Source organism: Ambystoma mexicanum, chromosome 2q (genome assembly GCF_040938575.1).
Source record: "Ambystoma mexicanum isolate Mex_15411 chromosome 2q, UKY_AmexF1_1, whole genome shotgun sequence".
NCBI classification, from domain to species: domain Eukaryota; kingdom Metazoa; phylum Chordata; class Amphibia; order Caudata; family Ambystomatidae; genus Ambystoma; species Ambystoma mexicanum.
In genome coordinates, this window is record NC_090924.1 from 997882685 (window position 1) to 999036117 (window position 1153433).

At 45.9% G+C, this 1153433-nt stretch overlaps 2 protein-coding genes across 5 annotated transcripts; one reads left to right on the forward strand and one right to left on the reverse strand.

The window, feature by feature from the left end:
• Window positions 1-109171: 109171 nt before the first annotated feature.
• On the reverse strand, window positions 109172-370347 carry EXOSC7 (exosome component 7). 3 transcript variants are annotated; one of them, XM_069648313.1, is made up of 8 exons: window positions 370172-370347; window positions 307526-307627; window positions 282942-283036; window positions 271843-272008; window positions 222338-222408; window positions 200423-200546; window positions 173490-173645; window positions 121302-121504 (listed from the first exon to the last, which is right to left on the reverse strand). In XM_069648313.1, the coding sequence occupies exons 1-8, from the start codon at window positions 370226-370228 to the stop codon at window positions 121400-121402; spliced, it is 876 nt and encodes a 291-aa protein (XP_069504414.1). In that variant the 5' UTR covers window positions 370229-370347; the 3' UTR covers window positions 121302-121399. The 3 variants fall into 3 exon arrangements, with proteins under 3 accessions (XP_069504413.1, XP_069504414.1, XP_069504415.1); XM_069648314.1 differs by lacking the exon at window positions 173490-173645 and having other exon boundaries at window positions 370172-370325; XM_069648312.1 differs by lacking the exons at window positions 173490-173645; window positions 200423-200546; window positions 222338-222408; ... (2 more) ...; window positions 307526-307627; window positions 370172-370347 and adding an exon at window positions 139471-139925 and having other exon boundaries at window positions 109172-121504.
• A 410-nt stretch (window positions 370348-370757) lies between these two features.
• Window positions 370758-773643, forward strand: ZDHHC3 (zinc finger DHHC-type palmitoyltransferase 3). Of its 2 annotated transcripts, none has more exons than XM_069648316.1 (7): window positions 370758-371077; window positions 488752-489081; window positions 535363-535487; window positions 624959-625055; window positions 691506-691587; window positions 755668-755798; window positions 769715-773643. In XM_069648316.1, exons 2-7 carry the CDS (start codon window positions 488776-488778, stop codon window positions 769871-769873), a joined length of 900 nt encoding a protein of 299 aa, XP_069504417.1. In that variant the 5' UTR covers window positions 370758-371077; window positions 488752-488775; the 3' UTR covers window positions 769874-773643. The 2 variants fall into 2 exon arrangements, with proteins under 2 accessions (XP_069504417.1, XP_069504418.1); XM_069648317.1 differs by lacking the exon at window positions 769715-773643 and adding an exon at window positions 762260-762620 and having other exon boundaries at window positions 370781-371077.
• The last annotated feature ends 379790 nt before the right edge of the window (window positions 773644-1153433 follow it).

Genomic DNA, 1153433 nt, shown 5'->3' on the forward strand with positions numbered 1-1153433 from the left:
TCGTATTCTGGTTCTCCTTATATGATGTCGGGCTGGGGTGGTGCCTCAATCCGAGTATCTGGTTTCATTGGTTTCAAGAGAGAAACATGGAACACCGGATGGTTCCGCATTTTAGATGGTAAATCCAATTTCATGTCAGCAGGGTTAATGATGGCATAAGGTCCCGGGTACCTGGGACGGAAGGCTTGTGGTCCTTTCAAAGGAATGTTCTTGGACGCCAACCAAACCTTATCCCCAACTTGATAATGCGGAGCCTCTCTTCGGTGTTGATCTGCACATTTTTTCTGTTGTTCTTTGGCTCTCGTTAGGTTTTCAGCTGCTTCTTTAAGGGTTCGAGTGATAGTTTTGTGCAAGGTTGTAACTGCTGGCATTTCCAATTCATCAAGTGAATCAAAAGTGGATGTTCGAGTATGCCGACCATGCACTGTGTAGAATGGGGTCTGTTCGGTGCTAGTGTGGATGGAATTATTGTAGGCGAATTCGGTCAACCAGAGGATGTTTTTCCAGAACTCTTCAGTTTGTTGTAACATACACCTCAGGTATTGCTCCAAGGTCTGCTTGGTCTGTTCGGTTTGGCCATCGGTCTGGGGATGATGACTCGTGGATAACTGCAGGTCAATTTTGACTATTTTGCAACACCTCCTCCAGAGTGCTGAGACTAATTGTGTTCCGCGATCTGAGATCAATACCAATGGGAAACCGTGTAACTTGACAATTTGCTCCAAAAACACGGTGGCAAGGGCGGAGCAGTGGGAAGCCCCTTCAATTGAATAAAATGAGCCATCTTAGAGAATAAGTCTACAATAACCAAGATCGTGTTAAACCCATTGCATGGAGGAAGATCAGTGATAAAGTCCATAGACAGCATATGCCATGTTACTGGCGGTACAGTCAAGGGATGTAGTAACCCTGCAGGACTTAACTTCTGAGATTTGTGTGGCGCACAGACACCACACTTTTCGCAATGAATTGGGCAATGTCTTTTCTCCAGGTTGGCCACCAATAGCCCTTTTGTAATTTAGCTTGAGTCTTGGCAATCCCTGGTTGTCCTTCCTCTAATGATTCATGGTAGTTTGCTATTATCTGGTCTTGCAATTTCTTGTCCTGAATATATAGTCTCCCTTGAAAATAGGGTAGATCATTTTTGATGATGTATTGGTCTGCTCTAGCTAGCCACTCCTGTTGTGCTGTTTGGTTCATCCGGGATCGGAGATCGATTTTCAAGTCATCCAAACAGACAGTTGCAACGATTTGGTTTTGGATCTGCTCTTCGGGAATGATGGCCACAGGCTCAGATGTGGTGAAAGCTCCTTTGTCCTTACCCATGCGTGACAGAGCGTCTGCTTTCCCATTACGATCTCCTGGTCTGTAAGTAATGACAAAATCGTATTCTGCAAAGAAGAGAGCCCAGCAAAGCTGGCGTGAGGATTGGGCCCTGGCAGTCTTCAAGTATTGTAGATTACAATGATCTGTGATAACTGTGACCGCGTGCCTTGTTCCCAGAAGATAGTGTCTCCATGTTTTGAAGGCTCCTTTGATCGCTAGCAGTTCCTGGTCAGTGATTGCATAGTTCAATTCAAGCGCAGAAAACCTACAGGACCAAAATGCTATGGGATGTAATTGCCCTGTGTCCGGGTCCTTTTGTGATAATACTGCTCCCATGGCTACGTTGGATGCATCTGTTTTGACCACGTATGGCAGGTCCGGTCGAGGGTGTCGAAGAACTGGTGCTGTGGTGAAAGCAAGTTTCAGCTCCTGGAAGGCGTTTTCTGCTTCGGGAGACCAGAAGAATTTCTTCTTTTTTCTCAGTAGGGAGATAATTGGATGAACTATTTGTGAAAACCTTGGAATAAACGGACAATAAAAATTGACAAAACTGATCACACATTGTACGCCTTTTGTGGATGTTGGTGATGGCCATTGAAGGATAGCATCCACCTTGCACGTGTCCATGTGTACTCCTCGTTGTGTGAGCATGAAGTCTAAAAATTCAACTTCCGTAACATGGAAGAAACACAGCTGATGCTGTCAAAGCTTTTCCAGAACTGCTCTTACATGGCTGACATGATCCTCCTTGGACGTTGAGTAAATAAGAATGTCATCTATGTAGACGAGTGCGCAAACGTCCAATAATTCATGAAGCACATCGTTCATAAAGAATTGGAACGCCGCCGGGGCATTACATAATCCAAAAGGCACGACCTGTTACTCGTAGGTCCAGTTTCGTGTAAATTTGAACATTCTTCACCTGATCTAGAAGCTCTGGGATGAGTGTCAGGGGGTATCTGTTCTTTACCGCGATTTGCTTCAGCGCTCTATAATCTATACAAGTTCTTAACTCGCCCTCTTTCTTTGGTACGAAAAAGAGAGCCGAGGAGGCAGGGGACTTAGACAGGCAGATGAAGCCGTTAGCTAGGTACTGATCCAGGTAAGATTTCAGATGCTGGTTTTCTTGATCCGTTAGAGTGTAAATTCGACTGCAGGGAATTTGTGCTCCAGACACCAGATCGATCTGGCAGCCGTAAGGTCTGTGTGGCGGAAGAGTGTTCGCTTGCTCCATCTGGAACACATCCTGGTAATCCAGATATTCAGGGGGTAGGGAACCAGAAAGCCCCAGGATAGATTTTGCCTTGAGTTCCCGGCTCTTCACATTTTTGTGATAGCAGATGTTAGCACATTCTTGAGGGAATGTCAGCACTCGTTTTCGCCAGTCGATCCTAGGGTTGTGGGTTTCCAGCCAAGGCATTCCTAAGGTCATCTGAAACTGGAGAGCTCCAATAAGATCGAAAGAGATGTCTTCCCGAAGACCATCCTGACACATCAGCATGACTTTTTCGGTATGTTGCATCACTGGGCCGGATGACAAGTGAGAACTATCCACTGCTGTGACATTTTCCGATTTTAGCTTTTGCTGGAGAGGAAGGACTATTTGTGCAGCCAGATCTTGATCAATATAATTTCCCACCGCTCCGCTATCAATATATGCCTCCATGGCATGTACCTTTGACGGTTGTTGGTGGTTGACCAAAAGTACCGGGATTACCAGATGTGAGGTCTGTACAGATTCCTTCTTTTCGCTCGACAAGTGGACCCCTACGCTTGTCGGGCATTGGAGTTTTCCAGGTTTTGTTCGTTTTCATCGTTGCCACTGTCCGTTGCACCAACGATCTTAGGGGGTTTTACTGGGTTTTCCCAGAGGAAATGTCCTGCTCTTCTGCAGTATAAACAGAGTTGTTGTCTTCTCTTTTCTCTCTCAGCCTTGGAGATCGGAGCCCGTAATCCCCCGATCTGCATAGGCTCGGTTTGTTCATGGACCGACCTCCCTTCAGTCCTTGTGGGATCCTTTTTCTAATTCTGCAACTTGGGGTCAAGCTGCACCGTCCGATTGATGTATTCCGCACAACCTTCAGGAGGATTGACCACTTGGGCTAGAACATCCTTTCGTTCCCCATGCAATCCCTGAAAAGAGTGTGGTTCCTCTTCTCTTCTGGCCAATTTGTCTGTGCTATGAGACAATTAAAAGTAGCGATATAGGTCAGCAGATCTTGGTTTCCCTGCCTGAGTGACAATAGTTCATTATCCAGGGCTAGAAAACAATCGTCGTCTAGCAAACAATTTTTCCATCTCCCGTTGGAATTCCCCAAAGTTTCGGAGTAGAGGATCATCCTGGTTTACTAATGGTATCAACCAGTCCGCTGGGCTGCCTCCTAAATATGAAAGAACAAAGGCGACTCTTGCGCTATCGTTAGGAAAAGCCCCAGGCCGGCACAAAAAGTGGAGGCGACATTGGTTCATGAATATAGCCTACTTATTGGGATCGCCGGTAAAGTGTTTAGGCGTGGCCAGTGGCACTGCACGTGGAAGCACCACTTGAACTGGTGGCGATGGCTGCGGCATAGGAGCATGTGCAAGCCCAGGTAATGGGACCTGACCTGCGTGGGTCTGAAGCATCTGTCTTGCCAAGTCGTTAGTTTGTTCTCGAGCTACAATAAGGTCCCTTCTTTTTTTTTGATAACATATTTTATTGGTTTTGAGATAAACAAACAAACAATACTTAATAGTCTAGACATAAAGGCATACAAACATTCTCAATGCACTGCTTTTTCAGTCACCTTTTGAAGGGAACTTTATATATTAGGTCCGTGGGCTTCCATTATACACTTAGTTCAGGTGGAACTCAGCAGTTCCTCGGGTCCTGCACTCTGCTTCTCGGCATTGCTAGGTGTCTTCCCACCTCTGCCAGATTTTATGTGCCATCCCTGGGCATCCTCTATTGGTGTATACTCATGATCCCATTGACACACACATATCTACATCTGTTATCCATTGTTCGTATTGTGGGGGCGAGGGAGAGACCCATTATCGTGCCAGATTCTTTTTTCCGAGGCCTGTAGTCGTTGCGACCATAAGCTTTTCAAAACGGGGTATCTCTATGTCTTCATCTATCCCCAGTAACAGTAGTTTGGGGTCCATTGGTATTGTTTGACCTATGACCATCGATAGCCTGTCACAGCACTTCTGCCAAAAGTACTGAATATGTGGACATTCCCATATGATTTGGAAGAATGTTCCTCTCGTTTGTTGGCACCTTAAACAGTTGGGATCTGTTGCTCTCCGCCATTGGTATAAGGCCTCTCTTGGATAACATATCCTATGTAGAATTTTCAATTGGATCAGTCGAATTCTGGCTGATATAGCTGTTTCTCTGGGATACATGAGGGCTATGGTCCAGTCCTCCAGTTGTAGTGGCCCCATATCTCTTTCCCACTTTGTTTTCAGGTTCGTAAGTTCCTTTGTAGCGAATGAGGTGATTGCATTGTACATTGTGGAGGTTATTTTGTTGTCTATGGGCTCCATCACAATATTCCTCTCAATTTGTGTGCACTCCGGCACGTTGGGAAGGTCGATCTCACATGTGGTAAGTGTATGTCGTATCGGTCTGTAGTGAAAGTGTTCTGTGGGGGGTAGGGGTAGCTTGAACTTGTCTCTCATAGTCTGGAATGATACTATTTCCCCATCTTGCATCATGTCTTCTAGCTTTGTTATCCCAGCTGCTTCCCAGTTTGCCCATTTCAGAATTTTGCTGAGCTCTGGTAGATGCCCGTTTCACCACAGGGGCTGCTTCAGTATGATCTTCCCTTCCCAGCCTAGATGCCTGTGTGCATCTTTCCATATCTGTGTTCTATGGGCTATTGTTGTGTTGGGTGTCGGGCGTGTTGTGTTTCGGTAGAGGGTCTCTAATGGGGTGAGCCCTTGTTCCACCTGACTATCTACTCGAATGTGTGGTAGTTGCTGGTTATTGTGTAGGATGTCGTTTATTATTGGCATCTGGGCTGCCCAGTAATATGTTTGAAGGTGGGGTAGTCCTATGCCTCCTTCCCATACGGAGCGCTGTAGGGTTTTCAGAGCGATTCGGGGGTGGCCTCCTCCCCACAGCAGTTTCCTGAGTATTGCGTCTATTTTGGGGAATTCTATTTTGGGTATATATAATGGTGCGTTCTGCAGAATGTAAAGAAACTGTGGTAGAGCCTGCATCTTAAATAGAGCCGCTCTCCTCAATAAGGTGAGGAGTAGGGTCATCTAGTGTTTTACATCGTTCGCAAATCTATCCCTGATTGGATGTAGGTTTTGGGGTGTGTATTGTGTGAGATCAGTCGTAATTTGTACTCCGAGATACCGGAAGTGCTTGTTTTCTATTTTATATGGGCAGTTATTCAGGGCTGTTGCATTGATCCCTTTAATCGGGAATAGAATAGATTTATTATAATTAACCCATAGTCCACTAAAGGCTCCGTATCTATTTAATATGTGGGTGACCACCGGACATGACACTGATGGATCGCTTAGATAGATCAATAGATTGTCAGCGTAAAGGGAGACTTTATCTTCCCAATCATGGGTCCAGCGGAATCCTTTCCATAGCTGCGATTCCCTCAGCATTATTGCAAGGGGTTCAATTGCTAAAGCGAATTACAACGCAGAGAGCGGGCAGCCCTGTCTAGTTCCTTTGCCCAAGTTGATGGTGCGTGATGTCCATCCATTCACCCTGATCTCGGCTGTCGGGGCGTTGTATAAGAGCTTGACCCAGCCTATGAATTGGTCACCAAATCCCATTCTACCCATTATGTTCCACAGGGCGTTCCAGTGGACCGAATCAAAGGCTTTCCCAAAATCAATAGTGAGGAGTGCTAGTGAATCTTGTAATGCTGGTATCTTTTCAATGGCAACGTGGAGCCTGTGAATATTCATTCATGTGGATCTCTGTGGCATAAAGCCACACTGGTCTGGGTGAATGAGAGAGGTTATTACGGTTTGTAATCTATTGGCCAGTATCTTCGCTAGTGTTTTTGCTTCTATGTTTATAAGTGAGATCAGTCTGTAGGAGCTACATGCGTCTGGCGGTTTGCCTCCCTTATGTATCACTACTATGCTGACCTTTCTTGGATCCGGGGGAAGAATTCCTTTTTCTTTGGAGTGTAGGAACATTTTAAGCATGTGGGGTGCTATATCACCGCTGCCAATCTTTCTCCACGTTTCCACTGGGAAGCCATTGGGTCCCAGGGTTTTCCCATTTTGAAGTTGGGACAGGGCTGCTGTCAGTAGTTCCTTCGTGATATCCATTTCTAGACTCATTCTTTGTGTATCATTCAGGGACGGGATGGTGACTTTGTCCAATATACTGGGATCCATCGGGGTTGTTGGAGAGGCATATAACGTCTTATAAGTTGCTGCGAAGCTCTCCGCAATACCTGGGTCAGTTGAAAATCATTCTGCATTTGTGGCATTTATGCATCTTACCTGGAGGTGGCCCTCCTCTCTCTTCTCCAACCACGCTAACATCCTGCTAGCTTTGTCTCCAGTTTCGTATATTCTAGCTCTCATGGTTCTGTGTGCCTGTCTTGCGAAGGTCAGTGTAATGTTATGTAGCTTCTGTTGTGCCACTTGTAGTGTTCTGTTGTCTTCGGGGTCACTTGTGTTTATATACTGCGCCTCAGCATTTTGCACCTCTATCTCTGCTTCTTCGACCTCCTTCCTGTGTGCTGCTGTCCAGCTCAATATCTCATCTCTCAGAGTTGCATTGTATACTTCCCATATTATTCCTTCATCATTTATCGAGTTTTGATTTAGTTCAAAATGATGCAGTAGCTTCCTGGATCTTCTCTATCAGATCTGCAAATCCTAAATAGTAGGTGTTTAGCCTCCAGGTCGGCGGGGGCTGGGGCCTTTCTATTTCGAGTAGCATCATGAGCGGTGAATGGTCTGATATCCCTCTGGGATGCAGAGTTGCTTCCATTACTTTGTAGATAAGAGGGTTATAGCCCTGGTTAGCACTTTTGCCACTTTTAAATAAAGAAATCTATTACCACAATGTGTTTTGATTCAACATAAATTTTAATATATTATTTCTTCAATAAGTCAGAAAGTGCTGATCAAGTCACAATATTTTTGCTGTTTGATGTCGTCATGCTTGATTTAGCCTGATAGTTTCAATTGTCCAATGATTGGTTCATAAGTGACTTGTAGGTAAATTGTTCCTTCCTTTTAGAGAGAGCTTTTTGTTCCAGTCTGAGTTTAGAGTTAAATGTTCAAAGCAGTTTGGTTGTTAATTTTCAAAAGTAATTCCGTTGAAGACTAATTGTGTTTCCGTTATGTTTTACTAGGCGATAGCATGATGCTTGGTAGTTACTGTTGTGAAGGTCCCAGTTGACTCACTGGGATATTTGCGAGAAACATGGTGCTTGGTAGTTGCAGTTTTGTCAATCCCAGTTTCCTCACTGGGATAATAGCAATTATGTTGCCAGTTGCCTCACTGGTATACATGCGAATAGCAGAATGCTAGGTAGTTTCAGTTATGTTGGTCCCAGTTGCCTCACTGGGATATTTTGCTTCCCGACACGTGTTTCCCCGTCCTTTTGAGGACGGTTCTTCAGGGGAGGGGATTGAGTATCCCTTTTGGATTGATGCTAGGTGCTTATTTTTGCTTCAGTTGATGTTATAATATCCTTACAGTTGTTGTGCTCATTTGGTATTTAAGGTACTGATGGTCTGATATGATGCTTTAAATAGGTGTTCTATTCATAGAAGAAATTGCTGTGGACTGGAGTTATCCTTGATGTTTCTTGTGTAATGTTCGCTCGCTGTCAGCTTTGAATGGGATCCATGGTGAGATTCGCGAATAGAACACCTACTTAAAGCCTCATATCAGACCATCAGTACCTTAAATACCAAATGACAGCTGCCCTTACATCAATAGCTTTAAAATGAGATTTCGCTTGATAGCAGATGATTCTTGCTGATACTGTATTTGTGTGGATTTTTGCAGTAAATGATGTGGAACACCCAACAAGAAGTTGGATCCTTTTGGTGGTTTTGTGCCCATGATCTTAGCAATTTTTGACATTAATAAAAACAGATTTTGAACAGAACCATCTTTCTTTGCACTGGTTTTTGCTCTGTGTGTAGCCCATCACGCTCGCACTGGTTGGTGGCAGGTCAGGCAACCATTTTGGTGTGCGCAAAACTGCACGGTTTTCCTGGATTATGGCGCAAATGTGGGCTTTTCCGCCATCTTGGATTTTCTAAGCCCACAGCACCAAATGTTGTAGCATAATAGTTCAAACGTGGGTCAAGACACCCGACAAGCCCCCCCCGCCCGAATGCACTTTGATTTCGAGTCAAGGGGGAGTCGGGTGCAAAGGATGTTTTGATCCACGCGCTGGGATGTCCGCATCATCTTCTTCTGATTCTGCAGACGGCACAGTTCAGCATCTTTTCCTCCATCAGGGTGGATCGATCGGTTCTCCTCGCTGGTCCTGATGGGAGTTTCGGGCGCTACCCCGGGCCCCTCAGATCTTTGCTCTCAGTCCCCGGGTCGTCCCCCTTGGTCAGTCTCCATGGTTTCATCTCTCCTAGGATGACAAAGCAAAGCGGCAGAAACATATTCGTAGACATTTCCCCCCCACTATTAATTGTGGGGTGAACATATACATTTTATACATCAGGAAACATTTGCATTCAAGAATCATGGAATTTTATAGGCTATATGTGGGATATTTTAGGGTTGGACTTGTATTATTCTGGATCGGCCCCCTCTGGGATTGCAGAGGACTCCTCCAGTTGTTAGAGTGTGCCTGGGATGGCAACACTTTAGCTGATTAATATGGACCCATGTGTCTTCCCCTTCCGCCAAACTACCCTTGGGGATGCGGATCTTCTAGGCGACTGGGGAGATCTGGTCTACAATTTCAAAAGGTCCCTTCCATGTAGGCAGAAACTTTCGTTGTTTGGCCTGGTTCCTTTGGAAATTGTATAGATAGACCCAGTCTCCCACATTGTATTCTTTCCTGGTAGTCTTCAGGTCATAGTGAGTTTTCATACTCTCGGCTGATCTTTCTAGATTCCGCTGAGCTTAGGCAAAAGCATGTTGGAGGTGTTTCCTTAAATTCTCAACGTATTCGTGAGTTGTGGAGGCATTTATTAATGTCTGATCTTGGGTCCTGTAGAGCAAATGCTGGGGAAGCACCATCTTGCGTCCAGCCATCAGCTCAAATGGTGACATTTTAGTTGCAGAGGAAGGGGTAGATCTGATGGCCATTAGGACCAGAGGTAATCGGATATCCCAACTTGGCCCAGAATCTGCCACAAACTTTTTTAATATGCTCACAATGGTTCGGTTGGAACATTCTACTGCACCAGAAGAGGCTGGCCGGTAAGCAATGTGTAGCTTCCTTTTAACCCCTAGTATCTCCCACATCTTAGTCATTACTTCGCTGGTAAAATGGCTACCTCTGTCTGACTCAAACCTTTGGGGTAGACCAAAACGCGAAACGATGTGGTTGATCATCAGGGCAGCTGCTGTTTCTGCCTTGCAGTTTGGGGCCGGGAGACATTCCACCCATTTAGTAAATAAGCATGTCACCGTCAACATGTACTTATTTCCCCTAAAGGAGCGAATCACGGGAACTATGAAGTCAACTTGAAAATCTGACCATGGCAGTGTCATCCCCCTCTTTTGGAGAGGCGCACGGTGTGTGAGGGATGTTGGCTGAAATTGTGCACACACAAGACACCCCTTCAAGTATTGGTCGAGGTCCTGCCCCATGTGTGGCCAGTATGCAACCTCTCAAGATCTCAAGTGTTGTATGAAACCCCCTATGACCGGCGGTGGCCGCATCATGGGCGTGACTTAATATCAGGCTTCTGAATGAGGTAGGGACCACCCACTGATCATGGCCCGCTTGGGATTTCCTTACCAACAAACCGTCTTGGATTCAGAACATTTTTGGACATTTCATCAACACTCTAAGGTCCTCTTTCCCACTGTAATCGGTATCCATCGGGAAAGTTCTCAGGGTCCTCAATGTGTTGGTAAAACATCCCAATTATTGGATCCCCCTTTCTGAGCCGTAATCAAATCAGCATCTGGGGTCTCCTTACTCCATTGTGCAGTTGAGAGATCATTGTGAGCATTTGTCTGGGACCTAGTGATAGCAGTGACCTGGATTTCCCCCAACAGGGACTCAATCTCTACTAGATCCCCTTGGATGGCCCCGGTTTTGGCCAGCTGATCAGCTAAGTCATTTCCAGTTTTGTCTGGTCCATCTACTTTGGAATGAGCCTTGATCTTCTTCAAGTAGATGGTCATCCCATTCACGGTGACCAGATCATCAATGTTTTGAATTAACTTCCCATGTTTCAAGGGTTTATTAGCACATAGCATGCATCTGGTTTTCCAATTAACCAGGTGCTCCACGAACCCGTTCTGTACATAATCTGAATCTGTGATTATGATGAGTTCGTGGAGTTTATGTTGGACAGCAGCGAGGATGGCTTGATACACACCCATCAACTCTGCCACCTGACTACTTCGGGGACCAATTTTGTATCCAGCAGAGGGTTCTGGGGACTCATTCACCCATGCATTCCCTACTCCGGCCACAAGTTCTTTTTCCCCGTTGTTGTCAACATGGTAAGAGCATCCATCCACATAGACAGTGGGCATTCCCTCACACTTGTCTTCTTCAAAGACTTTGTGTGGGGAATTAAGGTATGCCTCCATGTTGTCCTTGATTTTTAGACTTTCGTCCTCTAGACAGTTTTCTCTGGCACAATCATGCAAATCAGCCAGACCTTGCGCGAGGGGACTCTTCTTGTTTTGGCCATATCAGACCTCCACAGGAAAGCCTTGCATTGACTGAATCCAGGAAGTAATTCGGGAATTACTCACATTTCCGGCCCGAATTCTGTCACTTTGGAGATATTGCAGAGGCTGGTGTGGAGTCTCCACTATGATGTGTTCCCCCTGGATATACGGGCGGTAATTCTTCAATGCCCACACCATTGCCAGGAGTGCCTTCTCACAGTCGTTGAATTCTTCCTCCATAGAGGATAAAGTTTTGCTCGCATAGGAGATTACTTTATTGACCTTGTCATGCTTTTGATATAATACGGTAGTCAAGCATGTATTAGAGAACCCTGTCTCCAAGAAAAACTCCTTGTTTCTGACAGGGTAAACTAGGCAAGGCACTTGTGAGAGGCTTCTTTTAAGCTGTCTAACTGCCTCGGATTGTTCTGGACCCCATTCCCACTTGACCCCCCCCTTCAAGAGATGAATCAGGGGTCTAGTGATCTCTGCGTAGCCCTCAATGAACTTTCTGCTGTAATTAGTCAGTGCAAGGAGGCTCCTTAGTTCCCGCAGAGTTGTGGGGTCTTTCAGTTTCTGAAGTGCTTACACTTTCTTTTCCTGGGGACAGAGACCCTGAGGAGTAATCTCATGCCCCAAGAAATTAACACGGGTTCTACACCACTGTGCTTTCTGAAAGGAAATTTTTGCTCCGGCGGCCCTCAACTGTGTCAGAACATAACGGATCTCCGCTATATGTTCCTCCACAGATGAACTTTTGATGAGGACGTCATCTACATAAGCCAGGTTACCCCTCGCACCCATGTCGGGGATGGCCTAATGTAGGAAAATGTTGAATTCATTGCCGGAGTTGAGGTATCCGAAGGGAGTCCGTGTCCATGTGTACTGCTAGCCCCCAAAGGTAAAAGCCAGCTTGTATTGGTCCTCCCTACTGACAGGCACAGTCCAGTATCCATTGGTCAGGTCTATTGCGGTGAATACCTGTGACCCCTGGATCTGGGCCAGTCCTTGGTCAATGTAGAGGAAGAGGCCATCGGGAAATATGGACCCGTTTGTTGAGCTCCCTAAGGTCGGCACAGAGTCTCCACTGGCCGTTTGGCTTCAATATTCCCAGCACCAGATTATTGAAGGTGCTTGTGTACTGGACGGATTATCCCCCGGAACTCCAGGTTCTTAATTATTTCAGTAAGGGACTCCATGGATGCGAGAGGCAAGCGATATTGCTTCACAAACACTGGAGTCATGCCAGGGTCCGTGGGAATTGTTGTTGTGTGGATGTCGGTGCAACCAGTCATATGAGTCCACCGCAAAGAGATCTTGGAAATCCAAGAAAACTTGTTTCAACTTTTGCTTCTGCTCCAGAGTAACACAGGAATCAGCAAGGTTGACTCTCTCTTCCACCATCTGCCTGAAGCCTGGAAAGACTTCTGGTTTTGCTATCTCAGCAGCCTCCTTCAGCTGGGTGGAGAAGTCCCTGGTCAGAGTGCTGATTTGGACTGGAGGCTTCAGGTGGGAAAGGCAGCCAACATGGACCTGGAAAATCACCTCATCCCTTCTGAAGTCACAAGTCACATCTTCCTTACCAAAAGGGCAGGAAGTGTACACCAGGAAGTCCGCCCCCCATGCCGGGTAAAGATCCTGTCTGGTGTTGTATTGTCATCACTGTCACTGTCAAAACAGTCCTTGGGGATTGGTCCTAACAGTTCATTTCCTAAACCAATGGAGAAATGTCGGTCATCAACCGCCATTCCAATAATGGTGCCTGTGGCTAGAGTAATACTCTTTAAGTCGCTGTTATACACCTCTATTGGAATGGTGTCATGTTCTGTGTTGACTAATGGTGTTGGGTTTACCCCCAACCCTTGCCGTTCGAGAGAAGCATTTAGATGAATATAAGCATCAGGGTTTTCAATTTTTGTCCTCTTAACTTTCACTTCCAGGGAGAATTGTCGGGTCCTTTCTGGGATGGTGACTTCCTTTTTAACCTGAATTTCAACTGCATAAGGCAGCAATTGACCTGACCTAAATGCTTTTTCTGGATCATCAAAGCCCATGGGAATATCCGCTAATCGGGACCAAGCTTTGAAGTTTGTTAGGTCCAAACTAATGGCAAAGCGATTGAGAATGTCACTGCCCAAGTAAAAGGCGGCAGTGACGTCTCGCACGACCCAACAATTATGGACTATGCTCTTGTTGCCAATTGAGATTTTGAGCATACACCTGCTTAGCAGGAGATGTTTGGAATTGGGTGCTTCCAGGTCCATTTCCCATTTGTCTATCAGTTTAAATGTGGGAATGGCTGGATGTTTTGGGAGTTGGCGGAACAGGGCTTCGCTGATGAAGCACTTACCGTTGTTCACACACACTCGGGCGAGAACAGAGTCCTTCCCATCATTTAACTGAACAGGGATGAACAACTGCTCTCCAATTTGCTGAATATCAGCCAGGCTCTGAGCTGATTTCACATCTTTCTTGACAATCGGAGTGGGAATGTCTGATTGTGGATTAGTAAAGAATTACAGGAAGGTTGATTTTCAGAAATAGAGAGGACCCCCCCACATCATCAGTCTGTTGTCCTACTGCTATTACTGTCACGTCTGGAGTTTGGTTATTCTGGAAGTGAAATTCTACTAGGTCCGATTTTTGTTCAACCATGTGGCAGGTGCCGTTTCAACTGAAATGGTTGACACTCTGTTTTAATTTTATTGGTCGGCTAGTCTGGGTCTAGAGGACCTTGTTTACGCAATCTATTAGGGGTGACAACCTTCTCAGGAGGTCATTCCCTAATAAACAAGGGGTGCTCTCTGGAGTCACTACTATGACCGGGTGTTTCACCTTGTGTCGCCCAATTTTGATGTCCAAATCTGCAGTCCCCTCGACAGGAATTTCCTTCCCGTCAAAGTTCTGAAGTTGTCCAGGAAGAGAGGTGAGAGGAATTCGGTAATTCTGCCCCCTTCCTGCATTTAGTTCATCAAAGGCCCTTTTGGACAGAAGGGTAGCTTGGGATCCAGTGTCCACCAGTGCCAAAATTGTACCCTGCCCCTGTACTTGTACCGGGGCATAGTATTTTCCCTCCTTCTCCTCAAGGGGGCACAGATAATGCACATTTTTGGACAACTGGTGGGCTAATTTTCTGGTTTTGGACATTGAGAGAGAAGAGATTTGGGCAGAGTTCGGCAGGGAGTTTTGGGAATCTGAAAGGAAAAGTTGGCAATTGGATATTGATGCAGTTTTGGGTTCCCGTGGTTTCCGGGCCGCCCCCCCTTTTTGGAGGCAGTCACCAGGACGGGTTTGAACCAGGGGTTTTCGGTATTGTTGGTTCTGGGATAGAATGAGGGGCGGCGACAGCTCAACCCATTTGTTTCTCCTACCTCCTCTCTGCTCCTTGGGTGGCAGACTCTCAGGGGTAGGAGATTTTGTTTCCAGTTCCTGGGTTTCCAGAGGCTGTTTACAAGTGGGGAAGGAAGCTTCCTCCAAGGCTTTACACCCCCCTTCCCCTTGTGCCTCCTCCCTGGGAACTGGTGGGTTATCGGGGTGCTGCCCTCGTCATTGTTCTGGAGCACCAGGCCCAGAGTTTGGGGCATTCTGCGCCGGCATGCTCGTCTGAGGGTTCTGTTGGGCCCTCAGCATGTGACCCAGATCCTGTGCCATATTTTGGACCTGGCGCTCTAACTGGGAAACCCGCTCAGGCTGATACGGGGTTCTATTTTCTCCCCTGGGCTGATCCCGGGAAGGGTAGCTATCCCTTCTATGGTAGTACCCCGGGATGGGAAGATTTGGGTACCCCCTCCACCCTTGGCCTCCCCTCTCACGGATTAGGTTGTCTGGGCTCAGGGAATTGGGGAAAGAAGGATGGATGATTTTGGGGCTGGAAATTGGGTGGATACCTGGGAAAAAAGTTCTGCCCAGGGTTTGGTGAATTTCTGCCCTCCTGGGGAAGTTAGGAGGGAAGTTCCCTGGGTTGGGTGCCTGGTTGGATCCCCCCCTTGGGCTGGAGGAGTCCACACATACCCGAGGATGGGTCGGTTTCCCTTGTAGCGGGGATTTACATAGTCAGGGGAGCTAGGGACCCCATTTGTGGGACTACCTCCTTGAGAATTATTCGGTGCAGGCAGGTTTTTAGGCCCCCCCATCTCCAAATCTAAAATGGGGGCAACCTTTACCTCTGCCACCTTGGCACAAGCAGGGGTGCTGGTCGGTTTGGGACTTTTCTGGGCGTTGTTTTTATTTTCTACGGGGTTCTGCACCTCATAGATTCGGGTGGCCTGTTCAATGACCCAGTCTAGTGACCTTTTCTCATGAAAATCTCTCACTAGCTGAGTCATGATGTATTTGGGCAAGGCATGGAAAAACGTATTTACAAACTCTTTACTGTCCGTGCGCACCCTTCTGGTAGTCTGGGCAAAGGCACGCTTCAATTCCTGCACAAATTCTTGTGGGGCCTGATCCTCCCCACATTGCAAATTGTAGGCTGCCTTGCGAGCCTCTTGGGGATTTCTGTGAACAGAAAAATGTTTCAAGATGGCCGCCCTATATGTGGACCATCTTGAATGGTTTTGGTCCTCCAGCCCCACAAAGAAACTGGAGTATTCTGGGGAGAATGTCCATTTGACATACTGAATGCAGCTACTGCTGTCCTTCAAATGGAAGGTCTCCATCATTTGCTCATAAAGCTCTAAGTGTTCCCAGACAGAATACTTGGCGTTCTTGTGATAAGGGGTGATGACACTCCTTATTGCCTTAATCTGTTTTAAAGGGTCCTTAAGCAAGGCCCTTTTTGTCTTATTGGCCTTTTTGGTTCGGGTAACCCTGGTCCATTCATCCTCTGACTCAGAAGCACTGCTCCCAGAGGTGCCCGTCTGATCTTCCAGGTTTTCCCGGATTCTGCGAGCCTGGGAATGGCTGGCAGAATGTGGGGACCTGGTCTCCTGTGTCCTGCGACGCTCAGAGGAGTCTTCAGATCCCTCCTTGCTGCCAGGATTTGATGGGTATTCCCCCCCCCCACTGACCTAACTGGGCAGAGGTTTTCAGGATGCCCTTAGTGGGCCTACTCTCCTGGGGTTCCCCACTAAATTGCACTGTACTTAGGTGCCCATACCTGGATGTCCGCCCATCCATTCCTGGGTGGTACTGGCCTATGAGCCCTATACCTTTGGCTGGATAGTAATCTGCCATCACCGTGGCCCTGTGCTCATGTGCGCCAGGGGACACGGGGGAGGCAGAGTCCAGGGACTGGGAGAGGTGAAGGCCTCTGGTACTAGGGCTCCTGAGGTTATGCTCAGGCGTTTCCCTTTCCCAGCGAACCTCATCTCTATCAGCCCCTGCTCCCTGTTGCCATGCAAGAGCCTGTGCTTTCAGTTCCTCAGTTAAGGCCTTACTAGACTCTAGCAGTCTCTCCTGCATGGCTACCTGTTGCAGGAGCCTATCATGGTGCTGACAGAGAGCCTCATTCTCCCTCTGTGCTTCCTGGTTGGTCCTGGAGTACTGGGCCAGTCTTTGCTGCAGGAGGGTTACCTCGTGAGTCCCATCCCTACTGGCCTGCTCCTTTCTTGCCAGAGCATCTTCCACCCTCCTGGTGTGCTCTAACAAGTTCTGATGCTCTTTTTGGAGGTCACTCAGTCCCTGGAGGTCCAAGTGATTTTCTTCAATTTTTCTTCAATTTTTTCTTTTAATCGGCAGACTTCCTGGCATAAGGTGTCCCTTTCCTGACTAAGAGCCTGCATCTGTGCCGCCAGGTCATCCCTCTGCCTTTGAAAGGCACCAGCTTTCTGGCGTTCTTGCTCAAATTCTGTCTGGGTATCCAGGTCTTTCAGGATCAGTTTGTTGCTCTCTGCCTTCACTCTATCTAGATGACTTTGCAGGGTGGCTACCTGCTCTGTGCATGGCCTGTTGAGTTCTAGTTGTTGCTCCAGCTTTTTCTGGCTTTGCAGTAGTCCAGACCTTCTTGGTACTCCTTCTGCAAGGCCAGAAATCTGGTATCCTGGTCTGTCTTTTCCTGTTGCAGTATATCCATGTCCTCTTTTATTTTAATGATAAACTGTCTACTACCATTTTCTGACTCCTGGCTCCTCTGCAGCCTCTGCTCGGAAGAGACCAGGTCAGATTGGGCCTTCTCTAATGCCATCAGTTGCCTATTTGCCAGATCTTGGCCTTCAGCACATTTGTCCTGTATGGCTCCCATATATAAATATGCTGCTAACCTGGCAATCTTGTTGTGCTCATCCTTGGCCTTCGGGGCCATATATAGTTCACTCAGGGCCACATGTAAGGGACCCTGATCTCTTCAAATATCTGACCCAGTTACAGTGACCTGTTGCGCGATTGCCTGCAACCACACATTCTGGTCCTGTTCCGTCCATTCCCCTCTCACAAATAGCTTGTGTAAGAGGTGCTCTCTGGCTATTTTGATATCTACCAAGGTCCTCATTCTGGAAATTAATTTCCTTCCGGACTTACAGAAGTTAGTATTTTATTTTGCAAAACAGACCGTCTCCTTAGAGCGTCCTTCTTTTGAGGGGTGCTTTTACAATGTAACATGGCGTGGCGATCCAACAGGATTTATTTATCCTGTCAGTTAGTACACTTTTTAAATTGCACAAGTGGTAGATCTAATCCAGTAGTCCCGGCTCCAGCCCCCACTCTGTTGAGTGACCTCAATTCAGCACTCCAACTAAGTCAATGCCAAGTCTGGGATGCCCAAGGGAAGCCCTTATTTATATATTTATATGACTAGTTCATGGATCTGGATGATAAACACTTGTATAACGCCCCTCTCTTTGAATCCCCCCTGACCTCACTGAGCCAAGAAGTAGGTTTGTTTTTGCAAATTAAAAGATTTATTTTACAAATAAATATATATCACACTTTTATAATAAATTAATATTTGATAGCACTCTTATGAGCAACGGATATGCGTGCCTCGGCCTCACCCGTGCGGGATGATAGCTTCTGCAGATCATAAAGCAGTAGGGAGACTTCCATGGAGGTTCGCGAGTTGGAGATGGCGTTCATCACATCTCTTAAGGATAGGTTTTCATCAGGGTCATGTGATTCACCAGATTAATTTTGGTCTGCTGGGGGAGCTGGAGGAGGTGTCGTATATTGTTCCATTGTATTTTGGGTGCCTGCCTTCTTTGCCTTTTCTTTGCCCATTTCGGAGGCTGTGCGTCCTACCACCCCGTGGTCTTACGGAGTGTGGGTTTCAGTTCAGGGTGAGGGTCCTTGTGTTCTCTGGGCAAGTCAGTAGTTCAGCCGTGCCACGGGTTAATACAGTATTATTGTTATCTGTATGGAGTTTCTATTGTTGTGTGCGTTGTGTTGGTATTTGTTCAGTATATCCCAAGGTTGGGTGCACTCTTCTGTTGAGATCAGATCAGGTTGCAACATTTACCCTAGTGCTCTTGCGAGATCCGTCGAGTTGTGTGTCCTGGTGTGGGGCAACACGGGGTGCTGTCACGTGCAGTCATGCAACTGTTAAATGGCTTGGGCATGCAGCCCGCCACCATCTGACTGATCCTATGCCTCTGGCCCCCCGTTCCCTCATCTGTTTCCAGTACTGGAGTGAGTATTTGCATGTGGGTTCAGATCAGGCGTTTAACATTTATTGGCTTTCCTCTCCCACTGCCCCCAGTCGGAGATCTTGTGCTGTTGGGCCCTGGTGCAGTTGGGTGCCTGTGGCCTTGGACCAGTTTTGAATTGACTGAGGGCAGGTCAGGGGAATCTTCTCCGATTTCGCCGAGCTGCCCGTCGGTCTATCTCCCATCCGTTCTTGTTTGGCTTGCAGTTCTTGCCTTCCCAACCTTTTGTCTATCTGTATGCTCCCCACGTTGCGGTCCGTGTATTCTAGTCTAGGGCCTTTAACTCCACGATGTCGCCTGCTTGCACGGTGGTTTCATGCTGAGTGTTTGAGTGCTGTCTTGGGAGCTTTATGCTGCTTAGTGTTTATTATATGCTTGCAGCTGCACCCCCTTTCTCTCCTTGGGTTGGCCAGTTCTTATCGCTCCCGTAATTCTGGGGGTAGCAGGGCCCAGCCAGGCCAGGCAGGCAGGGGGGGGATCCCTCCCTCCCGCTGCTTCACCGGTGGGATTCGGTGCCCGCTCCCCACCTCTCCCTCTCCTTACTGCATTGTATGCTCATCTGCCGTCTGGGGCTCTGCTTCGGTTGGTGTGTGCGGGTCAGCTCGGTGCTGAACAGGAACTGAGGCCAGGGGCCATGGCGCAGACCGCCGTGCGGGGCAGCCCTCCCCTCCTGGTGTCACCTTCGGTCTGCAGCTGTAGAACTCCGTGCAGGGATCAGGAGACACTCGCCGCTTTCAGCCTCTAGGGTGTGTGTCTTGATGTCGGAGCTCAGGATTTCTCTTGCGGTCTGCATGCAGCTCTGCTTCAGAGGATGCCAGGATTCAGAGCGTTTCTTCGTTTGTGCTCGGCGGCTATCTTAGGTTTTCTGCAATGCCGGTTCCTCTGTCTTTCCTCAGCAGATTCCTCTAATTTTAGCCGTCGGTTCTGCTCCAAATTTCAGCGATTCATAGAGGCAGGTTTCCGCTTCTGGAAAATGTCTTTTTTCTTACACTTGCACCTGTTTATTAAGGATTTTGCAGGATCGCGGCCCCGGGAGCACCGAAAGATAACATCTCCATGCTGCGCTCGCTGGCCACTCCCCCATAAGGTCCCTTCTTAAGGCATTGGTTTCTTGTCTGGAGGCATGAACTTCTGCCCGCAGTTCCCCCAGTAGTTGGCCCAACTGGTCTGTTTCCGAGGTTTCCATAATGCCCAGGCAGAGATTCGGAGAGGCTTTGCGGTCTGTTACGCTCACCTGGTCTCTGCAGCGACGTTGGGGCACGATTGCAGCCCTCCCTGGAACTGGCTTCCCTTGGTCAGGCTTCTTCCCCTGCTCTTGTGTTCTGGACTGCGCTGGTTTCTGGTCCTGCCCCAGCGAGAATACAAGAGGCCGTGAGAATGCTGCGATATGGCTGTGGTCTCCCTCGAACCCTTCTTCCCAGAATGTGGTGCGCATGCGCCTACCCATATAGTCTATCCTGTTTAATTATGATGGCAAGCTCTCTGTCCTGCTTCTCACTGCAGGGGCGCTTTTGATAGACCAAGTTTCTTCACTGGTCCATGTGCATGGCAGCCCAGACCGGCTGTGGCTGAACCACTTCAAAAGTATCCTTCGATGATGTTGATTGTTCGTATCCTTCTATAATGTCTTTTTCCTTGATTATTGTCTATCTGTTGTAATGTCTTTCCTTCTCCCCCAATAGGTGGTATGAGGCCCAGCGGTATTGTGGTGCAAGAAGCGAGCCCCAATGAAGAAAAAGGGAGTTCACAGAGTCCCAATAGGTGGTAATTTTGGTTCTTGGGTCAAGCGCGAGGATTGGTTTGAGCGCAACCTTAGCGTAATGTCTTTATAGTTTTTCTAACCTTATTTGTCCTTTTCTCTTGCAGGGATGGCCTGGTGAAGTCAGACTGGAATGCTGTTATCTGAAGATCTGCTGGCGGTTGAAGGATGCCTGGATCCGCGATGATGCTGGCCGAAGATGGACTCCCAAGTAAGTGTTGGGGCTGGGAGCCGGGATCAGGTAAGGATGTGCTCTGACTGCGGTTGCTGCTGGAATTAGGTAAGGATGCGCTCCAACTGCGGTGGCTGCTGGAATCAGGAAATGATGCGCTTCAGGCGGCAGTGAGCGTTACGCTGCTATAAGCATACTAACGCAAAGCGCTTGCATGTGGGCGGGGCAGGCTTAAATAGCCTGGTCCCAGCCACGTCCATTTGTTCTGACTTGTGGCCCCACCCTGCCACTCCCAGAAGATGCTGCATGTGCAGCCCAATGTACTCCTATGGCCACGTCCGACCAGGAGGCACGTGGAGGCCCTGCAGAGGAGAAAATAGCATGTGCACCAGAATAAAAGTGTGCAGAGCACACTTTCCCATGAGCCTGGCGCCAAAGGCGCCAGGACTGGGTCCAACTGGACCCTTTATGTAGTGGAGCTTGTGGTTCTTTACTTGTGGCCATGACAAAGGGATATGGAGTATTAAAGTTTGGATCCTAGAATACCCAAGGATTCAGTCATCTGTTTGACACACAGAACTCATAATTACCCAAATTAGACATTGTTTGTCTCTAGGAGCCTTGGCTCAGAGAGATTCCATTATCAGACGGTTACACAAGCTATCTAAACCCAGCAATAAAAGGGATTAAAGGAAGGCCTAATTGGGGCTATTAACATTGGTTAGCAACAGATAAGGGGTAAGGTGCTCTGGGTTATACATCCAAACCCCCACATTCAAATAATATGCATGCCTGCCTGCAGCCGACGACTATATGGAAACCCATGGTCCTCTAGTAATCTTTAATTCATAGTGGAACCCAGAGGCCAAGTGTTGCAATAGTTTCATTACATGCATTATGAAGTGGGTTGAATGGATTCATGTTGAGATGCAAGGTGCTTGGATCATCATGTGTGGAGACCTAAACATAAGTGTGTCCGCTACTTGCGAAAAGGCAAGAATGGATCCGGAAAACTGAACCAAAGAAGACAGCCAGATGCCGAGCCTGGGTGAAAGAAACTAGTTTTCAGACCTCAGAATGGTTAATGGCCAAGTAAATGGGGATCAAAAGGCAGTGGCAACCTTCATTTGATTTTTTCCAGGGCAACTCTGGATCATTTCCTTGTCTCAGGCCAGGTCTTCCCTTATGTTCTATACCTGAGGGTAACTGCAACCAAATACAGTGACCATAACCTCCTGGTGCTGTCTTGCAAAAATCCTTCGCAGAAGATAGAATCTGACTTAAATACAAAGTGCTAGAAACAGAAATTAACTGTAACCCGGAGAGGAAATCGGCTCTGTATTAGCCCAAAACCTTGCCCCACCTTATGACAAGCATAACAGCCTGGCAGGCTAGGATCCCAGAAGAGTTCGACTATGTCTCCACACTAGCATTGTTTAAGGAAGCTCAAGCAAAAGGATCAAAACACAGAGCTAAACCCAAGCACAAATGTAATGCCATAGTGGCAATAAGGAAAGGCCGGTTATCCCGAGACTTAAGATCACTAAAAACCCTCTCTCCTCGACATAGAGACCAGCAAATTAGAAGAAAACAACAATATAGGAATTGGATGCTATCCTACAAGGCTTCTCTATACCAGAACGATGCTGAAGGCATGATGCAGGCTATCAATTAAAAAAACTTGAGGAATATATGGAAATTATTAAATGATAAAGAGAGCATCCAGGATTCATTACAACTTAATCCAATCCCAGAGTGTGTATGGGTCAATCATTTTAAAAGTTTATTTCAGTGGAGATCCAAGGCTCACAGAAGACTTCCAGCCTTCGAAAAAAGGCTCCTAGCAAATCCATTTTTGACAAAGATGAAATGTGTGCATCATATCAAAGGCAAGCAACTCGACGGCACCTGGTCCAGACGGGCTGACAAATGCCATTCTCAAAAAGGCCCCAGAGGAGTGGGCATCCTTTTGTTTGACACGGTTTTAAAGGATTGCAAGTGGCGGTAAAATCCTGGATTTGTGGAAACGAGCAGTGGTAATCCCCATTTTTAAAAATGGTGATCGAGGGAACCCAAAGAACTACTGACCAATTGCGCTATTATATGTCCTGGGAAAGGTCTCTACGTGTGTCCTGCTCAAGCGCCTAAAATAATGGGTATCTAAATCAAAATCCTACGACCCAAGGCAAACTGGCTTTGTCAGCAATGTAGGCTGCGATTTGAACCTCTTCCTTATTAGACTACTTAAGATGAAGACCAAGAAGGAGAAGGGACATTTATATATCACCTGCATTCATATGGAAGCTGCGTTTCACTGCATTGACAGAAATCGTTTATGGACCAAAATGTCATCAATGGGATGCCCGATAGACCTACTGGCTGCAATTAAAGCACTGTATACCAGAACAGTGATGCAGATCAAGCTTGACCAGGATGGCAATCTTAGTAGAGATTTAAAAAAAAACTGTAAAAGGATTGAAACAGGGTTGCCCCCCGGCACCTATTCTCTACTATATATGTATCTCAGACATGAAAGATCTTAGACCTGCCTAGATCTTGTCCACCAAAGATCAAAGGAAGCTTGGCCGGTTGGCTCCAATACACCGATGATCTGGTCCCTTTAGACAAGACTGTCATTTGGCTTCAGAGAAAGCTGCAAGCTCTACAGAAGTATGTAGACCAGAACGGCATGAAAATCAATGTGAGAAAAACAGAAATCCTGACGATGGAAAACTCAAAACCAAGAAACAAGACCAACTTCCGAGGCACAGGGTTTAAACAAAATACCTGCCTAAAATAAAATACCTGGTGATAACAATCAGCTCAAACTGCTGGGAGAAACCCTGCCTGCTAAACCTACAGGTTAAAATTAAACAACTGACATCCCAATACACAATAAGGAGAAAATACAGGAAATTCTCCTTACTCCCAGTTATTGTCTTCTACAACCAGAAGGTAGCTCCTACACGGACATATGCAGCAGAGGCTGGTTTTGGGCTGCCTAGTGAACCTTGGGAGAAGCTGGAGGGTAGTTTCTGGAAGCAGATCCTAAGACTGCCAAAGGCGATCCTGAGACATGAGCTGGGCCTCCTGTCTCTGGATGTACGCATCGTCCGGAGAGCCCGGTCTACTTTTGTCAAACTGAACTCCTTGGATGTCCACCACAGCTGCTTATCATAAAAATGAAAGATGGAATGACAGGCTGGGTGCTAAACCTTTGGAGAGACAGATGCCTAGACATTCTAAAAGATCTAGGCATGTCAGTCGATATCCTTTGCAGAAACCAGCTACTGGTTAAAAGAGCACTTTGTGCTGCAGACTGGTCTGCAACAGAAGCAAGAAGAGCAAACTCAAAGACACATATACCCTATCTAGACTACTTACGGGACAATTGAACAACACCCCTCAGTATTTGAAGAAGTTTCCACACCCAGAATATAGGCACATGTGGAGATTTCGACTGAATATCTTACACACCAAGGTCATTGTTCAGATATGGTGGCTTGGTTGAAAATGACAGATGCTGACTAGGTAAATTACAGCAAGAATCCCTCAGGCACTTGATCCTTTTTTGCCCTGAACTAACAGCTGAGAGAACTCTCTTCTTGCATGAGCATATGGTGAAATCTTTTGGAATTGATGCAGAAGGCTGGTGGGAGTGTCTTCATGGAGGAACAAACCCGACCCGGACGAGACCTGTTCATTTTCGACCAAAAATTCAAAGGGAAATCTACATAATAAAAGTTAAAATGGGAATCTTGGTGGACCCTGCATGAGGGCAGACTGCTCCTTGCTAGGCAGAATTATATGCAGTACCCTTTGGGAACACTACACACAATTAAGACTACGGGTGTAAGCACAATCTCACCTTTGGTACAAGCCTGTACTACACAGTTATGTGGTAGCAGTGGCTGAGCAGCCAGACTTATCTCAAGAGGGATGTGAGCAGTACAAGATGTTACACAAAGGACTTGCAATCAAAGTAGCTCAAACAAACACTCAAGGTTTCTTTGTAAAAGAATACACATTTATTTACACATTCCACTAGCAAGAAGCAGCTCAATATCATACTATAATACACTACAGTACACAACCAATACGTTTCTGAACAAGTTAGGCTCCCCTGGAGTGGGAGCAAAATGGCACTTCAATAACTTTCAAAAGGCGTAAAAAGACAAAAGGTTATAAGAATCACACACAATTACTTTCAGTCAGGGCAAATAGTTTCAGTTCAGTACAAGAGGCAATTGAATTCAATAGGCCTGGGCCAAAGTCAATGGTTCAGTGTCTTGGTAGTAAACGGGTAAGTCTTTGCCAATGTTCTTAAAAGTAGTTTGCCAGAAAAAGAGTTGTATGTCAGATTAGGAGCGAACAAGACTCCAAAGTTGGGACAGTTTCACGCACATTCACCGCAGCAGAAAGGATTTCCACACCGCGTTTGCCCAGTACCTTATTGTGCAAGAAAAGCTGTAGCTGAGGCAGTTGTTCCTGGCAGTTCCTGCAGATCTCGCTGTTCCTAAGCTTCAGTCGTGGGGACAAGAAGGACGACGTTGGGAGGTTCCTGCACTGCCCAGGGAAGAAGCCACAAGCTTGGCTAAACATCGGTTTTAAGGTGTGAGTGCCTTAAAGTCCACAAACTGGTATCCTTCTCACTGGCTATCTGGTTTTCAACAGCACTCTGATGAAAATTCGATTAGTATGGAGACAGTGTCCAGGTGACTTGCGAGTTGGTTGTTCCCACCAGCTCAAGGCAAGAAGTCGTCCGTGAAGGTCTTTTCTGTCGAGAGAGTTTCAGACAATTCGGACCTGCAACAGGGCTTCACCGGGCAAACCAACGGTCCAGGAGTTGCAGTAGTCTTTCTTCAGCTCGTCTACGGTTCTTTCGTTCCAGTGGTCGACTGCCCAGAGACCTGCTTTTAAACAATGTTCTCCCATTCATTCCAGCTTAGCTGTCACTCACCGAGCAGGGTGGCTGCCCTTGCCGGACAGTCAGCCAGCCAATCACGCCAGAGTACATTCAGGTCTCATAGGAGACTAAGCACAGGGAGTTTCGGGCACCTGCCTCACATTCTGTCCACCCCAGACACTCAGGCGGCAGAGGAGGGCTTCAGCACTGAAGCCTGCCAAAGGGCATCGAACAAAGGGACCAAACCTGGTTTGGCGCACAGAGTTACAAGAAGGACCTTTCCTAAACGAAACAGCAAAGAAAGATGACCAGAGTCTGTTTTTACAGAGAGGTCTTGGGTGCCATATTGAAAAACATGGCTGCCCCGATTTTTAGCTACTGGTGTTCGCGGTGGGGAAAAATCATGGTAGTTTGTTCTAAAACCACTACCACCGGCCATTTCAAGAGGAAAGGGTAACATGTGACTGTTACATGAGTGCGTAGACATATGGGATGCTAGGCAACCCCTCCAGCACTGCATAGGAAGATAGTGTGTGCTGGGTCTATGAATTAAAAAAAAAGACTAGCAAAGTCAATTTAACTTTACATGCACTGGGAGACTGTAGTCTGTCCCAGAGAAGGTATTTAAACCTTGGGAAGTCTGAAAGACATCCCTGTTCCACTGCACTGAAGGTGCTGTGTTACACACAAGAAAAAGAGGATGCCTATGGAGTTTGTCTAAAAACTCCATATCCACAGAACACAAAAGTAAAACACACATCAAAATACATGAAAGAGTGGGAAAAAAGGCTCACACTCTTTCCAGGTAAAAATTTTAATCCTAGAAATCCAGCAAAGTTGCTTGGAGTCTGAAAAGGTAAGGGAAATTAGCACATTCGTGAAAATTCTTCCTAACACTCCTGGATAAGACTTATTACATAACATGGAAAGAAATTAAATAAACCAAAATACGAAGCGTAGATCCTGGCCAGAGACCATAAGATTACTTCCGAACTGCTTAAATGACATTTTACTTTAAGGGCACCACCTCTATGCTTGTCTTGTCTCCTCATTTCCTTGATTGAAGCTTTTGGATATGTTCTGAGCGGGGAAAGGTGTTCAATTGGGTTGATTTTTAACGTTATGGATGGAATGGCATAGCATAGCAAAAGTTTGCAATAAACTAAATGCTAATAAAAAAAATTGGTTGAAAGTTTATACTGGGCAGCGTTGCATCTCTGCTAAAGTTGGGTTGGAAGAAGTGGAAGTTTGCTGGTATGGAGTTTGTCGGGTAAATTGGGCGGCTTTATTATTCCTCAGTGAGAATATGGCTCGGTTTAATCGTTCAGTCATTTTTGCACATTGTGGAGGCAACAGTTTGGGGTATGTGAGTGCAGTGTCCTTGCAGTTTGCCATGAAGGATATGTTGAAAAGGCTAATGTAACCGTTTCAAGCTTCCAAGATAATTATTTTTACAAATGAATGAAAGGAAAATGTGGAAATGTTTAAACTTGCTTTGTCCAGAAATGGAAACTGCCAGGCAGTATTAGTAAAGCTGTATGTGCTTTTTTGCGAGGTATAAGAATGGCATCTTTTGACAATGAGAACGTTTGATGGTGTGAATATTTTTCATAGAGATAGAGTTGATTTGATAGATTTTGGAAATTAGATTTTTCTTTCCAATATTCAGAATGCCTTGAAACAGTTTTTGTGAAAAAAAATGCAAAGGGAACACATGGAGTATATAGTAAAGCATCTGTTAGTAGGTGTGGCACATACAAATGAAAATCAAAGTTTGAAGCAGTTTTTGCTAAAGTTATAGAAAAACAGTGCAGTATTTGTAAGTACAGTACATAAACGAAAAAGCACAAAAAGGGTCTTTTAAAACAAACCCAACCCCCCAAAAAGCCACCATTGTAGAATAAAAATGTTTAATTGAGATTAAACCCCACCCCATTAGATTGCCCAGTTCACAGACATTAACAGTGCCCACAAGTGCCATTCAGGTCTATTAAAGATGCCCTGCATGGAAAGAGGACTGCGGAGAACGCGGTCACTCACAAACTTCTGCAGACATCAGGGGATTTGCCAATCAGGTGTCGTAGACGAGGAGTTAAAAATGTACAGGAGCAGAGGGTAGCAAGTGTTTTCTTACTTGTGCGAAGTGAAGTGCAGCTATAGCTGTGAAGAAGCACAGTGTGTGGATGGTGGGAGATTCATGAATCCATTGGTTGAAGGTTTACACTGAGCAGTGTGGAGTCTCTTTGAATCATGGATTCGAAGAATTAGAAGTCTCCTGATATGGAGTTTGAGTAATAAAATTGGCAGAATTGTTATCTTTGTGCGAGAATATGGTTCAGTTGAAACATCCAGATATCATTATAGTACATTTTGGAGGCAACAGTTTGTTCCATGTGACTGGAATATCCTTAGAGTTGGCCATGAAGGAGACATTCAAAAGGCTAATGGAACAGTTTCCAGCTTCAAAGATAATTTTTTCATGGATAACTCAAGGGCAAATGTGGAAACACAAATTGAAAAAGGCAGCCAGAATGTAAGTAAATCATTATATGCTTTTTATTTTATTTTTTACAGAATATAGGAATGGCATCTTTTCCCCAATGAGAATGTAACGTTTGATGGGGTGAATATTTTTTGAAGAGATGAAGTACATTTAACAGATGTTGGAAATATGAGATTTTTCTCTGTAATGTTCTGAATGCGTTGAAAGTTTTTGTTAAAAAAAAAGCTGTAATACATAAAAAGCAAAACCAGAAAAAAGGTTTGAAGCAGTTTTTGTAAAAGTTATAAAAAAAACAACTAAGTACAGTAGAGCATTTGTTAGTACAGCATGTAGTTAGTACAGTATGTAAAACCCCCAAAAAGCAAAAAAAGGTTCTTTTAAGAGCCACCATTGTGGAACAAAAAAAAAAAAATTGACTCATAATCCCCCTGTAATTTTCTGGGGAGTCCACAGACTATTATACTGTTTGCAGATTAAATAGGGATAGAAATGGTCCTTAGGAAGTTATGGTAGTTATTGTATGATAGAGAAAAGTATTTTGGACAGAAAATTGTCATGTTTTCTTTATCTCTAGTATACAAAGCTCCATTATTTCTATTAGCATATAATGCTAAAGAAAATGTTGGAGAATCTTATTTACTGAAAATGTAAATTAGATGGAGTCTGTAATATTACTATTTTCTATTTTTTAACTGTGAAAGGCGGCTCGCAACGGAACTTTTTTTGTTATTTATTGTTCTTTTGTTTTCTTTTGGTTTTCCTGGGGGGAGAGGCAAGGAGGTAAGGTGGGGGAGGGAAGGGGCACCAACCACTGATAAGGAAGGACAGGTGGACAGAGGAAGATGTTGGGCCTGACATTAAATCTAAGGTAGGGCGCAGTGCTTTTCATCGCTCCTTGACAGCAGCCTCGGTGGTCCTTCAAAGCTGCTCCCCCGCTGCAGAGGACTGCACCACACTACATACAAAGAACTGTTGTCCTAGAAAGGAAAGGAGCAACAGCCTCTTATATGGCCTGGAGGCAGCAGGAGGAATCCTCTGCCCCATGCAGTAGATTGTGTGATGGCAGGAGCAGCTAAGGGAGATTGGGTAGGTGAGATCAGCCTATTCCCTGAGAAAGGAACAACCTTTCTTAGAGCACCTGGGTGGAATGTGCAGGTGTGGCGGTGCATAGTTAATACCAAAGTGTCATGGCCACAGGCCCCAGAACACAAAAACCACACCATCTAGTGATGGGGGCTGTCATGGGCGCTACTCCCGAGGGGCCAGGACTGGCCCAGCACCCTCGGAAGCAGACCCGTCTTCCACTACTCCGGACCCATCAGACCCCTACAGGGGCCCTTTGGACCGTGGCCTGGCGCCTTTGGCGCCAGGCTCATGAAGGGTTTCAGTCCCGGCGCCAACAACAGTGTAATAATGCTTGGGTGGACTTACCTGAGGCAGACCATGCTGCATATTTACCCAGAACAATCCAGTCTGGTTGAAGTCACCAGCCATCAGGGCTGGGAGGAACTATTCCCTCCATTCAGGAACTCTTTTCTTACCTGGGTTGAACCGGTGGAAGAACACACACTGGAAGCACTTCTCTGCTATTTAAACCACGCCAGATGGAAAACACGTGCTTCGCGTTACTCTGCAGCAGCAGCAGGACGCTCACCGAGTCGGCTCCTGCATTCCAGGTCCAGAGTCATCTTCAGCTTCCGCGCAGCAACCTGTGGATGAAGAAAGACACAGAACAATACTTACCAGATCCCGGAATCCAGTCACCGGCAAAACCTGCAAAGAATAAACATAAGGTTAGAAAAGTGCAACTCGCTCGCAGCCGCGCCCGCTTACCTGATCCATCCGTGATTGCAACGGAGCTAACCGCGGCCTTCTCTTTGGCAGCTTCTCTGCACCTGAAAGGCAAAGGACATAATTAAAAAGGGGTTTCGGGTGAAGGCAGTCGCATTCATCTTAACTTACCAGATTTTGCACGCGCAGAAGCGGCCGCATCAACCGCAGCATCCCGGCACCTGAAAACTAGAAAAAGGACATTATTGGAGGTGCCATTAAAAGCGGCCAACGAACATTATTACTTATGTGCATCGGCACGTGCAGCGGCAACGGAAAACTACACCCACAGCATCCCGAGGCCTGAAACAAAGGAAAAGGGACATTATTGAGGTGCCCATCTTTTAAAGCCTAAAGACCACAGTATACTTACAGGCATCCGCTCGTGCAGTAACGGCGGCATCGCTCTTCGTCATCCCAGCACCAGTGCCACAACTAAGGCCGCAAAAGACTTGAGCCTCAACACTGAACTCATCCAGTGACGTAACTGGAATCCACGCACCCCTGCACCAGACGCAGGATGGAGAGCTCAGCATTTATACGCCTAAGGTGAGAGCTCGCCGAGACAAGTAGAAAGCTAGGCTGTGGGAGAAACTGGCGATTGGTGGGAGAAGGAATCCCATCAAACGGTGATTAACCCTTTTTCTTCCACCTGCAGAAAACTTACCCTGCAAGTCAGACATTCGATAAGAGGAAGCCCAGTCCTGAGAGTCGTCCGAGCTCTACGCTTCTCAATTGAAGAAACGATAGCAGCCCAGCCGGGATCAGCGCCTCCGTGGGAATCAGGTGAGCGTTACAGGGGCAATGTGTCATTTGACTCACGTATGTCCCTTTGGGACCCATAAACACCCTTTGGGCCCTGGCTAGACTCAGTCCTGGCACCTTTGGCGCCAGGCTCATATAGAGATGTGAGCAGGAACACTTTGTTTCAGTGCAGGAGTGCTTTTATTTTACATGAAATTTCCAGGAGCTGATACATCCTCATGTGCTGACTCATCGGGTGTGGCTCCCTAGGCCTGGTCTTCATGTGCTGATTCATCAGTGTGGCAGGCAGGCTAAACCTAGCGGGCGTGGCTTCAGAAGTTCAGCTATATAAGCTGCTCCATCCTTCGGGCTGGTGCTTCGCGTTACTGTGCACTCACGTGCAACGTGACTCTTACCGCTGCTTGGACCAGTTTACTTACCTTTACCAGGTGTTCTCCTGCATACTCACCTCCAGGAAACCAGTGCTTCATCGCTTCATCTGCAGACTCATCTCCTGACATCCAGTGATCTTGATCCCGACGCTGCAGCACTGCGCTCCGCATCCACGAACTCGGACCCTGTGAAGAAGAAAGACAAGGTTAGAACATCAGTCCTAAGGCGGCGCTGCATTTGAACCCAGCATGTCCCCTAATTAACAATTTACCAGCTACTGTACCGCTGCAGCTTCGTTCCTCATTCCCTCCGGCTGCTGCCTCGAGTTCCCCAGCTTCTGCCTGGCCGGCAACTTTACCTGCAAGGGAAGAAAGCAAAAGAAGTGGAACGGACAGCAATACAAGACAACAAACTTTATAATGCAACAAAAACAGACGAGGAAAGACAAAGGCAAACATGAACACTTAGTGGCTTAGTCGCAGCAGGACTGGACTACCACGTGCAAAGGACCAGTGAAGGAACTCAGTCCAGATCATTCAAGCGCCCCTGCCAGAAGCAGCAGGATGAAGTGCTCACCAATACTAATTAAGGGACAGCGCATCCCACAGGTACCACGGTTTGGGAGAAGGGGTCTGGAAGGGGATCAGGCGCACAAGCTGGCATACTCACGCCCCCTATTTTCCACGCAGTAGCAGTCCCGGGCAGCATCACCTATTACCATCAGTCACCACATAAGTGCAGAGGGTGAAGTCAGACCCAAGCGACCTCACCCCCGGGAGAGCTGTAACCGTGCCCCAACGCCTCTGCAGAGACCAGGTGAGCATAACAAAAGGAGTATTGTTCATGTTGTCCATGACTGAGTGTGACTCCAGACTCCGGGCTTTTGACACAGGCAGCCTGAGCCTTTAGGTAACCGTCCTATGGTGGTAAAAAAACAAACCACGCCCAGGCTTGCTTACGGGTGTTTATGGTAGGTACCTCTTCTATGATCTCCCTCTGATTCAGTGCCCCTGTTCCTATGTCCAGGTCCTCCAGGTGGTGGTGGTGGTGGTGGTGGTGTTGGACGACCCTGGGGAGGAGGGATGGCCATGAAAGATGCCACTTCTTCCTGTAGAAAAAAAGATGCTTTCTCTTGGTGTGCCAGATTGAGAATTATTAAAAGCAATAGGTGGGTCCCTTCAGAGGAACCGTCCACAGACCTTCCTCCTGTCCAGACTCGGGAGTTTAATATAGGACTTGGAATGGTGTGATAAGTTGAGAGATCAACTAAGAATGACACTAGAATCTCTGGAAGGGTAAACTTTAAACTTCCTAGATCAGCCAATAATCCGGTTTCAAAATATCTTGGAATCACAGACAGCGATCGCAGACACGTCATCACCCTGCATGGTGCGAACACGTGGTAACATTCACAGGTGTCCATGATGTCGTCAGATGTTAGCGAATGTCGAAGATGAAAAAAGGGCTCAAACAGATGTAGAACGCTGACAGAAGTGTTAAGATTGTTGCTAGGAGGTGGGGAATGGCAAGGTTCTAATTTGAAACCTCCTGGATTGGTTAAGAATACAGTTTCTAAATGTCAGTGAAGTCCAGACACGCTGCACGTGCGCCGTCACATGACGTCCACGATGCAGGTGCAACGGCCATGGACCACAGTGCTGAAAGCCGACGGGCGCATGCGCAGTACATCCGCAATCGGGTAGTACATTCACAGACTAATTAAAAGTGCATCACGCGAGACTGGACATGTTCGGACTAAGCGTGACATCTGCGAACGTAGGCCAGACATGAACAATGATATATAGTCTGTTAACTATTAATTGAAGTTTTACAAAAATATATTTTTTTTACAATACTATACAAAATATTCATACTATAAACAACTTAATTTAAGAAGGGGATTGGGAACAAAATGGAAGTATTTGGAGGTTCTATAAAGTCATCAGGGGAGGGACGGAGAAAAGTTTCATCAAATTGTCTGTCATTTATGTTTTATGGATTTGATTGAGGTGGTTGCTCATTAATTGTGTTCAATTGTATAAAGATGTATATGTGGGTGCAGTAAATATTATAATGTTGGTTTGGACTGTTTGAGCTTAATGCAGCTGGGACCCAGAGTAGCGCCCCTGCCACCCTTCCTTTTGTTTGTATATCTATAACTTGAGATTGGGGCTCCACAGGGGCTACATTGAGCTACTCATGCCTGACTTTGGAGTGCCATACCGATAGTAACTCCCCCCTCCAGCCCCCACTGAGGGCTAATATTGAAAAATGGGGGAGAGTTGGATCATGGCTAGCTCTACCTTACAGTTACCAAAATAACATGCAGCTACATCCTGGTACTTACCAGAGGGAGTCAACCCTGAACACCTGAATTCAATCAGCCTCCCTGAAGATTGCTGAGGCATAAAAGCATGCTAGAACATCTTTGGACTGCTCGCGCTTACTGCAGCTGGGACCTCGAGTAGCACTCCTGCCCCCCTTCCTTTTGTTTGCCTATCTAACTGGAGCTCCAGAGGGGCTGCACCGGGGCTACACATGCCTGACTTTGGAGTGCCATACTGCTGGAATCCCCGCCCGCCGCCCCACTGAGGGCTAATATTGAAAAATGTGAGCGAGTTGGATCCTGGCTGGCTCTACACTGAAGTTACCAGAATTCCCTGCTGCCACATCCTGGTACTTACCAGCGGGCGTCAACCCTGAACACCTAAATCCAATCAGCCTCGCCGAGGCATGAAAGCGCGCTAGGAGAACGTCTTTGGACCCTCAGCTTACTGCAGCTGGGACCCAGAATAGCTCCGCTGCCACCCTTCCTTTTGTTTGCATAATGTCGGTTTATGTATATGTTTTTTGTTATAAGAAGGGTACACAATGTTCTGTTGTCCCTTGTGTTTCTGGGTTTTGTTGATGCCGCTGCTGTGGCAGACTCTTCTACCATGTGCATACTTTAGAGCTACTATATTGGAGGCAAGTGTGATTTTTAGGTGTAATCATTAAACAAAGTTATAAGGAAGTTGTAGGAAATGACGGTGCACTGGTGAAAACCTATGAAATTCAGTGTAAGAAGGTTAAAAAGGGACATTATGGTTACAGGTAAAATCGAAAAATCCAAATATTCACCAGTTATGGTAAGGTATGCACCCATAACTCACACTACCACTGTGTACTGCTAAAACTAACACCCATTGGTAAAAGATAAATTGGCAAAAGATATCAGCAACTTTAAAATAGAACAAGTCTACCCGTATCTCTCAGCTGAGTACAAAGACAATAAGGAAAAGGAAAGACTGACTCATCAAACATCTGCTACCAGAAGCAGACGCAAATGGGTCTCATTCTCAGATACCTCGAGCTCTGACTCATCATCAGGAGACCCCAACCCAACCAAAAATAAAAACAGACAACAAGGGCAATACCAGCCACCACATCAGATGCCTTTTATAGGGCAAAAGGCCCCCAGAGGAGCATACTGGGGGCCACCTCTGAATCCACAGGCAATGCAGTTTTTCAACTACCCCCCAGTGGGGACAACGCAACCAGAGGAGGAGGACCAACTGCAGGTTCTAACCGAAATCCCAATATTCAACCTATCGGGATTCACAATCTCCAATGAAGAAATTTCCATACTTACCAAAGGACTATCCTTTGTACCCACCAAGCATACAGACTGGTTCAAACTGGACACAGAACTATTCAATTTATTTAGGAGTATCAGAAGAAAAGTATACTTCAAAGACAAAGACTTCCGCCCAGAACTAGATGACACAGGCCTAAGAGTCAAATCCACATTCAATCCCATGGAAAATGAGGTACCGGGATCCCTGATAACATTCGAAAAATGCATTACCAAAGAAATCAAAAAACTCCAAACTAAACCTCAACATATGAGACACAACCTTACCACAGGTGAACGCAAGGCATGGACAACTCTAGCTGAGAATAAACAACTGATCATCAAAGCAGCCGACAACGGCGGAGGTATTGTTATCCAGAACATCACACAATACAAAGACATGGTAATGGAACTACTCAATGAAGAAGGAAACTATAAAAAACTTAGGAAAGACCTCACAGCAGATATCGAGCACAAAATCCAGGAAGTAACAAGATATGCACTAGAACAGGACTGGATCACAGACCGAGAAGAAACCTTCCTCAATACTTCAGAAAACAGGACTCCTGCATTCTATGCTCTTCCAAAACTTCACAAAAACAGACAAACACCTCCAGGAAGACCCATTGTGTCAGGCTGTGGATGAATCCTTGAACCCATCTGTAAGTTAATAGACCATTTCCTTAAGCCACTAAGCCAGCAAACACCCACCTATCTGAGAGATACGATGTCTACCATCACTAAGTTTGAAGGACTCATTCAATAACGACAAAGAACTCCTAGTCACCATGGACATAGTACGTTTATATACAAGTATTCCACAAGAAGCAGCGGTGGAATGCATAAGACATCACCTAACCCATTGTATGATCCAGAGAAGAGTCCCCACTAACTTTATAGTGGAACTCCTAGAACTTGCTCTGACGAACAACTTCTTCACATTTGACGACAACTTCTATCTTCAAACAAGCGGAACGGCCATGGGAGCACCATCCAAGTTTGGCAAGAATATTCATGGCGGAATTTGAACGTCTGCATGTCCTCAACACCTCCAACCCCTTTCAAGACAAAATTACCTCATGGTATAGATATATCGATGATGTCATTCTAACATGGAAAGGGGACAGAAATAGTCTAGCCGAGTTATTCAACTGGCTCAACACCAAGACACAAGAAATAAAATTTACCATGCAAAGCAGCAGCACTGCCATCAATTTCTTGGACCTTACCATCTCAGCCAAGAACGGGACCTTGATGTGTAACCTCTTCACTAAGGAGACGGGTAGGAACACCTTGCTCCACTACAACAGCCACCACCCAAGGAGTCTACGGGACAATCTTCCATATGGCCAATTTTTGAGGCTAAGATGAAACTGCACAGAAGTGGACCAATATAACAAACATGTCATGGTTCTACAAAGTAAACTGGAAGAAAGAGGGTACCCCAAAAAACTCATCAGGAAAACTACAAAGAGAGCAAAATACATGCCTAGAGAAAGCCTGCCAACACCAAAAATGGCTAGCTCCGACCAGGATGACACCCTCACATTCGTCTCTACATTTGGACCCGACACAGCTAAACTGAAAGGGATATTGAAAAAAATTCTGGCCCTTGGTGCAATTGAGCCTGCCGGATGAAAAAGTACCCAGAATGGTGCTCAAAAGATCCAAAAACATCAGGGATATGTTATCACACGCCAGAATATAGAACAAGACGCAAAGGTCAACGATTTGGAACATGCGTGAAATAAAGGGCCATCACCCCTGTGGGACATGTACAGTGTGCTGGCTCACCAAGAAAATGAACTCATTCAGGATTGGGGACAAAGACTGGCAACTCAGAAAGTTCACAAATTGCAAAACAGTAAACGTGATATAAATAATTGAATTCCCAAGTGGCCTCCGTTATGTAGGACAAACCACCCGCCAAATCCACAAAAGAATAGGAGAAGATAGATCTCGGATTAGATGTAAATCCTTAACAGCTTCCATGATCCAATACTGAAAATCACCATGGACCAGATGACATCTTTTGGTGGATAGCAGACTCAGTACCCAACACCAGCAATGCCATCAACTCACTTAATCATAAAGAGGCCTGGTGGATCTTCAAATTGAAAAGCACTACCAATGGACTTAACGAGGCAGAACCTACAGGGTACTGTAGATCAGCACGCCACCTGCTTTTCCATTCTCCTGCTACCCAGTCAGCCCACTGACCACTCATTGGACCCTAGCTGACTTTGATCACCCTGCACAGACTAGGGACCCCCTCTAAGGGTGCCCCCCACATTGCTCTGGCATCCTAGTGGCCTTATACCATGCTTCAGGCTACACCTACACCCTGCAGCTTTCACGTCCTTCAATACATCCTTGCACTGCACCAGTCTACACCCTTCTGACTGGAATTATCACCTTTGCTATAGCCTTTACATTCTATTAGAGCAAGTACAACCTCTGGCTCTCTTTTGTACAGGACCTTTGTACCCTATTCACCTATTTCATACAGGCATGCTAATGCTACAGAGAAGTTTTATCTCTGTCTCAGTCTCGCTTCTGTGACTGACACGGACACATTAGTTCCCATGGCCATATATCACCACCAGAACAATATTACACACACATCACTTGTCGACACATGCGCAGTAGTGTATCTTTCCCAACACTACTCCCCACGCGCACTCAGAAGCATCATTGCATCTCCCGTCCACACACGCGCAGCTAAACACCTCAACGAACACTAATCTCCATTCCCCGCCGTATACAGCACAGCACTTCTTTTTATGCACGGCGCTGCAGCCGCAATTCGTAATCACGGCTCCTCAGGAGAACCAAATACCTGCTCTGGACTTTAATTCCAGGTAACCCCATACCCAGCCTTACCCATCTGGTCACTACAGGGCCACTTCCTGCCACAAGACTAATTTCGAACGTGCCAGTCTTCTTTACTCCATAGGATAGCAGTCATTGGGGAACCATTTTGGGATACCAAGCTCCCACTACATCCTTGGCCCCCCACACTTCAAACAGATGCCACACAGCCATGCATCCACCTCCAGTGACTCCCCACCATGAGGACAGAGTAAGGTGAGCACCGGACATTTTTCATCCTCTACTACCTGATTATCCAGTTAACGTATGCTTTATACTGGCATCATCAGGCGCATTAAGTGAAACTACTAGTTTGTGTTTTCTTATCTTCATAGCTGACCACAGCCTGCTGATACACCTAAGAAGCAAAGACCAATTAATACCTTGCCTCACACCCGAGAAACAGCAATTCTAAGACCTAACCAGCATTGCTGCCCCCCAGGTCAGTCCTGTGCTTCCCTTGATTTTATCCCAATCTTACTAGTGGTGTACCACAATTTAGGATTTTGTTATGTCATGTTCTTTAGTTTTTTAACCCATACTTCAGGCACTAATAGAGCCCCCCCATCTCTCTTCCAGGGAGACCTACTCCAGGCTCAAGCTGAAGGCACCTTGCCGAAGCGTCTAAGGACCACCACTCCATACTCTACCTGGTCCCCCCAATCTCTTGATTCAGATCTAGACGTCGACCAGTGATATTTCTGATGTCATCTATGATGTCCTGGATGTTAGTCTTAGCAGTGCACGGTGGTGGCGCAAGTAATGGTTGCTTAGCTGACCATAACTGGCGAATTTCAAGGGTTTTTCAGTTGTACTTGGAACCATAATGTCCCTTTAACAAAGTTGTTTTACTGAATTTCACAGGTTTTTAGTAGCGCAACTGAACCATAACGTCCCTTTAACAACGTTTTTTTTTACTGAATATACACTTTCATCATGTCAATTTAGGAGATGTTTACTAGGATTCCCTTACTTTACATACATGTAACATAGAACATACTGAACCTCCCCGCTAATGATATTTGAAGGCCACGGACTGTGCGTATGTCCGCGGACGACATCAACACTACCCAAACACTCAGCGGGTATCTGAAATTGTTCTATCATACCATATAAAAACTGCACAAGTTTAAAAACCAGCACATAAACACATTATAAGTAATAATAAATAAGCAGTGGAACCTACACGTCTAACCCATCACCCATCCATTTAAATACCACATATAATGAAATGGATTATACCATAACAAAAAAAGATATTCCTCTGACGTAATTACCTCACAGAAACTGCACAGCTAGGAGAGACAGTAGACGAACAAAACACAACGAATACAAATTACAAGAAAGTAGTAAGTGAACTTTATTTTTCTTAGATGTTGCTTACTTTTGTATGAGTGGCTGGAGGAGAATTTTCTGCATGACGAATTGTCAGAAGATAGCAATAATAATGGTACACACTTTTCTGCATAAGCAAATTAATAGTCAGTACTTTATGTGTACTTAACATATATATTTATTTTTAACAGATCATCCAAAAATTGAAGAAATTCCACCAAATGACAGTGCAAGACACCTTGAAATGCATAGAAGAGAAAGTGGACATGCTGAAAGATAATTTCAATGGTTTAAGGCAATTTGTGTAGGACCACGTCAAAGGAAAAATTAAATACCACTGTACTACCTGTACCTGTCCCCCTTCTCCATTTCTCAGTGAACTATCCCCAAACCCTCAAGAACAACAAACGTTTCGACGAAACTTCCATCCCTTCATCCCCTCACAACCAGCCTGTGCAAATCCCTAATTCCCCTATATTTGCTTCAGTCTGCTTCCCCCCCTCTCTTTCTTAATTGCTGTATATGTGTGTAATAAAAAAAAATTGTTATGTTAGTTTTAATGGAATTGTTTGGTCTAATTGTTTTTTATTTTTTAAAACAGTTAAAATGTCTGCGATCCGCACGCCTGTCCGGCATGTACTTAATCAACAAAATATGGATGTCCTAAGGACAATACACCCACCCATACCATTCGCAACCAAGATGGAACTGTTCTTAGAACACACCAGGTCTCCGGGATGTCCGTAAATGAACAAAATGGGAGTGTCCTAAGGACACTGTACCTGTCCGTACCGTTCGCAGCCAAAATGGAACCGTCCGTAGAACAGGCGCGGTGTCCGGGATGTCCGTAGTCAATCAAAATGGAGGTGTCCTAAGGACACTATACCTGGATGTACAGTCAGCACATGCGCACCACACCCGTAAATCCTGCAAACATTGTGCCTGTCCGTAACTGTCCGTCTCACTTGTGTTGCACTTTTAATTAGTTTCAGGACCCGAACACTGTCCGTAGAATACCAGGCCGCATGCGCACGACCGTTCCTGTGCATGTGGTGTCCTGCGGGCACCCATTTCCTTCGCGGATGTGTTCACGACGTCATCATGTGACCGCACCCAGGCTGAGCGTGTGTCCTAATTTGCGCACTTTGTCTGCTTCCCCAACATTTTTAAAGAACTTATGCAGACAAGCCAAATTATTTTACAGTAAAAAAAAAAAATAAAAAAAATTAAAAAATCACCATTTCACATGTCCCATACAATGGCCCTAGCTTTCCACATTTTTTTGGAACTTTTTTAACACTTTTCAGTGATCGATATGGTCACGAGGTGCACCCCTCCACCCCTATAAAAGGCACCACCCCAGAGCTCATCTTCATTGTACTTCTGCCGAATTGCAGATTGACTTTTGCTGCCTTTAGTGCTCTAGTGGAGATTACCTCACCAACCCTGATGGCATCCATGGCTGTTGTTGCTACATCAGCCTCAGCACCACCCCCAAACCCTCCACCCCCACCACCTCCCCAAGGGCCTGCAGAGGGGGAATACGTGTGAGGAGCTAGAGAGCGAGGATGAAGAGAATGAGGTCGCCGGGAGTCGTGGGTGTGGCGGTTGTTTACCGTTTATGGTAACGTACCAAAAGCATGTGCGAACCAGTTCACCTCTAAGCAGTGCAAGTTGGTGCCGAGTCGTGGGAGACCTGGTTCGTACAGCTTTGGTACGACATCCATGAAGCGACACCTAACTTCGTTCCACGGTGCGGACATTCGCAAAGTTGTACCATGTAAAGTACATAGTAGGTCGAGTTCCTCCTCAGCATCCTCTGTTTCCGATCCTTTCACCACAAGAAACACTCCTGTGGGAGAGCGCAACCCTCGAGCTGCTTCACAGGCCATTTGCGATGCGGTTGACCCTTACCTTTCGAGGGTCACAATGTTGTGTATGTACTGCGACGCAGTACTCTGCAGGGGGGATTGCAGGAGGGAGAGTCTTCGAAGTGCTTTCGAGACTATGGTCACAGAGCACCAGAAGAGCTGCTACCTACCTAAATAAGGACCACCCTACATCTTTCTCTCTCCACCTGCCCTTTCTTATCCTCGTGGTTGTGTCCCTTCCTTACCCTCCTTTCCCCTGCTCTCCTAGTGTGTCGGGTGTAGAAAAAGCCCAAAATATATATAAAACAACGAAAAGGAAAAAAAAAAAGGCTCTTTTCAGAGGCGTCTTTCTCAGTTTAAAAATAAAAGTATCAAGTAAACGGTGCAGGTTCCAGCGCATTTTTTTAAAAGTCCGCAGACAGTCTTGGGACAGAAATTTATTTGGGGTGCAACCCTAGCAAATCCAATGCTCTTTTCTCTGAGTGTAAGTGGTGGCTCTGAAAAGAGCCTTTTGGTGGTGTTCTGTGGGTCTGAAAAACTGGGAATCGTCAACACGTAATGCAAAATTGATAACTATATTTCCAAAAAAAGGTCGCAACGCATTTTGTACATTTCGAATAAAAAATCTGATAGCCAGCATATGTAAGATCGACTCAATCTCTGCGAAAAATGAATGTGCTATGAAACATCATATTTTCATTGTGGAAAGAGGACATGCCAATATCTCTTAGAAAGGCACAAATAGCGTTATTGACATTGCGGACCAAATGAAGAAGAACTGAGCCACATTTGTCTTTGCACAATACGAGAAAAAATTACTTGCCAATTTGGAAACATGTCCATGACCTTCTCAAGTCCTTCCTTCATTGCAAATTGCAAAGAAATTCCCGACACATGCCCTAAACAGTTTCCTCCACAACGAATGATAATATATCAGGATGACGCTCTGTCTGTAAAGTAACACAGAGAGGTACCAAGTCCAGCCACTTCATTCCACGCACTCCATGCCAGTACACTTCTACATGAGGTAATCCAAGATCTGCAGATATACCACAACGTTCTGCATGCACCTTCAACCAATGTACCCATGAGTCTCCCAAAATCCAGATAATCTGTTTTTGAGCACACACAGCCATAGCTGTCTGTTCTCCTTTCACTAAATCGCTCCCTTCACAACACACCGACTGAACTTTACTGACCAATCCTTAGCTCCGCTCATTCTCATTTGCATGCCTCTCCACCCCAGAATCCCCGTATGTAATACGCACTGCCCGCAACTACTGCCATGTCCGCAGACATGTAGAGGATCTGAGCGTGACGACAGTACATTTAAATAATGTTCCCCATTTCCCCTTTAAGGTGGGCTCTGAAAAGAGCCTTTTTTTTTGTTTTTTTGCAGATGCCTGACAGACACCTGTTATTTTGTATTTTTTGGGGGTTCTTTTTCTTAGTTTACTCCTAAAATCATCAAATAACCTGCTCCAAAGCAAGCCTTACATTCCAAAAGAAAATGGCATTTCCCAAAAAAAAATAAAGAAACACCATCTGCTTCAAATAAACCGCATTACTGGAAACAATGTTCTCGTGGCTACAGAAAAACATACCAGATCTTAACATGAAAGCACACATGCCGGGATTGATTGCACACCTACCAATACTTTGATCAGGACAAAAAACAGAACTGTTGTCCCATTTTGCTCTAGGAAGTAATCCATAAAAAATTACTATCGCATTTGGAAGGATGTTGATGACTGCTTGAACCAACTGGTCCAAATCTCCCAACAAAGTAGGGGAACTCGCGTAGCCCAAATGGAAAGCACCATAGTGCAAAACTACCACATGGGGACTGTTCATCCTAAGCAAATCTCTGCAAACTTGGAGAATTGCCTCTACATTGCAGTCAGTTGCAGCGCTCCACACCACCTCCACTCCTCTTACATCGAAATTGTTTTCCACATGCCTGCATTGAGAATAGTGCTGTAAACCATGGACAAAAATATCTCCGAGCACCAACACCCTAACTGTCTCCACCTCTGCCATCTTCACTACACACACTCTCTTTCTACACAAATCAACAATGTCAACATCTGATTGGCTTATCCCTACAGTCCTCTTTCCATGCTGGATGTGCTGTAAAACCCCGTATGTGGCACGCCCTACCCGTGGACAGGCGCGGTGTCGGCGCAGCAAATAACTCTTAGCCAGCTCTTCTACCCTTTCCACATCACTCGCAAATCCATTCCCTCATTGGACACAGCTAAGCAGTCACACAAACATCTACCAATCACATCCAAGACCTCTACATCTAACTCCATCATCCCAGTTCTGCACTTTAAATGTACTGTTGATCACACTGAATAAAAGTCGCATTTCATTGGAAATCACCTACTACAAAAACTACTGTGCAAGTCTCGAAGATTTCTACTTACAGCTCCATGCATATCCACATGCATGATTACAAAGTACAGGTATGCATAGTTTTTTCAGAGTACATGTACAACTCTTATTATTCCATATAAACAAAGGAATGCCACTAAATCTGCATAGGCAATACATACATGCCAACGCTCCCACTAAGCGTGAGACTCCCGATTTTTCATTGAAAAATCGCACTACTTTTTACTATCTCCCCCATAACCTATACATACATGTCAACCCTCCCGATTTACGCGCAACACTCAATTTTTCATTAAAAAATGTCATCATTTTTTTTACCGTCTCCCGCCTAAATTAATGCTAATCCCAATGTGATTGTATAAGAAAAATAAACACTCCCGATTGCTGTGGTGATCTCCCTCTCAGGTGCTCCTGATTGTTTGCATGTCTAGTTATAATATCAAATTATTCAAATTTTTCCCATCTACTATAATGAACTAACATTTCCAAATCTCTCTGCTATCTACAACACAGCTGCAAAAAAACAAGGGAATTTCATGAATTAAAAATTATACTCATTTACGAAGCAGGTTGAAGTAACATATTGCAAATAAGATATTAGGGCTGCACATAGTCAAATGAAATGCATGCATGCACTATGTTCAGATATCAAACGAGTACTACCACAAAAGTATAAAAATCAACGTGTACATTAACATCATTGCTGTAAACACACAAAATTACTAACTTCTTCCTTTTACAATTGCAGTGAAGACCACTCTCCGGAAAATCAACAGCATCTAAACTACAAACATATCCGAAGAAACCTGCTCATTCCACAAAAAAAAGTAAGTACAATATTACCTTTATATTTTTACTGTTCCTCACAGAGACTGTGTGGTTAATTCGTGTAATTTGCGCAGCAAAAAAAACAGTTTTCTGAACCATTCTGCCCACAAATCCCCATTTATTAAACAAAGATTAACAGCCAGAATGGCACACAAATCCCCATTTTTGTTGGAACACATATAACATACTCAAGGCATAGAATGTTAGTGCTACAAACAAATAACTTTTAATTTTATACCATTACATTTACTATTAATGCTTCTCCTCACCATTAGCGCACTTTCTACTTTCATCTGAAGCACAGTGTAGTAACATACAAACAGAAAAATAGCCTTCCCAACTCATTGTAACTGCCCAATGCACATTCACACACCACCACAAACATCTTCCTCATTAAACTCATACACGCATGCACACAGCACACATATTGTAAAAAACAGACCAACCCATACCTTCTTTATTTTTTAAACAGACCCCAAAGAATGCCTACCAAAAAGCAAGTCCGTAGGAAGCAACGCAGAAATAGAGCAAATGAAAAAAGAAGTGTCCAAAATGAGCATTCATCTTTACCAGAGTTTGTACAAAATGTTCAAACAAAAAGAGGTAATGCAGTCATTTAGCAAAACAAAAGAAGCTTCAACTACAGAAACGTTGCCTCCTATCAAAATGTGCCACGAAACAGAAAATGCTTAACAAGAATTCAGCTACCACTACTGCTAACACTGCTCCTATAAATCCTCATACTAGCAAGAAACCATAGTAAAAAAAAAGTATTTTAGCAAAAATGTCCTGCCACAGAGTCCTACAGAAGCGGATAACAGGAGCGAAATCATCCACAGCCCTTAAAACCTACCGTAGAAAATTAATCCTAGAAGCTCTCGTAGACAGTGCAATCCTTCTCAAAAGGAAGTTATTTATTATAGTTTTAAACAGGATGAAACCACTAACAAAACAAAGTACTAAACTACAAAACAAACTTCTCAAACGGAATGTCAACAAAAATAACTTCTTAAGTATCTGTGGAGGTCAATGGAGTCACACGACGACCACATAACCATATTTTAATGAAGAAGCATACAAACAAAATTTCCATCCATAGCAGTGGGCGAAGATATGAACAAATTAATACCTTCATGAAACAAGAAACACTGCTCAAAAAGTATCCCCAGAACACTCAGAATTACCTCTCCATTCGACTGAACCAGAACGTCCAGTATACAAATGGCCGTGCACGTCAATGTGTAACATTGCCAACAAAGCTTTCAAATCTTTACGTCAGTCCCTCAATCAGTATGTGAAAGGGACAGACAAAATCAAAATGAAAGTGCTGCAAAACATGGATACCTGTCCAGTGCGCAAATACACAGGAATACAAGGACATTCATTAGCCTACATTTCAGGACCTATTTGCAAAAGCACCTTCCATGACATCAAAATGATATCAACACATCATTCAAATGTCAGAAATCTAGTGTATAAACTGTACTATGCTAAAAGTCCTGCTTTAGAACTAGCCAATTTAAATAACACTCTTCTGCATGGTACACCCAAATACCTATAAGAAGAAATCGACCGTATCCAGAGAAAATATTTTGGAAGTGAAAGCCACTTACAAAATGCAATAGCTTTAGAACACATGGCAACCTTCTATTACACACATACAAAAAAGAAATATTAAAATTTAAAAGTACATCCGCTGAAGTACCAAACCATGTGTGTGTGTTGGCGCAGAACTTTTTACAAAAGTAACAAAAACTATAGACGTAACATACAAAATAGAAGACAATGAAGAATCCAAGTGGTTTGAATTAGCTCTCCACCTTTTAGCAGAAAACAAATACAAAATAAGTGAACCCTTAATATGTTGCAGTTACTGCACTACAAAACTTGACAACAACCAAACGCCTTCATGTGCTATCACAAATAACTTGTAATTATTCCCACTACCAAAACCCCTGCTACAACTCAATTTTTATGAGAACATCATAATTCAAACAGTACACCCATTTCAAGCAATAATACACCTTCAAACAAAAACAGCAAAATTACCTCCCTCTGAATTGGTGAAAGGCATTCGTGGCAAAGTAGTTTATTTACCATTAGATCTGACAGAAAATGTGCACGCTCTAGGAGTGCAACGTCCAATAGACCAATCTTTAATTGTCTTAGTAAATGGTGTACCAACAAAAGACAAAAATTGGCAAAAGATAGACAAGCCTTGCAATATCTGAAAGACAATAATGAATACTATGAAGAAATAAATATTGAAGAAAGCTTAAGGGAAACAACTGAAATAATTCAAGAGTCATCAGAAACTGGTCAATTTGAACTTCTGGATCCTGCTGCAGTATCCACTCTTTTGGGCCATTATACAATTCATCCACTGCACTCTAATGACAGTATAGATGATGCACTAGAAACTTACCAAATGCGACAAACCAAAGGTGCCCCAATGAGTATATGGGAAAAAAGTATAGAAGAACATGCTATTTCATACTGGCAAAGGAGGAAGATACGATGATAGACCCACTCAGATAACAGCATCAGAATACCGCTCATTACGAATGTATTCTGAAGATCCCAGATTTAGACAAAATGTGGAGTACATATTCCACCTACTCTTTGAAAGTGAACTACCAACCCTATGTTACGGAGTTGCACACATGTTGAAATCGGGAACTCGCTTTCAAATTATGTCAGCTATGCAATTAATACAAAAAGTGCAAGAAAAAGATGACGTTTTATAATCAACCATAACAAATTTGTTTGCAAACATGCGTGGTGCGAAAGAATACTGGTTCCGCCGTCTCGGAGATGTACGTTGTATGATCAGAAACCTTGGACCACCCACTTTGTTTCTTACATTAAGTTGTGCAGAATATGCATGGGAAGATTTACATAATTTCCTACGCATAGCAAACAAAAACAAAACCAATATAGATATACTAACACCTGGAGAACTTTGCTCTCTAGCTCCTGTTAAAGTTTCAAGATATTTTCACCATCGTTTCATTGCTACACTTTCTTTGTAATAAAACTGTTCCTCCGCTCAGAGAAGTGCAACACTTCTTTTGGATAAAAGAATACCAAGCCAGAGGAGCACCACATATCCACATGCTTTTATGGATTAAAGGTGCACCTAAATTTGGTCAGGACAGTGATGACACTGTTGTGCAGTTCATCCAAAAATATGTCACTTGTGAAACCCCTTCACAAACGAGACATAGTGACCTTCATAGACAAATTGTACAATTTCAAAGACCCAAATGTGGCAAATATTGTCGTTGCAAATACAAAAACAAAGGGAAATACTACACCAAATGCCGCTTTGGTTTCCCTAGACCAGTTACAGAAACAGGTGAAGTGAACAACTTCATGTCTTCAGTTCGACATAGTGTTAAAGGTAAATCACCTAAGAACATGTATCACATAAAAAGAACAGAAGAATCAAAATATATCAATGATTACAATGCAATCATTGCCCTCTTATGGAATGCAAACATAGATGTGCAGTACATTGCAGACAATTCCAATGCAGTTGCACAATATGTTACAGCCTACTTAACAAAAGCAGAAAAAACAGAGCTGCAAGACCTCTGGAATGACCCATCAGACAAAACACCATCTCAGAAATTGTACAGCATAGGCATAAAAATGCTCTGTCAGAGAATGTGGCACCTATGAAGCTGCAGATCGTTTAACCGGTACAGCTTTGTATGGAAAATCTGAAAATATAGTATGGCTAAGTCTTGGTCCTGCTAAATCTAGAAAAAGAGTTCTCAAATCATATGAGGACATAGAAACAATAGCCAAAAATTATCCCAACAGCCAAGACATTTTGAAAAACAATTTGCTAGACACATACTATCCGAAAAGGAGTACCACTTTGGAAACCATGTGTCTATACCACATAACCCAAAACTTTGCATACAAAAATAATATAAAACCTGATGAAAGCAAAGGTAGATATAGAGTGACAGATCGTGAAGACAGCTCAGTTGTCAAGACTTGATGGTCGCGAGGAACAAGAATACCTCCGTCCCTAAGCAGCCAACAGCGAGATATGGAATTACTCGCTGTTCGAAGATTAGGGCCACAGGTGGTAGAAACAGGATACCCAGGGCTTCTGGATGGCTGCTGAAAGGAAAAAGGGTAGGTTAGGTAATGACAGCGGGTACTTTAGTTCTATTACGCAGAAGACAGAAAGGACACCTACCAGAAGCCGAGAAATGTTGGGCAATAGATGGGTAGGGCAATACCCGTTTCCTCAGTGGGTCAAACAACATATGAAAGCACTGGAATGAACGAGGAGTGCCTTATACCACACTGGAATGCATGTCCTGATGAAATGGACCTGTGGCTCATGATCAGCAAATGATGGTAAATCCAGGTCTGTCAATCAAGTGATAATCCGAGAGGCAGTCCGAAAACAATCCAAGGTCAAAAAGCAGATGCAAGAATCCAGAGGCGTGGAAATGAATGGGCGGTCCGTGAGGCAGTCCGTAAAAAAAATCCAAGATCAAAAAGCAGGAAAGCAGTTCAAGGGCGTCGTACCAGAAGGATGAAGCAAAAGAGTGGTCTGTAGAACGAAGTCCAAAGGTCTATGTAACACGAGAATCAAAACATCCAAGTCGGAATGCCAAACGCCGTAAACAAACAGCTGAGAAGTGTGGTCTTGATGGCTAGCGTTTGTTTTATACTGAGACTTCCGCTACGCGAGCCTATGGTTCACGTGATGCATCACGTGATCCTGCAGCTGAACTTGTGCAATGAGTGTGTGTGGTCCTTGTAGTCGTATGCGTGGCTCGCGTCTGGATACCAGAGTTCCCGGAAGCAAGGTACTCTTTAGGCTCCGTGTAACGGTTTTCTGTTTTGCACATAGGCACCACGGAAGACGCCACCTCAGGTACAAACGGTGGCTCCTCCCTCGGCAACCTCTCCAGTAATATGGCAATGCTTTCCCCACTGAGAGAACAAAACCCTGATGCAGGCAAAGGGAGGAGACAGGAGTGTCGGATCCAGGCTCTGGGCATTTCCTTGAGCGAGATCTGGGGTGGGAATCGTGTTTCTGCTGAGGGTGTGTAGAGGTGCGGAGACACGTGGGCATGACAGAACCTCCCCCCAAGGGCCCACAACCTTGTGGGCATGACGGGTGCTGCCGATGAAACCGGGATAACATGGGTGCATGGACGTCCGATGCCAATTCCCACAACCTCTCCTCAGGGGCATATCCTACCCAATCCACTAGGTAACACAGACGCCCCCTGGAATAATGGGAAACCAAGATGGCATTGACCTTGTATTCCACAGAGCCATCACACACTACCGGGGAAGGAGGCATAGGTAATCTGGAAGCAGACGGGCAGGGTTTAAGTAGAGAGGAGTGGAAGACAGGGTGTATCCTCCAAGTAGGAGGCAGAGACAGCTGAAAGGCTACCGGATTCACTACACTCTGAATCTTATATGGACCCACAAAACGGGGCATGAGCTTGCGAGAGCCGGGCAATTGCAGGTGTCTAGGGGAGAGCCATACTCTGTCCCCCAGGGCATAGGATGGCGTAGGAGTCCTTTTTTTATTGGCTGCTACCCTCAAACTTTCCTGTGCTTATAGAAGGTGCGTGAGTGTTTGTGCGTGGACCATGGACATATTACGGACACAAGCAGAGGCTGCAGGCACGGTAGGGCCAGACAGGTCAGGTATTGGGAGGGTGAGAGGATTTTGTCCATACAATGCATAGAACGGGGAAGTACCTAGAGGAGTGTGGTGCATTGTTAGAAGTGAATTCTGCTAGATGGATAAGCTGATACCAGGACTGTTGGTTCTGTAGGGAGAGGCAACGTAAGTATTGCTCCATAACCTGGTTTACTCTCAGTCTGCCCATCTGTCTCTGGATGGAATGCAGAGAAGTAACGGGCATCGATCCCTAACAAACCAGTGAGAGCCTTCCAGAATTTTGACGTGAACTGGGTACCCCATCCGGAATAAGGACCGTGGGCAACCCAAAGAAACAAAATATCTCCCAGAAGAACAACTCTGCCAACCTTGGAGCTGAGGGTATGCCAGCACATGGGACAAAGCGAGCCATCTTCGTAAACAAATCGACTACCACCCACACAGTGGCAAACCCCTTAACCCAGGGAAGGTCTGTGACAAAGTCAATGGTAAGGGTGTGCCATGGCCTCGGGGGCACGGGTAGTGGTTGGAGCAAACCAAGAGGATGTCCCTTCCTATTTTTGCACTGCGCACAAATAAAACAGGTGTTAACACAAGTGTCCACGTCTGCTCTCATCGAATGCCACCAGCACCAACGTTGAAGTAAACTCAGAGTACGCCTTTGCCCAGGGTGACCATTAATGGGGGCATCGTGGGACCATTCCAGGGCCAGGTTGCGTGATTCCGTGACTGGTAAGAAAAGCAAGTCTTGATAGTATGGAAGACCGTCACGTACCACCAACCCCCAGTCCGATATTTGTTCACGATGTGATTTAGTCCATGGACGTATTGTATGTAATAGATTCAAGGGCGGGGTGCATAAACACATGTTTCTTGTCCAGAATGGAACCGGGGTAAATCGGGAGAGAACCGCCCCCTGGGGAACGGGAAAGAGCATCAGCTTTTCGATGCATATTCCCAGGCCTGTGTTTGATGATGAAATCATAGGCGGCAAAAAACAGGTGCCACCGGACTGGTCTGCTGTTGGCACATTTCAAGGAGGCTAGGTCGTGCAAGTTTCTGTGGTCGGAGTAGACTATTGTTTGATGGAAAGCCCCAAACAGGTAGTGTCTCCAGACTTGGAATGCTTCTTTTATAGCCATTAGTTCTTTTTCTGTTACTGTGTAGTGTGTCTCTTTGTGGTTAAATTTACGGGAGTGGGCCACTGGATGTAGTCGACCTGTGTTGGGGCATGTTTGGGATAGGATAGCCTCCATAGCAAAGGACGAAGCATAGACTTCGACTATAAAAGGAAGATCGGGGTTTGGGTGTTGGAGAACCAGGGCTGAGGTGAAGGCCGCCTTTAGTTTGGTAAAAGCTTCTTGCTGCTTTGTGGTCCACAAAAACGGTACCCAGGGACTGGTGAGAGAGGTAAGAGGGTCCGCAATGTCAGAGAATCCAGATATTAACCTCCCAGAAAAGTTAGCAAAGCCTAGGAATGACTGCAAGGTCTTGAGAGAGTTGGGAACAGGCCAGTCTAATACTGCACGGACCTTGGATTTGTTCATGGACAGGCCCGCTGGTGAGATATGAAAACCCAGGAAGTCTACGCTGTCTACATGGAATAAGCACTTCTCGGGTTTGGCATAGAGTAAGTGGAACTGTAACCGGGAGAGCACTTCACAGACATGGTTCACATGCTCCTGTAGAGTGGATGAAAACAATAAGATGTCATCTAGATAAACAACAATGTATATATCAATGATATCACTAAAGATATCGTTCATAAATGGTTGCAACATAGCAGGTGCATTACATAGACCAAACGGCATGACAGTGTACTCGAAGAGCCCATAACGTGTACAGAATGGCGTTTTCCATTCGTCACCTTGGCGTATCCGGACTAGATTGTACGCCCCTCGGAGATCTAACTTTGTATATATCGTGGCGTGTGTTAACCGGTCCAGTAGAGGACCAATAAGAGGAATGGGGTATCGATTCTTAATGGTTATGGCATTCAAGCGTCGATAGTCTACACAGGGACACAGGTCTCCTTCTCGTTTTGGTACAAAAAATATCGGGCTGGCAGCGGGTGAAGTTGACTGTCGTATCGTATATGACCAAACTTGACGGCCGTTTGTATGTATTTCTTAAGTGTTTGTTCTTCCCCTGGTGACAATGAATACACTCTCCCCTTGGGTATGTCTGCGTCAGGTATCAAATCAATAGGACAGACATAAGACCTTTGTGGTGGTAAGGCCTCTGTGCACCCTTTACCGAATACGTCAAGGAAATCATGATATTTAGTAGGGATCCCAAGGACTATTGTCCCCACCATGTGTTGGGTGGTTCTGTATCCATCGGGGGCGATTCACTGAGTGCAAGCCTGGCTACTGCCCCTAACAAATTTGAGGGCATCAGCGACTCTCCAATTGGGTAAGGACTCAAAGTGCAGCCGGCCAGAAGCCCAGTCAATCACTGGGTTATGGTGACGCAACCAAGGTATCCCAAGGATTAAGCCATAATGTGGGGTGGTAATAAGATCGAAGGTAATAGTTTCTTTATGGGTTTCTTGGATAACCAGTGACAAGGGAGCAGTCTGTTGCCTGATGGGGCCTGAAACGAGTGCCGTGCCGTCCACTGCATGCACTGGTTCAGGTCGTGGTTTGGACTGCAAAGGCAAATTGAGAGAGATAGCCAATGAATTGTCAATATAGTTTCCTGTGGCACCGGAGTCGAGGACAAGGTGGACTGAGTGCATGGTGTCAGGAGTAAAGAATAAAGTAGCCTGTATTACTATGGGCTTCAAACCTGCATGTTGCGACATGGGTGGTATGGAGGTTTGGTCGTGGCTCATCTGTGCCTCCATCTTTAGGGACGAGCCTTCTGAAAACCCGGGGTTTTGAGGTGAGTGCGCCTCGGACATTCCTTAACGTAGTGTCCGTTAAGACTGCAGTAGAAACAGGCATTTGCTGTCCTCCTGCGTTCTCATTCTGTGGGCGTGATAGGGATGCGGACCCCCCAATTTGCATGGGTTCCCCTTGTGATTCTGTTGATGTTGGGGCAGAAGAATAACTGGCCTCCGACCTTCTTTTGGCCCGTCTAGCATCCACCTGTAGAGCAAGGTCAACAAGCTCATGATATTGAACTGGCAAAGATGGGACGACGGCCAAGGCATCTTTCATAACATCATTCAGGCCCTTGTAGAAGACTACTACCTTTTTGTCTTCAGGCCAAGCCGTCTCTACTGCCAACTGGTTATATTGGGTGATATAGTCAATAAGCAATGACTTGCCTTGTGCTAAAATTAAGTAGTTCTAAATCCCTAGATTGAGCTTTGAGTTGATGTCAAATATTTGTATTTGTATTTGTTTATTTATAACGCGCAAACCATCAGGCCCGGGGGCATCAGGGCGCAATTTGTACAGGGTTGCAAGAAAAGAACATACAGGGAGATAAATTACAAAAAAGTATAACAATACAGCGTAATAAACAATACAGCGTAATAAACAGACTTAATAATTACATATCTTACACATGGTACAGTGGTACAGTGTCCCAAGGCTCTGCAGAGGAAGTATCCCTGCGGTAGTTGGGAAAGGAAGTAGACCGGAAATCGTGCAGGGAAAGGCGGGTTGGGTAAGTAGGAACGATGTCTGACACAGCTATTGCTGGTCAAAGAGCCAAGATTTAGTTTTCTTCTTGAAGGCGTTGGAGTCTTCAGCTCTGATGGCAGCGGGGAGGGTGTTCCAAAGTTTGGAGGCTAGGACAGGGAAGCTAGTGCCTCCTGCTTTTTGGAGCTTAAACCTAGGGATAGTCAGGCAGTGAGTCTGAGCAATTCTTAGTGGTCGGGCAGTGGAGTGGCGCGTAAGCCGACTGCAGAGATAGATCGGAGCCTTGTTGGCTAGGCATTTGTGCATGAGGGCAAGCGTTTTTAGGGAAATTCTCTGCTTCACGGGTAACCACCTAAGGCTAGCTCTGGCTTCTGAGATGTGGTGGTTACGAGGTATGTTCAGAGCCGCTCGAATAGCATTGTTCTGGGTGGTTTGGAGTTTGGACAGATTTTCTTGGCTGGTGCCTAGATATAGGGCACTGCAGTAATCTATTTTTCCATGATAAGTGTTCTCGCTAGTGTGACGCTATTGTGGGTGGTGAGGAATGGTCTACAGGCTGAAATGAGTTTGCACGAGTAGGGGGAGGTGGATCTGACTGCATTAGTTTGACGTGACAAGGAAAAGGTGGAATCCAGGTAAAAGCCTAGTGTTTTGGTGTCTTTCGAGACTTGTATGGAGTTGCCGTCTATGATGAATGACTGATAGGATGGCTCCAGTTTGCTCAGGCGTTGTGAAGTACCTAGAATAAGTAGCTCCAGCTTATCGTCGTTCAGACATAGTTGGTGCTGGGCCATCCAGGCTTGGATGACCAGGTAGACGTCATTGAGGGCCTTGGTGTCAGCAAGATAGTCACCCGAGATGGGAATGAGTATCTGGGTGTCGTCCGCATAGTTGGTGTAGGAGACACCCAGATAATCGAGCACATCGAAGAGTGGTTTCGTAAAGATATTGTAAAGGGTAGGAGACACGCAAGAGCCCTGAGGAACACCGCAATGAATAGGGGAGGGAGCTGCGGCAGCGGAGGGTGCAAAGACCCTCATAGATCTGTTGCTCAGGAAGGATTTGATCCAGGCCGCTGCGGAGGGAGAGAAGTTGGCAGCAGAGTGGAGGTGCCTGCAAAGGATCTGGTGGTTAACCAAATCAAATGCGGCGGAAAGGTCGAGGAGTAATAGCATTGCTAATTTGCCCTTGTCCTTCAGGACTTCGATCTGGGTTTTTAGGTCTAATAGAGCCGTTTCGGTCCCGTGTCTGGGCCGAAATCCGGATTGTCGTAGACCTAGCAGATTGTTTGATTCAAGGTAGTTTTGGATCTGCAGGTAAGCTGCACGGTCCAGTACTTTGGTCATTTCTGTTATCAGGAGATCAAAATAATATAGTGCAGGGCTATTGCTTTCTAACAGGGGATTGGCCCATGTGGCCGCAATTCCTCCTAAATGAGAGCGTGAACGCCACCTTGGTTGTTGAATCAGGGAAGGATTGTGGTTTGCACAGGAAGTGTAGCTTGCACCGATTAAGAAAGGTGCAGAACCTTCTAGGATCCCCCTGGAATTTTTCTGGCGCTGCCAAAGGGAAAGGGGTGGGTACAATGAACTGGGTAGTGACCGGCGGGGTAGCCTGAGGAGCGATAGAAGGTGGTGTGGGGTCTCCGAATTCTGGGTCAGCCAACAATGCATGGCGCTCGCTTTGAATAGTGTCTAGGCGTTGATGGATTGCTGCAGTAGCAGCAGCCATATCGGAGCGTAGGACGGAGATGGCCTGAACTAAAGCAGCCACCAGGTCACCCGCGGAGGGATCCATGTTCCGGGCGATATAAGGCTTCTCAGTCTGTCAAGACTTGGTCGGGAGGAACACGAATACCTGCGTCCCTAAGCAGCCAACAGCGAGATATGGAATTACTCTCTGTTCGAAGATTAGGGACACAGGTGGTAGAAATAGGATACCCAGGGCTTCCGGATGGCTGCTGAAAGGAAAAAGGGCAGGTTAGGTAATGACAGCGGGTACTTTAGTTCTATTATGCAGAAGACAGAAAGGACACCCACCAGAAGCCGAGAAATGTTGGGCAATAGATGGGTAGGGCAATACCTGTTTCCTCAGTGGGTCAAACAACATATGAAAGCACTAGAATGAATGAGCTGTGCCTTATACCACACTGGAATGCCTGTAGCCTGATGAAATGGACTTGTGGCTGATGATCGGCAAATTATGCTAAGTCCAGGTCTGTCAATGAAGGGATAATCCGAGAGGAGTCCGATAACAATCCAAGGTCGAAAAGCAGATGCAAGAATCCAAAGGCGTGGAAATGAATGGCCGGTCCGTGAGGCAGTCCGTGAACAATCCGAGATCAAAAACCAGGAAAGCAGTTCAAGGGCGTCATACCAGAAGGATGAAGCAAAAGAGTGGTCCGTAGAACGAAGTCCAAAGTTCTATGTAACACGAGAATCAAAACATCCAAGTCGGAACGCCAAATGCCGTAAACAAACAGCTGAGAAGCGCGGTCTTGATGGATAGCGTTCGTTTTATACTGAGACTTCTGCTACGCGAGCCTATGGTTCACGTGATGCATCACGTGATCTTGGAGCTGATCTCGCGCAATGAGTGTGTGGTCCTTGTAGTCGTATGTGTGGCTTGCGTCTGGATACCAGAGTTCCCGGAAGCAAGGTACTCTTTAGGCTCCGTGTACCAGTTTTCTGTTTTGCACGCAGGCGCCACGGAAGACACCACCTCAGGTACAAACGGTGGCTCCTCCCTCGGCAACCTCTACAGTGATATGGCAATGCTTTCCCCACTGAGGGAACAAAACCATTATGCGGGCGAATGGAGGCGACAGGAGTGTCAGACCCAGGCTCCGGGCATTTCCTTGAGCGAGATCTGGGGTGGAAATCGTGTTTCTACTGAGGGTGTGTAGGGGTGCGGAGACACGTGAGCATGACATTAGTGAAACTTACCAAACAAAGCATAATTAATCATGTCAAATTGTCATTAAAACCTCCTCAACAGAAAGAACTATATTACATGTCCCTGCTACAACTTTTTAAACCATGGAGAAAACAAGAAGAGATACTAGATAACTATGACTGCTATGAAGACGGTTTCAAAGCAAATCAAAACACAATCACGGATGTGAACTTTACACAGTACAAAACAATGTTGCAATCAACAGCAACACAAAGAAGAACTCCAGGCCCAACTAGATAAGGACACTTCCGACAGTAGTCAACCTTCTGTAACAGGAAGCCAAGAACCACTAGGACAGCCACTAATAGCAAATGAGGCAGAATTAGCTATGACAGAAGTAGAAAACACCATGTGTCACTATGAAGAAGATACAGAAGACTTAACTGTACTACAATCATAACTTAAAGACCAGCACACCATTTTTGAAGAAGTAACAAAAGAAATTGCACATGGTGTACAACACGAAAATAAAGAATGCACCTGCCAAAATTACAAACCTATACTGCTGTACGTCCGTGGTGAAGCTGGTTCAGGCAAAACATTCTTAATCAAAATCATCAGCAAGTTCCTTCAACAATTGACAAACAACAAACTGTCAGCTGTTGTAACTACCTCCACAGGTTTAAGCCGCCTACAACATAGGCAGTGTCACTTTACACCGATTACTACTCCTTCCAGTAGAACACCAAAACAAATTAGACTATTACAAACTTTCTACAGAAGCTGCAATGGAACTACGCAGAGTATTAAAACAAATGAAAATGCTACTAATAGATGAAGTGAGCATGGTCTCCAACCTAATGTTGGCTTTGATTCACCTCAGATTGCAAGAAGTACTTAAAACAAACTGGGAAGAACTGTTTGGAGGAAAACACATTGTTTTCAGAGATCTTCTGCAATTGACACCAGTGAAAGGTGAACCTATTTTTAAAACCTTAGGACACAAACTCTGCCGTAAAACTGTTGGCAGCATAGGAAATGTCAACCTTTGGCAACATTTCCAATACAGAGAATTAACAGAAAACATGCGTCAATCTGCAGACCTCACTTAGGCCAACATTTTAAAAACGTATTAGAGTTGGTGTACTATCTCAAGAAGCACAAGCAATATTGAAAACCCGGCACATCCATTCACTTTATGGTGATAACGCATGTGCGACTAATGTTATGGAACAATTAGCGCACAAAAATGTCAATTTTATGGCCTTAATACCAACTCTTGCAAGCTGTTCCAAATTCAATGAAACAATGTTAAAAAAAGAAATGCAACCAATAATTGAAATTTGATCCACAGACAAACTGGACGTACATGGTATGACACTACCCATGTGTCAACAAGCCACAACAGTTGTTGGCTTTCAAACATACCCATGTGACAACATTCAGTTTGTCAATATTCTCTTTGACAAATGTTCAGAAGTAAAAAGGATAGGGCGCTCAACAGCTCGGTTCCTTCTCTTCAAAGACATGTACGAACGTAGAGAACAATTTTCTCTACCTCTTGCATATGCAGTCACCATTCATAAATCCCATGGTCTTACCCTAGACAAAGCATTGATAGATATTGGAAACACAGTCTTTAAAGAAGGCATGAGCTACGTAGCACTATCATGCTAACGTACACTTGACGGTCTATTTCTAATCAACTTTGATGCAAGTAAACTAAACGCCGATATTCCTTGCATTTTAGAATACAATGGACTACGTTCAATGTACACCCCCCATCTGAAATCATATCCTGTTCCACAAAAAGGAAAACGTAAAAGAAAAGTAATTCAAACAGAAATGCAACAGGCTCAGACTGCAAATCCTTCAAAGAGAGTAAAAGAAGCTAATACTTCATCAATTACCACAACCAAAGAACAAACTATTATTGAAAGTAATGCAGGTACTTCTTCAGAGAAGCAACACAACCTCCGAAAAAATGACTGACACAGAACTATCTGGTCCATTCAAATTTTCAAATGTAACTTGTATAAATCGCTATGCAAATGTAGCAATGAATATTCTATTTCAATTGCCACCAATTGTTAACAACATTTACTTACACAGTACAGACCAATTGTGTTTGCAAATGTTAGTCCTTCATAGAAACGCAACAAACAATCCTGACAACACGTATAGTGTTCACGGAAGAAGACAAGAATTGCACTACTGTGCTGGAATGGTGAGGTTCACTATAAACTCACAAGAAGATCCACAAGAATTTCTAATGTACTTACTACAAGAACTGGAAAACAAAATCATACCTATAAATGAAATCTTCTAGATTTCATACATGTGGAAACATACATGCATTCTCTGCAACAATGTGACACAGGAACAAATCCCTAATGAGCGCTTTTGTGTATGTATCCATACCTAATTTTGAATCCATTCCATTTCAACAACTTGTACAAAATGCAAACCATGGCAGATTATGTACTATCTGCAATTCAGATAATCATTCCACCTTACTAATACAAACACATAGTAACTACGTAATACTAATGCTTCTACGTTACAATGCAGATGGTACCAACAACAACTGCAAGCTGACTAGATTCACACACGGTCAAGTGTCAGTTGGTAAGAAAACCTTCGCAACAATAGGTATAATCTACCACGCAGGAGCCACAACCAATGCAGGTCACTACACTGCATATATTAAAAAGAAATGTGGATGGTTTGAATGTAATGATAGTACCATTACTCTAAAGCAGAGATTACCAGCAAATCTTACAAACGCTTATTTAATCTTCTTAAAGCCAAAATTTAATAACTAATCTGTACTTCAACATTTACAAAAATGCAATTGAAAGACTATAAACAGTTAGAATATGCCAACAGGTATCTAACTGCCCAAGATTGTATAACAACCACACAGATAAATGTAGAGCACTGAATTGTAACAATACACAGTTAGAATACGCCAACAGGTATCTAACTGCTTCGAAAATCTGCAACAAGCCAACAGATAGGACATTAACCAGAAACAACAAGTGAACACTGAAAGGAAACAAATAGTTTGTAGCATAACAAAAAAAGGTTTTTTTTAATCCGACAAGGATTTTTTTTCCCCCAGACCCAATGATTTGAAAAACAAACTGCACAGTACACTGGTTGAGAACTTAATATGAGGGTAAAAAAAAAAAGCTAAAATGTCAATTATGCAATGTAATAAGTCTTTATAAAATACATACACTAACATGCTCTTTTCTTTTATCACAGAAATTGAAAAAGAATATTTCCTCCAAGTACTAAAGTCGTGTAAAGAAATATATCAAATCTCAACAAATGAAACAGTAAGTTATTCAAATCTATACGTGTGATCTATGGCTGTAATATGGTGCGGTGGTTGTGGCCAGGGCCTAGAGTCTTGGGTGTATGGCCTACGGCCATGTACCCAACACTCTAGGCCCTGGCCACAACCACTGCAGCATATCACACCCATGGCGGCTTATATCTCAGTACCACACCCATAGAAGAACAAGTTACTCTTACCTGGTAACGTTCTTTCGATGGGATCGTCCGACGACGTATTCCATATCTATGACATGTAATCACCACAGCTGTGCTGCTCCAGAAAATCTTCAGCGTCTGCGTCCATGACGTCGACACGCCCCCTTCGAGGTCCACCTACGATGGCCGACATCACCCACACGACGCCCATAGCCTCAGTTGTAGTTTTTTCCCAGAACGTGTGGCACCAGTCTTCTGCCAGTCTGACAGACAAAGCCTTGCAGAAACGTAAGCTGCAATCGCATAAGAAATTCTGAGTAGGGGAAGGCAGGGAGGGAGCGATATGGAATACGTCGTCAGACCATTCCATCGAAAGAACGTTACCAGGTAAGAGTAACTTGTTCTTCGAGGGGATTGAGTCCTCCGACGTATTCCATATCTATGACAGACTCTCAAAGCAGTACCAATGCAAGGAGGTGGGAAACGAATTTAGAAAACAAAAATTTAGAATGCCCAATCAAATTGCGTAGTAAAGGACCGCCTTGCCAAAGGCCAGATCCTGCCCACGGATGGAATCGAGGGAGTAGTGACGTACAAAGGTTTGTACCGAAGGCCAGGTGGCTGCATCACAGATGTTACGAATAGGAACACCGCTCTGTAGGGCAGTAGAGCCAGCCATACCCCTGGGAGAATGGGCCCGCAAGCCAACCGGTGGGTCCTTACCCGCCAAGCGGTAACACTCAGAGATAGCCAAAATAATCCAGCGAGACAAAGTCTGTTTCGTCACAGCTTGTCCCAAACGCTTTCCAGCGTAACCAATGAAGAGTTGATCGTCCACTCTGACCCGGGACAAGCGTGAAATATAAAAGCTAAACGCTCTCCTAGGATCAAGCCTATGGAGCCTCTCCTCTTCCTTACCAGGATGTGGAGGAGGATAAAACGCCGGAAGAACCACCTTCTGGCCTAAATGAAATTCCGACACCACCTTCGGAAGAAAGGAAGGACGAACTCTAAGGACAACCCTGTCCTTGTGAAACACAGTGAAGGGTGGCTTAACTGAAAGTGCCTGTAACTCACTCACTCTGCGAGCGGAAGTGACTGCAACCAAAAATACAGTTTTACAGTCTCAAAGGGCATGAATGCAAAGGCTCAAACGGAGCACCCATCAGAAACTTGAGAACAAGGTTCAAATCCCAACCGGGCACCTGGAAAGGTGACGGAGGGAACACATTAGTGAGCCCTTTCAGAAACTGAGAAATTAAAGGAATTTTAAAATAAGAACACTCTTCACATGAGCGCTTAAATATGGACAGCGCCGCCAGGTAACCTTTAACGGTACCCACTTGCAAGCCCCTGTGGGCCAAAGAAAACAAAAAAGAGAACCATGGGAACGTCACATGAAAAAGGATCCACATTCTTAACCCTGCACCAGTCGCAGAACCTACGCCAACAGCAACGGTACAGGGACTTTGTTGCGGGCCGTCTGGCCGAGAGCAACACCTCCATCACATCTTCAGGGAGGTCCCAATCCTTATACCTCAACCTTTCAGAAATCAAGCGTGAAGGTTGAGGGATCTGACCTCTGGATGGAGAACCTGACCCCCCCCCCCTCCCGTGAAAGCAGATCATCTCGGTAGGGAAGACGACATGGAGGGCAGATGGACAAGTCGAGAAGGTCCGGGTACCACGTCCTCCGAGCCCACGCCGGAGCAATGAGGATCATCCGGGAACCGAACCTCCGTAACCTCTGCAGTACTTGCGGAATGACGGGGACTGGAGGAAACGTGTACAGCAGTGGGAATGACCACTCCACCACAAACGCGTCTCCTAAGGCTCCTTTTGGAGGAAATTCCCGCGAGCAGAACCTCTTGCACTTCCGGTTGACACTGGAGGCGAAGAGATCCACTTGAGGGGTCCCCCAAAAAGCGAAGATCTCCAGGAGAATCTCCTGAGCCAACTCCCACTCGTGAGAGATTGTGCTCTGCCTGCTCAGAGCGTCCGCCGTCTCGTTTTCATCTCCGGCCAGATGAACTGCCGAGACCGAAACTTCCTGCTGGATTGCCCAGAACCAGAACTGCATCACCTCCCTACATAGAGGAAGTGACACTGCCCCCCCCCCTTTTTGTTGAGGTAGTGCATGGGCACCGTGTTGTCCGTCAGGAGCAGGACATTCTTCCCTCGCACAGTCAGCAGAAAAGCCTTCAGGGCTAGCCTGACGGCCCTCAGCTCCAACAGATTGATATGGAGTCTCGACTCCAACGGAGACCAACCACCGCTGACTGTCAACTCGTTGGCATGAGCTCCCCATCCCGTGAGGCATGCATCCGTCACGATCGTCACCTCCAGCCTGGGTAGCCAAAATGGAGCCCCCCTTCATCAGATTGTCTTCGACGGCCCACCACAGAAGGTCCTGGGCGACTCAGGACGGCACCTGAACAGGGTCCGACAAACGGCCAGAGGACTGAGACCACTGGAGCTTGAGTGCCCATTGCAAAGATATCATCCGCAACCTGGCCTCTGGCACCAGAAGAATGCAGGATGCCATGAGGCCGAGCAATCTCTAGAGCTCGAACGCTGGGAGACTCTGGGCAAGCTGAAACTTGTGCACCATCTGCTGAATGTGATGAGCCCTCACCTGAGGAGGAAAACACTGCCCCAGGGACGTGTCGAGCACAGCTCCGATGTACTGGAGCCTCTGAGTTGGTGTCAAATGGGACTTCTTGAAGTTGAGGGAGAAGCCCAGCTTGTGGTGGGAGTGGCAGGTGACTCACAGATGATCCAGGACTTGCTGGGGAGAGCACGCCCTGATCAACCAATCGTCCAGGTAGGGGTAGACGTGAATCCCCCCTTTCCTGAGGTGCGCTGCCACCACTACCATGAGCTTGGTGAAGACACTCGCGGCGGAGGTCAATCCGAATGGCAGGACCCGAAACTGAAAGTGCGAGTCGCCAACCGCGAACCTCAGGTACTTCTTGTGCTTTGGATGTCTCGGCACATGAAAATAAGCGTCCTTGAGGTCGAGAGACACCAACCAGCCCTGAAGTTGAAGGGCCTGGAAGACGAGAGAGTAACCATCTTGAACTTGTCCTTCCTGAGGAGTTTGTTCAAACCGCGCAAGTCCATGATGGGTCTCAATCCCCAGTCTTTCTTGGAAATCAAAAAATAAGGGGAATACCATCCCTTGTTCCTCTCTGCTACAGGCACCAGTTCTATGGCGCCTTTCTCCAGCAGGGATTGAATTTCCTGCGCAAGGAGCGGATCCGGACTCTTCAAAGAGATTCCCCGGTGGATTGTCTTGAGGTCTCTGCCGGAAAGGAAGACAGTAGCCGGGGGTTATGATCTCCAGAACCCACACATCTGAAGTAATGGCACGCCAGTCTGCAAGATGCTGCACCAGCCTTCCCCCAACCGCGATCCATGGGACATGGCCTCATGACTGAGCTGAAGCGGCTGTGGCGTTGCCTGAGGGCAAAGAGGCAACTGCCCGAGTGGCCTTGGCACCTCGAGTACCTTGTTTTCCACCTCTGGCACTCCTACGGTGGCCCCTTTGACTGGCAGCTACCCTCGCTTTACCAAAGGATGAGTAATAACGAAAGGAACCTCCCCCCTCCATTGCTGTCCCCTAGGACGGAAAGGCGGAGGTTGGCGAACTGCAGCGCCCAACGACTTCGCTGCAGCTTTGGAGGTCTGCAACCTCTCAACGCTCTCGTCAGCCTTGCTGCCAAAAAGATGTTCCCCGTCAAAGGGCATGTTGAGGAGCCGGGCCTGCACATCAGGAGCAAACCCTGACTTCCGCAACCACGCAAACCTGCATATCACGGTGCTCGCCGCCATGGACCGGCTGACGCAATCTGCCATGTCCAAACCCGACTGAACGGTCTCGCACATGGCACCCTTGCCATCCTGAACCATAGCAAGGAAACCATCCCGTTCGTCCCCTTCGGGAATAGGTTCAGCCACTAAGGAAACAGTTTCACAGAGTGTGCGTGAAACGTGACGAGGCACATACGGAGTTGGCCACCTGAAGCGCCATACCCCCTGAAGAAAACACCTTCGCCCAGCCGTCAAAACGCTTGTCGTCCCTATCAGGAGGGATGGTAGGATACAACGTCTGCTTTGCCGGGGCCATAGCCGCCTGCACCACCAAACTCTCCGGAGTGGGGTGCTTGGTCAAGTAGCAGGGGTTGCTACTGGCTGGGCGGTATTTTCGTGCCACTCAGCCTATGCCCCAGGCTCTGTGCTGTACAAAGTACGGCACGATGGAGGGCCTGGGGGGTTAGGCGTGGGGTGGGGGAAACAAACGGCATGAAAGACAAGGGGAGGGGCAGCCAAGCGGCGCCCCCATCCTCGGTGTTGCCAAAGGAAGCACAACCCAAACAGGGAAAAGGTGTGAGGAAAAAGCAACAAGAGGTACAACAAAGGGGCTGGGGGGTATAAGTACCCCAACGAAAAGCAGGAAAGGCACAACCAGGTAAGGAGCTCACCTCATTCGGGTAAGCTCCCAGGGCCTGGAAAAGGGGGAGAAGGAAACGTTTTGCCACCCAACCCACCCAGCAAAATAAGGCAAGGAGAGGAGAAAGAACAAGGAACAGGAACACTGAGTACTTTCTTCGGTACACAGTAGAAGAAAGTCGTAGGCAGCGGCACGTGTCCAGGAACGGATGCCCCAGGGTAACTAAGACTAGCCGAGGAGAAGGCTGGGCATCTACAACCCCTGGACACTAAGTGCCCAAAAGCGAGTTGAGACTCTCCGGAGCAGTCCAAGCTGCCGCCCCCTCCTCTGTAGAACCATATGGAACAGCAGTACCGGGTTAGTTGGTGGACCTTGGTCGAGGATATCCGTAAGGTCATCCTGAAGAAAATCCCCTGGGGAGCAGACCATCCCAAGTACTCAGTGACCCTAGACATAAGGTGCCGGTACGAGGAGTCGGCATGAGTGCCAGGCTCAGGCCTACAAAACTCCCTGCGGAGAGGTGTCCAGCCCACTGGCATCGTGCAGGGACTGCCGCAGGTCCTCAATCTGGCTATGGCCCGACAGAATCTCGTCAGGCACCGTATCAGGAACCATGCCATCATCAGAGCCCTCAACCAACTCTGAAATAAACTCAAGATGGCGGTAAGAAGGCACAGAATGTAGAACAAAGCCATGCTTGACCTTGGCCAGAGCCTTTCTAGGGGGTTCCATCGAGCCCCGGGGTACCCCCGTCGAAACAGCCTCGAAAGGCGTCGAGTGAATCGACATCGACGCTGACAGCATTGATGGCGTCGACACAGGCCTCGAGGCCGGAGCCCGAGCGTGTCCCTTGACAGCCTGGACGCCGATGACTTCTTCAGGGGCAGGGCCTCGAAAGAGTCCGTCGACGACCTTGGCGCCACCGGCGTCGACGTCTTCCTCGAAGACACCACAGGTGCACACGGTCTCGAGCACGTCAAGGACCGGGAATGACGAGAACGATTCCCCTTGTCCGAGCGGGACCTCTCCCGCGAATCGTGCCGACCACCCGAGCCCGAAGGTGTGCGAGCAGTGTCTCTCAACCGATCACGACCGACCCCACTCGGAGGCGCGGACGGACCAGTGCCCTGCGATTCGAGAATCACTAACATTTTCTTCCCGAAGGAAGCCCATTCCTCTGGCGTCGCATGCATGGTGGGATAAGCGACCCGCCAACGGGCGGAGTCCTCGGATGAGGACGGGGAAGGCAACCGATGACGGTGCTTCCGGGAGTGCCTCGAAGAGGCAGAGGAGTGGCGGGACCGACTCCGGGACCGAGACCCACTGGACTTCCGACGACGATGCATAGAGTCGCCCCTCGAATCGTCCGTCGAAAGCCCCGCAGACATCGACTTCCGTGGCTTGGACACCTTACCTACCAACAACTTCTTGCGCTCCCGCAAGGCTTTGGATGTGAGCGACTGGCAGTCGACACAGTCATCCGTGTCATGGGCCTCCCAGAGGCACCAGAGGCAGGCGTCGTGCGAGTCCGTCACCGACATCTTGGACCCACAGTCCCCGCAGTTCTTAAAGCCCAGACGCGGGGTGGAAGACTAGGTAGACCTCTTCATGAAGACTATACTACACAATACGAACAGGTTTGAAGAACCGAGAAAGAACAGAAACTCCAAAGAGTCGAGGCGCACCAATAACGGAACTGAGGCTACGGGCGTCGTGCTTCCTACTTATGGCATCCGGTGACGTCGGCCGTCGGAGGAGGTCCTCGAGGAGGGCGCGTCGACATCATCGATGCAGGACGCAGACGCTGAAGATTTTCTGAAGCAGCACAGCTGTGGTGATTACATGTCATAGATATGGAATACGTCGGAGGACCCAATCTCCTCGAATCAAAAATGTTAACTGCGGCATGTACTCAAATTTAATGTCCGCTTACACCCATCGTTTCCTTAGAACAGTTTCAACTTGCCTGCGCACAGCACGGACAGAAATACTATCCTTATGAAAGCCCTCATTTTCAGTAATTACAAACATCCCAGACAGCGTGGGCATGGCGAATACATCATTAGCACCTGCCGCCTAAACAAATACTGTAATTCACCCATCCCTTACTCCCTAAACCCCCCCCCCCCAAGCACTCCGACACATCAAAACACTCCCCAAAACTGCATTTCGCCTGTTTGCCGCCGCGCTGTCGGCGGATCGAAGATTTCGGGCTCATCAACCACCGCAGCATAGCACACCCATAGTGGCTTATAACTTCAATACTTATAACTTTGGTTTTGGGTGCATGGCCTTTGGCCATGCACCCAAGACTACAGGTCCTGGCCACAACCACCGCAGTATAGGAAACCCATGGTGGCTTATAACTTCACTACTTATAAATGTGGTCTCGGGTGCATGGCCTTTGGCCATGCACCCAAGACTCTAGGCCCTCACCACAACCACATAATAGATATTCAATACTATGGGTGTATCTATTGCTGCATTGGTTGCGGCCAGGACCTAGAGTCTTGGGTGTATGACCTACGGCCATGTACCCAAGACTCTAGGCCCTGGCCACAACCACCGCAGCATATCACACCCATGGTGGCTTATAACTCAGTACCACACCCATAGAATCAAAAATTTTAACCATCATGTACTCAATTTTAATGTCCGCTGACGCCACGCGCGTCCTTAGAACAGTTTGAAGTTGCCTGCGCATAGCATGGACGGAAACACTATCCTTATGAGACCCCCTCATTTTCAGTAATTACAAACATCCTGGAAAGCGTGGGCATGGCAAATACATCATTAGCTCCTGTCGACTAAACAAATACAGTATTTCACCCATCTCTTACTCCCTAAACCTCCCCAAGCACTCTAACACACCAAAACACTCCCCAAAACTGCATTTCGCCTCTGTTCGCCGCTGTGCTGTCGGCGGATCCAAGATGTCGGGCGCATCCGAACAATCTGACGCACATCACTCCTCACTCCAGCCAATCGGCAGACATGTTGCATTTCCACGTTCATGACGCAAGCCCATTAGCCAATCGTTATCTTGTCCGCGAATAATTTGTTGACATACTTTTTGGTCGTTTTACAGAAAACTACTGGATGGATTGGCACCAAATTTACAAAAGCACACTTTCGGGACCAAACTCCTGCCGCAAATTTGGTGAAAATCCGTCCAGCGGTTTGGGCTGTAGGCGTGCGCAAAGTTTTTCCCCCATTCAGTCTATGGGGGGAAAAAAAGACGTTTTGGGACCCCCCTATAACTTCCCCCCCTCGACCAAACATCACCAAACTTTGCAAACAAATTCAGAGTGGGCCATATACTTTTTTTTGCAAAGTTTGGTGAGGATTCGTCCAGGGGGAGCGGAGTTATAAGCCGCCCAAAAAGTGTTCTTCCTATGGAAACAGCAACTTAACCGTAACTACACAGCCACTACCGTGGCTGTATAATATAAAGACATCAGAAATGGCACAGACCGTGCCGGGATCGCACTCAGCTTTAATGTGCAATTAAACACAGGGCTAAATATTTAAAAGTCCATATAAAGTTTATTAAAAGACATTTCCAGCTGCCAAAAAATGGAGAGCAACAGAGAAGGCGACGCACTTTGCACTCCAACTGGGTACTTGCACACACAAATCATGCATCAAACACCAATTCATTTATGTTCGAGTACAAACTCTATGGTTCCACCTATTGGTCACGACTCCAACACTCTCAATGAAATAAGTGGCACAACTTGGCAGCCATCTTTAAATGAGTAATGTACACAGTTATAAACAAAATGTAGAAATTAACCAGCCGGAGTAATGGTATAAGTGAGAGAAGACACCAAAGTAACAACAAGAGTTTAATAAATCAAGGAAGAACAAACATAAAATCACAACCTTGCAATAATCCAAAACATGCAAACTATTCTGAAACATTTACCAATTCATCAAAAACCAAAAATTGACAAGTATGATTAAAAGTTTCACAGAAATATTGCACAAAATAAGCATGATGATAGCTCAACGCTCAGACAAAGTACATAGAGACAGAACCGTCAAAGACCAACATTAAAACCAGAAACTCCACCCTTACTAAAATCACTAACATATAGCAATGGTCCCAAATTACATGAGCTGCCAAAAAACATGCTGTAAAAGTAATACGTGAACAAATTCTGCACTACTATGGCAGCTCACCCACTGTCCCGGGTGGAATCCACACAAGTAAAGCACACAATACAATAAAAATGGAAAATCACAAACAATAAAGCATTGCATATATATGATATGATATTTTATTTGTATCGCAGCGCAACGAGGGAAGGGAGGGGAACAAGGGAGGACAAAACAACTATCTTACTAGGCCCTGTGACATCGAGAACGTGCAAGTGCAGGGGATGCGGAAAGGGAAAAGTGCAAGGGAGAGGGGAGGAGTGGAAAGTGCTGAGCAAGGATAAACCAATAACTGGTAGTGCAGCCAGCAAGTTGGCTAGTGCAAGGTTAAAGCGCAGACAGGCGGTGTCTGGTAAGTGCAGGTAAGGAAACTGTATGGTTACAGATACAGACCCAAGTGCAAGGGTTGCCAAGAGGCAGTGCAGGTGTGTGGCTGGCTGGGCAGGGAATGGGGCCCGAAAATAAGAGGGTAACCAGGTGCCGGAGCAAACAGATCAGCATGGGAGAGGAAGAGCGAAGGCAGAAGCAAAGCGGAAGGTCATATACAGAAAGGAATAACATATCAAACACCAATGAATGCATAGAGTTCCTCATCAACAATGTGGCTGAAAGGAACTTCAGTTTGTAAGTCCAGAATTGTTCTGGGGCCAAGCTGTCCCAACCTTAGGGTCTTGTCACCACCGAGGGTGTTTGATGGCACGATTCACGCAAAGAAATTGAAAAACCACCAAATGACTCATTGTTATGTTCATGGAAATATTTTGCAATAGTAGAGTAAAAGCCAGTATGCGTAATTGCTCTAAAGTACGACAACATTCTTATCTTCAATTTGCAAGTAGTACTGCCGACATAACATTTGCCACAAGGGCAACAAAACAAATACATTCCGTGTTGCAATTGATGTTGAAATGTATGCTATAGTTAGTCCCAACGACGGGATGTTTAAATGTAGATCCAAGAGCAGCATACTGACGTACTGTACATTTAAGGCATTTAGCAAAACCCTTTTGGTGTGGAGAACACCAAAACAGGTTAAACAGTGGGCAAAAAACTAAAAACAAGCTTGTCCCCAAGTGAGGAAGCTCTTCGGAAAGTAAGACAAGGGTGACCAGGCAATTTTGATGACAGATCCTCATCTGCTTTAATCGCATGCCAATGTTTATAAACTATGTCTCATATCAAGCATAAGTATGGACAAGTCTGAAGTCCTGCTCAACTTCCATGGTGGATTTATTAGGTTTACTGAGTAATGTATCTCGATTAAGGTCACAACAATTCATGAAAGCTCTTTCAATGACTTTTTGGTAATAACATTGATCTAAAACTAGTGGCGGCCACCGTGCATTCCTTATCAAAATTCTCCAAATCATAACAACTGCGACATAACGGCACAAATTAATCATAACGAATGTTATTAATACAGGTGGCCCGGTGATTGCTAGTGGCATGCAAAGGTCGATTCAAACTGGTAGGTTTACGATAAACAGTAGTTTGCAAACCTCTAGAACTAATATGAACTTGAACATCGAAAAATTACTAATTCTGTGTGGCTGTGAGATTCAGTAAAGCATAAATTATAGTCATTAGAATTTAGGACTTTCACAAAATCCATAGTGTCACTTTCGCTTCCCTACCAAATAATAAATCAAGAACATAACGCCAAAAATAAATCTCGTCAGTAAAGATGTCACAATCAGAAGACCAAATAGAAATATGCTTTCAATACCCCATTGAGAGATTAGCATACACGGGGGCTATATATATATATTTTAAACGGCCTGCAGTAGCGGCCGTGTAGTTATGGTTAAGTTGCTCAACTCGTAGGAAGAGCACTTTTTGGGCGGCTTTTATCTTTTCCCCCCCTGGACAAATTCCTTACAAAACATTGCAAAAAAAGTATGTGGCCTGATCTGGATTCTTTTGGCAAGTTTGGTGAGGTTACATCAAGGGGGGGCAAGTTATATGGGGGGCCCCAATGGGGGCGTGGCTTGAACACACAATGTGAGGACGTGTGGAGACTGAGCTCCCGTCTCGATCCTCGGAAGATCCTTGAAAGACTGCGGTGCGAAGTTAGCAATAAGGCTAACCAGCGAACGTTTCTGCAGCGGAACCGACACAACATGCTTTGTGCGAAGAACTCGGCGAATCAGAGCACGTAAGGCTACCTATTCAGCGACTAAACCTGAGCCTCGGAGACAGCCAAGATGGCGGACAGAGCAGAGGCCTGAAACCGACAACGTGAGGGTCGCACCTGGCAAGAGAACCACTGACGGCTCGAGAACGGGTGCCTCAGAGTTACCAAGCCAGGAGCCAGCACGATCCGCAGGGGCAACTCGAGACCCAGGAGAGCAGGGATCGAATATCAGACTACTGGAGAGCCGCGGTGGGGACGGAGCGATCGGAGGCAGTCAGAGCAGCCACGGAGGCCGCTGCGGAGGTGCCCTGGGAGCCGGAGCTCAGACAGAGGACCACACTGAAGACCGGGAGGGACCTGTAGACCTGCGGCCTGGGTGAAAACAAGGTGAAGAGAAGGCGAGGCAGTGTGACCCGAACTAAGACGCAAACAACTTGGAGATACAGCGAAGCCCAGCAGGCGCAGAGTGGCGAGATCCAAGAGAGGTGAGGTGGGAACCAGCGGAGACTGGGGGAAGGTGGAGGCAGTACCCCTCACTCCAAGCAGTGCTGGTAGTCAAACGAGGACCCCCTGGGTGGGACGACCAGAACCCACAGCGCCTTTGGCTGCATGCTACTATACATTAGGGCCCGCCGCCCCCACCAGTGACGCATTAACAGCGCCTCAGGCGCGGACCCACACGGAGAGGCAACACCAGAAGGGGTAAATCCCAAACTGCAACCGTAGCGGAAGCTACACTGAGACAGCAGGCAACATGCATGGGGGCCACCCTGCAGATTAGCTGGGGTGCACGATAGCCCTACTCAGCCCAGAACGATCGCCGAAAGGTCAGGGGTAACACTCACGCAAGACGAAGTGAGACACATAAGAAGTCACAAAGCACTGGGTCGGACCGCACCCGCAAAATCTCTCGAAACAAGCAAAAAAAACACACCAAACTAACCGCCACTGCACCATACGCGTGGCTGAGCCGGGCAGTGAACGCAAATATACCTTGAAGGCATGACTACACAGACTGGGGGCGCTACTGGCCTCGGAGCAACCATTGAACGACAAAGTGAACCAGAGCACCTGCCCACCCTCACCAACCCCCCCCACTAAGGAGGCACTGCCCTAAAGAGTGATCAACAACACCACAAACGGCCTGAACCAAGTTCGCATCAAGTGGAACTCAGAGGCACACGTACACGCTGACCCAAAACAAAGGCAGCCCAGCCTTGATTGGTGGCCCGTCACAGCCCTAACCTGCAGTGCACTGGACATGTCTCCTCCTAAAGGGAAAAGCAAAACCAGCATTATGGAATCCTTTGCAGTAGTCGGACCAAAAGAACAAAGGCAGGAAACCAAAGGGTCCGAACCAACTCAACAAGCTCCCGCTGAGCACATTAAGGACAAGCAAATACTGGAAGCAATATCAGGGCTCTGCTCTTCCATTGACACCAAGATTGAGGAAGTGAAATCAGATATGCAACTAATGCGCCAGGACATGCGCAATCTTGTGGAACGAGTAACAACCACAGAATCAGAACAACGCGAGATGTCCACAGCGCTGAAAGATGTGCAGGTCAGAGTAGAAGAACTTGAAAGACGCAACAAGATACTGGAAGAAAGGGCCGAAGACACGGAAGGAAGGTCCAGAAGCAACAACATACGTTTGCTCGGGGTACTGGAAGGTCTTGAAGATCCCAACCCTACGCTCTTCATAGAAACACTACTACAACAGGAAAGAGAGGCTGGCCAACTTTCGCAAGGGTTTGCAGTCAAAAGAGTGCATAGAGCCCTCCAGAAAAAAACGCCACCCGGCTCATACCCTCACCCAATAATAGCCAGGATCCTCAACTTCCAAGACAGGGAAATCATACTACGCTACTCGCGCGATGGGGGAGCAATAAGCAGAGAACGCCAAGATCACAATATACCCAAACTACAGCCCAATGGTCCAAAGAGCGAGAAACTCCTTTGTCCCAGTTAAAGCGAGACTTCGCCAGTGGAACCCCAAGTACATGCTGCTCTACTCGTCCAGGCTCAAGGTCATACAAAGGACGGGCCATCTTCATAGAGACATCAGCTGCGGCAAACATGTGGCTCAAGCACAATAATATGGCAACCGGCTGAGAAACTACAGCGTGACCAAACACTGACCCAGAGGAACCCTGCCAAGTACAATCTGTCTGCAATGTTCGATAAATTTCGCCACTGCCTTTATAAAAGAGGGGGTGCCGTCACACCACCTGACCTGAGCAAGGTGGCACGACTCCGCGAAAAGACTGATGCAGGCCTGTTGCCATTGCATCACAACCTGCCAAAGACACCTCAGAGAGGTCACAAAGTGGCAGGGGCACCTGAGCGTCACCCCAAAGGTGTAACTGCTAGGTGCTGTTTGTTGAGTTCAGCAAGTTGTTGTCTGAAATGTTCTACAGTCTTTGCCACGACACACACACTGGAACAATGGAACTGCTAACCCGGACACCACAACGCATGGATGGCGGCTGACATTAAGGTATTGACATGGAACGTCAGGGGGATGGGTTCCTACATGCGCAGGAACAGGATCAGATCCTATTTGAAAAGAAAGCATGTCTCCATCGCATTCCTACAAGAGACACACCTAACACCTGAAGGCATTCCCGAGATGTCAGAATGGTGGGGGTAGGTGAGGGGCAGGGCTTTTGCGCGGCCTACTCCAAATACGCACATGGAGTATATACTTGGATAGATGGCACAATACCATTCAAGCTGCTGTAAAAGGAGGTGGACGAAGAGGGGAGGTACTTGATACTGAGAGGCAGCATCGAACAAATAGAAATGTGTATCGTCGTACCCGATTAAGCTAAGTGCCAAGTTAACACCTTACCAAGACTGTTTATTCATATGGGGGGGGACTTTAGTAGCATACGGGACCACACGCTGGACAGATCTAACCCGCCCCCGCCCCTGGCATCTACCCACTAAACAAGGTAATAAGAGTCCCTGAACCTTGCAGAGGTCTGGCGGGAACTACACCCACACGATAGAGAATATTCATACTTCTCATCCCCCCACACACTCTACACCAGGATTGATTACTTATTGGTAGACAAACAATACCTACACTAGGTGGATTCAGTATCTTACCTAGGGAGAACAATATCAGACCACTCCCCACTCCTTATGGAATGGACAATGCAGGGCCCTAAACCACCCATACCAACGTGGCAAATGCCAACAGAAACCCTCACAGATTGTACCTTCAGGGAAGACCTCTGAGACAAAATACAGGAATACTTAGGCATTAATGTGGGGAGCATAAAGGGATGGGACATAATATGGGAAGCACTAAAAGTGGTGGTCAGAGGGGAAGTCATTACCAGTGCTGGGGGCATCAGGAAAACCCTGAGGAATGAACTAGAGGCGGATCACCCAGCTTGAAACCAACGTACCCAGGACGAGGGAAGCGGAGGAAAGATTTTCCGCAGCCAGGAATGACTGCCAGAGAGCATGGGCTAGATTAGCGAAGTTTGATTACATAACCAAGACTGGAAATACAAAGTGGGTGATCGTCAAAAAACTGTGCGCTAGTTATCACTCTTGGTTTATCTACCCTTATTATTAGTATAATGAAAAAAGGAAAAGAGAAAGACGGGTGGCTGCGGGCAATTTCACTCCCACAAAAGTTCCCACAGAGTTCTGTAAATGGTAAATGTCAAACAGAAAAAGGGTTGATGCCTCGCGCTCAAACCCAAATGAAATACGAAGTCCAGCGTTTAAGGCGCCTGAATAATAACTCCAAAAAGTTCCAAAGGCTCAAAGTTTCTTTAATTTCTTGTATAGTGGACAGCTGACACGTGTTTCGACCATGGGTCGTTTTCAAGGCAGAAAACGATTTGCTGATTCTCACATTGATCTTATTTATCAAATTGGTATTGTTCATCAAACTGTTAGTTTGATCATCAACATGTAGCAGGTGCCAGAAATGGTTTCAGAATTAGCAATGCACTTCTCCGAACTCAACTGAATTATAGCTTCCAATTGCCCCAAACTGAAATAATCAGCTTCCAATAGCCTCAAACACCTATTCAAATCGCCATGATTCCCGGGATCAATTCTGTGCATCTCGCGTCTCCCTACATAACCAAGACCACTAGAGCGCATGCAGAGGGCGATAAGCCAAGTAGACTCTTGTCATGGCTGTGCAAAAAGGAACACCCGAAACTCCCGATCACTGAAATTAAAGACCCCACTGGCGAGACCCATACATCGCAACTAGAAATAAACACGGCTTTTAGGCAGTTTTACTCCCAACTATACAGCCATGTAACAGTGGTGCCACAGGGGGACATCCTAGACAAGATAGAGGAGATAGGCCTCCCAACACTAAACGAAGCCCAGAGGGCCACCCTAAATGGGGACCTGTCCATAGAGGACATAACCGAATCGATCAAGTCGCTGTCCACGAGTCAGACCCCGGGCAGCGATGGATTAACCCCCCCCTACCCCCCCCACCCGAGTTTTATAAGGTGTATGATGCAACCTTGGCCCCCACTCTCCTGGAGGTATTCAGTGAAGCATACCAGAGAGGGACACTACCGAAAAGCATGAGGGAGACACTGATAGTGCCGATTCCCAAACCTGGGAAACCCAGAGACGAATGTGGCTCCTACAGGCCACTAGGCATGCTCAACAATGATATAAAAATATTAACAACCATATTGGCCAAAAGGCTAACAAGGGTAATAGGTACTTTGGTGCATGAAGACCAAAATGGATTCATACCAGGACGAAACACAACAGTGAACCTAGGGAGATTGCAACACAACGGCACAAACAAAAGACTTGCACGAACCATATGCAGTGGTATCCCTAGACGCCACAAGAGCCTTTGACTCCATATATTGGGAGTGGTTGCTAGAGGTCTTAAGACTATTCGGGTTGGGGGAACCCTTTATTCGATGGATAAAAATACTGTACCAATCACCGGTGGCCAGAGACAAGACTGGGAGCACAGTGTCAGGAACATGCGACATCCAAAGAGGCACTAGACAGGGCTGCCCACTATCCCCAATGCTTTACATCCTGTGCCTAGAACCATTAGCTATATACATGAGAAAACAGTTCTTTGATGCTGGCATCAGAATAGGGGGGTTGGGGGATACCACATAATCTCACTATATGCAGACGATGTGCTGCTGTATCTGAGAGACCCCCGCCTTAATCTACCAACAATCCTAGAGGTCCTGGAGAACTTGGCCTGGGTGTCAGGGATCGCCTTCAACAGGGAGAAATCTTGTGCATTCCCACTAGCTGGCCTGATTGGGGGGGGGGAGCCAACCTTCCGACAGTGGAAATACAATGGAAACTGCACACTTTCAGATACCTAGGGGTCAACATCTGGAACACAACCGAACAGACGCATGGGGGCAACACCCAGGTTGCGGTACACGGGATAAGAAAATCAACCAAGTTTTGGTCCAAACTAAGATTATCGGTGATACTGCCTTATCCCAGCCTTCTTCTTCCGACTAATAGAAAAACTATTGAGAGAACTACTATGGGGCAACACCAGACACAAAATATCCCTTAACACACAGACTACCATAAATGATAGGCGGAATCCAACTCCCAGATCTCGAGAGGTACTTCCTGGCCGCCCAACTGAGTCACATGGCCAAATGGCTAGCGGACGAATACACCTCCGAAACTAGACTACTCAGGGAGACGGTGACAACAGCGAACCTGAAGGAAATACTATGGGTCCCGGTGGGATGTCTAGGGGAAACACCAATGCTAGTGGAGCTGGGCAGGAAAGTCTGGAACAGAACCCTCAAACTCATAGAAGGGACACACTCCTATTCCGCAGACATTCCGATTGCAGCAGGGGTGTGCAAGGGGAGAGAAGATCTAGCTCTAATGAAAAAATGGGAGGGTTAAGGCATCTACACTTGGGGTGACACGTACGAAGAAGGGATATTCAGAGAATTTGAGTCCATGGTTAGGAAAGAAGGCCTACCTTAAGGCCAATTCCTGTGGTACAGGAGAGTCAGGGAAGGGGCCAAGTCACAATGGAAAGAATGGCCTGGCGAACCAGAATCGGACCAATTACTAAATCTTCTATACAACCTGGGGGACGGATGGAAACCAGTGTCCAGGCTCTACGCCCAACTGGCGGACAGACCCGACCCCAAAAGTGAGGCCCTGAAAATGAAGTGGGAGGGGGACCTGGGTGAAGGCATAAATGAAAGGGAATTGGAGAGAATCCTAGCATACCCCGCGAGGTGTCCAGAAACGCCTAGTTCAGACTAATCGAATTACAGGTCCTAAATAGAACATACATGACACCAGAGAGGATAGCTAAATTCGGCAAGAATACCAACTCCTTGTGTCCTTGATGCAATTCAGAAAGAGCGGGGAAGACACACATGTTCTGGGGATGCCCGAAGATTCAAAACTTCTGGTCAAAATAGAGCAGACCTGCAGAAGGGCAGGGATGGTACGATACACATGGTCCCCGAAAGAATGCCTCTTGGGAGCATACCCAAGAATAAGTAAGATGAGACACGTAGTGAAACTCATGGACATGGCGTGTGTGCTAGCCAAAAGATCCATAGCCATGGCATGGAAATCTGTCAGGGGCCCACAATTTGACAAGTGGTACAAAGAGCTGGAACACTGGACCAGAGCCAAAACAACAGTATGTGGAGAAGGAGTGGACAAAGCAGGAGGGGAGGCTAGCCCAGCATATGAAGACTGGAAAACCGTAGTATGAGACTTGTTCCACCCATCCAACGACAAACCCTCCTGAGCTATCCCTGCCCGCCGAAATGTCAACAAACCAATGATGCAACCCGAGACCCAGCAAGGGTACAACTAGACTCGACATTCTCAGCCAACTCGAGCTTCCAAGGTCCGGAAAAATCAAATAAGCTGGACCATTAGCCCCAGCACGCTCATGTGGCATAGAAGACTGGTTGTTTAGTTTGTTTACTGTTTTTTATTCTTCTTTTATGTTAATCATAATTATTTAAATGTTCACCTTGTATATGTTGACAGATGCCAATAAATGTACACTGCACTGGTGACGTTTAATACAAATGCCAATAAAAAACATTTAAAAATAAAATAAATAGTGGTCCCCAATTTTCTTTTTCATTGACGCAATGGAAAGAAAATTTAGCTCACGCCTACAGCCCAAACCTCTGGATGGATTATCACTAAATTTGCGGCAGGAGCGCCGGCTTGGTACCAAAAGCGTGGTTTTGTAAATTTGGTGTAAATCTGTCCAGTAGATTTTTTTTTTTTTTAAACAGACAAAATGTAGGTTCCAAAAAATTACTGATATCTGAGTCCGCTCCGCTGACTCATTTCCTTGTTCATTCCGCGAACAGGACTCGATTGGTCCGGGGGGCTGTGTGATGTCAGCGGACACCCAAAGTGCCCGCTGATTGGCTAGTGAAAAGCGTGATGTGCATAATTTTTTCCCGAAACGCCTGCCATGTTCTATCCGCAGACAGTTGCAGCTGTCCGTGGATAGCGCGGTGGGGGACAGGGCTGGGAAACACATTTTTGGACATCTGGTGTTGGGAAGACAGTTGTAACGCTCACCTGATTCCCGTAGAGGCGCTGGTCTTGACTGGGCGTATACCGTATCTTCAAAGGTGATGTGTAACACACGGCTGGCTCTTTGGGCTGGACCTCTGTGCACTGTATGTCTGACTTGAAGGGTAAGATGTCTGCAGCTAGAAAATATGGGATATGGGATTAAGGAACTGGGTTATTGAATGTCTCTCTCTTCTTCCCTTTCTCTTCTCCTGTAGAACCCCAAAGGTTAACGCTCTCACCTTAGGTAAGTGAACGCCGTGCTCTCCATCTGCCTCGGGGCAGGGTGCTGTAACCAGTTTCTTCACTGGATAAGGGGAGCAGGCCTCTTGACTTCAGAGGACTGCTGTCCGTCGTTTACTGCACGAACGGTAAGTTTCGAGTAATTCTAATGTCTTTAAAGTCTTTAGTAATGATGTTTCTTGTTTTGCAGGGTTCCGGCGATGGCGGATGACGGGCTGAAGTGAGTTGAAGATGGAGCCCGTGTGATGAATAGAAGCGCCTGGAAGCACGTAAGTAAGCGCTTGTTGCCTGCTTCACGATGCGCTCTAACTGTCTTTTTATTTTGCAGGTACAAGTTCGGAGCGGCTGCAGGGTGCCGGAATACCCACTGGGTTAGATGGGGAAAGGAGTAATGGCACGTGAGTATTAAAGTTCCCCAATGTCTTTAAACGCACCTTGTCTTTCAGATGCGGGAATGCAGCGCGAGGCGTTGGTGACAGCCGATGGACCAGGTAAGTGAAGAGCTGTCACTGAAGCCCGTAATGCTAACCTGTTCTTTCTTGTCTTTATAGGTGTTGCTGAAGACTGGATTCAGGATGGTAAGCCTTTTTCCTTAGGCCCAGGATCAGATGCAGAAGACACGATGAGCGTTCTGCTGCAGAGGATGCAGAATAACGCAAAGCAAGATTCATCCATCGGGTGTGGTTTAAATAGCCTCCTGTAGTGCTTAGGTGTCTCCTTCCACAGCCACGCCTAGGTAAGAAAAGAGTTCCTGCTTTCCAGAAGAGTTCCAGTGTTCTGAATCTAGGGAGTGGCTCCTGCCCCACCCAACAGGAAAAGTAGTTCCAAACAGAAGAGGATCAGAGGCTCAACTGGCAGGCAAGTAAGCAGCATGGTCTGCTGCAGGTAAGTCAACCCAAGCATTATGAGCCCGGCGCTTCCAGCGCTGGGACTGGGCATATTTATGAGCCTGGTGCCACTGGCGCCAGGACTGGGTCCAAAAGGTCCCAATTGGGACTGGTTGGCACTCGGAACCTGGGTTATGGATCTGCTTCCAAGGGAGTTGGGAAAACCCTGACCTTTTGGAAGCAGAGATCATGACAACAGTCTGGTAAGGGTGGGGGAGTGAAAGATGGTTCATATCATGTTTTTTTTTTAGGTGAAAGAGCGTGCAGAACGCAGTAGTCCCTGGACAGGGCCTTGGGGGAGCAGTTTATCTCGTGAACGCAGGTAGGCTTCATTAGGTTAGGGGATTGGAATGTACATATGAGGATTTTTGTATAGGTTAAAAATAGGCTATGACTCTGGCAAAACTACTGCAATACCATACGACCATGCAACCAACAATTTGCCTACAACTATTGCAGTAGGTAGTGTTTGGTGGCCAGTTGGAACATGTTTGGGGTTATTTAGTGACTACATAACGGCTTGTTGGAGTAGGGGAGTGCAATCTAGATAATATGGTGAGATTGCCGTTGGTAAAAAAAGTGCAAAGTCATATGTTGGTTGAGGCCAGATTCTTGGGTGCATGGCCGTATGATACTGCAGTAGTTGTACCAGAGCCGTGGGCTGTAGCCATGCACCCAAGTGTCTAGGGACTGGCCGAAACCACCACAGCATAATACAGCCATGCATCCAAGAAGTTGGCCATTGCCTGCAAGTATTGTAATAATATGTGTACAGAAATGAAGTTTGGCCATCAGAAAAAAACATTACAATAATATGTGTATAGTAGTCCACAGAACAGGCCTTGGCCAGATGGTTTATGTGGCGAGTGCGGGCAGGCTTTGTTAGGGTAGGGGAGTGGAATGTAGATGATAGGAAGATGTTTGCATAGACTAAAAATAGGCCACACACCCAAGAATCTAGGCACTGGCACAACTACTGCAGTATCATACAGCCATGCAACTAAGAATTTACCCACAACTATTGCAGTAGGTAGTGTTTGGTGGGCAGTTGGAGAAACAAGATTGGGCTCATTTGGTGACTGCATGAGGGCGTCTTACAGTAGGGGAGTGGAGTCTGGATGATATGGTGATATTGCAATTGGGGAAAAATAGGGTTGGCGGTCTACTTTAATATTTGCAGATGGTGTTTACATTGGGAAGGTAAAGGCAAATTGTGTGTGGGTTGTGGCCACTGGCCAGATTCTTGGGTGCATGGCCGTATTATGCTGTTGTGGTCAGTCCTTAGACTCTTGGGTGCATGGCCAGAGGCCATGCACCCAGGAATCTAGGGACTGGCCACAACCATCACAGTATAATACAGCCATGCACCCAAGAATGTGCCCACTGGCACAAGCATTGCACTAATATGTGAACAGGAATGCAATTTGGGCATTGGAAAGAAGCATGACACTAATAAGTGGATACTCATTATACATACTGTCTAGGCACTATACTTTTTGGAACACAGTGGCAAAATACTATTGAAGTGGAAATGGTACTTTTCATTGATGTACCATTGTGGGCACACACATGTTTCTTGCACATGGTAATGCAGGAGAAATCTTTGCTTCTTTCTCTATGAAAAAAAACAGCATAATATGTTCAGTAAGGTACTTCACAATGTTGCATTGTACACAATGTCACATTTTCATGTACTTTGCAGACCATCATAATTAGTAATTTACAAGTACTATACTTCAAACAACATTACTGTGCAATGTGCACAGTTGTTGTGTTTGGTTGCATAATCATTGGGTCTGTGGGAAAAAAACAATCCACGCACGATAAAAACAAAAAAACCTAGTACATTTATTTGACGTTACGTGTCACACTATGTTTGATTGAAGTGTGCAGTACTTTCAGGAATGTTTAAGGTGCACAAATATGTGCCTCTGCTGTTACAAGCACTGTTGCAGTAGGAGGAATTGAAATGGTGTATGCGTTTTGCTTTTCGGAAGGGGTGGTGGTATGGCTGCAGTTAGATACCAGTTGGTGTATTCTAACTATTTATCGTTTTTCAATTTGTAAGACTATCCTTTGATGCAGTTTGATTCTTGCTGGCGCATTCAAAGTACTTTACTATTGAAAACTAATATTGTAGTACTCTGGGGGCAGTTCGATACCAGTTGTCGTTTTCCAACTATTGCTAGTTTTACAGTTCTCAAGGGTATGTTTTGAAGCACTTTCATTCCTGAAGGTGGATTTTAGCAGTTTCACTACTGGAAGTAATATTGCAGTACTATGGGTGTACTCCGATAGCAGTTGGTGTATTCTGACTCTTGATAGTTTAAGAGTCTTGAAGGGTATGTTCTGAAGCACTTTCATTCTTGCTGATGGATTTTAACTTTCAAAGTATTGGAAAGTAATATTGCAGTATTATGGGTGCAGTTAGATACCAGTTGGCGTATTCTAACTGTTTACAGTTTCAGTTTTGCAGGGTATGTTTCAAAGCACTTTCATTCCTGTTGGTGGATTTCAAGTCTTTCACTAGTGGCAAGTTATATTGCAGTATTATGGGTGCAGTTACATGCCAGTTGGCGTATTCATTGCAGTGGTATGGGTGCAGTTAGACAGCAGTTGGCATATTCTAACAGTTGATAGTTTTACAGTTAAGTGACTAGTTTGTAGACCCTCATAATCAGTAAATTTTAATTAACAATTGGATGAAACAATATCATTGCTTGCTTTGCCCAGTTGTTTCTGTGTGTATAATCATTGAGTCATTGGTGGGAAAAGCTGTATAGCATTATCAAAAATGTACAGCATGCACATCTTTTTCCATATTGAAACGGTTTTCCATTTCACAAACAGGATTGTAGCGCTATCGATGTACTCAAGTACCAGTTGGTGTGTGCTAAGTTGATATACTTTTGCAGGTCAGAGGGTATTTTTCTTTTGCACTTACATACCTGTTGGCATCTATCGGGCAGTAGCTTATGCTACTTTTACAGGTCCAAAGTGAATTAAATTTAGGTTTCAGGAATATTAAGTGGGCATTTGTTAGATTGGCTGGTAATCTCTGTTTTAGAGTAACAGAAGTATCATTGCATTCAAACCACCCACATTTTTTTTTAAATGTATACAGTATAGTGACCTGCACTGGTTGTGTCGCCCGTGTGGTAGACAATGCCTACTGTTGTGAAGGTTTTCATGCCAAGCGATACTTGCCCATGTGTGAAGCTAGTAAGCTTGTAGTTGTGTTTGGTACCATCTTGTCATGATCACTGGGTTTCCCTTCAGAGATTTTCTTTGGTTCCAGTGCAGCAGGGTATTTGTGGGGTAATGCTGAAATAGTCCTTGGTAGTTACTTGTAGAACACTTATTGGATTTCAACATGGCTGCCAACGAAATTCCTCTAAATAGAATTCGCAGTCTAGTTGCGATCACTCTCACCTCACTGGGTATTTAAGCCCCTCCCCTTTTTCGTTCCGCGTCTGATTTTTCTTCAGAGACGCTTACCGCGGTTCGGAATTCCTGCAGCGTTCCCTCAGCATTTTTCCCTTCTTTGCCCGTAATTCCTTTCCCTCCCTTGTCCGCCCTTTGTTCTAGCCACGTCATTGTTTTTTCCTGGTATTTTCCTGTTCGAGTTTTCACAGAGAGCAAGTTAGTCATTCTGTCGAATCCGGAGTACGGAGGGTTACACAATCTCTGCAAGTATTGTTTCCCTTATTGGAAGTTGTTAAAATTAAGTTTTCTTGCTATTCGATCACTGAATTTCAAGGTAACCTAAGTTTTGAGTAGTTTTGGAATTTGTGGTGCACCTGTGAATCTTATGCGTTCGTCATGAATTGTGCCATTATGGTTAAGTTATGACAAGTTGTTGAGTTTCTCAGTGAATTCGCTCTCCTCAGCAGGCACTCGAATTCTAGTATTTAGTTACTCGTCACTGGCTAGAGTTCATTCAGCACCATATGAACATGTTTGTTTTTCTCCTCAGCAGAAACACGTATTCTAGGAATTAGTCACGTGTCGCAGGCTAGAGTTCCTTCAGCACCATACGCACACGTTTTTATGACTAGTTTAGGCGCAGAATTATTTTCCTGCTGTACATTAGGCACGCATTTTTCTGTTAAGAAATCTTGAAACATTATGTTGCAGTTCCCCGCAGTGGTTTGTCACTAATGTGAATTGAAAACATTCATTGCCCACACAGCATCTCAGCAGAATTAATGGTGAGAGTCCTTCTGGCTGTCTGTGTTCTCTCAGACCCCTGTCAGTTTTTCTAGTCAGAATTTTCCAGTCAGCGATATCATTAGCCTCTCGTTCCCTCAGTCTTCAGAACAAGCGCCCCTGCCAGTTGCAGGATGGAGAGCTCACCAAAAAAGAACATAAGGTAATATAAAGAACAGTGGGAATGAATGGTTACATTTAGTTATAGGAATAGGTTTTCTAATAGTTGTCCCTGGTTCTCTCACTAGACAAAAGGTTCTAGAAGAAGAGTAGCGACATAGAGATAGTTGAACACAACGCACCCAGAGAAGGTTGTCCGCATTTTAGTGGTGTCCCCGCAGAGTCTAAGGTAAGCGTTACACATCTGCATTGTATCTTAAAAGAATTACTATTACATATTGGCTATGTGAGTTTATGTGTAAGGTGGAACGATCGTCTGAATTGCAAACAGTACATAATATGGCATGATTTGCATTTTGCACTAGCTGTTGAAATTGAATTGATTCACAATTAGGTATAGATACATACACAAAGTGCTCATTACGGACTTGCTCCTGCGAAACATGGTTGCAAGAGTGCATGTATGTTTCCACATATATGAAATCTGGATGATTTCATATATAGGTATATTTCTTCTTTCTAGCACTTGCAGTAAGTGCATTAGACATTCTTGTGGATCTTCTTGTGTGTTTATGGTGAATCCTACCATTCACACACAGTAGTTCAATTCCTGAGACACTAAAATATGTCAGGATTGTTTGTTGCATTTCTATGAAGGAGGAGCATTTGCAAACACCACTGGTTTGTGCAGTTCAAGTAAATGTTTTGAACAATTGGAACAGAACATTGATTGCTACCTTTGCATAGCAATTTACACCAGTTGTGTTGGAAAATGTAAATGGATCTGAGAGTTCTGTGTGTCATTTGCTGGAGCTCCACTTGTTTTTTTAGAAGACATTTCTCTTTGTTTGTGCTGTTGGATGTGCACTTGCGTTTGCACTTCATACCTTTGTGGTTGTGCAACTTGGAGTAGCAGCTGCTTTAACTTTCTTTGGTGGTATTATTGGGAGATCTCTTATAAGTTCCGTTTGCATCACTTTTTCTTTTAACAAGTTTTCCTTTTTGAGGAACAGGGTACATATCAAGATGGGGTCTGTAGAGTGCACATAGTCTGTTGTACTCCAGGATGCAAGGAATGTCAGCCTTGACGTTGTATCAAAATTGACTAGAAATAGTCTTTCGAGTGTACATAGACGTGACAGTGCTATGTAACTCATACCTTCTTTAAAGACTGCTGCCAATGTCAATCAATGCCTCATCTAGGGATAGACCTGGCGATTTATGAATAGTGACTGCATATGCAAGAGACCGAGAACTGTTCTGTGTTTACATACACATCTTTGAAAAGAAGGAATCATGCTGTTGAGCATCCTATCCTTTTAACTTCTGAAAGTTTGTCAAAGTGGATGTTGGCAAACTGAAAGTTGTCACGTGGATACGTTTGGAAGCCAACAACTGTACCAAGTGCTCCATTAACTAAGCCTTGCTCCACATCAAGGTTACGTTTCAGAATTACTCTACAGTTTAAACACCATGTTAACATTTTCTCCAAACCAGCTGTGTTGAAGATAGTTTTCTAAGCCATTCAGTCGTGCTGTTGCTTGTTGATACATAGGGAGTGGGAGTGCCGTAGCGTGCACTTCGTTTGTCTATGGAGTTAATTTGCACTATTGGTTGCATTTTTTAACATTGTCTCATTGAATTGCGTACAGCTTGCTAGGGTTGCATTAAGGACACACATTTTACATTTTTGTGTGCTAATTGTTCCATGACATCAGAAGCAGATGTGTCATGCCCATATAGCTCATGGATGAGTCTATCATTTAAGATAGATTGTGCATCTATCTTAAATGATATATTATCATATATAATGATAATTATATCATTATATATAATGATATATTATTAGAAAGATAATTAGAAAGAAGACAAATTCGAATGCTTTTTAAAATGTTAGCATAGGTGAGATCGGCAGACTGACATGTTTTGAGTTAGTTCTCTGTATTGGAAATGTTGGCATATATTTACATTTCCTATGCTGCCAAGTGTGTTACGGCACAGTTTGTGTCCTAAGGTTTTAAAAATAGGTTCACCTTTGACTGGTGTTAATTGTAGGAGCGGTCCGAAAACAATAACGTGTTTTTCTCCAAAAAATCTTTGTAGTTTGTTTTAAAAGGACCTCTTGCAATCCGAGGTGAATCAAAGCCAACATTAGGTTGGAGAACATGCTCACCTCATCTATTAGGCACATTTTCATTTGTTTCAGAACTCTGCACAGCCCCATAACAGCTTCTGTTTAAAGTTTTCAGTACTCTAATTTGTTTTGGTGTTCTACTGGAAGGAGCAGTAGTTGGTGTAAAGTAACACCTCCTATGTTGTAGGGAGCTACACCTTGGGGCTGTTACAACAGCTGAAAGCTTGTTTGTAAATTTTTGGAGGAATTTGCTGATGATTTTTATTAAGAATGTTTTGCCTCACTTTCTTGCTGCAAACCATGTCCAACTTCTTTACTTGTAGGAAAATGCTACGTTGCTCATCATTGAGCTGTGATTTCAGCAGAACAAAGTTTTCTTCAGATTTTTCATTTTCACGTGGCGTTTTCTACTTCATTCATGGCTAATTCTGCTTCATTTACTATGAGTGGCTGTCAAAGTGGTTCTTGGCTTCTTGTAAGAGAAGGTTGACTTCCCTCAGGAGTGTCTTTAATTAGTTGTGTTTAAGTTCTTCCTCTTGTTGGCGTTCATCGTCCAACATGTTTGTGTACTGCTTGACATTGATATTTGTTATACTGCTTTCATTTGCAGTGAAAGCATCTACAAATGAGTCATGGGTGCCTAATAAATCATCTTTTCTCCATGGTTTAAAAAGTTGGAGTAGGCACATATAGTAAAGTTCATATGTTGAGGAGTTTTAAATGATAGCTTTATATGATTAATTAGCTGGGTTTGGTAAGTTAAACGAGACTGCCTTCATATGTTTTGAGTATGAATTTACTTTTTAATCATCTGGTTTAATATTATTCTTGTATGAGAAAGTTTGGGCTATGCGGTATAGGCCCATTTTCCAAAGCACTACTTCTGTTTGGGTAGTATGTGTCCAATAAATTGTTTTTCAAAATGTCCTAGCTGTTGGGATCGTTTTCGGCTATTGTTTCTATGTCTTCGTACGATTTCAACACTCTTTTTCAGGATGCAGCAGAAACAAGGCTTAGCCAGACTAGGTTTTCAGATTTGTCATACAAGGCTGTGCCTGTTAAACGGTCTGCGGCTTCGTAGCATCCACATTCTCTATGGGAGAGCATTTTGATGCCAAAGCTGTACAGTTTTTGCGACAGTGTGTCAGATGATGTTTCCCAGAGGTCTTTCGTGCAACAGCAGTGGAATTGTCGGCAATGTACTATTTGTCGATGTCTGCATTCAACAAGAGGGCAATGATTGCATTGTAATCATTGATGTACTTTGAAGGTTTGTTTCTTTTAATGCAGTATGTGTTTTTAGGCGATTTGCCTTTCACACTGTGTCGAACAGTAGACCTGAAGCTGTTTACTGGTCCGTTTGCTGAAACTGGACTAGGGAAACAAAAGTGGCATTTGGTGTAGTATGTGCCTTTGTTTTTATATCACCGTTGATAATATTTGCCACATTTAGGTCTTTGGAAGCGTAAAATGTGTGTATGTAGCTCACAATGTGTGCTTTCTGAAGGGATGTTGCAGGTTACATATTTGTGAATGAATGCAAAACAGTGGCATCACTGTCGTGACCAAATGTAGGAGCATCTATTATCCACAAATGCATGTGGGTGTGTGGTGCTCCTCTGGATTGATATTCTTTTCTCCAAACGAAGTGCTGCACTTCTCCGAGGAGAGGAATTGTTTTATTACAGATGAAGCGCAGCATGGCAATAAAGAGGTGGTGACAATATCTTGATACATTTACAGGGTAAAGAGAGCAGAGTTCTCCAGGAGCTTTTAGGTCTATCCCTTCTTTGTTTTGGTTTGCTATGTGTGGGAAGTCATGCAAGTCCTCCCATGCATATTCTGCACAACTCTGTGACAAACCATGTCGGTGGACCTAGGTTCCGTACCATACACCGTACATCAGTGTGAAGTCGGAACCAGTACTCTTTTGTACCATCATGTTTGCCAAGAGTTGACTGCAACACTTCATCTTTGTCTTTTTACCTTTTGAAGTAGTTCGGAAGCAACCATGTCTAAAAAATTGGAACCTGTTTTCAATGTGTGTGCAACTACGTAACAAGAGTTGCTAAATCACTTTCAAAACAGGAGGTGGAATATGTATTCAACTTTTTGTCTGAATCAAAGGGTCTTCAGAATACATTCGTAAAGAGCAGTGTTCAAATGCTGTTATTTGTGTGCATCTTTCATCATACCTTCCCCCTTTTCAAGTAGGAAAGAGTAGAGGACAGGCCCGTGCTTCTACACTTTTTCCCAATATGCTGATTGGAGAACCTTTTGCTAGCCGCACTTGATATGTTTCTAGTGCATCATCTATGGGGTCTTTGGAGTGCAGTGGGTGAATTGTATACTGGTCTAAAATATTGGATACCGTAATAGGATCTACAAGTTGAAATTGGCCAGTTGCTGAGGAATCCTGAATTATTTTGGTGGTTTCCCTTAGGTTTTGTTCAATGTTTATTTCTTTGCAGTGCTCATTGTTCTCTTTTAAGATATTTTAGGGCTTCTCTATCTTTAAGTCTACTAGTTGTTGCTCATCTTTCGTAGGTACACCATTCACTAGGATAATCATAGATTGATCTATTGGCCGTTGCACTCCTAGAGTCTACATTTTCTTTAAGATCTAATGGCAAATAAACTACTTTGTCACAAATGCCTTTCAGTAATTCAGAAAGAGGCAACTTGGCTGTTTTAGGTTGAAGGTGTATTATAGCTTGAAATGGGTGTACTGTTTAGATTACAATTCTCACATATAAATTAGGCTGTTAGAGAGGTTTCAGAAATGGGAATATTTCCAAGTTATTAGTGATAGCCTGTGAAGACATTTGGTTGTTACCAAACTTTGTATTGCAGTATGTGCAAAGAATTGGAGGGGTTAGTCATTTCATATTTGTTTTCTGCTATAAACTAGAGAGCTAATTGGGACCATTGGGATTCCTCATGGTCTTCTATTTTGTACGGTATATCTACAGTTTTGGTGCTCTTTGTATAAAAAGTTCTGTGACAACACACATACTTAGGTTGGTACTTCAGCAGATCTGCTTTTGAACTTTGCTATTTCTTTTTTGTATGTGTGTTCTAGAAGTTTGGCATTTAGGTTTTCGCTACTGTCATCTAAAGTTACTCAATTTTCTAAGTGAGCTTCACTTCCAAAATATTTGCTTTGGGTGTGGTCTATTTCTTCAAGGAGTTCTTTGGCTGTGCCATGTAAGAAAATGTTATTGAAATGTTCCAGTTCTAAAGCAGGACTTTATGCATAGTTCAGTCTCTGGGCAAGATTCCATATGGTGGAATGGTGTGTCGCTAACATTTTGATGTGGTGAAAGATGCTTATGAAAGTAGGTCCGGAAATGCCGGCTAATGAATGTCCTCGAAGGCCTGTGTAATTGCGCAGTGGACAGGCGTCCATGGTTTGCAAAGTTTTTATTCTTATTTTCTCTTTCACATAGTGATTGAGGAATTGCCGTAAAGATTTGAAGGACTGTTTCCATACGTTACACATTGAGGTACAGGGCCATTTGTAGACGGGACGGATTGGTTCAGTGGAATGGAGAGTTGATTGTAAGTTTGTTGGGGACATTCTTTCAATGAGGATTTCTTCTGCCATAATGGTGTTGTCTACCATTTCATACCCTCGGTCACTGCCATGTATGGCAATTGGGTTTGTCTGCCTCTTCATTGAAATATGGCTCTGTGCTGGTTGTGTGAATCCACTCACCTGCACAGAAGTTTGCAAAGGTATCTATGTTGATATTGCGCATGCTGCAAAGTACTTTTTGTAGTTTGGCGATTCATTTTGTTGGTGGTTTTAAAATTAATAAACAATTTTCTTTTGAGGAGGATTGCACTGTCAATGAGAGCTTCCAGGATTAGTTTTCTGCGGTAAGTTTTAAGGGTTGAGTGCGATTTCTCGTGCTGTTTTTTATAAGATTCTGAAGTACTCTACGGTGGAACATTTTTTGTAAAAAAAAATTTTGGAATGCTTAACTGTGGCTAGGTTAACATTGGTAGATGCAGTGCTACCGCTACTGGTAGTTTTATTCTTCTTAATACATTTTTTTTACTTTTGGGAAGAGGGGCTACACTTTTTTTCCTGCTACCTGGTTGTTTTGTTCAGGGACTATATTCGCTGTTTTGTTTGAACATTTGCTACAAACTCTGCTAGAGGTGGATGACTATTTTGCATGGTTTTAGTTTTATCTGCTCTATTTTTGCGTTGTTTTCTACAGCGTTGCTTTTTGGTAGGCATTCTCTTCTGTCGGAGAAAAAAGGAAAGTGTGGGTTTGCTAGTTGTGTAATGTATTTGCGTGCACCCTGCACGCATGTCTGAATGTCAGGGTACGCATAAATAGAAGGGTGTGTGAATGGGCTGTTCTGGTTGGGAAGTTTACAATAGTAGCGATGTGTGTTGATGTGTGAAGGGTTTGCTTCAGTGTGTATGACAGTACTGTGCATGAATAAGTAGGACATTACAATGTTTTCAAGATACTAGTGGGTGTTACAATACTGGTGTTCAGATGAGAATACAAAGTGTAGCTGCTGAGGGGGAAGGAGTGAAGCAAATGCTGTTGGATTGGATAGGATTTTGTAGGCTATTATACGACAACACTGCACTGTATGAGTAACAGAAATAATACTACTGCACTTTGTTGGATATGAAGAGCAGTTTTCTTCTGGGATTTATCTTCTAGTAGAGACAATTCTGATTTTCAAAAGGCTGTTCTTTGCTGCAATTGCGAAAGAAGACAATTAGTAGGTATGTGTGTTAATGGCAAAATAGTTTTACTAGGAGAACACTTTATTTTACACTGTGGGAGGATTTGTTGGCAAGAAGAATTAGTAACATTGCACATGATTACGAGTATGGTTGTACCACTGCTGTTGGTGCAGACGGGTTGCCACCAGAATCCGAATACTTTTTTGGCAGAAAGCTTTGCAGTGTTTCTGGGATATTACAGGCCACGTTGGCCTGGAAAGTCAGGTGTTGGAAAATGTTAGTCTCTATGTGTGTGCAAGTGTCCAGCATTGTATAGGAATGGGGACTTGGGAGCACCAGCATTGTTGGTATTGGAGCAGGTGGTTCTGTGATAAGTATGTCCTACAGGGCTGCAGTTTTCCAAGTATGAGAGTTGCTGTTGCACTATTTGTATTGGAAATGAAGTGCAAGTCCTAGTAGGCTGAAAACAAAGGCAGAATCCAAGAAAGATGTACAGATTAGAAAGAAGAATGTTAGTGTGTGCAATTGTATTAACTTTCACACACATGGATTCTTGCTACATGAGTCCTATTGCAGTAGGTTGGAGATATCCTTTCCTGTTCCTTTCATTCATTTATTAAAATTTACAGACAGTACTGTTGTACATGTAGACAAGTATTTATTTGGTTTCCTTCAAATGGTGCTGAAATGAGCAGTTGTAAATGCAGTGCAGTTTGTTAATTTTGGGATCCACGTCCCTGGCATGCTTTGGTAACATACATGCATGTTTTCTATGTGCATTGTGGGTGTTTTACTGCAAGTGTGTTAGTGGGATAAGTGGTTTTAAAAGTGACAGAATGAAAGAAGAATATAAGTGTGCATATTCGAAATGGGTGATATGGGCAAGCATCCATGCATGTCGTGGTAATATACTGAAGTTTCACATAGGATCTGGCACTTGAGCATGCTGTGGAAATGTTCCAAATGTGGTTTTCTTGTTTTATTTACAAAAAATTAATCATAGATTGCTGCTAAAATTGAAATATGTGGTTTGAAACTGATATGAAAGTGGGCATTAAAAGAAAACTTTGAAAGCACACCACATTGTAAGTAGCTGCCACTTGAGGTCAGGAGAGGGGATAAAAGAGTATGATTGAGTAGGTTATGCAGGGTAAGTGGCAGAGGAACCCTGTTCATATGCATTTGTAAAAGTTGGAAATGTACTGTACAAAATATATGCATAACTAGTTTGTGTTGATGGATGCAGATGTGGCTGATTCTGGAAGTAGAAATCTTGGAGAGTTTTACAGCAGTTTTTGATGGAGGTGCTTTGTAATGACAGCAGACCTGTACTCAGTGGTGCACTGTGATGACAGAGTTGGATGTAGAGTTCTTGGATGAGATGGTTGTGTGACCGCTTAACAGTAGCCAATGAGGGTGTACTGCAAAGAGTGACGTGGAAAGGAACGAAGGGCTGCCCCTGTGTTAAGGGGTCCGCGGACACCGCGGTAGTCTGCAGACAGGGCGTGCCACATCCAGGTCTTCTCAGCATGCCTGGCATGGAAATGGGACTGTGGGGTTAGCCAATCAGGTGTTCAGGTTGTGCTTTACAGGAAGAGAGGGTAATACTTTTTTTATTGCTGTGTGTAGTGAAGATGGCTGTTGTTGGAGAGATGGAGAGAGTAAGTGTGTGGATGGTGGGAGATTCCTTTATGAGTGATCTGCAGAGGGAAGTGGAATTTCTGTCAATCTTGGAATTCAGGGACTGGAGGCTTTGTGGTGCAGTGTGCCTGGCTGCAATTTGCAAGGAGTGTTTGCACTTTACAGAGATATGGCCACTTTCAGTACTCCTGATGTGCTAGTGGTGCACTGTGGAGGAGTGTATTTGGGTTATGTCAGTGCTGCAAGTTTGCTTAGTACACCGAAGGACTTGGTGAAGGCACTGATTCCGCTTTTTTCCCAGTGCAAAGTTGGTTTTCTCACACATACCACCTAAAGCAGTATGGAACTCCCCCCAATGGCTTCCGTCCTCAGCAAGATGCAGGAAGGTGTCTTGTAAACAGAGGCATGTCTTCATTTTTGTATAGTACTGGGATGTTATCTTTCCACAATGAGAACATTAATTCTCTGAGTGTGAACGTTTTCACTGCAGATGGCATTTCTTTGTCCAAAATTGGAAATGCCATTTTCCTTTACATTGTAAGGAATGCTTTGAAGAGGTTCATGTAAGCCTGTCAGGAAAAAAAGGAAGAGAAAAGGTTAAAAAACAAGTACCTTTAAAAAAATATTTTAAAAAAGGCTCTTTTCAGAGCCACCACTAACTAGGAAATGTCCTACCCTGGGTTAAAAATCTTTCCCCTGCCCCTTCAATTGGACAATATATCTGCGGACACCACGGATTGGACGTGCCACATCCAGGGCTTTTGAGGATGGCAGGCATGGAAATGGGACTGTGGAGGCAAGGGGAGGTCAATAAGGTTGACCAATCCCCAGTAACCTTAACTGATTTACAATATATCATAACTTATCACAATAAAAAAAGTAATTGTACAAAATGTAAAATCATTCAACAGTACATTAAATGCAGACCTAAATGTATACCATCTGTAAAAAATGAATACATAAAACGTACAAAATATAACGAGCCTTATTCCTGCAAAAAAACTGCAATAAAAAATACTGATTTTAAAAAATATATCTATGATAAAATACACATAAGCATTCAAGTGTCATACTTTACAAACAGCAGCATCAATTAACAAGGTACATGTCATCATTGTAAATACATGTAATTTACTAAACATAAAAAGAAAACTCTAAACTAAAAAAGTATTAAAATATTGTATACACTAAAAGCTTAGTAACATTGACTTCTAGAAATATATACACATTTATAGTCATTCCACTGTGCATAAAAAATGCAAACATGTAATGCGTGCTAAATTAAATGTAGTACATAATGCAAACTGTAAATACTAACAAAAGCAGCACAAATGTTATACTTAGTTTATGTGTAAATTGTTATTAAAAGCAAATATTCACACAGCACATTACTTATTTATTAAGTATTTTAGAGCAGAAACAAGATTGCAAAACAAAAACAGGGTGAGTTAAGGTTACCATGATATTTGATTTTAATATATTTTTTAATTTTAAAGTTATATTATTTCTGATACTTGTTGGTTTAACCTTAACTGTTGTGAAATAGGTTTTTCAATATAAAAAAATATATTATATATGATACATCACTCACTGTAATCATATTTCTGATGCTTGTATCTGCTTAGATTCACATGCTGTGCATAGGCCTGAAAGGGGCCCCTAGCGTTATGGAAACAAGGCAAGTCACCACACACGATAGATACGCCAGACACAAGGTTGTATTACCAAAGCTAGGGTTTATTGCAAAGCAAATAGTCTCAGTTGGCCAACTCTGTCTCACGCCCCGCGACGTGCATCTCTAGACCTCGAGGGACGCAAGAGAGCGAATTAAGTACATCAGTTACATATATACAAAATGCATATCATACAATCAGCTGTGACATGTTTAACACCCCCCTTTATTGGGTTTCTTTGAACTTGGTTTGATGATGGACACTTTCGACGAATATGACACCTTCAAATATCTATTCTAGTAACAATATGCAACCTTGCAAAATCGGAGACATGCTTTCTTTGTTGATCAGAACACAGTGCTTCTGTTCTTGTAAGCAAGCTACATACGGGGGAAGAGTCACATTCCAGACCTTGCCATCTATGAGGTGCTATTCGGGTCCTGGGAGCCGACACGCTCTACAGGGCTCGGAAAAGGGGGGCCGTAAGAAGAGCATAATTCAAGCCTTTAGCTGCTTTATTGTAACATCCTACCATATAACGAGACTGGCTGGCAGCTGTGAAATGATTAAATGCCCTGCGGCTCTGCTTCAAGGCTACATTCGGGAGGGAGCCAGGCATTCCTCCCCGGAGCTGCCTACGTTGTGTTTCAACAAACTCTTATTAGCCTCGCGGCCCTGCGGCCTTGTCCTTTCACATTCAGACAACAATGTCAACAGTCGAGCAGTGTAAGCAGAAAATATGCTGCGAAGCAATTTGAACAGAAAGCAATGAGCAATTGTTAGAAAACAAAATGGCGATCCTTGTTACATCAAAATGGCCGTTCATTGGTTAAACTTGGAAACCTGTATTTCTATCGTTTCGTACATGAGATGGTTGGCCTTTGGCCACCAAAATACATTTGCCGTCAATCATGAGAGGTATCCATTTTTCTAGACTGACAGGCCGACATCTAGTGGAAGCTGCAAAGTATAACAGTTGTTGTTTTCAAAATTCGAAAAGGGACGTCAACAGGGCGTGCCAGTAATACTATCCCTAGTGTGACGTCCACTGTACCCATGGTCCATCACGCATCGTGGTCCCTCAGATTGTTATTTTTCTGACATGAGGTAGCATGAAGAAATACTGAGAACCCTAAATTCAATGAAACCTACCACATGTGCAGAAAGTGCCATTCCCCCAAAACTTATCTTGGAAAATGCCAACATCTTCTCTCCACTCCTATCTAAAATGGTGAACGCATCCTTCCGTGATGGACATGTCCCAGAAAGCATTACATTTGTCACTGTCACGCCTTTAGCAAAGAAACCAGACTCAGATCAAAGAGACCCCGGCAATCTGAGACTGATGACAAATTGCAACTTCTTGCTAAAAGTACTTGACAGGATAGCAACTGTCCAACTTCAAGCGTACGTGTAATCGAATAATGTACTACATGGTCAACAATCCGGTTTACGCACAGCTCATAGTACTGAGTCCGCAATGTTGGACCTGCAGTCACACATGCCAAGCATCGTGGAAAAGGGGGAACACTGGTCGCTTCATGCTGCTTGACCTTAGCGCAGCCTTAGAGCTCTTAGACCATAATCAACTCAAATCAGTTTTAGCGAAGGTGGCCAATTGCTCCCCTAAAGCAATTATCTGGCTAGACTCCTTCCTGTCGCACAGAAAATCCAGGGTTCATTGGGGTAGCAACTTTTCATTCAGGGAGACAGTTGGCTGCAGAGTGCCTCAAGGAGTCATCCTGTCTCCACTACTTTTTAATTTGTACATAAGATTCTTATGTCTGGTCCTTGACAAATTTGGTGCCTTTTTTCACCAATTACGCCGACGACACTCATCTGGTGGTGGAATTGAGTGGGGACTATGAACAGGATAGCACAAGTGTGGAAGTAGTCAACAAATCCATTGAGAACTAGATAACAACTGGCTATGTCTAAATGCAAATAAGACAGAGCTAATGGTCTTCGGTCCAAGCCATGTCAGAGTCAAACTTAACAGCTCATCTCAATCCTTCTGCATAAACAACATCCAAATCAAGGTGGAAGACAGAGTAAAAACATTAGGTATGTACATCGATTTGTCGATGAGTGCTGAAGCCCATGTTCTTCAATTAAATAAGAACTGTGCATACCACCTTCGTCTCCTTAGGTCAATCCGCCCTTACCTGAGCGAAGACAATTGTTCAACAATAGCCAGAGCCACCATCCTATGAAGGCTTGATTATGGCAATGCCCTCATGCAAGGAGCAAATAAGGGTCATATCGCCAAATGCCAAACTATCCAAAATAATGCAGTTCGAATTATAAAAAAGAAGCCCAAAAAGGAGCACATAAGCGAGGATAGAAGGAATCTACACTGGTTAGCCTTTGAGGAAAGAATTGCTTTTAAGGCTATGACACTGACACACAGATGCATCCACGGGACTGCCCCGTTCTACCTGAAAAGCAAACTGGTCACGATCGTTCCAAAACGGGCACTCAGATCGGACTCAAAAGGTCAAATCGAAATTTCCAGATTCAAAAAGGTTGAAGGACTCGGGAAAGCCTTCCATATTAAAGCAGCCATGATGTGGAACAACCTACCCATCTCTCTAAGACTAGAACAGAAATACACAAGTTTCCGTAGAAAACTCAAGACACATTTGTTCAAATGACAAACCAGTCCTTGGAAACTGATGCCCCCAATGACTTACTGAACGCCTTGTCCTGTGATTATAGGTGTTTTTGTACCTCCGTCTTCATGTCAGCGCACTGATGCTTGCGAGCGGCTGGTGCTATATAAACAAATAAATGAATTGTAGCACGAGTACAGATGTATCCAAGCAGATATGTATCAGACAAGCTCAGAAGGATCCATGCGCCTTCTCTCCGAGGGGAGGAAGGGCGGGGCGCATGTGAATCTAAGCAGATACAAGCATCAGAAATACGATTAAAGTGAGTAATGTATCCCTTCTGAGGCTTGTGTAATCTGCTTAGATCACCTGCTGTGCATAGATTAATGAGCAGTTTTAGGAGAAGGTGATGGGTTGTGAGAAGGTTCATGGACGAGCAGATGTCTTGGAACCGCTTGTCCCGCCTTTGTATCTGTCTTGGAATGTGTGTTGATGCAGTAGTGCCGAGTGAAAGTGTGTACTGAGCTCCATGTAGCTGCTTTGCAAATGCCGTCTAGGGGGACATATGCAATACATTCCAGAGTAGCTCCCATGCTCCTTGTGGCGTGAGCTCTTGGCGTGAAAGGCAGTTACTTGTCGGACAGGGAATAGCACAGTTGTATGCACCTGACTATCCATCTGGAGATGGCTTTCTTGGAACTGCAATCCCCTTCTCTGCCTGGGGCTACTGAGACAAACAGTTGGTCTGTTTTCCTTAAAGGACCGCCCTCCTTACAGCTAGTGTAAAGTGTTACCTCAGCTGAGCTTTTTGGGGTTCTTGAAGAAAGTCGGAAGCTCAATGGACTGGTTCACATGAAATTTAGAGATGAACTTAGGAGAGAACCTAGGATGAGTATGTAAAACCAGTTTGTCTTTGTGTAGGACAAAGAAAGGATCCTGCACTGACAATGCTTGTAATTCACTAATTCTTCTTATGGAAGTAATAGCCACTAAGATGGCAGTCTTGCAAGTCAGGTGTTTAAGACTGGACTTGTGCATCGGCTCGAAAAGGGGGTCCCAGGAGCTTAGCGAGTACTACATTGAGATCCCATCCTGCGGGCGGGTTTGAAACCAGAGGGTGAAGTCTCTTTACCCCCTCCATGAATGCTTTGATGGCCGGCACCTTCCACCATGATACTTTATTGTGGGAGGTGGTGTAGGCTGACAAGGTAAACCAGGTGGCCCTTCAAAGTGTTGAATACTAAATGCACCCAACCCCATTCATTGGGGGTTCATTTGTTTAGACGGGGCACCAAATTACAAATCTCCTCCACTTGTCAAAATAACAGTGTCTAGTGTTAGGCTTTCGTGCTTCCTTCAAGATATCCATACAGCTCTGTGGTAGGTTAAGATGTCCGAACTCTGACTGCAGGAGCCATGCTGCCAAGTTCATTGAGTGAGGTTGAGTGTGCACTGTTAATCCCCTGTGCTGAGTGAGCAGATTGTCAGTAACGGGAGCTTGATGGGATTGCGCAGATGTGGATACCAAGGTTGCCTTGCCCACATAGGAGCAACTAGGATGAGCATCACTTGACCAGTTCATCCATAGGGCGTTCCCCTGGGGGCCTGGCTGGGGGACCCTGCACGCAAAGTCTGGGCATTGACCGTTTTCGCTTGTAGCAAACAAGTCTATCGTCTCAAAGGAAATAAAAACACTGGGGGTCTATCACGACTCAACACTGTCCCTCAAGAAACAAGTCAGATCGGTGGCAGTCTCCACAGCCTACACCAATAAATTAATCTACAGCTGCAAATCCTATCAGTCCACCAGTAGTTGCCCAACGCTAGCCAGAGCATTAGCACAGTCAAAGATTGACTATTGCAACACACTCGTTCTAGGCTCCTCTGAACTTTTCCTAAACAGGCTCCAGGTCCTGCAAAATAATTCATTGAGAGCAGCACTTAATCTACCCAGATACAGCCACATTTCATCTCTTAGAGGCAATGCAAATTGGCTGTCAGTTCGTGACAGAATCACCATCCGTACCCTTGTAATCACGTTCAAGTGCCTTGCGAACACAGCACCCAAATACCTGTCTGACAAAATTTGTAAACACCACTCTGCCCGTACCACTAGATATGCCTTACAGTACCTAGGTTCCACCTAAAAACCGAGGGAGGAGCCAGCTTCCCAGTCCAAGCAGCCAAAATGCTGGACTTCCATACCCATTGCTTACTGACCAAGAGCCCTCCTTCCTGACATTCAAATCTGAAATCAAAAACTGGCTGTGCAACAAGCCTTTCCAATAAGGACTCGTGTCTGCATCTTGCTACCACCCCCAACCTGTTCTGTGTTCGCCCGTTTGCATGTTTTGCCCATGTCATGTTATAACTGCTTCTTGATTCCTGACCTATCTGTAACCATGGGTCCTGCCAACTTCAACTATGTATCTATTGCTGTCCATGTATGTAACTCAAGTCTTTTTCAGCACCCAGTTTCCTCAGGGTACGATGCGTAATATAAATAAACAAATACAAATATGAGAGAAGAGGTGATCTACGACCCTGGTGTCTAGTTGCCATTCGTGTTCCTCTGGTAGGGAATCTCAGTGAGTCTGCCAGAGAGTTGAGTTCTCCTGGAATGTGCTGTGACGATAGGAATATTTTCCATCCGAGTGCCCATTTCCAAATTTGTTGCACTATCTTGGACAGATTTGGAGAATGTGTGCCCCCCTGTTTGTTGATGTAAAACATTGCTGTAGTGCTGTCGGTGAGGACTTGCACTTACTGGTTCGCTAGGTGTATCTCAAACGCCTGAAGGGCCTTGAACGCCGCCAGTAGTGCCAGCAGATTGATGTGGTTCTGCGCCGTAGCAGGAGTCCACAGATCTTGTGCTGTGTGATGAAGGTAATGAGTCCCCCTCCCACCCGGCGAGTGAGCCGTCTGTTGTGACAATCACTTGCACTTCCGGGTTGTGGAAGGGGATTCCCCTTCAACAGATTTTCACTTGTCCACCAGCAAAGGTTTTGTACTAGTGTTGGCGAAACAACCACTAGATCGTCCCACTGACCACTTGCCTGAGACCACTGTTTCGCCAACCACTCCTGCATGGATGGCATGTGCAGGCATGTGTGCGGTACCAAGTAAATGCAAGAATCCATCATGCTTAGCAAATGCATAGCTTTGCGTATGCATATCCGGTGGCCGGCTTGATAATAAGGAATTTGTAGTAACATGTTTTGGACTCTTTCTTCCGATGGAAAGACCAGCCTCTCTTCTGCGTTTATTACAGCTCCTAGGAACTGTTTGGTTGTGCTCGATTCTTTCCCGTTTATTGAGAAGTCCAATTGAAAGGGAAGGTGGATAGCTCTTTGAATGTTTTGCCTGCAAACTTGGGGAGTCTCCCCTGTAATCAGCCAGTCGTCCAGGTAAGGGTACACTGGGATTGCCTCCCTGCGCAGGTGCGCTGCCACCACAGCCAGTCTCTTTGTGAATACCCTTGGTGCGGATGCTATTCAGAAGGGTAGCACTTTTTATTGGTAGTGCTGTTTTGCTATCTTGAACCGCAAGAATCTTCTGTGCACTGGGAACATTGGATAGGAAAGATGCTTATTTTCATATTTCAATGTTGCCATGTAATACCCCGCTTTAGAGGGATTACTTCTTGTAGCGTAGTCATGCAGCACTTCTGTGGCTTGAAATATTTATTTGCAGGGCATAAGTCTAATACTGGGCGCATTGTTAGATCTTTTGGCACAAGGAAGTAGTTTGAATAAATACCCTTGTTTACCTGGTTGGCCGGAACGATTTATATGGCGTCCTTTTGGATCAGCGTTGCGATTTCATCGAGGAGTTTGCGTTGGTCTTCCCTTGAGCGAGTCTTCTGGCGCGGGGGATGGTTCCAGGGTTGCTGGATGAGCTCCACACAATAACCGCCCGCTGCGGTGGATAGCACCCATTTGTCTGAGGTGATTCCCTCCCATGCTTGGGTGAAGTTTGAAATACGCCCTCCTACTGGAGAGGCATGGGAGAGCACCTGAAGCGGGTAGCCACTGTTTTGGAGGTGTGGTACCACCTCTAGACGAGGAGGACCTCCCCCGGCCGCGCGGTCCGCGTTCCCCCCCTCTGATAACCTTGTGACGCTTGGCCTCAATTGTTACCCCAGGAAGTTCCCCGATTCAGATTGTAGCCTGAACCACTCTGAATTTTGTCCACGTAGGCGACAAAAATTACTATTGCCTCTCTGGCCAGTGGGTTTAGTGGTTAGCTGGCCCAACGACTTTAGTGTATCGTATTCCTTTTTAGCAGTTTAAGGTGTCTTCAACGGCCTTTCCAAAGAGTACGTTGGGCTCAATGGGCATATTAAGAAGACGGACTGGCGTAGCCAAGTAGGACGCTTAATAATTGTTCCCCCTCTGCAATAATCCTTCTCGCATTGTCAGCGGCGTCCAGATTACTCTTCAACAGCCAGCTTGAAACTGCCCTGCCTTTTGCTGCCAGAAGGGCCAAAAGTGTCTTAAGGGGTACAGGGGCTGATGACAAAGCTGAAACCTCATCCCATTTATGGCAGTTATAACTCGCCAAAAGAGTGGAGTTATTAGCTATCCTCGCCTAAAAAGCAGCCGAAGAGGCCACTTTCCTCCCCATCTTGTATAGCTTCTTACTCTCCTTGTCCGGAGGTGCTTCGGAAGAGACCAAGGGTGTTCCTGCATTCTTCTTTGTTGTTGTAACTGTTGTTGTAACTACAAGAGAGTCAGGTTTGAGCGGTCCCCTGATATAGAGATAGTCTGATGGAGCAGGTCGGAAGAGCTTCTCGATGCAGGGATTAACTGCCCGCATCTGGTTAGGCGTTTCCAGAGAGGGTTGCATCTTCCGCTGAATAGACAGCAGGAGGGGAATGAACCGAGTGACAGCCTTTTTATCCCCCAAAATGTCGTCGTCAAAGTCTTTGCCTTGTTGAGTTTCCTGTGTTCTGATCTGGAAGTGCACCGCTGCCTTGATGAGCATGTCGTTTAGTAGTGGCTGGTTATCTATGGGTGAATCTGCCACAGGAGGATCCTGGTTGACAGGAGAGAGTATGTTCTACATGTCTGGCTCTTCAACATCATCACCATAGTAAGGGTCTGCGGCCTCTTGGGTTACAGAGAGGTCCTCAGTGTCAGTGTCATACATGTCAATGACTGGGGTGGGCCTTGCTGCTATGGAATAGTTAGGGTATCGGGGCGAGACCTCTTTGAAGGGGGTTGAGAAGCAGTGGCCGATACAGGGATCTGAGAACTAGAGGGCGCTGTTGTGGGTGGGGTGGATTGAAGACTCTGGAAGTAATTAGGGTCTTCTTCAAAAAAGTTTGCCATGAAGGTCATCCTTCTCATGACCAATAGCCCCACATGTCCATTGGGCAGAGCTAGAAATGGACATAGGATCCAATGGAAGCCCCTGATCCTGAGGAGTGATGGGACTTGTGTTGAAGGCTGGCCCATTTTTCTTTAGGGCTGCAGACAAGGAATCCTGTTCCTGCGAGTCCTTACCTTGTGTGGGGACCTACCTTTATGGGACCTTTCCCTGTGAGAGGTCTTAGAAGACTTCTTCTTGGACTCTTTCCCCTTCATTAGGCCTTCTGGGATGTGTTTTTTCACCAAATGGGTAAGCGCGCCTGAATAGGATTTTTTACCATTTGACAAAACGTCGAACTTTGGCTACAGAATGATCCTAAGTCTCGTCTACTGACGTGCAACGTTGGGAATGGATTTAGTCACGTCTAGTCCGTCTTTCGACAGTCTGGGCCCATCATGTGGCGATCAGGACCTCCAGTGCCCAGAGGACATTGATTCTACGGACCACTCCCTAGACGTCATGCGTGGGCCTTTGTTTGATGAACGTGTCGAGTCTCAGCCGTAGGTTCTGTGCTTAGTGGAAAAAGGCCATGAGAGCGCCACTGCCGCCGGTTGTCATCCCAGTAACAAGGCCGCCAGCCTGTCTGATAGGGGTCAGGGGGCTGCACTTGGAAACTGAAGTATCCCCCATCGCCTTGGAATAACGCAGCGTTGCTGCCGTCGCTGAAAGTTCCCTCCACGTCCATGGTGGCCTCTACCTGCATGGCGTGGTGGGCCCAGCGCTTGGTTAAACGGTCCTTTAACGTCTTGGGTTTAAAGAGCTTGCTCGACAGGTCCCTTCTACGTGATCCGGAGAGAGACAAAGGTTGCACACCAGGTCCTTGTCGACCCAAGGGAATTCTTTGTTGCACTTAGGGCAGAATTTGAAAGGAGTTCCATCCATAATGGAATGGCATGGCAACTAGGCAAGTATAATGTATGTGTGGATCGAAGCGGCCTTCCAAGGCCGGACGGATCCGTTGATGGGATTCTTCGACGGTCGTTTCTTCACCGCTGTCGGATGTTCTCGATAGTCGATTATGTAGAATATGAAGGATGGGAAGAGAAGCTCTCTAATTTGTATGAATCAATGGTTGGTATGCCAGAAGAAAAACTCTGCAAAATAGCGTCCGTCTACGATGGTGAGGGATCTGAGGGACCTCAACGCGTGAAGGACCATGGGTACAGTGGACGTCACACTAGGGTTAGAATTACTGGCACGCCCTGTCGACGTCCCTTTTCAAATTTCGAAGATAACAAATACTACGCAGCTTCCACTAGATGTCGCCCTATGCACAATATGTGATCTAAGCAGATTCCACAAGCCTCAGATATATATGAAAATGCATTACTTACCGTAAAAGCATTTCTGATGGTTGTATCTGCTTAGATTCACATGCTGTGCATAGGTCCGACATCCAGAGGTCACTGCGGAGTATTGCATTTTGTTTTTCGTAGTCGAAAAGGGGACGTCGACAAGGCGTGTCTGTAACACTATCCCTATAGTGACGTGCGTTGTACCCACAATCCCTCACGCGTCGAGGTCCCTCTGTTTGTATTTTTCTGCCCTGAGGGAGCCTTCTAGACGTGAGTGAGTACAGAAAAGAGAGAAATATAGTAGAGGATGTCTATGTTCCTTCCATCTGAGCGGGGAGGAAGGGCGGGCGCATGTGAATCTAAGCAGATACAACCATCAGAAATGCTTTTACGGTAAGTAATGCATTGTCTTCTGATGTTTGTTAATCTGCTTAGAATCACATGCTGTGCATAGACTAGCGAGCAGTACCCGGAGTTGGCGGTGGGTTATGAGAAGGAACAGTAGAGAAAAGATGTCTTAATACTGCCTGTCCCACCTGGGAGTCAGATCTAGAGTGTGCATCTAGACAGTAGTGTTTTGTAAAGGTGTGCACCGAACTCCAGGTAGCCGCTTTGCAGATGGACTCAAGGGGAACATTTGCAATGAATGCTATGGAAGCCCCCGTGCCTCGAGTGGAATGTGCTCTTGGCTTGAAGGGTAGTTCTCTCTTAGCAAGAGTGTAACAGAGAGTGATGCATTGTACAATCCATCTAGATATAGTGGACTTAGAGACTGCATCTCCTTCTCTTCCTGCTGCCACCGAGACAAAGAACTGATTAGTCTTTCTCAGTGATCTGGTTCTTTCCATGTAGAACATGACAGCTCTGCGTACATCTAGTGTATGCAGACTTTTTTCTCCCAAGCTGGAAGGGTTTTGAAAGAACGTTGGTAGTTCTATAGATTGGTTTACATGAAATTTCGAGATGAATTTTGGTGCAAACCTTGGGTGTGTGCGAAGAACCACCTTGTCCTTGTGAACTGATACGAAGGGGTCTAGTACAGAAAGAGCCTGTAGTTCACTTACTCTCCTAATGGAGGGGATAGCTATTAGGAAAGCAGTCTTAAGAGTGAGGTATTTAAGAGTTGCCTTGTGCATGGGTTCGAAAGGAGTGCCCATGAGTCTAGAAAGTACCACGTTTAAGTCCCATCCGGGAGCTGGGTTAGCTATCGGGGGGTGTATTCTCTTTACCCCTTCCATAAAGGCCTTGATAACTGGTATCTTCCACCACGACACTTTAAGTTGGGAAGTGGTGTATGCAGAAAGTGCCGCTAGGTGGACTTTAATGGAATTAAACACTAGACCTGAATCCAGTAAATGGGTCAAGTACAGAATAATGTTAGTGGCAGAGCAGTCAACCGGGTTGATGTTCTTACTTCTACACCAGATGACAAATCTTTTCCACTTGCTAGAATAGCAGTGGCGAGTATTAGGTTTTCTGGCTTCCCTGAGGATGTCCATACATCTCTGAGGGAGATGTAAATGTCCAAATTCTATGATCTCAGGAGCCAGGCTGCTAAGTTCATGGTCTGAGGGCATGGATGCAGTGTCCTGCCCTTGTCTTGTGACAGCATGTTGTACGGGCAGGGAAGTTTCATTGGGGGAGATAGGGACATCTCCATCAAGTGAGCGAACCATGTCTGCCGGGCCCACATTGGGGCCACTAGTATCATGGTAACCTGCTCTTGGTGCATCTTGTGCACCACTTTGTTGAGGAGGGGAGTCGGGGGAAAGGCGTAAACAAATTTCCCTGACCATTGAATCGACAGACCGTTCCCCTTGGACTGGTTCTGGGGGTACCTGGAGGCGTAACTTTGGCATTGTGAGTTCTCCAGGGTTGCGAACAGGTCTATTTCCGGGAAACCCCATTGCGTGAAGACGTCTAAGACGATGTCTTCGTGTAATTGCCATTCGTACTCTTTGGGTAGGGGGAAGTCTCTGCTGAGTTTGTCTGCTAGCAGATTGAGTTCCCCTGGTACATGTTGTGATAGTAGGAACATGTTGTGTTTGAGAGCCCACTTCCATATATTCTGGGACAGCTTGGACAGTCCTGGAGAGTGAGTGCCCCCTTGCTTGTTGAGATAGTGCATGGCTGTGGTGCTGTCTGTGAGGACCATCACTGTCTTTCCTTGTAAGTGTTCCTGAAAGGCTTTCAGTGCTTTGAACACTGCTAATAGTTCCAGTAGGTTTATATGCTTGGATGCTAAGCTCGGAGCCCACACTCCGTGAGCAGTCTGATGGGATAAGTGAGCCCCCCCATCCTGTAAGGGATGCGTCTGTGGTTAGAGTGGCTTCCACTGCGGGTGTGGCAAAAGTTTTCCCTAATAACAGGTTTTCCTTTGTCCACCACCGTAGCGAGAGAACCAAGGCCTGCGAGACCACCACCAGATCGTCCCATTGTCCGCTGGCCTGACACCACTGGCTGTAGAGCCACTCTTGCATTGGGCGCATGCGCAGGCGCGCGTGAGGTACCAAATAAATACATGACGCCATCATCCCTAGCAAGCGCATTGCTTTGCGTACCGTCACCTCTCGACCTGCCACATATTGGGGGATCTGAAACAGCATGTTTTGGACCCTCTCGTTGGAGGGGAAGACGAGGCCGTCCTTTGTTCGAATTAGAGCCCCTAGGAATTGTTTGATTTGGCTGGGGTCTAAGCTGGACTTCTTTTCGTTGATGGAGAAGCCCAGTTGGGACAAAAGGTCTATGGTCCTTTGGGTATTGGAGAAGCATGTTTCGTAAGAATCCCCTGTTATGAGCCAGTCGTCGAGGTACGGGTAAACCGGGATGGATAATCTGCGCAGGTGGGCCGCTGCCACTGCCAGTACTTTCGTAAATACCCTTGGTGCAGATGCTATCCCGAAGGGTAGTACTCTGAACTGATAGTGTTTGTTCTCTATCTTGAACCTGAGGTATTTTCTGTGCGCTGGCAACATTAAAATATGAAAGTATGCATCTTTCATGTCTAGTGTTGTCATGTAATCCCCCTGTGATAACAGTGGGATTACTTCCTGCAAGGTCACCATACGAAACTTTTGGGGTTTGACAAAGTTGTTCGCTGGCCGCAGATCTAATACAGGGCGCATGGTTAAGTCCTTTTTGGGTACAAGGAAGTACACTGAATAAATACCTTCTGTTACCTGAGATAGGGGGGACAGCCTCTATAGCTTCTTTTTTCAGTAGCTCTTCTACTTCTTGAAGAAGAATAGTGAGGTGTTCCGGTGTCATGCGTCGGTTCCGTGGGGGTCTGTATTTCGGGGAACCGTTGAATTCGATGCAGTTTCCGTGGGCTATGGTGGATAATACCCAGCGGTCTGACGTTATTCCCTCCCATGCTGAAAGGAACGATGTTAGCCGGCCCCCGACCGGTGATGCATGGGAGGGGACCCGAATCTTTGGGTCATTTGTTGGTATTGGGCGTGGGGCCTTTTGGACTGGAGCCGCGCCCTCTTCCTTTGCCACGACGTTGGCCACTTTGACTGAGCTGGGTGCTTTGGTTAGAGGGCCAGTTGGTAGCAGAGTAAAATTGTTGTTGGCTTTGCTGCTGGCGTTGGCCACGAAAGGAGCGTCTATTGCCATAGCTGCGTCTGTTAGGTGGCCTAGAAATTTGGTCAAGAGTCTTGATGGTATCAAACTCCTTCTTCGCATGTTCTAGGGCCTCATCAACTGCTTTCCCAAACAGATGTGTTTGCTCTATGGGCTTATTTATTAGGGAAGCCTGAGTTTCTGGCTTAAATCCCGAATTGCGCAGCCAGACATGGCGTTTGAGAAGTATTCCCTGAACCAGGGAACGGGCAGCTGTCTCTGCGGCATCCAAGGAGTTCTTTACGATGCCCTGGTTTACAAGAGTTCCCTCTGATATAGTAGCCAACAGGCGTGAACGCAGGGGTTCTGGTGCATCCTCTGCTTCGCTGCGCAGCTTGCTCCACTGTGCATCTGCGTAGCTAGCTAGTAGGGAATTGTTATTCGCGATCCTGGTTGAGAAGGCGGCGGAGGTCGTGATTCTCTTCCCAAGTGCGTAGAGCTTCTTGCCCTCTTTGTCAGGTGGTGCCTCACTAGTAGATAGTGGTACCCCCGCTCTCTTTCTTGTGTTTGTCACTACCAGAGAGTCCGGAATAGAATGTCCCCTGATGTACAAAGGGTCAGAAGACGAAGCGCTGAAGAGCTTTTCTATCCGAGGGTTGACCCCTCTGACTAAGGCTGGATTGGAAAGGGAAGGAGTTATTCTTCTCTTTATAGAAGCCAGGAGCGGAATGGACTGGCTGACCGGGGCTTTTTCTTTAATAACTTTTTCTACAAAGTCTATGTCCAGAAGAGTCTCCACTGTGTCTATTTCAAAATGCGCTGCTGCCTTGCGCAATAGTGCATTAAGTGAAGGCTGGTCATCTATGGGGGAGGTGTTCCCAATAGGCGAGTCCTTGGGAGGAGAAGGATGAAAGACATCAGGGTCTGAGTGCACTGATGGGGATTGCCAAGGCTGCACTGATGGGGAGTGCCAGGGCTGTGAGGTAGCTGTATCTTCCTCAAAAGCTCCTGCGCTAGTGTAAGGGTCTTCCTCAAACCTCTCCTCCTCATGTTCTCCCTCTCCACCTAAACACTCCTCATCTTCCTGGAGGTATTGCTCCTCTTCAGTGAGGTCATATGCATCTGTAGAAGGGGGAAACAGCCTAGGAATCTTGACCCTAGGGTCATCCTGGGTCCATTCTCTTGGTCTTTTGGGTGTGGGTGGGTTTTGGCTACCCAAAAACCTCTCCATCTTTTCCATACAAGAATGGAGTCTTTCCATGGTCTCATGGGGAACCCCTGAATAGTCGAGGGGGGAAATCAGTGTTATCACCTTCAAAACGCTTCAAACGCTCCCACAACGTCGACGAAAGGTTTCCGTCGCCCTCAGAAAAGCCTTCCGGTAGTTCAGAAGTGCCTTTAGATGGATGGGGCAGTTCCTGGCTACTCTTGTGCTTTTTCGGCGTTTCTATTTCCTTGGATGCGGTATTCGACGTCTGTTTCGTCGTCCGCTTACGTTTGTCCTCGGAAACAATTCTCGCCAGACTCTCGACGACGAGTTCGTCAGTCGAGGGTTCAAGAGTCGGCGTTGCCTGCGTTGCGCGTTGTTTTTCGACGGCCGCTCTATGGAGCGTTACGTCGGATGTTTTTGAGGTAGCGCCCATATTAGATGAAAGCCCAATCGCTGGTCGCGGCTGCGTTTTTGAGGGTGGGGCTTGAGACCCTTGCGGTCTGAGGTCGACGCCGGAGTGCCCTGCGTCCCCTTCGGCGCTGGTGGATCCTTCGTCCTGGACGAAGAAGAGCCGTGGGTTGTGTGCTTAGGCCTATGGGGTCTGTGTGCGTCCTTGTCGCCGGGGTGTTCATCCCCATAAGCAGGGCGTGAGCCGAGCCCGTCGGGCCCGGGGACGGACGTCGAGGAGCGCGAGCGCTCCTTCTGGGGGTTAATGACTTCCGTAACGGACGTCGAGTTATCACCCTCCTCGTCACTTTCTGTAACAGCGGCGGCGGGTGAGGAAACTGACTTCGACATAGCGTAGTCTGCCCACCTCTTAACTTTCCGTTCTTTAAAAGTTCTTGGTTTCAAGAGCTTACAGGCCGCGCAGCTGTCCTCTTTATGATCGAGGGGCAAGCAACGATTACAGAGCTTGTGTTTGTCCTTCCAAGTGTATTTGCCCCTACAGCGTGGGCAAAACTTAAAAGGTGTCCTCTCCATAGCTGAGGCAATAAAAACTGGTGATAACAACCCCAAGGGAAAGATAGGGGAGAAAGAAAGACATTCTCGACGAGAAGGTAAAAGTTCGAAACCCCCACTCTCCCTACTGTATGTTGGCCGGCGAGGCCTGGCCACGTGTTCGGCAGCGCCGAAGGATCCCCTCCGTCTCTTCTCCTCCGTCGAAAACTTGCTCGTCGAGGGGAGGGATCTTTTAACAGTAAGTATATATTAAGGACCGAGGTCCGTAGTAATTGTTTAGTAATGTCTCTCTAGGAGCTCCGGTAAGGCGACCATAAGCTGGGCGGAAAAAAACAATCTGAGGGACCTCGACGCGTGAGGGATTGTGGGTACAACGCACGTCACTATAGGGATAGTGTTACAGACACGCCTTGTCGACGTCCCCTTTTCGACTACGAAAAACAAAATGCAATACTCCGCAGTGACCACTGGATGTCGGACCTATGCACAGCATGTGATTCTAAGCAGATTAACAAACATCAGAAATATATATATATGATACACTACTCACCGTAATCGTATTTCTGATGCTTGTATCAGCTTAGATTCACATGCTGTGCATAGGCCGACATCTAGTGGAAGCTGCAGAGTATTACATTTTCTTTTTCGAAACTCAAAAATGGGCGTCGACACAGGGCGTGCCAGTAATACTTGGCCACAGCCTTCTGTGGACAGCGCTCTTAGTGCCCAGCAGGGCAAGGTGCAAGTGCTTACTTAACCAATGCTTTTAGTTGTTCTATTAACTTAGCTCTGCAAAAGGTGTCTGTTCATGTGAAGCACTCAAAAATGGAGTAATACATCTACATAGTACCATCATATAGAGACTGCAGGCCTTGAAGCAATGGTTAACCTTGCACATTGAACAAGGACCGATCAAACTCGCATTACAAATCCCTTTGGTAGTGAGAATTAAAAAATGTGCCGTTACTTCTTTAGAGGGAGACTGTCACTGAACAGAAACCATGCAACAATCAATGTTGCTTGCAACCTACATATATACCAGTTTTCAAATAAATTACAGTGCTTTGTTAATAAGAACAATCCGGAAGCACCTCAAAACCTTCCTCTTTGCTTCTGCTTTCTCTCCCCTGATGGATTCCTGACAGAAACTGCACTGGTTACCTGGCCACCCTTTCTGATCTCGGGGCCCAGGCCCCGTCAGTTGCCCACCTGCACTGGCAACCCCTGCACCTGGGGACTGTTCTCTGTATCCCTACAGTCCCCCCTATCAGCACTTATCTTGCACTTGCCACCAGCTGGCTGTTGTGATCATCTTATTATTCTAATATCCCATTTACTGCACTTTTCCCTCTCCCCACACACTTTACCCTTTCCCCATTCCCATGCACTTGCGTGTTCTGATGACACCTTGCCTAGTAGGATCGTTGTCTGTCTTCCCTTGTTCCCCCTCCCATGCTTGAAACACCTATGTATAGGCGCGTTATAAATGCCACATCATAACAATCAGATTCATGTCTTACTGTGCATCAGAGATAAATCATGTAACTGTACGTAAACTAAAATTGGGTTGTCATGCACAAGATCCAATTGCTAAGAGCGTCCGCCGGGTGTCTACCTTATTCATTTAGCAAACTCAAAGTTAAATTGACCACAGTGAAAAAGTGATTTTCACAGTGCTCTCATAAACTCAGTTTAAAGTGGACAAAGGAAAAGCAAAGCATTAGTTGGTGTATTGTGTCCAGCCAATTTGCTTAATTTCGTGTTATGTGATGATTCACAAGGTGCCATTACTTCCTCCCAAGGGGGGGGGGGCCCTTTCCCATTAGGCTAGCAAGGTGGGGCCGCTACACAATAGTTCCCCTAGGGGTGGTTAAATGTGGGCTCATGGGGAGGGACTCACCCTCTGGGGACAAGCAAGATAGCCTGGGGTATATGACAGGGCCAGTGTTTAGGTCCCATCAGAGGGGAGTCCACCCTCTGAGGAATTCGACCATCCGCACGGGGAGTGAGCGCTCCCCTGGGCTTTTTTGAAATTTCGTTATGAAATTGGATGGGAGATCAACCTTTGGAAAATGAGTGGGGCTATTCCGCACACATTTTCCTATGCTCGCCGCACAACAAACGCATTCATGTGTACTCTGGGTGGACACAGCCCAGGCGCAGTCCGCCTGTCATGTTCAGCTAGAATGTGATAGCCACGGGTACATTAAAGCATTTCAAGAAGGGGGTAGGCAAAACCTTCCTCCTGTCATGGCCAGCCTCATTAATTGACAAAGGCTCCATGGATCCGCCCTGTCCTTTGTCCGCCTGCTGGTGGCAGCACATACTGATGAGAAGTTAATTGAAGCAGGCCTGCGGGACGTCTGGTCGCAGGACTGCCAAAGGACAGGATACCCAACACCCCTTTTGATATGCATCTGTGTCAACTTGCAGTCAGCTCCTGCTTCTTAGTTTTAAGGGCAGTGAAATGTAATGTCTGGGACAACCGTTTACAGTGGTCATCCCCGGAGGGGGACCCCCATTCAGGAAGGTACGAGTATGTGGTTTGGCAGCAACCATACGTTTGGGCAGAATGCTGTTTCAAGGGAGACCTTCCACTTTTGATCAGGAACCACAGAGAGCTCAATTAACCAGGGAGACCCTTTGATCCACAACAGACAGGACGATGGGGGGAATTTAGTAATGCTTGTTGTCCCCCTTTTACCTTTCCTGTTATAAAGCACTCTGGTTATGACCTCACGCATAACAGAAGATTGTTGGTGTGGACCCAGGATTGGTTAATTAAAGTAGGCTTAGCCTGCACCAATCACTGGAGCCCATTTGGCCTTAAAAGGTGGTGTTTGCCCTCTTTTGGCACATCATCCGCCAACTTTGAAGGAAGTAAGGACTCATTTGGACCCTGGCTGAAGGTACAGTTTCGCCTTACAGCTTGTGCCAGTGAAGGAAGGTCTGGATTTCCAAGAGGTAAGGAAGATCCCTCCCCTAAACATCTCCAAGCGAACAGAGGGAGATACTGAACTCAGAGGACCCGTCCAGCAGCTCCAGAACCCGTACCCAGCCAGCACACAGCAGCATGCCCTGCTAGGTTCTGCCAGCAAGCTTCCTAGGTGGGAAGTGCCAGAGAGTCTCTGAACAAAGGAAAAGGCTGTAGCCTGCCAGCACTCGGCAGATTTGGCCTGTCCACCTTAAAGGACGACAAGCCCAGTGAAGAAGCTAGGAGGAGTGCCACAACAAGGATCAACTGGTGTCCATCTTTTGACAAAATTTTCGAGGCAGTGGAGCCCTCAAACCGCGACCGGCTGAACCACTGACTTGTCATGCTGCAGTCACTGAAGCCGTCTGAAACCTGAGCTGCCGTGTAGGCCAGCCTGCAGCCGTTCGTCCAGCCTTGCATCCCGAACTGCCTGCCGCCTGATATCCGCAATGGTCTCCCGTATTGAAATCTGTTGCAGGAGCTGCAAAGCATCCTGGAGCTGACTCGACCCTATCGAGCATCAAGAACATCCCAAAGCACGAGGTACATTGTGGTTCTGTCCTCCTGGTCCTTCTCCGAAGGCCCCTAGTGACATTTATGGCCGATTGCTCACATGGTGCTGAAACCAAATAACCTTAAACAGTTACGACTGATTGCTTTACCGGCTAGCCTCCTATCAGTATCAAGAGTGCATCACTTTCCTTTGTGAAACGGTCTTCTGGGTTGCATTTTTTGGAGTGTGCTAGAACTGTATGTTGTGATAACAAATTACATATTTTTATACAACCTTGACTGTACAGTCCCTTTTATCATTGGGTAATAATTGTATTTTCACTGAGTGCAACTAACCAACGATCCACGGCCTTGCAGAGATAAGCCTGCCGCTCCGCCCAGGTTACCAAAAATGGACAAGGAGGTTTATAATTGACTTGTTTCCAATCTGTTTGGATCCATTCTGGTGTAACAGAGGTGTGGGGCTGATTGATTAGAAACTGGATTTGTCACACCACAAGCTAAAAAGGGCACCCGAGTGTCAGAAGCCCCATTCCCCACCCCTCCTTACCTGCTTCAATGCCGGCATAGAGGAAGACGCCGGCAGCAGCAGTACAACACAGCCGTCGGTCGGAAAACCTAGGAGGTACTGTGAGTGGCACAACTTAGTCAGCCTTACGTCAGAGGACGCCGAGAAGGGTTGCCATGAACAAGAGAGCACAGCAACTCCCACGAAACCGGCCGGCAAGAGACGTGACCCAGTAACCTTGCAGAACAGGGAACAGAGAAGAGAACATGTGCTGCTGCAAGAGGAACATGAAACTCCACTACCCCACCACAGATTTTTCCTAAAGGGGAGAGGCCCTCTGAATCAGGGACCCACCAAACCACCATGGAATTTTTGTTAGAGTGGAAGACCGCTAGAAGAACTTGAAAACAGATGGTCTTCAAGAAATGCAGCACAAGAGTGGCACAGCCCTTTTAAGCCTTCCCCGGGCCTCCACTGTCACACCCCGAGAGCCAGGTAAGGGATTGGACAGGGTGAGAATCCAATCCTGGGGACGGAGGGGGAGGATAAGGAATTGTGTATGAATGTGTAAGTGTGGGTTAGTTGGGTGAGGACAAGAGGTGGTGGAAGACATCCAAGAGAGCAGAGAAGGCAAAGCGTTTGGAGTGCAGAGGTTATTGTTAAGAGGGGCTCTGTGAAGTGTTTGTGTAAGAAAGAGGAGAGCATGAGTGAAACAGGTAGAGTGAGAGTAGAATAGCAATCGAGTTATAAGTGGTACTAGGGAGTGAGGCAGCCGAACCAACGGGTCAAAGAAATTAGTAGTAGATTGGCAGTCAGTACTAGAGGGGTGAGCAGGGCACAATATCCCTGGGAGTTTAGAGAAAAGAATAGAGAGAGTGGGAGAGTGAAGGTGAGTGGGAGTACAGGAGTAGCTGTTAGAATAAAGTAATACAGAGCTTGACACACGAGGAACAGGTAGAAGTGGGGACGGAAGTAAGATCAAAAGTTGGAGAAGGAAAGGCAGAGTGAGAGATTGGAGGGTCAGTAAGGGAGTGGGAGGAAGAAGATTAATAAGGGAGCAGGGACAGATCAGAGTGTATGCATGGAGCGAGTGTGACATAGGGAGAATGAAGGCTCTGCTCATTACTCCATGAGAATACTAAGCGGGAATAGGCAAGGGAGAGTTAGAAGTTCCCTAGGAAGTCAGATAGCCGGCGACTTAGGTTAAACACTGTTATGTACAAAGGGAGGCTTTCACATAACCAGTAGTTTAAAGGTAAATAACCTTTTATTTGCAAGTTGATGACATAAGACGACCCCCAGCAGGAGGAGTACAATCTTCCCACTAAGGCCCTGCTTCTTCACTGGCTCTCCTTGGAACCCTGCTACATAAGATGCAGTTCTATGTTCTATAGTATCTAAGTGACAATAGACATAGTGAAGGAAATATTATACACTCATGGTTTAACAGGTAAACATTGGAAACACTGCACATCCTAACACCTCTCCTCCTTAAACATAACAAGTAACTGTGTGGGTGAGGACCCACTAAAATTGAAACCTGTAAAACACATATAGAACAACTGAAATTGAAACCTGTAAAATAAATACTATACACTCGTGGTTTAACAGGTAAAACATTGGATGCGCTGCAAGTCCTGGCACAAATCAAGAGCATAGGTATATGACATCTAGTGGTTGATTAGGTAGAGTCACAAGAAAGTCCCTGTCTCCAACTAACTGAAGACAAATTAACATTGAAACGGAAAAGCCACCCTTTCCTTATTCCAAATAGCTCCTCCTTTGACCAACACTGACGAACCCAAGTCTTTCACAACTTGCTTGGGTTCAGAAAACAACGAGGCTCCTTTACGAACTTTGGTGGGGAGCTTGACTTTAATCCAATCACCCTCTTTGACCTTGAGTTCCCTACAACAATTCTTCTGATCATACCTCTCCTTGGATCTAACTCCAGCTTCAAAAATTCTCCTTTTTACACTCTCTAGATCCACATCCACCATTTTTGATTTGCCCATCCAACCTGGACATAAATGAGTATTTGGTTTTCTTCCTCTCAAGATCTCAAATGGACTCACGCCTGTGACACTATGGGTAGTTAGCCTATACTGGATTTGCGTTCCATCACTGTTCTCACCCAATCTCCTCCAGTAGCCACCGCTATCCTAATAGCCTCCATCAGAGTCCTATTAAATCGTTCCACACACCCATTACTCTGGGGATGATATAAAGAAGTATTCACCTGCTCAATCCCATGATTCTCTAAGAATTCTTTAAACTCTCTGGAAACAAGTTGGGTCCCATTGTCAGACAAACACTTTCTTGGAAACCCTTCTCTCCAAAACAGTTGTTCCAAAAATCTGATTATACTACTACTGGATATGTCCTTGAGTACACATACCTCCGGCCATTTTGATAATAAATCCATGACTACTAATAGGTAGCTATCTCTGCCACCACCAATATTAAATGGACCGAGGAGATCCAACGCAATTTCGTCCCAAGGGACACGCGGGGACTCCCTCACTACCATGGGAACTTTTTGCACTTTCAAGCCTTTGTTTCCCTCAATACATTCCACACAGTCTTTGACTTGTTCCTCTATGTCCTTGTCGATACCAGGCCACCAAAATTCAGACCTCACAAGTCCCTTCGTCCTGGCCAGACCTAAATGCCCAACATGGGCCAACTCCAAGACAGACTTCCTCATACCGACTGGCACAACCATCTGGTGACCCTTGTATAAATAACCATCCTGAATCCATAGCTCCTCCCTCACTTTGGCAAAACCATTCATCTCGCCCCTGTGGCTCTTAATTTTACCTTCTGCAACCAGAGTAAGTACTCCTTGATATACAACATCCTCCGTGCAAGACACATCCCACTCACTTTTCTTTAATGTTTCATGCACCTGGAATATTTCTGCACTCTCCTCTGAAATTGTAAAGTCACTATCGTCAGAAATTTCCCTCTGGACAGATCTAGACAAGGCGTCTGCAACCACATTAACCTCCCCCTTTACGTGGAGCATGGTATACTGTAACCCTTGCAATGCCGTGACCCATTTCATAATGCGTCTTGACACTCCCTCCAAACCACCTTTCGTAAAAATTCCAACCAAGGGTTTATGGTCAGTGCAAATGGTGAAACTCCTCCCCCACAAGAATCTTTTAAATTTATCGACACCCCAAACGCATGCTAGAGCCTCCTTCTCAATAACTGAATATCTAGATTCTGGGCCCTTCAAAGACCTGGACGCAAAAGCCACAGTCTGTAAACCTGTCTGATCCTCCTGCATCAGAACAGCCCCAACACCATAATCACTGGCATCAACAAAAAGCAATGTGGGTTTACTTTCATCAAATATTTTCAAAATGGGAGCATTGACAATAGCCTCTTTTATCATCAAAAATTCTTTCTTGCACCGGTCACACCATTTAAAAACGACTCCCTTGCGAGTGAGAAATCTCATATTCCTCGACATTTCTGCTAACCCCTTGACAAATTTGCCGTAAAACTCCACCAGTCCCAAAAATGATAGTACGTCCCCTTTAGACTTAGGCTCCTCCATTCTTTTTATGGCCTCAATAGCCTCCTCCTTGGGTCTAACCCCTTCCCCAGTGATCTCATGACCCAGGTACACCACTTTGTTGGCTTTAAAAGTACATTTTTCCAAGGCAACGGTGAGGCCTGCCTCCTTCAAAATATCCAAAACTCTTTTCAAACGAACATCATGCTCCTTCTCATCGCTCCCACATACAAGAACATCATCCTGATAACACATCACCCCTTTTTCACCCCCAAGTAATTTATGCATAATACTCTGAAACACACTTGCGGCTGAGACCAAACCAAATGGCATGCGAACACACCTGAACAATCCAATCGGGGTGATGAAGGCGGTGAGATCCCTGGAATTAGGGTGCAATTCAACCTGATGGTAGGCCGATTTAAGATCTAGTATGGAGAACACTTTTGACCCAGCTACTCCCACCATCAAATCATCTATTCGGGGAAGAGGAAACCTGTCTGCCACAACCATGCTGTTTAGATGTCTAAGATCTATACAGAGCCTCAAAGACCCATTGCCTTTTCTGACTACAACTATAGGACTGACCCATTCAGATGCTTCTATCTTTTCAATGACACCATCTCTTTCCATTCTCTTGAGTTCTTCCTCTACATCTCCTCTAAGAGCAAGAGGAATAGTTCGCAGTTTTGCAATCTTAGGGACAGCTCCTTTCTTTAGGCGAATTACATGTACAAAGCCCTTAAGACACCCCAATTTCCCAGATAACGTGGTTTGTATCTCTGTGGGCTCTCCTCCCGCAACAGACATTACCTGCTCGGGATGACTTGCCTCAAGCCTTATCTTCAATTCAGCTTGATCACTCCATGACAACAATTCACCCCCTCTGTTGGTAACATACACACAACCTTTGGCCTTCCTGTCCTTAAACTGTAATTCAGCATCAAAGCAACCTATAATATCTATGGGAACATCTCCATAAGCATTTGCTTTAACAGTATTTTCCCACAGAGTACAACTATCGAATTTGTTCCTCCACACTTCCACACTTATCAAGGTGTAGTCAGCACCACTATCCATTAGCATGCGTACGGGTACACCTCGAATTACAACCTCAGCATAAGGTTTCTGCATTTTCACTCTGCCATTGACAGCATTCACTGTAAATACCACTTCTCTGCCATCCTCACAATATGACTCATCTTCATAACTTGCGCTTATTTCATGCACTTGATTTGACCCAGCATTAAAATTTCTACAACATCGGGCAATGTGCCCTCTCACACCACACTCATTGCATATGATATGAATAGCAAAGCAATCCTTATCCGAGGCTATATGCGACAAGCTTCCACATCTAAAGCATCTTCTCCCTGGAAAACCTCTGGATTGTCCTGAATCCCTAACCATCTTGAAAGAATTCATGTCTTTGGGAATCCCTCTGCTATCTTTTGCAGGAACCCGTTGACGCCATCCTCTGCCAGTTGCCGGTCTGTTCTCTTCGCTCCTTTTAGCATTCTGCGAGGCGCGTCTTGGATTCCACGTACTCTGCCTCTGAACAACCTTTGACACCTTCAGCACTGAACCCTGACTCTCATCCAACTTGGGTTTACCATTGTTCACAGTATCCAATTGAAGAACTTCAATGCACTTATCTGTGTGTTCCACCATTTTCGCTATCTCAATTGCTCGATCCAAAGTGGAGTTCCTCTCTTTCCATAGTTCTTTCCTAATACTGTCATTGGAACATTTAATCATTAGCTGGTCTCTCAAGTGCTCATCCTGACAGTGAGTGAATTTGCATTTCACTGCTAAGCCCCTTAAAGCCGTGACAAAATCCTCGATACTTTCCCCATTCTTCTGCTCTCTCGTGGCAAATTTATATCTTTCCAATATAATGTTCTCCTCCACTCTAAAATGCCTGTCCAGTTTGGCTAATGTCCTTTCATATGGACCAGCATCCAAAATGTCAGAAGGCTCCGGCAATCTCTTTAAGACTTCTTGGCCTGCAGTTCCCAAACAGTGAAATAGGAATGCCTCCTTGCGCTCATTGGAGTAGTTGGCACCAAACACTGCTAAGGCATATTTGCTGAATCCTTCCTTCCAGTCTTCCCATCTAACCCTGGATTCACCTGGCACTGCCAGAAAAAACACAGGAGCAGGCACATTTGCCATGTCTCAAAGTTGCAGAAAGAATAACAAGCTTGCAATTCTGGTTTAACCAATAGAGCTCCCACCCAAACAGGTAGGTGACACTAATTAAAAAATAGCTGCTTGGTTATGTACTCACCCTGGAGCGCCTCACCAGGGTCATCGGCGGCGACTCCTTTCTCAACCTTGCTCAGTGTGGGGCCAGGGTGTCCAATGGCCGCTCGGAAAACACACAACCCAAAATCCAATTATAAAAGTGCCAAAGCCGTGTCTTTGCCAGCCCGGTCTCCACAAGTTCAACAAAATTGCAGGGGTCCAATTCCAGCTCCCACAGACCACGGAGCCTCCAGGGGTTTTCCTCTGGCGCTAGCAATGTCCCTCCGGTGGATGCCACACACTGGATGTCAGGCCGTCAATAATCCACTGAAAAAGGCCCTCCCTCAGGCAAGTCAGGCTGGCTCCGCTCCACAGCCAGCACACTAGATCTGTAGAAAAGGCGCTGGGGGTCGTCCTCCGGGTCCCAGTCAAAATCCTCGTCGCCAAATGTTATGTACAAAGGGAGGCTTTCACATAACCAGTAGTTTAAAGGTAAATAACCTTTTATTTGCAAGTTGATGACATAAGACGACCCCCAGCAGGAGGAGTACAATCTTCCCACTAAGGCCCTGCTTCTTCACTGGCTCTCCTTGGAACCCTGCTACATAAGATGCAGTTCTATGTTCTATAATATCTAAGTGACAATAGACATAGTGAAGGAAATATTATACACTCATGGTTTAACAGGTAAACATTGGAAACACTGCACATCCTAACAAACACCTGCACTGAGAAAGTAAAACAGACAGTAGGACTGGCATCAGTAACCTCCAACGTCCAGATATGGACGTCCGAGTTAGGAAGTTGGGAACCAAGAACAGGGCAGAGCAAGGAGAGAGAGGGCCCGCCCTAGCGCAAATTCCACCAAAATCCCAATACCCACAAAGAACTTTGAGATTAACAGCCATTCTGATCACTTGTATTTCAATAAACACCCTTGGACTTTCTGTAAGAGTCAGCGTGATTCTTTGTGATGGGACCACCCTGTCACAGGTACAGCCGACTCAATGTTGTCACTCCCAGAAATTCCCTAACCCTCCCCAATGTTCAGAGCAGCTACATTGAATGCAAACCTATGTATTACTGCGACCTAGAACATAACACCAAAAGTACCAGGACTAGGAACACAGGAGACAAAGACCATTGACTGTATTTATGGTGGTACAAGGTGGCCACATGGAGGCAGGAAGATCCAGTCATCAACAGAGTTGAAGGACTCTTGTGAACCGCATGGGAGGAAATGGATACAAATATTGAAGAGGACTAAAGGACAATCAGACCAGGCAAGTCTGGCCACGGAGACTAGTGCAGTCATAAGAGGACATAGGTGCAGGCAATCTCCAGTGCAGGATCGTATCCTGCTGGCGGTCCAGCAGGAGAGGGACTTTAAGCCGGTGAGCATCTGTGGGAAATCTCGGTTAGGTCTGCCTGTAGAGACCCAAGCTCACAACTGAGGGAAGAAAGAAATTGGAGCTGTGCAGGGAGACGCCATGTTGCGGATCCTGACACAGAGCGAAGCCAAAGAGCCGACAAGGTTGATCCTGGTTTCAGAAAGCCCTGGTGATGTACCTAGAGCCTCGAGGATGTACATGAGACACAGAGGGAACATGAGAGACACTCAAGCAGTTTTAAGTCGTCCCAGTGAGACTAAAGCAGTTATTGGGCATTTGAAACAATTCTTGCTGTATAAGCGCCTTACAAATGCCCAATAAAAATAAATAAATTGGGCCTAGCCACTGTCAGTCATCCCCCCAGCACCGTCATCCTTGTGTCAGTGTCAGACGGACCATCAGTCAAGGGTCGGGGACTCTACCACTAGTCTGAGAAGGGTCTGGGACCCAAGAGTGGATACTGAAAGCATCAGAGGAAATATTCCCCATCACAGTGGCAGAGAAAACCACTGTCCCCCAGAGAAGATTGTGGGACCCCAACAAGCCTTGAGACTCTGCTAATAATAGATTTCAGTGGCCAAGTGTGCATCAAAACTGAAAGCAGTGAGAAAGAAATTCATCCAGCAATACCAGGAGAAGGGAGTCATTCTCCTGGTATCGAACCAGGAGTGGTATTAAAGACGCCAGGGAGAGAGTCATTCCCCTTAGCAATGTTGAGAACTCTGCAAAGTCATACCAAGAGAAGGGAGGCATTATCTTGGTCCAGCACAGAGAAACACCAAGGGAAGGGAGTCATTTCCCCTGGTTTTACTGGAAGTTGTACAGATTCATACCAGGAGAAGGGAGTCATTCTCCTGGACTTCACATTGTATAAAGACTGGCTGAAACCCACAAGCCAGGGGAAGGGAGTCATTCCCCCTGATATTTTTGCTGTGAGAACATTCTTTCTGAACACCATCAAAGACGCAGGATAAGGGCGCTATTATCCTTAAAGGTTTACTATTAAGTTCAAGGATCTACTGTACACGGTAGGATTATAAACTGCCTTTAAGGTATATCCTCATCAGCCCCAGATCATTACCCATCACCACAACAGTCCCCTTTTAAACACAAACATTCTCCACAGAACATCGTGTTGTCATCAGCCCAGTTGTGTTCTACAGCTTCCAGAACAATGCAAATAACAGCAATTGCATTTTTTACATTGGATTAACATCATGAAGAATAACATGAGTCTTGTAACTGTGGCTAACATAGGTCTTAGAACTATGTACAACACTATAATATTTACCTTTTAGATGTAGTGTGTGGGATACAAGTAGGTTGTGAAACCAGACGGTGGAAATTACTTTGATGGACACTCTGGCAGGACTCTTTAGTATTTGTTTTGAGTAGAAGTTAGCTACAATGAGGATCTTTGCTTATATAAAATAAGTCTTTAACCAAAACCATGTCACCTTTGTGTAAGCTTCCTTCTTCGACAAACAGATTTACGGATATTATGTACAGCATTGGACTTTAGGTATGCAGTTTTAAAAATGTACCATGTTAGTCTGAGAAAGAGACACTGACCAGCATAAAGACCAAAAATAGAGTTTTATAAGAAATTTCAAACCAGTTCAGTATCGCTTATCCAAAAAATACAAACATTCTTTATCCTTTTTTCCTATTAATAGCTCATCTCAGAAATCCAACTTTAAGTCGTTTTTTTCCCAAACTTTCTTCTTTGTTCAAAACATCTTGAAGTGACACATGTAAGGACTTTCCAACTCGTTTTCCAGTCTGCGGAGGAGAAACAAAACAAACAAAAGAATGAAAATGTGCAAAGCAAGGAGAAACTGATGAGATACTGCAACAAATAGCTAAAAAAATACAAAAAAAAAACGCATTAACAGTATTGCAGAAAAAGAACCACCTCGATTCAACCAGACTAGCTAATGAGACCATTAAAACCAAGAGATCTTTGGGTGTGACTCGCTTTAGGTATACAAATCAGATACAAAAGTCAGAAAGATGAAGGATCCAATGACAATATGGCACAGATGGAATTGTACCCCTGATTGGCATCAATCAATCAATTGGTCCAATATGATCTAAATGGAAAGACTGGATACAATAAAGGATCTGTGGTGGTTAAAAATGAAGTCTTTGGCCTGGAGAATGACCATAGAAAAGTAGAGTTTGTGATGATTGAGAAGATGGTTTGAGAGGCTGCTGGCAATCCAGAGCCGAGAGATGTGGGTGAAAACAGAACTGGTTGATGAAAACCTCAGGAGGGCAGGAAACCTAAGTCAAGTCAGCAGAAAAATGGGTGAATGCATGCACAACCTGGATGACAGTTTAGCATATGGCAAAATAAAGACTGATACGGTTCCAACACAGCAGATTACATAAGCAATCAAAATGCTGCCTAAAACAAAAGCAAAATGCTGCCTAAAATCAGCGGGAACTACAATACATACACAAAAATGAATACAATTCTATTACTGCCCAAAAAAAGGAGGTAAAAAAACAAAATCACACATATTTGAAGCAATAATAAGCACAGTATGTGCCCATAATTGACTGTTATGAAGCAGGTAGGGTCCCTTCTAAAAATCAAAAACATCAAGAGACATGGTAACACAAAGCTTCCTGGATTTTCCTCGAGAGCAGATTTTGTGTGGGTAAGAGTTGGCAGGCAGAGCTTAACCACAGAGCAAAATAGGACTTCTGGCTGGCTATGGTAAGAAGCAGCAGCAGCTATTCAAATCAAACATTTAGCAGAGCAGAGTAAATACACTTTGTGCTTAGAAATTGGCACAATTTTGTCAGGTTTCCAAGTTATGCTTGCTTCTTTATTTTCAGGCTGAACAACGCATTTTCTTTTGTACCCTTTCTAAATAACATTTTTCTTTCCATGTCTTGGATAACCAGTAGGGATCAGGGTGTATTGTTCTGCTAGCTTCCAAATATTCTTGTGTGTGGCGACTCACTCGGACAGAGTGTGCAGCAAGTCTGGACAAAAGAAATTTGAAAGCCTCTCTTCATCCTTGACGTTCCCCAGGCCAGGATAAAGCGACTTGCATATGCTCTAGTGGAGAGAAGGGAAGATCCCCCAGCAGGGGGATTTTATCCGTTTTACCAATCACGGCTTTATTTTTTTGTATTTTGTTATTTATATAGCGCCTTACGCCAAGGCGCTGTACATATGCCAAGTTACAGTACAATAGTTATGAATACCGAGTGAAATGGTCCATAAGAGAGGAAATGGGAATAGTTGACCTTGAAAGAGGAAAACTAATATAATGCACAATTAAGATTGAAGGAGATAACTCTTCAAGGAGAAGCAAAATAGAGAATGGGAAAGAATAGATAGAAGAGAAAAAGGAAGAGCATTCCAGTGAAGCGGAGCAAGCAAAGAAAAAGAACAAAAACACGATTGAGCACGGGGGTGGGGTGGGAGATGAGGAAGACGAGAATAGAAATTGAGATTTTGAACGAAGAACACGAGAAGGAACATAAAAAGAAAGGGATGCAAGATTAATTCGAACCAAACCATGAAGAGATTTAAACACAATACAAAGTAAGTAAAATTTAAGCCGAGAATGAAAAAATAACCATCCAAGATAGGATAAAGAGGTAGAAAGCAAATACAAAAGTCGTATTAAAAACAGACTTTAAGGGAGCAAGACAAGAAACAGGAAGACGAAGAAGGAAAAAATAAAGCAACAAAAAAAGAACTGAAAAAATAAACTAGGAGAACAGAAGTTTGGTGACACCAAAAGTAAGAAAAGACCCAACTATACGAATGTTACAAGGATAACCACAGGAGCGAGAAATAATAGAAATACAAGTAAAATATAAATCAGTGTCAAGATAGAGACCAAGATAATGAGCTGTAGAGGCCACGATAACAAGCAGTAGAAGAAATATCTGTATCGGAACAAGACTGGGTTAAGTTCTTTGGGAAACTCTGAGTATGAGTTTGGTAATGTGGGTGGGGAAAAGCCTGTGCACCACGATAATTGGTATCTTCCGATTGACTTAGACTCCATAGTCGTATTCATAAAGGCCTGCAGTAATTCTAGAGCAGCGGGCCGAATGGCCTAACCAACAGCATCTTCAAGGAGGACCCTGATATGTGGGGGAAGATCTGAACCATACAATTTGCAGGCATGGTTAGTACGGGTGTGTTGCCTTACTCTTGGGAATTGGCGACAGTAGTGCCCATATATAAGCGAGGGCCTCAAAATGAGCCATTGAACTATAGACCTATCTTGTTGATGGACGCAGACTGCAAATTATTTTCGTCTATACTGCTGGATCATTTAAACCAATGGGTTGAGTCGACGCACCAGTTGTCAGCGCTTCAAACAGGCTTTAGAAAAGGTCACTCAACATCTTTGAACGGTATGGTCATTTGCTTTCTCAAACAAGTTTGGGTGGAAAATGAGGGGACGGTCTTCAATTGATCTCTCCAATGCTTTTCACAGGGTAGACCATAGGAGGTTGTGGGCGAAACGGGGCTTGTTGAAAATATTGATGGGTCTTCATACTAGGTTCGCTATACAGGTTAGATTCAATAAAGATGGTGACTTTTCTTGCCGCATGGAGGTACTAAAGGGCACAAGACAGGGGTGCGTATTGGCCCTCTGTCTTTTTAACTTCTATGTAGCTGACATCAAGGACCTTCTGGATCGGTCAGCTTTTGTATCTCCGAAAATAGGGTCATTTAAGGTTCCAGGTCTATTATATGCCCACGACTTCCTCTTTTTTGACTTTACCAAAAAAGGCCTCCAGAGGCTCCTGAAATCCTTTGTTGAATATGCTGATCTGAACGGGTTGAAATGAATCCAGACAAGACAAAAATAATGCAGCTCACCAAGGGAAAACTGCAAAACAAATTGGTCTGGTCTTTGCGAGAGTAGGTTGAGTGTACAGACTACATGCTTTACCTGGTTTCCTGATTTTTGCACAGTCTTCATGTGGAAGGATCTGGTAGTGTCTAAAGTCAAAGGCGGCTGCCCTTGCTGTCTAACTCACTAAGCTGGATACTAGGTTTGATAGATATTCTATTAAGCCGGAGGGCCTGATTTACAAGGGGAAGAACATTACTAAACTTGTGTAAGATGCTGAGGGGTTAAGTGAGTCAGCTGTGGGCATTCTTGACACTATTGAGGCGGTGGTGTGAAGGCACTGCTTAAAGGTTCCCAACACGATACCAATGGCAGCACATGAATATTGGAAAAAGTTATCACTGTTTAATAAGATTATACTCCAAATTGGCGACACCCTGTACAAAGTGTGGATTCATCTGGCAAGGAATACCACTCTGGGAAAACACAACAATGCTCTGGGGTGGTTTGCTATGGAGTGTGATAAGATTTTGGGGGACCTTGCCTTAGATGGAGAAATGCTCGTCAAACCAGGACAAAGCGAATAAAACACTTTGATAAAGATTGGGTAGAAACCATAGATCGGTTTCACGAGTATTCCTCTATGAAACATCTTTCTACAGAACACAAGAGGAACTAATGCATTAATTATATTTCAATTTCTAAACAAATACTACCGTCACCTCTTGCTAAATTTGAGATGGAACTTATTGGCGTCAAAGGAAGTAAGGCAAGGCCTAGTACAAGCAGATGACTCCCTATGTAGGTTCCGTGGGACACACCTGGAAAAGTTGAAACAAGGCACATCATACTGGACTGTAGTGCATTGGAAGCCAAACGGAGGTCACCTTTAGCTTGTTGCCACAGGATGATCTGTGGCATCGCTGTACTTGTGTTAATATTATTTAAGATGGTTTGGAAATTGCGCCTTTAGTGAAATGTTTAAATGTATCTAAAGCCCAATTAGTAGAATGATTAGGATATTGAATTGGTGGACTGTGATAAGTTTTATAAGAAAGAATTTAACACCATGAACTTGGAATAAGTGACATGGATTTCTAATGAGGATTGCGTTGTCCTATATTTTACCATATATGGTTTTCTGTGTTTGTTCGAGGTTTTTCTTTTTTTGTTCTTCTTTCCTTTTTTTCTTGATTCGTTTTCGATTTTGATATTGTGCGTGAGAGAATTGGAAAGGTTTGAATAAACCAAAACAATAAAAAGAAGAAATAGGAAGACGAGATGGGGGACACAGGACAAAGGATGAAGGAGAAGGAGGAGGAATAGTGCAAGCTGGGAAAAAGAGAACTTTGGTTTCTGAAGCATTAAGAACAAGAAAATGAGCAGGCATCCAGCTCTTAATAGCGCAAAGACAGGACAAAGGATTCTCGTGAATAAGAGGTGTGAAGGGAGAAAGACAAAAAGAGCTGGGCATCGCCAGCATAAAAATGCTAACCCAAAGGAGGAAATAATGGCAGCAAGAAGGTACGTGTAAAGAGAAAAAAGGAAAGAACCAAGAACAGAACCTTAGACACCATGAGAAAGAGAAAAAGAATCAGAACAGGTCCCAGCCACGAAACAGATTAATAGTGGTTAGGCAAATAGGAGTGAAACCAGGAAAGCACAGCTCTAGAGAACACAAGAATAAAGAGACTGTAAGAGTAACGCATGATTCACTGTCGCAAGCAGCAGACAGATTCAGAAGTATGAAAATAGGAGTGTTACAATAGCAAGCAGAGAGCAACGAATTACAGACAGAAAGAAGCAGTTTCAGTAGAGGGAAGAGGACAGAACCCAGAATGAAAACAAGGAGGAATAGAGTAAACTGTAACAAAGGAAGAAACCTGAGCATTAACGAGCCATTTCAGAAGCTAGAGAAATAGAAAACAAGTAAAATAGGGTGAAGAAAAATAGGGTGAACATTTGAGGGAGAGGACAGATCTAAAGGAGGTTTTTTCAGGATAGGAAGAATATTAGCATGCTAGAATGAAAGTGGAAAAGTAGAAGTACAAACAGAAATGTTAAAAAGACTAGTAAGATAAGAATTAACAGAAGGATAGATTTTAAGAATAAGAAGAGGGAATAGGATCATGGAGAGCAGCAGTGGGATTGGCCTGTGAGAGGAGCAGAGAAATATCAGATAAAAAGGAGGTAATAACCATAGATAATGAAGAGAGTGAGAAGAAAGAAATGAAGATGGTGAAATCACTGTGGGAAAAGTGGCCACTTTAGCAGTAAACCAAGTAGTGAAATCAGGTACAGTTTGAGTCTACTTGAGAGAGTAATCAGTAGGAGGAGAAAAGACGAGAGTGGTTGAAAAAGATGTCAAGGATGAGAAGACAGATGGCAAGAGATCGGAGTAACAGAAATTCTGAGAGGAGAAGAGCACCTTATCATAGCAGGTAAGAAGAGAATAATGCACAATCAGTTTCAGTGGGACTTACCAGCGCAGCTCAAGGCTACAGAGCTCTTCGTACAGAGGGAAGTTGTGAAGAAAGCCAAGATTGAGGAGGCTTTCGAGTGGGAGAGAATGAAGAAGAAACAAGTTACCTACCTGTAACTGTTCTGCAGCATGGGTCTGGCATGGATTCACATGCTCATGAATATTCTCCGTCGTCAGGCGGGGAATCCTCAGTAAAAGAAAAATCTGTTAGTTTCATTTCTGAACCGTCTTCCCCCTCCACCCCCCCCCAACAACCAATGACTTCCCCTAGCCAATGACTGCCCTCTACCTAAGCCCCTTCCTCTGGCAGCCATCTTCAGATTTGGTAGCATGTAAAGTGGCAGTAGGGCCAAGACAAGAGCTGCAGAGGGGTAGGCAGGAGGTTTCGCATGTGAATCCATGCCAGACCCATGCTGGAGAAGAACAAGTTACTTCTTACCTTGTAACGTTCTTTCGATGGGATGTTCCTCCGACGTATTCCTCATCTTTGATAGATCATCTCCCTGCTTGCTGGCCTCGGAAAATAATTCAGTAGAGGGCGCTGCGTGTCGACGTCCCTCGTGCCGATGTCCCTCGACCGCCTCTGTATCGGCGCCGACGTCATCAAGCGTATAAATAGACTCGCGCAGCGTCCGTTGCTCAGTTCCGTTTTGACGTTAACAGTTGTTTTACATGAATTGGTTATTGACCTTGAAGGAGCGTACGCTGCAACCACAAGGGAAGTATTACTACGGGGATGGATGGGAGGGGCGATAAGGAATATGTCTGAGGAACATCCCATCGAAAGAACATTACAAGGTAAGAAGTAACTTGTTCTTCGAAGGGATTGTGTCCTCCGACGTATTCCTTATCTTTGATAGACTCCCATAGCAGTGGTGTGTAATTGGAGGTGGGAGTAAAACACCATGTTTCCTTTTAGGAATGAACCGAATGTAATATGGCTTTGCCAAACCTAGTCTCTTGACTAGAGGAGGAATCCAGGTTGTAAAATCTTGTGACGGTATTTGCGGACGACCATGTGGCAGCCGCACATATGTCTCGAACCGGAACCCCTCTTTGGAGGGCCGAGGAGGCTGCGATACCCCTTGTTGAATGAGCCCTAAGATTTTGAGGAGGCTCTTTCCCTGCTAGTTTGTAACATTCCAGGATGGCCAAAATAATCCATCTGGAAATGGTTTGTTTTGTTATCGGTAGTCCTAATTTGTGCCCTGAGTAACCTACGAACAGCTGTAGGACAACTTTGTCTTTATGAAAAATTGTATGAGGGGGTTTACAAGATAGAGCTTGTAATTCGCTCGCCCTTCTAGCAGATGCTAAAGTCACTAATAAGACAGTTTTAAGAGTGAGAAATCTTAGCGAACAAGAGTGGAGTGGTTCGAAAGGAGTACCCATCAGGAAATTTAAGACTAAATTTAAGTCCCATAAAGGAACCTGGAAAGGTCTTGGAGGGTAGACATTAGTTAATCCCTTTAGAAATTGTATTACTAAGGGTAATTTGAAATACGAAGGCTCCTCTGCAGTGCGCTTGAAGATCGATAGCGCTGTGAGATAGCCCTTGATAGTGCCAACTTGAAGGCCTGAATTTGCTAAGTAGAGTAGAAAGGATAACACTGTTGGTGTACCACATGAAAAGGGGTCGATATTCTCTACTCTACACCAGCTGCAAAATTTGTTCCAACGGCAGCGGTATAAAGACTTAGTTGCTGGCCCCTTCTGGCCGAAAGCAACACTTCCATGACGTCATCAGGGAGATCCCAATCCTTGTGTCTCAACCTTTCAGAAGCCAGGCGTGAAGGTTGAGGGTTCTGATGTCTGGATGGAGAACTGGACCTCCCTTCTGTGAGAGAAGATTCTCCTTGAGTGGAAGACGAATTGGAGGGCAGATGGACATGTCCAGAAGGTCCGGGTACCACGTTCTCCTGGCCCAGTCTGGGGCAATTAGGATCATGGTCCTCTGGAATCTTCTCAACCTCTTGATCATTTGAGGAATAACAGGGACTGGTGGAAACGCGTACAGGAGTGGAAACTCCCAGTCCACTACGAACGCGTCCCCTAGAGCTCCTCTCGGGGGAAATTCCCTTGAACAAAACAGATTGCACTTTCTGTTGGTACTGGTGGCAAACAGATCCACTTGAGGGGTTCCCCAAAGGGCGAAGATCTCCTGAAGGACTTCCTGAGCTAGTTCCCCCTCGTGGGAGACTGTGCCCTTACTGCTCAGAGCGTCCGCCGTCAAGTTCTTCTCTCTTGCTAGGTGAACTGCCGATAGAGAGATTCCTTCTTGAATTGCCCAAAACCAGAGCTGCATTGCCTCTCTGCACAGTGGCAGTGATCCTACGCCGCCTCTTTTGTTGAGGTAGTACATGGCCACTGTGTTGTCTGTCATTATCAGGATATTTTTCCCCTGTACAGATGGCAGAAAAGCTTTCAGCGCTAATCTGATTGCTCTCAGCTCTAACAGGTTGATATGTAGTCTGGACTCCGATGGATACCAACGACCACTGATGGTCAAGTCGTTGGTATGGGCTCCCCACCACGTGAGTGAGGCATCTGTGACTACTTTTATCTCCAGCCATGGTTGCCAAAACAGTTCCCCCTTCAAGATGTTTTTCTGGCAGGCCTACCACTGAAGGTCTCGAGCCACCTTGTCCGGAACCTGAAGGAGGTCTGTCATTCTCCCTGAGAATTGCGACCACTGAGTTCTCAGTGCCCACTGAAGAGATCTCATTCTCAGGCGAGCCTCTGGCACAAGGGAGATGCAGGATGCCATGAGGCCTTGCAACCTCAAAAAGTCAAAGGCTGGGAGACGTTGGGCATTTTGAAACTTGGTGACCATCTGCAGAATACCTTGAGCCCTCACCTCTGGTGGCGAGGCTTTTCCCAGGGAAGTGTCCAGGAGCGCTCCAATGAACTGGAGTCTGTCTCTGTGATGGTATCATCTGTGACTTCTTTAAATTGAGGGAGAAGCCCAGTTTGTGAAGGAAGTGGCAGACGTGGATCCCTTCCCTCCTTAGACTTGCAGCCACTACCGACATTAGCTTGGTGAAGACCCTCGGGGTGGAGGTCAGCCCAAATGGCAGAACTCGAAATTGATAATGAGAGCCGCCAATTGCGAACCTCAGGTATTTCCTGTGTTTGAGATGGATTGGCACATGGAAATAAGCATCCTGGAGGTCCAGAGATACCAGCCAGCCCTGGAGCTGGAGGGCCTGAAGGATCTGAGAGAGAGTTACCATCTTGAACTTGTCCTTCCTGAGGAACTGGTTCAATTCTCGTAAGTCCAAGATAGGTCTCAGTCCCCCGTCTTTCTTCGGTATGACAAAGTAGGGGGGAGTACCAGCCCTTGTTCCTCTCCGCTACAGGTACCGGTTCTATGGCACCTTTCTCTAGCAGGTCTAAAATTTCCTGCAAGAGGAGCGGATCTTGAACTTTCAGAGAGCTGTTCCCCGGTGGATGACTCTGAGGGATGCGTAGAAAAGGCAGGCAGTAACCTTGGGCAACTGTCTCCAATGCCCAAGCATCTGACGTAATAGCCTGCCATTCCATCAGATGTTGAGTTAACCTGCCCCCTACTGGTGTTTTGTGAAGAGAGTCCTCAGAGCGGTTTGGAGGCGGCTGATGCAGATGCCGAGGGTAAAGAGGCATCTGCTGCTGCTTTTGTATTTTTACCCCGTCCACCTCAGGTGAATTTTTTCGGACCCCTTTGAACCGGCTGTCCTCTGCCTTTTGTGAATGCGGAATATAAGCGAAAGGACTTACCTCTCCAAGAGGCTGCTGAGGGACGATATGGTGTCTGACGGATTGGGATTTTGCGGCTGCCTTTGATGTTTGTAGTTTTTCTAAACTGTCATCCGCCTTCTTACCAAACAAAGAAGAGCCGTCAAAGGGCATATTGAAGAGTCTGCTTTGCACATCTGGAGCAAAACCAGACTTTCGCAACCAAGCAAATCTCCGGGTTGTTGTACTTGCCGCCATGGCCCTGCTGATGCTGTCAGCAGAATCGATGCCAGTTTGAAGGGATTCGCACATAGCGTCTTTACCATCCTTGATGATGTTTAGGAACGCTTCCCTTTCTTCTCCCTCTGGGAACTCCTGCAGTGGGCGCATCCGTAACTTGCAGAGTCGGATGAGATAAATGCATGACGACATCATGCCGAGCAGAGACTTGATGTCCCTCACCATGGCAATCTTCAGAGCGAGCAGCCATTGCACATTGCCCAGGATGGCCGCTACCCTCTCCTCCGACGGCGACGCCAGGCATGACGGGATCCCAGGAACAGTGCGCCCAGCGATGGAGTCAAGCAGGACTTTGCATAATTCACCGAGAACCCCCAGATCAGTCAGTAGGCGGACGGTCCTCGCTGTGTGGTCGACGGCAATGTCTCTTGACCTGGCCTGGATGAGCCAGTCATCCAAGTAAGGATAGATGTGGATCCCTTGTAGTCGCAGATGGGCAGGCGCCAGGCACTTGGTGAAGACTCTGGGCGCCGACTTCAGCCCGAAAGGAAGGGCCTTGAATTCGTAATGCTTCCCCTGAACGACGAAGCACAGAAACTTGCGGTGTCCCTTGTAAATGGGGATGTGGAAGTAGGCATCCTCCAGATCCAACGACGACGGAAAGTCTCCCTCTTCTAGCTGTCCAAGCAAGTGTTGAAGAGTGACCATTCGGAACTTCTGGGCCTTTATGCATTGGTTTAGTCGTGTCGTGGGTCGAGAATGGGCCTCCAGCCCCCGGTCTTCTTTCGCATGAGGAAGTACCTTGAATAAACTCTGGAGCTTTGGAACCAACTCATCGCCCCTTTCTTTAGCATGGCCTGAACCTCCAGCAGCAGCTGGTTTTCCTGCAGGGCCAGCTGTGGTATTTGGGGTCACTTCCGTTGGAACTCTAGAGTGTCTGTGGGAGAGAGCGTCCAGCACCCAGCGGTCGCCAGCTGGCCTCCCACCGGGGTGCACGGGTGGGGACCAGACGTCCCGGCCAGTTCATTCTTGCTTGGAGGTCGACTGGCCACCTTGGGGACCCAGGCGGCGGCGACGTCCTCCTCCGAAGGCCTTGGAGCGGCCGCTGTTGGTCTTTTGGGCCAAGGAGCGGGAGGCTTGGCGGTAAGAAGAGGAAGCCCCCGCCATAACCCTTCAAAGAATGGGAGACTTGCCTCCTGAGGACCGAAAGGACAGCCGTCGCCGCTGTAACGTGCACAGGGCACGTGCCGTCTCCGTGTCCCCCTTGATGGCCTGTAGAGACTCATCCACAACTTCCCCGAAAAGATTTTCTCCGTCAAAGGGCATGTCCAGAACCCTTGTCTGGACCTCCTGTCGAAAGTTGGTGGCCTTGAGCCAGCCAAAGCGGCGAAGGCAAACGCCATTGCCCATCTGGTGGAAACCTGTGTCCGCGATGTCCGTGGCCACCGTGATGGCATGGTCCAACGCCACCTCGCCCTGTTGTAGAATCTCCAACACCTCTGACCAGTTATCGTCAGGGAGGAAGTCCAGCAGAGGTGCAAGCTCCAACCACAATTTCTGGTCATAGCATGCTACAATAGCCAGGGAGTTGGCGGTCGCTGCATAGTAGATAACTCGCCTTCCCATGGTATCCAACTTCTTCCCCTTGTTGTCAGGAGGGGTGGACGCTACTGAGTCCGTACTACTTCTCCAAATGGTCCCTCTTCGCATGGGCCGTAGAAGGGTTTTTCATGAGTGCCACCCCTTCATCCCAAATGTCATCCAAGAGCGGGACTAAACGTATCATCTTCCTCTTTGCCTCACGGCGCTGTTATACAAAGCCTTCCTTCTCCTCTGGAGTGCTGGAAGAGTTCCGATGCTCTGGAGATCATTGCATGGAACGATTCTATCTCGTCCAGCGCAGAGGATCTGGGCGGAGGTGACGGGAGGTCCCCCATCCCGCCGTTGTCATCCGTGCCAGTAGTCGTCGCTGTGTCCAACTCCATTTCACCTGTGGGAAGCAGCAGAGGAGGCGGCGACGGGTGGCAAGGAGGCAGGGGATACCTCTTCCTTTTCTTGGATGGCAGTTCCACGGTCATCAGCGGGGCGGACAGCAACGGGACCTCAGGGAGAGCAGGCGGAGGCGTCGCCAGCATCCTCTTCTGTATCTCAGATACAAGAGTATGAAGGGTGGAGAGAATTTCAATTGAAAGGTCTCTAGGTGGCTGTTGTGGTCTTCTCAATGGGCTGGAACGCAGTCTCCCTCCTGGGAGGGAGGGACACAATTGCCTTCGGAAGGGGGCAGTGGGTCCGCCCCGCAGCCTTCGAAAAAGGGACGCTACCACCATCTTGATGTAGGGAGCTGCCTTCGTCTGGTGCACCTGGCCTTTCACAGTCAGGCCAGGCCCTTGTCCTGCTTGGCCTTCGTGGCTGCACAAGACGCCTTGTCCCGTCTAGCCTTCTCCTTAGGGGTCAGGTCAGGGGCCCAGTCCCCTTTGGCCTTCTCCGCAGAGGGCAAGCCGGACGCCGTACCCTGTTTAGCATTCTCCTTGGTTGTCTCTGGGGCCACCTTCAGTTTGCCTGGGTGGTCAGACTTCCTCTTGGATGAAGATCCGGAGAGTTGACTGGAGACCGATGCAGCTGGGGATGTCGAACGCGCCCTGACCGCTGAGGAGCCCGCCGCAACAGAGCTCCCGACAGTAGCGGACTCGCGGTGCTAGGCCTTTTGTTGGAACCCAGTAGGAGGGGTGCCCTCAAAGGACTTAGAAGCCTGCTCAGTTTTCACGGATCCGGAAGAGTTATGGCTCCTGGGAACCACGCAGTGCAGAGGCCTTGGCCTGCAGCCACTCTTCCAGACGTTTACGGCTATCCTTCAATGTGTGTTTCGAGAGTTCACGGCAAAACGCACAATTGTCCTCCTTATGCGCTGGGTACAGGCAGTACAGGCACTGGGAAGGTTTGTCGTCCATGTAAACATTCCACAAACCACAGTGGGAGCAAAGCTTGAAAAGGGAAGGGGAATCCTCCTTCTCGTCCGACCTGATCCACGCGGTGTAGGCTTTGAAGAATTTTCTGGAAGCGTCCACGAAGAAACTCAACGAAATCCGCCCTTGAGGGGTGCTGAAGAAATCAGAAAAACAGGTCCCCGTTAATCGGAAGGATGATCGATGGAGCCCGAGGCTCCAATGACCGAAAAATAGAGTGAAACTCTTCCAAAAAGCGAAAAACGCAGTAAACGCTTGAGAGCTAAGCACGAGGACTCCCACACTTGAACGTGCTGACAGAGGAGGGGCTTAGGTAGAGGCCAGTCATTGGCTGGGGGCAGCATGACCCAGAGCTCAGTGATTGGTTGTTATAAGAAAGACAGTTCAGAAATGAAACCGATAAAGATTTTTCTTTTACCCAGGATTCCCAGCCTGACAGGAAATATTCATGAGCATGTGAATCCATGCCAGAGCCCATGCTGGAGAAACAGGATATAGTGCATCAAGAGAAGAATAGCGAAGTAGAAAGAACAGAGGCTGCCTCATCCACCAAAAGAAAAAGAGCAGCAAAATCTGGGCGAGATGGAAGACTAGAAATACAGGAAGAAGCAAAGGAGTCCTGAGTGCACGACGATCATGACAAAAATAAGCAGTAGTGGGTGCAGGGAAGGAAGAAAGAGGGATAGAGGTCTTTAAATACGGCACCCTTTCTTGCACCATCTTAGCTTGATGTAGTAATTTAATTATTTCCATACATTGTGCTCTTGTTTCTATTTGCTTATCAAAAGTTACTTTGGCTTCAAAGACATTCCACATACACTCTAGCTTATCGCAACATTTAAAAACCCAAAAATTATTATTTTTTTTGCAAAAACTGAACTTTAAGAAAAAAAAAGGGGGGGCAGGTTCTCAAAACCTTTTTGGGCCCCAAGTGTTACGCGAAAGAAAGGAGCAGCCCAATCCACAAAGCCCTTTTTCACTTAATCTTAAATGGGCAGTAATGCCCTCGGATTTGTTCAACAAACAGGATGCACGTTTAAATGCACAGAAAATGAAGGCAACCCCATGGGCCTGCTTGGAATATGCCCTGGGGGCGTGTATGGCATGACATGGTCTTTCCCGTCCATGTCATGCATTCTTTTTGTTTTGTGACAGCAGAGGTACCTAAAGGTAAGCTAGTATTTTTCCAATTTATTTATGGTGTAAGGATGGTCTCAGGAACTAAGATTACTCATTGTTAAATTTAGTAAATAAAAAATAAATAAAAAAGACATGAAAAAAAACAGTACTCATTATTTTCAAGTGTACATCAACTTGTATTTACAATTTTGATAATGCTCACCTGGGCTTTACAAAAATGTATACATACATCACCATATAGCTAGTTTTTATGCATGAATCCTCTAGTCAGCCCTGGTCTTTCCCATTGAATGCGTGGACGTCTGGTTTTGCTTTTTTCATTATACAGATGGGCTTTTAAGTCCCTGCATACAATGCGAAAACCAAAGGTGGCGAGGTGTCACGCATGACACAGGTCAAGTTGATGGCTACTAAATAGTCACAAGTGGCATGTTGGGGCAAGGCAAGGTTCTGTGGGCTCATTTCTATTTTTATTATATAATTTTCTTCGACAGATACTGTCTGCAGACTTCTGCCATGGTCTCAATATACCGCTCGTTGGGTTCTTCCCTAAACCCCACTGCTGGTAGTGATGAAGATGGAGAAACGAACACCGGCTGGCCTGCACGTAGGTTACCATTATATACAGCAGCGCGATACCAAGTGTGCTGCGACATGCAGATTAAGAATTGGGCATCGTTGTAAGACACAAATTGAAAAATTGCGCACAACCGCGCAGAGTTGCCATACTAAAGAATGATTATTTGTTCACGACCCTCGGTTTTAAAGATAACCTAATTTTGATACTGATTTGAAATGCCATGATACATAGAAACCATGACTGGTATATGTACTATAACACAACTTTCTCAGTCTGAGACATTGTCACCAACACAAAAGACATTTTTCAACTAGACTTGGCTATTCAAAGCAACGTGGTTGGACACTAGAAAAGATGGTATATGAACGTTCTCTTTTTTTTCATATGAAGATCGAGTATTGTTCGTACAGATTAATAACAGTGGTGCATTTCTGCAATGATACCTTAATAAAAAATACTTGAAAATAATGTTGACATGCTTTATTAGATAATACTTATGGGGTCACCGTCACTTGATTGCGCATATGCATTAACAGTATGCGTTTCTCCTGTGGTCGTAGGTGTCAACACAAGGGGCGTTTCCTCCGGTGTGTGCTGCCACCGAAGCCTCCGGTGTGTGCTGCCACCGAAGACGATGTTAACGAGCCAGTTTGTAAGCCTGTTACCGCAAGATGGCTCTGGCGAATAAGAGTGGGACGCAGTGAAAAGTGCATCAAAATGTAAGCGATGTACCATAGAGACAATACTTGGAATACATCGCCATGTTGTGCAGTGTGTGCATTGAGGATTCATAGAGAAAAAGTGTGTTGGCGGAGGAGGTGACCATTACTTTAACAAGCTGGGAAGGGCATTTGCGAGTTATGAGCTTGGGAGGCACAGAAAAGGGGAATGGCACAGTTGAGAAGCTGCTCAGGTACCTTCAAAGGGCAATTTAAAAAGATCCAGACCACTTTACAATGCAAGTCCATTCAAGGTGGAGAATGTGCAGGAACACATATCCTTACCACAAGGACAAGATACGCAAACTGTGCCACTTGTTACAACCCCGAGGCATTAAATCATCATTAATGTCCAACCTGACAGAAAATTAACTTTATCCAGTTTGCACAATCTACTGGGTGTGTCAGGTGGCAACATATCATTGCAATATATAGAAATAAGAGAAACCGGAAGGCAGGAGCACCACAAATGTATACCAATGTATATGTAGGGCCGGAAGGATGGCTCTGGGGCTAGGCGTTTGTCTCGGAAGCAAGACAACGCAGAGCAACACAGGTTCGAATTCCAGTCTAGCGCCTAGAGACTGGTCTCTGGTATTTAGCTCGATATAAAAGATTAAACGCGTTTTTTATGGTAAAGGAACTGTGGGTAAATCGTGTGAAAGCATTTACTTAAGGTGGCTGATTTTTAAAACGAATGTATTAGGAGAATATGTTGAACGCTTTATAAAAAGCATATGTGGCTATATAAATCACACGTAGCTGATAAACATACTCACAATTAGCATAGGCCCTAACATAAGAGCAAAGCACACAACTTTGTTACTGCCTCCATTTGTCCCCGAGCATAAGCAGTGATAAATATCTTCTTAAGTAATCCTTCAGGGTGCCTCCCCCCCAACCCTCCGCCACAAAAAAAAAACCACAAAAAAACACTTCAAACCAAGATTGTCAGTGCCCAAAACAGGAAAGGGAAGCAGTGGAGGAGTCCTTTTATTATTTCGATGGCAGCCATTTTGCTGCACAAACAAAAGAGTAACAGAAGGACAGAAGTCACTGGAGTGGGGGAAGAGACGTACAGAGGGATAGCCACTGGAGCAAAGGGAGTTTGTGTGGGGGTGGTGCAGGTTTTATGTGGGAAGAGTACAGGGGACAAAGGGGAGGTGAAGAGGAAAAAAGTCAAGATGTTTGCTAAAGAGACATTTCATTTCTTAAAGTTAGCAAGAGGATATTCCTTATCTTGGGGGCGAGAACAGAAAAAGCAAGACCTCCTATTTTTGCACTTCTATAATTCGAAGTTAACAGAGCAAGAGAGTGGGAGCGCAGCTATCTCACCTGATGTTAGCAATAAAGTATGAGACAGAGAGTGCGTCTCTTTTCTTCACAACCAGATGATTGCAACAAGATGTGGACTTAAAAAAAGACTTGTTGCTACCAGCGTAAATCCGGACCTGTTAAAATATGGTAACATTTATTTCATGCAAGCAGAAGTCTTAATCCTGCATTTTGAGCAATATATTAGAGGTGAGACGCACGCAAATGCGGTTTCTGAAATTGATGAATCAAAAGTATTCACGATTGTATTGTTCTGTGGAAAAGTGGGAACCACCTAGAACTTTCTCAATGGGAAAAAACAGGATAAAACTACTAAAGAAAACTGCTGTTTTACGCATTAATTCCGAATCCATACCAACGCCCAGATTTCTCACAGAAGGTGACAGTTCTGGGTAGGCTTAGAATGTTTCAGGCAAAATGTTGGACTGATTTTGTGGAGAACATCCTAGACTTCACTTTGGTTGGGACCGATCTTTAAATAGTTGGAATCCATCCAACCTTTGAGGGAGACTAAATCTTTTATTGTCAGGACTGATGGGTTTCAAACTAGCTGTATGTACATCTTTGTATCAGTAGCATAGTTTACAAAATATAAACCATGAAACCATGCTGACAGATCAGAGTTAAAATGACCGCTCTATAAGACGAACGACAGAGGAGACGGTTCCAAACCCTGCAGCACTCCCAAGGATAATGGTCTTGTGGTGAATATAAATCTGACAGTCGGGACCTACTTGTCTCTCACCAGATAGAAAACACTTAATCCATCGGTGACCTGTTCTCCTAAAGTCCTCCTGTTCAAAAGGAGTCGGGAGAATGTGGTTGTCGACTGTGCCAAGCTCCAGATGATGACTGCACCTGCATCACCACAGACAACCTCTTCCCTCAGTTTATCAAACACAGAGGTTGTAACCTTTGTGTGCTAAAATTGGGTCTAAAGCCTGATTGAGCTGCGAGATCCTGCTCAGATTCCTACATGTTTGTTTTTGGGAAAACACTATCAGCCCACTCTGCTTGCTTTAGGGCAGTTTTTCTCTCATGGTACGACTTTATTAAACTATCCTCTTGGTTACAAAGCCCCAACTTCTAGTAGAAGTCTCTACTACTCAAGGATTTGGTAGTATGGCAGAGCAGCCAGGCTTATCTGAGGAGGGAGATGTGAGCTGTAGGTCAGAACATAGGCACAAAGAAACACACACTTGGAGTTATATCAAAATAGTTATTTATTTTATATATAGAGAAGGCAAAGATACAATTTCAAAGCTAATTAACACAATAGAAAACCAATGCAATAATTCAGGTAAGTGAATCAGTGTAAAACGTATGAAAGCAATTCAAAGGTAAGTAAAACCACTGTTCTAGTAACTAAAAATATTATGTTGCAGGAATAAAATGAATGAACACCACCAACAATAGCAGGCAAGCACTTCAAGACTTCTAATACTTTTCGGAGGCCTTAAGGTTTTAGCAGTCCAGCCATATCTAGGTAGGAGTTCTTCAAAGTCACGTTGGTGGGAAAGCAGGTAAGGCAGAGTTACAGAAAAGACAACGTACCAAAGGATTTTCAGAAGTATCAACCTTTTGTTGGTCAAAAAGGTTCAGGGACTTTGAGGAAAGCTCCCTCAATGTGCAGAAGCGTTAGGCCTGGGCGAACACTCAAACACCGGAATCAGGACTATAGCAACAAAAGAGCGACAGAAAGACTCTAGGTAGGTATAACCCAGAGTCCCACAGTACCTTAGGAGAAATGAAGTTGCAGCTGGACGCCTTCACGATGCAGCAGCGATAGACCCGGTCTCCTGTTCCTTGGTCGTGGTGAAAAACGGAGGGCCTCTGAAGGGATTTTGCAGCAGCAGTTGGGAGAGGAGGCTTCTAGCCAAGGATTCTTCATGCTCCAAGGTGGATCTGTGGTTTTGGTGCTTTTTCAGAAACACAAATGCAGAACGGTTCTCGTCCATCGATTTTCCTCGCTTGCTCGGGGGTCCTGGGTAAATGAAATACTGGAGGAAAAAAAAAAAGACAAAAATGTCACTTCAGGAGCGGCGCCAGCTCCAATCCACGTAAGTGAAGGGAATTGGCGTCGCAGTGAGAAGGGGACTCAGCGGCACACAGCGAAGTGTGCCACCAAAAGTTAAGTAAGGGGGAGGGCGGGGGAGTAGGTTATAAAAGTGGCATTTGCTGTGGGGGTGATGTCCGTGATTATTGCAATTTCGAAAATTTCTACTTCGGAATTTTCAGATTCAAAATGTTCGTAATTGAAATAATCACGGACATCCTCAGTCCTGAACTCTGGTGAGGGGACTTCGAGGATGGGGATCTTGCCTCTGGGAGGTTCGGAAGGAGTCCACCAATGTTACAGGAGGATTTGCTTGTGGCAAGACTATGCACTACATGATGGCTGCAGTTACAGGGTATTGGTGGTTTGCAGCCCAGGAAGGTCGCCGGCCGTCGTGAAATGGCCCAAATTGCAGGTCGTTTTAGGACTGATTATACCCGCGAGTCCAAGGGAGGAAGCCATCCCAGTCATTTTGAAAACGGGTTCAAGACAGCAGCAGTCACCTCAGCAGGCTTCACCGGTTGCTGGAAGGGGCTTGCAGGCCTCGCTGGTCATCTTCAGTTCATGTGGTCGACTTGTCTTCAGCCTCAGGATCCTCGCCTTTTACCCAGGAACCCACTTATGCTACATTCAAACTTTTGGGGCGACAGCCAACCTCCTAGATGGAACTAGTTAGAGGAGGCATGCCAGAAGACAAAGAACAGCAGAGTTTCAGACTCCTCTCCTGCTTCCAGTCCACAGACACACTGGTGCCACTGCAGGTTTCTCAAAGGATTCCAGCCGAAGACAAACCAGGACCTCACCCAACCAGCACAGCAGAAGAAGGACCAAGAAAGGACAAGCACACAAGAAATGGCGAACAAAAGAATACAGACACCATTTTGGCCAATGGTGACCCTTCTGTGCATTACCGCGGCTGTGAACACAGCCAGGGCAGGAAAAATACACAAAAGTCGGTACATGTCCATTGCAACCAGGTATGCTTGTCACCAACTAAAATGTTACAGGAGCAGCAAGAAAGGGGATACAGTGTTACCCAGTGTAAGCTACCAGTATTGCTATTTAAGTAAATGTTGGTTGATGAATGATTTGCAAACCTGAAGCTAATCTGTACTTCTCGTTTCTCATCTAAAAGGTCTACAATTGAATTGAGTATTGCAACAGCAAATATCTACTCAATATATCTGTGTGAACTATTTTTACCTACCTGAATTGCCTCAATTTTAACATTGCCTTACTCTATAAAATAACCATATTTTTATATAACTGCGTGTTAAGTGTCCCTTGATTATAAGTGTGGTCTAGTGCTCACCTATAGCCCTTCACCCTCCTAGACTAAGCCTGACTGCTCGACCATAGTTACCAAACCTTTTGGGTAGTTCAGGCCAAACCTACGAGTTGGAACCATGTACTCCTAAAAGAGTCTTCTAAAGCCCCATCACAGGTGGACTTTAGTAAAAACTCTCAGAAACCATCAAACTGGAACCCACAAAGCGATTTATCCAGAGTAAGAACCAATTAAAAAGCTGTTACACATTTTACTTTATTTCAGACTGTATTTGATTGTGTCATTGACAGTTCTGATTTGGCTGCAACAAGCCCTTTAAAGCATAACAATTTACTCACGGGGACTGAATGATATAGTTAATGTTTTAATCTTGATAGTTTCATTGGGCAAATACTTCGTGGAAGAATTAGAAGCTGTAGTAAAAGTGGCAGCGTCTGCAGAATTAAGACTTGTTTGGCCACAGACCGATGTGCTTGCCTTCAATGTACTTACATGGAGGGCTTTTATTAGTCTTTTCAGTGGTGAACGGGGCCTACAGCTCAGCACCAACATAAGGCAAAGGACTCAAATGAAAGCAGAGACCTAAATGCAGTGCAACAAGGTCAGCTTTCATCAAGCTGAGCTAAAGTGTCTGTTTGCAAAGTGTGTGTGAAATTAACAAAGCAAGGCACAAATCTCAGCCACAGTTACAAAACACACAATTAAGAAATGTACTTAAAACGATGGCCAAATATCAGGCTAACATAAGTGGGTCTACAAATTGGCATAGAGAACTTACAAATAGAAAGTGCATCCCTTGCACTCTAACATTGAGTGCTTTCTGGTATTTTTCCCAGATGTAAAAGTAGAGGTCCACTTCATTTCCAGGTGCAAATTATTAATTTTAGCATTACAAAATATATTATATATCCTAAGCCAACTACCCTAACTGAAGATTGTTAGCAGACTTCCAATGCTTTTCTGGCACAGTCACAAGTCGCTTCTAAGCTCATTGGATCTGTTCGGGTTAAATTCGAGCTTTAAACAAATTACCTTAAAATAGTCCATTTTGTTTCTCAATACACTATTTTTCTGCAGCGAACTAAATATATATGTTCCTCCAACATTTCCAAAAGAAACCTGAAATTTCAATTCCATTTGTTAAAATAGCATATTCTTGTTTTGGACGTGCATGCCTCCTGGAGCATTTCCAATGCAAATCTCCCTGACGAGTTCATATGGAGGGCATTCCCCATGGATCCTTTCTGGGGAAACCTGAACGCGTTATCTTGACATTGCACATTTTCCAGGGTTGCGAAAAGGTAAATCTCTGGGAACCACCAGTTTGAGAATACGTTGTTTAGCAGGTCTGTGTTTAGTTGCCATTTGTGCTGTGAGGGCAGCATTGCACTCCTGCTTAGTAAGTCTGTTAGGGAGAACTTTCAGAAATGTGCTAATTCCCTTCTATCTTAAGAAAACCCTGGCTCTTTTTGCTGGACTGTATGACTTTTAATTTCAATCCTGGACAGAGTGAGACCTTCCCACTCTCTCATGTACTGTTCATTAATTTGAACACCGTTTCTTTTGGTTTTGGAGTCTGAGAAACTCCATAGGCATCATCTTTTTACATTGTGACACACAGCACCTTCAGTGCAGTAGCACTGGGAAGTCTTTCAGATTTCCCAAAGGTTTAAATACCTTCTCTTGGTTAAACTACTGTTTTCAAGATCAGTGAAGTGAAATTGACTTTACTTACATTTGTAACTTTCTAGACCTCGCACACACTAACTTACAATAGGGTGCTGGAGGGTTTAGTTAGTATCCCCCTTGTCTAGGTTTGCATGAAACATTTTTATGTTACCCTTTCTACAGTTAATGGCTGGTGGCAGTGCTTTAACTTCTCCTACCATTGTGTTTTTCTACCGCGGGCTGCAATTGCAGTAAAGCACCCACTGGTGCCCATTTTGCCAAAATGGCCCAGGTCGTCTTTTTTGCATTTCTTGTTGGAAAGGTCCTTCTTGAGATTTACTCTGCGTGCCAAACCAGGTTTGGTACCTTTGTTTGTTTTTTCTTTGGTGGGTTTCACTGCTGAAGCCGCCTCTGGCTCCAGTGTGTCTGACACGGCAGGAAGTGAGGGAGGTGCCCGAAACGCCTTGTGCTTAATCCCCTTGGTTACAGGAATGCACCCTAAGGTGATTAGCTGGCAGGGACAGCCACCCTGCTGTGTGAGTGACAGCTAGGCTGCAAATGTATGGGAGAAATCTGGATAAAAGGCAAGGTCTTTTGCTTGGAAGGCAGAGTCGACCACTGGACGAAGGAATCCGAAGAAGAACTTTGAAGAGACGCCTGTTGCAACTCCGACCGTTGGTTTGCCCGGTGAAGCCCTGCTGCAGTGCTGAAGCTCCAAATTCGCCTCGACTAGAGAAGCCCTGCGAAGGACGACTGCTCCCCTTAGGTTGGTGGGACTTATCGACCCCAAGACGAACTCATCTGGACATCCTCTCGAAGCTGGCTGTACTTCCACTGCTGCTGCAGGAACAGATTGCCAGGGAGAGGAACACCAAAATCTAGTGTGTCGTCTTTAAGTCGGACCCGAGCTCCAGGAAGATCCTCCGGTCTCCCATGAAGCAGGACTGACCAAGCCTGAGTCACCTCAGCGTGCTGGACCCCAGATGCGAGTAAAGTCCATAAGGTATCCGAGAACCGCAGTGGGGCCATTTGCAAGAAGCTGAAACCGCAAAGTGCCGCTGATCTGAAGTTTGCCCTTTGCTGCCGCCGACATTCAAACCGTAGTGCAGGAGTCCCCAGACGTCATCCCTCTTGTCCCCACGACTGAGGCCCAGGAACAACAGGATCTGCCATACTACAACTGGAAGCCGGTTGGAACCAATTTCTTCAGACCTAATGTACTGTAAACTAAGGGGTACTTACCTCTTGTCGTGCAGCCTTGCTAGCTCTCAGTTGAGACTTGTCTTGGTGGCCTTTTGCAGAGTTGCTTGCAACTTTGCCCCTCCCAAGCCTCCCAGCTTGTGGCCCAACAGTGATTTCATTTTCTACAAAAGACTTCTAAAACATTGCTCAAGACTTTTTACTTACCTGCAAGAAGTGCTTCACCTCACCTAGACTTTTACTCAATTAACATTGGCTTTCCTGGTTCCCTGAAAGACTCTAACCTCTGACTTTGTGCTTTAACTATCCCTCAACAAAAGTCACATTCTATAACTTGTGTAGCTGGGAAAGGATTAATTTACTTTGCATGGTGGGGGGGTTATGAGGATGGGGGGGTTTAAATTACTTACCTGCTTAAGAATATTTGTTAACCATTGTTTTATTCCCTCATCTTTTCGTTTTGACACTACCCTCATTATTGTTCTAAATGTGCCAGTGATATATCAATGTCCACAGTGTCCTAGTATTTAAGTCACCTATGAGTGTAGGAAGTGTCTGTGTGCCATCCCAAATGGGTGTCGACCGATTTAAAGATAGTGTGTATTTTGAAGTATATTTTTGTGTTACATATATTTGCTCCCTTTCTAAAGAAGTCTTCGTCAACTGACTGTTAAAATTAATAAATACTTGTTTAATCAAGAAACCTTGAGTGCAAGTGTGTATTTGAATACCTGTCACTGAATCTCCATGTTACAACCTTACAGCTCACATTGACCCCTAAATATGGCTGCTCAGTCACTCTACCAACTTGTGTAGTACATACTTATACCAAAGGTTGGGTTAACTATTGCCAAGAGGACAAGGCTGGTGCAGTCTCCCACAGGGTACTGCACACAATCTTGCATAACAGTCTTCCAGAGAATTGAGTTCCCCTGGAACATGTGCCACTAGGAACACGTTTTGATGCAGTGCCCACCTGGAGAATGTGTAACCCCCCCGTTTGTTTACTTAAAACATGGGCGTGGTACTATCAGGAAGGACTAGGACTGTTTTGTGTGCTAGCTGAGTCTTGAAGGCTTGAAGCGCTTTGAGAATCGATAGTAGTTCCAGAAGGTTGATGTGCTTCCTATTTAGCGCCTGTGTCCACAGGCCATGAGCAGTGTGATGCAGGAAGTGAGCGCCCCACCCAGTCATAGATGAGTCTGTCGTGAGAGTGGCCTTGATCGCTGGTGTGTGGAAAGGTGGACCCTTTAGCAGATTCTCTCTGCTCCACCACTGTAGCGATTCAACCAGAGGCTCTGAAACCACCACTAGATTGTCACACAACCCGCTTGCTTGCAACCACGGTTTTGCTAGCCACTCATGCATTGGGCGCATACGCAGCCTGACGCGAGGCACTATGTAGATGCAGAAGGCCATCATTCGTACCGTCGCCTGACAACCGGCTACATAATGAGGTGTTTGAACAGCATGGTTTGGACCCTCTCTTTGGAGGGGTAGACTAGAACAATATGTTTTCATTAGCCTCTAGAGGCTGCAGCTCTGCCTCGTCCTTTCTCGCAGCGAAACCCACGCTGCTGCTACAGGTAGAACGCCTGAACATGCAGGCTGTTAAAGGGGGCTCCAGGCATGCTTTCCCTGGCTTTGCCTGGTTTCCCAGAGCCTCGCGCCTGAAAGTTTCTGCGTGTGTTGAACGCTCCCCTCGGAATGAAGGGCTTGTTGGAAATCTGACCATGGGTCTTGTTTCATGTTCCTTTTCTGCCGTCTCCAGCTGATCATTGACAGCTTTGCCAAAGAAGAGACCCTCCTCAATGGGCATGTTAATCAAGGCCGACTGTGTCTGGCATAAAATCCAAGCCAGGCAGGTCTTTTCAGGAGAGTACCCTCTGAATTGACCCTCTGAGGTGCCTGCGGAATACAAGACATGGTTTACCTCTGTGGTGATTTTAAGAAGGTGGGAGCATGCTGGTTCCAGTATTGAGCCCAGATGCCGTCAGACCTCATCCCAATGGGTGCTGTTGTAGCTGGCAAGCAAGGTGGTGTGCTTTTCTGGTGAGGTACAAAGCAGAGGTCATGATACGCTTACCTAGCGTATGAAGTCTCTTGCACTCCTTGTTGGGAGGTTACTCAGAGGTTGGGAGTGGAACATCGGCTCTCTTTCCGGTAGTGGTCACCACCAGAGTATCTGGCTTGACCTCACCTCTAATGTAGATGGGACCTGAAGGAGACGGCATGAAAGATATTACCACATGTGGGTTAACTGCCCTAGTAAGAGAGGGGGTAGACCGGGACACAGACCTTTTTCTCGATGGACTCTTGGAGTGGAATAGCCTGGCTAACCGGCTTTTTCTCGTTACGAATATCTTCAACAATGTCGGTCCCTGCGGGAATGGATTCCTCAGTGTTGATTCCAAAATGGTGAGCAGCCTTTTGCAGCAGCTCATTGTAGAGAAGTTGGTCTGCAATAGGAGAAGTGTGACTGTACTTAACTATGGAGAGGTCAAAAGGGTGGACAAAGAGGAGGCCTGGGTCGTCCTGGCTGCGAAAGTAGGTGTCCTCGTCCTCTTGGCCGGGGTCACAGTGAATATCCACCCACATGTCCTGGTCAGCTTGTGTGGACTGCATGTCCCCATAAACAGATCCTTGTGAAGGCTCCCCATGTAGCAAAGCTGGGGCAGGGACAGAGGGTGTTGCTGACACTGTGGGAGGTACAGGAGGCTGCTCAGCAGGCCTTGAGGGAGTGGGCTGCTTACTCAAAGTCCACAAAGAATGACATTTTACCCATGGTGTCCTCAAACTGATTAGGTCCAGGGGGCAGAAGTGGATCTTGGGGGCTCCAAAGTGACCTTCGGGGCCACAGGAGGCATTACTACAAGGCAATCCGCTCCAGGGGCGTCTTCGGGGCACTCCCGAGGGCACTTTTTGTTGAGTGCGGAAGACAGAAGTGAGGATCCACCCTTAGGGTCAAGAGGCTTGTTTAACCTGAGCAGAAGGCTCCTTGGGGTGATTTTCTGGCGAGAATGTGATTTATGCTTCTTCAGCAGCCGTTTCAGCATCTCCGCCGTCGAGCAGTGTTTATGCACGCCCTTTGGTGGAGTATCTGCATGATCACCTTGCGATAAGCTCATAGGCGGAACCACAGCGGGCGTGGTCGGCATAAATCGGTGGGCCGTGAGGCGCCAACTAACAGTGTGCGGCCCTCTGTCGACTGACCAGTCGAGGGACAGCTAGGGAGTGTATGTGTTTATGGGAGGAAGTGTGCATGTACGCTGACGTCGCCAGGGGCCTTCCTCATCTCAGCACGCTGCGACTGCCTTTCAAGCCTGGGGACAGGCATGCAGCAACTAGTGTTCTCGAGCTCCGAATCAGAGTCTCGGCTGCCTCGGCCTTTGCTGTCCGACTAATATCCTGGCAGCTGTTTCCGACCCCACCGACATGGCGCATGACACACCGCTTGGTCCGGCGCTCCTTTAGGGTTTTGGGACTGTTAAGCAAGATTGTATGCAGTATCCTGTGGGAGACTGCACCAGCCTTGTCCTCATGGCAATAGGGAACCCAACCTTTGGTATAAGTCTGTACTTCACAGGTTGTTAGTGTGGCTGAGCAGCAAGGCTTATCTCGAGAGGGGTCAATGTGAGCTTTAAGGTTGTAACACAGTTTCACAATGACAATTATTCAAATAAACGCTTAAAATCAAGGTTTCTTGATAAAACAATTATTAATTTATTTCAGTCAGTTATATAAGCCTTCTTCAGAAGGCAGCAAAACCTGTAACACTTAAAATATACTTCAAACATACTGTTTCTCTAAATCATACGATACCCACTGGGGATGGCACACAGACACTTCCTACACCCTCAGGTGACTTAAATAGCTAGGACACTGTGGACATTGATTTATCACTGGTACACTTAGAGCAATACTGAGTTTGGTGCAAAGGATTAGATATGGGAATAAAACAAAAGTTAACAAAAAAAATCAAACTGATAACTTACTTTGCATTGGAGGGTTAAAAAGTACTTATCAGTTTCCTGGGGGAAAGGCAAAAGCACAAAGTCAGAGGTAGGAAGAGTCTCTCAGGGAGCCTGGACAGCCAATGTTATTTGAGCAAAGTCTAGGGGCACTGATGATCTTCTTGCAGGTAAGTAAAAGTCTTGAACAATGTTTTTAGAAAGGTTTGTAGAAATAAGATTCACTTGAAGGGCCACAAGCTGGGAGGCTTGTGAGGGGCAAAGCTGCAAGCAACGCTGCACTGGCAACCAAGACAAGTCTCAACTGAGAACAAGTAAGGCTACACAACAAGAGGTAAGTCCTCCTAACTTTACAGTACCTTTGGTTAGAAAACATGGTTCCAGCTGGCTTATGTTCCTGTGTAGCTCTGCAAATCCTGTTGTTCCTGGGCCTCAGTCGTGGGGACAAGAGGGACGTCGTATGGGGACTCCTGCACTACAATTTGAAGGTCGGGGGAAGCAATGGACAAACTTCAATTCAGCGGCATATCACGGTTTCAGCTCCTCGAGTCTATAGCAAATAGCACCTCCACGGTCTCTTAGATACCACTCTGGACTTTCCTTGCATCTGGGGTCCAGCACTGTTGAGGTGGCTCCAGCTTGGTCAGTCCTGCTTCAAGGGAGTCTGGGGATCTTCCTGAAGCTCAGGCCCGACTTAAAAGCGATGCACTCGGTTTGGTGTTTCTCTCCCTGGCACTTGGTTCCTGCAGCAGCAATCTAAGTACAGACAGCTCAGAGAGGATGTCCGAGTTCACTGTGGGATTGATTGGTCCCACCAAACCAAGGGGCGAAGTCGTCCTTGCAGGGCTCCTCTAGTCGAGGCGAATTCGGAGCTTCAGCACTGCAGCAGTTCTTCAGATTCCTTCGTCCAGTGGTGCGCTCCATAATGGAAGGAAGACACAGAGGTAGCAGGACAAAAGGTAGTAGTGGCAGGAAATGGGGGTATGCATTCTTTAACAAAGGATCGGCCCCACCGCCAGTCTGCCTACTGGTTAGGCCGAAGCCTGATGTAGTCTGAACAGAACGTCTACTTTGGAAGCTGGGATCAGCAGTCGAGATGTTCCAGGGAAACAGCAGTCGAATTAGTGCGAACGCAAACAGAAGAGGTTTGGATTAGTTAGACTAACCAAGATAGGGGGGAGGGGAAGGGGGGGGGCGGACAGCTTCCAGGTCAAAGCAGCCCAACTTTGAAACTCCCTACCACACCATCTCAGGGCAGATCAATCCTACCCAAGGTTTAGACTTGGTTATATCAACTGGCTCAAGGCAAATGATCACTAAACAAGTACATACCTGTGTATATTCTTTGTATATTTTTTCTGTATATATTTGCCATGTCCTTCTACTCTTGTAGTGCATACCAATTTATTAGTTATGCTTTTTCTATGTACTACCTTGTAATTATATGTCCTGTGTATAACTATGTATGTAACTTGTAAATTAAGCTTCACATTGTCTGTACTGCTTGCGCCCCGATACCCCTGGGTCCGGTGCGCATCATATAAATGAATAAACTAAAGTAGCTCAAGCTACAGACTCTGCGAAACAACAACTTGCCACAATAGCGGAAAAGAATAATCTGCAGGACCTTTACACGTGAGGGTAAAGAGGGTACATCATACTAGGGATAGTATCAGCCCTGTCGACGTCCCTCATTGAATTTCAAAACCTTCCATGTTCAATACTCTGCAGCTTTCACTAGATGTTGGCCTATGCAGAAGAGTTAATTCTAAGAAGATCCACAAGCCTCAGAAATGCATTTGTAGAGATAAGGGATTGCCAGAGAAATTAAATTCAGTAAGGCGTTCTTGGGAGGATTTTCACCATCAATCGGACTAAGATTTTGATTGGGCAACTGAACAATTATTTTTAATGTAATTTTTTTTTTACGTTTATTGGTTAGACTTGGGTGAGAAGATTTTTAACCATTTACATTGAGCCACATCAATTATCTTTGCATCACAGATGTTGAAACACATCCCTGAAGGTCATTGCATGAAAACAATGTTGCAACAGTCATGACATTTATGTTATTGTTCATTAATTCATAGAGCATTGAAGGTCTAAAATTATTCTTAAGGTTTGTATGCCAATACCGAGCAGTCGCGTCCGGACTTGACTTTTGGGTCTCCAAAAGGATGTCCCCTTTGCCATTTAATTTTTATAATGTTTAATGATTAAGGCTAGCTAATCCTTTGGTCAGCGATCTTTTTGAAACATTTGCAGTATTGCATCAATGAATTGCAATATCGCCAAGTTTAGCTTAAAAGACTCTCCCATAAGCATCCATAAAATCTAGGGTTATGGTTGAGAAATTCAGATGGGATTGTAAGAAATTAGCATGCAAAGTAAAAAGGGCAGGACAGGAAGTCACTAGGTGGAAAAAAGTTTTGTCACCCCAAGCGATTTGCAAAATCTACAGTGTGAAAGATCCCTAGTTATTAGTTTTCCACTTAACTCAACCTCTCTGGTCATTAGAATGTTCAGTTTCACTCCAAGTAATAGATTGCTGTAGTACGGCGAAGAAAATTTTAGAAGAAAGCGTGGGGTATGGTTTAGTCCTCTTTTCGTTTCCAGATATAGTCTTAGAGTATCAAAGTTTCTCAGTTGGATGGTTTCTACCCAGTCTCGTTCTTTGAGTCTCTTTGATTTTCATTGGATTTGAGAGCAATTCATCTTTGTCCAGGTCACAGTCAATGAGAATTGCCTCAATGTTTTCCCACCATTTAAATAAGGGTTAATCTTTTGATGTGTTCATCGAGTTAAATATTTCGAAAGGAGATCCTTTTTCTGCTATTCTACATTTCCTGTAGAGGGCTGTTGACTTGCAGAGAGCTATAGATGCTAATGACTGCAATCTCAGTTCATGCTCGATGATGGCAATTCCTAATGAGTTTGGAAGTTTCAAGATTTGCTCCAGAATAATCCCTCTAATATAGCCCACACTTACAATGACATGTTTACAATACCTCCTGACCCATATGTGAGGATCGCAGTGACCTTTTGTCGATAAAATGTCAGAAGTGGGGCTATGAAAAATGTGAAATATTTGCCGAGAATTTTCATTCCTTGGGCCGTGAGCCATTTGGTTTTATTATGGAGGGAGAGAAAGTGTGCTCCATCATCGAGATTTCGGTACACCATGGACGATACAACTTCTATCCGCTCATTGTGCAGAAGAACAAGTTACTCTTACCTGGTAACGTTCTTTCGATGGGATGGTCCGACGACGTATTCTATATCTATGACAGTAATCACCAAAGCTGTGCTGCTTCAGAAAATCTTCGGCATCTGCGTCCTGCGTCGATGACATCGATGACGTCGATACGCCGCCCTTGAGGACCTCCTCCGACGGCCGACGTCACTGGATGTTATAAGTGGGACGCACGACACCCGTAGCCTCAGTTGCAGTTTTTTCCCCAGAACGTGTGGCACCAGTCTTCTGCCAGTCTGACACACACAGCCTTGCAGAAACGTAAGCTGCAATCGCATAAGAAATTCTGTGGCGAGGGAGGGAGCGATATGGAATATGTCGTCGGACCATCCCATCGAAAGAACGTTACCAGGTAAGAGAGTAACTTGTTCTTCGAGGGGATTGGGTCCTCCGACGTATTCCATATCTATGACAGACTCCCAAAGCAGTACCAATGCGAGGAGGTGGGAAAAGAATTTAGAAAACAGAAATTTAGAATGCCCAATCCAATTGCGGAGTAAAGGACCGCCTTGCCAAAGGCCAGATCCTGCCCCCGGATGGAATCGAGGGAGTAGTGACGTACAAAAGTATATACTGAACCCCAGGTGGCTGCATCACAGATGTTACGAATAGGAACACCCAACTGTAGGGCAGTAGAGGCAGCCATACCCCTGGTAGAATGGGCCCGTAAGCCTACTGGTGGGTCCTTACCCGCCAAGCGGTAACACTCAGATAGCCAAAATAATCCAGCGAGACAAAGTCTGACTTGTCACAGCTTGTCCCAAACGCTTTCCAGCGTAACCAATGAAGAGTTGATCGCCCACTCTGACCCGGGACATGCGTGAAATATAAAAGCTATGGAGCCTCTCCTCTTCCTTACCAGGATGTGGAGGAGGATAAATGAAATGAATGGCCTAAATGAAATTCCGACACCACCTTCGGAAGAAAGGAAGGACGAACTCTAAGGACAACCCTGCAACCCTGTCCTTATGAAACACAGTGAATGGTGGCTTAACTGAAAGTGCCTGTAACTCACTCACTCTGCGAGTGGAAGTAACCGCAACCAAAAATACAGTTTTAAGAGTTAACAGTCTCAAAGGGCATGAATGCAAAGGCTCAAACAGAGCACCCATCAGAAACTTGAGAACAAGGTTCAAATCCCAACCGGGCACCTGGAAAGGTGACGGAGGGAACACATTAGTGAGCCCTTTCAGAAACTGAGAAATTAAAGGAATTTTAAAATAGGAACACTCTTCAGACGAGCGCTTAAATATGGACAGCGCCACCAGGTAACCTTTAACGGTACCCACTTGCAAGCCCCCGTGGGCCAAAGAAAGCAAAAAAGACAGAACCATGGGAATGTCACATGCAAAAGGATCCACATTCTTAACCCTGCACCAGTCGCAGAACTTACGCCAACGGTACAGGGACTTTGTTGCTGGCCGTCTGGCCGAGAGCAACACCTCCATCACGTCTTCAGGGAGGTCCCAATCCTTATACCTCAACCTTTCAGAAACCAAGCGTGAAGGTTGAGGGATCTGACCTCTGGATGGAGAACCCAACCCCCCCCCCTCCCGTGAGAGCAGATCGTCTCGGTAGGGAAGACGACGTGGAGGGCAGATGGACAAGTCGAGAAGGTCCGGGTACCACATCCTCCGGGCCCAGGCCGGAGCAATGAGGATCATCTGGAAACCAAACCTCCGTAACCTCTGCAGTACTTGCGGGATGACGGGGACTGGAGGGAACGCGTACAGCAGGGGGAATGACCACTCCACCACGAACGCGTCTCCTAAGGCTCCTTTTGGAGTAAATTCCCGCAAGCAGAACCTCTCGCACTTCCGGTTGACACTGGAGGCGAAGAGATCCACTTGAGGGGTCCCCCAAATGGCAAAGATCTCCAGGAGAATCTCTGTGTTAGGGAGAATTCTCCGTTAAGGCAAATTTCCCAAACCTAGTGAGTCCCCCAGCAGCTTTGCTGGATTTTTGGGGTTTATTTGTTTCTCCTGCTAAGAGTGAGACTCTTTTTCCCCCACTCTTAGGCATGATTTGAGAATGTCCTTTGACTATGTATGTGTTTTATGGGCTATGGGGTCTTTTACTCCATAGGGCTTCATGTGTTTTTGGTATGTGTGTTACACAGCACCCTCAGCACAGTAACACAGGGGTGTCATAGTGACCCCCCCAAACATAGGCTCCATACCCTGGGACTGACTACTGTCTCCCAGGGCATGTAAAGTCACCAATGGCTTTACTAGTCTTAAATTGTGAACAGAACCAGTACAAACCATCATATTGTGGAAGTATTAGTAGGGGTAATTCGATTGCCCCTGGGTCTGTTTTCCAAGGGAGCACTGTCCAGTCCCCCCCCTTGTCGAGTTTCTGGCTGGTGGCAGTGGATACCACGCAAAATATTCCACCGGAATATTTCCTATGGGATTTTCCCATGCATTTTAAAACGCACCACTTTTTGGTGCAATGTTAAAGATACCGCCGGGTTATTTAATATTTATTCCCCGGTTGGGTCTTTTTGCCAGGACTCGGTTTTAAAATGGCATTTGTGTTCGCCTCTGAAACCCTAACCCAAGTCGAGCACTTTGTTCCACTTTTGGTGGGCTTCTGCACAGAAGCCTCCAAAAGTGGTGCCACTCTGTCTGGGTCTACAGGATGTGTGGGAGGGGGGAATGGGCACCCTGAACTGAGTTGCCTTGGCAACTCAAGTCGCACTCGTGTGATTGGCCCGGTGGTGAGTTAGCATGTTTGATTGACAGCTAGGCTGATGAATGGGGGTTTTCTGCATAAAAGTAGGGCTTTGGGGACTGGAACTTCAGAAGTCGCTACAGGACCTAAAGAATCGGAAGAGGGGAGAAGCTGAGCCATCTACAACGACGACACCACTGGTGGAGCCCTGCTGTACAAACCTCACCACTTTCCCGACGACAGAGAAGATCTTCTTCCAGGAGAGTCTTCTTCCCTTTGAGCTGGTGGGACCAACCAGTTCGCCTTTTTTGCCTTCCTGCATCGTCTCGTGGTCGAATCACCCGTGCCAAGCACCCCGGCGGCCGGATAGCCACGCTTCACCACTACAGCGAATAAAAGGGTAGTACCTTTTAACCGGGAAACTCCGCGGCAGGTTTCTTCCCTGGCAGTGCAACGACCTCCAGCTTTCCTCCACGTTGAGATCTTCTCTTCCCCTGGACGAAGCCCCGACTTGCACCCGCTGCCAGGAACAACTGCCCCCGCTGGAGCTTTCTCACCATTTCAGGTACTGTGTCTCGCCTTGTCTCCCTTGCAATAGACTGTCCAAGGTGTCCCGTAAATCCTTGACTCTCTATCCTGGGGTGACCTTGGACCTGTTAACATTACCTTTCTAACTTGATCCAACCTCTTTTTGACTTTCCTGCAAAGACTTTGAGTGCATTTCCACTGTGTGATCTTGGGTACATTCCGCCTTGCTCTCTCCAAGAGTGGGCCTGGCCTATCAACGTTTTGTTCTACAGTAGACCCTTCCTTTCTTGACTTGGTGTGGGTTCTTAAAAGTGTTGGTACTGTGTGATTTTCCTATTCTGCCTTTTCTCTCCCCTTTTTAAACAAATGATTGGAGTGCCATCTATGGTTACGCACTCAACTCTGTTTCGCTAAATAAGTGGTGTCTTAAACTAGACTTGTCAAATAATTAATTAGGGAGGTGTATGTATTTGTAGTGACTGTGTTTGAACTTGCTTGACATATTAGTGCCAGTGTATTTTTTACAAGTGTGTTTTTAAATAAATAATTATACACTTTTATACCAAAGGTCTGGTCAGTGTTTGCTTGTGCTACTGTTTTTACACCCTATTGTGTATCCTCTATATACTGCCTAACTCTTCTTGAGAGAAGTCTGACTGCTCAGCCACAGCTAGCAGGTACATCTGGGTGGTACAGACTGCTACCAATTGGGTTTACTGCTAACTCCTGTAGTCTTAAACTTTTTGCAGTGGTCCCCAAGGGAACTGCACAGGTTTCTGCCTAACACTCCTGAGCCAACTCCCACCTCGTGAGAGATCGCGCTCTGCCTGCTCAGAGCGTCCGCCGTCTCGTTTTCGTCTCCGACCAGATGAACTGCCGAGATCGAAACTTCCTGCTGGATTGCCCAGAACCAGAGCTGCATTGCCTCCCTGCACAGAGGAAGTGACCCTGCCCCCCTTTTTGTTGAGGTAGTGCATGGCCACCGTATTGTCCGTCAGGATCAGGACATTCTTCCCTCGCGCAGTCGGCAGAAAAGCCTTCAGGGCTAGCCTGACGGCCCTCGGTTCCAACAGATTGATATGGAGTCTGGACTCCGACGGAGACCAACAACCGCTGACTGTCAACTCGTTGGCATGAGCTCCCCATCCCGTGAGGGATGCGTCCGTCACGATCGTCACCTCCGGCCAGGGTAGCCAAAATGGAGCCCCCTTCATCAGATTGTCTTCAACGGCCCACCACAAAAGGTCCTGGCCGACTGAGGACGGCACCTGAACAGGGTCCGACATCCTGCCGGAGGACTGAGACCACTGGAGCTTGAGTGCCCATTGCAAAGATCTCATGCGCAACCTGGCCTCTGGCACCAGAAGAATGCAGGATGCCATTAGGCCGAGCAATCTAAAGAACTCGAACGCTGAGAGACTCTGGGCAAGCTGAAACTTGTGCACCATCTGCTGAATGTGATGAGCCCTCACCTGGGGAGGAAAACACTGCCCCAGGGACGTGTCGAGCACTGCTCCGATGGACTGGAGCCTCCGAGTTGGTGTCAAATGGGAATTCTTTAAACTTGAGGGGGAAGCCGAGCTTGTGGAGGGAGTGGCAGGTAACTGACAGATGATCCAGGACTTGGTCGGGAGAGTGCGCCCTGATCAACCAATCGTCCAGGTAGGGGTAGACGTGAATCCCCCCTTTCCTGAGGTGTGCTGCCACCACTACCATGAGCTTGGTGAAGACTCTCGGGCGGAGGTCAATCTGAACGGCAGGACCTGAAACTGAAAGTGCGAGTCGCCAACCGCGAACCTCAGGTACTTCTTGTGCTTTGGATGTATCGGCACATGAAAATAAGTGTCCTTGAGGTCGAGAGACACCAACCAGCCCTGAAGTTGAAGGGCCTGGAAGATGAGAGAGTAACCCATCTTGAACCTGTCCTTCCTGAGGAGTTTGTTCAAACCGCGCAAGTCCATGATGGGTCTCAATCCCCCGTCTTTCTTGGAAATCAAAAAATAAGTGGAATACCATCCCTTGTTCCTCTCCGCTAAAGGCACCAGTTCTATGGCGCCTTTCTCCAGCAGGGATTGAATTTCGTGCGCAAGGAGCGGATCCGGACTCTTCAAAGAGAGATTCCCCAGTGGATTGTCTTGAGGCCTCTCAGGGAAAGGAAGACAGTAGCCGTGGGTTATGATCTCCAGAACCCACACATCTGAAGTAATGGCACGCCAGTCTGCAAGATGCTGCGCCAGCCTTCCCCCAACCGCGAACCATGGGGCATGGCCTCATGACTGAGCTGAAGCGGCGTTGCCTGAGGGCAAAGAGGCAACTGCCGAGTGGCCTTGGCACCTCGAGTACCTTGTTTTCCACCTCTGGCACTCCTACGGTGGCCCCTTTGACTGGCAGCTCCTCTCGCTTTACCAAAGGATGAGTAATAACAAAAAGGAACCTCCCCTCCATTGCGGTCCCCTAGGACGAAAAGGCGGAGGTTGGTGAACTGCAGCGCCCAACGACTTCGCTGCAGCTTTGGAGGTCTGCAACCTCTCAAGGCTCTCGTCAGCCTTGCTGCCAAAAAGATGTTCCCCGTCAAATGGCATGTTGAGGAGCTGGGCCTGCACATCAGGAGCAAACCCCGACTTCAGCAACCACGCAAATCTGCCTATCATGGTGCTCGCCGCCATGGACCGGCTGACGCAATCTGCCATGTCCAAACCCGACTGAACGGCCTCACACATGGCATCCTTGCCATCCTGAACCATGGCAAGGACACCATCCCGTTCGTCCCCTTCGGGAATATGTTCAGCCGCTAAGGAAACAGTTCCACAGAGTATGCGTGAAACGCGACAAGGCACAAACGGAGTTGGCCGCCTGAAGCGCCATACCCTCTGAAGAAAACACTTTCTTCGCCCAGCCGTCAAAACGCTTGTCGTCCCTATCAGAAGGGATGGTAGGATACGACGCCTGCTTTGCTGGGGCCGTAGCCGCCTGCACCACCAAACTCTCCGGAGTGGGGTGCTTGGTCAAGTAGCAGGGGTCGCTACTGGCTGGGCGGTATTTTCGCGGCAAAGACTTGCCCACTGCCGGGAGACTCTCCAGAGCAGTCCAAGCCGCCGCCACCCTCCTCTGTAGAGCCATATGTAACGGCAGTACCGGGTCAGTTGGTGGACCTTGGTCGAGGATATCCGTAAGGTCATCCTGAAGAAAATTCCCTGGGGGAGCAGACCATCCCAAGTACTCGGTGACCCTGGACGTAAGGTGCCGGTACGAGGAGTCGGCATGAGTGGCAGGCTAGGACTACAAAACACCACCTCCGGAGAGGTGTCCAGCCCACTGGCATTGTGCAGGGACTGCCGCAGGTCCTCAATTTGGCTATGGCCCGAGAGAATCTCGTGCGGCACCATATCCGGAACCATGTCATCATCAGAGCCCTCATCCACCTCTGAAATAAACTCAAGCTGGTGGTAAGAAGGCACAGAATGTGGAACAAAGCCATGCTTGACCTTTGCCAGAGCCTTTCTAGGTGGTTCCACCGAGCCCTGGGGAACCCCCGTCGAAACAGCCTCGAAAGGCATCAAATGAATCAGCGGCGACGCCTAACACGGCGCCGACAGCATCAATGGCGTCGACAGTCCTCGAGGCTGAAGCCCCGAGCGTGTCCCTCGACAGCCTGGGCGCCGATGGCGTCGACGACTTCTTCGGAGGCAGGGCCTCGAAAGAGTCCGTCGATGACCTCGGCACCACTGCGTCGACGTCTTCCTCGAAGACACCACAGGTGCACACGGTCTCGAGCGCGTCGAGGACCGGGACCTGGAACGGGCATGATGAGAACGATTCCCCTTGCCTCTCCCGCAAATCGTGCCGAACACCCGAGCCCGAAGGCGTGCGAGCGGTGTCTCGACCGATCACGACCGACCCCAGTCAGAGGCACGGACGGACCAGTGCCCTGCGATTCGAGAATCGCCAACATTTTCTTCCCGAAGGAAGCCCATTCCTCCAGCGTTGCATGTTTGGTGGGGTAAACGACCCGTCGACGGGCAGAGTCCTTGAATGAGGACGGGGAAGGCGACCGATGACGGTGCTTCCGGGAGTGCCTCAAAGAGGCAGAGGAGTGGCGGGACCGACTCCGAGACCGAGACCCACTGGACTTCCGAAGACGACGCGGAGAGTCGCCCCTCGAATCGTCCGTTGAAAGCCCCGCAGGCCTCGACTTCCGTGGCTTGGACACCTTACCTACCGATAACTTCTTGCGCTCCCGCAAGGCTTTGGACGTGAGCGACTGGCAGTCGGACTGTGTCATGGGCCTCCCCGAGGCACCAGAGGCAGGCGTCGTGCGAGTCCGTTACTGACATCTTGGACCCACAGTCCCCACACTTCTTAAAGTCTGGACGCGGTGTGGAAGATGAGGTAACATCATCACGAAGAAAGACTTCACAATACGAACAGGTTCGAAGAACCGAGAAAGAACAGAAACTCCAAAGAGTCGAGGCACGCCGAGATCTCCGAAGCGAACATGTTCGCGGAAAACACGGAACTGAGGCTATGGGCGTCGTGCGTCCTACTTATAACATCCATACGACGTTGGCCGTCGGAGGAGGTCCTCGAGGGTGGCGTAGCGACATCATCGATGCAGGAGCCAAAGATTTTCCGAAGCAGCACAGCTGTGGTGATTACGGTCATAGATATGGAATACGTCGGAGGACCCAATCCCCTCGAATCATCATTACAGGGTTGCAGATTAAACTTGTGTTTAATGTGAGATCTAAAAGTCAAGCGTAACCGTATAACTGTTTACTAAACCAACAGCTGAAATGGGTAAAAACAAATGAGGAACAAGTTACATATCTGTAACTCCTGTTCTCCAGCATGGGTCTGGCATGGATTCACATGCTTATGAATATTCGCCATCGTCACGCTGGGAATCCTCTGTAAAAAGAAAAGCAGTTTCACTTCAGCCTGAAAACTGCATTTCTCCCCTATAATCAATCACTGTCCTTTGGGTCATACTTCCCCCAATCCAATGACAGTCATCTCCCCAAGCTCCACTCCTGATGGCCATCTTCAGTTTTGGTAGAGCACTTAAAGTGCAGTATGAACCAAGAAAAGCTGCAGAGGGGAATGAGGGAGGGTTCGCAAGTGCATCCATGCCAGACCCATGCTGGAGAACAGGAGTTACAGGTAAGTAACTTGTTCCTTCTCCAGCTTGGGGTCTGGCATGGATTCACCTGCTCATGAATACGGTTACACAGCAGTACATATACACAACCACGGGAGGTAGCTAAGCTCAACAGAAGCAATACAGTTACTCATGGAACAGACTCACATCAAGCAAACAGGTTGCATAGCACTGCTTGGCTGACTCGGGACCCCTTCCTGGAATCCTTGTTGGCGCAGTAGAACTCGTGAAGGTGTGGGTGGACCTCCACGTAGCAGCCTTGCAGATGTCGCGCAGGGGAACACCAGAGAGAAACGCCATTGTTGCTGCAATGGCTCTGGTGGAATGGTCTCTTGGCCGGCCTGAAAGAGGTCTGTTGGCCAGACGATGATGGTGCATGATGCAGCCAGAGAGCCGCCTGGATATGAACGCCTTCGACAGGACCTTACCGTGATACACAGGTACATAATTCTGAAAGAGTTTAGATGACTTCCAAAAGTCCTTTGTGCGTGCCACATAAAACATCAAGGCCCGAGCAACGTCCGTTCCGCCGGTGTAGAACGATTCTGGAAGGAGACTGGCAGAACCAAAGGCTTGCTGAGGTGGAATTCTGAAGGTACCTTCGGCCTAAAGGCAGGGTGGATCCACAACACCACCCTCATAGCTTGGAAGGACAAGTATGGCTGCTTGCAGGAGAGGGCCTGGATCTCCCGGACTGGCCTGGCCGAGGTGATGGTCACTATGAAAAGCAGTCTTCCACAAGAGAAACTTCAGAGGGACTTGATGCATCACTTCAAAAGGGCACTCCCCCAACCCCCCATGAGCTTAGCCAAAACCAGTTAAGCTCCCAAGCTGGAGCAGGAGCCTTCACTTGTGGAAAAATCCTGAAGAGGCCTTTAAAGAACTTCTTAATGAGCCTGTGCGATCACAGGTGGGCTTGCCAGCCTTGGCCAGGGAAAGCAGATATTGAACAAGCTGCATAGTTATGATTTGCTGCGGCGTGATCTTCCAAGTCCTGCACCACTGTAAAGAGTTTCCATTTGTGGCTATAGTACAACGTAGAAGAAGCTCTAGTCTTGGCCAGGATCTTCTTGAACTCCAGCAGCATGTAATAAGGCCCACATTCCAGGGCTGCAGGAGCTAGGCCGTGAGGCCCAGCGAAACCAGGTCGTGGTGCAGTATTGTCCAGTCTTCTCTGGAGAGCAGGTCGGGAAGTGAAGGCAGCAGGATAGATGGGGCCACCGATAGAGCGATGAGTATCATCCTGCAATGACATTGTCCGAATGCGTTGATCACGCATAGCAGGAGCAGAATCGGCAGGAAGGCGAAGAGCCCCTCCCACAGGAACGAGAAGGCACCCCCCCACCCTCCAGGCTCCTCCGGTGAGGAAACCTACTGGCAAACCTCTGGTACTTGAGTTGGCCACCGTCACAAAAAGGTTGATCCGTGGTTACCTCCACTTGTGGAAGAGAAAGGATACTTGATCCTGATGAAGCTCCCACTCCTGGCAGGAGTCTGCAATGGTGTTCTCGGTGCCCGCCAGTTAAATGGGGTGAAGAACATGTCCTGAAGAAAGACCCAGTGCCACAGGGACTGTGTGCCTGTCCAGTGTGGGTCTAGGGAGGAGTCTGTGGCGACTGTGGCCTGGTAAGGTGAGATCTGAAAAGGAGCTCCTTGCGTGAGATGGGGCACACCCCCCACCATCGTAGAGCTTCCTGGAACTCCTGGTTGAGGGCAATCTTGTCTGTTACAGAGCCCGTGACCTGCAGCCATCGAGCATCCAGGAACTCTTGAAAAGGCCTCATCAGGAGCATGCAGAATGTAACGAGGTGGATGCATGAGGACATCATGCCCAAAAGTGACTTGATGGCCCACACTGTCTCAGATTGTGCCGACAACGCGCTGTGTACCTTCCCCAGGATGGCTGTCACACTCTGCTCCATGGGGGTCACCAGGCATGTGACTGTGTTGAGATGGGCACCCAGGAACGGAGCGATCTGCAAAGGCTCCATGCAGGACTTTGGATAGTTGGACAATCCGAGCTCCATCAGAAGGCGAATGGTTTCCGCATTGTGCTGGATTGCCAGCTAGCAGGAGCAGATGAGCCAGTCGTCCGGATAAGGATAGACGTGGATGTTCGAGAGGAGTAGATGCAGCGCCACTGGAGCCAAGCACTTCATGAACATCCTTGCTGCTGATTTCAGGCCGAAGGGCAGTGCCTTGAACTGATAGTGCCGTCCTTGCACCAAACACGCAGGAACTTTCAATGTTTTGGATGAATGGGGATGCGAAAGTAGGGGTCCTCTGGGTCCAGGGTCTCCAGGAAATCTTTCTTCCTGCTAGTCAAGCACGTGCTGTAGCATGACCATCCAGAACTTCTAGGACTTCATTGAGGCACCTTAAGTCTATGATTGGCTGCCACCCCCCTGACTTTTTCTGTACCAGAAAGTATCTGGAATACACTCCAGCGCCCCGGAGGCGCTGCGGGATGAGCTCTATGGCGCACTTTGTTTTAACATGGCATGAACCTCCCGTAGCATATGTGCCATGCACAGTTCCAGACGCTCTACAGGAGGAATGCAAGTACACCCATGTTGGAATTCCAAGGTGTGCCCCTGATGAAGAACATCCACCACACATTTGTCCGTGGTGATGGTCTTCCACTGGTCAACTAAGTGCGCTAGCAGGCTGCCCACTGGGGTGCGAAAGTGGGGGCACCAATCCACAGCTGATTCAGGCCTGCTTGGGCGTCTGCATCTTGGACTCAGGGCGACAACGATGCTGTCCCTCTGCTGCTGTACGCTTGCGAGGGGCCCCTGTAAGCTTCCTGGGTGGAGGAGCAGGAGGGTTGACAGTATGGTGTGGTGAACCGAAGGGACAGCATCCTCCTCTGCTGTAGTATCCTAGCGAGCATGAGGTCTCCGCCTTAACGGCTTGGAGCGTCTCATCCACCGCCTTGCCAAATAAATTGTCCCCATCAAAGGGCATGTCCACCACCTTGTACCGCACATCTGCCTTGACATTTGTGGCCTCCAACCAACCTTGGCCACCCCATTGCCCATCTGGCAGAAACCAGAATCTGCAATATTCAACGCCACCGTGATGGAGTGGTCAGAGGCCACTTCGCCCTCTTGGAACAGGGCCAGGGAGTCGGCCTTTTCGTCTGCTAGGAAGTCCAAGATTGGGCCAAGTGTATACAAGAGTTACGCGTCGTAGCGGGACAGGATGGCCAGGGCACTGGCAGCCTCGACAGTGGAGGCTTCGGTGTAAATGATGCACTTCCCCACTGCATCAAGCTTCTTCCCCTCCTGGTCCGGAGGCACCATGGATGAGGACAATGGGTTTGATCAGAGCTTCCTGGCGGCGGCGAACACCACAGTTTGGAGAAGGCTTCAATCTCAAGCACCGAGGGGGCCGAGTCCAGGACCCTGTACTTCTTCTCCAGCTGGTCTCTTTTGGAGGGAGCGGTACTTGGAAACTTCATCAGGGCCAGACTTTCCTTCCAGACATCATCAAGCAAAGGGACCAACATGACTGTCCTCAGTGAGGACTCCAGGCATTGAAAAAGAAAGCCTTCTTTCTCCTATGGAACCAAAATGAAGAGAGCGGAGGTCCTCGAAATCATGGCAGGGATAAGAACCAACCGTCCAGTGGAGACGCCCTGGTGGGCTCATAGGCACCCAGTGGGTCCCTGCCAGCTGGTACATAGTCATCATACTCATCCGTAAATGTTGATGTAGTGTCCGTGTCAGCGCCTGTGTCAAGTGTGCAGTGGCACCTCCACCACATCGAAGTTGTAGACCTCTGCGGCGGTGCTGGCTGGCATTTCGTCCCTGAAGGGCTAGGCTGCCGCTTCGGCCTGGCAGGACTAGGTAGGCGGCTTGGTCTTGGAGGACTTGGCCTGGAAGGACTTCTAGCCAGGGGCCAAGGAGGGCTGCGGACTGTGCCAGACATCAGGGCACTTGGTAGTCTCTGCTGTATTTCCGACACCAAGTTGTGGAGGGTAGAGAGAATGCCAAACGACATGTCCCTGGGCCCTAGCAGAGGTGAGAAAGGAAGAACTGGCAACGGCTCTAGGATTGAAAGCCTTGACGGGCCAAACGGTAGATCAGGCTCCTGGGACACAGGGCCAAGGCCTCCTTTGTTGTCCAAATAGTAGCCTTCGGGCAAGTGGTTATCAGAGCTCGTATAGATGTGTGGGGATTTTCTTGGAGGCCCATCAACCCTGCTTGGGACAGCCTCACTGGTCTGGGGACAAAATCCTTAGGAGGAAGCAGTTCCTTGGTCCTGCCCGAATCCCTTGGGAATGAGGAGACGATGGGTATCTGTCCACTGACAGGCGCATCCTCTGTGGTTGTGGACGGAGCAGCCGATGCCAGAGGAGGTCGTGGAGGCAGAGCCACTCATCAGGTTTAGGGTTGGTAGAAGTGTTCAGGGATTTCGTAGAAGGCTCCCTAGATGTGTTCCAGTGTTAGGACTGGGCGAATGGTATGGGTGAACTCCCAACTACATGAATCACCACGCTAGCCACACAGGAGCGACACAAACACTTTAGGTAAGTATTACCTCAAGCCACACAGTACCTCAGCAGTGAAGAAGAGCTTGCAGCCGGAAGCCTTCACGATGCAGGAGCACAGGACCCGGTCTGCGGATTCTTGGTCGGGGGAAGAGGGGTGAAAGAAAGGACACAATGGGAAATTGCAGCAACAGTCGAGAGGAAAGGCTCCAGCAAAGGATTGTTTGGTGCCTGTTGCAGCTCTGTTGATTTGGTACCAGATGAAGAATGGTTATCTGATTCACCTTGCTATCTCAGTACAGCACTCTGGTGAGGGGACTTCAAGGAGTGCAATCTTGCCCTGCAGGTCCAGCAGGAGTCCCCAGCAGTTTCAGCAAGATTCAGTCAGACGAAGACGTTGCACAGCACTCAGCCTTGAAGTCCCAGGGTATTGGCGATTTGCAGCCCAGAAGATCACAGCTCGGCGTAGGATGGCTCGGAATGCAGATCGTCTTAAGACCGATTGGTCCCACTAGTCTAAAGGTTGGAGGAGTCTCCTTCGGGACACCGTTGCATGGAAGAAGGGGTCACACAGGCAGCGGTTACACAGCAGGCATCTCTGGTCGCTGGAATCCGCTACAGCCAATTCAGCTCCAGTGGTCGACTTATCTTCAGCTTCCAGATGCAGGAAATGTATCCAGGAAACCAGGCAAATCAGCACACATGCTGCATTCAACTTTGGTGGGGCGGGTATCCTTTTAGGACTGGTTCAAGGCAGGCATGCCAGAAGACCAAGGACTGAAAGGTTTCAGACTCACCTGGCATTGGAGTAGTTGAGGTGGAAGTTGAAGAAGTGCTAGAAAGTGGGCCTGAGACTATTTATGTGCTTGTATTTCTGAAGACAGATGTGCAAAGCTCAAAGAGGTTGTATTTCTTTAGAACACATCAGTGGTGGCAAATCATCCTCACCAAGACGATCATTTTTGTTATTGATGAATTGAGAAGTTGTACTTTGCCTAAAGAGGATAAATCGGACAAGGAGAAGAAACGTCTTCTGCTTTCATTGTTGTATAAGTGGAGTGTTGGAACGTTCTATAGACCAATTGAAGGTGCAAAGAACTGTGTTGGAACCTTGTTGCAAACCAGGATTTCCTTACTTTCTTTTCTTGAACTGTGAAGCAGAAATCTGGGGAAAGGGGAATTCACCCAGGTTCTAAGAGACTGTAACAATACAAATTCAATCATTGTTTTGAACTGCCATGCATTTCCTTATTTATTTGTTATATGTACGAGTGTGAGGGACAGTTATCCTTTATTGACTATTTCCTTTAGTTCATTTTAGGCAGGGAAATCCTCGTCAGGGTATGGATATTGAGGCGTTTTTTCCAAACCTTTAAAAAAACAATTGCATTTGTTAAGAAAAACCTTACAAACTTGTCCACTTCACATTTCTGAGACCTTCCATATAGCTCGTACCATTCAGCGCTTCCTAGACTTTCTCTGCAATGAGTTCACAAAAAAGAATCTTGTTCAAATAAGATGTTCCATATAAGATTTTCTGTGGCTTCTTTGAGCATCGCGGTGGATCACGTGATGCACTTGTCCACCAGAAAACCTCCAGTGATCTCTTCAGTTGCCAGGTGTTTAGATCTCAACATGAAAGAAAGGTCTTTGTTCACTTCACAACTTCAAATGCCTGCTTTCCTCGAGTCTCTGGTATACTTTTTCACCCATGTGTTCAGCAAAGTAAGTAAGTTTGTTTCTGTAACTTTAGTAGACCCCATGGTATACTTGACTACCAGGAATCCCTAGTAGGTTCTTAAGATCCCCTGGTGTACTCTCCTGCCAGGTATCTAGCTACAATATCCTAATCTTCCATATGCTTTGAATGGATTAATTGGTATACTCCCCTGCCAGTAAACCCTTTTTGGGGGCTTGTAGATACCCTGGTATACTTCTCTGCCAGGTATCTCTCCCTTAAGTGCTCACTGCCGGATGCATTTTTTCACGGATCTGAGAGATCACTGCGCCCCTCGCAATTGCGACGACGGAAAATGCCGACTTTTTAAAAAAAAAATATATACGGGATACATTACTCACCGTAATCGTATTTCTGATGCTTGTATCTGCTTAGATTCACATGCTGTGCATAGGCCGACATCTAGTGGAAGCTGCTGAGTATTACAGTTTGTTTTTCGAAACTCGAAAATGGGCGTTGACACAGGGCGTGCCAGTAATACTATCCCTAGTGTGACGTCCACTGTACCCATGATCCCTCACGCCTCAGAGTGTATTTTTCCTGGCATGAGGAGTAGCGCAAGTACAGATTATCCAAGCAGATAGATAGTAAGCTAAGACAACAAGCATCCATGCGCCTTCTCTCAGAGGGGAGGAAGGGTGTGTCGCATGTGAACCTAAGCAGATACAAGCATCAGAAATATGATTACGGTGAGTAATGTATCCCTTCTGAGGCTTGTGGAATCTGCTTAGATCACATGCTGTGCATAGATTAGCGAGCAGTGTTAGAAGGAGGTGGGATGTGAGAAGGGTCATGAGCAAATAAATGTCTTAGAACCGCTTGTCCCACTTGAATATCTGTCTTGGAATGAGTGTCAATGCAGTAGTGCTGAGTAAACGCGTGAATAGAGCTCTAAGTAGCTGCTTTGCAAATGGTCTCTAGGGGTACTTTTGCAATGAAAGCCAGAGTGGCCCCAATGCCTCTTGTAGAGTGGGCTCTTGGCGTGAAAGGCAGAGTTTTATCAGAAAGGGAGTAACACAGCTGGATAAAATTTATAATCCACTTAGAGATGGCACCTTTAGAGACGTGATCCCCCTCTCTGCCTGTAGCTACGGAGACAAACAGTTGGTCTGTTTTTCTTAGCGGTCTGGTCTAGTCTACATAGTATAGGACCGCCCTACGCACATCTAGGGTGTGTAGTTTCACCTCAGCAGAGCTTTGGGGTTCTTGGAAGAAAGCCGGAAGCTCAATGGACTGGTTAACGTGGAATTTAGCAATAAACTTAGGTGAAAACCTAGGGTGTGTTCGTAAAACCAGTTTATCTTTATGGACAGTAAAGAAGGGATCCTGCACTGAGAGAGCCTGAATTTCACGGACCCTTCTTATCGATGTAAAGGCAGTTTTATACGTCAGGTGTTTGAGACTGCTTTTATGCATTGGCTCAAAAGGGGGGGCCCCATGAGTTTAGCAAGCACCACATTAAGGTCCCATCCTGGTGGTGGGTTTGAAATTGGAGGGTTGAGTCTCTTTACCCCTTCCATGAAGGCTTTAACCACTGGTACTTTCCACCACGACACCTTGTTAGGGGAGGTGGTGTATGCTGACAGAGCCGCCAGGTGTACTTTCAGGGAGTTACATGCTCCACCTGCTGGATGCAGGGTTGGTATTTATGTGACAATAGTGGAAGGAGTGCAATCAACAGGGGTGATTTGTTTATTCTGGCACCAGATAACAAATCTCTTCCATTTGTCAAAGCAGCAGTGCCTCGTGTTTGGCTTCCTAGGTTCTTTTAGGATGTCCACGCACCTCTGTGGTAAGTTGACGTGTCCAAACTCTATGACTTCAGGAGCCATGCTGCCAGGTTCATTGAGTTGGGTTGAGGATGCACTGTTTGACATTGGTGCTGGGATAGTAGGTTGTACCAGCACAGGAGTCCAATGGGTTCTCACGATGCTAGTCTGCGCAGGTGTGGGAACCACGGTTGTCTTGCCCACATGGGAGCAACTAGGATGAGCGTCAGATTCCCTGTGCATCTTGTTGACCACTTTCCTCATTAGAGGAGTTGGTGGAAAAGCGTAAGCAAACATCCCTGACCAGTTCGTCCACAGGGCGTTCCCTTTGGAGCCTGGTTGGGGAAACCTGGATGCGAAGTCTGGGCATTGTCTGTTTTCGCTTGTGGCAAATAGGTCTATAGTGGGGAAACCCCACTGTGAGAAGATGTCTTCTACGACTTCTGTGTAGACACCATTTGTGTTCTCTTGGGAGGGGATCTCTGCTCAAAGCGTCCGCTAGTGAATTGAGATCCCCTGGAACATGTTAAGATGATAGGTGGATGTTCCGTCTGAGTGCCCATATCCAAAGTTTCTGGGCAAACTTGGACAGATTTGGCGAACAAGTCCCTCCCTGCTTGTTTAGGTAAAACATTGCTGTTGTGCTGTCTGTCAAGATCTGCACTGACGGGTTCAACAGGTGGGGCTCAAACACTTGAAGCGCTCTGAATACTGCCAGAAGCTCTAGCAGATTGATATGATTCTTGGCCATTGTGTGAGACCAGAGACCCTGCGCTGTGTGGTCCCCACCCTGACAGGGATGAGTCTGTTGTGACTACAGCCTGTACCTAGGGATCGTAAAAGGGTTTCCCCTTTGACAGGTTCTCTTGACCACTAGTGAATACTTTGTACAAGTGTTGGCCAAACGACCACTAGATCGTCCCACTGACCACTTGCCTGAGACTACTGTTTCGCCAACCAATCTTGCATGGGACGCAGGCGCGCGTTGGGTACCAGGTAAATACATGACGCCATCATGCCTAGCAAACGCATTGCTTTGCTCACCGTTATCTGGCAAACGGCCTGATCTAGAGGAATTTGCAGCAGTAGATTCCGAATTCTTTCCTCTGATGGAAAGGCCAATCCCTCTTGCGTGTTTAGAACAGCTCCTAGGAACTGTTCGGAGGTGCTTGGCACCAGACTTGATTTTTTTCTCGTTTATGGAGAAACCCAATTCCGAAGAGGAGGTCGATCGTTCTCTGAATGTTTGCACTGCAAATTACTGGTGTTTCCCCCATGATGAGCCAGTCGTCCAGGTAAGGGTACACTGGGATTGCCTCCCCAAGTAGGTGTGCTGTCACCACCGCCAGAACCTTGGTGAATACCCTTGGAGTCAAGGCTATACTGAAGGGCAGCACCCTGAACTGGTAGTGCCGACTGTTCAACTTGAAGCGCAAGAATCTTCTGTGCGCTGGGAACATGGAAATATGAAAATAGGCATCTTTCATGTCCAATGTTGCCATCTAATCCCCTTTTTTAGGAGGGGGATTACCTCTTGGAGAATAGTCATGCGAAATTTTGGGGCTTGACATACTTGTTTGCAGGGCTAAGTCTAAAACTGGGCACATTGTCAAATCTTTTTTTGGCACAAGGAAGTATGTTGAATAAATACCCTTGTTTACCCGTGACGAGTTCGACTGCGTCCTTTTCTAGAAGACTATCTCCTCGAGGAGGATCTTCTCGTGGTCTATGGAATAATGTACCTTTTGTCGTGGAGGTTGGTTTCGGGGACGCTCAAGCAGCTCTATGCAGTATCCTGCGGACACTGTGGACAGCACCCATCTGTCTAATGTCATCCCTTCCCAAGCTTGGGTGAAGTTGGTAATGCGTCTCCCTACTGGAGATGCGTGGGAAGGGACCCTGATCTCGGCGTCACTGTTTTGCGGGAGGCGTGCCGCCTCTGCTGGGGCTGCCTCTACCCTTACCCCGACCCTTCTCGTTTCCCCTGTTGTAATTTTGGGTAGACTGCTGGTTGTTACCCCATGGAGTACCCTGCCCCTGAGAATAGTTGGAGCCTCTTTGTGAATTTTGGCCGCATGGGCGACGAAAATTGCCATTCCCTCTTTGATTAGGGGGCTTGTTGGTCAACTGTCCGAGGGATTTCAGAGTCTCGTACTCATCCTTGGCATTTTTTAATGCGTCCTCTAGTGCCTTGCCAAACAGTAGCTCAGGCTCCACCGGCTTGTCTATTAAGGAAGCTTGTGTCACGGGTTTAAACCCCAACTGTCTCAACTAAGCCTGCCTCTTAATAACAGTGCTCTCTGCAATCAGCCTGCCGGCGTTATCCGCGGCATCAAAGGTTGCCTTAAGGATGCAACCGGAAACGGCTCTCCCCTCAGACGCAACCTGTGCCAACTGGCTTTTTAAAGGTTCCGGTGCGGAGTCGATTAGTGCAGCAACTTGTTCCCACTGGTGGCAGATGTAACAAGCCAGCAGAGTGGTGGAGTTGGCAATCATTGCCTGGTAGGCGGAAGTGGAGGCTACCTTCCTTCCCAACCCGTAAATATTCTTGCTCTCCTTGTCGGGGGGAGCCTCAGACGATGATAGGGGCGTTCCCGCCCTCTTTCGGGTATTAGTCACTACCAGGGAGTCAGGTTTCAGTTGCCCCCTTATGTACAGCGGGTCTGACTGGGCTGCCCTGAACAACTTTTCGATCCTGGGGTTTACTGCCCTGGTGAGGTTCGGATTGAGAAGAGAAGGATCAATTCTCCTCTGTACAGACTTGAGAATGGGGATGGCCTAGGCAATGGGTCTCTTTTCTCCCACTAGTTCCTCGGCAAAGTCCCTCTCCTCCTGTTCTCCCCGAGTATCTATGCGTAAGTGTTCTGCCGCTCTAGACAAAACCTCATTTAGGAGAGGTTGGTTGTCGACTGGAGAGTCGGTAACCGGAGGTTCCTTGCCTACTGGGGAGTCTACTCTGTAGACTTCTGGGTCATCTTCGTCCTCCTCTTGGTCCTCGTCATCCCCATAGTAGTCTACCCCAGATTGGTCGTCCAACGTTGCCAAATCTGGATCCTCATGCAGTATTGGATCCTCATTATACTGAGTATGGCTGTACGTAGAAAGGGTCAGAAGACCAACTTTGCGTTGGTGCCTCAACTCTAGGTTTCTTACCAGGGGGTTGCGGGATCGTTGACCCCTGAGGGAGTAGCCCCGTCAGGGGTATAGGAGAGGAAGTGATCTGGATCACTGTCATAGAAGTCTGCTAGGGATGACATTCTAGACATGACTGTCTATATCCTCACTGGACCATTCTTTAGAGCTGGGGATTACCCTTTCCTGGGAGGGTTTCCCTGCAATATCTTGACTGGAGCTATGGGCTTGTGCAGGGGTCTTGGTTAGTCTAACAGAAGACTGTGAACTCTATGTTTCTGGGGTGCAGAAGGAGGCTGAGAATGTCTTCTGCTGTTTTCCCCTCTCCCCGTGAGTGGAAGAGTGCTTCCCTGGTGTTTTCACCTTCTCAGAGCTTTTCGACGCCTGGTATCGAGATTCGGGGGTAGTGTGTCCCTTTCCTTAGAGTGAGGAAATCTGGACCCGGGAGCAGCCGTCTCGCGGTCTGCTGACGCCGACTCCTGGAGTGCGGACTGGAGATGGTGGTCGGCTTAGTCTTCCGACGATCGTACCTCCATTAATTTAGTGAGTGAGGCACTCTTGGCAACAGTGGATGGTTGCCTGGTGTCATGCGACAATCTTGACCGAGAACGCCCAAAGGACACCGATTCGGTGGAAGGTTCTCTTTGTGGCTCTTTCCGAGAACTCTACACGCGCGTCGAGTCTCGGTTGGACTTCGAGTGTTTAGTGGAAGTGGTGTGGGTAGCGCTCGTGTCGCCGGGTGTCTTCCCCATAGCTGCCCTGCCGGACAACCTTCCGAGGTCGGGCACTTGCGCTTGTATATAGTAGTACAGCGTCGCTGCCATCACTGAAGGCACCCTCTGCTTCCATGGCCTCTCGTTGCCTGGCGTGGTGGGCCCAACGTTTGGTCGAATGGTCCTTTCGAGTCTTAGCCTTGAACCGGCTACACGCTCTGCAGAACGCCTCGGGTGGTCCCTCGGCAAGCAGAGGTTACACGTGGCATGTGTCAACCCAAGGGTACTTGCGGTTGCACTTGGGGCAAATTGGAAAGGGGTACCCTCCATAAGCACCCTGTGGCAGCGGGCTAGTGTGTAGGAATATATCTATATATAAATATAAGTGAGTGAAGAGTATGTACCACCCCCCACTCTCCCTACTTGTACAGGGCCGAGGCCAGAGGCCTTCCGAGGCCCAAAGTCTGTCGTGCAGCTCTCAACAGTAGTTTTCTTCTGCGGGCCGGCGTCGAGCTTCTCGACGTGGGTTTGGAAGAAACAGGGAAATATTATAATTTTTAGCAAAATTATGGATAAATCCAGGGAACTCCGCGGAATGCTTCCGACCAGTATCGTGGAAAAAAACAATCTGAGGGTCCTAGACGCGTGAGGGATCATGGGTACAGTTGACGTCACACTAGGGATAGTATTACTGGCACGCCCTGTGTCGACGCCCATTTTCGAGTTTCGAAAAACAAACTAATACTCCGCAGCTTCCACTAGATGTCGGCCTATGCACAGCATGTGATCTAAGCAGATTCCACAAGCCTCAGATTGAGAATGAATATATATATATATATATCTCTCCCCCATGTCACCCCAGGGCCCCCAATGGTTCTTGGCGGACTCACTGGTGTCTTGCAGCGTTCCTGACCCATGGCAGGTTGCTGTGACGAAGCTTCCCCTCTGGGACTGCATCCCTCGCACTGCAGACCCTACACCAGGGCTCCGGACCGGACCGGCAGGACGGCTGGTTCTTGGCACAACCGTGGCTCCAGTAGCTCTGCTGCTGCTGCCGGTCCTCCAGCGGTGCACGCTGCATCTCTCTTGGCCTGGTGCCATGCTGGTAAGTCTTTGTGAGCGTCAGCCTGGAAATGCCTGCTTTCTCCAGCACAGTCCTTCCCCATGCTGCCCGCTTCTCAGATCTGCCTTCCTCTTTGGCTCTCCTGCTTTCCCAAGCAAGGACACCATTTTTAAATGTCCTGCGCACTCGGTCTGCATCATAACAAGTTTGCATTGTTCTTTCTGAGTTTCTTTCAGTCTGTATGGACTCCTTCCTCCTCCTGCGCCTCGTCGTCTCAGTACTTGGGGCTTCTTGGGAATTGGAGTGCATAGGATTTCTAGGACTCCCTAAGTGATATTGGTTAGGGTTTTTATTTGAAAAAAAAACAGAGGCAGTGGATGGTATATATGTGTGTGTGTGAGGTATTTTGCCTAGAGTAATTTTCAGAATGGGGTTTCTGGACTTTACAATGGGAAGGATTTGTATACTAACAACAGGCCATCAAGAACTTAGGAATGAGTGTGTCTTCCCCAGAAATGGAAGAATACTGCGTCTCTCCTGATTGAGTCGCACACCCCCCCCCCCACTCCCCTCCCTCCGACAGCTGTCCCTTCCCACATGATCCACCCCCCCCCCCCCCCAATAGTACCACCCCAGGGTCAGAGTCAGGTAGTGGCTGCCATCTCCTGGCCATGTGGGAGGAAACCCTGGACGGGGAATCGGTGATGAATCCACAGGATTCCTCACACAACACACTGGCCATCAAATGAGAAAGGATAGAACAAGCAATTCAATCTAGCTACAAAGAGCCTACAGCAGGCCTAATCCTTTAGGCAGCAATTACCATCCATAGGAGACAATCTTGCTAAAATGATTGGACTGAGTTTCGCAAGACTGAAAATGAACTACTGTTATGATAAATAACAGTAAAAGTCAGACAAGCCCTCAAACGATAACCGATAAACTTGCGAAGACAGGCTGACGTGCACAATGATTGTTTTGGGGGCAGTGAGGGAGACTGGGGAGGGAGCATGCAAGAAAAACAAACAAAATGCCACAATTGTTGTACCTCAATCATTTCAAAAATGCTTTCTGGATCCAGACTGCCTTTTCCTACTTTCCTTATGCAAGTTAGCACACCTTTACTCGTCACAGATATTAAAAGACTTGCCAAGGAACAGGCCTCTTCTTGTAAGGTCGCGTCCACCACATGCCTATGACCAATCTGGAAGAATAATCATACATTTGTTAAATACGTTTTTAATCAAAACTAACTTGTTCAAAATGCAGTAACGTGACAAAGCAGATAACCCCGTCAGATAATAATGGCAGCATGCTTCCTCCTCATATCACTACACACAGGCTCCTGCTTCAGAGCAGAACCATTAGGACACTTTCTTTCAAACCATTAAGAGGCAAAACGAACCACTGAAAATGTGTACCCATCCGTGGGGTTTTATTTTTTAAAGAGCTTTCAGAATGCAGGGCACAAAACTAGTATCACTTGGCTACCTTATTTCCCATCAAAGAGAATGTTAAAACCAACCTCAAAGTATAACCATTTGGGTGCCTAAACACGACTGTTGTTCACAATTATCAAAACTGTGTTGCAATACCGAAGGCACTTAGCACAACAGCCCAGCAAGTAAGCGCACATCCATGTAACTGCGACATAAAGACTCACATTTTCAAAGACTGGAAAAACAAAGATTTCACAGTGCATGAATCTCTCCTACTACAGAAAATGTCACCATCTTGCAGGTGGCATCGAGAGCCCTTATCTTTAGATGTTTTAATTTTACAACTCATGAATGTGTGAGGGAGGGTAAGTAGGGGCAGCATGAATGCATGCATATCAGCCGAATGATACATTCTTGAACTGTTTGAGCCATAGAGGGATAACGGAAAAATATGCTTACCCTCATAAATCAGTCCATATCTTACAGATCTTCATTGGTTGATCTGTGAATGTGAGAGACTGAGAATCTGGCATGTGACATTTTTTTGCCCAAATGAGGCTGGACTCAACTATGCAACAATACTCTGCAGTTTGGTGCTTTTTAATTAAGACGTGTTTCATTTTTTAAAGATTTTAATTGGTAATTTATAATGCGCTTGAAACTCAGAGGTTTCCAAGCGCCGACACAGGGATCAAACCTGTGTTGCTCTGCATCATATTGCGTCCAAGGCGAGCGCGATGCCCCTGAGCTATCCTCCCAGCCCTCCAGGTTAAACCAAAGTAACAGACAGACTCATTCAACTGTTAAATGCTCAATCAAGAGGCACAACCCTGATTCCATCTGCAGATTAATTGCAGTGAGCTACTGTATATTTGAAATTGAAGTGTGCAGAAAGGGTCTGGTCAAACCGTCTTAGTCATGCTGATAGGAATACTGCTGTTCGAAATAGAGTGGGATCTTGAGCGGAGGAAGGCTAGGAAACATTGCATGTAGGGTAGAAAGCAGGCGAGAGATTCTGACAGCGCAGCTGTGGCACATCAGAATCAGGAGACAAACATGAAGGCTTGTTTGTGGATTCTAAGCCCTATTCTAATCTGAAACAGAATGCTTGTCAGGATGTCTCAACACAAATACAGTCCCCTGTCTGGAAATTCTATCCGAACTTAGTTTCTTTCCCCATCTCTAGAAAGGAAAACCCCAAACTAATACAGATTTTGGTGAATTTCCCAATGAAAGGGATGGACGGTGGTTTCCGACACCCAACCCTTTTAGACTAGGTATCTTAGGCCCTTGCCTAAGGTCAAAGTTCCAGTTTGTATAGTGCAAGTACTGCTGAAACAATACACAAGACACCAACCAGGTCTCTCCCGTCTTTGTCACTAAAAAAAAAACGTTTCACAGTCTTTCTCCTCAGGTGGTGGGAACTGTCGCCCGTTTCCTCAGTCTGTATTTCTCGCAGTCTCTTCCTCCCCCACTCAAGGGTTTTGCTCCTTCTTGTTCCCCCCTCTTTCCCCCCCACTCTGGGGTTCGGCTTCCCACTACACAATTTGTTTTCTTCCTTCTCTTCCAACTCTGGGGCTGGTTTATTTCTCTCTCCACTGCATAATGATATGAGTAAATTATATTTTGTGTGTATCGCGCTCATACACAAGTGTGAGAGCACCAGGCATAGGGAGGGGGACAAAAAAAAAAAGGCTTACTAGGCCCAGTGACAATAAACATACAAGTGCATGGATAAGGGGGAAAGTGCATGGAGGGGGGGGGGGGGGGAAGAGGTGGCAAGTGCGGAACAGAGGAGAGGACAGAATAAATCATAAGTAAAATAAATAAAGGCGGTAAGAAGTGGTAGTGCAGCCAGCAAGTGGCAAGTGCTAGATTAGTCAGATAGGGTATATCTGTTAAGTGCAAAAGTGGGAGGAGGACTGTATGGGTACAGATACAGACCCTAGTGCAAACAGTGGCCTGGAGGCAGTGCAGGAGGGTGGCAACGTGAGCAGGTTCCTGGCCCGAATGAAAACGGGGTGGCCAAGTGCACGGTGCCGAAGGAGAAAACAGATGAGCAAGGGAGAAGAGAGGCAAAGGCGGAAGGAAGCGAAGAGGAAGGTCTTGAGGTGCTTCCGGGACCACAGATAATTCTCAAGTTTCAAGATGGCCGGGAGGCTGTTCCAAAGGGAGGGCCCTAGCCAAAGACAGATCTACCCCGAGGTCGTTTCTTTGAAAAACGACTGACCCTGAGGGAGTTTGAAGGAGTGAAGGGCTCGGCAGGGGAGGTATTTACAGGGCTTTTTAGTGATTTCCCCACCTTGGGGCTTCTCTGTGCTCTCCCCCACCCCCATCTTGGGGGTTTCTCTGTGCTCCAGACTGTCCCTCGCACACAGAATGGTTGCCTGGAGCCACCACGTACCTTCTTCTGCCATGTGGTGCAACCCGTGAGGTGTAGCGAGTCGGACAGAGCGGGGTATGCAAAATGGCAACTGGGTTCTGTGTCGGCTGCTATCGCTTCTAGTCTCCTGGTTGCTTTGCACAGGGATGAAACTGCAGCTTCCCCTTGAGCCTCTGCGCTCCATGGTATGTCACTCGCTTCCACATCGCCAGCCCTTCCGGCTACTCCTCTGGTATGCGCTGCTGCCTTCTCGCAGCGCAGACATGGGGTTGAGATGCAGTTTGGCATGCTCTCTGTGCTCGGTCCAACCTCGTCTGGGCTTCCGGCACAATTTAACTCCACTGGGTTCTTCAGACTATGCTTCTGACTGGTTCTTTAATGGCCACTCCTCCAGGGGCCTGGTCCACTTGCTCCTCCACTGTCTCCCAGGAGGACTGGGCATAGCTGGTGTCAAACCAAACCATCAATGACAAAAGGGGGTTTAGGATTATCGTACATCGTAGCTCCACCAAAGGTCTCAGTGGTTGGGGCAAATGGGGAGAGGTAATCCCCTTTTTTTATTAAACTGTTAATAGTTTCAAATATAATCTTATAACACCATTACACATAGTACATTTAAGAAACACTTAATAGCAAAATAGCATCATACATGGTTACATTTCATACATACTATTATAAAACCGTATTATAATAAATAAGATTATAAAACAGTATTATAAAAACACTAAATTCATAAAAAACCATTAGTAATATATCTTACACATTTCATTATTTATTCGTATAACGAAATAAAAGTACAATAATATATCTTAAAATTCGATCAATCCTACCTCAAGGAAATAAGAGCAAAGATGCTCAGTCATACTCAAACTCCATAGAGTTGTTTTTTTCATCTGGCAGAAATGAATTAAAGTGGCAAGGTTCAGTTTAAGGCATTCACCTGAAAATATAAATACCCATGCCCGATCACCTGCCAAGTAGTACAAATTAGGAAAACCATCATAACCTTTCCTATATAGATCAAGGAGCATAACACAATCAGTACAAAGATGCTGAGGTGTTTCTAGCTGTCTTATCGATACACAACAAACATTCCTGCCGAGGAATAGAAAACCAGGCTCCAACGCGATCAAGAGTAGTAAATTGTGCCAAACAGTATGAAAAAAATCCTCCAACCTTAGTGTCATTGATCATTATGATATATTTAAAAGGTGCGTTAATAGGTAAGCCTTGATTTACATAACTAAAATAGACAGATTTCACAGATAACGATGTGCTATTGTTTCTATCCCAAATGAGGACCTTCTGTTTAGTTTCCTTTAACAGCAGACCTACATTTATGGGATCTGTAACAAAAAAGGAAATGACCTCCAAGTTCAATGCATTTAGAACCTTTAAAGGAGATTCAGTTTTCACCATAGCAGAGAAGTCCATGTGGCATTGTCACTCTTACATGGAAAGTTTAGATATAAATTGCAACTAGCAATTCTCTGCAGTATTAAAGGAAACCATTCTTGCAGAGTTTCTGAAGTTTTATACTCTATTTTATCTTCGTCTTAGTTTTCTTTTAACTTTTTCTAGTGTTTCCTTGCTTCTTAAAAAAAACTTTTTTTTCTCTATTATCTCTCCTCTATTTCATTTTTTTTTTTTTTTAACACGGTCATTTTGTAATAAACTAAAGGTTTTCAAATGTAAAGCCAAAGCTTAAAAAAAAAAAGAAATAAAAAGAAAACTGAAACCAAGCCCAATTCACTACAAATTGTTTCAATTGGTGTAGAGTTAGACAAGCCCAGCGTAGATCTCCATATTTTAGCTTCAATTTTGGTGAGCCACAAGGTTTTTTTATCAGTATATATCTCCATAATGTACAATGCACAGGGAGCGATGTTTGTTCGATAGATTTGTACAGGGCTCTCTAATGAATAACCCCCTCGGTTAAATACACATTTCTTGACAACATTTAATCTCCTACAACCCTAACCCATAAACATCACTTGCCAACAAGTTCGTATTTAGATGATCAGTTATTGGCACTCCCAAGTAGATATACTTTTTTACTACTTCTACAGTCTCATTTATATTCCATACAAAATTCGACTGCTTCCTCTAGCAGCCTTAATCATAATTTTTGTTTTCTTAAAACTGATTATAAGATAAAAATTGGTGTGTTGATTTAAAGCAGATCGACTATGCTGGCGCCCAATTAACATTCAATCAAAAAGGATAGCATAATGCGGCTAGGACAGCCAAGAAATAGGATGCCGACCCACACAAGGAGGAAAGTTGTTACATTTACTCAACACATCCTTAAGTTCGACGTATAAAGTTAAATGCGCAACTTGGGACTAATGTGCAACTTGTGTCAGGCCATGGTTGGCATTTATAGTATTACTGAGTAGCCCTTCCTGATTTAGCCTAAATTGTACCATGGGATCAGAAAAGAGATTTAATGAAATGTAATGCCAGAGGTTGCAAGTCCCATGACCTTAATTTAGCTCAAACATGATCCCGATTTACAGCATCAAAATCGCCAGCATGGTCTACAAAGCATATATATAGTGCACTATCTATGGTAATAAATATCCTGCATGAGAAAGATCAAGACCCATAAGTTAGCAACTAAGAATTTTATTCTCCATCCATTTATTTAGCTTATCCAATCAAAAAAGCACACCAGATACAGGAGGAATCTAAGATGGCAAGAAGCCGATAATTCCCTGGCACTTCTCTGGAGGCCTTATTATGAATCAGGTTCATTATCGATTTCCTCCAGCTAGTAGGAATAATTCCTGTTTCCAAGATGGTCTCAAAATATTTTTGTAATATAGGGGCCCAAATAGTGGGTTTTTCCTTAATTATAATGTTTGCAACACCATCTAGGCCAGGAGCCCTGGAGGGTTTAAGTTCATTTATGGCCATTAATATGTCATCCACAGTAATAATAATTACACCTTGTTCCGTGATATTCGCATCATCACTGAAAAGGACATTAGCACATTTTCTTCGATATAATTCCAATAGATGCATGATCCATTTGGACTCAGATTAGAATAATGTTCAACAATAGACCATAACTTTCTGGCATCAGAGGAGTGTAGAGAGTTATACATAATCTGCCATTGGGCAGTAGATGTCCAACCTTTGTGAATTCTTATCCAGTTCGTGTATCTGGTTAGTTGTGAAACTAAACATTTCCTTTCAGTTGGTAAAATCAGATCTTTTAATCCCTTTAATTTTATTCGCGAGTAGTTTCTTCTGAGCAGCAATTAATGTATCATGTTTCCCAAACCCATCAATCTTCGGATAACCAATTTTTTTCTACATAGCTGCAATATTAACAAAGGCTAATTTCAGCACTCTCTCATATAACTCGATCTTATCACGGTTTAATGAATTGATCTTAATAAAATTATCGTTAATGAGGTTATTGAAAGTGGTTATATTGTTCTCTGCCCGATGAATGCGGTTAACCGATGTATTAGTGCAATAGCTGCCATGTAATGTAGCATACGATCCATTGTTTCCAACTTTCACTTATTCCCAGTTGCTTGCTTGCTGGGATCACTTATTCCCAGTTGCTGGCTGCTAAAATCTTGTCATACGGTCAAATAAATTTGTCTGAGATCAAGTCATCGTCAAAGATTTTAATCTACTACTAAACCATGTGTATGGGGTTCATGAATTACAGTTTGCAGTAGTAATAGGATAAACTAAATAAAAAGTCACTATAAAATTGTCCAAGGGTCCACATTATAGGTTTATTCATCTTACAATACAGTAACTGAAATAACACCATGGCTGTTATTAAATGGGCAAGCTCAAAGAGAGCCGTCAGTGGTTGGCAGTTGAAATCACCCACTATTACAATCTGACCCAGTGGATCTGTATACAACCATTCATCCAAAAGGCCCTCCACATAGGTAATAATAGTGTGAGAATGAGAATTTGCAGGAGGAATATATTTTTACCAACAATAGCCATTGCCGTCCCGAGTTTACACCAAAATTAAGCACCACAGCAATCACATTTTCATTTGGATTCAAGAGTTTCTGTTCCTCCACAAGCATGTGGCTCTTAGCACCTATAATTAATCCACCATACAGTCGTCCCACATTACCTTTTTTAGCTAGTGTCTGGAAGATCTGATACTCATCCAACAAATAAGATTTTGTTTCTTGGAGACAAAAATAAATACATTTTAAAAAAAAACAACACTTGCCAATACCTAGTTTAGGCCCTCTATATTACGAGTTAAGGAATCAAAGCCCCTCGGGTATTCCAAGATAATAGCCGTTTACTCATATTTTCGATTTGGTTAAATCATGCACCAGCATCATAGCAACTATTCTGTATTTGGTTGTAGCCTGGCTCTTATCTCTTAGCATATCCTAATGGCAAGTGGATCTATTGTGGTAACATTCTTGCTGTTAAGTTCACAAGAATGGGTCAACCAGTTCAGCTATGATGCAGGACACAACATTTACAACAGGCCAATTAATCTCATTAGTGGATTGGGGGATTTCCACCCACACTATGCCATTAGATGTAATCATTTGGAGAGGTGTACAGCAATGCAATAGTGACAAAATATTATGCCGATTCATAAGCAGACTTAAGTAGTTGAGATTCTGTGGTTTTCACTGACTTTGTTAAATATTTAGTACCCTATTGATCTTCAAGACTTCTATGCAATGAGTTGAGCAAAGCAGTCTGTGGTCTATAGGACAGTTTTCCTGAAGTCCAACTAGGGGCTTTATAAAACCATATCCGAGGCAGTACTCCATTCTTAGTACAAGGCTGTGCCACCCGAGAACAGTTGGTAACAGACAGAGCAGCCAAGCTTACCTTGAGAGGGAGAGGGCTGTAGGCAGGTACAAAGAAATTGTAGCATACATATGGTAGAAAGAAACACTAACACTGTGTATTGTAAAAATAATGGGTTTATTATGAATACATGCAGGCAAAGTTTAATCTTTGGTAAAACAACTACTGTTGCATATTATATAAGCACAATCATAAAAACCAACTTGATAAATATGGTATACTAACCAAAGTAAATAGAGGAGCATTAAGCAAATCAAGGCGAGTCAAAACCACCGTTGTACATTCAGAATAGCACTCTGCTATTCTTGGGGAATAAAACCAGGTAAGTTAGGAACAAGTTACTTACCTGTAACTGTTGTTCTCCAGCATGGGTCTGGCATGGATGCACATGCTCATGAATATTCCCTGTCAGGCTGGGAATCCTCGGTAAAGAAAAAATCAGTATCAGTTTCGTTTCTGATCTGTCTTTCTTAGTAGTAACCAATCACTGATCTCTGGGTCATACTGCCCCCAGCCAATGACTGCCCTCTCCCTAAGCCCCACCTCTGGCAGCCATCCTCAGATTTGGTCGCACGCCAAGTGGCAGTATGACCAAGTGAAGAGCCGCAGAGGGGTAGGCGGGAGGGTTTGCATGTGAATCCATGCCAGACCCATGCTGGAGAACAACAGTTACAGGTAAGTAACTTGTTCCTTCTCCAGCATGGGGTTTGGCATGGATTCACATGCTCATGAATAAAAGAATACATAGCAGTATACACATGCACAACCACGGGAGGTGGCAACAGGCTCAACATTAAGCAATACAACAACTCAACATTAAGCATCTCTTACCTCCTCACCAGGCTCACCTTAAGCGAACAGGTTGCGCAGCACTGTTTGGCCGACCCTGGACTCCTCCCTGGAGTCCCGATCGACGCAGTAGAATCTTGTGAAGGTGTGCGTCGACCTCCACGTAGCAAACCTGCAGTTGTCCAGCAGGGGCACACCAGACAGGAACGCCGTGGTAGCAGCGATCGCTCTGGTCGAATGGGCTCTCGGACGGCCGGTTTGCCAACCGGTGACAATGCATGATGCAGCCGGAGAGCCATCTGGAAATCGAAGTCTTCGAGAGAGCCTTCCCTTGATTCACAGACCCAAAGTTCACAAACAGTTGTGACGTCTTCCGAAAACTTTGTGCGGTCCACGTAGAACTTCAGCGCTCTAGCTACATCCAGCGAGTGCAAAGTCCTCTGACGGGAAGAAAACTGGTAACACCAAGGGCTCGTTGAGGTGGAAGTCCGACGGCACCTTGGGCATGAAGGAGGGGTGCGTCCTCAGCACCACCCTTGTGTCATGAAAAGTTAAGTATAGAGGTTTGCAAGATAAGGCCCGATTCTCTCCCACTCGTCGTGTAGAGGTGATGGCCACGAGGAACGCTGTCTTCCATGACAGGAACTTCAAAGGCGCCGAATGCATAGGCTCCCTAAGGCACCACATTAAGCTCCCACGCCGGGGCAGGAGCCTTTACCGGAGGGAACGATCGGAATAGTCCCTTCATAAATTCCTTCACCAGGCGATGAGACCACAAGGACGCCCGTCCCGTAGTCCTGGTATATCGGGCGATGGCAGCCAGATGTATTTTTATGGAGGCGTGAGCCAGTCCAGCTTTGGCCAGCGACAGTAGGTACGGCAGCATAAATGGAAGAGGTTCTCTGTCTGGTGCCGTGCACAGAAGATTAACCCTCCGCGGATTACGGCACCAGACAGAGAACCTCTTCCATTTATGACCGTAACACTTGAGAGCTGAGGACGCCCTGGCCTTTGCAAGAACCTCTCTGCAATCAGCCAGGATATTGTACCCTCCAGACTCTAGTGCTGCAGGAGCCAGGCCTGCAAGTTCAGTGACTCTGGGACGTGATGGAGAATGGCGCCTCCTTCTCTGGAGAGAAGATCCGCGTCCACCGGCAGCCTGACTGGCGGGGACGCTGACAAGTCCAGAAGGTCCGGGAACCAGATCTGCCTCGGCCACGCCGGTGCGACGAGGACCATCCTGCACCTGGACTTCTTGAGCTGGTTGATGAGGAGGAGCAGCAACGGCAATGGAGGGAACGCGTATAGAAACAGGCCGTCCCAAGGAAATGAGAAAGCACCGCCCATGCTCCTCGGCTGTGGGAACCTGCTGGCAAACCTCCAGCACTTGGAGTTTGTCGCCGTCGCAAACAGGTCGATCTGGGGTTTGCCCCATCGTTGGAAGAGTCGATCCACTTGATCCTGGCGCAGTTCCCACTCGTGGCACGAGAGCAGCTCCCTGCTGAGTGAGTCGGCGATGGTGTTTTTTATTCCTGCCAGGTGGAAGGGAACCAGAAACATCCCCTGGGCGACAGCCCAGTGCCACACTTCCTGGGCCTCCTTGGATAGGGCTGGGGATCTGGTGCCTCCTTGCTTCCATATATAGAACATCGTGGTGGTGTTGTCGGTGAAGATCCTCACCACCTTGCCCTTGAGGGACGGAAGGAACGACTTGAGAGCCCAGAACACTGCTCTGAGCTCCAGAATGTTGATGTGGAGAGACCTCTCCTCCGGGAGCCAAAGGCCTCTTGCGTGGAGGTCTCCGGTGTGGGCCCCCCCCCAACCCTCCAGGGAGGCGTCCGTCGTCACCGTCTCCTGAAACGCCGGGATTTGAAATTCCGTGCCTGTCGTGAGGTGAGCACGGATGCCCCACCATAAGATCCCCCGACGGAACTCCTCGTCGAGAGGGATCCTATCCTCGAAACAGCCCGTCGCCTGAAAACAGCGGGCGTCGAGGAACTCCTGTAGCGGACGCATCCGAAGTCTGCAAAGGGTTACAAGATAGATGCATGAGGACATCATCCCAAGGAGGGACTTGATGGACCTCACCCTGGCCACATCCGTGGCTAGCAGGTGCCGCACCTTGCCCAGGATGGTCTTGGTCCTCTCCTCTGAAGGGGAGGCCAATTGCCCCACTGTATCGAGCTTCGCTCCCAGAAACAGTGCTATCTGCGATGGAACTAGGTGGGATTTGGGGTAGTTGACGGCGAACCCCAGCTCCGTGAGCAACTGGAGCGTCCTCGCCGTGTGTTCGACGGGAAGTTCCCTTGTCCTTGCCCGGATTAGCCAGTCGTCCAGGTAGGGGTAAACGTGGATCCTCTGCAGGCGCATCTGCGCCGCCACTGGTGCCAGGCACTTGGTGCAAACCCTGGGTGCCGACTTTAATCTGAACGGTAGGGCTCTGAATTGGTAGTGGCGTCCCTGAACCATGAACCTGAGGAACTTTGTGCCTTTTTAGAATAGGGATGTGGAAGCAAGCATCCTCCAGGTCCAAAGAAGACAGGAAGTCGCTTTCCTCCAGCTGTCCCAGCACGTGCTGGAGGGTGACCATCCTGAATTTCTGCGCCTTGATGTACTTGTTTAAACGACGCAGGTCCAGCATGGGGCACCAACCGCCTGTCTTCTTCCTGGAAGTGTACCTTAAGTACACTCCGGAGCCCCGGAGCCTTCTGGGGACGAGCTCGATGGCACCTTTCTTGAGCATCGCCCGCAACGCCAACAGCTGTTGAGGGACGTGATTTTCATTCCTGGCCACGGGAGGAATGCGAGGGCACTTCTTTAGGAATTCCAGCGAGTGCTTGTTGGCCAGGGTGTCCAACACCCAACGGTCGGTGGAGATGGACTCCCACACGCTGATGAACTTCGCCAGCCGGCCTCCCACTTGGGTGCTTCGGTGGGGGCCCGACAACACGGCCGGGTCAGTCTTGCTTGGAAGCGGCCTTGCCACCTTGGCCTCCTTGGCGACGACGGCGGGATCCCCCTTGCTTGCCGCAACCTCTGTAGGCCTCCTGGGAAGAGGAGCGGGCCGCTGGCGGTTATTAGAGGAGCCACCGCTGGAACCTTTGGAGGCACCCTGTCTGCCTCTTGAGCTCCGAAAGGGCCGTCGCTGTTGAAGCACCCCTAAGGTCCGGGCCGTCTCCGAGTCAGTCTTGATGGCCTGTAGAGACTCGTCCACCGCCTTACAAAAGAGGTTGTTGCCGTCGAACGGCATGTCCAACAATCTGGTCTGGACGTCCTGGCGAAAGTCTGTCGCCTCGAGCCATCCTCGTCGTCGGAGGCAAACTCTGTTGCCCAGTTGGCGAAATCCGGTATCGGCAATGTCCGTTGCCACCGTTATGGCATGATCCGACGCCACCTCGCCTTCCTGCAGAATTTCTAGGGCCTCCGCCCTCTTGTTGTCAGGTAGGAAGTCTAGCAGGGGAGCTATCTTGAACCAGAGCTCCCTGTCGTAGCGGGCCACGATCGCTAAGGCACTGGCCGCCTTAATCGTCGCTGCCGACGAGATGACTCGTCGTCCCATGGAGTCCAACTTCTTGCGCTCGCTGTCTGGCGGGGAAGTGGAAGTTGAAGCCTCCGCACCCACTGCCGCCTTCTTAGTCGCTGCCGAGACGACAGAGTCCGGCGTGGGCTGGGCCCTGAGGCACAAGGAGGCAGCATCGGGGACTCAGTACTTCTTCTCGTACCTGTCCCTCTTGGCGGGAGCCGTGGAAGGGTTCTTGAGGACAGCAAGCCCCTCGTTTCAGATGTCGTTGAGCAAAGGCACCGCGAGGGCCGTCTTCCTCTTGGCCTCTCGTCGTTGGTACAGAAACCCTTCCTTTTTTTGTTCTTCAGGGCAGAGCTGGAAGAGCTCGGATGCCCTGGTTATCATGGCGTGGAAAGAGCCAATTTCATCGGTTGAGGAAGCCCGGGGAGGGGGGGGGGGTGATGACGGGATGTCTGCTGTGTCATCGCCACCGTCATCGTCCGTGTCCGTCACTGTGTCCGTCGCCGTATCCTCTCTAGGGTCGGGCGAGGACGAGGGGTCCACAGGTCTCGCAGGCACGAAGGGCAGAGCGGGGTGGACTCTCCTCCGCTTGTTCGGAGGGCTTCCTGACGTGGCCGGTTCTGGATCCTCCGTCGGGTACATAAGGATTGGATTGCCAACAAAATGGCCGCCGAGCTATCCTGGGGCTCGGGTAATGGCTGCGACGGACGCGATGGGCGTTCCACTGGGCCCTCTACGTCGCCATCATCGCTATCTTCGATCACGTCAGCGGGGACCGTCCCCTGGGATTGAACCTTCTCGAACCTCTCATTGAGGCCTATGAACCTCTCGTTGAGGCCTATGAACCTCTCGTTGAGGCCCTTCTCGGCTTCCACCAGCTCCTCCTCAGAGGCCGATTTCGAGTCTGTAATTGTCACCGCCCCCCCCCTCTTTTTCCACTGGGGGCTTCACGGGGGTCTTAACGATGGGCTGGAAAGAGGACTCCCTCCGCGGTGGCAGGGATACTCTGGGACCAGAGGCCGTTTCCACTGGCGTAGTCTCAGCCGGCTTCGCCAGGGTCGCAGCGACCACATCGACAGAGGCCTTTGCCGGATGGATCAGAGCCCTCACCACCTTAGGTGCGTCCTGGGCCTTTGCCTTGGGGGGAGGGTCAGCGCCTCGCTCCCCCTTCGAGATCGACCGGGTCCACTCCAGCGGCTTACCCGGGTTCTCGGACTTCCTATTCCCCGAACCAGAGCGCTGACTCTTGGTGGAACGTGCCAGGGAAGTAGCGCCCTGCCTGGCAGCCGAAGAGCCCGACCTTTCGGCACTCGCGGTGCTTGGCCTTCTGTTGGGCCCCCGTCGCCGGGGCGCCTTCACAGGACTTAGAAGCCCGCTCAGACTTTCTTCGCCTTGTCACCCGCTGTGCCCTTCTCCAGCCAGGCGGCGAGGCGGGAACGACAATCTTGTTTGGTCCGTTCCAAATGGTTCTTGCAGAACGCACAGTCCTTCTCCACATGCGTCTTGTCCTCATGAAGACAGAGACAACGCGAGTGCTCATCTTCCTTGAAAACGTTCTGCAATCCGCATCCAGGGCAGCACCTGAACAGCTTGGATCCGGGCGTCGAGCTTCCCTTGTCATGGCCATGTCCGTTGAGGTAGGCCGCAGATCTTCCGGAATCCTCCAAGAAGTGTAAACTCGACAAAAACTTCACCCTTGAGGGGCGTAGAAGTATTCCGAAACCGGTCCCCGATATCGGAAGTAGAAACGGTGGAGCTTGAGGCTCGATTAAACCGGAAAAATGAGAAAATCTCCTGAAAAAGCGTGAAAACGCAGCAAAAACTCGAGGGCTAAAGCACAAGGACTCCCAACATGTGAGCGTGCAGTAAAAATCTGAGGATGGCTGCCAGAGGCGGGGCTTAGGGGAGAGGGCAGTCATTGGCTGGGGGCAGTATGACCCAGAGATCAGTGATTGGTTACTACTAAGAAACACAGATCAGAAACGAAACGGATAGTGATTTTTTCTTTACCGAGGATTCCCAGCCCGACGACGGGGAATATTCATAAGCATGTGAATCCATGCTAGACCCCATGCTGGAGAACTTTCATATTACAATAAGTAATGAAAAAGGGTACCAGACCCCATTAGTCATAAAAGTGTTGCTCACTTTCAGAATCATTTAGTTCGACCAACACTTTTTCCAAGCATCGTGCAACATATGCAATAATGTTCTATTTTGAATGGATACAGTTACAACACACCAATGTTACTTTTTAGAACACAGTTCAGAGGGAGTAACTTAACTTGTATACGTTCTAGAGGGGCCTTACGCTACTCATGGAAAAGTAAGAACCTAGTGAAACTATTTTAGAAGTGCACTAAAGCAATTCAGGGAAAGCACAACCCAACATAATAGGTTAAGAGCAGCAGCTATTCAAGGCCAGTATGACCTATTGGTATACAAACATATTACAGGGTTTGAAATTGAGGGGAGCTACGAGCATTTTCGCTCCTGCTTGGAGCCTAGAAGAGCCTGGCTTTGCTTGAACCCAACAGCTACCAGCAGATACTTTTTGGTACCAGGCCCAACTGATGCTGAACAAACAAACTTATGTGAATTTAATTCTGTGCTTTTGGGACAATCTATAAATAAACTTTAGTACACAGATGAACAACATTTAAATAATGTAAAAAATATGTTAGCATCTTACATGAAAGTTAGATTTTTGGAACGCTATGTGCTAGCTCCTCGTTCCCCAGTCTTGTTGCTCCTGGTCTCTGTTTAATGCTGGATACCCAGGAGCTGCCTTTAGCTGATGCTTATCCAATCTTAATTTCGATCCCCGTTATTACACTATTTCTATTATAGGAATACACAGTTTAACCAAATGATACTTTTAAGAAGTGTAGAATACAGCTCTAAGATGGAACTCTTTGCAGACCTAAGAAAGGCAATAAGCAGTTCAGGGTAAGCAATGAGCCATATACTTTTCAGAGGGGCTACAAGCAACTCAGACAAGTGTTAGCTCCAAGACTGTTTTAGAAATGCATTGAAGCAGATCAGGAAAAGCAACACCCAATAATCCATATACAGTTCATTCAAGGTAGGTAAACCCTTCTGGTAAGCTTTTACGCTCATTCAATTAAGCATAATAAAACAGTACCAACACTATTACTTTTAAGAAGTGTGCAACACTATTCAAAGTAAGTAAAACAACATACTTTTTAAGGAACAATCAGCAACTTAATGGTAAGTAATAACTTTGTAAACACTTTGTAACCTATTCTATTTCAGAGATACATTTACAAGACTTACTCATTTACAAGTAAGTACTTTTACACACACTCTATTTTCAAGACATAAGCCTCATATTTTATTAGATTCCTTCCCTAGTATATAGCACAAGAGGGACCCTGGTGGTCCAGGAGCCAGCTGTAGGCAGGTCAGGATAAGGTTCAGGTACAGGTACAGGACGCCAGAGTCGAGAGGCTAACAAGTATTAGCTTCAGAGTTAGTTCATAGTGTCCAGGGACTTCATAGAAGACTCCCTATATATGCTTTAAACCTGGGCGAGTGGTATGGGCAAACTCCCAAACATTCAAATCACACACTTAGCCCAAGGATTCACACAACACTTAAGGTAAGTATTACCATAGCCAACACTGTACCCCAGCAGAAAAGAAGTGCTTCTGCGTGGATGACTTCAGGATGCAGCAACACAGGACCCGGTCCATGGATTCTTGGTCTGGAGACTAAACAGACACTGGATGGGAACTTGCAGCAGCAGTCGCCAGAGTAGGCTTCCAACAAAGTATTCTTCACAGCTTGTCGCAGCTCGGTGGATTTGGTGCCCTTTTACAGGAACCAGATGGAATATCACTGGTCAGATTCTCTTCACTCTCTCGGTCCTGGATGCTGGTGAGAGGACTTCAGAGATTCAAATTGTGTCCCTGGAGGTCCAGCAGGAATCCAAAGTTTCATCAGGAATTGGACTTCGGAAGACCTTGCACTGCACTTGGGCTCAAGGTCCCCGGCTATTGGCGGTTTGCAGCCCAGCAAGGTCACAGCACGTCGATGGATGGCTTGTTTTTCAGGTCTCCTTAAGACTAGTGAATCTCACCAGCCTCTGGGTAGCAGTAGTCGTAATCTGGACACCCAGGTCGATTGGAAGAAGAGTTACATCAGGATCCGGTTACACAGCACGCTCTCCAGTCACTGGAAATCTCTACAGCCGCCTTTTCTTCATCTTCCCTTTCGGATTAAGCTCCAGTGGTCGACTTGTCAGCAACTTCCAGGATCTAACCTTTATACAGGAACCACAGCCAAACTTCTGCAAACTCTCCCTGCAGTTTACCTAAAGGGGCGGCTGGCGGTCCAATCAGGACAGTCAGACCCCTAGTGGGAACTGGTTTCTTTCAGACAAGGTGAAACACAAAGGACTGCAGAATTTTGTACTCCACCCTCACGTCCTGCCTTCACAGACACTCTGGAGCCTCGACAGGGAATACAAAGCATTACCGCCGAAAACAACATTTTAATCAGAATCTTTCCCACCTATGACGGCAGAAGATGACCCAACAAGCAAGCAATAGAGAAATGGCAAAAAAACAAAGTTACTTACCTGTAACTGTTGTTCTCCAGCATGGGTCTGGCATGGATTCACATGCTCAGGAATATTCCCCATCGGCAAGTCGGGATTCCTCAGTAAAAGAAAAAAACAGTTTCACTTTCACTTATAAACTGTCTTTCTCCTATAAACCAATCACTGAGGTCTGGGTCATACTGCCCCCAGCCAATAACTGCCCTCTCCCTCAGCCCCTCCTCTGGCAGCCATCTTCAGATGTAGTAGCACATAAAGTGGCAGTATGACCAAGAAGAGCCGCAGAGGGGCAGGAGGGAGAGCTTGCATGGGAATCCATACCAGACCCATGCTGGAGAACAACAGTTACAGGTAAGTAACTTGTTCCTTCTCCAGCATGGGGTCTGGCATGGATTCACATGCTCATGAATAAAGACTACATAGGAGTACATCATTACACAACCAAAAGGCTCAACAGATGCAATTATTCTTACCTCCGGAACAGGCTCACCTTCAAGCAAACAGCTTGCGCAGCACTGCTCGTCTGACTCTGGACTCTCTGGAATCCCTGTCGACTCAGAATCTTATGAAGGTGTGCGTAGACCTCCATGTAGCAGCCCTGCAGATGCCCAGCAGGGGCACACCAGACAGGAATGCTGTCATTGCATCGATCGCTCTGGTGGAATGGGCTCGCGGACGGCCAGGCAACTGCCGGTTTGCCAACCGGTGACAGAGTGTAATACAGCCAGAGAGCCACCTGGAAATGGAAGTCTTGAAAAAAGCTTTCCCATGGTTCACAGGCCCAAAGTTCACATAAGGTTGGGACATCTTCTGGAAACTTTTCAGAGCACGCGCCACATCTAGCAAGTGCAAAGCCCTTTCAGCCATCGACAAAGGTGTCAGAAAAAAACAGAGGCAACACCAAAGGTTCATTGAGGTGGAATTCTGACAGAACTTTTGGCATGAAGGAGGGGTGCGTCCGCAGCACCACCCTCGTCTTGTGGAAAGTCAGATAAGGCTGCTTGCAGGACAGGGCCTGGATCTCACCTACCCTTCTGGCAGAGGTGATGGCCACGAGGAAAGCTGTTTCCACTAAAGGAACTTGAGAGGAGCTTGATGCACAGGTTCTAAGGGGGCCCGCCCATGAGCCTCGTCAGTACCATGTTGAGTTCCTACGCCGGTGCAGGCGCCTTCGCCGGCAGGAATTATCAAAGGATGGTTTTGATCAACTCCTTGACTAGAAGGTGTGACCAAAGAGAAGACCGCCCCGGAGACCTGATGTAGAGGGAGAAAGTCGCCTGATGCACTTTGATGGAGGCTTGTGCCAGCCCCGCCCTGGCCAAAGACAATAAGTACGGAAGGACCTGAGGGGCCGTGAACCTCAGGGGGTTGATCTTCTGTGCCCAGCATCAAGTCGCGAAACGCTTCCACTTGTGCCCGTAGCACTTGAGTCAACGGCGCTCTGGCAAGGACCACCCCGAATTCCGCTGGTAGCACATACCCCCCTCCCGGCCTCCGAACTGAAGGCTGCAGGAGCCATGCCTTCAGGTTCAGCGATCCTGCGTCGTGGTGGAGGATTTCGCCTCCTTTTCTGGCAAGTAGATCCGCCACCACGGGCAGCTTGACTGGAGGTGACGGCGACAGGCTGAGATGGTCCGGGTACCAAATCTGCCTCAGCCATGCCGGGGCGACGAGGGTCATCCTGCATCGGCACTGTTTGAGCTGATTGATGACTCGCAGCAGGAGAGGCAATGGCGGGAAGCCTACAGGAACAGGCTTTCGCATGGGAAGGAGAACGCGTTCCCCATGCTCCCCGACTAGTGGAACCTGCTGGCGAATCTCTGGCATTTGGAGTTTGTCACCGTCGCAAACAGATCGATCTGGGGTCTGCCCCACCGGAGGAAGAGGCTGCTCACTTGATCCTGCCAAAGCTCCCACTCGTGGCAAGAGCGCAGCTCCCTGCTGAGGGAGTCGGTGATGGTGTTTTTGACTCCCGCCTGGTGAAAAGGAATGAGAAACATCCCCTGGGCAACAGCCCAGTGCCACAAGTCCTGTGCCTCTCTGGAGAGCATTGGGAATCTGGAGGCCCCCCTGCTTCCTGATGTAGAACATTGTGGTGGTATTGTCCATGAAGACTCTCACCACCTTGCCCTTGAGGGACAGGAGGTACGACTTGAGGAACAGAACACTGCTTGCAGTTCCAGGACATTGATGTGGAGATCCCTCTCCTCCGGTAGCCACAAGCCTGTGGAGACGTCCGGTGTGGGCTTCCCAGCCCTCCAGGGAAGCATCCGTGGTGACTGTCTCTTGGTATTGGGGACTCTGGAAATCCGTGCCCCCGGTGATGTTGGAGTGTATGCCCCACCACCTTATTGCTCAACGCCTCGTCGAGCACAATCCTGTCTGTGAAGCTTCCAGACACCTGGACCCATCGAGCGTCCAGGAATTCCTGAAGGGGCCGCATATGCAACCTGCAGAGCCTGATCAGGTAGATACACAACAACATCATGACGAGCAGCGACTTGATGGTCCGTAACGTGGCGATCTTCAGTGCCAACAGCCGCTGCACCTTGCCCAAAATGGCAGCTATTCTCTCCTCTGAGGAGGCCACCAGGCAGGAGACAGTGTTGAGCCTGGACCCCAGGAACAGCACATTCTGCAATGGAATCAAGCAGGACTTTGGATAGTTCACTGAGAATCCCAGACAGTCCTGTGTGTGTGTGTTCGACAGCGATCTCCCTTGACTTGGTCCGGATGAGCCAGTCGTCGAGGTGCAGGTACACATGTATCCCTTGCAGACGTTAATGGGCCACCACTGGTGCCAGGCAACAACCTAGGCACTGACTTCAGTCCGAAGCAGAGGGCCTTGAATTGGCAGTGCTTTCCTTGAACGATGCAGCGCAGGAACTTCCAATGCTTCTCGGGAATGGGGACGTGGAAGTAAGCGTCCTCTAGATCCAGTGATGTTAGGAAGTCCCCTTACTCCAGTTTGCCGAGCACGAGTTGCAACGTGGCCATCCTGAATTTTTGGGACTTGGGGAACTTTAGACGCTGCAGGTCGAGAATGGGCCGCCAGCCCCCAGTCTTCTTATTTACTAAGAAGTATCTGGAGTAGACTCCGGAGCCCCGCAGTCGCTTTGGAACTAGCTACATCACCCCTTTCCTTAGCATGGCCCGTACTTCCTGCAGGAGCTGAGGATGGGCTGCTCCTGCCGGGCTGCCAGTGGTATCCATGGACACTTCTGCTGGAACTTGTGTGTCCGTGGGCGAGAGCGTCCAGCACCCATCCGTTGGTGGAGATCTTTTCCCACTCGCGGACGAAGCCCGCCAGCCGGCCTCCCACTGCAGTGAAAGTGTGGGCAGACATCCTGGTTGGTTCAGTCCTGCTTTGGGGCCTGCGTGCCGCCTTGGGAGCGACAGCCACCTCCGAATGCCTTGGAATGACCCCTGTTAGCCTCCTGGGTCGCAGGTACAGGAGGGTTTGCTGTACGAGGATGATCCCCCCGCCGAAACCCTTAGAAGATCTTCCGGATTTGCCTCCTGAGTGTGGGGTAGATTTATCCGCCCAGCAGAACTCCCCAACATCACCAAACCGCATCTCAGCAGTCCCCAGCAGAATGGCTGCGCTGGCTCTGTTGAGCACTATCGAGTTGCATTAAAACTGCGCTTTGTAGTAACCAAAATGATGGCTGCGCTGTTTTACCAGCCACACATGGGGCAAGATGAAACTCAGAGAATTGCTGCCAGTATTTTCTTAAATTACACCAAAGAAAAGAATTCAAAGGCAGAGTTGCTGTGCTGCCAGCTCAAAACTTTTCACTGAAAAAGAAAACATTCTGCCTTTTAAAATGACTTTGCCCTGATCTGGTCAACAGTACACAGTTTTGTTCCAGTGACACCCAGCTATGTCCCTCCATATTTGGGTTGTGCTCCAGAAAGGGGGCAAAACGCTTTCCTTTTTGCAACAAAATAGCACAGATAAACCCTTCAAAAGAATATAAGTCTCTCTCTCTCTGGGGCATATGAATAGGCAAGGGTGCAGCATCTTGCACCCTCATCAGACATTGCGACAGTGCTCCAGCCTTGGACAAAGGATTTCTGGGACACATAGGTGTGACCTTCTGGTAGCACCTCCCCTCCACTCAAATTGGAGAGCTTCAAAGACAAATCCATGGCAACACAGGTCTAGTGCCTGACAGTTGGCTGCAGGTTTGAAAAAAATGCCCTTATTTGGAAGACAAAGCCAGCCCATCTGGGGCAAAAGACTGTTCTTATTTGATACACTTTTAGACTCTTTTCTGCAACCGGAAAATGCAGGAATGCAAATGTTTAACAGTTTACATGTAATTTTTGTGGTATTAAAACAAGATATTGTGGCCTTCCCTAGCGTGTATGGGATGCAAACGGAAGAAAATGTAAATCATGGTAAAAGTATACATGGTATAACTTTGAAATTTAATGCAAACATGCTCTGCGATAATAGGTACACATTTATAAAAATGTAGAAATTTAAGTGAAATATTTCCCACCAAAACTTGTGAAAGATTAGAACGAATTACCAACATTGTACAGATGTTGGAGTTGTAATAACAGGCTAAGTGTAAAATATGGAATCTGCTTATGTAATTTTCAAAAGTGCTACAACTGTAAAAATGTGCAATTGATGTCATAACTGATTTGGCTAAAATAACTAAGGGCCATGGGCATTATAAGCACACACCTTAAAACTGATGTCATCTCCCTGAAGTCCAACCAGCTAACAGGAAGGCAGTAACAGTCCCCTCTGACCAATCCAGTAGTTAGAGGCATGTCAAGCCAAAGGTCTGCCCCCATAGTAAATCCTGTGATATCATGATCCCTACATCAAGGGGAGGCATGGGGAGCTCTGGACACTTCTGAATTTTCCAGCTTCTGCGTATCCAGCATTCCATATTCATCCTGCAAGGTTCCAATTTCCAGTGCCAAGCCAGAGCATAGCTGACCCTATCCAGGCAGGACCACTGATCCAGAAAAACACCACTAAAATCCCAAACACTCAGGGAGAAAGGGGAAAGGTGGCTGAACCCTCATTGGGATTATCCAGTGCTACCTGCTTGCCCTGCTACACGCTTTATCTAGCTGAGGTGCCACTGTACCGTGACCAGACCTTTGCTCAGTTGCTTTCTTCTAGGAGAGTCCGCCGCTGTGACTAGATATTGCCTCGCTGTCCAGAAACTCGGTCCGCTGTCCAAAATACCCCTTTCAAGTGCCTGTTGCATTTCCCTTCCCCAACAACCACAAACTGCATCCTTTGCTCTGTTACCTTGTAATAGGTCCTATCCCATAGAAACCCCCTAACTGCCTTAGCAGGAATCCTTAAAACTATCAGAACCCTCTGTGTATCCTATTCATTGACTTCCATGTGTTAGTGCCATTCTTCCACTCATTTCCGTCCTTGTGCAAGTCCTTAGTACTATTTTGATTAATTAAGTATTCCCTAAAAGAGGCACAAAGCGTGAAGGGGTTACAACTGCAGCTTAACCTTATTTACAGGTGGCGTTTCTCTTTTTTTTCTAGCCACTAAAATCTAGTTTAAGTGAAACTTATTTCCTTTCCAAACCGATTTTCTCTGTCAACTGCTTTTATTTTTAAAACCAAAATTCCTTTCCTTTTAAGAATCTCATCCAGTCATTCATTTAGAGTTCCCTTTTCACTTTCATATTATGTTATGTTACTTGCCATTTATATAGCGCCTTACGTATCATTGGTATGACCTCAAAGCGCAGGTAGGTTGAATGCCCTCGGGAACCGCAGTTCAAGTCAGTGGAGAGAGAGAGCTGTATGGTGCGTGGGTGCACCGGATATGTGTGCAGCTGGTGTGGTTGATGCATGATAGCGCTAGGTGTTGTGCTGAAGAAATCAGTTGGATGTGTTCAGTCTGGAGGGTGGACACCCAGGCTGAGTTCTGGATGCGTTAGGCCTGAGGAGACGTCTAAGCTAGCTGGTATGTGCTCAGCTAGCTGTGTTTTAATAGGATGAGGAGGTGTGTGGGGTCAGGTTAGTATGAGAACAGCGAGGCCGAATGTGTCATAGTATTGCTGTGTTCTAGTTGAATGATGTTGCATAGGAGAGAGTAGGATAGTAGTGTGATATGGTGGTCATCAGTAAAGCGCTTGCGATCAAGCACGAGAGCAGGACAGAGGGCGTACATAGCGGCATACGTATATAAAGTGACAGGATGGATAGGGTAAACATGTGATACAGATAACATGGGGATACAGGTACATAGCATAAATAAGAGATAAAGGGATATTCAGCGTTCCTTCCTCATCCGTTCAATCCTTTTTTCATCCGTTGCATCCTTTGTCCTTTCCATTCCCGTTCAATCCTTTGTCCTTTCCCTTCCCGTTACTATCCGTTCCATCCTCTCCTTTCCCTTCCCATTCCTATCCGTTCCATCCTGTCCTTTCCCTTCCCGTTCCTATCTGTTCCACCCACTCCTATCCGTTCCACCCACTCCTATCCGTTCCACCCACTTCTGTTCATCTATTTCATCCGTCCCATTCTCTTAATTTACTCCGTCCGTTTCATTCACTTCATCGTTCCATCCACTCTATCCATGCATTTGTCCCGCAGCATAAAAACCGCATTCAGCTTTTGTCCGTTTCACCCGTTTTTAAAGCTGTTTTGACATTTAGGCCCGTGAAAATTCGCAAATGTAATTTCTCCACGTGTGATTTGTTGCACTGTATGTTCCTTCCAAAGTTGATTTTCTGAATCATATGCTCATTGCTACATTGCCTTTTAGTTTAGTAAGTGTTCTGACATCTTTGAGACAGCCATACTCATTTCAACCTTATTCATTCAACCACACATGTAAAACAAATATTTAGTAATTCAGAATGCTATTTTGTGCAATTGCAAAGGTTTTTAAATCAGATTTTGCCTCCCATTTCGTGGGGGACGGTTGGATTTTAATTCTGTTTGCTGTCTAGTATACCACACTCCTTGCTACTCCTTTCTATCTTAATCAGGGTTTCAGGGAGCGTTGCAGGGGGAAATCTTAACTGGGGAGCTATCTACCTGAAAAGTAATATTACTCCCATTCATTTGTGCTTAGTTAATGTTAGAAGGTCAAACTAAGTGTATTCTATCATTTTAGTGTAATTATCACCCCACTGGTGATTGCTGCCCAATATTAAATGTGTGTGGTTTTGATGGAAATTTTAAAATAAATAAATATTGTATTACCACCCACCGGCCTGGTTCATGGTCCATTGTGGCCCGGGGTATTTGTAAAAAGAGGGTGTGAGACGGGTTGGGTGCCATCTCAATCTGAATTCTTAGGAAATAAAGTATAAGTGTTTCGATTGTGCGCTGCAGCCTAGGCCAGTATCAAGAGTCCTGGTCTGGTGTGGGACACCCCATTCGAATCCTTAACATATTGGGGGTTCATCCGGGATATGAGAAAGTGTTGCCACCCGTGACAGCTTAACACAGCAGGCTAACCTTCAAGATACCGATACTTTGTGGGGTTAGAACACTGCTACACTGTAGAAGCGCCTTTCCAAAACATATACCCCCAAGTATCAGGCCTGTGTGTAAAGATATATTAAAATCAACCCCGAACTAGACAAAAAGCAGCAAAATATAAATAAATGAATAAAGAAAGAACACTTTCCATAATGACTACAGTAGAGATAAACATGGCTAGGCAGCACCTTCTGCACAAATTATTTGTCAGAGGGGAATGGGCACAGCAAGATTAGGTCTGGCTAGAAGAAATTATGCAACAGGTCACCGCCATGGACATGTGGCAAAATGGTGGCCTATTACATCAAGCCTTGAGCGAGTTGTATATGACTCCAAAAATGTAAGAGGAGCAGGTTAAAATGTTCAGAATCACAGCCTACACATAGCTCCATATGGGAGGTCTGGAGGCAAAACATGAAGAAATCAGAACCCTTGCGCAAAACCAGTCTGAACTCAAATCCAGACTGATCTGAAACTAGTGCAAGGGAAATTGCAAAAGAGCCAAGATTCTGAGGACCAAGTTGAGAACTACATCAAACAGCTAAAAGAGGACTTGGCTCTACTACAGCAAAATAATTCAAACCAAGAGGCCAAATTAAATACATTAAGAGCGGAAAAGGTTGACTCTTTGGAAGAGAGTCAACTGAAATTAAAACAAGTGAGATACAATAACAAACTCAAAAGGAAGAAGTCGTCCTTGCGGGGCTTCTCTAGTTGAGACAAATTCTGAGCTTCAGCACAGCAGCAGGGCTTCACCGGGCAAACTAGCGGTCCAAGAGTTGCAGCAGGCGTCTCTTCAAGTTCTTCGGATTCCTTTGTCCAGTGGTTGACTCTGCCTTACAAACCAAAAAGCCTTGCCTGTAATGCTGGATTCTCCAATTCATTCCAGCCTAGCTGCCAATCACACAGCAGGGTGGCTGTCTTTGCCGAAGAGCCAGCCGGCCAATCACCTTTGTGCGCATTCTTGTAACCAAGGGGATTTAGTACAGGGAGTCATACTAGTGCCAGAGGTGGGCTTCACTTGTGAATCCCGGCAAAGACAAAATGAACAAAGAGCCCAAAAATGGTTTGCCACGCAAAGTAAATCTCAAGAAGGACCTTCCTGACAAGAAATGGCGAAAAAAGAAGACTGGGGACATTTTGACGAAATGGGCACCGATGGGTGCTTTACCGTGGCTGTGAACGCAGCCCGCGGTAAAAACACAGAACGGTAGTAAAAAGCAAACCACTGCCACCAGCCATTAAATATAGGAAGGGTAACATAACAAATGTTACCTGAGAAACCAAACAAAGGGGATACTAAGTAACCCCTCCAGCACCCTATGGTAGGATAGTTAAGTCAAGTCAATTTCACTTCACTGCTCTTGGAAACAGTTTCACCAAGAGAAGGTATTTAAACCTTTGGGAAATCTGAGAGACTTCCCTGTGCCACTGCACTGAAGGTGCTGTGTGACAATGTAAAGATGATGCCTCTAGAGTTTGTCAGACTCCAAAGTTTAAAAAGAACACAGAAATTAAATCACATGAGATATAAAGTCCTAAAGTCCAGCACAAGAGCTGGGGATCTCTAATGTAGAAGGGAATTGACACATTTCTGAGAATTCTGCCTAACAATGGAGCTATCCAAATGACAAGTGCAATACAATGTGTGCTCTATACTTTTTAGCAGTAACACTGGAAAGTGAGGCCTATTTAGCAGAGCTCACATTTAGAGAGAAAACCATTTTACAAATCAAAAAAGCTCAGGATTGCTCACTCTCTCAGATGACATTCCGTTACAGGGAGAGTGAAACAAAAATGTCTGCATCTGGCCATCAGACACACGCATCCCTTACGTTCTGAGTCTGGAATGTGACCCGTGGGTAGAACCAAAAATAATAGCACGGTTCCCTTTGAATTGCAAGTGGCCAGACATCTGATAGCAGAGGTAAGTAAGCATTAGCAGGATAATCGAGAGAAAAAAGAAGAAAAGAAAAAAGATATTGAAAACAGGATGCTGTGACCAACAACTCTGACAGAAAGCTTCAGCAGCAAACCCAAAAATGGGCCACAATGAAAGTCAAGATGCAGGTTTAAACAGCACCAGGCCAAATACACTTCCAAGCTAAATTGGTGCAAAGGATGTTAGCGGCAAGATACTGGGATTCAATTATTGGGCACCAACATAGGTGTACCCCTTGGTGGAAGTTTGAGGCCATCATGCTGAGGCTGAGAGAAGACCAGCTAATCCCAATTCTTCTTTGCAATGAGACTCACCATATGGCCGCCTCTGGACTCGACCAAGGCAATACAATCAGATTAATGGAAGCGCATGGTTGAAGCTCTGCAGTGGGAATGTAGTGACTATTAGAAGCCACCTAAACCAGTCGGCTTTTCCCCAATTAAAGTAATAATAAAGAGTAAAGACTACAGCAAAAGAAACAGCAGGTACTTTTTCCTCAGGTCTTTTGCCAAATCTGAATCTTGAAATCGAATCCCTGCCAGTTCTAGGCGAATGCCACGGTGCAAGACAATCGAGTGGCCCAAGGAAAATGAATATGTTCCTGAACACACAGAGGCTTTCCCATCTGAAGCAATAATGTATTTAAATGCACACAACATTTAATACAACACAAAAACGCATGGGTCACGATTCTCTAGCACTTCTTTTCATGAACTAAGACGAGAAAAGCTGGCTTTCAAAGCAGGTTTCTACCCATGCCATCAAGGAATTCTAAATGCAGGTCATAGGGGCACAGCACTCCAAGAACCAAAATTGTCGATACCGAGCCATTGATCTCAAAATAAATCTACCATATTCCTCGCAATTAATCAAACAACGGTATTGGATGAAGCACACGGTCGAGTACAGCTTTTTTCTTAAAGCAAGCCCAAGAACAACAAACATTGTGTAAAAGTGAAAAAACGTATTTTGGTAACAACAAGCATGGTTTACAGAAATTTGGCTTACTTTGCTTAAGGTAATAATGCATGGCACATTCTCCACGCCGAGTCGAATACAGTCAAAAGGGTCATCAGAGAGTTCAATCTCCCTGGAACCTTCTTCATTTTCGAGAACCCTTACTTTGGGAATTCTGTAGAAAGAGAAATATTTCACAAATACAAAAATCAAAAATATAAAACTTAATTAGCAGGAGCATTCATACATACATACATACTACCATTGCTGAAAATAGTCATGTTTGCTTCATTATTAACAGAGTTAATCGTCCATTAGCCTCACAGAATTGTTTGTACCACTAGGCAAGGAAACCGGAGAACGGTCTGCAAAGCACATACAAACATTGGCAATGCTAACAGCTTGGGCTTTTGTGTAGGCATGGGACAAGTACTTGCCAGCCATTACCATCTTTGTATTTACTGGCCATTGAGGATAGCAGGGGCATAATGGTGCGAGTACCTGTTAATCTAATAGCAGTGCCTGGCAAATGCCCAAAGTAAAAAATGCTGGCTTTGCCAATGCTTGCTTTTAAAAGGGCTTCCGTGAAGGACACGCAAAGCGCTTATAAATCGAGTGGATGAAGTTAGACCTGGTTTAAACATCTTTATTACACCAGTAGCGTATTTACAGCTCCAATTAAGCAGACTGCTTTGTAAAAACACAAGCAAGCACTCGAGTGTAAAGTTTGATTATAAGACTTAGTTAAAGCTATATGATAGGGTTCCCATAAGCAGGTGTTTTGGAATAGGATCGGCAGGAACTGCGTGAAAACGGCCATAGGTATTAGCATGGCCAAGAGCAGCCAAAAGGTGGGCAAATAACCAAACACCTTCAAGCTTTATGTCCCTCCTTATATGCCATGTCTCCCTATCTGTACTCTAATGCAACAGTCTCGGTTTACAGCCATCTCTGCCAGTAATAACCCAAACTAAAAAGTGCATTCAAAGTTCAGAGGTGCACATTGTTAGGACAGTTTTTCTCATGTCCTACCAATTACTTTATAAAATGATGCCTTAAGCAATACAGAAACTCCTCTTAGTGCAAGGCTGTACCACGGAGCTACTTGGTAGCAATGACAGAGCCGCCAGGCCCATCTTGGGACAGAGAGCGGGCTGAATATAGTTACAAAAAAAATTGTAGCATACATATGGTCCAAAGAAACACTGATGCATTGTAAAAATAATGGTTTATTTTATATATACACACACACAGGCAAAGAGACTTCTTTAGAAAGCCAAGTACTATTATCATTCATAAGAACAATTATAAAAAGCCAACACAATACTTACGGTATGGAAACCAAAGTATAAAATGTATTTAGAAGAGCAGTGTGCAGTTCAAGGCAAGTAAAATAGAAAACATTTAGAATGGCCACATGCTATTCAGGGGGAGTAAAACCACAGACTTTTAGAATGACATGTAATTCAAGGGAAGCAGACCCTAATGGCAATAACCTATAGTGTTATTCCGTTTCAGAAACATATGCAATTTATTATTCTTTCAGAATGGATACAGTTACACTTTTCAGAACAAAGTTCAAAGATCAGTAAATAACCTATATACTTTTCAGAGGGGCAGCCAGCTACTCATGGATAAGTAACTCAGGATACACGTTTAGAATGGCACCAAGCTATTCAAGGTAAGCAAAACCTTATTGGTCATAAACTTAATACTATTTCTATTACAGGAATAGTCAGTTATACCAATGATACTTTTCAGAACCGTGGAAAACAATTCTAAAGGACAGTAGATAACTTTGCATACTTTTCAGAGGGGCCTTAAGCAACAATAAAATAAGTGAGAACACTGTCAGTGGAGGAACTGAAGTGGTGGGGCGTAATTGGCTCAGTTTCTCGTACCGAGATTTTGTTTGAATTATGCAGGCTGGACTTTGGGAGCGATTTTCGCAGATGCAGTCTGCACAAAAAAAAAAAGTCTCCCTGAAACTCGCATCTGGGAAAAATTAAACTGCAGTTTTCAATTCGTTAATTGTTTTAGGGGTTTCAGACTTTAAACAGCGGTGAAGCAGGGATTCAATTCGAAGCCAGGTTGTTGGGACCGGGGGAGAGACAGTTAATACACAAGGCCACTCGAATCTCCAATTAAGAATCCGGTGAAATAGATTTTTAGGATTTTTTTTATGCTTAAAAAAGGTGTGATCCTTTTATACCTTGCCAGCAACAGTGAAGCAAACACTCCTCTCAGAATATGTTTCTAGGTACTCATGATTAATCTTCTGAGACACAAACGTTCATTGGGGTGGGTGGATATCGAGGCCAAATCCCTCCCTCATCATTATCCCCACATTGCTATTTGGATATCGCAGTAAATTATTTCCATTTTTAGCACTGAAATCAAGGGTGAAAACCGGTGCATTTTACTGCACAAAAAATCTCAGGAAAATCAAATCTATTTTCTATGTTCAAAACAGACTCATTCTAAAAATAATGAAAATCAGTGAATTATTTGTTTGTAAGCACCCCGGTCTACGGGTCATACAAAAATGGGAATGCTTCGGCATCATTCGCCCGATATAGGATATGATATTTTATTTATATCGCGCTCATACACAGGTGTTTCAGAGCACGACCAGGCAAAGGGAGGGGGAGCAGGGGAGAAAACAAAAACAAACGATCTTACTAGGCTCAGTGACATTGAGAACATGCAAGTGAAAGGGAAAGGGGGAAAGTGCAAGGAAGGGGGGAATGAGAAGTGCAAGGCATAGGGAAATAAGATAAATAATAAGTTAGTGGATAAATAAATGAATAAATAAAGGTGATCAAGAGCAGTGAGTGCAGCCAGTGAAGGGTAAAGTGCAGGGCAAGTCAGATAGGGTAACATCTGATAAGTGCAAAAGAGGAGTGGGGGGGGGGAACTGCAAGGGTACAGATAACAGGCCCCAGTGCAGGGATGGCTGGGAGGCAGTGCCGGAGGGTGTCCGGGTGGGCAGGTAACAGCCCAAAAGGGCCCCGTTGGCAGGTGAGGCAGTACCGAGAAGAGAAAGCAGATTAACAGGGGAGGAGAGTGGCAAAGGCAGATGCGAAGAGGAAGGTCTTAAGGAGCTTCCGGAACCGTAGATGGTTTTCCTCAAGTTTCAGGGTGGCAGTGAGAGGCCATTCCAAAGGGAGGCCCCGGCCGAAGACAGATCTGCCCCCTGCACGTTTCTTAGAAAAACAGCTGACCCTGAGGGAGTTCGAGGTAGAGGAGCGAAGGGCTCGAGAAAGGAGGTATTTACGAAGGGATAGTTGAAGGTATTTTGGACCCAGGATCCAGAAAGCCTTGTGGACAATGCAAAGGGTTTTAAATTTAATCCTTGCATCCACCGGGAGCCAATGGAGGGATTTCAGTGCTGGAGAGATACGATCCCAGGGCCTGAGGCCAAGGACAAGTCTTGCAGTCCTGTTATGGATTAGCTGTACAGGACGGAGGGTGGAGGCAGGTAGCTTTAGAAAGAGGCTGTTACAGTAGTCCAGCCTAGAGAGAATCAGAGCTTGAGAGACAGTGAGCTTCTGTGGGAAGGAGAGGAAGGGAAAGGTACCTCTGAGCAGTTGTAGTAAGAAGTTCGATTTTTTTGAGACTTCAGATGTGTGAGGAGGCGGATAGTGTGGAGTCAAAGATGACCCTGAGGATTTTTTGCTTCGCAGGTAGGGGCAGGAGGAGGGCGAAGGGAGGCAGGCCAGAGAGTAAGGGGAAAGGATGGAGAGGGTGTGCCGATGAGGAGGATCTCAGTGTTATTACCATTTAAACAGAGATCATTGGCGGCACACCAATTTTGAATGGCTATTAGACGGTTAGAGATGAGAGAGGGAGAGGAGGTGGCAGAGGGACGCTTGAAAATGAGTTGGTTGTCGTCAGCGTAGCATTGGAAGTTGGAGCAGAAGACGGAAATGCAGTAGGCAAGAATTGCCAAGTATTGGTTGAAAAGCCAGGGCAAGAGGTTAGACCCCTGAGGAACACCACAGGTAGAGAGGGAGATAGAGGAGCGGAAGGACCCAAGTTGTACCTGGGAAGGTTGATCAGAGAGAAAGGAGGTAAGCCAAGCCAGAGCCTGATCAATGATACCAAGGTTGTCACAGAGACGATTGAGCAGGATGGTACGGTTGACTGTATCGAAGGCGGAGGAGAGATCAAGTAGAATAAGGACAGAGGGAATGTTAGAGTCAAGGTTGGAGAGCAGGTCCGGATGTTCAGGAGAGCAGTTTCCGTACTTCTGGCAGCTTTAAAGCCAGATTGGTGGTCATGGAGTGAGCCGACAGTCAGCATGAAGGTTAAGATGAGATGGCAAGCTTTTCCAGGAGCTTACCCAGAAAGGGGTATGGAAATGGTGCGATAGTTAGCTGGACAGAAGGGATCAGCTGAGGGTTTCTTGAGGAGAGGATGCACAAGGGAGTGTTTCAGGGGGAAGGGGAAAGAACCAGAAGCAAAGGAGAGGTTGCAGAAATCTGCAAGGGCAGGTGCAAGGGTGTCAATGTGGTCCTTAATGGTTTTAGAGGAACAGGGATGAACCTGTGTTGATGAAGCTTTCATAGATCGGACTTGTCTAGCAACCTCATCGGGGGAGAAAAGAGGAAAGGCAGAGAAAGAGGAAGGAGGGGAAACTGAGGGAGGATCAACAAGCAGAGGAGGGAAGGGGAGAGGGTGGACAGGATGTCCTTAGTGTGAGGCAAGGTCATTGCAAAGGGCCCGAGAGGCGAGGAGAGGTGGATACTGCAGAAGGGTTGACCTGCTCCTTGCAGATTTTTAAGAGTTCGGCCGAGTTGTAAAAGCCTGCAAAATAAACTAAGCAAGGAGATCATTGGCTTGATTTCAGCTGAAATGTCAATATGGCATAAAGCTGTGAAAGTATCTGAGACAGTTGAGCTATTGTTGCAGAGCTCAGTGTGTGACATTTTGAATTGTTTAAAAGTTGGAGGGCTAAGTCAATAGGCACAGCGCCATAACGGTAACAGCAGCTTGGATGGCTGCGGCTGTGATCCATGTGCTCAGAACTACCCTTCAATCTAATGCTTTGGCCCTTATTTCGTCTGAAAAAAATGTACTTTCATATGCACAGCCGCTTGCTTATATTTGGGTCAAGGTGATGGAAATAAACAAAGGACTCCCTTTCCATTCTTTGCAGAGTGCCCAGGGAACTTGCTATAATTTGCCTTAACACTGCTATGCGGCAGCCATTTGTGGAGGTTTACTTTGTGTTTTACTTGCATAGCAAATTGTCCAGTGTCCAAATGACAGATTACAGACTGCCAAGCTTCACACCACCCCATGTTTGGATGATGTTGGATCTATGGACCTGCCAACGGCAACATACTATGCTTATGGACATAGTTGCAAACAGCTCTGCCCATAGGCGTGCGGACAGCTTGGCTTGTAATCTACGTGAGAACAGTGCTTTTGCCTTAAATTACATACAGTGTTTGCTTCTCTTGGTAACTGAACATACATCTAGGAAATGCGAGTGCCAGTGGGTATATATGCCTTTTGTGGACCTCAGTACTCTGCTAAAGCGTACATAGAAGAAATTTGATTTTTAAAAAAAAGATGTTTTGAGTGTTACGATTGATTCAGCAGGCGGCATCCACAGTATCGCGCTGTGGCGTGACAATTATGGTGTACACATTTGATCACTTTCCTTCCTACCTGTTCTGCTTGCTATTGGGAACCGACTCATGGCACACATTGGGTATGTGAACTTTTATTTTTCCCTCATCGTTACATTTTTGTAACATTATGCACTGTGCAAGAGACTCAATCAGGTATACGTTTCTCTGGCCCATGGATGGAATCCAACATATTTTATGGTACTTGCCCTTCCAGATCACCAGGCTAAGCCCAAGAAACCTGTTATCACTTTTTCAAGCTTACACATGTTCTGGCGTTGGAAGAGCAGCTGGGGTCTTTCACTGGCCTTGCTCTCCAATCACATTGATAATGATGGTAAGCCTCATTTGTTTAAAAGCTTTAAAAGCAAATTGCAAGAGAAAAGTCTTTTGTAAAGACTTCTCTCTTACACAATTAAGAAAGTGGTTAGCAAATCAGCTTAAACTAAGGTAAGCTAGTGGGTATTACAATTTCCTGGAAGCAGCAGCAAATGGGGAAAAATGTTTGGACGGAGCTGCCATGCAGTTTGGATGTTCCCATGATACATGGAGGCCGACTCCATCCGTCCAAAGTCATGTGTAATGGGGGGATGTTTTACTGAATATGAATGAAGTGCCCTGCCTGTGGAGTGTGGCTCATGGTGCAGGAGAGAGGTTTGGGGAGAAACAGGAAAAGGCCAGGGCAAATTATTGCTTACCAGCACATTTCTCGTCTCTTGTAATTCTTTCGACTCTGCACTTTCCACAAGGTTTTCCTGTCCCTGGCCTTCTGGAACGTTTCCATCCAAGTCAGTCCCTCACGAGGTGAAGAGAGGTTGGCTTCTCCTACAGCTGACGTAGTGGAGGGAGGGAGGGTCCAGGCGAGACCAGAGAGCCAGATCCCACCTCGTCCCTCCCTGATCGTTAGACATCATCTTGACCCCACCCCACTATTGTTTCCCTGCAAATGCTGAGGGCGGGGTCAAACTGACACCGCCCCACGCCAGCCTGTTGGAAAGGCAGCATAAGGGGTGAAATTAACTTGGCGGCGTTCCGATTTTAGCCCAGAGGGCAGGAAGGTCAGTTCCAGAGGTTATCTCAAACAAGTAAGTGCAGACTTCAACGTTAGTAGAAAGAGTTCAGGGACTTCGTAGAAGGCTCCCTAAATGCATTACAGCATTAGGCCAGGGTGAATGGGATGGGTTAACTCCCAAACGCACAAATCACCAATGCAGCTACACAGGAACGACAAGAGTATAGGTAAGTACAACCAAAGCCAACACAGTACCGCCGCAGTGAAGAAGTTTGCAGATGGACGCATTCATGATGCAGCAGCACAGAACCCGGTCTCTGGATTCTTGGTCGTGGTGACGAAAGAACGGACACTGATGGGAACTTGCAGCAGCAGTGACAGAAAAGGCTTCCAACAAAGGAATCTTCAGCGCTTCTCGCGGCTCTGTGGATTTGACGCCCTTTTACAGGTACCAGATGAAGGACGGTTGTCGCTGGTCAGATTCTCTTCACTCTTTCAGTCCAGCACTCTGGTAAGCGGACATTTGGGATTCGAATAGTGTGTCTGGCGGTCCAGGAGGATTCCAAAGTTTCAGAGAGAATCAGACTTTGGAACACGATGCACAGCACTCCGGTTCAAGATCCCACGGTATTGGCGGTTTGCATCCCATTTTAAAATCAACATGATTTATACATGCAAGTAGGATGGAATGGAGGCCCTTAAAAATGAGCTAAAAAAAGGAGTACAGATCTGCTTGCTGCCCCAAAAATCAAAACTCAGGTTTTGCCAATTTTTAGAATGTTCACCCATCCGCTTGTCAATTGCTGACACTCTGAAGTTGTTAACCCAATGACACACACTAGCTACTGAATAGCTAAAACGATTTGTGTGCCTTCCGAAATAATAGTAGAACTCAAGAAGAAAGTGAATGAGTGAGACACATGATGAAAATAAAGTTTACAAACTGTCAGGTGGAGCAAAGGGCCCTAGAAGAGACAAGGTAGGGGGAGACAAGCCAACACAAAAAAAGGAATGACCAGGACCGATTGTGATCAGGACGAGAGAAACAAGTGAAACCACGCAAGGTCAGAGCTGCCCACCGCCGAGCACCTGCAGCAGCAGATGGTCAACTAGATGGTGTCCAGTCAAATGGTCGAATATATTTGATCGAATGACAAATTGGTCGAATCAATTTGGTCGAAAAAAAAAAGGTCGAATTTTTTTTTAAAAGTATATATTTTTTTTGCTCTAGTATAGGTAAAAAAAAGTTGTTTTAACACCAAAAACGGGGCGGGGGGGGGGGGGGGGGGACCCCCCCAAAAAAAAAAAAAAAAAAAAAAAAAATTCGACCAAATTGATTCGACCATATTGTAATTCGATCAAATGCATTCGACCAAATGTCTGGTAACCCAACTAGATCAAGTAGGGCTGAATGTTCCAAGATGACCAGGGCTGTAACACTTCTGTCAAGGGGGCCATCCAACATGGGACAACCTCAATGATAAAGTTGTCCAGCTGGCAAAAATCCCACCTGCCGGTAGATTGCACATGGGTTTTAGGGTAGCCTGAAGACCACAAACTGTTACTTTATGTGCTAGAACTATCCGGAAAAGGTAGATGAATTGGGTGGCGGTGGCAGGCGGTAATGCTGGAAATGTGCAAGACTGGATGGAAAAGGGGACGGTTTCTTAAGCTTACAAATGAACAGTTAACCATATTAGCAATGAGTGTGTTGACAAATTAAGACTAATGAAGAAAGGTTACATTTTTCCGAAACGAGGAGTCGGTTCAGATACACCTCCATTTTTTTGTCTACAACAAAACAGGGTGCCAATGTGGGAAAATTCTAAGCAAAATGCCAGGAGGGGGAACAATTACGTGTTACATCTCTGTGACGAATCACTGCATGTCGTCACTTCTCCCCGAGAGGCAGAACTTTCCCACGAGGCCATGTAGGTGAGGCCACTACCCAGACTTCCTGCGGATGGTATAATGCAGAAGGATCTCATGGGGAGGGACTACCTCTGCTGACCTCCCAAGGGAGAAGGACAAGCATTTATGGTAAAGTCCTTATGAGAACATCACACACTCACATACTCAAATACTCTAGCCTCTCCTCCTTCTGCTAACCTCTTTGTGGACAGTAGACCTAAGTAATGTTATGAAGCAGACTACTTAAAGGTTCTGGAAAGTACTGAGACTAAGAACATCATCAGGCACATCAGGAATATAGGTAATCCAAATACTAGGAAGAGTTGGCCCCGCAGAGTAATGAGATAAAACATGTGAAAGAGACAAAGGACTAAGCACTGTCTCATGGAGTTGCGGAGGATGGCAGGAGATCCAAACCTGCGTCGCTGATCTGGATAGGGAGAAGTCCTGGGACGCTGCCAGTCCGCCGAGTGTGATGATCAGGAGGTCTGGAGGAGCGGACCGGTGCCCAGCAGCATCGAGAAGAGTAGGAAGGAAAGCAGAAGGTAACCGAGAACACCGTTGAACAGCCAGAGGGAAGGCAAGACCCAGGAGAAGCCAAAGGAAGCATCCCAGGAAGCCCCAGCGACGTGTGAAAAAGCACTCAACAAGGTAAAGGTTGGTATGGGAGACCTGAAGGGGATGCGGATCGGCTTATCTGGAGGGGGCATGCAATTGTCCACAGGCCCTTTTGCCACCCAACCATAACGCTTGGGTGGCAAGGCAGGGGCAGAAATCTACAAACCGCCTCCTCCTAATTTCAAGAGTGAAACAAAGCCAGTTGATCACCAGGGAAGGATTCAAGACCCCAAAGAGAACTTGAGAGGGAGAGTCCCTCAGAACAGAGGCAGGGATAAACCCACTAAGAGAGAAACCAGGGTTGAGTACCCAAACCAAGAGAGTAATAAGGGTCATCTTCCTTGTGGTAATATTTGGCAGGGAAGTGTACCAAGTGAGACAAATCAAAGGATAGAAAGCAGGGTCGCAGATCTCTGAACACTCGGAGTTGGGTGCTAAGACTAACAACCCACAACATCAAAGATGACATCACAAATGTCATTGATGACATCACATATGCAATTAGTTTTCATGAAATGTCTGTACAAGGGATTCTTATTATAATGGTGAGAAAAAAAGTGTCAAAGATCATTGGAATAAATATCAAGAGCTAATTAGTGCATTAAACAATGCATTGATATAAATAGCATTCTATTGTGAAGTTCTATCCAGTATACTAAGCTACTCATGCAGAAACATAGGCATTGTGTGCAGCATAAAGGTATAATATTCATATTGTTATGTTGAATAATGAAATGATAACTGTTTTCTTATTAAAGTTGTGTACTGTAAAATACGTAATAAGTAGCTAATAAAACCCACGTATTACATAATTGAACTATTACAGACAAAACACAAAGACAACACATGCAAATATGAGTATATACAGGGAAAGTGAAGTAAGCAAAAAAGCAGAAGTAGTAGCAGAAACGGTTGATAACCTAACTGATTATATTTATGCAGAGAAATGATTGCTCCGTTTCAAAGCTGCTATTTACCCCATGTATATTTATCACATGATGTGACTGGACCCTAAGGAAAGTAGTGTGAGTACAATGTGTACAAATATGAGCATATACAGGGAAAGTACAGTAATAAAAAAAACAGAACTATCAGAAAGTGCTGATAACTCTGATTATGTTCATGCACAGAAAGGATTGCTGTCTTTCAAGCTTGTGTCTTCCCTTATGTATATGTTTCATATATGACTGGACCCTAATAGAATTTCTGTAAAAACATACTTGAGGGATAACTCTACAAATATAGTACCTTTTCAATTGTTATTTCCTGCCTGCTACTGAATAAAACCATGTGACCTAGATTTGTCAGTTAAGGAATAAAGAGTGAGCCAGACATTTGATGTCATCAGTGATGTCATCAATGACATTTGTGATGTCATCTTTGATGTTGTGGGTGTTAGTCTTAGCAGTGCACGGTGGTGGCGCGAGTTATGGTTGCTTAGCTTACCATAACTGGCGAATTTCAAGGGTTTTTCGGTTTTACTTGGAACCATAACGTCCCATTAACAAAGTTTTTTCATTGAATATATATATGGGATACATTACTCACCGTAATCGTATTTCTGATGCTTGTATCTGCTTAGATTCACATGCTGTGCATAGGCCGACATCTAGTGGAAGCTGCAGAGTATTACAGTTTGTTTTTCGAAACTCGAAAATGGGTGTCGACACAGGCGTGCCAGTAATACTATCCCTAGTGTGACGTCTACTATACCCAAGATCCCTCACGCGTCTAGGATCCTCAGATTGTATTTTTTCTGACATGAGGAAGCATGAGGAGTAGCGCGAGTACAGATAATCCAAGCAGATAGACAGAAAGGTAAGACTACCAGCAATCATGCGCCTTCTCTCGGAGGGGAGGAAGGGTGGGTCGCATGTGAATCTAAGCAGATACAAGCATCAGAAATACGATTACGGTGAGTAATGTATCCCTTCTGAGGCTTGTGGAATCTGCTTAGATCACATGCTGTGCATAGATTAGCGAGCAGTACCAGAAGAAGGAGGTGGGATGTGAGAAGAGTCATGAGCAAACAGGTGTCTCAGAACCGCTTGTCCCACTTGTGTATCTGTCTTGGAATGAGTGTCAATGCAGTAATGCTGAGTAAAAGTGTGAATAGAGCTCCAGGTAGCTGCTTTGCAAATGGTGTCGAGGGGAACATTTGCAATGAAAGCCAGAGTGGCCCCAATGCCTCTAGTAGAGTGGGCTCTTGGCGTAAAAGGCAGAGTTTTTTCAGAAAGAGAGTAACACAGCTGTATACAGTTGATAATCCACTTCGAGATAGCGCCCTTAGAGACGCGATCTCTCTCTCTGCCTGTAGCTACGGAGACAAACAGTTGATCTGTTTTCCTTAGCGGTCTGGTTTTGTTTACATAGTAGAGGACCGCCCTACGCACATCTAGGGTGTGTAGTTTCACCTCAGCCGAGCTTTGCGGGTTCTGGAAGAAAGCCGGAAGCTCGATGGACTGGTTTACATGGAATTTAGATATAAAATTAGGTGAGAACCTAGGGTGTGTGCGTAAAACCAGTTTGTCTTTGTGGATAGTAAAGAAAGGATCCTGCACTGACAGAGCCTGAATTTCACTGACCCTTCTTATAGAGGTAATGGCTACTAAGAAGGCAGTTTTATAAGTCAGGTGTTTGAGACTACTTTTATGCATGGGTTCGAAAGGGGGGCCCATGAGCTTAGCTAGCACCACATTAAGGTCCCACCCTGGCGGTGGGTTAGAAATAGGAGGGTGAAGTCTCTTTACTCCTTCCATGAAGGCTTTAACAACTGGTACTTTCCACCACGACACCTTGTTATGGGATGTGGTGTAAGCCGAGAGGGCAGCCAGGTGTACTTTCTTAAAAACCAATCCTGCATCCAGCAGGTGGAGCATGTATGTCACAATGTTGGAAGGAGTGCAATCAACCGGGTTGCTTTGTTTATTCTGGCACCAAATAACAAATCTCTTCCACTTGTCAAAGTAACAGTGCCTTGTGTTTGGTTTCCTGGATTCTTATAGGGTGTCCATACACCTCTGTGGTAAATTGAGATGTCCAAACTCTATGACCTCAGGAGCCATGCTGCCAGGTTCATTGAATTGGGTTGCTGGTGCACTGTTTGACCTTGTTGCTGGGACAGTAGGTTGTACCAGGCTGGGAGTTTGATGGGCTCGCACACCGCCATCCTGCGTAGGTGTGGAAACCATGGTTGTCTCGCCCACATGGGAGCAACTAGGATGAGCGTCATCGATTCCTTGTTCATCTTGTACACTACCTTCCTGATGAGAGGAGTTGGTGGAAAAGCGTACGCAAACATCCCTGACCAGTTCATCCACAGGGCGGTCCCTTGGGAGTCTGGCTGGGGGAACCTGGATGCAAATCCTGGGCATTGTTTGTTTTCGCTTGTGGCGAATAAGTCTATAGTGGGGAAACCCCACTGAGAGAAGAGATCTTCTACGATCTCTCTGTGAAGGACCCATTCGTGTTCTTCTGGGAGGGAGTCTCTGCTTAGAGCATCCGCTAGGGAATTGAGCTCCCCTGGAACATGTTGCGATGACAGGAAGATGTTCCGTCTGAGTGCCCATATCCAGATTTTCTGGGCAAGCTTGGACAGATTTGGCGAACGAGTCCCTCCTTGCTTGTTCAGATAGAACATGGCTGTCGTGCTGTCCGTCCGGATCTGCACCGACAAGTTTATTAGATGGGGCTCGAACGCCCGAAGCGCTCTGAATACTGCCTGAAGCTCTAGCAGGTTGATGTGGTTCTTGGCTACTGAGTGAGACCAGAGACCCTGAGCTGTGTGGTGGAGATGGTGAGCTCCCCACCCAGTCAGGCATGCATCTGTAGTCACCACTGCCTGCACTTCGGGATCGTAAAAGGGTTTTCCCCTTGCGAGATTCTCTCTTGTCCACCAGTGTAGGCTCTGTACAAGTGTTGGCGAAACGACCACTAGATCGTCCCACTGACCACTTGCCTGAGACCACTGTTTCGCCAACCATTCCTGCATAGGACGCATGCGCAGTCGCGCGTGGGGGACCAGGTAAATGCATGACGCCATCATGCCCAGTAACCGCATTGCTTTGCGTACCGTTTTTTGTTGACCGGACTGATAATGTGGAATTTGCAGTAGTATATTCCGAATTCTCTCTTCCGAAGGGAAGGTCGACCCTTTCTGAGTATCTAAGATTGCTCCCAGGAACTGTTTTGAGGTGCTTGGCACTAGGCTTGACTTCTTCTCGTTGATTGAGAAGCCTAATTCGTGGAGGAGGTCGATAGTCCTTTGAATGTTTGTCCTGCAAATTCCTGGGGTTTCCCCCCGTTATGAGCCAGTCGTCCAGATAAGGGTACACTGGGATTGCCTCCCTGCGTAGGTGTGCAGCTGCCACCGCCAGTACCTTGGTGAATACCCTGGGTGCTGAAGCTATCCCGAAGGGCAGTACCTTGAATTGGTAGTGGCGACTGTCCACCTTGAAGCGCAAGTACTTTCTGTGCGCCGGGAGCATGGAAATATGAAAATAAGCATCTTTCATATCCAAGGTTTCCATGTAATCCCCCTTTTTTAGGAGGGGGATTACCTCTTATAGCGTGGTCATACGGAATTTTTGGGGCTTGACATACTTGTTGGCAGGCCGTAAGTCCAGTACTGGGCGCATTGTCAAATCTTTCTTTGGCACAAGGAAGTAAGTTGAATAGATACCCTTGTTTACCTGGTGTCCTGGGACGAGTTCTATCGCGTCCTTTTCTAGCAGAATGGCAATCTCCTCGAGAAGGATCTTCTGATGTTCTAAGGAGTGTACTCTTTGTCGTGGAGGATGGTTCCGGGGACGCTGCAGTAATTCTATACAATATCCTGTGGACACTGTTGACAGCACCCATCTGTCTGAGGTGATCCCTTCCCAAGCCTGGGTGAAGTTGGAAATGCGTCCCCCTACTGGGGTTGCGTGAGAAGGGACCCTGAACTGAGCGTCACTGCTTTGGTGGGGGCGTGCCACCTCCCTTGTTGGGGCTGCCTCTGCCTCTTCCACGCCCTCTCTTGTTACCCCTGCCGTAACTTTGGGTAGACTGCTGGCTGTTGTTCCACTGTGTACCCTGTACCTGGGCATAGTTGCCTCTTTGTGAATTTTGGCCGCGTGGGCGACGAAAATTACTATTCCCCCTCTGGTTAGGGGGTTTGTTGGTTAGTTGGCCAAGGGATTTCAGTGTCTCGTATTCGTCCTTGGCGTTTTTAAGTGCGTCTTCGACCGCTTTCCCAAACAATAGATCGGGTTCCACCGGCTTGTCTATTAATGAAGCCTGAGTTTCTGTTTTGAACCCCGACTGCCGTAACCACGCATGTCTTTTGATAACAGTACCTTCTGCTATCAATCTTCCTGCGTTGTCCGCGGCGTCGAAAGTTGCTTTTAATATGCAACCAGACACGGCTCTCCCTTCTGCCGAGATCCGAGCCAATTGGCCCTTTAACGGTTCAGGAGCAGAGGCTATGAGCGCCGCGACCTCTTCCCATTGATGGCAGTTGTAGCTGGCCAACAGGGTGGTGGAGTTAGCAATCCTTGCTTGGTAGGCGGACGTTGAGGCTACCTTCCTGCCAAACCCGTAAAGTTTCTTGCTCTCCTTGTCGGGAGGAGCTTCTGATGAAGATAAGGGTGTTCCAGCCCTCTTCCGAGTGTTGGTAACAACTAGGGAGTCTGGTTTAAGATGTCCTCTTATATAGAGAGGGTCAGACTGGGCTGCCCGGAAAAGCTTTTCGACCCTGGGGTTGACTGCTCTGGTGAGGTTTGGGTTCACCAGGGACGGATCTATTCTTCGTTGGATGGATTTAAGGATAGGGATGGTCTGAGCGACCGGCCTCCTCTCTCCCACCAACTCTTCTGCGAAGTCCCTTTCCTCCTGTACACCGTGGGTGTCGATGTGAAAATGTTCTGCCGCGCGAGAGAGAACCTCATTAAGGAGGGGCTGGTTATTGACTGGCGAGTCGGTAACTGGGGCTTCGTTCTCTACCGGGGAATCTACTCTGTAAATTTCCTGCTCATCTTCTCCCTCCTCCTGATCCTCATCATCCGCATAGTATTCCGTCCCGGCTTGTTCCTCCATAATTTCAAACTCCTGGTCCCCCTCAGGGAATGGAGTAGAGTAAGGCTGCACCTCGAAGGGTTCAGGTCTTTCGAACCGGGCCTTTTTACTTAGGGGGATAGGATCAGTGGAACCTGAGGGTGTGGCCCCGTGAGGGTCATACGAGAGGAAATGCTCTGGATTCTTGTCGTAGAAATCAGCCAAGGAAGACATCCTTGACATGACCATTCTTTGGAACAGGGTATGACTTTAGTAGGCAATTTAGGGGACTTATCAAGGGTACCCTTGCTGGAAGTTGATCTCTCAGTAGACTTGTATTTATCTGTTTGCTTAGGGGGGAAGGATGGTCGTACAGGAGTGGAAGAATGTGCTTTCCGCTGTTTCCCCCCCTCCCCGTGCGTGGAAAAATGTTTTCCCTGTCCCTTGGAGGCCCCGGAGACTTTCAACGCCTGGCGTCGAGGATCGGGAGAGGTATCGGTGTTTTTCGAGCGTGGGGCCTCGCTGGTGTTAACTACGGGCTCCGTCTCTTGGAGCGCGGCCTGGGGGTGGAAGTCGTCTTCGTCCTCCGACGATCGAACTTCCGTTAGTCTAGGGAGCGAGGCACTCTTGGCAAGAGTGGATGATTGCCTTGCGTCATGAGGCGATCTCGATCGAGAGCGCCCAGAGGACACCGAGTCGGACCGTTCTATCTGTGCCTCTTTCCGAGAAGTCGACGAGGTTCGGTTGGACTTAGTGTGCTTAGTGTGTGTAGGGTGTGTAGCGCTTGCGTCGCCGGGGGTCTTCCCCATAGCCGCCCTGCCGGACGACCTTCCGAGGTCGGGGACCTGCGCTCGGCTGTCTTTCGACGCCGTAATGCCCTCGCCGTCCGAAAGTACGGCGTCGCTGCCATCGCTGAAGGCGCCCTCCGCTGCCATGGCCGCCTGCCTGGCGTGGTGGGCCCAACGCTTAGTCGAACGGTCCTTAAGTGTCTTAGGTTTAAACCTACTACACGCTCTGCAGTTCGCTTCGGGGTGGTCCCTCGGCAAGCAGAGATTGCACGTGGCGTGCCTGTCGACCCAAGGGTATTTGCGGTTGCACTTGGGGCAGAATTGGAAAGGGGTACCCTCCATACGCACCTAAAGGCAGCGGGCTGGTAAGTGTATGAAATATATAAGATAAGGTGTACTTATATACCAAGAGTGAAGAGTATGTACCACCCCCCACTCTCCCTACTTGCAGGGCCGAGGCCAGCGGCCTACCAGGCCCGGGCCGAGGCCAGCGGCCTTCCGAGGCCAAGCTCCGTCGTGCGGCAGCCGACGGTCGATGTCTTCTCCAGCTGTCGTCGAGTGTCGAGTGTCGACGTTGGGGTGGGGAAGGATGTCAATAAAGAATTATTAGCAAAAGTATGGCTAAGGCCAGGGTACTCCGCAAGATGCTTCCGACTAGTATGGCGGAAAAAAACAATCTGAGGATCCTAGACGCGTGAGGGATCTTGGGTACAGTGGACGTCACACTAGGGATAGTATTACTGGCACGCCTGTGTCGACGCCCATTTTCGAGTTTCGAAAAACAAACTAATACTCCGCAGCTTCCACTAGATGTTGGCCTATGCACAGCATGTGATCTAAGCAGATTCCACAAGCCTCAGAAATATATATATATACATACATACATACATACATACATACATACATACACATACACAAAGAATTCTTCAGAAAGGCAAGTACTATTCAAAATTAGCAAACATAATAGAAAACTGTGGAATAGTTCTGGTAAGTAATACAGTGTAAAAGTCTTCTAGAATGCAATTCACAGCAAGTAAAAACCATGTTGTAGTAAACTTTGTAAATATTCTGTTTCATGAAAAGAAATTAAGTTTTAAGACCAACATAAGCAGCTAAACACTTTTGAACGCCAATACTTTATTTAGAGAGGCCTTAGTCTTTAGCAGTCCTTCCCTATCTAGGTATGGTAGGTTGATGCGCAGTTAATTTGCCTCACTTTCTCGCACCAGCACTCTAGTGAGGGGACTTGAAGGAGTGGAATCTTGACTCTGCAGGGCCGGAAGGAGACCACCAAAATTCAGGTGGATTCGATCTTCTGAAGACGATGCACTGCACAATGGACGCAGGACCCAGGGAATTGGCGGTTTGCAGCCCAGGAAGGACGCAGATGGCTCAAATTGCAGGTCGTCTCAAGGCCGATTGTTCCCACCAGCCCAAAGGAAGGAGTCGTCCCTCTTCGGAGCTCCTCTGTTGCAAAAGGGTCAGCAAATCAGTTGTCCCTCAGCAGACATCTCCGGTTGCTGGAAGTAGCTGTAGACATTTTCTCTTTGAATATAGTTTGAGTGGTGGACTCTGTGCACCACCAATCCAGCCTCTTATTCAGGAACCCAGCCAATCAGGATTCATGCCACATTCAAACTCTGGGGGGTGGCTTCCTGAAAGGACAGTCAGCATCCCAGTTGGAACCGTTTCCAGGCCATCATGCTAGAAAGACCAGCAGAGTTTCGGGATCCTCCTTGCTTCCTGTCCTCACACTCTGGAGCCTTGACGGGCTTCACAAAGGATTCCCGCCGAAGACAAGTCAAACCAGCACCTTCCCCACCCTGCATGGCAGAAGAAGGACCAAGAAAGAACAAGCTATCTTGAACTGGTGAAAAAAGAACACTCACCATTTTGAGTCAATGATATGATATGATAGGTTATTTATAATGCGCTTAATACCCAGAGGTTTCTAAGAGCGGACCCGGGGATCGAACCTGTGGTGCTCCGTGTCATCTTGCTTCCAAGGTGAGCATGTTGCCCCTGAGCTATCCTCCCGAGACACGAATGGTGACCCTTCTGTGCACTACCTCGGCTGTGAGTAAAGCCTGGGAGTAAATATTGCACAAAAGGTAGGTAGGATAAAATCACTGCCACCAGCCATTCAGATTACCTTGTCGGTGTAACCAAACAGTTAGAGGGGCAGTGAGAAAGGGGATACTCCTCAACACTCCACATAGGCTGGGGTATGCTGATTGTTAGGGAGAATTCTCAAAAATGTGCCAAGTAGACGTCACACTAGGGATAATATTACAAACACGCCAAGTTGACACCCCTTTTCGAACTTCAAAAACGATCATGTGCAAAACTCTGCTCCTACCACTAGATGTAAGCCTATGCAAAGCATGTGATTCTAAGCAGATCCACAAGCCTCAAATATATATATGCCATCAGTTTGTTACTTACACAAATCCCAAATATTAAACAAAAACATACCCAATACAGACACCCCTGTACCCTTACTCAACACTCCCTTCACCTCATACATTCACACCTCCCTTTCACATCAATCGCCCTTCAATGGCCTTCTCCTCAGGCCCACCCACTTATTATTATCAAACTTAATGTCCCTCTCCACAGGCCCACACAATTCTCTACTCTATTGTTAATCTCCTCTTCCTCCTCCTCCTCCTCCGGCCACTTAGCTACTTCAACAATCCACTAAGCACTACTATTTACAGCAACACTCTTGCGCCAGCTCTTCCACCTCGGCCAACACAATATACCACAACATTTCTAATCTACTGCACGCGTTCCATACCAATACATCAGCGCTTACCTTCTCTCAATCCCCATAAAGAATAATAACTATACATTTGCCTGCAATACACACCACTCCCATCTAATGAAAGTCTGCCACGGCTACACAATCCTCTGTTCTACTACAGATGTGCCTGCCACACACGGTCTCCCTATGCGAGGGGTGGAACCAATATCTACAACTACTACTGCCGATCGTCCCCTCGCCCCTGTAGAATGCATCCGATACAACATAAAACCCTGCTCCAAGTGCGCCCACGCACGGCGCTGCATGTTCATGCAAGGGTACACTCACGTGCTTTAGAGATCCTGGAGTACTCTCAGCGCTGAGTTTTCCCCACGGCCTGCACCTCCACCTGAGCGCGGGTGTCGCTGGGGACCAGGCAGATCTTTGCGAACTCAGGGTCTGCTGGGTCTCCTCCTTAGTGCACTTCAAACTGGTCTCACCCTGCCTGCCCCACACTCCCAGGAGTGCGGCTAGAAAACACTCTGCTTGCCAAGGGAACTGAGGATCTAGGTGGGGCCTCCACAATGTACCAGGGTACCTCTGGCAAAAGTCACATGAACTAAACAAAAACAATCCTAAAAAGGAGCGTACACCAAGCAAAAAGTAATGCAAATGTATTGGCCCCAAACAGCTGGACAGCATGGTTTATACAGTACTGTGGCACTGTACTGAATTAAATTAGCTGCCCACTGTGGCTGAACATTTTATACATAATGTGCCATATTACCATACAACATTTTAGTTACATCTTTAAGGCAGGTCACAGGAGCGGATGGGTGGGAGTACGCCAATCTCCTATATATAAAATACATGTTGCATGAGCCTAATTGGACAATACACCTTTTGGCCACACTTACATTAACACCCCCTCGTGATGTCACAAACCTTCCAACAATGCCCCTCAATTACGTGATTGCGCTGATCAGTCAAAAGTACTCATTTGCCATTGGTTGGCAATGTCCAATATACAAAATGGCAAGGGGCGAGACATTTAAACTGCTTCAGACCAATGGTGTGCCCCGCGGACCAATGTCGCACCCTAGGGACACCAAAACCTCTCCCCGCTGAGTGGCTCCTTGTCCCGCGCCCACTAACCCCAACCACAACACTCTGGCCCCCCAGCTCTCCTCTCACGCCTTGCTGCCAAGTGTAGTTTGAAAAATAATTCAACACAGTGGCTGGAGTTTGTTTAACCATATTTAAAGGAATGGTGCGCTCAGAAATGATAATTGATAAAATGATTGGCAATATTCTAAAACATAGTTTAGACATATTTTGAATGGAAGTTCCTATGTAAACACTGAGAAAACGAGGCTCAAAGTGTTTACACGGGAGCATCCATTTTGCGATTTCAGGCAGCCTCCTCAGCTCTGCCCTTGTGGCACTAAACAAGCAGCAAAAGCCCCCTACTGGGAGCTTTTGCTTACTGCAGCCTGAGCAGAGCTGAGGGGGCTGCCGTCACTTTCATTTTATGTTTTCTTTGCTCCCCAAGCCCAGGGAAGAACAGAAAACGTAAAATGAAGGCAAAAAACTGAGGCGCACCAATTAAAAATAGAAAGTTGTTGTATTTGTGATTGCTGTGGTTGGAAAACCATGGCAATCACAAATACAACAACGTTGTTATTCTGACAGCGGCAGCTTTCGCGTGGAGTCTCCTGGGCTCCCCCAACCCTGAGGGAGTCCAGCAGACTCTCAGCGGAAGCTGCGCATTAAGATTAACAACGTTTTTGGATTTGTAAATACTGCGGCATTTACAAATCCAAAAACTTATTTCTCACTGCGGCAGCTTTCGCTTGGAGTCTCCTGGACTCCCTCAGGGTTGGGGGAGCCCAGGAGACTCCATGCGAAAGCTGCCGCAGTGAGAAGCACTGCAGCATTTCTAAACACTCGCGTTGTGTTTCTGCCTACAGCAGCTTTCACTTTGGGACTCTCGGACTCCCGAGAGCCCCAAAGTGAACGCCGCTGTCGGCAGAAACACTGCGGCATGGAAACAACCACGTCGTGTTTCTGCCTGCCTTGTCTTTCACTTTGGGTCTCTGGGGGGGGGGAGCACCGGAGACCCAAAGTGATAGCCATGGCAGGCAGAAACAACGCGGTTGTGTTTAAAAAATGCTGCAGTTTTTTCTTTCTAAATTTCTCGGGCTTCTTCCAGCTCGGAGGAGCACGAGAAACTTAGAAAGAAAAATCGCAGCGTTTTTAAACACAAAGTTGTATTTAAGTTTGCAGTAGCTTCAGCTTGGAGCCCAAAGGGCTCCAAGCTGAAGCTACCACAAACATAAATACGTTTTAAAAGCTGCAGTTTTATTTCTAAGTTTTCCGGGCTCCTCCAGCCCGGAAAACTTAGAAAAATAAATAAATAAATAAAACACAGCTAGTGCTCATTTTAAAAAATAAGTTAGCACTTACCGAGATGCAGCTGGAGCTTTCCTGCCTGTAGACTCTGGTCTCCGTCCTCCGAGTCCGGCACCAATGAAGCAAAAGCCACTCAGTGGAAGCTTTTGTTTACTACAGCTGGCTGGCTTTTGCTTCATTAGTGCTGCAAAGGCAAGCACAGGCGGCATCCATTTCACAAAATGGATGCCCCCTAGTGCTACCCATTGAGCTTCATTTGCTCAATACTTTACATAGGGACTTTTCTGCTGAATGGTCATAAAATACATACTGCTCGTCACACAAGGCCTGCAGCTCTATTACTATGGGCTGTCTGCAAGGTATGCTTTCTTAATGTCGGCCTATAAACTAGATGGATCTCCATCGCTCAAAATCCCCCCCCCCTAGCATACAACCCCCTACAACATCTTGCACCTCACCCAGTGCCCGTTCCATACAACTACCCCATGCTATACCCAAAGCACCCACCCCTCATTGTGTTCCTCCATGTGACGTCTCGTTCTGCGCCTTCTTCTGTCACCTTATGCAAGCAGCATTGCATTCAATGACGTCTCTACCCCCGATGTCAACCGCCACACCACTCTCGACATCACGTTATTTCGCAAACGGTAAATGCACCCCCCACCCCATGTTTGCGTTCAATCTGGATCTTTAAAACAACCAACGTGACGTGACCATAGGACTCAAAGCCTTTCATAATTAACTACCACTTTGATACAATTGTTGGTATGCTAAAAATGAAATAAATTGTTGAGATACTGGTCTTACCTTGTATTAAACAAAGCTGCTTTTGCGGCAATGGAGATTGCGTCAAAGAGGTTTCCATCACACTCCAACAACTAGTTAAAAAACAAAGTGAACAAAAGTGTCAAACACACAATTGTTTTTAAGTCTAAAGAAGGAGATTATCAGAATATGTGCAGGAGATCTTGTAATCAACCTAAATAAATAACTATAAGGAACACATTCTTGCAAGATTGTTGGTTGCCCAGTCATGGTGGAAAGTCTTGAATTGTCGATTTACTATCGTTTTAAAGATCTGCAGCGTGGGATGTACCAGGCAATAGTGTTCAAAACAGACTTACAGACCTGAGCACAGGAGGATCTTGAACAAGATTTGAACTAATAGACCATTCCACCCTGCAAGGACAGTTTTTCTAAGGTCCGCCCAAACGATCTAGTTGGCAATACAGAGCTCCAACTTCTAGTATACGTCTGTACCACTCAAGGTAAGTAGCAATGGCAGGGCAGGCAGGCGTATGTTAGAAGGGAGAGAGGAAGGTATAACAAACTTGCAGCATACAAAAATGCCCAAAGAAACCCTCATACACTTGTATACATGTAAGCATAATGGTTTATTTTATATACACACGCAGATAATTCTTTAGAAGGTAAGTACTATCATAAGCAAATAACAATATAAACAACATAATACTGCTGGTAGGTAAACCACAGTATAAATGACTATTAGAACGGCAGTATGCAATTTCATAAATTTCATGCAAGTAAAACCACTTTGTAGTAAACTTTGTATATGCCTTCTAGAATGGCAATATGCACCTCAAAAGGTGAGTAATAACGTTGTAGCACTTTTAACTTATTCAGTTTCAGGAACAATACAGTTACATATTGAGGGGTGCTGGGAGCTATTTAGCTCTTGCTTCTAGCATAGTAGAGGGTGGTTAGCTTGAAACCAACAGCTACCTTTGACTACTAGGGCCAACAGGTGCCTTCCAAACATGTAAATGTGACATTAACTTTGAATATTTGAGAATGTTGATAAAGAAGAAGATTTTCCATAATAACTTTCTAGAAAGTCTTAATTCTATTAAAGAGATGGAGGCGAGCATTATGCTTTTCTTCCATTATTTCATATAAGGAAAAGCTCAGCAGCAAGATATTTTGTGCACCTCACATATTAACATACTTGTAATGAAAGTGCTACAAACATAATAAACAGGACATTAAACCACTACAAAATGAATCCCAAGTCCATAATAGTTCCTTAAAGGTTGAAAAAAACTGCATTTCCCATGATTCTCCCAAAGGTCATATAGTATCCATGGCCATGTGTCCCTAGTCCCGCAATGGGCGTGCATGTAACCCCATAAACAGTCTTGAACAAGAAGCAACTTCCTCTTTCGAGGCTGCAAACTTAGCTGTCCGTTTATAACAAGTAGAAACACAACTGCGGTCAACCAGAAGATGAGGCGTCTAACAGTTAATTAGCCGGACTAGTCTTTAGATGCTGTCAAGAAAAAATACAGAACTATAATTACTTCATGCGTATGGTAACCCTAGTTCCCTTGCGGGGTGGGAAGGAAAAGATTATTGCATTAGAATATGACTATGCATGAAAACTCATTAAACAATAGTCTGTTGCAATACTTAATAAATACTGTAGAGCGATGCGTGACTTTTCCTTCGGTGGGTGGGATAATGCTTGCCTCCGTGTCTTTAATAGAATTAAGACTTTCTAGTAAGTTATTATGGAAAATCTTTATTCTATGTCAAGACCGGAGGCTCACATTCTGCTAGTTCAAAGCTTACTTACCACAATCGAAGCAGGCTGTTCTACTGGTTTCAGGTAGAATTCTTTGAATATTGACTCTCCTGCCCAAACTGCCATCCTCAAGATGTCCGCTAAGCGAACACCAACCTGGAAGGCTTTGGAAGCCATGGCTCCTCTAACGGAATGGGCACCGAATTGAAGAGTATCTATCCCTGCTTGAGCTAGGGTCCAGCGCAACCAGCGTGCTAAAGAAGGGGCTGATACTGCTTTGTGGGGTTTGCGAATGGCTGTACGAAGCTGACCATTAGGCGAGGTTCTGAGTGAAGCGGTCACTTTTTCGTAGGTTTTCAGACATTGTACCAAACAAAGTTTGAGCTGTTCCCTGAAAGCTGGGTAGGAAATCACTTTTAGTCGCACTTGGTTCTTCTTCGTATGTGAAAAACAATACCGTCTGGGGAAAAAGACATGCCCGCTAGGTCTAGAGCTCTAACGTCCGAAACTCTCCTACAAGAAACCAGACAAAGCAAGGTAGTAAGCTTGCCTGAGAGAGATGTACCCGATAGCTTCTCGTTAGACGGCCAAGAAAGAAAAAGATTAAGCACTTCGTTGACGTCCCAAAGTTTATCATAACGGGACGGAGGCGGGACTGTAAGCCGGACACCTTTAAGCAAACTGCAAACAAGGTGATGCTCTCCAGCTGGCGCCCCTTGTATAGGTTCGTGACCCGCGGAAATTGCAGAGCGATATGCGTTAAAACCCCGGTCCTGACACCAGATCTCCCAAGCATTCCAGGAATTGGAATATCTGGTTGCAGGGGCCCAGCTCTCGTTAATGAGGTGGATTGCCTTGAGGGACATGCCCGGAGTTCTCCATCGCGCCCTGAAATCCTCCAAACCGCTAGAGTCAACGACCCGGAGAGGAGCAGGGGGTGAGGTTGGTTCAACGGATTCAATAGAAGATAGAAGTGGGGTAGAAGGATTGGAGAATCCATAGAAAGTTCCAGAAGAACTGGATACCAAGTCTGAGAAGTCCAGACTGGGGCTATGAGGACCAGCTCTGTTTGGTCCTGACGGGCCTTCGCCAGGGTCCTCGCTATCATTGAAAAGGGGGGAAAAGCGTAGTGGACCCCTTGCGTCCACGGTTGTAGGAACGCATCTGTCGCTGAGGCTGCTGGGTCGGGTCTCCAGCTGTATAACACTGGAAGCTGCGTGTTGAGACGAGAGGCAAAGATCTTTGGACATTGGACCCCAGATGTGTTGCAGGCGGAGAAAAACTTCTGAGTGTCCAGTTGCTGGAATCGGCGTAATGGCGGGAATGCCAGTCCGCTATCATGTTCGGGAGACCCGGAAGATATTCCGCTGTGACAGAAAATCGATGGTCCAGGCAGAAATGCCAAAAATCCTTGGCTAGTTCTGCTAGGGGACGTGATCTGGTACTGCCCAGATGATGGATGCATCTCACAGCGGATATGTTGTCCATCTTCAGCAAGATACTGCAGCTCACTTTGTTCCTGGCAAAAGAGTGAACTGCGAAAGAGCCTGCAAGAAGTTCTAGGCAGTTTATGTGCATTCCCAACTCCTGTGGAGAACAGGTCCCCCCCCTGTGGCTACTGAACCACATTTCGCTCCACAACCAGAACGACTGGCGTCTGATTTGATGATGATATCCGGGGTGGAACCGAAGATGGCTCTGCCGTTCCAGGCCTCCATGTGCGTGAGCCACAAACTGAGTTCTGTCCTCGCCTGAGGGGATAGAGTCAGGCGTTGAGAATAAGAAAGACTGCGTCTCAGGTGTTGGCCCTTCAGTCTTTGTAGTTCCCGGTAATGAAGGGGACCGGGAAATATCACTTGGATAGACGAGGATAGAAGTCCCATCACCCTTGCTAGTTCCCGAAGAGAGATCAGATCCCTCTGTAAGAGCCAGCGAATCTCCCGCTTGGTAGAATGTATTTTGGCAGCTGAGAGACGGAGTTGTGCATCTTGAGTGTCCATCAGAATCTCAAAAACTCTAGGTTCTTGGAAGGACAAAGAACTGACTCCTCCCAATTGATGAGAAAGCCAAGACTGTGCAGCAGATCTATAGTTAGCCTGCCTGTTCTTGCAATAACTCCTGAGATAGCGCCATAAGTATAAAGTCGTCCAGGTAGACTATTAGACGGACGCCCTGTTCTCTGAGACGAGCCATCACTGGTCTTAACAGCTTGGTAAAGGCCCATGGTGCTGAAGAGAGCCCGAAGAGAAGGCTTGTGAACTCCCAATCTTGAAGATCCCACGAGAACCTTAGGTAACTAGCGTGCACTTGATGAATGGGCACTGAGATTGGCTCATGCGTCTAGACTTAAAGGATGCCTATCGTTTGGCCTCAGGATGTCTGAGCATGTGAATGCTTTCCATCTTGAAATGACGGTAGACTAAACTAGTTGAGCGCTCTCAGGTTTATTACGTGCCCTATTTTCTCTTTTCTGCGCACCAGAAAAATTGGGCTGAAGAAACCACCCGGAGTCGAGCAGGGGCGAATTGCGTTCTTCCGATATAGGCTATGATTCTCGCCGTCTAGCGATCTCCGATCTATTTCGGACATAATTATGGGGGCGGGTTGATGGACTTGAAAGGGCTGCGCAAAAAATTCTAGGTGAAGACCGCACGCTTTGTCCCTGATCCAGACGTCCCCATCTCAAGCATGTGTAAAGAACATTAGCCTTCCCCCAATGGGTGTATGTGACACTGGCAAGTGCAGACTGACCTGTTGGTTGATGTTGGGTTGTATTCTTAGGCGCTCTCTTCCAAGAGCCCCCTCTGCCTCGTCCTCTAGACAGTAAGAAGGTATCAGTGCGCTCTTGCCAAGCATAGTGTTGCTCCCTTTGGTGTTGAGGTTTTCTGTCAAAGGCATAGCGGCCGGAAGAGCGACCTCGACCGGCCCTGGAAAAAAATCTTTGACGCAAAGACCATCTTGATGGAGGCTTGGGCTTTGTCTAAAGCGGTAAAAGTACCGACAAACTTAGCCATTTCCTTGATAAAAAAGGATCTCCAAAGAGTAATCCTTGAGCGGCTGCACCAGACTGTTTGCCAGCTCAGTTAGTTTCGAGTCGATATTGAAGAGGATGCCCTTCCGACGTTCCGTGGAAATAGCACAGCTTGCGTTACCGAGTAGACAGATTGCTCTTTGGACCCAACCAGAGAGGATCACTGGATCAATAGGTTTGGAAGAGTTAGAGGCTTCTTTCGCCAGGTCTAGGATTTCTGCCAGAGGACCTGTGATATCTAGACGTTTATCCTGGCAAGACTTCCAGGCTCGGTCAATGCCTTTTCTGGGATCCTTCACGTGCTTGCCCAAGAACGTGATCATTTTCGAATCAAGTTCTGGAGTCACAGCTACTTTATCTGGTATTTCAGGGCGTGGGCATTCTGCCCGTAGCCTTGCCCTGATCTCTTTGTCAAGCGGCTTGCGCAGTCTATGAAAGATATAATCCGTTGTTCTGGCTGATGGCTCTGAGTCGGAGGATCTGGGGTGTACCAAGTCTTCAGAAGCGAACATCCGCTTCTCAGGAGGTTGCTCCCCGGAGCCTCTGGGGATGGGGGCTGGCGCAATCCCCAAGGTTGAGGGTTTGGAATCCCATATTTGGGTATCCTTGTCTGAGGAAGAGAGCGATAGCTCTTCATATACTCTTGGTCTTTGATTGTCTTCCATGCCCTGTTCATATCCCTCTGGGCTTGAGGGTCTTGTACCCCTGTTTTCCTCCTCTGGGTTAGAGGGTCCTTCAAAGGAAGGGGTTACCTTCCGACTCAAAGGCTTTTTTCAGCCTGGAGAAGGCATCAAACGGCAGGAATCAATTGGCTCGGGGGGGGGGGTCAGAGAGCTTCTGCTCTTGCGAGCCGGACTACATCCCCCTTGTGTAAGGTGCTTCCTCTTCCGAGTCTTCTTTCCCCTTGACGGAGATGTGCCTTGAATATGCTCCTCCATGTCATGTAGGCGCTGTTGCATTGGCAGGAGCATGCCAGATACAGCTTTTTTAATACTGTTTTCAACAGTAAATCCCAATGCCTTTTGAAGGCTTCTTTCCATAGCCACCTCATCAAGAAAACTTAACCTCTTCACCTTCTGACAAGCCTGATCTGACTGAGGGGAATACTGCGCTGCCATGATAGTTATAAGCACCTTACGCATTCGCTTTTTTTTCTCTCACTGGGCTCACTGATGCCTCCTCTCAAAGCCCAGTGTTTATGATGAATTCATCAATATATTCGTGTCTCCTTTGTGTATTATTTTTTTTTTTATACAGGAGTACTCAATTGTACTCCTGTCTCAAGTCTTGTGCTCCTGAACTTGTCTGTCGGGCTGGAGCAGCAGAAGTCAGGAGTATCCCTTCTCCTTCCTGACTTTCTCCTTTTTTTTAATGCTGAATTGGTGTTGGAAGGACTCAAAGACTCCGGCGCTCGCGTTCAGCAACCGTTACTCTGAACGGAAGTGCTCACACGAGCGCCGGAGCCCCAAGGAAAGGAGCTTGCCGTGGTAATCCGCGGGCGGCGCCACGCACCATGAGGGGCTGCGCTGCTTTCCCCGCAGCCCATGCTAAATAATTTCGGGCTTGGAAAGCAGCGTGGCTTCAGCAGTACCCGCTGCAGCGTTCGGAGAAGAACGCTGCAAGCGGGTACACGCGAACGAAGAACGTTTGCATGGAATGAAGTCTCCGACGCCAGCAGGAAGCAGCTGGCGTCGGTAGGAACAAAAGAAAAGTACTGCTTTCAAAAAAAAAAAAGCAGTAAACAGTAATATGCTACGCGTTAGCAAACATTCATTAATAACAAGGAAATCAGTTAAACGCTCACACAGATAAATCTGATCAAAATAATCACAAACAGAATTGAATAACTTATCTCTTGCTGTGAGCAGCAAAAAAAGAGGAAGTTACTTCTTGTTCAAGACCGTTTATGGGGATACATGCACGCCCATTGGAGGACTAGGGACACATGGCCATGGATACTTTGGGAGCATCATGGGAAATGCAGTTTTTTTCAACCTTAAAAAGGAACTATTATGGACTTCGGATTCATTTTGTAGTGGTTTAATGTCATGTTTATTATATGTTTGTAGCACCTTCATTACGAGTATGTTAATATGTGAGGTGCACAAAATATCTTGCTGCTGAGCTTTTCCTTATATGAAATAATAAAGCAAGAGAAGCATAATGTGAGCCTCCGGTCTTGACATAGAATTACAACACATCTAATATACATTTAAACACAATGGTTCGTACAAAATGGACACAAATTCAAAGGAGCATCTCTGGTAGCTCCAGGTTCCCTTGCATGTAGCTCCTGCCTACAGGGTGATGTCTAACACCTAGGAGCTGGTTTTAGCTCCTGTTCATTGAATCTGAATTTCGAACCCTGTAGTGGATACCATTCAAAAGCACCCACCCCTCATTGAGTAAGAACTTGACCATTACTTTTCAGAATGACATTATGTAATTCAAAGATGAGTAACAACTTTGTAACCTATTCCGTTTCAGAAATAATGCAGTAACTTGCAATAAATAGACAATTCAAGGGCAAGTTTCAGATTCTTATGACAGAAACAACGCCAATACAAGGTAAGTTACTTACCCTTTTCAAAGAGCCAAGGCTTTATGAGTCCTTCCCCATCTAGTTCGGTCTCCTTTAGGGTCATATTGGAGGCAAAAAAAGGCAGGCACAAGCTGTAGAAATTATAAGTTACTCACTGTAATGAATACCCACCCTAGTCCATAGACCCCTTTCCTCCATACTGTATGGGCATCCCTCGGTAAAGGAGGGAACAGAAACCGTTTTCACCACAAAAAATAAAAACGGTCTTTCCCCTTTAAATTAAGATGCGCGTGGCGGCATGGCCCCGGAAGCATGGGATCCCCCGACTCCATCCACCGGAACCACACCTCAGTCCCCTTGGACTGTTAAGGATTTCAATCAGGCGACACACACCTTGGTCTCAGCCTAGGATGTAGCGCTCAATTTATATGCCTTTCTCTTTATTTTATGCGAATTCAATTTGAGATGGTACACAACTTATAATACCCCGGGTCACAATGGACCATGAACCAAGCCGGTTGGTGAAAATACAATATTTATTTTTAAAATTCAAAATAAAATCATACCATTTTTAATATGGGGCAACAATCACCAATGGGGTGATATTTACAATGAAAATGGAAGCAATGCACTTGCTAACCTTCTCCTAGAACATATTCAAAGCACACTGAATAGGAGCACAGAATAAAAATCTGACCTTCCCTCACAGAATAAGAGGCAAAAATGGACTTTAAACCCTTAGCAAAGGCCTAAAATAACACTCTGAAATGGCAAATATATAATTAATATGCGGTTAAAACCTTGAAGTAAATATCATTTCTCCCTGAGGCAACAATGCATAGACACAATCACAATGCAATGGTTCAACAAGGAGCATACAATTCGAAAATGAGTGTAAAGTTAAAACAGCTGCAGCCAAATGACACGTGGAAAAAATTGCAATTTACCAATTCCCGTTTAAAATGTCAAAAGCTGTTTCTTTGAAATACAGGTGAAATACTCTGATTTGGAGTGCGGTTTCTTGGCTGTGGAAGAGATGTATATCACACTGACAAAATAGAGGTGAAAATAGGTCTCTACCTTCCAAATCTCTCTCATTTCACCAGCTAGAGTGAGGTTCGTTTTTAGGAAAATAGAGCAGTTAAAATGAAAACTTCGGTTTTGCAAGAAAGGAAAACGTTACTTACACTAAATTATCTAGGCTACATTGTTAAAGAGGAACACAGTAAGCTCAAAGGTTTATTCGCGAGGTCAACCATGCCACCGCAGTGCTCAACCCCAACAATAAAATGTATGGAAATTAGTTTGATTACTCCAAATATAACTAAGGGCTTATAATTTACACCAGACAAAATTGAAAAGAGATGGTGTTAGCACTTAAGCAATAAGGATTGGATACAAGGCTAATTCTAACAGTTTCAACAAGTTACCAGGGTATAAATATGACTACTCCAAGCGTGGGATAAGGACAAAGGCAAGACAAGATAGGCTATGTGTTTCTATGGGGTGGGGATTATACTCCGTCCACTTTTTGGTTTGGGGATTTTTGGCAAGTCAACAGGGTCTGGTCACCACACGGCAGCGCGCCTGGCAAAAGTCCGCTGGGCAAGGTCTGGCCACCGGGTAGCGAGCAGCTGGCCAATTCGTGTCACTGGATGGCACAGGTACTGCTGGATGCAGATAGTGGGCAAGCAGTTCTGATTTCAGGGTGCAAAAAGGTACCACAGCTTTCCCCTTTTTAATGGGAGATTAGTGGGTTGATTCTGGATCAGCGGCCTTGCTGGGAATAGGAATCAGCTATGCTTGGGTTTTGCAGTGGGGTCTGGAGTAGGGTCAGCACTGGTTTGGCCTTGTAGTTGGAAATCAGCAAGATGAATGGAGCAGATCAGGAACGCAGCGCAGGAACTTCAGGAAGACTGTGTAGTTCTGTCAGCTACTCTTTATAAAGAGCATGGTGACATCACAGAATTATTAGTGGGCAGAACTGAGCTAGGCCTACCTCCAAGAAGCGGAGAGGACAATCAATGTTGGTTGCCTCCTCGGGGAGGAGTCCCAGTTTATGAGGTTGCATTTTTTGAGGTAAAAGCATCCCACAGTCCTTTTTGCCCAAAATCAGTCATTACCTAATTAACACATTTATACATTTGTGGCATTTTAACATATCACATGGGCAGATTACATATTGTATGTAGAGCATAGCAGTCCAATCCTCACGATTGTGGAACCTTGTTTCACCCTTCTACCGTTTTTTCACGCTTTTCAGGGAGAATTATATTACTTAAAATTCTATAACTTTACACATGTGTATAGATTATTATTAGGCATATCCGTGTTAAAATTCGCAATGGCATCATGGATACTTTCTTTATAATACCCAATTCTCTGCCATTTCTATTCCCAAGGGGTCAGTGAATGCTACAATGTCTTAAACTATAAACCACAAAATCACATTTAAACTGACATTTTCACATTTTTGCAGAGTCCTGCTGCAAAGATAAGCCTTTAACATTTTTATTAATAGTCAGTCTTTGGAAACAAATGTCACTATTGTTCTCCATGTATGGGCATGCCTTTCCAAGGCTACCCCCTCGCCCCAGGTTGTCACAGAGATTTCCTTTGAAGCTTCTGGTGGAAATCACGAGGTGTGAATTTTCACTTCACACTTTAGTGTCCTAGAAATCTATTGTACGAGGCTGGAGCACAGACAACAGTCTGTCCAACCTAGCAATCATCACTTGTGTGTTCAATGAGTTTACTGTGGGGGTCCTTATGTTGCTAGCATCCTCCCAGCAGAGCCGTTTGGCTGGTTCTCCCCACCCCCTCCCCCCCTCGTGTAGCCACTGCAGAAACCTATTTTTGGGCAGCCATTGCAGTTTGATTCAATTGTATTTATTTTGCTCCGAATTCAAAGAAAACCTGCTGAATAGAACCATCTCATACATGTATTTTCACATCGCACTCCCCTTCCCATTGCTAGATAAGGGCAGGGCCTTATCCAACATGGCCTTTTAAAACAGTGTTTTTCCCTTTATTTTGCAAAAGTGCATTTCACATGTGGAGACTGAAAGTTGTATTTTTCTTGCAAATCCGTTTTTTTCTATCTAGATTCAAACATTGTTTTGCAGCTAGTTTCTTGTACACAACAGTCTGTACAAGGCAAAGGTCTCCTGGAATTGACAAGTGCACAGAAAGCTCTGATTTTCTTTTCAAGCAGTGATTGTTGCATTTTGTAGCACAATTTAAGTGTTTCTGTGTAGCTGAAGGAACGCTTTTGTTGATTTTCTCAAGTTTGGCTAGCACAGCCTGTCATTCAGGAATAAGGCTCTTTTCTGATGGAGCACAATGTGAATATGGCTGGGCGTGACCGTGTCTTTGAGAAAAGCAGTTTGGTGAAAACAAGGAAAAATAACATCAGAGCGGCATCATTTTAGAGGGGACATTCCCTTTTTCAATGGGAATTTTGGTCTTGCAGCAACGCAGCGCTGCTTTTTCACTCCCTTTCTTAAGATAAACAAGAACACACCCTAGTAGCCTTTCTCAGGGTGCTTCCTGTTCCATCTTGCCCAATGGCGCTTGGTAAAACAGTGCAGCCATCTTTTTGTTGCTGCAAAACGCAGTTTTGGTGCAATGGTGCTTACTGAAGCCAGCGCAACCATTTTGCTGTTTCTGCTGAAGCGCAGCTTGGTTATGGAGAAATCAGTGGGTCAATGTAGCCCACAGGACACATCTATATACAATTGATTAATAACATTTTTAAAGGGGGAGGCTGGTGGAAAGTTTTGGGAGGAAAGGGGACTATGGACTAGTAGTACATTAGTCCCTACAAGGAGTAATTTATAATTACTCATACCTCCCGTCCCCTTTCCTACATACTGTATGGGCGATTACGACTGTTCGAAGCCCCGGGGAGGAGAGACGTTGCAATTTCCAAGAACGCGTTTTTCAGGACTAATTGGCCAAATGCAGCATCTGATCTGGCGTCCAAGCAAAAATGTTGTCAGAAGGCTGAGGGGGAAGCCCATGTGGCCGCCCTGCTGATTGTCTGCATTGGCACGTGTCTTTGGAATGCCACTGATGTTGCTTTGTTGGTTTAAGGACAGATCTAGGAATACTCACAGACCTGCCTGGTTCTTCTGTATTGCGAAGATACGAGGGGGAGGACTTACTCTACTGCCTCGCTCTCGACAAGAGAACGGATCTCCGCAAGGAGAGATGGTGCCTCAATCTGAGGGGGCGGGGGCAATTTGATGTATGAGAAGGCGGAGGCGCCGAGATACCACAGATAGTATCCAAGGGTCCATGAACAGAGCCCGCAAGGACTGAGCGTGGAGTGCAAGCCTGACCCCACCCAAGAACTGTGGATCCTGATCCCGTCATTGCTTCTTTCGCTTTGAGGCTGGTGCCTGGGAGGGGGACTGGAAGAAGCCCTGCTGTGAGGTCTTAGGCTGTTTTCGCCGGCTGGTGGGCCTGTCTGGCTGCTTAGACCGGCAGTCCTGGAAACCCCTGAACCCACCAAAGGTACTTCCTCCGTCAGCTCGCGGCTGAATCAAACTAAAGCTCTTTGGGGCCTGGCTTTGTGAACTATAGCCAGAGAATTGGCAGTCTGAGAGCTGTTCTTTTTCTTGTCCAGCTCTTTGTCAGTGGATGAGTGGAACAGGTCTCCTCCTTCAAATGGGAGCAAGAGGATGCAGTCTTGCACGTCCGGCTTGTACCTGGTGGCTTGGAGCCATGCCGTACGCCTCATGTCCGTAACCACACAGATGGCCTTACCGGCTGTATCTATATGCGTCATTGAGGACTCCATTAGTTCCGTTGCCACCAATTTGGCCTCTGCTATTCCTGCCTTGAAACATGCCTGCCCGAGAGTTGGCAAGTCCATGAGGAATTCGGCTATCTCCCGCCAGAGCCTGTTTTTTTCCGGCAGATAACATAGCATCTGCGTTGGTTTGCCGCAAATTAAGTGTGGCATTAGAGTAAATCTTTTATCCATATGCCTATAGTACCTTTTCCTCTAGGACTAGGAGAGCCGAAGGGCTGCTGGATGCTTGATGCTTCACGTACATGGACATCGCCGCAATCACAGACCAATGCAGCTGCGGTTGCAAAGACAGGAGTAGAGAATCACATTATGCTTGTCTATACTTCGCTTTCAGCCACTTGCTGGTGGGTTGTGGGAATGCGGTTTGGACCAACCCTTTTTTGCCAGGGCATCCACATCCTTTTGCAGAGGAATGCCCGATCTGGTGGATGCCCGGATAGTCAACACTTCTGCCAGGACCCCTGCTTCCAGTTGTGCCTTCTGTGGCTGAGAAATGCCCAGGTCGCTATCACGAAAGACTTTTGCCGAGGACGGGGTGTCAACCTGGTAGGCGGTTTGCCCTCAGACATGGCGAGAGTGCTTTTATCACTGTGTTTAGGTGCCCCCTCGAGCAAAGCCACTCGGCTCCTGGCCCATTATTAGAGTTGCCTGACCCCTCAGCGGAGAGACCAGGAGGATCCTTAAACCCCTCGGCTGCAAGGCCGGTAGCTACTTGAGCCTCGGAACCCTTGCGGGTAGGAGAGCCCAATAGGCCCCTCCCGCTAGGGTGCTTCCCAGGAAAGGTGTCACCTTTGCTGGGTGCTCTTGAGAACAAAATACTTACCTTTTTTATCCTCCTTACGTACGACTCGATTTGTTCCGGTGGGGAACTGTTGAAGAACTCTCTCCACCTCGCCAGCCAATCCTCCAGGGACCGGGGTGTAAGGGCATTGCACGCCGAACAACATTCCCAGCCGTGGTTGTCGCCTTGGTACCGGAGGCATAGCGTGTGCGGGTCAGACGTAGGGAAAAGAACCGTTGCAGGCCGGATACCAACTGAAACCTGTCGCGGCCGACATGCGCCGGGGAATGGTGAGGCACCAGAGGATGGTGGAAGGCATAATCCTAAATAAGATTTGACAAAATATTTAATAAAACATATCGACAGCCCCCGGGGAAGACTTTGTACGTGTGGAATTACTGGAACCAAAGAGGCCCAACCACAGCATTGGTCAAGCCGGTCCGCTCCCATCGTCGGGGAAAAGAGGACTGGGGTGTGGCACAGGGGGCAGAGTCAAGTGAGCGCACAAATAAAATTAAAAGGGGAAAGACCGTTTTTTCTGGTGAAAAAGGTTCTGTTCCCATCCCTAGCAAGGGACACCCATACAGTATGGAGGAAAGGGGACAGGACGTAGGAGTAGGGCAAGAATTCCTGTGGAAATCTTCTGTAGCAGTTAAATAACAGTTCTTGTGGGGTGAAAGGGTTCAGAGACTCCGTAGAAGGCTTCCTGAATGCATTCCAGTGCTAGGCCTGGGTGAACATGGATGGGGGAACTCCTAACTACACAAATGAACCCACTAGCTACACAGGAGCGACAGAACAACTCTAGATAAGTACCTCAGCAATGAAGATGTTGATGCTGCAGGACCCAGTCAATGGATTCTTGGTCTTCAGAAAAGGACACTGGTCGGTATTTCTCTGCAGCAGTTGAGTGGAAAGGCTTGCAGCAAAGGATTCTTCCTTATCAGCTTCTCGAAGTTCTGTGGATTTGGCGGCATTTTCAAGACACCAGATGAAGAACGGTTGTCTAATCGATGACTCAAGTATGGAGAGACATTAAAAAAAAAAAAGAAAAAAAAGGAGGTCCCCCGTAGCCAGAGTAAAAGAAAAGAGTGGGGGAGGGCAGGTGAATTCCCACTCACCCAGGAACATAGAAAAGAAATCCACAAGTCCTCCAAAGAGTGCTGAGGCTCTCATAACTGAGGAAGATTTGGCATAAATTGAAAAAACTAACCTAACACACCGGACAAGTATACAATGATCTGAAGGAAAGACAAGGAGAAACATTGCAAGGTTGGGGCGCTAGAGAGCCCACGACCAAGATGGTTGCACTCTCGTGAAGCTCCCGGAGAGCCTGATGAAGGAGGAGGCCAATGCCCAATCCATCGGGGCCAAGACTTGCTAAAACCTGGGTGGAGGACATCGGAGCAGCTGCAGGAGTGGAGAGCCAAGTTTGGCGGGGATCGGATCCCCCAGAAGCGCCACTGCAGTGAAGTGCATTGCTGGTGAAGAAAGGCCAAGAGCGCGGCTCGGTGCACACCGCAACAGAGTGCCTGTGCGCGGCTTGGCGAGTAAAAACCCAGGTGCCTACCATCGGCTCCCGCCAACCGTGGTTCGCAGCCCGGGACAACTTGAGGGGCAGTGTCCTGAAGAGAACCCGACCCAGGGTGGCAGGGGGCGGCCAAGGTTGGATCCCCACAGCCCGGGCGGGCAGCCAAGCACCATGGCCGGGAAACCTGGTGAGCGCAGCTAAACTTGGAGACTTGCCAGGGCGAACGGAGGCGGAAAGGAGGAGTGAGGCGGGAGGGGTTTGATCCCGCCCCATCCCCTGGATGGACTTGATCCCGCCCCCATCCCCTGGATGGACTGCGTGCAGCTGATCGGACAGAACCCCCCCCCCCCGCGCAAACCGCCACCCCTCCCCGGGGGTGACGGAGTGATCGGACCGAGTCGCTGAAGCTGGAGGGGGAAGATCCAGGAGACACAGCTTGTGGGGTCATCCTCGTTGCAAGAAGGGGAGCGGAGACGGCGTAGGACCGGTAACGGTCCGACCAGCGCCACCCAGTGACACGAGCGGTACAAGTAAGTGGCTGGGTCAGCCGTAGCCCCCGGGAGCCCGGCAATCCTTGCCGCTGCAGCGGTACAAGTGCTCAGAGGGAGGCAAGGGGACATACACCAGATGTGCCACCTGGACCCAGTACAGGGGTCGCCCTGATGGCCCTTAGGCACGAGTCGGCAGCGAGGCCTCGCCGGAGGGGTTTAGGGCCGGCAAAGGCACGGGCGCACAAGCGAGCGGGAGTCCGCTATGGAAGGACTCACAACAAAAGGGATCAAACAGGCCTCCCCCACAACGGGCCATGGCTTGGAACGAAGCGCGTAGACCCTGCATTATTGTCAGTCTATAACAGGCTCAGACAAAGAGTGCAGTGCAACCTCTATTGAATAACAGCAATCAGCAAGGACTGCACACAGTGGCACAGAGACAAGAGGGCAGCAGAGGGGCTACAGAACAGCAGAGGGGGGGGGGGGGGTTAGAAGGCTTGCTGAGGATCCTGAATCCCAACAGGAGTGGAGGGGTGTGGGGGGAATACCAACACCAATGAAGGACAAAATGTACCAAATTAGCGGCGGAGTGACTGGGCGAGATCCAGTAAATGGGAGAGCAAGCCAAAGGAAGCCCTGCCAAAAAGGGAGCATACTATCCCCTCACATCGCCCAACAGGGTAGCGGGTAGTAGCGTGGCAGAAGCACAGGCGCCCATACCAACAAGGCCAACACTAGGGAGCAGGAGCAGTGAAGAAAGGCAGAGAGTGGCAAGTGAAAATAAGACGGACGGGGGCCGGTCACTGACGAAAGACCCAGTTATAGACCCCCGTGCCAGGCGACGGGTCGGGGCCTGAGAGGACTGTGGTAGGCGGAGGCTTGATGGTGAAGGGTGGTAAAAGACAGACCCGCCTACCATTACCTAGAAAGAAGGGCAATGGAAAAACGACAATCAGGAGGTCACACCTGGATCCACAACAATGACGGCTACTTCTTCCCCTGCGGGAGCTGTGGCGGGGCCGAGAGGACACCCTCCGGCCTCGGAGCGGAGCCTGGTTTTCGCAGAAATGCCCCATCAACACGAAACTGGACGGCCTGACGTACAAAATAGACAGGATGCAGGAGCACATAGATCGAGAGCAGTAGAACCTCTGAGGTGGAAACAAGAGTCAGCGTACTGGAGGACACCAGCAATGAAGCTGTGCAAGCAGTGCAGGACCTACTAAGAGAAGGAATGGCCATAAGGGATAAGAATGAAGATCTCGAAGCAAGATCACAAAGAAACATTAGGGTGGTGGGAATCCCAGAAACTGTCCCGCAACAGAACATGGAAGTATCCATGGAAACCTTTATCAAAGATGTGCTGCAGGGACCATTACTGACCTCCCGATTCCTGGTTGAGAGCACACACAGGATATCACAGCTTGCCCACAGACCTGGCCAAAACCCACGCACAGTGATCGCGAAAGTACTAAATTACCGTGACCGAGATACTAGAGCGAGGGAACTTGGCGACCTTGTGTTTGAGAACAGTAAAGTGTCCTATCCGGATTTCACTCCAGCCGTCCAGAAGGCTTGCATGTCCTTTGCAGCCGCTAAGAGGGCATTACGTGAGCGGGAGCTGCAATATTCTATGCAATACCCTTGCAAACTGAGGGTCCAGTAAAACGGAAGGGCGCATTTCTTCACTGAACCGGCAGCAGTACACAAATTCATTGAAACCTTACAGAAATGACCAGCTAGGCACTGCAAAATGAGGGCGCAATATCCCACCGCTCGAATTGAGCAGAGGTGCGATACTCTGGCAAGCGCATAGATAATAGACAGCCCTAGCAGGTTGCGATAAGGGCAAGAGCCCCGATGGGTTATGTTAAACCAGGGCTAGAAATTTAATGATTCATTCCAGTGGCATATGAGAAATCTTATATGACGTTATTCCTCCTCCGAGGTACAGGAGTTGGAGGCCACTTGGATGTGAGGGTGTCCGTTGCCCCTGGGCTGTCTCCCATTTTGATTACTGTGTTGGTTGCTATGTGGTAGGGGGGCTATCGAGGTTCAAGTCAACGGCACTACTAGACATAGTGTTTAAGAGTGAAATACACAGTTTGATCAAACACTACTTTCGGGAAAATCTAGGATAAGTGCAGGGAAAGGGAACTGTGTGAGGCATTTAAGGTGGTGCTGAGGGAGGGGGGGAAATGCATGTCCACCGAAATGGGAGTCTTAAAACGGATCTGTACATAGCACCACAAAGTCTAACTCTAAGTAAAACAAAGGGAAGAGAAGCAGACAGGTTGAACATGCTGAACTCACTTGCCAAACTAAAGGAAGAACTGGACCGATTCGAAGAACTAGCAGACCGGGAGATAAAATACTTCGCTCAACCTGCAGTGGCCCGCAGATATGGGGAGGAAGGGAGACCGGGTAGGCAAATGGCGGCATTGGTTAAACACGAATGTGGCTACAGGGAAATAACCGCAGTGAGAAAACCGAAAGGGGTAGTGGTAATGAAACCGTGTGAGATCGATGAAGTATTCAGCAGATATTACGAATCTCTGTATGCCACGAGAGGTACCTACCTTACCTGTGGACGAGCTCACGGAATACATTGGGGCTGCAGCACTTCCTAGACTAGGCGCTGAAGCTGTGGAGGACCTAGCGAAACCCCTCACGGTTGAGGATCTGCTAGGGGCGGTCTGGGCCCTCCCATCGAGAGAGGCTTCGGGCACAGACGGTAGAACGGCTGAGTTTTACAAGGAATGGGGGCCAGAAGTAACAACACATGCTGGGGGCTTGGGAGGAAGAATCGGCAATGGGAACACTCCCCTCCTCGATGCGGGAAGCAGTGATCACTTTAATTCTTAAAGCAGGGAAGGATCCATTGGACTGCTCCTCGTACCACCCGATTTCCCTGTTAAATCTAGACACAAAAATCTTTGCCAAAGTATCGGCGGACAGCCTGCTCCCTTTTATCACACATAATTCCCTGTGACCGGTCAGGTTTATCCCTGGGAGGTCGACCTCAATGAACCTTAGGCGCCGGTTTGCAATTCTGGCACAAATAAATCCCTCTGTGCAGGCAGTTGCGGCACTTCTGGACATGGAAAAGTCATTTGATTCAGTTGAGTGGAATTACGTATTCCAAGTATTGACCCCTGTGGGTGTCCCTGCATATTTTTTTAAAGCAGTGCGGTTACTGTACGCAGGCTCCAGCGCTCAGATAAACAAAGGTGGCACACGGTCGGACCGGTTTGTGCTGGGGAAGGGGACCAGACAGGGGTGCCCACTAGCAAGCAGGCTTAGGAGATTTCACGGGCATAGGGGCTTGTCCATGGGAGGGCCAAGCGAATTAATTTCCCTGTATGCAGACAATGCCATCATTAACATCAAGCACCCGGGATTTAATCTAGCACCACTAATACGGGAAATAGCTGCATTTGGCAGAGCTTCTGGACTCAGATTAAACCACACCAAGTCCTCCTTGTTCCCCCTAAATACGGCAACAACCCGCCCTCAGAATACAAGGGTTCAACTAGGAACAGACCGTGGTTACTTATTTGGGAGTAAAAGCTATTAGGGAAGCCCAATCCATGTTAGTCAATAACTATAAGTGCTACTTACAGGCCCTACAAACCAATGTGGAAAGATGGTGTAGACTCCACCCACACCCCTCCTCTCCCCTCCCCATCTGTGCTTGCCGACTCTCCTTTAGCCACCCCCCCCCACCATCCTTCTCGTCCTTTCCTTTTCTCTCCCCGTGACGAGGTCGCTATACAAGTCCGATCTATGAAAGCCTCATCAAAACAGGTTCGTCCATGTTCCTCTAAAACCATCAAGGACCACATCGACACCCTCGCTCCGGCCCTTGCTGATTTTTGCAACCACTCCTTCGCCTCTGGATCCTTCCCCTCCCCTCTGAAGCACTCCTTTGTGCATCCTCTTCTCAAGAAACCCACAGCGGATCCTTCTTGTCCAGCTAACTATCGCCCAATTTCCATTACTTTGTTTCTTGGCAAACTCCTGGAAAAGTTGGCCATCTCTCAGCTTAACCTTCATTCCAATTCTGTTGGCTGTCTCCATGACCACCAGTCTGGCTTCAGAGCTGCCAGAAGCACGGAAACTGCTCTCCTGAACATCCGTGAAGATCTTCTCTCCAACCTTGACTCCAACATTCCCTCTGTCCTCGTCCTCCTCAATCCCTCTTCTGCCTTCGACACGGTCAACCATACCATCCTGCTCAACAGTCTGAAAACCTGGGCATCACTGATCAGGCGCTGGTCTGGCTGACCTCTTTCCTCTCAGATCAACACTCCCAGGTCCAACTTGGGTCCTTCCTTTCATCCATCTTCCTCTCTACCTGTGGTGTTCCCCAGGGGTCTAAGCTCTCGCCCTGGCTTTTCAACCAATACCTGGCAACTCTCGCCCACTGCATTGCCACTTTCTGCTCAAATTTCCAGTGCTACGCTGACGACACAACTCATTTTCAGGATGCCCTCTGCCACCTCCTCTCCCTCTCTGATTGCCTAACTGCCATTCAAGATTGGTGTGCCACCAATGATCTATGTCTGAATGCCAGCAAGACGGAGATCCTCCTCATCGGCACACGTTCACCATCCTTTCCCCTCACTTTCTGGACGGCCGGCCTCCCTTGGCCCTCCTCCTACCCCCACCTGCGAGGCTAAGAACCTCTGGGTCATCTTTGACTCCACCCTTTCCTTCTCCGCCCACATCTTTGAGGTCTCTAAAAAGTCAAATTTCCAACTGCACCTCCGCAGAGGTACTCTGCCTTTCCTCTCCTTCCCCCAGAAGCTCATGGTATCCCAAGCTCTGGTTCTCTCTAGCTTAGACTATTGTAACAGCCTCTTTCTAAATCTACCTGCCTCTACTCTCCGGTCATGATCTCTGCTTCCAAAAGGTCAGGGTTTTCCCAACTCCCTTGGAAGCAGATCCATAACCCAGGTTCCGAGTGCCAACCAGTCCCAATTGGGACCTTTTGGACCCAGTCCTGGCGCCAGTGGCACCAGGCTCATAAATATGCCCAGTCCCAGCGCTGGAAGCGCCGGGCTCATAATGCTTGGGTGGACTTACCTGCAGCAGACCATGCTGCTTACTTGCCTGCCAGTTGAGCCTCTGATCCTCTTCTGTTTGGAACTACTTTTCCTGTTGGTTGGGGCAGGAGCCACTCCCTAGATTCAGAACACTGGAACTCTTCTGGAAAGCAGGAACTCTTTTCTTACCTAGGCGTGGCTGTGGAAGGAGACACCTAAGCACTACAGGAGGCTATTTAAACCACACCCGATGGATGAATCTTGCTTTGCGTTATTCTGCATCCTCTGCAGCAGAACGCTCATCATGTCTTCTGCATCTGATCCTGGGCCTAAGGAAAAAGGCTTACCATCCTGAATCCAGTCTTCAGCAACACCTATAAAGACAAGAAAGAACAGGTTAGCATTACGGTCTTCAGTGACAGCTCTTCACTTACCTGGTCCATCGGCTGTCACCAACGCCTCGCGCTGCATTCCGGCATCTGAAAGACAAAGGCTTACCTACTCTTCGTGCGCTCCGGTGGTCTTCACACTGCATTCCGGCATCTGAAAGACAAAACAAGGTGCGTTTAAAGACATTGGGGAACTTTAATACTCCCGTGCCATTACTCCTTTCCACATCTAACCCAGTGGGTATTCCGGCACCCTGCAGCCGCTCCGAACTTGTACCTGCAAAATAAAAAGACAGTTAGAGCGCATCGTGAAGCAGGCAACAAGCGCTTACTTATGTGCTTCCAGGCGCTTCTATTCATCACACGGGCTCCATCTTCAACTCACTTCAGCCCGTCATCCGCCATCGCCGGAACCCTGCAAAACAAGAAACATCATTACTAAAGACTTTAAAGACATTAGAATTACTCGAAACTTACCGTTCGTGCAGTAAACGACGGACAGCAGTCCTCTGAAGTCAAGAGGCCTGCTCCCCTTATCCAGTGAAGAAACTGGTTACAGCACCCTGCCCCGAGGCAGATGGAGAGCACGGCGTTCACTTACCTAAGGTGAGAACGTTAACCTTTGGGGTTCTACAGGAGAAGAGAAAGGGAAGAAGAGAGACACATTCAATAACCCAGTTCATTATTCCCATATTTTCTATCTGCAGACATCTTACCCTTCGAGTCAGACATACAGTGCACAGAGGTCCAGCCCAAAGAGCCAGCCGTGTGTTACACATCACCTTTGAAGATACGGTATACGCCCAGTCAAGACCGGCGCCTCTACGGGAATCAGGTGAGCGTTACATCTCCACCCTCTGCAACTAATCCAGAACAGGACTGCGACACTTGTTCTTGGCCTCAAGCCCTGGGATCGTATCTCTCCGGCTCTGAAATCTTTCCATTGGCTCCCAGTGGATGCAAGGATTACATTAAAAAAACTCTCTGCATTGTCCACAAGGCTTTCTGGGGACTGGGTCCAATATACCTTCAGCTATCCCTCCGCAAATACCTCCCCTCTCGAGCTCTTCGCTCCTCTAGCTCCAACTCCCTCAAGGTCAGGCGTTTTACAAAGAAACAAGCTTGGGGTAGATCTCTGTCTTTGGCTGGGGCCTCCCTCTGGAACAGCCTCCCTGCCACTCTAAAACTTGAGGAGACCCATCTCCGGTTCCGGAAGCACCTCAAGACCTTCCTCTTTTCTTCTGCCTTCGCTCCCCCTCTCCCCTGCTGATCGGTTCTCTCTTGGCACTGTGCACCTGGTCACCCTCTGTCCTCTGGGCCAAGGTACCTGCTCACCCTGCCACCCTCTTGCACTGCCTCCGGGCCACCCCTTGCCCTGCGTCTGTATCTGTATCCATACAGCCCCCACCCCTTTTTCTTCCTGCACTCATCAGACCTACCCTGCCTGCTGCCTTAAACCTAGCACTTGCAAATTGCTGGCTGCACTAAAACTTTTTGTTGCCTGTATTCTTTGTTATTTATCCGTTTCTCCTCTGCTTCGCACTTTCCACTTCTCCCCCCTTCCATGCGCTTGCGCTTTCTCAATGTCACTGGGCCTAGTAAGATCGCGGTTTTGTTCTCCCCTGTTCCCCTCCCTTGCCTTGTCGTGCTCTGAAACACTTGTGTACGAGCGCGATAGAAGTAAAATATCAATATCCCACTCTCACTTATGAGCAGGTGGTGGCTAAAATGGTGGCGGTCCCCAAACTCCACTACATGTTTCAAAATGTAGCGGTATGGCCGGGATTTAGCTATTTTCGCGATGTGCGATCCCAGTTGATAAAGCTGGCGTGGCACCCGAAAGCCCCACGTACAGGGTGGGAGGCGCTAACACAACCGTGGGAAAGGGGGGGTGGGATAGGTGCACCTGATGTTGAGGCGTACTTCTTGCCAGCCCAATTGTCCTTTGCAAGGTATTGGATGCCGGGAGCACCGTTGACACCCCACGTACGATTAGAGCAGAGTTCGGTATACCCCCACACATTACAGGGAGCGCTAATCAAAGGCAAGGTTTCAGACAAGTTCAAAGTGGTCCAGGTGGCATGCACAGTGCACGCCTGGAGGAGGGCAATGAAAAGGCTTGGATGGAGCACAGTTTGATCCCGGCATCTCACTATGGGAGATAGAGGCCCTGGTGATCAAATGCGATGTGTCCTTGGTGCGTGATTGCGAGTGAGCAGGAATAGCAAGACATGTACCCGAATGGCGTGTTTGTATCTCAGGAAGAGTTTGTTGATAAGATGGGTAGTGTGTTCCAGCGCAGATTGCAGTATTTCAGGATGAAGGCAGCCTTTAGGCAGTGGTTCCCGGTATTCCCAGACATCCCACAAACAACACCGTTATTGCAATATATCAGAAACTCTCCTGGGTGCAGAGGGGTGATATCAGCTATATACAAGATCATCCAGGCAGACCCACACCACGACCCCCTCGGCTGTAAAAGCAAGTGGGAGAAAGACTTGTGGGAGTACTTTGGTGACAAACTGCGGGCGATAATATGTGGCATCACACACACAGGAGCCTTCAGCTCCAGACTGCAACTGATCCAATTTAAGACCCTCCACAGGGCTTACATTTCACCAGCGCGAGTACACAAGTATGACAAAACTAAACAAGCTAAATGCCCAAGGTGTAATAGACCCTGCGGACACTGTACACATGCTGTGGTCATGTGTTAAGTTGCAACCCTACTGGGAGGCAGTGTTCGAGGTCATGACAGAGGTGCTGGTACAGACTATTCCATGTACAATGTTGGGTGGCATGTTTGGGTGGTCACCAGAGGTTCCAAAGCAATATCGCAAACTGTTAGCGACCTGCATGATAGCAGCCAGGAGATGCATTCTGATGAAGTGGAGTAACACTGCCCCGCCCGGGGTGAATAAATGGTTGAGTGAGCTGATTTGGCTGAGTGATACAGACAGACTAAGCTGCCCTATGCGGGCAACAAAATAGGCCTAAATGTATATGGGTCCACTAACGGCATATCTGCTAACAGGCGATGAAGCTTCAGTGTAAGAGGGGATATAAATGGGGGTGGTACTGGATTGTAATGTATAGAGAATCGAATGACATGGTATGAGAATGCCAAGGCCGGCCGGACCTATATCCGTGCCCCAACTGATGTTGCCATTTTATACAGTAAAATTGACAGTGAACTATTGTAATAATATGTGATGTCAATGTGGTCTGAAGATGTAATGATGCGAACCGATTAACAAAGACATGTTTAAAAAAGAAAAAAATAAATTGCAAGGTTGGAAAAAGAAGACCTACCAGCCATTTGCACTGTGGGGGCATTAGCCAATCAGGGATTCAGAACACAGACTGTATCCTCTGGTATAAGTCAGCGTTCCGAGATCCCCCACCACCCCTTGACCCTCGACCTGTGATTCTGCACCTTTGGCACCCGTGAGCATAACGCTCCGGGTGTAAAGGGAACTATAATTTTTTTTAAAAAAGGAAACTTAAATGCCTTCAATTAGTCAACGCCATCTGTGTCAACACTGAAAACTGACTTCCTCGGCCACAGACGGCGTCGCAGTACAGACCAAAGTATGTTTTTAATTTTTTTTTTTAACAATTCCATTTAGCACACACAAGTGTTACTCGCGGGTGCTAATAGGCATACAGACCACAGCGTTGGGGCAACCCTACCCATAACTGCATTGCCGCCCCCATTAAGGGACCCTCACGCCATTACATGCAGTCGGCTCACCGGTTCATTATTGCTCTTTGCCACTGCACTTGTTCAATGAAACTGCCAACACTCCAATGTTCCAATTAAAACTTTATGCACCCTCCCCACACGCCCACCAAGTGCTATACCTGCACATTAAGGCTCAGAAGCCCAAATCCCCTCAGGCATTAATGCAGGCTCAGGGACATGAAGACCCAGAGAAGCTGATGGGGGCACAGGGAAGATAAAATTATTACAGGATTGCAGTGTGCTGAACAACCTGCGAGCTATACTGGTTTGTATTTACTGCATATTGACAAATCAGAAGACAGCACACCAGATTCCAGGGTAATAATGTCTTATGTTAAATGCCACCTATAAAGCACTCTAACAATGCCTAAGCAGTTTTCTGGTGGTAGAACCCACAAGGGAGAACATAGCGGTTAGGGTAGAATTCCATTTTAGGGGGATGGGGTGACCCATTTTATGGGATGACAAATGTTACCCTTGGTCTCCTAGAATCATAGCTATTTTTGGGCCACAGGGCTTTCTACTAAAATGTGCCTGCCACTCCACCGCTGCAAACCTTTTACCTAGATTATCGTACGGTAGCCCATTAGGCTCCTAGAACAGGGATGCTTTTTAAGCACCCATTTTCGCTCTAGCGCGATTATAATTCCCCTACACTAGTTGTGTGAGGTCTGCTGGTGGCAGCTTTAATAGAGTTTTGAATTCACCATAGGAGCAGCCGGTTTTGACACATCACTAGCCCAATGTATGTTTATGGCAACCATTGTGGTATGAATGTATTTTTAAACCCTGCCCCCTGCCATTTTGTTTTTGGCCCTCCCTTTTTCTGGAAACCATGAGACAGGCGCAAGATGGCTGTTGTGCAAACATGGGCTCAGTTTGAGCTCAGCCCTGCAAGCTTTCTAGTGGGGTGAACTAGTTTAGATTGTGTTTTGACTTATATGGGGAAGGGCTCAAAGTGTGTGGGCAAGCCCAAGTGTTCGATGTGCAAGGCCAGTGTGACTGGTTGCCCGCACAAACCTGTGTGTTTGTCTTTTGAGAGATTGGAAGGCTGCTATAAGCCAGCCCATGCATGAATGTGTAGATCTAGTGGAGACACTAGGCATTCTTCAAGTCTGCTGAGATGGTTATCTACATTGCTGGAGTATTAGCCACAAAGCTGGACTGTTGAATTTTAGGACAAGGTTTGGCCAAACTGGCCAAGCCCAAAGTCCTTTATTCCTTGCTCTGGTTGAATCTTTTGGCTTCTGGACACCATTACTGGGCTGTTGCTCATCCTCCTAAAGGGCCTCCTCACTGGATGGGCTGGATGCCCCATGCTGGGACCGTTTCCGGATAGTTTTTCTGCTGACGTGAAATTTCATCCTCCTAAGCACCTTCAGGTATGTAGTCTCCAACCCCCATAAGCATGAGGGGACACTACCTTAACATTTGCTCTTTTTCTGGGCCGTCTTGGTGATTTTCACTACGGTCCCCATCGTGCCACCATTTTCTACTAACTGGCTGCTCAGTTTTGCCCTTCAGACTGTCTGGATCTGCTTGGTTGGGCTCCTACCCCTTCCCAGTGTTACCTCAGTCCTTGCTTCAGTAATCCCAAGTTTGTTGGGATGAATCCTATTTAGCCGCATTTTGTTTTTACAGTAAAAAGAAAGTTATATATATATATAAAAAAAAGCAAGAGGGACGGTGCTAGGAGTCTCCCTCAGCTACTGTATTTTTGTCATCAGGCATTGGAATTCCACAAAGCACAAGTGTGAGAGAGTAGGAGGATAAGGCAGCAGAGTGGAAGAAAGGTGAGTAAACAGCTAGGGACTAATGCTGCATGTTGGGAAATGTGGTCATAGCCAAAGCTTTTACAAGACACTTATAGTGAAGGGTTTGGATGAAAAGACATTACATGTAGTAATAATTAATAATAATAATTTAGCATTTATATAGCGCTACGAACCCTCAGGTATACGAGCGCTGCTTATTATTACCCACGGTGTGTGGTGCTCATTATCGACCTCGGAAGGATGAAAGGCCGAGTTTGGCCCCACCGGGATTCGAACCTGCGTTAGCAGGCTCTGCACGGATGTCAAAGCGAGTGCTCTACTCTACTGAATGGAAATGATGGGAATTTCACAAAGACTAAAGGAGTGACAAGAAGCACTCTTTTGGTAAATATGGATATAACAATCTTTTGTGACAATGGATGGACCTACACCAGCCGCTAGAGCACTGCATACACTGTTGGATGATTTGGGGTTTGTGGATGTATGGAGGTCACATCACCCCCGGGAGAGGCAATATTCGCACTACTCCGCTCCACAAAACCTGCATACTAGATTGGACTATATGTTTTCCACACAGGAGCTAATGACTGAGATAAAACAGACGGAATATAAAGCGAGGGTCCTCTCAGACCATTTGCCACTAATCCCGAGGTGGCAATCCCGACCCCCGAGAGCAAAGATCCCGACATGGCGCCTTAGAGCAGAGGCGCTGAAAGACACCATCTTCAGGGAGGACATGAGGGAAGAAATAATAAACTACTTTGAGATCAATACTGGCAGTGTAGAGACAGGGGGTATGCTTTGGGAGGCCTTTAAAGTGGTAATGAGGGGGGTAGCTATAGCTAAGTCCAGAGGGCTACAAGGAGGGATCCAGGCTGAACTGCAAGATATGAAGAGGGAACTAGAAAGAGCGTTAAGTGAGGGAGGTAACACCAAGGAAGATAATGAAGTAATACTTAAGCTGCAGCAGAAATGTGTGGGGCACTGGGAGAGACTGTGCAATCTTAACTATAAGAAGTATATAGAGAGACAGCATGCAGGGGGCGGGGGGATAAACCAGGGAGGGTCCTGGCATGGCTATACAAGAGTGAGACCCTCGGGCCAGGCCCACAATCAGAACAATAACGAGGGAGGATGGGTGCATAGTGGACACCCATGAAGGAGTTAACCAGGAATTTGTGGAGTACAATCAGTAGAAGGAGCATGTACCTTCCATCAAACTCAAAAGGGGTGTGGCTTGCATAATGTGACAGGTGGCCACACCCCTTTTACCCAGAAGTCCCACCCTACCGGAAAGTCCCGTCCCGGAAGTGACATTGTGGGGATTGGCAGGAAATCCCACCCCAAAAGTGACATGGGGGTTGTCTGGAAGTCCTGCCCTTGCAGAAGGTCCGTGCTAGCGGAATTCCCGCCCTAGGGGATTTCCTGATGCGGAAGTGACGTCATGTGGGGTTTTCCGGAAGTGCCGCCCTAGGAAAGGCCCATACCCACAACTGACGCAGTGGGGGTGAGCCATTATTTTGGGCCTAGGGTTAGCGCTGCAGAGGGTGAGACATAACAGACATAACAGCTGTGTTCCGGAAGTCCGCTTTAACACCTACCCTAGTGGTGACATCATTGGGATCCCCCAGAAGTTGTTGGGGTTGGAAGGCATAGCCCGGATGGGGGCAAGAGGTGTAACTGGAAGGACCACCCTGTAGGTTGTGGGTGATCTGTGTTACTGGACGCGGTAGTAATCTGTGTGAAGCCCTGTTGACACCGGTGTATGCTGTGTGAGGAGAAGGCGGCAAGGGTGTAGAGGGGTGTATTGCACTCTCCCCTGGTAAGTGCAAGACCCAGGAAGTGGAGGTAAGGCACAGGGCGCTGAATGATGATGCAGGTATTAACCTGTAATGTTAGGGGCGGTGTGGGGCAGGCCGGGGAGGCACTGTGGGGATAATGTAGTGATGCGCCCTCCCATAGGAGCTCTGGAGAGAGGTAAACTGTGCTCCTTGAGATTAGCTGTACTATTTGTGTAACTCTAGCAATACCCTGAATCATGAAGCGTTACAGCTACTACTCTAAGAATACCTTCGGGAACAATGATTGCAACACTATTGAAAAGTAAGATTGTCCGAGAAGCCCCAAAACAACAATTTCTGTAGCTGTTGAGGAATTGCGACGCCCTGACGTAGTCCAATGGAGTACGAGGATGAGTTGAGACAGGGCGTTTAATGAATCTTGGTGATATGTCGCCTCTCGATTCCAACCCTTTCAAAGCTGTTGGTGAATGCTGCGATGGTGTAGAGGCGGGTAGAACGGATGCAGACTACACAGAGGCAGATCTGAAGGCTATGGACGAGTCTATGAAGACTCCTGAAGCACCCTTGTACGCAGACCTGGGCGTCCTGGAGGAGCCGTTTCCAGAGGCAGCCATGACACCAGAGTTGGAAGCAAGTTCCGCTGAAGATAGGCTGTTTATGGATTCCAATGATGTTGTGGAGGCCGGGTTGTTTATGGATGTCGCTAATGCTATGGAGGCAGAAACTGAAGGGCCTGCTCTGTGCAATCTGGTATGTAGGAGAAGTGTGCGTCTGTGTGAACCATCTGTAAAAATACATATTTTAGTGTTCAACTTCTTTCTTTTTTGAATTGTCGAAAAACGGCAGATAAGGTGACGGCGCTGAAAGTCAGCGGTCTTCATTCAATACCGTCAATTTTTACTGTGTGTGCTGTTAAAAAATGATCTAAAGACGAGCAGCCCAAGCCAGTAATAAGTAAGAATTGGGCCTGCTTAAAACGCTTTGAAAGTTCTGATGAAGGAGGAAACCATGATCTTTTTGGAAACCTCAATTGTTTAGGCTTTTGCGGTCCGTGTAGTGAAAATATACTTGAAGCGTGATTATTACCCATGGTGGTATGGGCATAATTGCGATGACCCGCAACATGATGTTCACAACTGTTTACTTATGAATTATCACGCTAGAGCAATATGACGGATATGTTTTATGTTGAATTCATATAAATCTTTTCAGTTGCTTAAAGCGGTCTATAAAGGCATGGGCATGTGCATACATGTTAATGTGGAGAATGTTTTATCAAAAACATTCATAGAAATATATAATTGCTGAAATCCCGAGAAAAAAATTAGATCTTTACAAATTGCTGGTCCCGTGGTTTTTAGAAACAGGGTAGCCCGGTTAATGGGAAAAGATTTTTGTGACCTATACACTTTTGGGAGACCGACAAGCCTTATCCAGCACACCGGAAGCTGTTTTAAAGAGAAAATAAATACCAAGAGTTTGCTCCTTACATGTGTAGATTTATTTCTAGGATAACATTTCTGAAGGTCCAGCAATGCGTGTGGATCGTAAACTGAAACCTGGGCGTGTATGTGTGGAAAAACTGTTATACGTCATGCTGAAAGAGCGGATATCTGAAATCGCCCCAGATACCCTGCAGGGATAGCTGACCCATCGCCTTTGTTATTTTACAGGTGAGGTAAAGTAATGTGTCATTTAGATCCAGGTACATCTCCGTGGAGCCCGATTTGTAAAACTCTATAGGCGCTAGTGGAGATAGTGTATTGAGGGGCGCCAATTCCATGAAAAAGTTGTTTTCAATGCTCGTTTGTGTCGGGGTACGGCAAACGGAATTCAGATTCGACACATTCCTCAGACGCACAATGAATAAACGCCATCTTTTAGAAATATTGATGCCGGAGCTGGTTTTATTTTTCTTGGTCGATCTGTTCTTGCAAATTCGTTTTCTGATCTGAGAAGTTTTCGCTGCTGATCCTGTTTTTTATGTGGACTTGGAAGCCCCCACCTGTGAACCCTCTTGTGGTGGCTGGTTAAAACGATTTGCGATGGAGGTTGTTGCCGTAGACATCACATCCTTAGTGATATTTGCAGCTGCTGTTTTGACATGTGGTTTGGCCAATTCAAACCATTTTCGTAGAAATGGCATAGCCCTTCGAAAGAGACTTCTAAAAATACTTCCTAAACCCGCTCCATACATAACTGATGCCCCTTGAAAGTAAGGTTGATCGCCATAACCGGCTTGCCAATGGTAACAATCCCTATAAACGTACGGCTCCCCATAGTTCTTCATGAATACCATAATTTAAGTCTCTTTCCCTCCAAGGACGCACGTGTAGTTTCACTTGGGCCTTCCCGTATTTAAATGAGACCAGTTCCCCCTGATCATCCCTTATCTGTATATTGATGGTGTCAAAATGACTCTTAGAAACCGGTATATAATCATGCTTAATATACTGTATATTAACAATGCTGTTATTTTCACCTTTAACCTGGCCTGTTCTCATTAGGGAAGCATAGGAGTCACCGACCCTTTGAGATTCTACTAGATCACTGTAGATCATGAGGCTGTAAAATCCCCCCCCCCCCATCAATATCAGCACGTGTTCTGTCCAAAGCTTTAGTACTTTTTACATGTTGAACGGATCCCAACACCCTAAAAAGTTTCCCAGTACATATAAACTCAGTGGTAAGATCAGTTGATTTTAGAAATACTTTTCTCTGCGCCTTATCCAGAAACAACTGTATATCCGAATAGCGTTCAATGTTTGCGAGAGCCTTGTTGATCGCCTCTAGCAAGGTTTGTATACTGCCATAAAATCCAGAAGGAAACCCGGCATGTAACAGTTCAATAGGACCTTCACGCTTGATGGTAAATTTGGCCTCTCTTCTATCCACCGTGTCTCATGTACGGGGGTATTGAATCTCCATTAGACCCGCTTCCCACAATCCTTGTAAATCAATGGGTTTGGACATTTTAACACAATAATTTGATATTTCGTTGTATGGGAATGTATCTAAGGAAGTGTTGCTGGGTAAGGTGATATAAAAGCCACTGCTCTCCATCTTCTCAGGGAGCGCCTTTGGTTTCTAGATCCTTTAGAGATGAAAGGCTGACCCAACTGTTAAATTTCTCAGGCCATCCTGCCCATTTTACCAGGCTTTGTTCCTTAATTCCTTTACCTTTACTCTGAAGAATGTTCACAACCCTATAGAAACGCTGGGCTTCATTTGTGACCTTCTGTAACGCTTTGGTGTAAAAATTACCGCTCACACCATCACCATCATAATCAACCAGCTGGTAAATGAAGACCCCATCTTTCGCAGACACTTGGGAAACTATAAAAATGTCATCGGTAAAGGATTGCCGATACCCCTTTTAGCTTGGAAACTCTGATGTGGTCTCCTACTCCAAATAAGGGTTTCTTGACCTTCTTTGATAACATATCAGCATACAAGTTTCTCCACACGGTTAGTGAATTTTCAGGCGTTACAGAAATTGGAGTCATTTTTATAGACCAGTGATAGCTATCATTGTACACCTCTATAAAATGTTGTAATACGTCCTCATAACGATGTGTATTTGCTGTAAAAAATCTCCAAAGCTTAGACTTTAAGGTTCCATTAAAGCGTTCAACAATAGTAGCCTTAACCTCATTCTACGTTATAAAATGATGCACGTTATGTTTTAGAAGATTTTGGAGGGGCCTATTTAAGAATTCCTTGCCGGCATCCGTTTATAATTTTACAGGCACCCGTCCTTTGCTGAAAACATGTTTGAAAGCGGCCGTCACTCTTGATCTGGTCTTATCCCTCAAAACTTCGGCAAAAGTGTATTTTGATAAAATATCAATGACCGTCAGGATGTACCGCACCCCATCGGTCTGCTTTCAATAGGGGCGCATATCCAGTAAATCAGCCTGCCACTATGGTCTCTATGAGCTACCACGGTTCTTCGTCTTTTAAAACGTTTTCTAGCATTTTTATGAAGGCAATATGCCTCTTGACCAGATAGCCATTCCTTAACAGCTCTGCGTGTGACGGGTTGCTTGTCAAGTATTAGTTTTTTATAAAGAGCCCAATGACCCCATAATTGCCAATTCCGCTTTCATCAGAATAACTTTTGTGCATGCTTCAATGAGAGCTATTCAACGTTGAAGCACTTCAGAAAATAAACCAAGGCATAATGGGTGAAAGACGATTTTATTACAGCTATTATACATATAGGGTCTGACACAAGGTTACCATTTGTGATATTTATTCTGGAGCAATATAAATGGCATTATACAAAATCTTCAGTTCCCCCCACATATAACTCTGTATGCATAAAAGACTCGAAGCATTTAAAAGTTCATACAATTCACGGTCCTGTAAAACGCATCCTTTAATGCTAAAGTAATGTTCATACAATTGCTCCAGAAGCTGCTGTATTACCGCTCTAGGGTGTACGTATTGAGACCCCATATCATATTTGTACAAATTCCAGTAATCATCCAATACTGGTAGCCAGGTGTTGGTACATATGTTACCTATACACAACACACTTTTACAAAACTGTTCGGGGTGTAGGTATCTGTAGATATTTCAGGGTATCTGGGGCGATTTCAGATATCCGCTCTTTCAGCATAGCGTATATCAGTTTATCCACACATACACGCCCAGGTTTCAGTTTACGATCCACACGCATTGCTGGACCTTCAGAAATGTTATCCTAGAAACAAATATACACATTTAAGGAGCAAACTCTTTGTATTTATTTTCTCTTTAAAACAGTTTCCGGCGTGCTGGATAAGGCTTGTCGGTCTTCCCAAAAGTGTATAGGTCACAAAAATCTTTTCCCATTAACCGGGCTACCCCGTTTCTAAAAACCACGGGACCAGCAATTTGTAAATATCTAATTTTTTCTCTGGATTTCAGCAATTATATATTTCTATGAATATTTTTGATAAAACATTCTCCACATTAACATGTATGCGCATGCCCATGCCTTTATAGACAGCTTTAAGCAACTGAAAAGATTTAGATGAATTCAACATAAAACATATACGTCATATTGCTCTAGCGTGATAATTCATAAGTAAACAGTTGTGAGCATCATGTTGCGGGTCATCGCAATTATGCCCATAGCACCATCGGTAATAATCACGCTTCAAGTATATTTTCACTACACAGACCGCAAAAGCCTAAACAATTGAGGTTTCCAAAAAAGGTCATGGTTTCCTCTTCATCAGAACTTTCAAAACGTTTTAAGCAGACCCAATTCTTACACTTATTACTGGCTTGGGCTGCTCGTCTTGCGATAATTTTTTAACAGCACACACAGTAAAAATTGACGGTATTGAATGAAGACCGCTGACTTTCAGCGCTGTCACCTTTATCTGCCATTTTCTGCAATTCAAAAAAGAAAGAAGTTGAACACTAAAATATGTATTTTTACATAGTTCACACAGACGCACACACCTCCTACATACCAGATTGCACAGAGCAGGCCCCTCGTTTCCGCCTCCATAGCATTAGTGGCATCCATAAACAACCCGGCCTCCACAACATCATCTGAATCCATAAACGGACCATCTTCAGCAGAACTTGCTTCCAACTCAGGTGTCATGGCTGCCTCTGGAAACAGCTCCTCCAGGACGCCCAGGTCTGCGTACAAGGACGCTTCAGGATTCTTCATAGACTCATCCATAGCCTTCAGATCTGCCTCTGTGTATTCTGCATCCGTTATACCCGCCACTACACCATCACAGCATTCACCAACAGCTTTGAAAGGGTGGGAATCAGGAGGTGACATATCACCAAGATTCATTAAACGCCCTGGCTCAACTCATCCGCATATTCCATTCGACTACGGCGGGGCGTCGCAATTCCTTATCAGCAACAGAAGTTGTTGTTTTCGGGCTTCTTGGACAATCATACTTTTCAGTAGTGTTGCAATCATCGTTCCCTAAGGTATTCTTAGAGTAGTAACACTTCATGATTCAGGGTATTGCTAGCGTTAAACAAATAGTACCGCCAGTCTCTAGGAAATATATATATATGACAATGCATTACTTACCGTAAAAGCATTTCTGATGGTTGTATCTGCTTAGATTCACATGCTGTGCATAGGTCCGACATCCAGTGGTCACTGCGGAGTATTGCATTTTGTTTTTCGTAGTCGAAAAGGGGACGTCGACAAGGCGTGTCTGTAACACTATCCCTATAGTGACGTGCGTTGTACCCACAATCCCTCACGCGTCGAGGTCCCTCTGTTTGTATTTTTCTGCCCTGAGGGAGCCTTCTAGACGTGAGTGAGTACAGAAAAGAGAGAAATAAGGAAAGGATGTCTATGTTCCTTCCATCCGAGTGGGGAGGAAGGGCGGGCGCATGTGAATCTAAGCAGATACAACCATCAGAAATGCTTTTACGGTAAGTAATGCATTGTCTTCTGATGTTTGTTAATCTGCTTAGAATCACATGCTGTGCATAGACTAGCGAGCAGTACCCGGAGTTGGCGGTGGGTTATGAGAAGGAACAGTAGAGAAAAGAAGTCTTAATACTGCCTGTCCCACCTGGGAGTCAGATCTAGAGTGTGCATCTAGACAGTAGTGTTTTGTAAAGGTGTGCACAGAACTCCAGGTAGCCGCTTTGCAGATGGACTCAAGGGGAACATTTGCAATGAATGCTATGGAAGCCCCAGTGCCTCGAGTGGAATGTGCTCTTGGCTTGAAGGGTAGTTCTCTCTTAGCAAGAGTGTACAATCCATCTGGATATAGTGGACTTAGAAACTGCATCTCCTTCTCTTTCTGCTGCCACCGAGACAAAGAACTGATTAGTCTTTCTCAGTGTTCTGGTTCTTTCCATGTAGAACATGACAGCTCTGCGTACATCTAATGTATGCAGACTTACGAGACAAAGAACTGATTAGTCTTTCTCAGTGTTCTGGTTCTTTCCATGTAGAACATGACAGCTCTGCGTACATCTAATGTATGCAGACTTTTTTCTCCCAAGCTGGAAGGGTTTTGAAAGAACGTTGGTAGTTCTATAGACTGGTTTACATGAAATTTCGAGATGAATTTTGGTGCAAACCTTGGGTGTGTGCGTAGAACCACCTTATCCTTGTGAACCGTTACGAAGGGGTCTAGTACAGAAATAGCCTGTAGTTCACTTACTCTCCTAATGGAGGTGATAGCTATTAGGAAAGCAGTCTTAAGAGTGAGGTATTTAAGAGTTGCCTTGTGCATGGGTTCGAAAGGAGTGCCCATGAGTCTAGAAAGTACCACGTTTAAGTCCCATCCGGGAGCTGGGTTAGCTATCGGAGGGTGTATTCTCTTTACCACCTCCATGAAGGCCTTGATAACTGGTATTTTCCACCACGACACTTTAAGTTGGGAAGTGGTGTATGCAGACAGTGCCGCTAGGTGGACTTTAATGGAATTAAACACTAGACCTGAATCCAGTAAATGGGTCAAGTACAGAATAATGTTAGTGGCAGAGCAGTCAACCGGGTTGATGTTCTTACCTCTACACCAGATGACAAATCTTTTCCACTTGCTAGAATAGCAGTGGCGAGTAGTAGGTTTTCTGGCTTCCCCGAGGATGTCCATACATCTCTGTGGGAGATGTAAATGTCCAAATTCTATGATCTCAGGAGCCAGGCTGCTAAGTTCATGGTCTGAGGGCATGGATGCAGTGTCCTGCCCTTGTCTTGTGACAGCATGTTGTACGGGCAGGGAAGTTTCATTGGGGGAGATAGGGACATCTCCATCAAGTGAGCGAACCATGGCTGCCGGGCCCACATTGGGGCCACTAGTATCATGGTAACCTGCTCCTGGTGCATCTTGTGCACCACTTTGTTGAGGAGGGGAGTCGGGGGAAAGGTGTAAACAAATTTCCCTGACCATTGAATCGACAGACCGTTCCCCTTGGACTGGTTCTGGGGGTACCTGGAGGCGTAACTTTGGCATTGCGAGTTCTCCAGGGTTGCGAACAGGTCTATTTCCGGGAATCCCCATTGCGTGAAGACGTCTAAGACGATGTCTTCGTGCAATTGCCATTCGTACTCTTTGGGCAGGGGGAAGTCTCTGCTGAGTTTGTCTGCTAGCAGATTGAGTTCCCCTGGTACATGTTGTGATAGTAGGAACATGTTGTGTTTGAGAGCCCACTTCCATATATTCTGGGACAGCTTGGACAGTCCTGGAGAGTGAGTGCCCCCTTGCTTGTTGAGGTAGTACATGGCTGTGGTGCTGTCTGTGAGGACCATCACTGTCTTTCCTTGCAAGTGTTCCTGAAAGGCTTTCAGTGCTTTGAACACCGCTAGTAGTTCCAGCAGGTTTATATGCTTGGATGCTAAGCTCGGAGTCCACACTCCGTGAGCAGTCTGATGGGATAGGTGAGCCCCCCATCCTGTAAGGGATGCGTCTGTGGTTAGAGTGGCTTCCACTGCGGGTGTGGCAAAAGTCTTCCCTAATAACAGGTTTTCCTTTGTCCACCACCGTAGCGAGAGAACCAAGGCCTGCGAGACCACCACTAGATCGTCCCATTGTCCGCTGGCCTGACACCACTGGCTGTAAAGCCACTCTTGCATTGGGCGCAAGCGCGCGTGAGGTACCAAATAAATACATGACGCCATCATCCCTAGCAAGCGCATTGCTTTGCGTACCGTCACCTCTCGACCTGCCACATAATAGGGGATCTGAAACAGCATGTTTTGGACCCTCTCGTTGGAGGGGAAGACGAGGCCGTCCTTTGTTCGAATTAGAGCCCCTAGGAATTGTTTGATTTGGCTGGGGTCTAAGCTGGACTTCTTTTCGTTGATGGAAAAGCCCAGGTCTACGGTCTTTTGGGTATTGGAGAAGCATGTTTCGTAAGAATCCCCTGTTAAGAGCCAGTCGTGAAGGTAAGGGTATACCGGGATGGATAACCTGCGCAGGTGGGCCGTTGCCACTGCCAGTACTTTCGTGAATACCCTTGGTGCAGATGCTATCCCGAAGGGTAGTACTCTGAACTGGTAGTGTTTGTTCTCTATCTTGAACCTGAGGTATTTTCTGTGCGCTGGCAACATTAAAATATGAAAGTATGCATCTTTCATGTCTAGTGTTGTCATGTAATCCCCCTGTGATAACAGTGTGATTACTTCCTGCAAGGTCACCATACGAAACTTTTGGGGTTTGACAAACTTGTTTGCTGGGCGTAGATCTAATACAGGGCGCATGGTTAAATCCTTTTTGGGTACAAGGAAGTACACTGAATAAATACCTTCTGTTACCTGAGATAGGGGGACAGCCTCTATAGCTTCTTTTTTCAGTAGCTCTTCTACTTCTTGAAGAAGAATAGTGAGGTGTATATAGCGCACTGGCGCAAAATCTCATTACAAAGTTTTTATATATACTGTTCTCTCAATGGGACATGTCTGACTACCCCTGCCTTTGTCATTCACGCGCGCTAGTCTGAATTTAAATTTATAAAGGATTCCTGAGTATTTTACCTCCCTACATCTACACTCAAGGTCCATTAGCCCTGAGCCATTCCAAGATGGCGGATTCTCTGTCATGTAGAACCATAGAGTTCTTTTTTAGCCAGATTGTAGTAGTGCATCACGTGACGCGTGAAGTAGCAGGTGGGGGAAGCACATGACATAGCCCATGAGTCATTATAAAAACAAGAATACACATGTTGGGAACAACTACAAGCCTGAGGAAGCTCGCGAGTCGAGCGGAACGCGTGGCGTCTTTCCACCCGTTGGGGTGAGTGGTGCCTTGTGCCTGGTCTGACCAGGTATTGCCATGTATGCTTTTTATAACATTTTGCACAAATTTTTGATTAAAGAATTTTTTTTTTAAACTTAGTAAATGGTTGTGAGTGCTTGGGCAAGTTTGGTATTAAGTTGGAGGTGTTGTTTATCTGCCTACCTGTATCTTTTTGCTGACATTCTTCTGCACATTTTAGAGCCCTGTCCGCTCTAGCCCAATAGCACCAGCTCAATAATGAGGCAGAGCGCAGTTTAGGGGCAGACAAATGTTTTCCATAATATATATCAATGCATTACTTACTGTAAAAGCATTTCTGATGGTTGTATCTGCTTAGATTCACATGCTGTGCATAGTCCGACATCCAGTGGTCACTGCGGAGTAATGCATTTTGTTTTTCGTAGTCGAAAAGGGGACGTCGACAAGGCGTGTCTGTAACACTATCCCTATAGTGACGTGCAGTGTACCCACAATCCCTCACGTGTCGAGGTCCCTCCATTTGTATTTTTTCTGCCCTGAGGGAGCCTATTAGACGTGAGTGAGTACAGTATAGAAGAAAGTTTGTTTGTTTTATTTCTAATGCGCTCCAGACCCATAGGTAGAAGGGCGCAGCAGGTAGGATAATGCGAAGCTTACATCGTTACAGATTATACAGGATACAGTAAAGGTTAGACATATTATACAAGATACAGTAATGGTATACAAATGTGCAGGACCATCATCGTGCAGGTCGATGAGTTACATAGAAGATGGTACGCATAACATATCGTGAGACAGAGGAGAGGGACCAGTGTCAGGTCTGGGAATACTATAAACCTATATCTAGTGGTCGTTGGAGATCAGATATTGGATAGCATTCCTTCTGAATAGTGGGTACGGCTGATCTGCTCTTAAGATTGTTGGGTAATAGATTCCAGGTTTTAGCCGCCTTCACAGGGAAACTATTCCCACCGACCGTGGTTAGTTTAAATCTAGGTACTACCAGACAGTTAGTGTTGGTAGCTCTAATAGGTCTGATTCAGGTTTTTTTTTGTATTTTGTTCGTGAGGTAGCTTGGGGCGGCGTTGTTAAGAGCTTTATGTGTCAAGGAGATCATTTTTAATTGAATTTTGTGGTTTGTAGATAGCCATTTGTGTTGACGTCTAATGGTGGAAATGTGTGCTCTTTTATTTATGCCAAGCGCTGCTCGCAAAGCATTGTTTTGGAGCGTTTGAAGTTTCTGGATGGTAGATTTGTTGGCATTACAGTAGTCGATCCTGGAGAGGATAAGTGCTCTAGCCAAGATCATGCAACTGTCATTAGAGAGGAAAGGCTTGCCTGCTCTCATCAGTTTGCAGGTGTAGGCGGTGGTGGAGGCCAAGGATTTTAGTTGTTTGTCGAATGATAGTGTGGAATCCAAGTAGAAACTGAGGGTTTTTACTTCCTTGGAGACCCTGATAGGATTTCCATCAATGTTGAAGGAGGAGAATTCCTGACCTAATTCTTTGGTGTTCATATGTGTTCCCAGGATTATCAACTCCGTCTTGTCGTCATTCAAGCACAGGCCATGTGTGGCCATCCATGCTTGAACAATGAGATATACCCTGTTCACCAATTCCGAGTCCTTCCTATGATCCCCAGAAAGCGGGAGGAGAATCTGTGTATCATCTGCATAGTTAGTGTAGGTGATACCTAGAAGGTCCAGATCATCGAACAAGGGTTTGGTGAAGATATTGTATAGGGTAGGTGAGACACAGGAACCCTGGGGAACGCCACATAATATAGGGGTAGGGTCAGCTGCGGCCGAAGGGGAAAAAATTCTCATTGTTCTTTCGCTGAGGAAAGATTCTAGCCACTTGATGGCCTCAGGAGAGAAATGGGCAGCAGAGTCCAGGTGTTTGCAGAGTACCTTGTGATCGACCAAGTCGAATGCTGCTGAGAAATCAAGTAGGAGCAAGAGTGCTGTTCCTCCTCCATCCCTCAGCTCGTCGACCTGCGTCTTTAAATCAATTAAGGCGGTTTCCGTTCCATGAAGTGGACGGAAACCCGATTGCCTTGCTCCTAGGAACTTATACAAGTCAAGGTGTTTTTGTATCTGAATATAGGCGGCTTTGTCCAATATTTTGAGGAGGAATGGCACAGTGGTAATGGGGCGGTAGTTGGTTGGGATAAGTGGGTCTAAGGTCTGTTTTTTGAGAAGTGGGAGCACCCAGGAATGTTTTAAATTGGCTGGGATAGTGCCTGATGTGAAGGAGGCATTGATTAATTTAGAAATAAATGGTGAGAGGTCTCTGGCAGCGTCTTTTATTAACTGTGCTGGGCAAGTATCGCCCTTGCAGTTAGATGGTTTGAGTGAAAGAATGATTTTTTCTACTTCTAGTGGGGATGTTTTAGAGAAGTGAAATTTGTTGTTTGCCTCTGGTGGGATACTATGTGTAGAGGTGTTAGGGGAGTGCTGAAGGTTGAGGATATCTTTTTTTTGTTGTATTTTGGTTTGAAGTGTATTGATTTTATTTGCTATCGCATTTTGAATATCTGTGCACCAAGTCTTATCCTTGGTAACTAAGTCTGGTGTGGCTATTGGTGACTAATTCCTTCAGTATGGCGAAGAGTTCTCTCATGCTAGAGATAGAGTTAGTGATACGTTTGTCATAGGAGTTCTTTTTGGCAAGGTTCACTTCTTTTTTAAAGTGAGAGGAGATAGAGGATAGTTTTGCTTTATTTTCGATCGAGGGACATAGTCTCCAAGAATTTTCACTTTTTCTTTTTAGGAGTCGTAAATCTCTCAATTGGGGAGTGAACCATTTGTTAAGGTGTGCTTTAGGTTTGCTTTTTCTAAGTTTGAGCGGGGCGATTTTGTCCAGTGTGTTGAGCATAATCTTGTTATATTCTTCAACTAGAGTACTAGGGTCTAGATTGTCAGATAGAGCGTTTAACATGGGTAGGATGGCGGGGATGACTTTTTCCGCTGTAATACTCTTTTTGTTTCTGGTTAGACAAGGAGGTGCTAACAATGGGACCGTTGGAGAGGGTCTGGCTGTAGATAGGTTAAAGGTTACGAGAGAGTGATCTGTCCATGATTGGGGAGAGATGGAAGTGATAGAGGCTGTGCAGTTGTAATCTGCTATGGAGTCTAGTGTTCTCCCTTTGGAGTGAGAGGGTCTGTTGACTTTCTGAGACAGGCCTGATGCATTGATGGTATTGGCTATGTCTGAGGCTTGTTTGTCCATAGGGTCATTAAAGCCAAGGTTAAAATCTCCTAATAGAAGCTGGGAGGTAGGTTTAAGGTTGTTGGTGATTAGGCTATGCAAGTCCTCGTCGAAGGTACCGAGAGGACCTGGGGGTCTATAAATTAAGTGGATGGTGAGGGTTTGTATGTTATTTATCTGGAATTTAACCAAGATATTTTCACAGGATTGTAGGATTTGAGGAGGGGATGTTCTGAGAGAGAGGCTCAATTTGGAGATGATGGCAATTCCACCACCTCGTGTGCAATCCCTATCTTGTCTTGTTATGGTGTAGCCTTCTGGAATGGCTTGCATTAGCGATGGTCCAGCTGTCTAAGTTCCTTCCATCCGAGCGGGGAGGAAGGGTGGGTGCATGTGAATATAAGCAGATACAACCATCAGAAATGCTTTTACGGTAAGTAATGCATTGCCTTCTGATGTTTGTTAATCTGCTTAGAATCACATGCTGTGCATAGAGTAGCGAGCAGTACCCGGAGTTGGAGGTGGGTTGTGAGAAGGAACAGTAGAAAAAAGATGTCTTAATAATGCTTGTCCCACCTGGGAATCAGATCTAGAGTGGGCATCTAGACAGTAGTGTTTTGTAAAGGTGTGAACAGAACTCCAGGTTACCGCTTTGCAAATGGACTCAAGAGGGACATTTGCAATGAAAGCTATGGAAGCCCCGGTGCGAGTGGTGTGTGCTCTTGGCTTGAAGGGTAGTTCTCTCTTAGCAAGAGAGAAACAGAGAGTGATGCATTGTACAATCCATCTAGAAATAGTGGATTTTGAAACTGCATCTCCTTCTCTTCCTGCTGCCACCGAGACAAAAAACCGATTAGTCTCTCTCAGTGGTCTAGTTCTTTCCATATAAAACATCACAGCTCTGCGAACATCCAGTGTATGCAGGCTCTTCTCACCTAAGTTTGAAGGATTTTGAAAGAACGTTGGTACTTCTATATACTGGTTGACATGGAATTTAGAGATACATTTTGGTGCAAACCTAGGATGTGTGCGTAGAACTACCTTATCCTTGTGAACTGTTACAAAAGGGGTCAAATACAGAGAACGCTTGAAGTTCACTTACTCTCCTAATGTATGTGATAGCTATTAGAAAAGCAGTCTTAAGAGTGAGGTCTGGAAGTGTTGCTTTGTGCATGGGTTCAAAGGGAGACCCCATGAGCCTGGTTAGTACCACATTTAGGTCCCATCCGGGAGCGGGATTAGCTATGTGAGGGTGGATCCTCTTCACTCCTTCCATGAAGGCTTTAATAACTGGGACTTTCCACGATGACACTTTAAGTTGGGAAGTGGTGTATGCGGAAAGTGCAGCTAAAAGGACTTTAATAGAGTTAAACACCAGGCCTGAGTCTAGTAGGTGAGTCAGGTACAGAACAATTTGTGTGGGAGAGCAGTCAACCGGGTTGATGCTCCTTCCCCTACACCAGATGACAAATCTTTTCCATTTGCTAGAATAACAGTGACGAGTGTTAGGCTTTCTAGCCTCCCTGAGAATGTCCATGCATCTCTGCGGGAGTTGTAAATGTCCAAATTCTATGATCTCAGGAGCCAGGCTGCTAAGTTCATGGTCTGAGGGCATGGATGTAGTGTCCTGCCCTTGTCCTGTGACAGCATGTTGTACGGGCAGGGAAGTTTCACTGGAGGAGATAGGGACATCTCCATCAAGTGAGCGAACCAAGGCTGTCTGGCCCACATAGGGGCCACCATTATCGTTTTAACTTGTTCCTGGTGCATCTTGTTGAGAAGGGGAGTCGGGGGGGGGGGGGGGAAGCGTAAACAAATTTCCCTGACCATGGTATCGATAGACCGTTCCCTTTGGATTGGTTCTGGGGGTACCTGGAGGCGTAATCTTGGCATTGGGAGTTCTCCAGAGTTGCGAACAGATCTATTTCTGGGAATCCCGATTGTGTGAAGACGTCGAAGACGATGTCTTCATGTAACCGCCATTCGTACTCTGAGGGCAGAGGGAATTCTCTGCGGAGTTCGTCTGCTAGCAGATTGAGTTCCCCTGGTACATGTTGTGACAGTAGGAACATGTGTTTGGGAGCCCACTTCTAGATGTTCTGGGACAGCTTGGACAGTCCTGGAGAGTGAGTGCCCACTTGCTTGTTGAGGTAGTACATGGCCGTGGTGCTGTCCGCGAGGACCATCACTGTCTTCCCTTGCATGTGTGCCTGGAAGGCTTTCAGTGCCTTGAACACAGCTAGTAGCTCCAGTAAGTTTATGCGCTTGGATGCTACGCTCGGAGTCCAAACTCCGTGAGCAGTCTGATGGGATAGGTGAGCCCCCCGCCATCCTGTGAGGGATGCGTCTGTGGTTAGAGTGGCTTCCACTGCGGGGGTGGCGAATGGTTTCCCCATTACCAGGTTTTCCTTCGACCACCACCATAGCGAGCGAACCAAGGCCTGCGAGACCACCACTAGATCGTCCCATTGTCAGCTGGCCTGACACCACTGGCTGTTGAGCCACTCTTGCATTGGGCGCAGGCGCGCGTGAGGTACCAAATAAATACATGAGGCCATCATACCTAGTAAGCGCATCGCTTTGTGTACCGTCGCCTCTCGACCGGCCACATATTGAGGGATTTGAAACAGCATGTTTTGGACCCTCTTGTTGGAGGGGAAGACGAGGCCGTCCTTTGTTCGAATTAGAGCCCCTAGGAATTGTTTGATCTGGCTGGGGTCTAAACTGGACTTCTTCTCGATGGAGAAGTCCAGTTAAAACAAAAGGTCTACAGTCTTTTGGGTATTTGAGAAGCATGTTTCGTAAGAATACCCTGTTATGAGCCAATCGTGGAGGTAAGGGTATACTGGATGGACAACCTGCGCAGGTGGGCCGCTGCCACTGCCAGTACCTTCGTGAATACTCTCGGCGCTGATGCTACGCCGAAGGGTAGCACTCTGAACTGGTAGCGTTTGCCCTCTATCATGAACCCGAGGTATTTCCTGTGCGCTGGCAACATTAAAATATGAAAGCATCCATCTTTCATGTCCAGTGTTGTCATGTAATCTCCCTGTGAAAGCAGGGGGGATTACCTCCTGTAGAGTCACCATATGAAACTTTTGAGGTTTGACAAATTTGTTCGCTGCGCGCAGATCTAGTACAGGGTGCATGGTTAAGTCCTTTTTGGGTACAAGGAAGTACACTGAATAAATACCTTCCGTTACCTGTGATAGAGGCACGACCTCTATAGCTCCTTTTTCTAGTAGTTGGTCCACTTCTTGAAGGATGGCGAGGTGTTCTGGTGACATGCGTCGTCCCCTTGGGGGTCTGTACGTAGGGGACCTGTTGAATTCTATACAATAACCGCGGGCTATGGTTGATAGTACCCAGCGGTCTGATGTTATACCCTCCCATGCTGAAAGAAAGGATGTTAACCGGCCCCCGACCGGCGATGCATGGGAGGGGACCAAATATTTGAGTCATTTGGTGTTGGTGGCTTGGGAACCTCTAGGGGTGGAACCTCTAGGGGTGGGACCCCTACCTCTTCCCTTGCCACGACATTGTCCTCTTTGGTTGCATTGTCCACTGGTGCCTTGGTTAGAGGACCAGTTACCTGCAGAGTATTGCTGCTGCTGTTGCTGCTGGCGTTGGCCTCGAAAAAAGCGTTTGTTGCCATAACCACGTTTGTTGGGAGGCCTTGAAATTTGGTCTAGGGTTTTGATGGTGTCAAATTCCTTCTTTGCGGTCTCTAGTGCCTCATCCACCGCCTTACCAAAGAGGCTTGCATCTTCTATAGGTTTGTTAATTAGAGATGCTTGCGTTTCAGGTTTAGAGCCTGAATTACATAGCCATACATGGCGTTTGAGGAGGATTCCTTGGACTAGGGAACGGCCAGCCGTTTCTGCAGCATCCAGAGTATTTTTAATGATGCTTTGGGTGACTAAGGTCCCTTCAGTCACTGTGGCTAGAAGCCGAGTACGTAGGGGTTCCGGTACCTCCTCAATGTCCTTACGTAATTTGCTCCATTCTTGCCAGCAGAGAGGAGTTGTTGGCAATTCTTGCGGAAAAGGCAGCTGAGGCTGTAATCCTCTTTCCTAGGGCATACAATTTTTTACCCTCTATCTGGTGGTGCCTCGCTAGTTGACAGCGGGACCCCTGCTCTCTTCCTAGTATTTGTCACCACTAAGGAGTCTGGTACAGAGTGGCCCCTGATGTATAACGGGTCCGATGGAGAAGGACTAAATAATTTTTCTATCCTCGGGTTGACCTCTCTGATCAACGCGGGAGTGGATAGTGAAGGAATAATTTGTCTCTTTACTGAGGCGAGAAGGGGAATGGTTTGGCTGACAGGGGGTTTCTCCTTAATGATCTTTTCTACAAAGTCGATGTCAGGAGAAGTTTCCCCGGTCTCAATCTCGAAATGCGCTGCTGCCTTGCGTAGTAGTGCATTAAAAGGTAGGTTGATAGTCTATAGGTGACTTATTCCTAATTGGTGAGTCTTTGGGTGGGGACAGGTTTATGGCGTCAGGGTCTGAAAACGCTGATGGGACTGCCAGGGCTGTGAAGCGCCTTCTTCTGGGTCTTCTCCGAAACCACCACAACACCCCCCCCCCCACATCACCAATATCCGGGTTGTCTTTTAAACCTTCCATCTCCAAGGTTTTGTTCCCCTACATTGCTCAAGAATTCATCCTCCTCCTGAAATATAAATCTACATCCTCTGGGGGGGGGTGGGGGAATCAGTACTTGGCCCTGGGATCCTCCTGAGATCCCTCTCTTGATCTCTTGGGTGTTGAAAGGTTCCGAGTCTCCATAACGTCGAAGAAAGGTTCCCCTCGCCTTCTGAAAAGCCTTCTGGCAGGCTAGGAGTCCCTCTCGACGGAGGGGGCGGTTCCTGCCTTCCTTCTGACCTTTTCGGCGTCTCCCGGGCCTTACGAGCGGTGATCGACGTTTCTTTCGCCGTCCGTCTCTGGCTATCGGTGGAAATAATCCGTGCCAGGCTCTCGACAACTAAACTGTCTGTCGAGGGTACCTCCGGCGTCGACGTTACAGGCGTCGCTTGCTCTACGCCGACGGGCGCTCTGACGGTGCGCGTCGTCTGGCGGTTTAGTGATAGCACCCTTATCTGGGGGTAGCCCAGTCGCTAGTTGCGTTTGCGAGGGGGGCTTAAGACTCTTACGGTCTGAGGAGGCCGCCGGTAGCACCTGCCTCTCCGTTGGCGCTAATGCTCTCTTCGTCTTCGACGAGGAAGAGCCGTGGGTCGTGTGTTTATGGGAATGTTTTCTGTGTGCGTCCTTTTCGCCGGAGTGTTCATCTCAATAAGCAGGGCGTGAGCCGAGCTTGTCGGGGCCGGGGGCAGACGAGGAGCGTGAATGCTCCCTAGAGAGGTCTACGACTTCCGAAACGGACGTCGGGTTGTCACATTCCTCGCCACTTCCGGCGGCGGCGGGTGACGAATCAGACCTAGACATGGCATAGGCTGCCCACCTTTTGACCCTGCAGTCTTTTAAAGTCTCCCGCTTAAGGAGCTGACCAGCCGCACAGCTGTCTTCCTTGTGGTCGAGGGGCAAGCAACGGTTACACTCTCGCCCCATACACTGGTGCCAACTGGGCTTCACACAGATTACTACTGGGTCCAGTCACACCCTTCACCCACAACGTACAGGGTGGGCCTTCCAGTTACAACACCTCTTGCCCCCATCCGGGCTATGCCTTCCAAACCCCACATAACTTCTGGGGGATCCCCATGAGGTCACTACTAGGCTAGGAGTTAAAGGGCACTTCCGGAACACAGCTAGCTGTTATGTCTCATCCACTGCAGCGCTACCCCTAGGCCCAAAATAATAGCTCACCCCCACTGTGTCAGTTCCGGGTATGGGCCTTTCCTAGGGCGGCACTTCCGGAAAACCCCACAACGTCCCTTCCGCATTGGGACATCCCCTAGGGCAGGAATTCCGCTAGCCCGGACCTTCTGCAAAGGCAGGACTTTGGGCAACCCCCGTGTCACTTCCAGGGTGGGATTTCCTGGCAATCCCCACAATGTCACTTCTGGGACGGGACTTTCCAAAAGGGGGGGACTTCTGGGTAAAAGGGGTGTGGGCATCTGTCACATCATGCAAGCCACGCCCCCTTTTGAGTTTGATGGAAGGTGCATGCTCCTACTACCATCGACTCCTGTACGGAGATGAGGATAGTGATTGTACAGAAGTAGTAGAAACACTGGAGGATATAGGACTGCCACAGATCAGTGCCCAAGAGCAGGAGGAGCTGGATGCTCCGATTACCGTAGAGGAATTGGAAGAAGTAGTGAGACAGTTGCCCACCAGCAAGACCCCGGGGACTGACGGACTTCCAAGTGAATTTTATAAAACATAATGATGAGGTGCTTCCCCCGCTTTTAGAAATGCTGAACGAGGCGTATGAAGTGAGAAGGCTGCCAGAGTCCCTTGGAGAAGTGACAATTACTGCCACCCAAACCCAATAAGCCCGGTCGTGACTGCGGCTCATACAGACCCTTGTCAATGCTCAATCAAGACAGTAAAATATTGACAGCTGTCCTGGCAAACAGAATGAGGAGGGTCATCACCAAAGTAATACATCCCGACCAGACTGGCTATGTTCCAAACAGGAACATATCCAACAATCTTAGGCGACTCCATCGAGTCGTTGAGCATGCAAATAAGGACGAGGGCGAACTGGCAATTGTATCGCTAGATGCAATAAAGGCCTTTGATTCGGTCAAATGGCCGTGGCTGATGGCGGCCCTGGCTGGCTATGGGATAGGGCCTGGGTACCTACAGTGGGCTAAAATGTTATAGCGGGCTGTTGGCCAGATTTAAAACAGGAGAGGTGATATCAGAGAGGTGGCAACTTCCTAGAGGCACTAGGCAGGGATGCCCGTGGTCTCCTATGCTGTATATTCTTGTATATTCTTGCCCTGGAACCCTTGGCCATATACCTGAGGCAACAGTACAACCCGATAGGCATCGCTGTAGGAGGGGAACCACATCCAATCTCTTTGTATGCGGACGACATGTTGTATTTAAGGCACCCAGAAAAAAACCTCCAGTAATTTCTGGAAGTGATGGAGAGATATGCAAGGTTGTCTGGCAAAGCTGTGAACCCCCAAAAATCTAGTACATTTCCACTGGGCAGGTACAAAGGGATCCTGCTTGAACAGCTACCGGTGCTACAGATACCATGGGAGGTGCGCACGTTCCAATATCTTGGAATAGATATATACCACACGGTGGAAAAGGAACACCAGTATAACACAGAGGAGGCTATCAGGAAAATTGGAAGTAGCATGAAGTTTTGGGTGAAACTACCCCTGGCGATGATGGGGTGAGGGGCAATGTTGAAAATGGTGGTCCTACCGAGACTCTTGCATCATTTTGGAAATATCCCATATCTTATAACAAGGCTGACCTTTGCTAAAATAGAAAGCATGTGCAGGGATTTCCCCTGGCATGAGACGAGGAATAGAGTAGCCCTTTGGAAGCTATAAAACTCATGAGAAAGGGGGCATAAAACTGCAAAACTATGAAATTTATTACATAGCAAGCCAGCTGCAATATGTAGCTAAATGGTTCTCTGAAGAGTCAACCTCGGAGTCCAGGCTGTTCCGACGGGACTGTGCCCCGTACTTCCTGAAGGAAATGATGTGGCTGCCTAAGCCAGACATGGAAGGGCGTCCCAAGATAATGATACTTGGGTGGAAGATATGGGGCAGGGCCTGCCAGCTGATGGTGAATTCATTCCCGTGCTCCCCGCAGGTACCACTGGTGGCGCTGGCAGGCAAAGACAAGCTACTAAGGATGATGATTAGGAAACACTGGGAACCGGTGGGGATAGCAACCATGAGTGATATATGGCAGGAGGAGAATATAAGGGACTTTGCTGTGTTGGAGGAGGAAACTGGGTTACCCACGGGCCAGTATATCACATACCATGGGATAGTGCGGAGAATCAAGGAGACATGGTCCGAACTAATGCTAGAAGAAGAACCGGACACTGCCGTGGACAATATATGACATTGCAGAGTGGGGACACGACATATCCAGAATATATGAGCTGATGATGTCTAAGGTGGGGAAGGAAGTGGCACAACTGAGAAGGGACTGGGAAGAGGAAGTGGGAGCCCCAATGAGTGATGGGATGTGGGAAAGAGCCCAAGGGTACCACAAAAAAGTGTAGTTATGCAAGACTGCAACAGATACAACTGTACGTAACCCATAGGGCGTATATGACGCCCCAGAGAATAGCCAATTCCACGTAAACTCAAGCATGTGAGTAAATTAAAGGATCTAGCGTATGCACTTGCAAAGAGGAGAATTGTCATGGGGTGGAAGGCATACCAGAAACCACGAATAGAAGTATGGTGGAAAGACCTACAGAAATGGGCCGAAAGCGGAAACTGCGGTATGGCAAGATACAAGTAATGTCGGGGGGGGGGGGGGGAAGAGAGGCTGAGACCCCGATAGCCTGGAAACATTTAATAGAGTTATTTGGGTTAATATGAGACCCAACGGAAATCATGGAGGAGGTATCCTTATTACAAGATTCAGACACAGAACACGAAAGGGAGTAGGCACGAAAGGGGAGGGAGGGAAGGGGAGAAGCAGTGGACATATTGAACCGATGTATGTTTATAATGTTACTGTATGCACTGCAAGTTTGTATTGTTTGTTGAAATAAAATTAATAAAATTATTTAAAAAAATATATATATCTTTTGTGACCGCGTTTTGCCAGTTACCCACACTGCAGGTCAAGTTGACTAATTCCATGGAGGAAAAACAGCATAAATCTGTGTATAGGCAGGTTCACATTGTTCAAATTCTGCTGGGTTCGCAGTGTATAATTTGCTTTCTGAATAGGAAGGGGTTTATAGTGGGATGGTGATAAAACAGGGTTACTTACCAAAACATCAACATAGAGAACCCAGCAATGTTCCCTTGGATAAATACAGAGAGATTTCAGATCAACACTGTTATTGCTGTTAAATATTCTGAATAAGGTATTTGATATCTCTGTGCCAAGTTCTTCTCCTCCCCGACCTTCAAATTCAGGTGTGGCATTTGCAGAGCTGCAGGAAGGCAAAATTGGTACAGCATCAACAGTGATTGTAATGTGTTGAAATGTCCTCTATATACGCGAATTAGACTATATCAGCCTCAACAAAAGTATCAAAGGCTCCTTTTTATTTTATTTTTTACAAGTATAAGAATTACAAAACAAGGTTGTGGTTTAGTATACCCATTTGAATAAAAAAAAAAAAAAAAAGACAACATTTCCCATGTATCCCAGTTTCTTGGATGTGTAACCCGATATGTATCGGAGTGCACAAAATAAACTAAATGCACTCCTCGCAAGAGTGATTCCCAACAAGTATGACGTACATAATTGAGGAAATGCAAAAGTCTTTCGGCCCTCAACTGTGGATTACAGTTTAAGAAGAAGAGCAGCAACTATTCAGGGTCAGTATCACGTATTGGTACACAACGTTTACACTATTACTAAACAGGAATAGACAGTTGAACCAATGATAATTTTCAGAAGTGTAGAATACAACTGTTGGGTAAGTAAGATCTCTTAACAGGCTTCTAAGAAAGGCAATACGCAGTTCAGGGTAATGTGAGGGGTCAGAAATGTGCGACGGACAAGTAGATGGAGTTCTCACAAGAAGCCATTTTATTGAACAATAAGGGCGAGACAAACAGCTATCTTTCCCTAACCTAACAAGGGTTTCCCTACCTATCAAACTAAGGATAAAGGACAATTACCCAATGTCCAAAATGCTCTGCCCCTCACACTTCTACATACAACAAAAACATACAGGTTGTATCTGGTTGTTCAAAATCATAAAATACCATTTATATTCACACATAGAAAATATAAACATAAATCCTTGTAACCATGGTTGAATCCCCTTCCCCTGGACCAATTCAGGATGTTTCCAACCAAAGTACAAAATCAAGCAGCCAAGTACCACTTTAATATATATAGCACACAGTTCTGTTCATTCCATGACCTTCACTGTGGCAATAAGCCGCCAAGGGTCTTACAGCCATTAGTACCCTAGCCCGTTAGACAGGGGTACTAATGGCATTTTTTTCTGTTTGAAGAAAAGAAAAAGTGAAAAAAAATGGCTGCCGGGAAAGGGAAAACAGTCTGTTTTCCCTTTCATGGCGGCCATCGGGAGTGGACGCGCTGGGAACAGAAGTGTTTCCAGCGTGTTCGCTCCCAAGAAAAAAGAAGGTAAGTGGGGTCGGGGATAGTTTGCGGGGGAGGAGAAAAAATAATAAACTTACCCGAGTCCACGGCAGGGGACTAAGGCAGCCTCCAGCCATTGGGTGGCTCTGAGCGTGTAATGCCCCGTTTCGAGCCTCCTCATTGGCTAAGGGGCTGCCATGCCCCTCGCCAGGAACAGAGTACCCGGCACGTGCGGGACGCACTAACGTACACGCGCGCTGGGTACTAATTGGCAATATAATGGTCTTATTTTCAAGTAACACTTCTCACTCTTCAACTGCTGTTTGACGGACCAAAAAGAAGTTTGCATGCAATTTTCTCTGAATCATTTTTCATTAAATCACAGTTCTTCATAAGCAACACAGTTTTGTCAGGATGATTCCACAATAGTTAATTAGTACACATCAGTGGATATACCACTGTCTTCCACCACAATCTCCTACTGTTAGGCAGAATTGCAGGCAGTACCCTCTGGGACCACTACACACAATGAGGACTACAGATGTTAGCCAAACCAACCTTTGGTAGAAGTCTGTGCCACACAGTTTTTGGTAGCGAGCTGAGCAGACAGGCTTATCTCAAGAGTGAATGTGAGCAGTACAAGTAGTTACACAGAGGACTTTCAATCACAGTAGTTCAAGTAAACATTTCTACTCAAGGTTTCTAGGTAAAAACACTTATTAATTTATTACACAATCATTTTGAAAACATTTCACTAGAAGAAGGCAACTGAATATTATTAACCAATACACTTCAATACAAAATTCTAAGGTTTTGAGACAGTTTGAGCTCCCCTGAAAAATAGGAGACAAATGGCAGTTCAGTTACTTGGAAAGGAGCAAAAGGCACAAGGTAAGTAAAATAGATGATATATACTTTTTAGATAGTGCACATAGTTTCAGTTCACGAGAAGAGTTCAATTCAAGTCAACAGGCCAGGCCAAAGTCAATGGGATAGTGTTCTGGATAGGAAAGAGCAGTTCTGGTATCAAGCGGTAAAGTCTGCGAAAGCTCTTAGAAGTAGTTAAGGTGAAAAAAAAAATCATATGTCGGGTCACAAGCTAATTAGGCCTGCAAGTTGGGAAAGTCTCACGTTTCACTGCGAGAGTGGCATTCTCCCAAATCGGGTTGCCACAGTACCTTAGTATGAAGAACAAAACGCAGCTGAATATTTTGGTTCCTGGCAGGTCCTGCAGATCTCACTGTTCCTGAGCCACAGTCGTAGGGACAAGAGGGAGGACGACAGGGGACTCCTGCACTGTACGGGATCGTCGAAAAAGGAAACAAGATGGAGTCACTTCAGTTCCAGTAGCTGCAGATTAAAGCACACAAGCTGGTATCCCTCTCCCTGGTTAATCTGAACCAGCCTTGAGAATGGTATCCAGGTGGCTTACGAGTCGATTGGTCCCACCAACTCAAAAGGAAGAAGTCGTCCTTCAAGGGGCTTCTCTGTCAAGATGAACTTTTGAATTCGGACCTGCAGCAGGGATTCACCGGGAAAACCAACAGTCCAGGAGTTGCAGCAGCCGTCCTCTTCCATCTCTTCAGTTCTTTCGTTCCAGTGGTCGACTGCTTTCCAGTCCTCGAGACTCGCCTTTTAAACAGTTTTCTCCCTTTCATTCCAGCCTAGCTTTCACTCACCCAGCAGGGTGGCTGTCCTTGCCAGACAGTCAGCCAGCCAGCCAATCACGCCAGAGTGCATTTGGGTCTCCTAGGAGATTAAGCAAAGGGAGTTCGGCACCTCCCTCACTTCCTGCCCACCCCAGACACTCAGACGCTAGAGGCCGTCTTCAGTCCCGAGGCTCGCCAAAGGCACACGAACAAAGGGACCAAACCTGGTTTGGCGCGCAGAGACAAACACTAGAAGGACCTTTCCAAAAAGAACGTGAAAAAGACCGGGACCTGTTTAAACAAAGGCGGCTTAAGGCGCCATCTTGAAAAACATGACTCCTCGGGAAAAAACATGGTAGTTCGTTGTAAAACCACTGCCACCAGCCTTTTCAATAGGAAAGGGTAATATTTGACTGCTCTATGAGTATTTAGACACAGGGGATACTATGTGACCTTCCATCACTCCATTGTAAGATGGTGTGTGCTGGGTCTAGGAATTTGGAAAGACTAGTAAAGTCAATTTCACTTTACATTCTCTGGGAAACAGAGGTTTAACCCAGAGAAGGTATTTAAACATGTGGGAAGTCTAAAAGACATCCCTCTGTCACTGCACTGAGGGTTCTGTGTGACACACATGAAAAGATGAGGCCTATGGAGTTATCTAAAACTCCATAATCAAGGAACACAAATTTAAAACACACATCAAAATACATGAAAGAGTGGGGAAAAAAGGCCCACACTCTTTCCAGGTAAGAAAATCAAGTACTCAAAAATCCAGCAATGTTGCTGGGGGATCTCTAAGGTGAAGGGAATTGGCAGATTCATGCGAACTCTCCTTACCACCTACCACATTGTAGTACTTTATTTTCTTCTTCCTGGTCTACTCGCCTGCCAGGACTGACCACTAAATGTCCCTTTCCTGGTTTAATCGCCTGCCAGAATGAAAACTGCTTCTACTACCAGTACTTTGTGGTGAGGATTGCTTCAAGCTTTCCACATTCACATCTTCAATGGGGAAAGTTATATCAAAAACTGCTTCATAAATGATTCTTTTGGCTTCCAACAACCCTAAAAAGGGTTATTACTTCTTTGACAAAGTCTCTCACATTAATTTGTTTGCCGCTGGCAATGCAGATTAGATTTCTCTCCCCCTTGATAATCTTTTCAAAGAGGGCTTCTATTCTGCAATCAAACTTTCCACAGTTAGATCCTCAATGGGCAAGGTAAAACACAACAACTACTTCATAGAGGATTCTTTTGAATTTCAACCAAAAGAAGGTTATAACTTCTTCTACAAAGATACAGTACACAAGGCAATTTATCTGGCACCGATTTGTTTGCCCCAGGCAATGCAGATTACATTTCTCTCCCCCTTTGAGGATTGTTACAAGGGGGGGGCTTCTATTCTGCCATCTTTGGTTTTCTTTAATCGCCTTACTTTGGCTTTGGCCATACTTGTCAAAATCTTCTTTTATGAATGATTTTACTTTCTGTGCATCCTAGTCATTTTGTTTAAATATTCTCCTCTTTGGGCTTTGGTAATGGTGGTTACAATATTTGGTTTCACTCTGGTCAAAAATTGGCCTTTTGCTTTGACAACGTTGGTTACAAAATTCTGCTTCACTCTAATAAAAAAAAATTCAAAAAAAAAATAAAAAGGAGTTGCCTCGGTATTCAAAACTTCCTTTTAGAGCCAGTGGTCTGTTTCGGAGCACCCAAGGGTCACCTAACGAAGGCCAACTCACCCAGTTTCCTCAAGCCTCTGCTGGAACCGCTGCTCCAGTTTCTTCTTTCGTCGGGGGAACACAGCGTCCAACAGCTCCGGTAACGTTTCCATTGCTCACACCTCCTGTAGTTGGAGTGGTCTCAGCTCCACTCGCACTCCAATGAATGCCCCCCACACACACACACACACACACACACCACCAGGAGAGCTTCACTCCCCCACGGGACAACTAGATTTCATACTGCTGAGTGCTGTCTGCATCCAACAGGGCTCTTGACCTCTGCCACAACTTCAACATGGAGTCCCACTTCCAAAACAGCGGTGCCTCCGTCTCCTACTACTTCCTCATACTTCTGCTGCATCCACAGCTTCTCTCTCTTAATGGCCCGCACCTGAAGAGCCTTTAAATGTTTAAAGGTCACACGAGGTGTGGGTCATCACAACCACTAGACTGCACCCTACAGTTCTGTAACTAAGCTCCTCCTTCCTCTTCTCAGTCCGTAAAGCATTGTGGGACTTTGAGTCAATGATTTTCATATTCCTTTTAGGGTTGTTCAATTTACATTGGTTTATAAGATCTATATTTAGGGGATGTTCTCAAAGGAATTAATGGCCGTTTCTTGCTTTCACAATTCAAATATATACTCTGTAGAATAATCAGAAGTAGTTGCATTCCCTGACTTTCACATATTTCAACTTCCTGTTTACCACAGGGTATTTTTCATGCCTTGCAGAAATCTCATATAGGAAGCCTTACTAGGATAATAATTCATTAGATAGTTAGGCATTAGGGAACCTTGATCCACAGAAGAGAATAAATCATGGATTTCTCCTGACGGAGTCCTCACATTCCCTTCATGGCCTTCTCCTCCCATCTGATCCACCCGGCTAATACCACCCCCAGAGTCAGGATTAGGTAGCAGCTGCCTTCCCCTGGCCACATGGGAAGAGACTTTAGGTTGGGATTCTTTGAGGATTCATTACAGTAAGTAAGGACCTGTTGTAATGTAGTCTTGTCATGTTATGTCACTGGGCAGGAGTGCATGCTTGTAGAATGGTGATGTATGAGTGCTGCAGCTCAGAAGAATGTTGAGTGGATCTGTAAGTGAATGTTCTGAGTGTGTCAGTTGGGGGCCTGAGCTGGAGTGTGAAGGATGGCCGGTGGGTCTACTCTGTAACTATGTCCTGTCTACTGTGCCACTGTAAATACCCATAAGAGAAACTGGATTGATGTACATTTGTACATCTGTAAATAAAGCTACCTGGAACAAACCCAATGACTCCACAGCAGGTCTGTGTCTCGAGTCTTAGCTTTATTACACCAACCAGACTTTATAACAATGGCGACGAGGTTAAAAGAACCATGTATCAAAAGGAAGAGGGAATAAAGAAATAAAGAAGCAGATATAAAGGACAAAGACTGCAGGAGGAGCTTCTGCAATGCTAATGACAGTAAGGAGAGCTGGGGGGGGGGGGGAGCTGTAGTGACCCACCGTTCCCCCTGGGCTGTGATGTTATGAGAATCCATCCTGCTCAGCTATAAACATTAAAATGACATTTGGGCTCTGGGAGGGAGGCCCCAATAACAGGAAATTCCCCAGAGACCTAGTGGGCAAGGCTATGCCAGGAATAAGTATAAAAATGACACTTGGGGCGGCTGTGATTATCTCAAGCCCAGCTTAAGTATAAATGAATAGGAACTGGAAATACTAATAGACTTGTCATGACTTTGGGCGTAGATCCTGCAACGATCCAGCAGGTGGCACTGGTGCTACATGTTTTCATTCATGAAAAGAAAAAAAGGCGAAACGAATTAGTGGAAAGAACAATGGCATGAATGGCTGGTGCGTTTTTGAAAAATAAGGGCAGTGAATATAAAATGACTTCTTGCCGGTGAAGATTGCAAAATTGTGAATGAATCTCGGTGGCATAGCGTATATTAACATTCTTTGAAGGATACATGTCGCTGGTGTTTGATAAATGGACTTTTACATGAGTTGAACTTGCCTATTTTAAATAATGCTCCATGAAGAGGCCGTTGGTATCTGTGACCCAGCAAAGTCCGACCTGCACGGCTGATAAAGAGAATGATGACGTATAGTGGAACGTTTTTAGTGTTGGCGAAGCATAGAATGCAGCACTGCTAGTCCTTGGAATGAGATGTTTTGTTTTCATGTTGGTAAGCGAAGATCAGTCAAGAAGGCGACCTGCGCAGCGTGATCAGCCGATTGCGAGATCAGGAAGAGGTTTCACGTTAGACTGGAGCAATGAGCAACAGAGATTTTTTTTACACGCGTGGGATCAATGCAATAAAAAATGCTGTTCATACAGTGACACAGAAATGAGCGCCGTGAATGGTGAAGGAGATTTACAAAGATGGAACGGTGCGACAGCTGCATGGTTTATATATTTTTTTTAAAACAGGAAAGAGGAGCAATGACGATTATGTCTTTGTGACTGTAATAACGAGGGATTTCTTTACAGTCAATTAGAAACGGGTTTTGTTATAGATTTCTTTTTTTTTTTTTTTTAGCAGTATGAAGACTGCAATGGGACAAGAACAGTAAGTGAGCCAACAGTGAAGGTAAATGCAAATGGCGCAACACCATGTAGCAAAGTAAACAAATATTTTAATATTGGTGGAAACATATACTCTACAGTATATTGTGATATGGCTTTGTGTTTGGAAAATTGGGTGCGTGGCCTTATCAAGCCACTACAAATTTTAGAATTAATTATGACATTAGGTAAAATGCAGCGTTTGTGCTTTGACATTTATAAAATGCTTGTGTTGTGGAATTACATAGTAGCAAAGTCAATGTAGAGAATACTGAACAACAATACAAATGTTTAGTTTAAATTAAGGAAAAATATGTATAAGCCAAAGTGAAAATTACAAAACTGTAATAGTGTATTAAAAATGTTATATATGATTGATTATGGTGGATCGCAAGAAGACGGTTTGAGGCAATTGAATTTGTATACCCTGAAATAGCATGCGGGCCGTTGTCGCGTGAAATGTCTTAGGTGTTGTGGCCCAAGTGTCATCATCATTCAACTATACCGCATGTGTTGTAGGTTGGTTGTTGTGCAGGGTATCTTGTATATTGTTGTGATATAGATTGGACCCATGAGCTCAATCACCTGATTGCCAGCAGTTAGTTGTGCAGTCAGCCAAGCAAAGGGTTATACATTGGAATCTAGGTAAGTGATTCCAAAATAAATGATTTAAGAGTGTGCAAAAGCAGTTAGATAGTTGTGCACCAAGTACGCTCAAAAAGGAGGTACATTGTGGAAACTTAACAACCAAGAATGGTTGGGTTTTGGAATACGAGTATACTAAACAAAAAATAAAAAGAAAAGTTAACGTTGGAAAAAAGTATAAAGTTTACATGTGTATACAAGGGACGTTATATACCCAAGAGAAATGTGAAATCGGCTAGCGTATTGAGCAATGTGAATTAGGACTGTGCACAGAAATGCTTATGGTACCTTTTGTTAAAATTTAATTTATTTTAGTTAAGAGATGCTTAGGTTAGAATTGCAGTGCTACCAGGAGCACAAAATATGTAAAAATGTTGTTTAATTGTGAGAGAGAGTCTGGTAGTGTTGTGGTTTGGTTGACGCATGCATGAGTATACTGGTTAAGGATGTACGTGGCGCGGATGAGATGAAGGTGCTCGTCTGTTGTTGAGAGGTTGCACTTGTATGTGTGTGCTGCGTTCCACCATCCCTGTATACGCATGTCTGCACTGCGTGTATGAGGCAGTGTGCATGTGTCTGAGGCTGGATTGGTTGGATGTTGGTTGCATTTTATATTGGTTGTGATCTGTGGGATGTGTGTTTGGGAAGCAAGTGGGAGCTGGTTGAATTTGATTGTGTTTTGGTTGTGAGAGGGAAAGAAGTGCGGTTTACGTACACCTTCTGTAATTGTTGTTCCTGGCATGGGTAACACCGCTCTCCCTGCGTGTTAGTTTGTTTGGACTCATACGGATGGGTTCCGGATGGCTCTGATGCTTTGTATGCGCAGCATCCGGGTCCGCTGTGCGTCAACCTGTGACCCCCCCCCTCCTTTTCCCCACCTGTGCGTATGATTGATGTTCCTTTATTGGTTTGGTTTGTGACTGAGTGTGGCAGGCTCGGTGTCTGGATGTGGCGGGTCTGGACGGAAGGAGTTTTTGTGTTAGAAGGTTTCTGTTGTGAGAAAGGAAGATGTTGCAGTTGAGTCTGGTATGAAAGGGAGATGTTGTGATGTAGTCTTGGCATGTTACGTCACTGGCCAGGAGTGCAAGCTTGTAGAATGTTGATTTATGAATGCCGCAGCTCAGGAGAATGTTGAGTGGATCTGTGAGTGAATGTCCTGAGTGTGTCAGTTGGGGGCCTGAGCTGGAGTGTGAAGGATGGCCAGTGGGTCTACTCTGTAACTATGTCCTGTCTACTGTACCACTGTAAATACCCATAAGAGAAACTGGATTGATGTACATTTGTACTCATGTAAATAAAGCTACCTGGAACAAACCCAATGACTCCACAGCAGGTCTGTGTCTCGAGTCCCAGCTTTATTACACCAAACAGACTTTATAACAGGACCCATATACTTTTCAGATGGGCTACAAGCAACTCAAAGACAAGTATTAACTCCAAGACCGTTTTAGAAATGCACTGAAGCAGATCAGGGAAAGCAATACCCAATGATGCACTTTAAGAAGAACACAGTTATTCATTCAAGGTAGGTAAACCCCATTGGTAAGCTTTTACACTAATTCAGTTAAGAAGAATAAAACAGTACCACCACTATTACTTTTAGAAGAGTGGAATACTATTCAAAGTAAGTGAACACATTTCTATACTTTTTTAGGAGCAACCAGCAACTTAATGGTAAATAATAACTTGTGTTACACTTATATTTCAGAGATACAGTTACAACACTAACACATTTACAAGTAAGTACTGTTATATTTTCAGGAAAGAAGCCCCATCTTTTGGAGTCCTTCCTTAGTCTAAAGCATGGGTTTTCTCAGAGGAAAAAGAGGGACCCTACTGGTCTAGGAGCCAGCTGTAGGCAGGTCAGGATAGGGTTCAGGAAAGTCAAGAGTTCCAGAGGATATTTTCTTAAAACAAGAAAGTATTAGATTCAGAGTTAGTTTAAAGTGTTCAGGGACTTCACTCCAGCATAAGGCCTGGTCGAATGGTATGGCCAAACTCCCAAACACTCTAATCACTCACTCAGACTCACAGGATTCACACATGCCTTAAGGTAAGTATAACCCAAGCCAACACAGTACCTTAGCAGAACAGAAGAGCTCCTGGGTGGAGGTCTTCACGCTGCAGCAGGACAGGACTCAGCCCCTGGAATCTGTCTGGTGATGAAACATACCTTGGATGGGCACTTGCAGCAGCAGCAGTCAGAAAAGGCTTCCAACAAAGAATTACTTAAGGCTTATTGAGGTTCTGCGGTTTTGGTGCCCTTTTACAAGACCCAGATGAAGAACGAATATCGCTGGTCGGCTTCTCTTCACTCTCACTCTCACTTCACTCTCACTCTCACTCTCACGGTCCTGCACTCTGGGGTGAGAGGACTTCAGGGATTCAAATCGCATTTCTGAAGGTCCTGCAGGAGTCCAAAGTTTCAGCAAAGAGCAGACTTCGGAAGACCACGCACTACACACTGGCTCGAGGAACCTGGGTATTGGCTTTTTTCAGCCCAGCAAGACCATAGCTCGTCGAGGGATGGCTCAAAAATGCAGGTCTTCTTGAGACTAGTGGGTCTCACCATCCTCTTGGTAGGAGTCATCGTTTGCGGGACCACCAGGTCGGACGGAGGGTTCCTCAGGCTGCGGTTACACAGCATGCTCTCTGGTCGCTGGAAATAGTTACAGCTGTTTCTTCATCTTCTGCTTCAGATTCAGCTCCTGTGGTCGACTTGTCAGCAGCTTCCAGAATCGGAGTTTTATCAGGAACTACAGCACAACCTCTGCAAACTCAATCTGCAGCTTTCAGACAGGGGGGCTGGCTGTCCAACCAGCAGAGCCAGCCCCAAAGTGGGAACTGGTTCCTTTCAGGTAAGGTAGAAGACAAAGGGCTGCAGAGTTCGACTCTTCCCTCACTTTCTGCCTTCACAGATAATCTGGAGCCTCGGCGGAAATGAACGCCAACCAAGGTCTTTCCTGGCTAGGACGGCAGAAGACCACCTAAAAAACAACAAGCAAACGAGAAATGGCGGGAAAAAGGAGCCTACCATTCTAGCAGACTGGTGGCCATCCTGTGCATTAACGCAGCTGATTCGACAGCCTGCGAGCAATATGGCTGAAAAGTCATTAAGGTAAAACTACTGTCACCAGCCAACTTGTAATTGTAACGGTTTATTTTATGCATTGCCATCGTGCATTTTTAAAGTTACAGCAATATTTTGGTCTTGCGTCAGTACTAACCAGTCAACAAAAAACTCCAAATAACCTTCATAGGGCCTCTCATATTTAGGAACTCCAATCTCCGCTTTAACACCAACCAAAATATCTGTGTGGCCCTGTAAAAAAAGAAATGAAACTTTGAAAATAATGTTTTAAAGTCATAAATGTTATGCTGAACATGTCATTCTAATTTTTGGGATACAACATGAATTTATAATAACCTAGCAACAAGCTTAACAAAAGGTTAATTGGTTTTGTACAAAAAACGAAAATGACAAATTTGATCTGTCATTTACAGTTAACCGTAACAAATGCTTGCGTTGACAAACATACATGGCTGTTGGTGTAAAGTAGGTAAAAGAGTCAATACATGATAATAAATACAAGGAGATCTGTAATATGAAGATTAAGCCAACCCTAGACATACTGTGACAGTTACTACCACAGGGTTCTTCCCATGACAAAAGGTTGTCCGAAGGTTGGCACACTGCCCCAGCCTGTGGCATTCAGACCGGAACATGAGAAGAGGAGAGCAGAAGGTAGGCTGGAAGTTCAAAGTGGTAGCAGATATCGGTAGTGAACAGAAATTGATGAAGCATGAGCTGAAAGGCAAGAACGTAGACGAGTTCTGGATCATGCTTGGATGCATGCTGACTGGAATATGTAAGCAATGCTTGGTACAGAAGTGTAAATCAATAATTGGGTGCAAAACACAAGTGGCCTCATTACAAGTTTGGTGGTAAATCTGCAGAGATACCACCAAACCGATTTATTGTTACCGCTACTTGGTCCGGCAACATTTTTGATGGATTAGGAGTGGCGGTATGGTAGTGTTATTCCCCATTTATGGAGTCGATAGTAGTCCATGACAAAATGGCAGCATTTTGCCATTAAGCTGGCGAAATTACTTCCAGCATTTTGCTCGGTGTTTTCCTCCACGTTACCTCCAAACCCATAGTTTTAATGGTGCAGTAATACAGCAGTAACACTGTTACCACTACATGCCCACTGCGTTTGGCCACACTGCCATACTCATAAGGAGACCTAAGATGCTGAATTGAGCTCGGTGGCAGAACACTGGTACTCAAACAGGTAGTACCTGTACAGGGTTTACACTCCATTTGAAGGGAAAAACAAAGTGTGCACCTGAAATAGTCAAAGCAAGGATGTATGCAGGGTTGAGAATTGCTCAGGTATGAGAGCCATTTACCTTTTTTTTTTTGCCAAGTTTCTCAACAAAAGGTGATACTTTTGACGCCTGTGAATCTTATAAATGACACACACACAAGTCATTTTCCAATTGTTGAATCAAGATGTCGGAAGGGTAGAAGTGTTTTGTTCAGTTCTCCTTCACACAGTACAGAACAGTTTCACCTTTATATAACGGCACAATCAAAAACGGCGCTAAGGCACAACTAAACGGTGCAAACAAAAAAGGTACCAGGGCGCAGTTATGTGGTGGCATAAAATACATTCATGTTTTGACCTGCCACCATGTAGGTTATGAACAGACATAAGTCAGTGTAAATTACAAACAGACATAAGCAGGTACAGTACAGTGTGAGGCCATCTTTGTTGGCAGAGGAAAGCAATCAAGGGAAGTGGTGAGACTCAGGCATATTTGTGTTTAGAATGTGGCAGGACCCAGGCACTGTGCAATGTATCAAGGAATATAGGATGCGACTAGATACAGATGGAATGTTTGAACTAGGGAGGATGCTTAAGCAAAAAGCAAGGCAAGTTTCGGTGCAAGACGTAGGCAGCTGTCAGTAATAAGAGTTCTGTAAATGAGGTCACTGGCATGCAGTAATAAAATGTTATTTGTTAATAAGTACACTTGAAATGTATAAACGGGCCTAAACCTTTGGGATTTAGTCAGACAGGGATACTCTTGGTACATTTTCTTGGAATAAATATTACAATGACAGCGTCATGTTGCAGTCCAGAGTTAGTTTACTTCGACAGCCTCTACCATGAACGTAAATGGGCCTCAACCAAAAAGACTGAGGCTTACACGCCTCAGTTCAGGGATCCTTCTCAATCTCAATCTTTCACTCCACAGTCTCCCATTTTGACTCCTCTAACACCACCTTGGCTTCTCATTCGCATCCTTTGGGAGACCCCTTAACCTGGGCCTTGGGTCCCACATGTGCTTACACAGTATTCCTTACTAGTAGCAGGTATAGGCTGAAACAACATCCTGTGATCAATATGCTAATATTTGGGTTGCTCTTCTAGTAGGCACCCAGATTTCATGCCCCTGGATTTAAAGTCCCACCCCACAAATCTCAGCTAGAAACAGGCACTTTGCTCAAAACTCAAATTTATTACAGAAAATAAAAGGTGGTCCCCAGACTAAGTCTCCACAATGTTACATAATAACAGGCAGCAAGTCTGTTTCTTCTCGCAGCATCGTGCACCTGGCCACCCTCTGTCATTTGGGCCCAGGTACCTGCTCACCCTGCCACCCTCCTGCACTGCTTTCAGGCCACCCTCTGCACTAGGGTTCTCTATCTGTACCCATCAGTCCCCTTACCCCCTTTTGTTCTGCACTTATCAGATATACCTTATCTGACTAACTTTCACCTGCCACTTGCTGGCGGCACTACCACGGTTTATCGCCCTTATTATTTATTATATTTAATATTTCTATATTTTCTTTCATCTGCGACGCACTTTCCACTTCCCGCCCCCTCCATGTTTTCCCCAGTTTCCCTTTCCATGCACTTGCGTTTGCGCTTTTTTAAATGTCACTGGGCCTAGTAAGATTGCCGTTTTCTTTTTTGTTCCCCTCCCATTTTACCTGGTCACGCTCTAAAACACTTGTGTACGAGCACAATATAAATAAAATATCATTTCATCATTACAGAAAGTGAAATGAACCCACTTGCTTAAAATCTCACTATTTATCACACACAAGCATTACTTTTCATGATCAATTCTGTATACATCTTAATTTCTGAATAAGATTAACATTCTAGTTGTACTTTTACCTGTTGTCGGTCAGTATATCAAAATCCTTGACTTCAGAAAGTTACATTTACAAATGAATCAAATAATTTTGCTTTCCCCAATAATGCAACAAACCTTTTTAGAGACTGGAAGGGATATTTATAAACTGACCTTTCCAAACAGTCCCTCCTTTAAAATTACTGTACAGTTAAGGGTCTGGACGGTCCTTTGTCGTTACAGGTTTACACTTCTTTCAACTCTTACATGATTGTATTCATATTTCAATGAGTGTTCTTTTTCCCCCCTTCAGATATCTCTTCTATATATTTAGGGACACTCATTATTTTACACAAGTATCATATCAGTCTTCTTTTTATTTTTCTTTAAGAAAATACCTGTACCATATATTACTATACATTTACAAAATGGGATTGATTGTTAGTTTAACAGTGCTGCTATTATTCACAAAGTTAAACATTCTTATTTTTTGTTTTTCTAATTCCGAGAGAACAATTTGGCAATACAAATATTTATCATACATTGGTTTATGCTTCACTCATACTATCTCACTTGTTTCATCATTCATTCCATTCGACCCAACATGTTTCTTTCCACTTGAACACTTTATCAAGCTCTTAATATGAGAAATTCATCAGGGGTATTCACTGTTACCAACAGTCATTTAACATTGCTGTTTGAAATACAGCAGGCTATTTGTGCTCCATGTCTTGTCTCGTGGGCTAGTGTTTGCCTTGAACGACAAAAACAAGCTCCTTTTATTATTAACCTGTGCTTCTACATCTCAATTGTGTCAAAAAACTTCAAATGTTTCATAGGAGATTAATTCCCTAATTTTGTCAAGCTTTGTGCATGTATGCATCATTACTTACATCCATCAACTTTCTTTTCGTGGTCTTTTCCCTCTTTAAGTATTCAGATGTTTCAGGTCATTGTCCGTGTCATTTATTCGATATGACAGGAATCAGGTGCTGTTCTATATTTTCCATCACCTTATGTCTTTCTGTTAAACAGAATTAAAACAGACAAGGCATAATCTAAGTGACTTCGATTTAAAGTTCATGCTGTTCTTACTTATCGTGTAATATTAATTAGTCGAGCTGTACTGATTAATATCAAATGCTCACCGTGTTGTAGGTGTGCCTGGAGACTGAAATTTCGTAGTCTCCTATTTTTATTCAGGGCAGTGCTTGAACTATCTTCTCTGACATTAAATCTGGTGCTGTCAGCTGAAGTAGAAAAGGAAGCGAAAGTCTGTTATAGTAATTCATTTTGGCACTTATCGTGATCTCTTAGTCTCACATATTTTTCTCTCATTTGAATTGGGGCTGCGTGCAATTGTTTGCTTACCTTCCTACTGGGGACGCATGCTCCATGTCCGTGCAAGCATTCATGCCGTGTCTTCAGATTTCTTACCGGGTCGCGCTCTCTATCGATCCGGTTGTCTGCCGTACTTGCAGCATTTACTTTAAACCACTACTTGAGCATTTCCGGCAAGTATTATAACTTCTGTTCTTGCGGTGATGGTATCCATGGATACCGCGTGTCTTAATATGTTTTTATTAGGTACTTTCCTCTGATTTTTCATCAGTCCCATACTTCAACAACTCAGCTGTAACGTGTGACGGCATCCTGTGGAAAATATTGCCATGGTTACTATGTTTAACTTCTGAGGTTTACCAATTTGAGTCGCTATGGTGATGTTTCTAGTGATGAGCTATGATAATCATTCTCAAGATGGTCTCTCTCAAACTGGGGTAACTTTTTGTCTCTTGCAATTATAATTAACCTTTCAACATGAAATTATCATGAGTATCAGGTTCTCGATTTGGGGTCTACCGATATCTTTCAGTGTTTACTGTATTTTGGACTATATGGATTATTATTTGTTCCTTCTTGTTTTATTCCGCCGTACATCAAGCCCAGTTTCCATGCTTTTGGTAATGAAAATCAATTATTTTTCTTTCTGTGTTAGTCTTCTCCTATCAATGTTGATATCATTGCTTTGTTTTACTTAAATCACTGTTCATTTCAATTCATCCGTTTGGTGGTTATGTTCCAAAGAGGCTTACCAGCGGGCAGAGTTCATTCTGTTTTTAATGCAGCTTTTATGCCTTATAATTCGTGTTTGAATTTTTTATTCTGTTTTCCCCATGTACATTTTTTTGCACCGGCACCATGTCGCATAGATAACCATTTTCGAATTTGTTAAGGTTTCCTGTATCTATGGATTTTTGAGACCATGATCGAATTCCTTGCTTTTGTTGGTCCGATTACAGCACATGCAGTTTCCACAGGGGTAATGTGCTTTTCAGACGTTGTAGTCCCCAGCGTTCTATCAGTTTGTTGTTTCTGTACTGGTTGTGCTTTAATATCATTCTGCATTATTTGGTCTTTAATGTTTTTACTTCTTTTGTAGGCAATTAGTGGTCTCTTTAAGGGATGTTTTCCTTTCTCCATTATTTTCCAATTTTTATTAATGATATTTTTAATTTGATTTGACAAATTGCTATATGTATTAACAAAGACTATATGTCTTGGGAGGATAGCTCAGCAGCAACGTGCTCGCCATGGAAGCAAGACAACACGGAGCAACACAGGTTCAAACCCTGGGTCCGCGCTTAGAAACCTCTGGGTATTAATCACATTGTCTTTATTCCCCTTCTTTCTCTTTATGCTCCGGTAGGGCTCCTCGATTATTATCGGGTAAATACTCGTAAGTAATTTTTCAAGGCACAAAATTACATCCATTAAGTCTTTAAGAGGAAGACCCACAGGTGGCCACCACTCATGGTACATGCTCCCAACTGACTCAGTGGCATCTTAGCTAAGACATTCTAGTATTCATAGACATCCACATTCTAACATATCACACACACACACACACACACACACACACACACACTCCGACATCACTTTACCTCCGTATTCACCCACATAGACAAACAAATTGGACGCAACCCGCTCTAGTCTCCCCTTCCTCATTAAATGGATATGGCTTTCACAGAATGCCTTTGAACATAGTCATTAGGCTCTGCTGTGGACGTCGTGATATCACAGCCCTATGTAACCATTTGAGAGAAAATACTTTGGGTACAATCTAATGAGATGCTTTTTAAAGAGCAGATCGCCAAAATGCACAGAAATACTATCTATACCAGCGTACCCACGACTCGGAAAGGTATTTTATGTTGGACTGAAATGACATCTCACTTAATTTTACATACGATGAGATGGCACAGTGCATTTCCCATTTATATAAATGTATTTTGACCACTCGCTTTCCGGGGCTTATATTAAGGAGCATATATCATTTCTTTTTAGGAGAGGATTATACATTACTATACTAGCGATATAGAAATAGTGGGGGCCAAAATTACCTAAAAACTTTGCATGTTAAACAGTTTTTCTAATGTAAAGTACGGTAGAACATGCGAACTCAATGGAACCAAGACCACTGGGCACCTGTGCTTTCAGACAACCGCTTAGATTGAGACTTTTTTTTTTAGCATATTGCTTCATAGAATTATGAGGTTTTTTTCATTCGATTATTTTAAATCAGCTTTGCGGCACACTCTTCGGTTTTTCTCCATATGGTTACAGAATTATGAGTTAGTTTCTCTTTTAACAGGACATATTTGAATAACGCCCTATAATTCAACTGGACTCTCCTGGGCAGCACACTAGTTATATAAACAGCCTTGATTTATGTGAGATAATAGACCAGGCTTTTTTGCTCTGCTTGCATGTACAGTAACAAGGATTGAAATAAGGATTTATAAAGCAAGAGCCAGAAGCAGCTCCAGGGTATCAGACACCCCCCCCCGTAGGCAGGATACATAGAACTGTGTGCATGGCATAAGTTGGCATGAAGAGTCAAAAGCAGGGTTTGAAATGTAGGGGAGCTGGACTCTTTAGCTCCTGCTTATAGTCTAGAGGAACATGGTTACCTCGACACTAACAGCTACCAGGGCTACTTTGGGCTCCACATGCCAACAAACACACCTATGTGAATTTAACTGTGCATTAGGAAAAATCTATAAACATTAGGACACACCTGTATGACATATAAAGCATAAGGGATTCATAAATAATGGGCACAATTATATTTTTGTATCTTATTTGGAAGTTATATTTGCGGAACGCTATGCACTAACTCCTTGCCCCGCCATTGCAGCTCTTGGTCACTGGTTAATGTTGGCTACACAGGAGCTTCTTTTAGCTTCTGCTAATCTAATCTTAATTTTGATCCCTGCCAACGTATCCCCTTGTGGCTGTAGATGTGAAGCTAACCAGGCTCTACTATACTAGAAGTAGGAGCTAATTAGCTCCCAGCAATTTCGAACCCTGAAATAAGAAAAGCAGGAGCACACCATTTCACAAAACTTGACAACATCCCATTAATGGACTTCATTTTAAAACAAAGACCATGCTCTCCAGTTATCAGGGTTATATTTTAGTCAGATGGAGGCTTTTTCGCACTTTTAGAAATTGAGTACCATTTGTAACTGGTGCATTCTGCATAACGCGTTTCTTTCAAATTGATAATCAGTAAACACCCAGTCATTTGGGGGAATGTACTCAAAAGGCACAACTTCTCCGTTCTACCTCAGGTGCACGGGTGACTGCCTGCATCCCACAGGCGCAGCCTTATTGTGGTAGGGAGTAACAGGCGGAAATCGTAACCAACATTTTCCTGGCACCTCCCTCACTTAACTTTAAACAGAGGTAGAAAATCGACAGCCCCGGAGGTGGTTGAAATGAGTAATCCAATATATCAAAATATAATTTTACTGTCATAAATTAAAAAAAGAAAAAAAAAAAAGAATCAAATAAGATTAAATACAAACACTCAATGGACAGAGTTTACCATACATATACCAAAAAAAGGGAAAGAAAAACATATGACACAAACTATGTAGTGCCTAAGAAATGTGCTTCAGCAAAATAGTGACTCTAGGCCTCTCCAAGGGGGCATACTCCAAATAGATTGTTATAAATGATAGAATGTAAAATCATTACAGTCACCTTAGGGTATCAATAACTCTTCCTAGCGCGAATATTAGCACAGAAATGTCTATGCTATTTAGCGTTGGATTGATCTCAACATGTTTTTGTTCTTATTCCTATTAGTGGTGAACATTCATCAGCAGTATAAAAGTGGGTCACTAGTAGAGCTTGGACTCTCAGTTTGAGAGATATTACATTCACAATTAAGTTAGTGTTCCATGGGCCACATCCATATCAACATCTCACCACATCCTGGACTGTCAATAGCAAACAAAAATAGCTATTAATGCTATAGTCAAAATATATGATCTAGTTCAAATCCCTAAACCAAGACGAAGGGTTTGTGGGTGTAACCAGAAACTGCAAAGGACGGTTTGGAGGTGGGGGGGGCGGTCTTTTAACTAGATTCAAACTCTGTACATAATCTGAAAAATCACACGATTGGGCTTTAGTGCTACCTTTAACCAGAACTCATTCCTCCCTCAGTCAAACCCCTGCTGTATTTGAGAGATCTCAAACTCTCAAGTTTAAATATTACTGACATCATACGGTTAAGTGTATCTCCTCAGATCGCTGCTTCAGGTGGGTAGTTATCTTCCGTGTAAATCAGAAACAAACTGTATATAAAGGGCCATCAGTCTTTCAATGTAAGGTTTAAATATACAGTACTAATTACCTGCTATTGCAGTGAACTCACCCTTAGATGGTGCATCGTTTCGCGCATAAGAGCTGGTAACTCGATATCTGTATGATATTTCGTTCACTATGGACTTTCAAATGGCATCCTAGAGGGAAACGAATAAACAGATAACCTCATAGGGCTCCAGAGTAGAGTGTAGATGAGTTTTAAAATTAACTGGCTTTAGCCGTATTGAGCCAATGTTATGGAAAAGTTTGTAGTAAATCAGTCTCTTCCTATCCCTAAATGTGGAATACTCGCATTTCTAAAGTGGTTGTAGATTATCTAAAATAATCACATCTGCCAGAGAGAATCCTACCTGTGAACGCCGGATTGTAGCCGTGGCGTTTGCCGCAGCGTTTGTTCTATATATTCAACAGTTACCTAGGTCACCGTAACTATAGCAGTTATGGGGGTCCCAAAAATCTAGCAGCCATCTTTGAATATGCCGATAATCGCCTTTTACTAAGGCCATGTATATGGCAAATGGCTGTACAGTACTCTAGTTAGATTAATTGACCATCAGGTAAGGTACATTACTGAATAACTCTGTAGTTAACATCTTATTTTCAGTAACCTGCTCTGTTTATATTGTTTAAGCAGTAGAGCACTCTTGTAAATTATAAGTTTAGTGTGTTGACCCTCTACGGATCATCCTAGTAGCACATGTTCTGTTGTAGTGTTCATAAAAAAGCTGATCACTTTCTATGTTGAAGCGCCTATTGCTGTTCAAACTGGCTTTTTTTTTCATCCAGTTCAGATGTGGATCTCTAAAATTAAGCCGCTTTAGCTGCCGGCTACACAGTTTATCTGTAGCTACACAAGAGGGGCGACTGCTCTATCGATAGCTTAGCATAGTGAAAGGCCTATTGCCATTAGAACAGGCATGGTTTTCCGCTTTAGATCCTGGCTACATAAGGTAACCCGTGACTACAAAAGAGGTAGGACTGCACTCTTTACGGGTAGCTCACTAATGATCTGTAATAGTCTAAGGAGGTTTTTAGTATGAAGGTAGGAGTAGATCTATCCGATTAGTGAGGCATATTGAAAGGAAAACCCAGTTAGCTCTCTCCCTCTGAATAATGATACATAGTAATGAGAGCAGTCTCTGGGCGTTCTCACCTTTAAATTAGCCTTTAATTTTATGCCATTCCACTGCATTATTGAGTCCTCCACTTTTCATTAGGGAAATAAGATCTTCTTCAAACTATTTCTATTATCTGATCTGTTGGTTTTGTCCTTTGATTACTTTTAAGTCTGTCCATTCAAACTCAGTGTTTGACCAACGAGGCTGGCTCAATACTATTCTTAAGGCAGCTCCTGTGTTCAATAATTTGTGTTTTAACTTTCCTATTGGTTTTACCAATATAGGTTAGTCCACATGGGCATCCAATTAGATAGATGACGTGGTCCGTATTGCAGTTGGAAAAGCAGTTCCGTTTCCATGGTTTATTTGTTCCAATGTCTAACTCCTTGGATATTTTTTTTTTTTATGAGCTTGCATATATAGCGCATCCTCCACAGGGGTAGTGACCCACAATTGGGTTTAGTCCCCACGTGGATGTAATACTAATGGTGGTGTCACTCTTAGTCCCTTAGGAGACACCAATGATTTTACTTCGTATTATTTATAAAACTGAATCTATTTAGAAGAGTATGTCTACCTAGAGAGGTCTACAGTCACTATTTTTCATTAGGCACAATTCTTAGGCACTAAATAGCTGCTGTGTCACATACATTTATGTTTTCCCTTTTTTATATATATGTACGGTAAACTGCTCATTGAGAGATTACATTTAAATAATCTTATTAGATTTTTTTAATTTATGACAATAAAATTATGTTTTGTTATATTGGATTAATTACTTATGTCTACCACCTTAAGAGCTGTCGATTTTCTAACTAGGTTTAAAGTTATAGTTTCAAACCGGGAAGAGGAAGAAACTGCACGTTTAGACTAATAAACCCATGAAACTCAGTGCACATTAACTGCAAAGGGGCAGCTCGGAGATAAGGTGGCATAGCTTTCAACACCTGCTAAATTTCAGGGATTTGGTTGCAGGACACTGGCACCTTGACGTCAGTTAAACAATGTTTTTTTCACATATCATGTACATAATGCACACTCTTCCCTGCACATATGGTGGCCCTACTTCTGATGTTCTTCATTTATGTTCCTAAAAGATGGACTATGACCTTTTAAGTTGACTACTTTAGTTTCTGTGGATCTTAAGATAAACTGTAAAAGGGGTGCATATAGGCTGCCTTCTGCACAAACAGGATTATCAACTCACCATAATCAATAGACACTAATAATTGTAGATAACCAGCACACAACCGTTATCTCCAAGGTTACTGTGATGGAAGGGCTCATGCGAGATGGAAGGACTCCTGCATGAATGGCATTCTCAAGCATTTTTTTTTAAACACAAACGTATGCTGGTAATTCTGCTTCAAAATGGGGTCTGCTAATCAGGCTCACTTTCGTAATGCTCCATGCTGAACAGCATAGTGCAAACATCTACCTCTACTCGGATTGAATACCGACACCTCCATTTTTTGCATTCCTGAACACGGCCTGCTGGAACAGAAAGTTCCTGGTACTGCCCTTAATCATGGGCAACTCTGGTCCAATTTATATAATTGCACATTCAACAACTCCAGTTGGTAGATTAACAAATAAACCAGATTTGGTTTGATATAGTGGTCTATGAGAATGCTATTAAACTGGACAAAACCCTTTTGATGCAAATACATTTTCAGCATGTTTTTGTGCAACTCATTCAGAGTTGTGAACCACTTTTTGGGGCTCGGTTTTGCCTAAAGCAAGCCCTCGATTCTCCATTATTTTCTCTGGAAAGGCTTGTCGCCTTCCACAAGAAGCCAGAATGTATAGCCAAGGCGATAGCTGGGGACCATTCTTCAAAAGGAAAGCCCTGCCTAGACAATGGAGAGATCACGCTTGAGTGCTAATTACTGGAGTTTGAAAGAACTCAGGGTAGAGGGAGGTGTTAGAGTAGACAAGGAGAGAAATTACAGTCAGGATAATGTTCCAACCAGCTTGACTATTAGGCCATTCTCACTTCCCGTGCCCCCTACCCATTTCCTGCAGACAATGCACTTTGGGACAGACATCTCCAGGACAAGAATTGTTACAGCAGTCCACATTGGATCCTTACAGAAGGCATGAAATGGCTAATCTGCAGTGGCTTAACGAGTATGTAAACGGATGAGACACCAGGAGCGGTCTAGGACACACAATGCTTTGAGCCACTGACTTGGCTGTCACCTGCCTGTGCGCCAGTAGTCTTTGAGGTGATCATTGCAATGCTGCATCGAACAAACTCAACATTCTGGACGCTGACTCAACCAATTGGAAAGCACTAAGCAGTCTAGCACGACTATAGGATGATAATGGTATTCAGAGTGGTTTTGTCCCTCTGCCCTAGTTCAAGGGGCCCTAGTGACAATCTAAGATGCAATTAAATTCCTTTTTGAAGAATATCCTTGAACTTGCACATTGCTGCAGAAACTATTGCCCATCAAACCTCCATTCAGACCCAGAGTGCCACTTTGATGCTAGTCATATTCAGGGTCATTTAAAGGAGTTACTAACATTTGTATTAGTGTGTTTGTATTTTTAAATCAATTAAAGATTCCTATTATTCATAACATCTTGATTAGACATTTGCTTTATTTTGGTATGAAAGTACTATTGTTGTTTGGACGCTTCTGTTAGCTCACAACCCCCTTGAAGTACAGCCAGCCTACAGTCCATACTACTAACAGAATATGAAGACTAGCATTAAAGTGGCACTCTGGGTCTGAATGGAGGTTTGATGGGCACTAGTTTTTGCAGCAATATGCAAGTGCAAGGATATTCTTCAAAAAGGAATTTAGTTGCGTCTTAGAGGCATTAATGTTGTGTCTGTTTCACCCAAAGGTGTACTTGGAAGCAAAAGTGTCCCTGCATTTATTTTTGAAAGTAGGCCCCTAATCACGCGGTGCAAGAAACTACATTAATGAGCCCAGCACTGGCAAGGAGGGATGGGAGATTTCTCCCTGCAAGGAAAGAAAAATAAAATAGCCCACAGAGTTGCAAAGCACCTTTGTCCATAAATCGAGAAGAAAAAGTAGCATAACAAAGATTTTACGGGAGCGTGGCTTGGCGGCAATGCAAGCTTGAGCCGATTCAGAGGAGCTCCCACTCGATCCGACAACTGATCCTGATATAAGGCTGAAATAATCTTTGGTAGGCCGAATAAACACTGGGAAGAGGCACCGGAGAGCCCAGAGCATGTACGGGGGAAGACCCGGAAAAAATCGGAAGCCGGAAGGGCGAAAACGGAGAAAGTGTAGTGCGCGAGACTCGCGGCGCCGTCAACAAAATGGCGGGCGCGTCTTACTGAAGCCGCCGCCCGCACCCTGCGATGCGAAGAAGCGCTGACGGCGGAAGGCAGAGCTTGGAGGGACTGACGACCAGCATCCAGCCCAGGCAAGGCTAGGAAACCACCCTGGAGGCGGAGGTGTGGGGTGCCGGCCCCAGCGGAAGAGGACAGAAGCCCGCGATAGCATTACACGCCGCCGCGCTGAGCCAGGGCGCTGAGCCGAGACGAGCAACGACGTGGTGACCCGCGGCCGTGAGGAACAGGAGGACCGGAGAGGGGCCCGCGGGAGTCCGGGAGCCCCCCTCCCACTAGCGCGATCGAGAGTAGCTGCACCGGAGTGGAGGCCAACGACCAGAGCATCACGAGGACGCAGCGGAGCAGCGGGGGAGGCCCCAGACCCGGAGGCAAAGCGGAGGATTACCGAGCTCGGGAGGTGAGACACAATCCAACCAGGGCTGCGCCCGGACGGCCAGCGCCGACCGCCAAGCAAGGGAAGCGGGAATCCACGGACTGCACCGCGGGGGGTGACACTGCCCCAAGGGTGGCCAGCCTCCTCCTTGAAAACACTGAGACGGGTGGCGGCCATCAACAGAGCGGCTGAAGAGGGGGCCAGTGGAGGCATACACGGAGACTGACCCCAGCCCAGTCAGCTACTCCGGGGATCAAAGGACAATCAATGGGAGAATATAATCCACTCAAACAGCACCCAGGTCGTTAGTAAAAGGCCTCCCATAGACGCCACGAACCACACAACCAGGCTGTAACACGATCGAGGAAAGGGCTCCCGTGGGCGGCTGGCCCCCTCCTACAACATCAAGGCAGGAGCAATAGCCAGAGTGAATATTACCCCACGGTGAGACAGGCAGCAACGCACCCACGGGTACGTGTGATAGCAGTACCGCAGAGACACGGCGGTTGAACAACGCTGAGAGAGGACGGGGAGAGGCCGCCCATCAGAGGCCAGCACAAGCAGGAAACCGTGAGAGGGAGCACGACCAAAAGGGAAAACCTGCGAACAAACCCATTGCAGCGCAAAGTAGACCCGGAACGAGCAAGATCCACATGCAGGCACGGAGCAGCCGGCGTCGATATGCCAGACAAGCAAAAAGGTGGCAGGGGGAGGCAGACAGTCATGGATTCATTCGCCCGCAAATGTGATGATCAGCAGCCTGGAGCAGACGAGAAGGATGCGCCAGAGCCATACGCCACGCAGGGAGAGATCAGACAGGTGGAAGGCAGTATACTAGAGGCCATAGAAGCACTGAAGACGTCAATTGAAGGCAAGCTGGAGGACGCAGTGATCGTGGATGTGGGGCTCCTCAGACAGGACACGAGGAACTTGGCGGAGAGGATAACAACGGTGGAACAACAAGTACAGAGCAATACAGCGGACATGACCACCTCCCGATCGCTAATGTCAGAGGCGCTGGAGAGAATCAGTACACTAGAACGCAGAGCCGAGGACGCGGAAGGCAGGGCTCGGCGCAACAATGTATGCATAGTGGGGCAGCCGGAAGGGGAGGAAGGCAGAGACCCCACGAACTATGTAGAGAACCTCCTGATCCAAGAGGTCGGAGCAGGGACCCTGTCTCAGGGTTTCACAGTAGAGAGGGCACACCGAGCGCTAAGAAGCCCCGCCCGGGGGCACCACCGAGACCAATGATCGCAAAGATCATGAACTTTAAAGACAGGGAAAAAATCCTGACGTTTTCAAGAGAAGGTGGAAACATAACGCGAAATGGGGCCAGGATAACAATATACCCAGACTACACGGCACTGGTGCAAAGACAGAGAGCCCAGTTCTGGCAGACCAAAGAGCACCTTCGGGCTGCAGGTGTGAAATTTATGCTGCTGTACCCAGCCAAACTTAAAGTCCTGCAAGACGGGAGGACACAGATCTTTGAGACAACGACTGATGCCCAAGAGTGGATGGACCAACGGGGGATCCCGCAGCTGAGGGAGGGGAATGAGCGGAACAGGAACGCCCACCGGCGTGGTAGTGAGTGAGACTAAGCACGATACGCATGCCCTAAACCGCAGCAAGAAGACAACAGAGACACCCTGCTGAGACGAGACAGAGCAGGATAATCAACAGCCGAAAAGTTCAAAGGCCTAAACTAGAGACTTGAAATGGGAGCACAGACTTTGGGAAGCGGAACCGCCAAGACCCACAGTAGAAACCCCAGTAGAGACAATGTTTGCAGTGTCAGTTTTGAGACACTACGCCGCGACAAGTACGCCGGAGGAGAGGAAGGCGGTACCTGGAATGCGGCGGGGCCCGAGCGGGGGGAGGGAGGCTGGGCGTTTGTAGTTGTTGTGGTTAACAGTTGAAGCAGTTCGAAGGTTAAGGTTAAGCTTGCAGGAAGAAGGCACAGGAGGAAGCGGACATAACAGTTGGCGTAAACAGGGAAATGACACGACAGATAATCACATGGGGCAGTTCCCAAACGCAGGGGACTGGCGGAGAGCACGGGGAAAGACTGTCAACAGCGAAATGAAGCCAATAGCAGCAGGAGCAACTTGGGAAGGAGGACAAACTAATCATCTAAAATCCGGCAAACAGGGGACGGGATATAAATCCCCGACAGCGATATACCAGGAGAATAGGACAGTAAGCGAGCCCATGGGAAAGAGCAGGCCGCTAGCACTAACCCCCACAAAGACCGACATGACCCGAGGATCGTCACGTGGAATGTAAGAGGGCTGAACGCATATGTCAAGAGGCTGAGGATTTATACCTGGTTGAACAAAGCGAGAACCCACATTGCAATGTTACAAGAGACACACCTAACGGCTGAAAAACAAGCCAAGGTAACAAAAAAATGAGGAGGTCAGATGTATAGTTCAACATACTCCAATTACGCAAGAGGGGTGACGACCTGGATTGCCCCTGGCATCCCATTCCAACTCATCAATCAAGAAAAGGACGCCGAGGGTCGGGTCCTGATTGTTCATGGGATGTTGGAGAACCGGGAGGTGTCCCTGGTGAACACCTACACCCCCAACCATGACGCAACGGCCTTCTTTAGGTCGCTCCCACCCCGGCTGGCCCCGTACAGGAACGCTACGATAATCTGGGCCGGATATCACAATTGCACATTGGACCCTCGGCTGAACAGGTCGGACGACAAGCATAAAAGAGCAGCGCCACCAGCGAGGGCTCTACGGCAGTTGCTGGACCAGCTCGAGGACATCTGGAGAAAGGTACATGGGGATGAAAGGGGATACACGCATTACAGTGCTCCACACAAGACATTCACACGGATAGATTACTTTCTTACGGGCAAAGAAACACTGGGAGAGTTCACTGAGGCACATATACACGCACAAACTCTATCTGACCACGCCCCCTTGAGAGTTACATGGGCACATACACACAGGGGAGCCCCCATACCCACATGGAGGCTAAGGGCAGAAGCACTACTTGACGGGGACTTCCAGGAACACATTCAAAACACAATAGATGATTACTTCGAGCATAACATGGGTAGTGTGGATAGCACGGGGACGGTCTGGGAGGCCTTCAAGGTGGTGGTCAGGGGAGAGGCAATGGGGAAGATGGGAGGACTCAGGCGGGAATCCCTAGCACAACTGGACGAGCTAGAAAGGAAAATTGAAAAGGCTGAGGGGCAGGCGGGGGAGAGAGGGGCAGAACAAAGAAACTTTACCACTCTGCGACAACGATGTGCAGCGACCTGGGATAGACTAGGGCGTTTTGACTACGGGAAATACATACAGAAGCTGCATGCAGAAGGGGATAAGGCTAGTAGACTCCTGGCCTGGCTAACCAAACAGGAGACCAAGCGGGAACCGATCACCGCGATTCAGAACAGTGAAGGGGAGGTGATAAGGACCCAGGAGGGTATAAATGAGGTGTTCTCGCAATTTTACGAGGACTTATTCTCCAGAGTCCAGGAAGCGGAGGAGGGGGACCTGGAGGATGCCCTTGCGGAAATTAGGCTCCCACAACTAACGGAGGAGCAGGCCCGAATGCTGGACGCTCCCCTTACTGTGGAGGAATTGGCGGAAGTGATCACCCAACTGCCGACAGGGAAGTCCCCGGGGCCCGACGGGTTGCCGGGGGAATTTTATAAACAGTACAGGGATGTCCTGGCCCCGAGGCTGCTGGAAAAATTGGAGGAGGCATATGAGACGGGAAGGCTCCCGAACAGTATGTCGGAATCTATAATAGTCCCGATCCTTAAACCAGGTAAACCACCTCTCGAATGTGGGTCTTATAGACCGATCTCCCTGATAAATCAGGACTCCAAGATCCTGACAGCGGCGTTAGCTAACCGCCTTAAGAGGGCGATACCCACCCTGATCCATACGGACCAGACAGGGTACGTACCGGAACAAAACACGTCATGGAACCTTCGAAGACTCCACTATGTCATCGATAGGACGAACCAGGAGAAGGGGGAGTGCGCTGTAGCTTCACTAGATGCAATTAAAGCGTTCGATTCGGTGGGTTGGGAATGGCTCCTGGGGGCGCTCGCCCATTTTGGGATAGGTCAGGGGTTTCTACGATGGATAAAGATACTTTACAAAGACCCGCGAGCAAGGGTCAAGACAGGTAGACATGTTTCCAGGGAATGGGGCATAGAGAGAGGTACGAAGCAGGGGTGCCCCCTGTCCCCAATGCTATATATTTTGGCTCTGGAGCCATTCGAGGCCTTCCTAAGAATGGACTACAAAGACACGGGCATAGAGATAGACGGGGTAACACACCAGATATCGATATACGCGGACGATATATTGCTTTACGTTAATAACCCACGCTCCCACCTGCAGGACCTGCTAGAGGTGCCGAGTGCATTCGGTAGGTTATCAGGAATTGTGGTTAACAGAAAAATCCTCACTGTTCCCCCTGGCCGGCCTTCGCACAATGCCGGCAGACCAATTGCCACGCCTGAGCATCAAATGGACCCCGACCACCTTCAAATACCTGGGAGTGGATATTTATCACGACACCACGGAAACACACATAGGCAACACGCAAGCAGCCCTAGACAAAATCGGGAACGCCATAAAATTCTGGCAGACTTTTCCGTTGGGTATGATAGGCCGAGCAGCCTTATTAAAGATGACGGTCCTGCCCCGACTCCTACATTACTTCACAAACATACCTTACAACATACCAGGGGCCTTCTTTAAACACCTGCACACCATGGTGAGAACCTTCTTGTGGGGAGGAGGGTGTCAGGAAAGGAAGAAGGCGATGGATATGGCAGGGGAAATGTGCACAAAATACACAGTAAACAACCTTGAATCTAACAACGTGCATTCAATACCCAAGACTCGTGTATACCACTATATGAAAAGGAATGTAGGGTAAGCACTTAGAACCTCCTTATGACTGAAAGGAAAGTCGGCAAACTCCTTACCCACTATGCTATTACAGATACTGACAGCGCTAAGCCCACGTAGAGGGCAAGCAGGGACAGAATCTGTGAGCTGACACTCTAGACGGTACTGAATAAAGAATTTGGAAACAGTACTCACGAGGACCGGAATGACCACATGAATGCCAGTACTCACGAAGACCGGAAAGACCACTTGGATGTCCGTACTCACGAGGACCGGAAAGACCACTCAAAAGTCAGTACTAAACCCACAACCCTGTAAATCAAACAAGAACCCAGAAGGCAGTAAAGGCAAAGTGAGGATAACTAAATACCTAAACCCAAGTCAAGAGGCAAGAAGGAATAGTACAGTGTGGAAAACAAAAGATAATCACACAGGAGCTAGTTACAACAGCTTCCCACACCTAATAATAAAATAGGAAATAAATGCAAAAGTGTATAGGAAAACATGGCATGGATCCCAATAGAAGGTAAGGATCAGGAGCAGTGAAAACGATATCAAAAGGGAAACCTTCCCACCCATCCAAGGTGAAAAGGCAGGAAACTAAACCTGTAAAGGAAAGATTAATGCATCAAGTCTTTCAGTAGCAAAGGACAATTTCTAGGAAACAGTGAACACAGGCAATTGGGCTGCAGCAAAAGGAAAGCTCAGAGAAAGGCTGCCTGCAGACAGAGAAAGAGAGAAAGGGATTTCCAGAAGGCAGAAATCAATTAAGCATACAAATACGAATTCCAGGACAAGGAACAAGAAACACTAACTAGAAACTGGGCACAAAAACTAGGAACCAGGAACAAGGGACCAGTCACGACAGGAACGCTGCAACAATGACCAGCGCTGGACTGAAGCAAACTGAGGCTTTTAAAGCTGCTTAACAAGCACACCTCTCAGGTGTGCCGCCTGCTGCACCTGCAGCCACAGGTGTTGCCTATCCTCCACCCAACCTTGTCCTGCAAGGGAGGAGGTGAAGGAGTGAACCAGGCATTCTGGGAAGCATAGTCATTCCGGAAAGCATAGTCATTAGATTAAAGTAGCATGCTGGCTGCCAAAAACCTGGAATGGATCCGGAAGGGAAGTAACTTGGAAAATAGGGTTTTAGTGCTCCTAATTCATCACAGTACTGTAGAGTAAGGTTCGGAGGAAATGTCCAGTAGGGAATAAACCCCAAACTATGCTCCCAAGTGGCGGGAACGGGAGCGAAGGGAGCGAGCCGTGACAGAGGGAGAAACAGGGTGGCACTAAACACACTACAAAGGGGCTACGAGTGGGGGGGGGGATCAAGGTCCCGGACTTTGAGTACTATTACTTAGCAGCACAGCTCCAATTTGTGGTACGATGGCTGGGGGAAGAGATTTCCATAGATGCAATACTTTTCCAGCCAGCACTGCAGCAATATTACCTGAGAGAACCTCTATGGTTAAAAGCCACCCGAGCCAAAGACCTTCCCAACATGGCCCAGTTAGCCTGAACATTGTGGAAAAGAGCCTGGAAGACACAAGGCATGCAGGACCCTTGCTCAAGACAGATCCCCCTGGCGGGATTAGTTGATACCCGAGTGGCGAGCCTGACCACGTATAGGACGCAATGGGAAGACAAAGGAGTAGCCCAAATAGGGGACTTGTGGCATGAAGGACAATGGGTCGAATTCCAGTCCCTGGTGGACGAACAGGATGTACACAAAGGCCAATTCATCCTGCACAATAGCCTAGTGCAAGCAATAAAGAAAAGGTGGGACACCATGCCAGAGACAGAGGACACCGAAGGAGCGTTGGATGCATGGTACGATGTTTCTGAAGGGGGACACACCGTGTCCAGACTCTATGAGCAACTACTGGGAACCACCAACAAAAAGACACTGAAAGCACGAGCGAAATGGGAGGAGGAACTTAGACAACCCTTCAAAGATGGGGAATGGAACAGGATCCTCCAGGACACGAAAAAAGTCTCCAGGAACGCCAGGTTCAGGCAACTGCAAATCTATATAGTACATAGAGCATATCTAACTCCCAAGAGAATGTCGAGGATGGGAGATGGACAGACCCGGTGCTGCCCGCGCTGCAAAGAAGAACAAGCCGACATGCTGCACATGTTCTGGTCGTGCCAGAAGATAATAGACTTCTGGAACATGGTAAAGGAAAGGGCGATGACAGCAGAAATTCACATGCCAGCTGGGTCGCCGGCGTTTTATATTCTGGGCCTGTTCCCGAGGGGAGACCGGCAGATGTCGCACGTGGCAAAAATGAAAGACTTGACTATATTAGCGAAGCGCCGCATAGCGATGGCATGGAACAGGAGCGAAGGCCCCTCGAAGGAGGGCTGGTGGGCCAACCTGCAAAAATGGGCGATAGCAGAAACAGCAGTCTGGACGAGAGCCACGCAGAGGGGAGAAGGCAACAGCGGGGCCAGACTATTGGCATGGAACACCCTGGTGCAAGACCTGTTCCGAAACAGAGACGAAGACAGCACGAGCAGCCCAGACGACTCAGGAAAAGAAGGAGTTGACCCGCTCGCGCCTGGGGGCAATATATAGACCAGAGAAAGGCAAACAACCGGAAAGGAGAAGGCCTGGCCGTGACCAGTGCGGACAATGGACAACGCAGATTTCACTTGGAAGTGCCAGCACATATACTCATGGACAAAGGAGAAGACACCCCCAGGGAAGAGAAGGGGGTAGCTGGGAGGGCTGTCTCTCCACCATAAACTTGACAACTGTTGTGAACCGGTCCGAGGAGGTGATGGACCACGGACATACTGCTGCAGCCTTCGAGGGAGGGGGGGGGGGGGGGGTGGGGGGGGGGGGGAGGTGTTGGGTAATGGTTCTTTTCCTTTTTTTTGCCTTTTCTTTTTTGGTTCTTCTTTCTCTTTGTTGTAAAACCAATAAAAAGAAGTTTAAAAAAAAATAAACAAAGATTTTACATAGATCATCTGTTCCGAGAGGAAAAATATACCGGACACTTTATTAAAAAAGCTTTACTCCAAAGGGCTCTAGGTGATGAGAAGAGAGAGAAAGGAGGGCAGGATGATTGGGCAAGAGGAGCATAAAAGCAGGCCTCATTCAGTGACCCCATTGGCTCTTAACTCTACCCACGGTTGCAATAGGTGACACTTCGACACAGCAGCCCAATTCACCCCAAAAGCCATCAACTGGATCAGATCATTCCTATCCAATCGATCTACGAGAGTCTTTTCAGAATCTGCAGCAGCCCCTCCAATCCCGGTAACATGCAGGGTCCCACAAGGCTCTTGTGTCTCACCCACTCTTTATAACGCATTTACCAAAATTCTTTTTGACAAACTTGACAATATGGGTATCTCGTCTACCAATTATGCAGACGATACCCAGATTCTAATACCTATTACGGGATGTTATGATACAGACAAAAAACAAACAAAATATACCTCGCCATCCAGGCCTGGATGGCTAGCAATGAACTGTGCCTTAATGATGAAAAGATAGAGCTCATCATTGGAAACAAAACTAAACTTAACCTCACCCAGCAGTACAAATCATTCATCATAGATGGGAATACGATCCCTGTAGCCAGTGAAATAAAAACCCTCCGAGTCTCCATTGACTCTGCCCTCATGCTAAACAGACAAGTCAATGCAGTAGTATCCTCGGCCACGTACACGGCTAAACTAATTAGAGCTAGTCGACCTTTCCTCTCTCCTGAAAATACAATCACATTGGTCAGAGCATTAATACTATCAAGGAAAGATTATTGCAACTCCCTCTTTGCTGGAACTAGCGCTAGAAATAAGAAAGTTACAAATAGTGCAAAACACCACCATTAGAGCAGCTCTAAACATCCCTAGACACAACCATATCTCTGCCACTAGAAAGAACATTCTTTGGCTTCCTGTCCAAGACAGAATCAAATTTAAAATTCTAACCATGACGCATAAATGTATGGCTAAGAAGGTGCCCAAATATCTCAGTAATCTCATTAAGTTAACTCTAACAGACCAAAACGGAGTGCATACTGCAATAAAAATCAGCATACCTAGATTCAAGAGATCAAAAGCAGGAGGTTCCAGCTTCCCAGTAATAGCGCCTAAACTATGGAACGCTCTTCCGCACCAACGCAGAAATGACCAATCATATTGGTCATTCAGAAAAAAAAAAAAACTTACATTTCTCTTCAGTTCTGACCTCCAGTAATAACCTACTGTATCTTTTATTATGGGGAGGTTATGTATTGATGAAGTCAAATGCAAATACTATAATGTCTTATGTAGTCCCTCATTGGGGCCCACTGAACATGATTTAATCACAATGTTTATTGTAATATCTGTAACAATGTATGCTTTCTAAGATATGTCAAAATGGAACCATTTTTGTTAAGAATCCAATTTAGCGCCCAGATGCCTGTGGGCTCCGTGCGCTGTACAAATACAAAAATAAATAAAATAAAGCGGGGTTCCCTTCCCCTAGATTTCCTCTGGCCATGGGTCAGAGACTTCGATTGTATAAGGGATTTGACGACCCTTATAGGACCACTCTGACACCTCACGCCACCCCTTCCTAAGGCTTCTGGTTCTTCTAGTTTCAAAGAATAGGTCCCGGTCAGTCTCTTTCAAATGAGCACCCACGTGGCGCCAGACCCCTCTGCATCTGGACCTCAGCTGGGTTTTCTCTAAAGCTCAAATACATATACAAGGTCTTTGTCTTTCGGATTCCTTGCATTCAAAAATGTTGCCACTTGCAACATTGGGTTCAACACAGTTCGGTTTACTATCAGCCTCTTCCGACTCACCGGCTGCGCTGAACCCGTTGGCTTCTTTGTCCTCTGGAGTCAAGGATAGTACCACGGTAGCTAGCTTGCCCCTCCGCCTGCATTATCTAAGCGGGAGGCCGCCCGTCCCTCGTGTACCATTGACATCTGCAGCTTCGCACGCCAGCTGTAGCTCCCGGTCTTATGCTTTCCCTTTCGGAATCTTCGCAGGTCTGAGGTGAAAAGGGCAAGGGCAATTCTCCCTTCGTCATCCTTCCAGGTCTCACCGCCTTTCTTCTCCTTTTTGAACTGCTGGTTTGGTGTAGCAGTCTCCTTGTGCGTTCGGCTTTGCTCGAAGTGTGCTTTTGTGCTCTGCTTTTTATCACTGTGTGGCATATAAAGGGCCTTCAGGTGTGCTGGATTATTGTCAAATGCCCGATTTTGCTTGATCCTTGTGTTGGGACATGTCAGGTAAACTGTTTTGGTTCGCTGTCTGTATTGGTGTGAGAAAATATTGGTATAAAAAAAAAAAAAAAAAAAAAAAAAAAAGGAGGGGTGGTAGACCTTCCAGATACCCTACGGGGTAGGGTGAAACAAGCGGGAATGACCGGGATTATCAACTTGCAATAAACAGGGGGGGATTGTGGGAACGGTAATGTTTGGTTAAAGCAGGCTGGGAGTTTGGGAAATAATCATAGGGACGGTTAGAAGAATGACTGGGAGTGCTCGGGTAGATAACAGGGTGACATGGATTCTGGGAGATGTAGTTTCCCACGGTCACAGGATTTGGGTAACTAATAGGTTTACCAGATGTGGAGCATTTGCTGGATTTGATGAAGGGAGATTCAGTGGGTGGAAGGGAGGTTGATCTAGAGTGGCCTATAAAAACCTCAGACTTGGTCCTCCTCGTTTTCTTCCCCTGTGTCATACCGCGTCTGACCTAGGCCGTTTTCCCTGAGCATGACCCTGGGTTCCCCTACACAGGTGATGCCGCGCCCCCCCCCCCCAACCCCCCAACTTCCCCAGGTCTGCTCCCAGGAACTGGATCCAACAGCGATGGCCGTGTCCTGGCCACCTGCATAAGGGACTCCTGGGTCCTACTCAGGAGAGCAGCCTTAGGTTTCTCACAGCTGGTGTTCCTCCCCTGCACCCATAATCTATTAAACAAGTTACTTTGCTGTTGATATTCTAAAGATTGATAAGGTGTGCACTGATGTTTGAGATTGGTTTATTTTATAGAACACAATATATAGGAGTTCGAGAACAAGAATGTAAGAAGGGGTTAAGAGAGAGGCAGTTGGAGGAATAGACTGATCGAGGATGTGGAGCTCCATTTAACTACTTATAATTAAATAAATGTATTAAAGTTACCTTGCATCTGTGCATCATTAGACTAACGTTTATAAAGAGTGTCAAACGAATTGATGGCCCCAGATCTTAAACCCATTAACCACGTATTTCAAGGGTCTTTATACTTACAAGTTTCACTCTTGCTGACCCACTTGTGTTTGAAACTACATCGGTTTCCACCTCAATGTACCTATAGTCTTCACAGCCCCGACCATCCACACGCAGATCCTCCTAAAAAACAAACACGAGTATGTCAAACCTGAAAACATTTACAAACCATTTGACAACAAAAAGTAACCATTTCAGATTGTGGACTTTCTATTTAGCAATGACCTTTTCAAAGGTTCTGTCAAGAGAAGCACACCTTTTATTTTAAAAACAGATTAAAAGAAAAAAACAATATAATGCTGATTAACTGTTTACCATGGATTGCTTCCTCTTTGCATCGAAAATTAATTTAATAACCACAGAGAGGGAAGCAAAATAACAGAAGGATTCGCTCCTTTCCCCCCCTAAAATAGTGGTAAAAGAAAGGGATCCAAAAAAGAAATAAATAAGGCGGTGGTATGCGTCATCTATTCACCGGTATAGTCAGTTAACCTTCCTCAATTTTATCTGCTTTTCATGTCTTGTCTTAGTCCCATCACCTATGCTCAGACACTGGGTCCACGATTGGAGCCTGGGGCACATAGAAAGCAATACACCCCTAGTACTCTATGGTTAGATAAGCCTTGGATTCGGCATTGGGTCCAAGCCTTAGTTGCCCTATTTTGTTTATTTGGCTTCAGTCCTCAAGAGCCTGATCTCTGCCATAATCTTTCTCCCAGAAGTAGAACAACCTGATGCAGAATGCCTGCCCTCCCTTAACGGTACCTTGTCTCCAGGCAACATACATACTATCAACTGTACTGGAGTTACTACTGGAAAACCAGCTAATAACTTCCCATTAAAGTAATTGCAAAACATGCATATTTACTCTAATTAAAAGTTCTATTGTGTCAACCACCTTTAATGTATTGAGCAACTACAAATGAAAATTGGTGTGCTGAATCTAACTTGAGCCTAAATCTCCCTGCCAACACTGCCCGGCTATTCCCACAAACCTTATCCCATCATACCCCAGCAAACCTGATAATTTTCAACTTTCTTTTCACTGACATGAATGCATTCCCCCTGCTTTTGATTTGAGGCGAGTTAGGCCCTTTTACCTCAGTCAAACTCTTCTCTTTTTGTTTGGGGCGCACTAGCCAGTCTCTATGGCAACTGAAGGCGAGGAGTCTCACATTGTTTTTAAACTGTACTTTTACAGTGTAGCACAATCCATTTTAGTGGAGTGCCGTTTCCCTTTAATTTTCTTTAATTAACTGTTATAGTGCTTGGGATGAATGCAGAAGCTGGTGGTACAAGATAGAATGTTGGGTGTGACTGAGAGAGTGTTTATGTGCAAGTAAGAGAATGTGTGGTGAGAAGGTTCTAGAGGCAGGCAGTTAGTGAGTCCCTGCCTGTGTGATGGGAGCCAGTGGTTATCTCGGAGTAACTCTGCAACATCATGATGTAAGTAAAGGACTTATGCTGGAACCTTACCTGTGTGCCTAAGTAACATACTTTATTTCAGTAACATCACATTTACTTTTGTGATGCGTATTTATTCATAATGAACAGGTTGGTGGCAGTGAACTATATTTTACCTGATGCATAGCTGTGCACCAGATTGAATTGTTTTAATAAGACTGCCTTTTTGAGAACCATATACTCAAAATTACTTACTCTTGATGGTGCAAGCCCTGATCATTGTGCCATCTTTGTTAGCCATCTTTCTTCCTCTTCAGGTCAGAGGTGGACCATATAAGGGAAAGCAATTTCACCAGAGCCCATCTCTGGGCTCCCAATCTGTGTTGTCTGTATATACACCATGACTGAACCTGGATTTTGGGACGGTCTGGTTCCAATCCACACATCCGCCAGGACCAGGGTTTATCTTGTTGCTAGGCCAACTGCAAGGTGGCAGGCTGTCCCCGATTGGACACCCTACACTTGTTTGAATTTTTCAGGCCCCTTCCATAGGTGGGCTGGGGCAGCATCGGAAGTTGAAGGACCACCAGAGACCTTGCAGAGGACTGCTATGACGAGCACTGGTCAAACAACTGTGTTTCAGACATCTGCCCTCAAATTGATGCAGGGATTGCAATAAGGATTTGTTGAGAAGGAGCCAAAAGCAGCTCCTAGAAATCCCACATCAGTAAGCAGGAGCTACAATTGGGTAGCAAGGAGTTGTTTCATAGCAAGTCATAAATGTAACTTCCACATGTGATGCACATTCCGGTTTGTCCTCTATATAGGTCTCATTATGCTTTAAATGCTGTCTGCGTGTCCTGACACAATTTCCAAACATGCAGATTTAACATCACATGTATGTGTGTATGGAACTGGCTGACCTGTGGAGTCAAAGGTAACTCCCGGCAGTTGTTGGTGTGAAGACAACCAGACTCTTCGAAGCAGGAGCTAAATAGCTCCCAGCTCCTGGCAATTACGATCCCTGGATTGGGAAGACCTGAAATCGGTTGCCTTCCTCCTCTGACTGATGGGACCAATCTATGGCCTGCACCTGCTTGGACTGCCGCTTTTTCAGGGATCCTCCAGCCTCGTCACTGGAAACTTTGCTGGGATCATGCCAATCTTCTGCTGCCTTCACTCACTATGAAGGCGGCCCTGCGGGCACCTTAAGTCTGGCCATGCTTCTCTTGAGGGCCAGTCAACCCTGCTCCAGTGCTGCTGGAACCAGAACCAAGCAGACAACTTTGGTCTCTTCAAGGTTAGTATGAAGCCATTGGGGGAAGCTTTGAACCAGAATTGTATTCTGAATAAGCCCTTAAAAAGCAGCTAACTTATAAGATCAAGAGTCCTCTCTTCGGTTATCTATTAGTTGGGCACTGGTAGTCCACCGCATCCATAGCTGTAAGATTAACTGGGACCCTTCTACAGTAATGGTTTACAGAAACATGCTTAATAAGATCACCCGACTAACACACCGATCTCAGGAAAGATTAGAGATTGACTTCCTAAGCATTGATCATATGGATGTTAGCCTTTTTGGACTTCTGTAACTACTTCACCTAATAGTCCCGCCTGTTCTAGCTATTTATAGTTTAGATTTTCAGGACCAACTGTATTGTAATCTAAAGTAGTGTAACTAAACTGTGGTTGTAGGTGTTTTATAGTGCTATTACTAACCAGTACTGTGTTTAATGTAATGTTGGCTTGTGCTTAATAAAACAAAAACAGTATATTGTTGTACCTGTGTGGACCTCGCTTCTTAACAGAAAATGTTGTAATGGTACGCCACATCATGCCCATCTCTTCCTGCATCTTTGCCAAGAGGCAAAAATTTAAGTTGCAAGCAATTAGCCAGCCATAAAAACGTTACTCACCACCTCAATTCTATACACAAAGCACACCATTTCTTACTCGCCAAGAGTCAAAATCATAAGTCAATGGCAGGCACAAAATGTGCACCCTGGTTTAAGCAGAACTGCTAAACCATTATGCCATTGAGAATGGTCAAAAACTTTAGTGGGAAACTGGCTGCACCTTTAGATTGCCTTCTTATAACCCATCACTAGACTAGGTTCTGGAAAACCTGAACTTGGCTAGTGCCCACTTCCCAATAGACTACCCCCCCCCCACACACCCACCCCACTATCCAATATCCCAGTAAATTTAGCTGGGCATACTGTGAGTGCTATATAGGATGATTGCTCAGTCTGGCAAATAATCCCAAGAGCCTATATTTGAAGTGACAATGTGCAAACTATGCTTGGTGGTCCCTAATTATTGGCCTTGGACAAGTCAACACCAACATAAAGTCCTCAAATAAGTGGTTGACATTCAGTGTGGGTGAAAAAAGTATAACCAGTTACTGCTAGAAATATAAGTGTAAAATCCAAACAAGCCCAATGGTTCTCAGTAGATCTGAGAAATGGTACAAGACGTGTGGCTGTTCTAGAAAAATCGTGTTGCACTATTCCAGAGGCCTAGCCTGGATTGTCTGACAAGTGGGGACTGAACCTAATGTAGTTGTGCCCACTGCAGTGACAATTTATAAATGCCCCCCGCCTTGGGTGGTTGAATGGGCATTTGCAGATTTTGGGTGGGCCTGGCCGCTCAGGCCCTATCCTACACCTCTGCTCAATTCGGAAGTTAAACATTGGGTCAAATTCTTGGCAACAAGATTGTAGGGAGTGGTTTCAGATTTAATTCTCCATGACCAAACTGGGTTTGTTAGGGATTGTTACAAAATTAATCCATATCACCAAAGATACAGAATGATCATATAGATGCCGAAAAGGCCTTCATTAGGGTGCGATGGGGATTCCTTTTTGCATTTTTGGATGAGCAAAAACTGGTTGGTCATTTTCAAATCAAAGCACTTTACAGATCTCCTTCAGCAATGATTGACACCAATGGAAGACTCTCCCCTCTTCCCCTCCATCTATATTCAAGCACGAGACAGAGTTGCCCTTTGTCAACCTTAGTATATGCTCTGACAATTGAACCATTGACTGCTATGGTTAGGTCCAGACTTGTAAAGAGCATCTTCCTGGGTGGCATCGAACAGGAAATGCACTAAAATGTCGACCACGTAACAGACTACGCAGTTACAGCGACTTGGAGCATTTCTTTTTACTGACTCCCATTACTGCGACCAAGCACAGTGGAGGTTGCAGGGGTCACCCCTGCTCTCCTTGGGCATAGTAACGGAAGCCAGGGGTTTCCCCCCCGCTTACCATCGTGGTAAGCGGGGGACAAGAAAGTAAAAAAAAATACTAAAAAAGGACCCTGCGGCATCAGCGCCGACCCACATAAGTGGGAGGAACTGACGCTGCAGGGATAGCGGGGAGTCGGCGGCACACACAGAAGTGGTTAAGGTAGGTGCGGTGGTCAGGTAGGGGAATGCAGGCCAGGGGGTCGAAGGCAAAGTGATACATCCGATCACTGTGCCGCGCCGTAATTGGCGTCGACATTTTCATCTGCGCAGTTACAGGTGGCGTAGAGATCAGATAGATTCCATCAAACATAGAACCTCACTCTGGGCAGATGTCCCAATTTACATCTCACAACCAGCACAATCCACTCCTATCTTTCTGGATATTCTCAACCTAAATGGCAGCTAGCTCTGTCGGATATAAAAGTATGGAAAATCGGAGTAGCTATAAGCACACAACAAAACGAAAACTTTTAAGAGACAGTTAAAGTGAATAAATGCAGTACAACAAAACCTGCCAAATTCCGGAAGTTGTTGGAAGCTGCGCCACCTTAATTACGAGACCCCCACTGCACAGACCTTAAGCACACTGAGGACATCCCAAATTACATCACTTATGAGAGTTTATTTCTATAGTGCCTATACACAATATGTTTCAAAGCGCTTCAAGGCAAGGGAGGGAACACGGGAAAAATACAAACCGTGAACATTCTTACAAGGCATTGAACATTAAGAATGTGAAATTTACTATCGTACTCGGCCTGGCAACATTTCAGATAGTGCAAGAGGTAAAACACAGATAAGGGATGGAGGAGGTGGGTGAGAAGGGATAGTGAACAGACAGACGTTTAACGTACTAGGCTTGCCGACATTTCTGATAGAGCCAGAGGATTACAAGAGGAGTGTGTGAGGGGGGAGGAGAAGGAAGGAGAGGAACAAAACAAGCGACTATCTTACTAGGCCTGACGAAATTTCAAATAGTGCTGGAGAAGAAGGGGGAGGAAGAGAAATGAGAAGGGGGAGTGCGAGACAAACAAAACAATGTAGCTATTATACTATGTCCGAGGACAATTCTGATACAGTAAGTGCATAGAGTAAAAAAGGGAAAGGGGGAGAGGATGGAGGGAAAAGGAAGAAGGGGAGAACAGGAGAGAACAGAGTGAGCAGTGAGAAAGAGTGGAGAGGCACGTGGGGAGAGACTAATGCAGTTGCAGAGTCAGTGATAACACATAATGTTGCAGGAAACAGCAAATGCAGGACAGGATTCGGGATGAAAATGGCACAGCATGATACAAGAGTCAAGAGACCACAAAGTCAAAACCAAGCATTTGCAACAGGAATGCAAATGCATCATTATGGCATCATCAACATCATCACTGGTACAACAGTGCACGTGTGCAAGAGATGAAACATTTAAAAAGTGTGCGTGTGTGCATAAAAGGTCGGATAATAACTCACAGGGGTGCCGCTCTGATAATTTTTAAAAATAAAAAAAAATGATTTACACCAAACCAATAAAGCATTTCCTTAGAGCGCTTTGTGCCCAACTTGTTTCTTATTTGGCGCAAATCAGTCCAGAGGTTTGGTCTGTGCGTTTCAGAAAGAAAATGTGACATTTTCCCTATGGGAAAAAAATAAGAAATCATGGAAAAATGTAAAAATAAATACACCCTTTATATCTTTTCAACTGTAACAAGGGTTTGCATGAAAAGTTCCGGTTTTGGGGGCCCTGGGCCTCAAATTACATTTGTAAAATCTCTTGCTGATCCGTACTACGGCTCAAAAGTTACTGGACATAGACTTTTCACATTTCCTACAGTATTCACCTTAACTTTAGGGCAACTAGAGACACTACTTATTATATTCAATACCGGAATGCTTGTCTTTCCAATAACGGGCCCTTTGAAACACAATGTTATACCAATTGTACAGCACATTGAGCCAGATCTGCAGAGATGAGACTTCATGCATTACTAGTAGGATTATGACACAAATCAATTCCAACGTGGATTTATTTATCATAAACTCACCCTAGATATCGAGCCATAGTCCATCACAATTTGGATAGGTGCTCTAATAAATGTATAATGAAGCGCAAAAGCCACACTGAAAAATGTCACTATTGCAAGCAAACGGTTTTTGGAGTGGGAGAGCTGTGATTTAGGATGTCTGAAATGGAGCATGTACAATAGATCAGCTAAATTAGTGATTGCCAAAGTGTGGGTGAACCCATTGAATAACAGGCTGGAAAATGATTTAATCAGCATACCGTTTGAAGTAATTGTTATTTCTTCTGTCCTAAATGGTTTAAATGTCACCCCAACGGTATGGGTACATATGAAGTCAGAGACTTACTTTGCGCTCTTGGAGTATCTGAACAGCCATCTCTTTTACCATGTTTGGAACATGGGTCAATTAACTGGTGAACTGCTGGCAACTGCTGCCCGAGTATACCCAAATCCTTCGACAGATCAGCCATAAACATCACTTTGAGGCTTGACCACCACTTCGTTTTGAATATGGGCTGAAACAATTAGATTGGCCTACACAGAGGGGTAGAGGGTGACATGCTACGGTGTCTTATCTAAGAAATTGATTTTGCTTGTACAAGACCCAGATAATCAGTATCCACACAAAACCATTCCATTCAAAAGCTCGCCCCGACAACTTCTATAGATCCTTAGAAGCAGTGCCCCAGGACAGGTGTCGCTGGAGTGCCACGCCACGATCAACATCGCCCCCCCTACCCCACCCCACCTCTCCACCACCTTCACCCATTAACCTGCACACTTTTTGGCTCACATCTTTGTCCTGGAAATAGTTATTTCCAATTACGGACATATATGTAATTTCTTTTTAAGGGAAACGGGAATTGCACAAAGCCTGGTTCCCTTAAATACAAAAAATTACCCGCACACCAGATGGGGCACAGAGTGCTAATAGCGATAAATACTGCTTTGATGGGTGCAGAGGGCTGGAAATCTACTATGCCTACCTTGCTCAGGCTTAAGGGCCTTTATAGGCCCTGTCCTCCCTCAAAACTGGTATTTAATGCTATATTGAAAACAGTTGACATCAGTGGCAGGCAAGGGCCATCCTGCCCACTTGAAGTTGACAAATACCCTGCCTGCCACAACACCATACTACAAGGAACTCATGGTGGCAACAGTAAAGGGAGACAAGTTATCACAGTTCAACTGGGTTTATTGAACTTTATAATGGGTGAGGATAAACACCCAAATGTAAGATTGGAGCAAGCTAAGACCATCAAATAATAATAATCATAATAATGTAGTGCTAGTGGCGTCAAGGGCCTATACTAAAATAAATAAATAATAAAAAAAAAAACACTAAAAACTATTGCCAATTCCTTACTGCTAAATTACCAAAAAGAGTGTGGGATAATGTTTACCAAGAAACGAAAGTCCGGATAGTATGGCTGGGTCTCCCTTCCCCACGTTTGAAGCATGGGACAAGGCGGGACTCGAGCACAGCACACTCCTTATCCTCATCAGCACGAGGTTCACAAATCAGTTCAACTAAACCTCCAGAGGCTAAGTCTCCTTCATGTAAAAGTCTTTTGCCTTCGAAGCCTGGCTGATTCAAAGAAGCAAACAGATTAACAAAAAAAAAAAAGTTACTAGTAGTCTCGTACCTAGGGCGATTGCTCTTCGCCACTTGGATCTCCCTCCGCCTGGCTCGGATCCTCCTTGCAGTTTGGGCCTCCCTCTGTCGGGTTCACTATGGCCTTTCTTGAAAAACAGTTCATGTATTGCTCATTTTCATCAGAAAGCTGAGTTTTCATTTTGCTAGCTTTCTTTCGGGCATCCTTTTGTCGGGTTCATACTTGCCTTATACCACAGATCACAATCTTTTTGGAAAACGGGGTTCCCTCTGGCCATGGGTCAGAGACTTCGATTTTATAAGGGATTTGACGCAACCCTTGTAGGACCACTCCGATGCCTCACGCAACCGCTTTCAAGGGCTTCTGGTTCTTGTAATTTCAAATAATAGGTCCCGGTCAGAGTCTTTCAATGAGCACCCACGTGGCGCCGGACCCCTCTGCACCTGGACCTCAGCTGGGCTTTCTCTAAAGTTCAAACACATACACAAGTTCTTTGTCTTTCAGATTCCTTGCATTCAGAAATGTTGCCAGTTGCAACCTTGGGCTCAATACAGTCCGGTTTACTATCAGATCCCTCCGACTAACCGGCTGTGCTGAACCCGGTCGCTTCTTTGTTCTCTGGAGTCAAGCATAGTATCACGATAGCCAGCTTGCCTCTGCGACTGCATTATCAAAGCAGGAGGCACCCGTGTAGCATTGACGTCTGCTGCTTCGCACGCCAGCTGTAGCTCCCGCTCTTATGCTTCCCGGGTCTGAGGTGAAAAGGGCAATTCCCCTTTTGTCGTCCTTCCAGGTCTCACCGCCTTTCTTCTCCTTTTCAACTGCCGGTTTGGTGGAGCTGTCTCCATGTGCATTCGGGCCTTGCTCGAAGTGTGCTTTCATGCTCCGATTTTTATCCCTGTGGGGAAGGTAAAGGGCAGTCAGGTGTGCGTGGTTATTGTCAATTGCCTGACTCTGCATGACTCTGCATGACCCGGGTGTTGGGACATGTCAGGTAAACGGCTATGGTGTTAGTCCGTTGTCTCGTCTAAGAAAGTGTTCGTGTGGAAAAGAGTGGGGGGTAGAGCTAAATATCCTACAGAGTAAGATGGGGAAAAGGTGTTACACGAAATGGGGAACCGCGTCGCAACCCTTGCTATCCCACTTCCACTCTCCACCCTCGGGTTTCTCACAATACTTAGTCTATGATTCTCCTTTAACGGGGCGTGGCTAACTGGCCATGGAATAGGACGTGCTGCGTGAGGAGCTCCCGATGATCCGACTCTATTTTTGCCAAAGTTACCTGCTGAAACTGCAACAAGCGCCTAGAACTTTGAGGATCAGGCCTCGGAAGCCGCACACCAAGTGAAGTTCGCTGGAGAAGTTCATAGTCCCCGAGAATCGTGAGATATACATGGTTTTGTCAGTGCGACTGTGTGGCCGCTTCGACACCAAGATGGCGGCTAACAAAGGAGAGGCCTCCGAGGAGAAACTAAACTGATTCCCCGGATCTGCGGGACACGGCTGCGGTAAATTGCCTGGAGAAATAATACAATAGGGTGATATGGCGGAGTGGTCGAACCCATGAGAGCGCCCAGCCTGACATACGCTAATGGAGCCTCGGCGATCTGACCGCAGGAGGAGAGGACATTGGATGGTTGGGTGACGAGGCCTACGGAAGTTGAATGGGGAGTGTGAGGCCATAGCCCATCCATAAGACAATTCGAAGTGCCATCTCGAATGTGAGTTAGGTGTCCTGGAAGGCGGACTATTGTCGGACCGAGGACAGTGCGACAGCAGCACTAAGGCGGAGGCGGAGGCGTACAGGAGTAGAGGGAAGCGCCATGTCGGCGAAAGGGTTGAGAGTCAAGACCAAGCAACCCACGATGGAGACTTTCACGAGAACGCAACGGACCCCCTCAACATCGGTACAGAGCACGATCGAGACCCCTGCGGAGGACGCCCCCGAAGGGGATAAGCACCAGATCCTAGAGGCTATGGCGGATCTACGCACAGCTCTGGAGAATAAGATCGATGCTGTGGGTACAGAACTCACCCTGCTACGTCAAGATGTTAGGGCACTTGCAGAAAGGACCAGCGGTCTGCAAAGTGGGGTGAAGATTAACACCGATGTTAGCACGAGCAATGCGAAGGAGATTCATGTCTTAAAACAATAGGTCGCTAACTTGGAAAATCGTGTGGAAGAGGCGGAAGGAAGGGCGAGGAGAAACATTCGCGTGGTTGGCCTTCCGGAGGGAGAAGAAGGCCAAGATCCCACAAACTATGTTGAAAACATGATCCTACAAGGGATCGGAGCCGGTAATCTTTCGCAGGGATTCACGGTGGAGAGGGCGCACCGTGCCCTGATGAGGAAACCCCAGCCGGGGGCCCCGCCAAGACAGATCATCGCGAGGATCCTGAATTACAGGGATAGATAAAAGATCCTCGAATATTTTCGTAAGGGCGGCACGATGGAGAGCATCCACCAACATCACAGCATATCCGGACTACACGATACTGGTGCAGAGGGAGAGGTACAGTTACGTAGCCGTCAAAAGGAGGCTGAGGGCAGCAGGAATCAAATATATGCTTCTGTATCCGGCACGATTGAAAGTGCTACATAAGAACAAAGCGCTATTTTTCGATACCCCTGAGGATGTTGTCACATGGCTGGACCTGCAGGGCTGCCTGGAACAAGAAGCGGATCGGGATCGGCAGGATCATACCGAATGAAGATTTAGTAAGGAGAAGGACCCTGATTGTATAGAGAAACTGTAACTAACTGAACCTTGTACACAATCTGAGCCTGGTGCTCGATTTGGACTGGAATATAGTGAGTGTAACTGTAATTGGTAACGGTTTGACAATTGAATGCGTAATGTTTTTTGAAAGGAGCAACAGAACGCGGACGACCTACCCCAATAGACTATTAGTTTCAGCAGCCATTTGGGCGGCTTTATCCTACTGAGCCCTGAGTAGAAGCTTGCGCTAGGCAGGGCTAGATGTGGGGGTGCCTGAGATCCAGGAATGGAGCTGGGCAACGGTTGGGGAGGGTATTGTTGGGGGAGGGGTGGGTGGTAAGAAGGTTGGGGGATGGGAAGTTGAGTGTGTGTGGGGTTATGGGGAGTTTAAGTTTTGTTTTGAGCCTATTTGGAGGAATCAGTTTGTTGTACTTGCGGTGCATGAAGGGGCGTAATCGACGGAGGATCGGGAGAGTGCTTATTAACGACCTATGGGGGACCTCAGGATAATAACGTGGAACGTCAGGGGCCTTAACAGCTACCTGAAAAGAAACAAAATCATGATGTATTTGAAAAGGCAGAAAATAGACATCGCATTACTACAGGAAACGTACTTGACGCGGGAGAAGTTGGACCTAGTTAAGAGAAAGTGGAAAGGGACCGTAGTGGGTTCGCCATACTCCACATATGCCCGGGGGGTGTTAATCTGGGTGGCACCGCATGTCCCGTTCAAATCGATACAAGAGGTGGTTGAAACTGATGGAAGGATGTCTATATTGCGGGGGCTGGTGGAGAGCAGGGAGCTATGCATAGTAAACACGTATGCCCCCCAACCAAAACACAGCAGCATATTTCAGAGCCCTGTGTACCAACCTTAGTACGTGTATAGGGAGCGCGGTGATCTGGGGCGGGGACTTTAATTGTGTGTTGGATCCTGTGGTGGACAGGTCAGATGACAGGGTGGGTAAGCCTAGCCCAGCGGCGAGAGCGTTGCGGATGCTGCTAACTGATTTTGGCTTTACAGATGCGTGGAGGTTGAAACATCCCACTGAGAGGCAATACTCGCACTATTCAGCCCCGCACCAACTGCACACTAGGCTCGATTACGTCTTTGCCACAGCAGATGTGATGTCTGAGATTACTCAAATCGAATATAAGGCCAGGGTCCTCTCGGATCATTCGCCCCTGATCCTCGGATGGCAATATAGCCCCCAGAGGGCGAAGATCCCTACATGGCGCCTCCGAGCGGAGGCGCTCAAAGATCCAATCTTTAGAGAAGATAAAAGGGAAGAGATTACTAACTTCTTTGAGGAAAATACTGGAAGTGTTGACTCTGCGAGCACATTATGGGAAGCTTTTAAGGTGGTGATGCGAGGGCGGCCATTGCTAAGTCAAGAGGGCTACAGGGTGGGGTCTTGGCTGACCTACAGAGGGCGGAAACTGAGCTAGAAACAACGTTGAAGAGCGATGACTTAGACATAGAGCTGGTACTCCAACTACAGCAACAATGTGCAGGGCATTGGGAAAGACTCTGCAATCTCAATTATAAGAAATATGTTGAGAGGCAGCACGCGGGGGGAAACAAGACAGGCCGCCTTTTGGCCTGGCTATACAAAAGCGAGACCCCTAGGCCTCCGATTAGGACTATTAGGGAGGACGGAGATGAGGTGGCCACGCAAGAGGGGGTTAACAAAGAATTTGTGGAATATTACAGAGTGCTGTATGGAGATAATGAGATAGGCGACCAGCGCAAGATAACCGAAACGTTAGAAGACATAGGGCTGCCCAAGATAAGCGACGAAGAGAGGGAGGAGCTAGATGAGCCAATCACGTTGGAGGAGTTAGAAGAGGTAGTGAAGCAGTTGCCTACCTGTAAGGCCCAAGGGGCAGATGGGTTCCCCAGCGAATTTTATAAAGTGTACAGAGAGGAAATCCTCCCCCCAATGCTGGACATGCTGAATGAAGCGTTTGAGATAGGACGGTTGCCCGAGTCACTCAGAGAGGCGATCATAACACTGCTGCCCAAGCCCAATAAACCGGAGCATAGATGTGGTTCCTACAGGCCTCTGTCGGTGCTAAATCAGGACAGCAAGATTCTCACGGCTGTCCTAGCAAATCGATTGCGGAAAGTGATTGGTAGACTCATACATCCTGATCAAACGGGTTATTCCCGAGCAGGAACATAACACACAACCATAAGCGACTTCATCGAGTGGTCGAATGGGGTAGTAAGAATGGGGGTGAGATGGCGATAGTGTCCCTAGATGCAGTCAAGGCTTTTGATTCGGTCAAGTGGTCATGGCTATTGGCTGCTTTGGAAGGGTATGGAATGGGGCCGTGCTATATCAGGTGGGCCAAGATGTTGTATAGTGAGCCGCTTGCCAGGGTCCGAACTGGAGCGGTGATACCCGAAAGATGGCAACTTGGCAGAGGCACCAGACAAGGGTGCCCCTGGTCCCCGATGCTTTACATCTTGGCCCTGGAGCCTCTGGCAATATGCCTTAGGGCACAGTATGAGGCGATTGGCATTGAGGTAGGAGGGGACCGACACTTGATATCCTTGTACGCGGACGATTTGTTGCTATACTTGCAATACCCAGAAGAAAATCTCTTATACATACTTGAAGTGATGGAAAGGTATGCAGAGTTGTCGGGCATCTCGGTGAACCCCCAAAAGTCTGTCATATTCCCATTAGGTAGCTATAAGGGGATCCCTGTAGAAGGACTACCGGTGCTACAGGTAACGTGGGCAACAAGCTCTTTTCGCTATTTGGGTGTAGATATATATCACACAGTGCAAGATGAACACAGACACAATACAGAAGTAGCCGTCGAGAAAATTAGAAACAGTATGCAGTTCTGGGCAAGATTGCCCTTGGCGATGATGAGGCGGGGGGCTATGCTCAAGATGGTAGTTCTGCCCAGGCTCCTGCATTACTTTAGTAATATCCCATACATAATACCCAAGAAGTTTCAGTAAATTGAACAGCATGTGTAGGGATTCCTTGTGGCACGGTACCCGAAATAGAGTGGCGTGGCGTTTTGGAAACTGCAGAACTTATGAAAAAGGAGGTATCAGACTGCCCCATTTTGAGGTTTATTATTTGGCGGGACAGTTACAATATGTGGCTAAGTGGCTTTCTGATGAAGTGACCCCCTGAACACAGGGTGCTTGGACAGGACTGCGCCCAGTTTTCTTTGAAGGAAATGATTTGGCTGTCCGAAACTGAAATGAGGAGGCGTCCTGCGATGTTGAGGCTTGGATGGAAAATTTGGTGTAGGGCTTGTCGCCTAATGGAAGTCCCATACCTGTGCCTCCCGCAGATACCGCTGGTTGCTTTGACAGGAGAGGATGATCAGCTGAGGGCGATTGTTAGGACCTACTGGGAATCGGTGGGGCTGGCAACGCTGGCGATGTTTGGCAAGAGGGATCCATTAAGGAATTTACAGAACTCAACGAAGAGGTGGGGCTACACACGGGTCAATATGTCACATACATTAGATTGGTGCGGATGATTAAGAACACCTGGCCAGAAACAGTTTTGATAGAAGAACCAGATGCAGTTTGGAAGCAATGTATGATATATCTGAAGGGGGTCATGAGATCTCGAGACTGTATGAAATGGTGATGGCTAAGGTGGGGAAAGATTTGACGCATCTGAGACTGGACTGGGAGATGGAAGTGGGGGCCCTGATGGAGGACGGGATGTGGGAGCGTGCCCTGGGTTACCACAAAAAAGTGTCTAGAAATGCCAGATTAAAACAAATTCAGCTGTATGTAACGCATAGGGCATACATGACCCCCTTGAGGATATCTAAGTTCCGAAACGCTGGAGTACAAGTGTGTCCTAAATGTAACCTGGAAAACGCTGACATGACACATGTTTTGGTCGTGCCCCATTATTAGGTGCTACTGGGGTGAATTGGCGCAGAAACTGGCCGATAAAGGGGTTACTCTTGTCACAGACACGGCTTGGGCCTGCTTACTGGGCGGGTTCCCTAGGCCACGGAAACTCAAACATATTGAGAAACTGAGAAATCTGGCGTATGTGCTTGCGAAACGTAGGATCGCCATGGGGTGGAAGAAATGCCACAAACCTAAGGTGGATGTATGGTGGAAGGACTTACAGAAATGGGCGGAGGCTGAAACGGTGGCATGGCAAGATGCGAGTAGCCGGGCTGATGAGGGGGAGGTGGGCACCCTATCGGCCTGTAAAACGCTAATAACAGAATTGTTTCGAGTAATATTAAATCCAACGGACTCCGAAGAGAACGAAACCCGGCCGCATGTGCCAAACATTGAAAGAGATTGACAAATAGGCTCACGTGGGGAGGGAGGGATAATGGGAGCAGTGACTACGATAACTTGATGTGTAATTGAACTATTATGAGTATGCTGCTTGTTTGGTTTTCGTTGTTTTGTTTGCATAAAATCAATAAAATAAATTTTTAAAAAAAAGAAATGATTCTCCTTTAACATTGTGAACTTTTTAATTTATGAAAACTTCTGAACTTGTCATTACAAAGCAAATGATAGGTCTAGCATGTAATATGTGGGACCCTGCCCTGTGCAACACCGACTGCAGCAGAGAAATTGTCTGGAATCCATACGTCCTGTATATGGGACTGTCTCTCAGCAGTCTGAGGGACAATGAAGAAAACATTGAAATTGGCCAGCTGGAATACTCGTAGCCATTCGCACATATCGTACACGACATTTGACAACTTTGGTGATGAGGGGGCTCAAATAATATGTTTTTAAGAGACATGGCTCAATCGAGCTCCAATTATAGATGGCTTCACCATCTATGTATCCACTGCCAAAAAAAAAGGTTCCAAGGCTCTTCCTTTTGGTGGCCCGTTATGTGCTATTCAGCTATTCGAAATAATCTGGGCATCTCGTCCGAGAGATTAGAGTCAGCATGTCCGGATATACTGGCAGTGAAGATGACCTATCCTGGAGACAGTTTTAAAGTTTCTAACACTGTTGTTTTTAATTGGAGAAGGAAACTGTTGGAACATCTATGACATTTCAGAAAGTTTTTCTTATTGGTCAGCTGAATGTAATGCTCATTGTATTCTATTGGGGGATTTTAATAGTGAACGACTCTGTATGGTAGGCCAAAGCTCTGCAAATCACAAAAGAAGTGTCCCAGTGAGAGCGTGGTCGGGCAATTTGTGAAGAGCTGAATTCATCTTATATACATATTTTAAACGGAACACTTGATGACCAGCCCTCAAATATTACACTGAAAAGTCAATTTTAAATCAACAATTGATTAGATTTTCGTATCTAGAGAAACGTATCATCACTATAACAAACCGATTATATCAACCCCTGATACAAGTGATCATAACTTGCTTTTACTGCAAATTGTATACATCACTTTAAGTTTAATTCTAACATTAATTCACTCATCGTTGAAGTAGCGCTCTTGCATGGCGTCCAAGCTATGGCTTGCGTTTCCACTCACAAATGAGTCTCGAGTCTTTTATTGGCAAATAATGATCCTGCTGTTACCCAAGACAGGTTTGGTACTTGCAATCTTGCATTATTGAGAAACCAGATGATCCTACTAAGGATTTATTTATGAAAAAGCACGCCAAGGCCTTCAATTCTGAGGTGCAGGCCAAAAAGAGGGAACTATGGGTTAATTTTTAAAAGAATTGTTATTAATAACAAGGATGACTTTTCATCAATAGCCCTAAAGTTTTAAAACAAGGCTTTAAGAATTGGCTTGAGTCCAAAAGAGTACAAATTACACTACAAGCAGTTACTATTGATGAGTCGTTTAGACTAAATAATGTTGTCCCCATTTACAGCATGGAAGGCCCGCAAGCAGCCCTAGAGTTCAGCCACTTTTACTCCCTAAAAATATGCAAATACTCCCCAAAAATAAAAATAAGGAGTAAAATTACTCCCAACCAAAATTTGGAACTGGACACATCGAACTTTGTGCCCCTGCTTTCAACCACACAGCTCCATGGATATGTTAGGACCAGTAGTACGCGTCGTACCACAGGATGAAACTACTATAACGGCCTGATCAGAAGAAGTAAACATGTATCTTTTAATGTGCATGAATATCTAGGTGCAAAGAAATAATTACAAAAATAATAATCATTTTACTCCCAAATTTAACTAAAGAGTTTTCAGTAGCAGTAGTGCTACCGATACTTGGTATCTAAATTTAGAGCTGGATGACATTGAGCAATTTATCCTAGATGTAAACCAGGATGGGTTATCGAACTGGACATTTAAAATCAGATCTGCGCTTATGGGCTGGCATGCTGTACAGATTATTTTATAACATACTAATGACATGTTGCACACCTCCATCGTGAGGTGTGCACATAGTGGTCATATGTAAAAAAGGTGACCATGCAAATACAAGAAACTACCGACCAATCTAAATATTAGATGCTGGGAGTAAAATCTTTTCTACCATTTGTTAAGGGAGTTTGAGCGAGCAATGGGCTACTTCGGAAAGGTGTATTTGATAAATTCCGAGCAGGTTTTAAAAAGGTGATGGGCACTTCTCAAAGCAGTTTCGTTTAACAACTTTTAATTACCCAGGCCAAACTCCAAAACAAAACAGGTAGGTTCAACTTTCTTGGACATCACTCAGGCCTCGACTGCGTCGACAGAAACCAGCTTTGGGATAAAATGCAAAGAAGAAATTGCCCGGCTCAATTGTTAAATATTTTACGGACTCTCCATCAAGACACACAGATACGTATTGGGTTGGAGAATAAGGGTTCCTTTAGTAAGTGGATCAGTAGTAGCCGCGGTCTGAGGGAAGGCTGTCTTCTTGAGCCATCTCTTTTTAATTTTTATATTGAATCAGTTTTTAAACCATTGTAATACATACTCGTCCCCTTTACGGATTTCACACCTTCAGTATCAGGTCTACGTAGGTGACCTTGTGATCTGTTACCAAACAGCAATTGGGCTACAAAGAAGTCTTGCGGAAGCAAGCAATTTAAGAGAGTTAGATATGTCAATCAATCCCACAAAGACAAAAGTGAGGATTGCAAGAGCCTATTAAAAAATAAAATAAATGGCAAATTTAAGTTTCATATTCCCTGAACAGTCTTTAATTGGGATCAGTAGATGGTAAGTATTTGGGTGCCATGCTTTATGCAGTTAGGAACAGATGTAAGGAGTTCAGTAGCCCGATGAGTCAGGTGAGAATTGCAGCAGCCCAAATGTGATCCCTTGATAAGAAATTCTGAAAATGTTCAATTAGGCCATGGCTTTAAAAAAAAAAAAAAAAAAAAAAAGAAATAGTTGTTTCTTTTCACAAAAGAACATACCAAGAATCACCTACAGTGCTCAGACTGTAGTCTGACTTGGAGTGGGACAAAACTGAGGCAGCCATTTGGATGTCTTCATTTCTTTAGGTGCCCATGTGAACTGGCAAAAAAAGTGTCCTGTTGCCAACATTCTTATGCCAACAAATGAATAGGTTTAAAGTGTTAATGAATTGGGTTACGGAATGTAAAAGTTTAACAATGAAACTGGAGAGGTCTAATGAGGATTTATCTTTAACCCGTACTAAGGTGAACGCATGCTTTTTGAACTCCATTTGTTGGAAAATCATTCGAAATTGTTGCGTTATCGGGTGTCAGAATTAGGGGTTTTAATAAGTTGCCGGCGTATATTTAAACCACCATTCTTGTTTTTTTAGAGCAGACTTTGAGATTACGATTTAACCTGTTTCGAACTAAAGAGGTTGTTGGGGCCAGGTCTGAGGTACCCAGGTCTGAGAGACTTTGCAGATATTGCAACGTCAGCATCGAAAGTCTGAAGCATTTAATAATTGAGCGTACCTCTTTAGCACCACTGAGACATGATTTAGTTTCTAAACATTTTTTTTAAACATTTTTATTGCATTTTATAACATTAAGCATGAACAACAACACAACAAACACTAAAACATATAAAGGCACTGCTTGTGGGGAGTCTCTCACAATCACAATCTTGGCGCTTGCACGTCTCACTGTACACTGTTCTCGGGTCTTCGTTCTTGCTGCATGTCCCTACACCCAATCCCATGAACTAATGCTCGGATGACACCCACGGCTGGTTATACGTTTGTGTTGGGGCTTTCCTCTAGATCTTTCTGGTTTGCACCCACGCTTTCCGACCCATCCGCGAGCTCAAGATCACTGCTTTCTTTGGATCCCAGCATATCTTGCAGGAGTGTGTTCCAAGCTAAAAGTTGGTCGCTGCTTTCTCCGGGCCTGCTCTGCACTGCGATGTTCCATGCTACGGTCTCTGCCAAAGCCCAACGATTCAGGACAGCCCACCATGCCTCCATTCCGGATCCCGTGTCAGTCTTCCATGCCATGGCGATCTGACGTTTCGTCAAAATGCACATCAAATCCTTCATCCTGGCTATGTTTGTTACCCCTTGGAAATAAGCCTAACAAGTAGCTTTCCAGTGTCTACTGCTGCATGTGCACCCCCGCCTGTGGCTGCCCTTGCTTTAATGTGTTCCCAAAATGTTTGTATTACTGAGCACCCCCAGAACATGCAAGCATGTCTGCATTTTCTGTGGCACACCTGGGGCAGGTTTCAGTGACTTGGATAGTCTTTTGGGGTGAGGTACGCTCTGTGGGTAACTGAGCTGCGTCTGCTTAAATCTTGCATTCCTCAAGACAGTTTTCGTGTACCTTAGGACCCTCAACCATTCCTGATCCATTAAGGGCTTCTGGAGTTGCGACTACCTTTGGTCTCGCACCTACAGTTTCTTGGCGTTAGATTTCATGAGCTGTTCATACAGTCTGAATGTCGTGTGTCCACCTTCGGAGAGGTCATACCACTCGTCTAGGTAGAGTTGTAGTTACTCCTCCCTGGTGAGGTCCGGCCACCTTTTCTTAATGGTTTGGACCATGCTATTGTGCAGCATGAACTGTCCTTTGGGAATTTCGTTTTGTTGTATGAGGGTGGTAAACTTAAACCATTATCTGTGCCACTCCTTTAGCTTCCCAGTGTGTCCTGTATAAAGACAGAGCAGGTCTGGTGTCTGCAAGCCCTTCCAAAGGGATCTGCAGGGAACCTGTGTCTGGGGTTCCTTGAATCTTCCACGCCCTCTTCCATAGTATCAGCTCTAAAGTGAGCAGGGCAGACAGGCCTTTGGCCCATGATTTTCCCATCCAAAGGAGTTCTCGCAAGTAGCAGTTCTGGAGTGCCGGCTGGAGTAACAGCGAGTCTATGGATTCTTCATCCCCTAACCATCAGACCCCAAATTGCAGTTGCCCTGCTAAATAGTATCGGTCATAGTCCGGCACCTTGATACCCCCGGACAGGTAGCCCCTTTGTAGAGCGTGGAGAGCCAGTCTGTTCCGCCCTTCCCCCACACCAGAATTTGCGTACTATTGTGTTCAGTTTCTTAAAGAATGCAGCAGGTATATTGTAAGGTATGTTGGTAAAACAATATAGCAGGCGTCATTTTCAGCAGGGCTGCTCTTCCCATCATCCCCAAAGGCATTGTTTGCCAGAACTCCATGAACTTCCTTGTCTTTTCTGGGGATAGATATAGATATATATATATATCTATCATGATGTATGTCTATACTAAAATATCAGCAAGTTTGTGGTGCCCACATAAGACCCAGGCGTGGTAACTGCTCTATAGGAACGTGCGAGTTCTGCAAGGGGGTATATGATGGATTTTGCTTTGTTGATGGATACCAGATAGTTTGGCGTAAGCGCCTATTGCTTCTAGCAGGTCAGGGAGGTATGCGTACCCCAGTGTCTGCATATGCCAAACGCAGGAACCGCCAGGGGCTCCAATGCCAATATATAGAGCATTGGAGATAGCAGGAAGCCCCGTTTCGTGTCCCTGTACATCCTCCACGCTTCCGAGATATGCTTTCCTGTTTTAACTCTGGCCTTAGAGTCTTTGTACAGTAGCCTAATCCAGCTAAGAAAGACTTCGCCCATACCGAAGTGGGCCAACACTCTAAGCAGCCAATTCTAATTCACAGAGTCGATGGCCTGAACCGCATCTAAAGATCCTATTACGCATTCGCTGCCTTTGTCAATGGTTTGGTCCACCACATGGTGGAGCCTCCGCAGGTTGCACGTGGCGTTACACCCCGGGACATAGCCAGTTTGATCCGGATGGACCAGCTCGTGTATATATTGAGTCTATTGGCTAGGGCTGCCATTAGTATTTTGCACTCCTGGTTTATCAATGAGATGGGCCTGTACGAACCGGAGTCTAAGGGTGTGGGGGGTTGTTTGCCTGGTTTCATGATGGGTATTATGAGGGTTTCTTGGATGCTGTCCGGCAGTTGGCCCACCTCAAACGCTTCCTGATATACCTCCAGTAATTGGACAGCTAGAGTGGTCTTATACGCCTTGTAGAACTTTCTGGGTAGTCCATCGAGTTCCAGGGTCTTAGACGTCGGGAGGCTGCCCATTACTGCTTCTAATTCTTCCACCGTTAGGAGGGTTCCAAGCACCTGTACTTGCTCTTCATCTAACTTTGGGAGGTCGATTTGTTCTAGGGCATCTGCTATATCTGAGGTTTTTGCCTCCCGAGTATAGGGTCTCATAGAATTTAGAGTGGTTTATACCCTCCTGGGTCCTCACCACTTCCCCCACGTTATTTTTGATCGCATGGATCATGACTGAAGCCAGGCCAAGAGCCTCCCCAGTTTATCTCCTTTACCATATAATCTTTGCGTATACTTCGATAATAGTTCAGACTCTCCAGTTTCTCCCAGATTGCCTTGCACTGTATCCTGAGTGATACCAGTTTGGGTGGCTCCTCTCCTAGTGTCCCCGCTTGCGATTCAACCCTCTCCATTTCCCCCTAGTGTCTCCCTGCCAGTAAATAGGTAATCTATGTGTGTGAATGTACCGTGCAGTGCGCTATAATAGGAGTATCCCCTCTTGTCTGCGTGCAGGTTCCTCCAGACGTCCGCCGTCTTTAGCTGCTCCAAGATTTTCCCGAGTGCTTTTGCCAGTGGGGCTGGTTTCTTGTACTATGTGGGCTATACATGCTAGCACCCCTCTGGCACAGGTGGAATAGGTTAAGCTGAACATTTGTCTGCCCCACTTGGCCGCTATCTTGCACAACACTGTCTTCTCCTCAACGCCAGGAGCGCTGCAGTTATCACAGGTGGCGTCTGAAGGCGCCCCCACTGAATGTCCGGTGGCAATTGTGATCCCTTTGTATTTAGCTGGGTCCTTCAGTGGCCTGCGTCACCCTCCTCAGCCGTTCCGTGAGCAGTGTTCTCTAGGATGTGCGCGTTAAGGATACCCTTGTCTTTTACCTGGTGTGCCAGGCGGTGCAGGTGCACTTCAGTTGACCTCCGGGGGCAAGGGATTGCGCCTGCCCACGTATCAAGTTTCCTATATTGTTGCTTGTTGGGAGGTGCTTATTCCAACTGTAGTTCGGAGGTTAGCTTCCCCCTTGTCCCCAGCCAGCTTCCCCTGTGGTCCAGGCTGCGTGCACCTTGCTCGTGTAGATCAACTTTGTATGGGCATTCGTTCCCATTGTTGTACCTTCTATTTTTTTTTTTTAGAGACAGCCAACTTCTCTCTTTCTTGGCCAGGTCGTCTGATGGCTATATGTGGTATGCCTTTCTGTGCTATGGCCTTTAACATAGTTTTCATATTGTGCGGATTACCCACTCTATGTTGCCTTATATTGCAGTGGGGGTCAGCTCTTGTCCCGGCTGCTCTGGGGCCCCTGGGCGCTCGGCGTAGTGTGCCATGCTGCGGGCTGGCGGTAGTGTTGGTGCCCCCAGGCGGAGTCCTGTGCGGGCCCAGGGGCACTGTACTGCCCTAGCGGTCTGCTGAGGGCCCAACCCGGTGAGCCTTGAACAGTGTGAGTCGGGGTGATGCAGGAGTGGACTGCAGCCTCGTACGTAACAATATGCACCTGGAGTTTAGCAATTGCTGTGTCCCTCCCAGCTGGACTGGCTGGTAGTAGTGTCCGGTGCCCCCGGGGGGGGGGAGCTTTGCAGTCCCTATGCGGGCAGGGGGGACACTTAACCGCCCTAGCACTCTGCTGTGGGCTCAACTCGGTGGGCCTTGATCAAAGTCTGAAACGCGGTAATGCTGGAGTGGACTGCGGCCTCCCACGGAGCAATATGCACCTGGCGTTTACTTATTGCTGTGTGTCCACCTTCGGCTGGGCTCAGACCTCTGTCCCCCTCGTTTGCCCTCTGCCAGACGTTCGCTCACCATCACAATGGTCTGTGCGGTCCTCCTGGGTCTCTCTGGTCCACGTCCACCCTCTCGGTGTTGCGGCCCTTGTGCTTGGTTCTTCCTTCCCTCTCGCGGGTGCCAGCACTGTTGTGTTTTTGGACGACAGGGGTGAAGCTCCCCAGTCCCGCTGTGGGGAGTAGTCGTAGTCCCGCTACTTAGCGTGACCCAGGAGGACACCACTGCCATCGTTTGCTGGTGGTGCTTCGGTGCCTCGTTATCTCCCAACGGGGGGGCGGGTAGGTCCGCTGTGTCCTGGTGACACCCACCTCAGTACTACCCCAGGGAGGCACCCCAAGGGGCTATCAGCACCTGCGAGGGGTATTCCGCTTCTGCAGCACACACGTGGTCGGTGTCTGGCCACTGTGCCGGGTCCGGCCCCGGTCCCAGATGCTGTTGGGGCCGATGCGCTTCCCTGGTCAGGCCCTCTTGGGCGCTCTGCACCACCCACGACCACTGGGCAGGCCGGCTTTCCTCGAGGTCCTGTCACTGCTTCGATCACGCTATTTAGGAACAGCCTGCAGTGTGGCTGCCCTGACTAGCAAGCACTTTGTTTAGTGTGCGTCTGGCCACCCTCAGAGCCCGATCAGCACAGGCGTCCGCTAGCGGACCACGTTGTGTGCGTCCACCATTTTGGCATTCGCGGCGGGGATCTTCTCCGGTCTTCTCGTACTCGATTCCCGCTCTGATTTTCCTCGAGACTCTTCCCAGCCTTACTCTGGACCTTTAAACACCCTTCTGTTGTGTTTTCACAATGTCTAACATGTATATCTCGCCAGTTTGTTGGAGTTGCAATCATGATCTACAGGGAGCTCCGAAACCCGGTCTACTGCATGGCCAAGCCACGCCCCCGTTTCTAAACATATTAATTACAAAATGAATAGGGACTTCGATTACTTTTGCACTGCATTTTAAACTCCCACAGTGTCACTTTGCATTTAATTTTTTTCATTTGCATTAGGTTTGCACAAAACACATTTAAATTACTCTTAGATTACACTAAAATTTGACCTCTAAATATAAAACATTTACATAAAAAAAACATTTAGTATATCAAAGTATTATGATAATACAGATACAATGCACACAAGCAACAACAATCTCTAAAAATACATTAACCCAGGTGAAAAAAAAAATACCTAAAATTAATAAATAGGTACACATAAATAGAAACCGAAACTCAAACGATTAATACAATAGATTAATTTAAAAGTGCAAAGCTTATAGAATCACACCAGGTTATATTCCAAGAGTTAAGATCTGGTTCCTGACGACAGCTCTCCATCCCTCAATTTATTTAAACTATTTATCACAAAGCCTGAAACAGCAAGACCAATGGAGGTAGTATATTAAGCTTTATTTTATTAAGTGAACACCCATAGTCAACATCAATAGCATACCAGCAATAGTACCGCTTTTAGGTTCATAATGTTTTAACTGCATGCCCCCCCCTCCCACTACCTCCCCGCCAACAACATACAACAAACTTTTGGTGGTGGTCCTGAACATTTGTGTTTGCACTCAAGGTCCAGGCTCCATCCGTTAGTTGGCCATGTGAGGCTTCCGCACCCCACGTTCAGGTCGGTTAACTTTAATTCACAGTACAGAGATGTGAAGGAGCAGGGCAGGTTTGTGATAAAGATTGACCTCTCTCCGAAACAAATTCGTGAAACGGGAGCCATCCAATTTCTGATATTAACCCGTTGCCAATGCCCCACATACTGACCCACCACATTGCTATTATCGGGCCTCATACAGATTTCCAGTTATGTGCCAAAGTAATTCTTGCTGTAGTAAGCATGTGGGTGATTTGTGTAACTCTGAAGCCGCTTGCTTCATATACACCCTCTGCCACCACTCCCAATACAATCACCTTTGGGCACAGAGGAAGCTGTATCTCCCAATTCTCATGTATACGACTCTGAATTTCTTTCCAGTAGATCTTTGCCCTTGGACACGTCCACCACATATGCCCCATGTCCCCCACCTGAACACACACGGAACCTCAGGGTTCATCGCATGTAGTCTGTGTGGTATCCTAGACCACCACATGTAAATCTTATATGCAGACTCCATCATGAAGCATCGGGAGCGCCTCTGCGCCCGCGACCAGACCTGCCCCAATTATTCTTCTTTGACCGTGACTCCCAGATCCTGCTCCCATTTACCCAAGTATTGTAATGTTTCCCCTGGCTCAGCCCTATCTCATAAGCAGTACAGTCGCAAAATGCCCTTCCTCCGGGATCCTTCTTTCATGGTAAGTTCCAGACCCACTAGTCTCTATTGGCTGCCTCCCTGCACTCCATGTTCGTAACCCAGTGTCTAGCCTGTGCATAGTGGAACCTCTCTCGTTCGGGTAAGGAGAATTTTGTTCTACACTCTTCAAATTGTAAGGGCGCATCATTTTGAAAAAAGTCACTCAATGTTAGTGTGGATTGCCCAACCCAATTTGTCCAAAAGCCCCAAGCACTCCCCGTTGAGAAGTCCAGGTTATATCCCATCGGGGTAAGGTGGCCCATCCCTGGCTTAAGTCTCTTTGCCATAGTGACTTTTTCCCAGTAGCGGAGTGTGTTAATTGTTGACCGCCATCATGGGTCCACCTGCCTCCCGTGCCCTTGTTTTCAGAAACTCCAAGCACCCCAGGGAATGTCAGCAGCATGCTGCTCAAGCTCGCACCACCCCGCCTCCGTATCTTGTGAGGCCCAGAACAGCATTGGGGCGGGTTGCGCTGCCAGGACATCTCTGGGACCCCCAGACCACCCATGCCTGGGACTTTAGGCACCATTGGCTTCCTACAGCCCCAGATGAAATGGGTTATCCCTTTCTGTAATCGTAGGATCATCTGTGGTGGAATCCATATCGGGAGGGAACTCATGACATAGGAATCTATGTAGAAGTGTCATTTTGATAGCTGTAATAGGAGCTAAACATGAAAGGGCCTGCATTTCCCATCTCTTGAGATCCACATGCAAGTTCCCCAGGAGGTCCGGGATGTTGGCCGCAGAGAGCCCCTCAAATGTGGAAGTCAGTTTCAGCCCCAAATATTCCAGGGCATCCAGTTCCCTAAGTACAGGGTGAGACTTATGCCAGTGCGCTACCATGGCCGGGTGCTCTGTGATATTAAGCGCATTGGATTTTGCATAGTTAATGCGCAAATTCATCCAGCAGGACTATCACTCTCTGGAGCGAGCACCCCGTATCCCGCAGGAATAACAGTACATCGTCTGTGTACAGCACTATTTTACGCTCTGTCCCCTTGACATCTATTCCCCTTATTGCTGGTTCTGCCCTGATTTCTTGCACCAGAGGCTCCACTGCCATGGCAAAGACCAGTGGTGAGAGAGGGCACCCCCGCCTTGTGCCCCTCTGTAAAAGGATGGGTTCTGGGAGATTCCCATTAACCCGCAGTTTCAAAGAAAGGATTCGTAAATTGGCCAAAATCATTAGTGTGATGGTTTCCCCACACCCAAATCACTCCAGCGTAAACCGGAGATAGTTCCAGTCCATACTGTCGAACGCCCTTGTGGCATCCAGTGCTAGCAAAGAACGTCTGGTCCGTCCTCCGGCTCCATGTTGTCAAATTCAGTGCCCTCCAATCCTTGGGTGTGCCTTCCCATAATAAAACCCTGCCTGGTCTGAGCGTATACTTTTTGGCAGAACCGTCATCAAGCGGACGGATAGAACCTTTGCATACAGTTTAGCATCCTCATTAAGTAGGAAAATGGGTCAGTAACAAGAGTAGGATGCGTGACCCTTCCCCGGTTTCAATAATAATGTGGTCGGGGATGGGCCCATATCCCTGGAGACTACCCCAGTATCTTGCACGTGATTAAAGAGTTTAGTTAGGGGGGCTGTCAGGATACTTTGGAATTCTTTAGAATATTCATTCCTGAACCCATCTGGCCCAGGAGCCTTATTCTCTACTAATGAGTGTATTAGCCGGCTAATCTGTGTCTCGGTAAAGGGAGCTTCTAACGCCTTCTTATCCTCCGTCGCGATACTTTGCAACTCATGCCCCTCCCCCCAGGCAGTTGGGTCATTCCAGTGGGTCATTCCAGTTAAGCCCTCCTAACACCCTGGAATAATAGTCATACATAATTTCCATCTTTTCGGGCTCCCCTCTTTCGAGATTACCATTCCTCAGTTGTGTGATCTAATTCTTTGCCCACGGTTTCCTGAGTTTTCGCTGCCAAAATTCTATTTGCCTTGTCCCCCTTCACATAGTGCGTGTTTCGTTTGGATAATTCATTGCGCTGATCTGTCTGCTAGGTGAGTTTCTTGTTTCGATATGGCCTTCATTCAAGGTCCGCCACGCTTTCTTGGACCCAGTGGCTTTGTGCAGACCCTCCGCTTCCGCTGCCACCCACATAATTTCCTTTTCTCTCATGAAGGCTGATGTTTTAGTTATAAATTCCCCCCTTCATGACCGCTTTGCTCGCATCCCACACTATGTCCCAGTCCGCTCCCGCTATCGTTTTTCCCGCAAATAATTTATCAGGGTGTCCTCCATAGGAGTCCACAATGGCAAGTCCCTTAGTATTAAGGCATTCAGGCCCCACAGTTTACGGCCCCTTGGGTGCACCATCAAGGTCTCCACATGATTAAGGGGGGGTGGGGTTGAGGGGGGGGGGGGGGGGGGGTCGCTCACCGGGGCATGGTCTGATAGATATCTTGTTCCAATTTCAAGGTCCGTCACTTGGGGAAGGAGACTAACACCATGTCTATGCAGGAGAATCTCATATGTACCGCCGAGTAGAGATTATATACCCAAGATTAAAGGTGAAGAAAAAAAAAAAAAAGCACACGCCAGGCCTCTATGAGATGTAGTTCCCTGAGGAATTGCGCCAATGCCACCCTAGGCATCCCATCCACCAGGGTGGGAGGGAGAGTCTTGTCCAGGAGAGGGTCCAACACACAGTTATAGTCCCCCCCCCTACCATTACCTTCCCCATACACCACCCCGACAGTTTCCCCCACAGATTTCCAATAGGGACCATAGACCACCACAAGAGTCACCAGTTGTCCCTGTAGGAACCCCCCCCCACTCCCCAACCAACATATATATCTACCCTCCGGATCTCTGTGGGAGAATTGTTTAGTGAATTCAGCCTCCTTAGCGATCAAGATCGCCACTCCCCTCTTCTTTGTGTCACTGGAGGCAAAATACTGTTTTGGGAATGTTTTATGCCCGAGAACTCGGTCAGACGCCTCAATATGGAGCACCTCTTGACTGGGGAGTTTCAGGCCAGAAAGTTTAGGGAAACCATGTCAGTCATCAGTCAATCCCAAGTCGAACCCCTCCAATGAATCCCCTCGCTGGCTCTATTCCCCCCCCCCCAGGTCCATCTCTCCTCTCCTCACCCTCCCCAAGACCCCCATTTGTTTCAGGGAATTCTCCCAAAGAATATAAGAGTGTCGAAAAAGTAAAGGCCCCGGTACCCTCTGTTATTTGTTCCCTGGTAAGCTCCTTTTATCAAATTAGCTGCCCTACATCAGTCCGTTTCAATCGGTTAGAGACGCTTCTCTTGCTCCTTGTTCCTTCCTTTGGGCTGCAGGCGCGCAGATTTCCATCGTCCTTTCTTTTCGGATGGTAGAGCTCCTTCCTTATCCTCGAGACCCTCCTTCAGTCTTGAGAGGAGCCCCTCTTCACCCCTTTCCATCAAGTCAGCCATCTCCTCTTCTTTGGAGATCGAGGTCCACATGCTGTGCTACAGCTGTTGGGAGGGCCGGGGGGAGTCACAGCTCCGGCGGCCCAGAAATGTCCACTCCTCCTCCTGCCGCTTGCGGGAAGCTCTGCCACACAGGGCCACACATAACCGCACCTCCGGATCGGGTCCGTCTGCCATTTTGGCGGCTTGCCGCGACCGCTTTCAGAAGGTTCGCGCCCACCGTTCTGGTGCCGGGTTCAGCTTCATATTTACATAAGGGTGTCGCCAGGGCATGGAGGCGCCCTCCCTTTATTTTGGGGCCGCAACCTGTTTGGTTCGGGGGTGGGGTTTGGGTGGTAGTGCAGGATCAGGATAGGGGTGTCACGGTATTAGTTTTAGGACGGTACAATAACCTTCTTGCCAAATGACGGTATAGCAGGTGGAGTTAACTAATCTTAAATATTTTCTAAAAGGTCATAAATTGTCAGATTTATCATCACAAACAAAACCAGGAACCCAGGGCCAGAATTGGCCTTTTCAACATACTTTCCACTGAAATGCCACCCCTTGCTTCCACCAAACACAAAAACACGTGTGGAGAGGAGGAGGGGCAGGGGGGGAGCCCTGCTGCGACTGGCAAAGCAAACTGAATAGCTTTTCTTAAGTGGTCATTTCGGCTTTTATCCCCCCCACTGGCTACTGGTGAAGATGAACATGTTGCCATCTTGATAACCTGCATGCCACTGATCAATGGAATCTGATGGTAGTATACGCTTGTGCGCATACACACGCACTCTCTCTTTACGTTACAGCCTTTAGTTTACTTGTGGGCCAAAAGGTGTTCAGTAATCACTGACATGTTACACTTTGGTATGGCAGCAGGGAATACCGACAGAGATGAGTAAATTTCGCACTGTGACTTATTATATGTAAATTCAATGATGGAACCAGGGAAATCCCCCATTGTCATAGGTTTAGAAAACATCCATTATAAATATATAAACCCCAAACCGCCAACCCAAAGTAAACCCTTTTCCTTCTTGGCACTGTATTTATTCTTCCTATTGCTAACATATTGATTTTGTGTCAGGCACGTGTGGTTTATGGAATGGCATTAAAAACTGCTCCAACTGAAACTACTTGGCAGACGGCACATCCAACAGTGCAAGACCAAGACTGCGCAGCACTTGCTTACTGCAGCCTTTCCAAATCAGATTGAAAAGCACACTTAACGGTATGAACGGTATATCGGTATAAACAATGTGACGGTTATTATTGTTCAATTAAGTGGTTCACGGTATTGTTAACGGTATACCGTAATACCGTTACATCCCTAGATCAGGACTGGGATCACAGCGGAGAGACATCTGCTGGCGTCTGCGGCTAGCCACGCCACAGCTTTGAACTTTTTAAGATGATGCATTTTTTTTAAAACTTTATTTATTTGACTTGACAATACACAACAACAGCAAGAGATGCACACAGTGAGACAGTGAGATACAATCTACATAATGAATACAGTACCAATGCATGGTGGTTATTTCATATAAACTGATTGGTCACCACAAAAGAGGATTAAAGAGTCACTGCACATTGGGCGGCGTCAGGGGAGGGGGGTGGATTCAATGTCCGAGTCAGAGTACACAGAGGACATGTACCTGCAAGATTTCCGCCATATATCCCTTGACGTCGAGTGTGGATGTTGCATTGCACCCCAGGACTCCTCGGTGTCCGACGCCCAAGTAACTGCCCTGAGCCATTGTGTATAAGTGGGTGCTCTAGGTTGGAGCCAGATCATCAAAATGCAGCGGACAGCCAACAGCATGCAAAGCCCAGCAAGTTTCCTAGAGTGTCGCCCCAGTTGGGGGAAGTCGTGAAACAGGCATCGTAAAGGAGAGGGGTCTATTGTATGGTCCAGTATAATAGACAATGTCAAACATATTTCTGACCAAAATTGTGATAGGTGGGAACAAGACCAGATCATATGAATGTATGTCGCCTGCTCGGAGCCACATCTAGGGCAGTTGGAGGGGAGGTCACTGAACATATGGTGCAGCCTGCTTGGGGTATGATGATATCTGTGCAACACCTTGAATTGTATTAATTGGAATTGAAGGATACGTTATGGGTGCATGCACACATCCAGGTCCAGTGAGAATCTGTTATCTCCTCCCACCTGTGTCTCAGCTTAGTGAATGAGGGAGCAGCTCTGGTCTGTAGTAGAGTATAGAGCCTATACACCTTCCCCTCGAAGAGTCGAAGGAGCATAGCTCAGCTATTATGGGCTCGTCAGGTGGTACTGTGGGGAAAATGGGATATTTAGTTTTGAGATTTTTCCGGTGAGAGGAGTACTGTAACCAAGCTGATGGTTTCCGTTTAAGGGAAGGCGGTAGATCGGACCATTCAAGAAAGTTACCCTGTACATACACATCTCGTAGTGCCAAGAAGCCCGCATCGGCCCATCTGGATACGATGGATTGTGAGACGCGTGGAACCTCCGGGAGGAAATTCCAGAGTGGAAGATCCCCGTGAAAGGGGTGGGGTGTGTCTAACAGCTTCCAGAGTTTAGTGAGGGCTAGAGATGTGCTAGCTAATGGATCTGCTGAACCAGGGTCCGCCGGGGTGGGTTTCAGAATGAGGGAGCAGATTTCGCAGTCACTGACCGGCAGTTTCTCAAGCCGAACATGGGGGGATGGGGGGGTCCGCAGTGTTGAACCAGTGGGACGCGAATTGGGATTGTGCAACCAGCCAGTATCTGAGGAAGTCCGGAGTGCCGAAGCCTCCGCATTCCATAGGGGTGGTTAATGTTGTTAATTTGAGTCGGACTGCCCCGGATTGCCACAGAAAGGTATTGATTGTGCGGCGTAGCGTTCGGAAGAAGTAATCCCCTGGCCATATAGGAAGATTTATGAAGCGATAAAGGAGCTGGAGTAAAACCACCATTTTAAGTATTCCTATTCGGCCTGCTAAGGAGATAGGCCCAGCTTGTAGTTTTAGTGGCTAGGTTTGTGAGATAGTTGCCCTCACGTAGCATCTCGGACGTCGGGAGACCACCACCCCGAGGTAAGTGAACTTAGATTGGGCCCATGTGAATCCCATTAGGTCAGAGGGGGGTTGTGTGCACTCGGTGAGCGGGAACAGGACAGATTCGAGCAGTTCACCTCGAGTCAGGATATGTGTCCGAAGCGGGCCACGTCCTCTAGGATCGGGGCAAGGTTGGCATCTGGAGAACGGATATACAGGAGGGCGTCGTCGGCGTATAGGGAGACTATATCGGACTGGCCCGCCGTTCACAGACCTCCATGGACATCCGACTGGCGCATCATGTCCGCAAATGGTTCCATGGCTATAGCGAATATTAGTGGGGAGAAGGGGTAGCCCCGTCGCGTTCCTCTGGCTATTTGGAAGGGGGAGGAGTACCTGTCCTCTGTGCGGACTCTAGCTGATGGGTTCGTGTAGAGTAGTTTAATTCCCACGAAACAGTCGAAAGCTTTCTGCATATATAGGGAGGCCACCACTGCCTGCACTTCGGGCCGATCTTACTGATCACATTGAATAGGCATCTAAATTAAGGGAGGTGGAGCGGTCTGGGACAAACCCCGCTTGATTCGGGTGGATGATTCAAGGGAGATACTGGTGTCAGTGGAGAGGGCAGAAAGAGGAAGGCTATCTACATAGTGTCCAGATATCAGAGATCGACTCCTATCTGCTTTCGAGTATAGGGAGCTATAGCTATATAATGTTAGGAATTCCGAATTAATGTATTGTGGTGATGTAGCCAGTGTGCCATCGGGTCTCTCTATAGCAGGTATATTGGGGGCTCCGAATTCTCGGCCTATCAGTCTGGCCAACATTCGGCCTGGTCGCTCTCCCTCTTCATACTTCCTTACAAGATGGGGGCGGTCTAGAAATTTAACCTCACGCACGGCCGGACTACGGCATCTGTCCAGCACTGAGCCCAACAGCGCTAGAATCTCAGGGGATTGATCCATGGCATATTGATCCATGGCATATTGAGCCTCGAGAGCAGAGGGCCGACTTGGTTCTCGCGAGTCAGTGCAGATCTCTTTCAGGATTCCAGTTCCCTTGGAAATGGCGACACCTCCGACATATGCCTTGAAGGATTCCCAGAGAGTGGCATGTGATGACACGGAATTAGTATTAATTTGAAAGAATTCCTCAATGGAAGATTCCAGTTCAGAACTAAAGACCGGGTCAAGTAGGGAATGAGGGCTCATTTTCCACTGCCAGGGATTGTCATAGTCTGGACCCCAGTTCAAGGAGAGGACCACTGGTGAGTGATCGGAAAGAGTGCGGGGGAGAATTGAGAGGTGTGATATGGATCTAATCAAAATATCTGATATAAGCCACCTGTCTATTCTGGAATGGGAGTCATGTACAGAGGTATGCACGTGAATCGGGGTGCATGAGACGCCATGCATCCACAATCGATAAGCGGGGGAGCGTTATCAAAATGGAGTGGGCTGCTCTGGAGAGCTGGCGGGGTCTGGAGCCCGATCAAGGTTGACATTCAGTATGGTATTAAAATCTCCCCCCCCAGATCCCGCCTCGAACATTTTCGCTGAGGTTAACATGGGATCATCCTACACTGAAAGAAGGAAATGGGTAACCCGAACATTTGCACTACCCGGGGCTGGGGTAGAGTCCTTGGTGGTTCGTTGATCGACCCCGACGCGAGTCGGGCGACGTGGACGAACGCCTTAAAATGGAGGGGAGGGAGGGGGAGGAGACAGGGGGGCGGAGGGAGGGGGAGGGGATGGGACAGGGGGGCGGAGGGAGGGGGAGGGGATGGGACAGGGGGGAATGACCAACACAAATGATAAAACGGAGACACCAAGAAGGGTTAATGGGGGGGGGGGTAAATCAGCCTGATCGAACCAGAGTTCTTAATTTTCCAGCGGGCCTCACATCAGCACTACACCAAGGAGCAGAAAGAGAAAGACTCCGAAGATGACAATGGTTGAAGGCAGGATAGGCACACTACATGTCAAGGGCTTAAACTCCCAAAACAAAAGATCACTGACTAGTAATATGTTCCGCAAACAACAACTAATGGTGCTCTTTCTACAGGAAACCCACTATAAACAGGGCAAAGAATCACCCATTAGAGTAAAGGAAATCGAGTCCAACTTCTGGCCTCCCATAGAGGCTCAAAGAAGGAAGGAGTGGGTATCCTTTTGAGTAAAACATTCCATCTCTCAAACATTGAAACCAAGAGAAGCTTCGGGGAGAGGTTCCTGGGGGTCAAGGGCACCTGTGAAGGCGAACGCATCACTCTAGCCACCCTATACGCACCCAACTCAGGCCAGATAAGGTTTCTGACCTAAATCATGGTGGTAATGGACGAATGGGCAGAGGGAGCCACGATACTGGGTGGCGACTTCAACCTCATCATGGATCCCAAATTAGATTGGTGGACGGCAAGAGGGGTGGAGCCAAAGGCGCTCTCCACAGACAATTTAGCACTGCAGACCCTCCTAAAGGATCACTACTGGGAGGACGTCTGGCGTACGGCACATCCGGGCCCGGGGGGATATACCTTCTTCTCCCCTCCGCACTACACAAGAATCGGCCTGGTCTTAACCTCAAAGGAGGTGGGGGGGGGGGGGTTGAAGCAATAACATGGTCCGACCACGAGCTGCTCATGGCAAGTTGGTTGCTGCCGCTGTCCCCCAGATCATCCCGCTGGCGGTGCAACGACACACTCCTGAGGGACCCAGTCTTAAGAGACTTCCTAAAAAGTGAAATGGTGGCTTACTTCGAAACAAATGACAACAGAGAAACAGATATGGTGACAGTGTGGGAGGCAGCAAAGGCCACCTTTCGTGGTCTTCTCATAGCTGAGGGTGCCAGGCGTAAACGGGAAAGAGGGCTCATTGAAACCAAAATATGAGCAGAACTGAAGGCCTTACGGGCCAGGCTCGCCCAGGATGGGGTAGACAGGGAGTCCCTTTTGGCAGAAATGAGAGAAGCGACAAGCCTTACACACAGTCCTCATAGGGGAGGTGGTCAAGAATGAGGTATACGCAGCAGAGGTACTACGAAAGGGGAGACAGGGTGGGGACACTATTGGCGTGTAGAGCCAGGGGATGTAGACTGGAGAGGAGGGTGGGGGGGGGGGGGGGGGGGAAATAAATAAATAAAATAAGTGGAGGAGATTCGGGCATACCTAGGGGAACATCCGCTACCCCGCTTGACTGAGGCTGAACTGCAGCAGGAACGGGAGGGGGACATAGCAGTAGAGGAGGTGGAGGCATCCATCAAGAGACTAAAAGTGGGAAAGGCCCCGGGGGGAGATGGATACACGGCTGACTTTTACAAACAATTCCACCCCACACTAATGGAACCCCTAGCCAAACTGTTCAATCAAATCCGAAACAAAGACATGATCCCGCCCACTTTCCTGACTTTCCTGCAGGCCCTTATCACGGTAATCCCTAAGCCGGCTAGAGATCTGGCAGAGTGTGGCTCGTACAGACCCATTTCCCTCCTGAACCTTGATGCCAAGATCTTTGCCAGAGTTCTGGCAACCTGCCTAGAGAAATGCCTACCCCGTCTGGTCCACCCGGATCAGGAGGGCTTCATACTTAACAGGCAAGCCTCAGACAGCATGCGTAAAACCCTACATGTGCTAAACTAAAGGGTGACCCAAGACGAAGGGGCTCTACTGTTGGCCTTGGACGCAGAGAAGGCCTTCGATAGGGTTAGCCTCCCCCATGAATGCCCAGCTAACCCCATCGGCAGTAGGGATGGGCCAGAGATGGTTGGGATGGATGGCGGCACTATACTCCGCCCCCCTGGCCGAGGTAGTAGCCAACAGGATGGAATCGGAGGCCTTCCCCGTAGGGAGAGGACCAAGACAGGGTTGCCCACTATCCCCCCTAATATAAGCCCTTGTTATGGAACCCTGGGCGATTTCTGTGTGCAACGATGAGGCTATTAGTGGTGTTCGGATAGGTGACTCTCACTGCAAGATAAGTTTATTTGCCGATGACGCTCTCCTTTACGTCACCAAACCGTCTCAAAAGATCCCTCACGTGTTACGGGGCTTGGCGCACTACAGGGACCTCTCGGGGTACAAGGTTAATCTATGCAAGTCTTGTTGCTTTCATAGGGGGTCAAAATACGTGGAGGATCTTCCCTTCCAGTTCCAGAGAGACGGGTTCCGACACCTGGGAGTCCAGATCACAGCCAACGCGACGGACCTCTTCTCTAGTAACTTCACCCCACTGTGGACAGATGTTAAGAGAGATAGAGAGGTGGGCGGGCTCAGGGTTTTCTTGGATGGGACGACTCAATCTGATCAAAATGGTAGTACTCCCCAAATTCCTGTTTCTCCTCCAGATGCTCCCCACCCAGGTGCCCAAGACCTTCTTAAACTCAATAAAGCGCACCTCGCTCAGGTTTCTCTGGGCGGGCAAGAAACATAGGATCTCCTATGATGTACTAACGAGACCCCAGAGGAAGACGGCGTGGTGGGGTTCCCAGACCTTGACACATACTACAGGGCAGCCCAGTTGAGGATCCTTGTTGAACACTTTAACCCTGAGACAGAAAAGCAATGGGTGGCCTTGGACAATAGGTTGCTTGCCCCGGTCACGCTCGATGAGTGGCTATGGGTCCCAAGAGCACGGGTCCCCAGACGGGTTCTGGACCACCTGATACTGGGAGTCCTGTGGTCCGTCTGGAAGGAAGGAGGTTACTATAGATGGCTCACAACCAGGCCCTCCCCGCTGATTTGGGCCCCGCCGTTCATAGACAAAGTGGCGGAACCAGCCACCTATCAGCAGTGGTACGAGGTGGGCCTCATCAGAGCATGCCACCTGTGGGTGGGGGGGGGGGTCCTTCATGCCCCTTCTAGACCTTGAGGAAGCCCTGGGGTTGTGCAAACTATCACTGTTCCGTTACCTCCAACTCAAGGGAGTTCTCTCTGAGCCCTCATGGGGTGACACCCTCAGGAGGGACCTAATGGACTTTGAGAAAATGATCACCTCCACCCGTGGTTCCAAGGGGGTCAATTCCTGTCTATACAAACTTCTCTTGTTCTCGATACCGAGAGACCCCCCCACCAGCACGGACACAATGGGAGAAAGCTCTGGGAGAGGCGAAAGACGACAAAAGGTGGACGAAGATGTGCATCCGAGTCCACCGCTGAACAACCTCCCCTCAGTATAGACACCAAGCTTTACAGGTTTTACACAGGTGGCACTACACCCCACAGAGGATATCCAGGATGAGCCCGGGCTACAACCCTCACTGCTGGAAATGCCACAAAACAAAAAGGCAACTACATACATATGTGGTGGACTTGTCCTAGGGTGCAGATCAAGGGGGTTGACGGAGTTAGCAGACCCCTGTGCCCCCGGTTGCTCCTCTTTAGGATCGAGGTAGGAGACGATCATGAGGACACCCAGGGCCACATGCTACAGGTTATGCTGGTGGCGGCCAGGTGCTGCTTGGCCCAAAGATGGAAGAACCCTCACATGCCTGAGGATAAGGAATGGGTCACCAAGGTTCGGGCGATATATGACATGGAGTTTCTAACACACGTCCTCGACGAAGATAGGTCCAATATTGAAGAACTCTGGCTCCCCTTTTTGAAAAGTACGAGCGCCCAGCCTGAAGGGAGAAACCTAAGCCCGCGGACCTGCCCAAGCATCAGGGCATGAGTATGGAACCCCACAGACACTAATCAAACACTTGATCTCCCTATTGGGGTACCATCAAGAGGAGCCCAAGACAAGTGTGTACAAGACCACTCGACAGTCCGAGTCTGAAAACGTTCCTAGTGGGCCTGAAATGATATGATATATGATAGGTTATTTATAACGCGCTTAATACCCAGAGGTTTCTAAGCGCAGACCCAGGGATCGAACCTGTGTTGCTCCGTGTCGTCCAAGTCGAGCACGCTGCCGCTGAGCTATCCTCCTGGGACAATGTTCGATCATTGGCGATGGGGGTGTGGGGGAAATGGTTATCGCTAAATTGTTTTTCTAGGAAATGCATATGGTTAAAATGGCATGTTTGATGTAATAACCTAAAAATGACAAAAATGTATTTAAAAAAAAATTCTCCCCCCCATAGGATGGGGATAAGGGGGAACCCTTCGAATATAGAGGCCGGGTGTAGGTAAAAGTCAGGGTCATCAATGTTTGGCCCGTAGATGTTTAATACGGCCACCTCTTGATTTTGTAGTGTGCCTAGGGTTAGTACATACCTACCCTGTGGGTCTACCCATGAGTGGGTGCACTTAAACTTCAGACTTTTGTGTATTAGAGTCAGGACACCACTGCTCTTGGTGGAATAGTTGGTGTAATACCTCTGGGGTCCCCATTGTTTAGCAGATTTCTCAATTTGTTCAGAGCGGGCATGGTCTCCTGTAAGCATAAGATTTTAACGCTGTGGCGTTCCGCATAGAGCTGTATCTGTCGCATCTTTTTATGGTTACCCAGACTCCTTACATTCCAGCTCATGAACGTTAGATTATTATCTGACCTTTGTATGGAGATGTTGGTTGACATCTAATCTGCGGCGGGGTGGCGGCCAGTTCCGACCCAACCAGGGTGACTCAGCGCTTCGCCAGTATAAGCGCACCCTGATATCGCAGCATATGTGGTATCTCTCGTAGTTGTCAAGCCTTTAACATAACTCCCCTTCCCCCCTCCCCCCACCCACATCCCTCTCCCAAACAGAGGAATGATAACCCAGCATTACCACAACAACAACGAGATTAACGGCATCAACGCCTGGGGGCCTGAGAGCTGGCCTGGCGGTACTACTTCGGACTGGGGGTTATAAGGATATTGGTACTTCCAAAGCACAGTAAACCAGTGTGCCCCATGAGGACCACATGGATCAAGGATCATCTGCACAAAGAAAGAACAAAACCGACTACTAATGCATTCTTGTGAGGCATAGCCACAACAATGCTCGCAGCAGTATATGGGCCTATAAGTAATAGGGGCTTAATTGGAGACAACAGAGCAAAATACATTCCTCACCATTGCAGTGACAAATCATCCAGGAAAATGTTCATCTATACATTTTGAAGCCTCTTCCGGGATTGTGAAAAAGAAAGTTTGATTAGAGTGTTCAATTCTTAGCTTTGCAGGAAATAGCATAGAGTATTTAACCCCCAAGTCTCAGTCTCTTTTTCACTGCCATGAAGGTTTTGCGCTCCTGCTGCACAGCAACGGAAAAATCCAGGTAAAGATGGATCCTTGCCGCCCCAAGAAGCAGCTCCCCCTTGGCCCTGGCTGCCCTCAGGCTATGATGGGACGTGGAGGTGCGCCTGGTCTGGCATTCGCGGTTAGGGAGCGGTGGGCTCTTTCAATTGCGAACTGCGGGGAGAGTTTGGGCGTATCCAAAAGTGTTATAAGAATGTGTTCCACAAAGTCCTCCATGGGCTCTTTAAAATGGTCTTCCGGTACTCCGACTATACGTAGATTATTACGTCTTGAACGAGATTCGAGATAATTCTTCCTTTCCACTGCTAGCACTCGACTGGAGAGTGTGGAAACCACAGCTCGCAGGGAGCCCAAGTCATCTTCGGTGGCCCCCACCCTTGTTTATATGTCGGCCACACGGCCATCGGTCTTCTCAATAAGGGCTTTTATGGAGGAGATGGTGCAATTCATATCGTCAAGTTTGGTGTGCAATGTAGTGAACCCCTCGCAGATATACTCCAACATCTTCTGCGAGTCGTCCGGGGCCGGTGGGCCCGAGGTGGTGGGTACCTCCTCTAGGGTTTCAACGGCCAGTCTAGACGGCGTTTTGGCAAACATGTTCAGTGAACTCTGTTTTTTCCCTGCACCAGCTCCCTTGGTCATGGTGTCCACAAAGGAGGGTTCCAGGGATATGGGTAAGCGTGAGTGATCAGAGGTCTTGGAGTAATATTGTGACGATTGTTGCAGTGGGGGTATCTGGACAACTGTTAGCACGGATCTTTGGGCTGAGCCGTGCCGGATTCTGCTGATTAAATTATGGCGTCGGCCCTTTTTCGAGGCTTGTCAGTGTGTCCAGTAACAGTTGTTTCTTAGCACTGGAGCCCCACGGGCACACTCCAGATGACAGTTTTACAGGTTCAGTTGATCTGCGGCAGTGGTGGCTGGGACCACTCAGAGGGTGTGTAGCAAGTAGCCCGATCGTCTGCGGTGGCAGCCCAGGGGGCCAAACGTGTGCAGGATGGGTGCCGGTGGTCAGTGCTGGATGATGCGAATGGATGGGGCCCCGTGGAGTGATTAAAGTATCTTCACGCTATTTGAGCCTAATGAAGTTGTCCCAGCAGAGTTCATATCCCTGTTTCGTCCGCTTATAGACGCGCCTCGAGTTCTGGCATTCCCAGCTCCACTAATGCATTGCTGAGGCAACAGTAGCAGGGGGGGGGCTATTCAGAGGGGGTTACGTTATGAATTAGCCTGTCTCAGGCAGCATCCAGGAGCCAGCCGCATGCCGCCTGGGTGCCGGTGGTATAAACAGGCCAGTACTCCGGATTGGGCCCAAGCTGCAATCGCTGCATTCCAAATATCAGGACACGGATGGGCTGCGTGTGATGGGGGCCTTGTGCAATATCGCCCGGGGAGGCCAGCCTCGAGTGTTTATGTATGTCTGCGGGGGGAGACTCCTTACAGTTCAATGAGAGGCCAGTCTTCGGGGAGCGGGCGTCACCCCCAGCTGAGCGCTAGAGCCGAGGATATCCCTCGGTGCCTCTGGTCCGAGTCTGCGGTCCGACATCAGCTGCCCTTCTGGAGGGGGAGTGGGGGGGGAAGAGAGACAAGGGAGCCCCCAAGGCCACAGGGGCAGGCAGCACCGTAGTGCAGGCGCTACCCACCAGGGCCCCACTCCTCCCCCCCAGGGATCTTACCGTGCCAATGTCCCTCAGAGCGTGGAATCAAGGAGGGGGGGTGGCAGCCAGGGGGGCCAGGCAACCAGCACACCCGAGTGGGCCCCAACGGCAGCACCGCAGTCTCTCCCGCACCTCAGCCCACGAAGCTGGGGGATCCACGGCGTCCGGATTTTATTTTCAGGCTGGCCCCACAGCAGACCTTGGGTCGATACGCTCCGCAGCTTCCGGCTTCTCAACCGATACAACACAGGGGAGTGCACAGTGTTCTTGGTCCAAATATGGCCGCCTGGCGCGTTCCCAGGGCCGGGGCGCCCCTCCCCCACGAAGGCCAGCTGCGCCGTGGTGTGCAGTAGATGAGGCCGTGGCTGCCGGAGCCGCCGCACGGGGCGAGTCAGGCACGCACAGCGCTGGCTCCTGCGTCGGTCGTTTCTCTGCCCCCTGGGGATCCTCCGTCCTGTGAGTCGGCGAGGATGTGGTGTAGGGGTTCCCTCAGAGGCCAATGCAAGTAGGAGAGGATTTGCTGCATGAATGAGGTTATTTTTTTAAATTTTAAGTATTTCCCCAATCCAGATCTCGGCACTCAGGCTGCCATCTCTATTCGCCATCTCTATTCAGCGCAACAGCACCCCTCTGTGATGATACATTTAAATGATTTGCTGATGTTGATGAGTTTGTATTCAATGTTTAATGTGTAAAAGGCTTAAGTTGAGCCATATTGCACAAAATAAACTTGCTAGTCTATCTGGACACAACTGCTTCCATGAGTCAATAAGAGAGCCTGTTCATTACCTTTGGGGGTACAAATCCAGATAGGAAGGTTTCTGTTCCGCATCAGTCGCTGAAAAGGATTTGGCCTGGCCCTTCCTAAGGGGTTTTGTTAGGCAATGTTTGCATGCAGTACCATCTGGGACCACTACACACAACTATGACTACAGGTGTAAGCAAAACCAACCTTTGGTATAAGTCTGTACCACACAGTTTTGGGTAGCGAGCTGAGCAGCCAGGCTTATCTCAAGAGGGAATGTGAGCTTGTAATTACATAGAGGTCTACAATCACAAGTATTCAAATAGACTCTTATACTCAATGTTTCTTGGTAAAACACTTTATTACACAGTCAGTTAGAAAACATTCACTAAAAGGAGGCAATCAATATCATACAAAAATATACTACAGTACTTCATACTATCAGGCTCTGAGGAATTTAAACTATTTTGAAGGAGGAGCAAAATGGCATTCAGGGCATTTGAAGTAGGAGCAAAAAGGCATAAGTTAATAAAACGAATATTAGAATTATTCTCAAACAGTGCAAATAGTTTGAGTTCACCAGATGAGTTGATTCAATGCAATAGTTAGGCCAAAGTAAATGGGATAGAGTATTGCATCAGTAAAAACAGTTCTGGTAGTTAAACAGAAAAGTCTTTGCCACGGGTCTCAGAAGCAGTTCATAGAAGAAAGATTCATATGTCGGGTCACAAGCTGACTAGGCCTGCAAGTTGCCAAAGTTTCACGCACTTTCGCAGTGAGAGGTAAATTCTCTTGGTCGGGTTTTCACAGTACCTTAGATTGAAGAAAAAGATGCAGCTGAGGACTTCTGTTCCTGGCAGTTCCTGCGCCTCAGTCGTGGGTACAAGAGGGAGGATATCAGGGGTGGGGGGACTCCTGCACTGCACTGCACTGGTCACAAAGCTGGCAAATCTTCGATTCCGGTAGCTCTCTTCAAGCACACAAACTGGTGTCCTTATCCCTGGCTATTCGGTTTCCTGCAGCACTCTGAGGAAAATACAAGCAGCTCCGACAATGGTATCCAGGTGGCTTACGAGTTGATTGGTCTCACCAACTCAAAGGGAGAAGTCGTCCTTGAAGGGCTTCTCGGTCGAGATGAACTTGGCAATTCAGACCTGCAGCAGGGCTTCACCGGGCAAACCACAGTCCAGGAGTTGCAGCAGCCGTCCTCTTCCAGCTCGTCTTCGGTTCTTTCGCTCCAGTGGTCGACTCTGCCTTCCAAGCCAAGAGACTTGCCTTTTAAACAGTTTTCCCCCCATTCATTCCAACCTAGCTGCCACTCACCCAGCAGGTTGGCTGTCCTTGCTGGATAGTCAGCCAGCCAATCACGTCACAGTGCATTTGGGTCTCCTAGGAGACTAAGCAAAGGGAGTTCCCTCACTTCCAGCCCACCCCAGACACTCAGGCACCAGAGGCGGTCTTTAGTCCTGAAGCCCGCCAAAGGCGTAGGAACAAAGGGACCTAACATATTTGGCGCGCAGAGAAACTCTAGAAGGACCTTTCCAAAATAATGGCGAAAAAAGAAGACTGGGACCCGTTTAAACAAAGGAGGCTAAGGCGCCATCTTGTAAAACATGGCTCCCACGATTTAATGCTACCGGTGTTCGCGGTCGGGAAAAATCATGGTAGTTCGTTGTAAAACCACTGCCACCAGCCATTTCGAGAAAGGGTAGCATTTGACTGCTACATGAGTTTCTAGACATAGGGGATACTAGGTAACACCTCCACCACTCTATTGTAAGATAGGGTGTGCTGGGTCTGGGTGTGCTGGGTCTAGGAATTTAAAAAGACTTTACTAGTCAATTTAACTTTACTTTCTCTGGGAAACAGTAGTTTATCCCAGACAAGGTATTTAAACCTAAATAGGTTAAATACCCATTTAGGTTTTTAGCCTAAAAGGCTTCCCTGTGTCACTGCACGACACACATGAAAAGATGAGGCCTATGGAGTTATCTAAAACTCCATAATCAAAGAACACAAAAGTAAAACGCATCAAAATACGTGAGAGTGGGAAAAAAGGCTCACACTCTCCAGGTAAAAAAATCAAGTCCTCAAAATCCAGCGAAGTTGCTGGGGGTCTCTAAGGTGAAGGGAATTAGCACATTTATGAGAACTCTCCCTAACAGGGTTCAGTGGAGTTCTAGAAGAGGAATGGCAGCCTCCTGGGCAGAAGCCGGGGCTGCGGATTGGCAGGACATTTGTAGGGCTGCTACCTGGGCTGATCCCAACACTTTCACAAGACATTATTGTTTGAATATAAACACAGAAGGAGCATCCTAGATTGGTAGTTGATATGATAGGGTATTTATAATGCGCCTGTGCACAAGTGTTTCTAGGTGCCACAAGACAAACTATCCTACTAGGCCTTGTGACATGTGGATTGTGCAAGTGAGACAACAAGAAGTGCAGGGGGAAGTGCGATCAGGGCTGCATGGCTCTGTAAGTGCAGCCAGGGCAGTGTGCTCTGGGTAAGTGCCAGGAAGGAGGCAGGGTGTATGAAACTTACGTACAAATATTGTAGGTATTCTTTGGACATAGATTTTCTAATTAACAGACTGTACACATGTTTGAAAACTGCTTTCAGTGCAAGAAAAAGGAAAGCGCTTTTTTGGGTTGCTAGCACACACATATTCTAAGAACAGGCTTCAAGGGTAGGAAATTGTAACTTGACAGCTGCACCAACGAAAGCCGAGACTCTGGCCCGTGTTCAAATGTAACCTGCGAGTTAACGACCCGTCATTGAGCTATGTGTACCAATGCATATAAAAAGATGTGTGTTTTGAGAAGAACTTCAGAGGTTGAACAAAGCTCACAGTTGCCGTTTACTCCCGCTGGCAGCGCTTTAAAATAAACTAAATATACGCCTATTAAAAAATATTCTGTGCTAGCGATTCATTTAAAGGAAATATTATTGGCACAGGTACGAGGGGTTATAGTTACAGGCTCTAAGTGCGCGGTAGGCCTGCAGGCAGTGCAAGGAAGACTGGTCATGGAGGAGCCTGGTACCCAGTGAGACTCTGAGGGTACCAGGCACGAGTCGGCGAAGCACACAGGTAGGTTAGCAAGGAAGCGGGAGAGAGAAGGCAGAGCAGAAAAGGAGGGTCTTGAGCCACTTCCAGAACTTCAGGTGTTCCGGCTCAGGTTTGAGAGGGGCAGGGAGGCCGTTCCCGAGGGAGGGACAAGCTGAGGAGAGAGATCTACCCCTCAAAGAGTTAGAGGTAGCCGAGCGAAGGGCTCTAGAAGGAAGGTATTTAGGCAGAGAGTTTGATATAGTGAGGGAACCGGCCCCAGAAAGCATTGTGGATGATGCAGAGGGTCTTGAACTTTATCCTTGCCGCCACCAGGAGCCAGCAGAGAGATTTCCGGCCAGGAGAGATGCAGTCCCTGGGCTTGATGCCAAGGATAAGTCCCGCAGTCCTGTTCTCGATTAGTTGCAGGGGTCGAAGAGTAGAGTTAGGAAGATTGAGAAAGCGGCTATTGCAATAGTCCAGCCTGGAGAGAACTAGGACTCTGGAGACAGTGAGCTTCTGGGGGAAGGTGAGAGTAGAATACCTCCGAGTTGGTGCAGCTGAAGTGGGCCTTCTTGGCAAGGTCTTGATGTGAGGAGAGAGTGGAATCGAAGATGACACCAAGGTTTTTTGCCTCACAGGACAGGGAGGGAAGAGGGCCCAAGGTGGGCAGCCAAAGTGAGAGAGGGAAAGCAGGAGTAGGGGTTACAATTTTCTGTATTTGTATAGCGCGCCAAGCCCTTAGGCATCTGGGCGCATTTCTTACAGTTACATAGCATAGTTAATTTACAGTTGCATATAATAAGTATTTACAAGTGACATATGGTAAGTATTTACATGCTGAGAATACAATTAACAGGTCTAAAGTAAGATAGTAGGCTTGGGATTCAGTAAGGCATAGTATACAACAGAATACAATAACATTTGCAAATAAGGAGAGTGTGCAGGTTTATATCACAGGTGGTTAGAGGTAGTAGCTCTAGTACACATTTTTAGGATTCATTCAATGAGAGCCAGGTTTTTACATCATTTCTGAATATATGGAAGCAAGGTTCGGCTCTGATGGTTGCAGGTATGGAGTTCCACATTTTGGCTGCTAAGACCAGGAAGCTGCCACCACCTGCCTTTTAGAGCTTCAACCTAGGGATAATAAAGCAGTTGGAATGTGAGGATCTGACAGGTCGATCTGAGGATTTACGTGTGAATATCGCACAGGTACTTGGGTGCTAGATTGCTTAGGCATTTGAAGGTAAGTTTTGAGTCCGATTCTTTGGTTAACTGAAAGACAATGAACGCTACGTCTCAGCGCTGATCTAAGCGCGTTATTCTGAAAGGTTTGGAGCTTTTTTTATATGTTGTATTGGTTAGTGCCTAGATAGAGGGCGTTGCAATAGTCTATCTATGATAGGACTAAAGACCTAGCTAAGGTAAAGTAGTTGCCTGTAATCGGAAATGGTCTGCAAGCGTTAATTAGCTTGCACGTGTAAGCAGTGGTAGAGGTGGTCGCGTTAATTTGTCTTGTCAGAGAGATGGAGGACCAATGTACATGCCCAAGGTTTTTACATCTTTGGAAATGACGATATTGTTGCTGTCAATATTGAAAGCATTGGATTGTTTGTCCAGTCTGTTGAGTCTGGCTTGGGTGCCTACAAGGTATAGACCAAATTGTTTGTTTGCAATTGTTCGAATGAACAATTGACCGAGGGTTGGGCGGGGGTTTGCGGGGGGTTTCCCACTGCATATGATACAATTGACCTTCACAATTCAGTCAATAGTGAAAAGGTCAATTGTAATTCAAACAGTTGTAATACAAACAATTCGTATACAACCTCCTACAAGGAGCAACTTTGTCTTGTCGTACTTGAGTCATAGTCCATGTTTAACCATCCAAGCTTGGATGATGAGGTAAATGGTCGTTAAGGGGTTTGGAGTCTATGTTGTAGTCGCCAGAAATCAGGATAAGGATTTGGGTGTCGTCCGCGTAGTTTCTGTAGGAGACACCCAAAACCTCCAAGTCATCAAAGAGGGGCTTGGTGAAAATGTTGTAGAGAGTAGGGGAGACGCATGAACCCTGGGGGTCTCCGCAGATGACAGGGACTGGTACGGCAGACGCAGTAGGAGCAAATACTCTGGTGGTTCTATTGTTTAAAGGCATGGTCCAGTAAAAAAAATGTTATTGTCCCTACGGGTCGGCCATGTTTTTTTTAAGCCTAAGTGGCTCGATTTTAGAAAACTTTCCTATGGACCTTACCAGAGTTTTCGTCCATTAAACGCACGCGAAAACAGGCACCAGGGAGCTGCCATTTTGTGATGATCCTATCACTTGCCGCATCGCCCTGGCTGACCTGCTTCTGCGGCACTAAATCAAACCCCCGCCCCTGAGCCTGTCATCAGCAGACTCGTACCGCCCATTTCCCAACGCCAAAGCACGTCTCGTGTCAACAATCACTGCGCCTCAGCTAATGACGTGTTGCCATGGAAATGGCAGGACGCCTCTTTCCTCAATAAGTATAAACAGACCGTTTCCCAACACACAGCAGCAGATTTTCGATTCCATTCCTCTCTCTGTGTTACTTTGAGTATTCTGTGACTCGTTTCTGTGCTCTTCGCCGCTTGTAGCCCGTGTGAACACCTGTACCATCTCTGTAAATTATTTTACTTTGTTTACCACACAATGGCTACAATAATGCCCTACATGTACGAGCCCGAGTATACCGAGGAGGAACTACTGGAAAGGGAAGCACGCGAAAACGATGGGGATTTGGACGGCAGTTGGGAGGACGATTCAACAGATCAAGAGCCTGGGCCTAGTCGCATGGACGGCGTCTCCACCTGGTGCACATGCAATCGGTGCAAGCTAATGCCAACCGAGGACGAGAACTGCTGCTGCCGAGAAAACTCGGGATGCCTGGCCTACATTTCGGAAGGCGAGCCACGACCGCAATGCATCACCGAGCTGCCAGACTTCAGGGCAGCCTGCCTCACACGGGCCGTGTTGAGAATAATGATGGTGCTTATGCACGAACTTCGCGCAACTGTTCGTCCTCGTAATCCGAGTAACGAGTAAGTATACTCTGCTTGTCATGCCACTCCTATTTCATGTTCTACTATATCCAAAATTATATATTCATATCATAGTAACGCATGAAAGTCGTTCAATAGTGTGCATTGTCTAGATAGCATTTGTCCGAGCAGAATGCCATTAGTTACAAGAATTGTCATTGACAACAAACGTTTATTAAACTTATCTTGGTCATTTAAAAACAGTTTTTCATTCCTTTTCACAGGTGTTACAGGCTGGTGGCCTATCGTTCCTTTACATGGTGGCTCCACGGGAGGCTTGGACACAGCGTTCGAAGAGTGATAACCGCCTGTGCCGTTCGTGCCATAAGAGAAACGTTCCCGAGTGACAGCAGCCAGTACAGGGGATTTTCTCTCGCTGGGCTGCAACCTGACCTGTATAATCTTTAAAGTCTTGTATTTTTGTGTCATGAAAATAAGATACAAAATAAAACACCACATTTATTTTAACAACGGTTGTTTCGATTTTTTAAATGAATCAAGTGCGTCTCCATTCAAGGATGGACGTCAGACATCTGTGCTCCGAATGGGTGAAGGTCTGGTCGCTGTGAAGCAGGGTGGTCACTATCTATCCAAGCTAACATAAAATATTCTCGATAATGCATGCACTAAATAACACTTGTTCAAAGTCTTTCAGTAGGTTATGTCTCTATAAAAGTCACACATATCTATACTAACAATTACCATTGGATTATACAGGCCTTAGGTTAAGGGTCCTGACCACTATAATACACCGGTTGACGTGTGGGTCTGTGCTCACAAGAATCTCCGGTATGTGGCATTTGTTATTGATAAGCAACGATATACTATCAAAAGCAGTTTGCACCCGTGGATGAGCGTTGGCATGTGGGGCTGTCTGGGGCGCGAACGGACAAGGTGCCAAACAACATGTACACTTCAAAAGGTATCCCACGCCAAGGGGCCATCGGTCACATGGCCTCCTCAGACCCCGTGTCTCCAGCCAGGCCTCCCCTTCAAGCAGGCCGCCCCCCTAAGACCACGACATACATACGTCATTCATTCACAAACACACCCCTGTTCCTAATACTTTATAAACCACTTGATACGTCTCATGAGAACATCTTTGTGCTTTGCAAGTCAACTCCTGAACGTGCTACCAGGCAACCACTGAGATCTACACTAATCTGCTCCTCGTCGTGCTATCCGTGAACTTCTGTGACCGCCTAGAGCAAACCCATCAGTGTGCTACCTGTGGCCACCCACCTATTCTCCTGCAACATACTGCTCTGCTTGCTGAATCCAATTGTTTGTTGGTCAAGGTAAGGCCATGTATCCTAGTCATATTTTGCAGATTTTTAAATTTCTATCTATTTGCGAGTAGAGTACACAATAGTGCTATGTCCATTGGTCTCATTGCTATTGACTTGAGTTTCCATTGCTATGCTATCAATAGATCTATTTATTTTCATCTTTGTCTATTGTCATCGAATTGCATCCTTCGGGGGTCCAGTCTATAATGTAAGCATGTTTCCTTCTCGTGCAAGACAGAACATCCAAGGGACGAGTCACATGTTTAAGATTTTAGTCACATCATTTATACATTTCTGCAACTTCTGCAAATACTAAGCCGCACATAATGAACTGGTATAGTTCCTGCGACCAAAACAAACCTTGCATTGATCATTGTATGTTTCATTTACTTTTGTATCAAATCTTTATTCATGAAGATTGTATAATAATGTCGATATTTACTTTTCAGATTTATCAACAATGCCTGCCTGTTCGATTAGCGGTTGCCCTTCGAAGACCCATGCTAAATCTGAAGGCACTACAATGCATGTATTCCCGAAAACTGTTGATCGAATAAGAGAATGGGTCAGACATTGCGGATATCCACTGGATGAGCTGGAAAGTAGAGTCCAACAAGTTTTACAGGACAAGAGGGGTGATCGATACGGCATCAACAGCCGGCACTTTTCCTTGGACATGTACACAACATCTTGGGTAACAAAGAAGAATAAACGGCGAATGACACGGAAATTGCTCGAAAACGCTATTCCCACTCTATTCGTCCACATTCCGCCACCGGTGAGTCCAGTGTCCGGATTTAGCTTTAGGCCTTGCGGTAGTGTGTAGGTAGCCGAATGGATTACTTGATATTGTAGGTGTTCTATCCCTTGTAATATTTTCGATATTGATGTGTATAGCTTTTTGAATAATGACATTTATCAATATATTCTTTTTCGATTTCATAACCCACAAACGAAATGTATATATATGGGAACAGGGAACTGTGCTGTATTGAGCATTTTTCAAGTATTCTCGCCTTACATGGCTATTTTTAATATTGGCATTTCATTATCAATCATTAATTTACCTTTACAACTTCTTGACTATCCCTTGAATCTGAAGCAAGAACATTCTACATCCTTGACGTGGTCGCAGTTATCAACCACTTCTAGCGCGTAGCAGGTACTCTTACTAGGCTAATCCGCTACAGACTTGTTTTATGCATGTCAAGTAATAGTTTTATTCTATTGTGTAATTATTTTACCGAATGTTTGGTTAGTGCTTTCCAATTGATATACACCTTAGTTATCGTCCACTGGTGTTTGTTTTCAGTTATAATTAGTGTTATCCATACTAATGCAAGTACTGTCTTTCAGGGAGATGCTGAAGCGTCCGCCACATCTACAACATTTCTAGATGTTCTTCACCAGCAGGAGGTATGGATACTGACAGCTCTATCGAGCGACATCATCAGAGCTGGAAATCTTGTTGTTTGATTGTTCTACACAATGTTTCATTCATGGTTAGCCGTTGATATGTACCTGTGCTGTCGACCCCAGGTGTGTGTTATGTTTTCACTATTGTAATCCTCACTAATGCAAGTACTATGTTTCAGGCAGTTGATGGAGCGTCAACCCCTGCACTTGATGCGGAGCCTGACATTCAAGTAATTCTAGGGGAAGTGGAAGCGGGACCATGCGTATACGAATCGGCGCAACAGCTTTCGGAAGTGCGCACTACATTTGCAACATCCATAGATATTCTTCAGCAGCACGAGGTATGGATACTGACAGCTCCATCATGCGTGATCATATAAAGTGATTCCATTTGCTATACTCTTCCCTATTAACGCAAGTGCTGTGTTTCAGGGAGACGACGGAGCTTCCACTACAATTACAACATCCCATTTAGATGATGCAGATGTAAATAAATCGGAGAAATAAGATCATATTTAGATTTTCCTTGATTCTTTTACACAATGCATCATTTGTGGTTATCTCTTTATATGTACCTGTGCAGTCGACCCCAAGTGTGTGTTATGTTTCCAATATTGAAAACCATACTAATGCAAGTACTGTGTTTCAGGGAGACGACGGAGCTTCCACTACAATCACAACATCCCATTTTGATGATGCAGATGTAAAGGAATCAGAGAAATAAGTCGATGAAATCTGCATATTTATATTTTCCTTGATTGTTTTAGACAATGCATCATTTGTGGTTATCTCTTTATATGTACCTGTGCCGTCGACCCCAAGTGTGTGTTATGTTTCCAATATTGAAAACCATACTAATGCAAGTACTGTGTTTCAGGGAGATGCTGATGCCTCCTCTCCAATACAACCATTCATGGCAGTCCATGAAGAGCCAGAGGTATGGATACTGACAGTTCCATCGAAATAGATCATCACAGGTCGAATACTTGTCGTGCGATTGTTGCACACAATGTTTAAATCGCGTTTGGCTATTGAGATGTACCTGTGTGTTCGTCCTCACGTGTGTTTTATGCTAACAATATTTTGATACATAGTAATGAAAGTACTATGTTTCAGGGAGACGATGGAGCCTCATTCCGTGCGTCTATGCGGATACAGAAAATATAGTCGTTGCAGCGCAAGAGGAAGGGAGGACATGCGGAAACGAATCGGAGCTACAGCGTGCAGATGTTGAAGGTCGAGTCAAAAAAGTTGCAAAGAAAAAAGAAAAAAAAAAAAGGTTACAAACAGTTCAACTTTAAAACAAAATTTGTGCTGGGGACTATTTTATGTTTTTTTCCAGTCAATTGGGCTACACTTTATCTTGTGTTTAAACTGAACATCCCTTTTCCAATCTCTCCTCTAGTTACCCGTGGGCGTCAGAACTATACATACACAGACAGTGAAGCGAATGAGAGATGTTGCTTGCCAGACCATGTACACTATGGAGGAACTATTAATTGAGGCGAGGCGTGTTCAAGCTCGAGATGCTCATGTCCAATGGCCAGAACATGAATTAACTGTGTTTGGAGAATACAGCAAAGTTGCATTGGACCATTGCTACAGTGCGACCGCACCACCACAAGAAGATGATATTGAATGTATTGAAGATAGCTCAGAAGTAGTTGCAGATCAATTCACACAATCTACACCCACCAAAAAATTGCCACCCAAAAACATGTCAACATTGTTGTGTTCTCCCATCAATGATGAAGTAGCAGATGTCGAAATGACAGAGAATGAACCAGCCGCAGCATCCATAGACGCATCAGAACTTGATAGCAGCGATATTACTTTCCAATGTGTTGAAATCTCTGCAACGTCACAGGCCGAAACAACGTTGACGCAGGATGACAGTCTAATGAAAGAGAGCAAATACATTGTATTCGACAGTTGTTTGATGGACATTATAAGTATGGTGAAATGTGGGCATTCAGTTAGAGGGAAAGTATGTGGGAAGCCATTGATTAATGTGACTCGTCAAATAAAGGCAGTAACGTCTAAATAAATGCTGCCTGTCGATTAAATCATAGGTTCTCATGGTCTGCACAAACGATGCTGGGGAAAATGTCAGCAGGCAATCTACTGTGTGCAGCTGCATCACTTTTTAGTGGCTCCAGTTTTAGAAAGTTAGAGGCTTTCTTTCAGTTTGTGAGACTCCATTTCATTTCTAAATCGCTGTACTACATATACCAACGTGATTATCTGTTTCCGGCCATTAGTGATGCTTGGAAAATTGAACAATTGTCTCTAGCAAGTACATTCGAAGGGAAACGTTTCAGGTTAGCCGGCGATGGACAGTGCGACAGCCCTGGATTTTCTGCCAAGTACTGCACCTACCACTTTCAGGACATGGATAGTAAGAAAATTGTGAGTTCGGTGGTCGTGCAGGTAACCCAATGTACATCCTCAGTGGCCATCTCAGTGGAATATCTACAATCAAGGGGAATGCACATCAACCACATAGCCATGGACAGACACGTTTCAATTGCCAAGACAATGAGAGAGCAGTTCCCACTTATTAATCATCAATTTGACGTATGGCATCTTGCTAAATCAATCAGTAAGAAAATCTCGGCTGCAGGAAAAAAAAAAAAAAAAAAAGGTTTTGAAAGTATTTTCCAGTGGTCCCAGTCTATCACCAACCATCTTTGTTGGAGCTCAAAAACTCGTGAAGGGTCAGTGGAAATACTACTTGAAAAAATGGCGGTCACTGATGCACCACTGTACCAACGTTCACCGCTGGTCAGAAAACCTACATTTCCACCAATGTGAACATGACCCTTTGTCCCCAGAGGAGGCAAGGAAGAAGAAGTGGTTGCTCCATCTTCACCGACACACAAAGCCATTGAGAAGATTGTTTTCGACAAAACTCTCAAGAGATTTGAGAGGACTGACAGAATTCTGTCACACAGGAGATTTGGAGGTGTTCCACAATATGTGCCTAAAGTACAGGCCAAAGCACTTGCATTTTAGCTTTCGGAGCATGAAACATCGCACTCTACTAGCGGTCTTGGCCCATAACAGCAATGTCGGACGTGAACAATCTAGGACTAGGGGTAAAGTAAGGATGCCTCGCTACACTACGGTGTTTTCAAAACGAAGTAAGCAATGGGTGATCAAACTAGTCTATGATGAAATGCAGTTCAACTTTGTGAAAGGCCTTATTGTTGCTGTGTTAGAGAAGCACAGATATGGAATTTTGGACGTTTCTGTGCAGAGCAGTGATCCATTGCCACCGAACATTGCAACTGTGCCACGTCCACCCGAAGCACAGCTGGTTGTGAAGTACAAATCCCGGTTTAAATAATTGCAATACGATTTATTTACAAAAAGACAATGTTATTGTACAGTGTACCTGCAACCCTAACCCCTACCTTCACCATCATGGGTGGCGAACAAGCTCGGTGTCATCTTTGAATTCTCTCCATTCACCTCATATATGTGTATGTATATATTTTTCTCATGTCTCATCTCATGTAAATGTAAATGCTGCGCACTGTTAACGGAGGGGAGGCTTGCGTATTGCAAATAATAAAACAAACAAACAATAAATCTCACTTGTAACTCAACTCCTGTGGTACTTTATACTTTCCCTGACCTTCTGCCAAAAATTAAAATGTCTCCATAGTTATGATTCTTTGGGGCTGCAAAGCTCGCAGACAACAGGGACAAAATTGGGGCCCTTAGAACGCGCCAAGCGGGCCGTGGCATTTGGGAGAGTCGCCAATTCGCATTTGCACATTGTGGTGCACTACATAGAGGGATTCTAAACTTCAAGTTCTCACAGATGCCTTTACTACGGAATGTTGCAAATAAAGAATGCGAAGGACAGCGGCTTTGATTTTCAGCTCGCGCCCAGAAGAGGCCCACAAGTCACACTGGAAGTATAAGGGTCTATTGTTTTTTGACCTTGAGACAGGGACCATGCCAAAAGAACTTCATTTGAAGGGGGTGCACAATAACATAAGACGATGAGGCAGAAAATTCAGAAACTAGACCGAGTTTCATTTTAGTTCAGTATACAACAAATCGTTGTCAAGAGCACGGTCGGATTTACAGACTGCATTACGCAGAGACACAATGGAAATTTCAAATATAATGTGAGTAAATCTTTAGACGCTTTTATATCGGAATGAAGAATTAATGAATGGATGCATGAATAAATGAATTAATGAAGAGCTAGGAAAAGCAAGGAAAACATGTTCGTAATGGGCACATGGGCATGCAGGTCCACAGGCCTCACCGATCTCGGTCCTTGGCCCAGCCACTTTTCCCCTGCACTGCCTACCTGCACTACGGGACTGTCTCTGTATCCTTCAGCCCCTTCTCCCGGCATTTACCTTGCACTTGCCACCAGCTGGCCCTATTATTTATCTTGTATTCTATCAACCATGTACAGCACTTTTACCCCCCTCTCCCCTTCCCCTTGCGCGATCTGAAAGACACCTGGCCTAGTAGGATCGTTGTCTGTCTGCCCTTGTTCCCCCCCCTGCCTCGTCGCGCCTTGAAACACTTGTGTATAGGCGCGGTACAAATGCCATATCATATATCATATCATTCCACACGCATGTAGACAAACTGTCGTTTCTCATTGTGTGTTGGCCTCGATTTATTTCGTTACTTTTCGCATTGATTTTAGAGCCGAACATACTCCATTGAACTATCCTTGCAAGCAAATAGTTTCTGATCGGCCGTAATAAATAAAATAATTTTTTTTGTTTTCATAACAGGTATTTGATCCCGTTCTGCTACTGTCATCGGTTTGAGACACCGGCAGATGGTTTTTTCAACAGACACCTGCAGCTTCGTGTGAACAACTGGAGCACACTGACAATTTTATGGGACGATCGCCAAGGGCCCACATGACCTTACGCTGTACTAGTGGCTAGAAGCAACATATCAACCTTTACAATGGACTAGTGCCTAGTTGATGGAACAGCCTTGCAGTTCACTGTGCTTCCAAAGTGCTTCTTTTAACGAAAACCAACACCCTGTGTACCATAAAGGAACAGCGCATGACTCAATATAAACTTATACGGATTTGCGTATACAGATAAAAGAAAATAAATGGGTTCGGAGTTCATATGGCAATTGCTGAATATTCTCTAAACATTTAATGTCAAATAAATGTACTTTACCAAATGTACCGTGTTGCTGTTTGATTTTAAAGTACAGTTTCTTATTCCGAATTGTGGCGCGCTGTGTTGTGAGATGGTCTGTGTTGGTTTCCGGGATCTGTGTGGAGTCGCGTAGACGACGACTGGGCGCGTTTGCCTACGCAGCACAGTAACGTCACAGAGAGAGGCGGGGAATATGAATGTTTTGATAATGTCAGGCTCAGGGGCGGGGGATTTGATTTAGTGCCGCAGAAGCAGGTCAGCCAGGGCAATGCGGCAAGTGATAGGATTATCACAAAATGGCAGCTCCCTGGTGCCTGATTTCGCGTGCGTTTAATGGACGAAAACTCGGGCAAGGTCCATAGGAAAGTTTTCTAAAATCGAGCCACTTAGGCTTAAAAAAACATGGCCGACCTGTAGGGACAATAAACATTTTTACTGGACCATGCCTTTAAGAAAGACTGAATCCAGGTGGTGGCTTCGTCAGAGAAGTGGGCTACGGATGAGAGGTGGTTGTATAGGACTTTGTGGTCCACCAAGTCGAAGACAGCTGATAGACCTAGTAATAAGGAGGAGTGGTAAGCTATCTTTGTCTTTTATGATCTCAATTTGTGTTACTATGTCTAACAGGGCTGTTTCTGTGCCATATTTGGGACGGAAACCTGATTGACGGAGACCAAGTAAGTTTTTGCTTTCCAGGTGATGCTGAATCTGTAGGAAAGCAGCTCTGTCCAGAATTTTAACGAGGAAGGGCACAGTGGTGATGGATCTATAATTTGTCGGGATGTTGGGGTTGAGGGAAGGCTTCTTTAGGAGTGGCAAGACCCAAGCGTCCTTCAAGTTAGTTGGTAATCTACTAGTAGCAAAGGATGCATTGATTAGTGATAAAAGGCACAAGATCCTTTGCTGCCTCTTTAATGAATTGTTGCTGTGCAGTCATCGCCCAAGCATCTAGATGCTATCAGGGTCATAATTATGTTCTCGACACCCTGGCGAGAGGGCAGAATTTGAACAGGTCATCTTTGTCGGGTAAGGGTACTTGAGTTACGAGAGGAGGTGTGTTGGTGTCCAGATTTGTTTTTTAAATCTCCATTTTAGATTGTAGGAGCTCAATTTTGTGAGCAAGAGCTTTCTGGATATTGGTGCACCCTGTGAAGTCTTTAGTGCAGGTTACAGGTGGGTTGGTAGGGGATTCAAGCTCTCTGAGGATGCTGAATATTTCTTTCGTTATTAGATTTAGCTTTAGTGATCCGGTCACTGTAGGAGTCCCTTTTGGCTTTCACGATTGCAGTTTTATAGTTGGAGGAGGCTATTAGGAAATTAGTATTATTAGATGTTGAGGGGAGGCTTTTCCATGAGGCTTCTGCAGCTCTTTTGTCCTTGCGCAATGTTCTCAGGTGTGGAGCGAACCAAGTGTTCAAATGCGAGCGCGGTTTGGCTTTCCGCATTTTTAACGGAGCGATCTTGTTAATGGAATTAAGTATAGCGGTGTTGTAAACATCCACTAGAGAAGTTGTGTTAATATTTAAGGTGGTAGACTTAATGAGGGGTTGAAGAAGCAGGAGTAACTTTTGGGCAGTTATGTTGCACATGTCTAGAGTGTAGTGGGTGGTGTCCTGTAAGGTAAAGAGTATGGTGTGATGGTCGGACCAGGCACATGGGTGGTTGGAAAGGATGTTAATGCCGCAGTTGATGTCAGTGATCCAATCCAATAAAGAGTCTGCCTTTATTGTGGGTGAGTTTGGAAATACGTTGAGTAAAGCCTAACTCGTCATGCTGTTGGCAATAGTTGATGAGTTGGCATCTTTAGGTTCGTGTAGACATAGGTTGAGGTCTCCCAAAAATATCACTGGAGATCCTGGTTTAGAGGAGGCTGTGAGGAGCAAGATTGTATCTTCCTCAAATGGGGACAGAGGACCTGGTGGCCTGTACATAAGGTGAGTAGTTATGGTTTGTGTAGGTGACATAGGTATCCTGATAGAAAGGAGTTCTCCAGAGGGGAATGTTTGGTTAGAGATGGGTCTCAGACCTAACGCTGTTTTAGTGATGAAGGCGATGCCTCCACCTTTTGCGGACGTCCCATCTTGCCTGATAATGGTGCAATTGTCCGGGATAGCAAGCGAGAGCAGGGGGCCAGAAGTAGTCTGGAGCCCGATTTCTGTAATGGCTAAGAAGTCAAAGTCATTTGAAGTTATGAGGTCGCAGATGTCATGGGCATGGGCTGTTAGGGATCTGGCATTAATGAGTCCTCCTTTGATGGAAATAATGCCCTTAAGAGCAGGTTTAGTTGTCAGGATATTGTTGCACGGTGAAGCAGTCTTGTTAGACATATTTGCTTGCTTTGGGCAAGTGGGTGTAGTTTTAGAGAGAGTTTTGTTGGTGCTCTTAGATGGTTGACTCTGGGGAGTCTATATCCAAGCCTAGAGTTTCTAATTTTAGTGGGACAAGGTTGGTTAGACAAGGGTCTGGAGGCATATAGTTTGATCAATTGGATGGCCGCTAGTAGCGGGTGGTAGGAGGGTGTGGATGAAGTAGCGTTGTAGAGTTTGGGGGCTGTTCGGTCAAGTTGTGGTAAGAAAGTAGTAAGCGGGACGCTGACCGATGAAGGCAGTCTAGTGGCCATGGCTAAATTAAGAACATGTCTCCATGGTGAGGTTTGGGCATTAGGTTGTAAATGGTTGGATGCAGTGGTGCCAGCAATAGGAGCAGCCATTCTGCATAGAGTAGGTGCGGTAAGGCTGAGAAGTATTCTCGTGAGACTTAACATGAGCTTGTACATTGCTTAGTTCTGGTTGCTGGAGCAGGTTGAGGTGTGATGTAGAGAGCCGGTTGGCAGGCGCGGAAGATGCAAATTAGGCGCATGCTCGATGGGAGAGTCACAGGGCCGTAATGAAGTAGTCACAGGCTAGATACAGTAATCACGTAGGCACAGGCTAGAAGTGAGAGTCACAAGGCAGTAATCAGGAGGGCACAGTAATCAGACAGGCAACACACGATAGTGGCAGTAATCACATGGGCATTGGCTAGATGCAAGGGTCATTGGGCAGTAGCCAGTAGGTAGAGGCTAGATGCGGTAATCGCATGGGAAGCACAGGCTAGTATCAATAATCACGTGGCAACAGACTAGATGCGAGAGTCACAAGGCAGTAATCAGGATGGCACAGTAAACAGAAGGGCAGCACAGGCTAGTAGCAATAATCAAGTGATCACAGGCTAGATACGGTAATCGCACAGGCAGCATAGGCTAGTAGTAATAATCACGTGAGAACAGGCTAGATGCGATGGTCACAAGGAAGTAATCAAGAGGGCACAGTAAACATATGGGTAGCATGGGCTAGTGTCAATAATTCAATGGTTACAATGCCTGATATAGTGATCACAAGTGTAGCGCAGGCTCATGGCAATTTTCACATGGTTACATGCTAGATGCGGTAGTTGCATGGGTAACACAGGCTGGTAGCAATAATGCAAAGGTTACAATGTTAGATATGGTGATCACATGGGCAGCACAGCTTAGTGGCAGTTATCACGAAGGCGCGGTCTAGATGGTGAACACAAAGGCGTCGTCAGGTTGCAGGAAACATGTACGGACTGGGTGCAAGAGTCTCAAGGGCACAAGCAGGTAGAGGTAATTGCCTTTGCAGAGTTACGGTGCGAATATTAGAATGGAGGAAGGTCTCGTGCTGGTGAGCACTCGGGGTCAGCTGGCGTGCTGGCAATGTGCACGTTGTGCTGTTTGGGTAGGTAGTAGGATGTGAATGGGCGGCATGTGATAAGGCATGTATAGTTAGGTGAGAAAATGCAAGGAATAGGCGTAGCATGTGTCGGCGGGAGTAGTGCAATATGAGCAGACAGGATAGTTTACATGCAATAGTCTTATGGCAGACAGGGGCCGTAGTGGTGGTGTGTCCGGGATGCAAGATAGCGATGGAGCAGCAATGCTATTGTTAAGGGGGGGGCACCACCGGACGGTTTAATGGGTGCAGGGCTTACCGCCTTGGTGGCACAGATGCAGAAAGAGGGGCACCGAGTCTGCTTTGACGCGAACAGGGCCTTCTCCACGGGCCTTACCCAGTGGGCCTGCAGCTTCAGCCTGCCGGCGGAGCCAATTAGGCTATAAGGATGACCGGTGCCATGCAATGGTTCAACAGGCTCGGTCTGGGCTGGTTTAGGGAAATGCGCTGACCATTTTGCAATCAGGCTAGCTGGCATGAACGGCGTGCAGATTCCGTTGGCAATCAGCCTCAGATATCGCCAGATTGCACTATCAGCAGCCAACACCTCCGATGTAACTGCACAAATGATTTCTTGGTAGGTGGAGGTAGGCGAGAAGGATCTCAGTCTTACTGGTATTAAGACAGAGATCGTTGGAGGCGCACCAATCTTGAATCGTGGATAGACAATCAGGAAGGAGAAGAGGCGGAGGGAAGCCTGAAAGAGAGCCAAGTGTCATCCGCATAACACCGAAAGTTAGAAGAGAATGTGGCGATCAGGTGGGCCAAATAGACATGGGTGAGAGGATAGAGCCCTCAGGAACACCACATGTGGAGAGAGAGGCGGTGGAGAGAAAGGAACCAAGTTGGGCCTGGAAGGGTCGGTCCAAGAGGAAGGAGGTCAGCCACGCCAGAGCATGATCCGTGATGCCTAGGTTCTCACAGAGTCAATTGATCAGGGTGGCATGATTGACCGTATCAAAAGCAGAGGAAAGGTCAAGGAGGAGGACAGAGGGAGAGCTGGAATCGAGATCAGATCTTTACAGGTGTTCAAGAGAGTAGTTTCCGTGCCTCTGGCTGCTCTGAAGCCAGACTGATGTTCATGGAGACCACCAATAGATTCAGTGTGAAGGGTAAGCTGGGAAGATGACCAGCTTTTCCAGGAGTGTGCCCAGGAAAGGAGTGATGGAAATCAGGCGATAGTTTGCTGGACAGGTAGGAGGCAGACAGCTTTTTTAGGAGGGGGTGCACAAGTGAGTACTCGAGGAGGGAGGGGAAAGATCCAGTGACGAAAGAATTATTACAGAAATCGGCCAAGGGTGGAAACAGGGTCCCAATAGTTCTGGAGGAGCAGGGGGCACTTGTTTATAGAACACCTCGTCAAGTGTTGTCAGAAAGGAGGAGGAGAAAGGAATAGGAGAGGGGGAGGTTGCCAAAGGGGGGCCTGGGAGGGAGAGAGGGAGAGAGGGAGAGAGGGAGAGAGGGAGAGAGGGAGAGAGGGAGAGAAGAGGAAGAAAGCAAGGACAGGATGTCCTGGATTTTAGTGGTGAAGTGAGACACCAGGGCCGTACAGAGGGCCTGGGAGGGAACAGGAGAGGTGGAGACTGCAGCAGGATGTTCCAGCTCCTTGCAGATTTTAAAGATTTCGGCCGTTTTGTTTGAGGCTGCCGAGACACAGGCTTGGATATGGACCCTCTTCTTGGAGAGTCTGTATTGCCTTTGGAGCAGATGGCAGGCCAGTTATCAGTTACTGGTACTTTGAAACAGACTTTTTGACTAAGCCTTTATAATAGGTGATGGGGTACACACACAGCATTACTTCTGGTCGTAGTCTGATTTCTCAACCCATTCCATAGGGGCTTTTATTAATCCTCATACGCAAGTACTGGACAAAGAAGAGGGACGTGGAGGTAATGATCCGATTACTTACCAGCAGTAATCTTTGTTATTGCTAGTCCTGCTCATGCTCGTCTCAGAACATGACCCACTTCTCCCTCCCGTTTCGGATGGGCCCGACATCTTGTCTGAAATTAAGAAAACGAATGCATGCTAGGATAAGGGGATATTATATGTGCAGGAAAAGGGAGGGGCATGGGTAAAGAAATAGAATGGGTTCCTGTCAGGGAGGGTGATATCCACATATGTAAACAATGAGAAGCGCAGGACAGAGAGTAATAAAGGATTACGGATAAGCAGCGCTGGTCAATGGGCCAGTTCTTGTCGGGTCCGATATCTGGCATCAGATGTCGGACCGGATCTCGGACCCGGCCTGCCTCAGCCCTGACAATGCTTTACCAAGCCCCCAGCTTCGCTGAGGGAAGCTAGGGGCTCGATCTAATTTGCTCTGTCCTCTTTTCCCCGGGTGTCATTCACGCGTTTGCAGGATCCATTTGCTCAGCCAGTTTTTCTTCTTCTGGCCTGAAAAGGGACACCACAAGAATGAATGTGCCTTGAATATCACTGCTGTGGGGGCAAGCACTGTTAAATGCAGGCTTGCTACATGCTGGGTACAATATTTTTTTCTCCAAATGTGCCTCACGTTTCCATTTGCAAACTGCTTAAACTTGAATTCACTCGTTTTATTTGAAATGGGTTTCTTTTTGTTGTCAGACTACCACACAAATACCCTCTTGTGTCCCTTCCTTTGTGATTTATCTGAGGAGATATATATATATATATATATATATATATATATATATGTGAGTGAAACTACTTATTGACAAATAAATGTTTCTGTTGTTCTCACAGCAGTTATTAAGAAATAAAACTGTGGGTTCATGGGTGCCAGCTTTTGACGTTCACTACAGGGGCAGAAATACCCCTACTTTCGCCTTGAATATAAGAAAGCGACCAGTCCAAACGATGCTCTGGCCAAACACATTTAATAGCACTTTTTTAAATAAGGAATTGCAAAAAGTCATACAATTAAACAAGTTTTTAAAACATAACATCTCAGCAACAGTCTCTCAACCGGCTGGGCTATCCTGGTAGCCTTCTACTGTAGAGCGAGTCTATGGATCCCTTAATGTAAAATCACTGCGTTGCCAACAGTATTTTGGGTGCACCACTGCAATGGAAGTGATTTAAAGTGAAATTGATATACAGAGTGAAGTTCGGAAAGAATCAGCATGAAAGAAATTGCACCATTTAAAAACTATTATTTTGAACATTTCCTTTGAGGGGAATTCAACTGCCATCTCCGCCCCCTCCTCCAAACCCAGCCCCACCACATCCCTTGTGGGATCCCCCTTTAATTTTTTTCCATTTCAACCACTGCCGGAGGCATCTTATTCAATAAAGGGATGCGCAAACTACTAAGAATCACCATGACGTCTGTTCCCCAAGCAGAAGCACTGATCTTAACCTGGGATCCTATCGGTACTGGATGGCACCTACGTCTGTATAAACAAGAGGGGTCCTGAACGACATGGACACTCGTCTCGAAAACACAAAGACAGGAATACCTTAAAATATATTAATTACAGGGCGTTACCTGAATTCCGTGTGCTATGTACACCTTCTCCGCCTCACTTAATGTCACCGAGGCCATCGTCTAATTAAATTAAGTCAAACAACCACCCCGCGCGTGTTTCGTCTGACATATGCGACGTCATCAACTCGAGACACATTATTTCACCCAATGAACAAGCTCCCAAGCGGAGCTGTCATTTAACAGATGATACGAGCCTCGTAAAACCACCATTGAAACCTGAGAAACGACCCACCCCAGCTCCAATGTCTCCTTGGAACTGCGTGAATATGTCGGACATTTTGAAAAAAAAAGGCACAGCAGTTATTCCTATTAATGGAGTAATTTCACAAAGTATTTCTTCCATAACATCGGCCTTTACTGCAGTTCGCATTTTTAAAAAATATTTGAACATGTGAGCAGTATGTTTATGCTCTAATAAAATCTTAATCTTGTATAAAAAATATGTATTTTATTATTGTTTCAGTAAGCTTAATTTAGTAATTCAAAGTTAGCTCATTTCTATGTCGATGGCCATCAAGGTATTGCTTGCGTGAAAGATGATTTGTGTTCTGTATACTATAAAATAGTCTTATTGCAATATGGCGGTATGCTTTTGTTCCGCTTCCGACTGGGTGCTTTTGTTAAATAAACTGGACTGCCCTGCATCTCTTTCTGTGTAAGCTCAAAGCTCTGTACGAGCTCTCGGTAGTCGGTAATAACCGCATTACTACAAAACACGCGTGGCTCATGATGTATTTTGGTCAAGGTGGTCATATGGCAAAATGCATGTTCCAGGCAACCAGCTGTAATCGGAAATGAATCTTTGCTGGTGATGGATTTCAGCACTCACCTATAAATCGGACTTCATGCTTCATATAATATCGAACAAATTACACCGCGTTTGAGCGCGGTTGCTCGAAAAGTCAAGTAAGTGTATGTATTTTGAAATGTAGATTACTTTGAAAAATTAATAATTTGAATCGTCCAGACGCGAAGAAGTATATAAACTACAAGGCCGGCGCATTCAAGGAAGTAGCCTTGACATGTCCGGGTTCTATCCACGCCCTGGTGTTTGCATGTGAAGGGTTGGTCGAATTCCGTATTCTCAATGATTCTAATGGAGAAAAAAAACGTCAAACCTTTAAAGTAGAGCCTGGAAACGAACCACTTCTTTTTAGTGTGTGTGCTTGGGTTGTTGTTTCCTTGTGTGCTGCATCAGGATTAATCTTAAACCGACAATTCGTCCCAATTGTCCCCAATACATGCCCCCATCATTTTGGAAGGCTGTATTTTCTTGTCGGTTTGTGTATATGCTATATTTTAAGGCATTGCTGCTACATAGTTGCTTAAGGTGTATTAATCTATTCAGTCTAATTGTATTGTAGAGTGGCACCATTTTTTTGGTATTAAAAATTAATGCATTCTGGGAGAAAATCAAGCGAATTTCAATTTAACAAATTGTACATAAACACCTGATAACTATTTCTAAATGGAATGCCCCAGACTGGACACATAATGTGCAGGTAACATGATGTTACCTACAGCATTGTCTCCACCTCCCTCTTCCTTGTCCCAGTACTTAGTATTGAGGCACCAGCTAACCTTTCGCTGCTGTGCTTTGACGGGCTACATTGGTTCCATTGTGAGTACCTTCCCACGCACGTTTGCAAGGGAAAAGCCAGGAAGACAGTACTCCTGGGCTTCCTGCAGTGCAAGAGGGCTCAGTTGAGGAAGGGAATATACAGCGCAGCCCTTGATGAATGCAGGCACTACACAGTGACATATTTGTTCGCCTTGACCAGGAGCAGGTGACGTCCTGAGAAAAGGGCAGGAACGGCTAACTGGCACTGCCCATTGTTCTATAATTTATGTGCTTTGTTGCTGTGTGTGGTGTTTGTTAGGAAAGATTCCTCTTTTGCCACCTTCCCTCCATAGTTTGTATGGACCCCCAATCTTTTTGCTTTTGAACCTGTACTGACTTTTTACAGGGAATTGACGACTTTAACTCCCCTGGCCTTTTGCTCATTTTTCTTATGTAGTAAATGATCAGTCTGTCAGTCAGTACTGGGAAACTATGTTTCTCTTAACTTTTAGACTTTTGTAGCTTTTTAACATCGCACACAGCATATTACAGTGCAGTGGGGATACTTTTGAATCACGCTAGCTTTTTACTCTTGGAATTTGCCGGCTTTAACTAAACTGCCTTGATCCAACTGGAGCTTATCCATGTGATTTGCCTGCTTTAAAGACCTTGTTCACCAGCAAGCTCCCGTCATCGTCTTGACCAAGGTGTAATGGGAGGGCAGGAAATACTAGCCCTTAAGCAGAACAGGTAGGCCGGGTAATCCTGGACCCAATAAACGGAAGAGTCAACGTAATGACAAAGGCCTATTTTATTTATCAGTTATATAAAACCGGGACAGGCATAAGAAACAGTCCTCAGTGCTCTCAATCCGTTCAGTGCAGGTAACAGATTATAAACGTCAACCGTGTCATCCGCGTGGTATGACAAACTTAAACTTAAGTAACAAAACGCTGCGAGGTAAGGGGCAAGGGTATTGGTGATGGGAATATGTTAAATATAAAATATATAGGGGTTACTGCTCTCATCGTTATACCGTATCTGATGGTCCCACCCGGAACCACCTCTAAATTGATAATGTTGACTAGATGTCATTATTTTACCTCTGGATTGGTTGGTGTGTTAATTATGAGACATTGTGAATTGATGCTAGGGATTGGTTGGCGTGGACTTCACCAACCTTGATTATTTGGCGGACCATCAACACATGAGTAACTGTACCGGTAGGGGGAGAGACATTGGGAGGCAGCTTTTGCAATTAAAACTTACAATCTCTAATTCTCTAGGCCATGAGCCAGGGCCCCGAGCTTTGAACTTAACCTTGTCCTGTATCATAGTTCTAAGAACATCTAAGGAGTTGCTGGCAGCTGCATTTCTGTATCTCGCCCCATAATAAAAAGACACTGTCTTCAACCCTAGGTCTCGTAGGGCGAGACCACGTTTTGAATCATTCTACTCGCCATTTACTGTCATTTTTGTCTATTTGGATATGGGTGTCTTTACCCTTCAAGTCCCCTAGAGACTTGGTCGAGCTACTTTCCTTCATTATTTTCTTCTTTTTAGTCAGCATTTGGTCTTCGATGAGTTGTTTTTCCGGCACTTAATATAAGAGGAAGGCTTTCGCCCTTGGCCATTATCTTCCGTATTCCTCGGTGCAAGCCCAGGACTGTCCTTTCTAATGTTACCATGGCAGGGGTTGAGCAGCTGGCTTCAGTGTTGCTCGGTCCAGTGATTTTCAGCAGGTCTGTACTACTTGCGGGCTCTGCGTCTCCCCTGGTGCCTTCCATTCACTTGACTGTAGCCTCACTGTCCATCTTGTTTTACATGGCTACTCATTCTTGTTCCTTTTGCATTTTAAGCAGCCTTTTATGTGTTTTTTTCTTGTGCGTCTTGCGTTTCAGCGTATAGAGCGTATATGTTTTCTAACCTATGTTATGTATGTTCTTCAAGTCATTAGTGCAGTTTGACCTATTGTTTGCGTAGCTTCATGGTGAATGTATATCTGCTTTGTCTGTAATGCGTTGGCTTGTGTCAGCTCCAACAGTGATGTCCTTTGCTTTGACACCCTGGTCACACCAGGTTCAGTTGTTCTTGAGTCTGCACGTTCACCTCCGTTCCGATTAATTCAGGATAAGGCTGGTACGGTTGTCTGAGCAAATATTGCATTTTACTTCCATGATACGGCAGTGGGAAGGGGATTGGTTCCATGAATAATGCTCTCCTGTCGTTCTTTCGATATGGAGGTGGGGGAGGGACCGATGCTGCAGATGACATATTCATCTGTCTCTCGACCAAGGCACAGGTGGCAACAGAGGGAGTTGGTGGACTGCAATCCTTCCAAGTTCCGTCCTTTACAAGAAGGGCAGAATTCCTGATGGGTGGTGGAGGCCTGTGGCTGAGTCAGGATGTTTGCGGTCAACTGTGCTATTTCTTCGAGTGGGAACGCTGGACGTCTGAATCCTGGGATCCGCGATAAAGTTCATAGTTTCTCTGCCTAACAGCACTCCTTGGCCCTAGGGCAGGCTCGTGAGATTAGCACCACACAGCTTTGGGGTTGGAGGGTGTCCAAATGCTGTTGGACAAGAGGCTGTCGTAAAGTGCTTAAAATTGTGTGCATCAGTGGTTCTATTCGATTCCCTTTCTTGTCCCCAGTGTGATGGACAAATTCTGACTAATGGTTGATTTTAAGGAATCGCAGCCGGTATGTAGCCAGATTTCCTTTTAAGGCAGAGACACTGCAGATAATTATTCCTATTAGGAGGAAAGGAGATTTCTTGGCTTGTCATAAACCTTCAGGATGTATACTTTTGCATCCCAATCGGAGGGTTTCCTCTACAGTTCTTGTGGTTCACAATGGGGAGACACCACTTCCAGTTGCAGGATTCCCCGTTTGGATTACGGGTGAGATTGTTAACAAATGTTTTGGCTCTTGGGGTGGCATCTCTTCACCTGGAAGTGGGCCGGTCTTGCCTTACTTGTATGATTGGCTAGTGAAGGGAGTCCTCAAGGATTCGTCGCTCCTGCGTTTCTTAGTGAATCAGTGGAATGGTTGTCATGTGCCCTCTCAACATCTGACGTTTCTTGAGGCCCTATTTCAGACTGACCTGGAAAGGCACTTTCTCTCGATAGATCAGGCTGTCTGTCTTCAGGACTTCTTGCAGTGGGTGGACAGGATGGAGGTGGATTCAGCTAGGATGCTGCGCCAGGCACAGGGGCATGTGGCATCTTGTGTGTTTATGGTGTTGTGGCCACAGTTTTATCTGGGTCTGCTGGTGTCTCACTCTGACAAATGTACTTCTGCCCTGCAAGAGTACACAGAGGAGTGGGTGTTAATGTGCCTACTCAGCCCCACGCTTCCACAAACCAAGAGTGAACCCATTCATAAAGGTAAAACAGGAACAGATAAGAGATATATCTCCTTTTGCATTTTATGGTAACGTGGGCTGAGGAAAGCCTATGCTCTCAACAGAGGTGTGAATATGATTCAGTAACAACCAAAGAGCTAAGTTTAACAGTCCAAAATAAAGGAATGTCCAATCAAGGTTCTATAAAAACATATATAATGTAACACCATGTACAGTAATATCTAAATAAAAAACACTACAAAAACCTAACCCTGTAGAAAGAACACAAGAGTAAGAGAGATAGTAAGATGCAGCACTCTGGGTAATGAGACCTGGGAGGAAAGGCAATACAAACTATAATGTTCAAAACATATGTGCTTTAGTTGCAAAAAGGGATTAATTTGGCCTCACCAGTCTCTCAGGCCCAAACTGGACCAGGGGGGCACATTATAAGCCAATAATAACTTTTACAATGTCTCAGTGGTTCGGCAGCGGCAAACCAGGCTTCTCGGTGCAGTTCAGTGGTTCAAAAGGCAAGAGTCGCGGTGGTCCAGCAGCAAGCAGATATCAAAGCCGGGTCGAAATGAAGAAGGCTGCGGTTTGAAGCGTTACTCAACCGGTGTGGATCATGGGTTTGGCTCTGTTGTTGTGGTTTGAAAGTGGATGTACTGGTGACTGGATGCGCAGGCCAGTCGGTTTGATGCGGGGGCTCGAATGGCGCAGTTTGGTAAGAACACCAGGTCAGTTCGATTGACAACACAATCGGCAATCACGTAGCTGGAGGTGTGAACAGTGGTCACAGTGCATAGGCAGTGATGATACTTTGTTCGAGCCAAGGCAGCGATGCACTTTGGATGGCGTGGTGAAGCAGCGAACGGGTTCAAACATGCTGGACAGCGGTTTGAGGATCCAGCTCCCGTGGTTCCTTGGTGTTCCATCTGTGTCAAACGCGCTTGAACCACGCTTTCAGCCGTTCAATGGCAAAATTGCAGGAATCCTAGCTGTCTTGGCTCTCAGGAGCTATGAGTCCTACTCCAGGGTCTCATGGGGCAAGATGAGTCCTCTTCCTGGGCACTCAACAACAGAGGAGGACCGTGAGGTTCTGGGCAGAGGTGCAGGTCTTCTTCTAGCTGCAGTAAACCCCCAATGGTCTCAGTTGATGGTGACAGGGCTTGCCTCTGCCAATGGAACACCAGCATTCACCTCTCCACTGGAGGACTTAGGAAAGGACAGCTCGCCCAACAGGCTCCAACTACATTTTCTTGGAAGGTTTAAAGTCCAATGATTGTTTGTGGGAGACCCCATCTTTTGATGGCAAAAACCCTCAGGTGATTGGACTTAAGATAGCCTGCTATATGGGTAAAATCCTTGTCGTTGGAACAAGTGAATTTGCTTTCTGACTTCAGACCCAAAGTGCTTTGTGCTACACGAAGTAGAGGGGACAGGTGTCGGGAGTGCACAGGGAGAAAGATGCATGTCTGAGTACAAACTGTATTTTGGGGTGACTTGGGAGGCATCACTTAGCATATAACAGAAACCGGGTACATACCAGGCTGATCTTTGTGGAGGCATGTAGTCACAGGAACTGTAGGGGCAGGAGCTGGTTGAAAGCAAATTGACACAGAAAAAAAAGAAGGTAGGCAAATATACTGGGTAAATTGGGTTGATCAGAATTAAGGGTGTACTGGAATATAACAGGTCTTCAGGGAGATTAAGGAAAGCCATTGGGACTGGTACCAGCAGATTACTCTTAACAAGAATTATGCAGCGATGTCATGGATAGGTCGTGCTGATAAGATAGTTGTGCTTAGTGTAAGGGTAACGCTGGAGACCATATACTGAGACAGGTGACACGCCAGTGAACTAGATTAAGGCAGCAGACGTCTTTCCCTTATCTGATCTTAATGGAGGCCAACCCAAGGGTCCCACTGTATACGTATATAGATCTGAGACACAACAGTGGATCAATTTGTAATGACGGAAAAGCAGAGTGAATAGAAATGACCAAGTATAGGATGGACAGCGATAGGAAGAAAAGAGCAGATACTGTAGACCGAGGCTGTAGGCAGAAGCTATACAGGCACTACTTAGAAGGCACACATGAATGTTGGCATAGGCAAAATCATGGACTAAAAGTCAGAACAGCAATCATGGGTTTAGGCAAGGAAAGTTGCCACACATAAACCTGGAATCCTAGCGTTCTAGGATTGTCATGAAACATAAAACATTAGTCACAGGAAAGGCAGCCCTTCACTGCCAACTCAGTGAATACATGGATTAGGAAACTCAGTGCACTAGTCTTAGGCAAGAAAAGAAGTTGCTGCCAACTTGGCGAACATGTGGTTCATGAAATACAGTGCACTAGTCATAGCCAAGTCAAGAAGTCGGTGCAACTCGGTGAATATGTGGTACAGAAAACGTAAGTACACTAAAGAGCAGGTAATTAAACTATGGACAAAAAAGTAAAGCATGAAACATGGATTGCAGAGCGATATGGGGGGAGGCAGCTTTGCCGAGCGACATGGGGGGGGGGGGGGCAGGGGGTGACAGCTTTGCCAGAAACAAGGTGAGTCTGCGAGCTGTGGGGCAGGGGGTGGGGGTTTCACAGCAAAACGTTTGAAGAAAGGCAGCATAAATTCCTTCAGAAAAAGGATTTGCTTTAACAACAAACAGGACATAAGCTGGAAACCAGCTACAGCAAGTAGGAATCAGTAGCCAAAGGCAAGATAGCATGAAAAGGTTCATAAACCATATAAAACAGTAACTCCAGGTAAAGGCAGTTGATAGAACACTTGCAACTCTTCAAATTGAGCTTATGAAGCCCTCCCAGCCCATAGCCCAACAGGGTGGAGATGATTGCAGCCTGAGGCAGCTGGGTCCAATTATGCCCAGTAAAGGCTTCAATAGCTTGCAGCAGTGGGTTGTAATTAATGCCTCTCCCTCTCTTGGTAGCTTAGCCTGTAGGAGCTTGTAACGGGTGAACGCAATCATGATCTCTCCAGCTTGTAGCAATGTGTTGCAAGAAAATGTATGTATTTATGCCTCCCCCAGCCCCTTGCCACTTGGACAGCATACATCTACCAGAATGCAACGGCTGGTTAGTAAAACAGGTAAATGAATGCCATGGCCATTTGTGGGTTTTAACATGATAGTTATGCTATGAATAAAGTCTATGAATGGGTGCATACAGTGGGGCTGGGAAGATGGGTAGGTTCCTAACACTAAGGAAGGGTAGAGGCACAGAGAAACAAAATGGTGAAACCTTCCTCTAGCTGTAAAGATATTTCTCTCTCTCTCTCTCTCTCTCTCTCTCCCCTCTCTTTCCCCTCTCTTTCCCTGCCCCCTTCACTTCTCAATAGAATCAAAGGCCTTTTGATATGCAGCACCCTGGTGTGAAGCTACCCCTTTTGAGGATGGGTTTGCCCTTTGATTTATTTTCCCAGGACAGCCTCTTAGGAGTGGCTGTCTCCCTAGGGAGGGGGTTACAAACCCTCACCAAGAAATGGAATTCCCAAAGGCTACAGTCCTGCTAGCAGGAGCAAGGACAACCTGGCTGGGGAGAATACACATATCCCTTCCACATCTGAACTGCCCTCACAGGTCTGACACAAAATTAACAAAATGAATGTTGCTTGGATAGATGCACGACATGTTGGCCATCATACCCTAAACGTAGCTATAGCTTATATTTAAACTTGTGCTTGCCACCAGGACAACATACTGAGTTATGTAGTTGTTGAAACAGAGGTGCAGATCCTAAATGCAGCCCCTGTGTTGCAGAGACTTGGCGGTCACTGCTGTCATGCTACACCCTTGGAAACATTGGGACAGCTGAAAACTCCATTAGGATGTCCGTTACATTCTCCCTCTTTTGCCCGGCAGCCGTCCAGTGTTTTCCAAGATGGCTACTGCCAGTATTTACTCAGCGACAGAGTGCAGCACGGAGCGTTGCAACCTTCCTTGTTTGTTGGTGAGACGTTCGTTTTTTCTGGAGCGTCTTGCTCCCGTTCTTTTTTTTTTTTCCCACTGCTGCTTCCCTTCCTTTTGGCTTTCAGCCTTCTTCGCCAACACCTCTCACTCACTGTAGCCTTCTCACCAGTGCCTTCCAGGGCGTTTGCTGGTTCTCTCCTTCCCACTGCCCTCTCTCCCTCTCCTGGATCTCGCCCCGTTTCGCCCTGGTTTCCCCCTCCTTTCGGTTCTCAGTCCTTGTGGCTTTCACCTACCTGGAACTTGTTCTACGCTTCGCTCCATCTTGCCTGCATTTTCCAGAGTTACATCCTCTACATCCTTGTGTTCCCGTATCCTGGCATTCCTTACCTTAAAACCTCTCTAAGCTCTCTCCCTTTTGGGAAGGCGCTATACTGTACCAACAGTACTCATCTGTTTGTCAAGGATTCACTTGGGACCAGGATTCGACAACAAGCGTCACCCATTCCAGCACCCTTCTTCCCCCTGCACCTGAGGATTTGATCTTCTCCAGGGTGTTTTGCCGCAAGGCCTTTTCCCTAACTGGTGTCGGCTCCCTGGGGATCCCCGTTGTTTGGTGTATATTACCCTGGCAACATGGCCTTCGGAGGAGCTTGCCCTTATCTCCACGAGAAGGACCGAAAGGGAGAAGAGACCAGAAAGACCAGAAGGAAGAAGACTGACGCACAGGACAGTGCAACCGAAGACCCAGATGAGGACTGGAGGGAGGAGTCATCAGTGAATGAAACTGCAGCTGTCACATGGTGTAAGGGGGTTGAAGAAGGAAGCTGACACAGGTGGCATGGTTTTGGTTAGAAGCCTTTATTTCTCGAATAGAAAACCTAACTGTCCCTATCTCTGAGCAGGGTTTCCCTGCCTCGAACTAAAACTAAAGGAATTGTCAGAATGTCCATCAAATCAAAGTTGCACCATCCTGTGTCAAATCCTACTCTAACCTTTACCCTATAACTAAATGATAAACGAATGGATAGTTCCTTCTTCAGGAGAATAGCCCCCTTCTCATGCTTCTTGAACAGTGTCCAAAGAATGTTCTCTTTCAGCAGAAATGCCGGGGGAATGTTCTCCTTCCCCCGGTTTACCGGGCTTCACCCGGACTTTATGCAATCCCCAGGAGAATGACTCCCTTCTTTTGGTGTAAACTTATGTTCCCAATAAAACTAGGGGGAATGACTCCCTACCCTTGATGTTTCTAGTACAACTCTTAGCCCAGTACCAAGAGAATACCTCCCTTCTCCTGTTGTTACTTTGTAGAGTTCACCACAAGGCCAGGGGGAATTACTCGCTTCCCCTGACTTCAACACAAATCCTGGGCCTGTACCAGGAGAATTGACTCCCTTCTTCTGGAATTGCTTGGCACAGTTCTTTCTCACTGTTGGTGTTCCAGACCCTTCTCGATTGGCCAGTGAATTTCTCATTACCACTGCCCCAAAGAAGATTTTCTGTGATGCTCTCTTTCTCACTGTTGGGGTCCCAGACCTTTATCTGGTAGCCAGTCCACAGCGAGGGAAACATCCTCTGTGGACCACCAGCCAGCCTCCATCCACTGGCCCCATTAATTGTTTGGAAATTGGTAATGGCTGCAAGATGGACACCGCCATCTCCACCGCTCTGAATGGCACTCAACATGCTCTGTGCGTGAAGTGACCCAATTGGGTAAACTGCATCGCAATCGGGCTGCATTTCGCCGGCCTGTTTCAAAGGCTGTTGCCTAAGGCCAGAGGATCTTGTTGTTGCCGTTCTCCATCAGGCAAGCCAGCAAGCTGGCTCATTTTCTTGACCTAATCCGCCTTTACCTGCACAACTGATGTAGACCCCAGTTCACACTGGGTGCAGCTTTCCCAGCTTGTGCTGTTTTCCTTGCAGACTTTGTGACTTTCCTCCATTGAATAATTTCCAACATCTTGTACTTTTGACTACCAAAACGTTAATCACTGCTTGCTGTTCCCCTGCCAGCTGGTTATGATCTTGCACGCCATAACTGCATTGATATGTACCGAGCATGAGGGGTTTGTCTGGCTCGCCATATCGATAACCTGATCATACCGCAACATGACGAGTATCTTTTACAAGCAACACCACCAAAGCACTTCTGTTTTGTATTCCTCACAACTGCAAATGTTTCTCTGTAACCACTGCAGTCCACTGTACGCCAGACCTGCCTTGTGTGAATAATCGTGCATATCCATCACTAAAACCCTCCAAGGTGGCCAGGAGAGGGCAGACGCTTCCTGATTCCAACCCTGGGGGGCGGTATACTGCGACAGGATCACTTGGGTGGAGACGGGCACAGGGTAATGAGGAGATTCCGTGGGATGAGACGTGGTAATTTTCCTCAATGCCAGAAGAGGTTATGACTTATTTTCATTTTAATATCTCTTAACCACCTGCTAAAACTAAGGTGGTAAAACCTATGGTTGTAACACCTAAACCCATTGTACTAAAAGAATACTTTTGGTCCCTAAAAGCAAAGGTCTTCCTCAATATCAAGGGTACACTACGAGGAATAGTGAAATTGTTGCCTTCTCTACCACATCTTCCTCGAATAGAGTTAAAACCTATAGCCCCTCTGTTAAAAATACTAAGAGAATTAAATCTACCCTTAAAACGTTACAAGAAGTGGAAAAACCTAACTTTGATAAAGTGAAATGCATGTCCCAGAATCCCATAGAGACTGACAAAGAAGACGGCTGAAGGGGAATGTAGTGAAGGGGCATGTAGAAGTGGAGGCCAGGCAATTGGGCCTAACGGCCTTTGCTAGTGTCAGGCAATTAACATTAATGGCCTCCACCTGAAATCAATTGCCCCACCTAAGAGGCGTAAAAGACTACAGCCGGAGGGGGAAGAAGAAAGGAGCTGGTAGAGGAGCTGGAGCAGAAGCTGGCAGTAGTAGTAGTAGAAGAGGAGCACGAGGCTGGCAGTTCATGAAGAAAAGTGATCACTTAATGGGCGCCGGGATGTGGAGAGAACAGATTGTCACCTGCAAGTTCTGAGAGCGTCCTGTGTTCACAAACACTGCCTTGCCCTGGCTGCGCTGAGTGACTTGCTGAGAGTGAAGTTCTTCCCAGGTGTGCCTAGTAGCTGTAATTGCAGAGCCGTGACTGTGCTGAAGTCTAGGCCAGTAGCAAGAAGCCAGTCGAGGGACGTAGGAGTGCAGGAGACTCCCAGGTGGCGTGACCGGACCAGAGACACCTGTGCTGCAGAGGGGTGTGGGTCCCAAGTGTGCCTAAAGCCGGAGTAGTAGGAGAAGTAGTCGGGGAAGTTGAAGCAGCCCGCAAACCGCAGTGTTTCTGGAGCCGGTGATTGAAGCATGGCATTTAGGTTCACCCCTAAACCCATGCCGGTAACTGTTACCAGCTAAAGTGGCTTGCGTAAGAGTAGAAGCGAGTGTAACCGGTTTGTCATTGTGAAAGCTATTCTTTACAAATGAAATGTATCTCACACACTTCTAGTAAAAGCTACAGTGCTTGCTTGTGAAGAAAAGCCTTTAATTTCCCATTGTCGAACATTTAAATGTTACCGGAGGGAGTGGTTGCGTGTCTCCAATAAAAAGGGGGAACGCCTTCTAAAGTACTCGGCAAACTCTGAAGCTGGCTTTCACATTTGTTACAAGATCTTACGGCATCAAAGGAAGGTCGAGTGTGACCAATTGTGAGTCCCGACCGGAGTAAAAAGTGTCTTTGTATTAATACATGGGAATACAAACCATTACAGACACTTAAAGTTGAAGATCTACAAAGAGTGCTCACATATACCTATAATTGGTTTTCCTTTTTAAGGCTGAACCTTGTAACCCTAACAACAAATGTTCTTTAAATGCAGAAGTTGTATTATTAAGAACAGGCATTACCCAAGCCACGAGGCAACCCTTTCTATAGTGAAGAACCCCCTGTTTAAATCAATACACCTAACTGGTGAAGTTGTTAAAGGTCCAGTGTCCTCTGATTCAAGTGAGACCTTGTTATCTGAAGTTGGTAGTGTGGCAATACATCTTAAAGGAAGCTACTGGAACCAAGAAGGTGTGTATAAAGTTGGGGAAGGGAGCTGGGTGCTTGTAAGAAGATTGAGCAAATAACCTTTAATGCTGAGACTGTTTAAGTTGGGAGGAAATCAGTCTGGAAGTAGAGGCAGGTTTATCCTTGTGGCAGTAAGGCAGACTGAAGAGGCAAAAGGCTGCCCTTTTCTTGGAACATGGGTAAGAATAGTGCCTTGCTAACCCATAGAGGTCGAAATGTCTTGTCTTTAAAATGCCTAACCATTCTAATATATAAAGTTGAAGCAAAAATACCAGAACTGTGGTTGTGTGTAAAACTGTCAGTAGATGTTTTAATTGAAGTTGGTTGAAGTAGTGGCATACTGTGGAACACAGGAGTCTGTTTCCAGAGTAATAGTAGTAGAAGGGTGGTTGTCCAGAGGAGAACACCAACCCAAGAAGAAGCAACCTGACAATTATACCAAAGGTACTGCTGAGGTTTTGAACACTTGTAGAAGAAGTGGCTAATCTATTCTTGGAAGTGTGGCAAAGCAATCATGGAAGGAAGACATCCAGGATTACCATTGGTGCTGTTTCCTTGGCTGGGATTGGAGAGGGATCTTTTCACCTGAAAGCTGAATAACTTTTTTAGCAGTGGATCTTTGTTTAGTGAACTTTTAATTCATTTGGTACTCACAAGAACTGGTTCAAGACTTTATTCTTCTGTTTGAACATTTAGAGAAATTTAATTTGAAAAATCCCGGTAAACCAAATTACTGGTTGTTTGTTATTTGTTCATTTATTTTGTTTATAATTTACTTTACATGTTTTGTTGTTCAGTTTGAGGGACCGTTTTTCTGTAAGGAGTGATTCCCTTAGCTCTTAGACTAGGTAGGCGAGGATTTATTTTAATCTTTTTTTTTTTAAATAAAATGTTTAATTGTGAGAAAAATACAAGCAGTTGTCTGCCTCGCATTACTGACCCTTCACACTTGCCACGATCCTGCATGCAGACGGTGCTCTACCATAGATCCGGCAAGTGGTGTTTATCCTGTTGTTCATTATATTCACTTCTGGTGTCTGTAACTAGCATTTCTATTGTAGTGATGTAACCCTGCAACTTGCAGACACATCTATTTATAATTGTAACTTCCTTATATGACAAATGATGAACATTCCCGTAATTAGCCGATGTGTCCCTACTCTACCACTCCTGCTACTTCGCTCTCTAACCTCTCTTCACAATGCTGTATACGGGACACACTACTTGTATATTTAGCCTTTCAAGCAGCGATATGGGCCTGACAAACTTACCATCAACGGCAGCCCTATCTTATGAAATCCCATCACCCGCCTACAAGGGCAGGCACTCTCTTTGCAGCTCATGCGCTGTGTCACTGCATCTGAAATGCACAATGTAACTAGCCACCTGCATTTTGGCGTGAGGCTTTTCCAGTATGCTGGGAAAATCACTGCTTCTTATTCCCCTTCTGGCTGGATTAATTTGGTCCTGGCCAGCGGGTATGGCACATAGGGTGTTTACCTTCAGTCTTATGTCTGTCACCTGTTTCTATAGTTCATTGTAAAAACCCACCTTTATCACTTTTAATCAACTTAACTGGATAACCTGTAACTGCTTTGTTTACCATGCAACTGAATTACCTGTAACTGCCTAGTTATTATTCATCCTCTCTGCTTCGCCCAACAGGACTGGATACTGCTGTACCTTCCACCACTGTGGTTCTCGTTACAGCTGCGTTAAGCTCTGTGGCCGAGCTTGACAAATCTATCCCCCAGAGAGTAGGGGATAGATCTCTCTCCTCTGCAGGTGCCTCCCACTGGAATGGCCTCCCTGCCCCTCTCAAACTTGAGCCGGATCATCTGAAGTTCCGGAAGCAGCTCAAAACCTTCATATTCTCCTCTGCTCTCTCTCTCTCTCCCTCACCTGCTGACCTACCTGTCTGCTGTACCGACTGATTGCTTGGCTACCCTCAGAGTCTCACTGGGTTGTTCTCCTTGCACTACCCAGAGCCACGCTGCCCTGGCTGCACTTGCTCAGAGCATTGCTGCCCTGTTTTCCCCTCCTCTCCCCTTGCACTTCTCGTTCCGGCACTTGCAGTCTGAATGACACAAGGGCTAGTAAGATCATTTGTCTTATCTTCCCTCCCTTGTATTGTCGTGCCTAGAAACACTCGTGTACAGGTGAATTATACATGACCTATCATATCATAATAGTCCTTTTGTTCCTCTTTATACATTGTATCCTGTTTCTCCCATGTGGCTTGCACAAGTCCTTCTTCATTGTTACTGACCTAATCTTCATGCCTCTGCTGGGCCACCTCGTACCAGTGTTATTACAGTCCATGATCTTTACGGCTCCTGTGTTCTTCCTCGTTTTAGTACTTTTGGCATAATGCCCAATGTTACAACAATACATGGATTTTGTAGTGGCTCTGGACATTAGGTAGGGCTCACGAATGTCTGGGAGTAACAACATTCAATGAGCTGTACCACCAGGTGATCGTCCCTCCCCATGAGGTCCTCACACATTATACCACCTCTAGGGGGACTATTGGGTAGCGGCCGCACCTCCCTGGCCTCACGGAAAGGGTCTCCCCTGTGGGGAGAAGTGAAGACAACATGTGAATCGTCACCTATCCCCCCCCCCCCTCCACCCCCCTAATGCTGCTGGCTTTTCCATCTTCCTCTAAGAAAAATTGGGAATGGACATTTCCCTGTTCTTTGCCTTTCATGTGTTCCACGTGAAAACAGAAAGGCTGGAGATCATGGAACCAGCGTGTTATCTTTGGGTTTGCTTATTTCCTCAGACTGAGCCATGTGAGTGGTTGGTTATTAAGGTGAATTTTTCTACCTGCCCGGTAGTATTTTAAATAACCCACCACCCATTTGATTGCTAAAGCCTCCAGTTTGATGGTGACATAATGTTTCCCCTAAGAGCTTCTGGCTAATGTATAAGACTGGATGCTCTATCCCGTCTTACTCCTGGGATAAAACGGACCCTCTCCCTACCTTGAATGCGTCCATCTGGAGGATGAACTCTTTATTGAAATTGAGAACTTTCAGAACAGGCTCACTGCATAAGATGTGTTTCAGGGTATTAAAAAACTTGGCTTATCTTTCAGAGTTTTTTTGTGACTCAGCATTTTTCAATTTAACAGAGAGGCAGGATGTTATAGTCCCAAAAGGGCCTTGGGTCCCTTTTGGTCTTTTCAGGAGGTGTTTCTTGTACAGCCCTGACTTTTTCCAGTTGGGGTTTAGGGATGTAACGGTATAACGGTATACCGTTAAAGATACCGTGAACCACTTAATTGAACAATAATAACCGTCAACTTGTTTATACCGGTATACCGTTCATACCGTTAAGTGTGCTTTTAAATCTGATTTGGAAAGGCTGCAGTAAGCAAGTGCTGCGCAGTCTTGGTCTTGCACTGTTGGATGTGCCGTCTGCCAAGTAGTTTCAGTTGGAGCAGTTTTTAAGGCCATTCCATAAACCACACGTGCCTGACACAAAATCAATATGTTAGCAATAGGAAGAATAGATACAGTGCTATGAAGGAAAAGGGTTTACTTTGGGGTGGCGGCTTTGGGGTTTATATATTTATAATGGATAATGTTCTCTAAACATATGGCAATGGGGGATTTCCCTGGTTCTATCATTGAATTTACATATAATAAGTCACACTGCGAAATTCACTCATCTGTCGGTATTCCCTGCTGCCATACCAAAGGGTAACATGTCCGTGATTACTGAACACCTTTTGGCCCGCAAGTAAACTAAAGGCTGTAACGTAAAGAGAGTGCGTCTGTGTGTGTGTGTGTGTGTGTGTGTGTCTGTATATGCGCAAAAGCGTATACTACCATCAGCCTCCATTGATCTGTGGCATGCAGGTTATCAAGATGGCAGCATGTTCATCTTCACCAGTAGCCAGTGGGGGAGCAAAAAGCCTAAATGATCACTTAAGAAAAGCTATTCAGTTTGCTTTGCCAGTTGCAGCAGGCCACCTGACCCTCTCTCCACACGTGCGTTTGTGTTTGGTGGAAGCAAGGCATTTCAGTGGAAAGTATGTTGAAAAGCCCAATTCTGGCCCTGGGTGCCTGGTTTTGTTTGTGATGATAAATCTGTCAATTTATGACCTTTTTAGAAAATATTTGTTAAGATTAGTTACCTCCACCTGCTATACCGCGATAACCATGATATACCGTCATTTGGCAATAGGGTTATCGTACCGTCATAAAACTAATACCGTGACACCCCTATTGGGGTTAGACTAGTCCATTATCCATGAAAAAGCCTTGACATTTTACTGCCGACTGGGCTAATGACACTTTTTGGGATTAGCAGTAAGGCCAGCTTGCCTCAAGGCACAGGTGATCTTGTACAAATGGAACGTGTGCTCATCACAGGTTTTGTTGTGGATCACAATATTGTCCAAATACTGCAACATTTTTCCCTCTTGTTTGGCATAACAGATTTATCAGCAACTGAAAGGTCACTGGGACCCCCATAAAGTGCGGGGAAGGACTTTAAAAAGAAATAAATTGGATACGCCGTTTTCTCTTTATGTTAATGGTTCAGTGGAACGTGCCAATAGCACTTGGTTAGATCAATAGTAGAGATATAGACAGCCCTCCCCAGTCGATCAATCTGAGGCATCAGATAATTGTCAAACTGGGACACAGCATTCAACTTCTGCAAGTCTAGACAATACCTGCACGACTGATCAGGTTTGGGCACAAGGACTATTGGAGATGACCATGGACTCTGAGATGGCTCAATTATGCCTGCGGCTAACATTTTCTCCACCTTCTATCCCCTTTCTTGCCTCCGCAATTCTACAAGGCCTTAAATTAATTGAATTGCCTGGAGGTATGCAAATGTAGTTTGACATCATTCACTCGCCCGGGTTCATTACTGAAGACATCAGGAAACTGTGAGACATGCATGGTATCAAGAGAGACACAGACTCAAAGATGTTAGTTTCAAAACCTTTACTTACTAAGGTTCCTGGGTTGGTGTAATGCCTAACTGGCCCTAACTCAAAGGGATGGTTCCCTTAACTGATGTTTCTAAGGGCTCTCGATGTCCAAACCTATGCTTGCCGTCACTCTTATGTGTTAGGAAGTCTTTAAAAAGGATAAATAGCTGGTGTCAGAAAGTCTTATCAATGGGTGTACTTCTGCCAGTGCAAGATAGTTCAATTCAAAAGGGGAGCACTTAGAACCTTCCATGCAGGGCTGTTGCAGGTCTCTTGGGGTTCCCTTGCCCAAGATCGGACTCTTCCAGTTCCAAACAAGAACAAAAATATACAGTTCTGATCAGGCCTCCCGGGGGTCCCTTCCCCAAGCTTAGGCCCCTTCTGTCTTTTAACAAACAAAGTTCTTTTGGTCAGTCTGTACCTTTTTTATTTCTTACACAATTCTTCTTACATTGAGTAGTATCGGAGTCTTTCGGGAACGCTCGTCTCTTTACTACTCCCAAGGGCGACCACTCTCCCTGCTCTCTGTACTTTTCTTCTGGCACCTTTTCTCTTCTGTAACTCTTTCACTCTTTTCTTTTCCACTTCACTGTGCCTCCTGCACGCCTTATTTTCTACCATGCACACTTGCACCCTTCTCTTGCCTTCATCGTGCCCCTGGCACCCTCTATTCCTTTGGTTGTGCACTCTTGCACCTTCTTGTCACTTTCTCGTGCTGCTCGCACTTTCTTGTTTTCACCTTTGGGTCCCTCATACCCTAATTTCACTTCCTCTCGCTTTGACTTTCCCTTTTCATATCTGTCGGGTCACTCGCACCCTTCTTTCTCTTATATTTTCTTACAGTTCACTTTCCTCTTATTTCAACGCCCCTAGCTCATTTTCCTTCAAGCTTTCTTTTCCGACTTTCTCTCTTGCTTTCGGCTTTCTTTCTTTCTTTCTGGCTGCTTTACACTCTTTCTAATTGCTTGCTTGATTTAAGCCTTTTCACAATCTGTCACTTGCCTTTCGCTCCATGCCGCTTTACTTCGGTGCCTTCCTGCTGCTCTGCTGCAGTCACACGCAAACTCTGGAGTTTCTCTCTCATTAACTTTCACAAAACTCACTGGGCAGCTTTCGTGTTGACAGGCGTCCATTCAGGATATGCAGGGTTCCGGTTAGGGTCTCACCACCTGCCCATCAGATACCTTTTGGAGCCGGAACAAGGGAACGTGCACTCCACTGAACGCCACCAGCAGAATGCAGGCAGCCTCACTCCGGCTCCTTGGAGACGCAGCTCCCTCGACATGCTTTAGCCCCTCACAGATACCGGGTCAGCGTATTGGCACCGCATTATCCTCCAGCCTTCAGCTCCTGCCCCTATCTGCTCCTTAGCTTCTCTGGTCCAGAAGACATCCCCAGTTCACTCACTCCCTTGTGAAAAATCACGCCTTCAAGTGGAGTCGGGTGTGAGTGATAATTAGTAAATGCCTGATATCTGTGGGACAGTTTGAGTTCTTTCTATAGCCGGATTCCCTTGCATTCCCCATGTTGTTTCTCTGGGAACTGTTCACTACTCCCAGTTGCCTCTTCCTCGTCCCAATATTGGTTGGAAATGGGGAGGGGGAGATGGTTTGGGATTGAAAACCATTTCTAAACATTGAAATATTATTAGGTGATTGACAGGGAAAACAAGGGGATTCCCTAGTTCTGTTTTTATACAATGGGTTACTTTCCTTTTGGGTAGATCAGCACCTACCCCTGACATTCTATCATCCTTTCATAAAGGCACTGATCTTGATGCCCTCCCATTCCCCCCCTTGGGTCCGAAATGTGAGGAGATAATTGGGTGTTGGGTTTAAAGTCATATTGTTGTATCCTCTGACCCCTCTCCCTGTTTGCTTTTGTTCTGATATGGTATTCCCGCCTCTCTCTTGTCTCAGGGACAATGGGGCCTGCATATCCGATGAAGGCTCCAGGGACTTCTTCCTCCTCTCATATGGTCCCGTTGGGATACCGCGTCTCACCTGGGCTATCCCCATGAATACAACCCCGGATTCCCCCACCGAGGTGATTCTCCCTCGCTCGTCCACCCTTCAGGGTTGGCATCCAAGAGCAATGGCTCTAACCTGGCCACCTGAATAGAGGATCCTAGGGGGTTGCATGTGAGAATACCTCTAGGTTTCTCACAAAACTGTTCGAGTAAGTCCTGGATATCTTGTTGTTGCTTAGGGAGATTAGAGGGGATCAAACTACATTCAGCCGTTTCGCCAGATAACAAGGTAGATATTAGGACAGAAGAAGATTCTACCGGGATCATCTTTCCACTCCTAGAGTTTGATGTAGTAGATTTGCGTTTTAAGTCTTCTGTGTGACTGAGCAACCTTATAGTTATATGGACCTGTCCTTTCTAAGATTTCGTATGGTCCATACCATCGTGAAATCATTTTGTGCTCTGAGGTGGGTAAGAGGACTAACACTTTCTGCCGGATGCAAAAGGACCATGAAACCACCTTCTTGTCATAATTACTATTTGGGCTTTCTCGGGCCTGTCCTAGATGTTTTTGGACTAGCTCTCGCACTATGGGCATATGTTAATTGAGCCTCTGAGCTGTTTGGTACATAGGTAACACGGCATCTACCCGTGTGTGTGTGTGTGTGTGTGTGTGTGTGTGTGTGTGTGTGTGTGTGTGTGTGTGTGTATTTCTGGCCAGGATTAGGACTTAGGAGGACTGCTAGGCTCTTGTGAGCAACCCAAGAGGTCAGGCATGTGGGTGGGTGCTGTGGGAGGTTGAGACAGAGCGCTAGTGCATGAGACTCAATGTGTATCCAGCTTAACCGAATGTTGTCGTAGGTTGTTGCGTATTCTAATGGCAGAGGTGTTGTGGCAAGTCTAGTGTTTCAGTGCGAAACCGTTATAGGACCAGCTTTCTGAATTGGATATAGTCGTAGTGGCATTCTAGAGTGCGTGGATGGATAGTCGTGCCTGCGGCAAATGTCCACCGAAGTGATGCGTTTACACATACCTTAAGCTCAGATGGAGCTGATCTTCGATGCTGCTGTGTTATCTGGTCTTCCGTGGTGGGGTGGGGGCAACTACCCTTGTCGACTTTTTACACGCTATGGGCAGCCTACCCTTCTAGTCTACCAAATGCAATAGACTGGGTGATGTAGAATATCTTGTGTCGGAAGTTGGGGGGGGACAGACAAGTTATCTATCTAATATTGCGCCAAAGGCCTCTGGTGCACACAAGACAGACATTTAGACATAAAGGGCAGAGCAAAGAACAGTGGATCACAGGGGGAAGGGAAGAGGAGGATCAGAGGCTTAATCTAACCCCTGTCAAAAAGAAGTGTCTTAAGTTGCTTCCTAAACCTAGTTATTGAATCACTTGTAATTCCATAGGTAGTGAATTCCAGATGGTGGGTGCCCAGGCATTGAAGCCTGCACCACCAAACATTTTCAGAGTGACACGAAGTTGAAAGAGGAGCAGATCATTGTTTGACCATAGAGTGCATCTAAACGGGAGCTTTGTGAATTCTTGAGGAAAGATATACAGGTTCCTGATATGAGAGGCATTTAAAAATCATAACGGCGCTATTGAAGAGTATCCGCTGCTCAACAGGAAGCCATTCTCGCTTCCTACAAGACTCTGAGACCCTAGACCTTCGGTCAAGCCCACATACTGCACGAACAGCTCCATTTTGAGAGACCTGCATCTTCATGACATTGCATCTAGAAGTGCTTACCAAAATACTATTACAGTAGTCTAATTTAGAGTTAACAATAGCTGCGGTGATCAGTGCAGTTGGCCTAAGTCAAGTAGGGGCGGATCTGCCATAAGAGACTGGTGAAGAAGGCACAGGAGGATTTTAGAAATTAGACCTATATTTCTCAAACGTAAGGTGAGAATCAAAATAGACACCCATAGTATTAACAGTTTCAGAAACATCAATGACCGTCCCATTTATTGGGAAAGACTTTTATAGAATATTAAGATTTTTCAGTTTATGTTTGGTGCCAATGATAAGTAGCTCCGTTTTGGAGTCATTCAAGGCCATGGAGTTCAGAGCCATCCCAGTTTGTATGGCCTTGGAAAACTTCATTAACTCTTATGGAATCTGCAGTATTGACCCAAGATAGTTCAAAGACAATCTCGGTGTCATTTGCAAAATAGACTCCAAGAGAGACCAGATTGCACAAGGGGTTGGAGTAGATATTGAAAAGCAAAGGCAAGAAACAGGATCCCTGAGGGACTCCGCAGGTTAGAAGGGTTTTTTGAGATTGGGCATTTCCCTTCACCCCGTTGGCTGTCCTTGGACCAAGAAAAGATCTAAACGAACAGGCAGCCTGCTTCGTACATTTGCCAACCTTAATCGGTCTTTCCTCTAAGAGAGCATGATTGACCAAGTCGAAAGCTGAGGAAAGATCCAGTAAAAGGAGTATAGCAGCTTTTCCTTTATCAATAGTTTCCGCTGTATTAGATTTTGTCTCCAATAAAGCGGTCTCTGTTCCAACATTAGTACAGAATACAGATTGTTCATTGGCTAGGACTAAATTCTATGACGAGACCGGAGGCGAGCATTTTGCTTATTCTCCTTTATTGCATAACCACAGCCTTTTAAATCTTTCATTTATCCTTTTTTTTCCCTTCTTTTTTTTCTTTTTGTTTCTGCCAACGTGGCATAAAAAATAAACTTAACAAGAAAATCTGATGAGAAGGGGTGACCAAACTACAGACCCCATGAACACTAGCAGCTTGGTAGTCCACAGCCTCAGTCTTGCTGCCCAATGAGGGATCCCCTGATGACATAAATCCCTGCTGCACTAGGTGCTTTCCTCTTCTTTTTTGCTGCTATCACAGCTAAGTACCCCTTTTCTTACTCTAGTGCAATTTAGGATTTATAACGTTTTTATGTGGTGCGTGCAGTGCTGCTATCACAGCAAAGTACCCCTTTTCTTACTCTAGTGCAATTTAGGATTTATAACGTTTTTATATGTGGTGCGTGCAGTGTTTTTCATGTAAGAATAATATCAGTACATATCACGCTGCGCGCATTATTTGTTTTCAACGCGAGGCGCGTAGTGTTATTTTCAGGTTTAATGCAAGTTGCCTCTGCGGCGTCCAGGTTATTTCCTTTAATTGACACTTAATCACACAAGCGACCGAGCCGCGAATGATTGGCTTGCATTTAGGCTCCAGTCGCATTCATTGTGATTTACGAGATTCGTTTGTGCGAGCAACAGCTCCTCAGGTCTGTGACGCACCAATTATCAATGCGCGCAGTCGCAAGAGTCTCCAGTCAGCCAACGTTCCGAATTCGGACGGCAGAGACCCCACAACGCACCAGTGAATACAAAGGTGTTCACAGAGCGATATTCACAGTGATTTTATAGTGTTTCACCAATTAATCAGAGGCATTAAAAGGATTATGAAAAAAAAGAGATGGATTTTGAAATGCTCGGCCTGGGCTGCAGGGTACTGGTCAGCCAGGCAGAATCAATAGACTAGTAAAGTCTACAGCAGTGATTTCCTCTACGCATTGCACAATTATGGCCTGTGACAGGGGAGGAGCAGACTGGAGTGAGTATAATGATCAGGAACAGGAGCTGCAGGAAGAAGAGATTGACCTTTCACAAAGTGTTAAGAGAGTATTAAGAAACTCTCTGGTGAAGGCTGCAGCTCAAGGAGTGCAACCACTGCAAGACAGACTTCTAGCACTCGAAAACATATTGGGCACCCGAGCTGGCATACATGACGGCCCAGGTGAGGGTACCTCCTCTAATAAGCTTCTGGAGAACACCACAAGGGGTTGTAAGGTCGCCCAGAAGAGAAAACACTCTTCTACCTCCTTGGGCTCATCGATGGGGAATAGAGAAAAGCCCCAGGAGGCGTCTGATGCCACTTTTCTATCAAAATCAGCCGTGCCCAGCCTCGTACCCCCTACCCCAGGGGCAAAAAACATAGGGGGCGCTCTTTTTCATCCTCAGAGGAGTTTGACAAGGAGGAGGATCAAGAGGATGACGACAGAAGTCTAGGTAAAGAGCATTACATCGCAGAGCAAGTTAAACTGCGAGAATAAAGCCAGCCTAGTGGAGAGTACCCCAGAGGATGAAGATCTATCTGACATGTTTGAGCCGGACACTATTAGGCACCCGAGGTCCACAGAGTGGACCCCATCTCCAAGGGTGGCTATGTACATGTCGCAAAAAATACGAAAGCCACTCGAAAAGGAGACCAGGTTCCACCTTGGAGCCGAGTGCCCTGGACCAGAGCTTACTGGCAAAGTAACTGATACACCGGAGCTGGACCCTAAAATGATGACCTTTGTTACTAAGGCAGGGAAGGATGCCAGGAAAGGTATGGACCGTGCCTGGAAGTCATGCCAGGACAAGGTCCTGATGGGACCCATCCTGGCGGAGAGGTCCAAGGACACGGGGGAACCCATAGATCCAGCTACTTTAGCAGGCTTGGCCCAAAGGGCCATATGCTTGCTTGGGATTGCAAACGGCACAATTTCAGCTGAGAGATGTAGATCAATGCTACTAAAAATAGACCATAAACTTGGTGATCTAGCCTCCTATGAAGCTGGTGAGGGTGCTCCATGTCTGCTCTTTGGAGACACATTCGTAAAAGAAATGAACAAATTTGTGGGAACTTATACTGCGCTAAAAAAAGCTCAGGCATCGATGAGGAAAGTTTTCCCTGGACGGGTTTTTGCAGGGGCCAGTCGATATAGAGGGCGCTCGTCTGGCCGGTACAACTCAAACAGAAGGCCCCAAGGTCTGAGAGCCCAATACTGGGAGATGCGCAAACAGGACGCTTTCTTTCCCAATAAAAGTAGAGTATTCGGGGGCAGCAGAGGCAGAGCTTACTCCAGGCATTGGAACAGCACCACAGGTGAGAGAGCGCATAGCGATCTACCCCCCCAGTAGGAGGGAGAACCTTGCATTTCATACACAATTGGCATGAGCTATCAGCAGACGCATGGGTCTTACAGACTGCGCAAGGCTTTCATCTAGAGTTCTTAGAAACCCCAGCAAAGCCCCCCTCCGCGCATACACAGTTCACAAGCGGAAAATATGTTATTCGACACAGAAATTCAGGAGCTAGAAAACAAACCGGCCATAGAGAGAGAGCAACTGCAAACAGCGGGCTTCCTGAGCAACATGTTTCGGGTGCACCGCAAAGGCAAGGTACGACCAGTAATTAATTTAAAGGAGTTTAACAGTTGGCTAGTTTACAGACATTTCAAGATGGAGCGAATCCATCTGTTAGCGGATCTTCTCAGAAAAGACGATTGGCTAGCGCACCTAGACCTAAAGGACGCGTACCTGACGGTGCCCATAGCACCTCAGTTCTGACCATTCCTAAAATTTATATGGAAGGAGGAGTAATGGCAATTCAAGACCCTGCCATTCGGGCTAGCATCAGCGCATTGGGCCTTCACCAAGCTTTTGAGACCACTGGCGATCGCGTTGCGAGATCAAGGAATTCGGATGATCATCTATCTGGACGACATCCTCCTTATGGCAGAAGACGAGGAGAGGTTTCAGAAGCAAGTGCAATGGGCAACATCCTTCATTGCGGGGGCTAGGTTTTCTAGTCTGTATGGAGAAATCGGTTTTGAGGCCGTGCAAGAGGATAGACTTTCTAGGATACGTGATAGATACGAGGAAAGCTACCCTAGAGCTTGCGCTGCCCAAGATAAGGTCCATAAAGAAGGATCGGAGGACAGCTCTGAAGAGACCGGCTATATCGCTTCGGAATCTAGCCAGGATAGTCGGACTGCTCACAGCCTCTATCCATGCAATATTTCCCGGCCCATTACACTATCGAGCTCTTCAGAGGCTCAAGATCAAGTTCTTGCAGAGAGGATGGAGGTACCATCACCAGGTTTCCCTAGACGCAGACAGCAAGACAGAGCTTCTCTGGTGGCTCCACAACATGGAGGCGTGGAACGGCCGCGCTATATTTGGTGACATACTAGAACTCGGAGTCAGACGCTAGCAGATCAGGATGGGGAGCCAGATGCGGCCACACGGAAATGGGGGGGGGGATGGTCTCCGGAGGAGCTGGCGCTCCCTTTCAATTGCCTGAAGCTCCTAGCCGGATCCTTCGCAGTCAAAGCCTTTACCAAGAACAGATTGCAATGTTGCATCATCCTGCGGATGGACAACGTATCAGCAGTGAGATATGTTAACAAGTTGGGGGGCACAAAATACAAGATGCTAGCAGAGATAGCGAGGGATTTCTGGCACTAAAGATATCGATCAAGACCGAATACCTTTCGGCAGCAAAGAATGCAGTAGCAGACTGGACCACCCGGTACTTAATAGACTCGAGTGACTGGCGACTTCACAGATCAGTCTTCTCAAATTACAGCAGATGGGGACCATTGCATACGGACCTATTTGCCTCGAGGCTAAATGCTCATCTGCCGATATATCTCAGCTGGGAATTGGATCCAGACGCGATAGGGACAGATGCGTTCCTGCGCAGCTGGAAGGGTCACACCCATTATGCCTTTCCCCCCTTCGTGATGCTGGCAAGGGCACTAGCAGAAGTGTGCAGGGACAAGGCAGATCTGGTCATTGTGACACCAGAATGGAAATTGCAAGCTTGGTTTCCAGTTCTGATGGAACTTTCTATGGATTTCCCCCAGAGGATTTCGCACAGAGCGGATCTCCTATCCGATCCAACAGGAGCCCCACATCCTCTAATTCAGAACCAGATGCTAACCCTCCTGGCCTGCAAAATTTCAGGCAAAGATAGTGCCTGCCGGGACTTTCAGAGGAAGCTACGGAGCTTATCAGAGTTGCATGGGCCCCTTCCACAGTGCAGTGCTATAATACCGCTTGGCAGGCCTGGGAACTATGGTGCAGGGGCGGGGTATTCCTCCCATTTCAGCTCCTATAGTGCACGTCATAAATTATCTTGCGTCCCTACCCGCTGGTGGCAAAGCTTTTAGGACGGTGGGGGGTCTACAGATCAGCTATCTCAGCTGGACACGAACTAGTAGATGGGCTACCTAGATACTCATCTCTTTGGGATGTTAACAAGATCCTGCAGTTTTTTTCGAGCAATGGCCAAGGAATGACCTATCAGGGAAACAGCTATCGGGGAAGTTGACCACATTACTCTGCCTAGTTTCATGCAGAAGAGTCTCAGATGTCAAAGCCTTAGAAGTAGACAGAAAGATCTTTTATACAGAGGGAGTGGCGTTTAATATCATGCAGCGTAATAAGACCAACTGGAAGGTTATCACATACCCATATTTCCCTGACAACTGCAAGCTCTGCGAAGCACAGTGCATTAAATGCTATGAGGCGGCAAAAGCAGCGATAAGGCCACGGAATGTGACTCAGTTATTGATGGCGCGCAGAAAGCCTTATAAAGCAGTGGCTCCAGCTACTATAATGAGATGGGTAAAAGAGGTCATGGAGCTAGCAGGAATAGACACGTCTGTCTTTGGAGCGCACTCGACCAGAGGAGCTATGGCTTGAAGAGCTTTTGCAGCCAGAGTTCCGCTGTAGAAAATCATGAAGGCAGGAGACTGGTCCAGTGACTCTATTTCTAGCCAGTCTTCAACATTGCTTCAGCAGTAGTGCAAAGCTTTGAACAAGAATAATGCTCGCCTCCGGTCTTGTCAAAGAATAAAGATTGCCCAAGCGCTCAGCGCAGGAAGTCTTGATTCTATTAAAGACACGGAGGCGAGCATTATCCCTCCCAATGGGTATTCGCGTTGATTGAACCAATTACAGTATATGTTATGTTAATGTAGATTTGAGCGAGTACCACTCCCTAACAATTTTAATCTCCTTTCACTTAGGAGATGAGCAAAAGAATGCTCGAGAGTGATTACATAATCTCAGCAGAGAGGTTATGAAGTAGGAATTCAAGTCGAGTGGAGGAGTGCAGAACATCACAGAATAGCAAGAATAATTCAAGTTATCTAAGACTGTTGACTTAGACTGTTGCATGAGTTGAAGCAGCTTTAGAAAAAAAAAAGAAGAGGAAAGGGCCTAGTGCAGCAGGGATTTATGTCATCAGGGGATCCCTCATTGGGCAGCAGGACTGAGGCTGTGGACTACCAAGCTGCTAGGGTTCATGGGGTCTGTAGTTTGGTCACCCCTTCTCATCAGATTTTCTTAAGTTTATTATTTAGGCCACGTTGGCACTGTTAAAAAAAAAAAAAAAAAAAAAAAAAAGATAAATGATGAAAGATTTAAAAGGCTGTGGTTATGCAGTAATAAAGGAGAATAAGCATAATGCTTGCCTCCATGTCTTTGCGCTGAGCGCTTGGACAATCTTGTGCTCCTTAAACAGCTGGTACTGTATGCAAGCTATCTTGTCAATTATTTTTTAACAAAAAACGGTACATTCGTTATAGGTCTGTAATTACCATCATTGGGGTCTAGACTCTCCTTTTTTAGGAAGGGAGTTATCCATGCTTCCTTAATATTAGTTGGAATAAAGGCTTCTTGGAATGTACGGATTAAAAACTTTGTAACCCAAGGGGCTAGCATGGTGGCAAATTCCTTCAAAAGTGTAGCCGGAAAAGCATCTCCTTACAGGATGTGGGTTTGAGCTTCTGAATGACCTCTAAGAGGTCTTCTGATACTTGTTTGAAGGAGAAAAAGGTATCGTCAGTTAAAGGAACATCACAAGGCAATACAAGGGTCAACTAAGGTAACTTGAGCTAGTTTAATTTGATCCAGAATATGATTTTGGTGTTTTGGAGTAAAGCTATCATGTATGCTTTGACATCAGTTATTGTCCATGGTGATGCAGGCTGAGTTATGAACCCCTTCAGTTCCTGGAGAACAGAGAAAAGCTCTTTCGATTTTGATTTGGCTTTATCTATTCTTTCGTTCAGTCTTTTCTTTGGCTTTAAAAATGTCCTTCTTAAAATTTCTAGTTGCAATTTTGTATTCAGTCATGGAAGCATCAGACAGGTTTTTGCGCCAATATCGTTTGGCCTTAGAGAACCACTGATTAGGGTCAGTTGCATTGTTCCTTTTTATGTATCTCACAGGAGCGAATAAGTCATCAAGAGATAAACTACCATCCATGGGCGGAAAGAGGGGGTAATACTCCAGATGTAAAGGATTCAAAGGAGACTTTTTTGCAATTACACCTCGCGTACAAAATTTAATTGCTTTAAGTGATTTGACAGGAGACAACATAATAGGAGTCTCAAAAAGTCAAACAAAAAAAATTGTCCAACCAAATACATTGTTCCACTGATCTAATCATCAGGATTCGATTTTTTTAAAGGATCCAGTCCAAGGTTTTACCCCCCAGAATGTGTCGGGTTATGAACAAGCTGGGAGAACCCAATGGTTTGAAGGGATAACAATAGCGAGAGAGCCTCGTGATCAGAATAGTTATCGGCCCATAATATCACCAAGAATAATAAAAGGTATACTGCCTTTGGAGGTGTGAGCAATAAAAGATAGCAGCTGTTCCTTATATGATCCCTAGGAAGTTTTTTGCTAAATTACACAGCCTGTGCAGGGACTTTTTGTGGCATGGCACCCGACACAGAGTTGCATTATGGAAACTGCAGAACTTTTATGAGAAAGGCGGTATCAAACTGCCCAACTTTGAGGCGTATTATGTAGCGGCACAACTGCAGTACGTAGCCAGGTGGCTCTCTGATGAGGAGACCCCGGAACACAGATTGCTCGCGAGAGATTGTGCTCCTTTTTACTTGCGGGAAATAATTTGGGTGGCTAGCTCTGAGGTGAGGGGGCGCCCTAGGATGCTGTGGTTGGGATGGAGCATGTGGCGCCGAGCCTGCCGAATGATGGGGGACCCTTTCCCTTGTGTCCCGCAGGTGCCGCTGGTTGCACTGACGAAGGGAGATGGGCAATTGAGGGTAATCATTAGGACTTATTGGGAGTCGGTGGGACTAGTCACCTTGGGAGACATCTGGCAGGAAGGGGCTATCGTGGAGTTGGGGGAGCTTGGGATGATGTCGGGACTGCATAGTGGGCAGTATGTAACTTACCACAGGATAGTACAGGAGATCCTGAGTAGGTGGCCCGAAGCCAGGTTGGCGGAGGAACCGAACACCACCGTTGAGGTGATATACGACACTGCAGAGGGGGGACATGAAGTGTCCAGGTTGTACGAGATGCTGATGATTGGTATCGGGAAGGACCTGGGACACTTGAGAACAGAATGGGAAATAGAGATGGGAGCCCCGATGGAGGATGGGATGTGGAAACGGGCTATGGGATATCATAAGAAGGTGTCGAGAAATGCCAGGTTCAAGCAACTACAGCTGTACATGACGCACAGGGCCTACATGACCCCTCGGAGAATATCAAGGTTTAGAAATGTTGGGCGCCAGGCTTGCCCTAAGTGCGACGAGGAGGATGCAGACATGATACATATGTTCTGGGCATGCCCGGTAATTGGAGCCTATTGGGGGGAAGTGGCTCTGAAGCTAGCGGGAAAAGGGATCACACTAGCAATAGACTCGGCCTGGGCCTGCCTGTTGGGGGGGTATCCCAGAACGCGGAAGTACAGACATATTGAAAAATTAAAAGACCTAGCATACGTGCTTGCGAAACGCAGGATCGCCATGGGGTGGAAGAAGTGTCACGGGCCGCGAGTGGAGGTATGGTGGAAAGACCTGCAAAAATGGGCGGAGGCAGAAACAATTGTGTGGCAAGAAGCCAGTGGCGCTGGGGGTGCAGAGGAAACGGGTTCTCTAATGGCATGGAAACTGCTGATAGCCGAAATGTTTGGAGCCGCAGTGGCCCCAGCAGGATCTGAAAGCAGTGAAACCCTGACACATGAAACAGATATCGAAAGCAAGGAATAAACCGGCTCATATGGGGGGAGGCGGGGGGGAGTGCAGTGTTTGTTGTTTCTGGTTTTATGTTTATTTGCTGTTTAATGTATTGTTTGATTAAAAAATAATAAAATTATTTAAAAAAAAAAAAAAAGATAGCAGCTGTTCTTCAAACAGTAGTGTTTGTTTAGGAGGTCTATACAAAAGTAAAAAGCTAAGAGAGTTCATGGGGCTAGTGTTAATTCTTACAAACAGGGCATCACATGCACCAAAAGAGGGGTGAATGGAAGTATGTACATTTCACTCCTATTTATATATAATAGCGACTCCACTTCCTCTCGTGCCAATTCGGTTGTTGTAAACGCACAAGTTTCCAATTGGAGTGGCAGGGGATACAGTGAGTTGGGCTTGTGATGTCATTTGACATTATCTGGTCAGGAATAAATTGGCAGGCGACATCATTTGAGGTTCTAGGTGAGGTAAAATCACACAGACTTACAGATCATTTGTTGGCCCGGGAGGCAGACATATTATTTTAAGTAGGCGATTCCAATGCATTGTCTTCTTGACTTGCCCTAAGGCACACCTGGTGGTTCTTTTGAATTGCTGCAACAAGACTGTATTTGGATGACATAGTTTACAAAAAGTAGAAGTAATAGGGAAAAGCCTATGCGAGGGGCAGAACCACTCACCTCGCACACCCTGCACTAAACTGCAGAAACCAGTTTGCCGGTACTGACGCCTCTAGCTACGTCAATTTGAGTGCAATAGAACTGCACAGGAGTGTGGGAGGTGTAGTTCTATGCACAGCGTCGGCAACAGCAAAGAAAACAGCTGGGATGTGCGCGAAGGCGCAAATCAAGTAAGAACAGTTAATAAAAGCAGTACACAGGAATTCAACAGTGCACATGGTCAGTAAATCAAATAAATCTAGACTAAGATTATTTTTTTAAACTTTGCTACTAACAATCAGAATAAGTTAAAAATATAAAATGCAGCAACATTAATAACAGATACGAGCTACCATAGAAACTAGGCCAATGGGATTATCTGAGTGCAATAGACAGGGTACCTTTTATAGTCTGACTACATATCCTATATATATGCCATGTTCTACAAACTCGAACCAAAGCAGTCTCATAAGCACGTTGTGAAGGATATCTGCTTGTATCCACTGTGTGATATAATGGCTAAATTGAGTAGTTCTAGATGCAAATGAGGGTTACCAACATATATCTTTGGGTATCCTGGGCAGGCTAAACGAGGTAGGCGTAAATGCTCTAAGTGTACCACATGTGGTAACCTGCATGTGCTTTCTTCTATTTCCAATGCTACACTATCTGCGTATCTAGGTATATCCCCCATGGCTGTACCCCAGGTATTGTAAGCAGGGTAATATCATACTATCAGGTCCAGTCCCAAAGCCCTGTAGCAGTGGCACGCTATACTGACGGATCTATAAGCACAGAATGGGCAATCCTAACACATCTTCTAACACAGGTCCTGCCCCCAAAATCCATCTTTGTGCGATACACAGATAATTCCCAAGACATCTAGCTGACTATCATATGGACTGTAATGAAAGAGTGGTGGAACAATGCATCTAGATTGAAAGTACACAGCAGTGGGCGCAAACACAGACTCAAAGTACACGTGCACAGAAAGATACCCACTAGTGGAGAGGAAATGTAACTTTTGATTGAAGAAACACAGCAGTGGGGAAAGTGAGCCTTGAATTTAAAGCTAAATGGATTCAACAGTATGATGTAGAACACTTAACTACAACCTGAGTAGTGCAAATGAAACAAATTACACACTAGGCTAGATGCGGGTATGTATGTATGTATGTATGATATGATATGATAGTTTATTTATATAGACCCTATACACAATGTGTTTCAAAGCGCTTCAAGGCAAGGGAGGGAACACAGGAAAATACGACGACATTCTTACAGGCCATGAACAGTAAGGATGTGAAATTAACTATCGTACTCGGCCTGACAATATTTCTATTTCTAGTAGAGCCGGAGAAAAACAAGAGGTGAGGGAGAGGGGTGCAGAAAGGTAGGGGAGGAATAAAACAAGCGGCTATCATACTAGGCCTGACAACATTTCAGATAGTGCTGGAGGAGGGGTGGGGAGGAGACGGACGAGGTTGCTATCATACTAGGTCCAGGGACAATTCTGATAAGAGTAAGTGCATAGAAGAAAGTAAGGGGAGGAGATAGGAAAAGGGAGAAGGGAGAAGGGAAAGAAGGAGAGAACCGAGGCTTAGCAGTCAAGAGTTGAGAAGCAAGAGGGGAGAGTGAATACAATTGCAGAAGTCAGTAGTAACACATAATGTTGCAAGCCAGGATACAAGAAGAAGATGGAACAGCATGATTCAGAGCCACCATGAGTACAAGATACAAAGGAAGTCCAGCATGAGAGTTGAGAATGGGTGACGCGCCGTGAATGAATGAAGTCCATAAAAGTCAAATCCAGCATTGGCCACAAGACGGTGATGGTGAAACCAGAATTTATCAGGACAGACTCGTGCAGAAGTAGGCTGTACGGGGGAGGGGGAGCAGGGTGGAAGAATCAAGCAAACCGGGCAACACCTGAGTGCGAGAAGGTGGGGGCACAAGGGAACATCACAGGGGGACGGGTGGGGTGGGGATGGCCTGTGGGGACAGAGGGAGTAACACATGTTGGTGCATGCTTACCTGCTGTTTTAGCAGGGGGTCGGACCCTGGATCCTCCTGGTCTGAACAGGTCCAAACAGGAGTTTGTCTTTTCTTTGACTGCCCTTCACTTAGGACGCCCAGGCGAGATACGCCCTTGATCTAAGAGTTAAGAGCAGGAAGGAAGAGGCACAGTTGAGAAGGTGGGAAGGCACTAGGTGGGTGGGGCTTAGGCCAGGTGACCTAGATCCACTTGCACCTGCTCCCCATCTGCAAAGGAAAAGAGGCTGGAGGGCTCCTTAAGTAGGGAAAAAGAGCAGCAGGCAGGAAGGCACCAGGTGGGCGGGACTTGCTAAGCAGTGAAAAAGAGTGGCAAGCAGGAAGGCACCAGGTGGGCGGGGCGTAGGCCAGGTGACCTAGATCCACTTGCACCTGTTCCCCATCTGCCTGTATAAGGTAGTTTGGTAATGAGAGTAGTGGGGTGTAATTGGAGTACACTAATTGCTGTACTCGCCTCCCAGATTGAGCAGGAATAATGTACCTAGGATTAAGAGAGCGCAATAGAGGAGGTGCACCTAATGGGAAAAGCACATTGATTTGAGACCCTGCAGTAATGGAAGAAACGCTGACATTTGAGATATACCAGTAATAGGAGAAACACTTAGAAATCGAAACGCAGCAGTAGTGCCAGAAATGCCTACAAGTAGAAACACAGCAGTAGTGGGAAATACCTAGATTTGGGACACAGCAGTAAATGGAGAAACACTTGAATTTGAGACAGAGCAGTGATTGGAAAACTCATTACTAGCTGACTAACATGGGTGGACTATATTATAGTAGGTAATGATAGTGGCAGGGCTTTACTGGAGTACAGTAATGGCTGTACTCTCTGCGCATACCACACTTGCCTTATCAGTCGCTGCTGATTGACTGCAGCAGGCTTCCAGGTGAACACAGGCAAATACTGGGCTGAGCTGCTTCTTCGTGATATGTCCTTTGTCTGCTGGCCCTTAGCCAGTGTCCAGCCGGCCAGAGTCTGCCCAGCTTGGGTGTCTGTTTTAAGAGGGCCTCACAGGCCAATTGGAGGGTGGTGGGTGGAATGGGGTGTGGGGTGTGTGATCACTCGCACAGAAGCAGTCAGGGAAGGGAGCAGGCAGCGAGACGGATGAGCGCCAAAAATGCAAATTTACATAGATGCGTGGGGGTGGCAGAGGCTAGAGGAGACTTATCCCTATGCAGGAGCCGGCAGAAGTGTCTCGGGGGCTACCAGGAGGGTGCAAGACACTCGTGGAGATAACATTGTGCCTCACAGACCAATCAAATGGTGGTGGGCGGGATGGGAGCAGGGGGAACACTGAAATGGAAGCAGACAGGGAAGGGTGCAGGGAGAGAGGCTGATGCGCACCGGAGCGCCACAAAAGCAAAATTACATTTACATAGATGCATGGGGGTGGCAGAGGCTTGAGGATACTTAACCTCAGCAGAAGCCGGCAGAAGGTGCTATGGGTTTTTATCTGTACTAGCTCCTTTACCTTTGCCTTTAACTTTGACATAAAGGTACTCCCTTGATCAGTCAATATTTCTCTTAGGAAACCTACCTGTCATCAAAAGGGATTAGGTGTATCTGTTGAGGTATTATTTTTCAACGGGAAGGCTTCCATGTACCAGGTCGCATAATCTAGTATGACTAGAATATACTTATTCCGTGGTTTAGACTGCTCTAATGGACCCACTAAGTCCATAGCAATTCTAAAGAACTGTACCTCCTATTATAGGGAGGGGTTGTAGTGGTGTAGGTGGAGGGAGTGTGATGCTGTTTTCTGGCATAGGGGGCGCGTGGCTATAAAGTTCTTACTGTCAGCATAAACCCCAGGCCAGAGAAATCTGTTGATAATCTGCCCCTGTGTTTTTGCTGTTACCAAGTGTCCCAAAGTCAGATGGGCAGGAGCCATTTCGAGGACAATTCTCCTATGGCTTCGAAGGGGTATCCAGGACCCAGCTTGTTGTCCCTAGGCTATAAACTCTCCACAGGCTGTAAATTCTCCCATATATAGAAGGGCTTGTTTTAAAAAAAAGAATGCCCTATCCTTAGACCTTACTTTCTCTTAGGGCACTATTCTTAAGAAAGCTTCCGATGGGAAAGGATGATTGCATTGAGTGAAAGCTAGGTCAGGAATGATCCCTGCCTCTTCCCCAGTGGTCTTCTGGGTTACTGGGCAGGGGGTTCTTCATCAACCTCTTCAACACCCTTGTGTGCCTCTTTGTGTGAGTTCTTGTTCCTGACCCTCTATGGGTTTTGGGGGAAAAGGGCTGCTTCTAATGTTCCCATTATTCTCTATCAATATCTTTGTCACCCCTATAGTCTGGGTCTATTACTCCAGACATTAGGTCCAGACCATATTTCCAGGTTAAACTGGATTTGGACACTAGGCGGATGTAGGTACCCTTAGGAGGTATGGTATGATATGATATGGCATTTATAACGCACCTATACACAAGGCGTGACGAGGCAAGGGAGGGGAACAGAGGGAAGGCAGAGATAGCGATCCTACTAGGCCAGGTGACCTTGAGATCGTGCAAGTGCAGGGGAGGGGGAAGGGGAATAGTGTGGGGGAAAGGGAGGGGCAGTGCAGTAGGATAACAGTAAAATAAATAATAGATAAAACTGCGGCCAGCTGGTGGCAAGTGCAGGGGTAAGTGCAGACATCAGGTGTCGAGTGCTAGTAGGGGCTATAGGGATACAGAACAGTCCCCATGTGCAAGGGTAGCCAGGGGGGCAGTGCAGGTGTGCAACTGGAGGGTAGGGGACCTGGGCCCGAGATCAGAGGGTAGTCGGGTAACCAGTGCAGTTTCGGTTTCAGCCAGGAGATCAGCAGGGGAGAGGAGGCGAGAACGCAGAAGCGAAGGGGAAGGTCTTGAGATGCTTCCGGAACCGGAGATGGTTTTAGTGAGGCAGCAAGGCTGTTCCAGAGGGAGGCCCCAGCAGAAGAAAGAGATCTAGCACCAACTCGCCGCTTGGAGAATCGACTAACCCTGAGGGAGTTGGAGGCGGATGAGCGAAGAGCTTGAGAAGGAAGATATTTAGGAAGAGAGAGTAGAAGGTATAGAGGCTCCAGGCCCCAGGAGGCCTTGTGGGCAATGCAGAGGGGTTTTGAACTTAATCGTCGCAGCCACTGGGAGCCAGGGCAGAGATTTTAGCCCTGAGAGATATGATCCCTGGGCTTGTGGCCAAGGACAAGTCTTGCAGTCCTATTTTGGATGAGTTACAGAGGGCGGAGAATAGAGGCAGGCAGATTTAGAAAGAGGCTGTTGAAGTAGTCCAACCTAGAGAGAACCAGAGCTCTGGAGACAGTGAGCTTCTGGGAGGAGAGGAATGGAGGGATACCTCTGAAGAGGTGCAGCTGGTAGTGTAGTGTGACTTATTAGAGACGTCGGAGATATGAGGAGAGAAGGAAATGGTGGAATCCAAGATTGACCCCAAGGTTTTTAGCCACACAAGTGGGAGCAGGAAGAGGGCTAATAGAGGCCGGCCAGAGAGTGACAGGAAAGGAGGGAGCAGGTGTGCCAATGAGGAGAATCTCGGTTTTACTGCATTAAGGCAGAGATCATTGGCGGCACACCACTCCTGGATGGCGGACAGTCAGTCAGAGATGAGAGAAGAAGAGGTGGCCCAAGGAGGTGGCACAAGGGAGCCTGAAAATGAATTCAGTGTCATCCGCATACCACTGAAAGGTGGGGTAGAGAGCTGCAATGCAGTGGGCAAGAAGTGCCAGGTTTTAGTTGAACAGCCAGGGAGAGAGGTTGGAACCCTGGGGAACACCACAGGTAGAGATAGAGATGGAGTAGAGGAAGGACCTAAGTTTGACCGTGGAAGGTTGATCTGAGAGGAAGGAGGTCAGCCAGGCCAGGGCCTGATCGGTGATACCCAGGTTACCACAGAGACGGACCGTGTCAAAGGCAGAAGAGAGATCAAGTAAGATGAGGACACAGGAGGTGTTGGAATCAAGGTTGGAGAGCAGGTCTTCACAGATTTTCAGGAGAGCAGTTTCCGTGCTTCTGGCACCTCTGAAGCCAGACTGATGGTCTTGAAGACAACCAACAGCTTTCGTGTGAAGATTAAGCTGGGAGATGGCCAGCTTTTCCAGGAGTTTACTCAGGAAAGGAGTGATGGATATTGGACAACAGTTAGCGGGCAGGCAGGGTCAGCAGAGGGTTTCTTAAGAAGAGGGTGCACAAGGGAGTGCTTTAGGGGAGAGGGGGAAGATTCCAGTGGCAAATGAGTGGTAGCAGAAGTCAGCCAGAGCAGGAACCAGGGTGTCAATGTGGTCCTTCATGGTTTTGGAGGAACAGAGGTGAACCTGTTTTGACGAGACTTTCATAGATCGGACTTGTCTAGAAACCTTTTTTGAGGAGAACAGGGGAAAAGCAGAGAAGGAGGGAGGAGCGGTGACCTAAGAAGGGCCAGAGGAAGAGCAGAGAGTAGAGGGAAAAGAGGAGGAAGAGGACAGGATGTTCTGAGTTTTAGAGATGAAATGAGAAGCCAGGGCCGTGCAGAGGGCCTGGGAGGGGATAGGCGAGGTAGAGACTGCGGCAGGATTGGCTATCTCCTTTCAGATTTTAAAGAGTTCGGCCGAGTTGTTAGATGCCACAGAGATCCGGGCTTGGATGTGGGCTCTCTTCTTGGAGCTGGTATTGCCTTTGGAGCAGGCGGCAGGCCAGTTTGTCAGAGGATGTACCGGAAGCACGCCATTTCCTCTCAGCCACCCTGTACTTGCGTTTAAGAGTGACGAAGTCCGAGTTGTACCAAGAGCTGCACTTGGCTTTCCGCTTCAAGCGGTTCCTCTTGACAGGGGCAAGAACATCGAGAGTATCAGATATAGCAGAGTGGAGCATGGAAAGGGCTGTGTCAGCCAAGGGAGGGATGAGGGGGGGGAGAAAGTGGCTGCAAACGCCTCCTCTGGCACACGCTTCATGGGTCGGATAACCGAGAAGATAGGTGGCAGTGCTGGAGTTAGCTTGATTGATGACTCCACGAGAGAGGAGTGGTGAGAGGGATCAAAAGGGGAAGGTCTGAAGAGATCAGAGCATCCAGAGTGTACCCTGCGGAGAGAGTCAGGCCAGAGGGGAGAATAGAGTGTGAGAGTCACAGAGGTCATGAAAGAGTCCAGTGGAAGGACAGGAATCGTCCAGGTGGATGCTGAAGTCTCCATCAAGGAGGAGTTGAGTGGTTGAGACCAGGAGGGAAGAGGAGAGGTCCACCCACACAGAGGAAGGAGGAGATCTGACCAGGTGTCTGATAGATGGTAGCCACAGTGAGGGAATGGCTAGGGGCGAGAGGGAGAGAGCCTGCAGACTAGGCATTTGAAAGAGGAGTAGGTATGCGTAGGAATAATAGTCAGGAATCCACTCGGGGAAGATCAGGGCTACACCCCCACCAGAGCTGTTGGATCCGGGTGCGGAGAGTATCTTGTAGCCATCAGGGAGGAAAGTGTCAAAGCTCATGACAGAGCTGGCCGTGAACCATGTCTCGGTGAGACCGAGGACATCGAGGTCAAGTTCCTCCGGGAGGCGGCAGATGTCAGAGAAGTGTTTGACAGCTAAGCAAGAGTTTAGAGTGGCAATATGGAGAAGGTTGCCGTCCTAAAAAGACTTCCGGGGAGGGGTACAAATCGGAGGTATTCTCTGCAGAGGTGTAGAAGAAGTCCGAGTGGGGGCAGAAGAGGAAGAAGGAGAGGGCGAGGTAGCCAAGGAGGAGACAGCAGGGGTAGGCAAGGAAGCCGTGGAGGGGATAGGGGGGGACAGCAAGAGATGAAAGGAATTTGAAGAGATGCGGGAAGCATGCATCAAAGAGGAGAAGGTTGGCTTGAGGGTCTTGGACCAAGACGGTACCATTCAAGTAAACATTAATGATGACTTTAGAGGAGTGAAGAGGGCCTCCCACCGGGTGCCACCATTAATGGGAGAGAGGAGAAGGGAGAGGGCACAGAGACCATATGTAGGGTCCATAGGTCTGGTGAGGGAATGACAAAGAGGATGTCGGTGAAAGTTTGCCTGGAGGATGCACTGATATAGTTGTCAGCGATAGGGAGGCCTGGGTTGGAGACCATGATGTCATTTTTAAACTTCTTCCTACCAGCTTTAGTGAGGAGAGCAGGATAGTCCACAGAGAAGCAGTTAGAAAAGATGGGAGACAGAGAGGACCATAGAGAGGGTCCTGTAGAGGATCAGAATTAGTGCTGTAGAGGAACAACTAGCGTTCTCCTCCTTCTATAGAGCCATTGTGACCGCTGTCTAAGCCAAAACATATTGATTCACTAGAAGCTACAGTGGGACCAGTGGCAGGGTTGCTCAATTGGAAGTATTACAGGGTACCTCCATTTATATCAATTGAGTCAGATCCCATTTCCTGACACCAGACGTATCAAAAAAGGAAGCAGTCCCAAAGGTGGCATGGTTTTGGTCATAAACCTTTTTTTCTCGCATCAAAAACCTTACTGTACCTATCTGCAAGAGGTGTTTCCAGGCCTCAAAATAAAACTAAAGGAATTGTTAGAATGTCCATCAAATGAAAGTTCTGCCGTCCTGTGTGAAATGCTACTCTAACCTTTACACATAAACTAAAAGAATGTTCTTCTTCAGGAGAATTGCTCCCTTCTCCCCCATGAACAGTGTCCAAAGAATGTTTTGTTCAACAAATGCCAAGGGGAATGGCTCTCAGCCTCCGGCTTACGGGCTTCTCCCAGTCTTTATGCAATACACAAGAGAATTACTCCCTTTTCCTGGTGTAATATGCCATTCCTCCGGTGTCTCCATTACAACTCTCAGCCCGGTACCAAGAGAATACCTCCCTTCTCCTGGTGTTACTTTGTAAGATTCACCACAAGGCTAAGGGGAATTAACCCTTCCCCTCGCGTCTTTATCACAGTTCTTTGTTTGATACCAGGAGAATGTCTCCCATCTCCTGGTATTGCTTGCACAGTTCTTTCTCACTGTTAGGGTTCCAGAACCTTCTCAGTTAACCAGTGATTTCCTCATTACCATCGCCAAGGAACATTTCCTCTGATGCTCTCTCTCTCGCTGTTGGGGTCCCAGCCAATTCTCTGGTGGCAAGGTGTTTCCTTGTTACCACTGTGCCGAGGAAGATTTCCTCTGATGCTGGCTTTCTCACTTTTGGGTTCCCAAACCCTTCTCTTATGCCCATTAACATACTTGCCTCAGGTTCTCATGTACCTCCCCTTACCTCTTATGGGGCTCTGGTACGTTCCCGGGACTTCCTGGGACCGGGTCACACTTCTCTGTGGGCTTCTTTCCTCTCCACTCATGGCTTTGCAGTGTCTTCCTGGCTTTGAGATTCGATCTGCCTCCAGTCGATTGGCAGAGTACTTCTTCGGTGTCATCTTGCTGCTCTCCACTTTTCCACAGCTGTCGGTCAGCGTTTGAATATCCAGTGCTGGAAATTTACGGCTGCGTTTGGCTCTGCGACCATGCTTGACACTTCTAATAGTCCTTTGTACCTTTTGTATACATTGTATCCAGTTCCTCCCATGCAGATTGCACTAGTCCTTCTTCATTGTTACTGATTTAATCCTCGTGCCTCTGTGGGGCCACCTTGTACCAGTGTTATTACAGTCAATGATCTTTGTCTCCTGTGTTCTTCCTCGTCCTAGTAATTTTGGCTTCAGGCTCTATTTTACACCAATTCATGGGTTTGTTTTAAATGTGGAAGAGCCAGGAATGTTTGGGAGTAAAAACATTTAATGGGCTGTACTACAGGTGATCGTCCTTCTCCCCAGCAGAGTCCCTCCCATGAGGTCCTCCCGCATTAAACCACCCCTAGGGGGGACTATTGGGTAGTGGCCGCATCTCCCTAGCCTCCTAGAAAGAGCCCCCCCTGGAGAGAAGTGACGACACATTGTGAATCATCACAGTGGGCACCTGTAAACTCTGAAACTGCTCTATGCCACTTGAGTGTGGCACTGCAGTTCAGGCTACTGATGCAGCAGGGCACACGTGTGTTATGCTTTTAGTACAGAGATCAGGATACAGTAATCTGACTAGCAGATCACCCCTTCGGCGGAGGAATTACTCTCATTTTATTACTAATCAAAATTTAAAAAGCCAGGGTGTCTACATCCTTGCCAGATGGCAATTCCTCACTCACTTGCATCCCATTGTTCTACAGCCACACAGGAATTCGAGGCTCTGTTTCCAGTCACCCTGGTGCTGAGAAAAACTTTTGTTGGTGACTGGATTTAGGAAACACTAATGGAGTGGTTTCTAGCAGCTGCTATCTGTGCTGATCAATTTTATTTCTTTTATTTATTGAGCATTGTATGGTGCCTATGCATCAAAAAGTGTTTCCAGGCGCCACTGATGCTAGTGGCAAACAGTGGGGAGCAACTTTAGGGGAGTTCACACATCAGGAGGAGAAGCATTCTTCCTGTTATTGGCCACGATTACCAGGACTCTAGTGGTATTTTTGAAGTGGTTGCAAGGACACTCAGTCGTGATCCAGGTTGACAGTACAAAAGCACTAGCCTATACCATATCATATCGTATTACCTACAACTTCAGTGAGTGTGGGGGTGCTACAGCTTGAGAGTATCTGAACGTGCGATACAGCCGTCTGGGAGGTCCTGAGGATCAATGGAAAATCAAGGTTTTAATGCGTTTCCTAAAAGTGAGGAGATCCTTGGCACAGGCCTTTTGTTCCGGCCACCCAATGCTCAAGGGCTGTGAAAGCGTGCAACAGTCCTTGTGTATGGGAGGATATCTCGGGGACAAAGTGTTTGTCTTGGAAGCAAGACAATGAATAGCAACACAGGTTCGAATCCCGGTCTTGCGCTTAGAAACTAGTCTCCGGTATCAAGCGCGTTTTATAAAGGAACAATTATTATAAAGGGACAGTTCTTATTATGGGCGTCTAGGAAGGCGGTGGCCGGGAAGTGTGATTTTAGATGTTGCTTTGAATAAATTGGAGCATTGTCAAATTATTGCTTATGCGCGATGGTTGATAGCGTAAGTGATTCTTGCCTTAATAGGGAGTCAGTGCAACGAATAAAAATTGGCAAAATATGGGCCCTTTTCAGCAAGTCCTTTTCAATGTGCACCAAAGTTTTATGAAAGGTCTGCAAGCCGTCGATTGTAGCTACTGTAGCACCAGCAAATGGAGTGTTCCAGTAGTCCATCCCTGAGGCAACAATAGCCTTGGCTACTGTGGCACTGTGCGGCTGTGCCAAAAATTGTCTAATCTGACAAAGAAGCATCAGTTGAAAATTGGATGATCTCAGGGTGTAAGGGAGGTGAGAAGACCTGGAGAGGGTAGAGTAAAGGAAAACCCCAAGCATCTTACTGCATGTTAACGTTTAATCACATGGCCTGCCAGAGAAAATTCTGTGTCAATGTTTAAAACTTTAGGATAAAGGGTAGATGGACTGACGATTAGAATCTCGGTTCTCTCTTTATTTAATGCCAATCCTGTTTGATGACAGCCAGGATTCTATAGATGGAAAAAACGTTTGGATATTACTATAGTTGGACAATGTCAAGACTTGATGGTCGTGTAGCCGATGAAACCTCCGTCCCCAAGTACCACTCGAGCAAACAAGAAATCACTGCCCGAGCGGTCTTTGAGGCCACAGGTGGTGGATTTTCGTCAGCCGGAACCAGGAATGCCGGAAGATGCCCCCTATGACCACTGTAAGGCAAACACGAAGTTAGGTCATAAACACAAAGCCCCAGACTTGTATATGAATATGTAATAAGTCTACAATAGGGCTTACCCTTAGGAGTTGGTCGGGACTTAATAATGGTGTAAGGATGTTTGTCGGAGGCAGCCGGCAAGGGTGACGACCAGATGACAGTTTGGTAAAGCACTTAGTAGAAATGAAATCACCACCTTACGTAGAAGCCAGAAAACATAAGTCAATCAGTTGAAAAGTGCGTAATCCAAGAACAAAGTTCATAACAAAAGGGCAATCCAAATAGCAATCCAGGGACGGAAATGTGGTCGAATCCAGGAGAAAATAGTTCCAAACAAAGGTACCGTGAAGGAAGAAGCCAAATCAGAGTCCAAGATCAATCCAAGGTCAGTTGTAGTAGTCTGTAATCCGTAATCCGCCCAACAGGATCAGCTGTGAAGCGCTGGAGGGCAGTCAGCGCGTCCCTTTTGAACGCTGACTAATGATCACGTGACTCTCATCATCCGTCACGTGATCGAACGTGCTGAAGGAGGAGCTCTCAGGTGCCGGCAACAGAGACGTTGTAGAATGCCCGTGGCGCATCTCCATGGCAACTGCCAACGCTGAGATGGCAAGAACCGGCGTCGCTGACCTTGTCCCATTCCTTGCCGGTAGGCCTGCAGGGGAGAGTGTGTCCTGGCATGTATTTTGGTGGTGATAGTAGGGGCTGGATTATGAGATGTGTCCATGGAACGCGTGGATGAAGGTGGGGGCGTGACAGAGCCCCCCCCTCAAAGGCCCACGACCCCGTGGGCTAGAAGGGTTCTCCCGATGGAACCTGGCCACCAACAACGGGGCATGTACATCAGAAGATGGGACCCAGGACCTCTCCTCAGGACCATAACCCAACCAGTCCACCAAGTATTGTAACCTCCCTCTAACAACCCGGGATCCCAGAATAGCGCTAACCTCATATTCCTCTTGGGAAATCACAGGGACAGGACCAGGAGCGGGAGCAATGCGTGTATCAGGACAAGGCTTGAGGAGAGATGTGTGAAAAACGGGGTGTAATTTCCATGAAGCGGGGACGTCGAGTCTATAGACCACCGGGTTCAGGACCTTGGAAACCCTATACGGGCCGACAAAACGGGGCAGCAGTTTACGACAACCCGGTATATGGAGGTGCCGTGTAGACAACCATACCCGGTCGCCTTGCTTATATGACGGGGCCTCTTTCCTTTTTTTGTTAGCGGCGGTACTCATAGACACCTGGGCCTCCTGGAGATGGACAAGGGTTTGAGCATGGACGGATGCGAGATCTCTGACACAATAATTTGCCGCAGGGGTACTCGTACACAATACAGGGGCATTGGCAGGATTCGAATCAGAAAAGGGTAAAGTACGTGGATGTTGGCCATAGAGCGAAAAAAACGAGGGAAACCCAGTGGACAAGTGCAGGGCGTGGTTATATGCAAATTCCGCAAAATGAAGAGACTCAAGCTAGGTATTCTGGAATTGCAAAGTTAAGCACCTAAAGTACTGTTCCAAGACCTGGTTTACTCTCTCAGTTTGGCCGTCGCTTTCTGGATGGTAAGCTGAAGAGAAGCGGGCATCTATACCTAGTAGTTTGGTAAGCGCCAACCAGAAACGTGAGGTGAACTGAGACCCCCTGTCTGACACAATGACACTCGGCAAACCGAACAGACAGAAAACAGATTCAAAGAACATTCGAGCCAATGAGGGAGCAGTAGGAATGCCTTTACATGGTAAAAAACGGGCCATTTTTGTGTATGAGTCTACTACCACCCAAATCGTGTCGTAGCCTTGTATTCGTGGTAGATCAGTTATCAGGTCCATGGACACCGTATGCCATGGTTTCGGGGGTATGGGCAATGGTTGTAGCAGTCCCAGTGGACGACCCTTCCGAGTCTTGCATTGTGCGCATATAGAGCAGGTGTTAACATATGTCTCCACGTCTCGCCGCATCGATGGCCACCAGCACCAGCGTTTCAACAACTCCAGAGTACGTCGCTGACCTGGCTGGCCATTGATAGGAGCATTGTGGGACCACTCTAAGGCCTGGTTGCGAGAGTTACTCGTGGGGAGGAACAGTTTTCCTTGAACAAAAGGCAACCCATCCTGCATAACGGTATCCCAATCATCCAATACTTGGGGATGTTGTATAACCCATTGGCGTATAGCCGTTATCATAGGCGGAGATGGAGTACAGGTACAGACAACATGGCCTTTACCTAAGAGAGTTTCGGGATATGAAGGGAGAGGTATCCCCCCAGGTGAACGGGACAGAGCATCCGCTTTACCATGTGACAAACCCGGTCTGTGTTTGACAAGGAAGTCGTATGCAGCAAAAAAGAGGTGCCAACGAACTTGTCTACTATTGGCGCATTTCAGAGACGCGAGGTCCTGTAAGTTTTTATGGTCTGTGTAGACGATGGTCTGATGTTTTGCCCCCAGAAGATGGTGTCTCCAGACCAAAAAGGCGTCTCTGATGGCCAGGAGCTCCTTTTCAGTGACCGTATAGTGAGTTTCGGTCGGTGTGAATTTCCTGGAATGGTAGGCCACCGGGTGTAGTGCTCCGGTGGTAGGACAAGGCTGAGATAGGACGGCCCCTAAGGCAAAGGAAGAAACATCTGCTTCTACGATATACGGAAGCTCTGGGTCAGGATGCTGCAGGACTGGGGCCGTGGTGAACGAGGTTTTAAGGGAGTCGAAGGCTGCTTGATGTGCATCTGTCCATATAAATGGTACTCCAGGACTGGTCAATGCGGTTAATGGTGCCACAATGGAGGAAAAATTCGCAATGAACCTCTGGTAAAAATTTGCGAACCCTAGAAAGGATTGTAATTGTTTCAATGTAACAGGTACTGGCCAATTTGTGATAGCCTGGACTTTGGATCGGTTCATTGTTAGCCCCCCAGGTGAAATATGGAAACCCAGGAATTCACCTTCAGCTGTATGAAACAGACATTTCTCAGGTTTAGCGTATAGCGAGTTCTTCCTGAGTCTTGTGAGTACCTCTCTGACATGAAGGACGTGTTCGGCCAATGTTTGGGAGAATATCAGTATGTCGTCCAGATACACCACGACATAAACATCCAGAATATCACTAAATATATCGTTTACCAATCGTTGGAAAATGGCAGGGGCATTACAGAGGCCAAAAGGCATCACCATGTATTCATACAATCCTTGGCGAGAGCAGAAAGCAGTCTTCCACTCATCACCAGGTCGCATGCGGACTAAATTGTATGCCCCCCGGAGATCTAGTTTGGTATAGATGGAAGCATTGGTCAACTTGTCTAACAGGGTAGAGATGAGTGGGATAGGGTAACGGTTCTTTGTGGTGATCGCATTCAGGCGTCTGTAATCTACACACAGGGGCGGAGATCGCCTTCTTTTTTCGGGACAAAAAAAATGAGACTGGCCACGGGTGATGAAGGCCTGATATGACCTAAATGTAGGGCGTGGCGGATGTATTCTTTAAGGGACGTTTCTTCAGATGGTGATAGTGAATATATGCGTCCTTTGGGAAGCGATGCCCCATCAATTAGGTCAATAGAACAATCATACGGTCTGTGAGGGGGCAGTATCTCGGCAGATGTTTTATCAAAAACCGAATGGAAATCATGGTATTCTGGGGGTACTCCTGACAAAGTGGCTCCCACCGTGTGGGTTGTTTCGGGTGGGTCGTTCTCCCCTACAGGGGCTAAGTGTAGGCCCCCAAGTGCCCTCGCAGGGTTGTTGAAATCTTCTTCCAGCAAACAAAAGTGTTGGCAAATGTCTGATTCAAAAGAAACCTGCCCCGTACCCCAGTCGATGAGTGGGTTATGCTTTTTTAACCAGGGAAGGTTTATCCCGAACTGTGGTGTGGATATCAGATCAAAGGAGAATTGTTCTTTATGGTTACCCTGAATAATCACGTCCATCTGGGCGGTCTGTTGTTTAATCGGACCAGAAATGAGAGAGGACCCGTCCACAGTTTGGACTGGTTCGGGCTGTGTCTTGGTCACTAGTGGAAGGTTCAATGTTTTGGCCAGAGGTATATCAATAAAGCAACCAGTAGCCCCTGAATCAATAACTATATGTACTGTGTGTGAACACTCCCTATCGGGATGAAGCACTGCCTGAACGACCACTGGTCTTACTGGGCCGAAGGTAGGAACCCTGGGGTTGTGAATCGAGCTCGTCTTGTCCCCCATACTCAAGGACAAGCTTTCTGAAAACCCGAGGACTTGTTCTTCGGGCGTCTTGGGCACTCTTTGACGAAATGACTACTGAGTCCACAGTAGAAGCATGCGTTGTCGGTTCTCCGACGCTCCCTTTCGGTCTGAGTGATGGGACTTCGTAGACCACCTATTTGCATGGGTTCACTTGCACCATCCGGCGAAGAGGGCAAGGGTTTACCTGAAAAACCAGATTCCGCCCGACGTTCGGTCTTCTGAGTGTCTACCTGAAGAGTTAGGTCTACTAGTTCGGGATATGCATCAGGAAGGGAAGGGATGACAGAAAGAGCGTCCTTCATAGCGTTACACAGACCTTTGTAAAATACCACAGCTTTCTTGTTTTCAGGCCATGAAGTCTCAGCTGACAATTGGTTGAAGCGTGTGATGTATTCTATTAAGGTTTGTCTGCCTTGGGATGGTTCTAGGAGCTCTAGATCCCCGGACTGGCTTTGTACCTGGTATCGAATACTTTGGCCAACTCGCTCACCAGGAGATCAAAATCGTAAAGGGCTGGGTGGTTGTTCTCAAGAAAAGGATTAGCCCAGGTAGCTGCAACCCCGGTCAAATGGGATAGCAAAAAGGCAGCTTTTGTGGTGGAATCATGGAACACCAGTGGTCAGCAAAGAAAGTGAAGTTTACACTGATTAATAAAAGTGCGATATTTTCTAGGGTCTCCCTGGAACTTCTCAGGAGGTGCCAATGGAAACTGAGTAGGTAACACCACGGGAGTAGGTGGTGTAGGAGGTACAGAGGGACCCGGTGTTGGTGTTGCCTGATCGCCAAACTCGGCATCTGCCGGTAAAGGGTTGCGGGTACTTTGGATATTATCTAAGCGATGATGTATCGCGGTTGTGGCAGCCGCAACTTCGGTTCTAAGGGATGCAACAGCTTGCATTAGAGCAGCCACAGGGTCCCCGGCAGCGGGTTCCATCGTCTGGACGACCAAAAAAAATGGCTTCACAGTCTGTCAAGACTTGATGGTCGTGTAGCTGATGAAACCTCCGTCCCCAAGTACCACTCGAGCAAACAAGAAATGACTGCCCGAGCGGTCCTTGAGGCCACAGGTGGTGGATTTTCGTCAGCCGGAACCAGGAATGCCGGAAAGATGCCCCCTATGACCACTGTAAGGCAAACACGAAGTTAGGTCATAAACACAGAACCCCAGACTTGTATATGAATATGTAATAAGTCTACAATAGGGCTTACCCTTAGGAGTTGGTCGGGACTTAATAATGGTGTAAGGATGTTTGTCGGAGGCAGCCGGCAAGGGTGACGACCAGATGACAGTTTGGTAAAGCACTTAGTAGGAATGAAATCACCACCTTACGTAGAAGCCAGAAAACGTAAGTCAATCAGTTGAAAAGTGCGTAATCCAAGAACAAAGTTCATAAGAAAAGGGCAATCCTAATAGCAATCCAGTGACGGAAATGTGGTCGAATCCAGGAGAAAATAGTTCCAAACAAAGGTACCGTGAAGGAAGAAGCCAAATCAGAGTCCAAGATCAATCCGAGGTCAGTGGTAGTAGTATGTAATCCGTAATGCGCCCAACAGGATCAGCTGTGAAGCGCTAGAGGGCAGTCAGCGCATCCCTTTTGAACGCGGACTAATGATCACGTGACTCATCATCCGTCACGTGATCGAACGTGCTGAAGGAGGAGCTCTCGGGTGCCGGCAACAGAGACGTTGTAGACTGCCCATGGCGCGTCTCCATGGCAACTGCCAACGCCGGAATGGAAACCAACGCTGAGATGGCAAGAACCGACGTCGCTGACCTTGTCCCATTCCTTGCCGGTAGGCCTGCAGGGGAGAGTGTGTCCTGGCATGTATTTTGGTAGTGGGGGCTGGATTATGAGATGTGTCCATGGAACGCGTGGATGAAGGTGGGGGCGTGACAGACAATTTACAAAGAGTCTGCCTATCAGTTGCATAGTTTTGTAATTCTAGACCATGGCTAAGTCATGCACAGGTTTCACATATAGTTTGAATAAAATCTTAGAGATACGCGCTCCTTGTGGGACTCCAAGCTTAATTACAGCTGGATCTGATAACCTGATTGCCCATTTTTACCTGAGAGTTCCTGTTGTTAAGTAAAGATGCTAGCTTAGATGTGGCTTTCTTCGAGGCACCTATAGTTTGTTGAAATCGTTGAAGGATTGCATGTCCAAGGTGACAAAACTAATCGCATCAAAAGACTTGGGACAGCGTTGGTCCATAATGCACAGCAGGGAATCCTTGACATCAAAGAGAGCCAACTCTGGCGGATCAGAAAAAGGGCGAGGACTCTTGCAAGACATTTCAAATGTATCTTTATTAAATGTATGGGGTTTTCCCTACCTAACAAAACTAGCTACGGTGCTCATCAGTGAATGTCTTAATAGAATCTGTCCACCATCCAAACAAACCCTAACTGACCCTACCACTATTTTAACAACTAAAGGCAAGGTAATGACTCCCATCTCTTGCATTTTGCCTTTAGCAAACGTTTGTTCAATATCTGATTTTTTAAAAATAGTTTCTCGTGACTTCTTTGATCAGTTCATACAGTTCTGTCAAGACTTCCTTAACCCTTGGTTTCTTCTGACATTGGAATTTCGTTGACTCTGTATTGATATATTCTCCCTTGACAGAGGGGTTTCTCTTGCTTAACACTCCCTTGACAGAGGGTTTCTCTTGCTTAACACTCCCCTCTTTTATTTTGTTACAAAGATTTCTTTTCCTTTTCCCGGAGTATGGTATCGACCCTTTCAGATGTTCTCTCTTAAAGCTTTGTTCCTTATTCAGTTCAGACCCTTTTCCCTCTGTATTATCTCTCTTTGAAGGTATGTCAGTTTATCCTTCAAGTTTTCTCTTATAATCTCCTCCTCTTTCTTAATGGCATTCTCTTTACTTGGACTGTGATGAATGTAAATGCTCTTATAGTGATTCTTATTTCCTTCTGTTTTCTTACTCTTATTTCTTTATTTTGACTGGGCCGAGTATGGATATTCTCATAATGATCCTCAATCGCGTCTCTTCCACTGGGATTGTCTCTTTTATATTGACTGAGATGAGCATGAATACTCTTGTAATGGTTCTCCTTCACTTCCCTCCAGGGTCTCCTGCTTTCCCAGTTACCTTTCAACCTCAGGGAACACGTCACCCGGACGTCTCTTCATTCAGGTCTTACTCTCGCCTTTGCCTGCCCGAACTTGTTTCCTCCTTCCGTTTATACTTTTTTCTTTTTTCTTTTAAAATGAGGATATTGTGGTCAGGTTTCTCTTCCATTTTATGCTCTAAATTGTGCACTTTATTACTTTTGTTTAGAAAGGGAATATGTGTACCACAAGGCATAAATTAGTTTTAAAAAATTGATTAGCAGAATGTACTGTTTAAAATGTTCTTGACTAAAAAACAAACTTATTTGATTAGCAATGTTGTACTCCTATTTTAAATGTCACCAGAAGTTATTTGTACACAAGACAAAATATTTGCAACAATACAATATTTTTGTGTACCACTAAATTAAGACATTAGTGAGAGGAGCGTCTGTAAAATGTAAAAACGTAGGTGCATGAATGGACACAGATAAATGCATATGATACAAAAGGCTCTGAAATAATTTGCAGTGCGAATCTCTGAGCAGCTGAGTGCAGTCAGTGTTTCACAGGGTAGGGCACTGCATACTGTCTGCTTGACCCATCATTTGCTGTGTAAGGATAAATTGAGAAGTCCTTTGTAACTGTTACTGTGATGGATTATAGTGCACCGTGTGCTTCAACATCTTCCAGAATGTTTTGTTTGTTCATGATTTATGGTTAGGGTTTTCGCATTGTTGTTTTAACTTATGTGACTGGCTCGCTGTGGCTTGTTGCAATTTGTTCCATGCTCGGCGAGCCTCCTTGCTGACTCCTGGCTGCTGTGCTCTCAGCTGTAGGTTTAACTTTCTGTGCTGAAAAGTTGTCACTTATCAGCTGATTGTGGCGCTGTAGCTGTGGCCCAGGGGGTGTGGTGACTGGCATGGAAGCATGCGTCTTGGGAGGGGGGGAAGCAGGGAGTGACGGAGGGCAGCCAGGAGTAAGGGGTTGTGAGTTCTGGATGAGGTGCACTTCATTGCATTTGGCGTGGGTTTACTATCGATCTTGCCACCTTCCATTCACATGGATGGGTCAGATGAGTGATGCGAACTAGGTGGGCCTCTTTTGGGTGGGGGGACACATCTGTAATTTTGTAATGCTGGGGAAGGCAGTGGCAACCTGCTTCTATGCATTTACAAGAAGAATCCAATGCTCCTTTGCCATTCCTTATGGTGTCAAGAGACCTCCCTTTGGATCAGTTTGGGTTGTTGGAAGTTAGTGCTTCTCGCAGACGAAATACAGCCATCTAGAGTTAGTGGTGTGCAATTTTTCGCTTTAATATTTTTGCTTCATGAACACACATCATTGTTGGGCAATGTTACAGGTGCTGCTGTCACTTTAAAGATTGTTATAAACACGTCCCATGGCGCGGAGCGCCGGCGACGAGTTCAGTCGCACGTCAGTCGGCCTGCGGAAAGGCAAAGGTGAAGGTGAAGGAGATGGAAGATGGACGAAACCTGGGAAGCATGAAGTGGTGTGGAGATGACGACCTGTTGGCTCTGCAACAAATAAGTTGAAAAGCTGTCTTGAAATATGGTAAGCGAACCAGGAAAGTGGCTTCATTCAACATCTCGTTCACATCTAACTCTGACACAGCGAGACACCCCCACGCTAAACACCTCTACCAAGGGTGAGTCATGATCCCCTAAATCAAAAGCCCTCCACTCATAAGAGCCATCTAAAGGATTCGATCTCCCTGTTGACTTCCATCTCTATTCTCAAGACTGCTACAATGTTTGTAAAGACGTATCTAAACAAGCCCCTCCGCAACCTAACTGGTCCTTGGATGAAACTGACCCAGCTTTCACAAAGATATGTGGGGAACTTAAGATCGGGTATTGGCATGGATCTAGGCATGCTGACTTTGGCGCACCAAACCCGGGTGGTGGATAAAGGAGGGACAGAAGAGCTGCAGGTCCCATTACACCCATACCCAGCAGCTACTTCGAATGTAGGGCTTATCGGTGGTGACTCAGTAAGCGAAGAATCCCTGGCCAAAGGCTTTGGATTTGATCAAGTGAGTGGTCTGCCCTTAAGACGACCAGTAAAGTTGGCGGACCAAGGGGACCCATTTTGCGGTAGAAGTCTTAAAAATCGAACACATCCCTTATTGCCGGTCCGACAGCACATCGAGTAGAGCACTCGCTTTCGCATCTGTGCAGAGCCTGCTGACACAGGTTCGAATCCTGGCAGGGCCAAACTCAGCCTTTCATCCTTCCGAGGTCGATAAATGAGCACCACACCCCGTGGGTAATTATAAGCAGCGCTCAGATTCCTGAGGGATCGTAGTGCTATATAAATGCTAAATTATTATCGTCCCCCTCTTTGTGGATACAGGCCTCCGTTCAGGTCCATAATCCAGCCAGTGGAAACCAGCATTTTCTTACGAATGGCTGACACATGCTGTTACCACAAAGGCCCCAGTTAGCCGTGCCAGACACGTCAAAAAACAGACCGGTAATTACTTGAATCCAGGGGAAGGGTGGCTACCATTGAATCTCCCCCTGAAGTAGGCCCATTACAAAAAAACAAGGTGCTGGCCTCACTGGTGGAAAGTCAACATAGTCAAAACATGTTGGGCGTCATGCCCATACAACCATTAATGACCTTGCAAAGAAACCAAGCAGCGGGGGAAGGAGTTGCTGAAAACAACAACCTCTGATTATATGATATATGGCATTTATAATGCGCTTATACACAAGTGTTTCCAGGTGCAACGAGGTAAATGAGGGGGAACAGAGGGAAGACTGGGACAAATGATCCTACTAGGCCAGGTGACATTGAGATCGCGCAAGTGCAGGGGGAGGGGGGAAGAGCAAAGGGGAGGGGGCAGTGCAGTACGTAGGAAACAAATAAATAAGACCATAAATAAAAGTGCGGCCAGCTGGTGGCAAGTGCAAGGGTTATCGCAGACATCCGGTGTCAAGAGCTGGTAGGAGCTGTAGAGATACAGAAACAGTCCCCACGTGCAAGGGTTGCCAGGGAGGGCAGTGTAGGTGTGCAACTGGTGGGGAGGGGACCTGGGCCCGAGATCAGAGGGTAGCCATGTAACCAGTACAGATTCAGTTTCAGCCAGGGGAGAGGAGGAGAGAAAGCGGAAGCAAAGAGGAAGGTCTTGAGGGGGGCTGTGGCTACGAGGGCCATGTAGGAAGACATGTTCCGGAGGAGCTCCTGCGATCCTGCAATGATCCTTACAGATAGTGCATTCATAGATGCCTATGACTACTGAAAACCTATACGCTTGTTTATGAAGGTGGCAGACTTGCCCGCTGAACTTTTGGAGCCCACGGGAGGTACCGTGACAGAGTTCTATATATTACAAGATTGCGAGAGTCGGAGAAGGAGAATGATACAAAATGGGCGACTGATGGCGAGAACAGAGGAATCGGTCGGCTATGAGATGGCAAGGCGACAATAGCGAAGTGCAGGCAACGTTGCATGGCGCAGCGAACTGGGACACCCTGTGACAAAGAGATGGGCCCGAATGCTTGAAGTGACAGTGGATGGAAGCGTGCGCGGAGCCCGACACACATGTGAAAGATTCCCTGGACAGATCGTCGCTGAGGCCTGCAGGCAGCTGGGAACAGCTGAGCACCAGAGCTGCAGAGGACGCGCACATGAGCAGGACGGTGGCGGGAGTTGCCTGGATGCGAAACTACAGCCACAGTATCTAGGAAGAGCCGGACGGGTAATAATGTTTCCAACGGACGCGTAGTCTAGAGGAAACAAAACTTGGCAAGATCGTGGTACGGGCTGGCAGCAGGTACTGGGATAGTGTGGACACAAGATAGTAATAGGCGGCCTGAACCGAGGAAACGGAGCGGGGCCGCGGTTTAGGATATGAGCCCGCTGGATGCACATGAAGGATGGCCGTGAAGGGTAGCAACGAAGACAGCTACACAACGGCAGCGCAGGAAGTGGGCGCAAGGAGATAAGCTGGGAAACTGAGCCCCCAGAAAGTGCATGCTGAAGCAGAGGCAATCTGAGGAGCATGGGCGGCCTAAACGAAGACGGGGCACGAGATCCGTGGGGCAAACCCATGCGAGAGGCGAGCAGAAGGTGTCTGCACATAGGGCTGCCATACGTGGGGACAGAGAGTGAACAGCGGACGTGGAGCTGCCCCAAGATACAGGCAAGTGAGAGTACAGGCACCGCGGGGAGATGTGCCTATGAGACGGCACAGAACGCTCTGTGTGCAGGTCAAGCGACCCGCACAAGACACAAACTACGGTCGGAGAAGGGGGTGTACCCCGCGCACCATAAACTACCTGGTGGAAACACTATGCAGCGGTTGCACACCCGAGGGCACGGCAAGGGAGGGGCATTGGCCCATTCACTTACGAACGACCGGCAGGAACAGTTGCTGCCAGTAGAGGTGCCGGGAAGTGATACGGACGATGTTGGTCCGTATACTTGGCAATAAGGAGAGTTCTCCATGACAAAGGTGCTAAGACCAAGGTGGACAAATGTAAACCAGCACACACAACTGGCGAACCAGGCATGAATCTCTGGGCATCCCCTTGGATGCACAGCAATCTGTGGACAATAACAAGCTGAGCCAGAGGAGGGGTGTGAGTGCACTCAGTGGAAGATTGCAGAGTGCCAGCCGGGAGGCCTGACCGGCGAAGTGTCTGGGACTGCGCTCGATCAAATAACAGTGGAAGCAAGGCGCACAACCCGTGTGAGAACAGAAGGCTATCAAGCTCTGGAGTGCTGGCGGCATAAATCACATACAGACCCAGCCAATGCACCCGCTGCCCTGAGGCCGCTAGCAGAGTCAGAGAGGGGAACTGCATGGGCACATGGGAGGGCACAATCAATTCCTGCGGCTAAGGGGTAGTTGAGGGGGAGAAGCTACTGAGGCGGCCCCCTTGGCTCAGGCGCTGACAGAAGTCTGCCCCTGCTGGGGCTGAAAACCACAAGGGGTGGGGCCCACCTACGAACTCCAGCCACAGCGCCATGTCCAACAAACCTCCAAGACTGAAGGGCAAGCAGCCTACGCTAGACGAATATACCAGGACACCGCCCGGCCCGGAAGGAGCTAGGAGCAAAGACAAAGCCACTGTTGGGAGCGCGGCTGCCATGGGTACGAACCAGGAGGTCCTTGCAGCGATTACCGATCTTAAGGTGGCTTGGGAGATCAAGCTTGAACTGGCCGTGACCGAATTGAAAACAGCGCTGGAGCTCAAAGTTGGGGCGGTGCAGGAGGAATGAACCTTCTCCGGCAAGATGTTGGGTCACTAGAACCTTGAGACAGAGGTGGGTCCGAACACAGCGGATTGTGCTTCAGTCAAATTGGAGCTTCACGCCCTGGTGCAACGTGTGGGCAACCTAGAAAGCAGGGCGGAGGAGGCGGAAGGACGTGCCCGGAGGAATAATATCCACATCGTTGGTCTGCCGGTAGGAGCAGAGGGTCTCAATCCCACAGAGTTTATTGAGACTATGTTGATGCAGGAGATAACAGGGGTCGTCTTGTCCCAGGGGTTTGCGGTGGAAAGGGCGCATGGGTCCCTAACGAGGAAGCCGCCGCCGGGCAACCTAGGCCAGTGATTGCCAAGATCCTTAATTATCGGGATCGAGAAAGAATCCTTGAACACTTCCGTAAGGGCGGAACAATTCAAAGAGGGACAGCGAACATAACTGCCTACCCGGATTATACCCTGATGGAGCAACAGAGCCATATGAACTTTGGGACTGTCCAAAAGGAGATTGCGAAAAGTGGGCCACAAGTACATGTTGCTCTACTCGGCGAAGCTGAAAGTTTTCCATAAAAATAGAGCCTTGTTTTTCGAATCTCCGGAAGACGCCATGGGGTGGCTCGACATACAAAGCTGCCCCCAGGAATCGGGCATCCAGACAGGAGAAGGAAGAGATAAGTAATGCACAGGGGGAGCATCTGAAGGTGTTGTGGCTTAAGACTATGGGACTTGATTATAGTCACTGACGTAGCTTATGGCGGGTATGCATAGGTTGGAAGAGAACATGATCCGTGAGCACTGAGGCTATTGCTTGGTTAGGGAGCCTCTTGGGGCTAGTCTTTATACCCTCATCTAGAGTTTAGTTAGGTCACTGCGGTGACACCCTGCTGGGATCCTAGCCTAGGTGCTCCAAGGCAGGACCAAACGCGGGGGAGCCTGATATCCAGGGATGGAGCTGGGCAGTTGTTGGGGTAGGGAAGGTAGGGGGAAGGGAAGGGGTTGTGTGCAGTAGTTTGTTGTAGTTGGTGGTGGGGGGTTCAGTTGGCGGGGGAGCCTACGCCCCGGAAAAAACAAGATGATCCATGGGAGACCTTAAGATAGTCACTTGGAATGTCGGGGGCTCAACAGTTATTTGAAGAGAAACAAGGTTATGATGTACCTGCGTAGACAGAAAGTGGACATAGCCTTCTTGCAAGAAAATAATTTAACGCAAGAAAAATTGGAAGTGGTACGGAAGCAGTGGAAAGGGACGGTAGTAGGGGCAGCATACTCAGTTTACGCAAGAGGGGTAATCACATGGGTGGCCGGCCCCACATGTCCCGTTCCAGCTGTTGCACTCTGCAGTGGAGTCGGACAGCAGGATGGTGGTTATGAAAGGGCTGGTGGAAAATAGATCTGTATTGTAAATATGTATGCCCCGAATCGGGATACGGCTTCTTACTTTACAACCCTGTATGGTAAACTCAGTGGTAGTGTGGGGGGTGGGGGGGTTGTGCTGTGGGAGGGTGATTTTAACTGCGTGCTAAACCCCAACATGGATAGATCAGACACTAAGGTAGACGGACCCACTCCGGCTGCAAGGGCATTGCAGTCATTGTTGGCAGATTTTGGGCTGGTTGACGCATGGAGGTCACGCCATCCGCAGGATAGACAATATTCACATTATGCAGCCCCACAGTGCTTATATACTAGACTGTGTTTGTCACACATGAAGTAATGACCGGAATAACGCAGGTGGAATACAGGGCAAGAGTCCTCTCAGACCACTCACCACTGATGTTAGGGTGGCAGTAGTACTGACCCCCAAGGGGAAGGATACCCACGTGGCCCATGCGTGCAGAGGCATTGAAAGACACTGTATTTAGGGAGGATATGCGGGCACACTCTGGGAAGCCTTCAAGGTGGTGGTGAGGGGGATTGCAATAGCCAAGTCAAGGGGGCTGCAGAATGGGATCCTGGCCGAGCTGCAGGACGCTGAAAAGGAGCTAGAAAGGGTACTGGAACGGGGTAGTAACACTAAGGAAGACGCGGAAATGGCACTAGGCCTGCAACAGAAATGTATAGTATACTGGGAAAGATTATGCAACCTCAAAAGTATATAGAGAGACCACACGCAGAAGGTGACAAACCAGGGAGAGTCCTGGCATTACTCTATATAAATGAGACTCCTAGGCCCCCAATTAGAACGATAGTGAAAGAAGATGATCACCCTAGAGGAACTAGAAGAGGTAGTGAGGTAGCTGCCCACGTGTAAAACCCCGGGAACCGATGGACTCCCAAGTGAATTTTATAAGACATACAAAACAGAGGTACTCCCCCCCCCCCCCCCCCACCCCACCCCGATTTCCCCCCCCCCCGCTGCAGGATTTGCTTAACGAAGCATATGAAGCTGGGAAATTACTGGAATCCTTACGTGAAGCGGTCATCATACCACTTCCCAAGCCCAATAAGCTTGGGAGTGACTGTGGCTCTTACAGGCCCTTGTTGATGTTAAACCAAGACAGCAAGATTCTAACAGCGGTCTTGGCAAATAGACTGAAGAAGGTCATTAATAAGTTAATACACCCTGATCAGACAGGATATGTCCCGAATGGAAACCTCTCGAATAACCTCAGGCGAACATACTAACGGAGATGCAGGTGAGATGGCGATAGTATCATTAGATGCGATCAAGGCATTTGACTCGGTCAAATGGCCCTGGTTATCGGCGGCCCTAGCCAACTATGGTATGGGACCGGGATATCTTAAATGGGTTGAACTGTTATACAGCGCGCCACTAGCTAGAGTGAAGACAGGAGCTGTAGTTTCTGAAAGGGGGCAACTCTGCAGAGGTACCAGACAGGGATGCCCATGGACCCCCATGCTGTACATCTTAGCCTTGGAACCTCTGGCGATTTATTTAAGGCAGCAGTATGATGCAATAGGTAGAGTAGTCGGGGAGACACCACATCTAATTTCATTATATGCAGATGACATGTTACTGTATTTGCGCTACCCAGAAGAGAACCTCCAGTATATATTGGAAGTGATGAAGAGATTCGCAGACCTATCAGGTATAGCTGTGAACCCCAGTAAGTCCTGTGTGTTCCCGTTGGGTAGATACAGAGGGCTCCCGTTAGAGCATTTGCCGATCCTACAGATACCGTGGGAGGTTACCACATTCAGATATCTTGGGGTAGACATATACCATAAGGTAGAAGCCGAACATAGGTACAACACGGAGAAAACAGTTAAGAAACTGGAGAGTAGCATTAAGTTTTGGGTGAAACTCCCCTTGGCAATGATGGGACGAGGGGCGATGCTCAAAATGGTGGTACTGCCCAGATTGTTGCACTGCTTCGCGAACATCCCGTACTCCATACCCAGGAAATTCTTTGCTAGGCTGGATGGCGTGTGCAGGGAATTTTTGTGGCACGGGATGAGAAACCGGGTCGCCCTGTGGAAATTACAGAATCCATACGATAAAGGAGGCATCAAACTACCAAACTGGGAAGCTTATTATGTAGCGAGCCAACTACAATACGTTGCCAAATGGCTCTCTGAGGAGCCTACCTTAGAACATGGGCTGTTCCAGAGGGACTGCTCCCCATACTTTCTACGAGAAATCATATGGCTGCCCAAATCGGAGTTGGGAGGTCGCCCGAGGGTGCTGGGACTTGGGTGGGGGATGTGGCAAAGGGCATGCCGATTAATGGACAAGCCATCCCGTGCTCCCCACAGATCCCATTGGTCACAGTGGCGGGAAGAGACGAGCAATTGAGGTTGATGATCAGGAAACACTGGAAACAGGTTGGGATAGCAACGATGGGGGATGTGTGGCAGGAGGGGAAGATACTGGAATTTGGGGAGCTGGTGGAACTAAGGGTTGAGTTTTGGGCAATATATTACGTATCACGGGGTGGTGCAACTAATTAAAGATACCTGGTCGGAGGTGGAACTGGCGGAGGAACCAGACGCTACTATGGATATGATAAATGACATAGCAGAAGGGGGACACGAAACGTCTAGAGTGTATGAGATGAAAATGTCCCAAGTGGGCAAGGAGGTGGTGCAACTTAGACTGGACTGGGAAGAAGTGGGGGCCCCGATGAGTGATGGGATGTGGGAGAGAGCACAAGGATATCATAAAAAGTATCGAGAAATGCCAGGCTGCAGCAGATACAGTTGTATATAACCCACAGGGCATACCTGACGCCACTAAAGATAGCTAAATTTAAAAATGCCGGACGCCAAGTGTGCCCAAAAGGTAATGAGGAAAATGTGGGGATGATGCATATGTTTTGCGCGTGCCCATTGATAGAGAGATACTGGGGAGAAATAGCACAGAAACTGGAAGACAAGGGGATCCACATGAATGTGGATTCCCTGTGGGCTTGTTTGTTAGGAGGGTTCCCAGACCGCGTAAACTTAAACATGTGAGCAAATTGAAAGATCTTGCGTATGTCCTGGCAAAAAGGATTGTGATGGGTTGGAAGGCATGTCATAGGCCCAAAATGGAAACGTGGTGGAGGGATTTGCAGAAGTGGGTGGAGGCGGAAACAATGGTATGGCAGGAAGCGTGTAAAGGGGAGATAGGGCTCCGGCTTCTTCTATCGGGTTGGAGGCAACTGATAGCTGAACTATTTGGGAATTCGTATGATGGACCAAGTGATGGAGACTCAATGAGTTCTGCCGAAGAGGAATCTCCACCGCAAGAGGTAGAGACTGGAAATGTGGGGGAGTAGGCTTGGAAGGGGGGAGGAAAGGGGAGATACAGTGGGCCGGAATACAACAATTTGTGTATTTGTGATTGACATTATGTATCCACTGTAAGTTTGGTTTGAGTTGTTATTTTTTTGAATAAGATCAATAAAATCTTTTTTTTTTTTTTAAAAAGGAAGGTCTTGAGGTGCTTCCGGAACCGAAGATGGTTCTCCTCAAGTTTGAGAGGCAGGGAGGCTGTTCCAGAGGGAGGCCCAAGCCGAAGAAAGAGATCTACCACCAACTCGTTGCTTGAAAAAGCGATTGCCCCTGAGGGAGTTGGAGGCGGATGAGCGGAGAGCTTGAAAAGGAAGATATTTCGGAAGAGAGAATTGAAGGTATTGAGGCCCCAGGCCCCAGAAGGCCTTGTGGACAATGCAGAGGGTTTTGAACTTAATCCTCGCCGCCACTGGAAGCCAGTGCAGAGATTTCAGTCCTGGAGAGATACGATCCCCGGGCTTGAGGCCAAGGACAAGTCAGTGAGATAGTGAGCTTCTGGGGGAAGGAGACGAAAAGAGGTTTGTGTAAAAACAAAAAAATCAGCAAAATCACTGCCAATGAAGGAAGTAAGATATTTTGCTAAACTCAGATATTAAGAAAAAACGTGGCCAAGGGAATCCTCCCAGACTCAAAACTAACCACATGTTTTCAACTTAAGTCAAAAGCCACAAGGAATAACCCTTTCGACATACTGTGAGAACTATCCGACGTGGACATTTTGGAAGGAGCAGGAGAGGCCCAGTCCGCACCCTCGACTTCAAAATCTCTCTCTTTACCAAAAAAGGTTGCAAGAACGATTTAGCAGTGATTTAACAAGGGCGGTATTGAAACATTGGGACCTGGGTTATAACCAGCCCAACCAGGTCAAGCCTAACCAGAAGAATGACACCCAGCAGCCACAAAGAGTGATGATCCAGTCGCAGATCCAAAACACAGTCGTACAAGACAGAAGAAGGAAGACCAACAACAACTACCAGCGAGGGAAAGTCTCCCAAATAATCTATGACAATAAGTGAGGCCCAAACGGAGCAGGTTTCTGACAAAAAGGGGAACTGGGTGGGCACAAGTGCCAACCCTTGTTCAATCAAGGAGTCTTGTGGGAATGGGGGTGAGCTAGCCGATGTTGAGATGCAGTATACCCCCCTTTTTTGTTCATCTACCCCATCCTATTCTTTAGGTTTTTATGAAGTCTCAGCTCCCCTCGCCCCCTTTTTACAGAAACATTGGGCCGAGGAAGAGGGTGACTGAGAGTAACCAAACTAACTCTGAGTCAGGCCCTTTTGCCTTTATCTGGGACAAAGGCAGGCCTACAGAGCAACCGACTAAGGGAGAAGAGTAGCGGGGTAGCGGGCCGAAAAAAAACCTAAGACTACCCTATTGGAGGTTGTTGCCTCTGACAGGCCGTGAAAGACGCGTGGAGAAGGCCAGATCTTACAAGTGAAGATTGCATTGTGTTTCAAGGACACCAGCGACCGTCCCGGGTGAACGGCAGAGTTGGGGAGGCGAGATCAAGCCTGTGGTACTAACATTGACTCGAAAATCGGAAAACGCCAAACGAGAGACTCTCACACAGCCGGTGACTTGGCAATCAACCTGAGAGACCAGTGTGTGTTAACGTGAATGAAGTAGCAACCCCATATCAAAAGTGAAGGCTGCACGCGTGTGTATTGAACGTGAAGAAAGGCAGACCTGTGAATGAACTTCAAAGTGAAATACAGCTGCAAGATAAGCAATGCTAAGTAACAGAGTGGTCTGATGAAAGGAAGTAGCCCATTCGAAAGTCTCTGTTTGCCCTTTAGCTTCAAACAATATACCTTTCACAAACAGCGAGAGTCTAAGTAAATGGTGAACATTGAATCGAAGTGGTCCTGCGGTGGTCTATCAAGAAAGCCACACACATTCGAAAGATTTTGACACTCGAAAGCGGTTAGAGCCTGATTGAGGGAGACCCTATATGTGTTGAGCTTTGGGAAGGGAGCCCCCTTTCAACTTTGTGTGAACTGTATCGTGGAAGGTCTGAGCCCGGCAGAGGGGGGCACTTTGTGAACGTTTTGGTTGAAACATTATTTTGTAAGCCAGAGAAAGGAATTTTAAATGTGGAAGACCAGGCGGGCCTCGATCCATGGCTGTTGCAAGCTGATCCATAGTGTGCCATCCTGCCTTCAAGGATCGCATTACCGCATGAGGCCCAACGTGGGGAGGAGAGCTGGTTCAGCCACATTATCATTTGAACACTGACTTTTCCTTTTGCATACGTTTTCTCCTTTTTACACTTTTTGTACAAGAGATTGGCCAGGCATTAGGTTTTTGTTGGTATAGGCCATTTTGATTTGACAGACTCCACTAGGACTGTTTTGTTTACCGTTTGATGGTCGAGAATACTCCCATCTTGGTTTTAAGGCAGAATAGGAGTTTCTCCAACCCCAACATTATCAATAAAGGTTTTACAAATTGTATCCATTGTGTCAGTGTCAATACTTGTTATACTATGCCTTCCCTACAGTATAGATCTCGCAAAATGTTTACAGTGTATCAAAAATGTAAATTTGGATAGTCTATACAGTGATGCATGCATCAATAAAATAGCTTTCTTTTTCAAAAACAAGTAGTGTGCGTAATTATACATACTAAATAATATAACATAATAAAGAACCAGTCAGTTTTATGAATTGAAAACATTAATTTAAAAAAAAGAGGCCTTTACTACAGAAAAAAAATGCAGCCATCTCAATGCAAATAGAAAATTAAACGTATACATTCCACAATAGGGGCCCCTACATTATTCAGTTAACCTTTTAGGCTTGTCTCTTATTAGGCGTGGCTTAGACGTTTCAGAGTCATGCATAATTGGGGTGGGTAAAGTCCTTATGCCAGCTGGAATTCCATTCCTTTTTGGGGCTGGGTTAGCCGGGGCTGCTTATAGGGGTGACTAAAGGGCTGTGTTCTTGGCGAAGAGTTGCGGAAGCCCCAGTTTCTAGCCGCACCAGATGGCATCGTTGGGCGACATTACCCACGACCGAAGTTGGAATATTTAAATCGGCGACCACTTGCATAACCTCGTTCCAGCCGATGGGGGCATTTTTTGTAGCAGTGGGGTGTCGGTTTGTAAAACTCCGTACTAGATTGTGCAAGTTCGAGCCGCAGGGAACCCTGCCTTTGTAAATAAACTCTCCCCTATCGCTCCGCGCGGCCACATTCTGTGCAAGTTTCATCTTATGTAACAATAGTTCCACGTTTGGTTTATAGCGTTGGATAAGAGTGTTCTCTGCCTCTGGTGGAGCCTTCACACTGCTAGATTCTTCGGGCGCCATGTATAAAGTTAGTTTGTTTTTCTCTGCATCGCTTTCTCGGGCTTTGCTTAAGTGTTTATGCAAAGTATTTGAATATAAAGGCGCTTTCTCATGCACTGCTAAATTAGATCTGTTTAAAACATCCTGCATTTCTGAGTCGAGACGCATGGGAACAACTTTTTCACCATGTCAACATGCATACGAAGAAATATTGTGCTGCTGAAAATGCTTGTTTTTGCCACCCTTCAACACGAATGGCCATTCTAGCTGCGGCCTCCAACGATTTTGGTATTTCGCTATTTCAGAGATTGCTAGGAACACTTTAAAGGCACACGTCCCCCTAACACCGTCAAATAAGTGTGTTGAAAAAGAACATCATCAAGAAACTGAGAAATAAGCAAATATCGCTTAGGGCTAAAAGAAAAGTGGTCTCGCAGGATGGCGGGCTCATTGGATCGCTCATAGGCATAGCCCTACCGCTATGAGGTAGAAGGGCCAGCCAGCACACACACACAAAGGGGTGTTGTAGCCTGGTATCCATAATGAAAAATACGTGAGCATTAACAACATATGTACAGATATCTAAGTGCAAGCTTCTCGGGTGAGGTTAAATCACAGCGGGTGGTTACCTTTCAATCAATAAAACAAACACTGCTATATTTATGCATCTCTATTTGACGTTTAAGCACTACGTAAAAACATACAAATGAAATGCATGGCCTCCTCCAGATAGCAAGACACTGCAAATAAAAAACATGATACAATGCACCCCTAAAACTGTATAAAACCCATGCAATGTATATCACACACAACATATCTTTAGAAGTTATGATAAATCATTCAGCATAGTGACCCATCCCATCACACCTGTAAAAAAAAAAAAAAATTTAAAAAAAAAACAATGGGTTGCCGTTTGACTGACACCTGTTCTCGAGAACCATTGAAAAATCAAAAGAACTCCACCCGTTGAGGCCCCCCAGACATGACAGCTGGTGTTGCAAAAGACTCCAGAGCCAGCTGGTCCCATTGATGAATTTACAAAAGATCTCTGTGGCATTGGACCCTCCCGAAAATCCACCGGGCCTTATTTATGCAACAAAAACATTGGACCCCATCATTGAGTCGTTAAAACATTCAGGATTTGTTGATCGAAGAAAAACAGGCTGCCCCTTTCCGTTTCCCTTGAGACATCCAAGATTTGATTAATCCGCTGTAAAAATATTCATAAATGCATTGAGCGCCCGTTACTGTGCTGCACAATACGCCGCCATAGAGCCTAGCGGTTGTGCCACTATCCAGTTGTTGAAAGAGATTTCTATAAAAAACATTAAAAATATACAATCAGTATACAACACCTTTTACACATTTAACATCAGCATATCTCAATAGTCAACATCTTAAACACAAATAACAACCAAGCACACAATGAGCCCATGAAACACACTGATACGTGTCTCCCTTTTTTCAAACACTTTGTACAACACTTCATCATGTATGATCTGTGACAAAATGACAGAACTGCCATTATTCTATAAAATACAGTAAAGGTTGAAAACCTATTTTAAATTCATGCCACACAATTAAGAAAGGACACTACACATGAATCCCAAGAGCCCAAAATCTAACTTGATATAATGTAATTATTACAGCAACATAGGATGCAACAGTGCCAATAAAGGAGCTAAAGGATCATTATAAAATGCACTTTCCATCCAAGCCTAGAATCTTTTATACATCAAATTTGGAGAGCTTGCATTAAATATATTTTCTGCACACTCTATATTCAAATACAGATTGCTCCAGCGGGGTCACCTATTCTCCAAAAACACTAAATTAGCTATAAAATAAAGCCCTGGTTGTAACATTTTCCATGCAAGTATGGTTGCTTTAAGCAAACTTCACCATACCTATATAAAAGACAGGGTTATTCATTTTGTCAATGCCTTTTTCTTCTAAAATTTAAAAACCTATTTTAAATTCATGGCACACAATAAAGAAAGTACCCAGCACATGTGTTAAACGTAGCGTTTGGTCCAGAATTTGTTTCACAGTGTGTCACTTTGCGCATACTGAACAAAAAGCTTTCCAACTAGGCCCAGAGTCTTTAATACAGTCTATAACAATCCTTCCTCTGCACCCCTATATTCAAACTCAGATCGCTCACATGCGACACACTATTCTCCAAAAACACTTAATTAACTACTGCTCGCTTTAAGCAAACTTCACTATGCCTATATAAAAGACCAGGGCTATCAACTTTGTCATTCTCTGTTCCTTCTAAAATGTATTCATACAAGGCCCTATCCTGAATACACTTGTAGCATTGTTTAAAGCAACAGTTTCATTTGCTTGTGTGACAAAAGAAAACTGGCTGCACCAGCCTTTTTTTCCCATAACATGTATGCCGTTTCAGAAAGAGTCATATTCTTTGTGTGCTATTGGCCAAACTGGGGCTTCACAATATCCCTGTATCTTGTGCGAAGCGAAGTGCACAGCCAGTCCTGCGCATTTAAAAAAAAAAAGGTTTCAATAATTGCATAAAATGGACAGATTGGCACACATTTACAGAAACTTGCAATTTAAAGCTGCAGCATTGTATGTGCAGCCCTCTAAATACACAATGGTTATCTAATGATGCGTGCTAAAACACCAATACAGTTTATAAGCGTCAAAATAAGGGCTCGCACTGAGTTTTCACTGCACAATCTACGATATAAACTTAAAAGAAGCCGTCTTTCACAGCTCTTTTAAAAATACTGACAAACACTATTCCAACGTGCACTTTTTGGCAAAAACTCAGATTCATCCTTGCACAACTTGCCAGACCGGGAGCCTCACAATGCAGCTATATGTTGTTTACACGGCAGCCCCCATGATGCATATCACAGACGTCAAAAAGGTTATTCGATGCCGTCTATTCCGTGGTTGTTATACATCTCAGAAATGGAGAACATCTCTATACAGCACACACTAACGCCCTAACTGGCAGTGGTGAAAACCACTACGGACAATATTGGTTGGACGGCTATGCAGTGGTTCATGGAGTGGAAACAGCCTATGAATTTAATGGCTGCTTTTATCATGGCTGTCCTAATCGTTTCCCCTCCAGGGGTTTCAATACTTTGACAGTTACTACTTATGAACCATTGTATAGACACACTCTGTGGAAACAAACTTTTTTTAGCCAGTCGGGGTGTTCGCATCATCACTATCTGGGAACACGAGTGCGCACAATGGTAAAAAACAATTGAGATGTGGGCAGTTTTCTTAAAAAGATTAATCTGCCCAAGCCCCAAAACCCCTGAGACTCGCAATACGGTGGCTGCACAAATGCTTTAAAGTTACATCGCTGCATCTCAGAGGGTGAGCACATACACAACCTAGATTTTATCAGTCTACACCCCTCTGTGAATAATGACAACCCCTACTCTGTGGGACATCCCAAGATCAACTGTAACAATTTTGGCGATTTAGACCAGTATTGGTCTAATCCGATGTGAGGTCTCTACATACCCGTGTTAAACCTATAAATGCGATGGTAAACTAATATTTCTGCACATGCGTTGAGATAAAACAGTCCCTTTGCAAGCACACGGATAAGGAGCGACACCTGACATCTGACCGGGACTTGATGTACAATCGAGCTACAAGCGGCTATGAATCGGAGATATCGCCTTGGGTGCATAAGCAAAATGTGGCATTTTAAAACCATCTTCCTTGAACTCTTCTGTGATTATGTTCGAATGTTCCAACAACAGAAGCATGAGGCCTCTAGCTTTTATGTCGGCTGTGTGGGTGATGCTGCTAAAAAGCTTACATTGATGATTATTATAAACATCAAGACATAAGCTTGTGTATGGAACACATTGAGGACAGCCCCGCTCGGTGACTGTCGGCAAAATTATGCTTTCATTCTTTGTGGGGTAAGTTTGCACAAAGAGTTAATTTGCCCATCACATCCATCATCACACACCCTGTGCTTCACGCCCATCTCTTTGATAATTCTTATGACATGAGCAGTTGCGTGTTCATAGATGAGCAAACATCTTGTATGTGCCGGCGCTACTCTGTGTAATATCCCACGGTGTCCGGTTAAAGGATTGAATACAAAAGGATCGAATGCAGAAGGTGAGAGTCAATAGGATCGAAAAACAAAAGGTTCACATTTTTTTACAAATATTATTTATTTTTTGAGGTTTTAGGTTTTAAAAAAAGTGGTTTTTACCACAAAAACAGGTGTGGGGGGGGGGGAAAATGTAAAAAAAGAAAATATATTTTTTTCGAACCTTTTTGTTTTCGGTTCTTTTGATTCTACCCTTTTGTCATTCGATCCTTTTGATTCAATACTTTGACCTATAACCATATCCCACAACTACAGACAACACAAACCTATTCATAGCAGCGTTCACAACCACTCACACATGCTTAAACTGTTTGGTGTTATGGAACAATTACAAGAGCCTGTTCTGTATCATGATACCGATAGCATTACTTTTGTCAGCCGCCCTGGAGATGCTAACCCGCCCACCGACCATTATCTAGGGGATCTAACTCTGAACTAGCGCCTGAAGAATACATTATGGAGTTTGTATCTGCTGGTCCCCAAAACATACGCCTATCGCACACATCACCGTCAGCATGAAAGTAAAAGGCGTAACATTAAATGTTAAAACAACACGGCTACAATACATTTTGACAGTTTAAAAGTGCTGGTGCGATACTTTATACAAAAAGATGTGTGTAACACCCCACAGTCTGTCATAGTTGCACATCCGGATATAGTGCGCAATAAAAAACAGTGGTATATTAGCACTGTCACTCTCCAAAAGATGCTCAGTGTACTGTTTGATAAAAGAACACTGGCACCAGGCGGATTGACGCACCCCTATGGCTATTAAATATTTTAATGGTAATCTTTACCAGCCCCTTCACTATTCCTTAGCGCCTCTGCCATCTATAAATCATCTATGTCACAAGTGACATGTCCTTCTAGTTGTTTGTCTGAGAATTTGTTATTTGAATCTGCATGTTTATTTTTTTCAATTACATTAAATGTTTTTCTCTGTGTATTAAATGTCTTTTTTATATATGTAGAAGAAGGGTTGATTATTGGAGCACACCTCGAAATTAATGGTAATAAAAAGTACATTCAATAAATGTTAGAAGTAAATTTTAGGTGCGGGGGAGGAACAGGGGCCATGGCACAAGACCCCAACAAATAAGAGACAAATAGGATGAGGATTCAACATGGGAACCCTCCCGTCCCCTGCACACTTTCAGGTGTTTGGACTAAGTCCACTACTGTGATTTAATATTAATACAAAGAACATACAAACCAGGAAATCCAGTTTTATGTTTTTATAGTAAGATTTATGTCTTGGGTATCAAATACATATTATCAAAAGAAGAAACATTTACAAATTCAAGAAGCAAAAACAGTGCAAGAATAGGTCACAACAAATTTAAGGAGACAGTGGAATCCAATTCATGTGGCGACGCGTTTCGAGGATACTCTCCTCTTCTTCATATGGCCAAAATTGAATTCTTAATACAAAAGGGAAAAAGAAGGAAAAACATTTGTTCAAGTTTTTGTTACTCATGTTATACATTTCAATGTCATTTGTTTGGCAGAACAAACATTATTGCTAGAGTAGATGTAATCCACCCTGTACCCCTAGGGCACATTCATTCCTGTTTGAATTCAGGTTGAGGGGAGGGAGGAAGGTTCAGAACGACGATTCTAGACCAGTGCGGGAAAGGTAGTCACTCAAGGAGTTTAAGAAGAATAAAGTTGGAAGAAAACCATATAAGACACAATATAGAGGGGTAAATCTTGAGTAAAAATGAATTACCGGTGAGAAATGTATTCGGGAACACCGGGTACAGCTTTAGATCTTAGGTAATGAATCAGACAATATGTAGACCCTCCACAGGTAAGTTAAGCCACTGTAGTCAAAGAGAACACAGACTAAAAATAAGAGAGCATGTAAGTCTAAAGAAAACTGTATTTAGGAGAAAATTCAACAATAGGAACTTGTTAAAATATTGTACCTGTGAAGTGTGCAGGAAAAAGGTAACAAATGCGGAAAAAAACAAATATTCAAACGACGTGAAAGTCAAAAAGACTCAGGGTCATTCACGTGTACCACCATGTAACTTCTGTTCAACGATTGACATAGGTCAGTAGAATACTCTAGAAAATATAATAACAGACATCGGAAAAATAATTGAAAGGCATGTGCTTATTCAGTACTATCCGAAACTAGGATGAACGCTGGTAAGTGGAATACCTTTAAGTATTAGCTTTGAAGTTACAATGCGCAGGCTGCCAGGCACAACGGGCTGGTGCATCCTCGAATCAAGTTCACCATGGAAGTCGGTAACCCGTACCTTCACTTCTTGGATGTTAATCTGAGCATTAGTAACAACGTAATTGCAACCTCCATATACCATAAACCAACGGATGCAAACAACCTGCTACATTACTCTAGTTTCCACCCCAGAGCTATGCTTCAAAGTTTACCGTATTGCCAAATCTTAATACTCAAGAGGATTATTTCCGATCCAGAAATTGTAACATAGGAATGTAATAACCTTGTGAATACATTTCAGAATAGAGGCTATCCTCAAGATGTTTTGGAAGTCGCTAAAAGCAGAGCGTCAGAGATCACACGCACCGATTTGCTAAAAACAAAACCCAGTGGAAAGGACACACCGTTGTTATTCATATCGAAATTCTCAAGACCGAGTTTTCAGATCTCAAGGAGCATTAAGAAACATTGGAACATTCTTCATAATGACCAGACTTTGCTAGAACTATTTCCGACCCCACCGATGATGTGTTACAAAAGGGGCAGAAACATCAGAGATAAATTAGTAAGGGCAGAGAAAATACCCAAGGACGAGCAACTCTTTCTAACTACTAAAAAAATTGGGTACTTTCCCCTGTTTGGGATGCACACACTGTAACAACGTCATCAATGGTGATGTGGTAACTCACCCGAGAACTGGACAGAAAATTAAACTTAGAGACTACGCCACCTGCTTGTCATCAGGTGTAATATACTTGCTGAAATGTCCCTGCGGAAAGGTGTATATTGGCCAGACAAAAAGATGCATAAAATTAAGATTAACAGAACATAAATCGAACATACGATGTAAGAATCAATACTCACCAGTAGCCCGACACTTCAATTCCGAGAAACATTCTATTGCCCAAATCAAATTTCAGATACTTGAAGTTGTCAAACACCCAACAAGGGGCGGTGACTTTCAATCCCTTCTACTACAGAAAGAGGCCTATTGGATCGACAGACTGGGCTCCCTACAACCTTGGGGCCTTAATGAAGACTTTACCCTTAATTGTTTCCTGTGAACAGGGACCATTTGACCCTCAGCACTAGCATCATGATTTTTGTAATGACCAAACCATGTTGAGTTTATCTCTTTTGGAAATTTCAACTTCTAATAAGTAATATTCGATTGAATCTTTTAATGATCTGTATGATTTTCTTGATATCCTTTTGATATATGCTCCACCGAAGGTTGAAATGTATGCATATATGCATATATACAATGAATTATTGTTCTATATGTTGTATGATAACTCATGTATCAAAATTATGTTTATTTTTGTTTTATCTTCAAGCTATATATTATGTAAATGAGCCTTGTAAATGACTAAAATACCCTTTTCATTTGGGTTCTGGTGGATGGAGTTAGTTTCATTCTGACGTTTCTGGATTTCAGTGCAACTTCTTCACTTCTCTATATCCTTATTGGATAGTCTCTTTTATTTGACTCTGTAGATTTGTCTATATCGTTGCCCGAATTCCACTTAGGTTACATTTCTGTGAATCTTTCTCTGATATCCCTTCTAGTCTTCTTTTAGTTTGTTTCTACACTACATTTCTCCTTTTACCTTTACACAATTCCACTTCTTTACACATTGTAGTGAACCATTGTTGGTTCACCCAATGGTCACATAGTCCATTCTAAGATGGCCGACCTTTGAGGTGAGTTTTCTAGTCTCTCTTTTATCTTCATACCCGTAAACTAGATCCTTTAGAACTTGCGCCGTTTCCATAGCTGCTAGGACGCGTTGACCGGCGGCAGCAGTCGTTTTGAACTGTCTCCCCCCGTGCAGGTAAGCGCGTACAGCTGTCTATACTCTTTCCAACTGAGATATTTATCTGAACTATTCACTCACCCTTGAGCCGGGCTAACTCCCCGCCTCACTTTCCACAGATTTCCACTCGTATACTTGGACCTGCAGTCTACAAGAACATCGAGCCATTTAGCCCGAACATCGTCTCATTCAGATCGACATTTTCTCGAGCCGCATGGCCTAGAAATCGCATCACCAGCCCGTTGTGCCTGGCAGCCTGCGCAATGTAACTTCAAAGCTAATACTTAAAGGTATTCCACTTACCAGCGTTCATCCTAGTTTCGGATAGTACTGAATAAGCACATGCCTTTCAATTATTTTTCCGATGTCTGTTATTATATTTTCTAGAGTATTCTACCGACCTATGTCAATCGTTGAACAGAAGTTACATAGTGGTACACGTGAATGACCCTGAGTCTTTTTGACTTTCACGTCGTTTGAATATTAGTTTTTTTCCGCATTTGTTACCTTTTTCCTGCACACTTCACGGGTACAATATTTTAACAAGTTCCTATTGTTGAATTTTCTCCTAAATACAGTTTTCTTTAGACTTACATGCTCTCTTATTTTTCGTCTGTGTTCTCTTTGACTACAGTGGCTTAACTTACCTGTGGAGGGTCTACATATTGTCTGATTCATTACCTATGATCTAAAGCTGTACCCGGTGTTCCCGAATACATTTCTCACCGGTAATTCATTTTTAATCAAGATTTACCTCTTTATATTGTGTCTTATATGGTTTTCTTCCAAACTTTATTCTTCTTAAACTCCTTGAGTGACTACCTTTCCCGCACTGGTCTAGAATCGTCGTTCTTAACCTTCCTCCCTCCCCTCACCCTGAATTGAAACAGGAATGAATGTGCCCTAGGGGTACAGGGTGGATTACATCTACTCTAGCAATGTTTGTTCTGCCAAACAAATGACATTGAAATGTATAACATGAGTAACAAAAACTTGAACAAATGTTTTTCCTTCTTTTTCCCTTTTGTATTAAGAATTCAATTTTGGCCATATGAAGAAGAGGATGGTATCCTCGAAACGCGTCGCAACATGAATTGGATACCACTCTCTCCTTAAATTTGTTGTGACCTATTCTTGCACTGTTTTTGCTTCTTGAATTTGTAAATGTTTCTTCTTTTGATAATATGTATTTGATACCCAAGACATAAATCTTACTATAAAAACATAAAACTGGATTTCCTGGTTTGTATGTTCTTTGTATTAATATTAAATCACAGTAGTGGACTTAATCCAAACACCTGAAAGTCTGCAGGGGACGTGAGGGTTCCCATGTTGAATCCTCATCCTATGTGTCTTTTTTATATATATATATATATATATATATATATATATATATATATATATATATATATATATATATATACACAAATATCTTTACAATTAATAAAACGGTCTGGCTCTTTACAATGTGGTCCTATTTATTTAATACAGATAATTTTGTCATTTTTAAAGTTTATTTCATTCATGCGTATAATGCTATTTATTTTTTAATTTATATATTACATTTATATAGCGCGCAGGCAGCCCAGGGGCATTGTGGCGCTGTTACTTGTAAGGAGACTTAGTTACAATGGGTACAGGTTGTGCCTTGGGTTACAGTAAGGCAGGATCCTGTGTTGAGCGATAGGGAGTATCATACAACATAATACATCATACATGTTTGTCATGAGAGCTTGAACATATGGGGTTGGGTAGGTGAACAAGGTAGTTTTCATGGCTTTGCGGAAAGCAGTCAGTGAAGGTTTAGCTCGCAGAGAGGTGGGAAGGGTGTTCCAATGTAAGGCAGCAAGGTAAGGGAAGCTGGCGCCGCCTGCTCTAGCTCTTTTTACCCTAGGTACGGAGAGCATATTGGCATAGGGTGTCCTGGTGGGTCTTGTGGAGGAGACGGGGTGGATTCTCTGGGATAGGTACGCTGGGGTGAGAGGTGGACGCATTTGTGGGTGATGCTTAGCACTTTGAATATAAACCTTTCCTTTATGGGGAGCCAATAGGACGCTTTTCTGGCAGCAGTGATGTGCTCTCTCTTGGCAATGCCATGTGCAGCACGCAGGGCGCTATTCTGGATTACTTGCAGCTTCTCGAGGTTTTTTGTTGGAGGTCCCTAGGAAGAGAACCTTACAGTAGTCTAGCCTGGAACCAGTTAGGGCTCTGGCTATGTTGGTGCATGTGTCTTTTGACAGGAAAGGCCTGATTGCGTTGAGGAGTTTTGCATGGTAAGCAGCAGAGGAGGCGATTGCGTTTACTTGTCTGGTCATAGATAAGTCTAGATAGACGCCTAGCGTTTTTACCGTGACCAGTACTGGGATTCTGAATGAGTCAAAGGTAAAGTGGCTAAACTGGGCGTCAAGTTTCTTGAGGGTGTCGGGATCCTACGAGTAGGAGCTCAGTTTTGTCGGAGTTAAGGCAAAGGCTGTTTATGGCCATCCACATTTGGATTGTGTTCTATATGTTGTTGAGAGTCGCGCAGTCAGTGTCATAGTCACCTGTTAATGTGAGAAGGATCTGAGTATCGTCGGCGTAGTTGGTGTAAGAGATGCCCATGGCGTCAAGGATAAGGAAGAGGGGGCGGATAAAGATGTTATAGGGTAGGGGAGAGGCAAGAGCCTTGGGGCACACCACATAGCATGACGGTGGGTGACTCAGTGGCTAGAGAAGACCTGCATGGTCCTGCCTTGGAGGAAGGAGGTGATCCATGTGGTGGCTTCTTGAGAGAAGTTGGCTGTGGAGGTGAGGTGATGGCAGAGGATGTCGTGATCTACAAGATCAAAAGCTGCAGAGAGATCGAGGAGAAGGAGCAGGACAGGTTTGCCTTGATCCCTTGCATCATCTATTTGGTTTTTGAGGTCGAGTAGGGCGGTCTCTGTCCCGTGCCGAGGGCGAAAGCCGGATTGTCTCAGTCCTAGGAGGTTGTGCTCTTCGAGGAAGTGCTGGACCTGCAGGTAGGCTGCTTTGTCTAGAATCTTAAGGAGGAATGGGACTATGGTGATGGGGCGGTAGTTGTTGGGGGAGGTGGGGTCAAGTGTAGGTTTTTTTACCAGAGGTCGAACCCATGCTTCCTTGAGGCTGGAAGGGACTCTCCCTGTTGTGTAGGAGGCATTGACGAATGCTGTTAGGAAAGGAGCCAGGGTGTCTGCGCAGTCTCTGATGATGGAAGCGGGGCAGGGATCACCTTTGCAATTGGAGGGTTTGATGTTTTTCATGATGTTGATCATGTCTTTCTCCTGGATGGTTTTGAATGAGAAGGTAGGGGGAGCCTCTGTGGGTGAGGAGAGGGGGGAGTTGGGGAGGGGGTAGGGGCGTGGTCGGGAGCACTAGTTTGGTGTTCAGAATTTTGGCTTGGAGAGAGCTAATCTTGTTGCGCATGGCTGTTTGGATGTCATCACACCATGCTTTTGTCTTTGGTGAAGTTTTGGGGGGTGGGTGTAGGGGTCTCAAGTTCCCTGAATATGGCGAACATTTCCTTGGTGTTTGATTTGGCCTCAGAGATTCTATCTTCAAATGATTTGGCTTTGGCTTTGATGATGGCTTTCTTATATTCATTTGCGAGGGATTTGAAGTTAAGTTTGTCTTTATCATCACAAGATGTTTGCCATTGAGCTAGTGCTGCTCGTTTGTCTGTGCGCAGTTTGCGAAGGTCTTGAGTGAACCAAGCATTGGTGTGGCTAGTGGGTTTGGTTTTGCGCGGTTTAAGTGGGGCGATAGAATTGATTGCTGCCGTGATAGCAGTGTCGTAGTTCTTGGCAAGGGTTTCTGGGTCGTTGGAGAAGGGGGGGGGGTCTAAAGGCAGGTCCCTGTAGGAAGGGTATGAGTCTTTCTTTGGTCAGTTGGTGGGCACTTCTTGTGAGGGCTGGTGGTAAGGGTTGGGGGGGTGGGGAGGGGTTGTGGTGGTGGGGATGTTGAAGGCGATGGTGTGGTGGTCGGACCGCGGGGTGGGGGTATTACCTGTGACTGTGAGGGGGCAATCCAGTCTAATGATCTGCCTAAGGTGTGAGTGGGGTCTGTAATGGTGTTAGCAAGTCCTAGAGTGGCTAAGGCTGTCTCAAGTGATTTGGCAGCAAGGTCTTTGGTGTCATTCAGGCCTAAGTTGATGTCACCGAGGAGAATGGCTTTGGATGACTTTTTTAGGTTGTCAGCCAGGAGGTGGGTGAGGGAGGCCTGGAAGTATCCTAGGGGGCCTGGTGGCCGATAGATGAGGTGTAGGGTGATGGTGCAGTGGTGTGAGATAGTGAGTTTCAATTGAAGGTAGTCATGGTATTGTTGATAGTTTTGTCAACCTTTCTGATGGTGGTCGAATCTTTGGCTATGAGAGCCACACCGCCCCCTGTAGTCAGGCAATCTTGTCTAGTGATGGCATAGCCTAATGGGAGTGCGAAGGATAGAGCGGGGCCTGAGGCTTCGTGTAGCCGGGTCTCCGTGACCGTTAGAAGATCTAGATCTAGGGTGGTGATGAGGTCGTGAATGTCTAGGGCGTGAGCATTGATGGATCGAGCGTTGATGAGGGCACATTTGAGGTGGGGTTCGGGGGCGGCATTAATAGTAGTAGATTGCATGGCTGTGGTAGAAGAATTGCGCATTGCGGTAATCGCATTCAAAATAGTGGGGGGCACATTTTCTAGGGTCCTAGACATAGACAAAGTAGCATTTACAGAAGTGTGCTCAGGGCAGTGCTTACTGTGTGGGCTCAGGTCCATTGTGTGGCGTAGCCTTTGGGGTTTATAGACTGCTAAGGATGGTACATTTAGGCTAATGGATGATTTCAAGGTTCTGGTCTGCAGGCGTGCATTGCGTACGTTTGTGGGCGTAGGTATTGAGAGTGCGTAGGTATTGAGGCGCGCATCCGGAAGTGCTTGGAAGTGCGGCTTTTGGGCTGCTTTTGCTGCTGGAGCTGGAATTGGAAGTTGACTTATTTTCGGCAGGCGTCGTCGGCAAGAGGAAGCGCAGCCTTCTCGTCAACGCGGGAAACGCGCTACACTGGGGATGCTTACTGTGAACTTGAGGGTATTTATGCTCCCTACTCCCTCTTTTTTCTAACTTTGACCGCGGGTTTACCGCGGGTCTCGCCAGTTGTGGAGCGTTACTCATTCTGGTTTCTCCTTCCCTCTAGCCACGCCCATAGAACCTGCCCATTGCCCGCCTACCTGCCCACAGCCACCGCCACTTCCTTAAAAGCACAGGTGCACGCGCATCTCGCGCGCGCATCCGGAAGTGCTTGGAAGTGCGGCTGTTGGGCTGTTCGGCTGGCGGAGGGTGGAGGGGGTAAGAGGTAACTTTGTCTAATATATTCTTGACTAGAGGTCAGTGTGTGCTGTTTCACGGGGTGTGACTGTGCTTATAACAGTATATGGTGTATTTCTGCCTGGTATAATCTGTAGTAAGCGAGAAATGGCGAAAGTCAAACTTCCGCTCTGCAAAGATGCGAGGGCAGATTTCTTTATTGCGGTAAGCACTAGAAGGGCAAGCTTGGCTTGCGCAGCAGCCTTACCGATGCCGTAGGCCAACGAGGAGGAGGTAGAATTACTTCAATGTGCACAACAATGTTCTCAGTTGGAAAAACAGACAGAGGTCAATATTGATCCCTCGCAAGAGGCCGAATTTTTAAAATATGCTCAAGAACGTTCTCTTCTCGAGAAACAGAGTGAGGACAATAGTGATCATTCTCAACCGCTGTTTGGAGACGATGATATATTGAACACTGTTCAGCCTATTGGGATGGTAATTAATACAAATTACGAGTATGACAATACACACAAATTGAATGACAGTGATGTACAGGACAGTCTGAATTATGATAAGCTGTTAGATTTCTCCAATGGCACTACATTCGGAAAGGAGAATTCCACAAAGACCAGTCCAGATTCTTCTCCCTCAGAATTTACAGTAATGATGACAATTTTTAATCGCCTTATCTTGTCTGAATTACGTAAGCAAACAGAGTTTCTGACCAATATAACCTCTGATTTTAGAGCGTTACCAGATATACTATCAGACGCATTGTTAAAGTCTTTGATGAAAAAAAAGGAGTGGGAAGGGGAGGTCAGGCCGGTGGATCTTACTAAAGCTCGTCTCACTGAAGAGATAATTCTGGTAGATGCCTCACAAGAACAGGCGCAAGACTCAGTAGGGGTGGGGGCCAGAGGAACCAATGACAGAATTTAAATTGTCCAAAAGACAGGTAAAAAAAATGGCAAAACAAAAAAGAAAAATATTACTAAAAATGGAGGAATAGGCAAAACATCTAGAAAATTTTTGAGAAGGGTTAACCTGGGGGAAGAGAATGAGGAATCTCCACCTAGAGTAAACTCACAACAGCAGAACGAAACCCTATTAAAGGAGGACGGTTTGACTGTCAATAAGGTGAAGGATCAAGCTACTCAAAGTGTATATGTAGAAGGGGGAAAAACAACTATGTGAAGTAACGAAAAACAAAAACCAAAGGGATGATGTATATGAAATCTTTAATGCGGCCCCTCCGCAGGAATCTACGGCTGATTTAGGAAGGCCGGCAAAGGCTAAAGAGTTAAACCATTCTACACGAAGGGACAGACCCATGATTAAAAGTAACACTAAGGGGACCAATGAAATACTCACTGCAAAGGGCCCTGTAAGGAATATGATTCCCATTGCAGATAACAAGGGCTTGGGTAGTAGGGACTGGAAAATTCCCCAGGGAAACGATCTCAAAACTAATTCGAATTTGACCATGGGTAAAACAAATCCTTGTACTCAAGACCAGGGAGTGGATAGGGAGGTGTACAGAGTGGGTGTGATTGCCAACAGTGAACTCTCCGCTCCGGTTAGGCATATATGGTCACAGCTGGGGACGGGGGCCAATGTTGGGTACGGGAACCCTATGGAACAAATGAGAACGAATGGTTACCCTAATGACAACCTGTGTGAACCGAACCTGGAAGGTAATGGTGAGGTACAGAGGGGAAATTTGTTTCAACAGGATAACCAGAAATCTGAAGGGAAAACTCATGAGGACTTCAATGATGAGGCTCTATACCAAAACATCCTTAGAGTGTTAAGGGATAAACAGCAGCAGGAGGGGCCCAAAAGTGGGATTGAACTGCGACAGAGTAACTTGATGGAGGGTACATATGAAGAATACTGCTCAGGAAGGAGGGGAGAGGTTTATGGAAGGGAAAAGGAGATGAATGAGAAGGACCAGTTCCAGCCATTTCAGATACTAGACCTAAAAGACCCGGTGAGACTGGATCTACCAGGCCTAGTTCTGACAACCCTATTCTTAGACCAGAATAACATCTCCCTCAATCGACCCTACATTTTGTCTCTATTAGGTCAGATCCCAAACTTAAGTCTGATTGAATCAACTGACATATATCTGGTTGATTATATACACAGGCAGAGGCTGAATTATGTCCGTCTAGTGATACCTTCCCCACTGGTCAGAAACCTTAAGATGAACGAAGCTGAAGAACTTTATCGTAGGGGCTTCGATATTTTTGAATACGTTCATACTCAATCCCATCCAACAGTGACATCACGAAATACCGGCAGATTGCAGAAGGAAGATCTTTCCAATAAGGAGGAAGGGGAAAGGGGGGTGGAGAGGGCAAATGAGGAGAAACAGGACTGGAGATGGCTTGCCTTGACCTTGAGAGAGTCCATCGACAGTCTAAAAAAATTAGGGAAGCCACTTTAGTAAAGGTAAATGATACACTGAAATTGTTAACCTGGAACTCGAGAGGTTCGGTTAATCTCCTACATAATTTGCCCTTAATGGGGGAATTAGCACAATACGATCTACTCTTCTTTCAAGAAACTTGGTCAAAGGTCCCCTTATGTTGGGAGGGTTTTACGGTATGTTCTCTATGTGCACAAGGGGGAGTCAGAGGTTGTCCCAAAGGAGGCCTCTTAATTGCAGCAAAAAAACATTTGAATCCCAAAAACATGGGAGAATGGGCATTTGCTCATTTTTTGGTTGTGGGCTTCTCACTGCTGTTCAATAACAGGGACACTCCCTTTCTGTTAGTCAATATATATTGGAATCCGGCTGAATTCTCGGACAGACAATTATGGTTGGAACTATGTAATTTAGGGTCTTTATTGCAGAACTGGTTGTTAATAAACACAGGGGGCCAGATAGTGATTGCAGGTGATCTCAATGTAGTCATTCAAGAGGATTCTTTTAACGGGGATGTTCTGATTAGTAAGTTGGGGGAACTATCCCAAACCGGTGATAACTCAATGTGCAGGGGGAGAATGTGGTCCCACTTCGCAGAGATGTGGGGCTTGGAAATTTTGGTAAATCTTCTTCCTACCTGGAAAGATAGAGGTTGCCATTTGATAATTGATTACATCATATGCTCAGGGGACCTGTTCAATCGTTTAGGGAAACTCGACATCATTGAGACCACCTTTAGTGATCATTGTATCTTGTCCTTGGAAATATGTATTACTGTACCCATCGAGCCAAAAACTGTGTTTAATTATCTAAATGTCAGTCATACAGGGAACCGAATTTCATGGACGGGGAAAAAAAAGTAGTCAATTTACCGCTTCCATGGTGGCAGATCTTGAGAACTTTTCTGAGCAGCAGAGGAAAAAGACATATTCGGCCAGTAACTTAACAGAATATATCTGTAGTGCTTTGGTAAAACTGGGTGATACTACTATTAGGGAAAACTTACCTAGGAAAGATAGATCCCATAATTTTGATATGGAAATTGGAGATAAAAAGCGGAATATGAGGAAAGAGATCTGATTGATCAACAAATCGGGATTTACCTTATTAAATATGGTGGATATGATTAAAAAAAACAAACAAAGTTACAAACATTTGTCCATACAACACAGAATAAACAGAGGTCAGATTGAGGGGGGAAAAAATGTTGATTTCCCTAAGGGGCGCTAATTCAAGTAATTTCTGGCATCTAATTAATAATTGGGATAGACCCCAGAAAGAGTTACTTTTGAATCCCATTAATGAATCAATGTGGAGGGGTCATTTTTCCAATATGTACCGTCTGAATAATGAAGGGGCCGAGGTTTCATGGAAACATGAACCAAAGTGGCTCTTGAACTTTACCATGGGACATAAAAAATTTGATTGTGAAATCTAAAAATTCTTGGGCACCAGGCCCTAATAACTTGTCTAATAAAATCCTTAAGTCTGATCCCGAATTATGGGCAAAAATACTTTCCATTTTGTTTTCCGACATATTATCCATCAAGTCTTTCCCATTGTCTTGGAGGGTATCTATTATTATACCTATATTCAAAAAGGGCTCTCGATTATGTCCCATGAGCTACAGGCCAATAGCCATTGCCGACTCGGAATCCAAATTATTCTCATCACTTGTTCTAAGAGACATCCAGAAATGGATAGCTGATAAACAGATTTTGGATATCGGACATTTCGGCGTTAGGAAAAACATGGGTACGGAATGTGGGGGGCTAATCTTGCACTGTTTGAGAGCAGAAGAAAATGAAAAAGGCGGATACCTTGGTATTTGTTGCGTCAATGGACCTGAGTTCCGCTTTCAATCTGGTGGATAGGAATATTTTGTGGATAAGACTAAGAACGTTAAACATGCCGCCAATCTTGTTAGATATAGTAAGGGCAATCTACTCTCAGACGGCTGTGAAAGTTAGACTGGATTCAGCGGGTACTCTTTCGGATCAATTTACCATTCATAATGGATTGCGCCAAGGTTGTAGATTGGCCCCCATCTTCAACCTATATGTTAGCGGCGCAAACCTGGTTCTACTAAATAGGGGCCTAGTTCCACCTAGACTCTCGAATACACGAATTGCCTGGTTAGCATACGCGGACGATTTTCTCCTTATTGACACCACTAAGGTGGAACTCCAACATATGCTTAGAGCCTTTGAGGGCTTCATTGCCTCAATAGCACTAAAGATTAATCCGGACAAAACAGTGATAGTTCGACTAGGTAGGAAGAATAAGAAATCAAATATGCTATCATGGATATCTGGGAACATCCGACTGAAAGCAAAATCGGAATTTAAATACCTGGGTTTTACAATAGCAGGTGCACACTCTAGACCCCTACTCCGGACACAACTAAAACTCAAGGCGACATTGCTATTTCTCAAATGCGTGCCTTAGATGCCAAATTTGGGAAATTTTCAATGACCCCTTTGAGAGAATATTACATGAAAAAAGTAATTCCCCGTATAATATATGGGGCAGAATTTCAACCCTCAAGTTGTGAAAGAGAGTGGTCTTTGATAGAAAGTTACATTTGGAAATCTGTAATGTACTACTTACCGAAATGTGTTCCATATCATCTAATCGAGTATGAAATGGGTCTAAATTCGCTCCAGGCGTTGGTGACCTGGAAAAGAATGATGCTATGGAGGAAATGCAATTCTGTAGAGACCATCACTTTGTATTCGTATGCAGGTCGGGATACCGGTAATCCATTCATAGTGGAATTGAATGAAGACATTTTAAAAAGTTTGAAGCTCATGGGTATCTCAGTTACCTCTCTTAGTAACAACCCTGGAAGGGTGAAAGAAAGTGTGTTGGGTTTCGATTGGATGTATACAAAAAATGCGATACTGAATACAAAACTGTATCAACATGTGTGTGCTATAAATAAATGGCTCCCAGGGATGGAAAGTTACTTAATCAAGTACCCAAATAAAACAATCCAAAATGACTTTATGCGTTTTAGATTCAACGTATTGCCTACTAACCAAATAAATTCAATCAGATCAACTGTTCAACTACCATGGCCGTGGTGTAGGTTTTGTTGTATAGAAGGTATGGTGGAGGACCTGAAACATATACTTTTGGTATGCTCAGCGCTGAGGGAAAAAAGACTCCTATATTTTGCTCAATATGTTCATAACACTGCGGAAGTGGATAGAGAATTCATTTGGTACACAATGCTACATAACAGTAAAGGCAATTTGAATATCAGGGTTGCAACATTTCTGAGAAATATTTGTGCTCTGTTTTAAATTTCATAGAATATTTTCAATTTGTTAAATTTTTCTTATTTATGTTTGGTTTTCTTTTTACCATGTAAGAGTTTTGAGGATGAATTTGGATTGTGATTAGGTGACTTCCTGAATTTTTTGTTATGAAAACTAACTGTATGAATTTGGTATAAGATTTAATTCTGTAATATTGAGCTTTCTGACAATGTTATTACGTTTCTTTTTTTGTAATTATGTAATGAAAATTAATTTTGTAAAGGGTTTTCGAAACCAAAACAAATAAAGATGATAATAATTGAGAGCAGTGCACCTGTGAGAGTACGGGCACGTAGACGCTGTAGTCTAGAAGCAAGCGTGTTGTGCTGCTCAGGAGTGCGGGACTCCTTACCTTGTAGTGCATGCAGAGTTCCACGGTGGACGGCAGGCTGCGAGCAGCGAAGAGCTGCTAAGAGGAGCGCTGGCCTTTTTCTGCGACCTTCTTCTCCCGGCTTCGCCTCACGGCACTCTCCACCTCCATTTAAAGCAGGAGGGGAGGGGTAGGCAGGTCGGGGGAGCAAATCAGGATCCGGGCCTGCGGCGGTGATGGTCACGGGCTGAGTCATGTCGTGGTTGTGGTCAGTCAACAACTTTTTTAAAGACACTGTTATTATTCCCCCCCCATTGTAAGTTAGGAACTTTTTCCTTGTTTCAAATGTTGGCTTTTTTTTATTCTCACAGATGATGCTGTAAGCTCTCAACACCCATTTGTCACAATATCTCTTTGCCAGTTTTATGCAGAGCATGTTCGCCCCTGTAACTTTTGAACATAAACACAAACCCAGGTTTTATAAAACAGATTTTTTATTGATATTAGAAACATGTAATGTATTTTCTATTCATATTTTATTCGCATTAAATCGCTTGTACAAAGATTTTTTCCGATACAAAGACTCTACAGTCTCAATCCTCATAGGTCAGTTTACAGGGTTCCATGCACATTGCTCTACCATATTCTACTTTATCCCCCCACTTGCAAACTGTTTCCTCAATGATGCTTCTAACACACATCGGACCCCCCTGTCTAACTTGCTTCATTTTCAAAAAAGGGGCTTTTAAAATGGGCTGCTCCCGTTGGTGGCATTACTTGACTGATTTGCATATGGTTGGACCCTTTTGCAATGGGGCAGGCAGGCTAAAATAACTGTTTATTTTTTTATTTAGTTTTTTTTACATTTGTAGAGCGCACTACAGCCCAAAGGCATTGAGGCGCTTTTTACATGAAGGTGTACGTAGCCAAGATTACAGTTACAGCATGCGGTTACTTGGTTACATAGTAGGTGCTAGGTTTACAAAGCATAGTTGGGAATATTTCATGGTTTGGTTTCATGGTATACAGAGAAAGAGATAGGATTTAACAGTTCAGACAAATGTCCTAGTTTTGACGGCTTTGCGGAACTCTTGGTGAGAGTCGATTCCCCTGATGTGCGTAGGTAGGGTGTTCCAGTGTGTGGCAGCAATGGCTGGGAAGCTGGAGCCCCCTGCACGCACTCTGCATGTTTTGGGCAAGGCGATCATGTTTGTATAGGCTAGTCTGGATGGCCTAGCGGATGTTGGCATGGCTATGCGCTTGGCCAGGTAGGGGGGTGCCAGATCATGGAGGCATTTGTGGGTGAAGGAGAGGATTTTTTAAATGATTCTCTGTTTAACGGGAAGCCAGTGGACCTGTCTTCTCAGGTCAGATATGTGATCCTTTTTAGAAAATCCTGTGGTGGCCCTGAGGGCGTTGTTCTGGACAATTTGGAGTTTGGCAATGTGTTTGCTGGATGTCCCTCTGAGAAGAGCATTGCAGTAATCAAGTCTTGAGCCGATTGTAGCCCTAGCAATGGTAAGGCAGTGATGTGGAAGGTTGGCCAGAGGTAGACCAGTGGTTCAGATTAATTCAAAACCATCCACCACCTTTTTGGTTTTTGTCATCATTATCCATTAAACAATATGGGATATAACTATCTTCAGAACCCCCCCACGCTTTTTGGGGGAGTTTTTTTCCCCTCGTCGTAACTGTAGCTGTTCATTATTGTAGTTTCTAGAAAAGCACACGTGTTCTCCAACCAACTGCAAAAGCTATATATCCGGGTTCTAAAGCCCACCCCCTACGCCATCACTGCCTTAAGCCGGCCCTTTCCTTCAAAATGTAGATCCAACATTCTTGAAGTTACTAAAATCAATCCAATTTATATAAAATGTATTAAAGGTTGTATCAAATGCACCCCTACTTTATATAAAAATAATATAACGTTTATATAAACATTATTCAAAGTTTTATCAAATGTCCACAATTTTATATAAAAATATAAAACATAACGTTTATATACATATTTTAAAGTTCTTATCAAATATATGGCAACTTTACATAAAATCAGTTATAATAGTGTTAAAGTCAATAACATTAATATCAAATAAAAGATCTTTTCAATATAAAATTCATAACCGAACCCTATCGCCTTAAAGACCAAACCCAGTCCTGTGTCAACACGTCACCACAACACACACATTCACAGTCTCGCACTTCGCAACTCACTTTGCCCTCAACTAGCTAGCGGCGCATATGCGCTGATCCCAGCCACATGTTTATAGGCATTTTATATTAAAATTATATAATTTAAATTCATCACTTTACATCCTTTTTTTCATATCAAAGTATAAAAACACTTTATATCAAGAAATCTACATTTGATACAAAATGGATATCATTTTTTATATCTATTTTATATTACATTTATATCAAGTTTGTATCAAAACCATAACAAAAGGGGACGGGACTAAGGCCGGAAGCAGGGGCCTGTCAAAATTTGCTTGACATAGAAAGGGGCCCCCTATAACTACTACTCCTGATGACATGCTAAATCTGACCCACCACATGCCCCTCTACGCCCAAAACACATCCTTCTGGTATCTCTTCTGCTAGCTCCATCAAACAGTAACCTCAAACTTCGGCCTACAAATGTTAATTCTAAAAAGTCTACTGCGAGTTAATGGCTTAATTGTCGCTGTAAATCTACTACTGGGGTAGTACAATGTCTTCTCCTACTATGCCATCAATCATTTCATTTATACATTTTCTTGCACTGAAGTCCTGTAAAAAGTAAGCATTGCCAAAGCCAAAAGTGTTGGCCGGTGTATAGTATTAGATGGGCATTTGCAAGGCACTGTTCTTTTATACCCATGTGATCACACCATTTCCCGTCTGTTTCTACTTCATGGCCAAATATTACCGTTATGGCAGTGCCTGACAAATGCCTATCCACTGCCTACACATAAGTCACAACTGTTGGCTTTTTTTAAACTTTGCAATATGTTGGAATGTTTCCAAATTTCTGAAAACGCATGTTAGCACTTTTCAAAACACAGAGCAAACAAAAATATAATTTCAAAATCGAGCCCCGTGTACAATGCATGGCTTAAATATGCAGCACGCTATTTTGTAATCCAACGCAGATTGATCAAGACCGATTATTCAGAGAAGGGGTGGGAGGGAATGGATATGCATCTCATTCTAAACATTATTCTACTATTGGCCTCAAGCATAAGGGCTTTAGTGCCAGCATATATGCTGACAAATGTTGTAAGTCTGTAAATGCATCTTAAAAACCTCAGTAATCTCATGCCATCACAAAGAAAATGAAAAAGAGATGCTGACAAGCTACAACATGACCACATTGTTTGTGCTTTTTGGTTCCCTTTGAATTGATGCGCTTTTAACAAAATGCATCTGAACTTTTTTATTTTTTTTTAATTTTTTTATTATTAATAGAATTTCCACATTCAAGTCCTTAATACAGATTTAACCGAAAGGGGTTAAAAATGGTGCTGCCCCTTTTAATTAACATATATAATTTTGCAAAAAAAAGCACACACCAAACAAATAGCCAATTGATTAATCCAAAGAAATGTATCTAGGGGATAAAAGTTGACTGAATATAATTCATTAGTCAGTTGGTTTGATCAATTTCCTAAAAAAGAGAAATACTGACCGATAAGAGAAGGAAGCGTGAAGTCTCAGGATTTGTTTTTTGTTTTTTTTTAAACGTGTTTATTTTAAACAGGCAGGTTATGGCAATACAAAGCTTAATCACTTGCGACATGTAGCATACAGTAATCCCATTTGACTCTCCTCCCCCCCACCCCTCGAGCTCAAGTTCCTTCTTCATTTCCCTGTAGGGGGTCTCCATCCCGAATAGTTCTCCTGGCCAGTTGGGGCTTGAAAGTCAGGGCTGGGAACCTTTGGTCAAACTCCAATACCGGACCCCAGATGTTGCGAAAGCGATGCAAGAGAGACCAGGAGAGAAGGTTGGGTTCATGAACACTGGGGAGAGGGGGCCGAGCCCCGTCGGGATCTTCTTCTGTTTCAACGCCTTGTCCCACACCGAAATGGTGTGTTTGGTGGATGCCGGGAGATTCCGCCACTGTCGCCGTTCCGGAGGGGGGACATGTGGGAGAAAGCGTAGTGGGAGGGGCAGCTGCGCTTGTTCGAGGTCTACCCATCTAGGGCGGTTGGTAAGGACTTGCCATGATTGGATACAAGACAGATGAGCCGCCATTTGGTATTTCTGCAAGTCAGGGACCCCGAGCCCACCCAGCTTCGCGTTGCCCAGCATCGTGGATTTAGGGATCCTGAGTTTTTCCCCCTCCAAATAAACTGCAGCATTTTCTTCTGTAAGCGTTGAAGGGCTGGCGCCGGGACCGGCACCGGGAGTGTGGAGCATGCATACAGAAATCTCATCAGTAAGTTCATCTTACAAGCTGTAATACGGCCCATCAGCGATATCTCCTGTGTTGCCCAGTGTCTCAAATCTGCCTCCAAGTTCGTAAATAATGGGGGAAAATTAGCCCGATAGGTTTCGCTAAGTTCTTTGGTCGACCAGTGTATCGGGCACAGCGGAACTAGGGCTTTTCGGGTCAAGCCCACTCCCATGGCGACTGATTTCCAGTAGTTAACTGTCAGGACTTGAGGGAGGGAGGACGGAGCAGTGTTTCGTGATAGTCAGGAGGACATCATCTGCATAGAGGGCCAGCTTGTGGTGCGCCGAGCCTGATTGAAAGCCTCCGACTGCAGGATTCAACCTGATCCGCTGGGCAAACGGTTCCATAATTAAAGCGAAGAGAAGTGGCGACGGCGGGCATCCCTGTCGGGTTCCGCAAGTTAGGTTGATGGGTGAGGAGAGGGTGCCGTGAACTCTAAGAAGGGTTTTGGGTGCTTTGTAATTTGCCAGCGTCATGGTACAGAACTCCGGGCCAAATCCAAAAGCCTCCAGGGTAAGCCTCATGAAAGTCCAATCCACTTTGTCAACTGCCTTGGTCGCGTCCAGGGCCAGGAGCACCAACTCTCGGGAAGAGAGTTCCACCAGATCCAAGGCTCTGCGAATGTTGTCGGCCGTGGAGCGGTGTCTGAGGAAGCCACTCTGATCTGCACCGATTATCTCCGGCAAGAATCGAGACAGACGAGACGCCAGGATTTTAGAGTAAATGCTGGCATCTATATTGAGCAGGGCAATGGGTCTATATGATGCAGGGTTCTTCGGATCGCCCCCCCGGTTTAGGTAGTAAGACCGTAATTGACTCCTGCATTGACGGGGTTACAGTGCCCGTGGTCCTGAACGAGTGAAACAACTGTACCAAAGGAGCTAATAGCTGGGGTTTAAAAATCTTGTAGAACCTGGTTGTATAGCCATCGGGGCCAGGGGCTCGGGATTTGAGAGCTTTTATTGCCTCGTCTACTTCGTCGTCAGTGATCGGTGCCTTCAGAGAGTCACAAGCTGTTCTTTTTAGCCGGGGAAGTGCCGCACCCCGCAAGTATTCCTTCTGTTCCTCCGTGTCCCGCGCTGGAGCGGTCATCACCTGAGTTAGGTGGGCCGCAGCGAGCCGCAGTTTGTCCTGGTCAGCGTAATGGACCTTGCCTCGTTGGTCCCGCAGGCCCACAACTGTATTGTTCCTCTTCGCTTTGGCAAGTTTGGCCACTAGTAGCGTGTTTGCTTTGTTGTTTTTAGCATAATGAAACTGTTTTGCTTTTGCCATTTGGTGGGCAGTGTGTTCAGCATAGTGGGCCTCAATCTTTTTCTGTGCTATCCGGATGGCTCGCTGGGTTTTAGGGGTCCAGCCCTTCTCCTTATGGGTCTTTTCTGCATTTTTAAGATCTTCCTCAAGGCTCTGGCGAGTTTGACGCTTGTGTCTATGATGGGCCGCTCCTTGCGCGATCAGTTCACCCCGCACTACTGCCTTCATTGTGTCCCAAGTGTTGGCGGTAGAGGTGTCTTCACTGGGGTTTTCCTTAAAGAAGTTGGAGATCGTGGTTGCGATTGCGTCCCTGAGTGGCATCTCGTTGAGAATCGGATCATATAGGGTCCATCTGCGCTGTTGGGGGTTAGCTGGATCCTGCACTCAGATCTCCAGGGTCACCGGAGCATGATCAGACAAGATTCTGGAGCCAATCGTCACATCGTTTGTAAACGTAAAGATTTGTGGGGACACTAGGAGAAGATCTATCCTGGAGAAGGTCCGGTGGACATAGGAATAAAAGGAAAAGTCTCTTTCGGATGGGTGGAGAACTCTCCATGAATCCACCACCCCCCAAGGTTCTAAATAGTTGTAAGAGAGCCAGGGCTATGGCGAGGTCTCCAGCGCTGGGTGGGTGTGACTTGTCTTTCGAGGGGTCCGCGACCCCATTGAAGTCCCCTCCGATCACTATCTGGCCTTCCAAAAACGGGGAGAGGGTTGTACACAGGGATTCATAGAACGGCGCCTGCCCTGAGTTGGGTGCGTATACAGAGATTATAGAGTACAGTTGTCCTAGTAATAGGCATTTCACTGCCATGTATCGCCCCTCCGGGCAGCTTATAGAGTCAAGAATCTGAGGGTTCAGGCCCCTCCCGAATAGGATAGCTGTGCCACCCCTCTTGGAGTTCCCAGACGCGAAAAGTTGCTTCTGAAAGTCTCGGGAGCGCAGGCGGCTGTGGTCTGCCGGCAGCAGATGGGTTTCTTGTAGCATAGCCACAGCTGCACCGCCGTTCTGAAGCTTCTGTAGGATAGACTTGCGTTTGGCGGGTGAATTTAGTCCCTGGACATTCAGGGAGACGAACCTTAAAGTTCGCTGTTCCAGGACCGGAGAGGTTGAGGAGTCTTGGGGGAGAGAGGGAGGTATAGAGGAATCGGCCATCATGTCGCGGAGTGTGTAGTCATTCCCCAACCTACCTGTGGGGTTTTTTTCTCGGGCCGCCAACGGGGGACCGAGTTTTAACTGAGGGTGGCTGACCTTTTGCGGGTCTAATGCCTCCCTTGGCCAACGGGGCCATCGAACAGTGTGTAGCCAACATGGCTAACTTTATGAGCAATCGTAGTGGTTTGTTCCAAGGACTCGTAGATGGATTGTGCCTTGGAACCGGGCATGGGCCGTGGAATAATGCCCGAAGCTTAAAGAATAAAGCTTATCTGTGTTCCTGAGGGTGTAGATCGGATCATGGTGCCGGACTGTAAGCTGGGATCGAGGTGGAAGCTCCACCATGGGGTCGCATCTGGCTATTTCCTCTTCTGGAATCTGGGAACCCTCGACCAAGAGTTTTGTGTGGGATTAGGGGAGGCCACCAGGATTGAATCAGCCGCTGCTTCGAAGGGCAGGAGAGATGAGGGGTTGGAAGCATCTGGAAGTAGGATGTCGGTAGCATCTTCCAGATGGCTAATTTTCCTGAGCGAGCCCTTGTAGGAAAATTGCAAAGCTGTGGGAAAGAGCCATCTGTAGCTAAATTTTTTTTAGCCTGAAGAAGGGAGGTTAAAGGGCGAAGGGCTCGCCTCTTTTGAAGAGTAAGCGGAGAAAGGTCCTGGAAGATCTGGAGAGAAGTCCCTTGAAATGTAATGGCTTCCTTCGTAGTAAAGAAGTGCACCCTAGTAATGACGTCGGGGGGGCCATCCGATTCCACTCCGCGTCGGGGGTTCAGCCTGTGAGTGCGATCCAGGAGAATCAGTGAATCTTCGAAGTCGGGGAGAAGAGATTGGAAAAAGAGGCCCACTTATTCAGCTAACCCTTGTCTGGGATTGAGGTGGGAACCCCCCGAATGCGGAGGTTGTTGCGCCGGGCCCTATTTTCGAGGTCTTCCTTGTATTCCAGGATGTCGCACCTGTCCTGCAGTAGTCCGATTGAGCGTTGGACCCTTGTTATCTAGGGATTCCCGTGGGATAGAGGTGCCGGAATCTTGTTTTTTAGCTTTGTCAGAAGCGGTCAGCAGAGTTTCTATGTCCGAAGACTTGGTGGTCTTTTGTTGCTTGGACATTGCGCTAGTTATTAGAGGCAGGACAATGGCCGCCGGGAGCGATGTAATGGTGAGGAGGAGCCGGACTGTGGGCCGGGGCGCCCCAGGAAGCGCTCAGGGAGAAGCGCATGTGAGCTAGGCCTACCTTAAATCGGCCTACCTTAAATCATCTCTCAGGGGGCTCCCGCTGAAGGCTCCCGCCGCCAACCGTTAGGGTGAGGGTTTCTCATCTTCGCTCCAGGAATTGAATCGCTTCTTAGTGCCGATATCTGTGTCCATGAGCCGGAAAGTAGACCCCACCGAGCATCCAGGTGGGCCACTAACGCAGCCGCGTAGATCTCCGTCCGCTGGAAGTGTTTAGGCGGCGTGGGCCGGGGTGCCCTAGGAAGAAAAGGGAGAGGGTGCGCAAAACGGGGCCGATGTATGTGGGGCTCCCTACCGGTTCCAGGGGGGGGCCCTCGCCGGCCGATGGAAATAGTCCCCGTTTGTCTGGATATCCGGATGTCCGACCGTCCCCTCCGGCTCAAGTGTTACGGGGAGGATCGCCCTCGACTCGTGACTGCGGCCGCCATCATACGTGCGCCCGCCATCTTGGATTCTCTGAGCCGCAGAGGGGGGGGACCAGGATTCAGGCGACGAGTACGGACATAGTGCTTCCTCTCCCAGCTTTCATCTTTGAGCCGCTAGTGCTCCATCGGTTCCGATCCACCTAGCTGGCGTCGCTGGATCATATAGGCCACAGGAACTGCGCAATTTTGGCTAAAGCAACGGGCCGTCCACGGGCGGCTTTAGAGGAGTGACTGCATCGCGTCGGCTCCAAGCCACGGCCCCCAGGATTTGTTTTTAAAAGAAAAGTTGGTGCGCTATGTGTGAACTCATCAGGGCAGGGCAATATACTTGCAAGGCCTTGCGTTGCACAATAATCAAAGGGACTTTATTGCCAGCAGATAGCCCTGTGGCTAGGGACTACGAGCAGCATAAGTAACTTTCATAAGGTCCGCAACAATTCTTGCACCGGCCCTGTCCCTCAGCTATTATTTTTGTTTAAATATTTATCTGATTTAAATGGCTGCCTCTTCAATATTCACTCTGTGCTTTACTGATGTGAAACAAGCCATGCACAATACTGTGGTCCTACCTACATTCACAAACTGTGGCAGCCTGGCACTCCTTATGTTGAACCGTGCACCTGGTAATTAGTTATGCATTGGCTTCCAACACCCATGTGGATACAGAGATGGGATTCTGTTGATGGCCGGTTCCTAGTCCTGCACAAATGTGTATTCTGTAGGACATTTCTCTCCTTCTAGAGGGGTAGAAAAGAAAATGTTTACAGTAATGTCCACGCACTATCTGGACTATGGTGTTGGGGCAATTGTCAGGCAAATAAGAATGAAAAACTAGGGTATCAATTCATTTTATTGCAAACATTACAGAGTGGTACACAACATAGCAGACATTAACCCAGAAAAACACAGAAAAGATTAAATATATAAAGGGAAGTGGGGTAAGGGGTTAAAATGGGTCAGGATGGGTCAGGGGCAGAGTTATAAGATTAGAAAATCAGGGGGAATTGTGTTGGTGGAACCCCTCCACCCCCTAAAAATGAATTAAAAAGGTTGGTGTTTTGCCCATGATGAAATGTACCACTCCGGATGTGGTCAGTAAAATCACATATAACCAAAACTAGCATTGCCAAAGCCAACAGTTTTGGCTTTTGTGCAGGGATGAGATAGACATTTTCCAGACATCCGCACCTGCACCCTCCCACCCCCCATAAATGTACTGTCTGGTCAGAAGATGAGAACTGCTGGAAAATGGAGTTTGTACCTGGCATATAATGAGTGGTTGGAAAATATTATGTAATACCTATACCCAAGCCAAAATGGTTGACCTTGCCAATGTGTGTTTCAATATGCAAGATGTTCTGGCAGCTCTGAAACGGGTGGGGCATTCAAGGACCATCTTCCAACTACTACGGACAAATGGAAAGTAGAACCTACACACAATTTAGGAAATCTGCACATTTACCTCCTGTTTTGCAGTCCCAACTTTGAGGTGGTTTTATGAAATTGTACCATCCATATACATTAAACACGGTATGCTGGTGGTATAGTGGGTGGAAATAAACCTTCATAAATTGCGCTGGGAGATTTATATCTCCAGAAAGAAAAATATTTAGTAAAAAAAAGGGTGGACTATCGCACCCCTTGGAGTAGCCCAGTATTCTAGTTCCCAAATGGGTGCCTACCTAATTATCGGTATGAAATCCCCAAAAGGAGGGGCTTCCCCCAGGAGAATTCTTTTTGTTTTGTTTTGTTTTTCTTTCCTTTTCCACAGATGCAAACCTGTTTTATTAATATTGCAGCCCAGGCTGATGCTGCATAAAGGTTGGTAGAACATCACTTCAGCACTGACATGACCCAGATGATACAAGTAAGAATTGACAGTTTTCAGCCAGTTCCAAAACTGGTGGTTTTCAATCACCAAAGCCAGCCTCCCACTCACCCCAGGAGGACAAATATTTTTTTTAAAAGAGAACACATTTGTATTTTTTAAAAAAAAATGTTTTTGAAATAGTAAATAAGATCTCTCTATCATAAGACTACATTTCTTTTGCAGTGACACTATTGCCTCAAGTGGAAACAAAAACAACCTCCCATTATGGTTTGCACACAAAAAATGCAGAACAATGTAGTCAAATTCAGAACTAATATCTGTTACACTATTTCATGTTGCACTCAGTGGATTATTGTGACTAATTGGTGGCTTTGTCATACCAGACCAGTTTCCGTCCATAAATAAGTGTTTGATAATTACCTTAACGAAATGGGTATCTCTAGCTGATTACAAATCTAAATGATGCGTCATACTAAGCAAAGGGGGGCAAAGGGAGGGAGGAGGCGTCCATGCAAAAATTCCACTCTGCGATTTCAAATTTCATGGCAATGCAAGGAAACAACCTGGCAGCGTATCCCTGTCAGAAAAAGTGACCCCAGAACAAGTGAAATCCATTATTTTTTTGTTTAAACGCTGGGACCTCGCTTGAGAGCAGCTTACTGTTTTCCATTGGTCGAACACACAAAAGATCCTTAATTACATCAGCGAATTGCCATTCTCTTGACCATGCATATGTAACTTTTTATAAAGAGTGAAATACCTCCCACTGAATATCTTCACTTCGTTTGGCTCGCGTGCAAATTCTCTTACACATACTCGCTCATCTAGTCACATGATCTACATCACTTTATACTCACTCTGCACTGCTGGGTTCGACATTGGTGGTACCTGGGGGGGCTATTTAGCTCCTGCATGTGGCTCTAGGAAGCCTGGGTAGCTTGACACCAATAGCTACCAGGATCTACGTTTGACTCCCCAGGTAACCTTGTGCCATACCAACATAAGTATTTGATATCTCTGTGTTTTGGTAATGTGTATAAAGGGGCATTAGGAGATATTTAACTTGCAATGTTCCCTATAGAATGGACATAAGGTTAAAGTTTGTATCACCTGAACGTTAGATTCGCAGCACGCAGTGTACTTGTCCCTCAACGCCCACAGGTAGCTAGTGTGTACTGTCTGACGCCTCATACCCAGGAGTTCCTTTTGGGTCCTGCTCAACACATCTTCATTTTGATCTCTGTATGCCTTATGGGCCCTGCTGCTTTCTAATCACAATGCTCTGTGATCTTTGCTGCTTCCCTGCACCAGTATACATAGCAACCCTTCTAATTAAGAAATGTTCGCATGACGTTCCAGGGTATGAAATTGGTGGGAGCAGGGAATTATTTCGCTCCAGCTTGAAGTCTACTAGAGCCTGGTTAGCCAGACATTAGCAACTCCCATGAGCTACATTTGGCTGCCAAGGCCAGCTGGTGCCATACCAACGTATCTGACATTAACTCTGTGTGTTTGGGAATGTGCATAAAGAAGTGTTGGGACTCGTGCAGAAGATATTTGAAGCATTGTGGGTCATATTTAATGAACGCAAGGTGCAGTGTGCATCTCATGTGGAAGTGAGATTTGCGGCATGCTACCTGCTAACTGCTCGCTCTTTAGGGAGATCTCCTGGTACCTGGGTGATGTCTGATAACCAGGAGCTGCTATTTACATCTGCTTATCAAATCTTTGTTTCGATCCCTGCCTGCATTTTGCTTCTTTATTTCTCCCTTTTGTGCTTTCTGAACAACCATTCACCAAACACATTTGCTGTCTTTATTTTAATTGTGTTACAGAAATGTTTTTTCTATCACTATCCGGATGTCAGGATCTCTGGGGCTAGAGAAAAGGCAGAAGTGGAGCTTGCCACAAAGGGCAGTGAGCACTGTTGTGAGATCTACCCTAGAAGGAGGTTTGGAGGAAACGATGTGAGGTGGACAAAATACCCCTTTTCATTTGTCCTGTCATGCTCAAAGATATACGGCCAAAAGTTGCCCTCTCTTATACTTGCCAAAATGGTATTCGGGACTGCTATTTAGAATTACCAACCTTATTTGATGTTTTATGGCCAAATTCAGGAGCAGTTTGGCTGTAGTGAATGTTTGGAGTATGTCTGTTGCGCCATAGATCTTCTGTTTTTTTTTATCTAGCTTGTGAACCTGCTGTTCTAGACTAGTGATTTGGACTTTGGAAATCGCAGACAAGAGTTATACCCCAGGGAATTTGAAACCGATGGTTGCACTTCATTCTGTAACCTGGGTTACCCTTAGGCTGGGGCATACTCTCATGAGATTGAAATGCATACTGGTCCTAAGCGGCGGTGCATGCTTGCTCCAGGGTTTGCAGTTGCTGGGAGCCATTTACCTCCTGCTTTTAGCCTTGTACATCCTGGTTAGCTTGATGCCAACAGCCCCCAGGAACAACGTTTAACTCCTCAGACCAACTGGTCCTATAGAAACATACGTATTTAATTCTAAATCTTGGTGTTTGGGAATTTGTCTGAAGGTGCGTTATTACACATCTAGAAGACATTTAAACTATAATGGGCCATATATAATGGGCATGGGTTTATAGTTTGGCACATGTGGAAGTAAGATTTCCAACCCGCTATGTACTAGCTCCTAGTTCCCCAGGTTGGCTCCTACTTACTGGATGATGACGGATACCCAGGAGCCCCTGCTTCACGAATCCTTATTTCGACCCCTGCTGCTCCATTCCTTTTCAGGATATTATTCATCGCCCTCTCTAGAGCCACTGTCTCCAGACAGTAGATGTGATTTTCTGTGGAATCTTTGTTCTAAACAACTAGCAGTGCTTACATTTGCTCAGAAGATTGTCTTTAGAGTATGTAATAAGATTCAATTCAACACTACAGCTAAGTCAATGCCTAGTCTGGGATACTGAATGGAAACCCTTATTGATATATCTTTATGTCCAGTTCATGAGTTCTGGATGACTACCCCTATATAGCACCCCTCTCTTAGAATCCCCCTGACCCCAATGAGCCAAGAAGTAGTTCTGTTTTGCAAGTTTAAAAGGTTTATTTGAGAAATAAGACAAAATAAAGATACCACGCTTTTATAACAAATTAATAATCGATATCGCCCTTATGAATATAGTGTTAATCAACAATGGGTAATCTGACACTAGCACACTTCTTTATAATCAATGAGGAGTTAGTATAGGATGGATCAAGTAGCAAAAATACTTTTATGATTTCAAGGGAAAAGCAATGAGGAATAAAAGGCAGAACAGAAATACTTGAGATGATTTTAGCAAAAGATAATATAATCACTTTTTCTCTGGCAATTCACCCCCCTCCCCTATGCAATGTAAGACATGGAAGTAGATGAAAAGAGGAGCGCACAGTTCTCAGGAATGCAATCAAATACAATACGAAATTCAGTCCCGTCCCCCCAGCAAGCTTAGAGAAAACCGGTATGAGTTTTAAAACACAGGCCCAAGTGCTTTGAATGTGGTGGCAATGAAGTGAGAAATATGCTGAAAATGCTTTTAATTCCCTTTAGGAGGTTCAGGGTGAGTGAGAGATACTTGGGATGAGTTCAGGCTCACTTTAGCAATGATTCAGAGATGGTGATTAAGAGGCAAACGAATTTTTAGCAAGGAAAGAAATGACTGCTGATGGTTACACGTGGCTGGATTTTTAACAAAATCGCTAATCGCGGTAAAATTCGCGAGTGCGTGAATAGTGATTGCAGAAAAAGTATAAGGAAGTAGGAAGTCCAAACGGTTCCAGAGAGATGAACGATTTTGTAAAGGTTGTTTTTCGGATTTAAAGTAAACTCAAAATGACAGGTGACAGCTTTGCAGCTGCAGAATTGACAAATGACAGTGGTGCAGCTTTACAAATGACAGGTGACAGTTAGGAGGCAGTTCTACTTAGGTTAAATAGATTGAATTATATTACTTTAAACTAAGAGATTTGGTTTTGCCCCGTCCTAGCTGTACTCGCTGTATTTGGAAGGACTGGGTCTCGTCACGGATCTGATCAATCAGGCTAGCGGCACTTCACAGCGATCTGGTCTCTGGGTCTGCGGTTCTGCACGGTCTGGTCGGGTCTGGCACTGGTCTGGTCTGTCCGGATACAGCGGCCTCTGCACGGCTCCTGGATCTCTGCACTGGTCCTGGCAAAAGTTCTTGGCAAAGGATTCAAGCAGCTCACCCGGCTGTGAGTAGCTTGCAGTGATTTGAGGCCTGCTGCAGAGAACTCAGCTTGTGGTTTTAGGCCTCTGATTTAGGTTCTAAAGTATAAGTTCTAGGTTCTGGAGTCTGTAGCTGGAGTCAGTCTGGAACTGGTATCTTCTGGATGTTGTGTGGTCTGGCAAAACGCTCCGCAGCAACTGGATTTGAATCTCCTCTCTAGCTTCCAGTGGCTCTTTTTATGTCTTTTGAAAGTGGGTGTGTGCGCAGCATCACTAAGCCAGCCCCTCTCTCAACTGATCATTGGTCAAGCTTTTCTCTCTTCCTTGATAGGGGAAAGGAAATGTGAGTCATGGTGATGCTGTTTTATGGCCTGCAGAAAGGACACTCCCCTGTCAAATTGCACATAAATCTATATTTGACCCAAATACATATTCCACAGATACACAGTTGTTTGTCATTGCATACACACATCATGCATTACTGATGGGAGGCACTGTTCCGACCCTGGCGTTTCTAGGAGCTTGGGTAAAGAAATGGTAACTTTTTGCGCTTTTTAGTAGCTTTCCCCATATCGGATTTTTCTCCAAATTTATACAATTGTGTGCAAGGCATGGGGGCATTTAGATCAGGAAGTGTCAGATTTTTAACCTGCATTCATTTAGAGTAACAATCTCTTTTCCGCTCGTAAACCCCCAGATCATACCACCGGGTCCTAAAACCTCTTAAAATGTGGGCAGAAAAATCACAAGAATTATGGTATCATTTAGATAATTTTGACAAGTCCGCACCATGAGTTATACATCTTTCTTAAAATCATATTCTGGCCAACAGGGGTGTGTCTTCCCAGGTCACATGGTTGAGAAACCAGTTTGCCCACTTTCTTTAAGCTCAGCCTGTTCTCAGAGGGGGCTGCCCCTCCCCGTTTCTGCCAAGAGGAAGCCACTTTTACGACGCCCCCAATATAACATTTGCCTGAGTCAAGGAAGGGCTTTGTTCAAAAGGAAGCCATTTACGACCCCCCTAATAAACCATCTGCCTGGGCCCTTTGTTTAGTTTCTTACAGTCCCCTGGTAATTCAATCGGAGTGTGTGTGACCTCCTTTTGGCAGGGGCAACAGAATGCAGCCATGCCTGGGAACCTGTCAGGCAGAATTGCAATCTCTTTAAGCCAGTTTTCAGCTAAAATGTCACTTTTTGTTCCCCAGTTTAAGTCAATAAAATTTTTACATATGCAGCTAGAATGCTGATTCTAAGTTCAAAACTATGACATTTTAACAGTTACAAACTATGTGACACTCAAAAGTAGGTCACTCAGTTAATTTAAACATTTCAATTTTGGTGGTTTTAATCCAGTTTCATTTAGGCTGCTGACATGCATAGCTCAGCCAGTTTTGTTATGAACATTGTTTTGGGCTCTTCATCTTCCCAGATTTTGTATGCACACATACTTCATTCTGCCAGATGTCCGCTGGTGTTCAGTGAGATTTTTGGATGTGTTGCAATGTTTGAGCATTTTGAGCTGGCATTCAGAGAAACCAAAGGTAATTTTAAAGCGTTTTTGAGCTAACAGGCGCTGCTGTTTTACCTTTGGCACCCATTCCACTCATGGCACCCTGGCCCATCATGCTCGCACTGGTGGGTGGCGAGTTAGGCAGCCATTTTGGTGTACGCGCAAACTGCGTGGTTCTCCTGGATTCTGGCGCACATGTGGGCTTTTTGGCCGTCTTGGATTTTCTAAGCCCACAGCACCAAGTGTTGCAGCATGATAGCTCAAACGTGGGTCAGGACACCCAACAAGTAAATAGTTTTAGGCCTTCGAAAGGTCAATTTAATGTCTTGAAAATTACCTCGGTAGCAAACTTCAATGAGTAGAACTTGAATTTTCTTTGGTGGCCAAAAGAAAAAAACTGAGCGGTGGTTGAATGAACAAAAACTTGAAAATACATATTGGCGAGCCATTTTTATTCACAATTTGAGTGCCTGTATTTCCAATTTTTGAGTTCTAAAATCCAACTCCGACATATTCACTGCCTTTTCTGAAGTGGGGCCTCATTGGGTCCTTTTTAATTACTGCATACAACTCAGAGATTGTCTCTCATTACATTTTTGGAGCTTGTTCATGTCGATAGAAGCCCAGCATTGTTTTGTAAGCAGTTTTTGATGAAACTGGGAGGAAAATATTAGGTTTATGGCACACGTCTCCACATTTCATTTATAACCGTTCTTCCATGTACTTTCCTTTTTACTTTTATCCAGTGCACACCAATACAATTCTCTAATTGCACTCTTTAATTTTAAGAGTTTAACTTTTGTCCTGTGAGAAACCTGACGGTGTATCACCCGCTAGTCCCCGGGATCTGTCATCCGGGTGGCCAGGATGGGAGGATCACCTGGATGAGGGGTCTTCGGGGAGTGGAAATGCGACACTGGAAGGTGATAAACGCTATTCCCTTCCCTGTAACACCCTCTCCCCATCCTACCAGCGAGGATACCCAGGCACTCAACCCTCCCCTCCAACGTTCCCAACACACACTTTCTCAACGACACCTCAACGTGAGCAAAAACGGACTAACACCAGAGCCGTGTCCCTGACATGTACCAATACAATGATCAGACAACGTCAGGAAATTACTTATCATTACAGACATCTGACTGCCATCACACTTCCCCCACATGGATGAAAGGCGAGCACGAAAGCACACTCTGAGCGAGGCAAAGCGTGCGAGGAAACAACGGTTCCAAGATGGCAGTTTAGTATGAGGAGAAAGACGGCGAAATCGGAGAGGGTTGCAAGGAGGGAAGTGCCCCTGACCTTTTCCGACCGTTACTTTTGCGAACCTTGGAAAGCAAGAAACCTAAGACCAGGAACTAAAGCTGAAGAAACCTGCATTGTGTGTCAGAGGTACTATCCTGCATCGATAACGAAGGCGTGGAGGAGCAGCTGTCACCGTGGTACTGTCCTTGGCTCCTACAACAAATCAGCGCCAGCAAAGACCGCACAGCCGGTGAGACGGAGAGACTGATACCAAACCAGCCTATGTTAGAACCAAGGTTGCAAGCGACAACATTGTTTGGAGAAATGTAAAGAAAATGCTGTGTAAAACGTATGTGATGAATGACACAAATATAATTGAAAACTAGAGGAGGGATCGAACTTTCGGAGGCCAAATAAGATACCATAGACAGAGTGGTTCAGCGCCATGTGGGTGCTCACTCGAAGGTCTCTGGCAGGTGTCCAATTAATTGCCAAATATTGAAACGGGAAATTTGAGATCGGAGTGATCCTGCAACAGGTCAAGCTAAATCCCATGCACATTCGAAAGTCTTCAATAGTTGAATGCAAACCCCTCTCTCACCTTTTTTGTTTTTCTCCGGCTCTACCAGAAATGTCATCGGGTCTAGTATGGTAGTCGTCTGTCTGTTTCCATTTCCTCCCCACTCTCCCCCTCCCTTCCTTTCTTGCACTATCTGAAACGTCATCAGGCCGAGTACGATAGTTCGTTTCACATCCTTACTGTTCATGGCCTGTAAGAATGTCGTCGTATTTTCCCTTGTTCCCTCCCTTGCCTTGAAGCACTTTATTTTGACGAGACTCCGCTAGCTTGCTCCTGTTTGTAGATTTAGGTTTATATAGGCTTTTATCACACCATTGTAAGTTCAATAAACACCCTTGAATTGTGGTCACTTGTATCTGTCTTACAGTTGGTGCCATGCCTTCCTTACAGTCCAGACAGGCAGCCACTTTCCCTCCTTGTAGGGTAATAGTTTTAAGACCATTTTATACTTCTGCTCAACTAACAAGGGCCATCTCAAAGGCACAATTTAAATGAATGCTCAAAGGGTGAATTATGACGTAGACCTGAATTATCTCTCTAAATCAATAAACATTCTGTGATCGTTATGCTCACTACTGTACCCAAGAAAGTCCCAAGCGCCAGCCTTTTACCTTCAGGGAATAAAATAAAAAACCTTATGCCACTCAGTTTCTCACAGCTTTCTTTCTTGTGGGGAGGTATACATTTAGTATTAAAAATAGACTATGTTGTTCTGGGGTATGTAGGAAGTCTGAGCAATGACACAGGGTCATCCGTCTGAGTTTAAGGTTTTTTATTCTGCATTTGCAGGGTTCGAAATTAGGATTGTATGAGCAGGAGCTAAAAGCAGGTCCTGGTGTAAGGCATCATCCAGTAGGTAGGACCTGAAGCTGAGGAACAAGTAGAGGGTATGCAACTCACTGCAAATTTAATTACTGCATAAGATGCACACTTTAACAATGTGCCCATTATGTATGTTGTATTATATTTAAATGTGCCATAGAGTTGTCCTAATTTTTGTTTATTTACATTCTCAAACACACAAAATTAATATCACCTATGCATGTTTGTAAGGCACCAGCTGGCTTCGAGAGCAAAACAGAGCTCCTGGTAACTGTTGGTTTTAAGCTAACCAGGTTCTCCTAGGTTAGAAGCAGGAGCTAGATAGCTCCCAGCAATTTCCCCGATTTGTGCTTCAGGTTGAAAAACAGATACAAGGTTTAGGGGAATGAGCTATTCATCAAAAGGATAGCTCAGTAAAACCGAATCAAGGCTGGGACAACACAAAGTGGGGTTCTCCAGGTCCTCCCTGCTGCTCAGGGAGTTGTGTTCCACGTCTTATCCGTAATCTTACAAGTCTCTGACCCTCCAGGGAAGCCCTACTCTATAAAGCAAAATTGAAAAGTGGATGACTGAAAAGTCTAAACGTATACTCAGCAAGTTCTTTAGCCTCCTCGCTTCCTAAGAAATGTTCTCCAATATGGCCAACAAAATGAACTCTTCTGTATGAATGTCTAGCCCTAGTGTACAACAAAGCACACAGAATGCTCCCTCAAGGCCCCCTTCAGGGGGTATCCACAATATGGACCTCTCCACTTTCACATCCTCTTATCAGCATAAGATTCTGTCAAACTGCTGCACGTTCTTTCAGTTTCTTCCCAGCACATATTTCTTTCAGAGCTTTCCACTGCATCTTCTTTTTAGCACATAGTGCTCTTTGGCCTCTCTACAGTTTCTTGTCTTGGCACACAATCTCCTTTAACTGTAAAGAGTATTCGCCCCACTTCCCCCTCAGTCAGGATTCTCTAAAGGCAGACAATTTTGTAACCCTTCTGCCAATGGTCTCTCCTTTTTAGATTCCTTCCGCTCAGGGTATTTGGAGAAGAGCCCAGTCCTCAGGTCCTCAATTTCTCTTCATTCATCAGTGGAGCAACCTTGCTCTGGGTTGTAATTCATGCCCTGCAATGGTGCAGGTGCTGTGGTCCCTGCCAGACCTTCAATTGCAGCACTAACCGGAGATCTGCTAACAGGAGATCTGCTAACAGTCCAGGTAGCAATCTCCCAGTGTATTCAGGCAGCAGTGTGTAACATGTTTGCTTCCTCCCGGCTTCCGGCCCTTAGTGGTTTTCTCCGCCCATCTTATATTTTTAAAAATAAATATGTTTTTTTTAAGCAAGCCTTGGATGATCTTTCCAATTAGTGATCAGTCTCCGGTTTGCTGATTGATCCTTTCATTGGTGATTTATTAATTGGGTTGTTATAAAAATCCTGTTATAAATATCCTTGTTACTCTCTTGGTATTGGTTAGGATCTCAATTACCCTTATAGCAGGAAACCTGTCATATCCATACTCCTTTGCAAAGGCCTACATGGCTCACTGCTGGATTCCCCAACATGGTAATGAGAGTAGATGGTATGTCACCCGTTTAGAAATTGCTGATGAAATAATTAAGCTCATAAATATATTTTCTCTTAAAGCAGATTTGCCTAAATTCTGGCATAATGTGGGAACTAGTTTCACAAAACCTTAATATAATTGTCAAAGTAGACTTCAACCTCCCTACTGCTCCAAATCCAAGGGTACGGGTAGTATAGCTTGGTAGTATAGTCTTGGAAGCTACATGACGCAGAGCAGCACAGTTTCGGTATTAAGCACTTTATAAATAACCAATTATAATTACAAAAAATCTGGATAAGAAATCTAAGGTATTACTTGTTAAAGCATGTAGTCAAAAGGCTATGGTGGGCGTGATCGCTTTGGTAGATAGTGGTCGTGTTCTCCAATTCACTGAAGTGGACTTTACCTCCCACTCTAACACATCGGACTCTCACTCAAGATTCGATGATGTTTATGTAAATAAGCAAATGGCAAAGGCTGATATTGACCCCATTACGATTTTGGACCATTTAATTACGTGGGCAGTATATGATATATACAGTCGTAACATGAGTGAGTAGGCATTGGAGCTTGTATGAAGCACGAATAAGGAAACCAGTCTTCAAACAACGCATCACAAATTGTATAGAGTTTTTCGCTCGCAACAAGCTGGAGGAGTTGACATGTGGCATCACATAGGATACGTACAACGCTGCATGAGTGGGCACGCAAATGCATATTCTGAACAGCCTTACTCGAGAAACAATAAAACAGAGGAGCTTTCTTTTTATTTATTTTTTTTATAAAGCTTATCTGACTAAAATGGATCTGGGTATTGTCTTCCCACAACAGAAATGTATTGAAAATTGACATCAAACAGATTTTGGCCAATACATCAAGTTAGACAATCTGTATCCCCAAAGAGCTTTCTGCTTTCTTTTTTTTTCAGTTCCTTTTTATGAATTAGGAAGCATACACTGCCCTGCTGTTTATCACAAGTACAATAAGACTGGGCAAACGGTGCGTCCACAACTCTGATTCCTGGCAGCTTTGCCACAGAAGAAACAGGTGGCCGACAATCTTTCTCACATAAGTGCTGCGAATGTCGGCTGGATTTTTTTGGGAACACCAGAGACAAGTAAAGTGAGCGAAGCGCTGTGGCGACTCCGGAGCAGGCTGCCGCCCTAAGAATGTGGGTGAGCAGAGGCACACAGTTTGCTGTGTTCAGGTGCTACTGCGGCTGCCCAGTTGTGCAGTGGGGCGGGTACAGTTATGTGGCGGGGCCAGTGTGCATGCAGTGGCCCACCACTATAGGGATCAACTATTGATTAATTGCAACATTATTCTCATGGTTGCATGATACATTGGAATGAAGCTCGTTCATTTATTGGAAACAACCCAGTAATAGCTCCTGGTGTAGTACCACCATCAGTCTTAAGAGCTGCCCACAGCCCCCATAAAATTGGAGGAACTGCGAGGCAGCCATATGAACGTTTCCCACTGCCACCTAATTTAACAGGCCCTGGTAATACTTATAGCTGCAGTAACAAAATAGAGAAAATCTGAAGTGAGTGTGGAACTTTGGGATCTGCACAGCATCAGGCACTCTGTTCAATCTTGGAAATGAAAGTCTTGAACAATGGACACGTTATTAATGGTTTAAGTAGCAGTCACCCATAGCGTGTGCGAATGACTGTGCAGTGCTTCTTGATTGGATATCTTCACTGAATTGACCTGAAGTCATCTCTAGTGGGGCATCAATATTTAAAGTGCATTGAATATCCTGGCCTCATAAAAGGAGGTGACAAACAAGAAGAACGTTTTTAGGAACTCCTTGGAGAGTCAGATGAGATCAATTGTCAAGAGCTTTGCTAAAGGAACTGTTATCCCATTGTTTCCACAAAGTAAATGTACTTTGTTGTAACTTACTTCATGGGTATTACTTCAAATTTCTTAGAACTTTTAAATGCATTTGTTCGGTAGAGGGTAAAAGGGAGGTGAGGTTGGGTTTAGGTTGGGGGGGGGTTAGTGAAGAGGGGAGTATTAGGTAGGACCACCCAAAAAAGGAACTTGATGTATAACTTCGAAGTAATGCCCACAAAGTAAATTACAACAAAGTAATTTAATTTGTTGAAATTACATGGTGAGTTGATCCTGGATTGTAATAACCAAATCGCAGAGAAAATAGCCACTTTGGCCATATCTGCACAGATTTGCCAAGATATGCAGTTGAACGATGGAGGTTGAGCAGCACATTTCATCTGTGGATGTCACATTTCTTAGTATTGCAGCCATGATAACCGATCTACAGGCAACTGCCAAGTAGTTTGCAGCAAATCTTGGAAATATGGATGATCGCTCAATGTACAATAGCGCATGCCTGCTGGGGTTGCCAGGGGTGCGAGAACAGGGCTCCATGGAGATGTTTCTGGAAAGATTAATCGCTACACAGTTTCAGGATAAGAGGCACTTCAAGACCTACAAGTGGACAGTGCATTGCAAACCATTATAGGGGCTGGGTTTGCTTTCTCGTATTGTGATGATTCGAATGCTAAGGTACCTTGTTAAACTTGGGCTGTTATTATATGCTGGGCAGACACGGTGAGGAATCACATATGATAACAAAATTGCATTCTATCCGAGCTTCAGTATGGAGACATTAAAGTTCAGGAAAAGATTTGATGAAGCCAACATTTTTTTTTTTTTTTTTTTTTTATCAAAAGGAATATTTTGTGCACTTTTGCCACCTGCAAAGCTGCGAATAAGGGCAAAAGAGGCATCTTTGAATGTCCCAAGGAAGTGATCTATTACAAAGAGACGTTGACTTAAATTATGGGAGTAGATTATTTTGTTTCTTTCTGGGATGTGAGGCGAGGCCAGAGGAAGACAAAGACTCTCAGATGACATTGTTGGAATCATTTAGTATTAATACCTAACTTTTCCTAGCACTATGGGCGTTACCTACCCAACAAAATAACTAAAGTGCTGGTCAATCTCTTGTGGAAGTCCAAAAATAAAGAAGTCCTCTGTCAAGCTATCCTAACTGACCCTAACTCTATTTAAACTAACTTAGGGTTGGGGAATGACTCTATTCCCCTTAGATACTGGTACTATCACTCTGACCTTTAATATATGATTTTCAAATATCTTCTCGTTATTTCTTTGATCAGGCTCTGTAATTCTTCCAACGGGTTTAAGAAATCTCGTTTCCCTCTTAAGACCTCCTTTTTTGACATATCACAGGTTTCACTTTCTTCACTTTATCTTACACTATACATACACTTATTTATATTCCTGGTTGGAGGGTTGTTTCCTCCTCAATTGAGTTTGGTTCACTTCAGTTGGGTCTTTCCCACCTTGTATCTGTGGCACAACTTGTACCTGTTTCTTAGCTAGGATTTGGATTCACAAATCGTCACACTCTGTGTTATCTTTAGAATCTCTTCCCTTTTTCCAAGGTATCGCATAGTTTTTCACGCTATCGCACTGTATATTTACTTGAAAGTCTTCCCCACTTTCCCAGGGTATGGTTTGAGCTTTCATGCTGTCACACTTTGTAGATACTTCAGAGTATTTTCCCTTTCCCCAGGGTAGGGAAATCACTATTTCCTCTCACAATATTGGCTTTCTCAATAATCTGCCCTCTTGAGTTTTCAGTCTTTCTTTTGACTTGTTGTAAGGTATTTTCGAATTAATACTGAGACGAGTTAGATCCACAACATAACAATCCCATCCGCGACTTCCTCTTCAATAGAGAGCATCTTCTGGAGTCGGGTACCTTGGGAACTTTCTTGTCGGTTATCGACCGAGTGTTTTTCCTTCCCGGATAGAGGGTTTTTCACGGTTTCTCTGTCACTCATTGCTTCTTGTATCGTAGTGCTGTTCCGGTCCAAGAAAGTCTGACCGGACTGCTTCTGGCTCCGACTCTACAATGATCCCGTTGACGTTTCAATGCTCAAATGATATTTGAAAATGGAGTATAAAATTGCCAATGAATATGCAGATTTGGAATGGGAGTATTTTAGACCACAATCTCTCCCTTTTGTATTGATGGAATTTGATGTGGATTCAGAACTTAGCCATGTACGTTATTTGTATTTAAAACCTAGGAAAGTAGCTCAAGTGTACCCTGTTTCTGATCCATTGTGCTAGATGTGTAGACAGCAAGTGGGCACAGACATTTTTTTGGTATTTTCCAAAGTAGGTGAACATCTAAGGGACTGACTGCTTCTACCGGAATGCTTGCAGAAGAATCGCAAAATGTAAAAATTTGCATTTTGGGTAGGAGCCATTACTTTTATCTATTTATTTATTTATTTATTTATTTTTGGGGGCCTGCAGTTTTAATTGCCACTAAATTCGAAACATGCTCATTCTTCTACAATAACATGGAGCTGACTGACAAAAATGTTTTATACACATAATCATCTTGGTTATGATTTTAAAAAGCTGGGGCAAATACTGTGCATTTCAAAAAGAGGCGGTGAGTTAGAATAGTGACGCATGGTGTAGTGAACTAGGGACTTGCTTTTAAAAAAAATATATATATTGTTTAAATCTGTTCCATGTAATTACATCGGCAGTAATTACTTCATGATCATGTACTACGAAGGAATTACTTCGAAATTTTATTTAGTATTGTGTTTATTTTTCGGGGGGCTCACCTTCATTACTACCCCTACCTAAAGCCCTCCTCACCCACTTTCTACCCCTTAGCCCTTAAATACCCATATTAGTTGAAGTAAGTTAGAAGTATTTACTTCTTAGTAAATTACCACACAGTAATTACTGTCGACTAATGAAAGGTATACCATTTAAATCTCATTCTGTACTGCTGTCAAGGTAGGGAGCAGAAGACTGGTTCCAGGGTCAGGCTTTGTAATCTAAGCACCAAAAGACGATGGATGCAATTCCCCATGAACTTGGCAGGTGAACTACTGTCTCAGGCACCAGATATGACACTCCTCCCCCCTCCCCCCCCACTCCCTCCACCCCCCTCCCCTGCCTGACCATAGCATAGTGCGAGCGGACAAGGGCTGGCTGATCGAAAAAAAAATGCAGTTAGTGGCCGGTTGTGTGGGGCAATTAAAATTGGTAAACTTTTTTTTTTTTTTTTTTTTTTATCTAGCCTCAAATGCATGTAAGATTTAATGCACACCTGGTATGATTGAGGTCCTGAAGTAACTAGGCTCAGATACATGCCCTTTACCCTTCCTGTAGAATACAGATTGCCCCTCATCATTTTTATGATTTTCATTTTTAAAGAGGGGAGGATTTGAAACTGCATCACGAATGCCACTTCCTGGCAGAGAGGTTATTTCCTTTAATCTTTTGTTTAGTCATTCTAATGTTCTTTACACAGATTTCTTTGAATTGCTTCACGTTCGACAATTTTCTCTTATCTTTTCTCCTACTATAGTAATTTGATTGATTAGGCAATCGTGTACGTTTTCTTGCTGGTGATAACTGGAGAAGAATCTTTCCTTTTTTACTTATTATGTTTTGAGTCTATTGGAGGGGAGACTCAGTAGTGAGGACATCGCTCCCATATCCCGACTATGGGAATCAAGAAAGCCTTTTTAGACAATGAGTGAGACTGACCAGACAGTGGGTACTCTCAGGTAATCAACAACTTTACACATGCAAGTTCCTGTACTGGTGGTATCAGACACCGGTCAGACTGAACAAATGAAATACGACTAGACAATATCCATGCCCACACTGTGCTGTAAATCAGTCATACCTGATTCATGTGTTTATAGATGTTCCAGCATTGCAAGAATGTTGGAAAGGTTTTTTACTCAATTGACCATTATAATAGATCAATTATTAGTCCCCAAACGCATTGGGATGTCTTGTGAATTTGCTTCTGGCTGGGATGTTTTGCAGTTGGCTTAAGGACATAACACTATATTCTGTTGGCAGGTTTTGGCAATAGCTGGAGCTCGGAAAGACTAAAATCCAGCCTAGGTGAATTCTTGGTATACTGAAATGATCGATGTTGTTGCAGCAAGCTAGAGCTAAGCACTTGGCGTTCACTGGAGTTTGTGGTTGCGAATTAACAGGAATATTACAGGGCTTCTCCGGGATAATTTGCGGTTATGTATATTTGCACAGAACATATAAATGGCACTTGAACTTCTAGGAATGTCAGGCACTGTACTGCTAACCTACTGCCCCTCTGAAAATTATTAGCTTTTGGTTGTACTGTACCTTAATTGAAGAGTTACAATTTTAAGTTGCGGCCTACTTGGCAGGCATAAAATGTCACCCCAAAATTCTCAGCATAAATACAGCTCACCTTTTCTTATTTGCAAAGAGACAATGATCATTAGCCAATAGCTAGAGGTTAGTACAGATTTTGAGGTGGTTCATTTTATGTACTTTATTAATGTTTAAAACTCTTACTCGTAGATTAACTCTTAGGTCTAGTTAAATAAGAGATCTAATGCTAGATGTTCACTATATATGTATTATGTTCTTCTACTCTTATAGAGTATGTATGCATTATACACGGCATTTGATTTGGGTGACTCACTTACACTATATGTATAATATACAATTAAGAAAAATGCCACAAAGGAAAGTGTTTGAGGGCATCAGACCTTCTGAGTGTTTCTCTTGTGGTGCTTTGGTCTTTGCTTTGTCTGTGTACTGCACACATCCTTCTGCAGTTTTCCAAGCTATGCCTTTTTCTAGGCTTTGGAACATACTGCAATGTCTAAACACTAGAAATCAAAACATGTTGGCGATGTATAAAACAACAAAAACAAATACATAATTCCATATTCTGCATCCCACAATCTTTTTCTCAAAGGAGCAGACTTGCATCATCTCGCAGGTGAACTGATCTCCCAAACATTTTCCACTAAGCAGGACCTAGCACTCCAGGGAATTGTCTGGGCCTGTTGTATGTCACTACAGTGCCATTGTTATTTTTCCAAACAATCTGCAGAGGAGCAGCTCTCTATACTGAAAGGTGGGAGTATGGGGCTGGGTTTTGTTTGTGAGTGGCTGTGGGAAGGTGCTATAGATATGGGTGGTGTTGAACAAGGGAAGAAATTGAAAAGGGCGTTTATCATGAAACGTTTCTGCTTCCCATTTGTTCCTAACCTCATTTTACATCCCTATGTCATTCTGTCAAGATGTGCGTCCCTAGGGCGCTGCGTACCTGTGTTTCCTGTAGGCTTGCGTGCCGGGGTCGCCAGGACGTTGCTTGTAGAACGAAAGATGAGAGGGTAACGCCAGGAACCGGCCCAGGTCCCGTCCTGATTGCAGGATTGAAAATGGGTCCGATTCCTGACGCCACGGATGAACACTTCCCTGGATTTACGTGGCGCCAGAACAGTGCGAGCACTGAACAGGGAAGGCCAGTAGATGTAGACAGCGAGCTTGAGTGCGTTGCTATGATTCTGCAGAATCCTTCTTGAAGATGTAGAGAGAAGCCAGCCGGGACTGTAGTATGGCAGCAATGGCAGACGGCAAGAGGGACCGAACAAAGGCACCGAAGGTACTGGCACCCAGCACAAGGCAGAGGAGTATTCAGGTAAGGAAGGTGGTCAGGCAGGAGAGGGATAGGTGGTAAGGAGGAAAAATGAAGGGACCGGAGGTACCAGGCCAGGACCGGACAAGACCCAACCCAGGGGAGCAGACCCTCAACCAAGGAACCAACCACCAGGGTAAGGGAAGGCTGGGCAAACTGGAAGGGAACAAGGGAGGCAAGCGGGGAGACCAAGGAGAGTAAGGAATTCCAGAAGTGAGCGGGAGGTCAGGACCAAACCGCGTTGAGACGCGGCGGGTACAGATCCGGAAGCTCCTTTATAGTGATTCGGCACGGAAGCGAGGCTTGACCCGCAATCCGAATCGGCACATGCGCGGAATCACGGTATTTGTGGGAACGAGGCTTGAACCACAAGCCCGTTCCCTGCCGCTTCCGCGTATGCACGCATGCACCCCAACTCGCCCGAAGCGGGCACTCACCCCAAATGAGCGATGAGCTCGGAGAAGGCGCCCACGACCAAGGCGAAACCGCGGGTACAGCCGCCAGGCATCACCCCGCCCACGAGGACACGGCCGATCCCGATCCCGGGTGAGTGTCCTAACACCATGCCCCCTCCCAGAAAGACCCGGGGCCCCCGGCCTACAGGGATGGCGTAAATAGAACTCACGCACCAAACGGGGAGCATGGACATTCCCAACAGGTTTCCAAGTGCGGTCACAAGCCGAATACCCCTCCCAATCCACCAGGAACTGCAATTGACCCCGATGGAAACGAGAATCACAGATTTCCCGGACCTCATATTCAGGAACACCCTGCACCTCAATGGCCGCAGGACGAGAGCCCGAGCGCCCATAGGGGTCCTCCAGGTGAGGCTTAAACAAGGAGACATGAAACACGGGATGCACCCGCCAGGATGGGGGTAGATCTAGTTTGAATGCCACCGGGGAAATCCGTCTAGTAATCCGGAAGGGTCCTAGGAAACGGGGAGCAAGTTTTGTAGGTAAGTTGCGAACAGGTAAGTTCTTGGAAGAAAGCCACACCTTCCCACCAACCTTGAATATAGGTTCCGGGGTACGCCTCTTATCTGCCTGGACCTTCATGTCCTCACGTGCCTTAACCAGGGTACCAGTCACCTGGGCATGCAGTCCTCGGATCTCTTGAATCAGCTGGTCAGCAGAGGGAACCGTGCTTGGTCGTACAGGAACAAACGGAAAAAGTCTAGGACTGAGTCCATAGGTACAAAGAAAGGGGCTTAATCCTGTAGCAGAATGGATCGAGTTGTTGTAAGCTACCTCAGCAAAGTCCAGTTGCAATGCCCAGTTGGTTTGAGATGCGTTGGAGAAACAGCGCAGATACTGTTCCAACGTCTGATTGGTCCTCTCCGTCTGTCCGTTGGACTGTGGATGATAGCCGGAACTAAGTGCTCGATGTATGCCCAGGTGATGACACAGTTGTTTCCAAAAGGATGATATGAACTGGGAACTGCGGTCCGAGATGATCTTATCAGGTAGTCCATGTAACCGGTAAATGTTGTGCAGAAATGCTCGGGCCATGGAACTCGCAGAGGGAACTTTAGCAAAAGGGATAAAATGAGCCATCTTGGAAAAACAGTCAACTACTACCATAATGCATGTGAAGCCCTCGGAAGGTGGTAGTTCCACTATGAAATCAGTAGCTATGGTGTGCCAAGGATAGGGCGGTGTCTCGATGGGTTGGAGTAGACAGAGTGGTTTCCTTCTGGGTATCTTTACTTGTGCACATACTGGACAGCATTCCACGTATTGTTTAACTTGTTTGGCCAATCCTGGCCACCAAAACTGTCGGGCGACAAGTTCTTGTGTAGCACGTATGCCTCGATGACCCCCAATCTTCGAATCGTGAAATGCATGCAAAATGGCAGTCCGAAGAGAGTCGGTGGGTGCATACAATTTCCCACTGAAGAAGAGCAACCCCTCGTTCTCACTAACTTGGGGCAATTTCAATAGTTCCGTTCTGTAAGGGTCTGCCAATGTTTCCTGTAAGAACGTATCCAGGCAATGAGACACAGAAAACAAGAAATGTTCTGGGGCTAGCAATAACTGATTCTGGCTGTCTTGCTTGATGTCTTCCAAGGAGCGAGACAACGCGTCTGCTTTCAGATTCCGAGCATTAGGTATGTAGGTGATTGTGAAATCATAATGAGAAAAGAAAAACGCCCAACGGGCCTGGCGGGAAGTGCGACATTGAAGGGATCGTAGATACTGTAGATTTCTATGGTCGGTACGGACCTCAACAGGAAATTGGCCTCCCAAAAGATGATGGCGCCATTCTTCAAAAGCCAATTTGATGGCTAAAAGCTCCTTCTCGATCACGGCATAATTCCGTTTGCTCGACGTTAGTTTTCGGGAATAATAAGCCACTGGGAATTCAACATCCGACTGCGGGTCCTTCTGTAGCAATACTGATCCAACGGCGAAATTTGACGCATCTGCTTCCACGATGAATGGTCTACTTTGGTCGGGATGGTGTAGGATGGGAGAGGTGCTGAATGCGTCCTTGAGACGTTCGAATGCATTAGTAGCTTCCTCGTTCCACACAAACAACGTCTTACTGCTGGTTAAACTGGTTAAAGGTGCTGTGAGATTGGAAAAACCTGGTATAAAGCGCCTATAGAAATTGGCGAATCCAAGGAATCGCTGAAGGGCCTTCACATCGTTAGGTCGTTTCCATTCTTGAATAGCCCGTGACTTAGTTGGGTCCATCTGTATGCCAGAACGGCAAATCACGTACCCAAGAAACTCAATCTTGTCTTGATTGAAGAGACATTTCTCAGTCTTGGCGTACAAGTGGTTCTGACGTAAACGGTTGAGAACTTCTTTGACATGTATGATGTGTTCCTTCTCATTCTTTGAGAAAATCAGTATATCATCTAGGTATACCCACACTGATATTCCGAATAAATCCGAAAATATTTCATCCATCAAACGCTGGAAAACGGCTGGGGCATTGCATAGTCCGAAAGGCATTACACGATATTCATAGTGCCCTAAGGGTGTCTTAAAAGCCGTTTTCCACTCGTCACCAGTCTTGATTCGTACCAGATGATATGCCCCTCTTAAGTCCAACTTAGTAAATATACAGGCAGAGTGCAAGGATTCCAGGATATCGCGTATTAGAGGCAATGGATATCTGTCCTTCCGAGTAAGTTCGTTTAACTGCTGATAGTCCACACAGGGACGTAACGTACCCTCCTTTTTCTTGACGAAAAACAGCGGAAATCCCGCAGGAGACTTGGAAGGGGTGATATACTGTTTCTGAAGGCAGTCATTTAGATATTCTTGTAAGGCTGTTCTTTCTTGTGGGGATAAGGAGTACACTCGTCCATGTGGAATCACAGAATCTGGCAACAGATCTATGGCACAATCAAAACTTCTATGAGGAGGCAGGGGAATATCCCTAGGTTCCGAAAACACAGAGGAATAATCCGCATATTCAGTAGGTATGGTAGACAACAGGCATACAGAAGATGTTCCATTCACCTCTGTCTGCGTGGCAATTGTAGATATCCCAACAGATAACCTTGCGGAGGAACAATCCAACAAACACCGATCCGAATTAAATGTCAATGTACGGGTTACCCAATTAACGATCGGATAAGACAGTGACTTAATCACATCCAAAGATATGTTTTCCAGATGTTCATTGATCCACAACTGCAGAACTCCGGTGTGATGTTGAATGGGACCAAAAGACAAAGGTGTCCCATCAATGACCTCAATTGGTGTAGCTTGCCTTTTCTTAAGTAGAGGGATCTGGTTCTTCTTGACGAACTCAACATCGATATAGTTGCCAGATGCACCACAATCTAGAAGACCCATGATTTCAGTTGACTTATCCTGCCACAGTACTTTAATTCGGAGTATCAAAAGGGCTGCGGGAGACATGGGCAGTAAGATCCCATCGGTATCCGGAAGGGCTGGTGTGAACGGTAGGCCTGTCATTGCCTTCCTTATACCTGACAGGCCTATTAGTTTTCCGACTTCCTGAGTGGTCGTAACTGACAAGTACCCAAATAGTGCCCGGAGGCACCGCAATATAGGCACAAGTTCAAGTCCCTTCGACGTTTCCTCTCTTTCGCGGACAAAGGTCCTCCGAGTGCCCCCAATTGCATGGGTTCCGGACCCGTTTCTGCTGTACTTGAAGCACCAGCAGGTGATGGAAAAGACCTGGAGTACGGCCTCTCCAACCGACGTCTTTCCCACTTCCTCTCAGCCAAACGGTGATCGATTCGAAGAACCTGTTCCAGAAGTACCTGTAAAGTATCCGGTTCTGGTATATGAAGAAGTTCGTCTTTGTACTCCTCTCTGACCTCACCGAAAAAGCGTCTTCTGTGTTACTTCTGGCCATTGAGAATCCGCCGCCAATTGACGGAACCGACCAATGAGTGAGATCAGATCACTTGAACCCTGTTTTAGATCCATCAATTGGTTTTGTGCTGTGGCGGCCAGGTTAGGTGACTGGAATACTTCCAGAAACGCTTTCTCGAAGGCGGCAAAATCACCCAGTATCGGACTGTTTGCGGACACCAAAGGAGCTGCCCATGCAAGCGCATTTCCGGTTAGATTTCCTAGAATATACCCAATCTTCGCCTTCTCGTCGGTAAAATGGGAAGCCCGGAACAAAAAATGGATCCTGCAGTGGTTACAAAATTCAGCCACTCTTCTAGAATCCCCGTCGAACTTCATGGGTGTCGTCTGTGCCATGGCAGAATCAACCTGGGTTGTGGTGCTAGTCCTATGCACCACCATCTGACGTAGAGTCTCGTTTTCTAGACGAAGTGCTGTCATTTCAGCCCTTAAAGACCTGATTTCGTCTCTCAGATCAGAGGTTTCCTCCATCTCTGAGTCTGAATCGGAGGTTAGGCGTCTCAATCTGTCAAGATGTGCGTCCCTAGGGCGCTGCGTACCTGTGTTTCCTGTAGGCTTGCGTGCCGGGGTCGCCAGGACGTTGCTTGTAGAACGAAAGATGAGAGGGTAACGCCAGGAACCGGCCCAGGTCCCGTCCTGATTGCAGGATTGAAAATGGGTCCGATTCCTGACGCCACGGATGAACACTTCCCTGGATTTACGTGGCGCCAGAACAGTGCGAGCACTGAACAGGGAAGGCCAGTAGATGTAGACAGCGAGCTTGAGTGCGTTGCTATGATTCTGCAGAATCCTTCTTGAAGATGTAGAGAGAAGCCAGCCGGGACTGTAGTATGGCAGCAATGGCAGACGGCAAGAGGGACCGAACAAAGGCACCGAAGGTACTGGCACCCAGCACAAGGCAGAGGAGTATTCAGGTAAGGAAGGTGGTCAGGCAGGAGAGGGATAGGTGGTAAGGAGGAAAAATGAAGGGACCGGAGGTACCAGGCCAGGACCGGACAAGACCCAACCCAGGGGAGCAGACCCTCAACCAAGGAACCAACCTCCAGGGTAAGGGAAGGCTGGGCAAACTGGAAGGGAACAAGGGAGGCAAGCGGGGAGACCAAGGAGAGTAAGGAATTCCAGAAGCGAGCGGGAGGTCAGGACCAAACCGCGTTGAGACGCGGCGGGTACAGATCCGGAAGCTCCTTTATAGTGATTCGGCACGGAAGCGAGGCTTGACCCGCAATCTGAATCGGCGCATGCGCGGAATCACGGTATTCGTGGGAACGAGGCTTTAACCACAAGCCCGTTCCCTGCCGCTTCCGCGTATGCACGCATGCACCCCAACTCGCCCGAAGCGGGCACGCACCCCAAATGAGCGATGAGCTCGGAGAAGGCGCCCACGACCAAGGCGAAACCGCGGGTACAGCCGCCAGGCATCACCCCGCCCACGAGGACACGGCCGATCCCGATCCCGGGTGAGTGTCCTAACAATGCTGGGATTATGCCTCGTCATATTTTACTCTCCAAACCCCCTTCAATGAGCATCATTTTAATATCTTCTGTGGGACGTCTACCTTTGTGACTCGTAAAATTTCTGGTATGCTAGTCTATGCCATGTTTTGCTATGTGGTTGTGGTACTCTAGACTTTGTTATGCTTTGCTTTGAAATGCTTAATTTGTCTGCAAGCCACAGAATTTTCCTAGCAGCCTTCATATAATCCCAGGCACCCTGTCGCTGTACTACTCTTAGAAGAGTGACAGTTCAAAGGCCAACCTTGTATTCGACTGGCTGTAGTTAGACCCAGCTTCACTGCCTACGATATCCACCCCTTGCTAGCTTAGGGCGGGAGTAGGAGTGAATTTACTGTCCTGTGTCATGTACATTATATAGACCACCATTCTTACTTAAAGACATTGCAGAATGCCTCAAATCCTGACCGCCCCTAAGCCAAAGACCTACTTCATTATGTGGGGGATATAGCACAGCTGCTTACTCCCGGGAACAATCTTCCCTGACCGTAACCCACCCTTGATCGAAACACCACTGTGTTTAGCTTTGGAAATGGTAAACAGTGCACTTTACATTTACTACTCCCACGAGGCAAGCATTCCAGTTGCAAGCTACTAGCCAGGCATAAAAAGTCACTAGTCAACCCTTTTCTATAAATACACACAGCACACCATTTCTTACTCGCCAAGAGTACAAAATCACTAGCCAACAGCTAGTGGCGAGTGCAAATTCTGCACCCTGCTACTCTGCATGACCGAGCACCTCCAGTGGTGTTCATATTGAGCGCAGTTTTGTTTCATGTTGTCCTCCGTTTTGTTTATTGTTCGTCCAGACAGTACTAAGTCAGTTTTGGTAAGAAGTGCTTGCTTGTGGAAGCCAAGAAACCAGAGTGATACCTCAGGGCATTGTGGGATACTGCTCTTCAGCATACCCGCCTGTGTTCACAAATAACTTAACTTAAATAATTAAAGCACTGACACAGGAAGTTGTTTTGAAGTTCCAGAGAGACAGGTTTATATCGCTTCAAGCAAGCCCAGCATGGTGTACAATCCATCTGGGCTGCCTAACCCCTCTCGCCCTCTGACCAGAACAAACCGCTTTATACATTTCAACACACATAGCTGTATGGCAAATCATTAACTCGTGAGCTAAAAGTGGACAGCGACCAGGATCTCAGTTTACCCCCAGACAGCTGTCATTTTGACTAATTTAACCCACTGGCCTAATTCACGAGCACATGTGAACAGTCAATCCAAACAAGGGCATTCTGCAAGCTAAGGTTTCTTTAAATCTTGTGCGCAGCCACCTAATTAGAGAACCTATAAAGCGCCTACAATTTTAATACATATTATTCACAGCATGTTGAAAAGGTGTGCTAGGGAAGTGATTGATTGTTCTGTAATTTTCTTAAATTTTGCTGAATGCAGTTTGTTCTTGGGTCTTTGACATTTGGAGACCTGTAGGTTTTCAGTTAGGTCTCCACAGTAGAAAGTTTTATATTGAAGTTCAGAGGATTTGTTTGCAGCCTCTGGTGTTGATAGGTTTTGGCGGTCAGGAGCATGAGATCATTTGCAGTGTAGACAACACAGATATTTGAGCGGTCGGAGGAGAGCATTGGACACATGTTGAAGACAATCGGAGTGCAGATCGGATTGGCTAAAGGGACTGGAACCAGTTAAAGTCTGAACGAAATTGGAGGGCCACTTGGTTCTGTGGCTTGAGGATGAAGGTCAAAAAGCTGTATTCATGCATTAGTGAGAACTAATTGAATGGCTTCTCATATTCCCAGAGTCAGTTGGCAGGGTATTGGAGAAGATATGTTGAGAAGAGAAAGTGTCTTCATTATAAAAAGCTAAATGCAAACCTATTTGTTACATAGTGTGACACTTTTTTTTGTATTTTCTTTTCTTGATCAGGTACAAGTATGGAAAGAATATCTTATGATGCTTACTCCAATCAACCGCTTCCGAGATATTGAGCGGAAACCTGAATACCTCCAGCCAGACAAGTGTATCCCTCCACCTTCCCTCGATACAATGGGCAGGATGTGGTTTATTAGAGACGGTTGTGGCATTGCTTGTGCTGTCATTACATGGATGCTGGTTATCTATGCTGAGTTTGTTGTGATCTGCGTCATGCTTATTCCCTCGAGAGACATTGTTTACACGATCATAAATGGCATAATATTCAACGTATGTGCATTCATGGCTTTGGCTTCGCATAGTCGGGCAATGCTAACAGATCCAGTAAGTATTGAAAAAATATCCTTGTTTTATAATTGTGTCCTTCTTTTCAAATGTAAAGTTGCCCTGTGAAAGATTCAGTCCACTGACATGAGCTTGCTGTTGTATTCTGTTAACATATTAGATTAGATACATTTTCAAAACTAAGACTGCCACAATTGGGAATGAATTATGTCTTTCTAAATGTTGACCTGTGTTTTGAACGTTAAGGTCCACTACAGCAGCTGTGCCATTCAAGATGTCGTCCAGCGCGAAACGACATAGAGGAATTCAAATTCCACCCTGCACATCACTTTGTGCTCCATCCCCTCTACCTTCCAACTGCACTCTTTTCTCCCCACCTTCACAACCTCTCTTTCTTCTTCTGCCTCAGCAGTCTGGCTTAACAAGCAGAGTAAATGGAAAAATCGCAATTTGGGAACCCACCATAAGGATAAGGTGTAATGCTATGGATGGTGCTTAGTAGAGGAGACATTCATTATGGTTTTTAAGTGCCAGTAAATTTCCAAACTGCTCCTGAAATCTACACAATTACATAGAATGAGGAAAGTGTTTAGTCTTGAACTGCTTATTATTGTTCCTTGAAACACAAACACTTTTTTTTGTAGGGTGTCTGGCTTTTTAGCATTCTTTGGTATGCTCGAGCATTCCCTCCAATGTCCTTCTCTTCCTCATCGCGGATGGCCTCAGTAACTCTCAGAAACCAAAAGTTGGTTGAGGGTTTTTATCTTGCAAATGGTAAAATGGTTGAAAGGGTTTCCCTTCCTTGATTTCCAGGTGTCTCCCACCCCCCCCCCTAACCCAGGCTTCCCTAACAGTAGTTTTGACAACTAGCGATTGGTAACTGTTAGTAAAAGGTAGCTACAAATGAGGGCCTGAATGCCAAAGCCATACCTAACTAGATCCCTCGGGGGTTCTTATAAAAGATCTCCAACCTAACACTCACCAGGCTATCTGACCAGGAATGATGTTGTTCTTGTGCAGGTAACAGAAACCCATGTCCATTCTCTCATGCACATGCTCCCTTTCCCTGATCTCACTACTCCTACCGCCTCACCCTCCCCTTTACTCACCCTATCACCCACTCTTCATCCACCTCGCTTTACACCACTCTCAAATTGGTTACCACTCACTCACACAAACAATACCACACGTTCACACTACTTCAACTCCGCCACCAACTCTTCAGCACTCCACTCTGCTGTCTGTCCTCCACCTGGTCTCTGTCCTTCCCCCCCATACAACCCACACTGTGTCTCATTCACTCTCCTTCATCCTCTACTCTTCCTAGTTCTGTTCCTCTGCCCTCCTATTTCATTGGCTCTAGCGCTCACTGCACTGGGTAAACTATGGATATTCTTTTCCCCAGGTTCTGGGTTACACCAGTGCAACGCTTAAAAAATACCTCTTATCCCATCCCCCTTCTCCTGCTCGAGGCGGGGGAAGGATGACTAGCGGCCCAGCATGAGAGAAGGAGAAAGTGGCGGGAGTGTAAAAAACTGTTCCCAGTTCCCCAACATTTTAACATCTAGACCGCTACACGGAAGACTGGCGTATGGGGTGGTGATGAGGCAGCGCACAGGAGCAAACAGGAGCAAACACATGGTGTAGATAAGCTGTCTAAAATGGGCTACTGCAGCCAAGATAATCAGCTGGCATGGTCTCTGTGGGAAAGCTGCAAAATGGTCAAAGCTACGCAGAAAAGAAAGCATTTGAGGAGGTATATTCCTCTAGCTCATCATCTTCATCCCCAGAAAGGGAAAGTAGGAAAACGGAGCAATGCCAGAACCCACAGGAGAGAGCAAGAGCTTTTCAAACTCCCTAAGAGGGTGTTAAAGGAAGGACCTAAAAAGAGAAGGAAAGAATTTCTCATCTACATTCAGTTCAGTGTCTGCCTCTTTATCCTCCTTATCCATCACTTCCAGACAGGAAGGGGAGAAAAGGGGAAAGAATCTGAATTAAGAACCCACTGCTAAAGAGGTCTTCCTGATGGAGAAGAGCCAACTCCTGCAGGAAAATGAAGCCCTCCTCCAAAATCTTTTAAGAGTATGGTCAAAAAAGGGCTTCCAATGCTGCCAGAAATTGAAGTACGGAAGGAATGGCGCAAGCCTGCCACGATAAGTATGTATAGATAAGCTACTGTATGATATGATTGGTTATTTATAACACGCTTAATACCCAGAGGTTTCTAAGCACGGACCCGTAGATCGAACCGGTGTTGCTCCGTCCCGTCTTGCTTCCAAGGCGAGCACGTTGCCCCTGAGCGATCCTCCTGAGACAAGGAAGAATAGGGATGATTCAACTTCTAGGATATTGAATTGTACAATGTGGCTGCTGTTTGATTGGTTGACCCCAGAGGAACTGAAGACGTGTTACACTGGAGGGAAAACTGGTAAGCTGCTTGGCATAAACTGTATTCTTGCTTCAAAAAAAACTCCTGAAGGCAGATAAGGAACTTTTAGCTTAGGGTTTTGCTAGCTGAAGAAAGAGGTTTATGGTAAATTCACTCCCTTCAATAATACCTGGCCTTGCAAAATCTCTTCATCCGCTCGGCATAGACTTGCAGGGTGGGAAAGAAAGAAAAAAGGCACTGGCTCGAGGAGTCCTGCATCGAACAGGGAAACTTGAAAACTATGGTCTACCAAGCGGCACCGTGCAGTACTCTGCTCTGAAAGCCTTGGAGCTTTACCTTCCTGAGAGGGCCAGGGGCCCCCACCAGGGCATGCAAAGACTGCTGCTGAGTTAAGAGGCCACCTCCCTGCATTGGAGGTTGGCACCTAATGGCCTGGGCAGCACACCCGGGGCTCTGGCAAGGACAGTTTAGGGCTTTGCCCTCCAGAGAGGGCCGGGGACCCCGACCGTCTCGTGGAGCCCCAGTAGCTGTTCCTGCGGTCTCCTACTAGATCCCAGGCCCTGCCTGAACCTTCAGCTGCCTGGCTTGCTTAGCTTCTCCCTCTGCGGCCAAGCCTGTTTATCTCCACCTGCTCTGAGGCCCTGATCTGAGCACAGAGAAGCCCATCCGGCACCTGAGCCGTTCGCACAGGGACACACTCCCACCGACTATTAAGCCCCCTCAAAGTGCAGGCTTCTTGGAGCCCGGCTGTAGACAAATGTAGACAGCTGGGTCAGCCGCGACTCAGGCTATCTGTTCCGACTGCCCGGCCAGATGGACAGTCAGGCCTTGCCAATGAACCAGATGGCCTGAGCCAGCATACCCCGACCAAATGCCTGGGTGGCCACAAGGTCGTTCTTGCCTTAAGTCCCCCATCCAGGGTCTGAGGTTTAAGCCTCCAACTCCACTCTCCGGGGCCAGGGCTCAGCCTCTGTTCCCTGCCTCAGTCCAGGTGTGGAGGAGGCATCCACTACCTGCACCAGAGAACCGCCCCGCAGGAAGACACTTTCTATCGACTACTAAGTCCCCACAAAGTGGGGCAATTATGGAGACAGGCTGGAGACAAATGTAGGGGTCAGCCGGTGCCACCCGCATCTCAGGCCATCTGGTCTGACCGGCGGTGACTAATCCTCTGCTCAGGTGGCCAGGGAAGGGCCATCTGTTTTGTATACCGACCCTGGGGGTGGATATGCGAGGGAGGATCACCTCGGTAGAGGAGACTTGGGGAATTGAAGGGGGGTGTCCTCGGGGGGGGAGGCAAGGTATCCCCCGTTTTCATTTCACGATGAACCTTCAGTTCCAGCAGCATTTATGGGATATGTCATCCTTTCCCCTTTACTTCCTTTCAAGATGACCCTAGAAAATGCTGTCCATGTATTGACACTAGGAACAGGTTAAATAGGAAGATGCTTCCTTATTTAGGAAAGGTAAACACATAGCCCCCACCCCAATATTGTTTTAGAGAAACCTCGGGCCAAAATGTAAAACCAAGATTTGTACAGGTTTCCCCTCAGTTACACCATTCTAGTACTGGGACGAGGAAAAGGCCTGGAAACTATTTTAAAGGTCAGGCATTTCCCAAGAACATAAGTAATTGGTGTCAGGCAATTGAACTAAAGGGCTCACACCTGCAACCTTTTAACAGGTCACATGTGCATAAAAGATGCAGCTACCAACAAGGAGAGGGAGGACAGCAGGAGTGAAGCCGGGCTGGAGGTATGGGCCTGAGAGGGGAGAAATCCTGCTAAGAAGGAGGCTGCAGAGGAGGTTCCTGCCTGGGGACTAGGATGCTGGCAAGTGTCAAGGAGAGACTGCGCTTGGTCGTGTGCCCAGAGCCAGAGCTGTGGGACACAAGATTCCCTAGTGCTGCAGGCCACTGGTAGCGTCTGTCAGTGACTGGCGGAGCTACCAGCAACTCACAGTGAGATGTCCAGAGCTACAGAGAAGTGAGTGCAGAGCTGAGAACTAAAAGAGAGGAGACACCCAGAGGAGCTTCCAAGGACCAGTAAGTGAATCAGAGGGAACACTTGTACCGGGGCGCTCCTGGAGCTACTGCAGGGCAAATGTTACTGCCAGATGAACGGAAATAAATGTGCAATGGAAAGTAAACACAAATTGAGGGGTTTTATTGAACAGTACGAGCCAGTTGAACTATAAGCGAAATAATGTAAATCAAGCATCATTGAATACCGAACAAAGCGAAAGCTTTGATGAGCCTACGAATGGAATGCAAGAATGTGTGAAACGCACGTAATGTGCACTGAAAGACAAAGAATGAATCTTACTGAATAAAGTGAAAAGCAAGTATTGAACGTTGCGGAAGATTGTGAAAGTAAGGTGGTGAAAGAGAGTGAGCACCACTGAGTGAATTGTGTGGAAGAACACATTGTGACAAAGCCAAGAGAATGGCAAGGAGAAACCAAACTGAATGTGAACCAGAGCTCAGGTGCAGTGACGGAGAAACCGGCGTGGGCAAGAAAGCCTAAGTTTATCGGTTGCGTGACGCATGATGGGTGGACTGTGTGGTCCGACAACAGCGCCTAGACCGAGGATACCCTGCCTGAGAATGCCAACGAAAAGTAAAGATAATTGATTTCACTTGTGAATTAGATCTCTGAAGTGAATGCAGAAAATAGCAATCTGTATCAACTATTGAAGATCCTGAAGGATTGTAAAGTCGACCTGGAACTGGTTTTGAGAATTAAGAGACTTGAACTGCTTGAACGTTGGCAAGCTGACATCTTGGGGAAGGGAAACCGAAGTCAGTGTGAACTTTGTTGTCGCTTTGGGGAAAGCAACCCATAGGCCCTTTTGGAACTGGGTCTTTTTCTTGGGGAAGAGAACCCCTGAGATCCCTGGGAGACCACTTTCAGCTTGGGGAAGAGAACCCTGAGACTTCTGGAACTGTGTTGTTGCCTTGGGGAAAGGAACTTTGAGTCCCTTTTGGATCTGTGTTGCCTTCTTGTAGAAAGGAACCCCTAGGCTTTTTGGACCTGCTTTAAACTTGGGGAAGGGGAGCAGCAAAGTAAGCCAAGAGCTGGAAGAAGCTCAAAACTTTATTTGGAACACGATTTTTTGTTGTTGACATCCCTACACATTGTTCGGCTTTAGTTGTAAGGGCAAGCATAGATTTTGGACACAGACAGACTTTTAAGTTAAACTTACCAACTCAGGCTATTTTTAATTTGTTTAAGTAGAGATATCCCACCTTAGCTTAGGGCAAGTTAGGGCTTACACCATCCTGACATTTTAAGTTAATAAAAGTGTCCTGTTTGAACTTCATGATGCTTTTACACCACCTCAGCCAGATGATCCTCGTACCCAGCCGAAGGACAAGAATACCCAGGCCAGTCCGCCTCGACCAGATGGCCGGGCGGCCATATGGTTGTGCCTGCCTTAAGACCACTGTCCAGGGGTTGGGGCTTCAGCCACCACCTCTGCGGCTTGGGGCCGGGGCTTAAGATGTCACCTCTGTGCCCTGGGGCAGGCCTTAAGCCACCACCTCTGTGCCCTTAGGCTGGGGCTTAAGCTGCCACCTCCCTGCCTCGGGCTGGAGTTAAGCCGCCATCTCCAACCAAGGCCCACTCTCTCTTCTTCTGGACTGGGGGTAAAGGTTCTTCGCCAAAGGTCCCCTGGCGTCGGATCCCCTGTGGATGCCGTCTACTCCTTTCCAGTGTCCCTGTGAGGAGCCAGGAATGAGCAGCAGACACAGAGGACTTGTGGTTTTTGGTTATACACTTTTATTCAAATCCAGGGTTTGGAAAATGCCTCATTATTCCTACCCACGAGGTATTTCCCTACCTCCACCCAAAACTAAGGGGTCTGTCCTTTGTCAAGATGTCCAAAGCAAAATATGTCCTGTGTCTGTAATCCTATTCCGTCCCTCACACTCTAAACTGTCTCCAAGATGTAAAGGATATAGTCTCTATAAAGGTATGATTAAAACCAATAGTTTTACAAAGGTAGCGGGCGCCCCTCTCTCGCAGGAACAGACATGATAACCTGTTCAGTGGTTATTAACCACTTGAGAGTTCGCAGCCACTGCTTTTACTCACTGTGCCTTTCACAGATGGGAAATATCCATTTGCATATCAGTCTTTGTCCTGCCCAGGGGCAGTCCAGCACCGAAATACAATGGCAATTCCAATCTGAACGAGAGTACCACCAGCAACCCCATACACGTGTTTCACCCTTGTTGGGGATCATCAGTGAGGTGAAGCTGATGCCTCTCTAAGCACAGTGAGAGGGAGACCACGCCTGGTTGCCCCCAGGAGACCTAGGGTTACCAATCCCAGGTTCCAATAACCACTGAACAGGTTATCATGTCTGTTCTTGCGAGAGAGGGGCGCCTGCTACCTTTGTAAAACTATTTTTTAAGGAACCTGGGATTGGTAACCCTAGGTCTCCTGGGGGCAACCAGACGTGGTCTCCCTCTCACTGTGCTTAGAGAGGCATCAGCTTCACCTCACTGATGATCCCCAACAAGGGTGAAACACGTGTATGGGGTTGCTGGTGGTACTCTCGTTCAGATTGGAATTGCCATTGTATTTCGGTGCTGGACTGCCCCTGGGCAGGACAAAGACTGATATGCAAATGGATATTACCCATCTGTGAAAGGCACAGTGAGTAAAAGCAGTGGCTGCGAACTCTCAAGTGGTTAATAACCACTGAACAGGTTATCATGTCTGTTCTTGCGAGAGAGGGGCGCCTGCTACCTTTGTAAAACTATTTTTTAAGGAACCTGGGATTGGTAACCCTAGGTCTCCTGGGGGCAACCAGACGTGGTCTCCCTCTCACTGTGCTTAGAGAGGCATCAGCTTCACCTCACTGATGATCCCCAACAAGGGTGAAACACGTGTATGGGGTTGCTGGTGGTACTCTCGTTCAGATTGGAATTGCCATTGTATTTCGGTGCTGGACTGCCCCTGGGCAGGACAAAGACTGATATGCAAATGGATATTACCCATCTGTGAAAGGCACAGTGAGTAAAAGCAGTGGCTGCGAACTCTCAAGTGGTTAATAACCACTGAACAGGTTATCATGTCTGTTCTTGCGAGAGAGGGGCGCCTGCTACCTTTGCAAAACTATTTTTTAAGGAACCTGGGATTGGTAACCCTAGGTCTCCTGGGGGCAACCAGACGTGGTCTCCCTCTCACTGTGCTTAGAGAGGCATCAGCTTCACCTCACTGATGATCCCCAACAAGGGTGAAACACGTGTATGGGGTTGCTGGTGGTACTCTCGTTCAGATTGGAATTGCCATTGTATTTCGGTGCTGGACTGCCCCTGGGCAGGACAAAGACTGATATGCAAATGGATATTACCCATCTGTGAAAGGCACAGTGAGTAAAAGCAGTGGCTGCGAACTCTCAAGTGGTTAATAACCACTGAACAGGTTATCATGTCTGTTCTTGCGAGAGAGGGGCGCCTGCTACCTTTGTAAAACTATTTTTTAAGGAACCTGGGATTGGTAACCCTAGGTCTCCTGGGGGCAACCAGACGTGGTCTCCCTCTCACTGTGCTTAGAGAGGCATCAGCTTCACCTCACTGATGATCCCCAACAAGGGTGAAACACGTCTATGGGGTTGCTGGTGGTACTCTCGTTCAGATTGGAATTGCCATTGTATTTCGGTGCTGGACTGCCCCTGGGCAGGACAAAGACTGATATGCAAATGGATATTACCCATCTGTGAAAGGCACAGTGAGTAAAAGCAGTGGCTGCGAACTCTCAAGTGGTTAATAACCACTGAACAGGTTATCATGTCTGTTCTTGCGAGAGAGGGGCGCCTGCTACCTTTGTAAAACTATTTTTTAAGGAACCTGGGATTGGTAACCCTAGGTCTCCTGGGGGCCACCAGACGTGGTCTCCCTCTCACTGTGCTTAGAGAGGCATCAGCTTCACCTCACTGATGATCCCCAACAAGGGTGAAACACGTGTATGGGGTTGCTGGTGGTACTCTCGTTCAGATTGGAATTGCCATTGTATTTCGGTGCTGGACTGCCCCTGGGCAGGACAAAGACTGATATGCAAATGGATATTACCCATCTGTGAAAGGCACAGTGAGTAAAAGCAGTGGCTGCGAACTCTCAAGTGGTTAATAACCACTGAACAGGTTATCATGTCTGTTCTTGCGAGAGAGGGGCGCCTGCTACCTTTGTAAAACTATTTTTTAAGGAACCTGGGATTGGTAACCCTAGGTCTCCTGGGGGCAACCAGACGTGGTCTCCCTCTCACTGTGCTTAGAGAGGCATCAGCTTCACCTCACTGATGATCCCCAACAAGGGTGAAACACGTGTATGGGGTTGCTGGTGGTACTCTCGTTCAGATTGGAATTGCCATTGTATTTCGGTGCTGGACTGCCCCTGGGCAGGACAAAGACTGATATGCAAATGGATATTACCCATCTGTGAAAGGCACAGTGAGTAAAAGCAGTGGCTGCGAACTCTCAAGTGGTTAATAACCACTGAACAGGTTATCATGTCTGTTCTTGCGAGAGAGGGGCGCCTGCTACCTTTGTAAAACTATTTTTTAAGGAACCTGGGATTGGTAACCCTAGGTCTCCTGGGGGCAACCAGACGTGGTCTCCCTCTCACTGTGCTTAGAGAGGCATCAGCTTCACCTCACTGATGATCCCCAACAAGGGTGAAACACGTGTATGGGGTTGCTGGTGGTACTCTCGTTCAGATTGGAATTGCCATTGTATTTCGGTGCTGGACTGCCCCTGGGCAGGACAAAGACTGATATGCAAATGGATATTACCCATCTGTGAAAGGCACAGTGAGTAAAAGCAGTGGCTGCGAACTCTCAAGTGGTTAATAACCACTGAACAGGTTATCATGTCTGTTCTTGCGAGAGAGGGGCGCCTGCTACCTTTGTAAAACTATTTTTTAAGGAACCTGGGATTGGTAACCCTAGGTCTCCTGGGGGCAACCAGACGTGGTCTCCCTCTCACTGTGCTTAGAGAGGCATCAGCTTCACCTCACTGATGATCCCCAACAAGGGTGAAACACGTGTATGGGGTTGCTGGTGGTACTCTCGTTCAGATTGGAATTGCCATTGTATTTCGGTGCTGGACTGCCCCTGGGCAGGACAAAGACTGATATGCAAATGGATATTACCCATCTGTGAAAGGCACAGTGAGTAAAAGCAGTGGCTGCGAACTCTCAAGTGGTTAATAACCACTGAACAGGTTATCATGTCTGTTCTTGCGAGAGAGGGGCGCCTGCTACCTTTGTAAAACTATGATTAAAACCAAAAAGTTCCAAATGGGCAAGATTTATAGCCGATAGGATGGCCTCCCTTCCTCTGCTTCCTTTTCACCAATATACAAAAGTTCAAACAATGAAAAAGCAAGTTCCTTCTAACTGGAGAGGGCAAGTCCCTCCTCTCTGTGTACTTAGAGTTCCAGGGAGTGACTCCCTTCCCCAGATTCCTCCTCCTATTCAAGACAACTCAAAATCCCAAAGGCATGAAACCTCCTTGGGGTTTCTCTTTCCAATATTTGCAATTTGGGTGTGTGTCCCAGGCTCTGAGGTAACCTGGTATACACCCCTGCCAAGTTTTGTCACCACTTGAAAACAACATGCAATCTCAAGGGCATGGTTCTTCTTTGAGATTCTCTTCCACTGTAGTTTTTTTACACACCTTTTAGACTTTGCCTGGGGTACTCCCCTGCCAGGACATTTATGTAATCTTTCAATCACTTCATGTGCAGTCTCTCTCAAATGCTTTACTTTGCCTGGTATACTCTCCTGCGAGGACCTGTATGTGGTTATATTTCCTTTTTCCCACAAAGTGATGTTTGCCCACTATTGGCTTATCACCTACGGTTTCATAAAGGTTGTTTCAACATTCGTACTAGCATTTGTTGTATTTCCTCTTTTCAGGTATGGGCCCCGGGACCCATTTGTGGTATGGTTTAAGACCATGTTCAACCCTTCACAGGTTTCATTCACGTTTCTCTCGTTACTTTCATGGAGCAGCATGCATTCTCAGGCACCCCGGTAACCAGTCTGTCACCCCTGGGCTAACCGGGTCCTTTAAATGCTTTTCGCACCTCTTCTTTTCTTCTCCATGCAACTTGTTGGCTCAGCGGGTGCCCTGTCAACCGTTGTGGCTTCGCCGCATTCGGTTTCACTCTGCGCGGCTCCTGCTGCCTCTCAGACACAGGCGGCGAACCCTGTGTCACCCGGTTTCCTCTTGCGCTGTCTTGGTTCGCTTCGGCTTCTCTTCCCAGAGCGTCCTCTCCCGTAGCGTGGTGTCCAGTCTCTGCGCGTCTTGCAGCATTTCCCCTCACGCCATCTGTCAGCTGCGGTGAATTTCCTGGCAGAATGGAGCAACTTCCAAAGACAAGACCGCTGAGTTCGCTAAACGGTTCCAGTCCTCTTCATTGCTCTGTTCCTCTTTCTGATCTCATTTGCGGTTGTGATGCTGGAAATGTATCAGAGGGACAGGGCCTCTGAATCCTTGTCCTCTTCTGCCTTTTATCGTGTGTTCTGTTATGTTTTCTGCCCAGGAATCCATTTGGGACTCCTGGCAGTGCAGCTCTCTCTTTTGGTTTGGTGAACAGACCCCTGGGATACCCTTATGGCACCCATGGGTGGGGGGGTACAACCCTGTGCCCCTAGTGTATGTTTTTGGGCACCTGTGGGTGGCCCACAGAGCAGGGTATGGGCTGGTGGCAGCTCCATGCTGAATTGGACAGGTGCTCTGGGTGTCCTCCATTTTGGGATACCCAGGCCCTGCCATTGGGATCAGTTGATTCCTGATAGAAACAAGATGGCCCCTGTGGCCTCTTGCTTTCTATTGCCTGTTGTCTTGTTTTCCCAAAGTCCTGGGATGCCCTGACTCTGTCCCTTCCCCCTGACTGGCTGTTGGGTGGAAGTTCCATATATGGTGTTGTTGTGAAGGCCCAGCTAGACTGACTGGAGCCTTCCCAGTGACTGTATGTTGTGGGTACCTCCTGTGGGTGGGACCTGGGTGAATGGAGTGTGTGACCAATATACACTCCTTGTTGTGGTTGTCTGGTTTCTGGCATGAGAGACAAAGACTGAGACAGCCCTGCCCGAAACTGGCCTGAATGCAGTGTGTAGTGTTGAATGGCTGGGTACTTGTCCCAATCCACATTCCTTGTTGTGAGTGTCTGAAAGGGAGGAGTGTGGCCTGAATGCACTGTGTGCCTGATTGGCTGACTGACTGCATGAATGCCCTTCTGTGTGATTGGCTGCTGTGTGTGTGCCAGCAGTGTGGATGAGAGACAGAATAGTATATCTGGGGACCTCTCACCACTGGAAGTTGTTCAGAAGCATTCAGAAGCTGAGTCTCCACTCAAGAGTAACTGGATTTGCTGATCCTCGACGTCCAGCTGGAAGAAGAAGACTTGCTGTGGCATTTGCTTCGACGGAACTGAAGGTTGTCGAAATCGTCGAGGACTGACCCGAGAGAGGACCTGGTAAGGCGCCCTCTTCCCGTGCTCCGAGGGACCATCGAGCACCGCTGAATCTTCGCCGAAGCGCCCTGGAAGTCAGACCCTCGAAAGGCTGCCGACCCGAGACGGGACCGCCGAGGAGATCGAAGTGAAGCACCCGGACATCGACGCTGTCGAAGTCCATTGCCGTCGACCAGGGTTCGCAGGTCTGTGTAACCGCTGGAGGCCCGTCGAAGTTGTGTTGCCCAGCCGTGGGAACCACTTGACGCCGTGCCGCCGACGATCGGAGCCGTCCGCTCCATTGCCTAAGAACATTCAATCGAAGGACTCTCTCGACCGCATCGTCGACCGCTTATCCTGCCGGAGAAAGTCGAGGACGACCAACGCGCCGAGGAGAAACCTGCCGGTGGGTTTCCCGCCACCCGACGACCCCAAAGACTCGGACGACTCGACGCCCTTGCTGGGCTCCCGTCTCTACAATCTTTGCGGTCCAGAACTATTGTCATCGAGGTGCCCCGCACACCTCCGCCTTGCAGGACGCCGACGCCCCGACGCCGACGAGCACCGCTCGGACGGAGCTGCCGCCTCTTCGACAACGTTCGGCCTCGTTCGTCGACGGACGTTCGACGCCCCGTGCCTCCCGCCTGAAAAGGAAGGCATTCAAGAAGGGCCGTCGATTCCCCGTCGCCGAACAGCGAGTCCCTCGACGCTTGTCGACGCCTTTTCGAGGAACTCGACTCCACCAGGTACATTGGGGGGGTAAAAACATTATAGGAGAAAAATAGACTATTGAACAATATCTGGACTGGGCTGGGGTTATATCTCTTTATTTTGCAGGTTGCCCAGGTGGGGGGATCTCCACACAGAACTGTGTCCAGTAGCAAGGGCCAGTATTCTGCCTATTGTTTCAACCCTCTGTTATCTCTCCTCTCTCTATTGCTGGTTTCCTTCTTATTGATCTGTGTGCCATTTCTACAGTATTGTGAATGCACTTTAATGAGGTCTAATATTAGTGGTACCACTTTAGAATTGTAGATATTTACCATTGCTGATTTTCCTGAGCACAAAGTGCGTTATTGTGATAAGTGTACATAACCCTTGAATATTAATTATATAAAGACTGTGTTTTCAGTAATACAGTGTGTGGACATTCCTTTGTGGGGGCTTGGGGATACACTGTACTTAAGAACCAGCCTGCATCACCTCCTGAGAAGCTAGGCCTTGATTGCTCGTCCATCGCTACCGTATTAGAGAATCTTGGCTGGGGTCCTCTGTGCCTCCCCTCTACCATATAGAGAGCAGAAGTACAGACCCCCCCACCGGTCTTCTTTACAAAGCTGGTGGCAGCGGTGGGATGCTTATGGTTTTAAGACTCAGTGTATAACCGTGCCACTTACAAAATATCCGCACTTTTATTAGATTAAGGTTTGGGTGTGTACCAAATAACTGCATTACAAGCAATGGAGGCCATTGCAAATGGTAAATTGACTCGGATGAGCTTAGAGGCTCTCCAGAGTGCTTGTGAAGCCAGGGAGTTAGACTTTGTGGATAAGTCTAGGGCTGAGCTGATAGCTGCCCTGGTGGATTACCAGACTGATGGTGAAACTCTTGAGGAAGGGGGGGATGCAACCAGTGAGGACTCTGCCCCTGGGGTTGTCGCTGAATCTGTTTCTGGGAATGCCACCATTCCTGCTGCCTCTGTTCCAAACCCCAGCAATTCCATGGAACTTGAGTTATTGAGGATGAAGTTAGCCTTTGAATATCGCAAGTTGGAAATAGAAGCTGAGCTTAAGAAAGAGGAGCTGGCACAGCAAGTGGAACTCAAGAATAGGGATCTTGAACTCAGAAATAAGGACCTTGAACTCAAAAGCCAGGACACTGAATGTCAGAGAATCCAGCTAGAGAAAGCCAGAGTGGAGACTTCAGCTAGATCCAGTGAGAGTGTCAGGTCCCCAGCCACCAAGTTTATGAAAGATTTGGTTGGTGTGTTTGTGGAGGGTTCAGATATCCTCCAATGGATTGAAGCGTTTGAAATGGCTTGTGCAATTCATGATGTAGATAAAAGAGATTGGGCTAAGTGTTTGTTAAGCAGAGTGCCTCAAACTGGATATGACTGTATTCTGAAGCTGAGTGTGGAAGAAAGGGGTCAGTATGAGTGTATGAAGTCTGCTTTGATTGCCAAGTTTGGCAAGACACCTGCCCAATACCTTAAAAGGTTCAGGGAATTTAAGAAAAGAGAGAATGTGTCTTGGGTTGACTGGGTGAGTACTGCGCACATGAACATGATGGGGTGGATTGATGGATACAAGGTGAAAACTTTTGTTGAGTTGTCCCACCTCTTGTTTTTTGAGCATTTTTCTGAAGCCTGTTCACCAGAGCTGCGTCAGTATGTGGCTGACCAGAACATTTTGGACCCCTTTAAGCTGGCTAGGTTGGCTGACAAGTGGGTCTCCCACCGGGTGTCCCCTAAGGACTCCAGTGGGAAGGACAAGGACAAAGAAAAGGGGGCCTCTCAGAAAGCTGAGGAGTCCCAAAAGCAGTCACAGTCGGGTAAACCAAAACCTTCCTCTCCTAAGACCCAAAAATCTAGTGGGGATAAGTCCTCTGTGGGTGGGAATAAGAGTAGTGGTCCACCTGCTGCAAAGCAGGCTCCCAGTGGTTCCAGTACCGTACCCCGCACTCCTGGCACTTGTTGGGATTGTGGGGCTCTGGATCACAAAAGGGGTGACCCCAAGTGTAAAGGTAAGGCACTTGGAGTACAGGCTGTCAGCCTGACCTACCCTTACCCCGTGTCTGAGGTGGAGGCCACTGTCCTCCCCTCCTCTACAGGAATCACATTTGGTGCTCCAGTAGAGATTTCCTTAGTGTCCCTTGGGGCCTGGGACCAGTACGCAGAAGTACTGGCGACTATCCCGCAGAACACCCGTAGGTTTTTGAGAAGTGTCCTCTTGAATGGCCAGCCTTCTACTGGTTTGAGAGACACTGGGGCAAGCATGACAGTGGTGGACAGGACCCTGCTCAAGCCAGAGGACTATGTAGGTGCTCCTCTGAGAACCACCAGGTTAGCTGGTGGGCCTCCCAAATTATCGCCTGTAACCCTAGTCACACTCATGATTGGAGACAAGACAGCAAAGCTTCCTGTCCTGGTTCAGGACAATGTCCCTGCTAACATTCTGTTAGGAAACGATCTAGTAGAGTTGGGGTTGATCTCGGATGGTCTTCCCATGACTGCTGCTGCAGTCACTAGGTCACAGGTGACACCGGGTCTGGCTGTGAGTCAGGTATCCGAGCCAAAGGCGAGGCCTAAGGCAAGAAGAAGGAAGACCAAGAAGGCCACCTCTGTGGAGGGAACACCTTCTCTTCCTGCTGTTCCGACAGCACCCAATGGGATCCATGCTCCGGACGGGCTGGGTCCAGCGGAAAACCCAAACTCAACTCCTGTGGGAGAAGAGACAGAAGACTCTCCTGTGGGAGAGGTTCTCAACCCGGAGGATCATCCCGACCTTCAATGCTTGTTAGCTGAAGGGGGACCCTCCCGGGCAGACTTCTGTAAGGGACAGAGAGAGTGCCACTCTCTCGAGGGCCTGAGGAAACAGGCCCTGTCCCAGGCACAAGGTGAAGTGCCTAGGACATTCAAGATTTATTGGGAGGGTGAGCTCCTTGTTAGTGAGCCCACTAAGCCCGAACCTGGTGCCCGCAAGAGGTTGGTGGTACCCCAGGTTTACAGGCCCTTCCTACTGCAGTTGGCGCATGAGGTGCCCTTGGCTGGTCATCTTGGGACCAAGAAGACTAAGCAGAGGCTCTCTGCCCATTTCTACTGGCCACGGATGGGAGTAGAGGTGGAGTCCCACTGCAGGACCTGCCCAACTTGTCAGTTGTCTGGCAAGACTGGAGGCAGGGTCATTGCCCCACTGCAGCCATTACCAGTGGTTGGCACCCCATTTGAGAGGGTGGGCATCGACATCGTCGGTCCCCTTGACCCTCCCACTTCAGGTGGACATCGGTTCATCCTGGTCTTGGTAGATCATGCCACCAGGTACCCTGAGGCAATACCCCTTCGGACTGTTACTGCCAAGGTGGTTGCCAGGGCTCTCCTGGGCATTTTCACCCGTGTTGGATTCCCCAAGGAGGTTGTCTCTGACCGAGGATCCAACTTCATGTCTAGTTACATGAAAACCATGTGGAAAGAGTGCGGGGTAACCTACAAGTTCTCCACCTCTTACCACCCCCAGACCAATGGTCTGGTTGAGAGATTTAACAAAACTCTCAAGGGCATGCTAGGTGCTTTGGAAGAGCCCCTAAGGAGGAAATGGGATCTCCTCCTGCCATGCCTGCTGTTTGCTTACAGAGAGGTACCTCAAGAGGGTGTTGGTTTCAGCCCCTTTGAGTTACTCTTTGGACATCCCGTGAGGGGGCCCCTCGCCTTGATCCGAGAAGGCTTGGAAGCCACCCCTCCAGGTCCCGCCAAGCAAGTGGGGGACTATGTGTTAGGCCTCAGGCGGAGGATGACACAAATGATGGGTCAGGCAACAGCAAATCTCAAGGCCAGCCAGGAATTGAATAAGTACTGGCATGACCTGAAAGCTTCGCAAGTGGATTGGACTCCGGGACAGGAAATCCTTGTGATGGAGCCTACCAAGCCTAGAGCTTTGGCAGACAAGTGGACTGGACCCTTCAGGATCATCTCCAAGATGGGCGAAGTCAATTATCTGGTGGACATGGGAGCCTCTGGGGTAGCCCCCCAGGTATTCCATGTCAACAGGCTCAAGCCTTTCCACAGGCGAGCAGAAGTCTCATGTCTCTTGCTAGCTTCAGGGCAAGAAGAGGATGAGAGTGAGCCCCTTCCTGATTTGCTGCATAGCAACCCTCAGGATGGCTCAGTGGAGGGAGTACAACTCTCTCCCGATTTGACAACCGAGCAGCAGAGGGCCTGCCGGGCTTTGCTCCAGCAGTATGCCCCTCTGTTTTCACTGACACCGGGCCTTACACCGTGGTGTAAGCACGAAATTGACACTGGTGACAGTGTGCCTGTCAAAAGCAGGAGCTATCGTATGTCAGATACCGTCAAAAACCACATCCAGGCTGAGGTCGCCAAGATGTTGGATCTGGGTGTTATTGAACCCTCCACCAGTCCCTGGTCCAGTCCAGTGGTCCTTGTCCCCAAGGCAAGTTCCCCGGCGGGTACCAAGGATTGGAGGTTCTGTGTGGACTACCGAGGAGTCAATGCCGTCACCAAAACTGACGCGCACCCATTGCCCAGGGCTGATGAGCTCGTGGACACTATAGGTGCTGCCAAATTTGTGAGCACCTTTGACCTTACCTCAGGCTATTGGCAAATAGCTCTGACGGACCATGCCAAGGAAAAGACGGCATTCTCCACACCTGAGGGACTCTACCAGTTTAGGGTCATGCCCTTTGGGTTGAAGAATGCCCCTGCCACCTTCCAGAGATTGGTCAACCATGCGCTCAGTGGGCTGGAAGCCTTTTGTGTGGCTTACTTAGACGACATTGCCGTCTACAGTTCCACCTGGGAAGAGCATTTGACACATCTGGATAAGGTGTTGCAGGCCTTGAAAAGGGCTAACCTCACTATCAAGGCCACCAAGTGCCAGATAGCTCAGGGGAAAGTTACCTATCTTGGTCATGAGGTAGGAGGGGGTCAAATCCAACCTCTCTCCAGTAAAGTACAGGACGTACAGAACTGGGAGACTCCCACTACTCAAACCCAGGTGAGAGCCTTTTTGGGCCTCACTGGGTACTATCGCAATTTCATGGCAGACTATGGAACCATAGCTGCACCCCTGACAGCTCTAACTTCACCCAAACAGCCTAGGAAGGTTAATTGGACTGAAGACTGTCAGAGGGCCTTTGATGGCTTGAAAGAAAGTCTGTGTAGGGCACCTGTGTTGAGTGCGCCTGACTACAGCCGACCCTTTATCGTCCAGACGGATGCCTGCGACACCGGAATTGGAGCTGTCTTGTCCCAGTTAGATGACAAAGGGAGAGAACATCCTATCATATTCATCAGTAGACAACTCAAGGGTAGAGAACTTAGGTGGGCTACTGTTGAAAAGGAATGTTTTAGTATAGTTTGGAGCCTTAGGCGTTTTAGGCCCTACCTTACGGGGTCCACCTTCAAGGTCCAAACAGATCATAAGCCCCTGAAGTGGCTTATGCAGATGAAGGGTGAGAATCCGAAATTGCTCAGGTGGTCGATTAGCCTACAAGGGCTAGACTTCACCATAGAGCACAGACCAGGGAAGAGTCACGATAATGCAGATGGCCTTTCCAGAAGGTATGTTGACCGTCTGGATGAGGGTGTCTATCCCGTGGGAGATTAGGCACCCTCCACCTCAGTCTGGGGGGGGCGACTGTGATGCTGGAAATGTATCAGAGGGACAGGGCCTCTGAATCCTTGTCCTCTTCTGCCTTTTATCGTGTGTTCTGTTATGTTTTCTGCCCAGGAATCCATTTGGGACTCCTGGCAGTGCAGCTCTCTCTTTTGGTTTGGTGAACAGACCCCTGGGATACCCTTATGGCACCCATGGGTGGGGGGGTACAACCCTGTGCCCCTAGTGTATGTTTTTGGGCACCTGTGGGTGGCCCACAGAGCAGGGTATGGGCTGGTGGCAGCTCCATGCTGAATTGGACAGGTGCTCTGGGTGTCCTCCATTTTGGGATACCCAGGCCCTGCCATTGGGATCAGTTGATTCCTGATAGAAACAAGATGGCCCCTGTGGCCTCTTGCTTTCTATTGCCTGTTGTCTTGTTTTCCCAAAGTCCTGGGATGCCCTGACTCTGTCCCTTCCCCCTGACTGGCTGTTGGGTGGAAGTTCCATATATGGTGTTGTTGTGAAGGCCCAGCTAGACTGACTGGAGCCTTCCCAGTGACTGTATGTTGTGGGTACCTCCTGTGGGTGGGACCTGGGTGAATGGAGTGTGTGACCAATATACACTCCTTGTTGTGGTTGTCTGGTTTCTGGCATGAGAGACAAAGACTGAGACAGCCCTGCCCGAAACTGGCCTGAATGCAGTGTGTAGTGTTGAATGGCTGGGTACTTGTCCCAATCCACATTCCTTGTTGTGAGTGTCTGAAAGGGAGGAGTGTGGCCTGAATGCACTGTGTGCCTGATTGGCTGACTGACTGCATGAATGCCCTTCTGTGTGATTGGCTGCTGTGTGTGTGCCAGCAGTGTGGATGAGAGACAGAATAGTATATCTGGGGACCTCTCACCACTGGAAGTTGTTCAGAAGCATTCAGAAGCTGAGTCTCCACTCAAGAGTAACTGGATTTGCTGATCCTCGACGTCCAGCTGGAAGAAGAAGACTTGCTGTGGCATTTGCTTCGACGGAACTGAAGGTTGTCGAAATCGTCGAGGACTGACCCGAGAGAGGACCTGGTAAGGCGCCCTCTTCCCGTGCTCCGAGGGACCATCGAGCACCGCTGAATCTTCGCCGAAGCGCCCTGGAAGTCAGACCCTCGAAAGGCTGCCGACCCGAGACGGGACCGCCGAGGAGATCGAAGTGAAGCACCCGGACATCGACGCTGTCGAAGTCCATTGCCGTCGACCAGGGTTCGCAGGTCTGTGTAACCGCTGGAGGCCCGTCGAAGTTGTGTTGCCCAGCCGTGGGAACCACTTGACGCCGTGCCGCCGACGATCGGAGCCGTCCGCTCCATTGCCTAAGAACATTCAATCGAAGGACTCTCTCGACCGCATCGTCGACCGCTTATCCTGCCGGAGAAAGTCGAGGACGACCAACGCGCCGAGGAGAAACCTGCCGGTGGGTTTCCCGCCACCCGACGACCCCAAAGACTCGGACGACTCGACGCCCTTGCTGGGCTCCCGTCTCTACAATCTTTGCGGTCCAGAACTATTGTCATCGAGGTGCCCCGCACACCTCCGCCTTGCAGGACGCCGACGCCCCGACGCCGACGAGCACCGCTCGGACGGAGCTGCCGCCTCTTCGACAACGTTCGGCCTCGTTCGTCGACGGACGTTCGACGCCCCGTGCCTCCCGCCTGAAAAGGAAGGCATTCAAGAAGGGCCGTCGATTCCCCGTCGCCGAACAGCGAGTCCCTCGACGCTTGTCGACGCCTTTTCGAGGAACTCGACTCCACCAGGTACATTGGGGGGGTAAAAACATTATAGGAGAAAAATAGACTATTGAACAATATCTGGACTGGGCTGGGGTTATATCTCTTTATTTTGCAGGTTGCCCAGGTGGGGGGATCTCCACACAGAACTGTGTCCAGTAGCAAGGGCCAGTATTCTGCCTATTGTTTCAACCCTCTGTTATCTCTCCTCTCTCTATTGCTGGTTTCCTTCTTATTGATCTGTGTGCCATTTCTACAGTATTGTGAATGCACTTTAATGAGGTCTAATATTAGTGGTACCACTTTAGAATTGTAGATATTTACCATTGCTGATTTTCCTGAGCACAAAGTGCGTTATTGTGATAAGTGTACATAACCCTTGAATATTAATTATATAAAGACTGTGTTTTCAGTAATACAGTGTGTGGACATTCCTTTGTGGGGGCTTGGGGATACACTGTACTTAAGAACCAGCCTGCATCACCTCCTGAGAAGCTAGGCCTTGATTGCTCGTCCATCGCTACCGTATTAGAGAATCTTGGCTGGGGTCCTCTGTGCCTCCCCTCTACCATATAGAGAGCAGAAGTACAGACCCCCCCACCGGTCTTCTTTACAGCGGTGACAGTGTCTTTAGTATAATTTTGGGGCAGTTGGCAACAGATCTCGCTGGGAGCAATCTCTACTGCTTGCTACCTCTTCCTCGTCTCAGTTATTAACATATCACTTCTTGTCTGATTTTGGGGACTTTATGGAGTCGACCTGGCAAGAGTTTGAGGGAGAGGGTCACAATATGCCGTTAAGGCATGAGGCAGAAAAGTATGAAAGATCTGATGGGATTTTCCCGAGAAACCTGGTCTGGGACGCTCCTCATGTGGCCAGGGAAAGGCAGATGCTTCCTGATCCCGACCCTGGGAGTGGTGTACTGCGGGAGGATCACTTGCAGGGGTTTGGGAGGGGAACAGACCAGGAAGACTGGGATAAACCCCTTTTCAACTTTACCTGTAATCCCACCCTTTTATTGGATTTTTGCCAAAACGAAAGAAGCAGTAAAACCTAACTTTGATTAAACAAACTACATGTTCCAGAATCCTAGAGCGACTGAGATGAGGAAGAGGGCTGAAGAGGCATGTAGATGTAGTGGTCAGGCAATTGGGCCTAATGGCCATTGCAGGAGTCAGGCAATTGAAACTGATTGCTCACACCTGAAGCCAATTTTCAAACCTGTGAGGCATACAAGGCCCCAGCACAAAAGAAGGAGCTGGAGCAGGAGTTGCAAGGCTGGCCAAAGTAGTAGCAGAGGAGCAACACAAGGCTGGCAATTCACGAGGAAGTAGGAACACAGAAGGGACACCGGAACACGTAGACAGCAGACTTCACCTGCAAGTTCTGAGAGGGTCCTGTGTTCTCAAAACCTGTATTGCAGAGGAAGATGTGCTGGAAGTGAAGTTTTCCCAATGCGAGCCGAGACGCTGTGATTGCAGAGCCGTGACCGTGCAGCAACCCAAGGCCAGAATCCGAAGGCAAGCCGAGGGTTTAGGCAGTGAAAGACTCCCCATGAAGGTGGCTGGATCTGGGACACCTGTGCAGAAGAAAGGTGTGGATCCCAAGTGAGCCTGAAGTAGTAGCAAAGGTTGAGGAAGTCTGGGAAGCAGAACCCACGACTGCAGTGTCCCTGAAGCCAGTGAGTGAAGCATGGCGTTCAGATTCACTCAACAAGCCTTGCCGAGAACTATAGCCAGCTCCTAAGTGACTTGCATATTGCTTAATGCGGGTGAACGCTGTTAGTTATATCTGAAGTTGTATAAACAATGGAATTGTAGCACTCGCGTATAATTTTAAGAATCAACACTCACGTGAAAAGATAAAACCATGGTTGAACTATTTAAAGACTGTTTGGAGTGGTCACATGTCCCTAATTAACAAGAGGGAACATCCCCTAAACCATTACTGTATACCTAACATTGTCTATATATGAGTTACAAGTTACAAAGGGTGAAAACTGAAGGTCACGTGTGTCAAATTGTAATTCCCAAAGGAAGACCGAACTTCATCCTTTGCTGTTACATGTGAATACAATTTAATTCAACTTTACACCTTGGAATCCACTTTGAGAGGTTGCGTGTACCTAATTGTATTTTCACCTGAAAGACTGAACTCTATGCTGTATCCAGAAGTGACATTATTTCAATTTCAAAGAAGTAAATAAAGTGTTGTAGAGAAAAACAAGCATTACCCAGGCCAAGAGGCACCCCATTTCATAGTGAGACCAGTCTTGCCAAGAGTTAGAGACATCCAACTACGCTGTGAAGTTAGTCAAGTGGCCTAAGAAACAAGTATACCATTGTTACCGTAAGCTGAGAGAGATGAACCAAGGCTTCCTGGTAATTACTTGGGCTGATAACTGGCAGAATGGTGTGAGCAAAGCTGGGGAAGGAGAGATAATTGCTTGTGAAGGACATTCAGAAGTAAAATACAACCTGTGGTGCTAAAGACTGCAGAAGCTAGAAAGAAGTAGGTTTTAATGGGCAGGAGCAGGTTGTTCTTGGGGCAGTCAGACTTCCAAAGCAAAGAGGATGCCCCTCTTGAGGAAATTATTAAAAGGAAGAGCGCCTTGCCTACCTGTAGAGGTTGAAGTGTCTTGTCAAAGCCTGACTAACAATTCAAAAGTACTGAGCAGTGATAGTAAAATTTGAACTGTGATGTTTTAAGTTATCAGCAGATGTCAAGTCGAAGTGCTTTGATACAATAACGTACTGTGGGACAAAGGTGACTGTTCTCATAGTACCAACAACAGAAGTGTGGTTGTTGAAAAGTGGAGCAGCAGTCCAGAGAAAGCATCCTGACAAATATACCAAATGTAAAGTTATAACTGAAGAAGTCCTAAAGAATTGTGTATTGATATAGGGGGATATTACACCTGCTTTTGAACTGCAACCATTTATCTGCTGAAAGAGACAATCGATCATAACCAGGATGACCATTGGTGGCATTTAATTTTTCTGGAAGTTGGAAGGGGATCTTTTCATCCAGGAACAAGAGTTGTTACTAGTGGATTTTTGTTTGAACTTTCTCTTTGACTTTGAACTTTCAAGAGGTGGTTGAAAACCTTTCTTTTCTTTTGCTGAACATTTTGGAGTTAACTTTGAATCCTGGGGAAGAGATCTTACCCAGGACAGCAGAAGGCCATAGACATTGTGATAATATTTTCTATTATATTGTCTTGCTATATCATTTCCATTGTATGTTTGTTTAGTGTGAGAGCCATGCTAGATAATGTTCCCTTCGCTTTTAGACTAGGTCAAGCAAGGCATTTTCTTTATGTATTTTCTATAATAAAATGGCAAATTCTGAGAAATATACAAGCAGTTGTCCTCTCATTACTGACCCCTCACAATAGGACCCATAGAATACAATGATTGGGGAAAAGAAAAGTGTCTGCATACAGAATTTTAAATACAAAAAAAACATAATATACTTGACCACCATAGCAACGTGTCAGTCCATTTTGTGAAAGCACCTGTGGACAATATAAGCAATGGGGCAAGAGGCAGAGGCAATGATAGGACATCAGCTACAGCATGGCCAACAAACATACAATTAAACATGAATCTGTGTTGTCCTTTGAAAAGCTTTTCATGCACTGACAGAATGGACAATGCAGGACACAGTGCAATATCCAAGGACCAAGAAAGTGATGGCTTTTTCCATGAAAGTACTTGATAAATGTTCCCTTTGCTATGTCTATGATGCGAAAGAAAAAACGCAAAGTTATGAAAAGCAGTAGTTGGGTAGACCCGTTTAATTCTGAATAGCTAATTTGGATACTGACCATGCCAACCTGAACTGTGAGAACTCTAATTGCTAATACGAATCGATGTATTGAACATAAATACTGGCAACGCAACAGACACTAGTTGTTCAATCTGTTTTATTGAAGATGCAAATAAAATTGTGGATGGATCTCAAGGTTTGTTCAAGGAAAAATATTGGACATTAGGCTATGTAAAAGGTGAAATCTATGGAATATTTTATAAGTGGAGGAAGCACAATAGACTGACCACGTTGATCTATTTTATACTCCCTTGTCCATGTGCATGCTGAAAAATAGTGGGAACAGCAGTTAGAAGTAACCTCTGTCTGTCTGGGATAGCTCCATGCAAATTGCGAAGACTGATACATCTCTGCGGCAAAGGGCAAGCTGCACACGTGGTAACAATTGCCTCTCACATTGGCCCCATCCTCATTGGCACAGCTCTCAACTTTGGAATGTGGAAATCCACAGTTGAGCAACCGTTGTCATATTAAAGACAAAGCTTTTGGGAAAATGTGCAGTATCACACGGGGTGCCTTCACATGAGGAATGTAGGGACAGCCCATCACAATGCAACAAGGCATCTTACTTGAGAAAGGAAGTTTTGAAAAAAATGAAAGGGTCTTTAAACTACACCATGCCATAGCATGAAAGTTAATACATTATTTTAAGTAATTAACTTACAGGCTAACTTCATACACTACAAAGAATATTGAAAAAACTAAATTTGGTCAATTATCAAAAAGAATCGTTTGGATACATTTTTGATAGGAGCTAAAAAGGATGGAGAAATTGAGCTTGGCAGTAAATTAACACAATCGGAACAAAGCATGAAATACCTATATTATGGCGATGCTAGGGGATATTCGGTTGAAGTAGGGCAATTGTCAGTTTTTGGATTCCAAGTCAACTTTGTAACCTAGAATAAGGTGGTGTATGTATGAAATGTGGGCGGATACATTATGGGCTGTCCTTTTGAATAGTGTTGATACATGGTCTGTGGGGTCAAGAAGTTTAATGGCATTGCAGATTGTAGTCACTTATGTATTGACTAGACTCTAAAAAGATAAAACATTTCTGAAATTGCATTACTAGTGGCACACCCTTTGTCAGATCCTTTCAAATTCAATTCTGTCTATACTTAGACGTAGGAGGTGGTCAAAATGATGTTGGGCAACCTTCCGATTGTGGTCGACATAATTGTTGATGTATGTTTTTTTTTTATTTTCAGACCGTCTACAATCGACTCACTAGAGACACTGTGTTTGTGGGGGCTGTTTTTTTAATGGTATTGAAGCCTGTCTAGTCAAATGACTTTCAAAACAGGACAGTTGCCGCTTCCTCCAGGACTAGAAGCACAGCCCCATTGTCATAACCTTACAAAATCAATTCGCTCTGTGTACACTTTGAATTTGGATATGCTCATGAAATGATCTTGGGTGACTGTTGCTTGTTGCCGGCAAGCCTGTTGACGCATATTTATTTTTTCACAGTCCTCCGAGGACTGCCTTGTTTGCAGTAAATTCCAAATACAAATTTCAAACCTCCCCATACTCTTCGAAAAGGTTGAGTACCATGCAAATGATTTTTGACCTTCATAAAATCTCCTCCACTATGGGAGTGGGAGAGTAGATTTATGTGCATGCACAAATTACATGGCATCTTTTTGGCAAACATAATTTAGGAACAAAAGCATCCAATGTTAAAATGAACAACCTAATCTATGGTGGATTTTAGGTGCATGCAGCTGTATATGTGATCAAGTAGACTATTCTATATTTGAATTTCGTAGGTTCAATATGGACAAGCACGAGACATGTCTATGATGGCCCCTATTTGGCAGATACATTTTACAATGAAATGTGGACTGTTGGCACATGAATGCTAATGGCGCATCAGGACAGAATCCAACAGTCACAGAAGCATATGCAATTGGAACCCAACTTACAACATAATGGTCATGCTTTATACTGCGACATGTCCAAGCATCAGAAGCCGACCCCGGCTTGTAAGGCCCTGATTAGAAGGCCCCTGTCTGTGCCCAGTTGTACCATCTCCACGGCGAGGGCAAGAGCCCCACCACCCTTCCAGCTGCAGGAGCAGCATTGCATAGCAACTACCGGTAAGATTAGAGGGCGAGACGTAATCCCCTCAGCGATCTACCAGCTGATGAAATATCCATATGGATGCCCCCGCATTTAACAAAGAATTCATCTTTATCCCCCTTGGATGCACCTCTCCCTTCTGGCAAAACTATGTTTCAAATACTCCAAAATGGCTGGCGCATCTGCGGCTCGTCGTCTTGCAGCCACATTGTTTATTTCTGTTGCCTAGCAGCGGGCTCTCGAGCTCTATTTGAGCCAATTGCAGCCCGGCGGAAGGTGGCCCCTGCTTGTAAGGCCCTGATTAGAAGGCCAGTGTCTGTGCCTGTCCGTGCTCTCAGTGCATAAGTGCAGCAACAACCCTTTTTTGTGAGAAGGAACATTGGCCGTGTTAACATTACGGCATCCCACAGGTCCCCGCAAACAATCTGCTCCTGACAGCCAAAGCCTAACACACGAGGAAAACTCGATCACTCGTCAGCCTATCCTTTGGAATACACAGTGAGTGCAACATGCCATTGACATTGAATACTATTCTGAGCATTTTGACTTTTACTTAACAAGCTTGCTAACCACTGCCTTTCTGCTGCCCACAGGGTCTACCTTTGCTATTGCTCGTTCATTTTGTGTAAAACATTCAGTTAGCCTATGTAGTATATGCCCTATCAGAGTATTGCACCCAGGATATTAATCTTATTAAAGTTGTCCTCCAGTATTAAAACATAGGCGAAGTATGTTTGCTGTTAATTATTGATGCTTTATGTTCAAGTGCCACATTAGAGATCTTGTCAGTATTGCCTGCAATGTGCCCCTCTGTGCAAATACCACTCGAAACCTCAGCTTGCCCACTGCGTTAGGATTACCTACGATATGAGCCTTGCACTTGTTTTACCGTTTTCTCACCATGAGGCCTTGGTATGACCATGCTAACTATACAATGTTCTTAGAGATATTACACAAGAATAGCTTATACAATGTTAGCTTATATATTCTATGACTGGTGCGTATATACCCCTGTTAGATTAGTCTTACCAGCATACCTATATTGCCTCGGTACACTGCCATCTCGGCATGGTACACCAACCATGTGCTAGTAATTGTAGCCTGGTACAGTATAAATCCTGACCAGTATACTTGTATCATTAATGCCTTACAACGTGCCTTAAGCACACGTCCTCTTCACAATAACCACTGACCAGGTGACTATACGCCCTAACTACAGACAGGTAGACCATAGAAGGAAATGGAAATCCCTAACTTCAAACCTAATGCTAGTACTGGCCGCCACCAATATATGGCCAATATCCACTATGTAACGCTAACCATGTCTACCTCACTACCACAAATACACTCTATAATGCCCACCCAATTCATCCCTGCATTTCAGCATGTCAATAATACAATAATTCAACTAACATAAAACAAGAGTCTATACTAAATACCTCTTGCCCTCTCATGCCGAACCAATGGATCTTGCTATATGCCACTCGGCCCACACCTGATCAACCATGTCCTGTTAACACTAGGAACTCTTGGACTAGGATCCTGACTCACAAGTGCACAGTTGCTGCGAACCTATCGCACCAAAAGATGAAGTGCACAGGACAATCCTACTAGGTCTAAAAGGGAACTCTACAACACCCTTAAAGCTTGTACTAATAACATTCAGAATCGGTCTCAAGTACAAATCCTTAAATCCAAAAGATCTCTGCAGGCCTTTGATTTGGGGGGGGGTCAGTCCCTTAACCAACCTTTCCAAGGACACTGCGTGTACCATATCTAATACCCAACCTCTGCTGCCGACATAAAACCTGACCCACAACAAGACTCACCTCCTCCCTAACACACACACATGCCTCCACAGGTAATCCGCATTTGAGTCATGTCGAACTCCGCTGCCTCCTTAATCAAGGGTGCCCTTATTAGCGCAAGATCACTCCCGGCTCATCCGCTTGATATTGTAGACCTTATTGTGACTAACGATCTGGACTTCTAGCAATCTCGGAAACCTGACTCCATTCAGCAGCAGGTCCAGCTCTCAGAATGGACAGAGAAGCCTCTAGAGGTGGAGGAGTTGCCCTCATTGCAAAAAAACAACTTGGATAAAGAAAACTCCCAATCCAACGATTCCCCTCAGTAGAACTCCTTTCCATCAAACTACCTCTTACGGCCTCCCGTACCCTGACTATACACCTCATCTACAGACCACCAGGTCCCACTTCCTCATTTGAGGAAGATATCACACAACTTCTTACATGGAACACCAAACCAGGCTCCCAAATTATGATGTCAGTTGACTTGAACCTAGGCTTCAACGATGCCAATGACGACAACGCTTCAGCCCTAGCCAATACTATCACTGAACTGGGCTTCTCCCACTGAATAACCAACCCCACACATAGCAAAGGTAGAACCTTGGACTCGCTAGTAGACCTAAAGTGCAACACTAAGATTCTGTCTAACTCACCCTGCGCCTGGTCCGACCACCACGTTATCGCCTTCACCATCCAGGACAAACCTTGCTTAGATCCGTGCTCTATCCAAGCCCCATCAGCACTCGCTAGAACCAAACGTAACATTACATTTGATAGATTACTGTCCTTATTGCACTCTATCACTAACTACCCTAACCGCGCCAATATGGACCCATCAGCCTTTGACTTGGTCAATCATAAAGTCCTCTGAAAACACTTGACCACGGCGGCCCACTTCTCCATCAATGCATCCCTATGGATACAGTCCTTCCTCTCTAACAGAACAATGAGGGTATTTGCCCCGACTGCATCCTCTGAACCTGCCCCAGTATCTTGTGGAGTACCGCGGGGCTCTTGTGTTTCCCCCACATTATGTAACATATTCACTTAGCCTCTTTTCGATGACTTGGGTGTCACCTACACAAATTATGCGGATGACACCCAAATCCTCATTCCCATCACAGGCTCCACTGACTCCAAACTACTTTAATGAAATATGCCAAACTATACAAGCGTGGATGGCTATCCACAGCCTTTGTCTTAACGAGGAGAAAAGTTACTCATTATCAGATCGTAGAACAAACTAAACGACCAATTAAATTCCTTCAACATTGACAGCATCGCTCTCAAAGTGTCAAAAGAAGTGAAAACCTTAGGTATCTACCTTGACTCAGCTCTTACCGTTACTATACAAGTTAATGCAACTGCATCAGCTGCAGCATACACATCAAAATTAATCATTGCCTGGAGACCTTTCCTCTCATCAGACAGCTGCATTAGACTGGTCAGAGCACTCATATTATCCAGGCTAGACTATTGTACTATTGTAATGCCCTGGATGTACGTATGAATAGCTGCAAAGTAAAAAAACTACTGGTGCTACAAAATAATGCCTTGAGAGTCGCACTCAATATACCGAGAACCAAACACATTACGTCAGAAAGACGAAATGTCCACTCGCTCCCAATTCAGGATAGAATTGCCTTCAAAATACTATCCCTGACACACAAGTGCCTCTCAAATACAGCCCCAAAATATCTAGTTAATACATTTACAAAAAAATCAAACACAACTACCCGGTCTACACATGTACACCTGCTAAACATCCCTAGATTTAAACTACAAAAAGCACGGGGTAACATTTTCCCAGTACTAGCTGCCAGCATTCTATGCCACCAGCTCTAAGAGCAGAACCGTCCTTGTGGAACTTAAGAAAAAATTTGAAAACTAAAAGTCATCCTTTTTTTAATTGTACCTGTACTGTCATGCAATGCCTCTGTCAGGAATGTCTTTGGTTTACCACTTATATAATGTAATATCTTTAATGTTTGTAACAACACTGTAATCTCTCAAGGAATGCGACCAGATACCTTTGGGTTAGGTGTGCTCTACAAATGAACACATAAATAAATCACATGGGGTTATTATCACATAAATATTGTTTCTTGCATTCTGAGCTTGAAAATAGACTTTCTGCACTGTACAATCGCCATGCCAACATCACTTGTGTTTAATGTGTTTGAGAGTAGGCATGTTGAGACCAAAAATAATGGACATCATAACACCATGCATGAGGTAAAAGAAAAACATACAATAACCATAATGCATTTTCAAATTCTTGTATTAGACTGTCTTCAGTGGCAAAAACATAACATTTGAAATGACAGGGGAGCCACCCCTCCCTTGCGGGTACGGAGGTGAGCCCGCTCCTCGATACCCTCCCTAGGGGAATGGGCAAGTGGGACCTCACGGGGAGGCCCCCACAACCTCCCTCTAGGGGACAAGAACTCCCGTTCCAATGAGGAACGCCCTAAATTGGCCAACATATCGGCATAAATCGGATTCCTTGCTTAGAAAAATAATGTAACCTCTTTATATTTGGTTGTAGGCATTGCTGAAGTGAATCTGTCAAAAAGAGGAAAAGGCTATGTCTCTTTAAGAAGAGATCTATATTTAATTGAGACAAGTGGAGAAAGGTGAAGGAGAGAGTATGGTACACAGGGGAAGCCCCCTGACGTGAGCCAAGCCGTAGAGCCCGCAACTTTAAAATCCTAGAGGAATGCCAAAGCAAGACGCCAACGGCAACTGGAAAACTGCTGCCTGAGGAAAAAAGAAGGATCCAGGAACTGGTGGTGGTGTGACCACAATCGCCTCGTGGTTGGCGATGAACGACTCCGAGACCATCACAGCTAAGGGCCCAAAAAGCTCTGTCGCCTAATAAATGAAGAATGACTGAAAACCATTACCCTGGGAACAAGGCAAAAGGTCTTGTGCGCCAAGAGACAAAGACTGGTTAAAGCAACGCCCCAGTATGGCTTCTAAGGGATATGAGATAAGACTATCAAGAGAGCCAGATGATAGAAAGAGTAGTATAAAAGAAATAACCTAGGAGTCAAGAAATCTAAAAGGGGATCAAGTCCCATGCAAAGTAGCCAAGGATGCATTGAGAGACACTGAAAGAGTCCTAAGTGAAGACAAGTGTGAGGGACGATCTCAAAACAATTTGTAAGCAGCATAAGCTAAAAGAGAGCACCAAGCCCAGAAGTGTCTTACAAGAGCTCATGGAGGAGAGCTTACCAAAGAAGATTGGATAAAGAAACTCCAGTATAAGAGAGAGACATTTCCATATCCGGAACTTCGAGATGTCCAGGGGAAGAAAGACCTTCGCTTGGTTGAATTTAAGTTGGTTAAACTAGTGGTAAGGCTAGGTAAAGTTATGTTCTGACCGAGGACGTTTTTAACTTTGGGACTTCCCAACTACAGACAAGCAGTCTTAGTCTCTTTAGATGGGCAGGTTGATCCATTTAGTAATAGGGAAAATTGGGCCTTTTCATATAATTTCAATAAATAGTTTGTAATCTCCTCAATGAGTCCGACTCCTTCTTCCGACCGCCACAATATACACATGGACACTTGCTATGTACAGCTTAATTGGCTGCTGTATATCGATGAAGCCGCTATATTGACCTGTTGCACTTAGATACACTTCGCTGATGTCTCATACGACACATGCTGGTATAACTCGACAAACTCTTCTGTGAATCAACCAGTTTAGGCTCTGTACGCAACAAACTGGTACCATCAGTTTAAATGATGGATATTGTTCAATTGACAGAGGAGAAGGACATAGTACAACGTTTTAGGTTTCTTTTTAAAATAATTCTATTCTGTTAGTACAATGTAAGTCAAAAAATACTCACAATAGGTAGCATATTTGTAAACCATGCAATATAAAAGGTAAACATGAGACCTTTGCAATCAATCTGGTCAGAATAATCAGGAATATATATTCTAATGAAAAGATATAGTTATATTATGGTTTTATTGTAATAAACTTTGTATGCGGACGATGATTGGCTGACTGCTTAAAGAAATCCCAAATATTAGAAACAACAGATTGATCTATTCAAATGTATGCTGATAGTTTAGATATTGTGAAAAACAGCTCTAATCCCCAGAGAGCATTGAATAACAAAGAATCCAGATGGATTCATTCTTTGCCAACCCTTGATAAATTGAGAGGACTTAATGAAGAAGCTCCCCTTATCAATTCCAACAGTGATCTCAGGCATCTTCAAAAATCTAGCCTTCTTTATGGTGTGAGCCAGTCCTGAATCCAGTGTTACTACACCATACCCAATATAGGTAAAGCCACAATTTATTCGGCCAGGTACTTGAGTTCCAATATGGCCATTACAGCGCCTTTCCATCCCCACTGGCTTACAGGCTGTTTAGCCTTACAACTGGAGAACATAGACTGGCAGTATTGCACCCGTTTAATAGCAATTGTGATACCTCGACTGCTAGAGGTTACCTGTCTTTTGTTCTCTATTAACCCTCTTGTCTTGTTCCAAGGCGTAGGCATCGGTATAGATTGTCTTGCTTAGCCTTGTAGACTTACAGGCCAGCACATGGACTATATTGTCCTCACTAGGATGTAACTATCATCACATAGGACAAGGTTTTTTATTTCGTGACACATCTATTCTTTCATTCTGTTGCATTACTGCATTGTTCCACAAGTAACAGCTGGGGGGCACTATTAAAGCAATATTAAGGCACACACATAATTGATAATATCTCCAATAGGTCTAGGCTCTGACTAGACTCTCTACTTGAACTTCTGCTCCATTCGACTACAGAGAGAGAGAGCCTCCTGTAGGGTGTAATTCCATGTCCGGCCACTATCTAAACTATGGCGCATTTCCTCAGACATAGGCTGTGTATCCAGCCCCGAATTACCATAGAAACGTGGCCATTCTGCCGCACGTCATTCAACTCAATGATCTACTATCACTACTACTCAAACTATGGTGCACTTCCTCTGATACAGGTCGTGTAACCAGCTCCGAATCACCATAGCAACGTGGACATTCTTCCGCATGTTATTTAACTCGATGATTTTCACGAACGACACAGCGACTCTGTACTCCGTGTGTGGCCCTCTGAAGGAATGCCTTTCTGACTACAGCGGAGACAGCAATTTAACTTCACCCCACAAGCCCTGTAAGTACATGTTCGTTGTTAATATATGATTTCAGCTTTTACCAAAGCCGCGGGCAGCATACAGTGATAGCGCACCTTTGACATACCATTTTGTATGCGCTTTCTTTTTAGACGCCTATCGTGAAGCAGGCGTGCAGCGGCAATTGGGATATGAGTGAATATGAGAACACGTAGCCTTCTATGGTATCCATAGCCTGCAGCACCAGGTACAGCCTTATTTTATGTGCTATACCTTCCGGTCTGTCAACATTGTATATCCCCTAAGGTTTTTAGGGTGACTAGAGGGAGACATATATATCTTGGTTTGATTTTTGTTTCTTCTAGGCACTTGGATTGGGTGCAGACTACATGTGGTATAGTGTACTCTGGTGCCTCCCAGTGAGCTGACACTACAATATTTCCATTTTGGATTGCTGGGCATAGTTACCAGCCATCTGTTTACAGCCCCACTTGAGGTAAAGAATCTCTTTTGGATTTGGGCATACTTTGTAGGCCTGTTGTCCTCTATTCAACTAATTTTTCAGTTCATCACGCTTTACTCCACCTAGGCGACTTTGTCTGCACACTGGCCTTTTTTCCCTGCGGAGATCTTAGTGTGGCTTCTCTAATTTATAAATTAATTTACTTATTCACTTTGGATAATGAGGTATATCTTTTATTCTGCTCTCTTGAAGCACGATCCTGTAGTGAATGTTGAATGATTACACATTGGGATTGGGTGTCTATTCTTTCTCCTTTTCCTACTCCTAGTCACCACATTGGGTAACTGTTTCCATTTTGTCATTTCTTAGTCCCCTATGTGAAATAACTCTGGGATGGAAATGGATTCTTTTTAGACACTTATTAGCCATTTTTGGGTTGTACTTTACTGTTGACTCTTTTTTCATTTTCTAGGTCAATTTCTTACACATCTGACCTTTGGTCCTGAGGAAGGCGTTTTCTGTTTAGATCATCACACCGAAACATATTTGACCACACCTGGCTGACCCCCTTTTGGCACACAGGGGTGGTGCTTGTGCCTGTATTAGTAAGGCCAGGCTCTATACGTAGACCCGAGCAGTAATGTAAGAAACGACTGGCAAGTGTGTATATACGAACTAAATTGACACCAGCCATCTATCTTCAATCCCCATAAGGAATAATAACTGGAAATTCTTTTTCTTTGGCACTCTTGGAATATATATTTGTGGTCTACCATAATTGAAGTAGGGTGGAAACTGAGTAATCTTATAACATCCCTTGACATAGGAGAGGAATTTAACCTCTGTGATACTCAGTGGTTTAGTTTAAATGGAAAGTTTTTTTCCTTTTCTTTTTTGTTTCTTCTAATTTTATAGCTTTTCTTGCTTTTGCTTTGTTTTCAACTATTATTGTGCTTTATGGTTTACAATTTATGCAGATGTTGTTTGCTTCTTTGTAATATGTTATGTATTTGAAGTTGAGCCCACTTTAAGAGAATATTGCCAAATATTTTGCAAAATGCTGCTGAGGCTCCTCTATAAAAGATTGTTTTATGTTTTATATTAAATAATGAAAAACATTTTTGAAGCCTCTGGTCAGAGCTTATGTTTAGTTAAGTGACAAAACTAAAGGAAATTATTTTTGACAATAAATTGTATTATATGCATCTGGAATTACGGATTGATACACTCAGTAGTGATCATTTACTTTGAAACAGTTTAGTGTAAAACTTTTTTGTTTTCCTTGTTCAGAGAAAATAGAGGTGTGCATAGGTAATGGGTATACCACATCACCGATAGATTACAACCTGTGGGGACATATTTTGTTAGTTCTTGCTGATAGTTTAGTAATATCACTTGCAAATTGGTTAATGTATAAAATAAATCTACACCATAGTTGCTCATTGTTGTGGGCAAATGGGCGAACAGTTCCACAGTCTTCAGAGCAGCTTTCAGTGCTTAAAGTGCTGATGGCCCTTATGCACAAAGGCCCATTGCTGTGTTATCCATAGTGGTGGAGGACCATCTTCCAAAGATAGGCAGTGCAGGTGGAATTTCTCTGCAACATGTATTTTCTTCAATGTTAGCATCAGTGGACCACAGTGGCAGCAACACCAATTGGAAACGTCTTGTATTCTACTTAGTTCTGTATAATGAGAATCGTCCTCTGTGCCAGTGATCTTCTCGATTTCTTCCTGCCTTTGCTTTGATTTCATTTATATGTCCATGAATTAAACTTCATACATGAACCCATGAACGCCAGTCATGCCTGTTGGAGATGGACACAACAAACAATGTACCTGTTGGAAAAAAGGGTGTTTGATTCAAATTCATAAACTTAATAACTTCACAATCTACTTACATAAAATTCAGTATTACTAATTAAAAGTTTTAAATGAGCTGGACTTCAAAAGTGATAGGTTAAGGAAAATGGATAAAAAAGGTTTTGAGAACAATAAACGTTGTTATTAGCAATGGGTGTCATGGTGCCAAAAGACGTATTCTGAAAAATGGTTAATTGACAGGTAATTATTTAATTAAATATCTCTAGAAGTGATTATATTAGATTTAAATGTAGAAGTTTTCAGTAAAAGAAACTAATAAACATACTTCTAGTGTAACAGATGTTCGAGTTAGTAGTAGTTTACCAAACATTTCGATATTTTGATATGTCTGATGTGAACACAACTAGCACCGAGAGACACACGAGAAAAATACAGGGACCAGAGAAAGTCTTTAGTCATGGTTCCTAGTGATTGCATTGAATGCAAACATTTTGAATGCCAAAGTTTTTTTAAAAAATGCATCAAAACCCCTGGTTTTTTTTCACCCCTTAAAACCCATTATAGTAAAAAAAAATCTGTACTAAAAAAAAATTCATTTTTTCGATGCATTTTTTCCGAAACTTTGGCATTCGAAACTATTTATTCAAAACAATGCCTGGAAACCTTTTAGTCATATGTATTTAATGGTAAAGCATAATGTGCATTTCCATGTAAATGCATGATTTTTACATGCATAGAGAGTACATTTAGCTCAGGTGTCCGCTCGCGTCACGACCAGTAGTGTTTATTTTGTGGCTGTGGCAGCTTACGTCATGAGCAGGGGTGTGTGCTATGAATTGGGCTGGGCGATATATCGTGTTTTGGAGATATATAAATATATTTTCAAAATCGATATAGGATAAAAATATTGTTACATATATTTACATTACATATACTAACATTTTGTATTTACATGTTGATATTTACACAGCTGTGTGTATTTTCAAACTGAAAGAGTAACCCTGTATTTGCACTTTATTTTGATCAATGTCTTATAGATAAAGGTGTTTGTGGCATCTCGCATGTAGGTTTTAAAGGTGCATGGTGTAGATGCACTTACAGTTGGGGAGGGATGTTGTAAGTGCTCTCAAGCTGAAATAGGGCCACAAAAATGCCTCAATTACTTACTGTTAATCTGCTTTACTCCTTCTCCTACTCTTCCTTATTTTAGCACTAACTCAATGAGGTTCTACACCTTCAATCCAGGAACCCTTCCCCAAAATCTTTATTTTTTCTTGAAACCCCAACCACTAGACCCTGGGAGGTATAAGTACCTCCCATAACCACAATCTTCCTTTTAAATACCCAAGAGACGGGGACGATTTCTTCCAACTATGGGAGGTTGCAGCAGGTGTCAGTACTGGGACAAGGAAGAGTAGGACTCCATATAATGAGTATTACCTGTAAGCAATCAAGGAATTACCACAACACCACTATTATTTGTCCCAGTACTAACTATGAGGAGCCAGAAATGAGACTCCGACACAAGGGAGTCATGGTTTAGTCAAATGGGTTTGATCAAAAACTTTTATTAAAATAAAAGGGGGTTGGGAAAGGCCTATAACGGTGCTCGAAGAGGTGTTTCCCTACCATAAACCAAAACTAAGGGTCTGTAAATGCCAGAATGTCCAAAGCAAAACCATCCTGTGTCCAAAGTACTATTCCTGTAAAAGGGTAAGGTCTTTGGCCATGAATGATGAAAGAAAATGTTCAAAGAAACGAATTGTGTATCTGAACACAAGTTCCAGAAGGGTAGAGGTCCTTGTTGCAGAGGGTGGTTTCTTTCTCTTCACTCTGCTTTATATTCAAGAATATTAGTTCTTTAAGTTTTTGTTTAACAACACACCTGGTATACAAAACAACTTAGCTGTTAGTCTGTATGTTAGGACACCTGGTGTACACCCTGTCAGGTTTTCCCTCCTCTTTAATGTTTTCACAGTGTTTTGCTAGTCCTGATGTATCCTTATTAGGGCTTTCTTGGATATTGTATATTACACACTGTTCAACTTGCACTTTGGTATGTTTTCCTGCCAGCTCTTTCTCACATGTATATGCTTGCAACTTGTGACTTCCAGGTATACTCTCCTGCCAGGGCTTTTCTCATATATGTACTCTTGCACCTTTGATCTGCCTGGTATACGCTCCTGCCAGGGCTTTTCTCATGTGGGCTCTGCACACATTTACAATCTTCTTCATATATATTCTTGCACTTTTGATCTGCCTGGTATACTCCCCTGCCAGGACTTCTCTCATAAGTGTACTTCATACACCTGCAAACTTCAGTTTCTTTTTCTACTTTGCTTCTTTAAGAAATGCTTCTTTAATAAATGTTCACTTGTTCAATATTTCTTGTATACTTCAATCTCTTTTGTTAAATTTTGGCAGGGCTTCCACTCATATACTTGATTTGCATTTATTACGTTTTGGCAGGGCTGCCAATATGCCCCAGTGTCCCCTCTTCCCTCGGGTGGACTCACTGTTTCTTCCTGGCGTATGTTCTTTCTCTCCCGGCAAATCTGTGGCGGTCTCTCAGGATTTCATTCTTTCTCACCTCCTCTGCTTCTCTGATTCTTCTGTGCATCTGCTTCGCGCCTCTCTGGGGTTCGGTGGTGCAGAGGCTGCCTTTGAGTACTTGTGAACGCCCCGAAGCCTGCTGCTTACTTCTGGCGTTCTTGCGGCATACTCCCTCCTGAAGCCCACTCCCTTCTTCCTTGTCTGTGAGCCCGGTGGCTCCAAAACTTCGCTCCAGCCTTCTAGCCTCTCGGTCTGCACTGAGAGAAGCAGCATTGCTCAGCCAGCGTCTTTGAGTGCCTGTCAGCTAGTCTGCCAATTTAAATCTCCTGGCCTAATTTTTGTTGCTCTAACAACTAGAGCACAGGGTCTCTAGTTGTTACAGCTCCTGGTCCCCAGTAATCTTCATTACTCCGTTCATCACCTTAGTCACAATACTTTCGTTTTTAGGGAAATGGTAGTTGGTTTCTGATGTTTTGTGTTCAAAGTCTGAAAAGCTTTTTTCAGTGATGTTTAAAGGCAGGTTTGTTTTTGAAGACTTGTAGTCAGACTTCGAAAAGGCATTTTCAGAAGTTGTGAAAAGCAAGTCAGATTTTGAGGACTTGTATCCAGAGTCTGAAAAGGTGTTTCCAGTACCTTTCTTAGGTAGGTGAGGAGAGGTATAACAATATGCCATTAAGGCTTGGAGAGTGGCTGGGATATCCTCAAAAGAGAAGGGGATACCATGTCTCATCCGCTGATGTCATGACACCCTCCCGAGGGCTGCCTCCCCCATGTGACCCTCCCTCATATAGCCACTCCCGGTGTCAGGATTAGGTAGCGGCTGCTGTCCCGTGCCACATGCGGAGAGGCCACCGCCGGAAAGGAGTGATGACACCATCGGATTCATCACATAACTCTATAAGGCATACTAAAGACCAAGGATGAGACAAAGCCCCACCATGCCACACGCCAAGCATAGAGGACCAATTACCAGACTGCTGTGTCTCTGGCCAGCCCCTCAGAGAATTGACTGACTCAATCAAGTCAAGCTGCAGCGATGGGATTCCATAGATGCCTCCACCGGGTCCAGGGAGTTGACATTCCAGATGAGATTATTCAGTAGTTCCTTTGCCATAGTGCTCAGGGCAGAAATTATTCCTTTTAGCAATATTTGCCTCTGTGGTCAGTTGTACATGTCTCGCCATTTTTTCTAGACAATCCGTATGGGCACTAAGTGGCTGGTCCACTCCAAGCTGCTAGGGGGTATTTGTTCCATCCCACACCCAATCTCCAAAGTCATGCTTCTGTCTTGGAGACAACATTAATTATTTCTGCTGTGCTACGGGAATTGCTGCACCTTAAGGACAGTTAAGACATTGAGATCAACTTGAAAAAGCAGACGCACAATGAAAAGGTGTTATTTCCTATTAAGGCATTCCCAAATGCACCTCTTTAATTCTTTAATCTCACTTCTCTAATTTGGTTGCTGTATCATACCACAACTCAAGCTAGAAACCTTGGTTGCATTCTGTGATGTGTGCTTTGATCTCGTTCCTTCTCTTATAGGGAGGACCCCTCCCATGTTGCCAGGGTGGTGTGGCACACAGTCCAATAGTCCCCCTGGGGGGGGGTGCACCATGGGAGGATCACATGAGTGGGGAAATCCCTTATGGGATGAGGGATGACGTTACAGGAAGAATGCGCATAAATGCCCCATTATCCACTGCCTTGCCCTCTTACCCTATTCAGGGCAACCCAGTCCCTCCCTCTATATAATTCTGTAAGGTACAAGATACCAATTCATTACATTACACTGAGACGAGGGAGACTAGCGACTACCCATGAAAACACTGTAACTGGAAAACTGAGATGAAGCGGAGGCGTGGAGTAATGCAGAATACAGCGCAAGTCCACACAGTGCGGTCTAGTCAATCTGGACAATCTGGAGTACAACAGAGTATTAAAAACAGGAGGAGGACTGGGAATGGCGTGGAGCCCTCCCTGGAGGAGCCATAAGAGCGAATGGAGATCGGAGAGAAGAAAGAACGCTGACTGAGGTGGGAGCAAGAAAAAGCAGAGCAGGTCCGGAGCGGAAGGATCGCTCCACAAAACTGGGAGGATTAACTCCTGGCATCGCAGCAGACTGGAGAATGTGAGAGGGCAACGTCACGTTCCCCATGAAGGTCTGGGAAGCACCACAGCAGATTGCAGGCCTCCAGGGAAGGCCCAAAACCATTGCATACCGGGAAAAATGTATGCTGGTTGTCCGGAATGTGCAGGGGCCCCAAGAAGTTATTGGAGAGCCCAGAAGGGTGAGAAAACCCCAGAAGACAAGGTCTGGGACCCTGACTGAGGCGAGTGAACTTTAATATGTCCAAAACCGCCCTTTGAAACTTGGCTGGGGAGTGTACCAAATAAAGCAGAAAACTGAAAGTCCGAAATGTGAGTGTGGGACTCACACCCATATGAGGGATACATAATTGGACATCTTCATAGCCGCAGTAACTGACAGGTTAGTGATTTAAGTTGGCTGTGAGAGAAGCTGGAACCAGGGGAAAGGAAGCATTCCACCTGGAGTTTGTGGATACTATACCAAGCCAAGAGAAGGGAGACATTCTCTTGGTATTTTAAAGAAGCTGAAGAGAAACAACGGGAGGGAGTCCTTTCCCCTGGTGTTTCAACACACTTTTGAAAGCCAAGAGAAGGGAGACATTCTCTTGGCATTGTGAGGACCCGGCAACCTTTTTTGACACAAGGTTGCATATCCTTTTGAGGTTTTGTTTTTGCATCATTTGAACTGAAAATGAGCTGCAAAAGAACGTTTAAACCTACGCAAAGAAGAAGAAAGACATTCTTTTGAACCAAAGAAGATCACCTTGCACCTTAGTTTGAGTTCCTAGTGTAAGGGCTGGAAATCGGTTTGACATGACGGTGGACTTTTTCTTTGGACATCCTGACAGACTCCCTAGATTATTCTTTGAGGCAGGGAAACCCCTCTTATTATTGTGCAAAGTGCAAGTTTTCATTAACACAGTAGGACCACTATAGATCCTAAAGCAACAGCTCCCTCTAGCGGTCGCCACAGGCGAAGCTATGCAAATTGGATCACTGTATATCCTAAGGCAACAGCTCCCTCTAGCATAGCATTCTGTGCATTCGGAGTCTCTATTGCGCATGAATGCATCAGACAAACTTACATCTGGCCTTTTATATTGGTAAAGATAGTTGGGTATTCCCCAACCCTAATTTCTTTAATACAAGTTTATAGGCATAAATATGCCACCATTGTGTCCGTCGCTTACTTATGCACCCTTACAATTCCTAAATTCGACTGGATTTATAGTTGCAGACACAAAAGCCTGTATAAGTAACCAAGAGAAATCCTCCATCCCACTAATTTGGGAATGCCAAATATGTGGCCTGTCAGTACATTCTTTCTTTCACATATTAATCCTTCATGACTAATTGAGATATTGAAAAACGGAATTATCCATTATAATTGTCAATCATCCTCTCTATTGTGATAACCTTTAATAGCCACCATGTCCCTTGCTTCAGAAAGGTTCACTCTGCGCCATGTCTCCGGAGCAAAGGCCTAAAACTATAAAAAATGTGTTGGGGAATGCATGAGATTATCTGGCCTAATTTGCAACAAACGGAAAGAAAAGTATCACTACAGTATCTACAGCTGTATAGTTTTGTACAAACTGATAAAGGCCTTTCCTGGCTTGTTTACAGAAAGTATTTGTGTATTACGTGAGCTTCTGTCAGTACTTTTTATAGCTGGGTTTCAGGAGGGATTACTGGGGCTGTACCCTCTTCCACTTATGGATGTGTTAGATTTTGGAGGATTCTGGGTAATTACTTTGACTGATATATCGCACTGGATCTGCGTTCTGACTCATCCTACTTCATTGTCATGTGTTGACCACAGGGAATTCTGTACTGACCAGCAGATCAATGAGTTCTGGGGACAAGAGTGTATCCTTGGGATCTGAACTGGCCACAGGTCTGTCGTGTAGCAAAGCCAACACTACTTCAGTGTATCTCTCTGGGGTATCTTAACAAATCTCTCTGGGGTACAGTAAATAGTGCAATTCTTCTTACAGAGGCAGTCTCTTCCTAGTAAATTTACAAGAGTTGATGGGCTCGTTAAGACTACACCTGTATTGAAAATGGGTTTAAGGGTGACAGAAACCAGTTCAGTAACTGTATGTGGAACATTGTGTATTTGAGATGCCTACTGCATTGACAGTCGTGGAGAATAAAGGAATGTGTAGGAAATGGTCAGAACGGACTGCAGATTTGCTAGCCTATGTCTACTTAAGAAGAGATGGTTTGAACACTGGAGGGAAGGCATGGTATCACAAGTATGACACTGGCACAATGGATACAATTTACCCTATAACTTAGAATGGAGTAGTCTCAAACATCAAACGATAAACAAAACAGCCCTAGTGGCGTCAGTTACATCAAAATGGCCTATGCTAACAAAAATCTAATGGCTGCCCTATCTCTTATACAAAAAGTGTAAAAGGAGAAATGTATGCAAAAGGGAAATTTATTGTTCAAAATCAATAAAGGTAGTTGAACCAGCTCTCCTCCTGACGTTACATCCACACAACTGACTGCTCTTTCCTTTCCACACAGGGATAAAAGGTGGAGCAAGATAGCACAGTACGAGCAAGGCAGACCGCACAATGAGACCGCTATCCAGACCCAGCAGTTCAAGAGGAGGAGAATGGCGTCAAACATAGAGAGGCTGACGAGGAGAGACACAACCTTGCCCTCTTCATCAAAACCCTGCGAATCCTCCACTGAAAGAATCGTAAAGGCAGAGGACAATAACTCAAGTGTGTTGAAGCAGATTTCAACAGTACACAGAGCGTGTCAACGCTGGTAAGCAGGAGCGAGGGAAACTTCTGCTACTGTGGTACCGGCCTTGACTCTGGTTACGAGGAAAGCCAAGCGGTTCACAGCCAGTTAGTCGGGGGGAGAGCTGATAAGAACCGGGCTGTGATGATTGAAAGACGCAAAGTGGCAAGTTGAACCAAGTTCAAAGAACTGTAAAAGTGTTGAGGGGAAACCAGCTGTAGAGGGAACCGGCACTACATGGGTGCTAACTCGAGAGAATCTGGTCAATCCCCCATCTGAGTGAAAATAGAGAAACCGGAAGACCGTAAGAGAGCAGACAAGATAAGTCAAAGTGGTTTTACAGGAGGTCAAGCAAAATCCCTGTACAGTCGAAATCCTTTGATCTACGAACTATAGAGAACGCAAGGGAAGTGAATCTCACTATACGAGAAAGCAAGGAAACTGAATCCTGAATACATTGAAAGTGAATGTGAAGTTGGCAAGAGTGAACCCGGAAGAGGGATGCTGACGAGAAGGCACAAAGATGGCCACTAGAACTGTTTAAAAAGACGTTAAGATTTGTGAGCGAAGGAAAAGCCATAGTGAACCCGGTGGAGGGAGGCTAACAGTTGAGAGGGGTCCAAGCCGGAAGGAGGGAGATCAGGGATGAAGCGATCACCCAAAGTCTATTAAAAGAAGGAACTATTGTTTGATTTGTGGAATACAATTTGTGAAGGGTCAGCGCCCGGAAGAGGGGGACCCAGGAGGCAGACCATCACCCGAGAAATATGTTGACCAGAACTTTGTGTTTTGTTTGTTTGTTTTTCTTGATAATCATATCAGGCCTATGGGACCAGGAAACCACAACCCCAAAGGCCTTGATATTGATATGAACTGTTAGGATCCAAACCCAGAACAGGGGGGGCCAAGGGGTGAAGAACCCTCACCCTAAGCAAAACCAGGAAACAAACTTTCATTTTGTTAAAGGAACTTTTGTTGTGTTATTGAATGTTAGTCCCTCGAAGGCAAGAGACTTTCAAGAGAATCAAGACTTGGCCATTGACGGTCCTGATAGTTGCAAGTAGACATCGTCGGCTCGTGCTGAGGAAGCTTGAGTGTGTGCTGTGCTCCAAGATCCCACCTTACCCCATGCTAAAAACATGGGGAAGGGAGACCCAAGCTACCGCATCCTGACATATTATTTGGAAACACTTCTTTATTTTCTTGAGAACTATGCCACACTCCCTTTTGTATTAGTTGTAAAGTTTGGCAATAGGTTTCTTAGTATAGGCAATTTTTTATATGACACAACGTCACAAGGACTGCCCTATTTTCATTTGATGGTCGACGCATGCTCCCATCTTAGATTTAGGCTTAGATTAGGTGTTTTACCAACCTGCATACAGTTTAATAAACACCCTTAGAGTGTGATCACTTGTGTCTGTCTTTACTGTTGCCACTATGAGTTCCTTGCTACTGGGTTGGGAATAGGGAGGGAAAGGGGGTGGCGGGGTGAGGGGATGGTGTGCAGGAGTATAATACTGTTGACACCATTTAATTATATAACTAATGTATGATTGTTAAGATGGATTTCTCGAATCTAGCCTGGCGGACAGATTTTAGGGGGCCACCTAAAATTTTCACGCCTTGAAACACTTGTGTATAGGCCCGTTACAAATGCCATATCATATCATATATCATATCACCTTAGTTATAGTAAACGGGGAAACTCTGAGAGGTCAGCCAAACTCAATCAAGGTAAACGTGGAGAGTGGTCAAGGCTTGGTCTCAGAAGAAAGTGAGTGGGGTCAGGGGTCCACAATCAGTCCACACAGTGAAGCACACAATAATTAAATTTAGACGGGTAAGTACAAAAATACTGTATTATAGGCCCAAAGACACACTAAGCAATGAAACAGGCAGGTAGTACTATCACACAATACTCAGTTATCAAACATATATAGTCACCTTCAGGTTTGTAGGAATGCATACAATAACATTAACAACCAAAAGAGGGTAAGTAGTGATGCTGTAGAAGGAAACTAGTTCACACGAATTATGCCCCAACTTTAAAAGTCTAATCCCTATGATGTATAGGACTTTGTGCCCAAAAGTCCCAAAGCGCTGTTTTTGGAGAGGGGACTGATGTAGGAAGAGTTCCCGTGGTGGTGAAATGTTCCAGAAGATATTCAACAATGTTACAGGTCAGTAAAATGATATTCCTGTCTTTTTAGATACAAGCTTTTAGATCTGACGATCAAAAAGGAATGGTATTCTTAGGAGAACAGGGAGAGGTCAATGCATTGCAATTACTGACTCGGATTTTTCCCAGATGACTAGGTGGGTAGACTGGGGGTCGCTTAAGTTAGGTTTTCCCGCCGTTTGTTCCAGTGCCGAATGTCTGTGGGTTGCAGATCAGAGAAATCCTCGGGTCGGCTGCTGGTGCTGGATGCAACCACTGCTGAAAAAGGCAAGCAGGATTCACTGATGCAGGACTCTTCTGTACACCTCACAGCGTCTTCCACTGACCGTCACTGCACAGCGATGATGGTCGGTGCCTCTGCAGTCATGATTGAAGAAGACCTTGCAGAAGGATCCCTTGAATCTGTGAAGCTGAAACGTGGTAGGAAGACTACTTGTGGCACGAGCTAGAGACCACCAAAGTTCCAGCAAACGACGCCGAACAGCAATAATTCTACCGATGTATCCCACTGGAGAGCTGCTCAGTTGACCGGGTGGTCCAGTGACACCTTTGAAGCCTCAGAATGGCTGGAACCCCCGAGAATGAGTCAAGACTGGTTGGTCCCACCAGTCCAAGGGTTGAAGCACCGCTTAGGGCCTTCGCAGATCAGGTAGTACAGCAAGGCTTCACCGAGCCAAACGCATGAAGGGGATGCTGGGCTGCTTCGGGAGTCGTCCAGAGATCATCAGTCAGCTGCTCTTCTACACAGGATGGGTAAATACAACATTGAAGAAAAAGCTACATGAGTCCTCTTCTTATTCTATATCCTGGCTGGAAGTAAGTCCATGGCTACCGATGGTAAGGATCTGCACCATTCAAGCAGCCCATGATCCTGGCTTTTCACAATGTGATTGCTGCATGTTTCTCGATCCATGTTTGGTCAGACCGTAGTTTAAAGATTGTAGTAGTTTAAAACGTATTACGGTATGAATTGCTGCCTTGTACACAACAACCTGCAATCCTGCGCTCAGATACCTTTTGGGTTAGGTGCGCTATATAAATAAACAAATAAATATATGTATTGCTAGGTATAACGAATCAGCCGACTCTTGCAAACAAACCTGACCACATTCCATCAGTGACTGGTTTGCCAGTTGGTCTGCATTGGACATACATGGTATGCTATTCAACAGAGAGATCGACTAGCACCCCCATCTTACCATGCTATCTGCACTTGGGAATATAAAATGGAAAAGGGGCTATGAATATTGCAGTGTCTCACCTCTTCAGAAGTGAATAGCAATAGCCGTCAAGGAAAACGCTCCTCCTTTCCCCCTATCAATTACTTTGGGAAAAGCTCTCCATCCTGTCTGATTTACTGTTCATCCACAAACATACTTAATTCAGAGCTTCCCCCCTCTCCGCACCTCCACCCCACAGGCTGGAAACCTAAACGTTGCCTTCATTCCCCTTTGGTGTGGATAGAGCAACATTGTGTTAACACTTGTATACTGTTATGACACTCTTTCGTTGGGGTCCACAGAGAGAACCTGGTGGAAGAGACTGGGGAATGGCCAGGTCAAGGGGTACCTAATTTGCCATCACTGATTATTGAAATGCTAATACATTCATGGGGCTATTTTCTCTTTTTGTTTTCCTTTTCAGGGTGCTGTACCCAAAGGGAATGCTACGAAAGAATTTATTGAGAGTTTGCAACTGAAACCAGGGCAAGTGGTATATAAATGTCCTAAATGTTGCAGCATCAAACCAGACCGAGCGCATCACTGTAGGTAGGTGCACTTCAAATGAAATCATTAAACTATGGAAGCCGAATCTCTCTAGACCAGAAAACATTTCCCCTCTCCTTTGGATGGTCAGAACATTCTTACCATTGCATTCAATGTCTAGGTTGGCGTCCAAGGATATGTTGTTTACTCATTGTATGCCTGGATAGTAAGGCTTTGAGATTAGTAGTGAAATGTAGCAGCTTTGTTTCTGAATTGATCCAATGAGCATAGGTTTATATGATTACATAGTTTGTATCAATGAAGACTGCTCTGTTTTTGCGTATAATCTTGATCATTTTCAATTTAACGTTTAGTTTCAATCACCAACTGAGCAGTGAAAATGTAACACACTTGATATTGATATATAGTAAGTGGAATTCTTATTTTCAATTTGGACTAATTATACATCTGTCAAGAAGTCCCCGAGTAGTCAGTGAATACCTGGAGAGAATTGCACATTAGTGTTTTTTTTTTTTTATAATCTTCTAATTTGAACCTTGTTTGGGTGCAATCGGGACCCTACTTGTTTGAAAAATCTGTGACCTTATCAACGAATGCATCATTTTAAAAAACAATAAATGGCTAGCTCCTCCGAATCAAAATGAGCATTGCTGAAGTGCCACTATATTACATATACATTACTGTGAAATCTATAAAGTGTACATTCAAACCTTTTTGGTAAATCATTTGCATTTAAATGTATGCAAAATAAAATTTGGGGAAAATTAAATAGATGTGATACAGTGAACAAGCAGATGCTGTATATAATTTCTAATAAGTGGATGATGCAAGCTATTGTGCACCACATACACTCTACTCAAAACCTTGAATCCCTTGTTTATTCTGGCTCGGGCACATGTGTATGTTGTATGAAACTGATTTTGGCAATATGAACTTCAGTTTACATAAATGTTTAACGAAGCAGAATGTATAGCTTTTCTGAAGATTTGTCCTCAATACAATGGTAAATAACAATTTATTTATTGGACATTTGTATTACGCCTATACAAAAGTGTTTCCATGCACAACAAGACAAGTTGGGGGTGGGGGGCACATAGGAAAACCGCAAACTATTTATTATATTGGCCTTGTGACAATCCTACTGTGCAAGTACAAGACAAGGTGGTGCCCAAAGGTAGGAGCTGGGTAAGTGCTGGGAAGCTGGGTAAGTGCTGGAGGCGTGGGGTGGGGAGACAGCAAGTGCCAGGGGAAAGAGAGGAGGGACGGGAGGGGGAGTGTGGTGGACCGGGAGGACCAGGTTAGGGCAAAGGGAGCCCAATGGCTATTGTTGGCAGGGAATGCTGGGGCGACTGGTAGTTGCTGGTCTGGCCCCTGTCACAGCGGCAGAGAGAACATTTAGCATGGGAGGGGGAGAGGGAAGGAAGAGGAGACAAGGAAAGTATTGAGAAGTTTCCAGAACTTAAGACAATCTAGTTCAAGTCTGAGGGGGGGGGGGATTCCAGAGGGAAGAACCAGCCAAGGAGAGGGCTCTACTTGCCACTCTGCTTGGAGAAACATTTGAAGTGCAGAGAGTGGGAGCCAGAGGACTAAGAACTCTGGCAGGGTGGTTAGGGAGGGACAGCTGAATATAGAGTGGTCCCAGGCCCCAGACGGCCTTGTGTATTATGCATAGGGTCTTGAATTTTATCCTTGCAGTGGCCTGGAGCCAGTGGAGATATTTTAGGGCGTGAAAGATGTGGTCCTTAAGCTTGAGGTCAAGGATAAGTCGTGCAGTCCTATTCTGGATTAGTTGAAGGAGGCGAATGGAAAAGAGGGGCAGATTGAGGAAGAGGTTGTTGCAGTAGTCCAGCCTAGAGAGAACCAAGGCTATGGAGACGTTTAGTTTCTGGGGAAAGGTGAGGAAATTTAGAATGCATCTGAGGAGGTGAAGCTGAAAGTCGGACTTCTTGGCAAGGTCTGTGATGTGTGTAGAGAAAGAGAGAGAGGAGTCAAACATGATTCCCAGGTGTTTTGCCTCACGTTGGTTAAGGGAGGGGACCCAGGGAGGATGGCCAGATAGAGGGGGCAGGGGAGCAAGGAGTTGGAGTCTCAATGAGGAGGATCTCTGTCTTACTGGCATTTAGACAGAGATCATTGGCAGAGCACCATGCATGAATAGCAGCCAGACAGTCCCGTATGAGAGCGGAGAGAGGAGATGGAGGAGGTAGAGGATGGCAGCTTGAAGGAGAGCTGTGTGTCATCTGCATAACACTTGAAACAAGGGCGAGAAAGTGGAGATCAAGTGGGCAAGAGGGGCCACGTAAATGCTGAAGAGCCATGGGGATAGGATGGAGCCATGGGGGATGCCACAAGTAGAGCGTGAGATGCAGGAGAGAAAGGGACCCATTTGCACTTGGGAGGGTCTCTGTGAAAGGAAGGAGGACAGCCAGGATAGTTGCCGGTCTGTGATGCGTAGGTTATCATGGAGACTGTTTATGAGGATGGAGTGGTTGACTGTGTTAAAGGTAGAAGAAAGATCGAGGAGGATAAGGACCGAGGTTGTATTTGAGTCCACGTTAGAGAGCCGGTCTTCACAGGTGTTAAGGCGAGCAGTTTCTTTGCATCTGGATGCCTTTTAACGGACTGGTGGTCATGGAGGCAGCCAGCCATTTGAGTGTAGAGGGTCAGTTGGGGGATGACCAGCTTCTCCATGAGTTTGCCCAAAAATGGGGTGATGGAGAGCAATAGTTAGCTGGGCAAGAAGGTTCAGCAGGTAGCTTTTTTTAGCAGAGGGTGCACAAGAGAGTGCCTAAGGGAGTTATGGGAAGGAGCCAGTGGCAATTGAATGGTTGCCGAGGTCAGTCAAGGCTTGAGCGAGAGAGACAAGGTTGTCTTTGATGGTCTGGAGGAGTAGGGGAGCACTTGTTCAGAGGACACTTTCATAGAGCGGACAACTCTAGAGACCTCACCTGATGCATTGGGAGAGAAGGAAGAGAGAATGGGGCAAGAGAAGGGGGGAGCAGATGACAGGATGTCCTGAGTTTTGGAGAAGTGGGCAGCCAGTGTACTGCAGAGGGCCTCGGAGGGAGGAGAGGAGGAGACTGCAGTAGGATTGGCAAGTTACTTGCAGATTTTAAAATGTTTTGCCATGTTATTGGTGGCTTCAGAGATGCAGGCTTGGACATTAGCCCTCTTCTTGGAGCAGATGGCGAGACGATATTGCCTTTGGAGTTGGTGGCAGGCCAGTTTGTCAGAGGATGAGCTAGAAGTCTGCAACTTCCGCTCTGCAGCTTTGCACTTGCGTTTCAAAGCTGCAAAGTCAGTCATAACAAGAGTTGCATTTGGGGGCAGGCTTCATACAGATCCTCATGATGGGGATAATGATGTCCAGGGTGTTAGAGTGATGAAGGTTAGCTAGAATAGAGTCAGAAGGAGAATTAAATGAAGGGGGGGGGAGAGAGTGGTGGGTTGTCTGGTGAGAGGAGAGCATCCAAGTTGTGTCTGGCAGAGTGGGTACGGCCAGAGGGAAGGATAGTGAGGGAAAGAGAGTCTCAGAGGTCGTGGAAGAGTTCAGTAGCCACATCTGGAGAGTCAAGATAGATGTTAAAGTCCCCAAAGAAGATACGTTTGGGGGAGAAGGCAAGAAGAGAGAAAGCTTTGGCTTGAAGAGCTTTTTGTGATATCTCTGTGAAACTCCTGCGACCAGTATTTTAATTTAGATCTGGAGGTGTCGCATTGGTGTGTGAAAGACTGAGACTAATAGATCCCCCACTCCGTTTGTTTGTAAGGTAATGTGTATTTTCCACACACCTTCTTGCTGCGCCACAATCGTGTATGAACAAAGTTCCAAAATCACATGTGTTGGTGCTCAAAATAGTTTTGTTTATTGGCCCTTTCTGATTACACGTGTTTCAGCATTGACTATGCCTTTTTCAAATCGGGGCATATCTATAATCCTTCAGCATTATTCGTATATGCATGTTTGTAGTCTGGGGTAAATCCCATCTGCTGAAAAACACGACACGAGCAGCAAGAAACGAACATTTTCTGCAGATGTGATTAACCCCCAGTACTACAAACATGCATATACGAATAATGCTGAAGGATTATGTGGACTCTCGCCTTGTTTTCTGAGCTGCTCTGTATTCTAAGGAAGGCATGTATCAAGAATAGACACACAAGTGATCACAGTTCAAGGGTGTTTATTAAACTGTATATGTGGGTTAGAAAAAACACCTAATCTAAACCTAAATCTAAGATGGGAGCAAGCTACGACCATCAAATAATAAGGCATCTTGTCAAATAAAAAGGCCTATAGTAAGAAAAACCTATTGCCTATCCTCACACTAAATACAAACGAAGAGTGCGGGGTAGGATTCACAGGAAAGAAAGAAGTGTTCGCAAATAATAAGTCAGGATGCAGTTGTCTGTGTCTCTCTTCCCCCCGTTTTGAGCACGGTAAAGGTGGGACTCCGGAGCACAGTACATGCTTGAGCTTTTCCAGCACGACACTGCAGTTCCGCTCTTTGGTATCAGGACCTTCAGTGGTTCAGTTTTAGGGGACTTGATGTATTCCAAAATTGCTAAAGTTCCTTTCTGCTTGCATGTTGGTTGATGCCTTCTCACCTCTGGATCCCCCTCTTCCGGGCTCAGACCCTTCTCACTCCGTCGGGTTCACTGCGGCTTTCAACACAATCTCTTCTGTGACATTCACAGACCTTAATGTCTTCTTAAACAGTTCACTGTAGACAACCCTGTGTCGGGTTCACCCTTGTCAATACACTATTTCTTGGGACTTCAGGCTTTGCCCCCTTTTTATCGGCATCCCTCTGTGAAGTTCACTCTTGCCAACTTTGCCAATAACACAATTTCTTGAACAGTTCCTATGATGCGGGATTCAGTTCCCTTAGCTTCACAATTATCTGCCAGGCAAAGACGTTCGACTGTACAGAGGATTTTACTACACCCCGACCACTTTGACCCCTTTTTCACCTTTGCCAAGGCCTTCTGGTAGCGGTAGTTTCAACATTAGGGTAATCGCCCAGAGGTTCTCGAGTGAGCATCTGTAGCTGCTTTTCCTCTCTTATTAACAGTTCTTTATACTTTCTTTAATTAGCCATTTGCCACTTTTGTTAAACACAGTTCAGTTTCTTATCGGCTCTCCCTTCAACTCACCGGCTGTGATCAACTGCTTGGCTTTTCTTGTCTCTGGTGTCAGGGCCGGTACCATGGTGGGAAGCGTCTCTCCCCGGCTTGGTTATCAGCGGAGAAGGGCCTTGTGTACCGCTGACATCTGCTGCAACACACGCTGACTATTGTTCGCGGTCTTATGATTCCTTCCGTGGAGGTTTCACAGGCCTGGCTTGGAAAGGGCAAGGTCGCTTCTCTCCTCGTCCTCTCGATTCACGCTGTCTTTCTCCTCTTGAACTGCCATGCAGAGTTAGCTCTCTTGTTGTGCACTCTGCCTTGCTCGTATAGTGCTCTTGTGCTCCACCTTTTATCCCTTTGGGGAAGGGCCATCAAGTGTGTGTGATTCTGGTCAATTGCCTGACTTTGCCTGACCCTTGTGTTGGGACATGTCAAGTAAACGGCTCAGGTGTTTGTCCGTCGTCTTTCGTGGTGTGCGAAAGTGTTTGTGTCAGAAAGGGAGGGGGTGGGAGGGTAGAGTGTTTGAGTATCCTACGGGGTAGGATGGAGAAAAGGTGTTCTAACAAGAGGGATACTGTGTCTCACCCATCTGTGTTCCACTTGCACTACCCGAGGACCCCCCATCCAGTTGATCCTCCTGCAATGGTCCACCCCCAGGAACTGGATCCAATAGCAATGGCCGTGTCCTGGCCACCTGGATGACCAATCTCCAGGGACTAGTCAGGGAGACACCTTCAGGTTTCTCACAGCATCTAGCATGTGCTGTCTCTGGGGGGAGGGGGGTAGTCCTTTGTTTATTTCTGGCTTTCTTCCTGTCCCCACCCTCCCCCTTGCAATTGGCTGGAACAGTCGGGTGTCTCTCTGCCTCTGTTCCTGGCAGCCATTTCCACATGCCTGCCTGACTGTAGTCTAGAAGCATCATGCAAGGAAACCACTTGTAGAGCAGTCTTAAGGGTTGGTTGATGCTCAGTGAGTAGTTTTACGTTGATTTCAATCCGTTCTTGGCCTGTTTCAGGTGTTTATGTGGAGGGATTTGTGTACTTTTTAAAATAGTTTTTTGCTTAGTTTGGGTATTCTCTGGGGGTTATTTTGTGTTTGTGGACTACCACCCTGTTTTCAGAGCTGTTCTGCTTCTAGAGTGAAAGATCAACATACATCACATTTATATAGAACTGTTGAAGACAAGCATGCGTCATATCCAGACAGAATTGTGAAGGTAATCGTGTGTCACATCTAGATAGAAGTGTGAAGGTAATCGTGTGCCTTGTATACATAGAATTGTGGAGACTAGCCCGCGTCACATTTAGATAGAATTGTGAAGATAATCATGCGTCACATCTAGACAGTGATGCCACTAACTAACCCTACTAAAGAAATCTCGCCCCCTGCATACACCTCTCAAAGCACTGCAAACCGCACACACTTCACTACACTGCAACAACAAAACAAACCACACATAGCCTTGCACAACAGCACATGACGGCTACCAACCGAAAAGCACACTTACGCACAGCGAACCGTGTTAACAAAACTGAAGCTCCCAACAGCACATCACAGCTCACTTGCACTTTTCCTGGTCAATCCTACTAATCCATCCCACCCTCTTTCCTTTCAGATCTGCCAGAGCGCCAGGGGACCACTTTGGTGGTGATCGTGCACAGCATAAATATCTTTTAACATCACATTAACATCATACACTATACTCCATTCGGCCCCTTATACCATAGCCTGAATTCCATCCCAGCGCTGCATACTTTATCTGCGCTCCTTTATAAATTAAATTGCAGTGTCTTAGCCACTGGCCACCATATTGACCGCAAGCAGGGTTGTCCAACTCCAGGACTCAAGGGCCGAGAACATGTCAGATTTTCGGGATACCACTAATTAATATTCATGAGATAAATGTTCATACACTGATTCTAAATGTATACACATTTTGTCTTGTGAATATTATTGAGGGATATCCTGAAAACCTGTCAGGATTCTGGCCCTCAAGGCCTGGAGCTGGACCACCTGGAGAAATACCGCCACTAACCCTGCTTTCATAGGCATCTTACCCTCTTCCCCAGTCTCTTGTTATTACTGCCTGTGATATTGCTAGGTGCGGCTTCTGCTTGTGCCTCCTTCAAACTTGCCAAACCATTTTGGAAAACCGTTGACTGTTCCCATGTCCAACCTACAAAAGTAGCTATAACGTCCGTTTAAAGTTGCCCCTCTTCTGTCCCCATCTCAAAATCTGAAACGTTGGGACATTCTCCCACCCCGCAAATGCAAGAAAATGTATAATACAACTAAAAAGGAAAAAGTAGATATGTATTGCTCCTCATAGCACTGGAACCAGGCAGGTATTTCTACTCCTTCCAACCAAGATCAAAGTTGCGACAGGAAAGCAGTGTGCAAGTCAAGGTGTACCGGAGTCTTGTGTCTACTTGCTGTGGAAGAAAACAGACAAACAGACTCAAAACCATGAATTTGAAAAGTGTAGCAAGAGACGGTCCATTTATTAAATCACAATTTATGTATTCAAATTTGTAGAGCGCACGTCAGCCCGGGGGCATCGTGGCGCTTGTTACAGGCATATCTTAGTTGCAATAATACAATATTAACAAGGAATACATTATTTACAAAGGCAATATGATATTTGTACAAATTGCAAAGCAGAGTATTTACATGGCATGGTGGGGGTCACAGATTATTGGGCAAGGAAGGAGGTCTTCAGTTTCCTACGAAAAATCGGGAGCGAGTGTTCCGCTCTAATGTCTGCAGGAAGAGCGTTCCAGGTCTTGGCTGCAATATAGGTGAAGCTTACGCCACCGGCTTTGGCTTTTTTGATGCGTGGGATGCAGAGTAAATTGGTGTATTGCGTCCTGGTGGGTCGGGCGGAGGAGGGTTTGGAGATGGTCTCTGATAGATAGGACGGGGCAGAGAAGGAGAGCCATTTGTGCGTGAGGGTGAGGATTTTGAGTGTAATCCGTTCTTTGACCGGGAGCCATTGTGCTGAGAGTCTGGCATGAGAGATATGCTCTCTTCTAGGGATGCTAAGGGCGGCCCGTAGAGCATTATTTTGTGTGACTTGGAGTCTGTTTAGGTTTTTTGCTGAAGTGCCTGCTAGGAGGGCATTGCAATAGTCCAGTTTGGCTCCAATGGTTGCTCTGGCTATGGAGAGGCAGTTGGGTTTGGAGAGGTATGGCTTGATGCCGTTTATGAGTTTAGTGTTATGCGCAGAAGAGGAGGTGATTGCGCTGACTTGTCTGTTCATGGATAGAGAGGAGTCTATGTATACTCCCAGTGTCTTAACCGCTGTGGAGATGGGGATGATAGAGTTGTCAATGGAGAAGTTAGCGTACAGTATGTCCAGTTTGTCTAGGGTGCTCTGTTGACCTAATATCATGATTTCAGTCTTGTTAAGGCAGAGGCCATTTGTAGCCATCCAGGCCTGGATGATGGCATAGATTGAGTGGAGTGCCTTTGCGTCGTCGTGGTATGAGCCTGAGAGGGGTAGAAGCACTTGTGTGTCGTCCGCGTAGTTAGTGTATGTAATGCCGTATGAGTCGAGTTTGTCAAAAAGGGGTTTAGTGAACAGGTTGTAGAGTGTGGGTGCAGTGCAGGATCCTTGAGGGACCCCGCAGTGGATTGTTGTGGGAGTGGCGTTGGCTATGTCCGAGAAGACTTTCATGGCTCTACCTTCTAGGAAGGAGGTGACCCATCGCGCTGATTCTTTGGAAAAGTTAGCAGAGAGAGTGAGGTGAGGGTCTTATGGTCAACTAGATTGAACGCGGCTGAGAGATCTAGGAGGAGTAGGAGGGCTGGCTTGCCCTTGTCCATGATTTGGGTGATCTGATTCTTCAGATCCACCAGCGCTGTTTCTGTCCCGTGTCCTATCCGGAAGCCTGATTGCCTCGACCCAAGGATGGAGTGGGTTTCCAGAAAGTGCTGGATTTGGCAATGTGCGGCTTTGTCCAGTAGTTTCAGGAGGAATGGCACTGTGGTTATTGGTCTGTAGTTGTTAGGTTGTAGGGGGTCAAGGGTGTTTTTTTTTAGGAGGGGCCGGACCCAGGCCTCTTTAAGGCTAGCAGGGATAATGCCTGTTTTAAAAGACGCGTTAATGAAAGCCGTAAAGAGCGGTGCAAAGCAGTCTGCGCAGTCCTTGATGAGTTTTGGTGGGCAGATTTCACCTTTACAAGGGGAGGGTTTGAGATTTTTTAGAAGATTGACGACTTCTGTCTCAGTGACGTCCCTGAAAGAGAAGTCAGGTATGGTGGGCTTAGAGGTGGAGGATGGGGCGTTAGAAGGCTTGGAGCCTGTCTGTGGAGGAGGTCAATTTTGTGCAGCATGGCAGTTTGAATGCTGGCACACCACGCTTCATCTTTAGTTATTTCATCCGGTGTATTGTGGGGGGGAGATGAGCTTGTTGAAAATGGCGAAGATCTCTTTAGGGAGCGATTTGGCATTGGAGATTTGTGTGTTGAAAGCATTGGCTTTGGCAGCAGTGATAGCTGTTTTGTATTGCTTGGAGATTAAATTAAAATCGTTTTTGGTGCTGCTGGATGGGTTAGATTGCCAGTTTTTTAAAGCTGCTCTTTTGAGGGATCGCATTGAGTGCAGTTCTTCAGTGAACCAGCAGTTGGTGTGTAGTGATTTCTTTTCTTTTTTCCATTCAAGTGGTGCTATTTCATTGATAGCTTTACAATATAATACAATAATGCATGTCCCCTTCTAAACTAAAAAAAGCAACAAACCCCACTCTCCCGATGAGTAGACTGTAAGCTTTTATACACATTGTGGTGCTTTCAAACTGCCTGCAATCAGAATTACGTCATATGGATTTGAGAACTGATACAATACTTTGGAAACTGCATTTCCTCTTTTCTGGGAGTGAGCCTCTGTTTATCCATCAGCACTGTCTCTTGCACATGCTATTTAAGTCACATGATGCAGGCTTTCTGAAAAAGGCCCTTCTTGAGCGCTGCCTGCCACCTAGTCCGACGCACAGCATCCTTGACTTTTCTATCTAAAAAAGCCAATCCTGCTTGAGTCAATCATTTTACTGTCAAAGGACTGCCAAGTACTACTTACCAGTGCCAAAGCCCCCTAGCAAGGTCAGCAGTTTTCACAGTGACAGCAGCTCTTACTACTGCAGTCTCATAAAGTCTGTTACTGTACTTTATGTGATTATTGTCCATTGGTAAAGATGAAACATAAACACAGAGTTTTATATTTCCTCATTGCTTACCTCACTACTGTCCCTGAGGCTGCAGATGAGGCCCTGCAAGTACAGTTGCTTAGGTTGCATTAAATGGACGGAGGGCGGGAAGACGGAATTGTTCTGAATCCATCAAGCCAAAATCTTCATTCAGCTATTCAAAAGTTTAATCTGGTCAAGGGACTATAGTTTCAGGACTTGGATGCATTGGGTGATGTTTGCAACGGATGGCAATGGAGAGCTTCATATCCGTATATTGGAATAGAGGGCAATCTAATAGAGCCTTACTTAAGCAATAAACCCAGACAGGTGGGGGGCTTTATTTGGCCATATAATGGCCTGGCGAGTTTGAAGCCTGAGTGAAGTGAGGGCTTTAGCGTTTGCCCGGACATTGCCTATGCCAGTAAAGCACTCACCCGAAGAAGTTTATTGCTATTCATATCCCACACGTTGTACCAGGATGCTAATATTTAAGTATTTAAGTTCAGAAACAGCTGTCCCTATGTCCAGCTTTGGGCATTAACAAAGCTAGCTATAACATCCGTTTCAATGAGCGACATGAAGAGGACAGAGGGGTAGAGGATTGCAGCGCACTGTCATGCCTCACTCACCAGTTTCCTATAGTAGCAGGAATCCTAATGCGATCAGATCAGCAGCAAGGCCGTTCTATACTAGGTGGAGTCTCTTTAATAAACTCCCTGCGAAACGGCGTTGTATTCCAGCCCATAGGATCATGTGATCACGTTGCTACGACATCAATCACGTGACTTCTGCGCGTATTTGGGTCCATTCCTCTAAGCGCTCCTCGCTTCTGATTGTTGCTACATGTTGCTACTTTGTCGTTCCAGAGCTGCGGTAAAGTCGGTTTGACCGCGTCTCTATCCAGAGCCTTGCTTCCAAAGGCTGTTCCTGTTTTCTGCAAGACTCGTTTTCCGAGTCGATCCTTGATTTCAGTTACGGTCTGGGACACGGACCCGAATCACGTGTAGTTCCTGGCGTGGAAGTGCACAAACGTTCCAAGGAGCAGTTTTTCAGCGATTCCTCTCAGAGGCTTCCTGAATCCATTGTCAGCATTTCATTTCACTGAGGTTTCCTGTCCTGGCCAGAAGTCGGGTGAATGCTTCCTCTGCGATTGCTCGCTCCCGTGTTTCTAGACGCATAACGCCTTCAATTATTGTTTTGACTTGAGAACTTCCTAATTTGCGGGAGTTGGACTTCTGAATTTTCAACCTTACAAACTTATTTCCAGAACTAATCTATTCCACTGCTGAGCACTCCTATTAGTACTGCATGCCAGAGAGGATTAATTTACTTTCCATCAGTTCAAGGGTGATTCCATTACTACATTAAGAGTGAAGATTTAGGTTTTGAACATTTACGAAGATGCCCGAAATATGTTGTGTTATACTATGTGCACAGAACTAGAGGACGCTATCCAGAGTGCACCTACCCGACACTAGTTCGACCCTCGTTCCGTTTGGGATTAGTTACCTACTAACACTAACATTCCCTTTACTTGTCGTTGTGTCTTACTGTTGGATTACTATCTGGAGTACCTCCTTTCACCTCGCTCTTCAGCAACCACTTCTGCTAAGGTTAGTGGGGAAACTAGTGGAAAGATAATAAAGTCAGCTGTATTAGACAGGTTACTTACCTTGTTGTTTCTATTATACAGATTAGAGATTGTGCTCAGTTATTCACCCTTTCAATTGATTTCTCGCTCTGGCCGTGTTTCTTCTATCGGGCAGTGGGTGTAATCAATGGAAAGGGTTCTTCCTTGAGGATTCATCAGTGAAGGTTAAGAAGAAAGAAGTCAACAGGATCAATATCGTATCCTTTTATGATTGTACTCCACCTGTATCCTTTGCTGGTATAATCCAAGTGTGTTTATAGTCAAAAGCTTAAGGGCGGCATGTCACGCACTTAGCTGAACTCCCGAGGGGGAAGCATGGCGACTTCCATGTAGGCTCGGATCGGGAGATTTACCATGCGATAAAGACTGTGTTCTTAGCTTGCTGATTGGCTAGAAGGCTGCCACTAGGCTCACCCCTGCCGTGTACTAATACTGTTTATTGGTCGGGTAGTTAAATGCATGCAGATAATGCAACAGCAACTCATTACACCTGAATAAAGGGAGCGGCTAAGTTGTTGCACTCATCTGAAGGGGCTTAAGATTTGATACCGACACCATGGGGCATGCAAAACTCTAGTTCAAGTGCCAGCCATTCATTTAGCTGGCAAGAAGCATGTCAGAACTAATTACGAAAATAGAGAGTTAAATGAACGTCCTGAATGGGAAATAAATCCTCTTTAATCATAGCTTGAGTTTTGAAGATCAGTTTACCCAGTGGGAGACAGGCATGGTATCAAGAGATGACAGACAACAGAACTCAAGTTTTAAAGAATGTTTTATTTCAATATCAGGATGGTGTAAGGCCTAACTTGCCCTATAACTAAGGTAGGGATTTCTCCTGCCTACAGAAAACTAAGGGAAGATTGTGTATGTAAGTACAAATCAAAAGTCTATCTGTGTCAAACCCTATGCTTGCCCTACCATCTAGAAATCAACATGGTGTGGGGTTCTTCTTAATCGACAAAATGAGTGTTCAAAAGTAAAGTCTCACCTGCTCTGAGCTTAAGTTCTTCTTGGGCTCCCTATCCCAAGTTCAATACAGTTCCAATAGTTACTTGCTTCAACAATGTTCTGCCAGGTTTTGAGGTTCCCTTCCCCAAGTTCAATCTAGCACAGTTCACACAAAAGGAGGTCTTGTGGTTCCCTTCCTCAAGATGGCTTTTCTCAGTTTCTTAGACTCTCAGGGTTCCCTTCCCTGAGAATTCATTGTAGCACTTAAACTGATTTCAAATGTACAATACAAGAAAACAATAGGTCCATTTGACCCACCGCATGGTTTATTCACAAGGTCTTTTGCTTGTCACCATTTAGGCCTACCAGGTCTAGGTACAGTTGTCGGAGCATACAGTCCCCTCATCACAGGTCGCGCAAACAGGAACCCTATGCTTCTCCTTGACTTGATTTGTGATGTCTGTGATCTTCACAGTGAGAAGCTCCCTGGTCTAGGCACAGTTGTCGGACCACCCAATACAAGTTGCGCCACCGTAAGTTCCCTTAGCCTTGTTTGGCCCCTTCACAGGCTCTTCTGCCTCGGGCTTCCGGCTTCTCACGCTTGTATTCTCTTTGGTTAGTGTAACACTCTTATGCATCAGTCGTTTGCTTGGTTCTTTCTCACATTAATTGCTGGACTACTTGAGTGATTGTTCAATTTTCCATATGCTTTTGTTCTGCTGAAGGTGCTGCTTTCATACAGTCTAACATTGAATATGTCGGTTTAACTTCAAATGTGTGTTCGCTATTCAATATGCTGTGATCTTATTTAGATAGCACTTTCCATTCAGTTCGGTATTCAATATAACGTGGTTTCATTCAAACCACAATTTCCATTTAGTTCGTTATTCAATATAGTTCATATTCATTTAAGTTCATGGACCGTTACTTGCCTGCGGTCCCTTGGGAGCGCTACGGTCTTCCGACACTCATTGACTCTTAGCCTCTCCATAGCAGTGGTTTCTGCTGCTCCTGCTCACCTTCTCTGTATGCGGTAAGCAGTTTGTCGGGTATGTCACAATATACCTTCTTGCTTCACAATAGCCTTGGAGCTCCAGCTGCCTCCGAGTCTCCGCGCAGACAGTCTCTCTCTATTTCTTTCTTTCTCTCTTTTTCTTTCTCTTTCTCTTTCCCTTTCCCTCGCTCTTTCTCTCACTCTCTTTTTCTCTTTTTCTCTTTTTCTCTTTCTGTTTTACTCTTTTTCTCTTTCTCTTTCGCTCTCTTGCTCTCTTGCTCTCTTGCTCTCTTGCTCTCTTGCTCGCTTTCCCTATTTCGCTTACTCTCCCTCTCCTTCTCTATTTCGCTTTCTCTCTCTTTCTCTATTTCGCTTTCTCTCCCTCTCTTTCTCTATTTCGCTTTCTCTCCCTCTCTTTCTCTATTTCGCTTTCTCTCCTTTCTCTTTCTCTCCCTCTTTGCCTCTCTTTTTCTCTTTCTTTCCCGTTCCCTCTTTCTCTCTCTCTCTTTCTCTCTCTCTCTTTCTCTCTCTCTATTTCTCTCTCTCTCTTTCTCTCGTTCTTTCTTTCTCTCTCTCTCTTTCTCTGTCACTCTGGTCCTATCATTTTGTAAAGCGGAAGGAGGGAAGATGGTACAGGGTTGATAAGAACAAATAAACTTAGAGAGGAGGTGGGGTATAGATCGTCACCACGACGTCAGGAATACTGTGTCTCACCCGAGTGCATTCTCTCCCCGATCCGCAATGACCCTCCACTTTGGCGCTCCTCCTTCGCTTGTCCACCCACCAGCGTGATCTCTGAGGAGTAGCAGTGAGAACACCCTCAGTTTTCTCACACAGAAATAGATTTGTTTGTCAACACAGAAAATAAATACAAAAAATCAGAAGCATCATGTTGATGTTCTTATCCATACTCTCTAGTGTTAGGCAGATTTACATGCAGTAACCTTTGGGAACACTACACACAATTAAGACTACAGGTGTAAGCACAATGTCTGTACTACAGTTTTGTGGTAGAAGGGCTGAGCAGCCGGGCTTATCTCAAGAGGGATGTGAGCAGTACAAGGTTTTACATAAAGGACTTGCATGTGGTTCAAGCAAACACTTATTCAAGGTTTCTTGGTCAAATATTAATTTATTTACACATTCATTTAGAAAACATTCCACTAGTAATAAGCAGCTCAATATCACCCAATAATACACTCCAGTACCAAACCAATACGTTTCTGAACAAGTTAGGCTCCCCTGAAGTGGGAACAAAATGGCACTTCAGTAACTTTAAAAAGGGTTAAAAGACACAGGTTATAAGAATTAAACACAAATACTTTCTTAGGCAGGGCAAATAGTTTCAGTTCACTACAAGAGGCAATTCAATTCAATAGGTCTGGGCCAAAGTCAATGGATCAGTGTCTTGGATAGGATAGCACAGTTCTGGTAGTAAACGGTTAAGTCTTTGCCAATGTTCTTAGAAGTAGTTTGCACGAAAAAGAGTTATATGTCGGATTAGGAGCGCACAAGACTCCAAAGTTGGGAAAGTTTCACAAACTTTCACCGTGGCAGAGAGGAGTTCTCAACCGCGTGTGCACAGTACCTTTTATAATAAAGAAAAGCTGTAGCGAAGGCAAAAGTTCCTGGCAGTTCCTGCAGATCTCACTGTTCCTGGGCCTCAGTCGTGGGGACAAGACAAAGGACGTCGGGAGGTTCCTACAGAGGGATTGATCCACATGCTTGGCAAAACATTGGTTTAAAGTGTGAGTGCCTTAAAGTCCACAAACTGGCATCCTTCTCGCTGGCTATCCTGTTTTCAATAGCACTCTGAAGAAAATTCAACCAGTATGGAGACGGTTTCCAGGTGGCTTGCGAGTTGGTTTTTCCCACCAGCTCAAGGGAACACGTCGTCCTTGAAGGGGCTTCTCTGTCGAGGGAGTTTCAGGCTTTTCGGACCTGCAGCAGGGCTTCACCGGGCAAACAAACGGTCAAGGAGTATCAGCAGTCTTCCTTCAGCTCGTCTTCGGTTCTTTCATTCCAGTGGTTGACTCTGCCTTCCAAGTTCCATAGACCTGCTTTTAAACAGTTTTCTCCCATTCATTCCAGCCTAGCTGTCACTCACCCAGCAGGGTGGCTGTCCTTGCCGGACAGTCAGCCAGCCAATCAATCCTGAGTGCATTCAGGACTCCTAAGAGACTAAGCACAGGGAGTTTCGGGCACCTCCCTCACATCCTGTCCACCCCAGACACTCAGGCACCAGAGGCAAACTAACAAAGGGAGACAAACACTAGAAGGACCTTTCCAAAAAGAAATGGCGAAAAAAGTCGATCAGAACCTGTTTTTACAGAGGGGGCTCAGACGCGATCTTGAAAAACATGGCTCTGGTGGATTTTAGCTACCGGAGGGTTTAAACAGGTCGCGATCGTGAAAATCATGGTAATACCACTGCCACCAGCCATTCTGAGAGGAAATGGTAGCATTTGAATGCTACATGAGTTTTCTAGGCATAGGGAATACTAGGTATTCCCTCCAGCACTCTGCTGTAAGGCAATGTGTGCTGGGTCTAGCAATTTAAAAAGACTAGCAAAGTCAATTTAACTTTACATTCACTGGGAGACGTAGTCAGTCCCAGAGAACGTACTAAAAGCTTGGGAAGTCTGAAAGACATCCCTCTGCCACTGCACTGAGGGTGCTGTGTGACACACCGGAAAAAGATGATGCCTATGGAGTTGTCTACAACTCCATAGCCAAAGAACACAAAAGTAAAACACACATCAAAATACATGAGTGGGAAAAAAGGCTCACACTCTTTCCAGGTAAAAATGAAAGTCCTAGAAATCCAGCATAGTTGCTGGGCGTCTCAAAAGGTAAGGGAAATTAGCACATTTATGAGACTCCTCCCTAACATCTAGGATACCCATTTTCGAGGAACTGGTCAAGTCGATCTCTCTATTCTTTTCTGCCATTTTCACTAATTCAGTGAGTTACCAGCAAGATGAGTAGTGCACCCACAAAGTAATCGTGGTGGCTTTGAAGTGGACTAGTCGGTTGCAAATGTCACTGGATGTTTAACCCCCATTGTTCACCCCTGACAATGTTTCAAGGTAAGTCCGATCTATGAAAGTCTTGTCAAAGCAGGTCCTCCCCTGCTCATCCAGAACCATCAAAGACCACATCGATAGCCTTGGCCAATTTCTGCAATCACTCCTTTGGCACTGCAACCTTCCCCTCCCCCCTCAAGCACTCCCTTGTGCACCCCCTTCTTAAAAAGCCCTTTGCCGATCTTTCCTAACTATCGCCCGATTTCCATCACTCAATTCCTGGGCAAACTCCTGGAAAAGCTGGCCATCTCCCAGCTTAATCTGCATACTGAATCTGTTGGTTGTCTCCACGACCACCAGACTGGCTTCAGAACTGCCAGAACCGCGGAATCTGCTCTCCTGAACACCTGTGAAGACTGTCTCTGTAGTCTTTAATCTTCCTTCTGTCCTCAGTGTCCTCAATCTAACCTCGTTATTTCATCACTTTTGATACGGTCTTCCATGCCATCCTGCTCAATCGCCTCTGTGATAACCTGGGTATTGCTGATCAGGCTCTGGCTTGATTGACCTCCTTTGTCACCGACTGACCTACTCATGTCCAATGGGGTGCTTACCTCTCTTCTATATCTCTTTACTTGTGGTGTCCCCCAGGGTTCTACCCTTTCTCCCTGCCTTTTCAACCACTACCTGGCACCTCTTGCCCACCGCATCGCTACTTTCTGCTCCAATTTTCAGTGTTATGCGGATGCCACCCAGCTCTTTCAGGCTCCCCTCAGCCACCTCTGCTCCTTCTCTCACACCAGACTGTCTGGCGGCAATTCAGGAATGGTGTGGCACCAATGATCTCTGCCTCAATGCCATTAAGACGGAGATCCTCCTCATCGGTACACTGCTCCCTCCTTTTTTCTCTCTCGCTCTCGCTCTTCCAGCTCCCCCCCTGTGAGGCTAAGAACCTTGGTGTCATCTTCGACTTCACCCTTGCCTTCTCACCTCACATCTCCGTCTCCTTAGAAGTGAAACTATCAGCTGCACCTCCTCAGAGTTATTCTTTCTTATCTCATTTTCCTCTCTTATCTCTCTCCAGAGCTCTAGTCCACTCTAGAATGGACTACTGCAACAGCCTCTTTCTAAATCTGCCAGTCTCTACTCTTCAACCTTTACAACTTATCCAGAGCAGAACTGCAAGACTTGTCCTTGGCCTCAATCCCAAGGACCGTATCTCTCCAGCTCTGCAATCTCTCCACTGGCTCCATGTGGCTACAAGGATCAAGTTCAAGACCCTATCCACAAGGCTATCTGGCGCCTGGGACCGCACAACCTACAACTTTCTGTTCCTAAACATCTTCCTTCTCAAGCTCTCCGTTCATGCACCTCCAACTCTGAGGGTCAGACGTTTCTCCAAGCAGATCTCTCTCCTCGGCTGGGGCCTCCATCTGGAACTGCATCCCTGCCTCTCTCAAACTTGAGCAGAACCACCTCTGGTTCCCGCAGGCAACTCAAGACCTTCCTTTTCGCTTCCACTTTCTTTCCTCTCCTCTGCTGATATCCCTGACTGCTCTGCGCACTGGTCACCTGGCTACCCTCTGAACTCTGGCCCATGCTCCTGCATGTCCAGTTGCCCTTGCACTGCCTCGGGGCTCCCCCTGCACTTAAGGGTCTGTACCTGCAACCCTACAGTCCCTTCTCTCTGCGCTTATGAGCCACCGCAGGCTGCACTTATTGAGTTACCTGCACGTCTCCCCTCCCTCTTCCCCGCACTTGCGCAATCTGAATGGCACATGGCCTACTAAGATCGTTGTTTTGTCCACCCTTTGTTTCCCCCTCCTTGTCTTGTCACGCCTAGAAACACTTGTGTACAGGCGCGTTATAAATGTAATTTCATATATCATATTATTGCATTGCCATCAGAACCTGCTGTCCCGGCAACAGGGCAATGTGCTCCATCACAATCCAATGCCTGTCAGTGTATTTCCTGAATTCTTTGGATATGGACATTAAAACTTGAGCCTGGATTGCATTGAGGTGACCACGATTACAAGAACGGTCCACAAGGTCAGACAATGTAGGAAATGGAAAATATTCTGCAGCTGGTATGCTACTGCTGGATATATTGCCATATTTGCTTAGGCTATCGAAGATGGGTTTGCAACTTTAATCTTTTAAGCAATTACATGGTGCAGGACACAAATCTGATCCCGGATCGTTGCTTGCAATTGGCTGTGAAACAAATGCTTGCAGGTCGTTTGCAAATCTTTTTAGCAACTTCAAATCCAGGGTTGGCATGGGAGCTCAATGTGTGTTGTCAAAGTTGGTGGATGATTGATTAATTTCAACCAGCGTATTGCTGTGGTCAAAAGTATTAGCACAGTAAGTGTATTTTATTTCATTTTGCCCATTATTCAGCAAGCAATGCAGTGTCTCAGAAATGGAAGCTTTACAAATGCAGAAACCACTCTTTGAAAATGTTCAGAGCGAAGGTGTTCGGTCTAACCCCTAATAACTGGAAAAGGTGGTTTCTGGTTTACATTTGAATATTTCTATGCCTGGAAATGATCAAATTCCGCAATGTCTTGCTGGTCTCTGGATTTAAAAAGAAACTGATGTTCTAATTGGAGAAGACAAAGCCAGACAAACTGATTGATTCTTTGTTGCTTATTCGAACTGGAATAAGGATCATGCAATTTCAAAACCAGGAATAGGCTATGTGGAGCAGACTGTTATCCGGACCTGTAGCAGCATATTCCAATGGAGTACAGCTGTGACTTGTACCACATTTGATAACACTTCCACTATCAATTCTGTATGGCTGCATGCACATATGTTCAGCTTCAGCAAGCTGATGAGTATGATATAATTTATAACGCGCCTGTACACAAGTGTTCCAAGGTGGACACAATAGGCCGAGAATATGCTCCGGTTGACCAGGCAGTGCTGGGAAAGGTATTTCAATAAGAAATACTATTCTCCAGCATGGGGTCTGGCATGGATTCACATGCTCATGAATATTCCCCGTCGTCAGGCTGGGAATCCTCGGTAAAGAAAAAACCAGTATCAGTTTCGTTTCTGATCGGTCTTTCGTAGTAACAACCAATCACTGGTCTCTGCGTCATACTGACCACAGCCAATGACTGCCCTCTACCTAAGCACCGCCTCTGGCAGCCATCTTCAGATTTTTACCGCACGTTCATGTGTTGGGATCCTCGTGCTATTGCTCTCGAGCGTTAGTGCTATTTTTTCACGTTTTTTCTCAAAAACTTCGTTTTTTCGGTCAAAAGAGCCTCAAGCTCCACCGACTCTCCATCCGATCAACGGGGACCCGTGTCGGATTCGTCTGCGCCCCTCAAGGGTGAAGATTTCGTCGAGCTACGCTTTTGGAGGACTCCAGAAGCTTCTCAGGCCCGGACATGGCCCAGGAGAAGGGAAGCTCGACGCCCGGAAAGCTGTTCAGGATCTGCCCTGGATGCCAGCTGCAGAACGTCTTTAAGGAGGACGAACACTCCTTTTGTCTCTACTGCTTACATGAGGACAAGACGCACGTGGAGAAGGACTGTGCGTTTTGCGGCAATATGTCGGAGCGGACCATGAAGGACCGCCATCAACGTCTCGCCAACTGGCTGGAAGGGAAGAGCCCGTCAGGCGAGAAGAAGAGGAAGAAATCCGAGCGGTCTTCTAAGACCTTTGAGGACGCCCCGGCGACGGGGGTCCAACACAAGGTCAAGCACCGCGAGTCCGCTGGCACCGGGAGCGCCGAACGGTCGGGCTCTACGGGCGCCAGGCAGGGCGCATCCTCCCCGGCACCTTCAGCCACGACCCAACGCTCTGGGTCGGGTAAGAGGAAGGGCGGGCACCCGGCGAAGCTCCTGGAGAGGCCCCGGTCGAGCTCGAAGGCCCCATCGGAGGGGGAGCGAGGCAGTGTCCCCCCCCCTCAAGGATAAGGCGGTGAGCGCACCTAAGGTGGTGAAGGCCTTAATCCATCCGGCCAAGCCCTCTATCGATACTGTCGCAGCGGCCCTGGCTCAGCCTGTGGAGGCTACACCAGTGGTGGCGACCTCGGGGCTCAGAGTCTCCCTGCCACCTCGGAGGGAGTCCTCTTTTGTGCCCATCGATAGGACCCCCGTGAAATCCCCGGCGGGGAAGAAAAAGGGGGGCAGGGCGTCGTCGTAGATTCGGCTTCAATCTCGGAGGAAGAGCTGATCGAGGTCTTAAGCCACGGCCTTGGCGTGGAAGAAGACCGGCCCGTCGGGATTCATCCCGACGCAGGTGACGACATCGTCGAGGGTGCCGACGGGGCCCCTGATCGCCCGTCGGATTCCCCTCTGCCAGCGCCGCAAGACAACTCGGCGGCCATTTTGTTGGCTATACAGTCCTTATGCTCAGAGATAAGGACGAGACTACCGTTGCCGACGGAGGAACCTCTCCCGTCGGGGGATCCCGAACCGGGACCTTCTGGTGTTCCCCCGCCCAAGAAAAGAAGGATTCACCCTCCACCTCCTTTTCAGCCGTCGCGCCCCGTCCAGCCCTCCTCCCCGTCCACCCGAGGGGATGATACGGGGACTGACACGGCAGCGACGGGTACGGACGACGAGGTATACGACGAGGATCTACCGTCGTCACCTCCCACCAGGGCTTTTCCGCCCGACGAGATTGGATCGTTCCACTCCATGATCGCCAGGGCATCCGAGCTTTTCCAACTCTGCCCTGAGGAGAAGAAAAAGGAAGGATTCCTTTATCAACGGCGCGAGGCCAAGAGGAAGACGGTCCTCGCGGTGCCTCTACTGGACGACATTTGGGATGAGGGCCTCGCCCTCCTCAAGAACCCTTCCACGACGCCAGCTAGAAGAGACCGGTACGAGAAGAAGTACCGGGTCCCGGACGCGGCCCCCCTGTGCCTCCGGGCGCATCCTACCCCGGACTCCGTCGTCTCCGCGGCGGCCAGGAAGAAAGCGGGGGGGGGGTGCGGCCTCCACATCGACTTCCCCACCGGACGGCGAGGGAAAGAAATTGGACGCTATGGGACGCAGGGTCATCTCGTCTGCAGCGACGACGATTAAAGCGGCCAACGCCTTGGCTATCGTGGCCCGCTACGACAGGGAGCTATGGTACAAACTGGCTCCCCTGCTGGACTTCCTACCGGACGACAAGAGGGCGGATGCCCTGGAGATCCTACAGGAAGGTGAGGTGGCGTCGGACCACGCCATCACTATTGCGACGGACATCGCCGACACTGGGTTTCGCCAGTTGGGCAACGGCGTGTGCCTTAGGCGGCGTGGATGGCTCAAGGCTACGGACTTCCGTCAAGACGTACAGACCAGAGTCCTGGACATGCCGTTCGATGGGAACAACCTGTTTGGGAAAACAGTGGACGATTCCCTTCAGGCCATTAAAGCGGACACTGAGACGGCCCGGGCCCTTGGGGTTCTGCAGCAACGACGGACGCCCTTTCGGAGCAGCGGAGGCAAGGGCGCCTCCAAAGGTTCCGGCGGCGGTTTCTCCGCCTACCGTCAAGCGGCCCGCTCGTCGTCTCAGGAGGCCTACAGAGGACGAGGCAAGTCTGGCAGACCCCGCCGTCGTCGCCAAGGAGGTCAAGGCGGCAAAGCCTCGTCGAAACAGGATTGAACCGGCCGTGGGGTCGGGCCCCCACCGAAGCACCCCAGTGGGAGGCCGGCTGCGTGTGGGAGTCCATCTCCACTGACCGTTGGGTGCTGGACGCCTTAGCCCGGGGCCACGCGCTCGAGTTTCAAAGAAGGTGCCCGCGCGTCCCCCCCGTGGCCAGGAAAGAGCTTCACGTCCCTCAGCTTCTCCTGGAGGTAAAGGCGATGCTCAGGAAGGGCGCCATCGAACTCGTCCCAAAGAGGCTTCGGGGCTCCGGAGTTTACTCGAGATACTTCCTCGTGAAGAAGAAGACGGGAGGATGGCGCCCCATCCTAGACTTGCGACGTCTGAACAAGTTCATCATGGCGCAGAAGTTCCGGATGGTCACCCTCCAGCACGTCCTGGGTCAGCTGGAGGAAGGAGACTTCCTGTCGTCGTTGGATTTGGAGGATGCCTACTTCCATATTCCCATCCTAAAGGGGCACCGAAAATTCCTCAGGTTTGTGGTCCAAGGGCGTCACTACCAGTTCAAAGCCCTCCCCTTCGGACTTCGGTCGGCACCCAGGGTATTCACCAAGTGCCTTGCACTGGTGGCGGCGCAGCTGCGCCGCGAGGGGATCCACGTTTACCCCTACCTGGACGACTGGCTCATCCGAGCCAAGACGAGGGAGCTTGCCGTGGAGCACACGGCAAGGACCGTCCAACTTCTCACGGACCTGGGATTCTCCGTGAACTACGCCAAGTCCCACCTGGTACCCGCGCAAAACGCACTGTTTCTGGGAGCGAAGCTCGACAGTGTCCCTTCTGGCCTCCCCGTCGGAGGAAAGGACCAGGTCCATCCTGGGCAAGGTACAGCGGATGTTGGTTTCCGACGCGGCCAAGGTGAGGTCCATCAAGTCCCTCCTCGGAATGATGTCTTCTTGCATCTACCTCATTCCCATGTGCAGGCTCTGGATGCGCCCGTTGCAGGAGTTCCCGGACGCGCGCTGGATCCAAACGACGGGCGGCTTCGAGGAGAGGATTTCACTCGACGAGAGTTTCCGCCGAGCGGTCCGGTGGTGGGGCACCCGCGCGCATCTGACGGCGGGCATGGACTTCCAGACCCCAGACCACCAGGAGACAGTGACCACGGATGCCTCCCTGGAAGGGTGGGGAGCGCACACCGAAAATCTACACGCGAGAGGCCTTTGGCTCCCGACGGAGAAATCCCTCCATATCAACGTCCTGGAGCTCTGTGCAGTGTTCTGGGCCCTCAGGTCCTTCCTTCCGTCCCTCAAGGGCAAGGTGGTGAGGATCTTCACCGACAACACCACCACCATGTTTTACATCAGGAAACAGGGCGGAACCAGGTCCCCAGCACTGTCCAAGGAGGCGCAGGACCTGTGGCATTGGGCCGTCGCCCAAAGGATGTTTCTGGTGCCGTTTCATCTGGCAGGGATAAAAAACACCATCGCCGACTCACTCAGCAGGGAGCTGCGCTCGTGCCACGAGTGGGAACTACGGCAGGATCTAGTGGATCGCCTCTTCCGACGGTGGGGCACACCCCAGATCGACCTGTTCGCGACGGCGACGAACTCCAAGTGCCGGAGGTTCGCCAGCAGGTTTCCACAGGCGAGGAGCATGGGCGATGCCTTCTCATTCCCCTGGGAGGGCCTGTTCCTCTACGCTTCCCTCCTTTGCCACTGCTAATCCGGCTCGTCAACCAGCTCAAGAGGTCACGGTGCAGGATGATCCTCATCGCACCTGCGTGGCCGAGGCAGATATGGTTCCCGGACCTTCTGGACTTGTCAGCGTCCCCGCCAATCAAGCTGCCGGTGGACGCGGATCTACTCTCCAGGGAAGGAGGCGCCATCCTCCACCACGACCCGAAATCACTGAACTTGCAGGCCTGGCTCCTGCAGCGCTAGAGTTTGGAGGATACGACATACCGGCCGACTGCAGAGAAGTTCTTAAGGCCAGGGCGTCCTCGACTCTTAAATGCTACGGACACAAATGGAAGAGGTTCTCTGTCTGGTGCCATGCACAGAAGATTAACCCTCTACGGATTACGGCTCCCCAGGTACTGCCGTACCTGCTGACGCTGGCCAAAGCTGGACTGGCACACGCGTCCTTCAAGATTCATCTTGCTGCGATCTCCCGATACACCAGAACCACGGGCCGGACGTCCTTGTGGCCTCATCGTCTGGTGAAAGAGTTCATGAAGGGACTGTTCAGATCGTTCCCGCCGGTGAAGGCTCCGGCCCCGGCGTGGGAGCTCAACGTGGTGCTGACCAAGCTCATGGGACCTCCGTTCGAGCCTCTGCACTCGGCCCCGTTGAAGTTTGTCGTGGAAAACAGCGTTTCTTGTGGCCATCACCTCCGCACGACGGGTGGGTGAGATCCAGGCCCTTTCCTGCAAGGCCCCGTACTTGACTTTTCACGACACGAGGGTAGTGCTCAGGGCGCACCCCTCCTTCATGCCCAAGGTACCGTCGGACTTCCATCTCAACGAACCCTTGGTGTTGCCTGTGTTCTTCCCGTCGCCTTCGTCGCCGGCTGAGAGGACTTTGCACTCGCTGGATGTGGCTAGAGCGCTGAAGTTCTACGTGGACCGCACAAAGTGTTTTCGGAAGACGTCACAACTCTTTGTGAACTTTGGACCTGTCAATCAGGGGAAGGCTCTCTCGAAGGCTTCCATTTCCAGATGGCTCTCCGGCTGTATCATGTACTGTCATCGGTTGGCAAACCGACCTCTGCCTGGCCGTCCGAGAGCCCATTCCACCAGAGCGATCGCAGCTACCACGGCGTTCCTTTCTGGTGTGCCCCTGCTGGACATATGCAGGGCTGCTACGTGGAGGTCGACGCACACCTTCACGAAATTCTACTGCGTCGATCGGGATTCCAGGGAGGAGTCCAGGGTCGGCCAAGCAATGCTGCGCAACCTGTTCGCCTGAGGTGAGCCTGGTGAGGAGGTAAGATGCTTAATGTTGAGTTTGATGTAATGCTTAATGTTGAGCCTTTGCCACCTCCCGTGGTTGTGCATGTGTGTACTGCTATGTATTCTTTATTCATGAGCATGTGAATCCATGCCAGACCCCATGCTGGAGAAGGAACAAGTTACTTACCTGTAACTGTTGTTCTCCAGCATGGGTCTGGCATGGATTCACATGCGAACCCTCCCGCCTACCCCTCTGCGGCTCTTCACTTGGTCATACTGCCACTTCACGTGCTTCCAAATCTGAAGATGGCTGCCAGAGGCGGTGCTTAGGTAGAGGGCAGTCATTGGCTGTGGTCAGTATGACGCAGAGACCAGTGATTGGTTGTTACTACAAAAGACAGATCAGAAACGAAACTGATACTGGTTTTTTCTTTACCAAGGATTCCCAGCCTGACGACGGGGAATATTCATGAGCATGTGAATCCATGCCAGACCCATGCTGGAGAACAACAGTTACAGGTAAGTAACTTGTTCCTTCTCCCTCTCTAGTGTGGAAGCAATTTGTTGTGAAGTGTAATTTAACGTGTTTTAAAAAAGAAAAAAGTATTATTTAATTGTCCATTGGCTTAACCTTTCACAAACTTGATGATTATGTTCAATTCAATAGAACAGGAAGATCTATATAAAAACTTTCAGCATATATCAATACAGTTCAATAAAAACAGTTGTAAATTAAATTACTCATTTTAAAAAGATCAATTAATCATAAAATAGATACAACATACTTTCTTGTACATTATTAGGTATCAAAAGGAAATATATGCAACAAACCTGATAAATGTTAGTATTAAAGCAATCTGTGAGCCTGTGAGAGTTATTGATCATTGACCCAGCACAAATTTACCTAGATGCAGATTTCTAATTATCTCAAGAGTGCTGCACTCTACCACCAAATGTTCCAACATGGTTGGGTGCATGATACAGCCTACATACCCTTTTATACCTCTCTATTTTCGTTCTCGCACCCACAATTTCATTTGTAGGGAACAGGTTAAAAACAGGCTCTTAGAAATGGCCCCCTCCAATTAGAGTAGGGACATTTTCTCAAATGGATTGGGACATTAAGTGGCTTCTCTCATATGATGACATTAGTCATCAATCTTCCTTATCCAATCTTGCATCCATAATTTACTTTTTACCTCCATAGGTGTAGATAAGCGTATCTGAAGTGACGTCAATTGAGTCTAGAAGAGATAGGCAATGCCGTGCAGCAAATATTTTTCTGAATAAAGACGTTTTCCAGTTTACACAGGCCTGCAATGACACTATACCAAGTTCATAAATTATGATTGGGATAGGTCCTCACTTAGGTAAACTCAATACGTTTCTCCAAAACAACCCTTCTAGGCTGGTCCATGAGATATATTTATATTTGATAATAAAAGTTTACTGTTTTCTGTCTCATATTGGTATTCAGACACTTCTTATTACTAGTCCCATTAATATGAAAATCCCAACATACAATATAGGGAGCAACCTCCAAGCTAGATTGATATAATCTCCACTCAAAATGTATTGCTTTTTTTGGACCAATCATTATTAAAACTTTAGTTTTGATTGGTTTAAGAACCAAATTAGTTGCCGCTCAAGCCCAATAAATGTATGATCTAAACTCACTAAGACGTCTTCGTAGGCCCGCCAACTCACAGCGGACGACCCCAATTTAGGTGGAAAGGATCTAAGATCGGTTAGCATCCCCAAAATCTGAAATAAATTAATTAAAAGAGTTGGTGCCCAAACAGAGCCTGCTTTTCAATCTCCTGCAGTGGTTATAAGAGAGGACAACAGGCCTTCACTGTTCAATCTAATTTGTTTTGCTGAGTCACAATGCAAAAGCCTTAATATATCCACTAAATAAGGAGAACAGACCTATTTGCCCATCTGACCAGTTGTTTTAATATCCGTAAGGCAACATTTTTACTTGGTACATCAAGTAATGCAATTGGATGGTAACTCTGTGGTTTGGTTCTAGTCGCCCTTTTTGTAGATGGGCAGTATGAGAGGTTTTCCAAGTACCTGGAATAGTACGGGTATCCAAGATATGTTTTAAAAAGTGCTGTCAGACGGGAATCCCAAGGGGGAAGGGTTACCTTTTTAAAGTTACATTAGGCAAGCCGTCCGGGCTGGGAGCACAGATGCTTGTATTTTTACAATCCGCTCTTATATATCCTCAGTATCAAATGGCATTGCCCAAAAGACATCTTCAATGTGAGTTCTCTCGAAGGTGGAAACTTTTTCCATTGAGTATATAGCCTAGAAATGCTTACCCCAATGCCTTTCGAAAATAAGATTTATTTGAAACCTAGCTTGAATATTAGAGTTTAGATTAAGAGGCTTCCAGAAATCTGATGATTCCTCAATTAAGTATTCCTTTGGATTAGGTGATTTTTTTAAAAATCTTGTACCCAATTTTTTAATAATTTTAACGCATTACTTTTCTGTTTGATAAAAGGGTAGTAATGGGACAAAGGGCTCAACTCCAAGCTTAATTCTGTTTTTTACTCTCTATTTCCTTATTCATTATGTTTTTTCGACAGGTGAGACTGGCTCTAGAGTTCTACCAGTACCCCTACATATTTGTCCTGAGTAAAGATGGAATCCAAATGTACATTGGGCATATATGCTCTAACCCCCCCCCCCTTGCTCCACAACTCCCAATCTCTGTGACTCCTTATCAGAACATGTCCACAATGCTGCTATCAACAGCCACTCCACCATCATCTCTAAATTGGAACACATGCCCCCTCCCCCTGCCTTTCCACAGCCGACCCCCATCCAAACCCCCCTTCAATACAAACCATCACCTCATTCTCTCCAATCTCACTACAGAGGTTCCTCTCTCTTCTAGCACAAAGCCATCCATCAGTCTCCCCTGAGGACCCCCCTGCCCGCCCACCTTCCTCGAAAACATCCTAGGCTCAACCTGTGCATGCAGCATTGCACGCTCAATCCTCACCCACTCCCTAACATCGGGCACCTTAAAAACCTCCTACTTCAAACTCCTCTGCAAAAAACCTTCACTCTGCCCGCTCGTCCCCCTGAACTACCAGCCCATCTTAAACACTCAATTCATGGCCAAACGCATGGACCGCAAGCATACAAGCAGCTCAGCCACCAACCTCCTAGATCCTGCCCAATCTGGCTTTAGACCGCACCGAGAAACAGAGTCCTCCCTAGTGTCCATCTGGGATGATCTAAAAAGAAGAGCAGATGCAGAAGGCTGTGCTGTACTCATCCTCCTTGACCTCTCTGCTGCTTTCGATACCATCAACCACACCATCCTCCTAGACAGGCTGCACTCATTAGGAATCAAAGACACCGCCCTCTCGTGGATCTCCTCTTTCATCTCTAATCGCTCCCAAATCGCGTTACTCCAACCGTTCACCTCCACCTCAAAACCAGTAACAAAAGGAGTCCCACAAGGGACATGCCTATCCACCATCCTCTTCAACATCTATCAAAACCCACTCCCCGCACTTATTCACTCCCACAATCTCACCTGCCACAACTACGCAGACAACACGCAGATCATCCTTAAAATCCCAAAATCGCCAGGTTCCAACTGCCCAGATCTGCCATCATGCCTCTCGGATATTGATTACTGGATGATGACCAACCCACCTACTCAATCCTTGCAAAATGGAAAACCTAGTTTGTGTGAAAACAGCACTCCTTCGCCAACCATAGTTCCTGTCCTCAATCTCTGGACCCCTCACCAGCAACCTCCACCTCTGTGAAAAACCTTGCATGCACACTGGACACAGATCTATCACTCTCCCAACACGTCCAGTGTTGGGTGTCCTGACCCACGTTTGGACTATTATGCTGCAACATTTGGTGCTGTGGGCTTAGGAAATCCAAGAGGGTGGAAAAGCCCACATTTGCGCCAGAATCCTGGAGAACTGTGCAGTTTTGCGCACAGCAAAATGGTCCTCTGACCTGCCACCCACCAGTGCAAAGAAAGATGGTTCTGTTCAAAACCCGTTTTTATTAATGTCAAAAATTGCTAAGATCATGGGCCCGGAACCACCAAACAAAAATCCAACTATGGTTGAGTGTTTTACTTTACTCTACTACAGATCCACATCAATGCCATGTCAAGCAAGGATCATATACTATCAAGTAAAATCCTTTCCTTTTGAAATGTATTAATTCAAAACAGCTGTCAAAAATAGGTGCAGTACCGGCATTGAACACTGACCGGCGCTGGCGCTCTATAAATCCTGACAGGAGAGCTGTCTTGCAGAACTGTGCAGTGAACAGAAGGGGGTCTTATGTAATTAAAAGTTCAAAAGACATGCCTTTCCTGAGAACTCTTAACACCCCAGAGACCCACACCAGGAGGCAGGATATCACATGGCCCTGTTAATTGAGAGGGAGGGGTTTCTCCTCCAGCCTGCAGGACCCAACACAATAGTCTTTCAATTGAATGGGATATGCTGATTTGGCTGTGGACTGTAAACAGAGCTCTGCCTGGAAGAAGAGACATGTGATCCCTGACTCACCCAGTTCCTAGGGGCGGGCCAGACATTTTTTGTGAATTGAATTGAAGGCAAATATATGTTTTATAAAAACACTGATAACTAATTGTAACCAGATGACAGGAATGTACAATTTGGAGATCCTGAAAATGGAAAATGTACCTACAATTTGAGTCTAAACTCAATTCCGTACGATGTTCTGGGACCGAACCCCGCAATTTATTCATGTTGCAGACACTGGGTTTAAGCTAGAGACATGGACATTTACTGGAATATGTGTAGAGAGACAGGGTACCTCTGTGTAAATTTGGGTAAAAGTCCAATATTGTGAAACCAACCAAAAAGCGCAAAATGTTGTCATTTCTTAATCCAAGCTCTTAGAAACATCAGAGTTGGAACAGAAACTACCTTATGTGATATATGATGTGTATATGTAATGTCAACCACTTGTGTATCTGGAAAATGTGTTTAGTTATGAAAATGATTTTCTAAGGTAAAAGCAAAGGGGAGTATTCTTTCTGTATGCCATAAAGATGACTCACTGCTCCCTTCTCAAATCAGGTCAAAGAGAAATCCTTGACCTATCAAATCGTGAGTGGGTTGGGCAAAGAAAGTTAGCATCCACACCCATTTTCAAAAGACATAAAAAGAGCCACTGGAAGCCAGACAGAGACATTCACTTTCCACTTTCCTGCGGGACGCTTTGCCGGGAGACTCCAGACTTCAAATCCATCAATCTCCAGAGACTACAGAACTTTGAACCAAGAAGGCCTACTGCAAGCAAATGTATTCTCAGCAGGCCTCAAAATCATTTGCAAACTATTCAACAGCCGGGCGAGCTGTTTGAATTCTTTGCCAAGAACTTTTTCCAGAACCGGTAGCAGACCCAGAAAGCAGTGCTGTATCCAGAGAGTCCAGAGAGACCAGACCAGATCGCTGTGCTGTGCAGTGCTGAGAGCTGACCCAGATCGCTGTGCGCAGAACCAGTACCCAGTGGCGAGAGAACCGCAGCCAATCCTGACCCGATCCGTGACGAAGTTGCATTCCTGTCCAAAATATAGTGAGAGTACTCAGCCAGAACTGTGCAAAACCAATCTCTTAGTTTAGAAAAAATCTAATTCGAACTATTGTAACCTATTGAGCACTGCATCAAAGAAATTGTGTCCCTCCTGTTGATTCAAAGCTGCAAAACTGTCATCTGTCATTCTGAGCTTTACTTTTATTTTGAGAATCTACCTTCATGAAATCGTCCATATCTCTTGAACCGTTTGTGCTAGAAGCGAGATTCATTTTAAAGCTAAGATTCTGGGCTTTCCAACGAACCCAGAACCGACTTTCTATTCACTATACTTTTTCTGTAATCGCGCTCGACGCACTCGGAAAAAGTGCAGCGATTTGCGATTTGGCTCAAATTTCTTCACTTGTCAAAATAGCAGCTTCTTGCTTTCCTTTGCTGAAATTCGTGTGCAACCTGACAATCATTCATAGAGCATTGCTAAAGTGATCCTGAGCTAATTTAAAGTAGCTATCACCCACCCTGAATCTCTTATAGGGAATTAAAATCATTTTCAGCATATTTTTCCCTTCTTTGCATACCACCTTTAAAGTACTTTGCCTGTGTTTAAAATCATCCCTGTTTCTCTAAGCTTGCTAGGGGGGTACTGAATTCGTATTGTACTGTGATTGTATTCCGGAAGACTGTGTGTGTTACTTCACTCCCCCCCTATGCAATGTAAGGAGATGGAATTGTCAGAGAAAAAGTGATTCTATTATCTTTTGCTGAAATCATATCAAGTTTATCCCTGTGTTGCTTCTTTTCCACCTTATATTTCCTTGTACCATATAAAGCATTCTCAGCTACCTTATCCTCTATACTACTCCTAAGTAATTAAACCAGTGTGCTAATATAACATCATCCATTGTTGATCACTGTCATATGTCTAAGTGTGGTATCAAATATTAATTTATTATAAAAGTGTGATATATATCTGTTGTTTAATTTTTCAAATAAACCTTTTCAATTTACAAACCAAACCTACTTCTTGGCTCAGTGGGGTCAGGGGGATTCTCAGAGAGGGGCGTGATACAAGGGTTCATCATCCAGATTATAACTTGTCATAAAAATATATCAATAAGGGCTTCCCTTGAGCAATCCCAGACAAGGCACTGACTTAGTGGGAATGCTTGATTGGAGTCATTAACACCACACAGTATCCAGAACATTTTTCTTTTATCTAAACATACTCGGGCGTATCCTCCGATACCTCCCCTATCCTCACTGTTTCTCTGCCATCATCTCCATCATCCTCTCCCACTTAGACTATGCAAACCGCCTTTACCTAGGCGCACCAGTTTTTCAGCCAGGGAAACTTTAAAGAATATAAAACGCTGCAGCCCACCTGCTCATTAACCTACCTCCCAGAGAACAAATCAGCTCTACACTAAGAGTCCTCCACTGGCTCCGTATTGGTCGATGGACTAGCTTGTAAAGCCATGTGCATTACTCACTGATCCATCCACAACACCGGCCCGGAATTCCTCCAAGACAGTCACCCGCTACCACCCCTCAAGGACACTCAGATCTGGCGCAGCATCCCTCCTAATTGTACCACATTCCAACTCGACCAGACTGGGCGGATCCTCCTTGTCTGTCCAAGCCCCAATCATCTGAAACAGTCTATCCCTCCAGATCCGCAATATTGATAATCACCTGTCATTCAAAAAGACACTCAAAACCTGGCTCTTTCCTTCCCCCTCTTGAAACCCTCCCACACACAGTTGATAGGCACACAAACACTGACCCCCCAAACTCAACACTCCTTTTTCCACCACTACACCCACAGATGCGGCCAGCATTTGCAGCAGCACACCATGACAAATTCTCATCCCTCCCCCACACCTCCTCAGTGACAGGCTATCATACATGAACCCCCCACCCCTCCAAATCCCTCTGGGGCCCCCTCTCCCACTGCTCAGACTTTTATTCCAGAGAGAACACGACTAGCGAAACCAGCCAATCGCATTGGACCAAGAAATAAGACATTGAAGCCAAACTCCTTCCAAGCTTACAGTATGTATACCTTGCACCACATTCTGTGGACACAGGCTGCAGGCATAGCCACACATCCGTGCACTCTAGAATGCAGCTATGGCTGTGCTATTCCGGTCTAGCAGGACACGCAGCCTTTCACACTGAAACCACTGATGTACCTCAACACCTCTGCCATTAGTATGCATCAACAGCCTACGAGAAATGTCAGTCTAGCTGGGCACACATGGAATCTCTGACACCAGCACTCTGTCCTAAACCACTAACAGCACCCTCTCATGTTCCTGACCTCTGGGCTGCTTACTGGAGCTTAGCCAGCCCACCTAAATCCTAACCTGACAAAATGCACACATGCCTTTTTTTTAGCTTTAAGAACCTCCCGCATATGGACTGCAGTCACTGATGGGATTCCTACTACAAAGTGCATTGAGGCCATACAAATGGGGAAAGGGTGCTATATAAATGACCAATACAATACAATACCCCCAAACAAGCTTTCCAAGTATGAATTGAACACCAATATTGATTGAACATTACACTACAACCTATTAGCCCCCATATGAATATACAATTCTTTGGCTCACAGTGCATTATTCTTTCCCAGCCTATTGGTTGACCATTCCATATAAGTTTCTTCAAGCTTCTTGTCTAGGGGGTATGGTTCCCTTTAAGAGGTCACTCTCCTCTTCCAATTCTTACTGTATGTTCAAGTTACATGGTGGACTCTCTTGCCAGGCTTTTCACAACATTGACTTTGTATGATCAGCTTTCTCTCATGCCGGGTATTCTCTCCTGCCAGGCCTTCATTGTACACATGCACTAAAGGGGTATGGGTCTTCCTTTGTACTTTTACTCTTCTCCCATGACTGGTATACTCACCTGACAGGTCTTTTACAGTATTCACTTTGGATTTGGGTGCAGGTCCCAGACTTGCAGTCTTGTTGCCTGGTATACTCTGCTGCCAGGGCTTTCACGACATACACTTTTGGGTGCAGATTCCAGACTCGCTGCATGTTTTCTGGTGTACTCGTCTGCCAAGACTTCTGTAACATATTTGTCTGTTCTTCACATTTAACAATAGGTCTTCAACCCCTCTTCACTTGTGTCCCTTTGTAATACTTTCAGCTTTCCCATTACCTTGCTAGGGTTTGCTTTTATATTGCTCCTGCATGCTGCACAGACTATGCTATGAAGCGCACTGTGTCCCACTTCCCTTGCCTGGAGCTCACTTGTCTCCTGTGGCTGCTTCTGCATTCTCAGCAGCCTTTGCTTTCCTCACCGGGGAGCTTAGTCTCGCTGCTGGAGTCCTGTCTTCTTTTCAGCATTTGCTTCTCTGTGGCCTCTTTCTTGCAGCCTCTCCAGCTGCAGGCTCCTGCATGGCGTACCTTCTCCCAGACTTCTTGTGTCGGTATCCACAGCCACTGGCCTGCTTCCTTCTCCGGCTGTCACCTGCTTCTTTTCACGACCTGCGTCGGGCAAAGTGGATCCGCTTCCCCTCGATCACCACCCTCTTTGCGGTACCAGGCTTTTAAATGTCCCGGGACCTATCTGAATCTCCCAACCACTAGAGTGCCTCTCTAGTGCTCTGCATTGTTCTTGTGCTCTTCCTCTTCTGTCTTTCCATAAGTAGAATAGAAAAAAGCCTTATAGCTGGTACTAAGTAGGTGGACGGGTTCTATGTTGCAATATGTAACAGAGGCTGGGGGATTCACATAGTAAGTGTCATAGCCTGAGTGAAAAGGGCGATCCCAGGTTCTTGCCAATGCATCTACTTCCCTCCCATGAGGGTTGTTTCCCCCCATATGGTCCTCCATCAGGCAGCCACACCCAGGGTCAGATCAGGTAGTGGCTAGAGAGCTTTCCTGGAGAGTTACTGATTACCTCCCTGGATTCACCACAGTTCCTACATCCATATGCATAGGTTTTTCAGTCAAGTCGTAAGCAAAGGATAGTAAGTTAGAAGAAGATGACAAGAGGGTGTCAACAATGATCCTTGAGCGTACATGAAAAATGACCCAATCTGTTGTAAACTCATTTATAAACTCAATGTAATCACTATCACTTGACACCAAAGATCTTAAACGTGGAATGGAACTGTACAGAGCTAAAATATTAAATCTATCATTTGATACTGGGATTTTCTCTAAAAGCAAACAATTAGAAGAAGACTGGGTAAAATGAGTTCTAGGTGGAGCCAGTTGAGACAGTTCCCTATTAACAGGAGGATGGACTTATGTAAGGTTCTCTCCCCCCCACACCCCCCAATGTTACAAAATTCAGGGTTGCAAACAGTGCCAGACAATACCACTTGAGACATTCCCCTCTTAGTATTAGAATTGGCAGATATCGATATTCTCTAGAGGTTCATAGTTACAAATTGTAAGGGAAGCGGGGGGATTCTTTGGCGACTCCACAAATTCTGGCTCCCCAGCAGCTTCAACCACACTCTACTCAAGGCAGTATGTAGAAATGTTACATAAAAGTTCCATGCCTTCATCCTAGATGAGATCGAGTCATTTAGTCTCTACAGTCGGCTCACCTAGGTGCCCTTTAGCTGAGCATACTGAATTTGGGAGTGAACACTTCGAGCCTTTTGATTATTATTTTTGTGTTTACCTTTCATTTTGCAGCAGGAGGTCTTTCTTCAACTACTGAAGTAAGCTGGATATTTCGCATGAATTTCCTAACTGGATGATTTCAAATTTCAAATTCTTGGATTTGTTTTGCTCTGTTCCTCTAGATGTTTACAAGTAGCCTTATTTAAAAATATGTATATATATTTCTTTCTCGGATAGAAGATTGAATAATTTAACCTATCAGAATGTGGTAAGTGGCTCATCACTCAATACACCAATGGTTTGGGTATTGCTTGTCGTATAGTTTTCTTGAGAATGATGCTAGCTGTAGTGATTCCAGAGGAAAAACAATCCCCCAATTTCAAATTATGGTCCAATTGTTTTGGGGAGGTCGCCTTGCATCCTTTTTTTATTTTGTTTATAGCTATGATGTAACCTTCTAGGAATTAAACTTTTGAATCCATTGTAATCCAGACTACTTTTTGATCTTTCCTATAGTCCTTTATGTTTTCGTATAATCTGACTAAAGAGTTCAAAACAAAGTTTAGAGCTGAAATAGTGGTCATGCTCCGGTGAGGCTGCAACCCGAAGTCCCCCATAAATTGAGGTGGAAAAAAGGTACTAGACCATATATTAAAAAAAAAACTGTCATCCATAAATCCTTGACACGGCATCACTGATTGCTCGAGACTGATCAATACGATTAACCAACGGGGAAGGTGGGGCGGGCGAGATGAGTGCTTGGGTCTTTAGAAAAACGCAGATCTTCCAAGCAATTGTTAAGCAATACTCCATTCGAAATATCATTGGAATGCAAAACCTCTCTGCTGGAGGATGATGAGTTCGATGCCATGGGGCCATTTCACATCCCTTATTTTAAGAAGTGTGTAGTAATCTTAGAGTAGTCCACTGAGCCACTCGGAAACGTACTAGTAAGTGTTTTGTTTGCTGGGCTATCAGTGGACATTTTGGCCACCCTTACAACTAGAGGACACTCCAGAGGTGCCTCCTGACCCAGGACAGGCCAAACCTCGGTAGACTGAGCTGTTAAAGACCATTTTTCTCTCCAAAATAAGTGTTCACCTCAGTAACAGTGTCGCACTCTTCCAAGTCATACAAGTAAAAGTGGGCTTTACTCCGTAGCTCATACATTGTAAGCAGCATGCTAGCGCTTCACTCATCTGAATAGACAGCACAGCCAAAGTAGCCAAACCTGCGTTCAGTGGTCTACAGCTGACTACAGCAGATTGGTTCCATGTGATAATATCCCCGCAAAAATATCGCCATACAAAAATTTCGCCATATTTTTGCGGCGATATTACCCCTCAGAACCTGCGGGAGACACCCTGCAACCCCCCCCATCCATTTACCCCATAAATTATCCCCACCAAAAATATCGCCTATGGCCGTTCCCGACGACCATATGTACGGCAATATTTTTGGTGGGGATAATATTACCTGATACCAGCAGATTGCATTTGCAGCGTCGCGTTCTCCGTGCCACAAAACAGTTGCTTAGCCGCAACACCCCACACTAGGCCCTGCATAGTGACATGCCTGATTTCCACTTCCCCTAGTTTTATCTTGCGTATGCCTCCAGTCACATGTCCCCCATTGCCATGCCCTCGAGCCCCCCACACCCCTGAAATAACACGCAGACTCCGATTGTGGGTGGACAGGCCGCAGTTGCTTTATTAACCAGGAGGTAGCTTACAGGTGTTGGCAGTGCAGCATCAGGATTCTGCTCTGAGCTGAAAACCCTTATACTTGCCAACTTGGTGGAGGGCATCATACGGTCTTGTGCGGAGCGGACGCCCTTACACTTTACTAACTATCAAACAGTCCCCAATTCGGTCAACGGCTTTACATTGCAGCCACATCCACCTGACTACTTTTCCCAGGTGCAGGATCATTAAGCAGCTCTTTTCCCTTGTCGCCTGACCCCCTTCCATACTCCCCTGTTGGCCAGGTGTCCTGCGCTCTTCACCTTTTCATTCACCCCAACCCCTTGGTACCCCTGACCCCCAGTTTCCATGTCCCTAACTGATTCCTTGCCCTGAGTTCTGGAACTCTCTTGCCTCCTAACCCACTCCCCTGGTGTTTTACCCTCTGCTTCTTTTACTCGGTCTCTTGGCATGCTATGCCTTTCCCCGTTGCTTGTGTGACTTACCCTCTTACCTGCCCCCATTTTTGATTTCATGTCCTCATTCATTCACCGTTGCACTTGCCCCCTTCCCGTTTCCCCCGGTGACTTCTCCTCTTTCCACTGGGGTTGGTTGCTGGCTTCACCCTCCTCCCCCTGATGTGGTTGCTTCCTCCCCCTCGTTCCCCAGGGCAGTTCTCCTCTCCTATGTTTCCTTGCGTTCCCGGGTCTCTGGACCTCTCCCCCGTCCCTTCGGTTCCTTCCTTTTTGTCTCCTCCTGCCTCCCTTGGTTTCCCTGTTCCCCCTCACTCTCCTCACCCTTTACTCGACCCACGGTAACCAACCACTAGTCCTCTACTAACTCCCTAAATTGCTCTGCTGCGTCTACGATCCACTGACCCCCTACCCCTTTCCCCACCTAAGTGGATTCCCCTGTCAGCCCCTTCCGCCTGTTGCCTTGTCCCCGCCATGACTCTTCGACGGCTTACGGTCCTGGATAGTTCCCCTACCTGCCTTTTCCTCCGGCTAGGTACCAGCTCCACCCCGGTCCGTCTTGTCTTCCATAGCCTTGTCACACCCCTTATAGTTCAGTTTCTTTGGACCCCCCCAGGCGTTATCCTCCCCCGTTAAAATGTAGTGGTGTTGACTTAGTTCAAATCACATCCTGTATGTTCATACCTTTGAAGTTGGCTGCAGCTGTGTTCCGTTGCCCTACATTGCCCACGTTGGCTGTTTCCCACCCCGCACCTTACTCCCCTTGCCAGCTATCATAGCTGTGTCCACCCTTGACCTCTTACACGGTACCCAGGTTACTAGACCACTTAAACTTTCCCAGGTCTCTTGACACCTTGCACAGTTACAAAGGTCTCATCAGACTCGCCATGCCTTATTACTTCGTACATCACGTCCCTGTCTCTTGCTTGCTACCCCCATTACCTTCTGCCCGGTAGTTTGCACCCCTTACTCGGTCCCTTGTTACGCACGCTTTTAGTTCCTTGTTTGCTCCAAGCCGACCACGCTGTAATAGCGTTCATACTGTACCTTTGTGTTAACATACCCTGGATTTCGTAATCCAATGTATTACCAGTATGTTCGGTACCCCATACAGTTCTATCTTGTTACTAACTTCCATTTCCTTAACTTCACCATTTACAGCTTAACAATACACTTTATATTACGTTTCAAATTACTCTCACTTTTCACTTTTCTTTTGCATTATTTTTACTTTACTTTTTCATCGCTCTTCCCACCCCTTCCACATGCCCCCCGTGGCGCATCAGAGGTTATGCCCCCGCCGCCGTCATATTGTCTCTTGACCTCTTACACATTTTCCCCCCAGCCATGCTTCACTGTTTATTGCACTGAACCAACCACCCCTGTGATGGCATCTCTTCCCATCATTTGTTTTTCTTATCATCTGGAGTCCCTCTTTGCCCATTTGTAACCGTCTTTTACCCATTTGTGACATCCTTCTAATACTCTGCTCTTGGGGGAAGTTTGGGTGACTGGTTTTACCTACTTGCTTGCTCCGAACCAACTGCAACATGTGGCGGCGAACCCTCCTTTCCTTTACTCATTTACTGTTCAGACGGAATTTCTGAACTCTGACCTGGTGGCCAGATGGTCAGAAGGCCAGCCTAGTTTCTTGGAACAGGGTAACCTCTGGACAAGCCAGACCAATCAAAGTAGCTATGGTCTGCGGTCGAGACGAAGTCTCAGGAAGGGTGAGGGTGACGGAAAGACCTCAATGAGTACACAGAGCAAGGACACTTACAAATTACTCCCAGACAGGTGTATATATCAAAAATATAAACACATTTATTACAAGGCCTTTGTAAAGCAACACACAGTAAAAGAATCACAGCAATACTATCAAACCAATACAACACGATCAATACAAGATATATACAAGACCATTGGGGTCTAAAGGGTTAAAGGCACGAAATATGTTCACAACCTACAGGGGAAGGAAAATAGGCAGTGCAGATAGTATTTAGTCCCCTTCAACATCAAACGCACCCCTCACTAAGAGGCAGTTCAAACCCTAAGAAGAGAGGAGCCTTATGCTCAATAGTACATGCAGTGAAGGTGCACGCGGTTGTTCCTATGGGCAAAACTGTGTCGCTTCAGGGGTCTCTAGCAGCTCAGGAAGGTGGGTGAGGCGATGAAGAATAGATTCCCACTATTCGAGGAGGGCCTCCACTTGAAGGCAGAGGTGATTCCAAGGTTCGGGAATAGTTTGCTAGTTCGCACTAGCAGTGGAAAGGAGAGGGGCCCCCAGGGGCCACTTGTGCGTAAAAATGGATGGAGCCGCTAGGGGCCACGAGTTAGGGTTAGGGTTACTCACTGGCCCCAGGCGCACTCCAGACCAAACTTCGCCACTCGAGTCCACTGTGGGTGCAGGTTCGAATGCGACAAAAAGGACTTCTCTGCGGCTTTCAGTCCGGAGATACAGCAATGGTTACCAAACAGGATAGTGGTGATTTCTCCGCTCCTAATGGATGGATCAGGCCAGTATCACTGCAGAAGGCTTCAGGGGCAAGAGGGTCACAAATGCAGCACACCTGCAAAGATCGTTGCCGTGGCTGGGCAACACGGTAACCGCGTTTACTCCAGTCCTGGCGCACTCGTCTCACTTCAGACCTGGGAATGCCAAGTGTACGCAATTCGGTGTGAGGGTGCTGTGGACACAGAGCTAGCTGTATACCAAGTTTCGAGGGCCTCCTCGAAACGGCGGCAGAGACAGAGTAAAGGTCCTGTGTAAGCTGGTTAGCCCACTGGTTGGCCCAGGGACACTTCCGAGAAAGCTTACTTGCAGGTTTTGTTGAAGGTGCCGAGAATAGTTGGTCCCACTGTTGTAATGGGTCGAATCGTCTTTGCAGACCTTCTAGGACGATCAGATGCAGAGGGGGTCCCACGGAATGACAGCGGGCTCAGGGTGCCAAACCTTCCAGTGGTTCACCAGCTGTTCCTCGACTCGCCTTCTTAGTTTCAGGATACTTGGATCCTATCCTTCGTTCAGTGAGAGCTCTAGAGATTGACATGGTATGGGTGTTTGGGGCCTCCTCTTATCCAGAGTCTCCTTCGCGCCAAAACGAAGAGGACACAATGGGAGATCTGCTCACAAACACACACTCCATACGTGGACCAATAATGGACCACGGTGGTCCCAGGCATTCACAGTACTCCAGACTCTCTGGCACCCAGGATGTGTATTGGGGACAGACACCCCAGCCCACATCCTGGAGGCACACACAAGGCATTCAGAAGCCGGCGAAAGCTTGGCGTTTCGCGGGACACCACATGACCAAATAAGGACTGACCCGGGTTGGCTCGACCTGGGGAAGGCAAAGGGGCAGGATCGACAAAGGACAGGACGTGGCCATTTTGGACCCAGGCCACCTATTCGTGCCTAACGCGGTTTAAATGACAGGAAAGGGTAAAAACTATATGAAAAGATAAGCTGCCACCAGCCCTGTCCATGGCACATTTGCACATCTCCTAAAAAGTCCTACGAGAGTATCTAGGGTCTTTGGAAATGACTGAGACCCAAGTGCACTGTACTGTAAGGTACATTGTGCACTTGTTACATGTTGCAGAAAAGTTGTAACTTTGGAAAAGGACTAAGGGAAACAGTCTCCCAGTACTGACCGTCTTAAGGGCATGTCAGTTTCCCCATAAAAAGTGAGCGAAAGCCCAGAGGAGTGCAGCAGAAGGCTGTGCTACCCTGGCAAAGTCAGAGTAAGGTGTTTAAACAGCAGCAAAAAGTTTGGGGTGTACAACTGGAGGGAAAATTACATATAAAATGAAATCTTTCCTAACATTTACTCCCACCAGAAAATTCCCTAATATAATTGGGGAGCCAACCGCTTCCTTCCATTATTGTTTCCCCTTGACTCTCCTATTCCCCCCCACTTTTGTTCCCTATCCTCTATCCTTTCCAGCCCACTACCCCGTGCGCTGTACCCTTGCTATTTCCTGTTTCCCCTTTGCCCCCTCCTAGTTATGCCAGCAAGAGCACCCCTCTCCCCCGTAAATTCTTGCCTTTTGGAGAGGAGGAACCAACTAACTCGCCCTTCCTTATTGATTGCACAGACCTGGTCTGTTTTGGGCGTTGCCTGAGGTGGCAAACCTGCTCGCTGCCTTATCTGTTTGTGGACCACCGCAATACATAAACACTCCGTTGGGCGGAACTTCCAGCTAAGTCATCTGTCATGGTTTACTTCACATATTTTCACAGTCCGACTCTCCCTTTCAATTAACTTCTCTTTTCCTTTACTTACTAATCACTTGCACATTAACTCTATTTGCACTTTGCTGGTGAACATTCCCTACCGTTTTACTTTATTGACATGTGGGTGTTTCAGGTCCCTGTTATAGTCCTGAGATGTTCTGCACTGGCTCCAGGATTCCTCATTGGTGCCCTTGTCCCCTTCCCACTCTAGTACAATACAAGTGTACCAGCCTGTACATCAATTGGGGGGGATCTGCAATACACTCTCAATTGTAATATGCCAAATATGGATAACTTCAATGATAGTCATGGTTATTCGGACATTAGATCAACTGAAAGATATGTGCAAACCGGTGGTCTGACTGTGAAGGGAAACAAAGGGTTGCGCAAATTAAATCACGAGCGCCACCAGCTTGGTGCTCCTCTATATATGTAATTTTCCATTTTCTTGCCAGCACCATACCCGACTATGGTCTGTGAACTAAGGGAGTAAACATCACCTGTACCAATCCTTTTTAGCCGGATATTCCACTTGCCAATCTTCTTGTGCAACACAAATCTGAAATACAACTCACATGTTAGTACAGTACCACGTTGCGTTACCGCCTGCCCCGGCTAAGTCCTCTGTCCTGCTTTACTTCACATTACTTAACAGTCCCTCGCTTTGCTGTACGTCCACTATCGTTTTATTTTGTGTTGCACCTTTCTTGCTCCTACCTACAATTCCTTCTGGCCAGGCATGTTCATCACATGTGGGGGATTTGGATCCCTGTTATAGTCCTGAGATGTTCGGCTATTTAATGCCCAGCATCCTGGCATCCTCACTGGTGCCATTGTCCGGCATAGGCGTGCAACCTCCCTTTGTACTATACACCACCCATAATTGTTGAGCACCCCATTTTGGGTTTAACAGCTGATGTGTGTGTGGGATACACTTCCAACGTCCGCCCAACTAGTCGCCTGACAATTCACACTCTTAATTCCGCCAGTCCATGCTGCCCTTTCCCAGCTGCACTCCCCACCTGCATTCAGGGGGGTTCCCGGTAAGCGACGCTCTCTTCCGACCGCCTCAAGAAACAACCAATACTCTGACAGGTTCTCCTGCGTGACACACGCCACACGCCCCATGTTTCTCAACCCGCCGAGAAGCGAGAACCAAGCTACTCCCTGCCTGACCTTCCCAACCCCCAGCAGCACGCATCCTGCAGCCAAATCCTCAGCCAGCAAGCAACCAAACTAACCCACGACTGAGACCCCAAGAGTCCACACAGATGCTGCTACAAAGCCGAATTCCCCTGCAATACCAGTGCCACCATGCCAAAGCTAAAGCCGCCCTTGCACCCCACCTAATTCCTATCCCAATGTCACTGTCCTCGTTTGATTATACAAAGAACAAACACGTTTCCACTTAGGGGTGGACTGGGAACCAAAGCAGGCCCTGGAAATAATTTACAAAGTGACCCCATGTTGCACATTTTCAGCAAGCCCAACCATTTTCCTATGGGGAAATTTAAAATACCAAACAAAAGGAGAGGCCCAGGGTGCAGAGGCCTACTGGGAAATTTCCAGAGTTCCCTCTAGGCCAGTCCCGCACTGTTTCCACTGCCGGAGCAGTGCAACATGTTTTTTGTCCCAATCAGGTTGCTGAAATTATCTGCAAACCAGTGCTGCATGATTGTTCAGTGGGTTGAGACTTTTGCACAGATTTGCTCTTAACCAGCTTTACCCATTGGGATCTAATGGGGGTATACTGTATGGACCGCGCCCCTTCCCCCATCCCCACTTTTTGATTGTGGCCCACGCATTGTAGACCTCCACCTGGCGATCTTTGATGACCTCACCTAGCCTCAGCTGCTGAGACGCCTATTCCCAAGCACCCGCGGTTTCCAACCGGGAAGGGAGCGCAAACGGGATTATGTAAACAAATGCATCTCTCGCCTGCAAACTGTGTAATAAGTGCTTCTGTTTGTAAACTAGAAAAAGTAGAGTGTTCTCACGTCGGGCATGAATGCAGGCCCTGATGGCTGCTGCGGTCCTTCTTTGATCCCGTGTTCGGGTCTGCCCTTCCTTTCGCTTACTTGGACCAACACTCATTGACGTGAGAACACTCTACTGAGAGAATAAAGGACACGGACCCTATGAATACGGAACCCCATATACATCAGTGGATCACCTTTATTTGAGAACGACTGAAGTTTTCACACTTGAAAAGAAAAGGAACAAGGAATTAATGAAAACAACCTAATGTATATGTCTACCAACCTATGTAGGCATAGAAATGTGAAGTGTAAACAAGACTGGCACACAACGTTAAGTAAAGAATGTGCCTTGAGAAAGCCCAAGTAAGGGTGAAACAGCAGCACGTGCAGAGAAATGTTGGTACTCATTTTTTTCGTATATAAACTAAGGATTATCGCACCAATCGCCAGAAAAGTCACAACTTGTGTCACATAAAATTTCACACAAAGTGAATTAACTTATGTGGACTATGTGAATAAAAAATATATGAAATAAAGTGTGCGATCTATGTCTAGACACTAACAAATGTGTACCTCAAAATTAATTGCATAAATCAGAAAACTGTGGGGTCTCTGAAAACCTAAGCGCAAAGGCTAAGTGGGAAAAAAGAAACATCATCCTCCATCCAACATTAGACAACCGCCACACTCCCCTCCAATGGTCTATCCGCACCCGAGTACATCAACTATTGGCCCTGCGATTGTAATCCAATTAACTCCACCAGCACCCGCCTTGAAATTGCGTTGTCTACTGCGTCTGCAGTCAACTTAATAGACCCCCACAGCCCAGATGGTTTCATGAATACACCCTTGATATATCCTGTACTTGGCAAAATGGTTTTCTTGTAAAAGTGACCCTGCAGTCCCACTACCACACGTGGCCCATCCGTAGCTTGCAGAGCTGTCTTCCTCGGTGCATGCGGGCCGACCTGCGCCAGGTAAGGGAGACATCTGGGACCGTGGAAGCGCTGCCTTTATTATGTCTGTTTAGACTTTGGTCTGACGAAGGAGCATTGCCAAATAGCACCATGAATCCCTAACAATGGCATTAAGGCGCTAAACAAATATCACGTGTACATACATTTTTTTTTGTTTTTTTCCAATTAGTCAAAGTCTAAAGGACCCCCGCCGGCAGCTGCGATCGCTTGAGGACGCTGGGGCGAATAACCCAACTCCCTCCAAACAATAGAGCAAGACTGTGAGTCTGTGGACATCAGAATGCATGCTCTGCATGCACATTTTGGTTTTTGCAAGCCCTGCCCTCTCCCTCGATGGCTAGCAACACTTTAAATCTAGATCCCCTGAGCCTCAATCCTTATGCACTCCACCTCCCCATTGCGAGTGCCCTTCACATGCCTGCCTATCTGTTACACTGCTACCCCCGATGCCTACTCATTAATATGCCGAAGAGCAAGTTTGGCGCAAGAGAGACCGCCAGACAATCGGCAATCGGACAATGGAGGCCCCTTCACGCACCCGTCCCTGTGCAAGATCACGGCAAAAGGGACAGCAGTTATGAATGAGGGCAGAAGCAAATTATGCAAACCGTCAGTCTAACATATAATCAGAGGGTCTTATTATTGAATGCCTGACGTATACACATCAGGCGGAGGCAGTATATTTAGTTACTTTATTAATTCAGTATATATATTGGGGATATGAATGAAGCAGCATCTCCTTGATCATCAACGGCAGGTCTCCGCTTCTCCAAACGTTCTGGTTCCCGTTCTGGAATCATACGGTGCTATGGTGATTCATCATACTACACATCCTCCTCCTTACACAAGTTTATCTTAATCAGAAAAGTCCTTAAGATATTCTGGTCTCCGATAACTCCTTCCAAACCTAGAACTGGACGTCGCTGGATTCATCTTCATCTTCGGGACATCTGATACATCTGACAAGGAAACATGACTGACATCTTTGTAGCTTACCTCCTCGCACTGACATAACCATAACTCTAGTATTATTCCGCACCCTTCCATACTTTGTCCTTACAGCATGCTTGAACACTTCTATGACCTCCATTGGTTTGGACCATTTGCTACCATCCACTCTCAGAACTTGCGGCAAACTGACTCTCACAAATCCACCAACCGAATGGATTTTGACTGCTCTAAATCTAACACTATCTTTTAACATTTTATTACTGATCTGTCTCTTCCTGATATTATCTCCCACATCTCTCAAAGCCACATCAATGCCCAACACTTCACTCATCCATCCTGGAAACAGCTTGGCATTTGCTCTTCGTCCCCTGCTCAATTCAAACGGAGACACACCCGTCGTACTGTGTGGCGTGAATCTATGGGCCACCACGGTCATTTTCATCACTTCTTTCCAATCCTTTCCATTAGACCAAGCCCATCTGATTGTCTCTTTTAATACTCTATTGTATATTTTGACAATCCCATTGGTCTGTGGGTGATATATATTCTCCCTCAAATATTCACCCATCTCTCTCGACTTAAATTGAGTCCCATTATCCGTCAAAATCTCCTCAGTATAACCTTCCCTACCACACACTTCCAAGAACTCAATGACACCTCTCGTTGACACATTCGGCATAACTTTCACTTCAGCCCATCTCGTTAGCATATCAATAATTACTAAACAATATGATTGCTGCCCATTGCGCCATACAGGACCTAAAATGTCCATCGCCAACCTCTTCCAAGGTCCATCAGGCACATCCACCAAAACCATTGGATACTTCTCCCCCAAGCACCCCTTATCACTGTTACAGCAAAGGATACAGTTTCTGACATGTCTTTCGGTTTGGAGATCACATCCCGGCCACCAGTAAGTCATCCTTATCCTGTTCTTTGTCTTGGTGATACCTTGGTGGCCTTCATGACCTAGTTGAATTATCCTTTCCCTGATTCCTTCTGGAGGGATCAGTCTATCACCTCTCAACAAGTAGCCACTTTCCGCAGAAAGTTCATCTCTTACACTCCACAATCCTTCCGCTCCTACTTCCGCAGCTACCACCTTTTTTTATCAAGGTTCTGCATCATGAACATCATTTTAACATCCTTTTGCATTTATCTAACCGTTCTTGCTTGGATACAGCAGATTCCTCAATCTCACAAATTGATTATTTCGGCTCTTCTCCCTCAATTTCTCCTTCTTCACTATTAGCAAGCCTTGACAAACAATCTGCTGTGTAATTCCTCACTCCAAGAATAGGTTCTCTCAAAATACAATTCTTGCATTCTAAAGACCCATCTTCTAATTCTTCCTGAAACTTTATCGAGCCCTTTTGTGGAGAACACCTGTACTAGCGTCTTGTGGTCTGTATGTAAGTCAAACTTTGTTCCCCAGATGAAACTTCTGAACTTGTTTACCGCCAATGTAATAGCTAGATCCTCTTTCTCAATTGTCGCATATACCTTCTCAGCAACCTTCAGCAGACGTGAAGCAAATGCTATAACTTGTTCCTTGCCGTCATGCACTTGACTCAATACAACTCTCAAACCCACGTTGCTGGCATCTGTTGTAATTATAGTGTGTTTCCAACGAACATAATGTTTTAATGCCGGAGCAGATTTCAGTGAACTCTTGATATACATAAATTCTTCCTGACATTTTTCATTCCATTCAAACTTTTTGTTCATCTTCATTAGTTCTCTAAACATCACTGTGTGATCCGAAAAGTTCCTTACAGATTTGGCATAATGCTCGCTATACCTAAAAAGGTTCTAAGCTGTTCTTTGGAGTTAGGAACTGCCATGTCATCGATAGCAGATGTCAGATCTCTTCTTGGCATCACACCATCCTTAGAAATAACATGGCCAAGATATTCAATATCATTCCTGTTGATCTTAGATTTCTCTTTACTAATCCTCATTCCTGCCGTACCCAGTTTTGTAATCACGAAATCAAGCCGCCTGTTGTGTTCCTCTACTCTGTCTACGTATACCAGAATATTGTCTTGAAAGAATAGGACACCTTCGTCCCCGTCGAAAATTCTGTACATTATTTTCTGAAAAACTGTGGCTGCCGAGATTGATCCAAATGGCATTCTACGATACTGATACAGACCTTCCGGTGTAATAAAGGCAGTAAGATGCCTCAATTCTTTATGCAACTTCACTTGGTGATAAGCCGATGTGAGATCTATTGTAGAGAACACCTTGGCAGAGCCCATTGTTGCAAGTAATTTCTGGATGTTGGGAAGCGGATGTCTCTCTGGCACAATACATTTATTGAGCTCTCTTAAATCAATACATATTCTAATTTTTCCTGAACTCTTTCTCACAATCACCAAAGGAGATACCCACTCCGAGGCATTGATCCTCTCAATAATTCCTTGACCCTCAAGGTTGCACAGTTCTTTCTTTACCTCTTCTCTCATGGTTATTGGCACACTTTGTAACTTCTGGGCAACAGGTTTACATCCAGGTTTCATTTGAATGTGATGCGTGAATCCCTTCAAGTAACCAATTCCATCTGTCATGATGCCTACCCCCGGGCATCAGGACCAAGGCCCTCAGCTCCGGGAGCAGGCATCCAGACATTTGTTTAAACCTCAGCAGCCCCGGCTAGGGGCTGTCTGGGTTCAGTCCTGGCGCCTTGGGTGCCAGGCTCATGATAGAAATCAGTCCTGGCGCCATAGGCGCCAGGCTCATAGACTTTACTTACCTGATGCAGACCATGCTGCAAAAGAGTCCAAGCCTACATGAGGCCTGGATGGGACTATTTTGTTACAGGGACTATTTTTTACTCGGGCGTGGCTCTAGGGAACTTCTTACCTGGAACTACTTTGAAGGCTATTTAAACCACACCCGAACAGCAGCACATGCTTTGCGTTATTCTGCATCCAGCAGCGTGACGCTCGCCGTGCCTGCAGCCAGCATCCAGTCTTCTGCCACGGCCGCGTGCCTGCATCCAGTCTTCTGCCACGCCCGCCTCGAATCCGGAGCTCCTAGAATAAAGAAGAGGAAAAGGACAAGGTTAGAAAACAAACTTATTTCAAATTCCTCACCTAATCCCGGAAACATTTCATCTCCGGACCTGGAAAGTACATCAGTCCTGCACGCGTCGCTTCGCCAGCTCCAGCATGGCGCGATATTCACCAATTCTCACTGCATCTTTCGATCCGGCACTGTCTCCATCATTTCTTCGCCGTAATCCGGCACCTAGGGGACACAAGAAAAAACAAGGTGAGCCAAGGGAATCAACAAATACAACCTCTTACCACCATAGACTTATCTGATTTACCACCGGCGGTATCATTCCATAACTCTCCACATTTTCATATGCTGCATCTGTAAAGAGGGAGAAAAACAACACGTTAACGCATGCAATAGTTACCGGACAACATTGGGTAACACAGACTCTTACCTGAACGCCAGGAGCAGCTACGAGACCTTCTTCTCACGAACTCAGTTGCAACTTAAGGAAGGAAGGGGACAAGAGTGAATATCGGGCACATTGAACTCTTTGAACTTGATACTTAAAATCCCGCCAGGGACTTCAGAGTCAATACTTACCGGAACTCTCCCAACGCCTTCAAACCAGTGAAGTAACTGGTATCTACGCGCCCCTGCAAGACACGCAGGATGGAGAGCTCATCTTTTACGAACATAAGGTGAGGTTACTAAGGGGATATCGGAAGTGATTAGTGGGGGAGAGCGAGAACAGTTGGGAGGCCATCACTAAAACCCACAGGTGGTTAATCCCTGTCTCCACTTGCAGGAAAATACTTCTTCGGGTCCAGCAGACAAGACTAGGTGGGCCAGTCCAGACAGTCATCTCTGCACTACGCATCACATTGAAGGAGACCGCAGCTGTCCGGGTCCGATCGACACCCCTGTGGGGTCCAGGTGAGCGTAACACCATCTCTGAATCTTTTCTTGATTAATACTGGCACTTTCTATAGCAAATACTGATTCCTCAGAACTGGCATCAAGACGCACTTTGAGAAAACTCTGTGTCCAACTCAGTAGTGGTGACGCTCCCTTCTTTGATACGTAAACTTTTCCCACAGCAGACCTCTCTTTGAAACTCAATTCTGCTTTGAACCATCCCAAAACATCAATTTCTGCTCCTCCATAAGCGTGAGGATTAATATCTACTTCATGTAACCATTCTGGTCCAATCTTCTTCCATTCTATTTCTGGTAAAGGGGTATATCTGGCCCGTTCACTATAACTATGGCCTTTGGGCTGACTTTGATTTCTTCGTCACAGTCACCATTAATTGCAAACGTACATTCTTCACCTTCATCACTTCCCTTATTACATATCCAATTCATGTGGTTGACTTTGGTCCTACAGCACTTAGCGAGATGTCCTTTTCCATTGCAATTCCTGTATATTATTCGCAGAGCGGGACATTCTGCACTGCTCGCAAAATGTGATGGACTATCACATCTAAAAGATCTCTTGGCACGACCTCTCCCTCGTTGGTTGCTCTGAAATCGATGAGATTCTGAACTGTATCCTCTGCCATATCTCCAGCACCACCCCAATCAGCTCTACCTTCAATAACTTAAAATAGCATAGGTGTACTTTTGTAGCTTTACTAGTTATGCTTCCTGTAGAGTAATATAGGCTCAGGTGTTTCCAAAAGTAGGCTCCTAAATAAATAAATATATATAAAATTTTATTTCTTTTTAAACATGCAATACTGTGCCAAGGAAGAAGAGATTATGATTCAATGAGGATTATGTATTCCTGCCTGACTCTTCAAAATGGCCACTGCATGCAACGTGATGACGTTTCACGTTGTTATGGTTTCCTTCAAACTTCAAATATTCAATGATATGAGGGATGGCCTTCCGCCTCTTTTCCTTTCAATTTTGGGCATGCGCAGAAGGGACACAATGGAGCAATATGGGGCCACTCACTCCCTCACCTTGTCCGACATTGCGTTACTGAAGATCGACCCGTCACTTACACGGCCTCTTCCTCCAGTGCTGCTCAGCCTGCAACACGGCTCGGATGTCTTGGAAAGGACTTGCAGGAGTAAACCCAATTAAGTTAATGTTTCTTCCTGTCCTTTGCCGACGCTGTGACTCGACGCAGTAAAGACTGAAGAAGACTTCGAAGCTGACCGTCGGACGGAGACTTCAACGGCGGCCCCCGGCCTTGGAAGGCCCTTTCGGCCTCGGCCTTACAGTAGGGAGAGTGGGGGGTGGTCATAAACATGTATATTCCCACCCTTTCCCATAGTCGCCCAGTTGCCTACAAATATCATGGAGCATACTCCCTTTAAGTTCTGCCCCTCCTGCAATAGAAAGTTAACGTGGGTCGACAGGGGGCGTGGCTTGGGCAGCCATGGAATAGGACGTGCTTCCTGAGCAGCTCTGGGGGATCCGACATATGATCCGTGAAAACTACCTACAAAAACGCGCTACTGGTTCCAGGATTGACTATACATGCATGGGAACATGTGTTCTGCTCACTGTATAAAGACCGAGTGAATCGTGTGTGGAATTCTGGAGGAATTGCCCAGCGAACGACGGCGGCTGCTCGGTCCAATGTCACACAAGATGGCCGACAACAAAGGAAACTAAACTGAAGCACCCGGAGCGGCAGAATAGAGACGGCAGCCGCGGGGAAAGAATGATGATGGCAAAGTGGAGACGGAGCGAAACCCCTGCAGCGGTAAGCCTTGTGTCACGTTGGCTTGCGTGCTGACCCGGAAGGCAAGAGCCTGGGGGCAGCGGGGGTGCGAACAGATAGGCCGCGCCACGATAGTCATATGAAGCGCTTGCTCGGCATCGATGAGCAGAAAGCTGCGGTGAGAGGCAGCGGACGGTGCGACTGCTTGAAGAGTACTACAATAGCTGATAAGGGTGGAAAAGACGGTTGGGGAGGCACGTGGACGCTGAATCGAGACAGTGAGGCCCAACGGAGGCCGCAGAATGTCGGCGCGAGGGGCCGTGAGCAAGAACGAACAAGAATAAGCAATCCACAATGGATTTTTTTGCCAAAACGCAACATTCTCCTGCGCCCATCGCGCCCACAGGCTTGATGGCACCAGCGGAGGGCACCACAGTGGCTGATAACCATCAGATTTTAGAGGCCATCATGGAGCTGAAAGACTCTGAGGGGGGGGGGGTTGCGATGTCAGACCTGCGCACTTCCCTGGAGGCTAAAATAGACGCAGTGGGCATAGAAGTCTCCCTGCTGACGCAAGATGTCAGGGGACTGGCGGAACGAACAAGCAGCCTGGAAGGTGCGGTGAAAACCAACACGGACACCAGCACTAACAACGCAAAGGAGATCCATGTACTCAAACAGGTAGCTAACTTGGAGTCTCGAGCGGAGGAAGCAGAAGGGAGAGCGAGGAGGAACAATATTCGCGTGGCGGGCTTGCCGGAGGGCGAGGAGGGACAGGCCCCGACAGACTACGTCGAGGACCTGCTCCTACAAGGAATTGGGGCTGGCAAACACTTGCAGGGATTTGCAGTGGAGCGTGCACATAGAGCCCTTATGAGGAAGCCGAGACCAGGGGCCCCTCCCCGGGTGATGATCGCCAAAATATTGAACTACAAAGACCGCGAGAAAATACTGGAGTACTTCCGAAAAGGTGGAACAATCGAAAGGGCCTCGAGCACCATCACGGCGTATCCAGACTACACTATGTTGGTCCAGAGGAAACGGTACAGCTATGTGGCAATCAAAAGAAGGCTGCGCACGGCTGGGATAAAATATATGCTTCTGTACCCCGCGAAATTGAAGTTGGTGCACAAGAGCAAAATGTATTTTTTTTACACTCTGGAAGAAGCGACGACTTGGCTGGATCTGTAGGGCTGCCCGGAACGAGACGCAGAAGAGACTCAAGAGGGACACGATAAGTGACAGGGATACGGTATGCATACTGTTAAGGCATCGAGTGAGCACCCCAGGGGTGCCTAGATGAAGATTAAGAACAATGGGCGGGGCTGTAGGAGGCTGATATTTTGATAAAATACAGCTGATTGTAACGGACTTGAAGGACTGGAATATAGTAGCCTGTACATATATGCAAATTGTATAGCAATGTGTAGTTAACCCGAAGTAACATGGGAGCGGCAGGGCGAAAGCACCCTACCCCCCGAATTATAGTAGTAGTAGTAGGTTAGCCACTAGGGCGGCCTCACCCTGCGGAGCTTCGAGTACAGGCGAGGGCCAGAAAGAGCTAGATGCGGGAGAGCCTGAGATCCAGGGATGGAGCTGGGCAACAGTTGGGGGGTGTGATGTTGGGGAAGGGACGGGAGGCGGGAGGGAGGGGGAACGGGAAGTTTGGTGTGTTTTTGGATAAAGGGAATTTAGAATGGGATGCGAGCCTATACAGATTGGATTGGAATTCAAAGTCAGACTGCACCTGGGGGAGGAGGAACGGAACTCGTACAGGCCATGGGGGACCTTAAGATACTTGCATGGAATGTGCGGGGGCTCAACAGCTACTTAAAAAGGAACAAAGTTATGTTGTACCTGCGCAGGCAGAAAATAGCTATTGCATTGCTGCAGGAAACCCACCTCACACGAGAGAGGATGGACACGATCGCTGGGAAGTGGAAAGGAGTGTTGGTGGGCTCATCGTACTCTGCTTATGCAAGAGGAGTGCTTATTTGGGTGGCGCCACATGTCCCTTTTCAGCGATTGCAAGTGGTGGCTGAGACAGACGGGAGGATGGTTATGCTGAGGGGACTGCTGGAGAACAGGGAGATAAGCATTGTTAACAGGTATGCCCCGAACCAGAACACAGCGGCGTACATTAGAACATTGAGTGCGAATTTGAGTGTATGCGTAGGAAGCGCGATGATCTGGGGAGGGTACTTCAACTGCGTATTGAACCCGAGGGTGGACAGATCGGATGGGAAGATGGATAGACTGGCCCCTGCAGCCAGGGCGTTACAGACATTGCTGGATGACTTTGGTTTGGAGGATGCATGGAGAGTGAGGCACCCCCAGGAAAGGCAATATTCACATTATTCTGCCCCACAGCAGTTATCAACGAGGTTGGATTATGTCTTCACATCACCCGAAATGATAGCGGAGATCGCACAAATAGAGTACAAGGCCAGGGTCCTTTCGGACCACTCGCCCCTGATTCTCGCATGGCAATGCTGCCCCCCGAGAGCGAGGATCCCGACATGGCGCCTACGAGCGGAAGCGTTGTGAGACCCCTTTTTTAGGGAGGACTTGAGGAAGGAGATTGTAAATTATTTTGAAACAAATACTGGGAGCGTGGATTCTGCGGGAACACTATGGGAGGCCTTTAAAGTTGTCATGAGGGGGGTAGCCATAGCAAAATCCAAGGGCCTACAAGGTGGGGACTGCAGGAGACGGAAGAAAAATTTAGAAGAGGCCTTAAGGGGCGGAGATGATACAGCAGAGAAGCTAGAATTGACACTAGGGCTACAGAAAAAAATGTGCAGTATATTGGGAGAGATTGTGTAACCTTAATTATAAAAAATACGTAGAGAGACAGCATGCGGGAGGTGATAAACCGGCGAGACTTTTGGCGTGGTTATATAAGAGTGAGAGCCCCAGAGTCACAATCAGGACTATAGAAAGAGAAGACGGTAGCGTAGAGGACACCCAGGAGGGAGTTAATCAAGCGTTTGTGGATTATTATAAGGTATTATACGGAGATGACGGGGAAAGTAGTAGCGCTATGATGGAAGAAACGCTTGAGGACATGGGGTTGCCCAAGATAAGCGAGGAGGAGAGAGAGGAACTAGATACCCCACCACCTTGGAAGAATTAGGAGAGGTGGTGAGGCAGTTGTCTACTAGTAAAACCCCAGGGACAGATGGACTTCCAAGTGAGTTTTACAAAGTATACATGGAAGAGGTCCTCCCTCCACTGTTAGAGATGTTACACGAAGCGTTCGAGACGGGACTCTTACCGGAGTCACTGAGAGAGGCCGTCATAATACCGCTCCCCAAACCTAACAAACCTGGGCACAGCTGTGGTTCTTATAGACCCTTGTCAATGCTGAATCAAGACGGCAAGATATTAACTGCTGTCTTAGCAAATAGACTGAAGAAAGTTATTGGCAAATTAATACACCCGGATCAAACGGGCTATGTCCCTCATAGAAACATTACCAATAATCATAGGCGACTCCAGAGAATCATTGATTTTGGCAGAGAAAGAGATGAGGAAATGGCAATTGTGTCTTTGGATGCAATCAAGGCCTTTGACTCCGTTAAATGGCCAAGGCTGCTTGCGGCCCTGAAGCACTACGGGTAAGGGCCTGGATATGTAAGGTGGGCGAAAATTTTATATAGCGAACCGCTGGCTAGAGTTAGGACAGGATCTGTGATATCGGAAAGGTGGCAGCTCAGCAGGGGTACTAGACAGGACAGGTATGCCCGTGGTCTCCAATGCTCTACATACTGGCCCTGGAACCTCTAGCAATATATCTGAGGCAGCAATATGACACAATAGGCATCGAGGTGAAAGGGGAGCGGCATCTGATCTCCCTATATGCAGATGACATGTTGCTGTACTTGCGATTCCCAGAAGAAAATCTCCAGTACATCCTAGAAGTGCTGGAGAGATACGCTGTGCTGTCCGGTATAGCAGTGAACCCCCAGAAGTCCAGCATGTTCCCATTAGGGGGGTACATGGGGATTCCAGCAGAGCGGCTACCTGTATTGCAAGTGCCGTGGGCGGTTAGCACATTTCGGTACCTGGGGATAGATATATACCACACCGTGGAGGAAAAGCATAGGTGCAATGCAGAAGTAGCCACTCAAATAATTGAGAAGTGCATGCAATTTTGGGCAAAGCTGCCCTTGGCGATGATGGGGCGGGGAGCAATGCTAAAGATGGTGGTCCTGCCAAGGCTCCTACACTACTTCGGGAACATACCGTACCTGATTCCTAAGAAGTTCTTCACCAAATTGAATAGCATGTGTAGGGACTTTTTGTGGCATGGCACGCAAAATAGTGGCGTTATGGAAGCTACAGAACTTCCATGACAAAGGAGGGATAAAGCTGCCCAACTATGAGGCGTACTATGTGGCAAGCCAGTTACAGTATGTTGCCAAATGGCTCTCGGAATTTAGGCTGTTTGGGCATGATTGTGCACCTTTTTATTTGAAAGAGATGATGACAGTACCCAGGGCAGAAATGGTGGGGCGCCCTAAAATGATGCTACTGGGGTGGAAGGTGTGGCGCAGGGCATGTCAAATGATAGAGAACCCGTCCCCATGCTCACCGCAGATACCACTGGTTGCATTGACGGGGGCAGACGCGCAGCTACAAATGATACTCAGGAACCACTGGGAACCAGCTGGGGTGGCAACAATGGGTGATATTTGGCGGGAGGGCTCTAGTATTACTTTTGAGGGGCTGCGGGAAGAAACTGGGTTGCACGAGGGCCAGTATATTACGTATCATAGAGTGGTACAGAGGATTAAGAGAACATGGCCTGAAACTGTGTTGGAGGAAGAATCAGATGCCACCATAGACGGGATATATGACATAGCTGAGGGGGGTCATGAGATTTCCAGATTGTATGAAATGCTGATGTCTAAAGTGGGGAACGAGGTCACGCAGTTGAGACTAGACTGGGAAATGGAGGTTGGAGCCCCGATGGGAGACGGGATGTGGGAACGGGTGCAGGGGTATCATAAGAAGGTGTCTAGAAACACAAGGCTGAAACAGATTCAGCTGTACATAACGCATATGGCATATATGACGCCTTGGAGGATATCGAGGTTTGAAAATTCAGGACGGCAGGCATGCCCCGAGTGTGATGAGGAGAACGTGGGTATGGTGCATATGTTCTGGTCATGCCCGATCATAGAGTGTTTCTGTAGGGGAGTGAAAGGGAAACTGGAAGAAAAAGGGGTCAAGATTGTAGTGGATACAGTGTGGGCCTGTCTGCTGGTGGGGGGGGGGGTTCCCCAGACCACAGAAGCTCAGTGTAACGCTCACCTGATTCCCGTAGAGGCGCCGGTCTTGACTGGGCGTATACCGTATCTGCAAAGGTGATGTGTAACACACGGCTGGCTCTTTGGGCTGGACCTCTGTGCACTGAAGGGTAAGATGTCTGCAGATAGAAAATATGGGATTAAGGAACTGGTTTATTGAATGTCTCTCTCTTCTTCCCTTTCTCTTCTCCTGTAGAACCCCAAAGGTTAACGCTCTCACCTTAGGTAAGTGAACGCCGTGCTCTCCATCTGCCTCGGGGCAGGGTGCTGTAACCAGTTTCTTCACTGGATAAGGGGAGCCGGCCTCTTGCCTTCAGAGGACTGCTGTCCGTCGTTTACTGCACGAACGGTAAGTTTCGAGTAATTCTAATGTCTTTAAAGTCTTTAGTAATGATGTTTCTTGTTTTGCAGGGTTCCGGCGATGGCGGATGACGGGCTGAAGTGAGTTGAAGATGGAGCCCGTGTGATGAATAGAAGCGCCTGGAAGCACGTAAGTAAGCGCTTGTTGCCTGCTTCACGATGCGCTCTAACTGTCTTTTTATTTTGCAGGTACAAGTTCGGAGCGGCTGCAGGGTGCCGGAATACCCACTGGGTTAGATGTGGAAAGGAGTAATGGCACGTGAGTATTAAAGTTCCCCAATGTCTTTAAACGCACCTTGTTTTGTCTTTCAGATGCGGGATGCAGCGCCGAAGGCCTCCGGAGCGTGCGAAGAGTTGGTAAGCTTTTGTCTTTCAGATGCCGGAATGCAGCGCGAGGCGTTGGTGACAGCCGATGGACCAGGTAAGTGAAGAGCTGTCACTGAAGACCGTAATGCTAACCTGTTCTTTCTTGTCTTTATAGGTGTTGCTGAAGACTGGATTCAGGATGGTAAGCCTTTTTCCTTAGGCCCAGGGTCAGATGCAGAAGACACGATGAGCGTTCTGCTGCAGAGGATGCAGAATAACGCAAAGCAAGATTCATCCATCGGGTGTGGTTTAAATAGCCTCCTGTAGTGCTTAGGTGTCTCCTTCCACAGCCACGCCTAGGTAAGAAAAGAGTTCCTGCTTCCCAGCAGAGTTCCAGGGTTCTGAATCTAGGGAGTGGCTCCTGCCCCACCCAACAGGAAAAGTAGTTCCAAACAGAAGAGGATCAGAGGCTCAACTGGCAGGCAAGTAAGCAGCATGGTCTGCTGCAGGTAAATCCACCCAAGCATTATGAGCCCGGTGCTTCCAGCGCTAGGACTGGGCATATTTATGAGCCTGGTGCCACTGGCGCCAGGACTGGGTCCAAAAGGTCCCAATTGGGACTGGTTGGCACTCGGAACCTGGGTTATGGATCTGCTTCCAAGGGAGTTGGGAAAACCCTGACCTTTTGGAAGCAGAGATCATGACACTCTGAGTAAACTGAGGGATCTGGCTTATGTGCTTGCAAAGAGGAGGATTGCCATGGGATGGAAGTCATGCCATGTGCGAAAGGTAGAGGTGTGGTGGAGAGATTTGCAAAAATGGGCGGAAGCCGATACCATGGCATGGCAAGAAGCAAGTAGCACAGGGGGGCGGAGACTGAGTCCCTGATGGCTTGGAAATCACTGATAGCCGAACTGTTTGGGTCATAAGATGACCCGGCGGAGCCTGTAGAAGAGGAGACCGAACCACAGGATGCGGAAACTGAAGGTTTAATGCAATAGACTCGTAGAGGAGGGTGAGATAAGGGAAGTAGTGGTTAGAAGTTAAGAAAGTGTAATGAAACTGTTGGAACATGCACTGTTTGTTTGGTTTGTTTTGGTTTGTATTGTATTGTTTGGTTGTTTTTATAATTCAATAAAATGTTTTAAAAAAAAAAAGTGGGTCGACAAGCATAGGGTCTGTAACCTCTGCTTGATTGAATAGAGACCACGACAAGGTGCATTGTCTGGCTTGTAAGCTTCTCCGACCGAAAAAACCCTCAAAGACAGGCGAACTAAACGTTGGGCCCATCACGCCATGCAGGCCGAGGCATCCAACAACGGCAGCGACGCCGTCCCTTCGGACGGCGAGGGTGACGGGGAACCTCCACCTGCCAGCACCCGACCCTAGCAGACAGGCCAGAGGTCCTGTTACTGGGAAGACACCCGACGGCAAGGGCACCACACACCCCCCCCATACAAACACACACCCCACGGCGATGCGAGTAAGATTGCACACCGAGAGTCGACGGTGAAGGGCAGATCTTCTGATCAGATGTCCTCTGGGCGCTGCGAATGGATGCCACATGACAACACCAAGGTCACCCGACTCAAAACTCCCCCATCTGTCTCAGCGATGGCGAAAGACGCCACGCAAGCCATCCCCACGGTTGAAGTTCGGCCTACACCCGGGGACAAGCCCAGAGCGTCCTCCGGAACCCCCTCTTTGACCCCGAGCTCCAAAAAATCATTGTCTCAGAGCAGGGAGCATAAGGAGAGAGACAAATCCAGTCCCTCTAGAGCGAGGGACTCACTTAGCAAGGAGAAGACTAGGGAGCAACCCTCTAGCCAACATAAGAGTATGCCCATACAGGACACTATAGTAGAGTATGATCATGCACATCAGCCTGACTCGATCAGTCTTGATGAAGAAGAGAAACATACACCCACTACCCCCACTCTTGCCTCCTCCGACCCGTGGTTTATACTCAGTTCAGCCAGATGGTCTGCACAGGATATTGACAGTCATGAGTCGCATGACCTGCTTAGCAAATTTCTTTGAAAAACATCCACATGTTCTAGACAACTTGGCCTCAACGCCTCCCATTACACAAGCGTCTGGTTCCAACACAACACCTACAGCCTCTCAGTCCTAGGCAACGGCTGTACCGTATAAAAAGAGATCTCTTCCCCCAGTAGAATTGGCTGTTGAACCACCACACAAAACTTCTCGCCTCTCCCACGACCTTTACAACCAGGATGTAGGGGAGGATGAATACTTAGAAGAGGTTGAACACTATTATGGTGGCATCGAGGGTTACGACGCCGGGGGGGTGGGGAACGATCAAGACCAAAATGACACTGACTCTGTGGTTTTTGCGATGGACTCTCCAGTCCTGCAAGACCCTGTTTTACCAGACTCCCCTGTGGAAAACCAACCACTATTCAATGATATACTCATAAGGACTGCAGAGCATTTCGGCATCGAAACACAAGAGGCCCAGCAGGACAAGGATTTTGCAGAGAATATTTTGGGTGATAAAAAAACCGGCAACCCAATTTATCCCCCTGCTAATATCAGTCCAAAGAAGGATTCAACCTTCTGTAGAACTACCAAACGATACCAAGGCAGTGAACCCTAGAATCGAGAAACTCTTTAAACCAGCACCATCCGACCCCTTATATGTAAGGGGCCAACTTCGGCCTGACTCTCTGGTTGTTACCACCACCCGCAAGACAGCTGGTACCCCCTTAGCCTCCTCCGGACAAGGAGAGCAAAACATTATATGCCATGGGTAGGAAGATAGTGTCCACTGCAGAATCCCAGGCACGAATACCAAACAATTCCACCTTGCTATCCAGCTATGACTGCACAAAGTGGGATGAGGTAAAGGCCATGGCAGGGTGAGCGCCAGAGCCACTAAAAGCCAAACTCTCAAGAGCTACAGCAGGTGTCCTCCTAAAGAATAACTTTGACGCAGCTGACAACGCTGGACGCGTTATTGCAGAAGCCACCATTTTAAAACGCCATGCCTGGCTTAGGCAGTCAGGCTTTAAACTTGAGACTAAAGCTACCCTACTAAAAATGCCAATTGAGCAGAATGTATTATTTGGAAAGGCAGTTGAAGACGCCCTCAAGTCCGCCAAGGACGAATATGAGACCCTCAAATCCCTTGGCCAACTGACTAATAAACAACTAGGCCAAAGAGGTGGTAGTAATTTCTGTCGCTTTTGGGGGCAAAACGCGCAGAGAGGAACCGGATACAACCAAAATCAAGGTTCCTCTTGGAATACCAATCAACAAGCCACCCAGGGTTACCCCAGGGGTCGGCGCAGGGCCCGTGGAAGAGGGAGAGGCTCCCCTACCAGAGGTGGATGGACAACCTCTAAGCAATGACGCCCCGCTACGGGTCCTCTCCCATGCCTCCCCAGTCGGGGGACGAATATCCTTTTACACCCATGCTTGGGAGGGTATAACATCAGACAAATGGGTTTTGTCAACGGTGACAGGGGGTTATTGTATAGAGCTTCAAGGAAGACCGTCAAACCTCCCCCCGTGCCAAAAGAAACCATCGCAGGAGGAACAACTCATCCTGCTAGAAGAGATGAAAGCTCTACTCCTCAAGGACACCATCGAGGTTGTGGCACACAGAGGTAAACAAGGGTACTCATTCAACGTACTTCCTTGTTCCAAAAAAAGATCTGACCATGCGCCCGGTACTAGACCTGCGCCCTGCAAACAAATTTGTAAAACCACAAAAATTTTGCATGACAACACAAAAAGTAATCCCTCTGTTTAAAAAGGGGGATTACATGGCAACATTGGACATGAAAGATGCCTATTTTCATATCTCAATGTTCCCAGTGCACCGAAGATTCTTGCCATTCAAAGTAGCAGACCAACACTATCAGTTCAAGGTGCTGCCCTAAGGAATAGCCTTGGTTCCAAGGGTGTTCACCAAAGTACTGGTGGTGGTGGCAGCGCACCTATGAAGGGAGTCAATCCCAATGTACCCCTACCTGGACGACTGGCTGATCACAGGAGAAAACTACCATCTTTGCAAAGTAAACGTGCAAAGGACAATGGACCTTCTCTTCCAATTGGGCTTCTCAATAAACGAGAAAAAGTAAAGTCTGATACCAAACACATCAAAACAGTTCCTAGGAGCTGTATTAGATGCAAAGACGGGCTTAGCCTACCCATCCATGGAAAGAGTGCAAAATATGCTTCGGCAAATACCCCCGTATCAAGCCGGTCTCCGGCTAAGCGTACGCAAAGCAATGTGCCTGCTAGGTATGATGGCATCATGCGTTTACCTAGTCCCCCACGCCTGCCTGCGCATGTGACCAATGCATGAATGGTTGGCGAAACAATGGTCTCGGGTAAGTGGTCAGTGGGAGGATCTAGTGGTTGTTTCGCCAACACTGGTTGAGAACTTACGCTGGTGGTCCAGGGAAAATCTACTCAAGGGGAAACCCTTCCACGCACAAGCGGTCGTCCCAACGGACGCGTCCCTTTCCGGGTCGGGATCCCACTACCTTCACCACACAGCACACGGCCTGTGGTCACAGGTGACTGTACAGAAACACATAAACGTTCTGGAGTTATTGGCAGTCCTTAAGGCCTACAAGCCTTCGAACAACACCTGACAAACCTGTCGGTACAAGTCCTAACAGACAGCACCACCACAATGTTCTTTGTCAACAAGCAAGGAGGTACACACTCTCCAAATCTGTCCAAGCTGACACAGAAAATATGGAAGTGGGCACCCAGACGAGGGATGTCTATGTCCTCCCAACATGTTCCAGGGATACTGAACACACTAGCAGCCTCTCTCAGCAAAGACCCTCTACCAGAAGAGCATGAGTGGAAACTATACACAGACGTCATAGACCACTTCTCTCTTTGGGGATACCCCTCTTTAGACTTGGTCGCTACAAGAGAAAACAAGCAATGCCCAGACTTTGCATCCAGGTTCCCCCAGCCACACTCCAAGGGGAACGCCCTATGGATAAACTGGTAAGGGATATTTGCTTACGTTCCCCTCCCCCGACTCCATTGATCAGCAGGATAGTGAACACATGACACTCATCCTGGTTGCTCCTATGTGGGTGAGACAATCGTGGCATCCACATCTGCGCAAGCTGGCGATGTGCGATTCCCATCAAGCTCCCGTACCAGGTGAAACTGTTGACTCAACACAGGGGGACAACGATACATCCACAAACTCACTCTTTGAACTTGGCAGCATGGCTCCTGAAGTCATAGAGTTCGGAAACCTTAATCTTCCACAATGGTGTATGGACTGCTATTTCCACGAGTGGAAGAGATTCGTCATTTGGTGCCACTGTAAGCAGATCAACCCCATAGAGTGTATGCCATCACACATTCTTACTTACATGCTCCACCTGTTGGATTCAGGGTTGGTCTTTAATTCTCTTAAAGTCCACCTAGCAGCTTTATCAGCATACACCACCTCTCAAAGTAAAATCTCATGGAGGAAAGTACCAGTCATCAAAGCTTTCATGGAGGGAGTGAAAAGAATACATCCTCCAGTCTCTAAACCCCTGCCTGGTTGGGATCTAAACGTAGTACTAGCAAAACTCATTGGACCCCCATTCAAGCCTTTGCAACAGGCTACCCTTAAAGACATTACCTATAAAACTGCCTTCTTAGTGGCCATCACTTCCATAAGAAGAGTCAGCGAGATCCAAGCATTGTCAGTACAGGACTCCTTCTTTGTCATCCATAAAGGCAAATTGGTTTTATGGACTCACCCTAGGTTTTCGCCTAAATTTATTTCCAATTTTCACGTAAACCAGTCTATTGAGCTCCCGGCCTCTTTCAAAAGCCAACGAGCTCAGCTGAGGTCAAACTCCATACATTAGATGTGAGGAGAGCGGTTCTCTACTACGTAGATAAGACCAAACCGCTTAGGAAAACTGATCAACTGTTTGTCTCCATGGCTACAGGCAGACAAGGCGAGCACGTTTCAAAGAGAGCAATCTCCAAATGGATAGTCACGTGTATACAGTTATGCTATTCATTATCAGACAAAACACTGCCTTCTACACCTAGAGCCCACTCCACAAAGGGCACTGGGGCTACGTTAGCCTTTCTTGCAAACGTACCATTAGACAGCATTCGCAGAGCAGCTACATGGAGCTCAGTTCACACCTTCACTCGGCACTACTGCATTGACACACATTCCAAAACAGATACACAGGTGGGACAAGCAGTTCTAAAGCATCCATTTTCTGCTACTCTTCTCACAGCCTACCACCTTCTCATAACACTGCTCGCTAATCTATGCATAGCATGTGATCTAAGCAGATTACACAAGCAACAGAAGGAATACATTACTCACCGTAATTGTATTTCTGGTGCTTGTATCTGCTTAGATTCACATGTGCCCACCATTCCTCCACTGAGAGAAGGTGCATGGATGTTTTCCTGAGCTTTCCATATATGTATGTATCTGTTTGGGAACTCTGTGCTCACGCTACTCCTCATGCTACCTCATTTATTTATTCGCATTTGTTTGGCGCACAGGCAGCCCATTGGGCATCGTGGCGCTTGTTACAGATATGAAAAAGACTTGTTGTTCATACAGTGAAGTCCTTACTTAGTTGCAGGAGAAGAGTAGTAACTACAGGAGAGGAGGCGAGAGAGGAGAGGAGGAGGAGGAGGAGGAGAGAGTAAACAAGATGAGGGAAGAGGAGTTAGTTAAACAAGGTGGTTTTCAGTTTTTTTCGGAAGGCAGTGAGAGGGGTTTCTGCCCGGAGTGTGCTTGGTAGTACGTTCCATAGCTTAGGGGCAATGTAAGGGAAACTTATTCCACCTGCTCTAGTTCGTTTGATGCGTGGGACCCTAAGTTGGTTGGTGTGGCATTGCCTAGTTGGTCCGGTGGAGTGAGATCTTTCTAGCGTATCAGACAGGTATGAGGGTGCAGACAGGTTGATAAATTTGTGTGCGGTGGTAAGTATTTTGAATGTGACAGGTAGCCAGTGTGCTGCCTTTCTAGCTTGCACGATGTGGTCCCTTTTTGGTATATTGAGGGCTGCTCTTAGTGCATTATTCTGAGTAGTTTGGAGTTTATTGAGCTTGGAGTTGGAGGTGCCAGCTAGTAGCGCATTACAATAATCTAGTTTGGCTCCAATGGTGGCTCTGGCAATAGAAAGGCAATTATCTTTGGTTAAGAATGGTTTGATGGCGGGGCGTGGCCTGGAGCCGATGGCGAGCAGAGGCTGATTCGCCGGGCTCCGGCCGAGACGCCGTTTTCGAATTATTTATCTCCGGCTCCAGAGGGTTAGCAGCCCCCTGGAAAGAACGCACTGGTGTGCGAGGCGATCCCGCACAAAACCAGCTAGAGGGGTCGGACTCTCCGGCCTCCCAGACGTCGGCGCGGACCACCGAACGCACTCCCTCCCCCCGCCGCGCCTGGATCTAAGATGGCGGCTCACGGAGCCTAGCGAAGCCTCCGTAAAGCATCCCCACCAGCACACCCAGGCGGGGAACATCGCGGAGAAGCACCACAGCGGAGCGGGCCTCATCCTAACACCCGACTGTGGCCGACATCCGATCCTCACCCTACTCCCCCATCATCACGACGGAAGGCCTCGGATGACACTACGCGCCGGAGTCGCCTTATTTTCGAGCTCCGCCGAGGCGCAACACTGCACATCGGAGACGGCGGTGAGGAGCCCACCTACCTCCAACTTTCTCCCCACCACCGGAGACCCGCTCGAAAATATACACGCCGCGTGTTCCGGGGACAGGAACGCGCGGCGACACCAGCGGCCTCCCCTCACTGGACGTACACTCTTTCACAGGGAGGCGGCTGCCGGGTGGCCGAGCCGGAGGAACTGCAGCGACACTGGGCTGCTGTGGCCCGTTGTCACGCCCGATACCCCGGAAGACCGCCAAGAGGCACCAGGTCGCGGAGAGATCGAGCGCACAATCCCGGCGGCGCTCCACACCCGCGACCTGCATCGTCCACTCGGCTGGGCCGCCCAACTGGACTTCCCCGCCGGGGGGAGACAGCTTCGGCCCCCCCCTCCTGGGCCTACACTCAATTGCGGGGTGGCCGCCGCTGGCTGGCTGGGTCGGAGGAGCTGCTGGGGCACTGGGCTGCTGTGGCCCGTTACCTGGACCAAAGGCCCGGAAACTAGAGGCGACCCGGAGGACAGTGACGGTGCGCAAGGCCGCGGAGCAACAGTGAGTACGGCCCCGACCACCCTCCCCAACCACAGCCTGCATTGTCCCCAGCTGGACTCCCTCACCATGAGGGGACAACCTCTGCCCTAAACGCCCCGGCTCCATCACCCTTAAGCCCAGGGGCAGAGACACGGGCGCCAGGATAGCGGACAGAACACCCGGAAGAGCGGAGGAGTGCCCCACCTCATGCGCCCCACCTCATGCGCCCTGGATAACCTCTAACTACTGAAACAACGACTCCCCTGGGCACAACTCACCCTAAAACACCACTCTCGGCTATCTAAGAGAGCGGCCTTGAACTTCACCCCTCCAGACTCAGGACTCCGGGGCAACCACTATTACGCCCCCAACATGGCCGCCAAAAAAACCAGGGCCGCCACCATGGACTCCTTTGTCTCAGCCAGGGCTAAGACTCCCACCCAAGCCAGGGCCAGCTCTACCGAAACCATTCGCTCGCAAGAGTCGGACCCCAAAGATAACCACTCCCAGATAATGGATGCAATTGCCTCACTAAAGACCCACATAGACTCCAAGATAGACGAGTTTAAAATTGACATACAACTCATCCGCCAAGATGCCCGCAACTTAACGGAAAGGGTGACGGCCATGGAGAAAGCCACAGAGGTGGGGTCCGCGGCCGCGGCGACCCTGCAATCTGAAGTTTCGGACCTAAAAAGGAAAGTCACATTCCTAGAAGAGAGGGCGGAGGAGGCCGAGGGTCGGGCCAGACGAGGGAACATCAGAATCTTAGGTATCCCGGAGGGAAATGAAGGCCTAAATACCACGTCCTATGTTGAAACCCTGCTGCTACAGGAGGTTGGGGCCGGCAGGCTGACCCAGGGGTTTTCGGTGGAGAGAGCCCACAGGTCCCTACAGAAACGACCACCCCCTGGATCGCACCCACGGCCAATTATAGCCAAGATACTAAACTTTCAGGACAGGGAAACCATATTAAGATATTCCAGGGAAACTGGCCCCATTATACAGGGCGAAGCTAAGATTTCCATATACCCGGACTACACCCAGAAAGTACAAAGAGAGAGGAACTCGTTTGTTCCGATCAAAGCAAGGCTTCGCCAACTGAACCTTAAATACAGATTGCTGTACCCGTCCCGCCTGAAAGTTATTCACAAAGGGAGGGCAATCTTCCTCGAGAATCCGGAAGCGGCCAACATGTGGCTAGAGGACAATAACCTTGCCGACGGTGCAGATAACCCAGGTGGGGAAGACTGAACCTCGGGGGAGCAGAGCCGGACCCCAGGGACCCTCCACACCGTCCACACATGAAGCACAAATAGCCGGACCCAAGCAGGTAACCCAATCAACAGTATATCGTATGGAAACGACCCTCGTTTGGCCTCGCCACCTCGCAGCAACCCCGCCCCCAGCGAAAGAACCACCGGGCGAGTTTCTGCCCGACCCAACTCGCGCCCGACTCCCGGATGGGCACAGACGGCGCGAGAGCGCCTGAGCACCGCGACACAGTTGTAGTTGCTGGGCGCACCAGTTTGAGTTATGTTATTAGTTTAGTTAGTACCATAGTCTTCGTTCTACTGATGCTTGAAAACACTGAGATGGCCACAGGAAACGCTTCAAGAATCGACGAATCAGAGGCCTATCACTTACAACTTACCAATCACGCTTTGATGCCACACTGGGCAGCAGCGCCTGCCCCTCACGCTAAACTCGGAATACCACACCAATGGCATCACAACTCAATGTCATGACGTGGAACGTAAGGGGAATGGGTTCGTACCTCAGGAGAAACCGCATACAGTCCTATCTCAGGAGGAAGAAAGTCTCGATAGCGATGTTACAGGAGACACACCTCACCGGGGACGCTCTATCTAAACTGGCAGACCGATGGGAGGGAACTGTGAGAGGATCCCCATATTCCAAATACGCAAGGGGTGTGTTAATATGGATAAACCCAAATGTGCCCTTTCAACTACATGGATGTGAATCTGACAAGGACGGCAGATACGTAATAATGTGGGGAACTATGGAACAGACCCCGATTTGCTTAGCTAACACATATTTCCCGCAACACGGAATCCCGTCGTACCTCAACACATTGAGCCCCAAGCTGGCACACCACCGGGGCCAAACCTTCCTGTGGGGAGGAGACTTTAACTGTGTTCTGGACACAACCATGGACAGATCGCTTCCTCCCCCCCAATCAAGCAACCCTGCAACCCGTGCCATGGAAGAAACACTAGACCAACTCAACCTAGTAGACATCTGGAGGATGCAACACCCATCCGTTAGGAGTTATTCCCATTACTCAGCCCCACACAACGTCCACACAAGGATAGATTACTTGTTTATTGACCGTGACGAAGCCCCGCTGGCGGTAACCACAGAGTATCTGGGGAGAACTATTTCCGATCACTCCCCGTTAATTATGCAATGGAGGCAGAGAGGACCCAGACCCCCGATCCCCATGTGGAGAATGCCTTCCGCGACGCTAGAGGATCCACAGTTCAGAGAGGACCTTGCCGAGAAACTAGAGGAGTACGTCGATATCAATAAGGGATCCGTCTCCACTTGGAGCACACTGTGGGAGGCCATGAAGGTGGTCACCAGAGGAGAAATCATATCTAGAGCTGGTGGCACCCGCAGGCAACTAAAGGCATCACTTGAGGCCCAGGAATCAGAGATCACCCGCCTGGAGTCCACTCTTGATACCTCCCCGGGAGTCGAAACGGAACTGAAAACGGCCCGAGAGAAATGTCAGCTCTCCTGGGACAGACTTGAAAAATTTGACTTTGCCACATACACCGCTCGATCCCATAGGGAATCGGACAAACCGGGTAAGCTGCTGGCTTGGTTATGCAGAAGAGAGCACCCTAAACACTTGCCAACAGAGATAATAGATGCAGAGGGTACATCCCACAGGACGCAGATGGGGATCAACAAAGCATTTGCCGAGTTCTACTCAAAACTATATGCTCATGAAGCCCGAATCCCCACCACTGAAATAATAGACACCCTGGGTGAGATCGACATACCCCAAATAACCAGCGAACAGAGAACCGAACTAGACATGGACATTACTCCCGATGATGTAAGATGGGCCATCAGGTCGCTCGCCACCTCTAAGACCCCAGGTAGCGACGGACTTACGCCAGAATTCTATAAAGCATACGAACCCATTCTCACCCCCATCCTACACGAAGTCTACCAGGAAGCTTACACAAATGGGATCCTCCCCAACACCATGAGAGAAACCATAATCATCCCCATGCTTAAACCCCATAAACCACCCACTGATTGCGACTCGTACCGACCCCTGGCCATGCTCAATTATGATAGCAAGATCCTCACCTCAATACTGGCCAGCAGACTAGCTAGAGTGCTAGGGTCCATAATCCATGAAGATCAGAACGGATTTGTCCCAGGTCGCAACACCACAGCCAACCTGAGGAGGCTCCAACACATCATGGCCGAAACTCACGACTCGGAGGAAGAACTAGCGATACTGTCACTTGACGCCATTAAGGCTTTTGACTCCATCTACTGGGAGTGGCTGGTGGAGGCCCTGCGGGCCTTTGGTTTCGGAAATGGTTTCATCAGATGGGTCCAGGTTCTCTACAACTCCCCTGTGGCCAGGGTCAAGACAGGCGGCACAGTCTCAGAATCCTGGAAAATACAGAGGGGCACGAGACAAGGATGCCCACTCTCGCCCATGCTGTACATACTGGGACTGGAACCGATTGCCTTATACTTTCGTCAGCAACTCTTTGATGCCGGCATTAAGGTGGGCAACGCCTATAACATAATATCACTGTATGCTGATGACGTTCTCTTGTACCTAAAAGACCCTGAGTTCAATGCATTGACAGCTCTGGAGGTACTCGACAACTACGCGAGATACTCCGGAATCCAATTTAGTAGACACAAATCCTCAGCATTCCCCCTGGCCGGATTGAGAGACATCTCAGCGGAGGACCTTCCAATCATAGGGATAAAATGGCAACTCGAGAAGTTCAGATACCTGGGGATTAATCTCAGCCACACCCCACAGCTCACACATGAGCACAACACAGAAGCAGCCGTCACCAACCTCCGACGGTCCGTAAAATTCTGGTCTAAACTCCCACTGGCAATGGTGGGGAGAGCGGCGATAGTTAAAATGATAATCCTCCCTCGCTTCTTATACTTCTTCGTGAACATTTGCCATTACATACGGCCCCCCTTCTTCAGGAAATTGGAAGCTATTATCAAGGACTTTTTATGGGGACCCCACAGGCATAAGTTGTCACTGGCCACACTAACCCTTCCACATAAAGAGGGTGGAATCAAACTTCCAGATCTCCAGCTCTACTACTTGGCCGCCCAGCTCAGTCACATCACAAGATGGCTGTCAGACGAATCTTCAGCTGAAATGGGGCTGCTGAAGCAACACCACACCAACCTAACCCCCAAGGAAACCCTGTGGGATCCCCTCAGCCGCTCTCCGGAAACCCCCATGGTTGTCGGGCTTGGCAGACAGATATGGACCAGGACTTGCCACATCAGGAAGGTGCAACACCCATACTCTTCGGACCATCCCATAATGGCTGATGCGTGCAAGAAGGAGGCAGACCTCCCCATAGCAAGGAAGTGGGAGGAAGCCGCGATATACACATGGGGAGACATGTTTGAAGATGGAGTGTTCAGGGACTTTGAATCGATCCAGGAAATCGAAGGGCTGCCCAAAGGCCAGTTCCTTTGGTACCATAGGCTCAAACGTACCGCCAAGAATCAGTGGCCCACCTGGCCAGAGGAACCTACCTCGGACCCTCTACTACAAGAAATGTATGACCTCTCTGATGGATGGAGACCTGTCTCCAGGTTATACAACAGGCTCATCGACAAACCAAACCCTAAGGGAGCGACACTGAGGGCGAAATGGGAAGCAGACTTCGCAGCCCCGCTCACTGATAAAGAATGGGAAAGAGCACTAATATTCCCCAAGAATGTCTCGAGAAACTCCAGATTTGGCCAGATACAATTGAACGTCCTTTATCGAACTTACATGACCCCCCACAGGGTTGCCTCGTTCAACGCGAAGGTTCCACCGGTATGCCCATGGTGCGGGAACGACAAGGCAGACATGATTCACATGTTCTGGTCCTGCACCAAAGTGACGACACTCTGGTCGAAAGCCAAGCAATCCTGTAGAGACGCAGGTATGGAGCGATACGAATGGTCACCAGGAGAGTGCCTATTGGGTACATACCCCAGACCGAGTAAGTTCAAACACCTCGTGAAACTGATGGACATTTCATGTATACTTGTCAAAAGAACTATAGCGATGGCCTGGAAGACACCAGCGGGCCCTAGACACGAGCGATGGTTTAACGAAATGGCGAGGTGGACGACGGCAGAGACCAGAGCCTGGCAGGAAGGAACTACATCCAGTGGAGAAGCCACAAGCGGCTCCTTGGTCGCTTGGAGGGCCCTTCTAACGGGTATGCACTTCGACGCGGACCATAAGCCCCCTTGAACACCTGTTGCGGTTCCCAATGACAGGCCCCCACTATTACAAAGTATATGCCTCTTGCAGCTGTTCCCCCCCACTTCCTGAGAAGCCATACTCTGGACTGAACCACCATCACGAACTTCACTTACTACATTATACGAAGACTATCGTTGTTTAGGATAAGTTTCCTCTTGTTTTTTTCCTTTCTTTCTTTCTCCCCATCTTATTCTCTCTTTCTCTCTTCTTCACTTGTTTAATTCACGAGTTTGTAATGTCTTATCTTATCACGAAAACCAATAAAAATACTTTAAAAAAAAAAAAAAAGAATGGTTTGATGGCATTAATGAGCTTGGTGCTCAGGGCGGAGGCAGAAACAATGGAGTTGACTTGTTTGTCCATAGAGAGTGAGGCGTCAATGTGGACTCCAAGAGTTTTAACAGAAGGTAGAACTGGGATGACACAGTTGTCTATGCAGAAGTTGGTGTACAGCGGGTCGAGGTTAGTGAGAGTGGATTTTTGACCAAGGATGAGAATTTCGGTCTTATCTCCGCTTAGACATAGGCCATTCGTGGCCATCCATGCTTGGATGGTGGCGTATATATTCTGGAGGGTGGCAGCGTCCTGATGGTAGAGTCCTGTGAGCGGGAGGAGTACTTGGGTATCGTCAGCGTAGTTGGTGTATGTGATCCCAAGTGCGTCCAGTTTATCAAATAGAGGTTTGGTAAAAAGATTATAGAGGGTAGGAGCCGTACATGAGCCCTGAGGGACTCCATACCTGATGGTGGTAGGCTCTGCGTTCGCTATATTGGAAAACACTTTGATCACTCTTCCTTCGAGGAAGGAGGTGATCCAGTTTGTGGCTTGTTAGGAGAAATGTGCGGCCTTAGTTGGATGGTTTCGTGAGGATGGCATGATCGACTAAATCAAATGCCGCTGACAAGTCTAGGAGGAGCAGAAGGGCCGGCTTGCCTTTATCTAAAATTAGGGTAATTTGGTTCTTCAGATCTAATAAAGCGGTTTCAGTGCCATGACCTTTGCGGAATCCGGACTGCCTTTTACCTAAGACAGAGTTGTTTTCCAAGTAGGACTGTATCTGCATTTGTGCAGCTTTATCTAAGATTTTTAGAAGAAATAGAACCGTTGTAATGGGCCGGTAGTTGTTAGGTTGGGCAGGGTCCAGGGTAGGCTTCTTTAAGAGCAGGCGCACCCACGAGGCGTTAATGAATGCTGTGATGATCAGTGTGAGGGGTGCCGCACACTCTTTAATGATGTTGGGGGGGCATATATCGCCTTTGCATTGAGATGGTTTGGGCTGTTTGAGGATGTGGAGAGTATCTGATTCGGTGATTGGAGAAAAATTGAATTTGGGGGTGTGCTTGCCTTTAGCGGTATTGGTGGAGAGGGGATGTTGGGGGTGCAGAGCCTTGAAGTGTTCTGCTATTTTATTTTGAAGAAGGTCTATTTTATTTAACATCGCTGTTCCTCATGTTGTCAGTCTGAAAACCCAAACCCCTAAACGTCGTGTTGCCACCCCATTTGGGCAAGCACGCTCCGGTCTTCAGACAAACTTTGACAATCTGACAACCTCCTATTGGGGTGTGGATCACTATACCCCCCCTTGACTGCATTCATATCAGGCCCCATGTGCACTGTGGTTACTTACTAGATTAAGCCAAATAACATACACCTATCTTACTACCGTGGGCAATAACAAATAACACTAAGACGCAAAGAAAACACAAAGAATCGATTCAATTTATAACACTGGGATACATTTATTTATATACACATAGCTAAGCATATTGCATAACAATGCAGGCAGTTCTAATGCTATGTCTAATTTGCACCTTTTATACTTCTGGTGCAAAGCTACCATGCAGTAACTATGTAAGCCTCTCAGGTTTCTAATGTAAGCCTGTGCTGCAAGTGTGTGGTTCTAATGCAATCTAATGCAGGCGCTAGCATCCATCACCTTCATGGGCAAATCCACACCATCCACGCTCTAGACAATCCCTGTCTAGTTTCCCCTTCACCCAAACCTGTGTGTGTGTGTCTGTTCTTATCAATCAATTTAAGCCTAGGCCAAACCCATACTTCCCATTCTGTTGTCAATCAGCCAGTGGCAGGCCTCAAGACTGCCAACTGCCAAGCTCTCGATCTCATCAAGGCCCATCAGTCTGTTGCACCAAGCACCATCTCCAGTCAACCCTCTCTGTGGCTCTCCCGATCTCTCGTGCAGTCTCAACTCTCCTCATGCAGTTCTCCCAGTGCAGACCTCGATCTCGCGTGCAGTCCCACAACACTTCCGTCTCTCAACTCTTCCGAACTTCTCTCTCTCTCTCTCTCTCCCTCTCTCCCTCTCCCTCTCCCTCTCCCTCTCCCTCTCCCTCTCCCTCTCCCTCTCCCTCCTGGTTATAGTCTCCAATGACGCACACATCACTATGGTGACATACATTCTATAAGCTAAGAATGTCTCTCCCTCAGCGTTTAGCAAAATGCCTGCCTGTCTCCTTGCGTGTTACTTGTCTCGGCATGTCCTGTTACTGCGTGTGCTGTCAGCGTGACCTCATATCTCTCCCTCTTGGCCTTCCGAATATGTTGCGAAATACATCATCTATTCCCTGTTTCTCCATTCTCTCCACTGTAGGCTTCACTCTGCATTACAAAATGCTCTTAGGCCCCGTTCTTAAAGCACCTCTTCTGTGTGAAAAGGCTTCCCTCTCTCCTGTCTACCCACTCCTTTGGCGCAGCCCCCACCTTTGCAGTCTCTGCGAAGCACACTAGCCATGCTGATAAGCTTCCTAGGCCGTCTCTACTAGGACAAGGGTCCATGTTATCTGTGTATGTCTGCCAATGTTTACGAACAGTGTACCATAACATTTCTCTGCACTGAGCAACTTCTGTCTTTCTCCATCAAAAAATGGCTCATAGGCCTCGTGTCTCATTCTGAATGCTTCCTAGTGTTTACCGCAAATCTCTCGCAATGCAAGCACTAACTAAATGCAAAACTCATTCTAGCTGCATACTCAATCATACATACATACATACATACATACATGACAGTCTCTAAATGTGTCCCTACAAAGCATAACATCTGTGCTATACTAAATGGCTTTTCATGACATTTTAAATATGACAGTGTGTGTGTGTTGCAAGCAATGCATTTTCTCTCCAAGCGCTATATCTAATGCAAACATAGATGAACAGCAAATCATGGTGAGTATATGTTGTGTCTCTAAAACACTACCATGGCACTTCAGATATATGTGCAAGTGCGAGTGGAGGCAATATCATTCTAAAAGCATATTGCAAATGCATACAAAGGTGACAGTCTAATATGTGGACAGTGTCTACTTCAGCAATGTACTAATCAGAACTAAACAGAATGCAATAATGGAATGATTCCATTGCAAAGAGTAATAATTGGGTAATGGTGATTCTAACAGATACTAATGATGAGTCTAACGATAACAATACCAGGCTCCTCATTTTATCAGATTCACAATGTCAGAAAAAATACAATCTGAGGGACCTACACGCGTGAGGGATCATGGGTACAGGGGACGTCACAATAGGGATAGTATTACTGGCACGCCCTATTTCGACGCCCATTTTCGAGTTTCGAAAAACAACTATAATACTCTGCAGCTTCCACTAGATGTCGGCCTATGTGTAGCATGTGAATCTAAGCAGATACAAGCACCAGAAATAAGATTACGGTGAGTAATGTATTCCATATTGGGGATATGAATGAAGCAGCATCTCCATCATCATCAACCGCCGCTCTCCACTTCTCCAAATGTTCTGATTCCCGTTCTGGAATCATACAGTGCTATGGTGATGCATCATACTACAATGCCTCAGATTAAGGGCACGGCAACAAAGGACAGCAGTTGTCCTTCGTCCTTCGCAGCAGCGATCAGTACAAAGAGCGCCCTGGTGAACGCGCAGACTTCAATGACCGGTGTGTTCCTATCAACGCCACTGCCACGGCACAGCGCCTGTCCCCCACTGAGCCGACACTACCCAAACTCCCCAATGCTGTCGGTGTGTAAAAGCCTGTATGCTTTGCGGCTTTCAATACAAAGAGTTACACTGCTGGAGTAAAACCACGTGTTGCCGCAGAATGTTAATGGCTTGCATACAGGCCTGGATGATTCGAATATATTCTCACACATAGGGCGAAAACATTTGGGTATTTTTCGAACTCCGGCAATGCTACGTTAACTGGACGACAAAACAGTAAAAAAAAAATTTATGGGGGCGGGGGCGCTGTTGCGCACATCAAACATGGCCACCTAGTGTGAGAGCTCCGGCTCAGACGACATCCTTATCAAAAATAAATCCTTTCAGCTTCGTCCCAAACCCTGACAAAAGCTGGTATCCGGGGGCGAGAAACGCAAAGCATATCCTGGCGAAGAGTGGTGGAAAACCGGGACCGCGTTGCCGAGATATTACAGCTGGCAGTCCCGGCGGCAGAGAGAGTCCTGTGTGGCCGCCTGGAGGCTCCACGAACACCTGGACCGCGAGCCACAGTTGGGGGGGGGGGGGGGGGGGGCACTGCGCGGCTAACGCCATCCTGCGACACGGGGAGAGCGGGGTGGCCGCCCACCCCTGACACGACCGTGGAAGATCCAGCGACCGCTCAGCACAACCCGTGAGGGGAGGCGACAGGAAGGTGGAACAGGGGCGGCCCGGTGGACGCGGGCTGCTCCCGACCGGAGAGAACGCATTGGGCACACGGCGTGGCCTCGGCCCACGGCTGCTGGCGACGCGGCTCCTCGCGGCACTGCCCGCGACCGCCTGGGAGAGCGGGCCTCGCCTGGGTGTGCCCCCCCCCCCCACACGCACACGCCAAGTAAGTGGGACTGGGCAGGACGGAGGCCCTATTACTGAAGCCCATGAGGCAGGCTTTCACAATACGCGGCCGCGGCGGGTGCAAGAACTGATATGTGCCCCGCAGCACCTGGCCCGTACAGCTAGCAGCAACCCCACGCAGTCGGGGGATTGACCATTTACCCCCGGGAGTGGAGAGGTCTCGGGCCACCTCCGCGTGAAGGAAGGGGACGATAGACTCATACCCCCAAACGCAGTATAACTGTCAACGGCCTCAAATCCTGGCAAGTACTGGCACAGTGGGGCAACATTGCATTGACCTGCGGCCCCCACAAATTCACTCATATAACGTTCCCTCCACATCCTGAACTGTACGGAGGTACATTGGGCGATAACACGTGGGAGAACACAGTCCACTCCCAACGGACAATCACAATTTATGGGCCCTAACGAGAGAAAGGGGATAGGAGGGAAAAAGGTCGGCCCGATGGATACCTTCACCAGTTGGCAGCCACAAGGGGCGACTGGGGAGGAACCATCCACAGCCGATGGGCAGGAAAACGACCCGATAGATCGCCTGGCAACACTGGTGCAGAATGGTTTTATGGCGGTGAACGTTAAACTAGATGATATCGTGGCGACGATAGGATCCCTAAAAGCTTGTATGGAAAAGGAGAGCGCACGTATTACGGAAACGGAAAACAGGATAAGTGTGAACGAGGACACGATACTAAAACACAGTCGAGACATAGCCCACCTCCAAACAGAACTACATAAGACTCAAACCAAGTGTGAGGACCTCGAATCGAGATCCCGGAGGAACAACATCCGGATTGTTGGGGTGTCGGAAAAGTTCGGAAAAGTCCCCGTGGAAAGGCAAGTTGAGGCCTTACTGAAAGACATCCTAGGCGCTGACTCCTTCTCAAATCACTTTCTGATTGAAAGGGCCCATCGTACCCTAGCACCGCTCCCGAAGCCGGGGGCCCCCCCTCAAACCATAATTGCGCGCCTCCTGAACTACCGAGACAGGGACACTATACTCTGACTGTCGAGAGAAAAAGGTACCCTACGCTAAGAAGAAAACACGATTCACATATATCCGGATTTCTCGACCAACGTGCAAATGCAAAGAAGATCATACGAAGGAGTGAAAAATTAGAATACAGCATGGGGGACGTGCTCATTTCTTTGAGAATCCCACAGACGCCATGTCATATGTAGAGTCTTCCATTCCAATACCCACTGGAGATCGAGTGGCAAACCAAAATGCGAATACATAACCGAGAGGTGAGCAGTGAGACCGGACCAGGCTAGGATTTGATCGCCTAACAAATGGTGAGACATTATTGACATTGGGAGACATGTAAGGGTGACGAACTGAACTAAAATGCTGTTTTTCTGGGCTGTTAACCGCCAGATGGCTGCTATTAGTGACCCTCAGGAAAGTTCCACATGTTTAAGGGATTGTTTATTGCGGGGCAGCATTGTCATGTTGGGGTTGATGATGAGGGTGGGGGTCTAAAATGTGATCTGTCCGTATGGGACGGGAGGGAGGGGGGAAAAGTTGGGGAATGGGACTCAGTTCAAGAAGTCTCACAAGTTAAAAAATGTGGTGACATTGCAACGCACAGAAATCTCATTAATAGCAGAAAGGCCAAATATATAAACTGGGAATACAAATATGGCTAGCTCTGGTAGGGCAACCCGAGGGCTCTGATTGAAACTGCTCACTTGGAATGTCAGGGGTCTGAACAACCGAATCAAATTGAGGAAAGTGGGAGCCTATATTATCCGGCACCAACCCCACATTGTCATGCTACAGGAAACTTGTGCGCTCCAGAAGGTCAATGCAGAGTTCTTGAAAGGGTGGGGTTCTCACAGGTATTGTACGGAATACTCCTCACAGGCAAGAGGGGTACTAACTCTGATACATCCATCTGTTGGGTTTCAGTTTGAGAGGAGCAAAATAGACCCGATGGGTCGCTATGTTCTACTTTGGGGCACCATCAAGGAGGAAGCAATGATTTTCATGAATACATATGGTCCAAATATAGATCACCCTGAATTCTACATAAATGTACTACATTAGATTGGCGCCTGTGGGGGCGAGCAAATAGTGTGGGGAGGAGACTTTAACACTATTTTAGATACAGTGCTGGATCGTTCTACCTCTACACATAGGAACCCCTCGAGAGCAGCCAACATTGCATCAAATCATCTTACAGCTACAGCTAGTAGACGCCTGGAGAACACTCCACCCCCTAAAACGACAGTATTCCTTTTACTCCTCGGTGCATGACACTGAATCCCGCATTGACTATTGGCTGGTGTCGGCGTCCCTAGTACACCAAATTAATTGGAGTGAAATATTCCCCCGCACCCTGTCCGATCACTCCCCCATAGAGTTAGACATGACATTGAAAAGTCTTAAACCCCCGGTCAGGAGATGGAGAATGCCTTCCGACATTTTTAAGGACCCTGGGGTGGTGGAGGAACTACATACTGAAGTTGAATTATTTTTTGAGACCAATAAGGGTTCGGTGGATAGCCCCTCGATGCTATGGGAAACATTCAAAGTGTGGGTGAGGGGTATCCTGATCTCCAAGTCTACGGGGCTATTGAAAGCGGTCAGGAAAGAACTGGAGGTTGAGAAGCGACTGGGGGACCCAGAGCAACAATACACATCCTTGCATGAGGATAACACCCTTGCAGAAATTAATAGCAACCTACAAGAGTTTAATAAACTAGCAAATAGGGAGTTGCTGTACATGGCCACTCCGGTCAGAGCACGCCGATATGGCGAAGGAAACAAGGCGGGGCGCACACTGGCTAACCTGTTGAAAGTTGACATGGGCCGCACCCTGATCTCCAGCATAATAGGGAGCGACGGCACAGTACAGACAAATGAGGAAAATATCAATGGGGAATTTGCCCTTTTCTATAAAGAACTCTACGCTAATCACGACTTAAAAAGCCCCAGGGATATCCAACTTTATTTAGATAATATAACGCTCCCAAAATTGGTCGATGAGAATAAACTCCAGCTAGACCAGCCCATTACGATCGAGAAACTTAAGGAAGCAATTAAATCATTGGCTAACGGAAAAGCTCCTGGTTCAGACGGTTTGGGAATCGAATTGTACAAGGAGCTAAGCGAAGAATTGGCCCCGATATTGTTGTCCATGTGGGAGGAGGCCACAGAGGTAGGAACACTGCCACCATCCATGAGAGAGGCTATAATTACAGTGCTCCCTAAGCCCAGACGTCCCCCCAATGAGATGTCCTCATATATAGACCCTTATCTCTTATAAATTGTGATGCCAAAATATTTGCGAAGATCCTGGCCAATAGACTCCTACCGCACATGCCAATGCTAGTGCACCCTGATCAATGCGGGTTCATTCCCACTAGATCTACAGTGCTTAATCTACGTCGGCTGTTCGGCGTAATGGCCCAAATCAAACCAGAGGCCCAGGCTGTAGCGGTATCCCTAGATGCCGAAAAGGCCTTTGACTCGGTGTCATGGGCATACCTGTTCATGGTGCTTGGTAAATTCGGGCTGGGCCCCAACTTCTTGAACTATGTCAGAGTGCTGTACGCTAACCCGGGGGCCAGGGTATTGACTAACCACACTGTGTCTGATTGGTTTGAGTTGAAGAGGGGCACTAGACAGGGCTGCCCACTCTTCCCCCATACTGTTCGCTCTCACTATGGAACAAGCGGCGGCGGCAATAAGAGAACATCAGAAACAGAGAGGTATACGGATGGCGGGCCTCACTCAATCGATATCCTTATATGCCGATGACACCCTATTGTACATCAGGGAGCCTAACACACACCTGGGCCCGCTAATGGACGAAATGCACAAATTCGCATCATACTCTGGGTACAAGACTAATCGGTCTAAGTCTGAAATCTTTCCCCTTACCCCCGCCACCAACTGCCCAAACGACACACTTGGTCTAAAGTGGTCCCCGGACAAGATCAGATACTTAGGAGTTATAGTTTCTGGAGACAGAACATCTCTAATCTTGAACAACCATGATCCCCTGCTGTCCACTATTGCCACTAAACTCCCCATATCATTAATAGGCCGGGTAGCCATATTAAAAATGGTCATCCTCCCCAAACTGCTATATATATTTACCAACATCCCGATTTGGCCTGGTAGGAGATTCTTTGATACTCTTAGGTCCCTGGCGATGGAATTTATCTGGAGCGGGGGGGGCACCTAGAATGAAGTGGGAAAAAATGGTGGAACCATACAATAAAGGGGGCATAGCGGCTCCTGATTTTGAATTATATTATTTTGTTGCACAAGCTCAGTTTGTCAAACATTGGTATGATGAGCACGACACTTCACCCCACATCTGTCTTGGAAAAACATGCAGCACGGCCGACCGACATAAGGTCAGTCATCTTTAAAATTAAACACAGGGACGAATGTCCATTTGACCCGGTTAGTACGACGGCCCAGGCATGGTTCAAAATCTTCCGAAGGCTTGGGGTAAAGACCCCTTATTACGCGGAGGCCCCCTTTTGGAACTTCCCAGGCATAACACCCACATACGACTCAGGTATACAGAATAAATGGGACCCAGATGAAGAATTCAAAATCAAGGACATATTTCCCAATGGGAGGTTTATAACACTGGAGGACTTCAAAACAGGGATGGGGAGGGATCAGCTGATGATTCTCCAATTTTATAGAATGAGATTGGCCTTTAAGGCCCGTTGGCCAACGTTCCCAGATGAGCTCCCACCGCACCCACGTCTACTGACACTTTCAACCCGGGCTGGTACTAGCATCTCGGGGCTATATGTTGCTGTGCAGACTGGTGCCCCAACATTAAATTTAATGAAGGCTTCCTGGGAAACAGATCTGGGTGAGGATATATCGGACAGACAATGGGAAAGATACTGCGAAATGACCAAGAAAATATCCATGAATGCCGGCCTCCGATTGATTCAATTTAAGATGTTGAATAAGCTGCACTATACTCCCCTGAAGGTGGCTAGGTTTACAAACAATGGGTCTGGTATGTGCCCAAAGTGTGGAACAGACCCGGCTGACTCGATGCATATGTACTGGAATTGTCCCCATGTGTTCGCTTTTTTGGGGGGAGGTGGCGAATATCCTGGAGGAGGTGAGTCAGATACCGGCGGACCTCACACCGCGAAAATACTTGTTTGGGGACATTGGTAAACAATCAGAGGTGACAAGGAGACTTTTTAATATCACATGCGCAGTGGCAAAACGGTGTATACTGCAAAAATGGAAGATTGCACAGGCACCGAGGGTGAATCACTTCCTTAAGGAATTAATGTATGTGAATGAATGTGAAGAATACTACATATCGACTATCCCGAATCCAAGTAAACCAAAAGACATATGGGCCCGGTTTAGAATATATCTGAGTGAAGCCAATTCGGACAGCAACAGCCCGGTAGGGCCAACTGCTTCATCAAATTAGTAAATATTGCTTATGCTGTACGGTAACCAATACTGAAAGTTGATGTGTTTCAATATATGTATTACTTGCTTTTGTTGCAATGTCATGTACCACAATCGTTAAATAAAGTTAAAAAAAAAAAAGTTTTATTATTATTAAATAAGTTGGGACGTGCTGCTCACAGAACACGCTGTGGCCTAAATGCAAGGCAGCGTGTCACCACCTGAACTTGCACCTACCTGGGAATATGCCAAGACTCCTCCACTGCAGGCCCAGTTTCCCTCACTGCAATGCATCCTTGCAGGCATCAGAGCAAACCCCCAGCAGACCCATAAATCCTGCCCGTGCTCCTGCTGGCATCCGGCCACCTCTGCCCACCACCTGGGCCTTGCATGCTGATAGCAAAATCTGGGCATTTAAAGTACTAAAAGTAATTATGGCTGTTGTATCCGCCTCACGCCCCGCATGCGCAGTGACGTGTCGTTTGTCTGCTCCCCAGCTGTGTCACAAATGCAGGCCCTGCTCATCCCTCTCTCTGCCGGCTGCACCAGCAGGGAGGAACGGAACACTGGCGATGAGATGAGGAAACACACGCACAGCTGACTACAGGCTGTAAGTCAGCCCACACGACCACGACACAGGCACATTTTTGGAAACACGGTGGGGGTACCATCCCAGACCAAAAAAAACATTTTTTTTGTTGTTTTTTTTTTTCTTTTAATTCTCAAAATTCAAGCATCTACAAAATAGACCCAACACCACAGTGGATATCACTGGGATATTTTTTTTCTCCTCTTGAATCATCATCGAGCAGCACGCAGGGAGCCTCAGCACCACCCAACAAAACACCAAGAGCCACAAAAGGTGAAGAGGAATCCATCGCTGCACACATATACAAAGGAGTGAATACGGCACCAGGGCAACATGGCAACTGGCCTTTCCACGGCCAGACCCAGTACACGGGCAATAAAGGCTGCATCACTGATGCTGCCAGCGCAGTCCCCTCGACCTCGTGGAGGTGCCACAGCTGCATTAGGGCCTTTTGACTCCAACACCGATCCATCATCAGTGGGGCCCCGCTGGATGCTGTGGATTCAAAAGTTTGAGATGTCAATGAACTGCAAGGACACTACAACACCCAGGAAGATGAGGTCACACCTTCTGCTGAACGTGGGGGACAACATCCTGTGCATTTTCAACACGCTGGTCATTGACGATGGTGCAGACATATACCAACTGGCCAAAGACGCCCTTACAGCACATTTCATGCCACCGTTGAATGCGGACTATGAAACCTTCAATTTCTGCACCACAGTACAGATGGAGGATGAAACACTGGACACTTACCACACAAGGCTTAGGAAACTAGCTCTCTCATGTGAAGTTGACAACGTTGAAAAGGAAATAAGGCGCCAGATCATCAATGGTATGCACTTGGAGAATCTGTGCAGAATGGTGTTGGGCAAAAAAGGCATCACCCTAGCCAGGATCCTTTAATATGGACGCCAAAGAGAGCTGTCGCACGCAAGGGTGGCACACTTGGGCACCACGCTACAGCAGCTCCAACTGATGCCAACGATAACAGTGATAGCACAGATCTCCAACCCCCAAGCACCAAGTTAAGACTACAATGAGGTGAACAATTCACTGCGGTGGCAACCGAGAATCCCGGGGCCTACCGAGTGCGTATGGTGCAGTGGAGCACGTCATGGAAGGAGAAACTGCCCAGCACAGGGAATCATGTGTGGGGCATGTGGTCCTTCCGCCCAGTACGCACATGTCTGTAGAAGCCTCAGGGCAGCCTCAATGCCCAGAACCGCAACAGGCTAAATCCTTCTCAGAGAAAAAGAAGCAAGCGGATACGCGTCGCATAGCAGCCGACAACTCGTCGACAGACAGATCTAGAGATGACAATGGTGACAGAGTGACGGATGTGGGGACTGCGAGAACAAGGAGGAGGAGCAAGGTCCATCTGATCTCAGCACTTAATCATAGAAGCACGGAGGCGAGAAAGAAACGGAGAAGACACACATACCTTGTGTCCATACAGGGCCAAAAGACACTCATGATAGACACAGGAGCATCAGTAAATGTCATGCCAGCGACAATGTTGCGAACAATACGTCCTCGACCTGACCTAAAGTCAACTGAAACACTCCTGTTTGCATATGGAAGCAAGATGCCGCTATCAGTGGAAGGACGCTTAAGAACGGAACTAAGCAGAGGCGAGACTGTCATCAAATCAAAGATATGGCGTCCATGCTGGAAATCGAATGCCTGCTTATTGGGGATGCACCGGAAGACCTAGGGCTGATCTGGTTCATCTCCGATGTGGACGTCACCGACCTCCTAGAGAAGCACCCTTGCATCCTCAACGGCATTGGATGTTTGAAAAGCAAGCTCATAAAACTTCACATCGACCAGATAGTACAGCTCCGGACAGTATGCCACAGGAGAATTCCTCCATTTCATGAGACCTGGTCTCAAAGGAGTTACACGAACTTGAATAGGCTGGCATTATTGAACAAGTCACAGGACCAACGCCCTGGGTTTCGCCTATGGTGGTGACAAAGAAACCGAAGCAATTGGGGAAAGTAAGGATTTGCATTGACATGTGCCTACCAAATGCAGCAATCAAAAGGGAGTGACACATCACCCCCACGTTAGATGAGATAATTACGGACCTCACAGAGTCAAGTTTTCTCAAAAACACTGTGTCTCAAGGTATTTAGGACCTGCTCCACCAACCTGGGGCTGCGGTGGCACAAGATACTGAGTTTAGGCATCTCCTCCGCGGCAGAGGTGTTCCAGCAAGCCATCCAGGAAGTGATACACAGAATCCCAGGAGTGCTGAATATCAGTGACCACATTCTCATCCACGCCAGTGACAGGCAGGAACACGTGTGTCACCTCGAGATGGTGATCAGCAGGATGGAGACTGCAAGCCTAACCATCCACTGAGACAAATGCGAGTTTCTGAAAGAAGATAACATTCTTTGAGTATGTCTTCAACAGTGAGGGGGTATCAGCCGACCCACAAAAGGTGGCAGACATAAAGGAGGCCATAGCGGTGCTCAGTGGCTGTTGCCATTTCCACATATACCTCTATGGACGGAAATTCAGAGCCTACACATATCACAAGCCACTCATCCCGATCTTCACAGAGTCATCCGCACATCCCTCCGGCCAGAATTGGGAAGTGGCTGCTCCACCTTCAGCAGTATGAGTTCAAGTTGGCCTACCAAGCGGGAACTGACAATCCGGCGGATTTCCTATCCAGGCACCCGAGGACCGCGACCCTGGGGGAAGTGAGTGAAGCAGAGGAAATGGAGGAGCACATATGTCAAATCATACACACCTTGAAGCCCAAGATGGTCGGCATGGAAGACCTCATGGAGGCCACGCACAATGACCCTTGCTGCGACATAATGAAGAACACTATCATATCCGGTGATTGGAAATCATTCCTCCCCCACGTGCATAACCGCACGCCAGCGGCTAGAGACTTTCTTCCCAGTATGACCGGAATTGTCTGTCACCAGCAAAGGGCTAATCCTGATGAGAACCTGCATAGTGATCCCCAGCCACCTGCAGGACAGAATCATGGCACTGGCATCACTGCCTTCATTAACTCGTCATTCAAAACTGGTATTGTCCCAGATAACCTGAAGGATGCTTGGGTGATCCCTTTGCTCAAAAAACCTTCCCTCGACCCAAGCATTCCTACAAATTTCCGACCCATCACAACAGTACCATTTCTGCTTAAGATTCTAGACCGTGCTGCGTACCTTCAGATTCAAAACTACCTGGAATCCAATAACATGCTAGGTCTACGACAATCTGGATTCCGCCCCAGACACGGGACGGAGACTGCGTTAATAGACCTCAAAACCCAAATCAAAGTCCTAAAGGATCAGAGCAAGCTAGCAATGCTACTACTTCTCGACCTCTCGGCTGCTTTTGATTTGGTTAATCACCAGATCCTTTGCAAGCACCTCCACACCGCTGCCAACTTCTCATCCTCCGCTGCAGCATGGATCAAATCCTTTTTGAGCAACAGATCCATGAGAGTCTTTGCCCCATCCGCAGGTGCCGACCCTTCCCCAATTCACTGCGGCGTACCTCAGGGCTCTTGTGTGTCACCCACACTCTTTAACATCTTCACAAAACCACTCTTTGATGTGCTTGACTATCTGGGTGTCTCCTACACTAATTATGCGGATGACACCCAGATACTCATCCCCATTACTGGTGATTATCTGGCTGACACCAAGGCCCTTAATGATGTCTACCTGGTTATACAAGCCTGGATGGCCCAACACCAGCTGTCCCTCAACGATGATAAGACAGAGCTTCTCATTTTGGGCACTGCACAACGCCTGAGCAGACTTGAACCGGCATACCAATCTTTCACTATAGATGGCAATAGCATTCGAGTTTCAAAAGACACTAAAACATTAGGGTTCTACCTTGACGCTACTCTATCATTAACCCGACAAACGAATGCTGTCAGATCTGCGTCAGCATACACATGCAAACTCATTGCAGCCTGCAGACCTTTCCTTACCACCTCCAACAGTGTCACACTAGCAAGAACCCTCATCATGGCTAAAATTGACTACTGCAGTGCTCTCTACCTAGGCACTAGTCAAGAGAACGTAAATAAACTCCAAACTACCCAACACAATGCCATTCGTGCCGCCTTAAACATCCCTCGTAACCACCATATCTCAGAAACTAGATCAAAGTTAAAGTGGCTACCTGTCAAGCAAAGAATCTCACTCAAAGCACTCGCCATTACGCACATATGTCTGGCCAACAAGGCCCCCATCTATCTCGGCAGTCGACTGTCGCGACACTCTACCTCCCGTCCACTAAGAACTGCCCAGTCCCATTGCTTAGCCATCCCTAGATTTAAACTGCAAAAAGCAGGGGGTTCAAGCTTCCCGGTCCTAGCGTCCAAGCTCTGGAATTCTCTCCCTGCTACTATCAGAGCGGAAGGGTCTTTTCACACTTTCAAAGCCAATACCAGATCCTGGCTTTTCGACCTGCCTTAAGTCCCACACAGCGCCTCTGTCTTACTCTCTCTGACCTGCTGACTGTTTACTTGTACTTAATGTCCTGTTCATATCATGTAATGTCATTCCTCTGTAAATTCATGCATTGTGACTCCTGTATCTATGCATTTCTGTAACCTTACAAATTGCGCCCTGATGCCCCCGGGCCTGCGGGTTGCGCGTTATAAATAAAATAAATACAAATACAAAGGCCACCAGGAAATGGCCAGGACAGAGGCCAGAATACGACACTGGGTTTGGTTTCCTCAAATTGACACCAAGGTAGAGCAGGTCATTACATCCTGCCACCCTTGCTAAATCTCAGAAATGCCTCCAAACCCTGAGCCAATACAGTCGGCAGAGCGTGGATCATCAAGGTTGAACGCCATCAGCGTTGACTTCTGCACAGTGAAGGAAGGAACATACCTGCTGGTGGCCATTGATGACCACTCCCGATACCCAGAAGTGGAGATCATATCCTCGACATCAGTGGAGACCGTAATACCTGCACTCGAGAAGATGTTTGCAACACATGGCCTGCCAAGACGCAGCAGGAGCGACAATGGACCACCATTCCAGGGGACAGAGCTGAGGAAATACCTGGACGATTTACACATCAAAGATCACCACATCACGCTCCGGTGGCCACAGGCGAATGGCGATGTGGAAAGATTCATGCGAACAATCAAAGTGTTACGCATGTCCAGGGCTCAAAACAGCCCCTGGAGAGTGGATCTATACAAATTCCTACGGAATTACCGGTTGACGCCCCACAGCTCCGATAGCATACCCCCAGCAGAACTCATGTACTGGACTTTGGTAAACTCAACCATACTACAAACCCGAGCAGGGGAGTAGACCTTTTCGACAGCGACCGCACCCAACTAAGGAGAGTTGCAGCAAACGTATACATGAGCTACAGGAGACCTGCAAGAAGGTCGAGACACAAAGTCGGTGATCCACGATTAGTGCTGCGGAACCCTACAAAGTCCAAGCTGGGAACACGGTACAACTGCACACCCTGGACAGTGACCCGAATGGAAATGACAATGGTGATAGCCGCACGAGGACAACAGACGATAGCCAGGAATTGTTCTTGGTTCAATAGGGTGCCCCAGCGAATGTGGACCTACCGAGACACAGTCCCAGGTGGAGGCAGAGCTGCCATCACACATTACGAGTCACTGAGGCGAGGGAGGAGCGACACCGAGTGGAGATCCAGAGGAGCAACCAGAAGGATCTGAGGGGGCATATCCAGAAGATGGATCTGAGCCAGAGTGGGGACATAGCCCTGAGACAGCTTCCCGGCAGAGGCCCAGCAGATATAACCAAAGGCAGCCCCGAAGGCTCCAGAGAGGCTGAGACTGAGTGGTGAAATGACAAGGGGGAGAGCGCAGAACTGTGCCAGACTAGATTTGCACAGGGAAGTTAGTGATGTTGTTTGATGTGGTTATGTGTTTGATTGGAAAAAAGGAGGAATGTTGTATCCGCCTCGCGTCCCGCATGCGCAGTGATGTGAGGTGCACTAGAAATAAAGAGTCCGCCCTGCCACAAGGCAGGCAGTTCCGGGTACAAGCGAAAGCAAGCCTGTCGTTTCCTTTGTCTGCTCCCCAGCTGGGCCTCCAATGCAGGCCCTGCTCATCCCTCTCTCCGCCGGCTGCACCGGCAGGGAGGAACAGAACAATAGACTGCTCCTGCCTGATGCCTTATCGTGTCCTACATTACCCACGCGACTCTCAAATCACACATGCAGCAGTACTCTTAATAATACATGCAACACCCAAACGCAAGGATAAGCGGAGGCAGGGTGGTTGCTAAAGATAGGGCCTTAAGAGCCCAACACTACAAGTAACAGGCCCGTTCCATGCCCCTTCCCCACACTTACCTCCTGCTTGCACCTCACTCATCTCAGTCAAATTCTTTCTACCTAGCCAGTTCAGGAAAGAGGTTGTTTGCTTGTGTTGTGGTGCTTATAAGCACTCTTTGGGGGGTGGGCTAACGTTTCGCCTCCCATCCCGCCCTTTTCGCACCTTGAATTTCCCCTCCCCACACCCACTTCCTGACTGCTGGCGTTGGTCTGTCTAGGTGAGGTACCCCAGCTTGTCCCTGCTGTAGGGGGGCGGAGAGACCTGGGCCCAGGGAGGCCTGCTGGGCGATGCGGCTATGGCAGCGTCCTCCCAGGCCTCCCGTTGCTCGGGGCATCCCCTGGCTAAAGCATGAATCTGCGACCTGCAGCAGACTTCACTTGCTGCCTCGCACTCTGTGGGGAATCCGTTGTTAAAGCTGGTAAGCTCCTCCTCTCCCAGGTTTCAATCGCACCGTGAAGTGCCTAGAATAGTGAATCCCGAACCTGCAGCTGACTACGCTCTCCACGTCAATGTAAAAAGCACGTTTTAGAGCTTCCCAAACTGCTTAGTAATCAAGTGAATGTATTAAAGTCCCAGTACCTGAGAAGAAAACGCTTCTTACTGGGTAGTGTAATTCTCTATGGGCACCTTCTTCTTAATTCATATATGCCTACCCTTCACCCTAAGAAGGCTAGGCCTTTGGACTTAAGTTGAGATGTTAACGTGTAAAGAATCTTGGGTGAAAGCTGTGATTTTGGAACAAAGGCAGATCGCATCGATTGGTCAGTGTTAGGCTGCCAGTGCTTGAGCTCTTAAAGGGGCCATGGGTTTATGTATGTTTGCTTTGGTTAAAGAATAGGAAACCGTTATTGTTCTAGGAGTGGGCATATTGAAAAGGTGTATGAAACTATTAAAGACTCCAATACTAAAGAACGAAACCTACAGTTAAGTAATGTATTCATGTGTCTTTAGGAGTTCACTGTTAAATGTATTCTACACGATACATATAATCAAAACATATGCATGCTAAATCCTAAAACGTGAACAAGGGAGCTGAAGGTAGTATTGCCCCACAATAAAAAACGTTTCATTTTTCTTTAGTGTTTGCCGGCGGTGTATTCGGAAAATGGATCATCATTGTCCTTGGGTTAATAATTGTGTTGGAGAGACTAATCAGAAATATTTTGTATTGTTTACGGTAAGTTACGCACTTTTTTGTAACTTCAGAAAATTGCATCCGAAATATTAGTTTCCCATTATCAAAAACTGTGAAATAATCAATCATTGGACGACATTACATTAGAACTCTAAGTGCCCCTATAATCACCTGTTCCAAGGGCTGGAGCCCAGTGCTAATGCCCAATATGTCCCAATAAATAAAAGGGAAGTAGCAGATTCCTATCTAGATGTAACAAAAATGTCAGTGTTCTACATTTAATTCCACTATTTAGAATGTCATTTTATAATTGTTTAAAACCAATGTTGGCTGGTAAGGTTCCAAAGAGACGCAATGTAGCTACACACTAATGTAAAGATACAGATTTTTTGTTTTTTAGCCTCTGCTATATTTAAGTTGCAGTCAAGTCTGCCTACATCCAAAAGTGTTCATGCAGAGGCACCGCTGATGCACTGAGGCCAGGCCATGTGTGACCCCACAGGGTGCCTTTAAGGCATAAAATAAGTCTGAGCCGAACCACTGACCTCTGTGTGCTGTTTGGGCAACATTAGCCTAAATCTTGACTAAATTAGCATAGAAACCGTGGCCTTACTGGGCTACCTGAGAATCTTACCTTGCTGTGACGACTAGGAATCATGGTATCAAGCCTTTGAATGCTCAATTGAATCTGGTCAATCTTTGCTAGCTAGGACTATTGGAATCTGTCTTTCCTATGCTAACTGGGTATAATTTTATCCAGTCTTACTTTTGCTAATGACAAATAATGGGATTTGTCCTTACTTTGCTAACTGATTGTAGCATCTGGTCTTGATGTGCTAAATGGCCATAATAGAACCAGGTACTGCTGTGATAACTGACCATGAAGGAATCTTGCTTTGGTGCGCTAACTTGGTAAAAGTTTTGCCACACTCTTCCGAATAGGCATAATGGAATCGGCCACTGCTGTTTAATGGGTTGTTTGGAATCCGGCATTGCAATGCTAATGGGGCATAATAGAATCTGCCAATGCTAAATGGTCAGGTCCATAACAGTATCTGCTACATGATGAAATACCTTGCTTTTATGAGCAACAGAGCATATCAAGGCAGTATCTTGCAAATGATGTGAATGCCTAACCATTTGATACCTGTACCTGACACATTCATATGCATTATCTATAGGAAAGACCAATCTATTGACTTTGTTAATGATTGCTTTATTTGGTGTTTGAAAAAATACCCCCTTCTGTGTAGTGCCTTCTAGGGCAGAATTTATTTTTGGGGCTTTTGTTGTCCCATCTAATGGAGCCCTTAGCCATTTTGCTTTTTCCTGGTGGTTATGTTCGTTTTCCTAGCTCTTAGTCCTTATTTCTGTGATCAGAGGGACTTCTTCTGAAGTCCCCCTGCTACTGAACCTAGTTTTATTTTATTGTTTTGCTTTTTGTTTCTAGATGCACTGTATCTGGCAGACATGCGGGCATGTGTGGTCTGTGGTGGGAGACTTTGTGCATTCACTCGGAGTGTGTGGACATAGGAGCTGATTTGGTCTTTTTTCCAACTCTAGGAAGAGGAGGATGAGGAGGGGGAGTGGTGCTACATAATTCCGTTTCCAGTGCGGATGTGCGGGCAAGTGTGGTCTGTGGTGGTCCAAGGGGGCCGGTGGGGCCAAGGCCCTCTTATTGGAACAATCTCACTGCACGAATGTGCACTTGACCAGTTCACGTAGGTTTCTATCAAGTGTCTCCTAAAACCTCTAATTTTGTGGTTGTTAATACCATTTTTCCCTACCAAGTCCTGTACATCGATCTCACTGTATTAAGGATCGCGATGCCTACCCTACGTCAGCTGCCTCCGCTCCAGCATACAATTTATGCAGTAACAATAATAACAATAATATGGCCAATAAGGACTACTGTACTGTAAATCCTGTGAGAAGGCTAGTATGACCAATATGACTGTTACTCAAGTTCATGAGGAACAAATTGACTCAATTATCTTGGACAAATCTTTTATTCGGTTGTGCTGCGACTTGGAGAAAGCACCACTGTTAGGTGCTCATTCTGGCATTCCTGGGGGCAACAGTCTAAGCAAGATGCGCCAAAATCTACACCAATTTATCCAACTTGTCCAAATGAGTATTTCACCTCCGGAAATGTTTAATTCTGCAGAGACTCAATTGTGCAGAGACTCAAACTACCTCCCCAACTTGGACACTTTGGGCCCCTCTTCCATATTCGCACTTCATTTCATTTTGGAATCCATATTAAGATTATATGACCACATCAAAGACATAGTCCAAGAAAACACATTCAAATTAATGACTGTTGACACCAACATAAAAACGTTATTAGAGACTCGTGTTAAGCCTAGCACAGACATGCCTTGGTGTGGTTCTCTAAACCTTGATAAATCAACTCTTGTGTATATACTTCTACTAATTCTGACCTACTTCCTGCTGTATATATGTAAATATATGCTTAATATGTTTAATTGCTATCCTCACTTTTGCTTGTATCATTATACTGACAATGTTATGTAACTGTACTTGCCCTCCCTTGTTACCATCCCCTAAGTAATGCGCCCAGATGCCCCCGGTCCGGGTGAGCAATACAAATAAACCAAATACAAATACAGAGATTGAGCAGGCAGTCGAAGTGTACAGTCCATCACCTCTGTTAGAATGTCAAGGCAGGTTAAGTTTCTTGCCAGTTTTATTTGCTTCAGGCATTGCAGAGGACCCAACGCATGCTGTTGTTATTGTACAGGCAACTAGTGTGGATCGCTATCAAGTTATATTTAGGTTGGGGAAAACTAAGAAAATAAACCGGACAAAGATCCAGCGAAGGGGAAAAAAAATAATAAAAGTTCTTGCGCTCGTTGCCCATGGAAGAGGAAATTATAGATCTTAACACCCAACCAGGACATCTTTTAGGGGGTACAAGTACTTCTGTTCCTTTCAAGAACGAAAAGGGTATACAGAAGGACAATATAAATAACAAAAGGGAAATGATTACATTTCTGGTATGACAGAATAACATTGATTCAACTTTGATACAAGTTATCTCTGCGAACAGTACAAATCCAGCCTGGAGACAGAGGGCTGGACCTAACTCTGAACTGAACAATCCAAGTAATATTACTCCTAAGGAGCCTTGTATCTTATTGACCAATGTTGAACAAGACAGAAACGAGGCAATCGAAATATTACCTTGCCCGTCTAAATCGTTGTTGGGCTTGCCTAGAAATCTTTGCTTATATGATGTACGAATAATAGGCCTGGAAAATATTGTGTCCAGGTCAATGGTGATCTATATTTAAACAGAGCTACATTACTTAATATATTTGCCAAGATTCCTACCTTGACTTGGCCTTGATACCGGACAGTGCTATGAACAGATTAGTACATTTCTACTCCAGCATAGTTGCGGACTGGTCTGTGAAAAGCAGGATATATTTAGTTCCATGGGATTCGATCTAATTGAATTTAACAACCCAGGGCTCATTAGCCCCTGACTTAACAGCTAATGTGATGATTTTGCAGCAGCATCCGCCGTTAATAATTAAAATGGTATTTGTTTCTAACATCTGTTGTGTTACGAATACCTGGGATAGGAAGGTTCAGTGTAGCCCAATGAAGACTTGTGTTGGCTGGCGGATTCTATCAATGTAAATACCAAATCCAAGGGGCTCTTTTCTACTTTTCTAATCTTTAGCACTCCTAGTCTAAGATTATTATTATTCTGGAACTCATGTGGATCTAATAATCTCATTAAGGCAATCTTTGCTCCTAGAGCAACACATTATAATGTAAAGAGACAATGTCTGTGCGTTCGCTTTAATTTGAAGGTTATCACACATATTCTAAAGCAGCTCACGGAGGGTCAACAGGTTGTCCGTCAGGAGGACTGGCTTTTGCCCTAGATTTACATTTAAAAATGGAATCTTTTGAAATCTGTACACATAACTATGGGCTGCTAACTGTTGGTCTGAGTTTGGAGGATCCTTCGTACCAGGTTTCATTAATTTGTACTGAAATCCTATTAAGATGCCCTGTAAAAAGTTTCAGTTAGCAATAGGACAAATCCTAGCAGAATGGCTTGGAAGTGGATTTGCGACTAACATTATAATTGGAGGGGACTTCAATTCTTTTTTTTTTCTACTTCTTTTTATTGGCATTTTGTAAATCCAACATTGCATTAAATTAATCAAACATAGAGCTTCATTGAGGACTATGCCCCACCTACGGTTCAAAACAAACTCAGCAACTTCTTCTCCCTTATTGCTCTCAATACCCAGAATACATAGTTTACAGGGGCAATATGAGTCCCTGTAGTCATCCCGCAACAAGGCAAGCACCATCTCCCATTCCCTGGGGAACCTCAGCTGGTCCCCTTGCAGTGCATACGTGATCCATTCCAGCGAGACAAGGCTCCAGACCTTAACCAGTCTGTCCTGTTCATGTGGGGGATCTCTGGTCTTCCATTTTTGCCCTATGACCAGGGGTGCTCCCAGGCTCAAACTGACAAACGATTTCCATCTGTGTTTTGGCCCAGATCTAAAGCTCTGATCTCCAATGCATGAGGGGCTTTCTTTTGGGCCTCTGGAGGTTTGCTTGCCAAATATCGTTTGGAGATTATTATTTATAGACTTGCAGAATTTCTACAGTTTCGGGCAACTCCACCACCCATGCAGCCAGTCCCATATCCCCCTGTTATCATCTCAAACAATATTGAGAAGCTGATGGAAACATTTGGTGGAGGCATTCCGGCGTGGAGTGCCATTGAGTCATTAGTTTATGCCAAAACTCCCTCATTTGTATGGTGTGTGTTAGCTTGGGGATATCTTTCCTCATCCATTGAGAGTAGAATGGCCATGTGCCCCTTTAGCAAGATCTTTTCTATAAGGTGGCAGGCTCTGCAGATATTATTGTGGGTTTGCCTTTGCTGGATAAAGCATGCGTGATCCTTTCAAAGCGTATCGAACCGAATGACCTACATTCTGTTTGCCATGATTTTTGTATACATTTTAGCACGTACATTTATAGGGCAATAGGCCTATATTATCCGCATTGCATCGGATCCTTAGCCAGCTTGTGAAAAAGGATAATTTTCACTTGGGTTTGAGTAATGTGGCCACCTCTGCTGAAAGAATTGTAAAGGCAAGTCAATTTTGGTGCCAGCGTATGCTGGAAGATCTTGTAAAAGTCAGCCGGGTATCCGCCTGGGCTTGGCGACTTACGTAGCTGGAGATTTCTAATCACATGCAACACTTCCTCTTTAGTAATGTCGCCCACAAGTGCTTCCCGCTGTAGAGGGTTTATTTTTGGAAGGGGTAATGACTGAATGCATAGTTTTTTCTGGTGTAGATCAGGGAGATCTGATTTCTATAAAGCAGTAGAATGGGCTATAAATTGGGCCATCATTTCTGAGGTGGTGGTTACCTTCGTGCCGTGAGACCCTGCTATTCCGAATTGTCTGCATGGCGGTTCTCTGCTTAAGCTGTCTAGCCAAGAGCCTGTCCTCTTTATTAGCTTTGACATAGTATTTCTGCTTCATATATAGTAAGGCCTTCTCTGCCTTCTTTGTCCGTAGAAGATCCAATTTCCCCCTTGTACACATATAGGCCTTGGGTAGCTTTATGCCTGGGTTATTGGCCATCTTATGTGTAATGTCCTGTAGTTCTTGTACTAGTTCCGTTTCCAACACTCATCTGTTTTTGCCGTGTGGCCTTCGTGGATAACAGTTCGACCCTTACTGTTGCCTTAAAGGCATCCCATCAGGTATTTTCAGATATTTCCGGAAGGAGTTAAATTCAAAATAGTCCTTAACTTTATTTTCTATCTCTTCTCACATAAGCGTGTCCGTTAGTAATTTGCTGGGCTACCCCTAGCTCCAAAGTCTGCTCGGGTTTTTCTGGAGATCTAAAGTTACTGTAATGGGGCGTGGTTCGACAGTGCTATCGTGTGGACTTCCATCTGTGTTATTTTACCTAAAAGTGTGATTGATGTCCAAATGTAGTCTATTCGGGAAAAACGAATTGTGGATAAAATGTATAACCCGTTTCCGTTCCCCGAAGTGAAGTCCAAGCATTTGACAGGGCCAACAGTTCCATTTTCCTTTTAAGGAGTTTCGATGGAGGGGCTTGACCATATTTGGTCTTATTGCTTCTATCTTTCTGGGGGTCCCATGCTAAATTAAAATCCCCTACTACTAAGACCTGGCCAGCAGAGCAAGTCTCCAGTTCTGAGAGTACCAACCTGAGGAAGCCATCTTGTCCCGAGTTGCGGGCATAAATCGAGGCCACCTTTAGTCATATCTCCTATGCATATTAGGAGGAAAGTTACCTCCCCTCCCTATCTTTGCGTGAGTTTAGGACCAGAGCTGTTACCCCCTTTCTAAAGGCTATCAGCCACCTTTCCCTGGGCATTTGCTTGGAACATTGACTGGTATTGTCTGAGTGTCAGTTTATTTCTATCATTTTGTTTAATATGTGTTTCTTGTAGTACCACCACTGCAGATTGATGGTGTGTCAAAAGCCATTGGAGTTTTTCCCTTTTTGACTGCGGTATTCAATCCCTGTACATTAAGTGTTAATAGTTTGAGATAGGTGTCTATATCTACTTGGTCTTTGGGCTTTTTTTCTTTTGTTGCTCATAGCCTCTTAGTAAATCTGCTGCCCAGGTCTGGATCAAGCCCCCCCCATTCACTGCAAATGACCCTCAACTTCCCCCCCTCCCCTCACCTTCGTCCTCCCCACAGTCCCGAACTCCCCAAAACCAATGCCCCCTGCTCCCTGGTGCGAGCCAAAGTAGCTACATGATCCTTGGGCCGATTGCCTGCGGCTTGAGCTCGCATAAACTGCCAGGGGCAACTTGCGGGGCGTCCTAGAGCCCCTGTCATGATCCCAAGAAGTACTTCCATAGGTGAGTCTCTGCCTTTCCGGCCTCCTCTGCTATCTTGCAGCAGCCTAAGATAACTCCATTCCCTTGGTAGCCTGCGCCTTCAGCTCACTCCATTGTTCTTTTCGAGGGGATTGGGTCCTCCGATGTATTTCATATCTAGGACAGTAATCACCACAGCTGTGCTGCTTCGGAAAATCTTTCGGCGTCTGCGTCCTGCGTCGATATGCCGCCCTCGAGGACCTCCTCCGACGACCGACGTCACTGGATGTTATAAGTAGGACGCACGACGCCGTAGCCTCAGTTCGACTTTTTGGAGTTTCTGTTCTTTATCGGTTCTTCGAACCTGTTTGTTTGTGAAGTTTTCCTTCGTAAGATGTCTACCTAGTTTTCCACCCTGCGTCCGGGCTTTAAGAAGTGCGGAGACTGCGGGTCCAAGATGTCGGTGAAGGACTGGCACGACGCCTGCCTCTGGTGCCTCGGGGAGGCCCATGACACGGATGCTTGTGTCGACTGCCAGTCGCTTACGTCCAAAGCCTTGCGGGAGCCCAAGAAGAAACTGTCGGTAGGTAAGGTGTCCAAGCCACGGAAGTCGAGGTCTGCGGGGCTTTCGACGGACGATTCGAGGGGCGACTCTCCGCATGGTCGTCGGAAGTCCAGTGGGTCTCGGTCCCGCCACTCCTCTGCCTCTTCGAGGCACTCACAGAAGCGCCGTCATCGGTCGCCTTCCCTGTCCTCATCTGAGGACTCCGCCCGTCGGCGGGTCGATTATCCCACCAAGCATGCGACGCCGGAGGAATGGGCTTCCTTCGGGAAGAAAATGTTAGCGATTCTCGAATCGCAGGGCACTGGTCTGTCCGCGCCTCCGAGTGGGGTCGGTCGTGATTGGTCGAGAGACACCGCCCGTACGCCTTCGGGCTCGGGTGGTCGGCACGATTCGCGGGAAAGGTCCCGCTCGGACAAGGGGAATCGTTCTCGTCATGCCCGTTCCAGGTCCCGGTCCTCGATGCGCTCGAGACCGTGTGCACCTGTGGTGTCTTCGAGGAAGACGTTGACGCCTGTGGCACCGAGATTGTCGACAGACTCTTTCAAGGCTCGACCTCCAAAGAAGTCGTCGGCGCCCAGGCCGTCGAGGGACATGCTCGCGGCTCCACCCTCAAGGCCTGTGTTGACGCCGTCGATGCTGTCGGTGCCGCGTTCGGCATTGATGCCGATTCACTCGACGCCTTTCGAGGCTGTTTCGACGGGGGTGCCCCGGGGCTCGGTGGAGCCCCCTAGAAAGGCTCTTGCCAGGGTCAAGCATGGCTTTGTTCCACATTCTGTGCCTTCTTACCGCCATCTTGAGTTTATTTCGGAGGTGGATGAGGGCTCTGATTCTCTCGGGCCATAGTCAAATTGAGGACCTGCGTCAGTCCCTGCACGACGCCAGTGGTCTGGACACCTCTCCGGAGGTGGAGTTTTGTAGGCCTGAGCCTGGCACTCATGCCGACTCCTCGTACCAGCGCCTTATGTCTAGGGTCGCCGAGTACTTGGCGTGGTCTGCTCCCCCAGGGGATTTTCTTCAGGATGACCTTACGGATATCATTGACCACGGTCCACCAACTGACCCGGTACTGCCGTTCCATATGGCTCTACAGAGGAGGGTGGCGGCGGCTTGGACTGCTCAGGAGAGTCTCCCGGCAGTGGGCAAGTATTTGCTGCAAAAATACTGCCCAGCCAGTAGCGACCCCTGCTACTTGACCAGGCACCCCACTCCGGAGAGTTTGGCGGTGCAGGGGGCTACGGCCCCAGCAAAGCAGGAGTCGTATCGTACCATCCCTCCTGATAGGGACGACAAACGTTTTGATGGTTGGGCGAAGAAAGTGTTTTCTTCAGGGGGTATGGCGCTTCAGGCGGCCAACTCTGTATGTGCCTTGTCTCGTTTCACGCACACTCTGTGGAACTATTTCCTTAGCGGCTGAACATATTCCCGAAGGGGACGAACGGGATGGTTTCCTTGCTATGGTCCAGGATGGCAAGGATGCCATGTGTGAGGCCGTTCAGTCGGGTTTGGACATGGCAGATTGCGTCAGCCGGTCCATGGCGGCGAGCACCGTGATACGCAGGTTTGCGTGGTTGCGGAAGTCAGGGTTTGCTCCTGATGTGCAGGCCCGGCTCCTCAACATGCCCTTTGACAGGGAACATCTTTTTGTCAGCAAGGCTGACGAGAACCTTGAGAGGTTGCAGACCTCCAAAGCTCCAGCAAAGTCGTTGGGCGCTGCAGTTCGACAACCTCTGCCTTTTCGTCCTAGGGGACAGCAATGGAGGGGAGGTTCCTTTCGTTATTACTCATCCTTTGGTAAAAAGAGAGGAGCTGCCAGTCAAAGGGACCACCGTAGGAGTGCCAGAGGTGGAAAACAAGGTACTCGAGGTGCCAAGGCTGCTCGGGCAGTTGCCTCTTTGCCCTCAGGCAACGCTGCAGTCGCTTCAGCTTAGTCATGAGGCCATGTCCCATGGTTCGCCGGTTGGGGGGAAGGCTGGCGCAGCATCTTGTAGAGTGGCGCGCCATTACTTCAGATGTGTGGGTTCTGGAGATCATAGCCCACGGCTACTGTCTTCCTTTCTGGCAGAGGCCTCCCGACAATCCACCGGGGAATCTCTATTTGAAGAGTCTGGATCCGCTCCTTGCGCATGCAATTCAATCCCTGCTGGAGAAAGGTGCCATAGAACTAGTGCCTGTAGCGGAGAGGAACAAGGGATGGTATTCCCCTTATTTTTTGATTTCCAAGAAAGACTGGGGATTGAGACCCATCATGGACTTGCGCGGTTTGAACAAACTCCTCAGGAAGGACAAGTTCAAGATGGTTACTTTCTCTCAAGTCCTCCAGGCCCTTCAACTTCAGGACTGGTTGGTGTCTCTCAACCTCAAGGACGCTTATTTTCATGTGCCGATCCATCCAAAGCACAAGAAGTACCTGAGGTTCGCGGTTGGGGACTCGTACTTTCAGTTTCGGGTCCTGCCGTTCGGATTGACCTCCGCCAGAGGGTCTTCACCAAGCTCATGGTAGTGGTGGCAGCGCATCTCAGGAAAGGGGGGGATTCATGTCTACCCCTACCTGGACGATTAGTTGATCAGGGCGCCCTCTCCCGAGCAAGTCCTTGATCATCTGTCAGTCACCTGCCACTCCCTCCACAAGCTGGGCTTCTCCCTCAACTTAGAGAAGTCCCATTTGACACCAACTCAGAGGCTCCAGTACAATGTGGGGCAATGTTTTCCTCCCCAGGTGAGGGCTCATCACATTCAGCAGATGGTGCACAAGTTTCAGCTTGCCCAGAGTCTCCCAGCGTTCGAGTTCTTGAGATTGCTCGGCCTCATGGCATCCTGCATTCTTCTTTTGCCAGAGGCCAGGTTGCGAATGAGATCTTTGCAATGGGCACTCGAGCTCAAGTGGTCTCAGTCCTCCGGCAGGATGTCGGACCCTGTTCAGGTGCCGTCCTCGGTCACCCAGGACCTTCTGTGGTGGGCCGTCGAAGACAATCTGATGAAGGGGGCTCCATTTTGGCTTCCCTGGCCGGAGGTGATGATCGTGACGCATGCATTCCCTCACGGGATGGGGAGCTCATGCCAACGAGTTGACAGTCAGCGGTCATTGGTCTCCGTCGGAGTCCAGACTCCATATCAATCTGTTGGAGCTGAGTGCTGTCAGGCTAGCCCTGAAGGCTTTTCTGCCGACTGTGAGGGAAGAATGTCCTGATCCTGACGGACAACACAGTGGCCATGCACTACCTCAACAAAAAAAGGGGGGGGGTGGCGGGGTCACTTCCTCTGTGCAGGGAGGTGATGCAGCTCTGGTTCTGGGCAATCCAGCAGGAAGTTTCGATCTCGGCAGTTCATCTGGCCGGAGACGAAAACGAGACGGCGGACGCTCTGAGCAGGTAGAGCGCGATCTCTCACGAGTGGGAGTTGGCTCGGGAGATTCTCCTGGAGATCTTCGCCCTTTGGGGGACCCCTCAAGTGGATCTCTTCGCCTCCAGTGTCAACCGGAAGTGCGAAAGGTTCTGCTCGCGGGAATTTCCTCCAAAAGGAGCCTTAGGAGAGACGCGTTTGTGGTGGAGTGGCTGTACGCTTTTCCTCCAGTCCCCGTCATCCCGCAAGTGTTGCGGAGGTTACGAAGTTTCGGTTCCCGGATGATCCTCATTGCTCTGGCGTGGGCCCGGAGGACGTGGTACCCGGACCTTCTCCACTTGTCCATCTGCCCTCCATGTCGTCTTCCCTACAGAGACGATCTGCTCTCACAGGAGGGGGGTCAGGTTCTCCATGCAGACGTCATATCCCTCAACCTTCACGCTGGTTTCTGAAAGGTTGAGGTATAAGGATTGGGACCTCCCTGAAGACGTGATGGAGGTGTTGCTTTCGGCCAGAAGGCCCGCAACAAAGTCCATGTACCGTTGCCGTTGGCGAAAGTTCTGCGACTGGTGCAGGGTTAAGAATGTGGATCCTTTTGCATGTGACATTCCTGTGGTTCTGTCTTTTTTGCTTTCTTTAGCCCACAGGGGCTTGCAAGTGGGTACTGTTAAAGGTTATCTGGCGGCGCTGTCCATATTTAAGCGCTCGTCTGAAGAGTGTTCTTATTTTAAAATTCCTTTAATTTCTCAGTTTCTCAAAGGGCTCACTAATGTGTTCCCTCCGTCACCTTTCCAGGTGCCCGGTTGGGATTTGAACCTTGTCCTCAAGTTTCTGATGGGTGCTCCATTTGAGCCTTAGCATTCATGCCCTTTGAGACTGTTAACTCTTAAAACTGTATTCTTGGTTGCGGTCACTTCCGCTCGCGGAGTGAGTGAGTTACAAGCACTTTCAGTTAAGCCACCCTTCACTGTATTTCAGAAGGACAGGGTTGTCCTTAGAGTTCGTCCTTCCTTTCTTCCGAAGGTGTTGTCCGAATTTCATTTAGGCCAGAAGGTTGTTCTTCCGGCATTTCATCCTCCTCCACATCCTGGTAAGGAAGAGGAGAGGCTCCATAGGCTCGATCCTAGGAGAGCTTTAAGCTTTTATATTTCACGCATGTCCTGGGTCAGAGTGGACGATCAACTCTTCATTGGTTACGCTGGAAAGCGTTTGGGACAAGCTGTGACTAAGCAGACTTTGTCTCGCTGGATTATTCTGGCTATTTCTGAGTGTTACCACTTGGCGGGTAATGACCCACCGGTAGGCTTGCGGGCCCATTCTACCAGGGGTATGGCTGCCTCTACTGCCCTACAGAGGGGTGTTCCTATTTGTAACATCTGTGACGCAGGGCTTCGGTCCATACTTTTGTACGTCACTACTCCCTCGATTCCATCCGTGGGCAGGATCTGGCCTTTGGCAAGACGGTCCTTTGCTCCGCAATTTGATTGGGCATTCTAAATTTATTTTTCTAAATTCTTTTCCCACCTCCTTGCATTGGTAGTGCTTTGGGAGTCTGTCATAGATATGGAATACGTCGGAGGACCCAATCCCCCTCGAAGAACAAGTTACTCTCTTACCTGGTAACGTTCTTTCAATGGGATGGTCCGATGACGTATTCCATATCGCTCCCTCCCTGCCTTCCCCGCTACAGAATTTCTTATGCGATTGCAGCTTACGTTTCCGCAAGGCTTCGTGTGGTCAGACTGGCAGAAGACTGGTGCCACACGTTCTGGGGGAAAAAACTACAACTGAGGCTACAGGCGTCGTGCGTCCTACTTATAACATCCAGTGACGTCGGCTGTCGGAGGAGGTCCTCCAGGGCGGCCTATCGACGTCATTGACGCAGGACGAAGACGCCGAAAGATTTTCCGAAGCAGCACAGCTGTGGTGATTCCTGTCATAGATATGGAATACGTCATCGGACCATCCCATCGAAATAATGTTACCAGGTAAGAGTAACTTGTTCTTCACAACCATAGCCCCTGGCCCTGGAACTCAGGGTCTCTGGCCCTCGCCACAGTGTTCCTGCAAGGCCCGAAGGGCCCAATCATGCCCTCCTCAGCTGTCCTTTGGCACCAGGCTCCTAAGGCAGGTGGAGTTTTCATTGGGGAATGGACCAACATGGCTGCCCCCACAAGGTTCGGCATGTAACTGCACCATGCAGTCTAGCATCTAAGGCGTGGTCCGCCCTGGAGGCACCTGGGATACCTGCTGGCTATTTAAGCCACGCCCGAACTGAGGCACGCGCTTCGCGTTGTTCTGCACTCGCAGTGTGACGTTCACCGAGACCTGCTCGCAGCATCCTTGGCCTGCATCTACAAGGGAGAAGAACACCATTATTCCTCTTACCTGTTCAGCAACCAACTCCTCAATCGCTCCGTAGTCTTCCCTTGAGCTTGTCCTCACCCGCAAGCAACATCCTAGAGAGGAGAAAAAAGAAGAGGCCAATTAGTAAGCATTCGTCTTCCGATTCCAACGCCTTTCAGACTCCCGTTTACTTACCGGAGCTCTCCTGGAATCCAGCAATGGCCCGGACATATTCCCCGCTACGCTTCCATCTGGCCGCTTTTCTTCCAGGAACTTCTCGGCGACCTGCAAGGAAGAATAGCACAGCTTAGCCTGATTCAAAGGACGCTCATAGCGCCGCGCTTCGTGCATTCTCTTACCTTCTCGAGCACCGCCCTCTCCATCAGCTCGATGTCTTCATCATCCCTTCTGCATCTACAAGAGAAGGAGAAGGTTAACAGGGCAACTACTATTGCGGACCTATACTCTTTAAGAACTAAAGACTCACCTTAAGAGTGGAGTCGCAGCCGGACTGGACTCCCGGGCCCACGCCAGTGAAGTAACTTGGCCGTAAGGTGCCCAGCCACGATGCGCCCCTGCACAGAACAGCAGGACGGAGAGCGCACCTTATCGAAATACAAGGTGAGGAAAGCTCTAAGGGGGTCGCTAAGGGAACATTTGGGAGGCGGGCCCCAAAAGAAGGTGATTGTGGCTAAAACTGAACTCCTGTCTTCCAGAATAGACCCCCGGCAGCGCGAGTCCCCGGGTTAGGTGAATCCAACTCAGAAGCGATCCAGCCAAGTCGAGTGGCGTCCCTGTGGATACAAGGTGAGCTTTACAGTTCTGTGCATCCTTAGGTTGACTTTCTTGCGTGGTGTTGCACCCCAGTATTGGTTCCCCCTACAATTCTGCATCGGTCGGGACCATTCCCATGCTTTAGTCTTTTGCAGCGTCCTGGACTCCGCCATCGCCCCTGGCCGTGAGTCGTCCTTTCTATATGAAGCAGCTGAGTCCCTTCTTCCTTGGACATTATTCTGTTTTGTCGGCCATCCCATTGAAATAGGAGGCCAAAAGAGAAGGTCCATTTGCATCTGATCGGTTTAGATTGTAGATATTTCACCATGACTACTAAATCTCTCCTTTCCTGTAAGGTGGCCTGGGCAAAGTCCTGGTAAAGTTGGATTTTCACACCGTTATGTCGGATCGGTTCTGCCAGCCGGAAGGCTCGCAGGATATATTCTTTTTGGGGGTAGCATGCCAGTACGACCAATGTCTCTTGGCCCTGATCCGGGGTCCAGCCCTCCGTCAGGTTCATGATTCGAATATTGGATCTGCGCTACCTATTTCCTAGGTCTTCACATTTTAGTTCTACATTATGTACGTTCCTAGACAGATCCTCCCGTGCCTCATCCATTTTGCGAGTGTCTTCCACTATTTCCTGGAGTGCTCTTTCTGTGATGACCGAACGCTCCTCCAGCGCTGCAACATCCTTCTTCAGGTTGTTCAGTGTTTGCTTCACCTCTGCTGTGAATGAAGCAAATTGCATTTGGAAAGCAGAGCTAAGTTTGTCTTGAAATCCCTGAAAATATGCTTCTATGTCCGCCTTTGATGCAGAGAACGAAGAATTGATTAGCCCTCTCTACATAGGAGTCCGGAGGTAAAAGAGTGAAATGGCTTTACAACATGATTAGTGCTCAAAAAACATAACATTGCTCCAATATTTTTTGAGTTTACCTCTATCAAAGGTGGTAAACTGCCACACCAAGAATCAGACACTATAGGACTGAAAGAATGGACAGATTCTTTTAATAATTGGTAAAAGGGTACACGATATAAAACTCCACAAATTGAATAAAACGTAGATGTAACAAACAGTGGTTACAAGCACTTAGACAAATTAAAACAGAAATTAAACATTAGATTAAACAGGGGTGTAAGTCATCAGCTGGACATTACTTTACGGCATAAATGTCTCAGATTACTATTGTTAGTAATCTTTTTCCGATAGTCGACATGTTTCGGCCATAGCTTAAATTGGACTCTATTTCTAGTGTCTTTTTCAACATTAAAGGCCATCTTCAGGACAAGACGATTTCTTCCAGAACAACTTCAGTTTAATGATTTACCCCAATTGTTTGATGTAATTATAACATCACAGATTTATTATTCCAGGCTCTGTGGGAGCTGAATGGCGTAAGAATACGCCAGCAAAGACCATTTCTTTGGCACAAAAGACTGATGCTGCAGTGCGAAACACTTTGTTCTTGTGGCAAGGGAGAGTATCCCAACTGTGGTCTGAAGGAGTAGTATTCGTATTTCTCTCTGGCCGATGTGCAGGCTATTAGCGTAGTTGTGATGATTTGGTATCTTGCTACATCTATCAGTGCAGATTAGTACACTGTGCCTTAACAAATCGAAAGGATAATCACTCGATGGCGCTCTTGATGCCGTGAGAAAAACTGGCTATATGCTGTAACCATCAGCAGAGTCTAGTATCAAACTGCTGTCACGGACTAGCAGTTCTCAAAAAACTAAACAGCCACGGCAAATTGTTTCTGCGTGCGGTCCGGTTGAACTTCAGTAAACGCCTACCATCGGGACAGATTTAAGCTATGGCCGAAACATGTCGACTATGGGAAAAAGATTGCCAACAATAGTAATCTGGGACATATATTCCGTAAAGTAATGTCCAGCTGATGACTTGCACCCCTGTTTAATCTAATGTTTAATTTCTGTTTTAGTTTGTCTAAGTGCTTGTAACCACTGTTTGTTACATCCACCTTTTATTCAAATTGTGGAGTTTTATATCTTGTATCCTTTTACCAATTATTAAAAGAATATGTCCACTCATTCAGTCCTATAGTGTCTGATTCTTGGTGTGGCAGCTTATCACCTTTGATAGAGGTACACTCTAAAAATGTTGGAGCAATGTTGTAATTTTTTTTGAGCACTAATCATGTTGTAAAACCATTTCACTCTTTTACCTCCGGACTCCTATGTAGAGAGGGGTAATCAATTCTTCGTTCGTTGGTTCAGTTACCTTTCTTATTCCTGTTTGAGAATTGATCCCCAATAACAGAAAATTAGGGAATCCACCTTCATTTATATACCCTCCTTTAATGCAGCCATTATACCGGTGGAATCAGTTTCCTCTCCTTTCTGTGTGCCTTGGGAAACGCGATTGGCGCCAGCCCTTCCCTGAGGATAGTAGCTGAGGATCTGTTAAGGTGACCCAGCCTGCCCCTTTTCCAGCTTTGGGACACTAACCTGTTGCATTGAAGATAGTTTCATGCCGCCTGTGCCTGCATAGCCTCCTACTCTTCGGTGTGTGCGCCTCCCGGATCATCCAATGCCACTGCTCTCACGCCATATGGCCCTCTCTGCCCCCACATCCATAGAGACAGCAGTATTAAGGGGTCAAGTTCACCACAGACCCTGCGTACCGGGGCCTCGCAGGGGACAGTGTGAGGCAGGTGCCCCTCCACCGATCGCGCCGCCTACGACTCGGAGCTTAGTCAGTGGGGCTGGCCCACAGTCTCGCCGGACCGTGTGCCCAGTTGTCATTATGGAGCGGCTTCTCGCCCCGATGCTGAATGGGGCCGGGCAGTGCAGGGACATTCCTCTGCCGACTGCTTCTCCGCCCGATCCGCGCCTATTTGATCCTCTGCTCCATTGTGCCTCATAATGCAGCGTGTCACCTTTGGTGGTCCCGCTTCAGGTTCTGCTGCGCTTCGGCGGGGTTCCTTCTGCTTCCCTTGGCCAGGCAGCTATGCCGGGGGGAAAGATTGTGCTGCAATGCTTAATTATATAGGCTAATCGCCCTGCCTAACATTGTAGGCCTTGTGGGGTGCGGAGCTCTCCTCGCGTAAATCTACAACTCCCTGCCGCCATCTTGGAATCCCGCCAGGGACTTCAATTCTGAGTGTGCAAAGAGTTTCCAAACTGAGAAGAGTCTTGTGACTAATACTAGAATGGCTTCATTGGTGAAGACCGAGGGCAAACTGTGGGATCTCTTTATGAAAAACTGGGATTTGAAGATTGCTCTTCCTTTATCTTGGTCTCCCAACTCCAACACAAAGACTTGGCAAAGAGGTACAAGATTCTTTTGGATCGACCATGTGTACCTTTCTCTGAATCTTAAAACCATGTGTTCGCCTTAACCATAACTCACTCGGATCTTGGCAATCATAACAATTGATATTTGTCTCGAAATTAGTACTCAAGATTTAAACCCCCTGTTAGCTATGATATCTCTGGACAGAGGGGGGCTCCCGATTAAATGGAACGTGACTAATTGTATAAAATGTACAGCCGCAATTAAATATCTCTATGAACAGACAGATAGTGATTGAAACAGAGAGCACTGTGAAAGCGTCTTTGAGATCTGACTAATGACATTAACGTTATCATGAATAAAAAACGCAAGATTCTGTAGAAATATAAGAACCATCTAAAAATGATGAAATACCAACTGCATGTTAATGATAACCAGGCAGTGTTAGAGCTTTCTAAATCTGCAAACTTTTCAAAGTTTTGGGAGATGACCAATGATTTCTTAGAAAATAGCGGCCCTGAAATTTCGAGTTGTATTATGGAATTGATATGGCTAGACTTTTTATGAGAAGTATGTGAAACCTCCCACAGAATCTTTAATTGATTTTCCCAATCACTCATATATAGCAGCAGTGGGTTCTTACTTGTCACAGGGAGATGTTCTTTTAGCTATTAGCAAGGCTAAACCGTCTAGTACACCTGGACAGATTATTTATCCCCTGCAACCATTAAAAATTATGTTATGTTAGAGGTTTTTATACTGCACACACTCGCCACCTTTGTGGTCCTGTGGCGCTCTGGCGGATCTGTAAGGCAAGAGAGTGAGGGGGTGTATGTTAGTGGGACTGAGTGAGAGAAAAGAGCAGGAGAGCTGTGATGTGCTTTTGGCAGCTTCAGTTTACTTTACACCGTTTGCTGAACCTAGGTGTGTATTTCGGTTGTTAGCCATCATGTGCTGCTGTGCGAGGTTATGTGTGGTTTGTTTTCTTGCTGTTGTAGTGAAGTGTATGTGGTTTATTATGCTGTAGTGGTATGGTTGTGTTTAGTACAGAGTTTGAGAGGTGAGTTTTATTTAGTAGGGTTGGTTGGTGGCATCACGATCTCAGTGTGCTGCATGCTAAACTCTGCAATTCTATCTAGATACGACACATGCCAACCTTCATAATTCTATCTAGATGTGACACAGGGTTGGTCTGCACAATTCTACCCCATCCAAAACTGGTCAAATGCAAACTGTAGCCCACTAATAACATTGTCTGGATGCAAAGTATGGTCATTTTACACAATGAGGCCAGATTCTAAATAGCTACCTTATGCAAGTGCATTAAATGCTGACTATGGCTGGTAAACATAAATAGGCGAATATGCCTGGGGAAGTAGGATATTAGGTAATGAGAGAGGTGGGGTAGTTAATGCAATACAGTAATGGCTGTACCCACTACACTTATCTTTCAGTCGCTGCTGGTTGACGCCTGCAGACTTCCCAAGCGAACACGGGCAAACACGAAGTGGAGCTGCTTCTTCGGGAGCTGCCCTTTGCCTTGTGGCCCTTAGACAGTGGCTTCCCAGGCAAGGCTGCTCTTGAGTACTTTTATTTGAGGACGGGTTCCAGGTGGAGCAGCCAATCACAGGAGCTGGGGGGGGTGGGCTGGAAGAGGGCAGGCAGGGGTTGCAGAGCGGGGCAAAAGTGAAAAGAATGGACAAGAGTGAAAAGAAAGAAGAAGGAAAAGAAAAATGAAAAACGGAGGTGGGGGGCAGGAAGGGACAGAGAGGGGCACTCGCTTTACCACGGCCAGGACGGAATGCACAGGACCCACTCACACAGGCCTGTTGCTGCTAATACCGCCCTGGCCGCAGGGGGAAGGTGGGACTTGGCTTCCAGGTGGAGCAGACAAGCACAGGAGGAGGGGGAGCTGGAAGAGGGCGGGCAGGTGTTGAAGAGTGGGGCAAAAGTGAAAAGAATGGACAAAGATGGGAAGAAAAAAGAAAAAGAAAAGCAGTGATAAGATGGAGGAGGGAGCAGGAAGGGACAGAGGGGGGCACTCACCTTGCAAGGGCCAATACGGAATGCACAGGACCTGCTCACATGGGCCTGTTGCTGCTAATACTGTCCTGGTTGCAGAGAAAGGTAAGACTTGGCTTCCAGGTGGAGCGGCCAATCATGGGAGGTGGGGGGGGCGGGGGGGTTAGAAGCGGACAGGCATTTTTGCAGAGCTGGGCAAAAGTGAAAACAATGGACAGGGGGAAGGTGGGACTTGGTTTACAGGTGGAGCAGACAATCACAGGAGGTTTGGGAGCTGGAAGAAGGCGGGCAGGGGTTGAAGAGCGGGGCAAAAGTGAAAAGAATGGACAAGGGTGGGAAGAAAGAAGAAAGAAATAAAAACGGTGATAAGATGGAGGAGGGACAGGAAGGGACGGAGAGGGGCACTCACCTTGCTAGGGACAGGAAAGAATTATGGTCTTAGTATTCTTTTCCAACTGTTTGAGAAATTTACAAACATTAACAATTGCTCAAACTTGGTATACTTCAATAATTGTTCCCGTCTGTAAAAGGGCAGACCGTGCTAACCTGGCCAATTATTGGCCTATTGCTATTTTAGACGTGTCAAGGTAAGATTTTCACGTCTGTTTCTGAGGGATCTGAACATTTGGGTAATGCATCTGGGAATTCATTCCTGCCTTGAGGTGGGCTTTAGGAGGTACCTTGGTACTACACCAAATGGAACTATGTCTCATATTCCGTCAGGAGTCAAAAAAGGAGCCATAGGTACTGTCTATATAGCTTCCCATGATATGGCTAACGCCTTGGACAGGGTTGACGGAAGGGGAAACTGGTGCAATCTCCTTTCTTGGAATATACCTTCTCCATTGGTCCAAATTCTTTCCTTCTTACACCAAGATACATCTGTGAAAATCGGGATTACTAAAGAGGGTTTGTTGAGCATATCTGTTGACTTGCACATTGGCATCAAGCAGGACATTTATATGTTGGATGTCGAGAACCTGTGGTGCCCAGGAAATACGTAACCAGTTAAGTTAGGACAAAAAAGACTGAACTGAAGAGGGAAGGTCAGAATATGCCTCCCGTCCCGGAAGACCCTGAAACAGAAAGAAGAACCAAAGACAATATGGCCGCCTATTATACGAGCTCACACCAATCCCCACTGCTCACCAAAGGACAACTACCACGAGAGATGCCCTCTCATCAGACCCTACAACCCAGGAGCCGTGCAAACACTACCCAGAGTGGACGAAGACGCACAAGAGGGAGGCGGAGACCGCTACATGGACAGAATTGACTAAGGCGCAGAGAAGCCGTGCCTCAAGTCATTATAGACACCACCACGACATAGCTACGTCAGACATGAAGCACACATGCCATCCGCACATTTGGGACACTCACACGCCCAAATACACAAAGAACACATGCATACAGGTTCTATGAGTTAGAGGACAGTGGCATGTACATACTGCCACACGTTTATTATTTTTGCCATTGACTTGCTGCAGCAACGCATGAATGCAAGAAGCAATTAGGTCACATGTAAATGCTTGTACATGCTTACATGCAAATAACCCTATGGAATGGCAGGAGCACTCGAGGGACCTGACGTCATAACGCACTAATCTACGAACACAATGAAAGGTGCATACAGTAGAATCCAGACCATGGCTTAGGAAATCGTAGTAGGCCCTAGCCGTCTTAGGAAAACCTGAAGCCACACAAAATGCTGTGCAAGCAGAACTACTGCAGTGAGAACGAAGCCGTTGCCATGTTGTAATGTTGCAAGTGACAGTCCTTACCATGAAACAAAGTAACACAAGCAGTAAGGGAGCCCATTCCCTGTAAAATGCAGAATAATTCAGAGCTCCTGATCTCACAAACGTGGTCTCCAAGAACATGATCCGGCCAAGCTGATGAGCCAAGATTTGCTGGCCGGAAAGAGCAAACCATCTCACGGACCAGACAATGGTCACAACAAATTTGTTAGATGCTACAGTTCTGTGCTGGGAACGGAGCACGCTCACGGCATTGATGGGCCACCCATGGTTATGACGCTGACACATAGTTGCACCTCACGGACACATAGTTGCACATGCACCGTGAACAGTTGTCATGCGGGATGGGAACTGAGTTGGTCCCAGGCTTGTGTGCCTGCGAGTCAACCAATCCATATTCATGGCCCTAGGGGTGGGTAGCTGGGATCACTGACCAATCATGGGGTCTGCACACTGTAACAATTAGTTAGTAGAAATTTTCGGGGATGGTCCAAGCCTGACACCTGACGTGGCCTGGTCCAATGAACTAACCTCTACATGGGCTCCTATAGGGGAACTACCACTCAACAACCTATCCAGAGTGGAGTTAGGTTTTTGGAGAAGGGCCTGGAATGTGACGTGAGTTGTGACACCATTTGCTATCAAAACTGGCCTGGAAGCCAGGGTTCGCTGAGAGGTGCCCGGAATCGCCGCCGTCCATGAGATCACTGTGGTTTGTTGGCTGTAATAAACCTCAGTTATACCTTGCTACTTGTTTGGACCTTACGTTCTTTTGGGCTGGCAAGGAGTTAGGCTTTCCATGAGTTCTGCATCAGTGGACTCTTATCAAAAGGCTCTGCCTGCCTGGGAGTTTACCCTAACAAGTTGGAGGCACTGCAAAGATTGTTTGTGACGTCAGCCCGGCCACAAGCTGCCTCCTTAGCTGTTGGACCTGGAAGGCTACAGGACCCCCCCAGGAATTGCGAGACAGCCGGCCAGCGCAACCGAGCCGCCTTCAAAAACTATCCCGTCCACGCAGACCAGACGGGCGAACCGAGCGGTTGATGGGGAGCCAGCGGTCGAGCAGCATCAACGAACGCAAAACATAAGTAGTGGTCCACACAATTAGCAACGAGGTGTGAGGGTGGGTGTAACATGTGCTGGAGGAGGGAGGTGTTAACTGTGAGACATAGTAATGAATAGTGTTCAGTGAATAACGGTAACACGTGTGTGGCAGCAAGGACCTGAGCGTAGGTAGAAGTCCCTTTTATATGTCTTGGGAACGTTTAGTCTTCGAGGTAAAAGGTTCTGGTGAACAACCAGGACTATCGACTTGATAGGCTTGGACTATAGAAGTATTAGGTATTCCTATGAATTGGGTGTTTTAGCTTGAAGCATAGATGTACGTATCCCCGTAAAGGTTAGCTGGAGCTATCCTAGAATACGGAAGGTGCACTATCTGGTTAAGTCTCCTGGAGAGAGGCATTTCACACGTTAGGCGACCCAACGGGTGTAGTTAGTCACGAGTGATAAAAGTATGCTCTGCCCTAGAGAGGCAGGAAGACGGCTGTAAGGGTTTTGTGAGAATATTGTGGGGTTGTGTGGGTTTGAACAAAAAATGGGTTGTTCTGTGTGTATACAAATTATTTTCCTACCTGTACGAGCTTTTAGCTTGGTGACGTCGCCCATAGGGTGGTGTGTTGTGATGGTGAGGAGCTAGCATTGTCGAATTGGGATTGGCAGAGAGGTGAACCTGTGGCATTGCACGGAAGCTGCATGCGCAGGATTGAGGTGGTGTGCCAGACAAAGGCAGCGCTGGTGAAGGAGGGGCTGTATGCGGAGGACGCCGTGTAAGGTGCAGGGCCACGAAGGCCCGTAGTGAGCAAAGGTGATCATTGTTGAATTGTATCATTTTTCCCTTAATAGCGGATTATCGAAGCCCTCGACTAGAGGTCAGGTAAAACACAAAATTCATGATGTATCCTATGTATGGTGGGGGCAGTAACCCCCATACAACATGTGTAAGACCCTGCCCCCTTTAAAGATATGTTAGTAAAGTATAGAATACAGTGGTCCAAAGGTACGGACGGCAAAATAGCAAGACCATGGCCGCCTAATGGCAGTTTCTACAAGGACGTGCTGCAATCACTGCTGACAAAGTTACATAGCACATACAAGGGGAAGAAATTAGCCAAACGCATGTCCGTATTCAAGCTTTGGCGTATGTTCCAAGAGGACAGGCCATGGATGATGAGCCAGCAGGAGGTAAAGAAGGCAGGATCAGACCCTTCTGCTCCACCTCTAGCACCACCTAGTATGATTTCCGACGATGCAGAAGATGCAGAGGAACAGGGCACATACCCATTAAGAAACTAAAAGCAGCAGAGGGGTATTCAAACCCTATGTATAACCCACCCCCATACCCTAAAGACTCACAGCAGCGAGGTGCAGGGCAGGCGGCCAGCAGCTCCGAACTCGACGAGGAGGGGCTGTGGCGTGCAAAAACGGAGTTTGCGGTGATGGTGGCAGAGGAATGGATAGCTGCACAGATAATTCTAAAATTAAAGGGGACGACAATGGGGGTGGTCGAAGGGGCAACAAAGGCAATAGAAAGCTTGGAACTGGGACATGGGTGCCGTGGAAGTGCAGCGCATATAGAGGAGGAGGAGAAACAACGAAGGGACGAGGAAGTAAAGTTTGAACATGAGGACAGGGAGCAGAGGAAGGAAATGGAAAAGGAAGTGGAACTGCGGGAGCAGGGACGGAGGGAGCAATTGACAATGTTATACACAGAGCTAAAGGATATAAGGGAACGGGACAAGATCAGACAAAAGGAAGAGTGGGAGAAGAAGGGAGATGAGGAGAAGGAGATGGCACTATGGAGGAAGAAAATATTACTTCAGGAATCACATAAGTATGAAGTGAAATGGCTAAAACAGTTCAGATTGGAAAGTATAATGAGGGAGCACGACAGAGAGAGATGAGGATGCACGGGTGCAACGGCAGGTAAGCAAACAGATTGCACTAGAGTTGGAAAGGAAAAGGCAAGATGAGGGGAGGCAAAGAGAACGGGAGGGCACAGATCTACCGGCGGGTGGCTCAGCAGGAAATGGCACTGCACGTCTGTGGGTGCGAGAGGGGGAGAACATGTAAATTAAAACATCGACCTTAATGCACAGCACAGCTCCAACCAAATAACACGGAAATTAAACGTTTCAAATGGGTTCTGTAGTCTAGCCCTTGCGGATGAGCTGATCTTTTTTGATCACACGCATAGGCTTGCAAATAAAATTTTATTTGTTTACGATTTATGCCGTCAAACATAATTTATTAGTGAACGACTCTAAGTAAAAAAAAATGTAATTTATAGTAATTCAGCTAAGCCTAAAACTATGATCTGGAAGGTTGGGGACCATAGCATGGAAAGGCTCCCTGCTTTATTTGGGCTATACCATCTGAAACCGTTTTTCGACATCTGACTTCAAGGATAGATTGCGAGTTAGAACACAGCCTCTAATGGGATAGTTTGCAAGAATGTATTCTAGAATGTGTACCTACTCTCTGCTTCCACTATTGCATTTCTGCATGGCAAAGATAGAACCATCTGTTCTGTATGGACTAGACATGACATTGATAGACCTGAACACTTACGTGAATTCAATTCGAGGTATTTTATGGAAAAAAACATTGAAAGCTCTCCTTGGTGATCTCCAACGTTGTGATTTAACATGAAATCGGCTTAATCTCGCTTAACGCAAAGGTTGCATGGAAAGAACTTAATTCCTTGTACGAAGATCTAAATTCCACCTTGAAGGAACAGTCTGTCATTTCTCTCAATAACTTTAAAGACCTGATGTATAATATCCTTTCCAAAGTGGAATCTGATGTTGAGGAGTTAATCAATAATCCGCTTAACCACTTAAAGCTCAAGCAAAGCTATGTACCATGGATTGGAGGGAGACTATTGATCAGTTGAAATCTTAAAATCGACAAAGAATATGCAACCTTTACTAGAAGGAGAGACAATTTATCTAAAAATATAATTTATTTCCATGCAATCATGTACGTTACTTTTATCTGTGCTTCAAGCTGAACCAACTGCCTACTTGTGAGCGTTTGTGCCCTAGAAATGAATGGCTGGGTAGGAGTACAGCTTGTAGACATTGCCACTCGGAGGATGGACCGAAAACCTTAAAACACTTAGTTATTTTCTGCACTGTTGTTAACAACCGTAGGCCCCACTTTTGTATTTCATTTGTTAATGCTCATTACGATTTGGCAGGAGTATCAATATTTATGATGCAAGTTAATAGCATCTCATTGATAATGGTAATGAAAGAAAAGATCATATATAAAAGACCGAATGTACAAATAGTGTGTATTCAGTCTAGTATAAAATACCTACTACCAAAATACCAAACATGTGGTTGCAGGGGTGTCCCCCGCTCCCATAGTTCGGTATTATCGTCTGTAGGGGTGTCCCCTGCATACAATAAATGTGTTGCGGGGGACCACAAAAAAAAGTTTGAATCACAAAATGCGGACTAGTGGTGTCTGTAATTTTGTAATTCTATCTTTCTGTTTACGGTTTTACATACATCCATTGATAATAGCTCTGTATAGATATTTGTTAAAGGTATTTGATCTTTTAAATATACAAACATGAAATCTGTGTTAATGATGATACTTCAGTATTCTTCACTTTATTTGGTCTATGCTCCTATGGTTTTTTTTTATTCTTAGGGAAAGTCTTGATGAATACGCTCAGTGCTTTGGTTTTAAAACTGTATGGATTATTAAATCAGTTTTAAACTTTGTTACAGTGACTGGTAAACGTTTTAATTATGAACTTTATTATGGAAGTAACTTGGTATCAGTCAGTCAAAATAACTTTTATTCGGCATAAAAACTTTCAAGTACAAGCACATATAAAAATACTCGTCCATTTCTAGAGGACAGGCCGAAGTAAAAGTATAGCCGACAATTATAAATATCCTAATAAATACATAAATGGACATAGAATCTGTTTGACAGATTCAAAAACTCGTTACCCTCTTCATCGATAAGAGAGTATGATACAAACTCACAATCCTAATAGAAAAACATCCTCTCATCATTCTAGACAGGGGCCCTAGAGCTCAGTATTTCCAATTATGCCAAAACATAGTGTGTAAGGAGAGCATGCTTGCAGCGTCGCAGAAGTGACATAAACTGTAGTGTTTACCCATAAGTGGGCACAAACTTCAAAGTGGGCTAGAGCCTTTCTATACCACACTCTCATGGGCCCCTTCTTTCAGGGTCCTTGTTCTTTGTATCCAGGCTCTGTGTATATAACACACAGTTGCAAAGGCAAGATGGGGCATCATGGAACGTCTAAGGAACTTGTAATATAATGCATTTATTTGTTGTTTTACATTGTATGTCTTACGTGTACTGTTTTACTATGTGAAATGCTTTATTAATAAACGCAATAAATAAAGATACACTGTGGATTCCCCATCTTTTGGTCCAAGAAGAAGGCCAAGAGCCGCAAGACCGATTCCGCTCGGTTTGCCGCTGATGCAGGTCCCAGGTCGGATAGACCACCATCGCTGTCAGCCTCTGCCGTCCACCTCATCAGCCAGCATGCCATCTAGTTCCTCCTCAAATTCCTCCACTCCGGCTAAGTTACGGGACAAGTCGGAGAAACAAAGGCCAGAGGAAGAAAAGAAGGTCTCAAGCAGGCTCTTCAGACGCAGTCAAAGACGCTGTTGAGTGCTTCGTCGCCATCCTCTGGGGCGACCGCTACTGCGAGTGGTATCGACCCAGTGAGGGTGATCCCTACAGCGCAGAGAGTATCCCTGCCTCCAATGCATGACACTGTGCATGGTCCTCAGTAGGGAAAAAGGGAGGGCAAGGAGGCCCCAAAGCAGCCTCCAAGGTTTACATTCAGCCAATGGACATCTCCACAGATGACAACCAAGCGTCAGTCCATACAGTCAATGAGCGGGGATGCGGCGCAGGGCCTAGCACTCGATCATGTCCTCCACAGCAGCGGGACCAATCTGTGGACATCCTGTCAACTCTCTGCACCCTAGTGATGGAGATCCAGCAAAGGTTGCCTCCAGCACCAGCACCTTTTGTACCGCAGGCCCGTGACCAGCACCCCGTAAGAGGAAGCGTCGCCCGATGCCGCTGCATCAGCCTCCTTCACCACCTCAGGACCCGGCTCCACCAGCAGACCTGGATAAACGCAAAGACACTGGTACGGAGACGGCCATGGAAACCTACGAAGATGAGGACTTTGTCCCAGCAGACGATGAATCGCTGCACATGGATGCCACTCATAGAGGCTCTCCACCAAAAGAGGTGGGATTATTCCACTCTATGATCTCCTGGGCCTCTGAGCTGTTCCAGCTGGTGCCCGAAGAAACCAAGAAGGCGGGCTTCCTATATCAATAACTGGAGTCCGAGAGGAAGACTATCATGGCGGTACCCTTTTTGGATGATATTTGGGAGGAAGGCATAGCCCTCATGAAAAACCCATGCGCAGCTCCAACCAAACGAGACACATTGGAGACAAAATACACGGTGGCGGACTCTGCACCCAAGGTCACAACTGTTGCCGGACTCGCTAGTGTCAGCCACCACAAGAAAACGTTCAGCCAACCCGGCCTCTGCATCATGAGTCCCCCACCCCTCCCCCGAGGGGAAGAAGATGGACGCAATGGGGAAGAGTCATCTACACAGCTGCATCCACAATCAAAGCGACTAATGCTGTGGTTATCTTGTCCCGATATGACCAGGAGCTTTGGTACAAGCTGGGCCCTCACCTGGAATTCCACCCTGACAAGAAAACTGAGGCTCTCGCCCTCTTTCAGGAAGGGCAGGTGGCGTCCGACCATGCCATTACGATGGCAGTGGACATCGCAGACAGAGGCTTCCAACAGATGGGAAACAGCGTTTGCCTTCGTCGGCAGGGATGGTTGAAGGCCACTAACTTTCGCCAGGACGTTCATGCAAAGGTGCTGTACATGTCTTTCGATGGTGAAAATCTGCTCAGGAATGCAGTCGACAAATCTCTTCAAGCCATACAAATGGGTACAGAGACGGCAGGTACCCTTGTCACTCTGCAGCAGCATCGCTCGTCTTTTTGCTCCTCCAGGGGAAAATCCAGCAGAAAAACCACGGGATGCTCCACATCGTACAAGCAACCTCCCGATCCTCCCTGCAGGAAGCCTACAGGGGTCGCTCCCTGGCCTATGGTAGTGGAGGTCAGCAGCGCTAGCACCCACAGTGCAGGGCCACCCAAGCAAGCCTGAACGGCCGAGACATTGGGCCCCACTCGTGCACCCCGGTGGGAGGCCGGCTGACGAAGTTCGTCAGCGAGTCGAAGTTGATCACCACTGACAGATGGGTGCTGAACGCTCTCACCCCGGGACACACCTTGGAGTTCTAACACAGGTGCCCTTGTATTCCACTGGTTCCATGTTGGGAACCGCACATCCCTCAGTTCTTGGAAGAATTACTAGCCATGTTACGGAAAGGGGCAATAGTGCTCATTCCACAAGGGCTCTTGGGCTCCAGAGTCTATTCCAGATACTTTCTGGTCATAAAGAAGAGGGGGGGGTGTTAGCAGACCCATCCTGGACCTGCGCCATCTAAACAAATAATTGAAATCCCAAGAATTCAAGCTGGTCACATTCCAACACGTGCTCGGCTTAGTCTGCCCCAACGGTGTTCACCCTGGTGGCGGTCCACCCGCGTCTGCAGGGCGTGCAAGTATACCCGTACCTGGACAATTGGCTGATACGAGCCTGCTCTCGGGAACTGGCCGATAAGTACAGAAATATTGCATGCCCAGACTCTGGTTCAGTGGGCCTCGGGTTGCTCACTATCTCAGAGACTGTATTGAGCACTTGCTCCCTGTGTTTCTCGATGATGGGGCAGAACCATTAAAGGTGAAGGTCGGCATATGAGGAGGTACAACTTAGACTTTTCTCACTAACCACTGGCATTTTTTTTTATTTCTATTGAACCAGGCAGCGTTAATAATTGAGATTAACCGAGTTTGTTTGCAAGCCACCTTTCATTTGTTGTCTGATAATGAATGTCTTAGTGAGTTCTCCCAGTCTCCTTTTGGCATAAACTGCATTGTTTTGTCTCACATTCACCAATAAATATATTTCTGGAGCATGTGGATCTGCTTAGATCACATACTCTGCATAGTCCGACATCTAGTAGAAGTCAGAGTATTACAAGATTTGTTTTCGAAACTCGAAAACTGACTTCGACAAGGCGTGATTAGTAATACTATCCCTAGTGTGTCATGTACTGTACCCGTGGTCCTTCACGCGTCGAGGTCCCTCCGATTGTTTTTTTCCACCATCGAAGTCTGTCGCAAATAAGGCGTTCTCTTCCAGGCTGATGCCTTTGATTTACTAAAGTTATACTTTTAGTATTTTTTCCTTTCCTTTTATTGTTTGCCCCGGCGCACCACTGCTCATCCATTCGACGGCTCTTGACGAACATCCACAGCGTCAAGAACTGATCGATCGACACCCAGATATGGCCTAACCAATACAGTAGGAGGGAGGTTCTCTATACTGATTCCTTTTAGAGAATGTTTATCCCATCATCCCCTTCTATTTTCGCCCAGCTGCCCTGTTAAAATATAATGGACAAAAGCCCATACATTTTGTCCCTCCTGCCACCTTAAATTCCAATGGAAAGACACGCACCAAGTGTGCAACCACTGTCTCCCCAGGGACCGCGCTGAAAAGCACTGTAAATCCTGTCGACTTTACCAGCCAAAAACTCTAAAAGATCGGCGTACGAAACGCTGGCACGCTCACGCCATGCAGGCCGAGGCTTCCATAGACGTGACTGGAGATTCCAGCAAGGGTAGTTAAGGGGTTAGGAGTGACACCGAGGGCGATCAGAATCCGTCAGGCCCCAAGTGCAGGCCCCCGACTCCGAGAAGCAGATCGGTGGTCCTGTGATGGAGAAGACACCCGGCGGCCACGGCACACACAAACGCAAGCATGCTAAAGACATTCCCCACGGCCAACTCTAGACGACACTGTCCAGTGTCGATGCTCATGCAGGGACCAGAGATAAAGCCTCTGGTTCCTCACTGTCCTCGGGGCCATCGTGCACGCTTTCGCCTACTGACAGTTCCCAAAGACCGAAAGCGAAGGTCTGTTAGGACACCGCATTTAAAAAGGCCCTCCTTTCCCATCCCGAAAGGAGGGCCTCGAAGGACATCTCAGCGTCTCCTAAAAAAGCGCTGAAATTACTTGCATTAATAAAACACGTTTGTGCTTCGCAAGGTCGCTGAAAAACATAACATTTTGATGCCCTTAACCCCCAGGGTCACCCAGACAGAGTTTTCTACTCCCAAAGACACCCTCTCTGGGGCTATGCGCCATAAATATGGCATTCCCTCAAAGCCCACCGCTGCTAAAGGTGTCACCCCCTCACAGGGCCCTGTCATCTCAGCCTTCCCACCAGAATGTCATTTTACTCCAGAACAATGTAATAAAATTGTAGGGAGAAGGTCCTGTTTAGTGGACTTCATAGACAAACACCCCGAGCAATTAACAGTAGATGGAGATGCCTCACAGTCAAGGGCATTAGCAGAGCCACCCCCTGCAAAAAGTCTTGCCTTGAGCCACAGCCGAGCATCTCTGCTCTAGGCATTCTGGCCTCGGCATCCCAAGACATTGCTCAGTACCAAGACCCATCTCAGGACTCATATTATGACGACCCAGGATCTCAGGGGGACCTCTATAACCAGGACCAAGACCAGTACTACGATGATGACGAGATTTGCATAGTACAGTCACCAGACCATCAAGACAAGCCGGTGGCAGACTCGCCAGTTGACAACCAACTCCAGTACAACTAATTGTTACTGAAGGCAGCGCAACATTTCAATATTGACACTCAGGAGACACAAGTCGATACGGACTTTGTGGAAGACAACCTGGGGGACAAGAAGGCAGCCACACAATGTATACCTCTGCTGCAGTCAGACTTATTCAACCATCCCTGACAACACCTATTCTTACAAGGCGGTGAACCCAAGGAGAAAAAAAGCTTTTTCAGGCCCGCGCCCACTGATCCCCTGTACATTAGGGGGCAGCTCAGACCAGATTCTCTGGTATTAAACCACCACCAGAAAAAGGGCAGGCACTTCCCTGGGGTCGCCAAAAAGCCATGCCAGACAAGGAGAGTAAAAAGAAGTATACATTTTGGAGAAAAGTAGCTTCCTCTGCAGCGTACCAAACAAGAATTGTTAACTCTCTTAGCTAGTTATGGCTGACACAAATGGGATGAGCTGGAACAACAATTACAAGCCGTCCCAGAACCACTAAGGGCCCAACTGCTTAAAACTGTTTCAGAAGGCAAACAAATCTCAAGCTGCATCCTGAAGAACAACCTTGATGTGGTGAAAACACAGGATGCATTATAGCTGAAGGGACGGTCATTAAGAGGCTGCCTGGATTAGGCAGTCAGGGTTTAAGCTAGAGACCCAGGCAACCCTCCTGAACATGCCAGTAGAGCCAAATGTACTATATAGTATGGCCGTACGGGACGCCCTAAGGATTGCCATGGATGTGTATGACATTCTTAAAGTCGCTTGGGCAGCTGACTAACGGACCTTACTCCCAACGGGGTTCCCCAAACTCAGAGATTTCAGGGCCAGAGTGGACAACGTTCCTCAGGCTACTCTCAGGGAGGACAGCCCTCGTCCTGGAACCAGTCTGAAGGCCAAGGTTCCTTGTCCAGCTTTCAAAGGGAGGGAAAAAGAGGCAGCGGTAGAGACAGAATCTCACCTGGGAGAGGCTCAGCCCCTTCCAATCAATGACATGCCGTTTCAGGTCCCCTCCCATGCCACTCAAGTAGGAGGCTGAATCACCCACGCATGGGAGGGGATAACATCGGACAAGTGGGTGTTGTCCATCATGGCAGGTGGGTACTGCATCGAGTTGCTTCAGAAACCACCATACCGCCTGCGAAGACAAAAGAAACTAACAGCAGTAGAAAAAGCCATACTGCTGGAGGAAATAAAGGTGCTGCTCGAGAAGGACACAATAGAAATTGTCCCGCAAACCAGGTAAACAAGGGTATTTATTTAACATACTTCCTTGTGCCAAGAAAATACCTCACCATGCTCCCAGTGCTAGATCTGCACCCCGCGAACAAATGTAAACCACAAATGTTTTGCATGACCATACTTCAGCAGGTGATTCCACTCCTGAAACGGGGGGGGGGACTTCATGGTGACATTGGACATGAAACCTGCATACTCTCATATTTCAATGCACCCTGTGCACAGAAAATACCTACGTTTCAAGATGGCGGGAGTACACCATCCATTCAAAGCGCTCCCATACGGCATCTCTTCGGCATCAAGAGTGTTCGCCAAGGTGCTCGCAGTAGTGGCAGCACACCTGCGCAGAAAGTCCATCCCGGTATACACTTATCTGGACGACTGGCTAATCACTGGGGAATCGCCAATTTGCAAGTTAAATACGCAAAAGACAATAAACCTACTCTTCAGTCTGGGTTCCTCTGTCAACGAGAACAAATCTAGTCTAGTTCCCCAGCCAAAAAAAGCAATTTTGGGGGGCTATCCTAAACACAAAAGAGGAGCTGGCTTTCCCCTCAAGCAAGAGTACAAAATATGCTGTTGCAGGTACCATAATACAAGGTCGGTCGCCAGATAATCGTATGCAAAACAATGTGCTTGCTAGGGATGATGGTGGCTTGCATTTATTTAGTTACTCACGCGCACCTGTGCATGCGTACAATGCAGGAATGGTTAGCGAAACAGTGGTCTCGGGCAAGCAGACAGTGGTACGATCTAGTGGTTGTTAAGCTAACCCTGGTTCAGGCTCTTCGCTGGTGGTCCAAGGACAACCTGTTAAAAGGAAAACCTTTTTTCACTCCACCTGCTCAAGCAATCCTTACTACGGACCTTACTTGCCTGTTGGGAGCTCACTTCCTCCACCACACAGCCCATGGGCAGTGGACACATGCTACTGCCCAGAGACATATCAACTTCCTGGAGCTCTTGGCAGTCCTCAAAGCTTTTCAGGCCTTTCAGCAACATCTACAGGTTCAGACAGTACAGGTCCTCACAGACAGCACCACGGCCATGTTGTATCTGAACAAGCAGGGAGGCACACTCTCCAAGTCTGTCCAAGCTATCCCAAAAAATATGGAAGTGGACACTCAAGCAGAACATGTTCCTAACATATCAACGCATTCCAGGGGAACTCAATTTACTGGCAGACACCCTCTATTAGAAGAACACGAGTGGCAACTCAACAGAGATATCCTAAACAGAATATTCTCACTATGGGGTCACCCCCCACTAGACTTGTTCACCACAAAGCTAAACACACAATTCCAGACATTGCATCCAGGTTTCCCCAGCCAGGGTCCAAGGGGAACGCCCTGTGGATGAAATGGTCTGGAAATTTGCCTATGCTTTTCCCCCGACACCACTCCTGAGCAGGATAGTGCACAAGATGCACCAGGAACAAGTAACCCTGGTCCTGGTTGCTCCTAAGTGGGCGAGATAGCCTTGGTTTCCACATCTGCTATAGCTCGAGATGTGTCCCTATCAAGCTCACGTACACGTACAACATGTTGACACAACACAAGGGGGCATCCCTCCACCCACGCACACAATCGATGAACTTGGCAGCTTGGCTCCTGCAGTCATAGAGTTTGGCCACTTAAACCTTCCACAAAGGTGTATGGATATCGTCAAAGGCACGAAAACCCAACACCCAGACACTGTTGGGATCTCCATGGTCTGCTCTCCAAGCTCATGGGGCCACCATTCGAGCCTATGCTCAAAGCCAGCCTAAAGAATCTTACATATTAAACTGCATTCCTGGTAGCTATCACCTCCATAAAATGAGTCGGTGAGCTACAGACTTTGTCTGTACAAGACCCATTTTTCATCATACACAAGGACAAGGTTGTCTTCTGTACACATACTAGGTTCTCACCTAAATTAATTTCAAAGTTCCATGTAAACCAATCCATGGAACTTCCCACCTTCTTTCAGAATCCATCAAACTCAGCAGAAAGAAGCCTCCATACGCTTTATGTACAGAAGACCGTCTTGTACCATGTGAACAAAACAAAACCCCTAATGAAAGCATACCAACTCTTTGTTTCCATAGCGCCTGGTAGAGAAGGCGATCACATATCAAAAGGCGCCATCTCCAGATGGATCGTCAAATGCATACAACTCTTCTATTCCCTATCCAAAAAGGTTCTACCTTTTACCCCAAGAGCACACTCTACCAGAGGTGTAGGGGCTACCTTAGCTTTCATTGCTAACGTCCCTCTAGACGCCATCTGCAAAGCTGCTACATGGAGTTCCATCCATAGATTCACACAGCATAACTGCATTGACACACATTCTAAAGCAGATTCACAGGTGGAATGAGCGGTTCGAAAACATCTCTTTGCCGCTGTACCTTCTAACTTTCCCCCTCCTCCAGTTACTGCTTGCTTATCTATGCAGAGCATGTGTTCTAAGCAGATCCACAAAGCTCCAGAAGGGATAAATTACTCACCGAAATCGTATTTCTGGTGCTTATATCTGCTTAGATGCACATGTGCCCTCCCTTCCTGGAGTAGAAGGCGCATATATATTTTTTGGGTTATCACTGTTTCTGCTTTACAACATCTGTACTCACGCCATACATCATGCAACCTCGTGTCAGAACCAAACAATATGAGGGACCGCTATGTGTGAAGGAACATGGGTACAGTACATGTCAGACTAGGGATAGTATTAATAATCACGCCCTGTCGACGTCCGTTTTTCAAGTTTCAAAAACAAATCTTGTAATACTGTCCGACTTCCACTAGATGTCAGACTATGCAGAGCATGTGAATCTAAGCAGATACAAGCACCAGAAATACGATTACAGTGAGTAATGTATCCCATATTGTAGATACTATTGGCCACATTAGAAGTACAGCGGTTTGGGTAAAAAGCATTGATAATTCAGGTACTACAATAGTACCTCACACCATACTACGATTTTAGTGGTAAAATGCAGGGATTGAGGTAAATCCTCAAGCTTACTACCAAAAACCAGCAAGAATCTGCTGAATTACCACCAGAAATCCTCATGGAGTCCCACAGGGCTTCGAAAATGGGGATAAACGATGCCCTACCACCACTTATAATCCTGTGGTAAATCCACGGGACCAAGTGGTACTAACAATAAGTAAAAAGTAATCGAGTTTGGCAGTAATTTGGCAGATTTACCATCGAATTACCACAAGACATGTAATGAGGCGCTCTGCATTCAAGCATGTATGTTTTCAAAGCATGTCATGATTAAAAGTATAGGAAAACGTGTAATGTTCTTCTCTCACCAAGGACTTGCAGATGATCGAGGTGATGAAAGTTACTACTACAAAATGATCGCCTAGCACCTTGATATCTAGTGCCTGAACGCAGTGCTGGACTGTCCCACAGGACCTTTCCCGGTAGGCCTCTGGAGCATACGGCCTCTTTTTTTTTTTTTTTTGCTTGAGGGACGGATACAGAACGAACAACATGATTCAGGCAGGCCTGAGCCTCCCTGGTTCGCTCTTCGCTGTCTGCTCTGGCAGCTGCATTTCTGCCCGTGCCGGTCCGCGGAGGTTCACGCTTGCGCATTTGTGGGGGGCACAGCACTGCACAGGGGCATCCGCCACATCAAACAACTGTACGTGACCTACTATCCGTGTGACTGACTGTGCTCGCATCCGCACAGGTTCAGTCTAGATCCCAGTGCCGACCCCGGTGCTCCGAGCGCTTTCTGGGAGGAGTTTATGACTAGGCCAGCTCCGCTGCCCCTACATCAGTTTAGGTCCAGGACAAGATGAAGTACAAAAACTCAAAAAGGTATGTCACGTGCATGTACAACGGCTGCCAGTGCCAGCCTGACTGCCACCCATCTGTCTGTCCCCTCTGTGTAAATTATAATGTGTTGTGCTGCTGTGCAAACGATTAATTTAAATGTATTCATTATTATTTAGAAGGTTCGGCGCAAGCCCACGGGCCATCCATCGCTAGTCTAATCTCTGCCCAGCGATTCCTGTGGTGCCACTGTGCCAGTCTTCTAGGTTTTGCCCAAATGCCATTCATCTTTCATTTTAGGGTGTCCTTTGACATAATACGTGTCAGGAAACAGCCAGGTACCATTTCCATGCGCACACCATGTCTATTTAAGGGCACTGTTTCACTGTGTGAATCGATTAGTAAACAGTGCTGGTTTCAAAGGAGACATTTGTGGCCATATGGATGAGGTTCAATACTCTGCATTTTCCGGGAACATTCTTTATATAAAAAAAGTGTATTTCTTTTCTAGGCCAGTCCGAGACTAGTTCTCCAGAATAAACTGGACTGCAGATGGCAATCAGATAATCTGTGAATTCGGGTCTGTAAAGAGTACGAGTCGGCGTCACACATGAGAGCAGAGGGCTCTCGCTAGCTATGAAGCACATGTTTGGCACCACGCACCCTCCCCTACTGCCGTTGGTAACATTTCTTTTCATCAGACCGCTCAGGTCGCACTCCCCCAGAACAGTACATTTAGACTCAACCCACAATACACTGTACAGGTGTAGAGTTAATGGTCAACAGTAGTATCTGGCTGGTAGCTTTAGATGCTATACATAAATAATCGAATAGATATATTGAGAAAAACAATTATACATAGAATGTGTGAGACCAGAGCAAAGGTTTTATACAACATATATAAAAATGTATGCTTTATTAAAAAGAAAATGTGTTAAAATGACATGAGAAACTCGTAAAGTGGCTTGGGCTCCCCAATGCAGTGATCAGTGTTCAACTTAACATGATCTTTATACCAGAGTACACAATGACCAGGTGTTCTTGTTGAAGGATTGAAACGTAGACAAAAACGTAATGAAAGAAACATAGTGCTTCCACAAGCGGTTAGCTCTAACCAATTCCAAAAAGCTAATTGTAACACGTTGCACTTTAATATCCGACAATGGTGTATACTACTAATAAATGTATGTTGTTGGGCTAGAGCCACCTAAAGTTAACTTGTGTCAAGATTACTAATCACACTTACTTGGATGTGACAGAAGTGTTTGCAACTTTCTTTTTTCATATAGTTGATTGGCCGGGCACTGTAACTCTTTCTGGTCTGTGGCTGGGTGTTGCGCCACCTAGAAACACGTTTAACTGGCAAAGCGGTTAATTAAAAATGCTCACCTGTGAGGTGTAAGGTGTGATTTCCTCGCTGTGCACGTCTAAATGCCTTCGTTAATAAAGCAAGGTGCGTTCGGGTGCGGTGATTTTAATTTTAGTGTTACCGAATGATTATGGGGGATGGGGGGGTGTGGAGCAATAGGTATATCAGTTATAGCGTTACTAACATGTTAAGCCCGCTCTCAAAGTTTGGAGTATTAGCACCAGCGTACGTATTCGGATGCTGTTGCAAATGTAAATGCCTTGCACGGATTGTTGCTGTCTAGACGGTCTTTGCCTGATCATCAACGGGCTAGTATATAGCATATGCGGAGCCTTCCTTACGGACGTAGACGTTATGTGGCCATCAAGGTTACAGCAGATGCTGTAAGCCTTCAGCCATTGTTAAATGAACTAAGCAGTCTCTAAAAGCGTGCAGAAATAGAGCAAGTAGCCCCATTAGACAGATGGGTGTAAACACAACTAGGTAAATAGGCGAAACTCAACAATAGATTGCTTCATTACAATTTTTAACCTTCAGTGGTTCATTCCTACGTCTTGTGGTACAGCCACACACAGTGTAGACTGTACATATTAACAGTGAGCGAATGCACGAAGCAGTGGGATGTGTGTATACATAGATGGTAAAGGGACTAGGTAGATATATGGCACAACCCATTGAATATAGTGGACACAATTATGACCAAATCTCTAAGGCGTCCTCTGCTACTCCTGGAGTAAACATAGGGCCTCATTACGAGTTTGCCGGTCCAGAAACAATGGTACCGGTAAGCTTGCCGGTACCGCTGTGTCTGGACCGGCAAACTACAACTTCTGCCCTCTTGCAGACAAAGAGCTATCACAGCGCAAAAAGGGCGGCATAGGGTACCACAGGCTAGTGCCCCTTATTTGTGTACATGTCTGATGCTATATAGGTAGTTAGAAACGGCTCCAGATGATTTGTAAATAGTAGCCCGATCTACTCTATATTGTAAGCCGACTCCAGATCTGAGCAAAGCTTCAAATAGAAAAAGCAATCTTTTGAGTCGAATGCCTATTCTGCATTTAGTATGTCTGCCACCGTGGTAATGTCCAGAGTAATGTTGTGCACGATGGAGAGAATGTGTCTGAGATTTATTGTAGAGTGTGCCCAGGGATAAAGCCTTCCTGATCTGGGACAATTCGCAGGGACATATATGGGAGCAGACATTGAGCTAACAGTTTAGCAAGAATTGGATTGTCTGTGTTCATTATGAAGGGCCATACGATGAGCAAAGCTGTGGAGCTTTATACGTTTTTTTATAGCACAGTAAAAGGTGCCGTCCGGGTGGTCTACTGTACAGATTATTTGTGCAAAGTGCTCTCGTAAACCTGCAGTAGCTTCGGGGCTAGCTCATGTTCATACTTTTTGTAACACTCAGTAGTCAGACTGTCCATACCAGGCACATCACCAGTCAGTAACCATTTAATGGTGCTGATTAATGCTCACTATAGACTGAACCTTCATTGGTCTCATAGACAGCTCAATCCTAATGCATGTTTAAAGGCTGAGTCTGTTAAAGGCTCTGATTTTAAATGGCCAGGATCTATATTATCTCGTCCTTTGTGGGAGTTGGAATGTGAGCATGCACGGGAATGATCAGGCAATGTCTGGTAGCATCATGTAATCTACTGCTTTCTGAAGTCATGAGGCAGATGTCATCCAATCAAGGTGGGACATTGGATTGTGTGCAGTAGAATAGAAGAAGTATTGTCTGACGCCAGTTTGTAAATGTCTTCACGCATCTTTCATGGCATAACATTGCACACATTCTTCCTACTCCCGCACCGCATGTGTTGAGGTGGAAGATTTCCTGTGCTTTTAACTAGTCAAAGATGTCTTTCCACACCTCATATGGCTATACTAAGTCCTTGGGGATATGGTGCCTAGGCTTTCCTTGGTTGCCACCACTGGAACTACTTCCCTCCCTCTCAGAAGAATGTTTGTGGGCCTCCCTTTTCTCCAGAAGTTTTACCTTGTGCAGCTCCAGCTTTAACCAATCCATCTGATTCTGTTCTTCTAGGGCCACCCACCTTTCCTTGGGAAGGAACAGTCTTGCAGCCCACTTCTCCCCAGAGAGACCACACTGGGACCTCCCTAAAACTCGGGTCCTAACAGAAGCCAGGGATCTAGCTGAGCCCTGGGATTTGTGGGAAACCACAGTACCCTCTCTTTAGGAAGAAGTGCAGGAACAACTATCGCTATCACTGTCCCCATTCACTACCACTTCCCTCCACCTCTAGAATGGGTTTCTTGCTTTGTGGGGTGGGGCCCAGGTTATTACTTGCCCATAGTTTCCTCAAAATCCTGGAGGCTTTTCATCACTTGACGTTTGCCAGACTTAGTTCCATGGAGCAGTCCCTATTCCTGAACTTGCCCACGAACAGTGTTGGTCTCCAGGCCCCTCACCGAGTCCATGTTCAGTTCCATTGTGCAAAAATACAAAATAAATCCCTGAATCCCTGGTAGTGTCTCTAAAGGCTGTTTATTTTGGCTGACTAATCTGGAGGTGCAGTCTGTATCTGATCCAACCAATGCCGTAAAATGACTACTGCTTTGCAGCAGCAGTGCAGGGATGAGTAGCGATTAAAGTGCATACTCAGCCCCACACTACATCTAAATCAGCACTGATCTCAATCACGAAGGTGAAAAACACAACATGAATGGTATGCTTACTTTGCCTTTTATGATGGTGCAGGCCAAAGACAGGCAATACTCTACAGAAGGTATGGGAGCTAGCACAGTAGCATCCAAAGCAGTAATAGTACTGTGAGGGCAAACATGTTTTCCTATTAACATTCTAGAGCAGGGCAACTGCCAAGAATGTCAGGCTGTCAAAGCAAGGTACAAGGTTGCATTATCCTGTTTGGCATGAAGCATTATGAAAATAAGGTCCGATTAGCAGATATCACTTTCAGACACAGAATTACCTGCATCATTTTAAAACTAAAAATCCCCAAAAATTCTGGCTACGCCACCCTCACCAGATAGATGGCATTCTGTCACACATCCATCACTAAGCACAGCACAAACTACCAGACAGTGAGGGGTTTAGCTCCGGCCCATCTGTCCCATGGCCTCGCTACAGCCACCTGAAAGGCCTCCCTGCACCTTTGGGCAGCCCTTTTCGCTGGCGCGGCACAGTCGGGCAACGATGTGTGCCCCTTGTTCTTGTTTCCGGGGGGGCTATTGGCTATGCCACTAACACTCTCATGGATGAGGACCAGACCATGATATTCAAGAGCAAGAGCACTCGCTGGCTAGTCTCCCAGCGAGGTCCATAACAGTCTCCGCTCCATCCCTAAATGGTGGCTGATAAGGCCCCTGTCACTTGGAGCAACTGGGCACTAGGTTGCCTGGCCAAGTCCATCTCTCTCGTCACACCACAGGGCCGGCCAAGGGTCGGGTGGTCGTCACACCTCCTGCTCCATCAACACTTTTTCTGTCTTCCAAAGGCATTGCACTATTAACAGTGCCACTAAAATCAGGGTTTTCATCACCAGCACAATTCCAACAGCTTCCAGCGATTGTGGGCAGGTTCTGATCAAAGCCACTAGCCACTAATCTGCCACCCTCATCGAGATCTTGGGGAGTCAAAGCAGTCCAATATGTTGTTTAGGACACCGATCAGCAACTCTGAGTCAGGTTGTTTGTGAAGGATATCCTTCAGATCAGGAGAGCTATCTGAGAAGGCAGCCATTTTGCAAGCGACCCCTAGCATTCCCCACTGCAACCCCTTTTGGTGTGCCATCTTATGCTAGCGCATATGGCTCCTAGGAGAGGGGTGCTTTCTAAGCACCCCCTTTATTTGCCCTAACACGATCCTCTCACCGTACTCTAATGTAGCAGCTGTGATTTAGTTTTGGATTTTAGGGGTGTTGTCGATTTTACCACATTAGTAGTCCAACGTACCAGTGTGCTAGCCAGTGGGGTACTCATTTTATTACTGTACATGTTGTCTTTGGCTAATGTTGCCTCTCAGTTATGTGAGATTTACAACATTTACAACATTAAAAAATGTTTTTACAGACACAACGATTAATATCCACTACACATTAAACAACGTGTCGATTAACAACATATGTTTTAATGTTGTAGATGTTGTGGTATATTTCATCCCATTAGATTGGTGTTATACCCACCATGTGGGTTATTATCTTGGGTTACACAGTGTGTTTTAAAACAAAGTTGTTTTAACAATGTTTTATCAAATTTTGAATATGAAAATTAAAATGATTTAATGTATAAATTTGTGTGAAACACCGAGTCCATTTTTTCAGGACTAATAGGTATGGGTGATTACTAATCATCTTCATTTAGACAGATGAGCAATTTAATAGATGATATAGTGCTTCCATTCCCAACTTCCATTTCTGTCCAAGTTCCTTCTTAGTGTGGTGAATACAAATCCCCATTCTACCCGGTCAAATGCTTTTTTGCATATAAAGATAGGAGCATGGGTCGACTTCGTCCCCACTCAAGGAAGCCATCAAATTTAAGATGTTTCTTGTATTGTCTGCCCCTGTCTATTATGTACAAATCCTGCCTGATCTGTGTGGATTAACTTGGGCAGGCTTCCGCTCAATCTCCCTGCAAAGACACTTGTGAAAATGTATGAGCCACAGTCGTCACTGTCTCATCCTTCTTTGTGGATCTCAACCACCCTGGCCCTCAAGAATGATTTGCGTGCAACTGTCCATTCAATGATGGAATTAAATAACCTCTACACAGAAGGAGGCACTAGTCTACATATCTCTTGTAAAAACTTGATATAAATCTATGTGGGCCTGGGGTTTTCCCCTATTTCATTAATTTGATTGATCTAGGAGTGTTTTCTGATTTTTCAGTATCTCCTGGTCTTCTGGTGTTAACGTTGGTAATGCCAACCTTCCCAGAAATTATTTCACTTCTTTCCCATCTACCCCTTCGTCAGTACTATACAATACCTTATAGAACATGTCAAATCTAGCCATGATGTCTCTTGGATGCGTCAACAGCCTTCCCTGTTCATCGTTTATCTCCCTCATCCCTCTATCCTCCTGTTCTCAGTCTATTTGCAAACATAATGTTTGCTTTGTCTCCTTTTTCGTAAAAATTCCTCTGTTTAGAGAACCTATGTTTTTTGTCAGACCATAGGTCCCTCAGGGCCCTATGCTTGGCTAGCATGTCTTGAACTAGAGATTCATTTTCCTTCTCTTGGTTCCTCAATCTAGTTTCCAGTGGCCTAATCTCATCTTTCAATTTCGCTTCCATCAGAGCGCATTCGCTCTTTTTTTTGTCACTCCTTCTGCAATCTTTAGCTCTCTCATCTCTTCGTCAAAGCCCCTATCTTGAACAAAGTATAATTGCACTTCCACCTTCCCTCTAGTTTTAATCCCGTCTCACGATGCTAGTGTGGCAACCACCATATCATGGCCTCACCATCCCACCCTGAGAGTAGAGGCCCCTTTTATTAATCCCATCGTGTCTCCATGACGCTGTGGTCTATACACGTATATGTTGTATGCAGTATCGAGTAGAATGAGTACCCCTTTGATTTGGGATTTGCCACCATCCAGGTGTCGCAAAACAAATGACTTTGTCAGTTTTGCCAGCGCACTTTTAGGTTTAGGGTCCACTCGATTTGTCCCAGTTGTGACCGAACACCAGTCTGTAGACTGGTCCATAACCATATTAAAATCGCCCCTGCTTATCAATAAGGCTTCCTTTTATGCCATTGGTTTGGTGAAAGTGACCGTATAAGCTCTCACGTGGGCTGCGTTAGGGGCATAAATCGCACATACTGTCAGTACCATGTTCCTCCTTCTGCATTTCACTGCTACCCATCTATCGCCATTGCATCTCTTCACCTCCTACACTATTTTGTTTAAAATACCAACGCCTCTCGTTTTGGTCAACCCTGATGCCCATATTGCCTCTCTAAAATGGCAACCTTATATTGGGAATTCCTATCTTTTTCTGTGTCTTGTTTCCTGGAAAGAAAAGTAAATCAAGCCTCTCTTGCTTAAATATTCTTATTACCATTGCTTTCTTCTGTGTTGAATTTAGGCTATTGACATTCAGGGTACCAATTCTCGCTTTGTTAGTCGACATGCAGTTGTGTTTTACCCTCTTCAAATGGAACCAAGGGCTTCTACGGGTGGGCCAACAGGACCCTTCTAACAATACACATAACAATCTACAGGTTGTTTCTGACCTCCCTTCCCCCTCTCGCCCTCTCCACCTTCGTCACCCCTCCCGCCTCCCTTTCCGTTTCTCTCCTGTTCAAGAAACCACAACCAATAGCCAGGTGGAAGTCTCGCCTCTTTTGTCTCTTGCATTATTACCACAGTTCTAGAATCAACTGACAAATGCACCCTCTCTTTCAACCACACTATTTAGAACTCCCCATCTCCCTTTACGCTTCCATGTCATGCCGTGTATGTCCTCCCTCGGGTTTTAGGTGAGGGTGTATTTAGCCTTCTGAATGTCCAGCTTCCAGGCCTTTTCCCTCTTTTCCCTATGCTTCTTGGACCAAACATTCTTGACTTGGTGTCCTCTCCTGGTTGTTCTCCTTTAAGTGTATCGGCACTCCCTGTGCCTCTTCTTTGGTTGTAATGTGAAAGTCTTCATTCCCCATTTTTAAATTGAGGGAAAAGGGTTAACCCCAGCTATATTTCACCTCTCGCTCTCTCAGCCACTGAGTGAAGGCTTTACAGTCTCTTCGTGTTGTCAGGGTAGACAAAGGCAGACCTTTGAACCTTCGAAGGTAACATCCGGTAGTTTCCTGGCTTTGTCTAGACTGCCCACCTTGTCTCTGAAATAATGACATTTTGCCAGGATAGAGTACGGTCCTCTTGGTGGCCCTCCTGCTCAGTGAACTCAGTCAAACATGAAATCACGATCAGTCTTGTTGTCTTCCGTAAAGCGAATCTCTCAGTTTAACCTTTTGTTCCAAACCCTGAGAATTTTCATCCTCTCCTTCTTTGACTCCCATGATATTTAGTGTGCGTCTCCTTTCCCTGTTTTCCAGGTCAGCAGTGTTTAGAGAAACGCTGTATTCTTACAACTCCTTAATCTTAGAGTCCATTCTCATCTCCAAAATGTCAGCCATCAATTGGTTATTCTCTATTGATTTGATCTTCTCCACTTTCTCCATCCTGCCTTTCAATGCCTACATTGATGCATGGATGTTCCCATTCATAGATTTTATTTCTTCCAGTAGAGTGTTGATATCTGCCTTGGTTGCTGCGTCATCTCCCAAAGGCATTCTGGTTGGCGGCTTTTCTGGTTCCATCACTTCCCTTCTTTCTGGGCTGCTCTTGAATTTATAAAGTTGTGCAGCAGCCCTCTTTGAGAGCATTCTCAAATCCCCCCCTCTCAGGCTCCCCCCTTTTCTTTCACTTGCAGCCCTGCACAAGGTCTTTACTTGTACTTCCAACTTCTACTTCCAACTTCTACCTTCTACTTCGCACCGATTCACCTTTCAAAGATAATCTATGTTGTGTGTCTGGACGTTCACCTTATCACTGTGTGCCATTTTGTGTTTGGTGCTTTCATTTGTTTAGTGAAACCACAAGTCGGGCCTAAAATATTTGTTTTTCAGGCATGGGCTCTGTGAGCCCAGCCCTGCACCTCAAGATTGGTTTAGACTGTTTTAGACACTTTGGTTGCCCTTGTGTGGAAATGGAAGCCGTCTTAATAAAGGCCATAAGTGAATGGGTATTTCTAGGGGAGACCTGCTTTGCTTTATTGTGGTGGGATTTTGTAGGTTTGCTTGCCTACTTTCTGGAGGATGTTTGCCACAAAACTGGGCAGCTGCTTTTCTGGCCTGGTCCTCCTCACTGGATGGGCTGGATAGTCCATACTTGGATTGTTTGAGACAATTTCCTGCAGTGTTTCCAAAATATCCTCCGGCCGTGTGCCTTGATGTAGGAAGCTGCTATCATCCAGAAGGGTTATAGAATACAACTACCTGCCGCATCCTTACGTCTGGGCCATCGTGTTTCATCTCCACCATTTATCCCATTGTGGCACTGTTTTCTTTTCTGCTTCAATTTGGCTACCCCTCTTTGCCATCCAAGCAATCTGTATCCCTTTAGTTGTCTTGCTGTGCCTTCTAAATGGCATCGCTCTCATTGCTTTCACTCCTGACGGGTTGGTCACTCTCCTAGTAAGGCATATTCTTCTTTTGAGTCATCTGGGTTGTAATTGGTCCATGATTCAAGACCCTGTGTGACCAGATCCCGTAACTGGACTGGCAAGGGAAGATCTCTTCTCTGGGTTTTCTCACCGTTTGAGCGGTTTTCAGTGAATTTCGTTGGTCCCCTTCTACTGTGTTTCAAACCATTGGTTCACATTACAGCAAAACCTGCTTTATTTCCTTCCTCCCTTGGTCTTCTGGGCTATGAACCTGAAACTGCAACTCTTTGCTGGGATCCCTTCTGAAGTCCTCTTACATTGGTTTTACCTTTCTCTGCACCTGTGTGGTAGAACACCGACTTCACTGACTTTATTCTGTAACAGATGTTCTGCCTATCGTATGTGGTATATTATGGTATTTATTGAACGTGGACCTAGTTTCGAGAAGCAACGGAGTACTTTACAGAGGTGTACTACATTACAGATGCATAACGGACCGCTTTTCAGTGGTAACAACAGAACAGATCTACAGCGGGGGTAGTATACAGAGGGGGCACAGAGGAGAGGTACAGTTTTACCGTGTGACAGGGAACAGAGGGGCGGGTGGAGTCAGTGAGTCAGGTGGCGAGAGGGGTGACATGATGGCCTAGGTGTTGAGGAGCTACTCCTTGTAGAGGTGGGTCTTGAGTTATTTTCTGAATTGTAGGAGTGTGGGGACAAGTCTGATGCCAACTGGGAGGACGTTCCATTGTCTTGGGGCGTAGGCAGAGAAGGCTTGTGTTGTGGTCCTTTCCTTTTTGCAGTGGCAGATTTCAAGTTTGCGCATGTCCTGGCTTCTGGTGATGCTAAGTTTCTCCACGAGGTAGCGAGATGGTGTGAAGGCATCACGAAGTAGATAAAGATAACGGGTTCAAGATTGGTTCTCAATACATTTATTTACTTAAAAGGCGGAATGGAGTAAGGCCTTACTTGCCTTATGCTAAGGTGGGATTTCCCTCCCTAAAGAAAACTAAGGAAGTCTGTGTCAGGAAGACAAAATCAAATGTCTCTCTGTGTCCAAAACCTAAACTTGCCCTCATGACTAACTATATACAATGTGTAGGGATGTCGGCATCAAAATGGATAGTGTTCATAATAAAGTTCAGAGTTTCTTCCAGCTCTTGGCTTGTAATCAGCTTCCACCAAGTTCACACGGTATATAGGTTCCCTTCCCCAAGAGTTCAAATCTTCCAGCTTTTCAAACCAAAGACAGTTTCTTGGGACACTTCCCAGCTCTTTTGACATTGGCACTTTTCACTGGTTCACATAGGTAGTTCTGTTTCTTGACTTCAAAATCGCATAAGAGGTTGTTGCAAAACAGAAGCTTCTTTATGGATACTTTAATTGGCTTTTCCATAAAGGGGACACTCGGTTTAGATGCAGTTGTGGGGCCACACAGTTCACCCATTACAGGTCACACAACCGATACCCCTTCTTGACTGCTTTCCATCAAAAATATCCCACTGCTTCCCTTTGACAGTGAAGCTTGGTTCTTTTATCAATGTCACACTTTTCTAACACTGTACTGTGGCTTGGGTGGCCACCATGCACTTTGTTACACTTTTCTGTATTCCTCTGGCTTTTGCCAATACAAGTTGCCTCTAAACTTGCAGTACCTTGAACTCCTAGCGTTGGCCAATACTTAGTTTCTCATCTCATACCTCTCAGACAATCTATTCCTTGGTATCTGCTACATGCACAACTTTGCTTTCACTCCACTCACGAGTGCTCAAAACATGAGGCATACTAAACGTGCTTTCAGTAGCTTTCAGTTCCTTCGGCTTTCAAAAGTACTTGCAATGACTTTCAGTTCATTCAGTATATTTAAAAGCACATTGTTGCGGAGCTTTACCTTCCTTTGCAGCAGCCATAAAGATCATTACTCACGCTTCTGGTTTTCCACGGCAGCTGGGGTTCTTGGCAGTGCCACAGCTCCTGCTGCATGTACCCGATAAGTAGGGTAGCAGGACTTCCAGACCCTCTTGCGGCGACCTCGACCCCAGCGTGTCTCTCTCCTGCTTGACACGGCTACTGGGTCTCCAGCTCCCTTCTCTCCAGCCCATCCCTCCTTTCTCTATACAGCAAGGATTTTTATATCTGTTAGAAGTGTTACGTTGTTCTTTAAGTTCAATTGCCAGACTATGGTGAAACCTATGAGGTGGACATGCCTGGTTGTTCCACCTATATACCTCCATAGCCCTCTTCTTCGTCTCAGTATCAGAGCAGTGTTTGGAGATGTTCAATTTAATAAAAGAAGTATGTATAACTCTGTGTTGTCTCTGATATGGGTTTGTCTCAATCAGATGAGGATGTGTCTTCCTAGTTGGTTTCTTCCTCATCCCAGTATTGAGGTGGTGTTTCTGGGGGACAGTTTGGAGGGAAGAAAAGGAAAAGGATTGACAGTAGCCTACAAAGGCTTGAGGGATAGAGGGTTAATTCTAAAAAGGGAATGCGGGATACCATATCTCACCTAGGACGTTCCCTCCACCCAGGTGATCCTCCCTATCATATCCACCCCCAGGGTCAGAATCCAAAAGCGATGGCCTTTCCCTGGCCACCTTAGAGGAGGATACCAGGGGTAAAGAAATGAGACCCCCTCGGGTTCCTCACAGTGGCTTGAGGGTGACTTTCTTATAGATGATGCAGCAAGACTTGAATGTGATTTGTGCATGCAGTGGGAGCCATTGAAGGTCGATGAGGGAAGGGGTGAAGCGGCTGTATCTGATTAAACCCTTGATGAGACATGCAGCCGCGTGAAGGACCCTTCTCAGGGGCACAAAGAAGAATGGCGGGAGGTCTTTGAGGAGTGCATTGCCCCCATCCAGGTGGGATAGGGCCAGTGCTTGAACGGTGGATCTAGAGCTGTCTGGAGAGAGGAAGGGCATTACTTTTTGCAGGAGGGAAAGCTGATACCAAGCAGCCTGAGTTTGTCGATGTGGAATCTGAGGGACTTGCCGCAGGAGGTGAGCTCATTTGTGAAGCATTCAGAGTTCATGGTTGATAGCCAGGTTTGTATGTCTGGGTGTTCAGTGTTGTTGATGAGGAGTAGAAATTCAGTCTTGGAGGCGTTGAGCTTCAAGTATGCACTCGACATCCAAGACTGAATCAGTGAGAGGCACGGTTTGAGCCTATGGATGTCCTTGATGGAGTCAATCTTGAGGTATACCTGTGTTCGCGTTTGCGTATTGGTGGATGTGGGTGTTGAGTGTGGCCATGAGCGCTCCCAGCAGCTCAATGCATAGATTGAAGATCACTGGGCAGAGGATGGAACCCTGCGGGTCTCCCCATATGATGGGTAGAATTGGCGATCTAGAGGAGTCCATCTGAAGAAACTGCTTGCGGATGGCGAGGTAGGACTTGAACCAGCGTAGGACAAGTTTGCTGATCCCCATGCCCCGATGTAGGTTGTCTGTAAGAGCCTGGTAATCTACTGTGTCGAAAGCGGCCGTGAGGTCGAGTGGAACCAGGAGGCAGGGGTGGGCGCAGTTAAGGATGTGTTGGGCGTTGTCGACACCTATATAGTTGCTGTCTCCATGCTGCATCTGGGTCTGAATCCGGATTGGTAGGTTTGGAGGTGATTTTTGGTGTCGATCTGTTGCTGCAGTTGTGCGGCTACCACTTTCACGATGATCGCACCTTTTAAGGGAAGATGGCTAATGGGGCGATAGTTACCCAGGTTGCCGGGATCCAAAGTGGGTTTCTTTAATAGAAGTAGGATTTTATCTGTTTTTATGGTTGATGGGAAGGTGCCTTGAGTTAGGGAGCTGTTGATGATCTCCAGGTAGGGAAGGAGAGCTTCTGCATGTAGAGTATTGAGGATGGATGCTGGGAGGATGTCATCTGTATACAATGTGGCTTTGAGCGCGGCCAGGGTTTGTACCAAGTCCGCTGTCTATAGTGTCTTGAATGTTGTCCAGGATGTGGAGATTTCATGAGTAGGGACGTGAGGTAGGTCTGTAGATGCAGAGCTGGCGTCTGTGCTGGCAATTCCTGCTGATTTTGTGGATGGTGTTGAGGGCGGTGAATTTTTTCGTTTGGGTAGCAGGTTGACACACTGCTTGACCGCTTGACACTGCTTTTGCTGTTGGCTTCTGCTGTGGTATTCTGATAGTAAGACGCCTTAGCTGTGTTGATTAGTTGTCAGCGGGTTGCTCAGAGTTCCTTGAGCGCCAGGCCAAATGCAGTCCTGGAGCAGCGCCAGATTTTTTCTTCTTACGTAATTACTCTTTTGCTGAGGTTGAGTTCTTGCGTGTTTCAGGGTGCTGACCGTTTCGGTTTGCAGGTGAGTTGTTTCAGAGATGCGAATTGGTCGATGAGGGCTGAGAGGGTGGCATTGAGGGCTTTTTTGTGTCCTCTTACCTTCTATGGGGAACTTTTCTTCAGCCAGAAAAAGGGGGGGTGTTAAAATGAGGAGGCAGGGGGCTGGTAAGGGAGAAAAGTAAAGGTCCTTTATTCAGGTTATAACAAAATAGGACAGATCAGGAATTCCTTCTACAGAGCGCCAATTTCTTCAATATGTATTGCTTCTCTGGGTCTTGCTTCTCGAGAGTTTAATGAGCCCAGTGATGATTCTCTGCGTACGGTCCTTCGTAGTCTTGCTCCTTTTATGAAAGCAACATAAAAGACACAAAGTATCAGTTATGTCACCTTTTATCCTATTGTGCTTACATGTAGACCATTCACACACCCTGCAAGCCCATCTGCGAAGCAAGTTTAGTGATGTGGCCCCGTCCCCTCTCTCTATGGGATTCACACGCCATGATGCCTTCCTACGTGCCTGTTCCTGCTTTGTACCAATAATGTGCCAACCACGGACTATTTGCTGCTACCGGTAAGTGTCCATAACAGCCTGCTGCATGTACATTCTTGGTTCCGTTTAGTGCCTTCATTTGGTGCTTTGGGAATTTGCTTGGCCCCTTTCAGACAGCCACATCCGTTTTGATGGCGCTATCGCCAGCCCCGCTTCCACGTAGTCACTATTGTAGTCCATTCCTCTGTCTGATTGCCCTGGTCGTCGGTATGTGTGGTGTCGTGTTGGGTCATGCTGTCCTCTGTCGCATCACAGTGGGTTGAACCACTATATACAGCAATTGTAAAGTCTGTTAAAAATAGTCTTGGAGCCATGACTTCAAATAAATTGAAACTTAGTTCTATGAGGGGAAAAACAGTCCAAATACCAAACTTAAGTGAAAAGCATCAAATGTGTTGTTTTATACACATTGAATTTACATGTACATCACACATGAAGTAAATGAGTACAGGTACTTAGAACATCCTTTTCTGTTCCTAAAAGCTGAGCAACCTAGTACATGAAAATCTCGAGAATCATATAATCATATCAATGAGTCTGGTCTGAACCAATTTGTTCTGTAACAAAAAACAAAGGTATTGTTCCTATAATTTACAGAGCATTGATTTTTATACACAATAGTTCTTCTCCTACATACTTTTTCTCATTCACCTTTTCTTCCACTCCTAAACTCCTACGAGACCTTTTTAGGTGTTCACATGAACAGTCCCATTTTATCTGCCCACGCGCCCCCTATGTCCCAGGTGTTTATTATTACCATTTATTGTGAATGGTACTGCATTACATTACTGCCTATTGAACTGTACATGCATACCATGTATGGCTGGTGCCTTAGGTGTAACACGTGTAAAGGGAATCTAGGAGCATGAGGCTAGTACGCCTGATAATGTACATCTAAGCATATTCAGATTTATTATCATTATTTGTTGTTTTTGGTTCCCCTCTGGTGCCTGTTGTAAATTGCTTACTAAAAGAGGTTTGGCTGAAGGTTGCAGTCTCTCAGGGAAAATACCTAAAAGTACACTCATATCGGAGGGTCGAGGTATTTGAACCAAATACAACCCTTCTATGATACACTTTTTTTCAATGTATTAAATAATCACAAATTACAGATTAGGTCCCTGTAATCGAGACCTTTGTCCATATTGCTTTGGGGGGGGGGGAGTATATAATCTGGGAGAGCCTGTTACAGTGAGAGATTGAACCCTGGCAGATTTATAATGCACATTTTTGTTTATGCTCCACAGGTGCAAGAGATCCATATGGGTTTCAACTGTGAATCAAACACAGATCTCCTAAATTTACCGCCAAACACTTTCCCGATATATGTAATTTATTTCCAATCGAAGGGGGTTGGAGGTAGGTTGCTACCCTACATTCCCCTATTTCGAGAATAGCATTAATAGCTAATTATGTGTTTGTCTTTTTTGCAGTTATGGGGAATATGTTTGGAGGAAGATGCTTTTAGAATTCTATTCAGAATCAAGAACTTGGACATCCTTGTTGTGATCTATATTATAGCTCCTCAAGAATGTTCAACACTTGTAGGGCACTGGAACAGAAACATGTTGAGCCTTAGAGGGGACTAATGATATGTGTGAGTCCCGCACCCTATTAAAGAGACCTAATCTCTAATTTGGACACAGATAGTGATTATAGGGTTGAGTAGAGTCACATTAGCACTTTATTACTTTTATATGGTGTTTTGAATAAAGTGTTTTTGTGTATGTATTTTGTATGTTTTAACTATGGTGTAGGGGTGTAACGGTATAGTGGTATACCGTTACAGATACCGTGAACAGCTTAATTGAACTATGATAACCATCACGTTGTTTATACCGGTATACCGTTTTAGGGCCTGCAGCTAATAAGTGAGCTTTTCAGTCTGATTTGGAAAGTCTGCAGTGAGCAAGTGCTGCACATTCTGGAACTTGTACTGTGAGACGTGGCATTTGGCAGACAAGAGCATAGGGAAATTGAGGCCACATTAGTAAATGCAGCTTTGATGCTGTGACAGCTCTTTCTCTGTAATCAGTAAAGTTGGGTAAAAGATCGGCTGATTTGTAGTTTTCCCACCAATTTGAAAGATGGGGAATTACACATCCCAAAATTTAAAGGGGGGAATAAACTGGATGCCGTTCTGATGCATGTCCCCAAAAAAAGTTAGCTCTGTAGACTGTATGAACACTGGGCCTATCAGTGCTTTGTGCTAGTATATAAACTGCCCCCCACTGTCCTCTGTGTAGATTTACACATTGGCACTAGAGTTGCTGCTTCGCTTGATCCTTCGCCTGCCTTCTACATATGACGCTGGACTCAAGCAGGCAGGATAGATTTTACATTCAATCTGAAGTAACCAGAGTAATGTTGGTGAGATATTTCTCATGTCTATCCTCGATTTGTGACACCACCCGTGAAAGCATTCCTCCATCTCAACTCGCATGACAAGGGTCCTAATGCGCTGAGACCTGGGGAAAATGGTAATGACGGGGCTGTGGTGATGTGGTGGTCTGGGCCATGTTTGTGACGATATGTATTTTAACTTTGTCATTTTCAAAGTTTTTGTGCTACTATTTTAAGAAGGTAAATGAACATGTATTGTATGAATCAAGAAAGAAATAAACAGCGCCCACTGAACTCTGTCCTGTTAGGATTACATGGTCAGTGGTGACTCCAACATCAGACCTTTATAATACACCAGGCAGATGGTAAACAAGCTATAGTGATTTGATCAATATGCAACCTTTCGGTGAGTGTGTGTTGGCTATGAAATTTTGACAAAAAGACAAGTTTCAAAATGCTGACAATTTATGACATTTAAGAAAATATTAGTTAACTTCACCTGCTAAACCGCGATAACCATGATATACCGTCATTTGGCAAGAAGGTTATCATACCGCCATAAAACCAATACCGTGACACCCCTAGTATGGTGTATGTATTATGAATTGATATCATGTTTTTTGTGATTATTTAATACATTGAAATTATTTTTTATCACAGAAGGGTTGCATTTGGTTTAAATACCTCCACCCTCTGATGTGTGTACTTTTAGGTATTTTCCATGAGAGACTGCAACAGAGACAACCTTCAGTCAAACCTGTCTTTTTTGCATTATAGTTAGTCCTGGCATAGGTTTGACATAACACACCCTACTTAATATGGGGTGGTCCGGAGTTCTCTGTGTATACTGGGTAAATTTCTTACCCTGTATCTCCCTCCAGGCATTCTATTGAGTATATGGTTTAAATGTGTAATACTGATTTTACATTGTACTAGGGGGTAAAAACATTCAAGTTAAAAGTGTCACAGATGGCCTTAATAACTCAGTCCCACTGAAAGTTTAAGGGTTTTTATTTTCAAATAATTTGATGTGATTAATGTTCTGATGTGCAGATGGTTTAATATTCAGATAGACCGATTGGGTCAATGGAATGCACAAGGCTGGAAAAAGAGGGGAGCGGGGGGGCTTGCAACCCACTCTACTATCTTTACCATTTCCCAGTGCCCACTTGCTCCACCTACGTCTCCCACCACACACTCTTCCATCACTGCTACCTTCAATTTCACAAACACTCTCATATTCACTATCGCAAACTGGTACTACTTTCCCTCACAAATACTTTACCTTGCAGATTGCCTAAGTAATCTGCCTCCACGCTCCTCTGCAGCATTCTTCCTCCGCCTCCTCTGACTTCACCATAGCAATCCAAACTTTGCTTTTGATTCAGTCTCCCTTCATACTTTGGTTATACTGGTTCTGTCTCTTCCTCCACCTTCCATTGCATCTCTCACCCTAATCTAGGAACCAATCGGTGCCTGTCCTTTCCCAGGGACTGGGTGTATTGCTCTCCTCTGAAAAGTGCACGGAACTACCATAAATCACCAATGCAATTATAGAGCAAATACTTCAACCCAGAAACAGACAGACACAATAACTCACAGCCGCGCACTCTTTAGAAGATAATCAGATCTTTACGGCTATTTATTAAAAGATTACAAGTACATAGAAATAACTCATGGAAAGAAGTCAAAAGAAATACATCACCGGGAGCGTAATTCTTGTCCTCATCTTGTCCAGAAGCGGCTGGAAGACTCCGGGGTGCAGCCAGGAAGAGAAGGCTACAGCTCACAGGAAGACCAGACGGAGCGTCCTTCTCTGGCTGAAGTCTCACCTGACCCCTCTGGGTTTCCGCCTATATAGGCACTCCAAAAAAAGGAGTTAATTCTCGAACCTTCTGGAATTGCACCTGCGCAGTTGAGGAACAGCCGTCGGTTGCCAGCTGGGTCAATCGAGAGCTCCCCCCAAGGAACGCAGGGCCTCCCTGCTCTAAAAACATGCTCCACAGAGAACAGTAGCAAGTCATAACAACGTTAGCTTTTCCCAGCAGAAATGGCCTTGACTGCATACCAAGTTTGAAAAAGCATGTTTGTCTCAGCACTGTGAATCTAACACTTCAGCAAAATGTGTGCAGCCTTTCACTGCGGAGTGAAATAAATATCAACATGGCTGCGAGCGCTCCCAGAATGCATCGCGCCCGCGCCATTTTGAACTAAGCATAAATTGAGCAGAACATCTGCACCCTTTGGATATTTATCTTCCGTAGCCAGGTGGCACTGGTCTCTGAAACCTACGAAATGTTAAAACTAAATTGGGAATACGTTGAAGACAACAACAACAAGCAATTATAATGGACAAAATAATAAAAATGCAAGCAAAAATATAACGTAGTGTACCCCCAATATCAGGTATCCATGAAAATAACCAATCCCACCAGCTTCTGTTTTGATCTTGAGACACTTGAGAAATGAGATCCCTCAAACCTCTAATATGACTTTCAATGGATCGTGAGTGGTCACTCAAATTGAAGCAACACATACCTTCAAAGGCATTACACCCTAAATTATGTTTCAGCAATAAGTAATCAACAGCAGCTCTGTTCTGCAAAGTAGCTTTTCTAATAACTTGACTATCAAGGAGCAACTCTTCTAAAGCTTGCGAAGTATGATTAAGACTCTTAACTACTAAACACGCTAATTTCATCAAAGATTTGTAACCTCCAGCAGCTAAACCCCAAACACTTACTAATGAAAGGGTTAATGCTAAAACCTCAGCTTCTGATAGCAAATGTACATGTGAATCACAGTCAGGAGATAATCCCATAGATTCAAAGGTTGACCTTTTACCTCGAGTTATCGCTGAGTGTAAAGGAAACATCATTAGTCCTAATCAAGTCAAAGCACATGGACCTCCAGAAATGTTAGCTGGAATATAAGTATATGTAACGTTACCACATGAAAAGAGCCATCCTGTTGGAAGTTTCACATGATTCAAATGACTAGCAGTTATCAGTGTATGATTCCAAGACATAGTGTTATTTACACTGGTGCATTTGCGTGACATTTGCGAACACAGTCTCCTTTCGAATGTGGTGTGATTGTATTGATCAGTCAACGCTATTTGTCTGCATTTACCAATTTCTTGTGCTTTGCACGTCATAATAGAACATACATCACCTTGGGTTACATTGTACGTGATCACACATGTCAAATTTCTCCACTTCTTGTCAGTTTCTTGGCAGAAGCGGCATTACTAATAGACTAAAAAAGATTGTCTTATGTCTGAGTCTTGTACTAAAGAATCATTGTGTGACGCCAAAAATATGCTTTAAAACCGGAACAGGCGTCGGCACCGCTACTAAACATGTAGTCGATAAAGCTTCAGCATTGGGCACATCAGATAAACAGAAATGTGATATATTCAGCACTTGCTGTGCTAAGTAGACCCACATATTTTCTTCTTGAGTGATCATAGGAGAGTGTTTCCTCCGTCCTACAAAGGGCTCCTGCACAACGGGCATTAAGGTTGTTTCCACTTGCTCCTAATGTGTTTGTCGCAATTCACAAATCCATGTCTTCAGTCTGGCGGGCTTGTCGGCACTGGCATAGGGTTGCTTGGGGACAACATTATTCATCCCTATCAGTATCCCCTTGATCACTGACACAGATGTGACATTTTTTACTGGTGACAGAAGACTTTTTAACCTGTCCAAATGGAGTCCAGTTAGTGCCACAGTCACACCAACCAGACCCAGGATCTACAAAGCAAACCCAGAAAAGAGATATCAGTGTTGCACATCACTCTCTTAGGTAACATTTGTCTGCGGGTACATATTGCCATTTCCTTCTACCAGGCTCCATTACTAAAACCACTTGATCTTTGCCTGATGCAATGACATCTGCTGGTACTGGCGGACCACTTGGCTGTTCCACCCACACCTTTGCACCCGTTACCATGCTGTCTGAAGCGCCAAATCCGTGATCCCCACGGGTAGTTAACACTGTAGGAGGCTCCCCTTTCTTAATCATGGACAACCTAATAGGAATGACTATTAATTGGGCCAATCGATCACCCTTGTGGATTGATAACAATTGGTCCCCACTATTCATTAGGATGACTTTAATCTCCCCTTGATAATCAGCATCAATTACCCCTCCCAACACTTGAACTCCCTTCAATGCTAGGCCAGATCTAGGGGCTTTCCATCTCATATGCTCAGGGGGAATCTGTACTCAATCCCTGTTTCAATTAAACTATTCCTCTTGGGTCTAATCTGATTTCTTCGTTAGAATGCAAGTCTACCCCTGCTGACTCTGGAGTTGCTCGATAGGGAGCTAAAGAACCTGGTGTAATTTCCCAGTACAATAGTGTTTCTCTGACTGAATTGGGTTGAACCTGCAAAGTAGGAGTCATTAATCGCATCAAAGGAGTTTCATGTTCATACACCGGCCTATTGTTCAACACTTGCACCGCATCAAACACACGATCACGCCAGCCTGCCAAACTGCCGTCTCCAGATTTGCACAACTGTTCTTTCAGTAACCCATTCATTCGTTCAATTAGCCCTGTGGCAGCTGAGTGGTAGGGTATATGATATACCCACTCAATGCTCTTTTCCTGACAAAATTCCTGGACTAATTTGCCTTTGAAATGCGACCCATTGTCACTTTGAATCTGCAAAGGCACTCCATAATGTAATATGATCTGATCTAACAATCTGATGGTGTTCAATTGGGTTGCACGTTTGCACGGCAAAACCATCAAATATCCCGAGTATGTATCTACAATAGTGCATGCATACTGACAACCTCTGCTGATAGGCATAGGACCGATATAATCAATCTGCCAAATTTGACCTGGTAATTTTCATCTTCTCAATGTGCCTCGGACAATTTGAGGTACAGGTCTATGCAATTGGTGTTGGCACACGGGACACTGCAAAATAATGGTTTTCACTAATTCTAAAGGAAGACTGATGCCTCGAGCTTGTGCCCACCTGATAGTAGCCTTTTCTCCAAGGTACCCACATTTCTGATGGGCCCATTTGGCCAAACCCTCCAAATTGTCTTCCCGAGCCTCTGCATCCACTGAGGCAATCTTGGTGTTTTCATCTGCAACAGAATTAAACCAACGTTCTAAGGAATCTGTGGCACAATGCGCGTCCACATGATATACAGTGACTTCACTTTGTAACAACGTTTCTGCAATATCTTGCCACAGTTCTTTTCCCCACAACTCTTTTGAATGAATCTTCCATCCATTCTTTTGCCAAGTTGGCAACCACACTGCCAATCCATTTGCCACTGACCATGAATCTGTGTACACATAACATTGACCAGGGGTCTCTTGTTTCAATGCTTGGTAAACTGTGTAAAGTTCTGCGAACTGACTGCTCTTTCCTTTCCCTGTCGTTGTCAACATCTTTTTGGTTTTGGGATTGTACGACACTGCTTTCCAGTACCGCTCAGTTCCCACGTATCGGGCTGAACCATCCGTGAACCAAGGATGCTCTGTTTGTTCCACGGTCAAATCGCTATAAGGTACTCCCCATTTCACGAAAGACTCACTTGTTTCAGGCACTTCCGGTGGTATGTAATCTGAGGGCGGTATGCTGGCTACTTGCTCATGTAATTTTGCCACTCCACCCTTTCCTGATTTGGCTCTATCTTGAATCTACCATTTCCATTTAATTATGCTGGCTTCTTGAGCATGTCCCATTCTATGTGTTTTAGGAGAGCTCAGTACCCATTGCATGATCGGTATTTCTGGCCTCATCAATGCATCATGGCCCACCGTCATTTGCTCAGTATCAACAAGAGCCCAATAACATGCCAGCAATTGCTTCTTAAACGGAGTATATGAGTTACCAGCATCGGGCAACTTACGACTCCAAAACCCTAATGGCACATGTTTCCTGTCTTGTTTCTGCCACACACTCGAGTTAGCATAATTGTCCTGCACGGATACATTTAATTCCACTTCGCCTTCCTTCAAGGGCCATAAATCAAGCACCTGCTGCACGGTGTCTTTCGCCATCTCAAAGGCTCTCTGCTGCTCTTCCCCCCACTGAAACTCCTATTTCTTTCGTGTCACCTTGTAGAGGGGGGCTAATATCTGCCCTAAATGCGGAATGTGCTGTCTCCAAAACCCAAACAGTCCGATAAACTGCTGAGCTTGCCTTTTGTTTGTTGGAGTGGTGAATATGAGTATTTTCTGTTGAGCTTTTGGCACCATTTCCCGATGCCCATGATGCCACTGAATCCCTAGAAATATCACTGTTTCAGCAGGACCTTGAATTTTACTCTGATTAATCTCCCACCCTTCCTTTTTCAATCCTTCCATAAGGACATCTAACTGACTTTGCACGCTGTGCATCAAAATCCTTGCCCTGAATCAAAATGTCATCAATGTAATGAGAGATTTGTATGTCAGGTTTACACGGTATCTTGTCTAAGTGCTCTGCCACCAGCCGGTGACAGATAGTCAGACTGTGCATGTACCCCATGGGTAGTCTCGTGAAAGTGTACTGACGTCCACCCCACGTAAATGCAAACTGTTCTTGATACTCTTCAGCAATTGGCACGGAGAAAAATGCATTGGCTAAATCAATCACTGCATACTAAGTCCCCTCGAACTTTTGGACATTCTCAAAGTAATAGCATTTGGGACTGCGGGCACTAAGGGAGGAGTATGTTTATTCAACTCCCTGTAATCCACCGTCATCCTCCACGACCCTTCCCCTTTTTTAATGGGCCAGAGCGGATTGTTCTATGATGTGGTAATTGGGCGTAATACACCCGCCTCCACGTACTCTTGATGGTGTCTGAAATTTCCTTGTGCCCCCCAGGAATGCGGTATTGTTTCATTGCTACCCGCTTTGTTGCTATTGGCACTTGCACTGGGGGCATCTTCAATTTGCCTACAGTAATGGGTGTACAAATCAATGCACTCACCCCAAACTGGTACGTTTTACCGCCAAGTCCCAAGGTTAGCCCTTCCAAAATGTCAAAGCCAATTATTTACTCGGGTATCGGAACAATCAACACTTGGTATTTCTGCCTCCTTAAATTGCTGATTTTCATCTCCACTCGCGTTTGCACTGCGGGGGTCTACTTTCCCCCTAAACCTGTGATCGTGAACTGTTTGCCTTTAAATTGTGTCAGATTACCATGAATCAAAGAGGCCTCCACTCCGGTGTCTATCAATGCTCGCACCCCTTGTGTATTTCCTCTCCCCCAAAAAATATTAACATCAACATGAGGCCGCCTATTCACTTTTATGTGGGCAGACGCTGCCGGAGCTTGGCCGTACCCTAGCCAAACTTCGAATGAGTGTGACTTGACTCCGCCTCTAGCATTGCACTCACCACCTTTCTCAAATCAGCGTATGTCGGTTGGTACGGGGAAGGTGTCCCCATAGACCCTTCATCTCTTTCTTCTGCAGGGGGAGCGGAAGGTGAGGCATCCCCCTTTGGCGTGGTGACTACTTGTTTCTTAACCTGTTTATAGCGCTCTTTTGCTGCAAGTCCTCGTGTTTTTGTATAATTCATACATTACTCTGGTTTCAATGCCATCAGTTTCTTCATGTGGCACACCATCTTTTAACAAAGCCAAAAACATGTCTTTTCGGGACACTCGGGAGTCTCTGCTATCTTGCCGCCTGCCTTCAGTTCTTCTCTCACTACGGCCCTCTCTCCCCCGTGGCTTGTTATCACTCTTGTCCCACTCTCCCAAATCTGCAAGTTGCCTAATGGCATCTACTACCTCATCAGTAGCCTTGCCCGTCATGCCTACGAGCAAATCATAATGATACTCTTGTATGCGGGTGGCGCAGTTCTAATCACCATGTTACAAGTTGAAACTGAGAGCGGCACGGCTCCCATGTGATCAGGAGCATCTTTGTGAATAGCCTCTTTCATAGCATGCTCTCTGACTTTTTGAATTGCTTCTCTCAATGTATACCACTTCGTTACTTCACTAGGCCAATCTGTGGTAATGGGGTATTTACGGTTACATGCTTGGGCTATCAGGTGCAACAAAGACACCTGCGTATCTTGACCATTTGCATCAGGGGGCGGTCCTGCTCTTAAGACCTCCTGTACATTGGTGTCAATTGACAGGGGTAAAAAACGTGGTGAATCAGTAGAATCTACCAACAACTCTGCAGCACCCCCATCTAGCAATCTCACCATCCATGTTAATAAAGCTTCCCCTGATTTTTGCCTCAAACGGGTAATCATTTCCCCAACCTCCTGTTGTGTGTAATCCTCCAGCGTGGTTAAATCCACCATACCACCACCAGGATTCTGTGGCTCGCCGCCTTCTAACAGGCTTTGCTGCCACTGTTTTCTGTTTCACCTCTGGTTTGGGGTCAGACTCTTCTGCAGAACTACTTTCTAGACTGGTGGAATCAAAAATATCCCCATCCCATTTGTCTGGATCCCAGTCGGCGCCAGCGATTACAGTTGCCACCTTTCTTTTGTTGACCCCTCCCCGTCTTTTCCTATATTTATAACGAACTACTCTGACTGCTGCCCTCTCGGCCACCGCCTGATATGTGTCGGCCTTATCTTTAAACCGTTTCATTTGAATCTGCTGTATTAACGCAGTCTGTCGTTCTACAGCTAGCTCTCTCTCTAATCTCAAAACCTAATTTTTCATATCCATTTGCCTCTGATGTATTTTCCTATAAGCATGCAAAAGAACCCAACCTCACCTACCTAATGCCGCACATTCTTTACCACGTTCTACTGAAACTTGTTGCAAGCATGCGATTACATCAGCCGGATCGGCATCCCCCAATCCTTGATCCCAAGTCTCACTGAGCTCGGCACCACAAGCCCATGCCTGAGCCAACTTATCATATGGACTCTTAGTCCAGCCTGGAATAACAACATCAAAGCATTCACCGCCAGCGGTAACACTCTTTTTCCTGAACAAACTATTCATTACTGCAAAATGGATGGTACAAAACCTCTTTATATCTATATTTTTTTCTTTTCTCTGACATCACTCCCACAAGCATGCACACACCATCAAGGAAAAAAAGCAGCTTAACACAATTCGACACTCACTGCCAACTTACTTTCGCTTGCAAGATAACCGAAGCCTATCTACGTTCAAACAGATGCTGGAATATTTGGAACACTTCATCACAAATAACCCTGCTCACAGCGCCATTATGTATTGCTCTCCTCTGAAAAGTGCACAGAACTACCATAAATCATCCATGCAATTATAGAGCAAATACTTCAACCCAGAAACAGACAGACAGACACAACAACTCACAGCCACGCACTCTTTAGAAGATAATCAGCTCTTTACGGCTATTTATTCAAAGATTACAAGTACATAGAAATAACTCATAACACTAACATGGAAAGAAGTCAACAGAAATACATCACAGTGGGCGTAATTCTTGTCCCAGTGCCCACTTGCTCCACCTACGTCTCCCACCACACACTCTTCCATCACTGCTACCTTCAATTTCACAAACACTCTCATATTCACTATCGCAAACTGGTACTACTTTCCCTCACAAATACTTTACCTTGCAGATTGCCTAAGTAATCTGCCTCCACGCTCCTCTGCAGCATTCTTCCTCCGCCTCCTCTGACTTCACCATAGCAATCCAAACTTTGCTTTTGATTCGGTCTCCCTTCATACTTTGGTTATACTGGTTCTGTCTCTTCCTCCACCTTCCATTGCATCTCTCACCCTAATCTAGGAACCAATGGGTGCCTGTCCTTTCCCAGGGACTGGGTGTATTGCTCTCCTCTGAAAAGTGCACGGAACTACCATAAATCACCAATGCAATTATAGAGCAAATACTTCAACCCAGAAACAGACAGACAGACACAACAACTCACAGCCACGCACTCTTTAGAAGATAATCAGCTCTTTACGGCTATTTATTCAAAGATTACAAGTACATAGAAATAACTCATAACACTAACATGGAAAGAAGTCAACAGAAATACATCACAGTGGGCGTAATTCTTGTCCTCATCTCGTCCAGAAGCGGCTGGAAGACTCCGGGGGTGCAGCCAGGAAGAGAGTGCTACAGCTCACAGGAAGGCCAGACGGAGCGTCCTTCTCTGGCTGAAGTCTCACCTGACCCCTCCGGGTTTCCGCCTATATAGGCACTCCAAAAAAAGGAGTTAATTCTCGAACCTTCTGGAATTGCACCTGCGCAGTTGAGGAACAGCCGTCGGTTGCCAGCTGGGTCAATCGAGAGCTCCCCCCAAGGAACGCAGGGCCTCCCTGCTCTAAAAACATGCTCCACGGAGAACAGTAGCAAGTCATAACAATGTTAGCTTTTCTCAGCAGAAATGGCCTCGACTGCATACCAAGTTTGAAAAAGCATGTTTGTCTCAGCACTGTGAATCTAACACTTCAGCAAAATGTTTGCAGCCTTTCACTGCGTAGTGAAGTAAATATTCAACATGGCTGCGAGTGCTCTCAGAATGCATAGCGCCCGCGCCATTTTGAACTAAGCATAAATTGAGCAGAACACTGGGTTACACAGATGAAGAGCTTTAAAAATCCTCAAAGCCCCTCCCACTTTTCCAGCAAAGTTTTAATAATAGTCTATAATGGCTGATCTGCTGTTTCTCTTGCTGCTGTGTTTGAAAGTTTGTTTTTCTGCTGCCACTGTAAGTGATTTGCTTTTCTGGGTTGTTGGGCAATATCTGGTTGTTGTGTCATTTCAGTACTAGTTGCAGTATTTCAAGTGTTCTGCTTGTTTGGTTCTGGTCTGGGTTTTCCTGGTTTACTCCCAGGTGTCTTCTGAGAGTTATGGTCCTGGAAAAGAGGAAAATGTTCACTGACCAGAAAGTACTGGGAGGCATTTTGTGCAGAGTGTGGCACCATGAACAATATGCATAGCACATTAGTGGGTTTCAGAGACTGGGATCCCCCTTTCCCTCCTCCAGGGAGGGTCATGGCCCTGACCCTGTTACAGAAGCTACTAGCCAGCCATAAAAAGTCATTTGTGGCCACATTCTACACATGTACACAGCATTTCTTACTCACCAACCATCAATTATCATGAGCCACTAGCTAGTGAAAAGTGAACATTGTGTGCCCTGCACTAGAGGTTTGGGAAATTAGTGACTATCTTTTATTTTATTTATTGGGTATGTTTAATGCGCCTATACACAATGTGTTTCGAGGCGCAACAAGACAAGAGGGTGGGAAAAAAAGGGAGGACAAAACAAAACGATGCTGTTAGGACTTGTGACATTCGGAACGTTCAAGTGCAGTAAGAATTCTCCTTCATCTGTAGCCAGAAACCGTGGAGTCATCCTCGACTCTTCTCTCTTCTTCCTCCCTCACATTAAGGACATTGCCAAGAAGTTCCACTTTCAACTCCTCCTTCTCAAAGGAATTCTCCTTTTTCTCACTTTCCCGAGAAGCTCAATGTTACCCGAGCCCCGGTTCTCTCTAGGCTTGACTACTGCAATAGCCTTCTCTTGAATCTACCCTCTTCCTCTCTAAGAACCCCTCCAGCTAATACAGAATAGGGCAGCAAGACTTATCCTTGGCCTCAAGCCCAGGGACTGCATCTCTCCTGCCCTAAAAATTCTTCACTGGCTCCCTATTGCTGCACAGATTAAATTCAAATCCCTCTGCATCATCCAGAAGGCTGTCTGGGGCTGGCGACCACGCTATCTGCAACTTGCTCTTACTAAATACTCTTCCCCCTAGACACATATGTTCCTCTGGTACCAATTCTTTGTGTAAAGTGTTTCGCTAAACGGAGGTTCAGCAGGCTGATCTTTCCTCAGCTGGCTCCATCACAGCCTCCCCCTTCCTCTTGTGCTGGACCTCCTCAAGTTCCGGAAGCGCCTCAAGACTTTCACCACCTCCTTTCCTTCATCTGTCCTCTGCTAACCTCACAGTTGCTGTGATTGTTGACAAGGGCCCTTATGTGTCCTTCGGGGCCCTGGCCTCCCACACCCAATCACATCTGCCTCTGCCCACACACAGCACTTGCCTTCGCACTCACTGGCCTTTGCCACTGTAAGCCTGCACTTTTACTTATTGCACCTCAATGCTCCCTAGCACTTAATACACTGAGCACTTACATCTGCTGCTCTCCCACAAGCACAGGTATTCCAGCACTTACCCTCCACTCGCCCCTCCCTCTTCTCACTCTGCACTTGCACGCTCTGAATGCTCACAAGGCCTAGTAGGTCCGTCTTTATCCTCCAGTGTATACATTGCTTTTGATCCCATGTTCCCTCCCTGTTGCCCTGTGGGCGCTTCGAAACACAAGTCAATTGTATAAGCGCCTAACAAATGCACAATAAAATAAAAAATAAATAAGTAAGAGGAGTGAGACGTTCAGGGGAAATGGGGGACAGGGGGCTGCTGGTCAGGGCGAAGGGGCCAATGAGAAAATGCAAGTTCCAGGGGAGGCCAGGTGGATACAGCATGGGGAAAGCAGAGAGTGCAGGGAAGGAAGGTCCACGAGCTAAGTGCGAGGTGAGGGGCTGGACAGCTACAAGAGTGCAGGCTCTACCAGGCAAGTGTGGGGTGGTGGGGGAAGGCCCAGAAGGGCAAGTGCAGGATGGGGGGCAGGTCCAGGGAGACCAAGTGCTGGGGTAGACTGGGATGGGATGGGCCTGGAGTCCTGAAGACTCGGAAGGAACCAGGCAGCCAGTCAAGAGGCAGACCGGGACATTAGCAGGGGAGGGAGAGAGGTAAGGACGAAGAGAAAAGGAAGGTCTTGAGAAGCTTCCAGAAGTTGAGGCGATCTGGCTCAAGTCTGAGAGGGGCAGGGTAATGGAGATGGGGCGGTAGTTTTCCGGACAGAGAGGATCAGCAGAAGGCTAAGGATCGGCAAGGCAGTGCTTGAGGAGTGAGGGGAAGGCTCCAGTGGCAAAGGAGTGATTACAGAAATCGGCCACGGCTAGAGCAAGGGAGACAATGTTGTCGTTGATAGTTCTGAAGGAACAGGTGAGCACCTGTTTGGGTGAGACATTCATAGAGTGGACCTGTCTAGAAACCTCATCAGGTGTTATGGGAGAACAAGAGGAGAGTAGGAGGTGGGGGGGGGGCGAAGGGAGGGCTGAAAGTGGGTGAGGATTAGAGGAGAGTGAGGACAAGATGTCCTGAGATTTAGAAATGAAGTGAGAGTCAAGAGAAGTGCAGAGTGCCAGGGAAGGCTGATTTGGTATTTATGGGTCCGGGTCCTGAAAAAGTAATGTGTATTGCCTGTTTCTTGGCATCCTCCAGCATTGAAATGTACAGAGTTTACCACGAGGTATATGCCAGACATTTCGCTTAAGTGGGAAGGGTTTATCTAGGCACCCTTTATAGTTTTATTTTATATATACTGCCCTACTCTATTACAATTCAAGCACCTTTGATCTGTCTGTGTTTTATGTGTAACCCTTTATTAAATAGTATATATATATTTTTCTGTATATCTGTGTAGTTTACTCTCTTGGGGTGCCTATTGGGAAACTAACTGTACATATCCACCAGCCTTCTTTAGTGAAGCCTGATTCCCACTGCTAACTTTTTGGTCTATCACCTTTTTGTGGTAGTCCTGTGTACCTTTAGAATAGATCCTCACAAGAGGATTTGGGGGAAAAATCTCTTAACACTCCGAGCTTTCAAGTGGAACATCCAAACAAAAGTTGAATCATAACAGCAAGTGGGTCAAAGGTATCTTCAAACCATAAGACCTAGGTATGCATAAGCACATCATCACATGTTGAATAACTATTTACTAACCTGAATCCTCAACAGTTGCTGAGATCAGAAATAAGACTATTTGTTTCAGTATTTATCTACACTGGATATCCTTACGTATTGATGCTGTATACTCGGTCGCTCCTGAAGGTTTTATCACTGTAATGCACTACCTGTTTATAAATTGAAAAAGTTCAAATAAGAGGTTATATGCGGGTTTGTGTTTATTTTACAGAAGAAGTTGAAACAATCCTTTTGACATTTACAAATCTTTTATGTTACAGATGTACATAGCTCTAATCTCCTTACATGCCCTAATAATGGTGGGATTTCACTTCTTGTATTGCTTTGAAGAAGACTGGGCAAGTGAGTACAATTATGAAAACCTTTGTGCTGTCTCATTACATTTTTGCAAAGCCCCTCTTTTGTATTTCAGTTTATTCATATACCTTTGCTTTGTGCTCTTCACCTATTTAACACTTTTTCTTTATTTCAATCTATTGAGAAAGGGATTTTCAGACTGTGCCGCTCTTGCCACTTCATCACAGAAAGCCTCCACGTTTGAGTTAGTATCCCTGATTTATGTTAGCGTTGCGGAACACAGCTATACGCAAGCCTTCACCACCAAAACGTGGAAAGCACTGCTGAATGTTTGGTGTACTTTGTTGTCTGTGCATACGGCATCAAGTGATGAGAGCCTCCACATTGACCCCCTAATTGTGTTAACTCCACCTCCTAGAAAAAGGATTGTAAGCCCTGATAAATCTTTAAGGCCAGCGGTGCTACAAACTGGTCTAAATGTGTAGTTGTGAATCTGGATCTAATTTCTTGGTGTATATCTATATATATCGGCCGAACTTGCACCCCATGATGACGACCCTGCCGTTACTTAGTTAATAGAAATGGGTACATAGGTGAGACCGCTGCAGGCCACATATTAAAGGTAAGAAAAACACAATCCTACCCTCACAAACCTAGGACTACACAGCAGAATTTTAAGTGAGGTACACTGAAAGAAACAATATCAGATTAAACCCTACTTAATCATACAAAGCCCAAGTGATGTCTGGTTTCTGAGGCTGTGCCTGCCAGATACTTGCCATGTCATTATTTACATCAGTCGCTGTACTCCATTCCGGGATGGACATGCGACTCACAAAAACACTCTACGATCTTACAACCTTTCAGGCATTTGTTATTTCTAGGTATTAAACTTCGCCTTTGTGGTACCTATCTCAACAATCCTCCGCTGAGGTTGGCACACCCACTGTAGTGAAACATTAAAGTTTTTTTTTTCTTCTTTTTTTTCTTTAAAACAATTTTTAATTTTTATGCAACAACTTATAACATACAGGCATTGCAATATAAATTACAGTATAGCACAGTACACAACTTATCTATATTTACCCTTTCCCCCCAACTCCAACCTCCCCTTATCCTGACCTACTTGCGCCTCACAGTTCTACAATCTCTTGCTTACTCTCCTCTACTCATTCAGGTGTCTGCACCTTCTTGTGCAGGACTGTGTTCCGTATCTCCATTGTTCAATGTAGACGTGGCCAGTTCCGCAATAAATTGTCTCCAGGGCTCCACCCCCTCCCCCTCTTGATCTGAATCTCTGTTTACTGCTTCCTGCCACTCCACCGTTTCCGCATTCGCCCATTTCAGCAGGTCATTCCACCAAACCTGTACCTCAGGCCTTGTCTTTGCCTTCCACCCCATCGCTATCCTCCGCTTCTCTAATAAATATGCCAGATCCCGCAATTTACTCCCATGTTTAACTCTTTTAGGCCTCGTGAAGCCACCCAGTAAACAAGCTAGGGGGGATACGATTTCCAAGGTAATAATCTGCCTTTGCTAGTGTTTGAGCCACCTCTTCCCAGAATCTACCGATCTCTATGCAAGCCCAGAACATATGGACTAGGTCCGCTTCAACCTCCCCGCACTTTGGACATGATTGTGTCACTGTTCGACCAAATTTTGCTTTTCTATTCGGGGTCAGATATATTCTATGGGTTATGTACAAGTGAATCTGTTGGAGCCTTGTGTTCCTGGACACTTTTTTATGATACACCATAGCTCTATTCCACAGCGCATCTGATTGGTTCATTCAGGTCCGCCTCCCATTGTAATCTTGTCTGTCCTAACTCCTTCCCCACTTTGGACATTAACAGCTCGTATATCCGCGAGACTTTGTGCCCACCTTCTGATGCATCATAACATTTCTCAATCGTTTCATCTGGCTGTAATGGCACCTGGGTCTACCACCATCTGTTCTTTACATTCCTCAGTAAACAGGAATATTTGAGGTGTTGTCCCGTGTGCACACCCGTCTCCCTCATCAATACCTCAATCCCTTTCGCTCAATCCCTTTCGCCGATCTCCCATCGTGGCCACCCCTTTGGGTTCCCAATATTTCTGCGCATTCAGCCGCAGTTGGTCGCTCATTCCTTCTAATGTCACTAACGGGATCTATGGGGAATATGGTGTAGTGTTCCCCATCAACGGGCAAGCTCTGCGCCACATTACACGCCCTAAATTCAGCAGACTAAGCACTCTGGTTAAACGGGAGTCGGGTATCCATGTAATTTCATTCAGAAAGAACTGGATTCTTGTTCCTTGTAGCAGTCTGGACTCATGTGTTTGTTTGTCCGATAGCCATTTAGCCACAAATTGCACCTGGCTAACCACGAAATACACCTCAAAGGTGGGTACTTTTATCCCCTCTAGTTCATAGGAGTTCTGCAGCTTCTAAAGCGCCACCCTACACCTTGGGTTCTGCCATAGGAAGCGTCTGCATATGCTTTGCAGCTTATTGAAGAACGACCTCAGTATTGCAAATGGGATATTTGTAAAGAGATCTAAGAGTCTCGGGAGCGCCACCATTTTCAGCAGTGCTGCCCGTCCCATCATGGACAGTGGTAGTTCTCAATTTTGGTCATAGCCCTCACCTTGTTCTGTGTGTGTTCTGTCTGAGGGTCATGATAAATGTATACCCCCAAATAGCAAAAATGTATTCAATTCCCATTTTATTGGTAGCACCAGTAGCCAGATTGTGTGCGTCTTCCCAACATATCCCCCCAGGAGAAACGGGCTTGATGTCTGTGAATTAATCGTTATGCCTGACAGGCGGCGTATCACTCCATCATGTCTAGCACATATTGTAAATTCATCTCAGGTTGTTGCAGGTAAAGGAGCATGTCATCTGTGTACAATGAGCTGAGCTACCGTCCCCCTGGCGTGTCTATTACCAAACCTTTGGTATAAGCTTGTACTACACAGTTTTGGTAGCGTGTTGAGCAGCCAGGCTCCTCTCAAGAGGTGTCAATGTGAGCTGTAGTGGAGTTAGAGTTTTACAGTTACAAGTATTCAAATAAACTCTTACACTCAAGGTTTCTTGAATAAACAATTATTAATTTATCAGTCAGAATACGCCTTCTTCAGAAGGGAGCAATATAATAGTAACACTCAAAAACACTTCATGAAATACACACTCTTAATATCTCTAATCAGTAGATACCCTTTTGGGATGGCCAACAGACACTACCTACACCTTCAGGTGACTTCAATTGCTAGGGTGCTGGGGACATTAATATATCACTGTTCCATTTAAGATCATGTAGTAATAAGTCAAAGGAAAAGATTATTTAGAACAAACAAGAGACCACAAATATTCTTAAGCAGGCAAATACTTTCAGATCCCCCAATAAGAGTCATTCAGTGGAAGAGGCTAAGTCAAAGTCAATAGGCAAAAGTCTATGTAAGCTGAAGCACTTTTTGGTAGGTAAGTAGAAAGTCTTTGCACAATGTTTTAGAAGTCTTTGAAGAAAAGAATAATCAAATGTAGGGCCATAAGATGATTAGACCTGTGAGTAGTAGAAGATGCAAGCAACCCTACAGTAAGAGGTAAATTATCTTAGACATTTTACAGTGCCTTTAAAATGAAGAAAATATGCAGCTGTTGACTCTTGTTCCTGTGCAGATCTCATTGTTCCTGGGCCTCAGTCGTGGGGACAAGAGGGAGGATGTCGGGGGACTCCTGCACTGGGACGGTCAAAACTCGCAACCGGCAAACTTCACTTTCAGTGCCTGAGCCCCACTCTGTTGAGGGGGCTCAGGCTCGGTCAGTCCTGCTTCCTGGGAGTCCGGAGGATCTTCCTGGAGCTCTTGGCCAGCTTAAAAGCAACGCACACAATCTGGGGTTCCTCTCGCTGGCTATACGATTTCCAGCAGCAACTCTGTGGAAATTCAACCAGCTCCTAGATGGATGTCTAGGTGGCTTGCTTTTGAGTTGATTGGTCCCACCAACTCCAGGGGAGAAGTCGTCCTTGCAGGGGCTTCTCTGTTGATGCAAACTTGGCATTTCGGCACTGCAGCAAGGCTTCACCGGGCAAACCAACGGTCTAGGAGTTGCAGCAGGCGTCCTCTTCAAATTCTTCTTCGGTTCCTTCGTCCAGTGGTCGACTCTACCTTCCAAGCCAAAAGACTTGCCATTTATTCAGTTCTCTCCCATTCATTCCAGCATAGCTGTCAATCACCCAGCAGGGCGGCTGTCCTTGCCGGACGGTCATACCCGCCAATCACCACAGAGCGCTTTTGGATCTCCTAGGAGACTAAGCACAGGGAGGTTCGGGCACCACCTTTACTTCCTGCCTACCCCAGACACCCTGGAGCCAGAGGCGGGCTTCACTTGTGAATCCCGCCAAAGGCAAAGCGAACAATGGGACCTAACCTGATTTGGCGCGCAGAGTAAATCTCAAGAAGGACCTTTCGACAAAGAAATGGCGAAAAAAGAAGAGCGGGGCCATTTTGACAAAAATTGCACCCTTGGGTGCTGTACTGCAGCTGCGAACGCAGCCTGCGGTAAATGCACACCATGGTAGTTAAAACAAAACCACTGCCACCAGCCATTCAGTGAGAAAAGGGTAACATAAAATTGTTACATGAGAAGCTAGACAAAGGAGCTACTAGGTAACTTCTCCAGCACCCTATTGTAAGATAGTGTGTGCTGGGTCTAGAAAGTTACAAATGTAAGTCCAGTCCATTTCACTTTACTGCTCTTGGAAACAGTAGTTTAACCAAAAGAAGGTATTCAAACTTTTGGGAAATCTGAAAGACTTCCCTGTGTCACTGCACTGATGGTGCTGTGTGACACAATGTAAAAGATGATGCCTATGGAGTTTGTCAGAATCCACAACCAAAAGAAACACAGTGTACAAAATCATATTAAAATACATGAGAGAATGGGGAAAAAAGAGTCTCGCTCTCTCCAGGTTGAAAAAATCAAGTCCTCAAAATCCAGCAGAGTTGCTGGGGGTCTCTAAGGTGGAGGGAATTGGCACATTTCTGAGAATTCTCCCTAACACACCCCTGTCTCGTACCCTTGCTTAGCTGCCATTGTTCTGATATAACTGCTCCCGTCTTGACTCTAGCCCCTACACAGCAATTGCACCCACTTAATATGTCAGTCCCATACCTAATCTCCGTAACACAGACAATAGCCATGTCCATCTAACTGAATCAAACACCTTAACTGCATCCATTGAAGCTACCACGCATTGTTGCGTGTCTCCTTGGTACAGTCTATCACGTGATGTAATCTATGCAAATCCATAGTAATATTTCTTTGCAGGACATATCCTGTCTGGTCCAGGTGTATACGTTTGGCTATGATCGGTCTAAGCCTGAGCGCCATCACTGCTGTGTCTTCCCAACTTGATGCAATAATAACAGTGGTCTGTACAAACCACAATCTGTGTGTCTTATTCGACTTCACTAGGGGGACAATCAACGACTCACGCAAGGATCTGGGCAGTCTGCCCATTTCCAAGGATCCCTAGCAGTGGAGCCAGGATTTCTGCCTTGTGTTCTTTATAGAATTCTCTAGGGAGCCCCCGGGGCCTTTCCTGTCGGCAATTCTTTGATCACATGTTCTAGTTCCTCTATTGTAATGGGGACTTCCATCTTATCTCGTTCTTCTGTACTCCGTCAAGGTAAATTAATCTCACAGTGCTTCCTGTATCTCTTCCATATCACACTCGGAAGTTTCTTTGAACAAAAGTTTATAATATTCATAAAAACATTTAGTTACTCCTTCCTGTGGTTCACACAACTCTGTCTTTCCCTACTACTGTTTTGACCATCTCCCGTTCATTCTCGCTCTTATAGAGCCAGGCCAACAATCGCCCTGGTTTGTCTCCTTCTGCGTGTTGTCTTTTGATGAACCTTCAATAACTTAACTTGCCTTATCTCTCCCAATACTTCCGACAGTCGTGTTGTACAAGGGCCACCTCTTGTGCTTCTTCTAGGGATCTTCTCCCAGTCTGTGCTATTCCCTGCCTATAGCCTGCTTACCGCCTCCTGCAACTCATGTAAAATCACTTCCTGTATGCCTTTTGACATCGGTATGGCTTCACCCTGCACCACTAACTTTAAGGTCTCCCAAAGTATTCCTGTTGAGCTTACACTGCCCTTATTGTGTTGAAAATATTCCTTCACCTCCCCCCTTATTTGCTCTCAGAACCCAGTATCTCTGAGTGCCTCCACCCGAAGTCTCCATGTTGGAATCTTGTCTCTCGGGGGGAGCGTCTGCCACGTAACCACCAGAGGCGCATGGTCTGAGAGGACCCTAGCTTTATATTTGTCTTTAATAAATTCTCCCAGCAGTTCTCCACCTGCAAATACGTAATCCAACCTAGTGTAGAGATTTGTGGGAGCATTATAGTGGGAATATACCCGGGCCTGCATATGCAACTTCCTCTACACGTCTTCCATCATAAATGCCTGCAGCAGTGTATTTAAGGCTTTCGCTGAAGGGGATGGGTGTGCAAATTTACTGTCCGACCTATCCATTACGGGGTCCAGCGTGCAATTAAAATCTCCTCCCCATATTAGCACCCCATCTCTGTGCGGGTTTATCTTGGTATACAAGGACCGGAAATATGCGACCGTATTATGGTTTGGTGCATATGTGTTGATCACACTTATTTCTCTATTTTCCACCTTCCCCCGTATAATGACCATCCTACCATCTGCATCCAAGTGGGTCTGGAGCACCTTAAACGGAACAGTCTATGCCACCCAGATCAGCACCCCTCTGGCATAAGCAGAGTATGTGGAGCCTATTGTCACCATTTCATTCCTAAGGTGTCTTGCAAGAGGGCTAGATCAATTTTTTGGCGTCTCAAATAACAGACCCTCCATCTTATAGTGATTTTGCGATCCTGCAAAATTCGCAGAAAAACTGACGTCTTTGCAAAAAACTGCAAAAACAGCCGTTTTTGCCAAAACACCCACAAAAATGTCCGATTTTGAAAAAAACATTAGTTTTTTTTTTTTTTTAACTTTAGGGGCCAAGGGGCTCAACTCTTATTTTTTTGGACTCAAGAAATGAAATGTGCAAGCACATTTCATCACTTGAGCACAAAAAAAATAAAAGATCCACAAAGGACATTTGAATGGACGCTTCTTATATGCGCCCATTCAGATGTCCCTTTTCACCCCTTTGCGCAAATCAGGGGGCGTTTCTGCACATTTAATAGTGCATCCCAAATTGACAAGCAAGATGCCCTTTTAAATGTGCAGAAATTGTAGGCCACTATATGTGCCCACTTTAAATATGTGCACAAGGGGTGCCACTGCTTTACAGGGTCTTTACTGACCCTGCTGACTCATGCAATATTAAAAAAAAAAACATTTTTAAGTGTGACAGCTGCTGTCTCACTTGCATTTCTGTTCCCCAAATGGGGTAGAAATGTGTTTTTTTTGGGTTGCATTTTACACTGGCAGGAACCTTAAGGGCCAGTTGCGGTGAAATGCACAGGGGGGCCTGTAGACCATTGTCGGGAGAGCGTTTCTCACACAAAAGTATTCAAGGTAGCTGGCCAGCGCATTATTTGCGCTACAGCTCTGCCGTGTGGAAATGCGCAGGTCACCTTTGAGATTAAGATGGCGTGCTCATTTCCAAAAAATGGCTCATCTAAAAACAGCACATCTTCTGCTCTATTTTTAGATGCCCCATTTTTTAAGGACAAAATCTAGTTTTCTTCAAAAATTGAAAAATGGTCACAATATGTGAGAGAAAGGAGTGAGAGGGGAGTGATGGGTGAGCTGTGGTGTGGTAGGTAAGAAAGCGAAGGGAGATCAGAGGGAGAGCAGTGAGTCAGAGGGGGAAGCAGTGGGCAAGAGAGCAGAGCAGAAGCAGTGGGGTGGTGGGCCAGAAATCAGAGAGAGTGGAGGTACAGAAAGTGGAAGGAACGTGCGCTCAGGGGTAGTAGTGGGCTGCAGATTGGGAGAAAGGATGAGGGAAGTGTGTGATAGAATGGGAGAAAGGATGAAAGATGCAGAAGTAGCATGCAAGAATGAAGGACTGTATACTGCGGGAGGAATTGGGGAGCGTACGGTGTGAGTTGGGAGTATGATTTGGAGTTTGGCAGGGACTAGGGAGTATACATTGTGACTTGGCAGTGCAACAGAGCATGTGAGTAGGTGTATGACTGAGCGTGAGGTTCAAAAATAAAAGTTGTGATGGGGAATTGATGAGACGTGTGAGGTGTGTTGGGTGAGAGAGGTGTGTGGGTGTTTGCGGGATTGGGGAACATAAAAGGGGAATATTTTCAGCAATTCAACTGATAATGATTAACAACGTTAATAATATTAAATAGGCATGCACATTAAACCAAAAAACTTAGCCAAAATAAACACTGTTCTGCCAAGCTTTAGACATCTAGGACTATTCCTATTTGACATAAACGATACATATATTGACACCCTGGCTCTCTTGTAGCCTTCCACACAGCCTCATTCCTGCAATGTACCAATCTTGCACCCTCCAGTCAATAAAAATTGTGAGGCAAAAATGCTGCCATAAATAAAGGTTTGTGCCGCAAAATTTGCCATTTCATGCCACAAAGTTTGCCATTTCATGCCGCAAAATCCTGGAGGGTCTGAAATAAGTCATAACTATTCCTCTTGACATAACTATTTACGCCCCTAATATTCCAAGTTGCCATTTTCAATTCATCCATCTCCTGTCGGCCATCTCACCATCCCACTCGTTTACCTCCTCCCTCCCCTTCCAGCTGTGCGTGTCTGTAGGCCAACTCCCTGTTAACTGTCCCAACTCCCTCCACCCCCATTCTCCTATTGGCCCCAACATTTACCCAGCTTCGAATCCGAAGCTCAGGCATCCCTGCGGTGTCCGTGCAAAGTTTTGAAAAAATAGTTTTGACAGGTAAAAGTTTCGACACAAAAGTGCTGAAAACAAAAGTCTTGCATTTTCTTTTTTTTATAGTAAGTGGTTTATTATAATTTGGTATAGTTAAATAGGTGTAAAATGTAAACTTTTTTTTGACACTTTTGCGTAAGAACTTTCTGACTGTCGAAACAGTCACTATAAACCCATCCCTGCATCTCGCTTCTATTCCGGTTCTGCTGCCGGTATTCAGAGTGCAGCAGGAGGATACTGGACTACTAGTATCCTATCTAATCTACTCTACTGAGGGTGATAGTACGTTTCCTGGTGCCTTCTAGGGCTTGGCGGCACTGGTGCTCCTGCATTATCTATTTTCTTTTTTTTTAAATTTGTTTATTTTTATTTGTTCTAGTTTAAATCAATCAACCTTTCAAATATAAATACAAAATACATAGAATTTAAAAACAATGAACATTTCAACTTAAAAAAAAATAAAAAAATACAGCAATCAAATCAGTTCTGTGACAACAAAAAAGATCACAATTACATATTACATACAAAACAAACCAAAGAAAATGAAGTAAACAACAAACTCAAATCATTACTGAGTATAAAACCACCACTTACAATTTCACTTACTTATAATGACCCTAGGCTCCAGATTTAGACTTGAAAGGAAATTTATAGTGGCAATTTGTAGTGGCCGATACCCTGAGCCCAAAATGAGAAACCACGATAAGTCTTGGGTTGCGAGCTGTAAATAGTTGCAATGCCGCGCAAAATGTATTTCGCGCAAAGAGCAGAGAACTGTGCATTCTGTTATAAGATGCTTCATGGTTTCACAGATATTTGGAAATGTACAAAAGCGGCAAAAATTTCCCATGCCGGACAACAAATTCCTTTTTATAGTGCAACTCTCTAGTGCCCCATAAATTAAAGCGTAATCTTAGAATATGGTGGCGGTAGTTCGGGGATGGACAGCGAACTAAATAGGATTGCAAAGCTCGCCTTTTCTTGTGTGGAAATCGATTAGCGTCAGCATCCTGATACACAAGACAACCCTGTCAAGTATCAATCCAGTCTATATAATATATTTTAGATTTAGCTCTGTCTGGATTTTGTATCAGGAGATCTATGGATACCTCGGCTTTGATTAGTACAGTATGAACAGACATTAACCATGCTTTGATAAAGTTGTGTTTGCTTGAAAAGATGTAAGAAGATAAATATTTTAAGAGGATTTGCGAAGTGGTGGATATAAGGCATTTCCTAAAAAAAGGCACATTTGCGCCAGTTGAGAAGGGCCTGTAATGAAATCAATCCAAGCTCGTACCTTAGCCAGGTCACTGGGATGCAGTTTGGCAGATGCAAAATACAACGCCAATATTTTGCCTCCCATTTTGCTAACTGATTAGATGATTAGATGGAATGTCTTGAAAGATTTCCAAACCGTACAGTAGTGCAGGAACTGTTTTTGCGGTCCAGAAATGCCATGCAGGTAGAACTGAAAATTTACCATATTTGTACATTAAGATATTCGCTTGAGATATGAATGAAGTTAGTCTTGATTCCAGACGTGCTAGATGTCCTGGTGGAAATTGAACACTCTCAAACATGATACCCAAGTAGTTATAGAAAGGCACCTTGTTAATCGGTAGATTCTTCATGGACCAAATATATGAAAGCAGGCAGTGCCTTTTTTGACATACAGCTACAATTTGGGTTTTAGTGAGATTCACTTTTAGTTCGTTGTTCACATTGTAGGTGTAAAAGGCATCTAGTAGTCGTTGAAGCCCTACTTGTGTCTTTGAAATCAAGACTAAATCATCTGCATAGAGGAGGGGACTGGATTAGATGACCATTCAATTTGGGTGAATCTGAAACTATTTTGGAAAAATCAAATCTTACATCCTGAACAAAATAATTGAAAATGGCTGACGCTAGTAAACAGCCTTGTTTGAGACTTTGTGAGGTGGGAATTTGTTGAGATAACATGCCATCTAAGGTTAAACGGACTTGGATTGAGGTGTCAGAATGGAAATCATGTATAATATCTACCAATGTTGCAGGACAATGATCTCTATGTAATTTTGCCAACAGGAGCACCCGACTGATAGTCGAATGCTGCGTTGAGATCAATAAAGGCAAAAAATGCTGTTTGTTTTTGCTGAAAACATTGCAGTTTGATAGCGTTTAGGGAAAATAAATTTATGGAAGTTCCGATGCCTGCTACAAAACCCGTTTGATGGGGATCGTGCAGATGAGTATGGAGAGTCCAAGCGTTGAATTCAGCAAGAACAATCTTCGCAAATACCTTCCCCGGAGCATCAAGAAGAGCGATCGGCTGATAGTTGGCTGGAATGGAACGATCGCCCTTCTTGTAAATAGGGATGATAATAGAGGTTTTCCAAGAGATAGGAATTTTACGCATGACCAGAATTTTTTGGAAAATAAGGTATAAGATATGGGCCCATTCGTTTGGGGATGTCTTAAACATAAAGTTGGACAGCCCATCTGGGCCTTGAGCTTTGGATGAACTAATTTGTGTGAGGGAGGATAAAATTAACCCTTCTGACAGATGGAGTTGCCAGGAAGATTGAGAAACCAATGTATACTGCAGTTTATCATAAGCCGAGTCAGCATACAATGTCAAAGTGCATAATCCATTCTTTTTCGGTGACGCGTTGATTTGGGCATCACCCTGTAAATTGGATTTATGATTATTGAGCATCTGCCACATTTGGGCTGAATTTTTATTCCTCATGGCACCAAGCATGGAGACGCTGTCACGATGAAACTGTAGGGATTTCCTCTGTTTAAGCCAGTTCTTATAGCGGCATTTAGCGGTTTTTAGTAATTGATGACAAAATGGACCATTGTGGAAGATTTTCTGTTTCTTGATTTTCCTGTATTCAGCTTTTAACTTTTTAATTACTGGGTCAAAGATATGCGGGTAGCAGACGCGATTATGGCGTAAAATGGTGATGTTTTGTGTAATGGGTTGTAACAGATCTTTGTAAGACACCCCGTTATTACACCACTCATTTTCTTCCAAGGTAATCGTAAGGGAATGTAACCTCTGAGTGGTCCATTTAAGACGATTTCTGACGACATCTGCCATGTCAGGATGCACCTGTCGGCGGAAGTCGTATTCAAATGACCATGCAAAATGTGCGACTAGAAAACAGTGGTCACTATTTGGGTGTGGACAGATGGAAAGACCTTGAACTTTTTGAAACAGGATTGGGCTCATGTATATGTGATCTAAGGTGCTTACACTAGTTCTCCGATGCCAGGTATAGTGTGATTGTATGTCCCCCTCTACTGATCCATTTAATCTATAAAGATTTCTTTCAGACATCAGATTAGTCCATATTAGGGCCGCTGGTGAGGGATTTATGTCTCGACAGTCCATGTTGAGATCCCCTGCTACAATGATATGAGTAACGGACTTTCTAGAGAGTGTGAGATTCAACATTTCATTCACACCCTGAAAAAATGCTACGTCACTCATCATAGAAGGATTACGATAAACGTTTATTAGTGCTAGTTCTTGAGAATGGCCCCAAATGAGGACTAACTGAATCTGGGCATCTGCTGAAGCCCAAGGGGCAATGGAGAAACCACTGGCACAGTGAACCCCCACTAGTAAGCCTGATGACGGACGTCCTCTGCTGGGTTTGGCAGGAAGAAGCAAGATTTCATAGCCATCCCAAGCTGGGCGAGAGATCAACCAGGTTTCTTGTAGGGCTATTAGTTGATACTTGGTGGTAAATTGTGCAAAAGTAGAGGGTAGATGAGAATGTCCCCTCGTATTCCAACTTAGTAGGTGAATTACCTCTGTCTCATCTGTTGTTAATGGTTACTGTTGATTAGCGCCATCGTTCCGGGCACCGGAATCAACATGACGCTGAGCTCCACAATAGATGTTGGATTTATGCTTAGGCTGTTGATTTTGCAGGGGCACTTTGTCTGGGTCTTCTGCTAGTAGAAAGCCCATGCTAAACAATTGCATTGTACATTGCCAGATGGCATCACGAACGGAACCAGAGGGTATCCATAGTCTGACAATTGATGTTGTTAGTTCAGAAATGAATTTGATTTGTTCGATATCATTTGATGCCACCTTTTTGAGATCATTAATGTCTCTGAAAATGTTGAGAACGCTATTGCGATTTAAGTTATAGCTGGGGATATTTCCCTCTCTACATTTAAGAATGAGTGTGAAAAAATGATCACGTCGAGGATTTAGATGACGTGATATTGCCTGACTGAAGTTTTTCTGAGGAGCCCACTGTAAGTGGGGAGTGTCAGGCTGCATGATCTCATGATTGTCATGATCAACTGCGCTTGCTTGTTGCTGTACAACAGTCGACTGTGATATGTGATGATTATCTGCAGCCACTGTTGCCGACATCAAGGCATTTTGTGCCTGTGCTAAACTAGCGGCCAAATAGTCATCTATCTTTTGTTTAAGATTTTGCAGCTGAAAAGTGGGCACTGGGTCGACTGGAGGAACTGTCGATTTTGCTTGCTTTTGTGGACCAAATTGGTTTGTATTAGGGTCAGAGGCCGCCCAACGCACATTAATACTAGTAGAGCCTACTGTGTCTCTGTTCAAATTTGTATATTCTTGGCCTGTACCTCTTGGATTTGATGCGCCTTTGGACATAAAAAATCTTTGGTGTGCTTCATTTTGTGCTTTTAGGGCCGCTAGATGTTTGTCCGCCTCAATATTCCGGTCTATGGAGAGTACTAGTTGGGACAATGGGGATAGACTAACTCCAGATGGTATAACATTGTACTGTGTGGGATTCACCATGGGGAATGACGGGCGTTCTTTCGGTAACTTTAACGACACTGGATGGGCTAGATTAAGTGTCTTACTTGCTTTCAGATTATCCTCCCCATGTGGGGGTATTGTTGGCCTAAAAGGGCCGAAAGTCAACGGGGCCTCCTGTACAGCCTTGTTCGATGGGAGATTAACTGAGGAGGCACTTGCCAGGACAGGCAAGTTCGCAACACTAGGTAGAAAATCATATGCAGGACCTGTTGGTGCGATTACCCTTTCTTGAAGTGCCGTGGACTTACCCAAGGCTTTGAAGAAGGAATTCAAGGTTTTTTTAGTTTGTTTTAGTCGGGCCATGTTCTTGGTCTTTTTTAGTGCCAGGGTTTTTTTTGGAATAACCTTTGGATTCCAAGCTTTCAATACATCCAGATGACTGGTGCCCTGTCCACTTTTTCTGGTACGAAGCGTTACCAGGAAAGGACCGGACACTTGTTTTCTAGGGTTTGCGGACTTTGTGTTGGCAGAGCATGCGCTTTGTACACAGGTTTCATATCGGGAAGTTGCTCAATTGGGCAAATGATGCCGGAGATTAAAGGAAGGGCACTGAACCCGACACTGGGTACCTTGGCAGTAGGGGCTGGGGTGGCAACTGGTGACGAAAATGTCATTATGCCCTCCCTCTCAGGAGATAGCTCACTCTTGCTGTGTCTAGATGGTAAAGATACATTTTTAGCAACAGAGGAGACATACAACCATCTCATTAGGTCGTCAAACTGTCTGGGTTGATGGGACACCTTGGTATCCAAGGATTCAAACAACTTGCATAGGCTCATGATGGTGGTATTAATGGCTGACATAGCTGGTTGCATCATGATAGTGTGTTGAAGAAGCATATCTGATGCAATTTCCTTTGGTGGTCTTGGGGTCGGAAGAGCAAAAGAGGGTAACAAAGAATGAGGGGATTGGGCTTGAGACCGATCAATCCTAGGCGACATGGTGCAGGGTGGATCAGCAGGAGGATAGATTGACATACTCCAAGCTATGGGGGACTCATTTTGGCTTGACGGTGTAGATAGATTGGTTCGATCTTGCAGCAAGGGGGGGAAGGGAATTGGAGAAATAGCAAGACGCAAGGAGGAAAGGCATGGAGAATTGCGCGTCGAAGCCAGCATTGTTATGTCTGACAAGGGACGAGGATTGGGTGTCACACTGGGGGTTTTTAGGGCATGTGGAAATTCCTTTATGATGGCCTGAGTGCCTGTTCCTGATGTCCCCAGGTGAGACATTGACATGGAGGAAATAGAGACTATAGAGTTGTCTGCGTCAACCTCAAAGGAAAATATGGGCTTTGCTGGAAGCACATTTCCTGAATCAATGCCAGAATGTGCCGAATAAAATGTCTGAGGACCAAGGTCCGCCTCCCCTGCCATGGAGGAATTTGAACAGATTTTAGATGGTATATATATGTCTGAGATTTGTGGGGGCATGTTGGACGTGAGCCGATAAGACATGCTTTAATAGTTTAGCGCACAAAATGGGCTGACCTGACACAGTTCACTCCACCGGTGGAAAAGGAAAATACCTTTGGTGCCGACAAGATTGGGGACACTAGCCCACCGCACCACTCACAGCGAACTGTACTCGCCCTGTGCGCAGCGCGTGTGCGCAAAGGGTGGAGTTGATATATCCGGTGGAGGAGGTGGGTCTGGAGAGGGGCAGGCTCTCAAAGTGGAACACCTTAGAAAAATAGAAACAGAGAAGGAGACGAGTACCTAGACACAGAAAACGGAGAACAGTATGTAATTAAACCAAAAACGTTCATCCTCACGTAACGTTCGTTATACAGGCGGCACCAAACGTAGTATACTACGTGTCTAACAAGGACCACCCTTTACCCTTTGAAAAACGGGAGGCACCCAAAGTGTGTACAAACAAACATCACCCTCCCCAAAGCTGGCATGGTGGGGGGGGGGCACCTAAGTTACAGTCACCTTGTGGCTTCCTGAATTGGAGGTCAGGCACGCTAGGTGCAGCAGTCCAAGACGTCCTCCAGGTGAAAATGTCCCGAACCACACACAAGGCACAGGAAAATCCGAGCAGCGTGAGTCACCAGCAAACAGTACTTGCCCTGTGCGCAGCGTGTGTGCGCAAAGGGGCGGAGTTGATATATCCTGTGGAGGAGGTGGGGTCTGGAGAGGGGCGGGCTCTCAAAGTGGAACACCTTGTGGCTTCCTGAATTGGAGGTCAGGAATGCTAGGTGCAGCAGTCCAAGACGTCCTCCAAGCGAAAATGTCTTGAACCACACGCAAGGCACAGGAAAATCCGAGCAGCGTGAGTCACCAGCAAACAGTACTTTCTGTACTCGCCCTATCTATTAATAAATTGCTATTCAACTTCTATCTCAATTGTCATTGCCTATGCATTACACTATGGCTGCTTCACGGTTCAAATGTACATTATGATAGCAATGTTGGTTCACTTATCACTTGGTCTTCTTGTCAGGGCGCTATGCGCTCTTTAAACCGTGAACCCCTGAGTGAGTGACTCGGCTCCTTTCCCCTGCAACAACATAGTTTTGATAAAGTTTGTCGGGTTCTTGCCTTCTTCCCCCTCCGGAAGCCTAACAATTCATACGCTATTTCAGCGGGCCCTTCCTTCTGCCTCTTCGGCTCTGTTTTCCAGATTCCGCACCTGTTGTTTAAGTATTAAGACCTCTTTGGAGTTCTCTGTGCAGCTACTTGTGTTAGCCATCACTTTTTCTCTAGTACACCCATTCCTTCCGTCAAAAGAACTAGATTCTCCGATTCCCATACCCGACATCTGCATCAAAAATAAAACTTGGTGTTCAGATATCCAAAATGCTGTAGCCAATAAAATAAAGACACTCCAAAATAAAATAAGCCAAAAAAAAAGACTCTGAATCTACAGCACCCCGATAATATCCCGTTGCGAGGGATACACCTACTTCTCAGGCCACTAGATTCCAATTCACTAAAACCTCCATTCTAGAGGTAGAGAAAGTTATCTCATCTCTGAAACAATCCAACTGCAAAGGCGACCTTTGCCCAGTTCAAATGATAAAAGACGCTGCCAGAGACCTATCCCCATTCATATCCAAATTGACCAGTGCCTCCTTCACCTCTGGCACCATCCCCTCCAACTTAAAACAATCCTGGATACTCCCACTCCTAAGGAAACAAACTCTAGACCCACTCATTCACACCAATTACCGACCTATCACGACAGTACCATTCCTACTTAAAATACCGGACAAAGTCGCATATACACAAATCTAAAAACATCTTGAACTGCACAAACTCCTAGGAGCTAGACAATCCAGCTTTCGCCCACTACACGGGGCGGAAACTGCCCTTATCGATTTAAAAACACAGATTGATGAGCTGAGAGATAAAGGAAAAACAGCCCTCCTCGTACTATTAGATCTCTCAGCTGCATTTGATCTTGTGGATCACAAAGTCCTTTGTAATCACTTGGGCGTAGCAGCCCACTTTTCCACAGAAGCTATGAGATGGATCGGATCATTCGTGAGCGAGAGAACCATGAGGGTCTTCTCACCATCGGCAGCCAGCGGACCCTGTCTCGATCACGTGCGGTGTACCCCAAGGCTCTTGTGTCTCCCCCACCCTGTATAACATATTCACCAAACCTTTGTTTGATGATCTGGACCTTCTGGGTATCACCTACACTAAGTATGCAGATGATACACACATTCTCCTCGCTCTTACTGGGGATTATGGCAAGGATTTGGCATTGGTGAACAGGGTATACCTCATCATTCAAGCATTGATGGCTACACACGGACTATGCCTGAATGATAAGACAGAGCTGATAATCTTGGGTATCCACTCTAACCTCAATAAATTAGGCCATGCATAGTCTTCATTTACCATAGATGGAAATATTATCAAAGTATCCAAGGAAGTGAAAACCCTTGGTTTTTACCTGGATTCGACCATGTCCTTTCACAAACAAGTGAAATCATTGGCTTCCACCACTGCATACACGTGTAAGCTTATCAGGGCAGGTAAACCATTCCTGTCAAATCACAGCTGTATGATCCTGGCCGGAGCATTAGTTCTGTCAAGGCTAGATTAGTGTAATGCTCTATACAGTAGCGCCAATAAAGCTGTTATCCAGAGGCTACAAACTCTTCAAAATAATGTCTTAAGAGCCGCATTAGGCATTAACAAAAGAGAACATATTTCTGCTACTAGAAGACATTACAAATGGCTCTCTACCCATAATAAAATCTTGCTAAAAAACTGTCTCCTTGACACACACAGCATTAAACAATGCTGCCCATAGCTACCTTTCAGACAGATTAAATAGAAAAACATCTTTCAGACCGACGAGAGCTGGTAATGCCAACCCCCTTGTGGTACCTAGATTTAGACGTACCAAGATCAGCGGTAATAGCTTCCCCGTGAAGGCTACTAAACTCTGGAACTCTTTGCCACATGAGCTCGGAGCAGACCAACCATATGTACACTTCAGAAAGAACTATATTAACCTGCTGGACTCTACCAACCATTAGTTTGCCTTGCTCACTGTTAACATACTGTATCCTTTAGACTCAACTTGTTTACAATCTGTACATTTGTCCATATTTTTCTCGGTATTCATACTTGTAATTATATTGTATAGTCTGTTTTGCCTGTAATACTATGACCTACCTGTAACCTTGTAAGCTCTGCATTTCCTTACTACTGCGCCCTGTTACCTCCTGGGTTTGGTGCGCATTAGAAATAAATAAACAAACAAATAACGCCCTGACGTCCTGTCACAAGAGATTCACGTCAATGCTGATGGCGTCTATCTTAAATTCCAGTGATGACTTCTGCTCTGCTATGGCCTCCAGGATATGATAATCGCTTTGCCTGGGGGCTTCTCCCCCTTGGGCATCCTGCCCTTTCATTCTCGCTTCATCCGTCAATTGCGCTGACTTGGCAAATGCGTCTATTGATGACTGTTTCACTTTAGTCTTGGTGGGCTTTAATGCCATTGTTGCGTCAGCTAGCCCCTCTGCTCACTTTTTCAGTGCAAGCGTTATGATTTACTTTCTGTCCTTGTATGTTACCATGTTGGGCAATGTCCTGGTCAGTGCGCTCGTTTAGCACACCATGTTTTTTTTTTTTTTAAAAGTTTTTATTAGAACCAAACAACCAACAACCAGCATTCAGTAAAGCTTATGACGTTTCATTTAAACACGTTTGACAACCTAAAACACTACACTCCCAATCCCACCCCCCCCTATGAGCCTGCGTGTTCCTCACTTTCAGTGTCTGCTCCGTGCGGTTGGGCATCACTGCCCTCAGATTCAGCTGGATCCGACACTGCTCCAAACAATTCAGCTATCAATAGTTTCCACGCCATGAGGGAACCCATTTCCTCATCCCCAGTATAACTACTAGCCTCTTGCCACACCACCGTTTCAGCCTCCGCCCATTTTTGTAGGTCCCTCCACCAGACTTCCACTCGTGGCCTGTGACACCCCTTCCATCCCATGGCAATCCTTCGTTTCGCAAGTACGTATGCCAAGTCTTTCAATTTCTCTACATGTCTAAGTTTCTTCGCTCTGGGATACCCTCCCAACAAGCAGGCCCAGGCCGAGTCTACCTGGAGCGTGACCCCCTTTGCCGCTAACCTCTGCGCCACTTCGCCCCAGTAGCTTCCAATTACTGGGCACGCCCAGAACATGTGTATCATGTCAGCGCTCTCATCGTCGCACTTAGGGCACGCCTGGCGCCCAACATTTCGGAACTTCGATATTCTGAGAGGGGTCATGTATGCCCTGTGCGTAACATATAGCTGTATTTGTTTAAACCTGGCATTTCTCGACACCTTCTTATGATATCCCAAAGCCCTTTGCCACATCCCATCTTCAATCGGGGCTCCCATTTCTGTTTCCCATTCTAATCTCAAGTGCCCCAAGTCCTTCCCCACCTTGGTCATCATCATCTCATACAGCCTTGAGACCTCATGCCCACCCTCCGATATATCATATAGTACCCCCGCCGTAGCATCTGGTTCCTCCGCTAACGACGTTTCAGGCCACATACTACGAATCTTCTGCACTAGAACATGATAGGTGACATATTGGCCCACGTGTAGTCCCGTCTCCCCCCCGAGTCCTTCAAAGGTCGTGATAGTCCCGTCTCGCCACATGTCTCCTAGCGTGACCAGTCCCACTGATTCCCAGTAGGTCCTAATAATTACTCTCAGCTGCCTGTCCCCCTCCACCAGTGCGACCAACGGTATCTGCAGAACACACGGGAAAGGGTCCCCCATCATCCGACAGGCTCGCCGCCACATGTTCCGCCCCAGCAACAGCATTCTAGGGCGCTCCTTCAATTCCGAGCTAGCCACCCAGATAATTTCCCGCAAATAAAAAGGAGTACAGTTCCTCCCAAACAACTTGTGCTCAGGGGTCACGTCATCTGAGAGCCACTTAGCCACGTATTGCAGTTGGGCCGCAACATAGTAAACCTCAAAATTAGGCAGTTTAATGCCGCCTTTCTCGTAGAAGTTCTGCAACTTCCATAACGCAACTCTATTCCGGGTGCCGTGCCACAAAAAGTCCCTGCACATACCATGCAGCTTAACAAAAAACTTCTTAGGTATCATGTATGGGATATTGTTAAAATAATGCAACAGCCTAGGTAAAACCACCATCTTAAGCATAGCACCTCGGCCCATCATCGCCAGAGGCAACTTCTCCCAGAACCTCATGCATTTCCCGATTTTCCCAATGGCTATTTCCGTGTTGCGCCTATGTTCCTCCTCTACCGTGTGATACACATCTATTCCCAAGTAGCGAAAAGAGCTCACTGCCCACGGGACCTGCAACACCAGCAACCCTTCTGCCTGAATTCCCACATAGCTACCCAGCGGGAACAAACTAGATTTCTGGGGGTTCACCGCTATACCGGACAGCCTGGCATACCTCTCCATTACCTCCAGAACATATTGAAGATTTTCCTCCGGGTATTTCAGATATAGTAACATATCATCTGCATACAAGGATATAAAATGTCGTTCCCCTCCCACCTCTATACCGATTGGGTCATATTGTTGCCTAAGATAGATTGCTAAGGGCTCCAGGGCTAAAATATAAAGCATCGGGGACCAGGGACACCCCTGTCTAGTGCCCCTGCCCAGCCGACACCTTTCGGACACCACCGAACCCGTTCGAACTCTAGCCAGCGGTTCATTGTATAGTATCTTAGCCCATCTGATATAGCCTGGCCCCACTCCATATCCTGCTAGGGCCGCCAGCAACCATGGCCACTTAACCGAGTCGAACGCCTTAACTGCGTCCAGTGCCACAATCGCCATTTCACCCTCGTTATTGCACCCCCATTCGACCACTCGATGGAGCCGTCTGTGATTGTGGGTGATGTTCCTGCTCGGGACATAGCCCGTCTGGTCTGGGTGAATTAGCTTGCCAATTACTTTTCGCATTCTGTTGGCCAGGACGGCCGTCAGTATCTTACTGTCCTGGTTCAACATCGACAAGGGCCTGTAGGAGCCACAATCGTATCCCGATTTATTGGGCTTGGGGAGCGGTATTATAATCGCCTCCCTAAGTGATTCTGGCAGCCGTCCCACCTCCAACGCCTCGTTGAGCATTTCCAGCATGGGGGGGAGCACCTCCTCCCCGTACACCTTATAGAATTCGCTGGGGAACCCGTCTGCGCCTGGAGCCTTGCTAGTGGGTAACTGCCTTACGACCCCCTTAAGTTCCTCCAAAGTAATCGGTGCATCCAGCTCTTCTCTCTCCTCGTCGCTAACTTGGGGCAGGCCAATATCTTCCAGTACCTCATTTATCTCCTCATTGCTGCCCCCCTCTGCGTCCTCATACAGCACCTTGTAATATTCGGCAAATGCCCTATTAACACCTTCTTGGGTGTCCACCGTGACGCCCTCTGCGTTGGTCACAGTCCGAATCGGAGATCTAGGGGTCTCGCTCTTGTACAACCACGCTAGGAGCCGGCCCGTTTTATCTCCCCCTGCATGCTGCCTCTCTACATACTTTTTGTAATTAAGGTTACAGAGCCTGTCCCAGTATTCCGCGCACTGCCGCTGCAATCTGAGCACTACTTCTGTATCAGCCGCGCCCCCTCCCAACTCTCTCTCCAGCTCTATTTCGGCTTTATGCAGGTCAGCTAGAACTCCACCCATCAGTCCCTTCGACTTCGCAATGGCAGCCCCCCGCATCACAACCTTGAAAGCCTCCCATAAAGTACCCGCAGACTTTACGCTCCCAGTATTCACCTCGAAATAGGCAACAATCTCCTCTCTCATGTCCTCTCTGAAAACTGGGTCCTTAAGCGCCTCCGCTCGGAGGCGCCACGTCGGTATTCGCGCCCTGGGGGGGCAATACTGCCACCCCAGGACCAAAGGCGAGTGATCCGATAGGACTCTCGCTTTATAATCTATATGGGTGCTCTCAGTGGCTACGTCTGGAGTGGCAAAGATGTAATCAAGCCTCGTGTGCAGTTGATGCGGGGCCGAGTAGTGCGAGTATTGCCTCTCACCGGGGTGTCTCGTTCTCCAAACGTCTACCAGGCCAAAGTCATCCAGCAGCGCCTGCAATACTTTAGCCGCCGGGTTGGGCCTGTCCGTCCTATCATCCGACCTATCTACCCTAGGGTCCAATACACAATTAAAATCCCCCCCCCCCAGATCATCGCACCGCCCATACACTCACTCAATTTGGTACACAGCGTCCTAAAGTATGCCGCCGTATTTTGGTTAGGGGCATATGTATTAACAATGCACACCTCTTTGTTCTCTATCAGCCCCCTCAACATAACCAACCTCCCGTCCTCGTCCACCTTTTCTTCCATAAGCTTAAATGGAACATGCGGAGCCACCCATACCAAAACCCCCCTTGCATAGGCAGAGTACGATGCACCCACCACAGTTCCTCTCCATTTCCTCCCAACGAGCTCCACTTTCTCCCGCGTCAGGTGCGTCTCCTATAGCAGGGCGACGTCTATCTTATGTCGCTTCAAATATAGCATGACCTTATTTCGCTTCAAATAACTGTTGAGCCCTCTCACATTCCAAGTTAATATCTTAAGGTCCCCCATGATTCATCGGTAATTTCCCCTTCCCCCTTCTAGTCAGCCCCTCCTCCCACACCAAACAGACTCCTGGTTTTAATTCTTCCCAAAGGCTCATATTTAAACTTGAACGCCCAAAACTCCCCGTCCCCTCCCTTAACCCAAAAATACCAAACCACTGCACACCTCCCCCCGCCCCACCTCACCCCAAAAAGTGCCCAGCTCCATCCCTGGATCTCAGGCTCCCCCGCGTTTGGACCTCCCCTGGAACCCCAGGTCAAGACCCCAGCGGGGTGTCACCACACTATTGGTGACCTAACTAATCTCTAAATGGGGGTGTGCAGAGTAGCTCTGCCAGGCTCTTAATAAAGCAGCAATCGCAGTGCTCAGTCTCATCATCTACTGCCTCAGTTTTTACCGGCCTGCCGGGCCACATCACTGACTATAATCTAGTCCCATAGTTCCATGCTGCCCTCAGTGCAGGCGCGCCCGCTGCCGGTTACTTATCTGCGCCATCTCCTCCTTTCGCCTGGACGTCCGATTCCTGCGGGCTTCCTACCAAATCAAGCCATCACATGGCATCATCCGGGGAACCAAAAAATAAAGTTCTATTTTTATAAAAGACTTTCAATTTCGCCGGGTAAAGCAACATATATTTATGGCCCGCCTCCCGCAATCTCCTCTTGACCACTCCAAAATTCATCCGACTTCGCTGCACCATCAGGGTATAGTCCGGGTAAGCCGTTATGTTCGCCGCTCCTCTCTGGATTGTCCCTCCCTTGCGGAAGTGCTCCAGTATCCTTTCCCTGTCCCGATAGTTTAGGATCTTGGCAATCACTGGCCTAGGCGGGTTACCTGGCGGCGGCTTCCTCATCAGAGCTCTGTGTGCCCTCTCAACCGCGAACCCTTGAGACAGCACCCCTCCAGGTATTTCCTGCAGCAACATGGATTCGATGAACTCCGTGGGGTTGTGCCCTTCTGCACCCTCAGGTATACCCACAATGCAAATGTTATTTCTCCGGGCGCGTCCTTCTGCTTCCTCCGCCCTGCTCTCCAAATTACCCACCCGCTGCACCAGGGCGTGTAGTTCAGACTTGTGCGATGCACAATCCGCCGTGTTAGGGCCCACCTCTTTCTCTAGGTTATCCGTACGTTCCGCCAGGGCCCGGACGTCCTGCCGCAGAAGGTTCACCTCTTCCTGCACCTCTCCTACCTTGCGGTCCAGTGCTGTCTTCAGTTCAGTCACAGCCAGTTCCAGCTTCGTCTCCCAGGCCAACTTAAGGTCCGCGATCGCAGCCAGGACCTCCTGGTTCGCACTCGTGCCCGCGATGCCACACACGGGGGGCTTGTCTTTACCCCTGGCCCCCTCAGGACCCGGCGGGGTCCTGGCATATTCATCCAGCGTAGGCTGCTTCGCCTTTGTTCTTGGAGGCTTATTTGACATGGCGCTACCACTAAAGGACATAGGCAGCCTTGCCACTTGTGGACCACAGTTCCAACAGGTGTAACTCGCTACAGTTTCACGTGTTTTAGGGGGGGCACCTTAGAGAAATTCCGGGCTCCGCTCCCAATCACAGCAGAGGGTTATGCGCTCCCGCTTGATCGCAAGAGCCCCCTCTACCGTTCCTTTATGCTTCCCCGAGGGTGTCCCTTAGCCCATGTTTGTGCCCCTGATGGGTAACTGTCCCGCTTGTGTGCCCCCGTGTCGAGCGTCAGGCCACCCACATGGGCCCCGCCACCACCATTCAGTCCAGGGGTCTGCCCCATGCACGGTGCACCCTACAGTTGACTCATAGCCCTTTGGCTATGTGAATGGGCTGCGCATTCAATAGGCACTTCGTGGTGCCCCCAGGGTCCACCCCAGCGGATAGCCCATGTGTGTGCCAAGAGGTATTGCGGCACAGGGCAAAATGGTGTCAATTAGCTGCTTCCACCTTGCTTGTGCGGGCGTTCAGTGCACCATTGCCATCCCGCTGTAGTCTTATCCCCGCTCCAGAGACCGGGCGCCTCTTCGAGGCTTTTCAATGTTTTTTTTTGTTTTTTGTATTTTCTTTTTTTAACAAATGTCACAGGAGACCTGGGCGTAGTACTCTGAGGCTTCTCACACAGTTTGTTCCCCCTGAAGTGTCACGGGAGACCGGGGCGCCTCTTTAAGGATTTTTGCACTACGTTCTCTCAGAAGCGTTCCAGGAGAATATTGAGCGGGCGCCTCGGTCTCGGCTCCAGCCCTTGGCAGTCCTCTCGGGGCCGCCTCTCCTCCTCGCACTCCAGTAGCCGCGGGGGCTCCTGCCGTCGGGCCGCGGGGATCGCTTTGTTCTCCCGGCTCCCGCGCGGTCCTAGCGCCTGCAGCCTCTCTGTGTCTCTCTGCCCGCGGGGGTATTCCTCGCTGTCCCAGGCAACGGGCAGCTCCCAGCACACTCCGGCGACAGTCCAGGGCTCCCTTACAGCTCCACAGGCACTACAGTCCGTCTCACGGACACGCCGCCGACGCTTCGGCGGTGACTTCTTCTCCGCCACGGCGGGCCGCCATCTTGTGTTTCTCGTCCCCCGTGTCCACCATACTCCGCGCGCCTCCGGCAGCTTCCTCCTAGTGTCACGCCCGCTCACCACGAGCACCGAGTGATCCCAGCATGTTCATGGGCAAATACCAATGTTTCTGTGTCCGCCAGTCCAGTGCAACTGCACTTTATTCCAGGATCATTGTAGGATCGCCACGAGCCCGACAAGAAGCACGTCCGCTCACATGGCTTCGTAGCCACGCCCCTTAGCACACCATGTTCACACTGCTTCCTGGTGCTTGTGCCACCTGCCAAATTTCTTCTGTGCACTATTGTCACTTCAGGGCGCCACTCCGTATTCCTTGTCCTTTCTTTTTGCCATGGGGTTTCCAATGGGTGCCATTATGTTTATTGGCATGTCCTCTGTCTGTACTGCCTTCCCGGGCACACCGGTCTTAACACCTCCACCGTGCACTACTCTGTTGTATTCTGTAATTCCTGTGCACTCTGCGCTGCCTGGCCAGGCGCACTACTACTGTGCTAGGGTATCCGTTAGGTCTGCGCTTCTTTATCCTTGCCTGCGTCCCTTCCATTGGGCCTGTGTTGTGGTAGTTGTCCTTTAGCGGCCCGGTTAGTCTTTGGGCCCTCTTTGCTCCTAGCTCTGTTCAGGCTCTGTTTTGGTCTGGCTCGTTCATCAGCGCCGAATACCATCTATCTGTCTCATTTGCCCTTATTGTGTTTGTTTTATCATGAGACGTCCCGTTTGCCTTCACTTCCCACCTCAGAGTTCGGGTTGTTTTGTAATGCTCTAACCTTCACTGGGTCTGGGCCTCTGCTTGTGCGCTTTATCCTCTATATTCCCACTTCTTATCCGACTTTGTTTATATTGTGCCCATCCTCTGTCAGCTCTCGGGCGATCACGCCCCTCCACGAGCGTTCAGTGTTTACCTGCTTCAATCATATGTCACTTTCAATAGCCGACTGCTTGTGCTGTGCCTCGGCCTTTCATCTGCCTTGTGCTTGCATTTGATACTCCTCTAATCTTGTCACTTTCCGAAGGACAATCTGCGTTCCTCCTTTGTGTGGCAATGTATCCCACTCACCGGCTCTGCAACAATGTTTACTGCTGGGCTTCAGAGATTTTGCCACATGCCTTACTCTCTCTCTGGGTAGATGCAGCTATCTGAGCATGCTTGTTGTTATAATTCCTTCGCACATTGAGTTAAAGGAATGGTTCGGTCAAAATGTTTTATTACCCCTACGGGTCGGCCATGTGTTTTTAAGCCCAAGTCGCTCGATTTTAGAAAAATGTCCTATGGACCTTACCCGAGTTTTCGTCCATTAAACGCATGCGAAAAACAGGCACCAGGGAGCTGCTATTTTGTGATAATCCTATCATTTCCCCCATCGCCCTGGCTGACCTGCTTTTGCGGCACTAAATCATATCCCCCGCCCCTGAGCCTGTCATCAGCAGACGCGTACTGCCCATTTCACAACGCCAAAGCACGTCTCGTGTCAACAATCGCTGCGCTTCAGCTAATGACGTGTCACCATGGAAATGGCAGGACGCCTCTTTCCTCAATAAGTATAAACAGATCGTTTCACAACACACAGCATCAGATTTTCGAGTTCCATTCCTCTCTCTGTTACTTTGAGTATTCTGTGACTCGTTTCTGTGCTCTGGTCAGCTACCTTCGTTGCTTGTAGCCCGTGTGGACAGATACCAGTACCACCGCTATCAATTATTTTAGTTTGTGCAACACATAATGGATACAATAATGCCCTACATGTACGAGCCCGAGTATACTGAGGAGGAACTACTGGAAAGGGAAACACACGAAAACGATGGGGCTTCGGACAGCAGTTGGCAGGACGAATCAACGGATGAAGACACTGGACCTAGTCACATGGACTGTGTTTCCACCTGGTGCACATGCAATGGGTGCGAGCTAATGCCGACTGAGGAGAACTGCTGCTGCTGTGAAAACTCTGGATGCGTGGCCTACATTTCGGAAGGCGAGCCACGACCGCAATGCATCACCGAGCTGCCAGACTTCAGGGCAGCCTACCTCACACGGTCCATGTTGAGGATAATGATGGTGCTTATGCACGAACTTCGCGCAACTGTTCGCCCTCGTAATCCGAGTAACGAGTAAGTATACTCTGCTTGTCATGCCACTCCCATTTCATGGTCTTCTACTATATCCAAAATTACATATACATATCATTGTAACGCATGAAAGTCTTTCAATAGTGTGCAGTGTCTAGATATCATTTGTCCGAGCAGAATGCCATTAGTTACAAGAATTGTCATTGACAACAAACGTTTATTAAACTTATCTTGGTCATTTAAAAACAGTTTGTTTTATTCCTTTTCACAGGTGGTACAAGCTGGTGGCCTATCGTTCCTTTACATGGTGGCTTCACGGGAGGCTTGGACACCGCGTTCGAAGAGTGATACCCGCCTGTGCCATTCGTGCCATACGAGAAACGTTCCCGAGTGACAGCGGTCAGTACAGGGGATTTTCTCTCGCTGTGCTGCAACCTGAACTGTACAATGTGTAAACTTTTGTATTTTTGTGTCATCAAAATAAGCTACAAAATAAAACACCACGTATATTTTAACAACGGTTGTTTGGATTTTTTTTAAATCTTAAATCAATCAAGTGTGTCTCCATTCAAGGATGGACGTCAGACACCAGTGCTCGGAATGGGTGAAGTTCAGGTCGCTGTGAACCGGGGTGGTCACTATCTAAGCTAACATAAAATATTATCAATAATGCATGCACTAAATAACACTTGTTCAAAGTCTTTCAGTCGGTTATGTCTCTATAAAAGTCACACATATATCAATACTATCAATTAACATTGGATTATACAGGCCTTAGGTCAAGGGTCTTGACCACTATAATACAGTGTTTGAAGTGTGGGTCTGTGCTCACAAGAATCTCCGATATGTGGCATTTGTTATTGATAGGCAATGATATACTGCAGTAGGGGTCTAATGGTAGTTGGGGATCTGCTAGGTGGCCATCATGGCGTGGTCAGTGGTCTGGCACATGAAGAGAATACCTTGCAGGGACACAGGGTCAGAATGGCAGTAACTTCCACTGGCGAGGGTGCGTGGGCAAGGACAAGTTTGTGGAGATGAACGAGCCATGTGCTTGGTTCAGGCCGGTTCACATGCAGGACCGTGATCTCAGAGAGTGATGCGTTACATTTATTAGCTGTTGCAAATACCTCTGGAGTTTTCCAGTTGGAGTGGGAACGAGGCTGTGGGCCATGTGCTCTGCGCGCTGTACTATCGCAGTGAGGCCTGGTCACCAAAATGGAGTGGAAAGGGGGTACGAAAATGGATGCCTCGTGTCCTGCTCAGTGTTCCCATCTACGCAAATGTCATGCAAAGTTAACATCACATAAGGGCAAGGGACGGGCGCCAACGGCCAAGGTGCCAAACAGCATGTACACTTCAAAAGGTATCCATCGCCCAGGGGCCATCGCTCACATGGCCTCCTCAGACTCTGTGTCACCAGGCAGGCCTCCCCTGAGGCAGGCCGCCCCCCTGCAATCCACATAAGTGTGTCTCCATTCAGCAGTCTTCCTGTGCCTTATCTGCACGCCCCAGGCCCATCCATCCCACCCCTTCTATCAAAGGGGATGAGCGCTGGCATGGGGGGGCTGTGGTGGGCACAAACGGCCAAGGTGCCAAACAGCATGTACACTTCAAAAGGTATCCATCGCCCAGGGGCCATCGCTCACATGGCCTCCTCAGACCCCGTGTCACCAGGCAGGCCTCCCCTGAGGCAGGCCACCCCCCTGCAATCCACATAAGTGTGTCTCCATTCAGCAGTCTTCCTGTGCCTTATCTGCACGCCCACCGGCCCATCCATCCCACCCCCCTCTATCAAAGGCGGTTCGCACCCGAGGATGAGCGCTGGCATGGGGAGCTGTCACGGGCGCAAACGGCCAAGGTGCCAAACAGCATGTACACTTCAAAAGGTATCCCACGCCCAGGGGTCATCGCTCACATGGCCTCCTCAGACCCTGTGTCTCCAGGCAGGCCTTCCCTGAGGCAGGCCGCCCCCCTGCAATCCACATAAGTGCGTCTCCATTCAGCAGTCTTCTTGTGCCTTATCTGCACGCCCCAGGCCCATCCATCCCACCCCTTCTATCAAAGGGGATGAGCGCTGGCATGGGGGGGCTGTGGTGGGCACAAACGGCCAAGGTGCCAAACAGCATGTACACTTCAAAAGGTATCCATCGCCCAGGGGCCATCGCTCACATGGCCTCCTCAGACCCCGTGTCACCAGGCAGGCCTCCCCTGAGGCAGGCCACCCCCCTGCAATCCACATAAGTGTGTCTCCATTCAGCAGTCTTCCTGTGCCTTATCTGCACGCCCACCGGCCCATCCATCCCACCCCCCTCTATCAAAGGCGGTTCGCACCCGGGGATGAGCGCTGGCATGGGGAGCTGTCACGGGCGCAAACGCCAAGGTGCCAAACAGCATGTACACTTCAAAAGGTATCCCACGCCCAGGGGCCATTGCTCACATGGCCTCCTCAGACCCTTTGTCACCAGGCAGGCCTCCCCTGAGGCAGGCCGCCCCCCTGCAATAAACATAATACCACGACATACACACGTCATTCATTCACAAACACACCCCTGTTTCTAATACTTTATAAACCACTTGATTTGTCTCATGAGAACATCTTTGTGCTTTGCAAGTCAACTCCTGAACCTTCTACCCGAGAAGCACTGAGATCTATGCTAATCTGCTAGTCGCCGTGCTATCTGTGACCACTTCGAGCAAACTTGTCAGTGTGCTACATGTGGCCATCTACCTGTTCTCCTGCAACATACTGCTCGGCCTGCTGAATCCAACTGTTTGTTGGTCAAGGTAAGGCCATGTATCCTAGTCATATTTCGGTCATTTTTACATTTCAATCTATTTGCTATTACAGTACCCAATAGAGCTATGGTCATTGGTCTCATTGCTATTGACTTGAGTTTCAATTGTTATGCTATCAGTAGATCTATTTATTTTCATCTGTGTCAATTGTCATCGAATTGCATCCTTCGGGGGTCCAGTCTATAATGTAAGCATGGTTCCTTTTCGTGAAAGACAGAACATCCAAGGGACGAGTCACATGTTCAGAGTTTAGTCACATAATTTAAAACATTTCTGTAACTTATGCAAATACTAAGCCGCACATGATGAACTGGTATAGTTCTAGTGACCAAAACAAACCTTGCATTGAGCATGGTATGGTTCATTTACTTTTTTATGACATTTTTATTCATCAAGGTTTTATAATAATCTTGATATTTACTTTTCAGAATTTTCAACAATGCCTGCCTGTTCGATTAGCGGTTGCCCTTCGAAGACCCATGCTAAATCTGAAGGCACTACAATGCATGTATTCCCGAAAACTGTTGATCTAATAAGAGAATGGGTCCAACATTGCGGATATCCACTGGATGAGCAGGAAAGTAGAGTCCAACAAGTCTTTGAGGACAAGAGGGGTGATCGATACCGCATCTGCAGCCGGCACTTTCCCTCGAACATGTACACCACTTCTTGGGTAACAAAGAAGAACAAATGGCGATCGACACGAAAATTGCTCGCAAACGCTATTCCCACTCTATTCATCCACAATCCGCCACTGGTGAGTCAAGTGTCCGTTTTTAGCTTTAGGCCTTGCGGTAGTGTGTAGGTAGCCGAATGGATTCATTGATATTTTAGGTGTTGTTTCCAATTTGTAATACTTTCGACATTGATATGAGTGTATAGCTTTTTGAATTATGACATTTATCAATATATTATTTTTAGATTTCATAACCCACAAACGAAATCTATATATGGGCACAGGAAACTGTGCTATATTGCGCATTACTCAAGTATTCTGTCTCCTTACATGGCAATTTTAAATATTGGCATTTCATTATCAAACAATAATTTACCTTTACAACTTCTTGACTATCCCTTGAATCTGAAGCAAGAACATTCTACTTCCGTCACGTGCTCGCAGTTATCAACCACTTCTAGCGCGTATCAGGTAATCATACTTGGCTATTCCGCTACAGACTTTTTATGCATGTCAAGTAATAGTTTGTATGTATCGTGTGATTATTTTACCAATTGTTTGGTTAGTGCTTTCCAATTGATATACACCTTAGTTGTCGTCCCCTGGTGTTTGTTTTCAGTTATAATTAGTGTTATCCATACTAATGCAAGTACTGTCTTTCAGGGAGATGCTGAAGCATCCACCACATTGACAACAGCCCTAGATGTTCTTCAGCAGCCCGAGGTATGGATACTGACAGCTCAACTGACCGTGATCATCAGGACTGGAACACTTGTTGTTTGATTGTTCTAGACCATGTTTCGTATGTGGTTAGCCGTTGATATGTACCTGTGCGGTCGACCCCAAGCGTGTGTTGTGTTTTCAATATTGTAATCCTTACTAATGCAAATACTATGTTTCAGGCAGTTGTTGAATCATCAACCCACGCACTTGATGCGGAGCCTGACATTCAAGTAATTCCGGTGGAAGCGGGACAATGCGGATACGAATGGGCGCAACAGCTTTCGGAAGTGCGCACCACATTGACAACAGCCCTAGATATTCTGCAGCAGCATGAGGTATGGATACCGACAGCTCCATCGAGCGTGATCATATAACGTGATTCCATTTGCTATACTTTCTTCCCTATTAACGCAAGTACTGTGTTTCAGGGAGATGATGGAGCTGCCATTACAATCACAAGATCCCATTTACATGATGCAGATGTAAAGAAATCGGAGAAATAAGTCGATTCAATCTGATCATTTTTAAATATTCCTTGATTCTTTTAGACAATGCAACATTTGTGGTTATCTCTTTATATGTACCTGTGCCGTCGACCCCAAGTGTGTGTTATGTTTACGATATTGAAAACCATACTAACGCAAGTACTGTGTTTCAGGGAGTTGCTGATGCCTCCTCTTCAATACAATCATTCGTGCCAGTCCATATAGAGCCAGAGGTATGGATACTGACTTCTCCATCGAACTAGGTCATCAGAGCTCGAATACTTGTCGTTTGATTGATCCACACAATGTTTAAATCGTGTTTGGCTATTGAGATGTACATGTGTGTTCGTCCTCGCGTGCGTTTTACGCTAACAATATTTTGATACACAGTAATGAAAATACTATGTTTTCAGGGAGTCGATGGAGCCTCATTCCGTGCTGTCTATAAAATATATAGTCGTTGCAGCGCAAGAGGAAGATGAGACATGCGGATACGTATCGGAGCAACAGCGTGCAGATGTTGAAGGTCGAGTAAAAAAAGTTGCAAAGCAAAGAAACCAAAATAAGGTTAGTTACAGTTCATAACTTTAGAATTTTTTTTGTGCTGGGGACTATTTTATGTTTTTTTTCAGTCAATTGTACTATACTTTATCTTGTGTTTAAACTGAACATCCCTTTTCCAATCTGTCCTCTGGTTACCCGTGGGTCTACGAACTATACATACACAGACAGTGAAGCGAATGAGAGATGTTGCTTGCCAGACCATTTACACTATGGAGGAACTATTAATTCAGACGCGGCATGTTGAGACTCAGGATGCTCATCTCCAATGGCCAGAACATGAAATGAATGTGTCTGGAGAATCCAGCAAAGTTTTATTGGACCATTGCTACAGTACGACCGCACCGCCGCAACAACATGATACTGGATGTATTGAAGATAGCTCTGAAGTAGTCGCAGATCAATTCACACAATCTACACCCGCCAAAAAATTGCCACCAAAAAAGCTGCCGACATTGTTGTGTTCTCCCATCAATGTTGAGGTAGCAGATGTTGAAATGACAACAGAGAATTCACCAACGCATCAGAACTTGATAGCAGCGATATTTCTTTCAAATGTGGCGATATGTCCTCAACGTCACAGGCCGAAACAACTTTGACACAGGATGACAGTCTAATGAAAGAGGGCAAAAACATAGTATTCGATAGTTGTTTGATGGATATTCTAAGTATGCTGAAATGTGGGCATTCCGTCAGAGGGAAAGTATGTGGGAAGCCATTGATTCATGTGACTCGTCAAAAACAAGGCAGTAACGTCACAATACATGCCGCCTGTAGATTACATCATACGTTCTCATGGTCTGCACAACCGATGCTGGGGAAACTGCCAGAAACAAATCTACTGTGTGCAGCAGCATCACTTTTTAGTGGCTCCAGTTTTAGAAAGTTAGAGTCTTTCTTTCAGTTTGTGGGACTCCATTTCATTTCAAAAACGCAGTACTACAAATACCAACATGATTATCTGTTTCCGGACATTAGTGATGCTTGGAAAATTGAACAATTGTCTCTAGCAAGTACATTCGAAGGCAGACGATTCAGGCTAGCTGGCGATGGACAGTGTGACAGCCCTGGATTTTCTGCCAAGTACTGCACCTACCACTTTCAGGACATGGATAGTAAGAAAATTGTGAGTTTGATGGTCGTGCAGATAACACAATGTACATCCTCAGTGACCATGGAGAAACTAGGATTTATAAAATCAGTGGAATATCTACAATCGAGGGGAATGCACATCGACCTCATAGCCACGGACAGACACGTTTCAATTGCCAAGACAACGAGAGAGCAGTTCCCACATATTAAACATCAATTTGACGTATGGCATCTTGCTAAATCAATCAATAAGAAAATCTCGGCTGCAGGGGAAAAAAAAGGTTTGGGAAGTATTTCAGAGTGGTCCCAGTCTATCAGCAACCATCTTTGGTGGCGCTCCAAAACTTGTGAAGGGTCAGTGGAAATACTACTTGAAAAATGGCGGTCATTGATGCACCACTGTACCAATGTGCACCGCTGGTCAGAAAACTTACATTTCCACCAATGTGAACATGGCCCTTTATCCCCAGTGGAGGCACGGAAGAAGTGGTGGTTGAATCCATCTTCACCGACACACCAAGCCATTGAGAAGATTGTTTTCGAATAAACTCTATCAAGAGATTTGAGGGGACTGACAGAATTCTGTCACACAGGTGGTTTGGAGGTGTTCCACAATATGTGCCTAAAGTACAGGCCAAAGCGCTTGCATTTCAGCATACAGGGCATGAGACATAGGACTCTACTTGCCGTCTTGGCCCATAACGAGAATCTCGGCCTTGAACAATCTAGGACTACGGGTAATGTAAGGATGCCTCGCTACACTAAGGCCTTTTCAAAATGAAGTAAGCAATGGGTGATCAAACTAGCCTATGAGGGAATGGAGTTCGACTTTGTCAAAAGCCTTATTGTTGCTGTATTAGAGAAGCACAGATATGGAATTTTGAACGTTTCTGTGCAGATCACTGATCCATTGCCACTGTGCCATGTCCACCCAAAGGAGAGCTGGTTGTGAAGTACAAATCCTGGTTTAAATAATTGTAATACGATTGTCTTTTTGTAAATAAATCTTATTGTACCCTAACCCCTACCTTCACCATCCTGGGTGCCGAACTACCTGGGTGTCATCTTTGAATTCTCTCTCTATTCACCTCATATTGCTGACCTTGTCTATATGTGTATGTATATATTTTTGTTGATGTAACTAATTTTCGCAATCTCTTAAAAATGCTGGGCACTGTTAACCGAGGGGAGGCTTGCGTATTGCAAATAATAAAACAAACAAACAATAAATCTCACTTTCAACTCAACTCCTCGGGTACTTTATACTTTCCCTGACCTTCCCCAAAAAATTAAGTGTCAATAGTTATGGTTCTTTGGGGCTTCAAAGCTTGCAGACAACGGTGACAAAATTGGGGCCTTAGAACGCGCCAAGCGAGCCGTTGCAGATGGGAGAGAAGCCAGTTCGCATTTGCACATTGAGGCGCACTACATAGATGGATTCGAAAGTTCAAGTTCTCACAGATGGCTTTACTACGGGATGTTGCAAAGAAAGAATGTATGCTCATTTCTAGTGAAGGTCAGCAGCTTTGATTTTCAGCTCGCGCCCTGAAGAGGCCCACAACTCGCACTGGCAGTATAAGGTTCTATTGTTTTTTGACCTTGAGAGACAGGGACCATGCAGAAAGAACTTCATTTGAAGGGGAGTTTGGGGAGTGCAATAACATTTGAGACGATAAGGCAGAACATTCTTAAACTAGACCGAGTTTCATGTTAGTTCAGTATACGAAAAATCGTTGTCAAGAGCACAGTGGGATTTACGGACTGCATTACGCAGAGACACAATGGAAATTGCAAATATAATGTAAGTAACTCTTTAGACGCTTTTATACCGGAATGAAGAATTAATTAATGGATGCATGAATGAATGAAGAGCTTTGAAAAAGTTTGTGGGATCGTCCTTGTATCGGGCACATGGGCATGCAGGTCCACATTCCACACGCATGTAGACAAAAAGTCGTTTCTCATTGTGTACCAACCTCGATTTATTTTGTTAGTTTTCGCATTGATTTTAGAGCCGAACAGACTCCATTGCACTATCCTTGAAAGCAAATAGTTTCAGCTCGGCCGTAATAAATAAAATGAATAATATTAATAAAGATCGGCTGGCGAGACTAATTATAAATTTTATGTTTTCAAAATAGGTACATCCTTCCCTTTTGCCCCTGCCACCAGTTTCAGACACCGGCAGATGGATTTTTTAACTGCCAGCTGCAGCTTAATGTAAACAACTGCACCATTCTGATGATCTTATGGGACGATTGGCAAGGGCCCATATGCCCTTACGCGGTACTAGCGACTAGAAGCAACATATCAACCTTTACGCTGGCCTAGTGCCTACTTGATGGAACAGCCTTGCAGTTGAATGTGAGACAAAAGTGCTTCTTTGAACGAAAACCAACAGCCTGTGTACCATAAAGGAACAGCGCGTGACTCACGATAAAATTTTACGGATTTGCGGATAGAGATAAAAGAAAATAAATGACTTTCGGAGTTCATATGGCAATTGCAGAATATTCTATAAACATTTAATGTCAAATAAATGTACTTTACCAAATTTACCGTGTTGCTGTTTGATTTTAAAGTACAGTTTCATATTCCGAATTGTGGTGCGCTGTGTTGTGAGCTGATCTGTGTTGGTTTCCGGGTTCTGTGTGAAGTCGCGTAGAAGACGACTGGGCGCGTTTGCCTACGCAGCACAGTAACGTCACGGAGAGAGGCGGGGAATATGAATGTTTTGATAAAACGATGGGGGAAATGATAGGATTATCACAAAATGGCAGCTCTCTGGTGCCTGTTTTCGCGTGCGTTTAATGGACGAAAACTCAGGTAAGGTCCATAGGAAATTTTTCTAAAATCGAGCGACTTGGGCTTAAAAACACATGGCCGACCCGTAGGGGCAATCCAATTTTTTGACCGAACCATTCCTTTAAGTGTGTCCACTACATTTAAGGGCCATCCGCGTGATTTCACAATTTCGTTTCCACTCCGCATGGTTCTGTAGAGTTGCGGGTCCTCATTGGAACTCCTCCACTGTGTGCCGTATATCCTTCACTGTGCCATACGCTCCGGTGCAGTGGCATCACTCTCCCGGGCCTCTCGGTGGAACTTCACTGCCGTGCAGCTGTAATTTCAATTTTTGCCCAGCTTCTGCATTGACCCCTGTGCCCGACAGGCTCGCATATGGCAACCGCTGACTTTCCTCTCTGTCTGAGCCTCCTACGTTAGCCAGCTAGGCTCCGTCTTAGTTTAGTTGCAGCGCAGCCCTTTCTCTGACGTTCCAGCTGTTCTAAGGCTAATTCCTTTGTTCCCCAGCCGCCATCTTGTTTATTCTCCCGTTCGATATCACAAACGTCTACAGCTTCAAGTTCCCTTCTGAAGCTGCGATTTGCATCAGAATTCCATTCCTCATGTGCAGCAAACCTTCATGCCACCATTGTTAAAGTTTTTTTCACGTCACAGCTGCCTCCAGGCAAGCTAAAACATCAGGATCACTGCCGGATCTTCAGGAGCACCTCGGGACAACATTCTATTCTGTGGCCATGTAGCCACGCCCGCCGTCAAACATTCAAGTTATTTCTTAAACCGTCTTCTCAGTTTAGCCAGTGTGAGACCTCCATCTGTCAGAAACCGCATTGTATACTTTGCTAAATAACTTTTGTTATGCTCTACAACGTTCGTAATCGTGGCTCCTCAGTCCCATGAGATGCCACTCCTATGTGTGTTACTCGATTTACAAATGGACTATTTTGACATAAAGTAATTGGGAAAACTTTGAGATCCGAGAAAACGTGTTTATGGGAAAGGTTGTATACAAGACTGTTGAATATGATTTTAGTCACTTTTTAAGTGCTCTTTACTTCAAAGTTGAGCGCTCATGGACAAGACTCCCATAATGTTTTGGTTTGTCGTGTAATCCTAAATTATTGTGGATTACAAAAAAAGTGTGCATTCACTCTGTACTACGGCATTATGAGAAAATCTATTTCAGAGCTTTAGAACATTCAAGACGAAACAGTGAGCACCTTACTCAATGGACTCAATCCGTTAAGTGTCTCTATCTGTCAAAGGCTCTGCTGAGACACAGCAATATATGCAAACCTATGTACATAGAACATGCGTCCTCAGTGGCATTTTTAGAAAGAATCCGGAGACCTTAATCCTCCAACATGTACATAGTCTTCAGAGGTGAAGACGTTCAACTCCAATTGTCCTACCTCTGCAAGGCCTTTGTGAGTTTACCATCAAAGAATGTGGAATGAGGCCCAAGAACAAACCACCAATATCAGAACAACATGCTTTGTAAGATGAAGATGTCTATGGTCCTTGGGACAGAAAGCATGACATGTGTGTGTTATTTTGGGCCAGAAATGGCTTAAGACACTTTGACATCTAAGTAGCACGACAAAGGGGAAACTGAACACAAAGGAGTCAGTAGTGTGGTTAAACGTCTTTTAATATGCACAACGAAAGGGAGCATAATGCATACGTAGTGGTGAGTTTATGCAACTAATATTAAAGGTGTCAGGATACGATAACTCTGTATTATGGGGATTCTCAGAAGGGCTCCATGCCACTCTCCTCCTAGGTAATACTCTGTGTGGATTCCTAGTCATTTAATCGAAACTGAAGCATCGAAATGCCACACCATCGAAACCAAAGCCTTGTTTACCAATGCATCGATAGGCTATCTATTACATGTAAAAGTGCTTTTCCTTCTAAACCAGTCCATCGAAAATATAAATGGACTGGTTTTACATGTAAAAAATAGCATTTCAATGCGTTTTTTTGTAATGTTAACACGTCACATGGAGCTGTTCAGTGCTGAAATCTGGGCACTGGCTAGCTCCTTGTAGTGTTTTAATGTTTTTTTTTGTATATTGGGGGAGGGGAGAGGGTGCCCCCCACCAAAATCCCACGCCCACCCCCCAACCCTAAACCAATGTAACCCTTAATCTAACCCTAGCCCCAAACCTAGCCCTAGCCCTAATCTAACCCTTAATCTAACCCTAACCCCAGTTTCGATTATACCATCGAATTATAGTTAATGGAAATGCTTTTCGATGCTTATAATTCGATGGTATAGCATTTGATGGAATGGGTTTAGATGAATTGACTAGATACCCTGTGTGTGCATGTCTGTTTCTAAGTTGTTCTTCTTGTTATGAGCACTATTGGCGTATTTGACCATAGTGGAGTGTTTTGTGCCTTTGTTAGTCCTGCGTTGTTTTGGTCTGGACTGTGATATGGAAGTTAGTTGGAGAGGTGGATCATTCTGATGTTTGATATCTGTTGGGAAAAGAGTTAATTTGCCAAGTGCAGGTGGCTTAGTTGGTATGAGTATTATATGTTGGAACATAACAAATTTGAGCATGAGATAGCAGATAGAGTAGTAAGTAAATCTTTATATGGCCCGTTGGAGCAACCATCTGATGTGGTAGTAATGTAATGGTGAAAAGTCCTGGGGCATCTTGGAATGGTCTCCTGTTTTTAGCTCAGACTGCAAACAACACCTGGTCTGAAATCACATTGGAATAAGAGTGTAATCCAGCTCTTCAGCACTCGAAGAGAAAACCCCAATATGGATGCCTAGAAGTAGAAATGCTGTGCACAGTTGGCGAGACAACAAGGGACAAATCCCAGCCTGTAGAACCGCAGCCGGACTCCTAAAGTGCAGAACTGTAGTGGAACACATTGTGACAAATCTTTGGATGTTGTCCCTTCTCCCTTAGGGGTCGACCTTTCCCATGGGGCCATGGCAGTGTGTCCACAGTACAATAGCCACCCTGGGGGTGGTTTTTAGGGAGATTTATCATTTTTATGCTTAATTCCCTTGTCCTAATTAGGAATGTCACGATCTAAATTTTTTGACGGTATGATAACCTTAATTTTAAATTGAGGTATACTGCGGTTAGCGCGATATAGCACACACGCGTGTATATTCAAATTAAATCACGAGGAGGAAGGAAGCTCTAGTCACCGAGTCTTGGTGTCGGAAGAACTTGCAAGGTTCAGAAATTATGGCGCTGCTGCTTGGAGGCTGAAAGAGCCTGGTTAACACAGAAGCACGCATCTAGAAGACATTTAAAGCATACTGAGGTGGGTCAGGGGAAACAGGGCCATATAAAAAGTTATACTTTTGGATCATCTGACATGACATGATAGGTTACTTATAATGCGCTTAATACCCAGAGGTTTCTAAGCGCGGACCTGGGGATCAAACATGTGGTGTTCCGTGTCGTCTGGCTTCCAAGGCGAGCACATTGCCCTTAAGCTATCCTCCCAAGACTGTGCGATTGTGTGCAAGCCGATGCATTACACTCTGCTCAGTCAGGACTCAGCAGTGTGGGAAAATGTAGGCCCTCTTTCCCCAAAGGTATTGCCTGATTACTTAATATACACGGAATGGATTGGGGATGCCAAATACCCGATAGTGATACTGCGCAAAATCGCCTCATTATGTGCAGTTCATCTCACCTCTATGATTAACAGTATTTTATCCACATTTCCCAGCACAATGACACAGACACACTTACGATGTACGGCCAGAAACTGGAAATTGTGCAACATTTCTTTTCTATGGGGGCAAAGTGAGGGTCATTGCTAAAGTACTAGTGGGGGTAATAGCCCTGGACTTTGCCCCATGTTGTATTTCAGAATCAGCAGGCAATTGATTCGGCACTTTCATGCATGCATTACATTAGCAATTGCTGGGTTTTTGTGAAGTGTGCAGTGGCAGAAACTGTTTGTGTCATGTCCTGTTCTACCACAGTCAGTCAAGTCACTGTAATCCAAAATTGCAGGAGGTTTGAGGGGCTGTGACTAAAGCCCATTTAGAAAGATGAAAGGCCGAGTTGGCTTAGCAGAGATTGGAACCTGCAGATCAGAGATAGCTCAGCAAGTCAAGGGCCTCCTGCTATCTTAACGGCTATTGAATAGCTCTGCCATGCAAGGAATGATGAACCCCAAGAGAGTTTATTTTTTGGCTATATAATGTGTAGACTATTGGACTCTTGCAGTTAATAGCTCAGTCTTCTCTACCTCATGGTAGAACTAGACCTGTGGTGTTACACCATCTCCCCTCTGATGAGCCCTTGCAACGCATGTGCTGCTGTGTGCTCTACACTACAAGTGCAAGCAGGGCTATTAACGTGGCACTTCACGTGCTGGGGGTTCTGGGCAAAACAGTAACATTTAACTGGTACTGGACTGGTAGGGGTTGGGGAGGGATCCCAAAGCAACGGGCCTGGCTGACGGAATTAACTTTGTGTTAAATTTAAAAAAGGCATGTTTAATTTTATGCTTTAAACGGAATTAAACATGGGGCTTGCTTTCCTTTCAGCGACTTTGCAAGCAATTGCATGGGAATTCGAGTGCGCTGTGCATTTAATCTGCATTGTGCAAATTGGAAAACGAGCTGATCTGTACAAATAAGATGAGATCAACTCGTTTTCTAGTTGCAGTTCCAGGCTGTCACGATGAGTGACACAGGGCTGGAGTCAGTGGACTGGAGAGGACTGCTGCAAGCCCCACCAATTATTTTATTAAAAGAGCAATACAACATGAGCATTTATTTTATTTTAGAAGGTTAAATTGTTAGCAGGAAGTACTTGGGCACTTTTGCAACAAGCTTCCCATGGGAAGCTCCATGTACATAAAATGGCCAGTTGGCAGTGGTGGAAGTGAAAAAAGTTGCGAGTGGTACTCTGGCTGCATCCAAAAAGGAGGGAGTATGATGGGCAGCCTGGGGGCAGACCAGGATCACAAACTTTGGCTGAACAGTGAGTGAAGCAGGGATTTTAATCCATTCTTCAAATTTGACCATATACCTACTTTCCAAGCTTTACTCTGTAAAAATAGTTTGGATTTCAAGGCCTACAGTAATAATGAGGTTACTTACAAAATATGTAAATTGCAATTGCATAATAAAGCCACATGAATATCATTGTGGCTTTCATTTTTACATCCCGAATAGTAAACTATAAGTCCCAGAATGCAAGATGTCAATCAAGATGTACTTTCAGTGATTTAAGGCATGTAATAGAAAAGTTGGGTAATAAACTCGGATAGGTATGGAGATTCTTTGTAACAAACCTCCAGCTCGTTGTTATTCACATTTGATTAGTGGTTGACATAAAGCAACTTTTTTTTTGTATTTCAAGATGTCTTTAATGGGTGCTTTTTGTTGCTTACTTTAAATATCACAGATTTGCAAGGTAACTGGTGCTTTGTGAGCTCTTTGAGTTGGAAATATTCCATCATGCCACTGATAAAAGAAATGTGTTTGCAACCTGAGCACCTGCCCTCACAGTACCTTGCTGCCTTTGACACCTCCCCCTGCCCCCTTTCTACGGCCCCATCTTTTAATACACCAACTGGTAGCTCGTCAAGCTCGCCCTACAAACACGCACTAGGTCGCATGCCCCCTCCCAGGCCGCAGCTTTTTGTCAGGTAAAGACCTATGCCCCCTACCCCATCCCGTACGGTTTCAAGCTCGCAGGCAGCTCTCCCATCAGGTTAAGGTCAGAAGACCCCCTCCTCGGCCCCTTCAGGTAAAGCCTGTATTTAACGCCCGATGCCCACCGTAGGCTAGGGCTGCAGGTTTCACAGTCACACCCATCCAGGTTTAATGCTGGAGGTGAAGGCTTCCACGCACCCTCCCCCACCAAAGGAAAAGGCTGCAGTTCTCTTACTCATCCCCTCAGGTAAAGGCTCCCCATGCTTTTTTCTGACCCATGCCCCCCACATCCCTCGCTACAGCAAAAGGTGGGATACCTTCCTTGACCGCACAGACCCTATACATTCATACCTTTACTTTACCTCATGGCTGCCCCTCTGTTTCGCCTCACTGTCACATAATTACACCCACCCACGTGTATAATTTCGCACTGCCAATCTGTACCACCCTATCTGTATTCCACAAAGCCTACCCGAGGTCTCATCTCTCTATTAATCCACACTGTCACTATTTGCCTCTTAAATCTCTGCAGTCCTCATCACGTTTTATAGTGCCTACCTATAACCTCATCACTGGCCCCAGTCGTCCTCAACCTCCATTCCTGCCGACCTGAATAGCCACGGAAACTGCCAGTACTTGAATGTACAGCCTGAGCCTATTTGGCTTGGGAGAAGGCGTCAAGGACCCGTTCATTTATATAGCACTTTCATGCAATTAGGGAAAAAACACATACCTTTCTTTTTGTGCTGCCTGCTGCCCTGCTTCTGCGTCTGATTCAGAATCCAGGGTACCAGACCATCTCGGAGTGGCAAAGGGCTACGAATGTAATTAGCCCACTCCAACACCCGTCTATCATCTTTCTGTTGTCACTCGAGTCACAGCACAGAAGTCAAGAGCTTCTGTTGACTAATCCGCTGCTCTAACAGCAGCACCGGCCGTGAATGGTTCAGGCTGGTTTTATGAAGCCCGAACGAGCACTGCAGGCACTGCTTTCGAGTCAGAAAGAGCTGAGCTAACTTAGTCAGAGACACGCATCAGCCGCCAGGCACAATCTACTCTAAGAAGCCCGGGCAAACTCCTCCAGTACCAGGCTCATTGACTGCAAACAGAAGCCAGTTCCTCCACAGCCCTGTTCGCATATTGTAAAGTGCACTGCACACTTGCACTACAAATGCAATATCGGTATACCGTTACAAACACGATAAAGGTTATTAAATGAAACTTAACTTGTTCACTGTGTTTATACCGATATACTGGTATACTATTACAACCCTAGTCCTAATAAGACCCCAGCACTTTTTTGCTGGATTTCTGGACTTTTTCCTTTAAATCCTGAATGATTGGAGCCTTTTTCCACTCATTCATTCTTGTGGGCTCTGTCTTTTGGAACTCTATTCTTTGTATTATACCTGTACTATGGAGTATGCCTGCTCCATAGCTGTTAAAGGCATCAGTATTTGTATATTGCAGCACACAGCTCCTTATGGGAAGTGTTGCTGGGGATCCTTGGGGTCCTCCTTTAAGATTATTTTCCTATCAACTACTGTTCTTAAGGTTAGAGAGATACTGGGTATCTCTCCCAAATCTTTATAGCCTGAGAGATTGGCACACACCACCTTATGTGGAGTGCCAAAGGGAGACCTAGCATCTCCCCTTCTCTCTGCTCCTGTGACTTTTTAGTCACCTAGACAATCTCCTAGTTATGTCTGGTGGCAGTGGACATGTTCTACCAACTATTGAAACACTATTGAAACACTTGTGTATAGGCGCGTTACAAATTCCATATCATATCATATATTGTGTAATTTTTGTACCACAGGCTATGCTCAATAGGGGCACCCAAGTACCTACTTGGGGCCTCACTTCTTTTTTCGCCATTACTAGCTTTGTTTTTCTTTGTCAGCCCTTCTTCTACCATTCTGGGAGGGGGAGGCCTGTGTGTTTTGCCTTTGACAGGAACCCTTGGGTGTCTGTCTAGGCTTAAAAGTTTCTGGACAGGCTGGACATGGGGGAGGAGTTTTCCACCCCCCCCCGTCCTTTGTCTGCCACAGTGCCTGAATAGGACCAGCTCCCACAGGAGGTCTGGTTGTCCTGGACAACCACACTCCCCTTTCTGTAAAATGCTGAGAGAGATTGCAGAGGAGTGTCAAGAAGTAGACGACCAGAAACACATGCATACCCTTTGCCACACTGTGAAGCTACCACTGCTGTCATGACCCTGTTTTCTGTGCGACAGTGGAGCTCCAAAGAAATGTCTCATTCCCTTTGGCTGGTGGGAACAACCAGTCCCAAGAATACCTTTGAATTGAGCCATCTCTCGAGATCCTAGGAGTTTCCAGAGCTGCGGAACACTAATAGCAGTAGACCTACTGCCCATTTCGAGTGCATCGTCGTGGAAAGGCTGAATCTGTCCAAATCTTTGCCGAGCCCTCAAGCATCCTCCAAAGATCTGATCGAACTCGGCCAAACCCCCTCATCAGAGTGCGGGACTGCAGGAAGCAGAAAATCGGCTGGGCGAATCGCGTCCTTTGTTGGTGCTGCAGAGAAGGCGCAAAAAACGCAGAGTGAAACAAGAAGTTGCTCAAAGTCATGCCGGAGGTCCTCCCTCGAGACTGCTGCTGAGTCCCTGTCCATTGGTCCTGCCTTCCGTCATCAGAGAAAGGAATCCGGAGGTCGGGTCCAAAGCTGCAACATCACAGGGCATCCAACTCAAACAATTTCTTCTAACCTAAGGTACTGTGGGGTATCATGTATTTCTTGCCTGATTACAGAAAGTCGCTCCAGAGCGTTGGAGTGCACGTAGAGGTGTCCAGGACGACTCCCTCTTACCTCTGACTCAAGCCGCTGCTTGTGTCCTTTCATTGAGTCGTGTTTAAGGTCTCCATCATTAGTTCTAACTTCTTGCTTCTCAAAGATTAGAGACTAGAAGAAATACACAGGAATTCTTCATATTCTGCTGTTTGTCATGACTTTGTGCTCGTTCCGAACTGCCTTTAGCTAGGGTTGCGTTTTTGGATTTAAAAGACGTGCTCTGCAAAGAAACCCTCTCTAGAACCTTGAACCAAGCATGTGTTGCTCTAACCTAACCCTTTTCCTTCCCTAGTTACTTTCTTATGTGTGTTTGCGAGTTTAATGTCTCTCCGTAAATCTGCTAAGAACTGCATGTGCGCTTAATTATCGTTAATACGATGGCTTTGTATTTTCCCTTTCAAACGTGGCAAAGAAAGTAACCGCGAACGAATACAAAAGTGAAAGTGTCCTTTGAAATATATACTAAAGTATTCTAGTGTAAACGTATGAGGTGTTTAAAGTGATTTTGGTGTAAATATAATAAATATATAATTTTATATAAATTATAAGTGTAAGTGCTTCTTTGATGTGCATGTCTTACTGGGTTCAGTGTACTTACCTATAGCTCACATCTTCACTGCTCTGCCACTCTACCAAGGTCCAGAGTTAGTAGAGATTGTGAGTTGGGGAACTACAAACCACTAGCATATTTTACTTACGTCTTACCTCCAGATGGGACTATAGGAAGACTCCCCTAACAGTTGTGCACAGGGTGATTATCACATATGACGCAAAGCACTTCATGGTATTAAGGGATGACCATGCCCTGAGAACGTGGTATACCTCTGCTTTGTTAAAGCCTCGCTCTTTGCCAAAGTCAAATCCTCCTTACCTCGTTCCAACCAATGCCAGTATCTTTTATTGTCAGCCAACCTAATAAAATGAACACGACTAATGCACAAGATGATCAAACTTGCTATCCATGTATTGTTAATGCAAGCACTGGGATGAAGAAGATGGCTAGGAGTGTGAAGATTAGACCGCTCACAGCAGTTCCCTGAAATAGTTTTCCGCTGTATCCGATTGGAGCAAAGCAATGCAAAATAGAGGCGGGAAACCAGATGAAGATGATCACCGACCTGAGAGGAACTGCCAGGTACACTGAAGCGACTACCACAGAATGGGAGAGAACAACTCTGTGCACAGAAGAGGGAGAAGGACTGCACGTAGGCCAGGACGTCAGGACTGTACATCCCGCTGCCTGAACATTCCTCTGGGCGTCCCAGGGTCACGGGTGCTGACGTACGGAGAAGTGGCAGCCCGAGAGAGATACAGAAGCCTGCAAAGCCATGACCGACGAGTTGAGGCCCCCGAGCGCTACCGGAGCCTCGTGCTGCTGTCCCAGTGCTTGGAAGATGTGAACCAAGCACAAAGATACACGGGCCGGCTGAGAGGCCTAGAGGTCTGGGAAAGCCAGGGAACGAGCATGAAGAGCAGAATGAGAGGATCTGGGACACGCACCAATATGAGAGCCACAGAATAAGAGGGTCTGGGACCCTGAGAGCAAAAGAGATAGACAAGAATGAAACAAATGCTTAGCAAGAGAGTACACCCAACAAACTGGTATAATGCATCACTGCGAGTCTGAGACCCGCACCCATATGAAAGTCTGGTGAAGCTCATTCAATAAAGCACAGGGTCTGGGACCCAAGGAGGTAAAAGGAGAGCTTAGCAGAGGCTATCGGTTAGAACTTCCTGGGGTATGTTTGGCAGGAGAGCGATGACTTGAATGACTTGAAATGGTCTATGTATAAATAGATATAGGAAAACCATTCACCTTCTAATGTTGAAGAATTATGTGATGAGACATGCTTGAAAACAATGAGACTTCAATTTATTAGCCTGTAACCCTAAGTGGAGGACTGTAATCAGAATCACTACTCAGAATCTTTGGGCATTTGAATACTGTTATGAAAGCTAATATCATATGGAAAATGTACGATATGTTACACATGCCGTTTTTTGGGAGAAATGTACTATGCTTCAAATGTACACAAAAGGCAAACAGATTTACCGGTGACGGTCTTTGTGTGCTCACTGTGGTGACTATGAAAATGGAAATCATGGTTTCTGCAGTTTAATATAATAGATGCCACAAAGGTCCTTTGCAGTACGAGGGGACCTGCAGGCATGAACATAGACACCTAAAAGCACATACGGCTACACCGAACGGCCATTCAGCTGAACTTTTACCTGCTGCACGTTGCCACAGCGCAGTGGGTATTGAATGTGACTTGATAACGGAGGCTCCGAGCTTTCTAAGGGAGAGTTAATACATTTTGAAATTCATCCGGATTAGCACCGTGTGCACTCATCAAACAACTCTGTACTAATGATGACATATCCATTGTCATTACAGAGCAGAGAAGTCATTCCTCAATGCAACAATTCTTAAATGAAGAACATCCTGAGGCAAGAAATATCTCAAAGCTCAATTTGAACGACACCAATAAGAACACCGACCCATCGGACAATTTGAAAACCATGCAGAATACAATTATTATAACCGAGTTCATGTACTTTCCGTAGACCAATGTGGAAATTGACAGCAGTGATGCCTGCTCAGAGTATGTTTGAAATTTCTCCTTAAGCACGTCTTCCCAACCGAGGATACCCCTATAAAGGTATATTTTGCTTCTTTTTTTATTCTTTTTATTTGTATTAATCAGAACAAAATGATTTTTACAATGAATGAATTCTTCACGTTTGTTCGACACACTGTACTGTCATTTGGTTGAGTCTGATACTCTCTCAGCAGTGATTTGCCTGCTAAAACTGAAAGGTTCTTGTTTTGCGTAGTTGAAGAGCAGGCAATCCTATGTTGTTGATTCCGGTCTTTCAGGATTTTGTATACTGCAGGATTTTAAACGTTGTCATTTGCCAAGTGGGCTTATCTCCACTCACAATCCTGGACCACCAGTGATCTTCATCAGTTAATAGAGGATGAGAGAAAAGGTGCTTCATATAATGAGACCTGACACTTGACGTACCGGGACATGATAGAAGAAGATGGCAAATGGTCTCCTTTTCATTTTCTGCCTGACAGTCTGCAGTTGTTTGTTTGGATTTCATTGGTGTCTAAAAGATTGAGTCGAGTGCTTAGGAGAAGGTTTTGCGCTAGTCTACTGGGAAATATTCTGATGAAGCCCTGTAGTTTGTTCAGTTTTTTGATATTTGGGGGCAGGTGTGTTGTCAATTTGTTTTCTGCAGCCTTGGCTATGGTCTCAATCCAATCCAGCTCTTTAAGTTTTTTTAGTTTTTAGTACCTTCACAGGATTTTTGACTAGTTTGTCCTCTCCGCTCTCAATTGAATTGAGGAGAGCTATGTTGTCGTCTCTCCAAGCATCCAATTAGCTTATTATCCTTAAGGAGTTCCATTTGATAAATGGTCACAACAACGAGACAAACCTTGATTTATTGGTTTTCCTTTTTTGTGTGTATTAAACAGACCCAGTAATGAGCTAGAATAGCTCTATTACAAAAAGAACTTAAACAGATATATGTGAAGCTTAGTTAAACATCCTTAACACACAGGTGATTTCTTTAATGCACTGATTGCCTCTTATAAATTAGCATACATTTTGAGTGTTATACAAGTAACTGATACCACCCTTTCCTTTACCTTGTAGATACTTTGGAGTTTAAAGAATCATCACTGAATTATTTGAATGTAAAGTTTTTCTCCTGATGAAAAGATATTCTATCCCGAAACACGCCAAGCTCTAAGCTGCTTTATTATTGTTTTGTTCTATACACTGATGATGAATAAATCATTTTCATGAATTGCTCAATTGAGTCAAAATTAGACAAATATTTTTAAACCAAAATTACATTGTACTTAATACTTTAAGATCAAATCGTTACGAATCTCCTTAATTTTTGGCTGGTACTGACCAGTAAAGGGGTGTGCAGGGGACGGGAGTGTCCGTCAATTGAGGACACATAGTTCTTTAGAAGTGTTCTGATGACTCATTGTGTCAAGGTCTTTTTTTTTTATCCCCTGCACCATTAAAATACATTGAATTGACTATCCTCTCATATCAAATTACTATTATTTCTTGAAAATCGAAGGTGTGTGTCAACCTATCATTTCTTCTTTCATTTAAAAGTTTACCTGCACTTGTGTGGGGTGACACTTTCTCTGGGGGCGTACCCTGTACCAAATTGACAGAGGTCAACACCACAGAATGTCTATTTCTAAAATTAATTTACTTACATCTAAACATACTACAACCTTAGTATTCAGTGAAGAAGAAACATCACAGATCCTTGATCTATTTAAAGATCCAGAACGTACAACTTCCGCATCGGAAAGCCCTGAAAAACGTACCCATAATCTTGAAAGATTAATTACACGTGAAATCTCATACAAACACAACGCATCTACATTAGTGCAATATTATAGGGCCAAAAGAATATGGAGGGGACTAAGGATGTATTTATGCCCAATGTTATGTAAAGAGAATAGTGACTTTGTAAAACGCTGAGAACAAATCCTCAACAAATGTTCACTGGACCTTATATTGTTAACTATTGAAGAACTTGCCAAATCTCTGAATTAATTTTAGACAGGGATTACTGAACTCCAAGAACAGCTCATCGCATTACTTTCAGCAGAAGACATAACAAAAATACTTAAAAACACCAACAGAAAATTAGACTCTATTAAAAAAGAAATAGAACAACATTAAATAAGAACATTTAGAAGGGACACTCTGGACTATTCACATGAGTTAGTATTCACTTGGCAAGAATTTTGCTATCACACTCAACAACAACCAAGAAGACAACTTTTTCAACCTAAACAACCCACTTATACTGGGACAGAAACTGACACATCCAGTGATACTTCAGGCAGTAGCGCAGCACACCCTCGAAGTACGCCACAAGTAGACGATAGGCGCACTGATCGGTACCACCCGTCCCAAACCGGCACCACAACATCATCATCCATCGCCCCTGTTTTTTTTAGGCATAGAAAAAGACGATGCAAGAAGGCTGAGGAACAAAAAGAAGGCAGCAAACTAGTAAATATTTCAAATCACAGATTTTCAAAACAAGAATTGGATTTATTGGATCTGGGACTCTTCTTTGTAGCAAATAATAACACCTCTTTGTTTGAAGAACACCTTAACATATTCAAACTAACCAGGAAAATGAGATTAAAGGTTTTCTTTGACTCAACACCACAAACAGAAAAAAGATCAAGTACATTTGATTATCTAGAGATGCGACCCACGAGTACATTTAATCCACATGTTCGAAATGCAGCACTAGAATTATTTGAGAATTCTATGATGAAAGATCTAAAATCAATAAAATATGTGACGCTGGGGACACAAAACCTGAGAAAACACCAAAACAGACTAATGAGAGAACTAGCAAACGACACTACTATCACGCTTAAACCAGCAGACGAAGGGGGTGCGATAGTCATCATGAACAGGGAATTCTACAATCTGAGCAGTCTAACACTGCTAGGTGACAAGGATAATTACCTCCCACTGGAACAATATCCAACCAGCTCCGTCAAACAACTAATCGAAGAGATACTTTTGAAAGCACTGAAGGAGGAATGGATCAATGAGAAAACCAAAAACTATTTACTCAATAGGTATCCCATCATGCCAGTTTTCTATGGACTCCCCAAGATTCATATAAATGTGAACTTTCCACCATTGAGAGCAATAGTAGCCTCCCCAATAGTTTCTTTGACCCCTTGGCTAAATATGTGGATAAAATACTACAACCATTTGTACAGAAGACAACAACTTACTTATGTGATACGACCCGCTTTCTTAATATACTGGAAGGTCTGACAGAATTCAAACAAGAATGGACACTGTTTACCCCCAATGTCCAAAGTCTTTATACATTCATCCCACACAGTGATGGTTTGGATGCCCTAGAATGGGCTCTCCTTAGGGAAGACTACGTACAAGCCAATAGAAGTTATGTAATTGAATTGGCTAAAATCACTCTAAGCAATAACTATTTTCAATCCCACAGAAACCACTATCTTCAGATATCGGGACCTCAATGGGTTTGTCAATGGCCCCAGCCTATGCCAACTTGTTCATGCATGTCTTTGAAACCAAGCACACATTAGATAATCAACAATGGCAACCTAAACTGAACCTATGGAAGTGGTATGTTGATGACATATTTGGAATTTGGACGGGTTCCAAAGTAGAACTAAATTTGGTTCTAGAGTACCTTAATTCAAAACATGCCGTATCAAATTCACTGTGGAAGTTAGGACCCCAAGTATCAACTTCTTAGATGTACTGATTACACCCAATGGTAATACTCTGACAACAACTATGTATCAAAAGCCAACCGATGTAAACAACACATTCCATTACTTAAGTTATCATCCAGATCATCTGAAAGACAATTTACCACTGTCTATTTTTGAGATCACGTAGACTAAACGCAAAAGATCTGACTTATGAAGAAAGCATGGACCACACAACCAAATGATTCAAAACTAGGGGATACCCAGACAACATATAGAAAAAGCCAAGAGCAGATGCTCGGTTCACACGAGCGAATCTTTTGAAACCAAAAATACATGAAACTGATCCACCTTTCGTACATTTGATGCAATATTCCAAACAAAGTCACTGCATTAAGCATCTCCTGAAGAAAAATTGGAAACGTATGAGATTGGATCCTCAACTATGCAAATTATTTCCAAAACCACCCATGATTGCATATAGCAGAGGTAGACATTTTAAAGATGAAGTGGTGAAAGCGGAGAGATTAGATCACGGTACACAGACGTTCTTAGGCAAACCTAAATTAGGGCCCTTACCATGCCTACACTGCATCCACTGCAATGTTGTACAAAAAGGAGAACAAATCAGACATCCATGCACAGGACAGAAAATCAATATGAAACAATTTGCAACTTGCGATTCAAAATTCCTACTCTATGGTCTAATATGCCTGTGTGGCAAATTTTATGTTTGGAGAAAACCACTCGCAAAATCAAAGAAAGACTTAAAGCTCACGAGTCTAACATCAGGAAAAAAAATCAGACCTCTCTGGTCGCCAGAAATGAGACACTCTATTGCACAGCTGAAATATTTGGCATTGGAAACTGTCAAAAGTCCACCTATAGGAGACGATATATGAACTTGGCATTAAGGAGATGTTTTGGATTCACATTTTTTTTTATAGAGGGGCCTGAATCAGGAGGATATATTTGCTTAAGAAGGAAGGGGGGTAGGTCCAGGCTACCTCTTCCTCTGAAGCACTTACAGGTGTGGCTCAAGAATCATGCAACAGACCCTAATACATAAGATCTGCGTTTTTGTTGTAGCAGAACACAGCCTTTTAAAGGTACAAAACGCATTATTTACACACAAGGAATCGTTTGATTTTCTTAGCATACAAACATAGAAAATTCACTAAAAGTCCATGTTTTCATTATATTAGAACATCATATAATGTATCTGTCTTATAGGCATAAACAAGGTGAGGATTAGTACATGGTGACTGAGAATGCAATGTTACTAAACATGCATCTATCGAGTCGACACTAAATTGTGTTTCCAGCTAGGAACATAACAGTGTGTTGATGATGTTATGTTCTGAAGCTTTCCTGTAAGTGTTTCAGAGGAAGAGGTAGCCTGGACCCACCCCCCTTCCTTCTTTCACAAACTTGATGCCATGGCCCCCACCTGCCTCAATGAAGAATACTCACTAGCAGATACACTGGGTGGCTAATATCTAACTAGTAACTAATGAGTCGGAGTGACTTGATATTGGAAATGGAATGATTAAACGTAGACTGAGTGTTTTCCACAAAGAGACATACCACCATCTTGCATACAACACACTTGAGCGATTTGGAACATAATTACTCTTCTCTTCATTTTTATCATTTATTTAAAATATATAATTTGTGTATATTGTTTTTCATATTTTGTATAGTTCTTGTGGCGCTATATATATATATATATATATATATATATATATATATATATAATTACACGGCCCGCGGTAGCGGGCGTTTAGTTATGGTTAAGTTGCTAAACTCGCAGGAAAGCACTTTTTCGGCGGCTTATAACGTCGCTCACCCTGGACGTATCCTCACCAGACTTTGCAAAAGACGTATATGGGCGGCTCTGAATTCTTCCCATAGACTGAATGGGGAAAAACTTTGCGCACGGCTACATGTCGAACGGCTGGATGGATTTTCACCAAATTTGCACCAGGAGCGGGGGCTTGGTCCAGAAAACGTGCTTTTGTGTGTTCTGTGGAAACCAGACTGGTAAATTTGTTAAAAAAACACTGAAATATACATTGCAAAAAATGAGTGATTCCCTGTTCGCTCCGTTGACAAAAGTGTGATTGGAATGCAGTACAGCGTGGTGTCGGAGAAGTTTGGACGCGTCAGTGGTTGGCTGGAGGGAAGTGTGCTGTGCAGTAACATTTTTCAGGAAAGCCGCCATGGTGATTCGGAGGACAGGCCGGCGGTGGCAGGGTCTGGAAAATGTACCATACGCTTTGTGTCGGCGCCATAAAGGAAGGAATGGCTGGGGGAGTGACAAGTGGTCCATGTACGTTCATACGTAGGGTAGTATTTTCTGTGGTGATTGGATGCAGTTGTCGTAACAGTCCTTAGTTTCTGCCGCAACCTGTTTGCAGCAAACTCTTTTTCGTAGTGAGCGATGGCAAGTCATGTGCAGATTGGGAGTGAATTGCAGATGAGATGGCGCGGGTGGTGATGCGCTCCGGATGGAATGCGGTAGTTGGCCACATGGAGGCATGTATGGGTGAATGAAGGTACAATGGGTCTGTAGAAGGATTACACTATTGGGTGCATGGCCGAAGCCCGTAGGCTGAAATGCATGCACTGAGGAGCCTTGGGCTGCAACATACACACCGCAGGAAGGCATGTTTGTCTGTATCCGGTACAGGGTGATGCTTGGAAAGTGTGGTGTGTGTTGATTGGTTGCAGTAGCGTTAGTGCTGCAAACTAAATGTGGTAGGTTGGCAGTGACACAGTACTTTGTGCAAAGGAGTGAGTACGCCTATAGTATGTGAATTGAAGTGTATAGGGGTGTAGGAAAGAGTGTTTTCTTTCCACATTGTGTTACCTGTTGCAATTTGTTGCTGCATAGCTACGTGGTAGTGCGCTGGTTGGGTAGAAGTGCTTGTGGCACTGGTGTGTATGTCGATGGTCGTAGTTGGTGAAATGATTGGCGGCATTACATTGCTGTAAGTGTGTTCAAGGCTTATGCTGTGTGCAGAATTGCTTAAGTAGGCCAGATGTTGTGCAAATGTTTTGGTTAGTGACACAATACTTTGTGAATGGCTGTGGGTGGAGTTGGTGAAGGATGTGGTATGTTTGTGCATTCTGGTAAGTGCGACCTGTGTTCGTGATTGGCAGTTTTATGGTGTGGGGGAGTTGGGGTGAAGTGCTGCTACCTACGTGTGGCACATTTGTGCAAAATGGTAGCTGCCCACATGGCCATCATGTTAACCGTTGCCATTTGCTGCTGTGTAGCGACATGGTGGTGTACAGGTTGGGTAGGAGTGTTGGTGGTAGTGGTGTCTGTGGATTGTCGCAGAAGCTGACATGGAGACATGTATGGTGGCATTACGTTGCCGTGAGTGTGTTCAGGGCCTATTGGATGCATGGCCGAACGCAGTTGGCCATGCATTCAAGAGCCTAGGCCTTGAGGACACGCACACCAGTAATGCATTTTTCAATGTGCATGAGTTAGAGGGTGGTGACATGTAAGGAATGGGTCTGGGGCCCATTTCAGCCATTATAGGCCACTGTTGCAAATAGATTGTGGGTAGGTTGGCAGTGGCACAATACTTTGTGAATGGTAGTGGGTAGGCCCATAGTATGCGATTGAAAGTGTACAGGGATGCAGGAGAGAGTGTCTTGTTTGTACATTATGGTAACTGTTGCAATTTGTTACTGCATACCTGCATGGCGGTGCTCTGTGGTTGGAGTTGCTGCAGAGAAAAGTCATGCTGTGTGGGCACTGGGTGCAATGCTTGTATACTGTCAGTATGTTACAGGGTATGGTTGAAGGGCAGCTTATGTGCTTGGCTAGTGTGCTGTGTGCACAATGCTTGCAGTATGGGCAATGGTCTAAACATGTTGTGCTTACGTTGCTAGTGAAACAATCCTTTCTGAGTGGAATTGGGTAAGAGAATAGTATGTTGAATGAAAGGGCATGCCGGAGACAGTGTAATGTTTATACATTACGGTAACAGTTATACGTAATGTGTATGTCCATTACGGTGTCGAAGTTGGTTAGGAGTGTTGGTGCCAGTGGTGCAAATGTCCATAGTGGTAGTTGGCGATATGCTGACATGTATTGCTCAATTACGGTGGGGGGAAAGTGTGCAAGGAGCAGACCCACTGGAGCAATACAGGTTTGGCAGTGTATGCGGCACAGGGTGGTGATCTTTGGGAAATGCGTGTGGAGCACATTGTCGACGTGCACCAGCAGGACAAATGAGTTGCAGAGCGTGATTTGTGCATTCTATGGTTGTGGTGATAGTTGGAACATGCCACAGTATTTGGTGTGCGGCAGGAGATGGTGCAGTGAGAAGTAGGGTAGTGTGGCCACAGGGTGCAGTTCATACGTAATGTGAGTATGGAAGTGGGTATGGTTGAAGGGTAGCTTATATGTGGTTGGTTACTGTGCGGTGTGCACATTTTTTGAAGTAGGCCCAATGTTGTGAAGGTGGTGTGAATATAGGTTGGCAGTGACACAATAGCGTGTGAATGGTAGTGGTAGGAGTGGTGCAGGCAGCGCTATGGTTGTGGTTTCTGCTAAGTGTGACACGGTTTCATGAAAGGGTGTTTTATGGTTTGGGGCAGATGGGTATAACTGGCGCTATGTATGTGATGTTTGTGCATAATGTTAGGTACCCACATGGTCGCTTGCTTGGATGTGTAGTATTGCGGTGCATGTGGAAAGGGTTGCAATGTTGTGTGCATACCTAAAGGTGTGCTGGGGGTGTGTTAGGATATTTGTGGCTGTTGCAATAGTGCCTTCTTTAGCAGAAATGTCTGGTGGAGGGGCTTTGCAAACAAACGGAACGTGTACTGAGAGTACTGGAACGGTAAAAAAGGAGTGGTGTATAGAAATGACAGTGTGCAATGCAGAGATTTTGTATGCGATTGGTGCAAGCGTGTTTTGAAATGTGACCGCACCCAATTTGGGGAGTGCTGCAAAAAGTGACCGTCCAAAGGGCAGAAGTATTGTCACAGCTGTTTTGGGCCTTGGCCCTCACTGTAGATGGGGAAAGCGCACGTGCACATCCTCCCATTATGCGCAGGGTGGAAATGGAAATGCAATTGTGGGAAATGGACAATTTGGAGTTTAGGGTGTGGTTCATAGGAAGGGGCGTTTCCATTTCGTCACAATACGGTGTCGGGAGGGTGGTCGACATGGAGAGACGCACCGTGCTTATCGTCAGTGATATCTTTGTGAGCCATCTGCACAGGTGTTGCGTGCAAAGAGACGTTGCTGGTAATTTCGGGTTGGAAGGAGTGGACGCTTTCTGGGCCTGTCAGGGTGACTGCAGTTTCAGCGGGATGGTTCCCCTTTGCAGATATGTGGCGTCCGTCGCGAAAGTGGACTGTGTCGTTGTGCACTGTGGAAGTGCACATTTGGGTTACATGTCATGTGGATGATTAATCCATCTACTGATGAGGTTGCTGACCACAGTGATGCATATTTTCCCTACTGCCGAGGTGGTTTTCTCATGCATAACACCAAGAGCAGTGTGGGTCCATGATGGTGTAATTTGTCCCCAGCCAGCGGTGGGAAGGTGTGTTATAAACAGATTTATGCATCGGTTTATGCAGACTGCTGGCATGTCCTCCAACCACTATGAGATCATGAGGTCGCAAAATATGCAGTGGTTCCGTAGAAATGGCATTTATTTGAGCGCCATTGGCAATGCTGTTTTCTTTCACACTGTGCAAGAAGCATTGACCAGAATGTTGTAAAAATGTGAACAAACGCATACAAAGAGAAAATACCAAAAAAAGGGCTTGCATGTAAAAAAATAAATCTAAAAAAACACATACGCTGGAAGACTGAATCCCCTGTCTAGTTTCATACTGTTTTCCCCACCCCCACTGCTATCACGAAAAGTTAGTGGATTAAGCAGTACTTTCAGGATGGCACGTGCCGCATCGTGGGTGGCCGTGGGGATGTGTGTGGATGGAGAAATCGGGCATACTTTCATTGAACTTTGCAGTGGACGTGCTTTGGAATGGCACGACATTTGTACTGTGGATGTGTACGGTACATTTCAAGTGTTGCACAGCAGGGACAGTGTTCGATGATGGCAGCTTTAATGCGATTGGTGAATGCGTGTGTGCCTATTTACCAGTAACCTAATGAAATAGAGCTGCAGAGAAGAAAGTGCAAAGGGAAAGAGGACTGTTCCTAGGCGCTACTTTGTGAGGTGCTCGTGGCAAAATCTGCCCTTTACACCACCTTGCCCAATTGCCATGGCAGTGTGGGGATTAGCCAATCAGGTAGAGTGGGTGTAGTTAACAGGAAGGGGAGGTGAAACGGTTGCACATTATACTCTATTTACTGATGGTGGCTGAAATGCATTGTGTTGCCTGTAGGTGCTCCCTTTGTAATGGATGTGCACAACTGTGCTCTGCAAAGAAACTTTGACAGCAATTTTGGTTTGGAAGGAGTGGACGCATTGTGGAACGCTGTGCATGAGTGCCATTTCGTCGATATGCATGCACTTTGCAAAGACCTCACCACGTTTCCAGTGGTAGATGTTATCGTAATTTATTACGGCAGTATGCATATGGGTTACCTGCCTTGCTTACATTTGTCCCGTAGACTGAGGAGGTTGCTGGGCGTCGTGAGGATGCTTTTTCCCACCGCCAAGGTGTTTCTCTCATCTACAATACCGCAAATAGTATGGCCTACTGCTCATGGATGTTGTTCCGAGCCAGACGAAGGAAGGTGTCTCATCAACAGAAGCATGTACACTTTTTTGTCCGCTCATGGAATGTTCTTCTGCAACAATGACCTTATTACTTGTGGACATGCAGAGTGTTTCCAAGAAAATGGCATTTTGTTGTCCTCCATTGGCAAAGCAGTTTCGCTTGCTCGTCTACAGGATGCAGTGAAGAGTTTACTGAACTAATGTGCATAGAAGAAAACACAAAGGCTACTGAAAACAGACAAAAAAGGTGTTTTTGTAGAAGGATCTACACCAAAGAAAACCCTCTTTTTAGAGTCACCCCTTACTACAAACTCCCCTTGCCCTGGTTGCAAGTTATTCCTGCAAGCAGCACAAAAGTCACATGCAGGGATTTTGCGCGTGGCAGCCACGAAAATGGAACTGTGGGGATTGTCCAATGAGTTGCTTAGGATGTGCGGCAATCGGAAGAGGGACTCCAGCTGCACTGTGGACCGGCCCTCAACGTACTTGGGGAGACCCGCACCTGCCACATTCGACGCTCTTCATCATGCTGGCCTATGGAAATGGGACTGTAGCGATTGCCCTATCATGTGCTGCTCAGGGTGTGCATCAGAGGAAAGCGTGCCAGTAGGAAGAAGGACTCCTCCGGCTTTACTGGGGCGCGGCACTGGCAGTACTTGGAGAAAGGCACGTGTCGCATTCTGCATTTGTGAGCATGCTGGCCAATAGAAATGGGACTATGCCCTTTGACCAATGAGGTGGTCAGGGTGTACGTTACAGAAAAGAGCACCAATAGGGAGAAGGAGGAGTCCTGCTTCACCGGGGCGCATCCCTTGCGATGAATGGGGAAAGGCACGTGCCACATTTTGCCCTTCTCACCATGTTGGCCAATGGAGATGGGACTATGGCCTTTGGCCAATCAGGTGCTCTGGGTGTGCGTCACAGGAAAGGGAGGCATTCTCATTTTCAGAACTTTGTGTACTGTGGCTGGCAAACATGGCAAGGCGCAGGTTTCATCGTGGGTGATTACTTTGTGGAAGATCTGTGCGTGTATGCCCTCCAGGAAGACTCGTCTAGCAATTTAGGTTTGGAGGGAGTGGACGTTTTGTGGAGTGTTATGGAATCGTGCTGTTTGGGCGGACTGCTTCTAGAATGTCGACGCGTGGCCTCTTCGGCAACTGTACATGTTGTGATTGTGCACTTTGGAGGCTTCTTTTTAGGTTCCGTGCCTTGTTCATGTGTGTTCAATCCACTGAAGATTTTGATGAAAGCAGTGATGTGCATTTTTCCTACTGCCAAGGTGCTTTTCGCATGTATACTGCAGAGAATTGTGTGGCATTATTACAATGCTTCCTGTGGCAGGCCCCAGGTCGGAAGGGGTCTCGTCAACAGAAGCATGTGTGACTTCTTGAGTGCTGCTCGGATGTTCTCCTGTGAGAATGAGAACATTGCTTCCCGGTACATACATCTTTTCAAGGTAAATGGCATGTCTTTGTCGGCCAGCGGCAATGAAATGTTCTTGCACAATCTACAGACTGCACTGTAGACCCTACTGTAAGAATGTGAGCTGCAGTTCAAAACACACATTCACATATGAAAACCGCAAACAAAGTGTTTCTAGGGAAGCACCTTTAAAAAATTTTAAAAAATCCCCTGGTACAAAGTTATTCCACCACACCCACGCGCGTGCAGCACAAAAAGTCCACAAATATTGCGATAGTTTAAGGGTGGCACGTGGTACATACGCCCCTTTTGCAGATGACGCCCATAGAAATGGGCCTGCAGAGTCTACGGGATTAGTAATGAAGTTTGTGGGTGTGGTGTGATGGACCGACGGAGCTACACTGTGTATTTGTTCACAGAATTGCAGAGGGTGCCGCCATGGGTGTGTTTTTTACGAGGCACAGCGTGCAGATTTTAGGGTATGCCAACATACATTCAGTGAAAGTGATGTCATGGGTGTTAGTCCTTGCAGTGCAAAGTGGTAGCGTGAGTTATGGTTGAGTACCTTACCATAACTGTCAAATTTCTGTTTTTTTTAGGTTTTACCTGCAATCATAATGTCCCTTTAACAACGTTTTTTGTTAGTGTGTGTGTGTGTGTGTGTGTGTGAATATATATATATTATCTCCAACTACCCCCTAGATTAACCACTATTAAACCAACAGATCCTACTCAATCTGACTGTGTATATGTATATTCTTTAACTTACTTGCCGAAATGTAATTTGCTGACTGTAAATATGTATATTTTTTAATCCGACTTGCCGAAATGTAATGTTTTATATTTATATTGTGCCTCACCCTGTAACTAAGATTTTAAGTACTCATATTTTCCTGTTCTCTGTTGCGCCCTGATACCTTTGGGTTTGACGCGCCATACAAAATCAATAAACAAACATATATATATATATATATATATATATATATATATATATATATATATATATAGTAAAACAGCATTTCAATTTGGCATTTTTTTCCCTTGAGTTTTTGGTTTTCTTTGCATATAAATATATGGCTTATCATTGTCTTGAGATTGTTATAAACTTAGAGTACGTCAAATCTCCAAACAAAATGTATACATGGATCAAATGACTTGAAACTGTCTATGTATAAATAGATATAGGAATGTTGAATAATTATGTAATAAGACATGCTTGTAAATAATGAGACTTCAATTTATTAGCCTGTAACTCCAAGCGGAGGACTGTAATCAGAATCGCTACTCCGAATACTGTTGCAAAAGCTAATATCATATGGCAAAAGTACGATATGTTACACATGCCGCTTTATGGGAGAAATTTACTATGCTTCATATGTACACAAAAAGCATACAGATATACCAGTGACACAGTCTGTGTGATCACTGTGGTGGCTATGAAAATGGAAATCAAGGTTTTTGCAATGGATCCCACAAAGGTCCTTTTCAGTAGGAGTGGACCTGCAGGCATGAACCTAGACACCTAAAAGCATATACCACTCCACAGAACGGCTATTCAGCTGAAACGTTTACCTGATGCACATTGCTGCAGCGCAGCGGATATTGAACGTGACTTAATAACGGAGGATCAGAGCTTTCTGGGGTGAGTTAATAAACTTTGAAATTCATCTGGATTAGCACCACTTGCACTAATCAAACAACTCTGTACTAATGATGACATATCCATTGTCATTACAAAGCAGAGAAGTCACTCATCAATGTGACTCTTCTTAAATTAAGAACATCCTGAGGGAGGGAATGCCTCAAAGAGCTCAATCTGAAATGCACCAATAAGAACACAGACCCTTCGGTATGGCATAGCATTATGTGTTTTACAATTTGGAAACCATGCAGAATACAATTATTATAACAGAGTGAATGCACTTTCTGTTGACTAATGCGGAAATTGACAGCAGTGACACCCGCTCAGAGTACGTTTGCAGTTTCTTTTTAAGCACTTCTTCCCCACAGAATATACCTTCATAAAGGTCTATTTTCCTTGGTATCCTTCGTGATTTACATTTGATAAGTCACGACAACAAGACAAGCCTTGATTTATTGATTTTTGTATTAAACAGACCCAGTAAGGAGCTAGAATAGCTGCATTACAAGAAGAACTTAAGAAACAGATGTGAACCTTAGTTGAACATCCTAAACACACACGTCATTTCTTTAATGCAACTGATTGCCTCTTATAGATTAGCATACATTTTGAGTGTTAAACAAGTAACTGATACCACCCTTTCCTTTACCTTGTGGATACTTTGGAGTTTAAAGAATCATCACTGAATTATTTGAATGTAAAGTTTATTTTCTCTGTCGAGCTCTAAACTGCTTTATTATTGATTTGTACTATACAGTGATGATGAATAAATCATTTTCATGATTGCACAATTGAGTCAAGATTAGACAAATCAGATATTTTTAAATGAAAATTACATTTGTACTTGATACTTTAAGATCAAATCTTTACGAATCTCCTTAATTTTTGGCTGGTACTTGCCAGTAAAAGGGTGTGCAGGGGACGGGAGTGTCCGACAATTGAGGACACTTAGTTCTTTACAAGTATGTTTGGCAGGAGAGTGAACCAGGAACCAGACTTAAGCCCTCCATGAACAAATAAGAGGTATTCACAGAAAAACCTGGGAACCTTTGTTGTGCATCAGTGGAAAAGTTTGGAAAGTCAAGAGAAATGGAGACCAGTTCCCTGGCTGAGTGAACATTGTGTTGTAACCTGTGAAGGCCTAGAAGTAGCCAGGGTCTGAGAAATACTTATCCTGTCCTAGACGTTTTCTGTTGTTAATTTGCAAAGTCAAGGAAACCACATAAGGAGTAGACAAGCTTCTCACGAGTGAAGCAGAACACGAAGGAATCCAGGTGAAAATTAACTAATCCCTGGTTATTGGAACACAGTGCATTGTGGAAAAGAAACATTTGTTTTGTTTGACAACCCGAGACATTGGAACTTTCTGTTGGCAAATAACTTTCATCATCAGTTTAGTTGAGAATATATTATCCTTACACATTAGATTTAAGTTAATAGTGTAGCAGTCGGAATTAATGTTTTCAGGCACGAACGTGACTGATTAATTATTTCACAACCTGACGTTTTCCAAACATTTGTTTGAGGCAGGGAAACCCCTCTTAGCTTTGGGGACAGAGAGGTGGTCTTTCCAACCCTTGTACTGGTTATTAAAAGTCTATGACCAAAACTAGGTCACATTTATGTCCGAGCCTTACTTCTGCACCCTTACATCATGCAAGCACGATCTTAGAAGTTATAAAGTAGAATAAGAGACCCAAACAGTCGAGAATTCACATATAGCATGGCAAAACAAGGCATGACAATTTATATATGAACAAATGTTCTTAGAGAAGCAAAAAAAAGTTATACTTATTTCTGTTACTCAAATAAATGGAACAGATTTAGTGTTTGGTATAATCACAGCAAGGTGGTGGTAGAAAATACCAGTTCATAAAATGTTTAGGGAAGGGATTAGGATCATTTACCTTATTTTGTATCCTTTGGCCTTTAAAGCGTTGGGCAGGCTATACCGAAGGGTACCTTTTATATGGATTTATGGTTAAGTGAATTAAGTAATGTTTCCATTATATCAAGTGAGGCATTGACTGAAAAGATTATAGCCCACTAAACAATCGATGCAGGTGATGCAAATACGTCCCTCTAGTGTGAACGTTTACAAAGTATATGCAGAGCAGCTTCTTCACATGCTTTTATTGCTTAGACATAGTAAGATACTATTTGGTCAGGCTGGCGATATTTAAGAATTAATTTAAAACTGCACCAACCTGCCTATATCAAACTTCTTGGTATTCTAGGCACATCATGTGAATCTAAAATGGATTCAAATTGCAAAAGGTAAATGTTACTTTCCTGTAACAGTATTTTTGCAGCTTTGAAGATTAATATGCTACCCCCCCTCCCGTTTCCCATGGAGGTTGGCACGTTTCAAGATATATGCTTATTTAGATATATTTTCTATCTCAAAGTCAACGATAGCACTCTGTAGTTATGGTAATGTTGGACTCTCATAAGGAAGAGCACTTTTTGGATGGCTTCTAACTTTGCACCGTTCAGTGACTTGTCACATAACTCTCCAAAAGAAATATATCCCAAACTCTGAATTTTGTTGCAAAGTTTAATAAAGTGGGCGTGGTAGTGGAGTCCCAGCCCTTTGGTGGTCCCGTTAATTTCCCATTGGCAGAGCAAGGCTTTCATCTGCATCCCAAACTGGCTCTACATTAGATGGCTGTACCAAGGCGACACCATAGCTGTTTTCATTCTCCTTGTGCAGTCGTGGAAAAACCTTTTATTAATGTTTTTGATGAAATGGTGGTGTCTGAAAATCAACATCCTGCATTTGGCCCGGCTTAATTTTCATCACACTGCTTCATTATTCATATGTGCCATTTATTTTGTTTTTCCATTAATCTTTCAAAGACTATTCTTTTTCCCTTAGTCCTTAAAACAATGTGGCACATTATGTGGGTTTTTAGTTTGCCCCAATGTAAGCATAATTCTAAACAATACTTTGGAAGAGTGATACAAAATGCAGCACTTTCAAGTTGCTTTTCATCCTATTCGATATTTGAACCACTTGAACACATCTTTTAATGTTTTAGTGTATTTGTATATTTATACTCCCCATATTTAATATGTCTTTGTTTGTTTTTCCAGAGTGCAGTTCTTTCTCTCCACCAACAACAGTAATCCTTCTCATCCTGTTGTGTTTTGAGGGTCTCCTTTTTCTCATCTTCACATCAGTTATGTTTGGGACACAGGTGCACTCCATCTGTACCGATGAAACGGTCAGTTACTTAGTCTGCTTTTCCATTTTTTCTAAGCTATTGAATTAATATTTTACAGTTTATTTTTATTTCAAAATGTTTTGTGGCACGCATTTAATTTTGTGTTATTAGTGTTTCACTGTTTTTGATGTTTGTCAACAAAATCTTTCACTCCAGCTTCCATCTATCATTTAGCTAGTAGTTGGAATGAAGAAAAACAAACCAGGCAATCTGATCTGTCGGTATTACAGTGATTACGTTAAGCATTTACTTTAACATTATTTCATGGGCACACATTTATTGTCTTTATTGTAAAGTTAGCCAACCAAATACAATGATTACGACTAAGGCAGAAGATGATCAAACTTACATTCCATGTATTGTTAATGCAAGTACTGGGAAGAAGATGGCTAGGAGTGTGAATATTACTCCAGGAACTGTTCTATATCGCTCACAACAGTTTGTTCTTAAATCGTATCTTCTGTTCTCTTAATCGTCATCGCAAAGCATTCAACTCATTATGCCCTGATACAGCCTCATGCCAAGGTGCATATGTTATAACACAGTGCAGACATTTACTACGTCCTAGAATGTTGTATGGGCAGCTACTCCTTTGTACCCTCATGTACTCGCATCATGTGACATGGCAGAACCTTGCACGCTCATGCCCTAGCTTACTTAAATGCCAATGTGCATAGGTTATATTCTGCTGCAGGGTCATGGCAAGGACATTAATTTTGTACCCTTGTAGTCCCCCCTGGAAAGGTAAAGACAACTTGCGTATAGACCAAAGCGCATGTCAATCCTTCTACGATCTTGTTGTGCCTATTAAGACATGGCCTAGCCTTGTATGTGTAGATACAAATGCATACATGCCTGGAATGTTTGTATCCGTGGTACAGCTTGATCTGTTTGCCACTGTAATGGGATGTGCTGGAGCACCTCTCCCATCCTCCTCATTCATTTAAAAATCAAATTGCCTGCTGTTTGTTACCATTTCCCACACTCTACACATCTGTGTGACTTGAGCCAACTTGAAATATATGGTAAATGCTGACATTTTCTTTCTTCCCTCTTATTCCCCTGGTATTGAGGACATTTCTCATGTCCTTTGTGGCTGGCAACAGGTGACTACATTTTTGAGAACGTTGTCATGTTTACCACTTATTAGTCATACCAGTAAAAAGTGAATGGTTTGTTTGTTAGTTTATTTATGTTATTTATATTGCGCTCAAAGCCCGAAGGCATCTAGGCGCATTTCTTGACAAATAACCTGCAGGGCGAGTTGCATTGGTTACATAATTGCAATTGACATAGTTGTAGTGTTGCAGTACAGTACAACATTTTACATTGTTGCCGGTGGCAGACATTGCATTATTGATACCATACGGAAAAGCTCAAGGTAATTACATGGTTGCCAGCAATAACAGCGATACAAAGTGAAAAAGACGGGTCAAACTATAAACATCTCTCTGTTGGCTGAGAGGGATCTAACAAGTTCCTGGGTGAACAGCCAGGTTTTGAGGTGTTTGCGGAATGCCCAATAGGAGCTTACAAATCTGTGTTTTGCCTGTAGATCATTCCACTATTTGGCCGCTGTCACTGCGAAACTGCAGCCACCTGCCTTCTGGCTCTTGAACCTAGGTATGGCAAGGCAATGCGTGTATGCAGCACGTGTAGGTCTAGATGATTGGTTAGGAGTGAATTTGTCTGTGAAGTACTTCAAGGCAAGTGTTTTGAATTGGATGCGCTCTGAGATGGGGAGCCAGTTAGGCAAGGCACTGCTCCATGGCCAAGAAATATTCAGTCCGCAAGAAGTGTAAGTTTGATATTTATTAAAGTTTATAATTGGAAACAATAAATGTCGGTATCAACATTTTATCACAAACATTTTAGTGTTAGTGTATGAGCCTAATATACGCGTGCTGTGCTTTTTTTTTTTTTTTAAACGTGTTTATTTTAAACCAGTGCACATACGAAGACCGTACAATCAAATCAAAGGTATAGCGGAAACCCCAGAATGAGAGAATATAAATGAGCAAGCAAATTTCAGGCCATCATAGCACCATCCCACCTCCCCTCTTTCTCCCACCACCCCCTCACGAGTCAGCCCTCTCCCTGGCTCGGCCGAGCAGACATATCCACAGGTCGCTCACCGCCCAGTTGACGAAAAGCCGTGTGGCCAGCTGGGGTGTTTGGGATAACGTCCAAATGTTTGGTCCAAGTCTAGGAACAGCGCCTATATGTTCATTGTACAGAACATGGGAGATGGAGGCAAAGTTTGTCTGATGAGGCACGAAAGTTAGGATAATTTTCGGTTGTTTAAAAAACTATTTTAATCATTAACAAAAACACATTTACAAGGATAAACAATTCTTAAAACATTACATACAAAAATCAGTACTGTGAGTGAAATGAAAGGATGTGGTTATTTACACTTCTCAGGTACACGTTGCCATATATTTGGCTAGGGTAGAGTCACAAATATCAGTTTTGAAACCACATTCACAACTGGTTCATCATTACTTTCATTTGACCAGATGGTTGCGCACCATCTTCTACTCTTCTGTGCATACATTTTAATCACTGTATTTTGTCAAATGAAAGTAATGAAATTCACAGTCGAATTCAAGTCAATTTGAGTATTATATGTGAAACATCAGTTAGTGCAACTGGATTCATTGCAAGCATACATATGCATGACCGCACAACATAGTGAAGCACCGTCATCCGATTGTAATTGGTTATTTATAACGCGCTTAATACCCAGAGGTTTCTGAGCGTGGAGGCGGGGATCGAACCCGTGTTGCACTACCGTCGCCTTGCTCTCTAGGTGAGCATGTTGCCACTGAGCTATCCTCCCGAGACATCAGAGACTGAACAAGCCGGGTCCACCACTCTGAATCAGGAGAAGAGCCTGTGAGGCTGGAAATGCATTAGAGGGACAGGGTCTCCCTGTCCTTGTCATGTAGTCCTTTTTCATATGTGTTCTGTATTGTTATCTGCCCAGGAGTACATGTAGGACTCCTGGCATTACAGCCCTTCCTATTTTTGGTTTGGTGTACAGACCCTTGGGATACCCTTATGGCACCCATGGGTAGGGGTACAACCCTGTGCCCCTAGTGTATGTTTTTGGGCACCTGTGTGTTGCCCACAGAGCCGGGTATGGGCTGTTGGCAGCTCCATGCTGAATTTGACAGGTGCTCCGAGTATCCTCCATTTTGGGGACATGCAGGCCCTGCCATTGGAATCGGTTGATTCCTGATAGGAAACAAGATGGCCCCTGTGGCCTCTTGTTTTCTCTTGCTGTTACCTTGTTTTTCCCAAGGTCCTGGGAAGCCCTGACTCTGTCCCTTCCCCTTGACTGGTGTTAGATGAAAGTTCTTTATATGGTATTGTGGTCAAGTCCAGGCCAAACTGGCTGAAGCCTTCCCAGTGAGTGTATGTTGTCGGTACATCCTGTGGGTGGGACCTGGGTGAATGGAGTGGATGACCAATATGCACTTCTTTTTATGGGTGTCCAGTTTCTGGTATGTGACACAAAGACTGAGACAGCCCTGCCCAAAACTGGTAGGACTGCTGTGTGTAGTGCTGAATGGCTGGATACTTGTCCCAATACACATTCCTTGTTGTGAGTGTCTGAGAGGGAGGAGAATGGCCTGAATGCACTGTATACCTGATTGGCTGCCTGACTGCTGAATGCCCTTCTGAGTGATTGGTTGCCTGAGTGTGACCCAGCAGAATGAATGAGACAGAACAGTGCATCTGGGGGCCTCTCACTGCTAGAAATCGTTCAGAAGTCGAAACTGATGCTTGATCTCGACCACCAAACTCGAAGAAGACGGTTAACCGCTGTTGCCATCAATGCAATCTGAAAGCCACCGTGACGCAGAGAGAGGACCTGGCTAGGAGACCTCTCCCCGAGCTACGAGAGACCATCGTGCACCGCTAACCTTCGCCAAAGCTCCCTGGAAATCAGTGCCTCGACAGGCTGCCAACCGGAGATGGGGACCGCCGAGGATAACGAAGATAAGCACCGGACATTCCGTCCACCGTAGTCGACCAGGGTTTGCTATAACCGCTGGATGCCCGTCGAAGCTGTGTTGCCCAGAAGCGGGGACCACTTGACGCCGAGCCGGCGACGACCGGAGCCACAACGCTCCATTGATTAAGAAATTTGAATCCAAGGACGCCCTCGCCGCACGACCGACAGCTTTGTCCCGCCGGAGAGTCAAGGTTGCCGACGCGCAGAGGAGTATCCACTGGTGGGTTTCCCGTCACCCGAAGACCAGACATTGGCCAGCTTGACGCCCTTGCTGGGCCAAAGTTCTTCATGGACTCTTTGTGGTAACAGACTATCGTCATCGAGGTGCCCCGCACGCCTCGTCTTTGCAGGACGTCCACAACCGATCGTCGATGAGCACTGCCAGGACCAAAGCTCTTGCCTCAACGCCATTGTTCACCATTTCTTCGAGGGATCTCGACGATCCGGTGCTCCCGCCTTTAAAGGGAGCCGCTCAAGAAGGATCCGTCGATGACCCGACGTACAACTCTGGTCTTCCAGGTACATTGGGGTTGTAGAACTAATTTAGAAGGAAATAAGACTCTTGTGAACAATATGCGGACTGGGCTTGTATTATATCTTTATTTACAGGTTGCCCAGGTGGGGGGGATCCTTATACAGAACTTTGCCTGGTGGTAGGGGCTCAGTATTCTACCAATTGTTCTAACCAACTGCTTTCCTCCTATGTCTATTGTTGGTTCCCTTTATTAATTGATTTGTGTGACATTTGACCGAAGTACAGTTGATGCACTTTAATGAAATCTGATAGTAATTGTGGTACCACTTAGAACTGTGTATATATTTGCTATTGTAGATTAACTGAGCACAAAGTGAGTTATTGTGATAGTGTATATAACCTTGAACTTTAATTATATAAAGACTTTGTTTTCACTAATACAGTGTGTGGACATTCCGTTGTGGTTGCTTGGGGACTACACTGTACTTAAGAACCAGCCTGCATCACCTCTTGAGATCTAAGTCTTGTTTGCTCAACTACATTACCAAAAATAGAGAATCTTGGCTGGGGTCCTCTGTGCCTCTCCTCTGCCATATAGAGAGCAGGAGTACAGACACCCCACTTCAGTCTTTACAGAGCCTAAAAAGAAATAGAAGACCGTAGGCATAACCGCACGCCTCTCTAACGACCATCAGGATAGTAACAAATGCGCACAAGGAGAACAGCCGACAAAGAAACGCAAGGCATAAGGCTAACATGTGCCTGACTAATCACCATCAGGAGTTTAACGAATACTAACCAGGAGGAACTGCAACTATTCAGACTGGGACCAGGGTCTGACCCAAACAATTAGTTATAAAAGGGCCTGGCAGATAACTATCAGTAAAATAAACAGTGGAACAACTGTATTTGTAAACACCAGTAATAATCAATGTTAAATGTATAATGTACCACACATGATTATTGGCATAGCTATGCTTGCAATTAATTATCTATACAGTTGCACTAACTGATGTATCATATACAATACTCAAATTGACTTGAAATCAACTGTGAATTTACTAGGGTCAAATAGGCCAGCGGTCATGATCTCATGCTTGACTGTGCTCCAGGTAAGATTTTGAGGATGGAGTATTTTACCCTTATTTTTAAACTTTGAGAGTAAATGTGATTTTAAGAGAGTAAAAATGACTTTTATCCTCTGCAAGAGACTAAAATGTATGTGTCACCCAGCCGACACGTGCAAAAACTGTATGGAAAGCCTTACTATGCAGCAGCTTTCTGCATTGTGACAGAATACACCTTTCATTATTTCTCTAAGGTTTGGCCATTTGATCTCTCCTGTACATATTTAAATGTTGAAAATACAAAAACCTAGCCAATGACATAGTAAAGCAAGCATGAATTATATTCTGTGTTTTTAGGTTCGATAGCAGAATTGTCTTTTGATGTTTAATGAAAGTCCTCATTTGCTGGAGCTATTACTACCTAATGGTATGCCAAAGTTATGATACAACAGTGCAGAGAGACAAGGACTCCGTGCTAAATTCTATATCTAATCTCATGGTCAAATGGTCATTTATAATGCGCTTTTGGCAAAGTGCTGTACATAAAACAAATGTATCACACTTCTCACCAAACCGAAGTCGGTACTCCTTTATCGACAATGAATGGATTAAAGGCTGAGTTGGCCTTGCCGGGATTTGAACCTGCAACTTACAGATCACGCACACATTGCAACAACGAGTGCTCCACCAGCTGTCCTATCTTATTGGCTAATATACTTCAGAGGTCAGTTAACTGAGTATCGACTGAGGTATAATCAACACAGTGCCTAGATGTTGGATGAACCATGTATGAAGTTCTACATAAAGTTAAATACCTATCTGGATTGTCACAGGGACAGGTTTTGCTGAGTTTCGATTTCAATTACAAATGTAACTTTCATTTGTTTTTGAACAGCACTTGCACTTCCTGGAGAGTCGGGTTTTGGAGGTTTTCATTGTAGTCTTGAAGATTTGAGAGGCTAGAACACCTGAAATACCCTTGAACAACACCTGAACCCTTGAGCAATGATGCTGCTGCCACCGACCATTTATATTAATGTACCCCATTGACTGCAAGGTTGAATGGATGTAAACTAAATTGTGCATAGTCATCATTATTTCACACTGTTTTTATAATTAGAGTGTACATTAAATTATATGTGCAAAAATGATCTGCCTTAGCATGATTATGCACACAGCACAGGAACTCTGAAAAATACAATTGTGCAATACTGGTTTGCTTTCACTGGAAAAAAAAGCCTAATTTGTTACAAAATATTAATTCTTGATTGCAGCTTAGTTTTCCATCTTATTAATTTTACAATCTTTAAATGTAGGAAAATAAATATGCATAGTGCTTCTGTTTGCTCTATGAGCAGCAACACAGCAGAAAATAAATGGAAATAAACAATTTCTTTCATCAGTGTGCAGTTTCTTTTTTTAAAAGGCTTCAGAGAAATGTGTTCTGTTTCAGAGGCTTTTATCCATGGCTTGCAATTACATCCATGTAGATAAAAATCGAAAGAACCCTTTTGGTTTCTGTCAAGTAATCTGACCTTTGCACTGCCCTGTGCTCTAAACTTGTGTGTAAATGCACACAGGAAAATAATAAAGCAGTCGTATTTACATGATTTGTATGCGTAACAAGGCATGGTACGCACCTCATCCGGAGGGCTGCTTGTACATACTGATAAATAACTTAAGGTACACAAACTAACAACCAAACAGTAACAGCCTTTATAAAGCCCACATCAGGGTGAAACATCAGCACGTTCCGCCATATGATTAATGTTGGCTCAAATAAGAACACACAATGCGTGTATTAGGCTCATACAGTACCACCTTTTTGTGATAAAATGTTGATACCGACATTTATTGTTTCCAATTATAAACTTGAATAAATATCGAACTTGCACTTCTTGCAGACTGAATATTTCTTGCCCATGGCGCAGTGCCTTACCTAACTACCCAAGAAAGCACAAATGTATCTTGAATGATTAGGGGAATGTCAATTACAGTTGGGTAACTGCAGGCTAACAGACATTGAAGCAACCACCCGAGATAATGAAGAGAGGCACACATACTTAAAACTTGACCCAAATCCAGTAAAAGGTTAGGCCTCAGAATTGTGTGTTTGCTGGCAATGGTAGATTATGGAATGGCATGGGGCACTGAATTCCAGGAGGTTGAGGCATGCCATTCCAGAGTTGAAAGAGGGCAGAAAGAAAGGCCAGGTCAGTAGCTTCTTAAGAGATTGTCTTTGAATAAACATAGAAATTCTTACTTGCGTGCAGAGCATTTTTCTAGAGCAGAAAACGAATGTTGCACACTTCTAATGCGAGAGACAACGTTCTGGGCTCAAACATGAGCACCCACTGTAGTCTGAAGGTATATCGGGCAAAATAAAGTCCTCTCCAAAAACATTGGTAGCTCAGTGACATCCGCAGGGTCTTATTCATTTCAGTTCCAAAAATATTATTTTTTTAAATGGAAAAATACAGTGATGAGTATTGGCTAAACCCGCTTTTGAGGCCTACACTACTACTTAACCAGAGCCATTCAGGGAGAGAAACCTGAACAGCCTGAAAGGCACCTCCTTCACATTTTCTGTAAACATGGGTGTTGGCAGGCTATATCTTCAAGAGGGGTGTGAGCTGATAATGGTAGCAACCCAAACAACTTAAGTACAGTGGTTCCAAAATCAAGGTACTATATATACTATTTTAATTAAACAATAACCATGCAATCAACGAACTATAAAATGATTGAAAATCCACTCCTGTGAAATTAAGTGGAGAGAATGCATTTTTATGTTAGAAACCTCTCTCTGGAAAGCTTAGCAGCGGTTATGTTTCGGAAGAAAAAGGTAGAGAAGGCGATCTTAAATGTCACTGTGCTCCCAAAAGAGGACCAGGGGGACAGCGCCTCTTCACAGTACCTTTTTATTCTTGTCTGGAGGTGGGCCTTCTTGGTGCTTTAACTGCTGTCGAGACAATGCGATCCACTTGCAGTCAGTTTGATGGTGTAGGCTATTGAAAGGTGGAGATGGTGACACAATGTCTTCCAGTGGTTTGGGTAGCAGTTGAGTCGGCGGCGAAACAATGGTTTCTGCTGGTTTGAATCTGTGTTTGCGACAGATATGGATGGCTTCCAGTAGGTCGTGTACGTTCTCAAATCGGTTGCTCCCACAAAGGTTGAGCCCTGGGTTGGGTTGCTCAAAATGGTCCATGGCAATTAGTCGAGCTCGCATCTGGATGGCTTGAAATGCAGCAAGAGGTTCAAAGTTTACCTAGTGTTCAAAAGCAGCACTGCACTTTATTTGGTCGCTGGTGTCTCGAGGCGGCAAATAAGGATTCCATCTGCCTCTGCACTTCTAGGTTCCTGGAAGTCCCAATCTAGGTACCTATGCCCAAAAAAATTACTTGCTAGTAAACTCTCTAAAATAGTTATTTTCAAAAGGCCACAGAGGATAGCCTGAAAAACACGAATGGTGCCTGTTAGATCAAGTGGTACCACGTGGTAAGGAAGTAACCTGTCTGGGTCTCAAAGTTTGCTCTGTTGACACCTTAGTCCATCTAGAATTAGACCTAGAATATAAGCTGGTGCCTTTGGTAGCACAAAGGAAAAAAACTATTGGGTGCCTACTGCACGTTTTAGTTGGTACCAATAATACAATTCTATAAAATGAAAATAACTCTGTCATTATTATATGGTCTGGGAACATGCACGCATTCACAGGTATTAACCTGGCCAAAGAGAGAGGGTAAGATCTGGAAGAAGTCTCTAAACCTCTCGAAAAGCATGCCGATAGTTATATTTTATTCTATTGGGGACCAGGAAGTCCTTTAAATATATTTTATTTATTAATAAACCCCTTTTTTTTGTTTGTTTGCAAACTCACATTTTCACCTGTCCCAATGGAAATGTTTTTTTATTTGGTCCAGGAGAAATCTTGGAGAAACAAAAAAAGGATTAGCTATTGCCATTTCAAATTGCCCGTCAGCTGAATTGCTGCTTCCAAAGCGCAGTATGCCTTTGTTTACAAAAGATGTGGCAGGGAAGGGTAAAGTATATTTACATTTTACATTCCAGCAGCTTGGCTGAGCCAAGCAAAGTTCAAAATAAAACTAGCTGCAGAGTATGTGGTAGGTTGCCTGGAAGGCATTATCCAAATTGACCTTTTACAATTGTCCTTTTGTCCCAATTGCCCTAATAATAGTGGTCCTAATTGACCTTTTGCACAATTGACATTTTCCTTTATTTTACTTTTATATATATATATGTGTGTGTGGGGTGGGTTTGGGGTAATAAATATTATACAGGGATAGGGTGGGGGGGTTGCAGGGGTTTTGGATTGAGTGAGGAGTTGCAGGGGGTTTCCCCCACATATATGTCCTAATTGACCTTCATTTCACGATCAATTGTGAAAAGGTCAATTAGTATACATCCGCCTGGAATAATGACGCTGACTGGCGGCTGCAGACCAGAAAAACAGGCACTGGCAAAACGAACAGTTCTGCCTTTTGTTAGACAAATAATTTTTTCTTAAAAGGCACTTTTGATATTTTCAGAAAAATCGCATGTGGCAGGTGCATCATAATATCATTTGCCAGGTACTCAATTCACATGCCTTGTACGCCCATCAAATACGCTGATGTGCACCTTCTGCTACATATTGCCAGATACTCCATTATGATGTCCGCAATTGTCATCAAATCTCAGGTACACATGCATCCGATGGCAACAGTTGCCATAAAATACCAAGATATTTGCTTTACATGCCAGGTATTGGCATCAAATGTCAGCTACTTGCATCATCATCATCATATCCTACTATGGAATAAACAGCTAGATGTATAAGCCGTCATGCGTCCGCTTCTCCTGATATTGCTGCTAGAGGGAGCTGTAGCCTTACGCATACAATAAGAAGACTTCAAGTTCATCTTCCAGGCGAACAAAATGTGTATTTCAACAATGACAACATACAACTAGCTGCAGAAAAGGCCCGAGACAATTGCATACACTAAGAAAATATATACATTTAAAAAAAACATATAAACAGCAATTTGTTGGATTAAGCACCATTTCTCTAACAAGATACATTACTTTTTTTGTTTTCAATGTGATTATGTATTATGTATTTTATTCATTGTAATATTTCTTGGTATGTAGTATATCAATAATATTCTTCATGTACGTTTTAAACGTTATTTGACTTCAATGTACTTTATTTTATGATCTCATGTCTACTTCAAATCATATTGCACATAATTTGTATTACTCGGACATCCCTCAACATTATATATTGGAGTCCAAAACACGTAAGTGGAATCCAAGACAATGAGCAGCAGATACAACAATTGGCTGTATGTACTATGTTAAACTTTCAACGGATACTGAGATGTTGTTTGAGGTTACTACTCCTCCACGTAAAAGCAGTAAGATCCTTTAAAATTTATTTTTCGATTAACTTAAAATACATTACAATACAGCACATAATATATTTTACACTCTGAAAATGTCTTCCTTTATGCACATTAGCCTTTTCCACTAGTATTTATATAACACACAGCACATGTGCTAGAGTCTATTGTCCTTGAGGATCGCACACTAGTTAAGCACTCGCTTGTGGCATGGACCCAGCCTTCATTTCGCATGTTATAGGCCTTGCAGACCCAACTCATGCCTTCATTCTTTGGAGGGTGATCAGCTGAGTGGCATTTAATTAAAAAAAATTAAGCTGTGACCACAGTGCATGCGAGTGAGATGAAGATAGAATGAAACACTATATAAAAAAAAGTAGCTATCTGTTCAATTCGTGGGAAACTATTTCCCAAATTAGTTCATCAGCCTCAGAAAATTGAATGGCTTTTCAACGTTTCCCAAATTCAAACCTTGAAACAGCTGTATGCACGCAGTGCACTCCAGTAACTACATGAATACAGGCTACTATTGCGCCCGCATTTATTTTAGTGCGCTCGTTTCATGCAGCTGCCAGCACGTCATTTCTTTTCCTCATGGTCTCCAAATTGCTTCAAGTTACCTTGTGCACAGTCCCACTCTGCACGTACGTACCTACGTACACATGCCTAGTCTGTTACACACATTGTACCCGTTTAACTAAAGAACAGCTGCCAAGTGGTCTCATAGTATGTGTGGCATCTTCGGTTCTACGTTACATCACCTACCTAATTTTGAAAGCGGTAGGCTTGGTTATGACGTTTGGATTGTTACATTTTCTTTTATATTCCCCTGACCCCCGATGGCCTCATTCCTGCCACTCTCCCCACATACATAAAAATGTCACACCAAGCTTGCCTCGTTCAATATTATCGAGGGGGGAACCACTGCATAGGCTTATCTTCAAGCATCAACCAACAGCACTTATGCATTTTTTGTTTTTCCGATTATAAGTATGGGTCTAGAGTCACAAAATGCAAAAGTGCTGTTTACAAAAAAGCCGAAACTAAGAGGAAGTGTCATACATGATAGATTGCTGCTTTGCAGATGCACCTTTTGCTTGCACTTTTTCCATCCCTAGAGGACCTAGTTTACATGCTGTATTTGAAAGAGATGCTGCAGTTGTCTTTGTATTTTACATATCGCCTCCTCATTCTGATCTATGCCCTATTTATGTTCACCCAACCTTGAAATAATCCGGGCAAGAATTAGGCATATCTGTATAGTCAGTTGTCGGTAGACAATTCAGCCCAAAGAGCTAGCTGGATAGCTTAATTGGTTTATGCACCTGCTGCAGATCTAAACACGCATATGCAAGCAAAATATAATTTGAAACCCAGGGGGGTAGGGGCACAAAAGGTAAAAACATCACACATCGCTCAACGTATCTCCTTATAACATTTTAACTCTGTCACAACAACGTCATATTGAAAGGAAAAAGCTTGGATGAACGTTATACAGAATTATGGTATGGTATGAAACCTTGCCAATTAAATAGCAGGGTAACATTTTGGACCGATCAGACCACTGCTTATATATGGAGATCTGTAACACGTATGTCACTGGGTAGTTCTATCAATGTGTTTGTACGTTGTCTGTGCCAGTTTCACGGTTTGTCTTTCTCTCTTGGTGCTGATCACTATGCCTCTTGTACCCACACAGTGTGAGGAGATAACAAAAAGGATTGCTGCTTTCTTATTTCCGGCACAATAACTATATATGAAATCAATTTGTTGCTCTATGGGTTTCAACATTTTTGCCATTTTATGTTTGGTCCTGCACTGTTGAACAGGTTTTTTTTGTTTTTTAAGGAAGCTCCCTGGTCCCATTTCCCATTACAACATATGTGTTTCTGTTACTAATGGGGATTAAGTGAGTCATTAAAAAGTATTGGCACAGCAATATGTCCGGCTTTGTAAATGAAGAGGGTACTTTTTGTTTGTATTTGTTTTGTTAAAGGAGACCTAGTTCATACAAAAATAAAATATTGTTCATAATTATTGTTTTCTGCCCATTTCTCAGCTGAACAAATACATGTAGCTTATTTTCATCATTTGTATAAGCCCTCTTCTTGCAATGCTTGTCTTCCAAATATGTTATCTGCTTTCAAGCCCTTTAATCGGAAATTACATCAGAGGAGGCGAGGAAATGCAGTCTTCACAAATGTTATTGCAGCAAAGAGAAGCAAAAGGTTGCATTTTCTTTTATTGTACACCAGCAAGTTCTCATAATTAATAATCATGCCCCACCAATGGAAGTAGTGCCCAAAGTAGTATTATGTACTTCGGCTGATGGCACATCCCATTAAGGGCACAAAAGCAGTACAAAAAAGAGGATACTAGCAGCAAAATCCTTACAAAAATGGTGAACATGAGATGTAAGCATTGTTTATTGGAAAATGGGCAGAATGTAAAAAACATTAACTGTTATGGCCAACATATTAACATTTTCTGAAAACTCCATAGGCCAAACACATGATTCCCCTGCTTTGTAAAGCATGATCTATGAGCTTTGCCAATTATTGTTTAACTTGAATATGATTGTGCTTATAATACATGTGTGGTTGAATGGCTCTTTTTGGTCCAAATATTTTTTGATGACATGGCCAACTGTAAGAAAAAAAAACGCTTTCATTTTGAAATGATTCCTTGACCTTTTATTTACATGTTTTGTATGTGGGACTTGTATTCATCGTTTTATGTTTTATTTAATACATTTGTATGTGGGAGCGCCTATGAATGTTTCAATTGAGTTATCGGAATTACTTGTTTTGTGGAAACGACCCTGTCTTGCAACACAGTTGATCTGCACCCTGGGATTATGGGACAGATGTCCATAATGATCAGCACCTATTTTGCACATGGAACAACTAAAACAGTCTTGACCGAAAGAATTATATTTTTATTTTCAGGGAATTGAACAATTGAAAAAAGAAGAGAGAAAATGGGCTAAAAAGACAAAATGGATGAACCTGAAAGCAGTATTTGGCCATCCCTTCTCTATATCATGGCTAAGTCCATTTGTCACCCCAGAGCAAGGAAAGGCTGACCAGTACCAGTATGTGGTCTAAAGAATCCTACACCAGCAGCTTGAATGCATACAAAATCACGATGCAGCTATAACCTTCTTTGGATTTCCACATGTGTTTATAAAAGAAACGAGGACTCTTCTCACTTGTCAGTGAAATGGACCCAAAGTACAAAGAGAGCATCCCTGCACTCTAATTTCAATTCTTCTTATTTTTTTTTACTGGTTTGAATGCCTTTTGGTCTCTTCCGCTTTCTCAATGTGGAACCCTTGTTAAGGTGGTAAGCTGTAATCCTACACTGTTCTTTTACTCTGCGCCAAACTGCTGCCGAATTGACATTACTGATCAGAGATAATGACGTAACCAACGTTGCTGTTTTATTTCCATTGATCTGGTCGTTCCTGACAGTAGTACTGAGATATACTGATAGTGACTGGGCTTGCCTTCACTATTTTCAGAAGTAATTGGCTCCGTTTTGTAAAGACGACCATGGTACCTCCACCGGACCCACTTGTACAGCATTTAATCATTAGCAGTGTATATAGAGGATTTAATAGTAAACTGCATTGCCTTGTCAAATTTAAGAAGCATATTTTCATCTACACATTCAGGAAAGCTATCAAATGTATCAATCAAGAAAGTAACGATATCTGAAAAGGAGGCCCACTTCAAATCTGAGTGCCAAGACTGCCCTCAGCCATCCTTGTTTTGTTGCATGTATTAACAGTTTCTTAGCAGTACATGAAAACTGGATGCATCCGTAGACTAACAATTGAGGTAAAGTAGCTATTTGGAAAGCAATACATTTGGCTGCAGCTTGCCCAATTTTTCGTATTTTAGTGCTACCCAGCAGACCAGCCTTTGACGAAAAGTACATGGAATAGTAGACGCTGTAGCAGAAAATCAATAATGCACCGAAGGAGCTCCAGTAGTGTGGGGCAGTCATCTGCCACATGCACAACAAAGCCTGGTAAAGTCTCACAGCAGGGCTAGCAGCTTTGGAAGACTTTCTAGAATCCAGAGCATTAAATATCCCTGTGGAAGAATGTAAAACGAGTTTTCTTGAGACTGTAATTTCTCAGGACACATTCTTCTCTTGTTTTGCATTCTTCTCTTGTTTTGCTTCTCCTCTGTTGACTTTCAAGCAGACATTCCATCGCTTAATTGACAGCACCCTTAAAAACTCAGTGCATCGTCCTACACGTAGGATGGCATTTTCTGTCATGCATTTTCCAGCTTTTTAACATCCAGACACACGTATTAATAAACAAGCGGTGCTAAACTTATATCAGTATTTAAGGAGAAACCTATTCAATCAGTGCCCTCTATCGTTGCACTACACATTGCAAATGCACTGCATCTTAGTACCATTCAAATTCTGCTGACCCTCCCACCCCCCATCTGCTGTTTCCATGCGTCAGTGTAGATGGCACTAGTCTTGGAGCTCATCAAGCTAATGCAAAATCCCATCAAGCGTGTTGAAGAACCTTGTTATTGGAGGAGTCGGCAACACTTTGAAAGGAGTGTAATAGCCTGGGTAACAGGATCCTTTGAGGTATGCTCACTTTCCCTGTGATCAACATAGCAAGGCCACTCCGTAGCCTACTCATTTTGATAATCTTTTTCCAATTCTGTAACATTCTTTGTATTGACTTTGCTAAAATCAGAGTTTTTCTGAACCTATGTAACAAAAAGATTTTACTGATATTTGTATTGTTCTATAGATGAAAGGAGTGCAAGCTGGCAACAAAAAAGCCAATATGTCACCATTCAGGTCCTCCTGATCTTGTACATGTCTTTGTCATGTGTGGAAGAACCCTATTCGGCCTGTCTTTCGGTGTTCAAGAATATATTTTCAGCTTATAATGAGATGATATTTTTTTACCAGCTTATTTGGAACCCTTGATCAACTAATGTCAAAAGTAAGCTGGGAGCTTGATCTGCATAGGAAAATTTAGCTTTTTTATTGTTTGATATTAACTGATAATCATTTAAGAGAAAAGCATAGAGAGCTTATGTGCCTGCACATTTGTTGTTAAGGAATATCCTGTTAGCTGGGCAGAATGGCATACATGCTATCATGCCATCTAGAATTGACATACATTCTTGGCAAGTGGTGGAAGCAGTTCCTATTTATTAAACAACATGTAGGACTAATTCAGGTAAATATTCTTGTTAGGCTGTGGGAAAGAATTTTAGGAATTACTGCTAACAGACTTCGCCACATTGTGCTCTTTTCATGCACTGATTTAGTCTTGTCCCTTTAGCCTAACCAGTATCTGATGATCTCTAAGTAGTGCTGGGTGGTATGAATCAGAATAAGCTCTGGCATTGACTAGTGCATGGGTAAACATCATCTAGTCTCTCCATGAAGGAACATATGGCCAGATAAATAACGACAAAGTCGTTGATTCTTTTTTTGGTGACCACTGTAGTAAGGCTATGTTCTCGCCCTTCTTCAATTTAGTTATGTAATACATGAATTGCTCCCATACATATATTTGTAAATCGGTTTGCCATCCTAACCCTCCTGATTGTGATCTTGGCAACAACTGAAAACACCCTCCTGAATGTTTCTCCAACTTTGTTATTTTTATGACAAGTCCATGGAACTGGAGAGATCCCAAAATAATTTACTGTATATAAATGCCAGCCAACTTTACTATCAGTTTGTTGGTACATCTTGGTATTTGTTTCTCCACAGATATAAAAGAGAGCTGTGACCTTTGGTTTGGGAATAAAGAGATGGGTCTAGCCCCGGTAGTCTACAGGGCAAAGGGGGTATCTTTGTATATTGTATGAAATGGAAAGCTAGCATCCCATATAATACTGCACATTGATGAAGAGAACTGCTACCTAAAATGATTGCTAAAACTGTTGAGGATTACGAACCCTGAGGATGGAACTAATCATGTTTGGTGTCCCATCAGAAAGCTGGTGTTAAACCACTGAGTTGAGAAAAGATTTCCCAGGACCACGTGGGAGGAAAAAAACAGTAATTCCCCCATTTTAAAGTTTTTCCCAAAAACACCGATTTTAAACAGCAGCACACTTTTAATTGAATTTGTTCAGATTATAAACCTCTAATGATTAAAACATGTTTGCAGTCTTCGTGGGTGGAGTTGCGTGACCTATGGAAAGTCTGTGGTTTTGCAAATGGACAATTACAGGTGCAGTTGAAGTACATCTGTTGAAATAACTGTCTTTGCAAGTTTCCTTGTCATTAATTGCTTTAGCAACAATGAGAAAATATAATTTTTATCTTTCGAAGTCGCATCAACTAGTTAACACTTTGATCCTGTCTAATCAGATTCTGATTCCAATGGAGAATCGATGGCCTTTGTGTAGTACCCATTTTTTTTAAATTCTGTATATTAAGTCCCCTTCTTATTTCAAACTTTACCTGTTCACCATATTGCCTTTTATTTATTTTGCAGTGTGTCAGTATGTCGCTTTGAAAGCACTTTGAAACACAAAAATCCAGTTATTTTGAACTTTGATAAGATCTTTCCTTGCCCTTCGGATTCCAGCCTTTAAACTCTTATGTCAGTTGTCCATGGGGATAAAACTGGCAACAGATATTTTCTCCAGGTTGTCTCTGATCGAGTTGTACATTTTCTTAATTTTAGGCTCAAAGTAGGAAAGAAGGTTTTGCAGTCTTGTTTCCTAAAATTGATTTTTGTTTACTACTGGATCGGTTCGCTTGCAAAAGACCATGAGCAGCTCGCCAGTTTCATTTGCTGCCTGATTAATGATTATTTTGTAGTAGGATTGTTTTCACTGTAAACTACAATATGACATTGCCTGAAGAATGTTTGGCTGTGTTTTGTTGTTTGCATCCAATACCTGTTTCCATTACTGTTCCAGGTTTTGTCCTGACCTTTTCCTAGTCTCTGGTCGCTTGGATAGGTGTTGCATGAGGGAAAGGGAGGACGAAGATATACCTGAGGTAGGATTCAAATTACCCTATCTATACTGTCAAATCGCGTTCACACAAGGCAACAGGTCTTCTTCAATAAACTTTAAGCATGCATTGGGACAAAACCTGCATGCAAATATGGAAACCTCAATCGACTGTAATCCTCACCTTCTAGTATTTTCATGTTTGACCTCCTTGTAAAGGTTATGAGCATTTTTTTCGCAAGTGTACACAAGGGTCTCTAGCTGCCTCATTACGCTTCAATTTCATTTCCATACCTTTTAGATCATCTTCCATCGAAGTCTGCTTCCCTTTTGTTGAATCGCCTTTTTATTTGGAGATCCTCCAGGAGTTATTTAAGTGTAGTCTCCCCATTGGAGACAACCTCCCTCAGCCCTTCCCACTTCATTGTCCTCACACCTCTCCCAATGAGAGAAGCCCAGTATGAAAATATGCATGGCCTATCCTTCATTATTGTCCCATTACTGGGCCTTGGGTTGGCAGCATCTCAAATTAATGTGATTGCTTGTCCATTCTTTTTCACAGCTTTTTTCACCAGGCCAAGCCCTCTGGGTAACACTTTATTCTCCAGCATGGTGTCTGGCATGGATTTATATGCTCATGAATATTCCCCGTCAGGCTGGGAATCCTCGGTAAAAGAAAAACACTTTCACTTACAAAGTGTATTTCTCCTTTAAACCAATCACTGTCCTCTGGGTCATACTGCCCACATCCAATGACAGTCCTCTCCCAAATCCCCTCCTCTGGCAGCCATCTTCTGATTTTTACTGCACGCTTCATTGTTGGCAGTCCTCGAGTTTGCTCTGTGAGCTACTTCTACGATTGTTGTGTTTTCGACGGAAAAGGTTCTATTTTTGTTCCAAAAGAGCTGTGTGCTCTTCTCCATCTGCCGACAGCGGGGATCCGTTGTTGGGGAATTTCAGCACCCCTCAAGGGCGAAATCATCAAAGTTTCCAGAAGGCCATCGGGCCTACTTCGCGCCCTCGGACCATGACTGAGAAGGAGGAAGGAAGATCCCTCTTCAAGTCCTACACCAAGTGCAGACTACGGAATGTGTTTGTTGAAGACAATCCCCTGCAATGCCTCGACTGCCTGCATCCAGACCACAAGGAAGGAGATTGCGAGATATGCCTCAATTTCTCCAAGAAGACAAAGGATAGACACAGTAGACTGGTGGCGTGGCTGAAAGCCAAAGCCTCTGCCCCGTGCTCCAAGCAGGGTCATGCCTCACCCAAGACCGGTCGGTTCGAGGAGCGGTCTTCTAAATCCTTTGAGGGCGCCTCATCCGTGAGGGCCCAAGACAAGGCCAAGAACTGCAAGTCCGGGTCCATTGGGGTTGCCGTGGAAGCGGGTCCCACGGTGGACAAGGCACCATCGACATCATCCTCCGCCTCCATTGCCAGCCGACATCAAGCTCCTCATCGAAAAGGAAATCATCCAATCCAACTAAACTGGAAGAGGCATGAAAAGCTGCAGATGGAGGATAAGGTGGCAGAAATGCCCTAGAAGGTCCAATCGCCACAGGATCAGAATTAGTCGGTTAAGTTGGTGGTGGCTGCTCTCACGTAGGCTATGGCAGACTGACCCTTTTCGAAGGTAACCCCTGCAGCGAAAAAGGTATCCCTGCCATTGAGACGTGAAATCGCTGCAGTGACTTTGGCAAATTCTGCTGGCACACCGAAGAAGGGGACAAGGTCTCAGAACCCGTTTCGGCCCCTCAGGGTGGAAAGAAGGGAGGGCAAGGAGTCCCCAGGTCGCGGCCCAATCCAGAGAAGTTTCATCCACAAGGACGTGGAAGAAGAGGAGGAGGATGAGGACGGCACAGGGCCTAGTGTTCCGATCACGCCCAATCAGCCAAGGGATGCGTCTCTGGACATGCAGTCAACCCGCCACACCGTGGTGTCAGAGATCTAGAAGAGGATGCCACAGGGCCTGGTTCCAATGGTCCCCCAGACCACCGATCAGCCACCAGCGAAGAAGCGGAAGCGTCATCCGATGCCCCCATTTCAGCCTCCACATCCGCATCTGGCACCTGGCCCCCCCAGCAGACCCAGACATGGGGACTGATACGGCCACGATGACAACAATATCATCGCGGCAGGTGTCCACAGCCTAGGGCGTCCCCGCCGGATGAGGTGGGGCCGTTCTATTCCATGATCGCCATAGCCTCCAAAATATTCCAGTTTGGGCCCGAAGTAACCAGGAAGGAGGGTTTCTTGAACCAGAGGCGCAAGGCTAAGAGGAAGACAACCGGGCGGTGGCCCTTGTGGACGTCGTGTGGGACGAGGTCTTGGCCCTCTTGAAGAACCCTTGCATGGCTCTGGCCAAACGGGATAGGCTGGAGAAGAAGTACCAGGTGCTGGAATCCGCACCCAAGTGCCTGAGGTCGCAACCATTGCCAGATTCGGTAGTTTCAATGGCCGCAACGAACGGTCCGCTAACCTGTCCTCGTCTTCAGTCCCCCGGACAGCGAACGGAAGAAGATGGACACCATGGGAAGGAAGGTGATTTACACATCCGCGTCCACCATCAAGGCGGCCAACGCACTGGCGATCCAAGCCAGTTATGACAGGGAGCTGTGGTTCCTTCCTGACAAGAAGATGAAGGCAATCGCTCTCTTCCAGGCAGGGCAGGTAGCGTTGCATCACGCCATCACAGTGGTGCTGAACATTGCCGAAACAGGGTTCCGGCAGAGGGGGAACTGTGTCTCGATGTTGCCAAGGATGGATGAAGGCCACGAATTTCGGCCAGGAGGTCCAAGCAAAGGTACTGGACATGTCTTTCAACAGAGAGAACCTTTTCGAGAAGGTCGTCGACAAGTCCCTACAGGCCATCAATGCAGATTCGGAGATGGCCCATTCCCTGGGCACCCTCAAGCAGCACTGCTCTTCTTTTTGCTCCTCCAGAGAAAAGTCGAGCATGTCTTCAAAAGGTTTCTCCTCATTGTACTGTCAGCCTTCCAGATACACGACTCAGGAAGCCTACAGGGGCCGTTCCCAGGCCCACAGTGGTGGCAGATGACAGCGTCGCCGTTGCCTGCAGGGCAGGAGTCCAGGGCCGAAGCAAACCTGAACCGACTAGCACATTGTGCCCCCACCTGTGCACCCCGGTGGGAAGCCGGCTGATGAGGTTAGTCAGCGAGTGGAAAAAGATCACCACCAACAGATGGGAGCTGGACTTTCTCGCCCAAGGACATAGCCTGGAATTTCAGCACACGTGTCCGCGGGTCCCTCCAGTGGCCCTTCAGGAGCAGCACATCCGTCAGCTCTTGGTGCGGGCCATGCTGCGAAAAGGGGCAATAGAGCTAGTTCCCCAACAACTCTGGGGCTCCTGAGTATATTCCAGATACGCTTTGTCAGAAAGAAAACCAGGGACTGGAGGCCCATTCTAAACCTGCAATGTCTGAACAAATTCCTCAAGTTCCAAAAATTCAGGATGGTCACGTTGCAACACATGCTCGGCCAACTGGAAAAAGGAAACTTCTTTACGTCGCCAGACCTGGAGGACGCTTACTTCCATATCCCCATTCACAGGAAACACTGAATGGTTCTACGCTTTGTAGTGCAGGGACAGTCCTACCAGTTTCAAGGTCCTACCTTTCGGCTTGATGTCGGCCACCAGAGCATTCACAAAGTGCCTGCCACCAGTGGCGGCCCATCTGCGTCTACGGGGTATACACGTATACCCGTACCTCGATGACTGGCCAATCCGGGCCCGCTCGCGAGAGTTGGCCGTTGGACACATGGAGGCGACCGTCTTGCTGCTGACCGATCTGGGGTTCTCCATCAACTATCCAAAGTCCTGCTTGACACCATCGCAGAACTCTCTGTTCGTAGGAGCCAGACTCAATACAGTATCCTGCCTGGCATCACCCTCGGAGGTAAGGGTAGTTGCCATTCAAGGGAAGGTGCAGTGGCTGTTGTCGGTACTGACACGGTGCAAACCATCAAGTCATTGCTCAGCATGATGTCATCTTGCATCTACCATATCCGGCTCTGCATTTTACAGATGCGACCACTTCAGGAATTCCTGGACGCTCAATGGATACAGGTGTTCAGAAGCTTTGCGGACAAGATCCTGCTCAACGAGGAGTTCCGACAGGCGATAAGGTGGTCAGGTGTCCGCTCCAACATCGCCCGGGCACGGGATATCAAAACCCCCCATACCAGGAGACTGTCACCATGGACACTTCCCTGGGAGGCTGGAGAGCCCACACTGGGTGTCTGCATACCAGAGGCCTGTGGCTGCCAGAGGAGAAAGATCTCCAAATCAACATCCTGGAGCTACGGGCAGTGTTCTGGGCCCTCAAGTCATTCCTTCCTTCTCTGAAGGGCAAGGTGGTGAGGATCTTCACGGACAACACCACCACAATGTTCTACATCAGGAAACGGGGCACTCAATCCCGAGAGCTCTCCAAGAAAGCGCAGGACTTGTGGGGCTGGGCCGTCAGACAAGAGATGTTCCTCATTCCACTTCACCTAGTGGGAGTCAAGAACACCATTGCAGACTCCCTCAGCAGGGAATTGTGCTTCTGCCACCAGTGGGAACTTCGGCAGGACCAGGTGAACCGCATCTTCATCAAGTGGGGAAGGCCCCAGATCGATTTGTTTGCGACGGCAGCAAACTCCAAATGGCAGACGTTTGCCAGTAGATTCCACCAACCGAGGAACCTTGGGGACGCAGGTGTCAAGTGAAAGTTACGAATACAAAGTTTCGAAATGCAATATCGAAATAAAAGGATCGAAAAAAAATGTTGGTTTCGTATAGGAAGAATTAGTGGTATCTCCCCAAAAAAACAGGGATTTGGGGGGGGGGGGCCCAAAAAAAGAAACAGGCATTCGATTTTGTTTTTTCTTTTTTTTTTTTTAGATCCTTTTGGTTCGAAGTATTGCATTCGATCCTTTTGTATTCGAACCTTTGACTATAAACCAGGGACGCATTCTCCTTCCCGTAGAAAGTCCTGTTTCTGTATGCGTTTCTTCCATTGCCTCTCCTGCTATGAGTCATCAACGCACTCAGACAGTGCCAATGCAGGATGATACTCATCGCCCCGGCGTGGCAGAGGCAGATTTGGTAGCCCGACCTTCTCAGCTGGTCAGCGTCACCTCCGGTCAAGCTTCCGGTGGTTACGGATCTTTTCACCAGAGAAGGGGGTGCAATCCTTCTTCACGACGCTGGATCGCTGAACCTCAGGGCTTGGCTCCTGCAGCCCTAGAGTTTGGAGGATATGAGTTGTCTGACTGGTGCATGCCTCTATCAAGGTACATCTGGCGGCTATCTTCCGCTACACCAGATCTCCAGAAAGATCTTCACTTTGGTCTCATCAACTCGTCAAGGAGTTCCTCATGGGACTGTTTCGATCTTTCCTGCCGGTGAAGGCCCCTGCCAGACATGGGAACTGAACATGGTGCTGACAAGGCTCAGGGGCGGGGGGGGGGCCTTAGAGCCTATGCATCAGGCCCCTCTCAAGTTCCTCTTGTGGAAAATGGCTTTCCTTGTGGCCATCACCTTTGCCAGGAGGGTAGGTGAGATCCAGGCCCTGTCCTGCAAACAGCCATACCAGACATTCCACAAATCAAGGGTGGTTCTGCGGAGGCACCTCTCTTTTATGCCGAAGGTTCAGTCAGAATTCCACATCAACGAGCCTTTGGTGTTACCTGTTTTTTTCCCGAAGCCTGTCACCGGCTGAAAGGGCCTGGCACTGCTGGACTTTGCTCGTGCCCTGAAGTTCTACGTGACACGCACAAAGAGGTTTCGGAAGACTTCTCAACTGTTCGTGAACTTTGTTCCTGTGAACCATGGGAAGGCCTTGTCCAAGGCTTCCATCTCAAGATGGCTCTCTGCTTGCATCACGCACTGTCATCGGTTGGCGAACCGAACGCTGCCTGGCCATCCGAGAGCCCACTCAAACAGAGTGATCGCTGCAGCGACGGCGTTCCTGTCTTGTGTGCCCCTGCTGACATCTGCAAGGCGGCTACGTGGAGGTCTACACACACATTTACGAAATTCTACTGCATCGAGAGGGATTCCAGTGAGGAGTCCAGTCGGCCAAGCGGTGCTAGCAACCTGTTCGCTTGAGGTGCGTCTGTTCCAGAGGTGAGAGTTGATTGCTTCTGTTGAGCCTTGCCACCTCCCGTGGTTGTGTAAAGTTGTACTGCTATCTATTTGTTATTCATGAGCATGTGAATCCATTTTAGACCCCATGCGGGGCAAGGAACAAGTCACTTACCTGTTGTTATTGTTCTCCAGCATGGGTCTGGCATGGATTCACATGTCAACACTCCCTCCGTCGCTCTTCTTGGTCATACTGCCACTTTACGTGCTTACCAAATCTGAAGATGGCTGCCATAGGAGGGGCTTAGGGAGAGGACTGTCATTCGATGGGGGCATTATGAACCAAAGGACTGTGATTGGTTTAAAGGAGAAATACAGTTTGTAAGTGAAAGTGTAACTATTTCTTCTTTTACCGAAGATTCCTAGCCCGACGACGGGGACTATTCATGAGCATGTGAATCCATGCCAGACCCATGCTGGAGAACAATAGTTACAGTTAAGTAACTTTTTCCTTACAGGTCCTGTAGGAATTGTTTATCCTACATCAGAGGAAAGCTCAACATGAATTATTTTCTTTGCAACCTTAATCCCTTCATCCACAGGTCCAGTCATTTAGTGATCCAGTTCAAATGGCCTGGTACCCACAGCCTGTGCCTCAACCTTTTGCTGCTCCTTTGCCACTGCTTCACAGGCGTGAAGGGATATAAATGCGGGTTCCGTTTGGGCCCAGTCTCTCTCTGTCTCTCAACACTTCAACTCAATGGTTCTTCATGTGCATGAGCCTTTGCAACTGTTGCTGAACCACAGCCTCACTGGCCTATCGGAGCTGGCCAAGACTTAAGCAAACTCAGCCCAGCCAGAGCTCCATGGCCGTCCTCCCTGTCGTGCAAGGTTTCCATTGGATATGAATTCCAAAGATAGCCTTCCAGATTCTTATGCTGCTCAAATGGCTCCCTATGTATCCCCTTCTTCATTACACGGTAAAAGGGCTAGTCTTCTACAAGTAACCATAGAATCCATAGGAGGGTCTCAGCACTCAAGCGGGAGGCGTTGCCTATATTATTGACTGGCTCTGCTCCTAATGGTGTTATCTTTAGCATTTTACAAATGGGACTATATAAGTCTCTTTCAAAGGTTTTGTGCATTCCTGTATACATAAAATAATGTTTCATATCGATGCTCGATTAAATGGATTATGACATCTGAAATATATCATATTCAGCATTAGAATCTATGACCACGGCATGCAGTGCTGCCTAATACCAACTAGAACTAGCCAGAGGCAAGGGTAATGTTCAGTTTTATCCTGATCAGACGATTCAAGTAGTGTAGTAGTTTAAACCAATTAAACAAGGTCTTGCCAAACCCACAGGTCTTCCCCTAGGGAAACCTGCATTCCTTGTCTGTAAAAAGTAAGGCCTTTTCTGCATCAATGCACTCTGGCATCTTCGCTGGAAGAAGCTGTAACCATACCAAACATCAGATTAAAAATATATAATTTTGAATGTTTTTTTTTAATTCAGAAATAAAAACACCCTGATGATCTTAATCCAAGATCAAACCTGCTAGCAGACAAGAATTTTGCTACTCTGGTGCTCTCCCTTCCTCCCTGTACATAACTAATGACCAAGCACCAGTTATGGTTTTTTCCATCCTGCGAATGAGTATTGGCCAGCAGTTCATTAATTAGCAGCACAGGGGAAGGCAAACTATTGTATCACGCACATGACAATACAGTAGGAAAAGCCATCACATTCAAGGTAGCAATTGAGTTATACTGGTACAATTAGTGCTCGTAAAAAGAGTGCTTAGGGGGCTGCACAAACTTGTCAGATTTGCAAGAAGTTTTATCTCCCAAAAAGATTAATCGACAGTCTAGAAAGGGTAAACCTAAAAAATTGTCAACCTTGTCCAACATTGTTTAATCACTTAGGGCCAGTTCAAATATTCATGCCGCCTTATAGAAAGTGCCATTTGGACACTTCACTCCCTTACAGGGGGCCATGTTTTGTGTTTTTAATGCAACAATGAAACTCTTTTTTTCCGAACTGCTGGTGGGCCCTTGACACATGCTTTGAATTGCATTTTTCTAGCATTCGCACAATCAATTGATCAACCTCACCGGAAGAAAAGCTAAAAGGAGAAGAAAATAGATGAGCATCTACTTGGTTTTATTACCTCGTTTGCTTCAGTAGCAGACACTGTGTGTGTGGTGTGTGGTGTGTGTATATATATATATATATATATATATATATATATATATATATAATGGTGATCCAGAAGAAACCAACGAGTTGATACTGCAAAACAAATGACTTTGTTACCCTAATTAAGATATTGCCTCGTTGTTAAGTAGAATCCGGTCAGCAGCCTGATGAGATATATCAACTGAGGTCTTTTTATAAAGGATCTCCTGTTTTCTTAAGTGAAATGCAGCTCAATGCCCTTGCATTTTTCTCAGCATCATCTTCTATACATATACAACTGTAGTTTGGTCAAGCTCCTCAACAACTTATTTCTTTATAATGGTTGAATGAGATTTTTCTCATACTGACTGCATAAAAACGTTTAGCAATTGGTTGGTTATTGGTTTGGATTAGTCTTTTTTTGGGCCCCGTTAGTTTTATCACTGTTTTTCGCATCCTATCCAAAGACCTCAATTGATTTTAAGCCACGCAAGAAATGCACACACCAAAGTGTGATTCCTAGCAAGAGCACATGCAACATTTGGTGCCTGACAGACTGCTCATTTTGCAAATCCTGTCCCAATATGCAGAGGATGGATATGGGGGAAACTAAACACGAATAGCATAATGGCTGCCTTCCAGGCAAACGGTTAGCCTTACTCTCAAGTGTGTACCAGCCAGACGAGTTCTGGTAGCACTGAGGCTTGGATGACATCCATCTGAAGGAGCATTTTCACAACTTCACACAGAACAAGAAAAATAAATGATCCAGCTTAAAGTCCACTGGTCCTCAAAGTGGCACTCTGGTTCAGGCCGTTGAGACCCCCAAAGTAGTAGGCAAGGACTCTTCCGCTCCCTTCCTCTCTTTAAAGACACCTATTCTAATGCAGAAAAGGATGCAGACACCCTTCCAGTGTGCTGTTCGCACCCCAACACAGTTTGAGCTGATGTATAGCCTTTTGTCACGCTCACACTGTTGGTGGACAACATTTCCCACCCAGTTACATCAGTAGGCTGATGCTGAGAGCCAGAGGTGCAGCTTTTGTGAAGCCTGGTTGAATATCAGTTTTCCCAGGTACCTTGCATCATGATGGAAGGTGTAAGCTTAAACAGTCCAGCTCAGCCACCATTGTCTCCAACAAAATGTCAGAGGCCTTCCCATTGCTTGTGCAGGAGATTCAAAATCTTCTATGGCTCAAATAGCAATAGCGTTTGTCCCAGAGAGCGAGACCTAGCATGGATTTTACTTCTGCAGAAGGCAGGTGGATCAGAGCAATTCTGGATCCCTGAGCTGAATAAATTCTTCACTCTGGAGACATTTCATATGACAACATTGGCACACGTGGAATTGGCTACATCAGTGGGTCTTCAGGATGCCTACTTGCACATCCTCACCAAGAAAGTACATTGTCAGTACTTCAGGTTCACCCTGGATGCTGAACTCTACCACTACATGGTTCTTTCATTCAGTTTAAATGCAGCCCCCAGGGTGTTCACAAAGGGTTTTCAGTTGTAGTTGCCCATCTTGGTCTTCTGAAGATCCACGTTTAACCCTACCTGGATGGCTGGTTGATCAGGGAGGCAAATTTAAACACCTTTGTAGTCGTGTGTAACACGCTAGACCAGGGATCAGCAAAATGTGGCTCTCCAGATGTTTTGGACTACGACTTCCATGATTCCTCACCATTGAGTATGCTGGCTGAAGAGTCAAAGGTTTCAGACTCCGGCACTACATGATCTAGGGTTCTCAATGAACATGGAAAAAGCCCACCTATGTTCCAACCCAGAAGAATTTGTTCATGAGGGTGGTTCTGGACACCTCTCTATGTATGTCATTCCCCCCTGCCGACAGGGTTGTGGCCTTACAAAATCCATCAACAGGACTCAAACATCTGCTTAGTGGTTGCAAAGGCTTTTGCGACTTGTCCATTCTAGTTGTACCCATGGCAAGACTCGGAGGACTTATCCAAAATCCTAGGGGAGGAAGTCCAGGATAGCCTTGCAAATATAGATGTTACGCTCCCCTGTGAGGAATTTTTTTTAAAAATAAAAAGGTGTAGACATTTTGGAGAAAATGGTGACAAATATGCTTCTCTTAAATTGAAGTCTACAAAAAAAAATCTAAATCCTGTTTCGGACCGACTCTGATCCTAATGAGGAACTAGGTATGACTGGTGAACAAACTCTGGAGAGCCTCTAAAACAGTTAATGATGCAATTAAGGCAAAAGCAGTATTAAAAGCATATAAAATAGCGCTCTTTGAGGCAAAAAAGGAGTTTCTTCATAAAGAGATCGAGCATGCCAGTAACCAGCCATGACCGTTGTTTGATATAGTGGCGAGATTTAGAAACCCTACATGTATGACAGTGCCCACTGACTAAACACAGGCAGAAGCCAATAAATGTAACAATTTCTTTGAAAAAAAGATTGGGGATATCCAAGAATTTATAGCTACAGAAAGTGCACTCGAGGAAGTGGGGGAGCCCACAGTAGTAAGTGAGACGGAGGCAGTGGAGAATGGGTAAGAGAGCTTTCACTTTCAGTTGGTAAATGAGGAATTGGTTCATGCCTTGATACTTCAACTTAAGCCAGCAAATGACCAGGCATTTCCGATGCCGGCGGGCTTGGCTAAAGTTCTGGTGGCTAACATCACCCCCTTTGTGACTACTTTTGTTAATAAATCTTTACAAGGTGGTCAGGTTCTGCTGCCTTTAAAGAGAGCAATGGTGAAGCCTCTCTTAAAAAAAAAAAAACAGCCTAGATCCTACTTTACATAAAAACTATCGGCCAGTAGCCGATTTATGCTGGCCTACTAAAATATTGGAGAAGGTGATATGCGTCCAGTTTCAGACATTTGTCGACAGTGAAGGTCTCCTGGACGACCTCCAGTCCGGTTTCCGGCCCAAGTATGGAACGGAGACAGCACTGTTGACTGTCCAGAATGATCTGTTGGAGGCTGCAGACCGAGTGAAGTCCACAGCATTGTTAATGTGGCTTTTTCTCCACCTGTGGTGTCCCCCAGGGATCTAATCTCTCTCCCTGGCTGTTCAACCAGTATCTGGCACTCCTTTCCCACCGCATCGCCGCTCTCTGCCCTAATTTCCAGTGCTATGCGGACGATACCCAACTCATCTTCAGGCTACCCTCAGCCTCCCCCTCTCCTTCCCTCATCTCTAACTGTCTGTCTGCTATCCAAGAATGGTGTGCCGCCAATGACCTCTGCCTTAATGCCAGTAAGACTGAGATCCTACTCATCGGTACTCCCACTCCCTCCTTCCCTGTAGCTCTCTGGCCTGCCTCCCTTGGCCCCCTCCCTGCTCCTACCTGCAAGGCAAAAAACCTTGGGGTCATCTTCGACTCCACACTCTCCTTCTCTCCTCATATTTCTGACGTCGCCAAGAGGTCACACTACCAGCTGCACCTCCTCAGAGGTATTCTTCCCTTCCTCTCCTTCCCCCAGAAGCTCACTGTCTCCCGAGCCCTGGTTCTCTCGAAGCTGGACTACTGTAACAGCCTCTATCTTAATCTGCCTGCCTCCACTCTCCGCCCTCTGCAACTCATCCAGAACAGAACTGCGAGACTTGTCCTTGGCCTCAAGCCCAGGGACCGTATCTCTCCAGGACTGAAATCTCTACACTGGCTCCCAGTGGCTGCGAGGATAAAGTTCAAAACCCTCTGCATTGTCCACAAGGCCTTCTGGGGCCTGGGTCCTAAATACCTTCAACTCTCTCTTCCCAAATATCTTCCTTCCCGAGCCCTTCGCTCATCCGCCTCCAATTCCCTCAGGGTTAGCCGCTTCTCGAAGCAACGAGCTGGGGGTAGATCTCTCTCCGCGGCAGGGGCCTCCCTCTGGAACAGCCTTCCTGCCTCCCTGAAACTTGAGGAGAACCATCTCCGGTTCCGGAAGCACCTCAAAACCTTCCTCTTTGCTTCTGCTTTCTCTCTCCCTCTCCCCTGCTGAACAGCTAATTTAATTCCTCACTGAAACTGCACTGATCCTGCAACTGGACCACTCTAAACGGCCTCGGCCCTGGGCCCTGCCACTCTCCACTTGCACTGATGCCCTGGAACCCCTTTGCACTGCGGGACTGTCTCTGTATCCCTACAGCCCCCCCCTCCCCCAGCACTTGTTCTGCACTTACCTCACACTTGCCACCAGCTGGCCCTATTTATTTATTTATTTATTACGTTACGCCACTTACCTTGTACTGCACTTCCCCCCCTCCCCTTCCCCTTGCACTTTTCCCCCTCCCCCACCCCTGCACTTGCGCGATCTGAATGACACCTGGCCTAGTAAGATCGTTGTCTGTCTCCCCTTGTCCCGCCCTCCCTGCCTCGTCGCACCTTGAAACACATGTGTATAGGCGCGTTACAAATACCATATCATATCATATCATATCTGTCCGCAGCCCTCGACATGGTGGATCACCGGGTTGCACTCCAACGTATAAGTAAAGTTGGGAGAGCTTCCGAACAGGTGACACAGTGGTTCAGGTCCTTTTTAAAGGATAGGACACAACAGGTCTTCCTGGGAGGGTTTCTTTCCGAAACAATGTGGCTTAAATGTGGAGTCCCTCAAGGATCCTCATTGTCCCCCCTAATCTTTAAGCTTTACTTCCATCCGGTATTTGACATCTAAAGGAGAGACGGCCTGCATTTTCAATCCTTCGGAGACAATACCCGAATTTATATTGAGATAGACAATTTTGAAGATGCATTTGAAAGAATTGAGCAATGCATGAGAGAAATTAAGAGGTGGAAGACTAGCAATCAACTACAGTTGAATGCATCAAAAACTGAACTAATATTGTTGGGACCGGAAGGCAAAATGAGTCGGGAGAAACAATTGCCTCCTCCCCTAATATTCAGGGAAGATTTGCATTACTCAAAGAAAGTAAAACATCTGGGCTGCCTGTGGCAGGAGAATCTAGGTGGGGAAACACAAGTGGGTGCCAAGGTGAAGGCAGTATAGTATTCACTGCAGGTATTGAGAAATGTTTTCCCATTTGTTCCAAAGGCAGATCAGGCAATAGTAGTAGGAGCATTAACAAACTCTCATTTAGTCTAATGCAATAGCCTGCTGGCAGGGTTGCCAGGTAATCAGATTAGTAGACTGCAGAGGGCCCAGAATGCTGCTGTCAGGCTTATTGGTCATCTAAGGAGGTGGCACCATGTCTCTGCCTTACGTAGATCGCTGCATTGGTTGACGGTCAAAGACTGTATTAAGTTTAAGGTGGCATGCCTAATGTTCAGGTGCATTAATGGTCTTGTACCTGGATATCTTGCAGCCAAAGTCTGCGCCTATCTCCCCACAAGAGACCTACGATCGGGAAATAAATTGCTAATGCATATACCGCAATCTAAACAGATATATATATAGGTGACCAGAGATTTGCTGTATTCGGGCCTAAAATTTGGAACCAGCTACCACTGGATATCTGAGTTAGTACATCCATGATACTCTTCAGGAAGAGGCTAAAAACCTTCCTATTTAAATAAGGCAGCTGGTGCATATCCCTCCTGTAAACTGTAAACACTCTATATCGGTTAGATAGTTTTCATCTGCGCCGAAATGCAGTTAAGTCTGCCAAGGTGCGCGTAAGAAATATAAAAACAAATCAAGGATCGCTATTTTCTCCTCCTCTTCTACAAATTTCCATAATGACAGACTCCTCCCACTCAGGATGGAGAGGTCACTGCCAGAAGCACCAAGTCACGGGTTGTGGACTCCTCGGGAGAGGGCTCTACATATGAATTACTAGCAACTCAAAGCAACTTGCTCTACAAATGAATTAGTATCAACTTAAAGCAAGTTTCTTGAGCCTGAAGTCCTTCCTCCCTCTGATCCAGGATAAAGTGTTTCAGATGTTCACAACAACACCACAGCAACGTACAATCTCAACAAGCGAGGCGGAACAAAATATCTATCCATGTGCAGCCTAGCCTGTGAGCTGTCAGAGTTGTCTCCTGAACCACGTTCACCCTGGTGATTGCCATCTTCAGAGGAAGAAGGATCTGTAAGCAGACTTTTAAAACGGGCTGTTCCATGCCACTCACGAGTGGGAGCTCCAGAAATTGGCCTTCTTGGCTTATTTTAGAAAATGGTACCTTCCCCCGATGGACCTGTTTGTGATGGAGAGCAACCGATTGTCAGGAATAAGCCAATGCCCGAATCTGAAAGGATTTTATAGGAAGGTAATATAAAAGCAATTGTCTAAGATTCTGTTTATGGTCCTTCTAAAGGGACATGAATCCACTTAAAGCCTCTTTGGGCAATGTTTTTTTTTTCTATGACTTATTTACAATAAGACTAAACGGACTAAGACATTCAGATTCAGTCTTGCAAGCACTATTTGCCTGTCATCTCTGCTTACCTTAATTCTGCTTCTTAAGCAGCATTTTGAGGGGGCTTCTTAATCTTCACCCACCTTTCAGGCAACCTTCCCTTTCATGGGACCGTAATGTGGTTATGTCCCTATCATATGTAGGTCCTTTGAACCTCTTCATTCTTGCTACAACGATCTTCCCACATGAAAACAGCCTTCTTCGTGGCCATTACCTAAGTGAGCTTTAAACTCTGTCTTTGGAAGACTCTTATAGCATCTTTGATGGAGAGCAGTCCCTCCTTCAGAGTGTGCCAGCTCTCATTACTAAAATCCTATTTTATTTGCATTTAAATCGGAAGGTTATTTTGCTGGTCTTCCATCCTAGAGCTCACACATTCTCAGCAGAGGAGACTCGAGATGGAAAGTACCTTGATGTTCTTCCTAGAAAGAACTAAACCCATTAGGAAATCCTACTGCATGTTCATTATATATGGGGCACATTTCCCCTAGAAACAGAATGAGTGAAGCCACCATCTCTCGGTAGATAGATGGTTGCATTACTCAAGCTTATGTGCTTGCTATTCTCCAAGCTTTGGAAAGATTACTGAGCTAGAGCTAAAGCAGCATTTATGGCCTTGCAGAGGCATGTCCCTAAAGCAGACTCCTTTAGACCCCTCATTCAGGAGTGATGATCTCTTTGGCGAGCAAGAACTTCGCAATGTCTTTGCTTAAACCCTAGCCGGGCATATGGTGTTGTCTCCGCCCATTTCATAAAGGTACACAGTCTGGGTTCCCAAACAATTGGGAAGGAGGAAGAGTAGGACACTGGAGTACAAAACAATTACCTTTTTTTAAAACATTTTTTTATTTTTTAAAATATTTTTTATAACCAACTTTATTTTTTATAACCAACGCATGTGGTTTTATACCAGAGGTGCTACAAGTGAAAAATATTCCCCGGGTCTTCACGGACAACCCCAAGTTTAAAACAAACTTTAGCGGGGTCGGCAACAAATGTAGCCGCGATTGGATTATCCTTATCATTGACAACGCCCAGGAAGAATGTAAGAAACAAGGAGAAGATCTGGCCTCATTGGAGAAAAAATTCATTGAGCATACAACCATCAATGACGCAAAAAAGAAACTAGAAAAACTAGAATAGGAAGTGGCTAAATTTAAACAACTCACCATAGAGCGCAAGGTACAAAAATTCAGGAAGGATCTTACAAACTACGCTGAGGAGAAGACATACCCTTACCTCAAGGAGAGCTACTATACAACAGCAACAGACAAACTACAACAGACGCAACCGTGTCGTAAATTTCTCTGGAAGCTCTGGATCTTCAAGTGGCAGCTCCCCCAGTTCACCTGGCGGCGGTAGAAATACTGGACCACCACCACAGCACCCTTTTTTTTCAGAGAGGGTGCCAACGGGGCAGACCGAAGAGACGCCCACAACAAATGGGCCAGTACATGAGGACACGCCAATGGTACTGCAATCAGCCCTAACATCCATCCCTATTTTTAATTTGTCTACAAGAACATTGAGCCAAGCAGATCAGACCCTTCTTGAAAGAGGACTTTCATTTGTTCCTGCAACCAAGGCAGATCCTTTCAAAACAGAGGCCGAATTGAGAAAATTCTTTCGTACTCTTAGACTGAAATATTTTTTCGAGGTATACCTACCAGAGAAACAGAACTCTGAGAACATCATCATCCAAGAACCAGATAATTCATCAGACAATACGACGGGCTTGAAACCCAAGTCCAACTTTACTCCCCCTCCCCCCATACCATTCCGGGGGAGTTCGACACTTTCGTCGAAAAAATAGTCTTGAAAACAATCACCAGCGGTTTGGCACAAAAAAACTTCTACCAAGACAACTTGAACAAGGAAGAAAGGCAGTCCCTTGTAAACCTCAATGTGGATAAAACCATAACCATCGAACCAGCCGACAAGGGTGTTGGAATCGTGGTCATGAACACTGAAGACTACAACCAGGAGTGCCAGCGCCTGTTAGACGACACCACATCATACAAGAAACTGAACAGGGACCCCACGCAATGCTTACAAGAAGAAATCAGCAGTCTTACAAAACACGCTGAAGAAGAGGGGTGGATTTGCCCCGATGAACGCATTTTTCTGAACAAAACACACCCCAGGATTCCAGTATTTTACATTTTGCCCAAAATACATAAACATGCCACCAAACCCACCAGGATGACCGATTGTTTCTGCATGTGGCTCCCTCCTAGAACCTCTATCATTATACACAGACTACTTCATGAAACCGTTCGTCGGCAAGATGGAATCCTACATAAGGGACAGCACAGAAACCATTAAGATCTTGGACACCATGAATTTGACCACTGACTCGATCCTCGTCACCATGGACGTCGAGGCTTTATATACCTCCATCCCCCAACTGGAAGGACTCCAAGCACTTGCCACCTGCCTCGAGAAAAGGACAGATACGACAACTACTCCAACCAACTTCCTCCTAGAGTGTATTCGCATAGCCATGGGTGAAAACTTTTTTCTGTTCGGACAACAGATGCAACAGCAAATCAAAGGCGTAAGCATGGGTGCAACATTCGCACCGGACGTGGCAAACCTCTACATGGCCCAATATGAAGACGACAACATCTACCACGAAAACAACCCCTACAGGGCGCACATCAAGATCTGGCGTCGCTACATCGGTGACGTCCTATTGATCTGGCAAGGCAGAAAGGATTTACTACTGGACTTCAATCGCTGGCTCAATTCGCAAAATACCCACATCAAGTTCACCATAGATTGGGATTATCAAGCCATCAATTTCTTCGACTTGCACATCTACCGCTCTGGGGACCATTTGAAAACCAAACTTTTAAGGAAACCGACTGACAGGAACAATCTTCTTCTTTATTTTTCCAGCTACCACCCCCAAGGGTTGAAATACAATCTCCCCTATGGACAATTCCTCCGCATCCGCAGGAATTGCACGGACAAAGAGAAATTCGAACTACATACTAAACAACTTCAGACACGTCTAGGACGGAGAGGCTACCCAAAGAAATCCATCAGGATGGGCATAAAAAGAGCGGCTAACAACGACCGCTCCACTTGTCTCACCACAAAAAACAAAGACCCCATCAACAGAACCATCTGTGTCACTACGTTCAACCCAGTGAGCAACCTCATCAAGACCACAATTAATAAACACTGGCACCTGATCAAATACGAGTGTAGCCTAGCAAAAAAACCCTTGTTCGCCTTCAAAAAGAACAAAAACCTTAAAGATACTTTGGTCCATACCTTTTTGGAACCCACAAAGACACCAGCAACCTTGTGGAACCTTCCAGTGGTTGGACATTTCAGCTGCGGCCGATGTGTCACATGCCGCTACACTACCAACAGCAAAATCTTCACCCATAAGGATTTCACCTGGAACATGAATAACCACACCAATTGTGCAGGCAAATATGTGGTCTATGCCATAAAATGCCCGTGCAACCTGGTTTACATCGGCAAAACCATCAGACCCGTCAAACAGAGGATCCATGAACACAGATCCTGCATCAGAAATGAAGTACAAGACAAACCCTTGGTCGAACATTTCAGCAAGAAGGGTCACACACACGAACAATTTACCCGGACTGTCTTACAACAACTACAGCCACAGTGACGTGGAGGCGACATCAATTTGGCCCTCATCAAACTGGAAAAAAAATGGGTCCACAGATTCGATTCAGTCTGCAATGATCTTAACATCACCGTGGAGGGAAACACTTCTCGGAGTAACTTCCATACACCCAAGCGACCCACACCATAGAGACACGCAAGCCCCCAACACTGGGGGACGATGCACCATCAACTTTGGGTCCCGGTTCATGAATAGGTAGCCCCCTGCGATGTGAACCAAGCATGAACTCTTGTGCAACCATCACCTGGCTAGACACTACCAGTTTACACACCCAATTAGGCCGTGCCGGTTGTTTTTGGGCTGACTGTGTCCCAACACCCAAAAAACCCCAATGCAATCAGGATACAAATGTTTGTGGTACACCCATCGTTTTTAAATCACAGATGGTCCAATGCGCGAAAATCCAGTGTTTGTAGTCCGTCATAAAAAGTGTATGCACTCCGTACTGTGGCGGGTCAGCATATCAAACCAACACATACTTATGTATGAAGACCATTTGTATGCGAGAAACACGTCCGTGTGCAACTGCTTTCCATTTATCATTGTCAGTTGCACCCAACCACATGCTTGGATCACCAAACGTGTCCTAATGTTTAACCATCACCTATTCATCCCCTTTTTCACTCACTGGACCACAAGTCCCATGATTATCCGGGCCCAGTGTAGTCCGTGCATCGCAGGGGCGGCTTATTTGACTTTGGAGGCGCTGTTTGTTTTGGGCTGACTCTGTCTCAAAACCCATTGTTAATCAGGATACATTTGTCTTTGAACCATTCATTGTTTTGAAAATCACACATGGTCTGATGCACGAAAATACAGTGTCTCTATTTAATCATAAAAAAAATGCATGCTTTCCTGTTGTGGCGTGCCAACATGTTGAACCGATACAGACTCATGTATAAAAACCATTGGTATGCGAAAAATACGTCCGTTTGCTACTATGTCCATTGGACCACATGTCACATGATCACCCGGGCACAGTGTAGTCCGTACCTCCCAGGGGCGGCCTCTTTCACTTTCACCCCTCTACTCGTCCCTGATTGGATGACCTCGACACATCATGTGGACTATGGGGATTGGCCAAGGGACACTCTTCTCAGTTTGACCCTGCATCCCCATTGGCTGGCTCTATACTACAGATCACAACCGAAGCCACACAGCAACCATTCATGCTGTGGACCCCGCGGTGACTCCTGCACCCTCCGGCTTGCGATAAGTTTTAGCCTGTAGACCTCTGCCCACACGTTCTTGTCCCTAGCAGCACAGGTTCCGAAATGGTCTCTCAATTATGCACCACGCAGCTCCTCTAAGCAGGCTGTTGCATTATTAGCCACTCTGCCACCACCAGCTTAAAACCTATAGGCACGCACGTTTTTTTCAATCTGTGACCATTCTCCATCACTCAGCCCACCCTCTGTAAACAAATGCGCAGAGAACTAACCATTCTGATGCCAACCACTGTATATAAGACACATCACCATATCTCCTGGAACCCGCGCCGCACGGAGCTCCATCAATGACAACCGCTCACAGTAGGCACTATTGAGACCATCCAGTTGGGTGGTCTCACATCTCGTGTTTCTATGGGCACCCCAACCGGCACTTTCAGCCCACTGAGATGTCGCTGCACGACATGCACCACGTCGAGTCACGACACCTTGTACAATTACGAACACCTACCACCAAGTCCGCTCGTTTAATGGGTAAACTGACCCATCATGGTTGTTTCCCATTCAGCAACTGGAACCATCACCTAAGATTTTTCCAATGTTTCGGACCACAAAGATCCCTTACGGTCCACATTCGCTCCTAGATCTGGGACCTACACAGGCCCTTATTTCCAGCCCCCGGGACCCTGAGACCAATTGAGCCATCAGGAACCCATGGCCAACTCGAAGTGCATTTCGCACCCACAATCCAGTAACCACTCAACGATTGTCTACAGCACCCCACTGCTATTGCAGCAGCAGGTAAGCTGTATATTGATACACCATGTGATGTATCACCATGGCACCACCAAGCCTCATTTATTTAATTCAAAAAATGATTCAACAAGTTCCCGAGATCCTTACAGCCTTTATCCCACCCACCGATATTACGGACAGCACTGCATCCGGTGTCAATCCTGATGAAGGCCAACACACAGACAGGCTTCAATCAAACCCTACATAGCCGAAACACCCCTGTGTCGATCCCCTGTGACACAACTGTACAAACCCCCCTGCGTGTATGTTCTGTAGATATTGTTGTGTACACCCTGTGTTAACTACGCCATGGACTATTTTCTGTCCCGGGTGCACTTCGTTCAACTGTAGGTCTATCCTACCATCATATGTGATTGTGCCCTTATGTGGAGTCTTTACCTCTACAATATAGATGTTGATACCTACCTTGTATTTCCACTGTATATAATCACACCTGTCCGTTGTCACTCACTTTCATGCTTATCGAAAGTTCTATAAAATAACTGAGAATTCACCCAAAAATTCTGTGTTCCTTGAAATAAATGTATATATTTAGAACCACACAGCTGCTTATAGGAACTCTCATCCTGATTATTTTGATATTTATATGTGTGACCACCTGGGTATATCGGGACCCTGCCAGGCGCCCTAATATTTACTTCACCAAACATTACAACTTGGAGAACATTTACATTCAAGTCTGTTGCGATATAGTCATACATCAAACATTACGGTCCTCCCCCTCCATCCCCTTTACCTCGAGCCCCTATTTCCATGCCACCCACCAAAACATCTCATTATGCTCTCACATCTCTTGCGCAGAGTCCCCGTTGGGACCCACCTTGGGTGTACCTGCTAGTGTAGACAACAGTTGCCTCCATTCAATCAAGGGTCCCACTTCTTCCTCCCCACCCCTGCTGATTGCTTCATACCAGACTGTCGTTTCTGCGTCTGCCCATTTTAGGAGGTCCGTCCACCACGCCTCTATTCTGGGGCGCTGGGCGGCCTTCCAGCACAATGCAATTCTTCGTTTGGCCAGAATGTAGGCCAGGTCCTTCATTTTACTAACATGCTTTAAGTTACACGGTCTGGCGAACCCCCCCAGGCAAACATGCCCATACTGATTCCACCTCCAATGTGATCCCTTTCTCCGCCAGGCGCAACTTGATCTCTGTCCAAAATCTACCCACCTCCGGGCAAGCCCAGAACATATGTATTAGCCCTGCTTTCGCCTCTCCACACCGTGGAGACTTTTGCGCCGCTGGGTTCCCAAACTGGGCAATCCTACCGGGGGTCATATATGCCCTTTGGGTGACATAGAGCTGTATGTGCTGAAGCCTTGCGTTGCGAGACACTTTCTTGTGGTACCTCTGAACTCTGTCCCATTGTCCATCTAGTAGAGGTTCTCCCACCTCACCCTCCCAATCTTGTCTCAATTGCAACACCTCCTTACCCACCCTGGACATCAGTAATTCGTATATGCGGGACACTTCATGCCCACCCTTCGAGATATCATACATTGTCTCGACAGCCATATCTGTTTGCTCTGATAACTCTTCCACAGACCATCTGTCCAACACTAGTTTAATAATTCTAGTCTGGGTAATGTGTTGGCCTGCATGCACCCCTGTGTCTTCCATCAGCCTACTGAAATCTAGTACCTCGGCCTCTTGCCATACATCCCCGAGGGTCACAAGTCCCGTTGATTCCCAGTATTTACGACCGCTATTATCAATTGCGGGTCCTCTCTGCATACCGCTACCAACGGCACCTGCGGGGAGCACGGGATCGGGATTCCCACCAGCTGCCACGTTTTGTTCCAGATTTCCCAGCCCAGTGTTAGGAGCTTTGCCCTTCCCTGCACCTTAGCTTTGGGCAACCACACCACCTCCCTCAAAAAATAAGGGGCCGAGTCCTTATACAGCAGCCTGGTCTCAGCAGACACTTCCTCGTACAGCCACCTGGTCACGTACTGAAGTTGTCCTGCCAGATAATAGAGCTCAAAGTTCGGTAAATGTATGGCCCCTTTGTCGCTCGGGTTTTTGTAACTTCCATAAAGCCACCCTGTTTCTGGTATTGTGCCAGATGAAGCCCCTACATAAACTGTGGAGTTTCCCGAAAAACCGTCTGGGGAGCATACATGGAATATTCACAAAGAAGTGCAACAGTCTCGCCAGGACCACCATCTTAAGCAGCGCCGCCCTACCCACCATGGCTAAGGGGAGCCTAGACCAGAACCCCATACTGTTGTTAATACCTGCTACCGCCCGCTCCGTGTTGCGTTTGTGTTCGTCCTCCACCGAGTGGTATATATCAATGGCTAGATACCTAAAGGTCCTGGTCTGCCAGGGTATCGGCAAGACCGGCAAGTCTTCCACTGGGACCCTTCTATATCTTCCCAAGGGGAACAAGCTCGATTTCCTGGGGTCACCGCTATGCCTGAGAGGGTGGCATAATGTTCCATCACCTCCAGGACAAATTGCAAGTTTTCCTCTGGGAAGGGCAGGTATAACAGGATGTTATCTGCATACAGCGAGGTGAGGTGCGTCCCTCCCTTTGTGGGGATGCCAATCTCCCCATACTGTTGTCTGAGGCAGATTGCCAGCGGTTCCGGAGCAAGGATATACAACATGGGCGACCATGGACAACCCTGTCTCGTGCCCCTGCTGAGCTGCCATTTGTCTGGGCCATGGCGCCAGTTTTAACCCTGGCGATTGGGGAGCTATATATCATTTTGACCCACCTCAGGTACCCCGACCCAATGCCATACTCCCTCAGCACCGCCAGCAGCCACGCCCACCTCACCGAATCAAAGGCCTTAATTGCATCCAACAAGACTATCGCCATTTCGCCCGGGTCTTTCTCAGTTTGCTCGATTATGTGGTGGAGTCTCCTTTGGTTGTCTGTTATATTCCTTCCTGGTACGTACCCTGTTTGATCGGTATGGACCAGTTTCCCTATTACGCGTTTAAGCCTGTTTGCTAACACGGCAGTGAGCTATCCTGGTTAAGCATGGACAAGGGTCGGTAACATCCGCAATCCGAGCATGGTTTGCCTGGTTTCAAGAGTGGGATTATTACCGCCTCCCTCAGGGACATCGGCAACTCCCCTTGTTCATACGCCTTGTTTAACATGGCGAGCAGCGGGGGGAGCACCTCCTGCTTGTATGTTTTATAAAATTCACTCGGGAGCCCATCTAGTTCTTCAAGAGTGATTGGGGCATCTAAGTCCTCCCGCTCCTGATCACTAAGCTTGGGCAGTCCTGTATCCTCCAGGGTTTCTTGAGTCTCTCGCCCCATCTCCTCCCCTGTGTCCTCGTATAAGCGCCTGTAGAATCTGAAAAATCCCTCATTGACTCCTTCTTGGGTATCCCAGGTCTGGCCATCTTCGTCCTTTATCTCCCTAATCACTGAACGTAGCGTTTCGTTCTTGTAAAGCCACGCTAGCAACCTGCCCGGTTTATCTCCTCCCGCATGTTGCCTCTCAATGTTTTTTTTGTAATTTAACTTGCAGAGCCTGTCCCAATGCCCACTGCTAGCCTGCTGGAGTAGGGCCACCCTCGTCGTATCTTCCTGTGAGGTACATCCCATCTTTATTATCTCTACAAGCTCCCTCTCTGTCTCATGTAGCTCCCACTCTATGCCCCCTTGGAGCTCTCTAGACTTAGATATGGCCACGCCCCGCAATACTACTTTAAACTCCTCCCATAGGGTGCCCTCCGACTGCACACTGCCAGTGTTAGCATCAAAATATTCAGTTATGGCCTCCCTTGGGTCCTCCCGAAATCTGGAATCCTGCAAAGCCTCTGCTCTGAGTTTCCACGTCAGGATTCTCGGCCTGGGGGCCCAATGCCTCCACTCCACCACCAGGGGGGAGTGGTCCGAGAGCACTCTGGCCTTGTATTCCAAACCTGTCATTTCCCCGGCTATTCCCGAGGACACAAACATGTAATCCAATCTAGTGTACAAGTTATGGGGGCCGAATAGTGCGAGTACTGCCTGTCCCCCGGGTGAAGCAACCTCCAAATGTCATCTAGATCAAAATCCCGCAGTAAGGCCTTCGCCGCAGGGGTGGGTATCTCAAATTTCTTATCGGACCTGTCCATCTTGGGATCTATTGTACAGTTAATGTCGCCTCCCCAGATGGTAACGCAGCCCATTAGGGGCTAATTCTGTCATATAGGGCCCTGTAATAGGCTGCTGTGTCCTGATTGGGAGCATATGTGTTCACAATGTTGACCTCCCTATTCTCCAACATCCCCCACACCACTAGCATTCTCTCATCCGGGTCTGGCGTGGATTGAAGCAGCTGGAAAGGTACATGAGGTGCTAACCACGTGACCACCCCCCTTGCAAATGCCGAGTATGTAGCTCCTGAAGTGGTTCCCCTCCACTTTCTCTTGACCACCTCTAATTTGTCCCTAGTAAGATGGGTCTCCTGTAGTAATGCTATATCAACTTTCAGCCTTCTTAGATGCATCATTACTTTGTTCCTTTTCAGGTAGCTGTTGAGACCTCTTACGTTCCAAGTTACAATCCATAGCCGTGTGGAAAATGTACCGCCTCCCCCCTCCCCGGGTCACCGTTCCAGTCCCGGCCAGCATGAAATTGGGCTCGTTCCCCACCCTCCCCCAACTTGGGCTCTCCAACTAGCCCACTCCCCACACAACTATTCCCCACTGCACACTTCCCCTTCCCTCCCGCCCCCCAACCCCACCCAAACTAATGCCCAGCTCCATCCCTGGATCTCAAGCTCCCCCGCACTTGGTCCCACCTCGAAATGCTGAGGTCAGGAACCCGGCAGGGTGTCACCAATATTAGGTGACCTAACTAATATACTAACTATTGGGGTCAAGAGTGCTTCTTGCTCGTCTCCTGATGATTACTGTGGTGCATTGTGCATCCCCCATATCACAATAAAGTACTTTGGCCCTGAGAGTCAACAAATCACTACTCTATATTATAATCAAGTCCCAGAGTCACAATATGTACAGCACCTCGGTCCCATGATCGGGCCTCACTCATCCGTATCGTCCTTCTTGCGGCCGTCCGTGCCCTCTGGGCAATTCTGGCCATCCAACCATTCCATCGCATCCTCCGGGCTCTCGAAAAACAGAGCTTTGGTTTTATGGAATACTTTCAGTTTAGCTGGGTACATCAACATGTATCGCAACTCTGCAGCTCGCAATCTCCTTTTCACCGTCCCATAGTTCAGCCTCCCCCTCTGCACTCAGAGTGTACAGTCAGGATATGCCGAAATGGTCGCAGAGGCCCTTTGTATGGTGCCCCCCTTCCTGAAATATTCCAGTATCTTCTCCCTGTCCCGATAGTTCAGAATCTTGGCGATGATCTGCCTCGGTAAGGGGGGGGGACACCCGGAGTGGGCTTCCTCGTGAGCGCTCTGTGTGCACGCTCCACCGCAAAGCCTTGCGTGAAGATCTCAGCCCCTATCTCCTGAAGCAACATGTTCTCAACATAGTCCGTCAGTGTTGGGGCCGTCTTCCTCCTCCGGAAGGCCCACTATGCTCACATTGTTCCTTCGAGCACGCCCTTCGGCCTCCTCTGCTCTATTCTCCAGGTTGGTCACCTTCTGCCTCAGGATATGGATCTCCGAGGCGTGCCAGGTCCAGGCAGTCGTGTTTATGGTCACTTCTTTCTCTAGTCCATTTGTGCGTTCCGACATTTTCTGCACATCCAATCTGAGAAAGTTGACCTCCTCCTGCACTGTGCCGATTTTGAGCTCCAGCGCTGCCTTAAGCTCGGCAGTGGCTGCATCTAGCTTCCTTTTCCCACGTTGCCTTAAGGTCTGCAATTGCTTCCAGGATCTGCCAGTCGACGCGTGTAGGAGTGATGTCCACTGGTGGATTCTTGTCTTTAGGTCTCGCCCCTCCGCCTGTTGCCGGGTCTTGGTGAAATCTTCCATTGTAGGCTGCTTCGTCTTGGATTTGAGCAGTTTGGACGCCGTCCTGCCTTCTGGCATTCCCTTGGTTACAGGCGAGGCCTACTGGCCCCTTGTCGCGGTGCCGTAGATCGAGTAGGCCCGCAATCTCGCCAGTCGGCCAGCGAGGGACGCTGTCCCTCAGGATGCCCAGTGAGGCCTCCTCCTCAGTCCTTCCGTTCCTTTGTTCGGAGAGCCGTACGGCCGCCATCTTTGATTCCGGGCGCTGCCCTCCACCGCCAGCACAATTTTCGCAGTAGTTGCACTAATAATTGATAAATTTTGAGCGGATTGCCGTCATTCGAAGCAGCTAGCGTTCCCACCGACTCTGGTCTCTTTGGTAGCGAATGTTCAGGATTACGGTGCCAATGCACCCAAGGATCATTCCGGATCAGCAGGAGGCGGTCTGAAGCGCGTTTTACGCCATGGCCGCCTAGCCACGCCCCACAAAACAATTACCTTCATAGTGATTCTGATACTCCTAGTCCATGCTCGCCCTCCCTCGCAGCCAACCCCCTAGGCACATATGCCGTACCACAACCGCCAAGGCAGCAAAAATGGTGTAACTGGAAGGTGTCGGTTGGTGAAGTATGGTTGGTGCCGAGCACAGGGAGGAATGCCTGCATTTACAGAGCCCCAATCAAATCTTAGTGACGGCACCTTCCTTTGGATATGCTTTATTCCCCCTCCCCCATCCAGCCTTCACTCAATGCTTTCCCAACCAGTTTTGGAAGATGGAGAGCAGGGACTAGACGAATCACCATGAGGGACATTTGTTCGAACTGGCACGTACTGGGGTACTCTGAGCATCCTTTCTTTCAGCAAAATGTACTAAAACACAGGAGTGCAGTGAGTTAATGCTTCTGTTTCTTACGGGTAATATTAATGACAATGAGACCTAACGTTTCGAATCACATTGCTTACTCCATTACCATGGAGACGGGCAATATGAAGATTTTTATCATGTAGTTATAATACCCAAATTGCATCCTGTGAAAGGAATTGTTAATCCTTTTTTTTTTAAAAATGGAATTCCTCCCCTCACTGTAAAAGGGGTACACATAATGCAAGTCATCCTGTATTGTATCAAGCCAATAAACCAATAAGGGGATATATATATATATATATCAAATGTCAAAGTTATTGTTTACTTATTTACTTAAATGAGTTGGGAAAAGAAAACCTTACCCTTGAAATGTGAAAGCAGAATTAGCTACGGTCCAGAGCCGGATGGGCAATGGATTGTGGAAATGCAAAGTGACATGAGGTAACCTACATACCTACAATGCATTGCCCATCTGACTATGAACTGGAAGTGAACGCCCAGTGATGGCTACTGAGAGATGCTATTCTGTATGTGGCTTGGCTGAAATGGATAATTCAGCTTTCTTGTTTCTGGCAGAACAGATTTTTCAAGTCTTTTAAACCTGACCTAACTTTGCTGGTGTTTGCTTAACATGCTCTGATGTTCCAACCAGAATAATTTGCACTGATGACTCCTAGTAAGGATGAAACCTAATGTGAGCTCTGTTGTGGGTTGAAAAATGCAATCTATAAAATAGCACTGCCCAATAGACAAACATTATCCTGGATCGAAGGATTGACATTACCTACAATGCATTCCCATTTGGCTCTGAACTGTAGGTGAACTCCCCGTGATGGCTACTGGGTGGCACTGTGGTGTGTGAGACCTGGTTGAAATGGCTAATTCTGCAGCAGTAATTAATATATCTGGTGAGTAATAGAAGCATTACTTCCTCACCTACCTTCCTAGTGCCAGGCTTACTCTTTTGATGGATTGCTAAGCAGTTATTACCCTGTATTGGTTAAAACAATGTGCAACTAGTCACTGCAACACAGATTTGTTTGATAGAACCAGGAACAAATATCAGCATTATTGTTTGTGAATGTACAACAGAGTGACCCAAAGCAGTTGAATGTGAACCTTCCACTTGCAGACAGTAGTGTTGTATGAAAGTATTTGGTGACAAAACCAGCATCCTCAGCCTATGAAGCAAACATCCGCTTTCTGAGGTTTATTTTCTAGCAGCTGGACCACATGTAACAAAACGAGTCTGAATTATAAAATGAACCAGTATAGTCCATGTAAACATTAGTGTTAATCTAATATTTCAGGAGTGTAATTTGTATTTTTTTTTTTTGTATTTGTATTTTGTTTGTTTGTGAAGCGCAACCAGACCTGTGGGCAACCGGGTGCATAATCTTACATACAAGTTACAGAAACGTTACATTGCATTATACAATCATCATTTACAGTCATGGTCAAAGGCAAGAGACTTATGCTCTCCTCATTTGCAGAGAGCTAAAGGAAACAGTAGTCCCGTACAGGGTGAAGCATACCGTGGTATACAGGCGAGTCAATCGAGAGTGAACAGATACAATAAATACAGTAAGGCAAAGTGATCTTAGAGTATGAAGACAAAACCTAGTGAACTAAGGAAGTTGGGCTGTCAGTGCATCCTTGTCCTGGAGCCAGCGTTTAGTATTGCACTTAAATAAGTGGAAAGAGGGTTCTGATCTGAGGGAGGCAGGGAGCGTGTTCCATAACTTTGATGCCAGAACTGGGAAGCTAACACCTCCCGAGTTATGAAGTTTGAATCTCGGTATGGACATTGTGTGTACTTGTGCCACTCTGAGTGGTCTTGAAGACGTATGTGAAGTGAGTTGGTTGGTAAGGTAGGCTGGAGCGAGGTTGGCCCTAGCTTTGTGTATTAGAGCAAGAGTTTTAAGTTATATTCTGTGCTCCACCGGAAGACAACGTAAATTACGTCTAGTCTCAGAAATATGTGTTTTCTTTGTGATGTTGAGGGCTGCCCTGATGGCATTATTTTGAATTACTTGTAATTTGTTGATATTTTTTGGCTAGTCCCTAAATAGAGGGCGTTACAGTAATCAATTTTAGATAAAACTAGTATTCTGGCAAGTGTGATGCAGTTAGGTGTAGTGATGAAGGGCCTGCAGGCGGTGATTGGTTTACAGGTGTAAGCAGATGATGTTGCTACCGCGTTGGTTTGTCTGGAGAAGGATAATGTGGCGTCAAGATAAATGCCTAGTGTTTTATAGTTGTTGGAGACAGTAATGGAATTACCATCGATGGTAAAGGATTTGAACGCAGTGTTTAGTTTCTTCAGTTTAACGTCTGTGCCAAGGATTAGCAGCTCAGTTTTTTCGTCGTTGCCACTTCTTCTGGCGACACTAGATCTGGATTCACCCAGACATCTTCTGCAATCGATATCCATCAGAAAACAGACATTGATAGATCATCGTAGCAAGGACATGTACACAATTAGTTTAGAATGGTCTCTCTGATCGACCCTCCCAGGTCATACTGGGGTCCTTCCTCTCATCTATCTCCGTCTCTGCATGTGGTGTTCCCCCGGGGTCTATCGTCTCAACCTGGCTTTTCAACCAATACCTGGCAACTCTCGCCCACTGCATTGCCATTTTCTGCTCAAATTTCCAGTGTTACGCTGACGACACAACTCATTTTCAGGCTGCACTCGGCCACCTCCTCTCCCTCTCTCATCTCTGACTGCCTTACTGCCATTCAAGATTGGTGTTCTGCCAATGATCTTTGTCTGAATGCCGGCAAGACTGAGATCCTCCTCATCGGCACACCTCCATCCTTTTGCCTCACTCTCTGGCCAGCCTCCCTTGGCCCTCCTCCTACACCACCTGCGAGGCTAAAAATCTCAGGGTCATCTTTGATTCCACACTTTCCTTCTCCGCCCACATCTCTGATGTCTCTAAAAAATCAAACTTCATACTGCACCTCCTCAGAGGCACTCTACCCTTCCTCTCCTTCCCCCAGAAGCTTACGGTCTCCCAAGCTCCGGTTCTTTCTAGGTTGGACTATTGTAACAGCCTCTTTCTAAACCTACCTGCCTCAACCACCGCCCACTGCAACTAATCCAGAACAGAACTGCGAGACTTGTCCTTCGTCTCAAGCCCTTGGGATCGTATCTCTCCAGCTCTGAAATCTCTCCATTGGCTCCCAGTGGATGCAAGGATAAAATTCAAAAACCTCTGCATTGTCCACAAGGCCTTCTGGGGATTGGGTCCAAAATACCTTCAGCTGTCCCTCCGCAAATACCTCCCCTACCGAGCTCTTCGCTCCTCTACCTCGAACTCCCTCACGGTCAGTCGTTTTTCAAAGAAACGAGCTGGGGGTAGATCTCAGTCTTCGGCTGGTGCCTCCCTCTGGAACAGCCTCCCTGCCACTCTAAAACTTGAGGAGAACCATCTCCGGTTCCGCAAACAACCTCAAGACCTTCCTCTTTGCTTCTGCCTTCACCCCCACCCTCCTCTCCTGGCACCGTGCACCTGGTCACCCTCTGTCCGCCGGGCCCAAATACCTGCTCACCCTGCCACTTGTCCGTACTGCCTCTGGGCCCCCCCTTGCACTGGGGTCTGTATCTGTACGCATACAGTCCCCCCCTTTTTTTCTTCCTGCACTGTCAGACCTACCCTGTCTGCTGCCTTAAACCCAGCACTCGCTGACTGCACTACCACTGTTTATTGCCTTTATTATTTATTTATCTATTATTATTTATCTGTTTCTCCTTTGATCCGCATTTTCCACTTCTCCTCCTCCCCCCCCCCATGCACTTGTGCGTTCTCAATGTTACTGGGCCTAGTAAGATTGTTGTTTTGTTCTCCCCTGTTCCCCTATCTTGCCTGGTTGCGCTCTGAAACACTTGTGTACGAGCGCAATAGAAATAAAATATCAATATCTCTATAAGGCAAGCAATAACGACCGTGAATCCCAGGATGGTACAGAGAAGTGAAGAGCAGTTTGTTTTATAGCAAACCCAGAGAGAAATTGCACCACAAGATTGAAACTGGTTTAACATCCTCCCAAGTTCCCAAAAGGCTTTCACCCCCACCCATTGCCCACTGAGAGTTCCATCTTGGACCATGCATGGGGAAATTGAGGATAAGGAATTGAGTAAAGGAATGGCAAACTTCTCTCTCCCCAAAGTTCTTGACATTTGGAAACATGAGATCAGTGTATAGAATAAAGCACTTAAATGGATGGTCTTCCTTTCTGCTTGGTATTCCTTTCTGCTGGATTAACTCTGCTGTCACACTTGCAAATCCTTTCTGGGGTAATGCAAGGTGATTAACCTCCAGACCATTAACGTACATTTTTTAAATTTGGGGTCTCTAGGATAGGCCAACTCGAGGGATGGAAGCAAAAAGCTCAGGAGGGTTTTGGAGGCATGCTAAACAGTGGATCGAGGTTAGGAGGAGCCTGTGACGTAAGTCTTCGAGGGAGAAAAGACTGGAGATTTTTTTTCCAAATATAACCTTCAGTATTTTCTCCCCTGAACATTTCTGACTTGCCCCCATACTCCCACCCCCTACTTACCTTGTGGCGGCCCACTTTGCTGTGTGCCGCTGACTCGCTCTGTCCCTGCAACGCCTGGTACCTTTCACTTCCGTGATCGGAAACTGGCGCCGCAGGGTCTTTTCCTTTTTCTTTCTTTCTTTTTTTTAACTTTTTGAGATCAGCAGCGGGGGACAGCCCTGCAACCCCCACTCACAATATAGTGAACAAGAGTGCAGGGGACAGCCCCGCAGTCCTTACCAATGAATGGAGGATTTGGTTGAACCTTTCGGCCATTCAGAACTTTTGAACGGCTGAAATTCAGCCAAATCTCCCTTTCAGGCTTTTTTTGCTGCCTAAACGGTAAGGGGAACCATGGGGCAATACTTCTACAGAGGGGCTACCACAATTATTTCTATTCCCTCCTGCTGAATTCAAAGGACTTTCGTTAGAAAAGGCATTGGAGCAAAAGCGTACAGAAGCCAGTTTGGCCATGGAAATGTAGGGATCCGACCGTTTAACTCCGAGGCAAATAAGTTTACTTCTGGAACTGTCTTACTTTTCTGATGGTGAAAAATAGCAGGAGGGAGCACGAGAACAGACTGAGAGGGGGACAGATGGAGAGGGGCATGCACATGACGAGACGGGCACAAGCAGAGAGGGACAACAATGGTGGTAAACACAGTGGCGCACACAGAACGAGACATAACTGGATAAGGGCACACATACAAAGAACTGTACACAGAGAGGGGCATACCTAGAGTGCGACAACTGCAGAGAGGGACACCTGTAGAGAGCGAGATGCATGCATATGGGTACAGTGGCTGCGAGTGTGAGAATGAGGGACAGACAGAAAAATGGAGCAGGAAGGTGGGCACACAGAGTAGGGGGTATTAAATAAAGAGAATGGGACATAGACAGGGAGAGTAATAGACGAGACAGGTAGCCAGATAAAGTGAGTGCAAGTGTAGGAGCGTGACTCAGAGGGAGAGCAATGCAAGCCGAGAGGGGCAACTGCCATTACCCATTATAATGTAAGCACCCCACTGCCATGGGTGCATCAGACCGTTTGCGCTCAGTCTCAGCAAGGGGGCCCAACCATCGAAGTTTAAATTGGTCACGTTCCCCCACACATGGCATACGCATCAGTAAGTAAACAAAATAAAGCATACAACCCAGATAAGCCAGTTTCTGCCAAGCTGCTTGAGCATCGTCCTCTTCTATACATTATTTCCCTGCTTTTTGATGCATGGTGCGTGGCCTGCCCTTAAAAGGCACACAGTTGAAAATATATGCGCGACACAAATGGGGAGGTTGGAGCCGAGCATAGCAGCCCCAGCAGTGTCTTCTGCAGCCGCGAGGCAGCGTTGGGCTTCAGCTTGCTTCCCCACGCTGACGTGTGCAGGTTTGCTGCTAGCCATCACCTCTTTTGTTTTGTGATAGTAAGCAGGGTGCAAAATACGCACTCGCCACTAGCCATTGGCTAGTGATATTTGCGTATTAGCGAGTAGGAAATGGTGTGCTGTTTGTATGTTTAGCATTGAAGTGGCAGGTGACTTTTAATGGCTGGCTAGTAGCTTTCAACTTAAATGTGTGCACCCTGCATAATATAGGCACCGCCACCCCCTCTGCCTAAGGCTGCCATTACATTAACTCTCCAACTTCGGCTCCTAGTCCTCAGTCCTCGAAGTACTAACCTGTGTTCTGTGGATGCCTGGTGCCTGATCTCAAGCCAGGAGGACTCAGGAGTAAGTCACGGTTCAGGAGTAAGTCACGCACCCCTCTTCCTCCTTCCTTTTTTGCTAGTCTGGCCTCGGGTGTTGTGCACAACTGCCTGCCTCTGCTCCCTCTCTCCTGCTGCAGCCTGCAGTTCACTGGAGCTAGTTCCGGATCCAGTGTTGGTTGCAAAAAGTCTGGTGTCTGTGTGTGTCCGAGTGTCACGTCCTGGCGCCCAGGCCCAGCAGAATGCTCATGAGCAGAGAAATGTTGCTGGCTTCACAAGCTGAATGTGTGCGACTGCCGCGTCCACTGCTGTTGTATGTTGATGGTCAGGCTGTGTCTGAAGCAGGCACCCCTGAAAGCAACTCCTAGTTCAAAAAAACTTTTTCATGCTTGGGCTAGGTGTGACTAAGTGGTTGCCTCTCTAAGCCACTAACACAGCTCTTAGATCAATTTTGATAAAGGGTTAGACCATGTATCTCCTCTGGTGCCCTCTTCATTAATTCCCCTACTTGACGACCAAACTGCCTATAAAAAAGGAAGATGATATGCCAGACTTAAAAAATTACATCCAAATCTAGCATCTTGCCACCAATATTGATACCAATGCTGTGAAGCACAAAAGGAATGTAGAGAGGCAGAGATACACGTCATCTCTAGTGCCTGCCCCCTCATCTCCGTCATACTGGAAGAATAACAGGAAGACACTATGCATGACACCAGGTATCGAACCAATACCGCATAGAAGATATGGGAGACGTTATGCACTCGGACAACTGTATTGAATGTACCCTTGCACGGATGTGGTAGAGGGATGTCTGCATACACCATTAGACATAGAAGAGCTATAAGTGAAATCAGACCGAAGTAAAGGGATGCCATGAAGAAAAGGCACAAGGATGCACTGAAACGATATACGAATACTTAAAGGATGAATATGTAACTGAGGTAACAAGAGAAACATGTGTGTAAATACAAAGAAATCATATACACTAAGAAGATCAGTAAGAAGAGAATCAGTAAATGTATATATGTAGAAGTGCAAGGTAGATGAGATATATAGATACTTGCTGCAGGAGAAAATGTAACGTGTGAAAAGGGGGCATGATGAAAAGATGAACGTCGACTTTGTATAAATAATAAGCAAAAAGCCTTGAAGAGAGAGACCGTTGCTGCTCAGCTGACATGCGCTGGAAAAACAGATTTGTGTGAGGAACAACAAATATCTGTTTGGCTTAGGATCAAGGATGCCCGATCAAGAGGTAACTGCAAGGCACAAGGGGAGTCAAAGAGGATAAGCTACATACGCACAACATATTTCGCTTAGATCAAGTAAAGGAGTGAACTTTCGCAGATGCCAAGTATTGAACAATCAAAGATGCAGAAAGCATATACAAGACAGAGCAACCAAGTCTCCAGAGGCCAAGAGGAGTAATAGCCCCCAGCATAATTAAATTAAATGGCACTAAAGAAAAAAGGTTGAAATATGCAAAATCGTCTCCTTACAAGCGGTGCAAGACTCATAAACAAGGCCTATTGATTGAGCTCCAACTGAAGATAGCAATGTACCTACACTCCCTTAAATGTGCCAAGAAGAACAGTCAGCAAGGTCAACTCCAGAGAATAAGCCTTAGCCTGGGGTCTAACTATTGAGAGATGGTAGGCTAATTCCTCAAATGGGCAGTGGTCTGACGGTATTCCCAGCACCTGAGTTTCGTTTTGGTTACGTGCTGCTAATGAGCCGAATGTCCAAGGTTGGGAGAGAATGCCAACCAATCATGAGGGCCTATTTAGCAGTGCACAATACATTTTTGCTGAAGGCAATCCTCTGCTGTTATGCTGCTATTAACCCCTTAACTGCTGAGCTTTAATCAAGTCTATGGAAAAATGACACGCATACTCGTCCTCAGTACTTAAGGGGTTAATCTGTATTATACATAGTTTATAGGTAGTTCAAGGCGTGCCTACCAGGTAAGAGGCAGCCAATTTTGTTAATAACACCTAAATAAAGTGTAGGTATATATGTTTCCTTAACCAATCCCTCCTTTCGTTAGGTTTTTACTGTTTGCCATGTAGGGTGACATCATTGCTGACGTACATCGATGTATAAAGCCCTTGTGTAATAGAAATGTAGATGAGGGTGAGTGAGCTGCAATCTGGTTGTTCACCTGGTTTCCCACCTTTATTTGAGCTGATAATAAAGTACTTTATTATATTCTTTGAGTCTGTTTGGTTATTTGGGTCTGAGATAGTTTATTGGTAATTCCATCCGGCACTTGGAACGCTCCAGGTGCGATTGCACAGGAGTCATACGTGACATGAGAAATAAACCATGCCTGCAACTCCTTTGATCCTATTCGAACAGTCCTCACACAAAACAGGAATTCTAACCGTTTCTGAAAGTGCTTTGAGGCATTGGGAAGCGTAAGTGGCATAAGTCTCAGAGCGAATGCCAAAATTAACAGTGGCATAACATTTTTTGAAGGCGTGTTCTGCGTTTTCATCCTGTGTCTGCTGGGATGGCATCCTTAGCAGATGTAGAGACCTAGCTTGAGACATTAGTCATTGAAGAACCCACTTCACTTTCGCCCCTTGTGGGACTTTCTCCTCAAACCCTCTTTGGTCATATTTCTTGCATGGGACTAGATAAGGCAGATTTGTCCACTTCCTTGCATTCTTTTGTTAATACTGTCTGCACAGCCAGATGTAAGGGGAGAGACCTTGCCTTTGGGGCAAGATGATGGCTAAATAAATCTTTTCTGGAGGGTGTTACTGGTTCCAGGAAGCCCAGTACCTCTCCAAAATGTTTTACCACTTAAGTGTGTTTAGGACCTTGTACCAATTTGCCCCTTGCATCTAGCTGTGGGGGGTTTCAGTATCAGTTCTCCCTCAAGCCTTCTCTCAAACACTTTGCCAGAAGGATAAAGGGATTGTGCTCCAGAAAACACTAGGTGATTAATGTCCTGTATTTCCAGTAGTTTGAGAACTATGGTTCTGTTAATGCCAGCTATCTGGGACTAGTTCCTTTAAAGAGACCTTTGGCTCTGTTGCAATTTCTACATTATTTTCATTTCTTTTTTACAATGCACTATCCTGGCAGGGGTTGCACGCCATGTTAGACATAATGCTGACTCGTAGCAACCCCCACCAGTTCTAGTGCCCAGGGTGTGGTTGCCTCCTTTTTGCCCTCTTGGGTTTTTGCAGGAGCTTCCTCCTGCAACAACCCATGTCACAGGGAACCCCCAGGCTTGCACTGCTCTGGTCCAAAGGCCTAGCGGTCTTAGCTTGACTCCTGAGCACCCCGTGCATGTGAACATCTGTCTTCTGGTTTATGTTTCTCCATGTGCAAAGCATGTGAGCATCTGCTGCATGCTGCCTTCAAAACAGTATGCTCCTGCGTGGGTTACCTGGCAAACTGACACAGTCCAGCACTGCAGTGAACAGATACTCCCTGCAGAAGATTTACAAAACAATGATACAGAACAAGAGAATACAATGTACTTCAGGAGGACTTGACTGGTTTGAATGAAATATAAAGCAAAAGGAGATTATCTTCTTGTGTGAATATAAACACACATACAGACGGAACCTAACAGCACTCTTTATTCCCTTATTGCTCACGCACTTAAGGGGGCTTTATACAAGGCCAAGTTGGAATTGCTAGTGGGGAAGTTGAAGCCCCCTCAGGCATTAATCCAGGATGCTGTGCAGGACATTGCATTGGCACTGCAGGGTATTTTATTGCTGAATTGTGGGTGAGCTCCTGAATAGGTTTATGTGGTGAGGACGGGAGCGCAACTCATGGGATGACGATACCGAGATGCCCTTCAAGTAAATGTAGATGTGAGAGCGGAAACAGTCTCGAAATCCTACCCAAAGACCCACAGATATTACTCACTGGCTGTGTAAACTCAAATGTTTACACAAATTGCAGCACTCTGTCCCAAATGTCATAGTGTTCGCACAATGAGTGTGCGTACCTAGTTCCTGGGAGCTGTTTGTCACAGAAGAGCAAAGGCACTGAACATCGTGTGGTGTATACATTTCATGTGTTTGAGACAGTACAGCTTACTTACTCAGTGAGTGAGAAGGAATCCTTCGCTTGTGTGTGAATTATCAAGCAATGCTGACATTTATTAAGGGGTGGGAATTTATGAGTTATGAACTGATCACAAGCCATTGAATGGACTTCTTCTGAAGCCTGCAAATGAGATAGTATCTCCCAGGTAAGTAAAGTTGGATCCAAGAGTATTCCTTTAGTCTTGTTTCTGTCAGGAAAGTTGAGTATACTAGCAGTCTGCTTCTCTTGCCTGACTTTGGAAGGTGACGCCTCTGAGATGTAAGGATCAATCTTTTCTCTGGAAGATTGCTAGTGGGTGAATATGCCTGTGGACAATCCTCCGGAGAGATAAGTTCTACAGCCAAGCAGCATGATTTCATCCTGGACAAAGTTAAGAGACTGACTGATAAATGGTGGCCTTCTACTAAAACAATAGCATCGGAGCTTGACCTCTTTCAACAGGTCCAAAAGGAGTTATCAGTGGAATGTGGGGTCTTATTCAAGGGGATGCTCTTTCTCCTCCCTGAGAGATGATTTGGTAGCTGGCAGAATGGGCCTGTTCTGGTCATCTGTTAACCACCAAGACGCTGCCCAGTCTGGACCTTCTGGTAGACCACTTCAAATGTGATTGTAGAATTTATACCAACAGTGAGGTCATCTGAGAAGGGCAGGATGACACCAACAATTGCTGTCCGGCTTCCCAATACAGTCTGGAGCAAGATGGGGATTGATTTTGTGGGACCTGTTGGACGTCTGCCAGTGGGAAAGAAATGCACAATTGTTCTCATTGATTTCTTCAGCAAATGTCCAGAATTGGGGTTTGTAGACACCCCATCCTCTTGAAGGGCTATCACCTTCTTGCAGGCCATTGTCGTGCGAAAGGGGTGTCCTGAGTTCTTTGTGACAGTTAATTGGGTGAAATTCGAATCAATAGAAATAGAAATCATGGAACCATCTGGGATCCAACACATAAAAATCTCAGTGTATCACCCATCAGGCAATGGGAAGGTAGAAAGGTTTAACTGGAATTTGAAGGAGACCCTCCACAAAGCCTTTGCAGTAGGTAGAAGTTGGAAAAAGGACGTAAGAAAACAATGGAGCTACTGCATGGTGTGAAATGCCATGACTTGGATGACCTGCTTTGTTGTGATACCGGGAAGAAGGGTAGGTACTAATATCCATCCTTGGTGACTTTGTGCCTTTTTGGTAACAATGAAAAGAACAGATATTTTGACCTGCTATCTCCTGTCTCGTTTGTGCGGAAAGTAACACACAACAAAGTATTTCCCTTCAAAAACAAAATATATAGCTTCTCACAAATACCTTAGCTTTTGAATAAAAAAGAAAGATTCGTACCTGTTTGGAAGTACTACAATAAAACAAGTAATTTATTGGAAACATCCTCATGATTATCAGTGCTCCGTTACCGCTGCTGCTGAAAGTAGAAATATGGTTGCAAAAGCAATATAGCAAATTTGTATTTTGAGTGTTAAAAGATGCACTCAAGGGTGCAGCATTAAATTGCACAGGATGAAAACTGCTCAAACAAATAATAGCATACATGCACTGATTAAATAGGAAGGCCAGTCATAGAAATTGAGCCTAAACATGGACAACATTTGAATGCTTCTTAGGGGAGGGCGTGCCAAACATCTGGTCTGCACTTAAGTTATTGGAGAATTTGTAACCTCTCCCTCCCACCCCCAGTGTCAGATAAATAAACTTGGCACCCTGAGATGCAGTTCCTTGATGACCTTAGAGTGTTCCTCATCATCCTTGGTGCATGATCTTGGTCTGGATATAGTGGCCTTTTTTTCCTGCAAATCTTTAAAGGCTAGCATGGGTGAATTGTTCTTCACGCAGGGAACTCGGTAGCCTGTACAGATTGTGTTGAAAGGTCATTTTATGCTGCAAGTACAAAGCACCTCACACCATTTGAGGTGCCAACTATACACCAGCTGTCTCTCAGTCGATGTGTTAATATCAGCAGACTTTGAAATGCCATGTTTTGTTTCAACTGAGTGTGTGTATCATTTTATATTGATATGACTGTTTTTAAAAAGCTGGTTGTTTGCATTCTTTTGTCTGGTAAGAACCCTCTCCTAGTAACCCTGCTTTTTTGTAGGCAGATTGACAGGAAGCTGAATCGTTGCATTGAACTCGCTTTGATATTTTTTTCATTGTGTGGATTTACTGAAAGGGAATGAACTCCATGCCATATAAAGTGTACTTCTTTCCTAGGATGTTCGCGCTGTGGATTAGAAACTTCACACTTGTCCTTCAGAGAGTGATGATGGCAAAGGCCCCACGCATTCCCAGAGTGATTGTTTTGTTTATTTTGTTTGGGTATTTTCTTTAGCCACGGCCACTCCCAAAGGCATTTCAGTGCTTTGCAAGGATTGTGGTCAACAGTACAATGTATAAAGCAAGAAAGATCATACAGCGTAAAGAGTAAATGATGTACAGTATGTAAATTAGCTATAAAAAATATAAAGTATGTATGTACCATGTTAAACTCATATAACATAAGGCTGCTGATGTTAACATAGCAGTGGCGTCAGATCTGCAGGGGAGAGTTTTACAAGTAACACAATGATGCATTTGAAGCAGTTCTCGGGTAGCTTTTCTGTAAATGTGGGATATATTTCAGAGACAATTACTAGGGGCATTATGGGTGGACAAGTAACATACCAGTACATATTAAAGCTCCTCGCCTGCAGTTTCTGAAACCAAGGTGAATTTGAGAGAAATTATTTGAAGCCGTGAATTTTAAATCCTTCCTTGGATATATTTTGTTTTCCAAAATAGAATATTTTACATTTTCAGGCACTTGTGTTCCCTTTTCTGAACTAAAAAATATGACTTCCGCCAATCTCGTTTATAAAAAGTGAGAACTATACTGTATGCTGAACACCCATCTGAACTATGCTACAGACACATTTTAAAATAGTTTACTCATTTTCAGAAATTAAACAATTGAAGAAACGTTTTACAAAAGCGATATTTTTAATACCAAATCCCCTTTAATGTTTACAAAAAAGGTCAACTGTGTTAGTTTCAAAATCAAATTTGTTTACTAGAATTTTTGTACATACGATTGTATAGTTTTAACTAGAAAGTTATGATGCTCGCCCTCAACTGTCTCTGTGCATGTCCACTATATTTTATTAACCATACTGACCCTGTTTTGCACATTGCAAAATAAAATCAAAAATTTGATTTAATTTACTATGATTATCATTATTATTGCTACTAATATTAAAATGGAAACAGAAAACACAAAATCTCTTGCGTGGTTACATGTTTCACTTGTATTCTTTAAACCCACTATTTCTGCAGGGATTGTAATTATTTTCTGAACAGTTTTTTAATAGGTTACAATTCCTCTATTTGTTTTTCACCAATTTCAACATGTTTAATTATTCAGAGCTTTGTTTTCGTGCTTACCAGACCGCTCCCTAAACGGGGTGATTGCTATTTGCACCCCGGGATGCAAATAGTTTAGTTTCTTTTTTTTAATGGCAGATGGGCTCTGTGCGTATTGTGTAAACACAATCTGCTTAAAAAACAAGCTGGCCGCCGCCATAATATATAGAAAAGCTACTTGGTCCCTTTTCTCTTTCTATTGCTGCAGCTATCGCGGGCAGGAAAGAGTGCTGGGGCAGACCTCAAAACTCTGGTCCAGCAGGTAAGTAACGAGGTTGGAGGGGGAAGCGTGTAGGATGTCTTGGATGGGTGCGAGGGATGGTGGGGCTGTAGGAAGGCAACAGGGAAAGCCTCCCTGTGAATTCCCCACAGTCAAGATGGCAACACCAGGGGAAGGGCCTCGGGTGGCTGGAAAATGCGGCCGGTACATTGTGTGTTCTCGCCTGCAAAGCCTGCCATCTGATTGGCTGAGTGCTCTGTTACGGAGATGTATCAGTTTTATGCTTAATCCCCTCTCCCAGCGAGGCCCCGCGCACTTTTTGCTAGACTTCTGGATCTTTCTTCATCTCCTGAATGAGGGGAGCCTTATTCCCCTCATTCATTCTTATTTCCTCTGATTTTTGTTCTTTTGTTTTACCCTATCCTATGGAGTCTTACTTTCCTCCATACCTCTTAAAGGCAACTGTTACAGTTTTGCAGCACATAGCACCCTCCGTGCAGTGTTGCTGGGGACCCTTTGGGGACTCCTTTTTATATTCTTTAATTTTCCCTAAGAACTACTGGTCTTAAGGAAAGAGGGATATTAAGTATCCTAAAACCTTGACTTATGAGAGATTAGCACACACCACCTTATTTGGAGTGTTAAGTGGATATCAGGTATCCCCCCTTCTCTCTGCTCCTGTTACTTTTTAGTCACAATGACAACCCTATGGTGATGGCTGGTGGCGGTGGACCTGTTCTAGCAACATTTGTCCTATTTTCTACTGCAAACTATATTCAGTCTCGGTTATGCACAAAAGAGTCTCCTATGTTCTAACATGATGACTCTGTTCTTTTTTCGTCAATCCTTGCGGTGTTGTCCTTTGTTAGTGCTTCTACCATTCTGGGAGGGGGAGATCTGAATGCAAGTTTTGCCTCTGGCGGGAACCCTTGGATGTCCCTGCCTAGGCTCCAGTGTGTCTGTGAAGGCAGGTGGCAGGGGAGGCGTTTTACACTCCCCTGTCCTTAGTCTGCCAGAGTGCCTGAATGGAATCCGTTCCCACTGGAGGGCTGGCTGTCCTGATTGGACAGCCACCTGCCCCTTTCTGTAAACTGCTGGGAGAGTTTGCAGAGGAGTGAATAGGAAATCCAAATAAAAGGTGTGGTTCCTGAGGCAGAAGGGAAGTTGACCACTGGAACAGATGATCTGAAACTGATCTGAGATTCCTGCAGACCCTTTCAGTAACAGTGAAGCAACCACTGCTGTGCTGACCCAGTTTTCTTATCGACGGAGGAGCTCCGAAGAGGACGTCTCCTTCCCTTTGTCTGGTGGGACCAACAGCCCCAAGGATGCTTTTCCTGGTGTCCCTTCTTGAAAAATGGTACAGCAATAGCCTCCTTCCAACTCGGTGGAAAAGAGATAATTTCTAGTAAATACTTTAAACAGCTTTGTAAACACTGGGGCCCAAATTGCTAAATCTAACTTCCAAATATCCAACTGCACCATATCACTCCAATGCTAATGGTTCTTTTCGCACTTCTAGAGGAGAAAACTCAATGTGGTTGACATCTGAGCAGGCCGTCCTAGATATAACTGTTAAATAGCTTGTGGGCAAAAAGTGCATTGGTTATGGGGGGGGGGAGTTATATAGTGTGGAAAAATGACTCACTCACTGGACAAGATAGGACTATCTTTCTGATTTTGTTTATCTAGACCACTTGCTACTATCTTCCAGAACAGGGTAGAATTCGTACTACATGCAGCGTTCTGCAGTTCACTCCATACTTCCAGTAGGATTTTACATTATTCAGCCCCTGCTTATAACGGTTCCATGCAATAATGTCCCCTCAAAAATGTCCCCTGACAAAAAAGTCGCTGTTTTTTGCAGAGACATTATTACACTGAACATGTGGGAGCAGTGGATATCCCTGCAGCCCGTCCCCATACATAATGTCACCATATATAATGTCATCAATGGCTTTTCCCAGCGACATTATGTATGGCGACATTGTTACCTGATACCCTTACAACTGTGTCTAGCGGTTCTAATTGCAGGTGCGTCTCTAGGGCACATTTTTACTACACTAATAAGAATGCCCTTCAGCAACCTACGTTCTTTTGTACATCATTTAGACCTTTGTGGGCGCTGACATCTATAGTAAGAGCACCTCGTTAAGACCGTTCTCGCCATCGCCATTAGGTTATGAAATAAAATTAAGGCATCATCATATGTGCTAAAATGCATGTGACAGCCTTCAATGAAAAATATGACGCAAGCGATCATTCTCTCAGACAATACCACTCCCATGGTAAAATCCCAGTTTATCAACCTTACTACAGGGCCCTTCATTGTACCTACCAGCCTTTCAATGTAATCAGTACCACCTAACCTAGCCTGAGTGTCAGAGTTAAGCGATCATGATGGTATGCAGTGATTATATTAAGAAAAAAAAACGAATGAAATAATACCGAAAAAATAATGATAAATAAATATGAGGGTGGGGGTAAGGGTTATAAAGTGTGGGGGGTGGTTCGGGTGGGGTTCAAAGTGTGGGTAAACGGGAGATTTAGAGAGACGTGTGGCCCCCAATAAAAAAAAAGAATTCGATACTTCTCCAGCATGGGGTCTGGCATGGATTCACATGCTCATGAATATTCCCTGTCGTCGGGCGGTAAAGAAAAAATCAGTTTTATTTCTGAACTGTCTTTCTACTAGTAACCAATCACTGGTCTCTGGGTCATACTTCCCCCAGCCAATGACTGCCCTCTACCTAAGCCCCTCTGGCAGCCATCTTCAGATTTTTACCGCACGTTCACGTGTTGGGAGTTCTCGTGCTATAGCTCTTAAACGTTGACTGCGTATTGCGTTTTTGAAAGAGTTTTGCTCTCATTTTTCGGTTCATTCGAGCCTCAAACTCCACCGATTCTTCTTCCGATTAACGGGGACCCGTTTCGTAATTTTCTACGCCCCCCAAGGGCGAATTTTCGACGAGTTTTCACTTCTTGGAGGATTCCAGAAGATCTCTGAGACCTACCCAGCGTGGTCATGGCGCTGGACAAACGAGAGACGACGCCTGTTGGATCCAACCTATTTAGAATCTGCCCTGGATGTGGATTACCGAATGTCTTTAAGGAAGATGAGCACTCCCGGTGCCTCTACTGCCTTCACAACGACAAATTGCACGTGGAGAAGGACTGTGCGTTCTGTAAGAACATGTCCGTCTGGACAATGAAGGACCGTCGTACTTGGCTCACTAACTGGCTGGAAGGTAAGAGCCCAGCAGCAGGTGAGAAAAAGAGGTCCGAACGGTCTTCTAAGACCTTTGAGGGCGCTCTGGTGACAGGGGCCCAACAAAAGGCTAAGCACTGTGTGTCCGCAGGCACCGGGAGCGCCGTTGGTTCGGGCTCCTCAGCTGCCAGGCAAGGCTCAATGTCACCGATGCCATCATCCACGAGCCAACGCTCTGGCCCGGTGAAAGGAAGTCTCAGAACCCGGGTAAGCTTCGGGAGAAGCCCCGGTCGATCCCGACGGAGACAGCCAAGGGGGGCCAAGGCGATGACCCTCCCCTTAAGGTGAAGGCCTCAGACGTTGTGAAGGCCCAGATTCACCCGGCGAAGGCCTTGATTGAAGGAGTCGTGGCTGCCCTGGCGAAGCCTGCAGAGGCTACCCCAGTGGAGATGACCTCCGGGCCTAGAGTTTTCCTGCCACCCAGGAGGGAAACATCTTTCTAGCCTATCGATAAGACCCCCGTGAAACCCTGGGATGAGAAAGAGGTAGCCCTAACGGACACAGATACCACCTCTGAAGATGAGCTGGCTGGCATCAAAAAGATCCTGGACAAGAAGTTCGAGGAGGCCAGGGCCTACGGGAGGGATCCTGACGAGGCGGACGTAAAGAACAACGGTGGGGCCGACGAGGAACCATGGAGGAAGCAGAGGACCCCGCGCTCCAGCATTCACTCTGGTCGCAACTGATGCCACAAGACAATTCAGGACCAATCTTGATGGCTTTGCAGGCCCTGTGTATGGAGATAAGGACAAGGTTGCCCTTACCACCAGCAGACGATCCAGCGACGCCTGGACCGTCGGGGAGCCCACCGAACAAGCAGAGTCGAATCCATCCTCCACCTCCCTTCCAGCCTTCCCCCTGCCCCCTCCTCCGAGGGACGAGACTGGGACGGAAACGGCAACGACGGGGACGGACGCCGGTGGTGACGACGTGACGGATCTCCCATCACCCCCGCACGGCCCTCCCCGCTCAACGAAATTGGCTCCTTTCACGCCATGATCGCCAGGGCATCAGAGCTTTTTCAGCTATGCCACGAAGAGCAGAAGAAGGAAGGGTTCCTCTACCAATGACGGGAGACCAAGAGAAAGACCGTCCTCTCAGTTCCCTTACTGGACGACATCTGGGACGAAGGACTGTCCCTTCTGCGAAGAGGGACCGGTACGAGAAGAACCGGGTCCCGGAATCCGCTCCTTTGTGCCTCAGGACACAGCCTTTCCCCGAATTTGGTGGTCTCCGCGGCAGCAAAGAAGAAATCGGCAGGGGCGACGGCATCAACTTGCACTTACCCACCGGACGCCGAGTGGAAGAAGCTGGATGCCATGGGACGACGGGTCATCTCATCGGCAGCGATGACCATCAAGGCGGCCAACGCCCTCGCAATCGTGGTGCGCTACGACATGGAGCTGTGGTTAAAGCTCGCTCCCTTCCTGGACTTCCTCCCAGATGACAAGAGGCCCTTGAAATCCTGCAGGAAGGTGAGGTGGCGTCGGACCACGCCATCATGGTGGCCACCGACATCGCCGACACCGGCTTTCGCCAGATGGGCAACAGCGTTTGCCTTCACCGGCGCAGTTGGCTCAGGGCCACTGATTTCCGTCAGCACGTGCAGACCAGGGTACTGGACATGCCCTTCGACAGGAACAACCTGTTCGGCAAGGCAGTGGATGAGTCACTGCAGGCCATCAAGGTGGACAGCGAGACTGCCCGGGTCCTGGGTTCTCTCCATCAGCGATGGCCGTCCTTTTGGACTTCTGGAGGCAAGTCTCAAGGTGCCTCCAAAGGATTCAGCGGCAGTTCCTCGTCATACCGCCAGGCAGCCTGCTCCTCATCGCAGGAAGCCTACAGAGGCCGCACCAAGACAGGAGGACACCGTCGTCGGCAAGGTGGCAAGGCCTCGGCAAAACAAGACTGAACCGGCTGTGACATCAGGCCCCCACCCGAGCACCCCGGTGGGAGGCCAGCTGGCAAAATTCATCAGCGTGTGGGAGTCCATCTCCACTGACCGTTGAGTGCTGGATGTCCTGGCCCACGGGCACTCCCTGGAGTTCCAAAGAAAGTGTCCCCATTTCCCACCTGTGGTCAGGAAAGAAAACCACGTGCCGCAGCTGCTTCTGGAGGTACGAGCTATGCTGAAAAAGGGCACGATAGCAATCGTCCCAAAGAGGCTCCGGGGCTCCGGAGTATACTTGCGGTACTTCCTCGTCCGAAAGACCGGCGGCTGGCAGCCCATCCTAGACCTTCACCGCCTCAACAGATGCATCAAATTGCAGAAGTTCAGGATGGTCACCCTTCAGCACATGCTGAGACAATTGGAGGAAGGTGACTTCCTGTCATCACTGGACTTGGAGGATGCTTACTTCCACATCCCCAAACGCAAAGGACGTTGAAAGTTACTATGGTTTGTGGTACAAGGGTTGGCACTACCAGTTCAAGTCCCTGCCCTTCAGGTTGAAGTCGGCGTCATGGGTCTTCACCAAGTACCTGGCACCAGTGGCGGCGTGGCTGTGCCTACAGGGGATCCACATCTACCCCTAACTGGACGATTGGTTCATCCCAGCAAAGTCAAGAGAACTCGCCGTTGATCTCACAGTGAAGACCGTCCGCCTGCTCACAGAAGTGAGATTCTCAATCAACTTTGCAAAGTCCCACTTGGTTCCGTCGCAGAATGCCCTGTTCCTGGGAGCCAGACTCGACACAGTGGCACAGTTGGCTTCACCGTCGGAGGAGAGAATTAAAGCCATCCTGGACAAGGTACAGTGGCTGTTGGCCATGGAAGTGGCCAGGGTGAGGTCCATCAAGTCCCTGCTCGGCATGATGTCATCGTGCATCTACCTCGTATGTCTGTGCAGGTTGCGGATGTGGCCACTACAGGAGTTCCTCGACGCCCGTTGGATGCGAGCGGCGGGCAGCTTCGAAGACAAGATCTCCCTCAACGAGACTTTCCGCCAAGAGATCCGGTGGTGGGGCACCCGTGCGCATCTAGCGGCGGGCATGGACTTCCAGACCCCGGAACATCACGAAACGGTGATGACGGACGCCTCCCTGGAGGGATGGGGGGCGCATACCGGAGATCTCCACGCAAGAGGCCTTTGGCTCCCGGAGGAGAGGTCACTACACATCAACATCCTGGAGCTCCGAGCCGTGTTCTGGGCCCTCAGATCTTTCCTCCCATCCCTCAAGGGCAAGGTGGTGAGGGTCTTCACCAACAACACCACCACGATGTTCTACATCTGAAAGCAGGGGGGCACCAGATCCCCAGCCCTATGAAAGGAAGCGCAGGATCTGTGGCACTGGGCCGTTGCCCAGGGGATGTTCCTGGTACCCTTCCACCTGGCAGGAGTAAAGAACACCGTCGCTGACTCACTCAGCAGGGAGCTGCGCTCATGCCACGAGTGGGAACTCTGGCAGGATCAAGTGGATCTGCTATTCCGATGAAGGGGCAATCCCCAAATTGATCTCTTCACGACGGCGCCAAACACCAAGTGCGGGAGGTTCGCCAGCAGGTTTCCCCAGCCGGGGAGCATGGGCTATGCATTCTCCTTCCCCCGGGCCTGTTCCTGTATGGCGTTCCCACTGTTGCAGATGTTCCCGGTGCAGGATGATCCTCGTTGCACCAGCGTGGCTGAGGCAGATATGGTTCCCGGATCTTCTGGACTAGTCAGCACCGCCCCCCCACACCCCACCCCGAGTGAAACTGCTGATGGACGCAGATCTTCTCGCCAGGGAAGGAGGCGTCATCCTACATCACGACCCAGGAACGCTGAACCTACAGGCCTGGCTCCTGCAGCACTAGAGTTCGGAGGCTACGATATCCCGGCGGACTGCAAGGAGGTCCTTGCAAAGGCCAGGCCATCCTCAACTCTTAAGTGCTATAGACATAATGGAAGAGGTTTTCTGTCTGGTGCCGTGCACAGAAGATCAACCCTCTACGGATTACGGCCCCTCAAGTGCTGCCGTACTTGCTGTCGCTTGCCAAGGCGAGGCTGGCACATGCCTCCATCAAGATCCATCTGGCGGCTATCTCCGGCTACACCAGAACTCCGGGGAGGTAGTCGCTGTGGTCTCACCGCCTAGTGAAGGAGTTCATGAAAGGACTGTTCTGCTCGTTCCCGCCGGTGAAGGCTCCGGCTCCGGCCCCGGTGTGGGAGCTCAACATGGTGCTGGCCAGGCTCATGGGTCCCCTATTCGAGCCCTTTCATTCGGCACTGCTGAAATTCCTATCGTGGAAGACAGCTTTTCTTGTGGCCATCACCTCCGCACGACGAGTGGGAGAGATCCATGCCCTCTCCTGTAAACCTCCATACCTGACATTCCACGAGACGAGGATAGTGCTGAGGACGCACCCCTCCTTCATGCCCAAGGTGCTGTCGGACTTCCATCTCAATGAGCCCTTGGTGTTACCTGTTTTCTTCCTGTTGCCTTCATCACCGGCTGAGAGGACTTTGCACTCGCTGGATGTAGCTAGAGCACCGAAGTTCTACGTGGACCTTACGAAGAGTTTTCAGAAGACATCACAGTTGTTTGTGAACTTTGGCCGTGTGCACCAAGGGAAGGCCCTCTTGAAGGCTTCCATTTCCAGATGGCTGTCCGGCTGCATCATGCACTGTCACCGGTTGGCAAACCAACCGTTGCCCCTCTGTCCGAGAGCCCATTCAACCAGAGCGATCGCTGCAACTAAGGCGTTCCTGTCTGGTGTGCCCCAGCTGGACATCTGCAGGGCTGCTACGTGGAGGTCAACACACACCTTCACGAGATTCTACTGCGTCGACCGGGATTCCAGGGAGGAGTCCAGAGTCGGCCAGGCAGTGCTGCGCAACTTGTTCGCTTGAAGGTGAGCCTGGTGAGGAGGTACGAGATGCTTAATGTTGAGTTGTTGAAATGCTTAATGTTGAGCCTTGCCACCTCCCGTGGTTGTGCATGTGTGTACTGCTATGTATTCTTGTATTCATGAGCATGTGAATTCATGCCAGACCCCATGCTGGAGAAGGAACAAGTTACTTACCTGTAACTGTTGTTCTCCAGCACGGGTCTGGTATGGATTCACATGCGAACCCTCCCTCCAACCCCTCTGCGGCTCTTGTCTTGGTCCTACTGCCACTTTACGTGCTACCAAATCTGAAGATGGCTGCCAGAGGAGGGGCTTAGGTAGAGGGTAGTCATTGGCTGCGGGCTGTATGACCCAGAGACGAGTGATTGGTTACTAGTAGAAAGACAGTTCAGAAACGAAACTGAAACTGATTTTTTTCTTTACCGTGGATTCCCAGCCTGACGACGAAGAATATTCATGAGCATGTAAATCCATGCCAGACCCATGCTGGAGAACAACAGTTACAGGTAAGTAACGGTAAGTAACTTGGTCCTTTTTCTTTTTCAGTATTCTTTCATTCACTATTTCTTTATTTGTTAAGATCAGATGTAACCGATCATGATCACTTTCTGGCCAGGACTGTATCTCAAAGTTAGATATCCAATGCTATTCCTGCATTGGCAGGAAGATATAGTCTATTATTGACGCAAACCTATTATTTTAGAAGTTGAACCTCCCTGGCCGGTCTGACGGGATCGTCTGACGGGATCCTCCCAGGATCTTTATCCATTGGTTCAACCATATTATAGGCTTGATCATCTTCCTCCAATGGTGAGCCCATCCCCGACCAATCACCCCCTTCTCAAACAAATATCCCCCCAAGCAATACAAACTGGTTGTTTGCATCCATCTGCTTCATGTATACAAGCAATTAGGTTGAAATTTACAAAACTAAATTATTCATACAATATCGCCCCTGAGTCTTTTTAAAATTCTTTCATATTGGTGGATGCTTTGTCATCACCACTGTTAAAATCAGAATTATTACCAGGAGTAGAGGAGGCATGTGGCAGTGGATTTAACGATGGGCTTGGCGGTAAATACCTATTATTCGAATCAATATTGCGTCGTATATTCCTTACCAGATTGTATGCTTCATTTTTTTCACAGGTAGTCTTTTTGTATGTCAGACCCCACTGGAGCTTTCTGCATTCTCTTGGACATTCGTCAAACAAAATGGGGCAGAGAATCAAACTGTCTCTGTGCTTCGGTAGTCACTGCTTAGAGTGCAGCAACTGTTTTTCTCTATATCAATTCTGCAATACTGTGGTTGCAAAAATCAGAAAGAAATGCTTTGCAGATTGGCAACATTTTTAGTTCATAGTTATGAAGTTGCTTTAGTAGAGGTAACCTTTCATGGACTGCAGGCAAAATGTATGTTTCCTGCATGTCTAAGGTAGATGAGCTCTGATTCCTAAGCATATGAGGCCCTGAGAAGTCTTGGGCTGGCTGTACCATGTCGTTGTTCCGGGTATCAATTACAGACACAGGGCATCATTCCAAGTCAGGCAGTACAGTAAAAAGTGACTGTATTCGTGCATACCATTACTTTACTGGCACGCCCAACTACAGGTTTGTCAGTGGGGCACCTGGGTTACCGCCAGCTAAAAGCTGTAGGTAAGCCAGCCACCCTACCAGCAAAGAAAGCTGCCATTACCGCCGATGGCGGGTATGATGGCAAATCCCTGCGCAGAGTCCTATGGGACTCCATGAATGGGGATTAACACTGTCCCGCCGGCACTCATAATCCAGCGGCAATGCCGCACGACCGAATGTCGGTAAAGTTAAGTACCAAATGCTGGTATCCTGTTGGCACTACTGCCTGGATACGGGCATGGTCAGAATGAGGCCCTAGCCTGGTAATGACTGAAAGCAGAGATTATGGCAGGTGGGGAAACAGGACTGGAGAGCTGCAGGTTTGAAGTTGTGTGCACCAGGGTCATTGCAATGGGGCTAAAATCAGACAATTCTATCAGTGGAATCTTTGATTTGCTTTCTGTTGCATGCAAATAAGATCTAGAGCGACTTCCTGATCATTATCGACGAGTAATGATTTGCTGGTTGGAAATGGCATTTCTCAGTACTGGAGATTTGAGGTCTGGGAATGTGTGTAGCATTAGGGAGTGTTGTGTGAGGGTGCAACAAAATTGCATCATGGTTCTAGGGTTGTGTTGTGACACTTATTCTGCGGCATATGTCTTTGAACCACTGCCTTAGGAGTGGCGGTTTGCAGTTCAGTAGGTTTTTTTCCAGTTTTGTTAAAAAAACTACCTTTTTTCCAATAACTTCTACAGTTGATTTAGAATCCTGAGCCTTCAAACACTTCTGAGACACCGCAGATTCATCCTTCAACCGTTCATTCGAACTCTATTGCCTTTTTTTATGTCCCCTCCCACTGCACCTGATTGCCTGTTTTTAAGGTTGGTGATTTTGACGGTGCGTGTCCACTCACATATCCATTTACTTGTTTTTGTTGGTGGTCGACGTGTCTTTGGAAGTTTCGATCTTACATCTTTTGAGTGCTGACATTGGCTGTGACCTTCTGATAATGTAAAGGCCATGTAATAAAGGGTCACTAAAACAAATGCCAGGCTTCAGGTGTGCAAAGTGTAAGATTATATAATGATCCATATTTTATTATTAGGTTTTTTTGATTAGTGCTAAGTCTCAAATCCCAAAAAACAGTAGGTCACGTACCAACACCAACTCCTTAAAGCATGTGCTAATGTTTCAGCATGTTTCGACCAAAGGGCTTTGTTCTAGGTAAATTAGATTATTAGGTTTCACCATAGAGGTCACAAAAAATAAATTTGCATAGAATAGCAAAAATGAAATCCTAATGTTCCTTCTGATCCTACATTCACCAAATACATACATATATATTCAGTGAAAAAACTTTGTTAAAGGGACGATATGTTTAAGTTGCGCTACTAAAAACCTATGAAATTCAGTGAAAAAACTTTTTTAAAGGGACGTTATGGTTCCAAGTAAAACCGAAAACCCCCTGAAATTCCCCAGTTATGGTAAGCTAAGCAACCATAACTCGCGCCACCACCGTGCGTGCACATACAAATATGGGTGTATACAGGGATGTCATCTTTGATGTCGTGGGTGTTAGTCTTAGCAATGCACGGTGGTGGCATGAGTTATGGTTGCTTAGCTTACCATAACTGGCGAATTTCAGGGGTTTTTCGGTTTTACTTGGAACCATAACGTCCCTTTAACAAAGTTTTTTTACTGAATTTCATAGGTTGTTAGTAGCACAACTTAACAATAATAACTCTGAATTTATGTACAAGTAACATAGAACATACTGAACCCCCTCTACTGAATTTGATGTCCGCGAACTCTTTTAATGTCCGCGGACATGTTCGGACAACAGCACCACTACCCAAAAAGTCTAGGGGGTATGTTTAATTGTTATATCATAACATATGAACATTTTACAAATTCACAAACCAGCACACATACACATTATATGTAGTAATAAGAATTGTAACCCATATATATAATACACTAACCATTAATTTAAATACAATATGTTCTAAAATGGAATATACCAAAAGAAGAAAGATAGGCTTCCAACATGATTACCTCACAGAAACTCCACAACTAAGAGCAACAGCAGATCTACAGACCACACAGAACACACCCTACCTGAAATAGTAAGTGGACCGCATTTTACTCATATTTGTAAACTTTCTGTATTAGATACAAAACAAATATTATGTTTTTTTTTCTCACAGAAATGTGTAGTACTCTGGAGTGGCTAGAGGAGCATTTCCCACGTGAGGAAATGTCAGAAGATAGTGAATCTAATGGTAGACACTTTACTATATAAACCAATTAATTAATATTATTTTATATACATTTAACATATATCTTTTTTGTACAGACCATACAAAAATTGAAAATACTAAAGAAAAAGCAGTATTGGATAAGACTCTTCAGCACATAGAAGAAACAATGGACCTACTCTTGGCAAATGTTAATAATTTAAAAAACTTTGTGGATGATCACTTCAAACAAACTACATACCATTGTCCCACATGTATCTGTCCCCCTCACCATATCCCAGTGAATAATCCCCAAACCCTCTCCATGAACCAAAACGTTTTGATGAGACTTCCACCCCTTCTTCACCTCATACAAACCCTATTGAAACCCCCAATTCTCCTGTTTTTGTTTCAGTTTCTGCCTCACCTTCTCTGTCATAAATTTAACATACATGTAAAATAAAGTAAAATTATTATATTGTGTCCTAATTCATTTCTTGTTGGTTTTTTAAAAAAAAGCAGTTGAGGTGTCCGCAGACAGTGCGGGTGTCTGGAATGTCCGTGAAGAAACGAAAATGGAGGTGTCCAAGAACACTATATCTGTCCGTACTGTTTTCTAGCAAGTTCGAACTGTTCTAAGAACACACGCGGTGTCCTGAAATGTTTGTAAAAAAAACAAAATGGGGGTGTCCTGACTACGCTATGCCTGTCCGTATTGTTTGCAGGCAAGTTGAAACTGTTCTAAGAACACAAGCTGTGTCCTGAAATGTTAATCAGTGGACGAAATGGGGGTGTCCTGAGAACGCTGTCCGTATTGTTCGCTGGCAAGATGAAAGTGTTCTAAGAGCACAGGCTGTGTCCTAAAATGTTTGTAAATAAACGAAATGGGGGTGTCCTGAGGACGCTATGCCTGTCCGTACTGTTCGTAGGCAGGTTGAAACTGTTCTAAGAACACATCAAGTGTCCCGGGATGTTCGTAAATAAACAAAATGGGGGTGTCCTGAGGACGCTATGCCTGTCCGTATTGTTTGCAGGCAAGTTGAAACTGTTCTAAGAACAAACACCTGTCCGTAACTGTTCGTTTCACTTGTGACACACTTTTAATCACTTCAGGACCCGAACACTGTCCGTAGAACACTAAAGCGCATGCGCAAAATAGTTTCAGTGCATTTGGTGTCCTGCGGACACCCGCTCCCTTCGTGAACATGTTCGCAAACCTATCATGTGACCGCGCCCACGATGAGCCTATGTTCTGATTGCGAACACTGTTCGTGTCCCCGAACAATTTAAAACTACATTTTCAAGTAATCTACAACATTTTCCAATTAAAAACTCACCATAGAACAAGTCCCACATAGTAATCCTGAGTTTCTACATACTTTTTGTGACTTTTTGAACCCTTTTTTCTGTTTGATCTGTCCGCGGACAGCGCGCATGTCCGTGAACAGTGCACAAGCACCCCTATAAAAGACCACGCCCTAGAGCTCATTCTCATTGTGTTTCTGGCTATCCTATAGAGCACAGCGAATTTTGCTGCCAATTACAGATTTTCAACGCCAAGCTGATGGCTTCCATGGCTCCACTCATGCCACCTGGTGCTGCATATGCCTCAGCACCACCCCCTCCACCACCACCACCTCCCCAAGGGCCTGAAGAGGGGAACAGGAGTGAGGATGCACAGGAGGATGAAGAGGATGACGAGAATGAGGTAGTGGAAGTCCCTACTACCAGCACTCGGCGTGAGTCTTGGGTGTGGTGGTTTTTTACCATTCGTGGTAATGTTCCTAAGGCGCGTGCAAACCAAGTCACCTGCAACGAGTGCAAAATGGTACTCAGTCGCGGGAGGCAATGGTTCATACAGCTTTGGGACAACTACCATGACGCGACACCTAAAGTCATTCCACTCGGGGGCCGTTCGCAAGGTTGTACCTTGCGAGGGGCATAGCAGGTTGACTTCCTCTACTTCATCCTCCGTTTCCGATCCTGTCACCACAAGGAACACTCCTGTGGGACAGCGTATTCCTCAAGCTGCCTCACAGGCCATACGCAATACTGATGACCCTTACCTTTCGAGGGTCACAGTTGTGTGTATGTACTGCGACACAGTACTGTGCAGGGGGGAGAGACTTTGTAGTGCTTTTGAGGCTATCGTCTCAGAGCACGAGAAGGTCTGCTCACTACCCAAGTAAACCCCACTCTGCATCTTCCTCTCTCAGCTCGCCCTTTCTTATCCCTGTCGTTGGTGTCCCCTCTTACCCTCATTTCCCAATCTCTCCTAGTGTGTCTTGTATAAAAACCCAAAAAAATATAAAACAACAAAAATAAAAAAAGGATCTTTTCAGAGCCGCCTTTCACAGTTAAAAAATAGAAGTGAAAATAAATGAAGCGGGTCCCTGTGTATTTTTTCGAAGTCCGCGGAAGTCCACGGACACCTAAAAATGTTGGGGTGCTACCCTATCATAACCATTGCAGTTTTATCTGGGAGAAAGTGGTGGCTCTGAAAAGAGCCTTTTGGTGGTGTGTGTTTGAAAAATTTGAAATGCTCAACACCTACTATAAAATGGATGCGGTAATTCCAAAAAAGGTCGCAATGCATTTTGTACATTTCTCAAAAAAATCTGATTGCCAGCATAACTAAGATGGACTCCATCTCTACGAAAAATGTATGTTCTACGAAACATAATATTTTCATTGTGAAAAGATGACATGCCAAAATCTCTTAGAAAGGCACAAACAGCCTTATTGACATTGCGCCTTGCCTTCTCCATTTGTGGACCAAATGAAGAAGAACTAAGCCACATTTGTCTCTGCGCAATCCGTGAAAAAATTACTTGAGAATTTGGAAACATGTCCATGACCTTCCCAAGTCCTTCTTTCATTGCAAATTGCAAAGAAATTCCAGACACATGTCGTAAACTGTTCCCTCCACAATGAATGAGAGGTAGCAAGTCCAACCACTTCATTCCACGTACTCCATGCCAGTGCACTTCCACATGTGGGAATCCAAGATCTACAGCTACTCCACAGCTTTCTGCATGCACCTTCAACCAATGTATCCACGAGTCTCCCAAAATCCAAACAATGTTTTCTGAAACACACAGCCATAGCTATCTGTTCTTCTCTCAGCAAAACCAGTATCTGAGAAACTCTCTCCTGGCACAACACACCCACTAAACTTTCCTGACCAATCCCTTTCTCTACTCATTCTCATTTGCATGGCTCCCCAGCCCAAAAATCCCCGGATGTAACACCTGATGTCCGCGGACATATCGTAACATGGACAGTCCTTCTACCATTTCCATTTCACTTTCTGTGCCATTCCCTCATTGGATATAGCTATGAAGTCACATGAACATCCACCAATCACATCCAAGACCTCTACTTCTAACTGCATCATCATAGATCAGCACTTCAAATGTACTGTTAATCTTTGAGTACAAGTGTCATATCATTGGAAAGCACCTTATACCAGAAATACTGTACAAGTCTCCAAGATTTCTACTTGCAGCTGCATGCATATCCATATGCATGAACACAAACTACAGGTATGCATATTTTCTGTATAGTACATGTACAACTCTTATAGATTCATATAAACAGATTAACTGACTTTTAGCTTGTATAATCTATAAAATGAATTTGTCATTTTTCATCTCCTAAAATCAACTGTCACTTCCAAACCTATCTGCTATTTAATTTCTTTTTACACACACATTTTCAAAGCATGTTGAACTAACATATTTAAAGTACAATATGAAGAGTTAACATACTCAAACAAAACTGCATGCACACAGTATGTTCAAATATCAAACAACAATACTTGTACAAAAACATAAATATTTATATACTGCGCAAGCAGCCCATGGCATTGAGGCGCTGTTACAAGAGCTTAGTTACAGAAATAGTGGTATTCAGTGGTACATTATGAATTCCACAAAGCATACACATGATATTTTGGTTGGTACAGTTGGTATGATAGTCATTACAATACAGTTTATGCATTAAGAACATATGATATGTATTCAACTGGTGCGACGCATCTTATGTGAATAAGATAGTTTTCATGATTTTGAGGAAGGCGCTGAGGGTCAATGTCAATTAAAAAAATCGATGTCTAAATTAAAAACAGTGCTATATACAAACAAAATGATTAATTTGTTTCCTTTACAATTGCAGTGAAGACCATTCTCCTGAAAAGAAGCGGCCGAATTTGAAGTACAAAGAACAACTAAGAAGAAACCTGCTCATTTCAGAAAAAAAGTAAGTTGAATACCACCATATTATTTGTACTATTATTCAAACAAACTGTAAGGGTAATTCATGCTATTTCTGTGCCTAAAAATAGAGATTGTGCACCATTCTGTCTACAAATCCCCATTTCTTAAACAGAGATTTACAGGGAGAATGGCGCACAATTTCATATTTATTTTCGACACACAAATGACCCAACTCAGCCCATAGAATTTTGATATTATAGAACAAACAACTGTTTTAATTGTATACCATTAGATTTACTATTTCTACTTCTCCATACCACTAGCTTACTTTCTACTGTCATCTGAACCCCAGTTTAGTAGCACATGAATTCAAGAATACCCATCCCAACTAGTTCTATTTGCCCAATGCACAATCACACACCATTACATACATCTTTATCATCTTACTCACACTCATGCACACAGCACACATACATTAAGAACACCCCAACCCATACCTTCTTTATTTTTTTCAACAGACCCTAAAGAATGCCTACCAAAAATCAAGTCCATAGAAAGCAACAGAGAAGCAGAGCAAATGAAAATAGAAGTGTCCAAAACAAGCATCCATCTCTAGCAGAATTTGTAAAAAAAGTTAAAACAAAACAGATAATAGTCATTTAGCGAAACAAAACAAGCTTCAACTACAGAAACTTTGCCTCCTCTATCAAAATGTAAAACGAAACACAAAACAATCAACAAAAAATCAGCTACCACTACAGATAAAACTACTCCTATAAATCTTGATAAAGTGCAAAGTAAGCATACCAAAAAAAGTATTTTAGCAAAAATGTTCCGTCACAGAGTCCATGTCTAGTATACAAATGGCCATGCACGTCAATGTGTAACATTCCCAAAAAATCTTTCAAGTCTTTACGCCAATTCCTCAATCAATATGTGAAAGGCAAAGACAAAATCAAAATTAAACTGCTGCAAAATATGGATACCTGTCCAGTGTGCAAGTACACAGGACTACAATGACATTTATTGGCCTGCAGTTCAGGACCTACTTACAAAAACACCTTCCATTATATCAAAATGATATCAACACATTCAACTATAAGAAATCTAGTCTATAAACTGTCCTGTGCTAGAAGTCCTGCTTTAGCACTAGCCAATTTAAATAACATTTTTCTACATGGTACAGCAAAAGACCTACTCAAAGAAATCGACTATATCCAGAAAAAATATTTTGGAAGTGAAAGCCACTTACAGAATGAAATAGCTTTAAAGCAAATTAGCAACAATTCTATGCATGGCAACCTTCTACTACACACATACAAAAAAGAAATACTGAAATTTAAAATGACATCTGCTGAAGTGCCAAACCATGTGTGTGTATGTTGCCGCAGAACTTTTTTATAAAAGTAACACAAAAACTGTAAACCTAACATACAAAATAGAAGACAATGAAGATTCTAAATGGTTTGAATTAGCTCTCTACTTTATAGCAGAAAACAAATACGAAATAACTGTTTCTGCACTACAAAACCTGACAACAACCAAACTCCTTCACGTGCTATCACAAATAATTTGGAATTATTTCCACTACCAAAACCCCTACAACAACTCAATATATATGAGAGCATCATAATTCAAACAGTGCACCCATTTCAAGCAATAATACACCTCCACCCAAAAACAGCAACATTACCTCCCTCTGAATTAGTGAAAGGTATTCGGGAAAAGTAGTGTATTTACCATTAGATCTAAAAGAAAATGTGCACACTCTAGGAGTGCAACGTCCAATGGAGCAATCTTTAATTATCTTAGTAAATGGTGCACCTACAAAAGACAAAAAAAATTGGCAACAACTGGTAGATTTACATAAAGTTAGACAAGCCTTGCAATATCTAAAAGACAATAATGAATACTACAAAGAAATTAATATTGTAGAAAACTTGAAGGATACCACTGAAATAATTCAAGAGACACAAGAAGCTGGTCAATTTGAGCTCCTAGATCCTGCTACAATATCCAATACTTTAGACTATTATACAATTCACCCATTGCACTCTAATGACACCGTAGAAGATTCACTAGAAACGTACCAAATGTGTTAAACAAAAGGATCACCAATCAACATATGGGAAAAAAGTATGGAAGCACGTGCTTTTCCTCTATTCTTTCCTACTGGCAAAGGAGGAAAGTACGATGATAGACCTATTCAAATAACAGCATCAAAATACTGCTCATTACGGATGTATTCTGAAGACCCCAGATTTAGACTAAATGTTGAATACATATTCCACCTACTCTTTGAAAGTGAACTAGCAACTTTGTTACGGAGTTGCACACACATTAAAATCAGGATCCCACTTTCAAAATATGTCAGCTACACAATTATTACAAAAAGTGCAACAAAAAGATGAGGTTTTTCAATCAAATATTACAAATCTATTAGCAAATATGCATGGTACTAAAGAGTACTGGTTTCGACGTCATGGAGATGTACTTTGTATGATAAGAAACCTTGGCCCACCCACTTGGTTTGTTACATTAAGTTGTGCAGAATATGCATGGGAGGATTTACATGATTTCCTACGCATATCAAACAAAAACAAAACAAACATAGATATACTAACACCTGGAGAACTTCGTTCTCTAGACCCTGTTAATGTTTCAAGATATTTTCACCATCGCTTCATTGCTATTCTACACTTTATTTGTAATAAAACTGCTCCTCCCTTCAGAGAAGTGCAACACTTCTTTTGGAGAAAAGAATACCAAGCCAGAGGAGCACCACATATCCACATGCTTTAATGGATTAAAGATGCTCCTAAATTTGGTCAAGATAGTGACGCCACTGTTTTACAGTTTATTGAAAAATATATCACTTGTCAAATTCCATCAGAAGCAACAAATAGTGATCTTCATGCACAAATTTTACAATTTCAAAGTCACAAATGTGGCAAATATTGTCGTTGCAAATACAAAAACAAAGGGAAATACTACACCAAATGTCGGTTTGGTTTCCCTAGACCGGTTACAAAAACAGGTCAAGTGAACAACTTCATGTCTTCATGTCTTCAGTTAGACATAGTGTTAAAGGTAAATCACCTAAAAATACATATTACATAAAAAGAACAGAAGAAGAACAATATATCAATGATTACAATGCAATCATTGCCCACTTATGGAATGCAAACATAGATGTGCAGTACATTGCAGACAATTCCACTGCAGTTGCACGATATGATACAGCATACTTAACCAAAGCAGAAAAAACAGAGCTCCAAGACCTGTCATCAGACAAAACACTGTCTTAGAAATTATACAGCTTGGGCATAAAAATGCTCGCCCTTAGAGAATGTGGCTTGTATGAAGCAGCAGATCGTTTAACTGGTACTGCTTTGTATGGAAAATCTGAAAATATAGTATGGCTAAGTCTTGGTCCTGCTAAATCTAGAAAAAGAGTTCTAAAATCATACGAAGATATAGAAACAATAGCCAAACATGATTCCAACAGCCAAGACATTTTAAAAAACAATTTGCTGGACACATACTACCCAAACAGAAATACCACTTTGGAAACCATTGTCTATACCAGATAGCCCAAAACTTCACATACAAAAATAATATAAAACCCAATGAAATAAAAAAGGTAGATACAGAGTGACAAATTGTGAAGGCAGCTTATTAAAACTCCCCAAACCAAATTTAATTAAGCATATCAAATTGTCATTAAAGACTCCTCAACATAAAGAACTATATTACATGTCCCTGCTACAACTCTTTAAACCATGGAGAAAAGAAGAAGAAATACTAGATAACTATGACTCCTATGAAGACGCTTTCAAAGCAAATGAAAGCAATATAACTGATGTAAACTTTACACAGTACAAAACAATGTTGCACAATGAACAGCAACACAAAGAATAACTGCAGGCCCAACTAGATAAGGACACTCCTGACAGTAGTCAACCTTCTGTAACAGGAAGCCAAGAACCACTGGGAGAGCCACTAATAACAAATATGGCAGAATTAGCTATGACAGAAGTAGAAAACACCATGTGTCAGTATGAAGATAAAGAAGACTTAACTGTACTACAATCAAAACTAAACAATGAGCAAAGTAGCATTTTTGAAGAAGTAACAAAAGAAATTGCACATGGTGTACAACATGAAAACAAAGAATGCACCCGCCAAAATTACAAACCTATACTACTGTACGTCAGTGGTGAAGCTGGTTCTGGCAAAAGATTCTTAATCAAAATCATCAGTAAATTCCTTCAACAATTGACGAACAACAAACTGTCAGCTGTTGTCACTGCCCCCACAGATTTAGCTGCCTACAACATAGGCGGTGTCACTTTACACCGATTACTACTCCTGCCATTAGAACACCAAAACAAATTAGACTATTACAAACTTTCTACAGAATCTGCAATGGAACTACGCAGAGTATTAAAACAAATGAAAATGGTACTAATAGATGAAGTGAGCATGGTCTCCAACCTAATGTTGGCTTTGATTCACCTCAGATTACAAGACATACTCAAAACAAACTACGAAGAGCTCTTTGGAGGAAAACACATTATTGTTTTCGGAGATCTTCTTCAATTGACACCAGTGAAAGGTGAGCCTATTTTCAAAACCTTAGGACACAAACTCTGCCATAAAACTGTTGGCAGCATTGGAAATGTCAAACCTTTGGCAACATTTCCAATACAGAGAATTAACAGAAAACATGCAGCAATCTGCAGATCTCACGTATGCCAACATGTTAAAAAGTATTAGAGTTGGTATATTATCTCAAGAAGCACAAGCAATATTGAAAACCCGGCACATTCATGCACTTTATGGCGATAATGCATGTGCTACGGATGTTATGGAACAATTAGCCCACAAAAATGTCAATAGTATGGCCTTAATGCCAACTCTTGCAAGCTGTTTCAAATTCAATGAAACAATGTTAAAAAAAGAAATGCAACCAATAATTGAAATTAGAGCCACAGACAAACTAGACATACATGGTATGACACTACCCATTTGTGAACAAGCCACAACGAGACTAAATAGTTTAGAAAATTCAATCTCCAACACAGCTGGATTGGAAAAAATATTACAATTATCCTTAAATTGCAGAGTAATGCTTAAACGTAACCTTGACGTGGATCAAGGACTAGTTAATGGAGCACTGGGTACAGTTGTTGGCTTTCAAACATACCCACGTGACAACAACATGAAGTTTGTCAATATTCTCTTTGACAAACTTTCAGAAGTGAAAAGGATAGGACGCTCAACAGCTCGATTCCTTCTCTTCAAAGACATGAATGTACGAAGAGAACAATTTTCTCTAACTCTTGCATACGCAGTCACCATTCATAAATCACAAGGTCTTACCCTAGACAAAGCATTGATAGACATTGGTAACACAGTCTTTAAAGAAGGCATGGGCTACGTAGCACTATCACGCGTACGGTCTATTTCTAATCAACTTTGATGCAAGTAAAGTAAACGCTGATATTCCTTGCACTTCAGAATACAATAGGCTTCGTTCACTATACACCCCCATCTAAAAACATATCCTATTCCACAAATAGTAAAATGTTCTAAAAGAAAACTAAATCAAACAGAAATGCAACAGGATGTCACTGCAAATCCTCCAAAGAGTTTAAAAGAAACTAATACTTCATCAAGTACCACAATCAAAAAAGAACCTATTAGGGAAAGTAAACCAGGTATTTCTTCAAAGAAGGAAGACAAATCCGAAAAAAGCACTCCGATACAGAACTACCTTGTCCATTTAAACTTTCAAATGTAATTGGTGTAAGTTGCTACGCAAATGTAGCAATGAATATTCTATTTCAATTACCACCAATAGTTAAAAACATTTACTTACACAGTACAGACCAATTGTGTTTGCAAATGTTAGTACTTCATAGAAACGCAACAAACAATCCTAACAACACGTATAGTGTTTATGGAATAAGACAACAATTGGACTACTGTGCTGGAATGGTGTAATCCACTATAAACTCACAGGAAGATCCACAAGAATTTCTAATGTACTTACTACAAGTACTGGAAAACAAAAACATACCTATAAATGAAATCTTCCAGATTTCATACATGTGAAAACATACATGCACTCTGTGCAACAATGTGACACAAGAACAACTCCCCAATGAGCGCTTTGTGTATGTATCAATACCTAATTGTGAATCTGTTCCATTTCAGCAACTTGTACAAAATGCAAAGCATGGTAGATTATGTACTACCTGCAATTCGGTTAATCGCTCCACCTTACTAATACAAACACATAGTAAATACGTAATACTAATGCTTCTATGTTACAATGCAGATGGTACCAAAAACAACTGCAAGTTGACTGGATTCACACATGGTCAAGTATCACTTGGTAAAAAAAACCTTCAACAATAGGTATAATCTACCACACAGGAGCCACAACCAATGCAGGTCACTATACTGCATATATATAAAAAAAAATGTGGATGGTTTGAATGTAATGAAAGTACCATTACTCTAAAGCAGAGATTACCTGCATATCTTACACTTATTTAATGTATGTAAAACCAAAATGTATTAACTAAACTGTACTTAAACATTAACTAAACTTCTATTAGAAAACTATAAACTGTTACAATATGCCAACAGCTAGATAACTGCCCCAAGATTCTACAACAACTAAACAGATAAATGAATACCACTAAATTATATCAAAAAATAAACCGTTAGAATACGTCAACTGGTATCTAACTACCCCAAGATTTTCAATAACCAAACAGATAAATCAATACCACTACATTGTAACAAAAAATAGACGGTAGTTAGAATACACCAACTGGTATCTAACTACCCCCAAATTTTACAATATCCAAACAGATAAATCAATACCACTTCATTATAACAAAAAATAGACTTTTAGAATATGTCAACAGGTATCTAACTGCTCCAAAAATCTGCAACAAGCCAATATATAGAGGATTAGACAGAAACAACAAGTGAACACTGAAAACAAACATACAAATAGACTGTAGCATAACAAAAACGTTTTTTTTTTTTAATCCAACGTGGATTTTCTTTTCTCCCACAAACCCAATGATTTTAGCAACAAACACAGAAACTGAGCAAATTGCACAGTACACTGGTTTGTAATCTACTAAATATGAGGGTCAAAAAAAATGTTGATTATTCAATGTTATAAGTTTTGCAAAATACCAATACTAACATGATCTTTTCTTTTATCACAGAAATAAACAAGAAATACATGTACTCCAGTTACTAAACCAAACAGTAAGTATATTATATTAAGTACAACCATCACAGCAAATCACACCCATAGTGACTTATAACTTTGCTGCCTATAAATTTGATCTTGTCCATGCACCCAAGACTATAGGCGCTGCCCACAACCACCAGAGCATATCACACCCATAGTGGCTTATAACTTTGTTGCTTATACATTTGTTCTTGGATCCCAAAGTTATAAGCCACTATGGGTGTGATATGCTGCGGTGGTTGTGGCCAGGGCATAGAGTCTTGGGTGCATGGCCATATGGCCATGCACCCAAGAGACTATGCCCTGGCCACAACCACCGCAGCATATCACACCCATAGTGTCAAACATTTTAACTATGCCATATGGACACTTTTAATGTCCGCGGACCTCATGAGTGTTCTTAGAACAGTTTCAACTTGCCTACGAACAGTACAGACAGACATAGCATCCTCAGGACCCCCTCATTTTGTTTATTTACGAACATCCCAGGACACATACTGTTTTCTAAGAACACTTTGAACGTGCTTGCGAACATGTTTTCTTAGAACAATTTGAACTTGCTTGCGAACAGAACGGACAGGCATACCGTCCTCCGGACACCCCCATTTTATTTATTGACGATCATCCCAGGACACATGATGTGTTCTTAGAACAGATTCAACTTGCCTGCAAACAAAACTAACAGGCTTACCGTCCTCAGAACACACCCATTTTGTTTATTTTCAAACATTTCAGGGCACCGCCAGTGTTCTTAGAACACTTTCAGCTTGCTTGCGAACAATACGTACAGGCGTAGTGTCCTCAGAACACCCCCATTTTGTTTATTTAGAACATTTCAGAACATCCACGTTGTCTGTGGACAAAGCGAACACAACAGGGGGTCTACCACCTAAATAAATACAACATTTAACCCATCTCTTACTCCCCCACCCTCCCCAAACACTTTTTGTTACGCTCACCTTGTTCCCACAGGGTGTCGATCGGACCCGGACAGCTGTGGTCTCCACCAACGTCATGCGTAGTGCCGAGATGACTGTCTGGACTGGCCCGCCTAATCTCATCTGCTTGATCCGTAGAAGTATTCTCCTGCAAGTGGAGAAAGGGATTTAGCCACCTGTGAATATGAGTGAAAGCCCCCTCCCACTGTTCTCGTTCTCCCTTCTTGTCACCTCCGATATACCCTTTTAGGAACCTCACCTTATGTTTTTAAATGATGAACTCTCCATCCTGCGTGGATTGCAGGGGCGCGTTGATGCCAGTTACTTCACTGGTTTGAAGGCGTGGGAGAGTTCTGGAGAGTATTGACTCTGAGGTTCCTGGCAAGGTTCGGTAAGTATCAAGTTCATAGAGTTCAATATGTCTGATGATTCACTCTGGTTCCCCCCTTCCTTCCTTGTCTTGCAACTAAGATCATGAGAAGATACCCCTCGTGGCAGTTGGTGGTGCTCAGGTAAGAGTCTGTATTACCCGACGCCATCCGGTAAAGGTTGCCAGTATTTAACGTGTTGTTTTCTCTATCTTTGCAGGTGCGGCACATGAAGATGTGGAGAGTTATAGAATAATGCCTCCGGTGGTAATCGGGTAAGTCTATGATAAGTGTTTTATTTGTTGGTTTTCTCGGCTCACCTTGTTGTTTTCTTTTGTCCCTCAGGTGCCAGAGTTCGGCGAAGAAATTATGGAGGCAGCGCCGAATCGAAAGATGCTGCGTGGACTGGTGAGTATGGCGCGGCACTGCAGCTGGAGATGCGACGCATACTGAAATGATGTTCTTTCCAGGTCCGGAGGCGAGACGGATCCGAAATCAGGTGAGGAATTTGAAATAGTTTGTTTTCTAATCTTGTCCTTTTCTTTCCCCTTGGTTTTAGGAACTCCAGATTCGATGCGGGCGTGGCAGAAGACTGGATGCAGACTGCAGGCACGGTGAGCGTTACGCTGTTGGATGCAGAATAACGCGAAGCGTGTGCTGTTGTTCGGGCGTGGTTTAAAAAGCCTCCAAAGTAGTTCCAGATAAGAAGTTCCCTAGAACCACGCCCGAGTAAAAAATAGTCCCTGTAGAAAAATAGTCCCATCCAGGCCTCACGTTGGCTTGTACTCCCTAGCAGCATGGTCTGCATCAGGTAAGTAAAGTCTATAAGCCTGGCGCCTATGGCACCAGGACTGATTTCCATGATGAGCCGGGCTGTTGGGGTTTTAGTAAGTATCTGGATGCCTGCTTCCGGAGCTGATGGGCTTGGTCCTGATGCCTGGGGGTAGGCATCATGACACTTTTACACCCCAACACACTCTACTAAATAGTATTTTTCCACCAAGTTTCACCGCACTGTCCGCAGACGTCCGCAAATCCAAGATGGCGGGCGTTCCTGAAAATCTGATGTGCTTCACGCTCTTCACCGTCCAATCAACGAACACGTTGCATGTCCGCGGACATGACGCAAGCCGGTTGGCCAATCAGGACACTAAGCGCGGACCGAACATAGATATCACTAATTTTTTGTGACCTACTTTTTGGTCATTTAAAAAAAACTACTAGACGGATTTTCACCAAATTTGCAAAAGCACGCTTTCGGGACCAAGCCGCTGTTCCTGGTCGAAATTTGGTGAAAATCCATCCAGCGGTTTGACCTGTAGGCGTAAGCAAAGTTTTTTCCCCATTCAAAATAAGTTTTGGGACCCCCCTATAACTTTGCCCCCCTGGACCAAACCTCACCAAACTTTGCAAAAAAATTCAGAGTGACCCATATACTTTTTTTTGCAAAGTTTCGTGAGGATTCGTCCAGGGAGAGCGAAGTTATAAGCCGCCCAAAAAGGGCTCTTCCTATAGAAACAGCAACTTAACCATAACTACACAGCCACTACCGTGGCTGTGTAATACACAGTACATGTACATATTGTCCAACTTAAACCATAATCCTCCTATTAGTAAGATATCTGAAGAGAGAGAAAAAACGGTACCCAGTTGTCAAAGAAAGACAAAGAAACAAAAGCAATGTCCTAATGTGAAATTTAACAAAAATATATCTAAACATGTACCAATGTTAGGCTTCAGAATTAACTAATTAAATATCTGGTCAAAGGAAATAATTACTGGGAAAATACAAGCTCCCATCGGTTACACCAGTTCTTTAATTCATCAGTAGCTAAGTCAGCGCTTTGGAATATCAGACTAAGGGTATGTTTTAATTAACAACCCAATTACACACAATGGGCATTTCCAAATCTAGTTAATTTGGGCTCACACGAGGAGCCGGACAATCACTTGTACATAACATGGCCGCAATTGAAAACAACGCAGTGACATTACAGAATGGATGGCGTCACCGCGTCGCATTGCGTCACTTGCATGATGCTATTTTATGCTATATGCTTATTATTTATATATCACAAGATGGCAGCGTCGATCCTCCACGCTGGATGCCACTGCATCTTGTGAAATAACAATTCTTTCGGAATGGGTGGATCTTTTGAATGAATCTAATCTCACATTGAAGCACTGAGGAAGGGCTGCCAAAAAAGTGTGGGGGTAATGAGGTGCTGGGAAAGGATATAGCAGAGATGTGTTAGAAATAATTTACTATGGGCTCTCCTTTCATTGAGCAATGGCGTAGCGGGACATCCTGCAGCTATGTGAGCTGGGCCATGGAATGCACCAGCGCGTCTGATTTAGAATCATTTTTGCCTCGAAGCCAGCATAGAGTTATGGATTTGTCACACACATCCCCACACCCCAAAGGCAATAAATCACTAACTGTGAAAACTATTAGAATGAACTATACTTGCAATTAAATCCATCTGGGAGTCCCCCAGTCTCTGTCTTTGGTATAGGGCCATTCCCAGGCAGTTACCACAAAACTTTCCAGAGGCAGGTACGCTGTTATCTCCAAGAGGCTGGGGGTGTCGTTCTCTTCAAGAAAGGTCCAGGGTGGGGCAGGAATCTTCTCGGGTAGCTAACTCAATGCTGTACAAGTGCTCTTTTATACTGTAAGCTTCACATTTTGGTGGGAACTTAACTGCAGTCCTTCAGGCCCCTCCCTTATTACATCGCTCTTTACAATACGTAGGAGCATAGGCACACACTGTTTGGAAACAGATTGTCAGGCTCCGTCATAATGACTTCTTTACAGAGTAACCTAAGGAGCCTGCTGGGTCCTTGTCGTAGTCCAGAAGGTGCAGAGACCCCCAAACATTTTATAAAATAGCAGGAAAGATTACATTGTTAACGGCGTCTGCAAAATGGCTCTAAGCCTTAATATAATATCTGCTTTTCATAAATACTAGAAACACTGGCATGCATACCATTACATTTACAGCCCAGATGCAAAAATCGATGCAGAGCATTACGCAATTAATTAAAGACCACTTTTTTTTAAATCAAATGAGTTAATATGCATCTCCAAAAGAGTGTTTATAATTGCAAAAGCATATTGTATGGTGTGTTTACATTATAATGTAACCATTCATTCATTCATTCATTCATTCAGTTTGTGCTTAACTCCCTCCATCATGTTATCCTTTTTTGTTGTTGTTAATTATACATCAGAATATGAATAGCGTAATGGCTCACCGCCTTACTAAAACGTCCGTTTATCATTCCTACTAAAACACGGCAAAAGTGCCTCAGATGTAAGACACAATGAAGAGTCACACTATTAATTAAAAACCTCTTTTTTATTTGAGTTAATATGCATGCAGTAACAAATAAAAAGTATTTCCAATTGTGTGTATTAATAAAATTGCAATTAGAAAAGCATACTGTATGTGGTGTTCACAGTAAAATAACAGTTCAAGTACTTGCGATCAATTTATGTTTTGACTCTATTTGTACTCGTTAAACGAAATACAAGATTGAAAACTGTGAATCGAGTGATTCGCAGGCCTTTGCAGGTGGCGCTGAAATTTATTTATTTTTGTATTTCTAAAGCGCACTGGCATTTGCGCGATGGTTACAGTAAAACATGATACAGACAGACATTACTATTACTTGAACGCATGAGGGTTTTACATACACAGTAGAATCTGGCCGCTTCGGAGGAGTAAGGTTCTTGCGTGAATAGCCATGTTTTGAGCCTTTTGCGAAAGGACCAGGCGGATGATTGTGATCTTAGTTATAGCAGAAGGGTGTTCCAGTGTTTCGCAGCCACAACTGTGACCCCCTGCTTTTTGCAGCTTCAAGCTGGGTATGGAGAGGAGGTGCGAGTGGGCGGACCGGGTGGGTCTGTTGGATTGTGATTTGGCAAAGTTTCTAGATAAGTATGTATGGCCAGTATTTGACAAACATTTGTGGTTAATGATAGAGTTTTAAATACAATAAGTTTGCGAACAGGCAGCCAATGGGCATTGCATCCAGCAGTAGAAATATGCTCTTAGTGCATTATTTTGTATGATCTGTAGTTTTGTAATGTTACAAGTGGTCGAGCCAGCAAAGAGGGCATTGCTGTAGTTTATCCTGGAAAGAATGAGGGCTCTGGCATTCGTGATGCGGTTTTCAGAGGTCAGTAAAGGTCTGCAGGCATGGATGAGTTTAGATGTGTATGCTGCAGCGAAAGAGATATAAATCTATCTCCAGGTAAACCCCCAGAGTTTTTACTTCTTTTGAGACTGGGATAAAGTTTCTGTCAATGATGAAGGATTTGTAGTCTCTGTTAAGTTTATTTAATCGCGTTTGTGTTCTTATAAGGAGCAACTCCATTGTCTCGTCATTTAAACAAAGCATGTTGAGCCATCCAGTCGTATATGGTTTGATAGGTTTTGCTCAATGCGTTGGAGTCGCTGTTGCAAGTGCCTGAGATGGAAAAGAGGATCTGGGTATCATCCACATAGTTAGCGTAGGAGATACCCAAATTGTCAAGGAAATTGAAGAGAGGTTTAGTAAAGTTATTGTATAGCGTTGGGGAGACACAAGAGCCTTGGGGAACTCTGCAGGTGACTGGGGCTGGAGGGGCAGCTGTGGAAGTGGAAAAGACCCTCATTGTTTGGTTAGATAGAAAGGACTCAATCTGGCTGTAGCTTTGGTGGAGAAGTAGGCTGCTGAGGAGAGGTGGGCCAGATTGCCATTGTCTTTGATCTCATCTATTTGGATTTGGAGTGCTGATTCCGTTCCATGACCAGGGCGGAAACCAGATTGGCACAGACCACGGAGGTTGTTGGTTTCAAGATACTTTTGGATTTTCAGTTATGCTACTCTGTCCACTATTTTAAGTAAGAAGGGGACTGTCGTGATAGGGTGGTAGTTGGTGGGGGTATTGAGGTCTAGTGTAGGCTTCTTGAGGAGTGAGAGGACCCATGTGTCTTTTAGATTAGTTGGTATATTACCAGAGGAAAAGGAGTTGTTGATGAGCGATGCGATGAAGGAAGCGAACTCCGCTGCGCTGTCTTTTATGAACGAAGCTCGGCAGATGTCCCTTGGCATTTGGATGGCTTCAGGCCTTTGATGATTTTCGTGACTTCTGAGAAAGAGACCGGGGTAAACTCAAACAGGTGAGTGGAGTGAGGATGTGGGGTCCAGTGTGTCTGGCGGTGCCTCGATTGGTATTATTATTTTTTTTTTTAGCTGCAATTTTCGTTCAGAGTAAAGAGATTTTATCTAAAAGTGCCTTTTGAATTTTGGAGCACCAAGTGATGTCTTCATAGCTGCTATTTTGGGGGAAACTGGTGATTCGAGTTCTCGCAGGATGGTGGCGTGCTCGCTCGTACCTGAATTACCACTCAGTATTTTACAAACATAACTGAATCAAAATTTTTCACCAACTGTTTTGAATACAATTGTAAAATGTCTTTGTTACAGTGCCCCTAAAGCAGCAAAACACATAAAATAAACAATGTGCTCCACACGTATAATTTTGAATCTGATCCATCTGAAACAAAATAATATCCACAGATTTTAAAAATAAAATCTCCATATGGACTGTGGGAACAATATAGAAGGGAATTGGTCGAGCTGCGGGGAATTCATTCTTTCACATTAATTGGAGCAGCACTTCCCACCAGTTGTTCAGCTGGATGACGTTTTGAAATACTACATAGATAACATTTACAGTAGCTGGTAATGCATTACGGAATATTAACTGAAGACACAAATGACTGCTTTTATTAATATAAACGTGGTCTCCCAAACGGTATCTGCACATAGGTCAAATGCGATCAGTGAATACCCATGTGTATATTCTTCCCTAGCTGCAATCGGGGGTCTGTTGAGAGCATACTTCCTAACGACCTGGAGGAGTCTATATATTCTCTAGCCACATCCCCCACCACATGATCGCTAACGAAAGGGGTGCTGAAGCTCTGCATCCAGTTCACGGACAATGAACTGAAGGAAATGTTGCTCTGCTTGAAATTGAAAGGTTTCTTTTCATATGATCCTGATAAAGCATGAGTATCAACAAAAGCCAGAAATACAGTTTTTGGTAATTGTCCCAAATAAATTCTTGGTTGGCTATCCGATTCCCGGCAGGGATGCTGAAGCCTTTAATCTCTACCCTTTCAATAGGGCATTTTGCATTACTAGTCAAGAGTGTCTCAGAATGTGCTAACCGGATCTGTCTTTGACACGCTTCACAGGAAGGGAGGTCGTACGGATTGTTGTTTTGTAAAGTTCATCAGCATATTCACTAATCGGGCAGAAAGCATCTTTAATTTTTCTCGATTTAATCTTCAGATCCAGACCATTAAGCAGCAACTCGTCTTGGAAAAACAAATCTCTGCGCAAACGGCCAATGACGTCCGCTTTCATGCTTTTGGACATGAGTCAATCAAAATGTGAGTTATTTGATTGACTGAGCCGATCTCCAAGACAGACGTCCAACTGACTGAACATTGATGCTATAGGATAGGGGACAAATTCTATTTTAGCAATTACCGTTAAATTAGACCTGTCTTCTTTTGTTATTCTGTAGATAATGTAAGGCAGTGTGGCTGAGATGCCCAAGTAGTCATCTGAATGCACTACAAAGAATTCCATGGGAGCTTTATCAGAAAGTGCTGAAGCACTTCAACGTATAGCAATGTTTCTATGCTGGTTTGTGTAGGTGCAACTTCCTGGGAATCGCAGTGAATAAAGACCAGAATTATTTTCATAATATATTTCTTTTAGAGGCCTGATTTCTTGCTTGACTTTCTTCTTTTAAGCGGTGTGGGAGGGCCCAGAAGTGCTAGCCCTGTTATATAGTCTGGCTTAGCACAGAGTCCGGCACAGAGTCTAGTCTGCCCTGAAACTCTGTTCGTTTAACTTGTGCTTGGCGAGGAGCTGCAGCTACACAGCATTCCAGTCCTCTTTCTGTTTTTTCTATTTAATTGAATCTCACGTGCGTAGCGCGGCACAGAGCCCAGTCTGCCCAGTCTGCCTCAGGCCGCTGGGCTACTGGGAACAATGACTTTGGCAGACTCCTCTAAGACTGGCCCCCAAACACAGCATAAAACCCTGCAACAACGCTGTATGCTCAATCCTTGGACTGCTGTCGCAAAACAGTTGGGTCCAAATCATGGCAAGGTAAGCATATTGACTGTTACACTGGCTGTTACCTTGCCACTTAATATTTCTGGTACTATCATTACTGGGTCTTCTGATGTTCTGTCAGCTCCAGCAGTCGAAATGCTGATCTCTTCGAGTGAAGTAGCACCAGCCCCGGACGTTGGTATGTCCACGCATCTCAATGAAACACTGTGCCCTAAAGACAACATACTGGCTTTGCAGCTGCCCACTAAACATTTGTCACTGTCTAATCTTGAGCCGGTTACCATTTTGATTTTGGATTCACGAGACCCTACTGTATGTGAGGCAACTTTACTTGCAATGCCTGCTGCAACGCCTAATATATTCTATTCTCCCTTGGATTTCACTGATGTTGAGCTCATGTCGGTTCCGAATATTGACTCTTCGTTTCAGTCACGTGATCATCGGATCCCAATTTGCTCCCCAACTCGTACTAATATTTGATGAGCCCCCTCAAGTGATGCCTCAAGACAAGATGCCTCAAGAAAGTATCGGCGGGCCCCTTGAAAGAGTGGCTGGCACGGCAAATATAGTGTCAAGTGCTTTCTTTGATAAGCAAGCGGATATGCTCTCAGCAAAAGCTGCCAACTCATCTAAATGCCTTAATTACGCGCTGAATCGTCGAATCGAATGATGACTCCTGCAAATTTGCCTGCTACAATTTCCACTGCTTATCTTGCAGTGACTCCCCATACACGAGTATTGCCGATTTTAGCGATGTTACTTCTGGTCTGAAGTCAAAGGTGTCCTATGACACAGGCAACCGAGCTTGCTGTTTTCTGGACAAACAGAACGTCGAACTGCCAGTAGCCTCAAGACTGAATCCCTTGTTAATAGTTCCCGGCGATGTCCCGACTTTCCTGACTTTTGAGCACCAATCTATCCTTCCATCTGATGTCACTTTGTCGAAATCCACAGGAGAATGTGTGAGCACCTTTGCATCCCATCTTGCTTATCCTATGCCGATTCATCCAACTCAATCGGGCGTAGTCACGCAGAGTCAGGATGCCTCAATTATCTGCAAGCCATTGCATGCTATTGCTTCTTTGAAAAACAACTTGGAAGTGCCTGTTGACCGGGCTTCCGTCTATCCGGCTGCAGAGTCTTCTCCATGACTGTTGATCGCCAATACTGCACCACCACCATCACTGATAAGACCAGTTCGGTCGCCTACACATGCAGAATGTATAAGAGCTACTACAAGCACTCCCACGACAAATGTGCGAAATAGCAGGTCACTCCGCTCTGGTTCTTTACAAAACCAAGGGCGTTCTGTAAATCTTCCGTTCTCATATGATGATATTCAAAACTGTTCCTCAGCTGATGCAGGAATGCCTTCAACCACGACTTCAAAGCCCAGTCAATCTGCAGCTGCGGCTATCCAAATACATAATAATGTTCTGGCTGCCTCTTCCCTGGCTATGATACCTTTTTTGAAACTTTACGAGTCACTACATGAAGCGATTCGTGACCAGAGTAACATGTTGACAAACCTGAATATCAAAATGGATCAGATTGACCAATTCAATATCTACTTAAAGCAAAAAATACAATCTGAAGTTGACTTAACACTACTATGGCAACAACGGCTATGCAATCTAGCTGCTCGTCACCATTGTCAAAATGACAGTCTTGCAGAAGGGCTACTAGATGCTGTAAAATGGATGCGTTCTAAGTCTGGGTGTGTGTCCAACACCCTTGCAGGAAAGTATACAGAATTTGCTGTTAACGTTGCTTGTGTTGCGTCTCAGAGCCTATCTGTTCCTTCGCAGTCAGCTCTTCTCAACTCTCCAGAGGCTCACTCCAAGGCTGGTCCAGCATCCTCAAAATTGAATCTTGGTGGCCCTAATTGAAGTCGCGACCCTCTCCTGCATCAACCTGATTTTGTTCAGAAGCCTTTAGGTAACAAAATTACATCTTGTTCTATTCTTACAAGACCCCTTATTGCCGAATCAGCTGAGGTTGCTGCCCCTTTAGCATGTGAAGGGCAACCGCAAGGCTCGACGGCCAAAAATGCAAAACTTCCTGTGTCTTTTGGCATTTTTACCGGTGCTGCAAAGCCTGAGACTGGCTCGGCAACTGTTCAAACAGTGAATTTGGAAAGCACTCTATCAATAAAAGCCAGGGCAAGTGTATTGCCAAAGAAGAGAGCGAAGCCCGGTCGGGTCAATGCAAAGAAATTCATCATAAAACTATCCACTCCACTGAGACCTAGCTTGTTCAATCGTGATATCAGCACCAATATCACGATTTCCGACCAGACTGCAAAAACAGAATCAAATCCAATTCGGAAACCCAAGCAAAATCCACCACAGAAACGAAGATGGATGACTTCTGATGAAGAGTTAACCGATTCAATATCTGTTTCTTCCTCAGTTAAGTTATGCAACCTCTCTACTGATTCGGTAGCCGACGATCTTGTGACATCTAACAATGCAATTACTGAGTCTCCTATCAAACACGCAGCCCCACAGATTGTGATCACTCAAAAACCTAATGATACACAACATACACAGGAGCTCACTGTCAAAGAGGCCCATCGGCCCCAACCCTCAAATAATGATGGTATCTCATCCTTGTCCACTGGTTCACGTTTGAATCCAAAATTCACCTCGTCTCAACGCACACAGAAGGTTCATTTTAAAACAAGGGTTCATGAAAATCGTCACAGGAAAGCTGCACTCCCGACTTGCAAACTACGCCTGCAAAATATCCAAGGTGATGACATTGAGTGAACCTAAAAAGAACAAACGTCCTAAAATTATTTAAGTGCGTCCCTTTACTTGGAACCATCAAATCTGATGACATTAAAATTGTCGAATATGCTACAGAGAAGTCATCTGACCAAGTCCTCTTGCATATCGAGTCTGCTGGGGCCCGAAACATGATATTGAAGGCCGGAGAAGATCTTCTCTTTTTCGATTTTGCGATCTTGGTTGAACCTGAATACGAGCGACAGCTCTCTTCAACTTCTTCTCAGGCTGCACATCAAAATCAAGCAGTACAACCTGAGACGTGGTTATCTGATGTACCAATTCGAGATGGCTTTGTCTCTCTGCTTAATCCCGGAATATAAAACGACAAAAGTCGTCCACCGTCTGGTTTACTGACAATGGTGCGAATTACACAGAGTTGGTCTGTGCCAACTTCATTGAATCCAAACCATTTGTCCAAGCCACCATAATGTGTACAAAAGACAAAGATATCCAATGTCGGAAACATCTCCTGATTATCAATGGGTACTGGAACCCCGCAAAAATTAGCACCTACTGTTTTGTTCACTCCATTACCCAGATAATAAATCAGGCAACATTAATATATAACAATTTATCCATGATATGTTGTCGAGACTTAAACTGCTCATGGTTCCAGTTTGACCATCGGACTCAGTCCTATAAGCAATTGCCTGATCATGTTGTCACCGCCAGAGGTCAGATTTGGGTCCGTGCTATGAATACTCGCAATTGCATAATGCTAAATGGCAACGTCAAGGGCGATGTGCCTCGTCATCCTACGTGGTATCGCGATGTAAGCCATAGCATTCTCGACTACATATGGGTCTCTAAAAATGTTGAACGTGATATCGTGGAACTGCATATAAAAGGAATGAAATATAGTGATCATAATCTTTTGAATCTCAGCTGCTTGATCGAATGGCGCCCTCGACAGCATTGTACCAGTTACCCGTTGAAAGTAACACCAAGGGCTTTCGGCTTTGGATAAACGCGTCCCAAATCAAAAATCTTAGCCTTAAGCTAATAAATTCTCTTTCCTCAAATGGAATTGATTACACTCCACTCTTGACTGCCTTTACCATTCACGTTCATAAGCCCCATTCTAGTGTGCGTATACGTAGGCATCTATATAGCGCTGTTGTCCATGAAGCAAAGAAAGATCTGCGGAAAGACTTGAGATTCATCAAAAAAAATCTACCCAGGAAAGACGTGTTAGACGCAGTGAAAGGTAGAAGGGCTCTATATCATAGCTGGGCGAAGTCCAACACCATTATTATTGATCAGGATCGTGCCGAATTGATGTTGAAAATAATGGTGACTAAAAACACACGTGAAATTTGGCAAATCCTGAACATGGATTTTTCTAAATATATCTCAACTCCCTTAAACACTATCACTGGCACCAAGTGGGAATCTCACTTTTCCATGGTATTCACGAAAACCTTGCTCTGAGCCGGTCATTGAGCCCAGTAGACTCAACTCTGTGGGCTGTGGACATGTCACCTGGCGACATTGAATGTGCCATTATGGCATTAAAAAACTCACGCGCCTCTGGCCCTGACATGATTATGAACGTAATGCTTAAAAAACATCTGAAAGATTGGACTTTCTTTATTGGCAAGTTGTTCTTACATATTGCACACTCAAGGCAGATTCCTCTGCCATGGTCCACGGCAATTGTTGTTCCTATCCACAAGAAGGGCAGTTGGGACGATCCTGCAAACTATCGCCCAATTGCCCTTCTCGACAAAATTGGAAAGGTCTTTGGGTCAAATGTTCGATGGGAACTGGTGAATTGGGCACATGCATCTTCGATTCCGAATGTGTGGCAAACCGGCTTCACGAAAGGAGTGGGTGTAGAGGTTAATCTAACGATCCTATCCATCTTGAAACTCGAAGCCTTAAAATCTAACAGCAAACTTCATCTTGCATTCATTGACATGAAGCAGGCCTTTGACAGTGTCAGGATTGGTTTGGGCTAAACTGGCAAAGTGGAATTGCCCTGCAAATATCCTCGATCCCATCATGGCCCTCCATGCCAATACTTCGATTTGGGTCCGTTTAAATACCTGTGGCGAATTATCAGATCCTATACCGACTGCCAAAGGTGTAAAGCAGGGGTGTCCACTTGCAGCTGACCTGTTTAAATTGTTTCTGGGTGACTTGCCTCTTCATTTGGTTCAGGTCAAGTGCTTTCCCCCAAGGATTAATCGCATCCCTGTAAATTATCTCGTCTATGCAGACGATTTAGTCATAATCGATCTAACTCAAGTCGGTCTCCAACGATTGCTTGCTGGATTAAATGAATATCTAACCATCAACAACCTTGTTATTAACACATTGAAAACCAAAATTGTATCAATTGGCAGTGTGAGCTCCAAGAAGGACAAATCTTTTAGGTGGTCAATTGATGGTGAAATCCTCGCTTCTGTGCCATTGATTAGGTATCTGAGGATTACATTTAATAATTACATTTAATAATTCCATCTGTGAACATCATTGGGTCATGGAACTGAAGGATAAGATGCTGAAGCTTGCCTTTCAAGGTGCCAAGATATATAAAAATGTATGGAAAATGTTCACTGGCTCCTGTTTTGACATTCTCTCTTCAAAATGTGGTACCCGTCCTTACTTTTGGTGCCGAGGCAGGCTGGAACATCAATGAAGAAACTTGGCACATGCTTGAGGGCCGTTTTTAGCGCTATGTTTTGAAAATGCCTCAATCCACATCTATGACGATTCTAAGGCACGAATTGTCCCTGAACTCTCTCCACAGTAGAATTGTGTGGAAATCCATCTCTGTGTTGCGAAAGTTTTATCTTGAACCTCCGGATCCGGCATATCAAATCTTTGTCAACCAGTCCGACCTGAGGTGTTCGGATTTGTTAACTCTTTGGACTTGGCAAATATTGGCATTTCTATCTGCTGCTGATATTGACAAAGAAGATTTGTTACAATGACCACAATATGCCAAGAAAAAATTTGACACATGGGCTTGGATTATAAACCACGAAAAATGAGCCATGTCAATCTCCACTAAGTCCTTAGGGTATGCTCAGAAAAAATTAAATGTGCAAGCCAGGTATTTGCTCCATTGTCCATCTCGCCACCATCGAGCTCAATTCCTCACATTGTGCACGAATACTTTGAACACCAAAGAAATTCTGTGGCAACGACATGATAAATCAATCTCTGACAATTTGTCGCTTCTGTCACTTATCTATTGAATCGTTAAAACATTTGGTAATTGAATGTGCACAAACTTCCAGTCAATGCTCTTTACTTCTTGGTAATTTTGCCCGGCAGGATGTTGACGTGGCTGCTTGGTGGGCCACCATCATTTCGGGCAGTAATATCAAACTAGTTTCCGCAACAGTAAATTACTTGGACTTGCTTCTGAAAACTGATCCTTAGGAGCCATATGTCTTTAATCTATAGTGAAGTGGGTCCATTCAAGATAAACTAAATTGTGGTGGCTCTGAAATCGGTAGATCTAAGTGGTGGAGCAATGTAATGTATTTCTTTTTTTGATTTTGGATTTCGAAACTAATTGATTGATGCAGACTTTGTGTTATGGCATTTGAAACAAAAGTTTGAACCTAGTCTTTTAAACTGTAGCATTGTTTTCAATAAAAAAAAAAAATATATAGTCTGGTTTCGTGTAATTCATATTTATCATACTGTTATTTTTATCTGTACTTTCCACATATGGGAGAAGTGATACATAACTGTCGCCGAGCCTCTGATGTTCCCTGACATTGAAATATACAAAAATGGCATACAATCTGGCATGTACATCAGTATATGCCTTGTCCATTGAAGCATGATGGAATACAGTTTAAGTCCTAACACTCGACCTAATGTTTCACCTACTACTTCTGTATATTCCTAAACACTACTTTTCTCTGTCGAGGTTCGTACGTTAATCTAAGATCGTTATACTCAGCAATATTACTGATGGCTTTATTAATCGCTCCTACAACATCTCTGATTTCATAATGCCCCGATGTGGGGGAGGAGGGATGCCAACGGGTACACCAATATCACCTTACAAACTGTTTTAAATTTGACATCCTCTTTTTCAAAAGTGGCCCACGTATGCGGGTATTGTATTTCAGTTAGAGCAACTTCCCAGTCCCCCTTTAGATCTATGGGTTTTGCTAGTTTTACCGTAAAATTTGGTTGTTTGGCAATGTATGCTCCCACATTCAGTATAGAGCATTGCATGGCCCTACTAATGCACAGTCTGAGGATCTGTTTCTGCTTAAAGTTGTTCATATCGTTTCATCATTACATATTATGCACAAGCCAAGCTTTTAAACATGTATTGTTGTGTACAATCAAGAGTGCTGAGAGTTATAAAGAGAACATGCTGGGGATGTATACTGTAGAGAGTCTGGGGGGAGGTGGTCTTTTGGCTCCTGGAGCGGGGAGGCAGGCACAGATGAGCCGGAGCCTTGTAATTACACACTCTTAAATAAAGGATCTGAGCAGACATGTTTCTTAATGTCTGTAGCTTTTACACAACACATGTTGACCGATGAGTTGTTCGGGAGAGTTAGATAAAAGGACCCTTGTTCCATGATGGCTCTGGTAGTCCTGATACGTTACGGTGATCACAGCGTTTTTATATTATTGAATTCATCTGCCGCTACCCAACTGTTAGATTTCTCAGGCAGAACTTTCATTTAACTAGGCACTGTCTTTGATTACCACACCTCCTATGCTTCAGCACTTTCTCTACAGGAAATACCTGATCATGGACCGGCTTTATTTTTTTGCAGCTCCTCTCAAAAGGATGCAGCAACCTCATCCCAAGCATCATATTTCAAGTTGAAAACTAACACCCCTGAGGATAGAGTGCTCATCTACAATGGGGATTTTGTAGCTAAATGATGGTTCATACCCCTTTTGAAAAACGCCCTTCAATTTAGATATCCTACCATGATCCCCCTTTTTAATACCATGTTTGGGAGTGCTGCCTTTGAGCACGTGCCCACATACCAATCTGCATACTGTCAAAGCGTTTTTGGGAGTCACATCCACTGGAGCCATCTTTCGATTATGTGATGGATATAATTGTAGCTATGAATAAAGTCTTTTGAGGAATCTATGAATAGACTCTTTTGAGCGATCTATGTAGCGGAATATCTCCTGATTCATGTCTTAATAGTTATATACAATTTTTCAACGACCACCGCCTTTACTTCATTGTTAGTGAAGAAATGCTTTACTTCATACTCCTTTAACAAGGCTCTCGGAAATGTGTCTGTCTGTAACTTGACGGGTATATGCACCGTGCTAAAGATGTCCTTGAACACCTTAGTCACAAGGCGGTCTGACTGATAGCAAAAGCATACTTCGACAACACGTCTATCATGGTTAGTATGAATTTTGTACCCTCGTTATCCTTTACATATTAGGCCCTATCTGCTACATCTGCCTGCCACTGATAGTTTAAATCAGATACTATGGCTATCTGTCTATTAAAATGCTTCCTGGCTGATTTATGCACGGGATATGGGTCCTGGCCCAATAGCTATTCCGTTATTTATTTTCCTTCCATTCCTGAATCATAGGTTTTACACCTTCTATTACTCCTCCAAAACTAACAGCATCAGCTGCATCATAATAAACTCTCTACCCCTTAAGTGCCAGGCTATTATGCACGTCTATGCAAAAGGACGAGCATACTAGTCTTAAAAGTGGTTGAGCAATGGTTCTCCTCAAACATAACGTCTTTGCAGGGTCTTTCTTTACTAAAATTCAAAACACTGAAACATTGGTTTTTACATATAAAATATTTATTGAATATCCTTTTTGAAAATGCCAAAAGAGAAACGAAAACGAAAATTACATATCTTAAAGGATAGTTACAGAAACAGCCATAACTTTATATAGATTCCAACATCATTCTTAGAACCCCCAGAAAATGAAATCTTGTATTATAGACCCCACTGACATTGATGACAGAGCACCAGGACAATGTTTATTTTCTTAGCCGTCAACGGTATCTGTTTTTGGGCCCCTACGCAGAACCCCACTAAAACACTGGACAGAACAAACGGCAAGGCACATTCATGAACTTGAAAAACGGACAATTATTCATTGTGTTTCCCATAGTGCAAAATGTGTGCATACTGACTTTATTTACACAGTCTTACAACTTGTCCTCAGTTTGCATGTAAGTTTTACTCTCATCAAAGCTGTAGAAGCAGGGCAGTACCCGTCTCATTCAATTTCCAATGTCATCAATAATTTTGCAACGTTTGTTGTAACAGATAGCGATAGGCTGAAAAACTGATTTGGGGTCTGTCATCTCTTCTGTGAACAGAAAATAAAAGGTGGCTTTTAGGCATTTAACTCCTTGTCTCCACCAGGGGTTGAAACATGCTCTCCTAAAAGAATATATAACAATGGCTGCACTTTATATTTTCTTATAAAACAACACCGGCACCTGCAAAAATGATACTTGGGCTTAACATATCTTTGATAAAACTGCTTATGTAGCTCCTGGGCCATTATGGCGTTCTCATTACCCTGCTTATACATGTTTGTGACTAGAGGCTCCCCGGATTTTTCGATGCACCTTAAAATATTTCACACATTCATAAAACCTTTGGGGGCTCCTGTACCTCCCTGCCTCTGTATAATGCTCTTGCAGGTTCCCTATGTGTACCAGAATCAAGCTTGTAACAGATATGACATACCATCCTCTGAACATAGTCACCGCCCATCATGAGGCAATTGTGGTGCATCTGACTGGGATTATTAATTTCACAACCTTCACAATTATCGTACCACCCCTCTGTCACACACAATTTGAAAATCACAGTGATCACTATCCGTAGAACTCTCTGCTCATCTAAGGCCAAGCGTGTAATTCTATGTCCCCCTTTTATAGTTTTAGCTATATGTTTGCAGGAGCTGCTTAGATGAGTTGACAGTTTATTTCTGCTTTGAACAGCACATGCACTTAGGTTTCATGGTTTTTGTCAGTATCTTCTGAACTGGTTATTGGTGATTCCGATGTGGCAGCAGACTCTATTGCTTTGACAGTGGAAATGGCAACTGTCAAACAAGATTTTGCAATCTCCTGGCTGGTGCTCTCAAAATTACAAGCCATTATTTTAAAGATTTTTAGAAATCAAAGTGACTAAAAGGAGAAATTGTGGCAGAGTGGTCTGCTGGTGCATCGATCTTGAGCTCTGTGACGGAGTGTTGCCTTGATCTGCGCTCAGAGGAGGCTCTTGTGGAACTACAAATTGGCCCTCATCTATTTATATCCTGTAGTTCTGGCATGGAAGTGAACGCCACAGCCTCCCCCATAAAACATCATTAGAGGCGCGAAGCGCTGCAAAGGGGCAGTTGTGGCAGAGAGGTCTGCTGTTGCTGGAGCATCTATCTTCGGCTCTGTGATGGCGTGTTGCCTTGATCCGTGCTCTGAGGAGGCTCTTGTGGAACTACAAATTGACCCTCATCTATTTCTATCCTGTAGTTCTGGCACAGAAGTGAACGCCTCGGCCTCTTCCATAAAATATCATTGGAGGCCAGAAGTTCTGTGAAGGGACTCAGAGGGGCAGTTGAGAGTGTTGGGATATGGCACCTCGCCTCCAAAGGCTCTGCCCAGGGGAGACAGTCTGAAACTATTCCAAAGAGCAGGTTTCCTGGACAAATTTGCAAGGAGACTACCTCGAGGTGCAAGAACACTAAACCTCTATTGCGGAGAACGGATGGTGCAGACAGTGAGGAGTGTTCCTAGTGGGGAGCTGCAGTGTAAGTACCGGATACACCTAAACAAGAACTCCAACCTCCCTCTCAATCCATAACAGCAAACAAAGACAGAGCTGAATACTACAGAGACACACACTTTATAAAGTTGATTGAGACTAACCCTTCCATTACCAGCCCATTTCTTAACCGATCATGGCTCCTAGAACTGCTTCACTTGGTTCCTTCCCTTGAAAATATTACGACAAGATATGTAGGGATGTTGGAGCTTCCAAAGTTTGATAGTGCAACCAACTGGGTGCTGGTTAATTTCACCTCCTCTTTCGTGGTGGGAAATGTCTGTAAAGCCACTCCGGCATTTAAAGACTTGGGTTTTGAGATTTTGTTGCTCCGGTCACATGCTCAAAGTATCTCCTCTGCAGTACCATTTCCAGATAAAGAGAAGCCTTCATCATGGGAAAAAATCAGTGACATGTATGGAAGGAGACACAGAGGGGGTACTGGTCCCCAATAAAAACATCTAGCTTGTGACCAATTGAAAGGACTGATGACTGGCAGCTTATTTCTTGGAACATAAAACGCTTTTGTTCCTTCCTTAACTACCAGCCAGCGCTGTAATTTATCAGGAGGGTGGAGCTATTCTGTTTTCACGAGACATGGATGATGACTACTTTGAGTTGTATCGTTTTACAATCCTATTTAATCTGTCAAAACTCCCTAAGAAGGAGCACTCGGGAATGTCTGTGCAATGGGGCAAAAACGTATCTGAACCTAATAAGCTACAAAACTGCGTCAGCCCACAGCAACCTAATTTGTGGCCAAGTAAATAACCTCTGGTCGGGAGGGGGAACCACATTGGTGCTAACACTATATGACCCAGGGGGAGGTGGGAGAAGGGGAGGGGATAAAGGGTTTTAGAAAGGTTATGGTGGACACTCTCAGAAACTGGAGCCATCGCTATCCTGAGAGGGGCATCATGCTAACTGGGGATTTTAACGTTGATTGTGTCTATAACCAGGCTGGTCAAATCTGTTAAGGGAGAAAGGATGGCCTGGGACCCAAAGCATGTAACTGGAGAGATGCCCTAGACAAGTTTGATCTCTCCCTCTTGGTGATAACAGTTGGGAAGGCGCAAACAACATGGTCAAATGGAACATACAAGAGTAGTATTGATTTCATCTTTGTAAACCCGATCATTAAGAGGTCTTCCCCGAAGTTTGAAATTTCTCTTGCCCCAAAAAGCGATCACGCTACACTCAGTATGAAGTGTAATGGAAGCATGGATAGACCTACCATTCTGGTTCCCGCAAACCCCATGATTAATTCGCAGGGAAACAGATTACTCAGGTCAGGAGCCCGGATCATCTATTTTAGCCAAGTAGTTAGAGCACATGGACAGAGTGAAGAAGACATTTTGGCCAATTGTAATTGAGGATCTAATGAGATTGGTGCATACATTGGCCAAATACCCCCCTATCAGACAACCTATGATTGCCAAACATCTGGGAGAAGACACCAGATTTGACCTTGGAATATTTAAATCAAAAATGGAATTAAATTCACTAATAAGGATAATCAAAAGATCCCAGAAGATTCCACTGGTAGAGAAGAGAGAAAAACAGAAAAGTGCCAAATTAAGTTACAAAGTAAAGTTGCGGAATTACATACATGGGGAACACTCAACTGCCTGGAGATTCATAGACAAACTGATGAAAATAAATTACTCCAAGAGGTTTTGGCATCTCAATTGTGGTATTTTTTTATTTTTTATTTAAAATGATATAGTTTATGTATAAACCTTTCATTTCATATATCTTTCTTTCGTTAATACTCTGATATATTTCAAGTCTTATTTGCTGGTTCTCTCATGGGCCTCAGATTACGGATCGTCTGAGCTGCTTCTCGCTGGAACTTGTTTCATGGTTTTTTCCCAGGATGATGTTATGATAAATATCAGTTTGTTGTCATGTCCCAGCAGTATTTGTGCCCAACGTTCTTCTGGAGAGTGGGCTTCTTTACTGGTGGTAAAGTAGGTTCTGCATAGTGTTCTTCAGGCCTGTAGCATCGGACATACCATGATGATGTGGTATATGGTTTTACTGGTTCCTTTTTGATCACAGAATCTACATTGGGTGTCTCCTTTATCCTGTTTCTTGATTATCGCCAATCTTGCTCTGGTGGGCAGTAGATTCAGACGCAACCTCACAAAGAGCGATCTTATTCTTGGATCTGGAAAGATCATCAAGTAGGTTGATAGTTGTGTTATTGCCCTTGTGTCAAGTGCGCAATTTAGGTTTTCTTTGTAGGTATTTGTTCTCTTCAATTGTTTTGCACCAGTCATCCCATCTCAGTTTTTTCTTTACGTTTTGTGGGTGCTGTAGCAACATCTCCGCTGATGTATCTTCTTGAATCAGATATTGCTTCTGCTCTTCCATCCATTTTCTTAGGATAGTAACAGAGGTTGCGTTCGGAGTTGTTCGCATTATTTCTATTGCAGGGATTTTATCTTCTATCCTTATTTTACGATAAAGACATAGTTTTTTCCAGCACACTATCGAGCTTTAAGATTGTAACGCCAGCTCGAAGCGTATTCGTGGTATTGGAAAACTCAGAGGTAGGTTTAATATTTTCCGCCAGAATGTTGCCTCCAGTTTGGCCCAGATCGCTGGATCCAGCTTTAGCAAGGATTCTGCTCCATATACTAGTATTGGGATAACTTTGGTTTTGTAGAATGTTGTTCTTGGCACAAATTAAAATTTCCCATATTTTTTATGTAATATGGCTCCTTGTCTTGTAAGCGCGTGGGTTTTCTTTTGGAGCATCTCGGCCCCTAGTGATTCTTCTTTTGTTTGGTTGATCGTAATTTCCAGATATTTAAACGATTCTACTATCTTTAGTTGTTGCCCGTTGATTCTTATGTTTGGGCTCCTTTCCTTGGATTTGGGCTTCCTGATGGCCATGATTTTAGTTTTTTCGATGTTTATCTTGAGCTTGTGATTGGCCATATATGTTGATAATCGATCCATGCTGAGTTGTAGGCCTCGTGGAGTTTTGTCCAGCAGTATTATATCATCAGCATACATAATTATAGGCAAGGGTGTGGAGTTTACTTTGGGTGGATTAAGTTCAGGATCACTCTCTCTGCTGTAAACAAGTTAAATAAGGTTGCTGCCAGAGGGCATCCTTGTTTAAGACCGTTCAAGGTTTCTATCTCGATTGTGTGTATTCCATCATTGGTCAGTCTTACTCTTATTTTAGTGTCAGAGTACAGCAGTTTGATCAGCTGCAGGATGTAATCTGGGCAGTTCCATTTTTCAAGCTTGTTCCATAGGAGCTGCCAATTTATGATGTTGAACGCTAGGTGAAGGTCTACAAATGCCATCCAGACTGTTGTTTTTGTCGTCATGGCTTCTAGCTTTACCAGGTTAAGTAGGAAAAGATTTATTTCTGTACCTACTTGCCGCGTGAAACCTGTTTGCCTCTTAGGAAACCGATTTTACTCATTTGCCCATGTTGTTAGGTGTTGCAACAGGATTGTGGCAAATATTTTTGGGGTATAGGAGGGCTATTGGCCTATAGGTGGCTGGGTTTTCTTTTGGCCCTTATTTATATATTGGTATGAGTGTGGCGGACCTCCAGGTTGATGGTGTTGTGTTGTGCTCATTTATTATGATTATGAGTTTGATTGATTGATATTTTATTTCTATTGCGCTCGTACACAAGTGTTTCAGAGCGCGACAAGGAAAGGGAGGGGAACAGGGGAGAACAAAACAGCGATCTTACTAGGCCCAGTGATATTGAGAACACGCAAGTGCATGGGAGAGGGGGAGGGGAAAAGTGCATGGAGGGAGTGAGAAGTGGAAAGTGCGAAGCAGAGGAGAAGCAGATAAATAACAATAAAGAAATAATAAAGGCAACAAACAGTGGTAATGCAGCCAGCAATTTGCAACTGCTAGGTTTAAGGCAGCAGACAGGGTAGGTCTGATAAGTGCAGGAAGAAAAAGGGGGGGCAGTGCAAGGGGTGGCCCGGAGGCAGTGCGGGAGGGTGGCAGGGTGAGCAGGTACCTGGGCCGTAATCCCCCGAAGTTCAATCATCAACGTTGCCCATTGGTCTGGGTCCTTCTTTATTACTTTGCTTGAGAGCCCATCAGGCCCAGGAGCCCCTGATGTATTTAACTTGGAGATTATTTGGATGATGTCTTCTTTGGTACAGGCGATGGAACACTTGATGGCATCAGGAGTGTTATCATTCACTGCCATGTCCCTCTTTCCGTAGAGTTTAGAGAAGTACTCTATCCAGTGCTTTTCAAGGACCTTTTGTATAAGATGATGATGTGCCGAGTATGCTGAATTTAGGAGTGCCCATAGGTCTCTAGTGTTCCGATTCTTGAGGCAGTTGAACATTTGTTCTGCATCCGCCTGTAGTAATGCGCTTTGATGCGTCTTTAGCCAGTTTCGATAGGTATTTTTTTTCTTTTTGAATTGTTTGCTTGGAGCTTATGGTGGGGTTTTTCTGTAGGAGTGCATTTTTTCCTTAGCTCTCTTTTTTTTTCTCTGATTAGGGGACCATAGTGATGTTTGTGCACGGGTTTGTTGGTCGCACTTGGCTTCATTGTTCTCTGATAAGAGATCAGGAGCCATCTGTAGTTGAGCTTTTCAATCGGTGGTTTCTCTGTCGACAGGAAGGTTCCTATCATGGCTTCCGTCTGATTTGGATTGTTTCTTAGTCGCGTTTGTTGCAAGTTAAGTAACAATGGTGGAAGATATTGTTTCTGTCTTCGTGTGCTGTGCGTCGACCATGTCAGTGTTAATACGCTATGGTCGCTGTAAGTAGTCTGTAGTATTTCCATATTTTTTTGTGCCTGATGGGTCCCTGATGATATGAAGATATAGTCCAGAATGGACTCCGCTGAATGCTGTTTCAAGGTTGGGATCATTTTGTGTTCTTTTTGATTATAGTATGTTCCTGCATTCATCAGGGATCTCATCTCCATTTCTCTAATCCACAATTTTTCTTTGTTCCGTAAAAGGGTCAGATCTATGGCTTTCCCTTGTTGGTTCATTAGATGGAGGTACAAGTCGCCACATATCACTATTTCGATGGAGGGATATTTTGCGATTATGCGGTCGAGTTCAGTCATGAGTTTATCAATGAAGGTTGTTTCATTGATGACTACTGGGTTCCAATAGAGATTGACAATGAGTAGGGTTGGGAGGTCGCATATATTCCTGTTCTGGGGCCCATGTGCTACTTCTCTTTGTACTATAACATACTGTATCCAGGGATTTATGTTTTTATATTCCATCGGTGTCCATGATGAATCAATTTATATCAGCATCAGTTGCCCTGCTGACGGTCTGCCCTGTTGGTGGATTTCTGCTGGATTGTGGATGACCATGTATCCTTTGCATGCTGGTGGGTGCGTCATCCACGTTTCCTGTAAACATATGATGTGGCCATCAGTTAATGTTGTGTGTGTCTGCTCAAAAAGATGTCCAAACCCCCTAGTGTTCTATGAGACCAATTTCACCTCATTCTGGTTGGCCTCTGCTGATTGTTATCTCTCTTGAGTGGATGGGTTTGGTCTTGTGTTCCTCTCTTTGCAGTTGTCCATTCCCGATCTGTGGAACATGTTCTGGTGTCCTTTAGATCTGCCTGTTGATGTAATATAGGATATATCAGAGTCTGTTTATTCAGTGCACTTGCTTCTCTTCGTTGTTTCGCGATAAAAGATTCTCTGATTCCTCTGTTGGTCTTTTTTAGTGTTGGCTATTGTATTTGTCATTGGTTCTGGTTGTGTCGTACAGCTAAAGCCTATGTGATCAAATTGGTTTGCGATGTCTAGTATCTCTAGCATGGTACACTTCGCCCTCAGTTCGATTTCTGCTATGTTAAGCGTGTCATCGTCTACGAATCTGACCAGGTTGATGTCTTGAGGTCTTATGTGCTTCAATTCCTGGAATGCTCCTACTTGGCGTAGTGTGTTCATCTGTTTAATATCACTGGGCATTTTGATGGTTTTGTTTGTTTCAGTGTTATCCAGAACTTTTCTTGCATCTTTATAGGTTTTATGAAGAATGGCGTTCGCAACAGAGGGCATGCAAAGTTTCTCTCTTCAAGCTTTGCGCTGTCGTCATTGTTTGGGTTTTTATGTTGTTCCCTGGATCGTGGGTTTTCTTTTAGTTTGCCTTCGAGATATCTTCTTTCGCCTGAACATTGGCTCGGTAGATTCTTGGAGAATTCCAGCTCTTCGTCCGAGATCTCCTCACAAGACAGGTTTGTGGTTTGTTCAACTGCTGTGGGAATACCTGGATATTGGTCCAGTATGATCATTTCTTCTTCATTATGTTCCTGTCCGTAGGCTGCAGTCTCGCAGTCAGATTCCAATTTGTATGTTTACACCTCCATTAGGTCTTTTTGTGTAATGATCTCCTTATCATTTTGTATCATCGGGATATTGCTTGAAGCTTTACAGCTGTTATGTGGGTCTACTTGTTTTTTGACCTGCTGAGGTTGTAATGGTTGGCTTGTGGGGTGCGGTAACGTCCCACCCAATGTTGGTGGGATGTGGTAACCTGAGATTCCTTAGGAATGCTTGTTTGTGTGTTTGTTTGTTTATTTTATTTGTATAGCACTCCAGACCCATGGGTAGATGTGCGCATAAAGAGTTCAGTTACAGGAATGAGGTATGCATTATACATGGTGCAACAATTACAAATTACAGCAATTTACATTATTAACAAAACGTCAGCAGGTTCATAGGAGATTCAGAGGTGATCACTACTCTTTGTTCAGTAGCCAGCAAATAACCTGTTTCCTAAAGATTGGGAAGGACTCGATGGTTTTGATATTGAGAGGTAGTGAGTTCCAGAGAAGTGAGGCAAGCACTGTGAAACTGGAGCCGCCTGCTCTATTTAATGTGAATTTAGGCACTACCAAGCATAAGTTGGATGACCTGGTGATTCTGGGAGCGGATTTCATAGTGAATTTGTTGGTGAGATATGGTGGGGCTAGGTTGTTTAAGGCTTTGTAGGTGAGGCAGATGGTTTTGAGGTCAATTTTTTGTTGTATTGAGAGCCAATTGAATGCTTTCCTAGTTGTGGAAATGTGCTCTTGTCTTGGGATGTTGAGTGCTGCATGCAATGCGTTATTCTGGAGAACTTGGAGTTTGTTAATTATTGATTGGTTGGCACCTAGGTATAGGCTGTTACAATAGTCCAGTTTGGACTGTATGAGTGCTCTGGCAAGTGTGAGGCAGCTATGGGGCGAGAGGAAAGGTCTGCATGCTCTTATCAGTTTGCCAGTGTAGGCGGTGGCTGATGTGGTCATATTAGTTTGTTTGGTGAGGTTGGTGTTGGCATCAAAGTAAAAGCCTAGGGTTTTCACACTATTAACAATGGGGATGGTGTTACCGTCGATAATAATGTTTTTGTAGTGAGGACTGAGTTTGGACAGGTTGCTTGGAGAGCCGACTAGGAGAAGCTCGGCCTTCTCATCATTTAGACAGAGGCCGTGCGTGGCCATCCATGCCTGAATGATGGAGAAGATTTCATTGATTCGGGTGGCGTCTGTGTTGTAGTTGCCTGAGATAGTGAGGAGTATCTGGGTGTCGTCTGCATAGTTAGTGTAGGTGACACCCTGACGGTCCAGTTTGTCGAATAGTGGCTTTGTAAATATGTTGTACAAAGTCGGGAAGACACGAGAGCCTTGTGGGACTCCGCATGTGATGGGGATGGGGTCTGCTGCGGATGTGGTGGAGAAGACTCTAATGGTTCTGTTCGCTAGGAAGGATCGTATCCAGGAGGTGGCGGAGGGGGAGAAATGTGCTGCGCTAGATAGGTGGCTGCAAATGATTTCGTGATCGACTAAATCGAAGGCTGCCGAGAGGTCTAGTAGGAGTAGGATAGCGGCCTTGCCATTGTCTTTAATTTCATCAATCTGGCTTTTGAGGTCCACAAGGGCATTTTCTGTACCATGAGGAGGTCTGAAGCCAGATTGAAGTATACTTAGGAGATGGTTGGATTCTAGATGCTCCTGGATTTGGAGGTAAGCGACTTTGTCCAATATTTTTAGCAGGAATGGGACAGTTGTGATGGGTCTATAGTTAGTGGGTATGGCTGGGTTGAGTGATTGTTTTTTTAGCAGGGGGAGATCCCAGGATTGTTTTAGGTTGCTAGGGACTGAGTTATTAGCGAAGGAGAGGTTGATAAGTCTAGTGATGAAAGGGGAGAGGTCTCTGGCTGCATCTTTTATTATCTGGGCGGGACAGCTGTCCCCTTTGCAATTAGATGGTTTTAAGGAGGAGATGATTTTTTGGACTTCTGTAGTAGTGACTTTTTTAAAGGTGAAGCCTGTATTAAGATCGGTGTGTGAGGATGAGCTTGGGCTGGTAGACTTACTACTAAAGAGTTGTTGGCGTTTGTCCTCAATTTTAGTTTGGAGTCCTACGATGTTGGAGTTAAGGGCGTTCTGGATGCTGGTGCACCAAGGCTTGTCTTTTATGCAGGTGTCTGCGGGTGGATTTGGGTTCTCTAGTTCCTTTAGAATTTTGAAGAGTTCTTTAGTGAAAGAGCCTGCCTGATCTATCCTGACGTTGTAAGCGTCTTTTTTGGTGCAAATTATCTCCTTTTTGTATAGGGCGGATGTATTCCTGAGGTTGGATTTGTTTTCCACTGATGGGTTAGTTTTCCATATGAGATCTAGTTTAGCTTTCTGTTTCCTGAGTAATTTAAGTTCGGGGTGTACCATGAATTTAAATGGGCTATTGGTTTACTTTTGCGTAGTTTCAGGGGGGCAATGGTATCGATGGCCTTGGCCATGGACTTGTTGAAGGTGTCAACCAGTAGGTTTAGTTCAGCATTGGCCGGTAGTGCGTTTACGGCTGGTAGGACCAGTGGTAGCAAGGCCTCGGCCATAATGTTACGTTTGTTTCTGGTCGGACAGGCAGGTGCCATAGGGCATTTTTTGGGAGCCTCCTGATGTTGATTTCGAGGGGGATAAGGTAATGGTCTGACCATGTGAGGGGTTGAGGGTCTCTGTATGTGGTGTTGCAGTTGAGTGTTGCCACCCAATCTATAATTCTGCATTTCTGGTGAGTGGGTAGGGTACTGTGTTGAGTGAAACCGTGCTCGGTAAGAGTGTTTGCTAGTGATGTAGCTGGGGTGTCGTTTGGGTCGTTTTAGCCAAGATTAAAGTCCCCGAGGAGAATAGATTGTGCTAGCGGCTTGGAGTTTTCGGCAATGAGCGACGTGCTATCTTCTTCAAAGACTCCAGGTGGGCCTGGTGGTCTGTAGACAAGGTGAAGTGTGATTGTACTTGTGGGAGAGGTTTGTAACTTGACTGTGAGTAACTCACAAGATTTAAGTGATAAGGAGGAGACTGATCTGCAGCCAAGTAGTGATTTAGAGATTAATGCTATGCCACCTCCCCTACCGTTAGGTCTATCAGCTCTGAGGATGGAGTAGATGGCAGGGATGGCTATAGATAGGTATGGTCCTGATGCCTCATGTAACCACGTTTCCGTTAAGGCAAGGAAGTCAAGATCACTAGTTAAAATGGTGTCAGCCACTTCAGTAGGGTGTGCCGCCAGGGATCTGACATTGAGCAGGGCTCCTTTAAGGGGCTGTGGATCAGGCTTGTTGAGGGTCTTTGGTGGCTCCTGGGTTGTGGAGTTGTAATTGGCAGAGTGCCTGCTGGTTTTCGGATGGAGTCTTGTGGCAAGTCTGTTGTTGCATGCTATGATGTTGGGGTTAGCGGTGCATAGAATTTTTTGGGCAGCCTTTGGGATGGGGGGCTTAGTGTCGAGTTTAGTGTGGTTAGCCTAGGGCATTAGGCCTGAAGTGATTGGAGGTTTTGTTGGAGATAGTGTTGGCTGGGAGGCTAGTATTTTTGGCTAAGATGTAGTGATGGAGTCCGTTCGGTGAGAAGGGTGGCCAGGAGCGTAGGAACGGTGTGGGGCAGGGGATGGGGTAGTGTCTGGGGCATCCGAGGTTGGCTAGGCCATCCTTGAAGGCAATGAAGGCATTGCCACTACAGGGAACATTGTCCTGTATGACACAAAAGGGGAACATTGTTAGAGTGAGCCAGATGAACATGGTCTAGTCACAGGGTTGCGCAGTGTAGGACCAATGGACTTTAGGTTAGGGTGCAGGTGGTGGTGGGCAGTACCTAGATTTGCGAGTGCATTAGTGGGCTGAAGTGCAGTGAGGCAGTAACAAGCGTTGGCATTACACTTAGACTGAGCTGCAATAAAGCGGCAATTGGGAGTGTGGGCGCATTGTTAGGCTGGAATACCATAGGCGACAGCGTTGGTAGTACACTCTGAGCTACTAAAAGCAATAGGGCTAGAGTACTGTAGGCAGCAACATTGGCAGTACACTCTGAGCTACTAAAAGCAACAGGGCTAGAATACAGTAGGCAGCAATATTGGCAGTACACTCTGAGCTGCTAAAAGCAATAGGGCTAGAATACAGTAGGCAGCAACATTGGCAGTACACTCTGAGCTGCTAAAAGCAACAGGGCTAGAATACAGTAGGCAGCAACATTGGCAGTACACTCTGAGCTGTTAAAAACAATAGTGCAGCATTTGGATATGTGGGTACATTGTTAGGCTGGAATACAATGGGCAGCAGTGATGGCAATACACTTAAGGCTAATTCAATTCCAGGGGGCAAGGTGTATATTTATTAGGCAGGATGCAGTGAGGTAACATATTGGGGGGAGGTACTTTCAGCTATATGAGGCACTAGGTAGGCCTGCAAAGGGGTGATGGTGCGCGGCTCTAGCAGTCGTTCAGGCTATTGCATTATCTGTGTCTTGTTGGGAATTATGGAAAGTTTCAAGATGTTCCATCTGGTTTGACAGAGGTAGAGTCGCTGATAGTTCGAGTGATAACAGTTTCCTGAAGGAAAAGGTGCCAGAGGGTAAGTCAGTACAGTGCAATAAGGGTACACGTAGGTGTTGCAAACAAATGACCAAACAACGTGATAGACAAATCAGTATAGTGCCCAGTAAATAACAAGGGTGCAGCATACGGTCGCGGCAGAGCTAGGAGGAGCTCGGTTCCTCGGTGTGCCAGCCATGAGCAGAGAACAGGAAAATGCATAACGAGTGGACGCATAGTGGACGCATAGTCGCTCTAGGTGGGCGACTGTGCGGGCGGTCAATTTGCATTCCTTCAGCAGGTCGCGAAGCGCTACCGTAACAGTGTCGGCGGCAGCAGCGAAGTTAAATGCACCGGTTGAGGTCAGAAGCGCGTTCAGTAATGGATTGAGTAGCAGTAAGGAGACGCATATTGCTATATATGCGTCGGCAGCACTGATAATAAAGGCATACAAGGTGACATAAAGGTTACGGAATGTTTAGCGCATGGAAAAGGTTAGGAGAATAGTGCAGACTCGCACTGTAAATGACGTGGCATGCAAAGCTTTCAAGTTTATAGACAACCTCAAGTCACGCAATGGTTAAAATGTCAATATAGAAGCTTGCAGCTGGAAAAGGAATATGGATGACAGATAGTCATCGGAATCGTTTCGCTGATCATGTGGGGTCCACGTTAAGGCTCGGCTTTGTTCATTCATGCAAGGTGTAGGTAACAGTTCCGGTGCAAAATGGGCAAAAAGGACCTGGCGAACAGCGAGGAAGGCTGAGGACTGGCTTGGGACAGGAAGCCTTTGTGGTCCTGCCTTCATGGGAGTGCCGGCTCTCACCTCCCGGTTTCCTATTGGCCCTTAGAAGCAGGGCTTCAGCCAATCAGTGGCTGTGTGGGGCTCAGCACAGGAGGACAAAGGTGCTGGTGATCATAAATTTCAACAGGCGGCCATCTTGGAAAGGTGAAGCCTCATGGTCATCAATGGAGGTTCACTTGCAGAAAACAGTTGTAAAGGCCAGTAAAAACTTGTGATCCTGTGTTCCGCTTTGTTGTCTTTTTCCCATTGGGTTTGGAGTTTTGTATCGGATTCATGGTCGATTGTTTTGAAAAGATTTGAAAAGTCTGTGTTTCATTCACTGGTTGATTCTGGTTCTATGGTTGATCTTGCTGTGGCTGGGTGCCTCCTATCTTGGGCCATATCTCTTTAGGATCTTGTTTATTTTATGTTTGTCTCTCTTGAGGTTATGTCTTCACCGTTTGAGCTGCAATGGTGGTGCAAGGTGAGGAATTTGTCAGTTTCGTTGTTATTTTGGACATCTCTTTCATTAGTGACATCAGGGTTGTGGTTGCATGTACTCTCTCTGCGCGGTCTGCAATGGCAATCCTACTTGTCTCGGCCTCGTGTTCCAGCCGTTTCTAGAGTTGAGCCATAAAATTCTCAATATGGATGTGTTTCGTGTGTATGAGAGCTAGAAGTGTCGCCTGATCTTTTATCTCATCGACATTTGCCTCATGCAATGTAAGATATGGAATCATAGATTGTGTTGTAGTTGTGATCAGGAGGTTTTGTAATTCTTGCATTGTTGTTGGTTGTCGTGTACATGGGTGGACTCCGGCCGTTCAGTCTGGGTATTTGGGTCCGGTATGGGGACATTTGTTGGCTCTGGTCAGATTTTGGAGGTATTTCTTCATTCTGAGCTCTGTACCGATCGTCCAGTGTCCGTATCTTTTCACGTCTCTCTTCTTTGATGGTGAACGTGAGGTTTTGCTCTGGATGTGTATAGACTGGTGTCGAGGTATAGCAGTGCCTCAGGTTCCCATCTCTGTTTGATATCGATTGTTGGCGTTTTGTTTTTTCATGTGGACTCATGATTGAGTTCAGTTCCAGAGGGCCCAAAGAGACATGGGTGGTCCTGAGGGGGAGGATGGTACCACCCGTTGCTTCTCTATCTCTTTGAACCGGGTCTTTTCTTGTAATTGCATCCATAATTCTCTTGCTTTTCTAGCTTTTTCTCTTCTTTTGGTTATCGATTCAACTATATTTGTGGGAATCTGATTGGGTTGTGTTGGTTTGATTAGTCCTGCTATACGAGGTTGGACAAGGGCTGGCTCATCATCGGCAGCTCTTTGAATCCACGGGATCCTGTTCTTGCCTGTCTTTGACCATCTCTGTGTGGTGCTGATCGGCCTTTCTGATGGCCTTCTCTGGACTGGTGGAGAGCCGACGGGCTGCCAGATCTGGTGTACAATATGGTGATTTAGGCTGGTCATCTTCTGTGGTTGTTCTTGGTGAAGGTAGGTAAATACCTTTGCTTTCTTGGTGATCCTTGAGTGTGTGAGGCATGGTGCCCAATGAAGTCTCATCTGCTTCAACAATCAATGTCATCTCAATGCATTTTGGGCGTTCTGAAGGTTGCAACTCACATTTATCCTGTGCTCCTGTTTCGTTATCCGTCGACCACGATCTGTGCCGCCCGCATGTCTGCCTGGCGAATGGGGGGGGGGCAATGATTGATTTAATTTTCTCTTATACCAAGAGCTTCTGACTGTGTTGGGCACATGCTTGTGGATTGCATCTCCTTATATCCGGTGCGTTCGAGCGGCCCCCGATGGGTTGACTCTGTCTCGCTTCGATGATTGCTCATTATAGTGTGAGCTTGTGGTCTCTTTTTGATTTCATGGTTGAGGGTTTCGCTTCTCTGTCGGTCGGTAATGGCATCCGTCTTTACTGTCTCTTGAACAGTCAGTGTGCTCTTTAAGAGGGATATCACTCTTGGTGTTGATTTTTTACTTAATGCTTGGTGTATTAAGGGTTGGTGCCCCTGTTTGGTGGACAGGGTGTCTGTAGGCACCTCATTTTTTTTACCTTCCCCCTTTTTCGAGTCCTTAGTCCGCTGGTGGAGGCCATCTGCTTCTTTGTGTGTGAGAGATGAGTGGGTCGGACTTTACAAGAAATGGATAAAGAGGAGGGTACAATTGTCTCTGAATAGGATATTACAAGACTATGTAACCTGTCTGCAGGTACTTTAGATCGTGGGCGTCGTTTCTCGGTGCAACTGTACCAGGGCTCTATCATTACAAGTCTTTTGTGTAGATTTGGGGCCTAGCTGTTTTTTCTTACCACCAAAAATAAAAGTAATTTAGCAATAATCACTCCTTGCATTCCGATTGGGTTTGCTATTATAGTGGTATCGTGGCTATGCATTATTTCAGTACACAGATACATTTAGATGGTATGCATTTTGTTGTGGTATAGTGATGAGCATAATGTCTTTGTTTTATTTGTGGCCCCAACATACAAAACCCCTTTCTTTTGTTTAGACTGTTCTTGTGATCTCTAGAGGCCTCAGGCTTCTGCATTATTCAATAACACCACATTTTCATATGGAGTGCCACTTGTGGCTGTTATCACTGATTTATCTACACCAGTGAGCTATGCTTCCATAAAGTATTCACAATAACATGAGGTATAATCACTAATTTAGTTACATTAGTGAAACTACTTCCAGAGGCCTCTCTCTCTGCTGACTCATGTACGTCCAGCAGACTATCAGATTGTGTTCCACTCAGAAGTCACACACACATATACACTGAGTGGAACCACGCACACAGCTATTTATAATTACGCATAACATAACTTTTTCCACATGGGATTTTATCAGGTGATATGGGCTAACTGCACCAGAGAAAAAAACAGAAGCAAACAGAAACCTTTACACAGATTGTGATTTACATCAGTTTCATTTAAAAAATCACACGTTACCAGTTTTGCGAGGCAGTCTTTTCTAGAATTAACATAAGAGAAACAATTGCAAAATACATGGCATTTCATTAGATTCTTTGCAGCAATAAAAAGAACAGTGCATCAGTTGACTTGCATTTCTGAATGGCAACATTAGAATGCAGCTTTCGCTACGCTGCCTGACTGAAATAGATTTCATTCACACACCGCACTCTCTCTTTGTGTAAGATAATTACCAGCAAATTGTAGCTGTTCAGCACGCAAACTCTCTGGACTGGTCGCTTTCTTAAAAATGGCTCAGGGCTTCCTTTTAGAGCACCCGGCGAGGACATGTAGTTCCAATCTGCCCTCAAGCCGGTGCTAATTGTCTGGAATCTCCAGCCTGTGAAGGTCAGCAGTGCACTGGAACGACGCCCCTCAATCAGGCAACCCCACAGCAACTCCCGTCAAGTCCTCACCGAAGCTGTGCAAAATGTCCACTGCCTTTCTTCCTCCCCGAGATGCACCAAGAGACCTCTGTTACAGCCCCTAACGTGACGTGCATCCAATAAAAGTCTATCATGTCATACCCTCCTTCTTCAAACAATAACTCACTTTTCGGTAAGAAACTGTATCCACTAATTTCCTGCTTATTCGAGTTTTGTTCCCTTAGCAAGGACCGTGAAAAGCACAGAGAAAGAGAAAGGAAAAAAAAAAATTCTGAATGTCCGTTTAAAATGAGTTTCAGCCTGCCTCATTTTGCACTTGGAGGACACATTATGATATTAATAAGTTAGAATCATGTTAGTACTGTTAATTATATTAGTTCATTAATCCTCTAATGTGTCTCCTGCAACAGAGGCATTTCAGGTGAGAAAAAAAATGGTGCGTTTTTAAATGTGAAAAAAAATGATGTGTTTTTGACCGAGTAGCCTGTCTTCATTTACATATCCAACATATAAATATACACCGGCAACACATGGCTTGCTGTACCGCATTATAGCAATACATTGATCCCATGCAGTGGTGCTGCACTCCAAAAACACGCTATATATTGATCCCATGTAGTGGCGCTGCACTCCAAAAACACGCTATACATTGATCCCATGTAGTGGCGCTGCACTCCAAAAACACACTAAATAATCATACAGTTTCTCAGTGCAACTGTACCAGGGCTCTATCATTACAAGTCTTCCTGATTTCTTGCTCGCTTTTAGGCCAGGATGAGGTAAACTGGCTCCTCCTTTCATGGTGAGGGCGATAAAAGGGCACTGCCCCGCAGTCTCGTCCTCTTTCCAGTCCTACCCTTCCCCGGGGAGGGGGATAGCTAGAAGTAGATCAGGTGGGCACACGGTGATATTGAAGGTATCAGGGAGGTTTTGGCTCGAGGTCACCTGAGGAAGATGAGGTGATTAGTCAATGAGCCAGGGCCCTGTAGTCACATGCTCCATTTACTGGCTATCCGAGTGTGGTGGGGGCTTTATGTGCACGTTTGGGATGGGGGGAGTCTCGGGTGTCACGTGCTCAAGAGGTAAAAAATGAAAACGGGACAGAAAAAAAGGGGGGAAGGGAAATCCTTGTGCACACGTTCAAGGGTGGGTGCCTTGTGGTCTCGTGCACGGTAGACTAGCTGGCACTATTCAACGGGCCCGCAAGGTAACTGTCCCAACAGTTGTCTTATCTTTTTGTTTCTTTGGTCCCTGTTTCCAGTCTTCTGCCTCCTTCCCTCGAGCCAGAGACCAGAGACTCTGCCGCCCGCTCCGCAGAATACTGGGGATTTTAAGGAGACTGGTGCCAAACAAAGAAAGAGGACTGTGGATCATGCAAAGTCCTTAGTGCATGAAATTCGAGTCTGCTACTAGAGACTCTGTCGCCCAACTCCGCTACGACAATCATAGTAATGGGATGGGCAGCATAGCATTGGAGGTGTGTGGGGTATCTGAGGCCCAATGGGACGCCTTTGTTTGGAAAACTTTTAGACGGGACAAGGAGCTGGGGGATCATATGGAAACTTGCGAAATGAGGAATACAGTGGTGGAAAAGTACATAAGAGGAGCCGATATAGACGGGTTGTTAGTGAAGATGAAACCGTCAAAGGCAATGGGGCCTGACGGTCTCTGCAACATAGTGCTGAAAAGTGATCTGGCTTTATGGGGTCCTCTCCTGCAATCCCTCTTTCTACACATCTGTGGAACAGGAATCCAGCCTAAAAGCTGGAGAGGTTCTATACTTATAACAGTCCATAAAAATAGCCCCCATAACTCACCCTCACATTTTAGACTCCTAGCAATGTTGGACCATAGTGCAAAGATGTTTGCTATCTTATTGATAGAACTTCTGGCTGAGTGGGTAAAGAGAGAAGGCCTGCTTCCCTTCTACCAAACTGGTTTCAGGAAAGGATGCGGAACACCCACTAATATGGGCCTTGATGACTTTGATTTCAGACACCCATGCCTATCCCGGCACGCTGCTCTACATTGCTTTCATGGATTACAGGGCTGCGTTTGACAGCGTCGTCACAGAAAAGTTATGGGAAAAGTTAGTAAAATGGGGAATAGACCCCTTGTTGCTATACTTCATTAAGGCTCTCTACTCGAAAACAGGAGTTCAGGTGCGACTTTCCCAGGAAGGAACCCTAACAAAGCCTCTCCCAACTAACAAAGGCCTTAATCAGGGATGCCCTTTGGCGCCCCTGCTATATAATCTATATATGTCAGAACTAGTTCAAGCCCCAGAGAAGGCACATATCCATCCCCCCCGATTTGGAACGGAAGTCGTTAGTTGTTCTAACATATGCTGATGATACTGTTATCATAGAGCGGCTGGCCATAGGCCTCCAGCATTTGCTGGAGGCCTTGCATATCGATTCCAGAGATCACGGGCTACACCCTAACAGCACAAAGTCTAAAGTCCTTTCGTTAGCAAAAGGAGCATATGGGGCTCCCGCATTCAGATAGAACATAGGTGGGGTATGTCTGGAACAAACAGAAGAATATAAGTACCTGGGAATGATGATCAGAGAAAAACGGACACAGACTCAATTGAGGGAGGGAGTGTCAAGTAGAGTTTGGAAAAAGTGGCTGATGATGGAAAAGATCATTGACATTCACGGTGGCCATTCTACGGAGGCTAAGACCAGAGTATAAAAGCAATCAATTGCCCCCAGCATCCTATATGCTCTAGAATGATTTCCATTAAATATGATAGACTGGCTTCCAAAGCTCGAGGCAAAAATATTGCACTCTCTGCTCGGTCTTCTGTCTGGTGTACCAGTAGAAGCTGCACGCCTTGGATTAGAGCCCCCCTCACTGCTCTCACTACGGAAGATTCCAGCCTGCAATTTGTGGGTAAAAATACAGCCCAGTAAAACTGGGGAGCTGACGATATTCATCCTCACAATTCCATATTCAATCTGTTGCCAAAAAAGGATCTGGTATAGGCAACTGGGTAACATGGTGGCACAACACTTTGAGGATCTGGGAATCAAAAACCCTATGGTAACTTGGTTAGATCTTCACCTGACAAAGCTGCAGAGGAAAACTAGATACCATGATGTTGCAATAGGGGTGAACTACTTGGCAACCCTGCAAAGATCCAAAGGCCCGAAAGGCGGTGTCGCCTATGTGCCAGTCCAGTGGAATCTCAGAGACACATACAAATTGCCCACCACTCATGAGGGAACAAGAGAAGGGTTATTCTAAGTTTAAGATGCAACAGGCAGACGAACTCTGGAATGCAATATATGGGGCAGACTCATTTGTGATCACAGCAGCGGCATTCCATGTATGGCAAAGGGAAAAATTGAAAGGGACAACACAGATGCCCAATATGGACAGATGGCACCGGGGGAGTGAATAGATATACTAGTTCGATAAACTGGTCCCTCTTAGTTTTAAACATTAATTTTATTGCGATTTTGTTTCACTCAATATTAATATTACCCTTATGTATAAGATGTATAGAATAGTTTTTATGAACTGTTTTTATAAATTATGTATGTATTTTATAGTGTAAAAGGTCAAATTTGACCAATAAGCACTCAATAAAAAAAAGTTTTAAAAAGAAATCTATTGATTCTCAGTATTTCTGATTTTTTTTCTACTGCAGCACTCCCCCTTATATTTGGATCCGACTCACTCGCCACCACCCATCCTAGACTTAGTTTGAATTTCATTATAACCACTCCCGCTGCTTTTTTGGGCCACTTCCACTCAGCATACATTTTGCTTTCTTGGCCCTGTACCAATCAATAAACATCTTGGGCATTTTACATTTTATGTCCAATCGTCAGTACATTTGATATCAAATGATTTACAAGACACTGTTTGCAGGAAGAAAATCGCTACAGACCAATCAAACTGTTATATAGACCGCATATGCTTCTTTATAGGGACCATCTACATTCTTATATGGACTGCTGGCACAATGCCAAGCCCCTAGCTCCTGAGGGAGCACCTGTCAAAGCCAATTAGCAGACTTGAATGTTAAAACGTAGTGTCCAACCTATACTACTGCTATGGCAAATATATTTCAGGCTAGGCAAAACACACTTGGATCAAATGGATCAGTTGGATTATACATATATGAAATGCCATCGCTGGTGGTAAAAAAGGGCTTTCTTGCATTCAACCATATCTTCCCTATTCACATTCTTTTCCTTAGGATTGGAGGGGTAGCATTTGGTGGCATTTGTTTGGAAATGGTTGGATAATATGGAGCAGTAATTTATACACAAATAAACATGCTGAAGTCTGTGGCATGCCATGATTGTATTGTGTCAAGCAGCCATATGCTTATTCAGATATTTCTCCCTGGCAATGCACTGTCAGACCATCTTCTTACCACTTTCTAGATAAAAAGTAAGAGCAGGCAAATTACACTTGTACGATCAAGTAGATGTGTATATGGGGAATTCTCCCATGGGGAAAGAAACATAAAACACGGAATAGGATGGTCCAATTCTTGCTAATTCTCGTCAAACGCCGGGCGGCTATAGCGTGGAAGCACCCACAGGGCTCAGCAATCGCAATGTGGTGGGCTGAAGTCTGTAGGTGGGGGATAGCGGAACTGGCAATACTGCAGAGTGCGGAAACTGAGACCGAAGGGGAGGGAGTGACAATTCATTGGACCCAACTGTTGAATGATCTATCGAGAGACAATGACTTAAGGCCGCCATGAAGGATTTCCGCTGGAAGGGGAAGGTGGAAGTGAAGGGGGGAGAAGGGGCCATAAGGTCCACGGGAATCGCTGCAGATTCGGCCCAACCTCAATGGAACTACTGAATGTGAAGATCGTCTACTGTCAACTATGATACAGAAAAAGAGGCCCTGAAGGAGTAACTGGAGTATATGAGTGTGGGAGGGACGGGTGGGGGAAGGAGTGTTGGGGGGGATATTTTTGGGGTGTTGTGATTACGGTTATGGAAAAATGCTAATAGAAAGTGTTTTAAAAAAAGTAGTTGTGTATATACAAGTAAACATTCCAACACCCATGGCATGACATGTATTCAAATATGTATCCGTATATGGGTAGTATGCTGCATTGTCATTTCATTAGACATTATTGTTCTAGCCAGGCAAAGTATTCTCTGATACATTGGAGAGGGTATACACAAATAAACCTGGCAATAACCCTGGCATAACATCATTTTCTTGCATCAAACATTCAGTTACTGATTCAAAATGAGTTTATAGGAAGGCATACATAGCCAATTTTCTTTGCCCATTTTCTGTAAAATATTTAGCAGGTGCTGCAAAACAGTTCAGTTATTGGTTATGCACAAACGGCCATCTCGTGTGACCCGATAAAATGTTCTCACGTTAGTCGGTTATTTTTTCCAAGTTGTCTACATAAGAATGCATTGGTAGTGCGACATATTGCCAGCTGCTTGGAAAACGTTTATCTAGGTGGCCTTAACACACATGGATAAAATGCTTTAGTGAGATACACCCAAATAAGCATGTCAATATGACTGTGCCAATTTTCATTCCTGCATTAAAATGTCAGCTACCTATTCAAATATTTCCCTTAGGAATTATGCATTGGGTTGGATGAGGTTTACTCCCATATCTGTACATTTCTTTCATCCCAGGTAAAATGCATGTGGATAACATCCGGTCTTATGAAAAACTTAAATAATCTTCCTAATTTCTGGTGCACAAAATAGTTTTTCTGTTTGAAACTTGATATTGGATTTCTTTGGGTTGCATAATAGTTTGTATTTGTATCAGAAAATGATCTGTTTTAATGACAGACGATATTTAAAAAAAGAACACGTTCGTGAGGCATGCTCTTCACCCATGTATTTTTTTCTCTCCTCCTTCACACCCTCCACCTGCAGCATCCCTCAGGGATCTATCCTCTTGCCGTGGCTCTTCAACATCTACCTTGCCCCTGTAGCCCATTTAATCTCTGCCTTCGCTCCTCACTTTCAGTGTTATGCGGACGACATGCAGCTCTCCTTCAAGGTTCCCTCCACTGCCTCCTCTTCTTCCTTTCTCATTCCCGACTGTCGGACTGCTATCCAGACATGGTGTACTGCTAATGATCTCTGCCTTAATGCCAGTAAGACTGAAATCCTTCTAGTTGGGACCCCAGCTCCGTCCTTCCCTCCAACTCTCTGGCTGTCCACCCTCCTGTGAGGCAAAAAACCTTTCTGTCATCTTCGACTCATTACGGACCTTGCCAAGAAGGCCCACGTCCAGCTGAACCTCCTCAGAGGCATTCTCCCTTTCCTCACCTTCCCTCAGAAACTCACTGTCTCCAGAGCTCTGGTCCTCTCTAGGCTGGACTACTGCAACAGCCTCTTCCTCAATCTTCCTAAATCACCCCTTCGCCCCCTTTAACTAATCCAGAATAGTACTGCAAGACTTATCCTTGGCCTCAAGCCCAGGGACTGCATCTCTCCAGCCGTAATATCTCTCCACTGGCTCCCAGTTGCTGCAAGGATCAAGTTCAAGACTCTCTGCATCATCCACAAGGCTTTCTGGGCCCTCTACATCCAACTCTCTCTCCCTAAATATCTCCCTGCTAGAGCCCTTTGGACTTCTAGCTCCAACTCTCTGGAGATCAAACTCTTTTCCAAGCAGAGAGTGAGTGGCGGGGTGGTGGGGTCGGGTGATCTCTCTCTCTTCCGCAGGTCCCTCCCTCTGGAATGGCCTCACTGCCCCTCTCAGATTTCAGCCGGTTCGCCTTAAGTTCTGGAAGCTTCTCAAGACTCTCATTTTGTCAGGAGTTGCACAGAACACCCAGGTAGTTTTGGGGTTGCTGTACTGATGTAAGGGGGTAGGCAAACGCATACAGCAGATGAGTAAACATGAAGGAAGAAAAGACAAGGTAATTCTGAACAACAGAACAGGAAGAAAGAGCGGACTTCAATAGTGAACAAGAAGGGATGGGAATCATGCACTGGACAAACAGTGAGGAATCCCACTAGGGGTGTATACACAGGGTGAACTAAAGACTACCCACAGATATAAGGGAAGCTTAATGCCTCTGTGTAAGATACTTTCACATGCATCACACCCTGCAAGCCCATGGAAGGGGGCAGCAAGAGTGGCTTCTGTGTCTGGACCCTAGGGCACAGTCAAGGAGTGTCCTTACACGACACAAGCCGGTATGGGTCCAGCCAGAACCTACAGCGGATGCCCTTCGAGGGAAAGAAACGCAACACATTGTTACATTAAATTGACTATAGACTAACGAGACAAAAGGAAGGGGCAGAGATTGCCTGCTGGGAAAGCCAGCAGCCACACTCTGAACAAAGCAATATCAGAAGCATGAGTGAGGACAAGAACAGTAACAGAAATATCTAGGGAACAATAGGCAGACAAATTAAACAAGGTTCAGGACAGAGAGCAGGAAAGAAAGAGTAAAAGCAAGTAGAATAGAATCTAAGTGCAATGGTACAGGAGACTGGAACTGCAAACTAGAAACTAAGGACCGGAATCAACTAACAGTGGACTGAACTGTAGTGCAGGAACAAGGAAAACTCAGGACTGAAACTCTGGACTAGGATAACAAGGTAACTGGACTTTATCATGAAACAGGAATACAAGGGATTGAAGCTCTGGGTTAGAATAACAAGTGTGGAACTGCAGTCAGAGAACAAGGAAACTCAGGACTGGAGTCTAGGAAACTAAAGCCAGGAAACCCAGCCTATGGACACAGAGCAAGGATCTACAGGCAGGGAACAGGATAATGGGTTGTAGAGAGAAAGGGGCTGCAGACAGGGAACAGAGGAGCAGGGCAGAAGGCAGGGGGGAGTAGGCAGAGTAGCAGGGCTTCAAGACAGGAAGCACAGGGCACTTGCACAGGAGCAGGTTCTGGCAGCAACAGGAAACAGCAGAATTACAAGGCACAAAGGCTGGGAGCAAACTCAATGCAAAAGTCTGGTGCTCCTGCAGGCAGCTGCTTAAATTCTGCCCTGTGCGGAAGCAGGTTAATTAGCAGCACCAGGAGCAGCACACCTGAAGGTTATCTGCCTCCTCCCTCTGTGGTCCAGCAAAAGTGAAAGCAGCACTGATCTCTAGGGCTTCTGGGGATTGTGGTTCCAAGACTGATGCATAGGTATAACCAACGAAAGAGAACTGCCACACAGTGCATTATGGGAATTGAAGTCCATGTTTTTGGATGTACAGATTTGTGAAAGGAAATGTTAAATCATGATTTAGGATCTTTTCTGAAGATGGTAGAGAACCTCCCACAGCTCTGCAGACAGCACCACCCAGAGGCAGAGATGTAGAAACATGACACCTTTTCTCCTCCTCCTTCCCTCTCCCCTGCTAATGTCCCCCCACACGCTGCCTTTTTTGACTGGCTTCCTGGTTCCCTCAGATTCACACAGGACAGACACCAGGCACTCCACGACCAGTCTACCTCTGCAGTTGTTCTCCCCTGACCCACCTGTACTTGCACCCTGGGCTCCCTCCCCCTGCACTAGCCTGACTTGGCCTGCACCCCTTGAGACCATCTTGCCCATTCCTCGCCCTTAGCTTGTGGACCTTCTTCCTCTGCATTCTCTGCAGTCCCCTGGCACTTGTCCTCCTGGGCTCACTTTAGCACTTGCCTAACCTATGGAGCCTTCCCCCCTTCATGCCCCTTCCCGCTGCTATTGCACGCTCGCCACCCCGACCTGCACTTCCTTTCCCTCCTTAGCCATAGCGCATTCTGCTCTGACCGGCACTTCACCCATTACCCCCCACACTTCTTGTTACTGCACCTGCACGATCTGAATGACACAAGACCAGTAGGGCTGTCTTTCTTTTTCTTCATCCCTGTTCCCCCCTCCGTCTTGTCTTGTTGCGCCTTGAAACACCATTTGCTGAATAGGTGCATTATAAAAGCCCAATAAATAAATAAAATAAATATATAAGTACTCCATAGGTATTCTGTCTGAAGAGGCACCAGTCCTGTTTAACGCCGGAGCCTTGGCATCATGTAGACAACTCTGTTGCACTTGCTTAAACTGGCTCCTCCCACTAGTGAAGCCTAAAATATGCATCTTCGCATTTGGAGGGTTGACTTTGCTTCCTGTCAATGATACGTCCCGTACCAAGGTATAACATGATCACTGATCTACATCTGCCATGTTCTATTTAATCTCAGCAGTCAAAGACACACTATTGAGCTATGATATGCAGGAGCTCAGACTTGTGCCTTTGGTTGCTAAGTGTGCCAAGAGTACATTGCAACACTCCTGCTGTCACACAAGGATTTGTTTAAAGGCATCCGCTACCTTTAGGGTCAATCCCACGGTCCAACCAGTATTCCTCAGACACAGTGAAAATATCTTCCACCTGTGGAAAAGGGAGGCAGTAGAGCTTCAGAAATTGGAAGATGAGGACATGATCAGGAGAATGGTCAACCAATACCATGTGTGTCTCTAATTGTGGCGTGGCGCAGCTTCAACCCACCAAAAGACATCAGGATCTGCATGGACATGAAGCTACCTAACCAGGCAAAATGCTGTGAGAGACATCTCACCACATTCGATTATATCATCAGTAAATTGCACGGATGCACAGTCTTTTCGACCATAGATCTTAATACAGACTATCGCCAGTTGCCTCTTCCTGTGGAATCCAGGCTTAATTACAACATTCTTGTCACATGTCAACCTCTCCAGGTTCAAGGGGCTGAGCTATGGGGTCTCAACAGCTGCTGGAAAGTTACAGCACCAATCACAATGATGCTGTCGGCACTCCCCAGGGTGCTCATTGACAGCAATGATCCGCTAATTTATCCATTCAATGAAAGAGAACACCCGAAAAGACTGGCTGTGGTGTTGCAACGTCTGGGGCAATATGGCCTTGCACTCAGCAAAAATATGCTGATCACTGCAGAATATTGTGGATATCTTTGGTATTGTATTCCATAAAAAAGGACTCTCCACAGGTCCTTGCAGCGTCAGTCGAGGACCTCAAAGTGGCTGCATCAGTCTTCATAATCTGAGGTGCGTAAATTCCTCAGCATGGTCCATTTTGGTGGCCATTTTATTCCCAAACTAGCCACATGGACTGAAACCATGAGAGCGCTAACAAAGATGGACCACGATTGAGCCTGAAACCGGAAGAATAAACCACCTTTGACAGCACAAAATCCACTCTGGTAGCAGAGAAAACCATGTCCTTTTTTGTGACTCGTCCAGGTCCATGGAGATACTGGTGGATGTCATTCCAGTCGGCCTTGGAGCTGTACTAGTTAAAACGGACTCCCTCAGCACAAGACAGCTATTATCAGTTTGATCGCAAAGCTCTGGCTGTTCTGTGGTGTTGTTTTAATTTTTTAATGTTTGGCCACCCGTGTCACTGTCATTAAGGATCATAAACCTCTCATCCCGAATAATCTGCATTGGGCCACACACATGGCTCAGAGTAATAATACAAGTCTGGTTAGGTGCGGATAATCCTGCAGATAATCTATCAAAGCACCCACCAGTCCGACAGGTGCCAGTTATTGATGGGGGCATAGAGGAGCTTGTTGCCATACTGACAAGAGCAGCAGGACCCAAAACTGTCGTTACAAGATAAAGTGAAGGCAACTGGGTGAAAGGTGCACCTTCCTGGTGGAACATCAGCACAGAACTGCAGTGGCACAGGCCTTTCATCGGGGTCTCAGAGAGTCCAGACAGAATGATCAGTTTCAGCTGAAGGAACTCTTCTGAGTGGATCCACAATGGTTATTCCCCCTGAGCAGATTGATGGTGTCATGCAACTAACGCATGTGGGGAATCGAGGCCCAAGCAAGACCAAGGCCAGGTTATGGAAACAGGTCTGCTTCCCGGGCCTAGAAGCGAATGTGGGCACTATCTTCAGCAGCTGCACATGGTGCCAAGTAACATTAGCAGCTGCCCATCTTCCCCCCCAACTGGCTCTCCACAAACGCAATATGACTTCAAAAAGGCTTACGTTCTATACGCGGGAAATGCACAGTGAAATTTGGACAGTATAGTGCAATAGTACTTAAATATGTGCAAATATGTGCAATATAATACTTTGTTTTAGCTTCATATTATTTCTGTATCACATCAGTGAATGCAATATGACTACTTGGAAGGTGTACACTATTAAAAAGTCAAATATATGTTTTTGTTCCTGAAGCAGCCCCTGATGAAGGTCCATTAGTAATGAAGGGGAACCAAAACACATAATGCCTGTTTGTCGAATATGAAATGTGAGTGACTAAAACCATTGACACATTGTGTATTCAAGTTTTCATGTGTGGATATTGTACAAGTTGGATTGTTGTGACTATTTGCACTACAGATTGATTTCGTTGCTGTCTTTTGGTAGGTGGGATCAGTACATTTACTAGAGGTGTGTGGCTTCTGCTATGCCATGTTGTCGGCATCTTAAATTTGAGCATTACTCATTAGATATTTATTTATCGTATAAGTACATTTGAAATATTTTAGAATAAATTGTGATGTGCTTGGCAAATCGGTTACAGGAGTTATGTACTAAGTGAGCCTTTTTGTAGTTATGTTGCTATGTTCCTGCGTGGCTCCCGCCAAGGGGGACATTGAACGCTTTCTGAGGACGTTGAGCAAAGAGTTCAGGATAGTGTACACGGAATGCAATCCCAAAGTAGCAGCACTGACATCCTTCATGATGACGTACGACACAATGCCTCAATCAACCACAGGAGTTGCGCCAGTGGAGGCATTCTTGTTCAGCCACAGGAACTCCCTCCTGCCCGAACACGGGTGGTCCAGAGAACTGGGGGAGAATTGACCCGGACCTGGTACAGCAGGCTCAAGTTGAAGGCAACCTGAAGGAGTGTGCAAGAAGGGCAATTCGAGACTCAGCCATTGACATCGGGATAAGCTGCTCATTCGTGCTTGACGTCCACAGCACAAGTCCTGCCTGGTAACAAGTAATATTATCCCCACCAATAATATCGCCATATATATGGTCGCAATAGGCGATTATTGTTAGTGGGGATAATTTTTGGGGTAAATGGGAGCGGGGATTGCAAGGGTGTCCCCTGCTCCCTTTAAAATAATATGGGCGTTGCAGGGCGTGTCCTCCGCAGGTTCAATTGGTTAATATTGCTGCAAAATACAGCGCCATTCTTGTATGGCAACAGGTTTGTGGGGATGTGAACACATGTAACCCTCTGCCTCCCCTATAAGACCACTCTGTGTGGACAGTGACTGCCCAGAAAGTGTCCATGGTGATGCTAGAAAGGAAAGAAGCATTATTAACCCAGAACTGCAGCTAGTTCTGCGCGTTTCCAACTATAGGTAGCGTGCCAACAACAGAGCAACAGGCTAATGAGAGAGATGAAGAGGAAGACTCAGTGGAGACACCCCTACGCCAAAGGTCCATCTTCCGACGAGACCCAAGACAGAGACTTGAGCAGTGAAGAACATCAGGCAGATCTGAGTCAACTCCAGCAAGTGGGAGGGTCTAGTTGTGAATCCCTACCCCAACAGGTAACCTGGTGTGAAGACCGTAGGGTGACCAGTGAGTTACAATGGATTATTTATGTGTGAGAAAGGTTACCATTTTTGATAAAAGTTTTATAGGGATGTTGTGATGCAGGGCACCTTGTGTGGAACGTCCCATGTCATGTGAGTTGGCATTTGGAAAATAAAGAGGCCTTGCCTTTCCACACAAGGTCATTGCAGTCCATCTACTCGGGTGTGCAGGAATCTTTATTGGAGGGTGGCCTGGTAACCACAGCAGCCCCCACTACTACACATACCTCAGCCATCTCCTCCCTAACTGTGCTCTTAGAACAACCATCTCTGCATGCAGTTCCATGACATCACCAGCTACATTTCTCACCAGGACTCTTACACGGCACCTAATTTGCATTACCGATGTACTTTTCAAACAACATTGCTTCATCAGCGACAGCCTGCAGTGTGGATCGGGCCCACTCCACACTACTGGCTCGTGCCCAAAAAGCCTGAAAGGATAGCCATGTCAACTCCTATTAATCCCACAACAGAAACGGGTGAGGCGTTGTTAGGGAGCGGCTGGATGGGCTGCAGCCCTGGGTATTTTGGTTATAGCCCCGGATAGAAGCTCAGGGGCTACAACCAAAAGACTAGCTAGCCCCGAGTCCCAACCATCCCGACATTAGCATAGCCCCAGATCTTTTCCAGACCTAGCAACATCCCTGTGAGCCATCAATCCTTGTGCTCAGCCTCAGGCCCCTGCCTTGCAATGGGCCCGGGGAGAAAGTTTGTTGGTGCAGATTGGTGCCACAGCCCAGCAGGAGATTATACTAACATGCCACAACATCTGGATCTGTGTCCTGCAAGGCAGCCATAGGAGCGCCGAGCTCCTTTAGGGCACTGTGTGATTTGTGGTTGAAGTAGCCTTTTCTGGTCCCTTCCAGGAAAGGGGTGAGGTTTAGTGCGTGCTAATTATTTGTTCTCTTTAGCTTGGTTAGTGGCTGCATGTCTTGTGTTGGGGGCTAACCTCTGGAAACTGGGGAATAGGAAAATGAAGGGGCAGAGAAGTTATTGTGTAATCATTTTCTATGTTTTTGCCACTTCGCTTGCAGTGTTACTTGCTAATCTTTGCAGATTGCACTGTTCGGGTACATGTTCTTGCTTGTTTTTGCCACTGCAAAATACAGGATGGGGCTTTCCATTTTTTTGGGGGTGGGGGGATATTTCCTAAGTGTCTCCCCATTTGCCCCCTATAATATCAAAAAAGGTGAGCCCAGGACATGGCCGAGACCAGCCAGTATTTCCTACTACCTGGAGCAGATTATAGGATAATATATCAAAGGAAAATTCCTATTACCCAAGTCTACAAGACCTTACAATCTCTCTATAACCTTTCATAAACCAATGATAAACACAACAATAAAAATCTGCATTTTACAAAACTAAATACAATACTTTAATATGCTAGGTATAAAAAATATATAGGCATTCAAATTCGATACATGATACATATATGTACACACAGTAAAAAAGAATCACATAGACATTCACATATGGCCCCAAAACAACCATACGAAACCCTAAACAGTAAAAGATCCTGAGAGGTCTTCAGGTCCAAACACAGTTAGATACAAATGTCCCAAACAGTGTTTTATACATAGCCCAACATGTTTCTGTACTACAGATGTACAATAAATACAGGACATTCCTCAGGGGACAAACAAAATAAGGGTAGGTGTTTGTTTTCTTAACGTTCAGATGTAGTGCCAAAAAACTTCATTAAGACCATTTGCCCCTGCCACATCATCTCTTTCCCTTTTTTTTACTCCCATAGGCAAAGGTTAATCAGAATGCCAAAGACAGGCTGGCTTTTTTGCCATTGGCAAAAATAAACCAGCAAAAAGACCTGCCACAGACTACACGTGGATTGCTGTGAATGCTATGGTGGAATTGGAACACATTTAAAGGAGGATCCCACAAGGGCTGGGGTGGTAGCAGAGTTTGGAGGAGGGTAGAGTTTCACTGGGCGCAGCTGGCAGTTGAACTCTGCTCAAAGGAAATGTTCAAAATAATAGTTTTTAAATGGTGCAATTTCTTTCATGCTGCTTCTTTCCAAACTCCCCACTGTTGATCAATTCCACTTTAAATCACTTCCACGGCAGTGGGCACCCAAAATACTACTGATAATGCAGTGATTTTTAGCACATTAAGGAATCCATAGACACGCTCTACAGTAGAAGGCTACCAGGGTAACTCAGTAGGTTGAGAGACCGTTGCTGAGATGTTTTATTGTAAAAACAGGTTGTTTATCGCATAACTTTTTGCAATTCCTTTTAAAAAGCAAGTGCTTTAAAATCTGTTTGGCAAGGGGATGGGTTGGGCTGGTCGCTAGCTTTTATATTCAGGGCGTCGGTGGGGGTATTTCTGCCCCTGTAGTGAAAATCAATAGTTGGCACCCATGAACCTAACTGCTGTCTGCATAAAAGAAGCTTTTATTTGTGATTAAGAAGTTTGACCAGCATATAACATCTTTATAAATGGAACCTGTGATTAAAAAAAAAAAAAAAAACACAAACGAAGGGGCACATGAATGACAGGGTATGTGTGTGGTAGTCTGACAAAAAAAGAAACACATTTCAAAGAAAACTAGCGAATGCAAGTTCCAGGAGCATTTGTGAGTTGAGAAATTACTTTTTTTTCTATGAAAGTGTAAGATGCACATTTGGAAAACAATAGTGCGCCCAGCAAGTAGAAAGCCTACTTTTAACAGTGATTGCCCCCCAGCCCAGTGATAGTCATGGCCCATTAATTCCTGTGGTGTCCCTTTCAGGCAAGAATAAAAAAAACAGGCTAGGCAAATACCACTGCAAACGTGCGAGTGATGGCTGGGGAAAGAAGCACAGCACAGAGCAGATTAGATCACGAAACCCCAGCTTCCCTTGGCGAAAGTGGGGGGCTCAGTAAAGCCATGTTGGAGCTGAGTGAGGCTGGGTCCCAGATCCGGGAGGGGGATATCTGATGCCGGATCTCGGACCCGGCAAGAGTCGGCCCATTGACCAGCGCTGTGTGAATGAGCTACTTGCAGGTTTATCCTTTACTTGATTGAACTCAAATGATGAATGTTGTTTGCGAAGATCGCGATTTGTATTGGGACAGCAAAGTATCCAAACGCATGTGACATAACATTTGAATGGATCAACATTTCGCATTTAGACATAGAGAGCGTTTTAAGTGATACCAATCTATTATTAGCTTTTTTAACAGCCTCCACTTAAACTCAGGTTTCTAGGTCTACTGTGTGAAAGGACGGTGCATTATTTGATATTAATTCTTCAGCCTAAGACCCACCAATGTGACTGATATGGTGCTGTGTCTTCCAAGCAAGCGGATCTGCCGGTGATAACCAGCAACACATGATTTCATTGTTTGACATAAACATGGGTGGCGCTTGTCCCTTTAAAAGAAAATTCACATGACACCATTTACCATCTCTTTATATTATATTTTGAGATGACAGTATTTCCAAAAAGAATTGATCAAAAGAGTCGACATGTGTTCTTGTTTTATTGTTAGACTAGCAGCACACGTATTAAGTACAACTGACAGCATGTTTCCTTCCTGACAGCACCGACATGTTTTAACCTTGGTATGGGAGAGAGCTGCAGGGAATGATTGAAGGGCTTTAGATTTCACTATTATATATATATATATAATATATTTCGACCTTATTTGTAGCCCCTTCAGCTATTTCTAACTTCAGTTACGTTGTCTACTGTTGCTGGACGAACACCTTCTGACAAGGTGTGACTGTTTTTCATCCTTTGAAAAAGACATGCCTGAGGGTAAGATTCTCAGAGTGAGCGAGGAACAGAAGAAAAGAATCTGCTTTCGCGAAACTTACCAAACAGGGGGATATAAAAGCTTAAAGCATGGAATTAAACCAAAAACATTGATTCATTCATGATGCTAAGCATGACCTTTAGTCTTTGATTTGTGCAGTGAAGACAATGAACTGATTACTGATTAGTCCAGTGTGAAGATGTTGCTTGAATTGCACTCTTTGCGCTTATAGGATCCGATGGAGGGATAGATGCTTCATTCACTTGAAAGCTCAATGTCATGGAGCATCCGTCATCAATATTCCCTGCATGATTATATCATACATTAATATGAAATATGGGGGATCAATGGGTATTCTACCAGAAGCAAAGTATCTGAGTGGTGGGGGAATACATGCTCCTCTTTTTAGCAGAATATACTTATCTTGCGTTAGATAACAATTAGATACGTGCAATTCTTCCCATGACTAGAGCGCCAATCTCCAAAGTCGAGGCACAGCAGAGCTGTGTAAAATACATAAACATAATATAGTAGTAAAATAGCTCAAATGATTGAGTTCACCTCTAGTATCTGCCCAGCATCATTTGAAAATGCGTAAATTGAATACTATTAAATTGAATAATAATAATGATCACATCTCTTGGAACTGGGAGGGATCTGAGGTGAAGTACTGTATACAAAATTGATAGCTGTTCTCATACTAACATGACCCCATGAACACCTCATCCTCCTAATAAAACACAGCTAGCTGAGCACATTCTGGCTAGCTTAGGCGTTTCCTCAGTCCTAACACAGCCAGAACTCAGCATGGGTGTCCACCCTCCAGACTGAACACATTCCAACTGATTTCCTCAGCACCACACCTACTGCTAAGAAGCAGCTATCATGCAACAACCACACCAGCTGCACACATATCCGGTGCGCCCATGCACCATACGACACTCTCTCTACTGATTGAAGTACGGTTCCCGAGGGCGTTCAACCTACCAGCGCTTTGAGGTCATACCAATGATACATAAGGTGCTATATAAATGCCAAGTAACATAACATAACATTATTATTAGACTATCTGTTTGAAATGGGGGATAAATGCTGGAAGGTACTAGAGGAGAGAGCGGCAAATTTCTCTTATGTAGGGGTATGCTGCGTGGGATTGGTCAGAGAGGGCTGCTGACGGGTGACTGGAGAGACTAAGGTCTTGATCTATGACCAGGTTTGTGTTCACAATAGTAGTACAGCACACATTTTCTGACTTTGAAAGTCCTTAGATGCAATGGATAAAGTAATATTGCAATTTGCTATTTCCAATGCAAGTCTCAATGTCTACATTGAGCGCTCTTGAGGGCTCCAAGAGAAAAAAAGTCTGTCTTTCTAGTGACCAAGCACATTAATAATTTATTATTTATTGTTATTGGATTAAACCATACCAAATCAATTGTTCCAATCATTCATACTTTTTTTTTTTTTACCAAACATTAAGACTCTAATAAAAACATACAATAATAAAAATGCATCCTTTCACAAATATATCCACCGGTCTGTTTCACTAAAGATAACAATTTCCTAAAGAATATTTCCAAAACAACATATGCTGTATTGTATGCAACTTCCAACAGGGCCATACCAACCTCGGATTTTGAATCACCATGCATTTCAAATAACCCCAACTACAAATGTCCACCCCACCTCTGCTTAGGGGCAGATCTCATTAATATATGCACTGTTGTGTCCTTAAACAAAGCCTATATAACCTACTCTCCTTCAATACACTGAATCGAGCACTGCTTACTGAGCAAGGAGGGAAAACTCCATATCTGCTATTTAAAACACAGTCCCTAGGTGATACGTAGGAAGCTCATGAATATACCTTCCACTTGATACCAGAATGAATCCCTTTTCAGAAGATATGGCAAGATAAAATCAGAATCCTGTCTGATCTCAACAACTTTTATTTTTGCCGGTAGACTAATCTAGACCCATAAGTAAAGAAAATGTAGTTCTCTACCCCCGCCAATGTATGCTTTTTTAGACAAGCATGTACAACAACGGCAACACCACCTTTGTAGCCTTTCTTCAGACCATGTAGCAAAGGTATGGCGAGAATCTAGGTACTGCATCATTTTATTTGTGCCCTAATTTTACCATGAAATCCAAAAAACTCAGTCCGAAATTGGCCACCAACACCAAGTCAAGCCATATAGCCTGAACTGCCAAAAGATGCTTCCACGCAAAACCTTCACTCTTATCCAATCTACTACTTTGTAGAGTAATATTGGAAATCATTTGGCTTCATTTAAAGATAACATTGGCTTCCATGACTGAGAGCCAAATGTGTACTGTATATGTGTACATTTACAAGGGGGTCCTGGGAGTCCCCCTGCCAGACATTAGTCCTGATTACGAGATCCTTACCAAGATTATTTAGCTCACTATCTTTCACAGAGGAGAAATATCCAAAACATATCAGTCTTTGTCCTGCCCTGGGGCAGTCCAGCACCAAAATGCTAGGAAATTCTCCTCTGAACAAGAGTACCAACAGCAACCCCAGACACGTGTTTGGCTCTCTCAAAGGTTTGCTAACATAGGGCATCATAATGACATTGCTATCAGTCTCATCCTTTTCAATAACCTCAAAACCTCAAAAATTCTGAATTTACGGGAATCTATCTACAGCAATTAAAATATAATTAATAATTGAGGAAACATTGGCCCGATCAAATGTGTAGTTAGCCAGACCATCCTCTTAAAATTTTGCATTGAACTGAAATACATTATTCCTACAACAGAAATATACCTTTAATTCCCCAGAAATCAGGCCACTTGACTTCAGTCTTTTATAAATTTGACATACAAATCCCATAAGAAGAAGAGTTTACTGTGTGAGTATTAAGCATTTAACCCATCATATTTATTTATTTTATTGATATAGTTTTATAACGCGCAGACCAAAACCAAACAGGTGCCTGAGTGTTTTACAGTGAATAGCAAAAGGTATCGATAGAATCGAGATTATAGCAACATATAGGGACTCATTACGACCTCGGCGGCAGCCATGCCGCTATTGGCTGCCGCCGAAATCGCGTCCGGGTCCTCAGAATGAGGAATTACCGGGCCATTCCGAGTTCGGAAGGCCCGGTAATTCCTCCCTCCAAGGACCCGGTCCTTCCCCATTCCCATTTCAGGCCTCATAGGGCTGAATGGGAATGGGAATGGGAATGGGAGAGGGAGCAAACAACGGGCCATTACGAGTTGACCCGTTGTTTGCTCCCTCTTCCCCTCACGGGACCTGGTAAGCACGCCTGGTTTGACCAGGCGTTGCTTCCTGGGTGCCGCGAGGGGACCCCGTAATGAGGCGGTACGGGGTAAACGGCCCCGGCACCTTTTATGGCGCTGTTTACCCCATACCGCCAGGGTCGTAATGAGGCCCATAGAGTCAGACAATGCTTGAACTAAACATTCTTCTTAGAAATACAATAATTACCTCGTTTGTTATAAGATAAATTCTAAACATGAGAACAAACTGGTTCACCAAGCAGAATTATGCATAGCTTTAAAGGGTGCTCAATGCCAAAATGCTTATTACAAAGAAAGGAGTGTGTTTATTCATTCTGGGCAGTCCTGGGGATGTTACAGGAGTCAGTTAAAAGATACCATGCTTGGATGGTAAGAGGCTATATGTAGTGAGGGAACACGTGGGAAGTGTACATATATTTTATATTTATTTGACTATAAAGCCGATCAATGTAAAGGGGTCTGGGATGGAGCCCAGAGGCTCATTCCAACAGTTTTTTTCTTCTCATCGCACACCTAGCTCTCCATCACTCTCTCACTCGCCATCCTGCATGAACATTTTATTATGGATGCATCCTACACCCCTCCCCCTTTCTTCAGAGCTAACACAATGTTCTTAGCATGTGAAGTCCTTCCGATAACTGGGTTCCTTCTACGCACTGCCCATCAAGAGACATTCTTGATATTGGTAACTTTGAACAAGGTTCCATTACCAATCTGATGTTGGCCACTCTGTTTCTAATGACTCTGCACACCACTTTTCTCTAACCACATCACACATTTCATATTCCACACTCTTCATCAGATGTACTCACTGCATGCTCATATGACCTGAGGGCCACCAGTAGTCTTGTCCGAAACACTTTTATGGATAAATAGGCTCTCTGTCTCCTAATCTATCGTACAGCTCTTTATCCTGCAATTGTTTCCTTATATATTTTCTTGTATTCTCTCTGTGTCAACCTTCACTATTCCACTTCTATTTAACCAGGCTGGAACAAATTGGTGTTGGGTTTCCTGCCCATACTAAATTAGCACTGAGAAATCCCTGTGATCATTTCTTTTTTACATCAAACCAACTTTGAACTATAAGTAAAGGAACTTGAAAATAAAGAAAGAATTATTGAATACCGAACTAAAGGAAAGCTTTGATGAGCTTACAAATGAAATGAAAGCAAGCGTGAAACACAGGTAATGAACATTTAAAGACAAAGGATGAATCTTTATGATTAAAGTAAAAAAACAAGTGATGAGTCCTTAGGAGGATTGTGAAAGCAAGGTGGTGGAAGAGAGTGAGCACCACAGAGTGCGTTTTGTGGAAAAACACACTGTGGCAAAGTCAAAAGACTGTCAAGGAGAATCCAGAGTGACTGTAAACCAAAGCACAAGTTCAGTGAGAGAGAAATCTGTGTGGGCAAGAAGGGTTGCGTGACCTGTAATGGGTGGACCGATAACTGCGCAGAGACCGAGGATACCCTGTCTGGAAAAGCCAAGGAAAGTAAAGATAAAGAATCTCCACTTGTGAAATAGATTGCTGAGGTGAATACAAAAGAAAGTAATGTCCAAACTGTCCACATTTAGATAGAATTGTGAATATTAGCATGTCCACACTTAGCTAGAATTGTGGATACTAGCCTGCGTTGCATCTAGATGGAATTGTGAATATTGGCATGTCTGCACTTAGACAGATTGGTAAATATTAGCATGACCACACGTAGATAGAATTAATATTAGCATGTCCACACTTAGATAGAATTGTGAATATTAGCATGTCCACATTTAGCTAGAATTGTGAATACTAGTCTGCGTCGCATCTAGATGGGTTTTGATTGAAGGATAGCATGCCCGCGCACAGATGAAACTTGAAGATTAGCATGTGCCACACTTAGAACTGTGAACACCAGACTGCGCAGCTCCTAGACAGGATTGTGAATGTTAGCATGCCCACACCTTTGAGCAACCTTGATTGAAAAGCAATTACAAATAACTTTTCTCCTTCTCTTTGAGTGAGAACAGCTCCTAATCCTATATTGTTTGCATCTGTCGTGATGATCGTTCTTCTCCCTTGCTTGTATATATCTCATTTGTTCCTTATGGCTTGGTGTTGGTGTATTATTTATAGCATCTACCATTTCTTTTTTTGGTTCTAATCCTCTGCCCGAAACAATATGTCCTATATATTCAATCTCTTTCCTGTGCAGCTTATATTTCTCTCGACTGAGCGCCATTCCTGCCCTGGCTAGTCGTCCCAAAGCTTTTTCCAATCTTTCTTCATGCTGTTGTAAGGTATCAGCATACACTAAAATGCCATCCTGCAAAAATAAAATTCATTCATCCTCATTAAACAATGTGTACATTATCTTTTGCAACATGGATGCTTTCAAAATTAGTCAGAATGGCATTCTTATGTAATGGAACAAACCCTCTGGTGTTATGAATTCTGACAATGGGCACAACTCCTCATGTAATCTGACATGATGATAGGCTGAAGTGAGGTGCAAGGTTGAGAAATGTACTGCTCGGCCCATGGTTGCAATCAACTCCTGTAAATTTGGAAGCAGGAGTTAGGTTATGTGATGAGTTTTGTTAAGCACAGCAATCACTTAAATTGCGTATCTCGGCACTGTCCAGACACTGTACAATATTGAAAAAGGTCCAAGAACAAAGTAATATCAAACGCCAGAGCAGCAGATAGATTATAGATTGAATAAATTAGTTTTTAATTTGTTCCTAAAAACTAGAAAATATGGTGCTTTCCATAGGTGTGAAGTTAGAAGATTCTTTCCTATAGGAAGGCAGTGCCAGTCTCCTATCCAGTCATAATCTAGCCAAGTGTGATTTGGCACAGGAATTAAGCCTTGTTGCGAGCTGTGTTGCTGTTGGATGCTGCAAGCATTTAAAAGGTAAAAAAATATGCACATACTTAAATAAAATTATTTGTTTTCTCACAGGGAGCCAGTGTAGGGACCGAATCAAGGAGAGATACGTTGGAATTTTTTACTCTTACTTAGAAGTCTTGCAGTCGTATTTTGTACCTTTTGCAAACTATACATAGCATAATCGGGTAAACCCAAATAGATGGAATTGTTATAGTCCAACCCAGAGGAGACCAGGGCATTTCATACTTGGCCTGATGAGGTTGCAGCAGGTAAGGAAAAACATTCCTCATTTTCCTGATGATGAAGTAATACTTTTTAGTAATTGCAGTACATTTTCCTGATGATGAAGTAATACTTTTTAGTAATTGCAGTACAGTGACAGGTTTTCATCAATCATCATGCCCAGGTTATTTACCACCAGGGTAGATCCGTGGCCTTGCCCGAAAACATCAGGCCGATAGAATGAGAAATAAGGATTGAGATTGTTGTTTATAACCAACACCTCTGTTTTATCCGGGTAGATTTTAAAGAAATTCTGGTCTATCCAGGCCTGGGTATCACCTGCATAGTTAAAAAAAAGGTTACCTCAGCCTGCTGAAGAATAAGCATTAATGGATGGAGGCAAATATTAAATAGAAGGGGAGAGAGGGCCAACCCTTGGGGCACTCCGCAGTCAAGGGTGAAGGTTGACGAGAAACAGTGACCCATCTGGATCTGTTGGGTATGGTTTTGTAAGAAGGATTTAATCCTGCACCATACCATGCCCTTCATACCCATATTGTAAATCCTATCCAATGGGATCTGATGATCATTGGTATCAAAGACTGTTAACAGATCCTGAACGAGCAGTGCCCCTGTCTGTCTGTAATGGTCACCAGTTCCATGCTGCATAGGTGTCTAGAGCCTAACTGCACTGTATCCAGCACATTCCACTGTATTTTGGATTTGGGAAACAACCACCCTTTCAAGTTGTTTGTAGAGGAAGGGAAATTGAGAAATAAGACGATAGTTAGCTAGCTCAGTAGGTTCCAACGAGGATTTATTTTTTATAACACGGACTTGATCAGGGATCGCTTCCAATGGAAGGAAATAGCTCCAGAAGCTAGAGAGGCATTATAAATGGAAAGGACATGACTGGAAATGGTTGAGCTTCTCTCTTGGGCTATTTTAGGTGGAACAATGTCCCGGGTTGAGCCACAGCCTTTAGCAGCATCCAAAAGATGTAATATATTGGAATAATTTAATTCTACAAAATTGGTCATGACTATGTCACATGGGAGCTTGGGGATTTTAGTGATGTCACAGGATGCATTATTAAGTGCGTTGGTATGGGACATCTCAGCTCCAGTCTTCTCAATTTTTCCCCCAAAGTATATGGCTAGTTGCTCCACAAAAGGTTGGGAAGGGGGCGGGACTGGACTTCTGCTATCTTTACTCGTCTCGAAGATCTGTTTGGTAGTTTGTGGTCTCACTGATGTTATGGTAAAAAACAACTTTCATCACAATAGTGATTTACTTTTTGTAAGCAGATTGGAGCTGTCTAAGAAGTTGCAAATCACCATTCTTCTCTGACTGTTGCCATGTCCTTTCTGAATTTCTTAATTTACGCCATAGTAGGTTAAGATCACCCGTGAACCACTTTTGCTTCAACAAGTGGAACAAGCGTGACCTAGACAGTGTCAAAGTGGCTAGGGTGTTAATTGTAGTTAAGAGTTCCTGCTCCAGGGACTCTAATAAAGAGGTCAGTTCTTTGTTCTCACTCCATACGAGAGGAGCTGATGGGCATTTGCGCAGCTCAGAGAGATTGTTTTGAGACTTTCCTCCAATTGAGCGAGTTGGTTTTGGATAAGGAAGTTTCTACAGTACATGAGTCCTGTGTCAAACAGATTTGAAAGGGGATCCCAAAGTGATCAGTCCAAGAGATCACTAGTGGTGCAGTAACCCTAACATTAAGCATCCAAACAAAAATGTGGTCAAGTGTGTGGGGATGTCGATTATAGATAGACGGTTCAAATTCAGCTAGTGTATCAAAAAGTTGTCACATTTTTGTCTGACTCTAATTCAGTCTACTAGTTAAAATCACCTAGTACCACCAACTTGGGATCTTTGATGAAGATGTTTGAGACCCTGCTGAAAAAGCTCATTCAGAAAATTGCACCTGGGATCCGAGGTCGGCAAAGCAGAAGGAAGTGAATCAGATTGTTGGTTCCTAATTTGGCAAAAGAGAGATTCAGCCCCTGAGTCCTCTCAGCTGATTAGTGCTGAGAGAGCCACGTCATCTCTGAATAACAACTAATCCTGTCTGTCTGGTATCACACACTTGTTGGGTTTCAGAGGTCTGCACATATTCTTAGTTTTTCTGATGCTTTCCTAACAATTACCAATGGTGACACCCATTCCGAAGCATCTAACCTTTCTATAATGCCATGTACCTCTAGTTTGTCTAATTCCGCCTTTCTGTTCTCATAGTTATCCTATGTTCCCCACTTTTTGTGCTACTGGGTGCAACCCTTCCTTTAATCTTAGTCAGTTTACCACTCCTATTACACACTGCATGCAATCGCAAAACAACATTCCATGTATCTCCTTTGTACTTGGGCTTCTATATATGTAGTTAGTGCTCAGGTTTTCATTGTCCCCATATGCCACGATTGTCTCCTCGGCATTAGGGTTTAGTCTGGCTTCTAGTTTCTCTTGATGTACCCAACTAAGCAATGGCATGGCCCCTTCCCTTGAGACATACATATTTCCAGCTGCTACCCTGTCCTTAAATCATAGTACAGCTTGAAACCATCCAATAAAGTCTATCTGAACTCTACCATATGCCACAGGTTTGATATCTACTTCATTGAGATATTCATGATTAAACTTATCCTTACATATTGGAGTCAGTAGTAGTGTGTATTTTGTCACTGGGTCTATCATCTTGATGAATCTTATCCTGTAACTTTGTATCAACGCTTATGGGCTGTCTAGGTCTTCCTCTCCATATACTACCAGGAAGAGACTTTCTCCTTCATGGGCCTCATTACGAGGTCGTTGGTAACCCGCTGGTGTGACCGGCAGGTTGCCGCTGACCCCACAACACCATTTGTGCCGCTTGATATCCCAGCGACACCCCAGTGCCACACGTTGTGGCCAGAACCGTTACTCCACATTCACGTGGAGTCCTTACAGGACTCCACGGGAATGGGGACACTGTTTATAATGGTGTCAGTACTTCAGTGAGAAGTCTGCCGGTAGGGATCTGAACTCCCGGCAGGTCAGGCCTGGCGGGAGTTCCGTGGCCCCTACCAGCAGACTCAGGGTTTGCCATTCCAGAAAGGATGCCGGTACGTTGCTGTGGGCACCCTTATTTCCGACCGTCAAACTCGTAATGAGCTCCAATGTCTTTTTTGATTACACAATCTGAAAATTATCCAAAAAGCCAGACATGATGGATTGCTTACCCAATCGAACATACTGCCACACCTGTAACATTTTCTCTGTGATTGTGCTGTTCGGTTCTGCCTCTAACTGCTTCTGAACTGGGAAAAGGTATACCCCTTCTCTGTGCCCTTGTCTGTCCATCTGGTCTCCATCTTTGTACCACCAGACTTTGAATGCCGCCAATGATTTCCACTTTTTCACAAATAGCAGATACTGTTTGTGTCAGTGTCATATGGGTATCTTCATTGTCTTTATGAGACTGTTGTTTAACTATGTTTTCTAATGTATTTGACACATTGGTCAGTGTGTTCTACTTCTTTTTCTATATGAAGTACCACGTCCAGCTGTGGATCATCTTCTTACCATAATCTCTGAATTTGTTGTTCCTACATTCCAGCAGGAACTGGTCCCTTACTCTTTCATCATTTTAATTCCCAAAATTGCAGGTCTTCTGCAAACTTCTCAGCGTGGTTATGTGTTGTTCAACAGTCTCACCTTCCTCATGTATTCTCTTCCAGAAATGGTACTTTTCTAATATAGTGCTCACTTTCTTCTCATAATGTTGAGATTTTGTGTCTCATTTCCTGCAATTTCTGGCACATCTTTTAATTTTACTTGTCCCGATGTTCCAAAGGAGTGCATAAATAGTGATTTTTTCTTTCTATGCTGTAATTTGATCCACGTACCACATTCGCTTAGTGCTCGTAGGACTTTATCCACCTATTCCATGGTCCGGGGTTAAGGGAGAAACACCATAGGGGCAGTACCCTTTGCATTGTGATTAGTGTTGAGCACTCCTCCCCAGCCTTTTTCTCAGTGATACTCAATGTTGCACTGTCTTGATGTTTGTATCTTTAGTATTCCCCTCTGCATGCCCTCATTTACTGAATATTGTCCATACCTCATTATTGGATGGCTGTGCTAATTCTTTTGTATAATGTCTTAATAATTTTGCTTTTCTGTAATTGTATTTGTGACCACTTTGGGCCACTTGCCTAAACAATAGTATAGAGGCATGACAGGGAACTCCTGTTACGTGAGACACTCTGAATGTCGTTACACTGTACTGTAGAGTCTCTCTGTCCACATCATCTCCGCGTTTTTACTCTTCGTCCATGTTAGCATCGGCACGAAGGGCCAGGCGGGGCTCCTACATGCTTGTCTCCAATATGTAGTGAAGGAGCACATGGGAAGCAGCAAATATATTTTGTTATGTTTATTTATCCATAAAGCCAAACAATTTTATTTTTTTATTTTATTTTATTTGGTCATTTATATAGCGTTTGTACACTAGAACAAGCGTTTCAAAGTGCTCCAATGCAGGGATGTGAGAAGTTGAGAGATAATGGTATTTCACATTCTTAAAAGGCATTGGAACAGTCAGAATGGGCAAGTGCTAAGCGTTAGTGGAACAACATAAAACAATGGAATACTAAGAGTTTACAACATGAAAACAAAAATGATTGTACATGCTTGACGGTGGTTTCAATAATGTAAGAGCTCAAAATACAGAAGGGAGGGGTACGAGAGGGGGAAGGGACAGACAGGATACTGAGATAGAGAAGGGTAGAGAGAGGTGAATAAGGCAAACAGGTGCAGTGCAAAGAGGAAGGTGCAGAGAATTAAAACACACCAAAATTCGAATGTCCAAGATCACACAGCTGCACAACAAAATAGAGGGTGAAGAGAATTAAAACACACCAACATTCGAATGTCCAAGATCACACAGCTGCATAACAAAATGGAAGGTGCAGAGAAATAAAACACACCAAAATTTGAATATCCAAGATCACACAGCTGCATAACAAAATGGAGGATGCAGAGAATTAAAACACACCAAAATTCGAACGTCCAAGATCACACAGCTGCATAACAAAATGGAGGGTGCAGAGAATTAAAACACACCAAAATTCCAATTGCAAACGTAACAGGCAGCTGATCTTCAGAGATAATAATATGGAAATTCAGGAAGAGAAGCAGCTGAAATCAAAACTGCTGAGAAAGCACTTATGCAGGAACTGACAATCCATTCCTGCTCTTAGGTTGAGGCTAAGCAAGAGGCAAAGGTCCTAAAAGAGAAGTATCCAGCAGTCTCCAAGATACCAGTTCTTGGAGAGAAAGGTCTTCAGTTCTTGCCTGATAATGATAAAATAGCAAACATTGTTAACAAAGGAGAACCCCTAGCTGTGTCAAGTGTAACTCTGCAGCCATTTGCTTTGGCTATAAACTAACAGCTCAGTGTGCCGGATTATCATGCATGCAGTGTACAAAGAAGGAAAGGTAGTCAGTTTGTTCTTTGTGTAAATTATCATTTGAAGACAAAAGGCTTTAGTTCTTTCCTGAAGATAAGTGATGCGGCATAGCACAGATCAGGAGGGAGTATGTTCCAGATCATTGGGGCAGATCGTCTTAAAATTTGCTTCTTTTTTAACCTTTTGGTTTCCAGTCGAAACATGTCCTTCTGTCCAGCACCTTGTCACCCCAGAGATCACAAGCTTATCTTCCAATTACGTAGGTGCAATGATTTGTATGTTAATCATGATGTCTTGGAGAGACAGCTTCAGTTCAGAGCCAATGTAAGGCAATGGGTACTGGAGTGATGTTGTCAAAATGGTGAGTGCCTGATAGCAAGGCTGCAGCACGCTGTGTGGCCTTCAACAGTGTGAGGGAGCTCCTGGAAGGCCTGTCAGAAGTACAATTCCATAATCCAGTGTGGAAAGGACAGTTGCTTGTATCACTGTGAATGGGCCTGACCCTAGGTTAATGTTTAGGTTAACCTTTTACCATAGACAATGTGTCAAAATGCTAAATGATTTATCGACATATGTTCCTCTGGACCATGACCCGACACCGGCTAGTAGAACCCTCATAGAAACCTGTGTGGTTAACGCCTATGACGATGGGGGTCATTCGGAGGTTGGAGGTAAGGGAAAAACGATGCCGGTAAAGGATTACCGGCATCACTTACTGCTACAGGCTATTCTGACCAGCCAGACTGCTATTTGCAGTACCGTAAAGTACGCTGCAGTAAATAGCGGTCTTGGGTCGCGCACGTGACACACCATGCCGATATTAGTGGCATGGCGTAAACCGGAGCTGATCACAAGTAACGCGCACACGTAAATAACGGCCTCCTTAAGGCCGTAAAGTACCTTACCGGCATGGAGTACATACAGGCATCTCAGAAAAGGTGTAAAGAACCCTGAGCAGTGGTTCCCAGAGCCACAGGTGCACACAATCAGCACAGGTGTAGGCAATGGAGTCTGCCACAGCAGAAAAGGATCACACCCACACACCACACCCCCTCCCACACCACGATGATACCAATAGTGGTAGCAGTACATGAAGCAGGAGGCCCTGCTTGCAAGGCCACGACTACAATAACAACACCAACAACACCAGGCCCCACCACAGAGGAGAGACAGGAGGAGAAGGAGGGTGAGACAGGCCCAGCATGCAGCACCAGTAAAGCCACCGTCACCACCCCGGCAGCCCCCAATCCCACGCATCAGGTCCGGTCCTTCAAGCTAACCCCTGAGCAGATCCACACCCTGTACCAGCTTGACTGTGGCACCATCACCACCATAGTTGACCTGACAAATGACGAGATAGTGAGCCTCATAGAAAAATGCACCGCTATCCCCCATCAACTGAAGGTGGTGTCTGTGCCCCACTTCCATACCACAGGCACCTACCAGCAGACAGTGGGGCCCATGCATGGCATATCACAACCGTACATTTCATGGACACAGAACCAAGCGCTGGATCACCTCCTCAAGCACACAAGGAACTACAAATCCCTACCATGGACTACCCATGCGATATACAACACAAAAGTTGCCTCCCATGCATTGGCAGGCATGCCAAATTGCATAAGTGCCCTTGACTGCACCCACGTGGAGTTGGCGGACCCGAATGGCATGGAGGTGGCGTATCGCAACCGCAAGCAATACCACTCCACCAACGTGCAGACGGTATGCAACACAAGCAAGATGATCACACATGGGTGGGTCCGACATTCAGGATCAACTCATGACCCAATGGCCCAGCTGAACTCCACGCTACCCCGCCACATGGGGCGACATGCAGGACGACGTGCCTGGCTGATTGGTGAGTTGTCTGACTGTGCCATGCCAGTGCATCAGTGTCATGAGGTGGGTGCCTGCATACTCAAACCGGGTTGAAAAGTTGACGCCAGTGCACGATGTGCGCCCCACCAAACACTGTGCCAGAGAGCCAGTGTTAGGGCACATGAGTACAGAATCCCACATTGATGAAGTAAGGCACACACCTAACACTACATGACCAACCTGTGACAAGGCCACATCCCACAACACATGCACCACTCATCGGCAGCCCTCACACACCGTAAGGGCATATAGGAAGACACACTGCATATGCACTATGTGGCTGCCTCCAGCATATCACCACACCAGAGAGTCATCCCTGGGAGTAGATCGAACTGAGGCCAGCAGGGATACCACACCGCATCACTGGTTCGGCACACCCGTAGGAGTGCTGGAAGTCACCATAGTACGGATCTGTGCAGTATGATGAATATGCCACTGACTACAGCCAACACACCCAACTACGGATTCTCACAGTACACAACACTTCATGGATCTAACCCCAAGACTGCTGCATGCATAAACGATGCTTGTACTACAAGATGTGCGTGCCATAGTTCATAGACCATCTCGAAGACGCTACCCCCTACATCATTCCACTGCACAGGACACATAGCGGGGCCAGGAATGGGGTAAATGCATCCATGGACATGTGCGTATGGGCATAAATGACCTGCTGCCATGTAAGACTAGTTCAGTTCTCCACCATGACAGTCCAAACACTTACCTTCATTGCCTATACATGCAGGTGATGGTGGCTGTCCCTTGACACCGTGGCTCAGGACCCCAGTCAGAAACCCACACAACAGGCCTGAGGAGGCCTACAATACTGCCCATACCCATGCACGTGTGGTTATGAAGAAGGTACTTGGCTTGTAGAAGGCACAAATGAGTTGCGTAAACTGGTCGGGAGGGGCACCCATCTACTGCAATGTGAAGGTGTCCAAGACCCCCATGTCATGTGTAAAGCTGCACAAAATGTGCATCCCTTGGAACGTGGCCCTGTCCCCTTACATGGGACTGCTAACACCAGATGATGTTGAAGTGTAGGAGGACGAGGAAGGGGCAGGACAGCATCATGGTACCGGTGCACAGGAGGGACATGTCGTGTGGCAAACAATGATTGGACATTAAAACCGAGACACAAGTCAGCAGAGGGTGGCTTGACATGGGGACATAGGGCACTGTGTGTGGGGATACTTGTACACCATGCACTGTCAGATATCATAATACACACGCTCAATGATGAATGTCCACACAGGTGTAAATTTGCAACACAAACGGTGTATTGAAATTTAAAGTGCATAAGTATAAAACATACCCTCCACCACCTCACCCCCCTGCCCCCAACTCCCCAACACACCCTCACCCTCCACCCCCTCCCCTCCAAATCCCCAACACACCCTGGCCATCTCCCAGCTTAATCTCCATGCTGAATCTGTTGGTAGCCTTCATGACCATCAGTCTGGCTTCAGAGCCGCCAGAAGCACGGAAACTGCTCTCCAGAACATCCGTGAGGATCTACTCTCGAACCTTGACTCTAACATTCCATGTGTTCTCATCTTGCTTGATCTCTCTTCTGCCTTTCATACTGTCAACCATACCATCCTGCTCAACCATCTCCGTGATAACCTGGGTATCTCTGGACAGGCTCTGGCTTGGCTGACCTCTTTCCTCTCAAATCGACCCTCCCAGGTCCAACTGGAGTCTTTCCTCTCTGACATCTTTTTCTCTACCTGTGGTGTCCCCCAGGGATCTAACCTCTCTCCCTGGCTGTTCAACCAGTATCTGGCACTTCTTGCCCACCGCATCGCTGCTCTCTGCCCCAACTTTCAGTGCTATGCGGATGATACCCAGCTCATTTTCAGGCTACCCTCGGCCTCCTCTTCTCCTTCCCTCATCTCTGATTGTCTTTCTGCTATCCAGGAATGGTGTGCCGCCAATGACCTCTGCCTTAATGCCAGTAATACTGAGATTCTACTCATCGGCACACCCACTTCCTCCTTCCATGCAGCTCTCTGGCCCTCTTCCTGCTCCTAGCTGCAAGGCAAAAAACCTTGGGGTCATCTTCGACTCCACACTCTCCTTCTCTCCTCACATTTCTGACGTTTCTAAGAAGTCACACTACCAGCTGCACACCCTCAGAGGTATCCTTCCTTTCCTCTCCTTCCCCCAGAAGCTCACTGTCTCCAGAGCCCTGGTTCTCTCGAAGCTGGACTACTGTAACAGCCTCTATCTAAATCTGCCTGCCTCTACTCTCCACCCGCTGCAACTCATCCAGAACAGGTCTGCGAGACTTGTCCTTGGCCTCAAGCCCAGGGACCGTATCTCTCCAGGACTGAAATCGCTAAACTGGCTCCCTGTGGCTGCGAGGAGTAAGTTCAAAACCCTCTGCATTGTCCACAAGGCCTTCTGGGGCCTTGGGCCAAAATACCTTCAACTCTCTCTTCCTAAATATCTTCCTTCTGGAGCTCTTCGCTCATCCGCCTCCAACTCCCTCAGGGTCAGCCGCTTCTCCAAGCAACGAGTTGGGGGGAGATCTCTCTCCGCAGCAGGGGCCTTCCTCTAGAACAGCCTTCCTGCCTCCCTGAAACTTGAGAAGAACCATTTCCAGTTCTGGAAGCACCTCAAAACCTTCCTCTTTGCTTCTGCTTTCTCTCCCCCTCTCCCCTGCTAAATCACTGAAACTGTACTGAATCAGCAACTGGGCCACTCACCAATCTCGGCCTTTGGCCCACCCACTCTCCCCTTCTCTGCCTCCCTGGCAACCCCTGCACTGCGGGACTGTCTCTGTATCCTTACAGCCCCCCTTCCCAGCACTTGTCCGCACTTATCCTGCACTTGCCACCAGCTGGCCCTTATTATTTATCTTGTATTTTACTAATCACTTTGTACTCCACTTTCCCCTCTCCCTTTCCCCCTTGCACTTTTCCCGTCCCCCCTACCCATGCACTTGCGCAATCTGAATGACACCTGGCCTTGTAGGATCGTTTGTCTGTCTCCCCTTGTTCCCCCCTCCCTGCCTCGTCGCGCCTTGAAACACTTGTGTATAGGCGCGTTACAAATGCCATATCATATCATATCATACCCTCATCCCCCTCACTCTCCCCACAACTCCCCAACACACCCTTCACCACCCCACCCCCCTCCCCCCAACTCCTCAACAGTAGTCCCATGGTGTCCATCAAGGCCACATGTGGCAGCTATGCTAACTACTCCGTGCTCCCGGGACCCGGGGGTGGCATGTCCCGGCAGCACTGTGAACATAGTGAACGTCGCAGTGGGCTTGCCGAGGTTGAGCAACTGGTTGAGGGGGTGTCCTCTTGCTGAGCCGTCTGAGTAGGACGCGCAGCCTCAAGGGCAACAGCAATGCATCCGAGGACTTCGCAATGGCGGTATGTACTGTCCGACACCACCTGACGCATTGCCCTTAGTTCCTCAAGCCACTCCACCCTGCCCTGGCGATTGTCTTGCATCACCTCAGTGATGAGGGCAGTGAGCTGTGCTGCACACTGTGCATCAGTTGACGGGGTGTAATCCCAGCAGGGGATTGAGCTTACATGCCCTGACAGGGCTTCGACTGGGAGACTGGACATGGGATTGGTGTCTTCCTGTGCTTCTCCACGTGCACATTGGTCAGGTGTGTCAGGCTCCCCTGAGTCACTGCACAACACCTGTGGGTAATTGCTGGGCTCTGGGGTGTGGACGGTGGAGTATGAGTCCTCCTCTGACGCTCCACAGATGGACAAGGGGCTGTCCACGGTTTCCAGGGGGGCTGTGGCTGCCACCTACCCAGTGATGCTGGACTCCTCGGACCTTGGGGTGGCCAATGTACCTGGCGCCGATGCAGGGAGGGATAGGGGTGGTGCACCCTCCATGGGCCTTGAAGGAGCCAGTGTGGGTGTGTCCTTCCTGGCTGGTATGCGGCGGACCCTGCCTTTGCTCCTGGAGGTGGTGGGACAGCTGGTCTCGGGCTCCTCGCTGTCATGCTTAGTGCCTGTGGGGTAGAAGAGATGGACGGCATGAGTGATCATTTGAGACGCAAATTACAATAATGGCTACATTCACATATTCAGTCATTTGGGGTTTATGGCCTTTTGAGTATGCAACAGCACTACTTTCTATTCATGTGTGTGATATGTACGCAGGTGTCAGAGTCACTCATCCTGGCCTGGTACTGTGCAGTCTGACTTGCACACTGGCCACCCAGCTGCATCATGGTATGTACCAGTTTGTGCACTATGTGTGATGTGTCCGTTATGACCTTGCACTTGGGCCTTGCTTGGGTGGCAGTTGGTTCGGCACGATTTGGATGGAGGGGCACCGTGACAAGGTGCCTTGGCCGGCCCTTGGGAGTGTATATCATGTAATTGGCATTGGCAGTGTTGACTTCGGACACTCACCTTCATCAGCGGACGATGGTGCCCCACACTCCATGTTGCCGATGCCTTCTATGGATTCCGTTCCGATCAGTCCAGCACATGTCTCCTCCCATGGCATCAGTTTCATTGGGGAACTTGGGCCCCCTCCGGTCTGCTGTGCCTGACTGCGGTTGGCGGAGAGGATGCTCCGCACCCTCAACCGCAGGTCATCCCACCGCTTGCGGCAGTCCCTGGGGGTGCGAGGGGTGGTGCCGACTGCGGTCACCCTCTGGGCCACTAGTGCCCAGATGTTCTTTTTCCGGAGCACCGGCTCTCTACGCATGTCCCCGCTAAACACGATGTCAGCGTGCTCCTCTAGGGTGTCTACCAAGGCCTGCAATTCATCTGGGCTGAATCGCTGCTTGCGGAGCCGGTCTGCTGTCTTCTTTGGGGCTTTTGGCATTCCTGCAGGGTGTGATGGCCTTTTCCAGGGTTCAAAATGCTCCCAAGGGTGCTGCCTGATGAGGATGGCAATGGATTGTGTTTTTAAAGATGGCCGCCGCGCTCCTTCCCGTTCCTGTGCGATGACGATATTTCCGGTTCCGTTATTTGCGGACACCGCTGTTTCCACTTTGTTCTATGGCGGTATTGTTAGGCACGGCACGCATCATGCCGGTAAGGGATTTTTCGGGCCCTTTTGCGGCATGCCGCTAGGTGCTTTACCGGCATGGCGCAAAGCTCATGCCCGCGAAGTCGTAATGGGCCGCAATTAGCGGTCAGTGACCAGATCGGACACGTTCTTTGCTCCATGTCGGTAAAGCCCGGTACTTACCTCCAATCTCGGAATGTCCCCCACTGATTGGATAAGTGACAAGAATAAAACATTTTTACTTAACACATTCCCTATGATACCGGTATTTTATGGATTACCTAAAATCCATAAAGACAAATTACCCCCCCGCTCCCTTGGACCAATCGTTGCCGGTACTAACAGCATCCTGGATCCACTGGCAACATATGTTGATAAGATTTTGCAACCCCTGGTAGAAGTCATTCCAACGTACTTAAGAGATACCACAGACTTTTTAACATGTATCAACGACATCACATGTCTAGCACCAGATTGCATACTGTTCTCTATGGATGTATGTAGTCTATATACTTCAGCTCCACACAATGAGGGGATAGATGCTGTAGAATGGATACTGCTTCAATCATGTAAGGTAGAATGTGAATGCCAACTGATTATATAATTTATCACTATCATTCTATATAATCGTTTTTTCAGGTACCAACGCATATTGTATGCCCAAGTCTCTGGAACCTCCATGAGGTATGCAATAGCCCCTGCCTATGCTAACATCTTCATGTATGCCTTTGAAAAAATGCATGTACTAGACAAAATAGAATGGTGCTCCAAGATAATTGTGTGGAAAAGATTTATAGATGACATTTTTGGAATCTGGTGTGGGTCTAAAGATTAACTCAAGGCTTTTTTCAATTATTTGAATAGCGTACATTCACGCATCAAATTCACCCTAGATATCAGAGAACCTACCTTGGACTTTTTGGATGTCCAGTTGACCATAATGAGCACAACCATTAAGACCTACGTATACCATAAACCAACTGATGTGAACAACCTCCTACACTTTGCAAGCTTTTACCCTAAAGCTATGATGGAAAGCTTACCCTATAGTCAAATCTTACGTCTTAAAAGAGTCATTAAAAATCCAGAGGACTTTGTAACTGAATGTACGACACTATCAGAGAGATTTTCTGAAAGAGGCTACCCGCAGCGAGATACCTAAAGGACAATTGCTCACTCCAAACCTAAAAAAGATTTGAGTTTTATTCTCCACATCTCAAAATACTCAAGACATAGCCATCACATCAGAACTATTATCCATTAAAACTGGTCTATACTCCACATGAATCTACTCTTCTGAAGTTATTTCCTAAACCACCTATGATGGTTCACAAACGAGGCTCGAACCTTCGAGACCTATTGATAAAAACTGAAAGAGCAGCTAGACAAGATCAATCGGTACTGAGTTCCATAAAAAAGGGGACATTTCCCTGCCTTACATGCAGTCACTGCAACAACGTGACTAAAGATAACTACAACATGCATTCACATAGCGGCAAAAAATTACTCTGAAGGATTTTGCTACATGCAGAACAACAGGCGTGATCTACAGTATAAGGTGTCCGTGTGGATGTATAGGTCAAACAGCATGATCTGGCTGTAAATGCTGGACAGAACACAAATCATACAGATGCTGCAATAACGTTAAATCGCTGGTTGCCCGACACTTTAAATTGCATAGACACTCTATAGCACAAGTTCAGTTCAATATCCTAGAAGTTGTGAAAAAACCCACTCACAGAGACAGATGTATTGGATTGACCTATTGGACACGGTACATCCAAGAGGCTTAAATGAAGATTTCTCACTTAATTGTTTTATTTGACCCTATTTTCTCGGATTCCTTTTTGATTTTGACTAAATAAAATCTGTTACTCGTCCTCTGTAATCTAACTACCTTTCACTTCTAGTTACTATATGCTATGACTTGGACAATTCCATCAGTAAATTGAGTGTGACCTTTTAGGTCCTGTGAACTATTTACACACCCACATTCTACAAGTAAAGATTGATCACCAGTACGTCTAAAATATAGAGTTTTATTCACGTTCCCTTAAGAGTCAGTCTCAGACGACCCACCATGTGGTGTAGCCATCTTGAGCTATACCTTAGATACATTAACACTTCATCGGAATTGACCTCCATATATCCCAGTTGCTCTTACTATGTCACAGAATGACTTCCTCTCTTACATCTGTAGAAACCGGGATCTTGGAGCATATCATAAGGGACCATCATTCAGATTAGGCTGCGCAATTAGGACTATCTCTAGCTTCTTGAGACCAGATCACATCCTGTGTATTCCCTTGACCAGGGTGTTAATAATATGGTCATCGTTTCCTTTGTTTTTCACATATATCATGAATCCGTGGTAGCTCTTTCCAGAGCTTAAACCAGGGTGTAAGCAACATGATCCTCGTTCCGTTCGGTTTCTACATATACCATGAATCCATTGTAGCCCTCACCCAAGCTCGTTATCTCAAGTGTAGTAATTATGTCATTTAGATATGTCCTATCTAGAACTGAAGTTTTATCGTTGATAGGATTGCGCAATGTTTACCAACTTTCTTAGCGTGTCACGTGACTGAACCTCCTCCTTACTAGGATATATTCAGTAACTACGCAATTGAGTGGTTACCTCACCACAGCACGTACATAACATCTGAGGTTTTGACGGTACGTGGGAGGTGGATACTTGGTATATAACATACTCATGTGGGACGTCACGTGACACACAAATTTGCAACTGCCCTGCTTGACATCCTACCTGCCTGCATTTTGATTTTATTGGCTTAATCTGAGGAAGTGAGCTTGGCACAATGTGCTCAATCTGTCCTGCATCTTGTTCCGCATGTTTGAACATTATTCCGCCTGATCTCCCAATGGCGGGTGCAACGCGGCGCCATATAGATATCCACCTATGACATCCGCCGGAAGGCGGAAGCGTCGGTAGCCTACAACAAAGGCCGAAACTAAGGCCCTGTTTGCCCCCTGTTCGCCACCGAGCAACACAGCCATCTCTAGACCAACTGCGCACCATAAGGTTCTTAACTTGCTCCTGCGGCGTACAACTTACTAAGGCGTGTGAGTCCATTGCATTGGTTGCCGTGCAAATCTATTCTACGTTCTGCTCGCACAATACACGCTTGAAACCTGACGCCGTCTACCAAAACTAACGTTTCAACCTGAACCCTGCCCTGCTACCTAGAGAGACTGTGTCCTTTGCACAATCTAACCCATCGCCCATCCACACTGTGACTAAGTAAGAAACCTGCACTCACTTGTGTCACATAGCTTCTCCGACAAGAACTTGATCTACAGGGGTTTCTCTGAGGCTTTTTCAAAGCCTATTTATTTTCACATGCACTCCGTGACATTATTGCACTATTGCTATGTCTACCCCGGGCATACTAGAACTCAAAGTGCCCGTTATTACCACTCAGCACGCTTACCTCATTGCCTTTGTCTGATATATACTGTGTACCTGCCCTGTTCTCCGCCCATACCTTCATCGCATTGTATGTACTTTATGCTACAACAAACCCTGTATATCTCTCTGCCCATACAGTGCAACAAATAGCAGACAACCTTCTGAGCACGACAAAAATGACATTAAGTATTCCCACATCGTGGATGCGCTCCCACAAAGCACTTCAGAAAGAGAGGTGATCCTCTTGCAAACTTCCTTTGCAATAAATGTTCTGAAATGCCACAAAAATAGGAGTTTCAAAAGTTTAATCTTCGTAACATCCGAGGTGTGTTGTAACGTAGCAGAGTAAAATGCCAACACGTGTTTCGACCTCTCTCGGTCTTTCTCAAGGCAAAGCTCTTGACGAAAAATCTTTTCTGTATCGGACGGCTCCAGTTATGCCAACTATGTATTTTCTACCCAAGATCCATAAAGATTACATTCAGCTACCACAAGTGAGACCGATCCTGAGTGGTTTAGGTTGGGCCACAGAAGGGCTTTCCCAATATATAGATACCGCCATTAAAAGCTTGGTTGCCACACTGCCTGCTTATTTACGAGACACTACACATACTCTTCAGGTTCTAACCTCCATCAAGTGGTTAGACCACTTTTCGTTAATAACATATGATGTCAAATCACTTTACACCGCTATACAGCATCACTTGGCACTTGATACCATTGACTTTTCCTTTAGAAATCACTCGGCTTCGCATACTGACCATATAATAATGATCAAGGAGTTTTTGGCTTTTTCGCTCAAATATAATCAGTTTCTATTCAATGGTCAATATTATGCACAAACTCGAGGAGTAGCCATGGGGGCAAAATATGCACCCTCCCTGGCTAATCTCTTCATGGGTTTTTTTGAACACCATTACATACATAGTACGCATCCATTTCAAGACTGCATTGTACTATGGAAAAGATACATTGATGATATTCTGGTGGTTTGGAGTGGGTCCACCGAAACTTTTCAGCAATTTACTGACTATTTGAATAATAACACATTTGGGATTGAATTCGTTGGACATATTAGTACCAACAGAATGGAATTTTTGGATCTTGTTATCACAATTGTCAATGGTTGTATACAGACTCAAACTTTTAGAAAACCAACGGCGGTGAATTCTATTTTGCAAGCTACAAGTTGCCATAAACGATCGGTGATAGAGAATATACCATTTGGAGAATTTTACCGGGCAAGACGTAATTGTAGTATCCCAGAGGAATTCACCAATGAGGTATCACAAATCAAAGCACGTTTTAAACAAAGAGGATATTCAAGTCGTTGTATTCAAAAGGGCATAAATCGGGTGAGTGACATTTCACGTACTGAAATGTTAATGGACCAGAGGAGGCAAAGACCGACTGGGTTTTCCGATGTACGGATCATTACCAAATATGTTCACAATTCGGAGATGTTATATAAAGTATTGAACAAACATTGGCATCTATTGCAACTTGATTCCAATATCACACCTTATATTACCGATCATCCCAGATTTATTTTTTTGCGGAATCGCACACTTAAGGGACATCTATGTCCTTCATTTTTAGCTCCCATAACCTGTTCCACACACTCCCGATCATGGTTACCACCCAAACCAAAGGGTTTCTTCAAATGTGCCTCATGCAATTTTTGTCAATTTGCCATACAGGCTGACAATTTTGTTTGTCATAATGGCTTAACAGTGTTAATACGTGACTTTTTGAATTGTAAGACTAAATTTGTGGTTTATGCTATTTTGTGTATCTGTGGCAAAGTGTATGTGGGTTCAACGATTAGGGAATTACGGATACGTATCAGGGAACACCTTGCAAGCTTGAGAAAGTTTGATTCTAAACTACCGTTAGCCACACATTGGCAGGAACAGCATCAAATGGATAACGTGAACGACATCAGGTTTATAGGCCTTATGCAGGCAAGACCTCACCCTAGAGGTGGGGATCGCGCAGTATTGTTGCGACAATTAGAAGCACGCACCATCTGCAGGTTACGGTGTACCACTTTGGGCTTGAACAGCGATACGGAACTGCATGTGTTTTTGTAGATGGGGAGTTTTATGTGTGGCAAAAAAAGGTGGATTCCTTGTTCGTGCATGTCTTTGCGGGTGTTGATTGGACCGGCGGGGCATCTCTGCAGTACCCATGGGCCAATAGAACTGATATACAATGTTGTATTCATTGTACAAACTCACTTGGTTGACCCTTCAAGATAAATGTACATGTAAAATTATATTCAGACATTATGCCAGGCGTGAATGGGTTCACGCATTCCTGTAACTTGCTAGTCTTGACGAGGCGCAAACTTTCCATGCGACCCGTGGGGGAACATGTGACCCACAACACGGGATCGCAACCTTTTCTCTTGCTTGTTCGGGACGCACGCACGGCGGTTGATTGGACCGGCGGGGCATCTCTGCAGCACCCATGGGCCAATAGAACTGATATACAATGCTGTATTTATTGTACTAACCCACTTGGTTGACACTTCAAAAGGAATGCACATTTACAATTATTTTCGGATATTATACTAGGCGTGAATGGGTTCACGCATTCCTGTTTATTTATTATTTGAACTTGCTAGCTTTGACGAGGCACAAACTTTCCATGCGAACCGTGGGTGAACATGTGACCTACACCACTGGATCGCAACTTTTTCTTTTCCTTTTCCTTTTCTTTTTCGGACGCACGCACGGCGCCGTACACGTGACCCAAGATCACGTGTACGGAGGGTGCTTTTCTTTATTTTGCTCCCACGACTTTTCACTAGGGGACGCGGATCGCATCTCGTTCAGACATGACACGGGCTGAAAAAGGGCTCACACAGACGTGAGATCAATGTTGGTAAGAAAGCGGCACACTGCTTTATGTTGAGGGTGCATGATGAGATATGGAATTTGGTTTTGGGAATTGGTCTACTCTAACAGAACATCCGGTTTATTCTAACTGACAGGCCAATCCAGACGGGACGTCACTTTGAAGGAGAATGTGCGAATTGATTTAAATTCAAAAAAATTTTGGAATGGGAAGGTAATGGTCAACATTTACAAATATTTTTACTGGTGACCTGGGGTTTTCACCACTTTGATCGAGTCATTTTACGAGCCATTTCATGTTCTTCCAGAATTCTTGGGCTGCATAACACATCCAAGACGTCTATATACTGCCTCAATCAATGGTATTTCATCTAATTGGATTCGGGGAACTTGTCACTTTTGGTGTTAGGGAATGGATTTTTCTGGGTCTATGGGGCCTAATTGGTTTTAACAATCTTAATATTGCATGAGACGACCTTGATATGGTTCAAGGTTTGACCCATTGGGTGCGGTATTGTGTGCAGTGCCGGTTATGGATTGGCACCTGGCGATTACATGCATGAATGGAAATAGGGAAGTGATACACACTGTTGTATGCTGCATGGAGAACTATATGTATAAAGGTTACACTTCATGGAGGTCAACTTTGGGTAACACACTCATGTCACTAATGGTCTAGAACTTGATCCCACAAGGTATTTCTTATTAGTCTTTACATACATATATTAACTGGTACATGTGGTATTCACTGTCAGATTTTCCGGGTTTAATTCTAAATCGTGTCAATTATTATTTTTCATGTGCTGCCTATGATCATGCTATATCCATCCTGCCGGTAATATATATTTGTATCTTTTAATAATTTTGCTTGTATGTGCTTTTTGTACCTTATGTCCTGGCTTATTGATGTGGACCTTTTATGTATCATAATATTGTATACACATACATGCTGTACAGAGCTTTGCCTTGAGAAAGACCGAGAGAGGTCGAAACACGTGTTGGCATTTTACTCTGTTACGTTACAACACACCTCGGATGTTACGAAGATTAAACTTTTGAAACTCCTATTTTTGTGGCATTTCAGAACATTTATTGCAAAGGAAGTTTGCAAGAGGATCACCTCTCTTTCTGAAGTGTTTTGTGGGAGCGCATCCACGATGTGGGAATACTTAATGTCATTTTTGTCTTGCTAAGTGGGTTTGAGGTGCCCGCTTTTTCCACTGGGTGCTGCACCCCATTCCTTGAGGTTTAATTGAATTGTTTCTTGTACACCAAACTGCTCCAGCGCTATTTACCTGGCACACCTCAATACCCCTTGTTCCAACCTTCTGAGCACTGTATACATTGAGTACTAGACATTTCATATCTAACATTGTGCATTGCATATTGCCTATATTGTGTACTGAACAGCATCTCGCCATTATTGTGCACGTCACTGCATTCATCCTGCAGTGAAATCGTCTACTTACAATTGCTATGCCATTACTATGCAACCAATTTGCCCACTTCTATAATGTATTTGACAGCAATGCTCCCCATTATGTATAACTTATTCCATATTCTCCTGTTTATACTTGCTATAGTTAGAATCGACTCCTAAACTATTTGTCTCTGATCAGTTGGAACAACAACTGTGCCCAAACATGATCCCCATCTTACCCACCAATGCAAGGATCAAAGCCACCCCCTTCCTACCAGCACTGGACCTCAACAGACTGGATGGCACTTTTTAGACCGACCCTATTCCTACCTAACCTGCTACCTACACCATTATGGAACAACAAGGTCACGCCATCTTACTCCACTACCAAAAAGAGTACCGAAAACCGCATCACTAGACTACCTACTACAGGCTACAAGCACATTGACATATCTCAACCAACCATCTGCGCCTACCCCACTGACAGAAATCTTAGACTCTGATCTAGGCTCCTACCTTCTCCTGTACTCACCCCTCACAACCAGATTGGGAAACATGGTCCCAAAGTCTCCATTAAACTCTGCAAGGGACTCCCAGACCTACAACCTACTCAACACAGATAAAATGTACATCATAAACAACCTACCCCTAGCAATAGCTCACTTAACAAGCAAAAACAGTCCATTAAAGGTGCCCTAATAAACGCCAGGTTGCTTGTAGCCCATGCTACTGATATCACAGATATCACTCAACCAATAACCTTGACTTCCTCGCAGTTACTAAATCCTGGCTTCATGCAGCAGCAGGCCCCTCAATTGTACTAGCAGTACCTGATAATTATGATATTATTATAGTGGACAGACCTAATTCCAGAGGAGGTGGCACTGCTATCATATTCAGAGCTACACTAGATATGAGATTAGTTCCAGCAGCGCCCTTCTCATCCTGCAAGCTTGTTTCTGCCAAACTCCAAATGTCACACAAAAGCACCACCACAATTCACCTAATATACAGGCCTCCTGGGCCTACAGGCTCATTTGAGGAAGACATTTTGACCTTACTTGCTGACAATACTAAAACTACCTCTCAAACATTAATTCTAGGAGATTTCAATCTAGGCTACAACGACCCCTATGATCTCCAAGCTCTATCTCTAGCCAATGTCCTGACTGAACACAGACTTATACAAAAAACTACCCAACCCAGCCACGAGAAAGGTAGGATCCTTGACTGGGTAGCAGATCTAAATTGCAATATCACGATGAACAATTCTCTACCCCAGTCTTGGACTGACCACCACCTTCTCTCCTTTGAATTCACTATCAATTATCTATTGAACAAAGCGTGCCCTTTGGCACCACTGTGCCTCATTAGAAACAAGCACAATATTACGGCTGAGGCCATTTTACCACTGGTAATTCCTATTCTAAGTGCACTACTTATCACTAATGACCCCAAATTATTGGTAGACAACTATAATACATCTATGACCAAAGCTATAGATTCAGTCGCTCCACTGAAAATGCGTAAAGGGAAACCAAGAGCACACATGAACACCTGGTTCACCCCTGAATTAAAGATGCTACATTCAGAAAAGAAGAAACTCGAAACACTTTGGAAAAACACCCCATCATCAGAAAATAAAACCAACCTAGCTATTATCACCAACAAATACAAAGATAAGATCATCCGTACTAAGCGAGGCACCTTTAACAATAGAATTAACCAAGCAGGGTCCAGCACCAAAGAACTTTTCAACATATTGAGAGAACTCGAGAACCGTAACCCTCCTAAGGATGTATGCCTAAAAGACAAATCATGGTGCACTAGCATTCAAAATGCACTCACCAACAAAATTGCCGGCCTTCAGACTAAAATAGCAAATAAACTAAGCCAATTTATTGATTCTCGCATTACTGCACCCCCTCTGTCATCCCACCGCCTCAGTCCACTGGCTTCAAATTCTCTAAAGTATCTATTCCTGAAGTACAAAAAATCATAGCCTCGCTGAAACCCTCCAACTGCCAGGACGATAGGTGTCCAACACAGATCATTAAAGACGCGGTCAGAGACTTGGGCCCATTCATCACCAAACTTATCAACTCAAGAATCGTGGGTACTACCTTTACTTAAAAAAACAAATGCTAGACCCATCAATTCCTACCAACTACAAACCCATCACCACATCCCCTTCCTGCTAAAAATCCTAGATAGGGTTGCATACTTGCAAATCCAAGAATATTTAGAGACTAATAAACCTCTGGGAACACGACAATCTGGCTTTAGACCTCAACATGAGACAGAAACCGCCCTTGTTGACCTCAAAAGTCAGATTGACAAAATAAAAGATAAAGGTAACCTCGCCATCCTACTACTCCTAGACCTGTCGGCAGCATTTGACCTTGTTGACCACAAGGTACTCTGTGAACACCTCGCCACAGCAGCGCACTTTTCTGGATCTGCCATCACTTGGATTCAATCCTTCCTCAATAACAGGACCATGAGGGTCTTCTCTCCTTCTACATCTGCTGACCCCATACCCATCACCTCTGGCATGCCAGAAGGCTTCTGCATTTCGCCTACTTTGTAAAAAATCTTTACAAAGCCCCTGTTTGATAGTCTGGACCGTCTGGGTGTCACCTACACCAACTACGCAGATGACACCCAGATACTCTTACCCATGTCAGGTAACTATGACTTAAATGTACTTTGTGTGAACGAAATCTACTCAATCCTTCAGGCATGGATGACCGTCCATGGTCTATGCCTGAATGACGATAAAACGGAACTCCTCCTAATCGGATCACCTATCAATCTAAACAAACTTAGCAATAATTACACCTCTCTCAATATAGATGGGAATAACTGTCAAGGTATCTTCAATCTTGTCTGGCGCAGAGGCAGCACAAACTCCTGCTTCCCCGTAAGGTCTTGGCACCTGGACCTGGTAGGAACCATAGGTTACCGTGATCTGCCGGGGAAAGAGGGTTAGGGTCCCTAGAGTGGATGGGTAGAGGGTAGTAGGGTCACCTGTAAAAGGGGTAGGGAGAGGTTGTGGATGGGGAAGAGGAAGGGAAGTAGGGTGAAGATGCTCCTCAGCTCCTGCTGCCTCATCCACTGGTTGACCTTGTGGTGTGTTCTCCGCCCTTTCAACTGCTTTTGCACCACACACACTCACATCTTTTCCTAGCAGTAATGAAGCCTTTGTTGTGGAGCTTGAAACCACACATCGTGAGCTTTTGCTTGGAGCTCTAACCACTTCTTACTATCACCAGGGTAGACTTAGCATGTGCCTCTATATTCCTCACTGCATTACCTTCATGCAGTTTTAAAAGGCATGTGCTAACACACACACTTATATTGCATCATATGACATTACAGTTTACAGATTGCAATAAAACAAGAAATACACTTAGCTGCAGCTCGTAGTCTTAGGTCCTTAGGTACTGTACGGGAAGTCACAAATGTTCTGTGATGAAGCTGTGCTGGAAAATACCAAAACAACAATGAGCGTGAACTGGGCTAAACCTAACGTTTTTTAGCACTATGCTTGTACCCCCAAACAACGGCAATCATGAACCAATGGTGCACGCTGGCCGGGTTACTTTCACCTGTGGTTCCGCACACGTGTTTTCTGCCAATCTCCGTTAGGGAATCGGAGACTGGACGTTTCGGGTTGCTTTCACCCGGAACGTTGCAGAGCGTACTATTCTCTCAGTCACTCCCAAAATCACTAAGCATGCAGATTAGTGTCAGCGATACGTTGCGGTCTCTACCGCCAAGTAACAACGTCTGCCATGCACTGCGGGTTCAGCCGCCAAGTAATCATGCCCCCGAAACTGGGTTAGTCTTTCTCTTCTGTCGCAGATTCAAACCAAGTGGCACTTATCTGTGAGCAGGCGCGGTGCCTGTGGTGAGCTCAGGTGGGTCCAATGCCCCACGTAGGCTTGCCCCGGGCAGAGCGCTGGAAATCATGTCCGTTCCTCTCTGAAGCCGGAATAGCAAGCGGGAGCGCATGGGAGTGGCTCGCGCATGCGCAGTTCCTTGGGTGTGGCTCTCGCGTGGGTCTATTCCTCCTGGCAGGCTTGTGAAGCACACGGCCTGCTGGGTAGTGTAGTCTCTTGATGGTTCTTTGTCCCTGCATGCTCTACCTGCAATAAGGATGGAATAGCCTCCTTATGTACGGCATATAGGGCTTATGCAAGGGTTTGATGGGACAAGGGTGACTGTGGGGTGTTTGCTTGCCACACACAATGCTGCTAACCTGCCCAGCCCTGACAATAACATCTCCATTGCCAAAAAAGTAAAAACTTTAGGTTTTTATCTTGACGCCACATCCAACCTATCCAAACAAGTAAACATGACCGCCTCATCTACCACTTATACAGGAAAGCTGATAAGGGCCTTCAGACCTCTGCTGTCCACCGAAAGCTGTCTGATATTAGCCAGAGCACTAACACAGTCCAAACTAGACTACTGCAATGGCCTCTACTTAGGTGCTAACAAGACTATAACCAATAAACTCCAGATAATGCAGAACAATGCGCTCAGATGTGCCTTGAATATACCAAGAAGAGAGCACATCTCAGCCATCAGAAAACAGCGTAAATGGTTGTCCATACAAGAAAAGATCAAACTTAAAACTCTATGTCTTACCCAGAAGGCACTGAACCTCACAGCCCATCCGTATCTCACCGATAAATTCACCTTGCAATCCTCCTCACGAATCACCAGATCCTCCAACACCCTTGATCTAGTTGTCCCCAGATACAATCTGAAGAGAGCAGGCGGCTCTAGCTTCCCAGTCATGGCCGCCCAATTGTGGAATACCCTCACTTCCGACATTAAATCCATACAAGTGTTTGCCATCTTCAGGAGAAATGTCTTCTCATGGCTACTCAGCATGACCTAATATGTATCACTCCACATACTGTTTACCACGGGTACTGTAACTGCATTATTCTAACGCATTATTCTAACCATGCATGTATGTACTCTCTGTAACCGTCTTCTTATATCATGAGTGCCCAGAAACCCGTGGGTTTTAATATAGTTGACACATATGAAATTATGTGTTTCCCTTTTTATATTTAGTTTGCATCCACCCTATTTAACTGTACCCGCACTCCGGAAGTATTCGTATGTTTGAAAAGACTTTGGTAATACCCTTTCCCCGGCTTAGATGAGTGTCCGAACCTTTAGACAAACTTTTGTAATTATTTTGTTTTCCCCGGCTCAGATGACGAGTCTTAGTTCCCCAATAGTCTGGAGACTTGTTCACCTTCTGGGAGTTACACTTAATAGACCAGTTATGTGTACCCTACAGAGATTTTTTCCGGACAACCAATATAAATGACTGACGGGCGGCGGTCATGACCCCTGTTCAACTGTTGGACATCGCTCTGAGTTCCATTGAAATCCCACTTCCATATCTGGTTGTCTTTCCATATCACTAGGTGGGTGTGCTCAATTTATATTGAACTGGAATTACCTTATCAACTGTGCCCCTAATAATGGAATACGCTCGTTTGACCATAGGAGTGCCTCGAGTTGCCCATGACCATTGACATAGAGCTAAGGCGGTATAGCATCATCAGATTAAAGTGATTAATTCATCCAATCGATATAGTGAACACCTAGGCTAACCATGGGGCGTATAATGGCATTTCAATGTGGTGAACTGGTTAAGCATCACTTTCCTATATTTGTAGAGGAAAGACGCAATGTGGCAAAGTAGGACTTACCTTACAATGACCCATGTGTCAAATGTTGGAATTTGTTTAAACTGGAACAACTTTTGTGCATAGCCTACGGATACGAGTAATATTGCAATCATGTACATATATCTTTGAGACATAGAAACTATGTGTTGTTACATTCAATGTTTTGAGATCTATTAGGATAGTGACTTCCTCTGTCCAGATATTTGTTTAATATAGCAATGTTGTACATACAACAATGTTACCTTGTGTTGGATTGTGCGAACTCTAAAGCAAACAGAACCCTGTCTCTTGTATATATTGTTACAGAACATTTTGCTCCTGAAGAAGGGCTCCATACCCCGAAACGCGTTGAGCTTCAAAAAAACTGCACAATCAAGTTTCACCCCGAGTGTTGTAGGGGTCACATTGTTTTGTGTGTTTTCCATATATTTTGTTTTCACTTTAATGAAATTACACTGTATCATTTTTTGTGACTATGTCAACTTGAAATTATATGCAAGTAAAAAAACGTTATATTTGTTATATACTCTTTGACTGTGTTATTCCGTTTATGTGGTGTGCAGAGGACGGGAGTGTCTTAAGTGTTAGACACTTTCTCCTCAACCTAGGTTAATGTTCTTAAGTTTGCCAGCAGACAAAAGTCTAAATGAAGATTAGTGTATTGGACAAAACCCAGAAATGTGGTATTCATGACTAGGGGGGTCATTACGACCCTGGCGTCAAGGGTTTAACGGCACTGCAAAAGGTGTCTGCGCCGTTAAACCCTTAACGCCTGGTTATGAGGTCCCTTTGCGGGACCCGAACTTAACGGCTGGTTTTACCAGCCGTTAAAGTAGGGTGCCGCAAAGGGACCTCGGTGCTAATTACGGTACCGCAATTTGCGGTACCGTACTTAGAACCTTCCACAGTCCCATTGAGCCCTATGGGGCGAAAATGGGAATGGGGAAGGGCCATGGTGGAATGGGGAAATACCGCCCCGCCAACCTTGGAATGGGGCGGTATTTCCCCATTCCACCATGGCGGACTCGTTACAACACCGGCACCAACCATGGTGCTAATACCACCATGGTTTAGCGCCGGGGTTGTAATGAAGGCCTAGGACTGAAATGATCCCACATTCTGAGAGGGCTATCATCCATTGCTGGATGGGAGATTTGGAAGACAATGAGGACCATACAATGAATTTAGTTTTCTTGGGTTTTGTTTTAGGTAAAGCAGTAACATCAAGTTTTTATTTTCCCTAGGTTTTTGGCAAGGCTAATGTCTTTTTCCATCATGATCTTGAGATAGAACCGAGTGTCACCTGCATATTGGTGTTTCCTGATAAATGCCTCCCCAGCCCTCAGGTCAACCTTATCAGGTCACCTAGTTCACCATATACCCATGTTGAGTTCTCACCGAAAGCACAATGAGCTTGCCACAGAGAAATATATGAAGGGGACTGTTCCTACTGTGAGAAACCTGAAGGTGTCTCACCCGCTAATCCCCGGTGATCTGTCATCCAGGTGGCCAGGACACGGCCATCGTTTTTTGATCCAGTTCCCGGGGTGAACCAGTGTGGGAGGATCACCTGGATGAGGGGTCTTCGGGGAGTGGCAGTGGGACACTGGACGGCGAGACGTGGTATCTCCTTCCCTGTAACACCTTTTCCCCATCCTACCAGGTAGAATACTTAGGAACTCAACCCCCCCTTTTTTCCGACACAAACACTTTCTCACAGACAGCTCACTATGATAGAAAATGGACTAACACCTGAGCTGTATACCTGACATGTCCCAAAACAATGGCCAGGCAGAGTCAGACAATTACTGATCATTACACACACTGACTTCCAATAAACTTTCCCACACAGATAAAAGACGGAGCACGAAAGCACACTCTGAGCAAGGCAAAACACACGCGGAAGCAGCAGTACCAAGATGGCAGTTTAATATGAGTAGAAAGACGGCAAGACCAGAGAGGGTTGCAAGCAGGGAAGTGCCCTTGACCTTTTCAGAGAAAGACTGTTACTTTCATGAGCCTTTTAGAAGAAGAAACACAAGACCTGGAGTTAAAGCTGAAGAAACCTGCATTGTGTGTCGGAGTTACCCTGGGCTCTCCCACATTGATAGCCAAGGCGGAGAGGAGCGTTTGCCGCTGTTATACTGTCCTTGGATCCTTCAAGAAAGCAGCACCAGTAAAGTCAGCACAGCTGGTGAGTTGGGGAGACTCATACCAGACTGGTCTGTGTTAGAGCGAAAGTTACAAGTGGCAATATTGTATAAAGAAATCTGAAGAGAACAGTGTGTGAAGCGTATGTGACGAGCAACCTGAATAATTAAACATCCAACTTTTGAAGCCCAGACAGATACCATAAACAGAGTGATCCGGCACCACATGGGTTCTCCTTCAAAGGTCTCTGTTAGGTATCCAACTGAGAGGTGGCAAAGGTAAAAATGAATTTTGAAATCAAAGTGGTCCTGCAATGGGTCAAGCTAAACCCTGTCCATATTCGAAAGTCTTCGATAGTTGATACTAATTGAAATTAGTCCAAACCCGGCTGAGAAGACTAATTGTGGAAGGGGAGGGATGTGAGCCCGATAAAGAATATTCTACGCACATTGTAAAAGGGGATCTGAGCCCGGAAGAGGGGGATCCAAAGTAACAATAGTTGTATTAAAGGGATCTGAGGGGGATCCAGGGTGATGAGTAAATCTCCTGAATTGAGTACTTGTATGAGCAATATAACTTTTTGTTTGTTTTGGTACATCCAGCCCTCTGAATCAAGAGACTTTGATAAGTAAAGAGACTTGGGCACAGAAGCTCCTGATGCTAGTGATTGAACTGTATCCTCATGCCGAAGAAGCCAGAGATTGTGCTACGCTCGAGTGAACCACCTTGTCCCTGTAGTGAAAACGTGGGGAAGGGAGGTCAACATCCTGACATATAATTTTTGTTAACATTTCTTTCTTTTTCATAAACACTACCCCACACTATTTGTATTTAGAGGTAAGGATTGGCAATCGTTTTTTTTCAGTATAGGCCCTTTTATTTTGACAAGACACCATCAGGACTGCATTATCATTATTTGATGGTCATAGCTTGCTCCCATCTGTAGATTTAGGATTAGATAGGCATTTATCATACCCTTGTTGAAGTTCAATAAACACCCTGAATTGTGGTTACTTGTGTCTGTCTTACTGTTCATACCATGCCTTCCTTACATATGGTGTCAGAGTGGGATGTGACTCAATTGATAAAAATTGACAATCCATGCTGATAATTGTTGTACCAACAGAAGGGTAAAATAGAATCGTTGAACTCCTTGACTCTGACCTTGTATCTACTCTTCAAGAGGTTTTGCTCTCTCAGCTGCACATCCCAACTGGTCAACAAGACTTGCTTTTCAAAACCCAAGTCTTATTAGACACACGCCCATTATAATATCCAACAGTGGGATAGAATAATATTAAAAACCCGGCCAGCCTGCACCTTTATTAGAAGAAAATAAAAGCGACTAACCTAAAGGAAGCAGACCACCTCTCCCCACCCCCTATCTGCTTTTTATGTAGGGAAACTGGTCATCTGGCCAGACACTGTCCATAAAACTTGAGAGAAGAACCTATGGAAATAGGCTGTTCGAAGGGAGAAGTGTGGGAAGAACCAGAAAAGGAACGGGAAACCTTCAGCATATGTTTGTGTCATTCTTCGGCTGACTTCACATAGGAAAAGGCCTGGGTAAATAGGAGACAAGTGAAAGCCTTAATTGACTCGAGTACCAAGCAAAGCGCAATAAGAGCCGACTTGGTCACCACAACAGATCTCGAAAATGCTACCCTAGTTAGAGTTACATGTGTACACTGGGATAATGAAATGTACCCTAAGATACCCGTATACCTTGCCATCAGTGGCGAGTCATGTCTACTATCTTCAGCCATCATTCCTGAAGTCCCCAAAGAAGTCATTGTAGGTCAAGACTTCCCTATGTTTTCCACTCTTTTGCAGGAAACCCCATCTTCTTATAGAGAATGGATGGACCATCTAAAAATCAAAAATCGCTCGCTCGCACGACAAGGACTAATTATTCACAAAAAATATGGTCAATACTCACTAAGACCGATTCTTACCTTCTACAGACAAAATGTGGCGCCTATACTGTCATATGGAAGTGAGAGTCTACTCAATATCCCTCATCAGACATGGAGAATCGTGGAGGGAATCTTTTGGCACAAAATATTGTCCCTTCGGAAATCATATCCAGCAGCCAGAATCCGCTTCGAATAGGCAACCTGTGAAACCAGAAATGGTGTGCACTGTGATATCTCTATGAAAAGAAAAACAGAATGGAAGAATCACAAAGACACAGGAATTTGGTTCATTTCAAAGCAAACAAACATCTTTATTCATGCCTTGCATGACATGTCACTAATCACTACATAAGAAAGCAAATCAGCATTCTCTAAGCATAAGTGCAACTACCCCAGCCTTTCTGGCTTCTCCCTAGCTCCAGATCTCAGAACAGCTGAGCCTAAACTACTGCATCTCTAGCAATGCTCTCTCTCTCACATTAGCAAATAGCAAATACCCCTACTAGCTCTCAGCATTTGTCTGGCCCCTCACAGCCAGTTCTCTAAGACTGTAATGAGAGTCTCCAGTCAAACACTCCTTCCCCTCGTCTGCATCTGCCATCTGCATCTACCGTCTCATCTGTCTGAACTCTCACTCGTGTCCTACTGCCTCCCTTCTAATGCTGATCTGATCTAATGAATCAGAACAGAAAAGCCATTATTATACAAAGCAATGACGCATTTCTACAATTGTGTGCGTGCATTTCTATATTTCAAATGCACTACATACATTTCAGCCAGCATGCATATTTGACGAGTTCATGGTGACATTTCTACATTCTAGGGACAGAACATCATAGCGTATAAGAATCCTGTCTTCGCTCTTGAGGCAGTTCATTTGCAGAACCCAAAACATTCTTTCTCCTACTCAGCTAAAACCTTCTCTCTGCCTGCAGTCAGCCAGCCAAGGCCGTCTACTGGTTGTCTGCCAAGGACTAATTTTGTTATCAAAACATTTCACACTGCACGCCTGCGAAACCAATTCTCTCTGCGCACTTGGCAAAAGCCATCAGAAATGGACAGAGACAGGGAAGATTCTAGGGCCTAAAAGCTAAGCTACAATGTGCTATAAAATGACAACTATACATGAATCACATGGCTCTCAGCATATATGGAACTATTATAGTTTAGACCAAAACCATAGTGTTCACATGGCCTATTCTAATTGAATGCAAAAAATGCACGCATAAATGCATGACTAATGAATGGATGAAATGGATTAATCACATGATAACCCATCATATATAGAATGCATTTTAAAATGCGGTTTCACAAACCCAGTCGTTAGAATCCATAAATGCCTGGAAGCATATAGAGCTCTGTAGAAAGACCATTATAGATCCCAGCAATTAGGTTCCTTAAAAATACCAGCCCACAGCTGAACACTCCTACCATGGACAGATGGAAAGAATTCTGCGGCCACATTTCTGAAAAACTATGAAATAACCAGTGAAACACTAATCAATAGACAATTGGAAGCAAAGAAATTGATCTGCCAACTTGATTGGATACACACCATTGAAGAGAGAAGCAAATACAGTTTATCACTCTATACGAGATATGAGACAAGAGCCCTAAACGAACCACCAAAATATTTTTTTAAATCCCCTTGTAGGCGAATAAGAGACATTTTTCTTAGATTCCGTCTCAATATCCTACCGACTAGAGAATACCTAGCAACAACCAGACACATTTCCAAGAAGGATATATTCTGCAGATTTTGCAAACAGGCGGACTCAGTCAAATCTCTCCAACATCTCTTTATCAAGTGTCCCTCTCTAACAGAGCTAAGAAATATCTTCGGACACATACTTCCTCCAGAATCAATCCAACATGATTCCGCCGAAAGATAATGGGAACAGATTATACGCGGAAATCACTACCCACTCACATTCAGGACTATGCAATAGTGGGAAAAATGTATGGAACTATACAAATTTAAACCCAGAATTCTGTGACTGATACATTGACTGCATTGTATAATTTTACAAACTCCTTTTTCTCCTTCTTTTATCTTTGTAAATAATGCTTCCAATAGAAAAGGTGAAATGTTAAAAGTTTGTGTACAAACTATAAAGCATGAAATAAAAAAAATAGAGACTGTTCACCCCAGGACTGCTGGCATTATAATTGCTATTCCCAAAACTCCCCAAAATGGGATTGGGAAGAAACGAAACTCCATGACCCTCCCACAAGACATAGGGAACCCATAAGATTAGAGTCAACCCTTAGAGACCAGTGGAATATGCCAGAGTCCTTGGATACATCTCATCCATATTCATTCCCAGGTCTTAAAAGTAAAGAACCTGGACCAAGACCAGTCATATCCACCTCGCTTAGGGGAAGGGTATGTGAGAAACCTGAAGGGGTCTTACCCGCTAGTCCCTCGTTATCTGTCATCCAGGTGGCCAGGACATGGCCATCGCTTTTGGATGCAGTTCCTGGGGGTGCACCAGTACGAGAGGATCACCAGGATGAGGGGTCTTCAGGGAGTGGAAGTGGGACAGCGGATGGCAAGACGCGGTATCCCCTTCCCTGTAACACCTTTTCCCCATCTTACCAGGTAGGATACTTAGGAACTCAGCCGCCCCTTTTCCATCTACCCACTTCCAGTGAAAGAGCAGCACCGGGGTCTCCCCCACCTACTCAGGCCGTCTTATCATGCTGCAGGAGCATCAGGGCAGCTCAACCAGAAAGGTAAGCCTTTGAGAGGCTTTATGATTGTGTTTGCCATTACATTAGTTCTGCAAGCAGTGTGTGATCTACACCCTTTTGAATACCAGGGTGATTTATAGAAGGCAGAATATTGTCTGCAGCAACGTTTACCCCACTACAGCAAGGCCGCTTCCATGTTCGAGGCCCAGTTGGGCTACTGAATCCAGTGCACATTTCGGCCGTTCCATCATGGCCGCTGCATCCTCATGGGGAGGATCTTTCTACAAACACAAACACTGCTGGTCATCATTGGCCAGCCCTCACCCCAAACAGCTAATCAGTGGCACCGGCTCCAGTCTGAGTCTGTCCGAGCGTGACTGAGCTCGGAACCAAAGCACCACCAGTGCAGCCTGTATCTGCTTGTGAAGCCCGGGTTGTCTCCACCTGCACCGGTAAGCTCTTTCCAATCTCAGACACCACCCCCTGCACCATCACTTGACACACAGATGGCACACAACGTTCAACAACAGCATCCAAGTTCCTGCCCACCAAGGCTCACTGCTACCCACTCGAAAATGACACGCAATGTGCCTCAGCGATTCGACTTAAATGTAGCTTACAAAGTGACCTACACAGAGCTTTTGGAAATCATTCTCACATGTGCATCAATTGTGACTGTCATCAACCGAGTACTTCCATATGTGCTTTCACAAGTGCTATAAACTTTGCATTAGTAATTGCCTTACTCATTAATTTTTAGCTGTGTATTATACGTTGCCTTCAGAAATCACTTTCAGATGTGTTTTAGTCTGCCTTTACAAATCAATCTTAGCTGTGTTTTAGCTTGCCTTTACAAATCAATTCCAGTAGTGTTTTTAGCTTGCCTTTACAAATCAATTTTAGCTGTGTTTTTAGCTTGCCTTTACAAATCAATTATAGCTGTGTTTTTAGCTTGCCTTTATAAATTAATTTTAGCTGTGTTTTTTAGCTTGCCTTTACACATCAATTTTAGCTCTGTTTTAGCTTGTCTTAATAAATCAATTTTAGCTGTGTTTTAGCTTGCCTTTACAAATCAATTTTAGTTGTGTTCTCACCAACAGATCTTAGATGTATTTAACACAACTTATCCTAACATGCTCTCATAAATTACATCATCGTGTACGTAACCACACACCTGCCCACAAACACTCGAATCGCGACACAACTCACGAGGTGCATTATCCCAGGAAACTCGCACCAGATGATTTATCATAATTGACGTTCCCAAGCTTTTTGACGGAACACGCATTGCTGCAAAACTCTTGCCACTTGACCAGCCCATAGACCAGCACCTCCCCACCCCTCTATTCACCGCCCCTGGTTTAAGTTCACACCGGTCACACTGCTTGAAACTGCCAAGATCTTGAAAGGACTGAAACCATCTAAATGCCAAGGAGACATTTGCCTGGCTACCCTCATAAAGGACTGCACCGACGAGCTTGCCCCCTTCATCACAACTCTTATCAACAACTCTTTCTCAACTGGCAATGTCCCTGAGAATCTAAAAGAAGCCTGGGTACTCCCCCTCCTCAAAAAACCCACTTTACACACCAACATCGCCACCAACTACCGCCTTATCACAACCATACCCTTCCTCGTCAAGATACTTGACAAAGCAGCCTATCTGCAAATTCAAAACCAGCTCGAAACCCACAATCTCCTTGGTAACTTCCAATTAGGCTTCCGCCCTGGCAACGGAACGGAATCCACCCTACTGGACTTAAAAATCCAAATGCACAAAATTAGAGACAAAGGCAATATGGCCATCCCATTCCTCCTTGACCTTGCGTTGTGGAAACAACGGGATACAGGGCCTCATTACGAGTCACCCGGTATGTAAATAACGGTGGCGTTAAACCCACCGCCACCATTGTTTCCATACCGGGTGATCTCGAGTCCTGCAGGCGGAGGTGTCATTCCCGCCAGCTCTGACCTGGTGGGTTTAACACCGCCCGCCTGCAGGTGGATGTGGAAACACCGGCACCATCAAGAGATGGTGCCGGTGTTTCCATTGTCCCCATTCCCATTGAGTCCTATGGGGCTCAATGGGAATGGGGATTTACCGAATTCCGCCTCCGGAATTCCCGGGTCACCGGGGTTGTAATGCCCCGGTAATTCCAGGAATCACGGAGGCGGAATCGTAATACGAGTCCGGCGGTAGCCGAGTCGGAAAAACCGGCAGGTTACCGCCGGACTCGTAATGAGGCCCACTGTATGCTTATGGTACTAGGGGTGCATGTACAAGTCTTGGTAATCAAAATGAGTGCTGAGCATAAAAGGTGGGAATAAAACCTGCTCTTAATGACACAACTTTTTCATGAATGCATTTTTCAGGTAAGTTGTTGCAAGGCACTTGGAGTTAGTGTATGGTTGTGTGATGGACTCCAAGACTGTTCAAGTGTGCCCTTGAAGTGTGGCAGCTTCTTCACCAGAAAATGATTCTTGCCATGATCATCAAGGTTCTAAACTTGAAGTGCTGAGCCAACTGGCATACGTACTAGAAGAGATGGGTGTACACAGCTGAATGTGGGTAAGACAAACAGGAAAAAGGGAAGGAAGAAAAAAGTTGGCTCCTACACGTGCCATACTTGGTTGGCCGGTTGCTGAGGGAGGCGATTGAATGGTCATTGTTAGGTGTTATAGGACAATGATAGAAGTATGTACCAGAAGGCTACAAACCATAGCAATGTGCACACCTATCGATTAAGAAAGTAGACCAATGACCACCCTACCCTTGCAGTGTCTTCAGGCTGTGGAGATTATGAGCCATGCTCCCACTTGAATTGGTCTCCTATGCTGGATTTTGTCACAGGGAACCTGAAGATAAAACCGAAACTAAGCTAATGATGTATATTGCTTTTTGGCTGTAAAAACTGGGTAAAATAGGCTGAGGAGAAATTAAAGTTGATGGCCAATTTCAACAGAGTCCTGAATACATGTAAAGTAGCACCTAAGTAACTGAAATAGTGTCATCAATTAAAGTGTAAAAAAGAAAATGTGATAGGCCTGATATGTTCACTTGTACGATAAAGGTACACCCAATGTACCCAAAGTCCTCAGAAAGCAGTTCAATACACATAGTATACATTAAATAATCCTTTAAGCTCATCTTGTGCCTTCTTTCGTGAAGGTAGGAGAGGGCCAGAATCCATTGTTGGGAGGGCAGACCACTTCAACCTCTGATTTAAGATGTAAGTCCAAGTGGATCAGGTATGGGACATCTGCATCAAATATCACAAATCCAGCCAATTGAAACTAGTCCACTTGGGCTTCAGTTAAAACTACCCTCACATTTGGGGGACATATGAATCTTTACCAATCAGGGTAACATTGGAGTTTTTACCCAGAGAAGGAATGGACAGTTGGTGGTGAAAGAGAGAGAGAGAGAGACTGGGACAAGGTATATCTGCCTCTTTCCCTCGGAAGGTTTGTTACATTTGTGATGTCCCCCTCCCTCAGGAAATTAAAACCAAATCTGGAATAAATCTTCTAGTTTTCTATTGCTTGTAGTGCTTCACCTTAGCACTGATATTCCCACTACTTTGCAGGGACTCTCAGTTCTGTAGCCTTGTGACATATTTTCCACTGACAGATTACCTATCAGCAAACTGCTGGACGGTTTTAAGTTTATGGAGAAAAAGCATCTATAATTATTCTCAATATGAAGTCATCTAAAACTCTATGCTATAGTGTTATTGGGATCGCCCCAGTGCTTCAGATTGTGCGAAAGTGCTTCTGAAGCATTCTAAGTTCTACGGTAGTTAGCAGTTTGATTGTTTCGAATTGATCATATGGTACATCTGGCCGAATTAGGCCAGTCCCATTCGATCAATTTGAAATTATCAAATTGGGTAATCACTACCAAACATGGTGAGTGTGGGTTGTAGGGGTCTCCCCCGCTCCCAATGTTTGGTAGTGATGGCCTTTGGAGGTAGCGGGCGTGTACCCCGTTTCAGGAGGCTTGGAGGTGGGGGACAGGGAAAAAAAGAAGAAAAGCGGACCCTGCAGCGTCGGATCCGACCCTCTTAGAAGGGACGAAACTGACGCTGCAGGGTCAGAAGAAAAATGGACGTCAAAAAAAGTGAGTAGGGGGGGGTTGGGAATGTATTGGGGGCTTTGGAGGTGTTCAAGTTTTGCGGGATTTGGCCATGTCAAAATTGTCTTCATGGCAAAATTGATCATGGTCAATTGGGCCACGAAGAATTCTGCCACGGCCAAATCGTATACATCCAGTTCTGCCAGCGGTCAGATCTGCCTCCAGTGACACCAGCAGAGTTCACTGCTTGGCCTCCCCCATCCTCATAGCTGTGGACAGGTCTGATAGGTAGAGTGTCAGTAAAGGTAATGCTTACTACCAAAAGATCCAGTGATAGCAGCAGAAAACCAGCCAATAATAGCCTGGGGGTCTAATTCTAGAAATGTTTGTTCAAGGACGCAGAGGATTGACATTTTCGATTTTTCCTTAAGAGCAATATTTGCTACCGTTGAAGGGCGGTTCCTTCTGCATTTCTCCTCTTAAGAAGCTATATGAGAGAACCTCTTTTGCTCACAAATTGTTTTGTTAGAGAGAAGGACATTATAAAAGAGCACCAAGCATAAACGAGTTACTCTTTTATTGCTAGTGTACTCCGTGCTACTACAATACATCTATTAACATAACCACTCCTTTAACATTCTTGCGCTTTATTTGTGTGGGGGCATGTGTGATGAAGTTGCCATTGTCTAATCAGACTATCACATTGCAGACTTCGGTTTCCTGCGGTACCTATATTTTAGGTGGTGGAACCACCATTTTAGAAAGATACCAATCTATTTGAATTTAATGTCTTGTATAATCTCGACATATTCTCCCGCATTTACTCAGAAAGTATTCTATTGGATCCTTGGTAGCCTAGGCCATTGACGTTTAATAGGTCAGTGCCATTGTGCTTTCACTTATTGCCCAGTTTAATGTTGCATCTAGAATTTGTAGCCGAGTGGAACAAGCGTAATTGTGCAAGAAATCACTCAATTTGAAGCCTACTTCATCCGTGATAAATCAGAACAGAATCTCAGTGCATTAATTAGAGGAAAGACAGAAGAACTAATAAATCAAATTAGCAATTAACTGTCACATATAATAACACAATATTTAACTGTATTAAAACATTCAAAAAAGGAGAGAAAACTGGGGCACTGCTTGGAAAAAAACAGCCATGAATCCAGGAATGAAAATGAGAGTAGAATAGAAGACCCTAATGTTCTCGCTTTCTGCCCCCTTCATTATTAACTTTTTCATAATAAAAAATCTTGTCAGCAATGGAAGAAATTGATATTTATCTCAGCATTGTATTGCTTCCCAAACTTTCAGAGGTAGATGTGGAAGTGCTGTGTAAAGATATTTCCAAAGATGAAGAGAAGGAGGCCGTTCCCAGTCAAATATGAGAGCAAACACCCACTTCAGGATATTTACTCTACAATCTGAGTGGCTCTTCTAGTCAGTTCTACTAGCTATTTCCTGATGATAAGGAGAAGTCAGATAGGACAACTGGGATCAAGAAGGGCGCCACGACCAAGTAATGTCAATTTACTGATTTTATTTTGAGAGCTATGTACAAGTTGAAATCAACAATTCCAAATGGAATCTCCCCTCAAGAAATGATAATGATCAGAATGGGCTTCTCCAAAGAAGTGTCTCTCCCACTGGACGCAATTAATTGGGCCGTCGGGTCCCTGGAGCCAATGTCCAAGTGTATAGAGTTCACTGGAGGTTGCCTCACATCGCCTCCTCTGGTGTTGTGCACTTGCAGGGTTCTCAAACCCTCTTCTTTCATCTAGTTTGGATTCAGGCTTTCCCGGGTCCTATACCCCACGAGTGACGCTGGCACCAGGTCTTGCAAGCAGACTGGCCATTGGCTCTAGACAGCAAGGACAGCTAGAGTGGATTCCCTGGATGCCTTTCTGCCCCTTGTTGGGATTTAGACTGAGGGTCAGCAGCTAAGTGTGTTGATTGAGTGAGGGCTGCGATTGGTATGCTTCCTTGAGTGCACCTAGATTTAAAGTGGGCTCAGGGGTTGGCACCAAACCTATATCTGGCCAGCGTACCATCTTAGATTTCAGATTTGTGCCACCATGAGGCTGTATGCATTGAGCTGAGGGATGGGGATTTCCAGCATATGAATGAATTAATGGCTGGAAACACACTGAGTATACTTTCTATACTTTTATATTTATTGTTAGTATTGTGCAAGTGGGAAGCATATACTTTGGTTCTCAGGGTAATATTCTGTTGCCGGGGAACATTGGAGTTGTAACACTACTTCCCCAGTCAATTTATTTGCCTTTGGAGAGCCACAGGCTTCAAACAGTGCATCAATAGAACTGCAGTGTTTGTCAAATATTCTGTGGATCTGCAAACATAATTCCTATAATGTGCCAGGTGAGCGTGCAACAGAAGCATTGTATGCACTACTTTTGGCGATCACACAAAAAGGGAAAGCCTTCTGTTTCAGTATCAAAGATTTCAGTTTGGCTAGAGCAAGCTTTATACTCTCTCGATTGGGGAAGGTGGAGCCGGCCGACTATTACAGGGGTTTAGGTCTGGGTCTAAGCTTCTATGGCTGGTCTACCCTGGTAGGCAAGCAGCAGGGATAGACCGGATCCTTAGGACTGGCATGTGGAGAGGGAATGTGACTGTCCCCTGTTATGAATATGAGACTAGGGTCCAGTCATCAGGGAATCCTCCTCGTCTCTTCCCTGAACCCAACAACCACCGACTCTGGGACTTGGCCTGCTGAGTCACTTCCCTGTTGCTTTCCAGAAACAGTCAAGGAACATTGCCACAGAGCCCCTAACATATTGATACCCAAGGGCCGTGACATATGTGCATATTGCAAAATCATATACACAAACAACCTTAAACCAAATGTCACTTTAGACATTGGCAAATCAAATGAAGCCTGATTCTCATCAAATGCTACTAACACAATATGGGCCTGATTCATGGAACGTTTTCCTATGGGATTGCGCCATTATAAAACACTTCCATGAATCAAGCCCCATGTGTCATTATGATTCTTAATTGGGGAATAGTGTGCACTAAGTTTAAATTGTCGATCAGCTTAGAATCGTGTCTATATCCTTAAAGATTCAGTTTACCCATAATCATTTAGACTAAAGCTATGGTTTATCATCGTTTCTCCATTACTAGTCCGAATTACATTAGTAGCTCCTGCTTCATCAAAGGAGGACACATGTACTCTTGATTGATTGGATACTTCAACATTTTTGCTTTCTCTCTCTCTGTACTCTTTTTATCCTAAGGTGCTTCCTTCCTTTCCTATTAATATTGAGTTGGGACATATCTAACATTTGCCACTCTTAATGAGGATCTTCCTCATCTTTAAGCAGGGTATGTTATATAAATCAACAGTTTAAGATGTAATACATTTGTTGACAACCATACCATCTCTCTTTCTTTTAGGAAATACATCAATGGTTTGATGCAGTGTATGCATTCACAGAAGAGTGAATAGTTCTTGCAGGCATTAACTATTTGCAAGGTGAAAGAGACCGATTATAAACTACTTCCACAGTGCTGAGAATAGTAGTCTGCGTTAGGTCATCAGACAATGGCCTGCTGGAACGGCTTTCGATCGCCACAGTATCCATGTTACAACACGCTGCTCATTGTGAAATAACATCCAAACCAGTGATAAACAACAATAAAGCAGAAACAGAAATCTGCTTTTCCTGGCGCCGAGTGAAACAAGTTGCCCATCCAAACCTCACTCAGGTATTTAATAATTAATTAGACAACCTTCTCAGCCCTGAGCCCAATTAGAGCAACAGGTCCATTGCTGTGCAATGGATATGCAGCACTGAGACAGGACCAATTAATACATCTGCTTGTAATGTGTGCTGCTGTATGGTGAGGGCAGTAGGGATCAACCACTACCGTACTGACCAGTAACAGCACACTACCTAAGCTATAGCCTCTGCAGGTGTTACAATCGCCTTGCTGCTCCTCATACAAGCATGATCACCTGCCTTCTTCATGGCCTGCTTGGAAGCCATTGCAAGCCCGGTGGTCTCCTGATTGGCATATCTGGCCAGGTGCCATGTACATGTACCTCTCTGAGTCATCCTTGCAACCAGCATCTTCGCTAAAGGCAACATCTATTGGGGCCTCTTAGGCCCGAGTAGGTGCTGGGGCCACCGATTCTACCCTATTTTCCCATCCACCCAGTTTCACATCTATACAGAACTACCACTTGAGTCAAACATCCTAGACCTGCATGATCATTGCTATGAACTGCCACACATGCATATTTCAACTTCACCTTTAAAATTGCAGTTTTCGGTGGTCTAAGCCCCAGTGCATTTAATGTTCAGTGTTTGTTTACCCAAGACCCTAAAATATTTTTAGACTGGATTTTAATTCATTTAGGAGCCTGGTTATTTTTAAAATGTGTTTTTTTTGGTTGTCAAGGGCCCTGTTTGTGTAGCTTGCAGTGTTTTTTCATGTTGGACCCTGTGTTTTTAAAGTTCCATATTTGTCACCTAGAACACTGTTTGTTTGTTTTATTGCATTTCAGGGCGCCTGGGTCTTTGTGTCGTTTTAAATAGCATTTTTGGTAACCTGGTACCCTGTGTGCTTTTAAATTGCATTTTTAAAATATTTTTTAATTAATTTTGTGCTGCAGTTTGTTACAACTTTTCACAAAGAACTTCTTTACATCATTCTTAAAGGATAAAACAATACAAATCTCATTTGCATTGAGGCCACGATAGGGTTAAAAAAGTGGCTGACACACTGGTCCTCATTATAAGGTTGCCGGTCCGATAACAATGGTACCAGTAAGGTTTTACTGGCACGGCTGCCGCCAGAGTCATAATGAGGCCCACTGTATCACAAGTATTAAGTCCAGAAAGGAACTGGTCAGGCAGACTTGTCAACCACTTTTTCCGATTGGCAGAATCGGAAGGCCGGCGCTTGGAATAGAATGGTTAAGATATGGGGCCTTAATACGGGTCCGGCGGTAACCGTTCCGATACTACCGGTGTGTTGCCGCCAGACCCGTAATAAATTACTTGCACCTGACTATTCCAAGTCCAGCGGCCAGAAAGTCAGGCGCTGGCAATTTCGTTACTCCCCATTTCCATAGAGTCCCATAGGACTGTATGAGAGCGGGTACACGGAAGCATCGGCACCGTTGTTAACGGTGCCAGTGGTTCCGTGACAGCTTTGCCTGCCGTGACCGCCGTGCCCGGCAAGGTCAGACCTGTCGGGCACAGCGGCTCTGGCAGGCAAATCCTTAGTTTTCCAGTCCGGAAACACTGTTGTTTCCGGACCGGCAAACTTAGAATGAGGCCCATGGTGTGTTTTCCTCCAGAGCAAAGTGAAGTAGATGATGCACGCCTCATGCTCACCGCTCATGTATAAGACTCAGATGTCTTCCGATGTGTTTCTCCATTCTGGGCCCATTACCAGAGATGCCTGGCGTTTCATGGTCTGTGAGATTCACATTTCACCAGCAGATGTTTTCCGGATTCGAGCGTGCCATCTCCACATAATTGGCACTTCCTTTCATCATTTGGTGTCTTCAGCCAGGCCCCCTCTATTTTCTGTGTCCGGACTGTGTTAAACTTTAGTCTTAGATAGTCCCAGACTAAGGAGTTGCCAAAGAAGAATTTGACATATGCTGCCGTTGCAGACCTTTGTTGTATGTGTTGGACATGTACATGCACGTTGTGATGAGTGGCCAGGTTGACAATGGTTTGTTCTCTGCCAAAAACAGGGGAAATGAGATGAAATCACCTCATAATTTCTGGTGCTCTCAGTTAGCTCAATCAGAGCAAAAAATCTATTGTTCCGTTTCAATCATATAATTTGCATTCAATTCTTTTTTTTTTTTGTCAATTTCAGTATACTTAAAAGTTGTTGAAAAAAAGATATCCAAATAAGAAGCACAGATTCCTATATAAAATGCAGGCAATGTTTTATTCACATTCCTGTTTGGTTTGGTCAAGGCAGTTATTAAACACAGTGGTCTATTTTATACACAGAGCCAATGCATTTCGGTGTGAAGCACGCCATCTTCAGGGCTATGTAAACCTTAATAATCGTACATTCAATCATTTCAACCAATAAGGACAGATGCAATCATATGTGTGGAAACGTAATAATTGTAAATGCTGTACGTAACAATATGCACAAATATTCAAACATTTCGTCACTCAGGATAGACTAGAAAGAGAGATCTCAATCAGCGCTTGCGAGTTTGTATGCAGTGATAAACTTGCAATCAGTTACTCTAATCGCCTGCTACTGTATCACAAGATTCATACCTCTGTGTCCTAAGTATTCATCGTGTATCTCGTATCTCTTTTCGTGCTGATACGATGAGAGCGGTACCTAAAAAGTAAACATGTGTCAATGCCCAACACATCAATATAACAGACGGTCAAGCGTGTGACTATTGTGTCAGTGTGCCTTACCTTCACTGTTAGTTTTCGAAAGCAATGGAAACGAAACCGTGAGGACGCGTGGCTCTTCCTTATTTTTAACTGTTGTCATGGAGACAGGTGCTCTGCGTTGTGTTCCGGCTTGTTGGAGTAGGCGCATGTACGCATCACGTTCCACCCTCCCATGGCAACGGGAGGGCGGGACAGTATCCATGTCAACAATGTCGGCCACTATATGTTTCATGTGAGCTTTGAAGACATTGAGAGTGACCCCCAGTAGCACATCAGGAGCCTTCTGGGCCCAAAAATTACAACTAGAGTTGACCTTGACAATGTGGCTGGCCCGCATCATCGAGGCTCTGGTTCACAGGACATCGTATATCATGCTATGGAGGGTCAACATGGGAGCTCTCGCCAACTTCCATAAGGTAGTGATGCCACTCAGTTGGATCCGGAGTTTGATGGGTATGAGATTAAATTCTAAATATACCATTTCAATAGATGTATATTGGGGTAGTCGCAGTAGTCTTTTCAATGTGCTGCGCTCTAATTTATCCGCCTCGTCCATGTTCATCAGGGCCCAGATGGTGGCTCCATACATGATGGACAAATTGATCTTGGCCTGATATAGTTGAAGAGGAGTGGCTAAGGAAAAGCCTCCTCCCTTTTTGGATAAAGCACCAATGCGTCCCAGTGTTAAGGAGGTGGTGCCTTTCACATGATCCAGGTGTAAATTCCTCTTTAGCTTGCAGTCAAGATCGATGCTGAGGTATTTGTATACCATTACTTCCTCAGTACGATTCCCTTCCAATTCCGATGAGGACTTTTGGAATCGTCGTTTTTATTGGGATCGAATAAACACCATGATCTCAGTTTTACTGGTTTTTATGACCAGACAATTGACAGCCGCATACCTCTTTAAGTTGGTCAATGAGGTTTGAAGTCCGCTGGGAGTGAGGTCTAAGATGACTAGACCATCCACATAACCTAACCATTTGAAGATGGAGGAGCCCGGTTTGGGGGGAATGGATGCAGGATCCTGGAGGGTGGCTCCCAGGTCTGAATGGTAGAGGTTATAGAGCATTGGTCCCAGAATGCACCCTTGTTGTAAGTCCACACTGGTCAGGATCCACGGAGAAGCGCCTCCACGCTGGTCCAGTCTAATACTGGCCCTTGTCTGGTCATGTAATAGGATGATCATTTTTTATAGACCCAGAGGTATTCCCCACAATTCCAACTTGTTCCATAGCCGTGACCTGTCTACTGTATTGAATGCTGCACTAAAGTCCAGAAATGCGGTGTAATCCGGGACCTTTCTTATTTCCCATGCCTGCTCGATGGTAGTGACCATGTTTCCAGTTCCTGCAATAGCACACGGGCGAATATCTTTGCTGCAACGTCCAGCATGCTGAGGAGCCGATAGTTGCATGGATGTTCATGGCTCCCTTTTTTTCAAACCAGTACCATGATGCTGTTGTGCCAGGAGAAGGGGATAACCTGCATAACCTCTATGCAGTGAAACAGCCACACTATTTATTTTATTTTAATTTCTTTTAATTTATAAGGCACACAAACAGCCTGAGGGCATCAAGGCGCTGTTACAAGAAGACAGCTTAGTTACATGGAGAATAGAGTGTTACATGTGAAAAACATCACATAAAGTTAGGTATTGACATATGGTGCTTTACATGGCATAATGCACGTTAGCTAAATAGCTGGGGAGTTTAGGCAAATAGCAGTGATTTGATAGCTTGGTGGAAAACTAGGTGGGAAGTTTCTGCTCTAAAGTGGGGTGGAAGGGAGTTCCATTGCACGGCAGCGATGAATGGGAATCTGGAGCCACACGCTCTGGCTCGTTTGACTTTGGGCAATATGAGTTGATTTGCATATGGTGTTCTGGTTGGTCTAGAGGCTGCTGATCTGTTTATTCTTTGTGTTAGGTATTGAGGGGCTGTGTAGTTGATGCATTTATGGGTTATGGCCAGTGTTTTGAAGAGGACACATTCTTTGATGGGTAGCCAGTGGGCCAGTTTCCTGGCAGCAGAGATGTGGTCCCTTCTCAAAATGCCAATAGCAGCACGGAGCACTCTGTTTTGGATGGATTGGAGTTTATCCAAGTTTTTTACTGATGTGGCAGCAAAGAGGATGTTGCAGTAGTCAAGTCGGGATCCAATTATGCCTTTAGCTATGGTGAGGCAGTTTTCCGTGGTAAGGAAAGGTCTGGCTGTATTTAGAAGCTTAGAGTGTTAGGCTGCGTTGGACGCAATGGCATTGACTTGTGTGGACATGGAGAGGTTGGAGTCTAGGTAGACTCTGAGGGTTTTTACAGCATGAGATACTGTCATTTTAATGTTGTCAATCATGAAGTCACGGTATTGGCTGTCCAATGTCTTAAAGGTTTCAGTGGATCCAATCAGGGGTAGTTTTGTCTTGTCTCCGTTCATGCCCAGCCAATTCTCTGCCATCCAGGTTTGGATGTTGGAGTAGGCGGCATTGAGGGTCTTGGCGTCAGACTCATAGTCACCAGATAAGGGGAGGAGGATTTGTGTGTCGTCCTCATAGTTAGTGTATGTGATGCCTAGAACATCCATAATGTTAAAGAGTGGTCTGGTGATGATGCTGTACAGTGTAGGTGATATGCATGAACACTGTGGCACTACGCGTTGGATGATGTTGGGTTTAGCACAGCCTAGGACTGAGAAGACTCTTATGGCTCTGCCTTGTAGGAATTAAGTGATCCAGGCTTTCGGCGTTGGGGGAGAAATATGCTGTGGATGAGAGGGTCTGGCAGGGGATTCTAGGGTCTACAAGGTCAAAAGCCACTGACAGGTCCAGGAGGAGGAGTAGGGCAGGTTTACCGGAGTACCGGATGTCATCCATTTGGTTTTTTAAGTCGAGTAAGGTTGTTTTGGTATCGTGGCCGGGGAGAAAGCCAGACTGATGGAGGCCGAAGAGGCTATTGGCTTCGAGGAACTGTTAGACCTGTAGGCAAGCTGCTTTGTCCAGTATTGTTAGCAGGGATGGAGCAGTAGTTATGGGCCTGTAGTTGCGGGGGATGTAGGGTGAAGTGAGGGTTTCTTTAGGAGGGGGCAAACCCATGCTTCTTTGAGACAGGCTGGGACAGACGCGGCCGAGAAGGAAGCATTTATGGAGGCCGTAAGGGAGGGTGCGAGTGTGCTAATTCATTCTTTGATGAGAGGGGCCAGGCAAATGTCCCCTTTACAGTTGGAGGGTTTGATAATATTCATGAGGGTGATGACATCCAGTTCGTTTACCTCCTTGAAGGCGAAGAGCGGGAAGCTGCGCTGGTTTTATGAGGTGGGTGGAGTGGTTTGTGATGGACCAATGACTGTTGGTAGGCTTTTGCTGTGCAAGGTGTCTAGTTTGCTTAGCATTTCTGATTATATACCATTGCACCAAGCTTCATCTTTGGTGTTAGTCTGAGAAGGGGGCGTAGGTGTTTCTAATTCCCTGAAAATGGAGAAGATCTCTTTGGTATCTGATTTAGCATTGGCAATCCTTGTGTTGAAGGCAGTGGCTTTCGTTTGGATGATTGCTTTTTTTGTATTCCCTGGCAGGTTTATGAAACTCTAGCTTGGCTGAGTCGAGGAGATTTGCTTGCCAGATTGATAGTGCTGGCCATTTTTTAGAGCCCAGTTCTTGGAGCTCAGGGGAGAACCAGGCATTGGTGTGTTTTGCGAGTTTGGCTTTCCGAGAGGTCAAAGGGGCACTGGCTTCCACTGCTACTTTCATAGAGGTGTTATATGCTTGTGCAGTATGTCAGGGTCATTGGAGAAGGGGGTGGTCAGAAGGCTGGCACTAGTAGGTGGGGTAGGAGCCTACCTTTGGTGAGATGTGGAGAGCTCCTGGTGAGAGAGGGTGGGAGGCATAGCAGGCTGGTGCACTTTCTTGGGGTGGCGATATCAAATAGGATGATGTGGTGGTCTGTCCAAGGGGACAGGGAGTTAGCCTTGATATTGAGTGGGCAGTTATGGTGAGATAGTCAGTCTAGGATGTGGCCCTTTATATGGGTAGGGTCTGTGATAATGTGTTTGAAGCCTAGGATTTCAAGCGCGTTGTCAAGTGATTTGACAGAGGAGTCTTTTGGGTCTTTGAGGCCAAGGTTGAAGTCACCTAGTAGGATGGCATTCAGTGATTTTCTTAGGTTGTCGGACAGGTGGTGTGTCAAGGCTGCCTGGAAGTCGTCCATGGGTCCAGGGGGCCGATAGACAATATGGAGGGGAATGGTACAGTTCGGAGAGGAGTTAAGTTTGAGGAGTAGGTAGTCGATATTCCTCTATACCGTCCTTTCAACCTTTCTGATAGGGGATGGATTCTTTCGCAATCAGAGCAACACCACCTCCTTTTGAGTACAAGCAGTCATGTCTGAATATAATGTAGCTTGCTGGGAATTCTAGGGTAAGGGCTGGGCCAGAGGCTTCATGGAGCCACGTTTCGATGATCATGAGGAGATCAAGGTTGTACATGCTTAGAAGGTCGTGTATATCAAGAGGAACGTGTGTTGACGAGGGCACAGCTGAGTGAGGTGTGCTATGCCAAGCTGGTGTGGGCAGCACGGGGTGCTTTGTCATTTTGGGGCAAGGAGTATTAGCTTCATTGGGCAACAATGGGGGGATCACAGCAGTGGGTGTCGTACTGGTGCCAGCACCACCAGGCGGTATCCTAGGGGTGGTCATCATATTCTGCATCAACAGTACCAGCACCATTGGGCAAGTTCACATCATGGAATAGCATAGGAGGGCTATCAGCATTAAGCATGTTAACAACATTGTGCAGCAAGGGAGGGCTAACAGTATTTGGCACGTTCACATCATTAAGCATCAATGGAAGGCTAGCAACAGTGGGCGTAGGCGGGGTGAAGGCATTATCATATAACATAGTTGTGCTCATAATAATAGGTATCAACAGAGTACTAGCATCATTGGCCATGTGTACATCATTGAGCAGCATGGGAAGACTAGCAGCATTAAATATGTTAACAACTTTGGGCAGCAAGGGATGGCTAACAGTATTTGGCATGTTCACATCATTAATCATCAATGGATGGCGGGTTACAGTTGGCGTAGGCAGGGTTCAGGCATTATCATGTAATATATGGGTGCTCATAACAATATGCATCGGCACGGCATTAGCGTCATTGGGCATAGGCAAAGTGCCAATATCAGCATGCAGCGACTTAGTGGTGATTATAGCATTGTGCAGCGACAGGGTACAAGATACATTGGGTAAATGTAGGGTGCTAGCAACATCTGGACTAGAAGGGGAACTCACAACTTCATGAGACGCAAGAGTGCTCACCAATTTAGGCCTCAGGATTGAGTCGGCGACATGAGTCATTGGGATGACTGTAGGGCTGCTGGCACACTTAGCGTAGATCATCGTAGCAGTGATATTGGTCGCCTCAGTGTTTGTAGCTAAATTCGGAGAGGCTGATGCAATCATGGGGGTAGGACCACGCGTGCATTATATAGAAGATTTCCCCAGTGGTGCCAGCGGCATGTTACTGAGAGGGGCAGTGCGGATGGTCTGCTTATGGTTCTGCCACTTTCCTGCTGAGTGGATGGAGGTGGCAACAGTGTTGCATAAGAGGTAGGCCTTGCGGTGTGCTGGTGGTGGCATGTAGCGTGTGACAGAGGTAAGAATGGGGCCAAGGGTGTAGGTTGTGGTCCTCTAGTCTAGCCGGTTGTTACGGATGCTGGTATTTACTGGTGGAGATTCAAAGGTCTTCTGGCATGTGCGCGCGCGCGAAGGTGGGCGACTTTGGTGGCTGGTGTGTGATAGGTTATGGCCTGATCTCTGCGAGGCAGGTGGTGCACGCATGGGGCCACAGCAGGGGATGTGGGGGGGAGTCACGGTCGGAGCCGAGGCCTCGTGGGCCAACAAGTGGCTTACCTATGGTTTGCGCATGGTGGGGGCTGTAGGTGCAGGCAGGGGGCCGCAGCGGTGAGCAGCGGAGAGCTGCAGACAGCGTTGCAGGCCTTTCCATCAGGCCTTCGCAACATGGCTTCACCTTCTGGCTGTGAATCAGTCCATTTATAGAGCTGCAGGCAGGAAGCTGGTGGAGGCAATCCAGGCCCGTGGCGGTGAATACATTAGTATTGTTGTTGTTGATTGCCATGGGAGTGGCACTACAGACAACAGCAGCGTTTTGTTGATTCAAGCCCGCAGTGTATGGGCAAGCTGGGGGAGCACTCTGGTGTCCCTCATGTTAAGATTTTTGGTGATCCTTGCTGAAGATCATGCAGGGCTTTGGGGCCAGGTGTCGGGATTGAGTCGAATGAGCAAACTGCAGATGCCATCTGGGCCCGGAGCCCTGGAGTTTTGCTGGATTGGATCATCCTGCCTATGTCACCTATTCTGTTGAGGAAACACCATGTTGCTTGGGCCCAGGGTGGTGGCATTGCCTCCATTCTTGGGCCTTCAAAGACCTGATCTATGAGCAGGACCCAGGCAGACTCTGCAACTGCATTGATGTCCCTAGTTCTGGGTTTGGACCCATTGATTATGCACCTGAACTCAACGACGTTTCTACTAGTGGAGGCCAGCACCAATGCCTTCCATCGGGAGCATTCCAGGGAATATTTGTGCCTTTGCAGTCCTTTGGAAAATCTATGTTTGGCAGCTTTGACTTTTATGCTGTGTTCTGTTGGGCCGATCGACGATTTCGCCAGCTTCTGTAGCTCCCTGCGTAAAGCTCTTTTCCCCATCTATTGTTTCCCTGTCGTAGCCATGTGTTGATTTCTCCCGGATGCCAATGGGTACCCTGGACCTAGAGTTTGGTGTGATGGTTGAACAATTCTTAATGCGTTCTAGTAGGCACTCAAATCGATTGGGAGAGGCTTTTGCAGATTTATGCGTGAGGGCCCTGGAGTCGAGATTGTGCCAGTTGAAATAGTTTTTTTTTTTTAAATATATTTTATTTTATATATATAAACCACACAACATTGCAACTTGAACATAAATAAACACGTTTAACAACAAACAACACTGCAATCCCCATCCCTCCCCCCTATGAGCCTGTATGGTGTTCGCCATTGGTATCCGCTGTGGGCGAGGGGGCGTCAGCACTCTCAGAGTCAATTGAAGCTAACCCCGTTCCAAACAGTTCGGCTATCAACAGTTTCCATGCCGCAAGAGAGCACATTTCCTCGTCCTCCCCTGCGATACTGGCATCTCGCCACACAGCCGTCTCGGCCTCCGCCCATTTTTGGAGATCCCTCCACCAGACCTCCGTTCGTGGTTTATGACACTCCTTCCAACCCATGGCAATCCTACGTTTAGCAAGCACATAAGCCAGATCTTTCAATTTATCGACATGTCTAAGTTTAAGCGCTCTGGGATATCCCCCCAGTAAGCAGGCCCAAGCTGAATCCACTTTGAGTGTAACACCCTTTCCTGCCAGCTTCTGCGCCACTTCGCCCCAATAGCTTGCAATTACTGGGCACGCCCAAAACATGTGTATCATGTCTGCATTCTCCTCGTCGCACTTGGGGCACGCCTGGCGTCCAACACCCCGAAATTTGGATATTCTCAAAGGGGTCAGGTATGCTCTATGCGTTATATAAAGCTGTATTTGCTTGAACCTGGCATTTCTCGATACTTTTTTATGATACCCAAGGGCTCGCTCCCACAACCCATCTGTCATCGGGGCCCCCATCTCCGTTTCCCATTCCAGTCTCAAGTGCCCTAAATCGCTCCCAGCCTTCATCATCAACATCTCATACAACCTAGAGACCTCGTGCCCGCCCTCCGATGTGTCATATAGTATCTCCACCGGGGCATCCGGTTCATCGGCCAGGGTAGTTTCGGGCCACCTATTCCGGATCTCCTGCACTATCCTGTGATATGTCATATATTGACCCCTGTGCAGTCCCGACCCTGCCTCTAATTCTTCGAACTCCAAGATGGTCCCATCCTGCCAAATATCTCCCATGGTGACCAACCCCACTGACTCCCAGTATATCCGAATGGTTGCCCTGAGCTGCCCATCTCCCCTCGCCAGTGCGACCAATGGGAACTGCAAAACACACGGCAAAGGGTTGCCCATCATCCGGCAGGCCCGTTTCCACATGTTCCGTCCCAAAGCTAGCATACTAGGCCGCTCCCTCATACATGCATTAGCCACCCAGATCACCTCTCGCAAGTAAAAAGGGGAGCAATCCCTCCCAAACAGCCTGTGTTCAGGGGTCTCTTCATCAGAGAGCCACCTGGACACATATTGTAGCTGCGCTGCTACATAATATGCCTCAAAGTTCGGCAGCTTGATTCCGCCCTTCTCATAGAAGTTCTGCAGCTTCCACAGTGCGACTCTGTTGCGCATGCCGTGCCACAGGAATTCTCTGCAAACACTGTGTAGCCTCACAAAAAACTTCTTAGGAATCATGTAGGGGATGTTGTTAAAATAATGCAGAAGCCTGGGCAGCACCACCATTTTAAGCATGGCTCCTCGGCCCATCATCGCTAGTGGCAATCTTTCCCAGAACCTCATACATTTCTCGATCTTCCCCACAGCAAGTTCAGTGTTATACTTGTGCTCTTCCACGGTCGTATGATACACATCAATCCCCAAGTATCTAAAGGATCTCGTCGCCCACGGGATCTGCAACACTGGCAACCTCTCCACTGGAGTCCCCACATAGCCCCCCAGCGGAAATAGAGTGGATTTCTGAGGGTTTACCGCTATACCGGACAACCAGGCGTACCTCCCCATCACCTCTAAGACATACTGCAAATTTTCTTCTGGGTATCTTAGGTATAACAGCATATCATCCGCATACAGGGATATAAGGTGACACTCTCCTCCCACCTCGATGCCGACCGGGTCATATTGCTGCCGGAGGTAAATCGCCAAGGGTTCTAGGGCCAGGATGTACAACATAGGGGACCAAGGACACCCCTGCCTAGTGCCTCTGCCCAACTGCCATCTCTCTGACACCACTGCGCCCGTACGGACCCTGGCCAGTGGTGCACTGTATAACATCTCGGCCCACCTAACATAACCTGGTCCCATCCCGTACCCTTTCAGAGCCGCTAGCAGCCAAGGCCATCGAACAGAGTCGAACGCCTTAACCGCGTCCAATGCTACTATCGCCATTTCGCCGTCCTCACCACCCCCCCACTCGACCACCCTGTGGAGGCGCCTGTGGTTGTGAGTGATGTTCCTATTAGGGACATAGCCCGTCTGGTCAGGGTGGATCAACCTGCCGATCACTCTACGCATTCTAGTAGCCAGGACAGCTGTCAGGATCTTACTATCTTGGTTCAACATCGACAGGGGCCTGTAGGAGCCACAATCATGTCCCGGTTTATTTGGCTTGGGGAGCGGTCTTATAATCGCCTCCCTAAGTGACTCCGGCAACCATCCCATCTCGTACGCTTCGTTGAGCATTTCCAACATGGGCGGGAGCACTTCCTCTGCATAAACTTTATAAAATTCACTGGGGAACCCATCTGCCCCTGGGGTCTTACTACTGGGCAACTGTCTCACAATCTCCTTCAGCTCTTCCAGGGTGATCGGAGCATCCAGCTCCTCTCGCTCCTCATCGCTGACCTTGGGCAAGCCTACATCTTCCAGCACTTCGTCTATCTCCTCCTGGCTGCCCCCCTCGCAATCTTCGTATAGGACCTTATAGTATTCCACGAATGCCCTGTTCACGCCTTCTTGGGTGTCTACCTCCTCCCCCTTTTCATTGGTTACCATTCTGATCGGGGATCGTGGGGTCTCACTCTTGTACAGCCAAGCTAAGAGTCGGCCCGTTTTATCTCCCCCCGCATGCAGTCTCTCAGTATACTTTCTATAATTCAAATTACAGAGCCTGTCCCAATGTTCCGCACACTCTTGTTGCAATTTAGAGACCGCCTCTGCATCTGTCCCACCACCTTTCAACTCCTCCTCCAGCGCGGTCTCAGCTCTATGCAAATCCGCCAGGACTCCCCCCATCAATCCCTTAGACTTCGCAATGGCGATCCCCCGCATTACGACCTTAAAGGCCTCCCATAAGGTGCCAGCCGACTTAACGCTCCCTTTATTCACCTCAAAATAAGCAATTATCTCTTCCCTGATATCCTCTCTGAAGGCGGGGTCTTTGAGCGCCTCCGCTCTTAGGCGCCATGTTGGTATACGCGCTCGTGGGGGATACAGTTGCCATCGCATGACCAGGGGTGAGTGGTCAGAGAGGACCCTCGCCCTGTATTCTATATGGTCGCACTCCGCGACTATGTCTGGCGTGGTGAAAAAGTAGTCAAGCCTCGTGTGCAGTAGATGCGGAGCCGAATAGTGCGAGTATTGTCTCGCGCTCGGGTGTTTCGCTCTCCACACATCAACTAGGCCAAAATCCCCCAGCAGCTTCTGCAATACCCTAGCCGCCGGACCGGGCCCAGCCATCTTGTCATCCGACCTATCCTCCTTGGGGTTCAACACGCAATTAAAGTCACCACCCCATATCACCGTGCCCCCCATCCCAACACTGAGCTTGGTGCACAGCGTCCTAAAATATGTCGCCGTTTCCTGGTTAGGCGCGTATGTATTTACAATGCACACTACTTTGTTCTCTACCAGCCCCCTCACCATAACCAACCTCCCATCCTCCTCCACAACCTCCTCAATTAGCTTGAATGGGACGTGTGGCGCCACCCACACCAGCACTCCTCTGGCATAGGCGGAGTACGTTGATCCTACCACTGTTCCCTTCCACTTCCTCCCTACCAGCTCCAGTTTCTCGCGCTTTAGATGTGTCTCCTGTAGCAGGGCTACGTCTATCTTCTGCCTCTTGAGATACAACATGACTTTATTTCGCTTGAGGTAACTGTTAAGCCCCCTAACGTTCCACGTTAGTATCCTAAGGTCTCCCATGGCCTATCAGTAGTTTCCTCCCCCCATCCAAGGCAATCCCTCCCCACTTTGCGAACACCCACTCCCGGTTTCACCCTCAGGCTCATACAAAAACTAAAACTCCCCCCCAAACCCCTACCCCCAACCACTGCCCAGCTCCATCCCTGGATCTCAGGCATCCCTGTGTTCGGTCCTCCTTGGAAACCCAAATAGAGAACCCGACAGGGTGTCACCCTACTAACAGTGACTAAACTAAACACAAAAAGGGGGTGTGAAGGGTGGCTTCGGGCGGCTCCACAACTTCTCAACCATGTCCGCGCAAGGACCACGTTTCATAACCCCTGACGCGCGCATGTTCTCAAGCGAGTTCAGTGACTATAATCTAATCCCAATGTTCATGACCCGACCGGGCCTACAGCGTTACTTATCTCGTCCTTTATTTTCCACCGGCCGTCTGAACATCTGACTCCTGAGGGCAGTTGTGTGCATCCAACCACTCCATAGCATCCTCCGGGGTGACAAAGAACAGTAGCTTGCTCTGAAAGAAAACCTTCAGTTTGGCCGGATAAAGCAACATGTATTTAAGCCCCGCTTCCCGCAATCTCCTCTTCACCGTTCCGAAGTTCATACGACTGCGCTGTACCTGCAGGGTGTAGTCGGGATAGGCCGTTATATTCGCCGCTCCTCGTTGTATTGTGCCTCCCTTGCGGAAGTGTTCAAGGATCCTTTCTCGGTCCCGGTAATTAAGGATCTTAGCTATCACTGGCCTGGGCGGGTTTCCCGGTGGTGGCTTCCTAGTTAAGGCCCTGTGCGCTCTCTCAACCGCAAAACCCTGCGACAGGGTGCCTCCCGTGATCTCCTGCAGTAGCATGTTTTCAATAAATTCCGTTGGATTGTGGCCCTCAGTTCCCTCCGGCAGGCCTACGATGCGAATGTTGTTCCTCCGGGCGCGCCCTTCTGCCTCCTCCGCCCTACTCTCCAAGTTGCCCACGCGTTGCACCAGGGCATGGAGTTCACGCTTATGCACAGCGCAGTCCGCCGCGGTAGGGCCCAATTCTTTCTCCAAAGTCTCTGTACGCTCTGCCAGGGTACGCACGTCCTGCCTTAGGAGGTTCACGTCCTCCTGTACTGCCCCGACCTGGAGTTCCATTGCGGTCTTCAGTTCAGCCACAGCGAGCTGGAGCTTGGTCTCCCAGGTCGCTTTCAGGTCTGCGATCGCAGCAAGGACCTCGTGGTTCGCACCCCCGGCGGCCATTTCCTTGGCTTGCGTTTTGTCCTTGCTTTTGGCTCCGTCTGGGCCGGGAGGCGTTTTAGCGTATTCGTCGAGCGTGTGCTGTTTGGTCTTCGCTCTCAGGGGCTTGTTAGACATGTCTCACGTCCTTCAATCCCCGCTCGGATCTGGGGCAGGGTTTCACAGTGCGCCCTGCGGGTGCCCCGTTGTTATCACCACTTCTCTGACACTAAGTTCCTCTGTCCTCCGGCACCCCCGGCCATCTTGTCTGTTACCTAGCTAGGCCAGGTCGCGTCTCACCCTCTGAGGTCCACTTTAGGCCACAAAGGGCCCGGGGCACAGTTCCCGGTCACACCGCACGATCCGGGTATAAAGTATCTTCGATCAGGCCCTGCTCCCTTCCCAGGTCCACGCCGTCGGCCTCGCAGGACTGGGTGTCCTTAATGACCTCGGTGCACCCGCGTCATGCACCTACACCATCACCATGCTCCAGTGCGACCGACAGGCGCCCAGATCAAGCACCCCTTTGTTCCTTCGTTCGGCGGCGGCGGCGGCCATTTTCTCGTTCAACGCACTCTCGCCTCCAGATCTTCTTTTAGCTTTTTGTTGCGCTCTCACGGTGCAGGCCCGTGTCGAAACACAACCTCACGTTCACCTGAGATTCATGCGCGCAGTCATATCGGTCTCAGCCAAATTGCATCGGTCCTTGCACTGTTTCAGTCGGATAATGTACGGATCTTCGGGAGCCCCCGTACAGACACGTCCTTTCACATGGCTTCCTAGCCACGCCCCCGTGCCAGTTGAAATAGTTATTCAATAAATTCCGTGAGGCAGAGGCTGCTTTGGCGAGAGATCGATAGTTCCAGGATGTACGGTTCAGTGATCCATTAAAGGTCAACTGACCAGATGGTTCTAGTTCTGTTGGTGCGGCTTGAATCAATAGGCAGGCAATATCGAGGAGATGGTCACTCTCCTGGCGATGGGAGATACACATGTCCTCAATCAGATTATCAGAGTTGGCCAAGAATAAGTAGTACAACATGCTACTTACTCCTTTCGCCGGCCAACCCAAAGGCCATCCTAAGGCCTGTTGTGTGCCTGTTTGGAGCCTCAGGAGCCAGGGGCCACAAACTCTGCCCGTGCTGCTCCAGGTAAGCCACCTGCTGCATAGAAAATCTAATTTTACAGAATATTACTTACGCTCTTGCCTAACCTAACTTGTTGCCACCTCACACGTTCGCATATATCTCTGCTGCCCCTGCCTATGAACGTGCCACCTGGCTACACCCTAGAACACTTTACACTGTGCCCAGCAAATTGCGTTGCACTGCTGCTGATCGCCCATCTGTGCCTCTTCGCATCTAGATGTCTCTGAACTGTACCTACCCCCTTGTTAACTTAATCTAGGTACCCATGATCCTATGCAGTTGAGCCCTTTGGCCGCTAACGGATTACTTGAACTGTGTTGTGCCTTATGGTCGCTAACGGACCACTTGAACTGTGTTGTGCCTTATGGTCGCTAACGGATTACTTGAACTGTGTTGTGCCTTATGGTCGCTAACGGACCACTTGAACTGTGTTGTGCCTTATGGTCGCTAACGGATTACTTGAACTGTGTTGTGCCTTATGGTCGCTAACGGACCACTTGAACAGTGTTGTGCCTTATGGTCGCTAACGGACCACTTGAACTGTGTTGTGCCTTATGGTCGCTAACGGACCACTTGAACAGTGTTGTGCCTTATGGTCGCTAACGGACCACTTGAACTATGTTGTGCCTTATGGTCGCTAACGGACCACTTGCTTGCGCATGCCATTTTTCAACCTAAATGTGATTACTGTTCTTAGGTGAACCCCTTGCCTACTTGCATCTACTTGCACATGCCATTCTTAACCTGAGTTGCGAATTCAGGTAAACCCCCTGCCTAACTACACATGCCAAACCATACAATGTACCTCAGCAAGAGCCAAACAACCACCCTACTGTATCTCCTCATACATATATTACACCTTACCACCTTCATTGCCACCATAACTATGTACCCTGCAGAAAATGCACCCTGTCCAACCCTAGAAAGAAACACTAGACTACGAGCCAGACTACCCCGTCTCTACGAGCCCATCTACCACAACAAGAGACCCACCCTGCAACACACCAAAATCCACCCGAGCCACATCACACCCTGCTACAACTCCACCCTACCCAAACTTATCCCTATAACAATCCAGGATACACCCAACACTACCACTATATCCGGAGCGTTGATCAACGCCAGATCAATAATGGCCCACGCCACAGAAATAGCAGACACCTTATCCTCAAACAACCTCGACCTCCTAGCTATCACTGAATCATGGCTGCATGAAGCAGCAGGCCCAGCACTCTCAATAGCCATTCCAGAAAATTACCAAATAATCAGAATGGACAGGCCCAACAACAGAGGAGGCGGCCTAGCCATCATAGCTAAAACAAACCTCGAGCTAAGACCACTGCCTCAAGCACCTCTCAAATCCTGCGAACTCCTAGCAGCCAAACTACCCATCTCCAACTGTCGCACCTTAACCATCCTTCTAATATATAGGCCACCCGGCCCCATTGGCTCATTCGAAGCAGACCTATCCAGCCTCCTAGCCAACAACATAAAAGACACCACCCAAATATTATTGCTAGGCGACTTGAATCTAGGACTAAACGACCCTGACGACAAATCAGCACAAGCCATAGCCAACATGCTAGATGAACACGGCCTAATCCAAAGAGTGCTCACCCCCACCCATAATAAAGGTAGGACCTTGGACTGGATCGCCACTCTAAACTGCGACACCGTCATTACCAAAACCACTCCCCAGCACTGGACAGACCATTACCTCATTGACTTCACCTTATCTCTCAATAAAGAAGTCATCAAAGGAAAAATCATGGCACCACCACTACCCACTAGAGCAAAAAAAAACATAACCCCCGACAACCTCCTACCACTACTACTGCCAACCCTCAATGCTCTCCCCGATAATCTAAAACCAGAACTCCTAGTAGAAAACTATAACAATACCATAAAAAAAGGACTAGACATCATTGCCCCTCTAAAACTGCAAAAAAGCAAACAGCAAGCCCACCTGAACACCTGGTTCACCCCACATCTGAAAGAACTTAGACTGCACAAAAGGAAACTTGAAAGCCAATGGCGCAACTCCCCCACAGAAGAGAACAAATCACAACTCAAACTTTGTGCAAACAACTACAAAAAAGAAATCCTACTCACCAAAAAGAAACTATTCAATGAAAGAATCGAAAAATCGAGCTCCAACACCAGAGAACTATTTGCTATATTAAGGGAACTAGAATCCCCGATACCCCCACCAGACAATATAATTAAGGATAAAGTATGGTGCACCAGCGTCCAAAACGCACTAACTAATAAAATCAAAAGTCTCCAAACCAAAATCGCTCTGAAAAAAGACTCTCTCACCACCAATGAAACATCTCCCAGCAACCACGATAAAACAGCCAACCGCCCAGGCCATAATCTCTTCAGATTTACCAAAATATCTATCCCAGAAACAGAAAAAATTATAGCCTCACTTAAACCATCTAACTGCAAAGGCGACAACTGCCCTCCCCAGATAATCAAGGATGCTGCTAGGGATCTAGCCCCCTTTATAACCAAGCTGATCAACGCATCTTTCTCCTCCAACACCATACCAAGCAACCTCAAAGAATCTTGGGTCCTGCCTCTCCTCAAGAAGCAAACCCTAGACCCCGCTATCCCCACCAATTACAGGCCCATCACCACGGTGCCATTCCTGTTAAAGATAATAGATAGAGTAGCATACCTGCAGATTCAGCAATATCTTGAAACTCACAAACTACTAGGCACCCACCAATCAGGCTTCAGACCGAAGCACGGCACCGAGACAGCCTTAATCGATCTTAAAACCCAGATCAATGAGATTAACGACAAAGGGAACACTGCCATGTTACTACTCCTCGATCTGTCGGCAGCATTTGACCTGGTGGATCACGCAGTCCTGTGCGAACACCTGGCCTCAGCAGCCCACTTCTCGAAAGAGGCTATAGCCTGGATCCAATCATTCCTGGACAACCGAACTATGAGGGTCTTCTCCACCCTAGCCTCAGCAGACCCCATTAAAATAACCTGTGGGGTGCCCCAAGGCTCCTGCGTCTCTCCCACCCTCTACAACATCTTTACCAAGCCCCTATTTGACAAGCTGGACAGACTGGGTGTCTCATATACCAATTATGCAGATGACACCCAGATCCTCATACCCCTTTCAGGCAACTACGCTTCAGATACGGCCTTGGTAAACAAAATATATCTCATCATTCAGGCATGGATGGCCACACACGGTCTATGTCTAAATGATGAGAAAACCGAAATCCTGCTCCTCGGATCCAATACCAATCTCAAAAAACTCAGTTCTAACTACAAGGCCTTCAACATTGATGGCAATACCATCACAGTGGCCAAAACAGTGAAAACACTAGGCTTTCACCTTGATGCAACCATGTCACTAAAAAAACAAGTCAACTCACTAGCATCCTCCACCGCCTACACATGCAAGCTAATTAGGGCAAGTAGAGCCTTCCTCACCCAAGCTAGCTGCATCATCATAGCCAACGCCCTAATACTATCCAGACTGGACTATTGCAACGCCATGTACCTAGGAGCCAACAAATGCATAACCAACAAACTACAGACACTACAAAACAACGCTCTCAGAACAGCCCTCAACCTACCCTCTAAGGAACACATCTCCAACAAAAGAAGAGAACACAAATGGCTTAAAATCCATGACCGCATCTCCCTCAAAACGGCATCACTCACCCACAAATGCTTAAACAACACAGCCCCCCCCTATCTCGCATCCAGAATAAAGAAAAAAACGTCCTCCCGCCCCACCAGATCGATCAATTCCTACTGCCTGCAAGTACCCAATTTCATACAAAAGAAAACCGGCGGCAGCAGCTTCCCTGTCCTGGCAGCCCAACACTGGAACGCCCTCCCACTCCACATTAGGACTGACCAATCCTACTTTAGCTTCAGGCGAAACACCCTCACTTGGCTGCGGGCCAATGATCCTCACGACTAACCCTGTCATCTAATCTGATCATGCCAGTGCTATAACCTGACTACCATGTACAGCCTTAATTTGTAAATATGTAAATGCAACCGAACTGCCCCTATGCACAGTATTAATATGTAAACCTGTAAGCTTTCGCTCAATTATATGTATATATGCACATCCCACACAATGTAACTGTAAATGCAATGCTCTTTTTCTCATGCCTATCTTATTCTGTAACCAAGTTTTTATGCAATCCTATCTTCCTGACCTCTGTTGCGCCCTGTTACCCCTGGGTTTTGCGCGCTATACTAAATAAATAAACAAACAAACAAACTTATAGTGGGGGGGTTATCTGAGGGAACTGCCCCATTTATCATGTCCAAGCCGGCCGCAAACAGCACCATTACCCATTTCCCCCCTCTGCATTGTGCTCTCAGTCTGCTGTATGACTGGCCCAAGAGGGCCTCACAGATCTAACCTCTTCCTTGGCTGGCTGTGAAATGTGGTATCTTGGCATTGAAGTCCCCCAAACCAGGATAAGGAGTCTTTTATCGATTTCTGATAGGGTCGACTCCATTTCTTTCAACATGATTGCATAAGGAGGTACATAGATGTTCAAGATGATTAGCTCATGGGTAGAATTGGAATCATGTACAGACTGCATGTTCATTTTCCCTGTCATAATATTCTCAGAGCTGGATGGTATTTCGATCAGGGGAAAACAATTTTTTGCACCCAAGGCCAAACCACCTTTAGGTCCGCCTCTAGGGCCCTGTACCACCGGGCGTGTTGGAATGCTCCAGCCATCGATGACAAGAGGGTTCACCAAACAGGTCTCCTGGAGGGCAATGATACCAAAGTGATCAATGTGTTCTAATAAGCCACCCCCTTCTTGTAGATGAGAGTTCCCTCGAATATTCCATCTCAGCAGCAAGAGTGGCTGCGGGGCCCTGGTGTTAGGAGCAGGAGGAGCTACGGCTTTCCACCATATTGGCCAACCATTCCCAAACATTCCCAATGTGATTCCTCTCCCTGGTTTACTCTTCATTGCGGGGAGTGGCCCTATCCGCAGCTTGAGGATTATAAGAGAGGAGGGACAGGGGCCTGCTGACTGCTTGTGAGGGAGGGCCTTGCCTTCACCCCCAAAGAGAGTCAGCCTTGTGAATGTTACTGCTGCCATCTTTCCAGTCAACTGAAATGCACTTATATCCAAGTTTGAGAAAGAGGCGGTGTGTTCCAGGATGTACAATAGAGTGCTGTCAGCATGGAAAAACATGATGGAGGTGGCTAAATTCCTGTTTTCAAGCACATCTATTATGCGGATGTCACTGCTTCTGGTGAATCGCAAGGGTAGGAATGTATAGATCAAGCCCAAGAAGCGTGATCGATTAATATATAATTGCCCTCTCGCAATATACTTTGCATTTGAAGTGCTTTGTTGGTTATAGCAGGAAGGGGTTCCTGTGAGTCAGTGACTGGTTCGGTTAGTTGGCTCAGGACAACCTGGGTCGTGGCATTAGACGTGTTAGTTTGAGTGACTGGCCTTTGCAGGGGTGGAATCAATGCAGCGGCCTCCTGGTTGGTGTATGATTCTTCCAGATGGTGAGAATGCTTCTCTGTTCGCCCAGGCGACCCAGCAGGTGACATCAAATGTATTCAGTTTTATTTTATAATTCAGGCCATATTTTGGAGCATTTTGTGAGTGCCTTGAGGAACGTCCTTTGCTGTTGTGTCCTTCCAGTTTAGATGTAGTTGTTGCATTTCTGGGTGCGTACGACCTTGTGTATTTAACACGCATTAATACACCTAGGAAGCTGTAGTCTTTTCAATTACATTTTTGGTTACCTAAGACCTATGTGTAATTACCATGCACCGTTTGGTCACTTAGGGTTCTAGGTCTTTTAAATTGCACCGATGGTCACCTCGGACCCTCTGTGTTTACATTAAGTGTTTGGTCGTCTAGGTCCCTGGATTCTTTCAAATTGTATTTTTGTTTTTCTAGGACCTAGTGTTTTTCTAAATTGCAATGTTGGTCTCCTTGGTCTGTGTATTATTTTTTAAATGCTTTTTTTGGTCGCCTACGACCCTGTGAGTTTAGCTTGAAACGCTTGGTTACCTAGGACACTGGTGTTTTAAATAGTTTTTTGTCGGATACTGTGAATTATTACATTGCATTTCTGGTGTCTCAGGAACATGTGTTTTTTTTAAATTGCCATTTTTATTTGCCTACGACCCTATGTTTTTTCTGTGCAGTGTTTGGTTATCTAGGCCCCTGTGCTCCCCCATGCAACCTCCCAATTCCCCCCTCCCATGCTCCTGCCTTTTCTGCTCCTCATTCTTACTGGTATTTTTCTCTGTCTCTCTGCTGCATGGCCTCCACCAACCTCTCCCATGACCTTCTACTTTCCCTACTCCTCTCTCCCTGCTTCCCGATTCTTCACCCTCCTCCCAAACACCAGTCAGGCCACAACTCTCTCCACATCCGACCCACTCCAGTGGAACATGTGTCTACTCCTGCAACTGCTGACTTTACGCAGTCTCTGGAATGTCCAATCAATCTGCAAAAAACCTTTCTAACTAAAGTTTTGATTCCCATCAACCCACACTCTTGGTGATGACTTTAACTGAAACCTGGATTTCCCCTGACAACACACACCTCCCTGGCAGCCCTTCCCTTCAAACGGACTTTTTCCTCAATCCCCTGGTAAAGGACTGCCATCTGGCAAGGGTAGGGAAGTGCTAGCTTCTTGATTTTTATTTATAATAAAATGATCTGGGTAATCCATCTCAGAAAGGGTGGTCTACTAACCAGACCCCCCTTTCACGCCCCTGTGGTTGCTTCTCTTGCACTCTCCTCTCTTGACTTTTGTAATGAATTCTCTGTTCCTGGGTCAACCTTTGTATCTAATAAACCGTTTTCAGGTTCTTCAGAACTTGGCGGCTGGACTTGCATCTGCGTCCCCCAGTACAGAGCATATTTCTCCAGTTCTCTGCCATTTGCATTGGCTCCCTGTTGCCAAACGGGTTAATTTTAAAGCACTATGTCCTGTCTTTCGTGCTCTACATTATTTATGCACTGTATAACTTCATACTAAATTTCGCTGGTATGTTCCTTCCTGTCCCCTCCGCTTAGCAGAAGCCACGCTTATGTTAGTCCTAAGCTTCAGATATATGCGTAGAGGCGGGCGCGCCTTCTCGATGGTTATGAGCCAACTCTGGAATTCTCTCCCTTCGACACTCTGTGGTATGGATAGCTTTTTTCAGTTCACATGTGCTCTCAAGACCCACTTGCTTTAGTTCTCTTTTTCTCTGTTGCTCCGGTACTCAAGCGCCAAGTTGCCTTCGGGTGTTTGTGTGCTCTATAAATGCTCATGACATAACATCAAACTCCATACCAAAACCATAATGTACACCTACCCCCTTCTGCATCAGTATCCTGATCTGCAACACCTGCTCTCCAGTGGAACAGAGCAGATTCAAAGGTCGCAGGTGCATGGTTTACATCCGTTCTGTGGAAGAAATCCAGTCACATGCTTTCATTTCAGAGATGGCAAAACAAAGTAGATTGTATTAATTGGCTCGCAAGTCAAGGAATGTAGCATACCTACCCCAGCACCTCCACCTAACTGTTGGGGGCCGCCTGCCATGGACATCCGGCAGGCGCCCCTGGGTGCCGTGATATTCAGCACACGACAGGCCCGGTGCCTGTGGGGGTTGGGGCCTGCCATGGACATCCGGCAGGACCCCTGGTGCTATGGGACATCAGCACCATGAGGTGGGGTCACAGCCTGCCAGGCCCCTGACCATGCGGTCCTCGGCCACCGTCCTGGCCCGAGGGTCCCACGGCATCTGGGCCTGCAGGCCTGTGCCTCCACGTGGAGGCCTGCGGCCTACATCGTTAATGAGACATGGACTCAATCGTTCCTCTTTGGGAGTCTGCAGCCGTTCTGCTTCATGTGCCGGCAGGAGCTCCTTTTATTAGCTTGGGCCATGACACAGTCATGGCCCATCTTAAAGGGGCAATACACGTGGGGAGGGACACATTCCCTTAAAGGGGCAATGCACATGGGAGGGTCACCCATAACACTCCTCCTTTTTCATAACAAACAAACCAACGTGACTAAAACATACATGCGTCCCACCTGTTACAGAACGACAAGCTACTTCTCACTTCAGACCTTACGGGATAACCAAATACTAAAATATAACACTAACACATACCTAGCTAACTTAAAATAGTTAGAAACATAACACATGCTAACCAATTCTAAGCATGCTCCGCGGGTGACAGTCGCGGTGGGTGAGCTGCCAGTGTAGGCAGTTCTCCCACAGTTTACAAGACCCTTTATTAACCTGGGGTTCGGATCTGCAACTACTGACAAAACGCCCTGGTCTGCAGCTGGCCCTACGCACACCTCACAACTACAGGGCCACCGCTTCACCTTATTGCTCTTTACTGAGACCACTCTAAGCATGTGACTATTATGCAGGTTCACCGCAGCAAACGCACCGGATTACAGAGTCCTCTTTAAGCAATTGCAGGACCGCAGGATGCCAGTTCGTCTTCCATCGGCATCTGTTCAGGAGTCACTTCCTGGGTCTAGGTCCCGTGATGGTACAGTCCTTGGCCGGCAAAGCCGCACCTGGCGGGTGCCAGGGGCCACATCGGCATAGTTCCCTGATGTTCAGAGCAGACCAGCGGAACACCAGTCACCGGGCGTCCACGCCTCTCCACGTGCTGTTGGTGGGGCGCGGTGCTGTTAATCGGGCACGGGGTGACAGGACATCACCTGCCCCCTCTCCGGCGCTGTCCCCCAGTCCGGAGTGTCTCCCTGCATCAGGCACGCACGAGGGTGCACAAGCACTCCTGTTGAGCTGCAACCCATTTCTAGCCTGATGCGCTGATTCCTGGGGTTGGAGTCCAGGGCTACCTGGTTTGCTGGTCAGTCCCACGTTGTCCGAACTCCGGGGTTCTGCAGGTATCTCCCCTCCCTCAAAACCCCGCTTAGTGTGGCCCTTCGATGTCGTGGCATGCAGGGTGTCCTTGGTGACCCGCAGTTGGGGGCCACCAGTTTGGCAGGCAGGGTGGCTCGTGTTCTGCTGGCACTGTGCCGGTAGACGACTACCGCACTGCTGGTTGGCCTTCCTTTCTGTTTGCTGATCCAGTGTACCCTTCCTCGGGGTTGGGGCCCCACTCTTTGTTCAGCCCCGTGGCACCCAGAACACTGGATGTCCCAGTACTCATGACTGTGAACCGTGAGTGGCGTGAGGGTGAGAGTCCCACGTTGGCCACAGTGAGTCCATAGTTGGTGCTGGGCCGATGCCATACTTCAATTGTACCTGGCGGTCATTGGTGCACAGAGTCATTCGTCCCTTCCATGCAGCACCCTGGGCACTGCACTGGTGATGAGGTACCTGATGCGCAGAGTGCAACACGCTCAGGTGCACCTGTGCTTGGAGCAATGCTGTGGTGCTGGAGGATCAATTCTGCCCTCCGGCCAGTGTCGACATGGTGTATGTGATCACTCACATTCCTCTGGATTGAATGGACTCATCCCGACCTGCCCAGTGCACCGCTTCTGCATGGAAGTGTCAGGGTTACCCCTGTTCGCCGGTCCGACCCCATGGTGGTTGGACTCCGGGGGGCTGGCAGGTCTCTCCCCAAGCCCGCGCTGGCCTGGTCCACTGACCTGATGGCACGCCGGGCAACGTCAGCAAGCAGGCAGGCAGGCAGGGCCAACCACTCCGCGGTCCCCAGATGATCTAGTAGGGGACCTTCGTGGCAGGGTGTCGAGGCCACTTGCAGGGCCGGCAAGGAGTCTTCCTTGTTGGGGTGTCCTGCTTCTCGATGGCACTGTTATCCAGATGTGCAATGCACGGGCATAGGCTGCTGAAATGTTCTGGCTTGGGGTTCTGATGAACATGAGGGTGGGAGTCCCCTGTTGGACACAGCACAGCTCTTGTTGGTGCAGCGCCACCCTCGATCACCAAATTGCTACCTATTGTGCGCCAGAGCCATTGCTTCTTCAGGCAGGAGTGCGCGGCCGTGGCAGTGGGACACACATGACAGGACGATGCTGGTGATGTGGCGCTGAGGGTGGAGTGGGCAGCCACATGTTATTGTTGTTCAGCTACTCTCGCATGGAGGCATGGAGCACTTCCTTGTTGGCTCTGCTGGGCTGGGCTCATTAAAAGGGCCCTTTTATTTTCCCGGGCTCTGGAGCGGTGCTGCGAGTCACCGCCTCGAGGCCTGGGATCTTCATGAGCTCCCTGCAGCTAGAGTGCACAACTTCTGAGAGAATACAGGGGGAGCTGCGAGTGACATCACCCAGTCCCAGACACCCAGATCTGCTCTCCCTAGCAGAACACCTTAGCTCTGATGTTGGAGCTGCCCATTCTGCCCTACTCCTTAGCTCCAGCGTGGAGCATAAACAATGTACGTGTTGTCCCCTGGCCTGGGCTTTTCTTTTATCACCGCCGGGCCCAGGATCTTTAGATGGCACCTCACACCATTAGAATCTGCTCCGGCAGTGGCAGACTTGCTTAGTCCCGAGTGCCTGGGCGATGACAAACTCCCACAGCGGCTACTGGACACCTGCAAACGGGCTGTTGCCTTCCCGTGCCGGAATGCCTGGAGCCGGCGGTCCGCATTGTGTCCTCACCGATGCCCCTGCTGGCTTCTGCTGCCTCTTCCAGCCACGCACACACCAGACACAGCGAGCGCAAATGTCCGGGGCCACAAGTACGGCGGATACCGCAGGGGACAGCCGCTGACCCTCTCCCCAGCCGCACGAGCACCCTCCTTTCTGAGGTCCGCGGCCAGGGGAAAAAGGACCGCCGGCAGGGCAGACATGGTGAGTGCTGCATGGGCCCGCCGCCCCCTGCCTCCATGGCACGGCCGGGCCACCGCCTCACCTCTTCTTTCTTTACAGGGGGAGGTTGTTTTCATTTCGCCCGCCCCTCCGCCTCCTTCTCCTGGCGGCGGATGCCGCAGGGGCTGCAAGCTGGTTCCTCCCCTGGCCGCACGAGCACCCTCATTGCCGAGGGCCGCGGCTGGGGAGGACCCACTGAACCGGACGCCCCTTAGCCCCGCTGTCCTCCAGCAGGCATCCTTTCTTTTTCACGTGGCAGCAGCGGCCGCCTCATTTCCTTACCTCCCTGCTGCGATGGATGTCGCAGGGTTTTTTTTTCCTTCGGATTGGCTCCCGCCTCTGAGCACGGCCGGGTCACCAGGCCTGCTCACTCCCCCATCGGGAGGTGTGAGTTCTCCTGCACCATGCCCTCACCCGTGGGCTAGCCCAACTCCTCCTTTTGCGGCCGCTATCGCGGGGGAGGGGAGTGACACTCACTCCCCCGCAGGAACCATCATTTTCTTTGTGGCAGTGACCACACAACTTCTTTCTCCTTTTAGGGCCGCCCACTTCTACTTTGTAGCAGCAGGGTGCCATGGGGCGCACCTCACCGCAGGGTGGCCCGGGCATACACCGCGTCCTGACTTGTGGTGGGGTCATGCGCTCCTTCCATCACTCTCCCTTTCCACTCGGGTCACTGGATGGATTGGATTCCTAGGGTTCATCGCCTCCTCTCCTTCCTTATAAGAGTAGGCGACTTCCTCGTCGCCAATGTTGGGGCCGCCTGCCAGGGACATCGGGGCCTGCAGGCCTGTGCCTCCACGTGGAGGCCTGCGGCCTACATCGTTAATGAGACATGGACTCAGTCGTTCCTCTTTGGGAGTGTGCAGCCGTTCTGCTTCATGTGCTGGCAGGAGCTCTTTTATTAGCTTGGGCCATGACACAGTCATGGCCCATCTTAAAGGGGCAATACACGTGGGGAGGGACACATCCCCTTAAAGGGGCAATGCACATGGGAGGGTCACCCATAACACTAACTAACCTAACCCACCTTCGAGGCTCGGGGTCTAAATACATTCCTGATCACATGGTTAAAGAAACCTCAAGAAAACGTAACCTATTAGAGAGCGGAGATTACTTCAAAGAGAGTTTTTTTTGGGCCAGCCAAATCTGCCGAGGAGTGTTTGTTCACTGCCGCTCATGATCACTTCTTTTGTCATACAGCAGTCCATTGACCACACAGGATTGGACTGGCTGAATCCATTGAATACAAGCCCACATCCTTGGTCTAGTAACTCTAAGAGGGGCAGAGTTGGCGAGTATTTTCAATCACAGATGCGTATATGTACAGCATTGCATTCAGCAAAAAAGGGAAATGGGAGGTCTAATAAGTGTATGATTTAAAAAAAGAAAACTAGGGGCACACAATGCACTATACCAAAGAGAATGGCTTCCAGAGATGAAGTTTATAGGAGTAGTTCCCCAGGACTTCTGCAAAGGACCCCACCCATCATCATTATATTCCCGTTAATTATGTCCATGTGCTCATTTGTTTATTTATTTATTTATTTATGCCATTTATATAGCGCCTTTCTCCAAGGTGCTTGACAAATGTTACACAGTGGACTCTTCACGAAAAAAAAATATGTTACACAGTATAAACATAATGAAGTATGACAATGTAAGGCATGAAAGGGGAGAAGAACTCATGGCACAATCAAAAGTAATGCGAAAAACGTAATGAGGAAAGGCAGACTGTAAAAGATTTGTTTAAAGACTTTTCTTAAATAGAACATGTTTAGAGTAAGAAGGAATGCGAAACGGAAGAGAAGTGCATAGATTATTAACAAGTAATTGAAAAGAAGCAAAGTGAGACGAGGCAAGGGGGAGGCGGGATCAGAAATTAGAAATTGAGTTGAAGAACCCTAGAGTATAATATAAAGAGACTGAGGCCAAATAGTCTGGAGCCAAAGCACAAACACATTTAAACACTAAGCAGAGAAAATTAAACTCAAATCTAGATCTTCTTGGGAGCCAGCGAAGTTGAATCAAGAAGGGGGATAATATTTGAAGAGTATGGTACATTAAACAATAATCTGACTGCCAAATGAAGAACAGAAGGTAACGGAAGAAATGCATAGGCTGTAAAACCAATATATAAAGAACAGCAGTAGTTAAGTCAAGACCAGAAACAAGTTTGTAATAACAATTTAGCGGAAGAGAACATTCAAAGGTGACAAGTTGTCTTAATATTAAAGAGATAGAACTGACAAGCAAGGTTGAGGAATTGTAGAAATGTGCTTCTGAAGAGAGAAGTTAGAGTAGAAATGAAACCCAGATTTTGAGCATGAGTGGCTACCGTAAGATTAAGGGGAAGAAAAAGAATAGAAGATGTTGAAGAAATATAAGAAGAAGCAGGGAAAAATAGAATCTCTGCTTTCTTGGGGCTAAGGCATAAAAAGCAAGGACATGCAGGTTTCCACCACCAAGACACTCCGAAAGACGTTTATGAATAGAGTAATCGAAAGAGGGAAAGGAAGATTTGAGTGTCATCAGTTTAGAATTGTGCGTGAGAAGAAATCAGAGAAGCCTACAGTGAGTTGTAGAAACTGAAGAGATGGGGGTCAAGAATTGAGCCATGAGTAACCCTGAAAGGAAAATGACAGGAAGATTTCTTTCTGGACACCACAAAGGAACAACAGGAAAGATAAGAAGAGAACCATTGAAGGGATATTCCCAAGATGCCAAGCAAAACCTTAGTCGAAGGCAGCATAACGTGATCTACAGTGTTGGAATCAGTGCTGAGACCTAACAGAATTAGCATATAGGGCAGTTTTAGATTTTGGCCATGAAGGATAGACTTAGAAACAGAGAGAAGACCAGACAGGCCCAGGCCACATCCAGATTGTGGTGGTGGAAGAAGATGATGAAGATTAAGATGATAAGTAAGCTAAGAATCAGCAATAATCTCCAGAATTCTTGATAGAAAAGGCACAAGTGAGATAGGAAGAATGTTTTCCAACTCCCTAACATCTAGCAAAGGTTTTTTTTAACAAAGGAATAACAGTAGCAGTTTTAAAGGAAGCTGGAAAAGAGCCAGATGATGGGGACAGATTGAAAAAAGTGGAGAGAAAATAAAATAAAATGAAGAGAGAATAACTTTGAACAACGAAGCTGAAAGTGGATCGGATGGGACATAGGTAAGATGAGAGCAAGCAATAATGGATAAGAACATCACTGTCTGAGACAGACAAAGGAAGAAAACAAATGATTAAAGTTTGAAGGCACAGAAGAACTATGAAAAGAGGAAGCAGCAGAATGATCTAATGAGGATCTGATATCTTGTACTTTAGATAAAAAAAGTTCACAAAATCATTGGAGTCATGAGGCGAGAGTAGCGAGGGATTCGAGACAGGAGGAGCCAACACTTTATTGAGAGTAGAAAATAAGAATCTAAGCAAAGACAATTGTGACTGTAGTAGTTTAGAAATAATTTGATTTAGCCTGCATCAAGGACTATGTCAATGAATAAAGAAGAGAAGATTACGCTTGAAAGTTGGCTTCATTTTGGTGTTTCAGCTATTTACGTTAAGCCCTGCGAAGGAGGGATCTCAGTTGTTTCAGTAAAGGGAATAACCAAGGTCGAGGAGGTTTGCCCTTTGTAGTAAAGGCTAATGGAGGACAGAGTCCATCAAGAGAAGAAAGAACAGCAGAATTGAAAACATGAATAATGGTGTCTGTACTAGATGCAGAAGTATAATGAAGAGACAAAACTTTAGAAGAGATAGGATCAATGAGAACAGAATTATATTGAGAGTATTAAGACCCTCTCAAAAAAACATAATAGAAGCCGATGGATATGAAATAGAAGTATTGTATGGCAGGTGAAGTAAAGATAAGATCAAAGATACCACCCTTAATAAGAGTTGGAGGAGAGGGTATCAGGGAAAAATTATCTATAGAAGTTGAAAATTATAAGGGGCACAGATCAGGATCAGACCGAGGAATACAAATATTATTGTCTTCCATAACAAATACTGAACTAGAATAAGAGAAAATCAAAGATGATACAACATTAAAATCATAGAATGAGCCCACAGGGCCAAGGGGTCAATAGATTATTAAAATAACGATTGATTAATGAATAGAAAATAAGTACCATGGAATTCAAATAAGGTAAAGGAAGGAATTGAGGGAGCAGGGACAAAAGTAGTCCAGCAAAAAGAAAACCAACACGACCACCAGGGCAGGAAAGACGAGGTGAGTGCAAAAAGGAAGAGAGCCCGAAGGTAAGTGCATGTAAAGCAGCAGAGCCATGGTCTAGAATCCAAGTTTCAGTAATACAGAGAAAGACCCGTTTGACTGAGAACAAAAGATCTAGTACTATATCTGTTTTTGAAACCAGAGAACGAGCATTCCACAGAGCAGGGATTATTTAAAGAATGATCATCCGCTTCCATAAACAGCCCTTTTGTGCTATTAGGGAAACTACATCTTGTGGTTTTTCTGACAGTAATTACTTTGAATTTACTTCAAAGTAATTACTTCAAAAACACTTTGATTTATATAGGGGGCTCTGGGTTAGGGGATTAAAAGGGGTGGGGCGAGGCTTGAAGTAGGGGTATTAGTGTAGAGGAAAAGGGATTGGGGGGACCCTCACATTGTTTTAAAATAATTTGAAGTAATTACCGTCGGCAAAAGGACATGGGACCATTTTATTAGAAGAAATTGTATTTTGTGGTACAGACTAATGTGGAGAGGCCTTTACTGGCCTCCTAAATTGTAATCTAAAGATTGTATATGGCATTCAACTGGAATAGTCATCAAACTCTCAATCTCAGCATGCAAACACATAGGTTCTACATGCATGCTTGGCCTCATAAGGACACGCTGCATGTGCATAGGATTCAATTATGACAGGGAGCCTGGAAGGACTATTTACTATCATTATCCCACTTTTTCTTCACCTGCTCCTGTGGCAGCATTATATTATCCCTAATCAAAAGATAAAGGAAAGAGCCAACCACACAGCTGTGTTGAGATAAGGTTTCTCAGTCACTTCATTACCAACAGAACCTATGACCTCATAGTGATGCCACAGCTGGCAAAACAACACTGAGTCTTGAGGACAGTTAAAGGGTTTTTATTTGTGATTGAATTGCCCTTTCTCTCATATTCCCAGGAACCTCTTCCATAACCCAGGCTTCCGTAACCCCTGATTAGTTATAGAGACTGGTAACCCCTTTTGTCTACAAACTTCTCTTCTTCTATGGGTGGCTTCCCTAAAGCAGGATACCTAAATTCCCTACGCGACTTCCTAACTCTATCTAGTAATAGGTTAGTATTCTAATGTAATGAGAGTTTGGATAGAGACGTTGCACTTATTTGTGTATTTAGGCTAGGTCAGTCATGCCAACTCACTTCTTCCCGACTACTCTTTCTACCATTCCCCTTGACTTACTCTTCCCTCCAAGTTTCAGTCCTGCCAGAGTTTCTCTCCTTCCCCCTTTCATGTGCCAGCTCTGTCCAATCCATTTCACTGCTCCCCAATACTGCTCTCCTCATCCCACTATGACACTCCTTCTCCCACTATTGCACTCTTCCTCCCGCCACTGCACGTCTCCCACATCTACAATCCTCCCACACCGCTACTCAACTACCCACCTTTCACTCTGTACCGGCATTCTTACACTCAGACCTTATGTTACCTGTTCTACACACTTTCTTGACACACATATACACTCACACTGCAGAACCACTATCACTCCTAAACCAACACCTCAAATGTCTAACAATCTCCTCCACAATAGACATTTCTTCCTCCTTTGCTAGTCTCTTGGTTGTCCTCCACCTCCACCACCGACCTCATCTGGTACACCTACAACTTCCTGCTTATCGTCTTCTTTTAAATAAACCTCCCTGGTCTTCTTTTTCTATTCAATCTGCGCTGCTCTTTGTGCCCCAGGATGTGTATGTTAATGTTAATATTAAAGGATATTTGTACCGCGCACTATCACCACCGGAGTGGTCCCCTGGCGCTCTGGCAGCTCTGAAAGATAGAGAGGGGTGGGGGGGAATTAGTGGGATGAGCTGGAGAAGTGCAAGAGAGCAGTGATTTGCTTTTGGCGGCCTCAGCCCAGAATGCCGTTGGCTGTATGTGAACAGGGAAGCTTTGAAAAGGGGCTTCAGCCCCACCCACTTGTTATATGGGTGTTCACTGTGTAATGGCTCCGTACCAAGTTCAGTACAGCAGTTCATGCTTTTGGAAGCCGTCTCCTTAACACTGTCGGTAAGTCTTTGGTAATGTGTACCGGATGTATGCATGAACTCCCGCTGGAGGGACTGCGCTGCTGTCTCTGTGGTTAAGAATGTTGTGATTTCCAGCAATTGCAGGTTACACGTTTATCATGTAATTTGTATCTCCTCCAATGTAATATTCAGTTTTGCCATGTATGTATGTATGCTCAAACTGTGGTCTGCCAAAGTCCCAGTTAACTTAAAGTGCTTTGGAGCCCTGGCAGTGACATTGAGGCACTATACAAATAGCACATGACAAAACATAACCTAAAGGAAAATGTTGCTAACTCCTTTTTAGATCTAGCAAGGGGGGCTTTATTTCTCTGCTAGGGCCCTTATAGCAGTAGGGCGATAGCCCCTGGTGTCACTCAGTTGCTCAATGTTGCATAATGACTGCATCGTGGTGAAAACTCTTTTATAGTGTCTGCCATTTTGTAAAAGCTAGTACAGCTGTGTACGTTGGGCAGGCAAATGCTGTATGCTGCTTCAGGCAGCTGCTTTCTTTGCCATGCTGTTTTGTACATTGATGATTTTTACATATTTGTGCTGTATTACAGTGTGGTCCCACAACATAATAATGGGGCTCCTAAAAATTAGGCACTCTGTGCTGTTCTTCGTTCCATTACTTCTAAGCTAAAGCAGTATTTTCAAAAGCAACATCTTTGAATGGAAGATCATACCTGACAATAATACCGGCACTTCTGTGTCCCAGCTCTGTGATAACATTGTTATTCAGCATGCATTGACTTAGTGTGTGTCCACCTTTAGTTACAGCATGCAATATGTTGCAGTGAATTAATAATATCATTTTATTCTAGTAAAGCATATCACTATGTACTTTTTAACTTTGAGCTGTGCAATATGTAATGTAACAATCAATTACAGTGAACCAGTGTACAGGCCTGTGTACACAGGCCAAAGGGCAGGTTTTGATTGAGACAGTAGGACCACTATATATACTAAGCCTACAGCTCCCTCTCGCAGTGACAACAGATAAAGCTATGCGAATTGGACCACTGTAACTGGTGAAGCTATGTGACATGGAGCACTGCATATCCTAAGTCAACAGCTCCCTCTAGCGGAGCATTCTGTGCATTTGAGCAGCCTCTACTGCGCATTACAGCATCGGACAAACATACACCTGGTCTTTTAATATAAGTAGATTAATTTCTGCTGTGAGGGGTCAGTAATGCGAGGCAGACAACTGCTAGTAGATTTCTCAAAATAGGCCATTTTATTAAGGAAAATATAATTATAATACCTTGCTTGCCCTACTCTACAGATACATTCCCTACCTAGATTAAAGACTAAGAGAACATTCTCTAGCATGTGTAAACTGGCCCTCACTCTAAACAACCAATATACAAAGAAAGTTATATAGCAACATAATATAATAGACATTATAAACCCAAAATCTTTTATGGCCTTCTCTTGTCCTGGGTAAATTCCCTTCCACAGGCTTCAAAATCACATCCAAATGTTCAACAAAAGGAAAGCGAGGTTTTCAAACCAGTTCTTGAAAGTTCAAAGTCAAAACAAAGTTCACCAAACAAAAATCCACTGGTAGCCACCCTTATCCTTGTATGAAAATATCCCCTTCCACTTCCAGGAACAAAAATAGGGACAAAAATAGCACCAATGATAATCCTAGTTATGATGATCAGTGGTCTTTACTTCTAGGGAAATTGCCACAGTTCAGAGAAAGTGTGATATTCTCCAAATGTCAATAATATACACTTTGTGACACCTATGTCTGTTACAACTTTACATTTGGTATATTGGTCAGGGCGTTCTACTAATTCTACTTCCAATCACCATACTCGTGTTGTTGGTACTGTGAGAACAGTCGCCTTGGTCTCATAGCACAATACCGCTTTAACAACTTCGATGTGACGTCTACTGACAATTTGTATACACCACCACAGTTCGGTCAAAGGTTCAACACCAAAAGGATCGAATGACCAAAGGGTTGAAGTAATGGGATATATTTTTTTGGTTTTCGTTTAGTAAAAAAAAGTGGTTTTTGTCCTAAAAACGGGGGTTTGTTGAGGGACCTCCCAAAAAAAATTAAAAAAATAAATTCGACCCTTTGGTTTTTGGTCCTTTTGATTCGACCCTTTGGTCATTCCATCATTTGCATTCGAACATTTGACCTAGAACCCCACAGTTCAAGTGTAATTACTACTGCTTCATTATCTATGACTTTCAGTTAGATTTTAACCAGACACTCAACCTCTTCAGGTAGTCACGGCACTCTTTCTTTTAATGGCTTTCTTGAAAGGGGCAGCATCTTTGACTCTTTAGTCGGTTCTACTACCACAAGAACAACCTGTTTCTGCCTACGGGATTCTTCCCATTTCTAGCTTCAGCAGTTTGTTGTACCACAGGTTTTTTTCTACATCACGGTATATTTCACAAGCATTGGTTTCCCCTTACCAAGCTTTGCACACACCCTTCCAGCAGGTATCAGCCCAAGTATTTACCCAAAGGCTTCCGTGCCACTTTCTCAGCTTCAGGTAATAATGGGGTACTTGCTTCTTATGCCACCTAACTGTTAACAACCCCACAAAACAGTTAGTTGGTTCTGCAATTCTTGGCAAAATAAGTTTTACTCTGAAAAGGAGGTTCTACTGGCTTGGGTAATGCTTGTTCTTCTCCTTAAATCTTTTAGCCTCTTCACTTTTAAAATAGTTTTAATTTCAATTCTGGATACAATACAGAGTTCAGACTGCAGTGTGAAAACATAAGGAACACGCAACCTTTCTTTCAGGTAGTTTTCAAAGTTTTAAGTTGACAGAAAACCTTGAGTTTGTGTGTAATATCAAAGAAATCAGTTCAGGCTTATTTTGGGATTTATAATTCGACACACACGATTTCCCTTTGTGATAGTTTTAACTCTGCTACTTGTAACTCGTGTATAGACCAAGTTCGGTATTCCATAAATGTTTAGGAAGCGTTCTCTTAACTTACTCAGAGACACGCAACCACTTTGTTGTACAGCAAACTGTCTTGGATACATCAACAATGGGTTTAAAGTGTTTTAGCTTCTCACGTGAATAAGGTGTTATACGCGAGAGCTACAATTTTATTGATGGGCAGACTTTCAATCCAACAAAGTTTTCTCGCATAATCTTGAATGAGAGTCAATTTGGAGATAGTTACAGTTACCGGAAAAGTTCTGAATGCCATGCTTCACTCTCTGGCGTCAGTGATACTGGTTCTGCTGGTCGCACTGCTTATCTGACACCAGCTGTGGGAGTTTCCTTTTCTCCCGAGACACTCAGCTAGCCATCTGCTTCTGACCTTAGTCTCCTGCAGCACTTCCACGACTCTGCAATCACTACAACGTGGCTCACCTGGGTAAAACTCAGCCTTCTGCATGTCCTCTGCTGCGCAGCATTTGCAATTGGGAGTTTGACAGAAAAGGACTCTCTCAGAGCTTGGAGGTTAAATCTGCTGTGTTCATGCTCTGGTATCCCTTCTATTCTGCCACTTTCCCGTGATTTGCCAGCCTCATGCTTCTTCTTTACTACTGCTACTCCAACCAGCTTTGCAGTCCTCATTCCAGCTCCTTCTACTACTCCTTTCTGGCTAGGGGCTTTTGTGCTTCCAAGCTTGCTTAACAGGCTTCAGGTGTGAGCCATTAGGTTCAATTGCCTGCCTCCTACAATGGCTGCTAGGTTTGATTGCCTGACTGCTATCCCTGCATGCCTCTATAGCCCTCTACTTCGTCTCAGTCCCTCTAGAATTCTGGGAATTGTAGTATGTTCTACAAAAGTTAGGTTTTTCAACTTCAACAGTCTTTTTAAAGGTAGACGTTATTCTCTTAATGTTTTTAACAGAGGGGCTGTGAGATTTAACTTTTCCAGAGGAAGATGGTGAAGAGAAGACAACATTTCCATAATCCTTTGCCTTGTATCGTTGGGATTGAGGAGTTGAGGAGGGTATTTAGATTGGGACACAAATACTGGTCTTGCTTTTGATATAATGTGCACTTCACACACAACAATACAGGCTAAAGAAGGATGCCTTTCATATCTTACCATAGGGAAGTGGAAGCAGACGTCTCATGTTTGTTTCTTTGGTGTCGACTAATTTGTGCGCCACACAGAGCCTGTTCATATCATATCATGCTTTGTGAGGCCAATAAAGCCATGGTTCGGGATCAAAGACCAGAACTTTCTACCTAGAAACGCCTCCGCTGGGGCAACTCCAGTTGTGGCATGTTGGGTGGTTCGATATTTCATATGGAACAACGTCAGCACCTCTCTCAGAGGTTTAGCCCTTTTCTAGGGCAATGCAGAACACCTGCTTGAGTATTTTGAGGGGTCAGTAATGTGAGGTGGACAACTGCTTGAAGTTTTCTCAAAATATGCCATTTTATTAAACAAATGATATAAAGAAAATACCTTGCATGTCCTACTCTACAGAGGAATTCCCTACCTAGGCTAGAGGCTAGGGGAACATGCTCTAGAATGGACAAAAACTGCCACTCACGCAAAACAACAACTATACAAAGGAAATTATATAGTAACACAATAACATAAACAATATTAATGGTTTATGGTCTTTCCATCGAAAACTTTCCAACAAAGGTTTTTGCATCGAAAATTATCCATCAAACAAATTTGCATCAAATGCATTTTTTTGTATATATATTTTTTGGGGGTAGCCCCCAAACCCCTGTTTCTTACCCTTAAAACCCCTCTGCAAGGAAAATTAACCCTTTACCACACATATATATGCATTCCATGCATATTTTTCGATGGATACGTTTCAATCGAAAAAGTTTCATTAGAAACTTTTTTGATGGAAAGACTGGATACCAGTATTAATGCACTGTCTGAATGGCTTTATCCTAACCTGGGCTTATTTTCTTTTATTCAAGCAAATATGCTGTATCAAAAAATATATTAAACAATTCATATAACTCTATGGCCCATGCTCTTAATTCATTCGTTCACATTTATACTTTCCTCATCAATCTCTCATTCTACACTTCATACTTTGAAAAAATGGTCTGTATATAAAAAACAGTAAAAACATCTGTTATCTCTAAATATGTTTACAATTCATTGTGAAAACATCCCCACCAATTTGGGGTATCACACAAGTCTGTGTTCTGTTATTCCCACAGTTCTCACGTCGACACGTGTTTCAGTTGCTCTCAGCGAGCATCATCATTAATACTCTCTCTGTATTTTTTATAACACATAGAAGTCTCTTGTGTTTAAAGAAAAAAGCATGGGTCAATTTGCAGAGACACGTATTTATACCCTTATTTGTTATTTACAGAGCCACTGCCTCCCATTTATGTTTATACCGGTGACATCGTCTCGTGTACCAAAGAGGATTCATTTGAACTTTCACTCTGATGGAGTGTACTTACCCGATTATCGCCGTCTCCGATTTTTCTTTCCTGCCTGCACCACAATAACGCGCAATGCAGCCGGCGGAGTCGCAGATACCGTCAACGCGAATCCTCGTGTTAATGTTCATAGAAAGCGGACTTTAAGGTATACGCGAGCGTAGGGGGGCGTCTCCTCGCGTTGCAAGCTTTTATTTCATGTCCTTATTTTTTATTTTATATTTTGTTTGCTAGTAATTTCATCGTTGTGCTTGGATTAGCGATGATCAATAATAACCAAGCACCTCCCAACTTGTAAAGGTAATGCTTCTCTGTTAATAAAAACAAAAAACAGACTAAAAAACGTATCCTTATTTAAAGGAAGGTTTCTTCACTACTCAGGTGGGAACAGCCAACTACAGGAGAAATAATAGAAATAATAGGTTTGTTTCCTTCTCCAATACTTCCGGTTCATCAAGTGGCTCAGATCCGTCACTGAATAATCAGGGACCCACGAACATAGGAGGAAGAGGTCAACAACAGAGGGGTTTTTACCGAGGCAACCAGAGAGGACGCCCCAGACAAAATCAGGGACGATAAAATCAGGGACCAGGGATGAGAACCCCACAATGGTATCAGAACCATTAGAGAATCGAGATAAAATACCTATCATCAATCTATCCACGATTGTTCTGAACCCGAACGAGCTGAAAATTCTGTCGAAAGGTTTATCTTTCGTTCCCACCACAAAGGCAGATCTTTTTTACGACTGAATTAGAGCTCCATCGCTTTTTCCGGAATATACGACTAAAACATTATTTCGAGATTTTTCTACCTAATTTAGACAGGATTCAACCAGGAAAGTCTGGGGGGAACGAGGATACACCTAACAGAACTGGTCTCAAGAATAAGTCCACTTTTAACCCTCCCCCATATGCATGCCCGCCTGAGATCCTGGCTTTTAAACATAAGGTTATAAAAGAAGTGAAGGAAGCCATCAAAAAGAAACATTTTCAACCGGACAATCTGACTAGAGCTGAAAGAAAAAGCTTAAACAAACTTTATGATACAGATGACATTACCATCAAGCCCGCAGACAAGGGGGGCGGGATAGTGATTATGAAAACTAGTAACTATGAAAAAGAATGCCTAAGACTCCTGGGAGACATACACTCTTATAAAACCCTCGGACAAGATCCTACCTCGAGATTGAAAGAGGAAATAAAAAGCCTCACCGACCATGCCATGAGAGAGGAATGGATCAGTGAGGGAGAAAGATGTTTCTTGAATAAAAGTCATCCCAAAACGGCAGCATTTTATATACTGCCGAAAATCCACAAGGATAAAATGAATCCCCCTGGAAGACCCATTGTTTCTGCCATAAATTCACTACTCGAGCCATTGTCAGTGTATGTAGAATTTTTCCTAAAACCTTTTGTTGAAACGATGCCTAGTTACGTCAAGGACTCCACAAGTATGATCAAAATTACACAAGAAATCGAGTGCTCTCCGGGATTGATCCTCGCAACAATGGATGTAGAATCGTTGTATACATCTATTCCGCAACTTGAATGCCTGGATGTCCTGAGTACATTTTTGAACACCTGTACTATACCTCACGAACCACCTACACCTTTTATACTTGAATGTGCTAGGTTGGCGATGACTGAAAACTTTTTCTTACATAAGCAACAGTTGTACAAACAATGCAGGGGTGTCAGCATGGGGGCCACATTTGCCCCTGATGTGGCAAACCTGTATATCGCAGACTTTGAGGACAAGTTTATATCAGGACATTTAAATGCAACACTTGAAAGGGTGGCATAGATACATTGATGACATTTTTATAACATGGACAGGCAATGCAGAATCCCTGAAATTATTTCATCAATGGCTAAATAGGCAAGATACCCACATCAGGTTTACTATGGAATCAAGCACTGTTGAGGTAAGTTTTCTTGATCTAATTATCAGAAAAACAGGAGCTAAATTGGAGACAACACTCTATAGAAAGCCAACAGACCGTAACACCTTGCTTCACTACACCAGCTTTCATCCTGCAGGCTTGCGGTATAACTTACCATATGGGCAATTTCTAAGGATACGCCGCAACTGTAGCACCAGTCAAGAATTTATGGAACACTCCAAACAGCTACAGGATCGACTGGTGGAGAGGGGTTATCCCACACGACTGGTCAAAAACAATTTGAAGAGGGCAAAAAATACCAGTAGGGACATATGTTTAACCCATCAGCCAAAGGTAAAAAAAGAGCGATTGGTCTGTGTTACCACCTTTAGTCCAATAAGTAACCAGATTAAAAAGATAGTCAACCACAATTGGGACCTTGTAAAGCAGGATGGGTCTCTACATCAGAGACCAATGTTTGCCTTTAAAAGAAATCAAAATCTGAGGCAGAAACTAGTACATACATACGTGGAACCAAAAAACAACCAGACGATACTCAATCAATGGGGGTTGCCCCCTGTGATTGGTCACCACAAATGTGGAGGATGTGTAGCTTGCCCTTTGGCAGAGGTAAGAACCGATTTTGAGTACAGACAAGGTAAATGGCAACTCAAAATGCATACTAAATGCAAAACCAAGAATGTAGTTTACGTAATAAGATGCCCGTGTGATCTTCTATATATAGGAAAGACCACTAGGGAAGTACGGCAGCGCATCTCGGAATACAGATCCTGTATAAGGAATAAAGTGGTGGACAAGCCGCTTGTGGAACATTTTGGGAGATTTGGTCACAAAGACACAGACCTAACGTGGTTTGTATTACAAGTAATAAAACCTTCAAAGAGAGGTGGCGACATGGGCACTCTCTTACATCAGAAGGAACAACGTTGGATACACACCTTAGACACAGTGAAACGGGGTCTAAACTTGTCCGTGGAATGGAATCACCTGATTGCTCATATGTAAAACAGGTTTTTTTCCCCTGCAGTGAATCAGATTTTTTTCCCTGCAGCGAATTAGAATTTCACATTTAGAGGCGTTACCAAAACAAGTGACAATATCCACCACCTATGTAACGAATACGCCTAAAAACGCGTGGTGCAGTTTATGTTGCATTTATGCATATCTGACCCCTGTAGAAATATATACCAACAAAAGAAAGATGCCTGAATAAATTACTTTTTCTGAATAGGAGTTTCACACAGCGTTTCTACAATAAATGGGTTAACACAAATTATCTGGCAACAGGCCTTGGATTAGTCTGTTTTTTGTTTTTATTAACAGAGAAGCATTGCCTTTACAAGTTGGGAGGTGCTTGGTTATTATTGATCATCTCTAATCCAAGCACAACGATGAAATTACTAGCAAACAAAATATAAAATAAAAAATAAGGACATGAAATAAAAGCTCGCAACGAGAGGAGACGCCCCCCTACGCTCGCGTATACCTTAAAGTCCGCTTTCTATGAACATTAACACGAGGATTCGCGTTGACGGTATCCGCGACTCTGCCGGCTGCATTGCGCGTTATTGTGGTGCAGGCAGGAAAGAAAAATCAGAGACGGCGATAATCGGGTAAGTACACTCCATCAGAGTGAAAGTTCAAATTAATCCTCTTTGGTACACGAGACGATGTCACCGGTATAAACATAAATGGGAGGCAGTGGCTCTGTAAATAACAAATAAGGGTATACATACGTGTCTCTGCAAATTGATCCATGCTTTTTTCTTTAAACACAAGAGACTTCTGTGTGTTATAAAAAAGCAGTAGTTGGTGGTCATCCCAACAAATTAGTTTAGGCTCATGTACTGCAATACTTTTAAATAAGTGGACAAGTATCAACTTTAGAGAACAAAACGGGTAAATACCCGAACAGGAAGTAAGATACTCCCTTTGTGTTGACAATTAAAATGAAAAAAGAAAAGTGTACAAACACGAAGTAATACGACTGCATATTGAATAATTTCTAGCTAGGTGGAACATATATATTCAATCAATGGTGTTTATATATCATTTTCAGATTCATGAACCAGAAGGAAGGTGATGAAAGAAGGGTAGCTTTGGAATTATAAGCCTTCTTTACACATATTTTGTCCATCGAACATCACGTCTCCCACGAATCCGCTTTGGAAGCTGTGGCTGTTGCTACCCTGAGTAAGTGATCTAGCCCTTTTTAACTCGGGTCCGATCCACTGATGGGTACCCTTTGTGATCTGTAAAGTTACAAAAATAATGTTGGCTTTTGCGATCAAGTGAAATGGAGACAGTCTTAGGTAATGGATACAATTTTCTAACCCCTTAGACCAGAGGACCATTTGCCTCCAGATTCCAACTGTCCCTCCTGACACCATCGGATAGGAGGTGAGTTGGTTGTTGTTCTAGTGATTATAGAGCACATCATATTAATATGCAATCAAATAACTTGAAAAGGAGTGACGGGGATACACAATACTCATGTAGTGTTTTATGTATTTTTTAGATGGTGTGGCCCATGTCAATATATGTGCCTGAAAAATGGGTTGTTTTGTCCTGAAGAAGGTTGCCGTACAGAGAGAGTATTAATGATGATGCTCGCTGAGAGCAACTGAAACACGTGTCGACGTGAGAACTGTGGGAATAACAGAACACAGACTTGTGTGATACCCCAAATTGGTGGGGATGTTTTCACAATGAATTGTAAACATATTTAGAGATAACAGATGTTTTTACTGTTTTTGTATACAGACCATTTTTTCAAAGTATGAAGTGTAGAATGAGAGATTGATGAGGAAAGTATAAATGTGAACGAATGAATTAAGAGCATGGGCCATAGAGTTATATGAATTGTTTAATATATTTTTTGATACAGCATATTTGCATGAATAAAAGAAAATAAGCTTGGGAACTGTAAACCGAGCTCAAACTACTTGTGTACTCCGTCATCTTTGTATTTGGTCTACTAGTTCAAACCCTGTGGCATTTCTGTTAGATTGACCTGTAAAACTAGGGACGTTAAAACAGGTACCCCTTCTCTTTATTGCTTTATCCTAACCTGGGTAAGGTCCCTTCCCCAGGTTTCAAAGTCAATTTCCAAAATGTTCATCAAAGGAAAAAAAAAAGGTTTTGAACCATATGTTGTAAGTTCAAAGTCAACACAAAACTTCAACAAGCAAAAGAAATAGCAACAATGGTAGTCCTGGTTATGAAGATAAATAGTCTCTTCAATATAATTTGCACCAGTTCAAAAGAAGGTGTAATATTCCACAATGTCAATGATACACAGTTATTGAGGACTTCTTCCGTTCCAATTACATTTGGTATATTTGTCAGGATGCTTTCTCTGTGCTGCTGCTTCTATTTTCAACAACCAAACTTCTACTCTTGGTACTTTGAGAACAGTCACCTTTGTCTCACAGTATGTTACTGCTTCATACCACTGCAATGTGACATCTGATGACAATGTAATATACCACCACAGTTCAAGTATAATTGCTACTGCTCAGTAATGTTGAATTATTAGGTAGGTTTTGACAAGACATTTCAACCTCTTCAGGTAGGCAAGGCACTCTTCCTTTTACTTGCTTTCTTTAAAAAAGGGGCAGCCTCTTTGCCTCTTCAGTCTGTCTGACTACCACAAGAACAACCTGCTTCTTCCCATAAGACACTCTCCCTTTTAGCTTCAGCAGTCTTTTGCACCACAGGTTGTATTTTATGTCAAAGTATTCTTCACAAGCATTTGGTTCTGCTTCACCAGCTTTGCTCTCACCTTTCTGCCAGTTAGCAGCCCAGGTATTTACCCAGAAGCTTATGTGCCACTCTCTCAGCTTCAGGTAGCAATGGTGTGCTTGTTTCATATGCCACCTGAGTGTTAACAACTTCACAGTGTAGTTAGATGAGTCTTTAACCCTTGGCAAGACTGGTTTCAATAAGAAAAGGGGTTACCTATTGGCTTGGGTAATGCTTGTTCTCCTCTTCAAGGCTTTAGACTTGTTAATTCTTTGGAATAGAATACATGTAACTTCTGGATATAGCATAGAGTTCAGTCTCTCAAGTGAAAATACAATTAGGCACACACAGCCTCTTATTCAAGTAGAGTTTAAGGTTTAAATTTGAATATTAAATTATATTCCCATGTAACGGTAAAGGATGAGATTCTGACTTCCTTTGGAAATTATAATTAGGCACACGTGAGTTCATTTTTATGTAGTTTTCACTCTGTGTAACTTGTAGCTCGTATACATTGACAATGTTCGGTATTCAGTAATGTTTAGGAAGCCTTCCCTTTTATGAATTAGGGACACGCAACCACTCCGTTATACATAAACAGTCTTCAGATACATCAACAATGGTTTTCATGTACTTCAGCTTCTCACGCAAGTATTTATATTCAACATTATATGTGAGTGCTACAATTCCATTGTTAGTAAGACTTCTGATATAACTAACAGCTTTTACTCGCAGTTAACAAAACACAAGTCAGTTAGGAGCTGGCTATAGTTACTGACAAAGCTTGAGCAGTGTATCTGAATGCCATTCTTCACTCACCGGCTTCATAGACACTGGTCTTGCGGGTTGCACTACTTTCCAGACTTCATCTACCACTTATACTACTTCTGGCTCGCTGGGGGCCCTCACCCTTCTCCAGCACAGGTGTCCCTGGTCCGGCCACTTGATTTGGGAGTCCCTTTTTCTCCCGAGACCCTCAACTTGCCTTCTGCTTTTGGCCTTAGTGCCCTGCACTTCCACGGCTCTGCAATCATAGCAACAGGGCACATATGGGGGAAAACTCAGCCTTCTGCACGTCCTCCGTTGCGCAGCCTCTGCAATTAAGAGTTTGGGAGAACAGGACTCTCTCAGAGCTTGCATGTGAAATCTGCTGTCTCTACGTTCCGGTGGACCTTTTGATTTGCCAGCCTCATGCTTCCCCACTGCTTCTGCTGCAACAGCCAGCGTTCCATCTCTCGTTCCAGCTCCTTCTACTCCTCCTTTCCTGATGGGGCCTTTTACGCCTCACAGGCTGATTGATAGGCTTCAGGTGCGGGCTATTAACCTTCATTGCCTGACTGCTGCAATGGCTACTAGGATTAATTGCCTAACTAATTGACTAACTACTACATCTGTATGCCTCCTCATTCCTCTTCCTTGTCTCAGCACCTCTAGGATTCTGGGATTTGTAGTTTCTTTCGCTAAAGTTAGGTTTTTCAACATATAAGGGTAGATTTCATTCCCTTAAGGCTTTTAGCAGAGGGGCTATGAGAATAGGTTATTACAGAGGAAGCTGGTTTATGAAGACATTTCCATAATCCTTTACATTGAATACTTGGGTTTGAGAAAGGTGTTTAGTCTGGGATATCAAAAAGGATCTTTCTTTCTGTATAGTTTGTTCTGATTTTCTAACCTTAGGATTCACAAACCCAAGATTAGGGGTGAGGTTGAGAAACAATAAGCCATAACCTCTTTCGGTACAGTGGTAATAATCGGTATATAGTATTTGTAACAAAATAAAAATAACAACAAGCTTTTTCGATGAAAACTAAATAACGAAAAAAATGACAAATTGTTTAGTAAAAGTATATATGGGGGTGGGGTAAGGGATTAAAAAGGGCAGGGTGAGGCTGAGGGGGGTTAAACAGCTGTGGAAACAGAGGCTTCGTGGGGGGACCCCCAAATTAAAAAAGAGAAAGACATTTTGACAATGTTTTCATTATTTTTATTTCACTGAAAAAGTTTTCATTATTTGTGTTGTTATAAAGACATGGGGCCTCATTACAAGTTTGTCGGTCCGGAAACAACAGTGTTTCCGGACCGTCAAACTACGAGTCTGCTGCCGTTGCGCACAGTGCCGGTGCTTCCGTCCTCCCCATTCCCATTGAGTCCTATGGGACTCGATTGGGAATGGCGAGTAACAATTGCCGCTGCCTGACTTACCGGACCGCCTGGGCTGTATTGACCCGGTTATTCTGGCAAGTCAGACAGCTGTAATTTATCACGAGTCTGGCGGCAGCCTGTCGGTTTTACCGGCATGGCTACCGCCGGACTCGTAATGAGGCCCATGGAACCGTAATAATCTTCCTGTCAGAGGGAAAATACTGTGTCTCATCTCACGGAATCTCCTCACCACCCTGGGCCCTGTCTCTTCCCATGTGATCCTCCCGCAGTACAACAACCCCAAGGTCGGGATCAGGAAGCATCTGCCTTCCCCTGGCCACCTGGGAGGAGACATTAGGCAGGGTTTCAGTGACGGATCTGTAGGATTCTTCACAGTATCCATTTGAAGCGTTCACATCCTTGTTAGCCCAGGACCAGCAGGGCGTGATGTCATGGTGTTCAGTGCCATAAAACATAAAAAATCAGATTCTCTACCTTAAAAAGGTGGTCCATTGCCCAACCTGATCCGTTGCTGCCCATGGGACACAGGAATCCCATGGGCAGCAAACTGCTCCTCGAGCACAGGGATGATAGCCTCCACTTTAGTAGAAGCCACAAACCTCACTTCTGAATACCTGAAGTACTCATAAAGCATGGCCAGGACATGACAGGATTGTTGTACTGTGCCAATGTCAATGCTGCAATCCTTCAATTGGTCTGCTGCTCAATTGGGAGATGCAATTGGGAGGTTCCTTTGGGACTGGCGGCCTGACACCATACACTGTGACACAACCTTATCTTTGAGATCTGGGAACTTCTCACAAAGGCTAGCCTTCATCTTGCATGACCCCTCGTGCCCTGCATGTGCCAGGTCCATAACCCATTCTTGAAGCTTTGCAAACTGTGAGCCTTGCAAAGTTACCCCTTCCCTTCTCCTTTGAGAAGTGAACAGCAGTTAATTTCTCATCTTCCTGAGGCCCTGCAGGGATGCTTCAGGTAGTGGCATTCTTTGCTAGTTTGTTGCCAGAAATGTTTGCCACTGGCCTGCATGCAGCTCAGTCAGAAGATCCTGCAACCCTTCATCACAATGCTTTGCATCTATGCCATTCTGTAGGGACATTAATTTGGGGATGACTGACTTTGTGAGCATTCCAATGAAACCCTTAAGGTACTCTCGTTACGAGGGAGCTGCAGAGGGTGGCACAACAAGTAATGAGAAGGGTTACCCACCCCTACTCTGAGCAGCAGGATCATCTCAAAATCTTGGAACTGCAAAAGCCATCTTTTGCACCAAATTGGAGGCCGTGGAGCAGACCCCTACATGAGTTGGACCAAGGTTGTGTGGTCCATGTGGGGTGTTAATGGGTGACCAGTGATGTACAGATGGAAGTACCTGTAGTCCCTACAAAAGGGCGGGGCCTCCAGCTCCATTTGTAAATACTTCCTTTCAGGGGGAGTGAAGGCCTTGCTTACTTAGGAAACCCAGAATCTTTCACACTGGGCATCTACCTAGATAAGTTCCACTCCCAGCCCAACAGGACTGGTGTTGACCACCAGCACAATTTTCCTGTATGGGTTAAAGCACACCATCATAGTATTAGCAATGAGGGTGGCCTTTGTGTTGCAGAAAGTCCCACTGCCAATCATGAAGGTAGCTAGATTGGGAACAAAACATCCACAAAATTACATCATTCCCAGGAACGATGCAAAACTTTGATGGCGATGTGGGAGGCACCTCTTTTATGTCTTCGACTTTGCAAGGATCTGGCGATACCTCCTGTTTCTGGAACGCAAATTCAAAGAAGTCCACCGTCGTTTGAAGGAAGAGGCACTTCTTTATATGAAGTGTGAAACCATGTTGCTTAAGGTGCCGGAATACCACTGATAGGCTCATGTGTGTTGCTCAGAAGCAGCAAAGATCAGAACATCCTCACTCACGTTTAAGAGTCCTGGGAGCACACCTCTTGAAACACCTCAGCAGTGGAGGACACGCCAAAGCAGAGCTGCTTATAGGGAAATAGCGGTAGGTGTGATGAGAATGCCCTGATGGCCCTTGAGTCGACATGTTGTGGCACCTGATGGTATCCACAGTTAATTCAACAGTCGAGAATATCTTTGCCCCTTGTAAAACTGTCAGTATGTTGTTGAATGTAAGGGTGGGGTGTCTTTCATGTCGGATGGCCATATTGAGGTGCCTTATGTCGATGCACATCCTCACCTCCGACACGCATTTCAGATTGTTCACAATGAAAATCAGGGAGACCAATTTATTTTTGTAATTATATTTCATTTATAAAGCGCACAGCAACCCGTGGGCATCAAGGCATTGTTATAGAGACCAGTTACTTGCAGATAAACGAAAACATATGGTAGGTAAAGAAAACAGCTTGAGCAGACAACGCATAAAGTTGGGCTATATAACCTAGGCAAACCACCACGTATTGAGGGCTCTCCGGAATACCCAGTATGAGGGTTTAGCTCTCATGGTTGGGGGCAGAGAGTTCCACTATTTGGCTGTGATGGATGGGAAGCTGGAACCTCCCACTTTAGTGTGTATAGCTTTGGGTTGACCGAGTCGATGTGCATAGGGGGTCCAAGTGGGCCTTGACAAGTGAACCTTTGTGATTTTTTGGGATAGGTAGGGTGCGCAGTGTTGGACAGGCACCTGTGAGTAATGGACAGGGTTTTGAAGATGATCAGTTTGCGGATAAGCAGCCAATGTACCGCTCACCTGGTGGCAAAGATGTATTCCTAATTGGGAATGTTAAGCGCTGCTTTGAGTGTATTATTCTTAATAGTTTGAAGCTTTTGTACGTTTTGGGATGAGGTGCCAACAAATAGGCCTGGATGGTTGTGCAGCCGGCATCAGGGGTATTTGACTCTTCTTTGTAGTTACGAGAGAGGCGTAGGAGAATTTGTGTGTTGTAGGCATAGTTGGTGTAGGTTATGTTGAGGGAGTCAAGAATGTCGAAGAGGGGTCTGGTAAAGATGTTGTATAGTGTGGGGGAAATGCATGAACCTTGTGGTACCCCGCAAGACATTGGTGATGCTGAAAACTGGCACTGTCAGCAAACACTCTCATGACTCTCTCCTCTAGAAAGGGCGCAATCCAAGCTGTGGCTTTGGAGGAGAAGTTAGCATAGGTGGTATAGTGGTGGCAGAGGATTTTGTGATTGACCAGGTCGACCGCTGCTGATAGACCAAGGAGGAGGAGAAGGGCAGGCTTCCCCTCATCTCTGAACTTGTCCATCTGGGTCTCTCTCTCTCCACCCTCTCGATGATGTTGGCCATCTTTAGCTTCTGAAGTTCATCCTCCACTGTCTTTTGAAAGCAGGAAGGAATCAGATGGTGGAGAAGGGCACTCAGCTATATGAATGGGTTAATGTGCAGCTTAACTTCCTTCCCCTTTAGGCAGTTCATGCCGTTGCATAGTCAGCAACTTTCAAATATCACTTTGGTACACTGAGTATGCAAAGTGTACAAGCCCCAAGTCCTCTGCTGGGGAGCAATTGAACAGAATATCTTTTGCTGCGTGTGCGACATAAAAAGTGGCAGGATCTGACACCCAGTCATGCTCATTGTTAGTGTGGAACGCGCCATCCATTTAGAAGGTTGCAGATCTGCCCAATGTAAAAATGTGGATGCAACATTTGGACAGTTTCGGGGACGGGCTCAACCGATGAAACTAGGATGATGCCATAACATTTACACAGACTCCCCAGTATCTCTGATTGGCATTAGAGTCTGGCGTATGCTGACTGGGCAGTGGGAATGTCTGCACTTTTCTTGGGTATCCTGACACACAGCCAAAACGAGGAACACTTATTGACCCTCGTCTTCCGCCCCTGGCCTTAATAGCACAGGACCTTGATCATCTCCCACAGCAGCCACTCTCCGTTCATGAGGTCGTGGTGGGAGCGTAGGATGACTGTTGTGTGACACCGGCCATGGGTCACAGCACATCTTGGTGAAATGGTTAGGTTGTATGCACATTCCTCTAGGTTGTCTGACAGTTGGAGATGACTGTGGGAGTAGTCCACCACAGGCATCACACAGCTTGTGTCAAACTTCTGAGGGTATTGTTGCCAGTGGTCATGCCCTCTGGGTGTTCCTGTCCCTTGGCCTCAAAGGGCACCTGGAGGCAACTGTGTTGGCCTCCTCCTCCACACAACCTGGTTTGAAGGCTTCCTCCATATGCAATACTCTCATCACTGCCAGTTTGGAATCCCTTCCTAGCTCCAGAATTTTTTGCAGCGTGATATCGGGGTCCTTAAGGGTCTGGTGGTGAAGTTGTGATGACACACAATGTTGGATAACTTGTGCCCTGATTTAATCAGTTTCCTCCCTCAGCCAACAGGATACAGCTAACAGGTGGAGTTGGGCATGGTATGCATCCAGAGACTCAGCTGGGCCTTGGTGCACGTGGCAGAGACTGAACCTCTCAATCTCTGTTGACCATAGGGCAAAAGTACATTGGCAAGACCTCCTTGCCAGCTTTGTATGAATCACCTCAGGCTGGCAAAGTCTTGAAAATCTGATGGACTTCTCCAACATCATAGAACAGTAGCATTGATCTTTTCATCTCATTGTTGTCTTTGCGTGCTTCTACAAAGAAAGTCTCCATGCGCTCCACCCATTAATCACAACAAGTCGTAAGGTGGCAGGGGGTCCTGTCACATCAAATTCTGCTACAGGGTTCCCAGTGAATATTTGTGGATTTCTCATGCCTGTCAGAGTCTGTAAGCCGTCTGACTGGAGAGGATCACCAAAGGGAGGTGTACTGGACGAGGAGGGTACTTCCTCATCATCCCCTAGCAAGGTGGGGAGATGTGTACCCACTTGCAGCAGTGACAAAAGAAAAACAGTGGTGTGTAGCTGCATGAGTATCCAACCTCGGTCCATGGGCTGAAACCCGCTCAACCAGCAGGATCTGAAGTGAAAAGCCCACTCTCTGATATCACACCAGGGAGGCCAATGTTAATGGAAAACGGATTGTGGTGTTCGGGATCCAATTGACTTCCAATTGGGTAAATGATGGCAGCAGGCATGTACCCAGGGCATGATGTACCTTCCTTAGCCAGGGAGGAAAGGAAAGTCAAGGTAGGGGAACCGGGGGGCCAAGCCATGACTGCCTTGATGTTTTTGAGTTGAGCCATGTCACTCTGCATTGCACAGGGCCTGTGGTGAAATCCACAGGGACTTGGGCATGGGAAAGGTCTGCCCCCTTAGGACTCAAAGAAGAGATAGACCAGAGAGTGATCACACAGGACATGGGAGTGTGAGGAGGCTGCAGTCCCTCCTCTCAATATCGTCATCAGTTCACCGGGTTGCCAGAGCCTCGCAGAAAATAACCACGTGCACTCACTGCTAATGGTTACCAGGATGCGCCCGTGCCCGGGTGTTTGCCCTGCTTCTTGTCTACTGAGATAGGGAAAACCTGGTTATTGGGGACGTTCCTGTCACAAAAGTTATCAGCACCCTAATTAACAGTATTGACCCAATTAGCTTTAATGATCAAGATTTGTGAACTAAATAATCAACGTGAACAGCTCAGCGTTGGTCTTTGAATCCAAGCTCAGAGAACAGCTTTACATGGCACAGCTTACTGGAAACTGCAGCCTCTATAGGTTGTTCCTTATTTAGAGTGGAAAACATACAATTATAAATGAGGATGTTGGTCAAGAGTCTGGTGTTTTTCTTGGTAAAAATCCAATCAGATACTACAACTTAATCCCTTATGGCAAGAGTTTCAGAATGTTTGTAATGTAAGTAAAGTATAATATAGCAACAGTTTTATATCCACAGATAACTACCAATTTAATATTTAGTCTTATAATACACATTGGGCCTCATTATGAATCTGGCGGTATCTGTGCCGGTAAATACAGGCATGGCTGTGACCGGAGTCATGAATTTACTGGCAGCCGGCAATGGGGACTTACCAGGGCATTCCAGCCCCGGTGGACCCGGTAAATCCCCATTGGCGGGTGCCGGTAATTATTACTCCCCATTCCCATTGAGTCCCATTGGACTCAATGGGAATGGGTAGGCCGGATGCACCGGCAACATTCGTGAATGGTGCCGGTGCATCCGTCGAGGTCTTCTCATGGGTGCCGGTCCGCCTGCCAGGTCAGACCTGGCGGGCGGAAAGGCACCCGCAAGAAGAACTTGCAGTTTGTCGGTCCCGTAACAACGGTTCCGGTAGCTTACCAGCACCGTTATTACCGGACCGGCAAACTTGTAATGAGGCCCATTGCCATTGTATTGATGGGCGAATCCCAAGCCAAATAATTCTGGACAAGCACGTATATTGCGTACATATTATTCTCCTGCCTCAGAGTGTTCAATACAGTTCTGGCTTCTCACTCAATTGATGCGATCCTGGGGGAACATTTTAGCCTTTTTAGCATGCATTTTATGGCAACCTTTTGGCCCTTCCTACCAAGGGACACCTGTGGTTTCATGTTCTGGAAGAAATTGAAATTTGTTCTGGAACATGGCTATTATGCTGACTTGGTAACCCCTGGTCATTAGAAGTGAGAGACTACGAATGAGTTTTTTGAAAAACTTCCATGGAAGTTACACTGAAATTATGCAAATATCATGGAGTGCATTTTTCTTCTGTCACTAAAAGGGGGAGGGAGAGAATACTGAGCACATAATGGGCCTCATTCTGAGTTTGCTGGTACGGCATGAACGTGCCGGTAATTCAGTTTACTGGCATGTTACTGCGCTGACAAACTCCAAGTTTCCTGGTGGGGTGATGTAATTCTGCCACCCAATCAGCAAAGGTAGCCGGTAGTACGGGATCTGGTGCCGGTAATACCACCGATGGAGTTCCATATGATTCCATGGAATGGAGATTTAATCCCCTTACCGGCACTTGTAATCTGCTGGTAATTCTGGCAGACCAAGTGCCAGTAACAGTAATTCTGTTTGCCGGTATCCTGGTGGTAATACAGCACCCATGACTCTTTCCAGCAACCTTTACATGATGTAGCACCTCTGACTTGCGTTGCCAACTGTTCTTTCGGTCCCTGTCTTCCAACTGTGGGAACCTCTGCAGTAAGGTGGTTAGGGGTTTTGCGGGAAAGCATTTGCCCAAAGAAGGCCAATTGGCCTTGCACCACCTTATCCAGTAGGACTTCCAGAGTAGGGGCTTGGTCTGGATGGCTTCCATAGGTAGACATCCTCTGTTTTCAGGGTGAGAGGTTGGGTATCTGCCTTCGGGTTTGAAACAACCCATTTGGCCGGCCATGAGTTTGCTCTTTCCAATAAGGATCTTTGCAGCGGTGGAGGGACACACTGGGTTCATGATCTCTGATCTTTGACTCTCTCTTCTTGTACAATCTAGACTTTTAAATGTTTATTTAGTACAGCCTTACACATGGATAGCATGTCCCCTTATAAATGATAACTCCCTGTGTTTTCCTCATCCTCACACACATACAGTTGACCTCTTGGCATTGAACATTGGGTCAAGAAAATATACCAGAGGTCCTCCATATTCCTCGTCATGCCTTGAGGGACATTCTACGGCTTTCACAGCCATATAGGGGGCTCATATCTGGCCTTCATAAAATTCTGTATGAGTCCGTCCCAAGGGCAAAGTGGCCATAAATGGAGCGGTGGGAGGAATCTCTGGGAGGGAAATATTTAGAGAGGACTGGGAAAGGTTGTGGAGACTCATCCCTAAGCTGGTTAAGTCCTCACATCTGCAGGAAACCTGGTACAAATGACTGTTTCAATGGCATTATACCCCAGCCCGGCTCCACAGTACCTATCCAGATTCCCAGATGACATGCTGGAGGGGATGTAGGGGAACAGGTTCATGCTCTCATATTTGGTGGAGGTGCCCTAAAATAAAGCCCTTTGGAGGGAATTCCAGGAGGCTCAGGTCCTGGACTTTCGGAGATGCAGTAAGACCGACCCCAGAAGAGTGAGACTCTTCTGGGGTCGGTCTTACTGCATCTCCGAAAGATGGATGCCCTCCTGAAGCACTCAAGTGACTACATATCCCTACCACAGACTGCACAAGAGATCTTTAACACTAAAGTTGGGTTCCATGCACTGGCAGGCATGCCAAACTGTATCAGTGCCCTCGACTGCACCCATGTGGAATTGGTGGTCCCCCATGCCATGGAGGTGGTGTACCGCAATCGTAAGCTATGCCACTCCATCAATGTGCAGATGGTATGTGACTCCAGAAAGTTCATCACACATTGTTGTGCCAATATCCCGGATCAACTCATGATTCAATGGTCCTGCGGAACTCCACGCTACCACGCTACATGGAGCGACATGCAGGACGACGAAAGTATTAACTTTCGGGTTATGGCTTCCCAAGGGTAGACTGGGAAGGCCAGGGAGGCTTGGGAGTGAAATCAAATGTAAACAACGTGGGCATACGTTGGTTGCCGAGACAATAGGGGTAGAAGGTACAAAAGATGGCCTGCAACAGGAGCAGTTGCCACCAATTGATGAATTGTCTTTTCCAATTTTGTCCAGAATTATGGACTCTATGGATAGAGGCTATGATACCTTGAATTTTGAAATGCGGGACCTTAGGAAATCAGTGAAGGAAGTTTTGAATAAGGTACATTAACTAGAGGGCTATATAATGGCAGTATCAGTTTTTAATACTCTGCATTTAAAAGGGAACGGTAAGGCAGGGGTTGGTATTCCTGAGGAAGGGGGGGGGGTTAAAAACATGGAAGTCCACTTGGTGAATGAGGGGTTGGGGGGTGGGGGGACTGGGTCAATACCGAAAATAGATCAATCTGAAATACCCCCTCCATCTGTGTCTTGCTTAGGACCGGCACAAGACCAGGGGAAAAAGCCCTTGAGTAGTAGCCCTAAGGGTAAGATCATTGACAATGGGAGTAGTCTGAGGATTTGTCTAATATTGATTTTGGTGATGGGAAGGGCATGGGGAAGTGATGTCTACTGAGTGAGGGTAGGGTGGCTCCCTTGCATGGCCTTGTAGACGTGTACGCAGGAAAATCTTTGGAAGGAGGCTTAAAGAATCAGCTACCGAAGGTGGAGAAACTTTATGCGATTTTCTCCAAGTCGGTGGTGGTTAAGGATTTACCAGGGGAATTGCCCCCCATTAAGGTTAATTTGACCATCCCAATACCACCATTGAGGATAGTGGAACAAGTAGGTTTGGGTGAACCAAAAAGTAAGTTTGCGGAAGTCTTTAGGGGGTCAGTGAGTAGGGAGGAGGTACAGAGAAGTCCCTAAAAATGGTTACGGCAACAGCAGTCTATTCCCCCACAAAAAATGGCGGTGGAAGACGACCATTTATGTATTTTCTTGAATTGGCTCTTTGAGAGCTCTAATAGGTACCCTTTGAATACACACTATATTTTGGCTTTAATGCACAAAATTCCTAATTTGAGATTATTGTCTTCAGGGGACATTAGAACGGTTGAATTTGTGTATGATGACTGTTTGGATATGGTAAAGCTCCACATAAGGTCCCTGTTAACAAAGGACATTATCATTTCAGCAGGGGCGACATGCAGGGCGACGTGCTTGGCTGCTTGGTAAGTTGCATGACCCGAAAGTCCACCACCCATACCTCTGTGAGGCCTGCTTCTCATACTGGAGATTCCGGGATTAACCATTCTTTAGTTTTAAAATCCAGCGACAGACAAACCTTTTTGGCTAACTCATGCGAAAGCAATGGGGCCAAAATTGAATTGTCTGAGACTAGGTCACTCTCCACAATCCCTGCCTCTGCCACCATAAAATTCACATTTGTTTCAATATTAGACAAGATTCGGTTTGTGTCTCCCACAGACTCAGCCATTGAATCCACTTGCTTTATCAGGCTCTGAATAGCATCCTCAAGAACCTCCTTATCTGACTTGGAGGATCTAACTGGAGTTCTCGGAATAGTGCCCTTTGCAGTAGTTAACAGCAAACCTTCCCCCGCTGATATCAGTTGGGGAGATAGCGGGAGAGTAATTACTACCTGAGGTGGGCCCCTAGCCCCCTGCTGCGGGGCCCCCTCTGGCATTCCACTCATGCTTCTGAGCGTGACTCCCATTTTTAACAGCCTTACAAAGTCCTGGTCCTAGGCTGCTCCTCTAAATACTAGAGGTTACCTGTAGTAAGATTTATCAGTTAGTCCTAAATTTCTCCAAGAATGCTGCAGATAAATAGATTTAAAACTCTACACAATTAAAAATAATGAATCTGTAAAAAATCTACAAAAGAACCTTCAAGAGGTGTCGAAGTGTATCCTTGCCTGGAGCAGACACCGGCGGGAGAGAGGCTTGCAACCCCAGTCAATAGCACTTCACACACAAAACCAACACTCTAGAACGTTATCACCCATACTCAGTGATGACTTTTCTGAATACTGAAGGAACACAATTCCGCAATAGTAAAAAACACAAAAACTAGGCCAGCGCTGCTTTGAAAGCAATCTAGCAGCGCAACAGCCAGGTCAGCATTCTGTGGCAATTCAAGCAGTGACTATAATACAGTTGGCGTATTAATCTCTTCACTCCAAATGAACGGCAGAAAGAAAATAGGGAGAGACTTGCTTGCAGCCCATAAATGACCCCAATGCCAGTAAAGCAGATTATATCCCGTCCTGTGCTTTGAGCGACGTGAACACACGTTACACTTTTTCGGTAAGTCACACCCAACTAAACTCTCTCAGGTACGGGGAATGCCTGACAGCTCAAGGAGCCACCAGATTCCGTCTCTCCCCCATGCCCTGGAGAACCAGAGAATATCAGAGGCAGTCTTAGATTCATAGAAGAAGGATGCTTTCCTTTTCCTCCGTCACACCAGACGTCGATTTAAAAATAATGATATTCATTCAGAATTAACCACGTTACCGTCATAATAGTCCAGTAACTCCAGTGATTCCAACGAATTCCACGTAGCACGCATGCACCCCGTGGGTTAGCAAACACGTTGCCAAACACTTGCTCAACACTTCCGCTATGCTTCGCGTGGCCCGGGAGTTTTATCATTTGCGTTCCATAAAGCAACAGGACCGTAGTACAATTAAAGTGAGAGACAGCTGGCATCCAACGTTCCGGCAGCGTTTCTCCCACTGTCCAAGGCTCACACTTGCTCAACACTTCCCTGTGCACATTCACTTCACAGCCTCTGCAGTTCAGATTTTGGGAGAACAGGACTCTCTCAGCTGAAATCTGCTGCTTCCATATTCTGGCATCCCTCTTGTGCTTCCACTTCCACGTGGGTTGCCAACCTCACGCCTTTCTGCTTCTACTACTCCTGCCTGCACTCCAGCTCACATTCCAGCTCCTTCTAATCCGTCTCACACCGGACATAAAAAGCACCTAAGGGGGCTTTTTATCTCTCCCAGGTTCAGTGATACTTTTCAAGTGTGGGCTATTAACCCTCAATTACCTGACTACTGCAATGGCTACCAGGTTTATCTGCCTGACTTTGACAACTGCATGCCTCCTTAGCCTTCTTCCTCATCTCAGTACCTCTAGGATTCTGGGACTCATAGTTTCTTTCAGTCAAGTTAGTTATTTCAACATTTGAATTATTTTCAAGGGTAGATTTTTTTTTTATAACTCTGTTTATTAAGTTTTAAACAAAACAATCGTAAAATCAAACATGAAACATGAATCATAGGCATATAACAGATGCAGGCAATATGGCAGTATCAAAAGCGGACCGTGAGACAGTTGCGAAACAAGGCATGTAACCAATGTTAATAGTGGCACTGATCGACTTACACTAGCGGATTTCAATGAGCATCCGGCCATTTGCCCCATATTTTTTCAAATTTGCGGGGGCAGACCCGCGCGTTATAGATCCGGCGTTCTGAGGCTGCGCATCTGTCTAATTCATTACTCCAACGGTTCAGGCACAGTGGATTGGCAGAGCCCCATTTAGCGGCAATAAGTCTTTTGCCTGCCCCCAACGCAAGTGTTAGAAACATTTTCCCATATTTAGACAGTTCTACATCCCCCCAGATGCCTAAGAGTACCATTTTGGGGTCTCTAGGGATTGGTGTAGCCAGGGTAGCAGAGACCATGTCAATACAGTTCTCCCAGAAGGTCTGTACCACCCGGCAGTTCCATATCATATGGTAAAAGGTAGCAGGTTCAGTGTTGCATCTAAAGCATTTCTCGTCCTCCACCCCTCCCCCCCCATCTGGCCATTGCGGTACGTGAATGATATGAGCGATGAAGGATTCTCAATTGTATTAGTCTCAGTTTCGATTCTATACCGATTTCTCAAGGGGACATTAACGCCTCTACCCAGTCTTCTGGTTCCAGTTGGCCTACATCTCTTTCTCACTTTGCTTTTAGCCCATCTAGCTGCATGGCCCCGAAGGAGTTAAGGGCCGGGTAAAGGGTGGAGGTAACTTTAGAAGGGATGCGTTGTGGGAGGATATTGGTCTCGATGGGAGAGCAGGGGAGTATGTTTGTCATATCAGGGAATTGGGTGCGAATGGCGTGGGCAAGCTGCGCATGTCGAAACTGGTCCATGGGTGCCAGGTCAAATTGCTCTTGCATGGTCTCAAAGTCCAAGAGGTGGCCCTTGTATCACATGTGCAAGTGTGTGTATTCCTTTTGCGAGCCAGTGACCAAAAGAGCCAATTTTCACTATTTCCGGGAGGAGCGCGTTGTGCCATATGGGTTGTGATAGTGTCGGTTTTCCTTTCCAGCCGACTAGTTTGTGTGCATCCCGCCAGGCCCGATGGATATGGTGGGTCATTTTGGGCAGTGTCAGGAGTTGGTTGTGGGTGGCGTACAGGATATGCAGCAGGGTTAACGGGGCCATGATCTCTAGTTCAATACGAATGTGTGGAAGTGTGGGGTCTGCGTGCATCCAGTCATTTACTACCCCAAGCTGTGTCACAAGGTGATAGGTGCGTATGCAGGGTAAACTGATGCCTCCCTCCCATACTGATCTCTGGAGCATACCGAGAGCAATTCTGGATTGTTTCCCACCCCATAGCAGCATGCAGAGGTTTCTGTCAATAATTGCAAAGGTTTCTCGGGGGGATAGTAAATGGCGCATTTTGGAGAACGTACAGCATTCTGGGGAGGGTCATCATCTTGAATAAAGCGGCTCTACCCATTAGCGATAGGGGGAGTGATTGCCAGTGGGAGGTATCTCTGTTGAATTGCTCAATTACTGGTTGTAGGTTGAGTTGGAGGAACCCTTCAAGTGTCGGGTCTAGCCGTATGCCCAGGTATTTGAATTCTCTAATAGAGACATGGTATGGGCAGGTCTCTGGGATCGCAGACTCACCACCCTGGATCGGGAAGTAAATGGTTTTGGCTTTATTCACCTTCAGGCCCGCAAACCGCTGATACTCCCTAAGGATGAGGGAGACAGCCGGGCATGAAGTGCTCGGATTACTGAGTTATATGAGGAGGTGATCCACATAGAGTGTGATAGGCGGTCCTCTCCTCCTCCCGGCCAAGTTGGTGTTAGTTCTGAGTTCAATTGCGAGTGGTTCTATCGTCAAGAGGAAAAGAAGTGGGGACAACGGGCATCCCTGCCTTGTACCTCGACCCCAGGGAAATGATTTAGAGGACCTGCCATTCACCCTCACTGTGGCCTCCGGGGATGCATAGAGGAGTTTGACCCATGATATAAATGTTTGCCCCAGGTTCATCCGGGCCATGATCGCCCACAGTGCATCCCACCCTACAGAGTCAAATGCTTTCTCAAAGTCCACCGCCAGGAGGGCTAGTGGGGCTGGTATTTCTTTAGCTCTGCTCAACACCAGTTGGATTCTGCGTAGGTTCATGCGAGTGGATTTGTGGGGCATAAATCCACTTTGGTCTGGGTGGGCGAGAGTCTCTATTACCTGCAATAATCTGTTAGCAAGTGTTTTGGCGAGGACCTTGGCTTCGCCGTTAATCAGGGATATAGGGCGATAGGAGGCAGATTCCTCCGGAGGCTTCCCAGGTTTATGTATGACTATTATGCATGCCTTCCTGAGGTCCGGGGGGAGAGCTCCTAGTTCTTTGCTGCGTAGGAACATACGGTGCATATGGGTAGATAGTGTACCATCGAGGCATTTCCATGTCTCTGTAGGGAACCCATTGGGACCCAGAGTTTTCCCGGGTTGGAGCTGTGCAAGCGCCTCCTGCACTTCGGTGTCAGTGATTTCAGCGTTCAGGAGGTCTGATTGGCGCTGTGAGAGTTTCGGGATCTCAATCCGGTCGAGGTAGCGTGAAGGTTCGTATGGCGAGTTCTCGGTGGGTGGGGTATAAAGATTCCTGTAGTAGGCTGCGAATGCTTCAACAATATCAGAGTCTGCGGTCAACAATGTTCCATCCGGAGATTTAGTGGCCCGTACATGTCCCCTGCTATGTTCGCGTCTCTCCAACCAGGCAAGGGACTTATTTGCTTTGTCGCCTCGTTCATAAATTTGGCTCCGGACTAGTTGATGGGCAGATCATGCGTTATCTAGAGACAGGTTGCTGAGGGTATCCTGTGCCTTGAGCAGAGCCTCCTTTGCTTCTTGGTTGTTGCGTTCTAGGACTCGTCTTTCACACTCCGAGACTCGTGATTCTGCTTCTTTAATCTTCAGATCTTGTTGTTGGTGGGCGGAAACTGCCGAGATAGCTTCCCCCCGGAGGACGGTCTTGTACGCCTCCCAGATCGAGATAGGACAGTCTACCGAGCCTTTGTTGATCTCGAAATATTCTGCTGTCTTTTTTTCCAGCTCCTCCGCAATTTCAGGGAGACAGAGGTGGTATGTGTTTAGGCGCCAGTTACGATCCGGACATCGGTTGGGATTCTTCATAGTTAGAAGGAGCGGGGAGTGGTCCGAAATTCCCCTTGCGAGGAACTCAGCGTCAAGGAGTCTATGATTTATGCTGCGGGGGATGAAGGCGTAACCAATCCTGGAGAGCGACTTGTGGACCCCAGAGAAGAAAGAAAAGCCAGCCTCTTCATTATGAAGTGAGCACCATGTATCCACCAGTCCCAGGGCTTCAGCAAACACGGCAAGTGACATGGAGGCGGGTCGGCTTCCAGCTCTCCTATGAGATCTCTCGACTGCAGTATCCATCACCTCGTTGAAGTCCCCACCAATCACCCATATATCGGCCTCTTCTTCCAGGAGTAAGCTCTGCAGCTCGGCGAGCATTTCTTTCGTAAGCGTGGGGGAGGCATAGATTGCTGCAAGGCCCCATTTCACGCCCCAGATGTCGGCTAATACCATTACGTACCGTCCCCGGGGGTCAGTTTTGACCTTCCTGACCTGCAGGGGGACACGCTTATGGATGAGTATCATCGTGCCCCTGGTGCCTTTCGTGAATCCGGCATGGTAGGTGTGCGAGTAGTTGGATCTCCTGAAAAAGTTGGTGCTCGTGCCGATCAAATGTGTTTCATATAAGAGAGCGATGTCCGTCGAGTATCGTTTAAGGTACTGGAGCACCAATCTTCACTTTATGCTGGAGCCGAGGCCGTTAACGTTCCAGGACAGTATGGTTACTTTGTTGGAGTTCATTCTATCTGCAAGTATTTCTTGTTGGGGCCTCTGGGAGGATCAGTGGCGGCTGTGTATTTTCCGGAGATGTGTAGTCACGTTTTTCCCGGGGGAGACGTCCGGGGGTCGTCCCGTAGTAATGTGTGTGCAAACAGGATGATAGGTGCGTCAACGGTCTTGCCCGTAGACAGTGCTTGATTTCCTTGCCAGCATTTGTCAGTGTCGTGTCTTCTTGTCCCGTACTTCTGTGTTTCGGTCGATGCCTGAGTGGTTCGGGTGTCTTTGTCCCCGCTCGTAGACCGTGTTTGGTTCTTCTGCCAGCATAAGTCGATGTCTTGCCTTCTCATCCTGTGAATCTGTTTAATTATATCCTCAAATCTCCCCCCACTCTGTACTCCCCCCCCCAACTGGGAGCACCTGTCGCCCAAACATTGAACTTATAACTTAGAAAACTTCCTCGGGATGACCCGAACTAGGGTAGTAACTTCTGTGGGGTCACCTGGACTGCGCTTGAGACTGCAGTGTCAGGACGCGGCGGCCGCAGGAGTGTAGCTTCTGTGTTGTCACATAGCGAGTTCGATTCTGTGATGCCCAGACCTCATCCGTTCTCTGTGGTATTTATGGTGGGGTGCTGTGGCGATTCGGTTTCCGGGTCCTCCTGAGTGAGGGGTGGCGAGCGTTGCCCGGGCCCAGGTTTTCTTGCGGACGGTCCGGAGGGCGAGCATCGGGCCGCAGGCCCATTGAGGATCTGTGCTTTGAGCCATTCCCATGCTTCTTTGGGGTTGTGGAATAGGTGGGTCGTGCCCTCGTGGTGGACCTTGAGCATCGCCGGGAAGAAGAGAGCGTACTTGATTGACAAGGATTGAAGTTTCTTCTTGACAGAGTCAAACGATTGGCAGGCCTTTTGGACCTCTTTGGTATAGTCCGGGTAGAACCCCACTCTGTAGCCGTTGTATGTGATTGGGCTGGAGGCCCGTGCCATCTGCAGGATAGCATCCCGATCCCGATAGTTGAGGAGGCGTGCAATTATTGTTCTGGGCGGGGCTCCTGGGGTGGGTCGCCGGTGGGTACCCTATGTGCTCTCTCGATAGAGAAGAATTTCGACAGTTTTTTGGGGGCGAAGATATGAGTCAGCCAGTCTTCTAGAAAAAGTTTGACACTGGGGCCTTCCTCTTTCTCCGGGATCCCAAGGATCCTAAGGTTATTGCGACGTGCCCTGTCCTCGCTGTCTTCGGCACGATATTCAAGTTGGGTGACTTTCTGGGCAATTATGGAAAGTTGTTGTTCCAACTGGCGAACGTTATCTTCTGTGTCCGACACTCTTTGTTCCGCTTCTCCGACCCTGGACGATAGGTTGCGGAGATCTTGACGTAGGAGAGATACTTCCATGGAGACTCCGCCTATTTTGAGTTCCAACGATGTTCTCGAGTCCCCAATTGCCTTTATTAAGTTGTTCAGGGAGAGTTGGGGGTCCTGAGTCTCTTATCTGCTTCCTGCTTCCGCCAGGTTTTGTATCTCCTGGCGAGAGGGGGCCTCCACTGTGTAGAGGTCCATTTTGCTCTGCAGGGTTTGCCTCTTGGCCTTGTCCTTGCCCATGGCGGGGTCAGTAATTTGTGTGAGGCTTAAGGCCCGGATGGATCGTGATAATGCCCCTCAGGGGGTTGTCGTGGGGACCAAGTTGGGGTGGGCTTGTCGGGCGTCAATCTTTCGTAGGGACATGTAGAGGGCCGTAGCTCCCGACGCTGGTCACCGACCCCTCGCTGCGTGCACCACTCTATGGGTGGTATCTTCCCAGAGACCGTTGATTGTAGGGTGGCGATGCAGTCTCCTAGTGTTAATGGTTCCACGGATCCCTGGTCTGGGATGATCCAGTAGAGTTTGGGGGGCATCACCATGCGAGATCTCACCAGGAGTTATCCCCCCTTTGTGGGGTGTGTGTCCAGTGATTTATGTTTGTGGGGCTATGGGCCCTGCATCAAGGGTCTTCGTCTCCCCAACGGCCATGTCCCAAAGATGCCGCCTTGTGGCCAGTCCTCTGGACCTTTGAACAGTGTCACAGTGTGGGGGTGAAGTTGCTGGCGTCACCGGTGCAGGTTGCTTATACTGGTGGGGGAGGAGAGCGTCCTCGGTCCCCGTCGTTCTGTTCTGTTCCGCCGCCCCCGCCGGGGGCGCTATATTGTGGGAGAGCGTGTGCCGCCTCCTTTGTGCGGGTCGCTGTCCCGCAGTTTGCAGGGTTGGGGGGAAGGTTGCACGTACCTTGTTGGTGCCGTTGGGGGAGCGCCGCGTTGCCTGTGTCTGCGTCGCAACTCAACCCCAGGTGCTGTAGTCTCGCTGATGGGGGGAAGGGCGGAGGGTGGAGGGGTTCCAGCTCTGTGCCCCGTCCCAGTTTGTGTTGCCCGGTCTGGCAGCGTAGGGTGGACGTTCCACGTTGCAGGTGTCTGGTCACCCAGCGCGTTGCAGATGTCTGACCGCTGTGGTTCCTCCCCAGGGGATGGGGTCACAGCAGGCCCAGGCAGCAGCCATGCTGCGATTCGGGTGCTCGACAGCATGGAGTGAGGGGCTCCGTGCAGTAGCCTGCAGGTGCCGGTGTAGCGCTGTCGCCTGACGTGTCTGATGCGCCCACACCATGATAGCCCAGGAGGGGAGGGGCAGAGCGGCCGCTCCCAGTCGCACAGCAATGGCAGCAAGTCACGCGCTGGTGGGCCCAGGACCGCGTTGCGCGTCCCCGGGTCCGATTGGGCCCCCGGTTGCAGCAGTTGTTGCCTGGGTGCGTCTGCCACCGAGACAATGCTCTCAGAGGTCGGGTGGATTTGAAAAACTGAGTCTTTTTCAGGATATTTTCCACGGCCGCCGGGAGCCCGATGCAGTTAGCTCCTCATACGCGGCTCGCGCATGCGCAGTCGCAAGGGTAGATTTAATTCCCTTAAAGTTTTTAAAGAGAGGGGCTATGAGAATTAGCTGTTACAGAGGAAGATGGCTTATTGAAGAGAACATTTCCATACTCCTTTACATTGTACGCTTGGGTTTGAGGACAGTGTTTAGTTTGTGATATCCAACAAGATCTTTCCTTTGGTAAAGTTTGCTCAGATTTTATAACCTTAGGGTTCATAACCCTAGATCTAATAAGAGGTTCAAAGACATTAGAATGACAATAAGCAATTACCTCTTTAGGTACATTGGGAAGAGTCTTCCTGTCAGAGGAACAATACTGTGCCTCATCGCATGGAATCTCGTCACCACCCTGGGCCCTGTCTCCTCCCAGGTGATCCTCCCGCAGTACATCACCCCCAGGGGTTGGATCAGGAAGCGTCTGTCTTCCCCTGGCCAACTAAGAGGGGACTTAAGGAAGCGTTTCAGTGAGGAATCCGTAGGATTCTTCACATTTCACAACCCCTGACTGCGCAAATAAATCAAATGTGCCTAAAACATGCTTTGGAGTTCTGCTCCGCCTACAAAGTTCACTTGTGCCTGAATTAATCCTCCTGGCTACAAAATTCATGTGGGCCTAAGACTGCTTGGCTTACTCCCCCATACATAAAATGACATTGCTAAGGCTGCTTTAATATATTCACATGACAACAGTTTTCACGTGTGCTTAAGATTGCTCTGGCATATTATCCTGCCTATGAAATTCATGTGTGCGTAGAACTACTGCCTACAAAAATCACATGAGCCTAGGACTGTTTTAATGTACTCACCCAACTACAAAATTCAAGTTTGCCTAAGACTGCTTTGGTGAACTCTCCCGACTCAAAAGAAGACGTTCACCTAACACTGCTTTGACATACTACCCTGCATTAAAACAGTCCTTTGTGCCTAAGACTGCTTTGGTGTACTCCTCGGTCTACACAATTCACGTGCGACTAAGACTGCTTTGGCATAATCCCGCTCTAAAAACGTAATGTGCACTTAAGACTGCCTTGGCATGCTCGCTCCCCTAAAACATTCTCATATGCCTGACACTGCTTTGGCATACGTACACACCTACAAAATGTACATGGGGTTCTCACTGCTTTGATCTTCTAGTTTGGTGTACTCCATCTCCATCAGCAAATCATATTACCCACAATCCCTCTATACAATTCTGCTCCAATTACCTAACTCCACCTAGGCACTGCTATAAATTTAATACTTCTCACACCCACACTATAACTAATCCTAAGTACCTCTAACTACACATGTTGTCTTCCCTAACTATCCAGTATTTCATAGTATTTCCCCTACATCTTCAACCGCCCACTGCCATGCGTCCTGAATTTTGACTTGTCTGCCTTCATGTTAAAGCCTAATTATGCAAACCTCCAAAAAAAACTTAAAGTCCAACCTCGACGAACCTGTTGGGAACAAAACCATGGGATTTGAGTTTTGCGTTGCACAACCTTGCTCTTCCATACTAGTAATCCTTAAATTATTTCTTGGCCACATTGCAAAGTTTGGGAGCAAATTGTTTATCATCCAAAAATACAACGGGGAAAACACTATTCTCCTTGCTTGCATCAATGTGTCATTCCTCTGCATAATGTTTCTAACTGCTGCAATATCTGTGCTCTCAAATAAATCATGATATTATGCAGCATCTTGGAACAATTTGCTTCCTCTTGCACAGTTGAATACAGGTCCAGGGAGTGCTTTAGACTTGAATGGGTTAAAATGACCTCATAAATGAAGTGGTACGGTAAAGGTTAGCCTTCTGTCCTGGCTGGGGATCAACAGACAACTCAGAGTCGAGATAGATTAAAAGGTTCAAGGGTCTTTATTACAAAACACAAAAATGCCTAGGGGTTGGATAGAACTGCAAACAAGGTAATGGACAATGCTAAGATGATAAGCATTCAAAGTGTCTAGAGGACTGTAGTCTGTCAGTCCTTTCCTTGCCTCGGCCAGCCACCAGTCAAAAAGAAATTCACAGTCTTTGGGGTTTAAGTTCCCTAGCATTTTTGTCTTGACTCTTGTAAATATAGAAGTTATCTTTAGTTGAACCTGTTATGATGTCACTCTCTTCTGTAGCCCTGTCCAATTCCTTAAGCTCATCTGAGTGTGAGCCAGCCATTAGAAACCTTGTGATTTTAAGCAAGATTGCATTAGGCAGTGTGACTGGCAAGACTCACCATGGTGATGCTGGTCATAGACACCGGCAGAGTATTCTCCAGGACTAAGGTTTCAACCTCACTATCAGGTTTTTATCACTTATCTTGAACACTACTCCTCAACTGTCTCACTGTCCTCCTTCCCCAAGTCTGATCTATCTGCCTTCCTTTTTTTCCTTAACAATTCACAACATTCTGTGCCTGCTCTCCTCCCCTCGTAGCTTTCATCTTTCATCCTCCTCATATCTCTCTTCTCGTGGTCATTACAACTGGTTTCCCTACTCTCTTTCTCATCGTCATGGCCCCCACCTTTCTGTTGCTCTCTTTATCCGTCGTTACCACCAGGGGTGCTGTCTCGACCTCTTCTTTACTTCCCACCTCCTGCACATACCTTCCCTCTCTTTCCTCACCACCTCTCCACTCATGGGTTTCTCTCCCAACTCCTCTTCCTCTGATGTTGCATCCTTCTCCTCCCCTTAACGACTTCTGTCTTCCTCCAATCTACCCCTCTCCTAATGCTCCAACGTCTCCTCCTCCTTTTTTATTTCTTAACATTTCCATCTTCCTGGCAACACTGCCATGCAATGTCTACCCTACCACCTCCGGCTGTGAATTGAGGATGTATCATAGAAACACACAAACAAATACACTCTATTAGAAAGTAATACATACATGCTTTTATTCAAGATCCCCAAGTACTTGTTTCCAACATCATCTAGGGATCGACAAATGTGTAAATTGTCTGATTAATTTCTACAATGACAATTATGGTTTCATGAAGGAATGCGCTGAAATGAAGACGTGTTTCTAAAAAGCAAAATAGAACAATATATTACAATGCATGGAGAACTTGTTTTAATTTCTTCTCTTCCAAAAGCATTGAAGAAACCGCCATCTTTACAATCATTTATAGTTATCTCTGTGACTTGAGAAAACATGGAGCCTGGGAACTGCCAGAGCAAGTCTCCAAATTCTGGTGAGATGAGCCACTACGTTGGTGACCTTCAGAGACATGCCTGTCTCTTGGAGACAACTATTGAGAAGAGGAGGAGATGGCAGAACTCCTATGATTCCCGCTCCTCTTCTGGAGACTGCCTGTGCACTTTATGCAATGCATTCCAAAATGCTCCACTTCACACTATCAGGGTATCAAGGGAACACAGTTTGTCTAGCGGGGAACATCTTGCCTGTCTGCAGCCACCAAGAAATAGACACATAGATGACAGCACCAGGTGACACTTCTTCTCTCTGACACCCCCAGCTTTCCAAGGCTTGCCAGCCTTATACATGCTTCTTCCTTGAACCGTGCCCCGCGGCAATGCTTTGCCAAGTGCTATGGTGCTCCTCAGTAATTGAAAAAGCAAGCTTATATAAATCCCGGCATCTTTACTTCAACCCTGTGCCCTGGCATTGATTCATCTTTTCATGCTCAGATGATCAGCAGCCATCACAGACAGAAGGAAACGGGAAGAAGGTCCATTCGTCTCAGCATTTTATGAATAGAAGGTGTGCAGAGCACATGCCCTCATGTGGGGCTGTCAGTGGGCAGGAATAACACAATCTGTGACGACTCTGGCAAAGGAGCCAGATGGAAGGGATATCAGAAGACATGTCACCATGCTGCAGCCCTCTGCACTGAGACAGGAAACCTGCTGCTGCTATATACATGCGGTCTAATGACCTGCTGAAATGCTGAACCCCCAGCTCCTAGGCAGCAAAGCTGCTGCTCTACTTGCTTACACTGGGCCTGGAGACCTGCTATCATTCTGGGTCCTAGTTGGGGATGTTCAGAGGCAACTTTGACTTGTACAAAACAATAATCTTGTAGTCTGACATATTTCCATTATGGCAGCTATGGTTTCATCATCAAGGTATTCCAGTAAAATGCATGAATGCTCTTGAAAATCAATGCAAACCATTACTTCACAGTAGATGCACAGTAGATTGGGGATTTGTTTCTTCTTTCTCTCTGCAAGGCGGCTCCCCACAACAGCGCCCCTTCCCCACTGCCATCACTTAAAAGGTAAATGAACGCTATATATCTTCGACAATCATCAACAACGGAAACATGTGGCAGAAAGATTTACAAATAACATTCAACGATGTATTCATTTTAGTATTTTACTGGAACTTCTCAAATTACAAAATGTTGATTTTTGTCATCGATTGTGTAATGCTGAATATGAAAGGGACTCTAATGCAAATGAAAGCCATAGGTCCACAAATGATTCCATTCCTCTAGTATTTTCACAGATATAGAACATTGACAAATCAATTTTACCCAGAATTTACACAATTCTTATTGGGGTAATAAAGAAGAAAATTGTGTACCTTTTGAGTCCTTCAATTGCCAGTCTTTCCATTCTATACAAATGGAAACAGAAGTGTCTGCCAAAAGAATGGTTTAGAAAGGTGCACACATGTTATTAAAGAGTGGACCAAACATGCATGCCAGGGTAAAATGGGCAGTACCAGACTGCCTGCCAACTTATTGAGCTATCTCAATATAAGTTAGGTATGGATTTCATAACTATACGCTTTAGTTCAACCTTTCTTTTAACATGATATTATTGGTTTATAGTGATAGCATCGAATGCAAAAGCATCGAAAAAAATGCATCGAAAAAATGCATAAAAAGAAAAACATTTAATGGGGCGTCCCCCCATCCCGTTTTTTTTACCCCTTAAACTCCATTATAATACAAATAAAACCTTTACTTTTAAAAAAATGCATTTTTTCGATGCTTTTGCATTCGATGCTTTGTATTCGAGGGAATCACTGGATACCATATTATTCTCTGTACTAACATCTATTTATACATCTTTTCTATACCGAAAATAACTCTATGATTTGTATTTTACTCTAAATCCCTATATCTGAGTAAATGAAAAACAAATGTGTTTCCATCACCATTTGGAACTCTAGGCATGAATTCCAGTTTCCCAGCAGAAGGTTTAGGCTTCCTCTTCTAGAGGAGTGAGAGATTGATTTTATGGAGAAGCTGAGAAGAAAGCAGACACTCCTCTGCATGAGACAAAGACATCTAAGAGGGTTCGGTTGGAGAGAAGAGACTCAGGGTCAATCCGAGGAAGATTATTTAATAGAAAGAATGAACCGATTGCTGCAATCCATTGGGAAATGTAAGATAGGTTGTAGGACAGAGTATTGAGATCTGATGGTAGGGTGGCACTATTAGAGGAAAATAATGGTTGATTTGGTGATTCGACTTACTGGGACTACAGTAATTCTCATCGACATTTACAATGGCCGAGACACAATGGATCATTGCGTGATACTATCTGCTACTAACCACTCACAGAACAATCCATTTGTCTTTTTTTTAGTCTTCATGCTGCTCTGCCAGAAACAGACGCAATAACAACTCGTGGAACTGCGGTGGCCATCTTTGTATGGCGCTTGAGCAAACATTTTGTAGTGCATATACCAAAGTATTTACTATCCATTCAATAATGTGCTGTGTTTATGTGAATTTATAACTGTTTTTCTATTGTGTTTATGTGGTGTTGGATTTTTATGCATTGTGGAAAAAATATGTCTGATGGTGATACAGTGAATATCTTCTTAGTTCAAAGGTGACCGTACTCTGTTCAAATTCACAAAATGTTTCTTTGCGGTTTTAAGTGAACAAATGGTTGCAGAATTGAGATTTAGAAATGGAGAAGCCATCGTTTTCTTTTCTGATAGCTATGTGTTCCGCATCTGGGTGGCTTTCATCTTAGTTTACTGATTATGATAAAACTATTGTGGATGAGTGGAAATCGTTTTCTTGGGCTGGCGGGGGCAGAGCCAGCTATGCACCAAGATATCTGCATTCTGTGTATACTCTGACTTTGGGCCCTCACTTCAGACGCTCATGGAGCCACAGCGCTTCCAAAAGCTGTTAAATCTGAGGAACTGGAGGAGAACATCAGCCGAGTTGACCAGTAGCCTAATCATTTCGAAGCGGCCTCTCGGCAAGAGAACAGAGCCATACAAGGACCCAATCTCACAATGGGTATAGGAGCTTTTGTTTGTTTATTATTTATATAGCGCACCAGACCCAGAGGTATTCGGGCGCGAAGGCATCAAGAGGACTGTTCAGCTTAGGTAACATGTTACAGATAGAACATAGAGGTACAGCAGTGGTTACAATGCTGTAAACCTGTAATATCAATGAGTCACAAATATTTACACAAATATTTACAGTAAATTTACAATAGGACAGGAGTGACATGTGAGTAAACAAAAAAGAAATACAGAATATACATGACAGAGATGCAAAATATACATGACGTCCCAGGTGGCAGTGGGGGGAGGTTAGGCATCGTGTTCTTTGAGCCGTTGGATCAACTTAGTTCTAAATTGCCGGTAGGGGAGATCTTCCCTTAGGGTACGGGGAAGGGAGTTCCAATATTGTGCTGCTTTGACAGCGAAGCTACTCCCCCCCGATTTAGTAAGATTAAATCTGGGTACTAGTAGCAGGTTGGAATTGGCTTTTCTTAGGGGGCGAGAGGCTGTTTGTCTAGTGAATCTGTCTATGAGGTATTGCGGGACTGCCTGGTTGAGGTATTTGTGTGTGAGGGAAGCTATTTCAAGGAGAACCTTGTCTTTCGTATAAAGCCAGTTAATCGATCTCCTGAGGTCTGAAATATGGGCGTTTTTGGGGAAGTTTAGGGCGGCTCTCAGGGCATTATTTTGAAGTGTCTGTATTTTGGTGGTAATATGTTTGTTGCTACCTACGTAGAGGGCGTTGCAATAATCAAGTTTCGAAAGGATTAATGCTCTTGCTAGTGTAACGCAGTTGTTAGGAGAGAGGAAGGGCTTGGCTGCTCTAATTAATTTACAGGAGTAGGAGGTGGTTGAGGCCATAGCACTCACTTGTTTACCAAAGGTATATAGAAACCGAGGGTTTTGACTACTTTGGCCACCATAATGGTGTTATTGTCAATTGTGAAGGAGTCATAGTTGGGACCTAGTTTTTTGATGTTGGATGGGGTGCCTAGGATGAGGAGTTCAGTTTTGTCATCATTTAGGCATAGACCGTGAGAGGCCATCCATGCCTGGATGATGAGGTAGAGTTCACAGCACAGAGGACAGTAGCGGGCTGCAGATGTGGAGGCAGAGAAGGAGACCACATGGATGGGAATAGGCCTGCTGAGTCTTGTTGTAGTGGCACTGCCATAGTAATGCGACTGAATTCACATGACTGTTTTTTTTTGCATTTTTAAAGTGCTCACACACCCGGGGGCATCGAGGTGCTGTTACCGGAATATGTCTTAGTTGCGTATTTATAACACTTAATACCCAGAGGTTTCTAAGCGCGGACACAGGGATCAAACCTGTGTTGCTTCGTGTCGTCTTGTTTCCAAGGCAAGCACGTTGCCGCTGAGCTATCCTCCCGGGTCTGTGGAACAATTGCGACCCTTAGGGGTCTGGAGATCCCTGGAGAGAACTCTGTTTTACTACATCTCCATCCCAATCTGGCACAGTGGGTTTACCACTGCAATTTGTCATCATGGCTGTTTTGAGGAAACCTGAAAGCAGGTTTCATCATGGAAGAGCAGACACTGCTGGAATCTCTCACAACGGTCTGTGGTAGAATGTCACAAAAGACGGACAGCATAGAGAAGGCTGTGCATTTAATGGAGATTAACTTTGATGATGTCCTGGAAGAGATGCTTGAGCTGAACAATCACTGTCTATGGCAGAAATGTGGCTTAGCATGCTAGAGCATCATTCCTCCACCGCAAACAAGGCCCTCTGCACATAGGATGCTTTTAGGTCCTGTGTAGCAGAGAGTTCCCTCCCTATGGTTCGATGCATGAGTAGAATCTTATGAAAATATGAGGAACGGAGCCCATGTGAGGATTCTGGGTCTTCCAGGAGCAGTTGAGGTGGAAGCCTTATATTCAGATGTGGAAGCCTTGCTAGTAGACCTGTTGGCTTTGGAAGACAAGGCTTGGCCCCGGTTAATTAGCATCTGTACAGGTTTTTGACTAGAGACCTGCCATCCAGGGGAAAAAAACAATGGATACTGTAATGGCTGTGCTGTGAGGACTGCATAATGCAGGCGATGTGCTCATGAAAGAGGCTAGAATTTAAAGAGCCTTTTTTGCTATTGACTGGTTTGAATCAGGCAACATTGCAGAGGATATTGGACCTCCCAGGAGTGAAAAGAGTAGTGATGCTGGAGATTCCTTTGGGAACCTCACCCAGGCCTTATGTTGATCAGGAAAGGTGTTAAAAGACTCTCCTTTACACAGGATTCTTCAGCACCGTCTTTTCTCAAGTCCCTACATGGGTAGGGGTGAAAAACTAGAGCCTGTTCTGTGATGGCCGGTGGATACCTTAGCCGTCCTTGACAGGGGATGGTCTGCAGGGAGTCTATGGATTGAGGCCTTGGAGGGTCTCTCGGTGGGGGGTAAAGAGATTTGAGGTGAAACAAATCTATATTATTGTGATGAAATGACTTCTGCCCCACAGGAGTAAAAGGATGAGTAGGGGCTAAATTGCCTAAACAGCCCTCACACTTCTACCAAACAAGAGTGATCCCAATCATGAACATGAAACAGGCACAGGTACGAGATATACCTCCTTTGACTTTTGTGGTAACATGGGCCAAGAGCAGGTTATTTTTTATTTTTTTTTATTTTATTGAAATATGGCTGAATTCAATCAACTTTTTTCAACAAGCATTTCATAACTTCCATGGAAACCCATGGTACAGAATTACTGATTTGCACGGTTACAATTATAGAATTTGCAAAAAGAAAATTAAAATTAAAATTACAAAACTATAATAATAAAAAATACGACATAAACATTAACATGATTAGTAAAATCGCATCACTGTGTAACCCGCCTAATCTGTAACATGGGAAGAATATGAGCCACATTTGTCATATATTTGTGCATTTCATTTCATCGGTATATACATAGGATTCGAATACATTATTCACTTCATATCCTACATCCTTCGGTCTAAGATATCACCTGGCATCAAGTGTAATGCATTTAAAAAATTAACCATAGCGATTTTTAAGGTCATTTTTGCACGATTGATTAAGAAACACCATCTTAATTCCGGGGGTACACTTGCCACCACCAACATTTGACTTCCGAAACATTTTAGTCTTAATGAGGTTAGCGCTAAACATTCAGTGACCAGATGTTCTAGGGTTTCCTTGATTGTTTGATCATTACAAAATCTACAAAAATTTTCATTTTTAGTTATTTGTTTGCGCAAACAAAGTAAATCTCTAGTGTGCCATAAATTTAAACGTATTCTTATGATAGAGCGGCGCAATTGTGGGGAAGGAGCTTTAAGTAAGTATTGTTCTGTCACTCCCATTTTCTTTTCCATCAAGTAAGCCGTGTTAATGAATTTATAACGCACACATTTAGCACGCGTTTCAATCCAATCATATAACATTATTTTTTGTTTCGCTCTTGCTGGATTCATAATCAAAGTTTCTAAGTTGACATCCGCTAAAGCCATAATATTGTATATATATTTAGTCCATTTAATTGTGAACATATGTCTGGAAGTAAACATGTACGATGATAAAACGGCAAGCAGACAATTTTCGTTGGAATTGGCCAGACATTTGCGTAGCAAAGCACACATTTTCCAATGATATTTGGCACTTAGAGATGTTAGACCCAGCTCATATCTTAATATAGGGCCTGGAATGGCATGGGGAACTTGAAGTATCTGTCTCCAAAAGGTGGCTTCGATTTTATCCAGGCTATTAGTTGAGATACAAACTTTTGTTTCTAGTCCATAAAGCAATACCGGTGTAATTTTTTGTAACCAGAAATGGAGTGCCGGCAGAATGGAAAATTTGCCAAATTTGTGGAGAATTAGTTTTGATTGTGAATTAGCAGATGTTAGTTTGCTTCGCAGCGTGTCTGCTTGTAATATTCCCGCATATTTCTCCTCAAACGGCAGTCCTAGATATTTATAACTTGGCACAATTTCAAGGGGTATGTCTTTGACTCTCCATACAAATTTATTTCTATTGGTAAATTTGAGTGTTTGAGCAACTATTTGTGATTTATTGACATTCATTGTCAATTCATTTTTGTCAAAATAAGTGACAAGAGTGGATAGTAGCTTTTGTAACCCAGTTGGTGTTTTGGATATTAAGACCAAGTCATCAGCATACCATAACGCTTGAATTATGGACATATTCATTTTTGGTGAATCAGATTGAATGTCACGAAAAATTTCTCTTACATCATGAATAAAGAAGTTGAACAGGGCGGAGGCAAGAATACAGCCCTGTTTCAACCCCCGGGATGTTTTAATGATTGTAGAGAGCAGCCCCATGTTCGTTAAGCGCACTCGTATAGATGTTGATGAGCAGGTTATCCTTTTAAGAGGGGTGTGAATGTTGAACAGAAGTAACCCAAACAGCGTAAGTACAACAGTCCAAAATCAAGGAATTTCCAAGCTGTTTTTTTATGTTTTAATTTATTTAGTGGGTATTTATAATGCACCTTTACAACAAATGGTGTTTCAAGGCGCCTCAAGACAAGAAGGATGGGGGAACAGCGATGAAGAAAAACAAGACAAAAACGTTCCTACTAGGCCTTGAGACATTCAGATCGTGCAAGTGCTGTAACATGAAAGGCAGGAGAGAGGGGGAGGATGAAAGGCAGGAGAGAGGGGGAGGAGGGGAAGTGAAGGTAGGGGAGGATAATGGTACATTAAGTGCAAAGTGAACAGGTTCAAACACAGCACAAGGCTGGAAGTGAAGAAACAATTGAAGTGGATGCAACATTTGTGAAAGCCTCACCTCAAGGTGTAGGGGGCTGCATCAAGTATGCAGGTACAGGTAGGTAAAGAAGAACACTGGAATGCCTCACCTCATGGTGCAGGGGGCTACATCAAGTATGCAGGTACAGGTAGGTAAAGAGCAACAATGGAATACCTCACCTCATCGCGCAGGGGCCTACATCAAGTATGCAGGTACAGGTAGGTATAGAGCAGTATTTCAATGCCGCACCTCATGGTGCAGGGGGCTACATCAAGTATGCAGGTACAAGTAGGTAAATAGCGGCATTGGAATGCCTCAGCTCATGGAGCAGGGGGCTACATCTAGTATGCAGGTACAGGTAGGTAAAGAAAAACACTGGAATGCCCCACCTCATGGTGCAGGGGGCTACATCAAGTATGCAGGTACAGGTAGGTAAAGAACAACTTTCGAATGCCTCACCTCATGGTGCAGGGGTCTACATTAAGTATACAGGTACAGGTAGGTAAAGAGCAACATTGGAATGCCTTGCCTCATGGTGCAGGATGCTACATCAAGTATGCAGGTACAAGTAGGTAAAGAGCAACATTGGAATGTCTCGCCTCATGGAGCAGGTGGCTACATCAAGTATGCAGATACAGGTAGGTAAAAGCAACATTGGAATGCCTCACCTCATGGTGCATGGGGCTACATCAAGTATGCAGGTACATGTAGGTAGGTAAGATGCAGTCTAGAAGTAGGTGTGAGTACAGCCGCACCATGTGATGAGGGGGGTTACATTGCTAAGTCAAGAGGGCTAGTCATGAAGGTTTTGTGGACAAAGTATACTGGTGAGAGAGGGTCAACAGGGCTTATCAGACAACACGATGTAGGGGACTGGCAGTATTCTATAAGGTTCTATAGACATATATATACTTTAATTAAACACACCAATGGACAACTAACTATTAACCCACTATAAAAAAAACACTTGTGTAAAGGAAGACAGAGAAATGCAGCATGTAAAGATGCAAGCATTCTGGAAACTTAGCAGGGAGGAATAGGCAATAAAACACCACAATGCTTAAAAAGGATATGCTTCATGGTGAAAAAGGTGCAAAAGGGGGGTTGGCCAGTCTCTAGGGTCCCATCAAATGGACAGGTGAGCCAGAGGGGTCTGAGGCCTTCTAGCAGTACCTTAATCAGTTTTTGGCCGTACAATAGCATAAAACCTGGCTCTTATCATTGTTTGAGTGATTCAAATCAGGTTTGGATGCAGTGATCCAGACAGGGAGCAGGTGTTGAGTTGCGTTCCAAGAGAGGCTTGAAGTGGTTCAATACTTTATTCTTATGAAGATGTTCGATGGAGCCACCATGGTCGGTCATAGGTCGAAGATAAAGATGCTAGTGACTTGAGGTGCTTGGTTGAGGCACAGCGTTTCAAAAAATGTGCCGCAGCAGGGAGTGTCTGGTTTGAGTTGATGCAACAATGCACTACATTGCCATGGTGCGGTGGCAAACTGGTTCAAAGGTGCAGCCACAGCAGTTTGAAGATAAGGACAGTGCCAAAATCAGCACCAGCTGGTCCCCTTCGTTCAAAGGATGTCAAATGTTGTTTTAAGATGGCTTGAAGCAGTTTGATTGTGAAAAACATGGATCCTAGCTTTTCTGGGTCTCATGATGCAGTGAGTCCCAATCCAGGGGGATCAGGGTCCTTGTTCTCCTTTCCCCAGCACAGGGGGGCTTGCACCACCTGCAGGGATCCTGCACCCCCCCAGTGAGGTCCTGGGTACCAGTGTAGCTGGCAGAGAAGCAGGCTTTGCTCCAGCAACAGGTCAATCCCAATGGGTACTGGGAGTCATTAGGTGGCAGAGCTTGCCTCTACATTGGGCTCTGGAAAGGTCAACTCTCCCAAAGGAGGTCCAAAATGAATTCTTGCAGTCCAGGAATGAAGCAAACCAGGAATGCCAGACCCTTTCATTTATAGGCCAAGGTCCACAGGGGACTGGCCAAAAGCAAGCCTGTTTTAAGGCGCCCAGTCCCTGTCCGTGCAATAAATGGTCTTTGCCTTCTTGCATCATACCCAAACTGCTTTGTGCTAGGGGAAGAGGAGGAGGCAGGAAGGAATGTGAGTTATAGAGAGAAACAAAATGGTGGAATACTTGCCCAACTGTTCTGAGCTCCCTCTGACTTCTCTAATCCCACCCCCTTTTCAGAACCATAACACCAAAGGCCATTTGGTATGCAGCTCGCAGGTGTGAGGCTAGTCCTTTTGTTTAGGGTGTACCCTTTGTTTGTTGTTTCCCAGGACAGCCTCAGATGACAGGTTGTCCTGCTGGAGAGAAGTGTTTTCTGACCGCACAAACGATCAAAAGAGAGATATAGTAGTTTAGTCTCTTGTCCTGCTGGCTGGCAGAGACAGGCTGACTACAAAACACAAAACCCTTTCACAGCCTACCTTGGCTCTCAGTGTTGACATGTGTATGATTCAAATCAGGTGACTTCAATAATTATGTGAATTACCATCCATCATAAACTCAGGTATGGCTTACCTTTAAAAATGAAACTGACACCAGGATGATAATTCATCATGATTATGTAGGTTTGGAACAGAGGCACAGATTTAAATGCAACATCTGTGCTGCAGTGACTTGGCTGTCTCAGCAGCTGTCAAAAGGGTACCATTTAATTTAATTTGCTTATATTGTGCTTATTACTAAAGCGCTGACCAGAGTAGACATAACAAATCAATCAGTAAATGGTACAATTGATGAGTTCAATGGTATCATAACATAAGGAGAGGAAAGAAAGTGAGATATCATTTGAGTTCTAAATGAAGAGTACAGCATAAGAGAACATATAGATGGAGGGAATTCCATAGTTTGGGAGCTAAGAGGGACAGAAAGAAGAAAAAGAGATTGTGACTGAAGTGATCAGGCTGGTTGGTTCCAGAATGCAAGAGAACTGCGACATTGAGGTGCCATGTCATAGAGGCATTCGAAAACAATAGAAACAAGATGATATTGCAGACTATGGTGAAAAGATAGCCGGTGAAGGGAATTAGGGGCCACAGAAATAGAACTAGGAAGAGAGAGGGAGCATATAAGACATACAGATCAGTGAAAAATTGAGCAAAGTGGGGCAAGATGAGAAGCAGGAAGACCGAGGAAAAGAGAGGAGCAAAAATTGAGATGAGCGAGAGAAATGCTAGAAACTAGGAGCTGTGTTGCCCTGAATGTTAAGAAAGGATGAGCTTTGCTTATATTGAAGAGGTGATAACAGCATGTGTGCCCGGTCACGAGAATATGCTCAGAGAAGTTCAAGGAGGGTTTGAAAGCACTTCCAAGAGTTTGGGCCTCATTACAGGTGTGGTGGTCCAGAAACAAGGATGCCGGTAAGCTTACCGGCACCCTTGTTATTGTACCGCAACACTATGAGTCTGCCTGCCGGGGACACTGCGCCCGACAAGTCTGACCCTGGCGGGATCAGCGGCCCCAGTAGGCAGAGTCATCACAGAAGCACCGGCACTGTTAACAACGGTGCTGGTGCTTTTCCATCTCCCCACTCACATGGGAATGGGGACTTACAAAATCCGGCGCCTGACTTCCCATGCCGCCGGGACTTGTAATGTCCCGGTGGCACCGGGAAGTCAGGTGCCGGATTCTTGTTACAGGGTTGGCAGAAACCCGCCAGTGGCACCCGGGTGTTACCGCCAACCTCGTAATGAGGCCCTTTGTGCGGCCGAAGACAATGTTAGCTGAGTCAGAGGAAAGAACATAGAAGGAGGAGGAATGGGCAAGGAATTTGAGAGGAAGGGAAGAATAGAATGTCTGTCTTGGATGAATTAAGAGGGAGAAAGTGTGAGGACATCCAAGACTGAATGGAAAAGAGACAGAAAGTTTAGCATACAGAGACTCTGTAGAAGATGAGAAGTTAAAGAAAATGTTGGTATCATCTGCAAATAGATGATAGGAGAAATGATAGGAAGAAATTGGAACAGTATAAAGGGAAAAAGATTAAAGAGCGAAGAACAGATCCTTTTGTATGTCCATAGTGAAGAGGGAGAGAAGAAGAGTGGCCAGCCCATGAAACAGAGTAAGTGCGGTTAGACAGATAGTAGCAGAACCATTTGTGAACAGTGCCAGAAATACCAAGTGATAGAAGCCTAGAAGGAAGATTGTGTTGATGGACAGTGTCGAATGCAACAGAAAGGTCTAGTAGGATAAGGAGAGAAGAGTGCTTAGTATATTGAGCAGATAGATGGGAGTCAGTTACAGAAAGTCAAGCAGTTTCTGTAGAGTGAAAGGGCCGGAATCCAGATTGCAGAGGCGGGAGCAAGGAATGGAGGTTTAGAAAAGAGGAAATCTGAGAATAGATGATTCTTTTTAGAATTTTGGAAATAAAAGCTAAGAGGGAGAAAGGGTGAAAAAATTACAAGGAATAGAGGGGTCAAGAGAGGTTTTTTTTTATAATGGGAGTGACTGTAGAATGTTTAAAGGAAGTAACAAAGACAACATAAGATAGACAGTTGTTAAATAGGTAGGTGAGATAAGGAATTATAAGAGGAAAGATTTGACGAGTAAGAGCAGACAGCACTGGATCTGTGGGAGCGGCCGTAGGGTTTTCCTGAGCAACGAAAAGAGTGGTACCAGTAAGAGGGGAGAAGAGGAATGAAGAATGAAGAGTGGGGGGAAGGTTAGTTAAAGTAAAGTTTCAGAGTTCGTTTCAGAGTTAGTTGAACAGGATGATCAAAGAGTGACTACTATGGTGGTGGAGTAAGAGACAAAGTCATCCGGGGCAGGAGGGGAAGATAGAGAGGGATCAGTAGTAGCAGGAGAGAAAGTGATTAAGTTCATAAAATACTCTGCAAAGATGGGAAGAAAGAGTAACACGAAGATTAGAATAGTAGAGTTGTTTAGCAGAAAGTGAAGAGTTGTCATAGAGAGTGTGTAAGTAAGAGAGAGACGCGAGTTCAAAGGAAGTGTGTTCTGCCATCTAGGCCTGGTGCACTGCAAATGACCTCTGACAGCAAAACAGAGATTTTCCCTATTGGGTCCACTGCACCCCTATTCTTCCCTTCACTCTGGCCTTCCTCCAGGGGCTCCCCCCATACCCTCTCCTCTGTAGCCAGGAATCTCTGAGTCATCTTCAATCCCTCCCTTTACTTCATCCGTCATATTCCGACATTGGGCCTCATTACGGGTCCGGCGGCAATTCTGCTGGTGCTGCCGCCAGGCCCGTAAAAAATAACTGCACTGAATTCCCAGTGCCACTGTGTTATTCCAAATTTGGCGGCCGGGCAGTCAGGTGCTGGTAATTTCATTAGTCCCCATTCCCATCGAGTCCCATAGGAATCTATGGGAATGGGGACATGCGAGCACCAGCATCGTTGCTAACGGTGCCGGTGCTCCTGTGAAAACTCTGCGGGCGGGTGCCATCCCACCGCGGGAGGGCCCCCATCCGGCAGAGTTGTAGTGTGCCGGTCCGGAAACAACGCCACCGTTGTTTCTGGACCGCCACACTAATGAGGCCCATTGTTAAGAAGTTACAGTTTCAGCTTTTCCCTCCCAAAGGAACTTTGCCCTTCCTCAACTTCCCCCAGAGACTCAATGTCAACCGTGTGTTGGTTCTCTCCAGGCTAGACTACTGCAATAGCCTCCTCATTAATCTTCCTGCGTCCACCCTGCAACACCTCCAGCTAACCCAGAATAGTGCAGCAAGACTTATCCTTGGCCCCAAGCCCAGGGACTGCATCTCTCCTGCCCTACAAAGCCTGCACTGGCTGCCGGTCTCATCACAGATTAAATTCAAATCCTTCTGTATCCTCCACAAGGCTATTTGGGGCCGGGGGCCACTCTATCTTCAACACTTCCAGCCTAAATACTCCCCTTATAGACTCCTGCGTTCCTCTGGCACCAACTCTCTGCGTTGAAGCGGTTTGCTGAACAGAGAGCTGGTGTTCGATCACTTTCCTCAGCGGGCTCCCTCCTTTGGAACAGCCCCCCTCTTCCTCTATGTCTTGAGCAGGACCTCCTTAAGTTCTGGAAAAGCCTCAAGACCTTTCTCTTTACCTCTTCATTCTCCTCCTCACTTCCCTGCTAATCATACAGTAGCGTGACTGATGTGCATCTTATGACCTTATGTATCCTCAGGCCCTGTCCCTCCCATATCTCTCATCCCAGCCACTGTCTATTTATTGCACTTACTTGTCTCATCCTCCCCATAGGAGGTTGCACTTATGTTCTTCTCCTCTTAGCACCATAGCCCGAGCACTTCTCCATAAGCAACACAGCACCTATCCATTACACCCCCCACCCCCTGCACTTGCACGTTCTGAACAATCAAAAGGGATAGTAGGTTTGTCTTCCCCTCCCTGTATGTCTCACTTTTTGTTTACACTATTAATGCAATTTATCTACCTCTGCTGTAATTCATTGTCTACTTCCCCTGTCCCCACCCTGTCATCCTATGGGAGCTTTGAAACAGTTTCGCTAATTGTATTCGTCCCTAACAAATGACCAATAAATAAATAAAATAAATAAGATTTATTTCCAGCAATGCTTGACGTGGCAGAGCTGGGTTAGAAGAAATCAAAGAGAGGGAGTAAACCAGGGTTGATAAGTTTTATGGGAGGGAGAGAAAGAATAAGCTAGATGAAAATGATCCAGAGTAGATTGAAGAATAGAGGGAAAAGAATCTGCAGTATTCTCAGTCGAGAATGATACAAATTAAGTAATAGATGTAAATGAAACAAGTGAATATAGATGGGTTCAAGTTTCTATGGTCCCTGCAAAAAAATGTTAGAGGGAAGGAGAAAGGGGCAAAGATTGTGGGAAGGAGAGCAAAAAAGAAAGAAGGGAGTGGTCTGAAAAAAGGTGGTGGAAATAGAGGAATAGGAAGGAATAAAAGAAAAGTTGAGGTCAGTGAGGAACCCAAAAAAAATGAGTAGGAGGAACAAGTGATAATATTCAATTATTGACATGAAGGAACAAGAATTAGGAAAACTAGCAATGTGGAGATTGGAGTACAATAGAAGGAATAGAAGATGGAAGTAGGCATGAAAATAAAACGCAGTCCTAACAGAAAGACAGAATAGGCACAGGGGGACGGTAGATAACAAGCAAATTCAGAGGAAAATCAAAAAAAAGAAAAAGATGGTCGATGATGGTACCTGGGACCTCTGAACCTGCTTTGTGAAACCAGAAAGCAGGTGCTGTATATGAGGAGACTATGGGCCTCATCACGACTTTGGCGGGAACCCTTAAATCCGGCAGTAGCGCTATTACTGCTGGATTTAAGGGTCTGCCAAATCAGGGCTTCAGCGGATTTCTCCCCAGCTCTGAGCAAAATTTGCGCTCATACCGCCAGCGGGAAAACCGCCGGCGGTATGAGCCCAATGGGGAATGGGGCATTCCCGAATGGGCTCAATGGGGAATGGGGAATACCATTACCACCGAACTTGTGATCTGGCGTTATTAGCGCCGAGGGGTTTGGCGGTAGGGCAGATAGCGCCGGCGCTAATAGCGTCGGCGTTACCGCCCAAGTCGTGATGAGGCCCAATATATGGAGACTGATGTAGTAGGGCACATGTGCCATTGTGCTTTTGGCATGGAGGTTTAAGGAAAGGACGGTCTGCTTTGCAGATCACCCTTTCTGCAATGGAATCCTCCACATCATTTTATATTTAATAGAAATCCAATAAAACAGGGTTTCTCCCCCCTTGTCAGATGGCAAGTCCTCACTTACTCACGCACCCAAAAAAGGTTGAGACTCACCCTTCTAAGAGTCTGGCTCATCTTCAAGGCGAAGGTAGGCCATTTGCATTGGAGTGCTGTGACACAGATTTGTATTGGATGTCCATCAAAATCCCTGTTGGGATATGCCCAAATGCATAAACTTGGGATTCTCTCCCTGCATGGCCTTAAGCTCCCTAAGAGGCCTGCGGAATTTTTTGGATTGTAAAGAGAGCCCCAGGTATGCAGGGAATCAACTTACATACAACCCAAACTACTGCAAAAGCCTCTTTTTCAATTGTGGTTTCTCAAGGGTACAACATCTGGGTACTTGGTGGCATGGTCTATAACAACCACAATGTACTGGTTCCCTGAGGTGGTGTGAGGATCCTAAGGATCCACAATGTCCATGCTGATTCTCTCAAAATGCTGCCCAACCACTGCTAGTAGAATTAAGTGGGCCCGCCAAATTTATCGGATGCTTGGCAAGTAGGACAGAACCTCACAAATTCCTTAGTCTGGGGCCAGTAAAAAATGGACATACAGCCTGTCAGCTGTCGTGGACACTTCTAAGTGACCCACCAAAGGAATGTTATGAGCCAAGTCCAATATGAACCTTCTGTGACATTGGGGCACAACTAACCTCTGGCTGATCCCTTCCTCAGAAGTCTTGGGCTTTGCCATAGTCTGTTTCTGTGCCTGTTCATGCAGATAAGGCACAATGGGGCAGTTGCGCGGCACTTGACAAAAGTCCACCTGCTTGTGTCCCCCAGCTGAGGAGAAGCTGGGGAGAAGTCACTCAGTTCCGGTCTGAAACTACTCTTGTTTCAGGAAAATAGTTCTTTCTGCAGAGACTCAATTTCCCAGCATGCATTGTCTCGGGTGATGAATAGTTTGTCAGCTCACTCAGGGCTTTAAGACTCCTGTTGATATGTGCATGTAGTATTTTTAACAATTAGAACTTAGTCGGGTTTCTCTGGTATTTGAGACTTACTTCCCAGCTATGCAGCGTTGAAGCGTGGATACTTTATCCATACGTTTTCAACTTTGAGACTCAGTTTTCCATAGTTAGTGTCTCAGGCAATTCATTCTTAGCTAGTTCACTTATAGACACACTTGACCAGTTTGCAACAGTTCAGTGGATGCTTTGATCCAGAGGCGTTGCAAGCAGGGGGGTGTAAGTGGGGGCTATATCCCCGGGTCTTTTGGTTGCAGCCCCGGATAGAATCTCAGGGGCTACAACCAAAAGGCTCGCTAGCCCCGAGCCCCAAAAGTCCTGACATTAGCATAGCCCCGGATCTTTTCCAGACCTAGCAACACCCCTGCTTTGATCAGTTGACTTTGGGCATTGAGATTCATCTTCCCGGACTGCAATGATTTAAAGAATGATCATGCACACCTAGGGAGTGCACAGGAGTGTTGTTTTCTGGAGAGTATCGCTATTCCCAGCGTTCGCATACCGCTCCCATGTGCCATTGGAGTCTCCACCTCCATCTGTTGCTGGAAGTGAATAAAGACCGGAATCTCGCGCACCAGTGTGTGCGCACCTAAGCTGTGCACAGGAGTGCTGTTAGCTGCTGGCTGCTTGCTGACCCTTGTTCCTGTGTACTTGGTCGATGAATTCATCTTGCTGACCTCAAGGTAAACTCTATTTAGAGGCAATGATTATTAAAAGCATTTCTTTGGGATTAATCTTATCTTAAAACTGCTCGGGTACTGGATAATCATACAAACTAAAGAACTATTATGCCCAAAGCTAAAGTATAATCCAACAAATATAACTTGCGCAGGGGAAAACTACCCTTTTTTATTATTATTATTATTATTATTATTATTATTATTATTATTATTATTATTGTATTTATTGAGCAGGGACCTAGCTTCGAGAATTAATGGAGTGCTTTACAGAGGAATACACCAATACAGAGCGCTTTACAGAAGTGTACGACATTACAGATGCATAACAGAGTGCTTTTCGTTGGTAACAACAGAACAGCTATACAGCAGGGGGTAGGATACAGAGGGGGACAGAGGACGAGGTACTGCTGTTCCAGGTGGCGGCGAGGAGTGGGCGGGCAGCGTGTAGCGAGTCAGGTGGCGCGAGGGGTGACATGATAGCCTAGGTGTTGAGGAGGAGAGATTCCTTGAATAAACCATCTAACGCCATGGACTTGTCCACTAATAACTCTAAAGGGGACAACGCGGTTCTGGCTGTTAAGACTATGGAGAAGTGTGAATCAACTAGGGGTGTAAACACCAGAGGGAATATTGCTGCCTTCTTCCAATCAGAATCAGCTGGTCCGGTCCATGAGGATGAACAAAATTGTGATATTGAGAGTCTGACAATGGGAATAGCAGTTGGAGCCCTGACCGTCATTATATCTGACGATCAAGAACCCTCTAACAGTTTGGATGTGGTCAGTAATTCTCTTTTCACTGCAACAAAGTTTTGCCGTGGTGGTGGCCGATATTCCTATTTCACATTCCTCTGTTGACACTAGCATCACCAATGAAGAAGGCCATATTTCCAACAAAAGTAAGCAGTTTATCTGCCATTCATAATCTCTTTCAACATTCTGATTCATTAGATAAAGTTGAGGAGTCATATGTGGAGACTGAACCAGCTGCCAGAATACAATCCTTTATGGTGTCGCTACAGTGTGCAATGAAGATTCTCCTCCAAAGATACACAAATATGTTAAGGATGGTGTAATAAATAGCCACCTGGTGCCTCAGCCTACGGCCAACCAGAGTAAAAAGGTAATTAACTCTATTCCAACAATAAATAAGGTAATCGCTGGTGGGTCCAATGTAATACAGATAAACAAATACAGTGAGGACGTGGTGGCTACGACGGAAAATAGTGATACTCTCTTCAGTGATATCTCTATCACGGAAGCAAAGGCGACTTGCCCAAAGAAAGCAGGGCTTGCAAAAAAACTGCTAAATTGAATTTAACTGTAGCAACAGAAAAGGTTGAACAAAGGTGCTGGTACCTTGACCAGTTGGCTGTATAATGGTGATAAACCCGAAGTCAGGAGGGTCTGTGAGTGTCCAAACAAAACAAATTGGCCTACATGCACCTAATCGCCCCACTAATCGGCATGGATATACCAGCTCATGCTGAGGTTGAAAAAAAGATCCACAATTAAGTGGCTAAATCAAGCAAAAAGAGACAAGAGAATGAACTGCTCCCAATTGATGGAAATATTGCAATATATACCTCCTTTGCGAGTGTGAAATTGATTGATTTAGACTATGTTGAACCTTCGAAATGCAATAACTCCAAAGTAACTTGCATACACTGCTGTGGCTCTGAATCTGCTTCTATGATTCGCGACCAATCGAAACAAACTGTTAGTGTTGGAATACGAATTAGATGTGGAAGAAAATTCTCCTGACTCTAGACATGCAGTTACTAAAGTTAAGCTATGTGAAAATTTGAAAGCGGTAAATGATTCCGATGGCAAAGTTGTAGCTAGTGAGGTTGCATTGAGAAATGTTCTGCAATGGCTCACTGATTTGCTTTCTTTACTAATGATTGAGCAACCTTGAAGCTTCTCGATATTAACTTGCAACACGTGTGGGTTTAGCCATCTGTTTAATTCTAAAGACTCACTTGATATCTTGTCCGCTAATCAAATAATTTAGCTGTAGGAATATTGGCTCTGTACTAGACTACATGTCAATGGATATCAAATTTTCCAATCCTTGGCCAAGAAGGTAGTGCAGGGCAAACCATATGGAGGACTGCTGATTGGGGTAAAACACACTATACAAGCAATCATGATTGAACCCCCTTATTGAATGATAATGTATTGGCAGTGGAGGTAGACTGGCCAATTTCCAATGAATTTAATAAACAATTTATTATTAATACATATGATTCTCCAGCAGGAATTTACACTGAAAATATATCTGAATCTCTTTTGGAGATCCTGGTTGGCTGGTCCATGCTCAACAGTGGTACTGTTGGCTGGGCACCTAAATGCCTGCTGCATTTGCCCAAATGAGTGTGCTGTAACCATGTCCGTTAATTGTAGAAGTATTATGAAACATACGACCACCAACAGAAGGGGTGGTACTGGTCTGGCTTTATGCATGATTGGGACCTTTTAATGATCAAAGGCCGAACTGTTGGAGCTATTTGCGGGCACTTCACATGGAAGATGGGAAATAAGAACACAACCCTAGATAATTTTTTTGGCTAACCGAGAACTAGTACCTCTGACCATCTATGACAAACTATATAAATGGGCTGATACTATGCAGCTGTTAGATAATTTCCGAATAGGCTTTCGAGCAGACTCCGCCACCACCCAAAATTTAAGATTGGCAGATATGTCAACTCAGAGAGCAGGAATTAGAAACTCTCCTGTTATATATGCCTTATTTATAGATTTTCAAGATGCTTTCCATGCTGTGTTAGGAATAGATTATGGAACATACTTGAAATGTATGGATGCCCCGAATATATGTTGCACTATTTGAGAATGTTACATCCAGACACCCAAATGAATGTACTGTAACCATGTCCGTTAATTAGAACAGAACTTGGGCTGATATCTTCCAAAGCGTGCGCTATTATACATAAAATAAAAATCAGACCTAGAAATGCATGGTGCTTGCCACCTTGAGAATTGAAACTGGTTCTGGGGGTCGGGGACCTACATGCCACACGGATATACATTTCTCTGAAACTGAGAAACACGTATGGACAGAGTGGAAGGATCTAGGGCCAGTGTATATTCGCTACCTGGGAGAATTTGTACACAATTTGGACTCTATTGAGAAGCTGACTTTTTGGCATATATGTCTCAACACAAAAAGTACTAAACTACATCTTGCACTTTAACTTGTGTGGATGATTATAAATTTCACACTGTCTCAATATGGGCCCAAGACCACTATTATATAAATTAACTATGATCAAAACCTGTGTACTGCACTGAGGTTTGTTGCGACTGTGTTTTAATTGTCTTAGCACGGGAATAAGAACATGCATATGAATGTATACATTTTATGAAATATGGATTGTATACTTTATAACTTATTGTCAAGGGTTTTGACCCATGTTGAATCAATAGACTGGGTAGATGTGGGGATGAGCTGTCGCCGCCCATTATTCTATCCCAGAACAAACTAAATCAATAGATTGGGTAGATGTGGGGATGAGCTGTCACCGCCCACATTCACGCCAGAATCCAGGAGAACTGCGCAGTTTGCGCATACCAAAATGGTCACCTAATCTGCCACCCACCAGTGCAAAGAAAGGTGGTTCTGTTCAAAATCCGTTTTTTTAATGTCAAAAAGTTGCTAAAATCATGGGCACAAGACCACTCTAAAGATACAACCTTCTTTTGGGGGGTTCCACATAACTACTCTAATGTAAGGATGCCCATCAAAACAATAGCAAAAATCTCCTGTCAAATTCAAGACAACTCCTAAAAAAATGGATGCAGTACCGACAAGTTCCGCAAACCGGTGCTAGCGGTCTAAACTCTGACAGGGAAACTGTATTTAGGAGTTGCAAGAGGATCCTGAGCTAACTGGGACTTCAAAGGTTTGTTCCCAGGAGGCAGGCTGATTCAATTAAAACACATCAAAGGGCCTCTGTCCATGGGAAGCATTCACACCAGCCCTTACCAGCAACAGCCCCGGAGATCACATGGACCTGCTAACCAAATGCAGGGTGGCCCCCTGGTTTGCTGACCCAAGCCCACACAATAGACTCTTTCCTTTGAATAGGATATGCTAATTTTGAGTGTGGACTGTAAACAGAGCTGCCTGGGAGGGGAGACATGTGATCCCTGACCCACCCATGCTTCTGGGGGGTGGGCTCAGACACTTTTGTGGAATCATATTGCAGCAAATATATGTTAAAGTTAAATGCTTCTAAAATATTGTATTAAGCTTACTAAAATGTGCAATTTGGAGAACCTCAATCTAAGAAATGTACCCACAATTCATGACTTGATTCAACTTTGTACCATGTTCTGAGGCGAAACCCCACTATTTATTGATATTACAGACACCGGGTTTATGCTAAAAACCTAGTAAATAGCTTCAATGTGTGTAGAAGGAGGGTGTACATTTGTGTAATTTTTGATGAAAAACCAATGTTGCAAAACCCACTAAAAACGAAATTAAGTTGCCATTTGTTAATGCAAGCCCCCAGGAAGATCAGAGTCAGACAAGCATGGACCATAAGGAATCTGTAATATGTACATGTAATTTCAACAAATTGTGTATGTAGGAAATATGTATTTGGATCAGAAATAGATTTGTGTGCACATTGACAAGGGGAGTGTCTTTCTGTAAGCCATAAAGATGACACACAACCCAGCTCCCCAATCAAGGGAGAGGGGAGAACTGGGCCAATGACAAGTTGAGAGGGGCAGGCTCAGTTATGCTATGCACACACCCACTTTCTAAACACATAAAAGGAGACAGTGCAGGACGGGTGGGGACATTCAATTCCATTTCCTTGCGGAGCACGCTGACGGACAAATTCACATCCAGAACTCTAGAGACCTAGACTGACTCCAGCTACACAGAGACCAGAACCTAGAACTCATACTCCAGAACCTAGCAAAACTTAACCAAACTATTCACAGCCGGGCGAGCTGTTTGAATTTTTTGCCAAGAACTTTTGCCAGAACCGGAACCAGAGATCCAGAGAGACCAGACCAGAGATCCCGAGAGAACCAGAGATCCAGACCAGACTGCGGTGAACAGAACCGGTGCCTGATTGACCCGCCGAGCAGAGAAAAATCACCAGAGAACCGCAGCCAACCTTGACCCGATCGGTGACGAAGTCGCATTCCTGTCCAAAATATAGTGTGAGCACCCAGCTAGGACTGTGCCAGAACTAATCTCTTAGTTTAAAATAATCAAACTCAAACTATTTTGACCTAATTAGAACTGCATCCTAGAAATCTTGTCATTCTGTCATTCTAAAGCTTCCAAAACTTTCATCTGTCATTCTGAGCTTGACTTTTTCTTTTGAGAATCTACCTTCACAAAATCATCCGTATCTCTTGAACCGTTTGTGATAGAAGCGAAATTTCATCTTAAAGCTGAGATTCTAGGCTTTCCAACAAACCTAGAACCGACTTCCTACTCCTTATACCTTTTACGCAATCGCGATTTACGCACTCGCAAAAATTGCCGCGATTTGCAATTTGGCCTGATTTCTTCACCTGTAAAAAGATAGCCGCTTTTGCTTGAACTGCTAAAATTCGTTTGCAACCTAATAACCATCCCTGAATCATTGTTAGGGCTGACCTGAACTGATTTAAAGTGTCTACCACTCACCCTGAACCTCCTACAAGGAATTAAAATCAATTTTAGCATCATTTCACTTCATTGCCACCACATTCAAAGCATTTTGGGCCTGTGTTTTAAAATCATACCTGTTTTTCTGTAAGCTTGCTAGGGGGGAACTACATTTCGTATTGCATGTTTGTTGAGATTCTTGAAGACTGTGTGCTCTCCTTCCATTTCTTCCATTGCATAGGGGGGGGTGAATTGCCACAGAAAAAGTGATTATATTATCTTTTGCTAAAATCATATCAAGTTATTTCTGTACTGTATTTCATTCCTCATTGCTTTTCCCTTGAAACCATAAAAGTATTTTTGCTGCCTTATCCATCCTATACCAACTCCTCCTTGATTGTAAAGAAGTGTGCTAGTGTCAGATTACCCATTGTTGATCAACATTATATTCATAAGTGTGATATAAATTATTAATTTATTATAAAAGTGTGATATATATATATACTGTTTAATTTTTAAAATAAAACCCTTTAATTTGCAAAACAAACCTACTTCTTGGCTCAGTGGGGTCAGGGGGATTCTAAGACAGGGGTGTGATATAAGGGTTGGCATCCAGAGTACATGAACTGGACATAAAAATATATCAATAAGGGTTTCCATCTGCATCCCAGACTAGGCATTGACTTAGCTGTAGTGTTGAATTGAATCCGCTTACATTATATTACAGCACTTTATATCTTATGAGATTGTAATGTATTAATGTTGTTTTATGTTAATTTTATATGTGAAATGTTTTATAGAACTAAATCACATACAAAAAAATAATAAATGATCACTCTTTTAGTTTATTCTAGGATTTCAGACCTACCCTTTCAGCGTAGAGGGTCTCAGGTGACCAGTTCACTCTGGGCTTTGAGTTTCACTTTCCCTGCAGGCAACGATTCAGACAATGAATACTCTGTTTCTTGTGGGCTTCGAGACTCACTTTACCACCATTCATCCTTTCAAACCAGGAATATTTTATCTCACACTCAATGATTCTATGGCAAGACTGGAGGCGAGCATTATGCTTCAGCTTCATTTATTTTACTCTCCAGCAGTTTCAACAAAAAACACCACAATAACATTGAAAAGTATCGTCCTGGCACTTTTCTTCCTTTGTAACTACAAGTCCCAATGTCCCAGTAGTTCCATGTTGCTCAGTCCCGCTATGACACTCTTCCTCTTACTCCTCTTCTTTTACTGCTCTTCAGCAGACAAGTACCTTTCTTCATTTCTCTGTAGTTTGAGCATGTTTGGAAGATTGTTTGCATATTATGCAGATCAAATTGTAGTAGATATAGTTATTAGAAGATAACGTGCATATTAGAAGTGTGAATATATGGTTATATACTGAATTTACGAGTATGCAGCGTACAGCATATGTTTGAAGAGTATATCGCCTGAGGCGATGCATGTCAGCGTTTGGTAGTTATACAACATTAGTATCACTGTAATACCTCACAGCGTATACTTTCTGCGGTAAAAGCAGAAGCTAACTTACAGTACAGAGCGACGACGAGGAAGGTGAGCCCCGTGTCATATTGCCTTCACGCCCAGGGGCTCACTTGGCCTCAGAGCTGCAGAGCAAGTGGCCTCCACCCTCGCAGAAGAGGGGCCGGGCTCACGTAACGCTCTGACCCCCTCCTTTGGGGAGGCAGAGTCAGAGCACAACGTGAACACATACGTAAGAGCGCATACTTCCGTGGCGCAGGAAAAGAGAACACGGGTCCATCGTTGATCGAGTCTTCCATATGTTTAAAAGAAAAAAGTGTCATAAATGCTGTGTAGGGCGCGATAAGTCCGAACAGCGGGAGGACACGAGGAAGGACCTGACAAGAAGTCAGAAGGCCACAGACTAGTGAAAAAAGACTGGTGCTAGCCACATAAAAAGTAAATTACACACATATATATATATATATATATATATATATATATATATATATATATATATATATATATATATATATATTCAATGAAAAACTTTGTTACAGGGACGTTATGGTTAAGTTGCGCTACTAAAAACCTATGAAATTCAGTGAAAAAACGTTGTTAAAGGAACGTTATGGTTAAGTTGCGTTACTAAAAACCTATGAAATTCAGTGAAAAAACTTTGTCAAAGGGACGTTATGGTTCCAAGTAAAAGCGAAAAACCCCTGAAATTCGCCAGTTATGGTAAGCTAAGCAACCATAACTCGCGCCACCACGGTGCACTGCTAAGACTAACACCCAGGACATCAAAGATGACATCACAAATGTCATTGATGACATCACTGATGACATCACATGTGTATGTACTTTTCATGAAATATGTGTACAAGGGATTCTTATTATAATGTTGCGAAACAAGTGTCAAGGATCATTGCAATAAATATCATACCCTAATTAGTGCATTGAACGATGCATTGATATAAATAGCATTCTATTATGGGGTTCTATCTAGTATACTAAGCTACTCATACAGAAAGCATAACATTGTGTGCAGTGAACAAGATGAAGGTATAATATTTGTAATGTTAATATGTTGAATAATGAAATGATAATTGTTTTCTTAATAGATTTTTGTGTACTGTGAAATATGTAATAAGTAGCTCATAAAACACATGTATTACATAATTGCATTACTATAGACAAAACACAAAGACACAAGCACACATACCAATATGGGTATATACAGGGAAAGTGAAGTTAGCAAAAAAGCACAAGTAGTAGCAGAAACAATTCATAACTTAACTGATTATTTTCATGCAAATAAATGATTGCTCTGTTTCAAAGCTGCTATTTACCCTAGGTATATGTATCACTTGATGTGATTGGACCCTAAGGAAAGTAGTGTGAGTACAATGTATACAAATATGACCATATACAGGGAAAATACAGCCATTAAAAAAAACAACAGAACTATCAGAAAGTGCTCATAAGTCTATTGATTATCTTTATGCACAAAAAGGATTGCTGTCTTTCAAGCTTGTGTCTTCCCGTATGTACATGTTTCATATGATGTGACTGGACTCTAAGGGAATTACTGTAAGAACCTACTTGAAGGATACGTCTACAAGTAAAATAACATTTTTAATTTCTGACTGTTACTGAAGAAAACCATGTGGCCTAGATATGTCAGCAAAAGAAAAAAGAGTGAGCCAGACATGTGATGTCATCAGTGATGTCATCAATGACATTTGTGATGTCATCTTTGATGTCCTTGGTTTTAGTCTTAGCAGTGCACGGTGGTGGCGCGAGTTATGGTTGCTTAGCTTACCATAACTGGCGAATTTCAGAGGTTTTTCGGTTTTACTTGGAACCATAACGTCCCTTTGACAAAGATTTTTCACTGAATTTCATAGGTTTTTAGTAGCGCAACTTAAACATAACGTCCCTTTAACAACGTTTTTCACTGAATTTCATAGGTTTTTAGTAGCGCAACTTAACCATAACGTCCCTTGTAACATTTTTTTTTAACTAAATTTTAAAGGTTTTTATTAGTGCAACGTCACCATAACATCCTTTTCAATAGATGAAGACCACTAACATCTTATGTCCTCAAAGTGGGAACGCCGGGTGGTAAAAAAAAAAAAAAAGATTTTCCTCTGTAGGAAGGAAAATTTTTTACCACAACGGCCATAATGGAAAGGGAAGGCAGGGTGTATAAAGAGAACACAACAGGGCATGAGCGGGGGGTAGGGGGGAACAGGGGAGACACATGGGCATGAGCGGGGAGTGGGGGAACACGAGGGAGACACTGGGCATGAGCGTGGGTGGGGGAACAGGGCGCACATGGGCATGAACGTGGGTGGGGGAACAGGGCACACACAGGGCATGAGCGGGGGTGGGGGAACAGGGCGCACACACAGGGCATGAGCGGGGGGTAGGGGGGAACAGGGGAGACACACGGGGCATGAGCAGGGGGTGGGGAAGGGGAGAGACACACAGGGCATGAGCAGGGGGTGGGGGGAGAAAGGGAGAGACACACGGGGCATGAGAGGGGGGTGGGGGGAAGGGGAGAGAGACACGGGGCATGAGCGGGGTTGGGGGGGAAGGGGAGAGACATGGGGCATGAGCGGGGGTGGGGGGAAAGGATGGAGACACGGGGCATGAGCGGGGGATGGGGAAGGGGAGAAACACATAGGGCATGAGCGGGGGGTGGGGGGAAGGGGAGAAGGGGAGAGAGACACATGGCATGAGCAGGGGGTGGGGGGGAAGGGGAGAGAGACACGGGGCATGAGCGGGGGGTGGGGGGAAGGGGAGAGAGACACGGGGCATGAGCGGGGGTGGGGGGAATGGAGAGACACACGGGGCATGAGCGGGGGGTGGTGGGAAAGGAGGGAGACACGGGGCATGAGTGGGGAGTGGGGGTAACACAAGGGAGACACGGGGCATGAGCAGGTGGTGGGGGGGTAACACAAGGGAGACACGGGGCATGAGAGGGGTGGGGGTAACAGGGGAGACAGGTCATGAGTGGGGGAAAAAGGGGAGACACGGGGCATGAGCGGGGGGTGGGGGGTAGTGGAGAGAGACACGGGGAATGAGCGGGGGGTGGGGGAATAGTAGGGAGACACGGGGCATGAGCCGGGGGTGGGCGGCGGTACGGGATAGAGACACGGGGCATGAGCGGGGGGTGGACAGCGGGAGGGATAGAGACATGGGGCATGAGCGGGGGGTGGGCGGCAGGAGGGATAGGGACACGGGGCATGAGCGGGGGGTGGGCAGCGGGAGGGATAGAGACACAGGGCATGAGCAGGGGGTGGGCGGGAGGGAGGGATAGACACACGGGGCATGAGCGTGGGGTGGGCGGGAAGGGGAGAGATACACGGGGCATGAGCGGGGGTGGGCGGGAGGGGGAGAGTCACAGGGGGCATGAGCGGGGGTGGTGGGAGGGAGAGAGACACATGGGGCATGAGCGGGGCGTAGGTGGGAGGGGAGAGACACACGTGGCATGAGCGGGGGGTGTGCGGGAGGGGGAGAGACACACGGGGCATGAGCGGGGGTGGGCGGGAGGGAGAGAGACACACGGGGCATGAGCGGGGGGTAGGCGGGAGGGGGAGAGACACACGGGGCATGAGCGGGGGGTGGGCGGCGGGAGGGATAGACACACGGGGCATGAGCGGCGGGAGGGATAGACACACGGGGCATGAGCGGGGAGTGGGCGGCAGGAGGGATAGACACACGGGGCATGAGCGGGGGGTGGGCGGCAGGAGGGATAGACACACGGGGCATGAGCGGGTGGTGGGCGGCGGGAGGGATAGAGACACGGGGCATGAGCGGGGGTGGGCGGCAGGAGGGATAGAAACACGGGGCATGAGCGGGGGGGTGGGCGGCGGGAGGGATAGAGACACGGGGCATGAGCGGGGGGTGGGCAGCGGGAGGGATAGAGACACAGGGCATGAGGAGGGGGTGGGCGGGAGGGAGGGATAGACACACAGGGCATGAGCGGGAGGGGGAGAGATACACGGGGCATGAGCGGGGGGTGGGCGGGAGGGGGAGAGACACACGGAGCATGAGTGGGGGGCGGGGGGAGGGTGAGAGACACTTGGGGCATGAGCGGGGGGTGGCCGGGAGGGGGAGAGACACACGGGGCATGAGCGGGGGTGGAGGGAGGGAGAGAGACACACAGGGCATGAGCGGGGCGTAGGAGGGGGAGAGACACACGTGGCATGAGCGGGGGGTGGGCGGGAGGGGGAGAGACACACGGGGCATGAGCGGGGGTGGGCGGGAGGGAGAGAGACACAGGGGGCATGAGCGGGGGGTAGGCGGGAGGGGGAGAGACACACGGGGCATAAGCGGGGGTGGGCGGGAGGGGGAGAGACACACGGAGCATGAGTGGGGGTCGGGGGGGAGGGTGAGAGACACTTGGGGCATGAGCGGGGGGTGGGCAGGAGGGGGAGAGACACACGGGGCATGAGCGGGGGTGGAGGGAGGGAGAGAGACAAACGGGGCATGAGCGGGGCGTAGGCGGGGGAGAGACACACGTGGCATGAGCTGGGGGTGGGCGGGAGGGGGAGAGACACACGGGGCATGAGTGGGGGTGGGCGGGAGGGAGAGAGACACAGGGGGCATGAGCGGGGGGTAGGCGGGAGGGGGAGAGACACACGGGGCATGAGCGGGGGGTGGGCGGGAGGCGGAGAGACACACGGGGCATGAGCAGGGGGTGGGGGGAGGGGGAGAGACACACGGGGCAGGAGCGGGGGGTGGGTGGGAGGCGGAGAGACACACGGGGCATGAGAGGGGGTGGGGGGAGGGAGAGAGACACACGGGGCATGAGCGGGGCGTAGGCGGGAGGGGGAGAGACACACGGGGCATGAGCGGGGGGTGGGCGGTAGGGCAAGAGACACACGGGGAATGAGCGGGGGTGGGCGGGAGGGAGAGAGACACACGGGGCATGAGCGGGGGGTAGGTGGGAGGGGAAGAGACACACGGGGCATGAGTGGGGGGTGGGCGGCTCGGGGGAGAGACACACGGGGCATGAGCGGGGGTGGGCGGGAGGGAGAGTGACACACGGGGCATGAGCGAGGGGTGGGCGGGAGGGGGAGAGACACACATGTCATGAGCGGGGGGTGGGCGGGAGGAGGAGATACACACGGGGCATGAGCGGGGGTGGGTGGGAGGGAGAGAGACACACGGGGCATGAGCGGGGGGTGCCCGGGAGGGGGAGAGACACACGGGGCATGAGCGGGGGGTGGGCGGGAGGGGGAGAGACACACGGGGCATGAGCGGGGGTGTGGGGGAGGGCGAGAGACACACGGGGCATGATCGGGAGTGGGGGGGAGGGGGAGAGACACACAGGGCATGAGCGGGGGTGGGCGGGAGCTGGAGAGACACACGGGGCATGAGCGGGGGTGGGGGAGAGGGAGAGAGACACACGGGGCATGAGTGGGGGTGGGGGGACGGGGAGAGACACACGGGGCAAGAGCGGGGGTGGGGGGGAGGGACAGAGACACAGGGGGCATGAGCGGGGGTGGGCGGGAGGGGGAGAGACACACAGGGCATGAGCGGGGGGTGGGCGGGAGGGGGAGAGACACATGGGGCATGAGCGGGGGTCGGGGGGATTGAGAGAGACACACGGGGCATGAGCAGGGGGTGGGGGGGAGGGAGAGAGACACACGGGGCATGAGCGGGGGGTGGGGGGAGGGAGAGAGACACAAGGGAAATGAGCGGAGGCTGGGGGGAGGGAGAGAGACACACAGGGCATGAGCGGGGGGTGGGGGGAGGGAGAGAGACACACGGGGCATGTGCGGGGGAGGGAGAGAGACACACGGGGCATGAGCGGGGGTAGGGAGAGAGATACACAGGGCATGAGCGGGGGGTGGGGGAGAGGGAGAGAGACACACGGCATTCGTGTGCAGACGGCAGATCCCGCTCCTTGGCCCTCCGCTGAGCACCGTGTGCCGATGGCGTGATCGGGGGGCTGGAGGAATAGAGGAGACACGGAGCATGAGTGGGGGTGGGGGTACAAGAAGGACACACAGGGCGTGAGCGGGGGTGGGAGGAACAGGAGACAGACACAAAAGACTTACTGTGCAGGCGGCAGATCCCGCTCCTGCTGACAAAGCCTCTCATGCGAGGAACAAACATGGCGGGCGTCTCTGAAGCCAGACGCACTGCACGCTTTCACCGCATCCAATGAGAGAGCACGTCAGATGTCCGCGGACATCTCGCAAGCTGCTTGCCCAATCACCGTCCTGTCCGCGGAGCGAACAGGGAAGTGTGTCCGTGAAGCGAACACAGATATCACTAATTTTTTTCACTTACATTTTTGTCATTTTTTTTAAAACTACTGGACGGATTTACACCAAATAAAGCAAAGCACGCTTTTGGGACCAAGCCGCCGCTCCTGCCGCAAATTTGGTGTAAATCCGTCCAGCGGTTTGGGCTGTAGGCATGAGCAAAGTTTTTTCCCATTATCTCTATGGGAAAAAAACAAAAGTTTTGGGACCCCCCTATAACTTTTCCCCCCCTGGACGAATCCTCACCAAACTTTGCAAAGAAATTCAGAGTGGGCCATATACTTTCTTTGCAAAGTGTGGTGAGGATTCGTCCAGGGGGAGTGAAGTTATAAGCTGCCCAAAAAGTACTCTTCCTATGGAAACACCAACTTAACCATAACTACATGGCCACTACCGTGGCCATGTAATCTATCCATAGGAAGAGCACTTTTTGGTGATGTTTGGTCCAGGGTGGGAAAAGTTATAAGGGGGTTCCCAAAACGTCTTTTTATCCAATAGACTGAATGGGGGAAAAAATGTGCGCATGCCTACAAGCCAAACCGCTGGACGGATTTTCACCAAATTTGCGGCAGGGGCAGCTGCTTGGTCCCGGAAGCGTGCTTTTGTAAATTTGGTGACAATCCGTCCAGTAGTTTTCTTTAAAACGACCAAAAAGTAGGTCTAAAAAAATGTGTGATATCTATGTTCGCTCCGCGGTCACACTTCCCTGTTCGCTCCATGAACAAGATACCTAAGGGGCTGGCGTCATGACCGCGGACACGCAACATCTCTGCCGATTGGCTGCAGTGAGCCGTGTTCTGCGTCAGATTGTTTGGATGTGCCCGACATCTTGGATCCGCCCGCAGCGCGGCTACGGCCAGTTGCAAAATGCTATTTCGGAAACTGTTTTGGTGTGTCAGAGTGCTTGGGGAGGTTCAGAGAGTAAGAGATGGGTGAAATACTGTATTTGTTTAGGCGGTAGGTGGTAACCTATTCCCCCCTTGTTCGGGATGTTTGTAAGTACAGAAAATGAGGGGTCTCATAAGGATAGTACTTCAGTCCGTGCTGTGCGCAGGCAACTTGAAACTGTTCTAAGGACATACGTGGTGTTAGCGAACATTGAAATTGAGTACATGCCGTAGTTACATTTTTTTGTTTCTATGGGTGTGCTATTGATTTATACGCCGCCATGGGTGTTACATGCTGCAGTGGTTGTGGTCAGGGCCTAGAGTCTTGTGTGCATGGCCGTAGGCCATGACAGCTATAGATACACCCGTAGTATTGCATATTGATGAGGTGGTTGTGGGGAGGGTCTACAGTCTTGGTTGCATGGCCGAAGGCCATGCACCCAAGAACAAAGTTATAAGCACTGGAGTTATAAGCCACTGCACACCCATACATTCAGATATCTATGGCCTTACACCCAAGACTCTAGCCTCTGGCCACAACCACTGGAGCATATCACAGCTATAGGTATACCCTTAGTATCAAACATCAATCAGGTGGTTGTGGGGAGGGCCAAGAGTCTTGGCTGCATGGCCGTAGGCTGTAGGCCGTAGGCCATACTTCCAAGACTCTACGCCCTGGCCACAACCACTGCAGCATATCACAGCAATGGATACACCTGTAGTATTGCTTATCGATCAGATGGTTGTGGGGAGTGTGTAGAGTGTTGTATGCATGGCCAAAGGCCATGCACCCAACAACAAAGTTATAAGCACTGGAGTTATAAGCCACCACACACCCATACATTGAAATATCTATGGACATACACCTAAGACTCTAGGCCCTGGCCCCAACCACTGCAGCATATCACAGCTATAGATACACCCATAGTATCGAACATCACTCAGGTGGTTGTGGAGAGGGCCTGCAGTCGTGGGTGCATGGCCAAAGGCCATGCACCCAAGACCACATTTATACGTAGTGTAGTTACAAGGCACAATGGGTGTGATATGCTGTGGTCGTTGAGGCCAGGACGTGCACCCAAGAACAAAGTTATAAGCACTGGAGTTATAAGCCACTATGGGTTTTATATACTGCACACCCAAACATTCAAATATCTGTGGCCTTACACCCAAGACTCTAGCTTCTGGCCACAACTACTGCAGCATATTACAGTTATAGGTACACCCGTAGTATCAACCATCATTCTGGTGGTTGTGGGGAGGGCCTAGCAAAACCAAATTTATACGTGGTGAAGTAAGAAGCCACAATGGGTGCGATATGCTGTGGTGGTTCTGGTCAGTCATAATCAGTGAGGTTATAAATCAGCATGGCTGTGCTGTGGCGCACTGGTTGTGTGCACGACCTACTGTCTTAGGTGCATGGCTGCAGACCATGCACCCAAGAGTAAACTTAGAAGTAGTGAAATTATAAGCACCATGGTTTTAATATGCTGGGATGGTCTTGGTTGCTTGGCCGCAGGGTGTAGGTGGTAGGTTATACATCCAAGACGCTAGGCCCTGCCTACAGCCACTGCACCATATTACTGCCATAGATTAGACGTATAGATTGGAATATGTATGACATGTGTGAAATTATACTTACTGTTCACTTTGTTGAGAATCCATATATTTCTTACATGACTTTAGTACTTAGCGGAAATATCCTTTTTAAATTTCTGTGATAAAAGAAAAGAGCATGTTAGTGTTTGTATTTTATAAAGACTTATTACATTGTACAATAGACATTTTAGCTTTTTTCTACCCTCATATTTAGTTTACAAACCAGTGTACTGTGCATTTTGCTCAGTTTCTGTGTTTGTTTTTCAAATCCTTGGGCCTGGGGGAAAAAAATCTTTGTCGGATTTAAAAAAACCTTTATTTGCTATGCTACAAATTATTTCTTTGTTTTCTTTGAGTATTTACTTGTTGTTTCTGATTAATGTTATGTCTGTTGGCTTGTTGCAGATTTTTAAAAACAGTTAGATACCTGTTGGCATATTCTAACTGTCCTTTTTTTGTTACGGATCTGTGGTATTCATTCATCTGTGTGGTTGTCATACACTCTTGGGCAGTTAGATACCTGTTGGCATATTCTAACTGTTTATAATCTTTTACTTGAATTTTTATTCATGTTGAAGTACACATTAGTTATTAAATTTTGCCTTTAAGAAGATTAAATACGCATTTGTAAGATTAGCTGGCAATCTCTTCTTTAGAGTAATGGTACTATCATTACATTCGACCCATCCACATTTCTTTTTAATGTATGCAGTGTAGTGACCTGCATTGGTTGTAGCTCCTGCGTGGTAGATTATACCTATTGTTGTAAAGGTTTTCTTCGGAAGTGACACTTGACCGTGTGTGAATCCAGTCAGCTTGCAGTTGTTTTTGGTACCATCTGCATTGTAACGTAGAAGCACAAGTGTATGTACTTACTATGTGTTTGTATCAGTAAGGTTGAGCGATTATCTGAATTGCACATAGTACATAATCTGCCATGGTTTGCATTCTGTGCAAGTTGCTGAAATGGAATGGATTCACAATTAGGTATGGATTCATACCTAAATCGCTCATTTGGGATTTGTTCCTGTATCACATTGTTACAGAGAGTGCATGTATGTTTCCACATGTATGAAATCTGGAAGATTCCATTTATAGGTATGTTTTTGTTTTCCAGTACTTGTAGTAAGTACATTAGAAATTCTTGTGGATCTTCTTGTGAGTTTATAGTGAATCTCACCATTCCAGCACAGTAGTCCAATTATTGTCTTATTCCGTGAACACTGTACGTGTTGTCAGGATTGTTTGTTGCGTTTCTATGAAGGACTAACATTTGCAAACACAATTGGTCTGTACTGTGTAAGTAAATATTGTTAACAATTGGTGGCAATTGAAATAGAATATTCATTGCTACATTTGCATAGCAATTTACACCAGTTTCATTTGAAAATTTGAATGGACCGGCTAGTTCTGTCTCTGAGTTCTTTTTTCATAGTTTCTGTTCCTTCTTTGAAGAAGTACCTGATTTACTTTCCCTAATAGGTTCTTCTTTGCTTGTGGTAATTGATGAAGTTTTACCTTCTTTTGTTTTCTTTGAAGGATTTGCCATCAGAGTCTGTTGCATTTCTGTTTGAATTATTTTTCTTTTACCACGTTTTACTTTTTCAGGAACAGGATATGATTTCAGATGGGGGGGGGTGTACAGTGAACGCAGTCTATTGTATTCTAAAATGCAAGGAATATCAGCGTTCAGTTTACTTGCATCAAAGTTGATTAGAAATAGACCGTCAAGTGTATGTAAGCGTGATAGTGCGACGTAGCTCATGCCTTCTTTAAAGACTGTGGGCCTCATTACAGGGAAGGCGGTAAACCATGGTGCTATTAGCACCATGGTTGCCACCGGTCCCATACCGGTACCACCATGGAGAAAAGGGGAATTACCACCCCATTCCAAGGTGGGCGGGGCAGTAATTCCCCCTTTCTCCATGGCCCTTCCCCATTCCCATTTTTGCCCCATAGGGCATAATGGGAATGGGGAAGGAGCTAATTACGGTACCGCAAATTGCGGTACCGTAATTAGCACCAAGATCCCTTTGCGGGACCCAACTTTAACGGCTGGTCTACACCAGGCGTTAAGGTCGGGTCCCGCAAAGGGTCCTCGTAGTAAGGCGGTAAGGGTTAACGGTCACCGGTACCCTTACCGGTGAACGTTAACCCTTACCGCCTTCCGTGTAATGAGGCCCTGTGTTTCCTATATCTATCAATGCTTTCTCTAGGGTAAGACCTTGGGATTTATGAATGGTGACTGCATATGCAAGAGTTAGAGAAGATTGTTCTCTACGTACAAACATGTCTTTGAAGAGAAGGAATCGAGCACTTGAGCGCCCTATCCTTCTCACTTCTGAAAGTTTGTCAAAGCGAATATTGAAAAACTAAATGTTATTGTCACGTGGGTTTGTTTGAAAGCTAATGACTGTACCAGTGCCCCATTAACTAGCCCTTGCTCCACGTCAAGGTTACATTTAAGCATTACTCTGCAATTTAAGGATAATTTTAATATTTTTTCCAACCCAGCTGTGTTGGAAATTGAATTTTCTAAGGTATTTAGTCTTGTTGTGGCTTGCTCATACATGGGTAGTGTCATACCATATACGTCTAGTTTGTCTGTGGCGCAAATTTCCATTATTCTTTAACATTGTTTCATTGAATTTAAAACAGCTTGCAAGAGTTGGCATTAAGGCCGTAAAATTGACATTTATGTGCTCTAATTGTTCCATAACACCAGTAGCACATGCGCTATCGCCATAAAGTGCATGAATGTGTCAGTTTTTCAATATTGCTTGTGCTTCTTGAGATAGTACACCAACTCTAATACTTGTTAAAATTTGGTGTAAGTGAGATCTGCAGATTGCCGCATGTTTTCTGTTAATTCTCTGGATTGGAAATGTTGCCAAAGGTTGACATTTCCTATGCTGCCAACAATTTTACGGCAGAGTTTGTGTCCTAAGGTTTAAAAATAGGTTCACCTTTCACTGGTGTCAATTGTAGAAGATCTCCGAAAACGATAATGTGTTTCCCTGCAAAGAGTTCTTCGTAGTTTGTTTTAAGTACTTCTTGCAATCTGAGGTGAATCAAAGGCAACATTATGTTGGACACCATGCTCACTTCATCTATTAGTAGCATTTTCATTTGTTTTAATACTCTGGGCCTCATTACACGGATGGCGTTAGGGATTTACCGGGACCGGTAAAATACCGGTACCGGTAAATCCCTACCGCCTTACTACGAGGTCCCTTTGCGGGTTGGGGGATTTAACGCCTGCTTTTTGCAGGCGTTAAAATCCAACCCGCTAAGGGACCTCGGAGCTAATTACGGCACCTCAAAATTGCGGTGCCGTAATTAGCGACTTCCCCATTCCCATAGAGCCCTATGGGGCAGAAATGGGAATGGGGAAGGGCAATGGCGGAAAGGGGATTTACCACCCCTCCAACCTTGGAATGGGGCGGTAAATCCCCTTTCCGCCAAGGCGTTGCCGGTATTTTACCGGCATGAGCCATGGCGCTAATAGCGCCATGGCTCACCGCCTACCGGGTAATGAGGCCCTCTGTGTAGTTCCATTGCAGCTTCTGCAGAAAGTTTGTTATAGTATAATTTGTTTTGGTGTTCTACTGGAAGGAGTAGTAATCGGTGTAAAGTGACACCGCCTATGTTGTAGGCAGCTAAACCTGTGGGGTCAGGTACAACAACTGACAGTTTGTTGTTTGTCAATTGTTGAAGGAACTTGCTGATGATTTTGATTAAGAATGTTTTTCCTGACCCAGCTTCACCACTGACGTACAGCAGTATAGGTTTGTAATTTTGGCAGGTACATTCTTTATTTTCGTGATTTACACCATGTGCAATTTGTTTTGTTACTTCTTCAAAAATGGTGCGCTGATCTTTGTTAAGTTTTGCTTGTAGTACAGTTAAGTCTTCTATATCTTCTTCATAGTGACACATGGGGCCTCATTATGACCCAGGCGCTAAGTGTTTAACGGTGCCGTAAAAGGCTGCAGCGCCATTATACACCTAGCGCCTAATTACGAGGTCCCTTTGCGGGACCCAACCTTAACGGCTGGTTTTACCAGCCGTTAAAGTAGGGACCCGCAAAGGGACCTTGGTGCTAATTACGGTACCGCAATTTGCGGTACCGTAATTAGCGCCTTCCCCATTCCCATTGAGCCCTATGGGGCAAAAATGGGAATGGGGAAGGGCCATGGCGGCATGGGGAATTACCACCCCACCAACCTCAAAATGGGGTGGTAATTCCCCATTCCGCCATGGCTGACTCCGGCATGGACCATGGTGCTAATAGCACCATGGTTTAGCGCCGGAGTCCTAATGAGGGACATGGTGTTTTCCACTTCTGTCATAGCTAATTCTGCCTCATTTGCTATTAGTGGCTGTCCTAGTGGTTCTTGGCTTCCTGTTACAGAAGGTTGACAACTGTCAGAAGTGTCCTTATCTAGTTGGGCCTGAAGTTCTTCTTCGTGTTGCTGTTCATTGTGCAACATTGTTTTGTACTACGTAAAGTTCACATTAATGATAGCGCTTTCATTTGCTTTGAAAGCAACTTCATAGCAGTCATAGTTATCTAGTATCTTTTCCTCTTTTCTCCATGGTTTAAAAAGTTGTAGCAGAGACATGTAATATAGTTCTTTCTGTTGAGGAGTTTTTAATGACAATTTGACATGATTAATTAAGCTTCATTTGGTAAGTTTCATTAAGCTGCCTTCACAATCTGTCACTCTATATCTACCTTTGCTTTCATCGGGTTTTATATTATTTTTGTATGCAAAGTTTTGAGCTATGTGGTATAGACACATGCTTTCCAAAGTGCTACTCCTGTTCGGATAGTATGTGTCCAGTTAATTGTTTTTTAAAATGTCTTGGCTGTTGGGATCATTTCTGGCAATTGTTTCTATGTCCTCATATGATTTCAGAACTCTTTTTCTAGATTTAGCAGAACCAAGACTTAGCCATTCTATGTTGTCTGATTTTCCATACAAAGTAGTACCGGTTAAACAATCTGCCGCTTCATAGGCATCACATTCTCTATGAGAGAGCATTTTTATGCCTAGGCTGTACAATTTCTGGGATAGTGTTTTGTCTGATGATAGGTCATTCCAGAGGTCTTGAAGCTCTGTTTTTTCTGCTTTTGTTAAGTAGACTGTAACATATCGTGCAACTGCAGTGGAATTGTCTGCGATGTACTGCACATCTATGTTTGCATTCCATAAGAGGGCAATGATTGCATTGTAGTCATTGATATATTTTGATTCTTCTGTTCTTTTTATGTAATACGTGTTCTTAGGTGATTTACTTTTAACACTATGTCGAACTGAAGACATGAAGTTGTTCACTTCACCTGTTTCTGTAACTGGTCTAGGGAAACCAAAGCGGCATTTGGTGTAGTATTTCCCTTTGCTTTTGTATTTGCGACGACAATATTTGACACATTTGTGTCTTTGAAATTGTAAAATCTGTCCATGCAGGTCACTATGTGTCCGTTGTGAACGGATTTCACAAGTGACATATTTTTGGATGAACTGCAAAACAGTGGCATCACTGTCGTGACCTAATTTAGGTGCACCTTTGATCCATAAAAGCATGTGACTATGTGGTGCTCCTCTCGCTTGGTATTCTTTTCTCCAAAAGAAGTGTTGCACTTCTCCGAGGGGAGGAAGAGTTTTATTACAAATAAAGTGTAGCATAGCAATGATACGATGATGGAAATATCTTGACACATTAACTGGATCTAGAGAGCAAAGTTCTCCAGGTGTTAATATATCTATGTTGGTTTTGTTGTTGTTTGATATGTGTAGGAACTCATGTAAATCTTCCCATGCATACTCTGCACAACTTAGTGTAACAAGCCAAGTCGGTGGTCCAAGGTTTCTGATCGTACAACGTACGTCTCTGTGCCATTGGAACTAGTATTCTTTTGTACCACTCATGTTTGCAAACAGATTTGTTATACTTGATTGTAAAACCTCATCTTTTTCTTGTACTTTTTGTATCATTTGCATAGCTGACATATTTTGAAAGTGGTTTCCAGATTTCAAAATGTGTGCAACTCCGTAACATAGGGTTGCTAGTTCACTTTCAAAGAGTAGGTGGTATATGTATTCCACATTTTGTCTAAATCTGGGATCTTGAGAATACATTTGTAATGAGCGGTATTCTGATGCCGTAATCTGAGTGGGTTTATCATCGTATCTTCCGCCAGTAGGAAATAGCAGTGCAAAAGCACGTGCTTCTATACTTTTTTCCCATATGCTCATTGTGACCCTTTGATTTGTCGCATTTGGTAAGTTTCTAGTGCATCATCTATGCTTTCATTGGAATGCAATGGATGAATTGTGTAATGGTCCAAAAGAGTGGATACTGCAGCAGGATCCAGAAGTTCAAATTGACCAGTTTCTGATGACTCTTGAATTATTTCAGTTGTTTCCCTTAAGATTTCTTCAATATTTATTTCTTTGTAGTATTCGTTATTGTCTCTCAGATATTGCAAGGCTTGTCTAACTTTATGTAAATCCACCAGTTGTTGCCAAATTTGTTTGTCTTTTGTTGTTACACCATTTACTAAGACAATGGCCCTCATTACGACCCTGGCGGATTTTTTCCGCCATCGGCGGACTTTTCCGCCATGGCGCAAAGTCCCTTTACGCCATGGCGGATGGCGGACTTACCGCCCCATTCCGAGGTCGGCGGGGCGGTAAGTCCCCATTGACCCATTTACCCTTCCCCATTCCCATTTCGGCCCCATAGGGTATAATGGGAGTGGGGAAGGAGTTAATTACGCCACCGTAAATTACGGTGGCGTAATTAACACCAAGGTCCCAGAGCGCCATGGATTTTTCCGCCCGCAAAAAGCGGGCGGAAAAATGACCATGGCGCTCCGGGAACTCGTAGTTGGCGGTAAGGGGTCGGCGCAGCTAACGCTGGCGCAGACCCCTTAGCGCCAGGGTCGTAATGAGGGCCAATGTCAACTGCGAGCAGGAATTCTTCAGACCCACTATCCTCCTCCGACTCCTCACCTGTAGAGCTGGAATCCGTGTTGAAGAGGACTGGATCTCTGTACTGATATAGAGATGGTGTAGTTTGCCCACCATGGTGGGAAGCCACAGTGGCCACCTGTGAGCTGTAGCCCCTGCGGCCCCTCCACTGAGATGGGTGAGAGAATTGGGGAAAAAGCCTAAGGCTACAAAAAAACCCACAGCAAACCGAGTTCTTCTTGGTAAATTGTTGTACACGTAGCAGGATACAGCCGATTCGGATATGGCTGCAGGTGAGGCGAGTATTCACACGGGTATCGGCAAGGTCACTACCAGCAGGAAGAAATCCCTTGCGAGGAAAGGGAAGGGTTCCACAAAAAATTGGGGGCGAGGAATAGAGCGCGGGCTGGCAAGAGCAGAGAGAGAATGGCAGCGTGCCGGTAGCGGGAAAGAAGACTAAAGAGGTAAGTGGAAAGCGTAAAAGGCAGAAGCGCCGAAAGCACTATAGAGGGTAGTGAGAGAGAGAAGGCTGGAAGAATCGAGCAGAGAGGCGCAAGGGTACGCGAGAGGAGGAAGAACCAAAAATAGAACTGTGGTCAGGGGACCACGGCGGGAAGAAAAATATTAGAACTCCGTAAGGTTAAAATAGAGCGCTGGAACAAAAGCACAGGAGTGTGCAAAACTGCGAAAACTCCGACGTTGCAACGCGTGGAGTGTCGGGAGGACAGAAAGTAAACCCCTTCCAGCACACCGCGTACTTCCAACATGGAAAAGACTAGACCTTCACCTCACAAACGTGACAGAACAATCAATGGCTGCTCCACCTATACCACTTCCAATGTTTCCAGGAACCGGAGTGTATGACAGTATACCCCCGTCTACTGCGGATCCCCCCCCGGTTTGCCTGGATGGTACATATGAAATTTCCTTAACAACACAAGGGCATGTATATGGGATAAAGGCTCCCATGAATCTTCTGACCTGGGAAACCCTCTCCAACTAAGAAGGTATTCCAGTCTTCCGTTGTGGTACCTAGAGTCATTAATGCGGGACAGTTCATACTCCTCTTCGGAGTCGGCTGTCAAATATAGGTAGTTTGGGTTGGAGCGACCATGTGACTGTGCAATGAAAGGTTTGAGCAAAGAAGAGTGAAAGACAGGGTGGATGCGTCTAAGATTATGTGTTAACTTGAGTTTAAAAGCCACCGGATTTATCTTGGAAATGATAGGGAAAGGCTCCAAGAAGCGGGGGGATAGTTTAGAAGGGTGAGGCCACAGAGGGAGAAATTTAGTAGCGAGCCAGACTTTGGAACCGACACGCCAATCCGGTCCTCTTTGGCGATATTCATCTGCCAGCTTCTTGCAAGCCTGAGCGGTTGCTTCAAGACTGAAACCGGCGGATGCTTGGGCTTCCTTTATTGTATCAAGGATATTCGCCATGGCTTTTAAGTTGATTTGTCTACTAGTGACTGGATTGATGCTTCTGGGATGTAACCCGTAAGTACAAAAGAAAGGGGGGCCATTTGTGGCTGTGTGTTTCACTTTATTATACGCAAATTCCATTGTAGGAAGCAATGGTACCCAGTCGTCCTGATGTTGGTTACAATAACAACGAAGATGCTGCTCCAGGGTGGCATTAACCCTCTCGGTCTGTCCATTTGACTGCGGCTGAAACCCTGATGAGAGAGCCCTTTCCATGTCCAGCTGATGACATAACTCCTTCCAGAAGCGGGAATCCGAGATGATCTTATCTGGCAATCCGTGGAGGCGAAATATGTCTCGGAGAAACACCCTGGCCATCTCTTCCGCTGACGGAATTTTTGGTAATGGGGAGAAATGGGGCATTTTGGAAAAAGAGTCTAGGGTTACCATTATGCAGGTGCAGGAATTTGATGGTGGTAACTCCACAATAAAGTCTGCGGATATGACCCCCCAAGGACGAGTTGGAACAGGGTTTTGTTCCAAAAGACCGATGGGTTTGCCTGGACTATATTTACTTTCGGCGCATACGGAAAATTCCTTGACGTAGGTTTTCACTTCCTTCTTATAGTTAGGCCAAAAATAGGAACATTGGATGAGCTCTTAGGTACCTTTTACACCCCGATGGCCTGAAGCCGGATGGTCATGGCTCCATTACAACACCTTTCTCCGAAGGTTACCTGCTGGTATATAAAGCTGGTGGTCCTTAAACCAGAGTACATCTTTTTCGGTCAGCTCATTGGGCCAGTTTTGTTGCAGCTTCTGTTACTGGGAAATAGCAAGTTTAACTTGCTGGAGAAATGAGGACACTGAAGCAATAAGAAACTTATTGGGAAACATACGCTCTGGAGGGTCTAAAGAAGTATCCTCTGTGGCATTCTTCCTGGATAGAGCATCGGCTAGCACATTCATACTCCCTGTATAGTAAGTGATAGAGAAATCGTATTGTGCAAAAAAATGTGCCCATCTAGCCTGGCGGGAATTAACGCACTCCTTGGTATCTAGCACATTCAAATTGCGATGATCTGTGCGAATCACAAAGGGTTGACTCCCTCCCTGGAGAAGATGTTGCCATTCCTCGCAAGCTTGCTTCATGGCAGGTAGCTCCTTCTCTAACACAGAGTAATTCTTTTGACTGGAATTCAATGTTCTGGACAGGTAAGTAATCGGATGTTCGATTCCATCTTCCTCCTGTAGGAGGACGGATCCTATGGCAGCAGCTGAGGCGTCCGTTTCCAGAATGAACGGTTTGGCTTGATTTGGTTGTCTGAGAATGGGAGCTGAGCAAAACAACGTTTTAAGATGTTGGAAACTCTTCTCTGCGTCTTATGTCCATTTGAATGGACCTGAGTTCTTCTTGAGAAGAGATGTGATAGAGAGACCCTTTTCAGAGAAGTTAGGAATGAACCTGTGGTAGAAGTTGGCAAGTCCCAAAAATCTCTGTATCTCTTTCATGGATCTGGGTGATGGCCAGTCCAGGATGGCATCGATCTTCTTTTTGTCCATAGCAACACCTTCCGGGGAGAGGACAAAGCCAAGGTATTGTATAGAAGTAGCTCCCAATATACATTTTTCCAATTTGGCTAGCAGTCGATTCAGTCGATTCTGTTGTAAGCAATTGAGTACCTCCAGGACATGTTGCGTATGTTCAGTTGGAGTCTTTGAGAAAATTAGGATATCATCCAGGTATATTATCACAGTTATGAACATCAGATCGGATAAAACTTGATCCATAAACCTCTGGAAGATGGCTGGGGCGTTTAACAGGCCAAAGGGCATTACTTTATATTCATAGAGTCCAAAAGGAGTACGAAACGCTGTTTTCCATTCATCTCCTTGACGAATACGAAGCAGATGGTAAGCACTGCGTAAGTCCAGCTTGGTGAAGATTTTAGCTCCCTGCACCGCCTCCGGGATGTCAGTAATGAGTGGAATGGGATATCGATCCCGAATGGTAACTCGGTTTAACCCTCGATAATCTGTGCAGGGTCTCAATTCAGCGGAATCTCTCTTGGGGACAAAGAACAGAGATGCTCCTGCAGGGGATTTGGATGGTTGGACCAGACCATTTTGTAGATTATTGTCCAAGAAGGAACAAAGTGCTTTCTTTTCAGTAAGGGAAAGGGAGAACATCCTTCCAAATGGTACCAAAGCTTTAGGGACCAAATCAATCGCACAATCTTCAGGTCTATGTGAAGGGAGCTCCATGGGTGTTGGATCAGTGAAGACCTGTTTAAACTGGCTGTATTTGATGGGTAAGGCATGTATCCCTACAGAAATATCTCGGTCCAGGTTAGCAGCTTGTACTTTTATGATATCAGGTGGGGATTGACAATGTTCTTTACAATCTTCGGAAACAACAGATAACTGATTCTGAGCCCATTCAATGAGAGGATTCTGCTTGCGAAGCCATGAAATGCCAAGAATGATGGGAAAATGGGCAGCTCTAATAATGTCAAATGTAATAGACTCTGTATGGTGGAATATCTTCAGCTGTAGATATTCTGTTCTATGAGCGACGGGTCCTGATGATAATGGAGAGCCATCAACCCCTTTAACCTTCAGGCCTTCAGGTCTTTCCACTCTAGTAATGTTCACCTAGTGTATCTAGAAAGTTGCCTGCGGCTCCGCAGTCCAGTAATGCCAAAGCTTCGACCTACTCATGTTTGCCTTTGACTTGAACTGTGAATACCATGAGACAAGAATCCTCTGTACCCGTCTGATTGAGTGGTAAAATGAACATAGAGACATAGGGACTAGTGCTACTGGATGCCCCTCGGATGCTTGCCCCTTTCAGTTCCGAGGGCTGGCGTTTCTCGTCCTGTGAGAAGGAAGCTCTTCACAGTTTTGGATTGTGTGTTTATCTGAGCCACAATAGGCACACAAGCCCTTCTCCCTGCGACAGCGTCTTTCTTCTGCTGAGAGTGGCCCTCTAGTTGTTCCAATCTGCATCGGCTCGTCTCTCTGCGCTAGTGAGGAGGGTGTCGGAGAGTAAAGTGTGGGTCCGCCCATGGTCGATCTGCCTCTTAATCGCCAGTGTTCGGTTCTTTTCTAAGTGATGCGGTGTTCGATTTGGAGGACCGAAGATAGTAAGTCAGCAAATGAGGACGGTCTTCTTTGAGACCCCTTCGAAACATTGCATATTGCGCTTGTTCAGGCCACCCCGCCTGCGCTGCCAAGGACTTGAAGTTAGAGATGTAGGATAGCACATCCATTGTTCCCTGATGTGCATCTAGTATATTTTCACATGCTGAGAACAAGGTCTCTGACCTTTCAAAGGTCTGGTAAATGAGGTCTCAGAATCCTTCATAGTCCTGCAAAACCGGGTCTTCCCCCGTGACCAGGGGAGTGGCCCAAGCCAAGGCATTTCCCAACATATTGGAGACAAGGAAACCCACTTTGGCTTGGTTTGAGGCGTACAAAGTTGGTCTGTAAGTGAAGTACACTTTACAGGCATCCAGGAATTCTCTGACCTTTTTTGAGGTTCCATCAAATTTGCCTGAAGAAAGTGGCATTGGAGGCAACTCAGGTATAGGTGGGGTTTGTCGAAGTGTAATCATCTGTTTTAGTACCAAATATTCTGCCTTTATGGTTTGTACCTTTTGTGATATCTGTTGGAGAGCTTGATTTTCAGTCTTTAAAGTCTGTACCTCCTGTGAGAGAGTATGAACTGCTCCCAGAAGTTCTTGGACCTGTTCTAGGGTCGCCATTTCTTGTGGTTGTTGCAATCTGTCAACTGCGAGCAGGAATTCTTCATACCCACTACCCTCCTCCGACTCCTCACATGTAGAGCTGGAATCCGTGTTGAAGAGGACTGGATCTCTGTACTGATTTAGAGATGGTGTAGTTTGCCCACCACGGTGGGAAGCCACAGTGGCCACCTGTGAGCTGTAGCCCCTGCGGCCCCTCCACCGAGATGGGTGAGAGAATTGGGGAAAAAGCCTCAGGCTACAAGGTTACAAAAAACCCCACAGCAAACTGAGTTCTTCTTGGTAAGTTGTTGTACACGTAGCAGGATACAGCCGATCCGGATATGGCTGCAGGTGAGGTAAGTATTCACACGGGTACCGGCAAGGTCACTACCGGCTGGAATAAATCCCTTGCGAGGAAAGGAAAGGATTCCACAACAAATTGGAGGCACGGAATAGAGCGCGGGCTGGCAAGAGAAGAGAGAGAATGGCAGTGTGCCGGTAGCGGGAAAGAAGACAGAAGAGGTAAGTGGAAAGCGTAAAAGGCAGAAGCGCCGAAGCACTATAGAGGGTAGTGAGAGAGAGAAGGCTGGAAGAATCGAGCAGAGAGGCGCAAGTGTACGCGAGAGGAGGAAGAGCCAAAAATAGAACCGGGTCAGGGGACCGCGGCGGGAAGAAAAATATTAGAACTCCGTAAGGTTGAAATAGAGAGCTGGAACAAAAGCACAGGGGTGTGCAAAACTGCGAAAACTCAAACGTTGCAACGCGCGGAGTGTCGAGAGGACAGAAAGTAAATACCTCCCAGCACACCGCACGCTTCCAACATGGAAAAGACTAGACCTTCACCTCACAAACGTGACAGAACAATCAATGGCCGCTCCGCCTATACCGCTTCCAATGTTTCCAGGAACCGGAGGGCATGACAGACAATTAAAGAATGCTCTATTGGACGTTGCACTCCTAGCGTGTATACATTTTCTGTCAGATCTAATGGCAAATAAACTACTTTGCCACGAATACATTTCACCAATTCAGATGGAGGTAATTTTGCTGTTTTTTGTTGAAGGCGTATTATTGCTTGAAATGGGTGAACTCTTTGAATTATGATGCTCTCATACAAATTGAGTTGTTGCAGGGGTTTTGGTAGTGGGAATAATTCTAAATTATTTGTGATAGCACGTGAAGGAGTTTGGTTGTTGTCCAGTCTTGTAGTGCAGTAACTGCAACATATGCACTTATTTGGTATTTGTTTTCTGCTAAAAGGTAGAGAGCTAATTCAAACCATTTGGAATCTTCATTGTCTTCTATTTTGTATGTAACATCTATAGTTTTTGTGTTCCTTTTGTAAAACGTTCTGCGGCAACTCACATACACATGGTTTGGTACTTCAGCCGATGCACTTTTACATTTTAGTATTTCTTTTTTGTATGTGTGTAATAGAAGGTTGCTATGTGCAGAATTGTTGCTAGTCTGTTCTAAAACTATTGCATTTTGTAAGTGGCTTTCACTTCCAAAATATTTTCTCTGGATACGGTCGATTTCTTCTTGTAGGTATTTGGGTGTACCATGCAGAAGAGTGTTATTTAAATTGGCTAATTCTAAAGCTGAACTTTTAGCATAGTACAGTTTATACACTAGATTTCTTACATTTGAATTATGTGTTGATATCCTTTTGACATCATGGAAGCTGCTTTTGCAAATAGGTCCTGAAATGCAGGCTAATTAATGTCCTTGTAGTCCTGTGTATTTGCGCACTGGACAGATATCCATATTTTGCAGCAGTTTCATTTTGATTTTGTCTTTACCTTTCAAAAACTGATTGAGGAACTGATGTAAAGATTTGAAAGATTTGTTAGGAATGTCACACATTGACGTGCACGGCCATTTGTATACTGGACGGTCTGGTTCAGTCGAATGGAGAGGTAATTCTGAGTTTTCAGGGCATACATTTGTAAGCAGTGTTTCTTGTTCCATGATGGTATTATTGGTTTTTTCATACCCTCGTCCACTGCTATGGATGGCAATTGTGTTTGTTAGATTTTGTTTGTATGCTTCTTCATTAAAACATGGTTCTGTGGTTGTTGTGTGACTCCATTCACCTCCATAAATATTTAAGAAGTTATTTTTGTTGACATTCTATTTATTGATACGTTTTTTTGTAGTTTAGTACTTAGTTTTGTCAGTGGTTTCATCCTATTTAACACTAAAATGAATAACCTTCTTTTGAGAAGGATTGCACTGTCTACGAGAGCTTGTAGGATTCATTTTCTACGGTAGGTTTTAAGGGTTGAGGATGATTTCGGTCCTCTTCTTAGATTCTGAAGGACTCTGTGGCAAAACCTTTTTTTCTAAAATACTTTTTTTACTATGGGTTCTTGTTACTATATTAGGATTAACAGGAGCATTGTTAGCAGTACTGGTAGCTGATTTTTTGTAAAGCGTTTTCTATTTCGTGCCACATTTTGATAGAGGAACCACAGTTTCGGTAGTTGAAGCTTCCTTTGTTTCGCTAAACGACTGCATTAGCTGTTTTGTTCCAACGTTCTCTACAAACTCTGTTACAGATGGAGGCTTACTTTGGACAGTTTTATTTTCATTTGCTCTATTTCTGTGTTCCTTTCTACAGACTTGCTTTTTGGTAGGCATTCTTTGGGGTCTGTTGAAAAAAAGAAGGCATGGTTTGGTCTGTTGTACAATGTATGTGTGCTGTGTGCATGCGTGCATGAGTTTGATAGGGAAGCTGTTTGTGGTGGTGTATGAATGTGCATTGAGCAGGTACAATGAGTTGGGAAGGCTATATTTCTGCACTGTGCTTCAGATGAGAGTACAAAGTGAGCTAGTGGTGAGGAGAAGCATTCATAGTAAATGTAATGGTATAAAATTAAAACAGCTATTTGTTTTCTAGTACTAACGTTGTAAGGCTTCTGTATGTTATTTGAGTTCCAAAAACACAGGGATTTGTGAGCCATTCTACCTGTTATTCTTTCTTTAATAAATGGGGATTTGTGGGTAGAATGGTTCGGAAATCAATGTTTGTTTTGGTGCGCAAATTACATAAATAACCCACACAGTCTCTTTGAGGAACAGTAAGAATATGAAGGTAGTGCTGTACTTACTTTTTTTGCGGAATGACCAGGTTTCTTCGGATATGTCATTTGCAGTGTAGATGCTGTTGATTTTCAGGAGAGTAGTCTTCACTGCATTTGTAAAAAGAAGAAGTTAGTAACTTTGTGTGTTTAAAGCAGTGATGTTACTGTACACGTCAATTATGCATCTTTCATCAGAGTATTCTCCTTTGATATCTCAACACAGTGCATTTGTGCATTTCACTTCACTATGAGCTGCCTTTGTATGTTATTTGCAGTATGTGAGTTGAACCTGATTCGCAAATGAGTACAATTTTTAGTTTATGAAAATACCTTGTTTTTTTTTAAGCTGTGTTGTCCATAGCATAGAGGTTTGTAAGTGATAGGTCATTATAGTAGATGGGAAAAATTTCACTACTTTCATATTCGAAGTACGAATCCGAAAAATCGGGAGACCCTCAGAGGGAGCTGTCACCACAGCAATCGGGAACGTTTATTTTTGTCATACGATCGCATTGGAAGTAGCATTAATTTAGGCGGTACACAGTAAAAAATGGTGACATTTTCTAATGGTAAATCGAGTTTCGTGCTAAATAGGGAGGGTTGTCACGTATGTATAGGTTATGCGGGAGACAGTAAGAAGTAGTGCGGTTTGTCAATGAAAAATTGGAAGTCTTGCACTTAAAGGGGGAGCGTTGGTATTATTGGCTATGCAGATTTATGACATTAATTTGTTTAAATGAAATCATAAGGGTTGCACATGTTCTCTGATTAAAATATGCATACCTGTACTTTGTACTCATGCATGTGCGCATGCATGGAGCTGTACGTAGAAATCCGCGACACTTGCACAGTAGTTTTTGAAGTAGATGCTTTGCAATGATATGCGACTTGCATTCAGAGTGATCAATAGTACATTTGAAGTGTGAAATTTTGATGACGGAGTTAGATGTAGAGATGTTGAATGTGATTGTTGGATGGTTGCGTGACTGCTTAGCTGTGTCCAATGAGGGAATGGATTCGCAAGTGATGTGGAAAGGGTAGAAAGACTGGCTAAGAGTTTCATGACGCACGTAGACAGCGCTTGTCCGCGGGTAGGGCGTGCCACATACGGGGTTCTACAGCAAATCCAGCATGGAAAGGGGACTGTAGGGATCAGCCAATCAGATGTTCACATTGTTGTTTTGTGTCGAAAGACGGTGCGTGTACTGAAGATGGCAGAGGTGGAGACAGTCAGGGTTTTGGTGCTTGGAGATATTTTTGTCCATAGTTTACAGCACTATTCCGAATGTAGGCATGTGGCACACAATTTCGATGTGAGAGGAGTGGAGGTGGTGTGGAGCGTTGAGACTGATCGCAATATTGCGGCAATTCTCCAAGCTTGCAGAGACATGCGTAGGATGACCAGTCCCCATGTAGTACTTTTGCACTATGGTGCTTGCCATTTGGGCTACGTGAGTTCACATACTTTGTTGGAAGATTTGGAACAGTTGGTGCAAGCAGTCATTAACATCTTTTCAACTACGAAAGTAATTTTTTCTGGCTTAGTCCCTAGAGGAAAATGGGACAACAGTTCTGTTTTCTGTCCTGATCAAAGTATTGGGAGGTGTAACATCAATCGCGTCATGCTTGCTTTCATGTTACGGGCTGGTATGTTTTTCTGCAGCCACGAGAACATTGCTCCCAGTAATGCGGCTTATTTTGAAGCAGATGGTGTTGCGTTATCTTCTTTGGGAAATGCCATGCTCTTTGGGAATGTAAGGCTTGCTTTGGAGAAGGTTCTGTAATGATTGTAGGAGTAAAGTAAGAAGAAAAAATATCAAAAAAACAACAAAATAACAGGTGTCTGTAAGGCATCTGCCCAAAAAACAAAAAAAATGTCTCTTTTCAGAGCCCTCCTTAAAGGGGAAAAGGGGAATAATATTTAAATGTACAGTCGTCACGCTCTGATCCTCTATGTGTCAGTGGACATGGCGGTAGTCTGCAGGCAGCGCGTACTACCATCGGGGATTCTGGGGTGGAGACACATGCAAATGAAAATGTGCGAAGGTAGGGATTGGTCAGTACAGTTCAGTGAGTGTGTTCTGTATGGAGAAATTTAGTGAGAACATCTTTTCCCTGACAGGAGACCAAACAGCCATGGCTCTGTGTGCTCGAAAACAGATTATCTGGATTTTGGGAGACTCATGGATACATTGGTTGAAGGTGCATGCAGAAAGTTTCGGTCTATCTGCAGATCTTGGATTTCCTCATGTGGAAGTGCAATGGCATGGAATGCGTGGAAGGAAGTGGCTGAACTTGGTACCTCTCTGTGCTACTTTACAGACAGAGCGTCATCCTGATATAATTATCATTAATTGCGGAGGAAACAGTTTAGGCCATGTCTCTGGAATTTCTTTGCAATTTGCAATGAAGGAAGGACTTGCGAAGTCATGGACATGTTTCCAAATTGCCAAATAGTTTTTTGCCGTATTGCACAAAGACAAATATGGCTGCGTTCTTCTGCATTTGGTCCACAAATGGAGAAAGAGAGGCGCAACGTCAATAAGGCTATTGGTGCCTTTCTAAGAGATGTTGGCATGTCCTCATTCCACAATGAAAACATTTTGTTTCGCAGCACTTTCATTTTTCACAGAGATGGAGTCCATCTCACATATGCTAGCAAACAGATTTTTCTTCGCAATGTACAAAATGCATTGCAACCTTTTTTGGATTCATAGTCACCTATTTGGCAATCCGTCTTTTCGAATCTACAGTTTTTGAAACACACAAAACACCACCGAAAGGCTCTTTTCAGAGCCACCACTTACTCCCAGCGAAAAGTGCATTGGTTTTGCTCTGCTTGCACCCTCCATTGTTGTGTCTCCTACGACTGTCTGCAGACTTTTTGAAAAATGCGTGAGGGCCTACACCGGTCACTTGATAGTTCTATTGTTAAACTGAGAAAGGAGGCTCTGAAAAGAGCCTATTTTGTAATTTTTGTTGTTTTCCAGTTTATTGCTTTTCAGCACACGACACACTAGGAGAGGAGGGCAAAGGAGGGTAAGGAAGGGACACCAACCACGGGGATAAGAAAGGGCAGGTTGAGAGAGAAAGATGTAGGGTGGGCTTTACTTAGGTAGGGAGCAGTTCTTCTGGTGCTCCGTGACCGTAGTCTCAAAAGCACTTCGAAGACTCTCTCCCCTGCAGAGTACTGCATCCCAGTACATACACAATATTGTGACCCTCGACAGGTAAGGGTCAACAGCATCGCAAATGGCTTGTGAGGCAGGTGGAGGGATGCGCTCCCCCACAGGAGTGTCTCTTGTGGTGAGAGGATCGGACACGGAGGATGCTGAGGAGGAACCCAATCTACTGCGTTCTTCACATGGCACCACCTTGCGAATGTCCGCACTGTGGAACGAAGTTAGGTGTCGCTTCATGGTTGTCGTACCAAAGCTGTACGCACCAAGTCTCCCGCGACTCAGCACCAAATTGCACTGCTTACACATGACCTGGTTCGCAAGTGCTTTTAGTACGTTCCCAAAAATGGTAAACAACCGCCACACCCACGACTCCCGGCGAGTGGTTGTAGTGCGCAGTTCCTTCACCTCATTCTCTTCTTCCTCGCTCTCTACATCCTCACCCGTATTTCCCTCTGTAGGCCCTTGGGAGGTGGTGGCTGTGGAGGGTTTGGGGGTGGTGCTGAGGCTAATGAAGCAACAGCAGCCATGGATGCCATAAGGATTAGTCGGCTAATGTTCGCTACAGCAGTAAAGGCAGCACAACTCAATCTGCTATAACCAGAAGCACAATGAAGATGAGCTCGGGGGTGTGGCAATTTGTAGGGGTGGAGGGGTGCAGCTTGTGACCATATTGATCACTCAAAAGCTTTGCAAAAATTCTAAACATTACTTTGAAAGGTAGGGCCATTGTATGGGACATGTGAAATGGTGATTTTATATTGTAAAATAATTTCCTATGTTTGTATAAGTTCTTTTGAAATGTTGCGGAAGCAGACAAACTGCGCAAATTAGTCCACACGCTCAGCATGGGTGCGGTCACACGATGACATTGTGAACACATCCGCGAAGGGAATGGCTGTCCGCTGGACACCAAATGCAGAGTACCGGACGTGCGCATGCGTGCGGAAGTTCTACGGACAGTGTTCGGGTCAAGAAACTGATGAAAAGTGCGACACAAGTGAGACGGACAGTTAGGGACAGGCGCAATGTTCGCAGCACTTATGGGTGTGGTGCGCATGTGCGTAGATTTTCTGCTGACTGCACAGCCAGGTGCAGTGTCCTTAGGACAACTTCATTTTGTTTGACTACGGACATGCCGGACACCACGCCTGTTCTACGGACAGTTACATCTTGGCTGCGGACAGTACGGATAGGTATACTGTACTTAGGACACTCCCATTTTGTTCATTTACAGACATCCCGGACACCTGGTGTGTTCTAAGAACATGTTTTATCTTGGTTGTGACCAGTACGGAGAGGTCTAATGTCCTTAGGACGCCCCAATTCTGTCCATTTACGGAGCACTTGGACACCTGGTGCGTTATAACATTAGTTCCAAAATTGGAGCGATTGGTACGGGTAGGTGTATTGCCCCTAGAACATCCATACTATATTGATTACGGCCAGCCCGAACAGGCGCGCTGTCCGTGGACATTTTAACTCTTTTGAAAAAAATGTTTAGCCTCAAACAATTCCACTACAACTAACATAAAAAAAAATTCAATACACATACACACATCAATCAAGAGAAATACAGGGAAAAGCAGAAACTGAAACGAATATAGGGGAATTAGGGTTTAACACGGGCTGGTTGTGAGGGGATGAATTGTGAGGGGATGACCGGATGGATGTTTCATCAAAATGTTTATTTTCTTCTTGAAAGTTTGGGGATGGTTCACTAGGAAATGGAGAAGGGGGGCAGGTACAGGTGGGACAATGATATCGTATTTTTCCTCTCACATATTCCTCCATAAATTGCCTTAAACTGCTAAAATTGTCATTTAGTATGTCCATTTTCACTTCCATCCATTTCAGCCTGTCTTGCTCTGTGTCCTTTGTTGGAGTTTCTTCTTTTTTTACCTGGTCTGGTAAAAATAAATATATATATGTTAAATGCCCATAAAATAGTGACTATTAATTTCCTTATGCAGAGTAGTGTGTACCATTATTATCGCTATCTTCTGACATTTCCCCAATTGGAAAATTCTCCTCCAGCCACTCCAAGGTACTGCACATTTCTGTGTCAAAACAACAGAAATACATTATTTTTTCTGCCCCTCATACAAAAAAAGTACACACACATATAAGAAAAATGAAGTTCACTTACTATTTTGTTGTAATTTGTCTTTGTTGTACTGTGTGCGTCTACTGTCGCTCCTGGCTGCACAGTTTCTGTGAGGTAATTACGTTGGAGGTATACCTTTTTTTGTTATGGTATAAACTATTTCATTCTACATGGTCATTAAATGCATGGATAATGTTTCAGACGTTTATGTTCAATTGGTTATTTATTAGTACTTGTAATGTCTTTATGTGTTCTTTTTCAAAGTTATGCATTTTTCATATAACACAATAGTACAATTTCAGATACCCCCTGACTGTTTGGGTAGTGTTGATCTCGTCCGCGCCCGTTCACAGACAGGCACTCAGTCCATGCCTTTCAAATATCATTAGCGAGGGGGTTCAGTATGTTCTATGTTACATTTATATAAAGTAAGGAAATTATAGTACATATCTCCCAAAATCACATGATGAAAGTGTATATTCAGTTAAAAAAAACTTTGTTAACGGGATGTTATGAATAAGTTCCCCTTCTAAAAACCTGTGAAATTCACTAAAAAAAAACTTTGTTAAAGGGACATTATGGTTAAGTTGCCCTACTAAAAACCCGTAAAATTCACTAAAAAAAACATTGTTAAGGGGACGTTATGGTTAAGTTGCACCACTAAAAACCTGTGCAATTCACTAAAAAAACGTTATAAACGTGACATTATGGTTCAAAGTAAAACCGAAAAACCCCTGAAATTCGCCAGTTACGGTAGGCTAAGCAACCATAACTGCCCACACCACTGTGCACTGCTAACACTAACACCCAGGACATGAAAGATGGCATCACAAATGTCATTGATGACATCACATGTGTAGCCCCTTTGTTTTTGTTCACTGCCATATCTAGGCCAGGTGGGTGTATTTACTGACAGTCAGAAAGTCAACTTTCAAAGGTATTACATTTATAGATATTGCTATTCTCACATGTTTGTACAATACTTTCCTTACGATTTAATGGCATCTTATGATGTACATAAATAGGGGAAGAAGCAGGCCTGAAACATAGCAATCATTTTTGTGCGTGAATACAATCGTGTAGATTATACACAGTTAGTAATGATACTGGGCCTCATTACAACTCAGGCGTTAAGGGTTAACGCCGTCGTTAACCCTTAACGCCTGATTCCAATTTTAACGACTGCTTTTAGCAGCCGTTAAAATCCATGGCGCTAAAGCGCCTTGGTGCTAATTACGGCACCGTAATTTACGGTGCCGTAATTAGCGCCTTCCCCACTCCCATTATGCCCTATGGGGCAAAAATGGGAATGGGGAAGGGTAAATGGGAAATGGGGATTTACCGCCCCACTCACCTTGGAATGGGGCGGTAAATCCGCCATCCACCATGGTGTAAACATAGTTTACACCATGGTGGTAAAGTTGGTATACTTACCGATGGGTCGTAATGACCCACACTGCGTCTTGTATGCTTACTTTCCTCTCCATATATAAGCCCCATATTTGTATGCATTGCAGTCTATTTATGTTTTGTGTGGTTTAGTAGAAATATGTGGTAAGTGATGCATTATAAGCAACTTAGTACATGTTTCACAGACCAGAATAGTGTGATACAGAAACATTTACCTTTTAATTATACAACTTTGGAAAATACAAACATAGCACCTCTGTGGTGTATGCTGCAGCCAATACCTACATTTCTGTATGAGTAGGTTCCTGTACTAGAAAGAACACTGCAATTAAATTTTCTTTAGAACATTACATTGCGTGATGAAGTATGTACTTTATTACACATGTCCCCATAATCCCAGATACTTTTTTGCTAAAATTACATTCACAACCCCTCCTCTGAAAAGTAAATGCACATGTGATGTCATCAGTGATGTCATCAATGACATTTGTGATGCCATCTTTCATGTCCTGGGTGTTAGTGTTAGCAGTGCACAGTGGTGCGCACAGTTGTGGTTGCTTAGCCTACCATAACTGGTGGATTTCAGGGGTTTTTTGTTTTTACTTTGAACCATAACGTTTATAAAGTTTTTTTTGTGAATTGCACAGGTTTTTAGTAGCGCAACTTAACCATGTCATTTATTATCTAGAATGTAAATACATGTAAACGATAGTACACGGACTCCACCCTAATATTCTTGTTTGTATGATCCTTAGGGGGAAGAACAGAAGAACAATTTAATAGAGAGCCTCAGAGAGGATCATGAGCTGATTAAAGAAGTTGGTGTGAAGGGGAAACAGCTCCGTGAGCTGGCGCCAAGTTGGACCTGTTCGCCCTTTTGGCGGGTGTTAAAAGGTTCAAAAGGAAGTTCAGAGGCGTAAAAGAGAGGAGTCATCCAGGGACAGGAAGAGTGTCATAGCTGGACTGAGAAGCATTCAACTACTGGGACATTGGGCTTGTAGTGGCGCCAAGTTGGAACTGTTTGCCCTGTTGGCAGGTCAGTGTTAAAAGGTTGAAAAGGAAGTTCAGAGCCGTAAAAGAGAGGAGGAGTCCAGGGACAGGAAGAGTGTCATGGCTGGACTGAGAAACATTGAACTACTGGGACATTGGGTTTGTAGTTTCAAAGGAAGAAAAGTGCCAGGAAGATACTATTTAATGTTATTGTGGTGCTTTTTGTTGAAACTGCTGTGAAGTAAAATAAATGAAGTTGAAGCATAATGCTCGCCTCCTACTCTTTAATATAATGAATACTCCCTGAGAAATTAGCAGGGGTAATCTTTATTGCATAGCTCACACTTCACCTTGCAAAGGAGCATTGGGCTTAATGTTGGTGTCACGTCATTCATTCATCTTCACTCCTCTGGAGATAGCCTGCACTGAGTCTTGGCTCTGTATCCTTGTTTCTTCTCTTGGTTCTTGTGCGGCTTTGCAGGCCCCCCCCATCAGCTTTCGGCAGCCCCTCATTACTCCTCTTTCTCTCCCTTTGCGTCCTCTCGTGCTTTAGCAGGTGGGAACAGCTCTTCCTGGATCCACATGGACTTTCCAGGGCATGCAAGGACATTAGACATCCAGCCGGACCACTGGGCCTCACTTCTCGGGCCTGACCTGGAATGCCATCCACAAAGGTGCGCTGTAGCGTGGAAAACACTCTGCTCCCCTCTCCTTTACTTTTAGTGGATGCAGTGTCGTTTACCATATATTAAAAAGGCAAATGAGAAGGAGTTTCTTGGGTAGGTCACGATAACATGATGATGAATTTAAAAAGGTAGGTAGAAATTCGCCATTCATGTCAACACTCATTGAAGAAACATTCTTGCTCCACAATTTCCGGAAAAAAGTCTGATTCCTGTTATCATTTTCAAAGCAACTAATTGTCTATATGTGCCTTGCTTGAAGAAAACAAACACATGCAAAGGGGCCCACGTTGCGAGTCAGATTCAGAAATAGTGCCCTTCCTGCAGAACCTTTGGGGTGAACCGTTCCCTCCTTTGGTACATAAGGAACACAAACAATAGTAAAACAGCGTTTATCATTTGCAATTGTGTCTTTTAGAACGCTATGCCCAATCCCACAGTTACTGTCCCGTCCAGCACGCTGCGAAATTTTCAATTGAATTAAATGATTTCCTGTAAAGGGACAGCAATACTATTTTTTAAAATCCTAATTCCAAAATATTTAGATTACGGGTTGTACAGAGAAAGAAATATAGGATGATGATCCATAAAATCTCCATCCAAAGCAAATATAAGAATGAAGACAGTATGGTAGACATCTACGTGTTCATCTACCACTGTGATAAGTAAAAAGATTGCTTGAAGGTTGCACTGAAACTGCCCGAGTAAGGGGCCTGCGGAGTACTAAAAGCCGACATGCAAAATGATAAGTTAACACACTATATGTATCATCTATGCCAGGTCTTGTGTTGATTTCTTCCTATTTTGTAATGAAAATTCAAACTGCATTTTTCTCCTGGTTTCCAATTACATTTTGCAATACATGTTATTTTTAAAATGTCCACTAGGTGGCGACAAATGCATATGAATCATGTGATATTCATTTAGCTTGCTCTTCAATTGTCGTTCTGTTTGCAGGGGATTCCTCTCTACTACATGGTGGAGTTTTTCATCGAGATGTACATAAGACCTTCATTGCTCATAGGAGTGTTGCTTGCAACAGTTTTCTATTTTTTTATTTTGCAATCTTGAATGTTTTCATTTCGATATTTGTTTCAATGTATGAAGGCGCCATTGTCTTTTTCTCATTGAGTCGTAGTTGCGTTACCAATAGTTCATTTTCAGAAGCCAATATTAATTTGATAAGGCATATGTTGAGTTGAATGTTTACGTTTGCTCTGGACCAGAGATGTCCGAAAACCACTTGTTCTTCATTTTTCCATCAATGAGTATCACCGGTGGTGAGCTGGGACTTTAGCTCCAGGACGCATCGGGTTGCAGACTGTCCGGCTGTGAGGGTGCCATTTTGTAGAGCAGGGGCCAAGACCTAAAGTGGGGGACTCATCAACAAATGGGCTGTGACGACGTCAGAAATTAGCATATCAAGGTTAAAAGGCTTTGCACAACCACCCAAATTGCACAGGACGAATGGCATTTGCCTTTCATAAAACCAACACACACACAAAACCAAGAGAATATATTGCATGTTTTAAACTCCAAGAACCGATCAATACAAATGTGTTCCCTGGAACTTGCACTACCGAAATCGGCATTTCACCTTTAGTTGCGATATTTTTAATCAGGTTATATAGATACTTTGGTGGATTGTAAAAGCCTTATCTGAATCTGTTTGATTCTTATAAACAGGATTAAGTGCTATGGGACAGAAAGAGTGCTGTGATAGGACCCCTGTCCTTATTTTGTCTCAGGTCTCTGCCCATTAAATGTAGGAAGAATCGCACCCCTTAACATACCTCTTCAATGACATGTGCCTCATAGAAAGACCACCAGCCGATGCTTGTGATCTTTAAAGTAGAGAAGCAGAAATGTTTTCCCTGAATTCAAGAGAGAACCTGAGTCATTCATCGGTATAAAGAGGGTTCCCCCATGAGAAAACTTTTAAATAATGAGGTGAAAATAGTGCATGTTACACTTCCATTTCTGAAAAAGTGTGTAATATAGCCGTACCGTCGACATGAAGTTCTTTAGGGGCACACATGAAAAGCTCTAACAAATGGAAGGTCTCCAACAGTGCGCGTGAGCATTTTGCAATACATTTTCATGCTGGGTGGGATTCATTTTCATGCTGGGTGGGATTCATTTTCATGCTGGGTGGGATACATTTTCATGCTGCTAGTGCCCACAGCAGACCATGAGGTATGTTAAGACAATATTTAAATGCTGTCAGTGCACACTATGTGACAGAATGACCCTGTAAAACCTGTTTTCATGCTGCCAGTGCCCAATCTATGTCAGTATTGGCACTGTAAACCGGGTTTCCTGCTGCCATTAACCAGCAATATGGCCAGTTTTTACACTTTAAAAATACATATCCATGCCACCTGTCCTTACAGCAGATAATAATGCATATCAGCACATTATGTTGCTGCCCCACTTTGCTGCTGTCAGTTCTCAATGATATATGCTAGGATTGCCTTGTAAAATATATTTTTAAGTTTCAGGTTCCCTAAAATATATGCAAGTACTGCAACAAAAAACAGAGCTCAATTCTGCATGTGTATAAAGCAGATCACAAGTCCTGCCATCAATGTATGCCAGTGTGGACCAACGTTCATAATGTCACTGGCCAAAAATATAGTACATGTGAGCCTTGCCCTACAAAACACATTTTGTATGATGCCAACACCCAACAAAGTATTCCATCATTACTCTGTCAAACAAATGTTCAGGTTGCCACTTCCAAACATCAATGTATTTCAGCATTGCTCTGTGAAACATGTTTTGTGCATCTAGTGCCCAAAAAATGTATGCCAACATTACTCTGTAAAACACATTTTTCACACTTTTGGTGCCACTTTTTGCAAAATGTTATTCTCACTTATAACTCGCACAACAAGACATTCCCGCCCTCTCGGCTAAGCATGAGAACTCAAGTTGGCTTTCTCCATTAAGGCCAGTGCAGCTATTTTAAGTACTTTTTCACAATGGCTTTGCATAATAAGTACACACTTTGTGTTGGCATGTACCCAATAATTACAGTATTGTCACTGTAAGAAGACATTGTCATCCTGGCTTGCCAATAAATGTCTGCTCCAAAGTAGCTCCCGGAGGTTCCCTGCCCATGCATGCTGCACACACATATTAGTAAACAGGAGGAGGTGTCAATCACACTGCAGCATGACTGTGAGCATTGGGATTCTAATGCCCCTTACAGGTCATTATGAAAGTATGCACAAGGGCGCCTGCTATGCCCTGATGGCTTGGATGACTCCAGCATGCAGTCCAATGGCCTGTACAAGGATGGGAAGCAAAACACCCTGGCCTTGCAAGGTCCATTGGGCATGAGCAGTAGGGTCCTATAAATTACAGGTAAATCGGATTTCCCTCACAACATGTGGGAAACCTGGTTTCCCTGGTGCTCTTCCTCAACTTCTCACTGCAGTTAAGAGAGCACTCAAGATTTTTCACTGGGCCTTCTGCTTTGGCTGATTAGCTTCTCGATAATGGGTGGCAAGCCGGCACCCTGATGCCCATGATGGACGTGCCATCACTGAAGATACATGAAAAAAATCTAAAACAAGCCAAGGGATGCAAGGGGAAAGTTCTGGTTATAATGGGGGGAATACCCCATAAAAGTAAAGTCAAGAAAGAGGGGAGTTTGTTTATGAAGATGAGGTTGTTATAGCCTCAGCTTTGGAAAAATGGAAGGTTGCATGAGACGCATAGCTCTGTGAAATGTAGATTGTCCAGGAAGTATATCAAATTCAATGATCAAGGCCTTTATGTCACAAGCTACTGCTTACGTTTGTTTACGCTAAACCATTTCTAATTATTTCACAAAAATATAATTTTATTCACATAAAAAACAATTAAAAGCCAATCCATATCCAAAATTTCCAGACCACATTTAGACATATTTGTGTAACCCACATTAACATTGCATTTCATTTTCAGACACAAAACAATCCATTGATTACAAATTTGGGACCTATCATCCACATAGGTCCAGCCTCTATATGCAGTGGTTGAAACTACAACCCTGGTTTACTAAAGAGTTCTTTCAATCCTTAGTTTTGCTTTCTCTCTCTCTATATATATATGACCTGCCCTTTATTTGCAGTGTCCTAAATTCATAGAAAGTCGACACAGTATGTTTCGGCCGTCTCAAGAAACATGGCTGATGTTCTACACACTTGAAGCCTTCATCAGGACGTGACCAATTTTCAAATACCACAATGTGTATTCTGTGTCTGTGGAAAAGCAAAGGTGCATGTACATATTAAATGGGGAAGCCAGTGTGACATGTTAATTCAAATAGGATGACTAAATGTGTCTGGGAATGCCGGCTGAGTCCGCCGCCGATGAAGATGCCTAAGGAGAACTTATTAAATGGATGGTGGGCGGAGCAACTAAGTGGCAGGGCCTGGTCACGTGACCAGCAGCCTACTCAATTATGGCTGCCCGGAGCTGGCCTACAAGTAGAGGCTTGAAAGGTGCAAACACTGGAGGTGGGCAGAGCAACTGAATGGGAGGGCTTTATCATGTGACCAGCAGCCTGCTCAAGACACATGGCCAGCAACCTACTCAATGCTGTCACTTGTTTAGTTTTGTTTAAAACACCATTGGTGTTACATGCAACTATTATTATTCTATCCCCTCATGTTGGCAGGGTCATATTCACTGTTGGGATGATATTTCAATTGGGCTGCTCAAACACATTGGGAATAGATAATAAAATATGCCAATATGTTGTTTTCCTCTTGGTACCATCCTCCATTCAAGCCACCTCTGTTCCCAAGAAGAGCCAACCCACAAACCCGTCATGCTCCTTCCTGGTGTTGGTTCTGGTGTCCAGCTCAATGCCCCCTGAAGGCCAAACATGTCTTCACAGCGTGTGCAGACCCACGGGCTACACATGAAGTAGCTGAATGATGTGAAGTGTTTAAATCAAATTAGGCAAACAACTGTGAGACAGGCAGTGGCCGCTGAGCTCCTCATTGCTCTGCCCTTTGGAGCCCCGTTGAACATTTGTGGCCATTCATTGAGGTGCCACTGTGACTCTGTGTACAGTGCAGCCATTGTAAGCACTCTGAGGTTTCAAGTAGAGGGATGCTGGAGTCATGTGTTAGACCTATGCCATATGCTTGTTTCAGCGACATGGAGTATTTTAGATGATGAATCTGGTGGTGGTATGTCATGCACAGGTTTATACGGGGCAGTCACAAAGTGCAACCGTATCCAGCTCCCTCTGAAGTAAGTACCCGAGGTTCTCTGGCTAGGAGCAGCAGGTGCTGCAGGATCCTTTTATGCAAAGTGAAAGTGAAGCGCCACAGCATCTCCAACGACTGGCAATGTGGGCACGTTTAGGACCTTGGAAGTGTACTGCATGTGGACCTAGTGGGTGTCATGTGGGGGTACCTATGTGCAGGGCAGCAATATTGAGCAACCCAGGCTTTCCAGAAAGTTACTGTGGGTCATCAATGAGCGTTTGATCCTGCACCAATATCGTAGACAGTCTCTGGCATCGGGCAAATCCCACTCCACACTGACGTAGGTTCAATCTGCCATTCTGTAACCAGCTTGGCTGTGTTTAGACCTGTTGCTGAAGGCTGTTGCTGCATTTGCACTTGATTAATGCATTACAAATACGGTTACAACTTTTCTGGAATTATAAATATTTTACACAACAAGAAGCTTGATGCCTGTATAAAAGAAAGATAACAAGAATTTGATGTTACCACATCGTCTCTTCTATGGTGCGAATTTAAGTCAGTGCAACCCGTTGGGAAGGGTCTCTGGTTGTCCCAAGCCAGGTGTGAAATGAAAAAATTGTCTTTTAGGCTCACATCATATTGTAGTCTGATACTCTTACCCTTGCATTTCTATAATTTAATGAAATGCAAAATGGCATGTGCTAACAATGTCAGAACCTACAGACCATGATGTGGGAGTTTTAGCATGTCTTGGAGTGAGAACAATGGGCCGTCGTTTGCCTGCATGATTAGATGTGCAGGTGCCATACACAGTGTTTATTTTGGAAGCAGATCACTGTTGTTCAGCGGACGACCACCAATCTGGCTTCATACCAGCCAGGGGAAGGTAAACTGCCCTCCCCCACATCCGTGACAAGCTCTGGAAAACCCTGGAACACACCTTTTCAGCCATGATCATTCTCCTTGCCCTCTACGCAGCTTTTGTTACAGTGAAGCATTCCATTCTCTTGCTAAATAATAACCACAAGGACTCATGTTAGTGCGCTCCAAAATTGAGTTTATCTCATTAAATGTGTTTTTGCTTCATACATCAATTCAAAAATACATTTCAGTATTTCATAATTGATCTTTCCTTTTAGTTCATTCTGGTGGTTGACATTACTATGTATTCAATTCATACATTAGTTTCAAATTAGCATTAATATGTATTCAATTCATATATTGGTTCTGGTTGGATTTTCCCTCTACACGTGGTTCCTTAGGAGGGATTTTATTGTCCTTTTTGTTGTTGACCAAAGTTATATTTATATTTTCCTTTCTTTGATTGTCCAAAATTATGTGTTTTGGAAAATATTTTCACCTTGAGAATATCTGTCTCATGGCTGTGGGAACAGGAATTAGAATGTGAGTGACTAAAAATACATAGGGTCCGTGGTTTGTATGTTGGTTTGTGGATGTCACAAAACAATAGGTTATAATTTAACATGTATACTTACTTTAAATGACAATTCAGTATCTGATGTGTCTTATTATAGTGTAGCGTGTTAAGTTCTATTTGTTTCCTTTCTTTCTCAGTCTGTTATTAATTTTTCTGTAATTCCACCATGCAGTATTGTTCTATTTGCTCCAATGGTGTTTTGTCTATCATCTATTCTGGAAAAAGAAACGGAATGTATCATTCCTTTCTTTATAACATTCTAATTTTGATTGTCATTTAAAACCATTTTGACTTCAAGCAGTTTTGACATATCTCGGCCATTCCTCTTACCTTATTTTTGTGCATCAATTAATTCTGTAAGATCCAAAAACCGCATGGAGAATCCAGTCGGGTCGTCCGATTGTGATTCCAAAATGGCCGTCTTTCTACATACGTCATATATGCATTAGGCGTGATGACTTCATGGCGTACTGGATGTGAATCACGTCGGTGCCATTTTGGTTTGGGAAATTTTTAACACGGGCCCAATTTGTTATGTTTAGCAAGTATGGAGAATTCTATGTGTTGTAAATTCAATTGTGTCATCTGTATGTGGAATAGAATTGCCAATTTATATGATAAGGGTGAACTTCACTGTTGTGTTTCTGCCTTTTCATATTTTTCTATTCCAAATTACAACACATTTTTTGCCTTATTTTTATATCGAATAACTATGTCTATTACCAAACATCATGTTTCTGCTTTCATTATACATTTGATGCTTACTTCAGCCATTAGCTTCTAATACCAACAAATCAATTATCATTTTTCATTCACACATTATTTTGCCATGGTTATGGATAAGTGCTTTAGAATTATACAAATTATAAAAAGTTACCCATTTCCGTGTCAAAGTTCAAACCATTGTTGCAACAGTCCAAGTTCCAAATCCAAATCGCTTCTCTTTGTCACAACACTTTTTCTCTGTTTCCTCCCCTGGATGGGGCTTTGAATAGTTCTAGTCCATAATATCTTATTCCTTCTGTGTTTGCATTCAAATGTTCAGATTCAAAGTGTTGTCCTAAGGGATATCTGGTGTCTTTATTTTTGATTGATCTTAGATGCTTTGAGAATCTGATTTTCAGTGATATTACTGTACTTCCCACATACAGTTTGTTACATATACATTCTATCGCATATACTACAAAGTTTGAGTTGCAGTTTATGAATTCCTGGATTTAATGTTTTTTACCATTTGGTAATGTTATTTCCTTTTTCCCATTGTCTGCATATTTACAATAGTTGCACGTTCCACATTTATAATTGCCTTTTAACTTTTCTACTGACCATAATTTACTTTTGCCTTTACTCACCTTCTCACAATACAAAGTGTGAAGGGCATGGGATTTTCTTCAGGTTTCTCGCTTTTCTGTATGTGATACTTGGATTGTGATCGATGTGATCTGTTAGGTCATTATCAAGTTGGAGTAAGAACCTGTGTTTTTTGAGGTTTCTTTCCCAGAGTTTTATGGTCTGTACTGTATGTTGTGATGAATCTTATTGCATTTCTGGGTTGCATCTTTATATCTCGGGATTTATTTTGTAACAGATCATTTCTTGTTAATGACTTGGTTTTCTTGTATACTTTTGTTAGTTGTGGTTTGCCATTTCCTCTTGCTTGAAATTTACTGAAGGCTGTTTCTACATGTTTCATCATTTCATCTTCCTGTGTACAATTACTTTTTATTCTCAAGAATTATCCATATGGTATATTTTGCATGATGTGTTGTGGATGATTGTTTTTGGCATGCAAGATACTGTTTCCAGACGTGGGTTTGATATATAGTGTGGATTGGCAGAAAGGAAAATATAAATATAACTTTAGTCAACAACAAAAAAGACAATAAAATAAAATCCTTCCTGAGGAACCACCTGAAAGGATGGGGAAACACGCGTAGAGGGAAAATTCAACCAGAACCAATGTATGAATTGAATACATATTAATGCTAATTTGAAACTAATGTATGAATTGAATACATAGTAATTTCAACCACCAGAATGAACCAACAGGAAAAATCAATTATGAAATAATGAAATGTATTTTTGAATTGATGTATGACACAAAAACAAATTTAATGAGATAAACTCAATTTTGGAACACACTAACAGGAGTCCTTGTGGTTTTTATTTAGCAGTTAAGTTTTAACACTGGGCAGTCGCAGTGTTTAAGGCTCAAGGTGCAGCAAACAAAAAATGTGGATCCCACAAAGACGTGATTAGGACACTCGCCATAGTAGTAACAGGCTGAACACATTCCATCCTCTTGGGCCGCCTACAATACTTCTTAAGCATTCAAGGCACTGCTTTCTTCTTTCCTGACAAAGACCTTCAAGCCAGATAGGATTCTTTATGTGGAGCTCCCATACTCCTTGCTTGTGGAATTCCACAAGGCTCTATACTATCTAGATGGCTATTTAACACATACCTCATACCACTAGTTTATAAGCTACCTTTCAAACTTACACTCAGTTTGCCTTCAGTCTCAATGGCCTTTAAGCTGACCTACTCCCTATCCTTCAAAAACAGGACTCAATGATTGACAAAAGCCCATGTTTCAAGACACCCAAAATGGAAACATTCTAATTTGGTTCCTCTCTCCCTCCTGATCTTCCTTTCACCTGGCCTGCCTTCTCGCGAGCCTTTACCCCCTATATCGCAGTCTGCTGAAAGACTACGAGTGATCTTCGGTAGAATTCTGTCCTTCTCGCCACAAGCTCAGTAGAACATAAAGAGATTCCATTTCCAGCAACATGTCCTCAAGTGGATTACCCCTTCCTGAACCTCTAGCAAATGCTTTAGGCCACAGCACCCATGGTGGTCTTACGACTTGAACGAATTGATAGTTGTGACACTCTGATTTAGAGAAAAAGGAGTCAGTACATTGTTTAGGTTCCTGAGTTGATAGTTGCGTGATTGGGCTGCAGAGGATACCTGATGAGGTAGAGACAGGTCTGCGTCAAGTTGAATGCCGGGGCAGGACATGCCTCATAGGTTGTAAGCCGCAAAGTGTTTTCCCAAGTATGGTGTTAAGTATTTACGGTCAGAATCTCTGTTTTGCCAGAATTCATGTTTAAGTAGTTGAAGTCCATCCAGGCATTGACTACTACCAGAAAATTCCCATGAGAAAAGTGTCTGTCTCTGGACAATTTTATAAACAACTGTCGTCCGAATAATTCATGAAAAATACCTAACATTCGACCTATGAACCGTGTGTCAGTTGAGGCTTTCACCACCACCTTCTCACCCCTTCCTCCCCCTTTGGCTGACTCTCACCCTGACGCAGCCCTCCCCCTGCTCCACTCTTCTATATCTGATAGCCTCGATATCCTTGCCCCTGTCATGAGAATCCGCCTGAAGCCCAAAGCCAAGTGTAACTCCTGGTAAAACTCAGAGCTCTTCATCCTAAAACGCAAGTGCAGGGTGGCCGAGAGGAAATGGCGTGCTTCATGTTCATCCTCTGACAAACTGGCCTGTTGCCTGCTACAAAGGCAATACCGCCTCTCCGTCCTCACCAAGAAGAGAGCGTATATCCAAGCCCGCATCTCTGCAGCATCTAACAACTCGGCTGAACTCTTTCAAATCTGCAAGGAACTAGCCAATCCCGCCGCAGTCTCTACCTCTCCTGTATCTTCCCAGGCCCTCTGCATGGCACTGGCTTCTCACTTCATCTCAAAAACTCAGGACATCCTGTCCTCACTCTCCTCCTATCGCCTCCCTCCCTCCATCTCTTTCTCTTCCTCTGGCCATTCTGCAGCCATCCCCCCTCCTTCTCTGCCTTTCCCCTTTTCTCTGCTGACGAGGTTTCTAGACAAGTCTGATCTATGAAAGTCTCATCGAAACAGGTTCACCCATGTTCCTCCAAAACTATCAAGGACCATATTGATTCCCTGGCCCCTGCCCTGGCTGATTTCTGCAATCAGCAGAGTTTCCTTCGCCACTGGAGTCTTCCCATACCCCTTGAAGCACTCCCTTGTGCACCCACTCCTTAAGAAACCCTCTGCCGACCACTCCTGCCCGGCTAACTATCGCCCAATCTCCATCACTCCCTTCCTGGGCAAGCTCCTGGAGAAACTGGCCATCTACACACTGAATCTGTTGGTTGTCTGCACGACCATCAGTCTGGCTTCAGCGTTGCCAGAAGCATGGAAACTGCTCTTCTGAACATCCATGAAGACCTGCTCTCCAACCTTGACTCCAACACCCTGTGTGTCCTCATCTTGCTTGATCTCTCTTCTGCCTTCGATACTGTCAACCATGTAATCCTGCTCAACCGTCTCTGTGATAACCTGGGTATTGTGGGATGTCTTAACCCACTTTTGCTCTGCCATGCGGCATCACTTTGTGCTGATGGTTCCAGAAACATCAAAATGGCCACAAAACCCTTGTGCGCACCAAAACCACTGAACATCGCGCTGTGCAAAACACAAAAAGATGGCGGCCCAATCTACCATGCATGTTGTCAGTGGTGGAACAGAGAGCTCACTCCTGAATCATGTCACTGGGCTCCACAACAAGTGAACATGGAGTACAGAGGGAAAAGCAGTGCTCTGCTAAAGGAAATCCAAAAATCTGACTTTAAATCTTTTTCTTTGTTGCTGAAACTGCAGAATGCATGTACAAAACACCCTCAAACATCCAGAATTCGTGCTGGGTGCTACAAGTCACTTAGTATAAGAAATCATTATGAACATACAATGTACTGAAAAGCTGAAAGTATCAAAGAAACATCCACAGTAAAAGTTGCCTGCCTGTGAAATCTGTCAACATCTGGGCGCAGTGCCCTCGGCCGCCTGAATGACAGCTGTCAGAAGCCTGCATGATAAACCTTAAACTTGTACAAACTGAAATCAAATGGTGGAAAACTAAGTGGCCTGTTACTGAGCGTAACCTATGTTGTTATTGTTTAAATCCCGTGGTTTACAATCTGGAATAAGTGTTCTAGCTGCTTGTTTTGAAATTACAAGTTTGTTTTAAGCAAAGAAAAAATGCAACAGAATTAACATTTGAATGTAAGCCTGACTAAAAGCAACCACACCAGTATAACAGCTTTCCCCAGAGAGGCAGGGCCTCTCCCTTCTGCTTCCCTCCACCAGGAAATCACACCTAAGTGATGATTATAGGGTGGGAGGAGAATTTGGTCTGCAGGGGGAAGTAGACAATGGACATCCTCCAGCTACAGGAGCTGCCAAGTGTGAAGGGTCGTAAAATGGCCTGGGCCCAGGAGGAACTGGGAGGAGACTGCTCTGAACTGCAGGGAGATCGAAGGAGGCGGAGACAAACAACCATTTGTTGCTTAACAAGGACCAAAGACACATTTTAAAAAGACTGACACATTTTAAAAAGACTGATAACTTACTGTGTAAAATTGTCAAAAACACAAAAATAACAGCATTGTTAATGTAAATATTGTCTGCACATTTTAAAAGGCGCCGGAACTCTGTGACATGTTCTAGGAAGAAACGACGAAAAATGTGACATTACACAAATTGTATTTTTGCTACAAGCATGAAACTTCACAAACTTATGCCCATGTCCAATGCGCACATTTGTAGAAATTTGCTCCGATATTGGACATTGTGTTCCGGATGAAAAGGGCAAAATACTGTAAAAAGCAGACACAAGATTTTACAGCGACGGAGTTTGGAGGAGTATCTGCTACACAAAATATATAATCTGTATATATGATTGTTATAGAGGGTGCGCACATGGACATATGTATTGTACCAAAAGTAGATTTTGTGTTCAAGAGGCTAGGGGTGGACGCTAGGCCTCATAAACCCACATCATCATGCTGACACCCTCTGTTTCTCCTCCAATCAAGGAAGAGAGGAGACCCTGGCCAATCCCTGTCCAAGGGGCGCGCTTAGGCTAAACCAGCACACACACCCCTTTATCATAAGCATAAATAGAGACAGCTGAACAATCAGAAAAACACACAGATTCACCCACTAACCTATTGCTGGCAGAGCACCCTTCATCAGAACCATCCATTTACTTGCTCCAGACTCCAGAAACTTGGAAAAGCAGAAAGGCCCGTTGCATAGCTAACCATTTTCAGCTAGGCCTTAACATTCCAGAACCAGAACCCCAGAAACCTAAGGGGAAATAGACAGCTGGGCTGTGCTGTACTGCTTGCCTGATGAAAAGAATTATCCTCATAACCAAGAGATCCAACCCAGTCCTGTGCCGAGCTGTGACCAGAGGATTGCAGACCCGATCCAGTCCTGTGCCGTGCTGTGAACAGACCCAGACCAATCTGGTTTGCCCAGCTGTCTGTCCTGACCAGAATCCCTGACCAGAATCCTGATGGTTCCGTGTAAAAACATATTTAGTGAGTATCTATAGATAGAACTGTGTCACTAGCATATGTACCGTCCATAACCAATCCCTATATTAAATCCTTCCTATCTTGTCTTCAGAACCTGCTTTGTTAGGAGTACTTTTGAATTGCCTAAACTCTCTATCCTATCCCTCCTATTTTCCTCCGGTGCTAGTATTGTTAAAACTATCTTTGGGCTGATATTTTTCATCTGAAGTAGGCGAGCTCCTGCAGGCAGTCGCCCTGATCCAGTGGCTGTGTTCCTGTGTGGTATTCGTTGATTCATAGTCATCCTCTAGTGTAAGAAATCCTTTTTGTCATTTAAAAGCGCATTCCCGTTTTCCCTTTCTTGCACCTAACTCGAAAAACGACCTCCACTAAAACGTCCATAACTTCCTCAATCTTCGTGCTACAAGCAAATTCCAACGTCTGCTTGTAGCTAACATCCACAGCTTTAATTTGCATCTAAATCTGCATCCCAAATCCATACGGTTCTCACGTAATCGCGATTACCGCACACTGAAAAGTTTGCCACCAATTTCATTTTTGGCAAATTACTACACGTGTAAAACAGCTTTTGATTGCTCCCGACCTCAGTTTTAAGATTTCCCATTGCTTCTTAGTATCAAATCATTGCTCGTGTTTGTCTGTAAGTATCTAAAGTGGCTCCCATAAGAATTTAAACAATTTCAGCAATTTAGCCCATATTTAGTGTTTTACCCAATCCATTCTCAAGATAACATTAAAACCATTGTGACAGCTTGCCAATCAATTCTGTTTTTCTCTTGTGTTTCTGGGGGGGGAAATTGGGATTGATATTCTGTGTTGAATTCTGCCATTCCAAATACCTGCTCTCTCCTCCTATCTCTTTACATTGCCTATTGGGGGGGTTGAGGGGTGTGAAGGGGGAAATAGTAACCACTCTGCTATCTGTTCTGAACACACACACAAAAGTATTATTTCTGTGCTGAATTGTTTTGCTCACTATTGCTCCTTGTGCATTAAGAGATTGCTTAGGATTACATCACCCCATTGGTGATTATTGTATACCCATTTAACATAAAACCATTAAAACCATTGTATAACCATTAAAAATGTGTAACTACATAAATAAATATTTGAACTTTGCAAACCAGCCTGATTCCTGGTTCAGTGTGACTGGGAGGGGTGTTCCAAGAGAGGAGCGTGATATGAGTGGTACATCGTTTAGAATAAAATAACTTTTAGATACAAATAAATGAGCATTTCAGTTGTGCATTACTCGCTAGGCGTTGACTTAGGTGAAGTGCCGGATTGAAATCACTTACAGATTGGGGCTCGTCGCGGGATCCTGAATTAGACATACCACTCGTGACAGTCTAACACAGCGTGCTAACTGACATACACCTTGTTGGGCTACCACACTGTGCTACACTGTAAAAACACCCTTCAATAGAAACACTCAAAGGCGTTGGGCCTGTTTTGCAAAGGTGAAAATAACCCTGATATAAATTAGAAGGAAATTAATATTTCCGGAATGGCAACCCCAGTGGAAATTAATATGGCAAAAGAACACCTACTACACAAATTGTTTGTCAGGGGTGAATGGGCTGAGCAGGATCACAATGTTTGGCTGCAGGAAATCAAGCAACAAGCCACTGCCACATAATTAGATAAATGGCAGGATCAGGGTCCATTACACCAGGCACTTAGTAAACTGTATATGGCCCCAAAGGTAAACGAATAGCAATGTAAAATGCCAAAATAGCGGCGTACCTTCATATTGAAGAAATACAGGAAAAATATGCTGAAAACCTAGACCTGGCAAAAAGGCAATTACAATCCCTAGAGGAGGCCCAAACTGATCTGGACTATGCAGAGCAAAGGCTACAAAAGAGCCAAGAATCAGAGAGTGAAACCAGACAGTACCTGACAAAAGTAAAGGAAGATCTGGATCTCCTGCATCAAGAGAAGGTAGAGCAGGATACCAAATGACTGACACTGCAAAAAGAGTGGCAAGAAAGGTTAGATTCTCTACTACAAAGCCAAAAAAAGCTGGAACAGCAATTACATTATAATAGGGCCTGCGCAGGGCAGATAATTGCCCTGGAAAATCAGATTGATGAGATAAAAGTAAGAAAATAATACATTAGTTCTTAAAAACCTTGAATCCCAAACAGAATTTGATGAAGAGCACCAGAAAGCTGGTGCATTAAAAAAACAAAGGGACGACCTGGCTGCACAGAGGGTACTCTAATTCAGGAAAGGAAGCCTTAGGCCAGGTAGTCAACTATTTGAAAACCAAGGTGGAAGAAAATCACCTGGCCCTTCAGGGTCTGGGTGAACTCAAAATGGAATATGAAAAGCTGTTAGAGCACACCAGGAGGGTGGAAGATGCTGTGGCAAAGAATGCCCAGGCCAGTGAGGATCTGACTCAGGAGCAGGGGTGGACTGGCCTATAGTGAACTCTGGAGATTTCCTGTAGGCCTTTGCATCCTGGGACACTTTTGTGTGGTGACCATTTTTATTTTCAATTTTTTCTGCAGAAAAAGTGTTCGCCTTGCTGAAAATGTGTCATATGCGGCCACTTTAATCATTATTTCCAGGGTCTCTTTTGGTTCCCAGTCCACCCCTGCTCAGGAGGTGACCTTCCTGCAGCAAAAATTGGCCCAATAATCCAAAATTAGGCAGGAAGCACACAGAGACAATGAGGCTCTTTGTGAGAAAAATGGCAGCCTCCATAGACAGGTAGCCATGCAGGAACAATTAATAGAGACCAGTAAGGCCTTAATAGAAGAGCAAAGGATCAGATTTGTGCATGCCAACATGGAGTAGGAGCTGAGAGAGATGAGGTCAGATGGGAGAGGGAAACCCCTGAGCATAACCTCAGGAACCCTGGCACCAGAGACCTCAATCTTTTCAATTCCATGGACTCTGCCACCCCCATGAAATGGATGGGTGGGCATCTATGTATGGGTTCCCAAGTGCTAGGGCCATCTTCTCTGATCAGGGAGACTCCAATGAGGGGTGGATCAGAGAAATGTATCCTCAGAAATATAACTTACCCAGAGATCAGACGGTAACATTTAGTGGGCAATTCTATGAGAGTAGGCCCACTAAAAGCATACTAAAAACCTCTTCCCAGCTAGGACAGTGGGGGGGGTACTCAGCCAATCCTGGGAGCAAGGAAGAGTCAGAAGACTCTGACCGCCACAGGACCCAAGGAACTAGGCCCCCACATTCTGCCAGCCATTCCCAAGCTCGCAGAATCCGGGAGAGCCTAGAAGACCAGACAGCCACCTCTGGTAGCAGTGCCTCTGAGTCAGAGGATGTGTGGACCAGGGAGACCCGAACTAAAAAAGCCAACAAAGTCAAGAGGGCCTTGCTCAAGGATCCCCTGAAACAGATAAAAGCTATTAGGAGCGTCATTACACCCTACCACAAGAATGCAAAATATTCGGCTTGGGAGCACCTTGAGTAATTTGAACTGATGATGGAAACTTTCCATCTGAAGGACAGCCAAAGCTGTATACAGTATGTAAAGTGGACATTTTCTCCTGAGTACTCCAGCTTCTTTGCAGGGCTGGAGGATCAGAACCATTCTAGGTGGTCCACCTATAGGGCAGCCATCCTAAAACATTTTTCCATTCATAGGAATCCTCAAGAGGCTCGCAAGGCAGCCTACAACTTAGAATGTGGGGAAGACCAGGCACCGCAAGAATTTGTTCAGGAATTAAAACGTGCCTTTGCGCAGACTACTAGAAGGGTGCGCACTGACAGTAAAGAATTTGTGAACACCTTCCTTCATGCTCTCCCTAAGTATATTATGACCCAGCTAGTGAGGGATTTTCACAAGAAAAGATCACTAGACTGGGTCATTGGACAAGCAATGCGCATCTATGAGGTGTAGAAGCCGTTGGAAAATAAAAATAGTAGCAAAAGCCCCAAAACAACCAACACCCCTGCTGCTGCTAAGGTGGCGGAGGTGAAGGTTGCCCCCATTTTAGATCTGGAAATGGGGAGGCCTAAAAACCTTCCCGCACAGAATCCAAACAACCCCAAACCCAGAAGGCCCTCGGGCCAATCCCAAACAGGGAGCCAGAGAGGTAACCCTACAAATGGGACCCCTAACTCACCTGGCAACATCAGCCCACGCTACAAGGGAAGTAGACCCATCCATGTGTGGACTCCTCCAGCCCAAGGTGGGGGGGGGGATCCAACCAGACAGCAGGAAACCCAGGGAACTTCCCTCCTCACTTTTCCCAGGAGGGCAGTAATACCCCAAATTTCGTTCCTAGGTATCTGCCAAATTTCAACCCCCAAAACAACCCATCCTTCTTTCCCCACTTTCCTGAGCCCAGACATCCCAATTCGGGAGAGGGGAGGCCAAGGGTGGAGGGGTAGCCAAACTTCCCTAACCAGGGGTATTTTGAGAGAAGGGATAGTTACCCTTCCCGGGATCAACCCAGGGGAGACTTGAGGACCCCGTAACAGTCAGAGCAGGTGTCCCAACTAGAGTGCCAGGTCCAGAACATGGCACAGGATCTGGGTCGCATGCTGAGGGCTCAACAGAACCCTCTGATGAGCATGGCGGCTCACAATGCCTCAAATCCAGCGTCTGGTGCTCCAGAACAATGATGGGGGATAGAACCCAGACGACCCACCAGTTCCCAGGGAGGAGGCACAAGGGGAAGGGGGGTGTAAAGCCTTGGAGGAAGCTTCCTTCCCCACTTTATGGAAAGCCCCTGGAAACCCAGGAACCAGAACCAAAATCTCCTGCCCCCGAAAGTCTGCAATCCAAGAAGCAGAGAGCGGGTAGGAGAAATAAAGAGCCCAAAAAGACCCATTTTGTGGAGGAGGTACAAAACTTCCAGTTCGAAGGAGAGGAGTCCTCAGAGGACTCTGGGAAAAGTATCTTCTCCTTCAAGGATGGGGGAACTCCTCCCAAAGAAAAATGCGTCCCAAAGGATCCAAATCCAGACTGGGTAGATGTGGGGAAAGAGTTAGAACAGCCCATTATCAGTACCCAGAATGGTCCAGCACGAAAATCCCCTGGTTCAAACCCATCCAGGTGACTGCCTCCAAAAAGGGGGGGGCAGCCCAGAATCAGAACCAGGGGAACCCAAAACTTCCCCCATATCTAGCTGTCACCTTTTTCTTACAGGTTCTTAAGATCCCAAACAAAATCCAGCCCAAATCACTTCTCTGTCAGTATCCAAAGCAAGGAAAGTAACCCACCAGTTGGCCAAAAATGGGCATTATCTTTGTCCCCTGGAGGAAAAGGAGGGAAGATGTTATGCCCCGGTCCAAATACAGGGGCAATGTACAATTTTGGCACTGGTGGACACTGGATCCCAAGCCACCCTTCTGTCAAAAAGGGCCTTTGATCAACTGAATTCGGGAAGGGGGGAGAAATACCGAATTCCTCTCACCCCTCTTCCTGGACAACTTCAGAACTTCGACAGGAAGGAAATGACCGTCGAGGGGACTGCGGATTTAGTTGAAGCACCCGGTCATAGTTGTGACTCCAGAGGGCACACCTTGTTTACTAGGAAATGACATCCTGCGTAGATTGTCTCCCCTCATAGATTGTGTAAACATGGTCCTCTGGACCCAGACTAGCCGACCAATAAAATTGAAACAGAGTGTCAACCATGTTAGTTTAAATGGAACATGCCACATGGTTGAACAAAAACCTGACCAAATAGAATTTCACTTCCAGAATAATCAAATCACAGACATGGCAGTAATTGCAGTAGGACAACAAACTGGTGATGGGGAGTCCTCTCTATTTCTGAAAATCAACCTTCCTTCCCGTCTAAGGTGGCATTTCACACTGGAAGGAAACATCCTGAAATTCTATACAAATTCACAATCAGAAAATCCCATTCCTATAGTCCAGAAATATGAGAAATCAGCTCAAAACTTGGCTGAGATTCAGAAAATTGGAGAGCAGTTGTTCATCCCTATTCAGTTAAATGAAGGGAAGGACTCTATTCTCGCCCGAGTGTGTGTGAACAACGGTAAGAGCTTCATGAGCCAGGCCATGTTCCGCAAACTCCCAAAAGATCCAGCCATTCCCACATTTAAACTGTTAGACAAATGGGAAATGGACCTGGAAACACCCAATTCCAAACATCTCCTGCCTAGCAGGTGCATGCTCAAAATTTCCATAGGCGACAAGAGCATAGTCCATAATTGTTGGGTCGTGTGAGATGTCCCTGCTGCATTTTATTTAGGCAGTGACATTCTCAATCGCTTTGCCATTAGTTTGGACCTAATAAACTTCAAAGCTTGGTCCCGATTAGCGGGTAATCCCATGGACTTGGATGACCCAGAGAAAGCATTTCGGTCAGCACAACTGCTGCCATATGCAGAGGAAATTCAGATTGGAGAGGAAGTCACCATCCCAGAACGGACCCGACAATTCTCACTGGAAGTAAAAATTAAAAGAGGACAGAAACTGGAAAACCCTGACGCCTATGTCCATCTTAATGCTCATTTCCAACAGCAAGGGTTGGGGGTAAACCCAACACCACTAGTCAACATAGAACATAACACCATTCCAATTGAGGTGGATAACAGCGACCTAAAGAGTATCACTCGGGCCGCAGGCACCATTATTGGAATGGCGGTTGATGACCGACAATTTTCCATAGATTTAGGTAATTAACTTTTAGGACCAATCCTCAAGGACTGTTTTGACAGTGATAGCGACAATGACACAACACCAGACAGGATCTTCACCCGGCATGGGGGGAATTTCCTGGTTTACTCTTCCTGCCCTTATGGTAAGGAAGATGTGACCTGTGACTTCAGCAGGGATGAGGTGATCTTTCAAGTCCACAAGGACTGCCTTCCCCACCTGAAGCCATCAGTCCAAATCAGTACTTTGACCAGGGACTTCTCCCCCCAGCTGGAGGAGGGTGCTGAGATAGCCAAACCGGAAGTCTTTCCAGGCTTCAGGCAGATGGTGTAAGAGAGAGTCAGCCTAGCTGATGCCTGTGAGACTCTGGAGCAAAAGCAAAAATGTAAACAAGTTTTCTTAGATTTTCAAGATCTCTTTGCGGTGGACTCATATGACTGTGGTCGCACCGACATCCACACAACAACAATTCCCACAGATCCTGACATGACTCCAGTGTTTGTGAAGCAATATCTCTTGCCTCTCGGTAGGGTTCGCAGGTACACCAGTCATAAACCCAGTGTCCATACCACTCCCAGTTACAATAGGACCATTTACTGAACATTGTCCTTTCCTTTGGACACAGCAAATGACAGTTTCATTTTGGAGTTCCAATGGTGCTGCAATAACTGTGCTTCTAAGGCAAGTGCCAATCTCTTCTCAGAACCCTGTGCATTCACCACTACTTCATAAATCCCCTCCATATTCTACACTCAACTCTTTGCATTAAATGGGGGCCAAAGGGTGTGTGACGGGGTCAGTCATTTGAGAGCCATCTTAGCCCTGGGAAAAGGCCTACCAGGATGGAAACCAAAGCCATTCCTATTCCAGAGGACGAAGGTGGCAGTTGGGCGAGCCCCAGTCCCTGTACCCTGATTGCAGTACCACCCCAGATCCACCCATACAGCTCTGTCTGAAAATAAAATGCTGCCCAACTGTTGTTTCTTTCCAGAGAACTACCAATAACAGCGTGCCTAGCTCTCTTGATGTTGGAGAAGTGTTCTTTTTTGGAGATATACAGCGCTGCTCTGAGAGCATTGTTTTGCAAAATCTGGATTTTGTTTGCAACCTGTTTATTGGCTCCTACATACAGGGCATTACAATAATACAGTTTTGAAAAATTGTGAGAACTTGCTGGGACTAAATTTGTTGAAAAAATTAGGTTCCGTTATACATTGCACAGTTCCTAACGATTTGGCCACACAATGCCCCTGTGTCAGAATTCATGACCAGGGGAACTAAGTAAAGTGCCAACGTGTATATGGGCAATGCATGACAATGATGTAGGATGCTTAAAGATAGAGCCAGTAAAGATCATTTTGAAAGAAGGTGTTACCCTACCACGAATTCCCCAATACAGAATTTCGGCTGAAGGTGAGAAAGGATTGAAGAGTATTGTTACAGATTTGGTGAAACTAGGGGTAATCGAGGAAATTACAGGCAGTACATGCAACAGCCCGATTCTTCCAGTTTATAAAAAAGGAGGCAATGAAGTACCATACCGTTTTATAATTGATTTGCGCGCATTAAACAAGGTAGTAAATCCACAATTTCCTCTAGTGCCAGATGTCACTACAATATTGACAATGATACCTGTTTTAGCGGAATATTTTAGTGTAGTGGATTTGAAAAACACGTTCTTCAGCATTCCAGGGGACAAGGACAGCAGATATTTGTTCGCGTTCACATTAGGAGGACGATCATTTACATTTACATGGATTCCGCAAGGTTACACGGAAAGCCCAAGTATTTACAGTAGAGCATTAAAAGAGCAGCTAGACATGCTAGAATTACCAGTGGGTTGTGTACTCTTGCAATACATAGACAATCTATTGTTAGCTGCAGACACAGAGGAGATTTGTAAAGAAAGCACTGTATTACTACTGTCACACCTAGCGGCACATGGCCATAAAGCTAGTTTGAAGAAATTTCAATATAATCGAAAGGAGGTGGCCTATTTAGGCTACCTACTTTCGAAAGAAGGGAGAAGGCTAACGCCAGAACGCATAGAAAGTATTTCTTGTATGCCTATTCTAAAGACACAAAAAGGAGTCAGAGCCATAATAGGCATGGCTTCATATTGCCGACAATGGATTGGTAATTTTGCGTTAATTGTAAAACCGATGGTGAATTTGACTAAAAAAGATGCGGTTATGCCGTTACAGTGGGATGAGGAATGTCAGAAAGCGTTTGATGAATTGAAAACTGCATTATGCTCGGCTCCAGTTTTGGGTACGCCGAATTATGAGAAGATTTTTAGACTGTGTGTGAAAGTGAAGGATGTGCATTGGCGGTTTTGACACAGGAACAAGGTGGAAGAAATAGGCCATGCGGCTATTTTTCTTCTGCGCTGGACCCTGTAGCGTGCGCCACTACCACGATGTTTGCAATCTGTCGCGGCGGCTGCTGCATCAGTGAAACAAACGGAACGGATGGTATTGGGGCACACTTTAATTTTTATGGTGCCACATGCCATAGACGTTCTATTAAATAGGACACATACGCAACACCTCACCTCTGCTAGATTGACAAGATATGAGATTATCTTGGTCGCGCCCCATATTCAAATTATGAGGTGTAGCGCTTTGAATCCTGCAGAATTAATGCCACTACCCATAAAAGAAATTGGGGAGGATGAATCACCCCCCCACGATTGCTTAATGGTCACTGAGGAAGAAACCAAGGGGAGAGTTGATTTAAGTGATACCCCACAGAAAGAGCCAGATGGAGAGTTATTTTGTGACGGCTCATGTTTTAAATTACCAGATGGCACGACAATTGCTGCATATGCTATCACTACCCTAGAGAGCGTTGTAGAAAGCAAAAGAATTCCCTACAATTCGACACAAGCCGCAGAGATAATAGGATTAACCAGAGACTGCGAGATTTCTGAAAATTTGAATGCGAATATATATACTGATAGCCAGTATGCTTTTGGGGTGGTTCATAACTTTGGTCGACTCTGGGCTGAGAGAGGGTTTTTGACATCACATGGCGCCAGAATTCAACATGGCCCTTTGATTGTACAATTGTTGTCTGCACACACGCTTCCAAAACGCCTAGCAATAGTGAAATGCGAGGCACACAAAAAGGTAACATGCAAAGTAGGAGAGGGAAACGCCTTTGCAGACAGAATTGCGAAACAAACTGCCACTGATTTAAATACCAATATGACGGTTCAGACTGAGGAAGTACCCTGTATGATAGAAAATGGAGTTGCCATTGTCAAAGAAATGCAGGCTGAAGCTACGGCCGATGAAATACAGGGGTGGGCAGAGGGATCTTCTGAGATAGATCTGGAAGGTTGTTGGGTGTACAAGGGAACTAGAAACTGGATGTTGCCAAATTCGTATGTGACTGCAATGGCCACAATGGCCCACAGCCCTACTCACATCTGTGCGAAAAAGATAATACAGCACCTTTCTACAGTATGGCAGAATGTAAACATAAAAATGAATGCAGAGAGGTTGGGGCAGAACTGTATCACGTGTTTGCAACACAATGTAGGAAAGGGAACAGTGACTCCAATAGGCAGTTTTGGCCCGCCCTCTATGCCATTTTAGGTGATCCATTTTGATTTCATAGAGATGCCAAAACTTAAAATACGTCTTAGTGGTGATCTGTGCATTAGTAAGTGGGTGGAGGCATATCCGTTGAAGGACTGCACAGCAATGAGCACGGCAAAAGTAATGCTTAAGGAATACTTTTCCAGATTTGGCTTGCCCCGTGTCCTATGGTCCGATAATGGACCACATTTTGTGGGCGCAGTGGTGTTACAGATATGTGCTGGTCTTCCGATTGATAAGAGATTCCATAGATCAAGGCATCCGAGTTCTGTCGGTCTTGTGGAGAGGCACAACGGGATTCTTAAATCAAAGATTAGCAAGATTTGTGCGGGAAGCAAGTTGAGTTGGGTGGATGCATTAACAATAGCACTATTATGCATGCGTACGTCTGTACAGGCTAAAACTGGGCTCTCCCTGTACGAGATCGTAATAGGGAGGGCGACAAATGTATGGTGCGCACCACAGCCAAAATGACTTAGTGAGGTAGAACATCCTGTGCTTTGTACTTATTGTGGCCTTTTAATGCAGAAATTGCGTTTGATTCATCAGCAGATGCAGGAGGCATTACCAGTGAGATACACCGGTCCGGGGCACGCGCTGGAGCCAGGAGACTGGGTGCTGCTAAAGAATTTTGAAAGAAAGTCATTGTTAGCACCCAGGTGGCGCGGGCCCTATCAAGTACTCTTGGCAACGCAGACGGCAATACGGGTGGATGGAAGGAAGTTGTGGATCCATGCCACCCATGCCAAGAAGATTCCAACTTCGCTGAAAAACTTGCCTGACCCAGATGACCGAAAAGAGACAGCAGTCCCAGAAACGGAAGAAACTGTTGCCAGTAAGCAGCCACCAAATCTGCCAAAACGAGAAGTGACACTCGAAACAAAGCCTGAGACGATTGCCAAAGAGGGGGAAGGGCAAAGAGTGCACCAACGTTGCCCAGCAGAATCGACATCACTGCTGGCCGACACGAAATCTGCCTTGCAAATACCAGCAGAAACAAATTGTGTACCTCTTTGGCGCCCACCAGCACTTGCCAGCACGCCAAAGAACGGATCTGCATCATTGGCACGGCGCACACCAGCACCTGCAGTAGCTCCACAGGCTGACTTTGAGCCTGAATCTGGAAGTGCACCGGCACGGTTGACAGATCACACGATACCAGGAGTAAGGTGATACAACTTGCGGCCTCGAAAGACAAAGTGATTCGCAGTTCTTTTTTGGTGTTTATGTCAACCTCTGTTTCAGCTCATGGACGGAGAAGGAACTAGAGGTGTAGAGGAGAGAAGCGTGAGAATTGTGCAAGTCGGACAATTGAAGACTCGCGGCTCCTCAGTGCGATCATAAAAGTACATGTGTCAGGAACCAGAGCGGACAAGCTGGGCGCACATGGTACTAAGGCAATAAGATAACTGATCAAAGGTCCTCTGAGCAGTATGAGAAAGGACAACTGATCTTGCCTAAAAACGAATAAACAAATCCAGGCTATTAAGGACTGGCAGAACTGAACTGTGACAATTCCGTTGAACTTATTGACATCAGAGCAAGCGCGATGAAGAGAGATATCCACGACGAACTGTGATAAGGAAGAAGAAGGTCGATGAGAAACATGCAGGGACCGGTTCCAGTCTCCTCCTGCACCACCACTGCTGAGAATGAGTCAATTATAAAGACTGTAAGCTTAAGAAAAGTGCATGGTAAAACGAATTGTATGCTGGCACTGACAATAATAATGTGCTTTATGAGCATGGTAGCACCAATATCGACAGCCCTAATATTATGGTATGTGGAAGCGATACACCCATTAGAAATATTTTTACCAATAATTAATATATCCACTACTGATAGCCCGGTTCAGGTGATTACCTATACCCTGCCCCCAATGGAAGAAAGACACAGGGAGGTTTTGGGAATAATACGTTGTTATTAATAATGAACATGACACATGCAATTCTGAAGAAAACAAATTGCTGGGTATGTGCCCATTTACCACAGCATGCTGGGAAAGGAATAGGATGGTATGTACAGCCATTACCATTAAGTTCTGCATGTAGTGCATCTTTAGGTGCAATGTTTTATGGGAAATGGAATGAGAGTTGTACGGGTCAATTAGACAGAACCAACATGAATGAGTTTGAGGAGATAATAATGAAGCCTGTGGGTTGTTCCATTTTCCATAAAGCACAAGTAATAGCCCCAGAGCCCACGAGGAAAAGTACACGCAAGATAACACGACAAAATAGACGAGATAGGTTGTCCCCACCAGAAAAGACATCTGTAATGACGTTTCATGTAAGAACAGAAGGGGACAAAGATGCAATCCCCCCATTTTACACAGTGAATTATAGCCCAAGAACTGTCCCTTTTTGTCTAAAAAAGAAAGGCTCTTTTTCAGAAGGAACATATACTGGATGCATTAATACAGTGGTATTAAAATGGGAAATAGAACCAGCATATGTAGGTGATCCAGTTTATTTTATATGTGGAGAGAAAGCATATCCTTGGTTGCCCAGAAACTGAGGAGGTAAATGTTACCTAGGTCTAATGTTCCCAGGAGTATTCCTCTTAGAAACAGCAGACATGGCCAGACTATCCAGAACTAGAGTCAAAAGGACTGACAAGGGTGTTTTGATAGCAACTGATGTAGCAAAATCATTCATTCCATTCTTAGGGGAGATAGTGAACTCCTATAATATAAGGCAGCTGTGCAGAATTCTAAAAAATACCATAAACACAACAACAGATATACTATTTAACATGACATTGGAAGAAAGAGGAATCAGGTTAATGACGCTGCAAAATAGAATGGCTCTCGATGTGATCCTGGTTGATCGTTGGGGAATTTGCAAAATATTGGGATCAGCGTGTTGCGTTTATGTCGATGACTATTCCCCTACGATCTTTGAAGCGATAAAGAACATGCATGTCCTAAGCTTTGAACTGCCTACTGAAGAAGGGGGCTGGGGAATAGGATCTTGGTTTTGGGGAATACTACGTTCTTGGGGATGGAAGTTGATTTCAATATTAGTAGTGGTGTGTGGAATATTTCTAACGTGCTGTTGTTGCATACATTGCCTACCAATAGTTTGTGCTGAGGTAACTGAGGGATGTACGGAAGGATGTATGCATATGATGACGAAGAAAAAACAACCTCATGGTCGAGCTGACCAAGACCCAAATGAGATGAAAACCGTAAAAGAGTTGATGGCTATAGATATTGATGAAGACGATGATGTTTACGATAGCATGCAAAATTCAGACATAAGTACTTCGGACTCATCATCACTAGAGGAGGTTTCAATAAATAGATGAGACGTTTGGCATACGGCCAAAGGAGGGTTTGTCGGTCTAGAAAAATGGATACCTCTACTTTGTGACCACAAACGTATTTTGGTGGCCGTGGGCCAACCGTCTCATGCACGATATGACAGAATATAGATTTTCGAGTTTGCCAATGTACGGCCATTTTGATGTAACAAGAATCGCCATTTTGTTTTCTAACCATTGCTCATTGCTTTCTGTTCCTATTGCTTCGGAGTATATTTTCTGCTTACACTGCTCGACTGTAAAACATTGTTGTCTGCACGTAAAAAGGACAAGGCCGCAGGGCCGTGAGGATAACAAGAGTTTGTTGAAACACAACGTAGGCAGCGCCAGGAAGAATGCCCGGCTCCCTCCCGAATGTAGCCTTGAAGCAGAGCTGCAGGGCATTTAATAATTTCACAGCTGCCAGCCAGTCTCGTTATATGGTAGAATATATTAGAATAATACAGCTAAAGGCTTGAATTATGCTTTTCTTATGGCCCCCCTTTGCTGAGCCCCGCTAGAGCGTGTCGGCTCCCACGACACGAATAGCACCTAATAGATAGCAAGGTCTGGAATGCAACTCTTCCCCCCATATGCAGCTCGTTTCCAAGAACAGAAGCGCTGTGTTCTATTCAACAACTGAAAGATGCCTCCGCACTCACAAATTGCAAATTGTTACTAGAATAGATGTTTGAAGGTGTCATAGTTGTCGGAGATGTCCATCATCACACCAAGTTCAAAGAAACCCAATAAAAGGGGGCTGTTAAACATGTCATAGCTGATTGTTTGATATGCATTTTGTATATATGTAACTTATGTACGTAATTCGCTCTCTTGCGTCCCTCGAGGTCTAGAGATACACGTCGCGGGGCGTGAGACCGAGTTGACCAACTGAGACTTTTGCTTTGCAATAAACCCTAGCTTTGGGAATACAACCTCGTGTCTGGCGTATCTATCGTGTGTGGTGACTCGACTTGTTTCCATAGACGTTAGGGACCCCTGGGGGCCCCTTGCAGGATGTCTTAACCCACTTTTGCTCTGCCATGCGGCATCACTGTGTGCTGATGTTGCCAGAAACATCAAAATGGCCACAAAACCCTTGTGCATGACAAAACCACTGAAAATCACGCTGTGCAAAACACAAAAAGATGGCGGCCCAATCTACCATGCATGTTGTCAGTGGTGGAACAGAGAGCTCACTCCTGAATCATGTCACTGGGACCACAACAAGTGAAAATGGAGTACAGAGGGAAAAGCAGTGCTCTGCTAAAGGAAATCTTTTTCTTTGTTGCTGAAACTGCAGAATGCCGGTACAAAACACCCTCAAATATCCAGAATTCATGCTGGGTGCTAAAAGTCACTTACTATAAGAAATCATTATGAACATACAATGTACTGAAAAGCTGAAAGTATCAAAGAAACATCCACAGTAAAAGTTGCCTGCCTGTGAAATCTGTCAAAATCTGGGCGCAGTACCCTCAGCCACCTGAATGACAGCTGTCAGAAGCCTGCATGATAAGCCTTAAACTTGTACAAACTGAAATCAAATGGTGGAAAACTAAGTGGCCTGTTACTGAGCGTAACCTATGTTGTAATTGTTTAAATCCCATGGTTTAGAATCTGGAATAAGTGTTCTAGCTGCTTGTTTTGAAATTACAAGTTTGTTTTAAGCAAAGAAAAAATGCAACAGAATTAACATTTGAATTTAACCCTGACTAAAAACAACCAAACCAGTATAACATCTTTCCCCACAGAGGCAGGGCCTCTCCCTTCTGCTTCCCTCCACCAGGAAATCACACCGAAGTGATAATTATAGAGTGGGAGGAGAATTTGGTCTGCAGGGGGAAGGAGACAATGGACATTCTCCAGCTACAGGAGCTGCCAAGTGTGAAGGGTCGTAAAATGGCCTGGGCCCAGGAGGAACTGGGAGGAGACTGCTTCTGAACTGCAGGGAAATAGAAGGAGGCGGAGACACACAACCATTTGTTGCTTAACAAGGACCAAAGACACATTTTAAAAAGTCTGATAACTTACTGTGTAAAATTGTCAAAAACACAAAAAGAACAGCATTGTTAATGTAAATATTGGCTGCACATTTTAAAAGGCGCCGGAACTCTGTGACATGTTCTAGGAAGAAACGGCAGAAAATGTGACATTACACAAATTGTATTTTAGATAGAAGCATGAAACCTCATACACTTATGCCCATGTCCAATGCACACATTTGTAGATATTTGCTCCGAAATTGGACATTGTGTTCCAGATGAAAAGGGCTAAATACTGTAAAAAGCAGACACAAGATCTTACAGCGACTGGGTTTGGAGGAGTATCTGCTACACAAAATATGTAATCTGTATATATGATTGTTATAGAGGTTGCACACATGGAAATATCTATTGTACCAAAAGTAGATTTTGTGTTCAAGAGGCTAGGGGTGGACTCATAAACCCACATCATCATGGTGACACCCTTTTTTCACCTCCTATCAAGGAAGAGAGGAGACCCTGACCAATCCCTGTCCAAGGGGCACGCTTAGGCTAAACCAGCACACACACCCCTTCATCATAAGCATAAATAGAGACAGCTGAGCACTCAGAAAAACACACAGATTCACCCACTAACCGATTGCTGGCAGAGCACCTGCAGCAGAACCATCCATCTTACTTGCTCCACACTCCAGAAACTTGGAAAAGCAGAAAGGCCCATTGCATAGCTGAACCATTTCAGCTAGGCTTTAAAATTCCAGAACCAGAACCCCAGAAACCTAAGGGGAAATAGACAGCCGGGCTGTGCTGTACTGCTTGCCTGCTGAAAATAATTATTCTCAGAAGCAAGAGATCCAACCCAGTCCTGTGCCGAGCTGTGACCAGAGCATTGCAGACCTGATCCAGTCCTGTTCCGTGCTGTGAATAGACCCAATCCGGTGTGCCCAGCTGTCTGTCCTGACCAGAATCCCTGACCAGAATCCGGACGGTTCAGTGCAAAAACATATCTAGTGAGTATCTATAGATAGAACTGTGTCAATAGCATATGTACTGTGCATAGCCAATCCCTATCTTAAATCCTTCCTATCTTGTCTTCAGAACCTGCATTGTTAGGTGTTAGGAGTACTTTTGAATTGCCTAAACTCTCCATCCTATCCCTCCTATTTTCCTCCTATGCTAGTATTGTTAAAACTATCTTTGCGCTGATATTTTTCATCTGAAGTAGGCGAGCTGCACTGCAGGTAGTCGCCCTGATCCAGTGGCTGTGTTCCTGTGTGGTATTCATTCATTCATAGTCATCCTCTAGTGTAAGGAATCCTTTTTGTCATTTAAAAGCGCATACCCGTTTTCCTATTCTTGCACCTAACTCGAAAAACGGCCATAACCTCCTCAATTTTTAAATTACAACGTCTGCTTGTAGCTAACATCCAGAGCTTTAATTCGCATCTAGAACCGCATCCCAAATCCATACGGTTCTCCCATAATCGCGATTACCTCACACTGAAAAGTTTGCTGCGAATGTCGTTTTTGGCAAATTATTACACGTGTAACACAGCTTTTGATTGCTCCCACCTCAGTTTTAAGATTTACCATTGCTTCTTAGTATCAAATCATTGCTAGTGTTTGTCTGTAACTATCTAAAGTGGCTCCCATAAGAATTTAAACAATTTCAGCAATTTAGCCCATATTTAGTGATTTCCCAATCCATTCTCAAGATAACTTTAAAACCATTGTGACAGCTTGCCAATCAATTCTGTTTTTCTCTTGTGTTGCTGTGGGGGAAATTGGGATTGTTATTCTGTGTTGAATTCTGCCATTCTCGAATACTCCTCCTATCTCTTTACATTGCCTATTGGGGGGTTGAGTGGTGTGCAGGGGGAAATCGTAACCACACTGCTATCTGTTCTGAACACACACACACAAAAGTATTATCTTTGTGCTGAATTGTTTTGCTCACTATTGCTCCTTGTGCATTAAAGAGATTGCTTAGGGTTACATCACCCCATTGGTGATTATTGTATACCAATAAACATAATGTGATTAATTTGTAACTACATAAATAAATATATTAACTTTGCAAACCAGCCTGATTCCTGGTTCAGTGTGACGGGGGGGTGGTTCCAAAAGAGGGGCGTGATATGATATCTTTTTCTCTACCTGTGGTGTCCCTCATGGATCTAACCTCTCTCCCTGGCTGTTCAACCAATACCTGGCACTCCTAGCCCACCGCATCGCCACTCTCTGCCCTATTTGTCAGTGCAATGTGGATGACACCCAGCTCATTTTCAGGCTACCCTATGCCTCCTCCTCTGCTTCCCTAATCTCTGACTGTCTGCTATCCAGGAGTGGTGTGCCGCCAGTGACCTCTTCCTTAATGCTAGTAAGACCGATATTTTACTCATTGGCATACCCACTCCCTCCTTCTCTGCAGCTCTCTGGCCGGCCTCCCCTAGCCCTCTTCCTGCTCCCACCTGCAAGGCTAATAACCTTGGGGTTACCTTCGACTCCACACTCTCCTTCTCTCCTCACATCTCCGACGTCTCTAAGAAGTCACACTACCAGCTACACCTCCTTAAAGGTATTCTTCCCTTCCTCTCCTTCCCCCAGAAGCTCACCATCTCCAGAGCCCTGGTTCTCTCTAGACCGGAAGATTGTAACAGCCTCTATCTAAATCTGCCTGCCTCTACTCTCCGCCCTCTGCAACTTATCCAGACCAGAACTGCGAGACTTGTCCTTGGCCTCAAGCCTGTTAGGAAAGATTTCATATTTGAATGTAATTTTCCCTCCATGTGTCAACCCCCAAACTTTTTGCTGTTGTTTTACACCCTGATCTAAACTTTGCCAGAGAAGCACAGCCCTCCGCCGCACTCCTCTGGGCTTTCGTTCAATTCTTATGGGGAAACTGACATGCCCTTAAGACAGTCAGTACTGGGAGACTTTGTTTCCCTTAGTCCTTTTCTCATGTTGCAGCTTTTGTGCAACATGCAACAAGAGTGCAATGTAACTTACTTTACCGCACTCTTGGGTCTCTAGTCATTCCAAAGGCCCTAGAAACTCTCGCTGGACTTACCATGAACTGTGCCGGTGTGTCACGGACAGGACTGGTGGCAGCTATTGTTCATCTTATGTTTTGAACCCTTTTTTGCCATGTTATCTGCGCTTACCGCGGTTGGCACGAATAGGTGGCCTGGCTTCAAAATGGCCATGCCACGCGGTTCTTTGTCCTGTCCTTTGGCCATCTTGCCCCTTCACCTTCCCCAGGTCGAGCCGACCCGGGTCAGTCCTTATTTGGTCATACACTTTCCTGCGAAACCCCAAAGCTTTTGCGGGCTTCTGCATGCCTTGTGTGTGTGCCTCCGGGATGTGGGCTGGGATGTCTGTTCCCAATACACATCCTGGGTGCCAGAGAGTCTGGAGTGTCCTGAATGCCTGGGACCACTGTGGTCCGTGATTGGTCCACGTATGGAGTGAGTCTTTGTGAGCAGATCTCCCATTGGGTCCTCTCCGTTTTGGTGCAAAGGGAACTTTGGATAAGAGGAGGCCGAAAACACCACTACCATGTCGATCTCCTGAGTTCACACCGAACAAGGGATAAGGAGCCAAGTATCCTGCAACAAGAAGCCGAGTCAAGGAACCGCTGGTGACCCACTGGAAGGTTTGGCACCCTGAGCCCGCTGTCGTCCAGCGAGGCCCCTCTGCATCTGGTCGTCCTAGAAGGTCTGCGAAGGCGCTTTGACCCATTGGAATAGTGGGACCAATCATCAAACCCTGCAAGTAAGCCTCTTTGGAAGTGTCCCTGGGCCAACCAGTGGGCTGACCAGCTTACACAGGATGTTTGCTCTGTCACCGCCGCTGTTTCGGGGAAGTGCTCGAAACTGGACCTACTGCTAGCTCTGTGTCCACGCCACCCTCACACCGAATTTCGTATATTTGGCATTCCCAGGTCTGAAGTGAGACGAGTGCACCCGGACCAGAGTAAACGCAGTTGCTGTGTTGCCCTGCTGTGGCATCGACCTGTGCACGTTCGCTGCCTTGCGACCCCCTCGACCCTGAATCCTGCTACCACGGAATCTACTCGATGTCAATACGTCCTGCTTGTCGCATCCGAACCTGCCAGCAATGTGAACTAAACTGGCGAAGTCTGGGTCTGCCTGCGTCGGGGACCGGTGAGTAGTCCATACCCCAACCGGTGGCCCCTAGCGCAGGAACCCATTTCTTTTCTACCGCTGTTGCGAGATAGCGGATCCATCCCGCACTCTCACCCTACCTCTGCCCGCAAGTGGAGGTCCTGCTTGAGTAGTGGGGACTTGTTCTTCATCGCTTCATCCACCTTTCCGAACTGTCAGAGACCCTTGAAGAGACCCTATTTTGTCCATTGGCACAAGCGCGTGCATGTACTATTGAGCATAAGGCTCCTCTCTCCGTAGGGCTTGGACTGCCTCCTAGTTAGCTGTATTTCCGATGTCGAACTGGGTCTAACGATTACTTGCACTGCATGTTTTCCTCCCCATCTAGGAGGTCTACATATTTCGTGCTTCTAACTCCTTAGACCCCTCGGCCTTGTATTTATATTGTATTGATTGTGATGTGTTGGTTTACTTTAGTATTATTGTGATTCTTTGCTATGGCCGGTGTTACAAAGGCCTTGTAATAAATGTGTCTATATTTTTAATATAACACCTGTCTGGAGTAATTTGTAAGTGTCCTTACTTTGTGTGCTCATTGAGGTCTTTCACCCCTCTTGAGACTTATGCCCTCATTACAAGTCAGGCGTTAAGGGTTTAACGGTGCCGTCGCCTGATTCACACTTAACCCTTAACGCCTGATTCACACTTTAACGCCTGCTTTTTGCAGGCGTTAAAGTCCAAGGCTCTAAGCGACCTTGGTGCTAATTACAGCGCCGTAATTTACGGTGCCGTAATTAGCGCCTTCCCCATCCCCATTATGCCCTATGGGGCAAAAATGAGAATGGGGAAGGGCAAATGGTGAATGGGGAATTACCGCCCCACTCACCTTGGAATGGGGCGGTAATTCCGCCATCCACCATGGCGGAATCCGGCATGGACCATGGTGCTAATAGCACCATGGTCCTCCGCTTGACTTGTAATGAGGGCCTTAGTCTTGACCGCCGCCATCACTACCCTGATTGGTCTGGCTTGTCCAGAGGTTACCCTGTTCCAAGAAACTAAGCTGGCCTTCTGAACCTCTGCCCCTCCAGGTCAGAGTTTAGAAATCCATCTTAACAAATTGGTGTACAGCGGTGGGATAGGACTGAAGGAATCCAGTGTTGCGCACGAGCAAAGGCATTTCGAGTTATTCCTACCAGGACACATAGTGAATTGACATAGTATAACTTTTTAAAGGCCATAGTCCTATCTAACAGTATGGAAACAAGTACCTTGTTAACTTTAAATGCTTCGAAATCCAAAACATTGAAAAAGATGTTTGCTGAGAGAGGTGTCTCCTCTCAAGGAACAAAAATGGAAATGATCCAAAGCATCATGGCCTGGCAAGAAGCTCAGTTTAATGCTCTAGCTTCAGAGGACAGTGCAGAAGGAGGTGGGGCTGCTCTCACTGGTAGAACTGATAGTTCTGCCGCTGCACTGGTCCACAGTAACCATGAAGACACGTAGGATGTAATGCCTTATGTTTCCTCTGCCTGTGCTTATGGTGAGGCCACACACACCAAGCTGCTGTTTAGGCAGAAGAGCTTGAGTTCAGTATGGCCAAACTAAAGATAGAGCAGGCAGAAAAACAAAAAGACAGGGATCACCATTTGGAACTGGCCAAGCTTCAAGTTGCCAATGGATCCAAGGGTCCTGGACATGGGTCTGGGGCCTCCTCTCATCCAAGTTTTCCAAAAGATCTGCTCAGTGTGCATGAGGAAAAGAATGACATTATGGACTGGCTGAATACATTTGAGTATGCATGGGAAGTTCAACAAGTTCACAATGCTGATAAAATTGCCTGGTTACTTAGCAGACTGCCCCATTCTGGCTGCAGTGCCATTATGGAAATGTCGAAAGCTGAGAGAGCAGATTTTGCAATGTTGAAGCAAACTCTCATCTTAAAGTTTGGAAAGACTCCTGCCCAATACTTGAAAAGATTCAGAGAGTATAAGAAAAAAGAAGGTGGTACTTGGGTATCTTATGTAACTGAATCCTTAAAAAACTTGACTGACTCGGTCGAAGGTTATAAGGTTTCTACCTTTGAAGGTATGATAAGTCTTGTCATGCTGGAACATATTTTTGCATCTTCTTCCCCTGAGTTTAAGCAGCACTTGGCAGATTCAAAGGAGACAGATCCTAAGAAACTAGCCATTGCAGCAGATTTATGGGTGTCACATCGAGTGTCCCATAAGGACAAGACTCATCCTGGTAAGCAGAAGGAAGGGAAAAAGTCAAAAGATAAGGAGGGTGGGGAAACTGATAAATCTTCTTCCCAAAAAGGCCACAAAAAGAAAAATAAGGGTAATGTGTTATGATTAGCTCTGCCTGCAAGAGAGTGGAATGTTGAGATGGAAGGCAGAGCGCAGAATGTTTACCCATGAGTGAGTGTTCCAGGGTGGTCAGTTGAAAGATGTAAGCCCTGAGAGAGGATGCCGGTGGGTGTCCTATTTTCCCCATGACTTATCTGACATAAGAACTGTAACTAATAAGCCCAAACTAAGTAAAGAACTTCCAGTTAACAAGAAGTTGTCAGAGTCATTCGTAACCGGACCCAGAACATAACAGTGGCGACGAGGATGATGCTGATTTTGCTGAGGGGACAGCAGCACCAAGGAAGGACACCCACCGGCACCCCCAAGAGAAGAAATCCTCTCTCAGGTAAGGGCGCTGATTGGCATTGAGGCGCTGCAGGCGAGGCACCTTGAGGGCAAGCGTGACATAGAGAGGCGCTACAGAGGCAGTGGAGGCAGCAGAGTCCTAGACAAGGTCATGTAATGTCCAATTGTGAAGAGCTGCAGTTGCCAGGGGCCCTGTGCAGTGCTACAGACGTCCTGCATGAACTGTAAGAAGGAGCGTTTTGTGATCATTCTGCCCTATCAGCCTGTGAAGTGTCGCAGAGACAGTGGGTCTGAGAGGACCAGTGGCTAACAACAAGTGGCCAAGTAACTTTGGGGGAAGCACTTTCAGTTGCCTAATGTGGCTGTTTACCGTTAATGAGATTGTAGCTGACGTGCGCCTGTTTGTATGGAGAGCGCTGTTCTGGGGAATTTGCTGCAGCCCTGGACTGTGGAGTGGGCGTCCTCCAGCCGAGTTTGTTAGTGCGGAGAGCTCCGTCCTCTTTGGCTACCCATCCCGACAGATGACGTCGGGTAGAATGCTGGGGGAGTTGGCAATTGTGCTTGTAAAGAATTCCATCACTAGAAGCAACATTCGGTTGCTGTGGGGAAGCACTGAATGAACAATGAAAGGAGAACACTGCCACGCAATTCTCTGATGTTTGTTTAGCAGCGCACTGCTATGAGAGGTTCACTGGTTAAGTAAATAGAGCTGGAAGTCATACGTTGGCATTGGTGATACTTTGCCGATATTTTCGTCGGAGGATAAAACATTTTTTTTAAAACGAAAATGGAAAGAGGCAGCGTACGGCTGCACTGTGACTTGCAAGGGACTGTGCCCTCCACATTGTGTGGTTCAAATTGCAGGGACAGGATTATCTGATGCCGGCATAATGGGGTTAGGTTCCCCACACCAGGTACTTTTATATAACGCTAGTGCCAGCATGGAGCAGGGGGAATGCCATTGAACTGCCGAGATCTAATAGTTTAGAGGTTTTCCATCACACAGTTTTGAACACGTTTTTTTTTTAACAGTTTTTCATTCATTTTGAAATGGAAGTGGAAGTGATAAGAACTAATGAGATGAAATGTGTTTTCATGTAATGAAATGTGTTTTCATGTAATGATGTATAGTTTCGTGTAATGTATTGTGATAGCATTACTCATGTCAGAAACAACATTTACAAAGCGCAGCTGTGATGTGAGGCCTGTCTGAGTTACAGTAATGGAATGAAAGTATTTGCTGTGTACTGGTGTGCGCTGGGTTCGTATGTGCAAGCGCTATGGCCTTTGTTGAGTTATGGTGTGAGAGTTTTAAGTGGATGTCGTGGCCTCTGTTGATAGGGAAATGCAGTGGAGGTTTTTTTTTTTGGAACACCAGGAAATGTTGTGTAGTTTCGTTTTCTTAGAACATCCCAATTGCACAATTGTGGTTAATGTTTTTTTACAGGTAACATCACAAAGGACTTGGATGTAGATTCCCGACACTGGTGGTGTCAAATCTTTGGGGGATGGAGAATCCCGACACTAGAGGTGTCAAATGATGGTAGGGATTTAGATTCCTGGCATTAGCGGTGCAAAAGTTTGAGTAATGCTATCATAGCTTTAGGCTGCGTGGGGGGTTAGGAACCCAGAATTGTGTTTTTTTCTGTGCACATTTGGTTGATGGGGGATGGAGGAAGATGGTTGTGAGTGCAGTATGTTTGATTTGGATGATAGTTGGATTGGGGGCTGGTTCCCTGGTGTCGAATTTCATGGTAGGCCAGCTATGAAATAGTTGTTTTGTCCTGGTGGGAGTGTAGCTATGTGTTAGCTAGTATATGGTTCAGTGAAGGGAGAGCTTTTGCTCGGAGCGTTAGCTTGGCAGTAGTGGTTTTGGAAGGCCAGTTAATTATTTTATTATTTATGCTCTTTTAGCCTTCCCCTCTTCTGATATTTCCCACTAGTTACATCTTGGTTGTCCCTATAGGGGAAGATGTGTTATGATTAGCTCTGCCTGCAAGAGAGTGGAATGTTGAGATGGAAGGCAGAGCACAGAATGTTAACCCATGAGTGAGTGTTCCAGGGTGGTCAGTTGAAAGACGTAAGCCCTGAGAGAGGATGCCGGTGGGTGTCCTATTTTCCCCATGACTTATCTGACATAAGAACTGTAACTAATAAGCCCAAACTAAGTAAAGAACTTACAGTTAACAAGAAGTTGTCAGAGTCATTCGTAACCGGACCCAGAACATAACATAATGTAATGCTCACCTGATTCCCACGGGGGTGTTGATCGGAACTGGACTGCTAAGGTCTCCACCAGCGTTATTCGTAGCGCAGAGACGGCTGACTGGACCGGCCTTCTTAGCTTCATCTGCTTCATTCACAAAAGTAGTTTCCTAAAAGCAGGAGGAGGGGAATTAGCCACCCAGTGGATGCAAGGAAACACTTGTTTAATTCGTTCCCTCTAAACACCCAGATATTCCCCTTTTGTCGTCTCACCTTATTGTTTGTAATGATGAGCTCTCCATCCTGCACCGAGCGCAGGGACGCGTAGAATCCCAGTTGCTTCACTGGTTTGAAGATTTTGGGCGAGTTCCAGACGTGTTGGACTCCGTGGTAAATGGCAAGGAGCCGTAAGTATAATGTCTATAGAGTTCAATTGTCTGTTATTCACTCGTTTTTTATCCCTTTTGTATTGCAGCTTAATCCGAGAAGAGTTCACCTGAAGTGCTGCAGGTCGCGCGTGGGTAAGAGTCTGTATTACCCAGCGTTGTCCGGTAAAGCGAAGTAAATGTCTTTAACAAGTGTTCTTTCCTCCCACAGGTGCGGCGTAAAGAGGTGGAACGCCGATGAAAAATGCCTAGGGGAGCGGTAACTCTGGTGAGTATAATATAGTTGCTTTGATTGTCTTTGTTAGCACCCGGCTCACCTTGTTCTCTTTGTACCTTCCAGGTTCCACGGATGCCGTGATGAAATGATGGCTGCAGCGCTGAACCGGGGAGATGCAGACTGGTAAGTATGGCGCAGCGCACCTGCTAGCGAAGCGATGCTTTTATTTCCAACGTGTCTTTTCCGATTCTGAAGTGCGGCGAGTTCGGGAACAGATGAAGGTTAAAAGGTACGTTCTTGTTCTTATTTCTCTTTCTTCTAGGATGGTGTCCAGGTTCGAGGCGGGCGTGGCTGAGGACTGGATGCTGCAGGCACGGTGAGCGTCACGCTGCTGAAGTGCAGAATAACGCGAAGCATGGGCTGCTGTTCGGGCGTGCTTTAATTAGCCGGCAAAGTAGTCCCAGGTAAGAAGTTCCCCAGAACCACACCCGAGTAAAAAATAGTCCCTGTAATAAAATAGTCCCATCCATGCCTCACGTGGGCTTTGATTCATTCGCAGCATGGTATGCAGGAGGTAAGTAACGTCTATGAGCCTGGCGCCTAGGGCGCCAGGACTGATGTCTAATATGAGCATGGTGCCTAAGGCGCCAGGACTGAACCCAGATAGCCCCCAGCCGGGGCTGCTGGGGTCTCAATAAATGTCTGGATGCCTGCTCCTGAGGCTGCTGGGCTGGGTCCGGATGCCCGGCGGTAGGCATCATGACAGGTAAGACAAAAGAGAACTCACAGGGTAGTGGAGGTCAGCCTCCATAACAGAACTCTGGTTATAATAAGCCTCCCTATGTGAACAGACCCAAATGGATCTTGTTTTGCTTGTGGAACAACTGACCACGTGAAGGGGGATCCCAGATGTAAGGTCAAAACCTTGGGGGTCCACTCTGCTAATCTGGCCTTCTCATATGAGGAAGAAGAGATTACCGGAGCATCCTTCTCCTCAGACTACTTCCCCAGTGGGATAGAAGCTGAGGTAGTTTTACTTTCCCTGGGTTCCTGGGAGCCTAAAGTCTCAGAGGCTTATGCTAGGATTCCAGATAAAACCAAGAACTACTTTAAGGACAGTGTGCTGATCAATGGAGTAGATACTCCAGCTCTTAGGGATAGTGGTTGCAGTCGGACTGTAGTGGATTCTACCTTGGTAGACACAGAGGAAGTTGCCAGAGCTACTCTGATGCCCACTAAGTTGGCTGACGGCCCACCTCTCATGTTCCCAGTAATACCTGTAAATCTTACTATCAATGGTACAGCAGTCAGGATTCCAGTGAGCATTCAGAGGAGTGTCCCAGGAAAGGTCTTGTTGGGCAACGATCTCAGAGCTTTAGGGCTTGTGGGAGATACTGCTGACAGACCCTGCACAAGGTCTCAAACAAGGGCAGCACTGGCCAAGACCAATGCCAATGCCCTGCCCCAGCCAAAGGGGAAACCCAAGGTTTAAGGAGCCAAAAAACCAAAAAGAGGGAAAGAGAATATTCCCCCTAACTCGCCTACCACTGAGGTGGAGGTAGTTGGTCAATCACCCGGACCTGATGAGGAGGTGGTGATGCCTGAAGTATTTGACCCCAATGACCATCCGGAACTAAACGATTTGTTAGTAGAAGGTGGTCCTGACAGGGAAGAATTCAGTAATGACCCACTTGGAGTCAGACTTGGCGCTTGTGGCACCAGACTCACTCACTCCCATAGGATAACATTGGGGATTGGACTTGTAGTGCATTGATGGGGACAAGATGAATGCCCCCACATATTTCGGTTCCCAGAACTGCATGTGCAGTCTAGTCTTTTGGGTGTGGTTCAGCCCAGAGACACCTGTGATACCCAGAGACTATATAAGCCACGGCCAGGCTGAGAAACATGCTTTGTGTTTTCTGCACCTGCAGCGTGACACTCACTGTGTTCGGATCGGTCTCCAGAAGGCCTGCATCTTTCTTCTGCGCTCAGCTCCTGCAAGAACAAGAACACTATTAGGAACAGCCTTACCTTGCGGCGCTTCTGCCCATCATTCATCGCTCCTTCTGTTCTGCGGGCATCTTCGGCGGTATCATTCCCATCCCGGCACGCCACTTCCTAAGGAAAAGGGAAAAGAATGGAAAAAAGGCATTAGTAAGCATTCAGCAAATCTTCGCTTATTTTTAAAGACTGTACGAGCTTCAACGCTTACCTGAATCCCAGCCGCTCTGGGGGAACTCTGTCTCCGGAACTTCTCATCCATCTGCAAGAGGGAAAAGACACTCCAGGTTAGCGTGGAAACATCTAGAGGCGCCGCATACCGCGATTACTCACCGCATTTCTTCTTCATAACCGGCATCCACGCTGAAAACATCGTGGCACCTAAAGGACACAAAAACAGAACTCAGTTCAATACAAATACGAAAGGGGCGCATCGCGCATCGCGCTCTCACTCACCTTCAGAGCTACTCATCTCAGCAGCACGTCGCCATCCCCGGACGCTGGCCATCATCTAAGGAAGGAAAGGAACGAAGTTAGAGAACTGTTCAAAAGACTCATTATACTTACCTGTCGGACTATTGCCAATGAAGTAACTAGGCAGCAACAAGCCCGCATCAATCAACGCGCCCGTGCGCTGAAAGCAGGACGGAGAGCAAACTTTCCAAGAAAACAAGGCCCAGTCTCCCGTCGAGTAGACTCCAGGTTGTAAGAGGTCAGAACAGGCTGAGTGACGTCCCTGTGGATACAAGGTGAGCGTTACACCTCCAGACCAATGGTCTGGTGGAACGGTTTAACAGGACCTTGAAAAGTATGATTGGGGCTCTGGAAGAACCGCAAAGAAGAAAAGGGGATCTTCTTTTACCATGCTTACTGTTTGCCTACAGAGAGGTACCACAAGAGGGTGTTGGCTCCAGCCGCTTTGAACTTCTGTTTGGTCACACTGTGTGGGCACCTTTAGCCATAGTCAAGGAGGGATGGGAGATGCCCACTCCCCCTATTACTACCAACGTAGTAGACTATGTGTTAGGGCTCAGAAAAAGGATGGTACTCCTAATGGGTCTGGCTAGTGACAAGTTGAAGGCAGGACAAGCTCTGGTGAAACACTGGTATGACCAGAAAGCTTCCCTCATCAACTTTACACCTGGTCAGCAAGTCCTGATCATGAATCCCATAAGGCCTATAGCTTTAGTGGATAAGTGGTCCGGCCCTTACACAAGGGTGGAGCCCCTGGGTGAGGTCAACTATTAAGTGGACCTTGGAAGGCCTCGACAGGCTCCAAAAGTGTTCCATGTAAATAGGCTGAAGGCTTTCATCCCAAGATTTGAAATCGCAGCACTGCTATTGGCTTCAGATGTTGAGGAAGAGGAGTCTGAACCTCTCCCTGACCTGTTTCAAAGCAGTTCTTCAGATAGCTCCTTTGAGGGTGTCCGAGTGGCCCCTCACCTGACTTTTGATCAGCAGGCTGAGGTGAAAAGTTTGCTTAGGCAATTTTCCCCCCTGTTTTCACAGTCCCCCGGTTTGACACCTTGGTGCAAACATAACATAGACACAGGAGACAGTGTACCTACCAAAAGTAGGGGATACAGAATGTCAGACAAAGTATGGTCTTACGTTAAGACAGAGGTCAACAAAATGTTGGATCTTGGGGTGATTGAACCCTCTAGTAGTCCTTGGTCAAGCCCTGTGGTTTTGGTTCCAAAAGCAGGTACTTCTGAATTGAGGTTCTGTGTGGATTACAGGGTTCTGAATGCTGTCACCAAGACAGATGCACACCCCTTGCCTCGAACAGATGAGCTGGTGGATACCTTGGGTGCCTCCAAGTACCTCAGCACGTTTGACCTCACTCTAGGCTATTGGCAAATAACCCCTGCAGAACATGCCAAGGAGAAGACAGCGTTCTCAACTCCAGAGGGTCTTTACAAGTTCAGGGTAATGCCTTTTGGATTGAAGAATGCACCTGCCACTTTCCAGAGGCTTGTGAATCATGTGTTGAATGGGTTGGATGAATTCTGTCTTGCATATCTGGATGATATAGCAGTTTTCAGTGCCACCTGGGAAGACCATGTGAAACACCTTGGGATTGTGTTACAGGCTCTTCAGAAGGCCCACTTGACCATAAAGGCCAGTAAATGCCAGATTGGACAAGGCTCAGTGGTTTACCTTGGACATGAAGTAGGTGGAGGGAGGATACAGCCTCTACCCAGTAAAGTACAAGCAGTACAAGACTGGCCTACCCCCACTACACAGACCCAAGTGAGAGCCTTCTTAGGACTCACTGGGTATAACAGAAATTTCATGGCAGACTATGGCACCATAGCTGCCCCTCTGACTGCTCTCACCACTCCAAAGAAACCCAAGAAGGTAACTTGGACTGAAGAGTGTGAGAAGGCCTTCAATGGCTTAAAAGACTCCTTGTGCCAGGCCCCTGTTCTCAGGGCTCCTGATTACCAAAGACCTTTTATTGTGCAGACAGATGCCTCTGACACTGGGATAGGAGCTGTACTATCACAAGTAGATGAGAATGGTAAGGAACACCCTATTGGTTTCATTAGTCACCAGCTTAAGGACAGAGAGCTCAGATGGTCCATAGTAGAGAAAGAATCTTTCTCTGTTGTGTGGGCCCTATGGAAGCTGAGGCCCTACCTCTATGGGACCCACTTCACTGTGGAAACTGACCATAAGCCCTTAAAGTGGCTAAAGAACATGAAGGGAGAGAATCCAAAGTTGCTTAGGTGGTCCATAAGTCTGCAAGGCTTTGACTTCACTATTGAGCATAGGCCAGGTGTCCAACACAGCAATGCTGATGGGTTGTCCAGAAGGCTTAACCGACCTGAACAGGAAATTCATCGAGGGGTGGATTAGTTCCTTCTGTCCTTAGTCTGGGAGGGGCGAGTTTTAGGAAAGATTTCATATTTGAATGTAATTTTCCCTCCATGTGTCAACCCCCAAACTTTTTGCTGCTGTTTTACACCCTGATCTAAACTTTGCCAGAGAAGCGCAGCCCTCCGCCGCACTCCTCTGGGCTTTCGCTCAATTCTTATGGGGAAACTGACATGCCCTTTAGACAGTCAGTACTGGGAGACTTTGTTTCCCTTAGTCTTTTTCTCATGTTGCAGCTTTTGTGCAACATGTAACAAGAGTGCAATGTAACTTACTTTACCACACTCTTGGGTCTCTAGTCATTCCAAAGGCCCTAGAACTAGAAAATCTTGCTGGACTTATCATGAACTGTGCAGGTGTGTCACGGACAGGACTGGTGGCAGCTATCGTTTATCTTATGTTTTGAACCCTTTTTTGCCATGTTATCCGCGCTAACCGCGTTTGTCACGAATAGGTGACCTGGCTCCAAAATGGCCATGCCACGCGGTTCTTTGTCCTGTCCTTTGGCCATCTTGCCCCTTCACCTTCCCCAGGTAGAGCCGGCCCAGGTCAGTCCTTATTTGGTCATGCACTTTCCCGGGTGCCAGAGAGTCTGGAGTGTCCTGAATGCCTGGTACCACCGTGGTCCGTGATTGGTCCACCTATGGAGTGAGTGTTTGTGAGCAGATCTCCCATTGGGTCCTCTCCGTTTTGGCGCAAAGCGAACTTTGGATAAGAGGAGGCCAAAAACACCACTACCATGTCGATCGCCTGTGTTCACACCGAACAAGGGATAAGTTGCCAAGTATCCTGCAACAAGAAGCCGAGTCGTGGAACCGCTGGTGACCCGCTGGAAGGTTTGGCACCCTAAGCCCGCTGTCGTCCTGCGAGGCCCCTCTGCATCTGATCGTCCTAGAAGGTCTGCGAAGGCACTTCAACCCATTGGAAAAGTGGGACCAACTATTCTCGGCACCTTCATCAATCCCTGCAAGTAAGTCTCTTCGGAAGTGTCCCTGGGCCAACCAGTGGGATGACCAGCTTACACAGGACGTTTGCTCTGTCACCGCCACCGTTTCGGGGAAGCCCTCGAAACTTGGCCTACTGCTAGCTCTTTGTCCACGGCACCCTCACACCGAATTTCGTACACTTGGCATTCCCAGGTCTGAAGTGAGAGGAGTGCGCCCGGACCAGAGTAAATGCAGTTGCCGTGTTACCCTGCTGTGGCAACGACCTGTCAACGTTCGCTGCCTTGTGACCCCATCGAACCTCAAACCTGCTACCGCGGAATCTACACGGTGTCAAGACGTCCTGCTTGTGGCATCTGAACCTGCCAGCAACGTGAACTGAACTGGCGAAGTTTGGGTCTGCCTGCGTCAGGGACCGGTGAGTAGTCCATACCCCAACCGGTGGCCCCTAGCGCAGGAAACCATTTCTTTTCTACCGCTGTTGCGAGATAGCGGATCCATCCCACACTCTCACCCTGCCTCTGCCCGCAAGTGGAGGTCCTGCTTGAGTAGTGAGTACTTGTTCTTCATCGCTTCATCCACCTTTCCGAACTGTCAGAGACCCTTGCAGAAACCCTATTTTGTCCATTGGCACAAGCGCGTGCATGTACTATTGAGCATAAGGCTCCTCTCTTTGTAGGGCTTGGACTGCCTCCTAGTTAGCTGTATTTCCGATGTCGAACTGGGTCTAACGATTACTTGCACTGCCTGTTTTCCTCCCCATCTAGGTGGTCTACATATTTTGTGCTTCTAACTCCTTAGACCCCTCGGGCTTGTATATATATTGTATTGATTGTGATGTGTTGGTTTACTTTAGTATTATTGTGATTCTTTGCTATGGTCGATGTTACAAAGGCTTTGTAATAAATGTGTCTATATTTTTAATATAACACCTGTGTGGAGTAATTTGTAAGTGTCCTTGCTTTGTGTGCTCATTGAGGTCTTTCAGTCACGCTCACCCCTCTTGAGACTTAGTTTTGACCGCCGCCATCGCTACCCTGATTGGTCTGGCTTGTCCAGAGGTTACCCTGTTTCAATAAACTAGGCTGGCCTTCTGAACCTCTGCCCCTCCAGGTCAGAGTTCAGAAATCCATCTTAACAAAGCCCAAGGATCGTATCTCTCCAGGACAGAAATCTCTGCACTGGCTCCCAGTGGCTGCGAGGATTAAGTTCAAAACCCTCTGCATTGTCCACAAGGCTTTCCTGGGGACTGTGGTTGCAATACCTTCAACACTCTCTTCCCAAATATCTTCCTACTCTAGCTCTTCGCTCGTCCGCCTCCAACTCCCTCAGGGTCAGTCGCTTCTCCAAGAAACAAGTTGGTGGTAGATTTCTCTCTTCGGCAGGGGCCTTCCTCTGGAACAGCCTTCCTGCCTCCCTGAAACTTTACGAGAACCATCTCCGGTTCCGGAAGCACCTCAAAACCTTCCTCTTTGCTTCCTCTCCCCCTCTGCCGTGCTGAGTCCCTGTTTGTAATGTCACTGGCTACCTGGCCACCCTTCTGATCTCGGGCCCCCCTTCTGATCTCGGGCACTGGCCCCGCTAATTGCACACCTGCCCTACCTCCCTGGCAACCCCCGCACCTGGGGACTGTTATTCTGTATCCCTACAGTCCCCCTTACCAGCACTTATGTCTGCTCTTACCTGCACTTGCCACCATCCGGCCGTTCTATTATCTTATTTATTCTACTATGCCATGTACTGCACTTTCCCATCTCCCTTTCCCCTGCACTTATCCCTTTCCCCCTTCCCATGCACTTGCACGATCTGAATGACACCTGGCCTAGTAGGATCGTTGTCTGTCCTCCCTCTGTTTCCCCCTCCCTTGCCTCGTCGCGCCTTGAAACACTTGTGTATAGGCACGTTACAAATGCCATATCATATCATGACTGTACCTGCTTTTTTTTTCTATTGTCTTGTTTCAGCCTCCACGCTGATTCCCACTCATGCTCTGGACAATTTTATAAACAACTGTCGTTCGCATAAGTCACGAAAAATATGTCATGACTGTACCTGCTTTTTGTTCCTATTGTCTTGTTTCAGCCTCCTAGCTGATTCCCTCTCACGGCTCTCTGCACGTACTTCTCTCCACTCTCCAGTTTTCCTGCATTTCGCACTTCGCTACTGTTACCGTGTCTGTCCCTTTAAGACACATGCCCTCTCCCCAAAGGAGGGCGTAGTTATGACGTTGGGTGGTGGGAGGTCAGATTCTGCAAGGACGGCAGTTCATGTTTGTACTTTAATAAAGAAGGTTGTTGTTTCATACCTCTGGCTCTGCGTCCCTTTTTGTGTGAACGGGGCCTTCCCAAGGCAACATCTGGTGACAAGGATTTTCTCCAGCAGGCCGAAGTCCCCCTCCTCCTTACTGCGGATGATCTGCGTCCTCCTGCGTATGCGGCCGGTGATTCCCACCGAGCCGCCTCCTCCTGATCCACGCGCCTGACAGCAGCGCTCCAGTCCTCCTGCTAATAAGGCCAGTGATCCCTGCTGGGCCGCCCCCTCCTGCTGCACAGACCCGACTGCAGCTTCTCCAGTGACGGAGGCCGGCCACGACGTCGCCAGAAGGACCCCGTCCGGGCACTTTAAGAGGCACGATGAATGAAACAGACCATGTGGGTCGGTCGCCGTGTGCGCCCAACATTGCGCACGTCCTCTTCCTGGTGCAGGAGCGCCTCAAGCAGCTGCCGCCTGTACGCCTAAGGGGCGCTGGGTGAGTGTGGTCCAGGGGTTCCAAGGCCCCCCACCACCTCGTACACCTCCACGTGTGCTCCCTGATACCGGCAAGGCCGATGCACCAGCCAGAACAGGCCCCGCCCACCCAAAGCGCTGCATAGGTCTCACAGACCCACAGAGACTCCAAAAGCTACTGGAAAAAAAACAGCCTGTGCACTGTAAAGTACTGCTCATTCGCGCTCCCGGGCTCTCCTCCTGTGTGGCCCCTCAGTGAATACTCCACCATCCATAAGCCCAACAGAGGGTGAGACATCAAGTTCAAGGGCGCCTATTGCCCCTGTAAAGGAAAAATAAAAAGAGAAACGTCAAGCTCAGGAGTTCCCACAGATGGTACCCCACCAGCCTGCCACTAGATTACAAGGAGAACCAAAAAGGAGTACCACCATCATGAGTGCCCCGGCCTCACCAAATCCTGCTCGCAGCGTAAAATCTATACAGCTGCGCATGCTCCCCCCTTTCTCCATGACGCCCCAAGCCAACAAAGGCCCGTGGTGGACCGAGTGGATGGAAGACTTCTACCACTTTGTCAGAGGATCTGGGGATGGCGACTCGCCTCACCTAAAAGATGTCTTCCTCAATCTGCTAGGTGGGAGGTGAAAATGATTGTTAAGACTATTCCCGCTGCTGATCAACCTGACTTTCTCACCTTGATTGCGGCACTTGATAAGCTACTGATCAATGAACCGAATCGAGACTGTGAGAGATAGCTCTTTTACCAATGCACGCAGAAGCCACAGGAAACCATAGATGAATACATAACTTGCTTGAGGGTCAAAGGAGCCCACTGCCAATTTGATGCCTTCTCCTTGGATGAGGCCATACGCCTACGCATTATCGAAGGCTGCCTGACACCCACGCTAAAGAATCAGCTGCTGAAGAAACTGCTCACAATCCCGGAAGTCGATGAACTCGCCAGAATCTTCGAAAGGGTGGACGCCCAAGCTGCATCAATGACGGGCGCACCCTCACCAAAATACGATGCCATTGAACTCATAGCTGCAGTCCAACCATCAACACCACGACAGGGTGACAGAAGCGTCAACCCCTTCAGACAACCAAGCCAACAAACGCCCACACAACAGAGACAGTGCTTTCAGTGTGGCATGGCATTCCCACACTCAGAATCCTTCCCAGTCCTATCACAAAGGTGTGCCAACTGCGGAAGGGAGGGGCACTTCCGATCTGTCTGCAGGGCAGGAAGACCCCTCCCCGTCATGAGGCCCCAAGCACCCGCTAGGATGCCATACCGCCCACCGCAACCGCAGTTCTTCCAACAGAGAGCTGTCCAGCCCAATCAAAGAAGATATGTCTGAGCAGTCCACGATTACCACTTCCAGGAATATCCGCAAGGCTATGTGGGCCACAATCAAGCACCCCACATAGTGGACAAGTACGATGACCCCCCGAGGGGTATGGGGATGATGAAGAGTACTACACTCCGATGCTCATCATGAACAACCCCTACTATGACTCATCAGCGCAGGACGAGTATGTCAACCTCATCCAAGACAGTGAGGAGACCAGGAAGGCGCCAAAGATCCCAGTCAAAATGGGAACTTGCCGTTTCCAGTTCCTAATAGACTCTGGGGCCACCGTGAACATTATGGGGGCAGCAGGATTATCTGAGAATCCCAGACAAGCCGACATTCAAGCTGACCCAATCCAGAATTTTTCAGTGGGGCGTAGACAAGCCCCTTCAAACCATTGGTCACTTCAAACGCCGGCTCCTCCTCAAAGGTAGGAAAATTGGCAAAACCATACACATCATCTGGTGCCTCACAAAAGGACGCTGCCTCCTGAGTTATCACAAAGCCTCATGCCTGGGGCTCATTGACATCCATGTCGGAGCTGACAAGGTTATAACATTGACCTCCCTTGGCCAGGGATGTGAGGATGTCGTGGGAGCCATCACAGCCGACGACAACCGTAACCTCATCACCAAACTAGACATCATGAGAAGGTTTCCCCAGCTATGCACAGGCCTGGGAAAGCTGAAGGGTCCCCCGATCAAACTACACATCGACCCGCTGGTGAGACCAGTTCCCCAACACCCAAGGCAGGTCGGATTCCGCTTGCAGGAAGCGGTCTCCAGGGAGCTAAACCAACTGCTATCTGATGGGATCATTGAGCCGGCCACTGGGCCCACGCCATAGGTCTCCCCATTGGTCATGGTGCCAGAAGAAGGAGGCAGGCAGCGCCTGTGTGTCGACATGAGGATGGCCAACACTGCCATCCAGAGGGAGAGACACCCAGGTCCATGCATCAAGGACATGATTGTGCAACTTAACAATGCCTGCATGTTCTCCAAGCTTGATCTGATACAGGGATACCATCAATTGAAACTGCATCCAGACTCCAGAGGGATCACAATATTTGCCACCCATGAAGGGTTGTTCTAGTACAGGAGGCTGAATTTCGGCATCTCCTCAGCGGCTGAGATTTTTTAAGAAACAGTGAGACAAATCATCCGGCCGGTCTCTGGTACACTAAACTATAGTGAAGATATTCTCATTTTCGGCGTGTCCAAAGAAGCTCATGATGCAGCACTCCTAGTCACATGTGCAGCGTTTCAAGCCGCAGGCCTCACCCTCACCATCGACAAATGCTGGTTCAGCAAGTCAAAACTGAACTTTTTTAGACACATTTTCTCAGCCGAAGGGATGATACCCGACCCAGAGAAAGTGGACACCATTACCAAGCTGAAAGAGCTGCATCAAGTGGCCGATGTTCGATCCTTCCTGGGGTTGGCGGGGTACTGTGCTAGATACATCCCGCACTACTCCTCGATCACTGAACCACTGACGAAGTTGCTGCAAAAGGAGGCCGTGTTTGAGATGTCCCTGGCATGCCAACAGGCGTTCAAGTCCATCAAAAGAGCCCTGACTGAAGCACATCGGCTCACATACTTCATGGCACACTTAAATAACAGTGGACGCTAGCCTGGTGGGCCTGGGGGCCATTCTAGTGCAAACGAGCAGAGCTGATATCAACCCCAGACACATTGTGGCTTACGCCAGCAGAGCCCTGTCCACACCTGAGTCTGCCTACTCACAAGCCAAAAAGGAGAGCCTAGCTGTAGTCTGGGCCTGTCAGCATTTTCATGATTTCATAATTGCCAAGAAATTCACTCTTATTACGGACCACCAGGGACTGCTATCGCTGTTCGGCAACCCACGCACCAAGATGCCCCCGAGGATTGAGAGATGGGGCATCAGACTTCAAGAGTACGATTATGACATCGTCCACAGACCCGGGGTGACCTGAACCTGGCGGACTACCTCTCTCGACACCCGGCAGGCCGTCCTGTCCCCCATGCAGGTGACACCGCATACATTGACTATGTAGCCGCCAGCTCACTCCTGCCAGCCCTGGCCCTGGACACGGATGCAGCTGCGTCAGTGGCTGACCCAACGACCTCCCTTGCCATCGCCCTGACGAATACGAATACAAACAAATGAAAGGACTACAGGCAGGCAATGCTGGCTCACCCGGGGGTTTGCAAGGAAGAAATGGAGAGACTGGCGAGGGTGCAAGCCGAATTGTCCGTAAAAGACAACAACATACTGCTGAGAGGCTGCCGAATCGTTATCCCTACCATACTCCGGGCAGAAGTGGTCCGAACAGCCCATGAGGGACACCGGGGAGCTGAAAACACCAAAAGACAGTTACGTTTTCATGTCTGGTTCTAGACTCACTCGTCAATGACTGGATCAAGAACTGTCTTGCCTGCCAGTGCACGGCTCCAACAGAGCCCCCAGTGCCGCTTCAGCCCATGTAGATCCCGGAGCGGCCGTGGGAGAGGGTGGCGGTCGACTTCTACGGGCCGGTAGAGTACGGGGAATACTTCCTCCTCCTCATTGATGAGTACTTTTGGTTCCTGATCATCAAGAAACATGCCAGGACCGCCTTCCTGCAGATCGCAGCCACCCTTGATGATGTACTCAGTAAATGGGGCATCCCGAGGTGATCAAGTCTGACAACAGCCCACCGTTTAACGGTCATGAGTTTGAGGCGCAAGCAAGGCATCTGGGTTTCAAGCACCTCAAGGTAACTGCATGGTGGCCATAGGCGAACGGAATGGCAGAGCGCTTCATGGCCTCAATAAAGAAAACCCTACAAAGAGTCCGGATAGAGGCCACCAACCCCCATCAAGCCCTATGCCGGCTCCTCAGGGACTATCGCAACACTCAGCACGAGGCCACAAATAAAACCCCGGCATAACTGATGCTCCTATATTACGTACACACACGCATCGTGAGGGAGTCATCGGCCCCATGGGCTGCCGATGCCAAAATAGCCCAGAGGGATGCAGGAGTAAAAGCTAAGACGAAGCAAGACTTGGACGCAAGGCGCTGAGCTACCCCCAAGGACTTCTAAATGGGAGATGAAGTTCTCGTCCAACAGCAAATGGTAAAGAAGACAGACTCCCGGTTCGCACCCAAGCCAATGTGCGTGACGGCTGTAAAAGGGACGATGGTGACAGCCCAAAATGAAGACAAGGCAATCACGAGGAACAGCTCTCCCTTCAAGCACTATATGAAAAGGGAGGAAAGTGAATCTCCCCCGCCGGATCTGGTCCCGATCTCCCGGGTGCCCCTGGACGAGCTGTGGGTCCCATCAGGAGGAGAGCCGGGTCAAGAGAGAAGTCACTCCGACCCTCCAGGAGGGGAGGAGGAGGGAAGCTGACGAGTCCGACCACAGCGGGAGATGAGAAAGCCATTACTCTGGGTCGAAGAATGTTATCCCGGCTGCATGCACATTCGTTCGGGGGTGGTGTTACCATGTCTGTGCCTTTAAGACACACGCCCTCTCCCCAAAGGAGGGCATAGTTAATGACGTTGGGAGGTCAGATGCCGCAAGGACGGCAGTTCGTGTTTGTACTTTAATAAAGAAGGTTGTTTTTTCATACCTCTGGCTCCGTGTCCTTTCTTGTGTGAACGGGCACTTCCCAGGGCGACAACTACCTAGACCTTTGGGTCCTAGCACGTAACTCCTTTGTACGTTTTCCTGGAATTCGTACTTGATCATGTTTGCACTTTCCCTCCTCCCTTGCCCTAATCTGAATGCTTCCAAGTCCTATGAAAAATCAGTCAATTGCATGTTCCACTTCCCCTACCTTGGAGGTACCACAAAGCGACTGACCACAGCTTGCCTCATACAAATCACAAATATTTAAAACAATCAAAGATACAATACCTAGCGATGAGTGTCTGAGAGTTACATAGAGCCAACCTAGCTAGCAAGCAATGGAGTGCTGTACGCAAAAGGATTTAGAGCTGGAACGACTGGAAGACAGGGAGTGGGGCGGTTTATTTGGTGGGATCATCCCATTGGGCAAGCATGGAGAAATCCAGAGACCTTTAGGGAATCTTCTTTTTATCCTTGCACAGTTGACAAAATGAGAACCATTTAGGTGAGTAATGATAACATATATTATTTACGGTTTCATGTTTTTTTGCCGCAGCTGTTTTAACCATGGGGCCTCATTACGACCCTGGCGTTAAGGGTTTAACGGCGCCGTAAAAGGTGTTGGCGCCGTTAAACCCTTAACGCCTGATTACGAGGTCCCTTTGCGGGACCCGAACTTAATGGCTGGTTTCACCAGTCATTAAAGTAGGGTGCCGCAAAGGGGCCTTGGTGCTAAGTACGGTGCCGCAATTTGCTGCACCGTACTTAGCGCCTTCCCCATTCGCATTGAGCCCTTTGGGGCAAAAATGGGAATGGGGAAGGGCCCATGGTGAATGGGGAATTACCGCCCCTATTCTAATAGCACCATGGTTTAGCGCCGGGTCGTAATGAGGCCCACAGTGTTTTAACCATACCGGTTTTTGCCAATTTATTTTTGTTTCCTTGTTTTCTAAATGGGGGTGCCCCCCATGCCCTCATCTAACCCACCCCACCACTTCATCTTGCCACCCACCACCCCAAATCCCCTATCCCAAAAGTATACAGTGCATATTTGTAAAAAAGAAAACATTGTAAAAAAACAGCAGCAGCAACAATGCGAAGGTTAAAATAGCCTCGATGAAAACAGGCACGACAAAAAAACGGTATCCGGTTATTTACAATGCAATAAAGATAGCCTATAACATCTCAAACATATTTACCAGGTCACAAAAGCACATAAAAGAAACAACTGCAACTAAATTGCCTTACTTCATGGTAACCCCGACCCTAGGCCCACAAGTATATGGTGTAGGACCACCCAGTAATGTAATTTCATATACTCCACTGGCCAGTGCACAGAGCACTGCTCTGTCCACAAGTGCTGCACACAATGAGTGCGAGTACGTCTGGCTGTCTTGCAACTCCTACTACTAGAGTGGGAGCATTCAGCCAGCTGAGGCCAGAGGGTAAATACTCCATTTACTTAAATAAATAAATAAATAAATAAATAAATAAATAAATAAATAAAGGCACCAAACACCATGGCACATTACATTACATATCAATATACAAAAAAAATACAGGCATTGGGGAAAATATTTTGTGAAGGATATGGATATGGATATTTCTTTGCACTGCTAGTTCCGTAACTGCGTCAGCAGGCCTGGCTCTCCCTGCATAATGCAAGAGCGCACTTTGTGACCAGATGCAATTGGGACGAAATGAACATGTTCAATCCTAGTGAAGTTGATGAGTGACGCATTTGCAAAGGACTGTGACTATTGTCCCCACAGATGCAGGGTCAATTTGAGCCCAAACACACAGATGCTGGGAGATGCCAGGAGCAAAAATCCCTTCTGTCCCAGGAGTTGTTTTGCTTTCAAAGATTATGACCCAGAATCACGCTCCTAATCCAGCAGATGCTGGTAAAGTTTGGGAATTAAAGCATTTCTGTTCCAGCAGATGGTATTACCCAATTTGATCAATTTGAATTGTTCGTATTGGTAAATCTGGCCGAATTAGGCCACTACCATTCGATCGATTAAAATTGATCAAATAGGGTAATCAATACCAAACATGGGAAGCAAGGGTGTCGCCCATGTCCTGAGGATTGGAGGCAGGCACGGGAAAAAAAAGATCTGAACTGCATAAGAGGGACAGAACTGACGCTGCGGGGTCAGAGGGAAGCAAGTGGTGGGGGGGACATATTGGAGGTGGATGGGCAAATATTTGCATTGTTTGGCCGCAGCAAATTTGGTTTCGCAGCAGAATTGACTACGGTCAATTCCCTGGCATACAATTCTGCCACGGTCAAATCACATAGATCCCAGAAGATTTTACATGTGACAGATTGGGACCAAAACACAACTCGGGCCCAGCGGTTGCAATGACAGGTTGTGCCCAGAAGAGCTCATACTCGCCAGAAAGGCTCCCACCCCAGCAAATGATCTGATGAGGCAGATTAGGAACACACCGGATTTCTGCCCCAGATTATTCTGGGAGAGGTTGGTACCAAAAGGTAGTTCTGCCCCAGAATAGGCTCTGACAAATTGTGCCCAGAACACTCCAGTCCCATCCGATGATTGTTCCTGTAAGTAGCTTTACGAAACATGTTAGTGAACATATTAGGTACCTGTGGTCTAGAAGCAACATCCATTGTGTATCCAGTATGGCAATGTTTGCTGGCGATTGAGTCCTTCATGCTAGTGCATTTATAGAATCATGGCAATGCCTCAGTGAGCCAATGGAACCATGCCAAACTGCGAGAACATCATCTATATACCTACCATAGAACTTCAAATACTTCTGGCATCGACTGGTGACGTATAACATGATCAGATTTAAATGTATACAAAAAACAATATGTACATGCTGGTGCCATTGTTACTCACATAGAAGTAATTGGTTTTTGATACACACTCGTTTAACAATTTTGTAGCATTTATGTTTGCAGCAGTGGCGGCTGGTGATTTTTTACACTGGTGGGGTGTAAATATCTCCAGTAAATGCGCAGGAGCAACCGAAGAGCGTAGTGGGGAGACCAAACAAGAAAGTTTGGTTTGGGAAGGGGGTCTTGCTCGAAAAATCTTAGAAAATCATGGCTTCAAATGGTTGATTTTACTGCACACATTTAATGAAAAATTGTGTAAGACGCTATACAGTTTATAAGTGGTTTTATGGGGGTAACAAATCAATATCCACTGGATTTCTTGTCTCCAAAAGATGAGGGGGATGTGACCAGATATTTTGGATCTCTTAATTAATTTGGTTTGGTGGGGGGGGCAAAGAGGTCTGTGCACCGGCCCCCAAAAGTGCTTAAAATGGCTCTGTATTCTGCCCGAGTAAAGCAACATTTTCATGCTGGATGCCCACGGTATCTGCCAGACGTCTGCTAGTGCAACAAACATTTTCATACTGCCTACGTCAATATATGCATTCCCATGTCAAAACACAACCAATTTTGTTTTGCCATTTGACTTAACATGAAGATGCTGGCTGTGGCAATAATGGCCAGTCTCTCCTTTTATGAACTCACATTGGTTTTGTGACATGACGCCAGAAAGGTGGGTTGGGAAGATACTTTATTAACAGCCCACAGAGCGCAGCACTTTTGCTGATGGGTCAACTCATAACTGACCAATTCAAAACGCCACAGTTCCAGAACTAGAATGCAGCGAAGTCACGCTGCATGGAATACAGACCTAACATGCGGCCAGTATTGCCAGTAATAATGCCACTACCACTGCAGGAAAATATGCCCAAGCTGTCCGTGCCAATATAAGTCTTTTCTGTTCATAATTTTTATTTTGATTTTTGCATTGTAAATACATAAGAAAAAACATCATTACAATACATTAACACCAAAATTCCCCAAAGTGATTTCTAAAATGTATAAAACTACAATTTAACAACAATATGTATATTTGAAGCGCAGAGCGCCTCTTTTAGGTGATGTCGGCTCTTTAGCATGAACTCTAGGACAGTCACAGATAATTTAGTGTTACATTTCAAGGACATTTATCTCATTCGTTTTACCTTATATGGGTATTTGCAAAGGACCAACACAAAAGAAAGATCTTCTATGCCTCCAGTTTTGAAAGAAAAGTATATTTCCAACATTTCATCCCTCAATTGCCCCATTCTTTCCCCTCATTAACACATCCAATTGCATATTTGTTAGAGTTTAAAATACACTGCTTAATCACGAGTTTGGTGGTAACTCTGCAGTATATGTGCCGAATACCGCCAAACATGTTTACCTTACCAACACTTAACTCCAAGGGTTTGCAAGTGGTGGTTTGCAAGAGGTATTGAAATCCCCATTTTTGTAGTACATAGGACTCCATGGGGACTTTGGTGGAACTACAGCAAATGGTTATTCTACAGTGATATTTCTGCCTAAATTTGACCCTAAAGTGGCAGATTCTCCTAAAGTGTGAGGCTGGAGGAACATCCTCAACTTCAAGGTCAAATTTGTAGTTTGGCGCTGCAGTAAATACAGCAGCAATTTCATTACCGCCCAAAAGTGTCTGCAACGGAATAACCGCCAGTTTTTTCCCCCACCACCGAACTTGTAATGAGACCCAATGTTTACTAGATTCACTTACACAAAGGGGGAAGGCTAGGGGGTTCATGAGCTCAGTAACACAGATCCAAAGTAACAGCAACACGAGGGTTGGGTGCCTTACGGCGGCTTTGCCCACAATCCAATGGCATTAAAACACCAAGAAAAAGCGGAACAAAGCACTGAGGGAGTAGGCACGGCACCTCTGTTTACCAAGCACTGGAAATCAGTTTAGCATACATACCAACTTTTTGGATCACCTGGGAGGGAGATTTTGAACAGGAAGTGGGAGAACTGCATTGGGGTGAGGAATATTTTAGGTGGAAGAAAGTCAAAAATAGCAAAAATGTTTAACAAAAAAAAGGGGATTCTCCCACCTAAATGGTGAGGTTTGGCATGTTTTGGCAGCTAATTTCCATGAACAATGCAGCAGTGGTGGAAAAGAAGTGAGATACTCGAATTACAAACTCAGAAATATTCACAAAGACTTCAATCTATATTTGTTTTGCTAATTTGTACATTGATGCCTTCGTAATGCAAAGAAAAAATATATGGATAATCCAACATAAATTTCATTTGTCGTAGTTCAAACAGTACAGGTATTACAACTGCATTTTAACTAAAGCCATCAAACCAGATTAACTGAAATTTGGGCATACTTACATGCATAAATACTGGAAGAAAGAGGTCAAGACATGAGAGTGCAGCCAGTGATTAATGGTTGTCATTGAAGCTGCGGGACTGACCGCACTGGCACTGACAATTCCCACACTAAGCCACTCATGCATGCATGCATACACGCATCACATAAATACTTGACACACTATAAAAAGTGTTTTATTAACTGCGCGCGGCCATTATCTCAACTTCCATGCTGAAAGAAGCCGACCCGGATGGCCCACCTCCTCCCTCACCAGGTCTCCCTCCAATTGTCAATCAGGGCAATCTATGCTGTTCACGCAGATTGAGAGTCAGCGGGGCCAAACCTCCGGCGTACCCGTTAGCCTATCAATGGAAAGCTCTACAGCACTTGCCTAGAGGTAATCAGGCTGCTTGATGAAATTAAAAAAGAAAGCACGTAGCGTGGGACACGCCCCCAGTGAAATCCTCCACAAACTCCGATCCCGCAGCATCCGGTAATGACGTTACGCAGATTTAAAGTTTATTTAACACTAAACCTACGTTCTTTCTTTTTCTTTTCATCTCAAAAAAGCATGTTGTCACCCTTGCGCCCTATGACACCAGCTGCCACTGATTTGCAAGCTTATATCTTGGACAGAATCACCCTTTTGAATATGCTAATGGATAACTGGGCTAATGGCCAAAGATTGCACATTCAGAACTGCTGTCGTCCTTCCATGTGCAGGATTGTGTCATCACGCTGACTAGCATGGTTGTTGTGACGTCTGTTGCATCCTGTCGGAGCGCAGCGGCGCGTGGAGACAGGATGCTGTAGGCCTCAAGGTAGGCCGCAAGATAGTAGCTCATGGGGGAGCGTAATGAGACACGACACACCCGTTGCTTAGCTTGCCCGGAACTGCCTCCCATTAGCGGGGGCAGGGCTTTTATTAGAGCGTCCTGCGTCACCGCGTTGCCCTTGTGAGGCTTCGAAGGGACTACTTTACCTAGGGAACTATTTTGTTACTTGGGCATGGTTGTGGAGGAATACGTGGTTGTGGAGGAATTACTACTACTTTGGAGGCTATTTAAACCACACCCGAAGAGCAGCACATGCTTCGTGTTATTCTGCATCCTGCAGCGTGACGCTCACCGTGCCTGCAGTCAGCATCCAGCATCCTGCCACGCCCGCTTCGAGTCCAGAGCACCTAGAAAGGAGGAGAAAGAAGAAGAAAGGTTAGAACAAGAACATTACTGGATTTCTTACCTGATTTCGGATTCAACTCATCTTTGAACCAGAAAAAGACTTAACTTCTTTTGGATCTAAGCTGCAATAGAAAACAAAGGAATTGGACAGAGTGATTACTCAGACATTGTGAACTCTTTAGAACTCTTCCAATATCTTCAAGCCAGTGAAGTAACTGGCCATCAACTCGCCCCTCCATTCCTCGCAGGATGGAGAGCTCATCATTCAAAACTATAAGGTGAGCTTTGTGAAAGGGAATATCGGAGGTACTAAGTGGGAACGCAGTGAGGTGCTAATACTCGAATCCACGGGTGGCTAATTCCCTTTCCCCGTCTTTAGGAGACTAATTCCACGGGTCAAGCAGACGAAGCTAGGTGGGCCAGTCCAGTCAGTCATCTCTGCACTACGCATCACACTGGTGGAGACCGTGGGAGTCCAGTTCCGTCCGACACCCCTGTAGGAGCCAGGTGAGCGTAACATCCTGCCTCGTTCGGCTGACAGTATTGGTTCCGGGTCAGGTGGAGCTCTGGTGATTTGGCAGGGCAGGCAAGTGTTTATTAGCCTTTCGACCTTCTCGTCTATCTGTGGAAACCACACTCAGTGCCGGATGCAAGCCTTAGTCCGAACCATCCCTTGGTGGCCTTTGTGAGCTAATGCCACTATTCTGTCTTGGAGGCTCGGCGGGATGATGATGCGATTTCCCCTGAGCAGCACTCCACGTTCTGTGATTGACAGGTCCTGTTGTGTGGTGAATATCCCTGTGAGGAACGCCTTTGCATCTGCGGTCCTATTGTGGGTGTTCTTCATGAACGACTTTCAGTCGCCAGAGATGATTGCATCCTTCACCAGGTCGCAGCACGGGTCCTTGTGTGTTTCCGATTCAATGTCTTCAATGCTGACAGCTTTGGGTCTCATCGCCTGCACGACTTGGCAAATGTGTTCCTCTGTCTCTTCAGCTACTTGGATTTCTTGTGGCGTCGCCGCTCGAGGATGTCTTGAGAGGAAGTCTGCCGGGTTTCCGCTTCCCGGCTGATAGGCCAACTCGAAATCGTATTGCTGGAGGTGTAGTAGCCATTTGGCTATTCTGGCCGGTGGATGAGAGGATGTGCCCATGAAGATAGGCAGCAAGGGCTTGTGATCCGTAACTGCTGTGAATCTTCGGCCATAGAGGTAAAGGTGAAAATGACGACACCCCCAGAGTACTACAATTGCCTCTTTCTAGATGTGCGAGTATCGCTGCTCGGCCATTGTGAGGGCTCTTGACGCATATGCGATGGGCTTCTTCTCCCCTTCATTTGTGACCTGCATTCGGATTGCCCCTAGGCCTACAGGGCTCGCATCCACAAACAGTTCCGTTGGGAGCTCGGTGTCGTAGTATGCCATCTTCGTGTCGACGGACAGCGACTCCTTGATTTTTTGAAACGCCTCTTGGCATGTTTGCCCCCATTCCCAATTTGTATTAAGCTTGGTCAGCTCTCGCAGGGGTTCAGAGAGGGTGGCCAGATTCGGGATGAACCTCCCACAGTATGTGGGCATTCCTAGGACGCTGCGCACTTCCGTGGGTGTTGTTGGTGGGCTCGCAGCCTGAATGTCGGCAACCTTTTGGGTGTCTGGGGAAATGCCAGTGCTGCTGAACTTGTAGCCAAAAAAAGAAATGTCAGTTTTGAAGAATTCACATTTGTCTTTGTGAATCGTTAGACCAGCGTCTTCTAACCTGCCCAGGAGCATCTGCAGTCTCCTCAGGTGTTTTTCTCTGTCTTGTGAATGTATCAGTATGTTGTCGCTCACATTCAGGACACCTGGTATGTCCGGGATGACCTCCTGAATTGTCTGTTGGAAGACTTCGGCGGCCGACGAGATCCCAAAACTTAGACGCTTGTAACATCGTAATCCCAGATATGTTGAGAAAGTGGTTATGTAGCGAGAGTCCCTATGCAGTTTTAGCTGGTGGTAACCTGCTCTCAGATCCACTTTGGAGAAGACTCGTGACCCGGTAAGGTCGGCCACGATCTCGTCGAGCGTAGGTGTAATGTGTCGCTCACGCTTGATTGCAGTGTTCGGAAGGCGCATGTCAATGCAAAGTCAAACTTTTCCCGGCTGTTTGGGTTTTTTTGTGACCACCATCGGGGAAGCCCATGGTGTGGGCCCAGCGACCTCTTCTATTATACCAGCTTCTTCCAATGCTTTGAGTTCTTTCTCGACTTGTTCCCGCATGTGGAACGGGGTTCTCCTGTGACTTACGGCCTTTGGCTGGACCGACTCATCTATGTTGAGCCTCATTGTCTTTCCTTTGAGACACCCTATCCCTTTTTGCAGGTTGGGATACTGTGCCAGGATCTCCTCCACTGCTTGTGCTTCGTTCACTTGACAGACAAATTTGACTAACCCTAGGTGTCTTCAGCCGCATCCCCGCTCAGGAGGCATTCGATCCCCGCATTTACGACATAGACTTTTTACTGCAAACTGTTTTCACCATGGCTCAAGGTGGTACGAAATCTGCCTATCACTGGTAGAGGCTTCCTGCAGCCATATGCAAACAATAATGTGTCTGTGTTTTTCAGGATTGGCTGCGGTTGCAGTGTGTGGAATGTGCTTGTGGGCATTACATTTACGGATGCTCCGGTGTCTATGGTCATCCATGCTTGCTGGTTTTGGAGGGTGACCTGGCATTTGTGTCTTCTGAGCCCTCTTTTCAGCGTCGTATGTCCATGGTCCAGAGCTGACACCAGGTACACTCTTCTCCCTTTCTTCCACTGTTCCCTGCCGGATTCTTGTTGGGCCCCAGTGACATCATCCCCTTCTTCCTCAGTTGAAGAGTTCACCTTTTCTACTCGCCTCGCATTGGCTTGCTTCTTCTTCTTGGTCCCGCTCTTCTCTTGGGGGTTGTTCGGGGGAAGTAGTGGGGTGCTCGATGATTGGCACACTTTGGCATAGTGGTCCTTTCTGACGCATGCTCCGCACGTTGTCCCTTGTGCTGGGCAGTTTCACCGTCCATGTCGTGTACCACCACACCAATCACACTCTGTGGATCCCGGGATGCGTGTTTGCCATCTGGTTTGTGTATGGTTGCCGCCACCCTCGTCTCTTGTGGACTGTCTGTTGGCGATGTGAGACACCATGGCTGTCGTGAGGGCCGGCTGAAGTTTTTGTAGAGTTGCACCCATGTTGGCGGCCCTGGCATGTGCCAGCTCTCTTTGGCGACCCAATTCCACGATGCGTGTTAGGGAGATACCCTTCTCACTGAGTACCATCCTTCTCAGTTTTTCCGATTGGATGCCATTGATGATCTGTCTCCGGATTTCTTTCTCGACATTCGTGAATTCATACGATATTGCAAGTTTCCTTAGTCGAGTGTGGTATGCATCAAGGGTCTCCTCTCCTGTCTGAATGGTAGTGCAAAATATGAATGTCTCATAATCAGGGTTGAGTTGTGGGAGAAAATGCGCCGTCAGATCATCTTTTGCTTGCTGGTAAATGTCCTGGCCATCCGCAATCGTTAGTGAGTTGAAAAAACGTAGTACCTCGTCCCCCACGTTAAGCAGCAGGTGCGATCTCATTTTCCTGGCGGTTGTTATGTCCTTACAGTCCATTGCCATTTCGAATTTCTGGATCCATAGCAGCCACAGGGGACCGACTAATGATGAATCTGTAAAGGGGTGAAATGGCTGGATCACTGCGGCGGACCTTCCCTGTGGGCGTACTTGTGGTGATGACATCGATAGATTTGCCGCAAGTCTGGACGGCGTGCTGGGCCAGGGGGTGGATGTGCCAGTCGCCATCGCAGAAATCTCTCTGTGTTATGATTGGATTCCACTTTCTCACCTTTATCCGGATCCTCAGGCATCCATGCCCCCAGTGGTTGAAAACCTCAGGTCGTGGTGCGTGAGCTGGTTGTGCCACATGGGTGCACACCATGGACAGTTGTTACACACACACACGTGTGTGGCGTGAGCCTGATGTTTTCCCGTGTAGTACCGTAGTGGAACCATCCCCTGGAGGGCAGTTTGCAGGGTGTTGCCTCTGTGTGGCCTTTTGTTGGTAGTGTGCCCCCTCTTTCTCAGCCGTGGGTCACGTTGTTGAGTACAGGCCGTTGTGCAGGAATATGCGAAGGAGAAAAAGAAAAAAAAAATGTTTTTTATTGGGTGGGGGGGTGGGTTTGTGCCTCCCCCACCGGTTGTCCCAAAAATTTCGCACGTGGCTGGTTGCTAATTATAGGTGGTAGAGTGTCGAGCGCGTGTGCAGGGCTCTAGTGTCCTCGTCGCCATTGTTGCATCCTGTCGGAGCGCAGCGGCGCATGGAGACAGGACGCTGTAGGCCTCAAGGTAGGCCGCAAGATCGTAGCTCCTGGGGGAGCGTAATGAGACACGACACACCCGTTGCTTAGCTTGCCCGGAACTGCCTCCCATTAGCGGGGGCAGGGCTTTTATTTGAGCGCCCTGCGTCACGGCGTTGCGGGACGCAGGGCGGATGTAACAACGTCCTACTGAAGCCTAGAGGGGAGTCACCTGTTTAGGGAGGGAGCAGGATGGGGAATGGGAGCCGGGAAGTGACAAGTTTGTTGGAGTTGGAAAGGCGATGGAATAAAGTTTGGTACATACACATCTCTGTGTCCACTCCTAATTTGAACATACATTAGGTAGCTGTGTTGGACGACAGTAAACTGCCAATGAGGGCAGTCGTCCTGACTTGTGCCATGATGCCTTTGTAGTGTGAGTCACTATTCAACGTTGCTGCGTCAGTATGTGGAAGATTACTCCGCTGGAACGGCAGCCTGTGATCCAGCTGTTTCAGCTGTGGAATAAGGTGTCCAGCAGTCCTCTTGGCTGCAGGAGCGAGGATCCATTGTTTCTCGCTAGCGAAGCTGTGTTGGGGTTACGGCGTAGCTCTGGTGAAGGAGAAGAGAGAGAGAGCGCACTGTGACACGGCTCAAGCAGTGTTTGCTGCTGGGCAGGAGCCCCAGCGTTTCTCACACGGGGAACTACACAAGTTTCAACAAATACATTTCATAATAGATTGTTACCAGATGCAAGGAGGGCTAAATCATACTTACAATATATATGCAGGAATGGATCAAGTACTTCCCAAGGCTCTTCAGGCACTACATAGCACCGTGGTATGCAAACCACCCTTACCACGAAGGGTCCAGGAAGTGTTGGCGTGTTAACTAGAAAATAAAAGATGCATATCCACAAACACTTGAAAAAAAATTGTGCCATTGAGATACTAGCTGTCCCAGCCACCAAGAAGCAAGCAGGTGTTTTACCGCCCCAACTGAATTGTACACACAGTCATCATGTCTGATGCAGAGAACCTGACAGTGCCCATCACGCCACCTTGGGCTCTACCCTCGAGACTCCAAGATATATCTGAGAACAGCAGCCTCAGGCCCAGGTGGAAAAGGTGGGCAAGGAATTTTGATAAGGCATAGGCCCCGCGGATGATGAAAAAAAGCACAGCTTCCTGATGCTGGCCATTGGATCCAATGTGCATTATATTGTGGATGAGTTCCCTGCAGGATCTACTGACACCTATGTGGGGCTAAGGACCACTCTCATAGAATATCTCACACCACACATCGATGTAGACTATGAATGTCAGATATTTGACAAAACAAATCAAAGGAGAATCAATGGATCTTTTCGTAATGTGCCTCTGCATTTACCTCAAACATTGTGACTTTAACAATTAACCTTATTGCATGAAAAGACTGCTTCAAAAACCACGGTCGCTGGAATAAATCGTGCTTCTATAGAGATCAGTTATGATGTTAGAGGGCATGAGCAACGTGAAAGTCTCTGCTGGGCAGTCGGAGGTCATCAACAAAATGGAAACCACACCACCACATAAAGGAAATGGTGAACCTTTTTGCTACCGATGCGGATATGAGTTTCCCTATGATGGTGCATGCCCAGCTCTAGGACAACAATGCTCGGCGTGTGGAGGAGATACCCACTTTAAGGCTTTTTGTCACATGTACCACAGTCAAGCATGAGGTGAAGTGAGTGGTGGCAGGGTTACTCACTCAAGAGAGAAACCTCAGGGACCTCTGGTAGTGATGAGTCAGTACTATGAATCGCCTCCACAAAGACACCGCGAGAGGAAGGAGAGGAAGGAGGAAGGGAGAGCACAGGAAAGAGCATCACCAGAATGGCAGTTACACCTACTATCTGCCTCACAATCCAAGAGAAGACCCAAAACCTACGTCCGCTACTTGGTCGAGCAATCCCAAAACGGATAGCGGGTCCACCCAATCATCAGCGGAAGAGCCACAAAGAATGAACATCCACACAATGACCAGAGAAAGAGAGGATAGCTGTATGCTCTAGGAAATCCTGCACCGAAAGAACAAAACCCCATACTGCTGCTCCAAGTGAACAACATGCCCATTTAGTTCCTAGTTGACATAGAAGCTACGGTAAACGTCATTAGCAAGGAAGTCTATGGCAACCTTCCACATGCCCCAAAACTACGACCAGCGGAAGTGAACATCTACTCGTACGGGTCCAAGACCCTACTGTCTTGCAAAGGATACTTCATGGCACACTGCAAGTATGAGACTCAATCCAAAAGAATACCCATGCACGTGTTGGAAGCCATCACAGACAGTGGGTGCATCCTAAGTTTTAAACCTGCATTTGACATGGGGATGATACATGTACTTTACCGCCTCATGGCCCATAAATACATGGACCCATGAGCAAAAATTTAACAATTGTTCCCCATACTCTTTAAAGGTCTTGGCAAGCTGACGGACCGACAGACCACCCTACACATCAATCATAAGGTACGTCCAATGGCTCAACACTACCGCAGCATTCCCAGAAACATACAGCGACAGGTTAAAGAAGAACTACACAAACTACTAGAACAGGACATTATCAAACTGGTGGTAGGGCACACGCTGTGGTTGTCACCAATCATTTCTGTCCCCAAGAAAGACTTGTATGACATCAGGATATGTGTAGGCATGCACTGCCCGAATGAGGCAATCATGAGGGAATGGCACCAAGCCCTGTGGATCACAGGCATGGTCCATGTACTAAATGGGGCCACAGTATTTTACAAGCTTGATTTAAATAAAGGCTACCACCAGCTGGAGTTGAGTGAAGAGTTCATGTGCATAGCTACTTTTGTCAATCATCTGGGCCTATACAGGTATAAGCGCCTCCGTTTTGGGGTATTGTCAGCGGCAGACATTTTCCAAGCCAAGATACACAACATCATCAATCATTTTTCCAACTGCCTCAATTACAGCAACGATATACTGGTTTTCAGAAAAGATCAAGAAAAACATGACAACAAACTGGCAAGTGTGTGCATGGCCTTAGAAGCAGCCCACCTCATGCTCAACAGGGAAAATGTGAATTCAGAAAAGGCACTGTTTGATTTTTTGGATATGTTTTTTCAGCCCAAGACATGACCCCGGACCCAGAGAAAGAAACCACACTCAAAAGTGCAAACCCTCCGGCCAACGTGTCAGACCTGCGATCATTCTTGGGACTTGCCAGCTACTGTACCTGCTACATTAAAGACTGTGAGTCAGTGAGTTAACCGCTGAGAGCCCTCACAAAACAGCAAGTACCCTTTGTGTGTTCCAACTCCTCCCAGCAAGCTTTTGAAACAATTTGTCAGTGCATTTCATCTGCCGAATATATGGCATACTTCAACCCTGCAAAGGAGACAGAGCTTGTTGATGATGCCACCCCTGTGGGACTGGGAACCATACTAACACAAGTGTACCCAGCCTATAAAGAGAAATGCCACATCGTCCCCTATGCCAGTAGGAGCTTCTTAAGAACAGAAAAGGCTTACTTGCAGGCTAAGAAAGAGGGACTGGCCATAGTCTGGGCCTGCAAAAACTTTAACTTGTTTCTGTATGGTAAGCCATTCACAGTGGTCATGGACCACAGGGCACTGTTATTTATCTATGGAAAACCCAAGGCAAAAATGCCTCCATGGATGGCACGATGGGGTTTGAGGCTTCAGGGTTACAGCTTCCAGATCATCCATCGACCGGAAAAGACGAGAACCTTGCAGACTTCTTGTCCCGACACCCCATTGCATCAGCTGCTGCAAAACCCTTGGTTGCATATCAATACATACACTGCATCATCCAGGTGACTGCACCAGGTAATCTTCAGGTGCATCACATCAGGCCGGTGGAAGCAGGCCAGACTGGCAGGGGAAGGCGCCAGGCCGCAATAAAGCAAGACATTGGAAGCCTAGTGTTAGTCAAGAAGGAACTAAACAGGTCAGAAGATGGTATACTATTAAAAGGAACCAATATCGTCATTCCCCGGGCCCTACAAAGAAGGATACTATAGCTGGGTCATGAAGGACACAGAGGAATAGTGTCCACGGAAAAAATGCTGAGGCAAAAGGTATGGTTTCCCCAACTGGATGCACAAGTGGAAGCACTCCTTAAGCAGTGCCCCACATGTTGCGGTCATCAGCCCTCACACCAAACCTGAACCTCTGTGCATGACCAACCTACCAGAGAAAGCATGGAATGAGATAGCCATTGACTTTTTTTACCCTTTGAGGGAGGGGAATACATACTAGTAGCAATGGACGAGTACTCCTGCATTCTGGACATCCAGCTGGTGAGCTCAACTGCCACGTATCACACCATACCAGCACTGGATAGGATGTTTACTACTTATGTTGTAACGCAAATGGTCAAATCAAAAAATGGACCCCCTTTCACCGGGTAAGACTTCAAGATGTTTGCTAAATACATAGGGTTCAAGCAGAGGTATATCACACCTTTGTGACCTCAGGCCAACAGGACGGTGGAATGTTTCCTGAGTAACATTAAGCAAAACCTTCAGATTGCCCATCTGACAGGAGAGCCAGTCGAGAAGATACTCTATCAACTACTGAGGGATTATTGGAGCACCCCTCACAGCACCAGAGGCAAAGTGCCCTCAGAAGTCATGTGTGGTCGCAATATACAGACGAGGCTACCCCATGTCACGGTCCGGGAAGAAGCCTATGTAGGGGACATAGAAATATTTGAACAAGACACACAGCCAAAGAGAACATGAAGAGGTGTGGGTATATCACACGTAAAGCCTGTGAAAGCAGCTTGTTACCATGAGACATTGTGATAGTGCGGCAACCCTGGACCCATAAACATACGGCTGCTTTTGACAGTGCTCCGATGGCTGTCACCAAAGTAAAGGGATCCCTCATCACTGCAGAAGGAGGAAGAAGGAGTGTGACTCAACACTCTTTGCATTTCAATAGGATGCCAGGGATCATCATGCAATGATCCCGACAGGAGGACTCAGACCCAGAGGGTACAATATCCCTATTCATCAGACATGAGCGCAATCATGAAACATAAGATACTTGATGATGAAGACCTGGTTGCTTATATTCAGGAGGATTCAGGAAAAATGGCATCTCGAAGTGAGAGAGATGTGGGCTAAAACTATATCTATTTTTTTAGTACTTATTTTGCCAGGAGCTGTCTGAGGCAGTGTAGAGGTAATAGAATAACATAGTGGTAATGGAAGCAAAACCATGGCCACAGATTCAGTTGACTATAACTCACCATTGTCGGCTAACACAAGAGAAAGATAGAAAAAAAAGCTGGAGAAGGCAAAACTAGTTCAGAAAACACTATCAAGATTTTCAATGAAAGGAGCAGTTTTAAGTGGAGGGGGTGATTACACAGGAAGCACAAAGGGTACAGTCAATAGCTAACAGACATTTTGCAGGAAGGGGAAGAGTATATTTTTTTCCCACGAGGAAGAGGGGGTGCACTCAGAGGCAGAGGATTCAGATTTCAGGCTCCACAGGAAGGAGCATTTAATGGAGGACAACCCTGGTTTGGAGGACAGACCCAGCAATTGTGTACATGTGGAAAAATGGGGCATATTTCTCGGGTGTGTACAAGCAGAGGATGCATACAACAGAAATCAACATATCCCCCTCCTTATAGTGTAGTGCCACCAGAATATTATGCCCAAGATCACATGCACTATCAGATACAAGCACCACAAATCCAGCCTACAAGGCAAGGAAGTCCAGTGCAAACGCAACAAGCACCAATGCAAGTACAGCAAGCCCCCATGCAGACACAGTAAATACTGATGCAAACACAAGGTATGGTACAAAAGAGTACAGTGGCACAATAGAACACAAACATACTGCCACAGACATGCACACCTAGGATAGGAGGTGTGACAGTAGTGGGAGGGAACCCTTTTACTGTCACTGGAATGAATTTATACCCACAACAGGACAGCCCATGAGAGACTTGATGTGTTCCATTCTTTCATTTACACCAGACCCACAAGAGGAAATGAGAGTCAGGGTAACCATAGGTGACAAAATATTTTCCTTCCTTGTAGATACAAGAGTTACACAATCTTGTTTTAGAAAGGGAAAATACCCATTGTCAGGCATTGCCATGAATGCACAAGGTTTTTCTGGGGTGACAAGTATAGTTCCTTTTATTGACGACTTACCTATTAGAATAGGAGAACATGATCTTTCCATGCCATTATTGTATTCCCGCAAGACACCAGTCAACATGCTGGGGAGAGATTTTATGAGCAAACTGAACATGACAATATACTTTACTGACCAGGATATAATATGTTATACTCCCAGAATCCATGTGCAGAAGAATTCATATCAGCTTTTTATGGCCGGAAAGCACAAAGAGGCGTGCCAATCGACCTGAAAGTATTCCTTTATGGGGTACACGTACTGCTTGGCTTCCAAGAATAAGGGACAGATTGTTGCGATTATCCACAGAGTTTTTGTTCTGACCAGAACTACGCACAGATGAGGGAGAAGGGCAAGTGATTATTATAGGGCTAAAAGCAGCAATAGTGAGAGAAGGCAGGGTGATTCTGAATGGAGTTGATGAGGTAATAAAATGGAGAACAGTGATAGCTCTTGACGAGGGACACAGACTGACCGATTTGCCAGATGAAGACTTGTTTACAGATAACGACTCAGATGATGTATTGTTTCACATAAGCCATGGCATAGGTAAAAAAGATACTGGGCCTCATTACGAGTTTGAAGGTAGCCATGCCCGTAATAAGGGCATGGCTACCCCCAAACCCGGGTCCCGCAAAAGGGGACTTACTGGGCCATTCAGACCTTGGAGGGCACAGTAAATTCCTTTTGCGGGACCCGGACCCGGTACATCCCCATTCCCATTTGAGCCCCCATAGGGCTCAATAGGAATGGGGAGGATGGCAACAATGGCCCCGTTGATAACGGGGCCGTTGCTGCCATCCGGTAATGCTCGTGGGTGCCTGGTCTGATTGCAGCGAGGTAACAGCGGCGCTGATAGCACTACCGGCACCGTTGTTGCCTTACCGCAACACTCCAAATGAGGCCCACTGTCTTTTTTGCAGGAAGATTTGGCACAAGTACCAAGCATTTTGTGGACTAGCAGTCCACATGATGTCAATCTATCAAAAGGAGTGGGTGCAGTCAAAATTAAATTGAAGCCATGAGCTATTTTACCATGGGTGAGACAGTACCCAATGTCAAAAGAAGCAGCTGAAGGTATTTATGACACCATTGCCGCCCTAGTGCAACAAGGGATATTACTGCAATCAGAAGCTCCATGTAACACAGCTGTTGACCCAATAAAAAAGGCAACAGGGGTTGTGGAGATTTTTTCAGGACTTACGTCCCCTGAACAACATGGTTGAAGCAGAGTTCCTATTTGTTCTGAACCCAGCCACAACATTGTGCAATATTCTGACCAAAGCTAAATAGTTCAGTGATTGATTTAAAGAATGCCTTCTTTTTCAGCCCCCTCCATGAAGAGTCCTAAGACTTGAACTCGTTTTCCTATCATGTGACCAAGTTGAAACATACCCGTTTAGCTCAGGGGTACTGTGAGTCCCCCCAATCTTTAACCAAGTACTTCAGATGGACCTAGGAAATGTATACAGTGACAGCACAGTGATACAATATGTAGAAAACATTTTTGTGTGCAGCGAAATAGAGGAACAGTGTAGGCCAGATTCAGTACAGTTGATGAGTCTTGGCAGAGAAGAGGTATAACATAGACAAGGAGAAATTGTAATATTGAAGTGATATGATATGATAGTTTATTTATATAGCGCCTATACACAATGTGTTTCAAAGCGCTTCAAGGCAAGGGAGGGAACAAGGGAAAATACGACGACATTCTCACAGGCCATGAACAGTAAGGATTTGAAATTAACTATCGTACTCAGCTTGACGACATTTCAGATAGTGCAAGGGCTAAGACATAGATAAGGAAGGGAGCGGGAGAGTGGGAAGGAAATGGAAACAGACAGGCGACTACCGTACTAGGCCTGACGACATCTATGGTAGAGCCAGAGGAAAACAAATGGTGAGGGAGAGGGGTGCAGAAAGGGAGGAGAGGAACAAAACAAGCGACTATCGTACTAGGCCTGACAACGTTTCAGATAGTGCTGGAGGGAGGGGGGACAGTAAGGGGATGGGGGAGCGACAGACAAGGTTGCTATCATACTAGGTCCAGGGACAATTCTGATAGAGTAAGTGCATAGAAGAAAGTAAGGGAAGGAGGGGAGTAGATAGGAAAAGGGAGAGGGGAGGGGAGGACAGAACAGAGAATAAGCAGTCAAAAAGAGTGGAGAACCAAGAGGGGAGAGCGAATACAATTGCAGAAGTCAGTAGTAACACATAATGTTGCAAGTCTGGATGCAAGATGAAAATAGGAACAGCATGATTCAGGGCCACCATGAGTCCAAGATGCAAAGGAAGTCCAGCATGAGAGTTGAGAAAGGGTGACGCACCGTGAATCAATGAAGTCCATAAAAGTAAAATTCAGCATTGGCCACAAGACGGTGATGGTGAAACCAGAATGTATCAGGGCAGAATCCTGTGTGCAGGAAGGGGGGGCACAAGGGAACAACACGGGGGATCAGAGAGGTTGGGGATGGCCTGTGGGGGTAGAGGGTGTAAACACATGTTGGTGCCCTTCACTTTGGACGCCCGGGTGAGAGACACCCTTGATCTAAGAGTTAAGAGCAGGAAGGAAGAGGCAGGGCTAAGAAGGTGGGTGGTGCTTAGGCCAGGTGACCTAGATCCACTTACACCTGCTCCCCATTGCCAGAGATGAGTCCTGTATATAGGTCAGTTAATATCCCAAGAAGGAAGAAAAGTGACCCGTGAGAGAGCAGATTCGATTGTGAAAACAGCCAGACCAAAATCAGTGAGGGAATAGCAGAAATTCTTGTGCCTTTGTAATTATTACAGGGCATGGGCCTTTGTCTACAGCACAGGTGTCAGGCCACTTTTAAAGGAACTCAAGAAAGCACAGAAGGACAACAGTGACATAGCCTGGACAGGTGAATAGATAGAGGCCTTTGATGAATTAAAAATGACAATAAACACAGCATCCATGTTAAGGATCCCTGATTACAGTGCAGAATTCTTTTTTATTCTCCCATTCTGACTAGTTGTGACAGCAGTCCTCGCACAAAGGACTGCCCTGGCACACAAACCATTAGCATTCTACAATGAGATCTTAGATCCAATAATAAGAGGTCATTATCCATGTGAACAAGCATTGGCAGCAGCAGCCTTTGCAATTGAAAATTCTGCTGGCATCACAGTGGGCTGTGCAGTAACATTGTATGTTGAGCATGCCCTGTTTGCAATTCTTCAAAAGTCTAAAAGCACATTAACTACACAGAGAGCCTCTAGTTCTAATTATGAGGTAATTATATCAAACCCAGCAATCAGCATTGTCAGATGCAGGGTAGTGAATCTAGCAAGATTCCAAGCAGAGCGAGTAGAAGAAGGAGACAATGTGCATGACTGCACCAGGTACATAGAATATCATGATGAGATACCACATGTTAAAGAAAATTCCCTAGAAGGGGGAACAATCCTCTTCATTTACCAGTCCTCGTCAATTGATCAAAGCATGGGTGAAAGGCACACTGGTACCATAGTGGTAAAAGCAAGACTGAATGGCAACTTTGAGACAGTGGCAAGTGCGAGATTGCAACTGCATTTTTCAGCACAAGCAGATGAATTGTTAGTGCTCATTTTGCCACTTCAAATGCACGAAGAAGAGGTGGCAACAGTGCATTCTGCCTACGTGATGTCATAGGTACACACAGGACTGTCACATTGGAAGAGGCATGGCATCTTACGTGCAGACAGCATGCCAGTGCAACATGCGCCAGTATTGGACAGGCTCAAAACACACTTCAACTCCCATCGGCCATCTCTGTGGTCATGTGCGCAGCCCACACTAAAGGTACAGATTTGGTTTCTTGTGGCAATGAGTCTGCCAATTTAGAAGCAAAAAGAGCAACATATTTTCCTGAAAATATCTGAATTTGACACTGCACCAAATAAATATGCCTACGTGCATGAAACATGGTAATGAAAGAAGGCTTTAATACACTACTCATCGTCCAATGTGGTTGCCAGACAGAACCAGGAAACCAGTTATGGCATTTGGATTACTAAAAGTAGCATTAGAACAACTACATTACCCAGTGCACATGACACAACAGTACTTTGCAGTTTTGATCTTGGAAGACTGGTTTGTACCCAACCTGGCAGAGAATGTTGCCAAATGTATTGTGAACTGTTTAACTTGCCAGCAATTTACTGCTGGGCACACACTGCGAACAGTGAAAGGAGCAATACCCCATTCTAGTGGACCCTTCCAGCATTTGCATATAGGCTATGTAGATATGCTACAAGTTTGTAATGGCTACAAGTATATGCTAGTAATCCTATGTCTGTTTTCCCGATGGATTGAAGCAGGTCCATGCACACAACCTGATGCTACGTCTGCTGTGAAATTACTCGTACGGGAGGTCTTCCCAAGGTGGGGAGTGTGCTCTGGTCTGACAATGGACCACATTTTGTAAATAAAGTTTTTGAGCACATCACAATTCTGTTGGGTATTAAGCACAAATTCTCTTCTGCTTACCACCTACAAGCTAACGATCTGTGTGAGCACCTCAATGGCCTCCTCAAGGAATGCATTGCCAAACTAAAAGAGACCCTGAAAAAAGAATTAGTCCTATTTGCATTACGTAATCAGCCCAGCTCAGACCATTACCTTACTTACTTTTGAGCTGATGACAGGACCTCATATGCATGTACCTCTTGCTCCTCCCACTCAAGCACAAACTGATGCCCATAGTGTTCAAATGTATTGGGAACTGAAATGCATGATGAAGACTGATGAAGACAATGAACACATTGATGCTAAAACAGTTCTAAAATCGCGTGCTCTGAACCCAGGATATAAGATACTTTGTAGGAGCTTTACTCCGCGCTGGCACAAGCCACACTTTGAAGGACCTTTCATTGTGGAAGAAGTGACACCAACAGCTGTGAAGGTGCAAGGAAAGCAGGTGTGGCTGCACCTTGGTGACATCAAACCCTAGAAAGCAGCGACCCACCTGCCACAGTTCACTGAATCAGAAGATAAAGAAGAGATGAGACGAATACAGACAATATCAGTAACTAAGGCAAATCAGCAACCAGAACAATACAGTGACACTGTTCCTTTTGTTTATATACAGGAACAGAGCAGACTTAGTGGACACGTTTTCCAATCCATACCTAAATAAGACAAAGAGTAGCACTTTAATTAAAAGAAAAATATATACACTAAATGCTTCATCTACCAATTATATTTCTTATGGCTTTATCTTATTTAGTGAATACGTATCTTACTTTAAGAGTGAGAAATATAACCCTCACTGTTCTTCTAGTGAACCTCAAGACATACTTTATTTTTTAAGTATTTTTCTTAACACCATTTTTCCTGTGAACATTGACATTTAGAAAAAATAAAAATAGACTTTCTGTAGAGGAAAAATTAGACTTTTCAATTTTGTTAGCTATTCACTTTTGACTCTGAGACATCACAATGCACATGGTTATTTGCAAGGAGTTGATACATTGGCAATAATGCTTTTAGGAATGTTTTGTTACATTTTGCAGCCTCTATTTTATATTTTGCATTGCATTAAGAGAGTTGGTTCTTTATAATGTATCCAAAAAAGTATACAGCAATATAACCCCATCATCATGACAAATGGAATGATCACCCAAGAATTTCCTGCAGATAGTATGTGAATATAAAGACTGAAAAGAAGTCTAAGGGATGACTTTGAGCACATGAGCTCATATATGACCAGTTCTGCTCAATTCACTAATAATGTGTCGTACCAGCCTATGACCGGGTGGTGAAAGAGATGAGAGTTGTTTCTGATATCTGTTATGTATGCTCTCTTATCCCCTATGCCATGAATGCGTCCAGAGCTTTTATAGCAACAGAAATACCAGCACACAGAGCACACTGCCTAACCCATGTAGCACTTTGCACAACTAGTGGACAATTTCATGGGGACCGGGTTTACACTGCGATGATGTCAAAAGAGACGTTCCCGTATGAAGATAGTGTCATCAAAAGTGGGGCTCACCTGTGCTTCGAGATCCGATTCGCCGGAGGAGAGGTCAGATCCGGAAAGAGTTGTTGCCGAGAGATCAGGCGTTCCTTTTTTTGTGAAGAGGTAAGGTCTGTTCCGGGAGCTCGCCACAATTGTCGTGCTGAGTAACAGTCACAGACAGAAATGACAATCCCCCTGTGCAGACCACAGAGGGGAAAAAGCCTGTGGCACAAAAAACCCCTATAGATGGAATGGCAAGAAGGTGTGGAGGTGATGGCTTGTCCGATCCAGTAGAATGACTTGAATAAATCAGGTAAGTTGAAAAGTAACTTTTCTTTCTGCAATTCTGATCCTGAAGGCTGATGTGATGGAGGTCCAGCTGACGAAGAAGATACGAAACTCTGAAGGCAAGATGCAAACTGGGAATTGTGGTTCTGAAGAAAAAATGGAAGGCGGAAGAGTACCAGAAACAGGAAGATGAAACTTCGGTGGAAAAATAGAAGGAGAAAGGAAACCAAGGAAAATATCAGGGGGGAAAAGATAGAAGGAGGTTAAGTTGGTTTAAGAAAGAGAGAATGGTACAAGCGCATAAGGTCACCGTACTAACGTGTAAAAAAGAAGCCCCTACAAGTGGGAAACTTATTACCCCCAGAATGAAGGCACCGAAACGGGAGCAAAGTGGTCAGGATACCTGGGAACTCCTGTAAGGAAGGTAAGGTGATCAAAGGGACTGAAAGAGGCGGAGTAAGAAAAGCGGCGAGCGCCGCGACTGAAAGTGAAAGTAAACAATGTCAGAAACCCTCGGATTACTGCATGCAGATAAAGGTAATAACAGTAGACAGATAGGCAGGAAGAAATGAGCTCTGGAAGGAACGCTACGGAGGGCTTTCAGGAAGAAACGAAGGAAGGCTGGAACTACGAGAGAACCAGAGAGCGAGGAAACCGCAACACAGTTGCAACGCACTGAGGGGGCGTGGTTTCCCTGCATTTAAAGGGGAAGAGATACATAGTTGCAGAGAGATAGAAACAGGACTAGCGGAGTTTCCATCGGGACCACATCTTCCATGAACCTCCTTTCATGACAGTATGTCCCCTTCTTGGGGCGACGGGCCCGGGTTTGCCTGGGTGAAGGGCATGGAACTGTCGTAGACATCTGGGGGCGGAGATGTTGGTTACAGGTTCCCAAGAGTCTTCCGCGTGAGAGTATCCTTTCCAATGAACCAAGTACTGCAGTCTACCTCTATGGTAACGAGAGTCCAGAATACGTTCCACCTCATAGACTTCTGTCTCCGGTTTCTTATTTTGCAACTTTAAGACCTTCCGATGGTGGGGATCCGGGAGATAGGTCTTTAACAAGGAGGAATGAAAGACTGGGTGAACTCTGCCTAGCTGAGAAGGCAGTCTCAGTCGAAAAGCCACCGGATTGATGCGGGCCGTGATGGGGAAAGGACCCAAAAATTTGGGGCTCAACTTGGAGGGATGAGTCCATCTAGGTAAGTATCTTGTTGATAGCCATACCTTATCTCCCACTTGCCATCCTGGAGTCTGAGTGCGGTGAGCATCTGCTTGGAGCTTATATCGGAGACGACTTTCCTGTAAATTAGTGATGGAATTCTTTTGTATCCTAGCAATATCATCCAGAAGAGAGTCCACCGAAGGTATAGAAGAACTGGGGATGTTACTCAAAGGGAAAGAACGAGGATGACGACCAAAAACACAGAAAAACGGCGACATCTTAATAGCAGAATGAACAGTGTTATTGTACAAAAATTCTGCCATGGGGAGGAGAGATGCCCAATTGTCCTGTTGTTCATTGGCGAAGCAACGCAGATATTGTTCCATGGTTGCGTTGAGTCGCTCCGTTTGGCCATTGGACTGAGGATGGTATCCGGAAGTAAGAGCTCGTTCTACTCCTAAAAGAGCACATAAAGTCTTCCAAAATGCTGAGGTAAATTGTGAACCTCTGTCTGACAGGATCGTTTCTGGTAGACCATGGAGACGTACCACATCTCTCAAAAACACTTGTGCCATCTCGGGAGCAGAGGGAATCCCCTTTAAGGGAGAAAAATGGCACATCTTGCTGAAACTGTCGATTGTGACCATGATCGCTGTGAATCCCTTTGACCTGGGAAGATCCACCACAAAATCAGTAGAGACATGAGACCATGGAGTCAAAGGTAGTCTTGGTTGATGTAACAAACCCGCCGGTTTAGATCTGGATCCCTTACTTCTGGCACAGATAGGGCAGGAATGTACATAAAGTTTGATGTCAGTAAGCATTTTCGGCCACCAGAACATCCGACTTATGAGTTCGGATGTGGCGGTGACACCCCTGTATCCCGCTATCTTAGAATCGTGACCCCAATACAGGATTTGTGCTCGTAACCTAGCGTCTGGAATGAAAAGTCTCCCCTGGTAAAACCATAGATCTTCTTTGGTAGTTAATCGGCTTGATAGGCTTCTGGGAAACAAAAGTAGGGCTTCTGGAGAGGCCTTCTTGACGTCTATCAAAAATTTTGAAATGACCTGTATAAAACGGACTCTGGGAAACAACACCTCCCCTTCAAAAGGTGGATTATTGAAGGTGTTGGGACTGCGAGATAAACTGTCGGCTAGGATATTCTTGCTTCCTGGAAGGTATGTTATGTAAAAATCATATTGAGCAAAGAAGTATGCCCATCGGGCTTGGCGGGGATGCCTGCACTCCATGTTTTGAAGCACCTTGAGATTACTGTGATCGGTGCGTATCTCAAACTGATGTCTTGATCCTTGGAGGAGATGTCTCCATTCAGAGCAGGCTTGTTTAATGGCCAACAATTCCTTTTCAATTACGGAGTAATTGACCTCGCTGGGACATAGAGTGCGAGAGAGATATGCGATCGGATGTTCCACTCCATTATGTTCTTGCTTAATCACGGCTCCTAGGGCTCCAGCAGAGGCATCAGTCTCAACAATAAAAGGTCGACTCTGATCGGGTTGTTTCAGGATGGGTGCAGAACAAAAGGCTTGCTTAAACCTGCAGAATGCCTGTTCAGCTAAAGAATTCCATTCGAACCGAACATCTTTCTTTAATAAGGCTGTAATAGGTAGTACCTGCTCCGAGAAGTTGGCGATAAATCTCCTGTAAAAATTGGAAAGACCTAAAAAGGCTTGTACCTCTTTCACATTGCAAGGAGAGGGCCAGGCAAGAATTGCGGAAACCTTCTTGGGATCCATCTCAACTCCTTGTTTGGATAGTATAAAACCTAGATAGGGTACTGAAGATACTGCAATGAGACATTTCTCCGGTTTTGCAAACAGCTGATGACGTCTTAATCGCTGCATGACCTCCGTGAGATGAGCCTGATGTTGGTGAGGGTTTCGCGAAAAAACCAGGATGTCATCTAAGTATATAATAACTGAGACAAATAGAAGGTCAGCAAAAAGGTGGTCCATAAACCTCTGAAAGGCTGCCGGGGTGTTGACTAGGCCGAAGGGCATCACTCGGTATTCGTACAGTCCAAAGGGAGCACGGAACGCCGTCTTCCATTCGTCTCCTTCTTTAATCCTGAGCAGGTGATAGGCACCTCTGAGGTCAAGTTTGCTGAACAAGCGTGATCCTTCTACGGCTTCCAATATATCCCTTATTAGAGGCATTGGGTAGCGATCCTTCACTGTGATCTTATTCAGGCCCCTATAGTCAATACAAGGACGTAATTCTTTCGAATCTTTCTTGGAAATGAAAAATAGAGACGCCCCAGCTGGAGACTTAGATGGTCGGATGAGACCGTTTTGAAGGTTTTGGTCCAAATACTCTCTTAGTGCTTGTTTTTCAGGAATGGTTAAAGAAAACATGCGTCCAAATGGGACCGAAGAGCCAGGCAGAATATCAATTGCACAGTCCTCGGGTCTGTGTGGAGGCAAAGTTTTAGGTAACTTGTCTTCGAATACGTCGACAAACTCTTGGAAGATAGAATGGATATTATGGACTGAAAGTGAATCTGATGAGAAGGACGGAAAAGTCACCACAGCTTCTTTCATCTTGTTGGAAACCTCGCTTCGGAAAACTCTGCATCGTTGATCACAGTACTCGGATTCAAATTTCAGGGTGTTAAGAGACCAGTTGATCGTCGGGTTGTGTCTGCGAAGCCACGGAATTCCCAGAATGATTGGGAAGTGAGCTGCTCTTATAACATCAAAAGTGAGGGTTTCATGATGATGGGAGATACAAAGCCGAAGGTCCACTGTAGCCTGAACAATGGGTCCAGAACTTAACAGACGGCCATCCACACCTTCTACCTTCTGTTCTTCCGGTTTATCTACTAGATGGATGCCTTCTTGTTTGGCCCAATGAATATCAATGAAGTTTCCTGCAGCTCCACTGTCAATAAGGGCTAAGACATCTTTTTTTTGTTAGTTCTTCTTGGATATGGTTGCTTGAAGAACCATGAGGTGAGAGTCCTCTCCTGATGTTTGTGCACAAGGTGAGCCTTTGACTGAACCCCGGTAAGCGGCTCCTTCTAAGACCGGGGTCCGTCGTTTCCCCGACGTCGTGGAGGAACCTCAGGACAATCCCTCAACAGGTGAGAATCAGAGGCGCAGTAAAGACATAAACCCTTGTCCCGGCGTCGGCTTCGTTCTGTAGATGACAAAGGTCCCCTGGCCATGCCGATTTGCATCGGTTCGTCACCAGTACGGTGTGAAGATAGTGGTAGGGATGAAGGAGATCCGGATACAGGTGACATTGGGTTTTGTCTCCTCTTTTTCTCAGATCTACGCTCCGATATCCTGTATTCGATTTGGAGTACCAGCGTAAAAAGATCAGCCAAAGTAGTAGGTCTGGGTACTCGCGCCAACTCGTCTTTCAGATCCTCATGCAAGCCCCTTCTGAAGGCTGTATATTGGACTGGTTCAGGCCAATCTACTTCTGCAGCCAGTCGTTTGAAACTCGAAATATATGACAAAAGATCCATTGTACCCTGTTTAATATCAAACAAGGCTTCGCTGGCTGCGATTCCGATCTCTTGTCTCTCAAAAGTCTGTCGAAAAAGCGTAGTGAAGGCATTGTAGTCTTGTAGAATCGGATTATTGGATGTAACCAATGGGGTGGCCCAGGCCAGGGCATTTCCAGTCATGTTAGAGACGAGAAACCCCACTCTGATGCGATCCGAAGTGTAGGTAGCCGTTCTAAATGTGAAATATACCATACAGGCATCCAGGAACTCCTTGACTCTTTTGGGTGCTCCATCAAACTTCCCAACTGCTAAAGACAAGGGTGGAAGATCAGTATGGTGGGCGTCTCTGGCAGCGACTATCTGGCGAAGAGTTGCATTTTCAGCCTTAACCCCCTGTACTTCCATAGACAGGGTCTGAACTAGGTTCAGCAACTCCTGGACCTGTTCTGCCGTAGCCATCTTTTGGCGTTGCAAACTGTCATCAAAAGTGGGGCTCACCTGTGCTTCGAGATCCGATTCGCCGGAGGAGAGGTCAGATCCGGAAAGAGTCGTTGCCGAGAGATCAGGCGTTCCTTTTTTTGTGAAGAGGTAAGGTCTGTTCCGGGAGCTCGTCACAATTGTCGTGCTGAGTAACAGTCACAGACAGAAACGACAATCCCCCTGTGCAGACCACAGAGGGGAAAAAGCCTGTGGCACAAAAAACCCCTATAGATGGAATGGCAAGAAGGTGTGGAGGTGATGGCTTGTCTGATCCAGTAGAATGACTTGAATAAATCAGGTAAGTTGAAAAGTAACTTTTCTTTCTGCAATTCTGATCCTGAAGGCTGATGTGATGGAGGTCCAGCGGACGAAGAAGATACGAAACTCTGAAGGCAAGATGCAAACTGGGAATTGTGGTTCTGAAGAAAAAATGGAAGGCTGAAGAGTACCAGAAACAGGAAGATGAAACTTCGGTGGAAAAATAGAAGGAGAAAGGAAACCAAGGAAAATATCAGGGGGGAAAAGATAGAAGGAGGTTAAGTTGGTTTAAGAAAGAGAGAATGGTACAAGCGCATAAGGTCACCGTACTAACGTGTAAAAAAGAAGCCCCTACAAGTGGGAAACTTATTACCCCCAGAATGAAGGCACCGAAAAGGGAGCAAAGTGGCCAGGATACCTGGGAACTCCTGTAAGGAAGGTAAGGTAATCAAAGGGACTGAAAGAGGCGGAGTAAGAAAAGCGGCGAGCGCCGCGACTGAAAGTGAAAGTAAACAATGTCAGAAACCCTCGGATTACTGCATGCAGATAAAGGTAATAACAGTAGACAGATAGGCAGGAAGAAATGAGCTCTGGAAGGAACGCTACGGAGGGCTTTCAGGAAGAAACGAAGGAAGGCTGGAACTACGAGAGAACCAGAGAGCGAGGAAACCGCAACACAGTTGCAACGCACTGAGGGGGCGTGGTTTCCCTGCATTTAAAGGGGAAGAGATACATAGTTGCAGAGAGATAGAAACAGGACTAGCGGAGTTTCCACCGGGACCACATCTTCCATGAACCTCCTTTCATGACAGATAGCTACATAAAACAAAAGCAATGATGAAAGACCCCCAGAGGAAAAATCAGGTGATATAATATGTATAAAATAGCCCGAAACAAGGAGAAGTTAGAGAAACAGACCATAACCTATTGCAATGCCTAAATACTGCAGCAAAAGAGAGCCCGGGGAGACCTGGTGCTGGGAAAGACCCCAATTCCAAATATACATACATGTATTTACCTCAGAAGGTTGAGTTGATGAAATGATGGGGTGCAAAGTCCAGGCACTCCTGGCCGTACCAGTAGAGGTGGTGCAGAATGCAAATGATCTATGCCTCAAAGACTATATTGACTGTATTGACTGTTCCAAATTACACATATGTCTAGAGGACGAAACGGCCATAATACCCATACAAAATTCTACGTTGCACTTTCAGAATACTGTTCCGGTAGAGGTGGGAGAAAATAGGGGGTGAAAATGTATTTTTGAAAGTGCCAGGCATGAAAATAGGTACAGCTGTCTTAATGGACCCCTCGGGGGATTGTCGGGTGATTGTAGTTCAAAAGCTTACATGCAATTACCTCTGAATTGGGAGGTATATGTTCCTTAGTGGTGAAAAGTACACCTGCATTGGAAATACCTCAGAGCAAAGTATACATTGGTGATTTCCTCCAAATGAATGGGCATCAAAGAAAAGATCCCTCAGATCTCCCACTTTTAAAAGTAGTAAAAGAGAACATTATTTTTCCACTAAATCAGAAGTGGCCTTCGAGGACATATCAGATCAGCACACATTTTTCAATAGAGCAACAGAATTCTTTATGTCTTTCTTTGCTCCTGGGTTGCAACAAACACAAACACCAATGTTTGCAAATAACCAGATGGGAATTACTCCAAACCGTAAATGTGACTGTGAAAGGCTTTATTGCCATAAAAGAAGAGCTGAGAGCATTTCGACTCATGACTCTGTTAGGCAGAATCATATGCAGTACCCTTTGGGAACACCACACACAATTAAGACTACAAGTGACAGTGCAAATTCACCTTTGGTACAAGCCTGTACTACACAGTAAAGTGGTAGCGATGGCTGAGCAGCCAGACTTATCTCAAGAGTAAAGTGAGCAGTATGAGAAGTTACACAAAGGACAGCACTTATTATGGTTCAAGCAAACACTGACTCAAGGTTTCTGAGTAAAAGAATATTCATTTATTTACACATAATTTGTAAAACAGATCACTAAAGTAAAGCAGCAGAAAATCACAATTTTAATATACTACACAACACCCAATGAATTCTGGACAAGTTAAGCTCAAAATGAAGTGTGAGCAAAATGGCACTCCAGCAATTTAAAAGGGAGGAAATACAAGGTTATTCACAACTAAGCACCACCAACAAGTAAGTAGGCAGGACAATCTAGAAAAGGCTTGCTACAATTAGGATTCAATTCAATAGGCCTGAGCCAATGTCTATGGTTCAGCGTATTTGCAGAGGAATACATAGTTCAGAGTAGTTTGCGGTTAAGTCTTTGCCAAGAGTTCGAAACGAAGTTGATCGGAAGAAAAGTTGCTTAAAAGAGTAAAGAAGTACAAGCCCCCAGATTGATGAAAGATTTCAAACACTTTCGCCGCGGTTGAACGTAACGAACAACCATAACATTAGAGCAGAAGAATGCTGTAGCTGAGGCAGAGGTTCCTGGCAGATCCTGCAGGCTCACAGTTCCTGAAGCGACTGTCGGACTGACATGAAGGAGGAAGACTGGAGGGTCCTACACTGCCTAGGGAAGAAACCAGCAGCAGAGCAAAGCGACAAATAAAAGGTGCGCTCCTTAAAACCCAAGCAGGGTCCGGTCCTCATGGCTATCCTGTTCACTGTAGCTGTGCACATCAAATTCGACCAGAGGAGGGAGGCTTTGTCTGGAGTTTAGCGAACTGGTTTGTCCCACCAGCTCAAGGGGAGAAGATTCCTTGCAGATATTCTTTGTCATCGAAGTTTGGAGATTCGGAACCACAGCAGGGCTTCACTGGGAGGTTCAGTCGTGGTAGTGGTCCACTTCTTTCAGCTTCTCTTCGGTTCTCTCGATCCAGTGGCGACTCTTCCCAGAGACCTGCTTTTTATGCAGTTTTCCCCCATTCACACAGCCTGGCTGTCAATCACACAGCAGGGTGGCTGTCCTGGCGGGACAGTCACCACAGCCAATCATACAGGAGACCCTGTGCAAGGATTTTCAAACTCCTCCCTCACATCTTGTCCCCCTCAGACATTCAGGCGCTTAAGGAGGGCTTCTGTGCAGAAGCCTGTCAAAGAACGGTGAACAAAGGAACCAAACCTGGTTTGGCGCGCAGAGTAATACAGGAGAAAGACCTTTACAAAAAGAAATGGTGAATAAACCCAGCCGGAACCGAAATACAATAAAAGGTGTCCAGCGGATTAAAGTTTGAGGCGACTAACTTAGCCTAAAACAGTACCAAGGCTATTCTCATAGACCGTGGTAGGGAAAAATGGTAGATACCACTGCCACCAGCCAAATCTTAAAGAAAGGGGAACAAAATAATGTTCCATGACAGACAGATGAAAAGGGATAACTATTAACCCTTTCCAGTACTCTATGTGAGATAGTTTGTACTGGGGCTGTGAATTTAAAAAGACTGATAAAGTCAATGGCAACTTTACATGTTCTGGGGGACAGTAGTCAGCCTCAGACAATGGAGTTCAGAGTGGGAAGTCTGAAAAAGACAACCCTGTGTCACTGCACTAAAGGTGCTGTGTGACACACAGTAAAAAGATGATGCCTATCGAGTAGGTGAGACTCCATAGTATGAACACACAATGTAAAACAGACAGCAAAACACATGTAAGAGTGGGAAAAAACAGGTTAAAAAATAAATCCTAGAAATCCAGCAAAGCTGCTGAGGGACTCAGTAGGTAAGGGAAATTAGCCAGTCTGGAGAATTCTCCTTAACAATATGTCCTCGGTTTGATAAAGGCCATAGAAGGTGGCGTATGTGAAAAGGTCAGTCTATTTTGCAGCACATACATAAATTCCCACGATGGGGAGAATGGGACCCTCAAAGAGGCCATAGCAACTTTAACTGACTTGCACACAAAGATGGTAGAGAAGGTGGATGACAACTGGTTGAGTTCTCCATTCTTGTTGATACCCACCTGGTTGGCCAATGCCTTCAAGATATTACTTGCCATAGTGCTGTTCATAGTATTGGCCTTCTGTGTTTTAAGAATAGCAATAAAAGGATGTAAAAAGGCTGCTAAAGGAGAAGCTGGAATGGAAATAGTAATAGACATAAATGTGTCTACACATGAGTATACCCAAACAGATGACCCACTTCAAGCCAAACCAAAAAAAAGCCCTTTTACCCCTCCAGGATCAAAATGTACTTGCCTCATACCTGCATAATTTCATTGGAAGATGGGTCTTTTGCAAACCAGATGGGGAGTGCTGCTACATGACCTGGAGCGTGGGCTAACGTGCAGACAACCTGATTGGGTGACTAAGATATGGGCTCCCAAGATACCTTATGTGGGTCAGGGCATGAAAGAGGGCGTGGTCAAGGATGCAACCAAAGGGGGGAATGTTGACAGGCAGATGAATACGTCATTTAGAGCTATTGCCCCTCTCCACCAAAATATTGCATAGGAGAGAAACGTTACTCACTAAGGTAACCATACCACCCTTATCCCAGGCAGGTACAGGAAAAAATGGACCTAGTGTAACTAAAGATGGCGAGAATAAGCAAACTCATTGTTAACTGACACATGCGCATGCAATAGACGTGAAGCAATTATGCACTCACCATGAAGAAACACGGACAATAGGTCAAATATGATTTATACATGAAGAATATCGCTTCCAACCATAAAGACATGAAGGACATAACATAAACGATGTATAAGCTGAAATGCAACACAAACAATACACATATATAGCTCACTAACATAGAAACGTCACAGTAATGGGCAGCCATCTTTTTCAAAATGGAAGCAGCAGCACACATTTGAAATTAATGAATGGCCATGAGGCTCCATAGAAACTTAAAACTGCTGAAGTAACTGAAATACAGACCTGTGTAGGGCACCAAAAGTAGCTGCGCAAATCCATCCAATGTTTCTGAGAAATTAGCAAGGGTTTGGATAGCTCGGAGAGAAGAACAAGTTAGTTACCCCGGGTAACGTTCTTTCGACTGGATGTTCCTCCCATGTACTCCTCATCTTATGATATCTTTGTTCCTGCTTCAGCTGCTTCTGGATTTCTTTCTCTCTCGGCAGAGGGCATTGTGCATCAAGCAAGTCGACTTGATGTCCCTTGAGGGCTTCTATCTTAGCTGACGTCATCGTCGAGTACATATACCACGCGGAGCACCCGTTGGCTTCAGTTCTGTTTTTTCGCCACCCATATTCAGAATTACTCCCCTTGATAAGTGCCTTTAATTGATCAGACCTTGAAAGCTCGGAAATTCAGTGGGGTAGGTTGAGAGGGCGATGAGGAATATGTGGGAGGAACATCCAGTCGAAAGAACATTACCAGGGGTAAGTAACTTGTTCTTCGAATGGATTGTGTCCTCCCATGTATTCCGCATCTTATGATAGACTGCCAAAGCAGTATAAGTTTCTTTTGAAAGAGCGAGTAAGAATTTGAGAGTTAATGTTTGTCAAGAATGGAGCATAGAACTGCCTTCCCAAATCTTCCCTCATTGTTGAAGGTGTCCAATGTTTTGTAAATGTGTGGATGGTGGACCAGGTAGCTGCCTCACAGATATCCTTTATTGGAACCCCCCTCCGAAGGGCAGAGGAATTTGCCATGCCCCTAGTGTAATGAGCCCTTAAGCCTTCTCGGGGATCTTTCCCAGCTATCCTGTAACATTTCCAAATAGCCAGTATTGGATAGGGTTCGTTTGGTGACTGACAGACCTAGTTTGTTAACTGTGTATCCAATGAAACGTTGGTTGTGTTGTAGCAACTTTGCCATTCTTGAAACATAAAAGCTTGGAGCTCTCCTAGGATTGTGTCTATGAAATCGTTCCTCTTCCTTGCCAGGATGACGTGGCGGATAGAAGGCCGGAAACCCAATGTTCTGTGCTAAATGGTAATCCGATACAATTTTAGGTAGAAATATGGTTTGACCCTAAGGACAACCGTATCCTTGTAAAAGGTGGTAAACTGAGGTTTACAGGATAATGCCTGCAACTCACTCACCCTGCAGGCTGAGGTTATCGCTACTAACAAAACAGTTTTGTTAGTTAGCAAGCATAAAGGGCAGGAATGGAGCGACCCGAAAGGAACACATGTCAAAAATCTTAAAACCAAATGACGGTCCCAAGTTGGGATTTGGGAAGGTGTAGGGGGAAACACATTTGTGGGTCCTTTAAGAAATTGAGTTATTGAGGGTATTTTAAAGTAGGATGCCTCTTCCGAGGTGGACTGGAGGAATCGTGTCCCGGAGTGTAAACTGCCAGTCCACTATGAACGCGTCTTCTAGAGTTCCTCTTGGAGGAAATTCCCTGGAGCAGAACAGTTTGCACTTACAGTTGACACTGGTTGTTGACAGATCCAGTTGAGGGATTCCCCAAAGGGTGAAGATCTCTTGAAGTACTTCTTGAGCTAGCTCCTACTCGTGGGAGACTGTGCTCTGCCTGCTCAGAGTGTCCGCTGCCGTGTTCTCCTCTCCGGCTAGGTGAACTATCAATAGGGAATTCCTATCCTTCATGAATTGCCCAGAACCAGAGCTGCATTGCTTCTGTGCACAGTGGTAGGTGACCCTATGCCTCCTCTCTTGTTGAGGTTGTACATGACCACTGTGTTGTCCGTCATTATCAGGACATTCTTTCCCCGTACAGAGGGCAGAACAGCCTTCAGCGCTAGTCTGATTGCACTCAGCTCCAAAAGAGTGATGTGTAGTTTGGACCAACGACCGCTGATTGTCAGATCATTGGCGTGGGCTCCCCACCTCGTGATTGAGGCATCTGTTGCTACTGTTATCTCTGGCCATGGCTTCCAAAAATATTCTCCTTACAGAATGTTGTTCTCACAGGCCCATCACAGAAGGTTGTGTGCGACTCTGCTCGGAGCCTGAAGGAGGTCTGACATCCTGCCTGAGAATTTGGACCATTGAGTCCTGAGGGCCCACTGAAAGGGTCTCATTCTTAATGGGCCACTGGAACCAGAAAAATGCAGGATGCCATGAGGCTGAGCAACCTCAAAAAAATCAAAGGCTGCAAGACGCTGGGCACTCCGGCATTTGGTGACCATCTGCAGAATGTGTTGAGCCCTCACCTCAGTTGGTAAGGCTTTTCCCAAGGATGCATCCAGGACTGCTCCAATGAACTGGAGTCTCTGAGATGGTATCCTGTGGGACTTCTTGTAATTGTGGGAGAAGACAAGCCTTTGGAGGGAGTGGCAGGGAAACCGAGATGTTCCTGGGCCTGTTCGGGTGGACGTGCCCTGATCAGCCAATCATCCAGGTAGAGGCAGATGTGAATACCCCTCTCCTGAGATTTACTGCCACCACTGTCATCAACTTGTGTGTTAGCCCTTGGGGCGGACATCAGCCCAAATGGCAGAACTCAAAACTGATAATGAGAACCACCAATGGTGGACCTCAGGTACTTCCTGTGCTTTTGATGGATTGGCACATGAAAGTGAGCATCCTGAAGGTCCAATGACAACGTCCAATCCTGGAACTGGATGGCCTGAAGGAGCTGAGAAAGTGTGACCACCTTGAACTTCTCCTTCCTGAGGAACTTGTTCAAGTATCTGAAGTCCAAGAAAAGATCTCAGTCCTTCGTCTTTCTTTGGGATTAGGAAATAGGGCGAATACCATTCTCTGATCCTCTCCATCACAGGTAATGGTTTTATAGCACCTTTCTCTAGCAGGGTCAACATTTCTTGCAACAGGAATGGATCTGGAAAATTTAGCAAATGGTTTCCCGGTGGATAATCCCATGGTCTCTGCATAAAGGGGAGGCAGTAACCCTGGGCTACTGTTTCCAGTGCCCATACATCCGAAGTATACCTGACCATTCTTTCAGATGCTGTGATAGTCTACCTCCCACCGGAGTGTTGTGAGTCAAGACCTCTGAGTGTTTTTGAGGCCGCTGAATCAGAAGCTGATGGTAAAGACGCTGATGCTTGGGAGGACTTTGCACCTCTCCCTCGTCCAAATGAGGGAATCTTCTTTGTCCTCTTTGACCAGCCTGTCCTCTCGCTCTTCCAACTGAGGAGTAGTAGCGAAAAGACCTACCCCTCCAAGATGATCTGCTGGGGTGAAAGGCTGTGGCTGCCTCACGGCAGCACTTAAGGACTTGGCTGCCACCTTTGAGGTTTGCAGATTTTCAAGGCTTTCGTAAGCCTTATTACCAAATAAATGGGAGCTGTCCAATGTGAAGGAGTCTGGATTTTACATCAGGTGCAACTTCCTGACTTCATCAACCATGCAAATTTGCGTAGGACAGTGCTTGCCTCCATTGCCCTGCTAATGCTGTCAGCAGTGTCCAGACCTGATTGCAGAGACTCACACATGGCCTCCTTGCCATCCCTTATCAGGTTCATGAAGCCATCTCTTTCCTCACCTTCAGGGATGTGATCAGCTGCCATTGCTATGCACTCCGCAGGGTGAACGTGAACTTTGCAAGGGCACATATAGAATTGGCAGACCTTAAAGCAATGCTGCTAGCCGAAAATACTTTCTTTGCCCATGCGTCAATGTGCTTATCATCCCTATCAAGGGATATGGTTGGGTACACAGCTTGCTTAGAGGCAGATGTGGCTGCTTGCAAAACTAAACTTTCCGGAGTTGGATGTGTTGTCATGTAACCAGGATTGCTACTTGATGGCCTGCATTTTTTTGTCAGATTTTTATTTACTGCAGTGCTGGACTTTGGAGCCTCCCAGTTTGCTGCAACCCTTTTTTGGAGTGCCACATGGAATGGTAGTATGGGGTCATAGTAAAGACCTTTGTCTAAAATGTCCATACGGTCATCTTGCTCAAATGAAGGAGCTGGTCTACTTCATTCTAGGAATTCTAACACTCTGGACATTAGGCTTCTGTATGATCTTTCCGCATGATCAGCTGAGTCTGGTTTCCCAAAATCTAGCTCTTGGGAGGTGTCTACCCCACTAGCACGCAGGGTTTTGCCTTGGCCTTTTGTTTGTTTGTCATTGACGGTAGCATGGCCACTTTTCTTGTCTTTCGAGGAGGACGAGGCCTGTTCCTTGAAGATTTTAATAATTTTCTTCCTAAGGAGTTCTCACTCATCTTTGGAGGAGGATTTAGTAGGGCAGACTTCGCTCCTTTAAGTTGAAGAAGAAGAGGAAGAAGAAGGTGATCTATGCCTTCTCTTCGATTTTTTTTGATGATGACAAGGAATGATGGCTCTTCGAGTGGGATTTTTTTTGGACCTTTTTTTATGAAGAGAGGAATCTCTCAACTTGTGTGGATGACCCATATTTTGAAGGAGTGGACGGGATTTAGGGACAATCCTACCCACTGATAGCTTAACTTTACACTCTTGTAACATCTTACCTGTTATTGACTGACAGGATCGACAGTCAGCGGTTACATGCTCGACGCCAAGGCACCAGATACATATTTTATGCAGGCCAGTGATGGACATTTTAGTGCTGCATTTTAGGCACTTTTTGATGCCCATTTTTGGAGTATCCGGAGCTGAAGACGAGGTCATTTTCGAAACATTTTCAAAGAAAACTGATGCCCGCCGTAATTCTCAAAGCAATCACATTTGTAGAAAACAGAACTGAAGCCAATGGGCGCTGCACGTTGTATATGTACTTGACAATGACATCAGCTGAGATGGAAGCCCTTGAGGGACATCGAGTTGACAGTCTCAACACACAGCACACTCTGCCGAGAGAGAACAAAATTTCCGAAGCAGTAGAAGCTGGAAACATACGATGGACACAATCCATTCGAACAAGATAATTCCCATGGCACAAGACATATGTATGTAAGATCAATTAAAGAACAACCCGCTTTTGAACGCCAGGTCATATAAGGCCACATTTTCATTTTTCTCAATGGACAACCCAGTTATCTTTATGGTTGTTTATGTTTTTCTTTGTCTCCTGTTATCCGTGGCTTCCATTCTCTAACACTTCCATAGGCATCATCTTTTTCTTGTGTGTCACACAGCACCCTCAGTCTTTTAGACTTCCCAAGGTTTAAATATCTTCTCTGGGACTGACTACTGTCTCCCAGTGAATGTAAAGTTAAATTGACTTTACTAGTCTCTTTAAATGCATAGACAAAGCACACTCTATCTTCCTATATATTTCTGGAGGGATTGCCTAGCATCCCCTGGGTCTAAACACTCATGTAGCAGTCAAATGCTACCCTTTCCTCTTGAAATGGCTGGTGGCAGTGGTTTTAGAACAAACTACCATGATTTATCCCGACCGCGAACACTGGTAGCTAAAAATCGGGTCAGCCATGTTTTTCAATATGGCGCCCAAAACCCCTCTGTAAAAACAGACTCCGGTCATCTTTTTTCCCCGTTTCTTTTTGGAAAGGTCCTTCTAGTGTTTGTCTCGTGTGTTCGTTGGCCTTTGGCGGGCTTCAGTGCTGAAGCCCTCCTATGGCGCCTGAGTGTCTGGGGTGGACAGGATGTGAGGGAGGTGCCTGAAGCTCCCTGTGCTTAGAATCCTAGGAGATCTGAATGCACTCTGGCGTGATTGGCTGGCTGACTGTCCGGCAAAGAAAGCCACCCGGCTGAGTGAGTGACAGTTAGGCTGGAATGAATGGGAGAAAACTGTTTAAAAGCAGGTCTCTGGGACTTGGAAGGCAGAGTCTACCACTGGAATGAAAGAACCAAAGACGAGCTGAAGGAAGATGACTAGTGCAACTCCTGGACCGTTGGTTTGCCCGGTGAAGCCCTGCAGCAAGTCTGAATTGCCTGAAACTCCCTCGACAGAGAAGCCCTTCAAGGACGACTTCTTCTCTTGAGCTGGTGGGAACAACCAACTCGCAAGCCACCTGGAACCCATCTTCATACTGGTCAACTTTTCATCAGAGTGCTGTTGAAAACCGGATAACCAGTGAGAAGGATACCAGATGGTGGACTTTAAGGCATTCACACCTTAAACCGACATTTTGCCAAGCTGGTGGCTTCTTCCCTGGGCGGTGCACGAACCTCACAATGTCCTCCCTCTTGTCCCCACGACTGAGGCTCAGGAACAGCAAGATCTGCAGGAAATGCCAGGAACAACTGCCTCAGCTACAGCTTTTCTTCATCCATAAGACACTGTGCAAGTGCGCTAGAGAAATCCTCTTTGCCGCGGTGAAAGTTTGTGAAACTTTCCCAACTTTGGAGTCTTGTTCGCTCCTAATCAGACATATAACTCTTTTCCTTGCAAACTACTTCCGAGAACATTGGCAAAGACTTAACCGTTTACTACTAGAACTGTGCTATCCTATCCAAGACACTGAACCATTGACTTTGGCCCAGGCCTATTGAATTGAATTGCCTCTTGTAGTGAATGCAACTATTTGCCCTGCCTATGAAAGTAACTGTGTGTTGATTCTTATAACCTTTGTCTTTCTACCTCATTTGAAAGTTACTGAAGTGCCATTTTGCTCCCACGTCAGGGGAGCCTAACTTGTTCAGAAACGTATTGGTTGAGTACTGTAGTGTATGATATGTGATACTGAGCAGCTTATTACTAGTGGAATGTTTTCTAACTAAATGTGTAAATAAATGTATATTCTTTTTACCAAGAAACCTTGAGTAAGTGTTTGTTTGTACTACTGTGATTGCAAGTCCTTTGTGTAACATCTTGTACTGCTCACATTCCTCTTGAGATAAGTCTGGCTGCTCAGCCACTGCTACCCCATAACTGTGTAGTAAAGGCTTGTGCCAAAGGTGAGATTTGGCTTACACCTGTAGACTTAATTGTGTGCAGAGTTCCCAAAGGGTGCTGCATGTAATTCTGCATAACACTGGTGGCAAGTGGTGAGGATAAAGTATACTTGTTACATTTAGAGTGCTGCTCTTACTTGTATTCAACTAATCTTCACAAGGCTAAGCACCACTAGAGAAGCAATTGTTTTATCATGCCTAATATGGATAGGTACAGACAGGAGACCTTTAGTCATTTGAACAGTTGATCAACTGAGAGAAATGTGTAAAGCTAGGAACCTCACTGTTAAAGGCAAAAGGAATGAATTGATAGAAAAAGTGTTGGAATGTCAAAGTCAAAGAGATAGATCTGCTGTACCTACTTCCGATGAAAATGTGGAAAATGATGAGGAGGATGATAATGTTTCAGAGTCTAACTCAAATGTTATTGAGGAGTTGGATCAGGCAGAGGAGTCTCAAGATGTAGGCCTAACTTTACTGCTACCTGCTCTAAGGCCTCAACCTTTAGACACAGGGACCCTACCAGGTCCAGTACTGAGTCCAGAGTTTGTCTCTCTTGAGAGGATGAGACTTGAGTTAGAATTCAAAAGGCTCCAAGCACAAACTGAAAGTAAACATCAAGAACTTAAACTAAGGGAAATGGAATTACAACAAGCTCTTGAAATGAAGAAATTGTCTCTTGAGAATGGTTCTCCCCCTGAGTCTTCAAGGTCTTCCAGTCCTAAGAGGCCTTGCATGCCCAAAGTTTCAGTAAGTATGTAGGAGGTTAGGCTTGGATTGGGTGGCTGCTTTTTAATACTGTACTGTAGTGGATGAATCTTTATCCAAGGTAGAGAATGTTGCTAAGGCAACCAAATACCTCCCTACGCTTGCTGGAGGCCCTGTCCAAATGCTTCTACAGTTACCAGCGCTCATCCAGTGCAGTGACATGACTAGTTAAAGAGGAAACTATAACCCTCAGTCCACAGGATTTACTTACTGCAATTTCTAAGAAAAAGGAGGAAAAGGGGAAACCTAAAACCTCAAGGAAGAAACCAGCCAGCACTCCTGTGCTACCTACAAGGACATCCCCGAAAGGACTGTCCAAAGTCACACCTGTGACTCCTCCACCAGCTGAGGCTGAGTGTGAGCAACAACCTGGTATGGTTGAATCAGCTGCTGAGGAATCAGAGCTGGAAGAAAACCCTGCCCCTTTTGGAGATCAGGATCCTGAAGACCATCCTGAGCTGCAGTCTTTACTGGCAGAAGGTGGACCCTTTGGGGCAGACTTCAGCAGAGGTCAAAGGGAGTGTCCTACTCTTGAAGGGTTTCGCCAACAGGCAGCTTTCCAGCTGGAAGGGCAAGGGCCAGGGAAGGATAGGTTATACTGGGAAAATGGTCTCTTCTACAGTGAACCTACTGAGTCTATTCCAGGAGACTACAGAAGACTTGTAGTGCCCCTGGAAAGCAGACACTAGTTCCTACAGTTAGCCCATGAGATTCCTTTGGCTGGTCACTTGAGTTTCAAGAAGACTAAGGAAAGGCTTTCTCTGTATTTCTACTGGCCTAAATTGGGGTATGATGAAGATAAATTCTGTAGGAGCTGTCACACTTGTCAGAAATCTGGCAAGAGTGGAGCCAAGAATGTGGCACTCTTGGTACCTCTCCCAGTAGTGGGGGTCCCTTTTGAGAGGGTAGGAATTAACATTGTTGGTCCCTTAGACCCTCCAACCTCTTCAGGCAACAGGTTTATCCTGGTTGTAGTAGACCATGCTACTAGGTGTCCTGAAGCAATACCGATGAGGACTGTTACAGCTCAGGCTGTTGCTAAAGCCCTACTTTACAAGTAAGTTCTCAACTGCCTACCATCCTCAAACAAATGGACTGGTAGAGAGGTTTAACCGAACTATGAAGAGCATAATAGGTGCTTTAGAGGAACCCCTTAGAAGAAAGTGGAACCTTCTACTGCCATGCCTTCTGTTTGCTTATAGATAAGCCCCTCAGGAGGGGGTTGGATTTAGTCCCTTTAAGCTTCTCTATGGCCATCCAGTTAGAGGTCCCTTGGCCCTAATTAAGGAGGGGTCAGAGAGTGCTCCTTCCTCCAAGCCAGTGAGAGTCACTGACTATGTGATAGGTCTCCGGAGGAGAATGTCACACATGACGGCAGAAGCATCCGATAACTTAAAAGCAGGTCAGGCTCTGGTGAAGCATT

Bases quoted from the DNA above. Each gene is read 5' to 3' on its own strand.
- ZDHHC3 (XM_069648316.1), top strand. From the start codon at position 488,776: ATGATGCTTACTCCAATCAACCGCTTCCGAGATATTGAGCGGAAACCT. The intron at 489,082-535,362 runs GTAAGTATTGAA...TTTCCTTTTCAG, and splicing joins GGGCAATGCTAACAGATCCA to GGTGCTGTACCCAAAGGGAA. The intron at 535,488-624,958 runs GTAGGTGCACTT...ATTTTTCTTTAG, and splicing joins GACCGAGCGCATCACTGTAG to TGTTTGCCGGCGGTGTATTC.
- EXOSC7 (XM_069648312.1), bottom strand. From the start codon at position 118,259: ATGGCAAATGTGCCTGCTCCTGTGTTTTTTCTGGCAGTGCCAGGTGAA.